Source organism: Delphinapterus leucas, chromosome 2, assembly GCF_059928025.1.
Source record: "Delphinapterus leucas isolate spDelLeu-1000000601 "Yukka" chromosome 2, BTC_Dleu_Yukka2, whole genome shotgun sequence".
Lineage (NCBI taxonomy): Eukaryota > Metazoa > Chordata > Mammalia > Artiodactyla > Monodontidae > Delphinapterus > Delphinapterus leucas.
The window spans coordinates 15,211,423-16,120,256 of NC_143130.1; the positions used below are offsets into that span (position 1 = coordinate 15,211,423).

Below are 908,834 nucleotides of genomic sequence, written 5' to 3' on the forward strand. Positions count from 1 at the left end.
GAGAGAATGGCTTCTCCAAGTGTGGAAATGAGTTCATGTATAAAGGGTTAATCAGTGATCTTACTATTGGAGAGGCTTTCCGACTCAAATATACATCTTTCCAGAGCCTCTGTTCAAACTGAATCCTGTGGCTTGTATGCCTTCTCCTTAGGCATCATTTTCCATTAGGCGCCACAGGAACAGTGCTTGGAGACTATGCGTTTCCCAAGAGTCTGAGAAAATGTCAATGGGAAAAATATACTAAATATAAGAAAAAATCATCACAAAATTGAATTAATAAACATTTCATTTGTTGTCTACAGTGTGGCCTTACAGCATCTTCAAATACAATCCGACTCATATGATTATGTATAAATTATAAAGCACACTTTAGTGTCTGATATGGTCACATTTTAAAAGTGTTTGATATGACATTAAGTACTTCAAAGAGTATCTAGAATTTACAGAGAACCTCTTCCCCAGGCCTACCTGGAGACAACTATTCAACTGTCAAATGCCAGTTTAAGTGCCACTTTTTGAGAGGCTGTTTATTATTCTGCATTTCTGCTTCCTCTAGGCTAAAGAGCTAAGCACTTGTTTCTCTATGCCCTGATGATAATTTGTTCATATTATTAGTAGTTTATTATAGTTTTTGATTGTTTGCTGGTTTGTTGGTTGGTTGGTGTGCTTTAACATACTGCCTGGATTCAGGGACCAGGAATTACTCATCTCTGTATTCCCAGTATCAGGAACAGCGCAGGTAGGTCCCATAGTTGTTTACTGATTTAAATTCCTTTTCTGTGGAGATGTCAGAGCATCTGAAATTCTACCGTTACAATTATACTTTTTTGGGGGGGACCAAGTATGCTTATCATAAAATGCACATAATCTTCGGATTTATATTGGAGTGTTTTCCCCATATCTTTTTGAAAACCTAATAGTTTTTCCTAGGACTGGGTAGACACAGAATGTTAGAATCATATTTGACCATTTAACTTTTCCTCAAAGGATGACAGCTAGCCTGAAATTTCCCCCAAATGCTCTTTGCCTCCATTTTCTTTTTCTGTTTCTTCTATCCATCATAATTTTTTTTCCTCTTTCCTCTTTCCATTTTGGACCTATCAACAAAGGTTTTAGCTAGAATCAATTTTCCTGAAGGTTATTTTTATGACAACTCTGAAGACTCAAGCTTTTATTTTATATAAAACTTTTCTTAATTTATTGATACTTCCAGGAGGTTTGTTTTCTCTTTTAGTGGAAGGGAAAAAAAAACCAAGAGACAGAGCATGCTTATCCTCATACTTACTATTTTTACACTTACCCATTCTTGATTAATTACAATGATATGCTGCAGATGTCCAACATAAACTGGATCATTTAATGCATAATTATACCTTTTAGATGAATCTCAGATCTATTGCTGTTATTTTCCATGGATTGGAGCTGTTATGTGCCTGACAGAATTAAGATCCCATCATCCTGTACCACGGAAGATGAGAGTGAAAAAGAAACGAGCTTGAGGAGAAATTGTTCTTATAATAGCAAAATTAGCAGTTGAGGTTCCTGAGAGACAGGAAACTGCCAAATGCCACTATTAATTCATGTAAAACATAAACTGCATTTTACAGATGATGAAACTGACTGTTCACATGGTAACGAATAATGCCACTAAAGGAGTAGGTTTTCAAGAAATGTCGTATCATATACTTGGTAACAAAATACTGTTCCTGTGCTTAACTTTCTTCATATAACAGGAGTACCTATCTTTTAAACCTAAGAAAAAAATTTAGTGTTGAACGGATAAAAGGGTAAAAACAAAAAGTCTTATAGCATTTTTTTCTTTTTTTTGCTTCATTTTAAACTTTATCATATGGCATAGAGTTAACAAGATGTGTGTTTTTCTGTAAGGGTACCTTTTTTTTTTTTTTTTTTTTGCGGTACACAGGCCTCTCACTGTTGTGGCCTCTCCCGTCGCGAAGCACATGCTCTGGACGTGCAGGCTCAGTGGCCATGGCTCACGGGCCTAGCCACTCCGCGACATGTGGGATCTTCCCGGACTGGGGCACGAACCCGTGTCCGCTGCATCGGCAGGCGGACTCTCAACCACTGGGCCACCAGGGAAGCCCAAGGGTAACTATTATTCAAGACAGCACTGAATATGTATGGCTAAATTTTTAGAGATAACAGTAACCTTTTAAAATTTTGATTGATTTAATGCCGTAACAGCATCAGAATTTCAACACTGACTCTGAAAAAAATCAACATCACCTATATCTCCAAAATATTTAATTGAATTGTGCACTTGACAGCTTAATTTGGTTGTAGTTTATGAACCTTTGTCTCCCTCTTGGAGATTTCTTTTCTTAACAGGGGTGATAAACTACTGATGTGCTTTCAAGATCAAAAAGCTTGTTTATCAGGGCTGCCTTCCAAATACAGTATTTCACAGAGCTATTTTATTGAGGTCCAGGGCAAGTTCCACAGTAAGAGGATGAATGTTGAGCCACTGAGTGGCAGATTTGATGTGGGAGAGATGTAGGCGGAGAGTCAGAAGCCAGGCTTGCAAGATCAGTTTCATAACTATTCTTTGTGGCTGATCTTAGGCAGGTAAGTCATAAGCCTTATAAAGTTGAGATGATAATATCTGCTTCAAAGGATGACTTTTTTGAGTTTGATACCACACGGGAAGGCACTTTGAAAAGTGTAAAATTACACAACTTTTAAGCTCTAGATTTTCTCTTGATCTGCTATCCAAAGTATCAAACTTAACCTGAAGTTGAAGTATTTTACTAACCCATAAAAGATGTACCTTGAAACACTTCTTTGGACTTAACTTCGAATACATTATGTACTCCCTCTGGATGATTTAATTCATTTCTGTTAATCCAAATAACTTCAAAACTAAATAGCAACAGAGCTATCATTTATTGAGGCACTGTGTATATCTCATTTAATTGCCCACTACAAACTTTATGAGGTAACTAGTATTATCTGCTTTCTAAAAATGAAATTTAAATAACTTGTTTAAGAAAACCAGTATGTAAATTTTCTGTTTTCATCTTCACATTGTCCTGGAGCTGGAGACCCATATTACCTACTGTTTATTAGACTCTTCACTGGGATGTCTAGGTTACTCAAATTTAACATGTTTAAATCTAAACTCATTATTTTCTTTCCCAGATCAGTTTCTTTCTCTTGCATTCCTAATTTAGTTAATTATATCAATATCTACTTAGCTTCCCAAGTCAGAAGCCAAGGGTCATTTTACATTCCTTCGTTTCCCTAACCTACTGTAGCCTAATAATCATGAACTTGCCAATTATACCATAGAAGTGAATCTTAAAAATTTTCTATCTACAGAGCCATGTTTTTACTCCAAATCCAAATAATTGTTGGTACATATGACAGCTTTTACATTGGTCTCACTGCCCTACCCAAACCATCTACCACACTGAAACCAGAGTTATTTTCCTAAAATAATAATTTTCGAAAAAGTGTGGTTATGCCACTTCCTTGCTAAAATAACCACCATGGGTATTCTGGCCGATATAGGCTAGAATCCAAACTCCTTATCAAGACACAATGTCCTTTATTAATTTGCCTTGACTTATGTTTATGGTCTTATTTCCTGCCTCTGTATCGTGTATTTCATGCCTCACACTCATTCCACTCTCCTAGAAATTATACAGTGTTTTTCTATTTCTGCACTTTTGTTCTGGCTTTTACCTTACTGTACTTTCCCAGTTCTTCTTGCTTTAAATACTCTTTTTCATTCTTCAGACTTAGCTCTTCCTATCACCTTTATTAAGTCTTTAAGTTCTCTATCTTCTTCTGTCCAGCCCCATTCATGGAACAGAGACTCTACCTTGGTGCAGCATGCTTAAATGGGGCTCTGATCTCTCTTGCCCTGACAAAGTGGTGGTTTCACACTAGAAGAGGAAGGCAAGAGGACCCCACCCACTGAACGCTGGGTTTCTAGAGCAGGATGTCATTCAGAAGATTGCAATTGTCCCCAGCCCTAACTCCAGAACATTGGCTCAGAGATTTTGCCTGGGGGGAGAAACAGGCCAAAAAAACCAAATCATTACTAATTTATTTCCAAGGAATTGCCTTCATTTGCAACAGAGTGAAGAAATTCTAGCCTAAATGCACTCTCAAAAAAAGTGCCGGTGTGGTGAAGGCAATTGGGAGAAGATTCCAGCTTCAGGCTAAACTGTAGGTCAGATAATTTGAAGGCGAGAAGTAGGGAATAATACAGCTGGGTTGAGTCCTCCTGGTTTCAGAACAAAAACCCAGCTGTTCATATCAGAAACTAGTGCTTCAAAGGGTCCATATTTTATTAGATTGGTTTAATAATGCCCCAAGGCATTATTTTAAAATGATAGAGCATTCAGCTGGTAATTAGTAATAGTTTAATAGTTAGGGGTAGTCAGGGAAAAGAGATGAAAAGAATCGTACCAGTGCCACTGTCATCCCAGTGTGTTGTGGGCATACCCAAAGTTATACCACCCTGAGGAACAACATCAGAGGCTGACACTGAAGGCGGGGGGAAATCAACTTCAGTGAAATGAACCAATCAGTTACTAGACAAATAAACAAATAATAATAATGAGGTAGTACTGAAAGTTGCTACAATATATTATATAAAATGTCCACTTTCCAACAAAAAAAATTGTGAGACGTAAAGAAACAGAAAAATATAACCCATACACTGGAAAAATATTCAGGTAACAGAAATTGCATATGAGAGAGATCAAATATCAAATATATCAGAAAAAGACTATAAAGTAGCCATTACGAACATGTTCACAGAACTAAATGAAACCATGATTAAAGAAGTAAAACAAGGTATGCCACATAAAATATATAATAAAAATAGAGATAGCAATTATTAAAAAAAGCAAATGGAAATTATGAAATTGCAAAGTACAGTAATTAGAACATTCACTGGAGGGGCTCAATATTAGATTTGCTCAACTGGCAGAAGAAAGAATAAGGAAACTAGAATATAGGTCAATAAAATTTATGCAAGCTGAAGAACAAGAAACAAATGAAGAAAAATGATGAAAGCATCAGAGAAATGTGGGAGGCTATTAAGTATACCAACAAACATGTAGTGGAAGTACCAGAATGAGACGAGAGAGAGAAAGGAGCAGAAAAATATATGCAAAAAAAATTAATAATAATGGAAGAAAACTCCCCAACTTTATTGAAAAACAATATTATACACATTTAAGAAGGTCAGTGAACACCAAGAAGGATAAACCCAAAGAGAGCCACAAACAGACATGTCATAATAAAAATGATGAAAGTTGAAGATGAGGAGAAAATCTTGAAAGTAGCAAGAGAAAAACTACTTGCTACTTAAAAAGGAACCCCAATGAGATTAAAAACAGACTTTATGGTAGAAACAAGGGAGACCAAAGTGCAATGGCATAACATATTCAAAGTACTCAAAGAAAAAAACTGTCAACCAAGAATCCTATATCCAGAAAAACTGTCTTTCAAAAATGAAGTCCAAATAAAGACTTTACCAAATAAACAAAAACTGAGAGGATCTGTTTCTGGTAAACCTACCTTCTAAGAAATACTAAAGGTACTTCTTCAACCCAAAAGCCAGTGATTCTAGGTGGTAATTTGAATACATGAGAAAAAACAAAGAGTACCAGAGAACATAAGTATGTAGTTGTAAAAGGCAATAGATATACATATATTTTCTCTTATCGTAAATGATTTCAAAAGCAATTGTATAAAATATGTGCATAATGTAATCTTGGGCTTATAAAGTAAAGAAATGTGCCAATAACAGCACAAAGGAGGTGAGTGGGAGAAACAGTGTTTTGGGCTAAGGAAATGACTAGTTTGTAGAGTAATAATTGTAGCAATGTATTGTTGGGTCTGTAATATTAACAGATATAATAAGTATAAAAATAGTACCTCAAAAAAGGGAAAGAGAACAGAGCTATATAGGAGTAATATTTAGATATATATGGTGAGCCCTGAGCAACTGCTAGAAAAACAACCAACTAAAAAATGTAGTGAAAAAAAAATCATTAGAGAACTTAAAATTGCTACATTTGAAAATATTCACTTAATGTTTAAAAAGTCATAAAGGAGGAATAGAAGAAGAAAAAAGGTGAGATATATAAAAAGCAAACAAAAATGGCAGATGTAAATCTATCATACTAGTAATTACATTAAATGCAAATGAATTAAACTCTCCAATTAAAAGGTAGGCATTTTCAGATTTGATTTTAAAAACTGCCACAGTGAACTTTCAAAAATGCAAACATATTGAAAGAAAAAAGATAAAAAAGTTGTGTCAAACAAACAGCAACCACAAAAAAGGTGGAGTGGCTATACTGATATCAAGCATAATAGACTTTAAAATAAAAGATGATACTAGAGATAAAGAGGGATGTTTTATACAGATGAAAGGGTCAATCCATCAGGAACGTATAATGATTATATATGCACTCAATGACACCACTAAAATACATGAAGCAATACGGACAGAAATTAAGGGAGAAATAGGCAATTCAACAATAATCATCTGAAACTTGAATATCTGATTTTAAATAATGGATAGAAAAACTAGACAGAAGATCAGCAAATAAACAAAAAATTTGAACCACGCTATAGACCAACTAGACCTAACAGACATTTATAGAACACTCCCAAATAACACAGAATATACATTCTTCTCAAGTGTACGTGAACAGTTCTCCAGGATAGAACATATACTAGGCTATAAAACAAACCTCAATAACTTTAAAAAAACAGAAATTATACAAAGTATGTTCTTTGGCCACATGGACTGAAATTAGAAATCAGTAGCAGGAAAAATTGGGGGACTCATAAATATTTGGAAATTAAACAACACACTCCTAAATAAACAATGGGTCAGAGAAGAAATCAAAAAGGAAATAAGAACATATTCTGATATACATAAAAATGAAGACAATGTACTGAAACTTATTGGATGAGACTAAAGCAGTGCTTAGAGGTAAATTTATAGTAGTAAATGCCTATAATAGGAAGAAAGACTGCAAATCAATAGCCTAAACTTTCCCCTTTAGACACTGAAAAAGAAAAGCAAACTAAACCAAAAGCAAGCAGAAATAATAAAGAATAGAGCAGAAATGAATGAAATAGGGAATAGACAGACAATAGAGAATAATCAATGAAAACCAAAAGCTGGTTCTTTGAAAAGATCAATAAACTTGACAAATCTTTAGCTAGATTGACCAAGAAAAAAAGAGAGAAGACTCAAGTGACTAGAATCAGAAATGAAAGAGGAGACATTACTATTGTCTTATAGAAATAAAAAGGATTTAAAGAGAATACTATATACACTTGTATGCCAACAAATTAGATAATTTAGATGAAATGGACAATATTTTTAAAATGTATGAACTATTGAAATTCACTCCAGAAAATAAAAGGCAATCTGACTGGACACTATAACATAAAGAGACTGAGGAAATAGTTTATTTTAAAATCCAACAAAAAAGCCCAGACTCAGGGCTTCCCCGGTGGCGCAGTGGTTGAGAGTCCACCTGCTGATGCAGGGGACACGGGTTCGTGCCCCGGTCCGGGAAGATCCCACATGCCACGGAGCGGCTGCGCCCGTGAGCCGTGGCTGCTGAGCCTGTGCATCTGGAGCCTGGGCTCCGCAACGGGAGAGGCCGCAACAGTGAGAGGCCCGTGTACCACACACACACACAAAAAAGTCCAGACTCAGATGCCTTTGCCACTAAATTCTACCATACATTTAAAGAAAAATGGAAAACAGTTATTCACAAATTCTTCTAAAAATTAGAAGAGGAGAAAACACTTCCCAACTCTTTGTATGAGTTCAGTATTACCCTGATATCAAAATCAGACAAAAACATTATAAGAAAAGAAAAATACAGACCAGTATCTCTTATGAACATAGGTTCAAAAACCCTCAACAAAATACTAGTAAACCGAATCCAGCAACATAAAAAATGAATTATACACCATGACCAAATGGGATTTATCCCAGGAATGCAAGGCAGGTTCAACATTTGAAAATAATACATTACATCAATGTAGGAAAAAATAAAAGTCACATAGTCATCTCATTAGGTGCCAGAAATGCATTTGACAGGATCTAATACCTTTTGATAATAAAGACACTCAACAAGTTAGGAATAGAAGGGATCATTCTCAACTTGACAAAGGGCATCTATTGAAAAATCACAGCTAATATCATAGTTACTGATAAAAAGCTGGATATCCCCTAAGATCAGAAAAACATAAAGATATCCTTCCTCACTGTTTCTATTCAACATTGTACTGGAGGTTTTAGTAAGGGCAACTAGGCAGGCAAAAGAAATAAAAGTCATCCAGATTGGAGAGGAAGAAGTAAAACTATCTCTATTTGTAGATGACATAACCTTATGTATAGAAAATCCTAATGAATTCACTAAAAAGAATTAGAACTAATAAATAACGAGACAAACAAGTGAGCTGAAAGAAACAATTAGAATAAACAAGTTCAGTTAAGTTTGCAGGATACATTATCAATATATGAACATCAATTTTATTTATATTGACTTGCAATGAACAATCCAAAAATGAAATTTTAAAAATCATTTTATGATAGTGTCAGAAAGAATTAAATACTTAGGAAGGAATTTAATAAAAGAAATATAAATCTTATACTCTGAAAATTACAAAGCAATAGTAAAATAAAGAAGATGTAATAATTGGAAAACTTCCTTGTTCATGGATCAGAATACTTAATATTTTATGATGGCAATACTTCCCAAACTTATCTACAGATGCAACACAATCCTCATAAAAATTGCAGCTGACTTCTTTATAGAAATTAACAAGCTGACTCCAAAATTCATATGGAATTTCAAGTCACCCAGAATAGCCAAAATAATTTTGAAACAGAATACCAAAGTTAGAAGATGCATACTTCCCTATTTCAGAAGTTACTGCAAAGTTTGAGTAACCAACAGAGTGTGGTATTGGACCAAGGATAGACATATAGATCAGTAGAATAGAATTCAGAGTTCAGATATAAACCTATGATTTATAGGTTTATAAACCTATATATGGTCAACTACTTTTCAACAAGGGTGCCAACACCATTCAATGAGAAAACAATCACCTTTTCAATAAAAATGGCTAAGACAACTGGATATCCATTTGCAAAAGAATGAATTTGTTCCCCTTCCTCACACCATATACAATAATTTACACAAAATAGATTAGTCTAAATGTAAAAGCTAAAGCTATAAAAGTCTTAGAAGAAAACATAGAGGTAATGTTAATGACCTTGGATTTGGCAGTGGATTCTCAGATATAACTGCTCCAAAAGCAGGAGCAACAAGACAAAAAATAAATAAATTGAACTTCATGAAAATTAAAACTTTTGTGCTTCTAAGGGCACCATCTAGAAAGTGAAAAAGACAACCGCCAAGATGGCAGAAGATATTGGTAAATCATGCCGATATTGTTAACCATGAAGGTGGACCAAGAATACGGAGAAAGAACTTCTGGCACCTTTGTTCCCATTCTAAGTATGAGGTAATGATAACCAACTGCTATATGTGTTTGAAGTCTGTGGGAAAAGGTTAGGAGACCAGCAACAAAACCCAAAACAAGCCAAGTCCTGATTAGAATAACAACCCCACACAATAGAAGCATGACAAAAGAAGAGGTATGCTCATTTTCAGGCATAAATACTATTCCCTTTAGTCTCTGCTATTCTACATATGATATCCAGCATTCAATGCAAAATTATCAGGCAAGAAAAGCCAATCCATAATCGAGGTAATCAGAAGATCCAATTTCAAAATGACCAAGATGTTACAATAATCTAATAAGAGAATTTAAAATAACTATAATTAGTATAAATCTTGCCGAAAAAGTTGATAACATGTATGAACAGATGCAAGATTCAGCAGGCTGAAAGAAACTATTTTAAATCTCAAATGAGAATACTAAAAATAAAGCATACAATGTCAGAGATGGAGAATTCCTTTAATGGTATCATCAGCAGACCAAACACAGCTGAGAAAACTAAATTTGCAGGTACATCAATAGAAATTATCGAAAGAGAAACTCAGAGATAAAAACTGGGGGGAAAAAATAACTCACAACAGAACAGAGCACCCAAGAACTTCAGGACAATATCAAATGGCCTAACATACATGAAATTTGAATCTTGAAACAAGAGAGAAAGAATGAGATAGAATAAGAGAACGAAGAGATAATGGCCAGAAATTTTTTCAAAATTTATGAAAAAAAAGCCACATATCCATGAATCCCAAAGAATCTCTAAAAGGATAAATTCCCCAAAACACACCCACACACATTAGAGTCAAACAGCTAAAACTCAACGATAAAAAGAAAAATCGGGGGGGAATCAGGAAGATTCCGGAAGAGTAAGACGCGGAGATCACCTTCCTCCCCACAGATACACCAGAAATACATCTACACGTGGAACAACTCCTAAAGAACACCTACTGAACGCTGGCAGAAGACCTCAGACCTCCCAAAAGGCAAGAAACTCCCCACGTACCTGGGTAGGGCAAAAGAAAAAAGAATAAACAGAGACAAAAGAATACGGACGGGACCTGCACCAGTGGGAGGGAGCTGTGAAGGAGGAAAAGTTTCCACACACTAGGAAGCCCCTTCGCGGGTGGAGACTGCGGGTGGCGGAGGGGGAAAGCTTCGGAGCCGCCGAGGAGAACACAACAACAGGGGTGCGGAGGGCAAAGCAGAGAGATTCTTGCACAGAGGATCAGTGCCGACCGGCACTCACCAGCCCGAGGCTTTTCTGCTCACCCGCTGGGGTGGGCGGGGCTGGGAGCTGAGACTCGGGCTTCAGTCAGAGCTCAGGGAGAGGACTGGTGTTGGCGGTGTGAACACAGCCTGAAGCGGGCTAGTGCACCACGGCTAGCTGGGAGGGAGTCCCGGGAAAAGTCTGGAGCTGCTGAAGAGGCAAGAGACTTTTTCTTCCCTCTTTGTTTCCTGGTGCGTGAGGAGACGGGATTCAGAACGCTGCTTAAAGGAGCTCCAGAGACGGGCGCGAGCTGCGGCTAACAGCGCGGACCCCAGAGACGGGCATGAGACACTAAGGCTGCTGCTGCCACCACCAAGAAGCCAGTGTGTGAGCACAGGTCACTATCCACACCCCCCTTCCGGGGAGCCTGTGCAGCCCGCCACTGCCAGGGTCCTGGGATCCAGGGACAACTTCCCTGGGAGAACGCCACAGGCTGGTGTAACGTCCTGCCAGCCTCTGCCGCTGCAGGCTCGCCCCGCATCCGCACCCCTCCATCCACCCGGCCTGAGTGAGCCAGAGTCCTCTAAGCAGCTGCTCCTTTAACCCCGTCCTGTCTGAGCGAAGAACAGACGACCTCCGGGCGACCTACAGGCAGAGGCGGGGCCAAAACCAAAGCTGAGCCCCTGGGAGCTGTGAGAACAAAGAAGAGAAAGGGAAATCTCTCCCAGCAGCCTCAGAAGCAGCGGATTAAAGCTCCACATTCAACTTGATGTACCCTGCATCTGTGCAATACATGAATAGACAACGAATCATCCTAAATGAGGAGGTGGACTTTGAGAGCAAGATTTATGATTTTTTCCCCTTTTCCTCTTTTTGTGAGTGTACATGTGTATGCTTCTGTGTGAGATTTTGTCCATATAGCTTTGCTTTCACCATTTGTCCTAGGGTTCTATCCGTTTTTTTGTTTTGTTTTTTTCTTAAAAAAATTGTTTTTAATAATTATTTTTTATTTTCATAACTTTATTTTATTTTATCTTACTTTCTTTTATCTTCTTTCTTTCCTTCCTTCCTTCCTTCTTTCTTTCTTTCTTTCTACTTTTTCTCCCTTTTATTCTGAGCCGTGTGGATGAAAGGATCTTGGTGCTGCAGGCAGGAGTCAGTGCTGTGCCTCTGAGGTGGGAGAGCCAACTTCAGGACACTGGTCCACAGGAGACCTCCCAGCTCCACATAATATCAAACGGTGAAAATCTCCCAGAGATCTACATCTCAACACCAGCACCCAGCTTCACTCAACAACCAGCAAGCTACAGTGCTGGACATCCTATGCCAAACAACTAGTAAGGCAGGAACACAACACCACCCATTAGCAGAGAGGCTGCCTAAAATCATAATATGTCCACAGACACCCCAAAACACACCACCAGACGTGGACCTGCCCACCAGAAAGACAAGATCCAGCCTCATCCGCCAGAACACAGGCACTAATCCCCTCCACCAGGAAGCCTACACAACCCACTGAAACAATTTTAGCCACTGGGACAGACACCAAAAACAATGGGAACTACGAACCAGCAGCCTGCAAAAAGGAGACCCCAAACACAGTAAGATAAGCAAAATGAGAAGACAGAAAAACACACAGAAGATGAAGGAGCAAGATAAAAACCAACCAGACCTAACAAACGAAGAGGAAATAGGCAGTCTACCTGAAAAAGAATTCAGAATAATGATAGTAAAGATGATCCAAAATCTTGGAAACAGAATAGACAAAATGTAAGAAACAAGGACCTAGAAGAACTAAAGATGAAACAAACAACAATGAGCAACACAATAAATGAAATTTAAAATACTCTAGATGGGATCAATAGCAGAATAACTGAGGCAGAAGAACGGATAAGTGACCTGGAAGATAAAATAGTGGAAATAACTACTGCAGAGCAGAATAAAGAAAAAAGAATGAAAAGAACTGAGGACAGTCTCAGAGACCTCTGGGACAACATTAAACGCACCAACATTTGAATTATAGGGGTTCCAGAAGAAGGAGAGAAAAACAAAGGGACGGAGAAAATATTTGAAGAGATTATAGTTGAAAACTTCCCTAATATGGGAAAGGAAATAGTTAATCAAGTCCGGGAAGCACAGAGAGTCCCATATAGGATAAATCCAAGGAGAAATACGCCAAGGCACATATTAATCAAACTGTCAAAAATTAAATACAAAGAAAACATATTAAAGGCAGCAAGGGAAAAACAACAAATAACACACAAGGGAATCCCCATAAGGTTAACAGCTGATCTTTCAGCAGAAACTCTGCAAGCCAGAAGGGACTGGCAGGACATATTGAAAGTGATGAAGGAGAAAAACCTGCAACCAAGATTACTCTACCCAGCAAGGATCTCATTCAGATTTGATGGAGAAATTAAAACCTTTACAGACAAGCAAAAGCTGAGAGAGTTCAGCACCACCAAACCAGCTTTACAACAAATGCTAAAGGAACTTCTCTAGGCAAGAAACACAAGAGCAGGAAAAGACCTACAATAACAAATCCAAAACAATTAAGAAAATGGTAATAGGAACATACATATCGATAATTACCTTAAATGTAAATGGACTAAATGCTCCCACCAAAAGACACAGATTGGCTGAATGAATACAAAAACAAGACCCATATATTTGCTGTCTACAAGAGACCCACTTCAGACCTAGAGACACATACAGACTGCAAGTAAGGGGATGGAAAAAGATATTTCATGCAAATGGAAACCAAAAGAAAGCTGGAGTAGCAATTCTCATATCAGAAAAAATGGACTTTAAAATAAAGACTATTAGAAGAGACAAAGAAGGACACTACATAATGATCAAGGGATCGATCCAAGAAGAAGATATAACAATTGTAAATATTTATGTACCCAACATAGGAGCACCTCAATACAAAAGGCAAATACTAAGAGCCATAAAAGGGGAAATTGACAGTAACACATTCATAGTAGGGGAGTTTAACACCCCACTTTCACCAATGGACAGATCATCCAAAATGAAAATAAATAAGGAAACACAAGCTTTAAATGATACATTAAACAAGATGGACTTAATTGATATTTATAGGACATCCCATCCAAAAACAACAGAATACACATTTTTCTCAACTGCTCATGGAACATTCTCCAGGATAGATCATATCTTGGGTCACAAATCAAGCCTTGGTAAATTTAAGAAAATTGAAATTGTATCAAGTATCTTTTCTGACCACAACGTTATGAGATTAGATATCAATTACAGGAATGAAGTGATCCTGAAGAAATCAAAGAGGAAATCAAAAAATACCTAGAAACAAATGACAATGGAGACACGACGACCCAAAATCTATGGGATGCAGCAAAAGCAGTTCTAAGAGGGAAGTTTATAGCAATACAATCCTACCTTAAGAAACAGAAAACATCTCGAAAAAACAACCTAACCTTGCACCTAAAGCAATTAGAGAAATAAGAACAAAAAAACCCCCAAAGTTAGCAGAAGGAAAGAAATCATAAATATCAGATCAGAAATAAATGAAAAAGAAATGAAGGAAATGATAGCAAAGATCAATAAAACTAAAAGCTGGTTCTTTGAGAAGATAAACAAAATTGATAAACAATTAGCCAGACTCATCAAGAAAAAAAGGGAGAAGACTCAAATCAATAGAATTAGAAATGAAAAAGGAGAAGTAACAACTGACAGTGCAGAAATACAAAAGATCATGAGAGATTACTACAAGCAACTCTATGCCAATCAAATGGACAACCTGGAAGAAATGGACAAATTCTTAGAAATGCACAACCTGCCAAGACTGAATCAGGAAGAAATAGAAAATATGAAAAGACCAATCACAAGCACTGAAATTGAAACTGTGATTAAAAATCTTCCAACAAACAAAAGTCCAGGACCAGATGCCTTCACAGGCGAATTCTATCAAACATTTAGAGAAGAGCTAACACCTATCCTTCTCAAACTCTTCCAAAATACAGCAGAGGGAAGAACACTCCCAAACTCATTCTACGAGGCCACCATCACCCTGATACCAAAACCAGACAAGGATGTCACAAAGAAAGAAAACTACAGGCCAATATCACTGATGAACATAGATGCAAAAATCTTCAACAAAATACTAGTAAGCAGAATCCAACAGCACATTAAAAGCATCATACATCATGATCAAGTGGGGTTTATTCCAGGAATGCAAGGATTCTTCAATATACACAAATCAATCAACGTGATACACCATATTAACAAATTGAAGGAGAAAAATCATATGATCATCTCAATAGATGCAGAGAAAGCTTTTGACAAAATTCAACACCCATTTATGATAAAAACCCTGCAGAAAGTAGGCATAGAGGGAACTTTCCTCAACGTAATAACGGCCATATATGACAAACCCACAGCCAACATCGTCCTCACTGGTGAAAAACTGAAAGCATTTCCACTAAGATCAGGAACAAGACAAGGTTGCCCACTCTCACCACTGTTATTCAACATAGTTTTGGAAGTTTTAGCCACAGCAGTCAGAGAAGAAAAAGAAATAAAAGGAATCCAAATCGGAAAAGAAGAAGTAAAGCTGTCACTGTTTGCAGATGACATGATACTGTACATAGAGAATCCTAAAGATGCTACCACAAAACTACTAGAGCTAATCAATGAATTTGGTAAAGTTGCAGGATACAAAATTAATGCACAGAAATCTCTGGCATTCCTATACACTAATGATGAAATATCTGAAAGTGAAATCCAGAAAACACTCCCATTTACCATTGCAACAAAAAGAATAAAATATCTAGGAATAAACCTACGTAAGGAGGCAAAAGACCTGTATGCAGAAAATTATAAGACACTGATGAAAGAAATTAAAGATGATACAAATAGATGGAGAGATATACCATGTTCTTGGATTGGAAGAATCAACATTGTGAAAATGACTCTACTACCCAAAGCAATCTACAGATTCAATGCAATCCCTGTCAAACTACCACTGGTATTTTTCACAGAACTAGAACAAAAAATTTCACAATTTGTATGGAAACACAAAAGACCCCGAATAGCCAAAGCAATCTTGAGAACGAAAAATGGAGCTGGAGGAATCAGGCTCCCTAACTTCAGACCATACTACAAAGCTACAGTAATTAAGACAGTATGGTACTGGCACAAAAACAGAAAGATAGATCAATGTAACAAGATAGAAAGCCCAGAGATAATCCCACGCACATATGGTCACCTTATCTTTGGTAAAGGAGGCAGGAGTGTACAGTGGAGAAAGGACAGCCTCTTCAATAACTGGTGCTGGGAAAACTGGACAGGTACATGTAAAAGAATGAAATTAGAACACTTCCTAACACCATACACAAAAACAAACTCAAAATGGATTAAAGACCTAAATTTAAGGCCAGAAACTATCAAACTCTTAGAGGAAAACATAGGCAGAACACTCTATGACATAAATCACAGCAAGATCCTTTTTGACCTACCTCCTAGAGAAATGGAAATAAAATCAAAAATAATAAATGGGACCTAATGAAACTTCAAAGCTTTTGCATAGCAAAGGAAACCATATACAAGACCAAAAGAGAACCCTCAGAATGGGAGAAAGTATTTGCAAATGAAGCAACTGACAAAGGATTAATCTCCAAAATTTACAAGCAGCTCATGCAGCTCAATAACAAAAAAAACAAACAACCCAATCCAAAAATGGGCAGAAGACCTAAATAGATATTTCTCCAAAGAAGATATACAGACTGCCAACAAACACATGAAAGAATGCTCAGCATCATTAATCATTAGAGAAATGCAAATCAAAACTACAATGAGATATCATCTCACACCAGTCAGAATGGCCATCATCAAAAAATCTAGAACACATCAAAAAAAGGGAACACTCTTGCACTGCTGGTGGGAATGTGAATTGGTACAGCCACTATGGAGATCAGTATGGAAGTTTCTTAAAAAACTACAAATAGAACTACCATATGACCCAGCTATCCCACTACCAGGCATATACCCTGAGAAAACCATAATTCAAAAAGAGTCATGTACCAAAATATTCATTGCAGCTCTATTTACAATAGCCAGGAGATAGAAACAACCTAAGTGTCCATCATTGGCTGAATGGATAAAGAAGATATGGCACATATATACGATGGAATATTACTCAACCATAAAAAGAAACGAAATTGAGCTATTTGTAATGAGGTGGATGGACCTAGAGTCTGTCATACAGAGTGAAGTAAGTCACAAAGAGAAAGATAAATACCATATGCTAACACATATATATGGAATTTAAGAAAAAAAATGTCATGAAGAACCTAGGGGTAAGACAGGAATAAAGACACAGACCTACTAGAGAATGGACTTGAGGATATGGGGAGGGGGAAGGGTAAGCTGTGACACAGTGAGAGGGTGGCATGGACATATATACACTATCAAACGTAAAATAGATAGCTAGTTGGAAGCAGCCACATAGCAGAGGGAGATCAGCTCGGTGCTTTGTGACCACCTAGAGGGGTGGGATAGGGAGGGTGGGAGGGAGGGAGACTCAAGAGGGAAGAGATATGGGAACATATGTATATGTATAACTGATTCACTTTGTTATAAAGTAGAAACTAACACACCATTGTAAAGCCATTATACTCCAATAAAGATGTAAAAAAAAAAAAGGAAAAATCTGGAAAGCAAACAGAAAAAGCAAATAAAAAAATACATTACATAGAGAGGAACAAAGACAATAATGTCACCACTCTATACAGCCTAGAAGAATATGGAATGGCATCTTCTTCACTCTTCTTCAAAGTAATGATAGAAAAATCTCTCAACACAGACTTTCATACTCAGCAAAAATATCGTTAAAAAAGTGAATGCAAAATAGAGACTTTTTCAGGGAATCAAAAGCTGAGAGAACTTATGACCATCAGGCCTGTGTTAAAAGGAATGTTATAGAAAGTTATTTAGACAGAGAAATATGATATCGGATGGAAATTGATACCTACCTAGAGAAATAGTGGAGTGGAAAGGGTAAAAATAATGGTAATTTACAGTAGTTTTTTTTCATAATTTTAGTTGCTTTAAAAGATAATGCAGAAGAATTAACAGTGCATTGTGTAGTTTTGACATATATAGATGTAAAAATTATGACAAAAACAGCATATAGGATTAAGAGGGAAGGAATGAAAGAATAAATACTATTGTAGGGTTCTTACACTATACATGATATTATATTTCAAGGTTGACGTACGTATTCTAAACTCTACAGTGATCACAAAAATAATATAATAATTTACCTATATAATACAGGAAATCTCTAGAATAAAAAGTGCTATACTTTTAAAAAATCTTTTTAATTAATGAATACTGATACTCTCTTTTTATAAAGCATTTGCTATAAATTGAAAGAACAAATATATTTTAAGTGTTTAATCCTAAAGTCAGTAAACTTTATCTTTTTTCTCTTTACAAATACAAATATAAAATAACTGGGATTAATATAGTAAAGACAAGGACAAGGTAGACAATACTTTGTTCTATATATACTTTCAGCACTATGGAACACAGTAGAGGAAGTTTAAAAGTATTTTTTTCTAAGCAACAAACAATAAGATGAAATATTCCACTTTCTATTCCTTACCATGGTAGGAAAAATAATAAACTTGCATTATAAAATCACCTTCCAGGGTATCATGTTTCAAAATATACCAGACAGTGTGAAGAGCCCAAGGCAATAAGAGGAATTTTAAATGTAGAGCTTTTATTGGAAATAACATTGTTTATTTGTTCCTAATACGTTTTACTTCATTTTCATTTATGCTGATATTTTGGATCCAAAAGCATAGGGGAAATAGAATATTTGTATTTTCAGTTGCCATAAAACACATTTCAGTCCAACAAAACAAAACAAAACAAAAACTTAAGCTTTTAATCCTAATATAAGCCTTCCTATTTTTCCAACTTCCAAATTATAGTTATTGCTGTAATATGATTGACAGAAACACATCAAGCACTGGCCGTTTTCTTGCATTAATTGAACTATATTCATTCTAATCTTTGGGTTGCTAATGGTTTGTGCTCTGCATCAGAACGAGCAGCCACTGGGCTAGTTTTCTGAAATTCCCATCCCCCTTTCTTTTTTTTCAGTTCTGCTTCTAGATGCTGCAGTAGATCAAAGCTTTTCAAAAGCAGCATCATGCTCATTGTCTTTCAAGTCATGGTATGATAGAGAGTGACGAAGAGGAACAAGAGCGTTTGGAACGGCTACAATAGTAACCATTATACATCAATCATAGAAGGACAAGCTGAATTGTGCGGAATTGATATGTGCCTATTGTCGAAGCTTCTTCTGTAACATCAGCTAGAAATAATCATTCTGAGGCAGGCTTTCCTGGGAAAGATATCCTCTCTCTTTTGGACGTGTATTTTCAGTATGGTAGGTGGTGCTGCGGTTAATGTAAGGCACATCAAATGAGTAATCCAGTTTCAAAGAATTGGTTTTAATTGCGGTGGCAATGCTAAATGACCAAGCATTGGAATGTATAATGCCAAGCATGGAACTGGCACTCCTTTGAATTAGAAATGATCTATTTTCATATTTATATCTGGCAAGCACCTTAAGTATGGAGAAATGCAAATGCTTCAGGGAGCTGCAAATGGGTATCTGCCAAATAGGTATCCTAATAGAGCAAAATGTCTAGCACTCTTGAGAGTCTTGAAATTCGTTTCCAGAAATCTCTAGATCATGAAAATCCTACCTGGCACAGGCATAATTTGTCTTGTCTTTATACTTAGGGCACTGGATACTTCACACCATTTTCTCCTGCTAACATTTATAATTTTAATTGGTAATGTTCAATACTTTACTCTACTTAATTTTACAATATAATATGTCTGATTATGCTGTACTTCATGGAATGTGCTTCAAAAAGTGAAATTCCAAAGTCTTTTTCTAATAAATATTTCCCAGGGGATTCGTTTTGTAGAAAGATGTAAAAATTTATTAAAAACTAGGGGGGTTTTTATAGTTTTATAGGCACTACATAAAACCCATAAATTTTCTGATACGCACATTATTAAAAATGTAAGTCAACCGATTTTAAGTTTATAGCTTCTCTGTAAGTTCCCTAATGTTTTTTACACGGAGGGGAAGATCTGCCTTCAGTCTGTTGCAGTGGGTTTTCTTGAGGAACAGAGCCCCCTGAACCCAAGAACTGTGCAGACAGAGAGGAGGTCACCACCTTAGAGGACCTTAGAGGACCTTAGTGACCTTAGAGGAGGTCACTAAGAATTTGACCACTAGAAACACTCCCTGTCTTGGCTCAGCTGGGCAGGTGTGGAGAGGTGACTTCTTTCCATGATGGCCATGGAAAAGTTGTCTTAGACTTGGATAAAGTAGAGAAGGTAGCAAAAGAAAGGATTAAGGCCTCAATCTTATGATTTGACACAAACCAGAATGATATGACCTCTCTCTCTCTCTCTCTCTATATATATATACACACACACACACACACATCTATATACACCCATCTGTATTTGTATCTATAGCTATCTACATCTACCTCTATCTCTACATTGTTCTTAAGAGCCTAACTTGCATCAATAGTTTGTTTGCTCCATCATTGCAAATCTCCCTATTGAATTGCATGTTGTCTGGATGTGAGGACGTTTCCTTTCTCTCCATACAATGTAACACTTATGTACAGACACAGGATAGAATTATTCATGGGCCTGAGTATGCTACTTACCTACCTGGACAGAATTAATCTCATTTAAATGAATACATTTCCTACTTAGTACACTGGGAAATCATTACTAAATTGTGGACACACATAAATTATTATCATCCTTGATACTAATGCCATTATAATGTCGAGTTCTATCATAAGTCTGCTTTAATTTAGCACTAAATACCCTCCACTTCTTGAAAATTGTTGCCATACGAAGATTAATAATGAATAATATTGAGACCTTTATTTTATTTATCTTGTTTCCAAGTTTAATACAATTCAGTACTTAAAATATTTACATCTAAAATAAAAGTAAGGCCGTGTAAATTGATTTCTGAGTAATAATATATTTCCTAATCTTCAACATGAAATGTTTATTAGGAAAGTCAGAGTTAAGTGGAATTGTGTTCATTGGGAACAAATACAATTTGGCAAAGTTAAGAGGACTTGTGTTCTACTAGATCAAATCTATGAAAAATTTGGCAAATAAATATTTTTTGTGATTCTTCATGATTTATTTTAAAGAATTTCAAAAATTTCACTCAGTGTTAATTAACTTTCTATGAGTTTTCATTTTTAAAAGTTTCTAAAACTGAAGTTTCTAAAAGTTAACCATCCTGCTCTTACAGTCTGATCTCATATCACAGAATGCTTTCTGAAAATCTATAAAAATAATTTTTATATTACTTTAATGATATTTTTATTAAAACAATTTTTCATTGATATGATTAATCCCTAATAATGGATAATATACAGAATGTATCTGTAAAAAGGAATGAAGGAATTACTAGAAAGCTGAAGGGATAGATTTTGTAATCCATTCTTGCTCTGCAATCACAGGTCACTGTCTAAATTAAGACCTGAACTTTACATTCTTATTCTATTATTTTCTCAGCCAATTCTTAATATGTTTCCCACACCTATGATCTATGAAAAATGTAACAAAAAACCATTGCGGGTCCCACGTAACAGCACTGTTATGGACTGAAAGTTTGTCTTCTCCAAAATTCACATGTCAAAGCACTAACCATAATGTGATGGTATTTGGAGATAAGGCTTTGCGAAAGTAATTAGGTTAAGATGAGGTCATGAGGGTGGGGCCTCATGATAGGATTAATGCCTGGAAAAGAAGAGGCACAAGAAGCGTTTATTTCTCCTTGTCTCTGCCCTAACACAAGGAAGAGGTTGTGTGAGCACACAGAAGGCAGCTGCCTATAATCCAAGAGAAGAGACCTCAGAATGAAACCTACATTGCTGGCACCTTGATCTTGGACTTCCCAGACTCTAGAACTGTAAGAAATAAATTTTTGTTGTTTAAGCCACCCAGTCTAAAATATTTTTTGTTACAGCAGCTCAAGCTGACTAAGGCAAGCCCCAATTTATGCTTCAGTTGGTTTTCTTTGGTTGTTAGCAACAGAAACTTACCCTGACTAACTTAAGCAAGACACAGGGATATTGCTTAATAGACTAATTCCCATCAGAAAAAAATCAATTAGCCTGCCTGAGAGTTGGTAAAATTTAATCCAGGACTTTGGTATCAATTTTTATAACTAACATGAGTCAAAATTATATTTTTCTTTGCTATTTGCTATTTGTGATCTCTTGAATCAATTTTTATAATTGGCATTTCCCTAGAAAATTATTAATTTTATCCAGGTTTTCAAATTCACTAATACAAATTACTTTTTTATAATAATTATATTTTTTTACACTTTTATTAAAATATAATTGACATAAGACATTGTATTAAAGTGTATTACATAATGATTTGCTGTATGTGTATACTGTGAAATGCTAACCACAATAAGTTTAGTTAGCATCTGTCACCACATACAGTTAGGTTTTTTTCTTGTGATGAGAACTTTTAAGATCTACTCTCTTAGCACCTTTCAAATATGCAATACAGTGTTATTAACTATACTCACCATGCTGTACATTATATCCTCAGAACTTACTTATAACTGGAAGTTTGTGCCTTTTGACCACTTTTACCTATTTCCCCTACCTCCCACCCCAGCCTCTGGCAACCATCAAACTGTTCTCTGTATCTATAAGTTCATTTTTGTTTTGTTTTATTTTGTTTTTAGATTCCACATATAAGTGAGATCATACAGTATTTGTCTTTCTCTGACTTATTTCACCTAGGTCACAAACAACCAGAGGAGAAAAAAAAAAAAAAAGAAGATATACAATGGCCAGTAAGCACCTAAAAAGATGCCCAACATTATTAGTTATTAAGGAAATCCAAATCAAAACCATAAGATACCTCTTCATAAAAACTAGGGTAGGTATAAAAAATATATGGACAATAACAAATCTTGGTGAAAATGTGGAGATACTGGGACCCTAAACATTGCTGGTAGCAGTGTAAAATGATGCAGCAATTATAGAAAACAGTTTGGCTGTACCTGAAAAAGTAAACATAGAGTTAATTTATGATCCACAATCTCACTCTTTGGTATATACAAAAGAGAGCTGAAATCATATGTTCACATAAAAACTTGTCCATGAATGTTCATAGCAGTTCTACTCAGAAAAGCCAAAAAGTGGAAACAATCCTGATGTCCATCAATTGAGGAATAGATTTTAAAAATGTGGTATATCCATTCAATGGAATATAATTCAAAAATGAAAAGTAATGAAGTACTTATACATGCTACATGATGGATAATCTTGAAAACATTATTCTACATGAAAGAAGTCAGACATAAAAAAGTCACATATTGTATGATTCCATTTCTATTAAGTATCCAGGTCAAATCTCCAGAGACTGAAAGTAGATAAGTGACTGCCAGGGGATTTGAGGAGCTGGGAATTGGGAATGACTGCTAAAAAGCATAAAATTTCTTTTGAGGGGGTGGTGATAGAAATATTCTGGAATTAGTGAACGATGATGAATGCATAGTAGTTGAATATACTAAAGACCTTTGAATTTTACGATTTAAAATAGTAAATTTTATGGTATATGAATTATATCTCAAAAACATTTAAAAATGCATAGTTCATGAATTATCACAAAGATCATACTTGTGTTACAGCACCTAAGTCAAAAAGAGTAGGGCATTGCCAATATTGCATATCTCCTTTCATGTTTTCTTTCACGGTTTTACCTTCTGGACTTTCACACCTAAATACTGTTCCTAATATGTATGATATTTTTGCATCTACCCTATTTTACTCAACATTATGCTTGTGTGATTCATCACTGTTGTTGCAAATACCTATAGTTTGTTCACTTTCATTGTTATATATTTTTCTAGCTTATTAATAGGCTACACTTTATTTAATATATGTATATACAATGGACAGATATTTGGAATTTTCCCTATTACAAATAATGCAAGAATCATCATTTCTTAATGCACATATGTATGCAATTTTGTTGATTGCACATTTTATTGGATGCATATATTTATTGGATTCACATATGTATGCAATTCCTGAAGAGGGTGAATTGCTGGGTTATGGGGTATGCATATGCTCAGCCTTAGTAGATAATTACAAACAAATTTACACCATCCCCAGCAAGTATGAAGGGTTCAGTTGCTTCATTTCCTTGTCATTGTATACTTTGTATAGGCAGCATCCTTGGTATTTGCTCACTGTCTTAGTTAACTCAGGCTGTCATAACGAAATACCATAGACTGGGTGGCTTAAACGATAAAGATTTATTTCTTACATTTCTGAAAGCTGAGTAGTCCAAGATCAAGGTGCCAGCAAGGCAGGTTTCATTCTGAGGCCTCGTCTCTTAGCTTGTAGGCAGCCACCATTTTACTTCGTGCTCACATGATCTCTTCTTTGTATGCTTAAGGGAGGAGAGACAGCCGGCAAGCTCTCAGGTTTCTTGTCTTAAAAAGTCACTAATCCCATCATGAGGGCCCCACACTCATGACCTCATACTAAATTGCAGGAGAGGGGCACAGATATTCAGTCCGCAACAGCAACATTTGGTATTGTCAGTCTTTTAAAATTTCAGTCATTCTATCTTGCATATAGCAATATATATTAGCCTAACATCTAGTGTTACCTACTGGCACATTTAGTTTGGATTTGCCTGATGACTTTTAAGGTTAAGGATTTATTCATATGTTTATTGACTCATCTTCTTTTGTAGATTTCCTATTCAAGTGGCTTGTCAATTTTTCTTTTTCTTTTCTTTTTTGATTTATAATGTTTTAAAACATATTAGACATATAAGTTCTTTTTTGGGCTTATAGGTTGCAAATAACTTCTCACACGTTGTGTTTCATTCTTCACTGTCTCAATTTTGTTGAGCAGAAGTTTCTAAATATAATGTCATCCAATTTATTGATTGTTAATTATGGTTAATTTTTTGGTTAAGAAGTCCTTCCCTTCTTGGAGATAATAATCACATTTTTCTATATTCTAGGTCAGTCTGGGAGGTTAATTGTTGTGCCTTTTACCTTTACATATACAGTAAAATCCACCTAGAGATGATTTTCATGTAAAGTTTATAGTGGGAGTCAGATTGCCCTTATTTTTCTAAATTGAAACAGAAGTTTGAGCTTATCATTGAAAATGTCCTCCTTTTTGCACTGTTCCACAATGCCACATGGGTAAGTCAGGTACCCATGTATATAGTATTTGTTTCTGGGATCTCTATTCTGTGTCATTGGTCAATTTGGTTATCTTTATGCCAACACCACAATGCACTAATTATTCTAACTTTGTATATGATATACAGTAAAGAACTCCTCAGACCATATTCTTTCAGAGTTTCCTGGCTAAATTTGGCCCACTGTGTTTCCATATAAATTTGAGCCAGCTTCTCAGGTCTTAACCATCTGACAGGAATTTGATGGGGATTTTATTGACTTTACAGATTAATTTGGAAAAATCAAATATTGTATCTATTTATAGGCCTATTTTAATATCTCAATATTTTAGGCCATATATGTCTTTTGTAAGATTTATTATTCCAATGTATTTATTTTAAATTTATTACGATAGTTTCATTTAAAATAATTTGTTTTATGTTTCTTCAAGATATATATTCAATTGAGCATTATATATTATTCTTGTATCTAACAAACTTGTTATACTATCTATAATGACAATGTATTTTTTCTTTTCCAATACTTATATATATATTTTTTCTTTTTTTATGTCTTATTTTCTCACTAGGATCACCAGTAAAAAGTTCAAATATTTTAAAAGAAGTGGTATTAGTGGCCATTCTTGGCTCATTCCTAATACCAAATTGAAATCAACATTCCACCATTAAGTATAGTTGTGAGTATTTTTGTAGCCACTTTTTATCACATGAGGAAAATTCTCTTTTTAGTCTTCTAAGGTATTTTTTATTATGAACAGATGTTGTAGTGACCAAATGCTTTTTATGCATATATTAAAATGATCATGTGCTTTTTTTCTCATTCTGTTAATGATTGATTTTTAAAGTTAAACTTAGATTTGTGGAATAAATATGAAAACAGTAATATATTCATAATAAAAAATATACATTTAGTACTTCACATCTGTTTTTATGAGTAACATTGACCTAAAATTTTCCTTTATTGTGATGTCTTTGTCAGAGCTTGTATCGAAATTTTGCTGTCCTCATAAAATGTGTTAGGAAGCATTATCTCTTTTCCTGTTCTCTTGAAGTGTTTATATGTCTGGCATTATTTACTTTTTTTTTTTTTTGCGGTACGTGGGCCTCTCACCGTTGTGGCCTCTCCCGTTGCGGAGCACAGGCTCTGGACGCGCAGGCCCAGTTGCCAAGGCTCACGGGCCCAGGCGCTCCACGGCACGTGGGATCTTCCTGGACTGGGGCACGAACCCACGTCCCCTGCATCAGCAGGCGGACTCTCAACCGCTGCGCCACCAGGGAAGCTCTATTTATTTTTTTAAAGTATTATAATATTTGCTAGTGAATCTTATGAACCTAGAGTTTCTGAAGGAAGATTAAGTATGGATCAATTACTTTAACTGGTATAGGATTACTTAGGTCTTCTATTTCTTAAGTTTGTTTTAGAAATTTGTAATTTTCCAGGAATTTGTTTATTTCCTCTAGAGTTTGATATTTTTATATTTTTGGTTGTAAAGTTCTTTTGTCTTTTTTTTACAATACTGTCATTACCCTCTTATTTCTAGGATCTGTAATGATTTTATCATTTCCATTTCTGACATTTGCTATTTGTACATTATCTTTTTTCTTTGATTTCTTTCCTAAGAGCTTTTTCATTTTATGCTTTATTTCCCCAAAGTTTCATCAGGGGGTTATTACTCTTTTTAAAGAAACAACACAGTTTTATTGATCCACTTCATTTTATATGTTTTCTATTTTATTAATTTCTTACCTTAGATATTTGAAGAAACTTGGGTGCTAACAATGTAGAGAAGAGTTATGAGATCAGCATCGAGGGGAGGATAGAAGTCCCAGATGGGATGAATCCACATTATATAGAGTGTTTGTTACTTACCTCTCCTCTCACTGTCTCACTGCCTTGTCTCACTTCTTTCACTGTAAATATTTCTTTACAGATATTTGTTGAACAAATTAATGACAATATAGTTATCCCACAGTGACTAATTTTTTTCTTTAGCCATTAGTTTATGGTTAGTGATAGACTAATTGTCTGTTATTTAAAAAATAAAGTAAAAAGCTTGATAGAGAAACAAGGTTTCTTATTCCTGATCTCTTATGCTGGCATTTCTTTTATTGGCCCCAAATTATATACTGACTGCAGATAATTATGCTAATTTCCTCAGCTGATTTCTTAGTAACACAACTCTGGGAAAATATTATAAAACTCTGAGGAAGTTGTCTTGAAAGGGGCAAGAACCAGGCCTAAATAAATAAACATTTTAAAAATTAGAAGAATAAAAAGCTCTTTATTATTGCTTCCACATTCTAGAGAAGAGAATGTGTTCTTTACTCTCTCAGAATGTTTAATGACATGTATCAGTGTGAATTTTTAAGTGGATCTTTAAGTATCATAGTCATTCATTCATTCTTTTATTTATTTGCATGCATACTTTGATTCATAGTTAATGAGTTCTTTAATTCAAGATATGGCATGCAACCAGTTTCACTGAAATTTCACAAAGTGGGTGCTTGTAGAAAGTGGTGTCTTTTCACTTCTAATTATTTAAAGAGCAAGGTCTTGAATTTGATGATTACTTATTTTAGACATTAACCCTTGAACTGATTTTCTAGATACAATAGCAAAGAAATCCCAAGCATTCTGCAAGTTGATACAAAGAAAAGCAGAATAACTACTTCTAAGACTCACAAAGCTGTCATTGTTCAGACAGTGAAATATATACTTGAAATCTTATTTTTTAAAAGGCTTTTTGGAAAAAAATTCAGAGTCCTTTTATGGACGTTCCCTGGTTTTTATTTTTAAGAATAAAGTTTAAGACTACTTATTGCGAAAGACATTGTCATGAATATAGTAGTTGGTTTACCTAAAGTACATGCCCTTAAATGCAGAATACAAGGCGGTTATTATTTAAAGGAGTCATGATTCTTCAGTTCTTGGTGTGATAAATGTGAAAAATGATTGACAGCCATGAAGATGAAAAGGGAAAAGCAAATTTTTACACAATTCTTTCAAAATGCCATCTAAATGTAGAAAAAAGTAGGCAAAGATGATATGGGTATAACAGAATGATATGTTATATTTATATGCCAAGAAAGCACTATTAAAATATGCTTCTTTATCACATATGTTTGCTAGTTTGCTTACAGCTAAACATGATTTGTCTTATTTATAACATTACTATGCTAAAATTTGGCTGATTCTAGTTAAAATATACATACTGGGAAATATTTTTAGTGCTTATTAGATTTATAGAGATTACTGCTGTGCTATTCACAGGAAAATATTTCAATATTGTTCTAAGCCAGTGCTCAGAGAAAACTTTATGTGATGATGGAAATGTTCTCTGTGTTGTGCAATACAGTGGCCACAAGCCACATGTGGTTACTGAGCACTTGGAATGTGGCTAGTACAACTAAAGAAATGCACTTTAAAATTTTATTTAATTTTAGCTAATTTAAATTTCATATTAAATATCCACATGTGGCTAACATAATATACAGCACATTATTTCCACCTATGTGAGTTAAAACACATAAACTACTTAGAAAAGTATTTGGCAGATAATTAGTACTTATTAGCTTGTTATTAATGTTGCTATTGTTATTAATATGCTTAAAGTATATTTTGGGAAAGAGCAGGTTGGTCACGTGAATCCAGTTAGCAATAAGATATTGTCTTAAATATTTGTGCACTCAAAGTCCTAAGAATCTGTCAGCACTACTCATTAGTATCTGTTCTCCTGACATCCAAGAGCTTAAAAAAAAAAATTGTTTTCAATAGATTCTCTGTCAACTGTGAAATCTGAGATGTTTTTATGATTTAAAGCTGAGTTATATAATTTGTGGACTCTGTATACTTCCTGTTGTCCCTTCCTCTATTTTTCTTCTTCCTTTGCCTATTTTAAAAATCACAATGGTGCAAATTTGGACTTATATCAAAAAGTTTTCAGAGGAGAAATATGCAAATAAAAATAAATTTTTTCTAAATCTTACATTAAATTATGAAAACAACATAAGCATCTACCTCTTCTACTTATTGGATAAGAAAAATCAATTTTATTCTTTTAGTTTCATAGAATTGCCGTATATATTTATAAGACCTCACATATATTTGACTTAAATATTTTAGAGCACATTTAACTTGCTCCCGAAGAAAATTTTGAACACTTTTAAGAGTATCTTAATTTTTAGGCTCTGTAGATTTTCTGTCATTAGTCTCAATCAGAAGTTACATATGTTATGAATTCCCTCAATATTCCTATGAAACAAGTCAATTTAAGTTGGATAATCATTATTATTATCTCTTTTGCACCTTCTCCACATTTTTCATGCATTAGCTTTGAGGTCTTTACTAAAACCATACCTGAATTTTAATTCACTGCTTCTTTAAGAAGTTAGGCAAAGATCTTGATTATATTTGTTTAGTTTTTAACAAATTTATTGGAGTATAATTGCTTTACAGTGTTGTGTTAGTTTCTGTTGTATAACAAAGTGAATCAACTATATGTATACATATATCCCCATATCCCCTCCTTCTTGCATCTCGCTCCCACCCTCCCTATCACACCCCTTCCCACTAGCTATCTATTTTACATTTGGTAGTGTATATACATCAATGCTGCTACTCTCTCACTTCGTCCCAGCTTACCCTACCCCCTCCCTGTGTCCTCAAGTCCATTCTCTACGTCTGAGTCTTTATTCCTGTCCTGCCCTTAGGCTCATCAGAACCTTTTTTTTTTAGATTCCATATATATGTGTTAGCATGCAGTATTTGTTTTTCTCTTTCTGACTTACTTCACTCTGTATCACAGACTCTAGGTCCATGCACCTCACTACAAATAACTCAGTTTCGTTCCTTTTTATGGCTGAGTAATTTTCCATTGTATGTATGTGCCACATCTTCTTTATCCATTCATCTGTCGATGGACACTTAGGTTGCTTCCAGTCCTGGCTATTGCAAATAGTGCTGCAATGAATATTGTGTACATGTCTCTTTTTGAATTATGGTTTTCTCAGAGTATATGCCCAGTAGTGGTATTGCTGGGTCATATGGTAGTTCTATTTTTAGTTTTTTAAGGAACTTCCATACTGTTCTCCATAGTGGCTGTATCAATTTACATTCCCACAAACATGCAAGAGGGCTCCTGTTTCTCCACACCCTCTCCAGCATTTATTGTTTGTAGATTTTTTGATGATGGTCATTCTGACCCGCATGAGGTGATACCTCATTGTGGTTTTGCTTTGCATTTCTCTAATGATTAGTGATGTTGAGCATCCTTTCATGTGCCTGTTGGCCATCTGTATATCTTCTTTGGAAAAATGTCTATTCAGGTCTTCTGCCCATTTTTTAATTGGGTTATTTATTTTTTTGATATTGAGTGGTATGAGCTGTTTATATATTTTGGATATGGATATTAACCCCTTATTGGTCATGTCATTTGAAAATATTTTTTCCCATTCAGTAAGTTGTCTTTTCATTGTGTGAATGGTTTCCTTTGCTGTGCAAAAGTTAAGTTTAATTAGGACCCATTTGTTTACTTTTGCTTTTTGTTCCTTTTGCCTTAGGAGATAGATCCAAAAAATATTGCTACAGTTTATGCAGAGTGCTCTGCCTACATTTTCTTCTAGAAATTTTATGGTTTCAGGTCTTACATTTAGTTCTTTAATCCATTTTGAGTTTATTTTTTTCTCTAACTCCATTCTTTTACATGTAGCTGTCCAGTTTTCCCAGAACCACTTACTGAAGAGAATGTCTTTTCTTCATTGTATATTTTTGCTTCCTTTGTTGTTGATTAATTGACCATAAGTGTGTGGGTTTATTTCTGGGCTCTCTATTACGTTCAGAACAACAAAGCTTCTTGACATGTATTTTAGCAATATTTTTATATCTATGTAAAGATAGATGTTAAATGATTATTTGAATGAAAGGAAGTTTAGGATAATTTATCACATTTTTTCCAAAATGAAGAAATAAATTTTACTCATGGTTATGTTGTTAGGATTACTATGATTTGTCCACCCATTCCTGCTAGTTAGTTTGTATACTAAGTCAGTTCAACTTTGTTTCTAAGGTCAATGGCATCTAAGTAAGCATTTTAAAACTTCTTTGTATTCAGGATCTGAAACAATTTGATTCATCCTTTAAAAGAATGAAAGGAAAACAAGAAACTTAAGTGGAACATTTTATCAAAATATTCATATGTATAATGAAGATAAGGTTCTGATTGAGATTCCATGAAAACATTCAATATATTCCATAAGAAAATTTATTTGTAAATGTAATAATTAGAGTAGTATTCTGAATCCCTCCTATTTTTACTATTGCATGAGTTTCTATCAGATTTCACGGACTGGAATACAAGATCATACTTGATCTTTTTTTTGTTTGTTGGCTGGTTGGTTGGTTTTCATTTTTCTTGCCAAACCATGCAGCACGTGGGATCTTGGTTCCCCAACCAGGGATCAAACCCGCGCCCCCTGCAATGGAAGCTCAGAGTCGTAACCACTGGACCACCAGGGAAGTCCCAAGCATACTTGATCTTGATGGTACTATTTGAGATGATTAGATTCAGTCTCCAGGCTTCCTGATGTTGTGTCATATAATGGATTTGAGAAGGAGTACATAGAACTCTAAAGAAAAACACATTGAAAAAAGTTATGATTTTAGGCGTTAAAATAAGAGACTTCTTTCCAGATCATGCAGATTGAGGTGAATTTTTAATGGATTTTCATTGCAGTAATAACTAGAGCATCACCAGCTCCTACTTCAGCACCTCCAGTCCACACTGCCTGAACCACTGACACAGGCCTAATCTTGGTGTATGCCCAGCGTCCTCTAGTGGCATAGGAGTCACTGCCTCATCCTCATCTCTGGTGGGATGGGGGAATGTAGTGGCCAGGATCTTGACTGCTTCTTTCTATGGTGCTGGTTTCTCTAAGTCTGCTGTTTTGAGTATAGTTAAGTTAAACAAAACAAAACAAAAAATTTTTAAAAGATAACAACCAACAGCTTTCAGCTCAGAGAATTATATTTTGCAGTATATATTAGAAAATCTAAAACATGGAAAGTTGTATAGGACAAACAACCTCATTTCTTCAACAAATAAACTGCAAGGTGGAAATAAGAGAGAGAAAATGAAACCTAGAGATTTAGAGACTTAAGAGACATGTCTACCAATTTGGATGCATATACCTCATATGGATCATGATTTTAAAAATATAGCAACAATAACAAAGTACAAAACCCCCTACTTACTTATGAGACAATTGGGGTAGGTTGAACACTGATTGAATATTTGATTGTGTCAAGGAATTATTATTAAATGTTTAAGCGTGTTACTGTGGTTATATATTTTTTATGTTCTTATCCTGTACAACTGAAGTCTGTACAGGTAAAATTAAATGATATCTGGAATTTGCTTAAAAACACTCTGGTTGACACCAAGAGTGAGCCATAATGTAAACTATGGACTCTGGGTGATAATGACATACCAGTGTAGGTTCATCAATTGTAAGAAATCTACCCCTCTGGTGGTGGATGTTGATAATGGGGGAGGCTATGCATGGGTGGGGGCAGGGAGTATATGGAAAGTTTTAGGTTCTGCCCTGAACCTAAAACTGCTCTAAAGAAAATTAAGTCTATTTAAAAAAATATCACCACCATTCTGGTGGGTGAAGGAAATAGGTGGCAGTAGAGGTGAAACAAGAATGAGCACGGGTTGATAATTGTTGACGTTGGCTGATGGGTATGTGGTTTTCACTATACTATTCTCTCAATTTCTATATCAGAATATGAGAATTTTCTCTAAGAATGTTCAGAAGAGTATTTTCGGGGAAGTCTATTTCTCTGTTACAATGTCAGGGAAGGTGCACTTAGTTTAACTAATACAAAGTCATTTGTTTCTGAAACAACAGAAATCAAAATAGCAACAAAAGTCTAGAGCTATGACAGGATTTCTTCCTTAGCCATTCTTAATCGAAAGAAAAAAACATGAAAGAGGAATGATAAATATAAAAATGTCAAATTTAAAACACATTTTAATTCCTTACATCATTTGTAACTTTCAGATACTAAAAGTTAAACTAAACTAAAGATTGTTTTCTTTTCTTTAGTAAAAATGAAAATAAGTTTATATTACACCTTCCTACTTTGTCAAGAAGATGTATTACATTTTGTTTCTTAAATATTCAGTTATTTATTTGTTTATTATCCATTAAGTAGGGCTACATTTTCATTTTTATTCTATGACTTGACTGACTTGGCAAATCATCCAAATTAATTTTGTGTTCTGGGAAATATCTTACTTCTTCCTTTCATTCCTAACAAAACAATACTAAAAGTGTATATGACATCATTATTGAAGACGCAATGCCCTTAATTTCTCCTTTCCTCTTTTTAACTTACCAGGTAACAGAAATAAAAAAGTCAAGCGTTGTGTTAGACTTCAACCACATCACTCAAAAATACTAGAAACCACCTGATCTGAAACCTTTGCTACTCGGTTTCAGCAACAGTAACAACTGTTTTATGGAGGATTTTCATTAAAAAAATAATAGGAGAAAATGAAAGTTGGTTTTCTACGTGCTCACTTTCACAAGAGAATGAATTTGATACAATATTTCTAAAATCAGATGTAAGGAAGCTTTCACACAGAAGAAGTGATGTGTTATGGCTAATCCTGCTTTATACCCAGATGGATGCTCATATTACCTATTTAAGAAAGGGGCGAGAGAGATTTTATTATACTTGCCATTTTCTCTCTAGCCTACTTCATATTGCACTGATAAGGAGTAGCCCTAAAAAAAGGCCAAGAAAGATGTAACACACTTTACTTTCTCCTTTCTCTTTCTAAGTTATCAGGTAACGATCCTCACAGCCCACACATGAATTGAAAGAGAGCATAGAACGCTATTCTCCCTTTTGTGTTTGGGAATAAAATATGAAGAACAGTCAATGAAGAGTTACTGTGAGTAGATGACTAATTCTTTGTGGGTTAAACTGATATTTTCCAGATTTGTCAGCTCTATTTGGGTATGAACAGTGACCACAAAGCCATTTAACAGTGAACTGATTCTACAAGCAGATTGAAACCATCCTGAAATGGAAAATTCTCATTGCATATTTAGAGAGACTGAAACTCCTTCCCATCCCATCTCTTTAGTGGAGAAATAATTCCACGAAAACACATCTTTTAACCATGATATGGGAACATGTCCAGACAACACTGTGTGTGTGTGTATGTGTGTGTGTGTGTCTGTATGTGTGCACGTGTGCAGGCTTGTTCCCCGTTCTGAAACAATACAGTTCATTACCACTTACCTCTGTTTTCTCTGGGTTGCTCCAGTTCCCATAAATTGGATTAACAAATGCACAGTTAACACTTCTTTTAGTTTTCCTTAAAGCACCCAGGGCCACAAAAAGAAAAGTGAGTATTAAAATGCACCACACGACATTTTCAGGCTATTATCTGATAGAAATCTTTGGGAGACACATTATCTAGCCAGTGTACTTATTTTTATGAATGTATTTCCATAAGTAAAGACTTTTTTGCAGGATACCAAGGCAAACACATTCTTGAAAGCAAATGTAATTTGACCTCTGAATATTTAAATCCAAAAAAACCCAAGCACATACAAAAAGTTGTTCTTAAAATTGATTGCTTAAATATTATTCAAATAATACCAAGGTGTACAAGATTAGAAAGAACAATGTTATATAAAGTTGAATTGGTTATAAGGAAAGGCCACCTTGAAGTCCCATCGACTTCAAGAGTTGCCAAACCCACCACATCCTGAGGACTATTTTCCATGACAGTGTCTGTCATAAAGATTTGTATGTAGTGCCTGTCATAGCATTTAACATTTTAAACAGCAAATTTAAATATGAGCACTTTGAAGAGAAATTTATGTTACTATTTCCTTTCATGGATCATAAAGAGGCATGTCCTTGGTAATCTGACATACTGGTCTAGATCTGCATAATTTACTCTGATTAACTGAGCTCCTAAATGATCATTTCCTTTTTATACTTCAGTTACTTAAGAGTCAATAGACTTATCGGAAGACAAGTAGCCCTGGTATAGCTGGTCACAACTGATGAAGAAAAAATGCTCATCACAGGAAAAAACTAAATATAACCAGATAACTAAATACACCCTATTGAAGATATAAGGAAAATCCCCAATATGCACGCACACACACACACACACACACACACACATACACATACACACACATATACACATACACATAGTGGAGAATGGAAGACCGATTCCAGGATGATTGCCAGTGTCTTGAGGAGGCAACCAGGAAGAAACAATATATAATGCATGACTATTTTTGCCCAATCAGAGTATAATGACAATAAATGTTTGTCAATAATGTACCCTTAAATCCGAAAAGAAAAGAAAATAAAGAGTAAGTCTTACTGATTTACTCTTTGAAAAGAAACTGTCAGAGGTATGAACTCTTATTTCATCTACCAAACCACATGGTCCTCTTCTAAAAAATAACAGTGTTAATGAGCGCAATAGCATAATCAGGGTAATTGTGTTTGACTGACAATACATTCTTCCTGTGGATTCAGTGTCTTCTAAGCTTCCTGACCTCCGCTCTTTCTATGTAATTGGCTTCAATATTCAATAGCTTAACCAGTTCACCTTCGTTGCATCTACGTTTTGGTTATTGATGAAGAGGGCCACAGCAGCCATTTTTGTGAGTTATTTTGTGAAAAAAAAAATCACAGATATACTCTTAAACGGTGAGGCAACAAGTTAATTCCTTAACCACTAATTGAAAACTTATGAGTTGCTCTAATTAAATTGAATGAGTGGTGCTTGATTCTTTGCCTTTTCTCTCTCCAAGACTAGTCGAAGTTAAGTTCTCAGAGCAGTAAGCTCAATAATTGGCATAGTTAGAGCAAGAGCCTAGACAGTGCTGCTCGCAAAACAGACTGGGTGGGAAGTGAAGTGGTGTTTCGAAATATGTCAAAATGTGAAAGCAAAGGCTGGTACAGGAGAAACAACATGCAGGGAGGGAGGATTAGAACAAAATGGAAATTAGGCACTAGGTAAAGATGGGACAGCCCCAAACACCGACAGCTCAGAAAAATTATTTTTGGCTGAAATCAGGCATGAAATCAGGAAACAGGAGGAAACCCAAACCATAAAGACTAGACAGGACAGATGGTCCAAAGGCTGGGCAGGCAACCAGGAACTGGAGGGACAGGCTCGGCTGTCAGTTGGGTAGAACTGAGGTAGATGCAACACAAAAGATTTTGATATGAGGTGCTTATTTTTGGCTTTGAACTGCTGAGACCCCAGATGACCTAAACCAATATTGGCAGGCAGAAATCAAGTAAATTGATCAATTTTCCAACCCTATTAATTCAGCTATTGAAGCTACTTTTCTTCTGAAGGATTTTCAGTCTTAAATAATTTTCTATTAAAATAAAGTGGCCAGCCTTTGGGGATTGGGTGACTGTAAAGAAAGAAGGGTGATACATAAGTGTCAGGATATGGAGTTGTAATAAAACAAGAAAGGGTCACAGTATGAGTAGTGGAAGGTGAGCAAATTTGTTTACTTCAACTTATGTTTATTAGTAATCTCAAACTTTTATTTTTCCCAGATCAAGTGTATGTCTCCCAACACTGGAAATCTCTGAATTCTTAATGTCTTTCCTATTTAAAAGGTAAAATATTACCCACTGCCCATAGATACTTCCATTAAGAAAAATTTTAAATGTCAACTCCATATATTTACCATTTCAAGTTCTATGATATAATCTTCTACCTTCATCAATTATATACATTCAAGCGTAATTTGTTTAAGTAAAGCACAATTTTACTTAAAATGATGGATCCTGATATGAGGAAAACAAAATGTTTGACTATGAAGTTTTCTGCCACTTCTAACACTGCATGGTGCAATGATAGTCTGCATTAGGATAAAAAATGCTTGTTTAACTTGCTGTATCTGTCATTGAGCAGACAGCTCTTTAAGAGCTGAGGTTTCAAAGAATGGAGCGACCTCTAGGAATCAGCAAGACATTGACTTAGAAGCTTAGAGTAGAGGAAAGGAAGCTGCATGGATCACATGAGTTTTCCTCCCCTAACTTGTGATGAATTCACTTAAATTATTATTAAGCTCTGGCTACATCCAATATGTGCAGGCACTGTATAGGGTGGCATTGTGAGGGGGCTAAACAGAGAAAATGTTTCTGATGCAAGTTTCCAATTTAAATTTAGTGAGCATATGAACACCTCTAAAGGAATTGACTTCATAGCTTATTAACTAACAAAATTGTTTTAGTGTTGATTAAAAACATGAAAGTATTTACAATAGATATCTGAGATCACTGTAGATGGGCAATGAAGAAAAACAAAACAAAACTTCATCTATGTTGCATCCAGTAAACATGACTTTCACACACCATACACTTCACGCATTTAAAGAATATAATTCAAAGTTTTTTAATAAAATGAATTTTATTAATTTAAAAAACTTTGTAAAATATATATAACAAAATTTGCCATTTTACCCACTTTTTAAAAGTGTACAATTCAGCAGCATTCACAGTGTTGTGCAACCATTACCATTACCTATTTCTAAAACATTCTCATCAGTAGAAATGGAAATTCTATAGCCATTAAACAATAAAAACTGTTCTCCTCTTCCTCCAGCCCCCGGTAACCTCTAACTTACTTTATGTCTCTATGAATTTACCTAGTCTAGGTACTTCATGTGAGTGGAATGATACAATATTTATCCTTTTGTCTGACTTATTTCACTTCGCATAATGTTTTCAAGGTTAATCCGTATTGTAGCATGTATAAGAACTTCAATAATTTTTATGGCTGGATAGTATTCCATTGTATGCGTATGCCACATTTTGTTTATTCATTCATCTGATGATGGACACTTGAGATGTTTCGACCTTTTGACTATTGTGAATAATGCTGCTTTGAACATTGGCGTATAAGTATCTGGGCCCCATTTCAACTCCTTTGGGTATATAACTAGGAATGGAATTGCTGGGTCATATGGTAATTCTGTTTTAGGTTATGAGGTGGCACCGAACTGTCTTCCATAGCTGTTGTACCATTTTACATTTCCACAAATAATGTATATGCAGATTTCTATTTCACCAATGCTTGCTATTTTCTATTTTATTATTACTATTATCGCCATCCCAAAAGGTGGGAAGTGGTATCTAATTATAGATTTGACTCACATTTCCCTAATGACTAATGATGTTGAGCATCTTTTCATATGGTTATTGGCCATTTGTATATCTTCTTTGAAGAAATGTCTGTTCAGGTATGCTTCTTTTTTTAAATTGGGTTGTCGGTCGATTTGATGAGTTGTAGGAGTTTTTATATATTCTGTATATTAAACTCTTATCATATATATGATTTCAAATTTTCCCATTCTGTAGGCTTTTTCACTTTCTTAATACCCTTTGATGCATGAAAGTTTTTGATGAAGTCCAATTTATTTATTTTTTTCTTTTGTTTCTTATACTTTTGGTGTCATATATAAGAATGCATTGCCAAATCCCAGGTTATGAAGATTTACTCCTATGATTTCTTCTAAATGTTTTATGGTTTTAGCTCTTATATTGAAGTCTTTGATCTGTTTTGAGTTAATTTTTGTGTGTGGTATGAGGTAGGGGTCCAATTTCATTCTTTTGCGTGTAGAAATCCAGTTGTCCCAGCAACACCTATTGAAGAGACTGTTCTTTCCTTATTGAATGGACTTGTCAAAAATCAACTGGTCATAGATGTATGGGTTTATATTTGGATTCTTAATTATAACCCATTAGTCTCTATGTATATTCATATGCCAATACCATATTGTTTTGTTTGCTGTGGCTTTGTGGTAAGTTTTGAAATCAGGAAGTGTGAGCCCTCCAACGTGATCCTTTTACAAGACTGCTTTGACTTTTTGGTGCCCTTGAAATTCCATATGAATTTGAGGATCAATTTTCCATTTCTGCAAAAAAGGCTGTTGGAGTTTTAATAGGCACTGTGTTGAATCTGTAGATTGCTTTGGGCAGTACTGACATCGTGACAATATTGTCTTCCTATCCATAAACTCGAAATGTCTTTCCATTATTTAGGTTTTCTTTAATTTTTTTCAGTAATGCTTTGTAATTTTAAGTGTAGAAACCTTTCACCTCTCTGGTTAAATTTATTCCCAGGTTTTTATCCTTTTAGATGCTATTCTCAAAAGTGATTGCATTCTTAATTTTTTTTTTCTGATTGTTTATTGCTGGTATTTAGGAGCACACCTGATTTTTGTGTGTTGATTTTGTATATTGCAACTTTGCTGAATTCATTTATTAGCTCTAGTAGCTTTTTGGTGGATTCTTTGGGATTTTCTGTATATACATGATCATGTCATTTGTAATAGATTTATTTATTCCTTTCTAATTTGGATGGCTTTTTTTGTCTTTTTCTTGTCTAATTGCTCTGGTTAAGGTTTCTTATTGGTAAACACATTTATCTCTAGCTTAGTGGAACTATAAAACCTTCATTAATATAAAACAAAATTGTAATGCTAGCATATGAGGCAAATTATTATGGCAACGTTTGGACAGTTTTGGGTAGAGTCTGATTGTCACTTAATGTGAAACCTTTAGACTGGATAAGTGAATAAACCTTTATCTAGGTTGAAAGAAAAACAAGGTGACAGTGAGCATAGGTGTCACCCTGCATGTTGAAGAATGGCTATCAGGAGGGTTACAAGGAAAGAATGACAAGACAATGCCTGAATTGTTTTCGTTGACAAGTCTATACTTCAAAATAAACATCAATTTACACATATTGTAAGTTTATTAATTAATAATTTTAATCAACTTTTATAATTTGTCTTACTGAGTGTGTCTTATTAATTATTTTTATTTACTAAATTAATTGTTGTTTTTGGTTATCAATCAGTGGTTTACTTTCTTTCTGTTAAGAACAGACATGTTTTTCTTCAATTTACTGGTATGTCATTTCGTGTGTCTGAGAAACTACTCACACTTTTTAGTCAAATCCACCAAACACCTAGTAGTAGTCCCCACTACCATCTCATGGGAGTAAATCTGTCACAATGTATTCATATTTAAAAATAGGCTTAGAAGGGCTTCCCTGGTGGCGCAGTGATTGAGAGTTGGCCTGCCGATGCAGGGGACTCGGGTTCGTGCCCCGGTCCGGGAAGATCCCACATGCCGCGGAGCGGCTGGGCCCATGAGCCATGGCCGCTGAGCCTGCACGTCCGGAGCCTGTGCTCCGGCAACGGGAGAGGCCACAACAGTGAGAGGCCCGCGTACCGCAAAAAAAAAAAAAAAAATAGGCTTAGAAAATGTTCAGATGAGCTCGAAACTTTAGCACAAATTATAAAAGGTGGAATGCCATTTGAGATGGCCATGCATGATGATTCCTGTTACACCCAGGTGGATGGCATTATAAAACTCTACTGTAAAAACCTGTCTACTAAAAAGTATGGAGAACAACACTTCCTGAAATTGGGCAATCCTAATGCAGCTATCTAGGTGATTTGCAGAGATAAACACGATAATTTATTTACCAAAAGATATTTGCTGTGCATGTGTGTGTGGAGGAATTTGCTCTCATGCTTCCATTAAAGAAATGATTTCTATATTTGTTTCTAAATGCTGAAGAACATTCTAAGATCCAAGAAATAACTGTCCTGAGTTAAGGGCCTGAAGGAAAATGATGTCTATAATGTGGTGACTCACTCCTTAAGGTGGTGAAATGTTAGAATGCTGATTATGTTATTTATCATCTTTCATGTTTGTTTAAATTTATCCAACATTTCTAGGACACATATTATCTAACAAACATTGTGTTAGGTCCTATACTTACAAAGTTGATCATTATTTGTTCCTGCCTCTAGAATTTCTTTTGGAGGGTGGCAGCTTGCTAGATTTCTGTCTCTTAGATTAAATTACATTTATAAAATGCCGACCACAAGTAGATGCCCACTAACTGTCCAGTGCTATTCTTTTACCTTCTTTTCTTATTCTCTCCTTTGGTCATTTATATCTTCTTTTAAACTTCCTACTTGTTTCTCCTGACCCCCAAACTTGGGACCAATCAAAGGACATTGGGATAAAGGAAAAAAAATAAGGAAGTGGCAAAATTAGTAATAATACTCACTGTAGTACTTTTAATTTTTTAAAATAAATTTATTTACTTAGAGCTAGCAAGGACCTTTGCAATCATCTTGTTTATGCCTTTTTTACAGATGGAGCAAATGAGGTTCTTCCCCCACTAGATTATAAGTCCTCTGGAGGATAAGGACCTTGTCTGGTTTACTCTTCTCTCTATCTCAGCACCTAATATAGTACCTAGTGTGGCAGGAATCAACTGAATGTTTATAGAAAGAATAACTTAATGAATGCACATAGTCTGAAGGCTTAATGATGGAAAAAAAGCCACTAACCAGATCTCTATTCTGTTATTCCATGCCTACTCCCAGCAATATACTTCATCAATACCCTGAGAGAAAAGACATTCATTTTTACTACTGTTACCATGGAGTCACATTTGTATTTAGATTTCTGTTCCACTGAGCCCAAGACTTTAAGTGGGCCAGGAGCCTACTTTTGACCTCTGTCTCTTTCATTTTTTTTTTAATTTTTTTCAGCTGGTTAAGTGCCAGCTCAGAGGAGCAGCCTGGGGCCTTTCCTGAAGATGAGTAGAGTATAAGAAAATAGGGATGGTCCTTCTATCTATTTCATTACATGGGAACTGGAGAAAAATTAATTTGGTACAAATAAATCATTTTACAATATTTGAAAAATAAAGGTCTGTGTCCCTTATAACTCATATTCTCTGAAAAATAAGAGGTATGAAATATCTATGTATAAATATCAGGGGTTGATGTGAGTTTTCAGGCTATGAAGTATTTGATTTGTTATTGCTGGGGAAAAATGTTTTCTAACCATAAAAGTACATGTGACATATTTTTTAAAAAAAGGGCCCATCTAAATTATGAAATACAATCATTTCACTGGTGGAAATGGAATTCATTTATTCTGGGAGTCATGCCTATTATATTAAATTTTGCTTAGCCAGATTAATGGTGAATCTGGAGTGTCTCAGATAAGTAAATCTCAATTCTACTCTACTCATTTCCACCTATGTCATCTTAAACTCTTTAATTAGGTTTTTCCAAATGTTTCCAGTCCTAAGACTTTCTATGAAGTCTTTCTGAGTGTGCTAATCTTTCAGATAAAGGGAAAATACATTATAAAATCCTAACAAAAATAAAATATTTCTGGTCCCCACTTTTACTCATATCTATTTTTAATGTTCATTAAACGTATTTCTGTCAAGAAGAGATCTTTTTAGAAATGTTTGTTTCTTAGGGTACTAATAATTTTTTTTTCTCTGCCTCATTATAAAAATTAATGAGTAATGCTCTTATTTTTGCTTCCTGATCTTAGAACCTATAAAAATGAAGGTTTTTTTTTTTTTTGGTTTGTTCATTTTTAACTTGTAGTAATAGGAGAAGATTGGTGCACTGCATTTCCTGTGCAATTATTGGTGCCACATGATTCACATACATCATCTTTCTTTTCTCAAAACCTTAGACAAGTTTTATTTTACACCTGGTCTCTGACTGTTTCTAATTCAAATTTTAGCCTGTCTGAATAGACCGTTTTTAAGAAGAGGTATCACACATTTTTTAATTTAGACACTACTTTGTCCTTTTTGTAATGAGAGCAACTTTATGGCAGTTTGCAAAGATAAGCATAATAGAAGAATATAAGCCAAATGAAAAGTGACTTCCCTGGTGATGCAGTGGTTAAGAATCCGCCTGCCAATGCAGGGGACATGGGTTCGAGCCCTGGTCTGGGAAGATCCTACATGCTGCGGAGCAACTAAGCCTTTGCACCACAACTACTGAGCCTGCATTCTAGAGCCCGTGCTCTGCAACAAGAGAAGCCACTGCAATAAGAAGCCTGGGTACCGCAACCGAAGAGCAGCCCCCACTTGCTGCAATTAGAGAAAGCCCACACGCAGCAATGAAGAAGCAATACAGCCAAAAATAAAAAAATAAAAAAAAAAAAAGACAAATGAGAAACAGATAGGAAGTGGAGAAATGGATTCTTAGAACTGGAAAATAGAGTTGAGCCAGAGGGAAAGAGATGGGGACAGTATATGACATGGGTATGGTGAGAGTCTATTTACTTACTTAATGTAGGATACAAATTTGACTTTAAGATTCTCCAATTCAAATTTAAGCAGGACAAAAGAATCAATCACATAGGTCACACTTTCAAAAAACAAACAAACAAGAAAAAAACAGTTGCTCAGAAGCACATCTTTACCAACTCAGGAGAGAAGACTTATGGTGTGCATCCTGTCACTATACTCTAGGCTAACAAGGTAACAAGTGTCCACATTATTTTAGGAAGACCAGCAATGGGTTTCACGAGGTTGTTTCAACAAATATCTTTCAAAATATCAGACTGAGACTATGCCAAAATGTGTCTCAGTAAAACTATCTAGGAGAGGGTGGTAGCAAGAAGTGGGAGGGATTAAATGGAACACTTGAAGCCCAACAGTGTGTTAGAGAATTAGATTTGGGGAACATTTTATTTTGGCTGCACTGTGCAGCATGTTGGGTCTTACTTCCTCGACCAGGGATGGAACCCAGCCCTTGGCAGTAAGAGGAAGGAGAGCTAATGACTGGACGGCCAGGGAATTCCAATGAGGGGCATTTTAATATGGTTGTGTTTATCATAAAAAAGCCAGAGCCAAGATTACAATTTGTAGTGTGTAATTACAGTGTGGCACATTAAATCTGTTATAAGAATCTATAGATAGTAAAACTGTCACTGTTTGCAGATGACATGATACTTTACATAGAGAATCCTAAAGATGCTACCAGAAAACTACTAGAGCTAATCAATGAATTTGGTAAAGTAGCAGCATACAAAATTAATGCACAGAAAGCTCTTGCATTCCTAAACACTAACGACAAAAAATCTGAAAGAGAAATTAAGGAAACACTCCCATTTACCACTGCAACAAAAAGAATAAAACACCTAGAATAAACCTACCTAAGGAGACAAAAGACCTGTATGCAGAAAACTATAAGACACTGATGAAAGAAATTAAAGATGACACAAACAGATGGAGGGATATACCATGTTCTTGGACTGGAAGAATCAACATTGTGAAAATGACTATACTACCAAAAGAAATCTACAGATTCAATGCAATCCCTATCAAACTACCAATGGCAATTTTCACAGAACTAGAACAAAATATTTTACAATTTGTATGGAAACACAAAAGACCCCAAATAGCCAAAGCAATCTTGAGAAAGAAAAACAGAGCTGGAGGAATCAGGCTCCCTGACTTCAGACTATACTACAAAGCTATGTAATCAAGACAGTATGGTACTGGCACAAAAACAGAAGTATAGATCAATGGAATAGGATAGAAAGCCCAGAGATAAACCCATGCACATATGGTCACCTTATCTTTGATAAAGGAGGCAAGAATATACAATGGAGAAAAGACATCCTCTTCAATAAGTGGTGCTGGGAAAACTGGACAGGTACATGTAAAAGAATGAAATTAGAACACTTCCTAACACCATACACAAAAACAAACTCAAAATCGATTAAAAAGCTAAATGTAAGGCCAGACACTATAAAACTCATAGAGGAAAACATAGGCAGAACACCGTATGACATAAATCACAACAAGATCCTTTTTGACCCACCTCCTAGAGAAATGGAAATAAAAACAAAAATAAACGAATGGGAGCTAATGAAACTTCAAATCTTTTGCACAGCAAAGGAAACCATAAACAAGGCGAAAAGACAACCCTCAAAATGGGAGAAAATATTTGCAACTGACAAAGGATTAATCTCCAAAATATACAAGCAGCTCATGCAGCTCAATATCAAAAAAACAAGCAACCCAATCCAAAAACGGGTGGAAGACCTAAATAGTCATTTCTCCAAAGAAGATACAGATTGCCAACAAACACATGAAAGGATGCTCAACATCACTAACCATTAGAGAAATGCAAATCAAAACTACAGTGAGGTATCACCTCACACTGGCCAGAATGGTCATCATCAAAAAGTCTACAAACAATAAATGCTGAAGAGGGTGTGGAGAAAAGGGAACTCTATTGCACTGTTGGTGGGAATGTAAATTGATACAGCCACTATGGAGAACAGTATGGAGGTTCCATAAAAAACTAAAAATAGAACTACCATACGACACAGCAATCCCACTACTGGGCATATACCCTGAGAAAACCATACTTCAAAAAGAGACATGTATCACAACGTTCATTGAAGCACTATTTACAATAGCCAGGACATGGAAGCAACCTAAATGTTCATCGACAGATGAATGGATAAAGAAGATGTGGCACATATATACAATGGAATATTACTCAGCCATAAAAAGAAACAAAATTGAGTTATTTTTAGTGAGGTGGATGGACCTAGAGTCTGTCATACAGAGTGAAGTAAGTCAGAAAGAGAAACACAAATACCATATGCTAACACATATATATGGAACCTAAAAAAAAAAAATGGTTCTGAAGATCATAGAGGCAGGACAGGAATAAAGACGCAGACGTAGAGAATGGACTTAAGGACACAGGGAGGGGTAAGTGTAAGCTGGGATGAAGTAAGAGAGTAGCACTGACAAATAAACACTACCAAATGTAAAATAGAGAGCTATTGGGAAGCAGCTGCATAGCACAGAGAGATCAGCTCGGTGCTTTGTGACCACCTAGAGGGGTGGGATAGGGAGGGTGGGAGGGAGATGTAAGAGGGAGTGGATATAGGGCTATACGTATGCATATAGCTGATTCACTTTGTTAAACAGCAGAAACAAACATAACATTGTAAAGCAATTATACTCCAGTAAAGATGTTAAAAAAGAAGAAAAAAGACTATTATACTCACTTTGAATGGTGACAGGTGGTAACTAGGCGTATTGTGGAGATCATATTTTAATGTGTAAAATTATCAAAACAGGTGTGTTTTACACCTGACACTTATATAATACTGTGTGTCACTTATAATTAAATTAAAAGTTTAAAATAAAAAGGACAGTTAAAAAAAGAATCTATAGATAGAATAAAATTGCACATCATAAAGCATTATAAGAAAGAATAAACTGAGTCTATAAACCATCCTTTTCTCACTGAATGTATACTCCTGTAAAATACTGTATTACCTGACCACCGCTAAAGAAAAAAGGGAAGACATCATGAGGAGTAGTAAACAAAAATATTCACCTATATAATGGTCTCTATCTTTGGCAAGATGATGACATTTAAAAAAAAAAAAGAATTACAACAAACAACCTGTAACACGGGACAGAAAGAAAGAAAAGAAGCAAGTCAATTTGAAAAAGCAGGGATAATTTAGGGGGGATGTCCATGAGCTCAAGTTTTCATTTCCCAGTCTTTAAGGAAGAAGCTGAACCAGATGTTTTGGGTGAAAAAGTTCAGAAAGAATTGGGTTTGGAAATATAACCAGAAATGCCCCAAAAGGGAGAGGAAAGGATTAATCATCTGGGGTCACAGAACCAAACCACTGGGACACCAAAGTTTGCTAAACTCATTCACATGATACAGCAGCTGCCATATTTTTCTCCTACTCTTTTGAGGCAGGAAATAAATATCACTAACCACAAAACATGTCACTGTTTAATACGATCTTGCTGTGGCAGAGTGCTTACATGGGAACATGCCCAGGAACATGGAAGCAATTAGTATGAATAAAGCTGACCCAGGTTCCTGTAGCTTAACCCTAAGGAGACCCCATGTTGCCAATGGGAGGGCAGTCTCCACCGACTTCTAGCACATTCACAACCACCTGACATGAACCGGATGTACAGTAGAACACAGACTCTCAAGGTGAAAGGTGCACGCACATGTGTGCACATTGATAAAAGTTTGGAAGAAGACACATCAAAATGGTAACAGTCTCTATCTCTGGGTGGTGACATTCAATGTCATTTTTAATTCTTTTCTGGCACTTTGCTGTACTTTCCAAATTCTATTCATTAGGCTGCTGTGTATCAGAATCTTGGGAGTGGGGTGGTGATTTTACAATTTGGAAAAGATCATGAGGTGTTTCCCCTGCAAGAGCTCCTCGCCCCCACCCTGCCCTGGCTCCTTGTAAATCATTTGCCTGAAAGGTAAGATCCCTACCGCAATCTTTCCTGCCTCCTCTCTCTTTAGCATTTCTTCTCAACGTCTTCCTGCCATCCCTGCTGCACTTTTTAGGGGTTTTAAGTAGGTCATAATACCTGTTTTTGCTCTTAAATACCCTCCTCATTGGCCAGAGCCTTTGCCAGCTCTGGAGCCAGGTAAACCGTTTCTCTTCTTTGTACTCCACGGTGCAGTGTGCATTTTACTATCACGATATATGGTATTTTTGTTAATTGGAATGAAATATTTTTCCCTGTAAATTGCTCCATATGAAAACTCACTCTAATTTCCTTATTGAATTCCCTTAGACACGTAATCTCTTTGCTTAAAAACCGATTGCAGTATTGAAGTTAATTATCAGTCTTTGTGATTTTCCCTAGTAATCACCTAGCGACTGGCTTCTTTCTAAATCTTTTGACAATTTAAAGTTGACAACGCTATGTAAGAATCTGCCTAGAAAAATGAACTTAGTTCCTTTTATCTATTTACATTCATGTCTCTCCCACTTGAATGTTAACTTCCTATGGGCAGAGATAAAATCTTTATTTTCCAGTTTATCTCAGAAACGTTACTTGAGTCCCAAATATGTGCCATGTACTCTACTGCAGAGCTACTCAGAGTGTGATTTATGTACGGTTATGGTCTTATTCTGTTTATCGTTCCGTGATGAGATAAATACAAAGATTGAGGACAGGTGTTTAGAAATGTTTGTAGCTATTTGACAGAGTAAATTTATGTCTGTTGAGGCTCGGAATAAGAAATTTAGACTAGTATTTTGTGTGTCTTTTAATTTCACTTTTCCAATACTTCTTACAAAAGCATTGGTATGTGATGGATTGAAAACAAAACGAAGCAAAACACAGCTGGTCCTTCATCACACATAGTTTTGCTGGCTCTGTTCTACTAACACTGGGTGTTCAAATTTGAGTAAATACACATTTGCCTGGCTAACATTTTGCTAGCTACCTCTTCTGAAAATATTTCCTCTTCCTTTCTCTTTGAATGAGTGTTGATACCTCAAAGTCCCACAGTTGGAAAGGGCCAAGTACTATATAACTTTCTTCAATCAGAATGAAATACTTTTTCATGTAAATTGCTCTATATGAAAACTCCCTCTAATTTGCTTATTGAATTCCCATAGACACATAATCTGTTTGATTGAAACTGATTGCAATGTTGAAGTTAATTATCAGTCTTCATGATTTCCCTCAGCAATCACCTAGCAACTTGCTTCTTTCTAAATCATTTTAGACAATCTAAAGTTGACAACACGATATGACAATCTATCTAGAAAGACTTACTTATTTCATTATGACTTACAAATACCTACAAATTCCTTTAAATATACCCTATTTTGGATTTATTAATACATTTACTTAAAACTCTCTTGGGTCTCTGAATTAGTTCAGCTTATAATACTTAAAATTTGAAAAAAGCAATAAAATTGCATTTGCTTGTAGTTATTTTAGAACAACTTATTTTTAAAACATAAAGAGAAATTATAAGTACACAAGCACATGATTCGCATTCTATGTAGATTTCTTAACAATAGTCTATCCCTGTTGTTTCTCAGTAAATTTCCTATCGTTTTTCCTTACTGACCTGTGTTTTATTCACACTAACCACACCATTCTCCATTATAGCTTGTGCTTTGACACAAGCTGTTCTGTCTGCTCTTCCTCATTTTCATCTTGGGGATTTCAATCCATGAATTCAGACTTGAGTGACGCAGCGTATACTCACTAAATCCTTCTTCAATTTCCCCACCATATTATTTACACCTTTGAAAGAGACTTGGCCTCTCTTTTACCTGTGTTTCTCCAGACCTTTGTAGGAAGCAACTGCATGTGTTTCATATATGCTTGTTGAAGAATTGACATTATTTGCTTTTCTATATGCTGTCTCCACCAGAGTGTAAATTATCATTTACTTCTCTATTCCCAGCGACTAGCACAGTGCCCAGCACATAACAGATGCTTAATAAATGTTTGCCAACAAGTACATAAATGAATCGCTGAGAGTTTCTGATATATGTGTTTCTTTTTACAAAGACAAAAATAAGCTGGTCTTTCAAGTTCTCTTGTCATTCTGTCCTTTGATTCATTAGTGAACTAGAAATTCCAACACAGTAAACAGATTGTTGAACTTGTAAGAGTGTCCCTAAGGATGCTTTTAAGGAGAAATTGTGTGAAACATAATTTGAAAGCAGAAAAGAGTCTGTCAGGAGGACGGCAAAGCAGTTAGTGAAGAAAAATTATGAAGCTGATCCCATCTTCGCCTCTTTGAAATTCCCTACCCTCTAGTAACATTAATAAAGAACAACGTTTAGAATTCTGATTCTCCAGCAAAAGGAACTAAATGTATTTGCTACATGCCATAGCAGAGCTAAATGATTTGCTAACAGCACACACCTCACTTTTCTTTACTGTCTCCTGTCCTTCCTCATTTAAACAGGTTACCTCTTTCAAGGAGCCAACTCTGATTTCCTACAACACATTCTTCTACTCTGATTGCGTGGATATGAGGAAACACATGCAACATTGAAATATTTCAGGACTGAAATGCTGTCTTCCTGCTAATGTAAGATTTATAGTGAACAGAGAGAAGACGCTGAAAAGGACCTTGAATCCTGCCCTGGGGACTATTTCTGCCAAACAGTCACCTGTATTAAAATGGCAAAATAGCTATCTTCAGATCACGTAATTAGAATATGGGGCTATTATACAGTAAAGTGCTCTTTATAGTTTTTACACAGAATTTATTTCTTAGACTATTTGGAGTCTGTATCCAATGACAATAGATTTGAAACAACTTGGGAGAGTTTGCAGTGACAACACACACACGTACACACCAACGAAGCTTGCGTTATTCCAGACTTATATTCCTGACACATCGCATGTAAGCTGATTTCGCATAGTCAAATAATATCATAAACGACCAGGGAACTGGTTATTTAAAGAGCTACTACTTATTTAGTAAAAACAGCAAATCATTTTGAAATTCATGTGAAATTTCTAATTTTGTTCATTTGATAAATATGAATATTACTTTAAGAGTTAATCTATGTACTCATGAAAGAAAGTAGAATGAGAGTAATAATATCCTTATAAATAAAACTGGTAATTAGATTACCAGTTAGATTGACTAGATTAGATTGTCAGATGCCAGGGTGAAATCTGTCACACACACAGATATTCAAATTAAATGGTACAGTGTGAGGACGATATTGAGAGGAGTGAATATCATCACTTTTTAAAGTAAATTGAATTTCCTGCCTCCCTGACATGCCCAGGTGTTTTGATGCTCAGTTTCTTCCATACATTATGAATGTTCATACTTGTAGGTTTTTGGTATTCTCTAATGTCCTTCATGAATATTCTAGGATGTAAGCTTCTGACTATGGGCTGATTTTGTAGCCCATCATGGACCCCGATAATGATTTTGCTAAGGGTCATACAGGTAGGGCTCATTTGGAATTCCTTTATTTGCTTTCAGCTTCTATAGAATGGCACGAAGGTCAATCGAGTTAGGCTGAAATTCTTCAAGAATACCGAACAATGATATCCTAACTTTAAGAGTCATCTGTGAGTTTTATAGTAGGAATAAATCCTGGAGCATTGAGGCCAAGTAAAATATTTCTTGGAATATAAAATGTTCATTTGGGCTCAACCATCCTACTGGAAACAGGCTGAGACGTTTGATTTAACAGATATTTACTACGATGAATTTCTAAGGAATATCAATATAAATAGGACAAGGACCCTACCACTAAGAGGCTCACAATCTGTTATGGGATATCTCAAACCAAAAGTCAATGTGACAAGGGAAAAACAAGGCTGAGAACAAAGCGCTTTGGAAGCTCAGAGGTAGGAGTGCTTACTTTTTGTCCAACATGACCTGGGAAAATTCGCAGATGACACAACTTCTGTGGTTAGCCTTTGTGAAAGTTTTCCCTTTTTAGGTTTTATTCTTATGGCAAAGGAAGAAGTAAACCTAGCATTTCTGAAAATTTGTTCTATCTTCCTTTGACCAACAAGTTCTTCTTGGCCATTAGAGTCTGGAAAGATGGCAGATGGCATCACGCATTCAATGTCTTGGGCATAATCAGCCCATAGAGCCTGAATTCCAAGACTTGATGTATTACTGCAAATCTACAGATCCTAGCCATCCTATTTTTCATCTGCCCTACATGTTACTTATGAAATGCACACTGTGTGTTAGGCAAGGAGCAGAGTAAACAGACACTGATGTCTCTGCTTCCCAGAGATTTTATCAGTGGATAGAATTATAACTGAGTCCCAGATATCGCTGTTTTTAACCATCAGTCAGCTGCGTGGTCAAGACCACCATACAGAAAGATTTGCCAAGTGCCTGGTTTAATATCGTAAGTTAGATACTTTAAAAAATTTTAAAAATAGGCATTAACTCTCTCAGGGAATTGTAATGCAAAGATAAAGGTAGGGGCTTCCCTGGTGGCGCAGTGGTTGAGAGTCTGCCTGCCGATGCAGGGGACACGGGTTCGTGCCCCGGTCCGGGAAGATCCCCCATGCCGCGGAGCGGCTGGTCTTGTGAGCCACGGCCGCTGGGCCTGCACTTCCGGAGCCTGTGCTCCACAACGGGAGAGGCCACGGCAGTGAGAGGCCCGTGTACCACACACAAAAAATAAATAAATAAAGGTAGGATACTACTCAGTCAGATAAAAGGCACCCTAATAGCTGAAAGGCTTAATGCAGTTACATCACAACCAGGGAATACTCAGGGCCCAAAAGACCAAACTTTAAAGTCTATTTAAAGATAAGTAAATAAATAAAAAGAATAGTAAACATAATATGTAGTCATGCCCTAAATTGTGGAGGTGGCCTATATACATGACAGACATTTGGGAAAAATTTAGTTCAACTTCCTCATTTTATAAGAAAATACAGAATATCAAAATAGTTTTCTTCCCTGTTGCCCAGCCTGTTTTTCTTCCTGGATTTTTGGATTTCTGTTAGTGGCATTACCAACTGTGCAGCTGCCTAGATATAACATCCTCGGGTCAACTTTGACCCCTGTTTTTTCCTCACGTCCTATGTTGGGTCAGTCACCGCTGCTCAAGTTCAACGTCTCACTGTCTCTCGTCTAACCTGTCAAACAGGCTTCTGTCCTCTAGACGGCAGGTCGCTTCTTAATCTTTTCCTCACCTGTTCTCATGGTCTGCATTCTCTCTTTAACCACAGATATGACCTTGTCATTCTTCTTCCATTCTTAAAACACTTCCCTGGCTTGCATCAGTTAAGGCCCTAGCAGGAAATAGCCGACATACTCAAACCAGGAAATCTGAGGAGTGTTTGATCAAGGGACAGTTTGCAAAGGTTTGGCCGGGATATAAAGAAACCAGTAGCAATGGTGCAGTAGGCTGGGCCAATGACATCATGCCTGTTACCACCCTAGCCTGGAAGGAGGCAGACTGAGAAGGGTACAGCTGTGGAATGCATAGGGGCTCCTCATGGACCTGTCACTGCCAGCAGTCAGCTGGAACCATGCTGCAGACAGGAGCCAGGGTTATGAATACCCAGCCCCGTCTCTCTTTCCTCCCTCAAGGTGCTCCACTTTGGCCAAACATATGAATTCAGATGAATATAAATTCAGCCCGTTAATGCAGTGCATAGAGGTCAGGTCTCCAGATCCACCTTCTACCCTCTTCATCCTGTTTGGTGAAGAAGTGTAGGGGGTGGACTTGGGGGGACAGACAGAAGATAGCCAGCACTTAGCCCAATTTTAAAAAATAAGTTGAAATCTCCTTAAAATAGGCATTCAAAACTTTTAACCACCTGTCTACCGTATACTCTTCTAAGTGTAATCTAATTAGTTCTCCCACCCCCATTCTATAGCTATGTCAGTCAATTTGAAAACCATAAGTTTCCACATTCTATTTTCAGGAACCCTCTTTCTTCATCTCTGCCTGGCTTCTCCATCCTTCAAGTCTTTATACGATTGCTACCTTCCCTGTGCAGTCCTCTTCATCCATCTGAATTGCTGGCTCCCCAGAATATATCACCTCTACGTGGTATGCCAAGGCTTGCCCCGGTGCACTACTCACTCCACTGTGAATAAGAGGAGCTCTGACTTCACGAAATTCCCGGCCACAGGGTAGGGAATGGGACTCTTCCGAGAGGAGCAGAGATGTGACCAGTTTGGGACAAAACTCTTTTTCCTTTGAGGCCTCTTTTATGGGCCTGTTCTACCATTTCAGGATAAAACAAACAAACAAAGGTGAGGATGAAGGGAAAAGTATAAAAGAACAGGCTGCATAAGATTCTTATTGAAAAAAAAAAGAGAGAAGAAAAAGAAGGAGGAGGAAGAGGAGAAATCATCATTATCACACATGGTCCAATCCCATTTGTAAGGGGAAGATTTCAAAACCCTGCTCTCCATTTGGCTTTTCTAGCTCAAAGTAAACATTTAGCAGGGTTTGGCGGAGCATGGCCAATGTTTGCACAAAGGACTGAGACTGAGGAGTTCGATTCGTGGATCTTAACAGCTGTACTTCTTGAGGGCAAATGCACATATGGAGAGAGCAAAGGTTCGCAAGCGTTACGAGATGACCTTGGTCATTGCCGCTAGTGGAATTCCAGTTTGCCAAGACTAAGTATTCATTTCAGGGACCAAGGACAGGCTCACTGGTGACATTCTAGCTGCAAGAGCAGCTGAATGCCTTGAGGCATAGAGTAAGTAAGGTTTTGATTTTGACTAAGAATAAATGCCCATCGCTGGGCCCAGGTTAGGTCTATGCCAGGATCTCACACTGGAAGAGAAGTAAAACTTCTGCCTCCAAAGAGCCACATTATCATACAGGGTGTCAGCAGTGGGAAAGGGTCTGGGAGAAAGAATAATATTATAGAGATAGATATTTTATTTGGAAGTCAGGGCCACTTATTCATAAATCTCAAACAAGAACATCTGTAATCCCCATGGGCAGCTGGTATAGCTTTTGGGATCCTAAAAACCTTCTTTCTTATCAGAAATATAAACAACAATCTTTTTTTTTTTTTTTTTTGGGGGGGGGGGTACGTGGGCCTCTCACCGTTGTGGCCTCTCCCGTTGCGGAGCACAGGCTCCGGACGCGCAGTCTCAGCGGCCATGGCTCACGGGCCCAGCCTCTCCGCGGCATGTGGGATCTTCCCAGACCGGGGCACGAACCCGTGTCCCCTGCATCGGCAGGTGGACTCTCAACCACTGCGCCACCAGGGAAGCCCCAATAGTCCACTATTTATTTGTATCCTTTAATCTAGATTTCTAGGTGTAGGCTGGATTGTCATATTTACTTTGTACGAGCCGCAAACAGCTCTAGAAGGCTGCTACATTTGTTGCTTCCTCTAAAGTGTCATGAGTAAAAATTTGGTGGATTTTGGACCATGGGGACAGGTGTAGTGGATACCTTTCAGAGACCTTTCATGATGACACCCCCCCCCCACAGCAGCCATGTTTGCACTATTGATCCTGCCCCACAGCTCACCCACAGTTGATTTGACCAGAAATGGGATCTTGACCCAAGTGGGCTAATGAGAGGGTGACCCTTTGGAATACGGAATACGGAGACGCAAAAACGAAGATACAGCCTCCCCACGGGTCTGGGGACGTAATGAGTAACAAACACCCATTCTCTAGTCAACGCCTTTTTGTTATATAGACAGAGAGCAAAGGAAGTGTGTTTTCAGAGACAGAACCACCAAGAGTGAAGCAAAAAGCAGCAGAGATGAGAGGCGATGAAGAACACTGCCGGGTCCAGGCCTTCCTGAGGTCTGATCTCTTTATTCCCACCCTTGTGCTCTGGAAGACATGTGCATTGTTACACTAAGTTCTTTATTTCGATTAAGGTGCTTGAGCTGCTTTCTTCCCCTGCAATCAGAGTGTCCTCACTAATACATTCAATGGCAAGTAGCTAACAGAAAGGTCAGAGAATGTATAATAAAATCCAGGAACTGCATCTCTCAAAACAACTTTCAGAGTCTTGTTGCTGGGCTTAGCATTGTCTGAGCGTGCAGTGCTCCATCCTGTGTTTTTAAGAAATTAATACAAAAATGTTTCTTTCAAGTCACTGAAGGGCCTCTTATGCTACAGATTCTTTTCATAAAATCCAATGAAAAATCTTAAGGTTAAGGTTTATTTAGAGAGGATGATGAATTTCCTGCTTACATAAATTCCTGCCTATCTCAAAGTTTTGGTATTATTTTCAAGGTGAGTCACTGTTATCATTTAGCCATCTCTTGGCCAAGCATTCTAACTTGCTTTAGGGCTTAAAAGATTTCATGCAAAAAGACATTTTTTAAAAGTTAATGTGCAACATTTTAATTTAAAAGTAATTAGTAGACACGAGCAATGTTTTTGGTGATGGTCAGAAGTATGGATAATGTTCGATAAAGTATAGATAGCCTTAAATGGGCGTGTATTGGGTATCAGTTATTCATACAATGCTAGAAACTGGGGATGTAAAGATACGAACTGGTTAATATGGAAATAGTTTAGTAGTAACACTACATAATGGAGCTATAACTGTCTTCTTTAGGATAACATTCTGACAACTCAGTGACTAACCCTGAAGGGATGCCAGGATATTTTTGCTTAGTATCGAAAATACATCAGTTTGTATAGCTCTGCCAGGCAGAGGGTATGAAAAGCCATGCACTTTGGGGAAATGGTGAGACTTTTTCCAAGGGTGGGTGTATGTGGAGGGGGCAGATGGTGGAAAATTAAACTCGGTGCAGTGGTCTTTGAACCCTGCCACTTGAGTTTTCCCTAAAATAATTTAGAAAAATATGCATCTCCTTTTACATTTTCACGTTAATGTCTACAATTTTTATGATAAGTTTAGTGGCTGCAAAGAATATAATTTCTGAAATATTTTATATTGAGTTCTTTAAAATTATGGAATTTGCCTACCATCTCATCTAAATGACAAAGCCAGTCCTGCTAACTATCCAATCAACCAAATCAAACTTAATTTTCAGAAAAAGACTGACTTCATTGTTAAACTCAGATGCATATGTTAAAATGTGTCCCAGGGAATCTAAAAGAAAATGGTACAAATGGACTTCTTTAGAAAACAGAAAGAGACTCACAGACATAGAAAATAAACCAAAGGGGAAAGGGTGGGGGGAAGGGATAAATTAGGAGTTTGGGATTAACAGATACACACTACTGTATATAAAATACTGTACTGTACCACTGCACTACTGTATGGTGCAGGGAACTATATTTGCTACCTTGTAAAAACCTGTAATGGAAACTAATCTGAAAAAGAATACATGTAATATACACATATAACTGCATCACTTTGCTGTAGACAGAAACTAACACAACGTTGTAAAACAATATACCTCAATTGAAAACAGAATCATGATTTCAAATTCTAAGTGGGAAAGGAGAGAAAGAGGAAGAGAGACAGAGAAAGATTGGGAAACTGAGAAGATAAATTTGGCAAAGATTTATCTCCAGTTCCCCTTTCCATATTGCTTATCTCAAATCTCTTTTGCTACAGGAATCTCTTTTCTAAGTTTCAGGATAAGTGTAAGGTAATGAGGACATCTGGGAAAGAAGAAACAGGAGAGGCAATGCCCTGGGGCCAAATGCACCCTTCTTAGAAGAGAATCTATGAAGTTTGAGCATCTGTAAATTGACTCCCTTGAAACTATTTGTGCCACAAATCCTTGGGAAGTGTCTGAGGCCTCAGGGTAAGCCTCCCCCAATCCAAAGGACTGGCAGAGGGATCGTGGTAGCTCTGGGTTGGGTCTTCCCCACCTTTGGGCCGAGGCAGGTCCAAAGTAGGAGCTTCCTCACTGTGGCCTCTGGGGCAGGGTGTGCAGTGAACAATTCAGGAGATCACTTACAAGAGAAATACAAATATCACTGTCTTGAGTGATATTTGTTTGGGGCAGTTATAGGGAATAAAACCACTGTCTTTAGATTTTGGAAATCAGAAGAGAAGGTACTAGTGAGAGAGAAGAGGACAGGGCAGTAAGTCAGCAGTGAGGAGTAAAGGGGAAGTGAAGGTGTAAAATTACAGAAGAATGACAGAAATGGAGGAGAGAAAGGAGAGGTGGCTCTGTCAGGCTGGGCTGTGGTGCCACCAATGTCTGCCTGAGAGGTCTCTCCATAGCCCTGACAGTACAGGCTGTCCAATAGGAATCTGAAGGTGTGAAATTTTGGGTTGTTTCTGAGGACTCCCACTGGTTGGGTTAATATGACAACTTATTTATATACTGCAATGATTAATTTTATATGTCTACTTGGCTAGGCTATGGAGCTCAGTTGTTTTCTCAAACACTAGTCTAGATGTTGCTGAGAAGGAATTTGCAGATGTGATTAGCATTTACAGTCAGCAAACTTTATGCAGATTACCCTCCATAATGGGGGTGGGCCTCGTTCACTTATTTGAAGGCTCTATGAGGAAAGACTGAGATTTCTTGAAGAAGAAAGACTTCTGCCTCAAGACGGCAGCAGAAAATCCTACCTGTGTTTCCAGTCGGATAGCTTGTCTGGCAGACTTTGGACTCAAGCCTGCACCATCAAGCCTTACTTGAATTTCCACTGCAAGTTTCATGCTTGCCAGTCCCCACAATTACAGGAGCAAATTCCTTGAAATAAATCCCTCTCTCTTAACATATTACATTATTAATTTTCTTATTAATACAATTAAAATATTGATTATTTCATTAATATTAATAAATATAATTTATGTAACTGATATTACATAATGTAATATATGAATATCTAATTCTTTATATAGAGATATATGTTAATTTGAGATATCTTTATATATTATATATTATATACTGATATATTTAAACATGATAAGACAATATAGCAATATAACAATAGTTATATAATAATTACCAATGTATTAATGATATATATTGTATAATATATTACGTTTATACATTAAATATATATTATGTATTTGATATTTAAAGATATATATATACACAGAGAGAAAGAGAGAAACAATAGGATATCTAACTAGCTAGCTATCTTTCTATCTATCTATCTATCTATCTATCTATCTTATCTTTCTGTTTCTCTGGAGAACGCTGACTAATACATGTATTTCCTAGCACAAAACCAGCATTTCACTTAGTAGCTTTGTTTCTGTCTTTCCCCACTACGTTAAGTCCAGACTGATTTTCATTCATATTTGTATCCAAATTGTCTGACATATTTTAGGCACATAAGAAACAACCAAAGAATTAATAGGGGACTTCCCTGGGGGCGCAGTGGTTAAGAATCCGCCTGCTAATGCAGGGGACACGGGTTCAATCCTTGGTCCTGGAAGATCCCATGTGCCTTGGCGCAACTAAGCCCAGTGTGCCACAACTACTGAGCCTGCTCTCTAGAGCCCGTGGGTCACAACTACTGAGCCCACACACAGCAACTACTGAAGCCCGTGCATTCTAGGGCCTGTGCTCCACAACAAGAGAAGCCACCGCAATGAGAAGCCCACACACCACAACAAAGAGTAGCCACTGCTCACCACAACTAGAGAAAACCCACGTGCAGCAATGAAGACCCAATGCAGCCAAAAATAAATTAAAAAAAGAATTAATAGTTGGGTAAGATCTTCTTAATAGTAATGGATTAAAATGTCGTATGTGTTTTTCTAACAAACATTATCATTTTATAATAAATTTGCCTTAATTGATGATATCAAGATTGGTGTCTGCTAATTAACATGATTGCAGACTGGGCATCTGAGGAGAATTCAAGGGGGAGGCGCATACAAGTTGGCACCAATGAAAATGCAGTTATCCAGTGCTCTATGACACAGAGATTTGCAGCAAATCTAAATCTCTGACCACAAACTCAGGTGTGCAAGAGATGATTCATTTAAAGGAGGCAAGAACATACGATGGAGAAAAAACAGCCTCTTCAATAAGTGGTGCTGGGAAAACTGGACAGCTACATGTAAAAGAATGAAATTAGAACACTCCCTAACACCATACACAAAAATAAACTCAAAATGGATTAAAGACCTAAATGTTAGGCCAGACACTGTAAAACTCTTAGAGGAAAACACAGGAAAAACACTCTTTGACATAAGCCACAGCAAGATCTTTTTTGACCCACCTCCTAGAGTAATGGAAATAAAAACAAAAATAAACAAATGGGACCTAATGAAACTTCAAAGCTTTTGCACAGAAAAGGAAACCATAAACAAGATGAAAAGACAACCCTCAGAATGGGAGAAAATATTTGCAAATGAAACAATGGACAAAGGATTAATCTCCAAAATATACAAAGAGCTCATGGAGCTCAATATCAAAAAAACAATTCAATTAAAAAATGGGCGGAAGACCTAAATAGACATTTCACCAAAGAAGACATGCAGATGGCCAACATGCACATGAAAAGATGCTCAACATCACTAATTATTAGAGAAATGCAAATCAAAACTACAATGAGGTATCACCTCACACCAGTCAGAACGGCCATTATCAAAAAATCTAGAAACCATAAATACTGGAAAGGGTGGGGTGAGAAAGGAACCCTCCTGCACTGTTGGTGGGAATGTAAATTGACACAACGACTATGGAGAACAGTATGGAGGTTCCTTAAACAACTAAAAATAGAACTACCATATGACCCAGCCATCCCACTACTGGGCATATACCCTGAGAAAACCATAATTCAAAAAGGGTCATGTACCACAATGTTCATTGCAGGACTATTTCCAATAGCCAGGACATGGAAGCAACCTAAGTGTCCATCGACAGATGAATTGATAAAGAAGATGTGGCACATATATACAATGGAATATTACTCAGCCATAAAAAGAAACGAAATTGAGTTATTTGTAGCGAGGTGGATGGACCTAGAGTCTGCAATACAGAGTGAAGTAAGTCAGTAGGAGAAAAACAAATACCGTATGCTAACACATATATATGGAATCTAAAAAAAAAAAAAAGAAAAAAAATGGTACTGATGAACCTAGGGGCAGGACAGGAATAAAGATGCAGATGTAGAGAATGGACTTGAGGACACAGGGAAGGGGAAGGGTAAGCTGGGATGAAGTGAGGGAGTGGCATTTACATATATACACTACCAAATGTAAAATAGCTAGCTAGTGGAAAGCAGCCGCATAGCACAGGGAGTCAGCTCGGTGCTTTGCAATGACCTAGAGACGTGGGATAGGGAGGGTGGGAGGGAGGCTCGAGAGGGAGGGGATATGGGGGTATATGTATGCATATGGCTGATTCATTTTGTTGTACAACAGAAACTAACACAGTATTGTGAAGCAGTTATACTCCAATAAAGATCCATTAAAATATTTCATTAAATCTTATTCTGAGCCCTTACCTTGTTCAGTTTATGGGAAAGTCAATCGCTTTCATTATTGGGGTGATGTGTTTCCCACACAGGTGATGGGAAGATGGGTATTGGGTAGGAAGCCCCAGGGTCCTGAAGGGCACTGTAGGTTGTGAGGTCTTAGTTATGCATGAGCCCAGCCCACAGAGGTCCTCCAGCTGCAGCAGCTCTTGGCCTCTGTTCTGTATGTTGCCTAGAACATGGGAGTCTTGGTCTGGAACACTGGTGCTTAGAGCCAGCCTCCCTAAGCAAGTCAAGAAAGGATCCCTTTGGCAGTTCTGCTGCCTTCCCCGGGCACTACCAGAAAGTGGGACCTCCAGCGCCTCATGCCTTTTTAATTTGGGGAGAATGTCAGATTCTGTTTTCTGGTGTCATCAAAAATGTTCCTAACAGAATTGGAAAAGTAAACTTAATGCTTTTTATTTAAAACAAGAGTGATTATCATTAAGTAGCTCTTGCTTTCTACTCAGAAAAATAAATCCATAAAGTATGGAAAACTAAAGTTGCCAGTATGTAATATGGGCTGAAAGGAAAATATAGCAAATGAAATGTTTCAGAAAATCGGTCTGCCACAGCAATCAAAGGCATCACTTACCTTACTGGTACTTTTCTCTTGGCAAGAAAACACAAGACCGCTACTGTTATATGAGTCGTCAGGAAAGCTAATCCAATACCCAGGAGGGTCCATATATCTGCAATTTCAAACCAATGAAAAATGTAAATATTCAGTGAAAAATATTAGAGACTCCAAAACTCAAGTGACTATGGGCACAATGTAACCTACTGTTCTGAGTGTCCGTGAAATCAGCAATGGGAGGGTTAACCTTGACATGGCAACGATTTCCCTTCCATCCTTGTCCACATCTGGAAATGAGATAAAATGTAATAGTTGGCAAAAAAGGAAGTGGAAACATATGTTAGCGGTATTGTCATGGGATAAAATGATGAATGTCAATAAACAATGAGATACCAGGAATGTGGGTGACTTTGATACGAAACCAAAAATGGTAAACCAAAGCAAAAAGATAATTAAATTGTATTCTTTTCACATTATTGTGTAAGATGATTTTTTAAAAATATTTATTCCCTTCTTAACTTTATCTGTAAGGTGGGGACTTGATTTCTTTATCTATAAGGTGAGAGCAAGGCTAATTTCTTGCTTTCAAAAATTGACTTCACTTTTCACCAGTGTCCAATATTACTTTACTTTTTCATTTGTCTCAAACTCAAAAGCTACACATTTTTCAACAGTGAATGGATTTCAGTTCTTTCAGATACCAATAGAGAATATTCAAATTATAGATTAACATAAGTATAAATCAGAGAGTATTTTTATTTCTCGTTACAAGGGGATGATCCTTCAAGTTCATGGATTTGGAATCAGGTTAAGGATCAAATTGGATATACCATCAGTCCTAGAGGATTTCACTACCTCTGCTATGTTTAGCGACATACGTGATGAAACTTGTAACACTAGGGACATGTCCTCTGTTACGGATGGCCTTCAGAAAGTTCAGAATTGGAGACTAGTTTGTGCCTCAAAGGGAGACGAGGTTTATTTCTAAGCAGTGAATGTGCCAGAATTTCTCTGGTGGAATGTGTTTGCATATGAGTGTGAAAGCTTAGGTATACATTCTTGTCTACCAGAAATAACAGGATACAAGTTAACAAGGGTTTGGTTGAATTTCCTGCCAAATTCATGGTACATGCTGTAAAATAGGATTAAAAACTAGCTTTTGAATGTGTGTGCTTAAAAGTGGTGTGTTAGAAGCAATGCTTCTTCAGCACACAGTTAATATTTTTTTTTCTCAGTCTCTCTTTTGAATTTGAAAATCTGAATGACCAATAGCAATTTCTTCAAAAAAGCAATAGATTCTCTAAATATAAAAAGCTTAGTGTCTCCAAAGAAGATATACAGACTGCCAACAAACACATGAAAGAATGCTCAACATCATTAATCATTAGGGAAATGCAAATCAAAACTACAATGAGATATCATCTCACACCAGTCAGAATGGCCATCATCAAAAAATCTAGAAACAATAAATGCTGGAGAGGGTGTGGAGAAAAGGGAACACTCTTGCAGTGCTGGTGGGAATGCAAATTGGTACAGCCACTATGGAGAACAGTATGGAGGTTTCTTAAAAAACTACAAATAGAACTGCCATATGACCCAGCAATCCCTCTACTGGGCATATACCCTGAGAAAACCATAATTCAAAAAGTCATGTACCAAAATGTTCATTGCAGCTCTATTTACAATAGCCAGGAGATGGAAACAACCTAAGTGTCCATCGACAGATGAATGGATAAAGAAGATGTGGCACATATATACAATGGAATATTACTCAGCCATAAAAAGAAATGAAATTGATCTATTTGTAATGAGGTGGATGGACCTAGAGTCTGTCATACAGAGTGAAGTTAAGTCAGAAAGAGAAAGACAAATACCATATTCTAACACATATATATGGAATTTAAGAAAAAAAATGTCATGAAGAACCTAGGGGTAAGACAGGAATAAAGAGAGAGACCTACTAGAGAATGGACTTGAGGATATGGGGAGGGGGAAGGGTAAGCTGTGACAAAGCGAGACAGTAGCACGGACATATATACACTACCAAACGTAAAACAGCTAGCTAGTGGGAAGCAGCCGCATAGCACAGGGAGATCAGCTCGGTGCTTAGTGACCACCTAGAGGGGTGGGATTGGGAGGGTGGGAGGAGGGAGACGTAAGAGGGAAGAGATATGGGAACATATGTATATGTATAACGGATTCACTTTGTTATAAAGCAGAAACACACCACTGTAAAGCAATTATACTCCAATAAAGATGTAAAAAAGTAAAATAAAATAAGATTAACACGAGATCTCATTTGTTAACCAACTAAACTTTCTGTTCTCCCTTCCCTTTGCTCTTTGATAAAAAAAAAAAAAAAAAAAAAACCTTAGTGGTTCAAGGAGGCCCATAAGAATGTCTTCTTTCCTTAGTAAATACTCTTTAAAAAGTAGAAATTTAAGATAATTTGATTCTTTTTGATGCCTCTGACATTCAAATTAAAATAAATTAGAATGTTTAAGATTGGAGTATTTGTTTTTTATTCTCGTAAACCGTAATATGTATTCCTTATCAGTTCTCAGGTTGGTAATGTGAATCTGCATGTAAGTCCTTCACATTTTACCTGGACTCCCTTAAAATCTTCCTGAATGGGGTGGGTCCTCAATCTTTGTCTTGGAACACGGAGACCTGTAGTGATGGTATGCTAGAATTGGCATGCTGAAGTTCCTTTCGCTTTGAGTAATGGCAGTGAAAGGAATTTCTCTGGTCCCATCTCCCTGAGGACTGCAAGCTAGAAGTGAAAATTGAGTATCCTGTCCTGTCTGCCCTACAGTTTGCGGGACTTATCTCCTCCAAGGTGACCACAGATCTCTATTAAAGATCATTGAGACGTTTTAAAAAGAAAAGGCTAGTCATCTTCTCTATTACTTTTCACAGGCAATCTGGGTAGGGAAGCGTAGATATTTCACTCAACTATTTATTTCTCCTTAGCAAATCAGCAATATTAGCATACCAAAGGAAAAATAAGAGACTGACTTTTCCTGAAGAGATAATGCAAAGATTGTTGTTTTTAGTAGTAGCGTGTTGGGTAATATTATAGTTGTTGGGGGTGAAGGGCGAAGGCTCTTGTGGGGAGAGATCAGATAGGGTAAGTGGATGAGATATTGGGAAGAACTGGGTGTGCTTTGGCTAAGCGGACGCCAGCCAACCAGAGGAGACCAGTCCCAGTGGCCATTCCAGGCACAGCTGGGTGGCTGTTAGAGTCCGGTGGGTGTGGGGAGTGCTGCATAATTGGTGCCAAGAGTGAGGTCCCTAAAAGAATGGGGCAATGAGAGTCACCTTATTTGCTTGACAATTAAGGACTAGATAGCCCTTTTTAGGTAATGTTTTAGCTAGTTTATGATTAAACGAGATCGAATGCAATGGTGATTCCACCTATTGTGCAATCCAAAGGGATCCATAAGAACGATAAACATTTTATAATATTTGTGCTAAAGACTAGGATAACCTCAGTCTAAATTAGAATGCATGTTCGTTTTGTTTTAATGTCAAGAAGAAAGAAATGTTAGATGTGATGAAATTATGTTGGAGGTCTTCTTTTTCATAATGAGTCATAAGAATCGGTTTAATGAAAAAAATTAACTGATAACTTGACAAAAGGGAAGAAAATGACTTGTTTTTATTCAGAAAGCACCCATAAGTAAAAGCTTTTGAGGAAAATTTGATTTATTCTGATCTAATCTGAGGCTGTGTGTTTTATCACTTATTTCATATACCTGATGAGTGTAAGTATAACACTGGAGAATTTCAGCCTTATTTTTAGAATGGTGGAAGTTCACACTACCACGTAATTATCTCCCAGATTCATTTAACCACCCACACTCCTTCCCTTCCCTCCACCAAATCATAAGCATGTCTATGGTTTGGTTGGGAGGGAACCACAACCTGACCTCTAGAGTTAATCTCATTTTCCTTGGTGTAGCCTTTTGCCTCAGGACCCTGTCCAATGCATTCCTAATCAACAGTGATTGGTTCATAGAGAGACATGGACATAAGTTTGTCCAGTAAGAATTTTGTCACCAGTGGGTACATATTGATGGATATTTGTGGTAAGAAATATCCTCTGCCCAACTCTGAGGTGAAAAAGGAAGAGTTTAGCCCTGTGGAGCTACCATTCTGCTACAAAAGCAAGCCTGAGGCTAAAACAAACAGGAAGACAAGCCTAGGAAATCATGGAGAAATGGAGGAACAACCTTAATGGCATTGAAAACTTTCCAATCCATTCCTGTTTCAAGCCTGCTCTGGGTTTAGACGTTTTAGATACATGAGTCAATAAATTCTTTAATTGTTTGAGCCAGTTTGAGTTGGTCTTCTATTATGAGCACACACACAAAACCAGTTTTCCTACTCTTTCATTTTGATCCCTGAAGTTCTCCTCATTAAATCAATAATCCCTTATTCATAAAATATTTATTGAATGTCTACTATGTACAAGGTAGTCTGCTAGATATAAAAAGGATGGGCAAGACATGCTTGAGAATTTGTAGGAGCATAAACTTGGGAGATAAAAAACACATTTAAAAATAAATAAGAGACAAAGCAGAAAATAAAATATATGAAGTATAAGAAAGGTAAAGAAAAGTGCTAAAGAAGAAGATGAAAACAATAGCTTCAAGAATCTATTTTTCCAGAGCCAGAAAGTGAAAAAATGTGCAATCTCAACTAGACATGAATGGAACAGGTGATATATTAAGTTATATTTATTCCAAAGCATTACACATTTATGTATGATTATACATAATATATATAATGTATAATATATAAACATATATATAATGTATAAACATAATGTTTCAGAGAAAAATGGTCATCTAAGTATACAGAAATCATCTATGACTGATGGGATTTCGAGAGATAAGTTTGAATTATATTCAGATTATTAATGGGATGCTAAACTAACCTCTAGATTTCCCAATTCTTTACTGCAGTATATTTTTTCAGCCATACTTACTCTAATTTTATAGTTTTTTATGCCTGTAGAAGGAAAATCCCTTCAGAAGGAGCATGCAGTTTGAATATAGTCCAGATTAGATTTATCATTTATCATTAGAGCAGCAGACTTGTTTTTCTTTTTATTAGGCATGTTTACAGCAACACGTTATGATTATTAAAATCATGAATACCATTTTTTTTTTTTTTGCGGTACGCGGGCCTCTCACTGTCATGGCCTCTCCCATTGCGGACCACAGGCTCCGGACGCGCAGGCTCAGCGGCCATGGCTCACGGGCCCAGCCGCTCCGCGGCATGTGGGATCCTCCCGGACCAGGGCACGAACCCGCGTCCCCTGCATCGGCAGGCGGACTCTCAACCACTGCGCCACCAGGGAAGCCCATGAATATCATTTTTGTTTATAGAAACCAAGGTCATCCTACAATGACATTCATGCTTCAGAAAACTACAATATACTAAGCCCCATAGAGACTGAACTGAACACCTGCTGTGTGCTAAACAATATTCTAAATGCTTTAATGTATTACTTGTGGAACACTAATGTTACAAGATAAGAGTTATTTCCCCATTTCATAGTTGAGGAAATAAAGGCCCAGAGTGGTTGAGCAGTAAGTCACCAGAGGTACACTCTGAACTAGACTTTAAACTACATCTCTTTGGCTCTCGCGTGGTGCTCTGTTCACTACGTGGTTTTGCTTCCCATGGTCTTCCTAAAGTTGGAATATAGTTGTTTATAATAGCAGTCAACCTCGCAAGTTTTGTATGTTAGGAGAGAAACAGTGGAGATATTCGTGATCCTCATGGTCTGAAAACTCCCATTTATCACATTAAGCTTTACCCTGGAAACATCTAGGTGTAGGGGAGGCAGATGTAGAGCTGGGAAAAGAGTAAGTGGTGAGAGTCAGGGCACCTGGGTTTCAGGCTAGACTCTGCCACTTTCCAGCTATGTGGCTTTAGGAGAGTCAAATCACTTCAGTTTCCTATTTATAAACAGTAAGAATTACAACTCACCTAACAAGATGTGTAGGAGAATTAAATAAAACAATGCATGTGAAAGTACATTGCTAACTGTAAAGTGTTATCTATGTCAGGCTCTTTGATACCCAGCCTCTTGCTTTCTGGTGTAAATCATGGTCCTGACCATTCCCTGACCCAACATACTGGCCCTCCAGGGAGCTGGCATCTGACAACTGCCCTGTCTCCATCCCTGCCTGAGCAACAGTAAGACTTAGGGAGCAGTGAAAAGACATTGCCACAGCTTCTATTTTCATGACTTATTAATTATGCCATTTAAAAAGCATTTTTACATCTGAATATGCCTGGAGGCTCTTGAGCCAGTTATACAGGGAGGGGAAGGAAGAGCAGGTGTTCAGGATGCTCGCTGCCTGTGATGAACATTTCTACCCCCCATCCCGCCCCGCCCCATCCTCTGTGGTTTCTACCCATCGGAAGTACTCCAAGGGGGAGAAAGTAGTGCCATCCCAACTTTGCATGAAAGCATCAGCTCAGACCGAGTGCTTTCTGATCCCTAGGCTGAGCCTGTGCCAGAAGAAGGGGAGTGGGATGATTGAGGTAGCCCCTAATGGGGCTAGAATTCAGGTTCTCGAAACTGCTTCACCTATGTTCTTGTCATCGCACCATATGAATATTTATAAAATTCTTACTATATTCCATTTCCTAACAAAAAAGCAGCGTATATATGATCACATTTTGTCCTTAGGGGATGATTACTTGAAAATACAAATCACATGCTCCTGTGTGGCTTTTACTGCAACGTCCACTTGGATTGGTAGTCAAGTTGCACAGAATTGCAAAGGTAGGGAGGAGGCACATTCATGTTATTTCAAATTATTACAATAGAAACAACTTTAACTACTTCAGAGAAGAAATAAAGCAGATAAAAATTGTCCTTCTTTTCCCCTTTTGCTCATACAGATAGCTGATGTGACACTAAAAACCCCCAGAAAACTCCCAAAATTGATGTTTTGAGCTTCTCACGTCTGCTTTTTTTCTCAACTGTTATGAAGTATTATTTCCCTGGAGTTGGATGGAAGGGGGAAAGAATAGCAAAGAAACTAAATAATTCACAAACTGGGCAACTGAAAATGGCTGCAAGTCAATAGAAACCAGTCTTGTTCTAAGATAAAGATGATAAAGGCATTAAGTTTTTGCTGTGGAGCGTAAACTAGCAAGAAATAGGTTTCTGAACTTTTTCTCCTGTCATCCTATGAAGTGTGAAAGAATTTTCCTTTAACACATAGATTGTGACTTAATTCCAGCAAGTCTTTCTTCTTGTTTTCTCTCCTTCATTGAATATATGTGCACTGAAATACATACGAAAACACACAAGATGGTAAGGCTGAAAATTAGAAAGAACAAACAATGAATTGTCAGCCTCTGGAAGGAACGTCCACTAACCAGAGTACTCACAAAGCCCAGGGTGAGAATCCACGGGTGTTTAGGACTCACTTTGACCTTTTGGTGAAGTAACAAGGCCCTCTACTTGCTCAGTACAAAACAAAGAATCTTCTAATGACTTTCCAGTCAACTGAGAAAAAAGTCTAAACCCTGCACTCTTTGTTCAGTGAGTAATTATTGAACACCTTCTGTATGCTAGGCCTTGTTCTAGGTGCATTGTAATCTATTAGACCACATGTTGTCTGGTAATGCTCTTCCCTAAACACACTAAGCTTGTTCTTGCCTCGGGGACTTCCTGTTTTCTGCTTTTCCTGACAGTTAAGTAGTGTGCCCAAATCTTGGAATAGCTTGAACTTCCACGGAATTGTGATCTTGACTCAAATTACACCTTCTCAGAGAGGCCTTAATCAGCAAGTTTATCTAAAATACATCACTGCCATCATCCCTTCCCCGTCCCTTCCTAGCAACCTGTTTACCCTAATGATTTTTCTTCATTGCACTTGTTACTATTCAAATTTAATGCACACATGCACACACAAGCGTATATATTATACATGTATGTATATTTAACATATATTTGTAAGTGTAAATGTTAATATGTAAATATATATAGATTATATATAATGTATATAAAATAAATTTATTTATGTATTATATGTATACACATACATATTTATATACTAAGCTCTATAAACAGAAACTTGAAAACCTCAACGAAATGAATGATTTTGCAAGGATACTATAAATTATATAATTAATGTAAGCAGTAGAAATCTAGAGTAGTTCAATAACACATATGATATTGAAAAAGCCTTAAAAACTGCTTCAAGACCAGGCTATTTGGCTGCTTTGTCCTCTCCAAGTTTCTAGAAAAGGTAATTCTCATGCTTTATGTGCCGTTTCAGAGAATAAAAAGCTACCCAATTTACTTCAGAGATCTAATGCTTGTCTGGTAACAGAACCTCAAAAAATATTATGCACAGAAGAAAACCTGGGAGCAATGTCACTTATAGATGCCAAAATCCTAAATAAATTACCAACAATCTGAATATAAGAGTACATTGTGCTGTAAGATTTTTTAACTCATGGGTAAAAGGCAAATCAATCTGTACAAGAAGCAGAGGACCCTGTGAGAGAGAAGTAAAAATAGTAGAAGAACCTATTGTTCTAAATTATCCACAGGTTCCTTTCAATAGAGTTTCTATCTCTAAATCACTATACTGATGAATTTTCTCAAGTTGTTAATGAATAAATAATCCTCATGTTATATAAACTCTTCTAAACATAGAAAATGGATAATAACAATAGAACCGTTTTGTTATTAATGAAAAATCTCCTAACATATTTCCTGGTTTAGATCAATTTACTGGTGAATTCTCTCAAATGTTTAATAAACAGATAATTCCTAGCTAAGTATCTCTGCCAATTACTTACCCTCAAATTTCTTTATAAGATTTGTAATTAGAAATTTATAAAATTTCTAATTCCCTTCGAATTCCTTTCTAAACATATGAAAAAGAAAGGTTAACTAATTTGTTCCATAAAGTTACATATCTCTGCTACATAAATCAAGTATAGCACACCCACAAAATCATAGATCGATCTCACTCAAAGATGTGCAAAAATCCCCAAATACAATACAGAAAAAAATTATTACACAAACACATATATTTCCATTGTTTATATATCTTTGTTGTTAGAGTATGTGATGATCTCTTAAAACTTCACACCCTTAGACATAATGAAGAATGATGGCCCTTCATGTGTAACACCTGGTGAGGATGGAGCTCTGGATGACTACCTCTGTGGGCAGAATCTCTGAATAAGAATAGGGTGGTGCAGCTGGCAACGGAAGAAAAATGACTCTGTTAGAGGCTATTTCACCTTGTGAAAATCTCATAAATTTTAAGGATAATAGGTCGTTAACCACCTGGCTTGGGATACTCTAGGTACATAGCAGGAGAAAGAAATTGGAAAAAAGAAAAAGTCAGGGCAAGAACAAGCTGGTGATGCTGACGGATCTTTACCAAAGAGATGTTGCCTCATCTCTCCTTAGGTTTCAGCAGTTTCTGTTACAATAAATCCCGATATTAGACGATTTTGTGACACCCCATCTACAGAGCAATAAGCATTTCCCGTTAAATTTAAAAACTGTATATATAGTTTAAATGATTTCTGAGCACCTTACTACATTTGCAAGGAAATAAACATGCACTAAAAATGGAATTTTTAAGCAATTAGAACTGACATGTAGCATGTATTGGTTGTGATTATGTTACTAAATATTTAACTATTTTTGTAGGATGTTATATTTATATATATATATAATATAAACATAGATTAGTGCAAAATAATTAAGTATGTCTTTTCACTTGATTTGCATTGCATATTTGTATTAAATCAAATGTTTTTTTTAAAGTATTCAAGTAATTGTCACGCTGTATGTCCAATATTGTGTACTATATATTATGCACTAAAACATCTTTTAAAAAATCATTGTGTTGTTTTGAAACAAAGATTTGATACTTAATTCATTTGTTTGAAGATATTTATTGAGGGCCAGGTGCTATGCCCAAAGTGTTGGGATAGCAGCATAAAAGCCAAAGTCCTGCCCTCACAAAGTGTACATTTTATCGAGGGAGGGGGATGTAGAGAAAGACAATAAGCAAATACATCAGTAACTACGTTTATGGTGGAATTAGAGAGGTTGCAGTGCCAATGGAAGGACCAAGTTGGAGACACTGAGCGTGGACAATACTTTGAAGAGGATAAGATGGATTTATTGGGAGCTGGAATAGCAAGTGGGAACAAGTGAGGGCTGTGTTGTCTTCTTTATTTTAAGGGTATAGCTAGAGAGCATGTTTGTTGATAATTCAGTAGATATGGAGAGGTTGCTGTCTGATAAAGAGAGAGGGGGTGATGAAATTCTTGGGGTGTGAGAAGGAATGGGCTCCAGAGCCCATGGGGAACAGGGTCTTTTCTGAGATAGGATATGGATAAGAATGGGTCATTTGCTGATGGAAAGACTTGGGAGTTCTCTGCTAACACATCTTATAAAGAAATTTGAGGGTAATTAATTGGCAGTGATGGTACTTTGGGGTGGGGGGCTTGAGGAAGAGAGGAAAATGCATGAAACTGGAGTAATTTCTGACTCAAAAAGCACTCAATCTAGAAACATATAACAGCATGTTCAAGCAGTGCTGAGTGCTCATTTGAGGTCATAAATATGACCTCAAACAGTTAGGGTTACGGTTAGGGTTTGTGTGTGTGTGTGTGTGTGTGATCCGGGGGACTTTGTTATATTTATATTTTCATTACAGTATTGCATGCATATGGTTCAAAAACTCAAGTTGCACTAAAAGTCTTAAGCTTCTAAGACAAATACTTTCAATCTCCTTAACTGTTTCTTCTAGTGTGAAGCTCTATTTTTATTAATGATACACATATGTGGTGGTTTTGATTTATCTATTTTATTGTTATAGCTAAAAATTTCACTGTGTTATAAAACCAGCAGCTCCTTACTCACTGCCTCTTAGAGCCCTCCCTCCACCATTCCATATAATTAAATCCATATTCAGAGTTTATAATATTATTACTACATAAATATTGCTGTTAACTGCTAAGCCAATAGTGTACGAAAATTAACCATCTGTTTACTTTTTTTGATTTTTTGCTTTTTTCCTGGAGCTAATTATCCAATTTATTTTAATTTGCTAAGTTTTCTAGGCTTTATGGCTGATTCTTAAACTCTCCAACAACTTCTTAATACAATTTTCCACTAGATTAAAATATCAGACAGACTATTAAGACACTATTTCTTTTGGAGACTTCCGAAGTCCCCTTTGGGTTGATTCTTTGGGCCAACCTGGACTGCTTATTCTCTAGACCTGCTTTCCAGGGACTTTTCTGGGACTTCTCTTGAACATCACCCCGGTGTCCTGGATCCCATTTCCTCCTCTTCCTCAGTTTCCTCCTTCATTTTGTTAGGGCACAGACTAGGTGGGATGTTCTTTTTTTTTTTTTTTTTTCGGTACTCGGGCCTCTCACTGTTGTGGCCTCTCCCATTGCGGAGAACAGGCTCCGGACGCGCAGGCTCAGTGGCCATGGCTCACGGGCCCAGCCGCTCTGGGGCATGTGGGATCTTCCCGGACCGGGGCTCAAACCCGTGTCCCCTGCATCGGCAGGCGGACTCCCAACGACTGCGCCACCAGCAAAGCCTGGGATGTTCACTTTTTGAGATCTTTTGTTTGAAATACAACACTCATATTCAATTTTTAGTTTGGAACTCAGTTTTGAAAATCATGTTATCTAATAAATAAGCCAGAAGATGTATCGTCTTCCCTCCATTCTCTTCTAGTTTCCAGTGTTTCTCGGATTATCCCTCATTCTTTGTATGTGAACTGTTACATTCATGGAGAGTGCTGTCATTCCCAGGTTTTCTGAACTTCCCCCATGGACAGTCTTTGTAGGGTTCTTTTTTCACTCACTGTACCTGACACTTCATCAGTCTGGGGAAGTTTTTGCATTATTTCTTTCACAATTCTCTTCCTACTTTATTTTCTCTGTTCTTTCTTTCTGAAACTCTTACTTTTTAGATACTAACCTTCTGAATTGATCCTTAAATTTTCTTATTTTTATCACATATGTTCTTTGTCTTTATATTCTACTTTTTAGGAGAATTCTCTGCCTTTACCTGCCAACATTTTTATTAATGTTTTAAAATTCTGAGAGATACTTTAGATTTCTTTAGGCTCTTTTTTCTCTAATTTTTATAGACACCGGGTATAATATATTTCCTAACTCTCTGAGCACATTAAACAGAATTAAACGTTTTTCTTTAGATTCCCCACACTGTTTCTGTTTCATATGAATTCCATTTTTCTGCTTGAATCTTTTGATTTATTAGTTTTATCTGTCTTTTATATTAGCATCTTTCCTCTACATTTGGTTCTTCTTAGCTTTCTAGGTGTTAAGAGTAAAGCCCTGAAAAGATGATCACTGGGTCTCTGGCATGGGCTGAACTGGTTGACTAATGGGCTGCATTTTAAGGCAATAAGCCTCCTTTTCTTGGCACTGCCCGATTATAGAATTTGTACGTCTTTATTCTGGTGTCATTTAGCCTCTCAACTGAGAGAGACTTCAGTCTTTCACTGTGTGGTGGTGGCGGAAGTTTGGCATGGGGAAGATATAAAGTTAACTGCCGGAGTTTTGGGGGCTGTGAAGGAAAAGGAAAAGAAAAACAAGGTTTTCATCATTAAAAATGCAAACTGGCAATTCTGGAAGCAGAAGCTCATGGCTGTTCTCTGCTGAACCTGCTCCTCTTGCATCCACGGTGACACAATTTCTCCAGAGAATACATCTCCTGAATGGGTGGGCACAGCTGGGGCTTGGATATCTAACAACTCCTTACGGGCTTTCAACAAGTTATTTTCCAACGTAATGCTCCATTCTGCCATTGAGGTACTCAGTCCTCCAACTGTTGGGCCCTGTTGGGTGTCTATGGGGTGAATGCACTTATGCCTCATTGGAAGCCCCTTCTGCAGGTGCTTAGGCTTCAGCTTGTTCCACTCAGATAAGTCATCCTTCACCTATGTTTCCCTTTTAAAATGATCTTTTGTTGCCTATTCATCACTGCCTCATCCTTGTGGATTTATATGGCTTTTATTCTTTGTTGTTGTTATTTTGGTGAGTCTGGAAAAGAGATGGGGGTAGGGCTTCCCTGGTGGCGCAGTGGTTGAGAGTCCGCCTGCCGATGCAAGGGACTCGGGTTCGTGCCGCGGTGCGGGAAGATCCCACGTGCCGCGGAGCAGCTGGGCCCATGAGCCATGGCCGCTGAGCCTGTGCGTCCGGAGCCTGTGCTCCGCAATGGGAGAGGCCACAACAGTGAGAGGCCTGCGTACCGCAAAAAAAAAAAAAAAAAAAAAAAAAAAGAGATGGGGGTAAACATATATGCACGACCTACTAGCTTTGATAATTTTCTTCCTCTACATTTAGCTGCCCTGGTGTATTCACAGAAAGGACAGGTAGTTAGGTACATTTAGAAGCGGAGTTTTTCCCAATAAATAATTCAGAGAGAAATGGTGAAAAGGAGTTGACAATATTACCAAGAGAATACTTTTAATAATGGACCATAGAATTTAACTTTGGTAAGAATGCAAGTAAAGACACGAGGAAGATGAGGAAGAATGTAAAAACTAGTTTGGAGTCAATGGTTTGGGAATCTAAATAAGAACAAAGAATACTGTAGTGAATATATTAGGTAGATTATGTAGTCTGGAAGTATTAGTCAGAAACAGTGTTATTTGAAAGCTAAATAATGAAGCTGTCGGTGGTGACAGTGTCCAGGATGTGCCCATAAGAAGGAAGAGATCTGCAAGTGTAGAAGGAAAGCGAATTGGGGAGAAGTCAGAGAATTGAAAGGACCGAGAGTATTCTGAAGATAAACTCACTGACCCTTAGGCCACTAAGAATGATTACAGGACTGGCAACCCACACAGCTGAAAGCCACAATCAAAGGTGGGAAGGCAGATGCTGGCAGCAACGAGGAGCGGCAAACAGCACAGGCAGAGGGCAGAGTTCTCAAGGCACAGCCTGTTTTTCCTGGTGGCCAGGAGGTGAAGTTGTTGAGGCTACGGGACATTTTGCTGACTGTACATCTAGAGACCGGGGGACAGAAGGAAAGAGTCTGGGAAAATGGACAGAGGTGGGGCATTGAGTTAGGTTAGCAAATATATCTTACAAAATGAGATTGAAAATCCTTGGCCATAATAAATGACCTAGGAAGAAAAATGTAGAAATACTAACGTTTAAGCTAAGGCCCTAAATGCCTAAGTTTTAGTAGGGCTCAGGGTAGCTGCTCCATTCAGTAGTTTAAGAGGATGCGATGTCTTGCAGGAGGAAAAGAATGAACACAATCAACCCTAAATAGGTGTCTGTTTATCTACCAAGACTCCAGGTAATGGCCTTTGAATTAAGGCTTATGCTCAATGATATGTGAATAATTCATATTATTTTAAAATAACTCTTGAAATGAAATGCAAAAGTAAGTTTATAAGATGTAAATTACAAAAAGAAGAGTTCTGATAGTACACAGTGTAATTTTTTTTTTTAAACTGCATCTTTTTTTTGGAATAAATTTATTTATTTTATTTATTTATTTTTGGCTGCCTTGGGTCTTTGTTGCTGCGCGTGGGCTTTCTCTAGTTGCGGAGAGCAGGGGCTACTCTTTGTTGCGGTGTGCGGGCTTCTCATTGCAGTGGCTTCTCTTGTTGCAGAGCATGGGCTCTAGGCGTGCGGGCTTCAGTAGCTGTGGCACGAGGGCTCAGTAGTTGTGGCTTTCAGGCTCTAGAGCACAGGCTCGGCAGTTGTGGCTCACGGGTTTAGTTGCTCCACTGGGTGTGGGATCTTCCCGGACCGGGGAACGAACCCATGTCCCCTGCATTGGCAGGTGGATTCTTAACCACCGCGCCACCAGGGAAGTCCATAATCTTAAATTTTAAAGTAAAGGTACATCAACCTATTAATTTTGATTATTTCTGAGGTTTTCTGTTTGATGTACTTCTCAATTTAAAGTTTTTCCTATAATAAATACATTAAAATACTACTCTTTTATATGAAAGTGAAAAAGAAAAATCTTCAAAACTATACAACACTGTGCATTGAATCTTTTCTCTTACTTAGATGTGTGCTTACTTAAAAAAAAGTTATTATACAAAACCTTTAGATTAATAAACCAGTTTGCTTTGAGATACACGAAGGCTATGACACTTCCATCCTGAAACTCAATTAACACTTAAAGCCAATGATTTCCAAATTAGACTCCTCATTGGCGTCCTCCTCTGAGATCCCATTGAAAGCCCTTCCTGCTCTCGGGCCCACAGAGCCCGGCCATGATCATACTCCTCTTCTGTGGGCTAGCGTGCCATGGAAGATGGAGAAAGGCCTCTCCTCCTGAGGGTTTTCACCTTGACTTTCTCTAGAGCAACCTAGCCATCTCCTCAGCCACTTATCTGCAAATTAAGGGCTATCACGGAGAGTTTTCAGAGTAATTTTGACTCACTTTCTTTACCCTCACTGCTTTTGTGAAGGAGGTGACTTCAGTGACAGGCAAAGCTTCACCTTGATGAACCATAATCATGAATCATGTTTTACTAAGTTGTACACAGATCTGTACAAAACAGTGCTCAAATCTGAGCAGTTGGAAATTAAAAAACCCCACTTTTCTCTTTCCTTGGATAACTGGATGACCTTGAGTAAATCATTTAAACTCTCAAAACCTTTGTCTGCAAATACTCACAGTATACTTTTTAAATCTCAGAAATGCTGTAAGGGGACTTCCCTGGTGGTCCAGTGGTGGAGTCTTCACTTTCCAATGCAGGGGGTGTGGGTTTGATCCCTGGTCAGGGAGCTAAGATCCCACATGTCTCAGGGCCAAAAAAAAAAAAAAGCCAAAACAAAACCATAAAACAGAAGCAGTATTGTAACAAATGCAATAAAAACTTTAGAAATGGTCCACATCAAAAGAAAAAAAAAAAGTCTTTAAAAAAAAAGGTGGGGGGCTTCTCTGGTGGTGCAGTGGTTGAGAGTCCGCCTGCCGATGCAGGGGACTCGGGTTCGTGCCCTGGTCCTGGAAGATCCCACATGCCGTGGAGCGGCTGGGCCCGTGAGCCATGGCCGCTGAGCCTGAGCATCTGGAGCCTGTGATCCGCAACAGGAGAGGCCGCAACAGTGAGAGGCCCGCGTACCACACACACAAAAAAGAAAACAAATGCTGTGAATATATAATTGTTTCCAGAGTCGGAAAATATTTTGAATTCTTCAAAAAGAATGATGCTATATAAACTCAACAATAATGTTTGATTTTGTTCTATAACAAGTGATGAATAAAAGGATTATTTATCTCTTTGCTTTTTTGCTCCTGCAAAGTACTGCTACTCTGAAATGTACTTGGTGTTCTTTTTTAGTCTCCAGCAAAGAGTAGGTTAGGTAGAGACTCAATGAATACTTTCATCTTAAAGGTCCTTAAATTTCCATTCAAGCCTTTAAATAATGTTAATCTACATGAATTCAATTATAAATAAATATAGTGCTGGTATTGAATAGTATATAGCAAAAATATATGATAAAGCCTTGCCCAATTATTTTTTTCTTCCTAGGACTTAGTGTGTGCTAATTATACTCTTTCATATTAAAGTAGTCTGTGATTGTATTAACAGATGCTACATTTTTAAGATACATTTTTTTAAAGGAAATAATGAAGGAATGGGTGTTACATTGAATCCATCTGTAGGTTGGAAAGTTAATTCAAAACCTCAAATTTTCTATCTGAAGCACCTATTTTGTCCATTGTGGTGCCAGCCATGGTACCACAGTGGTATATGCACTGTTTCTCACCATAGAAAGTGAGGCTGTCTCCCTTGGTTTGCTCTCTGTGAGTACATTGTTGTTAATATCAATCTGTCATTTGTTTTCCTTTCTACCAAAGAAAAATCGTTAGTGTGTTAGGAATGACTGGCATTGGAATAACTGATGTTATCTACCACCTCCTCCCACTAGGAAAGAAAAGAACCTGAGGAAAGATAGTTTAACAAGGAAGTCCAATTGTAAAACAGTTCTTTAAAGAACTATGATCACTGTAGCAAATTAGTTTCCTTTTTTAGGAAAATGTAGGGAAGTAGAAAAACCTAGAATTAATGCCACTATTTTCATAGTATGCTATTTTGTTTGATTGGGAGCTTATGGGAGAAAATATTTGATGCTTTCAAGTGATTACAATTACTGTGAACTCTCAAAAGCAAAGCAAACCAAAGAAAAAACAGAACACTGTTTTTCAAATGGAGAAAGGGGAAGGTAGCTTATAAAATAATTTGGGCATTTTGAAATGATACCTGACTTCGGTAAATACACCTGGTATCCTCTTCTTCCATTTTCATACCCTCATCGCGAACATGTAATAACTAGTTAAGAGCATCTTTTCCCTCCCAGCCTCCAAGGCCCAGGATGGCCGCAGTAATGACTGTCTCTTTCACTGCTTTACATCACGAACATGTAATAACTAGTTAAGAGCATCTTTTCCCTCCCAGCCTCCAAGGCCCAGGATGGCCGCAGTAATGACTGTCTCTTTCACTGCTTTACATCACGAACATGTAATAACTAGTTAAGAGCATCTTTTCCCTCCCAGCCTCCAAGGCCCAGGACGGCCGCAGTAATGACTGTCTCGTTCACTGCTTTACCTGCAGCCTGGGACGAGAGGCGCTTTGTGGCCACTCAGTACACACATTCTGAATTAAACTATGCTGAATGCTTATAGCTCCTTGTATGGATATCTCTGATGACCCCCTAAAAGAAGAAAACTCAGAAATCCCAAACTAAAATTGAGAGTCCCCCTTTTGCCAGAGACTGGGAGAAATTTCTTCAAATAACAATTCAGGCAGATTACAACAAACATACCCAAGCTTCGACATCTTGTGTAAGCAGACTTTAATTGTAAGCTTAGTCTGTGTGAACAGAGAACAAGGAGTCATTTTATTACTGCCAAGGTGTGCTTTCACCTCTCTATGTCTTTTCAGTGGAGGGAACCCCCAGAAAGTACCATGACCCAAAGATACTGATTTTGGGGCACATTATGTCCTGTGAGATAAAGCCCTCACAGCTCAAGTCACAGAAGGTGACTATGGAATTAGGTGGAAAATCCTCCCATAGCTCAGGCTATGCTGTGCATTGTATCTTAAACAATTCAGCATCAAGTCAGCAACACATTCATCAAGTCGGCAGATCCAAGGGCCAGTTAGCACCATGAAGGAGAGCTGAAAACGGGATGGCTTGTGCCCATCACCAAACTCCCCCATTTGATTGGAGATGGGCTTCATATCACCCAGGCAGAAGGGGAGTGGGGATGTGGGCGTCTGATATACTCTGTTTACTGACCTCAGTCCACAAGGAAAAATAAATATGCCACCTTAAATATTATGTTAGGAAAAGGTGAAGGGAACATTATCCTAAAGATCCAGAGAATGATCTACTGTAAGAAGAAATGGCTTCTATGAAGCAGACAAGTGGTGGAGAGAGACGAAAATGAAATAAATATGAACAGGAATAAGATAAGGAAGAGTATGTGGAAATTTAAAACAAGAGTTAAAAAAATTAAAATTAAACTATATGTTGGAGGTAATGAATATAGAAATAGGCATTTCAAAAAATAGTTTATTGATAAAGAAAATAAATTTAGAATCTCATCCAGTATGTAGAAGATAAAGATAATTACTTAATTTGTGCTTCAGTTTCCTCATCTGTAAAATAGGTAAACATAATAACACCTATACCTTAGGGCTTAACTCACTTAATATATGTCAAAGTGCTTATAATTGTACTTGATACATATTAAGCATTCTATGAATGTTGGCTATTATCATAAACAAATATTTTATTGAGCTCCTAATATATGCAGTGTGCAGGGCTAATTATTAGAAATATAAAGGCTAAAGCAACTGACATATTGATGAAAAGTTAATCAAATGACTAGCAGAGCAAATATCAAAAGACTGAAATAGATAGGAAAGAGCTCCCTATCCTAACATGACACCGAAGGCTACAGAGTAAAAAGTAGGAAAAAACACAGACGAGTGGTTGTTATAGTCAGTTCAGCAAACAGGCAGTTTTCTGCTTTGCCGATTAAAACACAAGATATCAAACCATTTGTCTTCCAGAGTTAGCTCAATTGATTTTTCATTTGTTCTTTAAAAAAATCATGATTGTTTTTAATGGCATTCCTCTAACAAAGCAGTGCAGCAAATTATGACTACTTATACAGGTAAACTACCAAGAGACATGTAGAGTTTTTTCACATGTTGTGTGGTCAACATGACAGTAAAAACTAACTGGTATGAAATTAGAGGCTGTGCCGAGTACCATGGTGGGTAAATAGGAGAGGGCGGTAAAAATCTGCACTGAAAGGGCCCTTATTGCTCTTCTGGTCCAAGTTGCTGTCCCCGTTCCCATTTATATATAAGGAAATTGGAGATCAGAGAAGTGAATTAACTGCATAGAAATGACCCAGTTGGGACTGCAGCCATCACAGCCCACAACTCTTGACCCTCAATATTAAGATCTCTATCTACATTATTTTGTCCAGTTCTCAAAATAGCCCTATGAAGCAGTCAAGACAAACAGTGTCATCCCATTTTAAAGATGGAGAAATGAGTGTTTATAGAAGTCTCACAAGCAATAATAGCAGAAGACAAGTGTCACCTAAACTCTTAGTGAGGGGGATCATGAAGGTTTTTAATGATTCGTGACGTGTACATTTTGAAAGTAGTGGTATGTTTAACCGATAGTTGAATAAATGTGTATGTAATCTGTAATATTGATTCCTCTCTCTTAATTCCTTTATTTCTAAAGGAAACAAACAAAAACAACTCTCCATTTGTCCTTGCAGTCATTTCTTGGGGACTGAAATGACTAGGTATTTCAATCACCAAGGTGGGGCTTGGTGGGGCTTCGCCTTGACTAGGTATCTGGACCACCAGTACAGAGGTCCCGGATGTGGACACCGGAAAATGCTTTCATTGGGTTTTCTGGAGAAGCCACCCTGAACTCTGCATTCTCAAGAAAGAGAAAAGCAAAGGTCTGAGGATTGTGTGGGAGAATGCACATTGTTAGGATGTGGAGGAAGGGAATGAATTCAATGGAAAATAAAAATCCAATTAGTGCAAAGGCCAAATCAATCAACAAAGCAAAAGTTGAAGACAGGTTAAAGAGAAAAAGGATTGGATTAGATGATCAAGGGTGGTTGAACAACTGTGCCAGCACACCAAAAGACACAGCGTAAAGGTATGAAAAGATTGGGAGGGAATGAGGATAGCAGGTTGAATGTACAAATGGAGAAATTTGGTGACGGAAGGTAGGAGATACACAAAAACATCACTAACCATTTTGGCCAAACATTGTTTGATCCATATCTATACTAGTATTATATATTGATTCAGCAGCAACTATTCTCTTAGATCCTATAAATTTAAAAAGTCTGAAGAGATAGCTCACAATAGAATAGAACTCCAAGTGTTTGTAAGCAGAGTGAGGAAAACCAACTGAGCGAAAAAGATTGAGGATGTCATACAAAGAAGAGTCCCAAAGGAAAATGGTTCATGAGGACAAGGTCAAGAACAGTACTGGGCAATCTGATGGACAACCCTAAGGAATACATTGTTGTCTGCTGTGAAATCATCATGCTACACATAAAGCAGGTATATAGCTTAGAAACATTTCCTAGAATGCCAATTTTCTATCTATTTGGGAAGCTTTTATAAGATTACATGGAGGTTGCAGATAAACGAATGCATGAGGCTGGAGGTTAGTTTTGAGTCAGACAGAAAAAACAAAGTTCATGCGTGAAATATTGCCAGAGTTCCCCAGGTCACAAGAGCTAAAGGAATACAGAGAATGAATGGTGGCAATTCAGCAAGAAGAAATTGGTCATTAATAGTACTTTAAATTCTATCTAATAAAGAAAAACATTTATTTATAGAATAGTAAATTGGAACTTTAGGTGAATCCGTTTCATTACCGTCTCAAAAATATTAACTATAGAAGCTATATATTGGCCATTGTGGACAATACCAAATAAAGCATTCCCAAAGAGTTGATCTATTATAGATATTTTTTTCAAATATGAGATGATAAATGGTTAGCATAATTAAACGTAAAAATGACCTGGGATGCTTAGACACTCCAATATATATTAGGTTTAATATTTAGGTCAAGACATCAGATACTCTGATTTTTGATAAGCTCTGTTAAAGGACAGAGTTTTTTCTTAGTGACAAGCTACCAAATAATTATAATAGCTGCAAGAATCCAGCACTACCTATGTACTTGGCATTGTTTCAGATGTTCTATCAGTATCAGCCTAGTTAACCTTTATACCTACATGACGAAGTAGGTTCTGTAAAAATCTGCAATTTACACATGAAAATAGTGAAGAGAGAGTAATTAACTTGTCCAAACTCCTGCAGCCACCTAGTATCAGAGTCAGGATATCAACTCAGACACCCTGAACCTTAAATTCTATACACTTAATGACACCGTACTGTCTCAAATCAAGTTCACACACCATTAAGGTAAGTGGCCCTCTAGTGGAGCAGAGGTGTGTGGAAAAGTGTAAGAAGGGAAATCAGAAAGGTGGTAATAGGTCTTCCTACTAGAGTCACTACCTACCTTAAAAAATTGCCTTATCCTACCGGTGTTATTTTCAGCAATGGGTATGACATATGTCTAGATATATCTCACAGAGCAATCACTTTATCGCAGTTAGGTATAATGGGAATAATTGTGGATAAAACTATTGTCTTATCTCCACAAACGCACATGCCTTCTTGGGGTCTGTAGGTTCTGTGATATCAAGTGTATCTTCAAATCATCAATAGTTACATTGAAGAAAGTCAGGCTCAGAGTAGTAAATATATGGAGAAATCAAGGCCATAAATGGTTTATAAAATCACTTCCCTCTTCCTGCATACTAAGGTCAAAATCCTAGAAACAGACCCTTCCAAGTCTTACTGCAGAAATTAAAAAATTCTTCAATTTGCATTTCATTTTTAGAATTAATTTGACCAGGAGACTGAGGGAGAACTGTAACAGCAAATCCCCAAACTGAGGCATATGTTTCTTTTTGAGCTCAGGTGCAGTTTCTGTAACTTCTGCAGCATTATTCTGTCTACAAATTCCCACTATTTGTAATTTTTATCTCACACAACAGGGCAAAATATTGACCAACTACGTCATGTTCTTTAAAATGAGTCTTTAGATTCACATAAATTCTGTGATTATTGTAAAGTTATTACCAGCGGAGAAGGACTGATTCCTTTCTGTTAAATAAACAGGAAAAAAGTTGCAGTTCTTTACGTTCTACCAAAGCCAAATACCTCAAATCTTCATAAGACTTTCATGTAGCAGGTGGGGCAGGAAGCTGAAACAGTCCATAAATATTCAAGCCCTCAGGACCAGCACACACTGCTGTGTCTATCTTTTACATTTCTTTCTTGCACCTAATTCTCTTGATAGTCACTTCCTGATTTCCTCTCTGTATGAGGATATTTTCAGCTTCAATTTTCATCCTGCCTCATTTTCTCTTTTACTGTATTCAACGACAGAGGTAGTTTCTTTTGGGAACTTTGTTCCCTAACCTCTTTTTACTTTAAGAACATTGAATTTTAGATTCATCTGAAAGTTATTTGTTTGCAATTGGGAGTAAGTGAAAGCATACAAATGTAGCCATTTATTACAACAAAGGTTTCCTTTCCAAAATATAGTGAGAACAAGAAACCGCACTATTTAATATGATTCTCCTTTTGGGTTCATCTATGTAGAAATATGGATAATGGTCATTTGTCGCAGCCAAAGACAGCCTTTATATCTTTTTCCCCTGGTGCTTACCACATAAATCAGCAAAGCACAAATAACATGAAACAGGCCTTCACTTACAGGCTTGAATGATGACTGTGTTTGGTGAAATGTGTTAAGCTACACATCTTGCTAATAAGATGCATTAAAAAAAACTCCCCATTTTTTGATGAAATTTTTTTCCCTTTTCTTAATCTTGGTTTAGTCTTTTATCCATCAAAATTGTTTCTTCCCACCGGAAGGAGCAGGCTAGTGGAGACATTACTCCTGCCAGGTGGATGGCAGCGCATATGGGAGGTGATAAATCATTTTGTCATTTTGAGGAAATCACAAATTCATCTGCCGCACAGAAGACAATATAATGTTGTAAAGTCTATGGCTGCCTATTCGTAATGCTGTACATGTCAGGAAGCCACTCAGTATATCCATGATAACCCTGCTCATTGTTAACAAAAATATTCATTAAACTGTTAACGTGCGATTATAGTTCCACTTGGATTTACCCATCTGGGTGACTGTTGGAATCAAGGATCGTTTTTCAGCAACAAAGACGTGTTCAAATCTCTCTCCATCAAGGATTCAAAAAAAAAAATAGAGGAAGGGGAAAAGACCTATATGATATTTTAGGTTCCTCTCTATAATCTATACAAGTCTTTCTCTGTATTTCTATTATCCTGTTTCATTCATTATAAAGTTAGTTAACTAATTAATTAGCTAATTAAACCCTGGACTGTGAGAGCTGTAATGGTGAAAAAAGCCACATTTATCTTCATGGTTAGCTGGTACATCGGTGAATTGAGAGGCACCTGGGTTTAAGGGAATGACGTTCGTAATTTGTAGAATATCCAAAGGGTGCCACAGCAAACGAAACTAGTTAAAGTCTTTAGACAACTGAAAACTTTATCCTGCATACATTTGCATATATTCATAATGATAATTAGGAGCCACAAGCAATGCTGTGGAATTCAAAAGTTTTTTATTATTAATGGAAAAACTGTGTTAAAATGGATCATAATGGACCACCAAAGAATAACCTAGATATTATTCTGAAGTTTAGACAGACTGTTCAGAAGTTGCCTTTGAATTATCTACATAGAGGTAAAGAAGAACAAAGTCTTCTTAAAGTACAAAGAAAAAGAAAAGAAATTAACAAAGGTAAACGTGAATAGAGGAGGGCAAATGAACTTTAAACTCTTTCCCAAGGATTCTTCTCTGCTATTTTTTCTTCCCCATTTTTAAACCTACAGAAAAATGCAACTTTGAGGAAAAATCATATTTAGTAATTGTTTAGGTTTATTCTTGCTAGGGATCAGAGGATTCTTTGCATTTTTAAACTGAAAGCAATTTTCATTTTTAAGAAATGTCATTAGCTTCTAATATTTACCCCATATGTTTTATTTTTGAAACACTTGTCAGGTCTATACGTCATGTACCTTCCCAATTCACTGAGCCTCCTCTACATAAGGTGGCTGGTAGCATTCTAGTTGTTCACAAGTGGACGATTTCTAGGCTTTATCTTACTGGGCTCTTCACCATTTGACAGTTCAGACGACACAGGTTGAAATTCTCTAAGATTCCCTGGTTGAATCCTCCCTAGGACTTCATGACATCAACTCTCCCAGATATGGTCCTTACTCAGATTCTTCCTTATATTCTTTTCTGCATTCTGTCCATCCTTTGTGTTTATGTACTGATGATTCCAAAATTAAAACCTCTAGTTCTAAGTGTTGAGAACTACCTGTACATCATGATTGATACACATTATCTTGTTCTTTATATATATGAACCCTAGAGGTAGAAATTATTCTCATTTTATAATTGAAAAACTGAGGTTCAGAGAGGGTAAGTAACTTGCCTAGGTCATACACCTAGACAATTAGTAGAGTGGTAACATTTTTTAATTACTAGAGTGATAACTCAAACCAAAGACAGTTTGTCCAAAAGCTCCATCCCCGGCCATCACACCACACTGCTTCTGATCAAGAATCTCATCTAAGTGCCAGACGCTCATACTGAATTCCTAGAGGATACCTCCATGTAGATATTCCACAGGTGCTTCAGAATCAGTATATCCAAGGTGGAATTCAACAACATCCTGCAAAACCTTCTAATGCACTTGCCTTTCTTAGTTCAGAGACTCTTATTCCTTGCAACCTAATTCTAGAAATCTGAGTGTTATCTTTTTTTTTTGGCCACACCACAGGCATGTGGGATCTTAGTTCCCCAACCAGGGATCGAACCTGTGCCCCCTGCAGTGGAAGTGTGGAATCTTAACCACTGGACTGCCAGGGAAGTCCCCTGAGTGTTATCTTAAGCTATTCATTTTCACTCATCCCTGTATCTGATCAGTTTTCAAGTCTCGCTGATTTCTCTTTTACATATTTTGATTTTTGTAGCTTCCTGTTGGTTCTCACAGCCATAGCCATCATCCAGGCCCTCATCTTTCCTCACCTGAGTTTGATTCAGTGGCCTCCTAACTGATCCTTCTTGCTTCAGTGTACCACTGACACACACTCTATTCCCAGAGCAACCCCTATTGTGCGTAGGGATTTGTATAACATTCAGATCCAAGAATGTCCCTTCCCATTTCTCCCAGGCTTACCCTCCTATGTGGCACACAGGAACCTTTGTGATCTGCATACTGTCTGCCTTTAGAAGTTTAGCTCCCACGCCTTTCTCGCATGGGCCACGTACTTGATCAGCACATTGAGGAAATATGTCTTTACACATTTGCTCCCTTCTTCTCGGAATATGTAACTCCTTGCCTGTTTAGTAAACATCTATTTAATTTTCAAGATTCGTCTCAAAGGCACTTCATATAAGAAGTGAGAGGCACAGTGCACATCCCACATCCCATTATAGAAATTGAACACTCCAGACTTTTGCTTTGCCAGTTTCCATGGCAGCTAAGATGTCAAATCCTGGCTTTGTTTGCTGCTAGTGTTGTGACTTCTTTCAACGTTCTCATCCATAAAATGAGGATATCTATAGTATTACTCCACAGAGGAGTTTTGAGAATAAATTGAGATAATGCATAAAAAGTGCCCAGCAAAATGCCCGGCACTGAAAAACTAAAAAAAAAAATCATACCATCTAAATCATATGGATAACCCCCAGGAAAGCAAAAATGGGTCTGCTTTCTGAAAATAAAAACCTATATTATCAGAACTGTATTTAAAAAAAACTCACGTAGAAAGGATTCTTGTCACTCTTAAGGCAGCATTAATAATAAGAGTGTTTACTCTAAATGGAAGGCTCACTATTTAGAAAGAGCTATGACAAAATCCCTGTTGGCAATAAACCAACAGAATATGTCGCCAGAATATAACTAGGAATGCACAGACATTCACCATCTACTTATATTGTTCATTTTTTAAAAAATAGAAAAGTAAATTAAACCTTCACTTTAATTAGCCTGACTAGAGGATTGTGGGTTTTATGGATCTTTGCAAAGAGCAGTCTTTTCATTGATTTTCTCTATTGTTCTGTTTTCAAATTCATTAATTTCTGCTCTAATTCTTATTATTTCTTTTCTTCTACTTACTTTGGTTTTAATTTGCTCTTCTTTTTAGTTTTCTAAGATAGAAACAGATTATTAATTTCAGATCTTCCTCTTTTCTAATATATTCATTCAATGCTATAATTCTCTCTCTAAGCACTGCTTTCACTGCATCCCGCAAATTTTGATGTTATATTTTTGTTTTCATTTAGTTCAAAATACTTTCCAATTTCCCTTGAGTTTCCTTCTTTGACCCATGTGTTATTTAGAAGCACACTGTTTACTGTCCATGTATTTTGGGATTTTCCAGTTATCTTTCTGTTACTGATTTCTGTTCTTTCAAATTGAAGGTGTGTTTTATGACCCAGAATGTGGTCTATCTTGTTGAATGTTCCATGTGAGCTTGAGAAGAATGTGTTCTGCTATTGTTGGATGAAGTAGTCTATAAATGTCATTTAGATCTAGTTGATTGATGGTGTTGTTGAGTTCAACTATGTCCTTCTGATTTTCCTCTTGCTATATCTGTCCATTTCTGATAGAGGGGTATTGAAGTCTCCAACTATAATAATGGATTTACCTGTTTCTCCTTGCAGCTCAATCAGTTTTTGCTTCATGTATTTTAACACTCTATTGTTAGGTGCATAATACATTAAGGATTGTTATGTCTTCTTGGAGAATTAACCCCTTTATCAATATGAAATTCCTTTCTTTATCCCTGATAATTCTCCTTGCTCTGAATGAAGTCCGTTGTGTCAGAAATTAACATAGCTACTCCTGCTTTCTCTTGATTAGTGTTAGCATGGTATGCTTTTCTCTATTCATTTACTTTTAATATATATGTGTTTTTATATTTAAAGTGGGTTTCTTGTAGAAAACATAGAGCTGGGTCTTGTTTTTGATCCACTCTGACAATCTCTATCTTTTAATTGGTGCATATAGACCATTCATGTTCAAAGTGATTATTGATAGTATTGGAATAATATCTACCATATTTGTTACTGTTTTCTATTTGTTGCCCTTATTCTTTGTTGCCCTATTTTTTCTTCTACGCTTCTGCCTTTTTAATTAAACATTTAAATAACTGAGTTTTCTCTCCTTTCTTAGCATATTGGTTATACTCTTTTTAAATTCTTTTTAATGGTTGCCCTACAGTTGGCAGTATATATTTACAGTTAATCCAAGTCCACTTTTTTTTTTTTTTTTTTTTTTTGCGGTATGCGGGCCTCTCACAGTTGTGGCCTCTCCCGTTGCGGAGCACAGGCTCCGGACGTACAGGCTCAGCGGCCATGGCTCACGGACCCAGCCGCTCCGCGGCATGTGGGATCTTCCCGGACCAGGGCACGAACCCGTGTCCCCTGCATCGGCAGGTGGACTTTCAACCACTGCGCCACCAGGGAAGCCCCCAAGTCCACTTTCGAAAAACACTAAGTGGTAACTTCACGAGTAGTGTGAGTATCTTTTAATAACAAAATAATCCTAATTCTCTTTCCTGTCCCTTGTATCATTGCTGTTATCTATTTCACTTATATATAAACATATATAATCAAATATATTGTTGCTATTATTTTCAACTGTCATCTGTTAGATTAAGAATAAGAAAAATAAAAGTTTTTATTTTAGTTTCACTTATTCCTCCTTTGCTGCTGTTCCTTATTCTGTGTAAGACCCTAGTTTCTAACGTATATTATTTTCCTTCTCTCTAAAGGACTTTTAACATTTGTTATAAGGCATGTCTTCTGGAAACAAATTCCCTCAATTTTTGTTTGTCTGAGAAAGTCATTCTTTCTCCTTCACTTTTGAAGAATAAATTCATGGGACCCAGAATTCTAGGTTGGTGATTTTTTTCTCTCAACACTCGATTTCATTCCACTCTCTTCTTACTTGTGTGATTTCTGAGAAGTCAGATGTAATTCTTATCTTTGCTCCTCTATAGGTAACGTATTTTTTTTTTTCCCCTGACTTCTTTCAGAATTGTTTATCTTTGATTTTCTGTAGTTTGAAAGTTATATGCCTAGGTGTAGTTCTGGGGGCATCTATTCTGCTTAGGGCTCTCTGAGCTTCCTGGATCTATGGTTTGGTGTCTGGCATTAATTTTAGGAAATTCTCAGCCATTTGATTTTTTCAAATGTTTCTTCTGTTCCTTTCTTTGAGTATTTGAGAATTCCCATTATGCATATGGTACACCTTCTGTAGTTGTCACATAGTCCTTGGATATTCTGTTCTGTTTTTTCTGAGTCTGTCCTCTTTGCTTTTTGGTTTTTGAGGATTCTAATGATATATATTCTAGCTCAGAGATTCTTTCCTCAGCAGTTTCCAGTCTACTAATGAGCCCATCAGAGGCATTCTCCACTTCTGTTACAGTGTTCTTTTTATTTTTTCTAGCATTTCTTTTGGTTCTTTCTTAGAATTTCCATCGCTCTACTTACATTGCCCGTCTCTTCTTGCGTATTGTTTGCTTTGTGCATTAGAGCAATTAGCACATTAATCATAGTTGTTTTAAATTCCTAGTGTGATAATTCCAACATCTCTGCCATTTCTGGCTCTGATGCTTGCTAGGTCTCTTCAAATTGTGTTTTTTGCCTTTTGGTATGCCTCGTAATTTTTTTGTTGATAGCCAGGCATAATACACGGTAAAAGGAACTGCTATAAATGAGCCTTTAGTAATGTGGTAGTAAGGTGTGGGGGGATGGGAAGCATTCTATAGGTCTATGATTAGGTCTCAGTCCTTTAGTGAATCTATACCTCTGGACTGTGAACTTCACAAGTGTTTTTCAGTTTGTTTGTTTTTTTTTTCCTCCCCCAGGTGAGACAGGATAGCTAGAACTGGCTGGAGTTTTTCCCCTGAGGGCAGGCTTTATTAAGAAGGACTGAGTGCTCTGAAGTATTCAAAATAGTTCCTTTTCCCCTCCCTCTGCTGGAAGCATGTGTGGATTTTTCTCTGATATTTACTGTGGGAAACTTGTTGAGCTCCTGGAGATAAATCTCACAATATTGTGGGGGCTCCCTATGACTGAGTCCCTCTGGAGTTTTCAACTCTCAGACCTGTCCACACTGAGTCTCTGACAATCTGTCAATTAAAGTTCAGGCTTTCCTACCCCAGCACTGGTTCCTGCAGTGGTTCCTGCTTGTGATTTCTGCTTGGTAAACCTCGACTGCCTGTATTTGCCTGTCTCTGTAATCTTGGGAGCATCAGTTTGCCTTGTCCTCCCGTCTTTTAAGCTCCAAAAAGAGTCATTGAATTTTCAGTCTGTTGAGCATTTTACTTGTTGTTATTATCTAGTCCATCTCGAATTTTTAACTTAGTATAGGTTCCAAATGTCTGTTCTGCAGTTGCTGGGTATAGCATTCTATAAATATCATTTAGGTTAAGTCGGTTGATAGTATAGTTCAGATAATCTTTATACTTATTAAATTTTTGTCAACTTGTTCTATCATTTACAGAGTGTGAATTTATCTATTTCTCACTTTAGTTTAGCCACTGTTGGCTTCATGAATTCTGAAGCTCTGTATCAGTTGTACATGTATTTAGATAATTAAATCTTCTTAGTTAATCCCCCTCTTATCATTATAAATGTGTTTCTTTATTATAGTATTTTTTGTCTTGAAGTCTATTTTATCTGATATTAATAGAACCAAGCTTTCTCATTCTGTCTGTATAGTACATCCTTTTCAATTCTGTTACTTTCAACCTGTTACTTTCAACCTAATTACTGAGTATCACCTGTAGACAGGATATAGTTGGGTCTTGATTTTCCATCCAATCTGAGAATCTTCCTTCTAATTTGAATGCTTACTCCATTTACATTTAATGTAATTTTAAAATTAATTTATTTTTGGCTGCATTGGGTCTTCATTGCTGCGTGCAGGCCCTCCTTAGTTGTGGTGAGTGGGGGCCACTCACTGCGGTGGTCTCTCCTGTTGCAGAACACAGGCTCCAGGTGCACAGGTCTCAGCAGTTGCGGCACGCGGGCTCCAGAGTGCAGGCTCAGCAGCCATGGCACATGGGCCCAGCTGCTCCGCAGCATGTGGGATCCTTCCGGACCAGGGCTTGAACCCACTCCCCTGCATTGGCAGGCAGACTCTCAACCACTGTGCCACCAGGGAAGCCCCATTTAATGTAATTTAATGTGACTATTGATAATGTTATTTGTTTCCCATTTGTTTCTTCTTTTTGTTTTTTGGTTCTTTTAATGCTTCATCCCTACTTTTGCCTTCTCTCAATTAATTGAATATTTTTTGGTAGTCCATTTTAGTTCTATTGACTTTTTAGCTATACCTTAAAAAATTGTTTTAGTAGCTGCTTAGGGCTACAAATATTCATCCTTAACTTATCAATTTCTAATTAGGGATACTTCAACTTCCACTTCTCAATTAAATTTCCTATTTCCATTTCACAAATGTAATAAACTCACAACTCCGTTTACCTCCTCACCTGGTCCTTTTGCTATTTACCTCACTGTATATCTCTTATTTCCTAACTTATAATCTTATTGTTTTGCTTTAAGCAGTCAGTTGTCTTTTAAAGAAAAATGAGAGGGGGGGGGAAACTTTGTCTTTTATATATACTACTTAGTTGCCACTCCTAATGCTCTTATTTTTTCCCCATAGATGCAAGTTTCCACCTCATATTATTTCTCTTCAGCCTGAATGATATTCTTTTGCATTTCTTATAGTACATAGCTGCTGATGACAGATTTTCTTAGTTTTTGTTTATCTGACAATATACTGTATTTCACCTTTGTTTTGAATGATATTTTTACTGAACTGTTTCTTTGTCTTTCATTACTTTATATTTTGGTCCATTGTCTTACTGCTTCTGTTGCTTCTGACAGGAAGTCAACCTTCATTTGTTTCTTTGCTTCTCTGTATATAATGCATACTTTTTTTTCTCTAGCAGCTTTTAAGATTTTTCTCTTTAAGTTTGATTTTCAGCAGTTTTACTATAATGTGTTTAAATGTGGGCTTCTTCATATTCATCTTGCTTAGGGTTTCCTGAGTTTCTTGAATCTATAAGTTGATGGTTTTCACTAAATTTGGCAATTTTTTTGTCTTATGTCCTTAAATATTTTTATGGACAATTCTCATGCTCTTTTTCTGGGGCTCTTATTATAAATATGTTAGATAATTTCATATGTTATACTATTTAACACATCCCTAAGGTTCTGTTCAATTTATTTATCAGTCTTTTTTTCTCCACATTTTTCAGATAGGATAATTTCTATACTCCAGGCGATTGGATCTTTCTTACGCCACCTCTAATCTCTTAACCTTATCCAGGGAATGTTTTATTCCAGATATTGGACTTTTACATTCTATAATTTTCATTCTGTTCTTTTTTATATTCTCTGCTGAGATGCCATGTCTGCTTACAAATTAAGACCATATTTTCCTTTAATTCCTTGAACCTATTTATAATAGCTGCATTAAAGTCTTTGTTAAATGCAAAAGTCTTTGTTAAATGGAGTATTTGGGGGTTGGTTTCTGCTGACTAACTTTTCCCTTGATTGTGAGTTACCTTTTTCTTCATCTCTGCATATCTGTATACTGGATGTTGCTGATTATATATTGATGAGGCTCTGGTCATCTCCCTCTGAAGAGTATTGTTTGCTTTTTTTTTTCCTAGTAGACAGCTCAATTATTAATTGATTACCTTGAAACTCATTGTCTTGATTTTTTTTTTTTTTTTTTTTTTTTTTGCGGTATGCGGGCCTCTCACTGTTGTGGCCTCTCCCGTCGCGGAGCACAGGCTCCGGACGCGCAGGCTCAGCGGCCATGGCTCACGGGCCCAGCCGCTCCGCGGCATGTGGGTCTTCCCGGACCGGGGCACGAACCCGTGTCCCCTGCATCGGCAGGCAGACTCTCAACCACTGCACCACCAGGGAAGCCTTCGTAGTCTTGATTTTAAGCTGTGTTATATGTTATGGTTGATCTGTGGGAAACCTAAGGAGTTCCCCAAGCTCCTCTAACTTGGCATGACTCAACCTTCAACTTTCTCTCCCTGGCACATTTGTCAAGGTTTGGTTTTAGGCCCTGTTGGGATGGTTTAGATTAGGCCTTATTCTGAGATGTGGTCCTTAATCCTAAAATGAGGCTTTATCTCATGTCTGATTTTATGTATCTCAGATGAATACCAGTGGTGTTAACAAGGTGTTAATGAGGTCTTTCCACTGTGACTGAATTGGACTCCCAACACCCCACCCTTGACTTCTAGAATTTCTTTTCCATTTTTGACCTCTTAACAGTTGTTCTCTGGTAATCCTTGAGTAGTTTCACACTGTGCATGTAGAGCCCAACCTTCACAGACTTCCAGACCTCTCATCTTCATAGCTTCCTTCTAACTGGTGCCTTGCTTTGCAAATTCCAGTAGCCTCAGTTGCCCTCATCATCATGCTCTGCTTAAACTCCTGCTTTCTGTGCCACAGTTGGGAAGCTATGTCCAGGCAGAGAGTCTATGAAATTGTGAGCCTTGCCTCATGAGTGTCCCTCCTCTCAGGGTTTGCAGGCTTGTGCTGCCTATTAGTCCCATGTTTGAAAATATTTGCATCGTGTATTTTACCCAGTTTTGTCATTGTTTACAATGAGATGGCTAGTCTGGTATCAGTTGCTCCAAAATAGCTAGAAGCAAAAGTCCTAATATTTTATATTGTTGATTAAAACATTCTATTTAGTATATTTCTGCAGTATTTTTGATACATAAGATATCTATATCCCGGGCTAAATCCTCTTGCTTTACCAGTTGCCCAATTTACTTTGAATTTCCATATATAAATTAGATTACTCTATGCCCTGGTGTGATACAGTAAGAAATACATATTTTGGTCTTTGTCCTTAGTTTCTGACACATAGTTTCTAAAACCTTTGGAGTTGCCTTAGCAACAGGGTTGACGGGAGCATCTTTTGATATTCATAACAACTCCTTTTGACCACATCTGAGTTTATGCTAATGAGGTGACTCCTGGTGGGCCCCTAGATAGCGCCAGCATACAGTGTAGTTGCCAGAGGAACCAACCACTGGATTAGATGGTTGGAACTTTCAGCCCTACCCCTGGACCTCAGGGAGGGCAGAGGAGCTGCAGATTTGAGTTCAAACCCCAATGGCTAATGAATTAATCAACCGTGCCTATGTCTTAGAACCTCGATAAAAACCCCTAAATGATGGCGTTTGGAGAGCTTCCAGGTTGGTGAACATATGGAGGTGCTGCAAGGGTGGAAACTCCATGTCCTTCTCCCACACCTTGTCCAAGACATGCATTCCATTTGGCTACTCCTGAGCGGTATCCTTTGTAATAAACTGGTTACAGTAAGTAAAGCGGTTTCCCGAGTTCTGTGAACTGCTCTAAGAAATGATTGAATTTGAGGAGGACATTGCGGGAAGGCCCAACTTATAGCTGGTTGGTCAGAAGTATGGGAGACCCAGCACTTGTGACTGGTACCTGGAGTGGGGGCTGTCTCGTGGGACTGAGCCCTTTAACTTGTAGGATCTGGTGCTAATTCCAGGTAGATGGTATTAGAATTGAACTGAATTGTTGGACACACAGTTGGTCTCCTGAGAGTTGGAGGAGTGGTTGGTGTCAGGAAAAGACAACAGCTGGTGTCAGAAGCGTTGTGAGTGAAGACAGTTCAGGCCTGATTTACCTGGAGCAGGCTTAGCTAACTTATCCTGCTTAAATTGCACCCACTTTCACATTCCAACATGCTCCAGTTATGAGAATACATTATATGGTCACCGTACTTACCTATACATCCCAACTCAGGTACAGCCAATCCATAATAGTGACTTTCCTATGGAAAGTTAAATTGTCATGCACTCCTGAGGAGGATGGGCATGTGAAACTCCTTTAGGTTGGTTTTATTCAAACAGGCTGGTATGATAGTGGCGTGCTAAGGGGAACACAAAACACGATAGAAATGCTACACCTAATTTTATGGGCATCAATTACACTAAAAGAATCTTGAAAAGCGTTATTGTATATATGGAAATAGAGATATACCATGTATGCATCTCAAAGTTTGCTAACTTTTTAAAGATAAAGCAGGAGACTATCAGAAAATGTCACATCTGCAGTAAGCTTCGACAGGCTGTACTCCTAAACTGCAGGGATATGCTTTTGTTTCTTTCTGCTACTAGGGCTTTTTTGATGAAAAATTTGAGGAACACTTACCTCTAGGTCACCTGAGGACATTTTTCAAACCTTATCCAGCTTTTAAAAATCTTCTCTGTGCCTTTCCTCTGTCTGCCCAGTATTTCTCATAGGTCTTTTATCACTCAGTGCTCAGCACGGTTCTTATAAGTTTTCTGTTAAGAACTACATATATGGGACTTCCCTGGTGGTCCAGTGGCTGGGACTCCACACTCCCAGTGCAGGGGGCCAGTGTTCGTTCCCTGGTCAGGGAACTAAATCCCAGATGCTACAACTAAGAGTTTGCATGCTGCACGCCACAACTGAGGATCCCGCACACTGCAACTAAAGATCCCGTATGCTGCAACGAAGATTCTGCATGCCGCAAATAAGACCCAGCTCAGCCAAATAAAAGAAAAAAAAAAAAAAAGAACTACATATATATCCAGCACATTTTATGTCTTAAACGGTAAAGCAGCACACAATTCTGTCCTTTTTCACTCCTGAACCAGGACAAGTGAAAGGCTGTACATAGGTAACCCCACTCAACAAACCAATGGCTTTATGAAAAAAATGTATTACCATTTGCTTTATTATTTTTTTAAAGCATGCATGTGCCAACAGTGCCCTGAGTGCCAGGGACACAGACATAAACAGTACTCAGCTCTGTAACTGAGAAAATAACACAGGGAAGCTTTAAAACCTACTTTAAACCTAAAATATTTTATATTCCCCAAATATTTTGGGTCATTGGTTAACCAAAAGTTGGAAACAATGTAGTAGCCGAGACGTGGAATGAGTTTTCCTATTAATAATCCCAGCCAGCAGCCACATGCCAGCAGCCTCCCTAATGAACTGTTGAAAAAGGAAATGCTAACCTTTGGATGTGTCTCAGAGAAAATAAACAGAAGAAGAAACAGTGTCGTCTTTTAAGAAGAAAAGAAAATTGGTGAAAACTGGATCCATAATATAACTTAGCAAAACTTTGCTTTTCCTTGTTTACATGAGCTACAAAATTTGCATTTTAGTCAACAAAGAAGATGCCAATAAAGGAAAACCAGAATTTGTTTTTGTAGGAAAAAAGATACACCATTGTTTAATGTACTATTTAGAAGCTAAGAAAATAATTTGCTTCCTACCCATTTTTTAATATACTGAATTCAGAGATCATTGTTTAAGATTTTACAAGATATAATGGCACCGTTAAACAAGAAAAAAGGAGGAAAATTATCTGATAATGTCCTTCGATTACAACTGATACATAGTTTATTCCAAGTTATAATCAGTACAAGATAATTATTTATATATCGTTATCAAAATACAGTTTTTACTTATCCCCAAAGACAACGTTTAGCTTTATAAATGGTTGCTTTTCTACATATGCACCAGAAGGCTAATTATAAGGGTTAAGGGTTAGGAGAATATTATTTATAGTCAGAATGGGTTACTTTCTGTTGCTTGTTAGCTGCATGACTTTGGGGAAGATACTAAATGTGTTCGATCCTCACGTTCATCATCTGAAAACAACACCCTCATGGTCTTTCTATTCTTAAAATTAAATGAGACAGTGGTACCTGACCCACAGTATTCAAAAGTGACGCCATTTATATTATTAAATGATAATATGTGTCCACTAACACACCTGTTTTGGTCTTGTCCTGAGCTCTTGTCATGAGATAAGATCTTGCTAAATGCTAATTTTTAAGGTGACCCTCACTTAAGAACTCTGTTTTATTACATAGAATCAGATGCTGTCTTGCCTATAAACATAAAGGTCATATATTTACATACAGCCACCCCCCCCATCACTGCACATGATCCAGTTGAATGAACTGCTTCCCCTAGTCCATCTCTGATGCCCACAAGCAGAGCAATTGGAAGGGTAAGTTCCCTTCCACAAAGCAGATTGATAGGCAGTTATGGTGAGCATCTCCTAAACCTTGTCTCTTTCAAATGAATAACAATGGGGTTTCTTTATTAGATCACTTACCTAAAATGAGCTCAGAAGATAGTATCCCACAGGATCCCTGGTTCGTGTACTTCCAGGATCTATAAGCCTACAGAGCACTGTAGGAGAAGACTACCTTTGAGTCTTCTTCCCCTTTAAAATCAAGATTTGGGAAGGGAAGTGTTCGGTTAGGGTTTTGGCAGAAAACAGATGACACAGTCCTTTCAGTTCACTGAAGAGGGTTTAGTAAAGGGATATTTTACAAAAATGAAGGCAAGCCTAAGGCAAAGCCGCAGGGATAGAGCTGTATATCAGGACAATTAACAATAGCAAGCTGAAGGGACCAGAGGAGAGGGCTCTTTCCTGAGCTCAGAAATAGAACTGTAGCAGAGGAGGGTTCCTGGTCAGAAGCTATGTCTTAGAAGGTACAGCCAGCCTGCAACAACCCAGGACGTAGGGGTCCAGGAAAATAATATCATTCTCCTTCTGCTCTCTGGTCTCTACCAGTGCATCCCCACAGCTGAATTCAATTAGAAGCCAAAGGGCAAGGGAGCCTGTTGACACAGTCCAGGAAGGTCGGCATCCCTGGAACAGAGCGTGGGAACAGAGAGTGGTGAATAGATACGGGGGCAAATGGAATACGTGCTGCAGCGAGGGGACAGAGTATGCAGTATTCCTGGTCTTGACACTGCATACTAATAAATACGCCTCTTTTCAAAAAATCCTAACGGCAAACATTTAATTTGATCTGTTAGTGGAGTCAGGGGCCAAAGTAAGAAGAATGGGTGCTGATTTTCCCCCTCTATTAACAGAATTCATATGAGATTACATTAAAAAGTATGTTACGTTTATTGGACAATTTAATCAAGTACAGTTTTGGTTAACTGAAGAAATAATATGCACAGTCTTATTCACATAAACTTACAGCATTTTATCTTACCCAAATGACTAATAATTACCATACTAGTTGGTATGCAAAATTTTTCCTACAAAGGAGAGAATATACAAAAGAAATGCAAAGGCAAACTAGACTTGACCATTACCCACAAGGAGATGATAAGAAGCTATGTTCAAACTAACTACAGAATTCTTACAGCTACTAAGTCACAATATGAATCAAGTTCAGTGAGACCCTGAAGAGACAGCTTTCTGGAGGCAATGGCAATGACTCTGTCTGCATAACTCTGAGACCACTCCTTGAAAACTCCCTCTAACCTCACAGCCATATCCCCTTGCCGACTAATACATGGGAGCCAATTATCTTTAGTTCTTCCACTCTAGACCCTCAAACTTGAGGCATCTAACCTAGGACTTCAAATTTTAAAAGGCCCAGGTCTTCTCATAGGAACGTTGCCTAAATTGAACTTGAGGATTTCTGTGCAGATTATATATTTTTTGTTCTTAGCTCTTTCTAAATTACTCAGACTACTGCACCTAGCCTTAGAGATAGGTTTGTTCAGTTGGATTATATGTGTATTTACAGTACTGATTATTTTGATCTTTCCCCCCTGCCATTCTATTCAATAAATTTCTAGCTTGTTTTTATATTGTTTATTTTACCTTTGTTTTTCTTTTTCTTTTTTTTACTTTTACTGAAAAATTGGAAGTAACAATGTAGGTAGGTAGAGTTTTAAATAATAATAATAAAAAAACCCTCAATATGTTTGGTTGCTTAGGTTAGCTCTTTATAAGTAATTTCTATACCTCTAAATGGATTTCAAAAGAAGCGGCACCAAGCCCCAATCAAAAATGTATCCATTTTGCTAACTCTGAAGATCACAGAGTTCAATACACCTTCACAGAAGAGTGATACGATTAGCCAGTAAGACAGTCCAATAGATTTTCTGAAATAGTCTGTTATCCTGTTTCTACAACGATTCAAGCCAATATAGGGAGATGCATAAATATACAAACAAAAACATTGTTTTGCTGGCCTAACCCTTAAAAACAATGTGGCAAAGTTTCAATAAATTTAGTTTGGGGTTGAGTTTGACATATATCATTCAAAAATACCTTAAAACTGTGCCACAAATGATGAAGATTAGTTTTAATTTTAAGGAAAATATGCATTAACCTTTATTCACTCAAAGATAATCTCTAGTTCCTACCATTATGGGCTTACTTGTTATTATCAGTAACAAAAGGACAGGGTTTAGATGTATGGACTGTAATACTACTTGGGTCATTTAATATATGTTGAATTTACAATTTAACTCAGAGGAAGTCATGTCTAGTGGTTGGGAAATATTTTGTATATATACCTGTAATAAAATTTTGTATCAGGCACTAAAAATCAACTGAGGAGCTTGCATAAGAGACAGGCAAACTCACATTAGATTTTAAGATAGCTACAATGCTCATTCTCTCCTAACAAAGTATTTTCACTCCAAGAATATAACAAATGGTTTCTATCATTCCTTAAGGGTCTTACTTTTTCCATAATTTGTCTGTTGGATCCTACATGTAATCTGTAATGGAGAATTAGAGCACCACAAACAAAAGCTCTAAACAAAGTCTAATGCTGTACTGGGGAAAAAAACATTTGGTCAAAAAGTAAAACGAAACTATTAATGTCTTAAGATGATGTCTTTGCTTGTAAGGACCATACTCTTTTATAAAGTCTCATCCACTGCCGTTTCCTTTCTGTATTTCAGAATTCACTTTTCCTTGTGAATGTAAAGCCTTTGTCTGATGACCAAAAAGCAATGGGTGTACATATAATTATTGCTTGGTACTCCAATACGTATAGTTTATTCATAATATCTTTAGTGGTATTCATTACTCACTTTAAACCATTTTATCTAACAATAAGATTTTGAATGTTAATTCTAGAATGTCCTTATGTATTACTTGCTGTTTATAAGATTCATCATACTATATATGCTATCATATAAAAATATAACCCACCATCATAGGATTTATACTACATTAAACATACCTTTGGGATGTTTAAATCTGATCATTTTCTCTTTTTTTCTCTTATTTAAACCTATTTTTATCTTCCTTTGGGACCATTAGTAAAAATGAATGTCCAAGATAAAAAACACAGATGGCATTAAGATGATAATAATATGAGTAGAAAGCAATTCCTAAATGATTTCTAGTTGGATATGAAAATAAAATGAAAACCACATAGCAGTAATTTTTTTTCAAAGACAAAACTCCATTATTCTGACAAATTCCTTCTTCATCTTTTTTCCTTTTCATATGAAAAACAAAAAATTATTATAGAATTTCCACATCTCAGCTCTTTTGCTGTGTAATACCATGAATACAGTTATTTCTGGATTGTGTAGAAAGGGGAAAGGGGGAAACTAGATAAGTTCAAGAAACAAAATGACAGGAACTTTTTAACCACAGAGTAACAGTGACCCAGAGAGATACAAATTAGAATTAGATGCTGTTGGATACCACATTTTCCAAAATAGTCTAGTGTTATGAGAATCCATAAAGTATCAGAATATTTTAAGTATAGAATATGGTTAGGATAGAAAGGAACATTAATAATATGTTGAGTGTTAAGTTTCAATTGTGGTTTTTGAAAGACCCCATAGACGTTTATCTATTTAAAAAATTAAAACAGACTTTCTTTTTCTCCTTCTTTCTCAGGATTGGAGACACCCTTGGATACTGCAACAGGACTTCAGGAAATAGCAGCTGAGGAGTAGGACCCAATGAAGCAGTACCCCCTGGTGGGCATCATACTCAATGGGGGAATTACTGCAATACTTTCAAGTTGAGGGGAGGGGAGGCAACTTGCGCTAGTTTCATTTAATTTGCCCAGCTCTACTGTGAAAATCACCTCCATCTCTACTACCATCACTCCTAAAAAACATCCTATATATTCTGATACATGTGATATATAGACACAAAACCACACATTGACTCTTTAGGGCAATAGCAACTCTGAGGTTTATTTAATGGTGACTCAAACTATATCCTACCCTGCTAAGCTAAAAACATACAAATCATCTGTATTCTGAAAGTAATACAGTAAGTGGTTAGCTGCTGGCCAGAGGTGTATACATTGCAAATATGATCAGAGAAAATATTAATGTTCGATTGTTGTATATTCATACGCTTATTTAATGCCTTCTGCCAACGAAATAATTTGTATCTGTCATTTCTCACACTGATTTTACGGTGGAAGACTAGAGATGTATGCTCAGGTTCCTGTGCACTCAAGGAATGGAACACTGAGATCTCAGTGACCCTTTCAGGTATACTGTGGAGGGTCAAACTCGATTTTGAAGTGTTATTTATTTACTTATTTTTGAGTATTTCCCAAACGTATGGTGTGAGCTGGGGAAAAGTTGCTTTAAAGGGTATGGGAACCTCCATGTGTGGTGGGCAGAGAGTTATTTTACAGGATTCTTGTGGGGATCAAAGAGATGTGCCTGTTGAATTTGAACTACTTCATTTCAGCCATTTTTCTATTCAAGGCCATGGAGAGATGACTACATCCTGCCAGCATCCTAGAGACAAATAAGCACATGAGTTTCATGCCTCTATGTAGGATTGAACTCTATTTGGTGATGCGATGGATGCTTTTTCTAAAATAAAAGCCCAGTATCAAGATTAAGTGTTTTTCTCTGCTATATAATTTTTTAAAGGAGAATAACACTACACATTTTTGACACTGTATTTGTTTCTATGTTTGAACTTCTGGATCATTCCTCACTTCGACATCCTAACTTTTACTTTCTGTATAGTTGTGTACCTTATGGAGCTCTGAGCTATTTCTTTCTTTTTTTTTTTTTTCTGTATAGTTGTATACCTTATGGAGCTCTGAGCTATTTCTTTTTTTTCTTTTTTTTTTTTTCCCCTCAGATAAAGCAAAGTTTAAGAATTTAGTTTTCATGAGGCTTCAATTAAGAAGAAAAAAACCCTAGCCTTCCTGTTACTCTGGTCACCCACATGACAAAAAGGAAGTTAAACTGTTTGCTGACATGTCTCTTATGGTTTGAGTCTGGGCTTCCTTCTCTAGGACACTTGCCAAACACTCAGCTTCCACAGACAATCTTTTGTGGGAGGTGACCTCATTGGAATCCAAGAGCAAAGGCTAAAAAAAAATGCCATAATAATTGCAAACAAACCCTAGTTCTGGTGAGGATTGGTTGGTTCACATTCCTGAAGTAGCTGGAAATATACTTTCTGAAGATTTAATAGAATAGTAGGTCTCTTCTCTTGAAAACAACTCTTCTAGACTCTCAGGTTCCTGTTTACAGTACCACCACTTTCCAAGTTGTTAAAAAGGGTTAGGGTAGTCTTTCATTCTTCCTTCTTCTTTATCATCTATCTTATTTAATTAATTAGTAAGTTCTAAAATCTCTTTTCCAAAATTAATTTTCTGCTACTCCCTTAATGCAGTATCACTTTACTTTTAGGTGAATGGTGTGTCTGTAACTTTTATGATTAATTTCAGTCTCTTTAAGCATTCTCTCCACTTTCATCCCCACCTAACTTTTTGTCCTGTGCCTTTAACACACTTCACATGTTTTCATAGTCCATGGAGAGAAATCAATAGGGGAAAAAAAGTGTCCACTGGCATATGACATTATTCACTGCCTTTGTTTAAACATTTAGCTTTAAATATCCTTGGCATTCCTTTTGTTGATCTTTAGGACTAAAACTTTTGCCTTCTCTCCTGAATTCTTTGATCTGTTATGTGATGCTGTCTTTCTCGTACTGAGTGCTTCCTCTCTGGGAAAGTGATCTCAAATTTGTTTTGGAGATTACATCTTGGCATACTAGTATTGTGACTTAACCCCACGTGCCCACCCCAGCATGTGGCTGGTATGTTTGCTGATTCATTTCTTATTTCTGTAAATAAAATGGGACATTAACCTTCCTAAAACAGAACTTTGACCATATGACTAACGTGGTTATAAACCATCAATGACTCCCCTTTGACTCTGGATCTGGAACCAGGTAGACCCGATATCCAGTTTTGTCATTCACTAGCACAGTGGCAATCTCCTGAACCTCACTAGGAATAAGTTACTTTATCTAGTAACAATTGATAAATTCAGTTTGAGTATTTCACTTTTGATTTTTGCCTTTGTCTTTAGAAGTAAACGTGCTCGACACTTCCTTTGATTTGTCCTTATCCATCATTGGTATCAATATTATCCTAAGTCTCATAAAGTAAATAGGATGGTTTTTCTATTTCCTTTTATTTTTCTGAAATCGTCAGTATAAAATAGGGATAATTTTTCCATGAAGATTTGGTAAAGCTCATTTTTAAAACCATCAGATATGGGAATTTGCTTTGTAATTGTTTTTTAAATTAACGTATGTTTTCTTCAATTTTCTAAATATATGATATATTTCACATTAAAAGAGGAAAGAAAAAAACTTGTCTGGTTTCAATGGCCACTTGACGGGAATACTTTTTGTTTATTTGATTTATCTAAGGTGATTATTTTTGTTTCTTCATAAGTCATTTTTGAAAATTTAATTTTTTGAGATAAATCTCAATTTTATGTATTTTTAAAAAGGTATTAACAATGCAACATAGTAATCTCACACTCTAAAAAATTAATTCAATCATGGAAATGAAGTTTCCTTGTAACTTGATCAATTTTTGCTATATGTATTTTGATGCGGTCTTGTTATGTGCATTTAGGTTCATGAGGAATTATTCTTTTATTCACCTTTATTCCTATATAATACTTTTTTTCCTTTTCATTCCTATTCTAATCTTTTGCCTCATTTTTATTTAGTTTACTTCTATAGCAGCTTTATTTTTATTATTTTTTTCCTGGGTATGTTTTACATCCCCCCTTTCTCTCTTCAAACTTTTTGTATATATTCCCTTAAGTAGCATGTAATTGGATATTTTTTAAACCAATAATATAATTGATACCATTAAATAGTCAATTTTCATCTGTTTAAATGTACTGTGATTACTGTTGTTTCAATATTTTTATTATTTTATTTTGTGCTTCCTGTTTAGCATTGCTTTTATTTTCTTATGGTTTCTGTTGGTTTTTGTGGGTTCGTAGACTGCCATTTATTTTCTTCTCTCTTTTCCTTGGAATTACACATTTTATTTCTATTCTTTGCTGGTTATCTTTATATTTTAAAATATATTCATAGTTTGAAAGCAGGAACTCTAACAGATATTTGTATACCCATGTTAAGAGCAGTGTTATTCACAACAGCCAAAAGGTATAAGCAACCCAAGGGTCCATTGATGGATGAATGGATAAACAAAATGTGGTAGGTATATCCATATAATGGGATATTATTCAGCTTTAAAAATGAAGGGAATTGAGACACATGTTACAACATAGATGAACTTTGAGGGCATTATGCTAAGTGAAATAAGCCAGTGGATAAGCACGATATGATTCCACTTATATGAGGCACCTAGAGTAGTCAAATATATAAGAGACAGAAAGTAGAATGGAGGTTGCCAAGGGATGGGGTTAGAATGGGAGTTATTGTTTAATGGGTACAGAATTTCAGTTTTATAAATTGAAAAGCGTTCTGCAGATGGATGGTAGTGATGGTTGCACAACAATGTGAATATACTTAATACTACTTAACTCTACACCTAAAAATTGGTTAAATTTTATGTTATGTATATTTACCACAATAAAACTATGAAAAAACATATTCATAACTAATATTTCTCAAGAAAATCCTTAAATTTGGAATGTTTATCTTCTTCTGAAATTAAAAAGGAATTTAGTCCATATAACTACCTTCTGAACTCTCTCTTTCCTCTTTAATGTTATTCCTTTCTAAATTTTAGTTCTGACTTTTAAAAACAGTATTATTTTTAGAGTTAATAGTTAACAAATTTATAGAAGGGTTTACCAACTTCTTTAATCACCATTGTTTTGTGCATCTACACTTTCCCTTTGGGATAAAGTTTTCTCTTTGTTTAAGTACTTACCAAGGAATTGTTTCTTTTATTGGAAAGTCTATGGGTAATAAATATTCCTGATCTTCCTATGACTGACAATGTCTTTTTTTCACTCATGCCTTATTTTAAAGAGTTTACTAGGGCATGAAATTCTAGTTTGACAGTTATGTTCCCCCGGCATTTTCCCTCTGTTGTCATTTGGCATCCTTAGTCTTGAGAGAAATCCATGGTCAATTTAATTGCTAAAGATTTATAAGTACTTTGTATCTTTTCTTCCAAATGCTTTTATCAATAAACTATTCTCTTTCCCCTGATATCCTGCAATTTTTCTATTACTCATTAAGGAGTGGATTTTGTTTTGTTTTTCATATTGTGTAGTACGTCATGTGATAAATTTGAAGTCATAATTTTACTCAAATCAAAAATATTCTTAGCATTTTCATTCTTTCAATATTGCTTTTCTAATATTCTATTTTTCTATGTTTCTAGAAATCATGGTGGTGTATACTGAAGCTCATCAATCTATCCTCCATTTATCACAACTATCCTTTCATATCTTTAATTTTTTTGTTTTTCTGTGTTGTACTGAGTTAATTTGTTAATAATATCTTCCAATTTACTTATTCTCTCTTCAACTGTGTTCAACTTAGAATTGGATTTTATTTTAAATTTCCATGACTAGTTTTCAGTTCATTTTGTGTTGAATCATAGTTGCCTTTTTACTTGAAAAAAATTATTTTGCTTTTTTGCGGGTCATACTTCTTCCTTTAGGTTTTTGAGGCTCTTTAACATACCTATTTAAAATTTATTTTAAATTGCTTTTTTATTTCACCAGGAGTTTATTTCCAAATTGTTGATTTTCCTTACTCTCTCTCTTATCATTAGGTTTTCTTACTGCCTTAGAGTGTTATTTGGTGAGCTCATCATGAACTGGAGTTCTCTCTCATGATTCTCCCCTGTGTAGTGGTTTTAGGTTACCTTTCTTAGGTTGCCTTTCATTCTCCTATCAAGTCTTATTGTTTCAAGGCTCCTGTGCTGTCATGATACCAGAGCTCTCAAATTTGTAGCTCTTGCTCCCATAGGTGGCTTGGCCCAAGTACTAGGTGCAAGGCAATCTGTGCTCTTTACTGTGATAGGCATTCAGCTTTATAAAAGGTGCAGATCAAAGCCACAATTGCAATTTTCTTTTATCCTAATTTCATGAGTGCAGAATCTTGCTTTCATATCTCATTTCATGTATTGAAATGGAAGTATTTCTACCACCAAACTGGAAGTATTTCTGGTACTGATTCTTCTTCAGGAGTTAAATGTCCAGTCAATTTTGCCCATTTTATGGTACTTTTTATTTGGCTCTCACCAAATAAGTCTCTGGAACCAAACTCTTCTTACTAAATTTTTATAGTTTACTTGCCTTTTAATAGCATATTATTTCTCATAGCTGTGCAGTCATATTTGAGGACCCTGAGTCTAGTTCATCCTGTTCAATCTGCATATGAGTTCTACGGAAGAAACCTCTGGGCACCATATCTGTTCTCTCCTCGTTCTAAAGCAAACAAACGAACAAACAAAACCCTGAAAAATGCCCAACTGAAAACTAGTAAACCTGTGTATTGCACAAGCATGGCTTTTGGAATATAATAAAAATAAAATCCATTTTGTCTTCCATGGTCTTTAAATCTAGTACAGATGAATAAAAATTCCAGTAGCCCTCATGACTTTCCTGCTCACTTTAGGTAAATCAATAATGTGATGGTCACTTTTAGTACCTTGTTTTGGTGATCTGAATGCTTAATCTTATGTAATAACCAAAACCCCAAACTTAAACTTGTGTTTCTTCCCCTCCCTTAGCAGGGGCCAGCTTTAAGAGGGCTGCCCCATTGGAGAAAAGGTGAGCTGGCATTTTCTTTCTCCCTCAGCTGCTCCTCTCCCAGATGCTTCTGGTCCACCTGGCATGGGAGTCTGGGGAAGGCCAGGGGAAAACAGATAAAGTATATTCTTCCTTGAGTTGTTCTTCCAGTTCTCTGGGCCTGGCAAGTGTTGAAAGAATCTGGATTTTTCAGAAGGCTGCTTTGGAGTCCTTTCTCTTTGGGGTTCCCTCACCTTCTGGCAAAACCACCTTGAGGAAACCACTTTTAGAACCACTAGGCTGACATTACTAACGTGAGTAGAACATTCTGTCTCCAGGATTTGTATACTTTTGACTTACTTGTAAGAGGAGGAATGCAGCTGTTTTCCAATGTCCCCTCTACTGCTTCACTCTGCCCTGACACTGTAGGACAACAGCCACTACCAACCACCTGTAGGTATCTCATGTGCACGACAAACTCCAGTCTGTGAGCTCTTAAATGAGAGGAAACATATCAGTGCTCTCCAAGAGGTCTCTTTGAAGCCAATTTCACTGTGCTTTGCCTTGAGGGATGAAGTGGGACTCAGCATAGCCAAGAAATCTTCATAAATCCACTCCTTCAAAATTCCCCTCTCAACAATTTTAATAGCCTCACTGTTGCACAAGGTGTCTAAAAGAATCACAATATCTTAACAACTTGATAGTCTTACTGACCTTTACCCCCTAATCTAAACTGCCACTGAATATCTTGTCACAGGTCATTTCTTTGGAAAATGAGACAGATGTGGAAATTGTTAGGTGGGGCTTCTGGTTAAGCCTCTTTTCCCCGTCTGTCCTATCTTTTTTTGAGTTGTCTGGAAAGGGGTCATGATGGAGGACCAGGCCCAGAATGTAAGGTCAGAAGAATTGTAGATTTGCTTTTGGCATCTTTGAAGAAGTGAAACAATGCCAGTAGTTATTTATCTCCAGAATTTTTATTATTAAAAATATTTTTTTTCCTTAGGTTTTTAAGTCACTGTAGTCAGATCTGTATCAGTAGAAACTGGATGGGCTTTCTAATTGATACATATACTACTGTTACTGAGTCTAAGCTTGTACTGCTTGCCGCATGACAGGCCAATAATCGAGAGATGAGTTGTCGGGGCAAGGAATAATGACTTTATTTGGAAAGCCAGCAAACCGGAAAAACAGTGGGCTCATGCCCGAAAGAACCATCTTGCCTGAATTAGAATTCAGGCTCCTTTTATGCTAAAAGGGGAGTAAATCAAACACTTCCTGCTTCCCATCAGCCTCCAGAGGGGATGTGTTCATTTCTTTCTCCCTGCAGTCATTCACAGGCGGGCCTGGTCAGGATGTTTCTTGTGAGCTAAACAAAGGTATTTTTAGCTTAATGCTCATTACCTGGGAGTCAGGGTTCCCAGAGATGGGCCATTATGTATAATTTAAGCTTATAGGCAACATTCCTTTAGTAATTAGCTTGTAATAGAATACTACAAAAGTTTCTCCCCTATTACACTATGATAGAAAGAGGTTAAAAGATTTACCAAGGTCATTCTACAGGTCACTCCCTTCTACGCCCTTATCTGTGGCCTGGGATAAGAACCACTACGGGTTACTTCCTTATCTAAGGTCCCTGGTTGGCTTTCTGTTGGGTTTAGCCAAGCAAGGGGAGACAGAAGTTGGAGTTTGAAGGGCGGGAGAAGAGAGAATTTGCATATGTTTTATCTGTTTCCTCCAGCTTCTCTGCCAAGGCAGTTGCTTCTCCAACTCCCACTCCTGCTACAAGGCCCCCTCCCCACAGTTCCAGCTCTTACCAGGAACTGGGTATCTAGGACCTACTCCTTGTTCCCTCAATGTAGCCTTTCTACTGTTGCTAGTCTCTTGGAGTCTCAACATCACTTGTCATTTCTTAAACTTTGCCTATACCTTCATTAAAGTAAATATTCTTGAAAGTTTTGTTATTTTAGTCATCTGGAGTGAATTGTCTTTTCTGATAGACTCCTGACTAATACTGCTATATAATTATTAAACATAGTCAAGGCAGATCTTCTAATTATAAGGCCACTCTTTCTTCTCTTACACCTCACAATATTTCACATACTTGACATTGAATAAATGACTAAGTTATGTATTGTGATGTTTTACCATAAAAATAAATTTAAAAAATAGCAAAATACTTGTCAATATGGATATATATTTGTTCCCTAGGGTGATTTATCTTAGTGAAAAATATACCATAAAAAGAATATATTATATATCATCTATCAACATACACCTTTTTTTGTATAGAGCTTGTGTCCCTCCATAACCAATAGGAAAAGACAATGCATTATAACTTACACTGCTACAGAGAAAATTCTTGTAATATTTTAAATTCCAACAAAATGGAAAAGAATAATATATGTAAAGCCTTGTTTCCTTTACTGAAGTCTTAATTCAAACTAAAGACATTCTCATTCTGACACTCTAACAAGAGAATAGTGTTTTTCAGTTTTATCTACAAAATGAAGAAAGCAATTATTAGAAAATATTTTTATTCCAAAATTAGAATTCCCCATGTATATTCAGAAAGCATGCCACTTTAGTCCTCTACATTGTCAGATAGTGGTGATACTAAAATGAAAGTTTTGCTGTGAAGGGATCTTCTGTTTTCATTCTGGATCCCCAAGCAATAAATTCAAAAGGGATATATTTCTCTTTAACACCAAAATGCCTGTTCTCTCTTTTATCTTTTTTTCTTGCTACTCTTGTGGTATTTACTCCAGTGTATTTGTGTGGTCAGTCATTGCCCACAGAGAATGAAAAGGCAAGAACATCTACCAACACTATCATACTTTCCATAAAATTATTTGTTCCGTATTGTGTATTACTTTTTCTAGTTTTCATATATCTGACTCTCACAAGTTTTTACGTATCAATACATAGTAGACAGAAGGATAATATGGACCTATAGACTTACAGCTTATATAAAATCTAGCCACTGATAATGAGTAGTGATAATTTAATCCTAAACTTAGAGACATAAACAAGTTCCGTTACCTCCTTCTTCCTCCTGGCGAAACTAAGGAAAATAAACAAGTCTTTCTCTGAAGAATACAAAGGGATGCTGTACATCTCAGAGTTACAGATGGACAGCAGATTAAGGCAATGGCAAACATAAACGAGGACTTTCAGAGGGTGAGAAAAGTCCCGCGGGAGTTTCAAAATTAAAATGCATTGAACTACTTAGATGTGTCAACATTTCACTACGAAGAGGGAGAAGTTCAAAAAGTTCTACCTCATTTGCTAGATTTCGCTTCTGTAAGGCAGAGATCAGCCACCTAGCAACACCACAAAAGATTCTACTCTGACATAGTTTAACTCATGCTGGCTGAGCAGGAAGAAAAGCTATGTAGGATCAGGGCAGAACTGGATGGCCTGTAGTTCCAGTGCCACTAGGGAGTCTGGTTTGGGAAATTGTGAAATTCAGTCTGAGGAATGACTTTTTGTCAGCATTCTTCGAAGCTCAGGTCTCTGAGCACCTCTGCTGGGCTCTTTATCTCCCATTCAATAGACTGCATTGGAAACACACACACACACACACACACACTCATCACGCACGGTGAAGAAAGAAAAGATGTCATTTCCAATCAATGACTACCCCATTAAAGTTCAATTGTGCATACGCTAGGAAAAGTGATAAAGTAAAAACTGTGTCGATTAAGAGGACACATTTTCCTATGCAGCTATTTTAGGATTGGTGAAGTACTGAGCTTTTCCAAGTTCCTGATCTTCACAATATAGACAGCTATCTCTTGTTCTCTCTTTTAAAGCCAGTCCGTTGGCATTAGATCCTGCCCCAGAAATAACCCACCACTTTTCTTCCAGGAGAAGAGAAATATCTACTTAACAGTCAGGTCATACCAGAGACTTTGGAAAATATCTGGTTCACAAATCCCTGTCAGCAACAGCCAGTGTATGAAATCTGGGCCATGTCCTTCCTTGGAGGATGTCCTCCCTGGATGAGTCCACAGGTCATTCAAGAGGCACTTGCATCAGACTGTCAAAGCAATGCCATTTTCGGCTGTGAAAGCTTACGGCTGGCATGGAAAGTCTAAAAACAATTGGACAATTAAGTGTACCAACACATCACAAGGCTTCCTTTCTGGGAAAGGGTCAGAGAAGGAAAATTAGGTGTTACCGTGCTTTTGATTTTCATGACTCTCTGGGCATATGTGAGCGGAGAAGAATCCAGCTCTGGGAGTGAGGCGGGGAGGGAGGCTTGGGGAGAGAGGTTATTTGCTTCATCTTCAATCGCATTCCTGGCTTGTCTGACTCTGCACGAGGCACAAAGTGTGTAATGCTTTCTGACAACAGGGGAGGAAAACCGAGGGACGGGCACATTTCATCTCAGAGCCGCTGCTGAAAGCAGCCAGCTGGCCCTGCCTTTTACTGTTAAGAGGTGTTGTTATTTTTTAAATATTGTAACCGTTTTTAAGATCTTTTTGGAAAAATGCATTTCTAAGCTACTAAAGCAGTTCTTGTTAAAATACAAATGCAGAAACTAAAATACGAAACTGCCCTTTCCTCCAGAGCCAGCCTCCTTCTAGACAGGTCGCTGACAACTCTGAATACTTTGATGTGTATGCTGTTACACTTGTTTTGCATTTTCACATACTTTCTGTACCCTGCATAGTATTTTAATACGCATATTATTTTGGAATTTGCACATTTTACCTAACAACACACATTCCTATGTCAGGATTTATATTTCCATTAAAAAAATTGTTACATAGTATCCTACATTTAAATTTGTTTTCAGAATAGTACTGCACAATATCAAAATCAACACATTTATCTGCATATTTCTTGTTAATATGACAGTAGGCTAGATTCCTAGGATTGAGGTTGGCTGAGTTTAAGAGTATGAATATTAAATTCTTGAATGGATATTGCCACTTTGTCTTTCCTACAAGTTTCTTTTCTTAAATGTTGTATGTTTAGTTTCCTAAATATACTGGTTATATTCCCATAATCTGTGTAAAAGAGGGTCAATGTTTCTACAGTCTCACAAATAGTAGATATTACTAAACTTTTTTTTGTCACTTTGATGGGTTAAACCAAGGTTTCAAAGGTTTAACTTTGCACTTATTTATTAAACAGGGTTGAGTTTTTTTTTTTTTTTTTTTTTCCTTTTCGGTATGCAGTCCTCTCACTGTTGTGGCCTCTCCCGTTGCGGAGCACAGGCTCCGGACGCGCAGGCTCAGCGGCCATGGCTCACGGGCCCAGCCGCTCCGCAGCATGTGGGATCTTCCCGGACCGGGGCACGAACCCGTGTCCCCTGCATCGGCAGGCGGACTCTCAACCACTGCATCGCCAGGGAAGCCCCATAAAGAGGGTTGAATTATTTTAGATATGTGTTGACCATTGATATTCCTTCTTCTGTGAATAATCTTTGTCTATCATTTATTGTATAATTTTTATTGCTTTGAGGGAACACTACATATTATAGCTAATCCCCATTTATAGTATATACAGTATATCTTTCTTGTGGCCTGTAACTGTGTTTTTTAAAAATTTTGGTTATGGTGTCTTTCACCATTACTGCAGTTTTATTTTTGTTTAGGAACCATTCATGTGGTCAAATTTCCAAAGCTATTCATCTTTTCTTTTATGGCTGCCTAGTAAGCTTATAAATGACCTCTGTTCATCAAGATTTTAAGCTATTCCCTTATTGTATATTTTCTCTAAGAATTTTTGTAAGTTTTCCCTATTTATACCTTTCATAAATCTGGGATTAATTCCCTGGGTATAATGTCAATAACAATTTATATTTTAAATAAATGGCTAACCAACTGTCCTAACACCAATTATTACGTAGTTCAACCCACCCACTCTCATCGACTTGAAATGCCACCTATTTTACATTAATTTCACATAGCCACATCAACCTATTAGTAGACTCTTTACCTGTTCCAACAGTCTATTTGTCTCTTTCTGTCCCAGCTCCACAATATTTATTACCATGACTTTATGACAAGCTTTACTATGAAGTACAGCAAATACCAATCCTTAATTTTGTCTTTAAATATTCTATTTACTTTTCTGGTGAACATTAAGACCCACTGGTCTATTTCAAAAAATAAATAAAAATCCAAGACACTAAAAATGTCCTCTGTTAACTGTCATTTGTACACTACTGAATATGGCTAATTCCAGAAAGTAAGTTCATTTGCTTCTTTCTTATCCATTTGATCAGGTCTTTGAGTGTCCTTCATTTGTACCTTCAGTTTTCTTTATGTGGGTCTTAAACATTTACAGTTAAGTGTAGGCCTGTACATATTATAATAACACAGCTAGTTCAGAATGGAGCTCTTTTCTAATTATCTTTCTCAATTATTTTTCCTACTGATGAAAAGGAAATTTACTTAGTGTTGCATATTTACCTTGTATCCATCTACCTTGCTGAACCCTTTTTATCATTCTAATAGTGTCACAGTTAACTTGCTTGAAGTTCCTAGTCTGTGAATATCTGCAATAATATTTGTCTTTCTTCTTTTTCAATATGTCTCACTCTTACTTCTTTTTCCTTATTCCTTTGCTTAAAACCTCTTGAGCAAATGGAATAATCTCAGTGGCAGCAGATCCTTTTTTTCCTATTCCTGGATTTAAGGGAAGATACTTTCAGATTTTTAAAATAGATACACAATTGGAAGAGAGGGACTACATCTTTGCCTTTTAAAATTTCTACTGTGTCACTTAAGCTACTCAACTTTAATACCTCTGCTTGGGCCAATTTTGGTAATTTATATTTTCCCATAAAATTGTTTCTTCCATGTGTTGGATATGAAAAAACTACAGCCACATGACCTCTTAAGCTTACTACACAGAAGATATCTAAATGCCCTCCTCTTTAAATTGACTTCTTGAAACTTTGAAATAATTTTCATTTACAGAACATTCAAGTGTTATTATAAATATATTTGTTAGTCCTTAGCACTTGCGTGCCATGTTTGAAAAAAATAACAACAGAGGCCATGACGTTAAATTTTGATCATTTGTTCTGTATTCCACTAGTAAAGAACTATTGTTGGTTGCTATGGAGATGATTTCAACAATGTTAAATAAGAAACTGGCAAACGGATTACTAGTGCTTCCCACTTAGATACATTTTAAAAACTGTTCTTAAGTAAATAAAATGATTATGAATTATACATTTCAGCAGTACAAAAGCTCTTTTCAATTCACAGCTCCATCATGGCGGAGAATGTTGGTTTCTTAGCAAATGTTCATTTTCCCCTCCTCCTTATAAAAAGGTTAGGTAATTTATTCAAAGTTATGGAGTTAGTAAATGGTGGATGGAGTTCATACCCAAACCCAGGTTTACTTGGTTTTAGGGTCATATCCCTGTCCTCTTTTGTATACTGCATACAGGATACGACTCATATGTGTTGGTTCAGGAAAATAGAGAGGACGTTCTACACAAGTTGGGACCTAAAAGATAAATCTGGAGTTTTTCAGGTAGTCAAGGTGAGAAAGAGTAATATGGGCAAAAAGGAACAACACGAACACTCATAAGAATACTAGAAGTGCACAGTATGCTAAAGAACAGAAAACAGCCAAATGCAAATAAAGCTTCGTTCTAGAATTTCTTCAGGCATTTGATTCAAATCTCTACTCATTGAATCTTGCAATCATAGAATCACAAGCCACCCAGTCAAATCCCCGAAGAGGCAAAATACCACGATGGTTCATAATTTAGGAGTACAGACGCTGGCCAGAAGACTGAGGTTTAAACCTGAACTCCACCGCCTTTCTTGCTCTTTGTCTTTGGTAAAATTACTTAATTTCACGGTCTCATCTCCTTACCTGCCAAATTAGACACCATATCATCTGCTCTGTAGGGTTATGCGAAGGCCAAAGGCATGTCAAACACTTAAGAGGTGCCTGATGTAAGCCAGTAGCATACCTCAGATTTTTAACATTTGCGTCAAATGAAAGAAAAGCCATAGGATGGTTCTAGCAACTATGACTACATATTTTCATTTTCCTTTAGCCTGCCCCAGGCAACACCTGCCCCACATCTGGTAGAATGGACACTCCTTAACTGCTCCACATTCCAATTGTACTCTGTTGTGTGGATGTACCATAGTTTATTCAGCCACTCTCCTATATGTGGGCATTTAGGTTGTTTCCAATATTTTGAAATTATAAAAATGCTTACAGCAAGTAACCTTGTGGACATTTATTCTCATAGTGCTGGAATTGTACCAACAGTATAAATTCTAGAAGTGGAATCGTTAGGTTCAAAAAGTAAATGAATATGTAGTATTTTTAGATGTTGCCAAAAAAAAATTATACCAATTTACCATAAAAATATATACCAATTTTTATACCATAAAAATTATACCAATTTGCATTTCTACTAGCCAAGTGCTTGTTTCTTTATATCCTTACCAACAGAATACGTTGCTCATCAGAGAGGTGGGGAATAGCATCTTAGTATGGTTTTAATTTGTCTTTATCTCATGAATGAAGTTGAATTATTCTCATATGTTTAAGCATAATTTTACATATTTTTAAACTAATCATTGTTCATTTTCTTAATGTGATGTTTGGACTTCCCCATATTTTAAAACAGCTCTTTAAGTATTAGGGATATTTTCACTTTTCTGAGATATATAATACAAGCATTTTCTCTCAGATTGCCAGCTGTCTTTTGATGTTACATATTGTATATTTTGTGCCATGCAAAAGATTCTTTCTAACCAAAATTTATGTAGTCAAATTTATCAGTATTATATTTGATTGCATTTGGACTTGAGTCATTGAAAAAAGCTTTATTCTTACATCCAGATTATAGAGGAATTCACCATGTATGTAAATGGTTTTAAATTCACCCTAGTATGTATAATTTCGTTTTGAATTCTGATCTACCTGAAGTTTATTTTTATGTGTGTATGGCGTGAGGTGTGGTTCTAATTTTTATCTTTTTCCAAATAGCTAACTAGTTGCCCCAACACTGCTTGAAAGTCGATCCTGTTCAGTGACTTAAGATGTCATCTGTACCATTTACTAAATTTTCATGTGCAATTGGATATATTTCTAGAATTTTTACTCTATTCTGTTAGTCTGAAATGTCTATAATGCCTATTCAAGTTCCTGTACCACATTGTTTTAATAATAAGGACTTAATTCTGTTTATTCTAGGGCTACTCAGCCTCTAGTAGCTTGTCTTTTTCAGTGTTTAACCAGTTAATTCCATGTGTATTTTTCCATGGGAACTTTAGTACCAAATTGTTTACCCCAATTTGTGGGTATTTTTGTAGGGATTGTGTTAAATTTATAGATTAACCGAGGGAGGACCAAGGTCCTTAAGATGTTGCGTCAGCTACCAAGGAAAGGAAAATGTCTTTCTACCTGTTTAAGACTTTTGGGATTGTTTTTAATCATACAGGTTCGCTTTTATTTTTTACATTTATTCCTAAATATTTTATCTTTTTATTTTTGTTGTGAGTAGGGTTTCCTTTTCCACTTTTTCCTCTAGTTTTGTGTATACAGACTATTTATTGATTTCTGAATGCTAATTTTATATCCTCCAAACTTATTGAATTGATTTTAACTTTTGAATTAATATTTATGATTATTTTCTAAGGTTTTCCAGGTATACTATCATGATAATTTAACTTCTTTCCTAATTTTTATGCTTCCTTTTTTGTTTTTTTGTCTTGTTTTGTTTTTGGTCAAATTGTATTGACTACTATCTCTCATAAAAATGTTAAATATCAGTGAAGATAGTGGTCATATGTGCCTTGTTCCTAACATCTTCATGGAAATGCCTTTTGTGATTCTCTATTAAGATGCTGAATTTAGGAATAAAGAATTTATTTTTTATAATATCAAGGAAGCATCAATTGGATATCAATTCATATTTTCCTTAATGCTTTTTTTGAAAAGGCTTAAGACTTTTTTTTAAAACCCTGGAGAAAATCGTAATAGATTTCTTTGGCTCTCTGCTTTTAGAAGTCTAATGCTTGACTAATCCCTTTTCCTTACTATTTGGTCTTTTTCCCTAGAGGTCATGAGGATATTTTTCTTTGGTTTAGAGCTTAATATTTTTACTAGGAAATATCTTGGAGTTGCTAGGTTTGTGTCAAATTTCCCAAGTAACTGTTGGCCCTTTCATTATGTAAATTCAGGTTTTCTTTCATTGCTGAAAGTTTTCTTGGATTATAGTTTTAAATATTGATTCTGTTCCATTGTTTTGTTTTTCCTTTTTAGGGACTCAAACTGCAGTTGATCTTTGAACAACTTGGGGATTAAGAACTCCAACTCCTGCACAGTTGAAAATCCATGCATAATTTTACAGCCAGCCCTCTGTATTTGAAGTTCCGCATCCTCAGATCCAAGCATTCATGAAACGTGTTGTGCTGTAGTGCATATTTTTTTGGAAAAAATCTGCATATAAGTGGGCTTATAATCTGCATATAAATTGTGTGCAGTTCAAATCCATGTTGTACAAGGGTCAACTGTACATCCATATTCTTTGTCTTCCACTTCAAATACTTTCTCTTTGGTTCTTTTTACTTTATCTCATTTTCATTCCCTTGGTTATTTCCCAACCTTTGTTCACAATTCCTTAATAAATTTAATTTGAATATGTCCTCCCTTGGGAGAACTGTAATTTAGTCTTTCTTTCTTTTTTATTTAATTTTTTTCCTGAGTTCCATTGATTCTTATTCGATTCTTACTGTTTTGTTGTCCATTTGTACTTAGACTTTGAATTTCTCAATTAAGAATTTTTTTCCAATATCCCTAAATGTTTTTTCTGACAATATTTAATTCACTTTGGAGTTGGGATCTTAGAGTATTTTCTTTTTTGCTTCATCTTTCTTTATTTATTTCCTTCTTTCTTCCTTTTTCTCTTTCTTTTTTTGGTGGGGGAAGGAGAGTGTTCATAAGCTAAATTTTATTTTAAACAGTGGTTTTGTAGAGATGGAAATTGCATTTATTCTTCATTTCAAGCCTAGGGCTGTAATGAGGTAGTTTACAAGATTCCTAGTTTAAGAGCACCCTCTTCTGTCATTGTAGAATTCCCAGAGTTTCTTTAATGGGTGACATTTTTCTTTTTTGGTATCCATGCTGTCCTACAAACTGGAGAGTAATTTCTTTTTACTATAATGAGCACATCATAGGCTCACTCAATATATTGGGTTGGCCAAAAGATTAGTTTGGGTTTCTCTGTAAGATGTTATGGAAAAACCCAAACGAACTTTTTGGCCAACCCAATACTTCTTGCAGCACACATAGAAAGTACCCAATAGTTCCTCTGTGGTTGATAGTCTGGGTTATGGTGAGGCCATGTGCTCATATCAATAATTTAAGAACATATTTAAAAGTATTGATATTTTTTCCTTGAAACTTCAGAACTTTCTATTTGTATTCATTTGTTCATCCTTCATTCAATATATCATTCAAATGGTTCTTACAATGTCAGGTATGAATTTGGTACTAGTCATGAAAAGGTATGGAAAACATACCTTTTGAAGACAATGGTCTTCAAAATATTTGCCCACACACCCCAAAAGAGTTTTCGAAAAAACTTTGTAGTCCCTTTAATTTTAAGTCAAAGTTAAATTTTTTTCATCTTTAAGAAATTGCAAAGGATGCACTCTCCAGGCTACTATAAATGAAACTCTTAGACCGCTCAAATGTAGACACTGAAACGTAAATACCATAGTGATTGGATACACATCACCTTCCAACAAAAAATACATGAAGACATTTGCCTTTAATATTTAGAATTTTTAATAGTTCCTTTTCCTCCTTAAACTAGTATTTTGATTTCCCTTTCCAACTGATTTTTATCCTTCATATTATGGATTATTTTTTAAAATTTTCAGTGAGCATAACTGTCTAAGAGTTTATCCTTACATATAGAACTAGTAAAAATTGGGAAAAACAAATTTTGATAGTCATAAAAAATAATATTGCATTGGAAATATATTTCTTAATAGGATAGGTAGGGCAGGTTTTAAATAGGTAATTTCGTAAAACAAACACTTGTAAAAAAACATAATGAGGGAAGCAATAGCGGAGCCCAGAAGGAGCAATGAGCCATTCTTCCTGGTTGGTATGGGAAAGGATTCCCAGAGAAAATGCCATTTATATTGGATCTAAAGCATTAAAAGGCATCCTTTGGGAAAATAGGGTAGAAAAAGAAAACTCTAGGCAGAGGGAACAGTGTGTGCAAAGCTTGGAGAAAGAGAAGACCGCCTATCAAGGCAAAAGATCTTTTTGGACATGTTAAATTTGTGATGCCTATTAGATATCCAGATGCGATCTGGTGTCTTTTTGGGGACTGAATTTAAGGATGTGGAATTTAGTGGCATAGGTTTGGGCTGCTGATAAATTGTATTCAAAGCCAATAAATTAACCCAAGCTTAGATGAGATCATATAGTAAGTGAGGGTAGGAAGAAAAGAGAAGAATTTCAAGCACTGAGGGTTGGAGTACTACAATATTGCAGGAAAGGGAAGGAACAAGTAAAGAAAAGTGAGAGTGATGGCCAGTGATATCCCCCAAATCAGGTAAAGAAAAAGGGTAATTCACTCTCAAACACTCCCATGTAGAGAAGGTAAGAAATGAGAAATTACCATTTTTATTGCCTTTTAAATTCCAGGTTAAAGTGCCTTTCTAATATAAGGGTTTCCTAGAAATGGTATTTAAAATTTCCAAAAGGTATTTTTTTTTTGTCACCCGTCCATTTTTTATTTCTTTTGGATATCTAGGAATTTTTGCTTTCTGTATTTTGTTACTATGTTATTTGATACACAGAGAGTTTTGCCTATTGTAACTTTTTAGAGTGTATCATTTTAATTTAAAATGATATAGCCTTTTAAAAACGATATAGCCTTTAAAAAATATGCTTATACTATAATTCTGTGGGGTTTTTGATATTAATAAGGTCATTACTGTGTATTTTTATTTTTATTAGCCAAATCATTTTTTCTTACCTTTTGTTTCAGTCCTTCTTCTAGATATATTTCTTGTTTAAAATGAAATTATGCATGAAATATAATATAAAGTGTTTATGTAATAAGAATATATATGAAATAAATATATATAGTAAAATTCTATATATGTATGTAATTATATATGTATGTTAAATCTGATGTTGCTTCCTATGTCTCTCTTTTAGCCTGGCTAACTTACTTTCTTTTCTTTCTTGTAACCTCTTTCCTGCCCTCCATATTAATTTGGAATTTACATTACATAGCTCACTCTATTTTTCTAATAAACATATTGGTATAATTGAAATAATGATCGAGCCTCCTTAAGTGAGGAATAATTTACCTCTTTTGGCTCACGGTTTGCGTCTTCAGCCCTCAAACATGCCAAGTTGTTAATGTTTCTCAAGTAATGGAAAACCATGGTTCACCCAGTAGTTTCTACTCCTGTGGATAATTGCAAGCTACCAGCAACACAAATGACCTTATACATTCTCTTTCTTCTGGATTATAGATAAAACCTTAGATTCCAAGAGGAAATCCAAAGGTTTTTGTGAGAGGCTTCCTCAGGAAACCATGAAATTCTTGTATTCACAATGGCCTAGATGAGAGGTGGGCTTTGGCCTTCTGTTCTTACTTCTTTGGGTGACAAAGACAATGAATTCCCACTCTTGGGAATAAGAGAATAGGGCTTGACATAAAGCCAAAACCTTTCCACAGTGCCCTATAGTCACTCTAAAACTATATTCTAAAGCTGTCTTCACTTAACCTTAAATCCAAAAATGAGTACCTGTATGTGACAAATGAACTGGACACTAAATTTAATTGGAAATGAATCTGACACTAAGTGCAATTAGAAATAATTTAATCATTATTTGGCATTTCATTAAGACACATTATGCTTAAAGTAAGGAATTGTGCAAGGATAAGTCAAAGGATGGGTATTGCAAGATACTGTGAAAAAAAATATTCAAGAACCAAATGACCAGGACTTCCCTGGTGGCACAGTGGTTAAGAATCCACCTGCCAATGCAGGGGCCATGGGTTCCATCCCTGGTCTGTGAAGATCCCACATGCCACAGGGCGACTAAGCCCGTGAGCCACAACTACTGAGCCTGCGCTCTAGAGCCCGCGAGCCACAACTACGGAGCCTGCGTGCTGCAACTACGAAGCCCACGAGCCTACAGCCTGTGCTCCACAACAAGAGAAGCCACCGCAGTGAGAAGCCCGCGCACCGCAACGAAGAGTAGCCCCTGCTCGCTACAACTAGAGAAAGCCCACACACAGCAACGAGGACCCAAGGCAGCCAAAAAAAAAATAAATAAAATAAATTTATTAAAAAAAAATAAGAACCAAATAATCTGGAGTAGGATTAATGGGGTTAATTAAATGATGACAAGCCCATATATTAAATACTATACACTACACAGCATAAAACAGTGGCGTAGTAATACTGATGGCTAGCATTCCTGTAACGTCTTTTATGTGTCAGGCTCTGTGCAGAATGTCTTACATATATTAACCCCTTTAAATCTCATATCTGCTCTATGAGGTAAGTGCTGATATTTTCTCCGTCTTACCAAAGAAGAAGCAGAAACACAGTCAGATTGAGGGATTTACCCAATATTAGACAGCTGGTAAGTAGTGGATCTAGAGTCATGTTTACTGACGTGGAAGAACAGCATGATATTTCATGAAGAGATTAAAAAAAAAACAGCACAAAGTATACAGCAAAGTGTAATTCACATTTCAGTAAGAAATAAATGTGCGCTCGTGTGTGCATGTTTGTGAAAGGAAAGCCACGTGGATATAAGCCATACTACTCAAGAGTAGGATTTCGGTGTTGGGATTTCTACTTTTTGCCTCATACACTATTTTATGCTTTTAAAAACTTTTATTGCAATACACATGTATCACTTTTGCAGTTCACAATTTAAAGAAATAAAAATTTGAATGAAGAGACTACCATATTATACTATGAAAAAAATATTCAAAAGTCTCTTTTTTTCACCCCTACATGGCAGATAGCACTCAGTCCAGACAGTTATTTTGATGGTAATTACAGTTATTTAGCTATTTGCAAAGTATTATTTACTATCAAAAGTAACATATTAAAATACTTCATTAGCTTTCTGGTTAGTGAATTCCTTTATACATTTTGCTGCATTAATTTCCTTTCTTTGGTCCTTCTCTCTGTCAATCCTCCTGTCACATCTCCTCCCCACATTAGAGTTTTCTCACTTGAGAGAAAGAAGTTTCGAACATCACCATCTGGATTTCAATTTTTAAGGTTTATTTAAGTACATGAGGATGTTGCCAAGAACGCAAAACTCTTTGCTTGCTCAGCTGAGACTAACTACAGTGGGGAGCTTTCCTGTCTAACCATCAGGGTTAGAGAAGACAAAAATTCAAATGTCCTTACTGTAAACCGCTGACACCAAATAACATGACCCACTCAGTTGGTGCTTAATAAACATTTACGCCATCATTCTCAATTTCTTCCAGGAGACTTTTAGAAGTTAATATTACTTATTCTGTATTTCCATCAAGTTATAGTTTGTGGTAAGTTAATTTCCATGGAAACCGATACAGGGAAAAGTATAATTTTGCTAAGATGTTGTGAGATAAATTATGTAGTGCATTTGAGGGCCAAATACTTTGAGAAACCCATTAATATTTCCATTTCAACAATGTTAAAACAGTGTTATATTTCATCATAAAATTTTTTGTTGTTGTTTTACTTGGTAGAGGTTTTTGCATTTTTTAGGGATAAACAACTTTTCCTAAAATATGAGTGTTGACTCAGAAGGATATAAGAATGTAAACAACTATTAATCAGTTGTTTTCCAGATACTTCTGCGTGCTTTGTTATGACTTGAGTATCAACCTGAAACCATTTCTCTAATAAGCAAGGTAATATATCCATCGGTCTGTTAGACCAACAAGTCATAAACACAAATATAATGGAATATGCATCATTTCCTTTAGAATTTATGAAACAGTTTGCACGATTTCCTAAAGGGTGAGAGAAAAAAAAAATCAAGCCATTTTTGATATGCAGTATAAATAATTCCCAGAAGAAATCACAAGGACAGTTTTTGTTTATTTTTGCTTTAAGTATGCAAGTATGTTCCTTATCTGTACCTTAACCTTAGCTACTCATAAGCATCCACTGAAAAAACCAGGAAAAGCTTCTATTTATGAATTAATTTTATCCTTGTCTTGTTAGAAAAGAAAAATATGGAATTTGAAATAAAAAGGGAGATAGGAAATACAGACACTAAGTTCATCTGAAATAGGATGATACCCATATAAAACATTTTTATAACCTTACATAAATATTAAAAAAAAGAATAATGAGTACTATTAAAGCCATCTGTCCCATACAATATAAAATGTTGAGAGACATAAAATCATGTGAAATAATTGATATTTTTCTAAAATACACTCACATCTTCCTTTCTCTTATTCAGACAGATAAGTGTAAATGGTGTCATTATCCACTATTTTTACCTTAATAACCACATGTTCATTCATTAGATCAGCCTCAAGAAAAATAAAACGACAATACATGTTAAAAAAAAAAAAAGGCAATGGTTCTTACCGACACATAGGACCGTTTTTCTCCACTACACAAGTCCCACCATTTCTGCAGTAACCTCTTGGACACTCTAAAATGAAGCATCCGAAAACACACAGTTAATTATAAATATTACTAGGAAGAAGGAGAACGTATTACTGTTAGTCGTTGCATTAAATCTAATCATGGAGAGTAAATTGCTTCTAGTTGCTAAAAGCACAGAATTCTTTTAGGTTACTTTCCTGTACCCCCCAAATTTGTTCGATGCCGCCTGCTGCCCTGGACATGTTCATTTTCTTTACATGCGCAGTGCTTGACCACAAGAGACTTTTTTTCTCCCGTGGATTAGGTACAATCTACTTATTTAGAATGTCTGCGTGACATATTTGCGATTACATTGAAATGCTTTCTTTACTGAAACATTTCTTCAGCTCCACACTGCTGTCACTGTACCACGGCAGATAAATGCTTTGCATGGGTGACTGTCATTTTGATAAGATGTCACTTGTGTGCACGCTCTTGTCCTAGCTCCACGTCCGTGACAGACGTCAGCACAGCTCAAATGGATCCTCGATGCCCTGGCCCTGCTTATTTTGCTGCTCGTATCATTCCTGAGTTCTAGGTTAGCATGAACATTTATTTTCAAAGGTGGTTTGTTTATAGGTTAAAAAGAAGCTAAATAGTTTCACGTAGTCACGGTTGTAGAAGTGATTAGTGATTTCAACTCTTTCCTTTACACCGTCTCCTTGTACTGTCACTACAAAATCCTGATCCATTAAGACCTGTCAATTTCCTTACTTAATCCCCTAGTTACTCTTCTTGGCTTTTTTAACACCTCCTCTCTTGTAGGAGACCATTCTTCCCCGGTTGGGCTACCATAACTCTAATACTTGATGGAAACCTACACTGCCCTTAATTTGTAATTCAACACATCTATTCTGAGTCCCTGTTCGATGTCTGGCACTCGGCTAGGCACTGGATATGGAATGATAAATAATATAGGAAGCTTACACAGCTGTTAAGGCTGCGGGCACTGGAGCCAGACCACCTGAGTTGAAATTTCAGCTCAATTTATTAACTGTGTAATACCGAGTAAGGTAACTAATCTCTCTGTGCCTCAGGTTTCTCTCTGTTAAACAGGGTTAAAAAACAGTTCCTATCTCACAGGGTTGTTGAGAATGTTAGAACACTAGGCTCATAGCATGTGTTTAAGAAATGCTGATCTAAAAATGATATAGGCACAGTCTCTGCTCTCACTGACCTTCCAACTTCATGGAGGTTGCAAAAAAGTGATGAGGGGATTAAAATACAGTATTAAAAGTAGTCTAATTTGGGATGAATGTAACAAGGGTAATGGGAACACCAAGGAGAGCACAAAAGTCAAATCTGGGGAATAAGGAAAAGCTTTCCAGAAAAACTTTTATTTGGGCAGGTGTGCGTGTGTGCGTGTGTGTGTGTGCGTACCTGTGTGTAAAGGTAAGCATAGAGACACAGAGGCATGAGAAGAGAATGTGGTGTACTTGACAAACTGAGGGAAGTTCAGCCTGGTTGGATTGTTGGCAATATGAAGTATAGTAAGTATGAGAGAAGGTCAGAGACACACAGGGGCCAGATCATCTGGGTTCAGTGAAGAGTTTAAACTTTATCCTAGGAGACCAGGATTTTAAGAAGGGAAGTAGTATGCTTTGTGCTTTAGAAAGATAATTATGGCTACAGAGTTTACAGTCAACAGAAGGGCCAAGAGTAAAATCTGAGAACACAGTTAAGTCTTTTGTAGCAAAATCCAGGAATGCCTGAATGAAAGGGATGGGGTGGGAGCATTCACAGTTGTGGGAATTTATAAGATATTTAAATGTTGGGATTGAAACATCTTGGTGATTATTTGGGAAATTCAAGGATGATGTTCAGATTTCTGACTGGGCTACTGGTTAATTGATGGCTTGATTCCTTGAGTTGGGGGATTTATGGGAAAGGAAGATTTTAAAGGGAAAGATGCCGTGTTGTAGGTGCCTAAGGGACATCCAAGTGGAAGTATTCAGTGGGCAGGATTTGTAGGTCTGAAGCCAATATGAAATATTAACACACAGAGAGAAGCCATTTACTTGGGTAGGGGAAGAATGATGATCGTGAGGCATAGTAGGAAAGTAAAGAGGAGAAATAGAAACATTATGTAGGCAATATTCATTGAAGGAAAACGTGGGAGGATAGGGCGTCTCGAGAGAGTCAGATTGTCATGCCAGTCTCTGTTCAGAAGGGGATACAAGAGGCATTAGGAAAGAGGAAAATAGGGAAGGAGGGAGGGTGCATTTTGGGGAAAAACTTGAAATATACCATGTATTTGGTATCTTGTTTGCTTCAAAAGTTTTCAGTGTTTTGCTTTCCCAGGGGTATATTTCCCATCTTGCCTTCCTCAAATCTTCCCATTTAACTGTAAGAGGGAAGTGCAGTGTTGGAGATGAGTGTTAAGAGCTATACCCCTTAGGCTTCGGGGGCAGACTCAGCTGAACAGAGCAAATGTGAAACTTCCTTCATAAACAAGAAATTAGCTGGTCTGACTAAAAATAGCCCATCAATATGATAAAGCATAAATAGATACATACCTTGTTAGAGAAACCATTTTATGGTTATTTTGGGTCTTAGGTACAATTTTAATCTTCCTCAAATAAGAGTTGTGTTTTAGCAAAAAATCAGTAGAGTGTCTGATACTGCACAACATCAAAATATACACAGCTGCACATTTTTTTCTGGGGTCATTAAAATTTGCTTTGATGCTTGCTTTACAACAGAATGATTCTGTGGGAATCTAAATATGTATTTTCTTGCACGAGACAGTGGAGCACAGTGGAAAGAACACAGGCATTGGCTGCAATAAAGAGTGAATCCTGGTGTTTGGGTGGACAGAAGATTTGTAGATTATCTCTGCGAGAAGTTTTCCTAAGTTTCTGCCTTAGACCCAGGTTCTTTATCCAGAAGATGGAAAGACACAGTACAAGTATTTTCACCTTTAATCTACTCAAAACAATTTACAGCAGAGAGCAGATGAAGTGGGGAAAGACATGGGTACACTAGGTAGTAATGAAGAGACTAAATATTTTTAGTAGATAATAGTTGGGACCTAGAAATCCATAAGTGTAATATTAGCATTAGCACTATTATTGTCTCACTGCCTTGTACCCTCTTGAATTGGTTATTATGACCATGTGTCTGGAAGCCAATAGGACTCACAGTTAACTATGTGGAAATATCATTCTGTAAAGGATTCACATTCAATCCCACTCTGGTGTGTTACTTTGGACGAGCAGAAAAACACAGATAAGCTGGACAAGTGATCAGTATAAAAACAAAAGTAACTTTTGAGCTTAAATCTAAATAATTTGCAGTTAGGCACACACACAAATATATATATATATATATATATATATATTTTTTTTTTCCTTCTAAATTGCATGGAGACTAGGGAAGTGATGGCTATTCCATGATGGACTGTTGGGAAGACTGATAACCATGTGAGTCCTGGTTTTTCCCTCTGTGATACTCGGTTTAGTTAATGAGTTATGTGTTGTCGTTGGGCTAGGTATTTTAGGTATAAGGTTCATCATGTTTAAAGTGAGGATGACCTTTTTTATAGGACTGTTGGGAGGATAAAATTAAATTTATTTATAACAATTTTACACTAGCGAATGGTATGCATAAAGTATTAAATGATTGTTCTCATCCATCTCTCTATATTTGGAGGTTCTTTGAGTTTGCCATGAAACCTAATTTCTATTACCACTGCTCTCTCTCCAAATTCTTCTCTTTCTTTTATTTTCCCTCTTCTGTCATCATGATCACCATCACCACTACTGTTTACTGAAGACTTGCTCTATGTCAGAGATTGTCCCAAGAGTTTTACTGGTGTTACTTCATTTATTCCTCACAACATTATGTGGTATATCCCATACTTACCCTTTTTTTTTTTTTTTTTACAGAGGAAGAAACTGATCAATAATATAATGTGCTCAAGTTAATAGCAAGGGAGCACCAGATATTCAACTAAATTCTGGTCCTCTAATTCTAAAGCCTGTTAGTATAAAAATGTCAAATAATTATTCAGTTCAGAATTTCTATCACCCCTTGTGTTTCTTGATATTATGGGATCAAGAACCCTTTTGAATTGTATGGTATTTATGCGTTGTCATGGATTAAATATATATATATATATATATATATATATATATATATACACACACACACAATAAACTACATGTAGTTTCAGGAGCTCTGTGGATTATAAGAGTTCACCAGAAGCTTGTGCAGCAAACCAAATTCCTAGTGGGCATGGACTGTTCCTTTATCTTGAAATCCCAGCACAAGAACTGCAGGAGGGATTAACCATATTTCAGAAACTTGAAGTAACTTCACAGTACTTGTATGAGAAGTTTTGTGTTATGTTTTGGTTTGGTTTTCAAAAGCTTCTGAAACTTTGTTAAGCTATATTGTTATTATTCATATATTAAGTTAATAATATCTCATCCTATAATTGTATATTTTTAGTGCCTTTCCCTAATTCTCCTTCAAACAGGTGATTATCATAATTACAGTATCACCTTAACATAACCTTTATTAACCTCTACTACTGCAGATGACTGGAAAAAGACTTTCAATTTACATTAACTTGGATGTATCCTGTTCAATAATTTGCTGTTGCCTAAGCAACCAAAAGTTGCAAATAATATGCCTTTTTAATGTAATTTGGGAATAGATAGGACTCATTGAAATATACTTAACCTGCAACACTCATGCAATGCCTGAGCTTGATGTTTTTGTTAATGACTTAAACCTTGAGGTGAGGGGAGACCAGATGCTCACCATCTGTTGTGTGATCACTGGGAGAATTACTGGATGCTTTAAGGACTGGCCTCATAAATGTCTATGAAATGCTGACCTTAAAAGAATATGATGCTTGAAAAGAGAGAGGAAGGTGGAATGTGCATGGGCACAGCATGGGTGAGACTTAAAGGTTTTCTTAAAAACAGTGACTTTATCATATTTGATTGACAAACTAAAAAGCATAGAAAATATAAATAAGAGAATGCATAATGTAATACGGATCTTATTTCTGAGAACTGTTTCACTAGTTCTTTATTTCATTTTAACCCAATAGCTGTGGCAATATGACCTATACTTTGTAAATGAACTAAATGAATCGGTGAGTGACAGAAATGATGGACAACAAAAACGTGTTCTATATTATTACCTATAGGTTGTCTATCACGCAGGATGAATGACAGGTCTTCTGTTTTCTGTTTCTTTGTATTTTTAAATATAGAACATGTCAAAGCAGACAATGAACCGTAACATGTTACAATATATTTGTTCTCATATAGGTCTATCCTCAAGAAAATCTCATTTTTATGTAAATACGTTTGGGTACTGGACATAAGTGCTGTGTCTTAATAGTTTCAAAGAATGGAATTATCTCATTAATATCTTTCTTACTCTGAAGAGAGTAACAGAATTTCCTTTCGGGTATCTAATCTGATGTATAAGCATGCATAGTAGAGAAGTAATGCCAAAGAGCATTCATCTTCATGTATTTTATGGAATCAGATTTGTGCACTTCTTGATTTCCTTTTGTACTCATAAAATTCAGTGCTGCACAAGTACTCATTTTTAGTAGCATAAAAAAAGATATTTTTTGCACTATGATTTTATTTGAATTATCATGCTTTTGTCACTTATAATATTCTTCTATCTTGAAAGATACAAAAATATATTCTTTCCTAGTTTTGATATGAAATATCCCCAATTTATTTAGAAAATATGATTGAATACATCTTTTATCACCAATTTATATTATTGTTTAGTTGTGACATTTACATTGCCCCTAACTATCTTTTATTTTATATATCTCCTGCATGAAATAAAAATTCAATTACTCAGGAGAGATGTTAACAATGGACTATAATAAATTAGAGACTATTAAAGCAGTTTTGATAAAAGTATAATCACAAAAACACATTATCAGGTCTTATAAATGTTCTAGGGTCAGAAGAAAGAAAAATGTTTAAAAGTTAGTCTGAAGTTAAATAAATTGACTTTTAAGCATGACTAGATCAATGCAAATAGGGAGCTCTTATGAAGAAGTGAGAAAAATTACAATTTAAAAAAATTAATAACATATTAGATTGTGTAGGGGTTTCCCTATTATAGAAACCAGCAATTTGCATAGAAGAGATTATTAAATGCTAATGATGTTAAGTTATATTATATTAAATTAAAATGGTTTTTTAAATTTCATGAACATGGTTTATGTAGAGTATACATGAATTCATTATATTATATACTTGTACATTTTTTATAAATGTAGCAAATTAATGTTAACATTCTTCCTGCCCCCAAACCAATAATAGTAATTCAATTATTCCATGCTTGATATTATTTAGAATTTCAAGTTTTAATATTTTTATTGTGTGCAGGTTAAGTTATTGGCTTATATTACAAAGAATATTTTAATGGATATACAGTACCTAAGCAGCTGGATTCATCAGGCTGGAAATCCATGCAGTCGGCAAAACCATCACAGCGCTTGTGTACTGGGATACAGCTGTTAGAAGAGGCACACATCAAAGCTCCAACAGAACAATTTTCATTGGCTGAAAAGAAGAACAATAATTATCACCGCTTTTAAAAAACAAATTTCTTCTAATAAAATAATAAGACAGTTTATTGTTTTGCCCCTCATTTTGCTAGCCTTACATTTAAACTATATATTAGAGTTCTTGGTGAAGGAAACTTCAATTTATTAAATTAAAAATTTCTTCACAAAAAGTTTGTCAATAGAATCATCTCCCAGTTGTGCCTTATGTAGTATTATTCGTGTATGTGTGTATAAAATGCATTGTATGTACTATATAGTCCAAACTGATTTTAGACTAGAGTCAAATTTAATAGCAAGGCAGATCTCTGTACTTCTGTTGCTCCCCTAACATCTCTATATTATGTGCAACTGAACTAACAGAGACTGTAATTTGTTTGAATGTTCATCCATTTCCAACTGGGTTATAAGTCATGGGTAGTCACTGGGTATCTGTTAGATCTGGGTAGTGATGTAGATCACTGCAGCCCAAGGTAATATGAATGTGTGCCTTTATAGCATTGCCAGTGCATGATGTAGGTATTTTACTAATTTCAGAGTCTCTTGTTGGTTTGATTTCAAGGGACAAGCATACATCTTGTGCATAGGACTTTGGTTGTTTCAGAAAATTGTCCTTATCAATGAACCCATCAATGATACTGACAGTTCAATGGCAATCTATTTCTGCAAAGTACTTGACCTCTCTTGGATGCTACCCTTAGTCCTGTAACCGTTTTCTTGTGTTCCTTCCTCTTGCTCTGTAGTCTTTCCAGGATCATAACTTCCTGTAAGGCAGTGGACTGTTCTACACTCCTTTTACGAGTTAGGGTTAAACCAGAACCCTTCATCCCAGGCCACCATCATGCATTTCCAGTCTCCTGTTTGCTTCAGAACCTGCAAACCGGCAGGCTTGGTTCTATTCCAGTTTTGTTCCAGCCCTATATTAATTATGTCCCTGAGCCTTTTTAGGGTCATTTCTTCTATCTAGCATTGTTATGTGCTTGGAGTAGAGGGAAAGTGTCAAAGAATGAACCTACTGCACCATCTTGTCAGGATTTCTGGATCGATTTCAAAAGCACTAAATAATAATGATATTGATCTAAACTGAATTTCTATTCCTGTTCCTTTGAGCCCTGGGTTTCTGCAGAGATATGTGGAAGGCAGCAGTGAAGAGCCAGGGCTTTCTGGCACTTACCCCAGGTTCAACAAGAATAGCTCTGCTTCTCTCTGATGCACTTAATGGTTTCATATACAATATCTTATTTGAATACTTTAACCCAAACCTATTGCCAAAAATTTAAAAAGGATTGATCCGGAAAGTTACTTCTACTGGAATAAAGACAATTAAGTTCAAATTTCTCAAGCTAAATTGATAGTTTAGAAGACTCAGGAGTAAATATCCCCATGCATGGGTCTTGCACAGATTTTGTCAGTTCAGTCACAAATTTTTCTTTTTTTAAAGTATATTTATGGGCTGGAAGGAGCTGTTTATTTGAGTTATCATAGGTTACTGACAAAGTTCAGTTTGAGAACTGCCTATCAAAATTTTTTGTCAAGTGGAACATAAAAATGTTTTTTAAGGCACCCCAATGTACATTGCAGCACTATTTACAATACCCAGGACATGAAAGCAAACTAAATGTCCATCAACGAGGAATGGATAAAGATGTGGTACATATATACAGTGGAATATTACTCAGCTGTAAAAAAGAACAAAATAATGCCATTTGCAGCAACATGGTTGGACCTAGAGATTGTCATACTGAGTGAAGTAAGTCAGACACAGAAAGCCAAATATCATATGATATCGCTTATATGTGGAATCTTAAAAAAGGATATAAATGAACTTATTTACAAAACAGAAGTAGAGTGACAGATATAGAAAACAAACTTATGGTTACCAGAGGATAAGGAGGGGGAGGGATAAACTGGGAGATTGGGATGACATATACACGCTACTATATATAAAATAGGTAACTAATAAGAACCTACTGTATAGCACAGGGAACTCTACTCAATACTTTGTAGTGAGTGGGAAAAGAATCTAAAAAAAGAGTGGATATATGTATATGTATAACTGATTCACTTTGCTGTACACCTGAAACTAACACAACATTATAAATCAGCTATACTCCAATAAATTTTTTTTAAAAAGGTATGTATTTCCATTGACTAAAAATGCTGGATCTGAAAAATTAAAGTGATACTCCTCATTGAGCAATTCTTCCTGCTAGAACATTAATTCACACCAATAAATATTATTGAGGTGCCACTATAAGTAAGACATTATGCCTAGCACTTCCACTGGTGAGTGCAGGAGAGAAATTTTTTAAAACAGTAACCAAAACATATACAGCAACAAAAGCAAGATAACAATATAAGAATGATTAATGGTTCAAAATAATAATAAGAGAAATGTCATACAGCCAGGCTTAGAAAAGCATTCGTATAGATAAGTATGATAAAAATAAGAGATTCCTTTAGCATAGGGAAGTCTGTAAAGGGTGAAAGTAAGAATAGAGTCTTGAGATATGTTTTAAATTTTAATGTTTCCAGAGAATAGCCATCTAGCAGAGTGGGAATCAAGTCTACAGATTGGGAATCAATAAGTTTGATACTAGAACAGTGAGTAAAAGCAGTTTGCCTTGGACTGGGGAGTTTGTGTGAAGAGGTAGGACAGACAAATCTAAAAAATGAGGCTGAAACCGGATTGTAGAAATGGCTAAGGTGTCAGGAGAAGAGATGATCTTTAAGCTTTTCCAAAGGGTGACATAATTTAGGATATGTAATACATCAACAAGATAAATAATATTCCAAACCAAGTAAACTAAGAAATAGGATAATTTTCCAACTCCTATAAGATGAAGAGATATTTGTAAAAACTGAACGTGTGAATATATACATGCCTCAATATATCCATGTATGTGTATGTATACATATTTTCTTATCATTGTTTTTCATTGCAAGGAGCTGAGGGACCATACAAGATAATAGTTTTATGGTTTTAAACAATATAATGTGTTGAAATTTGAATACAAAGATGACAGATACTCATCTACTTGTAAAGCATTATTTTGGACGTTTCTTCTCTCAGAAATACTAATCCAATCCATATTCCTTAACCTAATTTCCAGTGTGACTGAGAGCTTATTTTCAAGTTGACTGTACAATGAAGAGTTCTAACTTGTAATCGGTATAAATGCTCAACTATGGCCCAAACAGCATTGAAACACATAAAAAGTATATAAGAAAATAAATGGTTTCATTTGTAGAAAGTTTTACTTTTTCATTTTTATCAAAAGTTTAGTTTAGATAGTTAAAAATTGGCCTTTCACTTTAAGAAATTTGAAACTAAAATCTTAGTTTCTGTGGCATTTTAAATGGTATAACATTAAAGTTAGTATTTATTAATTTCCTTTTAAAAGTGGGTTGAGGGCTTCCTTGGTGGCGCAGTGGTTGAGAGTCCGCCTGCCGATGCAGTGGACACGGGTTCGTGCCCCGGTCCGGGAAGATCCCACATGCCGCAGAGCGGCTGGGCCCGTGAGCCATGGCCGCTGAGCCTGCGCGTCCGGAGCCTGTGCTCCGCAACGGGAGAGGCCATAACAGTGAGAGGCCTGCGTACCGCAAAAAAAAAAAAAAAAAAAAAAGTGGGTTGAAAATAAATTATGTATGCAATTAATACTTATTATAACACCTATACAACAAAGGACTGAATGTAGCAAAGTAAATGGAATCATTAGTTTCTTTTTATCCTCCATTATTAACACATACACAACAAAAATATTTTCCGAAATTAGTCCAAATAAGTTATAAATAAAATTTATAGGAAGCTCAGGTTTCAAAATGTTGCCCTGGACAATACCTACTTTTGCCACATTCTCTTTCAAACATTATGGTTTAATGTCTATAAAAATACTTATTTCAATCTGTCATCATCCTAGACGTTCATACTCTTTCTAATCGAAATAAGCTAAGTAACACAGAGAATTTTATGGCTTTTAGCTCATTCACTCAGGTAGATGATACATTAAAGATAAACACTTCATGAATGGCTCATCGGAGTTACTTCCATAAAGCAAAATCCCTTTTGAAGATTATAGTTGCCTCATAAGAAATATACACAAAAGTAAAGCATGTATGACTATGGGTGTGTATCCATTTACTACTAAAATGAAACTCATGTATGTAGCAGATTAAGGTTTCTAACAGCAAAGAAACTATGATCTTGGCCATGGGAATAAAGGCTACAAGCCCTTCAAGGCAGACACACGCGTAGCATGGAGCAGGATGGATATGTGTTCTATCCCTGAACTAAAACCAATCACTACTCTTATAGAAATATCTTAGCAGCTTAAATAATTTTAATAAAACTATAAATATAATTTAAAGTGGAAAGGATAATAATGTATTACGTTTGTATTATGCACTTTACCATATTAATTCATTTAATTCTCCAATACCTCTGTAAAAAAGACTTAATCTCTATGATTTTAATGTTGAGTAAACTGAGAAACACTCTTGTTAGAAGCTGTCAAATGCAGAGGATGATCTTTACAGTGTGATGGAGAAGCACCAAAGGATGCTGAGATCCTAGCTAACAAATTGAAAGTCCAATAATAAAACTGTGGATGATCAAGGCTGATCCACAAGTCTTAGGAGCATGATCCATTCCCAATCTTCAGAAGTGACACTCCACTTGATAAGACGTATTGATTACTATTGGAACATAAAGTTAGATAATAGGAAAACTATGCACTTCTCCATCTGTTTTTCCCATTATCTCTATTATTGATGGATAATGTGCCTCTCCTGAGCCATTCTCCATCTTCTCTCCCTGCTCTGAGCCCTGGGAGGTTGAACTCTAAGGATACATCAACATGCTTCTTTGCCTTCTAGCTTTGGTTGGGTTTGGTTGATAGGTAGCACCAGCAAGACGTTGATGCAGAGAGAAGAGACTGTGAGCTTACCACTGGTTAGTGGCTCCGTAACCAAATGCCACTCCTTTTATCAGGTAGCTCTCCTTGACTCTAGATTCAGGCAACTGTTCCCTCCTCTCACATCCCTTGTTCTATGGATGATAAAAGGCCCCGCTGTTACTATTCCTTATGGTTTCCCTATGCATATTATTTCCTTAATAAATAATCCCTTTATTAAAACAATCTCAAATTATACAATATCAACGTGCCATCAATTTCTTGCTAGGATATTGACCGATACATCTGATGAAATCAAAATCTTCTTGGTGAATAGATTGCTATCAGAGGAATATCAATGAGAAGAATGTTCCTGGTTTTGTGTTATTTTCCTATATAATTAAACCATACTTATTTTTCCATTTATTTTAGGGAAAGGAAATATTTTTGGTAAAGTATCACTTCAGTGTATAAAAAAACATGTTTCCAGTGGAAAGACAACATTAAATATGAATTATTTTTAAATTTGGACTTATCACATGCTTTGTTTGAGCATTCTGATCACTAAACATGTATTTTTGCAAGAATAAAAGGCTTTCAAATATCAATTGCTATCGATTTTCCAGCATAAAATTGCAAACTTCTCAGAATTCTATTCCTACAACATTTAAATACGTGCAAGCCTCACAAAACCAACAAACCAAAGAACCAAACCTCTTATTTTATCCTATACCCCACTCGAAATGCCAACTTCCTGAAGTCTTCTGTAGCCGGTTTCCCTCTGCCATTTCCCATCTTCTCCACAAAAGACTGACATCACAATTCTGCTCCAAGACCACCAGCAACCATTTGTGCTTTTTCCCAGTCTGTATTTTTTAGTCCTAATCTTACATGATCTCTCAGAAACATTTGAACCTTTGAATACTCTCTGATACGTAGGCTTTCTACCTTTAATTTAAGATCATCACTCTCTTTTGGTTGCCCTCCTATGTCTATGACCACATCTCCGTGTCTTTCGATGTTTGGTTTTTCTTAACAGTCCTTTACGTGTTCCTTAGGATTCTGTCTGCCACCTTACCTTTTTCCTCTCTCCATTATCTCATCTATATCCACAGCTTGAATCATCGTATGCTGATAGCTATGTATCTTTATATATCTTCCTTTAGCTCATTCCTGAGCTCCAGACATCCATTTATAAACACATCCTGAACGTTTCACATGGATGTGCCACAGATACCATAAATACAACATGTTTAAAAATGAAGCCACATTCTTACCCTAAGAGGTCCTTCTCCTATTTTTACCAGCTCAAGGAATGGTTGATTAGCCGTCTTGTTGCCCACATCAGAAACTTGGAAACTATTTTTCATTACTTTCTCCTCCTCTTCACTTGAATGTCTCTTAAATCTATTCATAATCTTACCTCATGCCATTAATCTACTCAATCCCTTTATATTTCCACTGTAACATCTCCTAACCAGTCCCCCATCCTCACTGCAATCCATTCCATGTACTACTTAAACGCTTCTTCCTGGCATGATGGGCTGGATTCTTCAAGACCTAGTCCCTGCTCATCTCTCCCAACCTATTTCTGCAAAAGTCCCTGTACCACAAACTCTACTCTAGTTATATGAAATATCTTTCAATCAAACAACTTTTTCTCTATTCTTGGAACATTCTCCACTGGAATCAAGCATCTCTACTTGCCTAATGACTACCTGTCTTTCCAAATTTGGCTCTGCAATCATTTTTCTTGTTAAAATTTATAGACTCCCTAGCACCATAGTTAGGGAGTACCCTATGTTATTCAATAACACTGTTTTTATCTCTGTCATAGAACTTATCACATGGTATCCCAACTATCACTAATCTCCTTCACTAATATGTAATGTATCTAACAACCTGAGCTTGTACCATGTCATGTCCATCTGGATCGCCAATGTCCAATACAACAAGTGGCATAAATTACATCCTTAATGAAGATTTGTGATGAATGAAGGAAGGAAGGAAGGAAGGAAGGAAGGAAGGAAGGAGAGTTTATAAAATACCATTCTAAATAAATAGGTGAGCTCAGGGGGAGGGAAAAAAACTGTTATGCTTTCAATTGTTTGGTAAATTGTCACCATCAGATGCTTTTATTCTGTAATTTTGCTCTAGCATTTTGTCCATGGTTTATTTTCATGCAATTTTCCCTACAGAGTCCCAACTCAATAAATATTTTGGACATGGAGAGAAGCAATTCGTTTACAGTGCCATCTATTCCTAATGTGGACTTATTTCCCCTTGGAAGCAGAATTTCATATATTACTATCTCATCGAACACCAATTTTCCAACATATGTCTAAAAGTATAAGGATACAGTACCTTCCTAAGCTTCTCTTTAAATAGCATTGTTATTTGAAGTCAAATACCATATGACTATATTGAACTTAATCTGATGTCTATCAGCCAAATTCCATCAGAGCCTTGATGGGAACAGGGATAAGTAACTTGGCTTCCTCTTCCTCATTCACCTCCATTTGTTTAACTTGCTCCTAAGAAAATATTATAAGACCTCACAAATCGGCTTTATTATAGAAAGAATATACATGTAGGAAATAACAGGGAGATAGAAGGCCAATCTCCAAACCTAAACCAGCAAAAGAAATTCACTGATTTAAGGCAAAAACCTTCAAAAATCCAAAAGTCATCTTCCTTTTCCTTTATTCATCTTCACATCTTTTCCAGTAGTTATCATAATTCTGGATACCCACACAAAACAGGGCACTGAAATACCCTTCTATTTCTCCCAATATCCCCCTCTTACAGTTACCTTCCAAACTTTACTGCTGCCCCCCACAAAAAAGTGGCCACTAACATAGGGCTTATGGAGCTCTATCATTGCAGCCCAAATACAGCATGTTATAATGTGAAACCAAGCAAACAAGGAATTAAATAAAATGTTAGTGATGCTTTGACTCCACCACGATTATGTACTCACCTTAAAAATTTGTGTAATTTGTATAATTACTTAATGAACACTCTTCCTTCCCTATCTGACATAGGCTAATTATAATAAAGACAGAAATTGACGGATGCAGGACTGGGAATTTTATACTCATTCTCTCAAATCTGCACAGCCCTGTAAGTTAGGTATTACATGGATGGTAAGACTGACTCAAATAATGTTGCCCAGATTGTACAGGTAGTAAGTGATAAGGATAAGGTCAACCCTAATGTTCCACAGATTTACTTCTACATTAACTCTTTCCGGTTTTTTTTTTTTTTTTTATCTTTGGCTGCGCTGGGTCTCCGCCGCTGCGCGACGGCGCCCCCGACCGCGGAGAACGGAGCTCCAGGCGCACCGGCCCCAGCAGCTGTGGCACGCAGGCTCCGCAGCCGTGGCTGGCGGGCCCCAGAGCACAGGCTCAGCAGCCACGGCGCATGGGCCAAGCCGCTCTGCGGCGTGCGGGATCCTCCCGGACCAGGGCCCGAACCCGCGTCCCCCGCACTGGCAGGCGGACCCCCATCTGCATTAACTCTAATGACGTAACATCTACCCAGGTCCAGGTCCTTCCCCTAGCTACATCTATTCACTACAATGGATATTTGCCCATTTGCTCGAGCCATCTTCATGAACATTTACGGTGGGAAGAAATTATAATTACATGTCTTCAATCCATTCCCACAAACGTTTGTTAAAAAGATAATGGATACATAAGAGCATCCCCTACATGAATGACCCAGTTGTAAATAAAAAAGGAAATCACACGCATTTAACGGAGATTAGTGTGACTACAAACAAAATGTTTCCAGAAATGCTAAGCGAGGACAATATGCTTTGTTTAGCAATATAACACAAACAACTATGTTACTTCTGATACGATCATGGTAACACTCTAGAGAACTTTGCTTTATCTGTCGTGCTCTCTCTATCATTTCCGAACAGCGTTTCTCCCCTGGCACACTGAGTGAATGAAAATAACTCACAGCAGCCGGATTCGTCTTCATTAAGGTGACAGTCAGGCACTCCATCACATAGCAGGAGGGATGGGATACACTCGTTGGTAGAGCACTGGAACTTCATTTGATCACAGAGCTGAGGAGGGGGGCTGAGAGAACAATCCATTTCATCAGATCCATCTATGCAGTCTTCCTGTCCATTACATTTCCCTGAGAGGGGCACACACTGGAGTGTGTAGACACAAGAAAACTGATCAGCTTCACACGGTGACGGCTGTATTGTGACAGGACCTAAAAAGAGAGCCAGTCATTTTCACATTAGGGGAGTTATCTCTCTGTCTAGTGTTGAAACATTATAGGATACTCTCATTCTCGCATAAACATGAAACATTTAGCTAATTTAAGTAAATCAATTTTCTATTAGGAGTAATATGAACTCTAACAAAACAGGCCAACATGATTAGAGAATACACCTTATCTTAACCTCAGAAACATTTATATAAAGGGCATCATTACTGTGAAAAAATGACACTTTCAAATAAAAGAAGAAATTTTGATTCATGCTCTTAAATTTGACCATCAGATTTTCCTTGAGGAGTAAAGATACCTTTATACAGTAAGTTAGGCACTTTGAAAAGTTGCAATCACAATTTTAAAATTTAAGTAAATTGGCATTATGTCATTATATCAGTATACAGTTTAGTAACTGTTTCTTAGTGGCCTCAGCTAGGGGAATTTGGCTCCTGAGAACTTGGGGAGGACTGAGTCACAGAACTGAGGTCTGCTACGGTTTTGTCACACTGCTCTTTGCCCTTGAGTCATGATCACATTTCAAAGGTCTAAAAAGTGCAGATATGTGTAGCCATATCTAAAGTGCAGATGCAATCATAGTTTAAGCTAAGATATTACACTAGTGAGAATCTTCAAGATAATGTAATTCACACCCAACCAACCCATTTTATAGATGAGGATACTGAGGCTCATAAATTTTTAGCATCCAAAGACATGATGTAAATTTAATGGGCTTTTATCATGTGAAACTGTTCCATAGCAATGGTTTAAGTCAACACTTAAAGCATGAGCAAAGAGTGTTGACTTGCTGCTGTTTCTAGAGGTCAGGGGATATCTGTGAACATACAGGATTGCACTAATTTGCTGGAACGTTATTAGTGGAACAGTTCTTATACTTCGTATCGTCTCTGGGACAGATGTTGACGGGCTCATCAGTATTTTAAGGGAAAAGAAAATCGAAAGTAGTGGGGACCAGTTCGGGAACACCTTATTTTGTGTTTTTTACATTTTAAAACTACTATTATTTATGGATAATATAAGAACGATTTGTTTTATACATAAGGATGGTGGTGTGAATTCATTTTAGAAATGAAATTTAAAAGTTACTCTCCCTTACCACTCACTCAGTAGTGGTGACATATCTAGAATATATTTAAATTCAAACTCTGTGATGCAAGTCATGTATATAAGACAATCTTTGTTCATGGAAATAAGCATATTTAAGTGGGAGAGGGATAAATGTATGACTTTGAGACGTTTGTGTCATGTTCTTATTTAACTACCTAAGTCATAGCAGTGCATACAATTGCAGTGTTCCAATGGAAACGTTCTGAATTCAAACTTAGAAAGTAAATTGGATTTCAATTTTTATAAATTTATATGTATAACATATATATATCTTTTGATATTTAACTATTTAACCATGGTCAAATAAATAGTTTCTCTTCATTCTTTTTATTAATCTCACATTGAAGACAGGGCAGACATCCTTACTTTCGTTTCTTTCTCAAATATTTTATGGACTAAACTTTCATCTTTATACACTCACCTCAAGGTTGAACCTCAACTGTAGGTTGAAAAGGCTGAATAAACGTTTTGCATGTGATGAAAATCTATAACCAACCTTAGTAATACAACTATTACTTAGCTAAGCTAAGGTACCGACCTTTTGTTGGGAATAACAACAAAAGGGAATAATTTTCTCTATTTCAAGGCAAGCTTCTCACCTTATTCAAAATGAGTCGCATGTGTGTGTTCCTTTATATTTTTGCTTACATCTGATATGCAAAGTAAAGTTCTCTCTTTTATCTGGAGGCAGCAATTCTGTTAAATTCTAGAATCATTTATATCAAAAGATATTCAAACTCACTTGTTCTAGGTCCTTCTTTACAAGAAAACTGGTGGGCTTTACTGTCTGTAGTGGATTCTGTCTTGAATTGTCCAGAGTTTTCTATCAAGGCCCTCGTGCCCCCAGCTGCTGGGAGGTTACCAGATGACAGCTCACAGCTGAGCCTACCTCTAGGATTTTCCCTCTAAAGTCACACAGCCTCCCAGGATCGGCTCCCTTCATTGGGGATAAGATGGTCCAGCCCCTATGCATCAGTCTGGGACCAGTGCAGCTCCCGAGCTCCCCAGGGCATCAGCGTGAGACCCCCTATGGCACCTGTATCAGAGTTCAGCCCTCCCTCTGCCCAGCCCTGCTTCCTTCACTTCACAGGGGTTGTTCCTGGGGGAATTTCCAATAAACCTTTTGCATAGGAATCAGGGCCCCAGAGTTCACTTCCCTGGGAACCTAAGATACTATCCCACCATCAGAATGCATCTTGTTTTAAATTAAACGCCCTCCCCACACTGTCGAATCACTTCTCAAATTTTCCGTGGAAATACTTTTGTTGCAAGAGGACCTTGAACTTGCACCCCTAAAGGGACTCTAGGTAGACCCTTAGCCAGAAGTAGTTCTCCATAAGCTCAACATTTCTTTTAAGTCTCTTGTTTTATCGAAAATTCTACATTCTACGACATAGGACATTCAAGCTTTTTCACTCTAAAAGACTTCCTCCAGGAATTCAAATAAAATGAACACTCTTGGAAGATGTACTATGTATATCTTCTGAACTGAATGCCTTCTACTGCATACCCTCTTTGAGAAGTTGAGAAGGTTTCCCTAAAATTTTAATATTAACGTGTTTATTCTTGGGTATCACCCATGGAGTTACCTAATTAAGACAGTTAATGTCTTTCTCATATAATTCTATAAAAAATGAACGATATTAATTGTTCTCTTTTATAACCTGAAAAACGTTAGCACCACCTTAAATGCATATTACTAAGTGAAAACAGTCAATCTTAAAAGCCTACGTATTGTCTGACTCCAGCTTTATGATATTCTGGAAAAGGCAAACAGTGGATATTGTAAAATGGTCGTTGGTTACCCAGAGATGGTAGAAAGGAAGGGAGGAAAAAGGGGGGATTTTTAGAGCTGTAAAACTCTTCTTTATGGCTCTGTAATGGTGGATACATGCCATGGCACAGACTGAATGTTTACATCCCCCCCAAATTTCGTATGTTGAGACATAATTCCCAATGTGATGACATTTGGAGGTGGGGTTTTGGGAGCTGATTAGGTCATGAGAGTGGAGCCCTCAGGAATGCAATTAGTGCTCTTATTAAAACTGGCCCTTGCCCTTTCCACTTTGTGAGGACCCAGCAAGAAGGCACTGTTGAGGAAATAGTTTTGCACCAGACACCAAATCTGCCAGCATATTCGTCTTGGGCTTTCTAGCCTCCAAAACTATGAGAAAGAAATATTTGTTGTTTGTAGGCATCCAAGTCTATGATATTCCGTTACAGCATTCTGAACAGATTAAGACATGCCATTATACATTTGTCAAAACTCACAGAAATTATAATACCGAGAGTGAATGCTAATGTAAACTATGGGCTTTGGGTGACAGGGATGTGTCAGTGTTGATTAGTCAGCTGTAACAAACATAACATTATGGTGCTGGAAGGTTGATTATGGGGGAGGCAGGTGTACCCAAACTCTGTAATTTACACCTAATTTTGCTGTGAACTGAAAACTGTTTTAAAAAATAAAATGTGTGTGTGTATGAATCTCAGCACCAATATCCCTCAGAATCTACATTCTAGCCCAAGCTCTTCACTAGTGATGGAAAGGGTGGAGGAGAGACACAGGGCAGTGGATGTTGGGTTACCTACAACATGGAGCTGTGATGGAGCTCGCTCTCTCCCCCAACACACAGAGGCTCCAGACTCGAAAGGAAATCAAGAATATATTTTCCATGCTAGGGAAAATCAAGAGCTGAAGAAGCAGAACAGAACATATTAAGAGGCCCCCAAAGAGTTATCATTGTTACTCAGCATCAATATTTGCCACAATGATAGTGAATTCCTTCCTAACTATGAACAGTGACACCACTGCAAATGTCTGAAATTGCATAAAGGAAGAATTTTCTGCCTTCATATAACCTCAGATAATCTAAAACATACATGAATGTGGAAACATATACAAAAATATGAAATGTTAGAGCAGTTGCTGGTCATTTCTTTCTTGTCATGAGGCCTGGAACCCAGAGAGACCCCAGAGGATAAGAGATACATTCCTCTTTTATCATCTCCAGATGGTCCTACACTATATTTCCTGGTCTGACATGTCTGTGCTGGTATGGCCTCTTTTATTTGCAATGTTGGGCCAGGTTATGTACTTGACCTAATTTAATGCTATTGTTCACTGACAGCTCTATTCCATATTAACTGAACTTTATTTAATAGTCAAAGAATTCCCCAAATGTTAAACTCTTAACTTCTACTTTAGGGCCAATATTATTAAATAATTCCCCCTTTTAATTCCTGCTTCACATTGCTTCCAAAATACATTTCCTAAAGGAAGAATCCTGTTCAAAACTGGTTCTCCAATGCCTCACAGGGTGGTCCGCTGTCCTTACCAGATTAAGGTCCACTGCCCTGTGGTTATTCAATGACCTAACTCCTGACTCAGCCTCACCTATATTCTCCCAATAAAGCCTAAAATTGCAGAGGAAATCGCGACTATTTCAATTATGACTGTATTGTACTCTTTGCCACCTGGGATGGGGCAGGAAGGAGAACGCCGTTGTCATTCCTGTGAGTGGGAAGGTTTTCACTTACAGATATCATGAGTGGGTGTTTTGGCGCCTAAGATTACATCTTTGTCTCAGTGTAGAAGGCTTGAGATGGAGAGTGGGAAGCTGTCTCTTCATCACACACCACAAATATACACAATTGAAGGAAATCTAAGAGTCTGAGGCAATCGTCTGTGAGGGAATATTGCCGAATTTCAAGTACACTTTGGGGACACCTGTTTTACATGTCTCAGGCAGGTGAAATGAGAGAGAGGCAGGTACTGAGATGGAGATATCGAGGTGGGCAGTAGAGAAGACCACTCAGGAGTTAGACGTGGTGGTCTCTCAGAGATCTCCCAGCTGTATTGTCTCGACTGCCTCGATGAAAGAGAAACTACAGAAAGTGGCTGTGATACCCCATAACCTCCAGTTAACAGGGCATTGGCACTAAACACAAATACATACAACTATGTTTAACTTCATATTAACTTCTGAGGAATATGAATAAGCGGCTTCACCTAAAGTTTGGAGTGTTCTACATGACTGAATTAGTTTTACTTTTAAAACCACGTAATTTTAAGACTAATTTCTGCCTTTCTAATAAAATAATTTAAAGTGTACAGCTGTATAGCTGAAACTAACACGACACTGTAAACCAACTATACTCCAATAAAAATTGAAAAAAAAGGAAAATACACTTGAAGTCAAAAAGAACTACTAGAAATAGTAGTTCATTCATTGCTTAATAATAAACAAAAATTGATTTATTGAGAAGATAAAAAGTGATCACTTTAATGTGTGTTGGGTTATCTTGCCCCATATGAAACCCTACATGAGGCATACCCAACTAACATCACCTTAATTACATTGTAATCAGAAAGAGCAGAAAGGGCAAAATGCAAGATCTGGATGTTTCAGCCCTTGAACTGACCTCCTAGTTGATCAATCACCTGCTCCGTCGGGCAGAGAAGACCAACCATGGGCCTGTCATTCCTTTAGACCCCTTTTCATCAAAAACTGGTTATTTCTCTAAACTCATGCTTTCTATTTTGACCAAGTTTATATTAGTGAAAATGATAACTCATACATATAAACCTATTTATTTACTCTCTGTTAAGCCAAGAAACTTGTTTTTTGTTTTCTATTTTCCCATTTCCAACTATTTCCACAAAGAGTAACTGGTCTTTTCTAGGTAAAATGTTCTCATATGCCAATAAGATGCTCTCAGAAAAACTGGTCATTCTGTTGAAGTCACTTGCTTTCAATGAAAAAAAAACCAAAACTTTTCTTAAAACAGATTTTTTTAGTGAAGCAGTGTCACTTTCTTATTTTATTTCTTAGGCAACAAACAAACAAGCTTGTTTTCATAAAGTCTGAATGTTTTCCAGATAACAACATATGTGTTCCAGGGAATCAGGAAACCCATAATAGAAGTAGACTTTAATAGCCCAAGAGAACAAAACAGGCCCAGATTGACCTTGGCTATTGAAAAACTCCCAGAATCCCTCAGACACACTTGGTCTGGTAAAACACTGGCCCGCTGAATATTTCCAAGTAAAAAGAAAAGAGTCAGCAAAGGTTATGATAATTTTCAAAAATGACTATATGGTAGACAAATGACTAACTCACCATACCATATTTTATTTTAAATATACATATATATTTATATACTATGGATACATAAATATATATGATTATGTGGTAAACATCCTTGTTCATATAAAAGCATTCACCTTTAAGACAGTGTTGGGACAGTGAACTGTGGTTTATCTTCACATTCAATATGAGGAACTTGTCAAACCCAGGCTAATGGAGTATGGTTCCTACTGGGACTGATTTTTCCATGGTTGTCATTTAGATTTCTTCCCCCTAATTCAATAAAATTCCTTCCAGCCTGAAGATCAGCAGGAAACCCAATAAGAACCACCTCACAGTATAACAGACAAGCTCCACCAAATGTAGTTAAGAGGGAATCCAGGTCTTACTCCCATAAGCCTGCTTGGTATTAGCTTTTAATGCCATTTTCCAGTTCTTGTGTTTTTTCCTTCTAATCTAGTGTCCCTTCCAGGAATAAAGGGGAATTATCCCATCATTTGACAAACTGGGAGGACTTCACGGACTCTGACTGCAATAATAGATTTAAAACCTAATAATATTCTATAAGCCGATAAGTGAACCAGGATTGACTGATAATCATTTTCATTCCGCTTTTTGTACATTCATCGCTATCTGTTTAAAAATTAGGCCCATGAATCACTAACTGAATCAAAATTATAAAAATGACCCATGCGTTAAAACCATGTTCTAAATCATTTATCTACAGTGCTATATCTCTTCCGATATAAAATGGATATCTACTCTATATCATACACTTATTTCAAATTTATATTTTTATCAATCAACCTAAAGTTAAAGATACTCATACTCACTAAAATTTTCTTTAAAAGACAAGATAATGACAATGGAGATTTTTCAATGGAGAGGAACTGAAAATGACAGAAAACAAGCTACACATATCACAAAATACCATGTAAGATATATCACAGGAGAGCTGCAAACTTAAGGCCTTAACAATCTGGAAGAGAGTTTGGTTTCCTGCTGGGGATATTAAGGATAAATTCATGAAGAAGGTGGCTTTTGCTCTGCCCTTGAAAGTGAAAAAGGATTTACACAAGAGGAGATAAAGGGCAGGGCATCTCCAGCCTGAGAGCAGTAAGATTAAAGTCAATGAGATGAGAGGACAGAATATGGGACATGACTAGAGAAAGGCAAGAGGTCTTATTTTAAGGGATCATTTCATAACCAGAATCAGAGAGATAAGACAGGAGCTGCAACAAAGGATAAGAAACATATTCAGTAGGCAATTGACAGCCTCTAAGCATTTTTCTTCTTTACAACTTGTATGAATTTATGTATTTTGATTAGTCTCAGTTTTATTTCATCTCTCACCATTGGAGTATAGATAGAAAATTTATTGTTTCTGGTCAGCTTTGTAAATTGGTCCAGATGGTTGCAGAATACTCAAGCTCGATTATGATTTATTAAAAAAGAAGAGGAATGGTCGTCAGCCAGAGGTGGCTGATGTGGAAATTAGAAATGAAAGTGTAACTTAGAAGACTCTGAAGTTTAGACATATGATTTGGGCTTGGTCAACAGTATGCTTCCAACCAGCTCCTTTAATTTTAAGGGAGTGACAAAGGGACGATTAGAGATTACTCATAATGGTGGCAGGAAAGTAGATAGCCCAGCTCTGAAGGAAGTATTCATAGGCAGTGGACTTAGGTAGTTTCAACCTCTGGTTTACTCAGTCTTACTCACTCCCCACTTATTTTTCTGTCTTAGATTCTTAGTTTTACATTTAATTTTTGGAGCAATCCAATATTCTTTCAGTAAGCTTATTTTCTGCCTTTAAGTGAGCCCGAGTCAGGTTCTGTTGCTTGCAATAAAAAATTCTTTTTGTTATCGTGGTGAATAAGAAAAATGCAAGGTCTACTTTTCTGGAACTTACACTATAGTAGGGACTAGAAGATTAAGCCGGTAGTTACGTGTGTGTGTGTAAATTAGATAAGTCTGTTATGCAGCCATAACAGGGATTCCGATGAGTAATAAGAAGGCCTTGAAGTAGAGTTTGAGCTGTAAAATGGAACTGAGGGGGAAAAAAGAAGGCAGAATCTCTGGTTTCAAAGTGGATATTGAGAAAAGTATAAAGGCACTAAAAAATTGATGACATCTCTTTATGGTTCATAACCAAGAGGTTTCTGAGGCTTTTTTAAAAAATATAAACTCATACAAATGGTACAAATGTCCTTATTATGAGATAAGTTTTCATGAGCAAACTCTTCATCCATTATGAGAAGTAAATGTGCTCATTCTTTGCCCTGGACCACAGCCATAGTTTTCACTCCTCTGTCCAGCTGGGAGGAAAGGAGCATCATTAACCCTGAGGCTCCTTCCTCTGACGTGTGTGTTTGGCAGCCTGTTGTACTGCTTCACCAAAGCTGACTGTGTGCTTTTCTTCTCAAATACACCTTCAGTGAGGTCATACTGGCAACCTGAAATTAACCATGCTGGGGTATTTAACCAAGGAAATAGGGAAATGCTACACATCAGGGATTTCTTTCCCCCTTGAGAGCTAGTCTACCAACACACCACTGAATGTTTCTTATGAATATTCATTGATGGCTCAATAAGTTACTTCCATATACTTGATGCTGCCTTCAAGTCAAATGAAATCATCTTAGAACTATAGTTTTAGAGCTGAGAGAGTTTCAAATGCACTTTATAATATTTTAGGCTTCCACGTATGCATCATTATCCCAATATGTCCTTAGTTTGTAAATTCCTGGAGAGCTGGCGATAATATTATAGGCACATATGTCCTTCCAATCCAAATCCAGGACAGCACACAGCAGATTCTCAACTTTGACTAAATGAAGGGCAGACTTACTCAAGTTCACAAATACAGCAAGTAGCAAGAAGTCTTCTGTGTCTTCCTGCAATGACATTTCTGCCATAACCCTAGATCCCTTTGAACTCCCTCCTCATTCTCTCTGGACTCTCTTCTTTTCTATATCATTCTCTATGCCTTCCTTCTGCCTTCCTAATCCTCTTTTACAAACCAAGTCCCATATGATCATAAAACGCTAGACCTGAAAGGGACTTAAGAGATTGTCTATATCATTTCCCTGATGACAAAACATGGTCTAAGGAGTTTAAATTAGTTTCTTAAAATTATACAAGTATTTAGTGATACAGTCATGATTTAGACTCATGTCTCCAAATTTTTAGTATAGTTGTCATCTTTCTATCACTCAATATAGCCACACAGAATCTATTGGATTCTCTCTGTGTCTCTCTTTGTCTCTGTCTCTCTTACCTCCCAAACAAGGGTTTGAAAATAAGACTGGAGGCAGAGTTCATCGGTGGTAGTCGATAAATTCAGTTGATGACTTTTACTTATTCATCTGCTCATTTGACATATTTCTTTATTCATAGGACATGTTTATTGAGTAGCTCCTATATAACAGGACTCTTCTAGGCATGTAGAATACATCACTGAAGATGATATAAATGACGAAGATGATGAAAACGGACAAATGTCTCCATCTTTAAATAATTTGCATTCAAGAGAATATACCTGTCCTGGAAATGCTCCAGAGTAATACTTGCTGCTCAAATTCAGAGATGTGAAACAAGAATGAAAATCTCTATTCCAGAATGACGTGAGAGCCACTGTTGTTTAGCAGTGATAATATAAACAAGGAGAACTTGTGGCTGCTTATTCCCCTTGAATGCCTTATGAATTTCATTATTTGCTTGGCACCTTGCTAGTTACTCTCATTTTATATTTACCAAGTCAATTTAAAAAAGGATGCCCTAGGATAATATTTCTTTTCTTTGCATTCACTTCCTGAAGATCATTTTCTTTCAATTTAACAAAAAAATCTAGTTGGAAAGTTTGTTCATAAAGTTAATCCCTAAAACTGGAGTTTTCTTAGATTTAAAATCCATAGCAGCATCCCTTGTTATTTACTGTGTATTTAAATAATGGAGCATCAGACTCAGTACATTTCAATTAGGAATGTTAATCAGTAGAAGACAAGATGTTGCAGAATTATTCTTAGTTTTTTTTTTTGCCTGAAATAGTTAATGCTTTACAAAACAGAAGTAAAGTCATGGATGTAGAAAACAAACTTATGGTTACCAGGGGATAAGTGGGGGGAGGGATAAATTGGGAGATTGGGATTGACATATACACACTACTATATACAAAATAGATAACTAATAAGAACCTGCTGTATAGCACAGGGAGCTCTACTCAATAATCTATAATGGTCTGTGTGGGAAGAGAATCTAAAGAAAAAAAGAGTGGATATACGTATATGTATAACTGAATCACTTTGCTGTACACCTGAAGCTAACACAGCATTGTACATCAACTACGCTCCAATAAAAACTTTTTAAAAAATTAGTTACTGCAACTCTTTCCAGGAAAGGCACATTTCCTAAATCTTGATGATACTCATTTCATGGATAAGAAAAATGGGGTCAAGTGGGTAGTAAGTGTTTTAATGACAATTCGAACCCAGTTCTTGGTTATAAAGTAGACATCAGTGTTCCCAGTTGTACTAGTTTCCTAGGGATGCCATAACAAAGTACCAAAAACTGGATGGCTTAAAATGATAGACATTTATTCTCTCGCAGTTCCATAGGTCAGAAGTCTGAAATTCAAGGTGCTGACAGAGACACACTATCTCTGAAGGCTCTAGGGGAGAACCCAGTCCATTCCTTTCTCTAAGCTTCTGGTTTTCCTGGCCATCCTTGTCATGCCTTTACTCAGAGATGCACCACTTCAATCTCTGCCTCCTTCATCACATGATGTTCTTCCTGTGTGTCTGTTGCTGTGTCCCTTCTCCTCTCCTTAGAATGACTCCAGTAATATTATATTAAGGGCCAACCCTACTCCAGTATGACCTCATCTTAACTCGCATCTTAATTACATCTGCAAAGACCTTACTTCCAAATAAGCTCACATTTTGAGGACCTGGGAAGGCCATGGATTCGGAGGAGGACACTATTCAACCCAGAACACCAAAATAATCTGCTTCCTACCTATCATTCCCCTTCCAGCTGTGTCTACTGGTATTTGCCCCCTTATTAGACTCCTGAAAAAAATTCTGTAGATATGCACCATATCTTCAAGTATGCTACGTTTTCTCACTCACTGTTGCTTCAAATACTGTACAATGTCTTGTATAGTTTTAAAGGCAGCAATGTCCTACCAGCCCTGTAAAATGTTTCTTCACCAGGGAGAAAAATGTGTTCCTTCTTGTTTCAAATTATAGAACAAAAATAGAAAACACCTTCCACCCTGGAAGCTCACATGGTTAAAAAAACCAGACTCTATGAAAATAAATGCATTTCTCTGCCGACTCAGAATTGCTGGAGATGCTTTGTTGCATCAAGGATGTCTCCATTTAGAAAATGTTTCCCTGGGAAACCTGAAGTAATTAAAGGAAGGATAGAGAAGTAACAACGCAGAAACTAAAGATCTGTGGGGTAGGGGAGGGGTCGCCATTATAGGGCAGTCTTCTAAATGGAAAGAAAACTACAGGTAACTTATGGTGACAGATGCTGTAGTTCTACATCCCTTCATATTATGGGAGAGTGTATCTTATTGAGGGTGTGTGGGGAGAATGGTCAAAACAACCAAAAAACCTAATATGAGGTTGAAATGAAGTTGAGAGTTTTTAATCTTAGGATGCTGTTTTTAATCTTAGGATGTTAATCTGGACATCAGAAAATGTAATATGCTAAATGTAAACATCTGGATGCCTTATTATAGATTTGGAGAATATTATCTAAGTTAATTTAGCTTGCCTAGTTCACTTGAATCGAGACTGAGCTAATTAAGGAAAGATGGAAGCAGCAAGTATTCAATAGTTTTGATGGTAGAGAATTTTTCACATTCTCTGAGAGCTGAGCGAAGAAGGACACACATAGATGAATACTGGAAACATTTATCTAATCTTTCTCTTGCTTTGTTCAACAAATATTCATTGTAGAAGGCCCTGTACCATCTGAATTTTAACATTTTTTACAACTATATTCCATTGGAAAACTGTGTCCCATCCTGGGCATTTTCATTCAATAAAAATAGAATACTTGGAGAGAACTTCATTGAAATTTGATCAGTTTTAAATGTTATGTGATAATAATGCTTCCTTTATACAGTATTACTAGGAAATGAAGTTTTCCTTGCTAAGTGCTAACACTTCGAAGACCATTTTTACCAAACGTTTCAGAGGCATAAATATATAATTGCTATGTTTTTCTTTTTAACAAACCTTTAAAAATTCCATGTGAGGAGAGTGACATCAGAAAGATGGTAGAATAGGAGGTCCCTAGCTCACATCCCTCCAACCCCAAACAACAAACTAGCAGTCATCCATGGACAAAAGTGCCTTCGTGGGAGCTTTAGGGTCCTGGCAGGAGTTGTGAAACTCTGGTGAAGCCCAAGACCAGGGAGAGCTGCTTTGAGAAGGGAGGCCCATGCTCTGGTGGCAGGTTCACTGGAAGTGGTCCTGGATACAGACCAAAAGCAGCCCCATTTCCCAGTGGACTGAGCTACAGCCATGCTTGGCCACACTTCTACCACCAGCCCAACATGCCAAGAGGTGGGGGAGGGCCCATGCCTGTCTGTGCCCCATTAAGAGGCCGGCTGACCTTGGACTTGACTGAAGATCCTGCAGCATTCCCATGACCCAGTTCCAGCCCTGCTCTACTGCATTCCAGGAGTTAGTCCTGCCTACACACATTTGTGCCCCTGGAAGCAGGCCCGCTGACGTCAGTCCTGGCTGTGGACCGTGGAGCTGTCCTTTGACTAGTTCCAACCCTGCTCTACCACGGTTCAGCTCCTGCTCCCTCAGCAACCAGGAGGAGCCCTGTGTGTACTCCCAGTCACAGGCCTGCTGGCTTCAATCTGACCACGGTCCCTGAGGCGGCCTAGTGACCTGGCTTGAATCCCACATCATGTGATTCCCAGAGAACAAGAGAGAAAGAGAAAAAGGCAGAAAGTTTACCTAGAGAAATAATGGCCAAAAACATCCTAAATCTTGGAAGGGATATAGAAATCCAGACTCATGAAGCTCAAAAGTGCCCAAACAGGGCTTCCCTGGTGGCGCAGTGGTTGAGAGTCCGCCTGCCGATGCAGGGGACACGGGTTCGTGCCCCGGTCCGGGAGGATCCCACATGCCGCGGAGCGGCTGGGCCCGTGAGCCATGGCCGCTGAGCCTGCGCGTCCGGAGCCTGTGCTCCGCAACGGGAGAGGCCACAACAGTGAGAGGCCCGCGTACCGCAAAAAAAACAAAACAAAACAAAAAAAGTGCCCAAACAGGATCAGCTCAAAGAAGTCTACCCAGATACACATTATAATTAAATCATTAAGAGTCAAAGAAAAGAAAGAATTTTGAAAGCAGCAAGAGCAAAGTAACTTGCCACATACAAAAGAACCTCCATGAGGCTATCAGCAGATTTCTCAGCAGGATTTTTCAAGGGATTTTTTCCTGAGACGAACGGTGACAAAAATAATTTGGTTGCAGTTACAGGCACATTTGGAGGAAGGGAAGAGAAAATTAAGGAAGTTCGTTATAAACAGGCTCTATTTTCTGTTCAAAGGATATAAGAACATTGGCAGAGTGAAGAAAGTTCAAGGAAGAGACGAGGATTTGAGGATTGTTGTAGAAAAGTAGTGCCAGGGAATGGTCCTAAACCTGCATCTAGGACTGTTGGGAGTCCAGCTAAAGTGATAAGTTGAAATTTTTAGTGGTCCCAATGAGTATGACCAGTAGCAGTTTGAAAAATGCAAATAGCTACGGCTACTGTAAGTCAATTTCAAAGACTGATAAAGCCATTATACGGAACCTTAGCTAGATACTTGTATCTATTCTACAGGGATGGTCTGATAAATAAATGTGTTAATACTTGCAAAGTACTTAGCAGAGTTCCTGGAACATAATTAGGACCCAAATTTATGTTAAAATGAAAAAAAGAGGACAGAATTCAAAGTGCTTGATTAAGAATGGAATTGAGGTGTTAAATCATTAAATCTGAGACCATTAGCGGAAAAGTATAAAAAGGTTGTTTTATGGAAAAAAACAGGAAACATTGCAAATCTAGAGTTGCATTTTTTCTTATTACTTACGTTGGAAAACAGGTTTAGGAGGAGTAGAAGACATAAATGTAGAAGACATAATGATTAGATTATAGTTTTCAAAAAGTAGAAGACATAATGATTAGATTATATTTTTCAACCCTAAATTTTCAGAGGGGATGATAAAGTTCAGAATATAACTATGGGAGTTGGTTAATGAGGAAAAATATTTATGAAAGTTACTAGAATTTAAGAGGCCAATGTTTCACACAGTTTGATTCACCTGGAGGTTGAGATTGCCCAGGATTTAGAATCCAGTGGAAAACCATGAGAAAAAGAACCCAGATGTGTGGCTTTAAAAGAGAAGAAAATTTTGAATAAAGGCTGTAAGAACAGAATTTTGAAAGAGGCATGGAGTAGTCTGAAAGGCAATGACCCTACTCTCTAATGTTGATAACGTGAAGAATTTATAAGAGAACAAATAGCTACTTAAGTGGAAGCATCTTAAACATTAGAAATTCAGATTTCAGTTAAGCGAATGATTTCTAAGAAAAGGAGTTACTGACAAGACTTTTTTATTCTTTATGCAATAGAATCAGAGTTCTAGATTGTAGTGTAAAAACAGAAGGGAAATGGCCCAGGGAAAGGGAAAAGCTAATATGGATGGAAAAGACTGTCTGGAAGATGACAGGTGAACAGAGGAATCTTTACCTCGTGCAGTTGTTGTGAACCTTTGGAAATAAAGAAAGTAGACAATAAAGCTATACTGATGGAACTAAATTTTCTCTGGGTTTCTTAAAGAATTTTAGTCTAAGCTATTCTGTTGCCTAGAGGATATGAAAATTTCATGATAAAGTTTCATGGGGAGAAAAACTTTACCTCCGACAGTACATACTGTTCTTTCTACAATGTATGAGTAGGACTGGACGTGAAAAGAAATGCAATGCCTCAGAAAATCCCCATTCTTCTATATTCAGATATTTAAAACAATCCTTGAACATCCCATTTTCTGAAGGGATGGCTTACCTCCAAATATACATTCTGGGGTAAAGGAGATGTCATCAAGGGCAATAAAGATGTTCTCTTTTCCGCTCAGATCAGCTTCAAATGCCACCTTAAATGGACTGTTACTGGAGAGAGGTACATGTCCATACATCCAACCGGTTCTTTTATTGCCAATCACTGACCACACCAGGATGTTTAGTCCAGATTCCTCAACAGTATACACCTAAAAATGGGGAAGAAAAAGAAACAAACAGAGAAAAATCAACTCTTCATTGTTTGGATGTTAGAGGCATATGGGCATCCAGGTTGTTGTTGAAAGAATGGAATCTAGCAATGCGACAGCTCAATAATAATACTTTTAATCATCCTTGATGTACAATCTGTTCTATAACACAGTGGGCAAGATCCAGCTTATACTCAGGCAAGCTGTGGTTATAAAGTGAGACTATGGATGTTATATTTCCTTTGGTGAGTTAGACCTTTGTTTAGTTTTGACATACCGATTTCCGTGTACCAAATTAGACATGGCCCCAAACTGTAACTATCTCAAGTATCTAAAAAGCTGGCGGAGGTGTACAACTAGAATTTTTCACCACTTAAAAAAACTTCATCCATCTCGACTAAGGTGTGTTACTGTAGAAAATCCTCATAGTAAATGAATATGAGAGTAAACAAGTCATTTCAGGAACCAATCTGTGGAAAATATTTAACATTTTGACAGACAGAAAATCTATCTGAATTAACTAACATCAATATTCAGGACTTTTTAAAGTATAAGGACTAACAGATTCAAAAGGAAGAGAAATAGAAATAGAGCTTGTTTTGAAACCAACCACCACGACAAGTTCTGATCTTTTTTTAAACAATAAAAACAATTCAGAACAAAACAAAAACAGACATTTCCTAGCATTCTTCAAAAAAATCTATTTAAACAACAAAAAATAAAGTTGAAAAGATACTTTCCTACATTTTTTTGCACCAAAATTTTATGATTACCATTTCCTTAGTTGCTATACATATGTATAATATATACATATATATTATACATATATAATGTACTTTTAAGGTACTTCAGCAATCACTTATACAATCCTTTCTTTTACACGGGAAAAATAAGACTCAGAGTAAAGAATACTCACGGATAGTAATTTTCTTCTATTGCAATATTCTTTTTCTTCAATGACATTTCCCTTTACTGAAAAATCTTACTTCCTCACTTTTTTCTTAGTGTCAAAATTTATCTACAGATAATTTATCCTATAAAAATCTATCCAAAATTTATACTATTAGAAGGAGAGGACAATATCACTCATTCTGTTACACATGATATTATATTGACATTCTAGGAGTCTTACCAAAAACCACTAAATAATTCAGACCAGAAATTAAGCATACTGCCAATGTGCACTACTACAAAAAGTCTAAGGTCAAGTCAGAAATCCAACTCTTAATGGACATTAAACATAATACCAAAAATAAATCAAGATGACAGACTAAAAAAAAAAAAAAGAAAAGAAAAACTTGCCTGAAGCTTGGAAACCTGAAAAGTGAGACTTTAACACCAACATTTTGGAAAAGCAGACAGTTCTTAAGTAAAAATTACCTTTCATATTTGATTTCTTGAAAGATAAAATAAGCTAAGATTCAATATGAAAGGAATTTGGGTCAGTTGACTGTTTTCCGTCTCACACATAAGCAAACACTCACTCCAAAGAGTCTTCAGCTCCAAGATTTAGTGAATACTTAGTTTTCAAATTCATACAAATTTTACCCACTTTTTAAAAGTTAAAAAGAAATATGTATGAAGCTTCTGACTGACCTTGATAACAGGACAACTCTACAAAATCAAACTAAGTTGAGCCCTCCTTTTGCATTAATCCTGGATTACATCACAGAGATTTAAAAAGAAATAGCTTTATTTTATTTATTTTATAACTCTTTTTCTGGGAAAATCATCTCAGAAAACCAAATTTCATGAAAATATAACACAACCTTTTCTGGTTTTATCCAAAACTCTAGCATACGTGTGTTTTATTTATTAATGTATTATTTTTATTGTTTTAACACTTCATTTTATTCTCTGCTTTCAGTCTTTTTAATCTTCAATCGATCCTACATGCTCTTGACAGATTCCCTTTCCTTCCATTCTCCTTTTACTCTACTTCTCAAAACCCCACCATGACATCTCCTGGCCATCCCTCTTGTACCCTCTCATCATGAGCATTAACTCTCCAATATATGTCAACCAATTTTTATCCCATTATTTCATCCTACTACAGTCCAAATTAATTCTGGTTGAGTTTACTAACTTACTACTTAATTTCAACAAAACTTTTTGACAAGTTCATTAGTTGTTTCAATAGTAATATGTATTTATGGAACCACCAGTGTATTAAATGGAACAACTGCATGTCATGTAAAGTGATTTTTGTAGCCACAATGGCCAATGGAAAAACTAGAAGAATCATTTATGGACTCCTTTTAATGCTGGATTTTATTTATGGCCAATGGGACACCCACTAACGACTAAAATTATGGTATGTATTTTTTGCCTTTCAACAGAAATAATACTCAGTGTCTCCTGAGACTTTTTTTGTGTGTATGTATATGATAATGCTCAGCAAAGTATTTATTTTAAAAAACTTTTAAACAACTATCACTTTTTTTTTGTTTTGTTTTGTTTTTCTTGCGGTACGCGGGCCTCTCACTGTTGTGGCCTCTCCCGTTGCGGAGCACAGGCTCCGGACGCGCAGGCTCAGCGGCCATGGCTCACGGGCCCAGCCGCTCAGCGGCATGTGGGATCCTCCCGGACCGGGGCACGGACCCGTGTCCCCTGCATCGGCAGGCGGACTCTCAACCACTGTGCCACCAGGGAAGCCCTAAACAACCATCACTTTGAAAAATTAAAGTGGCTAATGTCTTCAAAGCTAATTAATTCTAAATTCATTTGTTTCTAATTGTGTATTTTAATACACAAATTTTACTGAAAAGCAATTCATGTTGCAATAATAACATTATTTGAAATAGCTTTATAAAAATCAACTGCTAGATAAATAATCTGGTTACTTCTACTTTGATATTCTACATTTTGGTTGAACACCCACCATTAATATAATAATTGTTAACATTATATACTGTGAAACAACCATTGTTACCATGATTTTTACTATAAAAGCAAAATGTATTCAAAGAATATATAAAGATATAATGAAGTTTATGTATTGATATTATAATCAAGTTTATATTATAGTCAAAGGTGATATTATAATCCAAGCTTATAATGTAGGGTAGGAAAAACTTAAAGAGAACTTGCTAAATCAAAAACATAGTCAGAATAAAATAATATTATGCCATTTAAATACAAATATTATAACATTAACCAGTTAAATTTATGTCAAGGATTTGAGAAAGCAACTCCTCAGCATTTGTTTAGAATGAACATTCCTCTGGAGGAGAACACTCAGCAACAGGTAATAGAAAATATGGGTGATGATGATTAAATTCCAGAAGAGTATGGCTCTTAGAGACCAGCTTCCTCAACAATATCCATGTATCTAGGTTGTCCAGATAAAGAATTAAAAGAACTCGACCAGTAGCTTTTCCTAAAGTTCCTCTCCTGCAACTAGTCAGTCTCCAGGTTCCTGAAACACTGAAGGCAGGTCCCAGTGCTGATTTAGAGACTCTGAATGGACACTTTTGGATAACGGAAACATTTATCCATTTCATCACATACTTAGCTCATTAAAGTTAGGGTTTAAAATGCATCAGTGAGAGGAAACCTTGGCTTTACTTGGCCCTCAGTTAACTCTCAGCTGTTCTGCTAGGTGTCTGCTCTTTAATCACTACTGATAGGGCAAAGCAATGAACTGAACTGTACTTAATCCTTAGCAGTGCACAATTTCTCATGGTTTCATTTGAAAACACTCAAATTTTATATGAGAGGAAAGAAAATAATCAAAAGTAATGAAAAGGGAAATTTCCCTCAAAAGGGAGGTTACAGGCTTTATATTCATTTAATAAAGGATAGAAATAACAATAATATCGCCCGTATTAATAAAATTTAGAACATTCACATATGTTATGTTATATGAACACTACCACATGTGTAGATGTAGGGTAAGACTATCAACTTCCCTTTACAGATCTGGGGTTAGAAATCTGGGGTAGAGAGAGGTTAAACAATTCATTACATGTGTACAGCACAGGCCTCTAGTCTCCAGGACAGCAATGTAAGGAGCTTGAAATTGTTACTCTAGTCCTCACGACAAGAGAAAAGCTGAATAAACTGAAAATCAACAACTCTTCTTAAATTCTTCAGTGAATTGAGGTCACAGAGCAATCATAACTGCTGCCTCCAAAATTGGAGAGAGAGATAGGCAGATGCTGAGAATCACAACTTACTAAAACAGAAACCAAGGGACAGAAACCCCTGTGGGGACCAGTAATGAGATCGAAAAGCCTAAACTGTAGTTGATGAATTGCTGAAGACTCACTGTGGACAAGTTTGAAAGTTAAAAAATCTGGGGTGGCAGGAGTCAGTGGGGAGGATCTCCAAACTTTTGTGAGTTAGACCTCCAGGAGTCCTATCAGGTCCTCACAGGGAAAAATCACAGAAAAATTTCCCTCAATTTTTTGGCAGGAGGAGGGGAAAATATACCCAGAAATATACCTAGAGCATCCTGTTCTTCTCAGCAAGGCCTACCCGCAAGACAAATTATTTAAAAAGAGCTTAACTGACTAGGTTCATCAGAGCCTAACGGAATTGGGGAAAAGAAAATACCCAACTCCAGCGCCTGGTAGTTTTCCATGCAGGGGGAAATTACCAATTCAGCTCCCTCTAGTCTTCCTGTATTACCTAAGGAGTGAAAAAAGTAAAAATCTGAGGGGAAATTATAAAGAATTAAAACCCAGCGGTAGTAAAGGACTCACTAAAAGACTGAGACCTAATTGTAGCCCTACAGAGAGCTTTCTCTCACCCCATAACTTACCAACATATATGTAGGGCTTCTATGTAATAATACGGGGATTCAACTTAAAGAACAGTACATTGTAGACCTTATTTAGGAAGAAATCTCTCTGGAAACCCAAAGACAGCAGAGGAGACAAAAACAAGGACAAAAGGGAAAATTAGAGCCCTGATCCTACAGCTAGAGCAAACAGCAAACACAGCTTAACCTCTAGCCAGATGAACATAAAACCTCATACTAAAGGCCTAATTTTTACCCAGTATATCATGTTAGGCTGTCAAGGCACAGACTAAGCATCAGAACCAGATTTAGGTATGGTGGAGATGTTGAAATTATCAGACAGGAAATTTAATACAAGTATGATTAATAAGCTAAGGGCTCTAATGGAAAAAGTGGACAACATGGAAGAACAGATGGACAATGTAAGCAGAGAACTGGAAACTCTAAGAAAGAATCAAAAGGAAATGCTAGAAATTAAAAAAAAAACAACACTCTAACAGAAATGAAGCATGCTTCTGATGGGCTCATCAACAGACTGGACACAGCAGAGGAAAGAATCAGTGAGCTTGAAAATACGTCAATAGACAATTCCAAATCTGAAATGCAAAAAACAAACAAAAGAATGGAACAGACTATCCAAGAATTGTGGAATGGTTATAAAAGGTATAACATGCATAATGTGAATACCAGTAGGAGAAGAAAGAAAGAACAGAAAAAATATTTAAAGTGATAATAAATGATATTTTCCCAAACTTAATGATAGACAACAAACCATGGATCCTGGAAGATCTGAGAACATCAACATGATAAATACCAGCACTAAAATTTATCTACACTGAGGCACGTGATATTCAAACTTCAGAGAATCAAAGGTTAGAGAGAATCTATCTAATGAAAGAAGCCAGAGGGAGAAAACAACTTATAGAGCAGCAAGGATAAGAATGACATCAGACTTCTCTTCAGAAAACATGCCAACAAGAAGACAGTGAAACAAAATATTTAGAGTGACGAAAGAAAAACTCCAACCTGGAATTCCATATCCAGCAAAATTATCCTTCAAAATAAAGGAGAAAGAAAGATTTTCTCAGACAAATAAAAATTGAGGAAACTTTTTGCTAGTAGATCTGTCTTGCAAGTAAAGTTAAATGAAGTTCCTTAGAGAAAAGGAAAATGATATGGTCAGAAAATCAGATTACATAAAAAAAAGAAGAGTGTTAGAGAAGGAATAAATAAAGGTAAATAAAATATTTTAATTTTCTTATTATTAATTGACGTAACAGATAATAGTTTAGTCAAAATAATAATAACAAGAATGTATTCAGTGATTTTAGCTTTCGGGCAAGTGAAATGTATGGCAGCACATTATAAGAGAAGGGAGGGAGGAATTGAGAATACTGTGTACTTGCACTACTCATGAAGTGGTATAGTGTTATTTGAAAGTGGACTTGGATTATTAGTAAATACATGTTGCAAACTCATGGGCAAACAATAAAAAGGCTTTAAAAAGAAGACATGCTAAGAGAAGAGAAAAAAGGACTCATAAAAAATGCTCATTTAAAACAAAGGAAGCAAAAAAGAGTATAAGACACATGCACGCAAAAAGAACAAAGTTAACAAATGTAAAACAGTAACAGATATGCTAGGTATTGACTCAACTATCAATAATCACTTTAAATGTCTGTTTTCTAAATATACCAATTAAAAGAGATCGTCAGAGTAGATTAAAAAACAAGACTCAACTATGTATTGTCTATAAGAAACTTAAGTTAAATATAAAGAAACGGGTAGATTAGAAGTAAGAGGATGGAGAAAGATATACCATGCTAATACTAATGAACAGAAAGCTGGAAAAGCTATATTAATTTTGGGCAAAACAGACTTCGGAGAAAGAAAACTATTATGGATGAAGAGGGCATTACACAATGAGAAAGCCGTCAATTCTCTAAGAAGACAACAATCCCGAATGTGTATGCACCCAACAACAGAACATCAAATACTTGAGACAGTACAACTTGAAAAGTGGTACAACTGCAAGGAGAAGTAGATGAATCCACTCTTATAGTTGAAGACTTCAACATCCCTCTATAAGTAACTGACAGAGCGGGAGGCATTAAATCAGTAAGGGCATAGTTGAACTGAATAACATCAATCAACTGGATCTAATTCATTGGTAGATTACATCATCCAGAAACAGCAGAATACACATTCTTCTCAGACTCATAGGGAACACTCACCAAGATTGAAGACATCTGGGTCATAAAACACACTATAGCAAATCTAAAAGAATAGAATCATACAATGTATCCTTTCAGATCACAGTGGAGGTTAACTAGAAATAAGTAACAGGAAAATAGCTGAAGAAAAAGGCCAAATACTTTTGAGATTATACAACACGCTTCTCAATAAAACATGGGTTAAAGAAGGAGTCACAAGAAAAACTAAAAGTATTTCAAACCAAATGAAAATGGAAATATAAACAAAGTTTGTGGGATAGTGAAGCCATGTTTACAGGGAAATTTCACAGAATTAAATTCATAAAGTAGAAATTAAGAAAGATCTAAAATCAATAATTTAAACTGGTCCTTGGAAGGGAACAATAAAACTGATAAACTTCTAGCTAGGTTACCTAAGGAAAAAAAGAGAGAAGATACAAATATAAATATCCGAAATGAAAGAGTAGCCATCATCATTGATCCCCTGAAATAATAATAAAGGGTTATTAATTATTAACAACTCCATGCCCACAAATTTGATAATCTAGATGAAATTGATCAATTCCTTGAAAAGCACATCTATGAAAACTCACACAAGAAAAGCAGATAATGTGAATGGGCCTTTATCTATTAATGAAATTGAATCAATCATTAATAAACATTCCAAAAGAGAAAGCAATAAATCCAGATGGGTTTGATGGTGAATTCTACCAAAATTTTAAGGAAGAAATGGCATCAACTCTCTACAGTTGTATCCAGAAAATAGAAGCAGAGGAAACATTTCCAAATTCATTCTATGAGACCAGCTTTACCCTAATACCAAAATCAGACAAAGAGCCTACTAGAAAGGAAAACTATAGGCCAATATCTTCCATGAACATAAATGCAAAAATCCTCTACAAAATATTAGCAAAATGAATCCAAAAATGTATAAATGAATTATACACAACCATGAGGTAGAATTTATTTCAGGTATGTTAAGTTGGTAAACATTAGAAAATTGATTAATGTAATCTATCGTATCAGCAAGCTAAAGAAGAAAAATCATATAATTTTATCAATAGATGCAGAGAAATCATATGACAAATTTTAACATCCATTCATGATAACAACTCTTAAGAAGCTAGGAATAGAGGGGAACTTCCTCAACTTGTAAAGAATATCCTACAAAGAACCTATAGCTAATCTCATTCTTATTTTTATGTCACCAGTTTTTATTTTTATTTTTTAATGAAGAACATAGATGTTTTATGTTCTGAGTCCTGTTTTTCATTGTCATCACACATTCATTTACCTTTTCGTTCATTCAGTTAATAAATATTTATTGAGTTTTGGCTAAGTACCAGGCATTGTTTCATGTACAGCAGAAAAATCTTAGCTCAGTCTTACAGTCTTACCATAGTAGTTAATTTGTGCTATCCAACTTAGATACTTATAAGCTTCTTTTTCAATATATTTAAAGTTAAATATATTTTTTTCAATATGTGTCTGAAATTGGAGTTCTTTACATCACTTTTGCCTGTATATGGTGAGAAACTGGAGACTTTCCTGTTCAGGTCAGGAACAAAGAAGGATGTCTGCTTTCACTGCTTCTATTAAACATTGTACTGGAAAACTGACATAATGCAATAAGAGAAGAAAAGGAAATAAGAGGTATACTGATTATAAAGAAATAAAAATGCTTCTGTTTGCAAGTGACATGACTGTCTATGTAGAAAATTTCAAAGATGCAACAACAATGAAAAAAACTCCTGAAACTAATAAGCAATTATAGCAAGGTTGTAGGATACAAGGTTAATGTACAAAAGTCAATTATTTTCTTATATTCCAGCAATGAAAGTTGGATTTGAAATTAAAAACATAATACCATTTATATTAGCACTGAAAAAAGAAATATAAATGTAAAAATGTAACAATAAAGTACATGGTCTATATGAAGAACACTACAAAAGTGATGAAAAAACTATCTAAGTAAATGGATGATATTCCATGAGGAAGACTCAACATTGTCCAGATGTAAGTTCTTCCCTACTTGATGTATAGATTGAATTCAATCCCAGCCAAAATCTCAGCAAGTTATTTCAGGGCTATTGACAAATTCATTCTAAAGTTTATAAGGAAAGTTAAAACACTTAGAATAGCCAACACAATATTGAAGGAGAAGAACAAAGTCAGAGGAGTGACACTACCTGACTGCAAGACTTTCTACAGAGGTACATTAATTAAGACAGTGTGGTACTGGTGAAAGAATAGACAAATTGATCAAAGGAACTGACTATAGAGCCCAAAACAGACCCACATAAATATGATCAACTGACCTTTGGCAAAGGAACAAAGGCAATTCAATGAGGAAGGTTAGTGTTTTCAACGAATGGTATTAGAACAACTAGATCCACGTGCAAAAAAGTGAATCTAGATTCAAAGCATCCATGTTTCACCAAAATTAACTCGAAATGGTTCACAGACCTAGATGTCAACTGCAAACTATAAAACATCTAGAAGATAACATAAAAGAAACTATAGGTGATCTTGAGTTTTGCAATGACTTTTTAGATAGAAAACCAAAATCATGAACCATGAATGAAAAAATTGGTAATTGGACCTCAATGAAATTAAAAGCTTCTGCTCTGTGAAAGACACTGTTATGGGTATGAAAAGATGGCCCAGAGATTGGAGAAAATATCTTAAAACACATATCTGATAAAGGACTATTACAAAATATACAAAGTACTTTTAAAACTCAAAAATAAGAAAACAAACAACCCAATTTAAAAATATACAGAATGTCCAACAGATACCTCACTAAAGAAGCAATACAGGTGGCAAATAGGCATAGGATAAAATGTTCAACGTCATACGTCATCAGAGAAATACAAATTAAAACAATTGTAACACATATTAGAATGGCTAAAATCCAAATCACTGAAAATACCAAATTTTCTGAAGGAGCAACTGGAACTCTTTTTCATTGATGGTGGAAATGCAAACTGGTACAGCCACTCTAGAACACAGTCTGGCAGTTTCTCACAAAACTACACACATCCTTACCACATGATCCAGCAATTGCACTCCTTGATATTTACCCAAAGGATCTGAAAACTTATATCCACACAAAAACCTCCATATTAATGTGTATCGCAGCTTTATTTATAATTGTCAAAACTTGGAAGCAACCAACAGGGTTTTCAACAGATGAACAGTTAAACTTCGGTACATCCATACACTGGAATCTTATTCAGTGATAAAAACAGAAGTGAGCTATCAAGCCACAAAAAAGACATGGATAAACGCATATCTCTAAGTGAAAGAAGCCAATCTAAAAGGGCTACAGACTGCATGATTTTAACGATATGAATTTCTGGAAAAGATAAAACTGTGGACACAGTAAAAAATGATCAATGGTTACCAGAAGTGTGGGAGAGGTAGGGAAGGGTGAATAGATTGAGCCCAGGGAAATTTTAGGGCAGTGAAACTATTCTGTATGAAACTGTGGGTACACATCATTATACATTTGTGAAAACCCATGGAATGTACAGCATGAAGAGTGAACCTTAATGTAGACTATGGACTTTAGTTAATAATAAAGAGCTAATGTTGGCTCATCGACTGTAACAAATATACTAGAGTAATGCAAGATGTTAATAATAGCGAAAACTTGGAGCTGGGGGTAATGAGAGTGGGCACTGTATACAGGAACCGTCTGGGCATTCTGCTCAATTTTTCTGTAAACCTAAAACTGCTAAAAGAAATAAAGTCTATGAATCTAAAGAATATTTTTAAAAACCCAAAATATTCACAGTAGAGAATGACAGAGCTAGTGTGGAATTTTCCTGATTTGCTTTGATTCACTCAATTTCCTATTCTGTTGGAAAAAAACAATTGCCTCATCCATTTCAATGCCAATTAAAGCAATTATTCAAATGGTCACTTGGTCTTCTAAACACATTTACTCACCCTCTCTTTCCTCCCGACCCTCTTTCCATCACACTTTCTATTTCCAATTTTGGACATTTAAAAAAGTCAAGTGGCACATCACCTCTAAGCTTGCCAATGTCAGCTCCTTTTCCCAACTCCCTCTTTAAGACCAAGCTCCTTTGCCTGATCAGAGGCAAGAATTATCAAAGTACCAGGTATATTAAGCTATCAAAGGAGGCACTTAAGAACTCAGTAATCGCAACTTTCTAGAACTGGGTCACACAACAAAGGTAATAAAAATATCCTTCCAATGGTATGAAAGTTTTTTCAAGACCTTTCCCCTTCCTCTGTGTCTTCTTACTCTCTCCTCCTTCCCTGTGCTCTAGCTACAAGACTCCCTTGCCCATCTCCTTAAACCCCATGAACACTCCTGACTTGGGTCTTTGTACTGTTTTTTTCTGTCTGTTCTCCCACTCCGGGCGCTGTATCTGCATGGCTCACAGCCTCACCTCCTTCAAGCGTTTGCTCTAAGCTTACACCCTTAAAGCGGCTCACTCTGCCCATACCCAGCCCGACGGATCCTCTTACACTGCTTTACTTTGTCACAGAGTCTTGAAAAAGAGTACTCAGCTTACTCACTGATCTCATTTCCTGCTGTTTAATGGCAGTTTCCCCATTATGACATAAATTCTACGGGAGCAGGGAGTTGTCTGTTTTGTTTATTTATGTATGCCTTGAACACTTGCCAGGTACATAATAGGGGATCAGTAAACATTTGCTAAAGAATGAAAGAATGAAAAAGCTAAAGATTTAAGAACTTTGGAGTTGGACAGGATCTTGGAGATCATCTAGTCAAAAACTTTACAGGGCCTAGAGACCAAGTAACTCGATGACCAGTGGTGGAAGTAGAAGTAGCATTCTCATTGTTTCTCACTGCACAAGTTCTACCTCGGCAAATTCATCATTTTATCTGATAAAGAAAACGTATCTACTTATAAAAATCAGGATTATTCAGGTACTGCTGTGAGAGCTAGCAATACCCTAATCGCTATTTCTTACAAATAGTTCCTTGTTCGCACTAAAACATCACCACAATTTTCTTTCTGGGTTAGGCAGTCAGTGAGTTATAAATAAGCTATGGTGTCTTAAAATTTAAAAATACACCATAGGTAAGTAGGAGAATGGATGATTTAAAAAAAAAAAAACAACCTTAGAACGTCAGAATTTGAACTGCAGAACCATCTACATTTCAGCTCTGTCCCTAAAGGCTGAGGAAATAGATCACTCTTTTTTTCTTTGCCTTTCTCATTGGAGATGGGAAAAAGGGAATCCAGTTTGTTCTGTAACATCTCAGAGCAAATTAAATGAGTTCACTGACATGAAAACCCTGTTCAAACTATAAAGGACCAGCCAAATTTGCTGGTGAATATTTGTGGTAAAAGGAGGAATTTCTGGTCCCTCTATCATATTTAAAAAGCATATAACTTTCCTTCAGGGTTTTACCTCCCTATAAATAAGAAGGCTGAACAGTGTTATGGTCAGGGGCTAGGACCCAGATTCTAATCCTGGCTCTGCCAATACTAACTGGATGTCTTAGGCTAAATTATGTAACCTTTTCAAGCTTTGATTTCTCTTTTGTTAAATGGAAGAAATACTGATATCTTCCTGATATGTCTGTTATTAGGTTTAAATTAAAATAATGTATATAAAGTATCAAGACTAAATACATTTCCTTTTTATTATTATTTAAGAGCTTGCTATTACATATCATATATCATCCATTCAGAAAAAAAGAGTTAATATAGTAGGATGAGTCATGTTAATAAGAAAGTTAACTAGGCAATTTCACCATAATGAGCTGACACATTCACGGGATTTAAAAAAAAAATGATTTCAGGGCACAATTTCAGATTTTTTACAAATGCATCACTAGGGTGCTTGTAAATAAGGGGAATGAGAACCAGAGAGCTTTAGAAACTCTGTAAGTTTCTAGTCATTAGCAACTTAGAAAGCTGGGTCTAGGACATAGGTTTCCAGTTGATTGCCTTTCCTGAACATCACTAGTTTGCAGAAAACATCACTGGCTGTATCAGAAGAAGAAGAGCTGAGAAAAATTACAGCTACTATGCATGTGGAAATTGAAGTGGCTGACTTGTATTTAGCTCTACAACATTAACTTCACATTCTTTGAAAGAGACAGACTATTTAGGAGTAATCAGACATAAAGCACCAACCAAATATTTCTCAATAGTAGAATGACCTGTGTAGCATTCAGTGTTAGCCTGATACCTCCATGTTTTTTCTCCCAACTAATCACTGTACAGACTACCTTCAAAATGCCTTCAAAACATCTTCCTTCAAAATGAGGGAAATTTTAGACTGTAAAACAAACAGAAAAAAAAAAGGGAGTTTACTTCTTTTAGTGTATTCTGCAGAATTGTAAATATTTGGAAAAATGGTTCCTGGTTCTGATGGCTAACTAGAAACATATGTTTACTTATACACCTCAAGAACGTTCCACTGCAAAGACAGGAAAAATACTGAAAGAAATCCACAGAAGCACTGGAAACTTAGGAGCACATCTACCAACATACAAAAATAGTAAGGACTTTCTGGAAGTTTTAAACCAAATGGAAACTGTTTGTTGAAATTACATAAACAAAACTGAGGAACTTGCAAACATCTACAGGTGAAAAAAAGACCAACAAAAAAGTGACTGTTCGCAGTGGAATTCTGGAATAACTCTAAGAGGTGGACAGCATAGAGAAGAAGCTATGCATGTGTCACTAGCTCATAATTAATCAAAGGACTCCATAAAAAGCCAGATCAGTCCATATGTTAGGAGTTACTGATGCAGGCATTCATACCTAGGACACACAGGTGGATAAATACTGCTGGCGTGGGAGATCTGACACGGGAGTTTTCACGAAAGGGCACTGAGACCAAAGAAGTGAGGTGGTGGCCTTGTGACTGCCACAAAGTACTTGTACTTCCCTCGACAAATAAACAAGCCAGCAGTACATCAGAAATGTAAGTCCACTAGAAAATGCATCTCCTTCTTTACACCAGAGCAATAAAACTGGAGATCTTGAATTAGAATGCATATTCACTGCTAGGAAAAGAAAATTTCTTACTTGGTCTGATACAATAAAATACACATGGTAATATTATCCAATCTAGACGCATCCACATATAGGAATAGAAAACCAATAGTAAGTAACCTGACAGTTGAGGAAAATTCTGAAAGACAGGAATTAAATTGAGACCAGTACTGAACACCATGAGAGCAACTGCTAATAGGATAAATGGGGAAATATATAAAGAAATGTAATTAATTCCCTTGAGAGATTCAAGTGTCCATCATATCTATAAAATAGAACAAACTAATATGAAAAAGAAGCATTCAGAGTTCTTGGAAATTAACGAAATGATTGCTGAAGTAAAGCCCCCAGAGATGAACAGCATAGCAGAATCGATACAGATTAAATTTCACAAAGTGAACTGGAAAACTGAACCAAGTGATCCTCCCAAGACCACAGTGTCAGAGGACCAAGAGATGAAAACTTTGAGAATATATGGTAGGGGACAGCAAGGATAGATCCAGAAGTTTCCACATCAGTCTAATAGATGTCTTTAGAAGGAAATAATTAAATAAATTACAGATGAAAGCCTCCCGGAGGTGAAAAATGATGAGAGCCCATCAAATTCCCAGGAGAATTTATCAACTCCAAGGATTAAAAGAATATTTTACCCACTTCCTGCGAGAAAAGTAGGACATGTGAAAATCCTGGAGGAGAAATAATCAGTTAGACAGCTGTCTTCTACATGGCAGATAGACACTGGACATTAGAATACAATGCAGGAGTGCCTTCAATTACTTAAGGAAAAACAATTTTGAACCTAGAAGTTCATACCCAAACTATCTTTCCAGTATGGATCCATGATATGTTTCTTTCAGCCAATCAGGAACTCAAAAAGCTTACCAGCCATGCACTGTTTCTGAAATACCTATGAATAAAACATGCTATGGGCTGCATGTGACCCTCCAAAGTTCATATGTTGAACCCTAAACCCCAGTACTTTAAAATGTGACTGTATTTAGAGATAGAGCTTTTAAAGAGGTAATTAAATTAAAAGGAGGCCCTTAAGGTGAACCCTAATCCAATCTTGCCGGTGTCCTCATAAGAAGAGGAAATTCGTACATTGGAGGAGATATTAAAAATGCACCCACATAGAGGAAAGACCAGGACATGGTGAGAAAGCAAACATCTGCAAGCAAAGGAAAGAGGACTCAGAAGAAATCAAAACCGCCGACTCCTTGATCTTGGACCACCAGCTTCCAGAACTGTGAGAAAATAAATGTCTCCTGTTTAAGCTGCCCACTTTGTGATATTTTGTTATGGCAGCCCTGAGCAAACTGATATACATATCAAACAAAAAGAATCCAATATAGCGGACTGCAGAGGAATTAATAAAGAGTAGTGAGCAAAGGTAACTGTAAAACATATAGTCTTACTTGATAATTATATACCGGTGAGGTCTAAGGCATTTTAAAGAATACGACTGCCAGGAGAGTAGATGAATTATTTACACCATGAATCTAATGTTCCAACAAATTTTAGTAAGCCATAGAGTTGTTTGGGAGGATGAGCCAGTAAAATTTTGCCAAAGGTCTTCTTTAATTTGAGGGGTGGATAGGTTAGAACTATGAAATTAATTTTCAATAAAAATGGATAAATATTTTGAATAGATTTACTAAAAATTAAATGTCCACTTTAGAAAAAAGATACAGCAATTAAAACTTACAAACACTGGGAATAAGGAGGAATAAAGGAAATACAATCACTCTAATTAAGGGCAGAGGTAAAGGGGAAGATAATGAAACAAGAAAAAGACTAATAGAAAACACACACGAAAAACGTTTTGTACATATGTGAAAGGACTGAATTGATTTATTAAAAAAAACAGAAGCTCAGATTATGGAAAAAATAATCCAGCCATATGCTGTTTATAACTGACATAACTAAAGTCAAGAGTCATGGGATTGTTAAAAATAAAGGGATGAGTAAGATGTTAAGGCATTTATTTTTATTTTTTTTAACATCTTTATTGGAGTATAATTGCTTTACAATGGTGTGCTAGTTTCTGCTTTATAACAAAGTGAATCAGCTATACATATACATATAACCCCATATCTCCTCCCTCTTGCATCTCCCTCCCACCCTCTCTATCCCACCCCTCTAGGTGGTCACAAAGCACGGAGCTGATTTCCCTCAGCTATGCGGCTGCTTCCCACTAGCTATCTATTTTACATTTGGTAGTGTATATATGTCCAGGGCATTTATTTTTTAAATGGTAAGAATGTCCATATTATTAACAGACAAAATAAGATTTCAGGAAAATATAAAGGAGGTACTTAATATTGATAAAAGTTATAATTCCTTGAGCACCTATAACTGTCTTGAATCTTCATGCATTCAACCATATGGCTTTGAAATGTAAGGGCTGAGACCGATAAGAACAGAAAGACAAACTGAGACTTTATACTGGAGGAACTTAAAATACCTTTTTTCCCTAAATTGACAAATTACGTAGATAACAGTGAGTAAGGATGTAGAGGATTATGATTTAATTTATCTCTGTGTTTCTATCGTCTCTCTGTGCATCTATCTTTGCATCCAGTGAAGAAACAATCCTTCTTTCATACATCTGTAGAAAGTTTACAAATGCATATATGAACTTAACGCATTATGAAAGCATGTCAAATCAACAGGGGGAGGACACAGTACTGAATCAGTGATGTTGGAAGAACGAGCTTCCTATTTGGAAAGAAAATCATGAATTTCTAACTTCTCACCATACATATGCAAAATCAATTATAAGTGGATGAACTAGTTAAATCTAAAAAGTCAAAATTATGAGATAACTTAAAAAAATGAGAATATTTTATTTTATGACAGGAAAGGGCTTCCTAAGCAAAGTATTAAGGCCAAAATCTATAAAGACAATAGAGACTGACAGATTTCACAAAATAAAAATGTAAAAGAAAAGTTGCTTTAACTATGAATCTGTTAAATGTTTTTTTTGTTTGGGTTTTTTTTTTTTTTTTAAGAAGCAATATTCAGCTTGGGACCCAGACTTCTATGCGAAGCTGAGTTTTGGTTCTTTCTCAAGGTGACTTTGCACCTAGCCTGCTTGTAGGCAGGGGTAAGAAATACCTTCTTTTGCAAATTCCCATGTCTCTGTCCTAAAACGGTAACTTGATTTTAATTTTTAGCAGCATAACTCTTCAACCTGAGGTCACTTTTCTTTTCCTGCTTTTATTATACTCTAAAGGGAAAGTCTAATTTGAAGGTCATATTCGATTAGCTCCTTCTGAGTGTCACCCTTTGCATTTCATGTAGTGCCATCCCAGCCTGATAATTTATACTTTAATAGAAACTTGCAGCAGCGTTTTTTTACCATCCTGAGGTTTATATGTCTACTATCTACAATAAAAGATACACAGCACATGTCAGCATCGTTTCCTCTACCTGTCCTATCCAAGTATCTTTGCTGTCAAGGTCTGTATGCCCACCTTTGCTAAGTTGTTAACATAAGCTCATGATTCTCACTATGTGATGGATGATACGTTGTGTTTGACGCACTCTCCTCGGTGTCCCTCATCACATGGTCCTGAGGGTCATGCAAACTGCTTGACAAAATGCCTGACACATCAGATACAACCTTACATTTCTTCTCTTCTATTCAATAAGACCTGTCAGATTAAATACAGCACACTGATATAATATAGGGAGAATCTTGAATCTATACTCAAAAAAGGGAGGAAATCACTAAAAAGTACTTGGGTTCATTTTAACTACTGTTCTTGCGTATTACGTGTGTCACATCTTACAAATGACTGCAACACAGCAGTGTGTGAGACACGTTGAGAATTACTGCCTTAGTACATTACTAGCTATGTTTATGCTAAATTAGTATGAAATGCTCAAATGTAGGGTATAATCTCGAGCTTCGACAAGTCTGTTTAGAGGGCAGAAATGTGCTAAGTATGCTCAGTGACTCCTACACACACTTCCAACCTTTTATGCCTGGGGATATCTGCATATATTATTGTTTCTGCTTTTAAACACTATCGAATGTTGTTCTCAAAAGCTGCCTTTGATAAGCAGTGTACCACCACCTGTGGAAATAATGACCATGAGGTTTAGCATGTGACAGGAATGAGAGAGAACTGGTTAGTCTGGGACAGTTAAAATGCATATAAAAAAGGAATAAAATTATTGACCGAATACTGATAGTGCCTCTCAACAACTTTCACAATAACATAACATCATAAAAAATGCATTATTAAATTAAGCACTAATAATAAAGAAAAGGATTAAACAAAAAAATCTGATGTGTAAATTGTCTGAAGCATATGCCATACAAACTAGTACCTATTTAATTTTGTATATATATTTCTATATGAATACAAGTACATATTCAACTTTTTAAAATATATTTTTTCCTTTTCAAGACTTAACATTTTCCTCCTTTCTCTCCCTCTCTTTTTTTTTTTTTTTTTTTTTTTTGAGGTACGCGGGCCTCTCACTGTTGTGGCCTCTCCCGTTGCGGAGCACAGGCTCCGGACGCGCAGGCTCAGCGGCCATGGCTCACGGGCCCAGCCGCTCCGTGGCATGTGGGATCTTCCCGGACCGGGGCATGAACCCGTGTACCCTGCATCAGCAGGCAGACTCTCAACCACTGCGCCACCAGGGAAGCCCCCTCCTTTCTCTTTTTACTCAACATATCACTGGAAGAATCTCTAGAGCGCTAGTGATAATTAAGAAATGGGCCAGGTCCTCATCTATGTGGTAACATAACATCTCATGGTAATAACCAGAACTTTTGGGGCAAGTCATTAACACAGGTTACCATCTTGTAAATTATTACTTCATTGCACTAAGTGGTAACCCAGTGCCCTGATTAAATGAATGTAAATCTAAAATGCATTTCCTTTGTTAACTAGAAACTGTTCATACACAATATTTCATTGATTCATTATTTAATTATTTCTGATTATATTATTATATATAGTGATAAGGGTAGTTGCTGATCGATGTATCAGAAGTCCTTTCCAGAATATCTCACAGTACCTGGCCCTCGCTGGTGCGCTGTGCCTCTGCACCATCCCCCAGAGGGCCCAAGGTCATCCTGCATCTCAGAAACAAGGCTGAATTGAAGTGACACTCTTTTCCTTCTCTGCTAAACTTCCCGTTCTGAAGTTCATGTGCCTGGAAACATCACAGGGAATAAACAGAAGTTCCTCCTGCATTTATCGTAGAAAATGGGCCCCTGAAAGGTCCAACTCTTCTAAAAGGACAGCTATAGTTCTAATGACAAACCCAAGAGGACTCCGAAACTGACCAGAGGAGGCCTGGATCAGTTTGACAAAGAGGATGTAGTCTGGTAGCTCTTATCCGTGGTGAACGGCTCATTCACAAGTTAATCACCAAAAGCAGCAGCACAGAAGGATTAAATGGTTTGTCACACAGGCAATTATGGAAAAAGAAATACCGAAAGCATCTCCCACACCACCTTACACACACTACACATTTAGGAGGACGATTTAAATAACTGTTACACCAATTTTTTTTTGTTTTTTGCTACATTTGTAATTCAAATCAAATTTATACTGAAAACTACAATATGTAGAACCGGAAATATGCAAAGCACCTTTTAAAGAACCAGATTTCAGTAACTATTGGTAGGAAATAAAAGATGATTTTGAATAATAAAATATGGAAAATAAAATACGCCATAAAAAACCCATCTAGTTCTGAGAGGCAGTGAGCATAGTAATTAAAAGCATATGCTGGAGCCATTTCGTAAATAGCTCTGTGACCTTGAACAAGTTCCTGAAGCTTTCTGCATCTCATTTTCCTCATCTGTTAAAATGTAGGTAATGTCATTACTTGCCTCATGGAAGGTGTGAGGATTAGATCAATCAATACATGTAAACGACTTCAGTGTATGGCATACAGTAACCCTCCACTATTATTCTCGGCTTTTTTCTTTTTTTTCTCTGATCTTACTATCTTCCTAAATATCACATTAAAAGAAAACAAAGCAGAATTCACAAGCATGCGGCCACCTCAATAATGGCTTCCCGAATGGAATATTTACATGCTAAATTCCATAGGTTTTAGCAGAAATCATGTAGCTCTAAAACTCAACTTTAAAATCAAGACCACTTCAACCTGGTGGCTATCTGTTCTGATATATGAACAATAGCCTTCTAGAAGCCCATTTAGATATATTAACCCACCTGTTAACACTGAAAGAAGTTTTAGGAAATAGTTCGTTTTTCCCCCCCCTGAGCAATTAGAAATTTCTATAAATTACAAAAAGTATTAATTATAAAAGTTCACTTCCTTTTTGTATCTTTAAAACATCAGTCTGGAGTAATCAAAGGATATTAGTCATTTGCAGAGACATTCTCTTGTCCTGTGTCAAACTTTACCTCTTTCCATAGATATTAAATAACTCACCTGAGCTAGCATTAAATATCAGAACAAGCCAGAAGCTAGAAAGATGAACTACTGAAACTAAATAATCTCATGGGAAATTAATTGGGTTTCACTTAGGGCTCTTTTGGCAATGTGAATGAGAAAGAGACCAGAACCATTTTAAAGAGTGCTTTTAATTTAATATGTAGGTAGGTAATTGAAAGACAGAAAGAAACTGACCTAGAAAATAAAGTATGTATTAGCATTGTTCCATAATTTGTGAGCCTGTGAATCAAGGGATACTGATGCCTGTATAGCTATCTTATTATTCTGAATATTATTCATTCACTATCCTGAATATTATTCACTTATTATACTACCAGGCTTTCCAGTTCCCGTAAAACATTTCCTCCATCATGCAGCACTCTACTTTACAGGCTGGGATAAAACTGAATTGTTTGGCTTTTTACCCTAAAAAGTAATAGGGACGTCATAACTGAATTTCACTTTGATCTCATCAACTGTATGTCATCTTTGACTGCCCTAGCTTTATATGATGTCCTTCACTAATATACTAATACAATTAAAGTGTGCTTTATTTAGAAAATAATCTTAATATGCCAGTGAAGATCTAAGTCATGTTCATTATTTGTAGCAACTGTTTTCCAGTTTATCCTTATACTCCACTTTAAACCAAGCTATATCTTCTCTGCCGGAGACCCCTGGAAATCATCTTTTAACTTGTCTCCTTGTTTCACTTCCACTTTCTGGCCTCCTCCTACCCCCAGGTCCTGTCCTTTTTCCCCTCAGCAGCCAGACAGATCTTCTAAATTTTCAAATGAGGTGTTATTATCCCTCGATTTTAAACTCTCTGCTATGGACTTAATGAGTCTCCTCAAATTCATATGTTGAAGCCTTCAGTCCCAATGTTTTGGTTTTGGGAGGTAGGATCTTTGGGAGGTTATTAGCTCATGAGGGTGAGGTCCCTGTGAATGAGATTAGTGTCCTTATAAGAAGAGACACAGAGAGATGATCTCCTTCTGACAGGTGAGCACACAGTGAAAAGTCAGGAAGAGGGTTCACAACAGGATCCAAATTGGCCCATACCTTGATCTTGAACTCCTCAACCTCCAGAACTGTGAGACATAAACTTCTGTTGTTTGAGCGATCTAGGCCATGTTAATTTGTTATAGCAGGCTAAGCTAAGAGACTCTCCAATGACTTCCCGTGATTCTTACAATAAAATCTAATCTCTTTACCATCCTTACAAGGCCCTGAAGGAGCTGGTTCCTACCTATCTCTTAGCGTATCTCGCTCTCTTGCTTATTTTGTGCCAGCTATACTGGCCTTCAGATACCTCCCACTTTTGAGCTTTTCCATTAGCTTGTTTCCTCTGCCTAGAACATTCTTACTTCAGTTATTCACAAGAATGGATCTTTCTGGTTTTTCAAATCTAAATTCAAACTTCATATTTTTCAGAGAGACTTTCTTACCATTCAATATAAAATAACTCTCTCAGCAGACCATGAGTAATTATTTATAACAGAAAACAGTTTACTTTGCTCCAGAGTATTGTATCACAAATTGAAGTTTTCCTATTTGTGTTTCTTAAATTTGTTTTCTGTCCGCCCCTACTAAACAGTAAGTTTTTAATAAGTTAATGTAAGGAGGACAAGTTTAAACTGAATGAAGCTCACTCAAAATTTTTCATTGTTTTATCAGTTAATGTCTTCAAAAGATTTGTGTTTTCATTGGGGTGGGCACTTAGACAGGGCTGAGTTAGAAAATATAAACTAACATATTTCAAATAGAGGACCTTTAATATAGGGAATGGGTACCAAGTTTATGGAAGATATGAGAAACTACCAAGGAAATTTTGATTAGCATGTACAGGAAGATTAGTATGTACAGGAAGATGTCTCCAGCCTGAAAACTAGAGGGTCAAAGGGAGGGAGTAGTGAAGCTAAGTTGCTGGAAGGAGATGGCATTTGGCAGGCATCCTTGGTGGGAGCCAGAGCCAGGGAAGCAGGGACTCCCTAGGGGAACTGAGTCACAGATGAGATGCAGCAGAAACTCAGCCAGAGAGACAGAGACAGAGACAGAGATATAGATATAGAGACAGAGAGAGAGAGACAGAGAGAAGGAGAAGAAGAGAGACAGAGAGAGGAGGAAGGCTTGTCTCCTCTTCCTGCCCTCAGATCTTTGGCCAGTACCTTCCGTTGGCCAAACTTATTCAGGAATGCAGACAGCAAAGGACTCGGGAAAGTGTAGGTCTCTGGGATACAGAACAGAGCACAGAAGGGCAAGGAATACATAGCACTTAATACAATTTCATAAAATTTGTGCTGACAAGAAAGCATTCTCTCACAATCTGCAATTTGAAATCTCTTTTAGGAATACCTTGTTATTTTTATGGCCTTATAGATGCTCTATCATGAAACTTCACTGTAGGTATTTTCTTTGCCATATCCTTTCTAAAGGATTTATGTAATCAGTGTAAGAAATAGTTTCAGATTAGTTATAATCTACCATATGCTCCAGAATTGTACTTGCTATTTATTAACTCAAGAAGTCACCTATTTATGGCATATCGTAGAGCAGTGTCTTTCAACCTTTTCAAACATCAAGACCCTTTAGAAATATATATTTTTCTCATTAGAAAGGTAATACATGTTTAATGTAGAAAAATTATAAAATAAGAGTAAAAGTAATGAAAAAAATCTTTTCATTTCACCATCTAGAGGTAATTACTTTTACCATTTTAGTGTCTATCCTTCCATATATTTTTCATATATATATATATATATATATATATATATAATACACACACACACAGATACAGATATTTATTAAATTAATATATAGATATAGATATTCATATGTTAACATATATAAAACTAGATATATTTTTATATGGCATTCTAAAATACATATTTGTTAATTTGGTTACTTTGGTTATTAATGAATCATAAATACTTCTCTTTATCATTAATTATTCATTCATAGAATTAATTTCTCCATAGTATTTCATTGTAAGAGTGAATGTACTATATTTCACCAATTCTTAATATTTGACATACAGGTGGTTTCAAATATTTCCTACTATAAACAACAGTGAGATGAAGAACCTTATAAATAAAACATCAAGCATATCTATCTTTATTTCTTTATAAATATTTATAGATGTAGAATGTTTTGGTAGGTAGTATAAAAATTATAAAGCTTTTAATTTCCAAAATGCTCTTTATAATTGCATATTGATAGCAATGACTATCTATTTCTCCACATCCATGCCCTCAGTGGACATTATCATTTATTTTATTCTTTAAAAATTTCTTTTTAATATGCAAAAGAGGAGGTTCTTCCTCACCACAAATCCAGATAATATTAGTTGGACTTCTGGTTAATTTAGAAAATACATGCACAAAGTTGGGTTCTCAGGCCTTTTGTAAGGAGCTATCTGTCCATCAGACTTGCCAATGCTGTAACTACAGGTTCTTTCAAATGCAACACATCAGTTGAAAAACCCCACCGTAGAAAATGTTGTAAAATGTGACACTGTTATACCCAAATTAGAGATTAAAAGAAAGAATAAACTTGCATGTGAACAAACAGCATGTTGCTGGAAAGCCTTGATTTAAAGGGTAAAAAGAATGGGTTTCCACTTAATTGATTCACTCACATATAAAAATATGGCATACTCAGGAAGTTTTTCAGTCTGGGAATAATTCAAGATTAAAAGCAATAGTTGAGAAAGAGACTTGCCACAGGAACTGTGATCTGTCAGAGACATAAGGATACATTATGAAAACAGTTTCTCCTTGGGTGCCTGTCATACTTAGGAATTTTTCAATAGCAAGTAACAAAAAGAATTTTACTGGCTCAGGTAAAGCAGGCTCCAGGATTTAAACAAAACAGGCACAATTCTGTTTCCTCCTTTTTTTTTTTTAGTCCTATGTCCCTCTGTGTGCTAGCTTCTTTCTCACACAATCTCTCTCCCCATATTGGGAAAGATGGCTTTCAATAGCCCCAGATTTAGCCTACTTCCTTGTGACTTGCAACACAGAAGAAAGAGAGAGCCTCTTATAAACATTGCATCAAATACTGTAAATGACTATGATTGGCCCCACTTGGGTCATCTATGGAGGTGGTAAAAAAAAAAAAAAAAGCCATGGTGACAGTCAAACCTACCAAGACAATCTGGAGTAGGGTAGGGCAATTCCTCTACAAAACCTGGGTGTCAACCTGACTACCATTGGCCTCCACTGTTCTTTCCAGTAGACCTCTCTGAAGGCAGCCCAGAGTATAAAGGCATTGCTACACTTAACTGCTGGCCTCCAGTTAGAAAAACCTGTACTCACCAAAAGCAAGCTATCAGAAATCAAGACTTGAGGCCAACGTTTCCATTTCAAAGGTTATTTGTAGAAGCATGGATTAAAGCAGTGGGCTGTTTAACTAGGTAACTAAACTAGTTGACTGTCTTAGTTCGACTTTAACATTTGAATTTTGGGAGACAAAAACATTCAGTCTATAGCACTGAATGACCAGCTGGTGAAGAGCTAAAGGATATACGGACACTGTTTTTGAATTGAGGAAGCAACATTTTGTTAGAAAGTGACTGGAATCTGCGTGCATTCCATTGAATGGTTCATTGGCCTTTCCATTTCTTATTTGCTTCCGTGTGTAACAAATAACCACTGACTAGTGTCCTCTTCAATTGCAGCATCGATGTTTTAAAATGTCGGTAAAAACAACATGTTACAGAGTCTTTTTTAAGATCAGTAGTTATAAATTACCCCGGACAAAATTTAGCATAAGCAAAAGGCTAATCTACTGAATATTCACACACTGTATGTAAAAACAATGAAAAAAAAAGCAAACTTTTCTCATGATCTACATAGACTCACATGTATTGAAACTGTTAAAAATGAATCTCTTTTTCTGTTGTTTTTACTGGCTTCTCTTTAGGAAAATGGACATTTAAATAGAATCCATATAACTCCACCACTTTCTTTGCATGTTTTTAGTTTTACTTGATAAGAGCTCTCTTTCCTATCAATGGCTAGAATTGATAAGGCCGTTTATTCCTTCTTTCCCTCATGTTTTTCCTTAGACATCTCTGAATGCTGCAGAAAATCTGAGAAACAATGCTGGATAAAGGATGTCAGACCTTTGAAATCAGATTTTTGGCTAGTTGTGCAATCACGGAAAAATTACTAAGTCACTTTGAGTTTCAGTTTCTTTACTAAAAATTTGGGAAAAAGATACTACCTCATCAGGTGAATGTGAGAATTAAAACTGATAACACATATAAAGTTAAAATGAACAGCCAGAAAGATAGGAATCACTTAATAATAGTTGTTATTATTTATAAGGGACAATGTTTGAGATAAAGACAAAAATTCCAAATTGTATTTATCCCAATAATAAATGACTGTATAATTTCAAAGCAATAACACTACATGTTGTGTTCTGATATACAATCTTTTGATTAGAAATTAAGATTTCAAAATTGGTTCCTAACGAATGAAAAGCTCATTCATTGATCTCTCATGCAATAAGAAGTATAAATGCAGCAACTTGTTTCTTTAAAGACATTTGCATTTGGTGCAGATTCTTATATTAGTTAAAAATGAAGCAGGTATGTTGTTTTTAGCGTGAGCTGATATATACTTATAATCTTAAGTGTGCTTTGCTTTTACTGTGTGGAAGAAAATTCTCTCCATTATTATCCCTCTCATCATATTTCTTCATTGTCCCTATCTAAGTTGTTATTAGAAGATATATGTAGAATCTGCCCATAATCTTTTATCTCTAGATAATCTTTTAAATAGCATGAACCATAATTGAGTTCAGGTGGCAGCAGTGAATGACATAAATCTTGAATGAGATTAAGATGAATGACAGCACTGCTTGCCAAAGTCCCATCGCCCCAGAAAGAAAAGAGAAGTTAATAGAATCAGGATGGGTGCTGTCTGACTACCAAAAAAAAAAAAAAAAAATGTTTAAACATATGCTCTGAATATTTCAGTGAAAGACAAATCTCTGTCTTCCTTTTGTACCTTTAATACTCCCATGCTCCTGGGATCGACCATGTAGAACCAGAACCGAACGGTACACATTCCGAGGCTTGCTGGGAAGCTTTGAGAAGTAGTGATTCTTGCAGTGTATCCTTCTTTGGGGCCAGATGAGTTGACATACAGGAAGTGCTGGCCACTACCTTGTAACAGATGAATATATTTTTTATTTAGTGACATATGTGTTATAGCATGAGGCAGAATATATTTAAATCAACTACAGATTTCATTTTTCCCCAAACACACACACACACACACACACACACAGAAAATTAAACACAACTCATTTTCTTTTTCTCAGTTATATATTAATAATATTTAATTCTTTGAACCAATATTAAAAAGAGTGTCACTATGATTATGTGATTCATAAAATTCACCTTGGTATGCGACTTGTGCATAAAGTGATCAAATAGTTGTGTTGACTCTGAAAGTGTATTCCTTTTCTCCTAGTTTGCTCAAACCTGTCTGTCAGTTTCAAATACATAAAATATTTTGTATGCTGCATGTAGAGCAGGTTCAGAGGCTGCTGGGGCTGATTGATATTGTATCTCATTTTTGGTTGTTCTGATTCCCACACTGACCAAAGTAACAGTGAATGGTAGGCAAGAACTGCAAAGTGAAATGTAATTCTTAAAGTCACCACGTTATTTTTCTAAGCAATAGATAACTTTTGTTCTTCTCAACTGCATTAGTATGTGAAAGAGCTCTCCATTTAAACACAATTGGATTTTATTTTTCTGCCGACATCATCAAAATTCATCATAGTCATTATTCCCTCTGTGGCGTTTATTGGGGGAGAATGAAAAAAAAATATATATATATACTTTCTTATGTTAAATATTTATTTGTAGTTCTAAACTAAGGTTATTAACATATTTTCTAATTAAAAGTAATTTTTCCTGTGGTATTTATTATTGTTACTGAGATATATGTTCTTAAATCATAAATTGTGAATTAACAGTATGCCTTTTCCAGAATGTCATATAGTTGGAATCATACAGTACATAGCCTTTTTAGATTAGCTTCTTTCAGTTAGCAATATGTATCATTTAAGGTTCTTCCATGTCTTTCTGTGGCTTGATAGCTCATTTATTTTTATCACTGAATAACATTCCCTTGTATGGATGTACCACAGTTTGCTTATCCATTCACCTATGAAGAACATCTTGGTTTCTTCTAAGCTTTAGCAAATATGAATAAAGCTTATGTAAGCATCAGTGTGTTAAGCTTTTGTGTAGACAGAAGTTTTCAATTCATTTGTGAGTATACCAAGGTACACAACAGCTGGATCTAATAGTAAGACTATGTTTAGTTTTGTATGAAACTGACAACCTGTCTTCCAAAGTTGGCTGTCCCATTTGTCAGTTCCATCAGCAATGAATGAGAGTTCCTGTTTCTTCTCATTCTCATCCACATTTGGTGTTATCAGTGATTTGGATTTAGCTGTTGCGATAGCCAATACTTATTGGTGCTCTCTCTTGAGGGCAGGTCTTGTTATTAAGAACACACTGCTCTGGGTAAATTTCAAAATGGCTACTTTTCCCCTCCACCAGCTCAAAGCAGAGAGGAGGTCTCTCTATCTTCACTGTGAGAAATGGCAGGACTACTGAAGTTAAAACTTACACAAGTGTGGAGCCCCCGACACTGAATCCCCTGGGATTTTTTAATCTCTCAAATGTGTGCACATTGAGCCTGCAACAATTCATCAGTTATAGTTTAGGATTTCCTACCCCAGTTCTGATTCCTGCAGAGGTTTCTCTTCGTGAGCTTCTGCTCCAGGAAGCTGTGATTCTGTTTCTCCTGTTTGTCTCCAATTTGGAGGCAGTGGTTTGCCTTTGACCTCAATTCTCTAACAGATCAGGAAGAGTTGTTGACTTTTAGTTTATTCAGCTTTTTGTCTTGTTATGCGGATGGGAATAATGACTTCCAAATGACTTACATGACAGATGAGAAACTGAAAGTGACTTGTATCTATTTTTAAAAAAATGTTCCTTACTGAAAATATTTCTCTCTGCTAAGAACCCTTATCATGTCTGGCAAAATAAAGAAAAAAATCTTAATCAAGAAAAATACCCAAGGAACATGACATGTGAATTATTATAAATCTATATATAGATTTTCCTCAATATAAAAGAGTGGTAGTGGAAATAATTTGAAACGTTGAAAAGTCTCCCTATCGCATCAGTGAACAGTCTTCTATCTTCATTGTCCTATGAAATATATTTTATGTGCTAGCAAATATTGGATTAGGAAAATTGTACACACTATTTTAATTCAGCAATGAAACAGTTTTCTAAGTTTTCTTTCACATTTCTTTGCAAGGATGTCACTTGTTTGGAAAATGAAGACATATATGTGGCATGCACAACCAAGATACACCTACACTCCATCTGTCAAACCTACCAAGAACCATGGCTTATTCATTAAGAACATGCATTCTTTAAACCCATGTTATTTCTAAAAATTTAATTTAATTAATTTATTTTTTATACAGCAGGTTCTTATTAGTTACCTATTTTATACATATTAGTGTATATATGTCAATCCCAATCGCCCAATTCATCACACCACCACCACCACCCCCGTCACCTTCCCCCCCTTGTAAACCCACGCTATTTTGATTAAACAAGATCATCTAAGTTTTCCTTCATCTGATTACTTTTTACACTCTTGATGACTTCCAGTACATTTAGACTACACTTTATGGAACATGCTTCAAAACATTACCCTGAATGAGGAAATATAATACAATTAGCTATAATAATTACTTTTTTATATAGTTAAGACTTTATTGAAAATATGGAATCTATTCAACCTATACTGGATGTAAAGAAAGAGCCTTGATCTAGTTCCAAATAAGGTAGATTAATGTTAACTATGTTTGTATGAAACCATTCCACATTTAGTAGCTCAGCTCTTAAATAGTATGGCATACATAATGAGACTGATGAACTTCTAACGCAAAAGCAGATTATGTTTAATTCAGACAGCAAATATGTTTCATTCAATGCTTTACTGCTAACCTGATGCTGAAGGTCAAATGTTTAGGGCAGTGGGAAAAAAGTAATTGTGCTCACTGACACAAATTTAATCTGTTTTACAAAGTTAGGAATTCTCCCAATACCTTTTTCACAGCAGCCCAGGTGGGGAGCAATACTGCAGTTTTGTTTATTAAGTATTTAAGTCCAAAGAACTTAATGCTTCCTGGTATTCCAACAATATTACAGGCATTTAAAAACTAAAACATACAAACTGAAAACAAATTATTTCATTCTTAATTAGCCACAGTTACTTTCTATTGGAATGTGTGCCTACTGGGCACACATTCTTAAACCTTGAAATCAGATCGAAAACCCTCACCTTCATTCCCTATTTCACATTTATCTTCCCCAGTACTTACTTTTTCTTACAGCGACTACTGAAAAGCAGTTTAGCAAAGATACATCACTGAAAAGAACGTGGGACAATCTGATGTTTGTATTTTAGGGCTATATCATGGAACTCAGTGTAGAAAAAAAACAGCAAAAAAACTATAGTTCACTGGGGATGATAATTATCCATCATTTCACTGCAGTATACTTATTTCAGTACAAGACAAACAATGTTATATACGGCGTAACATTAAAGTTAGCAAAGTTAGGGGACTCGGGGTGAGTTTCCAAAGCACACCCCTCCTGGCCTTTTCTGATTTGCATATTCAATTTTGGTCTTACAAAATCCCACAGTCAAACACAAAAATTAGAAAGTCAATTCCTGTGTGATGTATTAGTGCGTGTAAATGTAAAGTTTTATCCATTAAAAAATTTAAGATTGCAAGACCGTGCATGGCAATTTAGAAGCCACCATTGCAAATTTGGTCTTTGGGGATTTTAAATTCTAGAACTCAAGCATCTGTAAGTCTGACTTTGTAAGTGGAATAGACTTGTTGCAATGTCATATTTTTTCTGGAGAATCATCAAGGTGAAAAGTTGCTTAGCCTCTTAAAATTATTAATAGAAATTTATGAATTATCCAGGAACTATGTACTGTATCACAAAATTATAAAACCTTACATTAAATTATATTTTCAGAAATAGACTTGTTCTTTATCTAGCAAGCTCAGACTAGACCCACTTTCGAACATTTATAAACTTTTAGTTGCTTCATTGAGAATTACCTATTTATAGGTAAATTACCTATTTCTATCTAGCAAAATCCTTGGGGAAGGTCAAGGGGAATCTAGCCTCCCACACAAAGTTCAGAACTTGTTAAAGCAGATAATAAAACTGAAAAGTCTCAGCTGCCACAACATAGTTAGAATTTAATGATAAATCATTAAACCAGCTTTATTTAAATGTAACTATATGGAATGATCAACAACATTCATTCGCGGGACAGATTTCTACAGAAGCGGAATTTTTTGTTTGTTGGTTTGAGTTTGGACTGTTTCACAGCTTTCTACTGGGCGTTTAAAATGTTACTTAACTCTCATATATTAGACAGTATGCATTCAATTAAGTTTGGAAAATCTATCATACTTTAATTAAACACTACTAGATGTAATACTCTAGAACATAGGCATTCACTAAATATTGTCTGAATTTTACCTCTCCCCATACTTTCTGCCTCCTGCTATTTTCTGTAAATTTTCAGATTAATACTTCAATTTTGCTTGTACATGTGTAATGATTACAAGTTCTTAAGATTCTTAGGGTATAGCTTTTATATTTCACATCTTAATTAGTTAAAATAAGAACTGGATAGAAATTTCTCATTAATGTTCAATTTTTTACCTTAAAAACTTTAAAGAATTGGACATGTTTTCAAAAATTGACTTAGTGTCAAATAGGGCAAATTCAGCATCAAAGTGTACTTTGTTCATATCACTACTGTTTCTTGACATTAGAGGCCAAAATATATTAGCCACATTCAGAATCCATCACCATGCTTCATGGACATTCTTTATTAACTTTGGTGTCTGTAGAGAGTAAAGATTCTAATTTGTCTTTTAGATGTTATTAGCTACAATCTTGAGTTTTCAAAAATGTTTCATTGAGTTATTATGCCATAAGGTAATAAATTTGACATGTCTTCTTAAAATAGACAGTTAATACTTTTAAAAGAAAGCTGTATTTTTAAAGCTCCAGTGCCCTCAGCAGAATCATACTCGTTTGCCCTAGGGTCAAATCATAAAAGACAATTTCCCACTTCAAGTGATCTGAATTCATTCCCTGTTTTAAATTGTAGGCAATTTTCATCTTTTTTTTTTCTTTTTCATAAAATAAAGCTGCCTAATGTTTTTTTTTTTTAAATGCGATGCAATATGTCTCTCAAGATAGCAAATTCTCCCTTCCTCAGAGTCAGACTTACTTAGCTGGGCTCTACATTCTCTATAATTTCTACCTGTCTCTCACTCTAAAATAGAAGGGTGCATAATGACTATCAGTTGAAATGCCCTCAATCTCTTTTTTTACTTTCATTCCCCCGCCCCCAGATTTTCAAGGTGCCGGCTATTTGCATCTGCAAGTTTTACAGCCTGTGAAATGTAAACATACTCAGAGAACAAAAGTTTCCTCAAAGTTGTCAAAATGGCAACCACAGATGCAGCGCCTCTCAAGTCAAATGAAATTTTCTCATAGTATTTGATAGACATTGTCTGTCATTATATCACTTCTGTTTGCTTTTTGTAGAGCTGTGTAATGAATAGATTTGGCATTTCTTTATTTTTACCCTTTCCAACAGTTTATTCTCAGACATTATTCTCTTGAGAGTCATTATTACCTATTTTTTAAAACATGTTTTTCAGCTGACTGTCTCATTTCAGTACTATTTACTATTATCACATTTGGTGCTGCAAGTTTTTCCCCTCAGTATGCAATGTTCTGATATAAAAGTGAAGCTTCTAGTTGTGACATGCCAACACAGGGTAGATTCATCTTATTTTGAAAGCTTCTAATTTGCTCAGAAGCAAGAATGTCTCAACCACACGAAGATGAAATATGAATGGAATTGGCTGGTTCTTCCTATAAGTCTAGGAATTTCAAAGGACTCTGTAGTTCTTAATCCTTATACTAAAAGAACACTGAACAACATCTTTAGTTGTCTTTTCTTGTCAAGATGCCTTTGGAAACATTACTGGCTTAACAGCATTTCTGTAACGATTTCATTTGCCAAGTTGAGATTAAAAAGTAAAATAAAAATATAAATCATAAACCCTTTTCTTTAGGTAAGTGAGATATGGTAAGAACTTTGATTTTGTTTGATCCATTGTATGGAAAGCAAATAAGAAGAGAATATTTATTTTTATGGAAACAGAAAACAGGATTATCATATTCTTTTAATAAATAAACAGCAGAAGCTGTGGGCTGGATTTTCCACTAGTTAAGTCTGCAGGTACTGGAGGCTTTGACTCACATCCTGACTCTTCCACTTATTAGGTATGTGACCTTGGGCAGCCTATTTAAATTCTCCAGGACTCAGAAGCAATAAGATCATTATAGTAGATACTTTAACCTCATGGGGTTGCAGTAAAGATTAAACGATACACTACATGTAATGTGCTTAGAACACAGCTGCAAATTATTGTTACTCTCATGAAAAATTTAAAGAATAGATATAAATGTGATTTTAGCAGTGGAAATAATCATTTAAGAATTGATTAAATAATCAATCACAAGTTACTGATTGGATAACTATTATATAGAAGATACCATGTCTTGCATTTGGATGTTAAGGAGATGGACAAGTTATGACTGGGAAAATATGAAACATACCCAAAAGACTCTAAGAAAAAAAGCTAACAATGTGTACTATTTAGTAGATAAGCTCTGGGTCAGACTAGCTGGGTTCTAATCCAAACTCTGATACTTGTGAGCTTTATGACTTTGGGCGAAACACTAAATTCCCGCTGTCTCTCATATTCATCATCTATCAAATGGGGATGATAATAATAATAATGATATACAGCTCATCAGGGTTACTGTGAGCATATAATACCAAGGACTGATGTAGATCATAATTGCTATGCAGTTCAACAGATAAAAGATGGCTTATATTTGGTGGATATGGAAAGACTTCATAAAAGATAGTAGATTATATTAGTATATTAAAGAATACAGTGGAGATGAAGTAGGCAAAGAAGGTTGTATATGAGTGGGAAAAGATTATTCTAAAAAAAAAAATGGGGGAAGACTTCTGGTTTCCAGTCCAGCATGTAAGGAGCTTCGAAAGCATCAGTTTCATCTTCACAGCAACAAAAACTCAAAAAACTCTTCTTAGATCCTTCAGAAAATAGAGATCACAGGGGAAACTGCCGCCCCAAAACTGAAGAGACAACAGGCAGATATAGACAGTGACAACTTAGCAAAGCAGAAACTTGGGGAAAGGAACGGTGGCTGGAGCCTGTACTGGGTGAGGAAAAGGTAAACTGTAATTAACAAATTGCTGGAGGCTCAGTGTGGGAAAGCTGGAGGGATATGAACTCTAGGGGGACCAGTCTTAGGGGCACCCCAACAATGTTACCTCCAGGAGCCCTGCCAAGTTCTCACGGTGAAGACTGGAGAGAAAAATCTCCTCTGCTTCTTACAGGGAGAGGGGAAAAAGTAGCCAGTTGGAAGTGTGCCTAATTTTCTTGGCAAATTCTAGATTTCCTATCTCACCTAAGGGGTCTGGGGTGGGGTCGGGTAGGGTGAGAGTAGTCACAGGGAAAGGACACAGACTCACTAGAAGACTGAGCTCAAACCATAGGATTGTAGAAAGCTTCCGTTCCCCTGACCTTACACTCAGCACCTGTCCACCCCATCATCACATCCGTAGGGCTCCTACATACTAACAGGGAACTGTACTGAAAGAGCATCATCCCTCAGACCTTATTTAAGAAGTTTGGGACATGAAGATACAAGGGAGACAAAAACAAGGACACCAGAGGAAACTTTATCTTCTGTCATCTACAGCTGCAATAACTAGTAAACACAACCTTACTCCTAGCCAGATAAACAGAAAACCTTATACTACAGGCCTGCTTACCTTGATTCCTTCAAACCAATTCATCATGTTCACCATTGACACAAAATTACAGGTCATACTAAAAAAATGATATGGCCCAAAGTTGACATTTATAATACCCAAAGCATGTTTGAGGGACAAGAACACAGTTTATAGAAGAATAATAGATGAAATCAGAAATGCAATTTGGGAAAGAACATAGGAAGACTTTAAAGCCAATTAAAAGGCAATGAAGAGCTTCTGATGATTTGGAGACCAGGCGTCATTATTTAGGGATATTAACCCTGCATCAATGTGAAGAGTGGCCTGGTTTAGGAGAATATTTGCATGGAGATGAGTTGCCTTGACATGTGCAATAGCCCAGGAGTTAACTAAGATGACAGAGGTGGAGATGCAAAGAAAGAAAAGGATATAAGTTGAGAATGAAGAGGTGACAATTTGCAATTCAGAGAGAATTAACTGTGTTGATGATAATGTCAATAACCGAAATAATAAAATCAGGAGTAGGAGATTCTTTCTTTCTTCTTTTTTTTTAAACATCTTTATTGGAGTATAATTGCTTTACAATGGTGTGTTAGTTTCTGCTCTGTAACAAAGTGAATCAGCTATACATATACATATATCCCCATATCTCCTCCCTCTTGTGTCTCACTCCCACCCTCCCTATCCCACCCCTGTAAATGGTCACAAAGCACTGAGCTGATCTCCCTGTGCTGTGCAGCTGCTTCCCACTAGCTATCTATTTTACATTTGGTAGTGTATATATGTCCATGCCACTCTCTTACTTCGTCCCAGCTTACCCTTCCCCCTCCCTGTGCCCTCAAGTCCATTCTCTACATCTGAGTCTTTATTCCTGTCCTGCCCCTAGGTTCTTCAGAACTATTTTTTTTTTATATTCCATATATATGTTTGCATACGGTATTTGTTTTTCTCTTTCTGACTTACTTCACTCTGTATGACAGACTCTAGGTCCATCTACCTCACTACAAATAACTCAATTTCATTTATTTTATGGGAGATTCTTTCTTAAAGGAAGGTAAGTATGAGTCTGAATATGTGACTTGGAGATACTGGCAATTGAAAATATGGGACGAGGTTGTGGAAATAAGGGCTACATAAATGCAGGAATGAGCAAATTTTGAGCACTGAGAGAATAAAACCTCTAAGTAAGCAAAATATGTAGGAAAAGACATAAAAAGGTCAAAGTCAGAATATTGGGTGAGGCTCACAATTAGGTCTTAGAAGGAGAAAGAAAAAGCACAAAATATGAATATAACATTAGGGGAAAAATCACAGTCCTCTGTACTGAAAACACAGATGAACACTTCAAGAAGGTGTGGATTGATCAAATGCAGCATTAGAAGAATAAGGTCATTATGATTATGAAATCAATAAAGTCCTCAAAGACAGCCAGAATACAAGCTCCATGAGGGTCAGGAATGTATCTGATAAACAATTATCTCTACAGTTTTACACTGGTGACCAAAAGTCAGTGACCAATAATTATATGCTGAAGAAATAATATTTTTTGCAGAAGACAGATTGTAGAGAGTCAAAGAAGATATGTGTAGTGAGGTAGGGGATACAAACAATGTGTGGGAAATGGTAATTGGAGATTAAAACAATAAAAAACAATAATACTTAGATGGGAAACAAAGTTAAGGTTAGGTAGTTAGGTATTTCATTTTGTTTGTTTTTTAAGGTAAGAGAATTGTGATGCTTGAAGACACAAAGTAGTGATAAAGAGGCAATTTAAGGACACACAAAAAAGGAAGTAAATACAAGGAGGCAAGGTTCTGAGAAGATAGAAAGGGATAAGCTTAATCGTTCATTATTTTATCGAGAAATAAAGTCTGTAAATAAAGATGCATTTAGTAAATTCCTTTTAGAGAAACTATGATTCCTGGATACTTGTAAAATGATAACTAACCTGAAAGATTTTCAGATTATTTATTCAGGGTTTAATCTTGCCCTACAGGATTCTAAAAGAATTGCTTCATTCACATGGTTTTCACTGAACACCATGTCTCACAGATGATAATACCTCCTGGCATTTCAAGAAAAAGAAAGCATCATCTGGGTCCTACCTGAAACAATTATTAAGTATTCCTGGAAGTATTTTAAGTGAACACAGACAAAACTAAGACAAAGAAAAGAAAAACAGAAATTAAGATTTTGTTTCTCCCCAGAGGCAGAAAAACGTGATATAAATTGGTTGGGGTATTGATTCAAATGGTACATGTGGGGACTTCCCTGGTGGCGCCGTGGTTAAGAATCTCCCTGCCAATGAAGGGGACACAGGTTCGAGCCCTGGTCTGGGAAGATCCCACATGCCGCAGAACAACTAAGCCCGTGCGCCACAACTACTGAGCTTGTGCTCTAGAGCCCACGTGCCACAACTACTGAAGCCTGCGCACCTAGAGCCGTGCTTCGCAACAAGAGAAGCCCACGCACCACAATGAAGAGTAGCTCCGCTCGCTGCAATTAGAGAAAGCCCACACACAGCAACAGACCCAACGCAGCCATAAATAAAATAAATAAATAAAACACAAATGGTACATGTGGATGATTGGTAGTGGTTCAAGGTTTGACACCAGCATTGCTTTTTGCCAACAAAATGGAAATCACTGTCAGATCATGAGAGCTTAAGACACATAGAGGACTTATAGATGATCTGGGCTTGTTCTTGCTATCTAAACATCACCAAAGTCAAGTTTACCCTTTGTCTCTGAGTAAAATAAGGAAAAGAGGAATAACCCTGGCTTAACCACTCATTTCATGAAGAGAACTACCCTTGTTTTCTCACTTCATGAAGATGAAGTGAGAAAGAGAATTGCCTTTATTCTAACTCTGGCTGACAAACAAATGATGAGTGTCATTCATTGCCTTTTTGCAATGGTTTAGAGAAATCTAAACCTGCAAGACACATTCTGAGATTTATAAGCCAAAAAAGTCTCCTGTTTTTTTTCCTTGGCATTGCTGTATATTTGGAGTGGAATGTTTGTAGTTCTAAAAAGTAACACAAGACAAAGAGAGTAGAAATGATACTGAACTGTGGTAAGAAAATGGCAACTAGAGTAAATGAGAAATATAGAAAAAAATACTTGTTTGCTTTGAGCTATTTTATACTGATAAAATGCCATCTTCCAACATTTTTTGTGTTTTAGAAGAGAAACTACTGAGTATTCTTCACTTATCTGATCATCACATTTTACATTTCAGTAAGTTTTGAGAATGTCATGTTAAGCCTTCGAGACTAAGGTTTACAAATGTAGGCTTTTGCTTTAGAGAGACATGGGTCCCAGTGCTGGATTCCACAAGTGTCTTCTGTGTGGCTGGGGGCAAGTTATTTATTCTCTCTGTGCACCCATTTCCTCTGCTGTAAAACTTCAAGGTATTGTGAGGATTAAACAAGAAAGCCAGAAGAAAGCCAGGGACCTGGTGATCGGCACTCAGTGAATACCAGCTACATAGACACAATTTTTGACAAGACTTGTTCTATTTAGTTACATTTAACAATTATCAATTTTTAGTAGTAAAAAGAAATAAATGATAACAATAAAAAACCTCTCTTCATCTGTACTGTATGAAAGTAGACTCTTTAGTACTCTTTCATTCTAAAGTATATAATTACTGAACTAATACATTTTTAGAAAATATCAGAGCCAAACTACTTTTACAAGATGATATTAAAGGTTACCAAAAGTTATAATAAAGTCAGAAAAATATGTTATGCTATTTATTATTACTCATTTTATCCTAATATTCTATGTCTCCTTTTACCTAATGCTTATATGTTTTGGGGGCAACACAGGAGAAAAGTAAAGGGGAAAGAAAAAGGAGGTACAAATAGCAGGAAATGAGAAAAAAATACTAATATTCATAATTTACATACATTGTATAATGCATAACTTGAGCATAAAGAAAAAATATTGACAATGAAAGAAAGTTAGAATAACTACATATTTTGTAGTTATGCTAAACATAAAGGGACCTGTCTAGGCCAAGTCAAAGAAACAGCTCTAAAATTAAGTAGAACAGAGAAAGCTTTCAAAACAGTCTGAGATAAATTCAGAGATCCCACATGATACCAGATCCAATTATGGGATAATGCTGTCTAATTCATTGTTAAAGCAGAGCATCCAAAGGAAATCAATTTCTATGACCAGTAAAGGCCCAGGTGGCCGCGCTGGCCATGCTGATGATCATAGTTGTGGTGATGGCTGTAGTGGTGGTGGTGTTTGAGATTCATGATGCAGTGATTGCCACTATTTTCAACTCAATTCTGTAGTAAGACAAAGTTCTTCCTATCCAAGAAGCTTCAGAATATGGCTGTCTAGTTGTGAAACAACTAAATATCGTAAGGAAAGCATCATTCTACAACAAAAATTATTGCATTATATAGTACTTAAGAAAAAAATTTAAGGTGATTACTTGAAAATGTAGGTCCTATAAGAATTAATACACAACATATACATACAGATCTGGGATCGTTTTGTATAGTGAGTTATGTAGACAAGACCTGTCATCATAGGGATGTTATCACACAGTCATAAACTCTTGTCTAACTGGTATTTCCCAACTCTGTAATTTCATAAAAACAATAGACTATCGACTTTGAACCTTAACTACATATTAGGAAAAAAAAACATATAGAAGACAAATGAAAGAAAATATGGAAATAAAGAAAGACATTGTTTTTTCTCTTTGAAAGTTATGGAACAAGGAACCACCATATTTGGGCAATAATACAGAAATACAGAAAGCAGTATTTTTAACATAGAGACTACTGATACCACAAGAAAAACTGCATGATAAGGTTTAATTATTAGGATGTAATATACACAATATAATATTATGAAGATAATCACCCCACTTTACTTTTTATATGTTCTTTTTTTTCAAAGTACCTTTTGCTTAAAGTAGACTTGAAGTTAAATATAGATAATTTTTGCAGTTTCTAGTGGCAAGTGTGTGAATTCATAAGCAGGAGATTGCCCATCTTCAAAGATATCCAGATATGGATACTTTTCAGTACCTCTTTAGTCAATTCAAGTGGGTTTTTTTCACTTGAGAGACAAGAAAGCCTTCTCTATGTATGCAATGTAATATAGAACAGAACTGTCCAACAGAAACAGTGAGTCACATGTGGTTTTAGAATTTTTAGCAACACATTTAAAAAAGTAAAAGGAAATAGGTTAATCCTTAGTAATACATTTTATTTAACCCCATGTTCCCCAAGTGCTATCATTTCAACATATAATCAATGCACCAATTATTAATGAGATATTTTAAAAATTCTATTTTCTTTTGTACTCCATCTTCGAAATGCAGTGTGTATTTCACACTTAAAGCACATCTCAATTTGAACCAGCCACATTTCAAGGATTCAACAGTTCCGTGTCACTGGTGGCTATCATATCAGACAGTGTAGGCTATAAAAGAAAGCCTTTTAGTCAGAGAGTTCAATATTCCAATCCCCCTGCCCACTTACCCTTGTGGCTTGGTCAAGTTTTTTAACCTTTCTAAGAATGTAGTATCCTCTACATCACAATGTATTAAAAGGATTAAATAAGATAACAGATGCAAATCTTTTACCGTTTCTGACTCTCAGGAAACATTTAACATATGTTAGTTCTCTTTTTCTAAATCCCTCTGAATTTTCTCCTTATTTTTTTTTGAAAAAAAATCCTTTTGTTTGGATTTTCGTGAAGATAAGAACAACAACTATTCAACATCCATCCACAGCCCTTTAGGAAACAGCAATGCAGGCACCCTCATTCTAGTGGCTACACAGAAAAATGCCTTTAACTTATAGCACCTTCCCACCCTTGTAACTCCTAGGCTACTCTCCACTGGTTCCTGGTTCCTGGTTGATCCTTCTTTGAAGGCTCCACTTTTCCTTATTTTCCTCACAGTAATTAACTTCCCAGAAACTATACAAGCTTTTTATTTATAATGCTTGATATTGATTTTCTATTCCCCTCTGCTACAGTGTCAGCCACATGACAGCAGAGGTACTTTTTTGATTTATTCAATATATATTCCAAATAACTGGAACAGCAGCTAGCAAAAAATGGGCTCAACGACTATTTGTTGAATGAATGAATGACCGAAAAAACATTTTTCACCATGCCAACGTAATTCATTTTATTTGTGCATCACGCACCTGTAGAAACTCTTCCATTTAGTCACATGCGTTTTTAAAGGGGTGGCTGAAGCATGACACAAATCCGAGCTGTTTTCCTTTAACACTCTTCTCAGACTTTAATGTGATGATGATGACGATGAAGAGTAGTAGTTGTATGTTAGCAATTAACTTCCCTTGAAGTATCCAAAAAATTTCCATTTTAAGCAGAAATTTGCTGTGAACCGGTATCATAATAAATTCCAGTGTATTGTTTAAGGATCAGATAAAATAAAAGAAGTAGATATTTACAAATCATATACTTTGATTCTCGGAGTATCATTTGAAAATCTAGTGAAGAGATTATTCTTATTATTGTTTTCATGTCTTCATTTCTACCTTGTGTACAAATCCCTTAGTGTTTTCTGAATATCCAGTTCTTATTTCATGCTAGATGTCATATTGCCAGGGCTTTTTCACTTAAGTTGCATTCATATTTTTGGGGAACTATTTTTAAAAACATCTTTATTTTGGGAAATCGCAAATTTATACTGAAGTATAAAAAACAGTCTAATGAAATCCCATCTACCCAAAACCTAGCTTCAACAATTTCAACCCGTGATCAGTCTTGTTTCCTCTATATTACCACCCACATCCTCAATACCACTAGATTACTTGAAAGTAACCCTAAATATCAAATTACATCATCTTTATATACTTCAGTATATATTTCTACAAGATTAGAACTCTTTTTTCATAACTATTATATCACATTTAAAGATGAACTATACTCCCTTACTATAATTAAACATTTAGTCAGTAGGAAACATATTTTATATGTTAATACAGATATAAGTATATTTATTGGGACATATATGTACACATGGGAATATATATGTATTCCCAACTTTTTATATAATGTCACACATAGAAATGATTATACTCCTATAGCATGCTGCAATAAATGGAAGAGGGTAATTGCTGTTTGTTTTCAAATCAAAGCCTTGCACATGGGCATCTGATTGGCAGCTTTCATCCTAAGCACATGACAAGTTGGGTGATACAGGACTCTAAAGGCTCAACAGTAAACAAACAGAGCAGTAGCTTTCTAAAGAGCGATGAGAACATATGACAAACGTCTACTACACCGAGTTATCTATTTCCTCCAGGGATAACTGTTCTCTTTTCACGTCCCTATCTTTCTCTTTCATGACATTGGTTTTCTTTAAATGCCTGGTAATTCTTGGTTATCCATTTCAACTTTTTTTTTGTTTTTTTCTTAAATTTTTATTGGAGTATAGCTGATTTACAATGTTGAGGTAGTTTCAGGTACGCAGCAAAGTGAATCTGTTCATACATATACATATATCCATTCTTTTTTAGATTCTTTTCCCATATAGACCATTACAGAGTATTGAGTAGAGTTCCTTGTGCTAGACAGTAGGTCTTTATTAGTTATCTATTTAATATATAGTAGTGTGTATGTGTCAATCTCAATCTTCTAATTTATCCCCACCCCTTACCGCCGGTAACCATAAGTTTATTTTCTACATCTGTAACTCTATTTCTGTTTTGTAGATAAATTCATTTGTAGCCCTTTTTTAGATTCCACATATAAGTGATATCATATGATATTTGTCTTTCTCTGCCTGACTTACTTCACTCAGTATGACAATGTCTAGGTCCATCCATGTTGCTGCAAATAGCATTATTTCATTTCAACTTTTGAATGAAGGCCTTTGTTGCTTAGTATATAGGTAACAGGAAAGAATTTCCACTGCTGTTATACAGAACTGTTTCCCCACCAAGCTCTCCTTTGATTGGAAGAATGAAGAGAAGGTGCTGGACAGGTGGGTTGGGCATGTAGCCACATAGACGTCCCTATGGGGCAGTAGTTCTCAACCTTGGATACACATTAGAAACTTATGGGGAGTTCTTAAAAATCTTGCTGCCCAGGCCACAACATTGACCAATTAAGTCAGAATCTTTGTGGGGGTATCCAGATATTAGTACTTTGTTTAAACTCTCCAGCTGATTCTAATATTCAGCCAAGATTGAGAACCACTGTCCTTGGTTGTGAGACCAAGGGGTCGGCAGGCATGCAAACTGCAATGCTCCAATTTTTTATTCTTGGACAGAGTTATCTTTCTTTACTTCCTCCTGCAAACCTATAGTGTTGATCCTGTGCAGCCCCATGTATGACCCTGTCTCTTTTTCCAGGATCTAATTATCTCATGATAATCCTTTCCCAGGCAGGCAGATGCCCAGTTTTCTTTAGATGACAGTAGTCTGATTTTATCCTGGGAGAAAAAGCTACTTCTGTGAGCAGTTGTGTTTGAAACCCTGGTCCTGGCAGGGAAACACGAAGGGTGGGGCCAGGTTCCCAGCTCAGCCAGGTGTTCTGAGCGCTGTTCCTCAGTCAGTTACTCTCAACAATTCTTCATAACATTTCTCGGTATTTGTATTAGCTCGGGCTGACATAACAAAATACCACAGACTGGGTGCTTAAACAATAGAGAGTTATTTTCTCACTGTTCTAGAGGCACAAAGTCCAAAATCAAGGTGCTGGCAGGGTTGGTTTCTCCTGAGGCCTCTCTCCTTGCTTGCAAACGGCCACCTTGACTGTGGGTTCTCACAGGGCCTTTATGCTGTGTAGGTGCCTCCTGGTGTCTCTTCCTCTTTTTATAAGGGCACAAGTTCTACTGGATGAAGCCCCCAAATTTATGACCTCACTTGACCTTAAAACCTCTTTAAAGGCCCTTTCTCCAAATGCAGTCACATTGGGGGTTAGGGCCTCAACATCTGAATTTGGGGGGGGGACACAATTCCGTCCAGGACAGTGCTTTTGATTTTAATCTTAGAATATTTGTGTAGCTTCCTTGGTAAGATCTACAGTGAACAATGTTTCCCTAGGATGGGATTTCTGCTGTCTTTACTCCATTCATTATGATCCCATCAGCTTTTTTTATTCCCTTCTAGAATACCTCAAACATTTCTGGTCCAAGGATTGGAATTTTAAAAAATGTGTTACAGTACAGTTATTATCTCTTTCTGCATGTGTATGTATGTGTGCATGAGTGTGTGTGGACATGATCAAAGTGAATGGTCTGATAAACATGTGATCGAGGGCTGGCTTTTGTGTATAACACACCATATCCCTGACCAAGCCTCCACCCTCCCTACTCTATCAGAGACCAGGGTGAGATGCTGATATAAATCTAGAAGGAATAGAGGTTAAGTGGCCCCAAATATGGATGTTAAGGAGATTCAGACAGAGCTGTATAAGGACGAAGGAAGATAGTGATGTTCTGGGAACGGGCTTGGATGAGGCTCCAAACACCAGGGGTTCATTTCTGGCTTGGTCACTCAGTATACAGGCTCAGAGAAGACCTTCAACTTCTCTGGTTCCTCATCTCTAATGTAGGAATAATAACATCTGTCCTGTCTGCCCAATAGGAAGTACAGTTATCACCCGTTAGCCTGCAGGGCTCTGTCAACCAAGTACCAAGTAAGTTCTGTCTGTTGAACACTTAATACTTTAAACTGCTGTCATACACATTAGAGCATTAGTGTCACTAAGATTGTTTGCGGGTACTTTTTGACCTTGGGCTGTGAACACAGAATTGCACAACAGTAAGCATGTGGGTTATATCAGGCAACATATTCCATTCCAGTTACCTTCCAAACATTTACTTAATTCAGTTCCCAACACATTGTGTGTGGTGTTTAGTAGGCACTCAGGAAATATACGTTGCCTTAATTAATCCAAAATATTTGCAATAAATACAGAAGGAGATAGATCCAGGTCACATGAGGCCTACACAAGTATTCATCAAGTTTAAATGCTGGAGAGAATATAAAAATAGCAAAAGATGTGACTTCTGCCCTACCGGAGTTTACAATCTAATTCTGGAGATGGTTAACTTATTATAACATTAAAAAGAAAATAAAGTTACGAGGGAAGGGAATAAAAAAGAGACAGCAGCCTTTTGAATTTTACCTCTGTTAATTCATGTCACGCAAATGTCACTCTTGCCATTAAATCCCGTATATACTAATCCCAAACACTATTTATTCATGTGCAGACTGGAGAGTGGATTAATGCTTGAAGTTTCTCTCTACAACTTTGGCAATGGCTCCAAAAAGACTCATAAACAGGCCTGCGATGGGCATTGAAAATGCCCTCCTTATGTATCTAATGCTTCATCTTGGTAACAATAAGTGAAAAGATACATAAATGCAGCTTTAATTAACAGCGATGTTGTGATGCTTAGAAACAGACTATAGGCTCTTTGAATCTGCTGGCCTTCTCATAAAGAATTTTGTTTTTCCCAGAAGGTCAACATTAATTAATGTCCTTATAATCTATTTAGCAGCCCATTGTCTCAGTGATGTCTAAACAAGTTTAGTGAGCCCTAGTGGTGTAGCCAGGATGATATAATCAGAGTGCTTTGAAAAGAGCACTCTGCAAAAATATACTGTCTTGTGTAGTGATTAACAGGGAGGATAATAAAGGATTCTGTCAGAATGATTAGTTTTCCTTATCTGTGGATGACATTACTTGTATACCATATTGCATAAATAACCAGATGGAAAACTTTTCATGTGGTCTTTAATGAACTCACACAAGCTATAAAAGTTCAAAAAAAGAAAATAAACACAACTATTAATAGTCCTTAATTGTTGCATTAAAAGGTATCCATAGATTACTTATGCTTGTCTTTTGGGACAATGTGTGGAAACTTTCTCATGTCCATCAATTATACTTCTACTTTTTCTTAAACTGAGCCTACGATACTTTTTGTCCCATTAGTAGTATTATACAAGCAGACATGCTTGGTAATTTTCAAATATTGTCTTAGGAGAAGGAAAGATTGCAAAGATTGCTGCAGATGTTATCAAAAGAACCCGCCAGTATTTGTTATCCAGATGTTACTGTCTGGATCTTAGTAGGAAATAAATATTGGTTTATTTCTTACAGTTTCTCAAGGAACAGAAACTAATATTTATCCTCAGGAACTATCAGAAAAGTAAAAAAAGTTCCATCTAAATGTATATTGATTACTGTGATGTTTAATATTAGGAAATAATTTAAGAATTTACCATTAATTTTATAAATTATGGTATATCCAACAAGTAGAATACTATGATATAATAAAAACTATGTTGCTAAACATATTTCATAACATAAACTTGTTCGCACTATGTTTTTTAAATTACTAAATCAAGTAGAAACTTTCTTTTTATTGGTCAATATGTGCATTAAGGAAGAATGACAGGATACACAAATACGAAGCTTAAAGGTGGTTATATTACTCTACTGGAACAACTGGGGTTTTCTTTTTTCTGGTTATTTATATTTTTAAAATTTTAGAAAAAGATATATTACTCAGTAATGCAAAATTGATGAAAAGAAATACTGAAGAAAAAAATAAATATTAAAAGAGTGAAATACAATAGTTCAGGCTTTTTAAGGAGTAAAACTTGAAAATATCCACCACATTTTCCGCACACATAAATGTGCTACCATCATGTACGTTAGAGTTTCTTTTGAGGTGTGATTCTTGGTTTCAATTATTTTCTTTTTCTTTTTGCATTTATTCCTCCTCTCCTCTACCCCAACCTTATCACCCATCCAAGTAATTCATGTTAATAAACGAGTATGTATCCTTTTTCATCCTCTTTTCCACGTTCACGTAGTTATTCTGGAAATATCTAGGTATGGAGTTATACATATGCACAGATGGGGGGGCAGTCATTGTTTGTTTTAGACATATTAGATCACACCATATAATCATTTTGCATGTTGCTTGACTCCTTTTAGAATATCTTTTGGAAATCCCTGCAAATCAGCTGTATGGCACTAAACTCTTTTTAGTGGCTGCGTGATATTGTGTGTTGTGGATGTAACCAGTTATGTTGGCTGTTCCTCTAGGTTCTTAATTTTGGCCCCTTGGGGATAGTTGTCAATTTCTGAAGACATTTTGAGTTGTCAGCACCCGGGAGAGGAGTGATGCTGGTATCAAGTGGGTAGAGGCCACGGGTACTGCCAAGCATCACACAGAGCACAGGGCAGCCGCACAACAATTAATTAAATTACCCAGAACATCACTAGTGTCCAGGCTGAGTCACCCACCAGGCACACTGTGATCTCAGGGTGTTTGGCACTGGCTGTCCCTGGGGCTGGAACACTCTTTCCTTAGGTACCTACCTGTATCACTCTCTCACTTCCGTCAAGTCATTTTTCGAATGGCATTTTCTCAGTGCAGCCTATTCTGACCAGCTTATTTAAATTGCCATCCTCCCCCAACCCATCCCCTGGCCTTCCGGATCCTACTTCCTCTATTCTTTCTTTCCTCTACTTCTAACAGGCCATATAACTTATTTACTTATTATGTTTATTTATTATTGTTTCCCTCCGTCTAGAATGTGAACTCCACCGTGGCAGTGAATTTTGTCTGTTTTATTCACTAATGTATCCCCAGGACCTAGAACTGTGCCTGACACTTAATAAATGAATAAATAAAAGAAGAAAGGAATGAATAAATGATTGTATGAATGATGCATGTTCATTTTATTTCTCATTTCTTTCAACTGCAAACAATGCTGACGTAAATATCCTTACACACATGTACTTATGTCTTGGTCCTTGTATTTCTATGTGGCCAGAATGCTTTCCAAAACAGAAAATTTCCCATAACCATTAATGAGTATCCTTCTGTTCCCCCCACTCCATCTCTCAATCATCTGTAAGTGGCTTTTGAAAATCTCTTCCCATCTGATTATTTTAATTTGCATTTTTCTGATGAGTTGTGAACTTGAGCATCATTTAATATATTTGTTGATTATTTGAATTTGATCATCTGTGAACTGGCTAGGCAAATCTTTCCTGGTTGTTAAAATTGCCATTTCTAATAAGTTTGTGAGAGTTATCTGTATATATAGTCTACCTGTAATATGTAAAGAAAAAAACTTCAAATCTATTATATGCCTGTTGATTTTGTTTATGAAATATTTAGATCATAGCTATAATTTTACATCTGGGCTTTTGGAAGTTTGATACTGCCTTTAAATTATACATAGTTTACCCTATGTTTTTTCTTGGTAAGAGTTTTATTATTTTAATTTGTTAGATCTACATCTTTAATCCATCTGGAATATATGTTGTATATGAAATATATAGAAGAAAAACTGGAATTTAATTTCATTTCCTTCCAGGTGGACAACCAGCTATGCCAGCATCATATTAAATAATACAACGTCTTCCCACTGAATTGGCCTTTGTTGTATACTAAATCCTCCTAATTACTTACCTAAGTGTCTTGATTCTCTGTCCTGTTCCATTAACCTATAACATGGTGTATACTAATCCCATTTTTTTTTAAGGGAAAAAAACTTGATGAAAGGCAGAAAAAATACAACTTGACAGGTCGAAAGGAATAGAAATATTCAATCTGAAGCTGAATTAGGAAACAGCTTTAAAATAAGAATGAACATCCATGCTGTAATTGAACATCATGATATTTTATCCCTAAGAAAAGTTTTGTCCCTAAGAAAAGTTATCACTGAAAAAAGTTATTTTTAATTCCTAAGAAAGTTAGATTCCTAAGAAAAGTGTTGAGTATCAGGCAAGATTTCAGGGTAAAAGTAAACAAGAATACAAGCTTCCTTCTGCTCTGACTCTATTAATTGGAAAACCATTTAAGATTACATTGATCTCATGTCACAGGCAGGAAGCAAAACTTGTTCAGTTTGCTGATGCTCATTCTTTTTATCACCACTTACCTTTTAAATCTCTGCCCCTGTACTTCAGAGGGTCTGGAATGAAATCGGTGGCAGGCTAGCGATCATCGTGGCAGCATGCCAACTATATACCTTTGCCTACTGCATGCATTAATCTGAATGTTCCCTACTTGTCCCTGCCCCAACTGGGGGCTTTAAGGCCACCTTTAGGGCAGGGTAAATAAAATCTGTGAGTCCCTTAAATAGAGTCATTGATTTCCTTGCGTGGCAATATCAGTTCTAGGTCTATTAAATAATTCAGGGGTTAAATGGAAGGAACTAACTCTCTTTTCATAAAGGCTATTGAGCTCTACCCCCACAAAGACATAAGGAAGGTGCTCTGACATTCACTCAAATAGTTAAAGCAAATTTCCAGCCCAGTGGACTACGTGGCCTATCTCTACTGCATTTACCTGGTGTGTGATCAAGGTCTGGACTCAATGCTTCAGTAGGAATTCTGCTGCCAATGGCCCAATCCAAGTCATCTTGAGAGTCTTGAGTAAGACTGCAAGCTGTGGTCCAGCTTCCTGAAGTTATTTCAAAATTGCAGCTTCCTGTTGTGCTTGTATACTGGCCTAAGGAAACAAAAATATTAATGGAATGTTGTAGAAATGTATGTCACACTTGATATTATACTACATTTGCGATGATTTAAAATTAGTATTTGCATACTGTTTATTTAAAAATTTAAAGAACCAGGGTATTTGCACTCATTGGAAATATCAGTTGTACACCGAAACTTTTTTTATCACAGGGTCTAGAAGCAGTGCATGAATACTGTCATTTAGCCATTAAGGATTTACATGGATTGACTAATAACGTTTTAGATGATAGATAAAACTGTATCTACACATGAACAATGTACAAAACATTATGATAATATAGATTATTCAGGTCAAATAAATCAGTATCTCCAGTTGTCTGGCTGTTTAACTCCTTCCCTCTGTCCACTCTGGTGTTTGAACAGCATCGACCATTACAGAGGAAAAATCATTTAACTAGAGAAAAGGTGCCTTTGGTAGAAGTAGTAAACCATATGGAATGCAAACCCTCTCAGCATTCCACACCCATCACCCACGTACAACATTTCAGAGCCAGTCACTAAATTATTTCTCACTAAATAATGAAAGAAGTTCTCTTCTAAAAGTATTGATTCATAACTCATTAAAAAACTAAGTTGTTCACAATGAGAAAAATTACTAGATAACTGATTGTCTACGACCTAGTCATCTGTGAAAAGTGCCTTCATAATACCCTGATACTGCCTTCATTTTTCTTTAATTTTCTTTTTGCATAGCAGTTATTATTTTCGAGCATTCACTGTAAAAACTGTGTTACAGAGACAGAATGAATTATTGGATGGTTTAATCAGTATGAATCGACTGAGATTGTCATTGACTTTTTTTTTTTTAGAAAGATGAAGTTTGTATTATTTTTAACGTTTCTTCTCCAGATGGTTTCTTGTTCATAACTTTTTCTTAACATAAAACTATTATTAGCATATATAGAAACTTTGTCAGCAAGGAAAAACTTGCTGTTAAAATGGATGCCAAACATTTGGCAAAACAAAGCTTTAATATTTTTATAGAAAATTTTCTGGATCTCTAAGAGTATTTTCATAAAATCTCAGCATTTTACTTCTCTGGCATGATTGCATCTTATCCCTAAAAACTAGAATCGTTTTTAATTATATACATTTCTTTCATTCATTCTACATGACTTATGCTCCATTGGTTTTTATATACTTATTTATGGGCTCTGTATATCCTTTTTATGCCATGCTTATACACAGGTTTATACCATGCTTATATAATGTGGATAAAAGTGAGGAATGTGGTTCTCCAGGTGTTTAGTTAACACAACCGCAAACATGTGGAATCTTCCAATGTTACAAACAAGACAGCCATTGTGTGTTTGTTAGAATGATGTCACACACAGGTTCTACAGTATTTCTGTGTAACTGACTCCCAGGCACATAGCCCCTACAGTAATTATTCTTCTTCTATTCTCTGTGACCACTCTTGTCCTTCCTCTTCCGCCGTATTTAATAGATGACTTTGCCATTGACTCTAAAGATATCTACACAATCAGGATTCATTCTCTTACATTTCAGCCTCTCTAACTCAAATTATATCACTTTTACTTTTCCCTTTTCGAGGGTTAACCTTGGTTTATGATCTCAACTGCTTACCAAACACTGTTATTAGCATTCCACAGCTGCATTTATTTCAAAGTTATACAACTTTTCCACATCTTTCAATCACACATTCTCTATTAATTCCTTTCTTACATTGCAGAGTTAGTTGGGGTGCCCCTCCTGTTAAAAAATTACATAATTAAAAAAAAGTCTCACTCTATGTATCTTCACTCATTCTTTCCCATAGCCTTTCATACTTTTGTGCAGATGACCTACAAATCTACAGCTACAATGAAATGCAGGTGTTTATCTACAAATGTTTGTTGAACATTCCACCTGGAATATGCAATTATCATCTCAAAACCAACAAGCCTGAAATGAACTCATCATTTATCCCTCCAAATGGGTTCTTCTCTCTGAGATTATTGATTAATTTCATAGCATGAATCTTCTCTCTCTTTCTAAAGATTCAAACTATGAAGTTATCTTTGATTCTGCATTATTTATTTCCATATCTAATCTATCACCAACACCTATAGATTCTCCCTTCGAGAACTTGTTTAGTTCATTCCTTTCTTTGCAGCTCCATAGTTCCTGTTCCAGCTCCATTGGTTCAAGCCCCTGGTTTATGTTAAGAGCTTCTTTCTTTAGTGTAGCCTTCATCCTATCAACCTTATACACCCAAACCACATTATTAATCTTCAAGACTGCTCTCATGTTATTTCCCTTGCTCGAAATATTCAGGTGTTCATATTATTTGAAAATGCCCTCAAAACCTCTAGCCTTGAATACAATAACGTTTCTGTTGATGCAATGCTTTTTTAGCCTGAAATCTGTCTTGTCTCCAAAACTGCCTCTACTTCAATGAAATCTTTCAGAAAAATTTCTTTTGAATAAAACTGACTTTTTTCAACTTTTATGTTGAAGTACTTCTCTCTCTCTCTCTTTTTTTGCACATGTTCTCTAGCAATTCGATGCTCATTTGTCAGTCCTTCCTTCCCTCTCTTGTTCAGGACAGAACTGCAGTTTTATCTAGGAATTCACCTTCTTTCACTCAGATATTTGTTTGAAGAGTGAAACGGCCCCCTGTAACACCAGAGGCAGCTCATGGTTTATCTAAGCAACCATGATGCGATGTTCAAACTTCCCTTGTCTTGAGTGGTTTAAGATAGTCTTGGGATGCTTTTCTAGACAATGAGACTTACTAGGGAAAAGACACCTAGGAAAAGGTTTCTTTATTCTTAAAAATAAATCAAAAGGAAGAAAACCTATTTGTCCTTTCTCAGGATATCATTGCAAAGATGCGATGCTTGGGACTAAAGAGATTCTATGGGGAGCTGACTTTATAAGAAAATCCATTATCTGAAGATGGCAGAACATAAAAAATGAAGGAGGGCATATACTTCTATAAGTTTGATGACAAAAGTTACTAAATTAACCAACTCTAGAGCTCCCTTGCTTTTGGACTTCTTGCTATTTGAGATAATACATTTTCCTTATTGTCTGTATCACTTAGAGATGCATTTAGTTTCAAGTAACTGAAAACCCAAATAATAGTAGCTTAAACAGCTACTATTCATTTATCTCAATTAACAATATGTCAGGAAGTTTAAGGTTGGCACTGTGACTGTGGTTCAAATGTGTAGTTGTGAAGCACATATTTTCCATCTTTCCTTTCTGTCATCTTGCCATCCTCATGCTCATTCATGGTTGCAAGATGATGCTGCACCTTCCAGCGTTGAAAAATTCAAATATTCAAGGCATTGAAAGGAGTGGGAAGAGGAAAGAAGAAAAAAGCGTTTTCCTATTCTGGTGCTTTTTCTTTTTGAAAGGGATACCTTCCCCAAATTCCCACATATATCTCACTGGCGGGCGAGTGCTCACGGGCGGCTACAAAGAAGTTTGGAGGAGATGGTACCTGTGGCTGGTCATAATGTTGACCTGGATAAAACTGCAGTTCTGTTTCTAAGGAACAAAAAGAAATGGATAGGCAACAAGCAGGGACTGCTATGATGTCTACACCTGTCAAGGTTGGAATTTCTGTTACAAGTGTATTAATTAATGTACCTTCTCCATTCCATCTAGCAAATAATACTCTTTCTTGAATGTCCAACTTCTGTACTATCTTTCTCTTTCCAGATCATGTCAGTTCTCAGGGTCTGTGTGTGTGTTTTATAACAGTAATCATAGTTATTACTATTCGTTTGGCAACTTATTACTTCTTTATTTTGCACTGCCACCTTAATTGTTGTTTACTATTGAACTACTGTAAACATTTCCATGTGATCAGGTATTATTATTGAACTGCATTATATAAGCTGTGATTCCATACTAATTACTGAATGATAGATGATATGAAGACTTTGTAATATTAATATTTCTTGATGATTAATATGTATCAATATTTTCAAAATGGCTATTGCTTTAGAAAAAATATTTTCCAAATTGTGATCTTTATTATGATCCCTTGAACGGATTCAAAGTATTACTAACATTGTTTTAAACGACTGGCACTTTTCCACTGGTACAATATTCAGCCATATTGTTGTAGGTCGGTATAAATATTAATCAACTCAGTATATTAAAGAGATGGCTCCATAATTAATTATTTTTAATTCTCACATCCACATAGCAACCTTATTTTGCCATACCATGATATATAACATAGAACTATTAAACAGTTTCTCCTCACTGTGAAATGCCTTTTTGGAAAGCTGCACTGAGAAGGATTTTGGAGAATCTGGGTACAGTGGGGAAGAGTGACATGACTGACTAACGATGTTTATCACTGTAAGATGCAAGAGAGAAAGTACCCATCCCATTCTGCGCAGCCCTAGCCTAGAATACAAGGCACGCTTACTACGTGTTTTAGGTAATAATTTCCTCCATGAAAAAAAGAGCATATTTTCTAACTTAACTGTTTCTTTTAAAAAGAATTGATCTTATTTGTTACCAACCATGCATTTTTGCAACAAGAGGTAGCAATGCAAAAGAAGATTTTATCTTTGCTCATAACCTAAGGTAAGAATTTAGTCACGAGGAATAGCTGCATTTATTGTCTGATAAGTATAAAGGACATGTAAATAAGGCATTCACAATGACTGACAAATTTCAAGAGAATATAAAAATAATGGCATGGAAGAAGCTAACATTAATCCTGAAAGACTGAACAAATATATTCTTTACATTATTTCATTTAATTCTCAAAGCACTCTGTATGTTATTATATGTACTATATAGATAAGGAAATTGAGCCTCTGAAAATTTAAATAATTGCCCAACAAATGATGGTCAAAGTCAAAATGAAGACTTCAGTTTAATAACCCAAAGGTCAATTGTTTCCTTATATTTCTCCAAAGGTGACTTTGAAAATGTTGTAATTTATTCCATCATCCACGATAGATTCTCTGCCTGCAGGAATCCAGCCCTGATGCCTCCAATATTTCCCAAAGACCATCATATAAAATATTGATGGAGTCAATTTGCAGCATCAATAAGTCACCTGTATATCTCTGTGTGCTGTGCAATGTTCCTTTTGGAGGTGAACAAAATCTATGAAGAAGTTTTAAGAAAAGTGACTATTTCATTTGTCAACATATTGCTTTTATTTTAATAAATTCAAATACTTCTTGCAGTTGTCCATCAGAGTCATGGGTAACACTAACAGACATGGATATGTAACTGACTTCAGTTTCTGATAATCAAAACTGCCTTTGTGTGTTTTATATCAATACCTCAAATAGCTGTGGGAAAAAAATAAGAATCATATAAGGTACTCTGAGAAGAAAAATGAGTGAAGCAAAAAGAACATGGGCAGCATTCACATTTGAAAAACCAAAACACCTGTAACTCTTTCTGATGTTTTTAGGTCTATTTGTATATTTCATATACAGATGTACATACACACACACATATTTTTCTTCATATGTACTCCCCACATAAGCTGTGATAACCTTATTCCTGATAGCACTTGTTACACTTAAAAAATAATCAGGAATCTTTTCATTTACTAACTACCTTTTCAAAAAGCAAAGAACATTATATTTAATGCATTTTTCCCTGTAGGTGTTTTCTTTCCACAGTAGAAAGTGAATTTCTGAAGCCTAACACAATGTCTTGTTCATTTTTATATACCCAATGTTTAGAAAGTTGTTCCTAGCCCTACTAGGAATAGGAATAAACACAAGAGTATAATTTTTATATAAACTTTTCAATATATGTACATTTTTACATGAGAGGAAGATATTTACTGTCTGTAATAAGTTTTCTATATGCATGTGATAGCTGTCCTTCTCACCCCACTGGATTATGTATGTCAATGCCATCATATTCAAATTATTTTTTCTTTAGAGCCTTCATAAATCTGGCCAAGTTTTTAATGTTTTGCTGGTGATTATTAAATGCTCTATTTGTTATGTCTTGTGGGGAAAATGGTGGTTTCAAAATGCTTCAGAGCATTGTTTTAGAACTCCATCGAAATCAATTCCTAACAGTCAATATAAAAAAAAAATATTTTTGGTGCACTTAAAAGAAGTTAGAAATAACACTAGAAAGTATTATTTAATGTATTATAAATTTCATTTGAGAATATATATATTATAAAGGAAATATTTTGTGAAATTAAGATTACAATACTGTAGTATTCAAAATACAGTTTAAAAAAGTGCCAATCATTTTCACTTTCTTCTTTGCTTGACTTAAAATTAAAAGATGGGATGAATGTTGAGGATAACATGCTAAGTAAAATAAGCTAGTCACAAAAAGACAAACACTGTGATTCCACTTACATGAGGCACCTAGAGTTGTCAAATGCATAGAAACAGAAAGTAGAATGGTGGTTGTCAGGGGCTGGGGGTGGGGAGAATAGAGGGTTATTGTTTAATTGGTACAGAGTTTCAATTTTTCAAGATAAAAAAAGTTCTGGATATGGGTTCTGGACGCCCTCTAAGGGAAAAACCTTTCCGACGACACTTAGGCAAGCTGGCAAAAGTGTGAAGCTGTGGTGTTGGCTGCACGATGCCAATATACTTAATGCCACTGAGCTGTACAGTTAAAAAGGTTAGAATAGTAAATTTTATGTTATGTATATTTTATGTATACTTTACCACAATTAAAAAAATAGCGAATGCAAGAAAGAGAAACGAACACTTCAGAAGTAAACATCCCGAGGAATAAAAATAACACTGAGCTAAAAATAAACACTTAAACGTGCCTTGTGTAGTAAGCCTTCCCTGTGCATGTGTGATATTTTCCCACTGAGAAATGGAGTCTATTCCCTTCCTCTATTTGAATCTAGGCTAGACTTTGTTATTTGAATAACCATTAGGAAGAGCCAGGAGGGACATTCTGGAACTTCTGAGGCTAAGTCATACAAACTCTTTGCTATTTTTCCTCAGGCTCTTGGAATGTTTGCCCTTGGAACTTTCTGTGAATGAAGAATGTTGCATGCCACGTCAGTGAACAAAGGACATTGTAGCCGTCAGCCACTGTCCGCCCCTCCCACCCCCCCATGGTGCGCCCTGAGGGAACTCAGGGTAGAAACAACAGGATGCCCGCCATCAAGCACTCACCCACTGCAGCGCCCCCCCCCCCCCCCCCCCCCCCCCCCCGCAAAGGTGCACCCTGAGGGGATTTAGGATGGGAAGAACCAGGATGCTGGCCCTAGATAGCTAAGGTGTATAGCAAAGGAATGACTTCACTGAACACAGTCTCTTGCATCTTCCCAAACACAGAAAAGCACTAAATTCCTTAACTTGAGCTATCTGGTTTTCTTTAATTAACAGTAATCTTTTGATGTTTGGGCTCCCAAAACTCCTGTATATCCTGTCTCCCCCTCTACCTCTTGGGAGCAGCCCCTCAGAGGGATCTGAGAGGCTGCCTCCTGGGCTTAAGTCCTCAGAAAGTCTGCCAATAAAACATACTTCTTAACTTTTAGGTTGTGCATTCTTTTACAGTCGACACATGGTAAAAGTCAATCCCATGTAAGATGTCTGACTAACCTGTGATAGCCCAAGCCACAGGGATTGCCCTGGAGGTTGATTCCATGTTGATCCAGACAGAGAAACCAAAGAGTACACATGTGCCAAACATGTAGGGGATAAAGGCATCTTGGAAGTGATCCTCCAGGTCCAGCTGTACCAGTTTGAGCCATGTGGATCAGAGACAAGCTGCCTAGCCGATTCCTTCCTGAACGAATGATCCACAAAATTGCAAGCGAAAGGAAACTTGTTTAAGGCCACTAACTTTTAGGGTAGTTTGTTACGCTGCAAACATTAACGGCAACAGGCAGCCTGTATGGTATCAAGATTCCATATGAATGCTCATCAATAAGATATATGAAAAAAAAATTCTTTGGATTTAAATATGTGTTCATATTTTGAAATTACACACTTGGCTTTATACATGAATTTAAAAATCATTTGAATTAAAGTTTGAATAAAAAAAACAAAGTGGTTCTTGTATTCCTCTTTTTCCAGGGCAATGTAATTATTAAAATTAATCATTAAACTAGTATTTATTCAAAGTGTTCTTTTTTCACCTCATCTATAAAATCAGTCATTTTTGGGGGAAAAAGGAATGGAATCAGTCATGAGAACTGATGAAGAAATGTAGGCTCTGCTAGTTCCGTTTCTGACAATTTTAACCCTGACTCTGCACACAGTTCTATATAATGACATGATGGGAAATTTTTGTAACATGATTTGCTATAGATTTGTTGCAGTTTTTAGTCTGGGGGTAAAAAGGATGGAAGGGCTGCCATTTAAATATTTGCATAGAGAAGGTGGAAAAATGTATGGTCTATTCTAAATCTACTCTGGTGCATGAGAAGAACATTTCTTCTCAGTCATCAATGCCAATAAGTTACTCTGCTAACAAAGCGAAAATCTGTGCTGAACTGGCAGCATTAGAACAGACAAATACACTTACCACAGTGAGCTTCATCAGACCTATCAGAGCAGTCTGGTTGATAGTCACAGACCAGGTGGGATGCAATACACTTCTTGTTGTGGCACAAGAAATCAGTGGCTTCTGGGCAAATCTCAGAAGTCTCTCCCACTGGGGGGGGAAAACAAAATAACAAACACAAACATCATTTGGTAATACTTTCATCAAATTGGAATACTCCTTTTAGTTCCCACACTATTAGATAAGTTAAAGATTTTAATTGTTGTCCAAGGTAGACTTGTAGACAACTCCCCATCTCTCAGTCCCACCTGGAACTGTTCAGCAAGTAACATAGATTGTACTTCCAAAATATCTTTTAACCAGTCAAGGGCTGACCATCGTCTATTACATAAACCCAAACTCCCAATCAAGGCATTAAAAATATTTTGGTTTTTGGCTCCAGCTTAGTTTTCCAGGCTTATTTTCTGCAACTCTTCTCTTAAGCACCTGCAGGTAAACTATATCCTAGGACTGAGGGCTTCACAAATATGCCACTTGGTCTGCATTTTACCACGTGTTCACAAATGCTGCTTCCTTTACCTGTACTGACCATTCATTCCCTCTTGTGGTCTTGGTGGTCTGTTCAACCTTAGGACTCAAGGAAACAACTTCTCTCTCTACCCTTGTCTTGCCTTTCTCTTTGCCATCCAAGCCTCTGGTTGGACACTCCCTATTTCATGCTGCCTAAGGATACTTTTATTCCTATATTAAATGCTTACCACCTCGTATAAGAGCTGTTTACACTTCTGGCTGTCCTCCCAGACTCTAAGCTCCTTCGACACAGGAGTTTTTGCTGTGTTTTCTTGGGCCTAACCCAGCACCTAATATACAATTTGTGCTTTATAAATGCTGGTTATAATAACTGAAGGCATAATGGTTTCATCTAAAGGGGGCTTAGAAAAGCAAATTGGCATAGAATTTTCAAAGCAATTCACATGTTGGCATATCATTTCAACTGACATGAAGTCTAATGATAATATTTTATAGCTTCAAAGTGATATACGTTAAAGGTCTGAAACTCTCTTTATCAAATTCAACAAATTAAATAAAGCTCAGCAATTCCTTTGTTACATCGATTAGTATGGGTTCAGGATAGGGTGTCTGCAGTGGGGGTAGGTTACTCAAGGTTAGGGAGTATTTTCATGAAGGAAAATAGTAAAACTCTACAGATTTCATAAAAGTGCATTTCCAGAGTCTTTCCGTAGTCATCCCCATAATACAATAGCTAAAACCTCAATAATTTCCAGAAATAATTTACCAGTAAAATGTAGTCTCAATACGAAGATTGAGAGAAGGCATCTAAAAGAAGAGCCAATATTTATTAGATCGTGGGTATCAGTAAGGTGAAGAATGAAAGCTCGTGTTCTTTGAGTGATTTAGAAACTTTGCCACATAATTTTAATTAACACTAGTGAGAATTTACAGTTAACCCAGAGAGCTACGTGGACATTGTTTAGTATGCAAGTCTATGCATTGGAGATTATTTTTCTATGCCATAGGCTGTGGAGTCATAAAATTACTCCACAGAGGATATGGGTTTTGACTTATAATCTAAATAATTGGTTCTTTAGTTTAAAAAAAATGACTGAAATAGACTCCATCTCTAAATGAGGCTTATTACCTTAACAACATAGAATAGAAAAAACATGAAGAGGAATCAAGTCAATGCTTTGAATTATAATAAACTGAGCATAAACCAGAGTATCTATGGTATATGGGTTGCACGGATTAAAAATAAAAAGAGACTGCAATTCTAAGGACAGTAGATCTTCTTTAAGACAAGAATATAGTCAATCAGACTGCTGTTAGCAAAAACAGCATGGTAAATAGAAGAGGAACATTATTTTAGTGAGAATGTCTTGCATGTGTTTAGTCATTTTCAATTTCTTCATTTAGCCAAAATGATAAAGGCAGTACCTATTAACCTGGTCAACAAATATATGAAATGAAAGATAATCTCACATATACTATAGTTAATGATATGAGAATGGAAAGAGCATTGGTGCTCATAAGAGCGAGTTGAAGATGACCTGCTGGCAGAATATGGCACATGAAACAGACTAAATATTTATTTTAGCTTAGAAAATAAAGGTTGACAGAGTCCAAAAGACCTAAAACTAAAATACGATAAATGGAAAAATCCTAGGAAGAAGAAAATGTCTGCAAAGTAAGGTAGCCATAAGAATCTAATATTTAATCCACTAAAAGCACGAGGAACATATAGGACTAATCCACTGTGGATTTGAATACACTGTCCCCAAAGTTAAAGTGACGTCCATTGAAAACTCACATTATTCTCCTTTGAAATAGAATTTACAGTAAAAAAATCCTTGCCCGTATAAATTTGTATTTGGATTAAAACAGCTTTGTGCACAGGATTCATTACATAGAATTAGACATAATCATTCTACAGATTATATTTGTGGACACACACTTGTTTTATCATCTCCTTCAAGTGATGATATTCAGTATGCTCTGGGATTTCAGACAGTAAATTTCACATGTGCACACATTTTTGGCACCTTTATTTCTCATGCAGAATATTACCACATGAAGGACATAAAAGGCGTGATGGCAATGGCCAGACTCCTCCTCACTGAAGACTGTGTTATTCAGGCTCCTTAGGCTGAAGGAGACTGAATAACCATGACCATGTCATGTCTCCTTAGGCTTCTCCTCACTGTGACAGTTTCTCAGATTTTCCTTGTTTTTGATAACTTTTACAATTTGGACGGTACTGGTCAAGTATTTTGTAGGATTTCTATTAGAATTTGATTTTTCCCTCTTATAATTTAGGTAGGATTATGGGTGTAGGGGAGGAAGACTACAGAAGTAAAGTGTTAATTTCATCACGTCATGACCAGGGCACGTACTATGACACAACTTGTCACTGTTCATGTTGACCTTGTCTACCTGGCTGATGTAGTTCTTGTCATGTTTCTCCACTTTAAAGTTACTTTCTTTTTTCTATCCCTTTAAATACAATATTTCTTTGGAAGGAAGTCACTGTGTGCAGACCACATAGTGGAGAGGAGATCTATGCTTCCCTCCTTGAGGGTAGAGAATCTACATAAATTAGTGTTCTTACATATGGGAGATTGGTCTTTTCCCTCCCATTTATATATTTATTTAGTAATTTATATCAATATGGACTCAAGGATATTTATTTTACAATTTGAGTCATAATACAATGCTACTTTATTTTTTTATTGCTCAAATTGGCAAAGGGGAGCTCTTTCAGTTGGCTTCTATGTCCCTTTGACATGCTACCATCAATGTAGCCTTTTTTTTTTTTGCACACTGCTTTCTGTTCTAACACCATAAGTTGCTTCAGCCTTACCTTGTATTTTTCCCAGCCCAGTCCTAAAATCAGCCATCAGCCATTTCTCCAAGCACCCCTGGTTCCTTTTATTGGAGAATGCTGTCGGAAACCAAAATTTGGGTACTAGGTTGCCCCCTGCTACTGGGGTGTCATTGTTTCTATGCTATGATAACTTGAGGAGTCATGCCATTTTTCAATTACAGAAAATGATCAATTTTATTTCTTCAAGTACTATCTTTCCCTAAGTCTCTGTTTTCTATTTCTGGAACTTTCTTTTTTTTTTTTAACATCTTTATTGGAGTATAATTGCTTTACAATGGTGTGTTACTTTCTGCTTTATGACAAAGTGAATCAGCTATACGTATACATATATCCCCATATCTCCTCCCTCTTGCATCTCCCTCCCACCCTCCCTATCCCACCCCTCTAGGTGGTCACAAAGCACCGAGCTGATCTCCCTGTGCTATGCGGCTGCTATTAGAAGTGTTAGATTCACTTATTCTATCTTCAATGTCTCAATTCCTGTTCATATTTTTTTTTCTCTTTACCTTGCTGTGTTGCATTTTGGTGAGTAAGCTCACGCTTATTTGATGATTTATCCTTCAACTGTGCCTCTAATCTGTTTGTTTAACTTTTCCATTGATATTTATTTTCAGTTATAATTTCTGGAAGTGAAATTTAATTATTTTATTTAGTATCCTGCCTATTTTATTTTATGCTTTCCTTTTTCTGTATTATGATCCCAATAGCATGTGGTCCCAACAGCATAAATTTACACTGGCTACATGCATTATCCTTGAAGTTTCAGTGGTTCTAGAAATTTTAATATTAATGTGTTATTTTTGAGTTCTCATTCTCACAGCATGTACTATCCTATGTGTGGTATGGCACAAGTTTTAGGGTTTTGGTTTCATGCTGGTAGCTCCTGTTCTGTTCATTTATTTTTCTTTAATTTTTTCCAAGTTCCTGGACAGAAAACAAATTTCTCTGGGCTTTCTCTGGAAAGGACCAGGCTTTATGCAAGGGTACATGTCTAGTTCTCCTATTCTGATATAGGGTTAAAACTTCCAGTCTCCAGATACCATTTTCTATGTCCAGGTTCCCAAGTCCTTTAAGCCCCTGGGAAGTTAGCTTTCATCTATGGTCTATGTTTGAGTCCCCTCTTTGGTTCTGGAACTGGTATATTTTCTTTTCTTTTTCAAATTTCAGTTTGGAGTATTAACAAGTGCTTTTTAAAGATATTTTTATATGTTTGTAGTGAGTGGAAAGCACATCCTATGATATGATTTTGTTAATTTTTCTGTAGTCTAATTTTCAATATAAATTTAATATTTAAAAACTGTTAAAACCTTATATCATGAATTCTAAAAATAATCTCAAGAAAGTCCCATAAAACAATTTTCTCCAAATCATGCTCCTTATTATAAAAAGAAACCCTCTGAAATTGGCATATATCATTTTCTTTACCTTGTGTTCCTATAAAAGTAAACATATATGAACATTTGAGTGCATTCATTGAAACAGAAACATAAAGATATATTTGTAGGGGCTAGAAGAGGGAACTTTTTCATAAACATAGTTTCTTTTTGTTTGTTAATATATACATTTTCCTTGTCATTTATCTGTTTTAACTTGTTAATAAATCATCTTTGGATAGCTTTTATTGTAGGTATGCTTCAAAAGTTTTATCATTCTAAGTAAAAGTTTCCCTCTAGTTAAAGCTGGTAATACTGGACAGTAAACATTGATTGCTAGTGGAAAGTCAAAATATGTGTGGCCAATGTATTGATCTGAACCTCCATTCTCATGAAAGCTCTGTAGCCTTAGGTAACTCATTTACTATCAATCTCTAAATGAAAACAATGGTAATCACTCTCTCATACAAAGTACTATACCTTTAAATCTAGTGACATCATCCATTTGGTATCTTTACTTATTCATCCTAGAAACATATATTGAACAGTTGTCAGACACCATGGTGGATAGTTCTTATCATCAAAGAATTTATAATCCGGTAGTGAAAACTTATATGTAAAACAGGCTGTTTAGTGCTGTAATGGAAGATATTTAATAGCTTGCTGTCAGAGGACAACAAAATGTAGCCCTAGTTTGCACTGGTGTGTTAATAAATATTTAATACATTTATTCAGCGCTGACCTTTCAAAATGCATATCATCTCAGCTTGTCATGTAGCCAATTAGAAAAAGAGGCCAGACCACTCAGCTGAGAAGAAGCAGGTCCTTTATAAAACCCCATTCATTTCAGTTTCCTTATCAAGTACGTTTGGCCACATGTTGCAAATATGGAAGACTCAATGTTATCTAAAGAATAACACTTGGGTAAAAAAAAAAAAAAAAAAAGGGGGGGCAAAATAGGCTCAAGAAAAAAATATTTTGGGAAAGATCACACACCTGAAATCTTCCTTCACAGATGAACTGCCTATTTCACCTGACGGCTCTCTTGTTCTAGAAATAGGATCGGGGCAAGTTTGCAAATCAAAGGAAATCTCAACACTGCTGATGACTACATATCTCATGACCAGGATTTTTAAATGTCCAGAAAATAACAATAAATACCTTTCATATTTTCTATTCAGGGTGAGCGTTTAAATCTACCTTATGTTAGAAAGATTGCTAGGTTTCAGGAAGGTCACTGCACATATCAGACAACTGAGAGCAACACATCTGAATGTGTAACCTCCGTGAGCTCAGTGACAGCAAAGTTCAGTTTGTGCCAAAATTATCGAAGTGTTATCAGAGTTACCGGACCATGTCTTAGAGGATAGCAAGAGCTTAGGAAAATATAAAAAAATGCAAATCCACGTGTGCTACGCAGAGGCAAGGTGTATATGAAGTGGAAAATATCTTAAAGATCAACTTTTCAGCTTTTTAAGCAAAATGGTGACTTTATAAACTGATTCTATACTTGTTTGAAAGAAAATTATATATGTCAACCTCTCTTTTCAGACATGCAACTCAGATTTTTATCTTTAGCTTTTTTTAGATATGGATATATTGTAAATATCTAGTTTTCTAAATCATTAATTTAAAGGTTTAGACAAAAAACCTTTTTAGAAGGTTTACAATGAAGGAAAAGGAAGTAATAAGAAAATAAAGCAAAATCAACAACAAAATTCAGAAGTGATGTATTTGACAATGACCAGTATGCTTTTCCGCTTGAAGAAGCATTTTTAGTGGGTTAGTGATTCAAAAGTCCTCATCCATCCCTCATCTCTTTTCAGGTCCTAATGCTCCATTAAAAGAACCCTTGCTTCGTTTTCTGGTAATTTCCTAACTACCATTTTAAAAGAAATGTTGACCCTTTCCATTCTGGACTTTACTTCTGCATCTGACATACCAAAAATGTCTTCCTTTCTGTGACCCTCAATTCCTTTAGCTCCTGGCCACCATATTCCTACTACTCCATCACAGCTTAACCTTCCTTCTCTCTCTTGGTTCTTTTTCCAGTCCAGGTCTTTAATGCCAATGCAGCAAACTGTGACCCTTTGTTCTTCTTTGGGCATCATATTTACTGTCATGATTTTACCTGACATCTGGGGGGTTGATGACCTGATATCTACAACCTAATCTGTCCCTTTTCCTGAGTTTAGTCACTTAGGATACATTTCACGCTGGATTTCTCTATAACATATCAGACACACTAAACGTGACCCAAAAATGCACTTTCTTCTCTCTTTTTGCCTCCTACTTTATTTTTCTCTACTTCTTGACTCACACTAAACCTCACCATGCTCATATGTGGATGGTCCACAGAAGCATAACATCTTTTCTCACCTACTTTGGTCCTTACTCTTGTTTTACGCCTTCATCCTGTCTCATCCGTGGGGTGGAGATGGCTGGCTGTTTACAACATATACCTTCAAATTTCTACAGCAGACAGTTGTTGCTGGGTAGCAGCTGCTCAGCCAGGCACTTGACTTCTCAACACCATATGCAACCAGGTGGGGCCACAAGGGTGAGTTCTAGCCAGTGGAGTGTGAGTGGAGGTGATACTCACCACTTCCAGGCAAAGCCACACAAACTTCCACGCACAGCTCGTCATGTTCTTTTCCTCTCTCCGTTGGATAGGAACAATGTGATGTTCACTAGGGTGGACCTTGAAGGTCAGAGACTAAAGATCTGCCTGGGTCCCTGAATAAATGCATGAGAAGAGTGGTCCCCCTAATCTGTTCACCTGCTAACTACTGCAAGCTGAATAAGAAATGAACTTGAACTGTGATCTAGCTGTAGCCTCCCCTACTACAACTGGTATACAATGAGGATGATTCTGTTGATGAATATGGTGGCTCTGGCTCTTAAGGAGACTAGATTGCATGTCTCATCCTGTTTAAGCACGTTACATATATAAACTCATTTAATTCCGAAGATAGCTCCACGAAGCAGGTACTATAATTTTTTGTCTTATTAAAATTACTGAGGGTCACACAACTACATCATAGCAAAGCCAGAATTCATGCTTTGACTACAGCCTTTACTCTTTTTTTTTTTTTTTGCGGTACGCGGGCCTCTCACTGCTGTGGCCCCTCCCATTGCGGAGCACAGGCTCCGGACGCGCAGGCTCCGGACGCGCAGGCTCAGCGGCCATGGCCCACGGGCCCAGCCGCTCCGCGGCATGTGGGATCTTCCTGGACCGGGGCAGGAACCCGGATCCCCTGCGTCGGTAGGCGGACCCTCAACCACTGCGCCACCAGGGAAGCCCAGCCTTTACTCTTAACCAATAAACCCCATTCCTCCTCTCCTCCTGCTCAAATATGCAATCCCATAAGCCATAAGTTAAGTGTTACTCTTTCAAAGTCCCATTTATCCATCCAGCTCTGCTCGTGCTCTGGATAATATCAATTATAGCACGTGGTATTGAAATACAGTACACTGATATATTTCCTGTTGGATTCATCCACTATACAACAGAAAACTAGACATGTTTCTTCTGGAAAAAAAAGGAAAGAATCCTTAAAGGAAGGAACTATGTTGTACTCATTACTACATCCCTAATACATAGCACAGATCCCAGGGACCTTTTGGTGATTAAGTAACATTTGCTGAACTGTGTTTAAATTTGTAAAATTGCCTGGACTTTACCATTACAATCAGAATAGGTGGTTAATTAAACATAAAATGAATTCTAAACATGCTATGAGTACTAAGGACTAAGAATTACATTTAATGAATTTAAACTATATTGGGCAAAACCATTCCTATAGAACTTCACAGTTAAAAATGGTTATAAGAAAACTGTCAACTCTTGAAAACTGTTTAGAGGATAAATAGGCTGTAGGATAACTACTGTCACTGCCTAAGATAATTTCTGAGATGTAATATATACTGTGAGCTTGATAGTCTATATAAGCACAGGTAATGATGCAATTTATTGGTTTCTACACAGAGAAGTAGGCCCATGGTGTGTGATGACACGAGACAAAGCAAAGATAATCTAAAGAGAAGTGAGGCACAGGAACCTGGAGTATTGAGACGATAAATACTCTTTGTGAGGAAGACGACTTTGGTGTGAGACATAAAATTGTAAGGAAAGAAAAAAACTCACCCAAGGAAATTGTTATCATCATTCACAAGTGGCCCTTTATTAAGGATGTCTGTCTACATGCTGGATTCCAACTCTAGCTTGAAGAAGACCCATAATGGATGGAATATGTCATCTGTTTAGACCTAATTAAAATTTTCTAGTTGCTGTATTAAGAGGGGAGTACACACTTTGCTCAAGTTTATCTCCATTCCACTGGAGATGAGGTGTAAGGGGAAATGTGCACATCAAAGCACCAATGTCATATATATCTGATAGAAAATGGCACAGAAGAAAAATGCAATTGCTTATTTAGCTTTTGTCTCAAAATACTATTTTCTTTCCTTTGCTCAGGTAACTTTTGCATAGAAATTATACGGAAGTACTTGCTGATTTGCTCGAAATATTAATACATAGTAGGGATACATGTTTATTTAAATATATTTTATAATAAATAGTTGATTCATTTTGACCAAATTGAAAACAACTATTTTTACACATCTTACTACCCAAGTCAGTAATTATCACGTGTGTTTGCTTCTTGTTCTCCTACACCTACTATGGAGTGACAGAATAGTCATTAAATTGAGAGGCAATGAGCTATATTTCTGTTCCCATAGTGTCAAACCTCCAAGTAAGCTGGAATGAAATCATTCAAACACTCTGGTTACCTAAAGTCTTTCCACTCTAAAGTTCTAGGGGTTTTGAATACTATCTCAAAGACACTTTCTTAGTTAATTCACTAGAAATTCTCTGGTTGTTTTTTAAAAATATAAATGCAAGTACAAAAATGCTGTAACAAGTAATCTAAGATTATTATTTTCAGCCACCCAAAAGCACTTTTCTCTTATGAGCTAAAATGTAAGATGAAAATTCCATTAAAATTGTTGCGCATTGGGCTTCCCTGGTGGCTCAGTGGTTGAGAGTCCGCCTGCCGATGCAGGGCACATGGGTTTGTGCCCTGGTCCGGGAAGATCCCACGTGCCGCGGAGCGGCTGATACCATGAGCCATGGCCGCTGAGCCTGCACGTCCGGAGCCTGTGCTCCGCAACGGGAGAGGCCACAACAGTGAGAGGCCCGCGTACCGCAAAAAAAAAAAAAAAAAAAAATTGTTGGGCATTAAAGAGTTAAAAGTTACTCATGTAGAATGTCTCAGCTATAGGCTGCCCCACTCCAATATCTATACTTCCACTAGAATGAAGAAATCAAGAGTTGCATGAAGCCCAAGAATTTACCAGCATTGATCCTATATAAATAAAATGTGGGAATAACTGGAAAAAACCAAAACACTAACATTTTTACATACAAAATACATAAAAATAATTAGGCAAAAAACTTAGTTTAATGAGATGGAGAATATGGAAGTGTGTGTTGAAATGTAGAGACATATTTCTGAAGTGTACATACCCCCCAAGAGCAGATTATGAACCATCTGTGTTTAATGTGTGAGAATATATCACGTGGATATAAAACATGAATAGTTAGGGTCTTATAAAATATGTTATAGACTGATGTTCAAAATAAACACAAGGTGAATGAGCTTCCTGGTTCAAGGTGATGACGCAGGCTATGGCAATAGGTCCACCTTTAACATGCACAGGATCTGCAGTGGACACCCCAGTCTGTGGGTACAGTCCCATCTTCATCTCCATAGTCATCGTGTAGCTAACCTTGCAGCTCAGGGTATGCATACCAGCAGTGCAGTCCCTCCATGAGAAGACAGAACTGGGGGAGAGGTGAGGAAAGACCCCTGAAGCCAGCTTGGAGCTGCATGATCAGAGTAATCTGAGATTTAGAACCGGGAACATAGGTTCTGAGTGGGCGAGTCCTTTTAGCTCTCAACAGACTCCTTGCCAAATGGGGTGGGGTGGGGCCTGAGGAAGAACAGAAAAGAGCCAGCTAATGTTCATCACCCAGAATCTCAGTGTGGTATTACATAGCTGATTGATCAAAGGAGAGATAGCTGATTAAAGATAAGCCAACAGGATTATTGCATTTGGGATTGAATGCTGTACCAAGACACACAGAAAGAGCAGTTCTGGGGGGAACAGGTGTCTAATGGGCACTTCACTGGAGCAACTTCCCACGAGCCCCTGTTACTTCAGTCCTTGGAGCTTATTCTTTTCAAGGATGGCTTACACAATTGCTTCTTCAATTCTCTGATCCATCCCAGAATCTTTAGAAAAAATGACCTCTATTTATTTGATTGGTAAAATTGGTTTCTAGTACATGCACTAAAAAAGGATATAAACTGTTAACTGCATCTATTATTACCCTATCTTGGTCGCACTTTAGGAGTGCTGCAACCATAACCAATGATATGTGTAATAAAGGAAAACAATACCACTTCAAGGAAATATATGGCCTCCTAAAAATATAAGATTCTAGAACCTCATTGATATTGATACCATTAATGAGTTTTAATGAAGAATAAGAGATTTTGAAGTGCTGAGCAATCTGATTCAGACTTCTGAATTAGTTAGTCTTTTCTATTATTTGTATAGTAAGGTCACTGCAGGACACTGTTAAATAATTTTCAATTTACATGCAAATTCCAGCATCAAACTGTGATCAAGTTATGTTTTTCTGCATAAAATGAATACAAATAAGTCTAATCACCGCATAATATTATCTTTGGCCCTTTCCTTTGAACTCTGCCATATATGTGAGATGTATAAAAATTTAATTTGCACTGTATTTTTGACATAATATTTCATTCAAATCTTCAGAGTTTAATAAGTTTACTGTGGACTAAAGAAAAATATTTTGATGCACTTTTTAATTGTTTACAAAGAGCTTAGCCACAACAAAGAAACTTTACGATATTTTTTAACAAAATCTTAAAATCTCCCTGAGTAATATCTCTACCAGTTGTGTCATTTGGCTAAATTAATTAATCTCTCTGAGGCTCAGATTCCTCATCTGACGAATGGAGATACTGAAGTTCCAACATGAATAACAGAGGTGTATGAACATTAAATGAGATCATGTATGCAAAGTTTTCAGTACATGCTTGACATTTAGTAATTAGTTATTTAATGTTACTTTTTCCAAATTTTTTCTTGATTCCTGAGAACCTGCCCTCTCAGAACCTTAGTTTCTTTATCTATAAAGTGGGTTCTTATAAGATTTAGTGAAAGGACTTCCCTGGTTGCGCAGTGGTCAAGAATCCGCCTGCCAATGCAAGGGACACAGGTTCGAGCCCTGGACCGGAAAGATCCCACATGCCGTGGAGCAACTAAGCCTGTGCACCACAACTACTGAGCCTGCATGCCACAACTACTGAAACCTGCACGCCCAGAGCCTGTGCTGCGCAACAAGAGAAGCCACTGCAATGAGAAGCCCGCGCACTGCAACGAAGAGTAGCCTCTGCTCACTGCAACTAGAGAAAGCCTGCGTGCAGCAACGAAGACCCAATGCAGCCAAAAATAAAAATAAATAAGTAAATAAATAAATTTATATGTAAAAAAACCAAGATTTAGTGAAGGTAAAGCATATAAAGCTGGTAAAGCTGTCATTGATTTAGAGATATTAAAAGTTCTAATTATTTTTGTAGTCATCTTAGGTCAGCATTCTCTCTGCAACAAAACGCTTCTTTGAGAAATCATTAATAACATTTTACACTATCATTTACTTTCTAAATAGTGTTAGAAAATGCTATCAGTATTAAGAGGTATTAACTTTTCACTCACAATGGATTGGGTGCTGGTTTAATCACTTTGCAAGGATTAAGTCAATAGATTTTCACAATAAATCAATTGTACAGAAAAGGCACAGAGTGGTGAAGTAACTGTCCCAGGTCACACACCTGAGAAACAGTGAAGTTAAAATTCAAACTGAGCTAATGGTTCCAATGACCATCACGTTATATAACCTCTAAGCTATTGCTTTTCCGATCAAAATGGTGATGAAAGAATATAATTTAAATTGCATATCCCATGCTTTTAAGGAAATTTGAAAATGTTTAAAAGTATTTAAAAATACAGGATTTCTTGGAATATGAGATAATTCTTAGACTAGAAACACCGGGAAGCTCACTTGATCCACTGTCAAATTCAACATAATATTTAAATTGCTTAATATGCTGCATAAATTATTTTAAAGATAAACTCACCAAATAGTAACATTATGTCCAAAAGAATAAAGCAGGACTTGACATCTTGAGAAAAGATGTACATTTTAAGTAGCTAAACATTAAAAAATGATATAATTTTCCATAAAATACATTATAAAACACTGCAAAATACCTTTGTGTTAGTAATGTATTTTACATTTACATTTTAAAATATTTTAAATAATATTGATAGAAAATCTTTTTTCACTTCCTTTTTTTGGCAGTATGAGATTTTAGTCACGGTATTAAGGCCAACTGAGAGAAAATATCTACAATCTACAATTCAGTAATAAAATACTGAAATACATTTTCAAATGCAAGACTCTTCAAAGTCAGAAATGAAATGAATTCAGCCAACTGGAATTTATATTGAAATCTGGAGATAACTTCACGGGCTAAGAACTACCCAGGGCAGGAGATTTATTGGAGGTTCCCACACAAAACTGGAATCAATAGGTTTATATTTGCAGCTTTAGAGTAAATGAGAAAGAAACCTGCCTCTCAGAAGTGGTGGAGATATAGATATACATGAATAACCTGAATATCTATGTCTCTATCTGTCTATCGATCCATCTCTATAGATATATACATATAGGAGATCCCTCTCTCTCTCTCTCTCTCTCTCTCTCTCTCTGTATATATATATATATATATATATATATATATATATATCCTGAATCTAGAATTTATACAGAATAACAAAAGGCTAACAGGAGCCAAGACACTCCTGAAAAAGAAAATCAAAATCAAGAGACTATATACTTCAGGTAACAAAACTTATTTAAACATTATAATAAATAAGAGGTGTGGAATAGCAGAGATAGATTCATAGACCAGAGAACATAATAGAAGACCTAGAATTGAACCCCATGCGTTTAGATATTTGATTTTTGGCAGACTTGGCATACACATCAGAAGGGAAAGAATGGACCTATCACGTATTAGCAGTCTTCAGGCTAAGTTATGGGTGCACCAGAGAGTACACAAAAATTGTTGCAAGGGAGATAAAGGCCTACAGTTTTAAGGAAATCAATTTCTAGATCTTCATTTCCAAATATGAAGCTTCCTGAAACTGATGTGCCAAGAACGCACCTATGATCATCTTGGTTCTACTTTACACACTCTTTCACAACCACACTCCAAGCTTTATAGAAGATAGAGCTTTGCATCTTTCCCTCTATTTGACACTCAAAAGTATACATGGGCAAGCTGTGATAGTAGAAACATGATAATGTTTAGCTCATTTAAAGTCTCACTTCTTTTATTCCCTATTTTCAAAGAATGTTTCAGCCTGATGGAGTTTCATGAGATTGAAGGGAAAAAATATTAGCATGAAACAATTTTATAATACAATGCTATTTACTAACAATGCATTCATAACTAAAAATAAAGCTATATTTTAAAATTAATAAATCTGAATACATAAGTACAAATATAAATAACTTTGATATTTTTAAGCTCCCATCGAAGTATGAAAGTTTGATACAAATTAGCATTGCTCACAGTGGAAGCTAGGGAAACATGAACATCCAGAGAAAAATGACTGATGTACTGTTAATAGCCAGAAGTTAAATGTTCATTTCAGCATATCAGAAGGTTGATTCCCTGTAATGACATCACTGTGCTTCATGAATGAATGTGATGGCAGAAGCCATTGTTCAACAGAGTGCATCAAAAATCATGATAGAGGGGCTTCCCTGGTGGCTCAGTGGTTGAGAGTCCGCCTGTTGATGCAGGCGACACGGGTTCGTGCCCCGGTCCGGGAAGATCCCACATGCTGCGGAGTGGCTGGGCCCGTGAGCCATGGCCACTGAGCCTGCACGTCTGGAGCCTGTGCTCCACAATGGGAGAGGCCACAACAGTGAGAGGCCCGCGTACCACACACAAAAAAAATCATGATAGATTAAAATAATGCTATGCCTTAGAGCAAAGAAAGGTTATGTTACTACTGAGATTACAACAAGCGAAGAAAAGCTTGTTGAAATTTAGACACTTTTGCACAAGTATATTTGGACTTAGATTGGGAATAAGGTATTTTTATAAATGTTTATATATTTGTATTTACATCTGTTTATTTTTTCTGATATAGCTGCTCAATGACTAAGCAGAAGGGTGCCCTTATTGCTCATATTCATTCCTTTACTCTTTTTAAAAGTATTTGCTTAAAATTCAACAGCAAAAACACCAAATAACATGGACACAGGACTTGAAAGATATTCCTCCAAAAAAGATATACAAATGGCCAAGAAGCACTTGAAAAGATGCTCACCATCACTAATGCAAAAGAAGGAAATGCAAATCAAAACCAAAATGAGGTGTGACTTTACACCCATTAGGATGGCTACTATATTTTTTAAAACCCCAGAGACAAAAAACTCCAGAAAATAACAAGTTTTGGTGAGAATGTGGAGAAACTGGAATGCTTGTGTAGTGTTGGCAGGAATGTAAAATAGTGTAGTCACCATAAATAATATTGAGTTGGCCCTCAAAAAATTAAAAAGAGAATTACAATATGATCCAGCAACTCCACTTCTGAACATATACATAAAATAATTGAAAGCAGGAACAAGAACAGATATTTGCACACCCATGTTCATAGTGGCATTATTCACTATAGCCAAAAGGTGGAAGCAAACCAAGTGTCTATCTTTTTCTTTTAAAGATTTTTTGGATGTGGACCACTTTTAAAGTCTTTATTAAATGTGTTACAATGTTGCTTCTGCTTTATGTTTTGTTTTTTTTTGGCCGTGAGGCATGTGGGATCTTAGCTCTCTGACCAGGGATCAAACCTGCACCCCCTGCATTAGAAGGCAAAGTCTTAACCACCGGACCGCCAGGGGAATCCCCCAAGTGTCTACTGACAGATGAGTGGATAAACAAAAAGTGGTATATACATATAATGGAATATTACTCAGCCTTAAAAAGGAGGAAAATTCTGATATATGGTACAACATGGATGAACTTTGAGGATATTATGCTAAGCAAAGTAAGCCAGTCACAAAAGAACAAATACTCTTATGAGTCCACTTGTATAAGGAAAAGAGAGTAGTCAAATTCACAGAGAAAGAAGGTAGAATGGTGCTTGCCAGGGGCTGAGGGCAGGGGAAACTGGGGAGTTACTGTTTAATGGGTACAGAGTTTCAGTTTTGCAAGATGAAAAGATTTCTTGGATGGACGTTGGTGATGGCTGTACAACAATGTAAATATACTTAATGTTACTGAATTGTACACTTAAAAAGGATTAAGCTGGTCAATTTTATGTTCTGTGTATATTGCCACAATGTTTTTAAAAATTAAAAATATTTGCTGATTGTCTACTGATAGGCACTGTTCTAAGAGCAGGTATTATGGCAGAGCCTGACTTTATCCTCTGCTTAAATTTGGGAACATTTTTACTGACAAACAAGCTTTGGATTGCCAAAAACACTTAACCTTGATTTAGGATATTGCCATTAAAATGGAAAATACTATTGGATATTAGGATATTAAACTTTCATAGTTTTAGAAGAGATATATAAGGAATAAGGGATAAATTAATATCCAGCAATTATTGCATCTAGAAGTGGGACAGCTGTCGTGAGGGTGTGTATTTACACACTTATGTACATTTTAAAAATATACTCAGGCTTATTATGAGGAACACCCGCTGGTTTGAAAATGAGAACTGTTTTGAATTTTGTCTCAAGTTTTTCTGCACCTATTGAGATGATCGTATGATTTTTTTTCCTTTATTTGTTAATGTAGTGTATCACATTGCTTGATTTGTGATACTGAAACATCCTGGCATCACTGGAACGAATCCCACTTGATCATGGTGTATAATCCTTTTACTGTGTTGCTGAATTCAGTTTGCTAATATTTGGTTGAGGATTTTTGTGTCTATATTCATCAATGATATTAGACTGTAATTTTCTTTTTGTGTGATGTCTTTGTCTGGCTTTGGTATCAGGGTGATACTGGTTTCTTAAAATGAGTTTGAAAGCATTCCTTCCTCTTCAATTATTTTTTTTGAATAGTTTGAGAAGAAAAGGTGTTATGTCTTCTTAAAAGTTTGGTAGAATTCACCTGTGAAGCCATCTTTTCATGTACTTTTGTTGTTGTTGTTTTTTATTACTGATTCAACTTTATTACTGGTAACTGACCTATTCATATTTCCTTTTTCTTCCTGATTCAGTCTTGGGAGACTGTATGTTTTAAGGAATTTATCCATATCCTCTAGGTTGTCCATTTCATTGGAGTTTAATTGTTCATAGTACTCTCTTATGATCATTTGTATTTCTATGGTGCTGGTTGTAACTTCTCTTTCATTTCTGATTTTATTTTATTTATTTATTTAAATAAATAAATAAATTTATTTATTTATTTATTTTTGGCTGTTTTGGGTCTTCATTGCTGCGTGTGGGCTTTCTCTAGTAGTGGTAAGCGGGGGCTACTCTGCAGTGTGCAGGCTTCTCATTGCAGTAGCTGCTCTTGTTGCAGAGCTCGGGCTCTAGGCACGCGGGCTTCAGTAGTTGTGGCATGCAGGCTCAGTAGCTGTGGCACATGGGCTTAGATGCTCCACAGCATGTGGGATCTTCCCAGACCAGGGCTGGAACCCATGTCCCCTGCATTGGCAGGTGGATTCTTAAACACTGTGTCACCAGGGAAGTCCCCATTTCTGATTTTATTAATTTGGGTGCTCTTTCTTTTTTCTTGATGAGTCTGGCTAAAGATTTAACAATTTTATTTATCTTTTCAAAGAACCAGCTGTTAGTTTCATTGATCTTTTTTTTTTTTAGTTCCTATTTCATCTATTTCTGATCTCTATTATTTCTACTAACTTTAGGTTTTGTTTATTCTTCTTTTTCTAGTTTTCTTAGATGTATGGTTAGATTGTTTACTTGAGAATTTTCTTGTTTCTTGAGGTAGGTCTGTATTGTTATAAATGTCCTTCCTGGAACTGCTTTTGCTGTGTCTCATAGATCCTGGATTGTTGTGTTTCCATTTTCATTTGTCTCCAGTTTTTGTTTTTTTTTTAATTTCCTCTTTGATTTTTTCAGTGACCCACTGGTTGTTTAGTAACATGTAAAGTATGCTTGAATCATGTGGTGAATAAACTTATTTTATCACAAATAATTGACAAAGGCATATTATTTGTTTCAAATTTCTCATATCTTTGAGTACATTATGTTAAAAAAGGAGCCACTAAATGGAAGAGTAAAAAGGATTACTAATAGTGTCTTTTTAAGTCTTGTTAGGTAAATCATTCTTGGATATTATTCCCAGAAATTGAGAGAATGAATAATTCTACTGACTATATTGTAAAAAATGCTTTTATAAGTCAAGTGGTTTCTAACTTGTTGCTTCCAAAAATTTGAACAGTGACTTAGTTTTCAGATGCTAGATCAAAAAATAATTTTTGATTATAAAATATTGTGATTTTTGACTTATATTTTTGGCAATCCAGTTCAAGCACTTGAAGGACGATGCTGTAACAAAATTCAATCTTAACAAACATCACAATCTTATGTGAATATGGTTTCTTAGCACTTATTTCAGTAAAAGCAAAAATTAGAAATAGAACTAAATTCTGTCTTATTCTAGGAATATTCATTCATAAATACAGAAAATTGAGGTAATGAATGAGTCACAGTTTCATGCATAGTGAAGAATCTCAAAAAAACTTTAGCTAAAAAAGAAGCAAGTCACCAAAAATACATACAGTTTTACGGTATGACTATTTACATGAAGTATGAAACTGGACAAAATTAAATAATATTATTTAGGAATATAGTTATGCCAAAACTAAAATTAAATTCAAGAAGATGATTATCATAAAACGCAGGGTAATGATTTCCTCTAGCAGAAAAATATATGATAGGAGAAGTGCGTATAAGGATTTCTGAAGTACAGGTATATGCATAATTTCTGTAGAGTAACTTGGGGGAATCATTTTATTTTAATATTAAGCTAAAAATACACATTTAAACTACACTTTTATATGTATAATAAGGGCTCATATAGCTGGCTGCACATTAGAATTATCTGAAGCTTTAAAAATTATGGATGCCTGGAACTCACATCCAGAGATAATGATTTAATTGGTTTGGAATGGGGCCTGGGAAGAGATATTCTTTTAAGCTCCCCAAGAGATTTTGGTGTGAGGCCAGAGCTAAGGGCCACAAACACTGATGCATTTCACAATAGGAAGTAAACATGGTTAAAAAAAAGAAAGAAAAAGAAAAAAAGAAAGAGTGGGGGAAAAGAGAGAGAGAGAGAGAAAGAGGTTGACCAATCCTGGAAAGTTGGAGATTCTGAATTTTTCAGATCATCTAAACACTGGGGCTATGTTTTATGCCTTTTTGAAGGCCTCCATATGCTTTACTGAGCATATGTTATGTTCTCATGATCTCTTTCAGACACTGCATAACGTATTGGGCAATCGCATCCAATGCTCAAAGAAAGCTGTGTTCCACTAAACTTCATTTCAATGTGTTTATAATATTTAATACATGAGATAACTTTCAATGATTCAACCCATAAACATATATCTAGGCATAAAATAACACACTAAAATGACCTAGAAATATATTAACAAGAGTAAAAAATCAATTAATGAATAATAAAATTATTAATACTTTCATATTTTTATTTTATTTATTAGTTCAACCAACACATTTAGCTTTTTATAGATTAAAAGACCCTTTTAATACTTTGGGCTATGCTTATATTTAAAGCAATTAAGAAAATGAAAGCATCACCCTTCCAAATGAATTCCCATGAGTCTTTGATAATCAGGATAATCACCTAATTCCACATTTTAATTTCCATTAGATTGGGACAATTAAGAGAATTCTAATTAACCACTAAGAACTAAAAAACTGAAATGAATGTAGGGTGTTCCCTCAGTGCAAAGTACAACAGATTAAAAAAGAAAAGAGTAGATTACAATACTAGGAAAGTAAAATGTACCAGCATGTTGCAAAGGAAAAAGCAAACAAACAAACAAACAAACAATCTTACAGTGACTTTTCTTTTTGGTAGAACACTTGGGAAGAAGGAATAACCAAAAATAAAAAGCATAATTAAAGTTAATAAAAATATATGTGGTGATGAAGTAGTATGGTTCAAGAACATTTAAATATAAGCACCAAAATGTAAAGATGGAAAACAGAAAGAAACATGAAGAGTATTTAATCTGAGGGTGTTTCTTAAGCTAAACAACAAAGCAAACTTATAAAGTAAAATCTTGATTAAATTAGATTAAATAAATTGGATGAGGATGTTTTCATCAAAAGTACCATAAACAATATCAAAGGACAATAAAAAGCAAGAAAAGCATACTTAAAATATATCTTATAAAAGATTGTTTATATAATTAGTGAAGAAAAAGCGTGTCCAAATCAATACAAGAAGCAAACAGCTCAACAGAAATTTTTGACAAGGAAATGAATGGGCAGTTCTCAAAAGATGAAATGTGAATGACCAACAACAGGCTTACTGGTTTAAAGAAAGAGATTTAACTGCATTATTAACCACATATGTAAATTAAAACGCTATATCATTTCATCTACTAAATTAGAAAAAAAACTTCTTGCAGAAATCGAATGAAAACCAATGTTGAGCAGGATTTAAAGAAATAGATAAATTAATTTATCTAAACTAAAAAGGGAAAGCAATCTTGATGGAAGAGATGGGGGTTTAAGAAAGGTTCAAGGTGTTGAATTATGGAGACAGGTGAACATGGCCAAAGGCTGAGGAGAAGAAAGCAATAAGCAACCTTAACGGGTGGCATGTGAAGAAACAGCAAACAACAGTGGATGAAGGGTTGCCAGTGGAAATTTACATTTTAATAATCATTCTTTTTTTTTTTTTTTTTTTTTTTTTTTTGTGGTACGCGGGCCTCTCACTGCTGCGGCCCCTCCCGTTGCGGAGCACAGGCTCCGGACGCGCAGGCTCAGCGGCCATGGCTCACGGACCCAGCCGCTCCACGGCATGTGGGATCTTCCCAGACCGGGGCACGAACCCGTGTCCCCCGCATCGACAGGTGGACTCTCAGCCACTGCGCCACCAGGGAAGCCCTTAATAATCATTCTTATTGACAATATATATTAAAGTCATAATTTTGTATACCCTTAGGCTGGGATATTACCTAGTAGGAACTGGTGGTAGGCTAGTCATTCTCTAAACAAATGTTCATTTCCTTCCTCATCCTTAGTTTTGAATAAACACATTTCATAGATTTCCTTCCAGTTTGACCATGCAACAAAATTTTGGCTAATTAGTTATAGGTGGGATTGATGTGCAATAGCTTCAAGGAAACCTTTTAAAGGACAGTTGGTGTGTGCCCTTTGCTGTTTTCTCCTAGCTTAATTTTTTCCTGCCAGCTGGGAGCTTGACAGGCATCCATCCTGAGCTAGTGTCTCCCCCCACTAGTTCATTCAGCCATCTTCCCCTCTCTATTTCTATTGCAATACTCTAGCACAATTTATTACTTTTTACCTACTCCATTAGACCAGCCATCTATTGGAATAACCAACTCATCTGTGTACTTATTTGTGGAGGTATTGTACTTGTTGAATGAATACTATTCTAAGAATACGTGTTCAGTGAGTCTAGAGGGGACTTGTTTACCCCACTCCCTTCATCTGATGACTCCCTCTCATCCCCTCATCCATATGGTCACCAAGGTGGGAGCTCAGTAGGCATGTTGGTACATATCCCTGACATCAGACTAGTTAACTAGTCTGAAGATGGCTGTTTGACCCAAGATAGGTCAATTGTAATCACCTACCAAAGAATTTAGAAATATAACTAGTGGGTTTTGGCAACAGCGTTTTGAGGCTCTTGAATCCTGCAGTGTAGTCACATTTTCTGCCTATGTATGGTGAAGCATAGAAAGCTGGTTCCACAGAGAGGGGCCCGAAACAGATGTGTAGAGGGAAGCAATTAAAAGAGACAAGAGGCACAGAAAGATCACAGCTCAAGTTCCCTCTTTTCAATCCCTGGTTTTAGAACCTTCCTGAAGTTGAACTGCACCCCTGAGCTCGGGTTTCCTGAGGTTCCTCACACCCTTAAATAAACTCTTTATGTTTGACGCTACTGGCAATTAAACTAGAAACGATTAAACTAGAGGTTTCCCAGAAATGATCATGAGGATGTACAAAGACTGAAAGGCCAAAAAGTAAATGAGTGGAAAGAAATCCAAACCACACTTTTTTTTTTTTTTTTTGCTGAGCTCCTTCCTGACCTTTTAATCAACAGTTTAAAACTGTATTTCCCAGTTCCTCTGAGGCAACTTTCCAAACAATTTGTGTGACTCATTTTGCTCAAATCCCTCAAGAACCCTTTCTGTATTACACATCTTTATTCCCTTCTTAAAAGAGATGTGCTGGGTCTAGTTTCATGATGTCACCCACAATGGTAGGTGTTCAATATATATTAGTTTCCTTCTATTGTCTTGAAGTTCACGTATGCTACGCAGGTCTGTAAGACAGTGAAGTTTGTATGCAACTAATTAGTAAAGGAATTAAGTCAATACAACACAGAATTTGTGTCGATGTCTGCATGATTCTTCCCTCTAGAGTAATGTCTTGTGCCTCCAAGGCATAGCAGATGAGAGGGAAGGACACTAACACAGCTGAGCCGGAGAGCCACAGAAGAATGATGGGCTGTTGAGTATGCACCTCACCCCGTCTTTATTTTCTCTGTTTCTCCACATGCTCTCTTGGAAATGCTTATTTGTTGTATGTTTTTTTAAATTTTTCCTGGTCTTTTGTCACTCTTCCCATGTCTCCATAATTCAACGGTCTTAAACTCTTTTTTATACCACCCTTTCATCAAGATTCCTTGCATCGTACCCTACCCACCTTTTTAGGTAAAGTAGCACATTTGCTGAAAAGTTCCTCTATTTATTAGGATTTTAAAATGCTTTAAACTGTGCCTGTATTTTTATTATGGTTGCTTTTGTTTATGCTAGTGCTATATAACTCAGTTATCTTTGCTTATAGTGGTTTGACCTAATCCTGTTTTCCCATAAGCCCTTTTATGTGATCATTCAAAATAGGAGACTTTTTAGAAACTCATGCATGCCTCTGTGTATATGTATGTGCGTGTGTGTTTCATCAAATAGACAAAAAATTGGTTTCTGGCCCTGGCCTAATATTTGTGCATGTATAAATACCTGTGGATTTAGTTGAAACCTATTTATGTTTGAACCACCTGGATATAAATTTATTGAGTTCTACATCTACTTATTTTGAGTACCACCTGTAGCTTGTATATCCTATATATATATATATATATATATATATATATATATACACATTTGTTTCAGGACTGAAGAGTTTATCTTTCAATAGTGTAATGAAAAAAGTATATCTATATCAGTGTAAAATGGAAGTCTCATTGATAAACATTAATATTCATTTTGATTAGAAAATAATTAATAAAACATAATTCAGTAAAAATTGAAATGCCATATTGTCACAAATTTTCTATGTAATGGTCTTACTGACCTAGAGATTAAGTGGGGAAATGTTCATTGTCATTGAAACAAATTCTACTTAGAAATGGCATGAATAGAGGATAATGTTAGGATTCAGCTTTACAGTAGCCTTCATTTGAACCTAGGGACATTTCAAGGGCTATTTAAGGCTTACTAAAACGTATGTTCAAGTAATTATATTTTCTTAATATTATGAGCGAGCCAAGTTATATCATTGTGCTTGATTATAATCAAGTATAATCACATTAATTATAATATTCAGTTTATCACTATGATATGACTACAGTTACACCTTTAAATGTAGACCTTTTGACATTGAAATGCTAATTTTATCAAGATTATTGAAAGATAAAGTAATATCTGATATTTTCTAGGTATATAATAATGATTGCCTTGAACACAACATTAATTAGATCCATTCATGGTTTTGATTTTTTAATTAAAAATAGCGATTAAAGATATAATAAGCTCAATTACTTAGTTCTATTGTCTAAAATATGGTCATGGAACCAGGAATAAGAATCTATTCCCTGATTTTATGAGAAGCAAATAACGTGGCTCTCAGGCTTAATGAAGAGCAATGTTGTTGGTTGACCATGACAAGGAAGTCTCTCCCCTGAGGCCTGGCTCAAATCAATTCAAGCAGTAAAGCAAAGTGAGGGCTACAGCTGTCAATGACCGGAAGGAGAGGGTTGATGCCACAAGGACTCTCTCTACTTATTGGTTTTGAATTTTGCTTAGTGTGGACTTCATTTTCTGACTATTTTCCCCGTAAGACTGCAGCCAGGGATGCTGTTAGATGTTCTTTCTTAACATATTTGGAGTATTAGAAACTGAAGGGTACATATATTTTTTATATCATAGCCCTAACTGTAAATAATATTCTTCTATTTAAGGTAGGAAATTGCATGGTGTGTTAGTTAGATCTGACTAGATTATAAGACACTTAAAAAATAATCTCCATATCTCAAAAACACCATTTTTTGGGTCATTTGCTATATATGTCTAAAACAAGTTGGCAGAGGGACTTTCCTCTACAGACTCAAGGGGACCAGGCAGATGTAGACACATCACCTGGAAAATGAGGTGTCCTCTACCACAGCAGCAGAAGGGAGACCAGGTGGGTTGTACACCAGCTTGGAAATGCTTCAACCTGGAAGTGACACACCTCACTTCCTCACAGCACTCTGGCCAGAGCTTTTTTACACAGATCTACCTACCTGAAAGGCTCTGGGACACATGGGGGACAAAATGGATATTTCGAAAATAGTAAATATCTCTATAACGTACAATGGTAGGTTTAAATATTTTGTAGTAATTTGTTTATAAATCAGTGAATTGAGATCACCATTCTTCCCTTTTGATAAAGAATTAAACTTTTGAATCAATAAAAATTAGCTACCTTTCTTTGACTGAAAAGTCAAAATGCTTAATTTCTGCATAATATACGGTATATACTTAGTAAAGATGCATTTATGTATGGATGGATATCTTATTGATACTGATACGTAAGTTGGGAGAAGAATATAATCAGGATATATATTTATTATAATGAAATATCTTTAAGCATGACTTTGATACTTTTTGTTAATCAAGAAAAGATATTTGCAGAAATGTAAAGTAGTTACTTCAAGTAAAGACTACTTTTTCATCGTCTTTTTCAGGACTATTTGAGAACCACTGGGCATTTCACCAGCCAACAGATAAAGTTTCACAGAAAGTATCAGGTTTAATTTAAAGATATGAATTGGCTCTGACATACAGAATATATTTCACAAATTACATCAATTCTTGGCAGAAATTTTTAGCCTTATGTGCAAAAGGTGTATAAGAAAACCTAGAACAAAAATAGTTATATATAATCAGATAAAGAAAGAAACTGCTGTGAACTGGATCTCATAAGTCCTATAACATTCGTTCATAAAGTCTGTTTTATTTTCCCTCCCTCCTCTTACTGAAAAACTTTCTGAATCCAAAATAAAACAAGTATGTAACAATGAAGGCTGGCTGAACATTAAATTTTTAAAAAACAGGATTTACCACGTTTAAAATATTTCAACTAGTGTTACTAAAACACATCATTGTTAGGGGTACAAGTGATATGTCTGATATCGCCTGCTTTCTTTCAAGAGCATTTGAAACTACTGGCAAACTAGATGTGGCAGGTGTTTTCTGATTGCTTTTACGCCACAGTACTCATCATGATTTTAGTAGTATCCTATGCTGTTATGGCTAAATATGGCTGTTTCTGTGCCATCAAGCATCAGTAAAGAAATCAAGTTGGCTGGTATTTAGTGTAACCTCTGGATCCCTCAATTTTCCAGAGTTGTAATGAAGATTAAATTAAACAGAATAGTGAGGATTTCAATAATAATCATGTCTAACATTTACTGAGTAGTTACTACGAAGAGAGTTACTGTTCAAAGCTCTTGGCATATATTAACTTGTTAAATCCTCACAATTACCCTATAAAGTAGGTTCGATTTTTACTGCCATAAAGAAACTGAGGTAAAGAGCTGATAAGCACTTATTCAAGGTCACACAGCAGCTAAGTGGCAGAGACAGGATTTAAACCCAGGAAGGCTGACTCCAGAGTCTGCTTGCTTACCCACTGTGCTGTGAGATGATCGCTAGTACAGAGCAGGTGTTTCTAATGACAAAGTTCTGCATGATGATGAGGCCCCCTGCCATCTCCCCACCCTTACTTTCTTCTGCTTCAGCAAAACGCTCCCTCCTAGTAAGTCTGCCTTGCTTGTCCCGAGACCTGGAGTGCTTTTTTCAGGGCATTTGCGTGGTTGCCTCTTAGTACGTTTAAGCCTTTGCTCAACTGTAACTTTCAGAGACTGTTTCTGACTAATCAGGGTAATAATTCTGCCTCACTTTCTCCCTGTATCATTCACTGCACCTAACACTACATGACACAGTATTACACGTTACTTTGCTTACTGTCTGCATCTGCCGGCAGAATGTGACTCAATGAAGGCTCTGTTCTGAATTTTCACACATATAACAAGATTTGAACAAACGTTTTCTATTAACCCACCTGTCTGCCCATCCGTTTGTCCATCTATCTATCCATCCATCCATCCACCCATTCATCCATCATTTATGTACCCTTACATTATACGCACTACATATTATCTATCCGTTAGTTATTAAAAATAAAAGTCACTTTTAATTACTTCATTAGGGTGAGATATTTATTTTTTCTACTGACTATCATTTTCCTTTCTTTTTTCTTTTCTGACACACATTTACTTTAAAAGAAAATTGTGGGAGACCTAAATGCAGCACTTGGAACACTCACGTGTTGAGAAGAAATACAGCTTTTCATCTAAACTAAGTGAAGAAGCTAAGTTTTGAAGTCACCCTACAGGGTTCTGTGCATAGATTTACGTATTTGTGAACTCTGTATAGAGCAATCACTGCTTTGTGATCTCCCAAGTTCAGATAATTCAGAGTGATGCTGCACTGAAATCATTATCATCAAGCCACTATTTTTCACTCCAAATCTATTACTGCTGACAGTACACTTAGGAGTCATACATACAGTTTTTAAGGGGTTACAATAAAAAGGAAAGTCTTTTCAAGTTATGTGTGAAGACAATGTACTAAACATCTGAAACTATAATGATTCTGTCTTCTCTGACTTTATCCCCAAGGTATTTCCTTCCTTTCACATTTAGGATTATCCGGGGAACATGATGTGCTTTGCTCTGTATGAATTTAGAGACAGACAGAGTAGCTACTGTGCTACTGTCTACTTAGAAGATTTTATTGACTTTTGGAAGCATTTGCTAGTCCCTGAATTATTTCTTCCTTTTCCCCCAATGGAAAACTGGTCATCATTCAGTTGGACCTTGTAGATTTTTCAGTGGAAAAGGCAACGTCTTATAATGTTATCGGCTCCCACCCTGAGGTCCTGGGTTTACCAGTGTCTTGGAGACTGTTCACAGAGCAGTCCTGGCAGCAGAAGGCATGGTGGCGGGGGAGAGGCACACGGGGAAGAGGAGGAAATGCCGGGCGTCAAGAAAGGGGCAGTGAAAAGTGGAAACGGAAAAAATCAGGAAAGCCAAACGCTGTGTGACACATGCATTTCAGCCCTGCTCCGAGGAGGTGCACACAGCTCATTGCACAGAGTTTTCTGCAGACTAGCCAAGCGATAAAGGCTTGCTGGACACGTGAACGGAACAGAACAAGCTTTTAAACGTTGATGTGCTTAAAGGCGTTGTGCCCAGAACAATGACAAGTTTTTTGCCAATGTTGTTCATCTATATTTTAGCCAAAAATATTCAGTGCTTTCTGTACACCATGCATTCTTCAAAGTACTTCGTATAAAGTAAATGATTTAATCCTTGTGAGAGTTCTATGAGGTGGAAGCAGTATTCTTACCATTTTCCGGCCGAGAAAAATAAGACAAAGGAAGATTACGTAATTTACCTAAAACCATGGAGCAGGTAGCAAGAGGATAAACCAGGATTTGCACCTAACGGTCTTGTTGCAAAGCTGACATAAATGCCATTTAGTATTAACAGTAGACTCAATAAGTATCAGCTGGATGATTGTATGTAATAAATGACTGCGCTTAATAACTAATGTTGATTGAAAATGAGTAACCATTTAAATTTAGAATTGGCACTTTTATAAATTACAGTGATGGAATATTCCTTTCCTCTCTATATGAATTCTCTTTCTACTTTCCTATTCCATAGAATGGTGGTTGCATTTTATAAGATTTTTGTACAAATCATCTTTAAATCAACTTGAATTTAAAAAGAGGAAATGCTGAATTCATAATGTCACTTTTTAAAAATGAATAAGCTACTTGCTTCCAAAAAGGAGATATGCTTCTTAATGTATCTTTGGACAGGACAAAGATATGCCTATTCTTTTATTTTATTTTTCTTTTTAGAAAAATACAATACATTTGATAGTAAATTGAAGATAGCACCATGATGTGTTCAGAATGCAAAGAAATAAAAAAGCATATATCCAGCTTTATGTTGGCCATGTACTAAATATTATCTAATAAACTGAGTTATGTGTTTTTGAATGGAAAGTAAAAAATAAATATGATGCTCAAGTAGCTTTCTTATTTGCAGGAGAGGTAGATAACCATCAAATATATATCTCATCTATATCCTTTACCTTCTCCACTTTCACTCTTAATCAATTTAAAACTTTGTTCTGCATTACTCTGAAGTCTAAAAAAATACGCAAAGATTACAGAGTTGTCAGAAAGTCCAAGAAAAATTTCAGAGATGGTCTGTTAGGACCCTAAAAAGGATTATAAGTCTATAGATTCTATATAAATCTATAAAAATATGATTTGCTTTTTGAAATTTTCTGGCTCTATTCCCCTCCAACTCTTTGATGTGGGTCTTCACTATCCTTCATCTGTATTTAGTCTATTCAATTTTGATTCTACTCTCAGGGATGTTTTTATTTGTTTGTTCATTTTTTGTTTTGTTTTTGAATGCGGGCTGCTGTCCTAGAAAGGAATCCTGATGGATCCATTTGAGTTTTCATGGGGTCTAGACTGCTCTAGCCCCACAGACCTAACCACAGACCCCTTGGACCCACTTATTCTAAAGGTGGAGGAAACCCCTCCCAGTTTTACCTGTCATTCTCAAACCACGTGACTGCATTTTTCCAGTGAATATCTGTTGGGCCTGTCATGATTCTCCTGGCTTCTCTCTTATAGACATAAACAGCATAGAGATCCTGTTTATACTGGGTTTTATAGGGATGTATTTTCACTTAATTTTGTTGCATATGTTTTCCATAGCTTATATGCTTTGTTAACTAGGCTTTGACTTTAAAAAATTATTTAAAACTTTTTAAAAATTGAAGTATAATTTACATACCATTAAGTTCACCCATATAAAGTTTACAATTTAATGGGTTTAGTATACTTATGAAATTGTATTACAATCACAATAAAAATTTAGAATATTTTCATCACCCCATAAAGAAACCCCATATTCATTAGCAGTCACTCCCTACCCCATGCTCTTTAGCCTTAAGTAACCACTAATCTACTTCTGTCTCTACACATCTGCTATCCTGGGCATTTCATATAAATGGTATCATACAGTATGTGCTCTATTGTGATTGGCAGGATGTGACAGAGAAATAAACACTGTCATTTTTTAAGTTCTTCATCTCGAATGGGGAACAGCAACAATTCCATGATAGATTTTATGGTGACCGGTTTGCATATGATTTGAAGCTGGTTTCCTAATAGGGGGCAATAAAGCACCACTTGAAAATATGGCATAGTTAATAATAATGATGATGGAATATAACAATAAAATGGAATACATAAATTTTACTATGTGCCAAGACTATTCTAAGCACTTCTCATATATTAACATATTTAACATTCACAGAAATGTATGATGGAAGTGCTATTTTTATCAACCCCATTTTATTGATGAAGAAACTGAGGCAAAGTGAAATGAAGAAAATCACCCAAGCTAGTTGGTGGCAGAGCCAGAGTCCACGTCCAGGTAGTCTGACTGGACACATTGTTCCTAACCACTATTCTACACTGCCTCTCTGATGTTTAGGGGTTTTGTCAGATACCATTCTCTTCCAAGTTGGCAATACTAGAAAACAACATAGGGTAACTTATGCTCTAATTTGCTTTCTTGTTACTCATTTTTCAGAACACTACTATTTTAGTGGCATATAAAAACTAGGGGGACAAAAAAAAATCATTGTTTTTTAGTTCCAAACATAGTCTTTTAAACTTTTGCAAAATACTTTCTTTTCCTATCTTAACTAAAACATAATCTGAAAATCCTCATTATTTGTAGCAGGCTGGCTATTTAAAAAATGGTTACTTCTTCCTAAAATATATTCGACATACAGTTGACCATATTCACTACGATTAACCAAAATTTGCCTTTTTATTTATAACAAAGAAAGCCTTAAAGTAGTATATCACTAAATGTATAAGACATTAAAGTATTAGTCAGTACGGTGAATGATCAACTTGAACGAAATGAGTTATAATCATGTAAATTGTCACAGGACTTTAAGAGAAGAAGGGAAAGAAATAGTCCACATTTCTACATGAAACTTGGCAGAGCTGGGATAATAGCTCTCATTTTTCTTCTGTCCTGAATCGGCCCATCCAAGAATCATTCTGCTTCCCTTGAGAGGAAAAGAATCTCTCCTGTTTAATAAAAGCTTCTTTCTTTCTAAAAATCTTAGAAAAAGCTCTGAAGAATTTTTCCTTTTGAACTTGCCAGAATCATTTATAAGTTGAGTAACAAACTATAATAGAAATTTAGCATATTACTAGGAAAGTTACTAGAAAAGAGTTTAAAAAGCATGTTCTAAGATAGATACATTTTCATGATTATATTTTCAGATCCCCTTTTCTGTGGTCCAGGAACCCTCTCCTAAACATCTCCAAGCCCAAACCCTGTCTTTTGCTTGACATAGAGACCTGGAGCTCTGTGACCCCTGTGCTCACCTAGGGTGCATGAATTCTGATTTTATGTAATATGTATGTACCTATGTATATGTGTGTGTATGTATGCATGTATATATATATATAGTAGCTGCGTATCAGCTGCCTTTGCTGGAAACATGGTGGGGTGTGTGGGAGAGACTCAAACTCCAAAAGACTGACTCCTAAGCAGAATCCTTTTCACCAGCCCTGGTCATAAAGAGAGCAAATGCTTTAACAGCACCAAAAACCAAAGTCACATTTTTGCACTGCCTTGGTGTAGTGATATTTTAATATGAAAGCAGCAACAGAATTAAACAGCATTCAGGTTTAGCTCTTCAGTCCCAGGGGCTTGCCTCTAAGTGAATCAGTGTAAGACACCACAGAAGGCATATCTTTCATGGGCAGGATATATCACACTGTACTATTTTGGAAATCAGATAGAATGACTCCTCAGAAAGCAACTGTGCCAGCTGTGAAACTGTACAAATGTATTTATAATTATTTTTGACATTTTCTGGGTAGTTTTGTAAAGAAAATCTAAGTGTAATTATACTTCACATTTAGAAGCATGATAAGTGATAGCATATTTTTTCAAGTTACTATTCACTTGCTAGGGTAGCATTTTAAATCCCTTAAGCAGAGCTCTCAATTTAAGTTCTGCTTGAATTATACTTGGTTGCATGTATTTCTTATATATCCACTAACTTCCAGCTTTCTAACCCTTTTTACTGATTCATTTAAAATTAATTAAATTACATAAATGTATGTATTAGGCTTACATTTTAAATTTTGTTGAAAATTAATTCAAAGGACAACACTGCTGCATGTTAGAAAGGGGATGACGCAGAAGGAATTACTTGTGTAATTAAAGGATGGAGAAACTATTATCTCTTAACATGTAGCTAAGTTCAACCATTATGAAATTATCTCTTTCGATTGATTTTTACGGATGTACAAAATACGTAACTGCAGAACATTTTATAAATATGAAGGAAAGATAAAATGGCTAGATTATAAATGTGCTTCCAAACGGCAGTGCTTTCCAGAAACTTACCAGTCATGCAGTTTTCAAATTCAATGTCATCAATTGCAGCTCCTCCTCCCAGATCCCTTGTTCTGATACCTTGAAATATGACTTCAAAATTCCTTAACTTTCCTAGAAGGATGACAGCCTTTTGCCAAAGATCACCAGAGTTCTGCTTACTTTCTTGCCATACTTTTGATAGTCCTTTCTCTGTCTGAAGGTAAAGAAGTTTGCATTAGGCAGATAATTAAACACAAAAGAAGGAAAAATACACGACAACAATTATTTAGAACAGAAGCATTTGATCAGTGAAAACTGATTAAAAAAACTGATAATATTCATGATATACCTTACGTCATCAAAACAGAGGCTCATTAATCTACTAGGTATTCCCAAAAGCAATACTAGCAAGATTAGCAGTAAACTTGTTTCGCTATTTTCAGAGACATCATTATTAGATAGTGGCCTACTCAGTTAAATCCACTTCTCCTTGCTTGCACACAAAATTCTCAATGGATATTTGATGGAATCTGAACAGTTTACAGGCGCCCTGGGTTTACAGCTCTAGGTACCCTTCCCACCAACTTTCTACTCACATTCTTGAATCATTGGTATTGCACCTTCCTTTACAGAGCTTAAATAACTTACACAAGGTAAGAGAAAAGAGAGATAAGAGGAGGAATATGTGGGAGAAATCACATATCCCTGATGGATATGATAAGAAATTGTGAAGTGAATTGAGCACAGAGGGAAAGTGATCTTTCTAGGACCAGATTTCAAAAATTCTATTATATGATTTTGGGTATTTATAAAATTCTACTGTAATGATTATATGAGCACCAACAATAATTATTTTATACCAAATTATTCAATGGTAAAGGAAAAATTAATTTTCTAAGAAAAATTATTTAAATATCTCCTCTTGAGACAAACGTTTCCTTCAGCAACAGAATACAAAGAAACTATAAGGGACACGCACATGCACATGCACAGTTGGGGCAAATTATGAACAATAAGATACAAAAAGACTGAAACCCAACTGCCACTTCTGAGGTGCCAGGAGCAAAAGCAGGGGACTGTGTATGACTCCTGCACACAGCACCACCAAGGGGGTGGGCAGACCACCTAAGCCATTCCTCCAGCCTGACCCCATACCCTCACGCCATTTAAGGGACCACCCCCCCCACCGCCTCAGGGAGCGAGCAAGGGAACCTGGCACTTGTTTTCACTCACTTGTGCTGTAGCATGAGTCCCAAGAAAGCCTTGCCTGAATTTCTTGTCTGACCTCTTATCAATTTCTATTGATTAAAGAGTGCAAGAACCTGGGTCAGTAACACTCTGAATGTGTAAGGTTGGTCTGCTAGCAGTACAATATCCTAATATATGAACAATCCTGGTATAACATGACATGACATGGTATGACATGACATGTAGCATAACCCTAATGACACAAAAAAATGATACCAAGAGTAAAACAGAATATAAGTCAGTCGAGCACAAGGACAAGGCTTAGACTGTATATGTTGCTTTTTGCTATTCTGGGCATAGCCCTTATTGGGAATTAGAGGTTAACACATCATGATGATGGATATATAGGAAAGAAAGAGAAAAAAATATATAGAATTATGTTTATGGTTACGCCCCCAAAATTAATATTTCAGGGTCCAGTATTGTGTTTTCATGATGAATTCACAAGTAAACTTTGTCACTGAAGCTTATAATCAAAACAGTGGAATAGAAGAGAATATTTAATGGAATGGCATCTAGAAAAGCAAGCAAGATGTTCCAATTCATTTATAGCACACAACTGTGATATACATAATTACGGATTTTTTAAAAATATGTACACTAAAGAAAAAAAGAGAAATGCTTGAAGAGGGGATCTAAAAGAGTTACACATTCATAGATCCATGCTTTAGGGGAACTAATGTTAATAAATGTGGCTGACACCTTGTTCTGTTAAAGGAGATACAGATCAATCAAGCGGCTCTTCTGTAGAATAACAGAGAGAAAGTAGAACTCTGTATCAGTTACTCTAAAACTAACTTTGCAAAACAACTAACAGTGCATAGATAGAGCTTTCAACATCCTCCCCAAAACAACAAACACATTTTTACACCCAGAGACACACGTAGCTTCTTCATTGAAGGGGATGGGAAAGTCACACCTTATTAATGGAATTTCGTATCTGTTTAATGACTAAGGAAGAGAAGCTTTTTCAGCGTTAGTCTTTGACTGTCAGTGATGCCTTAGCGATTTGGAACCAAAGGAATTATTAGTTAAATTAAAGATTAAAGTAGAGGGCATCTAACACTTAGCAATATAACAGGCATAGATAAAAGTCTGTTTTAATTAACAAACTTAATTCACTTTGCTAATTTTTCCTATTAGTCGGTTTCAGCAACTCATACACTATGCCAATCCCCAAAAGGGTTTTCAACAAAGAAGGTTGTGTGATCACTTTAACCAATAAAATACAAACCATTTCTTAACTCTGACACCTGGCTTTCTAATAAATGAGATTTAAATAATATACTCATTGTCATTTTATGTGGTAGGGAAAAAATGAGGGTTAAGTCTTTAAGAAAACCAACCATGGATCAACCTAATGATGGGTTATTATAATATATCATTCTAATATATTTGCTCTCATTCAACTCTGGATATAACATACCAAATCATATTCCCATAATTATCAAAAGTATTAATCCAAATGTGCAATGGAGATTGATTTATTTATTGACTTATCCAGCCAGTCCTTTTCATCACTTATTCAGCAAATGTTTGATGCGCACACAGTTGCCATATACTACATTAGACACCAGGAATAAGAAGGTGAAAAGAGAGGAAGCCTACCCTGTGATGGTAATCATTTAATAGAGGTGAGTCATAAAAGTAAATTACCATAAAATTACTATAGAAACATAAAACAGAGCAACTTTTAAAGAAGTGGTTATATATCCATTCCCCCAATTGTTGTTCTGCACACACTGTTGCTTTATTTAGTTAAAATTCTGATAACAATTCTTTCTAAATACTTTAAGAGAAAAATCTCTCAATTCCAATCATGACTTTGCTACCACCCAAGGATACATTTATGGCGTTCATGTGGTTGTTACATTCAAGAACCCAAGGCAGTAAACATTTGAAAAGTGAGTAAACACACTAAGAACTGTAAAAAATAGACACTAATATGATAATGGTTAAGTTATAGAAATTGAAAAAATATTTTCTTCTTACAATTCAACATTTTACACAACTTTGAATTTATTTCCCGAAAGTATTATGCATATCGATGATTTACCTTATGTATTGCATATTTGTTTTGGCAATATGCTTGTCTTCCTGCTTTATGCCAGTCTCATTCCCTTTGGGTTATGTAAAGAAAGGCAGTAAGAAATGCTAAAAAGATAGAGCCACTTCAAGTTATAGATATGTATTAATGGAGTATAGCCACTTGGAATTGGTTTCATATGTTTGAGGTAAAGATATAAATTATCCCCAAATTATGAACCAATATTTCCAAAACCAATTGATCAAAACTCTTTCCTCCACTGACACCTTTAACATATTTTGAACCTGTTTCTACAGTTTCTAGGTGAATTTCTGATTTCTATTCCTCCATCAATGTCATACTTATTAAGCCACTAGATTTTCTTCTTCTGGGAAGATTTGAGTGGACTTCCTTTTCTATATTCCTCCTGCTATGAACAACTAAAACCCCCAGAGATCATATATAATTATGTATAAACAGAAGAAGACTCTGAAAAGTGTGGAGAAGGCAGATTAGCTAGGGACCTTAGGACTCAAGGGAGCACAAGGTGGTGAGTTTCCTAGCTTTTCCTTTTGCATCATATATTCCAAAATTGACACGAAAATCTGACAACCTGGAAATGAAACATGAGCAGACTACTTTCTTTAGCCAAGGGACCAGGAAAGGGGAAGTCCAGTGAGAATGAAAATATTTAGATAATAATAGCTCTACAACAGCCAAATACCATAGAAAAATTACTATCTGACCCCCACTCCCAATAGCAAAGGCTGACCAGAGAGCCTAGACTTTCACCTATATCATGCCCCAAGGGCCCCAAGACCTCTCCTCCCAAGTTTTTTTTTTAAATGAAGGAAAACTAAAAGAATACATCACCTTTAGACCTACCCTAAATGAATGGCTAAAGGAACATTTTAAACAGAAAGAAAATGATAAAAAAAAGAAATCTTGGAACACCAGGAAGGAAGAAAAAATAGCAAAGATATTAGTAAATACAATAAAATTTCCTTATCCTCTTTAATTTCTAAGTTATGTTTTATTGGTTAAGAAAAAATTAAAACACTGTCTAATATGATTCTAAATGTATATAAAGGAAATAATTAAGACATAAATATTATAAGTGGGTGAGAATAAAGACACGTAAAGGGAGTTAAGCTTTCTACACTTGAGTTGGTTAAACCTTAACGTTATAATTTAATAGGTCACATTTTTATCCTCAAAATTTTTTTTTATTCTTTTGGTTTTCTCATACATTCACTCTCCCAAATGAATCTTAGAATAATTTAATGCATAACTGAAATATTTAAATATCGAATTATTTTACCCTGAGATATAATTTATGTTTCAACTTGTTTAGGTCTCTTTTCATGCTACTAACTAAAATTTTATAGTCTTTAATATAAATAACTTAACACTTATTATAAATTTATCTCTAGATATATTACAGTGTGTGTTATAATGGTGATGCTTCTCTATTACTGTTTTCTGACTACTGATAATACAAAGAAACAATCATATTGTCAGGATGGTGAGCTAACAATGGCTGGTGGCTCCATCACCCACTATCAATCCTGAAAAACTACGGAATCTATTGGGAAGGATGGATTTGGGAAACAGTAAAAGGAAAAGAAAGTGAGGGGGAAGGAAGGAAGGAAGGAAGGAAGGGAGGGAGGGAGGGAGGGAGGGAAGGAGGGAGGAAGGAAGAAAAGAAGGAAGAAAGAAAGAAAGAGACAAAAACTGAGAAACACCTGGGAAGGCTATGCGTTGTCTTGAACACAGGTGTCGAATAGTGGGGGTGGTGATGGTGGTGGTTTGCAGCAGTCTGGGGAAGAAGGTGGCTGAAAATAGCAATAAGAGTGTAGGTTGTAGTCGAGAGCTCCTGTATGGTCATGTTTTCCTTCCTCCTTGCTTGGAACAATGAATGCCAGACTCTTCAGAAAACAGTAATTCAACTTCAGGCTGTAATATCTGTGAGGTATCAAAGCAGTTAAAAACCTTGCTCAAATGAAGAGGTGATAAGTCCACTCTTCCTACACAATTCCCCTTAAAATTCTTAGAGATGTGAATTACAATCTACAGAGTTTGCCACCTACACTTCTGCTTCCAATATTTAAAGGTTCAAATGATGATAGGAGAAGAGATGCTGCCCAGCGGAAACTAATGGAAGTGATCAATAGTTGTTTTGTGGTACTTAGGTCTCTCTGCTGTAAGGCTCACCCTTCATTCACATTTCCTTAAATTCACCTGGATGGACACAGGCAAAGGGCTGGTATTCTGCTTTTTCCTAAATCACCAGAGAGCACCTCACATCACTATAGATGCAAGAGTTCACAGGCCAAAGTAACTAGACTCTAAGAGGCCAAATATCTACTAGAGGATGAGAATAAACTGAACAACATATAACACCTAAAGCAGAATTTTAAAAACAGATGGAATCAGAATTTTAAAAGGCTTTGTGCAAGGTTTCCTTTGCTGGGCAAAAGCTTTTAAGTTTAATTAGGTCCCATTTGTTTATTTTTGTTTTTATTTTCATTATTCTAGGAGACGGATCCAAAAAAATATTGCTGTGATGTATGTCAAAGAGTGTTCTGCCTAGTTTTCCTCTAGTTTTATAGTATTCGGTCTTGCATTTAGGTCTTTAATCTATTTTGAGTTTATTTTTGTATATGGTGCTAGAGAATGTTCTAATTTCTTGGATAATGATGCCTTTTAAGATACAACAAAACACCAAGGACATGATCTATGAAAAAAATAATTGTTAAACTGGAGTTCATTAAAATTAGAAACTTCTAGCCTGTGAAAGGCAAAATCAAAAGAATTAGAGACAAGCCACAAACTGGGGGAAAATATTTGCAAAAAATATTTCTGAGAAAGACTGTTATCCAAAATACACAAAAATGCTTAAAACTCAAAAATAAAACAAACAACCTGATTTAAAAATAGGGCAAAGACCTTAACAGATACCCCACCAAAGATGATATAGCAAATTCACATATAAAAGGATGCCCCACATTATATGTCATTAGAGAAAAGCAAATTGAAACAGTAATGATATACTACTGCACAGATGAGAAAGGCCAAAATCCAGACCATTGACAACACCAAACGCTGGTAAGGAAGTACAGCAACAGGAATTCTCAGATTGCTAGTGGAAATGCCAGAAGCCAAATAGTAGAGCTACTTTGGAAGACATTTTGGCAGTTTCTTACAAAACTAGTCATACTCTTATCATATGATCCAGCAATCTCACTCCTGGGTATTTATCCAAAGATTGCAAACTTATTTCCATACAAAAACTTGCGCATGGATGTTTATAGCAACTTTATTCATAATCGTCAAAACTCAGAAGAAACCAAGATGTCCTTCAGTAGGTGAATGGATAAATAAACTGTGGTGCATTCATACAATGGGATGTTTTTTTTCAGTGCTAAAACGAAATGAGCCATCAAGCCACGGAGGAAACATAAATGCATATTACTAAGTGAAAAATGCCAATCTGGAAAAGCTACATACTATATGATTTCAACTATTCTAGGAAAGGCAAAATCATGCAGACAGTAAAAGGATCAGTGGTCACCAGGAGGAGGGGGAGAAGAGATGAAGAAGAGACAAAGCACATAGGATTTTTAGGACAGTGAAAATACTCAGCATGGTATTACATATACCACTATATACTTTTGTCCATACCCATAGAATGTACAACACCAAGAGTGAACCCTAAAGCAATGGACTTTGGGTGACGATGACGTATCCAAGTAGGTTTAATATACTTAGTAAAAAAAAAAATGTACCATTTTGGTGAGTGATGTTGATCATGAGGGAGGCAGGGAGTGGATGGGAAATCTCATTCGTTGTAAACCTAAAATTGTTCTTTAAAAAATAGTTTTTTTTTTTTTTAAAAGAAACTACCAGAAATCTTAAGGAAGTTTAAGAAGTAGTTGGAATGGGTAATTTGAGAACATGAAGGATTGAGGGATATTAAAAAATAATTGATTTCAGAAAAAAACTGAACTAGGATTGAAACTTCTAGAAGCCAAATATGAGATATGAAAGATGAAATGGAATTATTATCTCAAAATACAGTATGCGTCATACTGATGTGCCTCCAGTCTCTGAAGTCAGACAGTCAGGTTGAAACCTGAGCTCTGCCCCTACTAGCAGTTATTTCACCTATAAAATGGAGAGTAAATGTGTTTACCTCACAGCATTGCTGTGAGGATTAAAATAAGTAATGTTAACAGAGAACCTACATTAATTGTTGGTATTATATTGTAATAATATTTATTATTGACAAATGCAAAAATGTTAAATGCAAAAATAAAAAGAATTAAACATTATGAGTGAAAAGATAAGAGATGTGAGTAGATTTAGAAAGTCCACATTTGAATGCAAGAGTTCCAGGTAAAAAGAGAGAATAGATTTTGGAAGAGCAATAATCAGAAAGAACAATAAAAGAAAATTTCTGAGACAGGAACAGCTCAAGGTTTTAAGATCAAGGCACTTCCTGGTGAAATCTCTAAACTCAGAGTTTAAAAGAAAATGTCTCAAACTTCCAGAAATAGGAAGTAGTTGACTTACAAAAAATGAGAATTATATTGGTAATCAGGGTCCTCTCAACTAAAATACTAAGTATAAAAAACAGTGGAACAAAATTTTCAGGCTTCTGAGGAAAACAAAGCAGAAGCAAAAGAAAACAAAGGCTAAACAAAAATGGTGATCCTAGAACCTACACCTAAGCCAACAGATCTGTGTTAACTACAAAGGTAAAAGCATAAAAATTGTGTTCTTGTCCTTTTGAGGGGCTTGTCATTTATTCCTGCTGTGGAAAGGTCTAGAACAAATCACACTCCCTTTGCCAATATTCATAGCATCTCTAATGTTAGAAGGATCATTATATTCACTCTAATATACTCCTCTAGAATACCACTGCCATGAAAATTGTCATGACATTCTGGAAAAGCCAGAACTATAGAGATGGTAAACATATCAGTGGCCGCCAGTGATTCAGGGTGTGTGAAGGGAATTGAATAGTAAAGCACAGAGGATTTTTTAAGGCCGTGAAACTTTTCTGTATAGCATTATAATGGTAAATGTAAGACACCGAGCATTTGTCAAAACCCACAGAATTTTACAGCAAGAAAGTAACCTTAATGTATGCAATTAAAAAACCATCTTTAGGAGGTTGCAATATCCCAGGAAGGAAGGCAAAATGTGACCAAACTATATAAATGTATTACAAATGTATGAAACAAGGTCATTGAGGCTAAGACTCATGTCTATTGCAACAGAAAAATGATATTAAGGAAAAATAGAAGATCTGAATAAAGTATGGACTTCAGTCACTAATAATGTATTACACTGGTTCATTAATTGTGACAAACGTGTCATCCTAATGTAAGATATTAATAATAGGGGGAACTTGGGTGTGGGGTATACAGGAACTCTCTGTGCAATCTTTGAAACAATTACATGAATCTAAAACTATTCTAAAGTAAAACATTTAAATAAGTGCCATTTTAAAATATATAAATGTATATATCTATGTAAAAATATAGTGTAATTTCCACGAGTAACTAAAAATTATCAAGTCAAATTTGAGAAAGTCAGAAAAAGTAAGAAGTATAAGAACTATTCGATCTCTACTCATTTTTAAGATAATAGAGCACAGCTTCCAAATATTCCACTTAAATAAAACTTTCTTTTTGTGTTTGGCATGTTCATGAGTTATTTTTGCTATTAATTTTTTTGAAATTTCATCAACTCTTAAAAAATTTAAAATACTTTTAAATAAACATAATGCTCACAAAAGATTAAGCACATAAAAAAGATGCAATGTCATACAGGAATCATTCTGAACCAAAGCCATTTAATACATGTTTGGTCCTAATCACTGGTATAGCAACCAAATTTTGTCTTCTGCCTCTAGATAAGACTAAAATATTGATTAATGATGCCACATGGTACTAAAACCCTTCATTGCCATAATAAAATATTTTAAAAATATCTTTTAAGAAATGGAAAGGAGTGGCTAGAATTTAGTATAATATCTGTATCTAGCAGATAAATATTGATAATTCTTTAAATCATCTAAATATTAAGTATTTGAAAAAGTAAATACTAGAAATTTATAGTCGTTAAACCTCCAAACATTTTCAAATATTTAAAGTTTATATATAGTTTAATCCTATTTTGAATTTTCAAAAATAGAATGAAATCAAGTACAGGCTATTTTAAATGTGCATCAAATCTCTTCCACGGAAATATCTTGCAAACAGCTATTTTTCTGGGAGTAAAATCTGTGGTCAGTGGCTCTTGTGCTTACAGGAGGTTTTCTGCTCTGACAGAATGATTTTGAAGTTTTGACTAATATGCTCACTGAACAGACACGTGTGGTTTTAGACGTACATTCGTTGAAAACATTTTAAACAGTTATGTCCTCATGTTTTCCTAGAATAATGCTCCTTTAAATTTAAAACATTTATTTCTTGATAATTTTCTATAAAATTTTAGGCAACCACTATGGGGGTCTTAGGCAATGTAGGCAGTTTAATGCAAAGCATAGAGATCAATAAAGCTGCAGTTGTATAATCTCTTACAATCACTGTTTTTTTGTTTTTTTTTTTTACCATTCCAATCTTTCTGTTTTCCAGGGTTTCCAACTACAGAATCATAACATCATTTACACTGTACAAGATGGAAAGTTTAGTTTCTCTTTCATTCATACACATACACAAATTTGATATATATATTTCCCAGTATGAGTGATTATCTTTTTCCCTTCAAATGTCACCTTGGAGAAGCCTTCCCAGGACCTTCAGGGTGGGTTCCATTCTCACTCATATGGCATCACCCTGCTTTAATGTTTATTGCACTTTCACCTCTCATTTTCCAGTATCATCTCGTGTTTTAATTATTTCAATAATTCTTCATTGTCTGTCTTCACCACTACAATTTAAAGTCCATGAGGACAAAAGCTTTCTCCATCTTATTAACCTCTGCATCTCCCATGCCTAAAATAAGTTTGGCACCATGTAGGCACTATAAAAGCATTTGTTTAATCAATGAATACATACTTAATTCAAACTGGGGAATTAAGATGTTGCGTGGAACTGTTAGTCCTGGCTGAAAATAGCCTTCTTTATAAAAATTCTACTGGATTTCCGATTCTTTCTCTGATATAGGTAAAAACTAGTTTTAATGTGTTTAAATTGCATAGCTTGTCATAACAAACATTTAAAAATCCACTAACAGATATGTTCTCTAAACAGTGAGTTACTATATTCATAGAGGTAATTTCCTCAGACGTACTGTAATTGTTTTCAATCTTAGTTGACACAAAAAGGAGTAAGAATTATTTATAATAAGAAATAGGCTGTGGAGCTGATTGTTCTGACAAAGTTACATTCAGAATGAGTCTTGCGAGGTCTTTACTCACTTTAAAGAAAGGGCTCGCTAACCCAATAAAACTTTCCTATCTATGATATTCAAGGTGATTTCCTACTTAGTGGTTGATGGCTTGTTTCTACTGTCTTTCACACTACCTTTGGTTCCTGAAGGAGAAAAACATTCATATGGTTGAACATAGAAGAATAATGGGAAAAAATAAAAAATGAGGAGTATTTAGGAAGCATCTGGCAGGAAGAATAATAAGAGGTGGCAGCAAGGTCTGGAACAGAATGTCAGTCATGAATGATTGTATGGCATGCTGCCATCCATGAGGGTTGATAACCACTCGATGCGAACAGAACAGCATTTTATGACAAAATTATTGGACATAACTCAGCTCACTGTCTTCCTCCAGGGGTGGGGAATAATGAGAGAGAGAATAAAACAAACATATGTGTGTGAAACAGCAAATGCGTACAGAGCAATGACAAACCTCAAGGTAAGAAAGATCCTTGTGCAAAGTTTTCTTCCAAAAGGGACACTGGTATACAGTGCTTATACAATGCGAATAATGGTCTTTCAGTAGAGTATTTAAAAAATAAAATTCTCAATTTAAAATGGTAAATAGTAGGCACAAAATTATAGGTATAAAGGTATTACTACCCAGAAAAATATATATTATGTATGTATAAAGAATGAGAATGTCTGACTTGCATAAATCATTGGATTCACCAAAACAGGAATGCTGTTTGGTATTTAACAAAGTCAAATATATCCACACTTTTACTCTGAAAATATATTAATGAAATAAAAAGTAAATTGAATAAAGGATTACAAACCTAAAATCTGAGCATAAAGATGAAAAGATAATATTAGTATGAGAATTAAATCAATAACAAAAGAATAAGTCTAGTCATCAATTCACACGGGATAGGAATTAAGTAGGATAAACAAAGGTTTATTAACTACAGATTAGAACCCCAACATGATAAAATGAATTTATCATTTTTCTACTTACTTAACCCGTATACTGAGTATCAAGTCTAGGTCAGACACCCTTCTACTTGCTGATAAAATATTATAATGACAGAAACACAACCTAATATTCAGCTTGTTTTAAATAATCTCAAAGCAGACATGTTTAACTTGCTCACTACATTTTAATATCCCCTATTGCAAGTAATGAAAGAAATGAATAGCTATGATTCATATGAATGTTGAATTTTAATTTAAGTCAATTATTATTAGGTTCTTGTATAGGCCATTAATTGACACGGGTGTCAAGAAGAAAGGTAAGAAGCTGTTATGATTTAAGGGACTCACAAATAAATGGAAACAAAACCACCATGAAACTATTTAACTTGAATGTGAGCAAATCCTATTATATTACAGAAAAATAATATAGTACTTTGGTGGGGTTTCAGTAAACTGAAGGATCTGTGTGAAATTAGGAAGGTGTAATAAAGAGTATAGCATTTGAACTGGGCTTTGAAACCGAACAGAATATCACCAAGTACATAAAGTATATGAGGACACTCCAAGTAAAGAAAATCACATGACTGCAGACAGTGGGATATGGAAGTACTGGAATATTTGGGGAACCCTGAATAGTCTGATATGATTAGAATATCAAAAGTATGTTAAAGACTGAGGATGTAAGACTCAGACATAGAGACCAAGACCATACAATGGAAAGTGTCTTTAATTCCTTTGTGAGGGTTTAAGAGCTCAATCCTATAGCCAATGGAAAGCCACCAAAAATTTTTTTCTTTAAAGTTCTCCTAACTAGGGATCAAGCCTGGGGCCCAGCAGTGAGAGTGCCAAATCCCAACAACTGGACCACCAGGGAATTCCCTACAATTTTTAAATAAGGGAGTAACCTGACCAGATCTGCTTTAGAAAGATCTGCTCTTTAGTAGAAAGAGCTGAAGACCCTGGGCAGGACATATTCATGGCAATTAATCCTGGAGCGATGGAGGAAAGAAATGGATGCAATATATACGTAGACTGGGATAGGGCAGGTGTCATCAAGAAGGTATGAAATGTGGGGAGCAAAGGCTGAGGGCTCTAAGAGTAGATATTTCTATGGAATGAATGGGAGACATACGGGGCTGCACTGAAGATCTAGTTGAAATTGTAAATCAAATTCTTAATGGAACTGATCAATATAATACACAGCTTTCTCAGTAGTCCAAAAGCAAAAACTAGAAATAAGATAAAGATTGTGGAAAATGTGGATGTAAAGTGTGTAAAGCAGAGCTGAGAAAACTTAGGGCTACAGCATTTGTCAGAAGAAGGCACATGCTTAGAAATCAGCCTCTACATACAGAGTGACTCTGAATCTTAGCTGTGTCACTTGCTAGTGGGTGACTTTGGGCAATCACTCAATTTATTCCAGCCTCTGTTTCCTTAGCTGTGAAATGGAGATGACAGCAAAACTCATTCACAACCCTTTATTTCAAACCTCTATGACAAAAAATGAGATTTTTTAATTCAGAATTTTTCAAAATTTAGGCAGATATTATGGGTCACATACTATATTTTAGGTGTATATCCAGCAAGTTTATACTATCAATTCCCTAATAAAATATATGAATACTTTGGAAGTAAAATATATGACCATTTACCTTCAATGGGATAAATAAAGACTACCAATAGCCTCATGTCAGTTTGTAGCAGGTTTTCATGTTGAGTGAGCTAAAACGTTTTTTTAAAAATTTCAGAGCTTTTTATATTTTGAATTTATAGGTAGGGTAGTGTGTGAACCGGTAGCACCTAATTCATAGGGCTGTGATGATTAAAAGAGTACGTAAAGTATATGTAAAGGATTTTGAAGATCATCTACCACATGGGAAATGATAGCCCTTATGATGGGGATAATGGCTGTGACCATGACAAAGAAGAGGCAGAGATTAAGAGAATAAGGAGGATTGGGGGTCACCATGAGATAGAAGATAATTAGTAATTTGAGAAATAAAGTAACAAAAGGTAGTATTCAGAGATTAGTATTTCAGAGTTAAAGAATTCAGAATTAGAGCAATTTCAAGTAAAGAAATGTTTTCCGAGGTGTTGCTGGAAGCAGGTAAACATATTGCTTGTGCTTTATAAAGAAGGAATACCTTTGAGGAAATTAACAAAGAATGTAGCATGCAGTGAAAAGTAGGTAAAACTTTTAGAGACTGTCCATCCACTCACCTCCTAATCACCAGCACTTCATCTCCCAAAGGCTCTCTCTCCCTACCTGAAGAAGACATGAAGGTAGTAATGCAAAGTGCTATTAGGTCAAACTGTTCTTTATTCTGTCCACAAGGGGGGGACATTGACCTAGAACACTTGACACTGGTCGGAGCTTCTCGACAGGTGGTGAGCTCCTGATGTTTCTAGTTCAGGAAGTTATTGTATGTGATCTGATATGTGGCCATCTTGCACATGTATGTGTATGGTTCTATGTAGTATACATATGTATCTTTTGGGGATGAACTCATTCATGGGAAATTCCATGTCTTATTTCTCTGTGTTCCTCTATCAAAGATGCCTAGTACAATTTGTCTTATATAGAAGATGCTCAATAAATCATAAAATAACTGATCCTCTTTGGCTTTCACGTGCATGTACTGCATATAAATTATAATAATATTAATATAGGAGCTACAATTACACTGGGGTCTTGATACAGTCTCTATGATGCTCATAACAATCCTGAAAAGTACCTATTATGAATCCATTTTATAAATAAGAAAACTGAGGCTCAGAGTACTTAGGACTCTTGAGACTGAGAACACATACCAAGAAATGTAAGGATAGAGCAGAGGTTGGACTCAGACTTGTCTGAATCTAATGCTCACGCCACCACCTGCTACCTGGAACAGGAAAGCCACGCTAACAAGAGGCCTAATGCCGCATGGTTTAAGCCTCTGCTAAGCCAAATGGAATATTTCTCTTTAAAAAGGTAATAACAGGGCTTCCCTGGTGGTGCAGTGGTTGAGAGTCCACCTGACGATGCAGGGGACACGGGTTCGTGCCTCGGTCCGGGAAGATCCCACATGCCGTGGAGCGGCTGGGCCCGTGAGCCATGGCCACTGAGCCTGCGCGTCCGGGGCCTGTGGTCTGCAACGGGAGAGGCCACAACAGTGAGAGGCCCGTGTACCACACACACACACACAAAACTAAATAAAAGGTAATAACAACACTCAGTCTATAATTTATTATCTGGACATTTTAACTGCTGAAATGCCAGGGTAAGAACTAAAAAATGAAAGTTTGATTTGGTTTAGCCCTTCAATTTATTATGCATATAAAAATATGAGAGACATGCTCATTAAGGTTTAATATAAAGAGCTGTGCATGTCCCTTGAAGCCTCAGACAATAGTACCGAGACCCAAATGCCTATGAATGGCGGATTAATTACTCAGCAATAAATGGTAAGAAGTTTACTAAGGACAAGAATAAGAAATAATTATTGCATTTATTTATTCATGTCCTTGTTCCAAGGATGAAAGGTGGGGATACTAGAGTATAACAAGATGAAACTAAGTGATAAAAACGTGGTTAAGGGAAAACTCATGCGGTCAAAATTGGGCAAATCCTAGTACACTGACCTAGACGTTGGCCGCAGATACTCCTCGTAGCCGCACCTGTTAGTAAAAAGAAGCTGCAAACACACACACGATCTAAAAGAGGAGGGTAATTAGAAAAGGGAGAACATATTTAAAAGGATGAAAAAAACATAAAATTCTATCCATAGATTTGAGGGTCTAGAATTTCCTCTCATCTATGAAAAGAAGTCTTCCAAAACTGCTTGTGGGCTTAGCAGTAAAGAATGTCACAACTTCCAAGAATGAGGTTTGGATGGGAGGACAGTGCTGCTTTCTGGAGGTACTTCCTATCCCTTAAACCACATGGTAAGTGATAAATGAATTAAAATCTCTATTTTCAAACTTGACTTATCTATACTTACTTTATTCTGAGCAGAATGGAGTATAATGGAAATAACCCAGATCTGTACTAATTAGGTACGTTTTTCAACCACTACGAGCCTCATTTTCCTCATCTGAAAACTATCACATTAACCTTGCACTCTTTTGTAAGGATTGGAGATCAAGTGCTTGAAGCATCTAACACAATGTCTGACATAGAAGACATTCACATTTTACCAATATATGTTCATACATGAATATTTTATTAATAAGATCTCTAGTAAATTAAAAATATATTTTAAAAATATAAATCATAATTGTTTAAACAGTAACATCTCTCACCCTATTTATTTTCAGTGAGATGTTTTGGGAGTGAGATGAAGAAAAATAAAAATAAGAAAAAATATATATATACATCTTCATACTCAAGAATTAGATTAGTGCCCTAGGATTTGGTGGGGAGGGGAGACTAATGAATGGGCTGGTAGCTTGTGGCTCAAAGGAGACTCTAAGGACAAACAGTTTCTCTGCAATCATCCCACTCCACAATGCCCAGGACCACAGAGTCTCCACATAAAATCCATCTGTCCTCTCAAGAAGTAGAGCCAAATACCCACTGAAGGTCTTTTCCCTCTTATTTCCCTCTCCAGTTCTAAGCAACTCAGGACAATGTATGGAGCACTTCTTACACAATAGACAGAAAAGGCACAGAATCATTCTTTTTTTTTTTTTTTTTTTGCAGTACGCGGGCCTCTCACTGCCGTGGCCTCTCCCGTTGCGGAGCACAGGCTCCGGACGCGCAGGCTCAGCGGCCATGGCTCACGGACCCAGCCGCTCCGCGGCATGTTGGATCTTCCTGGACCGGATCACGAACCCGTGTCCCCTGCATCGGCAGGCGGACTCTAAACCACTGTGCCACCAGGGAAGCCCAGATGCATTCATTTTTTGATTCACCCTTGCAGTTCACGACAACCCACCAACAACAATCACACCCTTTTTCTGATTCCACACTTGTCAACCTCTAGTTTAAAAAAAAAATGTATATATATATATATATATATATATATATATACACATGTAGATACGTATGTATACACATACATGTACATACACATAACACCATACTGAGTATATATACACACACATATGTATATCTACCATAACTTATTCAATGCTACTATTTCTTGAGAGTCACTAGAAGCCATTCTTTCTTTCCACAGGGGGAGGCACTAACTAACAATAAAGGGAAGAAGGAAGAAATCATGAATAAAAGGTGAAGTAAAAACTGAGGTAAAAATCAAAATAAACAGCCAAACCTCTACTATTAGGCTAAGAATAAGGAAAAGACTAATTTTTTCTTGACATCTTGATTGGGGTATAATTGCTTTACATTGTTGTGTTAGTTGCTGCTGTATAACAAAGTGAACCAGCTATACATATATCTCCATATCCCCTCTCTCTTGAGTCTCCCTCCCACCCTCCCTACCCCATCCCCCTATGTGGTCACAAAGCACGTAGCTGATCTCCCTGTGCTATGCGACTGCTTCCCACTAGCTATCTATTTTACATTTGGTAGTGTATACATGTCAATGCCATTCTCTCACTTCATCCCAGCTTACCCTTCCCCCTCCCCGTGTTCTCAAGTCCATTTTCTACGTCTGCATCTTATTCCTGTCCTGCCCCTAGATTCTTCAGAACCTTTTTTTTTCCCCCTAGATTCCATATATATGTGTTAGCATATGGTATTTTTTTTTCTCTTTCTGACGTACTTCACTCTGTATGACACACTCTAGGTCCATCCACCTCACTACAAATAACTCAATTTCATTTCTTTTTAAGGCTGAGTAATATTCCATTGTATTGTGTCACATCTTCTTTATCCATTCATCTGTCAATGGACACTTAGGTTGCTTCCATGTCCTGGCTATTGTAAATAGTGCTGCAATGAACATTGTGGTACATGACTCTTTTTGAATTACGGTTTTTTCAGGGTATATGCCCAGTAGTGGGATGGCTGGGTCATATGGTAGTTCTATTTTTAAGGAACCCCCATAGTGTTCTCCATAGTCGCTGTATCAATTTACATTCCCACCAATAGCGCAAGAGGGTTCCCTTTCCTCCACACCCACTCCAGCATTTATTATTTGTAGATTTTTTGATGATGGCCATTCTGACCAGTGTGAGGTGATACCTCATTGTAGTTTTGATTTGCGTTTCTCTAAAGATAGTGATGTTGAGCATCTTTTCATGTGTTTGTTGGCAATCTGTATATCTTCTTTGGAGAAATGTCTGTTTAGGACTTCTGACCATTTTTGGATTGGGTTGTTTGTTTCTTTGATATTGAGCTGCATACACTGCTTCTATATTTTAGAGATTAATGCTTTGTCAGTTGCTTTGTTTGCAAATATTTTCTGCTATTCTGACGGGTGTCTTTTCATCTTGTTTATGGTTTCCTTTGCTGTGCAAAAGCTTGTAAGGTTCATTAGGTCCCATTTCTTTATTTTTGTATTTATTTCCATTTCACTAGGGGGTGGGTCAAAAAGGATCTTGCTGTGATTTATGTCAGAGTGTTCCGCCTATGTTTTCCTCTAAGAGTTTTATAGTGTCTGGCCTTATATTTAGGTCTTTAATCCATTTTATTTTTGTGTATGGTATTAGGGAGGGTTCTAATTTCATTCTTTTACATGTAGCTGTCCAGTTTACCCAGCACCACTTATTGAAGAGGCTGTCTTTTCTCCATTTTATACTCTTGCCTCCTTTATCAATGAAAAGGTAACCATACGTGCATGGGTTTATCTCTTGCCTTTCTATCCTGTTCCATTGATCTATATTTCTGTTTTTGTGCCAGTACCATACTATCTTGATTACTGTAGCTTTGTAGTATAGTCTGAAGTTCAGGAGCCTGATTCCTCCAGCTCAGTTTCTATTCCTGAAGATTGCTTTGGCTGTTTGGGGTCTTTTGTGTTTCCATACAAATTGTGCAATATTTTGTTCTAGTTCTATGAAAAATGCTATTGGTAGATTGATAGGGATTGCGTTGAATCTGTAGATTGCTTTGGGTAATATAGTCATTTTCACATTGTTGATTCTTTCAATCCAAGAACATGGTATATCTCTCCATCTCTTTGTATCACCTTTAATTTCTTTCATCAGTGTCTTATAGTTTTCTGCATACAGGGCTTTTGTCTCCTTAGGTAGGTTTATTCCTAGGTAATTTATTCTTTCTGTTGCAATGGTAAGAAGGAGTGCTTCCTTAATTTATTTCAGATTTTCATCATTAGTGTGAAGACATGTAAAAGATTTCTGTACATTAATTCTGTATTCTGCTACTTTACCAAATTCATGGATTAGCTCTAGTAGTTTTCTGGTAGCATCTTTAGGATTCTCTATGTATAGTATCATGTCATCTGCAAATAGTGACAGTTTTACTTCTTCTTTTCTGATTTGGATTCCTTTTATTTCTTTTTCTTCTCTGATTGCTGTGGCTAGGACTTCCAAAACTATGTTGAATAACAGTGGTGAGAGTGGGCAACCTTGTCTTGTTCCTGATCTTAGTGGAAATGGTTTCAGCTTTTCACCATTGAGAATGATGTTGGCTGTGCTTTTGTCATATATTGCCTTTCTTATGTTGAGGTAAGCTCCCTCTATGCCTACTTTCTGGAGAGTTTTTATCACAAATTGGTATGGAATTTTGTCAGAAGCTTTTTCTGCATCTGTTGAGATTATCATATTGTTTTTCTCCTTCAATTTGTTAATATGGTGTATTGTATTGGTTGATTGGTGTATATTGAAGAATCCTTGCCTTCCTGGGATAAACCCCACTTGATCATGGTGTATGATCCTTTTAATGTGATGCTGGATTCTGTATGCTAGGACTTTGTTCAGGATTTTTGCGTCTATGTTCATCAGTGATACTGACCTGTAGTTTTCCTTTTCTGTGACATCTTATTCTGGTTTTGGTATCAGGGTGATGGTGGCCTTGTATAATGAGTTTGGGAGTGTTCCTCCCTCTGCTATATTTTGGAAGAGTTTGAGAAAGATAGGTGTTAGCTCCTCTCTAATGTTTGATAGAATTTGCATGTGAAGCCATCTGGTCCTGGGCTTTGGTTTGTTGGAAGATTTTTAATCACAGCCTCAATTTCAGTGCTTGTGATTGGTCTGTTTATATTTTCTATTTCTTCCTCGTTCAGTCTTGGAAGGTTGTGCTTTTCTAAGAATTTGTCCATTTCTTCCAGGTTGTCCATTTTATTGGCATATAGTTGCTTGTAGTAATCTCTCATGATCCTTTGCATTTCTGCAGTGTCAGTTGTTACCTCTTTTTCATTTCTAATTCTATTGATTTGAGTCTTCTCAAATCTCTTTTTCTTGATGAGTCTGGCTAATGGTTTATCAATTTTGTTTATCTTCTCAAAGAACAAGCTTTTAGTTTTATTGATCATTGCTATCGTTTCCTTCATTCCTTTTTCACTTATTTCTGATCTGATCTTTATGATTTCTTTCCTTCTGCTAACTTTGGGGTTTTTTTGTTGTTCTTCTTTCTCTAATTGCTTTAGGTGTAAGGTTAGGTTGTCTACTTGAGATTTTTCTTGTTTCTTGAGGTAGGATTGTATTGCTATAAACTTCCCTCTTAGAACTGCTTTTGCTGCCTCCCATAGGTTTTGGGCTGTTGTGTTTTCATTGTCATTTGTTTCTAGGTATTTTTTGATTTTCTCTTTGATTTCTTCAGTGATCTCTTGGTTATTTAGTACTGTATTGTTTAGCCTCCATTTGGTTTATATTTTTTTATAGTGTTTTTCCTGTAATTGACATCTAGTGTCATAGCGTTGTGGTTGGAAAAACTACGTGATATGATTTCAGTTTGCTTAAGTTTACCAATGCTTGATTTGTGACTCAAGATATGATCTATCCTGGAGAATGTTCCATGAGCACTTAAGAAGAAAGTGTATTCTGTTGGTTTTGGATGGAATGTCCTATAGATATCAATTAAGAACATCTTGTTTAATGTATCATTTAAAGCTTGTGTTTCCTTATTTTCATTTTGGATGATCTGTCCATTGGTGAAAGTTGGTGTTAAAGTCCCCTACAATTATTGTGTTATTCACATTTTCCCCTTTTATGGCTGCTAGCATTTGCTGTATATATTGAGGTGCTCCTCTGTTGGGTGCATAAATATTTACAGTTGTTATATCTTCTTCTTGGATTGACCCCTTGATCATTATGTAGTGTTCTTCTTTGTCTCTTGTAATAGTCTTAATTTAAAGTCTATTTTGTCTGATATGAGAATTGCTATTCCAGCTTTCTTTTGATTTCCCTTTGCATGGAATATCTTTTTCCATCCCTTCACTTTCAGTCTTTATGCGTCCCTAGGTCTGAAGTGGGTCTCTTATAGACAGCATATATACGGGTCTTGTTTTTGTATTATTCAGCCAGTGTATGTCTTTTGGTTGGAGGATTTAATCCATTTACATTTAAGGTAATTAATTATATGTATGTTCTTATTACAATTTTCTTAATTGTTTCATGTTTGTTTTTGTAGGTCTTTACCTTCTCTTGTGTTTCCTGCCTAGAGAAGTTCCTTTAGCATTTGTTGTAAAGCTGGTTTGGTGGTGCTGAATTCTCTTAACTTTTGCTTGTCTGTAAAGCTTTTGGTTTCTCCATCGAATCTGAATGAGATCCTTGCTGGGTAGAGTAACCTTGACTGTAGGTTTTTCCCTTTCATCACTTTAAATATGTCCTGCCACTCCCTTCTGGCTTGCAGAGTTTCTGCTGAAAGATCAGCTGGTAACCTTATGGAGATTCCCTTGTATGTTATTTGTTTCCTTTCCCTTGCTGCTTTTAATATTTTTTCTTTGGATTTAATTTTTGATAGTTTGATTAATGTGTCTTGGCGTGTTTCTCCTTGGATTTATCCTGTATGCGATTCTCTGTGCTTCCTGGACTTGATTGACTATTTCCTTTCCCATATTAGGGAAGTTCTCAACTATAATTTTTTCAAATATTTTCTCAGTCTGTTTCTTTTTCTCTTCTTCTTCTGGGACTGCTATATTTCAAATGTTGTTGCATTTAATGTTGTCTCAGAGGTCTCTGAGACTGTCCTCAATTCTTTCCATTCTTTTTTCTTTATTCTGCTCTGTGCTAGTTATTGCCACTATTTTATCTTCCAGGTCACTTATCCATTCTTGTGCCTCAGTTATTCTGCCATTGATTCCTTCTAGAAAAATGTGAACTTCATTTATTGTGTTGTTCATCATTGTTTGTTTGCTCTTTAGTTCTTCCAGGTCCTTTTTAAACGTTTCTTGTATTTTCTCCATTCTATTTCCAGGATTTGGGATCATGTTTGCTATCATTACTCTGAATTCTTTTCCAGGTAGACTGCCTATTTCCTCTTCATTTGTTTGGTCTGGTGGGTTTTCACCTCGTTCCTTCATCTGCTGCATATTTCTCTGTCTTCTCATTTTGCTTAACTCACTGTGTTTGGGGTTCCCTTTTTGCAGGCCACAGGTTCGTAGTTCCCGTTGTTTTTGGTGTCTGCCCCCAGTGGGTAAAGTTGGTTCAGTGGGTTGTGTAGGCATCCTGGTGGAGGGGACTAGTGCCTGTGTTCTGGTGGATGAAGTTGGATCTTGTCTTTCTGGTGGGCAGGATCGCGTCTGGTGGTGTGTTTTGGTGTGTCTATGAACTTATTATGATTTTAGGCAGCCTCTCTGCTAATGGGTGGGGCTGTGTTCCTGCCTTGCTAGTCGTTTGGCATGGGATGTCCAGCACTGGAGCTTGCTGGTCATTGAGTGGAGCTGGGTCTTAGCACTGAGACAGAGATCTCTGGGAGTGCTCTAGTCAATTGATAGTATGTGGGGCTAGGAAGTCTCTGGTAGTCCAGTGTCCTGAACTTGGCTCTCCCACCTCAGAGGCTCAGGCCTGACACCCAGCTGGAGCACCAAGTTCCTGTCAGCCACACAGCTCACAGCTCAGAAGAAAGGGGAGAACAAAAAGAAGAAAGAAAGAAAAATAAAATAAAGTTATTAAAATAAAAAAATTTAAATAATTATTTAAATTAAAAAAGTAATAAAAAAAGAAAGCAACCAAACTAATAAACAAATCCACCAATGATAAAAAGCACCAAAAACTAAACTAAGATAAACATATAAATCAGAAACTAGTCAGTTGCATACAGCAAACCCTAAGTCTACAGTTGCTCCCAAAGTCCACCTCCTCAGTTTTGGTATGATTCGTTGTCTATTCAGGTATTCCACAGACGCAGGCTACATCAAGTTGACTGTGGGGATTTAATATGCTGCTTCTGAGGCTGCACGGAGAAAATTCCCTTTCTCTCTGTTCACACAGCTCCTGGAGTTCAGCTTTGGATTTGGCCCTGCCTCTGCATGTAGGTCGCTCTCTGGCGTCTCTTCTTCGCCCAGACAGGAGGGGGTTAAAGGAGCAGCTGATTAGGGGGCTCTGGCTCACTCAGGCCAGGGGGAGGGAGGGGTATGGATGTGGGGCGGGCCTGTGGCGGCAGAGGCGGCATGACAATGCACCAGCCTGAGGCGCACCGTGCGTTCTCCCGGGGAAGTTGTCCCTGGATCACGGGACCCTGGCAGTGGTGGGCTGCACAGGCTCCCAGGAGGGGAGGTGTGGATAGTGACCTGTGCTTGAACACAGGTCCCTTGGTGGCTGCAGCAGCAGCCTTAGCATCTCATGCCCGTCTCTGGGGTCCGTGCTGATAGCTGCGGCTCACACCTGTCTCTGGAGCTCCTTTAGCAGCACTCTTAATCCCCTCTCCTCGCGCACCAGGAAACAATGTTCTCTTGCCTCTTAGGCAGTTCCAGACTTTTCCCTGGACTCCCTCCCGGATAGCTGTGGCGCACTAGCACCCTTCAGGCTGTGTTCATGCAGCCAACCCCAGTCCTCTCCCTGGGATCTGACCTCTGAAGCCTGAGCCTTAGCTCTCAGCCCCCACCTCCCCGGCGGGTGAGCAGACAAGCCTCTCGGACTGGTGAGTGCCGGTTGGCCCTGATCTCCTGTGCGGGAATCTCTCCACTTTGTCCCCCGCACCCCTGTTGTTGCGCTCTACTCCACGGCCCCGAAGCTTCCCCCCTCTGCCACCAGCAGTCTCCGCCCGCGAAGGGGCTTCCTAGTGTGTGGAAACCTTTCTTCCTTCACAGTTCCCTCCCACTGGTGCAGGTACCGTCCCTATCCTTTTGTCTCTGTTTATTCTTTTTTCTTTTGCCCTACCCAGGTATGTGGGGGGTTTCTTGCCTTCTGGGAAGTCTGAGGTCTTCTGCCAGCGTTCGGTAGGTGTTCTGTAGGAGCTGTTCCACGTGCAGATGTATTTTTGATGTATTTGTGGGGAGGAAGGTAATCTCCATGTCTTACTCCTCCGCCATCTCGAAGGTCCTCTAATTTCTTATTTATTTATTTTGCAGCTGATAGGAACTCTGAAGCTCAGATGCTCTCCTCAGAAAGTTCAAGATTCAGATTCCAACTATGGCACGGATAGCAGCCAACAGCAAGATGGCACAGAGGCAAATTCCGCACCTGTCAACTCTACTGCCTGTTGGGGGGGCGGGGCAAGACTGATTTTTAAAGACTAATTGAAAGGGCTGGGGTTTACTTCACATTGTCATTAGCTGTTTAAGGGCAGCTCACCACTGTCTTGCAAAGCCCCTCTGGCAGATGAAAAGATAGGGAGGAAATAGCCCCCAATGATTTTTTTTTAATGATGTGATTAAATATACAACTACAATATGTAAGAAGACAGAGCTGAAAATCATTCAGGTCAACCATTCCTATGCTTTTTGGAAAAGTGGTCCCCCCGTTCCAATCCTAACCTCTTACACTTTGTTGCATTATGTTTCAAATTTTATTTCTTTGAATCTCTTGACATTCAGTCTTAATGAGCCATCCTTTTAGAGACCCAGACTTCTCTGGTACCTGATGTTGATCTGGTGGCTGGTATTGGCTGCCAAGCAAACTCAGCTCAGAATTTTATCACTTTTGGATGAAGGCCATTTCAAGACTCAGAGAGCAAGAACTAATGTGATTTTTAAAGCAAATGTTAATACTTAAAGCCAACACAATTGGGGCAGTTTCTGAGTACAAAAGTAGATTATGGTGAACTGTCCATTTCACAAAAGCAGCAAATACCTTTCTGTAATATTTTAATTGTGGCACTGAAAGTGAGAGCTCTGGTTTTTGAAGTGTCCCAAGTAAAGAGGCAAACCTCATGATAATGTATGTTTCTGTGTAGGACAGTCAGTGATGTCTCTTTTTTTAGTTTTATTTGAGTTGAAATCAGTTAATATTACATTAAGGAACAATTGTCATCATTCCAGAAATATGAGCTAGATTTCCCAACTCTTGGATCAATTGATGTAACTGACTGTATATTCTAAACAAATTGCTTTTCTTGTTTTCTTTTGGCTGTACATCAGTCTCTTCTGTGATTGGTTTCATCCATATTTTTATGTCATCCCTGTTAGATGAATGCCCAACATAAATGATTCACATGACATAATCATCTCATTTCACGCTTATTTTTCATCCTGTTCCTATGTCAAACTGTGTTCATTGTTAGAATGGTCATCCTTATGCTGACTGCATCCTGGCCCCCATGAATGACAGAAGGAAGTGCTTCAGGGTGACATGAAGCTGCAAGGCTTTTTCAGCCTTGTTAATAGCTAGGCTCTTCACATCACGTGCGGGAGGAACACACAGCCTTCCACCCCAGGCCTCAACCCGATTTCTCCTCCTTTCATTACTGACACCAAGGTTAGTTGTCTCATCTCTCTAAAAGCCTGATGACCTGCCACTAGAGTCCCTCAATACTCTGATATTCTTCCATGGACACTCAAAGTGCCACATGTACTGTACTTCTTGCAGGCAGAATGACTCAATGCTTACTGCACTTAGTTTAAACGTTAGCGTCACCATTTGCATAGAGAACTTCACTGTAGGGTCATTTTTTTGTGATTTTAGTATCATATTAACTTGAAACCCTATTACTCCTAAATCATGATCATTTGAGTTAAACTACCTTAAAGATAACAAAAATAATTATTATGATATTTGTGCCTAGAGTAGTAGTAAATTTTTATCTCCCGAAGAAACAGTTTTACTTAGTAAAACTAAGTAAATTTCATTTTACTATGAAATGGTGAGAATACACAATATCTATATCTGTGCTTTGTTGGAAGAGTATAAACAATTACAACTTTATAAAATATTCTAAGCCAGATTTAGCTGAACCTCATACAGCAATTATTAGGCTTCACAAAACTTCTTCAATTGGAATGAGTACTTTTTTTTTTTGTCAAATCTCAGTCTTTCCATTCTAAGGGGCATCTTCCAACCTGACAGCATGGCCCAGGTAGCCATGAGTGCAGAGTGAGCACTGCACGGTCTCAAGAATCTCATTATGGGCTCCACTCTCAGGAGTGGATTAGCTACAAACACTACCAGTAGGAGCATAGCCTGATTAGTGATGGAATTGCCCAAAAGCGGGACAGAAAGTGAGTGCAGACCCAAACTACTTCTCCTGGGGGCCTTCTTGGAGCACACGAGTGAAGAATGAAAATGCTATCATTAGTCTGCACTTTGCATTTTAGAAATGTCCAGCCCAATTAGTGAGGCTTCATAAACTTCCCACATGGAAAGGAAAATGGAAATCCAGATGAATAAACTTAGGAAAGCAATCTAGAGAGAAAGTGAAATCTGGCTTAGAAGATTATATAATGCATTAACTATTTTATATTGTTCCAATAAACCATAGATCCAGAATATGCTACATCTCATCACTAGGTATAAAACAATGCAATTCTCATTTGGTACATTTCACTCTGAACCTATAGCTTTGGAGCCAGAAAGCAATTACTACACTATGCACAGATATTATGGGGTTATAATTATCTTTGTCATTCTTAAATTCTCTCTAGCAGGCTGGCTCATAAGCCCTCAAGCTTTCGTTTCATGACTTCTCGAAAAATTGTAGCTATCCTATGTGTTGCTGTGTTTATTTTTTGCATATGGCATTTTTAACATCTAAAAGATATTTATCTTGCTAATACTTTTATTATTGTTTTGTTTGAAATGCATTTCTCAGACATTGATTACTATGTTCTGGAATAAGGGTATTTTATTGATCATAAAATTGCAAAGATACTGCAGAGTGACATTCCATCTCAGGGCTTCACCGTCAATTTTAATGAATATTATTAGTGCCAACATGAGGTTAGGAGAGAATGTAAATGTGACGGAGCCCACAGAGAAGCCATAAGACTTTAAAAGTTAAAGAAATGGATTTTCCTTTTCAAAATTTCTTCCTGGAAGAAATGTTATGTGTTCTGCACTAGTATCTTTATCGGTCTTCCAGAGGATTTTGTTCATGACTGGAATCATTCACTGTTCTTTGCTGTGTTTTCATTATTTTTTGTCGCATCATCAAAGGCAGTTTGCTACAGATGGGTCCAGTCATATGCTCCTTCCACCCTTCTTCTTGGCACGAGCACTCTAACCTTGGCTCTGGTCTTTGAAATCCCTGTCTCTAAGCCAAACGCTGGACATGTCTTTCAAGTTAAGGGTTTTAACCCTGTCGCGGTCCAAAAAAAAAAATGCCATAACAATCTGTCATTGAAGACTAGAGATGGATAGGATGAATTACCAAAATATTCTTTCTTACTGACAAGCTGGCACTCCGATAGTAGAAAAAGCATAAATGGTATTTTTAGCTATATTAATTTTAGTGGATTATACAGGATATTTTAACTAGAGCAGTAATTAATCATTGCTGCATTTGGTCAGATTTGCAGTCATAAAATGTGTTTCTTTCTTATACTCGTCAGTGCGCAAAGCTTTTAAACATTCTCTACTTCTGGAGTAATTACCCAGGGACACAGTAATTATAGGACTTTGGTGTCTGTAATATCTTGTACTCATTTCACTGTGGCCTCTAATCAAGAATTAAAAGTGCTCTCTTTTACGATTGCCTGTCTTGTCCTACAATGACTTCAGGTGAATTAGGTATTACTTATTATTCCCTATTTAAGTTAGTGAGTTTCTTTACACATCTCCAAAGCCAGGATTATAATGTCAGTGCTTAGCACCAGAATGCATTAGAGAGCCAGGGTTCAGATGCTGCCTCTTATTAGCAGAGTTTCTGGAACATAGTGTATAACAAATTCTAGGTTTAACACACACACACACACACACACACACACACACACACACACACACACATACATGCAGACAGAGCCATCAGAAACGTCTATGGTGACAGGAAAAGATAACAATGAATATTAAAACTTGTATTCTTCCACTTAATAAAGGGCAGTGAAAGTAACAGATACAATTCTGATTATTGAAATTCCTACAAAATGAGGACTTGCCTTATTCTATACATTAAACACAAGCAAAAGTTTCTTTCAGAGTCACATAGAGAAGATGTCTTCTCCTCTATGTAAGAAAAAAAATGTATATCTATATTCCCAAAGTCATACCTAGAAGTAGTATATTAGGCTGAAAAATATAACCTTTAACTATTTTTAGTTTAGAATCTTCTAAACCATGGCATTTATGTTTGAAAGCAATGCGTACGTGTGTGTGGCAGTGAGGTGGGGCGAGTGGTGTGTATTTTATCCATCTACCTAGCCATCTATCTATGTCATTTAGCTAACTAGGTTACTAGATGGCTAGCTGAATATATCTATCTCCTAAGCTCAAATATAACAATAGCTTATCAGCACATAGTTATTTTTGGAGATCTACATTTATACTAAGATTTTGCATTCTTTATGATGAACTCACAGGAGTTCACGAATACAAAGTTGTTAAGACCTTTCATAGGTTAGTATGTTTGCCTTAAGAGAAGTGAATCCATAGTGCAGGGGGGTCTATGCATGTGTTTGCTGTTGTAACCCCAGTGCCACGCACACTACAGGTACTCAGTAACTATTTGTTGAAAGATAAGGAAATGGTATTTCCACTACATCACATATTTACATGATGTGATATGTAACATAATACATGTTACATTACGTATATACATATATCTAACATATACACACATGTATGATGTATGTACACTATATATTAGATATAAATTATATATTACATATACACTTTATATCTGTATCTATATACAGCCACTCTGAATTGAGATCTCTACACTCTACACTGTGGTAAAGGAATGAGTAAAAATAGCACTCAGCAACTATACAAATCATACACAAAAATGAATGATGTCAGTCTAGAAAAAGCATCTTGTATTCATCTGAGGATATTTCTTAAAGCATATTCTATCCATTTAGATGTGCTATGTATGCTTACTTAAGTTACAGTGTTAGATATTTGTGCTCATGTGAATTATTACAGTAAGGTTAATTAACAACTTCACTTAGAAGTAAATTTGGTTCACTGCCTAGAATTGAGATAGCCTTTATTTTATAGGGTGTACTTGTCCTGTCATATTGATATATTATTTGATTTCAATGGGTATTAAGCACCAAATAGTTCCCTCTCATTGTGTTATGTGTCATAACAAATATAAAAGTGTAAAATGCATTTTTGAAACTCTATTTACAACCACTCTGGGAAACATAAGTCATATACACACGAAGCTATTATAAAATCAGGGAACTTAAAAGCATGCACCAAAATCAAAGTTAATTTGTGTATGTTAAACTTATTGGAAATTCAATTCATTAAGTCATTTGATGTGAGACAAGGAACAAAACAGTCAACATTTAAAGCTATATGAAGAACAAGATAACATAAGGAGACTTGAATAATGAGAATAAGGAGGCAAAGATCCTGGAAGAAGAGTTAGGAAAAGATATGAAGAGGAAAAGATGGAGAAGTTAAGAGTATAACCATGAAGGTACAGTATCCCATAAGCTAAGACAAGGAAAAGAAAGTGTTTCTAAGCATGGATGGCCACAGATGTCAAATACTGCTGAACTGCCAAGCAATTTGGGCCTAGAAAAGTGCTAATTGGCTTTGGAGAGATGAAACTGGTAACCTTTCCAAGAGAAGATGTAGTGGAGTTTTGGGAAGGTGAATACGAGTTGGCTGAGGAGTGAATATAAGTTGAAGAAATGAGAGCAAGAATAACAACTTCTTAAGAAGTTTTACTGTGAAGGGAAAAGCCAAGTGAAGAGGTGGTAACTAAAGCAAGAAATTACATAGATAAAGGAGTTTTAAAAGATTGAAAAAGCTGATTGGATGATGCAGTGAGAGGGTGAGACTGAAAACAGAAGAAAGAGCATCATCGTGGGAGCAAGTACAGAAAGAAGGAGGATTACAATCCAGAACATACACAGATGCTAACTGGAGAGGAACTGTATGAGTAGGGATGTCAAAGTTGGTCAGTGCCAACAGCTCAGAGTAATATGCGAGCTTTACAGTTTGAATTTTTTTTTTTTTTCAGCTGGGAAGGAGGAACTCCTGAATATATATGAGCAAATGAGAACACTTAGCATTTACATCAATGACGTTTAAGCTGGGAGTGGATATCAGGATGTCCCTGTGGCAGCCAGCCTCCAAAATGACCCCACTCTCCATCCTCTTGTATTTACTGAGTTCTAGCCTGACAGACCTTTGTGTAGCCCCCTCTCACATTGAAGAGTGCTGGCCTATATAACCATGGGTAATTGTGGAAATGACAGTGTGTGACTTCTGAGACTAGGTTGTAAAGACATTGTGACTCCTGTCTTGTTCCCTTAGGCAAATTCGTTGACTATAACCAGTGCTATCTTAGAAACATATAGTTTGTTTACAGCCAGAAACAAGCCACAAAACATCCCTTACTTAGATTACATTATTTTTCCTTAAAAACCCCCTTTCATTTAGTAAGTGAATATTTGAGTACCTCTCTTTATCAAGCCCAATTCCTGATGCTTGGGATCCATCTGTGAACAAAATAGACAAAAGTCCCTGACTACTTCCAAACAAAGTTTATTGTCCAGAGATCACAAAGACCACGAGCACACCCTTTCCTATCGGCAGTATTACATAGCCGGGGTTTTTCGCTTCTTAAAATTCTTAAACTATCCCCATAAAACATGAAAACTAAACTAGGATATTTTTAATAAATACTTCTGTGAAAGCCTACAGAAATCATCCATTCTCTAGGATCTATTTCTTAATTAAAACAAAAAATACCCTACCATTAACATGGTCTGGTAATTTGTGTATGTCCTATTAAAAAAAAAATCCTGCTTCCTTGTCTGGTCTACATGTAGAAATGGCATTTTGATTGCCATTTATCATGTTTAAATATGCTAATTAACTTAATTAGCCTGAAGACAGTGTAATAATACATTATTTATGAAAATACAAATCATCTTTAACAGATTCTCAATTAGAAGGATTATATCTTTGAATTATTGATTTTACCTAATAACTCAGAAGGGGAATCCCAATATCATTAACTATTTTTTTTGAAAATTTATTTAACCAAACTTCATTTAAATGAATACAAATCTTTCTGAAGGTATGATCAATGCCCAAACAGAAGAATCCTCTTACGGCTGTGTCGTATTAGGATATGTGTTTAGCTGGCTGGCAGTATGTGGGCGGCTGTTGAGGTTCTTATCATGCCCACCCAAGTTCCCCATACCCTGCCCGTTTCCTGGTGGGCATCTATTAATTTTAGCTCTTTGACTCAAAACACTCGTGAACCACCCTTCATGCCCACAATACCTGATTTAGAAGTCTCCTTCTCATTCCAATCTACTTCTTTGGTTTTGAAGATATGATGCCATTTTTGGTAAGAATCCATAGTGTCCCATGACCAATTCCTTAGAGCATGTCTCTAGAATCTCCATAACGTCTTAAGTCCTATGGTTTAGTTTAAACCTCTGGGGTGGAGGAACCTCAACATGGGACTGGGAAGTGCCAGCAGTCTGAGTTTCTTATAGAGGGATACCTGCCTTAGGGAGGGACACAGTGTGAAGACCTGGGACTCAGCTAAAAACTGAGGTCTGGCCAGAGACACAAAATAGAACAAACAAAGAATATGTAAATGTAAAATGAGAATACTGATGTGTCAGGAAGGATCTACCACTGAGGGAGAAAATAAAAAAAACTTAAGGAAAATACAGAAAAGTAAGGTAGAGAAAATCAATCCAAGGGAGAATAAAGAAGGAATTTTTAATTATGAAGGATTAGGGGAGGCGGTTAGTTACAAAAGTTTGGTGTTTTCAAATAAAAATGTTTCCTTCAATTAAAATTCAAATAATTAAAATGAACCTAATTGTTGGTGTGGGCAATATACCAATACCAAGCGGAAAAAAATGAAAAGTGTTGAAATACAATTAAATAAACAGAAAAGTACAATAAACATTCAAGGACTTTGAGATTGCTCGTGAATTCCCTTTAGTCTCCACATCTCTCCATCTACTTTATCACTCCCAAAATAAATTTAATTTTCCTCACATGTCAACATTCAAAAGTAAATCTAATAATTAGTGATGTTGAGCACCTTTTCATGTGCCTCTTGGCTATCTGTATGTCTTCTTTGGTGAAATGTCTATTTAGGTCTTCGCCCATTTTTTAATTGGGTTGTTTGTTTTTTTGATACTGAGCCCCATGAGTTTGTACATTTTGGAGACTGATCTTTGGTCCGTTGTTTCATGTGCAAATGTTCTCTCCCATTCTGAGGGTTGTCTTTTCGTCTTGTTTATGGTTTCCTTTGCTGTGCAAAAGCTTTTAAGTTTAATTAGGTCCCATTTGTTTATTTTTGTTGTTATTTTCATTAATCCAGAAGGTGGGTCAAAAAAAATCTTGCTGTGGTTTATGTCAAAGAGTGTTTTTCCTATGTTTTCCTCTAAGAGTTTTATAGTGTTTAGATCTTTAATCCATTTGGAGTTTATTTTTGTGTATGGTGTTAGGACACGGGATGGGGGAAGGGGAAGCTGGGGTGAAGCAAGAGTAGTAATGACATATATACACTACCAAATGTAAAATAGATAGCTAGTGGGAAGCAGCCGCATAGCACAGGGAGATCAGCTCGGCACTTTGCAACGACTTAGAGGGGTGAGATAGAGCTGGAGAGAGGCTCAGGAGGGAGGGGATATGGGGGTATATGTATGCATATGGCTGATTCACTTTGTTGTACAACAGAAACTTAGCACAGCATTGTGAAGCAATTATACTCCAATAAATATGTATATATATATATATATATATATATATATAAAAAATCTAAAAACTCGTCTTATTCAGGGCATGTTTTCCACTTGGTTTATTTATCTCTAACTCAACACATTTAAAAATCATTGTATCCACCAAAGATTATTCTGACTGCCCCATGTGCTTAATTATATTTTTGGCATTAATTATATTTTTGGCATTTAAAAGAAAAAAAGATGTTTTCTCTACCTATTATTATTATTATTATTATTTTGCGGTACGCGGGCCTCTCACCATTGTGGCCTCTCCTGTTGCGGAGCACAGGTTCTGGACGCGCAGGCTCAGCGGCCATGGCTCACAGGGCCCAGCCTCTCCGCGGCATGTGGGATCTTCCCGGACCGGGACACGAACCCGTGTCCCCTGCATCGGCAGGCGGACTCTCAGCCACTGCGCCACCAGGGAAGCCCTATACCTATTATTTCAATTTCAGATGTAGAGCTATATTATGGTTTCAATAGGGTTTTATAGACTAGTTTCTGAAACAAACCATGATTTACAATATTGTTTCTACAGAAAAATGTGTTGCAAGTCCCAACCAGTGGATTAACTGATGATATTTTGGAAAATAAATCATTCACACATTTGAGGCTGCCTAAGAACAATATGAGGTCTGAAGTATTTGGCCTGTAGTAAAGTATTATAGTGCATCAAGATACTCCCTTCATTTTTCATATTTATGTAGAAAACTATGCCATGTATAAGTTTTCCAAGCAATTTCGTAACACCCCGATTGTTCAAGAAAATTGCTAGGACTTCCCTGGTGGCGCAGTGGTTGAGAGTCCACCTGCCGATGCAGGGGACACGGGTTCGTGCCCCAGTCTGGGAAGATCCCACATGCCGCAGAGTGGCTGAGCCCATGAGCCATGGCCGCTGAGCCTGTGCGTCCGGAGCCTGTGCTCCGCAACGGGAGAGGTCACAACAGTGAGAGTCCCGCGTACCACAAAAAAAAAAAAAAAAAAAAAAAAAAAAGAAAGAAAATTGCTAGCCTACAGAATTCTTGGGGGGAAGAGGTGACTCAGAGGATGCTGGTTAAAATACTGATTATCGATAGCTGTCATTAAGTCCTTACACTTGCCCTATATACTGAAATGTAATCATTACATCCTTTCCCAGAACTTTAATATATTTCCGAGAGTAATTACCAAATTTTCACTTCCAACTCCAACATCTTTTGGCCACACGTACATAATTCAAATTACAAGCTGTGTGTCATGTAAACACTAAAACACAACCTAACACTAATTCATCAGCTTCGTCCCCCACACTAGGTTGATTTTCTTCCTGATTTCTCTATTCTTCCTGCTTATAATTTTTTACCCTAGTCACTCACACTAAAAGTTAGGATTGTTATACCTCTCTTCACGTGGCTTCCCAATTTCAATTCGCAAACCACTTAGCTGACAATGTGTTTTCAAAAATGTATCCTATGGTTTCTATCCTATTTGTGACAAAACGGTTTATCAGTTATTTCTTTGTGACAGTTTTAAATTGCACCTGAATGGATTTTACTCTTTACCCCCTTATAGTGCATCCCATGTGTTAACGATGCAATAACCTTCTGGAAAAGGAGTAGAGATAATTTATCCAGGAGTCTAATTATTGAACACAGTATGCCATCAGATAAAACTCTGCATGGTCTAGAACTAGGAGACCTTCACTGAAAAAAACGACTAAACTATGTACCACATTTAAAAGGAAATTGAACTCAGAGGGAAGGAGTTAGGAGCAATGATGGGGAAAGAAACTGGTAAACACACTATCTAAAAAAAAAAACTTGCTGGCTATGTAGTGGGGGTAGAAAAATAAGGAGAAAATAGAGAAAAATAATCTGGTAGATGGGTGGAGAAGGATGGGGATATACATTAACGTTTCCTAAAATTCTTATATTTTTCATGATTAAAAGAGAAGTAGTCAAATTAAATTGTGTCCACTAAATAAACAGATATTTAACATATAATTTTCAAAGCACAGGTCAAAAATTGCAAAAAAGAGAATCTCTCAAAATCAATCTAGTAGAAAGCAGGAAATTGGCAAAAGAAGCCCAGGGCAAGCATAGTAACTGAGAATTATTATTGAAGTATGTTTTTTGTGCTTTCTCTGAGAACATAAATCTATCAGTGTCTCAGAGCTAAATCTGTAGTGTTGTGAAACAATAAAAAGTTAAAGCCATTTTACACAATGTCAGTGTAAAATTATTAATAGGCCCCAAATTTCAAAACTATCTAGTAGTAGTTCATCGTTATCACAGGCTATGAAGTCAGAGAGACTTAAAAATTTTGAGCTTACGTTCCTCATTTGTAACATGAATAACTTTCATAATACTTTTAAGGGAATTATAGTACATCATGTATTGGTATATGGTGTGCCTGCACATAGAACGTACTCCAAAATTGATGTTTATTATCACTTTTTTTCCCAAAGGTTTCAATCCATCTATAGGGGTTCAATTTATAGGAATAAAATTATCTTCTAAAATACATCATACAAGAATGACATTTTTTCCCTGTAAAATGAAATCTTTGATCTACATAGTAATAACTTTTAATTTACTCAATGCATTAAGTATCTATACTTAACATTACTATGAGAGAGAATAAGTAATACACAAATCATGGATTTCCCTCAACAATGAGTAGGATTTTCATGGGAAAAATGGCAAGAGATTACTATTTTTATTGGTAAAAAGAACATGATAATTCTCTGACTTTCTAGTGGCTGACCCATCCTCCTCATGGCTCATTTTCCTACATTGATTTGTGAGTTCATTTCATTAGGTTGTGTGTTTAAATTCTGAATGTGTCCCTACGGGGCTTTAAGTTCAACCCTGCAGGTTCCAGTTGTCCTACATTTATTTTAATGCTAATTTCTTAGCTTAGCATGTCTCCATCATGCAGATAGTACACATTGGGATTTCTCATTGAAGCATTTTACAAATCGGGGTTTTCAAGTTATTTCGGAGACTTTTTAGCCCCACACAAGACTCCTGAAAAATGGCAAACTTCCCTGTTGCTTTTCTTTGCTGGTTGATGGAGTTTTACTAGTATTGTTTTTATTAATTATTGATTCAATTTATGCAGGGTAATTTATGTGAACCCAAACCCACTTGCCCTTCTTTAAAAGAGTAGATTCCATTCTAAGCTTTTTCTAAGACAGTCAGATATTATGCAATTTACTTACACAATGATCAATACGAAGTAAAGAGATCTGAGAATGTGTGCGTACTGTTCTCCCACAAAGCTCATACTTTCTTTAAAATTCTTTAATATAGTTTTATAATTAAATAGCAAAATTTTCTCACACCAAACTCCAAATCACTGTTATGTATAGAGAAGTCTAGGAAAGTACTTAGTGTCTCTTGGTTGTCTGCCTGCTAGTTGTTGAGTGAAGGCTGTGTGTGGAATCCATAAATCTACATCCTACAGACTGAGAGACAGCCTTATGTGATGGTTAAGAGCTTGAGTCCTCAAGCTGGACTGTCTAGATGCACACTCCCGCTCAACCTCTTCCTCAATTTAGCAAGTTAATGAGTACTCTGTAATGTAGTTAACCCATCTTAAGAAGAGTATTACAGTAACTCCCTTTTCACCGAGTTAGTGTAAAGAATAAATGAGACAATGCATTTAGTTAAAAAGGTGCTTAGTTAATAGGAAGAGAAGAAGAATAGCTACCATTCATTGCTCCATTAAGCACACATTTATGCCTATTACCTGTTAGGTGGGGTTTGGATAATACTGGTATCAGAGAACCCTAGGTAAATGCTAGCGGCTGCTGCAGCTACCAGTTTTCAGAATTAGCTATATCTATTCACAAACCTAAATATTTTAAATTATGATCTTCACAGCTTAGCTGAAAAGGGTAAGATGATGGAGTCTAAACAATATCTCCCTATAACTCTGAATTTGATACATTCAGGGCTGGCCCCTACATCATGGTAGACAATTGCTACAGCGTACTTTAAAAACATCCTTCTTCCACTCACTGTTGCCTAAGAGGGTGACCCAATATTCAACTTCTTTCAACCCCAAAACTGTCCACCATCATACCATACTAAATCATGTACTCATTGACAATACTTTCCTGAAAATCAAATTGTAGCACATTTACCAAAAACGTCCAACTGAGAGACAGTTAATGAAACTAACCTGGAAAAAAACCTTTATGGTCAAATAACATCAAGAGAGACTATGTTGCTAGGAAACATTGACACCAGGAAGGTTCTTTCTTTAATGTTCTTTTACCAAAGTTCAATTTTTGATAGAGTGGGTGTTCAGGTCTGTAACCTCTGAGCTATCACACAAGCTAAATGGAATTCTTAGAATAATAAATTAATGATCAATTTACTGCTATCATGTAACATTTATTCCCAGCTATGGCTGGTTTAAAACAGGAAGGAAGGAAGGAAGGAAGGAAAGAGAGGGAAAGGAGGGAAGACAGTTCACTAACTTCTATTTCCACTCTCCGTTCTCCCTGCTTTTATCACCAAGGTTATTTCCTGAAGTGTACAGTGTTCACACTTAGCTGAGAGATTTAATTTAGATTTCCAGAGGTCAAGAGCCAGGCTTGTACTACGCAATTCTTTTGAATTGAAATGCCTGGCTACAGCTTCACCCCAAATGCAAATTTTAAAGTAGTGAGAAGAGTGTCTGTTTCCTAGACTTGACATTCACAAGGACTGCTTCAAGGTTCATTTAGAGTGATTTGAAATGAGGCTAAAAAAAATATAAACTAAACTTGGGTACAAAGTATCAAAAACTATTTACCCAACATTACTAATTTTTTAGAGAAATGAAAATCAAAACTACAATGAGGTATCATCTCATAACAGTCAGAATGGCCATCATCAAAAAGTCTACAAATAATAAATGCTGGAGAGGGTGTGGAGAAAAGGGAACCCTCCTACACTGTTGGTGGGAATGTAAATTGGTGCAGCCACTGTGGAAAACAGTATGGAGGTTCCTTTAAAAAACTAAAAATAGAACTATCATATGATCCTGCAATCCCACTCCTGGGCATATATCCAGAAAAAACCATAATTCGAAAAGATAAATGCACCTTAATGTTCATTGCAGCACTATTTACAATAGCCAAGACATGGAAGCAACCTAAATGTCCGTCGACGGATGAATAGATAAAGAAGATGTAATACGTACACATGATGGAATATTACTCAGTCATAAAAAAGAAACAAATGAAATAATGCCATTTGCAGCAACATGGATGGACCTAGAGATTATCATACTAAGTGAAGTCAGAGAAAGACAAATATCATGTGATATCACTTACATGTGGAATCTAAAAAAAAAAATGATACAAATGAACTTATTTACAAAACAGAAGCAGACTCACAGACAAAGAAAACAAATTTATGGTTACCAAAGGGAAAAGGTGGTGGGGAGGGATAAATTAGGAACTTGGAAGTAACACATATACTCTACTATATATAAAATAGATAATCAACAAAGACCTACTACATAGCACAGGGAACTATACTCAATATTCTGTAATAACCCGTATGGGAAAAGAATCTGAAAAAGAATATATATATGCATACATATATGTAGCTGAATCACTTTGCTGTACACCTGAATCTAACACAACATTGTTAATCAACTGTACTTTAATAAAAAAAAACTAATTAATTAAAAAGAAACATTTACCATACTATCAGCTAAAATCTAAAACCCAACATGGGATAATATAGGCAATATGAAAAGCAAAGTGTGTGAAAATAATACATTTGAAAATAAGGATTGCTAAAATGAGAGTAAAGTTGAACTGTAAGTAGCCACAAATATTATCTGTGTATTAATTTCAGAACATGGCTTATAACAGACACAGAGCAAGCTACCAATTAACCAAAATCTGGAACACCATAAACTAAGATTATTACAGTGTCCATTTGTGGTAATATAATGACCTACAGATTCCACAGAGCTAAATATAATGTCATGATTAAGAAGATGGAAATACTTTCACATTGTATAAATTGCTGAGAAAGTTTAGCTGTATATAAAATGAAACAAATCACCATTTGGATTTTGGATTTGAATCTAACATTTAACGATTATTTTAAATTAAACTTCTTATTCTGAGATAATTGTAGATTCACATACAGTTTTGAGAAATAATACAGAGATGCCCTTTGCTCAGTTCCCCCAGTGAAAACATCTTGTAAAACTCTAGTACAGTATCATCACCAGGATGCTGACATTGGTACACAACATTCTGTCACCACAGGATCACTCCTATCCCTCACTGTCGTCTTGTAGCTGCACCCACTTCTCTCCCACCTCCATCCCCTCCTCAACTCTTAGCAAGTACGAATCTGTTCATTTTTTAATAAATTCATCATTTCAAAAATGTTATATAAATGGAATCATATGGTCTACAAACTTTGGGGGTTATCTTCTTTCACGCAGCATAATTCTCTGGAGGTAGATCCAGGTTCTTGCATATATCAATAATATGTTATTTTATCACCGAGTCAGTATCCATGGATATACCATAGTTCATTTATCCACTCACCCACTGAAGGACATATGGGTTATTTCTAGTTTTGGGCTATGAGAAATAATGCTGCTATAAACATTTGTGTACAAGTTTTTGTGTGAACATAAGTCTTCCTTTCTCAGGAAGGAACATCTGGGAGTTTAATGACTAGATCATATGGTAGTTGCATGTCTATTTTTTTTTAATTTGTTTAAGAAACTTCCAAACTGTTTTCCAGAGTGGCTGTACCACTTTGTAGTCTCATCAGGAACATATGAGTGACCCAGTGTCCCTACATCCTTCTTAGCCTTTGGTGTTGACACTTATTTATTTATTTTTATTTTAATCATTCTGATAGGTGTGCAGTGATATTTTATTGTGGATTTAACTTGTATTTCCCTAATAGCTAATAATGTTGAAAACCCTTTCATAATTTTTTGTCATCTATTATAGTCTCTTTAGTGAAATGTCTCTCCATGTCTTTTGCCCATTATCTAATTCAATTGTTTATTTTGTTTGTTAATGTATTTCACTAATGCATGATTTTCATTGTTGGAACATACCACACGCTATTTGATGGAGTCTATATATGCATTAGGAGGATAGAATATGTGTGATTCCTTGAAAAGACTCAAAGGAGGATCAAAACTGAAGTGAAGGAGCAAAGATGGGAACTAGAACGTGCTGAAGGAAGAGCATGTGTGAAAATTTGATATTTGTTTTTCCTTTTGTGCTATGGGAATAGTCATATTCAGTCATTCTTCTATTGACTGACATTTGGGTCAGTCCTAGCTTAGAGCTTTTATAAACTCTCTGCTTTGAATTTTTTTCATGACTCTTGGACACACAAGCAATTATTTCTCTAGAGAATATACAAACAAGAAACAGAGCTGGATAATGGGATATATGCCATCTCAATTTTACTTACTACTGCAGTTATTTTCCAAAATTGTTATACCAATTTACACTCCTACCGAGATTATACAAACATTTCATTGCTTGTTCTACTTTCTTGGCAACACTTGGTATTGTCTTTTAAATTTTTGCTCAGCAATTGCAGACAAATACTAGCTGCCTGTGTTTTGATTTGCATTATCCTGATTACTACAGTGCGGGAGCATCTCTTCATATGGTTAGTGGCCGTTTGCACCTTCTCTTAGGTGGAATACCTACTTATGTCTTTTGCCCATTTGGCTATGCTTTAGCAATCTGCAGGAATTCTTTATTTATAGAGGAAATAGGGTAAGTTGGTTTAAAGTACAGATTCTGGATCTTAAATCTTGAGACTTAATCCAGGCTTATGTCCAGCCAGGTTTTAGAATGGATGGGGGTACAATCAAGACCAGAGGTGGAGGAGTTAGCCTTCATCAGCTAAGAGAGATCCCACCTCACTTAAAATAGGAAGAAAAGTTGTACATGTATTTGGAGAAAGAAGGTGGACACAAGGGTTATACATAGAAAACTAAAAAAAAAAAATCTAAAATCATATTAATCATTAGATTATCCTCCTCATATTCAGTGCTTTATTGGAGAACCGGTCCTCTGATAACAAAGTGTGGGCATTGGATTTTTTCTCCGTACAGAACTACTGAATGAGTTGTCTATGGCACTACATCATGTTAACACACTTCTATCTGTGAGATATGGGGATTATTTGAACATTTGTCATGTGGGAGATGGGGAATAATGTTTTTCTAATGGACTATGTTGGCATATCTCAATGCCCTTCCTTTACTTTAAAAATGAATATCTTGGGGCTTCCCTGGTGGTGCAGTGGTTTAGAATCTGCCTGCTAATGCAGGAGACACGGGTTCGAGCCCTGGTCTGGGAGGATCCCACATGCCGCGGAGCAACTAGGCCCGTGAGCCACAACTACTGAGCTTGCGCGTCTGGAGCCTGTGCTCCGCAACAAGAGAGGCCGTGATAGTGAGAGGCCCGCGCACCGAGATGAAGAGTGGCCCCCGCTTGATGCAACTAGAGAGAGCCCTCGCACGGAAATGAAGACCCAACACAGCAAAAATAAATAAATAAATAAAAAACCTATGCTTATCAATTCAAACTACAATGACATGAAATTAAAAAAACAAAACAACGAATATCTTAGTTTTACCTAGGTATGTATCTGTCATGAATAACCCACCTCATGACAACATTCTGCTTTTCTAAACATTATCTCCTAAATGACAGACATCCTTAGCCACGTTATGGGAAGCAAACAATAGCAGCCTGTGCTCTAAGCTTAACACCTGATGGAACCTCATCATGGCTCAGCTATCAGTGAACAGAGGCACAAAGTTCTATGCATCCAAACAGACAATGTGTGAAAATAAACACAGGTAATGAATTCTGGCATCAAAGAGAAGGACACTTAAACGGAAATAATATGAAAACTCCTGTTTAGACAAGTGACAGAACACATTTTTGGATGATACATATCTTCATACAGTTTATTTTTAACAAAAGAACAAAAATATATCCTCTAAATTTTACTTTTTCTCCCTTTCCTAAGCTCACTCTTCATTAGGAATTAATAGAAAAATATGACCTAAAACTTGTTAAATGCTTTATAGTTTCCAAAGCACACTCTCACCTATTATTATTTGGGTTTGATGATCCTAAAACTCCTTTATCTCATATTATGACCATCATTTTATACATATACATACATACATAGATACATATATATATATATACATATATATATATATGGTGGCTCATAGATGCAAAGTGATTTACCCAAGGTCATGAGTAATAAGTGGCACATCTGGGATTCAAATCTAAGTCTTTCTCTCTGGCTACATGTCCAGTAATCTTCTGACATATCCTGAAGCCCACTATGAAATTCTGTCAGTTAAATACCTCACACCTTGGGAGATGAGCTGATATAAGTTGTGGTGTCTTTTATCACTCTGGCAAAAAGGAGAAAAAATGCATCCGAAGTCAAGAACAAGTGCTATGTTTAGGAGTGGTGTTATCTGAAACTGGCATCTCTCTATGCATTGGAAGGACAGATCATGTGATTCCTTGAAAGCTCAAAGGAAGGTCAAAACTGAAGCAAAAAAAAAAAAAAAAAAAAAAAAAAAACCCTGAAGCAAAGGAGTAAGACTGAGAACTAATTTTGTTTCCCTTCTTACTTTCCAAAATACTCATTAGATCCAACCCTTCTGTAAAATCTATGACATACACCTAAGTCTTGTGTTGGTGGTTTTGTTTTGAATGAATGGATAAGATCAAAGGGGAATATGGTTTTCTATGTTTAGTGAAAACAGCAAGGTAATTGTAGCAGAGCATCAAGTCAGGGGTCTCAGAGTCCCAGGCAGAAACTAGAACAGAATAATCAATGGCTGAAAACACTGTTGAGAGTTTCAGATAAAAGTACACAATGCTGAGAAGCAGCTTCCTGGTAAGCAATTCACTGGGGGATATAAAAATAATCTCAAAAATATTAGATAATGGTTACCCTTCAAAGGGGAGATGGCCCTTCTTATGAACATAAATTTCCATAAAAGTAATGATTTTGTTCATGCAGCTCCTTCTGCATTCTACTTGTAGTTCTTACTTCCTTCTTCAGATATAGCAAGGAAGATTTTCTTTTTCAAGATTTTTTTGATGTGGACCATTTTTAAAGTCTTTATTGAATTTTTTACAGTATTGCTTCTGTTTTTATATGTTTTGGTTTTTTGGCCACTAGGCATGTGGGATCTTAGCTCCCCAACCAGGGATCAAACCTACACCTCTTGCTTTGGAAGGCGAAGTCTTAACCACTGGGCCACCAAGGAAGTCCCAAGGAAGATGTTTTAAGTATTCTTATCAAATTCAGAAATATTAAGAAAATTAATGTCAATACATGCAAAAGACTACCAATGCCTCATTTCCAGTCTCTTCTCAGAAATTAACCTTTTGCAAGATTTTTTTGTTGTCATTATGAAATTCCTACTGAATAAAATGCTGATTATTTTCATGAATACATACATAGACTTTTTGTTCACACAGATATATTCATAGGCCATTACAAGGAAAAAATTAGTAAGTTTCTTTCTCTTCTCTGTGTATAGAATTTCATGTATTTTCAAAGCAATTATCATACATGAGAAGGTACAGATGGATGAATTGAGTACTGTGCCTTGTATAATGATTCTGATCCTAGTGATTCACTTTGACGTTTCTAAATTTAACAGAACTTTTCAAAAGTGCTGACTTAAAAAAAGTTAATACACGTTATGTGTGTGCAAAAATATAATATGGAGCTATCACTTCCCCCCAGAGACCTAGGAAAACAAAGTGAATCTATAGTCATCCATCAGTCATTCAAAACCACGCACTGCCATTTATTCGGCTCTAGGTCACTGTCCAGCTATGCTTGCATTTATAAAATTTTCTTAGAAATTTAATAGTATCTAAGCTACTCAGAAAAATACTATATGTTTGGGGCTAGAAAGTTTGGAGGAAAAAAATGGGAGATTTTCAAGAAAGCAGGATATCTCAGAAACTTCTAATGTGAAATAGAAAATACCACATCTTAGCTACAAATACGTTATCTGGAAAAAAATTATCTGGAGCTCCAGATCAACAGTGTGCCTTTAACCATTTTATAAAGTATAAAAATATTTTTCAAGTACTGAGGTATCTGAAATATTGTATGAGTTTTTGCAAATGATGTTTATTGCTGTGTGGATAGAGTAGTAATAAAAAAGCATAAATGCACTATAAAATAACTACTAACTGTGTATCTGTAAAAATAAAACTGTTCACAACCTTTCCTCATCTAAGTAAACAAAGTAAATTGCAAAAAAAAAAAAAAAATTCAACTATATGTCCCCAGCATATTTTGTGCTCAAATGTAGAAAGAAAATGAAAAAGAAAAAAATGTCCTTTAATTTTGACTATTTCTTTTTCTTAATTTATCTTCTGTTTAGACATCTTTAGGAAAAAAAAAAAAACTTTAAAAAGAAAAAAATTGCTTGGCAAAAACTTAGCTTGTTTAGTGCCATTTGAAGTATTATTTTCTGCTTTTCAATGTAGGTATGTTCCCATATGTGTGTTTCTGTATGTTTTTTGACTACAAAGAAAAATTAGCTCCAATTTTAATGAAGCTAAGAAAGTTATTATTTTCATCCTAACATAACTTTTCTCAAAAATAATTTAAATATCCCCCCTTCAAAATTGAGTCCTCCTCTAAACTAAATAATTTTCTCAGCATTCTGTCATAATTCAGAAGCCATATGCATCTCTAACTTCGGTGAGATTTTATTTGCTGCATGACCCCAGTGAAGTCAAAAAGAGTCAAGTTAACTCATTAAAAATATGACGCTAAAGGTCCTTAGGGCTCATGAATGCTGATGAAAAGAAATCCATAAATTCACAGAAAATATTATTTTACCCTTCTCTTTAACCTCAAGTCTCTATGTCACTTCAATTGCTAACACTCAGAATAATGATCTCTCAGCTCGTAAAACTGAAGTAGTATGCTCTCTTGCCACCAGGAGGTTAGCGTAAAAGAGGACAAAGCAATGTACAATGATCATCTGTAGGATGTAGTAAATGGCACATCTTGAATTGAAAATAATATTGATCTGTATCTGTAATCCGTAACAGTCTTCAGTGACTCAGTCATGGAAATGTGCATGTTAATGTCTTAATATATGACTATATGATACAGGAAATAAAATGTTAAATTCTTGATCCATAAAGTAAATCCATAAATAAATGGTCTAATTCATAAAAAGAACAGTAATTCAGTGAAGTCCATGCTTATCTTTCTATTTTTCCATTCTTGAGAGAATGACATCAACCACAAGATGATACAGGGTTTTAAATTAGCACCACAAAGGTAGTGGTTTTATAAAGAATAAAGACTCAGTCTAGACTGCACAGACAATTCCATCTTTATGTCTCACCCCAAATATTCCCCCAGATCTTCCATTTTGTAAATTCCTTTTATTATATACTTACATATTGTTCTCCTTGTTTATATTTAAGTTCATTGAGATGTTGGAAATCTGTCTTATTTATTCTAACAAGTATTTTATGTGCCTAAAATGAACTATTTATTATGGAGGAAACAAAAATAAATTGTACTTGTATCCTACCTTCAAGATAGTGGTAGAAAGTGACAAGGGCCAGAAGAATGTAGAAAAAGTCATAGATTTTTAAAAGTTATGGATAATGAAAAGGCATGGATAAGAGCATAGAAGATAAATGTGAATGGACAACATGTGGCACTATTTACTTGATGAGAAATATTTCAAGGGAAAAATTAAGTTTAGCAATGGTGTTAAAACTTGGAAAGCTTGCCCTTACAAACGATGCAGAATGATGTCCCCCACAAGAGAAGGAGGGTTCCCAGAACACCACAAATGGGACTTGCAGAGAGACATGTAGGAGGGTATAACATACATTTTTTAATGGGGTTAAAAATTAGTTCTTGGGGAGTAAAATCTTAGACATTGTAATGGTGTGTGGCCTTCCAAAGTTCAATGTTACCCAGAAAAATCTTATTCTTCAATATTTAATTAATCTTGTTGGGGTTTTTTAATATCACATGAGCAGCACTGATACGGAAAATTACATAAAATGTATGCAAGACGAGTGCTACAAAATGCTGGTGAATAGATGGTTCTGACTGGAGAACCTTCTCTTGATTGATTGTTCAATCTTACGGTCATATCATGAGAAGTAACCACTGCGGGCCTATTGGCTGCCATTGACTGTTCTCTCAGTGCTGTTTATGTTTAAGCCTAAGTGATTTTGTATATAACTTGGGCTATAAGAACTGAATGAAGAATTTATATAGTTTCAATTTAAATCTACAAAAGCTATTCAACCCATCATGTCAATTGCTGAAAAGAAAATAATGTCAACAACGCTTGAATGAGTATCTAGCAGCTAAGCTGAAATGTGTTTTCTCATTCAAGCAGAAGTTAAAGTTAAGTTCATTAAAAATAATCTTTAAGAATTTGATTTTTCAATTGATTTTCTTCTGTTGTTCAAAAAGCAGTTTGGGATTATTTTAAATTTGATTAACGCTATGACTAGTGTTTATACAAATTGCTAGCCTGCATTTATAATTTGGAACATTATTCACTATAAATGCATTACAAGTTACTCAATAACTATGGTTATAAAGCTAAAGCTAAAGCTAATAAAAAGTCAGACATGACTGAAAATTACAAAAACAGTAAAAGTAAGCAATACTGTATTAAATAACAAAAATAAATTCATAGTACCAGAGAAACAAATGTATGCTGTAAACTTTAAAGGGTCAAATAAATGCTTACTTTAGTATCATCATTAATATTATATCTTTTTTTTTTTTTTTTGCGGTACGCGGGCCTCTCACTGCTGTGGCCTCTCCCGTTGCGGAGCACAGGCTCCAGACGCGCAGGCTCAGCGGCCATGGCCCACGGGCCCAGCCGCTCTGCGGCACGTGGGATCTTCCCGGACCGGGGCACGAACCCGCGTCCACTGCATCGGCAGGCGGACTCTCAACCACTGCGCCACCAGGGAAGCCCTATATCTTTAATCACTACCTGATAATTGGTAAATTCAGGATCCACTGAATACATCGTAGACTTCTCTACCTTTATGCATTCTTTCATTTGAAATATTCTCCCTTCTTTCCTCTATTTATCCAAATTCTTCTTACCTTTCAAGATCCAGTTCAAATTTCTCTTATTTCCTCTAAACACTTTCATTCCACAAATATTTTAATAGCTTTTGAATTCCTAGAATATTGGATGGTTTGCTCTCTACAGTCGGCATTTAATTATATATGGAAATCCTGTACGTTCACGCATTCATTTCAAACACCTGTTATATGTTATATACACGAGGCCCTATGTTACATGCTACAGATAAGACAGGAAACAAGGCAGATACAGTCTCTGTACCATGAAAGCTCCCTAGACATCAGACAATAGAGCTCTACACGTAGACAGTCAAGGTGCAGTGTGGTGGGGTCATGAGACGTAGACTCAGTGGTATGGGAACACATGCCACTCATCTAGGACCCACCCTGTGGACCTCAGAGAGCTTCCTGTTCCAGGAATATGGCACAGCAAATCATAAGTCATCCTCTCAGAAAGAGGACAACTTCAAAAGAGGGTCATTAAATATCAAAGAACATTCAGTTTTGGTGGGAGAGCTCCAAATGTTTCTGATAGACCGAGTACCACACTGCTGCTTTTTGCCAACAGTTAAGTCCACTCTAAACTCACAAGCTCCACGAGCGCAAGGCATGTATATTCAGTAGAAGTTCACGGAAGATTGATTTGAATGCATGAATGGAAGCAAGGGGTGAAAAGAGCTGGGATTGAGCTTGCAAAGAAAAGTTGTAGTCCTAAACTAGGAATATTGTTAATTAGCAGTAAACAGTCTAAGTTAGTACACAGTACATCCAAACTGCCCAGCTTTTTTTAATTTACATCTCTCACATAATGGGATCCACAGAGGTAGGATCACAGCAGAATTTGCTACACTGCTTTGTTGGCACAATTTACAGATTATGAGAAAATATTCCTGACTTCTTTAGAAGACGTGGAGAGATGCACCAATCTGGAAAAAGTAAATTAAATATTTCTTCATTGTTAAAAATAGGTTTTAAACATTTGTTGTAACTAAAATTCACCAGAGATTACAGATAGGAATGTGCTACCTATTCATCTCTTATAGAGATAAGATTGCCAACATTATTAGGATTTTCACGTTCAGTTTGATAATACATACAAGGGTGAATCACAGATTTTTTCTCTACTCCAATTCTGTGATCTATAATTGGTAAAACATAACACCAACCTTGTAGCAGCCTCTGAGTCAGGCGTGTGATTCAGTTACAGCAGTCAGCCCACAGATAAGCAATTCTAACCAATTTTAGTAGAAACGTGTGTTGCAAACTCCAAAGAAAATTAACTGAGCAGGCGTTAAAAATTAATTGATGAGAACTTATGAGTTCCAGAAAGAGTTACTCTCATGTGCTGAAGACTATTTTAATTTTTCAGGCACTGCCCTCACTCCCCCAAATGAAATAAAATGAAAAGGAATGTTTTGCCATGGTAAATTGGTTTTAAACAGTTAAGATGCAAATATTATCGGGAAGTAAGCAAAAGTTGAAAGGAAATTAAGCTGCCCTCGGGATTCCTACATAGGGCAGTCCATATACAACAATCGCACCTATGAAGTTTCTGTCGGCAGATAAGGAGTAAGCAAGTGAAGCTACTGGCCAATTATACCTTAAAATTAATTTTAAAATTAAAGTTAAATTTAAAAATGTGGTAAGTTACAATATTGTTTTTCTTCCCTTTCTTCTCCCAGATCTTATATTACACAGAAAGTCAATAGCGTGACTACTTAACGACATTTGAAAAGACACTCCTGAATCTGGGTGACAGATCTCGCAATATTTTAATCCATCAGCAGTCAGTTTGGAAGTTGCGGACTCTACCTGGCTGTGAGCCTGATAACCAGCGACTGAAACAGCTCTTTGCTGTGGCAGCACCTAAGCCCATTTAAAACTACCCTGCTCTGAACTTGGTTCAGATTGAATGTTATCTTCATTTTATGTTTATGTTTCAATGCCTTTATGTTTCAATTATTGGGAACTGGAGTTGCTTTTCCATGCAGAAAGTTCCTACTCAGATAAGGTATTTGGTTATAAATATAAACACTGAACATATAAGGTAGATACCCTTACAAAATAAAAAATTCTCAAGACCCCTTATATACAGAATATTGGTTTTCAAGAGGGTTGGAACATGGATGAGGGAAATACATCTTTATTTTTACTAACTTCAGCTAAAATTTGGTATTTTCTTCAATCGTGAATACAGGCAACAAATCATAAGTATTAATAGTACCTGTGACTTTCTCACCAATAATAAAAACAAATATTTTAATATCACTTTAAAGTGCCATGATTATCTCAAAAATATCACTTATGCTTATCACCCTTTGAAATAGTAGCAGTTATCTCATCCTCTGCTAGATTTTGTCATTTAACACAAGTTTACTAAGTCACCATTTTGGATTTTAAAAAATATTTTAATAACTAGTATTAATTTAACTTGTTTCTTTGTAATTCTAGTATCTTATGCATTTATAACAGTATGCTGAGAATTAATGCAAAGTTCATCAGACTGCCAAAAAAGTCTGTAACACACACACACATACACAGACTATTGATTAAGAGCCCCTGATCTTGAAGATTCCTGCTTTTAATTTAGAGGTCTCAGTTTTCAAAGAGGGAAAAATAGTTATCAAGTTTGATCACACTAGAAAGCAGAGAGAAAGAGAGAGAGAGAGAGAGAGAGGGGAAGATTCTGAAAGAATAGATGTTTGCAACAGTTTTAAAGGTTTCGTGTTTGAATAAAAATTAAGAGCTTTCATCTAGCTAGTTTTGTTCTTATAAAAATCAAATTACATTGCTTCCAATTCATTCTTTCTTCACCAACATTAAAGTGTAACTATTAAACATGATTTTGAAATTTTTGAATTATTTAGATATGAGGTAGAGTGATTTAGATAAATACGGTTATTATTACTAGATGTTGACAAGCTGTTAAAAAACAAACAAATAAAACTACAGAAGCTGCTAAACACAAAGTAATCCCCTCCCCTCTCTAACATGTGTGGGGACAGGCCTGTGGATTTATTAATATGCTGTACGCTCTCAGAGCCACTGGAAAACTTTGATGAACAGTAATATATTTGCCTCCTGGGTATGAGAATGTTTTAAAATCTAACAGCAGAAGTTGAGTGCAGTGGTTTAGAGCATGGATTTTGGAGTTAGAATTGGCTTTAATCCTGATGACACCACTTATTATTTATGTGACCTGGGTCTCAATTTCATGGTCTGTTAAATTAGGACAAAATATCTACCTTACAGATTTACTCTGAAGATTAAGTGAATTACTATGTGTAAAAAAAGACTTAGCACATTGTATAGAAAAAAGAAATTGGCCACGATATGGAAGTAACCTAAGTGTCAATCGACAGATGAACGGATAAAGAAGATGTGGGGTGTGTATATATATATATATGTATATACACATATACATATATATATACATATAAAGGAATATTACTCAGCCATTAATAAACAAATGAAATTTTGCCATTTGCAACAACATGGACGGACATAGAGAATATTATGCTACGTGAAATAAGTTAGAGAAAGACAAATACTGTATGTTTTCACTTATATGTGGAACCTGAAAAATAAAACAAAATGAATGAATATAACAAAACAAAAACAGACTCATAGATACAGACAACAAACTGGTGGTTACCAGTGGGGAGAGGGGTGGGGAGAGGGGCAAGATAGAAGAAGGGATTAAGAGGTAAAAAGTACCAGGCATAAAATAAATGAGATACATGGATGAAATGTACAGCATAGTGAAAGTAACCAATATTTTATAATAGTTTTTAATGGAGTATAACCTATAAAAATATTGAATCACTCTGTTGTACACCTGAAACTTATATAACACTGTGAATCAACTATACTTCAATTAATAAAATTAGTCAATAACTAGAGGCTTTTGTCGCAAGAGCAGTAGCAGTAGTGGGAACAGAAAGGGAAGCGAAACAGCAGCAATAGTAGTGAGGACAATCTTCAGAGCTGACCGTATGAGTCTCTTGAAAAGTAAAACTCTGGGATCAATTTAACTAAGTTGTTAGCATCTTAACAGAAATCTTAATAGAAGGGACTCCACTGGCTGCCTGTGAGTCATAGTGGGCAGCACTAGGAGGTAAAGGAAGAAGTGAGAAGTGAGAAGGTTAGAAAAATCTCACTTAGTCAAAAATAAACCTGAAATAAACATTGCCATGTTCTCTAAGGAACATTTATTTTACATAAATCATGGCATTGGGATCTCGTGACAACTAATTAATAAAACCCTGGGTGTGTTGATTTCAAGGCTATAGCTTGAAATGCAAAGATCAACTTTTCTCCCTTGATTTGGTCAAGGTCACGAATATAGTAGCGCCCAATCTACGCAGATTGAATTGTTAATGTGCTGAAACAATGCCAGAAAAGCAAATAAAGTTCTGCTACTAAAGTTTAGTTTAATGGATTTACAGCCCTCAATGCACGTGACAGTCTTTGAAAAATCGATTTTCTCTATCCAGCTTCCATGTATCCTCTCTATCCACATTCTCTACATCCTTTACTCTGAAATAATGAATAAAATCCCAACAATGTGACTAAAATAGCATCAGATATTCAGTAGGCCGAAGAGATCAAAAGATGCCTAAATATAAAAATCTGTCTGACATATTCTTAGGCACGTTAGTATTAGCAATTAGTTGTAAACCTTCTCACATTAGGACTGTGGTGTGTGTGCCGGGGACAGGGTAGTGGTGGGTTAGGATGGTTGGAGAATGCCCACTTTTTTCAGTTGACTCTTAAACCCAACTGATGCTCATTGTTTGCTAGGTTGAGGGTAAAACAGAACCAGAACTTCCAGGCTTCTAAGTAGGCAAAGGAGTCTGGCCTTTCCTTTGTTGATCTGACATTTTCCACTGCCTATTGAACAAAATCTGTATTTCCATATTGAATATGATTTTTAGATAGAATTTCCAGGAAGTATGTAAGAGCTCTGAATTAGAAGTCAGAAAAACTGGATTTACATCTTAACTTTTTTCTTAAAATACCGTATGAGCTGGGACAAGAAATACAACCTCATAATCTTAATTCCTTCATCTGCAAAATGAAGAGTTTAAACATATTTCGAAGGACCCCACCAGCTCTAAAATTCTCTGAATCACTAAGCAAGATAAAGTAATAAGCTAATTTAATTACGTTCTTGCATCATAACTAGGTTGCTATAATCAGGAGGGCTCTCCTGAAATACATTATTTTTCTCCACTTCTGGCTTGAATATATTATGTTTTCTATCATGATGGCATAATGGATAGTCCTGAATGCCTTCAGTCAAATAGATTCAAATTCCCTACAGCATGCAGTCATCTTGATTAAAATATCAACAGTTTATCAAAGATGGAGTATTTCTAAAACACAATAATGCCCTTGAGGTAGCAGGTGTTCCTGCATTTTATTCACATGGCTAGTTGAAAAGATGCAAAGGTCTTCTGTTTCGTGATGAGACTAGATAGACTTTTTACCTATGAAAACACTTTATCAAGCACAAGTAAATTTAAAAATTCCCCCAAAATTCTTTTTAGCATATCAAAATCGACATATTACTCATAATTAATTAACCCCATCAGAAAACAAGTGACCAGAAAAATGTGTAAAATTAAATATAATTGTAAAAACAAGTTAATTTTTATGTGGAACTCTTACTCTACCCCTGAACATTTGTTTCATATTTTGTTTTAAATCTTAGATGGTTTGAAAAGTAATACATTTAAATTTAATGCAAAATTTAATACTGAATGTAAATGAGTTAAATGGTAGGTAAAAATGATAGATGTTATCAAGAACAAACATACTATTTTAAAAATGAAATATTACTACATTCAGAAAAAGATATGACCCATGTATTTTAATTTAGATGATCAACTTTCAATCTTCTCTCATAGAAAGACAGAAATCAGATTGTGTAACATTCTAATCTTAATTTTTATAATACCTGAGTTCAAGTCCTAGCTCATCCACTTACTTATAACCTTGGACTTCCTACTTAGCCCATCTGAGTTTTGACTGACTCACCCATTAAATGAACACAGTGGAATGGCAGGGATCACAAGCAATTCCCATGGACTAAATCCCACTTACAAAGTGGCTTGGCCCAAGCAGTGAGGGATAGCTAATAATCCTTCTACCTGGTAGACTCTTTGTTCTCATTAAAAAAAAAAAAAAAAAAAAAGCAAACTATTGTATTTAAAAAAGTAATTTCTCTTGAAAAACTGTAGCTACTTCATTTTATTGTGTGTGCTTTACATTTATAACTAAAGCAGACTTCAAGGAAAGAAAAAAATTAAGGTTAATTTCTCAATAAGATGCTCTTTCCACCTTCTCAGAATTCACCAATCACTTTAAGACACAAAGATTACATTTGATTTAATTACATCTCTTTAGTGAAAAGTCTTCATGTGACTGAAAGCAGGAAATATAGAAGGAAAATATAATATAGACAATATGTCAAATAGTACTGCTCTTCACTGAGTGTTTCCTAAAGCAGTAGCTCTGCCTTGCTGGGGTTTCCCTGAATTCACTCCTTTATAACAGGATAGTTTAAGAATCACACATATCCATTATAGGAATTATTATTCATTTTTCCCCTTAAAAAATGATTCTGTGCAATGAATATAGATCTCAGTAAAACAGGATCTCTATTTCATTATGAAGAGTAGAAAACTCAGTATTATCAGTGAGGAACACTGGGGATAAGGGTGAGGGGTGAACACATAAGTTTGGGATGTAAACATACCTGGATTCAAACTCCCATCTGTCACTGACTGGCTATGTGGCTATAGGATGGTTAGGTTCTTTCTATGGGACCCTCTTTAGTAAAATGGGGCTCACTTTATTTACCTCAGAGGGTTGTGCTAAGAATTACATGAAATAGTGTGTGTTGGTAAATGTAACTCTCAGTATGTATTATTCTGGTTGTGATCTGTAATCGATACTACCCTTTAAAACTAGATTGTCATTAAATTATTGGTCAGTGGTTACATGCCTTTTGCATCTCATTGCATGTATATATTTCAGACCTAGATTTCAGATTTTCCAGATTAGACTTTAATGTCGTGCATAACAGCCATTCCTGCACAAGGATTAACTCAAACAAGGGGTGTCCTGAGTCCAGCACTGGGCTCTGGGAGGGAACTGCTCCCCTCTTGCAATCCCTTCATCCAGCAGTCCCTTCTCTGAAGAGCTGAGAGACATAAGGACTAAAGCCTCAAGGCTTTGCCTTAAATATTTTATAATGTATCTATTGAAATAGAATAAATATAAATGAACAGCCAGTGAGCAGGAAGAATTTCTGGAGTTGTGAGGGACACTCAGAAAAAAAGGAATAATCATGGTGGGCAAAAGCGGTCAAGGAATGTTTTGTGAAAGGCTGAATCTACCAGACTGTGCTGGACTTGGTATGGAGGGAAGAGGGGAACACAGAAGGAGGCATTCCTGAGGAAAGGCAGAGGAAACTGGGCCAGGGGCAACATATGTATAGATTGGGAACATTTTAAAAGATGAGGAATAAAGAAAGAAAGAAAAGGTAGCATCCCTGACCCTACTGTGCTTGCCATCTGGCTAGGACAATTTCCAACTAATGAGCAAGGTAAAAATCCAGCATGGTTCCACACAGAGAGAAGCCCAAGAAGTACTTTGTAATGATGATCAGAAATATGTATTGTTAATTACCAAAAATGAAACAATTGACCTAAAATTCATGAATATAAAATCAATATATATTATGAAAGATTTCTCTCCTTTGTAATAAATGTCACTGAATAATAATAGGCATATATATATATATATATATATATTTTTTTTTAATACGGTAGGAAAACGGGTCTCTAAAGATGCTGTTAAATGTCCATAGGAATCAACTGGAGGGAACATGGGAGCTCAACGTGACTTGATAGGAAGACTTATATCTCAAAATAGTTTAATTTTACATTTTATAGTAATATACTATAAGAGAGGAGAAATGTAAATACGAGTGAAACAAATAATGAAAGCAAAATCCAGTGTACCAAGTCCTTCACATGGTACTGTTGAAAAAAGAGAAAAGAGGCTCAAAATGGAGTCACTTGTGCTAAGCCCCATGACAGGAAACTAACACTTAACACTTAACCTAACTGCAGTTTCAAGTTCCTTCAGGACTGTAGTCATAACAAGTCAGCACCAAGAAAGTAATCTGCCCAACAGAACCCTTCCATCCTCCTCAGAAGTGCAACCTTCCCTGAAGCAATGCATTTTTTGCTAGTAATTTCCTTTTTCTGCCCCCTTTCTGCCTTTAAAAACCTTTCCTTTTCCACAACTTGGCAGGGCTCCTTTCTATTTATTTGCTACCTGGGATGCTGTCCAATTCATAAATCGTTCAATAAAGCAATTTGATCTTTAAATTTACTCAGTTGAATTTTTGTTATTGAGCAGTACAGACCATATAATGCAGTATCACATTCAATAGAGTCCTGGCAAAATACTCTTACAAGAACTTGAAGGCTTACATACATTTCAGTAAGTTTTCATATTTAAATATAAGAATAAATCACTGTGGGACAGCTGCATGTGTTTTATTAGGCAGGCTTTTCTGCATTATTATGGAAGAGTCCCAAAACATAAAGTTAACTCAGGTTTTAGATAAAACATGAACTATGCAGCATTAGCTATTCACATATATCAGGCCTTTGGTATTCTGGTCAGGCATTTTCTGTCAGTGTCAGGGCACTTCACTGAAGCCCGGTGTGTGATAAAACAGCAATGGCCTCTAGAGCATGGTTTTAGAGTAAGCTTTCTTGGAATTCTAACGAGATTCTTGAAATGAACACACGTGTGTGCGCGCACACACACACACACACACATACACACGCACACACACACTTATCTCCTTTTTGCTGCTGTTGTAACTTGCCAAAGAGTAAAGGTGTATGAACCATGTCTCATTAATATTAATGTATACTTTGGTATTTTGGTCCCTGAACACTGTCACTCTGTTAAATGAAATTAAAGCCCTGACAGAAACATCTAATTAACCCACAGTAAGAAAATGCATGACTGTGTCATAGTTAATAAGCAGTTCAATGTAATCATACCTTCCTCATTCTCCTGATCGGTTCTGTCCTTTGCATGGTGTGTGCTTAGAACCAGAATGTCTAATATTAATTCCCTTAATGATTGCTCATATATGAGTTAAAATGGATAGCTGCTCTCCTTTCAGATGTACAAATAATCTAGTTTCTTTTACTGAGAAGGACTGGAAAAGAAATACCTAAACTTGTGTGTCTTAGACTAATTGTTACCATAAAAGGAGTCTCTGGGATTCAGTCATAACCACAGGGTACAACGCTGGGCTCAAAGCTGGTTCCCACGCCCAGTTTACCAAACTCCCCAGAGCATCTGAACCACAAGTAGCAGCTCCCTCTGATGGGAGGAGGCTTCCCAGGGCCAGGTAAGCAGAGTTGGGATAATCTCCTTTTGGCCATGTGCTGTCTTTAGGAAACTTCACTAAGCTCAGAGGCATTGCAGGAGAAGATCCTACCTTAATGAGGACCTGAATGGACCCTGTGGCTTTTGTGGATATATAATACCAGAAGCTCATGGTGCAGGCAGCGCTGGCTTCTTGCCACAGACCACTCTTGAGGTGTGCTTCTTCGCCCCGAAGGCCCACCGGAGTAGCCTCCAGATACAAGAAGTGCCCTGGGAACAAGATGGGATTCAGATAACGCAAAAATGACATCGAGTGGATTATGTTAGCTTTTCCATCTTCGGGTTTTTAATTACATTTCTAGGATCTGAACTGCCAAAGGTATTTCTGCTTGAAAGAGAAAGGAAATCTAGTAGCGTTGCCTCTGGCTCACTGACAGAGCAATATCCAACTGTCTCTGTTCTAGCAAAGTACTTCACGGTATGCAGATTAACTGACCTGACAGGGTATTTATGCCTTGGACTCAACAAGATAGTTATAGAAATTATTTCATGGACTCCCCAAACTCTCCAGTTATTGTAAAACAATGCAAAGACTGCCTATGAAATACAAATAGAGGGATACGACATACTTTCAAGAATTCAGTCATCTGTTGAGTACATAAATGAAAGGCTGAGGATTTTAATATACAACACACAAGGAAAGATATTGAGTTTTCCGCTTGTGTATCCAAATATCCAAAACATTTTATGTATGCATAGCTGAGTGTTTGAATGAAACTTACACCTACCTTTCTTTGTCATGGCTGGTCTGGCTTGGAGAGCTTTGTTTTATCACAGGCCTGTGAAATGTCGATATTTCCTACTCTGTAGCATCCAGGAATTCAGGATCCCTTCTTTATTCTCCTAATGTCTTTTGCCCCTTGACCAATGAATCTGAGGCCTGACCTCAGCTCACTGTAAAAATGAGCCATACCTAGCACCCTTCACACAGATGATCTTACAGCTACAACTGCACGTCTCTACAGCTTTCTAACTGCTTTCCCCTTCATACAGATCATCTCATTTGATCTTGACAATCCCTGTTTGGTACACAGGGCAAATTCTATTATCTCCATTGGACAGATGAGAAGTTTGAGAATCTGAAAAGTTAAATGACTCTCTAATGATCAAATGAGTGGCAGAATTCACGGTTACTGATGACAAGTATGTGTCATTTAGGAAAGGTACCTGAGAGCAGCATATATTATCATCTATCTAAAATTATCAAAGTAATATTCAATTTTAATTACTCACTGTTATATGTTAAATGGTGTCCCCCAAAAGATGTGAAAGTCCTAATTCCAGCCCCTGTGACTGTGACCTTATTAGGAAATAGGGTCTGTGCTGATGATCAAGTTAAAATAAAGTCATGAGGGTGGGCCCTAGTCTAGTAAGACTGTTATAATAAAAAGGGGAAATTTAGACACAGAGATAGACATGCATAGAGGGAAGACAATGCAAAGACAGAAGGAGAGTACCACCTACAAGCCAAGCAGTGACTGAAGCTACCAGAAGCTAGATGAGAGGCATGGAACAGATGATTCTCCTTCAAGGACCTCAAAAGGAACTAGCCCTACTGACACCTTGATTTCAGATTTCTAGCCTCCAAAACTGTGAGACAATAAACGTCTGCTGTTTGCGCCACCCAGTCTGTGGCAGTCTGTTATGCAGTCCCAGGAAACAAATACACTTGTTAAACGTTTGACTTAGTTGCCCTGGCACCACGGTGGTCTCTCCAGATGCTCTCAGGGAAGATAACGTGATGCTCACTGTGAATGCGATTAGAGTGACTGGAACAACCTAATAACTTACCATTTTCATTTCCAAGTGTGTGGTCTCTGGGAGGTCTTAGGCTTTGAGGAGAGCCAACCCCCAAAACCCAATCAAAGTTTTCAGCCAAAGAGTTTTGCCAACCACACCAGCCTTTTTCAAAAGTACAGGAGCTACCGCAGTCATTTTCATCAGTATAATCTCCACAGTCGTCTACAAAATTACAGCTTTGCTCCGGTTTATAACATTTGCCATTCTGACATTCCCGATAACCATATGGACAGTAACCTAGAAAACAGAAAACAAACAAAGAAAGGATGAGGAAACACTCCTAACACGTTAGTGAGCTTAAAAGGTAGTAAGAGTAGATTCCCTTGAAAATGTAAAGAAACACAGTGTCCTTAGGAGTTTGGGACGTCTGACCCCTACCTCTCTCTCTCCTAATCCCCTCTAGGTTCTGGTCTATAGATCACTCACAAGCATCATTCAAAATGAAAAAAAAAAAAAATTAAGCATCAATTTATTGATATAGGAAAGTATCCCAGTCCTCCCCACATACAGCACTTCCTGTAAGCTATACTCAAAAAATATAAAAGCCAAAGGGAGGCTTTCCATTCTTTATTCTGAAACAAAATCTTTAGGGTAATAAGAGTTTATATATTACAGGGTATTTGAAAGTACATTCCATCAGCATCCTTGCACTCCGACATTTATCAGAAGCCAAACATATATGATACTTCCTCAGAAGCAGGGACATGAATATACAAGTAATATCCAACTTTCCAACAGATTTTTTTTCCTCCAAAACATTTATCTTTCAGTTGTTTGGAATTTTCGGAGCAATTTCCCGACAAAGCAATGTCAACCATAAAGACCTTTCCACAGAGTTTAAGATAAAGAGCAATGCTTTTGAACAACTGAGTTCAAACTGATTCTGATACTTATCAGTTATGCGACTTGGATCATACACTTGATGAGCTTTAGTGTCCCTATCTAAAGAGAAAGAAAAATAGTAAAAACTAGAGAAGTTAAGCTAATTAGAGAGACTTGTTTATATCACCAGTGCCTAGAACAGTGCCTGGCCCTTCATAGGCAATCAGTAAATATTAGTTAAATAAATGAATGAGCGAAAGTGTTTTGGAAATGATAAACCAGTTCAATATGCACAGTCAAGGTATTATTATTGTCCTGCTCCAACATTACAATAGAACATAACCACCATGGGTGACAATATTCCAGCAGGAAAAGTTGTTCCGAGATCCAGCTTGGGACATCAGCTTCACATTTGCTTTGTGACACTATAGTATCTGAAAGTTTTTTCCTTCCCATCTTTCTTGTCTGCCAGTTAGGGGAGCTGGTAATACCACTCTCTACTTCATTTTTAGATGGTAGCTTCCATGGCCTGAGGCAGAGTGTCTGAAGATTGAGGATTGGTGTGCATTAGAGGTAGGAAATGATTCAGGGATTTAATGGAAGGTGTTCTGGGAATTGGAAACTCCTGTTGATAAAATCTCATAGAAAATCTTTTATGTTCTGGATCGGTCTCACATTTTAGAAAACAGATGGCTAAGAGAGAAGTGGCAGGAGAGAAATGGAAGGCCATGTAGAAACCACTGGGGGGGAGGCTGGTGTTCTGAAGTCTCCTAGCCATTTTGTGTGCTAAACTCTTCTTGGACTGCACACTAAAGACTGCCTAATTAAATGGCCTTTACACTTGCAAAGCCTTTGAAAATAAGTTTCAACCATGCATTCTGTCTCTAACAAAACTTTCTTGTCTGGGTTAATTGCTACCATTTTCTTTTCTTGCAGTGTGGGATTAAACTATTTTTATTTAGGTGCCCAGTTCAGCTAGCAGATTGGAGGTTAAGACAAAATACCTTTGATGTTTCAATTACAGAGCTTGACTCAGAATTGTAACATTAAAGCATTTTTGAGCTTTAATGGAAATGGAGATCACTTACATTAACCCTCTCATTTATAGATGAGAAAACTGAGGATTATAGATGTTAAATGACTTGCTGATTTTTCAAGAGCAGAAATGCAATTTGGACCCAGGTCTGTTGTCTTCAGAATTATTTTTTAAAACTCCATTGACCTGAAGAGCAGTGATAGGTCACCTATCACAAACACAAGACCACCGAGGGACAGAAATGGTGGTGTTGACTACTAGGTGCAGTATCTCTCATGGATCTGTTGAGAACCTGAGAAATTACTAGATCATTTGATGTTATACAATTGATATTTGTATTGATTCTGTCAATTCCAATTTGTTTGGGGAGTAAAAACAAATTTACTGGTTTTAAAGATGCTTTTCTCCAAAGCAAGTGAATCAAGCTAAGATCTAATTCTTTTAAAACACACAAGAAAATAACTTGGACGTGTTTCTAAATGGAAACATAGAGCCTGATATATTCCACAATCAATATAGCTAGTATTTTAAGATAGTCACAGTGATTAAGTTTTATCGATCTAAAACATAAATACCTGCATAATTTAAAAATACAGCAATTCGGATATTACCCAAGATTAATTTTGAACAGAAAGCCCTCTATGTTAATAAAGAAAATTTCACTGCTATAATGCATTCTATTCATAAAATAACAAAAAACACTTTTGGTAAACATCAAGGGACATTATCAACTAATGTTATTTACCTATTTCTAAATTATTTTCCATGCCTGTTGTTTTGTCCAAAGAAAACAGCTACTTGAAAGTAGGGTGTATACCTTTAAATGATTCTGATATTAAGGCTTTTATGAAACTGTGTTCATTTTTACAGAAAAAAATATTCTTTAAATTAGGCAGTGACCCTGTTGATAGGCAGTTTAATTTTGTAAGAAAGAACAAATTATAAAAGTTTAAAACCTCCCGTGTAAACCTTAGAGACATCTGAAACTTAATGCACTTAAATTCAAACTCTGATTCTTCCCCTCCAAAGTTTCTCACTGAACAGTCTTTCTCATCTGTATTAATGGCAACTCCAGTTATTCAGAGAAAAAATATCTTGTAAGGAGCTCTGTATGGTAGAGTCTGACTTCACTTTTTGATGTATGACTTGATTGCTGAGAGCCCTTCCCATTGTGTTCCACATCTGGGAAAGCTGGTAAGAAAGTCCAGGTGCTCCCCCTGTTGGTAGAAGGTTCAAACTACGCAAGCCCCTACCTGTGCACAGGGATCCTCAGCCAGGTCCCACCACCGAACCACCATAAAACTCTATCCCAGTTTTCTTTCCTCATTCTCTAAAACTACTTTTGGACATTCCTAGGAGCTACCTTGATTTCCTAGAAAGCCTCATTATGTGAGCAACAGACATTTTCAAACCATCTTGGTGTGTATGTGCTGTCCTCAGTCTTGATATCTGAACCAAATTTTGGATGACGGACCATCTTGTAATTGAGGATGGCCCCAAGTTCTAGGAGCTGTAAAAATAATATATACAACATTTTATCTCATAACTCACATGTAATCTTTCAGTGAATTCTGTCAATTGTCAATCCTGCCATTAGAATATATCTCATTACCTCTGCTGTTACTATTTTGGTTCAAGCCACTATCATTTTTTTGTGATTGTATTGCAGTGCTTTCCTTCCTGATCTCTGCACCCTACCCTTGCCCTGTATGGTCCGTTAAACAATAACGAACCATGCTGAGGTTAACAGATATAAGTTATTATATGTAGAATGGATAAAAAACAAAAAACAAAGTCCTATTGTATAGCACAGGGAACTATATTCAATATCCTATGATAAACCATAATGGAAAAGAATATAAAAAAGAATGTATGTGTGTGTATATATATATATATATATATATATATACACATAACTGAATCACTTTGCTGTACAGCAGAAATTAACACATTATACATCAACTATACTTCAATAAAAATATTACAAATATTTACAAAAATATTTACATGGTGATATTTTAAATAAATTGAATGTTACTTCTCTGCCCCAAACTCTATGTTATTTAAATACTATTCCCCATTACAAGGACCTAGGCCTTCTTGGGAAAATGGTCTGTTTGGGGCTAAGGAAAAGAAAGTCCAAGATGAGCCTGGGAATTTTTTTGTGTGTGTGCCAAAAATTAATGAAGTTCTCCAAAAATTACATCATTATGATGAAAGGTTGAACTACTGGTCAGAAATAATTTCAGCATCAAAATAAGTAATGAGAGGACTCTGGCTCTTAGCACACATAGTAAGAAAGAGTAAGATGGTATGAAATTATCCTCCAGCCATAAACAACTAGAAACCTGGGAAAAATCTATGAAACAAGTGTTCGCAGACACTGCACAACAGAAAGCACAGGATTGTCATCTCTTAGAGAAAGGGAGAAAAAGGCAACTCCTATACAGGATCATGCCAGACTTCTTCTTGGAGGAACTTTCTAGACTATAGCTCCAAAATGGTCAGCCCAGCAGAAAGTGAGGTTGCAGTGAGTTGAGAAGACAGAGTCTCAGACAGATAGAATTTGCAAGGCAGGGTGGTGGAGAAACAGGAGGTATGTAGCTAAGGAGATCCAGGGATATGCTTAAGGCTTTGCTGAATTCTAATTTTCATGTTTGCAGGGTAAAATCCACAAACAGAGACAGAGAACAACTTCTAAGAAAACAATAACTAGGAGATATAAACTGAAAAATTACCAGAATTTACAGAAGACCAGATATCTTTGAGTTACTGCCAGCCAGAGTGGAGAGTCCTTGGCGAATAAACAGGGCATTCAGTAGGAAATCCAGAAAGGTACAATTTAGTAACAAGCAAAGAGACCCTAGCAGGAACTAGTCTCTAGACCATGGATTGGAACTACAGTCTCAGGACCAAATCTGGTCTACCACTTGTTTAAGTAAATGACATTTTATTGGGACTTAGCCATGCCCACTTGTTTATGTATTGATATTATCTATGGTTATTTTCACACTGAAATGGTAGTTGAGTAGTTTCAGTCAGGACCATATGACCTGCACAGCTGAACATATTCACTCTCTGAACATACTGTTTTCTTAACCTCAACTTGTTTTTATTTATTTATTGTTATTTTAAATTTTTTTATTTTTTGATAAGAATACTTAAGTTCAACTCTTAGCAAATTAATTTTAATTATACAACACCGTGTTATCAGCTATAGTCACCATGTTATACATTAGGTTCTTATTCATCTTTTTTTTCTTTTAATATTTATTTATTTATTTGGTTGCACTGAGTCTTAGTTGCAGCAGGCAGGCTCCTTAGTTGTGGCTCCAGGACTCCTAAGTTGCGGCTCACCAGCTCCTTAGTTGCAACACGTGGGCTCCTTAGTTGTGGCATGCGAACTCTTAGTTGCATGCATGTGGGATCTAGTTCCCTGACCAGGGATTGAACCTGGGCCCCCTGCACTACGAGCGCAGAGTCACCCACTGCGCCACCAGGGAAGTCCCTCAACTTGTTTTTAAACTAGACTGCTTTAAAAAGAATACTAAATAAAGTTTCCTTTAAGTTAAAAAAAAAAATTGACTGTAAAAATTTGCTGACTTCTATCTTAAACCTGTCTTTACAAAGACTTAAAAATAAGACTTAAATGGACCATAAAGGGCTGTAAGCAACTTAAGTGTCTCTAGAACAAAGTTCAATGCTTCTTAAAGGAATTTACCAAACTTCAGCACTTAGCAACATAGAATTCACAATGTCCAGCATCAAATTAAAAATTAAGAGCATATGAGGAAGTAGGAAAATGTGATCTAAACCCAGGAGAAAAATCAGTCAATAGAAGCAAATATAGATAAAACAGAGATGATGCAATTATCAAAGAAGTTAAAGCAGCTATCATAAATGTGCTCAATGTATTCACCTACAATTCTATAAAATTACAAAAAAGCTATTTGTACCAGCAACTAAGTTTAGCAAGGTTACATGTCATCACTATACAAAAATAAATTACATTTCCATATGCTACAAATAAGTAACTGGAATCTGAAATTTAAAAAATATCCTTTAAAATGGCATCCCCAAACATGAAATTCTAGGGATGAATTTAACAAAATACATGCCCGGCCTTTACACTGATAACTACAAAATATTGATAGGAAAAGAGACCCTGAATAGATGGAGATACATATCAGTTTTATGGATTATAAAACTCAATATTGTTAAGAACTCAATTCTCTCCAAATTTAACTATAATTTCAATATAACCCCAATCAAAATTTCAGTAGGATTTTGTATAAATTAACAAAATGATTCTAAAATGTGTATGGAAATGCAAAGCACCTACATTAGCTAAAAAGTTGGCAGATTTACAGTACCTGCTTTCTATATACACTATAAAGCTATAAAAATTAACACTGTATGGTACTGACTTATGTACCGACAGATTGCTTAGTGGATCTGGATGTACAGTTCAGAAATAGACTCACAAATATATGATCAACTAATTTCCAAAAAAGCTGACAAGTCATTTTCACCCAAAAATGCATAAACTGAATCTAATTATGAGGAGAAATAAAAAACCACGGATTGAGGGACGTTCTACAAAATAAAAGGCCTATACTTCTCAAAGATATCAATGTCAAAAAAGACAAAGAAAGGCTGAGTAATTGTTATAAAGAAATCTAGAGCTACATAAAAACTAAATGTAATGCATGATCCTTGATTGGATCCTGAAAAAATTAGTCAACAGAAGCAAAAATAGACATGACAGAAATGATGGAATTTTCAAAGAAGTTAAAGCAGTTATCATAGATGTGCTCAATGTGTTCATCTATGATTCAGGTAAAAAGCAAAAATTACATAAAGGATATTTTTGGGGCAATTGGTAAAGTCTGAATGAGGCCTATAAATTGGATAATAATATTGTATAAATATTAAATTTTCTGATTTAATCATTATACATTAAGTGACTGTCCTCTATTTTAGAAAACAGACTATGAATTATTTAGAGGTAAAAGGACGTGATGATGTCTGCAATTCACTCTGAAATGACTCAGAAGAAAGTAAGTTTATATATAAAATGAATGGGCACACTGATAATAATCTGTGAATCTGTATGTAGTACATGTTTGAGCTCTCTGTATAGTTCTTGCAATGTCTCTCTCAGTTGGACACTACTACAAAAATTTTTTAAATATAAACTTTTGAAAGTTAAAAATGTAAAATCTTCCAATGGCACCCCATCTCACTCAGAGTAAAATCCTCAATCCCTGAAGTGGTCCACACATACTGTACAGTCTTGCCCCATTCTCTCTCTGGTACCACTGCCCTCCAGCAAAGGACTACAAGGCACACATCTATAGCTGAAAGGAAGTTGGGTTTATTACTCATTGTAGTGATGGAGCACAAATACCCTCGGGAACCACAAGGCAGCTCAGTAAGGGAGTATTAGAAATGACTTATTATAGGATTTAGGGCTTTGGTTAGGTTATTTTGGGGAGGCTCCAAGAAAGTGGAGTTTTGCTCCAGATTGGGTGCTGTCAGGAAGCAGGGATAACTGGGTGCTGTCAGGAAGCAGGTATCTTAATAATTCTTATATAACAAAGGGAAGACTAGAATAGGCTAAAGTTATAATTGGTTAGGAACAGGTTTCATTCGTATGAGTAAAGATAGCGGAATGTTGGTCATTCTTTTCGCTGAAACAACGTCCATGTTTCGTCTGTGTTCAAGCACAGTCACAGAGTGATCTTGTTTCCGTCTCGCTCCATCATGGTACCAGAATGGCTTTGTCTGATGCTGACACCCTGTGAAATTGTTTACATTAAACAGGAGAAACACCAGCTCGTAGCAACCCCAAGGCCTAGCTGACAGTTCCAGGCCAGGTCCTGAATGTCAGGGGCTGTGTTTCTTTTTCTCACTTTGTAATTCTATTTATGTGGCAAGAGAGTTCAGTGGAGCAGCAAAGCCTTCTAGGTGATATGAGGATAGAAAATAAAACCCTTCTGGCTATGGTCTTTGCAGTAGGTAAACATGGCAGACCAGGTGCTTTGGGAGATGCTGAAACATGTGAAAGCCCTTCCTATTTGTTATTTTTTAAGCATCTTGATATTTTCCCAGAGTAACTTGCAGCAAAAACTTGAAAATACCAAGTTGCTGTGGGATCTCCTTTAATATTAGCATGAAGGAGAGAATACGTGGAAAGAAATTCCATAAAATAGATCATGGTAGCCTTAAAGAATTGACAAAACAAAACAAAACAGGTAGAGGATTCATGATTTGCATTAAGAAAAAGAGGAAAGCATGGAAGGAAGTCTAAACTGAAAAGAAGCCTCCAGGGTTTAAGGAGAAGGAACTAACGTGATTCCAACGGACTGTGACTGCAGTACTGCTGAGGCTTTAGCTTAGAACAGCAGCATTCCATACTTACATGTTTCCTGGGCAATGCTTACTAGCCATAGGCTCAGCCCTCAACTGGCAACAAACTGCCTATTAACCAAAATATTGTGCCTGCAGCCTCCATCTTCTTCATTGCAAATAGTAGCAATCCAAATACTCAAAGAGCACTTTCTAACGGTCTTGCTCAGCGTGACAAAATTTATACTAACCAAGTTACCACTCATGTTCATTCAAAAAGATATTTTCAGAAAGAACAGTTTATTTCTCAACTTCTTAATTACTCATTTTTAATACTTTACATCGAAGAAATGTTAGGCTGACATTACATGCTAACATTCACCTAATTCTATTAGAAGAGCACACAAATAAGAAATACGAAGGAACCTATAAAGATAAATGTTTCTTAATAATTCTGACTTGGAGAAAATTCCTAATGTCTTGGTGGTGAACAATTAGCATACCTTGAGTTTTGAGTGTATCATATTTAGTAAGGTAATGAGTTTAATCATTAAGCACCATCATTTTCTGAAGTCTTAAATTCAACTATCAGAGAAGGGACATGAAGACGGTCCAGTGGATTATTTTTGCTGTCAGGAAATGTAAACTATAATAATCCTTTGTTTTCTTTCAGTGTACCTAATAGAGGCTTTGCATATTTACAGAGAATTATTTTTCTGTAAGACATCGCAAATGGAGCTGCTGCCATAACACAGAGCTAGAGCCACAAGTATGACCTAGGGCTAAATCTCAAGATAAAAATCACTTTAGGAAAATTATATTTTGTACTTTTATGCAGTTGAATTTTTCAATCCTTCCTTGAATGGTTTTTGACAATCCAACATTAAATAAAAATCTTCCATATGTTTTCTAGTGTTATACGATTACTATATGTTATATGATTCATTTTTTTAAAAGATTTTAAACCTTTGATGCACCTGAAATTTACTTTGGCTACAAATGAACAACAAGATTTTTAAAGTGAAAAAGAGGAATACATACACAGGCACAACATACACATGTGCCCGTGTATTTATTGAACATCTCTGGAAAGATACATAAGCAATAAACAATTCCTCTGGAATTAGAAACATAAAGACTGAAGTCCGAAGAAAATGATTTTTTTTAATCTATGCCCCTTTTTGGTTATACCGTGTGTGTGTGTAATGAAATAAATATTTGTTTTACTTTAAAAAGAAATAGGCTAGAACAAAGGCCTGAACACGCCAGGGCCTTATCTCAGGTTAAAGAAAGGGTTGAAGTAGTAAAGTTATACTGTAATTGGGAAATCCAAAGGCTGAAGCTCCTTTGAGGAGTATTAACCTGAAATGAGTGGCAAGAATGTTGACAATTTTCTGGACACCACGGTTTATGGGAATTGGAAGACTGAACCCTCCACTCCAGATGGCTATGGAAGAAATGTTGAAATTAAGGGAGGACCAAATTTCAGTTTTCAAAAGGAGATATAAGGAATGAAATGCCCTGTGAAAATATCTAAGATCTATACTAAATATAGGGTAGTTTATGAGTTGCAAAATGTAGAGCAAGGGTTTCCTTGGTGGCGCAGTGGTTGAGAGTCCGCCTGCCGATACAGGGGACACAGGTTCGTGTCCCGGTCCGGGAAGATCCCACATGCTGAGGAGCGGCTGGGCCCGTGAGCCATGGCCGCTGAGCCTGCGTGTCCGGAGCCTGTGCTCCGCAACAGGAGAGGCCACAACAGTGAGAGGCCTGCGTACCGCAAAAAAAAAAAAAAAAAAAAAAAGGTAGAGCAAAAAGGGAAAGTGAGTAGTGATAAAAGAGAACCTGGGAGAAATTCAGTAGTCCCCCCTTGATCCCTGTTTCTCCCTCATTTCCCATATTCAATCAGTCACTAACAGTTTCTCATTTTACCTTCTAAATATCTCTTAAATCATCCAGTTCTCTCAAGGGATACGCATCTCTCTCCTTGACTAATGAAATAGCTTCCTAATTGATTGCTCTGCATCTATTCTGGTCCTCCTGAAATTCATATCCCACGTTGCAAGTCCAGTGATGTTTTCAAAATGCACATTGGATCACCACCCTGCTTGAAAGCTTTTCATGGGTACCTATCAGAGTTAGGGAAAAGACCAAATTTGCTAAGTTGATGGAGAATCAACTCAAAGTCTGTTCGCTACTCACCTTTCCAGCCTTCTCTCTGATCATGCTCTCCCCCTCAACTCCCCACCACAAACCTACTGGCCTTTTTCCAGCCCCGCCAGCCACAGACACTTTATACATGCTGGACCACCTGCCTCCCGAACTCTCTCTTTGAAAATCTTGCAGATTTCAGCTCAGTCTCTACTTCCTGCAGGGAGTCTTGATTGTTCAAATCCCTCTACTATAACCTCTTAACATAACAGGCAGCTCTTCTTCAAAGGACTTTAATAACATCGTGTTATACTTGTCTGCATGGTTATTTGCATTATGACTCTTTCCACTGCTAGTCAGTAGGGTCCACAGGGGATAGAAACTGGCACGTATTTCAAAGGACTCACTATACATTTGCTGGCTGAACAAAAAAATGAATGAGTGAGTATGAACTAACTGAATAAAGCAAGGAGGAGGGCAGATAGTGAGTGAGTGAGAGCCTCCTAGGAGATGGTTGACTGGAAGATGAGTTGATATTCTGGTTGTTGGACAAGGATGACAGGGATAGGGCTGTGTTTGGATTGATGAACTTTGAGATACCAAGACTGAGGCTATTATACAGAGTCAATCACCTTGGACCTATTTGCTGTGATGAAAATAAACATTTCTGGTTTTTTTTCCTTTTGTTTTGGAAAGTGACAGTAGCTATTCAGTTTGTTCAAAATATACATTTTTTAATACTTTAAGCAAAGATTTACCTATTATGTCTATAGATAGAATTCATTATAGTCACAATCCCAATTTAATACTACCTTTACACAATTTGATCCTATAACAAAGCAATTTCCATTTGTAAACACTGCTGACCTGGTTAATAAAAATTCTATGTAATGAAACTGAGACAATCATCTAATTCAAAGGGGAAAATAAAACAGACCATCTAAGCTAAATTCTATTAATAGGAAGCAAAACAAATCCACGGTATTTGTGTGCCTAAATGCTACTCCCATTTGTGCAGTATATTATGTTTGAATTTGTTTTGGTTTATGTATTTTTGACTTAGTATACATCATTCATAGTGAGTAGAGTGCAAAATCCTTTTAAAACAGGATTAAAATACAGGCTCCCTTTCCTTAAAATATATATCATCTAACTCGGGTAAAACTAGTTTTCAGTATTTGTGTGTATGTACCTGTGTGCATGTGTATGTGTATATACGTTACATATGCATTGCACAATTCACACATATTGCATATATACATGTGTGTATATTTTGTGTATGTACATATGAAAGTATTACATACATGAATATGCATATATATTAAAATATGGTTAAAATGACTGAAGAGCAATTTTAAAGTGAATGGTAAAATTAATCATAATGATTACTATTTATTAATCACCTCCTATATGCTGTGCTTTGCGCTAAGGATTTTATGAATATTATCTCTAATATTCATAACAACATTGTAAGAAATGTCATCTCCATTTTCAAATGTGGCAATGGAGGATAAGAAGGCTGAAATATAATTTCCAATGTTATAAAATCAACCTTGCAATATATATAACATATACATACATATAGTATATGTCTGAAAAAATTTCCTAAATTTATTAAAATTTATCACACATATACAAAACAAAATAATACCATATTAATAACAGGTTGTAATGGCTAATGGTCGAATTATCAAATATTTAATTCTGTCTGGCTCTGTGGTAGGCGTTTGCTGTGCATAAATCAGGTTATCATCAAAATCACCCGTCTGGTACACTGAACATCTATTACAGTGCTGGACTAGACAATGTATCTCATATTATCAAATACCTAATCTGATTAACCCACTCCAATCCAATATGCTCCAGGCAAAGGCTAAAAGCCCTAATCTCGGATGTCCACTTGAGCCGTGAAGTTTGGTTGCTGTGTCACCAATGACTCTCAAGAGCATAATGGGAATAGTATGACTGTTCCATTCCTTTGTGTGGGGATGATAAGAGAGAAAATATCCAAAGCCCCTTGTTTAACACTGAATGGGCAGCAACAATCATCAACATGAGAGCCCTGAGTGCACTGCTTCCAGATTTGTTGGAGAATCTTCCAACAAAATGTAAGAATAAACAAATCAAGGAGCTAAAATGGTTAGGATCACCAAATATTTCATCCGGCCAACGCCAGCCTCTTGTATTGAGGGCAAGTCATTTTGTCTATTACCTTAAAGCCTGATGAGCTGATACGCATGACAAAGAATGAATAAACAGAACCTCAGAGGTTGCTATAGGTACATTCTATTAGTATTTTAATATTTTATTTCTTTTCAGTAAGAATTGAAGTGGCCAGATGGGTGAACTGATGGAATCGGAAGATAAAGAGAAACTAGTACAATGAATCTAGTTACAAGCTTACAACACAAAAATCATCCTGCAGAGTTATAATAATTGGGCTACAAGAGCAGCACTCTGAGAGTATTACAAAAGGGAGGCATAAGGAATTATTAAAAAATCAGTATCTGTAAGATTAAAGTCACAATATTTGCTTAGGAGAACCACAGCATTCCCTCACACGAGGTTGTAAAGAAATTCCTCTCATGGGTCTTCATTATTGTTAAGTATATACATATTAAGAAAATAAAAAAGAAGAAGAAGTAAGCTAAAGCTAAGGAGCTAAGGGAATTAATCTTTATAACAAGCTTTCACTAAGACCAAAAGTATCACAAGAGTCTTCATGCATTGTTCCATTTATTCCTTTATACAATAAAGAATTAACAATCACCTCCTCTGTACCAGGCACGTTGCTTTGGCACAGGGAGTATAGCAGTGGGGAAGTCAGTGTTTGTCCTTATGGTGTTTCTCCTCCACTGGAGAAGAAAGACAATGACGGAACACACATATAGAGAGAATGATAGTAAATGGAGTGTGGGTGGAAGAGGGGGTGGTCCTTTGTTGTCATCTTTAAAGAAATAATACTTAAGTAGAGAACCGGAATAGAGTGAAGGAGAAAGCCATGCAAGTTGGCTGAGGGAATCACAAGTTCAAGGTCCTATGGTGGGAAAGAGCTTAGGGTCATGGAGGGTCATCAAGAAGGCCATATGGCTAGATCCTAATGAGCATGGTTCTGAGCTGTGGGAGGGGATTTAGAGGGGGCCAGGAGGAGGGCTCTGTGTTCACAGTAAGGACCTTGGCTTTACTCTGAGATGGGAAGCCATTGGCAGCTTTTGCCTATAATTAATGCCACCCAGAAACAAATATTTAAAAAAAAATCCTTGACTGGAACATGGAAAGAGTAGCGTGACTACCTAAAAGGAGACCCATTAGGAGGCTATTATAGTTAGGGATGAAGTAGGTTCAGACTAGCAGGAATAAGAGTATTAAATAAGCAGCGCCTGGAACAAAATGAGTAATCAACACATGTGAGTTGTTATCATTGGCATTAGAAGGGTAGCAGCGTTGATGGGGAAAACTGGCTGAAATCGGGAAATATTTTAAAGACAGAGCCACAGAAATCTCTGATAGATTAAAGGTGGATAACCAGCATGGGAGAGGTCAAGAACTGCTTTTAGGTTTTTGGTATGAAAATCTGGCTGAATGATTTAAGCATTTATTCACGTGGGGGTTTTGAGTAAAATCTGAGGCAGAATAAACTCCTATTCCATTATTATTTGCAAAAAAAGAGAAATTAATATCATACTAGATAATAACATAAATACCTTATTTTTATAGAACATTAACATGTATTATCTCATATTACCCTCATCTCAATTCCCAGGGAGATTAGAGACCAGGATTCCTTTGTATAGATGAGAAAATTGAGCTTGAGGGAGGTGTAAATGGCTTCAAAGACTATAAATCCACCAAGACATATTATCATGGCATAGCACGCATGGCAAATATTGAGTATCTGCTGTTTTCAGGTGTTCTCTCTGGAGAATGACAATGCTGAATCTTCCTTGAAATTTACTGACGAGTAACCATATATAGATGTATTTAAAAAGAGAAGGGGGAAGAGTCATACATTGTGTGGGATAGGTTGAGAGATGGAATGAAGGCTGAAACAATTTAAGTAATGAAGCTAATCAAAGGTAAACAAATAATTTCCTCCTGAAGCATTTGAAAAATACAAGAAAAAACTTAAGTAACAGGCAAAGAATCAATGGGAAAAAAATCTAGATTTTTTTTAAGGTTGTCTGCTGCAAAATCGAGAGGCCAAAACATTTTGATGAATATATGTAAAGGCCAGGTAGTTTTAGGACTATGAATTCCAGTTTTGGTGAGAGAAGGCTAATTGCTAATAGTTAACTAAGCATAGCAGCTAAAGTCATCACATTTAGGTCAATTCATAGACCTTAGGGATTCAAAGTCTGGTCTTAATCACTTCCTTTAACTTTCCCGTACAAAATTTTCCATTACTAAAATTGTTGTTAAAACTGACTTCATTTACAAGGCTGTTTTGAAATATAAATGAATGATTGTAAGATGTTTTGGAAAAAATGGATCACTACTTAAATAACTATATAAAACCAAATTTAGGTGAACACATGCTTTGGTTAAAAAAAATGAAAACACCATTTAATAGTCATCACTTTCATTATCATAACTAAAATTAATTGAATGCCAACCAAAGCTGGACATTTTATACATATTATCCCTAATTCTCACAACATTGAAAAATAAATATTATCTTGATTTTACACCAATATTAATTAACTTGTGCAAATTCACATTATTGGTATGTGGCAGAGCTGGGATTTAGACCCAGATGGATCTAACACCGAGGTGTGTGTTCTTTTTCATTATAGCTCATTACATAAAATCCTAGGCCAAATAGAAAAACTAACAAACAACAAGAAGCAAAAGACGACATCTCTGTCCTAATAGACTTTATAAATAACAACAATGTACACAGTTAAACTAACGGTTCACTGAGAATACAAATCAATATATGATGGAAGAACTGAATGGCATAAGTGAATTCTATGAAAGATCAGTGACACCAGGAGACGTAGCACTGGGGTCACCAGCGATGGCTCCACAGAGGAGTGCGGTACTTAACAACCTTAAAAGGAAGAGTAGGATTCATGGAAGAAACACAGAGAACAGAAAATGCCTTTCCAGCAATCAGCAAGTGGTATGAATAATGAGAAGTATGATTCACAGCATGCTTGTGGATAAGAATTAAATCAACCTTGTTTGAGATCCAAACTAATATTTCTATACCATTTATAATTTACAAAGCACTTTCATATGTGTGTGTACCTGTAGAAGTGTATATGCACGTACATGCATGTACACATGTGTATGACGGTATTTATTCTGCATCAAACCTTAAGAGCAATCATGTAGAGAGTAAACTAGTCAATACTGGAGCCAGAACTAAAAATCTGTGTCCTCTCACTCCAAAATTCATGTATGGAATTAGTAGAGATATGATCATATAGGATTCTCAGCTGTCTGCTTGGTGGTCAAAACATTTCCTCACTCCTCTTCTTTAATGGGATTTAGTCTAAACTCCTGAGCACATCATTCAAAGACATTCACATGCCAGTCCCAGCCCATCTTCTAGCATCATTATTTCAAATCCTCACTATACCATCACCTTTTCATTCAACCAGATATCTGTCCATTCCTCTAAACACACATGGACCTTTATGTCCCTGAGTCCTTGATCATGTTCTTCCTAGTTTTAAGTATATATTTATCTCTCTATTAAAAGGCTACTATTCCATTAGATCAAACTAATCCCACTTTACCAAATCCCTCATTCTTTAGGAAAAAAATATAAAGAAAGAAACTGGGTGTGGTAGTCTGAACAATGACTCATCATAATGTTCCTGCCCAAATCTCTAGTACCTGTGAATATGTTACTTTGTGTGTGGGGGGTAGGGGTGGGGGGAAGATGTGATTTTGGCAAATGTGATTAAAGGCAAGGATCTTGGGATGGGAATATTATCCTGGATTATCCAGGTGGGCCTGATCAGATCACATAAGTCCTTAAAAGCAAAAGAGGAAGGCAGAAGAGTGAAGTACAAAAACTGAAGAAGAGGCAGAAAAGAGTCAAATGATGAGAGGGACTTGACCCACTATTACCAGCTTTGAAGATGCAGCAAGATGGCCACTAGCCAAGGAATGCGGGTGGCCTCCAAAAGCTGGGTATGACCTGCAACTGACAGCCAGCTAGGAAATGGGGACCGCAGCCCTACCACCACAAGGAACTGAATTCCACCAAAGACATGAATGAGCAAAGAGGCAGATTCTATCCTAGAGCCTCTGGCAGGAGTACATCCCTAAAGACACTGATTTTTCACTCAGTGGGACCCTTGCCAGACTTCTGACCTAAAGAGCTGTAAGATAATAAATTTGTTTTCTTTTAAAGCCACTAAACTCGTGGTATTTTGTTATGGCAACCATATAAGACTAATACAGTGGGACATGGATGTTGTAATTAGGCAAATATGAGTCTGAATCTCACTTTTATTCATACGCTTTTGGGTAAGTCATGTTTTCATTGAGTTATATCATTTGTAAAAGGAAGATACTCTTACACACACACAAAAATGCATCTAAAGTGCCAAACAGTGCCCTGGTACACCATACATGGCAGACTATCAACAAATGATGGCTGTTATCATTATCACTATTACTTTATTATTTATTTATTTTGGGGTGACCCTTATAACCCTGCTGTTTATCATAATACTATAGCACACAGAAGGATTTTTAAAAGTCATTATTCATTTACAAGGGTGCCTCTTCTACTAAGCCCTAAGCTCCTTAGAGAAGAGCAAGAGGATTATGATATTTATCTTTGCATCACTAGAGCCTAGAACACTTTCATATATACACTGTCCACTCAATAAACATATGTTGAATAGAACCAACGTGAAATACCCATCTAAGAAGTCTGAGCTTTAACGTTTAGCATAGGAAAGCTATTCAGTGATTCTCAGCAGACAGTGATGTGGTCAGAGTATTGTTCTAGAAAGTTTAATCTTTTTAAACTGACGGATGAATTGAAATTGGCAGTGACTGTAGGCAGTGAGGCTAGTTAGGTTTCAATTAGTCAGTCTCTTTCACGTTATACTTAACATATTAGGAAGCTGACGCAGAGAGGTGAAGGGACTTACTTAAGGCTCTATTTTTAACTCTGAGCTGACAAAGGGCTAAAACTCATTAAAAAAAAATCAAGTCCAATATTCTTCCCACTATATAGCATTGCTGCTTGTGGTTCAGAGTCTGATGGTGAACTTTAATGCAGAATCCTAAAAAGCACCTGCCAGACAGTACCCACTTTTCAAAGTATAATGGGAAATTAGCCAGGGAGAGCCTCCCCTGGTCCAGCTTAATTTCCAAGGAAGCACCAATTCAGAGGACTGAAACTGGACATAAAATCATGTAAAGCTATTCCTGTGAGTATATGCCTACAGTAGTTTCTGGGTACATTAAGTCTCATAAGACTAATAATATTAAGAATAATGAAGAGCCAAGTATAATAATAATTACTGGAGGCAGAATTATAAATAGAGATCATTTAGCCTAATAGGATTCTTTGAATCAAAGGGAACTGTGGTGGGCCTTAGGATGGTTTTTAGAAAAACCAAACCAGGATGCAAATGAACTAGATTATATGTTGCAAATACACTGAGGCAAAATATGAAATAAAAATATTCTTAAAAAATTTTAAGATTAAGTTTAAATTTTTCTATAATAAATGATAAATTCTTCTAAAATATATATCTTGAATTGGGGTCCAATTCACGTTGGACCTGGCAGGAAACGTACAATTTAAGCTATGATCCCTACCTTCTATGAGCTTAAAGTCTTCCTAGTAGAATAAGACATTCATACACGAAACATAAAATAAACAATAAAGACTTGTTTGCCTATATCTGGTCCAAGGCAAGAGTCTTTTAGAGTAGTTATTGGGGCTGGATGGCTGCTGCCACCCAGTGGACATTATCAGCTTTCAGTTTGGCCAAGCCATTGATAAACCAAGTCCACGCATATGTGAGAAATTCCTGGAAGGAGTACCAGGGTGCCAAGGTAGTCAAGGCTTCCTCTGTTACTGATCGAGGGGGACCTAAAGGTTCTAAGGATGTGCCTGGGACGTTTTTACCTAAGGAAGACACAACTGCAGAACCAGATGGGGATGTCTCTCGAGTATACCATCTCCATCTCATAAGAGAAGACGGTTGACACTTTCCAACTCCATGGTTGGCACCTGAATGGCTCCCCAAGCTGGTATGGGAATATTTGGACACAGTGTTACCTGGAAATTCTCTGAAAGGTACTTGGTCTCCAGAAGTTCCCATCAGCAGGCCGGTGTCTATTTCTTGAATGAATGTATTGGGAAGACCTACAGAGAGGCACTGAGTCCAGTACCTAAAGGGAACCTCCAGGCAGAAGCTGCCTCCAATTGCCAGAGGCTGAAATCAGTTTAGTTACCAGTAACAGACACCTGTAGTTCAGAGGGGGCCCTGGGGAATTTAGGCCCCAAGAGGAATGATGCTGGGACAGCCTGTTGCACTGTCTCTAGCACCGTGTGCCGCTCAAGACCCCAGCTAAAAAGTTGGCACATTTTCTGGTCAACTTGTACAAAATCCTTAGATGAGGCAAACATTGTTTCTAATACCCAAACAGTTGACTTGGTGCTGGACTTCCTTTTTGCTGGTAGAGGGGGACACAGGGCAAGTACATTTATTCTCTCCCATCTTAGGGATCAGTCTCTGAGCCTCAGCTTATACTGTTTCTCACAATCTGACCTGTACGTCAAGAATTGTGAAGGGTCTGAGATTTTACCTGAATTGCAAGCTAATAAGTAAGCCTGTCATTGTTTTAATGGATGCTACTTATTAGAAAACAGAAGACTCCTGGATCAGAGATGGACAGTTTATCATTCACAGTAATAGAAGTAGGCAGAGTATCATCACTTTTGCATGTGTTAGTTCTCTGAATCTCAATTTCCACAGGATGATGTGAAGAAGAATATACAGCACCTGCACAAGTAAAGGGCTGTATTACAAGAGAGAAACTCTGAGCATAAAGAACCTGAATCTTGATAATGGGCAGTAAGCATGCCTGCCCTTTGCTTCAGAAAGAGAAACTTGACATTCCAAGGCTCTTAGCAGACCTGAACTTTGCTTTGGGGGGAGACAATGCTTGTATTTTCCAAGGCTGTTTATTACACAAACATCCACATAAAGATGGTTCAAAACAAACAACAGAAATGTGCAGAAATGCAAGACAAGCATGGAAAATTGTCTTCCAACATTGGGTGATTGGTCCCTAATATTTCACCAGTACTAATGAGTCATTTCTGGGGTCTCATGTGAGTTAGTATCCACTCTAAAGCCGTTGTCATTTATTCTTTTTGAGGCCTATCATCATTATATCATCTATATAATAGAGCCAATTAACCTGTAAGGGAGTGGGCTGTTTGTTCTATGTCTCAGTCCATCCACTGGTGAATTCAAACGCTCTTGTTGCTTGCCTGTTTCACTTAAAATAAAATAGGTGAATTCAAACTCTATTAGCATATTAATTATGTTTTGGAGGCCTAACCAGGTGATGTCAAATTGATCTTGATCTGGTACCAAAGGGATCAAGACAAAGGCATGAGCAACGGCCCTGGTGGCATAACAGATACTGTCAGTTGTACATTTGCTTCAGTTATAGTCACAATGTCTGTAAAGCTAGGGCTACCTTAGCCACACTAAATTCAACTGTTAACAGTCAACAGTACACTTTTCACTGGGCACACAGGGTTGATATTTTGAGATACTGCATCTTTCAGCAAAGGAGCTCTGCTGTCTTGAAGTCATTAATGAAAGCTGTGGTCTCTCCTTTTCTCCCCCTGGAATGCGGTATTGTTTTTAATATAACACGGGAAGCCTATCTGGTGGTCTGCTAGGCACTGGTCCTACTACTGCCTCCCAACAAGATGCTCTTTGCAGTCAGCTAAGTCCCACCTGGACTTGATGAGCAGGTAAAACATCACGGCCAATTATACTTTCAGAGGCATCCATGGTGGAAGACAACAAACGTCTGAATCATCTTCCCCAAGTGGCTGCAGTTACTGCCCTTACTGATTCTATTTCATTTCCAAATCCAGCCAAATGAATGCCTGGCTCTCACCTTTCAAGTGAACATGATATTCAAACAACATAAACGTTTGTATCCATCACTTTTTGCCTGTACCCTGTTGTACCTTCACTGGGATGTAGGGTCTTCCGTTTCACCTGGAGATGGGAAACCTGAGGCCCACCCTTTTCCTGAAAAGCCGTCAAGTCAGGATATTGGGACCTAGGGTCAGATAGTGGAGGAGCTAAAGGAGTAATTTGTTCTAAGGGCCACAACCTTGCCTTAGTTTCTCCAGTATAGGAAGATTCATCTCTATGGAAGAGTTTGGTCCTATAGAGGCACCTTCTGTTTCAACCAGTTGCACAATTGCCTGATTGGCTTGGATTACAGATTTTGCTGGCTTAGGGGACGGTCTATCTTGATTCTGGGCATCTTTTTGCTCAAAATATAGCCAACCAGGATCCTATGGGGCCTTCTGTGACAGACCCCTTCCTCCGTGTTCTCTGCCTGCCTCTTGTTTGTAGAAAGCTGTAATCACAAAAGCCTGGCTCAAGAATTAATGATTGAAAGGATGTGAACATGTAGTGACAAAAGTAGCAGTTGGGCCAGGAGAACTGGTAAGAATTTAAACAGTAAATCAGCCATATGGCAGTCACAGAATCTTTAGCTCCTCCCTGAAGCACCCAGATAACAGTATCTGATGCACATTTCCTGTGTTGTTTTACAGATGCTAAAACCCCCAGCAAACAGAAGTTAACTACTTGATGACCATGAGCACATAGCTGTTAGACCTACCGAAGCCTGAGGGTTGATAATGTTGACTCCTGTGTCACTGCCCTATTACCTCACCATCAACAAATCAGAAAATTGTGTACAAGCTGATCACATACCTTGCGACTCCATCCTCTCACCTTGCCATTAAAATTGATTCTCTGAAACCCACCCAGGAGTTCGGGTCTTTTGAGCATGAGCTGCTCTGCTCTCCTTGCTTGGCCCTGAAATAAAACTTTCTCGGCTCCAAAATCTGACATTTTGGTGTGTTTGGCCTCATCGTATGTTGGGGACACGAATGTCGTAAGTTCAACAACAAAAATGATCACAGCCTCCTACATAGGGTCTCCTGGTACCTACAACGAATTTAGTGGAGTCCTTCACCTTGGGGAGTAGGGTGGTTGGAGCAGATCTTAAAATTTATCAGTTATTCTCTGTGTGAGGGACTCATGATCAGGGCTGTCATTCTATCAAATTATATAGCCAGAATGAAGCAGCTTTGATTAACATCCTCCACGGGATTGTATAAAATTTTACTGGCCTTGGAGAAGTATCCCTGTGTTAGTTATAATATAGTCATAGAAAGAGAAATCCAAAGTAGCAAGCTTTGTTGTGGGGCGGATTCTGTCCCCAACTGTATCATTGTGGCTTGTAGCATGAGGTCATATGTGAGATGACCCAGGTGCTGCCATTCACCCTCTAAGAACATAACCTTTCTCATCTTCTCAGAGAGGCACCAGGAAAAGGCTCAAAAAGCTCTGCAGTCTATTGTCTAAAGTGGTCCTGGCTTTCCCTTCCTTTTCTCTAATTATAGGTCAGCATCTCAGTATTACACAGTCACCCTGACATCCAGTCACGGCTCTACACGTGCTACCTCGGAGGCACCTAAGGCCTCAGGCTCAACTCTTTTTGGAACAAGCGGCAAACAAGGCAGTTCCTCTCCCCCATGGAGGAACCAGTCATACTATATATAGTCACTCTCTGGTCACTTGACCTACTTAATTGCCTTTGTGACTAGCTACAGAGACTGCTCAACATCAAGGCACACGTTGGCACACTGAACAAGGACATGAGTAGTGCTGATGGTACTTTCTCTCCCAACAATAGATGAAAACTAAGGAGTAGTTGTTATTTGCAGAAGCAATGGCAAAATGGAGTCAACTATTATCACATGATGCATGCTATGCTAAACTCTACTTTTCTGGATTTTAATACTATGTATTGTAATAAAGTTGATAAACTTTGAGATGGCAAAGTAAAGCCAATACAAATACACATCTGTATACTTGAAAAATGTCCTAATTTTTTAGTTGATTTAAGGGACTGCTTTTTAGTAAAGGATACAAAGTTAACACAAACATTAGTATAAGAATATATGAGTTTGTTCCTTTGCCCAAGGGGATAACCAATCACTGCATATGTGAAATGTGCTTATTTGACTCCCTCCTCCCTAAAGCCCAACCCCAACTCCTTTCTTGACACTAAGAAACAGGAAATATAAACAAAACCCAGAAAGGAACCTCCTTTGTCCCTTTCTCACATTTACTTCATAAGACAACAACTTCAACATACTCATCACCTGAGCCTCTTGTTCCTATTGCCTTAAGCAATGCCCACCATGTTTCATGGCTACAAAGGCATCAGTAAAAAAAAAAAAAAACATCTGATGCACAATCAAAATGGGGACTGAGTAAATACAAAATATTTTTGATGTATCATTTAAAACCAACATTCCATTTCTAGGTTTGTATATGAGGAATTTGACAGCAATTACAGCTCACATGTGTCTTGCACGTTGTAGGCACTCTAAATACTGAAGTTGAATTGCAGTCTGGTCCTAAGGATATTCACAATTTTGAGGAGAACTGCTTGTTGGTCTCGGAGTAATCAGCATGCGCGTAGAAAATGAGTAGATGAAACACAATGAATACTAGTCAAACCATCACAAAATATTTTAAGCAGTGCAGTAGATACAGAGAAAACCACTTGGAGAGCTATGATTTTCATTAAATTAGCAAAGACAGCTGCGGAAATCTTATGATTTATTTTGATGTTCTTTCAATGCAATTTCCCAAGTGGGTAAAGGTTATGCTTCCAGTTTTACTATCCATAGCAAGCATGTATTATTTAAAGAGAGGATAAGAGGGCAGGATGGAAGAGGGAAAAGGGAAGAGGGGGGATGAGTTTATTTAAAAAAAACAAACTTATTCTTAGCTCTTTATTGCTGAAATAAATGATATTAACAACCAAGAGTAACAGTGACATGGTACACAACCACATCCTCATTAATTGTAGTCTTCCTTATTTCTGTGACTTTTGCAGTTAAGGCTCTGGTGTTTGGTGTGTTTTATGGTTCCTGGCTCTCCAGGCACATGAGGCTTAATTCTGTTTCCTGTTATGTACTCACTAAATATTTCTCCTTTATAAACATGCCTACCATTTAAGGGTTCTTTTAGAGAAGGAAATGAACGGCAGTATAACCTCAAGCAGGTATTTATCTGGTAGCCTTATACGCTGGTTTTCGTATATAAGACAAACTACTCTGGCTAGTTTGTAAACAAGAGCTCTTGAGTATTCTCCGTGGTACATAAAGTCAGAGTGGAGCAATTCATTTACTTCCTGTTCCTTTAGTGTTACTGGTCTCTGGGCTGGGCACTCACTCGACAGGACAGCAAAGGAAAGCGCTCTCACTCCCAACAATGGATTGTACAAAGGACTCGGGAAACGTTTTTAGAAGAGATTGGAATTAGGAGAATTCAGGTAAAATGGACACGTTTAAAACTGACTGAGAGATGCACGAGAGTGGCACCTACTGAAGTCACTTTGATAGGCAGTATTTTCATTTCAATTCAGTTCAAAATGTTTTTGAGTTTCTCTTGTGATGTCTTCGTTGAAAACTGATTTATTTAGAAGAGTATGACAATTCTGTGTATTTGGAATATTCCAGATATGACAATATTAATGCCTAATTAAGTTCCATTGTGCTTACAGAACATGCTCTGTATGATTTCCATCCATTTAAAATTACTGCGACTAGATTTAGGGTTCAACATCTTGCTGAATGTTCCATGCGCACTTGAAATCAGTGTTTCTTCTACAATTGCATGTAAGTTTTCTATTCTCATGTTACAGATTTCCACAAATTTGACAGCCTATACAACACGCATTTAGCTCAAAGTTCTGGTTGTTAGAAGTCTGGACAGGCTATACTGGGTTCTCTGCTTAAGGTCTCACAAGGCTGAAGTCAAGGTGTTGGTTGGGCTGGGCTCTTATCTGAAGCCTTCGGGAAAAATATTCTTGGAAGGTCATTCAGGTTATTGGCAGAGTCCAGTTACTTGAAACCGTAGGTGTGAGATCCCAGTTTTCTTGCTGGTTGTCACCCAGGGACTGCTGTTCCGCTCCTACAAGCGACCTGCATTCATTCTCAAAATCAACAATAACTTCTACCTACCACCCAGAGAAAATGCTCTGCTTTTCAAGGGCTCACTTGAGTCAAGCTCGGAGGGATAAACTGACTGGAGACTTTCATCACACAGGTAAAACATCTGGATTAGTGTTTGACTGAACAAACATGGAACAGGAATCTTGGTGGGGACGGAAGGGCACCATTACAATTCTTCCAGCCACACACTGGGTGAAGGGTCCCATAACTGTGAATTATGACAAAATGGTTGATAATGTTTTATAAGTCTTCAATGTCTTTACTGATTTATATCTTTTGTTCTTTCAATTACTGAGAACAGAATACTAAAATTTCCTAGTACAATTGTAATTTTTCCATTTCTCCTTTCAGTTCTCTCAGTTTTCCATGTATTTTGAAATTTTACTGTTGAGTGCATACTATTTTAGGAATGTATCCTTTTCTTATTAGCTGATCCTTTTGTGGTTATACAATTTCCCTTTTTACAGCTGGTAATATTTCTTGTTTGGAAATATATTTTGTGTGAAATTATTATAGCCACTCCAGCTTTCTTATTATTAGTATTTTCATGCTATATCCTTTTCCATCCCTTTTTGAAATTTAAATATTTTTTACCTTTTTTAAAAAAAATTATTTGCTTATTTTTGGCTGAGTTGGGTCTTCATTGCTGCGTGCAGGTTTTCTCTAGTTGCGGCGAGTGGGGGCTACTCTTTGTTGCGGTGTGCAGGCTTCTCATTGCGGTGGCTTCTCTTATTGCACAGCACAGGCTCTGGGCGCAGGCAGGCTCAGTAGTTGTGGTTCATGGGCTCTAGAGCACAGGCTCAGTAGTTGTGGTGCACGGGCTTAGTTGCTCCACTACATGTGGGATCTTCCCGGACCAGGGCTCGAACCCGTGTCCCCTGCAATGATAGGCGGATTCTTAACCACTGCGCCACCAAGGAAGCCCTGTTTCTTTGTTTTTAAAGTGAATTTCTTGTAGCAGCATGTAGTTGGATCTTGCTTTTTAACCCAATGCCTGCTTTTTGATTGTTTAGGGTATTTAAAATAATTGACGGCTGTACTTAAATCTCCCTTATTATTGTTTTCTATTTGCCCCATGGAATCTTTCTTGCCTGTCTTTCTCACACTTTCCTTAGCTTCTATTTTGTATTTTTTTATTATACAAGTATTATTTTGCATTTTCTTTCTTGCATTATGTCCTTAATTTCCTTTTCTTCCTCTTTTTTAAGTTTCTTTTGAGTATTTTTTAATAATTCACTTTATCACCTCTATTGACTTATTACTTTACTATATTTTTTATTCTGGTTTAAAATTATGTACCTTTAACTTATACTAATAGTCTACTCTCAACTAATATTATCTCTGTTCAAATATAAGAATCTTACAAAAGTATGCTTTATTATCCACGCCCTCCCTTGTGCTTGTGTTCCACATATTTTACTACTTTATTGTTGTTTTTGTTAAATCCCACAATTCATTGTAGATATCATTCTCTTAGTCAATTATATCTTAAAGTCTTTTTAATGAGGAAAAATATGCAATAGTTATACACATATTTAGTATTTCTGGTGTTCTTTATTTCTTGTTTAGATCTGAAGATATCTAGATGATATTATTTCCTTCCACTTGTGGAAATCCCATAAACAATTCTGTAGTGTGTCTAGGGTGTGTGAAGAATTCTCTCAGCTTTTAAAAAAGTTTCAGTTTCATTTTGATGGCTTTTACAATCCTTTCTTGGTTTTGTTTCAGCATTTTTTTTACTTATGTCTTAGTGGCTTTCTTTTTATGTGACCTACTTGGTATCCACCAAGATTCTTGAATCAGTGGGTATACAGAATTCACCAAATATGTGGGTGCTGTAGACATTTTTTCAAATGATTTCCTACCCCCTGCTTCATTCTAGGGTTCAAACTACCTGTATTTTAATTCAGTTGATAATGTATTGCAGGTCACTAAAGCTCTGTTTATTTATTTTTCAACCTTTTTCTCTTTCTCTGCTTTAATTTGGATTATTCCTATTGCTCTGTCTTCAAGTTCACTGATCTTTTTTTTCTGTCGTGTCTAACCTTCTGTTAATCCTACCTACTGAATTTTTATTTAGTATTATTTTCATCTCTATAAATTCCATTTTTTTCTACGTATCTTCCATTTTTCCTCATTATGTTCATGTTTTTCTTTAAAATTTTGATTATATTTATAACTAATGTCTTCATTTCCTTCTCTACCAGTAATTCTATTATCTCTTTTTTGAGTCTGTTTCTATTGATTAATTTTTCTTGTTATTGTTCCTTTTTTGGCTTTTTTTTTAAATCATATCTAGTAAGTTTTGATTGCATAATGGACATTGAAAATATAACTTTATTGAGTATCTCATTGTTTCTTTCATTTAAAGAGTCTGGCCTTGAGAGTGGCATCAGCAAAATGGCAGAATAGGAAGTCCTAGCCCTTCTTACCCACAGAAACACCAATTTGATCATGACATATGAAACAAAATACCTTTATGAGAATTCTACAAGCCAGGTAAGTAGTTATAGTACTCCAGGCAAGCACAAAACTGACAACAGCCACATTGCAATGGATAGCAGAGCAATTTCACTTTACCTGCATCAGCCCCTCCCCACAACTGGCACAGCTCAGTACCAAGAGAGATTGCATTAGTCTTCAATTTCCTTCTTGGGGGAAAGAGAGAGTGGAGTGTGCATCCAATGTCCTAGCCTTTCCCTGCATTGCCTGAGGGATGGGTTTCTATCTCACCTCACACATAACATTGATAAAACTGAAATAGTTTTGATGTCTGGAGGCTGCTAAGAACAAATAAATGGTGCTGGCAGCGGTAATCTTACATGACTGTAAGATTGGGAGAAGGTGCACACCTTGTGGCTTATGGATGTAGGGAAAGAGTGGAGCTTATCTCCAACATCCTGCCCTTTCAGTGCACTGACCTAGGGACGAGTTTCTGTCTTGCCTCACCTGGAGTGCTGAGGGAATTGGCATAGTTTGGATGTGTTGGAGCAGCTAAAATAAAGTAAAGGGCTGGAAATCTTACTGTATCCACCATGGCTCTGCAAGACTGGGAAAAGGTGCACAGCCTTAGGCTTCTCCCCAGGCAGAAGGGAAAGGAGTGGAGTATGCTTCCAACACCCCATCCTTTCAGTGCACAGCGCAAGGGACTGGTTTTTATCTCACCTCACCTGAAATGCTGATGGAACTAGCGTGGTTTAGTGGGGCCAAATAAAAACAAAGGAAAAGGGACTGGTAGCTTACCATGCCCAGCACAGCCTTGAAACATAGGGAGAAGGTGCAGAACTCAAGGTTCTCCACAAGTGAGGAGGGAGAGCCCACACTACAGCAGTAAGACATGAGAAGGTGCAAGAGATTATGGTATCTTGTGAAAAAAGAAACCAGTACATCTTTCTATTTAGGAATTTATACTCACAAGTCCAGGAAACACAGTCCATAGAAAAATTTTGAGAAGCTCCTAGACTGTCTAGCTGGGCTCACTGTTGAAGGTCTTTTCCTGTTGAAACTAGACTATAAGACTGGGAGAGGTGAACATTTCTTCAAAGGAACCAAACAGAAATTCTGGAGCTGAAGAATATAATAATGTACTGAAAAATTCAATAGAGAGCTTCAGCAGTAGACTTGATCAAGCAGAAGAATCAGCAAACTCAGACAGAAGTCATTTAAAATTATCCAGGTGAAGGAACAAAAAGAAGGAAAACCAGAAAATTCACAGATATGTGAAATTTAACATATTCTTGAACAACCAATGGGTCAAAGAAGAAACAAAAAAAGAAACTAGGAAATATCTAAAGAAAAATGAAAACATAACATAACAAAATTTGAACTACAGCAAAAGTAGTACCAAGAGGGAACTTAGAGTGATAAATGGCTACATTAGAAAGACCAAATAATTCAAGCAACCTAACTTTACACCACAAGGAACCAGAAAAAGAAGAACAAATTGAGCCCCAAAATAAGCAGAGGTGTTAGAGTAGAAATAAATGAAATTGAGACTAGAAAGAAAATAGAAAGGATCAAAGAAACTAAGAGGTTTTTTTTTTTAAAGATAAACAAAGTTGACAAAGTCTTAGTCTGACAAAGAAAGAAAACAAAATCTGAAAAGAGAAGACATTATAACAAACATCACAGAAATACAAAGGATCATAAGAAACTGCTATGAACAATTATACGCCAACCAAGATAATCTAGAAGTTAATAAACTCCTAGAAACACACAGCCTACCAAGACTAAATGATGAGGAAATAGAAAATCTGAACAGAGCAATTACTGGTAAGGATTCAGTTGAAAACCTCCCAACAAACAAAAGCTAAGAACCACATCACTTCACTGGTGAATTCTACTAAACACTTAAAGAAAAAGTATCACCAATCCCTCTCAAACTCTTCCCAAAAGTTGAATAGGAGGAACATTTCCAAACTAATTTTAAGGCCAGCATTACCCTGATACCAAAACCAGACAAAGACACTAAAAGAATAAAACTACAGGCCAACGTGGTTGATAAATATATATGCAAAAATCCTCAACAAAAATACTATTATATCAAATTCAGCAGCACATTAAAAGGATCACACACAATGAAAAGTGGAGTTTATCCCTGCAATGCAACTGATGGTTTAAATTATGCAAATAAATTAATATGATATCCTGCATTAATAAAATAGAAGATAAAAATCACATAATCATCTCAGAGGAAAAAAATCATTTGACAAAATTCAAAATCCGTTCATAATAAAAGCTCTCAACAAGTTAGATATAGAAGAAAGATACTTCAACATAATACAGGGCGTATATGACAAGCCCCCAGCTAACATCATACTCAATGGTGAAAAACTGAAAGCTTTTCCTTTAAGATCAGGAACAAGGAGAAGAAGCCTGCTTTCTATCCAACACAGTACATCTCTGTTTTCAGATGGTATGATCTCATGTTTAGAAAACCTTAAAGACTCCATTAAAAACTGTTAGAATTAACAAACAAATTCAGTAAATTAGCAGGACACAAAGTAAAAAAAAATTTAGTTGTGTTTTTATACTCTAACAACAAAATACCTGAAAAGGAAATTAAGAAATAATCTCATTTACAATAAATCAAAAAGAATTAAATACTTAGAAATAAACTTAACCAAGGAAGTGATAGACTTGTACACTGAATTATAAAACATTCATGAAGGAAATTTTAAAAGATACAAATAAATGGAAAGATATCCCTTGTTCATGGATTGGAAGAATTAAGATTGTTAAAATTACCACAAAAAGCAACCTACAAATTCAGTGAAATACTTATCAAAATCCCAATGTCATTTGTCACAAAAAAATCAGTCCTAAAATTCAAATGCAATCACAAAAGCCTCTGAATAGCTGAGTGAATGTTGATAAAGAGAAGCAAAGTTGATGGCTACATATTTTCTGATTTCAAAATATATTGCAAAGTTCCACTAACAAAAACAGCATGGTACTGGCATAAAGACAAACATATAGACTGAAGGAACACAATGGACAGCCCAGATATAACTCAGGCATATGTGTTCAACTGATCTTCAACATGAGTGCCAAGAATACGCAATGGGAAAAGGATAGCCCCTTCATCAAATGGTTTAATTGATTAAACACTCCCCTAAATTTTGCTAAGAACTTAAATCAGAACTTTTACAAAATCATTGTTTCTCTCAAAAATTTTGTTATAAAACAATGTGTTGGTTTGTGTTCTTCCGGAAGGTGACTCGAGACAAGGATTTGCACTGGAGTAGTTTAATTGAGATAATTATTTGAGAGGTAAAGAAAACACTACTAAGTGAGTAGAGAAATAAAAAGGAAACATAGGCAGGTAATTAAGATGGATAATCAAGCTATTTGCGACTATGGATAAGAGGTTACTTCCACCCAAGAATATGGGGGCAAGTTTAGAGTATGTTTTAGATATTTGCCCTCCTACACCATATGCGGGCAAGAAAGCAGGGTATTTATACACCTGCTCACATCACTCATGGGCTCAGCCTGCTGGGCAGCCAGGCATTGATTTCCTGGCACTACTTACCTGACCTATTGGGTCGGCCAATAAATTCGTTCGGTTTTAAGTAACTATAAAAGACACATTTTTCATGTTCACAAAGAACTTTATTGAACGTATTCACTAACCGAATGAACTTTCTGGCCAATCCAATACTTGGCTTCTGTGGTCAGAGGATGCTCACAAGCAAAGCAATGCAAGTTCTGGCATTTGGAAGCCGGGTTTCACACTCTGAAGTCGTAAGGATAAGGGGTTATGGATAGGGGGCTGCCAGGGTCCACTCTTTTGATTCCTTAGTGCTATGTAATTATTCTGAGTGGTGGACTCTTTTTCACACATCCTTACAGTGTGTACCCTTGGGAGATTTAATGCATCTCTCCAAGATTACTTAACACTACCTACCTCATGGAGTTTATACCAAGATCAAATTAGAGAATGTTTATCTCAGAGACAGGCACATAGTAAAAAGCTGATCGTTTTTTGGCCACCTTCTAATTCTTACTGAGGGAAGTACAAGGATGCTCAGTATTCGGTGTTGTGATAGATTCTGTTGGAAATTTCATGGGTCCCTGCTTGATTTTTAATGAATGATCAAGCAACGTTAGGTGGTGACTAAGTGTCAGCAGGAGAGCAGGAAAAAGCACTCTTTTTGAGGTTTTCTAGCTAAGAGCTTCATGTCTGTGCTAGAGGATTTTTGTTTTGTTTGTTGTTTGGGTCTCCTGCCACCCCCTATGTCTGACGTGGTAACAGAAATTATTGGCGGCCCTATATTTTGACCTGGCACAATTGTCCAAATTAATTACGAGCAGAAGTGAACAGCCTCTTGTGTCTCCATCCCCAGGTGTCCTTTAAATACCCCCATTGCCTCCTCCATTCCGGCAACTGCTTATAGGAATTAGCAGCTGCCACCTGGCTTCTTCTGGAGTCTCTTCCACTGATGTCCTATAGAAGGTGTTTTTGTTCACATGTGTAGAGCATGGGATGAGCTATCCTTTTCTCCAGGTGTTCCTCTCTGAAGTACACTGAGAAGAAATTCCTCAATAAGTCTGGTCTGGACATGCTGCCTGTACCCAGTTTCCAATGCTCATGCAGATTCCTACTCCCCCCCGGCCACTATTCATATTATAGGGCCCTTGGCAAGAGCAACTGAAGAAGTCTTCCTTTATAATTTTTTAGACCTACTAATTTAAAACATAGTAATAGTGCTATACCATTTTATACCTAATTCTTCTCTACTTATTTTCATATTAGGACTTGTCTTTCCAACGTTTCTGCAAGTCCCTTGAAGACCAGTGCATAAAATTATTTTCTTCATATCAAAGTCAAGCACAGAAGTGTTTGTATAGGTCCTTGTCAATGAATATTTCATTGATTATATTATATATTCTTTTTGTTGTTGAGTGTAAGAGTTCAGTTACATTCTGCTTCAGGTACAATATGCTCTCTTTGTTCCTCTAGAAAATATGATTAAAATGGGCTTTATTTACCATTAACACTATGGTCTCCAGATAGTAGCCACTTTGACTAAAGATGCTATAAATTTGTATGGATCTAGCAACAGATGCCTATCTAAATTGGCTTGGTATTCTAGTATGCATAATAAATAATAGATTGAATATCACTATTGTTTGATTTCAACATCTTGAAGATGCCTTGTCAAACTATTATATAAACACATTGGAAATCATCTTAAAACAAACAAACAAAAAATAACTTTGCTCAAGATGCTCTACACCATTATTATTGAATCACATCCATACTATCAACTGTAGAAATCATTAGTGTGCTGTTATCTTAATTGAAAATATGAATATCATATTTCTTCTTCCTTTACATAACACTGAATTGAACTACCAATATGTCTCTCTTTAGGACATAAAATGTGTTAAGGAACATGTTGGATGTGTGTTAAACATGTTAAGCCTTAGATCAGTAGAATTTTTACATATAATTAAAAGAGATGCCAATGGACACTAACATTTAGTTACCACTAAATACCACTTAAACAAAGGATTCTTCAGAAGTAAAGACTTCCCTTGGTGAGGAAAAAAAATGTATCATGCTTCTTGTCTCTCCATCCTATTTCAATACCACCATCATTAACATAAACTTGAATATTACTTTTCAAAAGAATTATGTGTAAAAATATCTGGTCCATACAATCCACATTGGCTTGTCTACATATACCAATGCACCCAAGGCTTCTTAGCTCCTCTATCCACTTCCCAGTAAGATTAGCTTACAAGAATTAGAAATAACTACTTCTACTAAGCACAATGATCCCTAACAAAAATTCAAAAATAAAGGAACTAACCAGATATTACTTATGTGTCATGTTTTTTTCTTCTGTGTCTCACTTTGTATGGTGTCTTTGAGATCTTAGCCCATTAATCAGTTCTTGCTTTTGCACCTATAGCAGAACACTTATCTTTACATCTTTATACCCAATGCCCTTAGCTTTATTTTGTGCCCATTTTTCTTTACTTTCCATTTTAAGATACACTGTATTTTTATATTTATACACATCTGTCTGACAAAAGAAGTTTTAACTTTAAATTGTGACAATACTCCCACGTTCATTGAACTTAGTAAGAAGAGGAACCAGCTAAGAGTAACTTTATGCTATTGAACTCATTCTATCATCCCTGCAACAAACATTAACTTAGGTCTGTTTGTCCACAACAATGTTAAGCACAGTGGTTAAAAATACAGAATACTCTATTGTAAAACTGGATTTCTCTAGTATCTGGAGGATTACAAGAACTGCTTGTCTCTATAATGTCTTATTTACATTCAGCTGTAAATATTTTTGACAGTTTTTTAAATCTTCCATTCCTGTTATGAGATTGAAGCCTATGACTACATTGGAACGGTCATGCTACATAGCACATGGACACAAAATATTTGCTTGATGGCCTCACTGAAAGGTTAGTCATAAAAAATAAAAGAAAATAGCTATAAAATTTGGCTGCCTCATGTTTATGTTTTGTATTAAGCGTTGGCTGTTTTCAGCTTATTCTCGTGGCCTTCATTTCAGGCCTCCTGTCAATTTTTTCTGTCCTTTCAGCTTGGCATGCCTTCGTTAGGCAAATAACCCATACAAAAACATTGTTTCGTAAGTGTGTGTATGCTTCTGTCAGTTGTTAAAGGTCAACGTTTACCAAATTGTTTAATGTTTTTTTTAAAATTGTTGCAACTGCCTATTGCATCTTGCGTCTTACATACAAAGCATGTCTGTCAACAAGAAGCCAAACGTACATGACCATCACAAAGGTAGTGGAATTAGCAAAGGTTTTTTGTAGAATATGCCAGGAGGGGAACTGTGGTTTTGTCTCTGTCTTAGCTCTCTTAATCTGTTTAACACTTAGGAAAATGTCTTTGGTAAACTGTAACCTACCAGTGTATTTGTAAGGACTAGTAAAGGTAAATTTTCTAGCAATGTCGCTGTTATAGTTACTCATGTTTTTTCTCCTTCTCTCCTCACATCATTCTGTTGGAGAGGGTATGTGTCTATTATGATGTAACCAAGACTACTCCCATCTAGTTATCAAAATGCCTCCAGATTTCTGGGGTCACTGTTATGGGAAACCTGGAGATTTCTCTGGATTATAAACGTGTAATTAATGGGTTCCTCACTCACATAAATTCTACCTATTCTCCCTTTTAGTAAAAGTAAAATACAGACTACTATGTTTCTTATGCCAGAAACCCAAGCTTTGTCTTGATTATATCCCAGATTCTACCAATCTCTATGTCCAGTTGCTTCTACAACCTAAATATCTCTTTAATCCATTTCTCACCATAGTGGGCAACAATCAATTACTCTCTGGCCTACTGCATTAGGGAAAATTATCCAATACTTGAGAATAAAACACAAAAGAGGACTGTACGTCCTTTCAGCATCATACTGGGACACTAATAAGCCCACCCAAAGATTATTTGATTTTTTAGGAGCATGTATCATTTTTGGCTTTGCTATTTACTATTGATGGATAGACTCTAGGAAATTACATAGTAACTTGTAGGCTTGTGATCAGTAGATACAAATAATTTCTGACCAAAAAAAACCTCACCAAAAACCAAAAAAAAAAAAAGTTCTCTAGATTTTTGTCCTTTAGGAAATTAACCAAATTTGTCTCTAACCAAAACAACTTTTTTTTTTTTTTTGGTTCCTCAAATGCTGTTTGAATTCATTTTAAGATCTTGGTGAGTTCACTCATTAATTTACTGGTTAAATAATTTTGACATTTATTTCTTTTCTATTTCCATGAGAGTTATGTTTTAACTTTTGAAAATTATACTGTGATGACTGTAACAGTCTTTATTGCTCATCCTAATCTGGTCGCCACACTATTGCTGGAGTGATATATCTAATAAGCAAATCTCATCATACATGTATGTGCATATATACTTCAATATAAATATCATTTAAGTGCTTCCTCAAATCAATTATAAAATAAGATGCAACATTAGAATATGTAACTTCCTCTAAAAATGTACATAGAGCTTCAGAAAATATACTAACTAGATTTGTGATACCTTGAAGAAAACAGCCTGTACCGTTTGTGCTGCTGGGCTTTATACTAATTTTCAAATCTTTAATGTGAACATTTATCATGAAGAATATTACACTGAAAATTTTTTTTGAACTCCTCTGTCACCTCAACCGAGTGCTTTTTATTTTTTCATTATTATTTTTTTATTGGCATATAGTTGTTTTACAATGTTGTGTTAGTTTTTACTGTACAGTGGAGTTTCCTGTGCTATACAGCAGGTTCTTATTAGTTACCTATTTTATACATATTAGTGCATATATATGTCAATCCCAGTCTCCCAATTCATGCCACCACTACCCTCCTGCTTCCCCCCCCTTAGTATACACTGAAATTTTTATTTTATCTGAAATAGGCTATAGTATTAATATAAATTGAAATCTGAGCTGTATACACTGGCAAGATTATGCAATATAATTTCCAGTATATTAAAATGTTCTCTGTATTATAAGAAAATGGATTTCTGCATCACTACTTTATTGTACCATGCGTGCAGTCTAAGTAACTAAAGCATTGAAAGAAATAGTACTGTGTGTTTATAAATGCAGGCTAAGTCATTGAAAACATTTAAAAAGTAGCTAACGCATGCACATATTTAAACAGCCTTTCTTTGGAAAGGCAATAAAGATGCCAAAATTAAAGTCCCTTCACAAATAGCTTCTCAAACAACTTCCTGTACAAACAATAATTTATGCTAAGTGAGCAGTAAAGAACTGCAATTCATTCAGTTCAATTGCTTTTGCATTATCCAATGTGAGGGAGAAACAACCTAGTAAGAAATTGTTTTGAATTCATAAATGCATGTTCTTGTACATTCAGTGCAAATCTAACCAACAGAAAATTCCAATTTTTCAGTTTCCATGCTGACCTATATTTTCACTCTGAAGTCTGGGTCAGAGGCACAAAACCCTGTGAAAACTGCCAAAGCTTCTTGGCCAACTGACATTCATAATTTTTAGAAAAACATTGTAAATAATGTCCAGCCTACAGATCCAAGGACAATTAATTCCAAGTAAGGAACAATACATATTAAAGTGTGAAGAAACTTAGAAGTCATTTCCTTAAAAAGTGTTATAGAGATGTTTTCCCTTACAGTTTACCTTGTCATTCATTTTTGGTGTGTGTTTAGAATATACTAAAATGCAAGAAGTAGATTTTCTGGAAAAAACTGACATCAACTTCTGTCTTTCTTTTCTGTCTATTGAAACAACATAAATTTCAGCAATGGCTTATTTTTTTCCACAAAAGTGTAAATTCACCTTTTTAAAGAATTTTAATCTTTAAAAGTCTACTTGAGAATAAGCATTTGGCCAGGGGACTTTAATTCACAAGCATACTCCTTTTATCAACATCAATGGTCTTACTATAGATTATCTATGAAGACTATAATCACAATGAAAAATACATGGTTTGATGGTAATTCCAGTCTTGAGAAACCTAATGATTTTTTTAATAACTAGAACAGTCTTATCTATTCATCACACATAACCTCTCTTATCCTGATAAAATTCCTTTAAATTACTTGTAATTTTTATTAAAATGATACATAAATGGAGTTTTAAAAGTTGAAGACTATTTCAAGCAACCCATGTCTCGTTCCACACTCACTATATTGCCTTACTTTGCATACATTCATTTTTAACTCTTTTCTATTTTGTTTGGTATTTTCTGATGTGTCTAAATAAGATATTTATAATGTTAATTCTTGATTTTTCAATTTTAGGCATAATCTATTGCTTTTGTCCTATGGGGAATAAGGATATAAGTCATGCTACTCCCTTCCCCAACACATATATTCTCTTTCCACATATATTCATGAATTGTTATAATTTTTTTGTTAAATTCACACTTATTATATTGTGCATATATAAATATATGTTCATATTATTATAACTATACAAATATTGTTCTTGACTTAATCACATACATATATTTACATTTATAATACAGTAAAGTTCTTAAACAATTATTATTTTTTCCTGTACTTAACTATTTCCTATTTTTCTTTCACTTGAATATATAAATGAGAAAAAAAATTCCTCTAAACAGAATCAAATCTATGAAGTAATTGTCCACTTGTATGTTTTCTGGAAGATACTGCTATTGCAATTTATGCCTCCTGACCCAATCTTAGTTGACTGCCTTGTGGACCTCCTGCACGCCCGTATCTGTGGGAGTTCCCCTTGGCTTTCTTGTCAATCTATTTAGGAAATAATTACTGATCTCCTACTACGTGACAGGCAGTAAAGAAAAGAACAAAAACCAAAAACAAAACAGGGGCAATTTAAAATATGCTTTTAAAGCAATTTTAAAAATGCAACTTAAATTTCTGTGAGAGGAAATACAAAGTAAATCTATAAATATATATGATATATATGCTATGAAAGATGAAGTCACTATAAAAAAATTACCAAAAAAGGAAGTTACAAAGCAATGCTTTTCATTAATATAAATGCAAAGATACTCAAAAGCGTTATCAGCTAAAATGTAGCAATATGTAGAGAGGATAATACATTCTAATCAAGTGGGTTTAATTCTAAGAATACAAGGCTTACTCAAAATTTGAAAATCAATTAAGGTAATATCTGCAGTTAGATAATAAAGGACAAATATTATGTGATTTTCTTCTTCACAGATTCAAAAAGAACATTTGACAAAATTTAATACCCAATCATGATTAAATGTCTTAGAAGATTAGGAATAGGAGGAAACGTCTTTCAACTTTAGATAAAGCTGTACATTAAGAATGCACAGGTAACATCATACTTAATGGAAGAAAGAATGCTCCCCACTAAAATCAGAAACAAGGCAAAATGTATCTGACCACCACTTATTCTAGATATTGTACTGGATATTCTAGCCAGCAAGAAAAATAAACAAAAGCTTGAAGTTTGGAAAGAAAGAGTAACACTGTGTTTTATCACATGTTCCATGATTTGAAGTTATAAAAAACTTATGAAAAGGCTACTATTAGAATATGTCAATTCTGCAAAGATATAAATTTATCACACAAAAATCAATTATAGTTTCATAAATTAGCAATGAACCTCGTAAAATAAGATAAAATAAAACATTACCAATAACAATAAAACATTTAAAAGTTAGAGGTATTTTTTGGAGAATTTTTTGTAAGGGGACAAGATCGATACAATTAAACTACAAAGCATGGTTTAACAACCACGAATCAATCAACATGATACACATTAATGTTATCACATTAACAAAACAAAGGATAGAAATCATATGATTATCTCAGTAGACACAGAAAAAACTTTTGACAAAATTCAACATTCATTTATGATAAAAACTCTGAGCAAAGTGGGTATAGAGGGAACGTACATCAACACAATAAAGGCCATATATGACGAACCCACAATTAACCTCACACTCAGTAGTGAAAAGCAGAAAGCTTTCACCTAAAATCAGAAACAACACAAGGATGCCCACTCTTGACCACTTTTATTCAACATAGTATTGGAAGTTCTAGCCACAGCAATTAGGCAAGAAAAGAAAAAAAGGCATCCAAACTGGAAAGAAGTAAAACTGTCACTATTTGCAGATGACATACCATATGTAGTAAACCCCAAACACTCCAGCAAAAAACTATTAGAACTAATAAATGAATTCAGTAAAGTTGTAGAATACAAAATTAATTAATATCCAGAAATTCGTTGCATTTCTATACATTAATAATGACATATCAAAAGAGATGGAAAAAAATTCCATTTATAATTGCATCAAAAAGAATAAAATACCTAGGAAAGATCTGTACTATGGAAACTATAACACAGTCAGGAAAGAAATTGAAGATGACACAAATAAATGGAAACATATACAGTGCTCATGGATTGGAAGTATCAATATTGTTAAAATGTCCATACTATCCAAAGCAATCTACAGATTCAGTGCAACCCTTATCAAAATACCAATGAGATTTTTCAAAGAACTAGAAAAAATAAACCTAAAATTTGTATAGAACAACAAAAGACCCTGAATAATCAAAGCAATCTTGATAAAGTAAAACAAAGGTGGAGGTATCACACCACCAGACTTGAAACTATACTACAAAACTCTAGTAATCAAACCTGTGTGGTTCTAGCACAAAAACAGACACATAGATCAATGAAACAGGAGAGAGAGCCCAGAAATAAACCTATGCTCATATGGTCAATTAATCTATATCAAAGGAAGCAAGAATATACAATGGTGAAAGGAGAGTCTCTTCAAAAAATGGTGATGGGAAAACTGGAAAGCTACATGCAAAAGAATAACACTGTACCACTTCCTTACACTACATATAAAAATAAGCTCAAAATGGATTAAAAACTTGAATACAACACCTTAAATTGTAAAACTCATAGAAGAAAACATTGGCAGTAATCTCTTAGACCTTGGTCTTAGCAATGTTTTTGTCGGATCTGATTCCTTAGGCAAAGGAAACAAAAGCAAAAATAAACAAATGGGACTACATCAAACTAAAAAGCTTTTGCACAGCAAAGGAAACCACCACCACCAACAACAAAATGCCACCTACTGAATAGGAGAGGATATCTGCAAATTATATGTTGGATAAAGGGTTGATAGCCAAAACATATAAAGAACTCATACAACTCAGTATAAAAATCAAAAACAAAGAAACCAATTAAAAAATGGGCAGAGAAACTGAATAGACATTTTTCCAAAGAAGCATGCAGATGGCCAACAGACACATGAAAACATGCTCAATCTCACTAATCATCAGGGAAATGCAGTTAGAAAACACAAGCTATCACTTCACACCTGTCAGAATGGCTATTATCAAAAAGGCAAGAAACAACAAGTGTTGGTGAGGATGCGAAGAAAACAGAAGCCTTTTGCACAGTTGGTGAGAATGTAAACTGGTGCAGCCACTGTGTAAAACAGAATGGAGATCCCTAAAAATTTAAAAATAGAATTATCAAAGAATCCAGAAATTCCATTTCTGTGCATTTATATGAAGAAAACAAAAACACTAATTCAAAAAGATATATGTACTCCTTTATTTATTGCAGCACTACATGTACATGCAATAGCCAAAATATGGAAGCAACCTAACTGTCTATCAATAGATGAATGGATAAAGAAATTGTGAATAAGGGAATTCCCCGGCAGTCCAGTGGTTAGGACTCCACACTCTCACTGCTGAGGACCTGGGTTCAATCCCTGGTTGGGGAACTAAGATCCCACAAGCTGCATGATGTGGCCAAAAAATAAAATGAAGTGAAATGAAATGAAATGAAATGAAATAAAGTAAAATAATAAAGCTTCTTTTTTTAAAAAAGAGATTGTGAATATGACTCAGCCGTTAAAAAAAACAAAATGAAATGTTGCCATTTGTAGCAACATGGATGGACCTGGAGGGTATTAAGTAAAATAAGTAAGACAGAGAAAAACAAATACTGTATGATTTTACTTATATGTGGAATCTAAAAAACCAAAGGAAATGAACAAACAAATCAAAACAGAAACAGAATCATAGAGAACAAATTGGTGGTTGCCAGAGGGGAGTGGGTTGGGTCGAAGGGTGAAATAGGTGAAGGGGATTAAGACATGCAAACTTCCAGCCATAAAATAAGTAAGTTATGGTGATGTAATGCACAGCATAGGGAATATAGTCAATAATAGTGTTAACAACTTTGCATAGTGACAGATGGTAACTAGACAATGTGGTAATCATTTCATAATGTATAAAAATATTGAATTACATTAGTTTCACTGTACACCTGAAACTAATATAATATTGTATGTTAATCATAATACAATTAAATAAGTAGTTGGAATAGAGTTACTTGTGCCAGTACTTTACTATTGGATTCCTATATAGAGTAGGTTTCAAAAATAATATTTAAAAATATTGTATGATTCCACCTACATCAGGTACCTAGAGCAATCGAATTCTTAGAGATAGGAAGCAAAGTGGTGGTTACCAGGGGCTGGGAACACTGGTACATGGGGAGGTATTGTTTTATGGTTATAGCATTTCCGTTTGGGATGATAAACAGTCCTGGAGATGGATACAGCAATGATTACACAACGTGAATGTACTTAGCGCCTTACAACCATACGCTTAAAAATAGTTAAAATGGTAAATTTTATGTTACATATTTTTTACCACAATAAAAATTAAAACTAAAAAAATATCTAACAGAAAACAATGGCCAAACTAAATCTGGATATCCAGTGCAACTACCTTTCAAACATTTATGTTGAAATTAAAACATTTAATCTAATTAGAATTTACTATCAAAAGATGGTCACCAAAGCATCTTCTTCTAGATATATTTCAAGGAGCAAGGAGATAATTTCAGAAGGAAGATCAGAGATCTAAATAGAAACAAATAAGGAAGAAAACTGGATCTAAAAATTTTACGCCTTTTTCCTTTACTAAAATCTTTTTAGGTAAGAAGATTTCAAAGAAAGAATATGTATATCTTGACACAAAATTTGAAATCAGCAATTTGGGGCTTTTAAATGACATTTTGAATAGATAATTTTATTTTGATTATCTATCCATATGTCTGTTAAAGCAGACAATGTGCAATAATAAGATCAAATATCAGTTAAAATAATAGCACCAGATATTCTAATTCCCAATATTCTTTCCACAAAGTAATAGAAATAATTTATGTAGAAAAAAATCCTAAATTGAATAAAGGACATGTTCTTGGAACAATGATATAGTTAAAAATTAAACTGCATATCCCTCCTCTACTACATTAGTAGAGTAGAGCCAATTGACATTTCAAATGAAGCTGAAATTTTCCAACATATTAAGTTCATTGGGATGTAAAATATATTTGATTTCACACGATCATATTTTTCTTCCAAGAGAAATGTAATCTATGTTGTTTCACTTACATTCAACCATTAAAATAGCTTATCATACAACCTTTCTTGGTTTTCATTTAACTAGAATGTACTTCGGGGGCTCAAACAGTAAAAACAGTTTAATTTTAGCTTGATAACCAAGATAATGCCAACAACATTGTAATTTCTAAATTTGCTTATAATATAAATATTTCAGTAAGGATCAAGTTTATGAGAAACACAAACACATATATTATTTAAGAGAATGCAAATGTAGTGTTTTGTTTTAGAGTTCCTAAGAACCAAATTGTAAATGTAAAGGAACATATCTAAGATACAAAAGCATATTATTGAGAATTAAGTAACAATATCACTATTACCAATCATTTAACAGGAAATGAGATAATCATTACAAGCTAGTATATCAGGTACTAAAATTTAAATCATTTCAGTAGTTATTCAACAAATACAGTGTAAGGCATTACCAGTTCAAAGTTCACAGAACACTGTCTTTAGATAATTCCATCCTTGACTTTCATTATGATCCTAACACTTTAACCAAAAAGAAGTGATTTCCAGGTCCCAGTCATTTCTTATTCTCGCATACAAACACTGGGTTCTCCTTCCTTCTCCCATGCTTTTTTTTCTTTCTGTTTCCCTTCCCAATCTTTTCCATCATGCCCTATGATTCAATTTGTAAAGAAACTCACTATATTTTCAAGGCTGGTGATCCTCCAAACTACAGTCTACAGCCAAAGCTATCCTTTCTAAATGGAAGTCAGATCATGTCACTCCTTTTAAAATGTTGCATGGCTCTTCATTTCATTCAGAGTAAAAGCCAAAGTCCTTATAATAACCCACAAAACCTACCTCTCCATTGTGTCTCTGATCTCCTATTTCACCACTTCCACTCTGATCCCTCTCCAGCTACACTGGCCTCTTTTTATACATGTCAGGCATGCCCTGCCTTGGGGACATTCGCCTTCCTATTCTTGGAATGCCCTTTGATAATTGATTGGCTAATACCCAAGCCTCCTTCAAGTCTTTGCTCAAATAACCTCATTACATTAAATTTTCATTGTCTGTTTTTACCTGTATTATTTACATGATCTGATTAGATTCAGAAGAAGTGAGGTTCTGTTACCATTAGAAGAAAGTTATTACTAGCACTCCACTCTACTCAGTTATCATTTAAATATTACCTGTAGTTACCTAGAAAGCAGTGTTCATTAAAAGTGAAACTGTACAAATCCAAGTGGTAGTTTCCGTAGGACAATGTGCAACGCGTAAGAAATTCAGGCATTACTGGAGTGAGCTAGCTACACTGGAGTTTATAGCCAGAGAGTTTATAAAAAGAAATTACTGGCTCAGAACTTTCAGTTCTTGGTTTAAGGCTTGGTCAGAGATTCAGGATGTTGCTGCGATGGCGCTAAAGGGATTTCTTTTTGCCTGTAGGCACGAGGTTGATGTAGGCAAAAATCAGACACAGAGTTTGACTTAACAGATTGCAGGATTATAACAGAGGGTTGAAATCAAAGCTGGCAAGCAAGGTTTTTTAAGTGACATTTGGCACACTGTCTGGGAAGAAGTTCTATCATTAGAATCAGAATGGCACGTTTAGAAAATTCATAGAAACACAAGTGATCCAAACAATAAAATCAAACGTTTGGTACCAAATGCTGAGATCAGTCAGCATTTAAAAGCAGATAATACAAATCACTCTAAATATTTTAAACAGAAAGTGATTTCACAGAGAGACTTACATATCTAAAAAACTGTTGAAAGAGTTGGAGAAGCGATGTACAGTGAGTTCCCACAGGAATGACTCCCGTAATTGACTCCCCAAGAGACCAACTGCTGATACAGAGATCACAGAACATTGTTCTTGGTGACAGGTGGAAAATTAGAGATCTTCTAAGAGTAACTAGGGACAAGCCAACATCCAAATAAACATCATAATTACATATCATGTAACAACTGAAAATAATAAGTTCCTTTATTAAGAAATACATTTTGGCTGCTGTTCCAAACCACAAGATGACAGTGACAAAGTGAGAGTTTTTTCCCCTCTCACTTACTAGGGTGAGCTAAACAACCATGGGCTGATGTCCTAGCTCTTTGGTGTTTGCGAGAGCAGACTCCTTCTATTTGTTGAGTGCTAAAGAGGCAATTACTCAACCTCATGAACTAAGATCACAACCATATTCCAGCCTGTGGGGAGAAGAGATGGAAAATGGAGGGAATGTCTCTTCTTTTTAATTGTACAACCTATAGGGTACATGTAATATCTGTTCAGATTTTACTGGCTAAAATTTAGTCACATGGTCTATACCCACTGGAAGGGAAACTGAGAAATATAGGGTTTTCTTTTTCGAATTAAAGATGGGTTGATAAGTGTATAAGGTCAACATATAAAAGGCAATTATATTTGCATATACCAGTAACAAAAACAAAGAGAAAATGAAATATTAAGAGACTAGTTTTGAAAATCATTTGCCTTTAGCATTTAAAATATTATATAATAATGCTCCTTCCATAAAAACTATAAAACATTACTGAGAAAAATTAAAGAATACCTAAAATATATGTTTATCCTTACCATATACAAGGTTAATATTTTAAAAATCAATTACTTTTCTATATTACAACAAAAAGAAAACAAAAATTTAAAGATACCACTTACAAAAATTATAATTTTCAAAAGCATAAAAAATATTAAATACCCTTACCATAAATTATAATACATTATTGAATATTTCAATCTACGGAAATAACATGTTTTTCCATTTATTGCAGCAGTGAAATGTTTAGCCATGTGCCTATCTAAATATAGGTATATCTTACATACTACAAGAAAAAAAAAAGGCTATTTCAGAACAAACAGCAGACTACCACAGCTTCAGGCTTGGGTGATTCAATAAAAAAATGACACCTTGTTTAGACAGCAGAACTTACTTTTATATAGTTAACTTGTATAATAATCCTACTGTAGTAAAGCTATATGAAAGAATAAACTTTAATAAAAATTCATTAGTTGCTTACCAAATAAAGAGAATTTAAAAATTGATATTATGCCAATATTAACTAATATGAATTATAATTAACAATATGCAACATTATTAACACTTTATTATTATGACTTTATACTAAAACATTCTAAGATTTGTAAATAAGACATAATGATGTCACTTATTTAAATTTTATTCAGCAGCTTCTCCCTCATAAGTAATGAGGGAGAAACTGCTGGACAAATATTTACAAAACAGCTTATCAAAATTAATTTTATTATTTTTTTCTTTTCTTTACTGAGGTATATTTGATGTACAATATTACATAAATTTCAGGTGTACAACATAGCGATTCACAAATTTTAAAGCTTATATTCTATTTATAGTAATTATAAGATATTGGCTATATTTTCTGTGTTGTACAATATATTCTTGTAGCTTATTTTAAAAATAGTAGTTTGTACCTCTTAATCCCCATCCCTATCTTGCCCCTTCCCCCTAACCTCTCCCCACTGATAACCACTAGTTTTTTCTTTATATCTGTGAGTCTTTTTCTTTTTTGTTAGATTCACTAGTTTGTTTTATTTTTTAAATACACACACAGACACACACACACACACACACACACAGACATAACAAGATGAAATTTTGCCATTTACAATGGCATGGATGGACTTGGAGGGCATTATGCTAAGTGAAATGAGTCAGAGAAAGACAAATACTGTATGATATCACTTATATGTGGAATCTTAAAAATAAAAAATAAAACAATAAATAAAACCATAACTAATTTTAAATACTCTAAAAATGTTACCTAGCATTTTCAGGAATGTTCTTTATACAAGTTGTAGAGAACTTTATACAATATCTGTTCTATTATATCTGAAATTAGAAGGAGGACAATTTATAAAATATAGTTATCACTAGCAATAGAGAGATTTGGGACATAAGAAAGAGGAAGGCTGAGCAGGCACCTTGCTACCATAGTGAGGAAATTTTAGTTCTCCTTGGAACAAATATATAAAAAAGCAGAAGGATTCCAGAAAAAAAAAAAGTATTGTACTAAAGGAGAAAGGAGAGGCTATAGAGTCACTTAGGCTATTATTATTACATCCATGAACACGAGATGAGTATTTTTTCAACAGACGTAGGCAGCACAAAAGAAATACAGCTTTCAGACTTTATAAGTCCCAGTCCATTTCTGCCAATTCAAATCTGAACCCTCACAAGTCCAAGTGCTGTCCAAACGTATCTACCATCATGTCCCCTTGAAAACTTCAAGTATAGCTCCTTCCTACATACCATTAGTAATGTATTTCTAAAATTCAGACATTCTGTTTTGAAATGTTATATCCATAGCCAATTTCCCATTATTTAAGTGTGAAAAATTATAATGTATGACACATCTACCCATCTAACCCCAACTAAGTTCTAAAAATGCAAATGAAATACAGAGGAACACCAATAAAGGTATTATGTTTATCCCTACATTTATAAGAGCCATAAATTCTTTCAAGCCAGTGATGTCTATCATTTTGATTAGCTGGTGTTTTGAGTCTTCCTTAGACTAACGTTACATGTTTACATGAACAAACTTAGTAGTGAATCCTTCAGTGAGATATTATAAGAGCTCTTTAATTATTTTTTGAATCTACGTCTTCGAAGCCAGCTCTTTTGTGAGTAAATTCTTTGAAGGGAATAGGAGGGGCAGAGGAGGTCTGAACCTTTGCTTTAAGCAATGAATGGAACATGATGAAGGAAAACTAGCAAGTATACAACATGCTTTTAAGAAATTTCAACTTATGCACACTTTAATTACATAATCTCTTCAGCAGGGAAGAGGACTTGCTGAAAAAAGGGAGATAACATTTACTAAACGCTGACTGTATGCCAATGGTTGTTTAAAACATACTATACATGATCTCAATTATCTTTCAAATCACTCAGAAATAGATTCCAATAGCCCCATTTTTATAGATAAGAAATATAGATAAGAAATAGGTAAGAGATAAGAGAGAGGTTAGTAGATCAGGTGACATTTCATGGGCAGTAAGCAACACAAAAATCCAAATTCATCTCTTTAAACCTCAAACACATGCACTTTGCACTAAACATTGTGTACAGGGTTCACTAAATTATAAAGCCGAGTACAATCAGCCAGATTTCCCTAACTCAGGACTCTGAGTTGCTATGTCAGCATTCTCATCAGTAGAATGAATAAATGAATAAATTACTGCCAAGTATTTCAGGGAAATACTTGACCTCAAAGAGAAGCTAATCCATTCAGCCCCCATTGCCTTACATACATTTTCTTAAACAAAAGTTGATTCCCATGTTATATCCCAAAATATAATTGCTGTATAACTCACATTTGGAAATTACTATGGGGATTTAAAATACACACGCACATGTCCCACACAAAGTAAGGCTTCATCCCTGTCCTTATTATACTGAAACTTTTTATTAAATATCTACCACTAACACAGAGAACATGATAGTGGCTGAATCTGCATATGGACATTTAGAAGAGGAATCTTGGTTATCTTTTTCTTATTAAAATTCTTTAAACAATTATTTTTATCCATCATCATTTAGCAATTAACAAAATTGCCATCAAAATACGCTCTTAAATATAACTTCTAGAGACTCAATAATAACTTAAAATTACTTTTGCTAAAAAAACTCTGGGTCTTATTTGACTGATTAGAATCACTGATTCCAGATTCAGTTCAATTGCATCTTCCTAAATAGATATGTTTTGCCTCCTCTTGTCTTTTCTATTTTAACCTGTCCCTGACGATGTTGTTAGCCTACGTACATGAATATAGGTGAAAAGTGTGCATGAATTAAAGTCACTTCCAAAAGTTTAATGGATGTAGCCACTGCTTGTGGAACATAATGCCATTTACCCTTCTTTAATTTGTGGAAGCCCCAAGTTAAGTGTTTTTGCAGTAATGAGAAACTGAGAAACATTTCAAAGATACACACACATCGGTCATGACAAATCAAAAATACTGAATTAAAGATGTTTTCAATAAATGATAAGATTGAGTGATTACAATGTAATATAAAATAATTATATGTTTGTGATCTCTGCAAGAAAGAAAATTTTGCTAACACAAATGGTAGAAATATATCCTTAATAAAATGCAAATAATGGAGGCTTACACTCAAATGTCTGCTCCGTCTAAGGAATACTGGTAAAGATGCCCAAAATATAGGATAATGTAAAATGATATGATTCTTATTGAATAAATGCCTACCATATACCAGATGTGAGACTAGGTAAATTATGTAGGTGATTACCTCTTTTTATTTTTAAGAGTCTAAGAACCTAAGAAATAGGTCCTCTCTGCTTTATAGATGAGGAAATTGAGTCTCAGAGAAGTTGTACAACATATAGCTCGTAAGAAGAAAGTCTGAAATTAGTACCTAGTCCACTAGAACATGGTACCTGTGCTTTCCCATTTAGCCTGGGAGTATATTTTTTTGCTTCTATTCAAATAAGAATACAACTGCAATTCTTGTGAATTCACAAATTTTACCCTGACTAATGGAACCCCATTGTCAGGGACAGACATGAAAGTGCCCTACAGTATTCACTTCATCTCCTGTGCTGTCCACTGGGGTAGCCACTAGCCAAGAGAGGCTACTGAACAATCAAAATGTGGCTAATCCAAATTGAGATGGGCTGCAGGTATAAAATACACACTGGATTTAAAGACTTAATATGAAAACAAGAATATAAAATACCAAATTATCTTACATTGTTTTTGTGTTAAAATGATAATATTTTGGGTATATTGAGTTAATGCAAATATATTCTAAAAATTAACTTCACTTTTTTTAACATAACTACTAGCAAATGTAAAATTACACATGTGGCTTACATTTGTGGCTTGTATTATACTTCTGCTAAACGTCGGTGTTATTCCTGAATTCTCTTGCACCAACTTTCATTAAGATCAATAAAAATCAGTTTGGCTTTTCCTTTTTATTTGTTCAGGATACCCCCCCAGGTATATTTAAATACATATATACTTATATACACAAGTGTATACATATATACACTTATATACATATATGTACACATACATACTGCCTTCCTTTAAAATGTCAAAGACTCCAAAAAGAGTCCTCTGAACTCACGATGCAGTCATAGTTTTTCTGAATCATTTCACAGTTTGAGTCTGAAAATGCTTAGCTTTTCACTTCTACCAAGAGAAAGGCATATGCTTTGAATTTCTGGAGGTACATAAAGGTACATCGAGTAGTTTTTAGGAATGTTAACTCCATAAGCATTTGTTTTATTTGCTGCATTTGAATGTAAGCATCACAGCTGAGATAGCTATGAAAACATTAAATTATTTCACCTCAATTTTCAGAACGCTCCTGATAATATAAATAATGGCAATTGGTTTTTTCAGTTCATTGGGTTTTTTTTGTGTTTTTTTTTTTGGCTTAGACTCTTTCTACTGCAGCCATCCCTACCAGTTATCATACCTCCTATGAATGAATACTGTATCTCTTCTGGGCTCAGTTTGTATTCTTTCATTCTTTTTTGTATGCTTGTTTTCTAAGACCATTCAATATCCTTTCAGTGTACATTCATTTTGAGGAAAAAAATTGATATTCAAGGTGGTCCCAGTGTAGTTCCCGTTTAAAACCCAGTTTAGCTTTACAAAGGAAATTATCTGAGATACTTCTACACAAGGTCCTGCTTCAGTCAAACTACCCGCCCACATCCACCTCCAAGGTTTGCATGACACAACCTCTGCTCTGCCTTGTGCCTTAGGGCCTGCCCACAGTGCTCTCCCCACCTCATTCATTATATGGTCCGACTGTGCTCACACTTGGTCTCCCTGTGCCACAAAGGGTTTCCCTTCTATGAGCTCCAAGTGTGTTTCCAAACTCCTGCCCTTCCTGTGCAGAAGTCTCAAATTAGCTCCCTCCACTGGATGTTTTATCTTCTTTACATCCTCATAAAGTTTTATATATTTTTCCTGGCACTTTATTATATCCAACCTAATATTAGAGTTATTTGAGATGTTTTTCCCATTCTCAATTACCATGTTGAGATATTCTTAAGAGCAGAGATTCTCTTATTTTCTATTCATCAAAATTTTTAATGAACACCTAAAATAGCAAAAGGATATACAAATTACTCTAGCAATATATGCCCTTAATTTTATAATTAATATATAATTTATACCACTTTGTATATATTTTTAAATTTTCCTTTTGGAAGCTTTTTTTGTTAAAGAAACTTTATTCCAGATTTCACAGATTTAAAAATTTTAAATTCCCAATGAGATTGGTTTGTTCCTCTGACATCCCACTTAGTAAGTTGTTCGCTGAAGTTTAATGTGGTTCAACATAAAACTTTTGCTCCCTCACTACTTGGATGCTATGAGATTACTTTTTATTATGATCAAAAATTTCTTATTTAAAAGGCCAGACCTGTACAAGAGCTAGCATAGCTGCCAACAAACCTCCTACACAGAATGAAAGGTGAAGGTTTTCTCAAGAAAATAGATTAGGGGTGCAGTCAAGTTGGCATACTAGGAGGATGTGGAATTCGCATCTCCTCACAACTAGGGCACCTACCAGGCACCAGTGGGGGACCACGGACACCTAAGGGGACAGGAGGAAGCCCCAGTGACCAGGTAGGATGTGGGGTATGGGGGGAGTGAAGAGGGAGGAGAAGTGGAGGCAGGTGCCCCTGAGGGGTGGCTGGGGGAGGGGAAGGGATCCCATGCCCAAAGGGGGAAATTGGGGAACCTCTGGGAGAGCAGAGGATCAAAAGAGACCGTGGCCAGGTTTCCCCTGCCCACTTGGGCCCCCGGGAACCTGCTGAGATCCCGGGCCTGATCCTCTGCCCACTGAGGCCCCCTCCAGCCATGCAGGTCCTGAGGGAGTGGGAGGGAGGGAAGGGGGAAGTAAAAGTAAAGGCCGGACCTCTGGGATCAGCACGCTTGAGGGGCAGCAGGGGAGGGTAGGAGTTCCTACACCCAGCGGAACCCACCCACGGTTAGGGGTAGAAGGGTGACGGGGAGACCCTGGTGGAGACGGTGGGGGAGGGGCACAAAGGAACAGAAGGGAACGCGGCCAGTGCTTTCCTTGTCCACTTAGGCACCGGGGAGCCTGTTGGGTTCCTGGGCCTAAACCTCTGCCCTCGGAGCCTCCCTCCTGCCACGTAGAGTCCAAGCCCTGACCCTACACCCCCACCTAGGGCCCCACCTCTACACTTGGAGATCCCCTCCAATGCACTGGGCCTAAACCCCACCCACATACCCTCACCCAGCGCCTTATCTCCAAACTCCAGAACTCCACACTCCAGAGGTACTCCTTTCGACATGCTGCCTCTCCCCTTCTATATAGGTACTAAGCAGAGGCCCCGCCACATACTTGAACATCGCTCCCCCACCTGCCTAGGTCCCGCCCCACCCTAAACCATGCCCCTGCCTAAGTTCCAGCCCCACTTAAACTCCACCCCCACAGCCAAGGGGTTTTTTTTTCCCCCCTCTTTTAGATTGGGCTTCTGTTTTACCTTGTAGATTCATTCTTATTGATTCTTTTACATTTTTATTTTTCCTAATAAATCTTTTATTTTTCTATTTTATTTTATTCTTTATACTTTGTTATTGTCTGTACTTTTGGCTTATTCCCCACCCCCTTTTTTGAAATTTTTAAAAATTTTTTATATTTTCTCTTGTGGATTTATTGTACCTTGTTGCAGTTATTTCCATTACAGTGTTATTTTTCCTAATATATTTTTTATCTTTCTAATTTTATTTTATTTTTTATTCTTTGATATTGTACTGCTCCTTTGTTTCTTTCCTCCTTCATTTTTTTTTTTTTTTTTAACTGTGCCACAAAACTTGCGGGATTTTGATTCCCAGGCCAGAGGCTGGACTGGAACGCCTATGGTGGGAGCTGTGAGTCCAAAATGCTGGACTAAAAGAGAACCTCAGACCCAAGGGAATATTAATCACAGTGAGGCCTCCTGGAGGTCCTCATCTCAACACCAAGAACAGGCTCTATCAAACTGCCTGCAAACTCCAGTGCTGGACGTCTCAGGCCAAACAACCAGTAAGAGAGGAATACAGCATCACCCATCAAAGAAAAACAAAAAAACAAAAAAAAGAAACGACAAAATAATATGTTACAGAAGAAGGAGCAAGGTAAAAACCTACAAAACCAAATAAATGAAGAAGAAATAGGCAACCTACCTGAAAAAGAATTGGGAGTAATGACAGTAAAGATGATCCAAAATCTCAGACATAGAATGGAGAAAATAAAAGAAACATTTAAAAAAGATCTAGAAGAACTAAAGAGCAAACAAACAGTGATGAACAACACAGCTGCTGAAATTAAAAATACTCTAGAAGGAATCAATAGCAGAATAAATGAGGAAGAAGAACGGATAAGTGACCTGGAAGATAAAATACTGGAAATAACTACCACAGAGCACAATAAAGAAAAAAGAATGAGAAGAATTGAGGATAGTCTCAGAGACATATGGGACAACATTAAATGAACCAATATTCAAATTATATGGGTCCAGAAGGAGAAGAGAAAAAGAAAGGGTATGAGAAAATATTTGAAGAGATTATAGTTGAAAACTTCCCTAACATGGGAAAGGAAATACTCTCTCAAGTCCAGGAAGCACAGAGAGTCCCATACAGGATAAATCCAAAGAGAAACACACCAAGACACATATTAATCAAACTATCAAAAATTAAACACAAAGAAAAAATATTAAAGGCAGCAAGGGAAAAGCAACAAATAACATACAAGGGAATCCCCATAAGATTAACAACTGATCTTTCAGAAGGGAGTGGCAGGACATATTTAAAGTGATGTAAGGGAAAAACCTACAACCAAGGTTACTCTACCCAACAAGGATCTCATTCAGATTCGATGGAGAAATTAACACCTTTACAGACAAGCAAAAGTTAAGAGAATTCAGCACCACGAAACCACCTTTATAACAAATGCTAAAGGAACTTCTCTAGGCAGGAAACACAAGGGAAGGAAAAGACCTACAAAAACAAACACAAAACAATTAAGAAAATGGTAATAGAACATATATATTGATAATTACCTTAAATGTAAATGGATTAAATGCTCCAACCAAAAGACACAGACTGACTGAATGGATACAAAAACAAACCCATATATGTGCTGTCTACAAGAGATGCACTTCAGATCTAGGGACACAAAAAGACTGAAAGTGAGGGGATGGAAAAAGATATTCCATGCAAATAGAAATCAAAAGAAAGCTGGAGTAGCAATTCTCATATCAGACAAAATAGACTTTACAAGAGACAAAGAGGGACACTACATAATGATCAAGGGATCAATCCAAGAGGATGATATAACAACTGTAAATATTTATGCACCCAACATAGGGGCACTTCAATACATAAGACAAATGCTAACAGCCATAAAAGAGGAAATTGACAGTAACACAGATATAGTAGGGGACTTTAACACCCCACTTTCACCAATGGACAGGTCATCCAAAATGAAAATAAATAAGGAAACACAAGCTTTAAATGACACATTAAACAAGATGGACTTAATTGACATTTATAGGACACTCCATCCAAAAAACAACAGAATACACATTCTTCTCAAGTGCTCATGGAACATTCTCCAGGATAGATCATATCTTGGGTCACAAATCAAGCCTTGGTAAATTTAAGAAAATTGGAATCATACCAAGTATCTTTTCTGACCACAATGCTATGAGACTAGATATAAATTACAGGATAAAATCTGGAAAAATACAAGCACATGGAGGCTAAACAATACACTACTAAATAACCAAAAGATCACTGAAGAAATCAATGAGGAAATAAAAAAATACCTAGAAACAAAAGACAATGAAAACACGATGGCCTAAAACCTACGGGATGCACCAAAAGCAGTTCTAAGAGGGAAGTTTAATGCAATACAATCCTACCTCAAGTAAAAAACATCTCAAAAAACCAACCTAAACTTAAACCTAAAGCAATTAGAAAAAGAAGAACAAAAAACCGCAAAGTTAGCAGAGGGAAAGAAACCATAAAGGTCAGATCAGAAATAAATGAAAAAGAAATGAAGCAAATGACAGCAAAGATCAATAAAACTAAATGCTGGTTCTTTGAGATGATAAACAAAATTGATAAAACATTAGCCAGACTCATCAAGACAAAAAGGGAGAAGACTCAAATCAGCAGAATTAGAAATGAAAAAGGAGAAGTAACAATTGACACGGCAGAAATACAAAGGATCGTGAGAGATTAGTACAAGCAACTATATGCCAATAACATGGACAACCTGGAAGAAATGGACAAATCTTAGAAATGCACAACCTTCCGAGATGGAACCAGGAAGAAATAGAAAATATGAACAGACCAATCACAAGCACTGAAATTGAAACTGTAATTAAAAATCTTCCAACAAACAAAAGCCCAGGACCAGATGGCTTCACATGCAAATTCTATCAAACATTTAGAGAAGAGCTAACACCTCTCCTTCTCAAACTCTTCCAAAATATAGCAGAGGGAGGAACACACCCAAACTCATTCTATGAGGCCACCATCACTCTGATACCAAAACCAGACTAAGATGTCACAATGAAAGAAAACTACAGGCCAATATCACTGAAGAACATAGATGCAAAAATCCTCAACAAAATACTAGCAAGCAGAATCCAACAGCACATTAAAAGGATCATACACCATGATCAAGTGGGCTTATCCCAGGAATGCAAGGATTCTTCAATACACTCAAATCAATGAATGCGATATACTATATTAACAAATAGAAGGCTAAAAACCATATGATAATCTCAGTAGATGCAGAAAAAGCTTTTGACAATGATCAACACCCGTTTATGATAAAAAAGTTTCTAGAAAGTAGGCATAGAGGGAACTTACCTCAACATAATAAAGGCCATATATGACAAACCCACAGCCAACATCGTTCGCAATGGTGAAAAACCGAAGCCATTTCCTCTAAGATCAGAAACAAGACAAGGTTGCCCGCTCTCAACACTATTATTCAACATAGTTTTGCAAGTTTTAGCAACAGCAATCAGAAGAGAAAAAGAAATAAAAGGAATCCAAATTGGAAAAGAAGTTATACTGTCACTGTTCGCAGATGATATGATACTATACATAGAGAATCCTAAAGACACCACCAGAAAACTACTAGAGCTATCAATGAATTTGGTAGAGTAGCAGGATACAAAATTAATGCACAGAAATCTCTTGCATTCCTATACACTAATGATGAAAAATCTGAAACAGAAATTAAGTAAACGCTCCCATTTACCACTGCAACAAAAAGAGTAAAATACCTAGGAGTAAACCTACTTAAGGAGAAAAAAGACCTGTATGTATACAGAAAACTATAAGACACTGATGAAAGAAATTAAAGATGATACAAACAGATGGAGAGATATACCATGTTCTTGGATTGGCAGAATCAACACTATGAAAATGACTATACTACCCAAAGCAATCTACAGACTCAGCGCAATCCCTATCAAACTACCAATGGCATTTTTCACAGAACTAGAACAAAATCTTTCACAATTTGTATGGAAACACAGAAGACCCCTAACAGCCAAAGCAATCTTGAAAAAGAAAAATTGAGCTGGAGGTATCAGCCTCCTTGACTTCAAGCTCTACTACAAAGCTACAGTAATCAAGACAGTATGGTACTGGCACAAAAAACAGAAATGTAGATCAGTGGAATAGGATAGAAAGCCCAGAGATAAACCCATGCACATATGGTCACCTTATCTTTGATAAAGGAGGCAAGAGTATATACAATGGAGAAAAGACAGCCTCTTCAATAAGTGGTACTGGGAAAACTGGACAGCTATATGTAAAAGAATGAAATTAGAACACTTCCTAACACCTACACAAAAATAAACTCAAAATGGATTAAAGACCTAAATGTAAGGCCATACACTATCAAACTCTTAGAGGAAAACATAGGCAGAACACCCTATGACATAAATCACAGCAAGATCCTTTTTGACCCACATCCTAGAGAAATGGAAATAAATACAAAAATAAACAAATGGGACCTAATGAAACTTCAAAGCTTTTGCACAGCAAAGGAAACCATAAACAAGATGAAAAGACAACCCTCAGAATGGGAGAAAATATTGGCAAATGAAGCAACTGACAAAGGATTAATCTCCAAAATTCACAAGGAGCTCATGCAGCTCAATACCAAAAAACAAACAACCCAATCCAAAAATGGGCAGAAGACCTAAATAGACATTTCGCCAAAGAAGATAGACAGATTGCTAACAAACACATGAAAATATGCTCAACATCACTAATCATTAGAGAAATGCAAGTCAAAACTACAACAAGGTATCACCTCACACCAGTCAGAATGGCCATCATCAAAATATCTACAAACAGTAAAGGCTGGAGAGGGTGTGGAGAGAAGGGAACCCTCTTGCACTGTTGGTGGGAATGTAAATTGATACAGCCACTACAGAGAACAGTAAGGAAATTCCTTAAAAACTAAAAATAGAGCTACCATATGACCCAGCCATCCCACTACTGGGCATATACCCTGAGAAAACCATAATTCAAAAAGTGTGATGTACCACAATGTTCATTGCAGCTCTATTTACAATAGCCAGGACATGGAAGCAACCTAGGTGTCCATCGACAGATGAATGGATAAAGAAGATGTGCCACATATATACAATGGAATATTACTCAGCCATAAAAAGAAATGAAATTGAGTTATTTGTAGCGATGTGGATGGACCTAGAGTCTGTCATACAGAGTGAAGTAACTCAGAAAGAGAAAAACAAATACTGTATGCTAACACATATATATGGAGTTTAAAAAAAAATGGTTCTGATGAACCCAGGGGCAGTTCTGGAATAAAGACACAGATACGGAGACTGGACTTGAGGACATGGGGTGGGGGAAGGTAAGCTGGTACGAAGTGAAAGAGCAACACTGACCTATATACATTACCAAATGTAAAATAGATAACTAGTGGGAAGCAGCCGCATAGCACAGGGAGATCAACTCGGTGCTTTGTGACCACCTAGAGGGGTGGGATAAGGAGGGTGGGAGGGAGACTCAAAAGGGAGGGGATATGGGGATATACATTTGCATATAACTGATTCACTTTGTTATACAGCAGAAACTAACACAACATTGTACAGCAATTATACTCCAATAAAGATGTTAAAAAAGAAAAAGAAAGTAGATTAGTCTGAGGTATCTGAAATGCTTTTACATTAAATTCACATAAGTATACTTATCCCTCAACAGAGTCTTGAAATGTTTCTTTTCCTCTGTACTATTCCATATAGTGCTGGAAACATCAGGCTGGAAACATCAGGCAAGGAGCCTGGCTTAACTATGTGTCAATGGGAAAATATTTATCTAGAAACCTACTCTTAACCAAATTAAAACACTCCCTTTAAAATGTATGAGGAAGTTATGGCAGAAATGGCAGTGTTCCCCATTCTACCCACCATGTTAAAAATCAGTACAAACAAATTAGGTCATTCTTCTTAAAGCACTTTTGTTTTTGTTAGTTACAAGATATAATTTATATACAAAATGAATGGCACTTTTATTTTCTACTCCAAACTCATGGTTTAAATATTAATATATGCCATATTATCAACTGATAAAATTTGTTTTTCTTTTTTGCCACACCATGCAGCATGTGGGAGCTTAGTTCCCAGGCCACGGATTGAACCCATGGCCCCTACATTGAGAGTGCAGAGTCTTAACCACCGGACCTCCAGGGAAGTCCCAAAATTTGTTCTTTTGTCATTGTTAACACTATATACTGCATTTTCATCTCATCCTCTAATATTTTATATGAATTAATGCTACTTGCTATTTCCACTTCTTACAATATTGTCACTGTATGTATTATATTGGACATCTACCAATAATTAATTATTTAGACAAATTACCCCCAAATTTTTAGGTGAATGGATGGACATATTCAATCATCTAAACTATTTAAATATATAAACTCAACATTCAAATGAATAAAGTATTGGTCTAAAAAGAATAAAGTAAATAACATAATCACAGTAACATCTAATTAAAATTGAGTAAGTCTGTTCTTGATGTTCTTATATTGTATTAAAAGTGAATCGATATTTACTAAGGACTGAATTCTGAATCAGACTGAAAACAAAGGAGTCTTAGTTTATTGATCTAAGAAGAAATTGACTAAACTAGGAACTGGGGAACTGGTAAATATACCAAAGCTTGGAGAAATGTTGGAAGACAAGTTTATGAGTAAAGCCTTGAAAGATAACATTTTAGATTCAAAAAGATTTTTCTTTATGAAAACAATGATTTACTAGGTGTTTATGTCACTTCTTTTCCATTTCCTTCCTTCCCACCTACCACTCTGTAAAAGCACCACAGAAACAAATTAAAATGTACCTGCTGGAAGAGGCACTTTGAGTTCTTCTTTCATGGAGTGATGGAATGATAGACAGTTCTTTGTAAGCACAATGTCATCCAGTGCAATATCTCCATGGTGGCCTTTCCCAACTCTGCCTTCAAATTTGAGTTGGAAGTCCTCATCACCAGACAGGGATAATTCTTCCCGCTGCCAGAAATTGCCTTGTTCTACAGTGAGGTTAAGTAGGACCTTCGTTTGGTTTGAGACTGACACCTGGATCAAAGTGAGCGCTCCAATGCCATGTCCATACATGTGATAATGAAAAATTATCTGTAACCAAGAATCAGAATATTATATATAATTAGTACAATTAATTTCACCTTATTTTCAATTATATCATTTTGTCCTCTCCTTTCTTAACAGATTCCTGAAGGAAAATTAGATCTCTATGTTCTACTGCTCTGTGAGTACTCTACCAATGAATGAAGTTAGGCCAGCCTTAAATCATATGTTGCAAAACATGGAAAATAGTACAATAAGGATCAAATAGAAACTTAGTTGAAAAATGAGCAGAGTTCACTTCCTTTCTGTGACTTATAAAAGTAGGATTCCTCCACAAACTCTTAAGATCCACTGTCAAAGGAATAAAAATATCATTAAAAAGTGAGGTATTATATAGAAAGACTTTTCATGATTAAGAAATATCAGGTACTAAAGAAAATCATTTCTAATCTCATGAAACTTAAATCATTTTCTTCAAAATAGCAGAGTACTTTATTGCTTATTCTACCACATCCTTGCACTTGAAACACATTTTCAGTTCTACAAGATCCTCAGGGCTGTACTATACATAGCAAAACCACCAGAATAGCGATTTCTAAATTTTACTTGAAACGCTTTAGAAGAGCAGACTTGAGAGTTGTACCCCCAAGTAAAAATTAATGTTAAGTATTTCCAGGGATTAACATTTCAATGTTTCAAAGATGTAGTTTACCAGATTTTTAGTGATTGTTACACAGATGGAGAAAGTCAGGGGACATTCCAGGAGGAAGAAGAATATGAGTTAGGAACAATAGGGACTGAGAGTGTTTTTAAGCTTTTGTCTTGTCTTTTTTATGAATGAGGGAAAAGAGTAATGGTGGGTGATCTTCACACAGGAAAATCACGTTTTGGAAAGACTAGCACTCATGGATATTATATTCTAGAGAAAGAAAAATGAATGTGTTTAAAGGGTAAAGAATGTGATTAGACAATATATGCAATGCATACTTCAAAGAGCACCAAGTAGAGCTAAGCCATGTAAATAACTCTATGCAAATTTCCTAGTTGATGAATAATACCTGAATTTTAGGTATTATTCTATGATCCAAAAATGTTTCTTCTATTGATTAATCCATTACTGTTGGAAAACATGAGCTCTATGACCACTTTGGCTTGTTTGGGGAGGACTGGTCAAACCTGAGTGTCACAAAGTGAGAAACGCAAAGAGTCTGAGGCCAGCCTCTTGAGCAGCGCCAATAGGCAAGAGAGGAAACTACCCAACAGGCATAGCATGTCTGTCTGGAGCCCTTGCAGTCATAGGTGTGGTCTTCCCAGTATTCTCCCTTGTTTTGTCTTCTTATTTGCACAGAAAGCATAAGGCATATGTTTTATGTCACAGTAAATACTTCCTTATCTTCTTGAGGCCATTTTCTGAATGATGCCATTGGGTCAACATGCAAACAAGCATCTAAATACTCCATTTCTACAGAGAACACTTGATGACAATGTAACCTAATCACAGGGCAACATAAATGAATAAAAATCTCTTAAGTATTAAATTCTTCTAAGGAGGCATTTTCACCGGAAATTTCAGTTACTCAGAGGTTTGATCTCTACCCACATCAATCTATGTCTGCATCCCTTCCTGCCTCCCATCCATCCCTCAAAAGGAAGAAAAATCTCCAATTTGATTTTTTCTCCTTGAAGTTTTCCACAAGGTTAAGTGACAGAAAGGATTTTCATGAAAATATGGAAGGTCACTCTGCTTACCTGATAAACAAATGTTTATATATGAGAGACCCAACCATTCCCAGCATGACCTTTCCTTACTTCTTTGTATTCAATCTATATCATAAATATTCATAAAATGAACCATTCATCATTAATTTTTTGACATTTCTCCTAGGCATACTTCATTATTCTCACACAGGTGTTTAAAACAGTGGGAACTATAGTGCTGGGACCAGGGAAAAATAGAGATGAATGAGATCCTTAGTAACTACAGTATGAAAAAAAAAATCTTTTGAACATTCTTAGAGGAAGTCTGAAAAGAAAAGCTAAGGAGTCTGTTTTTGATGTCTTTCAAATTACTCAATATTTTCTTGAAAATAAACCCCAGCATACCAGATTTTATATATGTTGAGTCTATATCTATAAATCTATATACCCATAGATATTCTGAAATTTGTAAGTTAGTTCTAGTCTTAAAAGCTGATTAAAAATTAAACATGAAATATATACAATTTCAGTTTGACTTCTTTGCTTTTCTAAAACTCAATGTTTGCCAAACTAATTAAATAAAGTTTAATATAATTGTGTATGATTCATTAGATCCATTCTGGACTGCTGACTGAGTTACGTCTTTAAAACTCTGAGAGTGTCACTTTCTTGCAGAAAATCTATGAAATTTGCCTGAAGAGAGAAGAGATATGTGATTATTCCCTGAGAATTAAACTATGAAATCAATTTAAGATGACACAGGAAAGCTCCTAACACAAACTAAAGGTTTAACATGTCTTAAGACTGGGAAAATGGTAGGATGTAAAGGATGGTCAGTATAAAACAGAGGAACAAACATCTGCGATAAGTACAGGTACAGCTGGGGAGCCTTCGAGCAAAGATTTAATATGTCCCCTTCTGGGGTTAGGGCTGTCTACTGAGGAGACAGATACACAAGAATATTACAATTTGAAGATAATAAAGGTTTAAATCATGTTATTGTCTCCCAGCCTGATTCTTTGATTGGCTAGCAACTTTCTGAATATAATTTGTTTTCCTTTCAGTGTTCAGACACTGGGGAATACACCAGTCAGAATACATGTGTTCAGAGCTTATGGAGATTGCATTTCTTGCTGTAAACATAAATAAATGGCAAATTTATTCACGCATTAATCTCTTATAAGCAAAATTCTGTGAAGTCATCTCTGAGTGCTTAATTTATATGTAAAGATAAATTTAGCCCCTAGCTTAGCTGACTCAAATCCTTTGGGGAATAAAACTAGACAATCATGCAAACAATAAATAGTGACTATGCAAACGCATAGTCATCATATGAAGGTCCATACAACTCTATTTATACTTTTAACACTCTTATAAATGTTTTCTTCAAGTTTCCACAGCATAATGGCCAAACCATTTTTTCTTCCTGCCCCTAGAAATTCTACTTTTTAAAGGGTCAATTTCAGTCTTTCCTTTTCCATGAAGACGTCTTCAACCATTTTATCATGGTGCCAACTATGACGCATATTAGTTCTTGGAAATATTTAACTTTATACTTTTTCTCATTGTTTAATTCTCTTTCTTATGGTGAAATTCCCAAAATTCCAATAAGTACCAAGTTCCCTGAGTGGACACAACTGATATTTCACTTCTTTTGTTCTACCCGTGGTTATGGATAATAAGAATGACATTTTCCAATGGTTTCCAAAATTCCTTATCTATGGAACTTATCCACAGGATAAATTCTTCCAACAGCTCTAATGGTCCTTCCCTTTCACCCTTACTTCACTTTCTACCTCCCTCACATATTCCAAGTTGAATACATTCAAACTCATTTGTTGGTCTGGTGCTGGCCGTTTCGTTTTCTGTACTTAACTCCATCAGAAGTTGTTCATAATATTTCTGGTTTTTTCCCCATACCTTGCAGTTTTTGCTTCTTCTGCTTATGACTGGGCTTGAAATTCTGGCTGCTCTCATGGGCTGCTGCGGGAACAAGCTCTTTATAAAGATGTAATGACCAGATGAATTTCGCAAGGTGTGATCAGCAGCTGGCTGTGTGCCTGAGGCAGGGATGCCGCTAGCCTTCAGATTCCAGTCAAAGTCATCGTCCTGTTCCTGCTCCCAGGCACAAAGATCAAACTCAAAATCACAGCAGCCACTGGAGGTACCTGGAAAACATTTTCCAATTTATGGTGGAGAGAAAAAGGAAATTAGTAGATAAAGCATGCAATCACAAATTACAGTAATCTTATTAAACACACTCATGTTTCAGGATCTTTGAACTTGCTACTCTCTCTGCCTGGATTCTTTCCCAAATGGCCTGTCCACTCACTTCTATCAGATCTGTATTTGAGCATCACCTTCTCAGTGGGTCCTTATTTATCAGTGTACGTAAAATCTCCTATCCTCAACTCTGTCCTGCTTCACTGTTTATTTTTATTTTGGGCACTTTTCTAACACATTATATGTTTTACCGACTTATTTTTTGTCTTCCCCCACTCCTCACTCATCAGAATGCATGTGTTATGAAGGAGAGAATTTGCTCAGTTTTGTTGTTATATTCCCAATGCCTGGCAAATAATTGCTCAATTTGCTGAATAAATAAATGAACTTTTAAAAAAGAAAAAAAATACAGTAATCTTATGTAGCTTTTTTTTTTTTTTTTTTGCGGTACGTGGGCCTCTCACTGTTGTGGCCTCTCCCGTTGCGGAGCACAGGCTCCGGACGCGCAGGCTCAGCGGCCATGGCTCACGGGCCCAGGCGCTCCGCGGCATGTGGGATCTTCCCGGACCAGGGCACGAACCCGTGTCCCCTGCATCGGCAGGCGGACTCGAAACCACTGCGCCACCAGGGAAGCCCTTATGTAGCTTTTATATATAGAATGGATAAACAAGGTCCTACTCTATAGCACAGAGAACTATATTCAATATCCTGTGATAAACTATAATGGAAAAGAATATGAAAAAAGAATGTATATAGATGTATAATGGAATACTTTGCTGTACAGCAGTAATTAACACAACATTGTAAATCAACAATACTTCAATTAAAAAACTGAAAAAATTGCAGTAATCCTGCCATATCATGTAATGTTAGAAACCTTACAATATTATCCTGACTGCAACATTAAAATAGAATAGTTTAGTTTGTTACACACAGCTATTTCCATGGCTCATTTAAGTTTATTTCTTCAATAGTCTGGTCCCTGTGTCAAAATCCATGAGAAAATATTCCAGCATTACACACATTTCCTCATGCAAACACCTATTTGGTCAATGTAATTTATTTCTTCTCTCTTCTCATCTTTGCTTCTCAGTTCTTGGTAGGGAATTTAGGACGTTTATTATTCTGCAACAAGTTTAGCTGGGAAATACTTCCTAAAGCAAAAGTTATTAATCATTGTAATTATTTTTTAAAACATAGACTTATTTTAGAGATACGAAAATTGTGAAACAGAAAAGGTTAAAACTGTAATGATTTAATTTATTATAATAAGTTGCAGAAATTAAATATGTTGAGTTACATTAAATATCAACTATCTCCCAGGTATTTTAAAAATATTTTATTATTAACATTGCTTAAGTTTTTCTTCCATTTCCAGGATAGTAAGAATTCTAAGTCCAACTATGTCCTTATTGATTTTCTGCTTGCTGGATCTATCCATTTCTGATAGAGGGGTGTGAAAATCTCCAACTATGATAGTGGATTCATCTCTTTTCTTTGCAGTTCTAGAAGTTTTTTATGTCACACAGGTTGACATTCTGTTGTTAGGTACATACACGTTAGGGATTGTCATGTCTTCTTAGAAAAGTGACCTCTTTACTGCTGTGTAATGCCCTTATTTATCCCTGATAATGTTCATTGCTTTGAAGTCTGTTCTGTCTGAAAGTAAAATAGCTATTCCTGCTTTCTTTCAATTCATGTAAGCATGGTATATATTTCTGCATACGTTTACCTTTAACCTATAAATATCTTTATATTCAAAGTGGGTTTCTTGTAGACAACATGTAGTTGGGTCCTATTTTCTATTCAATTGTTAATTCAGTTTTTAAATTACATTTGAAACTTCTTTTGAAAATTTACTCTGTCCTAAAATAGACTGTAATTCCTACAGCCTCTTTTAGTTCAGAATGCTAAAGTTCTCCTAAGTATCCTCTCAAAGGACTGGGAAGTAAATCTCACTAAAATAATAATGAACCCCAACTCACCATCTTGTTTATAATCTGAACTCTTATCTTTGTTAAGAATATAAAATGAAGTAACTAATTCAGTTGCCCTTATGTTGGAAAACTTAGCAGCCCATGAGGACCAGATTTCCATATAGGCCAGCATCTAGAAAGGCCATTTGTATAAAGAAATGATGTGTGTTGCTGAAAAACAGATTTGTTAAAAAAAAAAATCATACAAATACTGCTATATGAATCTCTATAGTGTAAATCATATTTTTGCTTTTGATATTTACTATAGTTTTGAAGATATATTTCCTTGGAAAGTTTAATTCTAAAATACCAGTGGAGGAAAACACAGCAAGCAGGGCCTGAGTTGTTTGAATTACACATCACTATGGTAAGACGGAGCAACTTATAATTTCATTTTCTACTATTTCCCACAGGTGCCATGCGAGACAAGTAGCAAATAGTCTTCTGTGCAGATGCCAATTCCTGGCATTTCATGGAGCAATTAATGCCAGTGCCAGACAGGTGTGCCATCAGGAAGAAAATGATCCCTTTGTCTACAGCTGTATCATCAATCAAACCAGTTTCTCCCTTTCCAAATGCTATAATTTTTCCATCAATCAATATCTTTATAAGTATAAAAATGTTTCATTTAAAACAGACATAATTTTGAAATAACACAACCTAATGCCTTTTAAGATCCTACCATCAAATTTTTAAAAGATATCATTCTATTCATTTCATATAAAATTTTTATTTATTTTTTAAATTGATATATAGTTTCTGTAAAAGAGTGTATAGGTGTAAAATATAGTGATTCACAATTTTTAAGTTATACTGCATTTATAGTTATTATAAAATATTGGCTGGGGCTTCCCTGGTGGCACAGTGGTTTTTTGCTACCACCCTTTGCAATTCCTGTCATCTGGAACCTTCTTTACTATTCTTTATTTAACCAACTCCCTATTCATTCTTCATAGATATAATCAACACAAGGCTAACTAAAAAAATAAAAACTAAAGTATTAAAATTCTTAAGATGTGTGAATGTTATGCAAAAAAATGACACAATATTGTGATAATTTACTCATAATTAGAGTACTGTGGTATTTGATGAATATTTAGTTCCCATGTTTATGGGAAACTTTGAGAATTTAAACCATCCAATGAGAGGGATACTAGATAATAGAGGCCTTGAACTGTGCATATAAAATGCTACTAAAGGATTCTAAAAATATATATATTGACATCATAACTATGAACATGAGAAAGGGGAATGTGAAAAAATGTGCAGAATCAATGGTACCTGTTTCTAAATCTTAAAGTTGTATTATTATGAAGAACTACAAGTAGTAAGAAATATTATCATCAAAAACTCATACTGAGAAAAGATGGAAATGTAGATTCAATATTAGGAAAATCATTATATCAAGGGGTGCCTGACAGTTGAAAAGGCTTTTTATGTGAGACAGAGTATTCTCTCCTTGAAAGTGTTCAAACAGCAATCAGGTTATTTTTCCTTTCCCACCTCCATTGTCTGCCAGATCAGAGAAGTTATAGAAATTATTCTTTGATTGGTTGGTGACTCATTTACCAATTCAATCAATAGCAATTCAGTAGATGTGATTCATCAATAAACATGTCTTAGTGGAGTTCTCTCATATATTAATAGACTGTGATAAGTGCTAGGATATAGATAAAAAATTTACGATCAATTGTAACTGAGTAAAAGTGAATCCTTCACAGAAGTCTTAGTGTTAGATCCCTGTTTCAAAGAGCATGGAGTAACTTCTTTTATTCTCTCCAACTCTATGATTCTTTGATTTTATGGTTCAATAACTTGAACTTTATATCATATTTTGACAAGTTGTTTATATTGTATTTATAAAAAGGTTAGTAGCTATATCTGTTTTCTAGATTTTTCTTCTTAATGAATTAGTATTTTCAGTCTCAAATGAATGTCAAAGAAAAGAGAGAGAAAACACAGATTACCTATGACAGGAATGAAACAGGGGATATCATAGACCCTATGGATATTAAAAGGATGATATAAGAATACTCTTAATAACTCTAATGCACTAAATTGACAACTTCTATGAAATGGACCTGTTCCTTGCAAAGAACAAACACAACATGATTTGAGCAGCTTTATAACTTTTAAGGAAATGGAACTCATAATTTTAAAATTCCTGAAAAAGAAATATCCAGGCTCCGATAGTCTCATTGGAGATTTCTACCAAAACTTTAAGGCACACAGATCAGAAAGGAAGACATAAAACTGTCCCAATTTTCAGCTGACATGGCTGTCAACAAAGAAAATCTAAGGAATGTATTATAAAAATTTGAGAATACATGACTCAGCAAGGTTGCAGGACACATGATCTACATATATAATTAATTGTGTTTTTATATATCATCATTGAATATGCAGAAACCAAAATTTAAAATATAATATCATTTATAATCCCTTAAAAAATGAAATACTTAGGTGTAAATCTTATAAAATATGTACAGGACTTGTAAGCCAAAAACTACAAAACACAGGTGAAAAGAAATCAAACTCTAAATAATGGAGAGACAAACTGCTCATGGATTGGAAGACATCCTATTAAAGATGTTATTTCTCCCAAACTGATATATGTATTTAATAAAATTCTTGTCAAAGTTACATCACTTTTTTGGTAGATATAGAGATGATATTTTTTTAAAGTGAAAGCAAAGCCAAAGGAACCTGAATAACTAAGGCTATATAGTTGAAAAAGAAAAATAAACTAGAAGGACTCTCTCTACCTAATATTAAGATTTATTATAAAGCTTTAATTTTCAAGACTGTGTGGTACTGATGAAGGAACAGACACTTGGATCAATGGAACAGAGCTCAAAACAGCTTCACACAAGCACAACCAACTAACATTTGACAAAGACGCAGATGCAGTTAAATGAAGGGAGGACAGCTTTGTTAATGGTGATGAAGCAACTGGATAACTATTGACAAAAAAAAAAAAAAAATGACCCAAACCTCACAACTTATACAAAACTTAACAAAATGGAGCATACACTTAAACATAATACTATGCAACTTTTAGAAGGAAAAATAGAAGAAAATCTGGGACCTAGACCTCAGTGAAGTGTTTTTGACCGTGATATCAAAAGCGTGATCCCTAAAAGGAAAGATGAATAAACTGGACTTCATCAAAATTACTCTTTCCCTGTAAAGAGAATGTAAAGATAATCTAAATCCTATGAGAGAACATTTGCCACTCACACATCTGCCGAAGGACTTATATCTATAATATATGAAGAACTCTCAAAACTCAACAGTTTGAAAACTTCTGATTAGAAAATGGGCAGAGACATGAAGAAACATTTCACCAAAGAGGATATACAGATAACAAAGAAACACATGATAAGATGTTCAACACCACTAGCTATCAGGGAAAACGCAAATTAAGACCCTGACGGGATATTAACCTATACCTATAAGAAGAGCAATAATAAAGATAAAATAGTTACAATACCAAATGCTCACAAGGATGTGGACAAACTGGATCTCTCACACATTGTTGGTGGTAACGTAAAATGGCATAACCGCTCTGGAAAACAGTACTATGGTCTGTTACATCCATGCCATGGAACATGAGTCAGCAATAAAAAGGAACAAATGATTTACACACACAACAACTTGGATGGCTCTCAAGGAGATTATGCTGAATGAAAAAAAGACAGTCTCAAAAGGTCACAGACTGCATTTACATATTTATAACTTTCTCAATATTACGAACTATAGGGATGGAGAACAAAATAGTGGTTTCCCAAGGTTAGGGATGGTGAGAATAAATGTAATTATAAAGGAATAGCTCAGGGGAGATTTTGGTGGAGACAGAATATTTGATTGTAGTGTGATGATTACGCGAGTTTTCACATATAATAAAATGCCATAGAACTATACGCACATATTGAACCACATTGTTTCCTGGTTTTGATATTATACGATACTATAAAATGTAACCACTGAGGGAAGCTACATGAAGGGTACACAGAATTTCTCTGTACTATCTTTGTAACTTCCTATGAACCCACAATTATTTCAAAATTCAAAAAATTAATGTCATGTGCCAATTATTATTCCGTGACATCACCAGGAAATTGTGATACAGTGATTTCCTTTGTATTGCCTTATTCTATGAAGTAATAATAAATTCTGTAAATAATACTTTCCAAACTGTTTCACAGAACAATTGTTCTATAAGGAGTATACTTAATTCCATGTAAAAAAAAGAGTTTCCGGGTAATTTGGAAAAATCCTATTTATAATACCAGGTTTTCAAAAATTGTCATAATTTTTTCTTCAGTGATGACTACCTGATTTCATAATTCTGAAAATATTACCCTAATGCGTGTCACTTTACAACACTGAGTTCATGAGAAACGGATCAGTGTTGATAATCTTGGAAAGACAGTGAAAGCTTTCTAAGCCTCAGTCAGTAGGCTACAGCCTGCAAATAATGAATTCCTGAAGCTTAGGACAGCAGATCCTTCACAGGAAGCCTGGTTTATTAACCTTATGATACCTGACCTACTTTTGAACATAATCTCCCAAAGAAAACAAAAGCTATTCATAGTGCATGATTAATAAAGTCTCTGAAAATACACTAGCTGTTTTCAAGGTGATGTAAAAATCCATGTTGGGATTAGTATTTAAATACCCTAACTAAATTATTTTTCCCTCACACATCCAAAAGTGCTTTGTACTTATTCTAACTCCCATTCGCAAGGTGAATGTTTATGTACCTATTTCTCTAGCTAGACAAGAAGCTCCACAATTCTTCAGGTAATATCTTATTTTTCTTTGTTTTTACTCCAGGGCCACTTATATTAGAGATGCCCAATGTTTAACCAAATAAATAAATGTCCAGTATGCAAGGCTAGGTCAGGAAGGTGTACACTGGTGCCAGTAGAGTCCCACAGAGGCACTCTACACCTTTAAATTCATTTTTTGTCACAACTGAGCACAAATTCTGATATGCTAAAAAGTTTTCGATGGAGCACTGGATATGGTGTAGAAGTAACACCTACAATATAACCTTGCTGTGAGTAAAAAGTCACATATATATCATAGCATCAAACAATAGCCCCTTCTCCCCCCAAAATTCATCAGTTTACTTGAAACAGAGAGAATTCTGCTACAACAAATGAGAAAGGGTAGTCAGGATGTAAATGAGTCAACTCAAATATGTCCTGAAGGATAACTATTTAGGGAAATTACAGTTATACATTCATAGAAATCAAAGAAAATTGTTAGTGATGTGGTGATAATATGGAAAGGACCATGTTTTAATTATTGCTGACTTTTTTAATGTTTTTGAATTTTTAAAAAATTCATTCAAATACATCAAATATCACTTGGCTCAAATCCATTATTTGTTTCATCTTTTTTGTTTGTTTTTTAACATCTTTATTGGAGTATAATTGCTTTACAATGTTGTGTTAGTTTCTGCTGTATAACAAAGTGAATCAGCTATATGTATGCGTATATCCCCATATCCCCTTCCATCTTTACTTAAATGTCAATTTCTCAGTGAGAACTTTTCCGATGGCCCTATTTAAAACTATAACCACCACTCCAAGCATCTTCTTTCTCACTTTTCCCTATTTTACTTTTTGCCAGAGCACTTGTCATTATGAAATATGCTGTTATTTTACTTACTCTGTTTTGTCTGTGTCCCCTTCCACTACCACCAAACGTAAAGCAAGCTCCATGAGAGCAGGAAATTTGTCTGTACTGTTCACAGCATTATTCTTAGTAACTAGAACAAACCCTCGCACATAGTAGATGCTCAATAAATATTTGCTGAATAAATGCATGAACGTTCATTCTTAAAAACTTCTTAAAATCGCCAATAAATTATATCAGGCAATTCAATACATACGTAGGCATTAAATCTTGACTTAACTATAAATGGTTCAATTAAATTCATTAAGAAAATATACACAGAATCATTTTTCATATTTAAAAAGCTAATTATTGCCCCTATTAAAATCCTGATATATTTGTATATGTCAATAAGGAAACAAAGAATAAAATAATAGCTCTTCCTTCTCACCAGAAAACTTTTTCAAATGTTTGTATTGTTTAGATGAGTGCTTCTCAAACTTCAGTGCACATATACTTGTTAAAATGCAGTTTATGGTTAAGTCTGGGGTGGGGCCTGACTTCTGACAAAAATGCTGTTTGTCTCTAGACCAAGATTTGAGTAACTGAGTTTAGATAACTTTTCAGCAGTGTTAAATTCCACATTGATGTAACATTAAAAAATGATATTTTTAGAAACATTCATCCAATAGGAAAAAATGTGTTTAAAAATATTTGTAATGACTTTAGCAAGGTTACTATAAGTAACTGAGTATAAGAGTTTGATTTATTGTTAATCACGTGCTCTTTCACCAAGAGGGAACCCTAACGTAAACTATGGACTGTGGTGATAATGACATCTCCCGTGTAACAAATCACCACTCTGGTGGGGGACATGATAGTCTGGGGGGGTTGTGCATGTATGGGGATTAAGTTTTGCTGTGAACCTACAACTCCTTTAAAAAATAAATTCTATTGAAAAATTTAAAAGACAGCCTCCAGAATGAGAGAAGATATTTGCAAATCATACATATGATAAGGGCTTAACATCCAGAATATATAAATAACTCTTACAACTCTATAATAAAAAACACACACTTCTGTAAAGAAAAGCACAAAGAACCTTGACAGTTCTCCAAAGAACACACACAAATGGCCAATAAGCACAAGAAAAGATAATTAACATTGTAGTCATTAGGGAAGGACAAATCAAAACCACAATGAGATTCTACTTCATACACACTAGGATGGCTATAATTTAAAAAGAAAGAAAGAAAGAAAGAAAACAACAAGTATTGGCTAAGTCCCAGATCTCCTTCAAGAATTTGCCCAGGAGGGGGAATCAGATGAAGGGAGTCCAAAGGTACACACTTCCAGTTACAAGATAAATAAGTACTAGGGCTGTAATGTACAACATGATGACTATAGTTAGCACTGTTGTATGGTATATTTGAAAGAGATTAGATCCTAAGAGTCCTCATTTCAAGGGAAAAAACATTTTTTTCCTCTTTTTATTTTTTTGTACCTATATGAGAAAATGGATGTCAATGGATTACCACTAAACTTACTGTGGTAATCATTTCGCAATATAAATAAGTCACAATGATGTATACCTTAAACTTATACAGGGCTGTATGTTAATCATATCTCAGTAAAACTGGGGGGGGGGAATAAATAAGTAAAATGAAAAAAATTGTTTAAATATCCTTCATCAGGCCTATCCTCATCAAGCTCCCTAACATTGTTATTTTCTCTCTCTCCATTTTTCATCTCCTTTAGTTTACTCTATATTTTCTCATAGAAAATGTATCACTTACCAACTTCTGACAAACTCTGTAATGTACATACACACACACATGGATATTCTGTGTGTGTGTGTATGTGTGTGTGTGTGTGTAGAGAAAGAGAGAATATTTTCTGTTTAACACAGGGGAATGGGTAATATGATTTTTGTCTGTTTCATTTATGGATGTACACTAGATGTCTCAAACACTGCTTGACATATACCTTTTCAGTAAATATATGTTAAATTAATTCGATATTTTGTCTTCTCGATTTCTCTTGATCATTCTTGACAGCGTCTTGAAAATGTTATCAGTCTTTCCAAATCCTCTCTCTCTGACATTTGTGTTCTATTCTATTAATTTGTATTATTAGCTAATTACTTTCTTTGGTAAGGATTTAAGTATATAAATTTTTCACTAAGCATTTTCTTAACTAAATACCACAGGTTTTTTAATGCACTATTATTATTATTATTTATTTAAAACATTTTCTAATTTTACTGTAATATTTTTGGTGGGGAGATGGGTTATCAAAAGTATCTTCTAACTAACAGGGAACTTTCTAGCTTTTGTCTTACAACTGATTTCCAGCCTAATTCAAAAGATGTAATCCATGTCACTTTAATCCATTCAAAATTACTGAAGTTTGCTTAGTGCTTAATAACATATATTCTGTGTGTACTTGAAATAGATGTCTGCAGTTGGGAAATACAGTATTACATGTGCCCATTAGGTTCAGATTACGTACTAATTATTCTGGTCAAATATCCCGCATCCTTACTAATCACAGTGCAGAATTAAATTATTTTGAGCATGCCTGAGATCCTCTTGTGTATCACCAATAAATATGCTAATTGGAAAGTACAGAGAAACAAAAATATGATTGTTTGCCAAAGGACCCTCTATACCAATGGCAAAATATGTTCAACTAAGATTTCAGATTTCTCAGATACACAAATCACTTTCTTTTTGACTATGTCCTATATTTTAGATATATTTATATTATAAAGCAAAAAAAGAAACCAGTTAATCTTTCTTCCAAATCTTGCTTTCTGAGCCTATATTGGTCTACAGAAAATTAAAGCCACAGGTACTTTTGTTTTATAAAGGATTATTTTCTTTTCCTTTGTCAGAGATAGTCTATGCCTTTACAAAGAGCTCAGCAGTTTCATTCTTTCTTCTATTCCTAGGTGGTGTATTTATACCAAATGATATTTTAGACGTTTTTTTAGAGTTGTGATACATGTTCAGCCTTTACTTAGACTTCTCACACAAAAAAAAACAAAAAACAAAAAAAAACAACAACCCAAAACAAACCAAAAAAACCTCACACAAGTTCCAAAGATCATGAAACCTAAGCCTAAATTCTTGGTTGGTTGCCAGCCAAACTTCTGAGATCAGTTGCTATGGTGATTTTTTTTTTTTAAGTTTTTCTTCCTATTCTTCTGGGTCTAATTAAGAATCAAAGTTTATAGTATATGCAGGAAAAATAACAGCACTCATATTTCATATAGCAGGTTCTAGCCACTCTATAATTAAAACATTTAAAACCATTAACATAGGAATACAATTGAATTTTTAAATACATAATAAAATAAGCAGTGTTATATAAAAAGAAATTATATTCATGTAATAAGAACCAATATCAAAATGTGGGTTACTTTTAAGGTTTGTTCCAACTTTTTGGTTGTTTATTTGTTCTAAGGAGCTGAAAACATTTTCTTCTTCTTATATAATATCTGGAACTAATTCATCTCTCTTGCTCCAGTATTACTGATATCACAGCCCCATTCAAATGTTACAGTGATTTGGCAATCAGTTCACCAGAAAGCACCTTCTGATAAAACTTTCCCTCCAAGGGCTTGTAATTACTTTCGTCTTTATTTTCCATACAAAAGAACTACCAAGACAATAAATTTCAGTACATTTCTCTGACCCTCTTAGTATATCAGTATACCCTCCCAAACACAGATAGAGGATTCCTAGAAATATTTGCAAAGTTATTATCTAAATACAAAGAGTTCAAGGAAAATTTAGCCAGAAATAAAATACTTTAAACACTGAAAAAATTGCATTAAATCATACCTTGGGAAAGAGATAAGTTGGCAACATGACAAATAAAATTCAAAAGCATAGTATCTGTTCTGTTCGACTGATTAGCTAATAGATTTGTGAGATACTCAAATGAAAATAGCAATGAAGAAAATGTAAAAGCATTTGATGCAGAAAATAACTAAAAACGCAGCAAAAATATTCATAAGATAAAGGTAAAAATTAATACAGAATACAAGATTAGCCAAACAGTTTTGCTTGGTTCATATAATAGTAATAATTGATATTATAAGATATAATCCACACTTGAAGAAACAAATAGTTATTCGATATACACAGGATTTCTACATCCACAACTTTTTTGGTTTTCCTAAGATTCAGCTGTACACAAAAGTGGTATGGTGGCTTGGGCAAAGCAGTGAATCATAAATCAAAGTACCTGGAAACTAGGATCAACTCTGTCAGTACCAGTTTTATGAAATTTGACCAAATCTCAGCCACTCTTGTTCAGCAGCTTTATCCATGGAATGCACTAATAATATCTCTCCCACTTACCCGTCGGGTTTCTGTGAAGATCAAGTGGAGATCAGTAGATAGAAGGGCTTTGAAAGTTAAAAGTTCTATGTAAATGTGAGCTCTTAATATACTGACGTGGTTCTTGTGATTCCAGACTTGGTTTCAAGAGGCAAAAAAGAGATCAAACTGTAATACGCTAGCTCAGAAATTATTATTGGTAATAGTGGAATAATTTGTCAACCTTAATTCTGACAATTTGTATTCACTTCATTTGCAGTGAAATGAGGCAACCATGCACTGTGTTCCATGATTTTACAGAATTCCCTGAATGAGCACATATGGCCCATTTAGCTAAGGATATTTTAATAGGTGCCGTTTATTATGAGTTGATCTCTTGTAACAATATTACACAGCTGATATGTGTTTCCCTTAGGAGATCACGTTGTCTATTTTATACATTATCTGGATATTGATTTTTTGTTTTTTTAGCCACTTATCCCAGCTCATAATTGACCCAAGGGAATGACAACTCCCTGAAATCCGTCAAAGCACAAAGGCTTGTCAACCTTACATGAATTGCCGTTTATGGACGTTTTGCTTGCCTTCTTTCCAAAAATTTATTTCATATGGAAAATACTTGTTTGCATACCGTTTGCCTTTGAAGACACCTGTTTTCCAGTTAATCTCCAATTCTTCACATACAAACAGAAAGCCATTGATTAGTTTGAAAAGACTTTCGGTTCTAAATTAAGTACGGAGAGGGAGAAAGGAATGTATTTAAATGGTTAAATCACCTTACCTGCCTTGGCTGCTGAGTTATATATACTCTGTATTTTTCATCAACGAACCCATTGCACAGAGGAAGGTTGTGGGAGACAAAGGCAAAAGTAAGGAGACAGAACACTTCCACTCACCACAGATGAAAGGAGTCTCATCTGAATTATCAGCACAATCGTTCACAAAATCACACAGCTTGTCCCTGGCAATGCAGTGCTTGTTAGCGCATGTGAATTCTTGAGCCGTACACATTCTGTCTGTGCTAAGTAGGGGGGAACAATCTTGAAAGGAAATATCATCCACTGCTACATCTCCTATGTAACTGATACCACGTTTTGCCCTGAAGACAACCTTTAAAAAAAATAAAGCCAATATCAGTTGACTCGTCCATCAGGAATCCAAAACCTGGGGCAAGCAGTAAATACAGTACAGAACATGAGGGCTTGAATCTGATAACAATGACCCCGTAATCCCTACGATGAAAGTGACCCGGGAAGTTTGAGGGATACTGAAGATCTCTACCACACTCAACAGGTAAGGATGTGGGAGTGGCAACACCGTTGTCTCTTGTCTAGATTTTTAGGTTACAGGGCCTAAGAAACTGGCAGGAGTCACCTACCACTGCAGCCTCTGCAACTCGCAGACCCAAAACAAAACCTGCTCACTTCTGACAGCCTCATCACACGTGGAAGCAGGAGGTCAACCAGGTGACGGAATGCACCAAGAGGCAGAAGATGCAAGCATATCTTTTACCTTATTTCATCCACTTCTTGCCATTCCTCTGATCTGTTCAACTCGACTATTTGAAATCGAAAATATGTCGGACCTCAAAACCATGAATGTTTTTAATTGGCCACATCTTTGGACTTGAAATGATGGTGGTGTGCCTTTGATTAATGTATGTGATGAATGAAATCCTCCTGTGTGCCACTGCTGGACAGTGAGATCCCACTTCTACAGACTTTGATAGAACTGATGAAAAACAGTCACAGGACTCACTAAAGTTTTCAAAGTGAAACTAATTCAGACAGCTTCTACTGAATTTGCCTGCAAGTTAAATGTGTATTTGTGTGTTAGCATAAGAAATATTCATATATTTTAAAGTAAATTTAGGACAATTAGAGATGCATTAACAAGAAATACCTATTTACCTCCATGATTTCTATACAAAATAGTTATTGTCATCAAACTCCCAAACATCTTTTTACCAAATCTAATCAATTACTTTTCTTGAAAGAAGTAGTTTTTCCTTAAGATGTGTTATGCTTTTATACTATTGTATGAAAACCTAGTTGTTTTCCTTTTAAGATGAGAGAATAGAATAACTGAAAATCATGCCTTTCACATTATTATAAAAAAGCAAATAAATGTACAATTTTTATATAAATTCAAGTATCAAATTGACATAAAAGGCATACATTTGTTTTCTTCAGAGAAGATGTGCTAGAAAAGAAAAATAAATTTGTAAGATAGATTAAGAGCTTGGATGTGATTAAGACGAGGTGAAACTAGAAAGAATAATAACTACAACTCTTTTATAAGAAAATTGAGCCCAACAAAAACATGGATACACAAATTGAAAAAGGTACTGTATTATCTGGATATATCTGAACATTTAATTTAAATCTGTGAGACAATGCTCTGTGATTAAGAAATCAGATAATCCAATGCCACACGATGTTGGCTAAGATTCCATAGACTTTAATACTGAATGTGATTAAACATTTTTTCAAGAGCAATTATGATATAATTTTTTCTGGTAAAATAAAAGCTGGGTCAATCATTTTGTAAAATTTAGGAAGCAACAGAGCATAGCATTTGTATTATGGACTTGTAGATGACCTGCCTGTGTTTAAAGCGTATCACTGCCATTGTAGTTATATAAGTAGGGCAAGTTATCCAAGTTCTAGGTATTTCTGTGTCTAATCTATAAAATGCAGGTAGTAAAGGTAGGTACCTCATACAGTTACAGGAGTAAATTTTTTGTTCATAGAACAGAACTTAGCACTTAGTAAGTGCCAGGTATGTGATTGCTCTAGTTATAAAAATTATTATAATTAAATGCTATGTTTAAATTGGGGGTTCCCAAATATAACTGTGAAAACTACCCAATGCTGTATACTTTTACTCAAGGGTTAAAGGCGCTCATGTTTCTGAGGCTAACGGGACTGATACAGTAAAAATGGAAGAACCATGGATAGTATGTGTGTCTCACTACTATTTCTCCAGTGCATAGTAAGGTGCTTGCACATAGTAGGTTCTTGATATGTTTTTACTGAAGGAATGAATGAATCACATTAAACATCAAATATTCAGAAACCATTAATATTGCATTTTAAGAGTCAAACAACATGGGCCTATTTCTCTTCAAATTTCAATGTGAAAAATTAAATTTCAGATAGACTAAATTAATAATTGATTCCTCTGCTTAAATCCCTCATAATGTTTTGTTTGTTTTTGTTTTGTTTTGTTTTTTGCGGTACGCGGGCCTCTCACTGTTGTGGCCTCTCCCGTTGCGGAGCACAGGCTCCGGACGCGCAGGCTCAGCGGCTATGGCTCACGGGCGCAGCCGCTCCGCGGCATGTGGGAACTTCCCGGACCGGGGCACGAACCCGTGTCCCCTGCATTGGCAGGCGGACTCTCAACCACTGCGCCACCAGGGAAGCCCTTAATGTTGCTTTGAACATGATTTTACCATGCAAATGTTCTACTTGCACAGACTAGTTAAGAATTCACTGCCTGAAGTGGAAGCCGACGCCTGGCAGCAGCACAGCCTTCTGCATGTTCTTGCTGATGATTCTTCTTGCCTCAGTTAAAAGGTCTTGGAGGTTAAACAGGTGGAATCCTCTTAATGATAAATTTCATACTGTGCAAGGCCACTAAACTGCTGTCCAGTCTTTTCTTCTTCAGGTTGAACTCACTTCTTATCCATTTCCTAAATTATCTACAAATGACCCATAAGAAAACTGGGTCCCAGCAAGAGGTCAAAAATATATGGGATTTATTATAGCTAACATTCTAAGAAATTGGGGATAATGTTGTATCAATGCCTTTAAACAGCTGTATCTAGCCTGTGCTTCCAGTGGAGTTGAAAGGGGCTGATCTATCAGATATGGCATGTGATTGTAGATACAGTTACTGAATATTCACAGCTGATTTGGTTACTCTTGCTACATACTGCATTTCCAGTCCTCTGTATAATTAGCAAAGATATTATAGCTTGTATCTATAGATAAGTGGCTCTAAATTCAAGGAATTAAGCCCTGTGCAGTTATGACTAAGAAAAAATGTTCTCTGACATAAATGGCTCTGGATTCCCACTCTCCCTTATCTAATCTTAAATCTTAATAGCTAAGCTTTACCTTCCCTTCTGTCAAAAACAAAACAAAACAAAACAAGCAAAAACTCCAAAAGCAGAAAACACACACATCCATGGAGCTCCTGTTTTCCTGATAATCCATAAAAAAATAAAATTCACACTAAATATCTTGGCATATAATTACTTTCAGTTTAAACCTTTTATTCTATGTATTACTTGTTCTTTTCCTTTATTTTTAGGTCTTATCCTCCTAATATTATTGTAATCTACATGAAGACAAATACAGCATCACCCAATTTTGTGCCTCTGAAAATATTTTTCAGTCAAGTAAATCTATTTTCTCTAATAAGGTTCAACAATATAGTGTGCTTTCAAAGGTCTCTTTAATTGGGTTTGAAATAAACTAATGTAATTACTCTGCAGTCTCTGAGAATATATTTGCAAAATAGTGGGAGGTGTTCTTAATATGTAGGAGCCTGATTGTGGAGGCAGGAGATGGTTGTCACTAAAATGAGATGTTCCTAGAAAAATGGTTGCCTCTTTGGGAAAAAAAATTAGGGCATTTCAGAACCGCAAATTCCTTATGGAAAATGCTCTACGGAGTGGTGAGCGTTCATACAGCACATCAGAAAGGGAAAGAGAGACAAGAAGACAAGGGGTAGAGGAAATAAATTAAAATTAAAGAATCAACAAAACTCAATCATCACCTAAATACTTGGATTACAAACCTGTATATGCGAATGAACGCCTAAAAACACCTCTATTTTTTTCCACTGTGCACCTTGCTGTCCGCTTTGAGCCCACAGTTTAGAAGTAACCTTGTCTATCTTGCTGAGTACCTGCAGAGACAAATCAAGTAAGAAGTGCTGAAATATTTTACCTTGACAAATTCTAAACATATAGAATTCTCCCAGTAATTTTTTTTCATTTTAATATCAACATGAATCCCTGAGAGAAAAGCTCAGACATTTTTCATTAGTGCTGTTTTCTAGAACAGCACTGTGTCCCCAGGGTACCTCATGAGCTTTGTGTAATAAAGCTGTGCATGAATATCTGTCAGTCAAGTCTGAAGTTACCTGGCACCATTTGATTAAGAACTCTTAACTACCTTAGTTTTTAAAAATCTGACAGCAAGAACAATTGGAAGTCTCAATATTAAATAATATTCATGTAGTCACATGAAAAGCACAGAATTGTTTACTAAACACAGTTTTGAGAATGACATTAGGTTCAGTGGGGATGGTGATGTTACAATGGGAGTCCGTTCAATTCCAACAGCACATATGGGTGATGTGAGTGGGCACCTAACTCATCTAAGCCAGCAAGAGCTCCCCACCCAACAAACGGACCCTCATTCTAAAGGGAAATTGAGAATCATCTCAGCAAACAAATTATCATGGCTCTTCTTTTAGAATGACACAAAAAAGAGCCATGAAGAAAGTAATTAAATAGGGAAGAGCAGTAGAGTTCCACATTTTAAAATAACTGACTTAGATGATGTATTTAATTATTTCACAACACTATTTTTTTTACATCTTTATTGGAGTATAATTGCTTTACAATGGTGTGCTAGTTTCTGCTTTATAACAAAGTGAATCAGTTATACATATACATATGTTCCCATATCTCTTCCCTCTTGCGTCTCCCTCCCTCCCACCCTCCCTATCCCACCCTGCTAGGTGGTCACAAAGCAACGAGCTGATCTCCCTCTACACCACGAATTTTTAACAATACAATGTGTGTAACCAATTCATTATTCACATAAAGGGTTTGGGGAGGTTTTGACTTTTGAAAGTGAAGGTAACTTTGAATACTTTCATGATCAGTTTTTTAAAAATTAAATGCAGGGGACTTCCCTGGTGCTGCAGTGGTTACGAATCCGCCTGCCAATGCAGGGGACACGGGTTCGACCCTTGGTCCGGGAAGATCCCACATGCCACGGAGCAACTAAGCCCGTGTGCCACAACTACTAAGCCTGTGCTCTAGAGCCCATAAGCCACAACTACTGAGCCCTCACGCCACAACTACTGAAGCCCATGTGCCTAGAGCCCGTGCTCTGCAACAAGAGAAGCCACAGCAATGGGAAGCCCACGCACTGCAACGAAGAATAGCCCCCGCTCGGTGCAACTAGAGAAAGCCCGTGTGCAGCAACAAAGACCCAACGCAGCCAAAATTAAATAAATAAATTTATTTTAAAAAATTAAATGCAAATGGTTATTTTTATAGAGCTAGAGTTTCTAGAGTCATATAAAAAGTCGTATGTGGCTAGCAAAGATATCACTAAATTCTTGAATTCAAGTTGAATCAACATATTATTAAAGTCAAGAAAATAGAATTTCTAAAAAATATAAAAATCTTTTTTGAAGGATACTAAAAAGAATGTATAGGAATTAGATCTTCTTTGTATGAATACTGCTCTATACACAAATCACTAAGGAAAACTGTGTTCATGCAACATAGTAATGCAACATTTAATGTTATTTTACTCAGCTGTGCATGAAATAAGGATCATATGTATTACCATTTTAATTATTTTATAATTAACTACTTATAAAATTTTAAGGTTGTTTTATAATTTTTCATCTACTAACACAAAATCTTATGCTGAAAAAATGAAAGCCTATTTTAGATAATTAATCTCAACCACAAAATATACCTGGTAAGTAATTCTCATTTTTCTGATGCAAACCCTGTAGTTAGCTGTATTGATTGTTTTGTCTAAAACCATTTTTAAAAACTCAGTGAGACACAAATGGTAAATTGTCAGATCAATCCACAAGACTACTTGGATACTTTCAGATTATTAAACATGCACATATACATATACACAAACAAGTTTACTCTTAAACTGTTTTTGGTGAGAAGTCTCACCTATAACAAATAAAACTATTCTTCCAAAATTACTTTATAAATTTAACATGTTTCCAATTAAAAGAAAGTAACAGCATTTTAAAAATATGTTTATCTAATTTGGGGAGGAAAATAATATTTAATATGGCCAGGAAAATCGTAGAATAAGACAGTTAAAAATTTTTTAAAAACCCTAATATTAAAATTACATCAAGCTACTAGGAAAGAAGTGGTTAAGCAGCTGATCTGCAGTCTATTTCTATTTATTGGGGAAAAATAGAGCAGGTAGCCCAAGTGTAATCTCTTTGCAAATATACTAAACATAGACTTTTTGGAGAACAAATTAATGCTATTTGACAGGGGGAGAGACCTTATCTATGGCTGCTTTTAGCGAGATATCCCTGGTCTAAAACTGCTCATGTAAACAATTCTGAAATCTGGGGATTTATTTTTCAGACATGGCTTCTTGGAAAATGTCACGCAAGCTATGAAACAGAGTATAAACGGAGATGCTTCAAAATTGAGTTGGCTTCTCTGTGTAAATGATGTGTCTATACATATACTTACAAACCTTATCTATTATATAAGACATGTCTAATAGGGGAAGACAGGATCTAGGGGATCTGCATTAAAATTGCAGAACCTCTTTCTGTTTTGTCCGTATAACTTGGTCATCTAAAAGAAACCAGGACCCCCGGGAAAAATAGTTACCTCCAGGGATGGAACAGGATAACAAAAAGATGAGTCTGGAACATCTTCTTGGCCAGAAAGAAAGGAAATGATCAAAGAATAATTGGACTTGTCAAAGAGACATAGAAGTCAGTTTAAAGGGTCTCCTATAACTGAATCTGGGACAATGTTAAGAACCAATAAATAGTAATAGTGTTGACAACAAATTGGATAAAACAGGAATCCATGAGTCCACACTGATATAAATCAATAAATGGAGAATTTTTCTAACAAGAGAAAACCAACCTACAAATGCAGACAGAATAATGGAGTTAGACACAAATAGGCAATCATCATAGTAAAATTAATGTGGCAAAAAATACTAAAGGAAGCAAAAATTAGTGGGTATAATTGAGTTGAGATCAGGATTTTACACATGCTCAAAATATCTCATCACAAAATATTTATTGATAACAAAGGGAACAAAAGTACTGAGACCAATAGACATCATGTACTAACCAATGGGATACAATAAAAATAATACAATATTGGTGATATTACAGAGAAAAACATGCTTAACATTGAACAAATCCAATTTGAAGGACATTTCACAAAATGACTGGATTATAACCTTTAAAAATACCAAGATCATAAAGTTTAAGGGAAATGAAGGGATTACTTCAGTTTTAAAGACACTAGGGACTTCCCTGGTGGTGTGGTGGTTGAGAATCCACCTGCCAATGCAGGGGACACGGGTTCCATCCCTGGTCCGGGGAGATCCCACATGCCACGGAGCAACTAAGCCCATGTGCCGCAACTACTGAGCCTGAGCTCTAGAGCCTGCGAGCCACAACTACTGAGCCCACGTGCCACACGACTGAAGCCTGCGTGCCTAGAGCCTGTGCCCCACAACGAGAAGCCACTGCAATGAGAAGCCTGTGCACCATAACCAAGAATAGCCCCCCTGCTTGCCACAACTAGAGAAAGCCCGCATGCAACAACGAAGACCCGACACAGCCAAAAATAAAATAAAAATAAATAAATTTATAAAAAATAAAGACACTAGAAAGAAATAACAATGGAGTGTGATAAGTAATTCTGTATTCAACTCAATTTTTCCTATAAAAGATGTTATTGGGACAATGGGCAAAAAACCAGAATCTCTGAGCGAAAGGTAGAATGCAGTTGTCTGTGAGATTCTTGCAACATTTTGTGAGTATGAAACAATTTAATTTCTTTTTTTACAAAAAAACAATTTGAAAGAGAATATTGGAGAGTGTAGCACCACTATATCAAAGACAGCAAGAAGGCACATCCGAATATCACCAAAATGTATATATTCATTTGATTGTGTTATTCTCAGAATATTGATACTGAAACCTATATGACATATTTCAAGGGTAAAACAGTATTACACAGAAGCTGCAACCTCAGAATAAAGACCATAATCATAAATAGAATAGTTTAAAGAAATCCTATTAGCCATTCAGGTCCAATTCTACTAAAGCTTTTTTTCAATCATACTGTTTTCAAACCAGTGAAGTGTTGATAACTGTCCATTTTCATTTATTAGCAGATTACATATTTTAATAACACTAAATTATACAATATGAATTTTTGCAGAAGAAATTCAGAAAATGCAATTGCCTAAGCAGTACCTGGAGAGAACCAACTGTGGCACCATTCATATGAGTCCAGAACACCAGGGTACATTTTGGTCCCGTGCGTGAAATAACAGGAGTGAGGATGTCAGCCATGTCACCAAACTTTCCATTTGAGCTATCAGCATACAGGTACCAGCCATCTGCGGTATTTCTGGGGAAAGAATATGCATTTATCAGGTAAAAAAAGAAAATCATAAAATACAGTTTGTCATTAACCATATTTTATTGTTCTAAAATTTCTCCTAAAAGTATAACAATGTTTTTGAACAATGGTGATACATAAATAATTCTACTATTTTGATTTTGAATCCATGTGTCCATTGGTACAATGTACAAAAATTATGGTAAAGGTTGAAATCATTAGGTCTAATATGTAATAACTTGGTTGATTTTTTTATAATAATACTGCTGATACTCTGATCAGTTTTGTAGAGTTTTTTTATGTGGGTAAAATGAGACATTGAAGCATTGAATACATTTAGAAGAGGCATAAAAAGAACAAAAATATAAATAATTAAAGTATGAAAGAGAGAAAGGAAGCTGTCTTGGAGTTCTACTCACTGGTCTAAAAGGCTTTCAGGTTCAAATTTATTTTATCTATTAATTTAGGTAAGTTTTACTTAAACATATTTTAATAAGCAGGTAGATAACCTTTTAATGTTGTTTTAAGTAAAGAAGGGTATTTATTAGTTCACATAACTGAAAAGTACAGGGGATACACTAGCTTCAGGCACAGTTGGATCCAGGGGCACAAACACTGTTATCAGGACTCAAGTCTCTCCATCATCTGGCTTAAGTGGGTAGATAATTTTTAATGTGTCTTTTTTTTCCCCTAGTTCCAAACCAGAGAGGGAAAATAATGATGGAAACACTTAAATATCAATGTAATCTTGCCATAAGGGATAGAGTTTATGCCCCCACTTTAATTACCAATTCAAAAAAGAGATAATAAAACATTAAAGACATGCTATTTTTGAAATATTAAATAAGGAAGTGATTCCTCAAAATTCGGATATTCTGGCACTCTTTAATTTCTTTGATTAATTATATTTCACACCACTTTTTCACCACATGTGATACTAGTACCATGGAGTTTAAACTTCCTACTTATTAAAACCATTTTGAAAGTTTTATCTTTTTTTTTGAGGAAAGACATGAATCATTAATAGAAAATAGATGGAGAGAAAGAGAGAGGTATTCATTCAGTCACCACATATTTACTGAGTCAGTCTTTCCAGTGTTACTTGTCCAAGGCACTGGGAATGTGCTGTGGGCAAAAGACATGGCAGGGCTGGCCTCTGACCTCAGCACTTACTAGACGGGCAACATTAGGCAGGTTATTCAACCTCTCTGAACCTATTGGTTTCTTCATTTATAAAACAGGATAGCTCCATGTTACTACTAGGAGTTAGAAATAAAATAAGTGGACTTTCTATCCCAGTACTCGCCCATCTTACATATTTAATAAATGGTAGTTGTGATTTGTGGTTATGTTTATGTCATTAGTTGCTGCTAATAAAGAATTTAGTGCCCTGTGAACTACACAGCGTATGAATTAAGACTGCTTTTAAGAGCTAGGATTATTATATTAATTTGTCTGAATTGTGTGTCAATGAATAAAAAGTTCCAGCTTTGTTCCTTGTGTGTGTTTAATATCCCAGGACCCCATAGATGCTGAGAACAAAGATGAATACATGAATTCTTCATTGGTTCACAGATTCACTGTGATCCAGCGCAATTTTAGTAGATATATTTTCCCCCAAATTGACAAACTGATTCTAAGCTTAATATGGAAATCCAAAGGACTAAGAATAGCCAATTTTATCACAAAGGAGAACAAAGTTAGACAATTTACTCTATCAGATACTGATTCATTATAATGGTAGAATAATCAAGACAGGGTGGTATTGAAGTAAAGATGGAAAAATGGGCCAGAGAAATGGATAAAAGAGTCCTGAAAATTCTACATATATTTATATATCTGATTTATGAAAAGCTTAGCTCTTCAGAGCAGTGAAGGAAAGGACAATCTTTTCAATGTGGATTGAATAAATTAGGTGGCCTTGTGGGGAAAAAACAAACCTTGACCCCTATTTCACAGCATTCAAAAATAATAAACTGCAGGTAGAATGTACCTGAAATGTGAAAGGTAAAACAACAAAGCTTGCCTAAGATACATAACAATATCTTCATGATATGAGACTGAGAATTAATTTTTAATAATATATAAGGATTACTATCCATAACGGGAAATACAAAAAATAGGACTGTATTCAAATTAAGGATTTCAGTTTATCAGAGATACCAATATGATGATCAAGGCCAACCAGTGAATGGGAGAAAACATTTGCATCCCATTTAACGAATGTTACACTTACTATCTACTATACGTCATGCACTATGCCAGACGTTCAACAATGCCTGTGTGTTTGTAGTGTGTGTATGTCTTTATACATACATATTATATAACTACATACATACAAGGAAGAACAGAATGAAATGTCCCCAAATGCTAATATGTTTTTATCTTTGTTTGGGGGCCACAGCTATTTTCTTTCCTACACAGTGCCTGGTTCACAGTAGACTCTCCAAAAGTACTTGATAAACAAAATACACAAGGTAGTTTAAAATCAGTACAGCACATGTGGAAATAAATAGACCAATGGAGTGACAGAACTGTAGAGTCAGATGAATTCACACAGAAAAAATTGATAATAATATATTCCAGGCTGGGGGGGAAAAAAAAATAAAAAGACAGAACAATGTTAGAGACCATGGAAGAATTAAGTGACTAAAAGTCACAATTCTAGTAATGATAAAAGCATCTACTCAATGGTTCTTCAACTGGAGGTCCCTGTACTAATTTCCCAGAAACTACACGATGAAAAATGCTAATGTTTAATTTCCCCAACACAGTATAACTTGAGAAAATTCAGTCACAATAATAAATTTAAAATAAATTATTGAAACAATTCTTTATAATTATATATCCTTGAAATATATATATTTCAACTGCAAGGAAAACGAGAAAAGGGAGACATGCCAGGAGATCAATTTGAAAAATGCAAATAACAAAACTGCATTTGTGTTTTTACACTGCCCCACAAACACCGTACTAGTGTAAAAGTATATCATTCGGTCGCCAGTCTTTTATGCATTAATTGGGGGCACATGATGTATGCATGATTCCTAATGGAAAAATGAAGAATTATACGAACACTTGCCTATGTCTGAGATGAGATTATCTGAACATGTACCTGCAAAAGAAATCAACTGCCCTCCTGGGATGAATACAGCAGTAATGATCACACCTAACAGTGCTGTCACTCATAAAGTATCAGCATCTCTCTCCCAGCCTTCAAATTGTCACTTCTCAAACAGGGCTGGAAGGAGGATGTTTTATAGAAATATACCTTTCCTAACAAAACACATCATAAACCACACAGTAGTAAAGGTTTAAAGAAAGCAGTGCTTTACACTCAGGTGTTGCGAAAATAAAGATCCCAGGCGATGATGTATAAGTCATTAAAAAGTCATTTATTAAAAGAGATCTGATTTATAGTCCAAGCTGTTTTAAAGAACGTTGCCTAAGCCTCATAGGATAATCAGTTTCTAAAGTCTTAATATTATACAAATTAAGCAATTTAAAAATTGACATTTTTCCCCCTTATTTGAGAATCTCCTGGGTATTCACCCTAATTAAATTAATAAGAAAAAATACCCTTGCATGGACAAATAAAAATATTCTTGAGTTAGGTCAATTGACCTTTAATACTTGTACAGTATAAGGGACATATTCTTCAGGCTTATCCTTTGGGTTGAGATATAGCCTGTGATTGATTATGATGATGTAGGCTGTTATAACATACCTGATGGGATATGAGCTACTGAAAGTTGTCATGAACTTGATTACTTTCATGAGAAACAGAAAATACAAACTGTTCAACAGTACAATCCTCCTAGGGGTTTCCACAGTATTACCCTCGTGTCTGTGGTGCACCAACCTTGCTATGTGCAACTGCTCCCCGCCCCTCCCACCAACTCCACGGTCTGACCCACCAACTGCTGGAGCTTCTTAAATAAGACGGAACACTCAGAGTTCTTATGTGGGATTTTTAGAATATAAATTAAGGAAAAAGGAACATTCCTTCTTGAATGTCAAGGCATGCTTCCCCTCCATCCACCCACCCCACCAATCAAGGTTTGAAACGGCTCTGCCGGACTCCAAAATTCCACACACACCCTCTAGACTCTGCTGGAGTATTGCAGAAGAGACAAACAAACAAAAAAGTTTCTATTTGACCTTATTGGTCCTTTATAATACACATCTGATCCTACCATCCTGCTAGAAATCTTCAACACACCTTTACTGACTCAAAGTGAGATCCTTGAACTAAACTGTATGTTCCTGGATTGCAAGTAAATAAGAAGCCTCAGTAAAATACACATCAATTCATTACACACACTGTCAGATCCGCTGACACTTTTTTTCATAGTGAGACTTTCTTGATAATTGAAGCAGTGAATTAATTTGCATTCTGGTGCAAGCTCTTTTATATCGTTATGTATTTGTAACTAACAGTCCACAGGAGGTGGGAGATAGATGGGCCCCTGGGCCAGACAGCTGGTGCTTGTCAAGTGGAGTAAAATTGAAGCTTTGTTCTCACCCAGGAACTCCAAGGACAAAGCTAGTGGCAGAAGCTGAGCTCTGCTGAAGTAAAGAGATAAGGTGCCCACTCCTGAGGTCAAGGAAGACTTCCCTCTTCACAGGTACAGGAAGACTTCTTGGGGGTCAAAAAGGGAGGGGGGCACCACCCCATAATATGTGTGTACATGCACCCACAGGCCTCTGTGGTGGGATCAATCTTAGCAAAAAGTTGAGCACGCATGTTGGGGACGGTCCTGGAAACATTCAGGTGTGAAAAAAACAAGAGAAAATTGGCCAAAGGTAAACAAAGACCTGGAAGGACTGTCCTGTGTAAGTGAATTAAATCACGTCTTTACAGCACTCCTCATTCAGGATGCCCCCAGTCCCCTCCAGGTGTGTATCCCTGCTTTGCTTCTGACTTACTGTTCTCCTTCTTAGAGAGGACACCATACCCTTTCTCTCTGGATGTGTATTTCTGCCTTGCTGCTGTCTTAAATAAACAAACTTTGTCTGTGTGCTCTCCCACATGTTATGCTGTGTCTCCAATAATAAACTTTGTACCTGTTTTTACAGTTTTTGCCTCCTTAAAACATTCTTGCTTTCAAATGGGGGAAAGAGCTAGGGCCACTTTGCTTCTAGCCCCTAGCCCCTGGTGGTCTAGTGGCTAGGATTCCTGGTTTTCATCCAGGCTACCCAGGTTCAATTCCTGGGCAGGAAACTAAGATCTCCCTTCAGGACCACTCACTGCTGTCTTCTCCGAGATCACCCAGAGTGGTCTTTCATACTGAATTGGTATATAACCGGGATCAGAGAATATTTTTCTGTAAAGGCCATACGGTAAATATTTTAGCCTTTGTGGGCCATACGGTCTTTGTTAAAATTATCAGCTCTTTGTGGCATAAAAGCATCTATGGACTGCTTAAATGAATGATTATAGCCATGTTCCCAATACAACTATATTAACAAAAACAGGCATCAGACCAGAATTGGCCCACAGGCCATAATTTGTTCACCACCATTCTATGGATAAAACTCTCAATTCATCAGGATCTGAGAAATAACTTTCTATACTAATATCCAGCTTCATCTTTCATATATTACTTTACTCAGACACCGAGATCTATACCCATCATATGGGTTCATGCAGTTACTTGGATACATCATGTACTTTATTTTCTCTGTCTCCCTTACACTGGTCTTTCTCCTGAGCACACATATAACCTCTACACTTGGTCTTTCCCCTATACTACTTGGATTTACCTTCCACAACATATCTCAAGTACACTCTCATTTCCAAGCCTTCTTAAATTCCTACACTCAAAATCCCCTGATTCAAAATCACCCCTCACTTAAGAATTCCATATCATTTTATACATAACTTCTTATTTTTATTTTATTTTATTATTATTATTTTTTTGCGGTACGAGGGCCTCTCATTGTTGTGGCCTCTCCCGTTGCGGAGCACAGGCTCCGGATGCGCAGGCTCAGCGGCCATGGCTCACGGGCCCAGCCGCTCCGCGGCATGTGGAATCCTCCCAGACCGGGGCACGAACCCACGTCCCCTGCATCAGAAGGCGGACTCTCAACCACTGCGCCACCAGGGAAGCCCTATACATAACTTTTTAGATGCATTTTTCATATTAGATTTTAATTCATTGAATATGAAGTTATATGCCCCACTAGATCATAAATATACCAAGACACATATTTTAACTTATTTATTAAAGTATCTAGAATACCTTATAAAATGGCTTAAACTCAATTGGTGCTTAATAAATATTTCCTGAATATGTTGCTAAATAAGCAGGAGATATTTCTTGCTTTTCTATAACAAAATTCTCCTTTACACATATAATTTGCATCTCAATTTTGAAAAAGGATTTACAATTTTAGCAGCTTTTGGATTTATCTTTCCTAGTCTTATGAAACCAAAAATGAAGAAAAAGCATTTGTTGAAATTTTATATAACCACCTGTTTCACCAATTCAAATTCAATAACAAAGGTATTACAGTCAACTACTTTAATTAGGAGCACCCATGGTTCTTGTTTCAATATTGTACGACATTCACTGGAGAATAGCTCTTTGTGAGGCAAGAAGAAACACATTTTTAAAAAAAACCAACTGATAAATTTAAAACTCTAAGAAGTTACACAATGTAGCTATATTTATTTATGATCTAATTCTAAAACAGGAATTCAGAAGGCTCACTAAAATATGTATATTCTCTGTTAAATAGATTTCAGGTCAAAGAAACACTAGCTTCTACAATGTATAAAATATGGGAATTTTTAGAATCAGTCTTTAAATTAGTACGTCTTTAAATTAGGGAGTATTAAATAATAGTTTATTATTTTATACTCGCAACAAACCTAAGAAGGTAGGATTATACATTACTATTTCATACATGAGATATCTAAAATTAAACAATTTGCCAATGGTAATTCCCTTGGTAAATATTGAAGTCAGGACTGGAGTTAGATTCATCTCCCCATATTTTATACTCTAAACTAGTTCTCCTCTAAGGATGGTGTCTGGACCAGCAGCATCAGCATCACCTGGAAACTTATTTAAAGTGCCAATTCTTGGGCCCTATCTCAGACCTACTGAATCAGGGACTCTGGAGTAGGGCTCAGCAATCTGTTTAAAAATTGTTTCAGGGGCTTTCCTGGTGGCACAGTGGTTGAGAGTCCGCCTGCCGATGCAGGGGACACGGGTTCGTGTCCCGGTCTGGGAAGATCCCACATGCCGCGGAGCGGCTGGGCCTGTGAGCCATGGCCGCTGAGCCTGCATGTCCAGAGCCTGTGCTCCGCAACGGGAGAGGCCACAACAGTGAGAGGTCTGCATACCCCCCCCCCAAAAAAAATTGTTTCAGCTTATTCTACTGCACGCTAAATTTTGAGACCCACTGCTCAAAACCACTGACACTAACAGTTAAGAGTATTTACAATTCCAAGTTGTTAAATCAAGACGCTAATCCAAAAGGAATAGAAAAACAGCTATTCAAGCTTTATTATCCTTCCTAAAATAAACACTGTGGGGAAAATAACTATAAGATTAAAGAATTTTTTGACATTTGTTATTACAATACCTCGTTTTCCATTACGTAGTGTGTAGAAAACAGCTCCTATGTTCTAATAGTAGAAGGAGAAGAAGAAGAAGAGGAGGAGGAAGGAAGGAGAAATGAGGAAGAAGAAAGAGAGGAAGAGAGGAGAAGGAGAAGAAGGGGAAGGAGAACAAGGAGAAGAAGAATTAGAAGGAGAAGGAGGAGAAGGAGAAGGAGAAGGAGAAAAAGAAGAAGAAGAAGAAGAAGAAGAAGAAGAGGAGGAAGAGGAAGAGGAAGAAGAGGAAGAGGAAGAAGAAGAAGAAAGAGGAGGAGGAGGAGGGGGAGGAGGGGGAGGAGGAGAAAATGGTTGGGAGAATTATGGGTTGAAATTCTTAGTCGAGTGTATTTGAGAAACACGGAGCACAACTCAAGGGTTCCATTTAAACACACACACACACACACACACACACACACACACACAGTTTGATGTAAATAGTCCTTCAGGAGTTCTGTAGACAAGAACTGTAGCCATTATATTCTTTTTTTTTTTTTTAATTCATGCATCCCTAATGTATTTGAACAACACCAAAAACAGTCTGGCACATGGTAAGTACTCAATAAGTATTTGTCAGCTGAGTAAATAAAAAATACTAATGACTTGTGTTTGAGAATCACTAAATACCTTTTAATAAAATTTTTTGACCTAGCTTTTGAAACAAGTTAGAATAATTGAAATTTTTGAGAATTTTTAAATAATTTTAAAATTAAAAAACGCATCATAGTTATAAGAAATGACTCATATTTATGCAAGAATTTACTCACATGTAATTATGAATGAAAACTCTATTTGCTCCAGACAAAAGAGACTTCAAAGTAAAGAAAGTTATCAGGGATAAAGAAGGTATTACATAATGACAAAAAGTTCAATAGTTCAAGAAGACATAACAATCCTCAACATATCTGAGCCTAACAACAGAGTGTCAAAGTGAGGCAAAAACTAATAAAACTGCAAACAGAAATAAATGAATCCACTATCGTTGTTAGAGACTTCAAGACCCCTTTATCAAAGATGAACACAAACAGCAGGCAAAAGAACAGTAAGATACGCATTTGCAAAATAATGAAGTTGGACCTTTACCTTATATCATACACAAATATTAACTCAGACTAAATCACAACCCTAAACATAAGAGCTATAAAACTCTCAGAACAAAGCCTAGGGGAAAAGCCTCATGACATTGAATTTGGCAGCTATTTCTTGGATATGACCCCAAAAGCAAAGGCAACAAAAGAAAAAATAGATAAATTGAACTACATCGAAATTAAAGATTTTGTGCATCAATGAACACTATCAACAGAGTGAAAAGTCAACACACAGAATCTGAGAAAATATTTGCAAATCATAGTCTGATAAGAGATTAATATCCAGAATATAGACGAACTCCTACAACTCAACAACAAAAAAGCAAAAAACCCAATTCAAAGTGAGCAAAAGAATTTAACAGATATGCAAATTACCAATAAGCACATAGAAAGATGGTCAATGTCACTAGCATTAGGGAGATGCAAATCAAAACCGCAATGTGATATGACTTCACACCCATTATCTTGGCTATCGTAAAACAAAACAAAAAAATGTTGTCAAGAACGTGGAGAAAGAAATGCTTGTTATGTATGTAAAATTTTATGTTACATATATTTTATCATAATAAAAAAATTTTTAAAGATTTATTTTAATAGGAAGCAAATTAAAGATCTTATCACCTTTCAGGAGAGAAAAAGCATTAGCTCTATTCAAATCCAATATTTAATATCTTCCAATACTTTGCTTTATTCCTCTTACCATAATTATATAAAGAAAACATAAAGACTTTTTATCTTAAGTATCATATATATAAGTATGCCCTCAAATCTCTAATTTACCCAGTGGATATTACCAGTATTATCATTTTCTATAGGTTCCATGTCATGAAAAAGATTGAGAAGCCCAGCTATATTCCAGCTTCCTTTCTTATCTATTGGCTAGTTAATTTAGTTGTAGGAATATAGGAATTGAAAGTCAAAGGAGAAATGAGAGTAAGCAGACGTATAGCACTCTGTCTCAAAAAAGTAATATCTGTAATGGAGAGATAACAACTGCTTGGAAAATCTTCCTTTGAAAAGCAGTTTGGCTTATTCCATAATCTAAAATCAGTATAAGCCTGCTAACGTCAAGGGGATAAAATCTATGTACAAGCAGTCTACGTTAACAGGTAATAGGCTTGTCAGATGTAAATGAAAATCACAAGTATGCAAATGAGTCAGGATTTCCAGTCATATTCTGACTCCTTCAACATTACCAGGGTCTGAAAAACAGTGAGCTGTCCTATGCTCACAATTTAAATGATTTCTGTATTTGAATACTTTTCAAGATGATTAAAGCTATGATGCCTTGAGGTTAAACACTTCTCCCTTTGCACCATTGTTTTCTAAAACGCCACACTGTACTACAGATTAAATTAGTAAGAAAGCATGAGTAAGAAGCAGCTATGATGTCTGAAACTACCTGCTCTCCTGTGTTACACATAGAAAGCTGACCCTCAGATTTGTGCATCTGTAGAGAGAGCAGATGATTTGGTTCTGGTTCTTAACCTCCTCACAATCGCATTTATCAAAGGGGATTCATGTTGCGCCATTTCTTCTCTGTGAGCCGCCCCCAGAGTTCAACATCAGTATTTTAACACCGGTATACTTTGTTAAGGATGGTCATGAACTATCATTCTTTGACCTTTACATTATTCTACAGCATTGCTCATCAGCAACAGCTGTTATCAGTTATTTGCAGCATCACTGGTCTGTGATGGAAACGGCAATCTGAATTCTGAATATACAAAAGATGGAGATCATGTTAGAAGCATCTGAAAAAGTAAACAAACACTACCACAGTGTTCTGTGGCTGATTCTGTTTTTCTAATAACGTGAATACAGACTATCGCAACTGGAATCTATACTAAGGCAATGCTAGTAATGAAACAGAAATGGTACAAGCTATGACAGTTAAGTGCTGTTAAGAGGGAAATCTTTTTTGAATGGAACATGAATAGTGAATGGGTCTAGTCCAGGATAATTCTGGAGCAGATTTTTCCACTCTATAAAAAGCCTCTCATGTCCTTTCATTTTACACCGGACTTTGAAATAACACCAATTCTATTGATTAGAACTACTGGGTGTCCATATTTATGTTTCAGAAATTTTGTTGATAAAAACTGAATTACTGAATTTAATATTTAAATTTAAAAATAATTTAATAGTAAATAAAATAAAAATCATTTAATTTTTAAAACCTACGTTTTCTAATTAACTCACTAAAAGCTTTCCCAGAATACTATTTTGAGTTCATGACATCCTAACCAACAGTATAACTGTGTTTGGTTAGAAAACTTTGTATTTAACTTAAAAGAGACTGAAAACTAATCCCTGGCAGGAAATTTAAAGAGAATATGAGAAAATTTTATTTTAAACTTAGTGATTTCCCCAAAGAAATTCTAGGTCAAGATATTTTTCTGTATCTTTCTTCTCTTTTACAAGAAACTGCATACATCCCATGTAAAATACATCCAAAGTTAATAAAAGTAATATATCCATGCATATGAGTTAAAAACATAACAGATCAGGAAATAATCCATAAAAGCACTATAATTCTATCTATAGCAGCTTAGAAAAGAGAACTAATTTTATCCTCAAAATTTTATTATTGCCACCAATCTCCTCTGGCTTTGCTTTCAGCTTCGCTTTATCTTTTAAGGACTCCTACATTGGTCCAAATATTAAATGTTTCAACTGTGTTGTCTTATCTTTTCATCACTCCTCTTTTCTCACAGTCACTTGGTATGAGACCAGCACTATGGTAGGTGTTATAAAACAGTCAAATTGTCAGCACCCTTTTCCTTGAGATACTTACAGTATCATGAAGGAGTCAGACAAGTAAATTAACATTGGTGGTATTCTGGGACACGTGCTGTACTACAGCTAATGCCCAAAGGAGAACTATTTGGATTTGACTGGAGAGAGGGATCAGTGAAAGTTTCCCAGAAAACCTGACTTTCAACTAAGATTGAAAAGCTGGTTAGGAGATTGTCGAATGAAAGTACCATGGCATGACAGAGAGTCACATTTAGAGAATAAATAGATTTGCTGGATGAACGGGAGAGTGGGCTGTTGATGATGAGACCAAAATAAGGAGCCTGAGTCAGACAAGAAAACATCTTAATGATGGATGTATTAACTAACCTTACTCTGGTAATCATTTTGCAATATGTATACATATGTAGAATCATTACATTGTACAACCTAAGCTTACACAATGTTATATGTCAGTTTTATCTCAATAAAGTTGGAAACGACAAAAAAATTACAATACCAAGCTAAGGCGATGAAGAACATCGACTTGGATATTTGCTAAAGAACTCAAAAACAAAATCAGGTATCTTTTTCTGTTCCCACAGAAAGTGCAACCTTGGGTTGGACTTCTGCCAACCCTGGCTTCCAAGTTAAAAACTAACAGCGCTCGTTAGCAGCTCTTTGTTTTTTGCCTTACATTTCCAATTAATCCAGCTGTACTGCATTCATGTGATACATGTATTATATCAAATTATATAGCCATTCCTCTTTTTTGTCCTTCCTAATTTCACTCCTTACTCATCACTTAGAGTATTTCAACAATGGAATAGCTACCAAGCACAAAGTGACATGCTACTCCAGTCAGTCACTGTTACCAATAACTTTAGAAAAGCAAATCCAAGCACACCTTTCCCTTCATTAACTGTCTGTTTTATCACTCTACTATTGCAGAATAGCCCCAACTCTGAAGACTGCTATAGAATGAATCACCCAGGTTCCATTAGCTTCTAACTTCCAATTAGAATTGGCTGGTGTAAGACACCGGCAGAAGACTGTAGGGTGGAAGGAAAGAGCATTCAGGGTATTTATTCCCACAACCCCATCCCCTTCCCTCTCTGCCTCATCATGGTTGTGGCAGGGAGACACAAAGTGAAGAGGAGGTGGGCAGCCTACCTGAAAAAGAATTCAGAGTAATGATAGTAAAGATGATCCAAGATCTCGAAAACTGAATGGAGGCTCAGACCGAGAGGATACAAAAAATGTTTAATAAAGAGATAAAAGCTTTAAATAACAGAGGTGAACAATACAATAACTGAAAAGAAAAATACACTAGAAGGAATCAATAGCAGAATAAATGAGTCAGAAGAAAGAATAAGTGAGCTGGAAGACAGACGGTGGAAATCACTGCTGCAGAACAGAATAAAGAAAGGAAAATGTAAAGAAATGAGGACATGAGCTGCTTGTAAATTTTGGAGATTAATCCCTTGTCAGTTGCTTCATCTGCAAATATTTTCTCCCATTCTGAGGATTGTCTTTTGGTCTTGTTTATGGTTTCCTTTGCTGTGCAAAAGCTTTTAAGTTTCATTAGGTCCCATTTGTTTATTTTTGTTTTTATTTCCATTTCTCTAGGAGGTGGGTCAAAAAGGATCTTGCTGTGATTTATGTCACAGAGTGTTCTGCCTATGTTTTCCTCTAAGAATTTGATAGTTTCTGGCCTTACATTTAGGTCTTTAATCCATTTTGAGCTTATTTTTGTGTATGGTGTTAGGGAGTGTTCTAATCTCATACTTTTACATGTAGCTGTCCAGTTTTCCCAGCACTACTTATTGAAGAGGCTGCCCTTTCTCCACTGTACATTCCTGCTTCCTTTATCAAAGAAAAGGTGACCATATGTGCATGGGTTTACCTCTGGGCTTTCTATCCTGTTCCATTGATCTATATTTCTGTTTTTGTGCCAGTACCATACTGTCTCGATTACTGTAGCTCATGCAGCTCAATAACAAAAAAACAAAAAACCCAATCCAAAAATGGGCAGAAGACCTAAACAGACATTTCGCCAAAGAAGATATACAGATTGCCAACACACACATGAAAGAATGCTCAACATCATTAATCATTAGAGAAATGCAAATCAAAACTACAATGAGGTATCATCTCACACCAGTCAGAATGGCCATCATCAAAAAATCTAGAAACAATAAATGCTGGAGAGGGTGTGGAGAAAAGGGAACACTTTTGCACTGCTGGTGGGAATGTGAATTGGTACAGCCACCATGGAGAACAGTATGGAGGTTCCTTAAAAAACTACAAATAGAACTACCATATGACCCAGCAATCCCACTACTGGGCATATACCCTGAGAAAACCATAATTCAAAAAGAGTCATGTCCCAAAATGTTCATTGCAGCTCTATTTACAATAGCCAGGAGATGGAAGCAACCTAAGTGTCCATCATTGGATGAATGGATAAAGAAAATGTGGCACATATATACGATGGAATATTACTCAGCCATAAAAAGAAACGAAATTATTTGTAGTGAGGTGGATGGACCTAGAGTCTGTCATACAGAGTGAAGTAAGTCAGAAAGAGAAAGACAAATACTGTATTCTAACACATATATATGGAATCTAAGAAAAAAAAAATGTCCTGAAGAACCTAGGGGTAAGACGGGAATAAAGACACAGACCTACTAGAGAATGGACTTGAGGATATGGGGAGGGGGAAGGGTAAGCTGTGACAAAGTGAGAGAGTGGCATGGTCACATATACACTACCAAACGTAAAATAGATAGCTAGTGGGAAGCAGCCGCATAGCACAGGGAGATCAGCTCGGTGCTTTGTGGCCACCTAGAGGGGTGGAATAGGAAGGGTGGGAGGGAGGGAGACGCAAGAGGGAAGAGATATGGGGATATATGTATATGTCTAACTGATTCACTTTGTTATAAAGCAGAAACTAACACACCATTGTAAAGCAATTATACTCCAATAAAGATGTAAAAAAAAAGAAGAAAGAAATGAGAAGAGTCTAAGAAACCTCTGGAACAACATTAAACTCACTGACATTCACATTATAGAGGTCCCAGAAGGATGAGAGAAAACGGGTCTGAGAAAATATTTGAAGAGATAAGAAACTGAAAACTTCCCTAACATGGGAAAGGAAACACTCACTCAAATCCAGGAAGTGCAGAGAGTCCCAGGCAGGATAAACCGAAGGAGGAACACATCGAGACACACATTAATCAAATTGACAAAAGTTAATGACAAAGAGAAAACTAACATTTATTATGGCTCCATGATGGGTATAACTGCTACTTTATCTTTTCCTGGTGAATTTCTGTGCAGCTCTTTAAAGCCAGCTCAAAAATTACTTCTCATAACACTTTTTTTTGTGTGTACTATCAACCCTCCATCCTCTGCACCCAAATAACACTGTACCTTCTTTATGATCCTTGTATTCTGTTTTAAATGATATTTAATTTTTAAAATTTCTCTTATCTCCTAGATTTTAAAATCCTTGCATCTCCTTCTATTACTTGCATAAAGTATTTCTCATAACTGGTATGCAAAAATATCTCTTAAATTGCATTATAATGTGTCTTCAGAAGTAACACCTCTTAGGGAATATAAATGATGTTATGAATATAGTTTACACATTTATGAAGCTGTGTATGATGTCATTACAGTCATAAACATTTGACTAGATATATAGAGACAAATCTGAAAAAAAACGATGATACAGTTTTTAAAATCTGGAATCTGACCCAAACATTATCCCAGAATGTATTATTTGTACTGTTAGGCCACAAATGAAATATTTAAATATTTTTAGTTGTCTATAGAAAACATCATGTATATATAATTGTTCTTTTAATCTTATGATTATAGAATTTTAAGAACTCTTTCTAATTATTTTATGAATAGTAATAATGAGGAAAATGGAATTACTTTATAAAAATGAAAATAGTTATGTCAATAATAAATTATTCCAATTAAAACAAAGTTCAGGGCTTCCCGGGTGGCGCAGTGGTTGAGAGTCCACCTGCCGATGCGGGGGACACAGGTTTGTGCCCCAGTCGGGGAAGATCTCACATGCCACGGAGCGGCTAGGCCCGTGAGCCATGGCTGCTGAGCCTGCGCTCCGCAACGGGAGAGGCCACAACAGTGAGAGGCCCGCGTACCGCAAAAAAAAAAACAAAACAAAAAAACACAAAGTTCACAGAACTAGTGCATTTTAGTGAGATCATTAATATTACTTACACTTCCTTAACTTAATTTTTATTATTATTGCTAACTGTCACCTTGTTCTCAAAATGTACTGCTATTTACAAAAATACGTGATATGGTATAACATCATAAACTAAAAGATACACATACACAAATATATATATTTTGTTCTTACCTCATATATACATATGAGGTAAGAACAAAAGAAAATAAGGATTCAGACACTAAATGGAGCCACATGTTAAACCGGATCACAAAATGCATTCTGTAAGTTTTATAGAACCACTAATATTAGATTAAAAGTTTCATTCTTTCTGTGAGTCAATATGAACAGGGAAGTATAAACAGTAAAATAATTCAGAGCCTCAAGAAAATGCGAAGCCAACGTGATTGTATTAGCCTTTGGCATCAATGATTTCTTACAGTCACAGGGAACATACACACACTCTTGACGGTCTACCTTTCTCAATATGACAGAAAGTTGATAAAGGTAAAAAAATAAGCAAAGTTAGAAATGCATTTTTGGAGCCATTCATGTATAAGTACCAGGGCAAAAAAAAATAATCCCCGGAGGTTATGTTTTGGGTTATTGGTATATTTAACAGTGTCTCCAGGTAAGTCCATTGTGCTGCCAATCTTGAGAACCGGAGCTTGACTAAACAAATGGGTTTTCAAAGTGTGGCTGCCAGACCAGCAGCACCAGCGTCACCTGGGAACTTAAAAATGTAATATTAGGGTAGGCCTCAGACCTACTTAATCAGAAATTCTGGAGTGAGCCCAAGATTCCTGTGTTTTAATAAGCCCTCCAGGTGATTCTGATGCGTGCTTGAGAACCTCTGGACTAAAACAATCCCCAGCAAAGCAGAATAAGATTGTCTTACACCAACAAAATTTGTGTTTTGTACATTAAGAATAAAAGGAGGCAAGAATGGATTTGGGCACTGGACATTTCTTATTATTGTTTTCTCTCCAGGTTACCGCCACTAACACTTCACCTATCTTCCCTTCCTTTTTCTTCAGAATTATTTATAGAGTACCAGTATTCTGTTTCTCCATCTCCTGTGGCATAAAACTGCAATCAAATCAGGTCAGAACCACCTAGAGGGGTGGGATAGGGAGGGTGGGAGGGAGACGCAAGAGGGAGGGGATATGGGGATATAGGTATACATATATTCACTTTGTTATACAGCAGAAACTAATACAACATTGTAAAGCAATTATATTCCAATAAAGATGTTTAAAAAAAATCAAGTCAGAAACCTTAAAAATGTTTGGTTTTTAAGCAGGAGATATTCCCAAGATGTGGGATAGTGTTTAAGAGCACAGATTTGAGCATCTGTGATTTGGATTCAAAGGTTCCAGCTCCCAAGCTTACTAAATAGTGTGCACAAAGGCAAGCTGTTTAACATCTTTAAACCTTGGTTTGCTGACACGTAAAACAGGGATAATTATACAAGCCTGCAAAGTTCACTGGGAGGACTTAATGTGGATTATGTATGAAAGGCATCCACCTAATGCCTATCACATAATAAACAGTCAATTAGTACTGCTTTCATTTCTAAGATGCTTCACTATATGAAAGCTACCACTGCTCATTTGTCAGACCTCCCCGTTAGTTTTGTGTAGTCAAAGAGGACATGCTGGGGAACACAGGCCTATTAAATATCAGAATTTATAAATTTATAAACTTGGCATTTTTCTCTTTTCATTAACAGCCTCCACTTAACTGTTTGGGTATTATTATTTGAAATAGGCAAATCAAAGGTAGATTTTAAGTATAAATTAGATATAATTTTTAACTCTATTTAAAGTTTATTAATCATAAATAAATCATCTGAAGTTTCCGGAGGAAAAATGATTTAAAGAAGATATAATTGAACTCATATAACATCCTTCCATTAGCCAATACATTATCGACGAATTGGTGAGCATATTGGCATTAGTACCTATTATGTATAAAACTATGCATATTTTTTAATAAAGATATTTAAAGTATTTTTTGTAGATACTTTTAAAATAAGCACCGTGGAGTCAATCTATGAAGAGATATATTCATTTATTTGTGCATGAAAAGATAATAGTTATTATATATTCTTATGTCATATCTCAACCTTTCATCCTTTGTTTATTTGGTCATTAGTACAGAACAAAAATAAAACAAACTTTTGTAAACTATTTTTAATAAACTATTTTTAGTTGATCTGCTCCACCTGATAACTCAGGCAAAACTACACTTCTTGGATAGTAATGTTACGAAGAACTTGAAGAAAATTAGTTCCAAACGGCAAATTTACTGAGCTTTACTCAAACCATGAGATTAAGGAACTATTTCTTGAATTTCATTATGTCTGCAATTTCTAAAAGATAGACTTTGTAACCTCAATGTAAATAATTCTTTGGAGAAAGTCTGTGCCAGATAGGATTACTAAATAAAAACTACCTTTGCTCATAGTTTACGGTTGAATTTAAGTATCATATAAACTCTCAGGAACAATTTATGTTCTTAATGTCAGAGATATTTGAGTGGCTACCTTAAAGTCATATCACCTTGCAAATAAATATCTTTTTCAATATGCACACACAGGCATCATATTTAAGCAAAAACTTTCACACCATAAAGAAAATGCACTGTCTTCCCTTACTTGTATCTCTGTGTCTACTGAATGAACACACAACAAATCTAGGAGACAATAGAGACAATAAAAAAATAAATTTTTTAATTCTAAAGCCTTATGTAGACTTTGGTAACTCTTGTTCCATTTATTTTAATATCTCAAAACTTAAATTCAATCTAGTAAATTTCTTTTAAATAGACAGAAATTAAAAGACCCACTTTTATGGTAATCCTTTGTGATTGAAAACATTAAACTAAGTTAATAATGTTTACAATGAAGTTCAAAATGTCAAATTGAAAGTAGAACTAAATCAAGCAGGTTCAGGTGAAGAAATGTTTCCTTTAGAATAAAATTACCTAAGTTCAAATACAGATTACAGTAAGAGATGAATTTAGCTAAATAGGAAGCCATTTTATAAACTCAAAAGAAGCATCTTCAAAGCACTTTACTTTTTTTTTTAGTATATGTGCTGTCAAAGCAAGCACAAAAGCACTTTACTTATTGCTTGTATTTAGGAAAAGGGAAAATACTAAGATGACTGGATTCTAATGAGACTTACAACCTAGTGGAAAAAGGAAAATAAACCCAGATGGATATATGCAGAAAACTCAATTGATGGAATTAATGTTAAGTATTTGGAAAGTAACAATAGCCATGAAGAATATTACTGAAATAAATTACAACTCTAAACAGAAAAACGTTCTCTCATTACATCTCAACCACTTGTATCCTCCACTTGCAAATACAGTTTTCTTAACAAATATTCTGAAGTTTAAATGATACTATTTCCTTCCTGGCATCTTGATCAGAGCAAAATATGCTCTCCACTACCACCATCAACTTCTGGTCAAGGTTCTCATTTGACTTAATTTTGATATCAATACTCAGTGCCCTTAAACCTTAATATAATGACGTTGCTTTGGGGATTTATAATGTTATTTTCTAGACATATTCTGCACATAATACTTTTTCACACTGCTTTCCACTGCCATCAAAGATATGATGCCGACATCAGAAGCAAGTTACTGTTACTTTCTCTAGAGTGATAACTTGTTTGCATTTTTTCCTTTATTTTTGAGAATTTTTCTATTCCCTTTTAGAGAACCATCCTCTTCCCCTTATGCTTGATAGTAATTCATAGTGTATTGTGGGTGGAATGTGTTACAACATAGCAGAAAATTCTTCTCTGGTACCCTAAAGAGGCAATCACTCATCATCAATGATAAGCAAAATGGCATTACCTCTGCCCTCCTGAGCTTGTGGTCCAGGAAAGACATACAAGGTCTTTACTTTATAGAAATACTGTTTCTCTCTAGTTCATGTCAACAAAACCCCTTCACACAGTTGGGAGACATAACTATGTACATCCTAAGAATTTTAAGATGTCAAAAATATGATCAACAGTAACAAAAGCACAATAAAAAATTGGGGAAAATCTCTACAACATTCGTAACAGATAAAAAAATCACCTCATTGCTTTAAAAGATCTTATAAATCAGTAAGAAAAAAACAAGCACTGCAAACTGAAAACCAAGGAAAGAGCACAAACAGGAAACACACCCACAGAAATAAACTTGGACAAGGTACAAAGAAAAAAAAGAGGTTACCCTCTCTTTGTATTAAAGAAATGAAAAAATACAATTAGCTGCTACTTTAACCTATTAAATTGGAAAATACAAAAAAAAATTAAACATTCAAGTGTTTGGCAAGCATACAGAAAAACAGACACCATCATGCACTGCACTGCTTTCAAAAATGGTACATTTTGCAAAGTAACACAAAATATAAATCAAATGTTTTAACGTATAAATAACAACAAATATAAAAATTCTACTCTGTACTCTCAGGATATAATCTACAATGTGTGTAAAGCTGCATAGTGTTCAGTGCAGATTGATTAAATCTGTGTATAATCAAAAGGAACTCAGAAATCAAATAGTGAGGAATTAAATTAGTGAATTATGGTACATCCTGTTAATGGAAAACTACTGCCCCATTAAAAAAAAAGTATTGGTAAATAATTGCTTATAGATTGTAAATAAAATTAAAAGCATATTAAAAAATGTGGTTGATAGAACCTATTTTTTGCTAAATATATATGTATATATGCATAGTGCTTTTATCATAGTGGCAAGATTATAGTTGTTAACATTACTTCCCTTTCTTATCTATATTTAAATATTTTCCTACAGTAAAAATACACTTCTTCATTTGTGGTAAAAAAGTATTTTTGTAACAATAAAAATGTCAAATTCTCAGAATAATAAGTAAATGGTCTTTACCCATAGTATTATTTTAGTTCATTTATATTAGCCACTAAAATTCAGTTGGAGAGTCTTTTCAGGTATTATTCAATACAGAGACACAACCAAGATAGACCCACAGACCTGAGTGTCCACCGTGGGCCTCTCTTTCTGCTGGGCATTACACATCTATTCATGTGTATGCTGGTTTCATGTCTGATTAAGCTTACTATTCTCACAGACCAGATGCTCAGGAAATAGATGACTAATGTAAGAATTAATTGTGTGCCTAGTCAAGGCTACTTCTCCACCAGACCATAAGGATCTGAGTATTTGGTGTATCTGCATATACAAATGTCATTAGATCATATTGATGTTGGTTCATATGTGATATATATATATCACATATATATATCATATATATATACATAAATGGTTCATATGTGATACAGTATGTTCATATTTTCAAGTCCTTGTCTTAATATAAGAATTAAATCTAATTTATCTTTACTTAGTTGAGAAAACATATTTTTTCCTCCACATTTTGTATAACTATAACAATTTTGTGCAGGAGTTGGAATGCAAATAAATTTACTTCATCTTAACGTGGTTAAAGGCACATTCAAAAATTATATAATGAGGGCTTCCCTGGTGGCGCAGTGGTTGAGAGTCCGCCTGCAGATGCAGGGGACACAGGTTCGTGCCCCGATCTGGGAAGATACCATATGACGCGGAGCGGCTGGGCCCGTGAGCCATGGCCGCTGAGCCTGCGCGTCCGGAGCCTGTGCTCCGCAACGGGAGAGGCCACAACAGTGAGAGGCCTGCGTACCGCAAAAAAAAAAAAAAAAAAAAAAAAAAATTATATAATGAAAATGAATTTTTAATTTCTGAATGCAATTGTAACCATGATATAAAAGTTATTATTTTATTATTAAACAGTGATCTTTGGTAACATAACATAAATCATACACTGTATTATGAATATATTCTTAAAACCTTACCATGTACAGCAAATATATATTACCTAACCTCTGTATATATATTATTTTAGGTATGGTTTACAAGTATTTTCAGCATAGATTTCTCTTAAATTCCATGTTTTCAAGTCATTGTAGTTAATTTTTTAAATTATTATCAAGCTAAAATACACTGAAATAAAATTAAAGTGATTTAAAACAAATTACTGATATGTATGCAAAAATAAAGAATAGGTGCTTAACTCAAGGTCAGTCTAAAATAAAAGCAATTTTTCCTGTGTTTTAGAGGTGCAATTATGCTTTATATTCAGTCCTGTGAAAACACTGCCGGAAATGCTATTTCCCACCAGTATTAAAACACTTAAGAGAAAACTACTACGGTTAATTTTTATTTTGCCTGTTAGTATTTTTATTTTTATTTTAGCAAAACTGTTTCTAAAGCCTGGTATTTAACCATTATAAAACTGGATCCTTTAGGAATTATATTGGGAGAGTGTTAAGGCATCTAAATTGGCCTATTAAAAATTGGCTTACCAGAGAAGGCTCTGAGAAAGCAGTAATTCTGGCATTTAATGTCTGAGACTAAAGCTTTGAAAATTGTTACTGTTGCAGAGCAGAAAACATTAAAATATTTTCAGTTTTACTGAAGCTTTATCCGCATTTATATCTAGCACTTAGATACATTATGATATGCACAGTTATGCCACAGAAACAACTTGCATTATTTATGTGGCTTTTAGTTTATAATGATGTCAAGCCTGTACAAATGCATAATGTAGATAGGAATGTAGGTGCATGTGCAGCAGTGGGGACTATAACTCATTTCCACCTGGAAGACAATGATCAGTGTTGTGAAATGAAAAGAAAAATCTAAGAAAAAGTACTTCTACTTCATAAGCAAGCAGCACAAAATTGTGTTCTATCTAGTCTGCATTTTGAATGAGATGGCTCATATTCAAATAGTTTCTCAACAATCTGTAAGCAAACCTAAAAATGCAAAATATTTAAAAATATCTGTTTTTTCCAGATGATAATAAAATTGGTATGCTTGGTTTTGATCCAAAAGAAAGACTGAGATCATTTTTTAGAGGTAGAGAAGAGAACACATAGGCAAAAAGATTTGAGAGAAATGGCTGGGTGTTTTACAATGAAAGAGGCAGCATAGAGGGTGTCTTGAGTTACATATCTTTTATTTATTTATTTTTAATGTATTTATTTATTTATTTTTGGCTGTGTTGGGTCTTCACTGCTGCGCGCAGGCTTTCCCTAGTTGTGGCGAGCAGGGCCTACTCTTCGTTGCGGTGCACGGGCTTCTCGTTGCGGTGACTTCTCTTGTTGCGGAGCACGGGCCCTAGGTGCGTGGGCTTCAGTAGTTGTGGCACACGGGCTCAGTAGTTGTGGCTCGCAGGCTCTAGAGCGCAGGCTTAGTAGTTGTGGTGCACGGGCCTAGTTGCTCCGCCGCATGTGGGATCTTCCCAGACCAGGGCTTGAATCCGTGTCCCCTGCACTGGCAGGTGGGTTCTCAACCACTGCGCCACCAGAGAAGCCCACATGCCTTTTAGATTAACACAGGGTGGAGTTTTCTCCCAAATGATTTCTCAATTATATGTTACTTTATAACACACAAATTTTATTTTTAAGAAAAATCATCTTAGAATATTTTTTGTTTATTGTTTTTTCCCAAAATATTTTGTACTATTTTTTTTAATTAGTCACTGGATTTAGAGGAAAATGAGTCTGCTCTGATCAAAATTGGAATTAGTTGATAAGAAAGCCACCCTCTGTCTTTTAGCAATACCCTCCCCACTTTCTGTTATGGAGGGCCCCTAAGAATGAGGTTCTAGAACCACCTAGGAGTTACACTAAAAATACAGAGCCCCAGCTCTATTCCCAAGATTCTGGTTCAAGTGTCAGAATCTGCTTTTAAATGTTTACATATTTAAATATTAATAAACCACAAACATTTTCGGAGGTACTTGATGCACACTTTAAGAAACTTCCCTAAAGCTTCTGTGAGCACAGTTAGAAACTACAGACCCAGAATATGCATACGTACTCTACTAGGTATACTTCCATATGAACAATAAATAGGAAGAGCTTAATCTTGCCTGAGGGAATGATTTAAGACTCCTAAAAGATCTTAATATTAAACCTTATTTAACCAATAGTTGGGCATTTACTGCAGTCAAATAAAATGGATTTGAGGACCAAGGGCTCAAAATGTTGCTCTCCTTGGCTTCCAGCTGTGAAAAGGAAGTTGGGTGAAAAAAAGGCTTTCCTATGAGTAAAAAATGATCATAAAATTTATGGTATTTAGCTACAAGCTAATTTACCAGTTTTCGTACTAATGTAAAACTGCCTTGGGGCTTCTCTGGTGGCGCAGTGGTTGAGAGTTCGCCTGCCGATGCAGGGGACACGGGTTCGTGCCCTGGTCCGGTCCGGGAGGATCCCCCATGCCGCGGAGCGGCTAGGCCCGTGAGCAATGGCCGCTGAGCCTGCGCGTCCGGAGCCCGTGCCCCGCAACGGGAGAGGCCACAACAGTGAGAGGCCCGCATACCACAAACAAAACTGCCTTGGCTTATTGAACTGATTATGGAGGTCAGAGTACAGGATTCTGAGATCTTATGAAATTACAAACCGTGAGGAATCATTACACAACACTTCCAAATCAAATATCTTCCAAATTCAAATATTTAAATTTGAATTAGCTACAAAGCTCAGATGCTAGGTAATCCAAATACCTTGATTCAATGATAAGCAAATAATTTTTTTAAACAATTCTCAGCTGAGTAAGACTAATGTTTTTGCCAAGTTTCTTAGTAGTTCCTGGAGCATGAATGGATATAAACTCATTTTTCTTCTGTGGTGTGTGTGCGTGTGTTGTTGTTGTTGTTTAACTAGATTAGGGTGCTTTTCCCAAAATACCAAGAAAAGAAATTTTCTATTAAATATTCCCTCTCACTGCATAAGTTAGAGGAAACAGAAATTTCATCCGACTCCAATCGCAAAAGAACATGCAAATTGCAAGTGATGATATTTACACTGAAGGGATTTTACTTTATTTTTTCTCTGGTTGTAGTTGAGAACAATATTTATTTCTAAATAAATATTTAGATTCCAGTTCTAGGAAAAAAACTCATGCCAGGTGCCCTTAGTTGGTCCCTGCTGAGCGGGATGAAGGGAGAATCCACTCACCATGCCCCGTGTTAAGACCATGGCCACACAGAAGAAGCCCTAGAAGAAGAGATGACTATTTCTAATTCATATACAAATGCTGAATGCACCAGCTGTATGGAATGGTGTTACTCTCCCACAAACAAACAAGTAAAAAATAAAGATGCAACCCTTAATTTAGACCCAGAGTGCACTTTAGATCCTCAGGTACAAAGAACAGTCCATTAAGGTGTGAACACAAAACAATAGATCATGGCTTAGACTATGACTTCACTTGTTTTTCATCATGGAAATGAAATGGTAAAAGCTGAGACCTTACTGAAGCCTCATCTGCACCAGGAAAACTTCCCTACATATTCGTACCCCGCCACGACTCTTCTAGATGTTTTATTGCCTCATTAGGTGTATGAAGTGAGAGAATATTTTGAAATATAGTAATGTGATTTTTTTTTTCTTTTGCACTTGCTTATGAATATTCCTTACCAACGCAAGCCAGAAGCAATCTTTACTTAGGGTGAAGCAGAATCATAGAAAGTAAAGAGAAAGAAAGAACTGGTGTTGAGCTTTTTGATTTTCAAAACAGGTCTTGAAAACTGTTTCAGACACAGTAGTCTAAAAACCTGGCTTTAAATCTCTAGAGCCAGATACCTGAGAGAGAAAAGCATTTTCTAAATGGAAAATCTCCCCTTTAAATGTAAAAAAACAACAACAACCCATAATTTGGACAAACTGAGCTTGGGGTTCTACTATAAGCCATAGAGTAGAATAAATGATATATAAGAACTGTTTCACAAAGTAAAAAATGTCAGACCTTCCTTGGCTGAAGAAAGGACCTAGAGAGAAGGGGAGAGGAAAACTAGAGAAGATAGAAGCTTAGGAACTGCCCCCTTCTCCAGGATTTTGTCATGTAGAGCACATCCATTAATCATTATTTGATTATTAAGTATTCCTATTGAAAATATATTTGATTTTATGCCTTGTAGCCTTTAATTCTAAAGCAAAAATATATTGATCCTAATCATCAACTAACCCACTCAACAAATAATTACTGGGACTTAATACATAATGAGCCTTCGAAATAACGCAATAAATGGGAATCACAGTCCTTGAAATTCCTCAAGGAATTTGCAGTCTATTGGAGGCAGAGGGTGAGGGTCAGAGACAAGTTAAAAGCCGATTATATTCCTTTGCTTATATGCTGCCATGTTTCTGTTTATACTTTTACCACCTAGAAGTGAGATTCTAGTCTGCCTTTTTCCTTACAGAAATATAGTTTATTAATGAAGTATGGCTTATTTGCATGAGCCACAGAAACTTTCTGAAATTACCCTGTGCTTTTTTACGTCAGAAGCAGCCCAAGGAAATTTTGTATCCTGAAATTTCAAAAATTACTTGCCAACTGTCAAATGTGATCAAAACAAAGCAGTATGAATATGTACTACTCTATTACTTTGGGCATCCTGGCTGCAGACGTTTAAATAAAATGATGGTAAAACTGGAACCATTTTAATAGAACAAAAGGGAGCTCAGAAAACCAGGGTGAAAAAGTCAGCCCAGTGAAAGAAAAATCATTGTACACTTAAGATACCGTGGTCCCCTTGAGTACAAGGTCAAATTGGCCAGGGCAATGATGGACTGGACAGTGGATATACCTTTAGTTTTCTTTGAAGCAGCAACCTAGGAACTGGGGGTCATGAAGCTTTAACTGAGGAGAAGTGTGAAGGCATAAAGGTTTGGAAAAGATTCTCTGTAATGTAAATGGGGATTCGTTTGTTGTCTTCAGTAACATTTCCTTGAAATCAATAAAAGGAAAGAGGAAGAATGGGATCTTGTAGGAAGTGAGCACTCAATATATTTGTGGACAACAAAACAGGGGAAAGGTATGAGTCAACCTCGAAAGAAAAGACCAAAAGAAATGATGATAAAGAGCAAAGACTGGAAGAAGAGGGAAAGGGGCAAGGTGTTGGAGGAGCAGCTGAAAAAGGAAGAAAAGGAGAAAAGAAATTTGGAGGGGAAGGAATGAATAGATAATTCTAAAACAACATATTAACAGTGCTTTTCGATGAGTGGTGACATTACAAATGATTTTTCTTTATTTACTCATGCTTTTCTCTGGTTTCTATGACTTTTATAAGAGCATTTACTATTTTTTAATTAAAATTTTTTTTTAAATTTTGTAAGAAAGGTTACACTTAGCCCACTTACGCTCTCACTTAAACCTTCATCTTTACAAGAGCGTTAACTTAGGGTAAGGTGGTGTGGCAGGAATTTGGGAACTGCTTAATAAATAGTCCCTGACAGACATGTTCCACATGCGTGTTCACTTACGTTGTATGATCCACCGACGGCCTGTGATTTTCCTCCCCATGATGAATACTGGTTCCATTACCAAGTCCCCACCTGAATGTGTTTGAATCTTGAATTAATTTTTCTGAGATTGGCTGGTACCATTTACACAGGCTTCCTTTTTCAAAGCTGCAAACTTCCGTAGCTTGAATAGGATGGGACAGAGATAAGATGAGTTAATCACAATAAATGTATTAATAAGTGGCGATTTCCATCTGCATCAGCACTTTCTTACTCTTGGGGTTTCTTTAAATTATAATCTAACTTTTAAGCATAACTGAAAGAATTAGGCGAATTGTTTACATAATCACTAGAAAAGTTTTAAAGAAATCTAGGTGTATTATATTCAAATATCTATATTAACTGAAATATGGAAATAAATGCACATACTGAAGATTCTGCTTTCATAAAGAAGTGACATCTTAATTGGCTCTGAAAGCAGCAATTTAAGAAATGCCACTCTGTTCTGACACAACACTTACAGTGCTTATATGGCCTCCAAGTTCTGATAAGTCTGTTCTTTTTTCACAGTATTATCGCAAAGCTAAATCCCAAATTCCAAATTACTTAAATTCAAAGCTATAAGATTTACAACAGCTTTTAGACTGAACCTCTTTCCTTGAAAGTTTTCAATATTCTTGTAATGACTGTATTCTAATATCAAACAAAATTAAAAGTCCAGTGATTTTTTAAATATATAAGTTGTGTGTGAAAACAAATGTTTCTTTTTCTCTCCTTCTCTCTCTCTCCTTCTCTCTCTGATGTGTTCACGTGTCTGTCTTAAATCCTCTACTTCTTGAATAAAAGAAAAGATTCAACTCAATGAGGTCTTGTGTATACAATGGAAAGCCTGGTGTGTACTCCAGGTTTTAAATGGCATAAACGTTGACACCATAGGCTACCACTACTATGGATTGTGGTACTTGGATTCACGATTTAACATAAAATTCACGATTTAACATAAAATTTGAGAAGGAAAACTCCATCAAAAAAAGTGATTTTAATCATGACATTCAGGTGTGTTATTTAATCTCTGATGTTAATATTGATCATATAATTATACTTATTTTGTGAAGAGATTTAGAATTCAATAGACTCCTGTTCATATTATTAAACAAGATTTTAAAAATTGTAGATTTTTTAAAAATTAGAGGACATAGAGTTTCAGGCAAGCTAAGATCTGCTGTACAACATTGTACCTACAGTCAACAATACTGTATTGTACACTTAAAAATTTATTAAGAGGGTAGATCTTATATTGTATTCTTATCACAATGAAAAAACTACAAAATATGACTGTAGATGACAAGCAGATTTATCACAACAGTTCATTTTACAAAGAGATGGCAAAGGCAAGACACAATTTGTTCAGAACTAAATGGTAATAATTCATGTTTAATCAAAATAAATAAATATCCCCATGATTTTAATAATTTAATAGTAGACATTCATTCAGGACATTTACAGAACTTATCAAAACTTCCCATCCAATCATAAATGGCATTACTAAAATTTCAAAGTTGAACTAAGAAGAAAGTCAGTATTTACTAAAGATGCTCACTAGGTGTAATTAATTAGATTTTGTGTAAACTTTTACAAAGTCGACTTATGTGTGATCAGAAGAGGATTTTAGTGTCTTCCCATGAGGGAGTCTGAATACCACAGCATCGTCCATTATATTATCTTACATCTGTGATGCACAGTACATCTTTCTGACCAACTCGAGTTAATTACTGTCCTATCTTATTCACAGAGTGAATTAGCTTTGATTTTATGAGGTTTTTTGGCCTGGATTAGTTTATTGTGTATTTGTATTTTTTAAGTTTTAGAATTCCTTGACGAGGCTGACATAAGATAAATTAGAATTTCACTATACGCTATATTATCTGTATGTTCTAAATCGTCAGTATTATCAAGACACTTGAGCAATATTATGGTAAATTCACATACAACTTAATAAAGAGCAAGGAAGGGGAAAAAAATCACAAGTGTTTATTCCTTCTGATCCTGTGTTTTGCCCATTCAGACACAGATTAATTTTTCTCCTCTGAGTTTGTATCTTTGACTGAGAAGTTCACTTCTGAATTAAATAATTTGCCATGATCCATTTAGGAGAAGCCATAGATCGGCAAGTGTCAATAAATGAAAACCATCTTTCAACAGTACCTAGCCGTTGAAGTGTCCACATGTATTAGGATTGGATTTCTTATTAACTCTGCACATTTGACATAGTATTCATTTTATGTGTGCATTTTGACAATGGCAAAATTTGAGCAGATTCATCTAATTTGAGGGTATTATGCTTCTTCCCTAAACATTTCTGTTTAGTGATTGTGACAGAGACAATAAAATAAAATAAAATGAATAAAAATGATAAATGATAGCTCTGGAATCAAGCTAAGTCCATGAAAACAAGTATTTTGAATTTAAATATTAATTTAAAGACACCTCTTGTTGGACATGATACAAGAATGTATGCTGATTCTTCTATCATTTTCTATACAAATAGTCTTTATGTTAAGAAACTGCTTTAAGCCAGTTTGAAATTTTCTAACTAGGACATTATGCCACGCTACTTGAGATAACACTAGTATTTTCTTATCAGTTTTATGGCTATATTTAATGCAAAATTTAGGAATTCACGTACCGCAGGATGATTCATCTGATTTGTCAGGGCAGTCATATCTAAAATCACATTTCTGGATATTTTCAACACATTGACCATCAGACCTGCAAACAAATTCATTGTCGGTACAGTTGTGTGGAGGTAAGGTTACTGGAACTGAAGTTTCTGGTGGAGTTGGAAGGTTCACTGGCAAATTACCTTGAAATAATAGACAAGTATCATTTTGCAGATTTTTCCATTTCTTTAAAGATTTCACACAATCAACTTTATTAAGTATGCTTCACACTCAACATTATAAAGAATATTTGATAGTATTTGCTAATCTGCTGAACTTCTTTATGTAAGCATATAAGTTGGGGTTCATGGCTTTAGTAATGGCAAATAACTTTAGATATCTTTGATTATAAAAATAAGTGAAGGTGCAGATGGAAATTATTGAAAAGCTCTTCAGAGCTCACTGAACAAATGGGAGTCTCAAGAACAGGGCTTGGAAGATCAGCAGGAACAAGTGAATCCCAGGTGCTGGTGTTAGGAACCAGAGTCAAGGTCAGGTTAAACCTTCTAGTTCACTAGGTGAATAAACTTTGTTCTTCCACAGCTACAACGAACTTAACATCTCCTCTTTGTTTCAGATATCCCCACATAGTTGGGATTCAAGGTTGCAAGATAGACCCAAACCAAAAGTATTCACCCAGAAATATTTAACTAAGCTATAATTTCTGATATTACAGAGTTTAGAAGAAATTTATAGAAGTTGATTTAGACAGTAAGCTATCCAATAAGCACTTATTAATAACATCTCTGTGTCATATACATGGTAGATGTAGTGGATTTAAAGCCAAACATGCTTTCACTGCCATAAAAGAGTTTACAGACTAGTGGATAAGGCAGTCAGGAAATTCTTTCATTACAGTTCCATGGGATAAGCTTAGGATACAGATTTTAACATGATGGAGGCAAAAATGACACCTATCCCTTATCTCCTGTATTCACATCCTCAGACCATGGTATATGGTGGGTACACTATCATTGTGAAGTGAGTGAATAGATATACAGATGGATGGAAGGGTGAAGGAGGGATGGAAGGATGGGAGGAAGGATAGAAGGATGGATGGATGACAGAGTGAGTGAATGAATAGATGAACAAAGGTTAAGATTGTACAGTATATTAAGAGAACACAGGAAAATTCTGTATCAGATGGGAAGACTTCCTGGCATGGTGATGTTTAAACTAAGATTTTAGTTTTCATTTTTTTTTAAACTTTTTATTTTATATTGGAGTATAGTTGATTAACAATGTTATATTAGATTCAGGTGTAAAGCAAAGCAATGCAGTTATACATATACACTTTTTAGTTTTAAAGGATGATTTGTTGCTAGGTAGACAAAGAAGGGTACACGGTCTTTTGAGGCAAGGAGAAAAGACTCATGTGAAGACAGCGGAATATATTTTCCTGTTGTTTTCTGGAATACTGTGAGAGTTTGACAAGAAGACTATCTTGGGATATGGTAAGAATGCATCTGATGGAGTCATCAGATACGGGACTAGAGAGGAGAGGGTTATCAGGTCACAGAGAGCTAAGTGGGACCAACCAGGATTTTGAAGTAAATATAAAAAGCTGTGGAGAAACACCAAGATATAAAATTTCCACTTCAAGAAATACTTAGCAGGCATTAGCGTGGAGAATGATTTGCTGGTGGCTCTGACATGGGGAAGAGAGAACAGCTGAGCTTCTACTTTAATTCCAGGCAACTAATAAACCAAAGCAGAGATGTTTTGCAGGGGACAGAAAAGACCTGAGCAATGTTACAAATCCAGTGTCTAGAGGACTGGGGATGTGGGTGCTTTGGGGAATTTGAGGAGAGTCCAATAAATAGTACTTTATTTCTTAGCTCAGGCTTTGAAGCAATTAAGAACTAAGACTTAAGCAGCTAGTAGATCAAAATATCAACCTTTTTACGGATGAAGTTGATACTGGAAAAAAATAGCCTGTATCTGTAGGCAGGTAATCTTTCAGAGTGTGAAACTCAGACACAAACAGACTAAGTTATAACCTGTGCTGGAAATTTCTATACAGAAGCTGACCATTGTGAACTACAGCAAGGAAGAGCTGAGCACATCTCAGGCCTCCTTCAGCTAACTCTCTCCACAAAAAGAGGAAACTAAGAGACCAGGTATGCATGTGCAGGCTCTCCTTGCAAACTCAACGATCCATTGTTGCTTTTCCACAGGTTACATTAGCGTTCACTGTTGGTGTTTTACATTCTGTGGGTTTTAATAAATGTATAATGACAGACTTCCACCATTAGCGTGTCATACAGAATAGTTTCACTACACTAAAAAACCTCTAGGCTCTGCTTTTCTGTCCGTCCCTGCCCCCAATCCCTGGCAAATATTGATCCTTTTACTGTCCCCATAGTGTTTTCCAGAATGTTATATAATTAGAATCATACAGTATGTAGGCTTTTCATGTTGGTTTCTTCCACTTATTAATATGTATTTAAGTTTACTCCAAGTCTTTTCAATGGCTTAATAGCACGTTTCTTTCCAGCACTGAAGAGTATTCATTGTCTGGATATTAATCCAGCACTGAATAGTATATCCATTGTCTGGATATACCACAGTTTATTAATCTCCTACTGAAGGACATCTTGGTTGACTGGGCATCTTTTCATATACTCATTTGACATCGATATATCTGCTGTGGTGAGACGTCTGCTCAGATCTTTTGCCTGTTTTTAAATCTGTTGATTTTCTCACTGTTGAGCTTACAGTGTTCCTTGTATATGTTGGATAACTCCTTCATCAGATAGGTCTTCTCCCAGTCTGTGAACTGTCTTCTCCATCTCTTAAAAATGTCATTCACAGAGAAGTTTTCAACTTTAATCAAGTATAATTTATCAATTATTTCTTTAAATGATTGTCTTTGGTGTAGTATCTAAAAAGTCATCACTATAACCAAAGTCATCTAGATTTTCTCCTATGTTATCTTAGGAATTTTATAGTTTTGCATTATAGATTTAGGTCTACAATCCACTCTGAGTTCACTTTTGCGAAGGATATAAAGTCTGTGTCTAGATACTTTTTTTTTTTTCCACATGGATGTCTAGTTCCAGCACCATTTTTGGAAAAGACCATCTTTTTCCCATTGAATTGCCTTTACTCCTTTGTCAAAGATTAGTTGACTATATTTACATGGGTAGATTTCTGGCTCTCTATGCTCTTCCAATGATATATTTCTCTGTTTTTTCACCAATACCACACTGTCTTGATTACTGTAGCTTTATAATAAGTCTTGAAGTTGGGTAGTGTCAGTCCTCCAACTTTGTTCTCCTTCAATATCGTGTTGGATATTCTGGGTCTTTTGCCTCTCAAGATACACTTCAGAATTAGTTTTTCTATATTCACAAAATAATTTGCTGGGATTTTGATTGAGATTACATTAACTCTATAGATCAAGTTAGGAAGAATTAACATCCTGAAAATAGTGAGTCTTCATGCATGTTTTTATATCCTTATCTCAAACATACATGTTCCATTTAAAATATATACTATTTTGTGTCTTAGAAAATTTTACATAAATAATATTCATATTTCTTTTGAATTTGCAATCTTGACTCAAAACATATTTTTCAGATTTATCTCTATTGTTACATACAGAATCAATTCATTCATTTAACTGGTTAGGGTATTCAATTAAATGAATACCTGGAGTCAAATATTTATTGTACGAATAGTCTGTAGCTGGTATATCTCTTCTCAAGCAGGACAGTAACAATATCTATAAAGTGTGCTACAATGGATGTCTTTGTACATTTCTCTTTGCAAACATACGCCAGAGTATTTCCAAGGCAAGGTACCTTGAAATGAAATTTCACAGTTATAGGGGATGTAATCAGTCAACTTAAGTAGTTGTTTTCAAAGGTGGTTTACCCATTTCCACCCAGAAACGTGTGCATTTCTCATATTCCAGATCTGATGAAAAAAGATCATCAGATTTTTTTTAATGTTTGCCAGGGTAACAGGTCTGAAATAATAATTCCTTGATATTCTAACTTGTATTTCCCTAATTATTGAGACTTTTTTTAGGGGCCACACAAGTATCTTACTCTCGTTTTTGACTAACTATTCACATACCCTGCTCTTTTTCTCTACTAAATCCATTGTCTTTTTCTTATTAATTTACAGGTTTAAATTAATCCCATATTCTCCATACTAATCCTCAATCATTTGTCTAAGTGACAAATATGCTCTCCTAATCTAGTCTTGCCATTTTCTATGGTGTCTTTCAGAATAAAAAAAACCCTAATTTTAATATATCAATCATTTCCTTTACAGTTTGTGCTTTAAAATTTCACTAAAAGTAATCTTCCCTATTCTAATATCATAAATATGTTTCCTATAATTTCCATGAAATTTTGACAGTTTTATTTTTCATATTTAGATCTTTCCTCCATCTGGGCTCTACTGTTATCTATTATCTGCGATGAGAATCTAAATACAATTTTTTTTCACATGAATGGCCACTTTTTGATCTATTAGTCTATTGGTGCAACTCAGACTTCTCTCACTTATCATTTTATATTTTATTATGAAATATATTATACCTATATAAGGATGAACATAAAATATATGCCTGGTTTAAAGAAGAATAGCCATATATTTACCTTCCAGTTTATGGAAATGAAATTCACAAACAGTTTTGAACCCTCCAGTGTTTTCCCGCTGACTCCATCCCCTCATTGGCATCTCTCCTGGTTCACAGTACACAGAAATTTGTGTTTTATTTCTTTGCTTTCAATTGTGTTTACATTTTCTTCATTTGCATATATACCAAATAACATCTTACAGTGCTTACTTATTAGCTTATGTGACTAAATAACTTACTGTGAAATTCTTAGAATAGTGACCATATACATGGAGCACCATGTAGGTCCTTTTTAAATAAATAAAATGTTGTTTAGATTCAAACTTTAGATGAATGGACTCCATTCTCTATATAATCTGCAACTTGATTTTTTTCTGAACATTGTACATTCATCCATCCAAACTAATGTGTGTTCTTGCAGTTTAGCTGTGCTGACTGCTGTATAATGTTTCACTATATGAATATGTAACATACGTTATATAGCCATTCTACCATCAGCGGTTTTTGAGTTGACTGAGGTTTTGTTTCTTTGTACATTTCTCCTGAGGTACCTACATGTGGAATCGCTTGGTCACAGAGGATGCACATCTAAATTTACTAGATAATGCCAAACTGCTTTCAAAAGTAATTGTATCAATTTCTATACTTCTCAGTAGTGTATAAACATTCTGGTCATACCACATGCTCATCATCCACTGGTATATCTAGAATTACCTGCACATTTGCCATTTTCTTTGCTGTCTCTTCCCTTTTGCATCTCAGCCCTTGTTGAGCTCATTCTGTCTCCTTTAAATGTTCACATTTACATAGTTCATTTGGTAGGAGTCTGGTGCAGTGAAATCATTTTTTGTTTGTTTTTGGATGTCATGCTCTGAGTGCCTATTTTCACCCCCATTCCTGAAAGAATTTTGCTTTGCTCTAGACTGTTATGTTTTCTCAGAACTTTGAAAATAATTTCAACTGTCTTCCTACTTCCATTCTTGCTATTGTGAAGTCATCTATTAATCTGATTGCAGTTCTTTTTTAACTGTATTTTAATCTCTGGCTATTTTTACCATAATCTTCCCTTTCATTTATTTTTTTCTAATTCATTTCCATAAGCCTAGACCTGGATTTATTCTAATATTATGCATGAGGTTGAATAGGCTTCTTAAATCTTATGTTAATTCTTAGCCATTATATCTTTGAAAATTGCTTCTCCTCCATTTTCTTTATTCTCTCTCTGGAACTCCATTAGCTTTTATGATCTATCCTTCAAGTAAATCTATCCCTTCCATTTTCCTTTTCTATCTCTCTCTGCTGCTCCCTGAAATTTCCTCATAGTTATTCTCCAGAAGACTAATCACAGCATTGATTCAGCTATTTAATTCATCTGCTGGGATTTTTATTTCATTGATTTTATTTCTCATTTCACAATGGCCAATTTGCTACTTCTTTCAAAATTTTCTGGGTTTTTTTTTTTTGGACAACATCATGCTATTTTCTTATGGCATAGAGTCCTTTAATATTTTAAATTATTTATTAGTTTTCTATTTTTTGCATAACAAATTTCCACAAACCTTAGAATTTTAAACTAATAAACACTTATTATCTCACACAACGTATGTAAGTCTGAAACCCAGAAGAGGCTTAGCTCGGTGGGTTCTAATTCAGGGTCTCATAAGACTACTGTCAAGATGTCAGCCAAGGCTGCAGTCATCTGAAGGCTTGACCGGGGATGGAAGACCTGCTTTCCAAGGGGGCTCATGCCTGGGAAGTTAGGCTACTGTTGGCAGGAGGTCTCAGTTCCTGGGCTTTCTCCAAAGGGCTGCTTGTGTATCCTTCAGACATGGTGTCTGACTTCCCCCAGAGTGAGTGATCCAAAGGAAGACAGCAGAAGCCTAGCTTTGGGAATTACACCCAGTCATTGCCACATGGGTCATTAGTTACCCAGGTCAGTCCTACTCAATATGGGAGGGGCCTCGTCCACAGATCATGAATACCAAGAGGTGGGGATTATTGGGGGCTATTTTGGAGGTTGGCAACCATAATTTTTTGTGCTTGATTTTTATGTGAGAATCCTTTATCATCTAGTTTGTAGAAGAGTCCTTCTAGATTAACTTTGAGTTGTTTCTTTTGGAACCCCACTGGTACCTCCACCCAGGGATGATATACCCCTTTTGGCCCTCCTCTCCCCTTTTCCTGCCTCTCATCCATCCTATATTCTCTTTACTCCCTAACTCTGGCAATCACATTATGCTTTCTGTTCTATTTTTCTATTTCTCTCATGTGGGCATTTCTCTTTTGTAACCTCAGCTTAACATTTTTAAAAAATGCATGTTATATTTGACATTTCTAGGTATATGTAGTGTTACAGTTTCCAGATCATCTGGTCTGCCACATTATTAAAATCAGTAGTCTTAACGGCATCTTTAGGCCTGGTTTCAATTTATACTAGGAAACAGTCCCTCACTTAAGAAGAAATCATAGACATGCGTGGCTATCTTAGAAAAAGGAGGTAGATGAGTCCATACTCAGGAAAAATAGAGACAACTCATTTTCTATCTCAGAAATGATCCAGGTAAAATGACCTGGATCCCAGGTAGGTAAAAATATCACTACTCTAAAAAAGAAATAGGAAAACCTTAAAATTCTTTGTCCTTTCCTCATTACTCTTTGTTATTCTACCAGAATTAGTGAATCTTAAAAGATAAGTGTAATATGTTTGTATTTGAGAGCACCAAAAGAATTATTGGAAGAAAGTGTTTCTTACTCCAAAGTCCAATTCTGGAAATGGTGGTATAACTGGAAAGATGGAGTTGCCACTGATTCCTTGGGATCTGCCATGTAGAAGTAAAACAGAGCCCAGACACATGGTTAGACCAAGACATCGTTTGGAGCCTGAGGCATGGCAAGGACTGCAAGCCTCCTGACACATCTCTGACCCTCACAGATGGTTTATACTTTCATGTAAGGAACACGAAGTCAGTTTGTCTTACTTGGCTATGATTCAGAGCAGTATTTCTTATTAAAGAATCCTGCTCTTAACTCAGGTGATACAAGAAATGACTTTGTACAGTATATGGATAGACTTCACATTTTTAAAATATATAAACTGTGAACAACCTTAATAGTAAAATATACCTAGAACAATAAGCCCATCTTAGTCAGTCTGGGCTGCCATAATAGAATCCCACAGACTGGGGGGCTTAGACAACAATTTATTTCTCACACTTCTAGAGGCTGAAAGTCTAATATCAGGGTACCAACGTGGCTGGGTTCTGAGGGCTCTATTCCAGGTTATGTCCTTACGTGGCCTTCCCTGGTACATGCATGCAGAGAGAGAGAGATCTCACATCTTTTCCACTTCTTATAAAAGCTCTAATCCCATCATGAGGGCATCAACTTCAACAACCCAAATTACCTTCCAAAGGTCCCACCTCCAAATACCATCACATTGGGGGTTAAGGTTTCAACATATGAATATTGGAACATTCACTCCATAGCAAAACTTGTGATTTTTTTTAAACCTATGATTGTTTAGAAACGCTGAAGTTGGTAGCAGTGGTAGAATTAAGGCTCTTAAAATAAAAAAACACTAAAAGCTTTGCAGATGAGACAAAATTGAAAGGTGAAATGCAAATAACTGAACACCAAGAAGCAGAGATTAGTCTGGTTTGATCTGATTTTCTTCCACATCCCTAAGCCAAAGGGAAGCCAACTCACCTGCACAGCTGTCACCCTAGATGACTCAGGCTCCAGATGGACTCAATGTTCTAATTCCTTGCTCTGTGAATTCCTTGTAACAAATATGATATACTTCATGCTACCCTAGTATAATCTTTCTGGTAAAAATAGATTTTCCAACTTCTTTTATACTAGACTTCCCCCCCTACAGCTATTCCCACACTGGTAATTAAACAAGTAGAAATTTTAACATCCTGAGCCCTTGATAAATTATTGCCAGCTTTAGACATATCACAACTGTGTGAATTACTTGACTAATATGCATGGTTGTTCTTTATCTCCAAGTAACAATGCGTATGTTTTTCTTGTGACTTCTGATGTTAAGAAATACATTTAATTTAAAAATCTAAATGTCTACTTGAGGTTTAAACATAATCAATCTTCAGAAAAATTAAAAAACTGAAATATCTACAGCACCAGAAGAAAAGCGTTTCCTATTTTTCCTATTGCACTTAACATAATAACCTGGGGTTATAACCACAAGCTGAAACGACTATATTTAGCATAATTGTACTAAAGTGTCTGTGCTAGGTCTACTTCCTAGGATAGCAGGTTTTACTGAAACATAGCTACTCTTTGGATATGATTTATTAACAATTGTGACACAGCTCTTTGCCTCATATGATGCACTGTCTCTTTTTTTTCTTTCTCCAGTAGCAAATCAGCTCTTTTTTGAAATATTTTTGCTCTACCACATGGATTCAATAAAATTTTCCAGGTAGCACAAGATATTTTCCATATTTAAAGACATTCTACTATCTTTGAAAGTGACTAAAAATAGACTTAACTAGCAGTTGGACAATTTTCAAGCTAAAATTTAAGTATTTCAACAGCCTTCTCCACTTTTGGTATTTAGCATTTCCTTCAATTAAAAGATGACAAAATTTTAAAGTTTTAAATTTAAAATAGGTTAAATCAGTTATTTGTCGAATTTTATTTTCTAGAAACTTATTGGATTGGCCAAAAAGTTCATTTGGGTTTTTCATAAGATCTTATAAATAAAATACTAAGTTGCATGGACCATAGGCTTCGGGCAAAATTTTTCCCTAGGTATATGCTAAATCACTTTACGACAGTACACCAAAGACACTAAAACCAGAATATTTTAGATTACAATCACTGAGTCTCAAATTTCTTCATTTTTGCCTTGAAGTGTTTTACTGAACTGCAAATATTTCCAACATTTCTAAAATTTTCTTCAGAGGCTATATTTCCTTCCGAAAAATATGGATAAAAGAGGACCTCAAAGCAAAATGCTTTCATTTAATTTACTATCCTGAGAAAAATGTAATGGATACACCAAACAGCTTAGTATTAGAAGGTAAAAAGCTGCAGGTGGGGCTTCCCTGCTGGCGCAGTGGTTGAGAGTCTGCCTGCCGATGCAGGGGACGCGGGTTCGTGCCCCGGTCCAGGAAGATCCCACATGCCGCGGAGCGGCTGGGCCCGTGAGCCATGGCCGCTGAGCCTGTGCGTCCGGAGCCTGTGCTCTGCAACGGGAGACGCCACAGCAATGAGAGGCCAGCGTACCGCAAAAAAACCAAAAAACAAACAAACAAAAAACCTGCAGATGATACCTGAAAAATGAACACAAAAGAACTCACACATTTTGCCACTGAAACAAACATCACTCTTTGCAGAAGGAAGGGAGACTTGATCAAGCACAAATAAAGCTGGTGAGATATTGAGGTGAAGGAGGAGGGATGTCAAAAATTCAATCAACTCAGCCAGTTTAGCAATAACGACAACAAAAACCATTCGGTGGGTAGGGGAGGAACATCATAAAAATTGTTACGCATTCTCTAAAGAGTTACCATACTTTCTCAATTTTAAGGTATCATCAGTTGGAAGATATGTCACTGACTCAGTAACAACTTTCCTGGGAAAAGAAAAACACTAATACCTTGGATAGTGATACTCATTCTAATAATTAGTAGTTCTAGTAACTAATAAATCTAATACACATGCTGAATTCTGAAATTTTAACTTCGATGAAAAGTGCGTAGGTATTTTTTTTCAGTTTGCAAACAGTGTGCTGTGATGCTATGTCGTCACAGATTTATTTTTCCAAATAACCCGGCTATCTCACCAATAATCTTGGACACAAGAAGGAAAACTCCTGTTGCACGTATTCTGCTAAAAGACACACACTCCTTGCTTTTCTGATGGAAGATGGAAGGAATAATGCAAAACAGATACTTCCTTTGGGATAATATTTTAAAATCTGAATGTCTGGCAACAGTTCTTCCTAAATCTACTCTGAAGGTCTAATTCAAGGTGAAGGGAAAGCTATTTAACTTTGCCATTATTCCACATCATTATCTACTCTGGGAACAGACAAGATCATCACATACTGATGCAAAGAATCATAGGATTCTATTGCATGGTTAACATTGTCTACTTTCCCTAGAAATGTAGTTAATCTTGCATAAACAGCTGTTTCTCTATTTTCCTCCTGAATTAGATTTAAAATGATAATCTATATCATCAAAGTATTGAAACAAAGGAGATACAATCCATTATTGAGAAGGGATTTGAAAATTGTTAGTAACAACTAGAAGTTAGAAAATGAGAGACAGCCTGACCTAGAGGAGCAAGTAATGATGGTCTAGGACAAAGTGAAAAGAAACTAAGTTTATGGCATAAAAACTATTGAGGAAAATTAATAAAAGTTTGCAGCTAAGAAGCTCAGTCATTCGAGTCAACAGCGTTTTGAACCAAGGTAATGGCAGAGGTAATGGAAACAGTAGAACAGATGTGAGAAATATTTTGGAGTTTAAGGGGAAACTTAAAAGTTTAAGGGGAAAGCCAAAGACGACTATGGTATTTCAATCCTGGGTTGCTCGAGGATACTAAGGTCATCAAAAGGAACAAGGGAGAAGTAGGGGAAAGAGAAGTTGATTTTGAGGAAATAGGTAAAAATGAAATAATCACCTCCTTTTTAGTCACTTTTAGTAAAAAATAAAATTACAGGTTACAAATCTGCTCTTTGGACATGAGGTCAATAGTTTGTGTTTTTTTAGTTTTTTATTTGTTTTGTTAATCAAGGAGGAAACATGCTGTAGATAATGTTCATATTGAAAGCAAATCAATGCCTGTAAGTGAACCTCCGCGGACTGATCCCACCTCAGCTAACATGATGCCATGACAAAACACTGACTGATAATCAAGAGCAATATTTCTATTAAAAACCTAATTTTTATTTTCGTTTTCATCTTATGGTAAGATCACATCAGCTTCCTTTATGAAACCTATGGCTTCAGCAGGCTTTGTGGTTTCTGCCCAGAGTTTCTTTTGCTATGAAGCCAACATGAAAACCACGCAGTTCAGTCTTTAAAATTCCATATTTTTCTTCCAAAACTTAAAGCAGAAAATTGGGACTAACGGTGTGTAACTGATATTTCACATCTCTGCCCTTGTTTCTGGCAGCTCTTTTCCCTCTACCTTGGAAACATCAGCCTCAGAATGCATGTAGCAGGATAATTAAAGCAGCAACAGTAGCAACAATGACTTGTGTTCCCTTTCCGTATTCTTTTTTGTTCCCCTCTGCCACTGGGGTCACAGCCATTCTCCCTAAGCAAAGAGTGGGAGGCGATTTGGCCCTGAAATCAGACCCCTTAGGTGAAAAATCTCATTCCTACCCTCAATTGTGTATTCTTACCCAGGCCACCGATGCTCTTTAAGTTTAGTTTTTCACACCCATAAAATGGAAATTGCTTTCTCTTCCTTGGGCGGTTAATGTATTTGATGAACAATATAATAATAGTGATAAACATTATGATCCAAAGAAGCAGACATTGTACTCTGCCACTTTATAGCTAGATAGCCTTGGGCTGGTTATTTCCTTCTCAGTTTGCTCCATAAACTTGGGATAACAAAGGCATCCATCCTATTCAACATTCAAGATGTCTTCACCTGTGATGGACCAGGCACTATTTTGTACTCTTAAAAGAAAATAGGATTATGTGAGATGATACACAGAGTGATATATGGTATTAATGTAACCATTTATCAGCTCCCTCCCTTGTAAGGACTTTCTGTATTCTCGGCCCCTGCCAAGTTCCCTGTCTGTGGCAAATACTTCCCTGAGCCATTGTTGGGCTTGGTCACTTGACTTGCTCTGACCAATGGAAGTGAATACACATGATGCCCTAATAAAAGCTTTAAGTGTGCTTTCTTTTTCCAACCCTCTGACTTAAAAACAGAATGTGTCAGACAGGGACATGGTCCATCAGCCTGGGTCGCATATAGACAGGACCCACAGAACAGAGATACATAGATTGGAACTACATAGAATTATACAGAGCTATGAACAAGAATTACATGCTGCTATTCTTCTACGCCAAACCACACACTTAAGAGTAAGAAATAAATGCTTGTGGTTTTAAGTCACTGAGATTTGGCTGTCAACAGAAGCTGACATATAACATAGTGTCTTACATATAGAAGTAATTAACATTTTAACAATAATAAACTAAAATATATAAACACTTAAAAATATATAAACATCTCTCCACCTATCCACTCACCTATCCAATAGATGTTTATTGAGTATTACTATGTGTCAGATACTGTTTATGCTACTGAAGGTATGGCAGTGATCAGATAAAATCCCTGCTCTCATGCCACTAACATTATTATGGTGGAAATAAAATTTGACTATAAGGGGATACATGTTGTGGAGAAAACACAGGGGAAGGAGACAGAAAATGTCAGGTAAGGAGATAAGAGGTGTGTGTGTGTGTGTGTGTGTGTGTGTGTGTGAGAGAGAGAGAGAGAGAGAGAGAGAGAGAGAGAGAGAGAGAGAGAGAGATTGATTGAGAGAAGGTTTCACTAGAGGAATTTTCCAGCAGAGATCAGAAAGAAGTAAGGGGGTGAAGGGGATATCTGGGGGAAGTACATTCCAGGAAGACAGAATAGCAGGTATAAAAGCCCTGAGGCATAAATGGGTTGGAGTGCTCAAGGACCAGCCAAGAGGTCTTGTAGTTGAGAGACATCAATTAGAGGCACATTGGTAGAAGGTAAAGTCAGAGCCGTATGAGAGGGCCAGTCATTTATTCCTTGGAAGTTATTGGAAGAAGTTTGGCTTTTGTTCTGAATGAGATGGGATGTCATAGGAAGACTCATGATAGGGTAACATGAGCTTACGTAAGCTTGAAAAGGATCATTCTGGCTGCTGTTTTGAGAAGAGGTTATGTGGTTCAAGGGTAGAAGCAGATAGATCATTTACAAAGCAACCACAATAATCTGTATAGAGACGACAGTGGCTTGGACCAAGGGGAGAGTATCAAGAGCAATGAGAAGCAGTAGACTCCGGATATATGTGAAGGTAGTGGCTGATCAGATTTGTCGATGAAGAAGCAGCAACTGGAGATAAACTATCATTTACTGAGACAGGGAGGCGTGCAAGAATGGTCGGATTGAGGGAGCAATGGGTCATCAAGAATTTACTTTTAGACACTGAGGGAGAAAGGTAAACTTGTTGAATTCTGATTTCCTTCTGCTGGCTTTCCAGAGAAGCATTTGTCTTTCTGCAGAGTTTCATAGAAACCACTGCACAGACAATGGTAATTAATCCTGCCAGAATGATGAGGTGGAGAACCAGAGGTATGACATTAGCTACAGCAGAAAGAACTGGAATCCAGCCCTCTGATTATGTCTGGGGAGAGGCTGGTACTCCTCTGACCAATAACACTACACTGTGATGGACCAGGGCTGCAGGTTAAGTTTTCAGCACTTGAAAGTGCTCTCCACATGGATTATTGTGATTGATTTTTAAATTATCCAGCCTCTGATCACTCTAGGAAGGAGACTGTGCTTTCTCTTGTCATGCAATTAAAGAGTCTACAACCTCAGTCCCAGGAGTTTGAATTTCAGCCCTTTTAGATCATTATGCACTGCCTAGAATGAGTTTCCCCTGGGGTGTGTTTGTTTTAAGTTATTTTCCCTAGTTATCTTTGAGATGCCTAGTACATCTAAGTTTGGATGTTGAGTAGGTGGTTAGTATCTAAGTCAGGAGTTCAGGTGAAAGGTTGAGGATGGAGATATAAATCTGGAAGATATGTATTAGATTTTTAATGGAAAGAGGTCCATAACTTGGAAGGGAAATGGCTGGCAACAATCCTCAGGAATATTTAAAGTGCAGCCCGAGAGTAAAACATCACTGAAGGTACCTGAGAGGTTATTAAAGTCTCCAAAACAATGTGATTATAAGGCAACCAATTCTGCCCACCAAATATGATGGAATTACAGTTTAACTTCAGACACAATTTCCTAATATTTTGCATATGATAACACACAAACACAACTGATTCAAACCTCTTTACTATGTTTGCAAAGATTTTAGACGAATTACTAGAAAAGATTCACAACCTTTTCCAGGGTTAATATATTGGTAGAATAGAGTAGAACTGAGAGTATTTTTGAATATTTCTGGAAATGAAATATTGATTTCCTTGGCAGTGTTTTCAAGTAGACAGGTTTGAAAAAACTCATATACTAAAATATCCTTCCTTACCAGGATAGAGGGTGCAGTCCATAAATGACAAATCATCAATTGCAATGTCTCCAGTGAAGCCATCTCCCACTGAAGCTTCCACTGAAATCTAAGAACAATATAAGAAATTTGTTAATACTATGAAGGAAATTAATTTCTGGAAACTCATGGTTGAAAGGAATTCAGAATTTACCTAAAGAAAACTCTCTTCTGAACCATTAAAAACATACTTTGCAAAAGTCTCCATAAGTAGGTATCTTGTCTCTACCTGAATACTTCCAGTAATAGGAAGCTCCACACCATACTGGGCCCATTAAATCCATGAAGCCCATTCTGTTTCTGGTGAGTATTGATTTTTTGAAATTTCAGTATATCAGATTGATATCTACTTCCTTTTAACTTTCAACCATTAATTCCAGGCTGGTCCTGCTTTCTTCTGAGCCTTTAAGTATCTGAAGGCAAATTACGGAACCTTTTCCCACCGTTGCCCCAGTAGTTCAGCTGTTTCCAAGGTTAAACCTCTTCATCCTTCAAGAAACCAAATTTGTTGCCAGAGGTACTCTCTAAAATGCACATTTTGAAGAGCTTTAAAATTTTTCTCCCGTCGACCTTATTCTGTAACATTTTATGGAACTGGCTAATCGTTATTAGATCTCCTTCAGAACCTCATTAATCACAGTGAACTCAGATGACATCGGTGCTTACAGGAGCTGCAGTTCCACTGAAACTCCAGTAAAATGTGAAATACTGACAAACCACTACAGTACATGGCAGATTGTGATCAGGGCTGAGATTTACTGTAATAGAATTAATCATGATGAATTATTTTAAGACTCATGCAAATATGCTGCATACTTACTAGGAATCCTGCTATAATTTAATAATGAAGAACATTAAGCAAACTCAAACTTAAAAAACACATTCCTTTTTTCCACTATTATATGAATATATGTTTGTTTCATTTTTCCTCACAAATGCGATATGTGGAAGTTGAAATTTTATTTCATTTTTCAAATTCTATCTTCCATTAAAAGTTGTTTCATACATTATTTATTCCTAATTAAAGAAGATAATTAAAAGGTCAAATTACTGACCTTAAGCCTCTTGACATCTTCCACCAACTTTCTAGGTTTTCTTGAGAATTACTAGAATTTTCTCCTTTATTTGTCACTGAGGAAATGACTCAATTTGGAAAAGGTTTATTCATTTAATTAATGGGCAAATATAGCTCACCTAATACTGCCTGGGGAACAGGCAGTCTCCTACTGCTTTAAAATGGGTCACTGCAAATATAAAATGCACCCTTCTTTTCACCACCAGCATGATTAAAAGAAATAAGCAGAGAAAACAAAAACACAAAAAGAATACTCAGTACAAAATCATACAATTATTCTAATAAACAAAAAGCCAGCAGTCAGAATTTGGCAGAACATACTGTAATAAAATATCTTCTGTTTTATAGCGAAAAAAGACTGCAGTTGGGTGACCAATAGGGAAAAGGTGTAAGCAAGGACTGATTAATAACTAATACACTAACTAATTACAAATACATTCTTTGGATCAATATTTGTCTATCCCAATACAACACAGGACATGGTAATAAAAAGCTCAGAAGATGCAGGAAAAAGGAAAAACTAGGATAAATAAAAATAAACACTACCAACGTGACTACACTGCACATGATTATCTTAGTTTATTCATGAGAAGGGATAGAAAATTGATATAACAGAATCTCAAGTCTATGAAAAGCATACCTGTACATATAAATATCTGTAAGCTAACTTTAGGGATATATACACATACATAGGTCCATTTGAGTGTGTAGGTGGACTTAACTGTTCCAAAGCATTCCTTTTGTTGTCTTTATATGGTCACAAGTTAAAGAATTGGCCATTTGTGAAAGTTACAACTTTTCTCATTTATGGTCTACAACAGGTGAGCAGCATTTCTGAGTGGATGTTATCTACACAAGGAGTATTTGTATTGGAGTTTACTTCATATTACATGATAAGCATTTTGATATTGCTTCTACTAGCATTCGTTGCCAAAGGGAAGACACAGAAATAATCCAAGGCAGTGACAGTTGGGTCTTGCTCTAAGACACAATTTAATTACAATTTTTTACCAAAATATCTTCAATTTTCTAGCCTCTAAATGGTAGCATTCTTGAGAAAGAGTGAACAATAATTTCAAGCTGAGATACTAAAAAAATGTCAATTTGCATATATAACTGCAATCTCAGCCTCTTTTGAATATTTAATTAAGCCAGCCATTAAAAAAAGGCCTACCTGATAACAAATCACATCTTGAGAAAAAGTTATGACTGCTGAAGTTCAATTTTACTTCTGTCCTGTATTTAATTTAGTCTTGCAAAAAGTTTTGCAAATTACCCTAAGAAACTAGTCACAAAAAAGAGCAAACCCAAGTGTGTCTATTCTGGAAAATCCATTTTCACTTTTGGTGTTTTTCCAATAAATGGAAGGGTATTAAAACACTAATGTTATTGTATGTGAGGCAGTACTGCCGCTCTAGACATTAGGGATGCCAAATTTTACTCTTAAGTTTCATTAGCCCCTTACTGAATGACTGAAAGGGCAACTGAAAATTCCAGTTTGGTCTGAATGACCTGCGTTATCTGCAGAGGCCAATTCTACTTACATTAGAACTACTACTGCCGTGGAAGTTTTCTAAAGTAATCCAGCTATTCTAAGTTGTTCTTCTCATGGGCTGGTGCATGCTCCAAATAAAGATGGAGTGGCCTTGTCAACTACCTTGGAAATCTTAGTTCTAATATAAACGAAGACTCTAATATTAATAAGGCTCTAAAGACTTGTCTTAACAGATTTTTTTTCCATATTTAGGAAACTTTGAATTATTCATCAAAATATTTAAATGATATGAAAACTATTATCATACATATGTAAGACAGAATTTAATCATAATTTTTACCAAAATATCTTCAATTTCCTAACATATATATAATTAACACACACATATATATACACACTTATAAATAAAATAGTCTCTATTAACTCATAAGAAAGAAAAATGGAATTGACTCAGCCTGCCACCTAGTTTTACCAACCTGTGTTTGGAAAAAAATATGAAATTCCAGCATAATATACCAATTTTTAATATAACACATCTTCAGAAAGACTTGAAAGAAAGGAATTTTGTTTAAAATGTATAAAAAGCATGTATCCTATGTGGAGCAACTGGAACTCCAATGCATTACTGATGGGAATCCAAAATGGTACAGCCACTTTGGAAAATGGTTTGGCAGAGATAAACCCATGCACTTATGGTCAATTAATCTATGACAAAAGAGGTAAAGACAGTTTCTTCAATAAGTGGTTCTGGGAAAACTGGAGAGCTACATATAAAAGAATGAAATCACAACATTCTCTAACTCCCTATATAAACTCAAAATGGATTAAGGACCTAAATCTAAGACCAGAAACCATAAAACTCCTAGAGGAAAATATAGGCAGAACACTCTTCGACAAAAAATCGTAGCAATATTTTTTTTGGATCTGTCTCCTAAAACAAAGACAATAAAAAATAAACAAATGGGGCCTAATTAAACTTAAAAGCTTTTGAAAGCAAAGGAAACCACGGACAAAATGAAAAGACAACCTACTGAATGGGAGAAAATATTTGCAAATGATGTGACCTATCACGGGTTAATATCCAATGTATATAAACAGCTCATACAACTCAACAAGATAAAAACAAATAACCCAATTAAAAAATGGGCAGAAGAACTGAATTTTTCAAAGAGGAAATGCAGATGGCCAACAGGCACATGAAAAGATGCTCAACATCACTAAGCATGAGGAAAATGCAAATCGAAACCACAATGAGATATCACCTCATACCTGTAAGAATGGCTATCATCAAAAAGAATACAAATAAATGCTGGTGAGGACGCAGTGAAAAGGGAACGGCCCTACACTGTTGATGGGAAAGTAAATTGGTGCAGTCACTGTGGGAAACAGTATGGAGGTTTCTCAAAAAACTAAAAATAGAACTATCATATGACCCAGCAATTCCATTCCTGGGTATATATCTGAAAAAAAAAATACTGTATTTCTTCTTCGCTAATGCCAGGCTTTACAATATATGGATTGCTAAGAATTTTTTTTCTTTGAGTGTCTACCTTGGTATTGTGCCAACTGTTTCCTTGGTTACCAAGCAGGAAAAAAGTCTGGAGTTTCTCACCATCAATGACAGAAGAGACTAAATGGTGATGACCCAATTCCCATGAGTTTAGTTTAACCCAAACAGTGCTTTCAAGTAGAATAGTTTGCCAAGTACTTTTAGAGTAGGATATTTCACAAGAAGATACTGCCTGTAGTTGCCACAATCCCCATTACTCCCTATCACACCTAACTCTAAGGCGGAGTGTCAGTTGCCATTAATTATTTTACACCTGAACTACTTCTCTTAATTCACATCCCTTGCTTCCAGGGGCACTTGGGTTTGCAATTCCTTTTGCATACCAGTTAGGTCAGAAACCATGAAGGGTCTGAGACTTCACCCTACTCGCAAGCTAACGTCAGCCTGCCACTGTTTCATATACATTTACTGACAGAAGACACAAGATCCTTGATTTACAGAGATAGCAAAACTCATCAGCCAGAGAAGTATCTTCCACTGGTTCCCCACTTCCCACAGGGAAACATAAGTGCCAGATGTTTCCCTGCATGAGTAATGGGTTGCACCATAGAAGAAGAACCCCAACATTAGGAATTTCTAGCTGTTATAGGCTGCTGGCACATCTGAGGGAGAGGGAGGAGGTGAAGCAAGAGGGAAGGAAGGGGAGGGGCAGTAGGTAGGTAAATTACTCCAGAATGTAAGCAAATGTCTCAGGGTAGACTCCATGCAATACACCCTTTGCTCAGAAGCTGAATAATGCAGGACACAAGAAATGCATGGAGAACCGTCTCCCAATGGGGAAGCTGGACAGTGCTACACTGCTGATATATTTAATTTGTAGGAGTATGATGATCCCTTCATGTATGTGTAAATTGAAACGTTTATCTAAATTCAGCCTCCTTTCTTCTTATACCTCATTTTATACTATTCTGAACTGAATGAGTGTAACTTGTTAGAGTCTCTCAGAGATGGCCACTCAGCTGCTGTTAGCCCAGGTCCTTTTCCACCGACAAGGTCTTTTCCCATCAGAGCTTCTGCTATATTAAGAGTAGAGATTGTTTTTTTTTTTAAAATAAATTTATTTATTTATTTTTGGCTGCGTTGGGTCTTCATTGCTGCATGTGGGCTTTTCTCTAGTTGCAGCAAGTGGGGGCTACTCTTTGTTGCGGTGCACAGGCTTCTCAATGCGGTGGCTTCTCTTGTTGCAGAGCATGGGCTCGAGGTGTGCGGGCTCAGTAGTTGCAGCACGCAGGCTCTAGAGAGCAGGATTAAGAGCACAGGCTCAGTAGTTGTGGCACATGGGCTTAGTTGCTCCATGGCATGTGGGATCTTCCCAGACCAGGGATCGAACCGTTGTCCCCTACACTGGCAGGCAGATTCTTAACCACTGCACCACCAGGGAAGTCCGAGAGTAGAGATTTAAAAAAAGGAAAAGAAAATCAAGGAGGGAAGGATGTGGTTGAAGAAATATGGTCACTGAAAATTTCATTCAGGTTTCTTTATTTAGACATAATTTTGTTATTCATCTTGAATGAAAGAAACCTAAAAAAATTATCTCTGAGTTATTCAGGTCATATTAGATTGATTTGCTTTCCACGGTTTTAAAGGGTTGGCAAGTCACAAAGATTATGTCTGCTACTTTTTCTCTAAGCCATTTTAGATGTACAGGAAGGGCCAAAATTTGGGTGAGTTTTTTCCCCCTCTAATTCTTCACAGTGCCTTTGTGGAACTTGCCTAAGTGGATTTTAAAAGGGATAAATGTTAAAAAAAAAAAAAGGGATAAATGTTGATCAATTTGAAATTAATTTGCTACGTGAAACTCTACAAACTCACGTTATTTTAAAGCATCTTCCAAGGACTCATATAGCACATAACCCATTTCACATCTCATCTATTATGTGATGAAGACAAATAAATAGTTCTCAATTTCCCTAGTTCTAAGAATTTATACGGAACCTATTTGATTGGAGGTTACAAAGATACATTTAATTGAAAAAAGCCTGATCAATATTAGAGAGAGAAAAGAGATGCACGTTTAAAATTATTGACTTAAAAGTTTGGAAAACTGTGTTTTTATTATTTTAAAATGATGCAATATGGTATAATAGGATTTTTTTAAAACTTCTTTATTAGAGTATAATTGCTTCACAATGGTGTGTTACTTTCTGCTTTATAACAAAGTGAATTAGTTATACATATACATATGTCCCCATATTTCTTCCCTCTTGCATCTCCCTCCCTCCCACCCTCCCTATCCCACCTCTCTAGGTGGTCACAAAGCACTGAGCTGATCTCCCTGTGCTATGCGGCTGCTTCCCACTAGCTATCTATTTTACGTTTGGTAGTGTATATATGTCCATGCCACTCTCTCACTTCGTCCCAAATTACCCTTCCCCCTCCCCGTATCCTCAAGTCCATTCTCTAGCAGGTCTGCATTTTTATTCCCATCTTGCCCCTAGGTTCTTCTGACCATTTTCTTTTCTTTCTTTTTTTTAGATTCCACATACATGTATTAGCATATGGTATTAGTTCTTCTCTTTCTGACTTACTTCGCTTTGTATGACAGCCTGTAGGTCCATCCACCTCACTACAAATAACAGTTTCGTTCTTTTCATGGATGAGTAATACTCCATTGTATATATGTGCCACATCTTTATACATTCATCTGTTGATGGACACTTAGGTTGCTTCCATGTCCTGGCTATTGTAAATAGAGCTGCAATGAACATTTTTGGTACATGACTCTTTTTGAATTATGGTTTTCTCAGGGTATATGCCCAGTACTGGGATTGTTGGGTCGTATGTTAGTTCTACTTTTAGTTTTTTAAGGAACCTCCATACTGCTTTCCATAGTGGCTGTATCAATTTAAATTCCCACCAACAGTGCTAGAGGGTTCCCTTTTCTCCACACCCTCTCCAGCATTTATTGTTTGTAAATTTTTTGATGATGGCCATTCTGACTGGTGTGAGATGATATCTCATTGTAGTTTTGGTTTGCATTTCTCTAATGATTAAAGATGTTGAGCATTCTTTCATGTGTTTGTTGGCAATCTGTATATCTTCTTTGGAGAAATGTCTAATTAGGTCTCTGCCCATTTTTGGATTGGGTTGTTTGTTTTTTTGATATTGAGCTGCATGAGTTGCTTGTATGTTTTGGAGATTAATCCTTTGTCAGTTGCTTCATTTGCAAATACTTTCTCCCATTCTTAGGGTTGTCTTTTCGTCTTGTTTATGGTTTCCTTTGCTGTGTAAAAGCTTTTAAGTTTCATTAGGTCCCATTTGTTTATTTTTGTTCTTATTTCCATTTCACTAGAATGTGGGTCAAAAAGGATCTTGCTGTGATTTATATCACAGAGTGTTCTGCCTATGTTTTCCTCTAAAGAGTTTGATGGTGTCTGGCCTTACATTTAGGTCTTTAATCCATTTTGAGTTTATTTTGTGTATGGTGTTAGGGAGCGTCCTAATTTCATTCTTCTACATGTAGTTATCCAGTTTTCCCAGCACCACTTATTGAAGAGGCTGCCCTTTCTCCAGTGTATATTCGTGCCTCCTTTATCAAAGATAAGGTGACCATATGTGCATGGGGTTATCTCTGGGCTTTCTATCCTGTTCCATTGATCTATATTTCTATTTTTGTTCCAGTGCCATAATGTCTTGATTACTGTAGCTTTGTAGTATAGTCTGAAGACAGGGAGCCTGATTCCTATAGCTCCATTTTTCTTTCTCAAGATTGCTTTGGCTATTCGTGGTCTTTTGTGTTTCCATACAAATTGTGAAATTTTTTGTTCTAGTTCCATGAAAAGTGCCAGTGGTAGTTTGATACGGATTGCACTGAATCTGTAGATTGCTTTGGGTAGTATAGTCATTTTCATGGTGTTGATTCTGCCAATCCAAGAACATGGTATATCTCTCCATCTATTTGTATCATCTTTAATTTCGATCATCAGTGTCTTATAATTTTCTGCATACAGGTCTTTTGTCTCCTTAGGTAGGTTTATTCCTAGATATTTTATTCTTTTTGTTGCAATGGTAAATGGGAGTGTTTTCTTCATCTCACTTTCAGATTTTTCATCATTTGTGCATAGGAATGCAAGAGGTTTCTGTGTATTAATTTTATATACTGCTATTTTACCAAATTCATTGATTAGCTCTAGTAGCTTTCTGGTAGCATCTTTCGAATTATCTATATATAGTATCATGTCATCTGCAAACAGTGACAGCTTTACTTCTTTTCTAATTTGGATTCCTTTTATTTCTTTTTCTTCTCAAATTGCTGTGGCTAAAACTTCCAAAGCATGTTGAATAATAGTGGTGTGAGTAGGCAACCTTGCCTTGCTCCTGATCTGAGTGGAAATGGTTTCAGCTTTTAAACACTGAGGACAATGGTGGCTGTGGGTTTGTCATATATGGCCTTTACTATATTGAGGAAAGTTCCCTCTACGCCTGCTTTCTGGAGGGATTTTACCATAAATGGGTGTTGAATTTTGTTGAAAGCTTTCTCTGCATCTATTGAGATGATCATACAGTTTTTCTCCTTCAATTTGTTAATATGGTGTTTATGTTGATTGATTTGCCTATATTGAAGAATCCTTGCATTCCTGAGATAAGCCCCACTTGATCATAGTGTACGATCCTTTTAATGTGCTGTTAGATTCTGTTTGCTAGTATTTTGTTGAGGATTTTTGCATCTATGTTCATCAGTGATATTGGCCTGTGGTTTTCTTTCTTTGTGACATCCTTGTCTGGTTTTGGTATCAGAATGATGGTGGCCTTGTAAAGTGAGTTTACGAGTGTTCCTCCCTCTGCTACATTTTGGAAGAGTTTGAGAAGGATAGGTGTTAGCTCTTCCCTAAATGTTTGATAGAATTCGTCTGTGAAGCCATCTGGTCCTGGGCTTTTGTTTGTTGGAAGATTTTTAATCACAGTTTCAATTTCAGTGCTTGTCACTGGTCTGTTCATATTTTCTATTTCTTCCTGCTTCAGTCTCGGAAGGTTGTGCCTTTCTAAGAATTTGTCCATTTCTTCCAGGTTGTCCATTTTATCGGCATATAGTTGCTTGTAGTAATCTCTCATGATCCTTTGTATTTCTGCAGTGTCAGTTGTTACTTCTCCTTTTTCATTTCTAATTCTATTCATCTGAGTCTTCTCCATTTTTTTCTTGATAAGTCTGGCTAATGGTTTATCAATTTTATCTTCTCAAAGAACTACCTTTTAGTTTTATTGATCTTTGCTATCGTTTCCTCCATTTCTTTTTCATTTATTTCTGATCTGATCTTTATGATTTCTTTCCTTCTGCTAACTTTGGGGTGTTTTTGTTCTTCTTTCTCTAATTGCTTTAGGTGCAAGGTTTGGTTGTTTATTTGAGATGTTTCTGGTTTTTTAAGGTAGGATTGTAACGCTATAAATGTCCCTCTTAGAACTGCTTTTACAGCATCCCATAGGTTTTGGATCATTGTGCTTTCATTGTCATTTGTTTCTAGGTATTTTTTGATTTCCTCGTTGATTTCTTCAATGATCTCTTGGTTATTAAGTAGTGTGTTGTTTAGCCTCCATGTGTTTGTATTTCTTACAGATTTTTTCCTGTAATTGTTATCTAGTCTCATAGCATTGTGGTCAGAAAATATACTTGATATGATTTCAATTTTCTTAAATTTACCAACGCTTGATTTGTGACCTGAGATATGATTTATCTTCGAGAATGTTCCGTGAGCACTTGAGAAGAATGTGTATTCTGTTGTTTTTGGATGGAATGTCCTATAAATATCAATTAAGTCCATCTTGTTTAATGTATCATTTAAAGCTTGTGTTTCCTTATTTATTTTCATTTTGGATTATCTGTCCATTGGTGAAAGCAGGGTGTTAAAGTCCCGTACTAGGATTGTATTACTGTCAATTTCCCCTTTTATGGCTGTTAGTATTTGCCTTACGTATTGAGGTGCTCCTATGTTGGGTGCATAAATATTTACAATGGTTATCTCTCCTTCTTGGATTGATTCCTTGATCATTATGTAGTGTCCTTCTTTGTCTCTTGTAATAGTCCTTATTTTAAAGTCTATTTTGTCTGGTATGAGAATTACTACTCCAGCTTTCTTTTGATTTCCATTTGCATGGAATATCTTTTTCCATCCCCTCACCTTCAGTCTGTATGTTTCCCTAGGTCTGAAGTGGGTCTCTTGTAGACAGCATATATACGGGTTTGGTTTCGTATCCATTCAGCCAGTCTATGTCTTTTGCTTGGAGCATTTAATCCATTTACATTTAAGGTAATTATCAATATGTACATTCCTAATACCATTTTCTTAATTGTTTTGGGTTTATTATTCTAGGTCTTTTCTTTCTCTTGTGTTTCCTGCCTAGAGAAGTTCCCTTAGCATTTGTTGTAAAGCTGGTTTGGTGGTGCTGAATTCTCTTGGCTTTTGCTTGTCTGTAAAGGTCTTAATTTCTCCATCAAATCTGAATGAGATCCTTGATGGGTAGAGTAATCTTGGTTGTAGGTTTTTCTCCTTCATCATTTTAAATACGCCCTGCCACTCCCTTCTGGCTAGCAGAGTTTCTGCTGAAAGATCAGCTGTTAACCTTATGGGGATTCCCGTATGTGTTACTGGTTTTTTTTTCCCTTGCTGCTTTTAATATTTGTACTTTGTTTTTAATTTTTTATAGTTTGATCAATATGTATCTTGGCATGTGTCTCCTTTGATTTATCCTGTATGGGACTCTCTGTGCTTCCTGGGCTTAAGTATTTCCTTTCCCATATTAGGGAAGTTTTCAACTATAATCTCTTCAAATGTTTTCTCAATCCCTTTCTTTATCTCTTTTTCTTCTGGGACCCCTATAATTCGAATGTTGGTGCATTTAATGTTGTCCCAGAGGTCTCTGAGACTGTCCTCAATTCTTTTCATTCTTTTTTCTTTATTCTGCTCTGCAGTAGTTATTTCCACTATTTTATCTTCCAGGTCACTTATCCGTTCTTCTGCCTCAGTTATTCTGAATTGATTCCTTCTAGAGAGCTTTTAATTTCATTTATTGTGTTGTTCATCACTGTTTGTTTGCTCTTTAGTTCTTCTAGGTCCTTGTTAAACGTTTCTTGTATTCTCTCCATTCTATTTCCAAGATTTTGGATCATCTTTACTATCATTATTCTGAATTCTTTTTCAGGTAGACTGCCTATTTCCTCTTCATTTGTTAGGTCTGGTGGGTTTTTGCCTTGCTCCTTCATCTGCTGTGTGCTTCTCTGTCTTCTCATTTTGCTTACCTTACTGTGTTTGGGGTGCCCTTTTCACAGGCTGTACATTCATAGCTCCCATTATTTTTGGTGTCTGTCCCCAGTGGCTAAGGTTGGTTCAGTGGGTTGTGTAGGCTTCCTGGTGGAGGGGACTAGTGCATGTGTTCTGGTGGATGAGGCTGGATCTTGTCTTTCTGGTGGGCAGGTCCATGTCTGGTGGTGTGTTTTGGGGTGTCTGTGGCCTTATTATGATTTTTGGCAGCCTCTGTGCTAATGGATGGGGTTGCGTTCCTGTCTTCCTAGTTGCTTGGCATAGGGTGTCCAGCACTGTATCTTGCTGGTTGTTGAGGGGAGCTGGGTCTTGGCATTGAGATGGAGATCTGTGGGAGATTTTTGCCATTTGATATTACGTGGAGCTTGGAGGTCTCTTGTGGACCAGTGTCCTGAACTTGGCTCTCCCACCTCAGTGGCACAGCCCTGATGCCTCGCTGGAGCACCAAGAGCCTGTCCTCCACACAGCTCAGAATAAAAGGAGAACAAAAAGAAAGAAAAGAAAAAGATAAAATAAAATAAAATAAAATCAAGTTATTAAAATTAAAAATAAAAGATAATTATTGGACTTCCCTGGTGGCGCAGTGGTTGAGAGTCCACCTGCCGGTGCAGGGGACACAGGTTCGTGCCCTGGTCCAGGAAGATCCCACATGCCCCTGAGCAGGTAGGCCCGTGAGCCATGGCCACTGAGCCTGCGCATCCAGAGTCTGCGCTCCGCAACAGAAGAGGCCACAACAGTGAGAGGCCCACGTACCAAAAAAAAAAAAAAGATAATTATTGAGAAAAAAAAAATTTGTAAGTAATTAAAAAAAAAAAAACGGACAGAGCCCTAGGAGAAATGGTAAAAGCAAAGCTATACAGACAAAATCACACACAGAAGCACACACATACACACTCACCAAAAGAGAAAAAGGGAAAATATATATATATATATATATATATATATATATATCGTTGCTCCCAAATTCCACCTCCTCAATTTGCGCTGATTCATTGTCTATTCAGGTATTCCACAGATGCAGGGTCCATCAAGTTCATTGTGGAGCTTTAATCCGCTGCTCCTGAGGCTGCTGGGAGAGATTTCCCTTTCTCTTCTTTGTTCGCACAGCTCCTGGGGTTCAGGTTTGGATTTGGACCTGCCTCTGCGTGTAGGTCGCCTGAGGGCGTCTGTTCCCACTCAGACAGGACGGGGTTAAAGGAGCAGCTGATTCCGGGGCTCTGGCTCACTCAGGCCGGGGGGGAGGGAGGGGCCCTCGCAGTGGCAGGCTGTACAGGCTCCCGGGAGGGGCGGCATGGATAGTGACCTGTGCTCGCACACGGGCTTCTTGGTGGCTGCAGCAGAGGCCTTAGCGTCTCATGCCCGTCTCTGGGGTCCATGCTGATAGCCGCGGCTCGCGCCCGTCTCTGGAGCTCCTTTAAGCGGCGCTCTTAATCCCCTCTCCTCGCACACCAGGAAACAAAGAGGCAAGAAAAAGTCTCTTGCCTCTTCGGCAGCTCCAGACCTTTTCCCGGACTCCCTCCCGGCTAGCTGTGGCGCACTAGCCCCCTTCAGGCTGTGTTCACGCCGCCAACCCCAGTCCTCTCCCTGGGATCTGACCTCTGAAGCCCGAGCCTCAGCTCCCAGCCCCACCCGCCCCGGCGGGTGAGCAGACAAGCCTCTCGGACTGGTGACTGCCGGTCGGCCCTGATCCTCTGTGCGGGAATCTCTCCGCTTTGCCCTCCGCACCCCTGTTGCTGCGCTCTCCTCCGCGGCTCCGAAGCTTCCCCCTCCGCCACCCACAGTCTCCGCCCGTGAAGGGGCTTCTAGTGTGTGGAAACCTTTCCTCCTTCACAGCTCTCTCCCACTGGTGTGGGTCCCATCCCTATTCTTTTGTCTCTGTTTTTTCTTTTTTCTTTTGCCCTACCTGGGTACATGGGGACTTTCTTGCCTTTTGGGATGTCTGAGGTCTTTTGCCAGTGTTCAGTAGGTGTTCTGTAGGAGTCGTTCCACATGTAGATGTATTTCTGATGTATTTGTGGGGAGGAAGATGATCTCCACGTCTTACTCTTTCGCCATCTTGAAGTTCTTCCAATAGGATTTTAATAGAATAGAATGTAATACTTTCCGAGTGGTTGGTTCACATGTGCCAAAATTAAATTCTCATTTAAGAAACACTGTACTAAAATTCCTAAAGGTTCTCTTTCTTCAATTAACACTCATTTTTTCTACCCTCCACATCATTAAAAATATTTAGAGGAAAAGGAGTGGAACTGCAATGTATTATTTTAATATACAGTAAGCCTTTTTATAAAAATAATCACGTGCCCCTCAATCTCCTCATGAAAGGAAGCTCCAAATTTACCTCCACCTCTATGCAGGTGCTTCTTAAAACTGATCTCGACCCAAAGTGAGAAAATCAGATCACACATTTAAACCCAAATGATAATACACATCTGTCCTTTGTTCTAGTTCTGCATCTCATAATAGCCACCCAATGATGAGTGTGAATTAAAAATCCCATTTCAAGTCTCAGTTTAGATATTACTTCCTCAGAAAAACCTTCCTTAATCACTCAAGCTGAAGGTATTTTCCTTTAAAAACTTCTCACAATTTTTAATTATATCGGTATGTGTGCATTTCAATGTCTCTTCTTGGAGATTTTAAGGACAAGCAACATGAAGCTCACTGAGGGACACACAAAGCTGTACACATGTCACCCAGCACCCTGAGTGCGTGGTGAGCACTTGACTGTGTTACGGAAAAACAAAACTTCTCATTTCAACTAAAACTATAGATGTTACTCTTGATGTCATACTTCACTGCCCACATTTCAAATGGCAAATGATTATTAAAGAGACAAAAAGGTGCAACATATACTGATTTGTCCCAGTATTTCATATGATACACCTAAACTGTTGACAAATCCTGATTCTTTTTTCTTTTACAACTCCCTGTGTCTTTCTCTTCTTTACACAGCCCTCTTCCTGGATTCCAACTCAGTGCCTACTTGTATTTATATGGTTTTGCTAACTTCTTTCCTCTTTTTCCTAAATTTACTTCTACATTTCCAGACCCTTCTTCCCTTCAACTTCCAGCTATTCTCAAGCATAACTTTCTATCTGGAATAATACAAAGTTTATTTATTGGAGGATTTCTTCTAAGCTATCTATACACATTTGATAGCTATATCAATTATATGCACAGTTATGCAACATTTTAAAAGATCTTTTAAATTATTTAAATTTAAGTGCAGAATGGGTCCTTACAGAGCATTTAGAATCCAAAACTTTTATATTCTGTTTGAATAAATGAGATCCAGAAAGTTTAAATAATTCACCCGTAGTCTACAGATACGCTCAGTTGGTAAAATAATGTCTAAAACATTTTTTTAAAAAAGTCTCATTCTTGACTGGTTTAAAAATCCCAACTGCTTTAATCAAATTTTCACTTTTCATTTTTCCTTCTACTTTTATTAGGCTTCTAAACTTTTTTACTAATCTGATAGTAATGATAGGAGTTAAACAATGGGGGAAGCTATGCAAATAATACAAGACCAATTCAGGTAGTTCTTTGTATTTAGATAATAATGAATCCTGATTACAAATATGTAACACCTACTAAGTGTTTAGCACTGTAATAATATTAATAATAAAATATCTTCTATATGTGTGACACTTTAAGTTTTTGTGGCACATTAATACTCATTATGTCATTTGTATTTCAAAGTCTTAGCATAGATGAGAATGTCCCATATAAATATTCTTCCAAAGCAAACACTTTTTTCATTTTAGATTTTTAAAAGTATCACATTAGTTAGAATAACTGCTTTTGAAACCAGTGCTTTTAATAACATTTTTTCTTTAAAAAGTTATGATATGTCATTTGAGATTTATCTTTTAAGTATTTGCTATTGTCAGATACATGTGCATTTTCTAATTGTTCTTCAAATTTGACTTCTTGAAATAAAAATCTGATTTTATAGTTATCTTTCTTATTACTTACAGGGGGAAATGTAAGTATCCCCATGGGGGATAGTAAAAATGGTGTTTGAGTGTATTTTGATTGTTAACTTTAACACAATGAGCATTATAATGTAGTTTAGGGGGGAAATATCTAGCTCATAAAAATCCATAATTTTACAGATATTTGTGCTTAGGATAAGGCTAAAGTATATAACAGACCTTATTACTGAACCTCAGAATTACAAGAACAGCATACAGGAATATCCATAAGTGTTGCAAACTCTTTAACATAGTAACTAAATATCACTCCCTAACTGCTTGGAAAGTGGATTATTTTAATTATAGAAATCTAAAGCAAAATTTACATAGTGTCTTACACCCTGGGAAGTCCTTGCAACCCAAGTTATGCTTGAATATTTAAGAAATATCTTTATTAAGTTGTATTATTTCTTACCATAAAAATATTAAGAGAATATTTTAATGAAGCTATTAAATTTTCTATCATGCTAAGGGTCATTAATTTCTTAAGTTTTAAATTTTTTTCTCAGTTTGAGAAGACGTGGCAGCTAGCACAAAAACTACGCTTTCAATGTGAAAGCTCTTCAGCTTTTCTATGTAAAAAATCTTTACACGTCGATCTATGTGTAGGAAGAACTTTCTGGATCTTGAGTCTGTGAGATTGGGTGCGTTATCTAGTCTGGCCGGGCAAATTCAATTTTCTTGTGCGTGTGTGTGTGGGTGTGTGTGTGTGTGAGAGTACTCAAAATTTTGCCATATATTGTTCATAAAAATGTTCACCAAACGGGGTAGCAGCCCTTCTCACTACACACATTTGTATAATAGGATTCCCAATGTTGGTCAAAAGCAAAACAAAAACAAACACACACATCACTGATACAAAGCCACATCTTCATATTAAACTAAGTGATAGAGAACATCCCTCACTTCTGATGATTTTGCACACTTTTTTTTCTAAACTCATAAAGCATTGCATTTTTTGTACAAACAAGAATAAAAATCAAATATCAATTTCTGACAAATTAGTGTATCACTTCCCCTTGAAAACAGGGAACGTATTCTCAAAAGCTCTCTCTTTGCACCCTCTGATGGCTCAGCAGGACAGCTTTCATCCTAGTTCTGCCTGAGGAAAATATCCACACTCAGTCACCTCGTCTACATCTGACAGGAGCTAAGCCTAAGTTTTCTTTTTCGTTCTTGCCCTCTGGTGTCCAGTCTCTGTCCCCAGGTTTCTTTTTAAGAGGATGAGTTAGTCTCCAGCAGTACCTCAAACCAGAACTGACTCTAGGGCACTGGGTCAGAAATCCCAGATCAATTTCCTACCGGGGTTTTCTCCTTCATACCGAGCCATTCTGCAGCAGAAGAAAACATGCACTAGTGTCTCAAGCCAGCCTTCTCTCAGTGTCTGCTTCCTGACACAGTCACCTTGGGTCTGGTCTTCAGTGACCCAGGCAGTTTCTCCAGAAACTGAAAATAAACTAAAAATGCCAATTTATTAATGTAAAATAAAAACATAACTAGAAATGTGTCTGAATACCTATGCCAGCTGGTCACCAAATTAAGGTCATCAAATTTAGGTCATCAGGAGAGGAAATCTTGAACAAAATCAAGATCAGAAGCATGTTTGGTGAATAGACAGTAGAGGGAAGGCAGTGTGGAATATTGTGAAGAGACAGTATCAGCAAAGCTAACACAGTCAGTTGTCTATCACATAGAAAGGGAGAGTGTCCTTTGGCAGAATTAAAAACTGATAAAACCTTCACCAGTGAGCAAAGCTTGTGCTAGAAGTGTAAAACATCATAATTTATTATAATTCAGCTATCTTCTATTAACTACATTTAAGTTGGTGTTTTTAAATACAGTTTAAGAGAGAAAATAGGCCTCTTGATGCCATTTAAGAGATAAGCTTGAATGAATAGTCACACTTACAGTACATCTCCAGGTATTTTTAAAATAAATTCAGACATGAAATAACTGTGACACCTAATTTAGATATCATTTAATATTTCCTAAACTTGTCTTACCATCAGAATCACCAAGGGTTTTTATTAAAAATGCAGGTTCTCAGGACTCTCCTCTGGGGCTTCTGATATAGTACATGTAAAGATTGAGAATCTGTATTTTTTTTAAATGCTCCAGGTGGTTCTGATAATTAGGAACATTTGAGAACTACTAGTCTAATCCTAATGTTGTGTTTGAAAGGATAAAGTGGATTCCTAGAGAAATAAAATCTCTCGCTAGATAACTTAGACACTTACACACACGCCTTAGAGATAAAAAGTATTCTACCTAATAACTGAGATAAGACATAGTATATGAATGCCTCTTAAACCAGATTCTGTCTACTCAGCGCTACCAGGAGAATGTCATTACGCACAGATTTGTTTCTCAAAAGGAAAAGTTTGCTGTCTTTTTCCTAAACTCTGGAGAGCTTTAGTTTTATCTTGTAGCCTCCTGTATATCAACTGAAGCCTTGAGAGAAAATTTTCAATTTTGATACGCCCCTCTTTCTACTTCCTAAGAATCTATTCCTCTAGGTGTCTACCATCACCTCTGCTATACCTAAAAATAATACCGCATCTCACAGTGAGCTCTCAGCACTCAGGCTTATGCAGAATATAAGCCTCCTTTAACAGTAATATTTCAATGTTGAAACAAAATTAAAACTAGCACAATATGCAAGCCACTTAGTACAGACTTCATTTAAACCTGCTTCTCATCTCCAGGATTTTAAAAGGTATGCTGGGCAATGCTGCAAGTTCACGGATACAAATCAACAGTTACCCTAATGCAATGAAAATCAGTTGAGATACCATCCTCACTGCCCTGTCCTCACTGTCCTGGTTCAATGGGGCCTCTGCAGGAGGTACAGACAGGCATGCACAGGACAGGGACAGCTGTCCTTGTTCTTAACTCACACCCAAGGACACAACGTTTTCAACAGGTGTTAAAGAGACCAAGACACAAAACCATTAGTCTACATTTTTTCTGGTAGGTAGATGAACTTTGCAATAATTAAGTCTCAAAGTAAATCTAAAATCTAAATATACATATAAAGCAGTTTGCTTTCTGAATTGCACGTTGACATATCTGCTGGTTCTGTAGAAAATGCAAGTAAGCAACGGCCTTTAAAAACAGAAGTCATGAGCCCTGAAGCCCTCCTAATTTTGAATCCCATGGAAACCAAAGTTTCACCTCTCACTAATCTCTTAAAAATTAATTTTACATAAAATTATCTAAGCAAGCAAGGGAAGGTAAGACACCTGAGGAAGCAGTGAATAGAGGAATAAATGTAGTAAGTCATGCGTACAAACGTCATGGTGTGATGTGGTAATACAAAAATAAATATCACCTAACATCTTAAACCTTGGGTTAAAGAGACTATTCTTTAAAAACTAGACAGTTTTGGACAGAGTTTTAGATAAGAGAATGGAAAGTCATACCATACAGATTATTAAAAGTGTTTCCTTTGGCGTAATTTGAGGATAGGACATTCACTTCCATATAATTCATAAGAATCTGAGAGTTAAAAATAAGGTTGCCCTGTCAACCCCTCACTTTCATGCTCTTTTGCGTCTCCTCCATCCTTGTGTGAGTGACCTCTTTTCAGCCTCTTCTATTAAGCCTTTGGAAAACATATATTTTGTTTTCACCTCATCAGAAAACCATTACTTCACATCCAAGCCTTCTGAGTTGGCAGAAGACCATTTGTATTCCAAGCTTGTTTTTAGTATGTACTCCTAAACCTAGATGATTGGGAAGACTTGATACAATTCCCAATATATCTTTCAGTTAATAATCAGTATGATCTGTCTACAGGGTAAGAGAAAAAAGGCCTGAAAGTGTTTTCTAATTATGCAGCCTTTTAAACAAACCTAAACAAATCATAATGCTTGGAAATATTCAAAAGTTATGTTCAAACTGGTAATTGGTAATGTGGCAAAACAAAAACAAAACAAAGAATCATGTCTAAGGATGACATACAATTTCTAAGATCAACAACAACAATAATCCTATTTCTGTTATAATATTGAAAGAATATAATGATCTTGTGGAATCCATACTGGCATATTATAAAGATCAGGGTTCAACAAAGTCATAAAGGTTTTTTTTCTTTAATTGGAAGCTTCATAAAAAAAAAAGTTTGTTTTCTCAATTGGAACACAGCCATACCAATTTTTTTCCTCTCAATTTTTTTTTTAAGTCTCTAAGTTGCCTTTATTCTACCATGACTCTGTTGAGCAGAGCAACCCTATGGCTCATGGTGCCTAAAATATTTACTACCTTGCTCTTGACGAGAAAAGTTTGCAAACCCCTGGTATAGATTAAAACTGTTTTGACTGTCAGAATCAGTAACAATTGAATGGTCCTTTCACAGCCTTTCATTTTTTAAGTAAATAATTTAAAAATATAAAAATATCTTAAATCACTTAATCCTGAATAATTTAGGCTAAACTGTTTTGAACTTGCCTTTTTTCGAAAACTTATTTCCTTTCTATCAAAGTTAAAAAGTTGTGTGTTCAATTTAGATCCAAAACCAGAAAAAAACTGTGTTAGGAATATTTGTAGATGCTCTCAATTTTAAAAGTCTCAGATAAACTTTTGAAATGCAAAATATATTTTATATACTCTACTCTTAGGTATAACCTTGGGTGAACCCTTCTTTTAGGTGAAGCTTACAAAAAGGAAAGGCATAACCGTGATAAGATTTTAAAGTATTTTTGAAAATTATAGCTTAACCTGTAAAGCCAGATTTTCTATATAGTAACCTTCCATTTTATGTGCTTTTGGTGGTTTTAGAGGCAGGAGTCTAGGTTTTGGAGATATAAATAGAATATCAATGTATTTTACCTAATATAAGGTTAAATACTGAAAGGACATATGTTGAGAAGTTAGCTCAGGAAGAAAGAATGAGGGGCAGAGTGAGACATGGAAGGAAGCAAGGCTGCTTATAAGGATGACTTATCAACTTGGCTATCACTGGGATGCAACCTAATGGGCCTTTTGAGGAGCTCTATGGAATAGTCTAAGAACCGTCAATCTGGGAGGAGGGAAGGGCTTCATCCCCTACTGGTCACGGGTGAGCCCCCAGGGCATGAACTTCCCCACACTTCGGGGCTGCACCTGCAGGAATATCCCACCTCTTAAGTGACAGAAGCCTGTGGGTTGTGGGCAGGTCCAGGCAAGTGTTGTCCTATCACACCTGCACCAAGTGGTCCAAGCCCAAGGTGGAAGCCTGCACAGAACTGTTACAGCAGAAGCTAAAATAAAAGGTGGGGCTGAGAGAGTGAGAAGTGGTGCCCAGGTGTCCTTAAGTGGGAACTGGGAAATTTTTTCCTTTGTATTATAAGAGATGCAGATGTGCATCTCTCAAGAATATCTCCATACATTAAGTACTATTTAAGTACAATGATGAGTCACCTAATTCTGCTATCTGCTCTTTGGTTTTCCCACTTTAAACACCCTCCCTGGATGAATCAATCCTCTATTTTCAACCACTACTGATATGTTGATTATCCCAAACCTCCCTTCACTCCATACTTCCCTAAACTTCAGACTGTTTTTCTTTTTTCCCCCAACCACTGGCTGAGCCTTTCTACTTTGACGTCCCTCAAAGTTTTACAATGTCTTTAAACAACTCATCTTTCTCCCTAAAGCTCCCTCTCTTTCACCCTCTGTTCTGTATTTCAACAGATGGCTCTTGCTGCTGTTCCCGCCAGAATCATGAATTACTTCTGATTACTCCCCGTCATTCACACGACACATACAAGCCTCAGTGGCATTACTTTCTAAATATTTCTTGAATCTTTTTCATTCCATCTGTACTAGCTTATATTCCTAGCTTAGGCCCCGGTTGTCTCCTACCTACACTAAACTATATATATATATTTTTTTTTTTTAAATTTTATTATCAGTTTTTTAATGGTAAGCCCTACTTCAAACATCACTAACAGAGGGATGTATCTAGAAGCCATTTAGGATTGTTTCACTTAACTGATTAAAACCTCAGTGGTGCCCATCAGCTCTAGGTCAATGTACTCATTCGTGACCATGACAAATGAGTCATTCCCTGACCTGGCTTCTGTCTACCTTTCTCTGCCTCAAGCTTTATGCACCACGAATTACAGATCAGCATAGCGGTTCTTCACTGCAGCATGCTGCTTCTCGTCTGTGTGTATCTGCATAGGTTCCTGTGACTCCTTACTCCTGACCCCCAGCCCCAACATGGGCCATCGCCTACAGACACTGTAAGACCCAAGTCATACAACACGTTCCTGGATATCACCATACCCGGGTCAGATGTCACTCTTTAAAAAAATCATTTTTATTGTCATTATTTGCTTGAGTTTCTCGCTTTGTCCCCTTTAGAATGTATGCTCCATGAGGACGATGACCATCTACTATTTGTGTCTGTATCGACACCAAGTGGCACAGGGCCTAGGGCAATGGAGGGCCTAATATCAGTGAACAAATGATAAATCAACAGACATGAACGAGCACTTTAAAAAAAAAAAGTTAAATTTTACAGAAGGAGATTATGCTCGAAAGTTCATTCTGCTGTTTATGTTCCATTTCTATCAGGAAATTATTTCATTATTTACTTTCAGTATATAATAAAAAAGAGAGAGAGGAACGAATGGCCATCTCTAAAATATACAATAGTAGAGCTGTTGCTATCAGTAGAATTTGAATTATCTGAAAGTAAAAACATAAACTATGATCTTAAATGCGCTTCAGGGGCTCAAAAATAATTGAAATTCATGGTAGCTTAATAAAAGTTTAGGAAAGCTTTTTTAATATACGATAAAACTAAATTTTAGTTTCTTAAGAAGGATTTTTGTGACTCTCATAACATGCAAGAAGAATTGTAGAGTTCGGTCAATTGTGAAAAAGTGGAATTTATAGAATTTTATAATTAGAAACAACTTATAGATTATTTCATTATTCTGATGAGAAATTAGGTAATTAGAAGATTAAGTAACATCCATAAAGTCACTAGGTCCCTTAATGGAAAATTTCATCTTTAGAATCCAGGTATTTTAATTCCTGGTTTGAGGTTATTTCCATTTAAACACATTGTTTCCCCAGTATTTTTAAAAATTAAAGTTGGGAAATTATATTCATCTTACACGTACAGCAAAATATATCAAACTCAGCATAACAGCATAACTAATATGTATATCTATTAAAAACAAAATGAGAAAATTCCATATAAAAACCATCTTAAAATAATTGAACATAACTAATCAGGTAATCTAACAGGAAAAGCTCTAACAAAGGTATTTTATCCCTGAAAAGGGAACAAATTGAAAAAAATAAGATAAATTCTTTGTAAACATGATGGAATATAAGCTAATTCATTTTAATCCAAAGCTTCAATTTGAAGCAAATTGACTTTCATAACGTTATTCTCATTTTTCGTTACAATCTCGTTTTTCATTACATTAGACTATGCTTCATATTAACTATAATCAATTTTTCATCCTAACACGTGATGAAAATACAAAGGGTCACCATGCTGGAAATAAGTAGGAAGCATATTTGTTTCTAGCTAAATTCTTTTAGTTTCTTGGAGAGCTTTTTTTAATAGAATGGTCTTACTCGAACACAACGATTCTTCTTCATCCCAAGAACTGGGGTCTGTGAGGAAAAATAAGCAGCAGCTTAAAGATGACAAAGTGTTAAAGATAAGGTGCTACTAACTAAAATTGCAGGGGGACAAGCAGACTGCCTGAACCATTTAACTCTATCCTTATAACACTGAAAAAGCGAGAGGGAAGAGAGTGGGAGTCACATATTCATTTATTTGGATATTGACAAGACTGTATTCACCGAAATTCATCTTCATGCTTGCATATGTGCTTTTAATTCTGGCTGATACAGCAAAAATTACAAGAAATCCATCCCTGTTTTTCAGGTAACTATAATCTAAGGGCTAATATTAGACTGATAATTTATATAAAACTTTTATCCACAACAGAATATTTTAGCTACCTGTTGTCTGGATAAACACCCATTTCACTCTGTGCAAAAAGGCACACAATCGTGTCACTTTGCTCTGGTTTGAGTCCAAGAGAACTTTTGCTTTAAAGGCAATTTATGTTAGTATTTAAGAACTTGAACCCTGGAGCCACACTGCAATCTTAAAAACCTGGTTCTACTACTCAATGTCTTCAAATTCCTTTATTTTGACCTCATTTTAGACTTACAGAAAAGATGCAAAAATAACACAAAATGTGTTGCCCTTATGTCCTTCGCCCTACTTCTAATGTTTACATTTTACTGAACAATCCTATTTTCTCCAGGAAAGAATAAAACCCTCCTCTTAGTGTTTTGGGGAGATTATAAAAACACAGCACCTGGCACATAGAATGTTAAGTTAATATTAGCCATGGTTAATTATTTTGTTTTATATCTACATGGGTAAAGCTTTGGTAGAAATGGAGAAGCTCCATGATTTGGCTTTGGGCTTCTGTGACTAATTAGGGTTACGGCCAGAACTCATGGAAATAGGTCTCAGGGCAGATTCCCTTTAAAATAGATATGAGACAGAGATTTGGGTACAGAAATTTTCCTGGGGAACTCACGTGGAACCAACAGCCGGAGGGGAGTCAGGGAGGAAGGACCGAGTGGAGGGAGCAGTTGAGCTGTGATGCAGTCACAAGAGAGGCCTCAGCCAGCCCAACAGGGAGCCCAGGAACTGGGACAGTCCTTCAGAGTTGTCCTACATTGAGGCAAGAGTACTGAGCTTTTAGGCCCGCATTGACCATACTGCAGATACGGGCTGTCTTCAAGGGGAGGCATCCCCTTGGCAAGTCAACTCTCTTGAATGCAATTTCTAGAGAGAGAATCAGCTGAGAGGCATTAGCTGCCCGCAGTCCCAGCAGCTAGGGGAGGAGCGCTGCGGTCCTGAGGGAGATTTGGGTCATGGACAACAGTGTCCGCAACAAACTATTCATGAGAAACTTTGTGTGGACAGAGCTAATTCATGGCCAGTGAATCAAAACTACATCATCTATTCTGTTCAGTGACAGATACTGAAAAGTTAAATTAAAATCTATGTATTAACACTCAAAGTCTGTTTGAACATTTGCCTCTTGCTACATTTTGCTTTTGTTTTCTTTTGTTTAGGAACCTCTAGAGAGCAATCATTATTAATATAACATGGAGGTATACGGAGTTAGGGAAAAAGAGAAGCTAATTCTCTCCCCCTTCCCAGGACTCAGACTGATCAAGATGCTCAGCGTCCTACACCTTGGCAGCATCCACAGATGCCACCACCTTTGGACTGAATATAGGCAGACCTTCTGTCAGTGGGCAGTAGCAGTCCTGGGAGTATGTCAGGAAATTTTGTGAATAGTGACTATAAAGGTTGGATCTGTTACAGAGTATTGCGTAGAGTTCCCTATGCTATACAGTAGGTCCTTATTAGTAATGGCCTATATAGGAAAAGAATTTTTAAAAGAGTGGATATATGTATATGTGTAACAGATTCACATTGCTGTACACCTGAAACTAACACAACACTGTACATCAACTATACTCCAATAAAAATTTTAAAAATAAATAATAACAATGTTTAATAATATAAAGTTAAAATAGTATTAATATTATTAAATATGCATAGTATTATTAATAGTAGATATCAAGCTCAATTTCCTGATCCTAACCTTAATGTAAATGCTTAAACTTTTCTGTACAGTTGTTAACAACTATTTAATGAAAATTAATTAATTTATGCATGAACAATTTTATTCTACAGGACACCATCATCTTGAGAATATCATGCCAATATTTTTTTGAAAATTATCAGAATTATTTACATTTTATCCTTCTTATTTCAGTACTATTTTTACCTTGACTTTCTATCATTATATTACAAGATAAGAGACAGAACAGGTAGTCTGTGCTGGCTACCAGGAGGGGAGAAATGCCTTTATTTATTTAGAAGAATTAGGCACAAAGATAGAGGAAAAGGCTTTTATCTCCTCAACCATTTAGAAAGGAGAAAAAGATCATATAATGTTATTCTAGTTCAGTGACACACTTCAGTTTTTATTTTTAAACTTAATAACTCATATTTATTATTATTACATTAAAGCTGTTGTTATTGCTAACATTTGAGTAATTACCATATGCCTAGCTCTTTTCTAAGTGTCTTATATATGTATATATGAATATATGTAATCTTCAAAAAAACTATACAAGGTAGTACTAGTATTATACCTGATTACAGGTGAAGAAACTGTGGCACAGAGAGGTTACATAGTTTTCCTAAGGCTACACAGCTAATAAATGACAGAGCCAGGATTTGAACTTAAGCAATTTTACTCTAAAGTGCATATTACATCTTCTTCAATAGCCTGAATTCACTTTATAACAGAGTAAAAGTTAAATTTATTGTACCAAAATTACCACTTAAATCTGAGCTACTGAAAACGCAAACTAAAATTAACTCATTTTACACCAAATAGTAGTTCCAAGTCAATGTAAAGTTCTCCAGCACCGCATAAATTGTGGCAGCAGTATAGCACTATAATTTGCAATGTAAGAATAACACTAGGAATTGTAGTTCCAAATGCATAAAGTTGACTTAGATAGAATGACACGTAATACACCTACCTCGATCATTAGCAGTTATCTGAGCAAAGATAATGCCAAGAGTTATAGAGGAAGCTGCCACTGCCTATGAGAGCAGAGAAGCCAAGAAAGTAGCAAAAATAAATCGTAAAATGTAACCAAATCAAAGATCTGAAAGTCAGGGACAATGACATAGGAGGGGCAATAGAGTCCTGGAGGTAAAAACAAGTAGTTACACAACGTAGTTGATAAAGAAAAATACAGCCTTATCCTAAGATAGAGCCTGGGTGCCCCCTAGCTTTTTGGACACTTCCTAGTATATTTTAATTGCTTTTGACTGTGTTATAATTAAGATGAAGTTACAGCCAGGAACACAGTGGGCAAAGGACTGCCCTGTGCTGATTGAAGCAATAAACGGGGCCCTGCAGTTAAAAGGATGATCATAGTTATGATACATACAAATGAAAACCATAGTAATCCTGCTAATAATAGAAAATATATTTATATGCATTTGCCCATATCCATATGTGCACAGAGACACAGAAGTATGCAAATAGCCTATACCTGATAAGGATGTATTTATATACAAGGACACATGTTCCAGATTTTCCAGAATAGTCCTCATTTCAAATATCATAGTCTCTACAAACCTCTCAAATGTCCCGAAAATTTCAAAGTTTCCAAATGCAAATAAAATTTCCATAGACAGCAACTCACAGAGAAACTGGGAAGAAAAAAGTCCTTTGTCAGATATTCAGCGTAAAGGCTTTAGGAACTTCACAGAATTCCCCAATAGATCGTAAGTTTGGGATTATGGGGACTGACTTCTATTTTTCACCATTTTTACAATTTTTCTCCATCTTCGTTCTCCACCCTTAATCCTCCTGGAGACTGGTTCAGGGATCAGTAAACATCTTTAACCTTAAATGTTTTTAAGAATTACATTTATTCATGTTTTTTTTTTCCTCCCCTTGGCAGAAGGCTTTATATCATAAAATGTAAAGAAGACCTTCTGCACAAGTGCAAAATGGGCCTAATCATTATTAAGTTCAATAAAAAGTTCAAGATGGTAACAATGAAATATTGTGTTTCCAACACAAATAATGACATGACAAAGCAAACCAGAATGGGTGTTTGGGTAAAAAAAAAAAAAAAAAAAAGTTACTTGGAAGATGATTTCTTGAATTCTATTTCAAGAAATTAGCTTTCAAAAGTTTACAATCAGGGCTTCCCTGGTGGCGCAGTGGTTGGGAGTCCGCCTGCCGATGCAGAGGACGCGGGTTCATACCCCGGTCCTGGAGGATCCTACATGCCGCGGAGCGGCTGGGCCCGTGAGCCATGGCCACTGGGCCTGCGCGTCCGGAGCCTGTGCTCCGCAGCGGGAGAGGCCGCAGCAGTGAGAGGCCCGCGTAACGCAAAAAAAAAAAAAAAAAAAAAGAAAAAAAGAAAGTTTACAATCAGATTTCAGTTTGGCCATAGCTGACAATGCTGCTTTGAAAATAATTTCCGTACACGTCCTAGAGCAGTTCGAAACGGCAGGCCTGATAAAAGAGGGGGTAATTTTGCGAAGACCAAGAATACTGAGTTTCTTTTCAGACACCGAAATTCTGGGCAGCACTAGAATAAAGGAACACTTTACTAAAAATTTTAATATAAAAATTTGGATTGAACCAAAATCATCAATCTGACATGTTTAAGAAGGAAGAAGGCATTGCGTCCCTAATCTGTTGTGAGCTGATACATTCTATAAACAATTCTGGAAGGAGGCTGCACTTAGAGCATAAATTGGTATATATCGCTTTGCTCTCACAGATACCGACACGATATTTTCTGCTGAATGCGAAAAAGTTTAAAGGCATAAATCAAGGTAAAGCAATCACCTGACAAAGAACTACAAAGAGGTCCCATACCTTTTTCTTGGCCAGCGCTGACACATTGATTTTTTACTGAAGATAAAAGCCAAAATCATGCGTCATTAATATAAGTAAGCAAAACTATTTGGTTCAATATGTTATACTGTTAAAAAAAAATCAAAAAAAGAAACAGTTGCAAAGAAAAGGCAATTTTGAAATGTTACACATGATTAAAATAAGTTTGTATCAGCAGAGAAAAGCACGTTTGAAAGACATTTCATAGAGTTTATTCCTAGAGGGTGAACGACACATCAGAGGGGAATAAACTATTGCTTTTGTTTATCCAGATTAATACACAGACACTGTCTGAAGAAGAAGACACATATCCAGTATGCTACCTAGAGAATAGTTTTTAGCAAAATAATTCTGCCCTGATAATCGAATGCACTTTTCCTCATATTGCAGCTTCACACAAGTGTAGTCTAAAACTTTCTCGAAAAGAGACCAGCATGGCAGCTGTTAGCATAGCCAGCACTTTTGCGCAAATTCCAAAATGGCAAATAAACCTCACAACTGAGATTTCAACCCCATTCAGAGCCCCTCATCCGTACAGCCTCGCTATGGCAGGATTTGGAATTGGAAGTGTGCATGAGTAGAAAGGACCCAAATGGATCATAATATGCAACACCAGGGACAAAAAGAAACCAAACCAGAGACAAAAACAAACCAAAGCATAGTTACACGAAGTTTCAAATGGGCCAAAGACTGAAAAGGGATAAGACACACTGGAATTAAAACATTCATAATTACTATTTTTCTAACTCTTTTTTTTTTTCTTTTACCAACCGATCAGCAATTTTAAAAAGTTAAACCCAACAACCCAAGTCTGTCTTTCTCTTTCTCTGTTTCTTTTCAGCATGGATTATATAAATATTTTGGATACTACTATAGCATGTATTAATTTCTATCACTTTCTAAATGACCCATAATATATATTAATAATATATATAAAGTATATTTCCAATGTTTAATGACCCATATTAATATTCTACTGTAATTTTGGAGGGTCAAAAATATTAGATGCCATTTAGTATTACGTAAGTCATAATGAGTAGGATTTAAATAATGGATTTATTAAGAAATCAGACTTGCTTTCTGAACCTTGCATTCTTGTAATACTCCTTACCTAAACTTTTCTTCCCTTCTCTACTCACACATTCTTCACACCAGAAACCAAGCTCATCACTTTGGATCAGGATGTGCTGAAGAGCTGACACACAAAGCTATGGTTATGTTTGCATTCAGTGGAAGAACATAGCCCATGAGAAACTTAAGATTGTAAAATAAGATTTAGTATGCTGTTCAGTAAGCAACAGATCTATGAGTGTTGCTTCCACAGGCTTCAAGCCAGCAGATTCTATTCAAAACCTTTCAATGCAAATTCTAGCAAACTCTACACACTTGGAAGAAAAATGTTCCATGAGGCTGCATAAATAATTTATACTTTTAGCATTTCTGTATATAATTTCCCAAAAAGTGGGATCAACTTAACATTATTAAATATGGTCCTATTTTATTTGCAACATAACTTATGAAACATTTTCCCTAGAAGTACTGAAAAATGATGCATCACCTAGGATTTAAAGGTATATCCCACATATGAAAAAGTAAATTATGATTATGAATAAGATTTCTAAAATCTTTTCACAAAATCCATCAGGGAAAAATCTCTTTATTACTGAAAGATGTTATCAGAACACTACACTATTCTTTCAGATTTAGTCAGAAAGTTCTGTGACATTAAGAGGTCTGGCCAAAGAATATTTTCTTTGAAAGCCCATGTCCTCTCCTCCTGAGGGCCTACCTCATACACAAAGATATACTTCAGAAAACAAGGTCATGTCAGGAAAAAGTAAGCAGAAGCTTGTAAATACTGGTTCCTGTGGTGCCAAAGAATTAATAAGTTGCATTAAACAAGGTTTTTTGCAATACTTATCAGTGACCGCTGCTGACATTGAATCCATGCCAAGAAACTCAATCCTCCAAGAGGAAAGCAAAAGGGAGACAGATTTCAATTCTGAATAAGAAAATATTTTCTGTCAGTGTGTCCAAAGATAGGATGGAAAAACCCCGTGAAGTAATAAATTCTTAATACTGGAGGTTCAAGAGTACAACTCGGTCAAATACTCATTGAGAAAGTGCTTGAGCTGATTTTATTGTTAAATAATTCAAAATGGAGTATTTTATGATTCTGATATGGTGCACCACCAATAAAGGCTGCTGAAAACATCAGATAATAGGTATTTGTGTGAAACAGTTACTTCTCATTATGTACCTAGACCCTCATTTAAATGTAAGTAAAATGTGATGTGTAGGTGAGAGCAGAAATGATGAAGAATCTCATTGTGTTCCCTTTGTTAGAAATTGTCCTTTCAGCAGGGCAGGAGTATGATCAGTATTATAAGAGTTGAAACCTCTTTAGAAGCTATCATTTGAGTTTTCTTCAAAATAGTTGTAATAAAGTGTCCCTTCTTTCTCAGTTTCATTCAGCAACCTCTACAACTGAGCATGGCTCAAATATTTTTCCTTGCTGACATGCGAATATGACCCTGCATATAGGGTGCTCTATTAACAAGTTCTGATGTATTGATTTTTCATGGAAATTTCCTGATGATGGTATAAACTCAGAAAAAAGAGAGATGTCTCCTATCCAAAATGCATGCTGGGGAAATGAATTAGCAGGGAGTTCTAAGAAATTCTAAATAATGTTTTAAAAAACTGAAGGAAGTCTTTTTTTTTTAATTGAAGTATAGCTGATTTGCAATGTTGTGTTAGTTTCAGGTGTACAGCAAAGTAATTCAGTTATACATATAAATATGTATATATATATATTCTTTTCTAGATTCTTTTCCCTGATAGGTTATTATAAAATATTGGGTATAGTTTCCTGTGCTATACAGTAGGTCCTTGTTAGTTATCTATTTATATATATAGTAGCGTGCATATGTTAATCCCAATTCCTAATTTACCCCCCCTTTCCCCTTTGGTAATGGTAAGTTTGTTTTCTATGTCTGTGGGTCTATTTCTGTTTTGTATATAAGTTCATTTGTATCTTCTTTTTTTAGATACCACATATAAGCAGTATCATATATTTGTCTCCCTCTGGCTTACTTCACTTAGTATGATAACTTCTAGGTCCATCCATGTTGCTGCAAATAGCATTATTTCATTCTTTTTTATGGCTAATATTCCATTATATTTATATATATATATATATATATATATATATATATATATATATATCCCATCTTCTTTATTCATTCATCTGTCGATGGACATTTAGGTAGCTTCCATGCCATTATTCTCCTACATAAGGCTATTACAGCATAATTTTTTTTTCTGTGTTATGAAAATCTGGAAGTGTGCTCTAAAATATATTTAGGAAACACGTAGGGAAAATAGGTACAATTTCACAACATTCATATATTTTGAAAATTAGCCTTTTGGAATCAATCTATCATTCTCCATGCATGGCACATAAACACATTTTTCAGACCACCAGGGTAGCATTCGGAGAGTCAAAATTATTAGTTTACTAAATTGTGATCTTATTGGAAAAACAGTTTACTCAAGGAATCACTGGAATTATTAATCTTTGAGTTGTTACATATTGAATTTGAAAATCAAAACATTCAAGATAATATATTTTTCAGGTTTCCCAGTACCATTTACTAAAGAGAGACTATCCTTTCCCCATGTATTCTTGGAACCCTTAAAAAAGATTAGTTGACTCTATGTTTGGGTCCACTTCTAGGTTCTCTATTCTGGGTTCTCTATGTGTATGTTTTTATACCAGAAACAAAATGTTTTGAATATAAGTGCTGTGTACTACAGTTTCAAATCAGGAACAGTGATGACTCCAGCTTTGTTCCTCTTTCTGAAGATTGCTTTGACTATTCAGGGTCTTTTGGGATTCTGTACAAATTTTAGGATTGTTTTCCTAATTCCATAAAAAATGAATGTCAAGAGAGATTGCACTGAATCTATAGATCCCTTTGGGTAGTATGAATACTTTAACAATATTAATGCTTCCAAATCATGAAAATAGGACATCTATCAACTAGTCTTACAAATTCTTTCAATAATGTCTTATAGTTCTCAGTGTACAGATCTTTCACCTCTTTGGTTAAATTTATTCCTAAATATTTTATTCTTTTTGGTGATATTGTAAATGGGATTGTTTTCTTAATTTTGTTTTCAGATCATTCACTGTTTGCATAGAAATGAAACTAATTTTTGTATGTTGATTTACTATCATACAACTATATTAAATTCATTGATTAGTTCTAAAAGTTCTTTGGTGGAATGTTTAGAGGTTTCTATATAAAAGATCATGTCATCTGCAAACACAGACAGGTTTACTACTTCCTTCCTGATTTGGATGCATTCTATTTATTTTTATTGCCTAATTGCTCTGGCTAGGACTTCCAGTACTACCTTGGATAGAAATGGTGAGAGTGAGCCTCTCATTGTCTTGTTTCTGATTTTAGAAGAAAAGCTTTCAGCTTTTCATGACTGAGTTAATGTTATCTGTGGACCTACCATATTTATTATGTTGAAGTATATTCCTTCTGTACCTAATTTGTTGAGATATTTTTAATAAGAAAAAAATTGCTGAATTTTGTCAAATGCTCTACCTGCAAGTATTGAGATGACTGTATAACTTTTAGTCTTCATTTTGTTAATGTGAGACAACTTTGAGCAGCTTAATTTATGTGTAATTGATGTTTCTAAAGGAGAGGAGAGAGAGCAGGAGAAAGTTCTGGGGACTCTGAGTTAGTTAAAGCTTTCTTAGATACAACCCAAAAGCTTGATACATAGGATAACATATTGGTAAGTTGGACTTCACCAAAATTCAAAAGAATATGCTCTTCAAAAAAATCTCTTAAAAGAATGAAAGGACAAGCTACAAACTAGGAGGAAATACTTGTAATTCATATGTAACTGAAAAAGGTTTGCATCCTGAAAATATTTTAAAAGCTCACAAGTCAATAATAAGAAAACAAAAAAACCCAATTTAAAAAGAGGGCAAAAGATTTGAACAGACAATTGAAACTAGACATTCGCTTGGCAAATAAGCACATAAAAATACGTTCAACATAATTAATGCTTAGGTCAATGCAATCAATACCCCAATGAGATAATCACTGTACACTTGGAATGGTTAAAATTAAGAAGACTGATAATAACAAGTATTAACTAGGATGTGGAGGAACTGGAACTCTCATATTTTGCTGGGAATCAAAAATGGTATACTTTGTTGTGACCACCTAGAGGGGTGGGATAGGAAGGGTGGGAGGGAGGGAGACGCAAGAGGGAAGAGTTATGGAGACATATGTATATGTATAACTGATTCACTTCATTATAAAGCAGAAACTAACACACCATTGTAAAGCAATTATACTCTAATAAAAATGTTTAAAAAAATGGTATACTTTGAAAAACAGAGGAAGTTTCTTAAAAAGTTAAACATACTCCTTCTATATGATCCAGCCATTCCACTCCTGGGTATTTACCCAAGAGAAATGAAAGCAGATGTTCATATAAATACTTACACACAAATATTCACAGCAGATTTATTTATAATAGCCCAGACTACAAGCAACCCATATTCTGATCAATAGGTAAATGGAGAAGCTGTGCTGTATCCATATAATGGAATAATATTCAGCAATAGAAAATGAGGTATTGATATATTCTGTAATAAGAATGAATCTCAGAATAATTACACTGAATGAAATACATCAGAAAAAAAGTACATACTGTACTACTTCACTTATAATATAAAAGTTTGGGGAGTGTACGTTGATGTATACTGAGAGGAAGTTCAGTGGTTATCAGGGATGGAAGTGAGGGCCAGAAGGAGGTATTACGAAGGGATATCAGGAAAGTTTTAGAAATGCAGTCCATTTATGTTTGAATTATCTTGATTGTGGTGATGGTTTCAAAACTTTCAATATGTATAGTTTATAACATATCAATTATATCTCAATAAAGCTCATAATAAAAATTAGAAGTTTGACCTGAAGTTTTATATGCAATGACTTGCTGGCCATGCCACACATAAAAGCAGTGGCTGTTATTTCCATTGACAATAATAAGCCAAATAGTTCCTATACCTGCATGTACAATCTGGTCCTATCCTATGTATTTCGTTTTAAATGAATGATCCTGGAAATTCTTTGAATTTTTCTTTTAAACAAATATTTAATGAGTACCTGTTATCTGCTGGGCATGATACCAGGTAATTTCACCTGCAGTATCACAGTTAATGAAAATGCTGGTTGTTGCTGCCCTTGCTCACTGGAACAGAAGCTATGTATATCCATTAACCAATGAACAAACACATCCTGTTGCTTAAATTGGACCCAGTCCTTAACTATCTTAAACAAATCATCTATACAGCATGCAGAATCTCTGATTTCATCTTTTCATACCTAACATTAAAAAAAAAAAAGAACCCCTGGGGGCTTCCCCGGTGGCGCAGTGGTTGAGAGTCCGCCTGCCGACGCAGGGGCCGCGGGTCCGTGCCCCGGTCCGGAAAGATCCCACATGCCACGGAGCGGCTGTGCCCGTGAACCATGGCCGCTGAGCCTGTGCTCCGCAACGGGAGAGGCCACAACAGTGAGAGGCCCGCGTACCGTTTTAAAAAAAAAAAAAAAGAACCCTTGGATAAAATCAAATAGAGCATTCTGTGTAAGCCAGGATGGGTTTCAAACCACAATATTTATGTTTTAGATTCACAACCAAAGGATTCCTTGGTTAGTTCCATGGTCAACTGACTCTGAAGCTGTTCCCGTGTCAAGCTGATTTTCTTCTGGAAACCAATGCTTGACTAAATCTCATAAGTAGAGTTTATCCATTAAATACTAGTTAAGCCCAAATTACAATTGACCTGATTAGACTAAGAATTAATTTGAAGTGGATAAGCCATTATTAAATAAAAGTCAAAGATCCCTCTTCCGTTTCATTTCACACGATTACATGCATCTTACCATTGTGGCTGAACTGCAAGATATCACTCTGCACATGGCAGATTAGTTCTCATGATTTCCGCTTATGTCTATCTGGACAAATCACCAATCCCAATGTGTTCTCTACTGAGCACGTACAATGTACATCTATGATGGCACTGATGTACCAGCTGGCCTGGAGCTAAGTTCTTGGCTACAAAACTGTTAACTCGAGACATTCAGATAAAGACAGTGCTTTCAATTAGGGTAATACAAAAAAAAAAAGTTTAGCCAGTAAAAGTAAGAAGTTTCTTCCAGTATATCATATGTAGATCTATTTGGCCAAAAGGAGAAAACAATATTCAACGCTCCTACATGTTACAGGCTGTATGATATATTGGAAGCAGAAAGAACATGAATTAACTAGACACTTGTGGGTTCTCGTCCAAGTCCTTGTTTTCCTGCTTACCACGTATTTGGCCAGGGATAAACAACAGCCTGAGTTTTTTCCTTTATATCTATAAAATTGGCAAAAAGGATCTCTGACTTACCCACTTCAAGGAATTGCTGAATCAAATAGATAATATATGCAAAAGTCCTTCACAAAACTGTAAAAGCCACACAAGCATTTGAACTTTCTATTGCAAGTCTGACTTTCAGGAGAAGGTAGGTAAGATTTAGAGTAAAGAATATTCCACCAGGAGTACGAAACCTAGATTCAGACTCTGGTTCTGCCCCAGAATAGCTTTTCCAACAAAGCCTGCACTCTTCCTGGATGTTTTTTGCTTACCTACGAAAATGTGAAAAAGTCAAATGATAGATTCAAAATAACAAATTTGAGAGTCTGAACTTTTTGCAGAAGACAAAAGATTGTGTGAAACTCTTCTCCTCCATGTTTTTCATTTCAGCACAACAATTACTTAAAACTGGAGGAACCTGCAGCTGTGTCCAATGCCACGTGTCCAGCTTTAGAGACTTTAATCACACATTATTGTGGGTAGTCAAGGAGGAAAGCAACCTAACGAGCTTTGGTACACTCTTAATTACATGACGAATGTGTGTCAAAGTAACTGATCAAATTTCACTTACTTTTAACTCAAGAATATAGTGATCTTTCATATTCCTTAGACATCCTGACTCATTTCCAATATAGCTTGTGAAGCCCATTATGCATACCTGAAAAGGTCTCCTGCTGAAAATGTTGAGGCGTTTCCTTATCCAAACGTTGCCTTGATTCCCAAATAGCTGCCACAGCAGCTGTCCCCTTGTGTTGTTCCAGATTCGCTGGTAGATGGCCAGCTTGTAAATGTGCTTTCCAAACATGTGGTAATAAAAGCGGAAGGTGCAGCCCACTACATCAGTGGCATTAATGATCGGGCTGAGTAAAGCAGCTCGGTGTTGGAAAACCTGTGGTTCAGAAGATTCTATGTAGAGATAGTGTCCTTTAGCTGTGCCCAAAGTATTATCCTTCATCGGCCCTGTATTAAGTGTTGACGTTGGACCCTGGTTCCAGGTCCAATCAAAATCATCTTCTGTATCTTGTTCCCAGTTACAAATTCCATTTTCAAAGTCACATTGAAGTTCAGGTACTGAAATTGGCATGAAATAAAATCAAAAGATAATCAAGGACAAAAATAACTATGAATGGGTATAGTTGATACTTTGCTCCTGCCAAGGTAAACCACTTTAATTTTTTTAATGCAACATTAAAGCAAAATGTTTAAAAGAGTAACTAAATCCTAGATAATACATCAAATAATAATATTTTATAGCCAGAAGGTGGAATTACTTTGGTCATTATTTCCCAAATGCCTTTTCTACCCATCCCTTGCCCACTGTTATTACCATAACTCTATGCAAATGATCACTACCCCATGGCTGGCTTGCGGCAACAAACTTCTGGCTCAGTGGATTTCAACTTTAGTTGAATGTTCCAATCACCAGTGAACATTAAAAAAAAAAAAAAATTGAAGCTCAGAATTCACCTCCAGACATGGTGATTTAATTAGTTCAAACGGTGTAGCCAAACATCAGGATACTTTACTAGCTCACTTGGTGATTCTAACACGCAGGGCTAACAAGAGTCATAACTTAACAGATCTCTATCTTTCAGCATCCCCTGGGGTGCATGGTAAAATTGCTTACTCCATGGTAAACTCCTGCACAAATACTACTATGTTAGGTATGGAGTGAAGCCCAAGAATCCATATTTTTAACAAGCGCCCAAGATGATTCTGATGCAGGTATTTTCCAGACCTCACTTTGAAATCAAATTCTTCTCTCTGGTTCCATCCTGCCCCAGTTTCAAGCATCCCTCCACACTTGTAAAAGAATGACCATCTTTAAATGGTAGTTTATCATTTTTTTCTCTATTGAGAATCCTTTAATATTGACTCATTTAATCTCAGCTTAAATCTAAACTTCTCTATCTTTCAAGCTTCACTCTTCCCAGATTAAAATAACTTCCTGTTTGTCCCCAACTGCCTTTCCCCTTGGCGTTCACCAATTTACCATCGTGCCCTAAACCTCTCACCCCTGTGTCTCTATTTATGCTTATTATTATGCCTATTTTGCCAGTTCTTAGCTGTGTCTCCTCAGTGGTAATCTTTTCTTCTCACTGGATTGTGGCTCCTTTGAGCTGGTGCTTTTAAACTTCTAACTCCCTTCGGTCAGTAGAAGAATTCAAAGCACTTTTAAAGAATTGACCAGTCCCTTATCAACTGAATACTCTACCTACATTTGTAGGATATAGGAATGTATGCATTTTTCAAGATGTGATGATTTTGTCGACACCAAGTACTTGTTTAGAATAAATGGGATAGAATATACAAATACTGTATTTGTATACAAATGTATACAAATACATTTGACAGTATTTGGGCAGAAGGGACAGGATTTAAAATTAAGGAGGAGTTCCACATTTTAGCTTCATTTACATAAGTTAATATTTTTGAAAGACAAACGTCAGCTGGCCTTTAACCATTCATCTTATAACGGCACTTGGCGCCAAAGTGAACAAATATTCTGAAACAATAAATAAAAGAATATGTGAATAAATGCAGCCAGGCAAGAACAAATCATCTGTCTCTGAAAACCACAGAACAGGAGCTTAGACCTAATGAGGGGAATCAAGTGAGTAAATGGCAAATGGGAGATGAGCTTTCTTTTGATGTTTCCTCACTTGTGACTAATCAACGCAGCTGGGACGTGAACTGGACCCCCCCCACAGGTCCCCTGCAGGTGTCAGTCTTGGGTTGTGCAGACGAAGGGGGATGTCAAGCTACTGAGGTTTTTGACATAAAATTGGCACTAAAGCCAACTTCTTCATACTGACTGCATGCTCAATCTTTATTTCAAAAGGGAAGGCACGTGGCTCCACCCTTAAATGAAAGACCACGTTCTAAACATACTTTAGAAAATAGAGCATCAATTTCTGGATGTCTAACGCATTCTGTTAATAAATTACCAGGTCTGGGGACTTCCCTGGCTGTCCAGTGGTTAAGACTACGCACTTCCACTGCAGGGGGTGTGGTTTGATCCCTGCTCGGGTAACTGAGATTTTGCATGCCGCGTGGCGCAGCCAACAAAAAAGAAAAAGGAAGTCTCCATTTAAAACAATTTACTATGTCTAGATGGAAGGCTGAGAGAGAAACTGACAGTCACTACTACTTCCTTTCATTGGTACTTAGTCACAAGAAGTATTTTGATAATCCCATTCTACTCAGTTAATGCTGAGAAGTTTGAAGGATAATTTGCTTATTTTCAGTAACAGATCAAAGTTTTTTAAGAAGTGGGATTTGAAGTACATGAAAAAGATGAAAAGGCTTTCTAAATTTGCAAAAAATAAATTACCTTTAGGACAAGCAACACTTCTTATAACAGCCATTGTCGAAATCATCGATTTTATTTATATGCACTAAAGGTATCAGCTGTGTAACGAGCTGCATGGTAATTCTGACTTTAATGTGCCTGACTGTATTAAACACCACATATGAGCAAAACTCTCTACAATGATTTATATGGAAATTTCTCAATGTAATGTTTCCTATGATGTACCAAGCATTTGATGGCTTTACTTTGGTTTATGGTAAGCCTCCCAATTTAATAGGCACATAACTTGAATTTAAAGAATTGTTGCTATTTCTGGGTAACGAAAGATGCAAACTTTCTCTGACTGATGTTGGTAATTAAAAAAGAAAAACGTCTCTTAGCCTCTGACTCATTTTCAGGACCAAATGCACTAGGCACTACCGGGAACCAGGTTTATTAAATTGCAAGATATACATAAGCATCAGGTATAATAAACTTTTTGGTAATTTAAACCGGAAGCTCGGGGCTTGTCTTCGACACCTCACTCTCCACTCCCTATAGCCAGAAGATTTTTAAACGTCCCCCCTAAATATCCCTCCCCCAACTTTAGTCCATCCATCTCCACCACTTGTCACTGTGATAGAGGCTGCCAACCCCTCTCAGGGGAACTACTGCCAACGGCCTCCTAGTAAATCTCCTGAGTCTACTGTCCTCTAATCCATTCATTACATTGTATCCACAATGACATTTTTAAATCTGCCAATGTTTTTATATTACCTTCCTTCTTAAAAACCTTCAGATGAGGGAAAACCTCCCTAAGGCGGTCCACAAAGATCTGCTAATCTGGCCTCCATCTCCATCCTTATGTTGCATCCTGTTTCCCCTTATTGCCTTACTCCAGCCATACTGGGTATCTTGCAGCTGCCATGCAGTCATCTATCAGGGCTTTGCATACATGTATTTACTTATTATTTTTCCGATCTCAGCTAAGTCACCACCTCTAGAAAGTCCAATGCCATAATTATAGAAGGCCATAGCACCCCCCATTTGAAACTCCTGTCAAAACTGTCATTTTACATTTATTTTTTAAATATGTGAATATCTATCTCCTCAATTAGACTGTAAGCTCCCTGAGGTCAGGGGCTCTGTATAACTGTGCCCATCACTATATCTCCGGTATCCAATTCATAAACATACATAATAAACACTGATGGCTTGACTAACTAATTAATCACACATAACAGTCATTGACTTTGGAACAATGCTTAGGGCCTTTGTGTTGACTGACTAGAAAACAGTGAACCAATCAAGATCACCAGCATCAAAATGAGTAAGAGGGACCAGGAAGAAAAGCACTTACCACAGTTGACCTCATCAGTATTATCACCACAATCATCCACCAGATCACATAACTGAAGCTTTTTTATGCAAGCCTTAGTGTGTAGACACCAGAAATGATCTGGCCCTCTGCAGCTCTTCGAAGGGGGTGGAAGAATACAATTTTCAAATCTGACATCATCAACAGCCGAGACCCCATCATAAACACCAAGGCTGACTTTATGTAGGGACAAATAGAAGGGCTGAGTAAGGCGTCCAAGCTGAACAGTTGCCTGTGCCCACTGGTTGCCCTGGTTATATAATACTCTCCAGAGTACTGTGGAGTCACTGGAATTTTCCACGTGTAGCTGTAACTCAGCTGCTCCCACTGATAGGCCATAGTTATAAAACCTGAAAGAGAACAAACAAAAGAAATGGAAATGATTTATGCAATAGACTAAATATTTGACTTTTAGACTCTTCCACTCAGTTAACAGTCAATTAAAAATGAGTTGTAATAACAGATGCCTTTAGCTATTATTGCAGTAATTGTGGCCACCTGTTTGCAAGAGCGTATCTGCCGAGGTGCATATTCTGGCTCTCAGGACCCCATGAACCTTTCTCAAGGAGTTGAGTCCAGAACACAGGAAGCAGTGTTAACTAAATTATAATCCATTGTTGGAGGGAGAGTCCCTTTCATCTTGAGTAAGAACATAACAAACACTGATAATGTGCTCCTAAGTAAAACGCTAATTGTGTGGATCTAATGCAATAGCTATTTTTAAAGCAAAGCCAGATTACAGGACAAATTACAATATCTAGTAAATGCAGGAGTATGCCTGGAACCGCCGGGCTGCTAGAGTAGTTGACCATTGTTTTTACTATTTACCAGAAGGAAAGTGTGCATCCAGGTCCTGTCTGGCCGAAAGTTGGGCTCTGGAGTTTAGCAATTTGTGATAAGCTGTTGCTTTTCTTCAGAATGAACATAAAGTGCCCTATTGGGATACAAAAAGAAACCATTAGTTTAACCTACTAAATTCTAAAATGAGACATCTATCTGTAAACCCTACACTGAAGACTATACAACAATTAAAAATCAATAAAAGTGACTCTTAGTCAAATTTACTCTTATAAATATTAAACTATTATCTAGAGTTAGGTCAAAATTATGCCAAAAACAACTGGTAATTTCAGTTAACTCAGCCAAAAATATATCTATATTCTATCTCCAAAACCCATAAAGGAGTGGTTCTATGTTGACGACATAAGTATTATCGACAATATTCAACTATCCTCCTATTTGTTGTAGTAACTAACACAGAACTTTATTGCTTCTCTTTCTCTTTTCAGACCCGAGCAAAGGTAAACTGAACTACAGATCTTCCTTGACTTAAGATGAAGTTACGTCTGATAAACCCATCATAAATTGAAAATATCAAAGTCCAAAATGCATTTAATACACCTGACCTACTGAACATCACAGCTTAGCCGAGCCTACCTTAACCAAGCTCAGAAAACTTACATTAGCCCACAGTTGGGCAAAATCATCTCAGAGCCTATTTTATACTAAAGTGTTGAATATCTCATGTAATTTATTGAATGCTGTACTGAAAGTGAAAAACAGAACGGTTGCCAGTGTATCAACTGTCCACCATGGTGACTGCATGGCTGACTGGGAGCAGTGGTCCTGCCTCTGCCCAGCATCAGGAGAGAGTATCGCAAGTAATATTGCTAGCCCGGAGAAAGGTCAAAATTCAAAATGTGAAGCACAGTTTCTACTGAACACGCATCTCCTTTCACACCATCATAAAGTTGACAAATCATTAGGTCAAACCACCGTAAGCTGGGGAAAGTCTGTAGGTACAGAGACACTGTGCATGCTTCTTACCTTGAGATGTGTTGTGAGTGTGATCCCAAGGTGGAGCCTGTTGCTCAAAATCAGCAGAGAGGTTACTTCTAGAGCTCCAGGTCCAGTCAAAATCGTCCTTACTGGCTGCTTCAAACCAACCACAGCTATTTGCTTCAAAGTCACATTCAGAAACTGAAGAACAAAAACGGAGCTTTTAGGTTGGCTCTCCAAGGTGATCACACACTTTAAGAAGGGTAGACAACCCTTCTACCCTTGGAAATCACCTTGTTACTCTTCCCTAAGTACATTAAAGCCACACTCGATGAAAAAAAGGATCCTATCTGATCCTCCCTAAAACTCAGAATTGTGCTTTTCGTAATGGAAATTGATAAGGCAAAATTATCAATTTAAGAATATTTTCCAAATATTCTTTCTAATAAACAGCAGCATTCAGCCATATTGTTTATAGAATTGCCAAGGTCTGACTAATTTATTTTGACACTCATGTTAGTTTCTCTGCTGCTATTACATCATCTGGAAGACTTCATTGTTCCTACAGAGTATTTTACACTAAACCATGAAAAGCTACTTCTAAAAATTTAATGTCTGAAAAATTCAGATCCATTATATTTAATATGAATGTTCACCTCTAATTTTTGTAGAGCTTACTATTTCCCAAAACATTGAATACATCACCTAATTGGCAGAAGGCAGAATAATTTGACCTATTTTTCAAGTAAATATGAAGAGAAATAGTTAAGTTACACAAAGACATTCTGGAGGAGGAAAAGAAGAAAAGAGAGAGAAAGGGAAAGAATGGGAAGTTATAATAATAGCAGTGTCAAATTATAGCTAATATGTGGTGAATACCTAATGTAATAGACCCTGTACTGAAGGCTTTATATAAATCTAGCTTTTACAATAGCTCTTGGGAGAAGGTATTATTATTGCTGCTTTACAGAGGAAGAAAAGAAGGTTTAGGGAAGTTTTTAACTTAACCAAGGTCATATAGTTAGAAAGTTGTAGAGACTGATTGAAATCCAAATATTCTAACCCCTAGTCTAATATTCTTTCTGCAACTGTTGACAATAACTTTTAATTGTCATTAGATTGGAAAAGGGATAAACCAGAAAGGCATAATCTGAATTTGCTTACTGTGGATATTCAGGTGTCACTACAGACTCCAGTGCAAAATAAGATTTGCCCCCATTGATGATTACTACACTGGGACCCTTGGCCATTGGATATTTTTATCCAAGGATATAGTGATAAACTATATAGATCTTCCCTTAAAAAAATAACTTAGGAAGTAAACAATAAATTTAGAAGATAAAAGTATAAAGTAAATCACTCAGTGAGATTAAAAAATGTTAAATTGTAAAGGCATTTTTACCTAATGATAAATCATGCTTAATTTTGAAAATGCTTCCTTCCACATGGGGAGGAATGTGAGTTGAGTAGTAACATCATAAACACTATTGATTTTTTTTTAAGTTTCTAGGAAATATGTGATCTCAGAAAATATTTGTTTTCTATCAGGTCTCCTGGTCCAAAATATGGCCAGCAGAATACTTTCAAATTTTACCAAAAGTCAATGAGAATGTATGAATACATTTTAAAATAAATACTTTAAGAATGCTGCATCAACTTTAATAAGCAAGAGATAACTATATTTCAATAGAGACAAATAGAAATCAGCAAAATGGAGAGACTACTGCTATACCTAGAATAAAGATTTCTCAAGTTTAGAAATCTGTGGTGAAGCAAAATTAAATGCTACTCAAAAGTGAAAAACAATAATAAGTTAGGAATAAATGCTAAGAATATTTAACTCTTTGTATTTTCAACAGCCATCTCTATAAATATAAATAACCCATAAATATATATAGATTCCAGTATGTAGATGCTATTTCAATCCCAGGGAAAGCAAATGCTTTTGATTCCTATTTCAGACAATCCAAAAAAATAGGATCCAGGAGTTTTTGTTATGCAAATAGAGAAAGAAAACAAGTTATTGCTGCTATATATCTGTCCCACATAGATCCCTGGAAAGGGAAACGTGTCATCTGCTATCTCGGGAGATACTGCTGTGGAAATAAACGAATATTCAAAGAGTAGTAAAATTTAAGAAACTATTGCAGCGATTCTGTAGTTCTCTTAGATAAGGCTCTTCAAAGTGATTTTTAAGAGATGATTATGCTGTTAAAATTCAAATGTGCCTTTCTAGTATACTTTGTTCCTATGTATTTAGATTTCTATACACATTTAAAACCTCACCTTGATTAATCAGAGATGTAATAATCAGATGAAATTAACCTTCTTGTTAGCCAGGAATCAAATATACACCTCATTAGAACAGTTTTTGGAAAAATACGTAATCTTTTACTTAGAAATACAATATCCTGGGTAAGTTTTAATAACTGAGGTTGAAGGATTCTTCGCTGTTTTCTAGAGCAACATTATGGACTTCCTCAATTATCATCATCACCATCAGAATCGACATTTTGCAATAACAACTGCAGTTACCATTTATTCGAGGTTTACTGCGTACCAAGCTTTGTGCTAGGGGCCGTTACATTCAAAACAGGTTGTCTACTGACACAGAATTTCCAAAAATTTTGCTTGTCTATTCTATGGCTATGGATAGAAAGGCTAGTAACTCTAGCAGCTTTTAATTTTTTGAGTAAAATTACCCTGTGGCTTCTACTAGTTACGTCAGTATTATTATAGTCTCTGTCCCTGGGGAAAGCGTGCTAGCGGGTATTTGGTAGACTAACAAATAGATCCATCACCCTACACTATCCCTGTCATTTTTAGAGCTTTTCACTGAGGGAAAAGAAGATGAATTTCTGTAAGAGCCAAGAAAACTTGTGTGGGGGGAAACAACAGAATCAGATGCTGTCTCATTTCAGAGTCACTGTTTTACAACTTCTTTGATGGTTTGGGATGATTCCTACCGAGGTTCATGTGTAAGGAATAAACATGAAGTATACAAAGGTGAAATCTGGCTGACAATTTGGGCCTCACATAAAGACTTAAAAATGTATAGAAGAGTACTTATTGGTATTCACCCAAAGGAGTTGAAAACTTATGTCCATACAAAACTCTGCACACGGATGTTTAGAGCCGCCTTATTCACAATTGACAAAACTTAGAAGCAACAAAGATGTCCTTCTGTTGGTGAACGGATGAATAAACTGTGGTACATCCAGACAGTGAAATATTATCCAGTGTTAAAAAGAAGTGAGCTATCAAGCCATGAAAAGACATGGAGCAACCTTAAATGCATATTACTAAGTGGCCAATCTAAAAAGGCTACATACTGTATGATTCCAACTATTTGAAATTATGGAAAACACAAAGCTATAAAGATAATAAAAAAGTCAGTGGTTGCCAGCATCTGAGGGTGACGGGAAGGAGGAAGAGTTGGAGCAAAAAGGATTTTTTATGTGAAAAGACTCTATATGATGCCATAATGGTAGCTGTCATTATACATTTGTCCAAACCTATAGAAAGTACAACACCAAGGGTGAACCCTAACGTAAACAACTGACTTTGAGTGATTATGATGTATCAGTGTAGGTTTGTCAATTGTAAACAAACGTCCCAGGCTGGTGGGAGATGTTGATAATGGAGGAGGCTATGGATGCCTGGGGGTGTGGGGTATATGAGAAAACTTGGTGCATTTTTCTCAATTTTTCTATGAACCTGAAACTACTCTTTAAAAAGTCTTAATAGTTAACTACTAATTAATATAAGTGCTCTAAAGAAAACACAAAACTTATAGGACGAAGTATGTCCTGACACATCATGTGGTTGAACTTCAAACTCCCTCTGGTCTTAGCCACACCGGCAAAAGATGCCCAAGTTTAGGGGGGAAAAAAATGGCTAAACGGGCTTCCCTGGTGGCGCAGTGGTTGCGAGTCCACCTGCCGATGCAGGGGACACGGGTTCGTGCCCCGGTCCGGGGAGATCCCACGTGCCGCGGAGCTGCTGGGCCCGTGAGCCGTGGCCGCTGAGCCTGCGCGTCCGGAGCCTGTGCTCCGCAACGGGAGAGGCCACAACCATGAGATGCCCGCGTACCGCAAAAAAAAAAAAAAAAAAAAAGGCTAAACATACAGGTGGTAATTGTAAAAAGTTAGAAAACTGGAGCCTACCACTGTGGATTACAGAGAACAGCAAAGGCACAAACGCAGTGTGGAAGACATGCATTCAATACGTATGTTATCTTACTTATTCCTCCTGAAATATACATACGAATATTGTCCCCATTTTAGAGCTGGGAAACATAAGGCTGAAAGAAGAGTAACATATAATTTCTCAGGGCTCATTATTGCTGACACAATTCCTTCCCAGACCTTTGATGTCAAAGCCTGTGCTCTTAAAAAAATTATACTGTTTCTAGTAGTTTAAAAAGTAATAATAATTATATCTAACAATTTTTGGACAATTCTTATATGTCAGGCACGTACTATGTGTTTTTAATGCAAGATCATATAAAATCTAAACATGCATACCCACAGGATATGCTCTGGAAGCAGATTCTAAACTATATAAAAGTCCACTAGATTGGCTCTCCCTGTTTATTTTAAGCTTTTTTTCTTCTCTAGCCTTTTGACCTTCCTAAAAGTTCCATGAAGGACAAAAGTTAATTGAGTATTCCAGTATGTTGGCTTCAGTTCACTGAGGTTGTACTTTGTTTGATTAAGCAGAGGTTACTACAAACATCAAATGCATTAAAACTATATATCCTATTTTAAAACATGTTCTCTACTAATTATATTGCTTTGAGCTTCAGGCTTTTCCATTCATTCAAATGGTCATATGTTTGGAAATACGATAAGGTTGAAGTAACTGAACTCTAGACTTCATCAATAGTTAATATTCATTAGCTATTTAAAACATATAATACTAAGGGAATATTTGCAAAAGCAACATGAAATTTAAAAAGTCTATAAAAATAAATAGCAATAATGAGATACTTTAAAGAATACTAAAACATAAATAACTAAATAACATTTGGCATTCAAAACTACTGCATTTGAAATAAGAATGATTAATTACATCATTCTACATTATGATTTTCAGGGTCTCCTGTGATCTGACCAATGAAGACACTGTTGGAAGACAGTTCCCCATAGGTCTCTCATATTTCTGCATGTGTTATAAGCTGAGTCATTAACTGTCTATTTGTTCCAAACATCTTTTCAAGGATGTTTAAACAGCAAATAATCATGAAGAATAGAGATAGTGATTCTGTCTACCAGAGGGCAAGTTCTTATCCAATATAATATAATAAAGATAATGTTTCCCTCTAAAGCAAAGGTCAGACATTTTGTTTGAATCCCACTATAAAAGATTTGGATTCCAGAAGCTCAGGCTTTCTTAACTGTAACGCCAACCCACTTTATATGAACATCCACCTGGGCCCTCTGTGTTGCCCTGGGACTCAGAAAGCAAGAGGAAACAAGGCAAACATGATGCTTATTATGCTGTTTGTTATACTCTTAGTGATAAAGTCCTTTGTCTCTGACCCAGGAGTCTCATCCCTCCTGACATCGATAAAACTGTGGCAGATAACTTGTTAGCTTATAACTAGGGTAAAGTTTCAGACCCTTCACAGTTGTCAACACAAACTACATTAAACTTTATATGTATAGTACCCACCATTAAGAAGCTTAAAATCTAGTATGGGAAATTTATAAGCAAATAGGCAATTGTAATAGCATAATAACTACCATGTACTCATTCATTCATTCTTCATTCATCTGATAAACATTTATTGAGTACATGCTATATGTTTGGCACAGGTACAGAGCCTAAGAACACAGCAGTGAAAAAAAGCAGTGGGGCGGGGGGGGGGGAGCGGAAGAAACCAGAAAAAAAAATCTGTCCTCATGGAGATAAAATCAGAGAGGTTACTTTAATTTTTTGGCTTTAATTTTGAGGCAGATTGAAGAGAAATTGATATGTTTTAAGGAGAGAAGTGACAAAATCTGACTTAACCTGATCACGGTGGCTGTTGTATTCAGAGAAGACAGAGTGGGTCGGGTGGGCAAGAAAAGAAGCAGGAAGATAGTACAAAAATCCAGATCTGATAATGGTCTGGGCCAGAGTGGTTGCAATGAAAATAAGGATGAGTGAGGCATTCTGGATGTATTTTTTATTTGCGGTACGCAGGCCTCTCACTGTTGTGGCTTCTCCCGTTGCGGAGCACAGGCTCTGGACGCGCAGGCTCAGTGGTCATGGCTCACGGGCGCAGCCGCTCCGCGGCACGTGGGATCTTCCCGGACCGGGGCACGAACCCGTGTCCCCTGCATCGGCAGGCGGACTCTCAACCACTGCGCCACCAGGGAAGCCCTGGATGTATTTTGAAGGTAGACATGATAGGATTAACTGACATCAGATATGGAATGTGAGAAAGAGAAATGAATCAATATGATCTCAAAGTCTTTGACCTGAAACAATGGAGGTACCATTTTATGAAGTGGAGAAGACTGTGAATAAGCAGGTTTGTGGGGGAAGTAGAGGAAGAGGAAATACTATAGTTTCGGAAATACTAGAGTTGAGATTCCTATTAGGTATTCAAGAGATCATGTCAAGTAGAGAGCTGGATATACAAGTCTGGAGTTCAGATCAGAAGCGTGGTTCCTGGTGTCATGGAATCCAAGGCAAGTAAGTGTTTTAAGGAAGCGGGTCATATTATCCCTGTCAAGTGCTGTTGACGGGTCAGATGAACAATGAGAATAGACCACTGAATCTAGATCACTGCTAACTTTGATGAGAGCAGTTTATTTTGAATAGTGACAGCAAGGCCCCGATTGGTAAAAAGAAATCAGAAAAGTTGAAGACAGTAAAATACAATTAATTCTTTTGAGGTTTATACTTTGTAAAGGGGCAAAAATGATGTGATAGCTGAGGAGGAAGTGGGATCAAGAGAAGATTTTAAAATGTGAGAAATAAAAATATGTTTTTATGCTGATAGAAAAGATCTGGTAGACAGGGAAAATCGCTGGAGCAAAGTTGTTGAACAGGCAAACAGAGATGGATTCTACTTACAAGAGAAAGAGCTGACCATTAGAAGGAGCATGCTATTCAGGGTAAAGGAGAAAAGAGTTTAAGGTGGGTAGAAGGGATACTGGAGCTCATGAAAGTCCTTTTCCGGGTGTTCCTATTTTCTCAGTGAAATAGGTTGTAAAAGCATCAGCTCAAGCTAGGGAAAGGGAAGTAAGACAGATGTTGGAGAAGACAGGAGAAAAATGTTATTCATTGAGAAGAGGGGGAGGGGGCAGAGGGAATGGAGTGGGGAAACATAATGTGATCCCTAGGGAGTATGAGATTCCATCTAGGGTTGTGAACGTCTATTTAAAGTGAGAACAGATAACACTGTTTTGTTTTCTTCTCCAGCCACATTCCGCTATGCAGATTCTGGCTCTGAGAGGGTTGAAAGCCACATTTAAACAATTTGTGCTTTAGTGACTATGATATACCAGAAGACACCAAGGCAGTTAAAGGTCAGTGTATGGCAGTCATTACAAGATTAGACCACGGAGTTTAAACTGCGTAAGAAAGGAAGTGAGTACATGAGGGGATGAAGGATATAACTGCTTTACCTGGAGGGCTTTTTCTTTCGTTTCAGTTTAAACTGTTGTACTTTATTTTCTTTCCTGTGGCCTCACCTCCTTTGTGTCTAAGTGCTTGACAATGTATATAACAAAAAGTAAAATAATTTGGGGTCTAAGATGTTATCATCCTTCGGTAAGATTTATGTTTGTTTCTGCAGGCACATAGAGTAAATAATACTTGAGGATTACATCAAACTAACTTCAGGGATTGAGAGTATTTGGGGCTGGGTTTGAGATCCTGTGAGGAACAATAACTTCTGGCTCACACAGACCTCTTGGATTCAGACTTTTAGGTATTACAGATAAAATTCTGTGGAGTATACCAATCCATATTTATACTAAGCCTGGACTCCAATTTCCAAAGTGCTATAAAATTTCCAAAGTGCTATACTCAGATTCTCAACTATTTGTTCCATGTTGGCATATGAAAGTGTTGTTAAATACCAGGTTCAGATATCAAGGTCATTATTCTTACTTGGTCACTTAATTTGTCCCTTCCTTTTTTACATCTTCAATGAATTCAAGTAGATTTTTAGAAATCATTTTGTTTAGATTTTCTAGTTGTTCTCAGAGGGTGTCCCGAATTACTCAATCCACCATAACTGGAAATAGAAGTTCTAGCATTTTTAATTTCCATTTTTAAAAATAATACTTTAGAACAAATTTTATATAATAATAGTATATACAGTAGTCCTGCCTTATCCATGGGGGATATGTTCCAAGACCCCCAGTGGTTGCCTGAAACCAGCAGAGAGTACCAAACCCTACGTATATTTACTATGTTTTGTGCTACACATACATACCGAAGATAAAGTTTATCAGTCAGGCACAGTAAGAATAATAACTATATAGAAGAATTATAACAATATACTGTAATAAAGTTATGTGAATATGGTCTCTCTCTCTCTCAACATATCTTACTGTACAAATTTAATGCCTTTCCATCAAGCACTTATCATGCATTGTGGCCATGACTTTTGTAGTTTGAGATGCAACAGTAAACTAGAACTAATTTTTTTACTTCTTCACAGTTTCACACATAGAAGATTCATTCTTATTGTAGATCTTAGCATATCTGCATACACTTTTTTTCTTTCCTTATTAAGTCAAGAACTTTCACCTTTTCACTTAAAGGAAACAATTTACAGCTTCTCTTTGGCATAATCCAGATTGCCAGAAGTACTACTCTTGTGTTTGGGGCCATCATTAAGTCAAATGAGAGTTAGTTGAACAAAAGCACTGTAATACCATGACAGTTGACCAGGTAACTGAGATGATACTAAGTGACTAAAGGGTGGAATACAGTGAACAAACGGGTGATTCACGTCCATGGCAGGACAGTGGGAGATTTCATCATGCTGTTCAGAACAGTGTGTAATTCAAAACTTATGAATTGTTTATTTCTGGAATTATCCATTTAATAATTTCAGACTGCAGTTGACCACAGGTAACTGAAACCACAGAAAGTGAAAATGCTGATAAAGGGGGACTACCGTATTAAAATATGTGTAGAGTAATTATGGGTGCATAATGCTCTGGTAGAATTATATAATATTGTGGAATGGGGAAAAGTTATTTCTCCCGATGTCAAATTGTTTATTATGAAATAAAGAAAATATATATGTGTGTCTAGATGTGTACCGAAGGTGTAAATTAATCTATATGTGATACACAAATACATAATACAAAATATTCATTTAGTAACTTTCCACTCTACTTTGTGTATATTACGTTAATAGTTAATAAATTTTTGTATTTATATAGATTCTAAAATATTTTATTAACAGGTGTTATAATGGGTTCTCTATATCCAAAATAGTAATTACTATTAAATACATTCATAAGATATTAGGTCAAAATGGATACATAGTCGAACTTAGTTATAAATGGTCTTTCATTTTTGTTTGGGAAAGGAAAAGAGTGAAAAAAGTTGGAAGAGCCAAAGAAAGCTAAATTTGAGCAATTTAGGATTCTTTTAAAGTCAGTGAATTAATGTCAATATGTTTTGCAATTTGAGGTCTCTCCCGAAGCTAGAGCTCCAAGAGGTACTAATTCATTTATCCATGAGGTTGAGAAATCCTTAAAAATGCACTCAGTCCCACAATGAACTCTAAAAGGCCAATAGTATTCCACCACATAATAAAAATTATAATTTTAACAAGGAAACGGGATGTAGGAATAAAATACCTTACAAGATAAGCATACAAAATCAAGGAATAACAAGGCATCATTAAGAAATGATACAGATAGGAAAATATTAATAAAACTGGACTTGACTTGCATCTTAAAAATGGAAAAAATAATAATATAAGTGACTCAGAAGTGACTGAAGAACAGGATATCTTGGGTAATGAAAGGTCCCTATGAATTTTCATGAAATAACCCGAGCTTATTAACTCCACAGATAATTGGGCTCTTCCCAAAAAGTACAAAACATTTGAAATCATTAGGTTAGTCAGAGGAAAGAAATATATTAACTACACAAAGAAGATATGAATAAAAATCTAATGGGATAGAAAAAAAAAACCATTTAAAAAATTCATTAATTTCTGCCTATCTTAGGCAAAGAACAGTAAGACCTTTTACAAACCGTATTTTCTGTTCATTTATATTACTGCAGTATACATTTAAGGTGATTATTATCTCAAAAATTGTTCCTAGAAAGTTCAGGTTAGGGAGATGAACGCAATGAGTTTATTACATGCCTGTGCCATGGTTTGTTCTTGTTCTGTGGTAGCAGGCACAAAACAAGAGGTTACTGGACATTTTTCCACGTAAATGTGATGAAGCAGAATCTCTGCTCTTATTCAGCAAAAGGTAGGGAGTTCTCTTTGCTTATATTTCTGAACCGGGAAGGCCTTGTGATATTCTTGAATTATTACTTAAGGCAGAGCTATTCTAACACATGGTTATCCTAATCTAAGATTCGGTTAACCTTGTTCAAGTTTTAAAGAGAGTTAAGAATAAGAGAATGAGGTGGAGTCAAGACGGCACACTAGGACGACACAGAATTCACGTCTCCTCACAACTAGGGCATCAACCAGGCACCGGTGGGGGACCACGGACACCTAAGGGGATGGGAGGAACCCCCAGTGACCAGCTGTGGGATCTTGGTTCCCAGGCTGGAGGTAAGGCCCAAGCTCCTGAGGTGGGAACTCCGAGTCCAAATTGCTGGACTAACAGAGAACCTCAGACCCCAAGGAATATCAATAGGAGTGAGGCCTCCCAGAGGTCTTCATCTCAGCACAAAGACCCAGCTCTATCCAACCGTCTGCAAACTCCACTGCTGTACATCGCAGGCCAAACAACCAGTAAGACAGGAATACAGACCACCCATCAAAAAAATAAAAAATGAAATGACAAAAAAAATTGTTACAGATGAAGAAGCAAGGTAAAAACCTACAAGACCAAATAAGTGAAGATGAAATAGGCAACCTACTTGAAAAAGAATTCACAATAATGAGGGTAAAGATGATCCACAATCTTGGAAACAGAATGGAGAAAATATAAGAAATATTTAAAAAGAATCTAGAAGAACTAAAGAACAAACAAACAGTGATGAACGATACAATTACTGAAATTAAAAATACTCTAGAAGGAATCAGTAACAGAATAACTGAGGCAGAAGAAGGGATAAGTGAGCTGGAAGACAAAAAGGTGGAAATAACTGCCAAGGAGCAGAATAAAGAAAAAAGAATGAAAAGAACTGAGGACAGTCTCAGTGATTTCTAGGACAACATTAAACACACCAACATTCGAATCATAGGGGTCCCAGAAGAAGAAGACAAAAAGAAAGGGTCTGAGAAAATATTTGAAGAGATTATAGTCGAAAACTTCCCTAACATGAGAAAGGAAATAATCAATCAAATCCAGAAAGCACAGAGAGTACCACACAGGATAAACCCAAGGAGAAGCATGCTGAGACACATATTAATCAAACTATCAAAAATTAAATACAAAGAAAAAATATTAAAAGCGGCATGGGAAAAGCAACAAATAACATACAAGGGAATCCCCATAAGGTTAACAGCTGATCTTTCAGCAGAAAATCTGCAAGCCAGAAGGGAGTGGCAGGACATATTTAAAGTGATGAAAAGGAAAAACCTACAACCAAGACTGCTCTTACCCAGCAAGGATATCATTCAGATTCAAAGGAAAAATTAAAATCTTTAGAGACAAGCAAAAGCTAAGATAATTCAGCACCACCAGCTTTACAACAAATGCTAAAGGAATTTTTCTAGGCAGGAAACACAAGAGAAGGAAAAGACCTACAAACACAAAACAATTAAGAAAATGGTCACAGGAACATACATATCAATAATTACCTTAAATGTAAAAGGATTAAATGCTCCAACCAAAAGACATAGACTGGTCGAATAGATACAAAAACAAGACCCATATATATGCTGTCTACAAGAGACCCACTTCAGACCTAGGGGCGCATACAGACTCAAAGTGAGGGGATGGAAAAAGATATTCCATGCAAATGGAAATCAAAAGAAAGCTGGAGTAGCAATTCTCATATCAGACAAAATAGACTTTACAAGAGACGAAGGATACTACATAATGATCAAGGGATCAATCCAAGAAGAAGGTATAACAATTGTAAATATTTATGTACCCCACATAAGAGCACCTCAATACATAAGACAAACGCTAACAGCCATAAAAGAGGAAATCGACAATAACAGAGATATAGTAGGGGACTTTAACACCACACTTTCACCAATGGACAGATCATCCAAAATGAAAATAAATAAGGAAACATAAGCTTTAAATGATACATTAAACAAGGTGGACTTAATCAATAATTATAGGACATTCCATCCAAAAACAACAGAATACACTTTCTTCTCAAGTGCACACGGAACATTCTCCAGGATAGACCATATCTAGGGTCACAAAATAAGCCTTGGTAAATTTAAGAAAATTGAAATGGTATCAAGTATCTTTTCCGACCACAACGCTATAAGACTAGATATCAATTACAGGAAAAACTCTGTAAAAAATAAAAACACATGGAGGCTAAACAATATGCTACCAAATAACCAAGAGATCACTGAAGAAATCAAAGAGGAAATCAAAAAATACCTAGAAACAAGTGACAATGAAAACACGATGGCCCAAGATCTATGGGATGCAGCCAAAGCAGTTCTAAGAGGGAAGTTTAATGCAATATAATCCTACCTCAAGTAAAAAGAAAAATCTCAAGTAAACAACCTAACCTTACACTTAAAGCAATTAGAGAAAGAAGAACCAAAGAAACGCAAAGTTAGCAGAAGGAAAGAAATCATAAAGATCAGATCAGAAATAAATGAAAAAGAAACGAAGGGAATGATAACAAAGATCAATAAAACTAAAAGCTGGTTCTTTGAGAAGATAAACAAAATTGATAAACCATTAGCCAGACTCATAGAGACAAAAAGGGAGAAGACTCAAATCAATAGAATTAGAAATAAAAAAGAAGTAACAACTGACACTGCAGAAATACAAACGATCATGAGACATTACTACAAGCAACTATATGCCAATAAAACAGACAACCTGGAAGAAATGGACAAATTCTTAGAAATGCACAACCTTCTGAGACTGAACCGGGAAGAAACAGAAAATATAAACAGACCAATCACAAGCAGTAAAATTGAAACTGTGATTAAAAATCTTCCAACAAACAAAAGTCCAGGACCAGATGGCTTTACAGGCAAATTCTATCAAACATTTAGAGAAGAGCTAACACCTATCCTTCTCAAACTCTTCCAAAATATAGCAGAGGGAGGAACTCTCCCAAAACTCATTCTACAAGGCCACCATCACCCTGATACCAAAACAAGACAAAGATGTCACAAAAAAAGAAAACTACAGGCTATTATCTCTGATGAACATAGATGCAAAATCCTCAACAAAATATTAGTAAACAGAATCCAAGAGCACATTAAAAGGATCCCAGGAATGCAAGGATTCTTCAATATACTCAAATCAATCAATGTGATACACCAAATTAACAAATTGAAGGATAAAAGCCATATGATTATCTCAATACATGCAGAAAAAGCTTTTGACAAAATTCAACACCGATTTATGATAAAAACTCTCCAGAAAGTAGGCACAGAGGGAACCTACCTCAACATAATAAAGGCTATATATGACAAACCCACAGCTAACATCATTCTCAACAGTGAAAAACTGAAACCATTTCCTCTAAGATCAGGAATAAGACAAGGTTGCCCACCCTCATCACTATTATTCAACATAGTTTTGGAAGTTTTAGCCACAGCGATCAGAGAAGAAAAAGAAATAAAAGGAATCCAAGTCAGAAAAGAAGGAAAACTGTCATTGTTTGCAGATGACATGATACTATACGTAGAGAATCCTAAGGATGCTACCAGAAAACTACTAGAGCTAATCAATGAATCTGGTAGAGTAGCAGGATACAAAATTAATGCACAGAAATCTCTTGCATTCGTATACACTAATGATGAAAAATCTGAAAGAGAAATTAATAAATGCTCCCATTTACTACTGCAACAAAAAGAATAAAATACCTAGGAATAAGCCTACCTAAGGAGACAAAAGGCCAGTATGCAGAAAACTACAAGACACTGATGAAAGAAATTAAAGATATACAAACAGATGAGAGATATTCCATGTTCTTGGATTGGAAGAATCAACATTGTGAAAATGACTATACTACCCAAAGGAATCTACAGAATCAATGCAATCCCTATCAAACTAACAATGGCATTTTTCACAGAACTAGAACAAAAGACTGCACAATTTGTATGGAAACACAAAAGACCCCGAATAGCCAAAACAATCTTGAGAAAGAGAAATGGAGCTGGAGGAATCAGTCTCCTGGACTTCAGACTATACTATAAAGCTACAGTAATCAACACAGTATGGTACTGGCACAAAAACAGAAATATAGATCAATGGAACAGGATAGAAAGCCCAGAGAGAAACCCACTCACCTATGGTCACCTTATCTTTGATAAAGGAGGCAACAATATACAATGGAGAAAAGACAGCCTCTTCAATAAGTGGTGCTGGGAGAACTGGACAGCTACATGTAAAAGAATGAAACTAGAACGCTTCCTAACACCATACACAACAGTAAACTCAAAATGGATTAAAGACCTAAATTAAGGTCAGGCACTATAAAAATATTAGAGGAAAAAATAGACAGAACACTCTATGACATAAATCACAGCAAGATCCTTTTTGAGCCACCTCCTAGAGAAATGGAAATAAAACCAAAAATAAACAAATGGGAACTAATGAAACTTAAAACCTTTTGCACAGCAAAGGAAACCATAAACAAGATGAAAAGACAACCCAGAGAATGGGAGAAAATATTTGCAAACGAAGCAACTGACAAAGGATTAATCTTCAAAATATATAAGCAGCTCATTCAGCTCAATATCAAAATACAAACAACCCAGTCCAAAAATGGACAGAAGATCTAAACAGACATTTCTCCAAAGAAGACATACGGATTACCAACAAACACATGAAAAGATGTTCAACATCATTAATCATTAGAGAAATGTAAATCAAAACTACAATGAGGGATCACCTCACACCGGTCAGAATGGCCATCATCAAAAAATCTACAAACAATAAATGCTGGAGAGGGTGTGGAGAAAAGGGAACCCTCTTGTACTGTTGGTGGAAATGTAAATTGACACAGCCACTATGGAGAACAGTATGAAGGCCCCTTAAAAATCTAAAAATTGAACTACCATATGACCCAGCAATCCCACTACTGGGCATATACCCTGAGCAAATATAATTCAAAAAGAGCCATGTACAACAATGTTCATTGCAGCACTAATCACAATAGCCAGGACATGGAAGCAACCTAAGTGCCCATTGACAGATGAATGGATAAAGAAGTGTGGTACATATATACAATGGAGTATTACTCAGCCATAAAAACAAACAAAATTGAGTTATTTGTAGTGAGGTGGATGGACCTAGAGTCTGTCATACAGAGTGAAGGAAGTCAGAAATTGAAAAGCAAATACTGTATGCTAACACATATATATGGAATCTAAAAGAAAAGAATGGTTCAGATGAACCTAGGGGCAGGAAAGGAATAAAGACACAGATATAGAGAATGGACTTGAGGACACGGGGACGGGGAAGGGTAAACTGGGATGAAGTAAGAGAGTAGCATTGACATATATATACTACCAAAAAATAGCTAGCTAGTGGGAAGCAGCTGCATGGCACAGGGAGATCAGCTCGGTGCTTTGTGACCACTTAGAGGGGTGGGATAAGGAGGGTGGGAGGGAGACGCAAGAGGGAGGGGATATGAGGATATACGTATGCATATATCTCATCCACTTTGTTATACAGCAGAAACTAACACAGCACTGTAAAGCAATTATACTCCAATAAAGATATTTTTTTAAAAAGATACATGCACCTCAATGTTCACAGCAGCATTATTTACAGTTGCCAAGACATGAAAACAACCTAAGTGTCCATCAACAGATGAATGAAGTTGTGGTGTATATATAGTATGTTTGTGGTTTGTGTGTGTGTGTGTGTGTATATATACACACACACACACAATTGAATATTACTCAGCCATAAAAAAGAACAAAATTTTGCCATTTGCAGCAACATGTATGGACTTTGAGGCCTTTATGCTAAGTGAAATAAGTCACACAGAGGAAGACAAATAATGTAGCATATCACTTATCTGTGGAATCTAAAAAATACAGCAAACTAGTGAAGACAACAAAAAAGAAACTGACTCACAGATATAGAGAATGAAGTAGTGGCTACTGGTGGGGAGAGGGAAGGGGGAGGGGCAGTATAGGGATGGGGGAGTGGGAGGTACTAACTGTTGGGTGTAAGATAGTCTTAAGGATGTATTGTACAACATGGGGAATATAGCCAATACTTGTAATAAATATAAATGGAAAGTAACCTTTTAAAAGTGCATAAAAATAAAAAATTTAAAACCTTTAAAAATTATATAAACATAAAGAATTTATTTTAAATAAGTAAATAAACAAAACTGTGTAAAAAAAAGAATAAGAGAATGTTTTTCATAATTGACTAAAAATTCCAGTAGTAAACTAAAATTCAAAAGGAAACATGCACATTAAAAATACCCATAGACACAATAATCTAAAGATGGTAATAATATTAAAATTTTTAAAATAATGTCATCTCAAAACTTTCTTCTCTTACTAAAATGGTTTTCTTGAAGAATATTAATGGCTCAGATACCAGCAGTATGAATAGCGGCTTCTAAAATGTATGTATATGATTAGCTGAAAACAGGTGATGAGAAAAATTTGAAGTTTGCTTTTTCTTTTAAACTGAAAACTAAACACAGAGAATATTCTCTTTATAATGGAACTCAAAGTGGTCTTTTGAGCACGAAAGATGTTTTCAGTTGTAAAATGGTGTTCCAGAAATCTGCTCTGTGTATGTATTGTCATGGATAGATATAGCATGAGCTTTAGAAGCAGATAAGCCAAGATGGAATTTTATCTTCCCTATTTACTAGATTTGTGATTTTAGTTGTTAATCTCTCTGAACTTCAATTTCCTCATATGTAAAGTGACAACAGCACCAACCTCAGATAAAATACAATGATATATGACAGCATCCAGTGTACTCTCACAATATGTAAGTCCAAAAATGGTAGACGTGATTATTAGTTTTCAAATATGGGCAATAAGAGAGGCCATCTCTTTACTAAATCCTCAAGTTAAAAAGACTGAGTATTTGGAGAAAATCACACTGGTGGATGGCGTGTTGGTGCTGAGGAAGAAGGGATGATTTGTAAGAAATCTTAGAAGCCAAGCTCATGTAATTGCTTAGGGAAGTAGTGAATTGAGGCAGGAAGAAATGTAGACATAGGTAGAATCACTCAGGGAGAGGTAGAATGAGTCTAGAAGAGAGTTCCTGATCCCTTGACCTCTACTCAATAATCTTGTCGAGTACTGAAGTCATAGCAACCCTTTTAAAATCACTGAGAATCTGGCCATTCTGTGGCTCTCCTAGGCCTTCTGTTTGCTACCGTAATAATTTCCTGCTTCACGTTTTCTTCTTTACTCAGTTCCCAACCATACTCTTCTCAGCTCCCAACTAGTAAGTCCTCTGTGTTTCACAGGACAACATTCACACCAGGTTCTTACACTATCACTTTGTACGGTAATTTTAATTTCAATTATCCTTCTCTTATATATCTCCTTGATGAAGTAGACTCCCCATTACTTCATGCTAAATCCAATCTAGTCCAAGGCGGGGAATCTAGTAAGGATTAAAACAATGTCAGCTGAACAATAAAGCAAATAAAACAACCGTATGTTAATGGTCCACATCGCAGTCACTTATAGTTTCTTATTTTCTTTCTAGCCACACGATCTTCCATGCTTGGTGGTTACCCAGAAATTTGAGAACATAAATCCAGACGCTATCATAATAATTACTGACTGAATATCAACTACATTCCAGGCCTGAAAATAGGGCCTGGGAATAAAGGGAACTATAAGTCATGCCCCTCTCCCCTACTGGTTTGCAGTCTGGCAGGTCGTAGCATTATTTCCATTTAACGTTTTCCAACTTGATTCTTCATTTCTCTAACAAAATCTTGATTATCCTACTTCTGTCTTACCTAGTCCATCTTGTAAGTCTGATAACAATCCATTACATGTTACCAGAGCACTAACACTCTTCTTATAAATATAAGCACAGTAATGATTATTAAGTTCATTGATTCATTAATGAAATTTCACAATTCAAACATAATTATGCGTGTCCCTTAGAGATTCTGATGAGCCTGACTTAACATATATTTATTTCTAAATATAACTCAAAGAAATTAAATTTAGGTTCTTGAGAATTCTTTAAAAAATTAATACAGGTAACTGTACAGTTTTCCCCTGTCTTTTTGAAATATTTACAATAGCCGATTGACTCCTCTTTCCTTAAGGACTCTAGAGATAGAAGATCCAAATTAGGACTTATGAACCCAGTGACAACAAAAATATTTTCTTTTTCATTATCAGAGTTTTGCTACTACTCAGCGGTATCTATTCATCATTATTCCTACAGTTTCCAAAATAAAATTTCCACAATTATCACCACCACATCTCCCCATCTTCTACGATCTGTCTCCATAGATTCCAGCTTCTTCCTGTTACCCTAGATGAAGTGTCCAGGCTCTTGGCCAAGGCCATTCTCCACTTGTGCACTAGATTCCATCTTCTCTTGTTTATTCAATAGCATCTCTCCAGAAACACACCCCCGCCTTCTGCATCACACATTGTCCCTCTTCTACTGTATTTTCTCCATAAGCCTTTATAAACTTGTCATTAAGCTCTCTTGACCCCATTTCATATAACAGCTACCACCTCATTTCTCAATCTTCCTTTAAAAAGTCTTAGAATGAGGTTATCAAATATCCTTTCCTCCAATTTTCTACTGAGCTCCCTCCAATCAGGCTTTTCACCCATCTTATCAAGGTGCACAATTACCTCATACTGTTATATCCGAAGTCAATTCTCAGTTCTCATTTTCTATCAGCAATATTTGACAGTTAACCATGTTTTCCACCTTCTTAAAACATTGTATACTTGGCTTCCAAGACAGTAGATACTCGAAGTTTTCCTCCTTCTTCTCTAGTTGCTCCTTCTCTATCTTCTCAGCTGGTTTTTCCTTTTACTCTGACTTCTAGATCTTTAGCTCTTTTATCTTCACTAGTTTAAGAAACTCTTCTAGCTCAGGCTTTAAATGCCATCTATATGTCGATGTCTTACCAGCTGTAATCTATCCTGAACCTCTCCTTTGAACTCTAGACTCATATACCTAACTCTCTATTAGACAGCTTCACCTGGATATCTAATTGGCATCTCAAACATGTTCTAGATTTCCTGGGTCAGAAATGGCAACACCACTCTTCCAGGTTCTACAGGCAAAGACCTTGGAGTCCTCTTTAACTCCACTCTTCCTTCCTTCCCCCATATACAATTAACAAATCCTTTTACTTCTACCTACTTTCAAAATACATCCAGAATCTGCCTACTGCCTCCACTGCTTCACCCTGATTCAATTTACCATGATTTCTTCCCTCAGTTTTTAGAATATTCTAACTGGTCTCCCTGCTTCCAACCTTGCTCCTGATGGCCATCAGATGGCGGCTTGCCTGGCACTTTCAGTTAGACCTTGGTGTTGCTAGAATCTGGAAATGACAGGAGGGCTACATTGCTCTTCTGCTGAGCAAAAAGATTTTCACATACCACGAACCAAAGACGTTCTGTAGACTGAGAAAAAAGAAGATAAAAAGAGGACCACTCTGTAACATGTCTGAGTACAGGAAGAGTACTGTGCAAATTCAAACATTGCTCAAGTATCCCACTCACCTGGCTGACATGAGTGACTGCTGCATCCTCACCAATTACCATGTTTGTTCTATTTCTCTCACCTCCCAAATAAAATTTATTTAGATACGCAATCACAGAATTATCCTGTTTCTTGAAAATACCCAATCCAGAGGGAATTCCTTGAACCCTCCCACAAATTACACAACACAAGCCTAAACCCAATAACAAGTTCCCCCTAACACTCTTGCTGAGATGCCCCACAGGTCTCCGTGGTAAGCCATTTTCCTTGTTCAGCAAGTATCAATAAACACAACTTTGTTAGGCGTTTTACTGGTGTTCTTTGATTGATGGGCAATAATACCCTCCTGTCTGTTCTCAATATAGAAAGTATAGTGATTCTGTTAAGTCAGATCCCATAAGTCCTCTCTTCAAAGTGCCACAGTGGTTCCCTCTCACTCATTTAAAGCCAGTGTCCTTACACTGACCTGTAAGGTCTTAGCTGAATGGTACTCAAACTTAGTTGTATGTTAAAAATCACATGGGGAGCTTTAAAATTATTAATGCCTGGGTTCCACCTACAGTGCTTGCAATGTAACTGGCCATGGCAATTACAGCTTTAGAAGCTCTCCAGGTACTTCTCAAATGTCGCCAAGGTTGAGAACCACAGCTCTAGATGGTTTGCTTATCTCTCCGACCTCATGTCCTATTACTTTTTTCTTATAATCACTCTCCCCCAGCCACACAGATCATTTGCTATTGCTCAGACTCACCAGGTTCCCTCCTATCTCAATCCCTTAGTTATTTCTTTCTGCCTGAAAAACTTTTCCCTGAGATATTCTCCAGGCTTATTTCCCTTACCTTCTTAAGTCTGCTTTAAATCACCTTGTCCTTGAGAGCTACTATGAAAACCCTATTTAAAATTGCCAGGTCCCTCCCTCTATTATTAATTTATTGCCTTCACATTGCTTTATTTTTTTTTTATAACATATATCCCCTTCCAAAATACTATGCACTTTACTCATTTATCATAGTGTCAGTGTCTACCTTACAAGGAAGCAAGCTCCAAGAGGAGAGGGATGTCTGTCAGTTTTACTTACCGTGGGATCCATATGCCTGGAATATAGTAGGCACTCAAAACACACTTGTTAAAAGCATTAGTGACCTTCCTTTTTCCAAAACTAAATTTTTTCTTATTTTCCCCCCAATTCTTGATCTTATTACAGAGTTAGACTACTTAGTTGGTACCCCAATACAAGCCTACTTATCGCCCATCACTCCTAATTTTTTTTCACTAGGTTTCTCTTTTGGCATAGTTCCCTAATTGTGTGTTCCTCTTTAAGTTCTACTTGATCTTTTATTTTTCTTAATTATATTTGTATTTAATTGCCTCTCGAAGGAGAAGCAATTAAATATCATACTTCATCTGGAATGGAAAACTTCAAGTGGTGTCACCATTTCCAGGGTTTTAGTTGAAAATATTGGCTTAGTCAGCTCTCCCTCCCTGGTAAACTTCATCCAATATCAAAGCTTCAAACACTTTATTATGTCAATAAAAAGAATCCAATATTATTTCTGCAACTCACTCCCCCCTTGTTAGTGCCAGAACTGTCCAAACTACGGACAATAATGATCTCCTCCCTCAACCCTACTTCCCCCTCTCACTCTATATTCTGTGACTCCAGATAAAAACTGGTAAGTATTACGTAAAATACCCCTTTTCCCTTTCTTCCAAAATTCAATCAAGTGTTTTTTTTTGTTTTTTTTTTTTTTTCAGTACGCGGGCCTCTCACTGCTGTGGCCTCTCCCATTGCGGAGCACAGGCTCCAGACGCGCAGGCTCAGCGGCCGTGGCTCACAGGCCCAGCCGCTCCGCGGCATGTGGGATCTTCCCGTACCGGGGCACAAACCCGTGTCCCCTGCATCGGCAGGCGGACTCTCAACCACTGCGCCACCAGGGAAGCCCCAATCAAGTGTTTCTTTATTCTACCTCATAAATTTTTATTATGACATATCTCTACATGTCAGTTCAGTCTATGATAATCTCTCATATTTACTCTTAAATTCTTCCAGCTGAAACCATTATTTCCATACTCTCCCCTTCAATTTATGCTACACACTACCACCAGAGTATAAAAATTTAAAGGCCTTAAAAACTCAAACTTGATCTTGCAACTGCTTAAAAATCCTTACATTGTTTCCCTATTATTTAGTATAATTCCCAAGAATCTCTGTGCTTCTCCTGCCCTTATGCTCAAGCTACCTTTATTACTTCAGTTTCTTTAATAAATCAAAACTACTTTCCTCCTCACACATTTTAATGCCTTGTCACAGCCTAGTTTTTCTGTTTGGAATCTACTATTCACTTTCACCTAGCTATTCAAGTTCTTTCTATTACTTCCCTTTAAAAGTTAATGCAACCCACATAAATATAGTTGATTGAGCTTGACAAAGGAGAAGATAACACAATGAAGAAAAACAGTCTTTTCAACAAATGATGCTGGAACTGGATATCCATATGCAAAAATAATAAATCTAGACACAGACCTTACACCCTTCACAAAAATTAACTTAAAATGGATCTCAGTCCTAAATATAAAATGTGAAACTATAAAACTCCTAGAAGATAACATAGGAGAAAACCTAAATGACCTTGGGTATGGTGATGACTTTTTAAGATACAACACCAAAGCATAATCCATGAAATAAATAATAAGTAGGACTTCATTAAAATTAAAATTTTCTACTCTGCAAAAGACAATGTCAACATACAGTATTTGTCTTTCTCTGTCTGACTTATAAGTCACAGGGATGTAATGTACAGCATAGGGAATATATAACTTTGGTGCATAATCTATACAAATATAGAATCACTATGTTGTACACCTGAAACTAATGTAGTACTGTAAGTCAAATATACTTCAATTAAAAATTAAAAAGACAATGTCAAGAAAAGAATGAGGGGGCTTCCCTGGTGGCGCAGTGGTTGAGAGTCTGCCTGCCGATGCAGGGGACAAGGGTTCATGCCCCGGTCCAGGAAGATCCCACATGCCGCGGAGCGGCTGGGCCTGTGAGCCATGGCCACTGAGCCTGCGTGTCCGGAGCCTGTGCTCCACAACAAGAGAGACCACAACAGTGAGAGGCCCGCGTACCACAAAAAAAAAAAAAAAGAAAAGAAAAGAATGAGAAGACAAAACACAGACTTGGAGAAAATATTTATAAAAGACACATCTGGTAAAGGACTCTTACCCCAAATAAACAATAAAATCTTAATACTCAACAATAAGAAAATAAACTACCTGATTAAGAAACAGTCCAAAGACTTGAAGACACCTCACCAAAGAAGATATACAGATGGCAAAAAAGCATATGAAAATATGCTTCACATTTGTACATCATCAAGGAAATGCAAATTAAAACAATGATATACCACTGCAACCTGTTAGAATGATCAAAATCTGGAACACTGACAACCAAATACTGGCGAGGATGTGGAGCAACAGGAACTCTCGTTCATTGCTGCTGGGAATGCGAAATGGTGCAGCCACTTTGGAAGACAGTGTGGCAGTTTCTTACAAAACTAAACATAATCTTACATATAATCCAGCAATCATGTCCCTTGGTATTTACCCAAAAGGAACTGAAAACTTACGTCCACACAAAAACCTGCATATAGATGTTTACAGCAGCTTTTCTCATATGGAGTACTAGACAATGGAATACTATTCAGCACTAAAAAGTAATGCACCTAAAAGCCACGAAAAGACATGGAGAAACTAACACAACATTGTAAAGCAACTATACTCCAATAAAAATTAATTAATTAAAAAAAAGACATGGAGAAACCTTAAATGCATATTACTAAGTGAAAGAAGCCAATCTGAAATGTCTATACAGTGTATGATTCCAACTACATGACATTATAGAAAAGTCAATAAATACTATGGGGACAATGAAAAGATGAGTGGATGCCAGCAGTTGGGAGCAGGTAAGGGATGAAGAGGCAGAGCACAAAGGATTTTTAGGGCAGTGAAAATACTCTGTATGATACCTCAATGATGGATATGTGTGTTTATATATTTGTCCAAACTCATAGAATATACAACACCAAGAGTGAACCATGAGGTACACTATGGACTTTGGGTGATTATGATGCATCAATGTAGGTTCACCAATTGTAAGAAATATCCCACTCTGGTGGGTGATGCTGTTACTAGTAGGAGCTATGCATGTGTCGGGGCAGGGGTTATATAGAGAATCTCTGTACCTTCCCCTCAATTTTGCTGTTAACCTAAAATTGCTCTAAAGATTATCTTTATTTTAAAAAAAGGTTAATGTACTAAAAAAAAAACCTGATATCTTCACACTAGGGCCAAAGAGTCAATCTATAACTTTCATAGGCCACTCTATAACTTTTACATACTTCTCATTAGAATTGGAATTACAGCTATATTAGTGTAATGTAGTTCTCCCCACTAGATTGTAATCTCTAGGAAGGCAGGAACTACATTATGTCTTGCTCACTCTGTAAACAGCTGTAGAGTCAGTATAGTGCTTGATATTTATTGAATGAATGAACTAACCCCGAGGACAGCAAGTGTTATACAACACCTGCTTCCTATTATTATCTTCTCTCTCCAGACACTCTCCCAAAGCACCCACTCCTCTACCCCAGTGATACAACACTAATGCCCCAGGTAAAAACTTTTCTAGCTAACTTTCCTCACTTTACTTTTAGCAACAATTTGATTCTGCCGTTGCAAACTGTGCTTCTAGCCAACTTCCCCTGTGCCTTATGGAATGTCCAGCTGAAGCTGGGATTGACATACATACACTAATATGTATAATATAGATAACTAATGAGAAACTGCTGTATAAAAAAATAATAAAATTCAAAAACAAGCAAAAAAAAGAAAAATGTGTATTCCCAAACTTTTCATTAAACCTTCCCCTCAAGCTCCTCTTCCCAGAATCTCATCCATGCCTATCCTAGTCCATCCTTACTGTCTATGGAGCAAAACCAGCTTTTTCTAGTAGTTACATTTTTATGCCTATTTTCATCTAAATTTAAACTCCTCACAGCAGAGCAAATATACTAACATCTTTTCATCCTCTGCACACATTTCTTTCAGCAGGTGTTAAGTAGTTGTTTATTATTATCATTATTATTATTAACTAGATTTGACTAGCAATAGATTATCATGGCTTCTTTTATGCACACATGTTTAGATTCTCTCACTAGATTGTTTTTCCCTAAAGTAAAACCTCCTTTCTGCGTCTACCATACAAAACTAACAAAGTGTGAGAAATGCTCAAACACTCTTAAAATACAAAGTCTATGGAAATACTAGCCTATTTTAAAGCCTTTCTTGTAAATGCCCATGGGGGTGAAGAGGTTTACATTCTTTGAGAACTTTACAAATTGAATTGCCCTGGAAGACTCAGTAGGCAAAATGAAAATCAACCTGAGGTCCATTTTCCACTCCTACCTCTATCTCTATTGAACTAACTGTGTGACCGTGACCGCAGGAAGAGCCGTGACATTCATTCTCTGTGTGCCTTGCTTTTCTTATCTATAAATTAGCTAAGACATATAAATGCATTTCCAACAATGCCAGGTACAAAATAAGTGCTTTATAAGTGTGTGGCAGTATTTATATTGAATATCATTATCATACAATCTTTCAGTCTGTTTTTAAATCTAACCCCAAAGATAGGGGTTTATATAAACCCTGGAAGGAAACGTAAATCTCACTATCCACAGTGGTAAAGTTCTACAAGGCAAGGAGACAGGATTGCTAAGAAAACCTGGTGTTGAACAGGAGAGGATCATTAAGTCTCATACTTGTCATCACAAACATCACTGACCTGAAAACAGAAACGAAAGGGACAAGAGTAGCAGGTGTGAAAGAAAAGAGGACTGAAGTAGTTTGGGTATACAAGCAAAACAGAAATGCCACTTATACTTCTAGTTTATAATTTTCAAAATGAAGAAGAACAATGATCTTGCTGACAAATAAAATCCAAATGAGCTCAAAGTAATAACACACACAAAACCTTTCCACAGATACTGTTAATAATGTAATTTATTGAAATTTAATCTTAAATGATCATAGAAAAAGACTTTCTTATTAAATACATAGATTTTTATTCTCAATAGAGTTTTCAACTGAGAGAATTTATTATCTACTTTATTGACTATTTTATTATTTTCCCTCTACCGTCCTGATTTCTCAAACAACATAATTATCTACAGCAAAGATTGACAAAATATCATGGATTATTTACCAGATTTTACTTGTCTACAAAAATCATTTCTATTTTTTTTCCCCTCAGTGATCAATGGCTCCACAAATGGGAATGAATGGACTTTTTCTCCACTTCTCAGTTTTATGTCACAGAAATGATGAGCCTTCACCAGAACAAACTTCCCATTCCAGTCTTACAATTACCCCTGTCTAGGGAGTTTTTTATTTTTTTGGACTGGCAAACAGTATCTAAGTTGTTGAGGACAATATGAAGAAGAGAAAGAGAATCCAGTTCACTAAGAAAAAATAGCAAGATAGCCTTCTTTCTACAAGAATGGGCATACTGATGTGCATTTAATGAAAAAGCAAAATGCTAAATAATTAGCAAATTTAGGTTTATTTTGAGACACTTTTTTTCCCTGGAAGTTAGGCCTATAGAAAACAGCATAAGATAGAAAATAGAAAATAGCAGCTTATTTTCCTATCTTTTATTAAAATAAAAAGCAATTTATGGTTATACAGAGAGGTGCATTTCAGGAAGCCTTTAATTCTATAATTAAGTTTAAATATGTTCAATCTCACCAAAAAATACCTTCTCAAAAACTTTTTTTTTTTAGAAAATAGGCAGGAAAAACATAGCCCTAATTAGATTTCTCTCTCTCACACGCACACACAGACACAAACATACACACATTCTCAACAACTACAGAGCAGAAGAAACATAGCTATAAAAAATTCAAGCTTTCTCCCGATGCACTTATGTGATAAAAGAAATTTGTAAGACTCAATGAAGAATATAACAATTACTATTGGAAGGTAATGAATTAGTAAACAATACGTGGAGATGGCCTCCAAAGCATCAGCACATAAAATCACTTAGCCTCTATCTTACTGTCAGCTGTGGAAATGCCAGTGTTTAATACATACATTTGTATATTGAGCAGACACAGTAGTTTTGGAAAAATATACAAACAGTATTTAAGTTTGAGAAAGCAAATGAGAAAAATGATAAATCACTCCTTCTTCCTATACTGCTCAACCTGCCTTTGCTTAGACTTTATTGAATTCAAATACTAAGTCTTGATGTATGCGGTTTTCCCTGTGAGCAGAGAGAAAAGTAGAAAACGAGAAATTGTGTAGATCTATTTTTAGGAAAAAAGCATATGCATTTCAGACTAACCAATTTTTAGACCGAAATAAATTACAATGCTCAGAAAATGATGTTTGGGAATATTAAAATACCTTTACAACACACAGAGTTGTTTTAAAATTTTTTGTCTTTCTCATCTATATGATAAACTATTTCTTTTACCAAAATTGGTTAAAACTTACACTTGGTATCTTAGTCTGAAGATATTTCAGAGGCACAGAAAACCTAAATCATAGTAAGTTTAACAACTCTTTTGAGGTAAGCCATAATCAGTCTTATTGTAACGAAAGAGAACTCAAATCGGGTTAGAGATAGCTGTGAAAATGAGAAAATGAGAATAAATTGCATTAAAATACTAATATTTGAAACTGTAGAGTAGCAAGGTTCCTTTTAAGGAGGATTTATGTTTATAAGTAGAAATCCTGAGACCGGTATTGTCTTTTTCTCCTTACAGAAAACCCGTGTTTCTTCCAAGCAATTAAGTTTTCTATGGGGAAACTGACAAGTGGGTTAGTTCGATGCTAGATTCTCAGCCTAAAATCACCGTGCTTACTTCTCTCCTTTTTTGCGGTAAAGAAGACAAAAGACTCCTGCTTTTACTCCTCTAAATTCTTCACTGTGCCTTTACCTCATCTCAACTCACTGGAATCTTTAATGCATGAATTCACAAAAATGGGATGAAGAATTAGCATTTCTATGAATAAACAAATTCCCAGCATAAGATTCTAGAGATCTGGAGTTCATTTGTTATTTTTTTTTAACTCAGTTCACCACGATCATGGGTCCGTTGCCAAACAGTGATCTCCATCTTCTTTTTGTGTCTATAAAACAATATTTTAAGTCCCTGAAACACACTATAGGAAATGAAGGCAATTTAGTACATTTGCGATTTATGAAATGTAATGTGATAAACAAAATAATTACTAAAGGGAAAAGATTAAGGTTTTTTTTTTTTTTAAAGGACATTAATCCTTTCAAACTTCTAGACAGAATTACTAAATTACCATTTGACATTCTAGGGGCCTAAGAGCATGATTTCTCCTCCAAAGGTGAAATCTTTCACTGGCTTCAAATTCCCTATTGCTCAAACTGATCAAGGAAGCAACTTTTCATTTCGGGCAAGTATCATTTTCAATTTAATGATGACCTTGAAAGGACAGAAAGGTTGCATAATGTGTGGTTAAGAATGTGTTCTGGGGGCAGATAAACCAGATGTAAGATGGGGTTCCACCAATTATGAACTACACAACATTAGGCATGTGTGCCAGCTCTAAATGTACTGTGTCTCAGCTCCAAATCTACCCTCTCTGCCCTGCTTTGAGATCTGGACCTGGACGGTGCAAACATTTCTCTTTTGAATAGCTCACACAATGTTTGGCTTCGTTAGTAAAGAGCACAGGATGCCACAAAGCATAGCAGAGGAAGGAGCTTCTCTTTCTGGTTCCAGTGTATGTTTTGTTGCTGTTCTTGGACCATGACTGCCAGCAATATCAAGCAACCCAGTTACAGTCACCCTTCAGTGAGTTTTGCAGGCATCCTGGTGGATAATTTCTTCCTTGGACACTAAATTGTTAACCAAGTCTAGTCCACATCATCCCAGCAAATTTCTCCACCTTCCAGAGGGTTCCAGTCACACCCTCTCCAGTAAAGTTTAATCCTCAGTGTTGGGATATAGAGGCCACCCCTCCTCCAAATGTATCCTTTCCTTAATTCTCTGTCGCAATCCTAGAGGCAGTAGCTGCTCCCTACATTTGTTAATTCTTTTCTTCTCTACTGTTCTTTTAGTTCTTTTTGCAGTTAACCATGTCTCAAAGGGTAATAATTCTTCATATTACATTTTCTCTGTTCAAATTACTAGGGCGGTTTCTGTCTCCTGAATGAACACTAACTAATATGAAAGTCTGTAAAATCAGGATAATATTAGGGTTGAATTCTTCGATTTGTTTTGATGATTAAAAGAGTTTGTATAAAGTTCTTAAACCATGTACATTTGGTAACTGTCTTAATGTATATCAGGGACAGGCTTACAACCGTAAATCCCAGGCAGATATTCCAATAGATAACTCTTCTGATATAGTAAGAAAAACAGAAAATATTTTAAGAAATTCCTACTTGGGTTCTAATACAAGATGGTGACATAGGAAGATCCTGAACTTACGTCCTTCCACAGACACAATGAATCTACAGCTACATATGGAGCAATTTTCTCTTGAAAAAACAAAGAAAACAAAACTAAAGCCTAGGTGAGAGACTCTTACACATTGTGCAAATGAGAAAAAATCCACTACCAAGCGGGTAGGAGAGGCTGAGACACAGTCTTGCCCTAAACCTGACACCAAGCACAGCGATTCACAATCAGGAGGAAACTCAAGACCCAGAGCTTCTCCCCAGGGAGTGAAAGACTGGAACCCTGACATCAGGTACCCCAACTTTTAAGACCTGCACCTGAGAAAAAGCCCCCCAAACATCCAACTTTGAAAAACAATGGGGCTCACATCCAGGAGACACACAGATTATAGTGAACTGAGAAATGGCGCCTAAGGGGCTCACAGTCTCAGACTCACCCCACGGACCAGTGCAGAAGCAGCTGATCGAGAGGTGCCTACCTTTATGTGAAAGAGGCTTATATGCTTATCTAAAAAGTGTCAGCCTAAAGGGCACACGTTTACTTTAACACACATCCAGGGCCTGCTGGGGAGCTCCCCAGGAATGGAGGCTGGCAGATGCCATCTTTGCATAGCTCTCTGTCTCCACCCAACTTGCTGTACCTCTTGGAAATGGCTTGCACCCTCCCCAGTTCTTGTGCCTGATGCCCAGGGAACACCTCTAAGTCACCTGTCACTGGCTTATGTCACCAGCAGGGCTTATGCTAGGGGGATCCACAAGACTGTAACCAACAGAGAAAAAGTTCTTAATTATCTACCACCCCCAGGAGACAACAGAGATACCCTGTCTTTCTATGGAAAAAACATATTAGCTTATCTTCATAGCTGTGGCCTGAAGGGCAGGCTTCTGATCACACAAACATGTAAGGGTCCACTCTAATCCCCTCCAGAGACCTCAGAGGGTGGGCAATCTCCACATGTCCTCCCTCTGTCTGATTCCAGAATGCCAGTATCTCCCAGAGAGGAACTGCACAGTGTCTGGTGTCCTGGTTTCTGTGGCTGCCACCCAGAGGACAGCCCGTGATTGCTGAGCTCTGGTGGTCAGTAGGGTTTTTATTCCCAGGTCCTGTTAGACTTTAAGCAATGGAGAGACAGGGCTTGGCAGGCTACCACCCCCAGGGCCCTGTGCAGACAGCAAACCAAAATATAGCCCCAATATTTCTGTGAAAGAGGCCTATTTGCTTGTCCCACACCTTTGGTCTGAGGGGCAGGCTTCTGATTTGGCACACTTGTAGGGGCCTACCAACGTGCATTCCAGGGATGGAGGTCAGTGGACGCCATCTTTGCAATCTCCTTCTGCCTTGCTCCAGGTCACATGGTGTCTCCCTACAAGAAACTCATCTGGCATCCTGACTTTTTCAACTGCCTCAGAGAGGACACCTCTAGATGGTCTGGCTATGGGGTCCAGGAGGACTTAGGCTTGCAATCTCACAGGAATGTATATATTTGCATACTTACAAGTTGCTGCCTGGAGGTCTGGCTGCCTGAGAGTCCAGCTTCCAATCAGCCTGAATCTAGGTGCTGACTGAGAGCTTCTGCTTTGGGACATTGACAGGACTTAGCACACCCTCAACTACTGGGAGCCACTAAAAGTAAAATAGGCTACTTGGACAATCACAAATGTTTTTGAGATAACCCAAGAGCTAGGTTAGTTCTACACGAGGCTACTTCTTCAAGACTGGGAGAGGTACCTGTTTTATCCAATGCATAGAAGCCAACATAGAGAGACAAGAAAAGTGAAGAAATGGATAAATACGTTCCAAGAGAAAGAACAAGATAAAACCTCAGAAAAAGTCCTTAATGAAATGGAGTTAAGCGACTCATCTCTTAAAGAGTTCCATGTAATGGTCGTAAAGATGTTCACCAAACTCAGGAGGAAAATGGATAAACACAGTGAGAACTTCCACAAAGAGGCAGAAAATATAAGAAAGTACCAAACAGAAGTCACATAGCTGAAGAATGCAATAATTAAACTGAAAATACACACGCAGGGTTCAAGAGCAATAGAAAGGATCAGTGAAATCAAAGACAATGCAGTGGAACTCTCCCAATCAAAGCAGAAAAAAGAATTTTTAAAAAGTGAAGTTAGTTTAAAGGACTTATGGGACAACATCAAGCAGGCCGACATGTGCATTATAGAGGTCCCAGAAGGAGAAGAGAGAGAAAAGGGGGCAGAAAACTCACCTGAAGAATAAGCTGAAAACTATCCTAATTTGGGAAGGAAACGTCCAGATTCAGGAATCCCAAAAAGTTCCAAAGAAGATGAACCCAAAGAGACCCACACCAAGACTATTATAAATTTAAATGTCAAAAGTTAAAGACATGGAGAGGATTTTAAAGCAGCAAGAGAAAAATAACTTGTTAAATACAAGGGAACCCCCGCAAGGAAATGAGCATATATTTCAGCAGAAATTTTGCAAGCCAGAAGGGAGTGACACAATATATTCAAAGGGCTGAAAGAAACTTCCAATTAATACTCTACTTGGCAAAGTTATCCTTCAGAATTGAAAAGGAGATAAACAGTTTTCTAGCAAGAGCTAAAGAAGTTCATCACCACTAAACTGTCATTACAAGAAATGTTAAAGGGACTTCTTTAAGCTGAAAAGAAAGGATGCTAATTAGTAACAGGAAAACAAATGAAAGTATAAATCTCACTGGTAAAGATAAACACACAGTAAAATTGGTATAGTCTACTCCGGTAAAGATGGTGGTTTAATCACTATTAAAGATAGTATAAAAGTTGCAAGAAAGAAGTAGTAAAAAAACTGTAACAACAATAATTAGCTAAGAGACACATAAGATAAAAAGATGTAAAATATGACATCAAAAACAAGAAACATGGGGGTTGAGAAGAGTGAAAATATAGAGCTTTAGAATGCATTCAAATTTAAGTTGTTATCATCTTAAAATAGACTTAATAAATGTAAGTTGTTACATGTAAACCTCATGGCAACCACAAAGCAGAAACCTATAGTAGATACACAAAAGATAAAGAAAAAGGAACTAAGCATACCACTACAGAAAATCATCAAATCAAAAAGGAAAAGAGCAAGAGAAAATAAAAGGAATGGAGGAGCTACAAAACGGCCAGAAAACGATTAACTTAATGGCAACAAGCACCTACCTATCAATAATTACTTTACATGTAAATAGACTAAATTCTCCAATCAAAAGGCACAGAGTAGCTGAATGGATAAAAAAGAAGACCCATCTACAATGCTACCCACAAGAGACTCACTTCAGATATACAAACTGAAAGAGTTAAGCTTTGGAGATAAGTGATATCAGACACAATAGACCTTAAAACAAAGACAGTAATAAGAGACAAAAGAAGGGCATGACATAATGATAAAAGGGTCAAACCAACAAGTGGCTATAATGTTTGTAAATATTTATGCATCCAATATAGTTTCTCCTACATATATAAAAATATATTAACAGACCTAAAAGGAGAAATAGACAGCAATACAATACTTGTAGAGGATTTTAGTACCCCCATTTTTATCAATGGATAGATAATCCAGACAGAAAATCAAAAAGGAAATATTTGGACAAGTTGGACCAGATGGACTTAACAGATATATAGATATATATGAAACATTCCATCCAAAAGCAACAGAACACACACTCTTCTCAAGTGCACATGGAACATTTTCCAGGACAGATTATATGTTAGGCCACAAGACAAGTCTTAATAAATGTAAGAAGGGTAAAATCATATCAAGCATCTTTTCTAACCACAATGGTATGAAACTAGAAATCAATTACAAGAAAAAACTGGAAAAAACCACAACTATGTGGAGGTTAAAAATATGCCACTAAACAAGCAATGGTCAAAGAATACATCAAAAGAGAAACCCAAAAATTCCTTAAGACAAATACATATGGAACTACAACATACCAAACTTCTGGGATGAGACAAAAGTTCTAAGAGGGAAATTCATAGGGATAAATGCCTATCTCAAGAAACAAGAAAAACCTCAAATGACCTAACTTTACAATTCAAGGAACTAGAAAAAGAACATAGCCCAAAGCTAGTGAAAGGAAGGAAATAACAAAGATCAGAGTTGAAATAAATGATATAGAGATTAAAAGGCAATAGAAAAGATCAATGAAACTAAGAGCTATTTCTTTGAAAAGATAAACAAAATTGACAAATTGTTAGCTAGACTAACAAAGAAAAAGGGAGGACTCAAATAAATAAAATCAGAAATAAAAGAGGGAACATTACAACTGATAACACAGAAATACAAAGACTCATAAGAGACTACTAGAACAATTATACACCAATAAATTGGAAAACCTAGAATAGATAAATTCCTAGAAACACACAACCTGACAAGACTGAATTATGAAGAAATAGAAAATATAAATAGACAGCTATGAGTAAGGAGAGTGAATCAATAATCAAAAACCTCCCAACAAACAAAAGTCCAGGACCAGAAGACCTCACTGATGAATTCTACCAAAAAAATTTTTTCTACCAAACATTTGAAGAAGAAATAATACCAATCCTTAAACTCTTCAAAAAATGGAAGAACACTTCCAAACACATTTTCAAGGCCAACCTTACTCTGATACCAAAACCAGAAGAGGATGCCACAAGATGAAAAATTACAGGCTAATATTCCTGATGAAGAGAGATGTTCATCAAACACCTCAATAAAATATTAGCAAATCAAATTCAAGAGCACCTTAAAAGAATCATACACTATCATCAAGAGTGGCTCATTTCAGGGATGCAAGGATAATTCAACATCAGTGAATGTGATACATCATATTAACAAAATGAAGGATAAAAATCATATCATATCAATAGATGCAGAAAAAGCACTTGACAAAATTCAACATCCATTTATGACAAAAACGCTCAACAAAGTGGGTACTGAGGGAATGTATCTCAACATAATAAAGGCCACATATGACAAGCCCACAACCAACATCACAATCAATGATGAAAAGCTGAAAGTTTTTCCTCTAAGATCAAGCACAGGATGAGGATGCCCACTCTCAACATTTTTATTTAACATAGTATTGGAAGTCCTAGCCACAACATTTAGGCAAGAAAAATAAAATTAAAATAAAATAAAAGAGCAACAAAATCAGAAACAAAGAAGTAAAACTATCACTATTTGCAGATGACATGATTTTATATATAGAAAACCCTAAAGATTCCCAATAAAACTGCTAGAACCAATCAATGAATTAGTAAAGTTGCAGGATACAAAAGCAATATACAAAAATCTATTGCCTTTCTATACATCAATAATGAAGTATGAGAGATAAATTAAGAAATGAATACCACTTATAATTGCATCAAAAAAACACAAAACATCTAGAAATCAATTCAACCAAGGAGGTGAAAAACCTGGGCACTAAAAACTACAAGACATTGATGAAAGAAATGGAAGAAGACACAAATAAATGGAACAATATTCCATGCTCATGGATTGTAAGAATTAATATTGTTATAATGCCCATACTACCCCAGGCAATCTACAGATTTAATGCAATCCCTGTCAAAATACCAGGGGTATTTTTCACAAAAAATAGAACTATCCTAAAATTTTTATGGAACCACAAAAGACCCCAAATATCCAAAGCAATCTTGAGAAAGAAGAACAAACATGGAGGCATCTTGCACCCTGATTTCAAACTACATTACAAAGCTATAGTAATTAAAACAGTATGTCATTGGCATAAAAACAAACATAGATGAATGGAACAGAGTGGAGAGCCCAGAAGTAAACCCACCCATATATGATCAATTAATTTTCAATAAAGGAGGCAAGAATATACAATGGGGAAAGGATAGTCTCTTCAATAAATGGTGTTGGGAACACTGCACAGCCACATGCAAATAAAATGAAAGTGGACCACTATCTTACACCATACACAAAAATTAAATTAACTTGAAAGGGATTAACGACTTGAACATAAGACCTGAAACCATAAAAATTCTACAAGAAAACATAGGTAAGAAGCTCCTTGACATCAGTCTTGGCAATGATTTTTGGATTTGACAGCAAAAGCTGAGTCAACCAAAGCAAAAATAAGTGGGATTACATCAAACAGTTTCATCCGTTTCTGGCCCAGACTTCCTAAAACCCTTGAAATTTCCGAGGTGTTACACGTGACAAAGTTGTCTTTTGTTATGCTAATGGGGTGACTTTGGACAGTATCTAAAGATGGAGGCTGGTTGCCTGGAGCCAACTATATGATTAGAGGGTTGGAACTTTCAGTCCTACCCCTGACTTCTGGGAAGAGGAGATGGGCTGGAGGTTGAATCAATGGCCAATGATTCAATCAATCATACCTGTGAAATGAAGCCTCCATGAAAACCCAAAGGACAGAGCCTGGAGAGTTTCTGGGTTGGTGAACGTGGTGCTGGGAGAGCGGCACCTGGAGAGGACAAGGAAGCTCCTCATCCTTTCCCCATACTTTGCCCTATGTTTCTCTTCCAGCTAACTGTTTCTGAGCTATATTCTTTTACAATAAATGGGTGATCTAGTAAGTAAAATGTTTCTCTGAGTTCTGTGAGCTGCCCTAGCAAATTAATCAAACCCAAGGAAGGAGTCTTGGGAACCTCTGACTTATAGCCAGTCAATCAGAAGAACAGTAACAACCTGGGCTTTAGACCATCATCCAAAGTAAGTGGAAGAAGAGGGGAGGCAGCCTTGTAGGACTGAACCTTTACCTGTAGAACTTGATGGCATCTCTAGGTAGATAGTGTCAGAACTGAGTTAAATTGTAGGACACCCAACTGATGTCCTGAGCACTATCTGGTGTGGGGAACACCCCTCCCTACACCAGAATTGAGTCCTTGGAACACAAAAGATGGGAATTTATCTGAAGAAAACAAAAACACTAACTCGAAAGGATATATGCACCCCCATGTTCACTGCAGCATTATTTACAATAACCAAGAAAAAGTGGTACATATACACAATGGAATAATATTCAGCCGTAAAACAGAAGAGAATCTTTCAATTTGTGACAGCACAGATGGACCTTGAGGGTATTATGCTAAGTGAAATAAGTCTGACAGAGAAAGATAAATACCATATGATTTCACTTACATGTGGAATCTAAAAACCAAACAAACTAACAAAATAAATAAATAAATATAAATAAAACCAAGGTCCTAGTTCAGAGGACAGATTGGTGATTGCCAGAGGCAGGGAATTAGGGCATAGGGGGCAAAATGGGTGGAGGGGGTCAAAAGGTACAAAGGTGTATTCTAGTTATAAAATAAGCAAGTTAAGTCATGAGGATATAATTTATAGCATGGCAACTATAATTAATAATATTGTATTGCATATTTGAAAGTTAAGAGAGTAAATTTTAAAAGTTCTTATCACAAGAAAACAATTTGTAACTATGTATGGTGATGGGTGTTAACCAGACTTATTTTCATGGTTATTTTGCATTATATACAAATATCAGATCATTATGTTGTACGTCTGAAACCAATATAATGTTATACATCAATTATACCTCAATAAAAATATTTTTAAAATTTAATAACAAATAAAAAACATTCTTAATTAAACAACATTCACTTAAGTAGCATGCACTTTACGTTCAGAGAGTAATTATGCACACACAAATCTTAGTCCAGTCAGTCAGGACTTTCACTCACCACAACTGGCTTCATCTGCTCCATCTGGGCAGTCAGATGTAAAATCAGAGAGCTTGCTGGATGAAATACAGCCTGCATCATCGTGTGGCCCAAATCCAGCTTCAAAATTAAGAGATCGAGAGAATAAAACATGTTTTTTCCTCCAACATAAATGGGATGCATAATTGTTTCACGAACACTAGTTTTTAAATATGCTAAAAATGGCAAGCACAGGAGGATCTCAATAAACCTCTGGCCATTAATATAACATAAGTCCCTATCAGTGGGACATGATAAGTCCCCTTCCACTCCCGTCCCTAAACTCCTGGCTGGTAATAATAATAAATTCAGTGAAGGAGATCCTATAATTGCCTACTGGATAAATTTACAAAAACGGTGAGAACGTTTCTTTTCCTTTGTGTAAAATCATTGGTCTTTCAGGAATAATTCATGCAAGTTTGGCCTAATGAGAATTATGCTCTAACCAACTGAGCTGGTGTTCAGATTGAAGCACACATAAATGAGTTTTGAGTTAATTTATGAAAAGAATTCTCTGTATGTGAGATCGAGTATTCTCAGAGCCTTCTGCTAAGGTTAATTTTAGTGATAATTTAAAACATTTAACCACACTTCTGCTTCCAAATACATTCTCCTCAATGTCAACTCTAATGCCTTCCTACTATACCAATTCTGGTGATGCAGTATATGATTAGAAGAATAAAAATGTTTAATTAATTAACAGAAATAAGTCATTCTGGTTAACCCTCCGAAACTCATTAATCATTAAATCTGCTGCTTTACATTCTTTAATGTCCATCAAAACAACTCACACACACAGAGCTTAGAAAGGTTTATTATAAATTCAGGACACATATTCTGAGTAATGTAAATGCATGTTACCACAATAAAGAGTTAGGACATAGAATATACAGCCTTACCAATGAAAGATGTCTTTAATAAAGGACTTTAAAAAATTCTTTAACCCGGATCTCAATCCAGAACTGATTCTCCTATATCATCCTTGATTAGTGAGTGCATTTAGCTCCTGTTAAGAATGCAGTTTTTCCTCTCACTAAATATGTTGTTTAAGGAAACATAACTTCAGAATGTATGACATGCCTGATGTCCACATGCAGTTATTTTTCATGTATGGAGAGTAAGAAAAATGAAGTGTTTCAGTTTTCAGGCAACAATTTTAATATGTATTTCTATTTGTTAACTGAGACCTGACTGTAGGGGTGGTCAGAAAGAAACATCAGTTAGTGTTAAAATAACAAAGTAACTGCAGGCACAATGTATACCATTTCAACGCACTCTCAGAACCTAAACTACGGTTAGATTTTCAAAAATGCCTATTCTACTATTTGGAATCCATTTTTATGACAATATACCTGTCTCTTAACTGAAATTCTCTACAAAATATTTAGTCAAAGAATTAGCCGAACTCCATCTGTTTCTTGAAAATATTAAGTTTTGAATTTAAACACAGAATTTTAGGGTCAAGTTTGAAATTTTTCATTGGCCTTAAGTCAGTTTTTCAACCATGATAATCTTTTTGAACTCCTGAGTGATTGTGAAACATGAATTTAATTACATATTCACTTGAAGTGTCAAACAAAATTAAAATACAATAAAATTTTTATAGCAGTGTTTTAAAACATGCAAAATATTTTAAATTCATAACTTTTATAATTAAAAAAAAATCTGTATGTGACAATTTTAGCCACAAATGTAGAATGTTATTAGAAGGGAGCCTAAGGCCTAGACTGTGATATAACATATTTTTTTAAAAAGGTAAAAATATATTTTAAAAAGGTAAAAAAATATGTTTTAGTTTTCAGGGACATGTGATTTAATCCACATCTTGGTATTAGGCATTACTAAACTATATTATTGAAGGATTCTAATATATTTTATATTTTGATATCAAGGAAAACTAATTATTAATTTTGTTTGTTTTTTGTTTTTGCGGTACACGGGCCTCTAACTGTTGTGGCCTCTCCCGTTGCGGAGCACAGGCTCTGGACGCGCAGGCTCAGCGGCCATGGCTCACGGGCCCAGCCGCTCCGCAGCATGTGGGATCTTACTGGACCGGGGCATGAACCCATGTCCCCTGCGTCGGCAGGCAGACTCTCAACCACTGCGCCACCAGGGAAGCCCGAAAACTAATTATTTTAATGTTCAAAACTGCAGCAACCACAAGAAAAAAAACTTACCTTTGCTTTGAACGCTAGTACTTGGAAGTGGCTTATATGAAATTTCACATTCCTGGGATACACTGATGTCATCTAGAGCAACGGTAGCATGTGATGATAAAACAGTAGCTTCTAAAATTAACTATAATTACAGAAAGATAAATTATTAAAAATATACTATAAAAGTCTTGAAATAACTTTCTAGGCCCAAAATGGAGCCATTCCTGCCCTGGATGCCATGACAGCAAACCAAAACTTAGATAACTTTCATGCCCCTTTAATGCTCCCCTTGGCCAGAAACAGAGTATATTCAGCAGTCAGTCCCCCAACTTCAAGCCAACTCTGGGCTCTATGTTTCCTTGTTCCTTCTTACCCTAAACAAGGTTGACTATATGGCCCCAGTCAACTCGATATTTTCTGTTTTACTCTTTCTCATTCTTTATTCTTTACCCTATAAAGCTTCCTGCCTTCCACCCATTTTACAGGTCTCCAAATAGAGACTGTCTGCTTCATGAAGTGCTGAATAAACCTTGTTTGTACCACCTAACTTGTCTTCTTTAACCATTTTTTAACAAAAGTAAATTTATTACACTCATACTTTTTGGTGTAGAGAAGCTCATCTGCATCTGTCCCAAACTTCCAAACTAATTTTAGAAAATTGTTTGACCAGAACATTCAAATGAGGAATTTATAAAGTCATAACTCCTTTGACAGCACCTTAGGTAACCCTAATATCTTAGGTAACCTTGTTTCAATTAGAAGTTGTAACATTCATCATGACTGAAGGCCGCCTTCCCATTGGAGCCATTAAGTCATAAGCATTTAAAATGAGCTCTTTGGGGTAATCAGCTGTGTGGTTTACAACTCAGTTTAATTGAAATATGAATTCATTTATAACAGGTTGGCTGAAGGCAACAATTCATTTCTATATCAGAATATTTAAATACATATATATATTATACGTATATGGAAACCTACTTAGTGAGGTAAATAACCACATACAGTGGTTAATAACATTCATATGCTAAAGCACTTGGAGGCATCTATTTAAGTTTAATTTATTCTAACATTCTAAATAATGACTGGTATAATTTGTTTTCTTTCTTGTTAATCACTCACATTATTATGTTGTTGCTCCACCATGAAAGAAAGAAAGAAAGAAAGAAAGAGAGAGAGAGAGAGAGAGAGAAAGAAAGAAAGAAAGAAAAAGAAAGAGAAAGAAAAAAGGAAGGAAGGAAGGATGAATTTATGTCCAGAGCCTTAAGGATGCATAGCAGGACCACTAGACCAGGACACGGCTAGTAAGTGCATCTCCACGTAATCAGGGAGGATCTCTGGTCTCAAAGATCTTACAATTTACTTGATATGATACATTAACAACTAAGCTATACCATAAGTACTACGTAAGAGAGAAATACAAGATACTAAAAATCAAAGAAAAGCACTTCATTATTTCTGTCAAGAATATGAAATAGAGTTTGAAAAAAAAGATTTAGCAAAGAGGTAATATTAAACTTCAGTTTTAATTGTTGCCTACGATTCTGTTACTGTGAGAAACTGGTAACATAACAAGAAAAAAAAGGAACTGTGAACATGTAGAGTATATTTAGAAAACTTTGGGCATTGTAGGATGATGGGGTTTAGGACATGCTGTCCCAAAAGAGGGCACCTATGCAGCATATGGAATATTTCTAGCCAAAGGAACTTGAGAAATGGTATGTGCAGGATGGACTTTTTGACCTTTCCGCTAAAGCAGATCAAACCCTCATGTGAGAGGAACCCTCCCTATGCCAGAGATATCCTTATCTCTGAAGACAAAAGGACACAGAGAAGCTGAACAAACAGGCCTAGCTAAGTTCCCCAGTTTATTACACTCGGCTCATACTCTTTGCCCTATCGTACCTTTCTACACCTATTCACTCTTCATCAAACCTCTCACAAAAACCCTCAGGTTTAACTATTTCTTCAGATCTTCATTTCCTTATGAAGGCCCCCACGTCAAGTAAAACTAACATTAAATAATTTTATATGCTTTTCTCCTGTTAATCTGCTTTATCAGTTTAATTTTGAGACCCAGTCAGGTACCCTAATAGGGTCAAGAAAAACTATTTCCTCCCCTATGGTAGGAGTATAGGATTTTTTGCCTAAATGAATTATTGCCTAAATATTTGTTAAGAGAAGAGGACTGACTGCATGAACTGGTATAGCCCAACTGGACAGCAATTTGATGACATCTATTAAAAAGATAAATAGGGCTTCCCTGGTGGCGCAGTGGTTGAGAGTCCACCTGCCGATGCAGGGGACACGGGTTCGTGCCCCGGTCCTGGAAGATCCCACATGCCGCGGAGCGGCTGGGCCCGTGAGCCATGGCTGCTGAGCCTGTGCGTCCGGAGCCTGTGCTCCGCAGCAGGAGAGGCCACAATGGTGAGAGCCCCGTGTACCGCAAAAAAAAAAAAAAAGATAAATAGCATAGACTACAAAAATTAAGCCCATCCTCAGGGTTTACCTTAGAGAGACACTCATAGGCACACATATGAAGACCTTGGGCAGGAATGTTTGCTTTAATGTCGGTTTTGATAGCAAATGAATCAGAACAACTCAAATGTGAATCAATAAATAAATGGTGATATAGATCATGGACTACTGAGCCAGTTAAAAAAAAATCTATCTCTGTATGCTAATATGGAAAGACCTTCAACATAAGTTTCTGAGTAAAAATTAAATTACAGAAAAAATTTATAGTATGGTACTACTTAGGCCAAAAATACACATGGTTCAGATTTCTAGATATATGTGGTACATACATACATATTAATTAAGTAGAAAAGGGTCTAGAGGTAAAAATAAACTAGTGTTATAGTCACCTGAAGATACAGACTATGATGGAAGGTAAGGATGCTCAGGAGGGACTATTTCTTAATCTGAAATTTTTGATACTTTATAATGAGATGTATATAATTTTAATGATTTTTAAAATTCTGATTAGAACTGGTTTCTGTAGAGTCTTAGCCAAGAAATTTGGCCTTCATACAAGAGGCAGAAAATAGTAATAGATTTTAAAGAAGGATTTTGATGAAATGTATACAAGCATTGTGAGAAATAAATTATGCTTAACATCATTAAGTTATTGTAATGTATTTGGACAGCTTTAATTTGGAAGAATTTTTTTTTATTCATTATTCTAGTATGTCCTACATTGAAGTCAATTAAAATACAGATGTTTAATTCTTCAAACTCATTAGACAGGTAGTTATGACCACCATATTTGAAGGACTACACTACTCAAAGGAAAGCTGGAAAAAGACAATGTTTGTTTGGGGCACTTCTGCGTCCCAGGAGAGGTACATGCTCCTATTCTTTGAACGGAGTGGGTGCGCCCTGGGATGAGCTGAATGATGGGATAGGTCTTTAAAATATGGTTACATCATTTTGTCCGAAGAAAACCACTAGGCTCTTTTACATCTTCATATTAAAATGTAAGTATAAAACAACTCCCAGGGCTTCCGTGGTGGCGCAGTGGTTGGGAGTCCGCCTGCCGATGCAGGGGACGCGGGTTCGTGCCCCGGTCCGGGAGGGTCCCGCATGCCGCGGAACGGCTGGGCCCGTGAGCCATGGCCGCTGAGCCCTGTGCGTCCGGAGCCTGTGCTCCGCAACGGGAGAGGCCACAACAGTGAGAGGCCCACGTACCGCAAAAAAAAAAAAACAACTCCCAGAGTAAAATAAAGATGATATTAGGTCATGTACATGTCTGCTTGCTTACTTCTACATAATTAAATTCAGGACCATGTAATGAACGATTATAATTTGACCATTAATTAAAATTTTCCAACTTTAAACAGAGAATAATGTTACTTCCTTTAAAAAAAATGTATCTCATATCTGTAAATAATATCATCTGATTATTCCAAAATCATCTTCACTGTTCCTATTTTGTATTACTTGCTTTAACCAAGCTGATCGTTTGATTTGTCACCAAAGAAAGTTCCCTTTGGGAGCTACAGTATCATGTAATAATTGGTATGTGAGCCAGAGGTTGCTCACAAGAAATGTTTCAATCATTGACAAAGGCAGAGTGAAAACCTCATTTTATAAGTTTCTCAAGGTAATTTGAGAGTTAAAATTTCAAATTATATGTAAATATCTTTCCTTCTAAAACTATTTTTTAGGATCTTGCTGATTTTTGTCTTATCCAATTATATTATATTACTCCCTGAGTGAACAGAATCACTTCTTGGTTTTCTTTCAGGAAGCACAGCAACGTGTAAATATTGTCTATAATCAAGTGATTACTTTTTAGATCTGCAAAACAGAAAGAAACTTTTCCAGAGAAATACTCAACTAGCATATTTAAATTTTGGTTCTTTGATATCTTGCTTTAAAAAAGAATGAGAGTGAATAAATATGAATCTAAGAGGAAATGGAGACAATAGGAATATAGTAAGATGCAGTAAAGAAAAATTCGACTATAGTAATTTTTGATGAATGATGGTAGTGTTAAAAATAACATCAACAGCAAGCTTTTATTTAGAGCTTACTGCATGCCAGGCACGTCCACTTATTTTAACACTGTGAAGATGATGTTATTTTCTTCCACATTTTAAAGCAAAGGAAACAGAAGCTTAGAGAGTTGAAGTTATTGGTTGAAGATCACATATCTAGTACGAAAAATGTGTGACCTGAGCCATGGGTGACTATGCTGTACTATAGCACTATCATGAAATAAAGAGATAACTGGTCTTTAGCAGATACTGCAGAACAGAGCTACCTGGCAAAACAAGATTGACTGAAGCCCTAGGTTAAGAAGGCTGAGGACAGAGCAACATTACAGAGACTAGACCAGCTTTTACTTTGCATTATAAATCTCACCCTTCACTGAATCTTCAAATAATATCAGGAAATTGTTATTGATTTATCCCATTGACTCTGATGAAGAGCGAACATGGTATCAATCATTGTGGAAAATTTCACAAAAGGGTCATTTTAAAATGAAATCTGAAATATGACACAATTACGTTTTAGGAGCAAACTCAAAGACAGTAGATCAACTGGAAATCAATGGACAGTATTCAGAAAAAGTACTACCTCTAGATATGAAATTAAGAAGAACAGTTAGGAAAGAAATTGTAAATTAAATATTTGTGTAAAACACTGAACATATAAAATGAGTAGGCCCAGTTAAAACAGATTGAAAAAATTCTATTAACTACTTGACTTACATTCTTCCAATAAAAACTGCACAGGAAGTGGAAAGAATATTGAAATGTTGTTAATCTGCTGTTCTTACAAAATAAACAGTAAGCCTAATCCTTTTCCACTAGGAAAAATGAAAGCCCTACCTAACCAGGGGTGCTGATCTCCTAAGGAACTCAGAGCAATTTGCATTCTATTGTGATGTGTACAAGAGACATAAAAGGACCACACTGAATCTGAATTTCATGGCTACAAGAGAACCAACTGAGAGGTCATACAGTCCTATGCCTTTCTCTTTTCCAACGTTTATATAGGATGACGTCATATAAATACATGTTCAGAGTTTAGTCACACTGAACTGATGACCAGGCGATGACTAAGGTCACCCTTAAATAATTCAGTCCACTAAATTTAAAGTGCCAAAGGAGCTTGTTTCCAAGAAGATAAACTTTAAATATTTGAATATTTAAAAGCTAGATTGACTATTTGTAGGTATAATATCTTTTCCATTTGCTATTGATAAAAGAATGAAGTAGAACTGCACCTAGCTAGACTCCTCATGCATATTTCCATAGTTTTGAAAATAGACTTAGAAAAATCAGGTTAAAAACAACATATTAGAATTTTTTTTTCCTGTAAAGGACAAGAAATGGAATAGAAAAAGGTACAAAGAGGACAAAAGCTGCATCTTTAGAAGCAAACCTATCAACATTATAAGCAAACAAAATGTTCATATTAGTTCATTCTGAGGTGTGAGTACATGGGTATTTGCCTCTCTATTTTCTATTTGTTTGAAAGATTTAATAATATATCTAAGTAATATTAATGTATTAAATAAAACCGTGTATATGTATCTGTGAGTGACTGTGTGTACTTATGTATCTTGTATGCGTGTGTATGTGTATAAAATCTGGACTTATTCATACCAGAATGTTAACACAGGGTCCAAATTCCTTCGCCAAAGTCTTTGAGTCTGGCTGGGTTGTGAAATCTGAATAGTTCAGAGTTGAGGATGTTCATCTAAAATGTATCATGTATATTACTTGATACCCTCAGGGAGACTGGGGGCAGCACTTTATCATCAAACCCATCACTAAATGAACTGCCTAACGCTGGTTCAGGTCAGGAGAAACTTTGCCTCTAAATTTGTTTTCCAAAAGCTTATTGCTTTCCAAATTTTAATTTTCCAAATTGCTGATTAGAGACTGTGGACTTGTAATGGCCTTCTGAAGAGTGACATCTGAGAGAACAGTTCTTATTTTTCTTTTCACTGAACTGTAGTTCCTAAAACAAGCCTGTACTTCGGCCAAGTAACAAGATTACATAAGAAGGAACAGAGGTGCGTGCTAAAATCCTTACCTTCTCGGGCTGAATTACACACGACCGAGGCTTAGCAAGAACCCAGGACAATTCACTCCCCTCAAAAAGCCAGCGCAATTAAGCAGAGGCTGGGAATTCCCTGGCAGTCCAGTGGTTAAGACTCCGCCCTTCCAATGCAGGGGGCACAGGTTCGATCCCTGGTCGGGGAACTAAGATCCCACATGCCGCATGGTGCGGCCACAAAAATACATTAAAAAAAAGAAGAAGAAGAAGAGGCTGATTGGTGCCGACTGGGAGCCCCCAGGTAGGAGAGAGAAAAGCCAACACGTGGTGCTGATCCAGCACAGAGGGGAGTGAAGACAGAAAACACCAATCCGTGGATACCAAATCACAAAATTCCATCAACCCAGTGGTCAATTTAAAAACCAGTTAATATGCCCCCAGATAATAAAGAGCAGTCTCAATTTGCACCTCAAAACAAAGCAAGACAAAAATCCCAAAAGAAAAAATATTAAACAGGAAAAAAAAAACAACCCAGTGCCCAAAATCTTCAATAACGATGGTAGGTTAATGAGGCCAAGAGAGAACGGCACAAGTTTCAACTCATAATATTTCTCAAATAGCCAGTTCTAACAAAGGACATTCTGGGTTTTGTCTTTTGTTTTTTTTATTAAGACTTTTAGAGCAGTTTTAGGTTCGTTGCACAACTGAGAGGAAGGTACAGAGGGTTCCCACACACCTCCTGCCCCCAGGCGTCCGTAGTCTCCTCCATAATCAACATCCTCCACCAGAGGGGGACATGTATTCCAACCCATAAAACAACACTCACACATCATAATCCCTCACGGTAAAAAGGTTTTCCCCAAAGGATGAGTCCTGTATTCTCTAGCAGTCTGCTGTTCTCTGGGTGGAGCTGTTTGTTCTGAGGTCAGGTATTATTTTAAATACATCTTCTCCAAAATATCTTGTGCTCTCTCTGTTGGATTTCTATATTTACCTCAGTTCGGAAATGAGTACCAGATGAGGTGTGTTGTTTTTCAGAGCCTCCTAACACCCCAACAATGTTCTTACTTCCCCAACCCCATTTACAGAGGAAGAATCAGAAGCACGGAAGGATTAAGCAACTTCCCTCTGACTGGACACCTGGGTTTGAACCCCAGGCTCCCGAGCTCATGTTCATAGCTACCATCTTAGTTACATTCTCTTTCATTCAGATTCCTCTCAAGCATTGCTTTTATTATCACTGTGGTTTTCACAGATTGGAAAATTTGAAGCTCAAAGATGTAATGTACACAATCACTTAACAACACAGGGGGTGAGCAGAGATGGGAACTCAGACTATGTGACTCCGAAAGCAGTGAGTGTTCCACTGTGTTCCACCTTCTAATCTAGTCTCTCAACTAGCTCTTCGCAAACATCATCTAGAAGGGAGTCATGTCCAGGAGGGTGGAAGCTGCTGCACCCATTTGATAAGCTACCGTTTCCTTCTTTCATTATTAACCAAGTAAATGACATAAAAGTTATAAAATTCTCAGTATTAATGGGCAGCAGAAAATAAGGCAATAGGATAGCCCAGATTTTTTTCACTACCTCATACCTCATATAATCCACCATCCTCACTTAAGAAAACAAATATTTTCCTATTAAATTACTCTTCTCTCTGCCATCCTATTCAATTCTTATCTCCATTTTTGCTACGCTTCCACAAGTCTTTAGCAATTAATCAAGATAACCTCTCTTCTCATCCCTGATTGTGAATGTCTGCTTTATTAATATCAAATACATTTACGGGATATATGTGTGATATTATTATCTGGGAAGATCAGCATTAAATAAGCATCTTCTGCTCAGTTGTATTAATTGCTTACGTGCTTACCTGAAAAGGCAGAGTAGACTCGCCAGCCTTCGCAAAGAGATCGATTTTTGCTTGTCTCCACTGAGATTTGGAGACTCTGATTAGATCACCTTGCTTCTGCAAATCCCCATCCAGTGATGTTCTTGTAAAAACCGAGAGATGTGAATGCTGAGACAAACGATACCAAAACTGCACCTGGTGAAAAATGTGTTTGAATGATATAAATATTCCATTTACCTGAGTCCAGTAGCTCTTCTATAGTTAAAAATATCCCAAACTACTTCTTAATTCTCCTCCAAACATGCAGGCCCAGAAAATGCTAAGTACATCTTCTGCCAGCCTTTGTATTTCCTCCTTAAAAAAAAGGCTCAAGGTAGCTACATTAACTGATATTTTTAACACACGCCATAGAGATATCTAAAGAAATGGGACACTAGCACCCTGCTCAGACAAGTCTGAGGACATATATTTGTCCACACCATCATGGAAGTTTTACAGAACCTTCACTATTGCTTCTTATGAATCTGGGGACATACACGTTCTATATCTGACTCAAAAATTACAAAACCATGTATTACTATTCATTCTCCTTGATGTCTCAATCCAAGAAAAAGTTATCTCAAAAACTTGATTTCTCAGGTAAGAGAAAACTGCTATGAATACTTTTCAATAATTCCTTCTCCATTGTGACATTATCCAAAAACTTGGGAGATTATATAATACTGTTCATAAGTAATTTAATCCAACTACAAAATGTTCTTTTTGAGGCCAGGGAGCCCTGACTTGATCAGTTTGGTTCCTACTCACCACCAGTGATGACATAATCTAAAGGACTGACAGGTTAACTAGGTAGTGGAGAAAACACAGAGGAGTATTTTAAGGTGCCGACAGCAGTAGCTATGATGTGGAATTCAGCACTATCGTTTATTCAGCAAATACTTATTGAGCATTTACTAAATACTGGGCCCTGTGCAAGGTGAAAATTAATTGCCTCAGTGGTTGGATGACACAATACAAAATATGACCCAAAAAAACCCACTGAAGCAAGTCCAGACACACAGCAATTTTTTCTTCTTCTCATTATGCCACAGAGAGTTCTAATGCTGCAGATTTCAAAGAAAAACACAGTATCATTCAGAGATGAGGTCCCTGAGAAATGAAATCACTCTCTTTGGACTCAAAGTGACTCCTTTTCAGTTTCACTACATTTTAAATTTTTGGTTATTTTCCTTTGTCATTGGGCTTTTATTTTTTTATGTGGACAGATGTTATTACATATATTATTTATTTATTATCCCATTTATTTCACTGTTGGTACCAATTTCAGTTGAAAGTTGAAAAAAATTTTCCATGCTCTTTTAAAAAATTGTTCAAAACATCAAGCATTCTCTGTTCCAACGTGGTACACATTTTTCTTTCAATGTCTACTGAATTGCCACCAACTGATCAAAGCATTCCTTCTGATTGTTCATTTCATATGAGATTTTACTACCAAGCTCACCTACACTCAGGCCTTTAAGCAAGAAATGCAAAGTCAAACAGAAGTGTTTGATTAAATTCTATGGAAAGAGAGGATGTTTGTTCCTCAACCACAATTAAACTTTAGATCCCTGCTGTAGTTTCAGCATGTTCCAAGCTTGTAAATATGCAAAATGGAGCTTTAAACCTAGTTGTACAAGAGCTGTGCAAGCCCCATCAGAATTTCAAGCTGTCATATTGTCACTCAGTACATTACCAGTGCGAAGTTATTTTAATAGTGCATTAAGAGTAAATACCAATGGGATCTATATTCAATAAGATAAGAGCTTAGAACTTATATTTAATTTACTTTTTTAAAAACAGAAATGGCATTGTAGAGATTTAAGGAGAATTCTTTAGTTTGGTATAGACCAAGACACTTTCCAGAGTCTTTTCAAATTTAATATTGGTAAGGGTAAAATCACTGAACAAAATTTATAAGTACAGCTGTGATTTTCGATAGGAACTTAGCCAACATCCGTGGCTCTCACTGTGATACACACTAGTAGTGGAACACTAAGTCTTAAACTCAGAATCACAATGCACGTTGTGAATTCCTCTTAGAACATATCAAGGCACTTTGTATTTAGTAGGTATTCAGTAATAGGTATTGAAGAAAAGAAGGACGTTTGAGTGGGGCTATCAGCATTCTTGCTAAAGCAAATGTCTATAAACCTTCAAAGAGAGGCAGAAAGAGAGACCTGTCTGTGTTATAAAATGTGCAAGGAATTAAGTGTCCTTAAGGACCTCAGAGTTTTATGGGAGAGAGTGCAAAGAAAAGGAACAATTAAGTATAATGCGTATAATGACAAAGGTATGAAAACAGTGTGGCTATTTACATGTAAATGAGTTAAACAAAACGAAAAAGTCACTTTCTTGGTTACACTCATCACATTTTAAGTGCTCAATAGCTATTTGTAGCTAGTGACTTCCATAGTGGACATAGCAGAGGAAAATGTCCATCACAGAAAATTCTATTAAAAAGAGCTGTATGTTAAAATTATGCCAACCATTTAAAATGTATTTAGTACTTTTCATTTTAAAGGAAATTATTGTCTCGATTCATGCCTGATTCATTAAAAAGCAGTTATATAAAATGTTAATATTAAAGGCTTGCTTTTATTTCTCCTCGGTTTTCACTAAGTTGTATATATATATGCACAACTTGGATTGTATGTATAGGGTGACTATGCAAGACCATGAATCATTTTATTCAAGAAAATTTCCTGTGGTTAAATAACTTCCAACAAAGCAGTTCCTTTAATTGCAAATTGGAAAGAAAAGAAATGAAGTTCAAATTACTTTACTGTTTTTAATTGTATTCTCTGATTTTATATTATTTGTATATTTTTAGAAATATTGAATCTGGGACATCCCTGGAGGTCTAGCGTTTAAAACTCCATGCTTCCAGGCTTCCCTGGTGGCGCAGTGGTTGAGAGTCCGCCTGCTGATGCAGGGGACACGGGTTCGTGCCCCGGTCCGGGAAGATCCCACATGCCGCGGAGCGGCTGGGCCCATGAGCCATGGCCGCTGAGCCTGAGTGTCCGGAGCCTGTGCTCCGCAACGGGAGAGGCCACAACAGTGAGAGGCCCACGTATAGCAAAAAAAAAAAAAAAAAAAAAAGACTCCACGCTTCCACTGTAACAGGCATGGGTTCCATCCCTGGTTGGGGAACTAAGATCCCACATGCCACTTGGTGCCACCAAAAGACACACACACACACACACACACACACTGAATCATTCATTTTACTATAAAAAGAAAGGACACCATATCAGGTGACTTATACTACTAGTTACCAAGTGTAGGTGAATAACTAATCTTGCTGTTTGGTTTCTACAGTGCCCTGTGATATTCCCAGAGGAATGGCCAGTTCTACAAAAGAATGTAATTAGGAACAAGTAGTAATTACTAATTAGTAAATCTCTGACACTAAATTCTGCAAAGGACATTAACAGGACATTATTTAGAAGTTCAAAATAATGTCTTCTTTATTTCTCTTTTCTGTTTCATTTTATTTTGGTCTGCCTCCAGTTGGAACTCTTCAAATTTTCTGCTTTTTTCCTCAACTTTCCTATGGTCTTTGTTCCACTTGTTTCCCTATTAGGGAGGTTTTTGGTCAGATCTTCATGTCTTTTCTCAGTTATTCTCCAAATTCTCAGCTACCTCTGCCTTCTCTGCTTCATGTCGACCCCTGTCTGTTATTTGCTACACTTGTTATATCTTCAAGATCTAGGATAATAAAAAGAGTAAAACACAAAAAAGTTTTAAAAAAAAAAAAAGGAAAAGAAACAAGATATCTGTAACTCCTCAAAACTCAAGTGGAATTAAGTCAGTTTAGGGGGGATCATTTATCTCTCTCTCACACACACACAGACCCCTCATCATTACCATAGTGATTCTTATGATTCCTATTCATAATCATGTTTTTGCCTCTTTTTATCTGAACAAGCTTAAGTAAAAGTCTGCAATCTTCAATAAAATATAATCTGTTTTTCTCATCCAAATGATTAATCTTCATGTGTTTTGACAATGTACAACTGGGGAGAATATCTGCTCAACCTTTCCCCAATAAACCATTGCTTCCTCTAGAATCTATCTCATGCTCTAATACTATCCTTGGAGTAAACAAAACAATCAGAGAACAGATCATGAGTGCACCATTCCAAGCCCCATTGTATATCACTTTTTTTCTAAATTTCTCTTTGCTATGAGCTCATAGCTCTACTTGGGGAACATTACAAGACATGGCCTTTTCAAACTCATTGAGAGAGTTGTTATAAGTGGGTTATCACTTATATATATGGTTTATACGTATATATGTGTATGTTATATATTATATTTATGTTTAATTTATATATTGTTACATTATATATTATACTTACATATTATATGTGTATTTTATATTTTTATCACTCTCTGTAGCACTTCACACTGAACTGCTATCAGTATGCCTCACTAAATTCTATACTTTGTTACGGCAAACGTCTTTACATTGTCCCTAGTATATTCCCAACATTGAGGGCTATGATGAGCACGGAGTAGGGAAGCAATAGGTGTGCACTGAATCAGAGAAAGAACATTTACACTGGTATGTGTGCAATCAGGGGAGAAGTCTCAGAAGAACTATTTTTCTTTTGTTTTTTACTTCCTTGAATATGAACCAAATGAGTTCTCACATGTCTCTCTCTGCATTGGCTGCTGGAAAACTTAGATTCAAAAATGTAGCCTGGGCCTCATAAACTTTATTTTTGGAGCCAACCTATTTTTTGTTTCATCTGTCTTTTTCCTGGTATCTCTAAGCACTTCTTTTTAATTGTATGAATTTTTTGATTAAAGAGGATTAGAATAGCAAAATGAATTGGGGAACACACAAAAAAAACAAAAGACAAACACACAAAATGGCATTGAAAGTGGAAGCTTCATGCTATCAGTCCTGCTATATTTAATTATGAAGTCCTAAAAGTGAGATATGTCTTTTATACAGTAACTTAAATATGAGAGTGAGAAAATATTAATATCCACATAAATCTCCTTCAGATTTTACATTTCCTAAATTATTAAAAACAGTAACAGGGCTTCCCTGGTGGCGCAGTGGTTAAGAATCTGCCTGCCAATGCAGGGGACATGGGTTCGTGCCCTGGGTCCAGGAGGATCCCACATGCCACCGAGCAGCTAAGCCCATGCGCCACAGCAGCTGAGCCTGCGCTCTAGAGCCCGTGAACCACAACTACTGAGCCCACGTGCCACAACTACTGAAACTCGTGCGCCTAGAGCCCATGCTCCACAACAAGAGATGCCACCGCAATGAAAAGCCCAAGCATCGCAACAAAGAGTAGCCTCCACTCGCCACAACTAGAGAAAGCCCGAGCGCAGCAACGAAGACCCAATGCAGCCCAAAATAAAAAATAACAAAATAAAATTAATTAATTAAAAAAAGAAAAAGTTAAAAAAAAAAAAGAACAGTATTTCGACAGCAATAAGAAATACTAGCTTCTGGCTCCCACATGTTCTGTTTGTCCTGTCTCCTGGTTATTCCAAGGAAAAATGCCAAATTTCCACCAGTGACCAAAGGAGCTTTTGAAGCTTTTAAATAAAGTCCACATCTTGAACAATGAGTACTTACAGGAACAATTCTGCATGTTGATGCCATGTGTTGGCTACACATAAAGTACAGAGTAATTCATGCAAAATGACCCTAAAAGGCTTCTGTTAGAAAAAAAAGACTCAAAAGAAAGCTTCATATTCCTTTAAAGTCCTTTCAAACAAATATTCTTAACTCTGTTAGCCTGGTATGATTATGTAGAGAAAAAAATGTAATTTCATATAATGAAGGCTTTAATCATATCAAAGTGCCCAACTTTGGTTATTTCACCGCCCCACTTTACCATAAATATAATAAAGAACATTTGCTATTCCATGAATACAACTATTATCAATCAATATGTTCCAATTAGGAAGATCGGCTGGATTTTCTGATTACTCAAGAAGATAAAAATTTGGTTTGTTAGCTTATTTTGTAACTTTCATGAAAGAAAGAATCCCACATTACCACAAACTTATAAAACAGTAACAGTATATTCTTAGAATACTCCTATGGAAGAGCACTTTGTCCATGTGTATCTCAGACTATAAATAACCTCTAACAATCTAATAGTAATTCTAAGCTGGAAAGTACTATGAAGTAATCCAAATATCCCTCCCTCTAACTCAAAGATTACCAACATTCAAGCAGATGCAGATAAAAGGGAAAAAACAAATACCTCTCTGGCAGTCTATAATACTCTTACTTTTCCACAAACCAAGGCAAACCTCTAAATCAGTATCCAAGGCCTTGGAAGGTTGAGGACTTGGTTCTGAGAGATAAACCACCAAGTGTCTAAACTGTCCACTGCTTTCACTGAGGCTCCACCCCAATAGCTCCCACAGGTAAGCTCCAAATTTAAGCCACAATAGAGAAAAATGTCCTCAAGTAGAAACAACCATAAACTGTGGGTCAATCCCTATGACCACAAATTAATGGCTACCCACATACAACAATGGGAAATGTAGATCATCTTTAAGAAGAAGAAAACTGTTTGATTTCTCAGTGAGTCTCAGAATTTTTAATAAGCTCTTAGTGTTAGTGTTCACATTTCTGTAAAAGAGGCAGAATTAACAAATTCTATTCTTTTTTATCCAGTGTCGTTAACGAATTTAACAACAGCAATTGCATTGCTTTGGTATATGACCTTAAATTAAAGTTCAGTAAGCCTGTAAAGTACTTGTAAAGAGCAAGTAAATGCTTCAGGAGTTCTCAAAAAAAAAAAAAAGAAAAGAAAAGAAAAGAAAAACGTACATCTATCACATAAGAGTTAATTAAAATAAACCAAAGGTGGGAGACTCTAGAGTCCATCTGGGTGAGGTGGAAGTGGAGTCCAGGCAGTTGTTTTAATCCAAATTCCCACAGAGAAATGGGCAGCAAAAACCAAAGGGGAAAAATAAAGAGGACAACCTATTAAGAGTTCTGGACACTCTCATTGAGAATTATATCAAGCTGAAAGTATAATGAAATTTATACTTTAGTTATAAAGGTCTGATGATCTGTAATTTATCATCAGGAATGCCTGTGTTAGTACTGTAACCCTGCATTTCTAGGTGATGAATTTAGTGCGTGGCACTATTGATCCCTTCACTATTTTCTGATAGCCAAGAAAAAAAAAAAAAGCTGAAATCCTAAAGGCTTAGGGACATGTCAGAACTCTCAAAAGGATGGAAAGCAAGGCAAGCTGAACAGAAGCATCTAATAGGCATTCATGTTATGGAAAGTAAAGGGATTATGTTTATTGAACACCATAACCTGCCAAATACTTTTCCAGGTGCTTTACTTAATCACGTTTGAATTCTCACAACCATGTGAAGAAGGCAGGCTGACACTATGCTTCCCGTGTGGACACTGAGTCTCAAAGGAAGCATATCATTTGTGGCAGAACTGAGATTGGAACCAGTTGGAACTAGGTCCACCTGACTCCAAAGTCCCTCTTCTTTCTTCTCTGTTGTGCTGTGGAAATGACCTGAGCATTTTATCCCTTGGTCTGTGTTTACCTGGCACCAGAAGGACTAACTGAAAAAATAAAATTTTGGAAACGTAATTATTTTTTCTGTACATATTTATCTTTCTTTATTCATCCTTTCATTTTTCTTTCAGTAGAACTTGTTGAACTGCTTTTATTTTCCTCAACTAACACTGCTGGCCAAGATAACAAGCAATTTGGGCAACCTGTATCCACAGCTTTAAATTATTGAAAGAACTACATGGAAAGAATGCAAAATGACAGAAATATTTTTGAATAGGCCCCCCAAAAGAAGGGTGTAAGTTATATACTGCAAATGTCTTTTCGAACGAAATGACATTTCATGTTGAAATAGCTCATATAAATCTCTCAGTTTATTGTGAAAATATTAGTAAAACGCAGCCGGCATTTACTAGCTAGAGTAACCCAAGCTTAACAGTTTACAACTACAGAATGGCCAATGGAAATTCCAATAATTGGGTACCTGACACGGGGTAGAGGCATTGAGTGATTTTATAAGAACAGGACTTCCAAGCTTGGCCACTGCAGGTGATCGATGTGCCCCCAAATAAATAAACGATCCTGCAAAAACAAACGTAAAGCCATATGGATACAAATTCTACTATTGGACATTTAGTCGTTCTTTGCGCTAACGTGCATACATTCAACTGTGAATCAGATAAAGAAAATTACATTTTTACTTCTTTACCGTTAAGCTCTGTAGATAACCAAAAAGTGCTTTCATATGAATAACATTAAATCCAAAATAAAACCCAACTGATGAAAAACAAGCTCTTGATCTAAATCCTCTCAACAAATGTTTATTGGCTTAACTCACGTCATAGTTAGAAATCAAATTAAATGAAGCTCCTAAGTTTACAATTAGATATTCAACATACCCTTACAAAATTCCCACGAGACACTTGCTTGTAACTTTCTTCACGATGTACTGAAGGATACGAGCCTATAGAATGAGTTTGGTTTCTCCTGGGGCTTACATGTTTGACACTGCTGTCTGTGCTAGTGGGGATGAAAGCTTAATTAAAGATCTAATCTAGTGTTAACAAAATAACTGCTTCTAGATTTTAACTACAGTGGATGTGCTCATGGCAAATGTACGGGGGGGATAACATCTCTTAACAGCTCAAAGGATCACACATTCTGAACGGCTGTCAGGGGTAGCTTCATTGAATATTGAAAATTTACAAGGAAGGTTATGCTAAACAATGTCAAGTCCTGATCCTGCCCTTTGATAATCATAGAGTGATGGGCAACTTGTAAAGCCAACTATTTTGATGAAAAAAACACATTCAGAAGGTGATTTTCTTAGACACAGGTCAGTGCTGACTGCACAGAATGAAAAGGATTTCAGAATTAAAACATATTACTTTACAGATACCACCACATGTTTAACCAAACAACCAAGGTTGCAAGTCAGCAGTGTGGTCTCTGAGTGGGAAAAATAGAACCCAGTTTATATGGGTTTTAAATCTCAAAGCCAATTGGGAAGGATAAAGATCACTGTTCCCAAAATCCAAACTAAGAGTAACAGAAACAGTATATATGAACTCATTAAATTCTCTATTTCCCCTATAAAAGAGTAGAGTAGGAAAAGATGATTTTGAAAAATTAAACCAGCTTAAAAATCCTTTACTTGAGGTTCAAGTAAAACTCAACTGAGTATTGTCAAAACATAAATTAAAATTCTAAAAATTAACATACATTCAAAGATCTTACTCCCTTGGTCATTTAAAACAATATGGATGATTTCAAACAAGCAGTTAATGAAGGATGAAACATATAAACACTAAAACTCCAAAATCTAAAAGAAGCAAACGGTTTGAACAAATTGATTATGCCACAAAAGTAACTGGAAAAGTGATAGGAAAAAATCTAACAGAACATATGGCCCTACAGCTGAATTTTATTTAATTTTATTTAATTTTTAAAGAATAAATACTTGCACATGACTTGCATATATCTCAGGTCTTAGAAAAATATGGAGAGCTCCCTGACTCATTTTAAGATGCCAGATATCTCTAATGTTAAGAATGATGAAAACAGAATAAAAATAAAGCAATATCACTCATGATCATACATACAAAATTCAAATAAAAATGTTTCAATTGCACCTGAAATTCTTATCAAAAAATAATGTATCCTGACAAGCGAGCTTTCCAAGAATAGAGGTTGATTTAACAGACCTATCAACAGTCAATTAGATCAACAAATTAAACAGTAAAATCATAGATTCATATCAACAAATATTGAAAAGACTATGAAAAACAGTCAGCCATTCCAAATAACCTCAATAAAATATTTTAAAAAAACACTTAATAAAGATTAATGACCAACCTCAAAATAAATAACATTTTCAATGGTAAACAACAAAACTATTTTAATTAAAATGAGAAACTACCTAGAGAATTGTGTCACCATTAGTAATTAGAGGAAATATGAGATAATATTAATTATCTTGGACTAGGATTATTTTATAAATCTAGTAAATGTGGAAGTCAAGAGAATAAAATTTCTAGTAAACACAATAGAAAAATAGAGAGAGTTCCACATGTATTGCCAATAATATAATTGTGAAAATAGAAACCCCAACAGATTCTATCTTTTAATAAAGACAACTATTAATAAGAGAATTTAGTAAGGTAAATAGAAACAGAGAAATACTTTTAAGTCATTTTTATTTATTTTAGCAGTAAGACACGGGATTTAGAACGGTAAGAAATATTCTACTCACAGTTAACAACAATAATACAAAATATGTAGGAATAAATTTAACAAGAATGGGACAGGACTTATATGAAGAACATTATAAAACGCCATGGAAAACTATAAGCCTTCTGATTAAATGAAAAGAGATAACATGTTATTAGATGGAAAGATGATATTATGAAAATATTATGTTAGTAAAAACTGATGTGGAAGCTAAAAGCAATCCTGAGAGAATTTTAACCAAATATTTGAAAAACAGATAATATTGACTTAAAGTTTATATATGCAGGTTAGGCCTAAAGATACTGAACTCTGACCCCAGACCGATGTTACTTCTAGGAATACGTCTCTGGATTTATTTTCTTGCAAGCCTGCTCCACAGAATACACTGACTTAAGAGACCTGTGTAATTACAATATGCCAAAGAAAGTGTTCCTGTTAATCTGAACTGTTCATTGTAAAACTCTTGTACACCCATATACCCCAGAGGGGCTAGCTAACCAGCACAGTATAAAAATAAAGAATGGAGGGGTGATTTTTGGCTGTGTTGGGTCTTCGTTGCTGCATGCAGGCTTTCTTTAGTTGTGGTGGGCAGGGGCTGCTCTTCGTTGCAGTGTGCGACCTTCTTGTTGCAATGGCTTCTCTTGTAGCGGAGCATGGGCTCTGGGTGCACAGGCTTCAGTAGTTGTCACACGGGCTCTACAGCACAGGCTCAGTGGTCATGGCTTGGTTGCTCCGCTGCATGTGGGATCTTCCTGGACCAGGGATTGAACCCGTGCCCCCTGCATTGGCAGGTGGATTCTTGTCCACTGCACTACCAGGTGTATAGTGAGGAGGAACCAAGATGGCGAGTAGAAGGACATGATCTCATTCCTTCTTGCAAGAACACCTGAATCACAAATAGCTGCTAGACAATCATCGACAGGAAGACACTGGAACTCACCAAAAAAGATACCCCACATCCAAAGACAAAGGAGAAATCTCAATGAGACGGTAGGAGGGGTGCAATCACAGTAAAGTCAAATCCCATAACTGCTGGGTGGGTGACTCACAGACTGGAGAACACTTATACCACAGAAGTCCACCCACTGGAGTGAAGGTTCTGAGCCCCACGTCAGGCTTCCCAGCCTGGGGGTCCAGCAACGGGAGGAGGAATTCCTAGAGAATCAGACTTTGAAGCCTGGTGGGATTTGATTGCAGGACTTCGACAGGACTGGGCAAAACAGGTACTCCACTCTTGGCGGGCACCCACAAAGCAGTGTGTGCACTGGGACCCAGGGTAAGGAGCAGTGACCCCAGGGAAGACTGAACCAGACCTACCTGCTAGTTTTGGAGGGTCTTCTGCAGAGGCAGGGGGTGGCTGTGGCTCACCATGGGGACAAGGACACTGGCAGCAGAAGTTCTGGGAAGTACTCCTTGGCGAGAGCCCTCCCAGAGTCTCTCATTAGCCCCATCAAAGAGCCCAGGTAGGCTCCAGTGTTGGGTTGCCTCAGGCCAAACAACCAACAGGGAGGGAACCCAGCCCTACCCATCAGCAGTCAAGCAGATTAAAGTTTTACTGAGCTCTGCCCATCAGAGCAACAGTCAGCTCTACCCACCACCAGTCCCTCCCATCAGGAAACTTACACAAGCCATTAGATAGCTTCATCCACCAGAGGGCACACAGCAGAAGCAAGAAGAACTACAATCCTGCAGCCTGTGGAACAAAAACCACATTCACAGAAAGAGAGACAAGATGAAAAGGCAGAGGGCTATATGCCAGATGAAGGAACAAGATAAAACCCCAGAAAAATAACTAAATGAAGTGGAGATAGGCAACCTTCCAGAAAAAGAATTCAGAATAATGATAGTGAAGATGATCCAGGACCTTGGAAAAACAATGGAGGCAAAGATCGAGAAGATGCAAGAAATGTTTAACAAAGACCTAGAAGAATTAAAGAACAAACAAACAGACATGAACAATACAGTAACTGAAATGAAAACTAAACTAGAAGGAATGAATAGCAGAATAACTGAGGCAGAAGAACGGATAAGTGACATGGAAGACAGAATGGTGGAATTCACTGCTGTGGAACAGACTAAAGAAAAAAGAATAAAAATAAATGAAGACAGCCTAAGAGACCTCTGCAACAACATGAAACGCAAAAACATTTGCATTATAGGGGTCCCAGAAGGAGAAGAAACAGAGAAAGGACCAGAGAAAATATTGAAGAGATTTTAGTCGAAAACTTCCCTAACATAGAAAAGGAAATAGCCACCCGAGTCCAGGAAGTGCAGCGAGTCCCATACAGGATAAACCCGAGGAAAAACATTCCGAGACACATAGTAATCAAATTGGCAAAAATTAAAGACAAAGAAAAATTATGGAAAGCAGCAAGGGAAAAATGACACATAACATACAAGGGAACTCCCATAAGGTTAACAGCTGATTTCTCAGCAGAAACTCTACAAGCTGGAAGGGAGTGGCATGATTTACTTAAAGTGATGAAAGGGAAGAACCTAAAACCAAGATTACTCTACCTGGCAAGGATCTCATTCAGATTCGATGGAGAAATCAAAAGTTTTACAGACAAGCAAAAGCTAAGAGAATTCAGCACCATCAAACCAGATCTACAACAAATGCTAAAGGAACTTCTCTAAGTGGGAAACACAAGAGAAGAAAAGGACCTACAAAAACAAACCCCCCAAAATTAAGAAAATGGTAATAGGAACATACATATCGATAATTACCTTAAACGTGAATGGATTAAATGCTCCAACCAAAAGACACAGGCTTGCTGAATGGATACAAAAACAAGACCCATATATATGCTGTCTACAAGAGACCCACTTTAGACCTAGGGACACATACAGACTGAAAGTGAGGGGATGGAAAAAGATATTCCATGCAAATGGAAATCAAAAGAAAGCTGGAGTAGCAATACTCATACCAGATAAAATAGACTTTAAAATAAAGAATGTTACAAGAGACAAGTAAGGACACTACATAATGATCAAGGGATCAATCCAAGAAGAAGATGTAACAATTATAAATATATATGCACCCAACATAGGAGCACCTCAATACATAAGGCAACTGCTATAAAAGAGGAAATCAACAGTAACACAATAATAGTGGGGGACTTTAACACCTCACTTACACCAATGGACAGATCATCCAAAATGAAAATAAATAAGGAAACAGAAGCTTTAAATTACACAATAGACCAGATACATTTAATTGATATTTATAGGACATTCCATCCACAAACAGCTTTCTTTTCAAGTGCACACAGAACATCCTCCAGGATAGATCACATGTCGGGTGACAAATCAAGCCTCAGTAAATTTAAGAAAATTGAAATCATATCAAGCATCTTTTCTGACCACAACACTATGAGATTAGAAATGAATTACAGGGAAAAAAATGTAAAGAAACACAAACACATGGAGGCTACACAATACATTACTAAACAACCAAGAGAACACTGAAGAAATCGAGGAGGAAATCAAAAAAAACCTAGAGACAAATGACAGTGAAAACACAATGATCCAAAACCTATGGGATGCAGCAAAAGCAGTTTTAAGAGACAAGTTTATAGCTATACAAGCCTACATCAAGAAACAAGAAAAATCTCAAACAATCTAACCTTACACCTAAAGGAACTGGAGAAAGACGAACAAACAAAACCCAAAGTTAGCAGAAGGAAAGAAGTCATCAATATCAGAAAAGAAATAAATGAAATAGAAACAAAGAAAATAATAGCAGAGATCAATAAAACTAAAAGCGGGTTCTTTGAGAAGATAAACAAAATTGATAAACCATTAGCCAGATTCATCAAGAAAAAGAGCGAGAGGACTCAAATCAATAAAATTAGAAATGAAAAAGGAGAAGTTACAACAGACACCACAGAAATACAAAGCATCCTAAGAGACTACTACAAGCAACTCTATGCCAATAAAATGGACAACCTGGAAGAAATGGACAAATTCTTAGAAAGGTATAACCTTCCAAGACTGAACCAGGAAGAACCAGAAAATATGAACAGACAAATCACAAGAAATGAAATTAAAACTGCAATTAAAAATCTCAAAACAAACAAAAGTCCAGGACCAGATGGCTTCACAGGTGAATTCTATTTAGAGAAGAGCTAACACCCATCCTTCTCAAACTCTTCTAAGAAATTGCAGAGGAAGGAACACTCCCAAACCCATTCTATGAGGCCACCATTACCCTGATACCAAAACCAGACAAAGATACTACAAAAAAAGAAAATTACAGACCAATATCATTGATGAATATAGATGTTAAAATCCTCAACAAAATGCTAGCAAACAGAATCCAACAACACATTAAAAGAATCATACATCATGACGAAGTGGGATTTATCCCAGGGATGCAAGGATTCTTCAATATACGCATATCAATCAATGTGATACACCATATTAACAAACTGAAGAACAAAAACCATATGATCATCTCAATAGATGCAGCAAAAGCCTTTGACAAAATTCAACACCCATTAATGATTAAAAACTCTCCAGAAAGTGGGCATAGAGGGAACCTACCTCATCATAATAAAGGCCATATACGACAAACCCACAGCAAACATCATTCTCAGTGGTGAAAAACTGAAAGCATTTCCTCTAAGATCAGGAACAAGACAAGGAAGTTCACTCTCACCACTATTATTCAACATTGTTTGGAAGTCCTAGCCATGGCAATCAGAGAAGAAAAAGAAATAAAAGTAATACAAATTGGAAAAGGAGAAGCAAAACTTTCACTGTTTGCAGATGACATGATACCATACATAGAGAATCCTAAAAATGCCACCAGAAAACTACTAGAGCTAATCAATGAATTTGGTAAAGTTGCAGGATACAAAATTAATGCACAGAAATCTCTTGCATTCCTATACACTAATGATGAAAAATCTGAAAGAGAAATTAAGGAAACATTCCCATGTACCACTGCAGCAAAAACAATAAAATACCTAGGAATAAACCTACCTAGGGAGACAAAAGACCTGTATGCAGAAAACTATAAGACACTGATGAAAGAAATTAAAGATGATACCAACAAATGGAGAGATATACCATGTTCTTGGATTGGAAGAATCAATATTGTGAAAATGACTATACTATCCAAAGCAATTTACAGATTCAATGCAATCCCTATCAAATTACCAATGGCATTTTTTACGGAACTAGAACAAATCATCTCAAAATTTGTATGGAGACACAAAAGACCCCGAATAGCCAAAGCAGTCTTGAGGGAAAAAAAACGGAGTGGGAGGAATCAGACTCCCTGACTTCAGGCTATACTACAAAGCTACATTAATCAAGACAATATGGTACTTGCACAAAAAGAGAAACACAGATCAATGGAACAAGATAGAAAGCCCAGAGATAAACCCACACACCTATGGTCAACCAATCTATGACAAAGGAGGCAAGGATATACAATGGAGAAAAAACAGTCTCTTCAATAAGTGGTGCTGGGAAAACTGGACAGCTACATGTAAAAAAATGAAATTAGAACACTCCCTAACACCATACACAAAAATAAACTCAAAATGGATTCGAGACCTAAGTGTGAGACCGGACACTATAAAACTCTTAGAGGAAAACATAGGAAGAACATTCTTTGACATAAATCACAACAAGATCGTTTTTGATCCACCTCCTAGAGTAATGTAAATAAAAACAAAAATAAACAAATGGGACGTAATGAAACTTCAAAGCTTTTGCACAGCAAAGGAAACCATAAACAAGATGAAAAGACAATCCTCAGAATGGGAGAAAATATTTGCAAACAAATCAACGGACAAAGGATTAATCTCCAAAATATATAAACAGCTCATGCAGCTCAATATTAAAGAAAAAACAACCCAATCCAAAAATGGGCAGAAGACCTAAATAGACATTTCTCCAAAGAAGACATACAGATGGCCAAGAAGCACATGAAAAGCTGCTCAACATCACTAATTATTAGAGAAATGCAAATCAAAACTACAATGAGGTATCACCTCACACCAGTTAGAATGGGCATCATCAGAAAATCTACAAACAACAAATGCTGGAGAGGGTGTGGAGAAAAGGGAACCCTCTTGCACTGTTGGTGGGAATGTAAATTGATACAGCCACTATGGAGAACAGTATGGAGGTTCCTTAAAAAACTAAAAATAGAATTATCATATGATCCAGCAATCCCACTACTGGGCATATACCCACAGAAAACCATAATTCAAAAAGACGCATGCACCCCAGTGTTCATTGCAGCACTATTTACAATAGCCAGGTCATGGAAGCAACCTAAATGCCCATCGACAGATGAATGGATAAAGAAGGTGTGGTACATATATACAATGGAATATTACTCAGCCATAAAAAGGAACGAAATTGGGTCATTTGTTGAGACATGGATGGATCTAGGGACTGTCATACAGAGTGAAGTAAGTCAGAAAGAGAAAAACAAATATTGTATATTAACGCATGTATGTGGAAACTAGAAAAATGGTACAGATGAACCGGTTGGCAGGGCAGAATTTGAGACACAGATGTAGAGAACAAACGTATGGACACCAAGGGGTGAAAGCCACGGTGGGTAGGGATGGTGGTGTGATGAATTGGGCGATTGGGATTGACATGTATACACTGATGTGTATAAAATTGATGACTAACAAGAACCCGCTGTATAAAAAAATAAATAAAGTTCAAAAGTTTTAAAAAAAAAGAATGTAGGGGTCAGTCTCCCCACGTTAAGCTTTCCAGGCCAGCCTCAACCTCACCTTTTGCAAAGGATGCACCCCCTTAATACAATTGCCTGGAAGGGATTCCTTACATGCTGTGAGAACATTTATAATGACTTTATAATGAATTTAGGTAAAAAAAATCACAAATATTACCATTAAGAAGTAAGAAAGAAATCATAAAACCAATGAAAGGAGGTTTGGATCAGGAATGCAAGAATGGTTTAATATTTGAAAAATCATTTTATTAGAAATAAAAAGGATAATATCACGATCATACGATTATCACAACATATGCTGAAAAAAGCACGTGAAAAGTTTTAACATGCTTACATATATGTGTGTATATATATATGTGTGTATATATGTATATATATATAAACTTAACACACTATGAATAGAAGGAAACATCTTTGTTTTTCTTTTAACATCTTTATTGGAGTATAATTGCTTTACAATGGTGTGTTAGTTTCTGCTGTATAACAAAGTGAATCAGCTATACATATACATATATGCCTGTATCTCCTCCCTCTTGTGTCTCCCTCCCAGCCTCCCTATCCCACCCCTCTAGGTGGACACAAAGCACTGAGCTGATCTCCTTGTGCTATGCTTGGAAACATCTTTATCTGAAACAAAACAACCTTTTAGGAACTATAGCATTCAAGGCTGAATTACTGACAGCTTTTCCCCTAAATAGGAACAAGACAAGTACAGCAGCTATCACAAGCTCTATTTAACATTTCTCCAGAAGTCCTACCTAGGGCGATAAAACCAAAAAGCAAACAGAAGGCTTAAGATTTAGAAAGAAGGAAGTAAAATTGTCATTATTTGAAGACAAAGTAATTATGAACCCAGAAAGTGTGGAACATTTATAAATTCTTAACTATAATAAAAAAAATTAACAAGGTCATTGAATACAAGGTAAGTATTTTAAAATATAATTGTACTTATATATATAGCAACCAAAAAAATTAAGTTTTTAAAATGTGACACAGTAGCTGCAAAAATATTAGAAACCTAAGAAAATATTAGCAAAATATTTTTTAAATCTATGCACTGAAAGCTTCAAATATTTAGCAAAATTAAAGATCTAAATAAATTGAAAAATTAGAAACATTTGAAAAATCATTTTTCAGTGAAAGACAAACCAAGGTTACACACAAAAAATCATTTTATACCCATAAGTTTTTTAAAAATTAAGAGAATATAATGTCTATTGATGGTAGGCAAATAGAAAAAAGCACTCCTTTTTGCTGCTGGAATTTTAAGTATTAAAATTTGACGGGAAAGTACATATCTTTTGGTAAAAATATAGGAGTCTCACTTTTAGTCCTTTACTGCATAGAATAAAATCTCCCCATATAAGAAAATGCATACATGTACGGATTTTGCAGCATTGTCATAATATTGTCACTCAATAAGAGTATGGCTAGATATATTATGGCATATCCAGACCAAAGAAATAAAGCAAAAAAACAAAAAGAATTAGGCTTTTTCTGTTTCCAGGCAAGGTTGAGTATCAGGGACCAGACTTAGCCTTCTGTCTAACAGTAGCAAAGAAATCAAAACGATATATACTAAATAATAGTTTTCAAATGTAGGGCAATCAGAATGTAGAACCACAGGATAATGATCTCTGAGAGGGGAAACAAGTGAACTAAGCCATACAATTTCCCCAGCTTACTGCCTAAACCGCGTTTCCAGCTGCCATTCAGGGAGGGGAAGCCAGGAGGAGTGTGGTGGTCTCCTCAAGTTGAAAAGATGGCACCTCGGGGAGACTCAAGTGGCTACAGTTCATAAAGCAGAGTTCCAGGAGGGGAGAGCTGCAAAGAGAGAGAGCTCCAGAGATCTCCAGAGAGCTCCCCCCAAATTTCCACCTGAGTACTGACCAGGGCATGGATATAAGGAAACTACCTGAGGCTGGAGGAAAACCTTCTAAAAGGGGCAGTTGAAACATTGCCTCAAGGTCACAAAGGGCCAGAAATAGTAGGGTCTTTTCACTAACCAGAGTGGAAACGTTAATTATACATAGGAATTGGAAACAGTGCTCAAGTTAAATGAAAACTTATATCCAGACAAAACCTGTAGGCAAATTTTATAGAATATTCATAATCACCAAAATTTAGAAACAACCCAAATATCCTTCCATCTGTTTACACCCAACTCTAGTAATATGATATACACTCAATAACTGGTTTGAGAAAGGAAAAAAAAAATCATTATATGAGCTTGGAGGAAATGTACTATTAATACATATAGTTCTAATAATTAACAGTCTCCTTCCTATCATAAACTTTAAATTTAATCCAATCTGTCACAGAATCTTAAGGGAAAAATGAGACTCATTGGCACAAAAGCAACAATTAAGATCTCACTCCACTGTTAAATAATAAGCTGCATTTATAGTTTTAGATAATGGATGGATAGCCAAAGTCTCCCTTCCATCCCCTAACATCTTCCCCAACTAACCCCAATTTTCAGTGGCTAAAGACACAGTCAATACTGTTAGTTTTCACATACTTCTTGGGAAATCTCAAAGGAGAAACAAATATAATAATGTCCATTGGGGTTATACAAGCTTAAAGAGGATCTACAGTACAGTTGCCTTATTATAAAGTTAATATGATACTAATGTACCTTTGTAATGTTATCCAAACAAAACAAAAACGGAACAAAACCCTTGTGTTTTCCTTGGAGCTTCACAAACCCTTATTGGAATGCCATATGCAGTTATGGTTGCTCTATTTTAAGGGGATATGTAAAAATTGTACTGCTGATTAAAAGTATATATGCAGAAGAAGTAAGATTGTTTATTACAAAGAAGCCATAAGAGTGATTACATTGCATTCAAGTATTTGTAGATTTATTTATTTATTTATTTATTTATTATTATTTTTTTTTTTTTGCGGCACGCGGGCCTCTCACTATTGTGGCCTCTCCCGTTGCAGAGCGCAGGCTCAGCGGCCATGGCTCACGGGACCAGCCGCTCCGCGGCATGTGGGATCTTCCCGGACCGGGGCACAAACCCTCATCCCCTGCATCGGCAGGCGGACTCTCAACCACTGCGCCACCAGGGAAGCCCTGTAGATTTATTTTAAAGAGAGTGCTAACTCTCTGTTCTCTGTTCTTAGAAAAAGGATTAAACGATTTTTCTTTCTGTTTTATTAAATTTGGATTGCTCTAAAAAGAAGACAACCCTACTGTACATGATTCATGACAACTAGAGAAAATTACCAGAAGACTTTTCCCCTCTTCACACCTTCAATCCAACCTTTTAAAAAGTGTAACAAAAAGTTTTGTTATTAAAACAATGCTCCTTTCAGGAAACTCAATTAAGCACAAATTATTAAGTTGATCAGGACAATTTAAAGCAAGACAAACCAGAGTTCCATTTATAAAGTCTATAGATAGAAGTGAAAACACATAGTATCATCATTCACAACAGGAAAGAAAGACAACAATTTTGGGGGGGAAGGAAAAAAAAAAGAGGAAAATGTCCTACCATGATTTGTGTTTGTTGTGTTCTGAGCATCAGGAAGATGGTGGTCTACACTCGTCAACCTTTTCACGAATTCCCAGTGTGAATCTTCTTCTGTGAGAAATGGCTCCCAGCCACAGAAACCAGACTCAAAGCCACACCTGAGATGATTTGCTGTTATGCACAAAAAGAAAACTGGTAAGGAGAAATGAAGGGGGAGCAAGCAGGGAAACACTGACTCTATGTTAGCCAATCAACTTAGGCAGTCAGAACTGTCACTACACTTCGTAAAGAATGTTTCCTGATCATCAGAGTAGTTTTACTTTTTCCAGCCTCACAAAGTGTTCCATGTGCTGTGTGAGGCATTGCCCCTCTATACTTTTCTGTTTCCAAGCCTGGCACATTCCACCCTGGTTGGCCATCTCCACTGCATTTAATGAGACAGGGTGAAACTCTACAGCTTTTCAGAGGTCAGCACCTTAGAATTCATTCTATTATGCTACTTTAACAGCTTCTCAAAAAAAAAAAAAGAAAATCCCTAGCCACTTTGCACTGCAGGTAAATTAGATATTTTGAACTTTGCTTTGTTTCCCCTTCTTAATACACAACTAAAAATTTGAAAAATACTTAAGTTCCTACATTTATCACAAAGCACGACTTCTAGAGAAAGTCGGGATTTGGGGTAAGCTTCCTAAGCACCTTTCCTAGCTGTTTCACCGAATTAATGAGGAAGAAACAAAAGTTTCAGCAGACTGGGCCATACACCAGAAGTTCTAACAACTTGATTTGTGCTTTCAAGAAATTAGCTTTTATGTGTTTAAATTTTCTTTTCCTGAAAAAAGAATCATAGTATCAGCCTATCTGAGTTTGGGGGATAAATTAATACAATTAATTTAAAACATATTTCCAGGTATTTCTCTTTATGCAGACACATTTTCATAACATAATATATCATATCATATCATATCATAACATAACGGGAGGACAAAATAATTCTTGGTCAGAAAACACCTAACGTTTTGACAAGCTCCCTAACATCACAATTCTATTATCTTTAATAAAAGTAGTAATAGATGTGTTCCCACTGAGCTCCAAGTATGTGTCAAGTATTTTGCATATATTGCCATTTGTTTTCACAAATACCGTACACAGCAAGCATAATTATCCCCGAAAGATTTTCTTTTTGAAACTTTAGCACTAAGCAACTCACCTATGGTAAGTTTTAGTAAATGGAATGTCCAGGCTTTGAGCTGTTTGACACCAAAGCTTATACTTTGAAGCCTCCCTGCACCTGCGACTCTGTCTCAAAATTTAGAAGACTGCTTCACTGTATGCTTGCTCTTAAACATTATTTTCAGTTTTAAATAATGTGAGCAATTTTATCAGCATATTGAATAAGCCCACTATATCTTAATAATCAAAGGATTTGCAAATTTCTATAAAAATGGAGGCCTGGTTTCATGACCAGATATTTCATCACTAACGCGTCAACTCTTAAAACACTGAAGCGCACTTTGCAAGGGACAGGGCCACTTAAATTTTCTCTACGTGTAAATTAAACGTATAGTTCTTAGAGCTATGCTTGTTTCGACAGTCATATAATGGATATATAATGATATTTTTCTTTACAAGCAAATATTATTTTCCCCTTAAATATATTTCCCCAAAAATAAAAACAAGCAAATTAACTATCATATAATAATGAAAACATGTTGCACATCACCTCATGGTGAATCAACATGACAAGGAGATGCTGTTCACCTACATAGTACTTAGCTGGAAATCTATTGCTTCTGGATGTTTCTTTTCACAGCTCTGGCTACAGAGTTGATAAGCTACTGTTATTGATAAAAAGTTAATGCTCCAAGGAGAGCCTCTTCTGTTTTGTGACAGTCTTAAGAACCTATGACCTAGCTGTGACTGTCTCCCTGGGCATCCAGAAAATTCTCTGGTCTAGTTCTTTGGTCCTCTGTGAACTTTGCCACCTGCTAAGCCACCTCCCAGCCCTTCTAAGTCAGTTGGTAGAATGTAGAAATAGACAAGATTTGAAATATATACTTGACCTCTGAAATGTGCTTACAAGTTGCAAATTCTTGGTCGTGAACTTGGTCAAGGAATCCTTCCACCTCCCCCACCTCGGGTACCCTCAATTCCTAAATGCACACATACTTGGAATAGAAAATCTTCCATCTGGGTTGGCCCAGGACTGTCCCAGTTTACACCTGTTGTCCAAGGATAATAATACCTCTCCTCTTTCCTCTCAAGTGACTCTGGGCAATAAATTCAATACTGCCCTGCTGGGGCAATAAATTACATATTAATTCACAAAGGAAGCAAGTCCATGCAGATAACAATCTTATTGTTATATGCAATGGTGTGAAATAGCTGTAAGACCAGTGAGTGTGGAAATGGAAAGTCAAAGTCACCCAAGCATCACCAAACCCTTCCGCAGACTCTTCACATCTGTGCCTGTGTCACTCAACTGCAAAAATGTAAAGACGATTTCAAGACGAAATAACTTTGGATTGAATAAATGTTGAAATTTGGCTTTAGGAGAAAAGTTCAAGCCATTTATTTCATTACCTGGATGTTTTATCAGTTAAAATGTCAATCACCGCACTTTCCACAGAACACTAAACACCACTGTCCTTTGAAAAATGAAAATTAAGTTTTAAAATCCATCACTATAAAGATATATGAAAGCACAATGGTGCAATCACCTCTGTAAAAATCTTGGTGAACTTCTCATGTGTTTTTACCAAAGACATTCGTTCCAGTACACTTCAAAGGACTTGTTTTAAAGCTAAATATTCTAGAACTTAACTGCACTATAAAATACAAGTCAAGCTTCAAACCAAATATTAATGGAAGTTCTTCCATTAATATTTCCCCTACATAATTCAAAACATTTAAGGTGAAGTTACAAATATCTGAAGAAAACCAGGAAGGCCAAACACATTCTAGCAGCTAATAAATGTCTTAAGAAACCACGTGTTAAATGTTTACAAAATCTAAAAAATCATGTATTCATATAAACAAAATGTATTCATTACAAACAGTGATTTTGATTATTTGGTTGCTTTTATTTAAATTTCTGTGACTACAAAACACATTTCGCCATCTCTAATCAGGAGATGAGATATGCCACAGTTCATAATTTTAGTGAAATTTCACTGACTTCATCAGTTAGAGTAATATTTTTAAATTGTGACAATGCTTTGTCTTGCATATTTAACCACTGAAGCATATTAGCAGAAGAAAAAGAATTTCATTGTGGCGGCTGAGGAAAATTCTGGATCGTGAAAATTAAAATATTTATGAACTCTCCAGTTTGGAAGTAAATCAGTTCTCTATTACGTAAGAAAAAAGTTTGCATGGGAATGCTCCATTCAATAAGCATATATTAGGCTTTAATATGATTATAATATATAAACATTTTGTTAATATTTATTGAGAACCTACAAGGATCTTTTCTCCACTAAATATACATGTATTTCCCTTACCCTCAGGAAGTATTGTTAGTATTCAATATTTATTTTTCAAAATATGGAAGACATCCAGAGACAGTATCACAGTAAAGATTAAATGCATTGCACTGGATTCTTGGTTTAAGCTTCTTTCACTTGAATATTGTACCAACTTCTCCTTTGAAGTGTAACAATTTATATTAGCAGGTTAAATGCTCTAACAACTCCTACTTATTCAATTAAAAGCTTTTTTCCCCATGGAATTGTCCAAACGTTTTTGATTTAAACACACATCTGTCAATCCTGCCATCCTTTTTGGAACATACACAGTCTTTTTCTGTATGTTATGATTGAAAATTAGATATATATATATTCAAAATTTTATTGTGGTAAAATATACTTAATATAAAAATTACCTTTTTAACCATTTTTAAGTGTACAGTTGAGTGGCACTAAGCACCTTCACACTGCTGTACACCCAACACCATCATGAATCTCCAGAACTTTTCCATCCTCCCAAATCCAAACTCCATACCCATTAAACACTTAGCCCCCATTCTTCTCTTCCCCTCACCCCTGGCAACCACCATTCTGCTTCCCATTTCTATGAATTTGATTCCTCTAGGTAAGAAGAATTATACAACGTTTGCCCTATTGTGACTTGCTTATTTCACTTAGCATGTCTTCAAGGGTCAGCCACCTTGTAGCGTGTGTCTACATGTAAGCATTGGGTATATTTTCTTTGTACGTTGTTCAGCTAGTCAGTGTATACCTTTAGATATGTCTGGCACATGTTATATTTTATTAGAAATGTTTTAAAACTATATTGCATATTTATTTTATTCTTAAATGTCCCTATTTTATACAGGATCATGTTAATAACGATCAAAAATCTATTGTTTGGAATCATGCAGTATTTGTCCTTCTGTGACTAGCTTACTTCACTTAGCATAATGATTCCACTTATATAAGGTACCTAAAATACTCAAACTCATATGTTATTCAGTCGGTATAAAGTTTCAGTTATGCAAGGTAATGTCTATAGTCAACAATACTGTATTATGCACTTTTGTCAATTGTTTTGCAATACTTAATGCTTTTAAAATACTTTTGCAATACTTAATGCTTGTCAAAAATACAGCCTTTTGTGAAGTATTTTGAGAAGGGAGAAGCAGAAAGGAGGAGCATGAAAAAAAGCTCACTTGTCTGCCACTAACACCGGTTCAGCAGGGCCGTTTTTATGTTCATGTGAACGATGTATTTGAAGCTGAAGGTGCTGTGGAGGACAGGCGTTTCCTGTGCATCTCCTGCACCAATCGTGAGGATGGAGCCTTTTAGGGTGGAATTGGCAAAGTTTTACTGGACAACAGCGTCTAGACTGTTTAGAACTTTGACAGGTGACATCCTCCACTCGGTAAGGGTTAGATGACTTCGGCCAAGTCCTACAAAACTGCTTGAAGTAAACCTCGTGAGCGCGGGGTTCACACCTCGCACCTCCACTTTCCCATCCTTGCAGTAATCACAGCCTTCTTCCTGCTCTAAGAACTGGAAACGCCCGCCGCGCTCCTCGCTGGCTCCGGGCTCTAGCCACCACCTGTTCCCGCAGCGGCCAGCTCGCCTCGGTCAAGGTCACGCTGTCTGGGACCTCCCCACCGGAGGCGGCTGCTTCAGGCTCCTGGGAGAACACCTCCCCAGGCCTCCCGCGGCTCCCAGATCACCCACACCGTGGCCTGGGCCACGCCCTCCTCCAGGGACCACGGCCATTGGGGCGCCTTCCTCGGCGACACCTCTCCTGCCTCGGGGTGTCAGAGATGGTGGCCCTCCCTCTCCCTCCGGCGCCCCCAGCTCCGCTCGCCCTCTCGGCCCCTTCAAGGAAGGTGATGTGGCGGGATGCGAGGACTCGGGACAGCGCGGGAAGCGCACGCGTCCCGGGGCACCGGCCTGGGGGGATGCCCTGCTTGGGGAGGCCCCCAACCTGGGTGCCCTGCGGGGGAGGCCGAGCCGCCTGCACCCGCACCCTCAGGTCCGGGATCACAGGGGCAGGGGGTTGCGGGTCTGCATAGCCCCCTGCACCGTCCCAGCGAGGGCTGCACGGAGATGTCGTGGCGCGTGTTCACCTGCAAGGGCCCATTGAGGCTGCTGACTGCAGGGCGAGGCGGGGCCTCACCTGCGGCAGGTGGTCCGTGAACCTTGCCCGCTGGGAGATGTGGAAACACTCAGCGGCCCTCAGCTCACCGCAGCCCCGGAAAGACCACGAGGTTGTGCAGAGGAAGTGGGACGGTAGCGCCGGCTCGGGTGCCGCCAGCGGCCCTGCCCAGCCGCGCCCTTGGCTTTGGCTGCCAGCGGATAGGGGTAAGGATCCTAGCGGGGGGGCGCAACCCGGTACATGCAACAGTCCAGCACCTTGGCCTCCAGGGCACCCGTATGCATAGCCCCACCTAGTTAAGAAGATAAATCTTGCGTCAAGTGTTCTTACTACAAAAGGGGTGGGGGGAGGGCAGAGGAGGACAAGGAAAACTTTGGAGGTGAAGGATGTGGTGACAGTTTCACAGGTGTATGCATATGTCCAAACTTATCAAACTGTATACATTGATTTTGTGCCGATTTTCATACAATAATTATACCTTAATAAAACTATTTTAAAATGTATTGTTTGGAATTATAATGCCCTTAGGGATTAGTGAAGTACTGGGAGTTTTGTTTCTATCATGAAAGGCCTCCAATTTGCCTCTTAAGACTACTTTTTTTTTTATTGCCACCTGTTTTCTCTCTCAGCCATCTCTTCAATTCTGAAGTCTTTTAGGAACAGTGGTTCTCAAACTTTAATATGCAGGTGAATCACCTGGGACATTGTTAAAATGAAACTCCGGATTCTGTAAGGCTGGGTTATATCCTCAAGTTCTGCATTTCAAAGGGACTCTCAGATGCTGCCGCTGGTACTGCTGGTCAAGGGAGTAACGCTATAATAGCAAACTCTAGCAAAACCCATTTTCCCTTTACCATTAACCGCTTTTGAAAAGGCACTAGGCTACAGGCTCAATCAACTACACTTGTCAAAATAGTATAAAAGTAAGAGGAACTTGGTAAAGAAAGAACACCTGAGTGAATGTGCCTTTTGCAAAAATCACACTGACTACAGATACCAACTGACAATATTCATGAGTTAATATTTACCGAGTCTCCAGAGTATGGTAAGTACTCCTGGTGTATTCAAACTATATCTATGAGCTACAGCATTCTGGAGATTCATCCTATACTGGGATACAAAGAAGATATAAAAGCACTTTCCTTGTGCTTCATGAACTTTAAAACTCTATTTTTAAGAAAAATTTGTATAACGAATTCAAATTTGTAAAATATAAACTTAAAAGTATGTGGAAAATGTTTCAAAGTGGCTTTAACTTTCAAAGGAAAGCCTCTTAATTTGTAATAACATATGTATGCGTGTATATATGCACAATATGTTAAACACTTTAGTGCAGAAAATAGTGTAACGTTATATCAATTCTAATAATTCAATTACTATATAAATAATTTCCTCAAAGCAAAAATGATTGTACAAATATTTACATGAAATACTCATGCTGACATCAAAGTATATGGATATTTTGTAATATGTAACACGGCTACCTTTTTTTTTTGGGGTCATATCCCTTACATAAGGTTGATCTCAAGCAAGCATGACAGGTTTTCTTTGGCCAAATGAGCTTACATTGTTTAGAATACTTATCAGACTAAGAAGTAACACTATCTGTTGATAAGCACGGCCATCTGTCCCTGAATTCACACAAAGGAAATGGCAGGATGGTATCAAGATATACTCTATGGGGAAAATGCCAGATAAGTAATCAATAAAACTTCAATAAAGGAGGAGAAATGGGAAAATATGTCCAAAATCAAATGCTAAAGTATCTACCAATACTCTAGGTGGAATTCGATTAAGAAAACCAATTAAAAGGAAAGCCTTCACCAGAGGAAAAAAAGGAGAGAAGAAGCTAAGTTTCCATATGTAGAATTGAAAAGATAAGAAATATATTTACCTTCAGTTATTGGAATTGAGAATAATACAAACCATTAGAAAGGTGAATTTCTCCAAAAGAAATGAACCAAATTGTCTGTTAAAAAGCATTTAAATGAAGCATAAAGAGGAATGTGACACTCACATTGGAGAAAATGAATGGTCCTCATATTTTTTAATGAACAAAAAGAGATGCACCGAAAATATCCACAGAGATCCTATTGGTAAGGAGATTATTTTGCTTCAATCTATGGTTAAGACCAGGTGTCTGAGGAATTAATTGAATTCCTGCTTACAAACAGGCAGAGGATTTCTCGCTTGCTTTCCCATCTTCCCTTTTCTACACCCCAGTCCACTGCTGTTAATAAAATGCTTACTTGCCCATCAGCAGAAGCATTTTCATTAAAAAGGTGACATTTATCTTACTGCCATACTTTTCTTTTGCTCAACAAAATATATCACTAAAATAAAACACTGCAGCAAAATAAATGTCAAATTTGTAATAATTAAAAAACCCTCTTGTTTGTGACATAAAAATTGGATGCATTTAGTTTTAATTCATTTCTAAAGAGACACAAGTATCTTAGTTGCTAAGTTACCTCATATGAGAACCATCACGTAGGTTGTAAATTACATTATATTTCCTTTCTAATACAACTAGGTTTGAATAGTAATGGATTTCTCATCATTACTCCTGTCAAAGACTCTCCATAAACGGTCTGAAATGAAGTTGTTGGGCTTTTTTGCCTAGTCATGAATACCAACCATGGCTGACATGATTTCTATGTCACCACGGTTGTCTGGAAGGCCATGGCAGCCCTTCTCCTCTTTACCCTTTCCCCACAGCTTCCTACATGATTGGTCAGAATGGAAAAAGCCCTACATTTAATAAAGGTTAGCAATCCATAATATATGTCTCCAAAGAGAAGAGTACAAATAGGTTCCCTCTCCCATCCATTTTCCTCTTTAATCAACACACACACACACACACACACACAAACACACACAACTAATCACAACTATTCATTTGTTGAACAAATAGAGAGATTTCAAGTGTTAGCAAAAAGCACCAAAACATCATAGAGATGTAGGATAGAGACGCCCACGAGGAATAGTAGTGATGGCTTCAGAATGAGAATGTACATTCATCTTACTTCATACAAATTAAATGTACCTTGCTCAAGACAAAGACTCTTAAATCCAAGTATAGTCATGAATGTGAGCATATGAGTGAGTGAACCATTAATTTACTTACAGCAAGTCGCTGGATCCTCATCACTCGCATCAGAACAGTCCTGCTGAGAGTCACAGACCAATTCTTGGGCGATGCACTGGCCGCTGGCACAAGTGAATTCATCTGCAGAGCAAAGCTGTCTGGACGGGGCCTGTGCACAGGCGTAGACCCAGAGCTCGTCTAGCCCAATAAAACCTTCCTGGCTCAAAATAGTCCCTTCAAAAAGAATCTTCAGGGAGAAACAAAGAACAATTTGTGAGCTTACAATCTCTTCAAAAAGACCCAAAAACGAATAATAGAGATTAAAGAATTGTTAAGAAAAAGGCCTGTTTAAAGAGCAAGCAAATACAACTAAGAATAAAGTTCCTATTTGATCAGCTTGACCCACACACATAAGACTGATGGGCACATTAGATCCACTGAGGCCTCTGAGAAACAACCCATGATCTGACGAAAGCATCCCATTTAACCACCGACAACGTCCCTAACTGCAAACTTGTTGTTTGGTCATCTTCACAGCCCTCTTACTTTAATATTCAAGGAAAAGAATAAATGTTAACACTACTTATACTAGAGCTATAACTGCATTTGGTTTTTTAACTACTAAAATTAGTTATTGCAATGCATGAAGGGAAATGGCAGGCAGACAGTAAGATACACAATAGAACATTTAAAAGGATAAATTTAGGGCTTCCCTGGTGGCACAGTGGTTGAGAGTCTGCCTGCTGATGCAGGAGCCTACGCGTCCGGAGCCTGTGCTCCGCAACGGGAGAGGCCACAACAGTGAGAGGCCCGAGTACCGCGCAAAAAAAAAAAAAAAAGATTTGACCTGAGTAGGGCTAGGTACAATGAAAAGTAATTGCTCTCTCCAGATATACAAGTCTACATCCCTAATTTCAATGCTAATTTAAATTAAGCAATGGGTGATAAATTCATAACTACAAAGCTAAAAATTAAACTCATGATAAAAAATACCTGTTTTTCCCTTTTATACCTGAAATGTCTTCAGTCCTTCTGGTATTAACACATCCGCTTTCACCCATTTTCTGTGAGTTGATATGTTGTATGTCCAAAATATTTCTTCTTCCTTTGATCCAAAGAAAAAGACATCGCTCATTCCCCAAATTCTACTCTCATAGTTATATATGTGCTCTTTTAATTATATTTCAGTAGATTTTACCCTACCTGTAGGATATTAAGTACTAAGAAATCTAAAGTATTGGTTAAAAAGCTATATAACATTTTAAAAGAAAAATGAAGAAAAGGAGAGGGGAAGGGATGAAAAGATAGAGCACAGAGGATTTTTAGGGCAGTGAAAATACTCTTTATGATAATATAATGATGGATGCATGTCATTCATTATACATTTGTCCAAACCCATAGAACGTGCAACACCAAGAGTGAACCCTAATGTAAACTAGAGACTTCAGGTGATAATGACATGTCAATGTAGATTCATCAATTGTAACATGTGTACCACTCTGGTGGAGGATGCTGATAATGGGTGAGGCTAAGCATGTGCGGGGACAGGGGGTATAAGGGAAATCTCTGTACCTTCCTCTTGATTTTGCTGTGAATCTAAAACTGCTCTATAAAAATTATTGTTTTTAAAAATAAGGAAATAAAGCATGTCTACATAGTAAAGCTGCCTATTTTTTTTTATGATGGAGAGTAAGGACAGAACAAAAATTTGAATGGAATCTTAAATAAAGCACTGCACTTCAAAAATAAAATTCTAAATAGCAACTAATAAACCAGCTATTTATATCTTAATCCCACTGACATTACTTCATTTTGCAATATTGCCATGATAATAGGAAAGAAAAAATGGCAGGCAAATATTTAACATGAGAGTTAAAAAATTGTTATCAGACATATTTTCTGTACAATCTCACCTTACATATTTTTTCCTATGGAAGAATTCATTCCAAGTTCCAAATAATACACTTGTTTCCTGGAGATTATACTTCTATTTGACTCTCCAGTCACTCAGTCAAAGACCTTTTCATGTCCTCTAAAGCATGCTATGTCATGCATCTGTATGATGATCATTTTCTAGGTTGCAAAGTGTATCCAAAATTATGTTACTATATACTATGAGGTCAGATATTCGATAACAGTCTATAATGTACTCCACAATTTTGCCTATGGTAGTGGACTTTATGATTTACGACTGTGCTTTTATGTTCTGAAATAATTCTATTTTTCCTTAGATTTAGTGAAATATATGTATAATGAACTATAGTGAAAATGCAGACAGTGGCATAAATATGTCTCAGGTTGAGCTCTGAGACTATCTCTGTGCTCTCCTTCTGAGAGATAGGAAACAGCACTGAAAGGTGACATCTAGTTGTAATTCAAATGACACATGACACTCATACTTTTTCAGACTCTCGTTAGCCTTTATTTCCTCACTTGGTTTCACTTATTTCATTCATACTTAAATTTTCTAAAAATGAATCTATTTTTGACTTAGTCCTTTGCCCTTTGTTATCTACTCCAATTTCCAAGTCTTAAGTATTTCAGAAGATAGTCGAAACCAATTAAAATATACTTCATTCCATTACTTATTCATATCAATGGTTAAGACTTCCACAAGACAATGAAACATACATGGGGGACACATTTTCAGCTGATAGCTTCCAGGTCACATCACAATGAAGTGAAGTTATAAAAAGTTGATAAATACAGCAAATTTTTCTTTCCAGAATTTCTAATGCAACTTCAATTATTTAGCATCGAGACACGACATTCTCCAGAGATGCTTTTAGTGACACTACTTGGCAAGCTGCATTCACCATGTCCCCTCACTTTAATTTTATGAGGCTAATTTACAGCTACTGTGCTCTTTCTTCACAGTGCCTAACTGATTCCCCCGTTCTACTTGAAGAAGAATGCATTTACATTTTTTTCAGAAAGCTGAGCAGAGTTCTTTCTAAACTTAAATGGTTTGTCACACAAGAAGTTAATGGTATATTGTGTATGAAATCCAGATTTTTTTTAACCACATTTTCCTATCTGACAACACAAGCAATGAAAAGGAAAAAGGATTTACCTCAACTAAATGAAATCAGCTTTTATTTTATTTTTGTCCTTACTCTCAGACTCTTATCTAGTTACTTTCAACAGGTGTCAATGTAAAAAAGAAACCCTCAGTTCCGAAAAGCCTTTCAAGGGATGTTCTAATTTTCCATTATCTTAAAATCAATCAAAATTATTTAAATGTCTTTATTCCCCTAGACCAGGATCAATAATGCCATTTTACCTTTCAAGAAAAATATTTATCACTAGATCTCTTAGAGATCAGCTTATCCTTCCCCCTTTCAATGAAAAAAAATCAGGGTATCAAATTCAAGGTTATTTTTTTTCAACTACTTTTGATTGCACGTGGTGATAGGACCATGTACTGTGGCAAAAACCTTCCTTCAAGGAGAGCTTATTATAGCTTTAAAATCTGTATCATACAAGAAAAGATATTTTCTAAGGCATTTTCTTTCCTGTCCCAACTATGTGTTCCTCCTATTTATTTGCCAGTGGGAATTTTAAAATATGTAAAAGGCACCACAAGCTGGACACCCCCACTATCCTTGGATCACTGACATGGCAGCTGTCCTCAGGATAAAAGATAGGCCATTGCTATGATTATTTTCTTATAGATGATGGACAGAGACTTAATCCTAAGAATAGTTTGATGGTACAAACTAGAACTGCTACACACTGAAGCTGACTTTAAAAGTTTCAACTTTTTAGTTAACTTGTCTTTTACCTATTTTCTATTTCTCAAGTTCTAAAGTACTCTGAAAATAAAGAAAATTACCCTCAGCATTCTCACTAGATATTTTTTGGTTCATCAGCACATTTCGTTCTATTTTCGTTATTCTATTCATGGAATATGTAAATGATCATTTTCATCAAGGGCTAATTTTTTAAATGATAGGTTCGAAGTCCTTTTTAACTTTGTGATAAAACATCAACTTGTAATTTAAATGTGCTTTGATGCAGTTTGCATTGGTGACCAACGTTTTACGTGTATAGAGCACAGCAAATAGTGTCAGAAAAGACTGGACACTGCCTTGCAGAATACTGGGTAAACTAATGGATCAAACATCAGTCAACACTCTCTAAGATGTACCCCCAATTGGTTCTGATTCGCACACTAGGTCAGTTCTCCATAATTAACTTCTTCTTTTTCCTATAATGTGGGAGATGGAATCTTGGTAGGTCTATTCTTATTATATGAGGTGGTATCTGAAGCCAATTTGTTTGCACTTTTTTCTTGTGCAATCCCAGAGCCAGCAGAGGAATGATATTGCTCACTTTCAATAACTCAAAACTCCATATCCACATACTGAAACTTAAAATCCATCACTGATGTTCAGGGTAGATTAAAATAATCCTTAGTATTAGAAGATAGATAACAAGTTTCTACTCAAACTTAGGACAGTGACTCATTCAAAATCTAATGACTATTGATTACCCACCATGTGAAAAACACTATTGTAGGACCATATATTTTTAAAGCATCTTTAAGTATAATATAAGCTCAACAAAATTATTCCAGACCTTTTTTTTATTATGCCTTTGTGAAGAAGGATTTGGAAATTACAGAAAATTTCAAATTGCATGAAAGCTCAATGGGCTTGGTTTACATGGCACAGGTGATAATAACTAAACGGTGCTTAAAGCTTGAATGGTATAACATATACGGATAAAGTTTAACCTGTTTTTTTTTTGTAAAATTTCTCCCAATTATCTGGAAAGTTTGGAGTATTACACAAAGGGCAGGGAGAGGTTTCTGCCCCTCCATCCACCCCACACCATGTCAAATTGAATGAAATATATCAAATAGATTCTAGGGCAGTGGACTGCCAAATATTGCTACCAAAAAAATGTTACAAAATATAGTTACAAAATGCTACAAATTGTGTCTCATTCGGGTAACAAAGGACAATGTATTAGGCCATCTGATGAGAGTGGTCATTCAACTTCATGCTTTAGAAGTCTGGAAAAGAGAAGTAGAAGGAAAAAGACTGGATATGATGCAAACAACACAAAAGGAAAAGGGAGAGGTGATATGATAGAACTCAAAAGAAAAGGGGAATGCCTCTTGAATGTTCAAGTATCTTGGTAATAAGCACTCTGATACTTGAGGATTAATTATGAAGTCACTGCAAACTTCAGAAAAGAATAGAAGAAAATGCTGTTGACAGATGGTTAGTGGCACTTGTTAAGTACAGATGACAAACTTTTGTTGAATAATCAGTCTGGCTGATGTCATGCAGAAGTTTCAGCTGGATTTATCCAAAGCATCCTGAGCCCAAGGAAACTACTTGCTTGGATACTTTTACTGTCTTTCTTTTCCAATGTCAGAATTCCTGCAATTATTGTCCAATGTTTCCCATTTGTAGAATAACTGCTCTTTACCCCTATGATTTTTTTACTCCTACCTATAAATAAATTCTTCTTCACAATAGAAGTTCTTAAGGTGTCTCAAGTGTTTTCCCGATTGTAGAGAATTGTTTTCAGTTAGGTTAAAAAAAAAAAAAAGACATGGATTTGTTTATTCACTAGCATTACCACTACAACTTTCACTCTGCCCAGCACACCATTTTTTTTTAATTTATATGACTCATTTGGCTGTATTTAATCAGCAATTACCAATCTTTTAAAACTGTATCTACTGTACCAGAACAAGTAATTTGCTTCCATCATATTTACAGCTTTAAGTATACAGAGATCAAAAATCCAGAACAGATCACATCAGAGCTTTAGTATAGAGTTAATAATACAGAATCCCAAATATATTATTACACCATAGTGTTTAATATATTTTCATGAATTTTACCAATTTTATGAAATATTTTGCAAACTACCACAGTGTACATGACAATATCTCCTAAACCAGCTTCTTAATACTTCTTTTTAAACGTATACCAATTAAACAACATTTGTGCTATTGTATAGCACAGGGAACTATATTCAACATACTGCAATAAACCATGATGGAAAAGAAAAAAACAAATTCCCCCTCAGAAGCAAAAAAAAAAAATTAAATGTATCCCAAATAAAGTCAAGATAAGGAATAGCCTACATGTAACTGAGAAATAGAAACAAAAGTTGCCAAGAAGAGAAATTTCATTTATTCAATGAATTTGAAATTAATGCAAGTTTCTTCTCACCTTTTTATTATACAGTCCTACTCTCAGAACACTGTTTTCCATAGAGTAATAGAATTGAAGATGACAGCTCTTGCCCAAGCAGTGACACACAGAGCTATTTAGATAAGCCCTGCTGTCTAAATGGTTAAGAGTAGAAGCATGCTTAGCCCCTACCCATATATAGTAACCTGAAAAATAAAGGGGAAAAAAAGCAACTTAGAAAAAATTAGCTGCTTTCTGTTTGAACAAAATTATTGTATTACTTTTCCAAATCAAGCTTGAAACACAAATATTTTATTTAAAAGAATACGATGTTTTTAAAAGATTGCATCAACTAATTACAGATTTTCGTTTCCATATTTGATTTCTAAAATGCATTGTAATCTCCTCCTAATTCCTAAAATCAAAGTTTTACAATACCTTCAATATGAAAATTCAATATTCTTATAAAAAGAAATCTACTGATATAAAAATCTCTGTGCCACCAAATGATCATTCTTTTGAATATAACAATGCAATCTTTCTTTAATCAAAAATTCCTCATCTTTCTTCCCAAAATTATTTTCCCTTTTGATTATTTTTTCTATTCTTCACAGAAAAACTTTTATCTTTTAAGGGAATATAATTTAAACTGCCCTCTTTCTTACCAAACTACATGGAAGCATCATATACTTATAGTCCTACTACACTACACATATGGATTGTATAGTACATAAAATACTGTCAATTTTTTCCATCTGATTCTTAAAACCAATTTGGATTGCTTTTGAACTCAATAATATATACAATACAGAGATACAAAGATATTTCTATGTTTTATAACTTCAATTTTCAAAGATAAAGTCTTTCAAATGTTTTATTTCTTTGTAAGAGAGCAAATATTCCTGCAACATCTAAAAACTTTGAACTTAAATTCAGTGAAATTTATTTACTAGACATGTTAGCCTTTCATCAAACTAGTATATAAGTTAATACTTTTCCTCTGACCTATATGTAAGGAAATGATAAATAAAATAAAAACACATGTTTACAAAAGCAGAGACAGATTAAACAAGATAAAACATCTCAAAAGATAAGGAAAAAATAGATATGCCAAGTGATGAGCAGGGCTGAAACCACAGAACTCTTGGATGTTGGGACAAGAAGCAGGCTGTAGTAGCTAGAATTTTGACTAATTTAAATGTTGCAAAATCCTGGATGAACAGAGTCAAATTCTCTCTATGAAATCAAAGATTAGGTCTGGAAATCCTTCTCATAAACTGAGGTAGGAAACATACTTACCCTCACTGCTGTGGGCTATGGCTAAGTGACAGTACGTGCAAAACTCCAAGCATTACCATCAAGTATGAAACCCTAAACCAGGATTGTTACTCAGATAAGGTTCTGGGTTGCTGAGTAATACCACAATAAAACTGCTGAACAAGGAGGTAGGAACAAAGTAGAAGAGGAGGAAAGAGTAAAGTGGGTTTAGAAAGAGAACAAATCTAATTGAATAAAAGCCTGCAAAATTTCCAGTTTCTGGACCACCATGTAAGAAGCTTGGAAGTTGTTATTCCTGTCCACTTAGCAAGAAAATATATGAACAAACTGAAAATCAACAACTCTTCTTAGACCCCTAGGAAAATTGAGGTCATGGTACAAACCATTGTGCAAGAATTGGTGAGGTAAGCAGATACAGAGAATCACAACTTTCAAGAGCAGAATCCCAAAACTGTAGGGAAAGTACAGGGGTGGAAAAAACTAGATTGCGATTGATGAACTACTGGAGGCTCAGTGTGAACACATTTGCGAGTTAAAAACTCCAGGCAGTCCCATCTTAGGGAGGACCCCACTCTTTTGTGAGTTTTACCTTCAGGAGCCCTACCAGGTTCTCACAGTAAGAATCAGAGAAAAATCCTCTTGTGCCTACAGCTGGGGGAGAGGAAAAGTAGTCATTTTGAAATATACCTGGACCCTCCTGTTATTCTTAATAAGGCTTTCACTCAAGAGAAGCTTTACAACCAGCTAACCGACTGGAGATCCTAACTGGGAGAAGTGAGATATCAAATCCAGCAGGTTCTAACCTTCCACATGACAGGAGCAAAATACCCAGATCCAGCCCCCACTGGATCAAAGACTGAGATCCATTCATAGGACTATAGGATGCTTCCCTTCCCCTCACAGCTTATCACCACATCAAAAGTGGTCCTGTATGATAACAAGGAAATATTACCAAAAGAACTGCGGGTCTCAGACCTTATTTAAGAAGATATCTTTAGAGAAACCCGAAGACAACAGTGGGACCAAAACAAGAACACTACATGAAATTTTAGTCTCAGACATTAACGGCTACAGCCAACAGTAAACAGAGCCTAAACTCTAGCTGGACAAACATAAAAGCTCACATTAAATACCTATCTACCTTAATTCCTTTTATGCAGTACATTATGCCTGGCTTTCACACACACAAAAATTACAAGGCATACTAAAAGGCAAAAAACATATAGTTTGAAGAGAAAGAATAGACATCAGAACCAGACCCAGATCTGGCAGGGATGCTGGAATTATCAGACTGGGATAAATAAGTTAAGAGTTCCAGTGGAAAAAGTAGAAAACATGCAAAAAAGATAATGTAGGCAGAGAGTTGGAAATTCTAGGGAAGAATCAAAAAACGCTAGGGGTAAAAAACAGTATAACAGAAATGAAAAATGCCTTCAAAGGGCTCAGCAGACTTGACTCAGCTGAGGAATGAATCTCTGAGCTTAAGGATATGTCAATAGAAACTTCCAAAACTGAAAAGCAAACAGGAAAAAAGTAATAATAATAACAGTGAAGAAAGGAGTGATTCTACCTAAGAACTCTGGGAAAACTACAAAAGGTGCAACATATGCGTAATGGAAACATGAGAAGAAGAAAGAGAGAAAGGAAGAGAATCAATATTTGAAGTAACAGTGACTGAGAATTTTCATCCAATTTAATGTCAGACAAACCAGAGATCCTGGAAGCTCAGGAAACACCAAGCAGGATAAATATCCAAGAAACTACACCTAAGCACATTACTATATTCAAAACTGCAATCAAAGACAAACGAAAACCTTGAAATATTCCAGGAAGAAAAAAATCTTACCTATAGAGGAACACAGATAAGAATTGGATCCGAACCATGTAAGCAAGAAGAGAGTGGAGTAAAATATTTAAAATATTAAAAGAAGAAAAAAACTCAACCTAGAATTCTATGTCCAGCAAAAATTATCCTTCAAAAATGAAATACAAATAAAGACTTTCTCAGACAAATAAAAATTGAGGGATTTTGTGGCCAGTAGACTTGCAAGTAATGCTAAAAGGCATTCTTCAGTGAGAAGGAAAATGATACAGGTCAGAAACTCAGATCTACATAAAGAAAGGAATAGTATCAGAGAAGGAATAAATGAAAGTAAAATGAAACATTTTATTTTCAACTTGCTTAGTTAATGAAAAAAATAAGTTTGTTCAAAACAGTAATAGTCCTAATGTATTTGATAATGAAATGAAATGAATGACAGCAATAATACGAGGGAAAGGAGGGAAGACTTAGGAGTATTTATTATAATGGGCTTGCACTACCCATGAGGAAGTATAGAGTTATTTGAAAGTAGACTTGGATTAGTTGTAAATGTATTTCACAAACTCTAGAGAAACCACTAAAAAAAGTTAAAAAGGAAGCATAATCCATATGATTTTTTATTTGCTACCTTCATCATCACTGCTTTGATTCTGCTGAGGTGGAGATTCTAACACAGAAATTTCTCTTGCTTTTGTGCGCATCCAGGAAGTTTGCCCAGCAGATGTTTCTGACACCCAGTCACACATGTCAAAATCAAATCCACAGGCCTGACACACTAAAGAGAGGAGAAAAAGATGTCAGTGGACTATCACAGTCTACTAGAGTGGCTGCTTAACAATGGTTTATAGTTGCAATCAAGGCTTACACACACACACACACACAAATTCATATCTGGAAATTTTGATTCAGTAAGTCTTAGAGTGCCCTCTACTTTTTAAAAGTTCTTCATTTGATCCAGATGGGCATCCTCCGAATAAGAACCACTGCCGCCCAAAAAAAAAAAAAAAAAAAATGAAGAGATTTCTTTTTCTTGTACCACTGCTTCCACTGTGGTTTTTTAAATGGCATAATATCTGACCTTACCTACTTTATGGAATTCAGTTAACTTAAATAATTTACTATTCACAATCATGTTGAAATTTTAAAGAAACATTGTATATAATTCCAAGATCTTTAATGTAATTGTTTTACAAAACAACATTATCTTAAATTGACATATTTACTGTCTTTCACTTTTTGAATAAACAACAGACTTGCAGTAACACTTCAGCTAAAACCCCAATGATACTCCTGCTAAAACTAAGACATAGATGGCAACAGAGTTTGTCAAGTGAGTATCCCTACTAGTGGTCTGATATTCCTGTTAGGCTTCTGAGTCTCATGGATGGCCTACACACTGACAAGGCAGGCAGACATCTCATCTTAACACTTACACCTCAATCCTTCATCTGTAGAATCAAATCTGCAGAGACTTATATCTGGATGGCATTGTTCCATCTTGGTATTCGATGTTTCTTGACATGGTAAAATTTCATCTGTAAGATTGGCAAGAAGTGAGATGCAGGTGTCACTAGAAAAGATCATGCATTTCTTAAAATGTTAATATTTGTTCTACAGAGCATGCTCAACCCAACTCCTCTCTATGGCAGCATCATGCCTTAGGGAGACTCATTACACAAAGGGAGATCGATTCAGAGAGAGAAGAGAGAGAGAAAAAAACTGGCATGGGCCAGTGCTTCTGGATTTTAATCAGATCTCTGCAAAACTCTTAGAGGAAAACATAGGCGGAACACTCTGACGTAAATCGCAGCAATATTTTTTTGGATCCATCTCTTAAAGGAAATAAAAGCAAAAATAAACAAATGGGATCTAATTAAACTTAAAAGTTTTTGCAAAGCAAAGGAAACGGACAAAATGAAAAGAAAACCTACTGAATGGGAAAAAATATTTGCAAATGATGACTGATAAAGGGTTAATATCCAAAATATATAAAAAGCTCATACAACTCAACAACAAAAAAACAAACAACCTGATTAAAAAATGGACAGAAGAACTTGATAGGCATTTTTTTTAAAGAAGAAATGCAGATGGCCAACAGGCACATGAAAAAATGCTCAACATCACTAATTATTAGGGAAATGCAAATCAAAACTGCAATGAGACATCATCTTATACAGTCAGAATGGCTATCATCAGAAAGAACACGAATACCAAATGTTGGCGAGGATGTGGAGAAAAGGGAACCCTCTTGCAGTGTTGGTGGGAATGTAAATGGGTACAGCCACTATGGAGAACAGTAGGGAGGTTTCTCACCTTCCTAAATATCTGAGCTTTGAATCTTTTGACATCTTGTTACAGTCATCTACAGACACTGGTGCCCTACCCCTCAATCCCTGATTACTTTACCCGTTGGCTCAATGTCACTCTTTGTCACTTCAATGTTCACATTCATCTTGCCCTTCAATTTCTCTATTTTTCTCACTGATGCTCATGAAGGAGAACTGCTGATGTAAAACCACTTCTGCCACCACTCGGCTGAATATGATCGTAACTAATGGTGATAACACTTCCTCTATCTTAATTATGAGGGGCCCACTCCCCAACCATCACCCCTATCTTTCCACTCACTCCCTCTAGTATCTCTAATGTAAAAAAATTTTTGACAGCATCAGGACCTAAAAAGCTAATGGTCCTCCAGTTTTGCAATTCCTTTCATCCTCTCTCATGTCCTCATTTCTTTTCTTACTGGTGTTAGAAAATAGTCATCTGCTGGCTCTTCTCATGCTTCCACAAACTCAGGACAAAAACTCTGACAAGTACAATCCTTCATGTAGTGTAAGTGCCTGACAATTAGCTTTCTTGATTGTAATGTAAGTGCCTGACATCAACCTTTTGATTGCTGAGGCATCCATTTCAAAGACATCCATCTCTAATAAACACATTGCCCCCTACACACTGGATAAAGAGCCAGTCCGTCCCACCCATGAAGTTCCCCTTTTCAAAAGCCCTTGGTGACCTAGATAACTGAGCACTCGAGTGACCCAGCTTTTCCCTTAGTGCACTTTAATTCCCACTTGTATGTTTTAAATTCAACAATAAAAAGTAAAACCGGGAAACCCTAGGCACCCCACCCTCGACCCCAACAAAGGCAGAACCCTAGGTTTACTCTCTCTCCCCACAACCTCGCTGTATGGCCCCTGGATGTGCTGGGTACCCTCCAGGACCTGTAAGAAGCAAACCTTGTTTTTCCAAAGTTCCCTGATGGTTGTTGTAGGGGTGTGTCTCGTAATCATAAGAACCGCAAGGGCTGGACTAGCCACAACATCACAACACTGGCTCTGGTCTGGGAAATGTCTGTGGGGACTCACGACATGTAATCTGGGCCCAGGTGAGCGCCTGAGATTCCTGGCAGATAGCATCACTGTGAATAGGCTGAGACCCACGCGACGCGCTCCACCTTTATCCGTGCAGATGAACGGGAGTGATGGGTCAACACCAAGCTGACTGAAACGACTTCATATCCCTGACTACTCACTTCATTGCACTGGGGCCATCCCGCTACATCTTCCTAATTCTTTCCTTTTCTTCCATTTCTAGACAACTGTTCAAAACCCTCTACCCACTCCTTAAATCTCCAACCCCTCCTCCCCCTGAGCTAATCATCTTGCTTTATGTTTCATTGGGAAAATGAGAGAAACCAGAAGAAAACCTCACAAGCCCCACCACCTGCACCGCCACCCACATGCCTTTCCTCTTCTTATCTCTGATCAACCAGTCCTTCTCCTCTCTAGGTCCACTCCTTTCATTTACCCCGGAAATGCATCTCCTCTCCCCTATTTTGCAATCATTCCAGCAATTTCCTCCCCTCTTTTACATCCCACATGCTTTCTTTCCCTTCAGTATACAAGAGGTCACAATTTCACCCATCTTAAGAAAATTAAACCTCCAACTCCCTTCAACTAACTTCTCCAAGTTCTGCCTATTCTCACTGATTCCAACACCACTTCTTCTCCCCCATTCTCTCTTGCATCTGTTTCAACGAGGGTTTTTTTTTCAATTTTTAAAAAATGAAGTTAAAATTCATATAACCTAAAATTCACCACTTTAACCATTTAAAAGTACACAATTTGGTGGCTTTTATACATTCTCAGTGTCATGCAATTATCACCGTTATCTACTTCCAAAACATTTCCATCACTCCAAAATAAAACCCTGTACCCGTGAGCAATCACTCCCATTCTCTCCCCCTCCTCAGCCTCTGGCAACCTCTGATCTGCTTTCTGATGACTTTGCCTATTCCGCACATTTTATAAAATGGAATCACACATTATATAGCTTCTTGTGTTTGACTTTTTTTTTTTTTTTTTTTTGCGGTATGCGGGCCTCTCGCTGTTGTGGCCTCTCCCGTTGCGGAGCACAGGCTCCGGACGCGCAGGCCCAGCAGCCATGGCTCATGGGCCCAGCCACTCCGCGTGCATGTAGGATCTTCCCGGACCGGGGCACAAACCCGTGTCCCCTGCATCGGCAGGCGGACTCTCAACCACTGCGCCACCAGGGAAGCCCTTGTGTTTGACTTTTTACTTCTCAGATGCTGTCAAGGTTTATTCATGTTGGTGTAACATATATCAGAACTCTATTCCTTTTTTTTTTTTTTAACCCTTACCACTGCACTGAAACTACATATATCAAAGTTGACCTCTCCACTGTTAACCTACAATAATATTTAATTTTTCCTTCCCAACATACCTGACATATCAGTAATATTGATATAGTTGATCACTCCCTTTTACTTGAAATGTTTTCTTCACTGGATCCTGGTACATAATTTTCTCTTGGTTTTCGTCTTAAATGACTAGCGTTTGTTCTCGTCTCCTTGGCTGGTTTTCCCTCATCTCGTCGATGTTACACAAGGTGACATTAGCCTTGGATCTCGTCTCTTCTCACAATCTTGTTAATATCACCTAGTCTCATGCCTTTAAAACATTTCCAGTGCCAATAACTCATAAAACTATAACTTAGGTCCAGACCTTTCACTGGACTCTGACATATCCTGTTCCCGACTTGGCCACTTCACTTGGATAACCAACATACATTTCAAAAGAAATATTTCTGAAACTAGGCATATTTTCTGATTTTCTCGGCCCAAACTTTCTCCTCCCACATTTTTCTCACCTCAGTCCATGACAACTCCATCCTTCTAGTTCAGGTAAAAAGAGTAGAGTCATGTATGATACACCTCTTACTTTCATCAGACATGCCATCCATCAGCAAATCTTTGCTTGATCTATAAAACACATCTGGAATCTCACTACATCGAGGTACTCACTACTACTACCAATTCTCAGTTAAGGGAACATCATTCTTTCTGGATTATAGTTAAAACTTCTTATTTTGCCTCCTTGTCGCTGCCCTTGCCCCATTATTATCTTTCAATATCCTCAAACTAAAACAAAATTAAACTACACATCTGGGAAATCCACATTTATTCGGTAATTAAATATCACACGTTTAAATAAAACTTTGAGATAACCAAGTAGTTTGTTTGATCTGAATGAAAATATAACTTACTAAAATTTGTGTCATATAGCTAAAACAGTACTTAGAAGGAAATTAGTAATTGTAAAAGTTTTCATTAGGAATGAAAAATGATTGACCTCAAATCCTATAATTTAACTATCCATTTACAGAAAGAAGGACAAGAAGAACATATTAAAGCTAAATCAAGCAGCAAGTCAGATCATGTCTTCTGCTCAAAATCATCACACGGGCTTCTATCCTACACGAAATGCATGCAAAAGTCCTTTCCATGATCCTCCTCTTACAAACCAGGCTTACTCTTGCTTCAGAACCTTCACCTTGACACGTGGCTTCCTTCCAATATACACATGGCTTGATCTCTCAACTTTTTTTTTTTTCTTTTTTTGCTCAGAAAATATGTTCTTCACGTGACCATGCCTGACCACTCTATTTAAAACTTATCTCCCCCTTGCCTGTGGCACCCTTATCTCAGTTTTCTGGTTTATTGTACCCATAGCACATAACACCACTTGACATAAAGTACATTTTTCTATTTACTTGCCTAGCTTCTTTCTCTTTATGACTAAAATATAAATTCCATAAACTCAGGGATTACCATTTGTTTTTTCACTGCCTCTCTCTCATGTCTAGAAAAATTCTTGACATAACATAGATGTTCAATATATACTTGTTTAATGGATGAATGAATAAGTGACCTAAGACCAATTCAATGAAATCTTTTACAACAGCACAGACTCTATATAAATTGTTCACAGTTGTACTGGAAATAAAATTGAAGCGATTGGTTGTGAAAATGATTTACGAATAACATCCATAATCTGGTTTCTCATAATGGAAGCTAACAAATGATGAATATGCAAAGCTTCTTGAACATAAGATCCACTGAAAATAAAACTGCATATGCAATTAAGGGAGTGTGGGCAATAAATGAAACTAAGATTGCACAATAACAATTACCATGAAACAATTAACACTGTAATTTTTGTAGATTCGTATAATAGCTACAAATCTTCAGCCCCTGGAGCTGCATAATTAAATGTTTGCCATTGTTCAATTAAATGTTGTATATTATCTTTAATTTTTCACTGTTTATACAATAACCACAAAAGTACTGTAAACAAAAATAGTCAATTATAAATTGCATGGAATTTAAAATTCAGCTTGTATCAGTTGCTATTAAATATCTTCCACCAATATCAACCACTTCTACTATCTTTAGTCCCCCAAATTGGAATTTGCAAGCACAAAAACAATGATATGATGGGGGTTAATAAGTTGTCAATCAACTAATCTCCTGGACAGCTTTTTATTTTAGTGCATTCTATTTCAGAGCTCAAAGCTATTTAAAGATGTCATCTATATTTATATTCATATTCATTTTCTCTCCCTCCCCACACCCTCTCTCTTTCATTTTTATATTGCACCACAATCCAGCAGTAGAAAATTGTGTTTGGCATTTTAAAATTCTCCATCAATGATGTACAATCAGCAGGATGAAGCTTTGCCAACAATTTCAAAGTCTCTATACCAATGAAGACACATGTGTAGAGCCTGCCATCCTTCAAATCTTATCTTGTACAAACAGGTTATGTGAAATTGGCCACATAACTCAGATGGAAGAGAATGAAGTCCAAGCCTCAAGGCTATTGCAGCAAAAGTTACAAGTGACATCCACTTTTGACTCCAGGGGCTTTTGACAATTTCTTTATCAGTTTCCTTAAAACAGTAATGAATTTCAGTGAATAGTCATTAGATCTTAAAAGGTAGCTAGAAGTTAATAAGATAAAAAAGGTACCTAGTTAAATAATGCTTATTTAACTGGATAATATATAAGCATTATTCAGGTTCTCATTAAGGAATAATTTGTGTATTTGCAATGTTTATAAATGAGACTAAGGCAAAGTCCTGGCAAACCAACCTAAAAATATTCACAGAATATTCATGATATTTGATTATGAGCCCTAACATGCAATCTTTATAAAAATATACAGTAATTTGCTCAAGAAGCAATGTTATTTAAGAATCAGTGATTAAGCACATTCTTATTTAGTCACAGTCACAAACCTGGGTCTTTTTAGACTTTGATAAAGTCTAAACAGGTCTTCCTTTCAATAAATATACAGCGAATACTCATATCTTGGGACGGGCAGTAATTAGAAAGATACTGTTTGAAAGTGTGGGAATACTCTAAAAGATTTCTTTAATATTATAAGAAGAATTTAGTTTTATTTTTCATCTTGAAAATATTCAGAAACCACGAAAATACCTATATCTAACACTTTTATAAAGAGAGCTGTATTTCTACAGTAAAGTGTAAGTAGAGAGAATCAGTTACGTTTCTTCCCTAAAGATAATACTACACTTAATAATCTATGTGGTGGATTACTCACCAACAGAATTTCTCCAGTTGTAAAAAGCTACTATTTCTTTTTTTTAAATTATATAGAGTAAAATTATACTTTTGGGTATTTATTTCCATGAGATTCGACAAACATAGAGCCATGATCTGCAAATCCATCAATATTTCATTTATTTAGTCAGGGTTGTCCCTAGTTGTTTCGTACCTTGCTCTTATGGGCTGAACTGTACCCGCCACTCCCAATTCATATGTTGAAGTCCAAACCCTCAGCACCTCAGAATGTGACCATATTTGGAGGTATACAGAGGTAATTAAGGTAAAATGAGGTCATATTGGTGGGTTCTAATCCAATATGATTGGTGCCCTTATAAGAAGAGGCATTTAGGACGTCGACACACACAGAGAGAAGACTGTGAAGATCCAGAGAGAAGAGAGTCATCCACAGGCAAGGAAAGAAGACTCCAAAGAAAGCAAACTTGGTGACACCTTGATCTTGGACTTCCAGCCTCCAGAATCATGAGAAAATGAATTTCTGTTGCTTAAGCCACCCAGTCTGTGGTACTTTTTTATGGTGGTCTTAGAAAACATGCACTGACCCTGGGGTGATTAGGACAGGTACATAGTGACCCAGAGTGTGAAAGCCTAAAGTGGCTGGGGTGGGTGCTCTGGATTGGTCGGTTTGCATTTGAAACATACACTGTAAGGCGAGCTGTTTTCCTGTCTCTAGGAATTGGCTCACCCTGGAAGAGACAGTCCCTCCAGGGTCAGCAAGACCCCAGACATCAAAGCATCAGAACATAGAAAATAAAAACACAGTAATAGAATTGCTCCCTACTCTCAAAACAAAAAAAAATTAGAACAAATTTTTGAAAGCACACTGGTTTGAAGAAATAAGAAAATAAAGAAGTCTTGTCAGAAAACCTATATATCTTAGAACCATTTTTATAACCACAATAACCCCCAAAAGACATATTACAGCATTCACTTCCAAGCAGTATTCATTTCCAAGTACTATATTTCGGCTATACAATGACAAAAACACTATGTTTCTACTGAAATATGGCAAATGCTTGGCCCAGATTAATTCATCCCAGATAAAAAATCACATTATGTAGCTTGAAGACATATCTTTATTTTTGATACTAAAACAAAAACCTAAAAATAATATATTTCTTAGCATAAGTGTAAGTACTGCTTTAAACATATTCCCATGATATTTTATTTAAACCTGATTTTTATAGAATGGTGCTGTAGCTTAGAGGAAAGAAGAAGAATTCACACAAAATCCCAAATACTTGATGTTTAGATAATTGCACATATTCTTTATTCAATCAATTATTTATTAAGTACTTGCTCTGCACTTGGGATCCACAAATGAGTAAGACACTACTAACTTTGCCCTCAAGAAACTCAGCATTTAGTTGTAGAGATAAATTAATACACTCTGTGTGTGTGTGTGTGTGTGTGTGTGTGTGTGTGTGTACAGGGAGTGGGAGTGGGGGGGGGGATTTTCTGTAAGAGAAGGCTTCTCAGAAAAGAGACATTGACTCAGTCTGGAAGGATATCTAGTAGCAGAACAGGCCAAAACTTTTTTTCATGAAATAAGAAGAGGGAGCAAGGTTTGAAAAGATACCCAAGAATGAGATAACACTGTGTTGCTGGATTCACAGGTAGTTCTTTTTGGCCAGAATATGGGAATTCTTGGGGAAATTAAGAAGGAAGAAGTTGGGCTGGTGCCTAAGAGCAGGATCATGGTGAGCTTATGTCATGACAAAAAATTTCAATTCCATTCTGAAGGCAATGAGACTTACTGATGGATTTAAACAAAATAGAGATTGGTCACATTTGGATGTTAGAAAGGACAATCTGGTGGATAGCAGGGAGTAGTGAACAGGGGGGTGAAATAGACTGAAACCGGAATTTTTAACAATCCAAGAGAAAAAAATGGGGCAAACAAAATCAGAGTTGGATAAATAATAATGAATAAATAAGTGGAGACAATTTGAGAAATATAAGGACATTCCCTCAATAACGTTTTTAACCAAATTAATGTGGAGATGAGAAAAGGAAAGAAGGATTTAAGGGCGACTCCTTGGCTCCTGAGTGAGACCAAATAGATGCCAACAACTAAAACAGGGAACGCAGGAGAAGGAACAGGATTTGAAAGAAGGTTGGAATTTAATTCTAAACATACTGATGTTGAATTTCTGTAGCAAATATATTTGCGCCCTCGACTTATAAACCTGTTCCCCTTGCCTTCCTTTATTACAGAGGCCAAATCTAAATCTTCAGTTTTCTTAGCCTCCCTAGCAACTAAGGTTGTCTGCCTGAAAATCACCTAGCTGATGAATGACATGTCCGAAACTACGTCACTTCCCGTTCCTTCCTTCTTCCTGCCCTGAATGTGAGAGGTTATTCTATGAGCATAAGATGACAAGCATGAGGGAAATACAAAGGAAATCCCTTAGTCCTTGAATTTAGCAGGATCAGAGTTGAAGAACCTATGCCATGACTGTCTATATCCTCTGTTAAGTCATCTAAGCAATCTTTTCTGCTTTCTTGCTTCCAAATGCATACCTAACCCTATTGTCCATTGGAGTAGGATTTTCTGACGGAAATGTCCAGAAGATGTTAGGTTGTCTCTGCCTGCTTCCCCTTTGACTTTGACTGTCACCATCAGGACCGCATGAGACTGAAACCACAGAATCTAGTCATCCAGAACCCTGCTCCACGGCAGTCACTGCCAAGTACAATAATCAACACGAGACTAGGTCTTGTGGATCCCAAAAGGTTAGTTCTGTTCTTAAACCTAGGATTGCCTGATTTCACAAAAATTTCCTGAGAACATTACTTTAAATGTAGGCTCCATCCTCGGTGATTCCCATCTATCAGGTCTGGAGTGAATCCCAGAATCTATCACTCTTCTATGTGATTCTGATGGTTAACTAGGTGTAGTCTACCATGATAGTGCCTGAACTTGACTGGAGAGTCTCATTTGAAAATTTAATGCTACTTAATTTTACCACCTCTCACATTCTCACCATTTACAAAATAGAAGTCCATCCAAGTGCCAGTCCTATCCCATAATGCTTTATCCTTGTTCTCCATTATTAATCCTCACGCTGCTGTGTTTTCCTCCTTCTATTTGAAAAACATAAAACAAAACCCCTGCACTCTCACCTTCAAAGAGTCAAAGAACACTCTGTGACCTTACCTGAGTCCTGGCTTTCCCCAATAAGAGACCACTTCCTTTGTAGCTTTCCCAAGGGGAGACCTTCTTTTCCAACGCCCCATAAAACAAAAGGCCTAAAACTAAAATTGTCATCCTTCTAAATCCCCAATGTTGCTTCTATACAATGATTCATTCTTCCATGTTGTAAAAACATCTTGGCCCATGACATCCAACTTATAGCCCTGTGTCATCCATGCAGGAGATCTGATGTCCATATTCACTAAAGACTTCAGTCTTGGATTTCAAAGTCTTCTTCTCTAGGCCCTTTCCTTGTAACCTTGTATAACTCCAATATCCATGTAAAAGGCCTGCCCGATAATTTAGCTTTAAAGTTCATGTCTCATCTTCAGTAAACTTTATTTCTACACCAACTCAAAATAATACGGTGATAACACTATCTAGAACTATTCTTAGAAACTGTAGACTCCAATATTTTTCTATGTGACCACAACTTTTCCTTGAATGTCCAACTTTCTGATGCTCTCACTCCTACTACTATTGCATTTTTTAAAAAAATTCTACAGTGATTTTAAGGAGTTCTTTTAAGTGCTTACTAAAACTCTGGCATTCGTCTTCTGAATAATTATTATAGCCCATCTACACCAGCCTCTGTCCCAGTGTATGGATCATGGGTAATTAGGGAAATGGCTTTGGTTCCCAGAGCCAAAGATGAAGAGGAAGTTCATGTCTGAAATGATAGCAGAGTCCTATTACAAGCAATCTCAAGTCCCAAGCACAACCCAAGCATTCTCCTGTGTAAATCTGTAATGTAAACAAAGTCTCAAGGGCAACAGCCAGTTCCTAACTTCCTGATGGTTCAGAAAGTCCAGCCAATAGCTGATTTCACTGCTTTATTCTCCTTTGAGGGTGATCAGCCAGACTGGGCAATAAATAGAACCATTAGGGATCATTTTGTTTGGCAGACCTCAATTTCTGCAGCAACTATAAAACTGAGAATATATAAAGACCCTGCTGAAGTGATCAGGGTCAGGGACTAGGCGTCTCATTAAAACTCAAGCATAAGCAGGCTGTGCTCTGTCCTCAGGAAAAACCATGCACAGTGAGAGAAGAGGAATTATTAGGGGACATTTGAATGGCAGATCATACTTTGTCTGGAGTTAACAATGTATTCTACACTGGTATATTGATTCTCTTCTGATAAATCTAATAAATATTATCTTCTTTTAGTGAAAAGGCACTGATGTTTATATTTAAATTATTTACTTCTAGGAATGGGTGGAGGTTATAGTCTGTTCCTTTAAAGTTCTCCATTTCAATTTACCTATGTTTCAATTTATCCTATCATGATTTCTTACTAACATATACTGAGAACTGACAGTACAAAGATGAAAGAGACCTTTATGTGTTCCAGTGTTTAGAAGGTGCTGTCATGAGCTCCTGTAAAACCTTATCTTGGTTTGAGTGGCAAAAGACACATACCTGTAAGCTCTTATCATAACAGCAGGAGTGCTTTTTAAACATCAAAGCGCAATACAAACACCCTTTATCAAGTTTCCTTGATTTCTCTTAGGTAGACCAATCCATCTTTTCTGTTACTGGAATATTTTTTACCACGACTACCATATCTTTGTACAAAATTAGAACTGGGAATCCTCTCTACAAAATAGCTATCTTTATTCTACTATATCATAATAAAATTTCAAAAGGAAAAATATCTATCAAATATCTATAATATATATCTGAATATGTATAGTTATTGCTTATTAGACTAAGTTAATTTTATTATTAGCAATTTATATTTTAAACATTGAACATTTCTACTGAGAACAATGTGACTGGTGAATTGAATATTATACAGTTAATATAATCAAGGGACCGCTATGGATGACTTTTTAGATCTGTGTGGTTTATTGATCTAGTTGTTTCAGTCTAAATAGAAAATACATTATAATTAATATATTTCTCCATTTGTGTCTTTCAGTGGCATAGTCAAATTGATTCTCCAAGAAGATAATTTCAAGTCTATGGAGACCAGTTTTCTCCCGATCTCCTAGAAGGCATAGAGTTCGCTGGGTAAGATTTAACTAAACAGTGTAAACATGGCTACAAGGTTCCAAATCTGAGACTAAATTACACCTTTCAGCTCTTCATAGCCTCAGCAGTGAAAAATACCCTGCCTTCACCTCTAGCATAAATCCAGTCATTGTTACACAGTGTATTAGAACAATGGGAAATAGCTCACTCTAAAGCATTAAGTAAAAATAAAGAGCAGATCAAAGTCATTATACAATAGTTAAACTGCACTGCATTTATTATACAATAAGGATCAAAATAAGGAAAAGTTCTTACCATTTGCAGGCAAGCAGCCTGAGCTGAAGGATATATCATCAATAGCTATGACTTCATTCTGTTCATGAGTTGAAATCATCTGGCCTTCAAAAACAACCTGGATAAGAAAAATGAAATAAAACAAAAACAAAGAGCAAGGAACATGATTACCTGACAGTCTTACAGCACAAAGCCTACAAATAAGAAACATGTCACTTTCTAGAAACACTTGGGTGACCATGCCAATTCCAAGTGGAAAGAGATCTAAACGTACATTTTGAAGAACAAGAAAATGTACAGTCATCTCTATCCCACATGTGTAGGTTAGGTAACATGTTTGTGAAATGAAGCAACAGTCACCTGGTTTCTGCCCCATATCATCTCCTAAGTTTGGTTCCTATGCATTCATACTATTTAGTATTCACCAGTTCTTGGACCCATGCTCCATCTTGAACTCTTGATTCTTGGCATTTTTCATCTGTGCTTCACTTCCACCTCTGGTTCTCTGAATTTTACTCACAGTCCTGCCTTGGATGTCCTTGTGGTATCCTCCTGTACATTTTCTGCCATTATCTAGATGCAGCTTGGGACACTGACTGGAAATCATTGTTCAGTGACTTATTGTTAAAATGACTGAATGTTATATTGTGATGTGAAGCCAGCCCAGTCTCCACCAGGAAATACTCTGGTATAATGAATCTGAGAAACTTGGAAAGATCAAGTAATCCTAATTACTTAAATCAATAGAAAATTGGTGTGTTGGTGGAAAGTATTATCCCACTTTCACTAATGAATACCAATGATGTGTGAGGCTTAATTCATGGATGCATTAAACTTGTGTGCATTGCTCAGCCTTGTTCATAATATAAACATTTTATTATGCCAAAACATCACACGGCTTCTTAGCTTAACGGATGGTCTGCATTTTTCTGTGCTGCATTCTCTTTTGTTTCTGTACAAGATGTACTAATACATTTCTTTTGAACCAGACGCTATCTACTAGTCTATTAAAAATATAAGAAACATCCATAGTGTGTCCAGCAAACCATCAATATACAGCCCTCAGAAAGTCATCTCCTCTTCACATAAAACAGAATAACCATGTGACTAATTATATGTCAGGACCATGCTGGGAAAGGTCTATCAAATTTTGTTACATAGGGGTAGTTTCATATGAGGCCAATATAGCACAGTGACTAAAGTGTATATTTGGAACCAGACTCCTTGAATTCAGATCCCAGATACACCACTTCATAGCAAGAAGACCTTGGAGAAGGTACTTAATATCTCTGTGCCTCAGTTTTCTTTGTAAAAAGGTACTGATAAAAATAATAAGTTATTACCTATATGATAGGGTTTATGTAAGGATTAATGAGTTATTACATGTACAATTGCACTTGGCCTATAGTTGGCATTAGTGTTAGCTATTATTATAACATAGTTATTAAAATATTTAAGCTACTGGATGAATAGTGTTTACCAATAAAAAAAATCTATTCTCTACAGATTAACTTTATTCTTCTTGAAAGCTTTCTCACATAGATATATTCCCTAGTTCTTGCCAAATTAAGCATATACCTGTAGCAGCCACATTTAAAGAGAGAAGTGGAAATAAGTGTTAACTAATCACCAGTCTCTTCTTTTTTCCTCTACACCCTTCCTGAAAACCCATTCAAACTCAGGGCTTTAACTGTCACCCAGGCTGATGACAAATTTACATCAGGAATGTCAACCTCTCTCTTGAGCGCTCCTCCCACATCTCCATAGCCTGCTGGATATTTTCACTCCGATGACATGAAGTCACTTCTGATTCATAACGTTCTTTCTCCTCAACTAGGACCTCTCCCCTGACACTCAAAACTTCAGAAGACTGCTCAAAACTTCAGTGCTCAAAACTCTAAAATGGCCTTTGGAATGACTTTTTCCTCCAGTCACATGTCCAATCAGTCAGGACCTATTAACACCCCCTCCTTTCCATCCCTGTTGCCACTTGTTTATCTTCACACCTGATCTAATGAAGTAGATTTTAAATTACCTTCTTAACTTCAATCCTCTCCTCACCAGAGTTTGCAATATGTATTTATTCGATTCAACTGAAGAAATGTTAGTATGAAAATCGGCTGCCTTTTGAGTCCACTGGCACAGAAAGAGGAAACGTTTTCCTTAGGTAGAGAACAATTTCTCTAACTGTAGGGAAATTACTAATGGACCTGTGTGGCTATGAAACAGAAGACCCACCAGGCACAACGAGCTACACCAGTTAAACGTATTTAAGAAAAAGATTTACCGGGGATTTTGGTTGGGATCCTGCAAAGAGGGATAGGTTGAATGAGCTAAAGAAAGTGGAACCCCATGATAATTTTCTACAAAGAGAGACCCTATATTCAGAAGCTATGTTTGTAATATGGTAGTTATGTTTCTAAGAAAAGCGATTAACATTCTTTGTTTTCTCCAAAACTTTGGCAAACAAGGTTTTCCAAACATCCCCACCTCACTTTTCTGTGTTAGGTGAAATAAAGAAAAGGGAATTTCCTGGTGGTCCAGTGGTTAGGACTCTGTGTTTCCACTGCAGGGGGCAAGGGTTTGATCCCTGGTCAGGAAACTAAGATCCCCCATGCCGCAGGGCATGGCCCAAAAAAACAAAGAATAGCAAAGTAGCAAAATAAAAGCAGATCACAACACAGATAATGGAGTTAGGAGTTTGGCAACATCACAAAAGTCAGGTATGGCCTGCACCAATGCAAAAATAAACATGAGACACAGAGACCTCTGGGACAACATTAAATGCACCAACATTCGAATTATAGGGGTTCAGGAAGAGGAACAGAAAAAGAAACGGACTGAAAAATTTGAAGAGATTATAGTTGAAAATTCCCTAATATGGGTAAGAAAATAGTCAATCAACTCCAGGAAGTGCAGAGAGTCCCATACAGAATAAATCCAAGGAGAAACACACCAAGACACATATTAATCAAACTATTAAAAAACTAATACAAAGAAAAAACATTAAAGGCAGCAAGGAAAAAGCAACAAATAACATACAAGGGAATCCCCATAAGGTTAACAGCTGATCTTTCAGCAGAACCTCTGCCAAGCCAGAAGGGAGTGGCAGGACATGTTTAAAGTGATGAAAGGGAAAAAACTACAACAAAGATTACTCTACCCAGCAAGGATCTCATTCAGATTCGATGGAGAAATCAAAAGCTTAATGACAAGCAAAAGCTAAGAGAATTCAGCACCACCATACCAGCTTTACAACAAATGCTAAAGGAACTTCTCAAGGCAGGAAACACAACAGAAGGACAAGACCTACAATAACTAACCCAAAATAATTAAGAAAATGGTAATAGGAACATACATATTGATAACTACGTTAAATGTAAATGGATTAAATGCTCCAACCAAAAGACATAAACTGGCTGAATGGATACAAAAACAAAACCTGTATATATGCAGTCGACAAGAGACCCACTTCAGACCTAGGACACGTACAGACTGAAAGTGAGGAGTGGAGAAAGATATTCCATGCAAATGGAAATCAGAAGAAAGCTGGAGCAGCAATTCTCATATCAGACAAAATAGACTTTAAAATAAAGACTATGACAAGAGACAAAGAAGCACACACATAATGATCAAGGGATCAATCCAAGAAGAAGATATAACAATTGTAAATATTTATGCACCCAACATAGGAGCACCTCTATACATAAGGCAAATGCTAACAGCTATAAAAGGGGAAATCGACAGTAACACAATCGTAGTAGGGGACTTTAACACCACACTTTCACCAATGGACAGATCATCCAAAATGAAAACAAATAAGGAAACACAAGCTTTAAATGATACATTAAACAAGATGGACTTCATTGATATTTATAGGACATTCCATCCAAAAACAACAGAATACACTTTCTACTCAAGCGCTCATGGAACATTCTCCGGGACAGATCATATCTTAGGTCCAAAGTCAAGCCTTGGTAAATTTAAGAAAATTGAAATCGTATCAAGTGTCTTTTCCGACCACAACACTATGAGACTTGATATCAATTACAGGAAAAAATCTGTAAAAAAATACAAACACATGAAGGCTAAACAATACACTACTAAATAACCAAGAGATCACTGAAAAAATCAAAGAGGAAATCAAAAAATACCTAGAGACAAATGACAATGAAAACACGATGATCCAAAACCTATGGGATGGAGCAAAAGCAATTCTAAGAGCGAATTTTACAGCAATACAATCCTACCTCAAGAAACAAGAAACATCTCGAATAAACAACCTAAACTTACACCTAAAGCAATTAGAGAAAGAAGAACAAAAAAACCTCGAAGTTAGCAGAAGGAAAGAAATCATAAAGAACAGATCAGAAATAAGTGAAAAAGAAATGAAGGAAACAATAGAAAAGATCAGTAAAACTAAAAGATGGTTCTTTGAGAAGATAAACAAAATTGATAAACCATTAGCCAGACTCATCAAGAAAAAAAGGTAGAAGACTCAAATCAATAGAATTAGAAATGAAAAAGGAAAAGCAACAATTGACAATGCAGAAATACAAAGGATCATGAGACATTACTACAACAATATGCCAATAAAATGGACAACCTGGAGGAAATGGACAAATTCTTGGAAAAGCACAACCTCCCGAGACTGAACCAGGAAGAAACAGAAAATATAAACAGACCAATCACAAACACTGAAATTGAAACTATGATTCAAAATCTTCCAACAAACAAAAGCCCAAGACCAAATGGTTTCACAGGTGAATTCTATCAAACATTTAGAGAAGAGCTTACACCTATTCTTCTCAAACTCTTCCAAAATACAGCAGAGGGAGGAATACGCCCCAACTCATTCTATGAGGCCACCATCACCCTGATACCAAAACAAAGATGTCACAATGATGTCAAAAAGAAAGACAATGATGTCACAAGGAAAGAAAACTACAGGCCAATAGCACTCATGAACACAGATGCAAAAATCCTCAACAAAATACTATGAAACAGAATCCAACAACACATTAAAAGGATCATACACAATGATCAAGTGGGGTTTATCCCAGGAATGCAAGGATTCTTCAATATATGCAAATCAATCAATGTGATACACCATATAAACAAATTGAAGGAGAAAAACTATATGATCATCTCAACAGATGAAAAAAAGCTTTCAACAAAATTCAACAACCATTTATGATAAAAACCTTACCCAAAGTAGTTATAGAGGGAATTTACCTCAACATAATAAAGTCCATATATGAAAAACCCACAGCCAACTTCATTCTCAATGGTGAAAAACTCAAAGCATTTCCTCTAAGATAAGGAACAAGACAAGGTTGTCCACTCTCACCACTATTATTCAACATAGCTTTGGAAGTTTTAGCCACAGCAATCAGAGAAGAAAAAGAAATAAAAGGAATCCAAATAGGAAAAGAAGTAAATCTACCACTGTTTGCAAATGACATGATACTATACATAGAAAATCCTAAAGATGCTACCAGAAAACTACTAGAGCTACTCAATGAATTTGGTAAAGTAGCAGGATGCAAAATTAACGCACAGAAATCTCTTGCATTCCTACACACTAATGATGAAAAATCTGAAAGTGAAATTAAGGAAACACTCACATTTACCATTGCAATAAAAAGAACAAAATACTTAGGAATAAACCTACCTAAGGAGACAAAAGACCAGTATTCAGAAAACTATAAGACACTGATGAAAGAAATTAAAGATGATACAAACAGATGGAGAGATATACCATGATCTTGGACTGGAAGAATCAACAGCGTGAAAATGACTATACTACCCAAAGCAATCTACTGATTCAGTGCAATCCCTATCAAACTACCAATGGCATTTTTCATGGAACTAAGACAAAATATCTTAAAATTTGTATGGAAACACAAAAGACCCCAAATAGCCAAAGAAATCTTGAGAAAGAAAAACAGAGCTGGAGGAATCAGGCTCCTGGACTTCAGACTATGCTACACAGCTACAGTTATCAAGACAGTATGGTACTGGCACAAAAACAGAAATATAGATCAATGGAACAGGATAGAAAGCCCACAGGTAAACCCATGCACATATGATCACCTTATTCGTGATAAAGGAGGCAAGAATATAAAATGGAGAAAAGGCAGCCTCTTTAATAACTGGTGCTGGGAAAACTGGACAGCTACATGTAAAAGAATGAAATTAGAACACTCCCTAACACCATACACAAAAATAAATTCAAAATGGATTAAAGACCTAAATGTAAGGCCAGACACTAGAAAACTCTTAGAGGAAAACATAGACAGACCAGTCTATGACATAAATCACTGCAAGATCCTTCTTGACCCACCTCCTAGAGAAAAGGAAATAAAAACAAAAATAAACAAATGGGACCTAATTAAACGTAAAAGCTTTTGCACAGCAAAGGAAACCATAAACAAGACAAAAAGACAACCCTCAGAATGGGAGAAAATATTTGCAAATGAAGCAACTGACAAAGGATTAATCTCCAAAATATATAAGCAGCTCATGCAGCTCAGTATCTAAAAAACAATCCAGTCCAAAAATGGGCAGAAGACCTAAATAGACATTTCTCCAAAGAAGATATACAGACTGCCAACAAACACATGAAAGGATGCTCACCATCATTAATCATTAGAGAAATGCAAATCGAAACTACAATGAGGTATCACCTCACACCAGTCAGAATGGGCATCATTAAAAAATCTAGAAACAATAAATGCTGGAGAGGGTGTGGAGAAAACGGAACCCTCTTGAACTGCTGGTGGGAATGTAAATTGATACAGCCACCATGGAGAACTGCATGGAAAGTCCTTTAAAAACTACAAATAGAACTACCATATGACCCAGCAATCTCACTACTGGGCATATACCCTGAGAAAACCATAATTCAAAAAGAGGCATGTACCAAAAATGTTCATTGCAGCTCTATTTACAATAGCCAGGACATGGAAGCAACCTACGTGTCCATCAACTGATGAATGGATAAAGAAGATGTGGCACATATATACAATGGAATATTACTCAGCCATAAAAGAAACGAAATTGATTTATTTGTGGTGAGGTAGATGGACCTAGTGTCCATCATACAGAGTGAAGTAAGTCAGAAAAACAAATATTGTACGCTAATACATATATTTGGAATCTTAAAAAAAAAATGGTTCTAAAGGGCCTAGGGGCAGGACAGGAATAAAGACGCAGACATAGAGAATGGACTTGAAGACACAGGGAGGGGGAAGGGTAAGCTGGGACGAAGTGAGAGAGTGGCATGGACATATATACACTACCAAATGTAAGATAGATAGCTAGTGCGAAGCAGCCGCATAGCACAGGGAGATCAGCTCGGTGCTTTGTGACCACCTAGAGGGGTGGGAAGGGGAGGGTGGGAGGGAGGGAGACGCAAGAGGGAAGAGAGATGGGAACATATGTATATGTATAACTGATTCACTTTGTTATAAAGCAGAAACTAACACACCACTGTAAAGCAATTATACTCCAATAAAGATGTTTTTAAAAATAATAAAATAAACAAGCAACAAACATGAGACAAATTCCCTTCACATCAAACATTTTAAGAGAAGATGGCTTTTGAAGCGAAGCTTAGGGCTCAGAACACTTGATTTAAATCTTAGAGGAAACTTTGATGGTAGGTGAATAATGGACATAAACTCACTTGGATTACACTAGTAACTACACGAACAGAAACCCTTGTAGTTATATTTACCGTGTGAAAGTTTTCTTAATTAGTAGTACACATTCAACATTATTTCTCAAGTAAACACGTGAAACACAAAAAGATGACAGTAATCTTTTCTCCATGTGTCCACACTGTTAGTATTCTTGAATTAAAGATAAAATGTCTCTCATGTTATGATTTTGCAAAGTTTGAGAGTAACATTAAGTTAATAGTTTATTATTAGTAGTAACATCTTCTGTTCATATTAATAAAGCCTATTGTTTCTGAATAGGAGAGTGGTGAGAACTCTCTGGCATTTCTAAATGGAATATCGAAGAAATAACAAGTACATAGTAGCATATTAAAACTGCTTCAGTATCTTTTTAAAATTCAGGCACTGACTTCTCAAGGATCCAGACATTCAACTTGAAAACCATAGTCGGTGATATAATTAGTAACATAGTATTCATTACTTCCTACCCATAAAACCAGTAGGTGAACTCCCTTCAAGAGCCAGAAAAAAAACATGGATGAGGGAATTTTTCACTTGAATTTGAGACTAAATTTTTGCTGTACATTTAGCCTATATTCTTTGCTTCTATGAATATTTGAAGAAAATAGTAAAATTAATTGCTTATATCTGCAATTTTGAGAAATGTGATTGCAGTTAATCAACACCACGTAATGCAGAGTAATGTTTCATCTAACACAGCAGACAAAAGAATATTTAATGAGTCACATTAGATCTGACCAAATCTAGAGGTTGGAATTTTTTTTCTATATTTTATAAATCCTTATACTGCTTTAACATGATACAAAATTATCACGGCTCAGTGACTAAATGAGTGAGATCTGAAATCAAACTATCCTATGTTCTAATCTTGTATGGGATTTGGTAGGTTATTTTCATTCTCTAAAGCTCATAATACAAATGTGAACAGTGGGGTAAATTATAGTTCAGAGGACTGCCGTGAAGGGTCAGTAAGATAATATACATGAAGGACCAAATGCAGTGCTTTACACATAGTAAGTGATCAATCAATGCTAGATGCTATTCCTTAAACATCTCCAGAAACTTTCTGAAATACTGCCATCTTTGTGGACTAAATGTGTAAACACCATTCCTTGTTTATTCTCTCAGAAATTAACATATGATTCAGGTTTATTAAGAAATGGACCTAGTCCTTTACAGATGAAGGTGACAAAGCCCACACACAGGAGCCAGATCCAGAGGCTTTCTCAGAAACCCATGCTAAGCCAGGGTCCAGCTGGGATAAAAAGCTACTATTTGGGTATTTCTAAAGGAAGCACAAACGGCTTTAAAACTATCAGAAGGCAGAATGGAGGAGAAATTGCAAAACACAGAAGAATTCTCGGAGGCTGTAAATTGATGAGGTGGCAGCTATTGCCTGGAGACGCTGATTACAAAATGGCCTCAAATAAGCCTCTTGCTAAAGCTTTTTAGCAAAGAGCTACTACATGGTGGCAGACAATATTCCAAGCACAGCACATCTCTGTGGCCCAGCTCAACAAAAGCAAATGAACATCTGTTCACTTGCTGACAGGACAGAACTAAAACATACCTGCAATCTTAAAGACTGGTGTAGCCAAAGGATCCCAAGAGAGTCATAGGGTTTCCTGATTTTTTACAAAGCCTTTAAGGTACAAGCACTGTTTTCATGTCAGCAATAAAGTATTTTGAGAAACAAATTAATATGCTACACGTGCATCTGCTTTGGTTGAAGATACTGCTGCATTTTCAAGTGTGCAGGTGGATAACCTCGCTGCCTCTGCTGAAGCTGAAATGCCCTGGAGATAATATATTTGGGAATTTTAAGTTTTACGTTTATCTACTACACATATTTAATCATCAACACCCGTAGTATGCTACTTGGGAATGGACAGCTGAGAAAAGCAAAGGAGTTATTTTAAAAGGTTTAACCTACAAGCACCAAGTTTCTCCTCTGCTCAGCATCAAATCTCCGTTGTGCTACTAATAAAGACCTTGACTGAAGGACAGAGACAGTTAAATATAAGAAGGCACAATGCGTGACAAAGACAGCTTAAGACTCTTTTACCATCCACTCTGTTTCAAAGTTGGAAAAGATGTATAAATACTGATAAAGTTTATACATAGACAAGAGTCCCATCTCAGTCCTTAAAGTTTAGACAAGTATGCAGAGGGACTTTAGCAAGCTCATCCTTCAGCATCTAGTCAATGTGACTCAGTCCCTTCAAAGGCACCCTTGGCTCTGTTTTGTTGCTCTTGTTGTTATTGAAAAAAGAGAGAGACACAGGGATGTAAAACAAAATCATAAGAAATAAACTAGAAACTTCTCTATAGTAATTAATGACACCTGAACATCCACAACAAATTGGATGCATCATTGGTGGCTGGGGTTCTCATTCTGCACAGCACTCGCCACTAAAGGCAGGGACACAGGGTGTCTCAGCCCCATGCCTGATCAATCCCTCACAGAAGGACTTAAATGCCTGATGGCTTAAAATACCACCTTTCACCCCCATATACACCAATAATATTGGATTTCAAGAGAGTACAATGCCTCAAATGACAGAATTATGTTTCCCACTACACAGTTCTGTTCTCCTTAAGTCCTATCATCTAGGATTCACTTAACTGCCTACTAAGTGATTTTCTTTCATCTTCTTTGGAACCCCATTTAATTTTACAAAACCCTGAAAATTCCAAACTTCAGTGATTTTATGACAGATCAATTAAGAAAATGTGCCATTCTTATAGTTTATAATTCAATTTTTATAATAGAGGTCCTGCTCATTCTCCCATCTTCCCTCTGCGCCACTCAAAATTCAATCCAATTCAATCTCTATATTCAGGCAATTGCTAAATCCATCAAATATCAAATGATTTTCTATTTCGTATCAAAATTATAAAATATTATACTATTCTAATAATAGATGCTAAAAGAAACCTACTTGGGTTAATTTGGCTCACGAACCAGGTTTAAAAAGCAAATTTGGAGAGATAGCTTCAAGATGGCAGAGGAGTAGGACATAGAGATCACCTACCTCCCCACAAATGCATCAAAAATACATCTACACGAGGAACAGTTCCTACAGAACACGTACTGAACGCTGGCAGAAGACCTCAGGCTCCCAAAAGGCAAGAAACTCCCTACGTAGCTGGGTAGGGCAAAAGAAAAATGAAAAGAACAGAGACAAAAGAACAGGGATGGGACCTGCATCTCTGGGAGGGAGCTGGGAAGAAGGAAAAGTTTCCACACACTAGGAAGCCCCTTCACTGGAGGAGATGGGGGTTGGGCAGGGGGGAAGCTTCGGAGCCATGGAGGAGAGCACAGCAACAGGTGTGCAGAGGGCAAAGTGAAGACATTCTCGCACAGAGGATCGCTGCTGACCAGCACTCACCAGCCTGAGGGGCTTCTCTGCTCACCCACCGGGGCGGGCGGGGGCTGGGAGCTGAGGCTCGGGCTTCGGAGATCAGATTCCAGGGAGAGGACTGGGGTTGGCTGCGAGAACACAGCCGGAAGGGAGCTAGTGTGCCACAGCTACCCGGGACGTAGTCCAAGACTACCTACCCGGGAGGCAGTCCAAGAAAAGTCTGGACCTGCCTAAGGGGCAAGAGACCATTGCTCCAGGGTGTGCGAGGAGAGGGGATTCAGAGCACCGCCTAAATGAGCTCCAGAGATGGGCATGAGCCACAGCTATCAGCGCGGACACCAGAGACAGACATGAAATGCTAAGGCTACTGCTGCAGCCACCAAGAAGCCTGTGTGCAAGCACAGGTCACTATCCACACGTCCCCTGCCGGGAGGCTGTGCAGCCTGCCACTGCCAAGGTCCCATGATCCAGGTACAACTTCCCCAGGAGGACACACAGCATGCCTCAGACTATTGCAACATCACGCCAGCCTCTGCCACCATAGGCTCACCCTGCATTCGGTACCACTCCCTCCCCCTGGCCTGAGTGAGCCAGAGCCCCCGAATCAGCTGCTACTTTAACCCCGTAATGTCTGGGTGGGGAACAGAAGCCCTCAGGTGACCTACATAAAGAGGCGGGTCCAAATCCAAAGCTGAACCCCAGGAGCTGTGCGAAAAAGGAAGAGAAAGAGAAATCTCTCTGTGCAGCCTCAGGAGCAGTGGATTAAATCTCCACAATCAAATTGATGTACCCTGCATCTGTGGAATAACTGAATAGACAACGAATCACCCCAAAATTGAGCTGATGGGCTTTGGGAGCAACTGTTGACTTGGGGTTTGCTTTCTGCATCTAATTGTTTCTGGTTTTATGTTTATCTCAGTTTAGTATTTAGAGCTTATTATCACTGGTACATTTATTGATTTGGTTGCTCTCCTCCTTTTTTTATATATATATATTTTTCCTTTTTTCCCCTTTTGTGAGTGTGTATGTGGATGCTTCTTCGTGTGATTTTGTCTGTGTAGCTTTGCTTTTACCATTTGTCCTGGGGATCTGTTTGTCTGCTTTTTGGTTTTTTGTTTGTTTATTTGTTTTTTAGTATAGTTTTTAGCGCTTATCATTGGTGGATTTGTTTTTAGTTTGGTTGCTCTCTTCTTTCTTTCTATTTCTTTTATATTTTTATTTTTAATAATTTTTTTTGTATTTTATTGTAATAACTCTATTTTCTCCTCCCTCCCTCCCTTCCTTTCTTTCTTTCTTTCTCTCCCTTTTCTTCTGAGCTGTGTGGCTGACAGGGCCTTGGTGCTCCAGCTGGGGGTCAGGCCTGAGCCTCTGAGGTGGGAGAGCCAACTTCAGGAAACTGGTCCACCAGAGACCTCCCGGCCACACGTAGTATCAAATGACAAAAGCTCTCTCAGAGATCTCTGTCTCAATGTGAAAACCCAGCTCCACTCAACGACCAGCAAGCTACAGTGATGGACAACCTATGCCAAATAACGAGCAAGACAGGAACACAAACACACCGATTAGCAGAGAGGCTGCCTAAAATCATAATAAGTTCACAGACACCCCAAAACACACCACCAGACGTGGACCTGCCCACCAGAAAGACAAGATCCAGCCTCATCCATCAGAACACAGGCACCAGTCCCCTCCATCAGGAAGGCTACAAAACCCACTGAACCAACATTACCCACTGGGGGAAGGCACCAAAAACAACAGGAAAAACGAACCTGCAGCCTGCAAAAAGGAGACCCCAAACACAGTAAGTTAAGCAAAATGAGAAGACAGAGAATTACACAGCACATGAAGAAGCAAGGTAAAAACCCACCAGACAAAACAAATGAAGAGGAAACAGGTAGTCTAAATGAAAAACAATTCAGAGTAATGATAGTAAAGGTGATCTAAATCTTGGAAATAGATTGGAGAAAATACAAGAAACGTTTAACAAGGACCTAGAAGAACTAAAGAGCAAACAAACAATGGTGAACAACACAATAAATGAAACTAAAAATTCTCTAGAAGACATCAATAGCAAAATAACTGAGGCAGAAGAAGAGATAAGTGACATGGAAGATAAAATAGTGGAAATAACTACCACAGAGCAGAATAAAGAAAAAAGAATTAAAAGAATTGAGGACAGCCTCAGAGACCTCTGGGACAACACTAAATGCACCAACATTCGAATTATAGGGGTCCCAGAAGAAGAACGAAGGGACTGAGAAAATATTTGAAGAGATTATAGTTGAAAACTTCCCTAGCATGGGTAAGGACTGTCAATCAAGTTGAGGAAGTAGAGAGTCCCATACAGGATAAATCCAAAGAGAAACATGCCAAGACACATATTAATCAAATTATCAAAAACTAAATACAAGGAAAAAACATTAAAGGCAGCAAGGAAAAAGCAACAAATAACATACAAGGGAATCCCATGAGGTTAACAGCTGATCTTTCAGCAGAAACCCTACAAGCCACAGGGGAGTGGCATGACATATTTAAAGTGATGAAAGAGAAAAATCTATAACAAAGATTACTCTACCCAGCAAGGATCTCATTCAGATTCGATGGAGAAATCAAAAGCTTAATGACAAGCAAAAGCTAAGAGAATTCAGCACCACCATACCAGCTTTACAACAAATGCTAAAGGAACTTCTCAAGGCAGGAAACACAACAGAAGGACAAGATCTACAATAACTAACCCAAAATAATTAAGAAAATGGTAATAGGAACATACATATCGATAACTACCTTAAATGTAAATGGATTAAATGCTCCAACCAAAAGACATAGACTGGCTGAATGGATACAAAAACAAAACCTGTATATATGCGGTCTACAAGAGACCCACTTCAGACCTAGGACACATACAGACTGAAAGTGAGGGGATGGAAAAAGATATTCCATGCAAATGGAAATCAGAAGAAAGCTGGAGTAGCAATTCTCATATCAGACAAAATAGACTTTAAAATAAAGATTATTACAAGAGACAAGCACACAACATAATGATCAAGGGATCAATCCAAGAAGAAGATTTAACAATTGTAAATATTTATGCACCCAACATAGGAGCACCTCAATACATAGGGAAAATGCTAACAGCCGTAAAAGGGGAAATCGACAGTAACACAATCGTAGTAGGGGACTTTAACACCTCATTTACACCAATGGACAGATCATCCAAAATGAAAATAAATAAGGAAAGAGAAGCTATAAATGACACAATAGAACAGATAGATTTAATTGGTATTTATAGGACATTCCAGCCAGAAAAAGCAGATTACACTTTCTTCTCAAGTGCGCACGGATAATTCTCCAGTATAGATCACATCTTGGGTCACAAATCAAGCCTCAGTAAATTTAAGAAAACTGAAATCATATCAAGCATCTTTTCTGACCACAAAACTATGAGATAAGAAATGAATTACAGGGAAAAAAACGTAAAAAAAACACAAACATGCAGAGGCTCAACAATACGTTACTAAATAACCAAGAGATCACTGAAGAAATCAAAGAGGAAATCAAAAAATACCTAGAGACAAATGACAATGAAAACACAATGATCCAAAACCTGTGGGATGCAGCAAAAGCAGTTCTAAGAGGGAAGTTTATAGCTATACAAGCCTACCTCAAGAAACAAAAAAAATCTCAAATAAACAATCTAAACTTACATCTAAAGGAACTAGAGAAAGAAGAACAAACAAAACCCAAAGTTAGCAGAAGGAAAGAAATCAAGATCAGAGCAGAAATAAATGAAATAGAAACAAAGAAAACAATAGCAAAGATCAATAAAACTAAAAGCTGGTTCTTTGAGAAGATAAACAAAATTGATAAACCATTAGCCAGATTCATCAAGAAGAAGAGGGAGAGGACTCAAATCAATAAAATTAGAAATGAAAAAGGAGAAGTTACAACAGACACCATAGAAATACAAAGCATCCTAAGAGACTACTACAAGCAACTCTATGCCAATAAAATGGACAACCTGGAAGAAATGGACAAATTCTTAGAAAAGTATAACCTTCCAAGACTGAACCAGGAAGAAACAGAAAATATGAACAGACCAATCACAAGTAATGAAATTGAACTCTGCGATTAAAAATCTTCCAACAAACAGAAGTCCAGGACCAGATGGCTTCACAGGTGAATTCTATCAAACATTTAGAGAAGAGTTAACACCCATCCTTCTCAAACTCTTCTAAGAAACTGCAGAGGAAGGAACACTCCCAAACTCATTCTATGAGGCCACCATCACCCTGATACCAAAACCAGACAAAGATACTACAAAAAAAGAAAATTACCAACCAATATCACTGATGAATATAGATGCAAAATTACTCAAAAAAATACTATCAAACAGAATCCAACAACACATTAAAAGGATCATACACCACGATCAAATGGGATTTATCCCAGGAATGCAAGGATTCTTCAATATATGCAAATCGATCAATATGATACACCATATTAACAAACTGATGAATAAAAACCATATGATCATCTCAATAGATGCAGAAAAAGCTTTTGACAAAATTCAACACCCATTTATGATAAAAACTCTCCAGAAAGTGGGCACAGAGGGAAACTACCTCAACATAATAAAGGCCATATACAACAAACCCACAGCAAACATCATTCTCAATGGTGAAAAACAGAAAGCATTTCCTCTAAGATCAGAAACAAGACAAGGATGTCCACTCTCACCACTATTATTCAACATAGTTTTGGGAGTCCTAGCCATGGCAATCAGAGAAGAAATAAAAGGAATACAAATTGGAAAAGAAGAAGTAAAACTGTCACTGTTTGTAGATAACATGATACCATACATAGAGAATCCTAAAAATGCCACCAGGAAACTACTAGAGCTAATCAATGAATTTGGTAAAGTTGCAGGATACAAAATTAATGCACAGAAAACCCTTGCATTCCTATACACTAATGATGACAAATCTGAAAGAGAAATTAGGGAAACACTCCCATTTACCACTGCAGCAAAAACAATAAAATACCTAGGAATAAACCTACCCAGGGAGACAAAAGACCTGTATGCAGAAAACTATAAGACACTGATGAAAGAAATTAAAGATGATACCAACAGATGGAGAGATATACCATGTTCTTGGATTGGAAGAATCAATATTGTGAAAATGACTATACTACCCAAAGCAATCTACAGATTCAATGCAATCCCTATCAAATTACCAATGGCATTTTTTATGGAACTAGAACAAATCGTCTTAAAATTTGTATGGAGACACAAAAAACCTGAATAGCCAAAGCAGTCTTGAGGGAAAAAATGGAGCTGGAGGAATCAGACTCCCTGATTTCAGACTATACTACAAAGCTACAGTAATCAAGACAATATGGTACTGGCACAAAAACAGAAACATAGATCAATGGAACAAGATAGAAAGCCCAGAGATAAACCCACACACCTACGGTCAACTAATCTATGACAAAGGAGGCAAAGATACACAATAGAGAAAAAACAGTCTCTTCAATAAGTGGTGCTGGGAAAACTGGACAGCTACATGTAAAAGAATGAAATTAGAACATTCCCTAACACCATACACAAAAATAAACTCAAAATGGATTTGAGACCTAAATGTAAAACCAGACACTATAAAACTCTTAGAGGAAAGCATAGGAAGAATGCTATTTGACATAATTCACAGCAAGATCTTCTCTGATCCACCTCTTAGAGTAATGGAAATAAAAACAAAAATTAAAAAATGGGACGTAATGAAACTTCAAAGCTTTTGCACAGCAAAGGAAACCATAAACAAGATGAAAATACAACCCTCAGAATGGGAGAAAATATTTGCAAACGAATCAATGGACAAAAGATTAATCTCCAAAATATATAAACAGCTTATGCAGCTCAATACTGAAGAAACAAACAACCCAATCCAAAAATGGGCAGAAGATCTAAATAGACATTTCTCAAAGTAAGATATACAGATTGGCAACAAACACATGAAAGGATGCTCAACATCACTAATCATTAGAGAAATGCAAATCAAAACCGCAATGAGGTTATCACCTAATCCCAGTCAGAATGGCCATCATAAACAAATCTACAAACAATAAATGCTGGAGAGGGTGTGGAGAAAAGGGAACCCTCTTGCACTGCTGGTTGGTATGTAAATTGATACAGCCACTATGGAGAATACTAAGGAGGTTCCTTTAAAACCTAAAAATAGAACTACCATATGATCCAGCAATCCCACTCCTGGGCATATACCCTGAGAAAACCATAAATCAAAAAGAGTCATGTACCAGAATGCTCTATGTATAATAGCCAGGACATCAAGCAACCTAAGTGTCCATCAACAGATGAATGGATAAAGAAGATGTGGCATATATATACAATGGAATATTCTCAGCCATAAAAAGAAATGAAATTGGGTTACTTGTAGTGAGGTAGATGGACCTAGAGACTGTCATACAGAGTGAAGTAAGTCAGAAAGAGAAAAACAATTGTCGCATTCTAACACATATATATGGCATCTAAAAAAAACAAAACAATGGTTCTGACGAACCGAGGGCAGGACAGGAATAAAGACGCAGATGTAGACAATGGACTTGAGGACACAGGGAAGGGGAAGCTGGGACAATGTGAGAGAGTGGCATGGACATATATACACTACTAAATGTAAAATAGATAGCTAGTGGGAAGCATCCACATAGCACAGGGAGATCAGCTCGGTGCTTTGTGACCACCTAGAGGGGTGGGATAGGGAAGTGGGGAGGGAGACGCAAGAGGTAGGGGATGTGGGGATATATGTATATGTATAGCTGATTCACTTTGTTATACGGCAGAAACTAACACACCATTGTAAAGCAAGTACACTCCAATAAAGATTTAAAATTTTTAAAAAAAGCAAATTCGTTCAGAATAAAATGCTGTAGGATCCCATTTTTACTGGAAAATTTTGCTTGGCTGTCCAAAATGTTAAAGTGGGCAATTCTCTTCCAAGAACTCCCATAATAATTATTGGATTATAATTTCCACCATCCGTAAGTTTTATTAGGCTGCATAAATAAGTTTGTCTTTTATAGACTTGCATTGGCTTTAATTCTCAAATTTATTTTGGAAAATGAAGGCTGTATTGAATAATTTGACTTTCACCATGAAATGAATGTGACAATGATTCCACTTCAACAGCATTTGGAATTAGTATTTAAATCAACCTGTCTATTTCCTCATTACCTAAGATAGTCCCATTCTATCAAAAGCATGAGAAAACTTTGGAAAGGAATTGATTCTTAAGAGTAAGAAATGAAAAGAAAGAGAAGATTGGAAGAGTGATAGCTTTTAAGGAAAGTGGAGCGATTCAAGAAATTAGGAAGAGTATTAGAAGGTCATGTTTTACTTATATATCAATATATGTTAATACATAACAACCTTAGTTTTGATACATAAATTTAAAACTTTTTAAAATTGTCTTTTAGGGTGACTGGCCATCCCAATTCTCTGTTTGGTTCCAGCACTTGAAGTTCTGGCAAATTCCTCAGTCCTCAGACAACTGGGATGATTAATCATCCTGCTTTTAGTTCATCTGGTGCAAAACATCTATACTTTATCGTTTTTCCTTCAAACACAGAAAATACAACGTGCATACCTGAAATCTCTGGGGGCTCTGGATTTTGAGGACATGCCTCTCCCACTGATTGTGGAGCCCAGCCGTGCTTTGCCATAAATGCCTTGTAGGACCACCACAGGTAGTTTGAAAGCCAACTGTTAATTTGCCATTCATCTGGCTGGAGAAGTAATAAAATGTAATCTGTGAAAAATAATGAATGTCCAAATAATTACAATAAAGAAGTTCCCAAATGTGGAAAGTAATTCAAATGCTGTGTGCTTTCAAATACCTGACAACCATGTGGGTTATTTGTGGAAAGAAAAACTCTGCTTCGTAAGTTTGAGGAAGAAGAATCCACGTTCGAGACCAATGAGAGGAAGTGAGCTGTTAAAAACAAGGGTCAGTGTGTTAGATGCAGAGCCACCACTGGTAAACTTATTTAATACACCAGGCAATAATTCAAGCCTATATCCACTTTGGGTCAATATATTTTTAAAGAATGAAATATTTAACCGTACCATTTATCTTTGCAAATGGTCTGGCTGATATTGTTACTTCAATATATTCCCCAGTAAAATAACTAATTGTGAGTGTACTCCCTAAAACACTGATATGGGCTGTAGTCCATGACCAAATTCATCTCATAACTTAGAAAGTTATAACCCAGCAAAGATGATATCCAGGGAAAACATTATACTGGGACTGCCCACCAAAATAAGTAATTCAATGAAGAATTCAAAAAAGATCCTATTTTGTTGTGTTTTTCTCCGGAAAGAATTGGATCAAATAGTCCCAGCTTTTGCCAGGATTATGGAAAACGATACTGAGTCCCAACGCTCTTCTGTATGCTGCAGTACAGACCATGCTGGTCAACTTACTATTTAGAAGCCTACAAAATAAATGTGGAACATTCCCTGGGCTTTCATAGATTTTTTTGCAATGCTTGACAAGGTTATAGTGTATAATATGGGAACCATTGTTTCCTGCTCATCTATTTGGTATGCCACTGTTTGTCAAAATAATGAAAAAATGATGTTGATGATGTTGATGGTGGCATACCTACCCAAATTATTCAGTGGTATTTGAAAGCTGTCTTGGAAATCAAATTTAATTGTCACATCATTGAGAGAATCAATAGTAAAATTATGAAACCTAAGAAACCTCTTTTTCCCTATAGCTATTCCAAAACTGTACCCTAATGAAGCAGAAAAGAAGAACATTAATGACTTCATATAACATAGTCATAAGCATAACTGAAGTCCCTGCAATAACAGAAAATTGTTCTCAGAATGTACTACCTGAAATAATTTTATAAACGTAATTTCGATGAAGAGCTGGTATCATGCTGATACAAGTGGACAACCATTATTTTGCTCTTGCTTCATATTCAGCAGGGAAAGCAAATGCTAAGCAAGTGAATAATCAAACGAGCATAATAAGCCATAGGGATTTATTGTTTGCAGTTTAAATACAATTATTTGCAATACAAATGGTAATAGTATTCAACAGGCCTTCAATTACTGTTTATAAATATTCAGCTACTAAAAAGCACTTGTGATACAAACAGTAAAAATTATTTTCATTTGTCAAGGAAATCACTTAAATTAACCATATTTATTTTTGAAAGTTTGGTCCTAAAACTCAGACTGATACATTAAGCTATTAAATAGAAGAGCATTTTCAATAAAATAATAAATTATAAGAATATTTAAGCTAGGTGTTTTATAAATACAAACTATGTCATCTGGTACATTTTATGACACTGTAAATTATTCTGTATTTTGTCAAAAATTAAATGAGGTTAACCTTCAGGTTATCATAAAAAGTAAAGTTTTAAATTCAGAAACAACTTGAGATCCTTTAGCCTTTGTTCTAGTAATAAGATTTCTTTTCATGGGGTAAAAAAGTATTCAAAATGCACCCAATAACAATACTTGTTTTTTTGTTTCTTATTTATTATTTTTTTTTAATTCCAATTTAGTGACAATAGCGTTCTTTCAAATGCACACTCAATTTTACCTTGCTCCCTATGAGTATAGAAGTTCTTTAATTCACAGTTGGAGATGTTCCTTAGAGAACATCATCTTATAGAAAGTTATCTTGCTTTCCCTAGGACTTTAGTTATCGGGTCTACGAGTATAAAAGAGAGAAGCAGATCCTTGGCAGCATAAGTTTTTCCCACATGCCCATTCCCTCATCTGATATCCTCTCCTACTGCTGGCTCGAAGCATCAAGAAGAGACTTACAAAGCTGATAAAAAAAAAAAAAGGTATTCAATATTATCTCCACACACCCCTTTTAGTCCTTGAGGGAGCCTAGTAACATCATACCACACAACACCATTCTCATCACATGTCTCCTATTAATCTCTACCATATTCATTTCAGTTTGTTCATATGATTCATAAATTCCCATTTTATTCCTGCATCAATAAAAGCAACTTCATAGCCTATCTTCGAAACAGATTTAAAACCACCTTGTGATGAAGTCGTTAATTATTAAAGCTACAAAATAAGAATTATTAAAATTACAAAATAAGACAGGATGACTGCACTTATAATCTTTTTTTTTTTTTTGCGGTATGCGGGCCTCTCACTGTTGTGGCCTCTCCCATTGCGGAGCACAGGCTCCGGACGTGCAGGCTCAGCGGCCATGGCTCACGGGCCCAGCCGCTCCGCAGCATGTGGGATCTTCCCGGACCGGGGCACGAACCCGTGTCCCCTGCATCGGCAGGCAAACTCTCAACCACTGCACCACCAGGGAAGCCCTCCATTTATAATCTTAAATGTTTATGTTAAAGGGCTTTTTCTTCTTAGTAGCTAGGTACATGTAGGAGTAAAACCCCAGAAGTATATAAAATATGAAAGCAACAAAAACCATGAATCAAGTTTTGAGGGCTAATTCAATAACTTTGGGCAGTGAATTACCCCAACCTTGATCCTTAGAAAAGATAAGGTAGAATTTTCAGTCTCACTTTCTTCACCTACTGACAGGCAGTCTTGCCTTTCTTCCATTTCCCAAGTTCTAAGTGATTAATGGGAATGCATGCAAGCAGGAGAAACAGAAATCCTATTGCATGCTGTAGAGTAACCAATGGGCTCAAAGGAACTCGAAAAACTGAGTATTTTAACAGTAAGATAACATCAAAAAAAAATCAGGCTGCAGGAATGGATCATTGTGACAAGATCCAAGGCCTGAAGCAAAGGTTAAAATGTCAAAACTTTTGGAACAGGAAAAGTGTGTTCATTTGTGACAGAAATACGGCTCAGTTCAGATAACAGAGGTTAAATAACAGTCTTAGATACAAACTCCTTCAAGTTGGTAATTTCTGTTTATTAAATTCCATTTCTGTTGAATTATAAGTTTTGCCTCATTCCTGTTCATTAAACTAACAAGTTCGACATAAGCACATAATATTTGTTAAAACTGTATCAAAGGATACCCTCAAATAGCAATTCCCTATAATTGCTAGCACTGTGTAAATAAATGTTGCCATATACATTTAAGTCTGCTTCAGTGATAAAGGGCTAGGTGAATCACTTCAGGGAATCATAAAATATGCAATAAAAATGAGAGTGATATTAATAAAAATGTCAATGTAAAGACCTCTGAAATTTTTCTCCTCAATAAAAACAATGAAAATATTGGCAAAAACGGCCACAGTAAAGCTTACAGCAAACTGCAGACCTTTTGTTCAATAAATAACTGAATCTCAGTAAAAACAGTAAATTTTAGGGGGGGTTTTCTTTTCTTTTTCTTTTTAACTTGGCCCTATTCCTACCACTCTCCAGCTCCACAGCAACTATAAAAAAATGGCAGCCCACATTCCTGGGGCAGCATGGCAACCACAGAAATGAGCAGAATAGAGTTAAAACTCTTTCAAGCCTCATTACCAAATAATTATCAAATAATTATCATTATTTGATATGTCTGGTGTTTCCTGAAAGACACCACTTATAAGGCTGTCTGAAATTGCCCAGTGCAAATAGACTCTTTACAGTAGGCATGTGTTGAAAACAATTACTGGCAAGTGTTTAAACTTTACTGTTGCTTGGTGCAGTACATAACATATGGGGTCAACAACAGACTAACCAAAAGCTTAAAGCAAAACTGAAATGTTGCATAGGAGCTCTGAAATGCTCCAACATCTTCCCGCAAACCTATAGAGACACGTGCATGCATAGGGCTGTACACATGCTCTGGAAAGACCTGAGAAGGCCCTAAGCTCTCATCTCTGGCTGACTTTGAGGCTCTCTTAAGGCAGGAAGTGAAGAATAAGACAGAGATATCAACTGCCTAGGTAAGTGTTGAAGATACACCACAATAGAGTCCCTCAACGAACACTGGGAAATTTACTGGTTCCAGGCATTTAAGAAACTCTCTTTACAGCTGACCACTTGGCTGACCAAGCAGAGAATTCAATGGACACACATGACAGGAATAAAGACTTTACAGAATTATTCCAGGAAAGTCACTAAAGTAAAAACAACAAATACAACAAACCACAACAAACTGTAAAACTGAGGGAAAAAGATTTCCACACTTGCCACATTATATTGTTGTAGATGTCCGTGTTTCAAAAGAAATTGTGAGAAATGCAAAGAAACAAAAAAAATGTGACTCATACAAAGGAAAAAAAAATCAAACAAAAGTGTCTCTGAGAAAGCCCAGATGCTGGACCTACCGAAAAAAAGACTTTAAATCAGCTATTTAAAATATTTCAAAGATCTAAAGGAAACCATGTCTAAAGAACTAAGAAACCATGAGAATGATATCTTACAAAGTAGAGACTATCAGTAAAGAGATATAAATTATAAAATCAATAACTAATCACTATAATTGATTGTTATACTTGATAAAAATCAAACTCAAAGTTCAGTGTTGATGGGCACACAATATATTAAGATGCTATTTGTGGCAATAACAGCATAAAGGTGGGGAGAATAGAGCTAGGTAGGACAAATTTCTTAAATACTATTGCAATTAAATTGTACTAATCCAGCATCGATTGTTGTAATCCCTAAAGCATCCAGTAAACTAATTCAAAATATTATATAAATACATACAATATATAATACATATAGAAAATATATATGTAACAGAGAAGAAAACAGTAATGGAGGAACAGAGTAACAAGACAGACATAGACAAAACAAATAGCAGATAGCAGGTGTAAATCCTATCTTATCGATCAAAAGTCTGAGGTTGATATATTGTATAAAGACATAAGCCAACAATTCAACTACAAATAAAAGGGCTGAAAATAAAGAAATATAAAAAGTATACAAACAACTAAAAGAGAGCTGGAAATTCATAAAACATATTTTAATGCACAATAAAAATGTTATTAGAGACATAAAAGAACAATTTATAATGAAAAAAGAATCAACCCATCAAATAACAATTATAAATATATATGCACCTAAAAACAGAGCCCCAAAATATAAGAAACAAAAACTAATAGAATCAAAGTGAAAACAGGGAATTCAACAATAATAGTTGGAAACTTCAACACCCCATTTTTCAGAATGAATAGAACAATTAGACAGAAGATCAGTAAGGGTACAGAAGACTTGAGCAACACTATAAACCAGTTAGACCTAACAGACGCATATGGAATCCTCTATCCAACAGCAGCAAAATGCATATGCTTCTATTATGTACACAAAATGTTCTCCAGGAAAGACCTTATTTTAGGCCACAAAACAAGTCTCAATACATTTAAGAGGATGTTAATCATACAAGTATGTTCTACAGCTACAATGGAGTGATTTGAGTCAAGAACAGAAAGAAAGAAAGAAAGAAAAACAGAAACAGAAAGAAATTAAGGAAATTTGCAAATATGTAGAAATGAAATAACACACTCCTAATGGGTCAAAGGTGAAAATCAGAAGAGAAATTAGAAAATACTTGAGATGAATACCTAATTTAACTGCATCTCATGCATTTTGAAGCATTGTGAAAATACAATATATCAAAATGCATGAGATGCAGTTAAATTTGTGCTTAGAAATAAATTTATAGCTATAAATTACTAAATTTAAAAAAAAAGTTTTAAAATCAACAATCTAAACTTGCACCTTACAAAGCTGGAAGAAGAGCAAACTAAACCCAAAGCAAGTAGGAGAAGAAAATAGTAAATATTAGAGCACAAATAAATCAAATAGAGAATAGACAACCAATAGAATAAAATTAAGTAAACCAAAAGTTGGTTTTTGGAAAGATCAACAAAATTGACAAATCTTTCACTAGCCTGACCAATAAAAAAAAAGAAGACAACTCAATTTACTGAATGAATAGTGAAACAAGGGTCAGAACTACCAACTTTATAGAAATAAAAAGAATTATAAGGAAACATTATCAACAAATGCAGGCTAACGAATTAGATAACCTTGATAATATGAAAAAAATCCTAGCAAGACCCAAAAACTGATTCAGGACCTAAACTGACTCTAGTAGAGATAGAAACTCTGAATAGATAACAAAACAATGAATCAGTAACCAAAAAGCTCCCCACAAAGAAATTCTCAGTCACAGAAGGATGAACTAGTGAATTCTATAAAACGTTTAGAGAATTAACACTAACTTCACCAACTCTTGCACAAATTATAAGAGGAAAGACTTCCCAATTCATTCTGTGAGGCCATTATTTCCTTGATACCAAAACCTGGCAAACATGTCACAAACATATCAAAAAAAGAAAATTATAGATCAATATCCCTGATTAACATACATGTAAAAATACTAAACAAAATACTGGAAAGCCTCATCAAGCAAGACATAAAGATATAAAAAGGATTATTCACCGTGACCAAGCGGAATTTATCCCAGGAATGCAAATTTGGTTCAACATATGAAAGCCAATCACTATATGAAAACTAATCACTATAAAACACCATATAGGGCTTCCCTGGTGGCGCAGTGGTTGAGGGTCCGCCTGCCGATGCAGGGGACACGGGTTCGTGCCCCGGTCCGCGAAGATCCCACATGCCGCGGAGCAGCTGGGCCCGTGAGCCATGGCCGCTGAGCCTGTGCGTGCAGAGCCTGTGCTCAGCAACGGGAGAGGCCGCGGCAGTGAGAGGCCCGCGTACTGCAAAAAAAAAAAAAAAAAAAAACCACCATATAAATAAAGGCCCAAAATGATATGATCATCTCAATAGATGCAGAAAACACATATGACAAAGTCTAACACTTTATTGGGATAAAAAACACTTCATATATTAGAGACGTGAACATGCTTACCTGATAAATGACATCTACAAAAAACCCTCAGCTAACATCAAACCTGATGGTAAAAGTTTAAAAAGTTTTCCACTAATGGAAATAAGGATATCTGCTATCACCAATTCCATTCAACATTGCACCCAAGTTTCTAGGTGGGCAATTAGACAAGGAAATGAAATAAAAGGCAGCCAGAAAGGAAACAAAGTAAAACTCTATTTGCAAATGACATGGTCTTGTACATAGAAGGTCCTAAGGAACCATGCAATTACATCAGGCCATTTGAACAGTCGATGATAATCTTCCCATGTTAAGATCAGCTAATTGGTAACTTTAATTACAACTGCAAAGTCCTTTGACAGAATTACCTAGATTAGTGTTTGAATAACCAGGGGATGAGAATCTTGGGGGGACATCTTTAGAATTCTGCCTACTACAATCAATAGCCACTAATTTGGTTCCCTTGTTCCATTTGCTATGTTATAAGGTACTGACCAAAATCTATGAGGCCTAAAGTAGTTATGTTCCTACGAGTTCTCCCTTTACTGATTCGGCTGTAGGACACTGAATCAGCATAACTAATCATCAGAGTTGCGAGACTTCACTTGCAGAGAACTAAAATCTTCTGAGTCCTTTCCAACCACTTTAATTGGTAAAAGTCCCTGCCCACTTTCATTTGGCAGAATCTCAGTCTACTGACCATTTGGCTATGATTCAAAAGGTACATTCTTTGAAATTTGTATCATATTTATTTCAATATACATTTATTTTATGTATTTCTGTTCAGTATGGATTCAGTATGAGGCTGAATTAATTTGAATTAATACTCATCTAAATTTAACAAATAAGTCACCTGCCTGTAAAGATAAAATTTCTGCCAAAAGGAAAGCAAATGATATAAAGGAAAAAATTCTATGTCTACAGAGAAATTGTAGCACATATTATTTTTTGGCTCTAATTAGTGAAATAATATCATTTACTTTAAGATAGGTTTACTACTAATTTATGTGGAGTAATTTCATTGATGTCATACCAGTTAATTCAAATAATCATCTGGGTTGTCAATTATGATTCCCTGACTGATGTATTACCTGAATTTGAAATAAAAGGAATGAGGAAATAAACAAATATATTATCCAATAAAAAATAAGCATCACGTTTATAGAAGAATTATATAAACCTCATGTAGCTTATTTTAAATGCACACATGCAGGCACACATCAAGAACCCTGATATCATGAACTTGGCAATCAAAGAATTTGTGGGAAAGAAAAACAAAAACGGAAGCTCTCTGCAAAACACTACTTGAGGCAGAATGAATTATGAAGTACCAAATGTGTATGCCTTTGAAATTAATTATGTGGTGTGGCTGAGGAGTTGCATTATCCATCAACCCTCTCATTTCCACTGCCTGATTGGACAGTATTGGTAATTATTGGTAATAGGACTGTCAGCTGTGAAGGAGTTTGGGTAGAGATGGGAAAAGAGGGAAGGAAATGGTACTGATGAGCAAAATCTGTAACCTTTGGGTGACATAATTCCTGACATTCCCAAATACACTTTTGGCCTAATCTTCATTTCCAGAGACCGTATTCTCTAGCCATAGCAGACTGCTATATTATTGCCTGGGCACACCAAGTAACTCTATATGGTCCTTATGTGGTTCTTTCAGTTTGAAATATTTCTTTCACTTCCTTGTCCATTGAAATATCATTCATCTTTCAAGTCCTTTCTCAAATGCCCTTCTCCTTTCCAGTGTCAGAATTTGCCTATAGCCACAGAGCAATCTGCTCAGACTAATATTATAGTACTTTTCTAATTTCTCCCTGTATTAAAATTAACTGGGTTATTCTTGAGAATGCTTTCCAAAGAGATCATAAACGCTCTAATATGCAACATGTATCTTAAAAATCTTTATAACATTCACAGCCTTTATCATGATGCCTTACACACACTGGGCTTAATAAGAGCTTTTGAACTGAAATTAACAATTGATACCAACATATAAAATTGTATTTCATAAACACAATAAATTTTTCATCTTTAATTAATTTTTACTTTTAAACTAGTGTAACTACAATATTAAAAATGCAACAAGTGGAAAAATACACTGTATACCCGCTTAATGAACATAATTCTTATTTTTATTATAAGAAACAGGCTTAACTACTGTAATAAAATCCCCTCCGTAATTGAAAATTCAGATGAATTTTTAAATAACAGTGTAATGAAGCTGATTTCTTTGCAAAATCAGAGTATAGATCAAAGTAAGCTTCACCTATGTTTGCTACAAAAATGAATTGAATACTGACCACTAAAATTAAGATTATAACTTATCTGTTAGTGGAGGAATTTTATCCTTCACTTATGTATCCCCATTGCATACTGTCAGATGCAAAACTGCTCAATGAGTGTTTATTGAACAGACTAAGGGACAGCAAACTATGACCTGCAGGCAAATCTCACCTTCCACCTGATTTTGCATGGCCTGAGAGCTAAGGGTTTTTACACTTTTCAGTGGTTAAAAAAATTCAGAAGAATAGTATTTTATGACATGTGAAAGTTATACGAGTTATAAATTCCAGTGTCCGTCAGTGGAGTTTTATTATAATACAGTCATGCTTTACCTTTAAGTAATGTTTATGGCAACTTTCGCAGTAGAGCGGCGGAGTTGAGTAGTTGGGACACAGGCTGTATACCCTAAAAAGCCACAGTTATTTACTATCTGGCCCTTTAAAAAAAACATGCAGATCCCTGGAATAGAACATTAATGTTCAGGTTAATGTCCCCATTACTAAATTGCAGCTTCACCGGGGACAAGATCTGTGTTCTCGTTCACTATTATAGCTACACATACACAATGTGTGGAATAAGATATCTGCCCAATAAAAAGTTTTTAAATATATAAAATAAATAAACATTACTTTTTCACTAACATCAAAATAAATGGATATTAAGACTATAAAGGCTATAAAAACTTGATCTAGAGAGTGAGAATATGAGACTCTTTTCTATTTTTTGTCTTTTGCTGTTTCTTATTAATAAAAGAATCTAAGTCACTGTCTAAATAACACAGCCTGCCAAGTATTGAGAAATAGATTACGGTTCCTAGTGCCCTTCAGAAAGGGCAGCATAGATCAGTTTAGGACATCCTGGTGTTAGAAAAACCAGTGATGAATATAATGCTTATATTAAAAAAACAAGACAAACCTAAAAGCTTTGGCCTGAGGTTAAGCTACCACTGCAGCTAAAACACCGATAGAAAGGTTGCTATTTCCTTAGCCTGAAGAATCAGGTAAAGAAGCCAAGGACATGCAGGTCCGCCATAAATAATGGGCAGAATTCTAGAAAGCAAAGAGCCTTAAGAAGGGGTGACCCATGTTCTATGAATAAACTCTACCCAAATCTCCACCTAAAACTGAAGCATGCATGTGCAGGGAACACTTCTAGTAACTAAAGCTAAAAGAGCTGAATTGATATTTGAACTACTGAATTGATATCTAAACTACAAAACAGAATTCTCAATTTGAGTCTAAGCAAGCTAATCATATACTTAAACGAAATCAATCATAAATACTCTCAATAAATATAACAGAATCCAGAGACTCTACAGTAGTAAATTTACAATGTCATAGATATGATCCAAAATTATTTGACAGAAAAAGGACCAGGAAAATACGACCATGCCATGGGAAAAGACAGTCAACAGAGGTCAACTCTGAGATGAAGGAGACAAGGATTTTTAAATTACAATTATACTGATGCTCAGTGAAGGACAATACACTCATAATGCATGAAAGGATAAGAGATCTTAGTAGAGAAATTAACACAATTTAAAAGCAATTAAATGAAAATTTTTATATAATATCTGATATTTTTAAAAGATCATTAGATAGGCTTATAAGCATATTAAAGATGACACGGAAAAAATCACAGAACTTGAAAATAAATCAATTGAAATTGTTCAATGTGAAAAAAGAGAAAACAATCAAACTATATAAGACCCTCAATAACAATATGTTAGACATGTTGTCTAACATCATGATGACTGAAGTCCAAGAAGGAGAGGAGAGAAAGAATGAGATGGAAAAATATATCTGAATAAATAAAGGGAGAACACTTTCCAAAATTGGTGGAAAAACAATTTAAAATTCATGAAGCTTATTTAACCTGATTAGGACTTTTAAAAATCTCATGCCTAGGCACATTATAGCCAATTGATTAAAACCAACATAAAATATCTTGATAGCACTAAGAAAAACAAAGCTATATTAAATATAGCAAAACAATCATTTTAATAACTGTGAATGTCACATCAGGGAAGAGGGAGGCCAGAAGACAGGGAAATATCTTTAAAGCACTAAAAGAAAAACATGTGCATGAAACAATTCTATATCTAATGAGAATATATTTCAAGAATAAAGGGAAAATAAAGACATTTTCAGTAAAGGAAAACTAACAATTTATCATCAGCAGAACTGGACTACAAGAAATACTAAAGGAAATTCTTTATGCTGAAGAGAAATGATACTAGAGACAAACTCAGAAGAAATGGAGATTATTGCAAGTAATGTATGTGATAAAAGAATATTTTTCTCTTAATTTATTTTTAATAATATTTAAAGAAAAATAGCATTGACGTGTAAGATTTATAACTTACATATTATAGATTATAGATGTAATACATGGGGTCACTATAAAGTAAAGGACAATGAGAAAGGGATAAATGACCTATGCTTTTCTAAATCTTCTACATTGTAAGTATATTTTACAATATCAATTTTAAGTACACTATAAAGAGTTAAGAGTATATGCCACAATCCCTAGAGTTACTACAAAATTAAATGTTAAGACAGACATCTAAAAAGCCAATTAAAACAGGATTTTTAAAAATATTCAAATAATCCCAAAGAAGGCAGAGAAGGAGACCAGGAGGATCAAAAACAGAATGTTCAAACAGAAGACAAACAATAAAATGTTGAGATAAATCTAACAATACCAATTATTACATTAAATTAAATGGATTAAACATTCCAATGAAATGAATTATCATAATGGATACAAAAGCAAGATTCAACTATATGCTGCCTCCCAGAGACACACTTCAAGTATAAAGACACAGACAGGTTGAAAACAAACAATAGGAAAAAATATATCGTAAAAACAACATAAGAAAAGACAGATGACTTGCACACTATTTTATCACCTTAACCTAAATGATAGTTATAGACCCCTATACCCAATAATTGCAGAATACACTTCTTTTCTAATTCACCTGGTATTTTCACCAAGATAGATTACATGCTGTATCATAAACTAAGTCTCAAAATATTTTAAAAGATTGAAATAAAAGAATGTATTAACCAAAAGGTAATTAAAATTAGAAGTCAATAATATGTCAAAACCCCACAAACATAATATTTGGAAATTCAACAACACACTTCTAAATAATCCATGGACCAAAGAATAAGTTACAAAGGAAATTAGAAAATGTTTTAACTGAATAATATATATCAAAACTGGTGAACCAAAATTTCCACTTCAGGAAATAAGAAAAATAAGTAAAAGGAAAATCCTAGGTAGCAGAGAAGAGAAGAAGAGAGGAGATAAAACACAAATAATCAACAGCAGGAATAAGAGGGGTTGTTGCTATGCATTCTACAGACACTGAAAGGATAACTGACTCTTAACAACTTCATGCCAACAAATTTGACACAGTAAAAATAGAAAAAATGGATTTCATAAAATTAAAGACTTCTCATTAAAAATATCAATAAGAAGATTAATATACATTCCACAGACTTGGAGAAAATATTTGTAAGCATAAATCTTAGAAAGAATGGGAAGCCAAGATATATAAAAACTGGCACAAGGAACTCTCATCCATTGCTGATGGGAGTGCAAAATGGTACAGCCACTTTAGAAGACTGGCAGTTTCTTATAAAACTAAGCATTCCCTCACCATAGAATCAAGCAGTCATGTTCCTTGGTATTTATACAAAGGAGTTGAAAACTTACGTGCACACAAAAACCAGCGGCTGGATGTTTACGGTAGCTTTATTCATAATTGCCAAAATGTGGAAACAACCAAGATGCCCTTCAGCAGATGAATGGGTAAACTACGGTACATCCAGACAGAGGAATATTATTCACCACTAAAAAGAAATGATCTATCAAGCCATGAAAAGAGATGGATGAAACTTAAATGCATATCAATACATGTCATTATACATTTGTCCAAATCCATAGAGTGTACAACGCCAACAGTGAACCCTAATATAAACTACGGACGTTGCGTGAAAATTATGTGCCCGTGTAGGTTCATTGATTGTAACATATGTACCACTCTGGTGAGGAAGTTTTGCAGTGGGGGGAGGCTGTGTGTATGTGGGAGCATGGGGTGTACAGGAAGCCTGTGAGGTCTATTCGATTTTGCCATGAATGTACTCCAAAATTAGAGCCTATTTTAAAAATTACAGCTCATTCATAAAAAACAAGTAGCCCAATAAAAATTAAGCAAAATATGTGAGTAGAAAATTTACAAAAGAAGATATATTAATAGCCAATAAGCTCATGCAAAAGAGACCAATATCAACAGTCATCAGGAAAATTCAAATTCAAACCGCGGTGAGATACCACCACATACCTAGCAGAATGATCAAAATGAAACCACTAAATAGAAAATATTAACAAAGGTGTAGAACAACAAGAAGTCTCATAGATTTTTGGTAGGAGTTTGAAATTGTACAGCTACCTTAGAAAAAGCTCTGGCAGTTCTCATAAAAGTAAACATCCATTGATGCATTTCAGTTCTAGGTATTCACCAAAGAGAGTTAAAAACATATATTCACAATGACTTGTACAAAAACATTCATAGCAGTTGTATTTATAATAGCCCAAAACAGGAAAGAAACACAGGTGTCCATCAATAGGAGATCTGACAAATAAACTTATTCAATTGCAAACTGCTCAGCAATAAAAAGGAAAGAACTCATGTTACATGCTACAACCTGGATGAATCTGAGAGCAAAGTGAGAAAAGCCTTACACAAAAGGGCATACAATGCACGAGTTCATTTATATGAAGTTCTAGAATAGGCAAAACTAATCTACGGAGGAGGAAAAGGGATTAAAGCAGTGATTATTTTGAGAGCAGAGGATGGGAGCAAGGATTGACTAGGAAGGGACCTGAGGGGACTCTCTGGTGTGACAGTAACGTTTCACATTTTGTTAGGGGTTTGAGTTGCACAGGTGAATGCATTTGTCAGAACGTATCCAATAGTATTGATACACTTAAACTGGTATTTTCATATAACGTAAGTTTTACTTCAAAGGGAAAAAAAAAAAGAACTGTAATGAATACCTAACTCCAGCACAAGGACAAACTTTTTCTTAAGGGACCAAATAGTTTAGGCTTTGTCGACATACGGTCACTGTCACAACCGCTCAACTCCAAGACTGTAGTACAAAAGCAGCCACAGACAACTTGTGAATGAATGGGCATGGCTGTGTTCCACTAGAACTGTATTTACAAAAATAGGAAAATGACCCACAGGACATGGTTTGTTGATCTCTGCGTCTAGTCAGTGGTACCATGTTGCCGTATTTGCGGTAAAGTTATTCCTGCAACTTTCTCTGAATGCATAGAAAATATGACAGATTGATGGATGGAGAAAGGGTTGGGTGGATGGATAGATATTGATAAAACAAACATAGAATAGTAATTTTAATTATATAACCTAAGTGGTAGGTATATGGTTAGTCACAGTAAGTTTTTTCAAACTTTTTCACATTCTTGAAAATTTTTATAATAAACTCTTGTTGGGGGAACATACAAATAAAAAAATAAGTGGGTTCATAGATCCTGTTCATAGCTTACTAGGCAAAATAGAGCTAATACGGCCATAAATTAAGAAACACAGTGTAGATGAAACTTTCAAAGCTATTATGTGCTGCCCAACAATCCCACATGACCAAAGAGATGCCGCAGAAATGGGTCCTGCAGGTGTGTCTGTGGAGGATAGCAAAGGACCTCCAGTCCTAGACTATGATCATCATACCGCCCTAGAACAAAATAAAAAGGCTGGATGCTGTTTAATAGTGTGTGTGTTTCATAATATAATATATGGGTTTTAGACCCAATTTAGCAATTGGTTAAAATAACAAAAGTTCTCGTAATCCTATTTAAACCTAATTTTAAATACCCAAATAAGAAAAATAATCTGTGGTATCAAAGGAAATATTAACTTTTCAAATAATGTTTTTTTATCTTTGATAACCTATACAGTTTAGGTTTACAGAGAACTATATATTTTAAAAACCTCACATATCACCTTTACCATGAGCTGAATTCTAGAATTATTTAAAACTCTTTATTTTTATAAGAATTAAGAAAAACTCATATTTTATGTTATAAGAAAAACTTTTATATTCTTATAAGAAAAACTATTATATTCCATTCTTTAAAAAAAGTTTTACTATCATTGCAAAGATATATTTGAATTTGTGTAATGATACTATTTTATCTAATTACAATGTTATACACTTTTAAAAACCAATACTACATCTTAATCACTTTGCCTCAAGCTTTAGTAGACTTCAAATATTGACACAGTGATGTTTTTAATGTTCTAATAGATTTTCAAACTTAGCTCTGAAAACTTCTCAAGGCATTGATTACATGATGAAAGATATTAATCTGGAGCACTGACAAATTATTTCAAGTGTAAGTTAATCAAAAATTTTATTACTACTCATGAAATAAGGATTGTTGAATGGAGACAAGATTCCAGCATGACTACTTTTTCCATAAACATTTTCAAGCACCTTATATCTGAAGGCAAAACATTTGCTTATTTAAAGCAGTCTCTAGGGAAATACTCATATTTTAACATTTAATTGTAGTTATAAGAGATGCATCGCTATTATTAAAACCACTAGCCTTCAATTATTATGCTAGGCAACATTTTGCCCCTCTTTCCCTATGAGGCTTATAGTATCATTATTATTTCCATTTTACAGATGAGGAAACTGAGACCACACAGCGAGCAGGTTAGCAGGGCCAGTGTTCAAACACAACCAGTCTGACTCCAGAGATCTTAAATTAAACCAAGCGATATAGCTAAGATAGTGTCTGCCTACATAACATTTCAATTTTGATGTGAATTGATCCCATTTTATCTATTTACTAGGCTATCAAATGGCAAAATAAGAAAAGAGAAGGAAGAAAGAAAGAGGGAGGAAATGGAGGAGAAAAGGGGTGGAGACCCTGATGTTGTCTAACTTCAAGACGCGGTGGCAAGGAGAATCAGAGCCACATATAACATAAAAAGAAAATATCAAGTATGCTGCCCATGATAGAGACTAAGGTAAGTAACTGTATACTGTGAAAAATCTTCTTCTAAGTAAAAGGAAAAAACAGTGAGGAGGTTCTAAAAGGGAAATGGAATTACAATGGCTCAAATTTGGGAACCAGATTTAATATCACCATCTAACACAACTGTACCCATAATAAATGTTTCATGTAATTGCAGTGAGTCAGTCCTGTTTGTGAAGTCTGGCTCCCCCCGTTTTTCTTTTTAGTGATAAAGTTGGCTTATTCCTAACAATTGTTAAACACTCTTTTTTAAAACTTATTTTTGTCATCAAAGCCAAGGACAATGAACTCCATTTTACTTACATAAGAGTTAAAATTAGGAACACCAAAATTATTCAGAAATGTACTAAACATCGACTTTTATCAGGTATTTTGTGACAAGCTCTACTTACAATATCTTACTTAGCTCTCAAAGCCTATCTTATGATAGATTTTAGAGTTGAGAAAACCAAGGTTTAACAAAGTAAACTGCCCAAGATTATATAGCTAGTAAGTGACAGCACCAGCATTCTAACCACATGTATAGTATTTATGCAAACATTTCCAAACCACTAACATCTAATCACTTTAAATTGTCTCTAGGGAATACTCACATTTAACATTTAGTTGTATTTATTTGAGAGAAGCATACATTTAATTAAAAAATCACCAGCCTTCAATTAGTTATGCCAGGCAAAAGATTACCTCTTTTCATACCATGTGTAAGGCCATCAGGTGAAGGCAGGCACAGAGTCAGTTTTTGCTTTACTAAAATATCTTAATCACCTGGTATAAAATGGCAAGTGAATGAACTTCATTAGTTAACAAATAAAGAAATGAATAAATGTCTGGCTCCAGAACTCCCATCAGAGCTTTCTAGTCAACCGAAGAATTCAAGTATTACTAGAGAAAGCTAAAATCAGTCTAAACAAAAGCAAAGATATTTGACAAATTAATCTATGGAGTACTATGTTTAAATTTCACAGTTTCCTTACAGAGTCAAAATAGCTAGAAAATCCCAATTATTATCTAGATAGACCTTTGAGGTCCCAGGAACCCAATTATAAGAATCTAATATGACATTTTAGAATCATAAATATCTTGAATATAGTTAAAGAATGTATAAAATTAGACATTATCATCCTTAATATCTAACCATCAGCTCTGATTCTACTGTCCTTACCAACCACTTGACCAAAAAAAAAAAAAAGTTCAAAGCACTTACCAGACATATCACCGTTGTGGTCATGAAATGGAGGTGATGGGCCAGTTATCCCACTCCTCTTTGCCCAGCCAAGTCGCAGACTCTGATCTTGCATCATACCACAGAGTCCATCCTCAAAATCACATCTTTCATAGTTTGAGCCTAATGGGAAAAAAAAGAAATCCACTTTCACAACCCCACATGTGGCTTTTTAAGAAATGAAACAATAGGTGAAAAAGAAAGCTTAGGAACAAATTACAAAGAGATCAACATCAGGATAATTTCTCACAATTTAAGTCTACTTCATCAATGCAAAGCTTTTTTGCATATGACATTCGAATAAATCACCACATATTAAAAACCAGTGTGGTCATACAGAAAGAATGCCACTCATGAGGTCAGAAGACTGAGGACCTAATCTTGATTTTGTCTCTTATTAACTGAGGGCCTTGCTAAACCACTTAACCACACCAAGCCATTTTCTTCACCTATGAAACTGAAATAATGGCATGCTGCCCTTTCTCCCTCAAATGACTGCTGTGAGGATCTTATGACATAATACATATATAAATACAACTCTTAGGCACCACAAAATATGAGGCATTATTATTAAGGTTACATCTTCAAATCCACCTTAATGCTCCAGCCATATCAGAATTTCAGGTTTGGGCAGACCATTTCAGAGAGGACCCTCTGATACAAATTCAGCCATTGTGGCTGCGACGGAACCCTGGAATTAAGCATAGCACCTCCCTGTTGAATCTCAATGTTCTTGAAATCCCTGGTGTTTTTAATCACAACAAGGCATTTTCTGGCTTTTTTTTTTCTTTTCTTTTTCTCTTGGTATAAGTGATCCAAGAGGCTTGGGAGAGGGAGAAAGATCTGGACACTTGGTTGCTCACAATAACCCCCCAAGGAGGGCTTTATTCCATTATCCACCATCTGTAAATGTCACTCTCTAAAAAAACAGATTAATTCAATGGCAACTATACCGTCCCTGGGTTGTAGCTCTTAGTAACTGGAGATGTTCCTTTGACAAGCTTGTTCTTGTGCTAACTGGTTGCATTAGCCACAGTGGTTATTCTGATTAATAGATAGACAGTGCCTGGCAACCCAGTCACAAAAACATAATTTTTAGTCACATTTCGGAAAAATATTATTTAGTAATACATCTGGTGCATATCCTTGAGAACATCCATGTGAGTACTGAAAGCTGAATTAGAAACTACATTTTTAAACATTATCTAAACCTGCTTTATTACCAATGGTCTATTTTATTATTTTTAGTCCTAGATTCCTTATTTTGAAAGATTTTACAAAGCAGCTGTATTCTGTAATGTTAACAGGTATCTTAATAGCCACGATTTACTGAGGGAGATCAGTGCTAGGCATTCTAAGTGCGGTAGTTCATTTACTCCTCAAAAAAACCTTACGAAGCAGGCAGCCAGTGAACGTTGGGGCCAAGATTGGAACCAGGTCTTTTTTGACTCCAGAACCTGAATTCTTTTTTTTTTTTTTTTTTGCGGTACGCGGGCCTCTCACTGTTGTGGCTTCTCCCGTTGCGGAGCACAGGCTCCAGACGCGCAGGCTCAGCGGCCATGGCTCACAGGCCCAGCCGCTCCGCGGCATGTGGGATCCTCCCGGACCGGGGCACGAACCCGTGTCCCCTGCATCGGAAGCGGACTCTCACCCACTGCGCCACCAGGGAAGCCCCAGAACCTGAATTCTTAAAGCTCTGTTCCAAGGTCTCATTGTTAAGACACTAACCCATTTTTACCTGTAGAATTAGAGGCCTGTCAGAGTTTCTAATACTGAGGAAACCAGTATTTCCAGGCAGAATTCATGTCATTCTATCTAAAAGCTGAGAAACTTGATTAGTCTGTGAATCATCCCGTGCTTAAATTTACAATTGCCTTAAGGCCTTTGAAATATTTAGAATATCCAGAATATCCCAATCATTACCTCATGGACCCCTAGTGGTCCAGGGAAACTGGTTAAACAGAAAGTGAACTAAATTATATAGTTATTTGTATATGAATGTGCATGTCATTCAACTAGTTATGCATATGTATCTTCATAAGTATGTATGTTTTCAAGTCTCTTTTAGTCCCAGCATTTTTTCCAATGATCTACTTGTGATTACAAAATATTCTAAACTATTTTTTATCACCATATTTCAGCAATTATGTGTATGAAATGTACACACACACTCACATAGGTGTCAAACAGTTTCTAAATACCAAGAAATTACCTTGCATTACAATTACTTAGTTGATGTCTGTTTCCAATGTTCTTTGTTCTCTTTAATAAACAAGGATAATGATGATGTGTTCTGGAAGTGTTAGAACTAGAAAAATAGCTAAATGAAACATTTTTATTTCTGAATAGTCTCAACAGGGGTTCCTTTTGTTACAAAATGAATCTAATGAGCATACATTTTTCAACTAATTGTTATTAAAGAAGCAATCATGAACTTCTCATAACTGCCAGATTATTCAAAAATGTATCAGAAAATTTTCTAAGTATTCATTTTCCTCCCAGTAGAGAATTGTGTATTTTAAACCATTTGAACAATTTTTCCTGAATTGTGGTTGATTTGCCTTTTATAATCTCATATCCCACACATCTACATTCAAATCTGATAGCACTTACTATACTAAAGTGTGTCTGCGTGGAGATTTTCCTGCTACCACAGCAATGCTGCAGTTGGACAACATATGGAACAGGAGGAATGGGATGCAGGAACTTAGGAGAATCCATGTTCCTCAGCTTTTTGAACCTGAGCAACTCATCATTTTGTTTTTAATTTTGTGATCCCACAGGTCCAGCATACTGCAGTGAAAAAGAGAGGGTATCTCCATGTTGTGCTTTGAGGTTGCTTGGAAGGCCCAATTATCTTCTGAATTGGCTTCCACCATGCCAGATTCTCTCATTAAAATTTTACTGCAGAGCCATTCATGGATTCAATCATTAACACCATAAGTGGAGAAAAATATTAAACTATATCCTCAAGTGATAGTTAACATAGGGCATGCTTCTGAGAAAATGGTAAGGAATAGAAAAAATTTTAATAGTGGTAGTGGTGAAGAAATTGATGCAGAACTCGGGATTAACTTCGTATGAGTAGATCATCACAATATAAAGTTCTTAGAAGACAGGGAAACTGTAAGAGTTAGGAGAACTCTAAAAAGGAGATGTAGAAGGTATTAAAAGCAAGCCATTTATTTCACAATTTTGCCTGGGCCTATATTAATAATGCACGTTTCTTTTCCTCCTGAAAGTTCTATGAGGCACAGTTGTAGACTTTCCTAATGTTGAATCCTGCTTTTCTTGGAAAACTGTGCCAAAATATAAAATGCATCATTTTAACCATTTCACCTATATAGTTCTGTGATAAAAACAATAATTCACATTGATATGCAACCATCACTACCATCCAAGCCCACAACTGTTTCATTTTCCCCAACTGAAACTTTTCATTCCTCCCTCCCCTCAGCCCCTCGGAACCACCATTCTACTTTCTGTCTAAAAATTTGACTACTCCAGGTACCTCAATATAAGTGGAATCATGCAATATTTGTCCTTTTGTGATTGGTTTATTTCACTTAAGTATAATTGTCCTCAAGCTTCAGCCATGTTGTAGCATGTGTCAGAATCTCCTTCCTTTTAAAGCTGAATAATATTCCACTGTATGTATCTACCATATTTTATTTATGCATTCACCTGCTGGAGGATACTTGGGTTGCTTCCACTTTTTGGCTATTGGGAATAAGGTTGTTATCAACATGGGTGTACAAAAATCTGTTGGAGTCCCTTTTTTCATTTCTTTTTGACAGGTCTCCAGATTTGAATGGCTGTATTATACAGTAATTCTATTTCTAATATTGAATGGAATTGCCATACCATTTCCACAGAAGCAAAAAGGCTTTACATTCCCACCACCAATGCACAAGCGTTCCAATTTCTCAACATCTTTGCCAATACTTGTTATTTTCTTGGGTTTTGTTTGTTTGTTTATAATAGCCATCCCAATAGATGTGAGGTGGTATCTCATTGTGGTTTTGGCTTGCATTTTCCAAATGATCAATGATATTGAACATCTTTTCATGTGCTTATTGGACATCTGGATATCTCCTCTAGAGAAATGTCCATTCAGGTCCTTTGTTCATTGCTTGTTTCTTGTTGTTGAATTGTACGAGTTCTTTATTTATTCTGCATGTCAATGTCTTAGATATATAGTTTGAAAACATTTTCTTCCATTCCATGGATTGACTTCTCATTCTGATAGTGTCCTTTGATACACAAAAGTTTTTCATTTTGATGAGCTGTAATTTATCTAGTTTTTCTTTGTGGCCTGTGATTGCCAAAAAATCATTGCCAAATCCAATGTTATGAGGCTTTTCCCCTGTGTTTTCTTCTAAGAGTTTTATACTTCTAGCTCTTACATTTAGGTCTTTAACCCATTTTGAGTAAATTTTGGATATGCTGTAAGGTAGGGGCCCAAGTTTAATCTTTTTGCATATAGACGTCCAGTTTTTACCACACTGTTGAAAAGACTATTCTTTCCCCATTGAATGGTCTTGGCACCCTTGTCAAAAATCATCTGACCATCTATGAGACGGCTAATTTCTAGGCTCTCTATTGTATTTCATTGGCCTATGTGTCTGTCTTTATGCCAATTCCATATTCTTAATTACTGTAGCTTTGTAGTAAGTTTTGAAATCATTAAGTGTGAGGGCTATAAGGTGGTTCTTTTTCAAGATTGTTTTGGATATTTAGGGTCCCTTAAGATTCCATATGCATTCTAGGATGAATTTTACTATTTCTGCAAAAAGTATTCTTGGGATTTTGAGAGGGATTACTTTGAATCTATAGATCACTTTGGGTACTACTGACATCTAAACAATATTAATTCTTCCAATCCATGAACATGAGGTGTCTTTCCATTTATTTGCATCTTCTTTAATTTCTTCCAGCAACAATTTTTTGTTTTCATAACCTTGGTTATGTTTATTCCTGAGTATTTTATATTGTTTGAGGCTATTATGAATGGACTTTGTTTTATTTCCTTTTTAGATTGTTCATTGTTAGTGCACAGAAATGCAACTGATTCTTGTGTGTTGATTTTGAATCCTGCAACTTTGCTTAATTTGTTTCTTTGTTCTGACATTCTTTTCATAGACTTTTGGAGTTTTCTACATTTAGGATCACATTTTCTGTGAACAGAGATAATCTGACTTGTTCATTTCCAATCTGAATTGCTTTTATTTCTTTTTCTTAACTAATTGCTCTGGCTTGGACTTCCAGTACTATGTTGACAGAAGTGATGAAAGAGGGCTTTCGGTCTGTCACCGTTGAGTATGACGTTAGTTGTGGGTTTTTCATATACAGCCATTTGTGTGTTAAGGTAATTTCTTTCTATTCCAAGATTGTTAAGTGCTTTTATCTCCTTCCCTTCTTGAGGAAAGCTATTTATTACGTAGTCACAAAATTTTGCATACATTTTACTGTTTAGAAAATGATTTCCTTCATGTAGATAGCATGTAAAAACATTTGTACAAAGAATTACCTCCCTTACTCTCATTTAATGTAAAAATTAATGGCCAGTTCCTGCAAAGGATGAAATAAATTCAAAATAGTCCAATTAAATGAAAATAAAATGCATTCTCAAAAGTAGATTTCCATGAAAGAGTGCTATTATTTGGCCTGGCAATGTGAAACCATTAATTAATTTTTATCAGGGAAATGTTTATCTTTCACACTGAACTAATTTTATTAGTTTCATTGAAACAAAAACAGGAAAAACTGTAAATCAGAAAGGTATGTGATACCATATGGAATTACAACTTCCATAGCTCACACCAGAATTATCTAATATTACTTAAGCTGGAATCTTGTCATATAGTTGCCTTTAATCTCAAGCCATTGAGCACATCTTTGGCAAGAATTTGACATAGATACCATCACTGTCACATGAGAAAAAGATTTCCAAACCATATTTTAACTTTTACACTGTTTCAAGATTAGTAAATTTCACAGAATTTGTTATAATAGCCCAAACTGAGACATTTTGCTATGATGAATAGGAGTTTTAGTTGGTTAATAAAAAATATGCTTAAAACATTTTGCATCCAATGTAGTGGTAAGATAAATATTGCACATGAAATCTCACATTTCACTCTATTAATGCTTATCTTCAAGTATTTTAATGAACTTCTACAACTACTTTGAAAAGTAGTTGACATTTATGTCATCCTACTGAAGAAACAATGTACTTACTATCATCTGATTAAACGCTATCACCTCTCAGATTTTCAGAATGCACCTCTACTGTAATTTTCACACATTTCACATACAAGTTTAGATGTATATGAAGTAAAGACCTTTTGAAAAAATTATTATGCCTAAATCCAAAAAGTTTGCAAAAGAAGTTAGGTAATACTTCAAAATTTTATGATATATTTCATCAAATCAAAGTATTAAAAATAGACCAAATGGAAATGTTCTTAAGCAAGACATGTACGTAGGGGAGAAATTATTTAACTGAATATATTTTTCCATTTTGAGTCACAGTAATTTTAGCTCTAAAAGTAAATGTATGGAACAGTTAATGTTAATACTAACTTCAGGTATGCTACAGTAATTATCTAATTACTGGAGTAATTTCTGAGAAAATACTGGAGTATTTTCTGGTAATATTCCAGTGGTAGAAACCCACTGCAGGGGATATATCTCAACATTGTAACACTGTATCAACAGTACAGTTTATAGTCTTATGGTTGACTTGGATCTGAAGAGCAACATAAGTAATATTACTGTTTTACTGTTGAGTAAAACTAAAACATAGTAAAGCCTTTATATATCAAATAATTCTGAACAATTACTAGAAGAGAAACTAAATTATTGCTGTGCTTAATAGAATGAGGAAGCCCAGGCAATGGGGTTCTGCGTAGAAGCAGACATTGCAACACTAGAAACATAATTTTTTAAAAATACCCAGATCAGTACCACAACATGTACTTTCCTGGCTCAGGATATTAATAAATTCTAATAAAGAGAGATTCTTGTCAACATTAGAACCAAATAGTTGTTACACCTAAAAATTATTTTTCTTGCTCACGATTTATTGTGTTCAATATTGTGTATAAATAGAATTTATTTCATTGTGAAGATTTAGTCTTTTTAAATCTAATATCTTTAAAAAATACTGAGTTAAAATAATAGGTTCAAGTATTCTGAAAAACAGGTCCATCATGTAAAATAAAAAAATTTTCAAAAACACTATTAATAGAATCAGTTGCATCCAAATTTCAACTTCAACTATGCCAATTTCATTTTAAAAAGTCAACATATTAATCTATTTCTTTAAAGCTCACACCATTTGTACTTTAAAGAGGGTCACAGATTAATTTTTTTCCCGAAATGTGACTACTGAAACATCATTATAAAGTCAGCTTGAGTAAAAAAATAAAAAATCTTGTCTATAATTTTAGCATCACAAATTTTCAAGAGAAAAGCTGCTTGGCCATCATTATTCCTCCACAATATTTTCCCCCTAGTGGGTGCACAAAAGAAACTCACGCTTTAAAGTGATTCTCAATTTGATCTACAGGTTATCCCATTCTAAATAAAATACCAAAGTGGAAACTTCTCAGAAATGAAAAGCGAAAAAGCCAAAAGGTGACCTCCCAGTGTAACATTTAAAATGAAATTTGTTTATTCGACAAATCTGTTCCTTCACTCTCCTCTAAGGCTGGGCTTATTAGTATCTTTCATGTAGCTGAGACCTTGCCCACTCGGCGGCTTTCCCCTTCTTTCGCATTAACCTTTTCCCTGAAGCGGGACTACGCATGTTATCACAGCAACCGCGCTGAAAGGAAGCTTCAGAGGGATTAGTGATGGAAGGGACTTTGCATTTCTTGTCAAACCAACCGAGTGGTTCATCTTAGCTGCTCACCAAAGAACAGCAAGGGCTTTCCCCAGACAGGCCAGAGAAAGGACAGCACATCCACATATAGCGTCTCTGGGGAAATGGGACAAATATAAAATGAATCCCCGTCTTAGGAATTGTTAAACACAAAGTGCAAACAGCACAATCACAATTCCCAAACTATGGGAGAAAAATCTTCCACCTGTTTCCTTCTAAAGAGAAGAAATTATTCAGTAATCACTCCTCTTGTTTTAAAGTAATAACGACTGAATATTTGAATAGAATTCCAACAATGGTAAAAACAAACATGTAGAACCTTATGTAGAAGAAAATGAAGAATTCTGTAAACGCTAATTAATATAGTATCTGAATAAAAAGTAGAAAATACGTTTGAGCATATTGCTCTAAAATACTAGACTTAGTGCCTCTAAATAATTGAGTCAATAGTTACTAAAAATCAACGTGAATGAACCTATTTAATTGTATGATAATGTTTTTTATGAAAGGTGACTGTAGGAAGGGCGCTAGTTCCATTGATGAAATGCAGTCTTCTTTCAGGATGTGATACTGATAATAGAAACTACAGAAACATGCATGTCTCTACCCATATCTTCCCTTGGTGAACTTTTATTAATGTTATACCTGGAGTATTTTCCTGCCAGTGAGATCAGTTTATCTCACTTTATGACCTCTTATAATAAACTGGAGGTTCAAAATCACACCATTAGTAGATGGTTTACCCAGGATCCAAGTCTGGGCCCTGCACCCTCTGATGCTTGCACTCTTTCCTCTGCCTTAGAATCAAAGGATATAAATCAGTTATGCTCTGTGTATGAGAGGTACCAACTCACTTGGTGGTAGTGTCCTATAAGCAAAAACAAAATCTTCTCACCCAACCTAAAATTCATTTCAAATATTCCCATACTGAACTCAAACTTAAGCTCATAATTTCCATCACAGCATTTTAAAACTGCAGTCACAAGCTTCTTTCAAATCTTGTTTCACTGATATACCATTAAAAGCTACCTTTCTACATTTCGCTCCTTCTTTATAATTGGTAAAACTGATTCAAAATACATCCCATTTAGTTAGAATCTTAGCAATTTGATACCCTTTAATTAGACTTATTTTTATTTGTGGATCTGTCTCTTTCTTAAAAAGAGTATTTTAGTTTCTGACTGACTCTAAAGGCATATAAATGGGATCCGTGAAGGGCCAGGTGTCTTAGCCTCCCCCAGGCGGCTCAGCAGCCTCTGGACTAAAGGTGGACAGGACTTGGAGGAGGGAGAGGAAGGGAACTTACATTGTTGTTCATCGCTCATGTCGCCACACTGATCTGTGAAGTCACACACATTGTCAGGAGGCAAGGAGACCCCATTGTCACACTGAAAGGCTTCCATTCCTTGCTGAACCAGTACAGAGGTGAAAACGCAGGAAATCCAAAGGATACCAAAAGCTTCATTCTTCAGGAAAGCCAACATTCCGGCCAGGCAGAGGAGCACTGTTTGATAGGTCTTCTTAGAGATCAGGCCGTTGTAACGGGTGGGTTCATAATCAAAAACATTCTTTCCCTTTTCTCTATTTTTTGATTTCCAGATTTGCCTCTTATGACTGAAACTGCTGGTAACTATCCACAACTCTTAACAAATGAGTCCAAGGCAGTTCATTTACTCTCTCAGGGGAGTGTCTTTAGAAAATATTTAACTTGAACAATTGCACCATTTCTCTATCTAGCTAATCACAGATGTTTATTGCCCTATGTATACCATGTTTAAACAATTTAAGCCCTTATGATAAATTTTTCTTTCAGGACATAGCATGAACTACTAAAGGGCAGGCACATAAATGGGAGGAAAATTACAATAAAGTTATAAGTAACATAAAAGGTTCTATGTTAATTCCTATGCTTAATCACGTTCATGTAATTTAGAACATTATTGTCACTAAAACTCATTCAAATACTTCAGGCCCAATTATTAGAACTGTTTCATGAGAATGAAATGCTTGTCCTCTATCACTGAATGGAAACTTTGCATTGCTTGCTTAGATAAACTGAAAACCACAGAATTTTAAAAACTGAAGGGACATCGGGGATCCTTATTTTCCAAATCACATTACTTGGACCCAAGAAAGTTAAGGGATACTTATGAGGAAACACAGTAATTTGGTATTAGAAACTGGAATTCAAATATCCTGCTACCGAGTGCAGTGTTTCTTCCTCTGCAGTACACAGATTTTCATGTCAATTCACCTTCATGTGCTTTTACAAGTGAAACATACAATTTCAGGATCCATATTCAGAATGAACAGTACACTAAAGTTCAGAACACCTGAGCTTTATATTATAAATAATAAAATTTTATGAAGGTGAAGAATTATAGAAATTATATGGAGTTAAATATTCAAAATATTCCTTTATACTTGATTTCTTAAAGGCATCTTGAAGTTCTATTCCACTATCTTCTTTTAATTTCTGCAATATAACTGCAAGAGACGGAGACACCAAGACTATAAGAAGCGGCTGGAGAATGCAGGGTGGAAAAAACCATAGATCAGGGGCAGAAAACGCTTCTGTGCTTTTAAAGACGATACAAAGAAAGCAGATTTTCCAAATATTCTAAGAAAAATGACTCAGTAAAAACAATATTCTAAGATATGAGCATTCAGAATTCTAGGAGGAAAATCCATAATTTGCCCTATTACAATAGACCACTCCACACAATTTAGCATTTCATTGTTCTGTGCTCCATTCCAGTTTCAGAAATATTTATTCTCCTTACCTCTCTGCTTTGTAAACGAATTCTAAGAAACACATTGCCTACTTCTCTCTTTGTGTATCTCTTAAATGTTGACTATCCTTATAGTTCCACATTAGTCCTCCTCTCTGCTCAGATTATATTTTTTCTAGGCTTTCTCTTCATGCTCATAATTTCAAGTAATATCTATACATTGTTATCTCCCAAATCTATATCTGAAGTCCTGATATGACATGTTACTCAAACCAATATCTTAAGTGTTCTTCCAGCACACACACACACAAAACACATAGCCTAATTGACTTGTCTACTTGAATCAAAAACTAATTTCATCTTCCTTCCCCCCACCCAACCAACCAGTCTGTCTTTACTCCCCTATTCTATATTTCAGTGAGTGGCGCCTTCTTCTGTCCATCTTGCCAAGCCAGGAACCTATATGTTGGTCCTGGACTACCCTTACCCGTTCTACCCATCAATCATCAAATCTCACACATTCTATATATGTCAAGACTACATCAATTCTCAACTCAGCAATACCCTGAACCAGATGTTTCCACTACCCAAAACTCATTTCCCATGCTTCAGGCAGAGTGATCACTCTGAAGCATAAGGCCACTGCTACATATTTCCGGAAGCACGGCTTGCAAACACAGCTTACCTTCTGCAGTTCACTGCTGATTGCATCCTCCTCTGTGTTCTCAATCAAGATCTTACTCAGTTATTACACTAGCAGTTTTCTGAACATGCCACCTCTAGACTCCAGATCTGAGATCCCTTTCCCACCCCAAGCACCAGGTGAATACTAATTATTCTTTAGTTTCCAGCTTCAAGGACTACTTCTAAAGTATCCTGGCTCATTTTCTCAGGCTGAGTTAAATTTCATTCCTGGGTTCTCTCACAGCCTTCTGTTCTCACTGATCTTAGCACTTCTGGGGCTGGTGTGGTCATTGCAGGCTTACTTCAGTGATTCCTCTGTTAGTCCATAAGATCGGAGCTGGAGTGTGACTTTCTCACTATTGTATCCCCAGTTACTAGCAAAGTTCCTGGCAGATAGATGTTGCTCAATAAGTAATTCCTTATTGAATGTAATTTATCAGGACTTACCATCATTTCAATTTTTGCTAGGCACATGTAAATAAATGCAAGATGTGAATTTTTTTTTTTTTTTTTTTTTTTTTTTTTTTTGCGGTACGCGGGCCCCTCACCGTTGCGGCCTCTCCCGCTGCGGAGCACAGGCTCCGGACGCGCAGGCTCAGCGGCCATGGCTCACGGGCCCAGCCACTCCGCAGCATGTGGGATCTTCCCGAACAGGGGCACGAACCCGTGTCCCCTGCATCGGCAGGCGGACTCTCAACCAGTGCGCCACCAGGGAAGCCCAAGATGTGAAATTTTTAAATGCCATTACATAAAAGATATATAGAGAAAGGGCCCAAATTTGTTGTCTCACTGAAATAAGAGAAGAGATATTTATCCAAAAAGAAAAAATAAGATATACATTTCTTGTGTTCAATGTGGCTTTTCTATTTCTAAATCTCATGCTATTTTTAAAGGCCCTTTAGATTTTGAAATTGCAATTTGTGTGTCACTGGCAATGCACTACACCATCCCCCTACACTAAATTAGTAAAGAATGCATATGTAAAACTGAGAAAAAGTTAAGAAGAAGGAAGAGAAAGATGAAGCAGAAGAGTGTAAAAAGGCACGCAAACACAGAAACATTTGTTTTACATCCGGATTCTGAATTTAGGTCCCGTAACATTTTATACGTTCACTATTTTCCATTTAGAAAAAAAAATCACATATTTCATTGCTGTCATAGCTGTTTACTGCCTAGTTTCAGCTGGGAAACTCCTTTATTAACTGTTACCACCTACTAAAACTAACATTACTCTATACTGTTTCAAGTGCCATTCATCATTTAGACAAGAAATGAACTGGAATGGTGGCACCTAAGGTAAATCAGTATAATCCAGTAGTATAACAGTTTATAAAGTAAATTTATATTTTGTTGCCAAAAGATAAAATTATATTCAACTGACAATTTCTCTATCACTTTTTCTCTACATATACCAAAAGGGGCAAAAAAATAAACTGGTAGCAAGCAGGGTTTTTTTTAATCTAGTTTATTGAGGAAAGCTAACACACCTTAGAGATCCAGTGTTGTAACAGTGGGCTGCGGGCATCATACATATTGTCTCATTATGTCCAAAACATCTTACATTGTTCCCTACTTCTACTTTAAAAAAAATATTACTCAGTTGTCCAAGATCACAAATGATGGAGCTTGACTATATAATTTTAATTGAATTACACTGCTTCTGGATGAGACTTCCAAGAGACAAAGTGACAGAGCAAATTCATTTTAAAAAGAAATGACATACTGTTGTATCTTTTTTAAAAGATTGAGCACCTACTTTACACTAGATATTGGGCGTAGGGAGATAGGAGAGATACAATGAAAGATAAGACAATATAACTAACTTACAAGGATTTACAACCTGGAAAGTGCATATACGACCTTTATAAAAAATGTACACACACTGCTTCTAATTTGGTCTTAAAAAGAGTGGATTATGTTTTCTATAAAAAAATAAGCCAACTCTCAAGCTACAAAAAAGGTAGATGCTGGATGGAGTGAGATATAAAATGCTTTAAAATATATAAATGAGGGGCTTCCCTGGTGGCGCAGTGGTTGAGAGTCCGCCTGCCGATGCAGGGGACACGGGTTCGTGCCCTGGTCCGGGAAGATCCCACATGCCGCGGAGCTGCTAGGCCCGTGAGCCATGGCCACTGAGCCTGCGCGTCTGGAGCCTGTGCTCCGCAACGGGAGAGGCCACAACAGTGAGAGGCCCGTGTACCGCAAAAAATAAAATAAAATAAAATAAAATATATAAATGAGCCCTGAGCCTACAAAATGCAGAGCAAATTCCCAAGAGTTGAAAGGGAGATAGAAGGAGACATAGCCAATGCAACAGAGTTTATTATTGAATGACTGTCCTAAAGAATATTTTAAGGAAAATTCCAGAATTAATGTGGAATAATCATTGAAAGAAAGTATGAGATGCAAGAAGAAGGGGTGAGTAAATACTGAAGCTCTATTGCAGATTAAAGTGACCCAGAACCCTAATCTTGAAAGATGAACTGAGAAAGCTCATTAAAAGATTTCTATTTACATAAGATAGGGAAATAGAAGTGCTATCACTACAGAAAACCAGAGGAAGAGTATGCTAGGAAAAAAATTCCTGGCACCTTCAATAAGGATTCCCATAGATTATGACCATCCAAATAAGAGCTCACAGCGAAAAATTAACCAGCAAATGACAAACAAGACTCTATGACTCAGGGCCAGCACAAAAAAATAAGCAAAGGTACAATCAGATACCTGATAATGTCATATATTGGCAGTATGTCATCGTGAATACAAAATAATTATGTATCAAGTGTTAAAAAGATTAAATTTTTAAAATAAGCTCTAGGAAGAAGAGACTAGCCATGCTTTTGTTAAAGTGACCAGGAAAAATATAATCACTGAGAATGAAAGAAAAGTAGATGGTATAAGTAGGAAGAAAATAAACAAATGAATAAAGAATTTAGTGAACTGGAAGACAGGTATTTTTTAAATGTACAAAATGTACCATAGAGATGTATGCACACATTTTACAATACAGCTTAAGACTGTGGAACATAGAATGGTAGGGTCCAAAATATGACTAAATGAAACTTACAGGGGAGATTTTAAAAAAAGAATGGAGAGGCAGTATTTGAAATAAAACTTTTCCAGAAGTGAAGAAAGTCATGCACTCTGAGGATTCAGATGACTGCAATGACTGCAAGGACTTCGAATCCCTTACCCCTCCCCTCCACCTTCCCTTGATAAAAGAAGTAGTCCTTTCAATTATTCCAATTCTCTACAATCTCTTCTAGAAAACAGAAGCAGAGGGAATGCTTCCTAACTTATTCTGTGAGGATAGCATTACCCTATTACCAAAATCAGACAAAGACAGTAAAAGAAAGAAAAGTTACAAACCAATCTCTCATGAATATAGATATAAAAATCCTCAACGAACTACTAGAGAATTAAATCCAAAAATGTATAAAAATAATTATATGCCACTGTATATATTACCAAGTGGAATTTATTCCAGGTATGTAAAATCTGGTCAATATTCAAAAATCAATTGATATAATCCATCATATCAAGAGTCTAAAGAAGTTATATGATCATATCAACTGATGCAGTAAAAGCACTGGACAAAATCCAACATTAATTATAATAAAAACTCTCAGAAAACTAGGAAAATAAAGAAATTATCAACTTGATAAAGAACATCTACCAAAAACCTATAGCTAACATCATACTTAATGGTGAGAAACTAGGTGTTTTCTCCCTAAGATTAGAAACAAGGCAAGGATGTCCTCTCTTCCTATTCAATATCAATATCCTCTCTTCCTATTCAATATCAATTAGCTAGGAAGACCTAGCTAATGCAGTAAGACAAAAAAAGAAAAGAAAAGATATACTGATTGGGAAGGAAGAAATAAAACTGCCTTTGTTCACAGGTGACATAATTTTACATGTAGAAAATCTTTTAAAAATCACACATAAAAAACCCTTGAAACTAATAAGTGATTGAAGTAAGGATACAGGATGCAAGGTTAATATACAAAGTTAATTGATTTCCTATATATCAGAAATAAACAATTAGCATTGGAAATTAAAAACACAGAACTATTTTTATTAGCACCCACAAAATGAAATGTATAGATATAAATCTACAAACATATGTACAAGAGTAGTATAAAGAAACCTATAAAATTTTGATTAAAAAATCATAGAAAATCTAAATAGAGAGATATCCCATGTTTATGGATAGGAAGTCTTAATGTTGTTAACAGCTCTTCCCAACTGGATGTATGGATTCAACACAATTCTAATCAAAATTTCACCAAGCTATTTTATGAATATCCACAAAGTAATTCTAAAGTTCATATGGAAAGGCAAAGACCCACAATAACCAACACAAGACTGAAGAACAACAACATTGGAAGACTTCACAACAGTGTGAATACACCACCTGACTTCACAAGTTAGTATAAAGCTACAGTAATCAAAACAATGTGGTACTGGTAAAAGTATAGGCAAATTAATCAATGGAACAGAATGGAGAGTCTGGAAATAAACCCACACGAATACAGTAAGTTGGTTTCTGACAAAGGAGCAGAGGCAATTCAATGGAGAAAGAATAACCTTTACAACAAATGTGTTGGAAAAACTGGACAACCACATGCAAAAAAATATTAATATAAACATGGACTTTAGAACTTTCATGAAAATTAACTCAAAATAGATTATAAACCTAAACGTAAGAAGTTTAACTATAAATTCTAGAAAATAACATTGGGGAAAATCTAGGTGACCTTGGGTTTAGCAATGACTTCTTAGATATAACACCCAAAGCACTATACATAAAAGAAAAAAAAATGGGTGTTTGATTTTATTAAAATTAAAAATATGTCTCTGAAATTCTGTTAAGTGAATGAAAAGACAAGCCACAGACTGAGAGAAAATCTTTGCAAAACATTTATCTGATAAAAGACTTGTAATCCAATATAACAAAGAACTCTGAAAACTCAACAACTAAAAAAAATCTAATTCAAAAATGGACAAGAGAAAAATGGATTATAGCCTTCAATCCAAGACCGGAAACCATAAAACTCATAGAAGAAAGCACAGGGAGTAAGCTTCTGGATGTTGGTCTTGGCAATTTTTTGTTTGTTTGTTTTTGGATTTGACACCAAAAACAAAGGCTGCAAAAGCAAAACTAAACAAGTGGGACTATATCAAAACTAAAAACCTTCTGCAAAGCAAAGGAAACCAGCAACAAAATGAAAAGGCAACCTATGGAGTGGGAGAAAATATTTGCAAATCACATATCATATAAAAGGCTAATATCCAAAATATATTTTTTTAAAACTCACGCAGCTCAATAACAAAACCCCCCCACAAATAATCCAATTTTAAAAATGGGCAGGGGCTTCCCTGGTGGCGCAGTGGTTGAGAGTCCGCCTGCCGATGCAGGGCACACGGGTTCGTGCCCCGGTCCGGGAAGATCCCACATGCCGCGGAGCGGCTGGGCCCGCGAGCCATGGCCGCTGAGCCTGCGCATTCGGAGCCTGTGCTCCGCAACAGGAGAGGCCACAACAGTGAGAGGCCCGCGTACCACAAAAAAAAAAAAAAAAAAAAAAAAAGGGCAGAAGAATCAAATAAACATTTATCCAGAGAAGACATATAAATGGTCAAAAGGTACATGAAAAGGTGTTCAACATTACCTGGGAAATGCAAATCCAAATCACAATGAGATATCACCTCACACCTGTTAGAATGGTGGTCATCAAAAGACAAAATTGTGGGTGAACATGCAGAAAAAAGGGAACTCTTGTGCACTGTTGGAAATGTAAATTGTTACAGCCACTCTAGAAAGCAGTATGTAGTTTCCTCAAAAAATTTAAAGTAAAACTACCATATGATCTAGTAATCCCACTTCTGGGTATATATACAAAGGAAATGAAAACCGGATATCAAAGACATATCTGCACACCCATAGTGATTGGAGCATTATTCACAGCAGTCAAGATATGGAAGCAACCTAAGTGTCTGTCAACAGATAAACGGATAAAGAAGATGTGGTATATGTATGTATACAGTGGAGTATTGTTCAGCCATGAGAAAGAAGAAAATGGTGCCATTTGGGACAACATAGACAGACCCTGAGGGCATTATGTGCAGTGAGCCAGACAGAGAAAGACAAACCGTGTATATCACTTGTATATGGAATCCAAAAAAGCTGAACTCATAGAAATGGAGAATAGAAGGGTGATTACCAGAGACTGGAGAAGGGGGAAATGAGGAGATGTTGGTCAAAGCATACAAAGTTTGACTTAAAAGATGAAAAAATTCTGGGGATATGATGTACAGCATGGCAATTATACTTAATAATACTGTATTAATAACACCTGAAAATTGCTAAGAGGACAGATCTTAAATGTCCTCATCACAAAAAAAGAAATGGTAATTACATGACATAACAGAGGTGTTAGCTAATTCCATGGTGGCAATCATTTTTCAGTATATAAATCCATCAAATCAACATGTTTGATACCTTAAACTTACACAGTGTTACACATCAATTGTGTCTCTATTAATCTGGGGAAAAAATTTTAATGAGGGAAGGGTATGACTAGTTACCTCACCTAAGAAGATATACAGATGGCAAATGAGCATATGAAACGATGCTCAACATAACACGTGTGCAGGTCACTGTGAGTTAAAACAATGATATAATACTACACGTCTATTCAAATGGCTAAAATCCAAAAAAGGAGGAACTCTCATGCCCTGCTGGTGGGAACGCAGAACGGTGCAGCCACTGTGGAAGACGGTTTGGCGGCTCCTTACAAAACTAAACGCACTCTACCTTACGATCCTGCAATCACCCTCCTTGGTATTTAACCAAATCATTTGAAAACTGGGTCCACACAAGTTATTTATAACACTTTATTTATAATCACCAAAAACTAGAAAATATGAAGAAGTCATTCAACAGCTGAGCTGATAAACAAATTGTAGTACATCTATACAATGGAACAGTATTTAGTGATAAGAAGAAATGAGCTAGGAAAAGACATGGAGGAAATTAAATACTCTAAGTAAAAGAAGTAAGATTTGATTCCAACTGTATGACATTTCAGAAAAGGCAAAACTATAGAGGAGCGGGATAGAGAGGGTGGGAGGGAGACGCAAGAGGGAGGAGATATGGGGATATATATGTATATATATGGCTGATTCACTTAGTTATAAAGCAGAAACTAACACACCAGTGTAGAGCAATTATACTCTAATAAAGATGTTTAAAAAATTAAAAAATAAAGATTTCAAAGTAATTAAAAAAAAACTACAGAGAAAGTGAAAAGATAAGTAGTTGCTAGGGTTCCAAGGAAGGAAGGAATTGATGGGGCACAGAATTTTTAGGGTGTTGAAAGTATCCTATATGATACTGTGAAAGTGGATACCTGACGTTATGCATTTGTTAAAACCCAGTCCTGCACAACACACAGTGAACCCTAATGTAAACCATGGACCTTAGTGAATAATAATGGCAATATTGGTTCATCAGTTCTAACAAACATACCACACTAATGCAAGATACTAATAATAGGAGAACCTGTGGGGGTGAAGCAAGGGAGAGGGGTTATGCCGAACTCTCTGTACTTCCTGTGCAAAGAGCCATTCTCGGTAACCCTAAAACTGCTCTAAAAAGTAAAGTCTATACAATAAAATTTTTTTAAAAAGTAAAGTCTATTAATATAAAAAAATTAGGCTGAGTCCAGGAACTGAGCAAGAGATCATGATTTTTATTGGGCTGACAACCATCAACCTTCTGCACCTCCATTTCTCCCTTTTCTGCTGGCAGATGTGAAGCAACGCCCTCATTGGCTGCCCATCTGTGTTCCCCCTTCCGATGCCAAGCTCTAATAACCACATCCACAACTTCCTGCAGGTCAAGGCCGTTCAGCTGCCCCTCTGACCTTGAGGATCATTATGGAACCTCAGTTACAGACTCTTGGCTTCTGGCAGTTAGATCCTGCTACCTGGTCTCTATTATTTCAGGGCCCCACCATTCCCTTGGATAAGAATGAGCCACATTCTGTGACCACTTATCTTATCAAAAGGTCTGGACTGCAAAGGAGAGTCACCACTGAACGTGGTGTCGGTGGTGACCCTTTCATCAGCACATTCCTCATGGTCTTGGTCAGTGATGTGCCCTCTGGGCTCCCCCCAACCCTCTAGCGTGTCTCCCTCAGCAATATTCTCTGCCCTAGAAACTCGGGCACATCTACTTTGTTTGCCTTTGTCCGTCACTTTCTCCAGGCTTGTAAGCATCACCTGAGAAATGAGTTCACCCCACCCCCTGGACTCTTTGCTAGGGTTTAAAATCCTGTGTTGTGAAAAAGTTCTCCCAAGTCCTTGAATTACTGCTGATTCAGGCCAACATTCCAGAACCTTCAAAATCCAGTCCTGGGGCTCTCCTTAGGCTCTGCATGGTATGGCATGTATGACTGTTTCTTACAACTTCTATAGCGTATAATTTCTTTCCTTTGTTATCAAGCCCAGCCCATCCACGGCCAGGTTATGCTGGGATTTAACTCTAGTTATGGGCCTGGCAGCCAAGGAGAGGAGACAGGGACAGCTCCTAAGGAGGGCATCTGTTGCCTGGAGGAGAGATCTCTGCAGCATCTTGTAGCATGGGGGAAGCGCTGGCCCTTGGAGGGCCCTCTCCTACTTTCCCCCACCCCCCAAAGGAAAGATTTCAGAGAGGGCAGGGGAAGAGAATGGGGTAGCATGTGGGGAAAGGAGCACCAAATACAAGAGAAAGTGCCAAGGTGCAGCTGTTGGAGCCGCCCTGGTGAGAGACTGAGTAGAAAAATAGACAGTGGCCAGATGACATGGGATGATAGAACTTGACCCACCACTTCTGTGGCAACCAGGCCAGGAAACTAAACCACAACCACTGCAGCAACTGGCGCAGAATGGTTAGGACTTGCTCTATAACTGGAGCTTCTCTCCTTTTATGCCCCCGTTTCCAACTCAAGATCAACCAAAGAGAGTCAAACACGGTCCTCAAACCAATCAGATAACATGCCTCACGTGTTATTCGTTAGTCCACCTCCAGCTTCCCCATGACAACAACATCCAATGAGGCCACACCTGAAGCCCTTTTTTTCATTATAAAACTTCCCTGCTTCCCTGCCTGCCTTTGAGTCTGTGCAAATGACGGCGACTAACTCTCTTGCTAGACCAAGCTGGGAATAAAGAGCCTCTGTGTGTCCTCATTTGGGTGGTCTTTGTTTACTTCCACATCAGTAGGAAGGTTAACACCCGTTCCCCATGGCTTCCAGCTGTTCTACCTATCCTGGGAGAAAGGATGCATCAACTCAGGATTTCAGAGACAAAAGTGCATTAGATGTGTTTAAAGTACAGATCCTCAGTGTGTGCAGAAATTTATGTTAATTCTAGCAGCTAGCCACTCTTTCCATGAATGTCATAGCACTGCCAGCTTGGGGCGGGGACAGCCAGTACACCTGCCGAGAGGGGCTCCCAGCCAGCCCGTTACACCCACAACCAGGATCCCACCCCACTCCCCATGACACCAGAGTGGAGAGAGAGGTCAACAGAAGGTCAACCTTCCCTCACCCCTCGACGATACCACACCACCGATAGGTTCTGAGGGTTCGGGGCATTCACGTGGATGTTTTAGTCTCACACTTCAGGGTCTAAGGTTTTCCCAGCCAGGGCCTGACCTGAGAATAGCAGGCCTGCCGGCTCTCACTCTGAGCCTTGAACTGCTTCCTAAGGACCTGCAGTTTCTCATCATCCCTCTGCAGGGCACTAATACCACTTAGCAGTAACCAGCCAACTCTGCTGTCTTTGAAAGCTTTGGTTTCAAATAACCTAATCTTTGCATCCTCGAGGGCATTTATTTTCCGGGTCACTACTGGTAAAATCATTAGCAGTTGGGCTGTCACCTTGTGTCAGGAATTATTTTGCCCCACATACCATTCTGAGTGGTGTCCGTTTTACTCACAAGGTCATGAGTGCACCAGTCCCCAAACCCCATCTTACCACCTTCTCTCCTAGACCATTCTTGTTATGCAGGTCTAAGAGCAGATGCTAAAATGGAAGACAAGATACTAATGAGGCAGTCGGACGAGCGGTCCTCATGAAGAATAAAGGGCTGGGAGATGCAGGAGCAGGAAAAGTCTTCTAATACCTCGTAGAGAAGCGAGAAGGGAGCTTGGATAGCAAGAATCTGGGTCTAGAGCACAGAAAATTTTCCAGAAACCATCCCTTCACTGTTTAGACATTATAACAAAGCTAATGACACCACCTTAGAGAAAGTTTTGTGCTATAATGGCCTTTTTCCCCCAAAACTAAACATATAATTTTTGCCTTTAAGACTTGAGAATGTTTTGCCGACAATTTTGTTCCCACAGGACTTGGGTGTACAGTGTGATGATCACATTCTTAGTTGAAGAAGAGCCATCCACAGACCCTGGAGTAATCAAAACTGTATGATCTCTCAAACTGTGGGGTCCTATTGCTTTCCTCCACAGTGGGGTGGGTGTTTGTTAGTACTGGTTTCTGCCATAAAATAAATACAACTCTATAGAGAGCTAACTGTGCAGAAGTGAAGAGGGTGTAAAGAGGTTAGATTTTCCACAAATATTAGAGTATCTCTTTCAAGGTATCTATGAGCAAAAGGTTAAACTTCTTCTCAGCCAAAGTCTTGACAGCACGTGGAGGCAGGTGATGATCTCAATCGACCACCAACCCCACGTTCAAAGTCCATCCCACTGAAAAGTGACCTTGCGAGATTCAGGGGCATGTTGGTTCAGGTCCCCAGCTTGCAGTTGAGTTTACTGAAATACAATGCCGTAGTAGCCAGGCTGTCTAACATAGCCTTGTGGCCCCACTGGACTCTTCTTTCATTGTATTTAATATTGATTTTGATTTTAAGAAGATAAAACATTGATTTCAAATTTAAGGGAAAGGGCATATTTTGAACTGAATCTCTTCTGATTACTCTCTATTCAACTAGCTTTAAGAAAACTTTATTATTAAGGACATATTTTCTAAAAATTATAACCAAACCAGAAACTTACCTTGTGGATTTTAACATAAGGGTACTTAAAAATGGTTTGTGTAAGATAACTTTTCATTAAGCTATAATGAGAATATCAATAGTGGTCTCACAGTCTTGCTGGAAATTCATAGGAACTCTAGTTGCACAGTTGCAAAAAAAATGTTTCTATTGGAAGTTAAAAGTGATTCTCTGATAGAGTAGTATGGTAGAGAATATCTAAGAAATATCAAGTAGTAAATGAAAGATGAAGGAAATAAGGCCCCTCTTTCTACCAAGGGTACTTTCCATGAGCAGAATGGTGAGCACACAGCTTGAGCTGAGCAACCAGCAAGCACTCACTGGCGCATAGATCCCAGAAGAGGAGAAACTAGACTGCTTGAGGTCCAAGTGGAAACTTCAGGATCTCATGCTGAACCAACAAGCAAGCTTGACGGGAAGCCTCGCCATATTTCCCACAATGGGAACAGCGTATTTGCATAAGGGTAGGATTCGGTAAGGTGGAATAACTGGAGAAGGTAGCCATCCACAATATTATTTGACCTGAGTTTACCTCATCTATTTAATTCTGTATCAGACTGTGAATGGTACACAGGGAAGATCACTGTTTTAGTATGGTAGATATTCCCAGGTAAAACTCTACACCAAAGAAAGCTGATGGGTATATGAAATCCCTAAACTTGGCAACACTGAAACCCTGTTTAGGAAAAGGAATTCTATTTAAAATAAAATTCATATAGGTTTACAAATCTTCACAAAGATATTCTATATGATTTAGAAGAATCTCACTCCAGTCTTCTCACAATTTAATTTTTGTACTTAAACCATATATGTAGGTCTCTAGTACAACTCCATCCTTCCACTGAACAGTTATTGAATATTTGTCTTATCAAAAGCTTTTGTTGTAATGTTCGAGAAGCCAACCCTTGACAAAGACAGCTAGAGAAGAGTGACAACAAATAATAATCATTACAGAGAGAAGGATTAGAAACCAACATATTGGAAGATTAAAGTAGTAAGTCATTAACAGCTTGACAACATCACAACAGTGATGGACATTCAGATGTTAAGGTGATCAGTTCAGTTCAGGAAATACATGATTATAAATAAAGAAAACAAATTCACTGGGTATTCATATGTGTCTGTGTTTAGAAAAAAAAGTAGAACTTAGACCATATTATGTTATCTAACAAGTGACCGAAACTCTTATCACTCCACATGACATACAGAAGACCTGGCATTGTAGGTTTAAAGACAGAAGCTACACAAATAAATCGGACATGGAATATGCCAAATGTGATTAAATCTTAGTGATGCACGGTTCCTTGGCATTTGCTTTTTTTTTTAATTTATTTATTTTTTATTTTTAACATCTATGACGTTTGCTTTTGTACTTGCCCTTTACCCTTTGTTCTTTGGCAAGAGTGCAGAGGTAAGGGTGGGAGGGAGGGAGGGAGCCATGGGACAGGCTGCTTGTAATTATTAAAAAACTTCTTAGAAGGGTCCTTCAAAAACTTGCAGGGCTTCCCTGGTGGCGCAGTGGTTAAGAGTCCGCCTGCCAATGCAGGAGACATGGGTTCGAGCCCTGGTCCGGGAAGATCCCACATACCACAGAGCAACTAAGCCTGTGTGCCACAACTACTGAGCCCGTGTGCCACAACTACTGAGCCTGCGTGCCTAGAGCCCGTGCTCTGCAACAAGAGAAGCCATCACCATGAGAAGCCCACGCACCACAACAAAGAGTAGCCCCCGCTCCCTGCAACTAGAGAAAGCCCATGCGCAGCAATGAAGACCCAACGCAGCCAAAAATAAAATAAAAAATAAATTTATTTTAAAAAAAAACTTGCAAGAACAGGAAGATGTCCAAGTGAATAATAATGGTTTTTTTTCTTTTTTTGCTCTTCAGTGGTAAACAAGGACACGTCTGGTATTTCTCATTCTATTCACCATTCTATTCTCTCTTGAACTACTTTTGCTTCAACCTTTTAAAGGCCTGTTTGTGTTCAGAGTTCTTAGAATTACAGCTGAATAAAATCCAGTCAGAGAATAGAAGACGTGTATGGTATGGGTTTGAAGCGAGAAAGCATGAGTCAGAGACACTTGCTGCAAGACACTGGGAGGTACGTTTAAGGCAGGTGCTTAACAAAAGCAAGCAGGACTGAGAGAAATTAGAAAGATTCACTAACTAAGCTAAACATAACATCAAACCATCAATAAGAAGTTGGAATAGTACCTATGCAGAAGGCAAGACAACTATCATTGCTCCACTAGTAAGTTGGAAGCAAAATTAGGAAAGGAAAAATGATCATTTATGATGTGTGGGTATGTTGTAGAAACACAGGGAAATTACTTACGAAACAATCCAAAGGTATACAGTTATATAGTAAGTGTAATTTAACGCAGTAAATTAGCGTTGAATAGAGAGCATCCAGCCTGAAACAAGACTGTAGAATATGATTGTTGTAGACAATTCTGTAATCTAATGAAAAGATATATTTTTGTCAAGGCTATACTTGGAGGACTTAGAGGAAAATGTAAATGATATTCATTGCTCACTGCCTTTCTTTGGAGAGCTGTGAAGTAGTGATGAAAACTAAAGCAGCAGGGGATGGAACAGCAAAACTGACTATGATAGGAGAGCCAAAAAGTGTGAAAGAGGAGAGAACTTACCCACTGGATCTCATGTCCCAGTGGTGTAAACTCCAGGCTGCACAAGTATGGATGGGTTGCACAGGCGCAGAGGTCTCCAGGTGGCACAAAGCCTCTTGCGGTGTCTTAGTCCATTTGGACTTCTGTAACAAAATAGCATAGATTGGGTGGCTTATAAACAATAGAACTTTATCCCTCATAGTTCTGGAGACCGGGAAGTCCAAGATGAAAGCACCAGCACATTGAGTGTCTGGGGAGGACTCGTTTCCTGGTTTATAGACAGCCTCTTCTCCATGTCTTCACATGAAGGAAGCAGAGAGGAAGCAATCTGAGGTCTCTATAAAAGTGAGGTCTCGGGGCTTCCCTGGTGGCGCAGTGGTTGAGAGTCCGCCGGCCGATGCAGGGGACACGGGTTTGTGCCCCGGTCCGGGAAGATCCCACATGCCGCGGAGCGGCTGCACCCGTGAGCCATGGCTGCTGAGCCTGCGCGTCCGGAGCCTGTGCTCCGCAACGGGAGAGGCCACAACAGTGAGAAGCCCGCATACCGCAAAAAAAAAAAAAAAAAAACAATAAAAAAAAGTGAGGTCTCTGATTGCATTCACTTTGACTAAATCATGTCCCAAATCTTGGGGATTTGGTTTCAACATATGAATTTTCAGAGAACACCAATAATCTATGGCATGCAGGAGGCAAGAGACAAAAGGTGCAGGGGTGCAGTTCGAAGGCAATGAAGAGCCGAAACAAAAGAGAGTCTCTGAGGATCTGAAATGGTGCCCAAGAAAAGCTGATGCAGACAATACTAAAAACCATGACGTAGATGAGAGCACCAAGGTAGTGAAAAGAAAAACTCCGAATGCTATTCCACTCCAGCAATTCGAGGTCAGAAAGATAAGGAACAAAAGTGGCAGAGAGGCAACAGTTGGGAATGTAGGATGAAAGCCATGACAGTCTGGCATTCCGGAAACTAAACTGAAGATGGAATTCAAGAGGAGAGAGTGATCATCTATGTCAAATGCAGCTGAGAGATCAACTAAGTAAAGATGGACAGATGGGTACTGCAACAATGTGATGCTTATTAGTGACTGTCAAGAGCAGCAGACAAGAGCCTACTCAGAGGTCAAGACTGAATGGGAGGAGAGGAATTTGGAGAATTGATTACAGGTAACTCTTTCCAAGAGTTTTGTCACAGTGGGGATAGGAGTGGGACAGTAACTGACAAAAAGATGTGAGATAAAAGGAGTTTCTCTTTTTAAGAAGAGAAATGAAAACTGGTTTGTATGCTTATGAGACTATTGCTACAGGAATGTCGCTGAGTAAAGGGGATATGCTCTACTATCTAGGGGAGGAGCTGCTGGGACAGTTTATCCTCTGGAGGTGAGGCAGAGTATATATATGGATGCAGATTTAGGAGGACGGGGAATTAACAGTGGTGGAGAAACAAAGTCATGAGCTGAAAATGCATGTAGGAGAGGAGATACTGGAGGTTCGAGGAGAAAGGAGATCTATAAAATAGTCCCACAGGAGAGGAGAGGAGAAGAAATGCACCAGGGACAAGTATGTGACAGAGGGTGGCATTCAGAGCCCACTGGGGGATGACGTGGGGCTTCTGGGCCAGATTCTGGAGTCAGAGATCTTGAATGAGAACCCAGCCTCCAGCACCTTTCACCTATGTGATCTGGGCAAGTTAGCTAAGCTCTCTCTCTCTAACCCTCCCTTTCCTGCTCCATAAATCAAGAATAATACTTTCTCATAGAAGATTCACTGATTGGATGGATAGACAGAGATAAATAGCATAGAAATGTGCCTGAAACAAAGTTTTATATGGCAGCTATTATCTATCCTGATGTTAATGACCATGAATTTAAATTCAAGATAAACACCAAAGATCAACATTTATCAAAGTCACTTAACTCCGTCCTCTTTCACCACCGAATGCAATAAGTTACCAAGTCCTGTTAATTCTAATTGAAAAAAAAAACAACTTTAAAATATCATGTTGTGTCATATAAAATTACTGATATTCAATTGCTGATTTTCTACAGATCTGTATACAGTTCAACCTATTGTGTTCCCTAACTTGTGTCAGACTGACTTTAGATGAAGGACCCAAATCCTAATCGATGGTGGAATTTTTGTCCTGCTTTATTGGAAAGTTCCTTCAAATGCCAAAATACATCTACCTTCACAGGCTTCCTGTATCTTTTTTCTATGTCTATTCCTATTCTATTCTAGAATCTCAGGACACACACACACACACACACACACACACACCCCTTCTAAAAACTTTCTTTTAAAAAAGTCACTGGCAAAGGTATTTTTCTAAATCGAAGAAAGAGGCATCTAAGCCGGTCAGGAGAAAAATGAGTGATGAGCTCTCATGAGCTGAAAGGAAAGTGTTGGATCCACTGAGCAGAAAGATCAACTGAGGCCTGGAGGGAGCAAAGGGAGCTTCAGTAGGGACCATCCCTGTGCCATGCCTGAAACAGATTTCCCAGAAAAATATCATGAAGATGAAAGATGAGGCAAAGCCCTGAGAGGCAAAACCCCTGAAAACAATAACAACCAAACCAACCCTCTAAAAAGTCAACTCTCATAAAAAAATATATATATATACCACACACAGAAACCTCAAGCTTGAGACCAAATGACTTGCTTTGTTTTCTATCAATACATAATGCAATAGGATCCACTGAATCAAACACTCATCCCATCCCGAAAACTTTATATGATACTGCGGTTACTCCGGTTTCGACCCAAAGAGTCAATTTTTTAAAGGAACCTCAACTCTTCTGAACAGGCTTATATACCTGCTGGATAATAATTTACCTTTTTAAAAGAATGTGATCACAATTTCTGAAGAGTTGAAAATATCATTTACATTCACTCTGCTGCTTGTGTGGTAGGTGAGACTGTGTTTGCAGTACCTCCGAGCTGCCTTCCTTCAAACCAGTGAGAATGCCGGGCAGATGAACAGGCTGCACAGTCTCCCTGGACTCCGTGCTGGAGAACATCTCACAAGCATAATGAACTTTAAAGTATGCAAACTACCACCCATGTTTACACAGGGACAATTTTATTTTCTAACTTAAAATAGCAAAAATAAGTTTTATCTCCAAGAGGAGTTCACTACCCAACTACTTCATTTTGAAGCTGAGGTGCCAAGATGCATAACGCATATATAATTTATGTGATTTCTACACATTTTAATTGCCAAATTCAAGTTGAATTAACTGTATTCATGAAAACCCAAGCAGTTTCAGTAACCCTTGGCTTAATCCATATTTAACAAGTACTGACAGGCTTTTTTTTTTTTTATTAGGAAGGCAATAACCACACACCATCTGCTGCCAGTTAAATGGAAATAATTCAATTGTTAAACTACAAATGTAAAGGACTGACTTATACATATGTTTGATTAAAACAGACACTGGGGCTTCCCTGGTGGCGCAGTGGTTGAGCGTCCGCCTGCCGATGCAGGGGACACGGGTTCGTGTCCCGGTCCGGGGAGATCCCACGTGCCGCGGAGCGGCTGGGCCCGTGAGCCATGGCCGCGGAGCCTGAGCGTCCGGAGCCTGTGCTCCGCAACGGGAGAGGCCACAACAGGGAGAGGCCCGCGTACCGCAATCAATCAATCAATCAATCAATCAATCAATAAAACAGACACTGGGCAGATTTCTTTTGGCAGCATCTGGTGCAGCCAACTCTCGATCATTGAAGGTGGATAATCCATCCCTTTTCCTTTTTTCCCTTTCATGCTTTGCAATTTCAGTGTATGAGCACTTTTGTCATAGAATGAGCAGAACAAGAAGTGATGGATATACATATATCCCTGCCAGGTATATGACTCCACGTTAAAAACAGTAATAACATTCCTTGTTTTAAATGACAAAAAAGTGACCAAAACACTAGTCACCTATATGGTAACTATGAAACAGTATTTTTCATTGTACTATAGTGTTCAGATTCATGAATTTCTAGACATAAACATTTAGTAGATGAAATTGTTATTAATCACCGCTTAGTTCATTCAACTCTGAGTCCATTTATGAAATTTATATTCTCCATGAGTCAACTTATAAAAATATCTAAGAATTTTCATCACACATGGCAGATGGTCTCTCTGATCCCTAAGCTAACTGATATAAGGACGAAAGACAAAAAGATATAAATACAGAGATATTAGGAAAGGAGATGATAGCAGAAACGAGATCAACAAATTTTGAAAGATGGAAAGTAGACAGAGAAACTGTAAAGGAGTTGGCAGAGAAGAGGAGGATTAAAAAGCTGTATGTCTCACAGAAATCCTGAGAATTTCAGCCACTAGAGGCACTGATGATTTGGAAAGCAGAGCTGAGTTGCAGGAACGAAAATTAGGACTTTATTAAAAGCTGGTATACAAATCTTAGACTCTCAGATCTCTCCCTAACCCAGCACATCAGGTCCTGTCCTCAATTCTAGTCCTTTCTCCCTCCATTCATCATAGAGAAGACCAAAGATCAGCCTCTAAGAAATCCTAGAGTCTCAAATTATATAGCATCATTCACAAATGAGTGCATAGCAAAGGATCACTAATATTTTAAGGAGGCTCAGTGCTAGATATTCTCCCTTTGTCTCTCAGAGCCACCCCCTCCCATCTCTACCCTGCAGTGTGACCCAGGAGGCCAAGCCCTAGAGACTATACCCAGGCTCCTGAATTCTGCCTCCTATGTGGATTAGGTGAATGGGAGGCACCAGCCAGAGATGGCAGGGCAAGAGTCAAATCTCCCTCTCTGTGGGGCTAAAGGTTATCAGTAGCAACATTCCCTTATTAGACAACATAATATTATTTAGTAAGCAATATAATAATGATTTTTTTAGTAGCCTCATTCAGGCAACCCTCTCCCCGAGCTGCAGCTATAACTAGTGCTCTCTTCAGGTCCCAACAATTTCTCCCTCCATAGCCCTTTAGGTCCAGGGACATTAACAGCTCTTTGCTGCTGTAAACCTCTGCTTTTCACCATCTCTTATTTACCCTAAACCCTGCAAACAGATCTTCCTAAGTGTGATAATAATATCTTCCGAATATTATTATCTACTAGGATCCTAACTGATACAGCCTCTGACTTGAAAGAGAGAGATCAACTCAAACTAGCTTTTTAGAAGTAGCTAGTAACATAGGGACAGAAGATACAAAAAATATCAGAGAAATAAGATATTAAGATAGTACACCTAGTAACAAGAACAAAATGTTAGAGAACAGAAAAAATCAGAAGGAAAAACTCTTGGAATTTAAAAATTTAACTAACTGAAATAAAGTAATAGAGGTGATAGAAAGTAAAAAAGAAAATCTATCAGAAAGAAAATGATAAACACCAGAACATGAAAATGGGAGAGAAAATAAGGTTTGGGCATTGACCTAGGGTATCCGATATCCCACTAATAAATAATCCAAAAAGAGAGCAGGGAAAACAAAGAGTGAATGATTAAGAATTAAAGAAATCAGGGAATCTGGGTGAGCGATATACAAGAATTATATGTGTTATTTTTGTGACTTTTCTGTGATTTAAAAGTTATTTCAAAATGAAAAGTTTATATGTATATGATATATGTACATACATATATACATAAAATTTTATTTGGCTACATATTCAAGTAAGAAAAAAATGTTACTTACAAAGGATCAACATGGCACTGAACTTCTCAACAGCAACAATGGGGATGTGAAAGCAATGAATTTATAATGTTAAAATTTTGAGGGAAAATTACTTTCAACCTAGAATTTTGAGCCCAGTCAAACTGTCCATCAAGTTATAAGTTTAAAATAAAGAGATTTCAAAAATCACAAGGACTGAAGAAAATTTATCATGGATGCTCTTTTCCTTAGGAAGCTACAGTAGAATGTGTTATAGCAAAACGAGGTAGAAAACCAAGAGAGGAAGACACTGGATTCAAGAAATAGCATTTCTAACCCTGGGGCTAGACAGTGGAAAGCTCCAGGATGAGAGCTGGCAGCACACCTAGAGCCGTCGGTTGAGGTGGGAGCAGGGGTGAACGGCTAGAGCAGGACATTTATTTTCCAGGGGAAACAAAAAGGAAGTTGTGGGTTAATTGATGTGTTTGAATATTTTGAAAATTATTGGTCTATTGAGTATTTGGTGGGAAAAGATATGTTAAAAAAAACCTAAGCAAATGAATGAAAAAGGAAGAGAGAGATGAGAGACAAAGAGACAGAGACCTCCATTAATTCCAGGAAAAAAAGACAAAAGGCTGTGCCAGAAAGAAGACCATCAACAGTGTTCAAATCATAATAATAATGGTATGCACTGTGAATAATAATATGCACTGACTATTCCATAAATAAAAACTATAATACAACTCATCAAGATGATGGTGTTGGTGGTAAATGAGTAAGATGGTCTAAGAGAGGCATACTGTCAGTCACCATAACAGGAAGCAAATAAAGTCTAAACATTAATAATTAAGAAATCACAGGGGGCTTCCCTGGTGGCACAGTGGTTGAGAATCTGCCTGCCAATGCAGGGGACACGGGTTCGAGCCCTGGCGTGGGAAGATCCCACATGCCATGGAGCAACTAGACTTGTGAGACGCAACTACTGAGCCTGCGTGTCTGGAGCCTGTGCTCCACAAGAAGAGAGGCCGCGACAGTGAGAGGCCCGTGCACCGTGATGAAGAGTGGCCCCCACTCGCCGCAACTAGAGAAAGCCCTCGCACAGAAACCAAGACCCAACACAGCCAAAAATAATAAGTAAATAAATAAAAATTTTTTTTAAAAAAAAAGAAGAAATCACGGGACTTCCCTGGTGGTCTAGTGGGTAAGATTCAGTGCTCCCACTGCAGGGGGCCCGGGTTCGATCCCTGGTCAGGGAACTAGAACCTGCATGCATCTTGCAACTAAGAAGTCCACGTGCTGCAACTAAAGATCCTGCATGTCACAACTAAGGCCAGCCACAGCCTAAATAAATAAATAATAATAATAATAAAAAAGAAATCACAACATTTGCATGTTGTTTTAAAACATGGGTGTAAATGCCAGAAGAAACAGCAGGGAGTTAAAGGTTATTGCCTTTGCAGAAAGAGACTAAGGGTTGAATGGGATTAGGGAGGCAGACCCGTTACTTAGGGTAAGCTTGGCGTTTTAACATTAAGCGCATACATTACTTTGATAAAAATAAAATTAATAACAAATTAAAATACAATGACCGTGTATTCCTTATATGTCCTATCTTTCATGTAAAATATATTTATATCTATATTACTTATATCTATAATTATAGATAAATGTCATTAACTTCAAGGAGCTTTTGGGAAATAAATAACCCATGGAATGGAAGTAATGATGTACCTTAAAATCAGCGAGACGCATGCTCATCTGTTCATATACCTCGTTAGATTTTCCAGAATAGTTACAATTTCAACTATTTAATCCCACTATTTTGATAAATAGGCTTATGCTTTTCAGATAGTGTGACCTAATTTTCTGCTTGAAAATTATTGTTACCCTAACTATATATTTAACCTATCATTAATTGAACTTAGGCACATCAGAGAACTTAATGCTGTGCTATCGTCAACATTTTACACCAGATACAGAAAAATCTATTGCCTATATCTTCAGTGTGATAAATATCACCTTCAGATGAAACGATCATTGTGCTGTTTTAGCCTTGGCATTTAAAGAATTACAGCTACTATTCTAGAAATATAGATCCATTTTGAAATCACCTGTCACTGTTTGCTTAACCTTTTCAGATAGCTAAATCATAAGGTATGTTGCAAGTAAAGTGAAGAGCTTTAAAAGAGAATAAATAAATAGTAGACAAGGAGGCAAAGGGGGAAAAAAGAGACAACAATGTTTTCATATCCATCGGTTCATCGAACTCTCTTAACTGAATGAAGTAGATTACACCTTACAGATGAGGAAACTAAGGTTCAGAGAGCTTTCAATTTGCCAAGGATCACAGAGGATAGATCAATTTAACTGAACAATTATTGAACAGCTACTGTATACCAGATACTGCACCACCACACACTAGGAATGTTATGGTGATGGTTTTCAGGGACCTTACAAAGTCAAAGGGGACAGATGACAAAACACTAATGGATATAAGTAAGGTACTATGGCAGCTAACCCAGGCTTCCTGGAAAACTAGCAGCTAAACTGAAACCTGGAAAACAGGTAGGAATTATCTGGGCAAAATGTATTAATTTTCATTCTAAGTAATATTAACTTAGTATTTGTTGATGAGAATTTTAGAGCATATCCAATATATACAACACATTCTTCCCATCTGCTATGGATAAAATGTGTCCCCCCAAAATTTGTGTTTTGAAGCCCTAATCTCAATGTGATGGTATGTGGAGGTGGGGCCTTTGGGGGTTCATTAGGTTTAAATGAGATCATGAAGGTAGAGCCCACACGATGAGATTAATGTCGTGAAAAGAAAAGGAATAGAGACAAGAGGTCTCTCCCACCACGGGAGAACACTGAGAAGGTTGCCAGCCAGAAAGAGGGTTCTCACCAGGAATCAAATCAGCCATCATCTTGTTCTTGGACTTCCAGCCTCCAGAACTGTGAGAAAATTCATTTCTGTGGGTTAAGCTACTCAGGTATTTTGTTATGGTAGCCCAAGCCAACTAAAACATCATTTTTTATAAAATTCAAAATCTACCTAGGAAGGCAGAATAAAACCACAAAACAGTATCAGAAACAGGCAGAACTGAATAAAGCGACCTGGTTTTGAATCTAAATTCTTCAAGTGGCTAAACCTCTCCAAGACAGAGTTGTCACCTCTCTAAGTTAATAATCATATTGACCTAATAGAATTGCTGTAAGGATTAAGTGAGTTAATAAACGTGAAGTCCCTGTAAAAAGTTCAAAAAGCGATAAACATCACCATTATGATAACAAAAGATGTCATGAGACTGTCAAAGAAAAATTAATCAGTTGGTCTAGAAAAGAAATAGGAAATTCTATTCAAGAAAAATTTGAGGATTATAACCTGGGAAGAGCATCTCAGAAAGCTCCAAGATCTGTTCCATTCATTAGAAGTCAAGACATAGTTATATAAGCTTTTTGAAGTAGAGGGCTGCCTATTAAATGATGTATTATTGACAGTTCACACAATCCAGATCTAACTGTCTTCAGCCTAGAAGATCAAGAAGGAATGTTATCTTTTAAGGAGTTGCCTCGTTGCTGCTAGGAGGAGGTTGCTCTTTCTGGTTAAGCAGGTATTTCTGCCGACTGGGGAAGGTTTGGTTGATGCATAAAGCAGATACACAATGCACAGTAGAGGGGAGAGAGGAGGCCAAAGGGCAGAGACAATATTTTATGTTTAAATTTTTCTTGTCTTGCCATAAAATATGAATTTTATTTCACAAGACAATACCTAATCACATGCCAAATGATTAATTAGTATAAAAAACATACTCATTTCTCTCTTCAGCATTTTTGCTCCTCCCTCCCTTTGGAACACTCTCACCAGCTCTTATCATCTCACCCCACCTCTTATCATCTTTCAGATCTCCATTTAATTACCCACCCCCCAGGACTTGCCTCAACTTCCCTGAGCCTAAGAAAGCCTCTCCTTCCTTCCTTCCTCCCTCCTATGGCTCTATCTCAGCCCAGGATTCTTCAAGGACTTGTTACCACATGAAATCACCCACTTTAATTGCATACTTTTCTTATCTCTCTCCTCCTATGACAATGTAAACTTTATAAAACCAAAGGCATTTTCTTAGCCAATGTCCTTACGCAGAAACAGTATCTGGCACGTAGTAGTGGCTCAATGAACTTCTTGAACAAATGACTGACCGCTGTTGGATTAAGAATGCATATATCAGATAAAGAGAATTCAACAGTTTCTTGGGAAGTTGGCATCTATGTAGAATCTTAACAATATCTGTAGGGGTCACCACAAGGGAAATAATATTCTATCCAGGAAGCCAGTGTCCACAATTTGGGTAGCTGTCCCCATAGAGCATTAGAATTTATCTTGATCTTGACACACAGTATGTTAGTGTGAGATCTTTACATCTCACCCCGTAGCTCTTGAAAAACCACCCCCTTGCGGCATATCTTTTTGTTTTATTTTCTCTTGGCTATGGGGTATTTTTTGACGAATGTACACAATGAGCAGTACCTGGAGAGTTTTGCTGGCACCTAAGGCCTGAGAGTGAGGGATGCTAGATGTCCTGAAATGCAATGAGCAATGCCTCACCACAAAGAATTACCCCGAGGGGAAAAAAACAAAAACAAAAAGCACTAGTACTGCTCCCCTCAGAGACAATGCAGGGCAAGGCTTCATAGCTTCCCCAGCTGCTGAGGCTAGGTAGCTGAGAATTTGGTGTTTCTCTTTTTGAACAACTGAACCCGCTTGCTGTCTAGTTTAAGAATTCTCTCCCTCTGCTGACATGTTTACCCTTAGCCAAGAAACTTTTCCTGAGCTGCCTCTTCCAAGAATTCTTCAATTCTGATTAAGGTAAAACTCTCAGTTGTGTATCACACAACTTTAAATCTGTAACATTTTAGTAAATACCTGAAAAGTTGATTTTTTTCCCCACGATCTATGGTCTCAAAATGAGTTGAACTGACAGCATTATAGCTCTTACACAAACTTTAAAAGACAATGTTTTTTAAAAAAAATAAATATACTAACTTGGTATGAATCCATAATGCTAGGATTTAGGTAGATGTAGAGAGCTGCAAGAGGCCGTATAATCGGGTTTTTTATTTACTCAACTCATATTTCTTGAGCCACTACGTGTATAGGCACTGGGCTAGGGATATAGGTGACATCACCACATGTCTAAGTCAGTTTGGGATGCTATAACAAAATACCATAGACTGGGTGGCTTAAACAACAGACGTTTACTTTTCACAGTTTGGGAGGCTGGAAGTCAGAGATCAGGGTGCCAGCATGCTCACATTCTTGGCAAAGGCCCTCTTCTTGGTTTGCAGATGGATGTCTGCTTGCTGGGTCCTCACACGGCAGAGAGCAGAGAGAAGGAGCAAGCTCTAAGTTCTATCGTGTCTCTATTCAGAAGGCACAAACCCCATGCATAAGATCTCCACCCTCAGGTCCTAGTTACCTCTCAACACCCCACCTCCTAGTAGTATCACATTGGGGGTTAGAATTTCAGTGTATCTATTTTAGGGGAGACACAAACATTCAGTCCATAATAGCATATACGAAGTTTGGTCCTTACACTAATGATATTGAAAGAAAATTCCCTGTTGGTCTCTCATGATTCTGCACATCTTCTGAGCAGGGGCACCAACTGCTTTTTGTTTCAGACTATCTTTTCAAGGATGTTTGTAGAGTAAACAGGCTTGGAAGACAGAAAGAACAGAGGGCAAGTCTGTTGACTGTCCAGTATAAAAATATGTCTCCTTTCAGAGAGAGAGAGTCTACAAGACTTATTGGGAGCCCACTGTGAAACACTCCCTAAGTATGGGGTTCCTCTACTGTGGTACAGAGCCCCTGAGTACAAAGCAGCCACCTGGGCTTCTCTGTGTTACTCCCATGGGACTCAGGGAGCAAGAAGAACCAACTGAACAAAGCTCATGCTGCCTGCTATGCCATAAATATCAAAGTCCTTTGACTCAGAAGTCTCATGTCTTCTGCCAGAACCCATGAGATTGTGAACTGCTAACTTTTTAGCAAGCAATTAGGATAAATTCTCAGATTATTCATAATACTTGACAATAGGAAATAGCAATCATGGTATAAACAACCATATAGCATACACCTTGAAAAATATAATAAAATTGCATTAGAAGTGAGAGGAAGAAAAAAGTGTCCTCAGTAGCATTTGTATAAGATCTCATGAACAAATGTTTAAATGAATAAAGAAAATAAATTTTAAACAGGAAGGAATGTCATGTGTAAAAGTACAGAACTGAGAAATAGGATACAAGTTTAGGAAGTGACAATTCTTCTGGCTGGACGAGAGAAGTGATGAAAACGAAGCTAAATATAAAGGCATTGCTTTCTGGCATGCAGTATTTATTCGGGGGCTTAGATTGGAGAATCAATGATCTATTGCCCTCAGAGGGCAATAGCCTAGACTGAATAGTCTAAATCTTGTCCCTTCTGCTTCAGGGAACATCTAGGCTGTTTTCAAGATTAGAAACTAGCTGCATAACTTACTCTCAGACCACATCAGCCCTCACTTGAATGACTGTAACAGCCCCCTAGCTGGTCCCCCAACTTCTACATTTGGCCTACCTACCACACTACTTTCCTGTCTCCATACGTTGGTCAGAAACACCTTTTAAAATAGTAAATCCGATCCAATCACCCTTGATTTAAACCTTCCAAGGGTGTCCAATCATACTTGGAATAAACTCTAAATTCCTATCAATCTAGTCCTGGCCTACCCCCCCTTCCCTTCCTCATTCTGAAATTTCTAAAGGCTCAGTATGGACAAGTCTAAGAGTTAAAAACTCCAAGGGGAGACAGTTAAGGGGAGCCAGGGGCTCACACTATTTTGAATTTTACCTCCTGGAGCTCTACTAAGTTCTCACAGTGAAGATGAGCGAAAAATCCCCTTGGGCCTCAGGTAGTGGGAAGGAAAAAGTGACAATTTTGAAATGTGTCAGAGCATTCCGAACTTAACAAGGTCGGAACTCAAGAGAAACTATTTTATTAGAAACTATTTTAATGTATTGGGCTTTTATCAGAGCCAAACCAACCCGAGGGGAAGGGAAAATACCCAACTCCAGTCCCCTTTAGCCATCCTATACCACTTAATAGGGGGGGAAAAAAAGCTAAGAAGCACTTGTAAAGTTCATTCCAGAGGCACAGGGTCACTAAAAGACCAAGCCCTAATCATAGGACTCTATGACACTTCCCCTACTCCCATACCTTACCACCACATTACTAACAGCTTATTTACTGCAGTTCATCTTATCCAGTACATCACATCTGGCTATCAGGAAATAATTACAAGGCATACTACAAGGCAGAAAACACAGCTTGAAGAGACTGAGCAAGTATCAAAACCAGAGTCAGATACAGCATGAATGTTAGAATAATCAGATTATACGTTTAAGACAACTATGATTAATATGCTAAGAGCTCTAACGGAAAAAGTAAACAAACTGCAAGAGAAGATGGAAAATGTAAGCAAAGTGATAGAGATTCTAAGAAAGAATCACAATGAATGGGTAGAAATCAAAAACGCCATAATAAAACTTTGTAAATGCCTTTAATAGGCTCATTAGTAAACGGGACATGACTGAGGAAAGAATCTCTGAGCTTGAGGATATGTGAATAGAAACTTCCAAAACAAAAAATAATGGCTAACGATTCCATAAATTTGATAAAAAATGTCACCTTCTAAAACCAAGAAACTCACCAAGTCCCAAGCAGGATAAATACATAGAAAGCACAATTAGACACATCATAACCAAATGCTAAAATCAAAAGAAATATTCCTGAAGTAGCAGGAGAAAAGTTACTTTAAAAATTACTGCTAACTTCTCATTAACAACAGAAGAGGCTAAACGACAATGGAACAACAATGTTTAAGCACCGAGGGAAAAAGAGAACAGTCAACCCAGAATTCTACCTCCAGTAAGACTATTCAAAAATTAGGGTGAAACACAGACATTTCAGATTATTAATAAAATGTAAAAATTCAGCGCTAACAGATAGGCTTCCCAAGAAATACTAACAGAAATTCCTCAGGCTGAAAGCAAATGACACCAGGTGATAATTGGTGGAAGAAATGATAAGAATATGACTACATTTTCTATAACAGCCTAACAAACCATCCCAGACGTTAGTAGCTTAATATAAAAATGTATTATTCTCTACCATGGTCCTGTATATTAATTGAGATCAGTTGGGCAATACTTACTTGTGATCTCTCATGTGGTTTCAGCCAGATGATGGCTGAGGCTAGAGTCATCTAAAGACACAACTTTAGATGACTCACACCATGGCTGCTGGCTAGAAGCTTACCTGAGACTTCTCCATATAGCTTGAGCTAGTCACAGCATGGTGGCTGAGTTATAAGGGGAAATGTTCTAAGAAACACAAACTGAAGCTGCAAGGCTTTTTATGAGCTATCGTTGAGAGAATAACATAACTTCCACTGTATTTTATTGATGTAGCATTAAAGTCAGCCCCAAGTCAAGAGGATTGGAAATTAGACTCCACACTTCAACAGAAGTAGTAGCAAAAGTAAATGTTTGTGGCCATGTTTAATCCACCACAAAATATAAAATATAATCAATCACAAAATGCTCATTTCTTTGTGTTATACAATAGTTTAAAACAAAAATTATAACACTGTATTATGAAGTTTATAAATGTATGTAATTGTAAGTATATGGTGCAATGGCACAAGGGACAGAGAGGCAAGTAGTATTACACTGATGGAAGATTCCTATACTTTGCATGGACTAATACAATATTAACTCTAAGTAGATTTTTATTAAAGATGCAAATTGCAAATTCTAGAGTACCACTAAAATGCTTTCAAAGGGGAAGACCTAAAATGTCAACGTAATTATCAAGATAGAATGTTTTTCAAATATTTGGTTTGCCCTAAAGAAAGTAGGACAAAGGGAGCAAGGGAAGAAAAAAGTTAATAAAGTGGTAGATTCAAATCCAACCATAACAATTATGTTCATTTTAAATGAGCTGAACTTTTCAGCAAAAAGGCAAAAATTGTCAGGCTAGATAAAAAAAATCAGGGCCCTATGTCTTTAAAAGATGCACTTTAATAGAAATGAAAGGGAGGAAAAAAAGATTTATCATGGGTTATATTAACACTGGACGAAACAGACATCAAGACAAGCAGTATCAAAAATAAAAGACTTTTCATCATGAAAAAGAGTTAGTTAATACATCGTGAAGATATAACACTTGTAATGTGTGTGCACCTAACTACAAAGCTTCAAACTACAAGAAGCAAAAACTAAAAAAATTAAAAGGCAAATGATAAATCTAACAGTATCAGGGTTGGATAGTCTTGTATCCCTTCTCAGCAACTGATAGAATTACTAGGCTATCAACCAGCTTGATCTTATTGACATTTATAGACACTATACCCGAAAACTGTAGGATCTATTTCTTTTCAAAAGCACGTGAACCTTCAGCTAAAGAGACCACATGCTGAGCCATAAAACTCCAGTCACAATCCCAGCAAGGTATTTTTACAGGAATTGATCATGTATTTCTAAAATTCATATGGAAATACAAAGGACCTAGAATATACAAAACAGTCCTGCAAAAGAAAAAACAAAGTTGTAAAACGTATGTTGTCTGACTAAAAGATTTACCATAAAGCAACAGTAATCAGTTTGAGCTTGGAATACAGGTAGAAGATAGAGTCCAGAAACAGACGCACAGTTACATGTTAATCGATATTTGACAAAGGTGTCAAAGCAATTGAGTGGGAAAGAAAAATCTTTTCAACCAACAGTACTGAGACAACTGGACGTCCAAATGGAAAAATGAGTAAATAACCTCCACCCCTATTTCACACCATATACAAAAATTATTCTGAAATGTAGCAGAGTCCTAAATGTAAAAGATAAAACTATAACACTTTTAAAAGAAAACAGAGAAAAAAATCTTTGCAGATTTAAGCAAAGATTTCTTGGAAAGCAGAAAGAAAGAATCACAAGAGAAAAAAAAAGAAAAATTAGGCTTTCTCAAAATTAAAAATTGCTCATCAAGAGACATCACTGAGAAAACTAACAGCAAATCACAGACTGGGAGAAAATATTCACAAAACATGTAGCTGACCACAGTCTTGTATTCAGAATATGTAAGAAATTCTTTTTGACAAATCAACAGTAAGCACATCAAAAATGCTCAATATCATTTACCATCAGGGAAATGCAAATTAAACCCATAAAGCATCACTAATGGAAATATAAAGTGGTACAACTACTTTGTAGATATGCTTAGCATCTGTTATACAAAAAACATACACCAACACTTTAGCCTAAAAGCTCCATTCTTAAGCATTTATCCAAGAGAAGTGAAAACATATGTCCAGAAAAAAAAAACAAAAAAGACTTAAAGAATGTATATAGCTGCTTTGGAACCATAGCCAAAACCAAACTCATTTCAATTGCACATGAAACATTCAGCTAGATAGACCACATAAAACAATGCCAAATATCCGTTACTGGGAGAATGAAATGACAAATTACCATATGTTCATACAATGGAACACTACAACATGATGAGGAACTAATTAGCATTAACACATGTAAAAACACGAATGAATCTTACATTGTTCTGAGTGAAAGCAGGAAAAAATGAAGAATCCCTAACGTACGGTTCAATTTAGAAATGAAGTTCTAGAACAGACGCAACCAAAATAAGGTGAAAAAAAAGAAAATGAGAACAATCATTGCCTGGGGTAGGAGGAAGGGGGATGGTGGCAAAAGTAGATTGCCTTGGAAGGCACACAAGTGAACTTTCTGGGCAGATGAAATGTTTCATATCACGATAAAGACATGGTATACTAAGGTATATATATTTGTCAAAAATCATACAGATAAGATTTATGCATTTCAATATATGTAATTTTACCCTCTCCCCCCAAAAAAGAATTGTGTCCCCACTGAATTATCAAGCATGGGATAAATAGGCTAAATGATATAAGAATGGTAGAATGATGGTAACTGTTGAAGTTGGATGATTGGTACAAGGGGTTCATTATACTAGTCTTTACTTTGTATATGTTTGATATTTATTATGATATTAATTTTAAATTATTGTATAGCCATCATTCATTCAACAAACATTGCTTTGTGTTTATGTGCTAGGTGTTCTCAGTTTTGATGATAGACCAATTAATACAACAAACATTGCTACTGTCATGGAGGTCACATTCTAGTGGAGGAAGATTTAAAAAAACAGTAAATAAACAATAAATAAATTAAAGATGAAGTATAACAGGTGGTCATAAGTGCTTTAAAGGAAAAGCAGAGAGGGGAAATCATGAGTGACAAGGGCCAGGGATGTAATTTCATAATAAATAGAGTGATGAAGGACTCACTGAGATGATGATATGTGAGGAAGAAATCGATCACAAGAGGGAACAAAACAGGCAAATATCCCAAAGTGGGAGTATACCTGGCATGTTCAAGGGGCAGCAAAGTGGGGAGGGGAACAGGTCATTAAGGAACCTTGTAGGCCAGTGTAAAAACCGGCTCTTTTTGTTTTGGCTGTGTTGGGTCTTCGCTGCTGCGCGTGAGCTTTCTCTAGTTGATGCAAGCAGGGGCTACTCTTTGATGCGGTGCTCGGGCTTCTCATTGTGGTGGCTTCTCTTGTTGTGTGCATGGCCTCTAGGGGTATGGGCTCAGTAGTTGTGGCTCGCGGGCTCTAGAGCACAGGCTCAGTAGATGCGGTGCATGGACTTCGTTGCTCCACGGCATGTGGGATCTTCCTGGACCAGGGCTCAAACCTGTGTCCCTGGTGTTGGCAGGCAGATTCTTAACCACTGCACCACCAGGGAACTCCCAAAACTTGGGCTCTTAATTGTAATGAGATGAGAAGCCATTGAAGGGTTTTAAACAGAGTAGTGATGTGATTTTACTTACATTTTAATAGAAACGTTCTGGCTCCTGAGTTGGGAATAAATTTAAGAAGGCCAAGGTGGGAGCAGGGAGAACATCCAGACGAGGCAGAAACTAGATCTGAGGATGTTGGTTTGTACCACAGTGTCTGAGCTATGCAAGTTGCATCAGATCCCGGGCACATTCTTCAGTTAAAGCTGCCAAGCTGTGCAGCTTTATTTCTGAAATCAAGAACGACTCCCAAATATGGTCCTGACAAATATAAAGATGGAACTTCCTTTTATGGAAATGGGGAAGACTGTAGAAAGAGTAGATCTGGGGATGCACTCCATCCTAGGAGGTCAAGGTGGAATCCTGGGGGTTTTAAACATCTGTCATGGTTCTCCCTAAAGGCTCAACATCAGATCTCACAGGTTATAGGGTTTTTTTCAGCTCTTAAGAGAGGAACTCTTCAAGGCAGTCCAAATTTCTCTTATGTCTTGTCCAAAAGCTTCTTTCCAAAGAGGGTGAAGGTGGCAAATTTAGAATGGCGTGAGGGAGAAAGGAAATCCAACTCTGTTCTATGGAATGTGAAGACATGTGACTCTCAAATTTCAGACTGTAGTCATTTATTGTCCAAAATACAATTTTAGATTCCTAGTGCCTAGGAAGAAAGAAGTTAAATGGAAACAACATTAAGTGATGGTGGAAACAAGAGTGTATTGGAATATTGTGAAGAGGGTTAGGAATATGGATAGGATAGTAAGGAATCATGTTGATGTATCTAGTTGTGGCATGTCGTTAAGGGGAGCTTTGGCTCTCAATCTTTAACTTAAAAGGTTAACGCTACTTTAGCTTCTTAATGAGATTATAGATGGATACAGACCATTTTTCAAAGTACTAGTTCGAGGACAATTGGTATAAAACTATGATTTGAGCCACAGATTCCTGAACACTGCCCGTAAAATAAGCCTGGTCGTGTTGACATTAAGGTTGTTTGGTTTAGGCGTCTAGGGACTGCATCTGTTTTTAGGCCTAGGGAAGGTACAGCCCATGAGTGTAGCACGTCTTTGGAGGAGACTAGTATTTGGACTGTTATCTCTATGGGTAAGACTACTCGGTTGTCCACTTCTAGTAGCCGTAGTTCTCCTGGTTTTAGGTCTGATGTTGGGATTATGTAAGAGTCGAAATTTAGGTCTTCGTAGTCGGTGTATTCGTAGCTTCAGTATCATTGGTGACCCACTGTTTTTACAGTGAGAGAAGGGTTATTAATTTCATCTATCATGTAGAGGATTCGTAGGGAGGGTAAGGCAATTAGAATTAAAATGATGCTGGAAGGATGGTTCAAATGGCCTCTACCTCTTGGGCGTCTATTGTGCTGGTATGTGTTAGTTTGGTTGTAAGTATTAGGGTGATGATGTAGAGGACTAGGGAGCTAATTAGGAAAACAATCAATAATGTATGATCATGGAAGTGTAGTTCTTCTATAATGGGTGATGTTGCATCTTGGAAGCCTAGTTGAAAGGGATATGCCATGGAGATATACAGGATTTTCACTTGTAACTTAGCTTTGACAAAGTTATATAAGGTTTTACTAATATCTCGTTTATAAAGAAATACATAGTGGTTATGATGTTGGCTTGAAACCGATTGGAGAGCGTTCGATCCCTTCCTTTCTTGATCATTTCGGGCTGACGTATGCTGGCTCTTCAAATGTGTGATATGGTGGAGGACATCCATTTAGCCACTCAAGGTTTGTGGAAGTGAAGTCTACTGATATTACTTCTCGTTTAGATGTAAATGCTTCTCAGATAATGAAGACTCTTAGTATAACTGCTGTCAGTGAGATAAATGAGCCTATTGATGAGGTAGTATTTCATGTTGTTTAGGCGTCTGGGTAGTCAGAGTATCGTCGGGGTATGCCGGATAAGCCTAAGAAATTTTGTGGGAAGGATGTTAGGTTTACACCTACGAATATGATTATAAAGTGGATTTTTGCTCATGTAAAGTGTATATCCCGAGAATAGCGGAAATCAGTGGACAAGCCCTCCTACGATGGCGAAGACAGCTCCTAGTGAAAGTACACAGTGAAAGTGAGCAACAACGTAGTAGCTATCATGAAGAACGATGTCTAGTGATGAATTGGCTAGAACGATACCAGTTAGACCACCTGCTGTGAAAAGGAAGATGAAGCCTAAAGCTCATATTAGGGCGGGGGATCACTTAATATTGCCCCCGTGAAGTGTTGCTAGTCAACTAAAGACTTTTACCCCTGTGGGGATAGCAATGATTATAGTGGCTGGTGGAAAGTATGCCCGTGTGTCAACGTCTATACCCACTGTGAACACATGATGAGCTCATACGATAAAGCCCAAGAACCCGATAGAATTCAGAGAAATAGAAAACCCAAAAGAAAGAAAGGCAGGTAGGCAGGGAGGGAGAGAGTCACCAGGATGATATAAGCAATCAGTGTTTTTGTGTCATTTCAAATATCTTGTGGAAAACAAAAGCTAGAGGACCTTTTCCTAACATCTTGCAAGTTTACCTCTGCTGGTTGTTAGTTAATTATCAGTTGTCATTTCAATCCTCCCCTTCCTCCTCTTTGGATGAGGGTTCCCACTGGAGATACTAAAAATATCTATCCCTCCATTATCTTGCTTCTGAATGCTGTTGGACTGGTTCCTAATGCTTGGAGCTACCGAAGCTGTCCAGGGATAGGTGGAAACCATGCCCAGTGATATGAGGAAGACATAACCAACACAGTGAGGATGTTACAGAAGATGGAAAGGGTGTGGTTGACCTTCGTGCCACTGAACAAACTCAGGGACTCTCTATTTCTGGATTTCTGATTATGCAAGATAATGCTTTCTATTGTTAAATCATCTTCAGTCAGGTGTTCTATTATTTGTTACACAAAGTAATCCCACCTTGAAGCACTTCCTCTGTACCAGGGGTTCTCAAAATGTGATCCCTATCCTAGCACTCTTAGTCTCACCTGGAAATTTATGAAAATAAAATTCCCAAGCCCTAGCCTAATCTCTGGAGATGAGGTCCAGCAATCCATTGTAACAAGGTGATGCTGATACACCTCCATTTTGAGAATCCCTGCTCAGTACTTTAATGAACAGAAGCAGATGGATTAAAAAAAAAAAATTTTTTTTTTCATTCCATTCCCCTAGATTCTGACTCCTAAATGCAGGTCCTATCAGGGTAGGACTGAGAATATACCTCAGTTGAAAGAGCCACCCTTACATCTTGGAAACCACAAACAAGAAATCTATGGGAATAATCGTGTAAAGTCTGAAGCAATTGCGGTCTCTGCCACAAGTTTATTCTCCAAAGCATAACTATTCAAGAGAGACATTGAAAATTTAGCTACTGGGAGGAAAGGGAGGTAGTAGTTCCTACGACAGGCCCTACCCCTCAACAGGCCACATCATGGTCAAAGCTAATTTCACAGCCGTTGCTAATATCCTTTCTAGATGCATATTTTAACCACCTCACCTATAATCCCCAAACTTGGTTCCCACTGATAAATTTATGTACCAGTTGCTGGCAGCAGCTAAGTTTTTTAAGCATGGCCAATCATATTTCATACACCCTGAACTTAAAACATTTGAAGCTAATTTAGTGGTTATGTCTAGCATTAGCTACTTTAAGTGCAGCAATAAACTCTTATTGCTCTCCTGACTGATGGAGCATGTAATACAGTTGCCACTGTGTGTTTTGACTGTCAAGATGATTCATTAGGTCCCATATAAACTCTGTTAAGAGAGAGCAGGTTACATCAAATAACTTGAATAAAAGTTTAAAACCCAGGTCATCAAAGTGCTTGAGACTCCTTTTAGAATTAATTGAAATTCAGGTACACTCTCTGGAATGATTTGAAGTCTCTTCCCAAATATACAAGCCGTCTGAAAGCAACAACTTGCTGTCACGCTAACTGAGCTGTGACAACTGTAACTCAGGGCTACGCCAAGCGGGACCTACACACAGCCAGCTTTTTAATTCTTTCAGCCGACAGTTACTGGATTAATATTTGACACAGTTCAACCAGCTCCACTTTATTGGTGATCCTGGGACCCCAAGATACCGAGAGCCTCCTACATGCCAAACTCTCTGGTGCACAAATTCACACCTATAATCTCACACTCGTTGTTTTACTACAATTTCAAGCAGAGAAAACCAGAACCCAAAGAAGACAAAGAGTTTTACCATGACTCTAGGACTAGTCACATATGAATTCAGATGTTTCTGACTCCTAAGTGCTTTCTCCTTGTACAGCACGTTAGGGTTTGTGTGTCGTCATTTGCCTAATTCTTAAAACCATCTTGTGATGGGAGAAGCCTAATGTGTAAGAAATTAGACGTCTTCCATGTTTCACCGTGCATTTTAGAAAGAGCTGTTCCACTGTAAGCCAGTCCTCAACCACGCCATAAGTGGTTACACTCTTAAATGGGAAAAGAATTTGAAAAAGAATAGATACACGTATATGTATAACTGAATCACTTTGCTGTACACCTGAAACTATCACAACGTTGTTAATCAACTATGCTCCAATATAAAATAAATTTTTTTTTAAAATAGTGGTTACGTTAATTTATAGGACCTCTCACTTCCTTCTGTGGGGGAAAGAGAGGAGAGAAAGAATGAATAAAGAAGGAAGATAAGCCAGGACCCAGGCACTTGCTCAACCCCTACCATGTGGTAGCCATCATGCCTGATTATTTACGCACATATTAACTCATTTAACATTATTCTCCCCACTAGCCAGTGAATTAAATATTTGTTCCAATGGTGAAGCTTGGTCTTCAATTGGTGAGATAATTTTCCCAGAGATTACAGGACTACTCAGAGGTGCAACAGAGATTAAAATTGAGTTCTGCCTGATCAAAAGTAATTGCTTTTCCCATTATATCTTTAAGATACATGCACTCTCTCTTCTCTCTCTTCCTGGGATAAAACTCTAATAAAAGAATTTCAGACAACAGGGCAAGTCCCCTATTTCCCCACTGTAGACAAATGCCTCTTTTTAGTCACCCTGGCTTTGGTCCCAATTAATATCAAAAAAATATATGACTGCATCACTCAAAAACTTCATTTGTAGCCAAGCACCTGAACCACTATTCTTCCTCTCTTTGCTATTGAGCTTGGTAGTAGGGTTTCACTATCTTTGATTTCCCCTAGGCATCTTCCTGATGGATTCACTGTGAACAAAGTAAGAGGTGAAAAGAGGAAAAAAGTCAACTGAAGAAGTTTATAGTGTTGTGATTAGAAAATTAAATGGAACTGCCTTACAAAAAAAAAAGTACATTTTATTTAAAATGCAAATATGCATTACAGATTGATTTACTTTAAGTATTGCATAGGCATTTTCACTAGGAAACTAATGGTTTATAATTCTTTTGTTGTTACCAAACAGGAAGTTTTCAAAATCTAGGGTGCATTAAAGGGCCTACTTTATATAACAGAGTAGGAAATTTTTCACTGTAATATTTTCCCTCATTTTAATGAGAATCTCAGCAATTCTCAGTATTGTATTTACCAGTGCACATTTATCAAAATAAAAAAGTTTAGACTCTCACAAACGGTTAATCTGCAATGATTGTCAAATGTATTCTAATTGATTTAATGCCCATTAAAATTCTGTTTTGAAATATAAAACACGCAAACATGAAATAAATGATCAGTCATCTAGCACAACCAGGAAAAAACACATTAATTATAAATTATTCAAGTGAAATGGTATCTCGGCAAAATCTTTAGACCATCTCTGTCTGAGAATTAGATAAATAAGAAAAAAATCAAGGTTTTAAATGGATTTTCATGGTTAAATTGGTATTATGCTTCAAACACCCATTAGGAGTTACTAGAAAATACTACTAAAATAAGCCCAATGTTTATATTACTGTTGCTATATTTAATGGAAGAAGGTAAAATCAAGAATGTTCCACTAAAATTATGAAGATTATTCATTTTGAGGTTATATGTTAAACAAGTACTTTTTCAGGACTGTAATATGCTATGAGATGAATCTTAAATAAGCCTGAAGATATTTTCAAAAAACAACAAGATGAATTAGTGCTTATGAAAAAAAAAGGAAGAAGTTACACAAAGCTTAACAGACTATAAACAAACATACACACATATGGGTATAAATACATATGGGTATAAATAAATTATATAGCTATATCTACATATCAAAGACAGGCAGGGAGAGAGAGCGAGGGAGAGAGTATAATAGCATAAAATCTGGAAAGACATCAAAGATTTGGCACATGTGACTATGTTAAGTGTGTTAAGGACCTGGTCAGGTGATAATTTGCAAAACTGGACTGGATGAATCTAGTGGCCCTGTGAAACAGGCTGTGTGCTTGCCAGATCGTAACTTTTCAATTACTACTTCTCTTGGGTGACGCTAAATGCACACAAACATTCAGCAAAAAATCAGAAACACAAATCGTCTGGCACAATGTATCACGTATTTACATAGAGGAATTGATGAAAAAGCTGTGTTAATGCATAGTGTTCACTGTAATTTTGTCCTGCATATATAACTTTCTTTGAGCAAACTCCCTTCCTGTTGTTTTTAGGAATGGTCTAACCATACCTCCATACCTGGTTCAAGATGTTCAATCCATATCTGAGGTTAGGGTTAACAGGTTATAGTTATTAGTTCAGAAATGGATGAGTGACTCACTTTCTGTCACTAACATGTAAGAAGTTTACTGTGGATTCTAAGAAAGATGTTTAGCCACTCTGTGAGAGACCTTCTAGATGGGTCTTTCTCTTTTTCTAGCATTGACAAGAAAGCATGTATCCCTGGCAATGATTGGCAGCATCATTACCTAAATGAGGAAAAATGAGAATAAAGCTGACATTGTCAAAGTCAGACTGTAGAGGTATACATGAACTTGACCCTAGATGAACTGAATGAGCCACTGTGTCAAACCAGCGTCAAAGACCCTTTCACTTTTGTACTTTCCTGATATGTGAACCATGAACTCTCCCCACACCCACAGTCTAGGCCCATTTGAGATAGTTTTCTTTCATTTAGAACCAAATTCATTAAAAATGATATACTCACTTTACAAAGTGTTTATTCAATCAAAAGTATTTAGCTTCTACTTTTAAAAAGGAACTAAAATTTATGAAAATAAAAAAGGTCATACTTCCAGACTACATCTAGACTATAAAACAGAACTCTGCATCACTCAGCTTTTATTAAGTTACACAATGGCCACAAACTACCCCAAGGCCTCCGTGGATTACAACAATACAGGATCATTTCTCACTTCTGTTGCATGTCCAATGTGGATCTTCCCCATGTTGTTTTCATGCTGAGCACATAGTGGCAATGGTACCACCCACACGCAGAACCCAGCCTAAAATCTCACCAAGCAGTGGAGCCCAGCATACAGCCCTGCCTGACTGCTAAACGTCCAGACTCACTCAACTGTGGGGTCCATTTGAAGGCCCTCCCCAACCAGAGAGCCAGACCAGAGACCTCAACCAAAGGCAGAACACAACCAATGGCCTGCCTGATCGTAAAGCCCAGCCTGGAGCCCTGCCCAACTTTGGGACACAGCCTGATGTCCCATCTAACCATGAAGCCTGGCATATAACCCTGCCTGCAGGGACCTCCCTGGCAGTCTAGTGGTTAAGAATCCACACTTCCAATGAAGGGGATGCAGGTTCAATCCCTGGTTGGGGAACTAAGATCCCACATGCTGTGTGGCCAAAAAACAAACAAAAAAACAAAACAAACAAAAAACCCTGCCTGCATATGCAGTCCAACCAGTGTAAACATCCATGCAGGAAGCACAGCCTAAGGCCCCACCCACCCAAGATCAAGTGTGGAGCATGGCCCACAGCCCTGCCCAATTGTGGAATCCAACCACTGGCAACACCTTGCCAGAGAACACAGCCTGCAGCCCTGTCTGATCAGAGGTGATTGCAGAGCCCACCTGACTGCAGAACATAGCCAGCAGCCCTGCCCAACCAGGAAGCCCACCCAACAGACCTACTTGAAATCACAGCCCAGCCAGCAGGCCCACCCGACTACAGAGCCCTACTAGCAGCACTCCCTCCCCCACCCCCCGAAATCAAATCACAGGCTGTGGCCTTGCCCAACTAAGTACCCAAATAGCAAGACTCACCTGCCCACAGACGCTACCAGATGAAACAACAGTACCCCAAGCTGAGTTAATGGTGAGAGTATGTCCCTGCTGAAGTGAACCCATAAAGTCTCGGGGAAAAAGACCACTTACTAAAATGCAAACACCAGTGCAAAGATATATTATTTTTTTGAAAATTATTATTATGTATATTAGTAAAATATATGTAATATATAATATATAAAATATATTATATTACATAAATATATAATATAAATATATAAAATATAAATATATAAAATAAATATATTAGTAAAATATATGTAAATATATGTAAAATTAGTATTATGAAAATCAGGCAAACATTACACCACTGAAGGTAACTAATAAAGCCCTAATAACAGACCCTAAAGAAATAAAGATCTATAAACTGAAAAAGAATTCAGAATAATTCTCTTAAAGAAGTTCAGGGAACTACAAGAACACAGACAACTAAAGAAAATTAGGAAAACAATGCATTAACAAAATAACAGTTTAGACAAAGAAATAGAAACCAAAAAAAAAAAAAAAAAAAACCCTAGAGATGAATAACACAGTGGCTGAACTGAAGAATTTCAACAACAGACTCAACGAAGAAGAAAGAGCCAGTAAACTTGAAGACAGATCATTTGAAATTATCCACAGGAGCAAAGGAAAAAAAAATTTTTTTTTAAAAAAAGAAAAAGATAAGAAGAGTGAAGAAAACCTATGGGATTGATGGGAAACAACTAACAATACACTTATTACGGGAATCCTGGAATAAAGAACAGGAAGAGAAAGGGACAGAGAATCTATTTAAATAAATAATGGATGAAAATTTCCCAAACTTGTAGAGAAAAATGAACACTCAGATCCATGAGGCTCAAAAGACCACAAATAGTTTGAACCAGAAGAGATCTACACTGACACACATTATAATTAGATATTCAAAAGTCAAAACCAAACAAAATTCTGAAGGCAGCAAGAGAAAACTGACTTGTCACATACAAGGTGGCCCCCCATAAGATGATCAGTGGTTTCTCAGGAGTAACTTTGTAGGCCAGGAGATGGTGGGAAGATGTATTTAAAATAAAAGAAAAAAACTCAAAGAAGAATTATATTTTTCTGAAAAAGTTGTCCTTCATGTAAATTGTTGCAGCTATTACAGAAAACAGTATGGATATTCCTCAGAAAGGTAAAAATATAACTATATCATGATTTAGCAATCCCACCTCTGGGTATTTATCAAAAGGAAATGAAAATACTATCTCTAAGAGACATCTGTATTCCCCATGTGGCATTATTTATAATAGCCAAGGCGTGGAAACAACCTAAGTGTCCATAGATGTGTAACTGATAAAGATACACACACACACACACACACAATGGAATATTATTCAGCCATTAGAATAAAGGAAATCCTGCTATTTGCATCAGCATGGATGAAACTGAAGGGCATTATGCTAAGTGAAATAATTCAGACAGAATTATTACAGAATAATTCAATTTGTGATCTCACTTAAACATGGAATCTACAAAACTGAACACATAAAAACAGACACTAGATTATTGCTTGCCAAGAGTGGGGGTATGGGAGAAAGTGGTCAAAAGGTACAAACTCCCAGTTATAAGATGCGTAATTTCTGGGGATCTATTGTACAGCATGGTGACAATAGTTAACAACCTTGTATTTTATACTTGAAAGTTGGTAAGAGAATAAATCTTAAAAATTCTCATTACACAAAACACACACACACACACATACAGTAATTCCAGAGGTAATTTTTAACTAAAAAAGAAAAAATGAATTTTCAGAATACCATAGCTATTAAAAGGTCCCACAAGTCTTCAGAAGAAAAAAAAGTATATATATACACAAAGGATTGAGAGCTGGAATGTCATGAGACTTTTCAACCAGAAACCTAGAAGGTAAAACAATTGTATCAGTGCTCTGGAATTATGAAGTACAAATTTTTAACCTAGAATTCAACGTTAACACTAAACACTCAATTAAAAATATGGGGAGAATAAAGATTTGCTACGGAAGCAACCTTTCTCAAAAAGGTTGATTATATTGAGAGGAGTTTTACAGCTTGGTCCAAAACTAAGCCAAAAGCCAAAAAAAAAGTATCTTCCAAGGAAAAAACTGTACATCATAGCAAACATTATTACTGATGCAATGTAGTTCACTTGTCAACAATATTTACATACTATCAATATTATATTAACAATATCAGAGGGTTGGGACAGGGAACTGCTTTTTAATATTATAATCCTTATGGTACTACTTGACTTTTAAATTACGACCAGCTATTTCTTTGATTAAATTTTTTAATTTAAATAAAAGAAAATAAGGAAAACAATTTAAATGCTTAAAGTTCTTTCCCAGGTTTTCATTTTATTTTAAATGAGCTTAATTTCCTGTCTCTAAAATGAGAAGCTGGACCAAATTATTTCTATGCTCTCTCCTAATTCTGTTGTTTATTCTATGAGTCTATGTGTCCATAGACAATTTATTCCATTCCACTGGTGGAGAAGAATTATGAATGTGTAAAGAAATAGAGAATTGAATTCATTTTTTGAGCTCTTTTCTAGAGTTCACATTTGCTGAGTTAATACATTGTTTTTGAGACTCATCCAGGCATCACCTTTAGATTATTATTGATGTAATGTAGCTAATCTTCATCTCTCCACTCCCACCTTTAAGAAACAACATATCCTTAAAAGCTGATGAATGTCTGTGAATTTCACAGTAGAATGATCTTTTAAGAAATGGATGGCTTATTGGGATACCAAGTAGTTCCCATTTTCTGTACTTGCCCATATTTTCCAAATGACTTTAAAGACATTTTTGGTTTTCTGAATATATATATTTTTGAAAACGAATTTGTGCTAAGACTAATGTGATAGAGAGAGCCCTGACTGGTTTATGACAAGGTAAATTCCAAAACCAAAGAAGCACAATTTGCTTTTTCACATTAAAGGTCAAAGTTACAAAATGTCTCTCAAGGGCACAGGTCTGCTTGTCAATTTTATCAGATAAGACCTAGATGTATTGATTCAATCACCTTGATTGGTAACCCAAATATACAGTATAGGCCCTACTAGGAAGGTTACTGAATGCTATATCACATTCTGCTAACAGACACTAAAGGTAAAAAAGCAGAACCAATTTGGTATAGTTATGCGTGAAATCTTTTACAGTACACAAGCTTCAACTTTCTTATACAAAGCATCTTAGAACTCAAGAGCAGCTGTATTTGAACCTTCCCACGGAGACAACTAATGCAACATTACAGACATGATCGTTTGATTTTTGCCCATATTGTTTACGGCTAATTCAATCTATTTTAACTTAATGAATGGAGAAGTCAGCGTTTTTTCTTTCAAAATAGAAAAGCATTTTTAAAACACAATGGAACTGCCTCTGATGTATATTTGTTGTCAAAATATTCTAAGCCAAGGTGAAAAGTGTTGTATCTTATTTAAAATATTTTCAGTCTTAAACAGAAATTTGAATAACGGGGAAAATGTATAAGCTAATACTGAAGTAGTATTTGAGCATCTCCTTGGTACTATTCTATGTTTACTGGGCCTTTATAGGGCCAACCACAAACTCTCCACAGGTTAGGAAGGATTCCTAGTACATTCCTCCTTCAAAAATAAATCACTGCCCACTTCCATCTATATTATGCTAAGCAAGGCAACATGTGAGATTTGATGCTAAAGCATTCATCAGCTCTGAAATTTGGGACTGGCAATAGTTGGGTATCTGTAGCTATTAGTACTCTTAGTTGTGAAATTTAAAAATCTGAATAAAATTAGTATTTTTCATTTAAAAAAGGAAGCTATTGCTAAGACGGCTGAAAAGTCCAATCCAGAATGTGAAGCACTGTCACAGGACTCAGTTTCCTTCTCTCCGATCTGTCTTTCCCTGGATTGGCTTCATTCTCAGATTTTATCCTTGGCTAAGACAGCCATTCTTCTTGACTACAGGGAGCTAAATGGAACAATGAAAGCACACACGTCTCTCCGCCAACAGTCCCAGTAGACATGTTCTTGGCTCTGATGTGGTTTCAAGTCCATCATTAAATCAATCCCTTTGGCCAGTGAAATGTGGTGTTCAGAGGGGCCAAGACTGAGTTAAAGGTCTACTACTTGAGCACCTAGTCTCTGCCCCAGGTTCCTATTAATATTTGGTCTTTGATTCCGTTTCCTAATTTCCTAACACAGAGCTCCTAAAACCCTTGAAATTTCCTGAGTGACAGGAGTATGTGACACAGGGCTCCTAAATCTCTTGATACTTCCTTGGTGTTAGAAGCATCTTTTGTTCCAATGAGGTGACTCTCGGTGGATTCGTGGAAAGGGGCTGGTCATCAGAGATCAGGCCATGATTTGAAGCTTGGAACTTTCAGGCCTACCCCCATTTCTAGAGTGGGGAGAGGAGCAAGAAATTGAGTTAAAAATTGATCATGCCTATATAATGAAGCCTCCATAAAAATCCTAAAAGTATGGAGTTCAGAGAGCTGTCAGGTTAAGAAACAAATCCACTTGCCAGGAGGTGGCACACCCCAACTTCATGGGGACAGAAGTTCCCAAAGTTCCCATGTTCAGGACCTTTTCAGACCTTAGCTTAGGTATCTCTTCATATGGCTCTTCATCTGTATCCTTTATTATAATAAACTGGTAAACTATAAGTATTTCCTTGAGTTCTATGAGCTGCACTAGTAAATTAACAAACCCAAGGTTCCCAAGACCTCCAGTTTATGGCAAATTGGTCAGAAGTACAGGTGACAACCTGAGACTTCAAAGCCCTTACCTTGAGGGATTTGACACTAATTCCAGTAGGTAGTATCAGAAATGAATTGTAGGACACCCAGCTGGTATTAAAAATTGGTTGATGTGAGAAAAAATGCACACATTTGGTGACCAGACGTAAAGGTACTGAGTGTAACGAAAAGCACAGTTCGATTTTTTTTTTCTAGGTAGAGAGGAATATATGGTTCTCCAGAAGATAACAGGTGTATTCTCTCCAGAGAAAAATAAATACCCAATGGCAAAATCAAAAGTCATCTATTAAAGTCCCCATCGGGTCTTCATTCTTTTTCTCCCTAAATATAACTTGCAACTCACTCCATGAGTCAAGGAAAAATTCTGTATGTATACATACTGTTGTTACATATATTGTTGATTCATTAACACTGAACTCACAGCTAAAAGTTGATTCATTAACACTAGAACTCATGCCTGAAAGAAACTTATCTAACACACGTATTTTGTCCATAAGACACACCACTGCCTTCCTGCACTTGTGCATAGTAGGCAGTACTTCAGCACTATCCTTGGGGCCAATTTTAAACAACGAAGTCATCAACAAAAAGCACAAAAATGGAACTCACTCTATCCAAGACGGATTTCCACACGGACCTCTAGGAGAGGGTCCGGATCATGAAGGGTGCTTTCAAGAGGGCAGAGGAGTAAGAGGTGGAGATCACCTTACTCCCCACAAATACATCAAAACTACATCTACTTGTGGAACAACTCCTACAAAACACCTACTGAATGCTGACAGAAGACCTCAGACTTCCAAAAAGCTTTGCTTTTTGTCATTTGTCCTAGGGTTCTGACTGTTCATTTGGGGGGATTTGTTGTTTTTCTTTTTTTTTTTAGTATAGTTTTTAGTGCTTGTTATCATTGGAGGACTGGTATTTTGGCCTGCTTGCTCTCTTCTTTCTTTCTCTCTTTCTTTTTATTATTACTTTTTTATCTTTTATTTTTAAATAATTCTTTTCTATTTTAATAACATTATTTTATTTTAATTATTTGTTTTCTTTCTTTTTTCTCCCTTTTCTTCTGAACTGTGTGGCTGACAGGGTCTTGGTGCTCTGGCCAGGTATCAGGCCTGAGCCTCTGAGGTGGGAGACCCAAGGTCAGGACATTGGTCTACCAGAGACACCCTGGCCCCAAGTAATATCAAACAGCAAAAGCTCTCCCAGAGATCTCTTTCTGAAGCTAAGACCCAACTCCACCCAACGGCCAGCAAGCTCCAGTGCTGGATGCCCCATGCAAAACAACTAGGAAGACAAGAAAACAAACCCACCAACTAGTAGAGAGGCTGCCTAAAATGATAACAAGTTCAAAGACACCCCAAAACACACCACCAGATATGGCCCTGTCCACCAGAAAGACAAGACCCAGCCTCATCCACCAGAACACAGGCACCAGTCCCCTCCACCAGGAAGCCTACACAACCCACTGAACAAACCTTACCCACTGGGAGCAGACACCACAAATGATGGAAATTATGAACCCGCAGCCTATGAAATGGAGACCCCAAACAAAGCAAGTTAAGCAAAATGAGAAGACAGAGAAATACATAGCAGATAAAGAAGCAAGGTAAAAACCCACCACCCAAACAAATGAAGAGGAAATAGGTGTCTACCTGAAAAATAATTCACAGTAATGATAGTAAAGGTGATCCAAAATCTTGGAAATAGAATGGAGAAAATACAAGAAATGTTTAACAAGAACTGAGAAGAACTAAAGAGCAAACAAACAATGATGAACACCACAATAAATGAAATTAAAAGTTCTCTAGAAGGAATCAATGCAGAATAACTGAGGCAGAAAAACGGATAAGTGACCCGGAAGATAAAATAGTGGAAATAACTACAACAGAGCACAATAAATAAAAAAGAATGAAAAGAATTGAGGACAAGCTTTGAGACTTCTGGGAGAACATTTATCGCACCAACATTCGAAATATAGGGGTCCCAGAAGAAGAGAAAAAAAAGGGACTGAGAAAATATTTGGAGAGATTATAGCTGAAAACTTCCCTAATATGGGTAAGGAAGTAGTCAATCAAGTACAGGAAGCACAGAGAGTCCCATACAGGACGAATCCAAGGAGAAACACACAAGACACACATTAATCAAACTATCAAAAATTAAATACAACGAAAAAATATTAAAAGCAGCACGGGAAAAGCAACAATTAACATACAAGGGAATCCCCATAAGGTTAACAACTGATCTTTCAGCAGAAACTCTGCAGGCCAGAAGAGAGTGGCAGGACATATTTAAAGTGATGAAACGGAAAAACCTAAAACAAAGACTACTCTATCCAGCAAGGATATCATTCAGATTCAAAGGAAAAAGTAAAACCTTTACAGATAAGCAAAAGCTAAGAGAATTCAGCACCACTAACCCAGTTCTACAACAAATGCTAAAGGAACTTCTCTAGGCAGGAAACACAAGGGGAGGAAAAGACCTACAAAAACAAACACAGAACAATTAAGAAAATTGTAATAGGAACATATATAACTACTTTAAATGTAAATGGATTAAATGCTCCAACCAAAAGACACAGACTGGCTGAATGGATACAAAAACAAGACCCATACATATGCTGTCTACAAGACACCCATTTCAGACCTAGGGACACATACAGGCTGAAAGTGAGGGGATGGAAAAAGATGTTCCATGCAAATGGAACTCAAAAGAAAGCTGGAGTAGCAATTCTCATATCAGACAAAATAGACTTTACAATAAAGACTATTACAAGAGACAAAGAAGGACACTATGCAATGATCAATGGGTCAATCCAAGAAGGAGATATAACAGTTGTAATTATTTATGCACCAACATAGGAGCACCTCCATACATAAGGAAAATGCTAACAGCCATAAAAGGGGAAATCGACAGTAACACAATCTTAGTAAGGGACTTTAACACCCCATTTTCACCAATAGACAGATCATCCAAAATGAAAGTAAATAAGGAAACACAAGCCTTAAATGATACATAAAACAAGATGGACTTAATTGATATTTATAGGACATTCCATCCAAAAACCACAGATTACACTTTCTTCTCAACTGTTCATGGAACATTCTCCAGGATGGATCATATCTTGGGTCATAAATCAAGCCTTGGTAAAGTTAAGAAAATTGAAAGCGTATCAAGTAACTTTTCCAACCACAATGCTATGAGACCAGATATCAGTCACAGGGAAATATCTGTAAAAAATACAAACACATGGAGGCTAATGGATACACTACTAAATAACCAAGAGATCACTGCAGAAATCAAAGAGGAAATCAAAAAATAATTAGAAAGAAATGACAGCGAAAACACGACAACCCAAAACCTATAGGATGCAGCAAAAGCAGTTCTAAGAGGGAAGTTTACAGCAATACACTCCTACCTCAAGAAATAAGAAACACCTCAAATAAACAACTTAACCTTACACCTAAAGCAATTAGAGAAAGAAGAACAAAAAACCACCAAAGTTAGCAGAAGGAAAGAAATCATGAAGATCAGAGGAAAAAGAAATGAAGGAAACAATAGCAAAGATCAATTAACCTAAAAGCTGTTTCTCTGAGAAGATAAACAAAATTGATAATTCATTAGCCAGACTCATCAAGAAAAAAACGGGAAGACTAAAGTCAGTAGAAATAGAAATGAAAAAGGAGAGTAACAACTGACACTGCAGAAATACAAAGCATCCTAAGAGACTAATACAAGCAACTACATGCCAATAAAATGGACAACCTGGAAGAAATGGACAAATTCTTAGAAAGGTATAACCTTCCAAGACTGAACCAGGAAGAAACAGAAAATATGAACAGACCAATCACAAGTAATGAAATTGAAACTGTGATTAAAAATCTTCCAACTAACAAAAGCCCAGGACCAGATGGCTTCAGAGGTGAATTCTATCAAACATTTAGAGAAGAGCTAACACCCATCCTTCTCAAACTCTTCCAAAAAATGGCACAGGAAGGAACACTCCCAAACTCATTCTATGAGACCACCATCATCCTGATACCAAAACCAGACAAAGATACTACAAAAAAAGAAAATTACAGACCAATATCATTGATGAATATAGATGCAAAAAACCTCAACCAAATACTAGCCAACAGAACCCAACAGCACATTAAAAGGATCATACACCATGATCAAGTGGGGTTTATCCCAGGAATGTACGCATTATTCAATATATGCAAATCAGTCAATGGGATACACCATATTAACAAATTGAAGGAGAAAAACCATATTAACAAACTGAAGGAGAAAAATCACATAATCATATCAATAGATGCAGAAAAATCTTTTGACAAAATTCAACACCCATTTATGATAAAAACCTTCTAGAAAGTAGGTATAGAGGGAACTTACATCAACATAATAAAGGCCATGTATGACAAATACATAGCCAACATCATTCTTAATGGTGAAAAACTGAAACCATTTCCTCTAAGACCAGGAACAAGACAAGGTTGCCCACTCTCACCACTACTATTCAACATAATTTTGGAAGTTTTTGCCACAGCAATCAGAGAAGAAACAGAAATAAAAGGAATCCAAATCAGAAAAGAGGAAGTAAAACTGTCACTGTTTGCAGATGACATGATACTATACATAGAGAGTCCTAAAGATGCTACCAGAAAATTACTAGAGCTAATCAATGAATTTGGTAAAGTAGCAGGATACAAAGTTAATGCACAGAAATCTCTTGCATTCCTATACAATAACAATGAAAAATATGAAAGAGAAATTAAGGAAACACTCCCATTTACCACTGCAACAAAAAGAATAAAATACCTAGGAATAAACCTACCAAAGGAGACAAAAGACCACTATGCAGAAAACTATAAGACACTGATGAAAGAAATTAAAGATGATACAAACAGATGGAGAGATATACCATGATGTTGGGTTGGAAGAATCAACATTGTGAAAATGACTCTACTACCCAAAGCAATCCACAGATTCAATGCAATCCCTATCAAACTACCAATGGCATTTTTCACAGAACTAGAACAAAAAATTTCACAATTTGTATGGAAACACAAAAGACCCTGAATAGCAAAAGCAATCTTGAGAAAGAAAAACGGAGCTGGAGAAATCAGGCTCCCTGACTTCAGACTATATTGCAAAGCTACAGTCATCAAGCCAGCATGGTACTGGCACAAAAACAGAAATATAGATCAATGGAACAGGATAGAGAGCCCAGAGATAAACCCACGAACATATGGTCACCTTGTCATTGATAAAGGAGGCAAGAATATACAATGGAGAAAAGACAGTCTCTTCAGTAAGTGGTGCTGGGAAAGCTAGACAGCTACATGTAAGAGAATTAAATTAGAACACTCCCTAATACCATACACAAAAGGAAACTCAAAATGGATTAAAGACCTAAATATAAGACCAGACACTATAGAACTCTTAGAGGAAAACATAGGCAGAACACTCCATGACATAAATCACAGCAAGATCCTTTTTGACCCACCTCCTAGAGAAATGGAAATAAAAACAAAAACAAACAAATGGGACCTAATGAAACTTCAAAGCTTTTGCACAGCAAAGGAAACCATAAAAAAGATATAAGGACAACCTTCAGAATGGGAGAAAATATTTGCAAACGAAGCAACTGACAAAGGATTAATCTCCAAAATATATAAGCAGCTCATGCAGCTCAGTATCTAAAAAACAAACAACCCAATCCAAAAATGGGCAGAAGACCTAAATACACATTTCTCCAAAGAAGATATACAGATTGCCAACAAATACATGAAAGGATGCTCAACATCATTAATCATTAGAGAAACGCAAATCAAAACTACAATGACGTATCACCTCACACCAGTCAGAATGGCCATCATCAAATAATCTACAAACAATAAATGCTGGAGAGGGTGAGGAGAAAAGGGAACCCTCTTGCACTGTTGGTGGGAATGTAAATTGATACAACCACTATGGAGAACAGGATGGAGCTTCCTTAAAAAACTAAAAACAGAACTACCATACGACCCAGCAACCCCACTACTGGGCGTATACCCCGAGAAAACCATAATTCAAAAACAGTCATGTACCACAATGTTCATTGCAGCTCAATTTATAATAACCAGGCCATGGAAGCAACCTAAGTGCCCACAGACAGATGAATGGATAATGAAGATGGGGCACATATATTCAATGGAGTATTACTCAGCCATAAAGAGAAGCGAAATTGAGTTATTTGTAGTGAGGTGAATGGACCTAGAGTCTGTCACACAGAATGAAGTAGGTCAGAAAGAGAAAGATAAATACCGTATGCTAACACACATATAAGGAATCTAAAAAAAAAAAGTCATTCTGAAGAACCTACAGGCAGGACAGGAATAAAGACACAGAGGTATAGAATGGACTTGAGGACACAGAGAGGGGGAAGGGTAAGCTGGGACGAAGTGGAGAGTGGCATGGACTTATTTATACTACCAAATGTAAAATAGATAGCTCTTGGGAAGCAGCCGCATAGCACAGGGAGATCAGCTCGTGCTTTGTGTCCATTTAGAGGGGGGGATGGGGAGGGTGGGAGGGAGACACAAGAGGGAGGAGATATGGGGATGTATATATATGTATAGCTGATTCACTTTGTTATACAGCAGAAAGTAACACACCATTGTAAAGCAATTATACTCCATTAAAGATGTTTAAAGAAAAGAAAAAAAAGCACAAAAATGTGATAACTCTATATCATTTTGCATAGCAGTGGTACCATTTTGCATTTCCACCCAGTCATCCTAACAGGTGTGGTTTTCATTTGCACTTCCCTGACGACTAGTGACATTGAGTAAGACTTGGTACTAAAGAGACCATGAAAAGCGTTTTTATTGTTTTGTTTTGTTTACAGTTTGACAGCTGAACCAAGAAGGAAGAACATCACCTGTTCAACTTCAGTTGAGAACATGAGCTTCAGCCAACTCAAATATTTCACCACTCTGCATTTCCACAAATGACGACAAATGCATAGTAAGTATTAATTTGGGGGTTACAAATAATCTTTGGCAAGTAGGAAAATTTGCAAATATGATATCTGTGAATAATGAGGATTTATTTTATCTCCTATCCATGACTTTTTGAGTCCTTTAACATCTTACAAAGTCCTTGTTTTATTCTCAGCTATATAGGTGAGTATTTTCTTTTTTTTAGTTATTTTTATTTTTAGACCAGTATTTTATTTGTTGTAAACTTATTTCTCTCAAAGGTTTCATTGTCATTTTAGTCATTCCACTCTATTTTTTAAGGCTGAACAAAACATGTTTTATTTCTCATTATTTCATATTCCATTTCCATTTTGAGGCACTAGAAAAATGTATATTACCCTATTTGTTAATGCATGACACATTATCTTACTCCAGCTTTTCATATGCCATTTGCTGTTTCTGTATTAATAGCTCATTTCATGCTGCAAATTGGACATTGGTTGAAATTTTTAGTGTTCTATAAGTGGCAGCTTCTGGGTGCTTGAGATTAAAATGAGATTTGCATGATATGGCATTTACAGATTAAAAACTAAGCTGGAATTGAAAGCTTATTTGGGAGGAGCTTCTGCAATACTACTTCTTTCTTCTAAATCTAGACTGAAAACAGAATCAATAGATATCTGAAACTAGAAATATAAGGCCAAGTAAAAACTCTGAGGTATTTCAATCCTCTCCATAATAAATATATTTTTCCTTAACTTTATATTTGAGGACCAGGAAGTGTCACAAAACTATTAGAACATTTACATTGAGTCCCAAAAATCACCTTAACACCTGCTATAACTCTTTTACAATTGCCTGTGCTAATTAGGGATACAGGGGGAAAAGGAAGAAAATAATATCTTAATTTTCAGTAAAAAGTAACCTATAATTTCAAACTACCATTCCTTTTTACCAAACCATTTATTTGTAAGAGATTGAAATAGTTACTTTGTGTACAATCAGGATTATACTTTGAAATATTAGCCTTAATATATGCAAAGAAAGAATTCTTTGGCTGAAATGGTGTTAACAATTTCTTGAATTTTCTGGATAGCTCTTGACTGCTTCTTAATAGCTTTCTTTTATCATTTCTCCTTCCCACTGACACATGCTATTTTTTTGCCTGGTGTCATTTCACTCGCCACTTAGTAAAACTAAGATTTTATCACCAAGAAGCAGCAGCAGATCAAAGTTCAAATATATGTTGCTTTATCTTTGTTTCTTGTGTCTGAACCTTGGCCTAATAAATCCACAGCACTAATTATAACCACAGGGAAGATCAAGATGAGGATAAGGGTTGAGTTAGTGTTATAAAAGAATCAAAAACAACATTGATAGTGACTTTCAATTTAAAGTAATCAGTCTGTTGGTGGTTTTTATCTAAGTTGCAGTTTACCAGTTATTAAACTTGGATGTTCTGTTTTCATGTTCTACTATTTGGGGAAACAAATTGCTCTCTTTGCTGTTGAAAATTCAATCTTGGGAATTATTATGGAAATTATTATTTTAGATGTCAATGGTTGCTTTAAGGAAGTCAAATAAATTTGAAATAAGAATGTATGCTAGTCTATATTATCTCTACATAAAAGTCCTCCAAGTTGAAGGTATAATATCACAAAGACAGAAACATCCGTCTCTCAGAGTAAATGGCTTCAGCACAGAGTAAAACCATGGCTCAGTAGATGCATTTCTTAGGTGTTAACCATTCTGATTTTTCCTTTCAGTGTATACGATGTGAAAATCACAAATTTCCCAGAACCTATTGAGTAATTATTTAGTCATCTGTGATCAAAAAATTATTAGACAAACACTGCTCCAGGGTGTCTGGAGACCCAGCTTCCTTTATGCTGTTGACTGTCACAGCTGGTCTCAATCTCACAGTCCAAGATGGCAACATCCAAAGAGTAGGATGGAGGAAGGACCAAAGAAGAGAAGGAGAAAGACATGAATCTGCTGTTTCCAGGAAAGGATCCCAGATGATTATAAGCTATTACCCAGAATGTGGCCATACCAAACTGTAGAGGGGGCCGAAAAATAATTTTTATCAATGATCTATATCTATAGATTACATGATTTTCTCCCTTCTTATATTAATGTAGAACACCATACTGATAGATTATCTAATGTTAAAGTAAAATCATTCTTAATTTTTTGAGATAATTCTATTTGGCCATCATGTATTCTTCTAACATATTGCTGAATTATGTTCACTAATATTTGATTTAGGATTTGAGGATGGTAATGAGTTAATCTATGTAAAGCATTTAGAAAACTATCTGGCACATAAAAACAGTAACTGTTAGCTTATTAAATTTGTAATTCAACTTGTCATAATTTTTTCAAGATAATAATAGCCCTTTAAATGTGTAAGTTTTTTTAAATTGAAGTTTACATAAGTTTGTATCAGCATGTTCTTTATGAGTAAATTTCTAAATATCAATTTAAATTTTATTTTAAAAAGATGTTGGGGGCTTCCCTGGTGGTGCAGTGGTTAAAAATCTGCCTGCCAATGCAGGGGACACGGGTTTGAGCCCTGGTCCGGGAAGATGCCACATGCCGTGGAGCAACTAAGCCCATGTGCCACAACTACTGAGCCTGCACTCTAGAGTTCGTGAGTCACAACTACTGAGCCCACATGCCACAACTACTGAGCCCACATGCCACAACTACTGAAGCCCGTGCACCTAGAGCCCATGCTCCGCAACAAGAAAAGCCACCGCAATGAGGCGCCCGCGCACCACAATGAAGAGTAGCTCCCGCTCGCCGCAACTAGAGAAAGCCCGCGCACAGCAATGAAGACCCAACACAGCCAAGAATAAAAATAATAAATTTATTTTTTAAAAAAAAGATGTTGGTTTATTCATGGTTTTCTCTTTCTTCATGACAAGTTTTTGTAATGCATGTTTTTCTAGAAAGTTGTTTATTTCATCTGTCTTCAAATTTGTGAGAAAAAAAAGCTATCCATGATATTTTCTCATTGCTTCTGAAATCTTCAGAGTGTTTGTGAGTCATTTGCATTCCTAAAACTCTTTACCTGTAATTTCTCATTTTCTTTATAATTTTTGATGGCATTTTCTGTTTTACTAGCGTAAATGATTTTATTGCTTGCAACCATACAGTATTGAATGTTATTTTCCCACTGGTTTTTCCCTTCACAACATCCTGACCTGATTGCATACTATTTAAGTTAGTATACATATTTTTATTTATCTCAGTGATTTATTTTTAAAATATTTAATCTCAAAATTAGTTATCACTACATTTATTGTTATTGTTGGGGTAATTCTTACTGCCTTTTGTTGTAACCAATAACTGTACAGAATTACTCATATAATGAACTGGTAAATACCAGTTCTCCTTACACATGATTGCTTCTTGAACCCCACTTACTTCTGGGTTCAAGGTCCTGCTTATTGAAGCGCAGTCTTTATCAGCACTTCTGGCAATTATCTGTAATTAAAAGGTTTTGAGTTTTAGTTTCCAACTTCCAAAGATATTGTTCCTGCTGGGAGATTCTAGAGTTAAAAGTCTGTTTTTGATATATTTGTCATTTTAAAAATAATTGTCTTTTCTCTGATTGCTTTTAAGTTTTCTCATATGCCTAGTGTTCTATTGCAATGTATCTAGGTAGGATCTGTTTTATTTATTCTATTTATGAATCAGTAAGTGTCTTCAGTTTAGATTCTTGTTCATTCAAGAAAATTTCTACCAATTATCTCTTACTAAATCTGTCTCTCTCTCTTAGTCTCTATTTTCTCCTTGTAGACTTAATTGATTGTATTTGGTGATCTATGTACAACATTTATACTTTTAAATCTTTCATATTTTTTCATTTCTTTGTCTTTCTGGAGTCTATTCTGAATCCCTTAGCTATATCTTCTAATTTACCAATTCTCTCTACAGCATTGTCTAATATTCTCTAAAACCATCAGATTGTTAATTTCAGGTTTTGTCAGGTTGTTAATTATAATGAACATATTTTTCATTTCTAGATGTTCTGGTTGATACTTATAACAATACTGTCTATTCTTTCTTCATCGTGTTGTGCTCTTCACTATAGTTACAATTTATTTTTTACTGCTTGAAGAATTTCAAACATGTTGTATTCTTAGAATTTTATTTATAATCTTGAGAGCATCAATTCTCCCCTTATTTTATCTGTTGACTTTACCTTCTGATAGTTCCCTTCCTTGTAAGGTTTATAATTTTTTAATTGTGAGATAACCTTTAATGCAAGGTTTTTATTGTGAGAGTCCAGTGTGCTCTACTTCATGCATATGTCCATATATACAATGTTTTCCCCTTATTTTTCTGAAGATTTTGATATTTTTCCACCTCCGGACTAATGTTTATGTTTACAGTTTAGCTTGGATTTCGCACAGCAAGTATATTGTGTAAAGTCAGATCTCACTTCCGTATCTTGATGTTTGACTTCTCTGATGGAAATTCTGTAACTTTTTTTTTTACTGAGCATCTGACATATCACTACTTAGCCATGGTCCTTAGTTTTTCTACTCTAGCTCACTGACTGGAAAACACTTCCAAGAATTCAACTTCACACAAATAAAACTGGTTGCAGCTCTCCACTCAGTGCAGAACCAGGGCCATAAGCCCTGTCCCCATATTCTGGTTAAAATTAGAACCTCCTTCCCCAAAGGTCAACATCCAGGTCTAATGCCTCATGGATTGTTTTAACATCAACTATAATTTGCAACTATTCCTTTCATTTTTGTCTTTTGCATCTGGAAATGCCTCCCCTACCTTGTTTCTTGAACTTGATAATATTTAAAAAGTGTATTGTGCTGTACTGTATTGTATCCAGTATTTCTATGTATTTGTACCAGAATACTTATATATCAACTCAAACCATTCTGTTTCCTTAACACAGACTTCCTCTTTTATAAAAGATTTTCAGATTTCCCATTCCCTAAAACACACATGTAAATCACAGAAGCCAGATTCAAGTAACAGACACCATGATGTATTTAGTATCACCCCACACATGACAACTGCTCTAATTGGTGGCAGGTCAAGATTTTCTGCCTAACTTGCTCTGCCTTTTGGAACAGTTCGTAAGGAAGCATCTCAGTCCCTCAGGCAAGTAGGATTTTAACACACATTCCCTATTAGTTTTCAGACACATCTGAGTATCATTTATAGGCTAGCATTAGTTCAGTCTGGGACCCTCTTCCATATGTAGAGATCATCTCACAAATAAAATATGTACGAACAAAGTTAGTGATATGGGTCCTGAATAAAATAGTGTACATCATAGTAAAGAAAAAAAAAGAAATAAGACAACGTGTACCATGAAGAAACAGAAAGAAAAGGAACACTGCAAAAATTATCTTAGTCACTCTGATTAAACGATACCACAACAATTTCCTTAGTGATAAGGAACTAGACACATTAAAATTCAATACAGGTCTTTTATTTTTCAATCTGGTCTTCTTTCCGGCTTCCCTGTGAATGACTTTATCATCTTTTCAGCTGTGCAACCAAAATCCAAGACTGGATTTAATTAATCCTTGGTTATTGGTCATTATCAACCTATGCATGGCCTTACATTTAGCCAATTTAAAAAATATAATGACCAATTTTAATTTACAACTCAAACTAAGAACTAGTAAATTAACAATAACTTAAATCTACCTACAAGCTCCTCTTCTATCCCATCTCTCTTTCTCTCCCTTTAAACCCCTCCTGGAGATAACAACTAATCTAAATTAATGCTAATCCCTCTATAGATGCCAAACAATATGTTGCTTAGTGTTTCCTGTTTTTGAACTCTATATCCAGCACATAGTCTTCTGGGACTTGATTTCTTCTTTCAAAACTATACAACAAATATTATCTATGCTGTTATTCATAGTTGAAGTATTCGATAGTGGGAACATTGCATAATTTATCACTCTTTGATAAAAAATTAGATTTTTCCCCCCAATTTTTTGCTCTTAAGAATAGGAACATTATTTTTTATTTTTCTTGGAGCATGTGAGTAAAATGTTCTCTTGAATATATAGCTAGGATTGGAATTGCTGCATTATAGGGTAAGGGATTAAAATAGAATGGCCAATGTTTTTAAGTAGTTTTACTAACAGCATATAAGCTACCAGCAATGTATAAAGGTTTCAGCTAATCCATCTCTCTAACACTGGCAATTGTCAGCCTTCTCAATTAATGCCAGTATGAGTTTCTCCTTCTGTCAAATATTTATTCATATATTCTACCCATTTTTAGTATATGTGCTGCTGAAGCAAGAACAATTTTACCCATTTTTATGCTGTGCTGTTTTGTGTTCTTAATGGTTAGTAGCAGTTAATTAAATAATCTGGTTACTAGTACTTTGTCAGGTATTTGTAATATAAATATTTCTTCCTAGGTGGTAGCCTCCCTTTTGAGGCTCTTCAAGGTGTTTTTAGTAAAAAGAAGTTCTGCTAAAGACAACAGGGAATTTCCTTATATTTTCTCCTAAAAGTTTTAAATCTTTACTTTTGATATTTATGTCTTCAATCCATTAGGGGTTGAATTTTTAGTATGGTGCAATGGAAGGATGCAATTTTATGTTTTCATATAGTTAACCCATTTTCCCAATCTCATTTATGAAATAGTATCTCCACTATAAATCTGTTTTGTCACCTCTGCCAAATATCAAGTGCCAAGTATGCATGGTCTATTTCTAGTCATTCTATCCTTTTTCATTATTCAATGTGTCTACCTATGCACTAACACCACAAGGTCATAATTACTATAGCTCCAAAGAATCTTGATATAGGGTAATGCAAGTAATTTTTTTTGGAGTGTTTTGACTTTTGACCCTTTGTTCTTCCTTATAAACAAGAAAATTAGTTTGTCCAGCTCCATGAATAACTCTGTTGCGATATTTATTGGCCCTTTATGGACTCTATAAGCAGATTGGGAAAAACTGAATTATTAATGATATTAAGTCTTCTCATTCCTGAATTTGGCAGACCTCCCCATTTTCTGAGGCTTATTTAATGCTTTTTTTTTTTTTTTTTTTTGCGGTACGCGGGTCTCTCACCGTTGTGGCCTCTCCCATCGCAGAGCACAGGCTCCAGATGCACAGGCTCAGCGGACATGGCTCACGGGCCCAGCCCGTGCATTGACTTGACTTTATACAATTGTATTCTATTCCTTCAAATAAATAATTTGTATATTTTCACCAGTATTTATAGTGAATATAGTATTTATATACTAGAATTTACAGTATAATAAATACTATATATTATAATATTATTTTTGTCTGCCTATCATCCCTCCTTCCTTCTTCTCAAATATGAATGCTTTCCATCACGAAGAACAAAATTTAAATGTTTTGTGTGGGGATAAACTATCACCTGCTCCAAACACAGGCATGAATAACCAGTCCTTCCAAGCCATAGTAATTGCCAGTCCAATAAGAAGCCATCTGAGCTGGGACAAGAGAGAAAGGAACATTTATCTGCTTCTGAGATCACTGGTGCTAAGGACCATGTAAACCTGCAGTACAGAGTCATCTCAGCTAAACATAGAGAAAATCTGTCTGATAAACTACCCAAGGTGAGCAAAGTTGGGAAATGGAGAGCAGCAGTCCAGTGGTCCTAGAAGGTCTGAAAAATAACCTCCACTTTTCAGTTATGTGCAAAAATTCCTACCCACATCTACCACTTTTATTGCCACCATGTTGATTTTCCATTTGTTCTGCTTACAATCAAAAGAATCCTATATATCACACAGATGGTATTTATTCTCTTTATATCCTAGTCCATAAACTAGGAAAACAGAAGCCATATCTATTTCTACCCACAGTACGCATCACAATGGCTGGCACATAGAGATAGTTCATTTTTGAGTGCATCAATAACTAGACTCATGAGTACGTAAAAATTGTATTTCATTTTCTATATAGAATATAAGCTGATATATTTTGTCACATCAACCTAAATTTATTTTGACTACTTAATATTTTATGTACAACCCGATAATGATAAACAAATTTTTATGAATTTTCCATCATTTTAAAATTGTCACTCCTGTACTTTTTCTCCTTTTATTAAAAGGATATAAACTCTTATCATTGGTCTTATTCTCCTCTCCTTTAAGCATTCATTCAACAAGCAAGTACCCAATGCCCATATGACACCATGTTAGATACTCCAGGAGGTTCAAATTGAATAAGGTATGGTCACCACCTCCAAAAATCTTCCCCATGAATTCAAAATGTCTTCAGTGTACTTCACAGAAACAAAGTACAAGTGGGGAAGAGGACTGTGGTCATTCAGTGGCTTTCTAGTAATCCAAAAAACAAAAAGCTCTAAGTATATGATCCTGCCTAAGACAAGTGCAAAAGTAAAGAGGAAAATCAATAGCAAGAAAAAAAAGTAGCATGATGAAGAAGTAAAAATAAAGAGAAATGAATACAGCCAGAAGCATGTAATTAGAACTGAAACAGATGCTGAATTACCAGCAGCATCTTTAAAATCACGTTTACAAACCACCAATCATTTCTAAAATCTTTATCTTTGAGCATCATTTTTCAGACAAATCGCCTACGTACGGCCATAACTTCAGGAGTTTGCATTTATGCCAGGAGACTCGAGAAAGCAAAGCTCTTACACAGCATTCAAGCTGTTGTTCTTGCCATTATTAATCTGGCCATTTATACTGGTGAACTGAAATACAGCCCGCAAAAACTTGAACTTCAATTTCCTCATCTGTAAATGTAAAATGTAGAATTTCCAACATCCTAATTCACACTGATGTTGGGGAAATTAAAGAAGATGATGCATTTGAAAGTACAACATACACACAGCGGACTTGATACAATTAAACCGTGAAAACTGAGAGGCCACTAGAGCAAATATTTTCTATTAACACAAAAGAAGTGTCATAAGTTCTTTGTGCCAGACAAGACTTTTTCCAGGTTACTGTCAAGTCCAGAAGTTGCTCTTTTCTTGTCCAAATCCTATAAACTCCTCCCACGGCACAGCACAGATCAGCAAGTTCACAAAGATCAGACTAAACTCCATAGTGGATAGAAACCCATTCCCAGGATAACAGGCTACAGGTATTTCTCAGGAACTTTAATGAAGAATCTTATGGACCATCTTTGCTAAGATAGTCACAAGACAACAGAACAGAGAAGACACCGTTAGCTGATTCTTAGCAACCTGCAGAGACCCTGAGCTCAGTACTGTTTCCTAGTGGGGCCACCCCACTATCCTGCTAGGTGCCCAGACTCAATAAGCTAAAGCTAAGCTTTCCTGTACGCGTATTAAGAGTTGACCAAAAAAAGGGACAATATGGTATAAATAGGAAGATCAGAGGATGATGGCCCAGGATCAGACTACAGAAATGGGAATAATACTGCATACTCACTAGTTATGAATGTGTTAAATATTTGTGATTACATGTATATGCATATGTATATAATATACATACACAAAATATATATACATAATTGTGTATACATTCATACATATGTATATATATTCATGTTTTAGCCAGTCGGTAATAAGCTAATTGATAAGTAAAAATAAATAGCACTTATTTCATTGAGTGGATTCATTCTAAGGATGTGTTTTAAATTCTTACATTAAGAGCACCATTTTTTTCCTTAATTTGTCCTAAATGTAGTGCTGAAATTTAAAGTGGTGTGCAGGCATCAACACTTCAGTTGTCAGATCCGTATGGTGAGAACATTCAGGAGGGTCTCAACAGCTTGGAGGGAGAAGGCAGGGGAAGAAAGCTACTTAGGAGGAACAGGGAATTATTTGAATATTTCAACAACTACCCGACTGGGTCAGTATGTCCTCTAAAAGCACCTCCAATGAACAAGTGCAGTTAAGATTATGGCACCCAGAGTAAACCAACCAAATAAGCAGCATCCCTTACAGCACGATGACTGAAGAAGGCCTGCCCCTGCTTGAGTGAAATCTCTTATATAGGACAGGCTGTTATATGACCCAGCAGAAAAATAAAATATTCACTGTAAATACAGGCACATTCAATACAACCATGCATGTGTTGCCTAGGTGTTCTGGGCAAGAAGAAAAAAGAATAAAGATACTGTTAACCCACCAAGGATTAGAGCTTAATCCTGTGTTTAAATCTTTTTCCAACAATGATGCTGCTCATGTGTTTGTTTCCAGACTCCTGCAATTTCCCCATGGTAACCAGCCACAGCCTTTTACCAAGTGGCCAAGAGAAGGTTTCAGCATGTCTTGTGTTCCCACAGAAGTAGACCTTGAGCAAGCATTCAAGTACCAGTAGTTTGAGAGGTGCAGGAAATTCCTATCAAGGAGTGAGGATATAACAGCAAAGGGAAGGCAGCCAAAAAAAGCTCCATCACCAAGCCAGCTACCAATGTGGATGATAAATGATGCAGAACACACCCTCAGAGTCATTATCCAGAGGCCGGGAGTCAGAAACCACCAGCCAGTGGTTGAGAGCTTTGAGGGTTGAGAGAGCACTGGTTAATTTCTTGGCACTTCTCAGACTGCAGACTGAACTGCCTTTGGATGCTTCAGAGAAATTTCTCAGACAAGGTGCAGAAAATGGTTATTGAACCTGACCTTTAGGCAAGACGTGGTGCTTTAACTTAGGCTGCCACAACAAAATATATAGATTGGGTGGCTGAAACAATAGAAATTTATCATCTCACAGTCCTGGAGGCCAGAAGTCCAAGATGAAGGGGCAAGCATGGTTGGTTTCTCATTCCTGGCGTGTAGATGGCCAACTTCCCACGTGTCCTTACATGTCTGGGAGACAGCAAGCTCTCTGGTACCTCTTCTTATAAGGGCCTTAATCCCATCATGAAGACCCACCCTCATGACCTCATCTAAACCAAGTTATCTCCCAAAGCCTTATCTCCAAATACATTGGGGACTATGGGTTCAACATATGGATTTGGGGGGCACACAATTCAACCTATAATATTGGTAAGGTCCTTAGGACAGGACACAGTCTACCAGCATATTTCCAGACCTAACTTGGCCATATGGAAACAGGCTACAATCTTGATCCATTAGCCTTTTGTCTAACCATATGCAGTCATAAGATACCAACCTTTGCATCAAGGGCAGACTTGAAAATTAGCCCTCTCTAAAGTGATTAAAATCATACTTCCTCAAAAACATTTTACTTACAATTATTCAGAAATAGGATGAACTGAATTACAGTGTCCTCAATTCCCTATGCAAACGTAAACTTCACAAGAATTAAGTGGAATATTTTTTTAATTTAATTAGCAATGAACCTTGTCTTATCCGAAAGAATATTCCTTTTTATGATAAAACAAAAAGTAAAAATATCACTGAATATGGTTTAAATAGGAAAATCATTCACTGTGTAAGAGAAGCATCAAACGGATTTGTAGATGGAAAATAAATGAGCTGGAAATGAAGGAGTCATGCATTAGGGATGTTATTCTTTATGGAATACTTTTCTGCATCTGATGGAATCTGAATTGACCACCTCTCCAATACCTCATGAGATGGAAATGTCAGCAACGAAGAAAAATGCTAGAACTAAAATTCTTATTGTCCAGGGTATTCATTGAACTCTTATCATATGAAACCTTAGAGTTCCAGTTATCTTTCTATGCACACATGTATTATCTTCCTGCTACTAAATTATAAACTGAGGTCCTGGAGGATTAAGGTCATATCTCAACAAACCATATCTTTCCTTTTTTCAAACCATTTAACTATTTCAACCTTAAACCAATTAAGAATACACAATGATGACCCTTAATACAACCAAACTAACACTTGTACATTTTTTGTCTTCCTCTGAATATTCTCATCCATATTCACACAGTTTTATAGTTATCATGATGGCTTACATAGAATTTCATGTTGCCTTCAAATAATCCATCAAGTTGATTTAACAATTTCTATAACTGTTTCCCTTTATCCCTAGCTTAATCTTTTCAAAATTGTTGTATTAAAAATAATTTGCAATAAACCACTCCACACAAATAGATTTTACTTTAAAAATATATCCATAGGGTACATTTCTGGAGTGCAATACACCTTCTAAACCAACAAAAGTGTCTGAAACTGCTTTGTACACAATACAAATAAATATAAAAGACAAAATTGGAAATACTCAAGGAAAAACATTGAAAGTAATTAAGATCTATGGATCAGGAAAGTTAACCATTGAAAGACTGGAGTGGGACAGTAAGGATCTTACAAGTCTACCAATTGAATCCACTGGATAAAAATAAATAGCTTGCATTACCATGAGGAAGAATATAGGATAATTTAATAAAATGAGGAAAATGAGATTTAGTTTTAAAATCTAAAGATCGGATCCGTACAATGTTTTTTCGATGGTAATGTAGTATCGTGTGGCTTGGGGCATACTGCTCAGAAGGTGGCTGTCCTCTGACCCAAGTCCTGGCCCTCTGCACAGTCATCCTTGGGCCTGAAGCCTGGGGGTTCCACCTCCTCAGCTGGCTCCCCAGAGTTTCAGTATTAGTGGCTGAGAATCTGCAGTCAAATACAATTAAATCTCATCCCTTCTAGGAAATTTCTCTCTCTTTTCTTCCCCCCCATTTAAGAAAAAATAGCCAACAAAATTAACTTTTTAATAATGTCTTACATCTCTGCAATTCTGGACTCTGCTAATTGGAATTACAGATCACACAGGGTAGAATACTTTGTTATGTCAGTAGGAAAACTGTTTTGATGGGTAAGCAGGACCTCTTTCATGGTACCTTTCTAAAGATGACTTACATGTGACTGCCTGGCCCACCTAATTATGTATAAAAAGACTTACTTTTATGTAAAGTCTATTTAGTATCTCATAAATAATTCTAAATTAACAGCATAAAAGAAAAAGAGAAGCTCCTTCACTCTTCTTCACAGTTATTGTACTTACAGGCATATTAAGGAGGCAGAATAAGAAGCTACCTAGACTAGGAGGATTTCAAGCAAGCCCAGGGGTCACTGCACAGCCAGAAAAAATGGAACAAGTAACCTTATAGATTGCTGAGTGGTATAAATTTATATAGCCGTTTAGAAAAACAATTTCATACTACCAACAGACATTTATAAAATGTTTTCTTACCCTTTGATCCACTGAATTCGCCTCTAGGAAAAATCCTAAGTAACTAATCTCATACATAAAACGTTTCATGCCCAAAACCTTCTTCTTGGAAATATTTATAGTGAGAAAATTATAAACAGCTTAAATGTCCATTTACAGAGACCTGAGTATGAATCTTGGTTCTGCCACCTTCTGGCTGTGTAACTGTAGACTGCAGGCAAATTACTTAACTTCTCCTGTGTCTGTTTCCCTGTCTGTAAAATAGGGATAACAATATTACCTACCTCATAGCCTCATGAGATTGTTGTGGGAATTACATGAGCTAATTAGTGTAAAATGCAAAGAGAATGCAAAGATGGCAGATAAGCCCATGAAATGATGTTTTAACCTCATTAGTCATTAAGTATATGCAAATCATGATGAGCTACTACTCCACACCTATTAGAATAACTAAAATTACATTTAATACTAAATTCTGGCAATGATGCAGAACAATAGAACTCTGAGGCTTTGCTGGTGGGAATGCAAAGTGATACAGCCACTCTGGGAAAGCTTGGCAGTACAATATATTAAACTGCTGGGTCATATGATAATTGAAATCTCACTCCTAGAGAAAGGAAAAATTATTTTGCAAAAAAAAAGAGATGTGAATGTTCATAAAAACATTTTTATAATCCCTCTCCAAACTGGAAACACAAACGTCCTTCAACTGATGAATGGAAAAAAATAACTGTGGTACAGCCATACAATGGAATACTACCCAACAATAAAAAGATGTACACTATCAATACATACAACAAATTGCATGATTATCAAAGGCATTAAGAAGAGTGAAAGAAACCAGTCTCAAAAGGTTATGTACCATATAATTTTATACATATGTTGCTCTACAAAAGACAAAACTAAGGTCAGTGGTTGCCAGGAGTAAAGGGCAGAAGGAAAATCTGACCACTAAGGGGTAGCGAAAGGTTGTTTTGGCGGGTGGGGAATAATGAAACTGCTGCATATCCTGATTCTGGTGGTAGTTACATGAATCTATACATGTGTCAAAACTCCTAGAACTGTATACCAAAAAAGGCACTTTTACTATGTAATTTTTTAAAGAGTTTTTTGCTGTGGACCATTTTTAAACTTTATTGAATTTGTTACAGTATTGCTTCTGTTTTATATTTTGGTTTTTTGGCCACGAGGCAAGTGGGACCTCAGCTCCCCAACCAAGGATCGAACCCACACCCACTGCATTGGAAGGCGAAGTCTTAACCACTGGACCAGCAGGGAAGTCCCCAGTATGTAATTATTTAAGTCAAAAATAAAAATAGTAAATATAAAGTACTTAGAAATGTACCTGGCACATAGGTGCTTTATATGTTAGATACCTTAGACCATACATCAAACGGGATATTAAGCATTGATCTTAAATGATGTTTAAATGACTAGATGATATATACAAAAGCTTATGAAATCATGTTGCTTAGAAATATTCGTCTATGTAGTATAATAGTAACTGTAGTATAAAATATTTAAATTTTTTCTTTCTTTCTAAGACTTGTTCAGACTAGTTTAACTTCACAGCAAGATTCAAGGGAAGGTACAGAGATTTCCCACACTCTTCCTGCCCCCACACATCCGCAGCCTCCCCCCAACTAACACCATTTCCCACCAGATGGTGCATTTGTTACAATTGATGAGCCTACATTTATACATCATAGTCCCCTAGAATCCATAGTTTACATTACAGTTCACACGTGGTATTGTACATTCTACGAGTTTGGACATTTGTATGATGACATGTATCCATCTTTATAACATCATATGGAGTGTTTTCTCAGCCCCCAAAAATCCTGTGCTCTGCTTATTCATGCCCTTCACACCCCCAACCCCTAGCAATCACTGATCTTCTTACTGTCTCCACAGTTTTGCCTTTTCCAAAACTTCTTAAAGTTGAAATCATACATTGTGAATATACTTAATGCCACTAAACTTGTATGCTGAAAAATGTTGGAGAGTCATTTTTATGTAGTTGTATCTTACCATAGTGAAAAAATCTCAAAAATAAATAATATCACAAGGGTTCTGAATAACAAAATTACTGCTTTGTTCTTAGGGAACACAGATAATAATTTGGTTAAAATACTAGATTAAAAATGAGATGATTCTAGAAGATGTATTGTTTAAGTGAAGAGGAGGGATTTCTTCACGATAGTTTTTTTTTTAAACAGATCTTTATTGGAGTATACTTGCTTCACAATACTGTGTTAGTTTCTGTTGCACAACGAAGCGAACCAGCCAGATGCATACAGATGTCCCCATATCCCCTCCCTCTTGCACCTTCCTCCCATCCTCCCCATCCCACCCCTCCAGGTCATTGCAAAGCACAGAGCTGATCTCCCTGTGCTGTGCTGCTGCTTCCCACCAGCCAGCTATTTTGCATTCAGTAATGTACATATGTCGATGCTACTCTCACTTCGACCCAGCTTCGCCCTCCCACCCCTGTCCTCAAGTCCATTGTCTAGGTCTGCCTCTTTATTCCTGCCCTGCAACTGGGTCCATCAGTACCATTTTTTTTTTTTTTAGAGTCCATATATATGCATTAGCATATGGTATTTGTTTTTCTCTTTCTGAATTACTTCACTCTGTATGACAGACTCTAGGTGCATCCACCTCAGTACAAATAACTCAATTTCATCTTTTTTTAAGTCTGAGTAATATTCCATTGTATATATGTGCCACATCTTCTTTATCCATTCATCTATCGATGGACATTTAGGTTGTTTCCATGTCCTGGCTATTGTAAATAGTGCTGCAATGAACATTGTGGTACATGTCTCCTCTTGAATTTCTCAGGGTATACGTCCAGTAGTGGGATTGCTGGGTCATATGGTAGTTATATTTTTAGTTTTTTAAGGAATCTCTGTACTGTTTTCCATGGTGGTTGTATCAATTTACATTCCCACCAGCAGTGCAGGAGGGTTCCCTTTTCACCAAACCCTTTCCAGCATTTACTATTTCTAGATTTTTTTGATGATGGCCATTCTGACAGGCATGAGGTGATATCTCATTGTAGTTTTGATTTGCATTTCTCTAATAATTAGCAATGTTGAGCATCTTTTCATGTGCCTCTTGGCCAACTGTATGTCTTCCTTGGTGAAATGTCTATTTAGGCCTTCTGCCCATTTTTTAACTGGATTGTTTTTTTGATATTGCGCTCCATGAGCTGTTTGTATACTTTGGAGATTAATCCTTTGTCTGTTGTTTCATTTGCAAGTATTTTCTCCCATTCTAGTATGGTCTTTTTGTCCTGTTTATGGTTTCCTTTGCTGTGCAAAACTTTTAAGTTTAATTACATCCCATTTGTTTATTTTTGTTTTTATTTCCATTACTCTAGGAGGTGGGTCATAAAGGATCTTGGTGTCATTTATGTCATAGAGTGTTCTGCCTATGTTTTCCTTAAGAGTTTTCTAGTGTCTGGCCTTACATTTAGGTCTTTAATCCATTTTGAGTTTATTTTTGTGTATGGTGTTAGATAGTGTTCTAATTTCATTCTTTTACATGTAGCTGTCCAGTTTTCCCAGCACCACTTATAGAAGAGGCTGTTTTTCTCCATTGTATGTTCTTGCCTCCTTTGTCATAAATTAGGTGCCCATATGGGCGTGGGTTTATCTCTGGGCATTCTATCCTGTACTTTTTGTGCCAGTACCATACTGTCTTGATTACTGTAGCTTTGTGGTGTAGTTTGAAGTCAGAGAGACTGATCCCTCCAACTCCGTTTTTCTTTCTCAAGGTTGCTTTGGCTATTCAGGGTCGTTTGTGTTTCCACACAAATTGTAAAAATTTCTGGTCTAATTCTGTGAAGAATGCCACTGGTAGTTTGATAGGGATTGCACTGAACCTGTAGATTGCCTTGGATAGTAGTCATTTTCACAATACTGATTCTTCCAATCCAAGAACATGGTATATTTCTCCACCTGTTTATGCCATCTTTGATTTCTTATATCAGTGTTTTATAGTTCGCTGAGTACAAGTCTTTCACCTCCTTATGCAGGTTTATTCCTAGGCATTTTATTCTTTTTGCTGTAATGATAAATGGGGGTGTCTCCTTAATTTCTCTTTCTGATTTTTCATTGTTGGTGTATAGGAATGCCAGAGATTCCTGTGCATTTATTTTGTATCCTGCAACCTTACCAAATTCATTGATTAGTTCCAGTAGTTTTCTGGGGCCATCTTTAGGATTTTCTATGTATAGTATCATGTGATCGGCAAACAGTGACAGTTTTACTTCTCCTTTTCCAATTTGTATTCCTTTTACTTCTTTTTCTTCTCTGATTGCCGTGGCTAAGACTTTCAAAACTATGTTGAATAATAGTGTCGAGAGTGGATATCCTTGTCTTCTTCCTGATCTTAGTGGAAATGCTTTCAGTTTTTCACCATTGAGTACGATGCTTGCTGTGGGCTTTTCCTATGTGGCCTTTATTATGTGGCCACATTTATTTATGATAAAAACTCTCCCATTTTTTGGAGATTTTTTTTATCATAAATGGGTGTTGAATTTTGTCAAAAGCTTTTTCTGCATCTATTGAGATGATCACATGGTTTTTATTCCTTAATTTGTTAATGTGGTGTATCACATTGATTAATTTGCGTATATTAAAGAATCCTTGCATCCCTGGGGTAAATCCCACTTGATCACGGTGTATGATCCTTTTAATGTGCTTTTGGATTCTGTTTGTTAGTATTTTGTTCAGGATTTTTGCATCTATGTTCATCAGTGATATTGGTCTGTAATTTTCTTTTTTTGTGATACCTTTTTCTAGTTTTGGTATCAGGGTGACAGTGGCTTCGTAGAATGAGTTTGGGAGTGTTCCTTCCTCTGCAATTTTTTGGAAGAGTTTGAGAAGGATCGGTGTTAGGTTCTTCTCTAAATGTTTGACAGAATTCTCCTGTGAAGCCATCTGGTCCTGGACTTTTGTTTGTTGGAAGATTTTTAATTACGGTTTCAATTTCATTACATGTGATAGGTCTGTGTATATTTTCTAATTCTTCCTGGTTCAGTCTTGGAAAATTGTACCTTTCCAAGAATTTGTCCACTTCTTCGTGGTTGTCCATTTTATTGGCATATAGTTGTTTGTAGTAGTCTCTTATAACCCTCTGTATTTCTGTGGAGTCAGTTGTGATTTCTCCTTCTTCATTTCTAAGTCTATTGATTTTGTGTCCTCTCCCTGTTTTTCTTGATGAGTCTGGTTCATCAATACAAACTGGGAACACTTTTATAAAAGCCTTTGAAAAATATCTGACTACTGACTTTATACATACGTGAAATCATCAATTGAGGTTACACAACAGAAGATCACCCCCAAAATTGGAGATAGAGGCAAACACAGATGATCACAGTATACCAGGAGCAGGAACCATCCTAGGAGCCAGTAACTGGTAGGAAAATTTAAAGGGTAATTAATGAATTGTTGCAAAATGAGCAGGGACAAGATTGAGAGATAAAACTTCCTGAGAACCCAGCCTTAGGGATATTCCCCACCTCCACCACTTTCATGAGTTGACCTCTAGGAGCCCTATCAGGTTCGTAGGGTAAAGACTGGTGAAAAAGCCTCACATATTTCCAGCAGGGATAGGGAAAATGTAACCACTTTGAAATACTCTCAGAGGGTTCTGTTCTCCTCAACGAAGACTTGCCTTCAAAGAGAACTATTTTACAAGATCCTAATTAATGCAGGTTCCACCACAACCTAACCAACTCCAGCCCCCTTTAGCCTTCCTGTCTCTCCTAGGAGGGTGTGAGGGGTGTGGATGGCTGAGAAGCATTTGGACAAGTTTACAGTTCAGAGACACAATCAGACACTGGTATGATAGCAGGTAATTACAGCTCCAAGAACTAGAAATCTCAGACCCTGTTTGAGAATTTTCTAGAGAACCCCAAAGATGACAGAGGAGACAATAACAAGGCCACCAGAGGACATTTTAGCCTCTGAGACCTCCAGTTACAGCAAAGAGTAAACACAGCCTAACTTCTAGCCAGGTAAACATAAAACCTCAAACTAAAGGCCTGTTTACCTGATCTTTTACCCAGTCCATCATGTCCACCTTTTCACAAAATATTACGATAATGCTAAAAATAAACACATACTGAAGACATAAAGCAAGCATGAGAAGCAGACTTAGATATGGCAGAGATTTTGGAATTATCAGATGGGGAATTTAAAGAACAATGATTAATGTGCTAAGATCACAAATGGAAGTTCAAGACTGAAGCAGAAAACAAAGTCAGAGGACAGGCTCTGCCTGACATCAAGACTTACTATAGATCTACAATAATCAAGACAGTGTGGCAGAGCCAGAAAAACAGACAAATAGACCAACAGATCAGAGTAGAGAGCCCAGAAACAGATATACGCAAATGTAGTCAACTGATCTTTGACAAAGGAGCAAAGACAATGCAATGGAAAAAGGAGTCTTTCTAACAAATAGTATTGGAACAACTGGACATCCACATGCCAAAAAAATCTACAAAGATTTAAGAGGTATAAGCTACTATAAAATATACAAAGATGTTATGTACAAAACAATATTTGACAATAACATTAAATGAAGTATAATCTATAAAAATATTAAATCATTATGCTGTACAACTGAATGTAACATTGTAAATCAAGTATACTTAAAGTTTTTTAAAGTATCTAGAAAGAGATTTTACACCTTTCATGAAAATTAAGTCAAAAATGGGTCATAGACCTAAATGTAAAATACAAAATGATAAAACTTCTAGAAGATAACACAGTATGAAAATCTACGTGACCTTGAGTTTGGTGATGGCTTTTTAGATAGGATAACAAAAGCATGATTCATGAAACAAAAAAACTGATAAATTAGATTTCCTTAATAATCAATTGCCCTCCTAGGTATTTACCCAAGTGAGTTAAAAACTTACACCCACACAAAAACCTGAACACAAATGTTTTTTAAAATTCTCTAAAAAATAAAGTATATTATAAAATACTAAAGGAGTAAAAACAAAATAATTGTGGGAACTGCGTAAGCTATAAAGGGTAACATTAAAATCACCTTTAGTGTCCCCCAGAGCCAACTGCTCTGCTTTTTTTCTACTTCCAATTAATATATTCTGTTCTACTTATAAATAGGTCACGCTATATATTCATTCCTCTATTCTGTTTTTCCATTTAACATCACACCGCGTTTTACTATGTGTGTAAGATGTGTTTCACCAAGTAAAAATTGTGCAAAAATGTCATTTTTATAAATTTTATTTTATGAATGTAATAGGTTATTCTTTTTCTATTGCTGAATATTTAATTGTATCTTCACATATAAGTAGTATTATAAGCAGATAGGGTAGGGGGTCCTCAGAGAAAGAACCAGGCACGCTTTCCTGACATAAGAAAAGCCATTTTTGACCTAATCCATTTTATGATCTAAGCCTGGCTGCAATGAACAGGTCTCAGGAATTAGTGATCTTAAGGGAACAATTAGTGATCTTAACAGAAACAAACTGTTATCAGGAAAGAGAAGTAACAATAGCAAAGATAATGTATCAGTTGTAAAGACCCCCAGTTCTGTTTCAATGGTCAAGATTAGCCTGAGGCTCAACTATCAGATCAACTGGCACCTAAGGGATGATGATGTTCACTTTTTCTGACCCTCCTGACTTCAATCAACTAAAGCTTGGAATCTGTCCACCACCCAGGCCCCTTCATGAATATGCATGAACTCTTAGCTTAAAACTTCCAATTTTACAGACTGGGGAGACATTGCTTTGGGAAAGATCCCTGGTGTTCTCTTGCTGCAAGTAATAAATCCTTCATTCTCCTGCTCTTTGCCTTGGTTGTGCCTTCTGGTTCAATGGCCACCAAGAGGCGAATGCAGTTTTCAGGTAACAGTTTCTACCTATTTATTCGTATCTTGAAACAGTGATGTGGCAAAAATCTTTGACCACAATTTTGCCTGGTTTTTTCATCTTTTAAAAAAAATTAATTTATTGAAGTAGAATTAGTGTGGTTAACATTCAAGGAATTATTTAAGAGCCTATGCTGCACACTTAAAAAAAGTTTTATGAACATTTTAACGAAATGTGTAAAGCCTTTCATACATAAGACACTACTAGTATCTGGCAAGAGTGTGCCACGTCATGGTCATGCTCTGATTTTTCCCATTCTTTCTCAATTAATGAAAATGTGAAGCTATTTCATTGCTCAAAATACAATTGTAATGCCATACTGCTAAATACTAATGATAATGAAAACTTTACAAATAGTCACATGTTTAAGTAAACTTAAAAAATTTTTAGATCAGATTTTTGACATTGACACTATATAAAGAAATAAATTAGATCAGGACAACTAACAGAGATTAAGCATTCAAAAGAATTAAAACTACAAAGTACCTGGACGTTTTCATTCAGAAAGCTATCAAAGTGTCTTGTCACTGAACATTTTCATCCCACTTTAAATTCAGGATCTCCAATTATAACAATCACCAAAGTGTGCAAAACCATTTCTACTAAAATTTCCTATTTTCACTAGCATATAACTCCTCTGAACAATCTCTGCTGGTTTTACACTTTACCTTTCCTGGTTACAGCTTAATGGTAAATTTGAGAGATGTGGTGAAAATCCTTTCAGCTATAATTAATTTTACTTGTTAGATTTACTATCAAATTTTAAAAGTGAGACTTTTCTCAGTTTTTTTCAAATTTCTTGGAATCAGTAACATAACGAGGCATTGATAGTTTGAGGAAGGAAATAAACAAGGAAGATAATGAAAACGTATCAGGTAGAAACAGAGGTACTGTTAATGCTTACAGATAGCACTATGTACCATATGACTTTCCAACTGGAGTCAATTACACCAGAAAAATCCATGCCATTCATTCCTTGTATGAATGAGTACTTAACTATTTGCAGAGTACTATGCTGGGTGCCAGGAATTTACGTGCAAAGGCTGATTAAAAACCCAGTATGACTTTTCAGTAGGACATGTTATGTCCCTATGGAATGATTGAAAGGTTAAGTCACAAGTCATGTTGTCCCACCTTCTAAAATGACAAGGCCCTCAGAGATCAAGCGACTTGCCCCGACTTGCCCAACACATATTCCCCATTTACCAGATGTCCCCAAATGTTCACATCAAAAATGAAAAGTTTCCCATTGATTTCAAATAATTTACCCCCACCCACCCAAATCCCACCTTGAGATTACTGAGTTTTAGCTTCCTATTTTTTTTCTTTGTATCAGGCATAGTCAAAAGAAAGTAAAATAATTAGTTGGGGTTTCAAAAGAAAAGGGTCAAAAATATGCAAGATAGAGAAGGAACAAAATCCACTGCATTACAGTCATTTTAAAATAAAGACTTATCACAGGAAATCAAAGAATTGGATTCTATTACGTAGAAGCACTTCTGCTGTTACATTAAAGGAAATCTAAGCTCAAGGCAGAAGACTTCGGAGAAGGAAATAATGGAGAAATGCCCCAGCACTGCAAATAAAATGCAGGTCTTTATCAAATTTCTAGCAGAGGAGAAAAGCTGCAGGTTTCCCTCATTTCTTGTCAAACAACAATAAACCAGGAAATATCTTTGAAAGTGTTTTTCTTTTAATGGTTTTGTCTCAGACTTTACTACACCATATAGATGATTGATTAATCAAAAGGGGGCCTTTACAAACACTTGAATGTTTTCTCACTGCGTAAATATGTCCTCATGAACATCACCAGTCTCCTGTGCAGTTTCAGCATCTTTCCCTTGCCTTATCAGGACCAAGGTTCTGATAATTTTTCACTATAAGTTTTCTTATAGGGAGGGAGACACAAGAGGGAAGAGATATGGGGACATATGTATATGTATAACTGATTCACTTTGTTATAAAGCAGAAACTAACACACCATTGTAAAGCAATTATACTCCAATAAAGATGTTTTAAAAAAAAAGTTTTCTGGACAACAGCTTGTCTTCCTTATTGGTAGGTAAATCAAACCCTGCCCCATTAGTCAACCTTTATCTCTAGGGCTGAACTTTTCAAATAAATCAGGTCTAAAGTAATGCTAAGGGCTTGAGTGTCATCAGGCCTTCTTACCCAGGTCCTACCTACACACCTAACACTCATTTGCACGCCTATGTATTTTCTTCACCTGTGTGTCTGAAACTCTACCCACTGCCTAACCTAATAGGGCTTATCCTTCAAGTTAAAAACCAGGGTTCCTAATCATATCTACCCTATACTCCCTAAAAAAATCATTATTTTGTAGTTTAATTTCTCATCCTCATAATTAAATTATTCATCTTATTTTGCATTCCTGAGTGCCTAGTATGGCAGTAAACAGTTAAATACTATTTGGTTGATTTGATCAAGGTAATTCTTCAACAGCAGCCATTTTGTTTCCTGCACGCATTTCCAGGTAAGTGGTGGCCTTATTTTATTAAACGTGGAGAATCAAATCATGTCCTTCTAAGAAGTATAAATTTTAAATCTTCATCTTAATGTGGTATTAAGTAAATTGCCATTCTACTCCTCTTAAGAATTATTTGAAACCCTCCTGCTATTTTTATTCCCAGAAAGGGCACGCCTGTTAAAACTGACGCTTTTATTTTTTCCCCTGCACTGCACCACTATTATTACTTTATTTTTCCTTTGGGTAAAATAAGTGTGGACTACCTGACAAGATGTGATATACCTGTGTGAGTGTGTGTGTGTGTGTGTGTGTGCGCGCGCGCGCGCTATTTGGGAAGGGGATAAGTAAAATATAATTCTACATTAGCCTTAAGGAATCTTTTTTTGAGTAAATTCCACATAGATGCAAAATACAAAAGACATTTAGATAAGGCCGGTCCGTTTATTTTTCTAAATGTGTACAAAGACATGAAGAATATAGGTAATGAATGATTTCCTTTGAACTGATTTTATTGGAAGAAAAAAACTCTTTCGGGCCTAGACCTAAGTATTTATTTCATTATGTTATTTGTTAGAAATATTTTATGGGAGTGTCTTTGGGTGCTACCTCAAATGATTCCAATAACTCTGAAAATTTTGAAAAAAACATTAGAAATTGGAGAAAATTAAAACTTTTAATATCATAGAAAACTATAATAATTTCAATTAATATTGTTACAGGCAGTTGAGCAGAGCAAAATTTTAAGTCTCACAATGCCCTTGCCCACATCTGACAAACAAAATAGTAAGAGACATAGCAGATTATTACTTAGAAGGATACTGAAGCTTGAAGCACATGTATTAAATTTGGGCAGCCTTGGTAAAATGAGAATAGGTTTCCCCATTATACAATCTGACATCCTTCACCTAAAACCAAATGAGATAATAAAGAGAAACGAGATAATATTTTCTGCATAAAGAACCATATAATCCTTTATCTCATTTAAATAATAGATCCATAATTTTATTCCAAGTAAACTATTCTGTGAAACAAGATCGTGCTTGATAATGCCACATGCCCAAAACATACATGATATTCCTGTATTCTTATTATGTGCACAAGTTCTCACATATTTTGATTTTGGTCTAGACATTTTTATGGCGTTTTTCATGTGCCATATACTATAAGCTAGAGGAATAGAAGGAGGTAATTTTCCAAAACTAGGATGATAAACAGTTTTTAATATAAAACTGACAAAGAGATTGAACTGACAATATTTAATGCACCTATTAAAATGTTAAAATAACTAAAGTGTACAATTTCTGGAATATCTCGTTTAGAAATAGGATTTTTAGTTCTTGGAGATAGAAATAGCTTTCAAGAATCAACTCAAATTTTTAAATATTTCATTAAAATGTAATTGTTACTGTGCTTTATGTTTAAAATCTTTTCCAAATTCTGAAGCTAAATAAGTGATAGGCAAATAATATTCATCCTATTAGTCTCTACACTTTTCTGTACTCTTGAAATCCTTCAGTATATAGAATTTAATCAATACTTTAAAACTTTTCATTCCACAACAAAATCTCTGAAACTTAGAATTCTACGATTATACCTTCATATTCAAATATTTAATACAAATATATAAACATAAATTTCAAGTAACATAGTCTATTATGCCTAGTACAATATTATACTTTTAAGTATGAACTAGCAGACACATCCCAACCCTATCAACTCTATCAGTTTCTCCCTGAAATTCTTAGAAGCAAATAGGAGGCATAAAAATTAATCAGTTTTCCAAGACTGAGGGAAAAGGGTAATAAAATTTAGTTACCTAGCTATTCCCTCTTTCGCATACCCTTTATGAAGACACAAAACACAAATTTCTTCGCTCAATTCAACAAACGCTGAAGAAAGACAGGGACTTTGCACATAGGAATTCGAAAGCTAATGGGGCCGTCATAGTATTACACCAGCCGATACTAACAGAAGTATTTTCATTAACTTGGTTTTATACTCAATAACTCATATTAAATACAGTTCACTTTTACTGAGCTGCATACTCAAAGTTTTAAAACAAAAAAATCTATCTCCAAATTCAAAATGAGGAGGAAAGCGGTTCCCCAGCAGCTGTGAGGTTCTCAACAGCCACAGGTGTCAAGGGGGAATCTTGGGCTCCAGCAAAGGGACAGTTACACTTATCATCCTCTTTCTTCTTCCAGCCCGATCAGCATCATTGTAATGACGTCTACATTACATCCCTCTCTACTCAAAATACCCAAAGTGGTTTCTTTTCTCTGACTAGACACTACTGACTGATAATATGAAACAGATCCTTCTGTTTAATTTTCAATTTATCTGGGTAGTTGGTATATGTGAAAGAAACTAGAAAAATATCAACAATATTACAACTATGGATTATTCTTACTGTCATTTCGTAGAAGTTGCATAAAAAGGAATGGAAAAACACAAGGTCAAAGAAAAGAGTAAAGTTGGGAATAAAGGGCAATTGCACAATATGCTATATTACAGACAATTTATCTTCATATTCATGATCACCAGTCCCAGTACGTATTAGGTGAAGAGAAAACAATGAGCATTGGGGTGGTCTTTTCCTAAAATAAGTCTTGGGTTGGTATCCACTCACGGACACACAGCCCTTTTAACAAAATCCCTGTCAGTCAGAATAACTGCAAAACCCACAACTCTTCATCATACTGTGTACTAGCTGCCAGAAACAGTAAACAAACAGCAAATCTAAACAAGTTAACATATGTAATAAAATCCTACAAAAAAGGGGGAGGGATAAATATATTTAGGTAGGTCACTGAAAGTTATTATATTTGAAAATTCTGATGGAGTGTGCAAACATGAAATGGATTGCTCTTATTCTATGAATTTTTTCTCATTGACAGTTTATTAGCTAATATTAAAACATTAATAACATTTTAATAACCTTAGCATTCACTCTCCATCAATTTAATGCAACGTTTATTGATTTCCCACTATGAGCTAGGAATTTCAAATAGAAAAACCAGAAAAGAACAACCATCACCTTAAGATTCTCATAGCCTCCTCTTTTTCCCCTTCAAACAATGGTCTCCTTAGCTACGTTTGAATCTTAAAATTTGAAACTGTTTCGTTTTCAAAGCAGGAGATCTTAGTTTTTAAATTTAATATTTTACTTCAAGAATAAAGTTTTTCTTATCCAATAAATTATGATAGTTTAAAGAGGAAATTTATCTAGAATTGAAGTGTTCATACAAAGACTCTATGGCATGAAAATAATGTGTAAAGTGATAGAAATGATAAAAATCCAATGATCTAAATTATTCTTCATTGCTTGAAAAATATATTTATAGTAAAAAAAAACACTTGGGAAAACATATTTTTTGATTTTTACTGTGAGTCAGGTACTGTGTTAGACACCAGAGTACAAAGGAGTATGATACAGTTCCATCTCCAAAGTACTCATTCTAATCTATCTTTACATATAAAACTAGTCACTTTGACACCTCAAAAAGAAGAATACAATATTCTTAATAATTGACTATTTCCCATACAAATTCATTACCAGATATGCCTAAAACACTGAAACTTGCTCTTTTTGCTTCTCTTCAACAACCTACAAAAGCATATATTCATAGTAAGGAAAAGTATATAATGACTCTGGTTAGTTTGTTTTTAACAAATACATATTACAAAACTCATTTCATAAAAATTACAGCCTTCTTGGCAAAAAAGGCAAAGAAAAAGAAAATGTGATTTAAAAGAGCAAAAGGTCACCTTGAACCCATTTCATTCATCCAATGTTACCAAACTTTAATTGGCTTCAGTGACATGAGAAAGGAAATACCTCATCATTTTAACCAGGTGTTTTGAGTAACTTTTACCTATACTCATTTCCAGTTTCCATATAAATAGTTTCAAAAACATTTTTCCATACACTAATCCTAAGGCTCCAAAGTCCATGTTGCCATTGACTTTTTTTTACATGATTTTATTGACCCATGAACTTTCAAGTCCACATATAAATCTATCCATTTATAAACAAGTACTCATCACAAGGTTCAGCTTTGCTACAAATTAGCTGATCAGCCTTTGTTTTTTTTCTAAACACAGTACTTACTACGTGTTTAGGAGAAACTACATTAGGCAACAAGCTAGAATATCTATAATTGACTTATTTCACAGTGTGAACTGGATGAGTTGCAAATAGAAAACATTTATTGATTGATTATTTAAAAAATAAGAATCTGTAGCTTCAAAAATGCTTTTTGGCTTTTCTTTCCCAAGGTACCTTAAGACAGATTCCTTAATTTATGGTTACTTTAGCATACTAAAAATCAGTACAGATTCTTCTTCCAGTAATGGCAGAGTGGATAACTCTCCCATAGATAACAATTATAAACTCTAGACAAAATGTGAATAAAAAGATCATTCTAAGTTAAGGGACTAGAAAGTGAGCAAAACTTTCAGAATTGAAGGAGAAAAGACTTTTGAAAGAGTAACTGCAGTGTGTGAAATTTATGTTCACACAGCTTTTTCTGTGAGGACACTTTCCAGCCTGAGCAGTTCAGTACAATGTGAACTCAGATCTGAGAGAAAACTGCCTACGAAGAGAGCTATAAAGGAGGGGGACTAAATCTATTTACAGACTCTAACCCCAATCCTTCTCTGATCCCTGAACTACATGGACTTTAGATCACCAGGTAAAAGAAATAGGTGGACGCTTAAAGAACTGAGAGGGAACTTCGGCAACTTGCTACCACAAACGTTACAGAGCTGGGAGCTGCAATTCAATTATGTTAAAATGCCTGCTAGGACAAAATCCACAACCCCAACAATATATCAAGAGTAATGCCCATTGAACAACAACAACAAAAAAATACTTGACATTTAAAAAAAGGCAAAAACATAAGAAACAAATTAAACAATCCCATTTACCACTGCATCAAAAATAATAAGATACCTAGGAATAAACCTATCTAAGGAGGCAAGAGACCTGTACTCCAAAAACTATAAGACACTAATGAATGAAATTGAAGATGATACAGATGGAAAGATATATCGTATTCTCAGATGGGAAGAATCAATACTGTTAAAATGACCACAGTACCTAAGGTTATCTACAGATTCAATGCAATCCCTATCAAAATGCCAATGGCATTTTTCACAGAACTAGAGCAAATAATTTTAAAATATGTATGGAAACACAAAAGACCCCAAATAGCCAAAACAACCTTACCAGACCTAGAGGAATCATGTTCCCTGGTTTCAGACTATACTACAAAGCTACAGTAATCAAAACAGTATGATACCAGCACAAAAACAGACACAGGTCAGTAGAACAGGATAGACAGCCCAGAAATAATGCCATGCACTTATGGTCAATTAATCTATGACAAAGGAGGCAAGAATACACAGTAGAGAAAAGACAGTCTCATCAACAATTGGTGATGGGAAAATTAGACAGCTACATGTAAAATAATCAAATTAGAACATTCTCTAACACATATAAAAAAAGAAACTCAAAATGGATTAAAGACCTAAATCTAAGACCAGAAACCATAAAACTCCTGGAGGAAAACATAGGCAGAATACACTTTGACATAAATCATAGCATTATTTTAAATCTGTTGCCTAAAACAAAGGAAATAAAAGCGAAAACAAACGGGACCTAATTAAACTTAAAAAGCTTTTGCACAGTAAGGGAAACCATTGACCAAACAAAAAGACAACCTACTGAATGGGAGTATATATTTGCAAATGACATGACCGACAAGGGATTAATATCCAAAATATATAAACAGCTCTACAACTCAGTATCAAAAAAACAAAAACAACCCTATTAAAAAATGGGCAGAAGACCTGAATAGACATTTTTCCATAGAAGACATACAGATGGCCAACAAGCACATGAAAAGATGCTCAACATCACTAATCATCAAGGAAATGCAAATCGTAACTACAACGAGGTATCACCTCACACTTGTCAGAATGGCTATCATCAAAAAGAACACAAATAACAAATGTTGACAAGGATGTGAAAAAAGGGAACACTTGTATACTGTAGGTGGGAATGTAACTTGGTGCAGCTGCTGTGGAGAACTGGGTGGCAGTTTCTCAAAAAACTAAAAATAGAACTACCATCTGACCCAGCGATTGTACCCTGAGTATACAGCTGAAAAAAAACAAAAACACTAATTCAAGGAGATACATCCACCCCAATGTTCACAGAAGCACTATCTACAATTGCCAAGATATGGAAGCAACCTAAGTGTTCATGAAAAAAATGAATGGATAAAAAACATGTGGTATGTAATATATACAATGGAATACTACTCAGCCATGAAAAAGAATGATGAATGGACTTGGAGGGTATTATGCTAAGTGAAATAAGTTAAACAGAGAAAGACATACTGTATACTATCACTTATATGTGTAATTTAAAAATACAACAAGCTAGTGACTATAACAAAAAAGAAACAGACTCACAGAGAACTAGTGGTTACCAGTGGGGAGAAGTTAGGGGGGAGGGGCAATATAGGGGTAGAGGATTAGGAAATACAAACTATTATTTATAAAATAAGTTACAAGGATATATTGTACAACACAGTGAATCTAACCAATATTTTATAACTATAAATGGAATATAACCTTTAAAAACTGAATCACCACACTGTACACCTGTAACTTAAATACTGCACATCAACTATACTTGAATTTTTTAAAACTCTTAAAAATTAAAAAAAAAATAATGTAAAACTAGTATTTACATCAACCAAAATATACTTTTGAGAACCTGGAATTCATAAGATACTTTGGAGGAAAAAAAAATTCAAAACAAAAAATTGTCCCACAGTCAAGAGGAAAACCAGTCAAGAGAAACCAACTCTAAGATTACCCTGATGTTGGAATTAGCACCTAATTCAGAGTAGCTATGATAAACATGTTCCAAAATGTAACAAAAATTTTTTTCAAATGAACAGATGAAAATGTTATAAATTTGGAAACTATAATAGTAAACCAAATAGCAATTATAGAATTGAAATTCACAATATTTAAAATTGAAATTTTGCTGGATAGTCTTAATAGCATATTTGAGATTCCAAATGACTAGAACAAACTTGAAGAGAGATAAATTTAAATATTCCAATCTAAGGAATAAAGAGAAAAAAGTATTTTAAAAATCACTGAAATCATCTCTATCAAAATTTCAATGGCATTTTTCACAGAAATAGAACAAACAATTCTTTGCATAAAACCATGAAAAACCCTTGAATAGGCAACACAATCTTCAGAAAGAAGAACAAAGATGGAGGCATCACACTTCCTGATCTCAACCTATACTACAAATATATAGTAATAAAAATAGTATGGTCCTGGCATAAAAACAGGCACACCAATCAATGCAGCAGATGAGAGTCCAGAAATAAACCCACACATATATGGTCAATTAATTTATGACAAAGGAACTAAGAATATACAATGGGTAAAAGGTAGTCTCTTCAATAAATGATGCTGAGAAAACTGAAAAGCCCCATGCAAAAGAATGAAACTGGACCACTATCTTGCACTGTATACAATACAACTCAAAATGGACGAAAGACTTGAACTTAAGACCTAAAACCATAAATCTCCTGGAAGAAAACAAGCAGTCAACTCTTGACATCAGTCTTGGCAATGATTTTTTTGGATTTGACACCAAAAGCAAAGACAACAAAAGCAAAATTGAACAAATGGGACTAAATCAAACAAAACAAAAAGCCTCTCCACAGCAAAGGAAACAATCAACAAAGGGAAAGGGTAATCTTCTGAATGGAAGAAAATATTTGCAAATCATATCTGATAAAGGGTTAATATTCAAAATATTTATTAGATACATAAAGAACTCATACAACTCAATACCAAAAAAAATCTGATTAATAACTGGGCAGAGGATTTGAATAGACATTTTTTTTAACATCTTTATTGGAGTATAATTGCTTTACAATGGTGTGTTAGTTTCTGCTTTACAACAAAATGAATCAGTTATATATATACATATGTTCCCATATCTCATCCCTCTTGCAGCTCCCTCCCTCCCACCCTCCCTATCCCACCCCTCCAGGCGATCACTAAGCACTGAGCTGATCTCCCTGTGCTATGCGGCTGCTTTCCACTAGCTATCTACCTTAGGTTTTTTTCCAAAGACATAAAGCTTAACAGATACATGAAAAGTACTCAGCATCACTAATCGTCAGGAAAATGCAAATCAAAATCACAATGAGATATCACCTCATACCTGTTAGAATGGCTATTATCAAAAAGGTAGGAAGTAACACATTCTGGCAAGGATATGGAGAAAAGGGAACCCTTGTGCAAGCTGTGTCTAGCTTATTTCACTTAGCACAATGTCCTCTAGGTTCATCCAGGCTGTCACAAATGGCAGAATTTCCTTCTTTTTAAGCCTGAATAATTTTCCATTGTATATACAGACCACATTTTCTTTAGCCATTTACCCATTACAGGAGACTTAGGCTGTTTCTGTGTCTTGGCTGTTGTAAATACTGCTGCAATAAACATGAGGGTGGAGGTATCTTTCTGAGCTACTGTTTTTAGTTCTTTTGGATAAATACCCAGAAGTGGATTGCTGGATGATATGGTAGTTCTATTTTTAATTTTTTTAGGAAACTCCATAGTGTTTTCCATAATGGTTATACCAATTTACAGTTCTACCAACAGTGTAAAAAGGTTTTTTTCTCCAAAATCCTCAACAAAACACAAGCTAATAGCACAATTCAACAGCACATTAAAAGGATTACACACCATGATCAAGTGGGATTCATCCCCGAGTTGCAGGGATGATTCAATATACACAAATCAGTGTGATACACCACATTAACAGAATGAAGGATAGAGATCATTCAATCATCTCAACAGATGGAGAAAAAGCATTTGACAAAACTCAACATCCTTTTACGATAAAAACTATCAATAAATTAGGTATAGAAGGAACATACTTCAATATAGTAAATGCCATGTATGACCCACAGCTAACAACATCATACTCAATGGTGAGAAACTGAAAGCTTTTCCTCTAACATCAGGAATAAGACAAGGATGCTCACTCTTGCCACTTCTACTCAGCCACTTCTAGTCAGCATAGTACTGGAAATCCTACCCAGAGCAACTAGGTGAGAAAAACATATTAAAAAGACATCCAAACCGCAAAGAGTCTAATTTTTTAAGCATTTAAATAATACAGAGTATGTATCTGACCACAGTGGAATTATTATAAATTAGCAATCAGTAACAGAAAGAAAAATGAGAAACCCCAACTATTTGAAAATTAAACAACACCTTTAAATAATATATGAGCCAAAGAATTCACAGTGGAAATTAGCAAATTTCTTGAACTGAGTGAAAGAAATCATAATCTATCAACCTTCAAATAATGCAGCTAAAGTACCCAGATTTGACCACATTTATCTGTAGAACTGTGGCTCAGAGAACCTGGATGGGGGGGGCGGAGAATTATGGAACTATGGCTACTGCTATCGTGAGTAATAAACTGTCCTTCGCCTCTGGCTCATGTGACTTTTCCTGAATCTATAAAACTGGCAGACTCTCTTGTTAACTTAGAAAGTAAAATCTCAGAGCCTTCATAGTTGTTGGAAGAGAATTGTAAAACCCAACTCAGAAACAGATCTACTGTATTTGAGAAGTTACTGCTTGACAACGGAGGAATTTTATTTCAGTGAAAAACTGACATTTAACAAATGCTATCTGAACAACTGGTTTTCCATCTGGAATAAAATTAAAGCAGATTCATTCTTTCCTCACAAACAAGTTTTAGAAGAACAAAAAAACTTAAATATAAGACATAAAACAATAAAATCCCTGCACAATATAGAATCTAAGGAAATATTCTTTACCATGGATAGAACCCCAATAGCTACGAAAGATAAACTTATTTGAGCATTAAAAGTTTTACAATTTTGTATGATAGAAGATATCACAGCCTAACACATGAATAAAATTTTGAAAATATCACAATGCAAACAAAGGATTAATGTATAATATAGTGTAATTTCTTACCAATAGCCAAGGAAAAGATAAACTACCTGTAGAAAATGCGCTAAGGATACAGGAAGGCCATTCACAAAAGATTTCATCCAAATGACATAAGATAGATTAGAAAAAGATGTCCAACTATAGTAGCAGTAAGGGAAGTGCAAATTAAAGTTACTGTGAGATATCATCTTATCCCCGTAAGACTGGCAAAAAGTAAAAAAAATTTTTTATCATCTCTTACAGGTATAATGAAAAGGAAAGGATACTCTGGCACACTTTTTATGGAAATAGGGCCTCTTACTACCTTATTGTAAGCCTTTTGGAAAGCAATCTATCAGCAACAATTAAACTTAAGAATATTGTACCCCTTCAACACAGCAACCATACAAGAACGTTTGTATTATAATAATGTTAAATCAGCACTGCTGATAGTGGCTAAAATTGCAAACAAACTGAAATGCCCATTGTGGAGGGAATACTGTACAACTTATAGTATGCCCAACCATGATCTAACCTGTACTTAGTAAAAAGAATGAATGAGAAATAAAGCTTAAATTAGGAGAGATTTCCAGACTGCATTATTGAGAAAAGTAAAATGCAGACAACTGTGTATATTATGTAATTATTATTCATCTTCATGTATATGTATATTTTAAATGGTTATTTAAGCATGAAGAAAATAGGAAGATGTCTTTAGCATTGGATACCTGTGTTAGAGGTGGAGGGTCAGAGTGATTTGATGGGAGAGGGAAAAAACAGCAGACGGGAAGCTCAGAAAAAAATAGAGGAGGATGCATAACAGAACATGAACTTACGGAATGCCCATGTGTGTATGCACATGTGAAGAATTTAACCAAAGAACTGGTTTTTTTGTTGTTGTTGTTTTGTTTTTTTCCGGTTCGTGGGCCTCTCACTGTTGTGGCCTCTCCCGTTGCGGAGCACAGGCTCCGGACGCGCAGGCTCAGCGGCCATGGCTCATGGGCTCAGCTGCTCTGCGGCATGTGGGATCTTCCCGGACCAGGGCACGAACCCGTGTCCGCTGCATCGGCAGGCAGACTCTCAACTACTGCGCCACCAGGGAAGCCCCCAAAGAACTGTTTTAATAAATTATCAGAAAATAATAGACTCCTTAAACCACTACAGTAAAGGAAGAAAAGTATTCACTTCAATTAAGTAACCTGGCTTCAGATTTTGCCTTTGCCACTATGACCAAGTTAAATAACCTCCCAGACCCTCAGTTTCTTCATTTGTAAAATTTAATTAGAAATATGAGCCATAGAGGTACTTCCACGAGGTTGTTACAAAGGTTTAACTCTATAATGTCCATATAATTTTAATAAATTGCAAAATTTGCACTGCATGACTGTTATGGTTGGAATTACATAAATTATGAAAATGTCAGGATGAAATCTATAAGTCACTAAAGCCATCACTAAACAGGAATTACCCGGTCTTACTTCCAAGGTAATAATTTCACCAAACTGGAAAATGAAAATAATCATAAACATGGCACCAGACCATATTGTACTGTAAGCTTTTCCTACAAGTACCACCACCATTGCCATCACCGCTTACCCTCACACATTTTAGGTTAAATACAGGGCAGCCTGAATTCCTTCCTTCAGAAATGCTAGTCATGCACAATTTGTATTTGACCTTGTTCATGAGAAAATGGAATACTTAACATATACTATTTTTCTAACTCTACATTACTACACCTCAAGGACGATCAATGTCACAGGCATCCAGCATCAGGGAGACAAGGCTGCGGCAGCAGCCGGAGAAGAGGGTAAGTGCTGTGCTGCTCTGGAAACACTTACAGGGACTTGCTAAAGTAATGCGGGTGGAGCTCTTGAGGATGTGCGTGGGTAGGTGATGTTAACAGTCGGCAAATAAAGGATGATTGTTTTTGAAGTGATCCCATTTGGACCCTCCTGCTACCTCATGTACCCTCATGAGACTTGGAGAAATACAGGTTACATAACACAATATTTCTATGTTTTTCCTTCTAAGACAGAATCTAAATGTGGTTAAGCCATTACTTCTTAAAGACTTCTAAATTTATAGGACAAAAGACCTTCTACGTATTCAGTATATTTGCCCACTTGGAAGCACAAATACAGTAGATTGACTTACATAGTGCTAGTGGTAATATTATAGTTAATGAAAGAATCAGCTTTCACCTCTTAAAGCTATTTTTCCAGGATGACAAAAAATGATTGCTAATGTTATCTTGCTTTTAGACTACATTTTTTTCTTGTCAGTGGCAACGAAAGCATACTTCTTAATGGAGCAGATTTTAAAAAGATGTTTTCCGTATTCTTAATTGAATTTGGTGATTATATAATCATTTCTCCTCTAAGGGAAACCAACAGCACTGTATTTTTTTTTTTCCTACTCTGAACTAAACCCCTGCAATCAAATAGGGAGGAGGCAGGGCAAAAGGGTATATTCATTTATAAGTAAAATAAATTGAGCCTTGACTTTTAGAAAGTGCAATTTGAGAACAGAAAAATTACTTTCTTCATATAATAGCTTGGCATTTCTCATCTTTACATAAATCTGTTCCTTTTAAACTCTTAGCTTTTAGGCCTTGGCTGCTCTCATTATATTCAGGAAAATTGTCTTCAATTACATGACCCCAGACAAGGCCCTGGACTCTTACAAATCCATTTCTAATGTGATCTGTATGCCGTACCTTAAGGACTCATATCTCAGACTGAATGGAACTGCATCATGGTGGAGAATTATTATTCCCAGCATCTTAGACACTGAATGAATAGTGAAGCAAAAGAGAATCCTCATGCTATGTAAAACTGTCCCTGAGAAGCTAAAATACAAGATTTTCCAGATGCCAAATATCAGCTCAGCTTCTCCCGTCATATAATCTCCCTTACAGAGGTCTTATAGCATGGGTTGTAAACAAGTTTTTGACAATTACTCCAAAGAAATGTATTAAGCACCTACGACATTCTAGGCACTGATCCATCTAGGGGGTTAGAACATGAACAAGATATATGAAATTGTTAGTGATTATATTTGTCTCAATGTAACTTAATTGATTCTACCTGTAGATCCAAGAGGAAAATAACCACGTACGCCAAATTTTAAAAAAAATTTAATGAGACAAGGTACCAGTTGTTCTGGCACCAACAACACATGAAAAAGTAAAGTATAGAAAAGTACAGTGTTCACCTGACATTAAGTGTTAGTTCCTTAGCTCCTACTTCTTATTGGACCCCATTTGAAACCATGAATAGAGACAAAAGAATTGAAAGAAGCATGGCCTTCACGCTTTACTGATTCAGTAGTAAGTCAAAAGCTCAAGCTGAGGACACAAAATGTTGCTTCCCAAAGCAGAAAACAGTAAACTGGGAAGCAGCCTTTTTCCTGAACTTAGATTAAAAGTCTCTTACCATAAACACTTTCTTTTCCTTTCATTGAAAAATAAAATTCTAGATTTTCTTGGAATGTATTCCTATTTAAAATGTAAATGTGGCCACAATGTATTTATATGTAGTAACATGTTCTTCACGACAATGTTTGTAACAGTGAAAAGGAGAAGCATTCAATGTCCATCATGGGGGTCAGATTAATAAATCTTGGTATGACCACGGTGTATTAAAATCATGTGGAGATTCAAGATGGCGGAGGAGGAGGACGACTTGGAGTTCATCTCTCTCCACAGATGCAGCAGGAATACACCTATAGATGCAACAATTCTCACAGAACACTAACTGAAAACTAGCAGAAGACCTTGGACACTGGAAAGGACTAAAGATCCCTGCATAACTGGGTAGGACGGGAAAAAGAAGGGAGACAGAGGAGGAGAGAAAGCAGGACGGGACCTGTACCCTGGGGCAGGGGAGCTGAAGCAGAGGAGAGATTCCCGAATTCGGCAAAACCCCCTCTCTGATAGGGAAATCGATTGGGACAGAAGGAAAGCATTTGATGTTGTCGGAAAAGGATGAGGTGGGCGATCGGCGGCAGACGGGACAGAGTGAGAAATACAGATGGTCTGTACCACAGCCATACGTGCCCCAGACTGGGACGTATGTTCACAGGTGTGAAAGGGGGGTGGAAGCTGGAGTGCGGGGATTGGAAAACAGGCCCAGAGCAAGAGCTGCCGATGGCTGTGGGGAGACAGACTGAGGGGATGGGAGGGAGGAAATCCACAGCAGGGAATGCCTACAGAGAAAGACCGGTCTGTCATGGAAGCAGGGAACTACTGCTGAGTCACACGCAGTGGGTGGAACCACTATTGTACCCTCTCTCTCCCCACATGCCTGCGCTGCCAATGAATGATAAAAGAAGCCCCCTCAGGATGGCCCTCGCACACCTGCTGCCAGGCACCAGAAAAAGCCAGGCCAGGGCTGGCCCTCACATGCCTTATTCCGAGTGCCAGAAAAGACCCTCACTAGGGCCATATCTCTTGCGCCTGTGGCCACCAGCTTCCCTGTGCATTTGGTGCTGCCAGCGTTCCCGCAGTCCAAGCAGTCATACCACCCTGCGCACTGTCCTCACTGGGGCAGACCTACGAGCTCCAAGGCAGCCTCAGCACCAGACTCCTGTGGGTCCTGAAGTGGGGATAAAACCGAAGCTGAACCCCAGGGATGGGGTGACTAAGGAAGAAGATAGAAAATCTTTCCATCAGCTGTACGAGCTGCAGATTAAATCCCCATGATCAGCTAGGTAGACCTTGCATCTATGGAATATCTGAGTAGACAATGAGTATTCCCACAAAGGAAAATGGTCTAGCTCTGGCAGCTGTAGACTTTGGGGGCAGCACACGCAGGAATTGGGCCAGATAAGAGTGGTCCCCACAGGACCCACAGCAGGTCCAGAGACCAGCCCAAAGGCAGAGGAGAGCCTCTTGGGGAGGCAGAGGTGGGCCGTGGCTCACAGCATGTGCAAGGACACTTTCAGCTGAGACCCCAGGGAAACAATTATTACCATTAATTTCATTATGTTTTGATTTATTCTGTTGTTGGTTCTGGGTTTTTGTTTTCTTTCTTTTTCTGTTTGTTGTTTTAATATTTTTTTATTTTAGTCTTTTGGGATCTTCATGTTATATAACATTTTTGATTTTTAAATTTTTATTTTATATATTTCTATTTTTACTTTGCTTTTCTGTTGTGCTGTACTCTTTTCCCTTTTTTCTTTTTCTTTAATATATTCTTTAATCTTTCTTATACATTTCCATTTCTACTTTGTTTTTCTGTTGTCCTGTGTTTCTTCCCTATTTTATTTTGTTATTTTTTAATCATTTTTATCAGATTGTTATATTTCCTTGCTTTATCCTTCAGTTGGCACACTGCTTTGGTTTTGTTTTTAGGTTTATGTGTTGTTAGTTTTGATCCTAATTGTCTGATTTCGTTTTTGAGTTCTTCTGTCTGTTCTCTTGTTTTTGTTTTATTTGGTTCTGTTTTTGTTTCTTTTGCGTGTGTGTGTGTTTCCCTGTTTCTGTCTGATTTTGTTTTTACCATTTCCCTGAGGTTTTGTTGGGGTTTTTTTCTTTAATATATTTTCTATTTTATTGTTTTTATATTTCTATTTCTATGTTGCTTTTCTGTTGTACTGTCTTCTTCCCCCCCCCCTTTTTTTTTGCATCATTTTTGTTGGTTTGCTTTGTTTCATTCTTCAGTTGGCACTCTGCTTTGGTTTCATTTTTTGGTTTAGTGTTTTGTTGTTGTTGTTGTTATTGTTGTTGTTTTTTGCGGTACGCGGGCCTCTCACTGTTGTGGCCTCTCCCATTGTGGAGCACAGGCTCCGGACGTGCAGGCTCAGCAGCCATGGCTCACGGGCCCAGCCGCTCGGCAGCATGTGGGATCTTCCCGGACTGGGGCACGAACCCACGTCCCCTGCGTTGGCAGGCAGACTCTCAACCACTGTGCCACCAGGGAAGCCCTGGTTTAGTGTTTTTTTTGTCAGTTTTCTTTTTAAGTGTTTGATTTCATTCTTGGGTTCTTTTGTCTGGTTGTCCTCTTGCTTTTTGATTTTTTGGTTCTGTTTTTGTTTCTTTTCTGTGTGTACGTGTTCCTTGTTTCTGTTTTTGCTTGTTTGATTTTACTTTTTACCATTTCTCTGGGGTTTTGTTAGTCGTGTCTTTTTTTCTTTTTTTTTAATTCCCTTTATTGCAGGGACAAGTGACTTGTGGGGTCTTGGTTCCTTGACCGGAAGTCGGACCTGAGGCTCTGGGGTGGGAGTACTGAGTCCAGGATGCTGGACCAGAATTCCCAGCCCCAAGGAAGATTAATCAGCAAGAGCTCTCACGGAGGCCTCTATCTGAATCCAAGACCAGCCTCCACCCAAATGCCAGGGGTTCCCAGCACTAGACATCTCACACCAAACAACAAACAAGACAGGAACACAAACCCACCCATCAGCACAGACTACCTAAACTCATACCAAGCTCACAGAAACACCAAAACACACCACCTGACATGGCCCTGCTCATCAGAGGGAAAAGATTCAGCTCTACCCACCAGAATGCTGGCACCATTCTCTCCCATCAGGAAGGCTATGGAAGCCACTGGACAAACCTCACCACTGAGAACAGAAGCAAGAACTACTACACCCTTCAGCCAAGGGACAGGAGACCTCAAATACTGTGAATTACACAAAACGAGAAGACACAGGCAATGGAGCAAGATAAAAACCCACAAGAAAAAATAAATGAAGAGGAAATACGCAAACTACCTGAAAAAAAGCATTCAGAGTAACGACAGTAAAGATGATCCAAAATCTCGGAAATAGAGAAAATACAAGAAACGTTTAACAAGGACCTAGAAGAACTAAAGAGCAAAAACACAGTAATGAACAACATAATAACTGAAATTAAAAATACTCTAGAAGGAACCGAGAGCACAATAACTGAGGCAGAAGAATGGATAAGTGAGCTGGAAGATAGAATGATGGAAATAACTGCTTCAGAACAAAGAAAAAAGAATGAAAAGAATGGAGGACAGTCTCAGAGACCTCTGGGACAACATTAAGCACACTAACATTCAAATTATAGGTGTTCCAGAAGAAGAAGGAAAAAAGACAGGGTCTGAGAAAATATTTGAAGAGATTATACTCGAAAATGTCCCCAACACTGGAAAGGAAATAGTCAATCAAGTCCAGGAAGTGCAGAGAGCCTCATACAGGACACACCCAAGGAGAAACACGCCAAGACACACATTAATCAAATTATCAAAAACTAAACACAAAGAAGAAATATTAAAAGCAGCAAGGGAAAAGCAACAAATAACATACAATGGCATCCCTATAAGGTTAACAGCTGATCTTTCAACAGAAATCTACAAGGCAGAAGGGAGTGGCAGGACATATTTAAAGTGATGAAAGGGAAAAACCTACAATCAAGGTTACTCTACCCAGCAAGGACCTCATTCAGATTTGATGGAGAAATCAAAAGCTTTACAGACAAGCAAAAGCTAAGAGAATTCAGCACCATCAAACCAGCTTTACATCAAATGCTCAAGTAACTTCTCTAGGCAGGAAACACAAGAGGAGGAAAAGACCTACAAAAACAAACCCAAAACAATTAAGAAAATGGTAATAAGTACATATTGATAATTACCTTAAATGTAAATGGATTAAATGCTCCAACCAAGAGACACAGACTGGCTGAATGGGTACAAAAACAAGACCCATATATAGCTGTCTACAAGAGACCCACCTCAGACCTACGGACACATACAGACTCAAAGTGAGGGGATGGAAAAAGATATTCCATGCAAATGCAAAACAAAAGAAAGATGGAGTAGCAATTCTCATATCAGACAAAATACTTTAAAATAAAGACTATTACAAGAGACAAAGAAGGACACTACATAATGATCAAGGGATCAAGCCAAGAAGAAGATATAACAAATATCTATGCACCCAACAGAGGAGCACCTCAATACATAAGGCAAATACTAACAGCCATAAAAGGGGAAATCGACAGTAACACAATCATAGTAGGGGACTTTAACACCCACTTTCACCAATGGACAGATCATCCAAAATGAAAATAAATAAGGAAACACAAGATTTAAATGACACATTAGACAAGATGGACTTAACTGATATTTATAGGACATTCCATCCCAAAACAACAGAATACAATTTCTGCTCAAGTGCACATGGAATATTCTCCAGGATAGATCACATCTTGGGTCACAAATCAAGCCTTGGTAAATTTTAAAAAACTGAAATCATATCAAGCTTCTTTTCTGACCACAACTCTGTGAGACTGGAAATCAATTACAGGGAAAAGCTGTAAAAAAAAAATACAAACACATGGAGGCTGAACAATGCACTACTAACAGCTAAGAGATCACTGAAGCAATCAAAGAGGAAATTTAAAAATACCTAGAAAAAAATGACAATGAAAACATGATGAACAAAAAACCTTTGGGATACAGCAAAAGCAGTTCTAAGAGGGAAGTTTATAGCAATACAATCCTACCTCAAGAAACAAGAAAAATCTCAAACAACTAACCTAAACTTACAATTAGAGAAAGAAGAACAAACAACCCAAAGTCAGCAGAAGGAAAGAAATCATAAAGATCAGAAAAGAAATAAATGAATGAGAAATGAAGGAAACAACAGCAAAGGTCAATAAAACTAAAAGGTATTTCTTTGAGAAGATAAACAAAATTGATAAACCATTAGCCAGACTCATCAAGAAAAAAAAGAAGACTCAAATCAATAGAATTAGAAATGAAAACGGAGAAGTAACAACTGACACCACAGTAACACAAAGGACCATGAGAGACTACTATAAGCAACTATATGCCAATAAAATGGACAACCTGGAAGAAATGGACAAATTCCTAGAAAATCACAACTTTCTGAGACTGAACCAGGAAGAAATAGAAAATATAAACAGACCAATCACAAGCACTGAAGTTGAAACTGTGATTAAAAATCCTCCAACAAACAAAAGCCCAGGAGCACAGGCAAATTCTACCAAACGTTTAGAGAAGAGCTAAGACCTATCCTTCTCAAACTCTTCCAAAATAAACTCTCCCAAACTGATTCTATGGGGCCACCATCACCCTGATACTAAAACCAGACAAAGATGTCACAGAAAAAGAAAACTATAGGCAAATATCACTGATGAACACAGATGCAAAAATCTTCAACAAAACACTAGCAAACAGAATCCAACAGCATATTAAAAGGATCATACACCATGATCAAGTGGGTTTTAACCCAGGAAAGCAAGGATACTTCAGTATATGCAAATCAATCAATGTGATACACCATATTAACAAACTGAAGGTGAAAAACCATATGATAATCAATAGATGTAGAAAAGGCTTTTGACAAAATTCAACACCGATTTATGATAAAAACTCTCCAGAAAGTGGGCATAGAGAGAACCTACCTCAACATAATAAAAGCCATATATGAAAAACCCACAGACATCATCATTCCCAACGGTGAAAAATTGAAAGCATTTCCTCTAAGATCAGGAACAAGACAAGGGTGCCCACTCTCACCACTATTATTCAACATAGTTTTGGAAGTCTTAGCCACGGCAATCAGAGAAGAAAAAGAAATAAAAGGAATCCAAACTGGAAAAGAGGAAGGAAAACTGTCACTGAGAGTGATACTATATATAGAAAATCATAAAGATGCCACCAGAAAACTACTAGAGCTAACCAATGAACTTGATAAAGTAGCCGGACACAAAATTAATGCATAGAAATCTCTTGCATTCCTATACACTATGAAAAATCAGAAAGAGAAATTAAGGAAACACTCCCATTTACCACTGTAACAAAAAGAATAAAATACCTAGGAATAAACCTACCTAAGGAGGCAAAAGGCCTGTATGCAGAAAACTATAAGACACTGATGAAAGAAATCAAAGACGGTACAAACAGATGGAGAGATATACCATGTTCTTGGATTGGAAGAATCAACATCGTGAAAATGACTATACTATCCAAAGCTATCTACAAATTCAATGCACTCCCTATCAAATTACCAAGGGAATTTTTCACAGAACTAGAACAAAGAATTTCACAATTTATATGGAAACACAAAAGACCCCGAATAGCCAAAGCAATCTAAGAAAAACGGACTTAGAGGAATCAGGCTCCCCAACCTCAGGCTATAGTACAAAGCTATAGTAATCAAGAGAGTATGGTACTGGCACAAAAACAGGAATATAGATCAATGGAGCAGGATAGAAAGCCCAAAGGTAAACCCACGCACATATGGTCAACTTATCTTTGACAAAGGAGGCAAGAATATACAATGGAGAAAAGACAGCATCTGCAATAAGTGGTGCTTGGATAACTGGACAGCTACATGTAAAAGAATGAAATTAGAACACTTCCTAACACTATACCCCAAAATAACTCAAAATGGATTAAAGATCTAAATAAATGTAAGGTCAGACACTATAAAACTCTTGTAGGAAAACATAGGAAGAACACTCTGACATACATCACAGCAAGATCCTTTTTGACCCACCTCCTAGAGTAATGGAAATAGAAACAAAAATAAACAAATGGGACCTAATCCAAAAATGGGTGGAACAACTAAACAGACATTTCTCCAGAGAAGACATACAGATTGCCAACAAACACATGAAAAGATGCTCAACATCACTGATCATTAGAGAAATGCAACTCAAAACTACAATGAGGTATCACCTCACACCAGTCAGAATGGTCATCATCAAAAAATCTACAAACAGTAAATGCTGGAGAGGGTGTGGAGAAAAGGGAACCCTGTTACACAGTTGGTGGGAATGTAAATTGATACAACCACTAGGGAGAACAGTACGGAGGCTCCTTAAAAAACTAACAATAGAACTACCATATGACCCAGCTATCCCACTACTTGGCATATACTCTGAGAAAACCATAATTCAAAAAGATACATGTACCACAATGTTCATTGCAGCACTATTTACAATAGCCAGGACATGGAAGCAACCTAAGTGTCCATCGACAGATGAATGGATAAAGAAGATGTGTCACATATATACAATGGAATATTACTCAGTCATAAAAGGAATGAAATTGAGTCACTTGTAATGAGGTGTATGGACCTAGAGTCTGTCAGAGTGAAGTAAGCCACAAAGAGCAAAACAAATACCGCATGCTAATGCATATATATGGAATCTAAAAAAACGGTACTGATGAACATAGTGGCAGGGCAGGAATAAAGACACAGATGTAAAGAACGGACTTGTGGACTCGGGAGAAGGGGAAGCTGGGACCAAGTGAGAGACTAGCATTGACATATATATGCTACCGTATGTAAAGTGGATGGCTACTGGGAAGCTGCTGCATAGCACAAGGAGATCAGCTCACTGCTTTGTGATGACCTAGAGGGGTGCGAGGGAGGCTCAAGAGGGAGGGGATATGGCGATATATGTATACATATAGCTGATTCACTTTGATGTACCGCAGAAACTAACACAACATTGTAAACCAATTATACTCCAATAAAGATGAAGAAAATAAAATAAAATCGTGCTGCATTTGTATTGTGGTAGACTATATTAATTACGTAAATTTTTCACATCTCCCAGTACTTACATCTTTATTTGTATGTTCCCATACTAATTCTGCACTTAGCCTTATGATACGCTTTGGGACAATAGCAAATGTGATGCAAACAGAAGCCTGACAAACTCTTGTATGCTTCTTCAACTCTGATTCCTGCCTCCACAATTATAACATGCATGAGCGAGCCTCTTGAGATGTGCAAGACATACGGAGAAAAGCCATGTCTTTCTGACTTATTTCACTGAGCATAATACCCTCAAGTGCTTAGCAATGGATGAATGGATAAAGAAGATGGTATAGTATATATATAGTAGGCAGGCTTTCTTTATGGAAATTTAAAATATAAGAGCAGGAATTTAACATGCAGGAAGACAAAAAATAGCCCAACTGGTTGGCTATTAAAATCAACCAAGACCTTTATAACAAAGGAACCTCAGTTGGGGGAGGCCACCTGGCTCTCTGCCTAGTCATGAACTGGATGCCTCAGCAATCATAGCTTAAGCCAGGCACCTGCTTTATAAAAGCAAACAACAAAAACCAAAACACCCTCCCCCCAAAACTGTCAGGGCTTACACTACAATACAATCTTTATTTAAATTTTCCTCAGTGAGTATATTTTCACATATTACTGACAGAATTTTAAGAGCGTCTTTAAAATAAAACATAGCTATAGCAAACTTGCACAAGGAGGTATTTTCTCTTCTTAGCCCATTTGTTAAAAGAACATTAGGCTATAGCTGATAAATATTTTAGTGAGTTTCATCTGACTTGCAGAACACTTTGAAAATCTAGGAACTTGAAAGAGCCTCTTCAAGGAAGGCATAGATAAATGGGTGGACAACAGACCTAAGGGTAGATACCTGGTTGATAGAGTTGTTGATGCTATTTAATGGTGGCCTTAATTGTGGTAGATGAGAAACAAGACAGAGCAACACTCAGAATCCTATTGAACTACCTGGGAAATCCTACCTCGTCACCATACTGGATATAAACACCATTTCCTTGAGCCCAGAATTGTCTCAAATATTTGGAAATGTGTCATTCTAGGGCACCTAATTCTTAAACATCTCTGTTAAAGAAGTTTCCATTAAGAAAGTTGTTACAGTCTGAAAGTTTGTGTCCCTCCAAAATTTATGTTGAAATCTTAATGCCCAATGTGATGATATTAGGAGGTGGGGCCACTGGGAGGTGATTAGGTTGTAAGGGTGGAGCCCTCATGAAGGAATTCATGCTCATATACAACATACCCCAAAGAGCTACTTCATGGGGTCCACCACATGCAGATACAAGAAGTCTGCATGCCACCTGCATGGGCCCTCACTCAACCATGCTGGCACCCTGATCTCAGACTTCCAGCCACCAGAAGTATGAAAAATACATATCTAGATGTCTAGAAGCTATCCAGTCTGTGGTATTTTGTTAGAGCAGTGTGAAAGGACAAAGACAAATGTCACAGCTTTTCAGTTAGGGAATCCAGTTTTTTCATCCCAATTTGCTCATTTTCTCAGTCTTTTTTTGAACTTCTATTTTTATCGGTGCAAAAGTGTGAAATGTTATGCTCTCACAAGATAACTGTGGAGATTAAATACAATACGTAGGGGAGGAAAAAGTGTTCCTCAACCCTCTTAGAGTCCCTGGCTGGGTCTGAAAATTAAATTGGCAAAGAGAGATTAACAGGAGAAAAGTATACAAATTCATTTAATGTAAGACCTACATGACATGGGAGGCTTCCTAAGAAAATTAAGACCCAAAGAAACAGAGCTGTGTATTTTTATGCCATGTTTGATGAAGAGTGGACAGTTATGGAGAAATACAATAGGCAGGAGAGTGTGAGGTAAAATGGGTAAACTGAGAGAAATTTATCAAGGACAGTTTGTTCTCATTATTCTCGGTGCCCCTTTGCTTTCAGAGATAAGGATGCTCCTTTTCCTCTGGGTGTAAGAGGGCACCTTTCACATGAGTGTTTTATGACCTGTTTCAGGGTCATAAAGGGAAGGGTCGGAGAGAAGGTCTGATTCTGCCATTTTCTCAAATTCCTTCAGCTTTAAATATTCAATATGCCAAGGTGCCATATTTTGCAGTAACATGTCCTGACCCCCATTCGGATACCTTTCCTCACTGTATAAATAAATGGAATTATATCATTTAAACACCATTGGAATCCACCAATGAGGCACACAAGCAGACCATCACCCATGTGATAAAGTTTCAAGAAAACCAGAGATTATGTTTCTGTTCCTCAATACCATCTCTTTTCAGTTATTCTGGATTACTGAAATTTAGCGTTACAGAATCACTTAATTGGATTAAAGAATGTTCCTTTAAAAATCTAAAATCCCCAAGGGGTGGGGAAGTGAAACCATAATGTGAGAATAGTGAATCAGTACTAGCTATATAATGATGACTACTTTGCCAATTTGTAGAAATCAAATTAGGATGCTCAATATGTAATGCCTATTACAAAGCCTGGCCGACAGAGAGCAATAAACATCCTGTTGGTCATTCTGACAAGTGTAGTCATATTATAGTAGATTCCTAAAGCCTTTATAATGAGTCTGAAAAAAGTAGCTTAACAGAGGTATAATATATATACTTAAAACATGACCACCAGATAGAGCTGTTAGATAAACTTGTATTGAGGTGCTGCCATCTCCCATGTACTATAATAGGTCTTACAAATCCAAAGTCAAATAAAATAAAAGTAACTTTCTCCCCAAAATTCACTCTCTGGGTCCAAAAAAAGTTTAAAAAGAAATAATGTCATTAAACAATATATTAAATGCAAGAGCATACCTAACCGTATGTGTGTCCAGGGTGTTATGAAATTAGCCAACACAACAAAGCCAGATCTCTACACCAGTGCTATCTACTATGGTAGCCACACAGGTGGCTTGGTGAGACTAAAGGGCTGATTTTTTATTTTATTTTTATTAATTTTAAATAGCCACGAGGCTGGAAGCTACCATAAGGAAGAGTACAAATTTAAACATGTCCACCTCGACAGAAATTTCTATTGAACAGTAGTGCTGTAGACTAGGGATTAGAAAATTTTATCTGTAAAAAGGCCAGATAATAAATATTTTAGGCTTTGCGAGTCACGTGGTCTCTGCCACAACTATTCAGCTCTGCCACTAGAGTTCAAAAGCCATAGACGATACATAAACAAATAAGTGTGGTTACACTATTTGTACAATACAACTTTGTTTATGGACAATGAAATTTGATTTGCATATAATTTACATGCCACAATATTATTCTCCTTTGGATTTTTTTTCCCCAACCATTCCAAAATGTAAAAAACATTCCTAGCATCAGACCATACAAAAAACAAAGAGTATGCCTCACTCGTCCTGCAGACCATCCAATTCCTACTCTAGATGTTCAAGAATGCATCCAAGAGGGGTTTTATTTCGTTGAAACCTAAAGAAGTAGAACTCATCAGGATAATAATATTCTGGAGGAGAAAAAGGAAGCAAGGACAGAGGGAAAGGAGAAGGGAAAAAAGAGGAAGAGGAGGAGGAAGAAGAAACACATAACAAGCTATGAGGATGAAGTATAACACATTCAGAGAACTACAAATAGGACTGCTGTATAAGATATGAATTTGAGTGGATGGAGATAAATGCGGAAAGCGGGAACAGGAACTGGCAAGTCATTGCCATGTCCCCTCTTGTTGATCTTTGAGTTCAGCTAAACCATCAAGCCCACAGGACTGTAATCATCTATGCTTGGCATAAGATTAACTTAGAAGGACACCGACATGCCAGCAGGGCAGTATCAGGCATATTTCCTCAGAAGAAGCCCTCGTGGCCTTACAGAGTTTAGTGTTCTTTGGCCCCATCCCAACCAATACCCTGGTGCCAGAGTGAGGTCTTATTGGTGAGTGTAGGAGTCACAACAGTTTAGCAGCCCCATGACCCACACAGAAGCCAGTATCTCTTGTAACAGTTCTATAGACAACGCTTCCAGGGAGCCAGAGACATGTCCAGTTACAAGCACCAGCACACTTGTGGAACCCAAAGCTACGATTTTCCACTCAAAACTCTCCTGGACGAGGGCTTCCCTGGTGGCGCAGTGGTTGAGAGTCCGCCTGCCGATGCAGGGGACACGGGTTCGTGCCCCGGTCCGGGAAGATCCCACATGCCGCGGAGCGGCTGGGCCTGTGAGCCATGGCCGCTGAGCCTGGGCGTCCGGAGCCTGTGTTCCGCGACGGGAGAGGCCACAACAGTGAGAGGCCCGCGTACCACAAAAAAAAAAAAAGAAAAAACTCTCCTGGACGAGATGCAGTATCCCAGTGACAGGTGACTTTACCATTAGAAATACTGCCTCGTAATACAGCTGACATTCTACCTTTACCCAGTTTTCAGGGGGAAGGAAGCACTTAATTCAAGATAAATTTCTCATGTAGAAGAGAAAAGAGTTTTGTTAACACTTTACTCACAACCGTGCTAAGGAACCTGGTCTTCATCTTACAGGCAACAACAACAAATAACAAAAGCAAGCTTGCATTTTAGGAAGAACATTCTGGTAGCAATGTGGAGTAGGGACAGAAAAGGAAGGAGAGGCTTGGATTTTGAGAAATCAATAAAGAAGTTGTTGCAATAATCCACAGGGTCACAAACAAAGGCAGAAATAATAGAGAGAAAATTGAAAGTACTTGAGGACTAATTCAATATGGCAGGTGAAAGAGAGGCATATGTTAAAGATAACCCACACATTTCTGGCTCACAGAACTAAGGATTAAGTGACTTCGGTCACTGAAATAGAAAATATGGATAAAAGAATGCTGCCAAAAGTTGTATTAAACGTACAAAAGAAAATAATAGCAATTCAGCACCATTTGTAAAGGAAAAACACAAAGCATTCTTGATTTACGTATCTTGTGTGATATCTTGACCCAGAAAGAACGCTTAATTTTCAGCTTAGTTACCTAAATGTAGAGAGTAGTGCTACAAAATGCACTCACCTCAACAGAATATTTTATATTAGAAGGAAAGATGGTAGTTTTCTATTCAACTGCTCACCTACAGAATAGATTTCCATAAATCCAACTTGATGTACAAATTTAGAGCCCCCCATTAACAAAATAAACAATGATGAATCTGATGGTAAAGCCAAGATCATTTCTAGTGCTTCATTCATGTGCACTCATGTAAACACATGTACTCACCCCATATCTTCAGGTTTTTCCTTTTGAATAACACATATGCTTTGCCCTTGAAAGTACCCTTATAATAAGAGATAAATCTATCATTGTGCTAAACAGGCAATGGTACAGTGTGACTATAACGAATAGTATTATCCTTCTAGACCACAGTTACTTCATAGTCAAGTCAGATCAGCACTTTCCAACCATTTTTCCATCATGATATACCTATAACATGGTCATGTGTACAAGGAATACTGGAGTAAATGAAAGGCCTTTCCATGTCCGGTCTGGCAACTCTACAGTGCACTGGGGTTTGTGAGTTCTGCATTAGATTATACATGGAATTTTCACTTTCTAGTATCTCTCTAGCTTCCATTTAAGACCCAAAGTCAACTGCATAATCTATTTGAAATAGATTTGTTCAAGGTCTGATGGGCCTGAGCTTTGAGAAATATCCTTGGACCATCACCAAATTCATACCTTTTCTGTTACTGCTCCATTTGTAATATATTTCTATGCCTTGACCATCAAAGGGGCAGGAAAGTAAGGCTGACTCAAAAAAGGAAGTCTTCTTTTAACTAATATTTCTTATGGATTAATTAATCCCTCATGAATTCTAGAAGGATACACAGAACAATTCTTTCCTTCAGCTAAGTCAAACATTGTTATCCACATAGAGTCCATCTGGAATGGGTTCTCTATGCTTTTCAACTTGTCCCACTAGAACCTTGACAATCCAAGGAAGACTTCCATCCTGTTCCTCAGGGTCACCCAGAAGCACAGCACCTTTGCCATGCACTTAACTTTAGAATGGAAACAGGATACCATCCATAAATTCTCCTAAAGTTCTTCTGACAGCCTACATATTACAACATTTGGGCCTGCACAGATGTGTAGAGCAATCTTTCACCACAGGTTCATGCCACATTAAAATCCATAAATTACCCTATTCAGTTCAATCCATCTGCTTCTTACAAACCTAACAGGCCTTCACTTTCAACTGTAAATATTCCCAAAATTTCTTTCCTCCATTCTCTTTTAAAAGGATGTTTCTATGTCTTATGAGCACTTGTTCACTCAGTTTCTTTTCCTCGTCAGTGAAGACATTTTGTCTCCAGCAAACTCTTTTTTTTCTTTAGAAAGTTCCAACCATATCCAAAAGAATACAGAAAGTGAGTGAAAGAGGAAGAAGATCGGAGGAACTCAGAAGAGAGATTAGTTTCAATATATAATATAAAAAATAGTTTTAATCTGGGAGAAAATGGAGAATGAGACAAAGATCTACAGTGCAGGCCTCATGACCAACCCCGACGCTTCCCCAGGTGGCCCCTCAGGTCATGGCATGCCCTCTCCCCTTAGGAACTGTGAGTAATAAACTATCTTTTTAATGAACATTGTGTGCCAATATGTTAGCCTTACTATACCTCAAGTTTTCTATTAATCCAGAGCATTTTAGAACAGCTGCTCATAAAAGGAATGAAATTGAGTTATTTGTAATGAGGTGGTTGGACCTAGAGTCTGTCATACAGAGTGAAATAAGCCAGAAAGAGAAAAATACCACATGCTAACGCATATATATGGAATCTAACAAAATGGTACTGATGAACCTAGTGGCAGGGCAGGAATAAAGATGCAGACATAGAGAACGGACTTGAGGACATGGTGGGGGAGGGGAAGCTGGGAGGAAATGAGAGAGTAGCATCGACATATATACACTACCAAATGTAAAAGGGATGGCTAGTGGGAAGCTGCTACATAGCACAGGGAGATCAGCTCGGTGCTTTGTGACGACCTAGAGGGATGGGATAGGGAGGGTGGGAGGGAGACGCAAGAGGGAGTGGATATGGGATATATGTATACATATAGCTGATTCACTTTGTTGTACAGCAGAAACTAACACAACATTGTAAACCAATTATACTCCAATAAAGATGAAAAAAATCACAAAAAAGAACAGTTGCTTTCACTATAAGGTAGCATGGAGGAGTGATCACAGTGACTAGATGGGGAAAGTATAAACCAGACACTAAAGCTAAGACGTTACTCCCCAGTAACTGTCATCTGGAAGAGAAGACCAGCAGCAAGCACCCCATCTCCCAAGTGGCCCCACGCTTTGAAGCATCACCTCTTCCTTCAGAAGGACATAGTAGGGTATCATGAGTCTAACCACTCAAGTCTTACAAGCCCAGACTGGCTCCATTGCTGCCCTAACATATCTGACCATCAGTTTCCTTGACTGTAAAATATGAATAAGATAATGCTTGCAAACTCATGGTGTGTGTGAGAATTAAAGAAGTAACAGCTGTGAAGTTCCTGTTACATTGCTTCATACATAGTAGGTACTCAATAAACAGTAAATGTTATTACTGGTATTATTAATATCACTGTAATTATTTTAAAATTTTTGTTTCATGTCTCATTTGCTGCTGAAATGGTAGTTAAGATCCAACAAGGCCCCACATTTCTGAATTACTTCAAAATTTTAAAAAATAAATGAGTCTTTCATCAACGAAAAAACACAAGATTTGGCACTTCATCACTCAAACATTCTGACTTGTTTTCACAGTAACCAGCCATCTTGTCATGTTATAGTCAATATAACTTGTAAATAGTTCACTCCAAAAGGGAGAGAAATCATGATGACTGTGACAAGGCAAGGAACCATCAAGCATTCAGTAATAAAGAGGGGTGAACCTAACTATGAAATGTTTTAATAAAACATTTAAACATCAATAAATCTCAATCAAAAATATGACAGAATATAGAAACTAGTTATGCATAGTGTTGACATTATGTCTGATGGTTTCCATGCTGTGCGGATTAATTTTGTGTGTCAACCTGAATGGACCATGGGGCACCCACATATTTAGTAAAATATTACTCTAGGTGTTTCTATGCAGGTGTCTGGGGATAAGATTAACATTTAAATTGGTAAACTAAGCGCAGCAGACTGCCCTCCCTAATGTGGGTAGACCTCATCCAATCAACTGAAAGCCTGAACAAAAACAGTAATAGGCCTGTCCATATCTTATGCTGAATAAGAGAGAAGTCCACCTACCTGTCTGCTTTCAGAATGGGACATCAGCATCCTACTACCTTTGGACTCAAACTGAAACATCAGGTCTCCTGGATCTCTGCCTTGCTGATTCACCCTGTACACCTTGGGACTTATCAGCCTCCATAATTGTTTGAGTCAATTCCTTAAAAAAAAAAAAAAAAAAATCCTATTGGTTCTGCTTCTGTGGAAAACCCTAAGTAATACACATGCTCAAGAGCATGTAATAAGTAAGAAATAATTACAGAATGTTTACTATACAGCAGGCACTGTCCTAGGCCCTTTGTAAAAATTTCCTCGTCCCTTACAATCCTATGAAGCAGACACTATTGATATTTACAGCAAACAAAGGCATAGAGAAGGAGAATAACTTGGAAGAGCTCATATAACCAGAATTTGAATCTATGCACAATGGCTCCAGAATTTGTGCTTCTAACTACGATGGTACCCTGCCTTTTATATTAAGAAACAAAATACTTGGGATGAAGTGGACCATCATTAGAAACCCAGTATCACCGTGGATGATTCAATGTGATGTCAGGCCCATATTCCTGCCTTTTAAAAAATAACTCATAGGATTTCATAAAAATTGAATACTCAGTTCACAATATCAATGCCTACCATATTTTCCTAACAGAGGGTCAGTACTCAGTTGTTAATTACTTTTCCTATCATGAATGAAATCATTTTGATTCTATTTTCATGAACAGACTATATTGACCTGTGAGTATTTCTTCTCATCAGAAAGCAACACACTGCTACGTGCTTTCATTCTTTCCTTCTTTGATGATATACTCCCCCATACACTTTCAAAATTAGCAGTAAACATAAAAGTGACCCAATTTTAATACCCACATTTCTATCAAGTTATGCCATGCTTTCCATGTTATAAAACCAATTTTCATAATTTCATTATCATAAAATGAAAAAGAACTTGCTTTCTGACATTAAAATAATATACCTTCTCTAAGAGCTCTAATTCCAGCTTCATAAATGTGACAGGTTATTTTTTTATTCTGTTCATACTTTATGTGGGGAATTTACTTGCTAGGCAAACTATATATAAATTGCATTGTTCATTATTGCTTACAAGACAGAAACCACAAGTGCTCATAATTTTTGTAACATGTGAATTGGTATCAGTGGCACTAATGTTTTGTATACTTTGCATTTCTTTACAGAAAGCTGACTGCATTAACGTCATTAGTACAGTTTCATCTAGAGAACAATCAAGGTCATTACATAGGCTCACTTGTCTGCAGCTAAGGAAATGCTTATGTTTTTTCTCACCTTTTTATCCTTACTTGGCTTCAGTTTGAATCTGGATATATAAGCAAATATAATTTTTTTAACAGATTTATATATATTGTCATTCAATAAACTATTTTACTATATAATTTGATATGTTTGGACATATGTGTACACCCATGAAACAATCACCACAATAAAGTGATATATCCATCACCTCCAAAAGTTTCCCTCTGCCCCTCTGTAAATATATGCCCCATTTCAGCAGTCCTCCTATCCCCAAATGTGGTGGACAGACTCTGAGGTGGCCTCCTGTTGTTCATGCCCTTGCATAATCTCCTCCCCTTGAGTGTGGGCTAGACCTGTGACTTGTTTCTAATGAACAGAATACGGCCAAGGTGATAGGATATACATGATTGTGCACATAGATTGTAATGTCCACTTAATCTCTCCCTTGCTAGGCTTGAGGAAGCAACCTGCCAATTTGTGAGCTGCCACATGGAGAGGGCCATGAGGCAAGGAACTGAGGGCAGCTTCCAGTCCAAAATCAGAGAGAAAGCCTGCAAGGAACTGAATGAACCAATAACTACATGAACTTGGAACCTGATCCTTCCCCCAGTCTGGCCTCAAATGAGAGCCCATTCCTGGCCAACACCTTGATTGCAACCTTGTAGAGGACCCAGTTAAGCTGTGCCCAGACTTTTAACCCACAGAAAGCATGAGATAATAAATGGATGTTGTCTTAAGCTGCTAATGATATTGTTATATAGTAAGAGATAATGATACACCAGGCAACAACTGACTTGCTTTCCATCACCATGGATTAATTTGAACTTTCTAGAATTTTATATAAAAGGAAACACAGAGTACAAACTCTTTTTGTCTAGCTTCTTTTACTCAATGTATTTGAAATTTGTCCATGCTGTTTGATGTATCAATAGGTCCACCCCATTTTACTACTGAATAGTATTCTATCGCATAGACACACCACAATAGATATCTGGGTTCTTTCTACTTTTGGGTAATTACAAATAAAGGTTCCATGAATGTTTATGTGCAAGTCTCTGTATGGGTATACATTTCAATTCTTCTTGGGTGAATACCCAGGAGGGGAATGGATAGGATCATGCGGTAGGTCTCACTATTTCATATTCCTACCAGCAGTGTATGAGAATTCCAGTTCTTCTCCCTCCTCACCAGCATTTGATATGCTCAACCTTTTTAAAAGGTGTGTTTAAGTTGTATCCATTGTAGTTTTCGCTTGCATTTCCTTAAAGATAAATGAACATCTTTTCAAGTGTGTATTTTCTATCTGTATGTCTTTTGTTTAAATCGCTAGCCCATTTTTAAAATTAGGTTGTTTGCTCTATTATTGAGTTTTGATACTTCTTTAATATATTCTGGATACAGGTCCTTTATCAGACATGTTATTTTTAAATATTTTCTCTAAATCTTTTCATTCTCTTAATATCTTTCGAAAAGTAAACATTTTAAGTTTTGGTGTCTGATGTATCAGTTTGTCATTTTATGGGATCATGCTTCAAACTAGACTTCAATTGGTCAAAGTTCCAAGAATTTTAACTAACCAGTGTATCTTTCAACTTTTAAAAATCATGTCACTATTCAAGTTCTACTTCTACATCGAGACCTAATCCCATCAGTCTTCAGCAATAATGACTTATTTCAAATCTATGAAGCTTATTTGGCTGTGTTTTCTATTTACACATCACTTGTGCAATCAAATACAGTGATTGCCTTATCAACTCTTCTAAGAAAGTAGTGACAATATGTGCTTCTGGTCTCTATTGTATCATATGTTCCTAAGGTAATATCTGGCAAATAAGTGATCAATATATGCCTTTGAAAATATAATCTGATTTTGTATTTCTAACACTTAGTGCTAGGTGGGGATCAAATAATGTCAGTTGATGACTATGATTAGAAGAGAAATTAGAGAAAGTAGGGAGAGATCTAGCAAAAGAAAACAATAGGATTGGTGGAGAAATGCAGTGAGTGCTTTTTTTCCTGCCAACTTAATGTTCCTTTTTTTCCTTTTACTTAATGACCATTGCAATCATTTGATATTGAATTAAGCCCTGTTTTATACCAGAAAATACTAGATGATTTGTCCTTATTGTTGAGCAAAATATTTAAACTCTCATGATCTCACTTTTACGTGGAATCTAAAAAACAAAACAGAAAAACAAAACAAAATGAAAAACTCATAGATAAGGAGAACAAACTGGTGGGTTGCCAGAGGGGAGGGCAGGTGGTGGTGGAGGTAAAATATGTAGACGGGATTAAGAGGTATAAACCTCCAGCTATAAAATAAGCCACGGAATGTAGTATACAGTGTAAGGAATATGGTCAGTAATATATTAAGAACTTGGTATGGGGACAGACGGTTATAACACTTATGGTGGTGATCATTTCATAATGTATGTAAATGTCGAATCACTGTGTAGCTCACTTGAAACTAACAAAATTGTACATCAACTATATTTCAATTAAAATAAAGAAAAAAGGTGAATAAGTAATTAAACTCTCTGCTATTTATATTTAGTTCTTCATACTTAAGAGCCACAGGACCTAAACTGTTAAAAATCTTCCAATAACTCATCTCAAAACTGCAGCTTGTGCTTCCTATCAGGTCAGATCAATGTACATCTATTGAGCACTGACTATATGACAGTTGTGTTTAGGTACTGGGGATAGACGATGAATAGGAATGGTCACTGTCCTTGAGAAAATTTTATTTGCACTGTGGACTTAGAAACATAAAGGATTCCAATGCAATGTATTAAAGTACAATGAGTTATCAAGACAGTACAACTTCAAGGACTTAAAACCTACATAGTAGGCAAGTGGCTGTTGGAAAGATTTGTTCTCCAGGTTTTATCAGCAATATTTCCACATGACTTTGATACTAAAAATCTGTCACCTTGCCAACATAAGCCCCAAAATCAAAATGTATGAACTACAAGAAAAGAGAATTTGAAAACAAAATCAAGGGGAAAAAATCAAAACAATTTTTCTTTTATCATCATCCTCAGAGTCCTATCTCTACTCAATATAAAAGGTCCGTACATTCTGTTGAATGGCTAATGATATTGGAATGAGGCAGAGGAAAAGCCTTCTGATTGTCCTAATGATATGTTAGAAGTTCAATGTTATAGGTTTAAAAAAAGATATAGGAAAGCTGCACGTGGGCTTTCCCTAGTTGTGGCGAGTGGGTGCTACTCTTCATTGCGGTGCACGGGCTTCTCATTGCGGTGGCTTCTTGTTGCAGAATATGGGCTCTAGGCACGTGTGCTCAGTAGTTGTGGCACACAGGCTCAGTAGTTGTGGCACGCAGGCTTAGTTGCTCCACGGCATGTGGGAATCTTCCTGGACCAGGGCTCGAACCTGTGTCCCCTGCATTGGCAGGTGGATTCTTAACTACTGCGCCACCAGGGAAGTCCTATTTTTTTTTAATTCTACAAGTTGTATTTAGATGTGGAACTAGAAGAGACAGGATAACTGCAGATGAAAAGGAATGTAGCACACCAAACTTCTAAACGGTTCATGCTTTTGCAAAAAGAAAAATGAGGTATGGAGAAAAGTGTTTCACCTTCGTTATAAAAATTAAACTAAGGTCAAAGTACACACTGCTCAATTTAAATTACTTTCTTTAAAAAAAATTGATTACAGTTTAAAATCACAGAAAACTCAGATTTAATAACACTAAGCATACATGGAATAATAAGTTCACTTAGCAGTTGCTGTGGTTCATTTCACTTATAAGTGAAATTTATATTTATTTAGTTCCTGTAGTGACAATGCAAACTTTCCTGCAGAGAAAAACCAGAAAGCTGCATAAAATGTTTTAAAGATCTATAATCAGCAACAAGTGGCTAATGAGGCATTAAAAAAAACCTGCATGGCCAAGACCTGGATAAAGAGGACTATCCAAAGAGATGAAGCTAGCATTTGAGGCTATTTCCCCCCTGGGGATATTCTCTAATTCCAAAAGAGGCAGAAAAGAGGAAGAGTAGCTGAGCAGGGCTTTACAAGGATTCATGAGGCTAGTGGACCAAAAATTGGAGTTCAAGATCAACTAAGAAGGGAATATCAACCTGAGTGCTTTTCCATGGTCCTTCCACCTGACTTGAGCTTGTCGTATCATGCTAAGTGAATTCCAAGAATAAGCACTTCATGGATAACATGCCAAGAGACTCAGATGGAAGTTGCAAGTCTTCTTGCAACTTTACCTCAGTAACAATATGGCACTATTTTTGCCATAGTCTACTGGAAAAATTGAGTCAAAGTGTCAGTCCAGACTCAAAGGTAGGGGAATATACAATGCTGTGAATACTGGGGGACATGATTCACTGAGGAGGACATCTTTGGAGACTATTTACTATAGAAGAACTTTTCGTCATAGGAAAGAACTTAATTGATCGACAACCCCAGCTGAGTTCCCAACCAGCATCAACTGCTGACCATGTGAGTGAACCATCGAAAACACTCAGCCCAGTTGAGCATTCCAATGATTCTAGCTCTAGTCATCATCTGACTAGAACCGTAAGAGAATCCAAGTGAGAAATCTCCAGGTAAGTCCAGTCTCTACAGAAACATGAGACTAATAATCAATTATTGGATTAGGGCATTAAGTTTTGTGATGGTTTTTTGTGCAAAATTAGCTAAAACACCTTTCACTGTCTAGACATTAAGAATAAGGTAAAAGTGTATGCTGTAATACCTACGGTAAAAACTAAAATAGAGAAATGACTATATAACTAAAAATCGAACAAAGAGAGGAAGAAGGATAATAAAAATAACCAATCCAGACAAACTTTAGTTTATCGGTATTTCACAGCAGGCCAATGCTCCTGCAGCAACAACTAGTAAAAAAATTAATTATTCAAAGCATGTTTTAAAAAGGTACTCAGAATCTGTGGAAGCAAAGAATTAGATGAAATAAAATTCTAAGGAGAATTCTAAGAAGTATCTAAGAGAAGAAATTCTCTCAGGGGAGCTAATAACATCAGATTACTTTTCCCATGGAACATGAAAAAATTTCTTTTGCAGACTCAAGGTCTGATTCGTCCAAATTTCAAGTTTGCCTAAGAACAGAGCCCCTAATGGGGAAAAAAGTGAAAAGCTTTGAGTAATTAAAGAAATAGTGTGGCAAATTGAAAACTTGAGAACTAAAACAATAGTTCATATATTCAACAGGAGATTTTCTGAATTTTGAGGCTTATAAGGTATAAGAAGACATAGGTCAAAATCTAGAAGGAGACTGAAATTCTTAGTTTCTCAGTACTTAGGCAAACAAAAACTTGCTTCAAGCACACTGTCAAGTTTTTCTTTCAATATTTGTCAAATTTTGAAAATATGCAGGGTGTGAGCCTGGAGATTTGGCTCTGAAGCACAGAATTGGAACTACAACAATATTTCACACCTAAGAAAAATAAGACCATCCAGGCTCTAAACCGGAGGTCTGGGAGAGCCATATCCGTGAACAAAGATGAGCCAGAGGTAGACTGTGTAACTTAAACTCAAACTCAGCTTCAACCCAGTTCAATTTTTAACTGGATTGAGACAACAATATTCTCACTCTTATCTGCACAACATAAGAAAGAATCCTCTCTAGCGGAAGTTTGTAACATCAGGAATCTCTACCATTCTTTATATGCCCAACATATGTAAATGGTGAACATATAACTTAAAAATTACTAGAACAGCAAAGAAAATGTTACTGAAACTGAAAAAGAAATGGTAAACAGAAATGGACAGATAAACGATAGACTTAGTAAAGACTCATATGTTAAAGAAAATATGGATCAAATAGATAAAATGGAGAAATTTAATAGAAAATTGGAATCTACAAAACAATCAAATGGACAATCTAGAACTGAAAATTGCAAAACAGAATATATAAAGAACTCAATTGATAGGTTAAATAACAGACTGAACACAGAACACGAGAATAGTAAATTGTAAAGCAAGTCAATAAAAATAACTAGATGAAGAGAAAGAAATGGGGGAAAAAAATAAAAGAACAGAGTACAACAGGCAAGTGGTAAATGCTCAAAAAATCTATCATATGTATAATTGGTGTACCAAAATGAGAGGAAAGAATGGAGCAGGAAAAAAAATACTTGAACAGTTAATGCATGAGCTAACTCCAAAACTTATTAATATAAGACTTCAATCCACTGATTCAAGAAGCTCTGCAGATCCTAAGCACAATAAACCAAAGACAAAACTTAAAAGTAAACAATGTGGGAAAATATACCTTCAAAGGAACAATAATGACAGAATACTTAACAGTGATGATAAAAATAAGAAGGACATGGAAAGACAATTCCAGAGGCCTAAGACAAAATAACCCTCAACCTAGAATTCCATATCCATTGAAAATAATTTTTTAAAATAAAGGTTAACAAAGAAATGTGCAAGCAATGACTGAGTTTTTCTTCCTTTCAGTTATGAAAAAAATTAATAGTAATGAGGCTTCTCTGGCAGAAGAAAAATTATTCCAGAAGAAAATGTGTAAACCAAGAGAAAATGAAGATTACCAGTAAAAATAACTATAAATGAATACTAGATATATATGAACATATAAATAAATGTTAATACTATGCAAATAATATATATGAACGAATAAGGATGAACCCAGATAATTGACTATAATTGTGATATTTTGTGAAATTTTAATTATATGTAGAAAAAATACAAAATAAAAGGTAGAAAGTAGGTAAAAAAATGTTAGAGATTCTAAGAGTCTATCCATATTAGGGAAATGGTAAAATTAATACTCTTTATTAGTAATAAGGCAATGATGTACAGTAGCATTTCTATAGTAATCAGTAAAAGAATATTAAAAGAATGTATAATAATTTGTAGTACAGGGAAAATAACAAAAATATTTAATACAAAAAGAGAAGATAAAAGGAACATTAAAAATATGAATCAAATAGAAAACTCCAAACCTAACTACCAATTAAAATAAATTTAAATCGACTAAACTTATCAAGGATAAGACTAATATTGTCAAGTTGGAATTAAAATCAACAAAAATTGTATGTTGCTTACAAGAGATTGACTTTAAATATAAGGATCCATAAAGGCCAAAAAATAAAAAGATGGAAAAATGTATACCATGCAAACAGCAGTCAAAAGAAATCTTAACTATTGTAAGAAATTATACATGAATACATGTATAAATATATATGAAATAAATTAACTATAGCTAGTCACAAAAATTTGGATGAATCACATCAGCATTAGTCAACAACAATCAGAGCCACATAATAAACATATGATTCCAATTATATAAATATACTAAAGCTGATAAAGGTGAAACTAAACCATAGTGTTAAAGGTCAAGATTGTGGTTATTTTTAGAAAGAAAATAGGAAGATTGAGAGAGGGCATTAAAGGGTCTTATGTGATGTTGGCAAGAATCGGTTTTTTACTTAGATGGTGGTTATACACTTAGTGATAATTCCTTAAAGTGAGCATGTATAATTTATTGGGTGTTTTGGGGATGGGTATGTCAATAGAGAAATGTCAGGTCATAAAAATAGATTTGTTTTTAAAGGTAATATTTTTATGGGAAAGAACTAATTAGTGTGAGAGTGCTAATTAGAAGCAAGAAAACATGAAAAAATAAATCTCATGGGAAACAAATATAGAGTAAAGGTAGCGGATTAGTCATTTATACAGCTATTATAAAAGACAAAAGTAGTATAAAAAAGCTTCAGTTACAATAATTATTTAAGGGATACACAAGATTAAAAGATGTAAAATATGGCAACAGAAACATACAAATGTGGAAGAAAGTAAAAACACTGAACTTTAGAATGGGGCCAAACTTAAGTTAAAATAAAAGTTAAAATCCACTTAAAATAGACTGTTATAGATATAAGTTGTTATATGTAAGCCTCATGGATTAAAAGAATGTTGTTAAAATGTCCATACTACCCAAAGCAATCCACAGATTCAATGCAATCCCTATCAAATTTCCAATAGCGTTTTTCAAAGAAACAGAATAATCCTAAAATTTGTATGGAAACACACACACACACACACACACAAATAGCCAAGGCAATCTTGAAAAAGAACCAAGCAGGAGGCATCATGCTCCTGATTTAAAACTACTTTACAAAGCTATAATAGTTAAAACAGTAGGGTATTTGTATACAAACAAACATATAGATTAATGAAACAAAACAGAGATCATAGAAATAAACCTATGCATATATGATCAATTAATTTACTACAACAAAAGGAGTCAAGCATATACAATGGGGAAAGGATAGACTCTTCAATAAATGGTATTGGAAAAACTGGACAGCCACATGCAAAAGAATGAAATTGACCACTCTATTACACCATACACAAACTAAAATTGATTAAAGACTTGAAACTATAAAAGACCTAGAAGAAATTTTCACAACATCAAATCACAATATAAAAACATGAAAATAAATTGAGGTTTAAGAAACACTTAAGAAAAACATTTTACCGAATTGTTTTTCTCATCCACAGAAATTCATCTGACTAAGCCTGGTGACATAAACAGTCACTATCATGTATACAATCACAAAATTTAGGGCTGAAAATTATCTGAAATCATATTTAGAAAGTAAGGTGATTTTGAGAATGCCAATATATAATTTTTATTGGATTATTTGAATAATTGTGTTGGAATTAGGCTTACTAAATGCTAAAGAGAGAGAGGAGAGAGAGAAACTTCATCGTTATTCAATTGGACCTTTCCTTAGTGGAAGTGCTGATTACATAAATCAGGACTCCAGAAGTCCAGGTCTCTAGACCTCCAATCCAAATATCACTCACCAAAATAACAGTAATAGCATTTAATATTCCTGACACTATGCTACAGTAGGGATACAAAAATGAAATATATTACAACATAACGTTATAAAGTGTACCATGTTAAAACAGAGCTATGATCATCTAATTATACTCAGGCGAAAACAATCTGTGATACTGTAGGAAATACATGAGCAACCTCTGTTCCAGTTCATAAATTTAGTGATGGTTTCTTGGCTTATTGTGCTTCACAACTTACAGATATGTTACATATTTTTGTATATATTATATATATATATATTTTAATGTAGTGTTCCTAGAGAAGTGCATTTTTAGATTAGATTACTGAATTGACATGTCTTTAGATTAATGTGGCTTAGGGGAAATGTCATTGTACCAGCCCTTCTAAGGTCATGGCTTGCTTTTCATTAGACCAACTATGCTAATTACCTGGTCCCAATCATGGGGAAAATCAGCAGCCTCGGCCTAACATAAATTAAGAAGAAAGTAAGAATGACAATAACAGATACTGAAAACAGTAGGTATATTAGACTCCTAGGGCTGCTGTAACAAAGTACCACAAACTTGGTGACTTTAAACAACATAAATTTATTCTCTTACACTTCAGGAAGCCATAAGCTTAAAATAAACTGTATTGGCAACATTGGTTCCTTCTACAGTTCCTGAGGGACAATCTGTTCCACGCCCCTCTCCTAGCTTCTGGTGCTTGCTAGCACCAATCCTCGGCGTTGCTTGCCCTGTAAATACATCACTCTGATCTTTGCCTCTGTAGTAACATGGCCTTTTTTATAAGGACACCAGCCATTGGATTGAGGACCTCTCTCTATTTCAGTATGACCTCATATTAACTAGTAACACCCACAAAGATGCTCTGATGTTATCAGAGTCCAGGGATGCCAATCACCAAGTAGTAGCTAAAGCAACAGTGAGCCTGCCAGGCACAAAGGGGACGCATGAGGGGATAGAGCAGCTGGCAGAGGTAGATCAGGGGTGGGCACAGGGGAGAGAGCAGTATGGGGATACCCTGGCTTTTTCTTCCCACTGCCATCTAATCCCTGCCCACTGCCCCTCCAGCCTCCCATTTGCCAGGCCCAACTGGAAGCCAACATCACCTGGGGGGAAAAAAAATCAGTCCGACGATGTTGATCCCTACACTGCCAAGCAAGAGAAAGGCTGGGAAGGAATCAGAGAGCAAACAGGCCACGGCCAGCCCAGCAAACATGGACAGAGGTTTAAAAAAAAAATTAGTCAGGGGCTTCCCTGGTGGCACAGTGGTTGGGAGTCTGCCTGCCGATGCAGGGGACACGGGTTCGTGCCCCGGTCTGCGACCATCCCACATGCCGCGGAGCGGCTGGGCCCATGAGCCATGGCCACTGAGCCTGCGCTCTGCAACGGGAGAGGCCACAACAGTGAGAGGCCCGTGTACAGCAGAAAAAAAAAAAGTCAATTCCTTAGATGCCGTTAATTCGAATTTAAGATTAAAATTAATATTTTAGGAGGTAGTCATGGCTTTAAATGCTTCCACTCTCTTCAGTCTTCTCACTGACAGGAAATGTTGCTGTATTATTAATTCTTAGAAAACTTACCATTTAATAAAACAGTGAATGGACTTAGGAAAATTCTTAAAAGAGCTTAGTACATTTTTTAATGTGTGCAGCCTCATATGATAAATATGTTACTGACCTAAAATTCTAAATATCTGTTTTCTAACTTTACCTTTTCTCTAGGCTTGTTATGAGCTTATATAAAAGCACTTTTTGTAGGAGAAGCCACATTAATAAAGCAAGTAACTAACAGTCTCCTTTTCCTTTCTCCTTCCTCCCCATTAGAATTAAGAAAATTAAGGAACATAAAAGTATACTCGTCCTTGAAAAAAAAAAAATCCACTTACACATTCTGATTCCAACTTTCCAAGCAATTGTAAACTATTACAAAGCATTCTGATTCTCCTATAAAAGTGCAGAAAATGGTTTCACCGTGCACTGATTTATTAAAAAGTATGAAAATGCTATCAACATTTATATTTTGTGAATTATCTATGACCCGAGTATAATTCAGAATCTCCAGTAACAAAAAGCTTAAGAAAAAGGAAGAAAAAGAGTTTTGAAAAAAAATCCTGCCCTCTTTAAATGCTTACTGATACTTTAGCTTTGATGCAAACCCATCCCCACAATGACAGCACAGCAGATAATTAGGATTGTGGCCATTCTGTTGGACTTTAGTATTAACAACATAACACGCAGAAAGACTGAACAAAATGAGACTTAGTTGGAGGATTTGTAACCTAAAGCTTAGCAAACAACATCCTTGGCAGATGGCACAAAACTGTCAAATCATCTTTGGAAAGTAGTAACAGATTATTTAAAGCTGCCCTTTAGATATTAAGGACTCAGTTGACAGCAAGGACCCACAGGTGTGAGGGGTTTTGTTTTGTCTTTACTAGCTAAGGTTTTGCTGGTCATTTGGCTCAATCTCAGTAAAAGCACGAACAAATGGCTAGAAAAAGTGGCTCATGTATTATTTAATAAAGACATTTATGGAAAGTATCAATGAAATGATCTTTTAACAAAAAATGTCCAAAAGTCATTTAGACAAATTTATTAAGTAATCTTGACGATTTTCTTAAAATTTAAATAAGTAACAAATTCGTGCTTTCAAGCTATAAAAGAGATATGTTCTGTGCCCCGTGGTCTCCAAAGGTATGAATATAATTGAAGTGCAAATTAATGGACTTTTAGGCCCAGTAAAGTGCTTTCTTTCCCTTTCAGTTGTGAAAAGATATTATAGTCACAATTGTTTTTACACAGATGAAAGCATTCTGAGAGTAAGTAGAGCCAAGAGAAGACCCATTTGAAATATAATTTGCTGACCAAACAGGAAATTTCACTATACATTTAAGCATCTGGTTACATAACAAACAATTAAGCATAACTGAATTATGCCTTCGGTTTGAAACTGTAGTTGTTTTAAGGGGTGTCTTGACTGGACAAATACAGGCTCTGTAGAAGTTAGGAATCCAGGCTTTGGAGTCAAGTACATGTGGCTTAGAAACTGAGCTCTGACACTCACCATGTGTGTGACTCCAGGAGCTCTTTAAACTAAGCTTCAGTTTCATTGTTTTCAAAACAAGATCCTCAGTGTATCGCATGCATTTCTTCTAAGAAATAGTGTACAGAGACTGCTCAGAGCCTGGTACTGAGTAATTGCTCAGTAAGTGATTTTACTGCTGTTTTAATATTGTTACTGAGGCATAAGACCACCAACCACATGGTTTTAGCCAAGCTAGGGCTAAAACAAGTCAATCGTGTCAGTTGAGTTGACAAGTATGTCCTTAAAATATCTAAAGAAAATCTTTTATTCCTTCAGAAAGGAGAAAACCCAACCCCTATTCTGAGAACTGTTTGTTGTTCAAGTTCTCAGAAGGTTTGGGGAAATAGGTGGGGTTAACCATGGGGCAGGGCAACAGAAGTAAGACGGCAGCTTAGCAGCTGTTAGTGGACAATTTGGGTTTTAGCCAAGAGGGTGGGGAGAAACATCTAGGGGCCAAGGTTGTATAAAGATTGTACCAAAAATGTTTAGTTGTTCAGGGTCTTTTCAACATATTTTATGATGACAACAAAATAAGTATTTCACAACTACTGCACTTACACTAGAGAATGAGCTATAAACTAAGTGAATGTAAACTTGTGGTTATAGTTTTAGGGTTAACACAGAACAAGGTGGAAGCAAACAGAACAGTTAGGAAACAAAATGTGACAGAAAGAGTTTCAGCAGAATATTTAAGGCTGGGAGGAAGATGGCAGGAGTGTTTAAGGTGAGAATAATTCCTTCATGAGGTTAAGGATGAAGCCCTTAGCCACGAATGGCTAGGGTGTACCTACCCACTCAAGTTATTGTCTAGTTTTGTTTGTCGGCAGATTAAGACCACAGACTCTGGAGTCAAGTGTGGAGGTTTGAAGACCTTGGGCTAACCCTCAGTTTCCACACTTGCAACGTAAGAATAAAAATACCTGCCTCATAGGACACGCTTTGAGGATTAAAGAAGATAATATGTAAAAACCCTTGTACGAATTAGTAGTCACTCCAGTGATCACTATTATTTCATTCTGTGTCAGCCATTGATGTGCTTCTATAATTCATGTCTGAACTTCTCACATCTGCATTTGAAAGGAATAATAAAAGACTCTCCACCTCTTGAATTTCCTACATTCTCAAGAATAATGCAAGAGCTGTTAGGCACAAAACTAACTAGAAATGACCCATTCATTTCTCTTCTAGTAATATTTCCTAAGGGAATAATCTGAAGTATTAGCAAAGGTTTACATACAGACAGGAATATGCTTAAAAATTATGCTTACCAGAGTTTTAGCCAGAGCAAAGTTCTAATATTGCCTGTGAAAAATGACTTGGAATTTTATTTGCAGTCCAAATTCAGCTATTTTAAGATGCACAGAGAAAAAGACCTCCTGGAAACAAATGTGCTTTGAAACTCACCGCTAACTTCTACACGATCCCTCCCACCACAGATTTTCTTCTGCACAAGGTGATATGTTTTTTAGACCTTCCTAGCTTTAGGAAGAATCTTATTGCTTTATGATTGTTCCCTATTATTTGCAATTATGCATGGCCCAGTTCAAATGGCTGATGTTAAGAGCTGTGTTTTTGCTACAACAGTGCATTGTAACATATGAAGTGGTATTTATCCCATGCGGTAGAATTATTTCTTCAACCTTGGGAATTTTTCAAACAACAAAAAACATTGCTTCCCTTGATTCCCTCTGTTTCCTCTATTTCAGGAATGTCTCATACCCAGGTTATTGAGAACTTCAGCACCAGTGTTCCTTCTAACAATCTCCTCCTCCCTCACCCATCATACAACTACGAAGAAATAAAATGTCCTAAACCAAAGTTTTAGTTACATTATTGTCATAACAGATGCTTATTTCCTAATTAACAAAACCTGTATTCCGTGCAATTTTGCCTTAGACTACAGTCTCAATTTTTCAGCCACCCCCTTACCCAGAACACAAGCTCTCCTGTCAGTCTGAATTCCTCTCCGTTCCCGTCATATTTTACTGCCTCCAAGTTTGCTCAGACTACTCCTTCACATTGAAACACCCTTTCCATCTTTCTGCTCAGTCTTAAATATCCTGCTCAAACTTGTTCTCACCATTAGCTTTCTAACTGTTTTCCCTGCTTCCATATTTGACTGCATACCTATGATTCTTCACATGGTGGCCAAACTGACCTTTAGCAATTAAGTCATCTCACTGCCAATGCCTTTTGATGACCTTAGAGTAAGATCTAGAGGACACCAATCCCCCAGCCCCAGCTCTCTGAACAATCCTGTCTTCAACACTCTCCAGGCTCTTCCCACCACTGACCCTTTACACCTGCTTTGTCCTCCACCAGAAACATTCTTCTCCACTTACCTCCCGAAGTCTCATGGCTTTGTCATTCACATCATTCAAATTTCTACTCAAATGTTACTTTCAGAGAAGCCTTCTCCAACTACCCTGTCTGAAAGAACATCCTTCTCACCTTTTGACCCCACGTTATTCCTTTCCCTGGTTTTTTACTTTTGTAGCATTTATTTATATGATTCAGAGCATTTGTTTTCTTGGTGGAGACTAAGTAAATAAAGTGTCTAGGTCACATGTAAAAATAGAACTCTGACCCACACTCTGTAGCAACCAGCCCAGGGAGCCAACCTATTTTCTACAAATCAGACTTGTCAGAAGTCAGACTACAATCTCTAACAGCCATTCCAGGAAGCCAAACAATAACCTCTGTAACAAACTGGCCCCTAAATGACCAGTGTTAATAACTGCTTCCCTAATTTTTGACCCACTTCCAACGTAGAGTCAACTGGACAAAGCCAAACATGTACCCCTAGCTAACCCCATAAGGTGTCCACTTTTATTAGCCTGCCTACAGTTTCCCCTGCCAACAGCCTTCAATCAGGGCACATATGAAGCCTTCCCTTTTTCTCTCTTATAGTTTTCCCACTCCTCTGCCTGTCTTTGGGTCTCTGTCAAATTCAAGTGACGGCAGTGGCTTGCTATAGCAAGCTCTGAATAAATAGCCTTTGCTTATTCTGAATTTTCATTGTTAACAACGCAGAAATAAATGAAGACCTATCTATCTCAATAAGTTTATAAACTCTATGAGGACAAAGCATGTCTATCTTGCTCATCACTGATTCTCCAGCATGTAGAGTGGCACTTAGAGAATATGCTAAATAAAAATGAATGATCAAATGAATAAATGAATGAGTTTTCCTGAATACAACAGCCACAATGCACCCCTTATTCCTCTGTAATCCCATATAAACCAGCCTCTATCACCTGTGTGGACCCTATCAGTCTGCTCTGTAATGTAGTACCTTGTGCCCCCTGCATTATCTTCTCCCTACTGTAAATTACTTGAATACAGAGAATGGTGTATATTTTTTTTCCCCACAGTAAAAGCTCATGCTATCCTCCAAACATGCCTCCGATTGTTCTGTGCATGTCCATCTCATCTCTAAACAGGACTGTCATTTCTGTTCTCTCTTAACTTATGGCGTGGCCTCACGTGAATCAGAGCTGCTCTGAACTGTAGCTTGCTTCTGCATAAAAGGAGTTGGTTGGACCACATGATCCAAAGCCCCTTCTAACTCTAACAAGCTCTGATTACCTTCGGGCCTGAAGGTAAAAGACGAAGAGGGCAGAAAGTTCAGGTTTCTAAATGACTTTCAGTTTAGCGTATTCCATTAATATGTAAGTTATAAAGTCAGCTGTTACGTATTGCAGGTAAAGCTTATTTATATTCAGAGAATTGGGGAAGCTTCCATGTAGAACACAAGAAAAGTCCAGCATGCTGATGAAGTTTCTGTCCTTTGAGGACAATCCAACTTGAATTGCTGGGGATAAAATGTGTCAATCTTTTATGTCTTAGGGCAAAAACACTACTAAGGAGTTTCCCACCAGATAAATAAAATCTCTAATACAGATATAGTTTTACAGTCTCCACAAATTATGTGACCTGAACACCGAAGGAAAATGCATGAGTATTAGATGTAGAATTTCTGACTTTGTGTTTAAGTTTTTCTTTAAACAGCTACCTGATATTAATTATGTTTTCAAAATATATTTACTGACTATCTACAGCCCAGCTCTGGGCTCTGCATTACTAGCTAAGCGAGTCTGAGCAAGTTATTTCACTTAACTTGTGCCTTAGTCTCCTCATTACTTGCATGGGGATAGTGATAGAGCCCAGTAGAGAGTTGTTGTGTGGATTAAATGAGCTAATACATACAAAACCCTAGAACAGAGACTAACATAGTTAACACTATTGAAGTGATTTACATTGTTACTGGTGTTTCTGCTGTTGTTCTGTTATTGTTACTTTTCCATGCGAGGCACTCAGCTAAAGGTGTTAGAGAATTTAAAAAGAGATGATGGGGGTTTAGAGAATTTAAAAAGAGATGATGGGGGTTTAGAGAATTTAAAAAGAGATGATGGGGGTTTAGAGAATTTAAAACGAGATGATGGGGGTTTAGAGAATTTAAAACGAGATGATGGGGTTTAGAGAATTTAAAAAGAGATGATGGGGGTTTAGAGAATTTAAGAAGAGATGATGGGGGCTTCCCTGGTGGCGCAGTGGTTGAGGGTCCGCCTGCCGATGCAGGGGACACAGGTTCGTGCCCCGGTCCGGGAAAATCCCACATGCAGCGGAGCGGCTGGGCCCGTGAGCCATGGCCACTGAGCCTGCGCGTCCGGAGCCTGTGCTCCGCAACGGGAGAGGCCACAGCAGTGAGATGCCCGCATACCGCAAAAAAAAAAAAAAAAGATGATGGGGGAGAGAGGGCTGAATAAGCAGAACACAGGGTTTTCGGGGCAGTGAAAATATGCTGTTTGATACTCTAATGGTAGATACATGTAATTATATATTTGCCCAAACTCAAAGAAAGTACAACATCAAGAAAGAACACGAACGTAAACTATGGGCTTGGTGTAATTTTGATGTTTCGATGTAGGTTCATCAGTGGTAACAAATGTACCACTGTGGTGAGGGAAGCTGGGGGTGGGGGCGGGGTGGGGAAGGGGTAAACGGGGTATCTCTGTCCCTCCCCGTCAATTTTCCTGTAATCCTAAAACTGCCCAAATAATTGTCTTAAAAAGCACACAACATAATATCTATACTTTGCGCCTCAAAAAGTTCAAAGTCATAGAAGTCAGAGGAGAAAACTACTAAAAGGTGAAAGTAATAAAGTCATGAGAGATAAAGATAAAATGCTGTGAAAATTGAGAAAGAGAAAGGATCACTTGTATAAATTTCCACTTTAGGCCTTACCGTACCATGTGATTCTTTTTAAACATGCTTTCTGTCCCTCCTACCCACCCCCATTGGGCTGAAAGTCACCCGGACCGTAAGTACCACGGCTAATCCATCTTTGACTCACTTTGCCTTGCACAGAATAAAACATAAAGGAAGACTTCAATAAATCTTGATTTAATGGGGTAAGTAACTAAGCTCAGTTCAGATAGGTATCATTTGACTGGAAACTGAGCATCCGCATAGAAATTTCTGGCAAGAAGTTAGAAACAGAAATTAAAGTTCCTTGAGTAAAGGAAGGGTCATGTACTGAGATCTGTACTTTAAGAAAATACTATGATAGCTGTCTGCAGGATGAATTGAAAAGGCAGGAGGTCATTTAAATTTTCCAGTGTCAAGAAATTTAACTCAACATATTTTCAGTCTTCCCTGAGTTTTACATCTTTAATAAGATTTACTTTAAAAAACACTTTAATTTCATTATTGGAGTGGTATCACTTGGTTCATTATTAAACTTAAGTCAGGACACTCAAAATATGAGGCTATTCAGCAGATACTGAATTTTATCAGTTCTAAGGTAACATTCATGTCGTAGATAGTGTCAGAAAGAAGGATCTTAGAACAGAGACTTGGCTAAGAAAATTTTATTACAGACTCTATAATTGAGATTTTCTATACATCTAGTCCTCTCCATGAAGATTTGATTATAATCTATAGCCCTTAGAAAGTAATTTAGGGCAACAGTTCACAGTTAACACAGAGAACAGAATTAATGAATTAACCTCTTCTATCCTGCAGGCATTTCAGAAGCTGTGGTTACAGTAAAATGTCTTCTCTTAATGGTATTTAGCCGTACCACCTCCCAAAATGTTGAGATATTTGCAAAGTACCTTCCCACGTTGCCAGGCAATTATTTATTTCCTTCCTCTCCAGAAGCTCAGAGTAACTGAAATGTTGTTTCATATATATTTCTGGAAAGACACTGAGACATTTGTTTCTGGCCGTTTGGGAATTAATACTCTGAACTTGCTAGGCCAACCTACTGCATTAAAAAATTGATATTTAATAAATTACAAAATCATATTTTTAAAATGCATTGCTCTTATAAAAAGAAAGTCTGGGAAAATCCCCAAGAAGCAAGAAACAATGATGATAAGCTAAAAATAGAGTGATAAAGAGAATATGAAGCTGGAAATGTCCTGGTGACAAATGCCAACAACAGAAGTCTAGAGCTCCACCATGCTGATATCTGAGGACAGGACCTTTGCAGATGGAAACTGGACTGAAGTCCCCCCCAGCCCCAACAAAGAAACAACCAGAGGGAAAGAATGACCTGACAACTCAGCCCTGCAGCAAAGGGAGCTAAACCTGTCTGTCCTAGTCTTGGTTCTAGGGGAGAAATAAAGAAGACAAATGGTCTCTCATAAAAATAGTTTAGCCATGGACCTGCCACCACATGCATCTTGGGCTTGACTTCATATCACACATATGATCTGTGAAGTAAAAGTCAAAATATTTTTTCTGGTGGACCTAGGATGATCACACAAATCCTCTCTGGAGGAAAGTATCCTCCACTTAGCTCCCACAGTATTTTCCCCACAGTCAAATATTAGTCCAAAATAATTAACAAATACATATGAAAACCAATCATCTTGGGTGAGAGCCAGTAGAAACAAAGACAGCAGATTTAGATCCCCGAGGAATCTAATACCAGAATACGTAGAAGATAAAATCAAGCAATAAAATGTTTAAAGAACAAAGAATCAAACCATAGCCAAGGATCAAGACACTATTAAAAATGACCAAGCCAATTTGACAAAGAACCAAGAAAAAGGTCTAAAAAAGATAATCATTGAAGTTCAAGACTCAAGGGAAGAGTTAAACAGCACATGAAACAAAACCAAAGAGAGAATTAATAAACCAAAATAAATCTGAAGAAATGACCCAGATGCAGTGCAGTTAAATAGGAGAATTTAAGAGGTACAGAAAATAGAATGAGAAACTTTGAAATATATTGAGTCACTCTTCCAGACAGAATATAGAGATTGGACTAAAAACCATCTCAAGAATGTCGTCTAATGCACACACAGAGAATGGACTTGAGGACACAGGGAGTGGGAAGGGTAAGCTGGGACAAAGTGAGAGAGTGGCATGGACATATATACACTACCAAATGTAAAACAGATAGCTAGTGGGAAGCAGCCACATAGCACAGAGAGATCAGCTCAGTGCTTTGTGACCACCTAGAGGGGTAGGATAGGGAGGGTGGGAGGGAGATGCAAGAGGGAGGAGATATGGGGATACATGTATGTGTATAGCTGATTCACTTTGTTATAAAGCAGAAACTAACACACCATTGTAAAGCAATTATACTCCAATAAAGATGTTAAAAAAAAATGTTAAGAATTTTCTAGACATGATAAAACATAAAACACACAAACAGGATTTAAAAATATAGAAAATCACACTCCAGATACATCCTATTAAAAATGCAGAAAACCAAAGGTGCAGAAAAGATTCTTTAAAAAGTCATTTGGAAAAAAACCAAAAGAATAAACCAAAGAAAGATAAAGGAGAGAATCAATAGCAGAATGAAAGAGAAACTAAAACTAGAAATGCAAAAATTTTCAATTTATCCCTGTCACACCAATGAACACGTGGCTCCCCAGTGGGGCCCTCAGGAATAAAAAGCCCTAAAATTGACCCTTATATACAAGGAAACATGACATATGACAGGGAAGGCAATGCTGATCAGTAGAGATGAACTAGGAGCTTAAATGATGATGGAAAATGGATTAATAAAACAGCAATATTGGAATACTGATTAAACACATAAAAAAACAGAAATAGGAATTCACACCATAGAGAAAAATCATTTTTAGAAGATCAGAGACTTAAATATGAAAACTTTTTTTTAATTTAAAAAGTAAATATAGATGAAAAAAGAAAAAATTGAAAAATAAGAAAAAAATATACAAATGAATATCTTCAGGACCCTGTGAGCATGACTTTCTTAAACAAGACACAAAAGCATAAATCATGATTGAAAAATAAACTTGACTCATTAAAACTAGGATCTTTCACCAGAAAGTATTTTATAAGAAAATGTAAATTCAAGTGCCAAACCTAGAAGGTATTTTTGCAATTCATAGAGCATAAATCAAAATATATAATCAAGTCTTGTAAACCAAAAAGAAAGATAAACAACCAATTGAAAGATGAGCGAGAAGAAATACGAATGCCTTATAAATGAAAATATGCCCAATCTCATTTTTAATCAGGGATATGAAAATTAAAACAGAATATTTTACATACATCAGATTAGCAAAAACTTAAAAACCTGACTTTTACACTTAATGATAAATAAAATGAACAAACAATACACCATAAATGTGAGGTAAACTCAGTCAACAATCTTGGTAAGCTTACTTTGCCAAATTATAACACCACTTGCCTGCGATCTACATCACACTCTGCTTTAACGCTTACCCAATAATAAAATTGTTTTCTTTCTCTTCTGCCTTCGTGGACAGGTTTCCTATGTTGGCAGGAGATTTTGTCTTTAGCTACATTTCCTCAACAATTGCAAAAGCAAATCACAGAAAAATACGGAGCAGGATGCAATTTATAGATGGTTCAAGATCCAGAATTAACAAATATATTAAGAATATGTATTATATATTTTAAAAATGCAACTGACAATGGAATTATAATACAAAAATCAGAATAGATTTCATTGGGAAGGGGAAGAAGAGGGTTTGAATGGAGAAAAGATATCTAGGAAGCCAGAGTGTTATTGGTTTTATTCTCCTCCTTAATCTGGGTGGTAAGTACCTGGATATTCCACCTCATATACTTTGTACCCGTTATATACTGTTGCTGGAGTTCAGTACATGGGACACACTTGCCTTGCTGTCTAGACAGAGCAACCCTCTGAGGTGACAACTCCTAGTCCTTCATGTGTCTCAGCCAAAGTCACCCCTGCCTCTCCACACTTCTCCCTGTGCACCTCGACTTCCACTCTGGACGTCCCCTGTTTTTGCTGAGGCACACAATCAATGATGGAGGACAGAAAATGCAAGGAAGCTGGCACTCTGACAAGATAAACTTTGACAAATGAGAGGAAGAACCCAATCGATACATTCTTTTTTCTTGCCCCCAGTAGACTATTTGTTGGACAATAGCTTCATGGAGCCCCTCTGAGGACATCAGGGCACAAATGAGCATTAGGCTCCCTGAGAAAGCTGTGAGCATCAGTGACCTACAGCTTCGTGTTTGCTCACCCTTCTTCCCTATCTCACACACCTCTGTTCGGTCCCCATAAAGCTTAGCACAGAAAGCTTTTGCCTCGGGCTCTATTCTGCCTGCAAACAAGAACTAAGACAATTATTTTACATATTTTTATTATTACTATTCAAATTTATATTGTTTTATATATTTAAGTTTTTATGTAAATCTATATAGTTTTAGGAAACGGTAACAAAATTATTTTAAAACAAAAATAATACTAACAATATAAAAGATGAATATGGATAAACTGTCCCAGGGAAAATGGGATCCAGAGAACAAGTGGAAAGGTTATTTCAGGAATAACTACTCAGCTCTAGAAATGGATGGAAGGTTGGGATGAGAAAAGAATATGAAGAAATAAATAAGAACTTGGGCAGGGGAGCTCATGTTTCATCTGTCTTTCTCAAACAGAAATCTTGGCCATTTACTGATATTGAAGGTGACAAGGAGAAAATTGAGAATTGAAGGAAAGAGAAGGAAAGTTGCTATTGTAGGTGCAGCGTGCATCCCTAGGAAGGGTCGGTTCAGGGCAGGAAGAGCTGGTCAACGTGAATCTGAAATGGACAGGCTCTGGCAGCTCTCCGGCTTCCAACAGCAGTGATCAGTTCATAGATCACGGCAAATTAAGTGACCTGCCAACATGGCAAGGTAGCATGGAGCTGATACCTCTTCCCAAAACTCAACCCTGGAGAATATACAGAATTAGGAAGCAAACCGATTCCAGAACAAAAAACCAAATCAAGTAAACAAATGTGACCAACTCCCAGTAAGAATGCAAGCTGTCTCAAATTGGGGTACACTGGTGGGGGGAGTGACAGCTGTAGGAGGAAGGCCCTTCCTCTCCCTTGTGCTGCCCTGGACACATGTTATGTCTACACTCACAGGAATTTGCAGCAACAACCCAGGCCTCTGGTGCCGGTTAGGGAGGGGGCTGTCTAAATAGCACAAACAACACCTGCTACAGCACAAACACCTTTTAAGGTTGATGCAAACAGGTAGGACCTCCTGCATTCCTCCTCCACTTCTTCCTGTTCAAGTCCCCCAGGGCTGGAGGATTAAAACATGGGGACTCTCCATGGCCCAATGCTGTTTCTCTGTCAAGGAATAAAGGTGGTTCTGGGTGTGGTTATGCCACGTAGAGCTCCATAATAACCAGTGTTCTCTCATCTCCCCTCTCCTAACAGCATCCCAGAGTAACAGGGATAAGATCCTGAGTTTTTGGCTATCCTCAAATTCACATTGCCAGAGGGTTCCCCAGATAACCACACACAGACAAAAATAACTAGGCAACTGAAGCTTAAGATGACCTCAAATGAAATCGGATGAATTAGCAACATATAAAATCTACAGCAGAATTACTGTCAGGAGGACCAAGAAATTGAGTTGAAAAATCTGAGTGATATCCAAAAGTTTGACAATTTGAAGGTAGAAAAAGTAGTCACAAGAAAGGCCAAGTGTGGGCTTCCCTGGTGACGCAGTGGTTGAGAGTCCGCCTGCCGATGCAGGGTACACGGGTTCATGCCCCGGTCTGGGAAGATCCCACATGCCGCGGAGCGGCTGCGCCCGGGAGCCGTGGCCACTGAGCCTGCGCGTCTGGAGCCTGTGCTCCGCAACGGGAGAGGCCACAACAGTGAGAGGCCCGCGTACCGCAAAAAAATAAAAATAAAAAAAAGGCCAAGTGTAATATTAACTATGAAAACTACTATATTTGAAATAATGAAGCAATACATAATTTAAGCAATAAGATGAATATTGTTTTTATTTTTAAAAAACAGAACCAAGATGGCAGAGTAGAAGGACGTGCTCTCACTCCCTCTTGCGAGAACACCAGAATCACAACTAGCTGCTGGACAATCATCGACAGGAAGACACTGGAACTCACCAAAGATACCCCACATCCAAAGACATAGGAGAAGCCACAATGAGACGGTAGGAGGGGCGCAATCACAGTAAAATCAAATCCCATAACCGCTGGGTGGGTGACTCACAGACTGGAGAACACTTATACCGCAGAAGTCCACCCACTGGAGTGAAGGTTCTGAGCCCCACGTCAGGCTTCCCAACCTGGGGGTCCGGCAACGGGAGGAGGAATTCCTAGAGAATCAGACCTTGAAGCCTAGTGGGAATTGATTGCAGGGCTTTGACAGGACTGGGGGAAACAGACTCCACTCCTGAAGGGCACACACAAAGTAGTGTGCACATAGGGACCCAGGGGAAGGAGCAGTGACCCCAGGGGAGACTGAACCAGACCTACCTGCTAGTGTTGGAGGGTCTCCTGCAGAGGCGGGGGGGAGGGGCTGTGGCTCACTATGGGGACAAGGACACTGACAGCAGAAGTTCGGGGAAGTACTCCTTGTCCTGAGCCCTCCCAGAGTCTGTCATTAGCCCCATCAAAGAGCCCACGTAGGCTCCAGTGTTGGGTTGCCTCAGGCCAAACAACCAGCAGGGAGGGAACCCAGCCCCACCCATCAACAGTCAAGTGGATTAAAGTTTTACTGAGCTCTGCCCACCAGAGCAACAGTCAGCTCTACCCACCACCAGTCCCTCCCATCAAGCCTCTTAGATAGCTTCATCCACCAGAGGGCAGAAGGAAGAAGAACTACAATCCTGCAGCCTGTGGAAGAAAAACCACATTCGCAGAAAGACAAGATGAAAAGGCAGAGGGCTATGTACCAGATGAAGGAACAAGAGCAAACCCCAGAAAAACAACTAAATGAAGTGGAGATAGGCAACCTTCCAGAAAAAGAATTCAGAATGATAGTGAAGATGATCCAGGACCTCGGAAAAACAATGGAGGCAAAGATCGAGAAGATGCAAGAAATGTTTAAGACATACAAGAATTAAAGAACAAACAGAGATGAAGAATACAATAACTGAAATGAAAACTACAGTAGAAGGAATCAATAGCAGAATAACTGAGGCAGAAGAACGGAAAAGTGACCTGGAAGACAGAATGGTGGAATTCACTGCTGTGGAACAGAAGAAGAATGAACGAAAAGAAATGAAGACAGCCTAAGAGCCCTCTGGGACAACATTAAACACAACAACATTCACATTATAAGGGTCCCAGAAGGAGGAGAGAGAGAGAAAGGACCCGAGAAAGTATGTGAAGAGGTTATAGTCGAAAACTTCCCAAACATGGGAAAGGAAATAGCCACCCAAGTCCAGGAAGTGCAGGAAGTCTCATACAGGATAAACCCAAGGAGAAACATGCCAAGACACATAGTATTCAAATTGGCAAAAATTAAAGACAAAGAAAAATTATTGAAAGCAGCAAGGGGAAAATGACAAATAACATACAAGGGAACTCCCATAAGTTTAACAGCTGATTTCTCAGCAGAAACTCTACAAGCCAGAAAGGAGTGGCATGATATACTTAAAGTGATGAAAGGGAAGAACCTACAACCAAGATTACTCTACCTGGCAAGGATCTCATTCAGATTTGATGGAGAAATCAAAAGCTTTGCAGACAAGCAAAAGCTAAGAGAATTCAGCACCACCAAACCAGCTCTACAAGAAATGCTAAAGGAACTTCTCTAAGTGGGAAACACAAGAGAAGAAAAGGATCTACAAAAACAAACCCAAAACAATTAAGAAAATGGTCATAGAAACATACATATCAATAATTACCTTAAATGTGAATGGATTAAATGCTCCAACCAAAAGACACAGGCTTGCTGAATGGATACATAAACAAGACCCAAATATATGCTGTCTACAAGAGACCCACTTCAGACCTAGGGACACATACAGACTGAAAGTGAGGGGTTGGAAAAAGATATTCTATGCAAATGGAAATCAAAAGAAAGCTGGAGTAGCTATACTCATATCTCACCACTATTATTCAACATAGTTTTGGAAGTCCTAGCCATGGAAATCCGAGAAGAAAAAGAAATAAAAGGAATCCAAATTGGAAAAGAAGTAAAAGTGTCACTGTTTGCAGATAACATGACACTATACATAGAGAATCCTAAAAATGCCACCAGAAAACTAATGGAGCTAATCAATGAATTTGGTAAAGTTACAGGATTCAAAATTAATGCACAGAAATCTCTTGCATTCCTATACACTAATGATGACAAATCTGAAAGAGAAATTAGGGAAACACTCCCATTTACCATTGCCAACAAAAAGAATAAAATACCTAGGAATAAACCTACCGAGGGAAACAAAAGACCTGTATGCAGAAAACTATAAGACACTGAAAGAAATTAAAGATGATACCAACAGATGGAGAGATATACCATGTTCTTGGATTGGAAGAATCAATACAGTGAAAATGACTATACTACCCAAAGCAATCTACAGATTCAATGCAATCCCTATCAAATTACCAATGGCACTTTTTTACAGAACTAGAACAAATCATCTTAAAATTTGTATGGAAACATAAAAGACCCCGAATAGCCAAAGCAGTCTTGAGGGAAAAAAACCGAGCTGGAGGAATCAGACTCCCTGACTTCAGGCTATACTACAAAGCTACAGTAATCAAGACAATATGGTACTGGCACAAAAACAGAAACGTAGATCAATGGAACAAGATAGAAAGCCCAGAGATAAACCCATGCACCTATGGTCAACTAATTTATGACAAAGGAGGCAAAGATATACAATGGAGAAAAGACAGTCTCTTCAATAAGTGGTGCTGGGAAAACTAGACAGCTACATGTAAAAGAATGAAATTAGAACACTCCCTAACACCATACACAAAAATAAATTCAAAATGGATTCGAGACCTAAATGTAAGACCGGACACTATAAAACTCTTAGAGGAAAACATAGAAGAACACTCTCTGACATAAATCACAGCAAGATTTTTTTTTGATCCACCTCCTAGAGTAATGGAAATGAAAACAAAAATAAACAAATGGGACCTAATGAAACTTCAAAGCTTTTGCACAGCAAAGGAAACCATCAACAAGACGAAAAGACAACCCTCAGAATGGGAGAAAATATTCGCAAACGAACCAACGGACAAAGGATTAATCTCCATAAACAGCTCATGCAGCTCAATATTAAAGAAACAAACAACCCAATCCAAAAATGGGCAGAGGACCTAAATAGACATTTCTCCAAAGATGACATACAGATGGCCAATGGAAAACTGATGAATTCATAAAAGTGCTAACAAAAGATCAAGATGAAAAAAAATGAATTACATGGGACTGAGTGAACTGATGAGGATGATTATAATTTTTGTGACTTTCTGTTTGAATAAAAAAAATATCCCACAAGGACTCAGAGGCAAAAAATATACAAATCAATTCTCACTGAAAAGTAAAGGAGCTGTTACAGTGGAGGATTACTGGACTGAATGTCAATATTATGACATAGTATGAGTGTGTTTCATGTTTGGTAATTGCAATCATTGTTGCTTTTGTTGTGGTCATCCATTAAAAAAAAATTAGAGAGCTGGAAGCAAATTGAGAAACAGAAAATAGCTGGAAAGGATAAAGAGCGGAAAATTTTTTTCAAAGTTAAGGAATTTGGAAATACATAAGGCAAGATACAGATGTAAGAGTCATGAGAAGAAAAGTAAAATATTGAAGGGGCAAAGTATAATAAATAGAGATAAATGTTTCAGAATTTAAGAGGGGTGAAAGAACTCAGTTCAAAAAGGGCTCAGAGTGCTAACTATGAGAGAGGAAAAAAACCCAAATAAAACAAACAACAGTATGTTTTAAGAACATTAAATAGAAAGTTCTAAAAGCCTTTCAGAGAGAAAGAGCTGATCATCTACAAAAGAATAAAAATCATTGAGTGAGGCCCAAGAATATGCATTTCTAACAAGTTCCCAGGTGATATTAATGCTGTTGGTCCAGGGACCACACTTTGAGAACCACTGTAATATATTTCACTCAGAAACTATCAACCAGAAAAAAAAAATTCAGAGACATGGAATATCTACATAAACTAATACGTTATTACATATACACAGAATCTATATCTAAGAGTGAACACACACTCTTTTCCAGTACATGAAGGATATTTACTAAAATAAACTATTAGGCTCCAATATAAGGGAGCCTCAATGAATTCCAAAGCAAAAATATTGTGCACACTCTTGTCCAAACATAATGCCAAAAAAATTTTTTGTAATAATAATTAATTCCTTTAGAATGAAACTGGTGGTGCTGGACTGTAGTCATATTATCATAATGTTTTTAAGATAGACAGAGACAGAGGGAAATGCAGTTGTGTGGTTATGTGTATACATGGGTTACTACATATACGTGTATTTCCTAGTTCTATTTACTGAGGGGCATTAGAAGCAATGAAACCAGTACAAAAAATGAACACATCTGAGTACTCAAATCCTGGTTTCCAAATATCGATACCATCCTCCAACACAAGGTGCAAGTCCTTAGAAGACTGGTTGATTTCAAGGGTAGGGATTATAAGATTGAGCCTAGAGCATTTTCCGGTGTCAGAAACTAAAGAAGAAAAAGGATGACAGCATATCAAAGAGCATAGGAATAAATCTGGATGTTAAAAGGGTATTAGACTCAAAGCATCTCCCCCAAAATACTCAGTAATTTCAAAGGCAAAATAGTTACTTGTCTATTAGAAAATCCTGACAGAACACCTTAACCGAGTGATCAAGGTTAATATCACTATTAATATATAGACATTAAAGACCCCTGATACTATGTTCTGATACCTCAGTGGTATCCTTCTCAATTATGCATAACCACATTCTAGTCATGCAGAATCATCTTCTCAACCCAGATTGAGGGACATTCTACATGACCCACACTTTTGAAGAGCACTGGTCGAAGTTACACAAGAAAAGACTGAGGAACTGGCACAGATTGGAAGAACTTAAAATACACAGAATTAAATGTGATGCAGAATCCAGGATTGGATCCTGGCAATAGAAATAGGGCTTTACTAGAAAACTGGTGAAATCCAAATATGTTCTATATGCTAGTTAATAGTATTATACTTGGTCAATTTCTTACTCTTGATCATTGCTCTGTGGTTACAGTAGATTCTGACGTAGGGGAGCAAACCTTGTCACCCCGAAATATCTTTTTGGCATGAATTTTATTTCCAGCTGAAAACAATCAAGGCCTAAAAGACTCAGGAAGAATCTTTGACCTTGCCCCTGACTGTCTAAAGAGTGTAGGTAGAGGACCTGTTCCAGGAAGGGCGCTCTCACCGTAGACAACTCTAATATCAACTAGGTGTGGTAGACAGGGAAGGACCTAGCAAAGTCTGCTAAAATTTCTCTCTGCCCATTGTCTCAGCATGGCCTAGCAAACACCTGTTTACCAAATATTTGCTTTCCATCTCTATGTAAATTGTCTTCCTCTCTGTTGAGGTCCCAAACCATTACCCGCAACATCCTCTTTTGTCTTGAACTGAAGATGGCATTCAAGGTGAGAATTTCAGCCATTTTGGCAAGTTACTCAGTTCTCCTGGGTCTCTCCTGTGTACACATGTTATTAAACTTTTGATTTTCTCCTCTGAATCTGTCTCATGTCAAATTAATTCTTAGACCATCCAGAAGAACCCAGAAGGGTAGAAGAAAGCTTCTTCTTCCCCAACACTGACATAAGAAAAGGCTGAGGGCTTCCCTGGTGGTGCAGTTGGTTGAGGGTCCACCTGCCGATGCAGGGGACACGGGTTCGTGCCCCGGTCCAGGAAGATCCCACGTGCCGCGGAGCGGCTAGGCCCGTGAGCCATGGCCGCTGAGCCTGCGCGTCCAGAGCCTGTGCTCCGCAACAGGAGAGGCCACAACAGTGAGAGGCCCGCGTACCGCAAAAAAAAAACAAAAAAAACAAAAAACAAAGGCTGAATGAAGGGCATCCAAATACTCTATTTTTCTGCAACTCTTCTGTAAGTCTAAATTATGTCAAAATTAAAAGTTCATTAAAAGTTAAGTCATACCTAAAACCTCAACAAAATGGAAAATTTTAAATTTATGGCTGTGCCCATAATGGAATTTTCAACACTCAAATGCACTTTTTCATTTTTAAATTAATAGTAATTTAATATATACATCAGTTTGTTTTCATGGCTTTTCAACTCATTTCACAGCAATTAAAAACCAACAGAAAATCTAAGAGTAAGTATGGAAATGTTTTGTGTTGCCAAAATATTGAAAGTAAAATTCGAGAAAATGTTAAGGAACAATATTCAATAGGTAGCGTTTGTAATTCTTGTCCCCCCGCCACCCCCCACCTCTTGCCTGAGAACTTTCCTTTAGTACCTTCTTGCCATGGCTGATGAAGGCTGGGGTAGACACCTGAGCCTCAAAGAGGATCCTCTGACTGGCCTGATTCACTCAGATTCTCTCATGTGAATGAAAAATGTTGCCTGCCAAATCAGTAAACAAAAGATGTTACAGCCATCAAGCCACTACAGCCGTCCCCAGTAGCGAGGCCTGATGGGACTCAAGATGGGAAAGAATAGGAGACTGGCCATACATAATTAAAATACATATCAAAGGAATGATTTCAGTAAGCCCAGGCTCTTGATCTTCCCATACATAGAAAAGCGTTAAATTCATTAACTTGAGATATCTGGTTTTCTTTAACTAACAGTAATCTTTTGATGCTCCCACTACCTGATTTTTGTTGTAAAAACCCCTATATATCCTGGCTCTTCCTTTACCTCTTCAGAGCAGTCCCTCAGAGCTATCCCAGAGGCTGCCTCCTGGGCTTGAAGTCCTCAGAAAGTATAGGGAATTAAACAGAATTCTCAACTTTTAGGTTGTGAGGTTTTTTTTTGGGGGGGGGGGCCACACCACGCGGCATGCGTGATCTTCCCTGACCAGGGATCAAACCCGTGCTCCCTGCAGTAGAAGCTTGGAGTCCTAACCACTGGACCGCCAGGGAATTCCCAGGTTGTGCTTTTTTAGTTGACACTCTATCCAGTAATTTAGAGTCCAGACACTAGACACTAGTATCACATTTCACTGACGCTAAGATGCACATTTTTGCACATTTCATAACTTATAAAATCAGAAGGCATCTTACAGAAGCTTGTGCATATTTGATAGACAATATATTTTCTTAGTAATACATAAAGTAATGGTGTCTCTTAAAGTATTTGGGATATAGTGTCTCCTGTACACTTGGGTGGGAGACCATATAGGTCTGGAGCTGTTATGAAGATAAAGAATGAAGCAAACATATAGAGGAAAGACCGATGAGAGACCTTGCGGCCCCAGAGAGAGACAAGAGAACATTTATGTGGGATAGTAAGAATCACTGCTTTGGCTCCCGACAATATTCCATTTTGTTTATCTAAGCTTTTGCATGGCCCAGTGGCACTTTGATTATTAGGTTCTGCAAGTTACTTTCATACACTTAAGTTATTCTTCATTAAAACATATATACTCAGACACCTAGGTTATTCAAGGACACCAAAAAGATTAGTAAAGCAGCCAAATCTTCCAAAATTTCAGGAAGAAATTTGTCACATATATGTGTTTAATGTGAAATGGGCTACTGTTTGGTATACATTCATCTTATCAAAGTGGTTATTACCAGGCCAGAGCTAGACAAAGATCACATAGCAATGTTTAAAGATGAAGCCAAATCTTATTAGGAAAAGACAAAGGCAAAAATAAGAAATTAGGAAGAAAATGCAAGAACCTAATTGTGTTATACATAAATTCAATTAAGCCGTTACAACGAAGATTCCAACCATTATGTGTTCTCCCTTTTAAAAACATTGCTGGGGTAGTGAATTCTTTGCTTCCCATATTTTCTTCCTCTTTCATAACAGTGGTGCTTCTAATCTATTTTGTGGTTTTAGTTTTTCAATTCTATAAGCATGGAGAGTGAATTCCACATGAATTTTACATATTCAGTAGTACCATTTTTATGGGTGGACTTGTGTACTTGAATTTACAATTGAGCAAATGGAAAACATTCATAGGGCACAAGTCATTGACGAGTTTTTTTTTTCATATACACTCATGCTTACTTGTAAACATCTCCATGATGTCATTGCCATGGAGATTGGATAGAGCGTTGTGCAGTACACATTTTGCATAACAAAGTAAGAAGAGCAGCATCTCAAAGGCAGTGATGGAGAACCCAGTGAACAACTAAGGTTCTCTTGTGTTTAGGAATACTTGAGAACATGATCCTGCCTGCCTTTGCCCTTTTTTCTGCTATCTTGGCTCAGTTTCCCCCAAAAGACAGAATCTGAGACAAGAATTTACATGCAGCTACTTTAGTCTGGAAGGTAATCAAAAGAAACAGAAATGGGAGACTAGGAAAAATAAAAACAGAAGGTACGATCATAAGAAATAAATATTTGGTCTTTGTTCCCAGTTCCTGACAGAACTTCTAAAACACTTGGAAGTTCCTAGGTGATAGGGGTGATAGGAGCATCTTTTGTTATTCATAACAAGCCCCTTTCAATCATACCTGAGCTTATGCTAATGAGGTGACTCCTGGTGGGCCCCTAGATAGTGTCAGGATGGGGGCTGGTTGCCAGAGGAACCAACCATGTCTTAGAACCTCCAGGGAGCGGAGAGAGAATGGAGATAGACCTCAATCACAAATGGCCAATGATTTAATCAATCATGCCTATATAAAGAAACTTCCATAAAAACCTCTAAACAATAAGCTTCAGAGGGCTCCCCAGTTGGTGAACACACTGCGGTGCTGGGAGGGTGGTGCACGCAGAGGGAGCATGAAGTTCTGTGCACTCCTCTCCCCTTGCCCTATGCATCTTTTCCATTTGGCTGACCCCGAGTTATATCCTTTATAATGTCAAGTACAAATTGGCAATTGCCATCTACCTCTACAAGGATTAAATCATGTGCTCTGCAGCTGCTGGCTTTCAACACCCGCTGAAAGGAGTTCAGGGCGGAGAGCAGAGATGAGGCACTCTGTGCTCTGGGAAAAACTGGCAGAACAGGTCTTCAGGTAGATATTTTCAGGAGCCGACTTTATGGGCCCAACTCTTGCATCTCCTCATATCTAGAAAAGCACTAAAATCCTTCATGGTGACGTCTGCTCCTCGTGACTAGCAGTAACCTCCACGAGACTAGCAGAAACCTTCTGCTTCAGTACATGTACTCCCCCTTCACCAAAATCACATATATACTGACCTTCCCCCCTCCTCTTTGGAGCAGTTTCTTAGCGCTATCTGAGTTGTTGTCTCCCAGGCTATAGTCCTCATTTTGCCCCCAATAAAACTTAACCCACAACTCTCACTGTGCTTTTTTTTTTTAAGTTGACAATAATATACCAGTAAACATAAGTATTTCCCTGAGCCATTCTAGCAAATCATCAAACCTGAGGAGCAGGATTGTGGGAACCCCCTACCTTTATAACAAAATGGTCAGATTGTGGGAACCCCCTAACTTTATAACAAAATGGACAGATGGCCCAGTCTTACAACTGGCATCTAAAGTGGGTGCACTTTTGTAGAACGGAGCCCCTCATCTGTGGGGTCTGTGCAAACTTGAGGTAGTTAGTGTCAGAACTGAACTGAATTGTAGGACACCCAATTGGTGTGAGAGAATCGGTTGATGTGGGGAAATAAACCTCACATTTGGTGCGAGAGTGATGGAATAAAAACACATCGGAGGAGGAAAAGCCCATCTAAATGTGCATTACTGAGCTGACCACAACTGTGGGTGGTCCTGCTATCCTTGCTGAATTCACTTCAGAACTGTTTACATGAAGAACAGAAGAGAGAAGTATTCATCTATAGGTTTCTGCTCATTCGTGAAGGGCTACCCCCATGAAGCGTTCATTCTCTCACCCTTGCAGATGTATGCATAGGTCCAAGGGGCTGTGTATACTCCCATGGAATCCAACACAACCATAGCAGAATAGTCCTGAGGCAGAAACATTAGATCAGCTGAGACAAAGTTGTATCAGGTTATACGTCCATACAACCATTGCCACAGCAACAAGTGGAGTAAAAAGGTAGGTCATGAGGACATAAACAAGGGGGGAGTGGAGGCAGACACAAGAGGTGAGCAACACTGCTAATTTCTTATCCCTTTTAAACATTTTAATTACATTTTCAAATATATGCTGTATTTAATAAAGCTTCAGATGAACTATTTAAAAAAATAATTTCTTTCACTATGCACTAAAAAAAGCAAATATATCTTAAAAACATTATGATAATCTGACTAGAGTCCAGCACCACCAGTTTCATTTGGTCTTTCATTTTAGTAGTGTAAGTATCAATGCATTTACTCTTAACATAATTGTGCATATTATGGCAAAAGCAATTCGTTTAAAGTATAATCCCAAATCCTTACTGGATGTGGCTGTGTGTGTTTGTGATTCACAAGACTCTTTCAATAGATGATTATTTCTCTACAATTTTTCTGTTGGTACAAAAGGCAGGCTTAAATTTACCATGGACAGCAAGGAGGTAGTTTATGCCAATAATGAAAAGCAAGTAGAACGATACAAAATGGAATGGACTGCTTTATGGAATAGAAAGATCCATATCCATTCAATGAATGATGATATTATGGCATATCGAGTGAAGGAAATGCACACATAACCAAATAAACCATAACTGACACGAAAATGCCATCACAGGTGAGTGCTAATTGCCAGGAGCACAGAGAGAAGTGTCAAGGAATTAGGTATGCTTGAGGGATTAGAAAACCCTTCATGGATGGTGACCAGAATACAAGCTACTCTCAACGTGGCCATCTCCTTCTTCCTCAGAACTACTGGAAGGTGATGGGCCCGAAGAGATGCCCTTGCTCTTATAGGAATCTTCAGGATCTAGCTTTGGCTAGTAATTTCAGTGCCCCACATTAATTTCAATTCCCCCTTATTTGACTCATAGTTTCTCCCCCCAAAAAAACTCTTCCCATTTTAGATTACTTCATATCAGCTTTATGTATCTTCCAACCTCAACTGTTCTAAAGCTATATTTGTGCTAAAGCTTTTGAAATTGTGCTTCGGTGAACATTTTTAACGACTTGAGGCCGTTCTTTTCGCTCAGTTACTCCAACTCTCTCTCAAGCTGCTTAACAATCCTGCTACCCTACGCCGAGCTAACGTTCCCAAAGGCCGCCCTGCCCCAACGTGCGGCACGTTTCCTCTACCTCGACTGTGACTCCTGCCGTTTCTTGCTGAAGATGCTTATCAGTGACATTGATTAGGAAGGTGAGAAAGTCATAAATACACGTGTATGAGCACAATTTATCAAAAACTGGCCACTAGTTCTGCTTTGGGCTTTCCTTGTGCCGATGCACTGATATCACATTGAATGAGAATTTCTCAGTAACGTGTTTTATTTTTCTTAATTCAAGTCATATCGCCTATTTTTATGAGAGCCTTGAATACTTTTAGAGATAGGGGGCAACAAATAGGTGGCAGTTTTCTTCTGTTTTATAGTCTTTTTTTTCCATTTGCTCCATTAGAATTTCTTACATGAATGTATGAAATAAACGACTCTGAAACCGAGCGAAAACCTACAGGGACCCCCAGGTACAAAGGCCCCTCCACATCCCCTGCCTCTTGTTTGTAGAAAAATTGAAATCTCCCAGGTCCCCCTGAGTCACAAAGAGCAGGTTCGAGCCGTTAAAGATTAGGACAATAGGGTCACAGACTCAGTGTCCGACGCACATTCCTGAGTCTTCTTACAGATACTGTAATTGCCACCAAACGGAAAAAGCTAACTGATGACCAGACGGTAGCCATGACATAAGTTGCTCCATCTTGAGCACTACTGAGTCTACGGCTAACACAATTCCAAGAACTGGCCTCAAGAGAATGGGATTAACACTATTGCTCATAATAATCTGTATCTTTGTGGGCATCAAAATAATTGTAGCTTGCTCTGCCCATATATGTAAGCGGGCAACTGAAATTGTCAGCAAAGAGATGCTACAGACCCAGGTCGACATCTTCCACTCTAAGGATATGATGCCCATGTGAGCACGAAGAAGTTACAGAAGACTGCTCTTCACCCCTAATTTCACGGAAATGGAATGATGTCTGATAAGTGGGGATTTGTAAGCAGCTCTTTTTTTCCTGTTTGTCTATTTCTGTTCCACTTAAACCTTAATTATAAAAATGAGATCGCTAGGTAACTTTTAACCTAACTCCTGACTCTGCTCTACTGAATGTACACAATGCCTTGCCTAACCTGTTGATTGCTTTCCTGGATTAAAAGGGGTAAGAATAAAGTAGTTAAAGAATGACTGACTCTACACCCAGCTTCCCCCTTAGAAAATCTGCAGGCAGACCACACAGGCAAGATAGCATACAAAGGAAAATCACAAGTCAGCAGGTCTGCACACAATGGAAAAATGAAGAATCTGATCTTCTGCCTCAATGACTAACAGATTCTTTCCCCCTTTTTCCCCTTAAAAGCTGTCACGGTTGAGCATCTTTGGAGTTGGTTTTGGGGGACATGAGTCAAACCTGAATTCAGTAACAGCTCTAATGGTGAAGGCAGATGTAGGATATCAAGTGATAATTCATGTTTTTATAGGGAAAAAGAGTTAAACACTGGGAAGGCTATGTACAATGGTCCATGATATATTGTCAGTAATTCAGGAGCCATCTATAGGATGTGGTGGTTGTTTTGTTTTGTTTTACACTCCTCTCATTGAAAGGTAGCATCGGTGTTCCCTCCCCTTGAACTGGAGATCTGTGAAAACTTGAAAAATATAGCAAAAGCAGCACCGCATCTGTTTCTGAGCCCAGGTTTTATGAAACTGGCAGCTTTCACTTCCTGTCTCTTGGCATACTTGCTCTTGGAACCCAGCCACCATGCTGTGACGAACTATAAACAGCCATGGAAAGGTCCAGGTAAACAGGAACCAGAACCCCAGTCCACAGGACTGACTGAGTTCCCAGACAGCGGCCTGTACCAACTTGCTAGCCACCAGACAAGAGCTAGCAAAATGGATAAAAATGGACCTGCTAACCTCCATACAAGCAGCCCCAGCTGATATCCAGTAAAGATGAGCTGCCTCCTTGCAAGTTCTGCCCAAATTGCAGACCCATTAAGAAAAAAGGGGCGGCAACCTTGTTGTTTCAAGCCACCAAATTTGGGGATGATTGGGTAACCCCTTAAACTCTTAAACGCTGCACAAAATTTTAAAGAATTAAAATTAATACATATACATTTTATGGCCATGTCAGATATATTTACATATATCAGTTTAAGAGATGTTCATGTGTTCTTGTTATAAATAAGACGGTCACCAAAAGGTTTAGAAATTTGCCCCAAATTAAGAATGTAATGAGGAAAGTCATCAAGATTAAAATACAATCCTCCAGCCTTATACTTTGATGTTTTGCTGATAAGTTGCCCCTTTGCAAACGTTTGAAAGGTATTTATTTTCTAGGGCAGGTCTGCACTTAATTGGCATTCTTCAAAAGATAATTCCAGCACTAATCAGGGCAAAGGAAACTAACATCATGCAGAAGTCAAATGCATGTCCCAAACATAAACATTTTAATATCAAAGTTCCTCTTCTAAGCCTTAAGAGTAGTATTTATGAATAATTGGCAACAGCACTCTACCCAAACATCTGGGCAGTACAGTCAATTATACCATTAAGCAAGGAGAACAGAACAGCATCAACTCCAGCAATAACAACAACAAAATAGCCAGCCAAATTAAATGTTAAAGGTTAGCAAAAAAGTCAGAGATAGGCTCTGATTGTATGCAACTTGAGAATCCACTGATCCATCTGTAAAAAAAAAAATAAATTTTAAAACGTATACCCACCTACCATTCCAGAAAATATCATGTGATGTTTCCACTTTTAATTTACTGAGAAGGGACCCTATTTAATTGGTATTTCCTACAGTGCTTGCATATCATTAACACTCAGTAAATATATAACAACAAAATCAAAGAATAAAATACCACGTGGAACAGGTTAGACAAACCTGGGAAAGCCAAGCACACAAAGGAGAAAATGTAAGCAGACTATCAATCTTGTTTATATACTCAACGAAAATACTGGAAGCACTGCTCAGGACTCACTTCCACACCAAGCCAATGAAACAGAAAACCTTTTGTCCTTCTGCCTAGCAAAATAAAATAAATATTTCCTTCTCCTGTCCCAATGTTTTGGCCCAGATGAATCAGATGAATATATAAATCTAAATCATTGTTTGTGTTTCTGGCTTTCCTAGCCAAACAATCTCAGCAGCCAATAGACAATGTCCAGGCCTGGATGGAAGACAATTTCTTTTTTATATCAAATTTCCCTCTAAAAAAACTTCAATAACTGCAATGACATATGTTTTTTTCTGGGGATGTTCTGAGCTTTGATTTCTCTGGCCTTAGCACAACTGTGTCTTCTAAGAGTAGTTCAGAACACTCTTCAAGGATATGTTGATGAAGCTTCTCCCTTAAATGTTAACTACTAGATGTAAAACACCCATTACGGATTATACCAGATACTCCATGGATTTGTAATAATACAGTGGTTAACAATTCAGGGTTGGGAGTTGTAGAGATCTTGGTTTGAATGCCAACTCTATCTTCTATTAGCACTATGACACTGGGCAAGATACTAAACCTCTCCAATCTGACCTGCTTTTACAAGGAGTAAATTGGATTAAGTACGAAAAAAATTTTGAGGATTTTTAATATTTGCCCATGGATGAAGAAACAGCCCAATTAGCAATAAAGCTTACTCTTGTCTATCTCCAAAGCCCCACTATCTACTGCACGATACCATTTCTAAAAACATGTATGAAATGTACACGGCAGTACATGGCACAGAGCTATTATTCTATGCACGAATTTTTTTAAACCAGCATTTAAATATATTGTCATTGCAAAACTTCATGCACATGATCACATTTTCTCAAGAATATAGCAACACTGCTGTAAGTGCTTCTGAGAAAACATCCCCTTATAACAATTGTTGGAAGACAATTCTCCACAAGGCCTTTACATCTCTGAATGCCTTGCAAGCAAGGTACTAACTCTCCTTTGTTCTGGACTTCCAAGGATATTTGATTAAAAAATAGCCTTGGAAGACAGCTAATTTCCCCCTCAGGAGCAAAAGAGTAGGTTTGCTCCCTTGGCAGGCAGAAATAGTGTCTTTCTCCAGAGCAACTGTCCAAAACAGAAGATTCAGATTCCCTGCAGGGTTCCTCTCCTGCAGTGCAGTCCATTATGTTTGCAGGGATCTTCGGACTCTCTTCACAGCACCTAGTAGGAAAGGAGGCTGGGAAACTGGTGTAAAAATGCTGATACTCTTACTACTATGAATAATAGCATTATCTCTGACCCAGGATGCTGGTTTGTTCTACCAGCATCCATGAAACTCTATTAGGCTGACTTGTCAGTCTGCAAGTACGGTAAAATCTCAGACTATTCACAGCTCTTGACAACAACATACAATACACGTTTAATATAACGCTCAAATTTTGATATTGAACTTCTAGGTAATGATAGCAGAGTTAAGATGGACCACAGATTTCCTCCTCATAAAATTAATGAAATTAATAAAAAGCAGCAATAGGTATACCCCAAACTCAAAAGATCTCAAAGAGCGGTATGTCAAATGGAGAATAGAAAATTCTGGGTCTGTGTGACTGCTAATCTCACTAGCAACCTTTAGAGAGGGTATCGGTGAAAGAAGAGAATACTAAAAACTATTATTCTCAATCTTAAAAGAAACCTGTTATGGGAGAAAGATGGAAACCCCCCCAAAATGTCAAGAAAAAACTACTACAATTGCTATAGGATATTCATGTTTGCAGTGAACCCTACCAGGATTCATCATTTCTATGACTGTTATGGGTTGGATTGTCTCCCCCAAAAAGATGTGTTAAAGGATTAGCCCCCGGTACTTCAGGATGTGACTTTATTTGGAAATTGGGTAGCTTCAGAGATAATTAGTTTAAATGACATCATACTGGAGCAGAGTGGGCTCCTAATCCAATAGGACTGATGTCCTTATGAGAAGATAAACATACAGGAAGACAGCCATGTGACAATGGCCGCAGGGATTGGAGAGATGAATCTACAAGCCTAGGAACACAAGGATTATTAGCCACCACCAGAAGCTAGGGAAGAGTCCAGGAAGGATTCTACCTAAAGTCTCAGAGGAAGCATGACCCTGCTGGCCCTTCATTTTAGACTTCTGTTCTCCAGAACTTTGAGAAAATAATTTTTTTTTTTTTTTTTTACATGTTCAGATTGTGGTACTTTGCGATGGCAATCTAGGGAAATGACGTGATGACCACAGTGGAGGAACAACCTATATCTTGGGGACAACAACCTATACCTTGGGGACTACACCCATGAGCACAGCATATACAAAGCCGCATAAAGGCCAAACTGAACTTCAACAGTCCCCCACCTACCATGCCCACCCACTCCATCCTACCACCACCCCAACAAGACAGAAAGGGAATAGGACAACGTGTGCTGTTCTGCAAATCAGAAAAATAGGTCTTAGGTTCATCTCTCTCACTCCTCACATCCAATCCATCATCAAATCCTCCTGCCATCCAAATACATTCAGAACCCTCCATCCCTCACCAATGCCACCACAATCACCTCTCCCACTTCCACTATCTCCCAACTGCATTCTTGCAGCTGCTTTTTAACTGATCTCTCGTGTCCTTATACTCTATCTCTACGTTGCAAAAAGAGCAATCCTATTAAATATAAATCGGATCATGTCACTCTGCTCAAAATCCTTCAATAGCCTCCCATCTTTCTTAGCATAAAAGCCTAAGTCCTTACAAGAACCACAGGGTCCCACATAATCAGCCATCTGCTACTCTTCCAAGTTCCCTCCTACTGTTCTTCCCCTACACTGGCTTCTTCGATGACCTTCAAACATGCCAAGCCTCCTGGTGTGTTCCTCTGCCCAGAACACACTTCCTCCAAACAGGTAACTTTGTGGTTTATTCCCTCACATTCTATAGATCTCTGGTCAAAAGACCCTTTATCAAAATTGCCTCCTTTAATCACTCAAAAATGGTAAATCTCTCTTCCCTACATTTCCTTACCCTGCTTTATTTTTCTCAATATGTCTTTATATGTCTATATCTAGAGATATATTGACTTACTGGTGTATTGTTATATTTTTATTGGTTTATTACCTGGTTTCTCCTACTAGATTGTAAGCCCCTTGAGGTCAGGGGCTTTGCCTGTTTTGTTCATTATTATATCCTCAATGCCTAGAACAGTGCCTGGAACATAATACCTGCTGAACAAATATTTGTTGTTAAGTATGTGAAGATCAGTTCCGTGTACTATCTAGTGTTTATCTTTGTAAGAGTAACTAGGAGGTCTGGACAGATGCCCCACATGGGCCGACTAAGATGAAATGTGCTGTGCTTAAAAAATAAAAATAAAGGAAGGAATATAGTCCTCAGAAGAGGGATGGTAAAAGAGAATGTATGTCCTATTTACTCTGACTCACGATTTTTAATATACATTTGTTTAAGTAACTTTGTTTTATGAATATCACACATTTTAGCAATAGGTCAAAATGGTAATTTATATGTTTCCCTTCCTATAGTCTATAATATCACTCTTTTTCTCACTCAAAACCACCAATTTTTTTTTTTTTTTTTTTTTTGCAGTACACGGGACTCCCACTGTTGCGGCCTCTCCCGTTGGGGAGCACAGGCTCCGGGCGCAGGCTCAGCGGCCATGGCTCATGGGCCCAGCCGCTCCGCGGCATGTGGGATCTTCCCGGACCAGGGCACGAATCCGTGTCCCCTGCATCGGCAGGCGGACTCTCAACCACTGCGCCACCAGGGAAGCCCCAAAACAACCAATATTTATAATAATTCACTCATTCATAATCCCATTCAGTGATAAATACGGAAAAATTCATCTTCAAAAAAATTGATCCTATAGACAATGTCACAAAAAACAATTTCAATATCTAAAATGAATGCAAATTTAGCAAGTAGCTTTCTTTCAAATTTGATGTTTTACTCAAACATATGTATATATTCACGGTAATTATTAATATGCCTAGTGTGTTCATTAACCCTCACCAATACATTTTTCTCAGAGTTAAATTTACCTTTTTTAACTTTCATGCTCTTAATAACTATGCATAAACTAAAACAACTGGGCTAATATTTTACAGTTCCTTCTAATTTTCATTACCCCCACAAGAATGCATAATACCCCTCAAAAATAGTTTTAACAGGCATATAAGTTAGGGAGTAGAATTTACAATGATGTTCTTCAAACTAAATTCTAAAAGTTTTTGAAAAGAGTAAAATATTCTTCAAAGCAATGATTCCACACCTTGAAATTACACGAACACAGAATTCCAATGTGTGGCTAAACTAACACATGGCCAATGGGTATGCTCTCCACTGTGTGAAATCCTATTGCCCAAAGTTAATGTATAAACTTGTCAAATATAGTAATGAGCCAGACACAACAGTGTACATCACAAGCCTAGCAAGGCATTTACAAGTATATAAACCATTGGGATAAATTATTTCCTTGACTTCTTGGATTACAATGTTATTGGAACTTGGCACTTGGGGGAATTGGAACTTAATGAACTTTAGATGAACTGGGTTATGGGCGGTTGCCTCTAATGAATCATTGTGACAGAGGCTTCTTTCCTCCCCACCCCCTTTTCTTTTAATAGGAATGTGAGCTGGGTGAGAGTCACAGTTTATTTCCATCAAAAGCTCAATGAGGATTTGCAAGCCTTTGTTTTGATGAAGAGCTAAAAGGGTTCACTGGCTGAACACTAGATATCCAGCTGTTTGCCAAGCATCTAGAAAATAGAACCTTCCACTGTGTTTTACAAAATACACTTGGAAGCAATTTAGAGTACAATGATTCTCCAAAACAGTTCATCAGTCACAAGCAACCTAATTTCCCACTGGCACACTCTCAACATCAACCCAGGGAACTGCCCTTCAGTTCTCAGGCATGAGAAGGTTTTGCTTGAATTTCTAAGACAGGAGTTCCAAGGCAAAATAAAAATGATGCAATTACACAATTCTGGACCTCAAACCTAAAGATACGAATTCTGACATCAACTGACCCCCCGAGAAGAATTTCACTTATAAGTGATGATTTCCTTGTACCCAATGTCTGACTCAGAGTATCGCACTTCTTAACAAAGGAGACAAATTTTATTCTACCACATACTCAGTTTTCCCTCCTTTTCTCCTTCCCCTCTTCCTACCAGCACCACAGCTGTATGCAAGTTTGCGTCCCTATCCATTTGCCTTTGAATTATGGGGTAACAAAGTTACCATTTAAGTCCCTAGAGCAGGCACGAAAACCACTACTAACCATATAAGCGATTAATCTGAGTGTAAGTCATGTAATACCCTGAGTATACATATGGAACTAAAAAAAAAAAAGATCAAGAGGAACATCTTCCTTATGCAATTTTTTTTACTCTGCTCTACTCCAGATCAAAGAACAATGCTTATTAATGACTGAGATATTATGTAGTTTAAAGTAACATGATGATCTGGTGGATATGCTTCAGGCAGAGCCTGGCACATTTGAATTCAGCATGTCTGAAACAAGGTCTACCTGGCAGTTACAAAGCCTCTAGTTTCATTTCCCCCGAAAGGCTTTTCAGAGGCTGACCCTGCCAGTTTATACTACCATTCTCAATCGTACACATCATTAGATTAGCAACCTCTTAAACACAAGCAGGCTGAAGTCTGCCACTAATATCTGAATTTTCTCCGCTTTCTTTCCGACTTAGCAGCTCAGACTACAGGAGAGACAGACCCAGATAGGCCACTGCTCTAAATGATGTTGGTGCCGTCACACAAATATTTGCTCTCCTTGTGGAGATGGAGATCAAAAGATAGAGAGGGGTGGGCTGGCCGGTGAGACTAGCAGGCTGTAATTTCTATATCCTTTTGTCATATCACCAGTCATTCTAGTTACTTAGGAGTTGCTCTCCCTAACAGACTGTACCAGTTCTGGAGCCTGACCATCTGGGTTGGAAACCAGCTTCACCACTCTTGGGGCAAGGCACTTGTCCTCTCTGTAACTCAGTTTCCACATCTGTGACATGGGCATAATACTTACCAACCTCATGGGATTGTTGTTCTATAAGAACTGATTCAGTTATTCATTACAGATCTATCAAATACTTGATGGTGGTGGTGATGTTGAAAAGGACCAAATCTTTGTGTCTATACTCCCAAAGACTCACCCAGCGTTTAACCCATAAGAGAGACTTGAAAAGCATGCTAATTGTGTAGCCTTAGGTAAGATATTTAAATTCTCTGAGCCATAGGAAAGGAAAACATGGGAGAGATGCAGGAGAGAAAGCACAAATGAAACAAGATTGGCAAGTATCAGTAATTCTTAAATCTGGATTTCACGGGGTTCCTTTAAACTATTTTCCTTATTCTTGTGTATCTTTGAATATTACCGTAGTAAAATCTAAACAAAAAATTTTATCTGAGCCTCATTTCTTTCACCTGGAAAATGACACATTGTCCTTGTTGGTTATCTATTTTATATATAGTAGTGTATATATGTTAAACCCAAATTCCTAACTTTTATCCCTCCCTCCACCCTCCTTTCCCCTTTGGTAACCATAAGTTTGTTTTCTATGTCTGTGAGTCCCTTTCTGTTTTGGAAATAAGTTCATTTGGGTGTTTTTTTGGTTTTTTTTTTTTTTTTTTTAAGATTCCACATATAAGCAGTATCATATGATACTTGTCTTTCTCTGACTTACTTCACTTGGTATGAGAATCTCTAGGCCCTTCCATGTTGCTGCAAATGGCATTATTTCATTCTTTTTATGGCTGAGTAGTATTCCATTGTGTATATATAACACATCTTTATCCATTCAGCTGTTGATGGACACTTAGGTTGCCTCCACGCCTTGGCTATTGTAAATAGTGCTGTTATGAACATTGGGCTGCATGTGTCTCTTCGATCTTACACTCATTCTAAGTTGGCTGCCACAACTCATAAATGCTACTCTCCACCTCAGGTCACTCATGAGCTCACTGCCTATTCAAGGTTAGTAATACAGCATTTTAATCTTAGAGTTTTACTATCCTATTTCACATCTCCACATCATTCTACACTGACGTCCCCTCTTTCCTTTCTAAAGCCATCTTTTCCCTGACATCACACTATTCTGGTTACTTCTTCATGTTCTGGCCTCACCTTTCAGGCTCATCCACCACTCATTGCCTTTAGAGGTTATGGTCTGGCCAGGCTCAGTTCTACCCCTTTCTTTCACCATTATATGCTCTCTTCCTAGATTCACCAGTATTCCCTCAGTTGACATTTCTCACCCAGAACTCTTCTCTGAATTTCAGAACTACATAAGCACCTATTTGACATCTCTAAGATGTCACAGTGATTTTGTAATATATAAAAAACTGTATTCACCATTCTGCCCTCAACCCAAGTTGCCTCCTGTGTTCCCTACAAGACCTAGTTCTACAGGCCAAAAGAGGAAGCTTCCCTGACATCTCCTTTTCATTCATTTCTTCATTTCACATACATGCGTGTGTACTTGCACACATGTGTATGTGCGTGCACGAGAGAAAAAGCCTCCTAGGAGCATTGATGGATAGTTGAGTTCCTATTTGACGTTTTCGGTAATTAAAGTGAAATCAGTCAGTAGAGTATGTGATTTGCTCTAGAAACAATAAACTGCTCAGAGCAGGTACAGAGGTCAAACAGAGTTTAACGGGAGGTTAGGCTTTGCAAGATTAGTATGGCGCAAGAAGAAAAGGACAAGGGATTGGAGAATTTCAAGAGAGTAACTATAATATTGGATCATAAAATCTATGTTGAGTAGTAGAGAATATAAAAGGGAATAAGGATTGTTAGAAATAATGGTGAAATCAATGGATTAGAGGTCTCCATGGAGTCAAAGAAAATGAATGGAACAGGTTGGAGATCATCAATGAAACGCTTAAAACTGAGGGCTTGAGACGCCAAGTTTTGAGGAATGAGAAGAAATATGTTAATGCCATTGTTAACCATGATAAGAGAGAAAGGCATCACCAAATCAAATTCATTTGTTTTTACCACAGCACCCCAGGATATGTTACCATGTATGGAAATGTCCAATATTAATACCAGATTATAATATACATAATTTTTATATTTACTTCTAAGGGCAGGACCAAAGTTATTTCTAAATTACCTATAGCAATATTTTTCTTAGAATAAAAAATAAGTATACCTACTGAGGATAATATCAATGTTCACTGGAGTCATATAAAAAATAAATAAAATTAAAATGAACATTACAAGAAAACAGTTATAATATACACATTAGTAAAATTCTGCACATGTAAAAAGTCTGGGAGAAATATCTAAAAACGTAAATTGAAAAAATTATATTCCTGTAGTAATAGCTTAAAAGGTAAATGTAGATAAGCAACATAATCCCCAATATGTTTTATTCTGCAGAAATACCTTATGGGGACTTCCCTGGTGGCACAGTGGCTAAGAATCCCCCTGCGAATGCAGGGGACATGGGTTCGAGCCCTGGTCAGGGAAGATCCCACATGCCGTGGACCAACAAAGCCCGTGTGCCACAACTACTGAGCCTGCACTCCAGAGCCCGAGAGCCACAACTACTGAGCCCATGCGCCTAGAGCCCGTGCTCTGCAACAAGAGAAGCCACCACAATGAGAAGCCTGAGCACCGCAACTAGAGAAAGCCCGCGTTCAGCAACAAAGATCCAATGCAGCCAAAAATAAATACATAACATATATACATTTATATGGGGGAAAAAACTTTAAAAAAATACCTTATACGTGGCATTGTAAAATAATGACACCTTATCTAAGGTTAAAAAAAAATGCAAGAATTTGCATTGGTAGTAAATAGCTACGGCATGGGAGATGCAACTTAGTGCCTCTCATAAGGCAACAGAAACAATTATGTTTACATTATGTTTTTTCTTTAACCAAAAATATCTGAGTTGGCAAATGAACGAATCATGTAGTAGAAACTCTGACAAAGTTGGCTAAGACATTCTGGCAGATTGCAAAGATATTCCAACCACTCATAATTGTATGATTTCTGGTCAAGTACTGCAATTAACACTTTTATTTTAAAAAAGAATATTTTAGAAATGTTTTGTTGTATACAGTGAACAGTAATATTTCAAAACTATTTTTAAAAACCACCATGTGTCCTGATCACCTCTAAAGTAAATTTAGCTCTTATGAATACAGTTCTATAATTCATTTAAGATTTCATACTTTACACAATTCCCTAAATTAGTGTTATTAGAGTGAGATTCAGCACTACTGTCTAAATTACTCAGCATAGCACTTACCAAAACCAGCAGTATAAATATGATTTCTTAGTAATGATATAAAAAATTTAAGCCTATGACCTGCAGACAAAATGATCAGTTTTAAATGTCTACAGAAATGCTTCTAAAGATAAGGAACTGTTCGGTTACCTTATAAGCATATCCTTTTAAGTAGAATTACCCTTGTAACTTGCCAGACCTGTATAATAAAATATGCCAGGCCAAGTTCCACCTATACAGATGAACGCTTCAAAATACAGGTTTTGCAGTGCTTTAAAGAATTTTTATTTCAATGTTAACTGACAGACCAAGAACAGATTCGAAATCCAAAGATCTGAGAACCATATCTTATCACCACTTCCCTTGAAGTTTAATCACAGAAACAGCACGGAGAGCACACAGATTGGTCTTTCTTATTTTTGAGACTACATGGGAAAAAGGCATTTTTCTAAGGTAACTAAAGTCCAATCAACATTTTTTCATTTAAACTCAACATCTCATATTGCAACCTGGAAGAGAGTCACAAAACTGATATAATGCCTGTAAGCCTCATACTTCAAGGAGATGTGCCAGCATGTCCAAATTAAAGCAAGAGTGATATTTCCCAGATATCAGGAGGCCCTTGCCTGAACAGAAAGGAAAGCCTTAAAATGCAAACGATACTTTGTAAGATTGTTTTAAGCACCAAAAAGTGTATTGGGCGAGAAAACTGCAGAGATTATAGAAATGAAGAAAATAACTAAAGCAGTTTCTCTTCAGATGTCAGGTGTTAAAAGTGCTACTGAAGATACAGTATCAATCGTTCAAAAAAATTTTTTTTAATATTTCCTAAATTTTTAAACATAAAACTTAGAGAAAAATAGCATTTCAAAAGTGGAAGTCATACTTTTCCACCCTTTCCATTATTTGGTTACTCGTTATTGGAGAACAGGTTGGAAACAAGTTAGATCTCAAACCAGGTTAAGTTTTGCTACTTACTCCTAGTTTCCAAGAACGTTTTAGGGGTAGTGGGCAGGTGTGTCATAGAAAGGATGGCTTATGGTAGAAAAGTGACTAGATGAAAGTAGAGAGGTACTTATGATTCTGGTCTACACCTTCCTGTCCAAATACCAATAGAAATATTGTCTTGAATTCTAGTCATCTGATATTTAAGGAATAAAAAGGTAGACACCCTAACTAGATAACACACATGTACTATGGGGCTAGCAGGTCCTAACCACAGGCAGTACCATTGTGTAACTATCACCAAGTATTGTAATAAAAGGCTTTGACTAAGTAGTAATTTTAATTACAGTTAAATGTCTTTAATTCTGTTATTTTGAGATGTCCAAGCTAACTCCCCTAAAACAACATATGGAAGTAGAGAAGGGGCTAGATGTGAATAAAGCTTGCAAACACACTTGATTCACATTTCAGTCACACTGAACACTAATTCTTTGTGAAGAGATTCTCTTGATTTGTAATTTTTTTTTTTAACGTGTGTGGTCTGCATTGATTTCTAATTGTATAGATGACTGCAATGTGACATTAAAATAGATGTTTCAGCTGACACTCAAAAACAGCGTTTCTCAGTGGAGATACTATTGATATTTGAGGTGCAATAATGCTTCAGACTTGGGTCTACGAAATCCAGCCTCAACATCTCTGAACTGGAGCAGAGATCACAGGGAGGGGATACCAGAGAGCTGGGCTTTCAAAGGAAAAGCAATGGACCGGCACATCACTTCCTGTTCCCTCTCATTCCTCCAAATCCCCCACTGTGTCCTCAGGCCACTGCTGATCTACCTTCTGTCACTATAGATTAGTTTGCATTTTTTGAGAATTTTATATAAATTAAATCATATAGTGCATAATATTTTTTACCTGGCTCCATCCACTCAATTTTGAGACAAATCAGTGTTGTCGTGTGTAATAAGAGTTCATTCTATTTTCCTACTGAGTACTCCATTGTATGAATATACCATGATTTGTTTATCCATTCATAAGCTATAGACATTTGGGTTGTCTCCAGTTTTTGGTTATTACAGAAGAAACTGCTATGCTGTGAACATACAAGTCTTAGTATGGATGTATGCTTTCTTTTCTCTTGGGTAAATAGCCAGAAGCAGAATGTACAGGTTATATGGCAGGTATGTTTTAATTCTGTAAGAATCTGCCAGTTTTCCAAAGTAGTTGTAATATTTTACATTCCTATCAGCAGTTTATGAGAGGTCCAGTTCCTTCACACTCTGCGAACATTTGCTAGAGTCAGTCTTTCTAATTTTATCCATTCTATTAGATACCCAGTGGTATCCCATTGAGACAATTTGCATTGCTCTAAGCACTAATTATCGTAAGTATCTTTTCATGTATCTGTATACTATCTGTATAGTTAGTTGTATCCAATCTTACAACCCCTGCCTTTTATTGGGATAATTATTCCACACTACTAAGGCAAGACCCTCTGAGTACTCTACTCAGGGCTCCATAATTGTAAAGTTTTCCAGTCTAGCTGATGGGACGGGCACTATTTAGACCTCGACTGCCACATAACTGCCCCAGCTGATCCCTTCAAATGGTTTCTTCCCTCAACTCAGGTTTCTTGGTTTCTCACATGATGAGCTAGTCAGTACTCTGCTAAACACTTGCAATAATCTTCTTGCAGATCAAGGATTCTTTCTTCGTACAAGGCTTTTGCAACTCTTTTTCAGGACACTAATTTGTTTTCTGTCCGTCATCACTGTCTCTCCATGCCTGATGCTCAATGCCTTCAAAATTGTTTCATATATTTTATCTAGTTTTGTTTCATGAGTTAAAGCAAATCCAATAGACACAAGACATATTTAATTTTAGAAATTTAAGACTTAAGTGATGGTAGGACTTTATTTCTTAAGAGTCATCAGATAAGGGCTCCCAGGGTTTTCAATCAGGGCAGAGGACAAGTCAGACCCACCAAATAAACATGGAGGGACTACTAGAGAAAAAAAAGAGAGAATTACCTTTCATTACATCCCACAAATTGTTTGTTCATTGTACTAGTTATTCAACTACTAGAAAAACTTTGATGACTCTATGTATGTGATTCACTCATTCATGCAATCCTTCACTGCTATTAAGGATAACTGCAACCTCCCTCTATTCAATGATAATTGTGAAACTTTCTCATAGAAGGAGGCATTTACTTTGTCCTTGTAAAGTTTACCAGTCAACATTTCCTGCCCAACAGCTGCCACTGGAACTTAAAGGAAACCTGCTACACCCTGGTCATATTTACTGCTCACACAAAAGGATTTGACAATGGAATCAGGCTTCACCCTGCAAGTTGTTTATGCACGGTTACAGATAGAGGAATCTTTACAGTATCGCCAAATTGGATTCTACTGCCCCACACACTATGTTTGATATTCCTCTGACATAAACCCACCCGGGTCTATGGCTTTGACTCCATGGAAACCCTAAGTAAAAGCTTTCAGTCAAGAACTTTTTTGTACTGCAGCAATAAAAATGTTTCCAAAGGCAAGCAAAACATTGACTGGTGGGCTCATTATTGTATAAGAAGGAACGCTTGAGTCCTTTCCTTGTTTCAAGATTTTTAGAATTCTTATTGCACTTGAAGCAGCCTAGAAATGTTTAAACACTTGATGCTTCAATTAAGACGTCTATTAAGTATCTATTTAGTGATGGGCACTATACAGTGCACTGAGAATACAGAAGTGAAATAAATCCATTCTGCCTTTAAGATGCTTGTGGTCTGGAATGGGTCTCAGGGTTATACAGGCAAATAAGTGTAAAATTATAAAAATTTGCTTTGTTTCCATAAAAGGTCATATCCAAGATGAGCTATTACAGAATTTTTAAAGTACAAAATAATAAAGTTTTTAAAAGTCACAAAGATAGAGCTTGTTATCCCTCCTCTTAAACTCTACCAAGCAAATTTTCAAGTCTTACACAGGAAAGTGTTATCAGCCCACAGGGTTAGCAAACTATGACCCAGGGGTCAAATCCCACCTGCCTCCTGTTTTGTTAAATAAAGATGTATTGAACACAACCATGCTCATCATTTACATATTGTTTAAAGCTGTGTCATCCTACCACATCAAAGTTGAGTAGCTGCAACGGAGGTCACATGGTCCCCTACACTAAACATATTTACTACTGACGCTTTATAGGAAGTCTGCTAACTCCTACAATAGATGATTAACTCATCAGACCTGTATCTAAACAAAGAGCTCTACCTAAACAAAAATTAATACTTGGCTGCTTTGAAATCTGTATTAAAGGAAATGAAACAACCCATGAGCCAATTTTATGTTCAACAGTGGCTTTCCTTCCACTTAGCCCATCCTATCTGTTTTGTTTGCTTGTGTAATGCCTGCACCCACAGTGGAGGTGGCGAACACTTGACCATTAAACTCTTTATTATAGTCCTCTACGTGTTTCTTTATATGCCACCCCTTCCCTCAAAAGCCAAAATATTTCAAGGTTCTTAGAATCATCATAATGCAAGACTCAGGGAAAACCTTGACTCCAATCCCACCTGCCACGTGCCTCTCCAAATAAATGAATCTCAGTAAATCGTTTTCTTTGCATTACCCTGATTTGGTAAATGTCATTAAAAAGTATCAGCTGGGGCTTCCCTGGTGGCGCAGTGGTTAAGAATCCGCCTGCCAATGCAGGGGGCATGGGTTCGAGCCCTGGTCCAGGAAGATCCCACATGCCGAGGAGCAACTAAGCCCATGTGCCGTAACTACTGAGCCTGCGCTCTAAAGCCCACGAGCCACAACTACTAAGCCCACATGCCACAACTACTGCAGCCCGTGTGCCTAGAGCCTGTGCTCCGCAACAAAGCGAAGCCACCACAATGAGAAGCCCACACTGCAACAAAGAGTGGCCCCCGCTCACCGCAACTAGAGAAAGCCCATACACAGCAAAGCAGCCAAAAATACTATTTTCTTGAGAGATTTTCTTAGAGTCCTTTTTTTTTTTTTTTTTGCGCGGGCCTCTCACTGCTGTGGCCTCTCCCGTTGCGGAGCACAGGCTCCGGACGCGCAGGCTCAGCGGCCATGGCTCACGGACCCAGCCGCTCCGCGGCATGTGGGATCCTCCCGGACCGGGGCACTGAACCGATGTCCCCTGCATCGGCAGGCGGACTCTCAACCACTGCGCCACCAGGGAAGCCCTTTCAAGTCTTTTCATAAGGGAATTAGTCCCTCAATATCAATTTCTCACATTCTGCTTTTCTAATTTCACCTTTCGCCAATAACACAGATGTTCTCATTTGTTTACAAATACTTCTTTGAGATACAAAACAACTTACCATGACACAGATTTCTTAATGCCATTTAATTTGGAATTGCTTGCATGAGGTAGAGCTGCCTTAAAATATTATCAATTACTCCCAAATCATTAGGCAACTCAAGGTACAATAATTTAGAATATCAAAAAAAATCTAAAGTTCAAAAGAAAATAGAACTATAAACGTCCTTAAACAAGTCAGTGTTAACAGGCGTTTCTCTTAAAAGTGTAGTAGAGAAAATGTTTTTATATATTTCTGTACGGACAGGTTGAAATTGGTAGTTGTCTTAGCCTGTATGGGCTGATATAACAGAATACCACACACGGGAGGGCTTAAACAACAAACATTCATGTCTCACAGTTCTGGAGGCTGGAGGTCTGGGTCTCCGGCAGGGCCATCTTCCTTGTAGGTCCTCACACTGCCCCACATCCCGGATGCATGCTGGGAGAAAGAGCGAGCCTGCCTCTCTTCCTCTTTTTATAAGGGCATTAGTCCACGTGAGGGCCCAGCCTCATGACTTAATTACCGCCCAAGGCCCCACCTCCAAATACCATTCCACTGGGGATTAGGTTTCAATCCATGAATTTAGAGGGGACACAAATATTCAGTCCACAGCAGTAGTAATTAGCCACTATGATAAAAATACATCATCTTTACAGACCACATATTTTTACGTGAGCTTTATTTCTGCTTCACTCAACCTACTCCCTCCTCAAATCACTTCTGGAGTCTCAGAGGATACTTGCAAAATGAGATTGCCTCAAGGGTCCTCAGCTGAAGCAACTACCTAGAAAGGGTTCAGGTTTTTCTATTTTTCCAAATGGGTCGATCAGCGAGTAAGCCGACTTCCACAGTGGCTATTCCCCAGGCCCAGCCACTGTATTCTTTAAATGTAATTAGAGACATTAAACACCTTTGTGAGTTTTCAGGGGGGTTTATGCTGTTGCTCTTGTAATCTTGTACTTTAAATATTTTAAACGAGGTTACATCTAGTCACTGAATTATTTATGTTAATTCTTAGAAAAGTCAAAAATTCACCCTGAAGCTTCAAAAATAAAAAGACAGAGCTAGTTTTCTAGCTTGTGGTATTTCCTTTTTTCAAGGTAATAGGATGCAGTTCAATGAGACGTTTTTGGTTACTTTTATATTTTTACACAGCAACACTTACATACATTATATGGAATAATATGCAATAATAAGACAAATGTCACCACTCCAGCTGCTGTCTTCATTTAATAAATTAATTGCTCCATGGTTTTACCTAAAAAATTCATTCCGTTTATTTGGCAATTTACTTTCCATTCCTGTTTCTCTTTTGAACTCTCATTTTAAGTAAATATTTATCTTTTTCTGTTTAAGTACCATCAGAACTACCTATAAAAATCCATTGGGCTTCCCTGGTGGCGCAGTGGTTGAGAGTCCGCCTGCCGATGCAGGGCACACGGGTTCGTGCCCTGGTCCGGGAAGATCCCACGTGCCGCGGAGCGGCTGCGCCTGTGAGCCATGGCCTCTGAGCCTGCGCGTCCGGAGCCTGTGCTCCGCAACGGGAGAGGCCACAACAGTGAGAGGCCCACATACCGCAAAAAAAAAAAAAAAAAAAAAAAAAAAAAATCACTGGATAGAGATCATTAGTCTTCCTTTTATATTTTTTATTTTCTTGACGAGGCCCTCTAATGAGAACAGCTTTAGAATAATAGAGAGAAAATAAGCAGCATAGGCTGCTTTCTCTCCAACAATTTTACATGTAAGGATGTGGTATCCATGACAAAGAAAGCATCATGTAAACCACTGAAATACCAATGTGGCTTGCCAGTCCCTCCCTCACTCTAAATACTGACCACAGCAGAAACACCAAGGCCTCCACATAAACCCCTTTTGACATTGACTACTGCCATCAAACTGATTTTTTTTTAATGTCGAGCCACTCCCTAATACAAATTTATATTCCAAAAGATTTTTTTAAAGAGTTTTACTGGAAATATTAGCAAAACACTTCCATACAGGAAAATATAAGGACTTTTTTTTTCTAGTAGTATTTACTTGTGCAACTCTGGCATCATAGCTTCTGCTTTAGAAATTATTGTTACATCTAGGAAGGATGGAATTTAATAATAATAATAATGACAATGATAATAGCTATCATTTAATAAGCACTAAAATGTGCCAAACTTGTACTAGGTGCATTAAATATAATCTATTTAATCCCCACAGCAATCCTATTAATATTTCCTTTTTGCAGTTAAAGAAATTGAGAACCAATGAGATCAAATGCAATGACCAAGGGCAGGTAGCTAATAAGCCTCTGAGCTAGAACATGCGTCAGTACCTGAATCCCGACCTCTATACAACGTGGTCTCGTTAAAAATGGCTTCACTTGGTTTTAGACTTTTAGAGGTTTCTATATTAGTGGCAAAAGAATAGGCTAAACATTTCAGAGTAACCCCTCATAATCTCTCTAAATTAATATAGTGCTGACTAGAAAATTCAAATGGCAAATTTATCTTCAGAGTAACCTGAGTCTATTATGAACATCCCTCACTTACTTTACCATACTGAATGTAAAAATTTAGATTGTGAGGCTAGATGTCTCTTATTTGGGGTTTTAGAAATTCCTTAGCATCCAACACTTAGCATCCTCTCCTGAGAGATCTACTGCCCTTTGCTATTTTGCTTACCTTCCCTCTCACTCCTCTGTGAAGGCATTTTCTAGATCATTTCTGTTGAATTCTAGAAGGCAGTATTATAATAAGTTGGTGGATCCACACAGCAGTAAGCACTGAATTTTGGTGGAACAAATAATGTATTTAACACATGTACTTATTGCATTTCAAATAGATTTTAGTGATTATTACATTACAAATTATTTGAATGTATTTTAAAATTCACAGCATTTTTGTCATGTCAACCACCATAAAAATTATAAGTGGGCTTCCCTTGTGGCGCAGTGGTTGGGAGCCCGCCTGCCGATGCAGGGGACGCGGGTTCGTGCCCCAGTCTGGGGGGATCCCACATGCCGCGGAGCGGCTGGGCCCGTGAGCCATGGCCGCTGGGCCTGCGCGTCCGGAGCCTGTGCTCCGTGGCGGGAGAGGCCACGGCAGTGAGAGGCCCGTGTACCACAAAAAAAAAAAAAAAAGTCAAAAATCAATACACATCGTTGAACAGTAAAATTTTCTTTCTACCAGGTCTATCATGATTTGAACATTAAAAATAGTCTGATATCGGGCTTCCCTGGCGGCGCAATGGTTGAGAGTCCGCCTGCCGATGTAGGGAACGCGGGTTCATGCCGCGGAGCGGCTGGGCCCGTGAGCCGTGGCCGCTGAGCCTGTGCGTTCGGAGCCTGTGCTCTGCAACGGGAGAGGCCACAACAGTGAGAGGCCCGCATACTGCAAAAAAAAAAAAAAAAAGTAGTCTGATATCTTCTGCACAATTGTGCAAGACTACAGCATTAGACAAAAGAAAAAACCCACAAGCAAAAGAATGAAAAGTCCCCCAAATAGAATAGCTCATTGACTTCACCCAAGAGATTAATGCAAGAATGTAAAAGAACAAAAAGCACTAACACTGACTCTTAGGATACCCCTCTGTCTTCTCTCCCAGCATAAATAATAGGCACTGCTGCAGCCCCTTAATATGAAGAACCGGGATGCAGAGTCTGAACAGAAATGTAGTCTAGACTGTGTTTCTTCTCAGTTATTAGTATGTGTTTTTTAAAGGACTTAGCAGCATAAAAGTGAGGCATGGATATTTTAGGCAAAATATTCAAGAGCCACTCTTTAATTAACTTCACCAAAGATATTCAGCATTATCCACCAATAATTAGAATGTAGAGCTATTTGCTCTGTAATATTAAAGAATGTCAAGACTTCTATTATTTATAAAGCTCTATTTTTTTTCAGCTTTTCATTTCACTTGCTCAAATGGTTCTGAAAATATATTTAAAAGTATCTAGCTTCACCATTAAGCAAAATCATCTCAGAACTCCAGTGTGTTTTCATTGCTAATAGTGGTCACCCCTAAATAGATACTTACTCCACAAGTAAGTATTGACCTTGATATGATCGACCATGATGAACACTGACGTAATGTCCCTCCAACAGTTATGTGAGAAACAGAATGCTGCCTGTCAGCTAGTCTTTGATCCACATCATTTCTCTTAGTCTTTTATCCAAAACCAGTAGAAAGAAGTTATCTTCAGAGTTAAATCTATCTGCCAATCCCAGCTCTGTTACCTACCATTGTTTTATTTAAGGCAAATCGTTCAACATCTTTGAACACCCCCTCCCAACAAAATTTACTTCACTATCTAATGAGAATTACATGAAGTAGTGTTTCTTTATACACAACTCACAAAAGCATGATTTAAACCAGCATTGTTTTATTCCCTCAAGTAGTCCGCCCCCACTCTCCTAAATGTCTTTATATTCATATCTCTTCCTTGGCTCTGAACACTCCTTTCAGTCCACATTGCCCAGTGGCTTTTACCTTGCCCATGAAATACGGGGACTAGCTAGAATCAGGTAGAAGCTAAGCAACTTTTCTAAGAAAAATCTACCTCCAAAGTATTTCTTTTAATCATTGCAGTCTTCTGCCTCCCTCCAAATTAAAAATTTGACCAATGTTGGGAGTATATGATCACGCCCTGAATCCCTATTACAAGTTTTTGCCTCCTTATAATTATCATTGGCCTATCCTCAGGTTGTAAAGCGAAGGTCAGGAGAAAAGAACTTAGTCTTCTGGCAAATGTTCACATCCAGGCTAATTATAACAACTATGTCAGGAATCCCTCTATCCTCAGAGTGTTTGGTACACCAGAAATAGGCTAAATTGGCTAAAACAAGAATAAAGTAATTGCACTGGAGGAATCACACTGGAGAATCTTGAATGCAAGCCAACTAATTTAGTCTTTATTATCCAGCAATCACAATAATAAAGAACCTTTAAAGAACCTGACAAACAAGTTAAGAACATGTGCATGTGGTCAGGTATCAGTTTGAGCAACAAAAATATAACAAACCTGTTGCAGTCAGTGGTAGGCAAGAGGGATTCCAGGAAAACACAACTATTTGGAAAGGTCCACCTCATCTGTCACAAGGGTCAGGACATCATTACTCCCATTCTAGCCTTCTGCAATGCAAAAATCCTAACGCGCCAATAACAGTTGGGTTCACTTTGAAGGGAAAAGACAGTTCTGCATTTTAATGTGAACATTCATAACCACGGAGCCACTGGTTTCTCTGAGTCCTTGAATTCATTCTCAAGACAAAACAGAAAAATGTTATTGTCTTTCAATAAGAGCCTCCTGGTAATACACAGGCAAACATTTTTCCCTCAAGGATGTGTTCCAGGCAGACCCTCAAATGTGTTCAACAGCTGCTTTTCCACATCTGCATTTGACAGCCAAAGACACCTGGACATTACTCACTTTGGTGCTAATGGGTTTAGGGCTTGGTAGCTTGAGTTATGTGTCTCTAGTGGTAAAATTTCTGTAGGTGATCGCAATTCTCACATATCCTCACATTTTTCTACCAAAGAACATATCTTAGAAGTGCTTCTCAGAGCTGACTACACTTCAGAATCCCTGTGGTTTTCTTTCACATATGCCCAGGCTCCAATTCCAGAAATATTGATTAATGGGTTTGGGGTAGAACCCGAGAAAGTACACTTTTTCCCAAACTCCATGGGTGACTGGTGCATAGCAAGATGGGGAACTACACCACTGCAGAAAAAAGGTTGATAGTAGTTAACAATTTTTGCATGCTTGCCATGTGCCAGGTGCTTGGCTGAGGGATTTACATGTCTCAGCACACTTGATCTCCATAATAACCTTCCGATATTGGGACTATTATTATCTCTATTTTTCAGTTAAGAAATCTGAGGCAGAGATAAGTGGAATAACTTTCTCAAGGTCACAGAGGAAATGCATGGTGGAGCTGCTATTTAAACCCAGGCAGTCTTCAATAGAGAGATAGATAGATATTGGTATATATATATACATGTTCCTTACATCAAATAAGAAAGAGCAATTTTTTTCTATAGCCCTTGTCATGGCTTAAGGTCTTAAATCTTATAATCTTAAAGCTTAAAGACCTTAAAATTTAAATGAGGTTGGCTTGAACGTCCATTGTATTATCTGTGAGTCTTATTACCTTCCCCAAATTTCTACACAGGGTCTTAAAGTGGTGAGTTCTAACTCCAAGCCCTGACCTTCACTGAATTAGTCCATCCTGCCCTTGGTCTTGCCCTTCCTTATGTTTTATTCTTTTTTGGCCCATAAGACAACCATACATGGTAATCGGCCAATTCCCACTATTTTAAAAAAGAAAAAACTAAGCTAAATAAGTCATAATATGTTTAATAAGGCACTAAGTAGCAAACTAATGATTTCTTGGGTGAGGCAGAGTTTATTATTTTTTTTAATTGCAGGAAGAGAAACAACTTAAAATTGAATAATAATGTTCTTTCTCTGAAATTTCCCCAGCCACCTACTATGCTCAGCTATACTCTGCTTTCCTCTGTTTTTTTCTCACCTCTCCACTCTGAGGTTCTATCTCATCCAGCCTTTTCTTTGTCCTCACCCCTGGATTTCTCTTCATCTCTAAAGCAAGGATATTTAACAAGCTTATTGGTTGCCTCAGGTGTATCCTTCTACTAATACCAACTTCAGGTTCTCACATTCCATCATGAATGATTTATCAATTATTTTCTCATGCAAAGGTAGTGCTTTCTCTGAGTGGTACCTTATCCTGCCTCTTTCTTTTTTTTTCACCTTTATGTAACTTCTCTTTGCCAGGGACTAGGCTGGGTTCATGGTTATACAAAATAATTTTGAGATACAATCCCTAATCAAAGAGTTGACAATTTAGTGGTGAGGCAAGACCTGTGTAAGATAATTTGAAAGGAAATTAACATATAAATAAGTGTTCTAATACTATAAGGGTATAGTAAACTTGGAAATTCAGATTAAGACAAAAAAACAGACCAGAGATATGGATGAAAATTTTACAGAGAAGAAAACACTTAGTTAAGTAGGATTCAGATCAGGGATATAAAGTAGGAAGACACCTGTGTCCCACCCCAGATCAATTCAATCAGAATTTCTGTGGATGGCACCTGGAGTATAGTTTAATTTTTCAAACTCTCCAGGTGATTCTAATACAGATGGTTGATCATCACTGTACTATTTAGTGCCTCATGGCTTGACTTAAGAAAATATCAAGCAAAGTATATGAAATTCAAATTTTGATGAGATAACTTCCCCAAAGTTTTAATTGGCCTTTACACTATACACACAATAGGCTTGAAATATTGCATTTTATAATGCTTTACTAAACATCCAGTATATTCTATATTATAATCAGAATATGAGTCAAAGAAGTCTCCTGAATTCTCATCCCCTAATTTTATTGTTTATCTCTCTTCTAGTTATTACAACAGTAATTACAGCAGCATTAGGAATGGGGTACCTGTCAACCAACTGTGAGATGGACAGAGCTCTCCACTTAAGAGAAATATTGTAGAAAGCAATGTATTATTTCAGCTTTAGTGGATCATGAATTGTTTTTGGTAGAGCAGGGGCAACAACAAAATCAATGTGATTCCACAAAAATGCTGGAGTTTGTTTTGAGGAAAAAAATCAATGAGCTTCCAGACAAAGCCTCCATGAAAGACTTCTACTTACAGCTATGGGGGATTAGCTGCTGTCAGACCATTCTCTACTGAAAACAACTAGAAAAGCTGGGTAGATTTTTTTTTTGGTTTTTTTTTTTTTGCAATACGCGGGCCTCTCACTGTTGTGGCCTCTCCCGTTGCGGAGCACAGGCTCCGGACACGCAGGCTCAGCGGCCATGGCTCACGGGCCCAGCCACTCCGCGGCACGTGGGATCTTCCCGGGCCGGGGCACAAACCCGTGTCCCCTGCATCGGCAGGCGGACTCTCAACCACTGCGCCACCAGGGAAGCCCCGGGTAGATTTTTTTTTAAAAAAACAAAACACCTGAAGGCAATGTGCTACCAACGTAGCAAGGACTTGAGGAGGAGCCAATATCCCGGAGAAAAGGAAAATACAAAGAGGCAAGGCCCAAATTCATCATTATATTTTCCCTTCAATCATTGGCTTTTTACAGGTGGTGGCCAAGAGGCTGAAAAGTCCAAGAGGCAGCAACTCAGAGGCCAAAAAGCTGAGTAGAGTTCAACGGAGAGTTCAGTGGTCTCAGTGGACTAAGAAAATAAAGATGAGATCCCACCAAGGGGAGGATCCCGGTAAACACTCCTAGCTTTCACTTAGGACTCATCAGGGGACTGTGCTATAGGAATAAGAGCAACTTGAAATAGAATAGTTTTCAAAAAAATTTAAATACAGCTGCAAATCAACTCATTCCCAAATGAGTCCGAAGTACTCCCCCTCTAACCTCCTGCATGCCAGGAGCAAAGGTAAATTCTCTCGGCAGGAAGATCGCACACAGGGCCTCAAAATCACTCTACAATTTTTCACACACAACTACAAAAAATAGTCATTTCTATAACATGGGCTAACAAAATTTACCCTATGCTGTAGCTATGAGGCATGTAGAAGAGGTCTGTAAATGTTCTGGCACACAATGGTCAACAAATGATAGCTCTGATAGTGGGCACTGAGAAAATATAAAGTGTGTCATGTTTTTTTAAAAAAATATGCTTTTATTCCTTCTGCCAGGGACACTGGGGGGTTGACTGATAACTTTGTTATATAAGAGAAAATGATGTGCTGGATTTAAGATTAGATTAACATTAGTATTAGAAACTAGAGATGGACACTTTTCCCTTGTCAGTTCCTCAGCAAGTAAACAGAAGTCAGCAAAAATGACAGTTCCACATTAATGAAACAAGCACAGCTTGGAAAGCACTTAAACCTGGCTTTTGTAGCCATTGTCACCATGTCATCCCAGGCTGTTCTGTTTATAATTAAACAAAATTTCTGCATACAGCATCACAACCTAATGTTTCATAATCAAGGGAAAATAATTATCTTTTACTGTGGGTGTTCTTTAATGGCTGAAAATGGAAATGCATTATCCATGATTTCAATGCCTCTAATTTGTACCACACTTAGAATATCAGAATGTACTGTTGATATTAGGAATTAAAGGCACTTTAAATTTATAAAGTGTTTCAAAACATATGTTTTCTTATTTTTATACCCTTAAGTAAGGATTGGGTTTTTATATGTATACACATATAAATATGAGGCCTAGGAAATCTAAATGCCAATAATAGCTCCAGTGATACTAAATTGGGGTAAAATTACGGCTAAATTGAGCAGAAACAGTGGTTTTAATTTTCCTTGTGCCATTTAGTCAAGAGGTTTTTTTTTTCTTTTGCCAAATGGCAAATCAAACATTTGTTTTTTTTAACATCTTTATTGGAGTATAATTGCTTTACAATGGTGTGTTAGTTTCTGCTTTATAACAAACTGAATCAGATATACATATACATATATGCCCATATCCCCTCCCTCTTACATCTCCCTCCCAGCTTCCCTATCCCACCTGTGGGAAACGGTTGGGCCTTGAGAGCAAGCTGCGGACATGCCAGGCATGCTGCTGCTGCTCGAAGGGACTGTGCCTACTTGTTCCCCTCCTTGTTCCATTCCATGGGAGATAAATCACTAGGGCCCAGAGATCAGAAAGAATGGAAACTGAGACAAGCAAAGCTGTCTCCCCGCTGCACACGCAGGTTATTTTGAATGATTCTGGGCTTATGGGTTTTCTCCCAGGGAAGTTAACCTTGAAGCCAAGACACTCTGTAGATGATGTAAACCACCATCTGGCAACCAACTTCCCTTTTTCTAGTCTATATAATCTGCAACTGTAGCATAATAAAATTTGCCTTGCAACTATCAGTTGTCTTGGTCCTTCTGACCCCATTCGTCGGCGCTATTTCAGTTCCTTACCCCTTCCCTTCTGACCCTGGGCGGTGAAATCTTCTTTCTCCGGCTGTTCCGCGGCACCCACCCATGAGATGGTCACAAAGCACCAAGCTGATCTCCATGTGCTATGCAGCTGCTTCCCACTAGCTATCTATTTTACATTTGGTAGTGCATATAGGTCAATTCTACTCTCTCACTTTGGTCCAGCTTACCCTTCCCACTCCCCGTGTTATCAAGCCCATTCTCTACCTCTGCATCTTTATTCCTGTCCTGCCCCTAAATTCATCAGAACCATTTTTTTTTTTTTAGATTCCATATATATATGTGTTAGCATACGGTATTTGTTTTTCTCTTTCTGAGTTACTTCACTCTGTATGACAGACTCTAGGTCCATCCACCTCACTACAAATAACTCAATTTCGTTTCTTTTTACGGCAGAGTAATATTCCATTGTATCTATGTGCCACATCTTCTTTATCCACTCATCTGTCAGTGGACATCTAGGTTGCTGTCATGTCCTGGCTATTGTAAATAGAGCTGCAATGAACATTGTGGTACATGACTCTTTAGGATTCATGGTTTTATCAAGGTATATGCCCACTAGTGGGATTACTGGGTCATATGGTAGTGCTATTTTTAGTTTTTTAAGGCGCCTCCATACTGTTCTCCATAGTGGCTGTATCAATTTACATTCCCACCAACAGTGCAAGAGGTTTCCCTTTTCTCCACACCCTCTCCAGCATTTATTGTTTGTAGATTATTTGATGATGGCCATTCAAACTGGTGTGAGGTGATACCTCATTGTAGTTTTGATTTGCTTTTCTCTAATGATTAGTGATGTTGAGCATTCTTTCATGTGTTTGTTGGTAATCTGTATATCTTCTTTGGAGAAATGTCTATTTAGGTGTTCTGCCCATTTTTGGATTGGGTTGTTTGTTTTTTTGATATTGACTGCATGAGCTGCCTGTATATTATGAAGATTAATCCTTTGTCAGTTCCTTCGTTGGCAAATATTTTCTCCCATAATGAGGGTTGTCTTTTCATCTTGTTTATGGTTTCCTTTGCTGTGCAAAAGCTTTGAAGCTTCATTAGGTCCCATTTGTTTATTTTACTTTGTATTTCCATTTCTCTAGGAGGTAGGTCAAAAAGGATCTTCCTGTGATTTATGTCATAGAGTGTCCTCCTATGTTTTCCTCTAAGAGTTTGATAGCGTCTGGCCTTACACTTAGGTCTTTAATCCATTTGGAGTTTATTTTTATGTATGGTGCTAGAAAATGTTTTAATTTCATTCTTTTACATGTAGCTGTCCAGTTATCCCAGCACCACTTACTGAAGGGGCTGTCTTTTCTCCATTGGGTATTCTTGCCTCTTTTATCAAAGTTAAGGTGACTGTAAGTGCGTGGGTTTATCTCTGGGCTTTCTATCCTGTTCTGTTGATCTATATTTCTGTTTTTGTGCCAGTACCATACTGTCTTGATTACTGTAGCTTTGTAGTATAGTCTGAAGTCATGGAGCCTGATTCCTCCAGCTCCATTTTTCTTTCTCAATATTGCCTTGGCTATCCGGGGACTTTTGTGTTTCCATACAAATTGTGAGATTTTTTTGTTCTTATTCTGTGAAAAATGCCATTGATAGTTTGATAAGGATTGCATTGAATATGTAGATTGCTTTGGGTAGTATATTCATTTTCACAATGTTGATTCTTCCAATCCAAGAACATGGTATATCTCTCCATCTGTTTGTATCATCCTTAATTTCTTTCATCAGTGCCTTATAGTTTTCTGCATACAGGCCTTTTGTCTCCTTAGGTAGGTTTATTCCTAGGTATTTTATTCTTTTTGTTGCAATCGTAAATGGGAGTGTTTGCTTAATTTCTCTTTCAGATTTTTCATCATTAGTGTATAGAAATGTAAGAGATTTCTGTGCATTAATTTTGTATCCTGCTACTTTACCAAATTCATTGATTAGCTCTACTAGTATTCTGGTAGCATCTTTAGGATTCTCTATGTATAGTATCATGTCATCTGCAAACAATGACAGTTTTACTTCGTTTTCAATTTGAATTCCTTTTATTTCTTTTTCTTCTCTGATTGCTGTGGCTAAAACTTCCAAAATTATGTTGAATAAGAGCGGTGAGAGTGGACAACCTTGTCTTGTTCCTGTTTTAGAGGAAATGCTTTCAGTTTTTCACCACTGAGAATGACGTTGGGGTTTGTCATATATAGCCTCTATTATGTTGAGATAAGTTACCTCCATGCCTACTTTCTAGAGGGTTTTTATCATAAATGGGTGTTGAATTTTGTCAAAAGCTTTCTCTGCATCTATTGAGATGATCATATGGTTTTTCTCCTTCAATTTGTTAATATGGCGTATCACATTGTTTGATTTGCCTATATTGAAGAATCCGTGCATTCCTGGGATAAACCCCACTTGATCATGGTGTATGATCATTTTAATGTGCTGTTGGATTCTGTTTGCTAGTATTTTGTTGAGGATTTTTGCATCTATGTTCATCAGTGATATTGGCCTGTAGTTTTCTTTCTTTGTGACATCTTTGTCTGGTTTTGGTATCAGGGTGATGGTGGCCTTGTATAATGAGTTTGGGAGTGTTCCTCCCTCTGCTATATTTTGGAATAGTTTGAGAAGGATAGGTGTTATTAGTGTTTCTCTAAATGTTTGTTAGAATTCACCTGTGAAGCCATCTGGTCCTGGGCTTTTGTTTGTTGGAAGAATTTTAATCACAGTTTCAATTTCAGTGCTAGTGATTGGTCTGTTCATATTTTCTATTTCTTCCTTGTTCAGTCTCGGAAGGTTGTGCATTTCTAAGAATTTGTCCATTTCTTCCATGTTGTCCATTTTATTGGCATATAGTTGCTTGTAGTTCTCTCTCATGATTCTTTGTATTTCTACAGTGTCAGTTGTTACTTCTCCCTTTTCATTTCTATTTCTATTGATTTGCATCTTCTCCCTTTTTTTCTTGATGAGTCTGGCTAATGGTTTATCAATTTTGTTTATTTTCTCAAAGAAACAGCTTTTAGTTTTATTGATCTTTGCTATTGTTTCCTTCATTTCTTTTTCATTTATTTTTGATCTGATCTTTATGATTTCTTTCCTTCTGCTAACTTTGAGGGTTTTTTGTTCTTCTTTCTCTAATTGCTTTAGGTGTAAGGTTAGGTTGTTTATTTGAGATGTTTCTTGTTTCTTGAGGTAGGATTGTATTGCTATAAACTTCCCTCTTAGAACTGCTTTTGCTGCATCCCATAGGTTGTGGGTCATCGTGTTTTCATTATCATTTGTTTCTAGGTATTTTTTGATTTCCTCTTTGATTTCTTCAGTGATCTATTGGCTATTTAGTAGTGTATGGTTTACCCTCCATGTGTTTGTATTTTTCACACTTTTTTTTCCTGTAATTGATATGTAGTCTCATAGTGTTGTGGTCAGAAAAGATACTTGATATGATTTCAATTTTCTTAAATTTACCAAGGCTTGAATTGTGACCCAAGCTATGATCTATCCTGGAGAATGTTCCATGAGCACTTGAGCAGAAATTGTATTCTGTTGTTTTTGGATGTAATGTCCTATAAATATCAATTAAGTCCATCTTGCTTAATGTGTTTTTAAAGCTTGTGTTTCCTTTTTAATTTTCATTTTGGATGATCTGTCCATTGCTGAAAGTGGGGTGTTAAAGTCCCCTACTATGATTGTGTTACTGTCGATTTGCCCTTTTATGGCTATTAGCATTTGCCTTATATATTGAGGTGCTCCTATGTGCCTAAATATTTACAATTGTTATGTTTTCTTCTTGGATTTATCCCTTGATCGTTATGTAGTGTCCTTCCTTGACTCTTGTAATAGTTTTTATTTTAAAGTCTATTTTGTCTGATATGAGAATTGCTACTCCAGCTTTGTTCTGATTTCCATTTTCATGGAATATCTTTTTCCATCCCCTCACTTCCAGTCTCTTTGTGTCCCTAGGTCTGAAGTGGGTCTCTTGTAGACAACATATATATGGGTCTTGGTTTTGTATCCATTCAGCCAGTCTATGAGTTTTGGTTGGAGCATTTAATCAATTTACATTTAAGGTAAGTATCAATATGTATGCTCCTATTACCATTTTCTTAACTATTTTGGGTTTGTTTTTGTAGGCCTTTTCCTTCTCTTGTGTTTCTTGCCTAGAGAAGTTCCTTTAGCATTTGTTATAAAGCTTGTTTGGTGCTGCTGAAATCTCTTATCTTTTGCTTGTATGTAAAGGTTTTAATTTCTCCATCAAATCTGAATGAGATCCTTGCTGGGTAGAGTAATCTTTGTTGTAGGTTTTTCTCCTTCATCACTTTAAATATGTCCTGCCAGTCCCTTCTGGCTTACAGAGTTTCTGCTGAAAGATCAGCTGTTAACCTTATGGGGATTCCCTGTGTGTTATTTGTTGTTCTTCCCTTGATGCTTTTAATAATTTTTCTTTGCATTTAATTTTTGATTGTTTGATTAATATGTGTCTTGGCGTGTTTCTCCTTGGATTTATCCTGTATGGGACTCTCTGTGCTTCCTGGACTTGATTAACTATTTCCATTCCCGTATTAGGGAAGTTTTCAACTATAATCTCTTCAAATATTTTCTCAGTCCCTTTATTTTACTCTTCTTCTTCTGGGACCCCTATAATTCGAATGTTGGTGTGTTTAATGTTGTCCCAGAGGTCTCTGAGACTGTCTTCAATTCTTTTCATTCTTTTTTCTTTATTCTGCTCTGCATAATTATTCAATAATTTTATCTTCCAGGTCACTTTTCTTCTGCCTCAGTTATTCTGCTATTGATCCCTTCTAGAGAATTTTTAATTTCATTTATTGTATTGTTCATCACCGTTTGTTTGCTCTTTAGTTTTTCTTTAGATCTTTGTTAAACATTTCTTGTATTTTCTCCATTCTATTTCCAAGATTTTGGATCATCCTTACTATCATTATTCTGAATTCTTTTTCAGGTAGACTGCCTATTTCCTCTTCATTTGTTTGGTCTGGTGGGTTTTTACCTTGCTCCTTTGTGTGCTGCATATTTCTCTGTCTTCTCATTTTGCTTAACTTACTGTGTTTGGGGTCTCCTTTTCACAGGCTGCAGGTTCGTAGTTCCCATTATTTTTCGTGTCTGCCCCCAATGGGTAAGGTTGGTTGAGTATCTTGTGTAGGCTTCCTGGTGGAGGGAACTGGTGCCTGTGTTCTGGTGGGTGGGACTGGATTTTGTGTCTCTGGTGGGCAGGGTTGCATCTGGTGGTGTGTTTCGGTGTGTTTGTGAACTTAGTATGATTTGAGGCAGCCTCTCTGCTAATGGGTGGAGTTGTGTTCCTGTCTTGCTAGTTGTTTGGCATGGGGCATCCAGCACTGGAGCTTGCTGGCGTTGGGTGTAGCTGGGTCTTAGCTTGAGATGGAGATCTCTGGGAGAGCTCTCACCAGTTGATATTATGTGGGGACAGGAGGTCTCTGGTGGTCCAATGTCCTGAACTCGGCTCTCGCACCTCAGAGGCTCAGGCCTGACACCAAGCCAGAGCACCAAGACCCTGTCAGCCACACAGGTCAGAAGAAAAGGGAGAAAAAAGGAAAGAAAAAATAATACCAAATTTTTAAAAAGATAAAATTATTATAGTAAAAAAATTATTAAAATAAAAATATTTAAAAAGGTAACAATCAAAAAAAAAAAAAAGGAGAGCAACCAAACCAATAAATAAATCCACCAATGATAACAAGAGGTAAAAACTATATGAAGATAAACATAAAAATCAGTCTAGAGACTGTCATACAGAGTGAAGTAAGTCAGAAAGAGAAAAACAAATATCGTATATTAATGCATATATGTGGAACCTAGAAAAATGGTACAGATGAACCGGTTTGCAGGGCAGAAATAGAGACACAGATGTAGAGAACAAACGTATGGACACCAAGGGGGGAAAGCGGCAGGGGGGAGGGGTGTGGTAGTGTGATGAATTGGGCGATTGGAATTGACATGTATACACTGATGTGTATAAAATTGATGACTAAAAAGGACCTGCTGTATAAAAAAATAAATAAAATTAAATTTAAAAAAAAAGAAACAAGTCAGTCACAGACAGCAAATCCCAAGTCTACAGTTGCTCCTCAATTTTGGGTTGATTCGTTGTCTATTCAGGTATTCCACAGATGCAGGGTACATGAAGTTGACTGTGGAGGTTTAATCTGCTGCTCCTGAGGCTGCTGGGGGAGATTTCCCTTTCTCTTCTTTGTTCGCACAGCTCCCGGGGTTCAGCTTTGCATCTGGCCCCGCCTCCATGTGTAGGTCGCCTGAGGGCATCTGTTCCTGCCCAGACAGGACGGGGTTAAAGGAGCAGCTGATTCGGGGGCTCTGGCTCACTCAGGCCGGGGGGAGGGAGGGGTACGGAGTGCGGGGCGAGCCTGCGGCGGCAGAGGCCAGCGTGATATTGTAACAGCCTGAGGCGCACCATGTGCTCTCCCAGGGAAGTTGTCCCCGGATCACAGGACCTTGACAGCCGCGGGCTGCACAGGCTCCCAGAGCGGGTGTGTGTGAGGGGGGTGTGGACAGTGCCCAGTGCTTGCACACAGGATTCGTGGTGGCTGCAGCAGCAGTGTTAGTGTCTCGTGCCCGTCTCTGGTGTCTGAGCTGATAGCGACGGCTCACGCCCATCTCTGGAGCTCGTTTAGGCGGTGCTCTGCCTTCTGTGAGCAGACAGGGAAGAAATCCCCTTTCCTTGCACACCCCAAAACAATGGTCTCTTGCCTCTTACGCAGGTCCAGAGTTTTTTCCAGACTCCCTCCCGGTTAGCTGTGGTGCACTAGCCCCCTTCAGGCTGTGTTCATGCAGCCAACCCCAGTCCTCTCCCTCGGATCTGACCTCAGAAGCCCGAGCCTCAGCTCCCAGCCCCCGCCCGCCCCGGCGGGTGAGCAGACAAGCCTCTCGGGCTGGTGAGTGCTGGTCGGCACCGATCCTCTGTGCGGGAATCTCTCCGCTTTGCCCTCTGCACCCCTGTTGCTGCGCTCTCCTCCGTGGCTCTGAAGCTTCCCCCCACCCCCGCCGCCCACAGCCCCTTTCCACAAGTGAAGGAGCTTCTAGGGTGTGGAAACTTTTCCTCCTTCACAGCTCCCTCCCAGAGGTGCAGGTCCTGTCCCTATTCTTTTGTCTCTGTTTTTTCTTTTTTCTTTTGCCCTACCTGGGTACATGGGGAGTTTCCTGCCTTTTGGGAAGTCTGAGGTCTTCTGCCAGCATTCGGTAGGTGTTCTGTAGTTGTTCCACATGTAGATGTATTTCTGATGTATCTGTGGGGAGGAAGTTGATCTCCACGTCTTACTCCTCCACCATCTTGAAGTCATCAGGTTTTTAAGGTGACTTTAAACTAGATTTCAAATATCCAACCATTTTTTTGAATAACTGTGCCCAAGATTTTAGATATACCACAGCGTGGGAAGTGTATTGAACTGACAAAATTAAAAAAGAAAAACAGTAAGATTAAAATAATTTTTCTACTTCCCCCTACCCCACTTCTTCCACATTGCTGCCCCAACAGGACCCAGCAGGGCAAGGAACACAGCAGGACAAGGGACTGCAGGACAAGTCAACCAGGACGGCCTGCGGCCCTGTTCCACCATGGCGCCAGCATCCTGCACCTCCGCTTCCAGGTCACTAGCCCAGACAGCGCTAACAACATCTTTAGCCAGTGGTACCTGAATCACTTCTGTAAGGAGGTGCCCATCATCGTGGGCTGAAAGACTGACCTGTGCAAGGACACGTCGCTGGTGAACATGCTGAGGTAGAATGGGTTTGGAGCTGGTGACCTACCAGAGGGGCTAGGAGATGGCGAGGACCATGGGCACAGGGCCTCCGTCCAGTGCTCAGCTTGCCTGCACAGAACGTCTATGCCATCTTCCAGGAAGTGGTCAAGGTGGCCTTCACCCGCAGTTGCAACCTCTGGCGCAGGATTACGCGGAGTTTTTGCACGGTAACCCAATGGCCTTGGGCCCTCCCTTCTGCAAAGGACCTGGCAGCGTGGGAAGAAGATGGTCACCGACCTTCTGCCCAGTTGGCAGGGCTGGACGCCATCCCCGCTGTGACAGCCGAACTGCACCTCAAACAGATGGGCACCACCGAGGCCTGGCCCCGGCCCCAAAGCTGGGCTCCCTGGACTGGAGAGAAACCCTGCTGAGGCTGAGGCCTGAGGAGGGGGGTTCCCAGGCCCACCAGCCCTGTAGAGGCCCAGCCCTGGAGTCTCCTGGAATTGCTGACAGATTCCAGCTCCCAGCCCCAGATCGCACATCCTGGACCGTGCATCCTAGAGCGACCTGTGCAGCCTGGCGCCACCTCACGGCTGTTTCTGGGTCTGCACCTTCACGACCTGTACGCTTAGCACATAAACCCACAACCTGCCCCATTCCCCTTTGCCCTGCCCATCCCAGTGGTAATAACAACTAAAATGATATCACTTGTCCAAAAAAATTTGTTACATGAAATAAACAATCGTTTATTTCACAAAATAAACAACTGTTAGCAAACATGATACCCCAAACCCTACATTGGTAGTGACACACTTGAAAGAGGACACTATATGGGAAGAATTGTGATTACCTGAGTCAAAGCTTTCTTGGTGTGCTTATTCTTTAGCTACAATAACATATTCCAAGAAGTAAGGTGTCCTTAAGTACAATAAAACTTTTGTACTACATATGGTGAGTTTCTCTTTCCCCAAGGATGGCAAAAATAAATTCAGAAAAATGGAGAGAAGCAAAGAAGGTCCAAGACCGCTGATGAGCACCGACAAACAGACAAGATCTGAAATTAAGAACAAGGAGATATAATAAAAAGGAAATGACAGTTACAAACACTGGCAGTTTTAAGTGGTGTTTTTTTTGTTTGTCTGTTTTTGTTTGTTTTTTGTGGTACGCGGGCCTCTCACTGTTGTGGCCTCTCCTGTTGCGGAGCACAGGCTCCGGACGCACCAGCTCAGCGGCCATGGCTCACGGGCCCAGCCGCTCCGCGGCATGTGGGATCTTCCCGGGCCGGGGCACAAACCCGTGTCCCCTGCATCGGCAGGCGGACTCTCAACCACTGCACCACCAGGGAAGCCCAAGTGGTGTTTGTTTTATCAAGCAAAACTTTTTTATGATAGGAATTAAAATATTGGATTCTTGATTTTTAAACAGTTTCAAAAAGCCACTTACATATTAAAATGTATTCTGAGACTTGCAGACCACGATATGATATCATATGATATAGAAGTTGGATAGTTCAAGTAAATAACAATTTTTGACTGAAGCACTATTTTTCACTTTAAGAAAAATCCAGTTTATAATAGCAGCAAAAACTGTAAAATACCTATGAATTAACAGGAGAATTGATGTACAAGAGATGTATCAAGAAAGCTATTGAATTTAAACTCTATTCATGGACACAGACAAGACCTGAAAACATAGAGAATCATACCATGTTCAGGAATGAAGGTAAAAATATTGTAAGCCTATTAAATTCCCTTAAATAAATACATAAAATCAAAGCAATCTTAATCAAATTTTAAAACAGAAATTTTATGGAACTTTACAAAGTGATTCTAGAATTTAACTGAAAAACTAAATGTGCAAAATAAGTTATAAAAATCTTAAAGAAATAAAAAATAGTGAAAGAGTGATTCATCTTCCAACTCCAATACCAAAACAATAACAAAAAGTTTCAGTACCTAAGACAGTCTGATTGTCTTAGAAATGGTAAAGTAGATAAATGGCACCAAATACTGCAAAGCAGACCTATCCACACAAGAATAATTAATATATGATAGTGTTGACATTTCAGATAATTGAGAAAAACAGCATTTAAAAATGTGACTACCCATTTGAAAAACTAAAGATAGATCACTATATCACAAATTCACAAAAGTAAATTTCTGTCATACTAAAGGCCTAAACGTAATTGTCAGAAACTACAAAATTTAGAAGAAAATATAGGAAATTTTACTATGTTTTTATAGAAAAAGTCTTCTTAAACAAAACTAAAACCCAGAAGCCAAAAAAGTTTGTATAATTTAAGAAAAAAAATTTTAATAAGAAAACTCCCTTAAACAAAGTAAAAATGAATGAGAGAACAAGGATTATAGTGTACAAAGGATTTCTACACATTTATTTTTTTTAAAGAAATAGAAATGTCTTTAGGACATATGAATAAGCAAATCACGGAAGAATAAATACAAATCTCAAATCACCATTTATGATCAAATTAGTAAGAACCTTAGGAAGGTTTACCATCAACTTGGTATAAAGTGAAAAAACTAATAAAATCCAATGTTTGCATGCTCTGATACTATTGGTAAGACTACACAATGTTACAACCATTTTGAAGGACATTTGACAAAATCAGTCAAAATGTAAAATGGGCACAGATATAGATCCAGGTACTTCAATTCTTCAAATTTATCCCTCAGAAATACTTGAATAAGTGTACAAGGGAATATGTACAAAAGCATTACTTAAAGCATTGATTATAACAAAAAATTAAAACAACTTAAGTGTCTACTAAAGAATTTTTATATATCACGTTAATCCATTTTACAAAATTACATGTTAAGAAAAGGAAGACCTATGTGTTCTAACATAGAAAATGCTCCCAAAATGTCAGTAAAATAATTGAGGTGATACACAATGTGTACATTAAAATACAGTTTATGTTTAAAAAATACATATACATATATATGCAAATTAGTAGAAAGCTATATGGAATATAACACCAAATATTAACAGTGATTCATCTTAGCGAGAGGTAAATGACTAATATAACCTATTTTAAGTGGTAAGAACTTATAGCCAACCTACTTTATAACATTGTAATATGTACCTAACAAATATTATACTGTCAATACATAATACACGTGTAACTGATTCTGTATATTGACTTTTCTTTTTTTTTTTTTTTTTTTGCCATACGTGGGCCTCTCACTGCAGTGGCCTCTCCCATTGAGGAGCACAGGCTCCGGACGTACAGGCTCAGCACCCATGGCTCATGGGCCCAGCCGCTCCGCGGCATGTGGGATCTTCCCAGACCGGGGCACGAGCCCACATCCCCTGCATCGGCAGGCGGACTCTCAACCACTGCGCCACCAGCGAAGCCCTGTATATTGACTTTTTATTAACACAGAAGAGAAGCAATACTAACGTACATCCACAAAAATACAATCAATAAAACTACTTTGAGTTTACATTTAGATTCCCAGTCTTTTAGAAATACATGTGACAGTTGGTTTTACATGAATAAATAGCTAGATATGGAATCGAAATAAAACCAAGCTTAAAATTATCATCATCCTTATCAATTCTATAATATCAGGTCTAAAATTAATCTTGCCAAAGGTTTGCAAGAGCCAGCCTATATGTATCCTAAAAATCGTTATTTTGCTCTTATGTCTGTAGAGACCCACAAGATAAACTTAAATAATAACTGTAGTTTTACGGAATTATTTATTTTAACCAATATTTCAAGGCATTTCAAAAATTCGCATTGCAAGTGTCTTCCATACAATACAAAAAGAAGTCTATGAGAAGGGAAAAACAAACAATTAACTTATCCAACTGAAGCCTATCAGAATTATTCAGGGAAACTGAGGAACAAGTCAAAAAATTATACATTTTTGCTTCATGAGACCAAACTACCCATTCCGATGTGATCAGAGATGAACCATCATTTCTCTTAAACACCACTCTCAAACATTTTTGTGACAGAATTCCCAGTGATCTCAAGTTGTTACATCCATATTCCCTGTTCCAAAGTCCCCCGTTAGGGAAAACAATATGGAAGAAGTGAAAATTGCATTAAGGATGACTGAACAAATGTTAAATTGCCTCCTGGGGCAATCAAATCAAGGCATTTTCACAGGATCATTGGAAAGGAAGAAAGATTTGAGTTTCACAAGCGAGAGACCCATTGCCAGTTAGTTGGCAAAGAGCTATCTGTGTAGCCTTGAATACTCTCCCTGGAGTTTATTTTCTTGTCTGTAAAATGAAGTGATTGGACAAAATGATCTCTAACATGATCCAGCTCTTTATTCATTGAGCTTATGGGCCAAGCCTCCAAGCTTAAAAGCTCCAGAGAAAGAGCATCACTAACATACATAAAAGTAAAACAGGGATTGAGGTGATGGGGATAAAATTAGTTATCAGTTAATTTCAGTTAGTATCAGTTCATACTGCATAACAAACCACCCAAAACTAGAAGGTTTGAAACAACAAATATTTATTATTCCTTATGATTTTGTGGTTTGGCTGGATGCTTCTTCTGGTCTTGGCCAGCTTGCCTGTGATTGGACGGTTTAGGGCAAGAGTCAAAAAACCTTTTCTGGGGCTTCCCTGGTGGCGCAGTGGTTGAGAGTCCACCTGCCGATGCAGGGGACCGGTTCGTGCCCTGGTCCGCGAAGATCCCACATGCCGCTGAGCGGCTGGGCCCGTGAGCCATGGCCGCTGAGCCTGCACGTCCAGAGCCTGTGCTCTGCAACACGAGAGGCCACAACAGTGAGAGGCCCACGTACCACAAAAAAACAACAAAAAACCTTTTCTGTAAAAGACTTGGTAGACCATGTGATCTCTGTTGTAGTTACTCAACTCTGGTTTTGTAGCACAAAAGCAGCCATAGACAATATATAAGTGAATGAGCATGGCTGTGTTTCAATACTACTTTATTGAAAGGTAATATACCTGCTGTACAAAAGCAGATGGTAAGTTGGATTCGACCCACAGATCATAGTTTGCCCATCCCTGGTCTACGTGGTCTAACACACATCTGGCTGGTTAGCTTAATATCAGCTGGGATGCTCTGGTTCTTTTCTACATTAACCTCTCATTCTCCAAGAGGCTATCCTATGTTCATTCACATGCTGTACTTGGAGTTCCAGATGCAACAAGATAGCAAGTCAGATTGCAAAACATTTTTCAAGCTTCTGCTTATGATATTTTTTTCCCCATTGGCCAAAGCAAGTCATGTGGCCAAGTTCTGAGTCAAGAAATGGTGAAATAAACTCTACCTCTTGATGGGACCAATGGGCAAAGTCAAAAATATAAAGTGGTGTTGATAAAGATGGAAGAGATCTGTTCCCATTTGTATAATATGCCACAGGGAACTATGTAAAATATACCCACAATGATACCAGATTTCTAATCATTTAGATTTAACTAACCCCAAGTCAATTAAAAAGATAACATTTTGAGATAACATAAAAAATACTTTATTTCTCCTAAAAATAAGTTTAATCTTGTGATTATTTCAAGCTTCTCCACATGGAAAGAAATATTATCACCTGAGGAACTCCAGAGTTCCTCTGACAATATAAATTGTAATTTATATGGTGGTGGAGATTAGACCGTAAAAGAGTAGATTAATAAAATCTTTTTAAGTTGGATTTTTTTTCCTATCTTTATATGAAAAGAGATGTCTACAGCCTACAGCAGTAAGTGAAGAGTACATTTATCACTTTAGAATAAATATACACACTTCACTCCACCATTTTCATTCCAGTTTGATATCTATCCTCTAGGCAACAGAGGCTTGCAATGATAGAGGCAGTGATCACTTCTGAAATTGACTGGTGTTATTTTATAGCAGGAAAGTATCCGAGACAGTGGTCTAAGAAAATGAAGAAGCACCCATAGAAGGCCAAAAATGGAATTTCCCCTGAACATTTTGTCAAAATTATAGAAATAAAAGTGAGAATGTTTAGTTATTTGATATGGCTTTTTAAATAATAGATGGACTATTACAGCAGCCATGGTTGAAACTGGTCCTAAGACACATTTATTTTTTAAAATATTTTATTTATATTAAAGTAGATCATCAATTTGTCAGCAACAGAGAAGCAGAAAGACACACAAAATAGAGAGGCATGTGAAATAAAAGTGAAAGTTTCCTGTGCATGAGTGATGCCTTCTGTGTTTGGCATGATTTTATTTGACATTCTCAATGATTAGCTTAGTGAGAAAACTGACACTTGCCTACCTTCTAACTCTCAGGAAAGGAAAAGTAAATTTTCAGGTAACCCTTTCAGAGAAGATGCAATCAACATTCTTAAGCGTGAAAAGAACAGCATGAATTATTTTATAGATTACCTGTTGGGGGGAGGTCAGAGAGTGGAATGAATTCACTTAAGAACAGGGTTCTTAAAGTGTGGTCCCTTACTAACAGCATCAGCATCAACTGGGGATGTGTTAGATATAGAAGTTATCTGGCCCCACACCCTACTCAGTGAATCAGAACCTCTAGGAGGGAATTCCCTGGCAGTCCAGTGCTTAAGACTCCTCCCTTCCACTGCAGGAGTCACAGGTTCAATCCCTGGTCAGGGAACTAAGATCCCACATGCCAAGTGGTGCAACCAAAAAAAAAAAACAAAAACAAGAACCTCTAGGACTGGGACCCAGCAATCTGTTTTAACAAGCCCTCCAGTTGATTCCGATGCACATTAAATCTGGATTATTCGAAGATAACCCAGTTTGATTATTACATTAAGAGGGACCACTAGAAGCCAATCATGTCTGATGATTTTAAGCTATCTGCTTTCAGCAATCTTCATGGGCCATTCACTGTTTTTTAAATTATATATTCAATCAGGAATTTCTAGTTACAGGAAGACAAGTTAACTATGGACAACAGGCTTGATTGGCAAATCACCATGCTGTGAATGCCTACACTCATTTCTTATTCAAGTCAGGTAGGATCCGTGGAGCTAAGGAAGCATTAGTTAAATGAACAAAGTTAGGACATGAAAATTAAGTAAACTTCCAGTTCTTTTTTCACTGTAGTTTTCAGGAGGTGTGTACTTCCTATGACTCTAGGGGGTCAATTTAGATGATAAGAAGAGTAACAGAAAGGTGCCATTCTGGGTCATCCAATGCTATTCTATTTAAAGCATTGAAATCACACAATATAAATCCAACATATATAGATTTTAAAAAAAAAGATTTTCTCACTTACCCAGGAAAGTACAAGTGGTATGTTTCTTGTTTTAAGGAAAAAGTTCAAAATAAACAGACACTTGAAATTATTAGAAAGACATGGAAAGGAAGATAACAGACTAGATGAAAAAGCAACTTAGCAAAATTGAGGACAAAATGATGGCTGGAGGGTAAACTGGGCATAATATGGAGTAGGAAAGAGCTCCAGAAATTCAGAATGTTTTCACCTATGTGGTGGGCTTCCGTGACTTCACAATTGTATTTAGTTTTGCTGTTTTCTACCTTCATGGAAGACGTTGTGAATAGCCAGGACATTGAAGGTACAGGTAACCTGTTCTTTTCCAACCAGCCCTCCCTCTGCAGCTACATTCTACATTCTGTTCTCATTTTTGAACATGGTGTTTTGGTAGAAATCCATATCTCATAGGACTTTCTAACAATGAGTAACTTAATTGTAATCGCTTTCCAAATACTTCTCTACCTAATGAAGCACGAGGGTGACATTTCCAAGTGCCTTTACCAGCCTGTGGGAAATCTTAAGCCCAAATAATGTAGGGGTTGATGGGGTTCAAGATACCAAAATATGGGGGCTCACTACCCCAAAATATAGCACCTTGACATGCTGAATATTTTCAGCCGAAGGAGTTTGAGAAAATGGCAGAAGCAGAAAGGGCTCTCTGACCTTCCTCTCACTCTTCTCACCCGAAACAGGTCATAAAGCCCTCACAAGAGAGGTGTCTCCCTGTACCCAAAGGAAAAGGACATCCTTATCTCCAAAGACAGAGGGACTCCAAGCATAATCTTAACACATCAGGCCTTGCTAAGTTTTCTCCAGTTTATTACACTTATACTCCTTAACCTATTAAATTTCTACCTGACTACCTATTCTTCAAACCTCACATAAAAATACACAGGTCTGACTGTTTCTTTGGGTCTTCATTTCCTTATGAAGGCTCCCACATCAGGTAAATTTTATATTAAATACATTTGCATGCTTTTTTCCTATTAATCTGTCCTTACCAGTTAAGTTTTCAGACCCAGCCAGGGATGCTAAGAGAGTCATGGAACACGTTTTCCTTTCCAACAAGGTTATAGAAACTCATGAGGGAAAAGGTCATCTTAAAAGCAAAAAATTGGTCTTTTCTGTATGTATATTTTATATAGTTGGTTGTCTAGAACCATAACTAATCAAGGCAGCTTCAGAGGTGACTGTTGCTGGGAGTATAGCTTCCTGAAATAAAGGTGGGAATGAGAGACATTTACTAACTTAGTTTACCTCAAACCTAAAGCAAAACATCACTAACTAGTGCTGGTCTCAAATATTCAAAACTGAAATTTCTCTTTCCGAAGTAAGTCTCAAACTTAGAAATTATATTTTATGTAGAATTATTAGAGGAATTGACCTAATAATACGTTCTTCTTTTATATTGCATGGAAGATGATTGGTTTTTACATCTTTAAAAAACAAAGATGCTATAAAACATTTACACTAATGAGAAACAGGATACTTCATGATGCATTATATTGTTTGACAAGATTACTGCAAATAATTATATGCTGATTTTTAAAGCTTTGTATATGAATGACAATAATCTACCAACTGTGAAGACATTAAAAATACAATTTCCACAAAACCAAACGGAGACTGAGAATCCAAATCATTTGCCTGAGTATTCCTATTCAGTTAAGTAGTAGCTGTTTAAAAACTGTAAAGCATAGCATGATTTTAACCTCGATCTATGGATGTGATCCATGACTTATAAGCCTTATTGAACGTATTAAAATGAAATTTTTCTCAATTGATCAGCCTTATTGTCTTTTTATGATTTGTATCCACAAATAAAATCTAAGTTACATGTGCTTTTTGTGGAAGGAAAAAGGGGATGTTGAGGTTGATGAAAATCCAAAAGATCAGATTATATAGGATTCATCAATGTTCATAGCAGCATTATTTGCAATTGCCAAGACATGGAAGCAACCAAAGCCCATCAACAGACAAATGGATAAGGAAGAAGCAGTATACATACATACATATATATAATGGAACACTACTCAGCCATAAAGCAGAATAAAATTGTGTCATTTTTGCAACAACATGGATGGATTTTGAGGGTATCATGCTAAGTGAAGTAAGTCAGACAGGAAAAGATAAATACTGTATGATATCACATGTGAAATCTAAATAATACAACAAACTAGTGAATATAACAAAAAAGAAGTAGAATCACAGATATAGAGAGTAAATTAGTGGTTACCAGTGGGGAGAGGGTGGAGGGAGGAAACATAGGGGTAGGGGATTAAGAATTACAAACTATTAGGTATAAAATAAGCTACAAAGATACAATCGTACCATACAGGTAATAGAGCCAATATTTTATAGCAACTATAAATGGAGTATAACCTTTAAAAATTGTTAATCACTGTATTATACAACTCTAACTTATATATTATTGTACATCAATTATACTTCAATGAAAAAAATCAAAATTAAATAAATAAATACAAATTATGTAGGATGCAGTGAAAGCAGTGCATGGAGTGAAATTTATGTCACTGAATGCATATATCAGAAAAAAAGAAAGATCTAAAATCAATAATATAAAATTCCACCTTAGGAAACTAGAAAAAGAAGGATAAATTAAATGCAGAGTAGGCAGAAGAAAAGAAATAATAAAAATTAGACATCAATGACACTGAAAACAGAGAAGATCAATGAAATCTTTGACATCACCTCCCTGGAGGTCCAGTGATTAAGACTCCGTGCTTCCACTGCAGGGGGCACGGGTTCGATCCCTGGTCAGGGAACTAAGATCCTGCATGCCGCATGGTCAAATAGAAAAATAAAAGTTGGTTCTTTGAAAAGAACAATAAAATTGATAAACCTCTAGCCAGAAAAAAGAGAGATGACAAAAATTACTGATATTAGAAATGAAAGAAGAGCTATTACTACTTATCCCACGTACATTCAAAGAATAATAAAGAAATATTATCCATCTCTACAAATTTGATAGATGACATTGACAAATTCCTTGAAAGATAGTTTATCAAAACTTGCACAAGAAGAAATAATCTTAATATATCTATATCTATAAAAGAAATTGAATAAATGATTAATAATCTTCTAAAAGAGAAAGCACCTCTCCCAGATAGGTTCACTCATGACGTCTACCAAACATTGAAGGAAGAAATTAAACCAATTCTCTACAACCTCTTCCAGAAAACTAAAGCAGATGAAATAGTTCCTAACTCATGGCCTAACTGAGGCCAGCATTATCCTAATATCAAATCAGACACAGACATTACAAGACAGGAAAACTACAGGCCAATATCTCCTATGAACACAGATGCAAAAATCCTTGACAAAATATTAACAAATAACGAATAAAATCCAACAATTCATAAAAAGAATTATATACCACAACCAAGTGAAATTTATTATAGATACAAAATTTATTATAGATACAAATTTATTATAGATTCAACATTTGCAAATCAATAATTGTGGTCCATCATGTCAAAAGGTTAAAGAAGAAAAACCATATGACCATATCAATAAATGCTCAAAAATCATTTGGCAAAGTCCAAAATCCAGTCATGATTTTAAAAACTCTCAGCAAACTAGATGTGATTGTTAGTTTTATGTGTCAAGTTGGCTAGGCTATGGCACCCAGTTGGTTGTCCAGACTTCAGTCTAGATGCTCTGAGATCCCCTGGAAAGGAAGTTATTCTGCTTCCAGACTGCTTTTAGACTCAAGACTGAAACATTAACTCTTCCCTGAGTCTCCAGCCTGCACTACAGATTTTCAGTCTTCCCAACCCTCACAATCACAAGTCAATTTCTTACAGTAAATATATATCCTGTTGGTTCTATTTCTCTGGAAAACCCTAACTAGTACACTAGGAGTAGAGATTAACTTCCTCAACTTGGTAAAGACAATCAACAAAAAAACCTACAACTAACATCATACTTAATTATGAGAAATTGCATATTTTCCCACTAAGATCAGGTACAAGGCAAATATGTCCACTCTAACTTCTCCTATTCAACATTGTACTGAAAGTCATAGCTAATGCAATAAAACAAGAAGAGGAAATGAAAGGTATACAAACTGGGAAGGAAGAAATAAAACTATCTTTGTTCACAGATTACATGCAGGAAATCCCAAAGAAGCAACAAAAAACTCCTGGAACTAATGGGTGATTACAGCAAGGTTAAAAGACACAAGTTGATATATAAAAATCAATTGTTTCCCTATATACACAATGAGCAACTGTTATTTGAAATTAAAAACACAGTACCATTTACATTATCAACAAAACAATGAAATACTTAGGTATAAATCTAACAAAATACGTACAAGATCTATATAAGGAAAACTACCGAAGTCAGATGAAAGAAATCAAAGAAGAAAGACCTAAATAAATGGAGGGATATTTCATGTACTTGGATAGGAAGGCTTGATATTGTTAAGCAAACAGTTCTTCCCAACTTTATCTATAGATTCAATGCAATCCCAATCAAAACTTTGGCAAGCTATTTTGTAGCTATTGACAAACTTATTCTAAAGTTTATGTGGAAGGCAAAAGACTCAAAGTAGCCAACATATCAACATTGAAGAACAAAGTCAGAGGACTGACATTACCTGACTTCAAGACTTACTATGAAACTACAGTGATTGAGACAGTGGGGTATCAGCAAAAGAATAAAAAAACAGATGAATGGAACAAATAAAGAGCCCATAAACTGACCCTCACACATAGAGTCCACTCATCTTTGACAAAGAAGTAAAGACAAGTCACTGGAGGAACGATAGTCTTTTCAACAAATGGTCCTGGAACACTAGACACTGACATGTAAAATAATGAATCTAAACACACACCTTGCATCTTTCCTAACAGTGAACTCAAAATGGATCATAGATCTAAATATAAAATGTAAAACTATAAAACTATACTATCTTCTATGTAGAAGATAACATAGAAGAAAGTCTAGGTGACTTTGAGTTGGCAATGACTTTTTTAGACAGAACATCAAAAACACTAGCCAGGGGAAAAAAACTGAAAAATTAGACTTTATTAAAATTAAAAACTTCAGCTCTGCAAAAGCACTAAGAGAATAAAAAGAGAAACCACAGACTGTGAGAAATTATTTGCAAAATACATACCTGGTAAAGGACTGGTATCAAAAATACATGGGCTTCCCTGGTGGCGCAGTGGTTGAGAGTCTGCCTGCCGATGCAGGGGACACGGGTTCGTGCCCTGGTCTGGGAAGATCCCACATGCCGCGGAGCGTTTAGGCCCGTGAGCCATGGCCGCTGAGCCTGCGCGTCCAGAGCCTGTGCTCTGCAACGGGAGAGGCCACAGCAGTGAAGGCTCGCGTACCGCAAAAAAATAAAAATAAAAAATACACAAAGAACTCTTAAAACTCAATGATAGGAAAACAAAGAATCCAATTTTAAAAAACAGGCAAAATACATGAACAGATACCACCCTGAAGAAAACAGACAAATGTCAAAGAAGCATATGAAAAGATTCTCAATACCATATGTCACCAGGGAATTGTAAGCTGGCTATATGTATACCATTTTGTTATTCACCTCTGTGAAAGAAAAACTTCTGTCAATTAATGTATAAATAACTATACAATAATAAATACAATGTATATTACAAATGAACATAAACAAATAAATGTATAAGAACAAATAATGCATTTATTACTTAAAACTACAATTTTGCACTAATTGAAACTCATAAATACAATACTTAGAAATTGGTTGTTAATTTATAACAATTGTGTGCGTGCCTTAAAAAAAGGAAAAGACAGAAATAAAATGGTAAAGATAGCCTCAGAACAAAATTTCTTCACATATGATATTGTCCTCTATGCCATCAAGAGGATTGGCGAGACATCATTTATTAAAAGTTTATCAAACTTGTCTCCAGAATTTCCTTCCAAGCTGCTGACATTCACCCTGCAAGGTTTCATGTCAGTGATTTCTTAATCTTATCTAAAGATGTCAACAGAAGGTTTTCAAACAGCACAGATTCAGATTTCTTTCAAATGATCCTTAAAGATTTGTTAACTGAAACATCAAAGGGTTGCTATAGCCAAATCATGCCACAAAGAATACTAAGCAAGTTGCACTGCTTTAGTGGCAACTACATCATAAGTGTTGCCTAGACATGTTATAAGGTATTTTGAATTTCAGAGTTGACAAGTGTGAAAATAATATGCATCTTAGAATGAATGAAACATAGTATTTGGTTTCATTTTCTTTAATGGGTTTAACCCATATCTATTCATAATTATTAGTAATGTATGTGGACATAGTTCTGCCACCATATTTTGCGTGTGTTTAAAATGGTAACAGGAACTTTCAGCTTCTATGCAATCCAACATTTCATACATGAATTTTCTAAAATCCACTCTTTAAAAAAAATTACTAATGCATAATAAAAAAATTAAAATATCCTTTATTTGTTGTATCCTAATAGCTCACTTCCCAATGAAATGTAAATTTTTACTTCAATTAGTGATGGAAAATAAAGTCACCAAATAATTATTGTTTGATGATGCAGATGTAAAAATACGTAGATGGGGGAAACCACACTATTTCTGCTTTTAGTTTAAGACATGTACCTCTTAAAACTGAAAGGTAAATTTTTCTGAATTGTGAAGTGTCTATATTAGGGTGATTCCTAACAGCAGAATGTACTCCCTATGGGAATACAATATTTGCACTGAGTATTTATTATGAGTCAATTTAATTCAACTAAAATCCCTCCTGAATGAAATACTTAATATTTCACCTGGAAATGGATTTAATTATCTGTGTTGTGATTTTTACTTTCTGAATAATCCTCATAAAAAGGTAAAATTTCAAAAACATTATAAAATTCTAAATCCAAAAATGAAAATTTATTTGGGTACAGCTTGGAGAGTAAATGTCAGATACCTGCAGGAGATATTAGAATGACTGCACTTACTATTTACTTTAAACTATGACAATGTTTTTCAGGAAACTTTAAGGCAGAAAACAGTAAGTCATTTTCTTTGAGAAAAATGTACTTTTATTCTGATGGTTTTTAAACCCAATCTTTCTTCAAAAGAACACTTTGCTTTTAAATACAGCTCATGATTATTCCCTTTAAAAAATGCAAAGAATGGTGTGAAACAGGAACGGATTATTATTTCTACCTTGACTATTATTCCTTCCCCTTATACCACTAAATGTGTGAGAAAAGGAAGAACTTCAAGCAGTAAAACATGCACAGAGATTGAACAAACTATAATGAAAAATAATACACATACGGCAAGTTTTTTTTTCTCAGAATCAGGGTCTCATTAAATGCCATCTAACTTTAACAAGCTTAGTAAGTTGAAAATCACCATTTGTGTCACCTTACTGTACACCTAATATTCTTTACACACTACAGACTCACTGAATACCAAAAGGCACAGGATCTCCTAGGATAAATAGACAAAATCTTAGGGATAAACCACTGTCCATTTTTCTCTACAAGTATTTCAAGCATAGGGCATAAAAAAGCATCAGGCCACCCTTTCTTTAATTATTTTGGATTGCAGAAAATAAGTAGATTGCCTATTTCAGGCTTCAGTGACATTACGTAAATTACCTTGCCAAGCTTGGACACTGAAAAGGAGAAAAATTGTTTAACTTCCCATACAACATAGACATAAAGGATGATAGCAAATGGCCCAAGTAAGGTATCGTCCCTTCTCTTTTAACTCATTTTCAAAGCTGCAGAGTGGTCTTCATCCAAGAAAGTTCACTGAAAACAAAACAAGGTTTTGTCTTATTTTTCAATGTATCCACAACGCCTTGCAGAGAGTTGAGTTGTATCGTTAACAAATGTGTGATGTCTGTTGTTTATTGAAAGAAATTTTAAGTGAGCTGACCCAACTATATAGGAAAATAAGGACTTGCCGTCTCTCCTTGATTTTCACCTCTTTCACACACACACACACACACACACACACTTTAAAGAAGTCAGCAATAATCATTTTAGTTTGTTAATTCTCTTTTCCTTTAATATAGCAACTACATTTCCATGTGTCCTCACATACAGCTTTCTACAGTTTTCTAATTACACTTCCAGAGAGTCAAGGGGAAAGAGAGTTCAGTTGAGGAGGCTCTCTATTTGATTTGTGCTATAAATTACCTCTGACAATGACATTCATACTTGCCAGAAATTCAGTTGGGCAATATGACTACCGTGTCAGGGTAAATTTATACAAGGCTGTATAATTGCTGATGATGGGGGAAAGGTAATTGAGCTTAATATTTGATGAGAAAGACAGAAAAATTGTGATCCTTTCTAGTCCCCAATATGCTGAGTTCCCAATTATCAGGATTTGAAGCTGGGTGCCACAATAAAATGAAAAAAATAATAACAGTGGGAAGCCTCATCAAGAATTATAACCTAGCCGTGGGGAGAGATTAGGGCCTGCTAAAGATAGGTGAAGAATTGGTCCAGGAGATTCAGCCCAGATAAAAATCAGAATACACAGAATGCCTCTAAATCACAGAGTAAAAGACAAGACTGTAGCTGTAGGAAGGACAGGGAGGGTAGAGGAATGGCATAATAACAGGAGCAGCCAGCATGTCAGAACAGCTCAGAAAAGACAGTTTTGAGCCAATGGAGTGTGGAAGGGTTTTCATTTCCATTTAAACCGACCACTGGCCAGTGAATCCAGTCCTGTATGTGCAGCAGAACCCAGGATTGATACCTGGCTCTTGGACTTCAGAAGTGATCAAATCAGCTTCGCAGGCCATGATGCTTTGCTCTGGACGTGAGAAGAACAGACCATCCTCGGCATCAATGCACATGGACTGATTCCTCCTTGATGGTAATTCCGTCAATGGACAGTCTTTAGTATTAGTGAAATATCACCTCCCAAAATAAATACAATTTTATGCACACATCTATTTACTTCAGCCTCCATAAGACTTTCAAATTTTGAAATGAAGGTTTTACTCTGACTAGACGGGGTAAATAAGAGGCAGAAGCTTTGGGGTGTGAATGGGAGTTTAGAAGTAAATAAAAGTTAAATATCATCATGTGGTCAGGACTGTAGAGACAGATATCTTTTTCTGAGCCAAATGACGTTCCAGCATGCTCATTTAATCACCACATATTTGAATACGTCCATATTTTGTTTTATACCTTACAAATTCCTGCTAAAAGATATGACACTTTTTTGTCTTTTGCTTGTTATCAAATTCTACCAATTACAAAAATTTGCCCTATGGCATATCAATATGTAGGACTAGATAATATCTGAAAGTATTTTCTGAGTGATCTATAAGGGTCCATGACCATTTTTTACTTTAGAGGGGCCAGAGAGGAGTATTCAGTGGCCTTCTGTATCTGAAAACAAAATTTACCTCGGGACTTGCCCACCCTACTGAGGGAAGCACTCCAATCAAAAAACTGTAAGAGGACTTCCCTGGTGGCACAGTGGTTAAGAATCCGCCTGCCAATGCAGGGGACACAGGTTCGAGCCCTGGTCCAGGAAGATCCCACATGCTGTGGAGCAACTAAGCCTGTGCACCACAACTACTGAGCTTGTGCTCTAGAGCCCGTGAGCCACAACTACTGAGCCCGTGTGCCACAACTACTGAAGCCTGCGCGCCTAGAGCCCATGCTCCACAACAAGAGAAGCCACCACAACTAGAGAAAGCCCACACACAGTAACGAAGACCCAACACAGCCAAAAATTAATTAATTAATTAAAAAAAAAACTATAGGAAAACCAATGACCAGCCTTTATGTCATGCCTTAGAGGTAAGTGGATAAGTCTCTGTAACTGTAAAATTATGTTGCTAATGGATACAGACTATAACAAAAATAAGTATGGGGACATTACAAACATTACAAAAATCTTTTATGTCATGGTTCCTTGGATTACCTCGAGGTTAAAAAAAAAATCCATTCAGACAGATATTAATCCCTGGCATACTTAGGACAATGGCCTTTGTAGGAAAGTGTCATTGAAATCCTTGAGCTTTAGGAGTGGATCTGACCAGTGGAAAAACCCGTAAAAGCACTCAGACGCATGGGGAAAAAAAAACAAGGAAAACATGATGTTATTTTTATGCTGTCCACGCGTTTCAAAAGAAGAGAACGGATAGCAAGGGTGAGAAGGGAGAATCGCTGTGTAACAGACAGAGCCACCTGCATAATTTGCAAGGCCCGGTGCGAAACGAAAACGCGGGACCTCTTGTTCACAAAACTGGCAGAAAGCTTTCTCCTCCATTTCCCCGTCCATCTCTCAACCAGCCACGGTGTTTTTTACTTGCTGTTTAATGTTGCACTCTCCTGGGAGAGCCGAGACCTCACAGCCCCGCCCCGCAACTGCACGCATAGGGTGCTTCCAGCTCCAACCATCCCGCGCCCACGCCCCCGCCCCCTGCCGGTGGAGGCCACAGGGCGGATGGTGGGAGGGACAGGAGAGCAGGTGCCTGAGCGTCTGTCCTGGGAAGCACCGAGGTGGCAGGAGGCGGCCCCCACCTGAAACAAGGCTCCAAGCCCCTCCCCACTCCCCACATATTCCATTGCTCCATCAGAATTCACTTATTTAGCACAAATTCAAAGATTAAATTATTAAGAATTTCAAGGTGGCAATTGCAGAGCATTAAACCGCAAGTTGCCTGCGCTGGTCACACACAGGTCCTGATAACTCACAATGGTCCAAACCGAGGGCATAGGGAGTAATTAAATGATGACAAATTAGAGCGGACTGAGCCAGTGGAAATGGCTACTTTGGCCCAGGAAAATCCTCCTTTCCTTACCTTTCTCTGCTCTGGTGAGCTGCCAGGGAACAACAAAGGAGATTTAACCAAATCTGCGAGGACGGTGAGACTTTCTGGGAAACGCTTCGAGTTGGCTCATTTTTTTTTTACTATTACTGGTGACACTATTATTAATAGAGTTCCTGTTACCAGATAACTATAAAATGTTAAGGAAGTAAATCTTTTGTTTTGTTTTGTTTTTACCTCTTTCTGCTTCTTTACTCAAGCCACATATTTTTTTGTTCACTGTAGTGCCAAGGAAATTCACAGATTTGAATCAAATTTTGATTGAATTTAATTCTCCCACTAGTTGAAAGTTAACTGATAAAAGAATATAGAACTATGTGCTTGATATATGATAATGAATCAAAACAATTTTACCTGGTTATTTTGTATATCTGCTGGGGCAGCCTAGCAACATCTTTGTATATTGCTGAATTTTTTTTCATCTGCTTGGTGAAAATTCACAGTAGAGGGATTGAAACCCATAAATTTCACAAAGAGGGCAGTTAGTGATTTTTTTAAAATTCTAACTTCTCTTTGCCAAACTCAGAGAATCTAGAACACATTAACCAAATCATCAAAAGATTAAATCCCCAAAGCTAGAGGAAACTGTCAGTAACAAAGGGCTGCCAACGAGATAGTCAACTTTTATCACAACTTCCTACAGTTCTTTCAAAGTTATGAAATGATTTATAAGGTTCTGACAAGGGAATAATATAGAATCAAATGCAGTCTTAGTAACTGTAAAGTATCTAATTCTTGAACAGATGCAAGCCCCTCATCTCCAGGGGCTAATTCAACACCACAGGGTTTAATTTGAGGGAAAAAGAGAGTAACTTTTTGGTTCTTAATATCATAGTTTCAGCCTGCTCTGCTGCTGTTTTAAGAAAAGGACACAGGAAAATAGCCCTGTTTGAGTCCCAGCAGCAAAATCACCTGAGAGGATGAATCCTTCCCAGGGCTTTTGTCTATTATTATTTTCAACCCAACTGTAGAAATCTGGGAAGATCAACATAGAATCTACAGTGGATAAAAGCATAGTGAAACTGAGTTTCTAATGGGGCAGACATTCAGCAGGAGACAGGATTCATAATCTTTGCAGAGCTAACCTGCTAACAAAAGATTCCTGGAAAGAAAAATAGGAATTGTATTATTTAGAATGAGCTCTTCAAAGCAGCCCTAAATAGTTTCCTTTTAACGTCAAGCAGAGCAAACAGAGTAAATAGAATTGTGGACTTAGATTTGGCAAGATTAGCACACCTATAATGAAAAATAAAGGTGACCAGTTGTTCACTAGATGTGCTTCAGAGAAAATGTATATTTGTGCGATAGCTCTCTCCTTAATCAACATCATTAAAGGAAACATTAGGTGGCCCTGATAATAAAACACAGTTCTAAATTCTAATCTTTCTTGTATGTTTCACATCCCCCAACTCTGACATGGAGCCATTTATTAACTGCTCTTTACCCTGGGAGACATATTATTATGTTGACTGCAGGAATGTTCTAGAGGAGATTATTCCCTAGAGAGTCCTCTTCAAGAAGATCCATAAAATAAAATTCTCTTGGGCCCATGTACATAGCAGAAATATGGATGTATAACATTTAGCAAGTTATTTCTTTTTATTTTATGATCATTAAAGAGCAAGTAACCATCATTAATCATCAGGGAAATGCAAATCAAAATCACAGTGAGATACCACTTCACACCCACTGTGATGGTTAGAATAAAAAAAAATCAGATAATAGGGGCTTCCCTGGTGGCGCAGTGGTTAAGAATCTGCCTGCTAATGCAGGGGAATATGTTCGAGCCCTGGTCCGGGAAGATCCCACATGCCGCAGAACAACTAAGCCTGTGCGCCACAACTACTGAGCCCGCACACTTAGAGCCCGTGCTCCACAACAAGAGAAGCCACCACAATGAGAAGCCTGCGCACCGCAACGAAGAGTGGCCCCCACTGGCCACAACCAGAGAAAGCCCACGCAGCAACGAAGACCCAACACAGCCAAAAAAAATAAAAAATAAAAAAAATAGGATAATAAGTATTTGCAAGTATGTGAAAAAACTGGAACCTTAATACACTGGTAATGGGAATGGAAAATGGGGCAGCTACTTTGGAAAATAGTCTGGCAGTTCCTCAAATGATCAAACACAGAGTTACCATGTGATCCAGCAACTCCACTTGCGTATATACTCAGGAGAAGTGAAAACAAATGCCACACAGAAACTCGTACACAGTGTTTAGGGCAGCATTTTTCAAGATAGCTAAAAGGTGGAAATAATCCCATTCATCAATGGAGGAAAGGCTTTTTAAAAAAGAAGCATATCCATATAATGAAATAGTATTTGGCCATTAAAAAAATGAAGTATTGATAATATCCTACAGCATAGATAAACCTTGAAAACATTATGCTAAGTGAGGCAAGCCAGTCACAAAAAACCACATACTATGTGATTTCATTCATATAAAATCCAGAATAAGGAGATCTAGAGAGACAGAAAGTAGATTAGTGGTTTCTTATTGCTGAAGATAGGGGTTAGGCTGAAGAACCGAGAGGTAAAAGCCAAGGTATACATATTTGAGGTGATGAAAATGTTCTACAATTAACTGAGTGATGGGTGCACACATCTGTGAATATAATAAAAACCACCAAATTGAATATTTTCCAAGTGTGAAGTGTATTGTTCTATCTCAATAAAGCTGTTAATTTTTTTAATTAAAAAAGAAGAAAATGATATAACATTTTTATCTCCTACTATGAAGTCAGTCAAACCTGTGTACGACTTCAGTAAATGCATAAACTTTACAGATTATGTTTTTAGATACTAATTTCATCCCAGCTTTATCTGCCATTTTCTTGCCCTTGTCTTTTCATCTCTCCTGTCCCCAACCCTCTAGACTTGATTTATTCACTTATTTATTTTGCATCTACTTAGTCTCCAGGTAAACTTGTACACTGTCTTATTTTCTCTCTGGAATGATCACACTATTCACCATTAATTAAGCTGTTATTATTAACTTAATTAAACTTCGTTCTTTTAACCAACAGGTTTGGGCATACCTAGTCTATAGTAACTATGTATACCAGATTTACAGTTTTTTAGAGGAGACAAAATTAAAATTCCTACAAAAATGTAATTTACTGAGTTTCACATATTTGAAAATCTCATCTTCATTTAATTATAGGGTAATATTTTCCCTTTGTGGCTAATATTTTAAGAACACTGGTTACGTCTGTGCCATCTCAAGGAATTCTGTACATTTGAAACAGAATAACCAAAAGAACTACCAAAAACTTTTACCTTGAAGCAACTATTAACTTGAAGAATCGACTGCTTAAACTACAGCTATTTTTACTCATTTTATGACATATTCAGTTTTGGCAGGTAATACAAAATGAGCACAGCCTGCTCTAAAATCAGGTTGCTTTTGTTACAAAAGGATTGTGTAAAGTTAAGCAAAACTTTCACATAAAAGTCTAGTATATAAAATTTAAATGGAAGATAAGTTAACACAATTAAGCTTCTTAGGAAAAAAAAAGTTGTACAAGAATAATATTTTTGTCAAAAACGTGAACATCTGCACAACCACATCTTAGTTCTCAAAAATCAGACGTCTCTTCCTGCATCCCAACAGAAGGCAGGGAAAGAAAGCTATGAACTTCACAACAGCAAACATGACTAAAACAACATTTATTATCACATTTTCTTCAGTTTGCCAGTTTCAGCCTCATGTCCAATTTCATAAAAGCACAATGCAGAGATTCTCCTGAAGGAATGTAATTAATCCTACTTACCAGGGTATAAGGCACTTTTATAACTTTGCTTTTTTACCCTTTTCATATTACTCAGCCACTGCTAACTGTGAGAAATATTAACACTATCGAAAATCCAGTTAACATACTCCCTCTGCTGGTAGTAGTTATCTTTCTCAAAGCATAAATTCATCATCTTTTCCTCTCATGTGCATTTCCTTTCCATATTAGATTTTCTATTTCACGTTTTCTTATAAAGAACCAAGTTACCTAAGGAGGCTATGAACAAACTAGTAAATGAAAACTTTTTAAAACCATAGGTTTTTAGTGAAATTATAAACAAAACCTTCCTTCTTGCCAAATTCCAACAACTTTGAAGAATTTACTAACAACATCCTATTTTGACCCTCCTTTCTTACATCTCCCACAAACTAATCTGTGAAAAACACTATTTTTCCTTCATTTACAATAGCTACTTCTAAAAACTTCAACTGAAGTCTTCTCACTTCTAAAATAACTAACAACATAACCGCTGATATCATAGAAGGCTTCCTAAAATATTTGGAACGTTAAACATCAAAATTTCAACACACACAGAAAATGACTCATTGCATTTCATCCATTTAAAAATGTGTCTTCAGTTAATTAATGAGCAATATCTTCCTTTTATAGCTTTAATCTCCATTCCTACAGCTGCCCTTTTAGTCCAGGGCATCTTAATTTTATATTTACATTTCTCTATTTCCAACTCTTTCCTGGCTCCAATTATTTGTCATACTGCTACCAGGAAAATTTCCCGAAAGCAGGAAAATATCCTTAAACCCAGTGTAACCACTTCACTCCCCTGCTCATAAATCAGTAGTCATTTTGAAACCAACTACTTCTGCTTCATTTCCTCCATTAGTCTTGAAAGAAGTTGTAAATCCCTAAAATTAAATACAAAGTTTTGCATTTGTATACATATACGTTTTTCTGGAGAAAAGATTGCATAGCTTTCACTAGCTTATCAGCAGGACTCAGGACACCCCTCCAAATTATAAGAACTTATTCTGTGTCTGCTATACCCCATTGCTCTACACATACATTAATCCACATTCCACATTGGCCTCTTTGCTCTGCTGGGGCTCACACACATGAATGGCCTTTTATTCCGCACCCCTCTATCCAAGTCCCATTCTTTTTCAGGACCCACCTTCTGCATAAAGCTTATTCCAATTGCTTCTCAATTTTTATTACCCTTTAAACAGCAGCACTCTATTTTCCCCTTAATTATTCTGTAATAATTCTCCAACCATGGTCAAATAACAACTTCCTAATATTTGTGTCACGTGTATTGGTTTTATTTTCCCAACTAGACTGCACATATGTTATCACTTAACATGTCTTTTCCATTCATTCAGTGTGAACTCCCTGAGGGCAGAAAGCTATTGTGTATTCATTCCCAATGGCCATTATTGCATCCTGTAGAGATTCCCTAAATGTGTGATAAACAGAGATACAAATGTTCTGAAGGAAACGTAATATCTCATTATTTTACTTCCTTCAGTTATACAGGTATTTCAAAATACACTTATTTATGGATTTTTAAAAGATTTTGTGAAAATAATTACAATCGAAGGTTTTCCTTACTTTGATAATTAATAAATAAATAAATAATTTATTTATTTAAAGAAAGAAAGAAATATGCTGTGTCACGTTCTGGAAGTTATAAGGCCTAAGGCCTAAATACTTCAGTCTCTAAGGAAGGTGCATAGTTCACTACAGATATACACATACACACACACCATGGAATATTACTCAGCCATAAAAAAGAATGAAATAATGCTACCTGCAGCAACATGAATGGACCTAGAGATTATCATACTGAGTGAAGTTAAGTCAGGCAGACAAAGACAAATATCATATGATATCACTTATACGTGGAATCTAAAAATCATACAAAGAAAATGGATAGCAAGACACAATCCCAAATCTTGGTTTTTTGGGGACTATATCCTTATTCCCCATTGATGATGTCGGAGCTTGGTGGTAAGTGCTCAGGTTACAAGGAACAAAGTAATGTCTTATCACATTGTTTTCTTTTTTACCTCCATGAAACAGTTTACCATCTCATTAAAGTCTATCCTATAAAATATAATTTTTTGCATTAAAAAGATATGAGAAGCAACAACAAAAAAAGGCAGAATGCAAAAGATCTCAGCCCTAACTTTAAAACATGAAGGCGTCAGTGACAAACAAAATGAACTAACTAGTTATTCTTAAACCTGAACACCATTAGAATCAACTGGAAAGCTTTCAGAAGAATATACATAGCAGGACTCTAGCCCCAGATTTAATTACTCTGAGGTGGAGTCCAGGCTTTTTTTTAAGCTCCCCAGGTAAATCTAATGTAAGATTGGATCTGAGAAATTCTGCCCTAAACCTAATCACAATTGTATCTTAGGGTTTACTGAGATAAATTATACAACTCAGTAAACTAAATTCTGTAACAGAGATTCCAAGCATGGATGAAAAAAGGGAAGGCAGGGAGTTAGGAAGGAAAATGAAAAGAGAAAACTAGAAGGTACTAGAAAAGATTGTTTCAGCTGTCTTCAGACCAACAATTAGAAAAAAATTTTCTCTAGAATTCTACCACTTCCCAGATGTTAGCTTGAGATATACTGCCTATTCAAAAGATCATTTTATTAAATTGTCTCATAAATTCTTTCTTCCAAAGTCCCTTGAAATTTAGATGACTGGTTCTCAAAGCTAGCCAAATCATCAGGTTCGATTCATATTTTTCTTTTAAATACAGGTTGCTTGTCCCACCTCCAAAAGATTCTGATTTGATAAAATTGCAATGAAATTCAAGGATTTATATCATTAAATGTTTCCCAGGTGTTTCACAGTCAGGATTGAGAATTACCAGTCTATATTATGAGATAATAAACTCTTTTTCAGCAAGAGTGTGCCCATTTCAGGGGTTCTCAAATAGACTTGTTCAAAATAGTGTGGGCCCTCTATAACTGCAGGTTCTGAATGTGTGGATTCAACCAATGGCAGATCAAAAATATTTGAAAAGAAAATCCAGAAAGTTCCAAAAAGCAAAACTTAATTTTGCCTCATCCTGGCAACTACTTACATAGCATTTACATTGTATTTACAGCTATTTACGTAGCATTTACACTATCTTGGGTTTTAGAAGTAATCTAGAAATGATTTAAAGTATACAGGGGAATCTACGTAGGTTATATGCAAATACTATGTCATATTATATAAAGGACTTAAGCACCTATGGATTTTGGCACTGTTGGGGCTTGGTGGGGGCACGTCCTGGAACCAATCCCTTGTGGATACTGAGGGATGACTGTATACACATTCAGACTCAACCCAAGAGATACTCATTCAGGAGGCAAAGAGTTTGGGTTGAAGCATTTGTATTTTTTTAAAGCACCAAAGGTAATACTGAAGCACCCAAAGTCGAGAGCCCCCAGCATAACACATAACATTTCAATGAATAGTTGTTGAATAAATCAAAGAATGATTGGCTATAAATTGACTTTTGCCTCCTTTTCATCTTATAACTCACCTTGCTTTTGATTTATAATAGTATTTTTTTTTTTTTTGGCTGTGTTGGGTCTTCGTTGTTGCACGTGGGCTTTCTTTAGTTACGATGAGTGGGGGCTGCTCTTCGTTGTGGTGCGCGGGCTTCCCATTGTGGTGGCTTCTCTTCTTGCGGAGCATGGGCTCTAGGTGCACGGGCTTCAGTAGTTGCGGCACGCAGGCTCAGTAGTTGTGGTTCACGGGCTCTAAAGCGCAGGTTCAGTAGCTGTGGCACACGGGCTTAGCTGCTCCACGGCATGTGGGAGCTTCCCGGAACAGGGATCGAACCTGCATTGGCAGGCAGATTCTTAACTAGATATTTTCTTCGTGAAGCCAGGACTCCAACTGGTGGTAGATAATATCATGTCTCAATCCTGTCTGAAAGGTGTACTTCCTTCTTCAACAAAAGCATAGCAGAATCTTGACATTAGTAGCTATCTTGGAACAAAAGGTGTGGCTTGATCATTCCTCAAGTCCAGCATCAATAAGACAAACAACTACTTAAATAGTATGCATCCTTATCATATTATCCACTTACTAAATCAGAATCTTGGGACAGGGGAGAACATCCTGGGACTGGGTTGGTTTTTTTTAACAAGCACTTGCAAGTAGTTCTATGATTAGGCAAGGTTTGGAAACACTGAATAAGGGGAAAAATTAAAATCAGTCAAGACATGTAGGAAACAATCAGTGCTTAACCCAACAGATAAGGAAAGGTAGCTGATGATCACATTACCTAATGTAGATTGTAAGTCATTAAAGCCATGCCTTAGATGTAAAGAAAAAGGAGGAAAATATTTCACCAGAGCATATAGAATAGTCAATAAATGCAGCTTTTAAAAGTAACTTATTCTCATTGAGTCCACCCATTCTTTCCATTTCAAGAAACGACTTGGGCTGGCTAAACAATAAACAATAAAATACGATAAAACAACAAAAAAATACAAATACACGGACATTTAATAATTATTATAAATTTAAATGCCAGTTTATAAAGATGGAAGATAACAATTAACATCCATAAAACTCTGACGGATGAAAGCTACAAAAACTGAACTCAAAGCTTTGCCCTGAGCTTCCTAGCAGCCTAAGTAACAAGGAAATTTTGATCTGTTATATACCTCTCCTTGTCTGGTAGGAGAAAGCACGTCAGTTCATCAGAAGAAACAAACTTTTTCTTAAATCTGAGTGTTATGAAAAATTGGTCCCAAGGGTCTTTATATAAGGAACATTGAGAATGTAATGGGCTGTGAATGCTAAAGCAGTAAAGAATAAAGAATGCTGTTATTCAACATATGGCTATTTTTCAATCAAAGCCTCAGTGAAAGCAAAGGACACAGTGGTAATGATCTTGTAAAGATATGCAGACTTCTGGTAATTTCTTCTAACAGAAGAATGATGAGTATCACATTATCCTCAGAAAATCTTGAGAAATTAACAAGTCCATTAAGCCTGTGTTTCCCCTAGTTAATCATATGTAAGAATTACACAAGAGCAGTTTAAAAATGTAAATTCCTATACTGGTCCCTAGATTTTGGAGTTGGGATCAGAAATCTACACATAGAACAAATGATTCTCAAGTGATTGTGGAAAACCACCTCCTAGAATTGCCACTTTCAAAAATCAGTGGTCACTGCTGGAATTGTTCTGATTCAAGGTAGAAGACCCCAGTGAAAGTTTGGCAGGTACACTGGTTGAAAGTAGGAGGAAACATGGTCTCCAAGATAAGTTTGCCCATTCCTCTTGGTAGCTTCTAAAAATACATTTTTTTAAAACTCATCCCAGAGCTGGAGAATCCCTCTGTTAGTGGTAGAATTCAGGAATCTGCATTCTAACTAATACTGCAGGTGATTCTTTGCACAATAAAATTTGAAAAACTTTGTTATAGCCTGTGTATAAATCTTTTTATATTGGACATATAAATGGGGGAGAAAGGATAAAAAGATACTTTAGTATAAGAAGTAAAGTTCCTGACTTGAAATATGACCACAGGGGAAGCCTGCTAGAAGAATTCTTACAAGTTGTGCCAAGATTTCCTAGAGAGCAATTTCAGATCTGTTCCCATGCTCAAACCAGAAATCAACTGAATGTTGTACCATCTGTGGCAAGTAATTAATTTCAAGTTTCCAGAAACTTTTAGCTGTAGGAAATGTCCTAATATGGCATCAGTGGGCATTGCAGACCTATGCTTCCAAATATAATCATCCTTCCTCTGAAATCCTTCTTAAATAACACTCAGCCAGAAGAGACTTTCCAGTTTAATTAAATTCTCTCAATTTGCAAATGGAAAAAGCTGAAGACTAGAGGTCACGTCCAAGGTGATATGGCTAATTTTGGCACATTTAGCTCAAAACTCTGGGCCCCTGGTACTACCATAACCCAATTCTTTCTATTACACACTTGCCAATGCAAACCATTTTAAAGAAAGGCCTAATTTAGAGGCAATGAAAGCAAGAAGACAATTCTTTTAATATGCTATTTTTCATAAATTATCCTCCATAAATGTTGATTCTCTTTTAGGGAACACATGTCAAGAGTCTGCTGACATGTAAGAAAATACTTACAATTCCTTGTGCTAAGTGCTAGAAGATGTTTAGATGCTAAACATCTTCTTTTGGTCTTGGTTTTGTCTTGCTGTTTTTTGGGTTCTGTTATGGGTCAAGAGATAATATTTTGGTTGATCTAACTACTCTCTTTACTCAGAACCCAGGTTTATAAACTTCCCACTGTGAGTACAGGTTAAACCTGGGCTTTTGAACAAACTGACCCCAACTGTCTGCTCGTTGATCTTCAGTATAGCTTTGACCTTTGTGCTATGATGTTTTAAAGTCAGAATGGCTCTGGGTCAATTAGAAACTTACCCCTTCATAAAAACAGTTCCCTCCTGACATTTTCTAAAGATATTTCCCACTTACTTGACATAAATTAATCCCGGCTGTAAATGAGTTTTAGTCCCCAAAAACTCAACTATAAATCTAACCCTTGTATTACACATTCTGAGTTTATATTCACAAAGAACTCAGGAAGAAATGTGCTTTTTCTCTGGAGTTTTTCTTTGCAAACGTGTTACCCATGAGTCTTCCTAATGAACTACAAATCTGCTTCTAAGAAATGTCTTCAAAGAGAAAAACTCGAAGTAAACATTCATTATTTTCCTGAGACACTTTAGAGTTTGTGTGTACCTATATACACTTTTTCTTTTTCCTTTTACCTTTGTCTGAGCAAGGCCTCGTTAAGAGTTTGACTGGAGTGGTCCTAAAAGCCTGTTAATGGCAGCTATGAGGAAGAGAGGCATTAACACACATTTCAGAAAAACAGGCTGAGCAAACAAGTCCCTACACTTAACAGAGGATGAAAAGTTCTTCTACTGGAAATGCTGTTTCACTTGAGATTCTATTCAAGGAAAGGACATTTTTAGTAAAACACAAGAAAAAGATGTTGTGAGCAGACATTCTTTGTTTAGATTTATGAAATTTAAGAAAACCTATCAAATGGAACAATCATAATTAACAAATACTGCCCAAAAAATGTTGAAATTGGGTGTGATTTCTGTAGTCTTGAAAAAAGTGTCAAGTAAGATAGGTGGAATTTATTTTTTTTAATTTTGGTCCATTATGATTAAATTTTTAAAAATCCACTTACACTTCAGGAAATATAGTCAAAAATAGAAGGTTTTCACCCAATATATCATTCATTGATTATTTCCTAGCTGCCATGCACTGGTTACCATAAACCAATTGGAAAGAATTTTTTACAGTAATTCAACAACCATTTCCTGTAAGTTTTCTCTGCTTCTGGGACTAGAAATACAAAGAAGAATAAGAGCTGAGCTCTTCCTGTCAAGAGTCTGTTGACACGTAAGAAAATAATTACAATTCCTTGCGGTAAGTGCTAGAAGATGTTTAGATGCTAAGCAAGTCCTTGAAACAATCAACTCCTTTCCTGGGATGAAAACAGAGATTTATTTCAAAGCCCTCTTCAAACTGACATTTATAGTATAAGGAGTTGATCAGGATATGTGCACATCCTAGAAGGCTTTCCCAACAGAGAAAAATCAGGACTGCGTGTGCAAGGGCAGAGTCACGAACAGACTTAGCATGTACAGGTGATTAATATTTTGTTGTGTGTGTCTATGTTGAGGAAGGAGATGGTAAGAATGTACAACCAAGCAGGACCCTACAGGGACTTCCCAGGACAGACCCACACCACACACACACACACCATGTCCTCTGCCTGATGCTTGTTTGTAGAAAAATTTTAGCCACCTAGGCCTTCCCCAGGTTTCAAAGAACAAATTTAATCAGAAAAGTGAGAAAAGGCAGAAACAAAGAAAAACCATCTAGCAAGACAAAATAATAATAATTTAGCCATTAAACAAAGACAAACACCTTTAGTTCCTCCTAAAGGGCTATAGATAATGTTCTGAGCCATACCCCTTATTTTGCAGATACTGAAACCCCCACCAGGTGGAAGAAGTTAACTGCCTGCTGACCATAAGCACATAGACCCCAGACCAGCTGGAGCCAGAAGGTTGATGATGTTAACTCCCAATTACCTCACCACCAACCAATCAAAAGAATGTCCATGAGCTGATCACACACCCCACAAGCCTCTCCCTTACGCTGTCTTTAAAAACCCTTCCATGAAACCCATCGAGAAGTTCAGGTCTTTTGAGCATTAGCCATCCATGCTCCTTGTTTGGCGCCTGCAATAAATGCTGTGCTTTCCTTTGCCACAACCCAGTATCAGTAGATTGTCTTTACTGCACTTGGGCCAGCAGACCCAAGTTTGCCTCAGTAAAACATGGAAGGAGATTAGAGTAGAAGAGCAGGCAAATGCCAGATTATAAAGGTTTTATATGCTCAGTAGTCTATATAACTTTTTTTTTTAACTTTACCCCATAAGTGTTGGGGGTCAAAGGAAGTGAAGATAAAAAAAGATGAGAAACATGTAAGAAGTATTTATATATCTGATTGTAATATAAGATAAACTATTTAGTTTCACAAAAAATATGACTACATTTATAAAATTAACACATCTGTGAACATAGGTAAATTTGAGGCTGTCTTACTTTTACTCTTGATGGTGAATTTAATGTAAAACTATAAATATGGGGATGTTTTTGGAACAGCAAATGACAGCTATTATGTCCTAAAGCTAATATTTATGCATTCACAAAACTAAGTGCTTCTATCCTTTCATGCCTGTAGTCTACCTCGGTTCCACATTCTTATCATTTTGTATTCTGACTTCTACCAGCATCCTGCTGCAGTCTGGCTTGAATGGGTCCTGAATCATTACTCTTGCTTAGCATAACCTAGAGATTTCCTCTGTGAAGCAGTTCAGGTGAATGTCAATTGAACACTCACCTAAAAATAAAATAAAAATACATAAATATGCATTGAGAGCTTTAAAAATTGAACTGTAAACATCCAATGCTAAAACAGAACAGAAATATAAAAATGCAATTTTGTAAGGGCTTTTCAAGGTCTTAGAGAAGTAATTCTCATAGAATACAGATTGATAAAAATACTGACTTCCAATGAGGCTCTTCCAGGGCTATTTTAAGTTTCATCCTGTCAGTAGATAATGTATCAGTTACAGATGTCAATCCATCCCCTACTTTAACACCAGTTACACACACACACACACATATACACATGCATGCACATATGTTTACAGTTAATAGGAAGTTATCAGGGCTGGTCAAAATTGTAATGGAAGTGACATGTATATTTTCTTTTGTTCCTCCACTGGTTCTTTAACATTTTTCTCTTTTATGAATGTTTTCTCAGTCCAAAGCTGCTAAGTCATCTCTTTCTCTCACACCTTTAGTCACATTTGTTAGTATGCTCTATTGGCTCTACCTTCTGAATATCTCTAAAATCTGACCTCTTCTCACTACTTTCATTTATAACCCCCTTTTCAGAATTTTGTGATAAAGAGGTCAGGAAAATGGGATGGGAGGAAAGGAAGTTTTATGATGTGCATGTACTTGGTGAAAAGAAGGTACTACCAGGGGGAAATAAATTGTCAGTGGAGAATAATCCATGAAAAAAAATTTTAAGCATTTACTATTTACTTATTGTCTCCTTAATAACATTTGACTAACACAAGTAAATATTTTAATTACTTTGACTTAGACTTGGTGATACCTTATGCTGCTGGGTTATGACCGTGCTTTATGTCTGGGCTATCTGAGTTCTAGCTTAGTAGCATTACTGTAGAGTCTTCCTTGGTTGTTTTCAATCATTCCCATGACTTCTATATTCTCCTTATATAGATTAATATATTTATAACTCTAGTTCTGCTTTCTGCCCTGAGCACCAATCTTATATTTTAACTGTCCGCACCTCAAACACAATTTCCTTAAAGTTTATTCGCCAGAGTTTCTTCTCAACTTTCTCCTGGTTTTCTGGTCTCTGTAATAGCCTCTATTTACTAGTTAAACAACACAGACTTTGCCTGTTCCCCTCCTCTGCTCCAACATAGTCAGTTGCCGAATCTTATCATTTCTGCCTTTGCATCATCGCATCGATAGTGTACTGATTAGGTCTTGTCAGGAACTAGGATGACACACTCAAATTGGGCAATTTGAAGAGAGGTTAGTAAAGATACAGATGCAATAATGTGGAGAGAGGGGGTGGAACCTGTTACTACACCTAGGTTTAAAAGGTGAACAAGAGTAGAAAATTGTTAATGGAGAGAGGAAGCTACTTGGAGAAGGCTACCTAACGAGAGCTATGGCCTTGGGTCACAGTAAGACCATGACAATCCCTGACAGAAGGAGCTGGTGGTGGTGTTGGGGAGTGGGGCTGAAGGAGGTATAAATACCCTGAGCTTATCCTCTTTCATTCCTCTGATGTCCAGCCAGGGCACATCATTGTCTGAACTTAATTAGAAGCCAGAAAGTAAAAATACTCGTTGATATAGTCCAAACTGTTCAGCTTCTGGATTCTAACACTCTGTAGACCAGGCACTGGAGAGAGAAATGGAAGGTATCAGCCCAGCTGGCATCCCCTTTATCTCCCTTGTTACTCCATTAATTCAACACCTTGTTTTCTCTTACCTGATCTGCTCTCTTCTAAAGATCTGCCTCCTTCCTCCTAGCATACCAAAAGACCCTGCCTTTTATTCCAGAAGACACTATGTCTACTATGTTTACTCTATGTTCACTATGCTTACAAACATCCTGGAAAATAGTCCAGAAGAGCCTAGATCCTCTCAATAACCATGCGTCAGAGGTCTGGTCCCTCGTCCAAGACGGAGCACAAGAAAGCTCAATTCATCTCCTTTCTGGATTTCTATAGTATGCTCTATCCCATGTCGGCTTTTGAAACTATCAAAGGAAGAGCATCTTGGTGTCTGAAACTAAAAACTGAATTTACTGTTTAGCTAAGTAAGGGAGAGCTATGCTGACCAAGCACAGTCTTACTGGACAAAATAAATTGCTGATTTTATACAGGGTTTTAAGGAAGCATTCATTTCAGAGCTTTGTTGGTTATGTTAGCAGGAATGAGTTGATGTGAACATGTTTTATTTCGGTTACAGAGCTGGGACTGGGTTAACATCAGCCCCTTAGAAGCATGATCATCAGAATGATTCCACCATCAATTGTCCAATTTTCAAAATGTGAAGCTGTCATTCATGGCTGGCTTTTAGATGTGTGTTTAACTGAAATGGTTTGTTATTAGTCGACTAAAGAGAAGTAAACCAGGTCTGTTTGTTGTTACCATGCCTATAGAATTGTCATTGACTGATTAAACAGGTGGAAAACAAGTTTTGTTGGTTTACTAGTTTCCTTGAATATAGAACAATCAGCCCTTTCAGTAAGTGTATCTAATGTGAAATGCTCTTTTTATGAGACTTTTGGCTCCAAAACTTCCCAGATGACATCTCCATGGACTAAAGGCTCATAATCTTGTCTCACATCTGAGGTAACCTTTTCTCAGTCTCAGATATGACTGTACTTCTTTCCCGCCATACAACTGATCAGAGCAGATAAGTTAACTTCAAATGCAAAAAACAGCTTTAATTTAACTCAAACTATTAGAAAGACTATTGCACCATCCATTTGTCCCTGGCACAAATCAGAACCTATGCCAGAGGATATATCCTCTCAGGGCATCTCTTGGTCCCCAACGCCGCTATATCACATCTCCTGCTATTATTCTGTCCACCTCGACTACTGCTCAGACCTTCAAGAGCTAAAGCATTTGACAAGAAGATAAAGGGACTGTATTTCAGCAAGTCTAGGAGAGGCACAGTACCACAATTGATAGGTCTCCCAAGAGAGGAGACTATAAATCAGAAGGCAATTCTGGAGTGATATTCATCTCAGAACATCTGTTCTTTACAGCCCTGATGGAGTATCAGTGTTTGACTAAACCGGAGAGCCCAGGGGTTTTGCCTTATGTTCCCTTCCATTCCCACTGCCACCTCCTTGCCTATCCATCCTGTGTCCCACAAGACCCTCTAAGTCTGGGAGTCTTCCTTTAAAGTTACAACTCGTTCACAGAAATTTTGCTATATGGTACTGAGAATCCTAATAAGGCTGTAAGTTATAAAATGAGTTTTAGAGAATGTTGGGATTTTGGATCTTACTCATCTCTTTCTTTTCATTCTTACATTATTAGTAAGAACAAATTAAGTTCTGAAAATCTTCATAAACTATTCCTGGTTTACCAATTCATGACCACTAAATGTCCCTGCATACTTAATAGCACAGGAGGCCCTGATGTTACTAGTGAACAAAACCCATCATTTTGCCAAATAAATGCATGGCTCATCAGCCACTTGAACCCTCCACTGCAGATCAGGGTCCAAACTCTCATACTCATCAGAACAGCTTTGTGCAAGCGATACAGAGACCTCAGCTAAACCCTGGAGGTGAGTGACATAAAAGCAGCATTGTGAAACAATTACAGAAATGGAAACTTAGGTTAAATTACTTTAAATCCATTGTGTTCCATTAAGTCATTTGCAGAAGCCTGAGCGTAAGTAGGAGCATAAGTACGCTCTGTGGAGTTATTCAAATGAAACACTTTCTGGCCTAAAGTAGTATATAATTTAATGGAAAGTGAATAAACAAATAAAAAACTAAATAATGTGAGAAAAAGAAAACCTACGTACAGCTAAATACAGTCACCCATCTTCAGTTAAATGCCAGTTCTTCAAAATTTCCTGATCTCTATTAATTTGTTCTTCCTCTCAGAGCACTGTTAGAATTTCCTTCATTTGATGTGCCAAGTCGTTAAGTTTTGTGTGATTATTTGATGAATGTATATCTCCTGTGCTGGACTGTAATCATGTAGGTGGAGCCCATGCCTGCTTTCTGCTCACCATTGAACCCTAAAACCTCATCCAGTGCCTGGAACCTAGAAGTACTACTCAGTAAATATTTCTGAGTCAATGATTGGGTGTAAAATGTTTCCATTATATTTTTACCACTAGTTATAACTTTGAAATAGCATCCAGTGGTGGAAATAATCCACTATTGTACTGACACTAACTTATTAGGAGACCCTGAAAATATCACTTCCTTCTCTGTCTTTGCTTGTATTTCCTCAGCACCAAAATGAGGATTAAAACCATCTGAATCACCTACCTTTCTTTATATGGTTGCTGTGCCAGTTACTATTGCTGCATAACAAAAGCACTTAAAACTTAGAGGTATAAAATAATTGTATGATGCTCACAGTTTCTGTCGGTCAGGAATTTGAACAGGGCAGAGTGGACTTTATTGTTTCTGCTCCAAGATGTCTGCAGCACACCTGGGAAGATTCAAAGATTGGAGATGACTCTTTGGCTGGGAGCTGGAATTATCTGGAGGCATCTCAACTTACATATTTGGCAATTGGTGGTGGCTGTTGACTAGAATCTCAGCTGGGCTGTTGGCCAGAAAAGCCTATGAGTGGTGTTTCCTGGTGTCCTCTCAAGTGGATTAGTTTGGACTTCCTTGCATCAGAGAAGCTAAGTTCCAAGGGTGAGCATCAAAAGAGAACTGGAAAGAATCATTTTCTATGATCTAACTCAAAAGTTACATAGCCTCACTTACACACCCAAGTCCGCCCAGGTTCAAGGTGATGGAGTTTACAGACCCTACCAATTAATGGAAGGAGTGTGAAATTCACATTGTAGGAAGAGCATGTAGATTGGAAATATTATAGCATTTTTGGAATGTACACAGTTGCTTTGATGACCAAAGAAGGTACCAGGAGAAATACCAAACTGCACCTATAAGAGTTAATTTTTGTCCAAACCTAGACCTTTGTTAATCTAACAAAATCTTTGAATTATGCATTTCTGAGGCTTCTTTATGGTTTTATTGTTATCTTTATGCTGTTGTATTGGTTCTTAATGGAAATTCAAACCCCAGGAAAGAAATGAAACACTGATTAAAACAAAATGGATGGACATAACTATAAATTAGAAGTGAAAAAAACGGTTAATAAACATGAGAAAATTATTAACTAAAATGTGCAAATAAAACAATAACATGATTTTTATCTGCCAAATTAGCCTACAAATGACAATGTCAGCAAGGACTCTATCCCAACTGCTGGTAGGAGTGGGTATTATTTATCTATTGATGTGTAACAAATTATTCCAAAATGTAGCAAGTTAAAACAACAAATATTTATTATCTTACTTGGTTTCTGAGGGTCAAGAATCCAGCAGTAGCTTAGCTGGGTGGTCCTGGCACAGGAGCTCTAATGAGTGGCCATCGAAGTGTTGGCCAGGACTGCAGTCATCTAAAGGCTGAAACAGGGCTGGAAGGTCTGCTTGCAAGATGGCTCACACCTATGGCTGTTGATGGAGGCCTCAGGTCCTTGCTGGCTCTTGGCAGGAAGCCTTAGTTCCTTGCTACGTGTACCACTCTTTGGGGCTGCATAAGTGTTCTCATGATATGGCACCTGGCTTCCTCTAGAGCACGGGATTTAAGAGAGAGCAAAGTAAATGCCACAGTGTCTTTTATGACCAGCCATAAAAAATTCCTATAATAAAATATTGATTTACACAGGTCAAGCCTATTCATTATAGAAGGAATTAGACAAGGGCATAAATAACAGGAGGTAGGTTTATTTGGCATAATCACCAATAAATTGGTATGACCACACTGGATAGCAATTTTATAATATGTATCAAAAGCCTTAAAAATGTTTCATAGCAGAAAGTTGGCTTTCAAAGAATGTTTGTTCAAGGAATCATTAAATAAATAAACAAACCAGTAGTTTCAATTCTAGGAATCACTCTAAGGAAATAATGAGATGGAGATGACAAAGATTTATATACCAAGATGTTAATTATACATAAATTGTTACAGGATCAAGTAGAAATAAACTAAATGTACAAATAACAGAATCATCAAGTAAATTATAACATACTGTATCTTTTTACTTTTTTGAATTTTATTTATTTTTTTATACAGCAGGTTCTTATTAGATATCCATTTTATACATATTAGTGTATACATGTCAATCCCAATCTCTCAGTTCATCACACCACCACCACAACCCCCACCATTTTCCCCACTTGGTGTCCAGATGTTTGTTCTCTACATCTGTGCCTCTATTTCTGCCCTGCAAACCAGTTCATCTGTACCATTTTTCTAGGTTCCACATATATGCGTTAATATACGATAGTTGTTTTTCTCTTTCTGACTTACTTCACTGTGTATGACAGTCTCTAGATCCAGCCAAGCCTCTAAAATGACCCAATTTCATTCCTTTTTATAGCTGAGTAATATTCCATTATACATATGTACCACAACTTCTTCATCCATTCGTCTGTCGATGGGCATTTAGGTTGCTTCCATGACCTGGTTATTGTAAATAGTGCTGCAGGGCTTCCCTGGTGGCACAGTGATTGAGAGTCCACCTGCCAATGCAGGGGACACGGGTTCGTACCCCGGTCCGGGAAGATTCCACATGCTGCGGAGCGGCTGGGCCTGTGAGCCATGGCCGCTGAGCCTGCGCATCCAGAGCCTGTGCTCTGCAACGGGAGAAGCCACAACAGTGAGAGGCCCGCGTACAGCAAAAAGAAAAAAAAAAAAAAAAAAAAAGTAAATAGTGCTGCAATGAAAAATGGAGTGCATGTGTCTTTTTGAATTATGGTTTTCTCAGGGTATATGCCCAGTAGTGGGATTGCTGGGTCATATGGTAGTTCTATTTGTAGTTTTTTAAGGAACCTCAATACTGTTCTCCATAGTGGCTGTATAAATTTACATTTCCACCAAAAGTGCAAGAGGGTTCCCATTTCTCCACACCCTCTCCAGCATTTGTTGTTTGTAGATTTTCTGATGATGGCCATTCCAACTGATGTGAGGTGATACCTCATTGTAGTTTTGATTTGCATTCCCTAATGATTAATGATGTTGAGCAATCTTTCATGTGTTTTCTGGCAGTCTGTATATCTTCTTTGGAGAAATGTCTATTTAGGTCTTCTGCCCATTTTTGGACTCGGTTGTTTGTTTTTTTGTTATTGAGCTGCATGAGCTGCTTATAAATTTTGGAGATTAATCCTTTGTCAGTTGCTTCATTTGCCAATATTTTCTCCCATTCTGAGGGTTGTCTTTTGGTCTTGTTTATGGTTTCCTTTGCTGCGCAAAAGATTTGAAGTTTCATTAGGTCCCATTTGTTTATTTTTGTTTTTATTTCCATTTCTCTAGGAGGTGGGTCAAAAAGGATCTTGCTGTGATTTATGTCATAGAGTGTTCTGCCTGTGTTTTCCTCTAAGAGTTCAACAGTGTCTGGCCTTACATTTAGTTCTTTATTCCATTTTGAGTTTATTTTTGTGTATGGTGTTAGGGATTGTTCTAATTTCATTTTTCTACATGTAGCTGTCCAGCTTTCCCAGCACCACTTGTGGAAGAGGCTGCCTTTTCTCCACTGTATATTCCTGCCTCCTTTATCAAAGATAAGGTGACCATATGTGTGTGGGTTTATCTCTGGACTTTCTATCTTGTTCCACTGATCTATATTTCTGTTTTTGTGCCAGTACCATACTGTCTTGATTACTGTCGCTTTGTAGTATAGTCTGAAGTCAGGGAGCCTCATTCCTCCCGCTCCATTTTTCTTTCTAAAGATTGCTTTGGCTCTTCGGGGTCTTTTGTGCTTCCATACAAATTGTGGAATTTTTTGTTCTACTTCTGTGAAAAATGCCAGTGGTAGTTTGATAGGGATTGCACGGAATCTGTAGATTGCTTTGGGTAGTATATTCATTTTCACAATGTTGATTCTTCCAATCCAAGAACACAGTATATCTCTCCATCCATTTGTATCATCTTTAATTTCTTTCATCAGTCTTATAATTTTCTGCATACAGGCCTTTTGTCTCCTTAGGTAGGTTTATACCTAGATATTTTATTCTTTTTGTTGCAATGGTAAATGGGAGTGTTTTCTTGATTTCACTTTCAGATTTTTCATCATTAGTGTATAGGAATGCAAGAGATTTCTGTGCATTAATTTTGTATCCTGCTATTTACCAAATTCATTGATTAGCTCTACTAGTTTTCTGGTAGCATCTTTAGGATTCTCTATGTATAGTATCATGTCATCTGCAAACAGTGACAGCTTTACTTCTTCTTTTCCGATTGGGATTCCTTTTATTTCCTTTTCTTCTCTGATTGCTGTGCCTAAAACTTCCAAAACTATGTTGGATAAGAGTGGTGAGAGTGGGCAATCTTGTATTGTTCATCATCTTAGTGGAAATGCTTTCAGTTTTTCACCATTGAGGACGATGTTGGCTGTGTGTTTGTCATATATTGCCTTTATTATGTTAAGGAAAGTTCCCTCTATGCCTACTTTCTGCGGGGTTTTTATCAAAAATGGGTGTTGAATTTTTTCAAAAGCTTTCTCTGCATCTATTGAGATGATCATAGGGTTTTTCTCCTTCAATTTGTTAATATGGTGTATCTTGTTGATTGATTTGTATATATTGAAGAATCCGTGCATTCCTGGGATAAACCCCACTTGATCATAGTGTATGATCCTTTTAATGTGCTGTTGGATTCTGTTTGCTAGTATTTTGTTGAGGATTTTTGCATCTATGTTCATCAGTGATATTGGCCTGTAGTTTTCTTTCTTTGTGACATCTTTGTCTGGTTTTGGTATCAGGCTGATGGCGGCCTTGTAGAATGGGTTTGGGAGTGTTCCTCCCTCTGCTATATTTTGGAAGACTTTGAGAAGGATAGGTGTTAGCTCTTCTCTAAATATTTGATAGAATTCGCCTGTGAAGCCATCTAGTCCTGGGCTTTTGTTTGTTGGAAGAATTTAAATCACAATTCCAATTCCAGTGCTTGTGATTGGTCTGTTCATATTTTCTATTTCTTCCTGGTTCAGTCTCGGAAGGTTGTGCATTTCTAAGAATTTGTCCATTTCTTCCATGTTGTCCATTTTACTGGCATATAGTTGCTTGTAGTTATCTCTCATGATCTTTTGTATTTCTGCAGTGTCAGTTGTTACTTCTCCTTTTTCATATCTAATTCTATTGATTTGAGTCTTCGCCCATTTTTTCTTGATAAGTCTTTTTAAATGTTTATCAATTTTTCTTCTCAAAGAACCAGCTTTTAGTTTTATTGATCTTTGCTATCATTTCCTTCATTTTTTTTTCACTTATTTCTGATCTGATCTTCATGATTTCTTTCCTTCTGCTAACTTTGGGGTTTCTTTGTTCTTCTTTCTCTAATTGCTTTAGGTTCAAGGTTAGGTTGTTTATTTGAGATGTTTCTTGTTTTTTAAGGTAGGGTTGTATAGCTATAAACTTCCTTCTTAGAACTGCTTTTGCCACATCCCATAGGTTTTGGGTCATCGTGTTTTCATTGTCATTTGTTTCTAGGTATTTTTTTATTTCCTCTTTGATTTCTTCAGTTATCTCTTGGTTATTAAGCAGTGTATTGTTTAGCCTCCATATGTGTGTATTTTTTACAGATTTTTTCCTGTAATTGATATCTAGTCTCATAGCGTTGTGGTCAGGTAAGATACTTGATGCAATTTCAATTTTCTTAAATTTACCAAGGCTTTATTTGTGACCCAAGATATGCTCTATCTTGGAGAATGTTCCATGAGCACTTGCGAAGAATGTGTAATTTGTTGTTTTTGGATGAAATGTCCTATAAATATCAATTAAGTGCATCTTGTTTAATGTATCATTTAAAGCTTGTGTTTCCTTATTTATTTTCATATTGGATGATCTGTCCATTGGTGAAAGTGGGGAGTTAAAGTCCCCTACTATGATTGTGTTACTGTCGATTTCCCCTTTTATGGCTGTTAGTATTTGCCTTATGTATTGAGGTGCTCCTATGTTGGGTGCATAAATATTTACAATGGTTATCTCTTCTTCTTGGATTAATCCCTTGATCATTATGTAGTGTCCTTCTTTGTTTCTTGTAATAGTCTTTGTTTTAATGTCTATTTTGTCTGATATGAGAATTGCCATTCCATATTTCTTTTGATTTCCATTTGCATGGAATATCTTTTTCCATCCCCTCACTTTCAGTCTGTATGTGTCCCTAGGTCTGAAGTGGGTTTCTTGTAGACTGCATATATATGGGTCTTGTTTTTGTATTCATTCAGCCAGTCTATGTCTTTTGGTTGAAGCATTTAATCCATTTACATTCAAGGTAATTATCGATATGTATGTTTCTATTACCATTTTCTTAATTGTTTTGTGTTTGTTTTTGTAGGTCTTTTCCTCCTCTTGTGTTTCCTGCCTAGAGAAGTTCCTTTAGCATTTGTTGTAAAGATGGTTTGATGGTGCTGAATTCTCTTAGCTTTTGCTTGTCTTCAAAGGTTTTATTTTCTCTGTCAAATCTGAATGAGATCTTTGCTGGGTAGAGCTATCTTGGTTGTAGGTTTTTCTCCTTCATCACTTTATATATGTCCTGCCTCTCCCTTCTGGCTTGCAGTTTCTGCTGAAAGATCAGCTGTTAACCTTATGGGGATTCCCTTGTGTGTTATTTGTTGTTTTCCTTTGCTGCTTTTAATATTTTTTCTTTGCATTTAATTTTTGATAGTTTGATTAATATGTGTCTTAGCATGTTTCTCCTTGGATTTATCCTGTATGGGACTCTGTGTTTTCTGGACTTGATTAACTATTTCCATTCCCATATTAGGGAAGTTTTCAACTAAATCTCTTCAAATATTTTCTCAGTCCCTTTCTTTTTCTCTTCTTCTTCTGGGACCCCTATAATTCGAATGTTGGTGCATTTAATGTTGTGCCAGAGGTCTCTGAGACTGTCCTCAAATCTTTTCATTCTTTTTTCTTTATTCTGCTTTGCAGTAGTTATTTCTACTATTTTATCTTCCAGGTCACTTATCCGTTCTTCTGCCTCAGTTTTTCTACTATTGATCCCATCTAGAGAATTTTTCATTTCATTTATTGTGTTGTTCATCACTGTTTGTTTGCTCTTTAGTTCTTCTAGTTCCTTGTTAAACGTTTCTTGTATTTTCTCCATTCTATTTCCAAGATTTTGGATTATCTTTACTATCATTATTCTGAATTCTTTTTCAGGTAGACTGCCTACTTCCTCTTCATTTGTTAGGTCTGTTAGGTTTTTGCCTTGATCCTTCATCTGCTGTGTAATTCTCTGTCTTCTCATTTTGCTTAACTTACTGTGTTTGGGGTCTCCTTTTAACAGGCTGCAGGTTCGTAGTTCCTGTTGTTTTTGGTGTCTGTCCCCAGTGGCTAAGGTTGGTTCAGTGGGTTGTGTAGGCTTCCTGGTGGAGGGGACTAGGGCCTGTGTTCTGGGGGATGAGGCTGGATCTTGTCTCTCTGGTGGGTAGGTCCACATCTGGTGGTGTGTTTTGGGGTTTCTGTGGCTTTATTATGATTTTAGGCAGCCTCTCTGCTGATGGATGGGTTGTGTTCCTGTCTTGTTTGGCATAGGGTGTCCAGCACTGTAGTTTGCTGGTCGTTGAGTGGAGCTGGGTCTTGGTGTTGAGATGGAGATCTCTGGGAGATTTTCACCTTTTGATATTACGTGGAGCTGGGAGGTCTCTTGTGGACCATGGTCCTGAACTTGTCTCTCTCACCTCAGAGGGACAGCCCTGATGCCTGGCTGGAGCACCAAGAGCCTGTCATCCACATGGCTCAGAATAAAAGGTGGAAAAAAAAGAAAGAAAGAAAAAGAAGGTAAAATAAAAGAAATTAAAGTTGTTAAAATAAAAAGTAATTATTAAAAATATTTTTAAGTAATAAAAAAACAAGAAAAAAAGAAAGAAGAGAGCAACCAAACCAAAAAACAAATCCACCAATGATAACAAGTGCTAAAAACTGTAGAAAAGAAAAAAAAAAAATGGAGAGACAGAACCCTAGGACAAATGGTAAAAGCAAAACTATACAGACAAAATCACATACAGAAGCATACACATACACACTCACAAAAGGAGAAAAAGGGAAAAATATGTATATATCCTTGCTCCCAAAGTCCACCTCCTCAATTTGGGATGATTCGTTGTCTATTCAGGTATTCCACAGATGAAGCGTACATGAAGTTGATTGTGGGGATTTAATCCGCTACTTCTAGGCTGCTGGGAGAGATTTCCCTTTCTCTTATTTGTTCACACAGCTCCCAAGGGCTCAGTTTTGGATCTGGATATGCCTCTGCGTGTAGGTCGCCTGAGGGCGTCTGTTCCCCCCCAGACAGCACGGGGTTAAAGGAGTAGCTGACTCGGGGGCTCTGGCTCACTCAGGCCGCGGGGGAGGGAGGGGCACGGAGTGCGGGGCGGGCCTGCGGCGACAGAGGCCGGCGTGACATTGCACCAGCCTGAGGCATGCCGTGTGTTCTCCCAGGGAAGTTGTCCCTGGATCCCGGGACCCTGGCAGTGACTGGCTGCACAGGCTCCCGGGAGGGGACGTGTGGATAGTGACCTGTGCTTGCACACAGGCCTCCTGGTGGTGGCAGCAGCAGCCTTAGCGTCTCATGCCCGTCTCTGGGGTCCGCGCTGATAGCCGCGGCTCGCGCCAGTCTCTGGAGCTCCTTTAAGCGGCGCTCTTAATCCCCTCTCCTCGCACACCAGGAAACAAAGAGGCAAGAAAAAGTCTCTTGCCTCTTCGGCAGCTCCAGACCTTTTCCCGGACTCCCTCCCGACTAGCCGTGGTGCACTAACCCCTGAAGGGCTGTGTTCACGCCGCCAACCCCAGTCCTCTCCCTGGGATCTGACCTCCGAAGCCCGAGCCTCAGCTCCCAGCCCCGCCCGCCCCGGCGGGGGAGCAGACAAGCCTCTCGGGCTGGTGACTGCCGGTCGGCCCTGATCCTCTGTGCAGGAATCTCTCCACTTTGCCCTCCGCACCCCTGTGGCTGCACTCTCCTACATGGCTCCAAAGCTTCCCCTCTCCGCCACCCACAGTCTTCGCCCGCGAAGGGGCTTCCTAGTGTGTGGAAACCTTTCTTCCTTCACAGCTCCCTCCCCGAGGTGCAGGTCCTGTCCCTATTCTTTTGTCTCTGTTTTTTCTTTTCCCTACCCAGGTACGTATGGAGTTTCTTGCCTTTTGGGAGGTCTGAGGTCTTCTGCCAGCGTTCAGTAGGTGTTCTGTAGGAGCTGTTCCATGTGTTGACGTATTTCTGATGTATTTGTGGGGAGGAAGGTGATCTCCACGTCTTACTCTTCCGCCATCTTGAAGCTCCCTCCACAGTATAGTTTTGTAAATACAATATTTCTATAATCAGAAATAGTACATATTTGAATGTTCATTTATTGCTCTTCCTTCTCATGCACATTCTTCTCAACAATTCATGCAGCCCTACACAGTCTTGACAAAAAAGATATAACTAAAGTTTTGCACTTTCTATTATGTTAATATTTAAATGTTACGCACATAGAGAACTAAATTCCGTATCTTAAGGTCTATGATCACTAGAAAGTCAGCAATCTGCATAGCAACCTATCAAACTATATTTTTGCTATTATAAGTCGGGGATGGTTTTTATTTGCATGTCACAAAATTATCTATTCTGGAAAATACTGCTATTAAAATAATAGAAATCACTGTTTGAGTAAATATACAATGAATACCTTTTGGAGATAAACATACTTTTTGTTTCTTTTTTTTTTTTTTTTGCCTTTCTCCAGATAATTCTAGTGGCTTTAGACTCTACAAATAATCAGTCTGGTGTTTTATGTCCCAGCAATTCTGAAGTTCACTTTGTCTGTTCTGTCTACATGTCATAGAGTCACTAAAATCTTTCACCCAGAAATTCTAAATCTTTTTACAAATGGCGTATTAAGACACATATCCCTGCAAGGAAATGAAATAATTTGATTGTATAAGTAAGGTAACACAAGCAAGAGTTAAATGACAAACAGTACTCCCAAAGCAAATTTTGAAAAGCCCTTGAATGAAGAGGCTTTTTCCTGAAAGACCAGCCTCTTTCATCAAGAGTCTTTAATATTCTTGTCCTTGTTTGCAAATAACCACAAAGAAAGAACTTGAAACTTTGCACTGGAATATTCAACGTGTCCAAAACATCTCAATGCAACAAATGAAAAATTCAAATAAAAATTTAAAATAAGAGCTATCATATTCCATTACACATTAATAAGACCATTTTCTGTTCTTCTTTAAAAATTAAAATCAACCAATCCGTGTTGAAATAAATAAATATATCCTTGCTGTATCTTCCTTATTTGAAAAAAAATAATATGCTTCAAACTAAAAGCCAAGTTAAAAGAAATTATAATTGGAGCAAGACCAATAAAATGTTTTCATACATTCATTTTGAGGTCATTAATATTTTACCTCTCCCATCATTAAACTCAGAACAAGTGCAGTCAGATATGATATTAATTAAAATGCTCTACACTTCTATCAGTGTTGATTAGTTACTAATACAAAAGTGTTAGAATTTTTATGAAACAACTTAAAAATTTACCCCCAAAGAAGATGGAAACCACATATTTAATAACAGATGCCAAATATGAGATTGTTCTCTCTTTAGAAGTATAATTCACCACTTAAATACTAAGAAGTGGAGAAGTGATATATTCTTCTCTATGGGTCTTTTTCTATCTTCAGACATAAGGACTGAGGACTCATCACAGTGAAGCTGAAAACAGGTTATTGGCACATTAGTAAGTTACCCAAAAGCTGTTCGGCAAATTGCCAACTGTATAAAGGAAAATGTGTGGGTTTTGCTACAAAACCTACAATCAATCTAATATGTAGAAAAGTCCTCCTTTGGAGTCTGTATATTGTATGAATCAATCACTTACGTTTGCAATTGCAAATAGTAAGTCTGATAAATCGACATCTCAAAATACAAAATTTATATCTAGAAAATATAAACTATCATTTTAGAGGTATTTGAATAAATAGATTGACGTTATCTCTGCTCTTTTAAAAGCAAATCAAGGAAGAAAATTTTAAAATTTATCTGTCATCATTGTATTTTGAAAGTATATTATCTATCCTTAACTCAAACAATATGCTATGTTGAAGAAACAATTAAATGCTACCCACGGGATAGAGATGGCACTGTCTCTCTTCACATACAATATAGAATTTCCAAATGCTATCTAAATTTCTTCATAAACACGCCTTGTACCCACTGGAGAGAGAGGCAATGGGATTTAGCAGTTAAGAGCACAGACTACTGTCATGGATGATTATAATAGTACATACCCCATAGAGAGTTTTTGCAAGGAATGAGTAATGTAATAAAGTAAATAACTTGTTTTACTTATTTATTGTTTGGCTGCCTCATGTGGCATGCGGGATCTTAATTCCCCGACCAGGGATTGAAACTGTGCCCCCTGCATTGGGAAAGTGGAGTCTTAACCACTGAATCACCAGGTAAGTCCCCAAAGTAAAGAACTTAGAAAAGTGTCTACCACATCACAAGTGCTACGTGGGCCCGGCGCCCTGGCCTGGGGCAGCGCGAGCGCCCGAAGCTGTGGCTGGACACCGAGATGCCCGGTGAACAGCAGACAGAGGAGGAGGAGGAGGAAGGGATGCAAGAAGAGATGGTGCTGCTGGTGAAGGGTGAGGAGGATGAGGGTGAAGAGAAGTATTAAGTGGTGAAACTCAATATCCCCCTGGACAACAAGAAGGTCCCGAGCGAGGCGCCGCCCCGTCGGCGTACCCGGCGCACTTACACGCGTGCTGGGACGCCGTGCCTTGTCACGCCGCTCCACATTGGCCAAACACGCCCGCATACACACGGGCGAGCGGCCCTTTGCGTGCACCGAGTGCGGCCGGCGCTTCTCGCAGAAGTCGGCCCAGCCCAAACACAGCCGCACCCATACGGGCGAAGGGCCTTACGAACGCCCGGAATGAGACAAGCGCTTCTCGGCCGCCTTGAACCTGCGGTAGCACCGCCGTCGCCCCACGGGCGAGAAGCTGTACGCTGCCGCCACTTCGCGCAGAACTCCAACTACGCACAGCACCTGCGCGTGCACAGGGGCGAGAAGCCGTACTCGTGCCCGGACTGCGGACGCGACTTCGGCGGCAGTTCGTGTCTGGCGCGCCACCGACGCACGCACACGGGCGAGCGGCCGTACGCATGCACCGACTGCAGCACACACTTCGCCCAGAGCTCGGCGCTGGCCAAGCACGGGCGCGTGCGCACGGGCGAGAAGCTTCGCTCCTGCGCTGTGTGTGGCCTCGGCTTCGGCCACCACTCCAACCTGGAGGAGCATGCGTGCACACACACAGGCGAGCAGCCCTACCCACGTGCCGAGTGCCGCCGGCGCTTCCGCCTCAGCTCGCAGTTCGTCAGCCACCGTCGCACGCACATGCGGCGCCGTCCCTGTATCTGCGCGGGCTGCGGCCGGGACTTCAAGCTACCTGCTGGAGGCACTGCCGCCGAGCGCTGCCCAGATTGTGAGTGCGGTTGAACCACCATTCTTGTCTCCGCGGGGTGCGAACTGGGGAGGGCCACGCTGGTATCCCGACCTGGGCCTGCGTTAACCTGGACAACTCCCTGCCCCGCCATCTGCGTCTCAGATAGGGTGGGACGGCGGCCCTGGCTGCCCTGGAACTGGGAGACAGGGAGGATCCCCTACTGGGGTCCCTGGAAACGCGCCCACCTCCCCCTCATTACATCCCCTCGGCCCGTGTTAGAGTGAATAAAGTATTATATCCTCATCCCACCCGTGCCTGTGAATGAAGTGGGTGGGGTGTGAATTAGGAGGAAAGTTGGGGGGGGTCTCCCCAGGCTTAGGTGATTTAGGTGAATTGTCATGGAGTCAAGTGGAGCTATAAGCCCAAAAGTGTTCCAGGAACTGGTTTTGTGTGTGTGTGTGGAGTCATTCCATGCTTGGCTCTTGGTTACGTCTTCATGACCTCAGACCTAGAAGGGTCCATTAATTTAGCGCGTTCGTGATCAACAGGCAGTGCATTCTGCAGAGCTTTGAGTGAGGCGGCATGAACCTCATGGAACTCAGTCTAGTAAAGAGAAGCAATAGTGGAAACTAGCACTAGGTTAAAGAACTTCAGTGCTACATTATTATTAGCTCATTTTCATCCTCAAAGCATCCCAAAATTAGGTAACTCTTTTACCTCCATTTCTGCAGGTGAGTAAATAGGTACTGACAGCCAGTGAATGGCACAGTGGTGACAAGTACACAGGCAAGTGCAGTCCCTTATCATTGGAGCTCTAATGGGGGAGTTGTTGGATAGGAGAGGTCTTCAATGCAATCTTGGAGTTGAGAGAGGCTCTTCTCAGAGGTGGCATTTAAGCTGGTCTTAAGGTCAAGAGAGTTGGGGTTGAGGACGTATGGAGAGAACCCCTGAACCCACATGCCAGACTTTAGAGCAGCAGATGTCCTGTAGGGTGGAAGGTAGGGACAACAAGCAAGGACGTTGGCAGGAGACAGACCACTGAGGACCCTGGAAGCCAGGTTAAAAGTTCCAAGGCCACAAAGAAGCCTTGAGGGATTAGAAGGGAGGGAGGGATATGGCATATTATTGAGCTAGAATTAATAGGAGTTAAAGTGGACGTGGGGAAAGGAGAGATGGGGCTGATTTCATTTCTTAGCTTGGGTAACCGCAGGCAGTGTCATTGAGATGGGGACACGGGATGAGGAACAGAACCAGAGTTGAAAAAAAAAGAAAAAGAACAAAGAAAAAAAAAACAAGTGCTACCTGTTAGCATTTTTTTTTTCCTGATCATTTCTGTTCTTGTTGACACAACTAGTTCACCAATACTTCCTGTATTACTGTGAATCCATGCGAATGTGACCTGCTACCCATACATAAATACTAAAATTCCTTATCTGGGATGCTCATTTCGGTCCTTTGTCATACACTGCCCTGAATTTCAGTATTTCAGGGTATAATTCCGATATAAATGTGAGACAACGTCATACCTCATTTTTAGCATTCCTCTCAAACAATTAGCCTGCTTCTCTGAGGATCAGGACTGTGTTTTACTCATCTTTTATTGGAGCCACAGCCAGGCACATAACAAGCACTCATGGAACTGATTTGAATATTTATGATCCCTATCTAAGCCAACATCATCATATTAGCATATTAGCATCTGGTAACTGAAAAAAAAAAAGAGGGGGAAACTGCTGGGAAACTCATGAAAAATTGCATAAAATTCACTAGGTGATTTCCCAAGTTTTGTCTTTGGAGCAAGAGGAATATATTAGAGCAAACATGGCGACTATGAACCCTAGTAGCTGTCTTGGTGTCCTGTAGGGAATTCCCAGTGGCCTGGATTTCACCTAGAAATGTTACACTAATCCCTGTCAAAGGTGTGAGGCTGTGACTCCAGTGGCAACATTGTGACTACTTTAACTTATTGCTGTCCAATGACTAGATTGTCTGATTTTTTTTTCTTTCCATTACTTGGATTGTATTTGAGCAAATGGATTAGAAGTTTGTGTATTGTGAAGCCAGCACCTTGGGGTTCCGTCAGTGCCTTGTCCCCAGCCCCTGCAGAACACTGGGGAAAAGTTCCACCTCAACAAGGCCTGGCAAGCCACCTAAAGAATGTCTGCATTCTCTCTAATCTGAAGCCTCAGGGATGTTGACACAACACTTCCTCCTCCCAGCAAGCCCCTCCCAGTGTCTTCCCACATCATACCCTTAGCAGCTCTTTTCAGGACATCCCTAATTTGCTAGGGTATCAGATTGTACCATAAAGGTAAATGACAGATAAAGCCAAAATTATTTTTATACTTGAGGACTCTTATGGTGGAGGGTTTGTGTAAAGAATTAATAGATACGGAATGTTTTTAAAACCATTATCGTAAAATACATGTTCTAAGCCATAATTGCTATCCCTCTGTCCAGACAACCAATGTAGCCACATCCCTTCCTAGAAGGCTTTGGAGCCACCACTTTAATTATATGTATTTCAATAATATATATTAAGACTATACCACTCTACTATTTTTAGTGTTTATTTTCTCTTCTTTACTACTGTTTACTGTTTTATTTTCCTCTTGGCCATTTATACTCCTTTATGTCCTCTACTCTCTTAAAAGTGTTGAACTATAACTTATTTCTGGAACAATCCCTTTTTCTATCCCTGTGAAGACCCAGATGGAAGTTGAAAGAGGGGACTCTCCACCAACTGGCCATTATGGGAAGATAAGAGGACATGCAGCCTCACAGGAGGCCTGCAGGGAGTAATCGCAGAGCTGCAAATGTGGGGAGAAGGCTTAGCTAGCCCCACCAGCGGTAAAGATTTTATCTCAGTGAGTTGTTGAAAGAGACATGCAGATCATCAAGTGAGGCAGAGGCCAAGAAAGTCATAGTAAAAAGTCTGATCACTCCAGGAGATGCATGTAAGGTAATCAAGGGCAGGATAATGGCCACTTTCTGAAACTGGAGCTGGACAGGAACCACCCAACCCTGCATCTGCTAAGACATCAGGCTCAATTCCCAGCAGCCTGGCAACCTGCAGCAGAGACTCAGTGTAAACAGCCGGAGCATCGTCCATCCTCCAGCAACAATAGCGAACTGCCTGGTGCCATGGCCCTGTGCTTTCACATGCGATGTCCCCTGTGCCTGGAATTTCAAAATTTACTCCTTAAATTGGAAAAAGTGCATTTATCTTTTAATCTCAAGTGTAACCTTCTCCCTCCACCTCACGGATAAGGTATCCTTCCTCTGTGCTCTGACAATAATCATATTGGAGTTGAATTACCTATTTGTGTATCAGCTCAATAGACTGAGATTCCCTTGAAGACATAAATTTTTTTTCATCTCTGTATCCCCAGAAATGCCTTACACGTTGTGCTCAGTACATACATGTTGATGAGCAAATGAGTAAGTCAACAAATAAAAGAAGGAAAGGATGAATGGATCCTTGAGCATTTGTGGTTTTGACAGAGAGACAAGCGACTGTGGGGACCCTTCTGGGACTGAGGGTTTTGGCGGGTGGGATGAAGCGATGGTATGGAATCCTGCCATCTCACTGAGCCTGAGCAAGGGACAGAGCTGCCTGCAGGACACCAGGCACCCCAGAAACACAGGGACGGCACCTGGACACATGCACCACCTCTGATAACAGTGGCTTCTCAGGGAACCAGAATCTCTTTCCTCTTCTTCCTACCTCCAACCAGAGTTAAGAAATAAGAAACCACATACTGCTGACATTTCTCCTTTAGAACCTTTTACACTAGAATGGACTTTCCTGCTTGGGAAGTAAGCCCTTTGAGAAATAACAGCAACTATATTCTGTGTAGCAGAAAGCACGTTATCACCATGGAGATAACAGCAATGCCACCTCTGAGGCTAGTGATAAGAAGTTAGTTTAAAATTCTCCAGAGAACTGAGATTAAAGACAAGAATAATTACAACCTTTGGGGGCAAATCTGTTCCACAATTTTGAATAAGGGAAATAAAAGATCTCAGGTAAAGCCTCTTCAGTCAATGATTTCAATGGTGTTTTATCCTTATTAATGAGTTTATTCTTACACAGTATGTTGGGCTGTATTAAAATGATTGTGGGGAATTCCCTGGTGGTCCAGTGGTTAGGACTCTGCACTTGAGCTGCAGGGGTCCCGGGCTCAGTCCCTGGTCAGGGTACTGTACTAAGATCCTGCAAACCATGTGGTGCAGCCAAAATAAATAAATAAAATTAAATGATTGCATTTTATAATGAAGAGAAGGGAATATTGCTACCACAAAGCAAGGACCTGACTCCTTTTCACTTACTCGTTTGTTCAAACATTGTTTCCTAGAAATCATGTTTAGAAATGTCTCATCTAACTCCCCCACCTCAGAAAGTACCACTCACTTTTGTGCTTTCAAACATCAGTTTGTCAGACCGTATCAGAGAAATTAATAAGTGTAGTAACACTCTCAAGCCTAAATAATAGAAATGAATGAATGGTATTATTAGACCATAATGATCTGCATATACGTCTTCATTTTTTAGGGTATAAAGCAAGTTTTCTAAAGTTTAATACCATAACTTAGAACATAAAGATCAAAGTCTAAATACAATCCATTCTTCATTCCCCAACCGGAAACACTCTCTAAAGTGACATACACATATGTATACTTTTTGATTATAACAAAAATAAGCCTGATGCTGTTACTCTGTCTTACAGGTTTAGAAAGCTTAAGCTCAGAATCATGAAGCAGGATGTCCAAAGTCATATAGTTCACATGCAATAGAATTTAAATTTGAACTTCATCCCTTGAATTAGTGAAATGTAAATAAATAGGGAGTTCTGGCAGATGGATAAATTAACTTTCATTGGACTATGGGCATTATTCAAATTCTGTAGGGTTTTTTCCTTCAAAATAAATAAGAACATGGTTCATCATAAATGTTAAAAATTACATAAGGAAAGTTCTCCAAATAATGTGAAAAAGCAAATAGGTTCAAAGAAAGACTCTGCAACAACAATAAAAATTAGGATATCCCTTTGGGCAGTATTTTTCAAACTGTGCTCTTCAGAACACTACTTTCACTGGATATTAAGAGATACTATATGGCGGGGGGGGAAGGATTCACCAAAAATTAGTTTATTTCTATTTAATAACAAGGAACAACCTCAAAAGGAAATTAAGAAAACAATTCATATTTAAAATAACATTGGGAATTCCCTGGTGGTCTAGTGGTTAGGACTCTGAGCTTCCACTGCCAGGGCCTGGGTTTGATCCCTGGTCAGGGAACTGAGATCCTGAAAGGATCAAAATAAATAATACCAAAAATAAATAAATAAAATAGCATCAAATTATATGAACTAACCATACTGAAGTAATCATTTCACAGTATATACATGTATCAGATCATCATAGTGTACACCTTAAACCTACACAGTGTTAGATATAATGTTATATATACAGATATATATATAAAACTTACACAATGTTGTGCGCATATAAACAACAATTTTGAAAAAGAAGAACAAAATTGGAGTTCTCACACTTCCTGATTTCAAAACTTACTGTAAAGGGACAGTAATCAAAACAGTGTGGTACTGGCATAAAGACAGACATGTACTCCAGTGGCACAGAAGAGAGCCCAGAAGTAAATGTGGTCAAGTGGCGTCGACAAGACTTCCAAGACCATTCAATGGAGAAAGGACAGTCTTTCCCACAAATGGTGCTGAGAAAACTGGATATCCACAAAAGCATAAGATTGGTCCCTTAACCTTATACCATATTCAAAAATGAACTCAAAATGAACCAGAAAGTGGCTCCTCCCACACAGTTTTGTATCTCAATAAATGGCAATCCCCTCTGACCAGTTGCTCAAGCAAGAAGTCTCAGTCATGGTTGTCTTCTCATTTAACATCATTCAGTCCATCAGAAGACCTATCAGCTTCTAAATAGATCCTGAATCTGACCACCTCTACTGTCTCCAAGCTAAAGTTGCCTCTCTTTTGTACAGAGATTGCTAACTGGTTTTCCTTTTTTCCTTCTCATTTTATATTGTCTCTTTGTACAGTCAGTTTTCCTCACTGCAGAGTCATTCCCTTAAAGGAAACCTGACCCCATTTCTCCTCCAGTGGAAACCCTGTCTTGGATTCTAATCTCACACTAAGTAAGAGTGGTCTAAAAGTCCTACACCACCTACACCCCCACCACCCTCCTTAACTCATCTAACACCACTCCTGACCCCATTCACTCTTCCCTAACACATCTGCTTCATTGCTTCCCTGGACAATACCCAGGATGTCTCCACCTCTACACCTTGGCACTTGCTATTATTTCACCTGGAAGTTCTTCTTCCACAGACCTGCAGGCTGTTCCCTCCTCCCCTTCAGGTCTTGATTCTAATATCTCAGACTTGGAAGATTGTCTATGACCACCTTATATAAAACAGGTCTGCTTACAGTGTTCTTTTAGTTTTTATTTGTTTTTTACTGTGCATACCACCATTTGAAATTTTATATGCATTTACTCGTTTGGGGTCTAGCTTAAAATTAGTTATGTATTTTGACTGTGGCATTCACTGCTAGAGAATAATATATTTTTAGCAAATATTAAAAATTATCTATATTTTTCCATCCTCAGGATTTATTTGAAATGGCATATTCAATTTAATTTCTGTCATATCATACCATACATCACAAAAATCCTATGAAATCTTGAATTTCTAGCAGTATAATGTATGCCTCTGATTGACATTTTATTTTGGCTGCAAGTGATTTTAATAAGCACTAAATATCCAATAAAAAATATTGACTCCAAAGTCAAATTTGGGCAATCTGACCACAGAGGAAATATTTTCAATATATCCTTGCTTTAGAGCAGTTTACCCCCAGCATCTTCCCATAAAATAACACAGTAATGATTCTACAAAAGAAGGTTCCAGAAAATAATTAGATGGAGTTGAAAATAAATCCTGCTCTTGTGAAGAAGTGACCAAAGGGTGCTGATCTTGTTCAATCCCTGATCTATCACTGTTGGAGTGGGAGAGATCTTCAGTGGTGTTGCAGAGGAAATTTCACAAAAATCATGTTTCTCGATAGCGGTGGATCAATTTTCCAGTAGAACTCCAAGCAGGAAGAGAGTCTTCTAGCAAAGCCCATTTAGAATGAATCTTCCATTACCCTGTATGAGCTCAGTAAAGGAGCAAAGAGGTAAAGAGTCAGAGTTGATTAATTGTAGAGCCACAACCAGCATTTTATAGATTTTAAATAAAATCAAATACATCCATACCAATACACTGAAAACCATCTACTATTTCTTCGTTCATTAAAAAAAAATTTATTGAGCACCTGCTGCAGGTCAGGTACTCTTCTAACACTGAGACTATAAATGCAAAATAAGGCGGGGGGAGCGGTAAACCCTGCTTTTAGGGAGCCTACATTCTACTGGAGAAAGGCAATGATCAATCAACTGAATCAATAGGTAATTAATGTTGATAGGTACTCTAAGGAAAATAAAGGCAGGTAAGAGGACAGATAGTAGTTAAAATGCTGGCAGGGCTCATATGTTTGATAAAGGTTCAGGGAAGGACTCTTGGATCAGGTGTCATTATATATAGAAAACCTGAATGAAGTGAGAGTGAGCTATGAGGCGAGCGCATAAATGCTTCTGGCGGAAGCGTCCCTGTGTGCCAAGGCCGAGGGCACTTAGCATGATTGAGATGCCGCAGGGCCGCAAGAGTGGCTGAAGGTGAGTGAGTGAGACCAAGATTGGCCAGAGATGCAGATAGAGAAGCAGGTGAAGACCATTTCATAGAGAATGTTACTTGCCATGGTAAGCACTTGGTAGTTCATTTGTAAGCTGTTACTGGGGTGGATGAGCACAGAGCAAGAGGAGAAGCTGGAAGACACATTACAAACCTGATGCAACAGTCCAGGCGAGAGATGATAGAGGCTTGGACTAAAATTATTTAATTGATAGCTCAAAATTAGAATATATTTTGAAAGTAGAGCTGACAAGATTTTATGATAATTTGAAATATGGGGCTTAAGGGAAAAACATAACATTTGAGAGTCAGATCTCTGGGTCAAGATGAGATAAGTCAGTTAAGTGAATTTAGACAGAGAAGAGGAAAGATCCAACAACGATACCCTGAGAGACTCCAATATTTGAGGTCTTAGAGCTGAGTAGGATCCAACAAAGACAACAGAGAAGCAGTAGTCCAGTAAGGTAGGTACAAATAAAAAGGGAATGATATTCTGGTGACCAAGGGCAGACACAGTTTCAAAGAGGAAGGGGCAACAGATGATGTCAAATGCTGCTGCTGCATCAGTAAGGTGAGGACTGCGAGTTGACCCCCGGATTTAGGAACATGGAGGACATGGATAAGAAACAGCTGTAGGATGATGTAGGAAGAAGGCCCTGCTGGAGGGGGTTTTGTAGAGAATGAGAAAACAGAAAGTGCTCGTTACCATTTTAAAGAAGTTTGCTCGTGAAGGATATAGAGAAATTGGACAAGACCTGGTAGGAAATGTGGAGTCGAGAAGGTTTTTGGATAGAAAATATTTCAAGCAGCTTTTATATTTTCAAAGATGTGAAAAGATCCATTCTTATATTATCCCTTGGCAAATATCAGAGTTTTGTAGCTTCATTATAAGGTCCAAGGGGGAAAAAAAGCCAAATAGGTATTTTTCTCAATCCTATCATTTCCATGGCAATCTTTAAAGCATATTTTTAAAGGAATCTTTAGGGTACACTCCCGTTATAAAAATGCTAGCCAGGGCTTCTCTGCTGGCTCAGTGGTTGAGAGTCCGCCTGCCGATGCAGGGGACACGGGTTTGTGCCCCGGTCCAGGAAGATCCCACATGCCGCGGAGCGGCTGGGCCCGTGAGCCATGGCCACTGAGCTTGCACGTCCAGAGCCTGTGCTCCGCAATGGGAGAGACCACAATAGTGAGAGGCCCGCGTACCACATACACACACAAAAAAATGCTAGCCATTTGAAGAAAATATATTTTAAAATTCTTGATATACGTCAGTTTTAAATTCTTGATATACATCAGTTAAGCACAAAACTTAACATTTGGCTTCCCACAAAAAATAATAAAATTATTCATGAAATGGAAAAGAAAGAAAATGAGTGCTACCAATTTGTTTCTTATTTTCAGGAGAGAGAAAGTCTCCTGCCAGTAACTTCATTAAGAATATTTAACAACATAATGAATATTGCTAAATATTTAGTCCATGTGACTTTTTTTTTATAACAATCTTCTAAAAACAAAACCTTAGGACATATTTTGTAATTTTTTGTGGGAATTTCTACAGAAAATTAATGTCATCTAAAGCATCAATCGAACTTTCTGGTGGTATTACATTAGAAAATCCAGAAAATTCATGATACACTTATCCCTTGGACCAGATCGTTGGAGACTTTTTCAGACCCACACGTTTTCCTCCAAATGGGCTTGAACAAGCCTATCTACAACTGCAGGAGACCAAGGACTTGGTATCTCTGCATACCCTCAACCCACCTGTGGAAATACCAGTTGAGAAGAACCTTAGATGATGACTCTCAGACATGAAGTGTCTTCATGTGTCTTTTGAGAGAAAAGAATAGTATAATCCAGACCAGACTCTCTGACAAGCACCTAAGACACAAAATAAAGATCTCATTTGCTTTAAGTACCTTAGTATGCCAGGGACTAAGTTGGATTGTTTCCATAAAAGTTTACAGACCACACTGACTGAAAATAATCTCAGTGTAGGCACTCTAAAATGTCACATTTGTGAGGAGTGTCAGAGTCCAGTACATCCACTTTTGGGGAGATGACTATGGTTTAATGGCTTACGAATTCCACTAGGGAAAGTACAAGAATTCCCACTGTACTCCAACTGTTTTATTCATGTACTGCTATATACCACCGTATTTCCCATGCTTAGAATGATGCCTAGCTTACAGTAAGTAATAAATGTCACTTCCAAAATTATTCATTCAATGAATATTTTATTGAGCACTACAACACACCAGGCACTGTTCTAATATAGCAGTTCATGACTAGAACACTTGGGATGAGCTATGGATAATGGAAATCTCATACTGATAAATTCTACCAAAACATTTTTTGGCCAGAGTTAGATATTGAAATACTACTGGGGAAGACTTAGTCTACAGAATCACTTGCTTTTTTAAAGAGCTCTTTCAGTTCATTTGCTTCAACCTTCTTCATTCGACATAACAGCCTTAAAACTTGTCATACTCATAGAAACAGAATAGAAAAGTATTTGCCAGGGACTGGGTGGGGAGAGGGGGTGGGAAATAGGGACAGATTGGTAAAAGGGTATGAACTTTCAGCTATAAGATGGATAAGATCTGAGGATCTAATATAAAACATGATGACAATAGTTGATGATACTGTATTGTATAATCAAACTCTCCTGAGAAAATAGAACTTAAACGTTCTCACCGAGAGAGAGAAATATATAAGGTGATGGATGTGTTCATTAACTCAATAGGGGAATCCTTTCACAATGTATACATGTATCAAATCACCACTTTAAATATCTTAAAATTTTTTGTGTCAGTTATACCTCAATATATCTGAAATTTTAAAAAAAACAGGCTGATTCTTGGGTCGTCCCCACTGGGATTTAGCAGCCTCCTCAACGATCACCAATGACCACTTATTTCGTTGGAAATATCAAAAGTCCTCCCAAAGCAAAATATAAAACTGTAGCATTTTCCTCAAATGAACAAGAAAATGAATAAGCAAGTTCACTTTTCTATGGAGAGCATTTTTTATCTGTTTAGACTAAAATAATGCAAATATGTCTCCTCTACCCTCCTATTTCTTCAGAACACTTATAACAACTGAAAACATGTTTTGCTTAACTTTTTAGAACCGTATTGCTTTCTTCCAAATAAAACCAAAAGTAAGTACCCAATAGGATACAGAGCCTTTTCAATTTAATGATTATAGGAAAATGAATCTAAAAGAGAAATATCTGCAGCCATGTATTATGCAATGATGAAAAGAGCTAAGTTCAGGATTCCAAAAGAAATGTCTTAGTTCAGAGTACCTAGCGTGTGCTGGGAAAGATGGAGGAAGAATGAGAAGCTGACACTGAAGCTGAGAAGGGATGCTGCAGCTGAAATATAAAGAATGAAAAGGATATGAGAAGACTTATTTACACTCCTAGAACAAGGCTAAGTCCAGTGAAGCTAAAAACACCCACAAAAATGAAATACCATCAGCGTCCAGAATTTAGTCAAGTATATTTTATTGAGTTCTACCACTCAGTGTGAAATGAACTCACAGAGGGATTACAATCCAGGCTCAGATGCTTTAGATCACCAATTTTCCAAGTGCTAGGACTTGAAACATTCATCATCATGTTTACTTTAGAGGATTTTTCATATATGCAGTTTCCTAGTAAGCCTGGGTTTTTACATTTCTTCACTATTAATGTATACATATGTTGAATAGAGAAAAATCATTACTAAGAAATAGCATCTATCATTATAAAACAAAACAAGGTTGTTTCCAGATTTTGTGCTCTCTAAAGGGATAAATGTATTATGTCAGTTAAAAGCTCATGGATGATCTTGGTCTTAGTACTCACTTAGTTGCAGCCTAGCTTCTTATCAGTCCTGGGCCTTAGCCAGGACATAAGTACACACACACAACTTATTATATCCAACTTCACTTGCTAAATTTTAGAGCATTCAGAGACAACAAAAACAAAAAGAGTGTCTTTTGGAAATGATTCAGCTCAGATTTAGAAAGTTAATATAGGACTTCCCTGGAGGTCCAGTGGTTAAGACTCCACGTTTCCACTGCAGGGGGTGTGGGTTCATTCCCTGGTTGGGAAACTAAGATCCCACATGCCACACAGCGTGGCAAAAAAAAAAAAAAGTTAAAATAAGCACAGATGTTTTACTGCCAGAGAAGCAATCCTATTACAAGTATTATTTGCAAGGCCCACAGGTTTTTACTAGCACTTTATTATGGGGATGCTTGTAATGGGGCTGAGGCAATGATAAACAGGCACTGTGACTCGAATGCTTTTCTCTCAGTACTAGTCGTATTTTTATGCCTTGTAGTACTTTATAAAGTGAATGTTGTGGGCATTCAATAATAATTTTTAAATTATTGCATGGAATAAAATCAGTGAGGCATAAATCATTCACAGATCATGGTGTTCACTTGAGAGAGGCCAAGTAGGCCTGCTGAATCAAGGATCAAATTCAAAACCAAACCATTTGTCAACATTTAGTAATGTAAGTGCCCATGTCTGCTCTCGCTCACAAAATACCTTCACAAGAAGATGCTTGAGATTCAGGCTTTGAGACCCTTGCTGTAATGGCCATGAAAAACATTAGAAGCAGTTTTCACATAGATGGAGGTGTAGAATGCTTAGGTTTAACAAAGCCAATGTTCCTAACAATCTCTCTGGTCTAAAGGGTTAACCACATTTACGCAGACCTCTCTCCCTTGCCATTTAGAGATAGGCAAACAATTTAGATGCCATCCTTGTGACTGAGCAGATTTGTCCATATGAGCCCTTGATGAATGTTTTAGATCAGCTATTCGTCTGCTCTGTCATGAATAGCCTCTCACTAAGTTCCCTGCCACTTACCCTCAGTCTTCTACACAGTTCACCAAGTTTATCTTTCGTACCTGCACACCTGGATTCATCATACTTCTACTAAAGACTGCCAAGTTTCTCCCCTGCCAACAGAGTAAAATCCAAATGGGTTACAGTACTAAATGCTTTTAGACAAACCTAACATTTTAGTCTAACATCCCTGTTTTAAATACACACACGCATATCCAACTCCAGACGCCTCCGATTCCTCAGTTGTTTCCAAGTGTCACAGTACTCCTGCTTCCAAGCCTTTGTTTGTGCTATTTTTTTTCCTAGACTGTCCCTTAAAACCTGAAAACACCTATTCATTCTTCAATGCCCAGGTCTAACATTGTCCTCATTGTGAAACCTCCAGACTTCCAGGCAGAATAAATCAGTTTTCTTTGTTTCCATAACTCTTGGTATCTGTGTCTTGTAGTGAGATAATATAGTTATCTGTCTGTCTTCCTAGCTTGATTTTAAAGCGCTTGGAAATGGAGAATTCATTCATTCAACAAACCATTATTATTATCATCATAATTATTTTTAACATAATTATATTTATTATAATTATTATTCAGAACCTACTAAATGCCAGGCACTACTCCTGGAGATGAGGTTATAGCAGTGAACACAACAAGCGAGATCCCTACCCTAATGGAGCTTATATTGTAGTCTGAAGAGAGAGATAAGAAACAAAATAAATAGTACAATAGAAAGTGGTACGAGCTATGAAAAGAAAATTAAGCAAAGAAGCAAGGTAAGGAGTACTGGTGTTGATGGTTGCAATTTTAATTTGGGTGAGCAGGAACGGACTCCCTGAGAAAGCAATATGTGAACCAAGATACAAAGATGATAAGGCGGAATGCCGTGTAGATATTTAGAGGAAGCTTACTGGAGGCAGAAGAAATAGCAGGTACAAAAGCCCTGAGGTAGATCAAAGAAGTCAGAGTGACGGGAGAGGAGTGACAATAAAGAGTCATAGAAATAAAGTGAAAGAGGTAATGGTAGCCAGATCATGTAGGACCCCTTAACCCGTTGTACAGAGTCAGCTGTTTTTCCGAGTGAGAAGTTAAGCCATTGGAAAATTTACAGCAATAAAGCAGTTTGATTCTTACATTTTAACGAGCTCACTGTGACGGCTGTGTGTTCACCAAATAATTTTATTTCCTCCCTGTATTCACATTCAAGGCAATTTCTTAGCTTCTCTTGCAGTTAGATAAGACCATGTGACGGACTTCCAGCCATAGGAAGCAGTCAGAAGTGATGGATGCAGCATCCAGGCCTGGCAAGAAAACTCACACATTGTCCACATTCTCTGCCATGTGCAGAGAATCCAGTGGAGAATTTCCTGTCCTAGAGAAAGACGGAGAAATCCTGGGTCCCTGAATGACCGTGCAGGTCAGCACCCCTTCACCCACTCACTGTCATGTGAGCAAGTAATCAACATTTGCTGCACTAAAGCCACTGAGATTTTGGAGTTGTTACAGCAGTTAATGCCATGACTAACACAGGAGGCTATTGCAATAATCCAAGTAAAATATGATGATGGCTTGGATCGAGTGGTAACAGTGATAGAAGCAGTCAGAACCTTAATATATCTTGAAAATGAACCCCACTGGTTCATACAATACTGAGAGGTTGTATTGGGGATGGGAGCTTAAAACACTAGTCAAAGATGACTCCCAAGATTTTTGGCCTGAGCAACTAGAAGGGTGGAGTTACATCTCTCTGCGCTGGAGAAGACAGAAAGGACCAGGCTGTGGGGAGAATCAAGAGCTCAGTTGAGGAAATGTAAAGTTTGAGATCCAAGTACAAATGTCATCTAGACAGTTAGACACATAAGACTGAAGTTTAGGGGCAAAGTCTGGGCTGAGATGTTTAAACCACATAATATATAGCACATATTTAAACCGCAAGACCATATAGATCTCCAAGTTTGTTTGTGTAGATGGAGAAAAGGGCTAAGGACAGAGCTCTGGGACATTCCAGTTTCAAACTTCAGGGGAATAAAAAATACCAGGGAGTAAATTGGAAAAGAAAGAGAGTGAGGTAGGAGGGATCCAAGACAAAATGAAAAACAAAGTGTTTCAAAGATGGCAGAGTAATTAACTGCATCACTTAAGAATATTTTTGTCATCTTTTTACTGTTAAGCACAGTACCTGATACACAATAAAAATGAATAAATATTAATAAATTTTGGATGACTCTAAATAATAACTATAAATTTGCTTCAAGCAATGGGAAAGATGAAAGAATGGCATGAGGGACACAAGAGTCCAGAATTATGCTAAGGGAAGTGATAAAATGAAATTCACCTAAAAAGCTATCCTTAAATTAAATGGTACTTTCACCAATCCCCAGCAGCAAGACGTATTTTTATTATCTAAATGGTAGGAGGGGTTACTTTCTGGTGGGGAGAGAAGCTTGAGAATGCACAAAGTACTCAGTTTTAAGCATTATGATGTATGACCTCATAAACAGTCTTTTTTGTGATGTATCGTATTTTTATTTTGGAAAAAAGGCTGTTTTTTTCTTAAAAGCCTGGCTATTTGAAACTATTATATAAAGAATAGTTTGAATTTTACGTGAGTAATTATTTCATGCATAGCTCTGTCTTCTGTGATAACTACCATTATTAAGCTTTCCAATCTTTGCACACTTCCCATTTTCTTTCTCCTTAATTCTCCTCAATATGTTGAAAATACAACACTGAATTTTAAACTAAAATATTCCTAGGGAATTAATACAAAAGTGAACTAGCATTTCCAGAAAGTTGATAATAAGAGAAATATTATTTAGAGGAATTATCTACTTACATATATACCAAGACACAAAGGATATGAAGCACTGACAAGTACTGACAAACTGACAGCTTAATTTAATAAAATAAAATATTGGGTTGGCCAAAAATTTCATTCGGTTTTAAATAAAAATAAAAGACACATTTTTCATTTTCACCAGGAACTTTATTGAAAAGCATACTCATTAACCAAATGAACTTTCTGGCCAACCCAATATAAACAAGTGAATATAAAACAAGGTCAGAAAGCTATAAGGTAAACCTGAACTATAAGACTAAGCATTAGTATATAGTTATGGATGTTATAGGTTCTAAAGTTATAAAAATTGGGCCACATATTAATTCTAGAACTTCCTGATGGCCAACAAAGGAATAATAAGTCTATAATTCCCTATATGTGCCTTGGATCTTCCTTACAAGGGCCACTCAGTGATGCAGTAGATGATATCTTCAGCTGCTTTCCCAACTGCTTACAATAAATGAAAAAATATATGCATCCTATAATGTAATTTATGGGAGGGCATATGCAAGAGAAATTTAAAAGGAATTTTGTAAGGAAACCAAAATAATATGGACCACTCCATAGCTCTTTGATGCTATGGCTTGGTTCGCAGAGAAGAATGAGTTGCTTCAAACAATCCTCCATAGAAATCATTTATCTCAGTGGGGCTTAAGAAATACTAAAAATAATAAGTTCTTGAGAATCCTTCAGTTTAACATCTGTCCCAATTGTGTGTCTCCAAATTTCTTGGGGATAAGAACTGTCATTTTAACATAATTGTGTAAGTGCCTAACATGACATCTTGCAGGGGCAGAGGTTTTCAAAATACAAAAATAGATGCATTCCTTCATCTAAAAATGCATTTGTCATCTTTCTCTGACAAAAAAGTGATAGAGTGCCTCCTCTCAGCTAAGGTGGTTGCGTTCCTCATTGTTCACAACTGGTCCTTGATTGTCACACAATGAGAGTAAATGGAATGGAGAGAGATAATCAAATTACCATTCCTACCATGAACCTTTAGAAAACTGCCACTAAGGCTCTAACCATAAAGTCTTTTTCACAGCTTTAAGCATAAGTTGTAGACTCCATTAGTTCTTGCCCCACAAATTAAATAAACTTGAGCTAATGAGCAGAATTGACCCAAAAATAGAAAAGCTAATTTTTTGAGTACCTGTGTTGCAGTCATGACACATATTTTACTTAATCAATATAAATAACAACCCTGGGTAATATTCAACTCATTTTACATTTGAGCTATTTGAAATTTGTAGAGATGCAATGTTTTTCTGGGGCTACATATCTGGTGAACAGCAGAGCTTGACTCAGATCTCAAAATTTACCCTCCTTCTATGATATCAAATACTGCTCTCAGTCTTCCATACTATTTTCTGTTTAGAGATATAAAGGAATGCTTATTAAAATAATACTTTTTTTTCAGAAATAGAGCCTTATATAAAATTATCATGCATCTGAAATATAAATATACAACTAACAGACTTTAATGTGCATTGCAAGAAGTGACAACTTAGAAAAGTTTTATTCAAAAAAAGTAAGAATCTCCTCCAGAATGATACATAATAAGGTATAATTTCAAAATCTCCTTCTTTATTAAAATATATCAAACAAACATATTTAGGACATTGATAACAGTAACAAAATAACACAGACATCTAAATAAGTTCATTAAAATGCTTAAATAAATCAGAGCTAAAAATCAACAATGCATATTTCATTGATATATATGTTTATGTATGTATGTGTGTGCGTGATCAATTTGACAACCTATAAGTGCAGTTATTCCCCTGGGAGATTTGGGAAACAGCTAAAATTGTCTTACATAAGCAGAAGATAGCATGGTGGCCAATGCACATTAGGAATACTGAAGCCCAAACTTGATTAACACCACCACAATATCTGAAATTCAAAGGTTCTATAAAATAAAGTAAAGTGACTATGAAATGACTAGGTATAAAATTCCAAAATACTGAGAATAACTTCTCTATTGAATACAGGTTTAAATTGGCATAGTTGAATAATAATAAAGTTAAAATTTTCTATCAATAAGTTCTGTCATTTCTGAAATACTATTTCACCAAGCTAGAGAAAAGAAATGAATTGTTCCTTTTTCTTTTAATATTGCCCTGTCTCAAAAGATCTTCTTCACAGCTACCAAATTTTGCTTCGTGTAATTTTGAGATCATTTTGAAATACAGATACAATTTCTAATGTGAACTGTTAAGAAACAGTGCACCCTTTGCAATATAAGCTCTTGTTCAATTTACGTCTTTGGTTTCATTGCAATCTCATTGAAAGCAGACCTCAGATTATTCAATGGCACTAAAGCAAAATTTCTTCAGGATTTTCTGATGTGTTTTGTGTTTATAAAGTCTCTTTCAGCTTGTGAAAACATCTTTAGACCCTGAGCTATGTAGTGATTAAGGGATAATTGTTAAACAAGAATTTAAATATTAATGGATATTTTCCAATGACATCATCTGTACCATGCAGTTCCATCTTCTGACAGTAGAGACTGGGTTCCATAACTGATCGTCTAATTCAAAACAAGTTAAAATGATAAGTAAAATATATTTTAAAATCTTTTCAAATGCCTAAGTCCATCAGGAAAGTAAGGAATATTCAGATGCCAAAAATTAAGTGAGGGCAGAAACCCAGCTAGGTACTAAGAATTTAAAACAGGTTATTCCTTGAAGGAAGCCTATTTCTGAGCTTAGGAATTTTAAGCTTTGGTTTCCATGGTTTTAAGGGTGCAGGAATAAAAAGTAATGCCCAAATAAAAGAGTTCAATAGAAGGAGAGGAGAAAGAGAATGAAGTAAAGACAATATATGAAGAAATAATGACTTCAGCTTTCTAAAATTTATGGAAGACCCCTCACCACAGAATCAAAAAGCCTCACAACTCTCAAGCAGAATAAAGAGAAATCCACATCACAGTGAAACTACCAAAAATCAAAGAAAAAAAGGAGGCTTTAATACAACCAGAGGGGGAAAAAAAGACAGATTACCCTAAAGAGAATCATAATTACTAATAATTACATTGACAGCTGATTATCATCTATGACAATGGAACCCAAAAGACAGTAGAATTACATGTATAGAGAGTTCCCAATTGATGATGATTTGATTTTTGATTCTTTGACTTTACAATGGTGTGAAAGCAATCCACATTCAGTAGAAACCATACTTTGAATTTTAATCTTTTCCTGGGCTAGCGATATGTGATACCACACTCCCTTGGGATGCTGGGCAGTGGCAGTGAGCAGCAACTCCCAGTCATGAGGTCACAAGGGTGAACAACCAATACACTGACCACCATTCTGTACCTGTGTAATCATTCTTTTTTTCACTTTCAGTAGAGTTTTCAGTAAATTACATGAGATATTCAGTAAGTTTTGTGTTAGATGATTTTGCCTAACTGTTGGCTAATGTAAGTGTTTGAGCATGATGAAGGGATGCTAGGTTAAACTATGATGTTTGGTAAGTTAGGCATATTAAATGAAATTCAATTTAGGATATTTTCAACTTATCATGGGCTTCTCAGGTTGTAACCCCATCATAAGTCGAGGAAGATCTATCTGCTTAGAAAAACTAGCTGTTAGAATTTGAAACCCAATTTTAAAAAGTAATCACATTTATTGATGTAGAATGTATTTAAAATGAACTGTATACATTTAATAAAAACCCAACTCAGTGGGTTTTTATAGATTAGCACAACTGTAAAACAACTGCCACAACTACAGAACATTTCTATCACCCCAGAAGTTTCCTCAAGCCCTTTTGCAGTATATCCCACCCTCCACCAGTAGCACCTGATAACTACTGATATATATTTTTCCTAATATAGCATTTTCTATTCTTTTTTACATGAATGGAATCATACAACATGTATTTTCGTATCTGGGTGCTTTAACTTAGCATAATGATTTTGAGGTTGATCCATGTAGTATTGTGAATCAGTGGTTCATTCATTTTTATGTCTGAGTAATATTCAGTTGCATAGATATACCATATATTTTTTTATTCATTGATAGACACTTACGTTGTTTCCACTTTTTGTTTTTTCACTGTGATTCCTAGCATTAAGGAATTTTATTATCAGGGGTTTTGTTTGTTTGTTTTTGTTTTTTTTTTACATCTTTATTGGAGTATAATTGCTTTACAATGGTGTGTTAGTTTCTGCTTCATAACAAAGTGAATCAGTTATACATATACATATGTTCCCATATCTCTTCCCTCTTGCATCTCCCTCCCTCCCACCCTCCCTATCCCACCCCTCCAGGCGGTCACAAAGCACTGAGCTGATCTCCCTGTGCTATGCGGCTGCTTCCCACTAGCTATCTACCTTACGTTTGGTAGTGTATATATGTCCATGCCTCTCTCTCGCTTTGCCACAGCTTACCCTTCCCCCTCCCCATATCCTCAAGTCCATTCTCTAGTAGGTCTGTGTCTTTATTCCTGTCTTACCCCTAGGTTCTTCATGACATTTTTTTTTCTTAAATTCCATATATATGTGTTAGCATACGGTATTTGTCTTTCTCTTTCTGACTTACTTCAGTCTGTATGACAGACTCTAGGTCTATCCACCTCATTAAAAATAGCTCAATTTCGTTTCTTTTTATGGCTGAGTAATATTCCATTGTATATATGTGCCACATCTTCTTTATCCATTCATCTGAAGATGGGCACTTAGGTTGTTTCCATCTCCGGGCTATTGTAAATAGAGCTGCAATGAACATTTTGGTACATGACTCTTTTTGAATTATGGTTTTCTCAGGGTATATGCCCAGTAGTGGGATTGCTGGGTCATATGGTAGTTCTATTTGTAGTTTTTTAAGGAACCTCCATACTGTTCTCCATAGTGGCTGTACCAATTCACATTCCCACCAGCAGTGCAAGAGGGTTCCCTTTTCTCCACACCCTCTCCAGCATTTATTGTTTCTAGATTTTTTGATGATGGCCATTCTGACTGGTATGAGATGATAGCTCATTGTAGTTTTGATTTGCATTTCTCTAATGATTAATGATGTTGAGCATTCTTTCATGTGTTTGTTGGCAGTCTGTATATCTTCTTTGGAGAAATGTCTATTTAGGTCTTCTGCCCATTTTTGGATTGGGTTGTTTGTTTTTTTGTTATTGAGCTTCATGAGCTGCTTCTAAATTTTGGAAATTAATCCTTTGTCAGTTGCTTCATTTGCAAATATTTTCTCCCATTCTGAGGGTTGTCTTTTGGTCTTGTTTATGGTTTCCTTTGCTGTGCAAAAGCTTTGAAGTTTCATTAGGTCCCATTTGTTTATTTTTGTTTTTATTTCCATTTCTCTAGGAGGTGGGTCAAAAAGGATCTTGCTGTGATTTATGTCATAGAGTGTTCTGCCTATGTTTTCCTCTAAGAGTTTCCACTCTTTGACCATTGTTATAATGAAGGCTTCTAAAGGAAGTGTGTTGCAGTAAGGGGACAACTAAGTAAAACTATTGCTTTTTAAATAATTAAGGCATAATCTACACACAGTAAAACCACCCTTTTTAGTGAACAGCTCTATGAGTTTTGACAAGCACATATAGTTATGCAATTTGCACCACAATCAGATATAGGACAGCTCCATTACCACCACTCCCAAATTCCCCTTCCCTCTTTGTAGTGAATTCTCCCTGCACCCCCAGCCCCTGGTAACTACTGATCTATTTTTTGTCTTTTGAGTTTTGTCTTTCTCAAAACATCAAGTAAATGGAATCAAACAGTATGTAGCCTTTCAAATTTGACTTCTTTCACTTAATTTAATGTATAGGAGATTCAGCCACATTTTTATGTGTATCGGTTAGTTTGTTTCCTTTATTGTTGAATTATACTCCATTATATGTGAAACCAAAATTGCAATTCATAAAGGAAAAAATTTGATGAATTAGACTTCAAAATTAAGAACTTCTGCTATCTAAGGGGATCAAGAGGTACAAACTTCCAGTTTTAAGATAGATAAGCCAGGATGTAATGTACAGCATGGAGAACACAGTCAATAATATTGTTTTAACTTTCTATGGTGACAGATGGTATCTAGACTTACTGTGGTGATCATTTCACAATGTATATAAATGTCGAATCACCACGTTGTACACATGAAACTAATATAATACTGCATGTCAATTGCACCTCAATTTAAAAACTTATAACCACATAAAAAAGAACTTCCACTCCTTGAAAGACACTTTTAAGATATTTAAGAGACAAGGCATGGACTAAGAAGAAATATTTGCAAATAACATATCTGACAAAGAACTTGTATGCAGAATATATAAAGGGCTCGTAAAACACAATAATATTTTAAAATTATTTAATGGGCAAAAGACTTTAACAACTACTGCACCACGTAAGATATATGGTTGGCAATAAGCACATGAAAGGATTCTCAACATCATTAGTTATCAGGGAAATGAAAATTAAAACCATAATGAAATACCACTAAACACCTATAGAATGGCTATGATTTTTTTAATTAATAATAACAAGTGATCAGAAATATGCAGAACAAATGTAACTCTCCTCAATTCCTAGTGGGAATACAAAATTTACACCCACCCAATTTAGAAAACAGTGTGGCAGTTCCATTAAACTTACATACACATTTACTGTACAACCCAGCAATATTTATCCAAGTGAAACAAAAACTTAGATTCACTTTAAAAGCAGTATAAAAATGTTTATAGCAGCTTTATTCATAATCACCAAAAACTGGAAACAACTCAAATGTCCTTCTACTGAGGAATAGATAAAAACTATTATTTTTCAATGCTAAATTAGGCCATTTATGGGTATATAACAAGGGTTCCAAAGTTTGGTATGTGGACAAGTTACCTCATATGAAACTGTAACCTTAGTTCTACACGACTGTTTTAGAAAGTAAAGTTTGCTGTTTTGTTTTCAATTTCTCATTTTGTTGAACTATCACTTCTCTTCAAGGAAACAGTAGAAAGAAGAGAAGAGAGTAGATATCTGGTGCGAATGTGTGAGACTGAAATATCTGTTGGGCTAAGAAAGATGGTGAGACAGATTACTCCAGATGAGACAGTCAGCCACTGGCACTAAGCAATTCAGCTGTGCCCTAGATTCCAAAAGCAAAGTCAATACTGAGTACACTTCTTCAGAAGTTCATGAAGGTCTTATTGACACCTGGGCTATCACAGTGTGTATCCATTTCCCAATCATTAGGCCAAAGTTGCATGCTATTAATACATTCTTAGTTCAAGACAATATTATATGTGAGCCATTCAGAGTTTCGACGTACCTAGGCATAAACCTAAACTACTTGGTTTTAAAGAAATGCTTATTGAATGCTGTGTTTTGCACCCTTAAGCTTATCTTTTTTTGAGTTATATTTGACATATAACATTAATTTCAGGTGTATAACATAATGATTCAATATTTGTATATATTATGAAATGATCACTGCAATAAGTCTGGTTAACATCCATCACCATATATAGTTCTAATTTTTTTTTACCTGTAATGAGAAATTTTAAGATCTACTCTCTTAGCAGCTTTCAAATATGTGATACAATATTTTTAGCTACAGTCACCATGCTGTACACTACCTCCCCAGGACTTATAACTGGAAGTTTTTATGTCACCCTTAAGTTTAAGTGCTATATTTTTTGTTCATTTCCAATTTTTAATTATTTAATGCTTCATTTTTTATAATTAATTTTCTCTAATTATTATAGAAATTCCCAATTTAATTCTCCACAACCTACTTACAGAAGTCTATGTTATACATTAGTAAGTGCAAAGCTTGTCACCTATGTGTTGTAAAAGCTTTGACAAGACCTATGTCTCATCTGGTGACAGAATCCTAGGGAGGTGGTTGGCCAGAAATATAAGGAAAAAAAGGACCAGATTTCAGGGAAGCGGGGTTGATGCAAGATAGAAGGTTCTCAACCACACCTAGGGATCATCAGAATGGTTCAAGGACACACGCTGGTGGGGGGGGGATCAGTTTTACGTCCTAAAAGGAGTTCCCACAGCACAATGAGAATGCGAAAACATAAAGCCGTCATCACCTACTTCAGGAGACAGAAGTCAAGCCATCTCGGTGGCTGGTCTCAGGTAACCACATGGAGGCCTCTTGCATAGATAACATGGGCAGCTGAGCTGTGGAGAAATGCTTGACTGGCACAAGCTCCAGGCTTCAGGTTCTTACGGGGCTCCTTAGGTAAGCACTTCAGGAGTGTGACATCCCTGACATCAGTTGGAACACGGAAGGTACATGGCAGTTTGTGTATAACGTCTCAAGGACCACCAATCCCACCCCCAGACATAGAAAGAACTGTATAGAGAGGCTAGGTTCCAGCGACCCCTGGAGGAGACAAACTGACCTGCATGGTACCAGGTTCATACCTGATCCCTGGAGTCTCAAAATCCTGCAACCAGGACAGACAGCCATCAGAAGAGTAATATTTTATAGCTTTTTAGTATTCAGCAAAGAGCAGACAGTTCATTAAAGTATTTATCCTATCTATATGCATGGTAAAGAGCTCTCAGAACATGTCTCCCAAAGCAACCTTGGGCTTATCCTCACAAGTAAATGAAGTCCAGATTTAAAAAGAGATAGTATCCAGTGTTAATTTTCCCTTGTCACTCTTATATTCTTATATTAACCTCTATAATATAATTGTAAACTAATTGCACTTTAATGGTGAAAGAAATTGAGTCACAGGCAATCGATTCTATTTTGTCAGGTTGAAAACATATTTCCTGAGGGCACAAGATGAACGGGAAAGGTTAACACACTATTTTGATCTTTCTTAAAAATCAACTACACTGACTTAGGTTTCTCCACAGATTACATAACAAATGTTTTCCTCCCAAGGTTAACTTTCTCTTAGAATTTACTAGGTAAAAATTATAGGAGAAAACAGAAGGAGAATTCCCTGGATGGACCAATCTTTTAGAAATAAAAATGGATTGTCTCATATTGTCAGAAGAATTTGAAATTAATTCTAAATTGCATCCATGTTCTAAAATAAAATGGTATTTGGAAATAGGAGTCAACTGAATGACTCTTTTCTTTGGATAAAACCATCAGAAAAGCAACATTTTGAGGAAGTAATATACCACAACAGTTAATGACAGTCTTTAAGGTCAGTAAATCTGAGTTGAAATCCCACCTCCTAATAACACCTCAAACTAAGTATGTCTTCTTTAGCAATTTCCTTCTTTGCTCTAAGCTTCACTTTCCCACCAACAAGGAGACAGTGTTAATACCTACCTCTCAACTGAGCAAGTCCATTAATCTTTGTGATCTGCAGTTCCTCTAGCTATAAAAATGGGCTGTTAATGCTGGTCTCAGAGACTTATTGTTAGAACTGAATGAAACCGGTTAAAACACATTAAATATAAAGAACTACATAAATATCATAATTGAGTTGCTTCCTATGATTTGTGGAACATGGTGTTATATAAATTAGTAAGTAATTAAATACTGTTTAAATATAAAATAGATATCAGACTTGGAAATTCTCTGAGCAGACAAATATTTGGGGGGATGGGAGAGTGGAGGGGGAGTAGGGAATACCTTGAGACAGTGTAAAATCCTACTTCTAATTAAACTTTTACCCACTAGTTTTAACACCCATTGATGAGTATTACCTGACATTATTTTTCCTTTTTTTTTGCCGCGCCACATGGCTTGCGGGATCTTGGTTCCCTCACCAGGGATTGATTCCAGGGCTATGGCAGTGAAAGCACAGAGGTCCTAACCACTGGACCACCAGGGAAGTCCCACCTGAAATTATTATTAATGTGGTGGTTACCAAGTGGTGATTTTCAAAAATTTTTTATCAGTCCTTCTATAATTCACTAACTTGAAATTAATTTGTAATATATGTAAACCTGGTTGATTTTTTAAGATATCACAATAGGTTTATTGATTTTTTGAGAGATAAGTTACATTTTTAAAATTTTTACTGAGATATAATTGACATATAACACTGTATTAGTTTCAGGTTTACAACATAATTATTCAAAATTTGTATATATTGTGAAATTATCACCACAATAAGTCTAATTAACATCCATCACCATAGGTAGTTACAAAAATTTTTTTGCTTTGTGATGACAACTTTTACAATCTACTTTCTTAGCAACTTTCAAATATGCAAGACAATATTAACTATAGTCACCATGCTGTATATTACAACCTCATGACATTTACTTTATAACTGGAAGTTTCTACCTTTTGAGCCCCTTCACCCATTTCACCCACCCCCCCAAACCCCCGCCTCTGACAATCACCAGACAAAATCATTTAAGCCATATAAGCAAAACTAAATCTAGTTTATTTCAACATAAGTGAAACTTAACTTAGATTATTTCTTGCAAATACCTCTGATAATCATGAAAGAAACTTAAATCATCATCCTAAAAATGGTATAAGATAATCACTTTCAACCAGTCTCCTGCCATATGGAGACCCCCTACTGTGATAACCAATCATTGTACAGTTTAATGGACTTCCTGATTTTCACTTTATAAGCCATCCTGTAACTCCATGCCCCTGAACTTCTTATCAGTTTTGAATTTCAAAGCTCCCAGTCGAAAACTGTTCTTACATGCACAGTAAACTTTTACTAAATACTATTTTATTGATCTGGTAGTTTTAATTTTGCTACTTCTGGAGTTTTGACAATACATATAATTATTAACATAATTAGCAGAATTATCTAGTCAGTTGTCAGACAGGGCCTTATGCAAAATAGAAAAGCTGATTTACACTTGTTTGCACTATTCTTGTCCTTTCATCATTGAGTGGGTTTGTCATGGAGATAAATGTTTACCAGGCATGAACAGACAAACACATTTTACCTCCTGACCTGGTCAAATATGAATGCAGGTGGGCATGTGAGGTAAAAATGCAGCTGAACCTTGGCATTCACTAGTCCTACTTCATCAGTTTTCACCTCACGTTTCTCCCAAAAGAAAGTTTATTTTTTATTGCTTCATCTCTGCTTCCCAAACCCTACAGTATAACATTTCTAGAGATTTCTGCACAGCGATGAGGATTTTTCCCACACACAAAAAATGTCTCAGACTTCAGTTGTTCTGACATGTTCTTTAAATATATTTCTCCTTCAGACATCAATGCTAAACTCGAGGGTCACTTTATTTAAACTTTAAAAAAATATTTCACAGTCATGTAGAAAATTTTAATACACTTATAATGTCCCTTAAATCTTCATTTTTAATACCCCCATGTGATAGCATTCACTACTCTCACTTTTATTACAGTTGTTAAGGATGGGATGTTATTCTTAAATGGGACTTTAAGGGACTATATTACTATATATTATATATATCTATATTATATATATAGATACTACTATATTACTATATATTACTTTAAGGTACTATATTACTATAGACCTTAGACTTCACTGTGTTCAGGAACTGACAAATCCCTGATATTTAAGTATTTTTATGAGCCTCTGCCTGAGCATGTTGTCATCTTTGGAACTTGTATAAGGCAGGTGTAATAGCATACATAAAGGCAGAATATTTTTAATTTTTATAATAAAATATTTAATACATACAAATGTACTATATATACAGTGTAAAGAATAATACTAAAATAGGCACAATATAGCCACCACCCTACCTTTTTTTTTTTTTTTTAGTTTTTATTGAAATATAGTTGATTTACAATGTTGTGTTAGTTTCAGGTGTACAGAAAAGTGATTTTGTTTACATACATATATATATATATATATATATATATATATATATATATATATATTCTTTTTTAGACTTTTTTCCATTGCAGGTTATTACTACATATTGAGTAGAGCTCCCCATGCTATACAGTGTTCCTTGTTGGTTACCTATTTTATATATAGCAGTGTGTATCTGTTAATCCCAAACTCCTAATTTATCTATCCCACCACCACCCTACTTTAAAAATAATATCAATATTTTAAAATTTTCCTCTTTGTCCATTTCATGTATCAATTACATATCCCTCCCTCCTCAACAAAACCTCTGAATTTTATAAACTGTTGTATTTATACTTAAAAGGTTGTGTTATGAATAACTTATCATTGAAAAACACTTGAAATACCCATGGAAAAAGAATATAATATCAAAACTAATATCTAAAAGGTGCCACTTTCTAAAGTAATTTTACATTTTATATTTAAATCCAATTTTAATATTATAAATGATATGCAGAAAATGTTGAAAGAGAGGGAAAATTACTCACAAGATAAAACAAAATTTACAGGAAAATATATTTCTTAAAGGCAATTATTTTTCCCCAGCTTTATTGAGGTAAGATTAACAAATAAAAATTGTGTATATTTAAGGTGTACAATATGATAATTTGGTACACATATCCTTTGTGAAATGATTACCACAATCAAGACAATTAATACATCTATCACCTCACATAGTTACCTTTTTGTGTGTTTGGTAAAAACACTTGAAGTCCACTCTCCTAGTGAATTTCAAGGATATAATACCTCATTATTAATTATAGTCACCATGGTATACATTAGGGGTCCAGAAATTATTCTAATTGTAGTATTGGGATAATGCTGACCTTATAGGATAAGTTATAAAGTCGTGCCTCTACTTCTATCCTCTGAAAGAGTTTGCAGATAACTGGTATAATTGCTTCGTTAAATGTTTGGTAGAATTCACCAGCGGGCCCATGTTGGCCTGGTACTTTCTGTTTTGGAGGGTTATTAATTATTGATGTAATTTCTTTCATAGATATAGGCCTATTCAGATTGTCTATTGGTCTCTCGTTTTTGACTGTTCTTTATTAGAACTTTAGAATTTTCTTATCAATTTGCAAACAGTTCATATTTCTTTTCAACAGCTACTATACTCTGGGCCATTGGAAGCACTGATTTTCATGCATGCAGAACTTAACTGGCAGCTTATTAACTCTAAGTTATCACAGGTACATTCTCTAGAAATCTCTTTTTTTAAAATTTTGGCTGTGCCGCGGGGCTTGTGGGACCCTAGTTCCCCAACCAGGGATTGAACACGGGCCTCGGCAACAAAAGCCCAGAGTCCTAACCACTGGACCACCAGGGAATTCCCCTAGAAATCTTAATATTAAAGTTATAATGGACCACACCAACTGATTGATCCAATGCCTTCAGGTTCCAGATGAGAATAGGTCACAAGGCCAGGCCAAAGAAAAAATATAAAAGAAAAGTAATATTTGATGAATACTATAAGGGAAACAATTATCACTTACTTATCCAACAAATATTTCCTGGCAGTATTACATGCCAGGCTCTGTGTTAGATGCTGGGGATTCAGACAGCCCTCCCAGACTTTATACAATTGTGGACATGACAAACAACAAACATGTAAACAGGTAGTGTGTTACAGTAATTTTAGTTTTTGGTATGTGCTCTGAAGAAAATTCAAGCAGACTAGAGGGATAGAAAGTGGTTGGAGAAAGAAGATGCTATTTTGGAAAAGGTGTCAAGCTGGGTCATTCTAAACTGATGACATTGAAAGAGAGATTTATATGAAGTGAAGGAACAAGCCATCTTATTTCATCTTAAAAGAAATAGCAAGTGAAAAAGCAAAATCCCTGTCCCAGGAATGAGCTTAGTAAGGTTGGAGACAGCTAGAAGGCCAGGGAGGCTATAATGGAATTAAAGAGAACAGTGGAAAGAGAGATGTCTAACCATTTAGAGACAAAGGACACCAAGCAATTTAAGATTCGTGGCCCAAATATTAGCAAGAGTATAATGGTCACGTGTCAAATTTTTCCTAACAGAGCATGTATCTCAGTTTTCTGCCTGTAGGCGAACGTGCTCTGCCGGGACCCGAATCTCCCTGGTCACACTTTTGTTGCTTTTCAGAAGAGAAGCTTCAGGTCAGAGAGAGGTTCCCATGAGTTGTCCCACCCTTGGGGCAGGACTGTCCAGCAACATTGTTGTTTTTGTTGCGCTTTTGAGTCCTGCCACTCAAAAGCAAAATTTCTGAAGCTAATGGAATACAGAGGAAGGCATCTTTTAAATCTAATACAGAATATCAGGTCCTGGTGGATGGTAGAGTGGCCAGCAGGGTGTAGGGATTAAGGACCACTGGATGTATATCCCTGGTGGCTTCATTACTGCCCTGAGGTCCTGTGCCATCCAGTATTCCCCAGTGGGTATCTTTATGGGGAGAATGGGGGTATTACAGGCTGATTGGCCTGGTCTAATAAGGCCCTGCTCAATTAGGTCCTGTATAACAGGGGCGATGTCCAACAAGGCCTCTGGATAGGGTACTGTTTTCTATTGGGCCATGTATATCTGGGTTTTAGATGGACTATCAAGGGACTGGCTCTTCCAGCTTGTCACACCCATCCCTGGGCCCAGAGGGAGATTGACTTATTCTGTCTGGGGAGGTTTGTCCTCAGTCATTAACATTATCCTTTGTGCCCTTTATCTAAAGGGATGCCAATCTCCAATGTCTCCCATTAGGTGGATAGTAGCCCCCAATTTATGTGGTATCTCTTCTTATGAGGGGTAGAAGGCATTCAGGGACATACAGGAAGGGATGGGCGAGTAGTGTGTATTCGTCTAATTTGCATTCTAATGACTCTATGAACGCCCGTTCTTGGGCCTTCCTTGATAGCTGCATAATTTTACAACTCTTGTGACTGAGTTTGCCAGGATCTGGTGTTCAGAATGGAGTAATGGCACCAGCGTAGACTAAGAATTTGACAGGCTCTCCCGCTACGTCCAGTGTCAGCCAGCGCTCTTCCACGGTCAATTAGAGTGCCTGCTTAGGAGCCCCTGGCCCAGCCATACTTCATCTATTTGGACCACCTGCCTTTGAGGGTAGTGGCCGGGATCTGTTGTTTCTGTCCCCCTTTGGGGGTGGCAAGGACAATCTCCCTTCCAGCGTCCCTCTTGCTTACATATGATGTAACGATTGGGTCCTAGTTTCCTTGGCTTGCTGTCCCTCAGTGGGGGCCGGGGGTCACTCAGCAGAGTTGAGAGTCTCCGTGGGCAGTTAGTCCAGATTCCCATGCTGACCGGTTGAAACTGGAGGACAACAGCCCGGAGGTGGGTTTGCCTCCAGGCCTTTTGATCCCCTGACCTTTCCTCCTCTAGATCTCGGTTATTAAACACCTAACAGGCAAAAGTATCTGGTTCCATTTCTAGTTTCTGAAGTTTATGCCTAATGTCAGAAGTGCTTTAGGAAGTGAAATACGACCTCATGATTGCATTCCCTTCCAATGACTCGGGTCAGCAGTAGAATAGATTCAGAGGCATTCCCGGAGGTGCTCCAGGAATGCCGAACGGTTTTCCATTGGCTCCCGATTGACTTCCCTTATCTTATTCCAACTGGTTTCTTTCCAGCTGCCTGGATTCCCTTTGGGATCATATTTTGATCAGCCTGTCTCCACCCCTTCTCCATTGTCTTGGTGGTCCCAGTTTGGGTTCGTTAATCTGAAACCGCTGGATCTCCTGGTCTGAAAACAGGATGACCTGCATTGTTTCTGTTCTCTTTGTCGGCTTCCTCTTGGTGGCTTTTCTTCCTCTATTAGGGGTACATGGAGGAGGCTCTGCATGTTAGCCCAGATGGGGTCATGGGTCTGAGAGGTGCCCCTAATCAGATACAGGAACCCCTCTGGATCTTCCCTCAACCGCTTACTATGACTTTTCCAGTTATATAGATCAGAAGTGGTAAATGGGATGTGTACCTGGATGAGGCATCCTTCTCCACTGGGGACCTGCCTCAAGGGGAATGCTTTTCCTGGCAGGTTGTTGGACGCTGGCTGGTAATTAATCCTACTTCATATACTTGCTGGTCTGGGCTCTGGGGAAGGGGGCTGGTATGGAGGGGGGGCCTCGGACCTGTGGCCCAAATCGGGTTATATAAAGGGAGGAGGGAGGGAGCAGTAGGAGGAGGGTTAGGGAGGAGATCAAGAAAGTCCTCAGGGGACGGCAAGGACTGGTGTTACTATTACCACAGTGGGGGAGATCCCACACCCCTTCTGAAAGCCCTTGTTCTGATGTAAGGACACAAAACTCTGAACATGGGGAATTTCATCCATTTATTTTGTCTCTGGCATAGTAGGCCCAGTTATAAAATGGTGTTGTAATTTAGACACCTACTGATGGGCCAGCTTTCTCCATCTCCCAGCAGGTATTGGGCTAGGCTGTATTATATAGGATTTCTGGTTTGGGAAATTGGGGACCAGCACCAAACTGTTAATGGATTCCTCAAAAATCCAAAATAGGAGGCATCCAAATGGCATGAACTCTGATATAACTGGGGGTCCCCCTTGAGTTTGCAAACAGCCTGTGCTTAAGGTAGGTAGTTCCTCCTCAGTCAGAATAACCCACAGGAGGTTAGAGAGGACTGCCTCTGGCCCAGGGAAGCTTAGACATGTTGGTTCCTGACCAACTTGGTCCGTTAGGGAGAGGCACCCCAGATCAAGTGCCAGGTGCAGTATCTCTGCACACACATCATCACCGTCTTGAAATGAGTGTCGTGCGAAGCACTTCGGCACGCAGCCCGCCCAGTTGAAGTGTTGGGCGCAGCCATTTCATGTTATAAACTCTGGTCTGAAGTGCTAGGTGCAAAGCATCTGCACACAGCACCCTATGAGCAAGTGAAACTAAGCACAAAGGAAAAGAAAAAAAGGTTAGACTTTGTTGTATTACCCAGATTCTATTTTTATTTCCCAGGAATTGTTTTTTTTTTTTGGCTGCATCGGGTCTTAGTTGCGGCACACGGGATCTTCCGTTGCAGTGTGCGGGCTTCTCTCTAGTTGTGGCTCGAGGGCTTCTCTCCAGTTGTGGCTCACGGGCTCCAGAGTGCATGGGCTCTGTAGTTGTGGTGCACGGGCTTAGTTGCCCCTCGGCCTTTGGGATCTTAGTTCACTGACCAGGATGGAACCTGCGTCCCCTGCCTTGGAAGGTGGATTCTTAACCACTGGACCACCAGGGAAGTTCCTCCCAGGAGTTTTTAATGGGCTTGGCTAATGACAAGACTGCATGGAACAGGTAGCAAAGGGAATGGAAAACACTGGGGTCATAGTTAACAGACAAAAAGATAGTCAGCACTTCCTTAGCTCCTTTTTTTCTCTCTATGGTTGTATGTACTGCTTAAAAAGGAACCATGTCAGGTGGGACAAAATAGACACAATACATTGTTATGTAAACCGCTTTTACAGATTAGATATTATATAAATTAGACTAGCCATTTGACACTTTCATAAAATGAGTATTCAGTAAAAGTTTTTTGAAAAAATGAAAACACGGTTTTACATTTGCATACTTTATCCTCGCAAAAATCCTCTGAGATAAAGAAAGGGAAAGTGGCCCCCAGAAGTGATTCTTTCTGATCAAGGGATGTTATCTTTCAATTTACTAGGGGTAAGGGAATCATTTCTAAAATTTTTGCTTCAAAGACAAAGGCATTATTTTTTCCTGCTGCTTACAGCATAGTTTCTTTCGTATCAAACAGACATAAAATTTATCGTTTTATAATGTGATGCTCTTTTCTTTGATTAGGTTACTTCTGGGCTTCTCAGAAAGGAATAATAGAATGACACTTGGGTATAATAAATGACATCAATTTTCTGATTCAAAAGTGTGAAAGGAAAATAAAAATGGAGTCGGTATTGCTAAGAGAGCTGTCCAAAGTGGAGCCAGGAGGCATTGAGAGAGTGTAGCTTACACACGTCTCAGCCTGGATGGAATCTGAACTTTGACTACTTATTGTCTTAATGCAGGCATCCAGAACATCTGCCCAATGTTCCAGAAATGTATTGAACGCTTACCCTAAAATAACTCGTGATAGCCTATATCCTAAGGACAAATATTTCCTTTCTTGAATCAAGGTCAGTCATAATTCTTGCCAGACAACTCTAACAACCTTGCGACTTTTGCTCCTATAAGCCCCTAACTCTCTCTTCCGCAGAACAGTCTTCTGGTTTTACCCAAATCTGTGTCTCCCAAACTGTGATTATTAGACCTCATATAAACTCTTTTCTTGTTTGCAGCCTTCTGCATTTCTTGGTTGACAAAAGACACTAATTTTCTATTAAAAACAATTTCAGTATGCATGCTTATACATTTATGAAATACAAAATTATAATGGCTTAATAATAAATCACTTTGTAAGATCAGTGAGTTTTTCGCTTAAAAACCTTCAGAATGACAACAATTGATAAATATTAGCCTGATTACTATTCTCTGGTTCCTCAGGACACTTCATACCCTGCAAATTCTTAGAGAGAGGAAAGCGCTCCAACCAGACCACTGTCCCACGTGGTTTACTCAAAACTCCAGGTCAACATTCTCACCATGGAAGGAGAGTCCACTTATTTTTGAGAATATTTTGTCTGACTGATTCCAAATATCATCATTAAAGTTTGAGATTTGGGGAGCCAATAAGTCCATGAAGTTTGTTCAGATACTTTTCAGAGGGTTCCCTCACAGAGTAAGCAAATCTTGATCGGATACACACCAAAACTCTAGTTTACAAAAAAATTCACTCCCTAGTGGCCTGAAAGAGTCACTTCAGCTTCCAAATATGATTAAATTACTCCCACTGTCAACACTGGGAAAATTATAACTGATAGGATTTCATGTCTTGAGATCTTTTAAGTAAAGGTTTTTATTTTAGAATTTTAATATCTGAATGGATTCTGAATCACTTAATATTTCTTGTCTTGAATTCGCTACATTAAATTTAGACAGATTCAAATAGATACCCGAGTCACTAGATAGCTGGCTTCTGTCCCACATTGTCCCTATATGAGGTAAACAGTTTCTATATAAAACTGTATATAAATTTAGTCACCTTGAGAATGGTATTAGAAAAGCAACCTCTGGTTTGACAAAGTTCCCCTAAATCTATCCAAAACGTCATAACTAACAACATAATTTCATGGGATTTTTGAATTTGTAATGTATAAATGAATGGCTTTCTAAGAGTAAAATGTTCTAAGAAGGTAAGGTTATGACTAAAGATATTATGGTTTAAACTGAAATTTTCATTTTAAAAATACATAAAGGGGGAATTCCCTGGAGGTCCAGTGGTTAGGACTCAGCACTTCCATTGCCGTGACCCAGGTTCGATCCCTGGTCTGGGAGATAAGATGCTGCAAGCTGTGTGGCATGGCCAAAAATTTTTTTAATTAAAAAATAATAATAAATAAGGAACTAGACCTTTCTGATACAGTAATTATTTGGCATAAGCAAAATGGGCCTTTAAATTCTAGAATTCTGGCATGAGGGGTGAGTGAAATGGGTGAAGGTGGTCAAAAGGTACAAACTTCCAGTTATAATAGATAAGTCATGGGGATGTAATGTGCAGCGTGGTGACTGTAGTCAGTAATATTGTATCGTATATTTGAGGCTGTTAAGAGAGTAGATCTTAAAAGTTCTCATCATAAAAAAAAATTGTAACTGGTGTGCTGGTGGATGTTACCTAGACTTACTATGGTGATCATTCCACAATATATACAAATATCAAATCATTATGTTTCACGCATGTAGCTAATAATGTTATATGTCAATTATATGTCAATTTTTAGAAAATTCTAGAATTCTGGATACCAATTTCTCACGGATGGTGTATGTATGCGGGTAGCATACCTACAGCTCTCTCTCTTTCTCTCCTTGGCTCTGATAAGCAATAGGTTTGGTGTCTGCTCACGTTTACAGTCCGTTGGAAAGTGAGTAATGCAGATTAGTCTCACCACTGGCCGTACATGATCTTGAGAAAAATGGCAAAAATCCTCAAAGAAATTAATACTGGAAAGTAAGAAAGTAAAGTCCTTGGAAATCACATTATTCGGCTCTATGACGACCTTTCTAAACTTTTCACATTCTGAATGCTCCCTGGGTTCTGGGAGGCATCAGTAGCTAAAGTGAAGCTGAGAACGAAGTGGTGATGCAGACACTTGTGACAAGATCTTGACACCTAGAGATCAGCAAAAGCCAAATGGCCATTGAGCGTCAGAGCACAGGAAAGGCTTGCTGTAGATGCACTGAGCCAGGGGGCGGCATGCCCCAGGGAAGGGGGGACAGATCTGCCTTTGTTAGGACACTCTGAAGGCTGGCCAGAGTCGTTGGAGTTTGAGTGACAGTTGGCTTCTGGATGTAAGTCCTGTCTTATCAGATAGTAACTTGGAGTGAATAGCCCAAGAGGTCTCCCAGAAAGAAACTGGGGTGCACATTTGAAGGTGTGTTGGGGCTGATAGGTTTCAGCCCCCCTTCGAGGAGGAGTGTCAGGGAAATTGAAAGAAACTCAACTGAAGTGAGACAGTTGGTAGGAAAGAACAGGGTCGAGGATTTTCAGCTTCTGCTGGGTCAGATGAATGGAACCAGTTCTCTTTTTTCTATTTTAAATAGGTCATTTTGTTTGATATAAACTCATTGGTGTGTGTGTATATATATATATATCTTTTAAATTCCCACAAAGTACAAAAAGAAAAGTTCTCTAAACACACAAATTGACCCAAAGGTTACATAGCTCTCAGAAAAGAAAAGAGTACGTGTTTCTTATCTATTATTGAATAGGGTGTGCTAGTTTCCCATCTTATCTTTCCAGGGTAAGTAAAGGATAACATCATTATATCTGTGAAATCTGATTTTCCCAGGATACAGGCAACTCCCTGGGTTAAGAGACATGAACTTGTTCAGGCCTAGGTGTCAGTGCTTATTTAAAAGCCTCCCTAACGATTTGTTAAAATTATCACATCATCTGCGATACCAAAATCACTGACTGAATTTGAGGAGCCGCAAAAATGTCTTGGTGCTTGTGATGTCGGGCTAGAACAATGCATTCTACCCAATAACTCAAAGATGTTGAGCCCAGAGCTCCAGGACAAAAAGCATCGGACGTTTTAGAAAGAATTTCCAATAAACACTTGTGAGTTTTCCGACAACAGTATTTCACAAAAAGTAGTTGTTCCATCATTCTAAACGGGAACCGTAATTGTAGCTACAGGCCCCCCAGGTCTTTTGTCAGCGCACCAGCGTAGATCTACCACAAAACGCATAGTCACGATGTTTTTGTGCTTACAGTGAATGTCAGCATCCACTGACTTTTTTTAAACAAGGGTAAGAATTTAAAAACTTGTTTTTCCTGGGCTTACAGTAGCATAAAAGAACACAGGGAAATAACACATTTTCAAAAGCACTTCCGTCACACTTTCAGCTTCTAATGGTAGCATCTGCCCACGAAGATGACATTTTTGTCTTTGCTTCTCTACTCTAAATTGTTTGCCATCACAGTGTCAATCAAAACCAAATTTTACACCCCAGGAAGATGCACAGCATAGCTTTTTCCATAGTATTTTCGAAGCCAATGAGTCTTGTCTATCAGCCAAAGTCTATATACAGTCTTATTCACACTGCAACAGGAACTTGCTTTTCAGAGTTGCTGATAGCCATAGTTATTTTCTGCGTAGCAGGATTGCTCCCTCCTAGACTGTAGAAAGGCTTTTTTACCTTTACCAAACTGTAGAAAGGCTTTTAGTTCCAATTTTGCCCCCTTGGATCCCCTTGCTTGTTACTACCTGAGCGATTTTTCTCATAAAAAGTGTAGCATTGGCAAAGCCATCCAGCAGAGGATCTTGCTTTTTAAAAAATCTCAGATCCCTTTGAGAATGCAAGAAAAACTTACGAATAATTCCCTAGAAATAAAGATACAAAGGGGATAATTGCAAATGTGTATGTGGTTTCAGGACTTCACATATTCCTGAAGTTCACCTGTGGACGCCTGGTTAAAACTCTTGCCCACAGCTTTTGAAATGGGTTCAGTTGCCCAGGGACGTTATTGTGCATCTGTTTTATGCTCCCCATGTCTGCTTAGTGGCTTAAGAAGGTGACCAGTGGACAGAAAACATTTGACTATGAACTACTGTTCAAAGTGGCTGGAGTTTCATTTCCCTACAACCAGTCCCGAACACAGCATTCCATTTCTCACCCATAATTATCATTAAGGACCAAGTTTGAGATAGCCTCTTTCTCCCTCTACACACACCTTTATTTTTAGAAACTTTTCCACCCTTCCAGGAGGCCCTTAGTATCTATTTTAGCTGTGTTTTACCCCCTAGGCTACACACACAGAGACTCACTCTCTAACCCTCTGTGAATTGCTCTGCCACTGCTTCCCCAACATTCTTTTGTGGAAAAATTTCCCTTACTCTAGATTAAGTGCTGGTTGAACACAGAGATTGGCTTTCTTGCTATGTGTCCCACATAACTCAGTTTTCCTGGTACATCTAGAAAGCATCAAAGTCACTGCCAAGCCCTCCGTCAGTGTCCTTTCCCATTCTATCTTGAGGCCTTGACATTGAGAATAAAGATTCTCTTCGTTAATCTATATATCAGGTCTACCCTGCAACCTCTCTTGAACTCCCCTCGTAGCCTTCTTTTTAATTTGTACTGTATTATATTGTATTTAATTAGTGATTCGTATTGTCTGATTGACTAATCTGAAGAGACTATACTCTGAATAAACCAGCAGCATTTGTTTTCTCTATACACAAAGGTCTACTCTTAGGTCAAAAGCCAGAGAAACCTGATCTCCTAGGAGTTGATGACACTAATTGTCAAACTCTCTTCTTTACTACTGTGCAGTATCTGTGGGTTATCAATTAACCATCCAAGAAAAGAAGAAAGAATGTATTCATTTACTCATTCAAGAAATATTTATGTAGCTCCAGACTGTTATTAGGCTGGAAGTATGGGAGTAGAGGGTGGGGAGATAGACAATGGCCCTTCTCTGTGGAGGTTACATTCTTGCGGAGGGAGAACAAAAATTAAACAGAGGATTGAATAGGATAATTTCAGATAATGCAAAAAGATATTTAAAAATAAAGGCCAGGGCTTCCCTGGTGGCGCAGTGGTTGAGAGTCCGCCTGCCGATGCAGGGGACACGGGTTCGTGCCCTGGTCCGGGAGAATCCCACATGCTGCAGAGCGGCTGGGCCCGTGAGCCATGGCCGCTGGGCCTGCGCGTCCGGAGCCTGTGCTTCGCAATGGGAGAGGCCACAACAGTGAGAGGCCCGCGTACCGAAAAAAAAATTATAAAAATAAAAATAAAGGCCAGGTGACGTGCCATTAACTGGGATCGAAGTTATCCTTAGGTTTGGAAAGCAAGGAAGACCTTACTGGGGAGATGACATTTGAGTGGAGACTGATTAAACAGCCATTCATGCAAAAATCAGGGAGCAGGACTTTCAAGGCGGTGTGAACAGCAATGACAAAGATCTAAGACAGGACTGAAGCAGGCAGTTTATCTAGAAAGATGGTCTGTATGATTAGAACAGAGATTAGAAAGAGGCAGTGGGAAAGTGTCATGAGATGAGCTTGGAGAGAAAGGGTTCATTCTTTTCAGCTTCAGAACAAGCGTAAGGGAGTTCCAATTTTAAATACAAACCGATGGAAAGTCAAAGCAGAGGGTGACATAATCCTATTTACATTGAGAAGATTACTCTAGTTGTTATATGCAAATAGACTCTACTGGGGTAAGAGTAGAAACAAGAAATTAGAGAAAACGAAACACAACTACTCTGTACTAAGGAGAAACTATTATTCCTCACCCAATTTTTGAAAAGTGAACTTGCTTGGCCTCGTAACAATACAGATCCATAGAACAAAAGTCACCACCAATTCAAAACATTATAAGAATAAAAACTCCAATTGTCACTACTGTCTAATGAAATATTTTTGAATATCAAATCAAAAGGAAGGACCCTTTCTGCATGACCTTGTCAGCCAAGTGTTCCTTGTGGGTCCTTGGAGCATTTAACTTTCAGATGCAGACAATTACCTAATGTTAATCGCTGCTTTGCAGGTTTTTATCAGTTGGCTCATTTGAAATAAAGCATACATAATATGATATTTTAGTTGTGTTTTGACTATAGATTTTAAGCTTTTAATAACAGTAGATTGCTTATAATATTACATAATTGGATACAAACTTTTAGGAATTTCCAAATTTTATGCAGAACAGGGATCTAAGTCTGGGTAAAATGGTTTCTACTGCTATTACTGTTTCAGTCATATTAATTGCATTTTGAATAGAAGAAACTGCAGGCACAGCAAGTAGTGAAAAAAAAGAAAAGAAAATGCAAGAATGTGCTGATATGATAAAAGACCTATTTTTCATTCAACACCCCTGAATATCAGAATCTTCCAGAGCCACAGTGGAGCTCTTGCTCTAGAAGGTTTAGTATATTTATTTTTGTCCATCCTTCCACTTTCAGCAGAAGTAGTCCCACCTTTTTCATCATTGCCTACTGCCCAGTGCATCCTCATCCTATTTTAGTGAGTTTTTCTCACTGCTGGGAGGAAAACCGGTAATCTAGAATTTTGATGGTTATTAATGTTTAAGATATTCCTCTGTCCTGATAACAAGAGCATTCAGCAACGCAGATTACGATGCAAAGATATGTGTCATTTTAATAACAGAAACTGCAGACATCACTGAATATTCCAGAAGCATAGTGATGGAAGAGGCCCCCCACACTCTGCACAGATCCTACCTCTAAAGCCCTACTCATGTCCTGCATGGAAGGTTACCTCTATCACTTGCCACGGCCATCACTGTCATCCCCACACAGGGAAGAGGCTCAGTATTTGAATGTGGATCAGCTAGAGGAGAATCACCATGCAACAAGCACTGCCATATTTTTCTTCCTTACACTTCAATCTTCCCTCAAAGTGCTATCTTTGTAACTTTAATGACTTCTTCCTCTTACCCAGTCCTTTTCCACACATCCCCTTTCTAAAATCTCAGCTCTCACAATGCCAAACAGCACTGTAAATTTTTTAGCTAATTTGCTAGTATTTTCATCATTCAGATCCAACAGGCCCAAATAAAAAAATTTAATTTCTGTCTCTGATGACATATAAGAAAAGCCAAAATATGGTGAAACGGTGGCTTTGTCAGTGCTTAATGAATACTGCACGAAAGGAATATCCTGATTTTTTTCCATCAATCAATAGGCACACTCTCCATTTTTATATTAATCCACTCTGCATTCAGACCTAGAATTGCAGATTAAGGCTTTCAAGCCTCTATACTCATTTCCCAACGTGCTCTATTGGGTAATGTGTTTTTCCTAGACATTGAGCAATTGTCAGTCATCCCTACATTTCACTAGCTCTCTGCTAAAAAGTTATTTGCTGACATGCTGATCTTTAAGTAATGTATGAAGAGAGGCACAAGTATGTGTTTTCAATGAGTCACAGAAAGCTTGAGAAAATCCAACAAAGGGTGGTGAGCAAAGGAACACTAAATTAGTTCAAGCGAAACTGACTCAGAGAAAAATGCTAATTTACTGACCCTACCAGGATCCGATTTGCTTGAGAACAGACTTCCGTGGCTGTTTCATCTAAGCTAACTTTTGACTTTTAAATTACATTCGTGACTATAGACTGTCACAGGCTCCACCCTTCAGAGCCAGGATTGGCATGGGGTTGATGACAGAGAAGAGCATCCGGGCAGGAAAGCCAGGCCTGGCTCAATAGGGGCTGTTCTCATGGTCAACCCCAACAGGGCTCCTACTTGGGGGTAGGGGGGAATGTCATCTACAGCTGAGAAGACATAACAAGCAGATGGGAGCAGCTGAGAAGGCATAACAGGCAGATGCCGGAGTTGGTCCTAATCAGGATGTCAAAGTGCAGGTCTGGGCTAGTTGGTGAAACAAATAAAGGGGTCAATGTGAGGCAGGTTGTGTCCATTTCAGATGCTGCTTGGGGACGAAAGGTTTTCTTCTACCCACGTTGAGGTGACTTTAGGAACCATGGGTCAAGTGAAAATTACATTGTGATCTGAAGGAAATTCTTCCCAGGATCTCTGAAGTAGCACCTGCCTTGATAAGTGAAAGTGTCTTAGGGCAGGTTGACAGGCGAAAACCTGAGGCTCCAGATAAAAAATATAACGAACATTTTCCTCAGAGCCTTCATGGGAAAAACACATTGCCTGGGTGGTTTTCAGTCCCCAGGACTAAATCCCAAGATGGCTGTGTGGGTCTCTCTGGAGTCTTGTCTGTTGAAACACGTTCTTCAAAATAGCAGGCTCCTCTCCTCCTTCCCCTTTCCTGTGGGGAATTAGCAGCACTGAGGCCTTTGAGGGAAGAGGTGCAGAAGTGGTGGACTGGGGAGACAGCAGTGTGGTCAGGAGATTGGGATCATAGAAGGGGGTTGAGCAAACAAGTCAACCTATCGGGGTTAATGGAAGCCAGGTTTCTCACTATCGGACAAGGAATTTACAGATACAGAAAGTTGGAAAGCCATAAAGAACCCAGGTGTTGAATTGGAATAAGGGTTATTGGTGTCAACTCATGATTTTTAATATGTACATACATGAGAAGAGATGTAGAAATAGACACTGCTGTATTTGTGTGTATGAGTGTGCATATGTATGTATACACATATATATGTATACACATTTTTTCTAGCCAGTCCTCCGAATGTGGGGCAGGGAAAATATAAAATGGGCATCTTTTGAGGCTAGAGTGTAAGAAAGTACTCGAGATGAGTTAAAAAAAAAAAAAAATGCAGCAGGATGGGGACATGTGAACAGGATACAGGAGACAACCTTAAAGATCTCCCAGTGCCCAGAGCTGGGAAAATTTGAGCAAAGCAATAAACAGTAGTAGTAGATGATAACACAAAGAATAAAATAAATATCTATGACATGAGTAAATGATTGAATACATAAATAAATGGGAACAAAACTTTTTTTACAGAAGGATTCCAAAAATAAATGTAGCAGAAATGACAGAAATAGAAAACCATCATTAGAATGCTACAGTTGTTATTGCTGCAGGAAAATTCCACTGATGGATACTAAAATTAGTGGGCAAAACTTTAAGGAGAAACAGGATATTAGCATAGCCTCAAAGTATCACCCCACAGTATTTATTAATTATTGTGGTGCCTGTTAATTACTACGGTTCCAGGAGGTGGAATGGGGTCCAGGTTTAGTGACTAGCCTCTAATGAACAGAACATGGAGTGGGAAATTTTGTAACTTTACAGGAGAGAAACCTGGCAGACACCACCTTAACCAAATGATCAAGGTTAATATCAACAGTATGAGTCATGTTGATGTCGTGTCCCCATTAATATGTCAAGATCAGAAGGTCACCTTACCTCTGTGGTATTCTTCCCCAAACTCCATAACCCCAGTCCAATTAATCATGAGAAATTGAGACATATTCTACAAAATACCTGACTGGTACTCAGGTAAAAGTGTTAAAATCATGAAGTACAAGGAGGGACAGAGAAACCATAAAAGACTGGACACTAAGGAGATGTAACAAATAATGCAATGTGATGTCCTCTGTGGGATCCTGGAATGGAAGAAGGACATTAGTGGAAAAGCTGGTCAAATCCTAACAGTCTGCAGTTTAGCTAAGTGTTGTTCTGATGTTAATTTCTTAGTTGTGATTATGTATCAATGTTATGTAAGATGTTAACATTAAGGGAGGCTGGGGGGAAGGGTAAACCAGGACTCTGATAACTTTGCAATTCTGCACATCTAAAATTATTTCAAAATACAAATCTTCTTTAAAAGACTAGAAAAGCGGGGACTTCCCTGGGGGTCCAGCGGTTAAGACTCCACACATCCAATGCAGGGAGTGCAGGTTCGATCCTGGACCTGGTCGGGGAACTAAGATACTACATGCTAGCACAGCCAAAAATTTTTTTTTAATTAGGAAAAAAAGGGCTAGAAAAGCAATCAAGCCACTTAGTATTTTTCAGCAAAAATTTAAAAATATAAACCAAAACACCACACCCTTCTTTGGTTGTTCAAATGTTGTTTCTTGTCACTCTGTTTTAAGTTTCTAATTTAATGTTTTTCTAATTAAAAACATTTTTTTTTAATTTAAAAGATTGACTTAGGTCAGGAGAAAGAGAAAACAAGCCACAGACTGAGAGAAATATTTGCATAAGATATACTTGATAAAGGACTGTTATCCAAAATATACAACAAACCCTTAAAATTCAACAATAAGGCAAATAAACTAATTAAGCAATGAGCAAAAGAATAGACACCTAACCAAAGAAGATATGCAGATGACAAGTAATCATATGAAAAGGTGCTCAACACCTTACATCATTAGGGAATTGCAAATTAAACAGCAATGTGATACCACTACAGATCTATTAGAATGGCCAAAATCCAAAACACTGACAACACTAAATGCTAGCAAGGATGTGGGACAACAAGAACTCTTATTCACTGCTGGTGGGAATGTAAAATGGCACAGACACTTTGGAAGACAGTTTAACAGTTTTTATAAAACTGAACGTACTCTTACAATACAGTCTAGCAATTGTGCCCCTTAGTATTTATCCAAATCAGTTTAAAACTTATGTCCACACAAAAGTCTGCACACAGATGTTTATAGCAGTTTTTATTTTTATTTATTTATTTATTTTTATTTTTTGGCTGCATTGGGTCTTCACTGTGATGCACGGGCTTCTCGTTGTGGTGGTTTCTCTTTTTGCAGAGCACAGGCTCTAGGCGCACGGGCTTCAGTAGTGTGGCACATGGGCTCTAGAGCTCAGGCTCAGTAGTTGCGGTGCATGGGCTTAGTTGCTCCGTGGCATGTGGGATCTTCCTGGACCAGGGTTCAAACCCATGTCCCCTGCATTGGCAGGTGGATTCTTAACCACTGTGCCACCAGGGAAGTCCACAGATTTTTATAGCAGCTTTATTCATAATTGCCAAAACTTGGAAGCAACCAAGATGTTCTTCAGTAAGTGGTTAAGGATTTAGTAAACGGTGGGCATCCATACAATTAACTATATTATTCAGTGCTAAAAAGAAATTAGCTGTCAAGCCATGAGAAGATATGGAGGAAACTTAAATGTATATGACGTACTAAGGCAATCTAAAAAGACTGTATGATTCCAACTATATGACATTCAGGAAAAGGCAAAACTATGAAGACAGTAAAAAGATCAGTGCTTGACAGAGAGTAGGGGGAGGGAAAGATGAAAAGTTCCGGCATAGAGGATTTTTAAAAAATGGACTGTATTTTTTAGAGCAGTTTGAGGTTCATAGCAAAACCGAGAGGAAGGTACAGAGATTTCCCATATACACCCTGCCCCACTCATGCCAGCTTCCCTCACTGCCAACATCCCCCACATCTGTTTCAATCAATAAACCCACATGGGAGGTTGGTTCAAGATGGCGGAGTAGTAGGACGTGCACTCACTTCTTCTTGCGAGAGCGATGGAATCACAACTAACTGCTGAACAATCATCGACAGGAAGACACTGGAACTCACCCAAAAAGATACCCCACGTCCAAAGAAAAAGGAGAAGCCACAATGAGACGGGAGGAGGGGCGCAATCACAATAAAATCAAATCCAATAACCGCTGGATGGGTGACTCACAAACTGGAGAACATTTATACCACAGAAGTCCACCCACTGGAGTGAAGTTTCCGAGCCCCATGTCAGGCTTCCCAACCTGGGGGTCCGGCAACAGGAGGAGGAATTCCCAGAGAATCAGACTTTGAAGACTAGCAGGATTTGATTGCAGGACTTCGACAGGACTGGGTGAAACAGAGCCTCCACTCTTGGAGGGCACACACAAAGTAGTGTGCACATCAGGACCCAGGGGAAGGAGCAGTGACCCCATAGGAGACTGAACCAGACCTACCTGCTAGTGTTGGAGGGTGTCCTGCAGAGGCAGGGGGTGGATGTGGCTCACCTCGGGGACAAGGACACTGGCATCTTTACTCCAATAAAGATGTTAAAAGAGAAAAAATAAAAGAAATAGTGTATTTCCAATATAGGCAATTTGAACATCACTAATCATTAGAGAAATGCAAATCAAAACTACAGTGAGGTATCACCTCACACCAGTTAGAATGGGCATCATCAGAAAATCCACAAACAACAAATGTTGGAGAGGGTGTGGAGAAAAGGGAACCCTCTTGCACTGTTGGTGGGAATGTAAATTGATACAGCCACTATGGAGAACAGGATAGAGGTTCCTTAAAAAACTAAAAATAGAACTACCATACAACCCAGCAATCCCACTACTGGACATATACCCAGAGAAAACCATAATTCAGAAAGACACATGCACCCCAATGTTCATTGCAGCACTATTTACAATAGCCAGGTCATGGAAGCAACCTAAATGCCCATCGACAGATGAATGGATAAAGAAGATATGGTACATATATACAATGGAATATTACTCAGCCATAAAAAGGAATGAAATTGGGTCATTTGTAGAGATGTGTATGGACCTAGAGGCTGTCATAGAGAGTGAAGTAAGTCATAATCAGAAAAACAAATATTGTATATTAATGCATATATGTGGAATCTAGAAAAATGGTACAGATGAACCAATCTGCAAGGCAGAAATAGAGACACAGATGTATAGAACAAACATATGGACACCAAGGGGGGAAAGTGGGGTGCAGCAGGGGGGTGGATGAATTGGGAGATTGGGATTGACATATATACACTAATATGTATAAAATAGATAACTAATAATCTGCTGTATAAAAAAATAAAATTCAAAAAAATAAAAAAATAAAGCTATATGAACACATCATCACCCAAAGTCCACAGCTTGCGTTACGGTTAGCTCTTGGTGTTGTATATTCTAAGGGTTCAGACAAGTGTATAATGACCTGTATTCACTATTACAGTATCATACAGACTAGTTTCACTGCCGTCAAAAATCCTGTCAATGTAGGTTCATCGATTATAACGTATGTCTCATATTGGTGATGTATGCTGGCAGTCAGGAAGGCTGTGCATGTGTGGGAAGGTGGTTTTGGGAGAACTCCCTATGCTTCTGGTCAACATTCCTATAAATCTAAAACTGCTCTAAAAAAAAAAAGTATATTTTTAAAAAAAAGATTGAAGTTGGGTAATGAATACAATTTACCGAGTAAAGAAAACAACTTCATCTTTATTGATAAAGTAGTAGATTTACTGGCACACAGAGTTTGCTATATCAGGCATATTCAAAAAGCTTAGTATACATAACTTACTTAATAATCAAATTTACTTAATCATCACATTTCGATGAGGTAGCTGCTTTTATGATTACTCCGGTACAGACAAGGAAACAGACCAGGGAGGTTAAGAGAGTTGCTGAGGAGGCAGAAAAATACGGAAACAGGTGAAGTCTGGTTCATACTTTCTAAGGAAACAAGAAGACAGAACTGAGGTACATTAAATTTACAAGAGATTATTTGAGCAAACAGCCATTTGAATCAGGCAGTGCCAAATAGAAAGCGGTTAGGAGCACTCCATGGATAGAATCTAGGAAAAAGGCTTTTCTAGGACAGAGCAGAAGTAGAGCAAGGAAATTATGTGATTGGCTATAGCGTACTTGGCTGCTTTATTTGGGAAAACCTAATTGGCTGTTTGTGATCGGTTGTTCCTAAGTTTCCTTTCCTTAGATTCGAGTGCATTGCCTCTGGCTTAGGTTTCTGTTTGCTTACATAGGTTCCCAAGGTATTAGAGCCACCTCAGTCTAATGGTCTCCTTATTTGATTACTTTAATAGAATACAGCTAAATTTGGGGGCATTAAATAGAGTCCTACTCAAGCAAGAGTTTGGAAATTTTATATTTTTATACTAAACTGTAATACTGACCAAAGAATCAATTTACATGGAAATACAGTTGACCCTTGAAAAATAAGGGTTTGAATTGTGAGTTCACATATACGCGGATTTTTTTCAATAAATGTATTAGAAAACTTTTTGGAGATTTGTGACAATTTGAAAAAGTTTGCAGACTAACTGTGTAGCCTAGAAATATCAAAAACATTAAGAAAAAGGTTTGTCATGAATGCATAAAATATAGGTATACACTAGTCTATCTTTATACAGGCATAAAGTAAGTGATATTTAATATAAAATTAATAATGCATCTGTTTTTTACTGTTTTGTAACTATGCCTCCAGAGAATTACATTACCAGACATTATGCCTCTGTCTCATAATTAGAGAAACTGCTTATCAACCGATCATCACAGGTAAGTGATTTTTTTTTAATGTAACGATATTTCCAATACTGTATTATGAATATGACTGTAATGCTGTCTGCCATAAAAGTTTTATAACCATTCATTAGTGTATAAGCTACAGTGAAGCAATCATACCAATGACACCAGGCGACCATAAAGCAAGCATATTGCTGCCTTTTTGTTATCAATGCATGAATCGTTATACCTGTAAATAAATATGAATTTCTTTTTCACATTATCTTTTCATTTTTTTTGTCTAGTGTTGTAATATGTACAACATCTACAGTGTTTTGTATCATATAAGACAATATTGATGTAGGTACAGACAGAATTCATCTTTTAAAGAGGCTTGGTAAACTTACAGTATCAATAAACACAGTACAGTCCTGTAAATGTATTTATCTTACATATGATTTTCTTAATAACATTTTCTTTTTCCTAGCTTATTTTATTGTAAGAATACAGTATATTATACATATAACATACAAAACGTGTTAATTGTTAATGTTATCGGTAAGGCTTCTGGTCAACAGTAAGCTGTTAGTAGTTAAGTTTAGGGGGAGTCAAAAGTTATATGTGGGGCTTCCCTGGTGGCGCAGTGGTTGAGAGTCCGCCTGCCAATGCAGGGGATGCGGGTTCGTGCCCCGGTCCGGGAGGATCCCACATGCCGCGGAGTGGCTGGGCCCGCGAGCCATGGTCGCTGAGCCTGGGCGTCCGGAGCCTGTGCTCCGCAGCGGGAGAGGCCACAACGGTGAGAGGCCCGCGTACCGCACACACACAAAAAAAGTTATATGTGGATTTTTGACTGTGCAGGGGTTAGCACCCATAACCCCTGTGTTGTTCAAGGGTCAACTGTAAAACAGAAAATCTCATTGTTTTTTGTAGATTCAGAATGCAATTTTCTTTCCATACGTGGTGACCTTAAACTTGTGCTTGTTATAGAGTTGTAATGCGAGTACTCAAAAAGGGAGCACTATTTCAAAAGAATGCCTATTTTATGCTAATATAAACCAAAATCCACTAATTAGTTTACATTATCAACATTTGACCCAAGGCCAATTTGATCTACAATGTTTTTATTCAAAAACTAATCATTGAAGAAGCTCAAGTCATTAGAATATATATTATCGAGAATGTTCTTTTTGCATCTGTCACTGAGAATATGTAGATTTAAGTTAATATCCCCAAGGAGAGTAAACAACCTTAACAGAGGATACAGTGCTCCCTGTGCAGAGAGTTATGGCAAGTCTAGTGAGGCAAAGAGAAGGACTAGGTGGGACTGACCTAGTGCTTTAACGAAAAGCAACCCTTTAATTAGTGGTGAAGATGAAGAAGGAACAGGAGAGGGAATAGAACGGAAAGAAAGAAAAAACAATGAGCTATTTTGCCCCTCCTTGTTCTTAACTTTTGATGGCTTCTCATTAAGAGTAAAATAAATTTCAAAGTCCTTAGCATGTCATGCTACATGCTAATTCTCTAGGAATCACTAATTCCTAGGCTGCATTGCCCACCATCATTACATAGGTTCCAGTTTCAAAGAATTACTCAAATTCTCCAGACTCATTCTTTGCTTTCCGGCCTCAGTGCCTTTGCTCACGTGTTTCGTCATCTTAAAACGTCCTCATTCAAGTTTTAATGCAAAGTCCACTCTGGCTGAAAAGCTTTCCTGGATCATATTTTATTCTCCTATTGAAATTTATCTTTCCTCCCTCTTCCAGTATTACCAATGCATTTTATACTTTTGTAAGAACACATCACATTCTGCCTAATGCAGCAGTTAGCTAAGACTGTCCTACCTCCTTTGCAGGGCTGTAATCGGAGAGTAGAGAACACATCTTACTACTCATCTTGTACTTCCCAGCATACCTATTGCAATGCCTGACATGTAAAAGAATCCTGGAACCTTAAGCTCATAGTTGGAGGGAAACTTAAAGATCAAACAGTAAATGTTATAAGGTATTTTAAGAAATGTTTGATGCAAGAGTGATGGAGAGCAGATTGAGGAGAAGGGTTAGGAAAAGAAAACTAGAAAGGGCAATAGTAATAATAAATATTTATTAAAAACTTACTATGTGCCATGCAATTAGTGTATATTATCTCATTTAATTGTCACAATTCAACAAGGTAGGCACTGTTATCGTTCTCATTCTAACAGAGAAGCAAACCATGACACAAAGAGGTTAAATAATTTGCCCAAAGTTGAGCAGTTAATGAATGATGGAGCCAGAATTCAAATCCAGGCAGTTTGACTCTAATGTCTATACTTGTCAGTGAAATACAGTTCAGTAAAGGGGCTTTTCACACGTGCCGCAAGGAGAAGGGACCTTCAGGAACTGGCGAATGAAATGTAGTTTCCATCTTGCTAACCTTTGGATGCCCACACTAGGTACAATGGGTGTAATTATCTTGATGTTAAAATCCATATCCAAAATGGTCAACATTCACATAATGTTATAAAATATTCATATAATATGACATATTCAGAGAACACCTTTCTGTGGTTTTTAATACACAAATCTCCGTGAAAGCGACACATTTAGTAACCAGCTCAGGATTGTAGCCACAACAGAGGAAACTCAGTGAATTTAATCAAAAGCATGTACCTAGCCATCAATGCCCCTTTGGAAATGCTTCCTAGAAAAACCACATGTAGCTTTCGTTTTCTGTCATCTGGCCCTAACATAGCCCTTGTTTTTTTCTGCTTTGTAATAATTCAAAGCACGTTGTTTGTAGGAACAATTTTTAAAAGACTAATTTTTTATAACTTTGATGCTAAGCAAATTTTTAAAATTTTCCCATTCTAATCAAATCTCAATAAAATATTCATAAACTATTGAGGCTGATAGTTTATATTTTTCCTTTTTTAACCAAATGGAATAATGCTGAGTATTGATGTCACGTACGTTCTCTGTGGTCACAACATGGAGAAGTTGTTAAGATTATTTGACGGTAGGGAATATGTAGGTCAGCTCAGGTTTCAGAAACCTTCTTAAATTCAGCCCAGTGTAATAGTAGGGCAAATTTTAAAGTTGAGCATGGAAATGCCTCAAAAACTGCAATAAGTATTTGACAAGGAAGCAAAATATGTCCTCAGGTCACCTTCAATTGAACACAAACACACAGACACACACACATACACACACACACACACACACACACTTTGCCCCGACTCCCTGCCCACCACCATGTTGGGCACTTCTGGGCACACCACTCACATTGTAGTCTAAACAAATGCTCCTACTTTGTGTTCCTCCTTTTCTTTCTTGTTTATAGCCTCTTCCACTCTTTCCCAGTGCCCCCTTTTCCTGGGAAAACTAGATCTCTTGCCTTTCGTTCATATTATACAAATACCATGACAGATTTAGAGCTTAAAGATCTACCCTTCCTGCATTATAACAGGAGGAAAAAAAATACTTTGACAAGATTAGAGCCTGAGGCTGAAGGCTTTGGAATTTCAAGCGTCAGTTAGCAGGTAGAAGAAAATATCTGGGGATGTCCAAGCATCTCATCTGTAGGGAAGCAAAACTTGCCACCCCAAAATGTCTCTGGCATGTGGATTATTTTGAGCTGAAAACAAACAAGGCCCAAAAGGCTCAGAAGGAAACTTTGACCTTCCCCCTTAGCTGCCTACAGAATTTAGATTAAGGGCCTATTACTGGACTAGAGCTATCACCATAGATAACTATAGCATAAGCTAGGTGTGGTAGACAGAAAGGAACCTAGCAAAGTCTGTTTGTTAAAATTCCTCTGTGTGTCCCACTGTCTCTGCAAGGCCCAGCAAACATTTGTTTACCAAACATTTGCTTTTCCATGTCAATTGCCTTCCTCCCCGTTTAAAGCCCCAAATCTCTACCTCAATGTCCTCTTTGTCTTTAGCTGAAGGTGGTACTTAAGGGTGAAGGTTTCAGCCATTTTGGTAAGTTAATCAGCTTTCCTGGGTCTCTCCCATGTAAACAAGCTATTAAACTTTGATTTTCTCCTGTTAATCTGTCTCAGTTCAGTTTAATTCTTAGACCAGCCAGAGGAAGCTAAAAGCATAAGAGGAAAATTTCTTCCTCCCAACATATCCTTGGTAAAAACTCATACAGATGAGCACCTAGTCCTCTTATATCTAGCCAGCCTTTTGCTTGCTATTTTTCATGAAACTTCAGGGTCCTCCTCCCCTTGGTTTCTTCCTTCCTTCCTTCCTTCCTTCCTTTTCTTTCTTTCATACTGAGAACAATTTTTTTAGAGACTTTATTTATTTATTTTATTTTTGGCTGCACCATGCAGCATGCCAGATCTTAGTTCCCTGACCAGGGATCAAACCCGTGCCCCCTGCAGTGGAAGCACAGAGTCTTAACCCCTGGATCGCCAGGAAAGTCCCTGTCCCCTTGGTTTCTGTTGGTGAACTGGAAATATGGTGCAGGGTAAAGAGATATGGGTGGAGAACCAAAAGACCTGGGTCCAGTGTCACTGTCAGTCACTCCAGCCTCAGCCTCCCCACATCCTTAGGCCCTGTATGGGTGGTTGATTCATTGATTCATCCTCTGTTTCTAAAGCTCCAAATGTAAAATGAGAATAAGAATGACTCTCATGGGGCTGTGGTGAGTTTTGGAATTCACACCTGTAAACATTTAGCACCATCCCTGTGGCACTCCATAAATGCTAACTAGTATTGTTAAAGATCTACGAAGTTATTCGGAATTTGATCTCTAAAGAAAATGCCCCACAACTTCTTGTTTACAAAAGCTCACATTTACTCTCCCCCAGGTTTTCGTTACTCTGTTCCACTGAGATGACAGGACTCCAGATGTTATTTCTCTTCCTCAGGTTACATGATACCTTTGACAGCTCACTTTCAATCAGGACTAATATGCTCTAATTGCAGACATTATCGATGCGAATGGCACTGCTTCCTGATAAGTGAGCTGCCGGCACAGGGTGTCCACCGCAACATGTAGGTGAGCCCAGGGAGAAGCAGTGTCATTCTGCAAATCACTCTTGGCACCCAGGATTTGGTGGATGGCACCTGGCAGTCTCCATGTTTCAGGCCACATGGCCTTGCCAATCACTGATTGTCATCAAACAAAATACTCTCATATTATTCTACGGTTTGCTTTTGCAAAGAGATCCTTTCTAAAACAGTCCAGTTGATTCATTTCCAGGCCACTAGCAAACATAGTCACATAGTGCAGACAGAATAATAGAACATTTTGGTAGCTCTCCTGTTTTCCAGAATGAAATCAGGAAAAAGTAAAAGACTGTGTTTTGACTAAAGTTTGAGGATGAGAGTTTCCAGGGTCAGAGGAGAGACACAAACATGGCTTTAGAGTGAGAATTTTACAAGGACTTTGAATCCTCTGATTAACCTCCACAGTGAAAAGTAAGCATCATCTTTACCACAGAATTTATTCTACACCTGTTTAAAGCTTGACCATTTAACCTCTCAACTTCCCCAACGTGTTAGTATGTCACTGATGCTTCTAAATAAATAAAATGTCCAGGAATGGGGAGCTTGAGCCAAGTATTGATACAATCAGCTCAACCATCAGTGAAACTTGAGAAAGAAAAAAAAGAAAAGAATGCATTTGATCAACTTCATTTTCGAGAACACGGACAATATTGAAGAGAGCAGTCAGAATTCAGAAAGGAAAAAATGCTTTCATTTTCTCTGTTGAATTTGGAAACTTCTAGTCAGGAGTCTATTTCTTCTGCAAAGCTTCTCTGACCATGATAAGATGCTGTTGGCAGTATTAGGCCCTGGAAGATCCACCTGCCTCCATCCCGGTCTTATTTCAGTTCCTCTAACTCATTCAGTTTTTCCTCGCCTCAGAGCCATCACACTGGTCCTCCTCTCAACCTGGAACATTCTCCATGCTCTCCCCCCAAAAGCTAACTCCACTTCTCCTTTAATTTCAATTTAAACATCACTCCCTCACAGTGATTATCTCAGACAGCGCCCCCTTACCCAGGTTTCCTTCCCTCACACCCTTACACTTTCACTATTGCCCCCAGGCCTCCTCTGTAATGCTCTTCATACTTGTAATGGTTTTTCAGCACGTCTCTTTCCCGTGACCTATATGGTCCATGATGGCTGATACCCAGTCTTCTTTATCTTTTCATCCCTAACCCTTACCATAGGGCCCGTCACATTTTAGGCACTTGATAAATATTTGTTGAATTAGTTGATGAAACATGAATGGATGAATTCAAGCATGTTGATGCACTTTTACAGGTGGCTGTGAATTGGCACCAGGAGACAGTTGCTTTTAGAAACATGATATCATAGGGCTTTCTCCATAGAACATTCCATGTCTAGACACCCAGGTGTATAAATGTGGCCTAAAAGATAAAAGTGAAACCAAAAGCCCCACCTTTTATATGGGGTTGTTTCCACACCAATCAAGGCTAGGAAGGAATGTTCTTTGTTAAAGCACATAATTCCCGTGCCTTTGGCAGTGAAAGTGCAGAGTCCTAACCACTGGGCCACCAGGGAATTCCCTAAAGCACATGATTCTTTATTAAAGCAGATACTTTGACCATTTGTCAGCTTCTAAAGAGCTGAAGCGATCCAAGAATTTAACTATATCCTAAAGGGAAAGCAAAGAAGCACACAGAATAATATTAAAAATACAGAAGTTTCATATACAAGTAAACCAGTTGTCAAGTTTAGATGGAAATGAGCAGGAAATGCAAGTGACATCAATTTCCATGGCACAGACTGCATCTCAGTCCCCTCTGGACTATGTAACCAGATCATTGTGGAGGACGAGAAGAGCCTTCTCAATTGGAGAAAAACGAAAATACACAATCTGTCCTACAAATTGGACTAGTGATAACTGTATCCACATATAGATAAGTCAGAATACTTAGAAACTGCATTGTGGCTATTCCTGGGTATAGTAACCAGGATCTGCAATAGGCTACACTATGGTAACAAATAAAACCTGAAATCTTAGTGGCTTAATTCAAGTTTATTTCTCCCTCTTGCCACATGCCTCTTCTATCCTGGAGTCTTGCCATCTCCTGGCTTAAAGATTAGTTGAAATATTGGGGGAAGAAATAAACCCAGAAGTAAAACAGTTTACTTCTACTTACATTCCATGGGACAGAACTCATAACATGGTGAATCCAACTGTAAGAAAAGATGAGAAATGAAGAGGGAAAATGTGGATATGAGTGTTAACTGTTTCTACCACGGTACAGTTTGGTCTTATCAAGCAATTCTGCTTTTTGACACATAGTCTTGATGGTTTAGCTAAAAGGACTATTTCCTTTATGATAATTGGATTTAGTCCAGACACTTTTTAAATATACGCTCAGAAACCCATAGCTTTGCATTTTTATTCTTTGGCATTGTATGCTAGGATATACTTAAAGTATTGTATTGTTTATTTCTACGTAACAAATGACCTTAAAACCTAGCAGCTTGAAACAGCAAACATTCATTATCTCACAGTTTCTGTGGATCAGGAATTTGGATGTGGCTTAGCTGTGTGCCTCTGGCTTAAGACCTTTCCTGAGCTTGCAGTCACACTGGCGCCTGGGGTGAGGACACATTGAGAAGGTCTGATTAGAGGAGGGTCTGCTTCTCAGGTCACTTACATGGTGATTGGCAGGATTCAGTTCCTCTCAGGTTGTTGGGCTGAGGATCCAAGTTCCTCACTGGCTGTGGGCTGGAAGCCTCCCTCAGTTCCTTGCTAAGTGTGTCACCATAGGACAGCTCACCACACAGGCGCTGGCTTTTTCCTCAGAGCAAGTGAGGGCAACCAAAGATGGAAGCCACAGTCTTTTGTAACCTAATCTCAGAAATGGCAGTCACATATGTCACTTTCTATTCATTAGAAGTGAATCCCTAAGTCCAACCCACGATCAAGGGGTGAGCATTACACAAAGGCATGAACGCCAGGAGGCAGTGGTCACTCGGGGGCCATCTTGGAGGCTGCTTACCACAGCTGTTCTTCCAGGCCATGTTATTTGGGGTTATCCTTTTTCAACTCTTATATTTTGTTTCATATTTTCTTTTCAAGTTTAGGCCAGTAGGGTCACTTAAGTGCTATGAATCAGTTAAGTTTTGGAACCTCGGGTGTGACTTTCTTTTCTGGTCATGATGTTGAACGTGGCCCAAAGATGACGGAAATAGTGAAGACTCAATCTTTGAAAACTGCAGTAGATCCAAGTTGTAAGTCATCTAAAAAGTAAGAAGTAGGGCTTTTCTTCAGCTATCTAGTGCTATGTTATGTTATAGATACTTTCCTAATAACTCTCTTACAGGACTTGAAGGTTTTTAAAATCCCACCTGATAACGACTCTGTCAATAACAGTATCTTTGGATAAGTGAAAGGGCCTATTAGCCAAATTGAATGAAAGTGTGACAATTTATTAGCAATGACACTTAAATGGTATTTCCACTCATAGAGAACTTTGTTGCCCCTATTAGGATGTAGGTTATATGGACTAACAAGTAATCTTAAATTTTAAGTGGCATAAAACTACCAAGATTCATTTCCTGTTCCTACTATATGTCCTCCAGAGCTGAGATGGAGGGAAGGAGTTTGGGCAGGGGGGTAGAATTTGCTCATTGTTGCTGCTATGAGACTCAAGCTGATTGGGAAACACTACCCCAAGCATTGGTCTCCGTGCCAGAGGAAACAGTTCTGGAATATCTTGTATGAGCATTAAAAGTTTGGCCCAGAAGTGATGGGCATTATTTCTACTCTCAGTTCATTGGTCAGAATTACTAATGTGGCTTCCCAATCACAAGGAGTCAGAAAGTCCCATTTTTCTCATGTGCCCAGAATGGGAATGAACTAGAAATATTTGCAAATAACACTAATGACAGCATTGCCCCCCTACTCCCAAAACCTCAGCAAATATCACTGTGAGGAAACTTTTATCTTTGTTTTCCAACTTGAAGGTCAAATAATCCTACTACCATGTTCAAATTGGGGGTTTGTAATAATAACAATTAATATTCTTTCTTAACACCCTATATATTCTTGGAACTGCCAGCCAAACTGCTTAGACCTTCAGGTGCCCAGATGTAGGTTTTGTTGAGGCCTGGACATATTTTCACTTGTCCCCCGTAATCTCAAACTGAGCATCATTGGTGTCTATGCAGTCTGGTGAGGGGCCTGGGTGTTTCTTTTGTACCTAAATTAAGAAATTACTGGGGACTTCCCTGGCAGGCCAGCGGTTAAGACTCGATGCTTCCACTGCAGGTGGGCGCGGGTTCGATCCCTGGTCAGTGAACTAAGATCCCACATGCCACATGGTGTGGCCAAAAAAAAAAAAGAAAGAAATAACTGTTTTTTATATGTCCTTTAAATTCTAGAATATCATGTGATATATATATAGATGTTTGAGTTAGACAACATAAGACAAGGGCTAGCAAGCTTAGAATTTCTTAAAAAGTGTGTGGATTTAACCTCTAAGTATTTTGACAATAGTATATATATATAATTGTATATAAAGTATTAAAATATTTTAAAATAGAATTTTATGATAATTTTTATCACTCTTTACAATAGAGTTTTATTATCTGGTCTCCATGCTTACTCTCATTTCCTCCCTGGCCTTTACTCTATCGATGTGAATCTTTTAACACAAATTCAGATTGTACCATTCCCCTGTTCACAACCCTCCAATATGCCCCAAAAGGCTTGGAATAAAAGCCAGAGTCCTTACCATGGTTTCATATCTGGCTACATGTCTAATTTGTTATCTTACCACTTCCCCTTAGGGGCTCAACAGAATTGGATCATGTGGCTCCCTCCATGATCATTGCACTCACCCAGCGAGAACCTCAGCTTGTACTTACTGCCCCTCTGCACTCTTCCATAGGTTGTCAAATAGGTGTCTCCTTCACTTTATTCATATCTCTGCTTAAATTTAAAAAATCCACAGAGAGCCGTTCCCTGACCAGTTTTCCACTCCTGTTACCTTCTCCTGTTTTTCTTTATAGCGTGTATCACTGATATTACACCATATGTATATTCATTTATTCTTTCCCCTAAAATGAAAGACTTAGGAAAGCAGAAACTTTGTCTGTTTTAGTCACTGCTGTGTTCACAGCACCTAGAATAACTGTTGGCACATAGGTTGAGTAAGTGGACACAGAAGAGCCATTCAATGAAGTAATTTTAGAGGAGCTCAAACCGAAAAGGAAACTCCAGAAGGGCAAGGGTGTTTTTTCCCAGCACTGTGGATCCCTCACCTAACAAAGCGCCATGCTGCATAATAGTTTTTAAACAAGTATCTGTGGCTGAGATGAATGACCAAATTCCTCAATTGAAAAGAATCAGTGCTACTGGTCCTTAAAATGTGTAATATTTTTCCCAGCTAATACCTTCTACCTGCATGCTAACCAGGGAAGAACAAAAAAACAAAAACGAGCAACTGGTGAGAAGCCTGACAAAGCCTTCAGAAAAGCATAAGGAGATTAGAAATTTGGAATTGTTCACCTCTAGCCTAAACTATAAGCAGAGTGGACTCAAAAAGACCTCTTAGTGGAGCTAGCCTAATCATGCAGTCACATTGTTGAATTCCTTTGAAGAAATGAACTTGAAATCCCTCTGATAATGCAGCCAGAACCCAGACGAGAAGGCAAATTTGTGTTCCTGTCCCTCCTCCCTACTCTTTCACATGACAGAAAATGCTCATCAATCATAGTGTCCTTTCCTTCTGAAGCCAGACTTGGCCCCAGAATCCTCAGCAACGCTCTCTTAAACGCCATAGCTGTCATTACTCTAGACGACATTTATGTGTCGTTTTTGCTTATTTTAGTCAGTCTTGGGCAAAATTATCAGAGACTGAGAAAGCACTGTTTTACTACCTAAAACAAAAAATATAGAACGCAGACCTCAATGTATGTAAAACTAAAATCCAGAAATTAGCCTTTATTACTTTACCTCCCTATTAGTGGAGAAAGAATGATCTTCATTTGGGAAACATGAGATCCAAGCTTTCTGCGGCAGAAAGATGATCCTCTGTAAAAGAGAGATTAAACTTGAACTCTCAAGTACATCACCTTGGATATTTCAGATCAAAGCTGTGAATGTGACTTGTATTTAAGTCTGCTCATATGTATAAGTATTTATTGTGTCTGCTGTGGAAAATATATTCCCTGGTAGGAATAGGTTATTAAGAGATGGGAAAGCTAATAGTCCCTGATGGCAACTGTACTCAGAGATGACATTTCATAATATCATAAACTCTTATAAATGATGATTGCTTAAGGAGCCTTATGTAAATTCCATCTTTTGGATGTGACATCCAAAATTCCTAATAACTAAGCCAGGTCTATTCTAAAGTTTAGTTTTGAAATTTCTTTGGGGGAAAAAATGTGTCAGTGAGCAAATTTGCAACATAAAGGGAAATGTAACAACATTTTTTTTTTACATCTTTATTGGAGTATAGTTGCTTTACAATGGTGTGCTAGTTTCTGCTTTATAACAAAGTGAATCAGTTATACATATACATATGTTCCCATATCTCTTCCCTCTTGCGTCTCCCTCCCTCCCACCCTCCCTATCCCACCCCTCTAGGTGGTCACAAACCACCGAGCTGATCTCCCTGTGCTATGCGGCTGCTTCCCACTAGCTATCTATTTTATGTTTGGTAGTGTATATATGTCCATGCCACTCTCTCGCTTTGTCACAGCTTACCCTTCCCCCTCCCCATATCCTCAAGTCCATTCTCTAGGAGGTCTGTGTCTTTCTTCCTGTCTTACCCCTAGGTTCTTCATGACATTTTTTTTCCCTTAAATTCCATATATATGTGTTAGCATACGGTATTTGTCTTTCTCTTTCTGACTTACTTCACTCTGTATGACAGACTCTAGGTCCATCCACCTCATTACAAGTAGCTCAATTTCATTCCTTTTTATGGCTGAGTAATATTCCATTGTATATATGTGCCACATCTTCTTTATCCATTCATCTGATGATGGACACTTAGGTTGCTTCCATGTCCTGGCTATTGTAAATAGAGCTGCAATGAACACTGTGGTTCATGACTCTTTTTGAATTATGGTTTTCTCAGGGTATATGCCCAGTAGTGGGATTGCTGGGTCATATGGTAGTTCTATTTGTAGTTTTTTAAGGAACCTCCATACTGTTCTCCATAGTGGCTGTACCAATTCACATTCCCACCAGCAGTGCAAGAGTGTTTCCTTTTCTCCACACCCTCTCCAGCATTTATTGTTTCTAGATTTTTTGATGATGGCCATTCTGACTGGTATGAGATGATAGCTCATTGTAGTTTTGATTTGCATTTCTCTAATGATTAATGATGTTGAGCATTCTTTCATGTGTTTGTTGGCAGTCTGTATATCTTCTTTGGAGAAATGTCTATTTAGGTCTTCTGCCCATTTTTGGATTGGGTTGTTTGTTTTTCTGTTATTGAGCTGTGTGAGCTGCTTGTAAATTTTGGAGATTAATCCTTTGTCAGTTGCTTCGTTTGCAAATATTCTCTCCCATTCTGAGGGTTGTCTTTTGGTCTTGTTTATGGTTTCCTTTGCTGTGCAAAAGCTTTGAAGTTTCATTAGGTCCCATTTGTTTATTTTTGTTTTTATTTCCATTTCTCTAGGAGGTGGGTCAAAAAGGATCTTGCTGTGATTTATGTCATAGAGTGTTCTGCCTATGTTTTCCTCTAAGAATTTGATAGTTTCTGGCCTTACATTTGTAACAACATTTTTAACCTAGAGAGTAACAGAATAATTTTCAAGGACTCCAGTGATGTTCATTAAGTCGAAACAATAAATGTCGATTAACAACAGGTCTTATCTATCCTTTAAAGCTGGTAGAGCAGGATCTACATTTTGGCAAGATAATTAGCAATTTATTCAAGATAACATGCAACTTGAGAACATCAAATATTTTGGACTTTTAAAAAATGTATTGTTCAGGGCTTCCCTGGTGGCGCAGTAGTTAAGAATCCGCCTGCCAATGCAGGGGACATAGGTTCAAGCCCTGGTCCAGGAAGATCCCACATGCCTTGGAGCAACTAAGTCCATGAGCCACAACTACTGAAGCCTGTGCGCCTAGAGGCTGTGCTCTGCGACAAGAGAAGCCACCGCAATGAAAAGCCCGCGCACCGCAAGGAACAGTAGCCCCCACTAGCTACACCTAGAGAAAGCCCTTGTGCAGCAATGAAGACCCAATGCAGCCAAAAATTAATTAAATAAATAAATAGGTTTTTTTTTTAAGTAATAAAAATAAAAATGTATTGTTCAGGCTTTCCATTAATGTACCTTGCCTCTCATTCCTGTGACTTTGGATAGGTGAGATGTTATCTGTAAGAAAAGAAATTTTTAAACTCATATTGAGTCTTTCAGTTACCAAATAACTAAGAACTTTCTGCAATAGGAAACTTCAATTAAATAGCCAAGAGGATTCAACAGTGCAAAATGAAATCCTGTTCTGCCATCTAGAGGACACACACTAATGGCACAGAAAATATGTCTTTAACGGCCCCTAAAGCTTAAAATAAAAAAAGGGTGGAGGGGAGTATTTTGCTCTACGACATTATATCAGATTTCACCATAGAGAAGAAAATAACATTTTTAAAAGCAATTAAAAAAACCCCTGTGGATTAGATATGCACCAAATTGAGGTTTTACACTTCACCAAATTTGCTTGGCCCCATCTGGCCTCCAAGGCGTTGGCCACTTGCAAATGCAGCACCCAGGCCACAGCTACATCCCCTAAGAACACATTCCTGGCCACCATAAGGCAAAGAGCACAGCCTTCGTTGTGCCTGCCAGGGTGTTACCAGAGTTATCTGGGGCATCCAGGTTTGACCTCATCAGACTCAGTCAGCAATCTCAAATATTTCTGATAATATTCTAACTTGACTCTCTCCAAACGATTCATCCCAGAATTCTGCAGCAATTTCTCGTATTGCTAAGTGCAAGAAAACAAGGTGTGCCTGTACTCAGAGAACTTTATAACTGAAACAACAGTAAACATGATCTACTTTAATTTCTTCATTTTTCAGTAGAAGAAACTGAGATCAAGAGACTCTATAACTCTAAGATCACACGGTAGTTATTAGTGGAGTTTTCATGATAACACACATTGCCTACTCTTAAATCCAATGTTTTTCATTTCGTGTATCCGTTCATCCAAAAAATACTTAGCACTTACCTACTAAACTAAGCATTGTGATAGACACTGAGCAGGAAATGCCGCGTGGAAAAAAAAACACAGCCCCTGCTCTCTAGAATCTAACAGTCTGCTGGGGATGAAACATTAATCAGAGCCATATGAAATTATGAAAGTACAGGGGACAAAGAAAGAATTTAGTGGGAACAGAACTTGGTCTGGTCCAGAAGAGCAGGTATGATTTCTGTATAGAAGTTTCTTTTTTTTTTTTTTTTTTTTTGTGGTACGTGGGCCTCTCACTGTTGTGGCCTCTCCCATTGCGGAGCACAGGCTCCGGACGTGCAGGCTCAGAGGCCATGGCTCACAGGTCCAGCCGCTCTGCGGTATGTGGGATCTTCCTGGACCGGGGCACGAACCCGTGTTCCCTGCTTCGTCAGGAGGACTCTCAACCACTGTGCCACCAGGGGAGCCCTAGAAGTTACTTTCAAATAGAGATCCAAAAGATAAATAGTTGTTATCTAAGCAAAGCAGGAAGAAAAGTGCATTCCTGGCAGAGTAAACATCACTTGCAAAGGCCTTGAGGTAGGAGGGAAGCTTGATGCTCTGGTGGAACTAAAATATCAGTGAGAAACAGGTGTGAGATGAGTCTGCCTAGGCTGCATGGGGTCTAATCATCTGGCGAGGAGGAGGCCAATCACAGACAACGAGCAAGCTTTGGAGAGTTTCAAGAAGAGGATTTAGATAATCGGATTTGTGCTTTTGAAAGATTGCACTGGATCCAGTGAGTGCAGAGAGAAAGAGAGCAAGAATAGACTGTGCACACGCCTAATTAGGGGACAAATATGACAATAGCTTGCACTACGGCAGTGCCTGGCGCTAGAGAGGCACCATGGGATTGTGCTCTACATTAGCAGTGTCTCCTGGATCGGGCAGCACACTCCCTGCACTGTGGCACTGTAGCAAAAGGACAGACTTCTTTTCTTGAATCTGGAGCATAAAACCTTTTTATTCTCACCTTCATGGGCATATATGCAGATTGTTCCTCCCCTTTCAAAAGGAGGGGTGTCTGGTTTCTCCCAAAAAGATGTGCGTTGAAAGTTGTCTCTTAGCAGAAGATATCACCAAGGGGCTCTTATTAGAAATGCAGGGGTCTACGTGCAGATGGAATCCAGTGGGGGTCTTCGGAAGTCATAACTCATTGGCATCCACTGCTACTGAGGATTTCCCCATTAAGTAACATTTATCAGTGTCAATTGTTTTGATTCTTTGTTTTTCTCTGTTAGCTCAGATCTGAGTTATCTCCATGTCACAAGCTCCAGGAAATAAAAGGGGCGAATAGGAGATCAAAGTCTTTCCCCTGTTAGATTTCTCCTTATCCCTATATCTTATACCCATCACTGGGGAGCTCTGTGGGTTCTTTGCGGGGAGGATCAGTCACAGCCCTAAGTCCACCCTGGGAAAACTTTGGAGGTAGAAGATGGTCTTAAACACATTGAATGAGAGTGGTAGCCATGACCATATGAAGGTGTTTGTTTCCAGGGAGGAATTCTGCATGGACCAAGAGGACAATGACAGGATGTGGGTACATATGTTCATTCTATTAAGTTGTGCACATTGTTTTATGAACTTTATTAAAGTTAAGAATTCACAAAAAAGGAAATTATAACACTAATGAGGAAGGAACAGAAAAGACCTGATTTACATTTGCTTTTTGTTTTGTTATGAAGCAGAAGAATCCAGAGTCCCTATTTAGCTCAGTCAGGCATACAGCTGATTTATCCCCAGAACATGAAATCCTTCTCCAAGCCTCTTCTGACCACAGGGTCTCTTTTTTGAATCCAAACTCTCTTGGCTAGACAAGGGATTTCCATCATGCCTATGCATCTCCTGAACCTTCTTTCTGGACAAAGCATATCCGCAGGGAATTGTTTCATTTCCCCTTCATTCTGTTGATAGGAGAAAATGAATCCAGAGCTAAAGTTTCTAGAACCTTCTCCATTGATAGTTAACAGCTTTAAAATGGCATATAACTCTTTTGAATCCTGGCTCTGCCACTTACTAAACTTGTGACTTTGGGCAGGTCACTTTCCCTCTCTGAGTCAGTTTCCTTATTACAGACTAGGAATAAATACATTTACCTTCATAAAGTTATTGTGGAAAAATGAGCTAATGTAATAGAGTGGTTAGCATAAGGCCTGATGTGTGGAATGCTCAAAATAGTAGATGTCATTGTTAACTTATGACAGTTATCAGATCCTCTCAACACATTCTTAAATACTGTGGCTTGCATCTCATCTCTCCACCAGTTCCACAGTAACTGGCTATATTTGACTTCCCATCTCCTGTTGGCTCAGCAACTGGATCCAGTGCCAGAAATAATCTCATTTTCTAGTTAGGCAGAATTCAATAGGCTCTAATTTAAATGGAATGTGAAAATAATTCAGCATAGAATCAAGCAATAGATAGATTAGATGATTCCTATTGAGTTAAGATGTACCCTGACTTTGAGTTATACCTCACCTACCAAAATAAAGTGATTAATTTGAAAGAAATGATGAAATAACCAGCCCCATTCGGAGGGCATTGATTCTCTGTCATAGAACTCATGTTGCCTTTGCTACTGTTGCAGAAGAATCCTCCTAGATGACTACAGCACCAAGTCTCCAAATCCCCACAAAAATCTCAGGTCAGAGATCTCAGCCCACTGAAATGATAAATCAGCTTTGCTTAGGATTATATAATTGTTTTCTCAGTGAGAAGGGTCTTTTAAACCAAGACTGAATATATGAAGGATTAAGTAAATCAAACCCATAGTGTAATGCTTTCGTGTTAGGTTTAAGAATATTCCATGCCTATTTAGTATGTAAAACAGATGTAATATTTAAGATTTGTTATATTAGAGACTCTAACATACTAATTTATGATTCTAACTTAAAATACATAAATGGATGATTGATGTTAGATTTGTTGATTTTAAGGTAAAAGTTATTAGAAAATTTGCTGAGTGAATATTTAAGAAAAGGAGGATCTATTACATTAAATACATGTTAGATTTACTAGAATTATCTAAATATGTGAGAAGGTTTAGTAAGATTTGAAGTATTTACAATATTCAAATAATTTAAGAGTACATTTAAAAATTATTTAAGACAATTCAACTATGTTTAATAATGGGATAAATAATAATCTTGAAAATAACTGTTAATAGGTAAATAATTTAGTCCATTTTAACAGTCATTTAGAAGATGAACTTAAGATTTATAAGTGGAACTTATAAAAGTGGACAAAAGGTACAAACTTTCAGTTATAAGATAAATGGGTACTGGTATTTCTTCTTCTTTTTTTTTTTTTGTATCTGTATGAGATAATGTTAACTAAACTTTCTGTGGTAATTAAATAATTACCACAATACATGTAAGTCATTATGCTGTACACCTTAAACATACAGTGCTGTGTGTGAATTATATCTCAATAAAACTGAAAGAAAAAAATAGTTGAACTTAAAGATGTAAGGAGCAATTTGGTTTTAAAATTTATAAACCTCAATGTAATACCTACACAGCTTTTTCTGTGAGTAAGAGCTATGGAAACCACAAATTGACTGCTTCACCCAAGTAAAACCTCTGCTAGACCTTCTAGTTCACGGATCTCAAATCGTTTGGGAAAGCAGATGTGGTCCTCTTTTAGTTTCCTCCTGCTGACGTAACTGATCACCAGAGATTTAGTGATTAAAAACAGCAAAAATTTGTTCCAGAACTGTATTCTAAAATCAAGGTGCCAGCAGGGCTGCATTCCTTCTGCAGACTTCAGGGGACAAGCTTTCCTTGCCTTTCTCAGAGGCCTCCAGCATTCCTGGGCTCCCGGCCCCTACCTCACCTCACTCCAAAATCTTGCTTCTTTCTTCACCTCTCCTACTCTTTTTTTTTTGTGGTACCCGGGCCTCTCACTGTTGTGGCCTCTCCCGTTGCGGAGCACAGGCTCCGGACGCGCAGGCTCAGCGGCCATGGCTCACGGGCCCAGCCGCTCCGCGGCATGTGGGATCTTCCTGGACCGGGGCACGAACCCGTGTCCCCTGCATCGGCAGGCGGACTCTCAACCACTGCGCCACCAGGGAAGCCCTACCTCTCCTACTCTTGATCCTTATCCTCCCGGGCCCTTTTTTTAAGGGCCCTGGCAATTACATTTAGGTTTACCTAAACCATCCAGGATAATCTCCCCATCTCAAGATCCTTTTACCATGTAAGGTAGCATAGTCACAGGTTCTGGGGAGTGAATCAGTACTTCATGTGAGCTAAAGGAACGTCCAGAATCAAAACAATCTATCGTGCTGGTACTTGGCCACTTTCTGACTCAATTGTAATTTGGGAGAGTGTAGGTTAGTTAACCAAACCACTGGCCAGAATTCTCTAGTTTGATTTCCCAGCAGCTATTGGTTGCAGGAGATTCTCTGCATAATCAGCCTAGTTTGAACCATCCTGCACTTTGAAATGGTAAGTCAGAGAACCTGTTCTGCCCTAGTTAGTATTTACATTGGATTTCAGGAGCCAAAAAAGATCTGTCTCTGGTTGGTTGATTCCCTTCTTTGCAAC

At 36.9% G+C, this 908,834-nt stretch overlaps 1 protein-coding gene, 1 long non-coding RNA gene and 1 pseudogene across 2 annotated transcripts; 2 read left to right on the top strand and 1 right to left on the bottom strand.

Moving 5' to 3' along the window:
* The first annotated feature begins 21,535 nt into the window (after positions 1-21,535).
* Positions 21,536-54,305, top strand: LOC149749953 (uncharacterized). Its single transcript, XR_016391920.1, has 3 exons — positions 21,536-21,773; positions 22,627-22,765; positions 25,627-54,305. It is a non-coding gene; the product is annotated as an uncharacterized LOC149749953 (long non-coding RNA).
* MALRD1 (MAM and LDL receptor class A domain containing 1) lies at positions 31,116-618,580 on the bottom strand. Its single transcript, XM_089906459.1, has 41 exons — positions 618,262-618,580; positions 609,050-609,190; positions 591,539-591,633; positions 591,289-591,450; positions 572,581-572,677; positions 560,575-560,676; positions 559,770-559,916; positions 556,081-556,247; positions 550,896-550,988; positions 549,923-550,130; positions 541,207-541,356; positions 528,731-528,828; positions 520,697-520,870; positions 512,328-512,452; positions 510,137-510,276; positions 473,003-473,155; positions 472,004-472,109; positions 471,158-471,525; positions 467,164-467,576; positions 431,171-431,258; positions 416,303-416,479; positions 413,638-413,800; positions 386,499-386,655; positions 382,050-382,160; positions 378,140-378,353; positions 364,988-365,235; positions 361,126-361,417; positions 302,629-302,874; positions 300,890-301,047; positions 244,511-244,694; positions 212,514-212,642; positions 203,863-204,024; positions 181,540-181,697; positions 154,913-155,114; positions 139,349-139,612; positions 130,360-130,485; positions 123,872-123,938; positions 61,392-61,471; positions 61,203-61,299; positions 34,371-34,446; positions 31,116-31,681 (listed from the first exon to the last, which is right to left on the bottom strand). Exons 1-41 carry the CDS (start codon positions 618,437-618,439, stop codon positions 31,601-31,603), a joined length of 6,597 nt encoding a protein of 2,198 aa, XP_089762585.1. The 5' UTR covers positions 618,440-618,580; the 3' UTR covers positions 31,116-31,600.
* A 223,173-nt stretch (positions 618,581-841,753) lies between these two features.
* LOC111177931 (uncharacterized) lies at positions 841,754-842,768 on the top strand (annotated as a pseudogene).
* Positions 842,769-908,834: the final 66,066 nt, after the last annotated feature.

What these genes read in the sequence shown, in the direction of transcription:
- MALRD1 (XM_089906459.1), bottom strand. Translation starts at nt 618,439, where the DNA reads ATGTTGGCTTTCCTGAAGAATGAAGCTTTTGGTATCCTTTGGATTTCC. An exon ending in TCAAAGCAGTGATGATGAAG is followed by an intron (nt 556,248 to 559,769) that starts GTAGCAAATAAA and finishes TTTATTTTTCAG; the next exon opens with GTTACTATATATGGGTAGGG. An exon ending in TTTCACGGACACTCAGAACA is followed by an intron (nt 61,300 to 61,391) that starts GTAGGTTACATT and finishes TTGAAATTGCAG; the next exon opens with ATATATGGACCCTCCTGGGT.